Source organism: Chelonia mydas, chromosome 15 (genome assembly GCF_015237465.2).
Source record: "Chelonia mydas isolate rCheMyd1 chromosome 15, rCheMyd1.pri.v2, whole genome shotgun sequence".
Lineage (NCBI taxonomy): Eukaryota > Metazoa > Chordata > Testudines > Cheloniidae > Chelonia > Chelonia mydas.
In genome coordinates, this window is record NC_057856.1 from 11,360,709 (window position 1) to 12,417,691 (window position 1,056,983).

General features: G+C 43.3%; 16 protein-coding genes and 1 non-coding gene across 113 annotated transcripts; 13 read left to right on the forward strand and 4 right to left on the reverse strand.

Moving 5' to 3' along the window:
• Positions 1-1,215: 1,215 nt before the first annotated feature.
• On the forward strand, positions 1,216-8,429 carry DRG1 (developmentally regulated GTP binding protein 1). Its single transcript, XM_007061562.4, has 9 exons — positions 1,216-1,503; positions 1,877-2,000; positions 2,647-2,822; positions 3,931-4,000; positions 5,177-5,346; positions 5,804-5,934; positions 6,159-6,326; positions 6,736-6,858; positions 8,303-8,429. Exons 1-9 carry the CDS (start codon positions 1,462-1,464, stop codon positions 8,400-8,402), a joined length of 1,104 nt encoding a protein of 367 aa, XP_007061624.1. The 5' UTR covers positions 1,216-1,461; the 3' UTR covers positions 8,403-8,429.
• Positions 8,430-11,196: 2,767 nt separating this feature from the next.
• EIF4ENIF1 (eukaryotic translation initiation factor 4E nuclear import factor 1) lies at positions 11,197-47,724 on the reverse strand. Of its 12 annotated transcripts, none has more exons than XM_043529259.1 (19): positions 47,642-47,721; positions 46,179-46,299; positions 39,339-39,412; positions 38,393-38,520; positions 37,299-37,594; positions 34,680-34,881; positions 32,605-32,774; positions 28,726-28,861; positions 28,197-28,376; positions 25,597-25,826; positions 22,890-22,961; positions 22,218-22,401; positions 21,599-21,678; positions 20,715-20,854; positions 19,564-19,648; positions 16,739-16,871; positions 14,270-14,611; positions 13,815-13,979; positions 11,197-13,106 (listed from the first exon to the last, which is right to left on the reverse strand). In XM_043529259.1, exons 2-19 carry the CDS (start codon positions 46,269-46,271, stop codon positions 12,865-12,867), a joined length of 2,952 nt encoding a protein of 983 aa, XP_043385194.1. In that variant the 5' UTR covers positions 46,272-46,299; positions 47,642-47,721; the 3' UTR covers positions 11,197-12,864. The 12 variants fall into 12 exon arrangements, with proteins under 12 accessions (XP_043385194.1, XP_043385191.1, XP_043385192.1 ...); XM_043529256.1 differs by having other exon boundaries at positions 32,584-32,774; XM_043529257.1 differs by having other exon boundaries at positions 32,605-32,780.
• Positions 47,725-47,860: 136 nt separating this feature from the next.
• On the forward strand, positions 47,861-112,380 carry SFI1 (SFI1 centrin binding protein). Of its 9 annotated transcripts, XM_043529250.1 has the most exons (35): positions 50,150-50,255; positions 51,245-51,277; positions 53,570-53,673; positions 54,961-55,140; positions 55,998-56,069; positions 59,272-59,382; positions 61,334-61,428; positions 63,992-64,109; positions 64,374-64,476; positions 65,925-66,081; positions 68,011-68,172; positions 68,622-68,692; positions 70,748-70,840; positions 71,612-71,709; positions 72,445-72,511; positions 73,154-73,284; positions 75,689-75,770; positions 76,007-76,185; positions 76,432-76,507; positions 78,995-79,090; positions 79,527-79,603; positions 81,408-81,510; positions 82,040-82,136; positions 84,661-84,821; positions 85,297-85,371; positions 86,016-86,090; positions 86,464-86,640; positions 91,918-92,180; positions 92,838-92,933; positions 93,911-93,946; positions 95,221-95,503; positions 96,242-96,395; positions 98,943-99,066; positions 100,132-100,243; positions 100,720-103,265. In XM_043529250.1, the coding sequence occupies exons 3-35, from the start codon at positions 53,588-53,590 to the stop codon at positions 100,825-100,827; spliced, it is 3,918 nt and encodes a 1,305-aa protein (XP_043385185.1). In that variant the 5' UTR covers positions 50,150-50,255; positions 51,245-51,277; positions 53,570-53,587; the 3' UTR covers positions 100,828-103,265. The 9 variants fall into 9 exon arrangements, with proteins under 9 accessions (XP_037734946.1, XP_037734950.1, XP_043385186.1 ...); XM_043529251.1 differs by lacking the exon at positions 51,245-51,277 and having other exon boundaries at positions 50,133-50,255; XM_043529252.1 differs by lacking the exons at positions 50,150-50,255; positions 51,245-51,277 and adding an exon at positions 51,300-51,318.
• Positions 98,416-144,575, reverse strand: PISD (phosphatidylserine decarboxylase). Of its 12 annotated transcripts, XM_043529273.1 has the most exons (10): positions 144,452-144,494; positions 142,779-142,814; positions 139,768-139,865; positions 136,409-136,519; positions 128,556-128,731; positions 111,607-111,843; positions 110,877-111,015; positions 108,543-108,689; positions 104,466-104,626; positions 98,416-104,089 (listed from the first exon to the last, which is right to left on the reverse strand). In XM_043529273.1, the coding sequence occupies exons 1-10, from the start codon at positions 144,478-144,480 to the stop codon at positions 103,865-103,867; spliced, it is 1,359 nt and encodes a 452-aa protein (XP_043385208.1). In that variant the 5' UTR covers positions 144,481-144,494; the 3' UTR covers positions 98,416-103,864. The 12 variants fall into 12 exon arrangements, with proteins under 12 accessions (XP_043385208.1, XP_037734976.1, XP_043385215.1 ...); XM_037879048.2 differs by lacking the exon at positions 142,779-142,814 and having other exon boundaries at positions 144,452-144,549; XM_043529280.1 differs by lacking the exon at positions 136,409-136,519.
• Positions 144,576-144,672: 97 nt separating this feature from the next.
• On the forward strand, positions 144,673-169,909 carry LOC102933337 (serotransferrin-2). Of its 3 annotated transcripts, none has more exons than XM_027824023.3 (19): positions 144,673-144,898; positions 145,762-145,831; positions 149,868-150,008; positions 153,201-153,364; positions 154,689-154,788; positions 155,998-156,174; positions 157,014-157,176; positions 157,295-157,359; positions 158,044-158,201; positions 160,320-160,506; positions 160,656-160,804; positions 161,677-161,767; positions 162,951-163,010; positions 163,663-163,845; positions 164,652-164,808; positions 165,709-165,791; positions 167,142-167,326; positions 167,755-167,941; positions 169,035-169,909. In XM_027824023.3, the coding sequence occupies exons 3-19, from the start codon at positions 149,951-149,953 to the stop codon at positions 169,073-169,075; spliced, it is 2,208 nt and encodes a 735-aa protein (XP_027679824.2). In that variant the 5' UTR covers positions 144,673-144,898; positions 145,762-145,831; positions 149,868-149,950; the 3' UTR covers positions 169,076-169,909. The 3 variants fall into 3 exon arrangements, with proteins under 3 accessions (XP_027679824.2, XP_043385218.1, XP_043385219.1); XM_043529283.1 differs by having other exon boundaries at positions 149,871-150,008; XM_043529284.1 differs by lacking the exons at positions 153,201-153,364; positions 154,689-154,788 and having other exon boundaries at positions 149,871-150,008.
• Positions 169,910-174,299: 4,390 nt separating this feature from the next.
• On the reverse strand, positions 174,300-211,169 carry PRR14L (proline rich 14 like). Of its 8 annotated transcripts, none has more exons than XM_037878309.2 (10): positions 211,042-211,169; positions 209,555-210,424; positions 205,506-206,042; positions 200,540-200,621; positions 186,341-192,446; positions 182,156-182,224; positions 181,440-181,608; positions 180,472-180,578; positions 178,855-178,926; positions 174,300-177,979 (listed from the first exon to the last, which is right to left on the reverse strand). In XM_037878309.2, exons 3-10 carry the CDS (start codon positions 206,004-206,006, stop codon positions 177,703-177,705), a joined length of 7,383 nt encoding a protein of 2,460 aa, XP_037734237.1. In that variant the 5' UTR covers positions 206,007-206,042; positions 209,555-210,424; positions 211,042-211,169; the 3' UTR covers positions 174,300-177,702. The 8 variants fall into 8 exon arrangements, 7 of the variants coding, with proteins under 7 accessions (XP_037734237.1, XP_027679825.2, XP_037734239.1 ...); XM_027824024.3 differs by having other exon boundaries at positions 209,555-209,718; positions 211,042-211,159; XM_037878311.2 differs by lacking the exon at positions 209,555-210,424.
• On the forward strand, positions 211,056-275,454 carry DEPDC5 (DEP domain containing 5, GATOR1 subcomplex subunit). 34 transcript variants are annotated; one of them, XM_007061566.4, is made up of 43 exons: positions 211,056-211,386; positions 212,404-212,521; positions 213,085-213,172; positions 213,814-213,860; positions 214,244-214,329; positions 214,932-215,015; positions 215,748-215,797; positions 218,696-218,765; positions 221,316-221,394; positions 221,743-221,804; positions 222,818-222,887; positions 224,581-224,653; positions 225,527-225,630; positions 225,967-226,041; positions 226,752-226,886; positions 227,549-227,610; positions 227,711-227,784; positions 229,687-229,756; positions 230,240-230,276; positions 231,051-231,171; positions 232,410-232,630; positions 234,853-235,056; positions 235,726-235,861; positions 237,766-237,863; positions 241,464-241,529; positions 243,109-243,292; positions 244,631-244,791; positions 245,967-246,084; positions 246,250-246,417; positions 247,587-247,806; positions 248,704-248,837; positions 254,898-255,006; positions 257,786-257,848; positions 259,811-259,962; positions 260,837-260,914; positions 261,349-261,481; positions 262,538-262,646; positions 263,683-263,910; positions 268,425-268,594; positions 271,448-271,619; positions 272,987-273,047; positions 274,164-274,246; positions 274,644-275,454. In XM_007061566.4, exons 2-43 carry the CDS (start codon positions 212,464-212,466, stop codon positions 274,937-274,939), a joined length of 4,809 nt encoding a protein of 1,602 aa, XP_007061628.2. In that variant the 5' UTR covers positions 211,056-211,386; positions 212,404-212,463; the 3' UTR covers positions 274,940-275,454. The 34 variants fall into 34 exon arrangements, 33 of the variants coding, with proteins under 33 accessions (XP_007061628.2, XP_037734302.1, XP_037734307.1 ...); XM_037878374.2 differs by having other exon boundaries at positions 211,232-211,386; positions 232,407-232,690; XM_037878379.2 differs by having other exon boundaries at positions 211,232-211,386; positions 232,407-232,630.
• A 1,179-nt stretch (positions 275,455-276,633) lies between these two features.
• LOC119563815 (anomalous homeobox protein) lies at positions 276,634-297,744 on the forward strand. Of its 8 annotated transcripts, XM_037879188.2 has the most exons (9): positions 276,729-276,831; positions 280,563-280,836; positions 281,551-281,675; positions 281,907-282,030; positions 286,536-286,722; positions 287,617-287,749; positions 288,123-288,415; positions 292,818-292,905; positions 296,113-297,744. In XM_037879188.2, exons 1-9 carry the CDS (start codon positions 276,815-276,817, stop codon positions 296,129-296,131), a joined length of 1,260 nt encoding a protein of 419 aa, XP_037735116.2. In that variant the 5' UTR covers positions 276,729-276,814; the 3' UTR covers positions 296,132-297,744. The 8 variants fall into 8 exon arrangements, with proteins under 8 accessions (XP_043385755.1, XP_043385754.1, XP_037735116.2 ...); XM_043529820.1 differs by lacking the exons at positions 276,729-276,831; positions 292,818-292,905; positions 296,113-297,744 and adding exons at positions 276,634-276,690; positions 289,306-290,059 and having other exon boundaries at positions 280,566-280,836; XM_043529819.1 differs by lacking the exons at positions 292,818-292,905; positions 296,113-297,744 and adding an exon at positions 289,306-290,059 and having other exon boundaries at positions 276,728-276,831; positions 280,566-280,836.
• A 21,850-nt stretch (positions 297,745-319,594) lies between these two features.
• Positions 319,595-331,362, forward strand: YWHAH (tyrosine 3-monooxygenase/tryptophan 5-monooxygenase activation protein eta). Its single transcript, XM_007061571.4, has 2 exons — positions 319,595-320,176; positions 329,904-331,362. The coding sequence occupies exons 1-2, from the start codon at positions 320,090-320,092 to the stop codon at positions 330,558-330,560; spliced, it is 744 nt and encodes a 247-aa protein (XP_007061633.1). The 5' UTR covers positions 319,595-320,089; the 3' UTR covers positions 330,561-331,362.
• Positions 331,363-385,940: 54,578 nt separating this feature from the next.
• Positions 385,941-433,600, forward strand: SLC5A1 (solute carrier family 5 member 1). Its single transcript, XM_037878938.2, has 15 exons — positions 385,941-386,307; positions 389,123-389,194; positions 401,737-401,841; positions 405,926-405,985; positions 406,354-406,458; positions 412,851-412,956; positions 413,290-413,370; positions 414,247-414,467; positions 415,720-415,855; positions 418,414-418,521; positions 419,363-419,513; positions 420,150-420,318; positions 427,895-428,110; positions 429,085-429,187; positions 431,432-433,600. Exons 1-15 carry the CDS (start codon positions 386,221-386,223, stop codon positions 431,647-431,649), a joined length of 1,938 nt encoding a protein of 645 aa, XP_037734866.1. The 5' UTR covers positions 385,941-386,220; the 3' UTR covers positions 431,650-433,600.
• Positions 433,601-439,077: 5,477 nt separating this feature from the next.
• On the forward strand, positions 439,078-703,887 carry GNAZ (G protein subunit alpha z). Of its 3 annotated transcripts, none has more exons than XM_043529448.1 (3): positions 439,078-439,224; positions 609,312-610,599; positions 702,019-703,887. In XM_043529448.1, exons 2-3 carry the CDS (start codon positions 609,877-609,879, stop codon positions 702,361-702,363), a joined length of 1,068 nt encoding a protein of 355 aa, XP_043385383.1. In that variant the 5' UTR covers positions 439,078-439,224; positions 609,312-609,876; the 3' UTR covers positions 702,364-703,887. The 3 variants fall into 3 exon arrangements, with proteins under 3 accessions (XP_043385383.1, XP_037734839.1, XP_043385384.1); XM_037878911.2 differs by lacking the exon at positions 439,078-439,224 and adding an exon at positions 567,217-567,677; XM_043529449.1 differs by lacking the exon at positions 439,078-439,224 and adding an exon at positions 573,389-573,435.
• Positions 444,328-520,080, forward strand: LOC102934028 (sodium/glucose cotransporter 1-like). Of its 4 annotated transcripts, XM_043529444.1 has the most exons (16): positions 444,328-445,578; positions 449,021-449,165; positions 470,634-470,705; positions 481,400-481,504; positions 484,301-484,360; positions 484,716-484,820; positions 490,805-490,910; positions 491,128-491,208; positions 492,105-492,325; positions 493,275-493,410; positions 494,223-494,330; positions 498,154-498,304; positions 498,942-499,110; positions 510,461-510,676; positions 511,261-511,363; positions 517,977-520,079. In XM_043529444.1, exons 3-16 carry the CDS (start codon positions 470,637-470,639, stop codon positions 518,192-518,194), a joined length of 1,848 nt encoding a protein of 615 aa, XP_043385379.1. In that variant the 5' UTR covers positions 444,328-445,578; positions 449,021-449,165; positions 470,634-470,636; the 3' UTR covers positions 518,195-520,079. The 4 variants fall into 4 exon arrangements, with proteins under 4 accessions (XP_043385379.1, XP_043385380.1, XP_037734593.1 ...); XM_043529445.1 differs by lacking the exons at positions 444,328-445,578; positions 449,021-449,165 and adding an exon at positions 454,686-454,783; XM_037878665.2 differs by lacking the exons at positions 444,328-445,578; positions 449,021-449,165 and adding an exon at positions 467,952-468,084 and having other exon boundaries at positions 517,977-520,080.
• RSPH14 (radial spoke head 14 homolog) lies at positions 535,607-735,789 on the reverse strand. Its single transcript, XM_007061588.3, has 6 exons — positions 735,002-735,789; positions 732,478-732,580; positions 732,131-732,249; positions 543,939-544,164; positions 537,044-537,180; positions 535,607-535,890 (listed from the first exon to the last, which is right to left on the reverse strand). The coding sequence occupies exons 1-6, from the start codon at positions 735,198-735,200 to the stop codon at positions 535,652-535,654; spliced, it is 1,023 nt and encodes a 340-aa protein (XP_007061650.3). The 5' UTR covers positions 735,201-735,789; the 3' UTR covers positions 535,607-535,651.
• A 212-nt stretch (positions 735,790-736,001) lies between these two features.
• RAB36 (RAB36, member RAS oncogene family) lies at positions 736,002-766,107 on the forward strand. 5 transcript variants are annotated; one of them, XM_037879012.2, is made up of 13 exons: positions 736,002-736,088; positions 737,666-737,991; positions 740,932-741,010; positions 742,560-742,664; positions 744,266-744,357; positions 747,545-747,610; positions 749,128-749,229; positions 750,814-750,878; positions 751,020-751,071; positions 752,115-752,196; positions 754,159-754,249; positions 754,807-754,926; positions 755,178-766,107. In XM_037879012.2, the coding sequence occupies exons 4-13, from the start codon at positions 742,596-742,598 to the stop codon at positions 755,240-755,242; spliced, it is 804 nt and encodes a 267-aa protein (XP_037734940.1). In that variant the 5' UTR covers positions 736,002-736,088; positions 737,666-737,991; positions 740,932-741,010; positions 742,560-742,595; the 3' UTR covers positions 755,243-766,107. The 5 variants fall into 5 exon arrangements, with proteins under 5 accessions (XP_037734940.1, XP_043385309.1, XP_043385310.1 ...); XM_043529374.1 differs by lacking the exons at positions 736,002-736,088; positions 737,666-737,991 and adding an exon at positions 736,310-736,687; XM_043529373.1 differs by lacking the exons at positions 736,002-736,088; positions 737,666-737,991; positions 740,932-741,010 and adding an exon at positions 741,629-741,783 and having other exon boundaries at positions 755,178-755,282; positions 764,433-766,107.
• A 3,934-nt stretch (positions 766,108-770,041) lies between these two features.
• BCR (BCR activator of RhoGEF and GTPase) lies at positions 770,042-899,500 on the forward strand. 3 transcript variants are annotated; one of them, XM_007063757.4, is made up of 23 exons: positions 770,042-772,283; positions 828,230-828,414; positions 838,954-839,058; positions 839,598-839,783; positions 846,873-846,980; positions 848,755-848,815; positions 849,940-849,992; positions 850,402-850,542; positions 862,967-863,088; positions 863,930-864,098; positions 868,006-868,125; positions 869,105-869,180; positions 869,921-870,025; positions 872,440-872,514; positions 873,555-873,652; positions 874,418-874,549; positions 884,708-884,767; positions 884,913-885,022; positions 888,250-888,389; positions 889,950-890,084; positions 891,048-891,153; positions 892,568-892,730; positions 894,340-899,500. In XM_007063757.4, exons 1-23 carry the CDS (start codon positions 770,768-770,770, stop codon positions 894,427-894,429), a joined length of 4,056 nt encoding a protein of 1,351 aa, XP_007063819.2. In that variant the 5' UTR covers positions 770,042-770,767; the 3' UTR covers positions 894,430-899,500. The 3 variants fall into 3 exon arrangements, with proteins under 3 accessions (XP_007063819.2, XP_043385306.1, XP_027682024.1); XM_043529371.1 differs by lacking the exon at positions 770,042-772,283 and adding an exon at positions 801,805-801,826; XM_027826223.3 differs by lacking the exons at positions 770,042-772,283; positions 828,230-828,414 and adding an exon at positions 835,795-835,813.
• LOC114020373 lies at positions 776,702-776,828 on the forward strand. The gene has a single exon (XR_003565210.1). It is a non-coding gene; the product is annotated as a U6atac minor spliceosomal RNA (small nuclear RNA).
• Positions 899,501-912,399: 12,899 nt separating the features above from the next.
• Positions 912,400-1,025,261, forward strand: SPECC1L (sperm antigen with calponin homology and coiled-coil domains 1 like). Of its 7 annotated transcripts, XM_043530039.1 has the most exons (19): positions 912,402-912,656; positions 923,137-923,182; positions 925,423-925,523; positions 926,341-926,418; positions 931,713-931,902; positions 938,909-939,065; positions 940,112-941,745; positions 943,215-943,422; positions 956,817-956,890; positions 957,555-957,730; positions 962,240-962,403; positions 964,889-964,980; positions 974,061-974,151; positions 978,291-978,374; positions 980,546-980,702; positions 989,305-989,407; positions 1,011,138-1,011,254; positions 1,013,940-1,013,999; positions 1,017,498-1,025,261. In XM_043530039.1, the coding sequence occupies exons 5-19, from the start codon at positions 931,750-931,752 to the stop codon at positions 1,017,585-1,017,587; spliced, it is 3,360 nt and encodes a 1,119-aa protein (XP_043385974.1). In that variant the 5' UTR covers positions 912,402-912,656; positions 923,137-923,182; positions 925,423-925,523; positions 926,341-926,418; positions 931,713-931,749; the 3' UTR covers positions 1,017,588-1,025,261. The 7 variants fall into 7 exon arrangements, with proteins under 7 accessions (XP_037735058.1, XP_043385976.1, XP_043385974.1 ...); XM_037879129.2 differs by lacking the exons at positions 925,423-925,523; positions 926,341-926,418 and having other exon boundaries at positions 912,425-912,656; XM_043530040.1 differs by lacking the exons at positions 925,423-925,523; positions 926,341-926,418 and having other exon boundaries at positions 912,489-912,656; positions 938,909-939,070; positions 940,117-941,745.
• Positions 1,025,262-1,056,983: the final 31,722 nt, after the last annotated feature.

A 1,056,983-nucleotide genomic window follows, 5' to 3' on the forward strand; every position in this document is an offset into this window, starting at 1 on the left:
AGGACCAAGAAGCCACTATTTACCCAACCTGATCTGTTTTATATACATATTAGCTACAGCTGCCCTGCCCTCTTACCTTGAGCTCTGAAGGGGATTCCTCAGGGTCTAAGCTCCCTTTCTCCATGCAACATTTGCTTTGCTTTATTTGGGAAACTGGGGAGGGTTATGCAGCCAAGAAGGCCTTTTTTAAGGGCCAAGAGAGCCTGCACTGCTCATCACAGTCCACCTTTTTGTTTACTGATAAGATTTACAGATCCACCATGTCACTCATGTGGAGGGAGATGTCTTCCTTTTGTAGTTTTAAAACCGTTATTTTTTTATGAAGAAAGATTTTGCTGTGTGCTTCAGTGAGACATTTAAAAACTCTCTCATCCAACCCTGAAATCTTCTTCATACAAATTGTCATAGTTTTATTGCCTTGGAATTGCAGCTGGAGGAAGAACTAAGAGTGGGGTCCCTAGGTGCTATGGTAATACAAACAACAGCCATAATAGAAATAGGAGTATGTTTTCCCACAGACTCATAATTTTCTGGCACCTGCCTACTGGTTGAAGGTTGTGTAACCCACTGGGCCTGTAATCTGCAGAGAACATGAGTTGTTACGTTCTCCTCAGCTAGAGTTTTAGCTCAAGCTGTAGTGGCTTATGCGTTTAGTTACACTGGGAAATCCCTGGTTCAATCTCTGTAGCACATCCGCTGCCTTGCAATGGGCAACCATGATTCCCCAGCCTCTCTCCAGCCATGCCTAGTTGGTAGGAAAGAGGAAACCCTTGAAGATATTTTATTTTCTCTTAATGTCTCTGAAGCAACTAGAGCTGCTCTTTGACTGGCGTGTTTCCATTCCCCCCTCCCCATGCAGGTTGCCAAGCAAAGGCACCTAGTAGGAGGTTGGAGACTGAGCCAAGGATGGGAGCAGGCGGTGGGGCAGCTTCCCTCCAGTGTTGTGCCAGGGCATCTCTAGGGTGGCCCACTCTAACCACACTGCAGACAGCGCAGCGTGCCAGGCTACACACATCCCACGCCTTGAGGCTTAGGTGAGGCCTAGGGAGGCTGCGCGGCGCAGAGGGCGGTGCTGACGCCTAGGGGGCGCTCAGGCCGCAGACGCACTAGCTCTGTGCCTTTGAGGCTCGTCCTCCTCGGGTTGGAGAGGCGGTTTTATGAGGGGGAGGGGCTAGGGCGCAGTTTCGTGTGCGGGCGGGGCTCTCCTCTGGAGGCGGTGGCTTTGGGGAGAGGCGGAGTTATCTGCCGGAGTGGGGGGGTAGGACTTTGGGCGTGGCTTTGGCTCGTAAGTGGGCGGGGCTACGTTCAGGCGGTGGCCGGCTCCTTTGGCCTGCTGTGGGAACTCGGTGGAAACTCGCGAGTGCTGCCAGGCTCCCGCGAAGCTCTGCGCCTGCGCAGTGCTGGGGCTGAGGAGCGGGGCCGGGGTGGCTGGTCGCCGAGCGGGCGGGGATCGTCGCCAACATGAGCGGGACATTGGCCAAGATCGCGGAGATAGAGGCTGAGGTACCTCCCCTCCCCCCCCCCACCCCGGGAGAGCCGGGCACCCGCTGACGGGGAGGGCCGATCTGCCGGCTCCCCGGGGAGCGGCCGGAGGCTGCTGGCTAGGCCAGCTGCGGGTCTCCCGGTGCCGGGCGCTGCGCCGGCTGCTGCCCCTTCCCGGCCCCGGGAGGCCGTGGCGCTCCCTGCGGGGGGCCAGGCTCCGCGCCGGGGTGACGGCCCCGCAGGCTGCTGATGGGGATCAGGGCTCCTGGGTTCTCCGGCCTACTCGGGCGGCCGGAGGGTGCGGGGGGCTCCGCGGGCAGAAGGTGCCGGGCCCTGGCCTCCCCCCGGCGGCCTCCCCGGTGGGTCAGTAGCGTCGCGCTGTGACTTTCTGCAGATGGCCCGGACGCAGAAGAACAAGGCAACGGCTCACCACTTGGGGCTGCTGAAGGCTCGCCTGGCCAAGCTGCGGCGGGAGCTCATCACTCCGAAAGGAGGCGGCGGCGGCGGCCCCGGAGAAGGTGGGTCGCCCCTCGGGAGCGCCGCTCCAGAGGTGTCACTTCCCGTTTCCGGGGGCAGTGTGTGGCGGTAGCGGAACCAAAGGGGCGTCTGTTGACTTTTGGATGCCCTAACTTGCTCCTAGGGTATGTCTACACGGCCGCTGGGAGGGCGCTCCGCCGTGCTGGTGGGCAGACTCACTGGATCCGCTCCAGCGAGCTACTAAAATTGGACTGTGGCGCTGCCGCAAAGCGTGTCCCCGATAGTCTCAGAATAGTGGTGGCAGCTACAGCGAGCAACCAAGTGAGGTTTTTTTTCTTTGTTAGATACAGCGCGTCAGACAGAAATTGCTTTAATCTCTAGGTATTTGGTATGTAGATTTATTTAGGATGTAGTGAAACGGCTGCATTAGCAGAGACCTGAGATTGGCAATTAATGGAGCACCTTCCAGTAGCCCTCATTTTTAAATGTGAAAGTGTAGTCCATGTTAGGTACATCTCTCAGAATTGATACTCCATATTCACCTGAGTAGGTAGACTGTGCCTCCATAGTAAAGCTACATGGACTACACTTCCTTCCCTTGGAAAGTATATGTCATACTAATGGGCCTCCTCTCCAACATCAGAGCACCTTTGAACTTTCTTGTTAATTTTTTTTATTATGTTGTAGGTTTTGATGTTGCAAAGACTGGTGATGCTCGAATTGGGTTTGTGGGTTTCCCCTCAGTGGGGAAATCTACTCTGCTGAGTAACCTTGCTGGTGTGTATTCTGAAGTGGCAGCATATGAGTTCACCACACTAACTACTGTGCCTGGAGTCATTAGATACAAAGGAGCAAAGATACAGGTGAGAACATTTTGCTCACAAGAAGGAGGGGTGTATAGCTTGGCTCTGGCTGTAGCTGAACTATCTAGTCTGCTGTTAATAAGTTAGAGGTAAAGTAGTATGTGGGAATGTTTTGAGAAGACACGTCTAAAAACCTTTTTTTGAGTTTTAACTTTAAGCGGTTGTCAGTACTTCTCACTGTGCTTCAGTGGGAAAGTCCTACAGCAGGGGAGTTCTTCCTCATTTCGTATAACACAAATCACCATGTTTCATTCCACTAGTACAGAAAGGGAATTAAAGTTTTGGGTGTTGTGGTGGATAATCAGCTGAATATGAGCTCCCAGTGCGATGCTGTGGCCCAAAGGGCTAATGTGATCCTTGGATGGACAAATGGGAAATCTCAAGTAGGCGTATAGAGGTTCTTTTACTTCTGTGTTTGGCACTGGTGTGACTGCTGCTGCAACATTGCATCCATTTCTGGTGTCCACAATTCAGCAAAGATGTTGATAAATTGTAGAGAGTTCAGAGAAGAGCTACAAGAATGAATAAAGGATTAAAAAACATTCCACGTAGTGATAGACATAAGGAGCTCAATCTATTTAGTTTAGCAAAGAGAAGGTTAAGGCGTGACTTGATTACCATGCCCGAGTATCTACTTGGGGAACAGATTTTTGATAATGGGCTCTTCATTCTATCAGAGAAAGACATAACATGATCCAGTGGCTGGAAGTTGAAGCTAGACAAATTCAGACTGGAAATAAGGTGTAAATTTTTAACAGTGAAAGTAATTAACCATTGGAACAGTTTACCAAGGGTTGTGGTGGATTCTCCATCACTGACAATTTTTAAATCAAGACTGGATGTTTTTTCTAAAAACTATGCTCTAGGGATTATTATGGGGCCTATGTTACATAGGAGGTCAGACTAGGTGATCTCAATAGTTCCTTTTGGCCTTGGAATCTATGAAAGCTATGTGTAGTATTCAAAGGGGAAATAATTGTCTATTATCGTTTACTCAGATTGCCAATAGATTCAGTTAATATTAGAAATGGGATGAGGTCTTCTTCCTTTGTGGGAAGAGAGGCATTCTGTACATAATGGATTTCCTTCCTCTCTTCTAAACACACAGCTTCTTGATCTCCCAGGAATTATTGAGGGAGCTAAAGATGGGAAAGGAAGAGGCCGGCAGGTCATTGCAGGTGAGTGTTGCAGGGCTGGAGGAAGCAGTCAGTCGCCAATTTATCCATTATCTTTCATGCTGGGGAAAGGCCAGGTTTCAGAGTGGTTGTTGTATGGGTCTGAGATGGCTTTCTGGGCCCTGGAACTCCTGATATGTGCTGCCAGTATTTCTAATGCCGTGGAAGCATTGGTTTCTTTTTATGATGAAGTGAGTTATTTAATTTGTAGACAGTGGAGGCGTAGCTATTTTCCACTTGCATGGCTAGATTGCCTGAAGGTTGGGCTTTTCCTAGTGCTGAGATGTTTTGTGTCATCATGGCTTCTGCCCTGAAGTGCACTAATGCTTCAGAGTCCGACACAATTTCACATTAAACAAGGCTGTTTTTAATTTCTCTCTCACACTTGTTTCCTATGCCTATTATTGTGGTATCAAAACATAGACATCAGGATTATTTCAGCCACTTAGACTCTGACCTAAAGAATCAAACATCTGCATTAGGTGACATTATTTGACCAACACTTAAAAGACTGGTAACGGAAAACCAAATAGATTATAGGCCAAGAAAATATAGTGATGCTTTAAAAATGTGACATGACTTATTCTTTATTGGTTCTCATGGGTTTCACTGACTTCATCATGCCTCGTCTTAAATTCAGCCATGAAATAACTTATTGCTCACCTAATGTGCCAGTGTAGTGGCACTGAAGATTGAAGTCCTCTGTTAAACTGGAAGTACAGCTCGGATAGTGGGAGTAAGCGTTCCCCACATTGCTTCCCCAGCTGACTTCAATTATTACTTCTAGAGGTAAAAAGATAATTAATTCTCCAGGGCCATTCAATCATTGGCCTTTCAGTGTGCTATTCAGGGTATTAACTAGGTAGGTTTAAGTTCAGACTAGATGATTTAATGGTCCCTTTTGACCTTAAAATCTCTGAACTTAAGGTTGACATTTTTATGTGACGTAAACACCAGAAAATAGACTGAGACTAGAAATTCAGCTCTTGTAGACCTCTGAACAAAGTTCAGAGGGTAACTAAATTGTAGTTGCTACCAACCTAGGTAGGGTTCAGCCCACTGATGGAATCTCATCTTGTCACCAACTTTGATGGATTTTTATTTGTTTGTTTTTTTTACTGGTATTTGAAAGGGTGTGTTTATTTACCCTTTTGAGGAACTTTATTTTCTGATCCTCAGTTGCTCGAACCTGTAACCTAATTCTGATTGTTCTGGATGTACTGAAACCACTGGGACACAAAAAGATAATCGAGAATGAACTGGAGGGCTTTGGAATACGGCTGAACAGCAAGCCCCCCAACATTGGTTATAAGAAGAAAGATAAAGGTGGCATCAACCTCACAGCTACTGTAAGTATGGAAATTGCAACAGGCTGTTATGATGAGGGATTCAGAAAGCTGCTTGATTCTAGGAAGATGCTTTTGCCATGAATGGAGAATCTGGAGGCACTGGTTCTGTGATTAGGAAAGGGTCTTTCTTCTGCATCTCGGGTGCCTGTTCTTGCAGCAATGACCTTTTGGAGGCAGTACTTGTTGTAACTAAGTGAATGGAAGTGCTGCTTCTGAAAACATCTTACTACAGCCATTAGTGGGACAAGTGGGATCAGTAAGATACTACCGTGAATTGAGGTTCCTGTCCACTAGCCAGAACCCATCTATGCCAAAAGCATCCGCTCCAGTGATGTGCAATATATTAATTATTTCTGGTTAGTAGGCAGTTTGTGCTAGGTGCTGGCATCAGTAATTGTAATAGCTGACGGAATGTAAACTTCTCCATTCCCTGTCTAACTTGTGTCTATGTGTACAGTGCCCTCAGAGCGAGCTAGATGCTGAAACAGTGAAGAGCATCTTAGCAGAGTATAAAATTCATAATGCTGATGTCACGCTGCGCAGCGATGCCACCGCTGATGACTTAATCGACGTTGTTGAAGGAAACAGGTACTGTGTCAGGGCATGGAAATCCTGCTGGGTAGCATGCCTACATTTAAATTACAAAAAAGCTATTCTACAAAGTCTATTTCCAATACAAGCCAAGATATTGATTGCAGTTTCACTAGTCCTTGTTTCATACCCACTCTCAGATGGTTTTTCTTATGAGAGTAGAAGGAAGTAATTTTGGGTGTTGCTGACATCCTCATACCACTGTTTCCTTCTCTTTGCAGAGTTTATATCCCATGTATTTATGTGCTGAATAAAATTGACCAGATATCCATTGAAGAACTGGATATCATTTACAAAGTGCCACATTGTGTACCAATCTCTGCTCACCACCGCTGGAATTTTGATGATCTGTTGGAGAGAATTTGGGACTACCTGAGGCTGGTGCGAATGTGAGTTCTCATGGCTGCTGGATTAGCTGGGAGTCCTCATTCATCCATTCTAGATATAATGGCTTCTTGCAAGCAGGTACAGAACGTTGTCATCAAAAATCTGTTTTATTTGATAAGTAAATCAGAAGCCATGCAGTTTGTCTGCTGTACAATAGGGATAACAGACAAGAGCTGTTTCCTTGGCTTTGGGATCTGTTTTGCCTTACTTCCTAGTAGGAGGATGAAAGAGATGCTGTGAAAGGATAACTTACAAAAAATCAGGACTCCCACTACAGTCTCAAGAATAATTGTTCAAGATGTGATTTAGGGTGGTGTGGAAACAAGACCCTGCTGTGTTAAAAGGAAGATTGGGAGTGGGGGGAAGGGAGGTAGTGCTTGTTATTGGCTGATTGGTCACTCTGTATTGCAGCTACACCAAACCTAAAGGACAGTTACCAGACTACACTTCTCCTGTGGTGCTTCCTGACTCCAGAACCACAGTGGAGGATTTTTGTATGAAGATTCACAAAAATCTTATTAAAGAATTTAAGTAGTAAGTACTGTCTGCAAAAGACTGTTACCATATGCCAGAAATGCAGTAACCCCCCCCCCCCCCCCCCGCATTCTCTTTCCAATGGTATATACTGGGCCAAGTGTTTTTTTACTTATTTCCCCCCAGTATATTTATAACTTGAGGAAACTGCAGGACTTGACTTTCCAGCCTGACTGGAATAGAATTCTGTTTGTCTTCCATTACTATCGGCAGTGGTTAGACTACATGACCCTTGTGGTCACTTCTAACCGAAGTTCCCTGTAAGCTGTGCAGCAGCCTGTTTAGTGCCATGCAGGTGCTCAGGGAACCCACCCAGCTGGAACCTGCCAGGGGAGGCGCCAACTTCCCCTCTAGCTGGGGGGTGCTTGATTTTTTTTTTTTTTTTTTTCCCCTCTCCACTCCAGGCCCCGCCCTGCATCTTCCCTGCTTCCTCTCCCAAACATGCCCCATTGTTGCACCCCCCTCTTCTCCCCTCTCCCAACATGCCACAAAACAGCTGTTCATTGTGGGTGGGAGGGAGGGGGAGGAGTTGATCAGTGGGGACAGGATGGAAGGAGCTTGGCTGCCAGTGGGTGCTGTTGCTGAGCAGCACCTGCTAATTTTTTTTTTCTGTGGGTGCTCCAGCCCTGGAGCACCCACAGAGTTGATGCCTATGGGGGTGATCCTTCCCCAGCCCCAACTCAGCCCTGGACCAGCTGGGGCGCCAGCCCCGGCCTGGACCTGCTGTGTATGGTGAGGAGGCGCCTATCCTGCAGCCCCAACTCTGGAGCTGCTGTGGCAGGGAGAGGTGCCTCTCCCCCACAGCCAAGGTTTTGCTGGGCAGAGTTCTCTCTTCCCCCTGCTGTACTCCTGGAGCACTCCCATTCACCCCCAGCAGGAGTCCTCGCCTCCCCCCCACCCCAATACTCCTGCCCCAGTCCTGAGTACACCCCCAAACTCCTTTGATACCATCCGCACCACATGAATTTTATGTGCACCAATATGAACGTGATGTCACACATCACCTCCATATTGGTGCACATAATTCATTCTGCACATGTGTGGGAAAAACTAGAGGGAACACTGCTTCTAACACTATGATTCTATGGTTAGATTTAATGTTTCTTTGCTATTCTGTCTCTGGCTTACTTGCAAAATGCTCTCCTGGGACTATATATGTTTAAAAGCCTGAAAATAACTAATCCACAGCATGATTGGTACTCTACCTATCTGTACAAGGGACTGTTTTGCTTTGCTTGCTTAATAATAGCTGTGGCTGCTTCTACTATTCATTTGGAGTTGAGACAAAGACCTTTTGCCCATATACGAGTACCTGCTCAAATGATATCTTTTTATAAAGCTACCTTCTGTATATACAGAATAGCACCTGCCTGTCACAGTAAGCAGGGTGTTATGTGGCACTGCCATGCCTTGTAAGTTAATTTTTTTTCTCTCTTCCCTTCAGTGCACTGGTCTGGGGTTCGTCTGTTAAACACAATCCGCAGAAAGTTGGCAAAGATCACACACTTGAGGATGAGGATGTCATTCAGATTGTGAAGAAATAAAATTGTTCCTGCTAACTTGCCATGGGGGCTGACTTTGTCAGTGTGACTTTCTTCCCTTATGCTCAGCTTTGAGTGCTGTTGAGCAGTTAAGTGGAGGGGGAAGATTATGTTGACAGTTGCTTCCTTTATAGTGATAGACTGCCAAGGCTAGAAGGATGTTTGATTACTGTCAGGCAGTGTCACAAACCTGATAAAGATCTGAGACGTTTCTCTTTTGGGGACATGGTGTGAAACTAATGTGTTGGGTACTTGCATGCTTCACAAGGGTAAAAGGATTAAAATAAAGCCTTACCAGCTTTGAAAGTTGTATGCTTTTTAGCAGGAAGAAGGGAATTTATACAAGAGTGAAACTAATTATTCTTTACCAATGCAGAACTCATATAAACCCTACTTTCAGAATAGGAAATACCAGCCTTCACAAAAGGTGTTTAAATATTTAAGGGTTTATGCCTTGTAGCTCTGCAGCTGATTCCTCATATCTGGCTGTTGATCAATTATACAGAGTACTGAGGGATGTTACCATCATCTCATTAAATATTTAATTATGCTGCTTGGTAGGGCCATCGGTCTACATTTCACTTTGTTGTCTACTTAAGAATTTACCTTTCTTGGTGCTCTTTTGTGGTAACTTAAGTTCTGCTTGGGTAGTAACAGGATGCCCTTTGTTTAACATTGAATGGATAATTTTGGATTACAGGGTGCAGGATATTCCTGTAGTGTTTCTCCAAAGTTCTGCTACTTGATATTACAGGAGAGTCTTCTGAAAGTCAATTTCCCTTTTAAGATGTAAAGCCTTGCTAGTTTCTTGAGGGAGATCTACAAATTGCTATTAAGATTAAATGTTTAGGGTAAAAAAAAGTTTTAGGTTATGGAATACTTCTGTCTGTCCTCTAAGGCAATAAGGTCATAGGAGTTTTTTCCTTCTCAGAAGTATAACTCTGACTTTTGCAATGTAGAAGTAGAATATTCATGTGGTCTACAGTGCCTGTTACTGCTACCTTTCCAGAAGCAAAAGCATGCTGGAATTTACCTAATGCCAAACAAACTTAATCTGGTTAAAGAATGATCAGTGGTGAGTGCTCCTTGGCTATAAAACTAGCCAAGAGATACAAGAGTTGAGATGTTAAATTTGTATGTTGGCTTGATAATCAAGAGATAATGAATGCTGGTGGAAGCTTTAGCCTGTCTTAGTTTTATACCTAAAAGTAAGCTAATGGTTGTGGTGAAGGTAGTAGAATCCCTTCAGTAACAACCAGCTAGAAAGTCATTTGGGATAACCACTTTCACTAGTAATTTGCCAATGAATTATACAAGGTTCCCTCTGCATAAAGGCCTATAGCATGGAAGGACATTACAGTAGCTTCTCTTCCTGGCTGAGATAAGGACTCATTCACATGAGTGCAATTCATGAGACTACTAGTCTCTTCCATATTCAGTCTAGAGCTTCATTACATAGGTACAAGACTATTTACCAACATTCTATCTCCAGCTAAGTGTACTGTTGCATTTAGGTTGTTTACAGTAAGTGACCACCCCCCTCTGCCCCAACACTAAAGCCTCACTGAAAGTGCACAGAAAGGGAGTTTGTGATAGCTTTTATATTGTACAAATGAGCTGTATTTACTTGAATTTACTGTACTGCTCTGGAGAAGGGTTGTAGTATCTACAGTCATGAGCTGGATTGCATGAACCAGTTAAATTTTGAAGCTGGTTTAGAACTGGTTGTTAAAGGTTTAGGCAAACTCCAGCCTGCAGGATGGTCCTGTCTGGCCATGTCTTCAGCAGCACATCCCTCAGTGCTGCCAGAGACCCAGAGCAAGTGAAGGACCTGCTGCTGAAGTGCCGCTGAAGACCCAGAGCAAGTGAAGGAATTGGTTCTTCAGATTTTGGCAGCCTACAGTCCTTTCCTTATACTTTATCACTAGGCTAAGGCTTGCAACACAGTACAGTAGTGAAGGGTGTTTTTTTTTTTTAAATTCTCTCCTTTTCTCTTCCCCCCAAAAAAGTAGAGGTGGCCTGGTGAAACTACCCTGTACTACAGCACCAGTTCAACCATTTAATAAGTCAAAGATTAAGGTGCTTTGCAGGATTCAGTAGCCTTCTGTGTTCTATAGCAGGGGTTCTCAGCCTCTTCCTTTGAACCCCCACCCCCATGCTATAAGAACTCCACACGCCACCTGTGCCACAACTCTTTCTGCATATAAAAGCCAGGGCTAGCATTAGGCAGTAGCAATCAGGGCAACTGCCAGGGGCCCCATGGCCTAGAGCCAATAGCTTGAGTTAGCTTTTCTCATACTATAGAGAATTTGCAACAGTTGAGGTTTGGAAAAATATTAGCAGTAAGCATCTGCTAGCACAGCCTTTGGCAGCTGGAAAGACCAACTTAGGTGTTTTTTTTTTTTTTTGCTTGAGCTAGTTAACCAAGGAAAAGTTCCAGACACTTGACTTACTGAAGCTAGTGGTAGCTTGAAGTAGGCCCACTTTTATATGTCCCTGTACCAGTGGATTATTCAGACCAAAATGAATAATCTTGTTACAAGATATTTTCACAGAACTTATCTTTACCGTGTAACCACAAGGCAGTCAGAAATACATGACAAAGGAACTAGTTACTGCATTTGGAAATCTTAAGTTAGGGCTCTGATTTACAGCTATTACCTACAGAGTTATTTTCTAAAAAGTGAGTATTTTTGCTTAAAATACCCATGGAATAACATGGCAAGAAGCAAGTCACAGCAACAGGGCAGCTGTCATCTGAAGGGACAGTTCTGTTTAAGAGCAGTTGAGGCAGAAAGCTGGTAGAATTGACTTTTATTTACAGAATGCTATTGGGAAGTTAAAAATTTATGAAAAGTTTTACAAAGATGAGCGGTGATTGTGTTTTACATCATTGACCTTGTTGAGTATGAGTAATAACCAGTGAGACTTTTACTAAATATTTGTGATCCCAATGGATTCCACATTAAAGGTGCCCACCTGCTCTTTCTGCACAAAAGTCTCTACTTATCTGAAACCTCCTGCAGCTTGCTGGCAGTTTATAGAATAGTCAAGTGATTTTCTGCTGCTGGTTTTGCATTCAGAGAAGAGCAAATCCTGGTGAGAACTTGGGAATTTGCTTTCACCTTTTAAAAAAGGTACAGTGTCTGATAAGCAGGTAAGGCAACAGTACTAGACTCCAAGTGAGAAAGTGAATGCAGGAATCATGCAGTAGAAAGATGGGAATACACACACTAGCTGTTCAGAAAAATGAAGCACAGGCTTTAAAAAACCCATTTTTAAAAACAAATATACACAATAGGCTCTGAATACCCTCACCCCTCAAAACAGAAGAAAAAAAAACCATCCAGATTTCACAGTAACTGCATCAATGGATGCATGCTAGATGGGACATAGTGCTGGGACTCCCCTCTACAAATAGAACTGGAGATTAGCATAGAACAAGTTACTGTAGCTATAGTTATGTAAAGAATTAAGGGTTTAAGACACTGAAGAAAGTTAAAGGCTCAAATTGTTGACCTTTAACTTTGGAAGATCTAAATTAAAACAATAGTGCAGCTAACAAGAGGACCAGAGCCAACCCTGCTGTGAGCACTATGACAACCAATACAGTATGCATTTACCTTGACTGAATATGGAGCAGTGTGCAAAGTCTTGGGCTGCAGACTAAAGGACTGACCCTTTTGGCTCACTGCACCACATCTCCTCTTTGAAGCAGTTTCAAGAAACTGAACTATTCCTGCCTTTGATGGAAAAACCACAAGGAATCAGACATTTGTTGTACAAGGATCAAGTTGTGGGCTTTTACTTCAACTTTAGCTACACTGAATCTGCACATTACATAAGACAAGGAGAAATGTGCTGAGAGGGAGACATGAGAGAAACAGCAAGAAGAGAAATCAGCTTTATCTTGTTCACTCACACACTTGGCATTTGCAACTTTAATCTTAAACAAAAGTCCCACATGTACAATGGAGCGATCCAAACCATAGGCACAACTAAAGCTCAACTTATCAGCTACTCTTATGTACAGCTGTATAGGTTCAAAAAAGCTATCCTAGGTATATATACAAAAGATTGTTTATACACAAGTTTTTACACAAGGGTCTATACATTTAATTTTCTGCAGGAGGAACCCTTAGCTGCTCCCTCTCCACCAGAGGATATCAGCACTTCATTCACATATTTTACAAAAACAAAAAATAGACATTTCCAGGATTAAACTGGCTTTGTATTGCATCTAAATGTCTTCAGGCTTCATGGTTCAAGCCATATGGATCCTTCAGTCTTGACCCAGACATGGAGACCAGGACAGGTGCCATGTGCTTTAGTCTCTTGAAAAGAAGTTCTGCACAGAGTGCTAAAAATAAAAGCCCCAAAACAAACAGGTGAAGCACAATGTATACTATCAGGACTCTTTTTCCAGTCTAAAGAAACAGCTACCCAGCCTCCTAGAGGTCACTGCTCACTGCCGATATTCCAGTTCATCTACACTGATGACTTTGGATGGCATGGAAGGGAGGGGCTGCTGCAAAACATCTGAACCAAACCATTTTGCAAGGCCAATAGGAGAACCACTTCTCTGGCTGGTGTGATGGTCAAGCTGTGAGTGTACATGAGGCAGTCCAGTCCGAGATGGCACATTCTGAGGCGTGGTTTGCACACCAACAGCAGATCCCTGTGCTCCAGAGGCTGGAGAGTGGAGAACTATTAGAGGTAGGAGGAAAAAAAAAAAAAGGAGAGTTAAGGCCAGGAAACCCCTTTTTTGGTCCTAAGAGGAATTGTGAATGAACAGCTAATATGGAAACTGGATAGGGCAAATGTGAGCTACTATGGATTTCAGTATTTTCCTAGCCCAATAACTGCACATTGATCATACTGATGCCACTGTGCAGTAGCAGCAACTCAAATTAGTACATTGATGACTAGAGGGAACCACATCCAGATCTCAGCTGAAAGACCATCAGCACGAGTGTCAATCTCAAAGATTAAAGGAGTAATAAGAGTTGTGGGTTATCCAAGGCCCCCCAAATAAGGGAAAAAAGGTAGAGGAGAGGCAGCTGCTCAGCCTGAGTAGATGGCAGAAGCACTAGGAGGTGAAAAACCCACTCCAGCAGCTGAAGGAAAGGCCAAAAAAAGGTCACCCCCATGATCCAGGGAGAGAGTAGTCATGCTACAGTTAAGTGGAAAGGAAGGTTCAGACTTTCCAAGCTATCTAGGGAATTTACATTCTCCCCTGAAGCCTAGTTCTTGTGGATGACAGTTTCCTACTTTGAACGTTTTAACTGTAGCATACAGATACCAGGTGCCTTCAGTTAGCTAAGTTCATTAATTGAACATGGGACAGTACAAAGGAGTTCCTAGGGTGCAGATCTAGGCGGCCATAATTATCTTTGATTCTCTTGTTTAACCTACCTGATCGCTGTAGTTGCTGTTGCATCATTGCCAGCTGCAGAGGTGTCCCAGAGCGTGGGTTTATGAGGTGATGGCCAGCTGTTGGTAATGGATAAAAAGGCTGGCTGAGGATGGGAGTAGATATTCCCTGTATGTGAGACAAGTCCATCCCTGGAGGAATCATACCTATTGAGTAGACAAGGTTGGAGAGGCTCATTACTTTGCTTTATTAAAATGTCAGAAATATAAAACAAGGAGCTTTATTTACAAGGACCACTTGTTTGGTAATTGGTTTGAGAGAGTACTGTCGGTCTTATGAAAGGTGTTTGTTGTATAGGGAAAATAGCCTATTTGTAGCAATCACCACACGTCTTAGTCTTGCATTATGTAAGGGTGTCTGTGCTTCTTTGAGGCTAAGAACAAGTTTATTTTGAAGTTTCACCCTTGCAGTTAAGTGGTACAAGTAAAAGGATTACCTGCTTGCAGCAGAGGAAGATGTTGTGGATGCATCCCCTGTGCCAGCATCCTCTGGACCAATCCTGGATGCAGTTGATGAGTAGGTCGTACAATTGGTACATGGGGAACAAGGGGTACCTGGTGAACAGGACGAAGGAAGGGAGACCCTGGTACAGGGGAGGCTGTTGTAGGAGTCTTTCTGCCAGTTGATTTAGGCCTGTAGTCTTGTTCTTTGGTGCAACGGTTTGGCTGAGAAAGCGGTGTAGAACATGCAGAGCGTTGCAATGCAGCTAGTTTGGTACCTATAGCAGGTGAAGGATCTTGATCTGCATTCTCCACCAAGCTAGCTGATAGTAAGTTATCTGTAGTCAAATTAAAATAGGACTTAAATCTGATTTCTAGTTGTGCAATGTACATAAGGCAGAAATGTCTTAAAGCTAGGTATGGTATTTATGGTAGACTATCAATTTCAAGTCTGGAAGATATACAAGAGTCTGAACTTAGTCAGGTGTCTTCCTACCACTTGCCTCATCTGTCCTGGATTCCTTCAGAAGTCAAAGGAAAGTTGAGGAAGCAATGAGAAGAGTCAGTATTTGAGTTAAAAAAATCCACTGTTAGTGTCTCAGCTTTATTAAATTCACACTGAAACACTGACAAGCTAGGTCTGAAAACCTAGCTCAGTACAGTGATGTCCTTCAAACCCAGGTTCTTCAGATTAGCTACATGAGCCTACCAACAATGCCCTTGTAGCTCCAGGATTGGATGCAGTCTTTACTGATAGAGGAGCATGCCTGGAAATCCAGTTGGACAGGTTATAATTTAGAAATACAGCTAGGTTTGACTAAGTGACAATTGTTTTGCCAGTAAGTTTGCATTCTTGGGGAGACACATCCAGTCTTAACTACTGGAATTAATCACATGCAAATTGGAGGCAGTCCTTACTTTTAGCACTCAGTCCTTGGCCCCTTGGAGACTGAGGCACCCACAACCACACAATATTTCTAGAGTTAGAGGGGGGAAAAAAGAATGCACAGGATTATCAGTTTTCCCAAAGATGAAAAAATTTACAGGCAAGACAAGCTTCTCATCTAGTAAGCCAACTTCCATAAAAATTTAACTGTTAGGAAGTAGAAATGAAGAAGGATCAACAAGTGTTTTGAGGAATAGAAGTAGTTACACAGGAGGAAATATCCTGGTAACCAAGGGCAGAGTCAACTGAGGATGCCATGTCCACTAATGTTTAGTGAAGGTGGAGAGAATGAAGCTGCAGCTTTTCAGATCTTAAGAGGTCTCTCCTCTCCTACAGGGGCTCCTCCATTGCAGCAACCTCTAAGCCCAGTCCTCCATCAGTGTATACTCATGCCAGTTTTAAGGTTACTGGCTTAACAATTACTCCAGACCCCAGCTCAATTTTGTAGTCAAGTTACAAAGTTAATCAGTGGATGGAATCTAACCATGTGAGGCAGAAACATCTGAGTAAGAGGTGCTGTAAGGCTATTTACATCTAGCCACATTAAATTCTAAAATGCAATGTGAGGGGTAGATGTTTTACCCAGGTATTCATCTCAAAGAAATCTTGTCTGGCTCTTGATGCCATTATAACCCCTTTCACCCCTGCAATCTTCCATTGCATTTGAAGCTGGTTCTACAAAACAAAAATCCTACAAGGTGCAGCTGAGGTATCAAACAAACAAAACAAAACTGCTACTGGATCACTGTGGGAGTTAGAAAGCCATCTTTTACCAGGCTATATTTAGTCAGCTGAAATGACTGTCAAAGGGAGTAGAGAAAAGGGCCATTATTTCATTTGTGACTGGTCAGAAGCAGTTGCAGAATCTTCACCATATCAATTTCTCAGTTCCAGTTTACCCTTCTACCATGCTATTTTTATTGGGTCAACCAGTTGCTATTTTGAGCATTTCTTCTTAACTTCTGCTTGGGACATCCTTTAAGCAAGGTGACAAGTATCTGCTGAATAAAATCTCAGCTGGCAGAGCAAGTCATTTAAGGGCAGTCTCAAGAGTTCTAGATTGCACCTGATCCCCAAGAACTCTTCTCAAATAAGGAAGAGATGGAAGTGTGTCTAACGTGGGAAAATACACAATTCCTACCAACCTACCCTTTTCTAATAGGTTAGAAGCCAAAAAACCCTGTTTGCAAATCTAAGCCATCATCAGCATTTAGATTTTCAGGTCATCCTTTTAGACACCACTGTGCAACTGTATCCAAGAGGACCTGACCTTCAGGAAAAGTGAGTTTATCAAAGCCCACAGTGGTGGGATTTTGCTCAGGGAGAGGTCAGTTAGGTTCCTAGTAAGAGGTACAGGAAGTTTGAAGTACATCTTCATAAACACACTGTCCTGGAGGTTGGGAATGTCTTAACACTACTTTAGAGACCAGACTAATTTAAGGAGCAGGAATACACAAGGCTAGAATCAAAACAGTTGTGAATTGTGAATCTGCCTTCAAGAACAAAGCCATTACAGTACCTTCATGTGTCCTTTGACCTTCATCTTTACTATCACTGGCTTTTATTTTCCCAGAAACTGTCTCCTCCTTATTTTTTTCTTTGCTTTCATACATCTTACGAATCACTGAGGTAGGCGTGAAGGAAGGAGAAAGCTGTGAAAAGAGTAACTGATAGTGAGCAAATGATACCAGAACAGTTAGTATAAGGTACAGTAACTTCTCACTTAAAGTCATCCCAGTTAATGTTGTTTTGTTGCTGATCAGTTAGGGAACATGCTCATTTAAAGTTGCACAATGCTCCCTTATGTCATTTGGCAGCTTTGTCCACTGCTTGCAGGAAGAGCAGCCTGTTGGAGCAAGCTGGTGGGGGCTTGGAACCAGGGTAGACTGGCAGCCCCCTTATCAGCTCCCCTAAGTTCCCTGTGCTGCAGCTGCCCAATTGCCAGCAGTTGAGCTCTCCCTCCCTGCACTGCCATGTGCTGCTCCTGGGAGCCTCCTGCTTGCTGTACAGGGGAGGGTAGAAGAGGAGCTAATGTCAGAGTATCCCCTCCCCCTACTCCTGCCCCCCCAGTCGCTTACCCCTTCTCCATATAGATCAGGGTGGGGACAGGACAGATAGCAGCTGCAGCCAGCAAGCTCTATCTCAACTTCCTGATCTTTTTAAAGGCAATGTACTTAGAATGCTGTCAGCATACTTAAAGGGGCAATGTGCATATCTCTCTCCCCCACACACAGGGTGTGGGCCTGTCTGCCATGTTGTCTTCCCTCCCTTCATTTGTGCTGCCTTGTAGAGTGTGAGGCTACATTAAGAACAAGGTGTTAACCCTTGAGGGCTCAGCCAATGCTAGTTCATTTAGCAGTAAGGCATTCCCTGGGAAATATCCAACCCTCTTACGTCACCACCTCAACCAAGCTTCACAATCATTGCTGTGTACAGTATTAAGTTGTTTGAGTGAATATATAAATGAGAGAATTTCTCTGGTGAAAACAGTTTCCCTGGAACTTAATGTAAATGGGGGGTTAATTCTTATGGGGAAATTGGATTCGCTTAAAGTTGCATTTTTCAGGAACATAACTACAATGTTAAGTGAGGAGTTACTGTATTAGACATTATATCTGTTAGTGTGCAAATGCAGATTTTTTTGCAACCCTGCACAAGGTCACATGTATCCCAGTAATCAGTATTTTCCCTTCAAATAAACATTCCGCACTTAAAGGTAACATTCCTGTCATGCCTAACGTGGTTGAGCTCCCAACCCCAAGATTTTTTTGCTTGTCTTCACTATTCTGGGTTTATTTTCTGCTTTTACTTTTTATAAATCTCATTTTACCCAAAGTTTGCAGAAGTGCATGAGTTTACTTTGTACTAGAAGAGCCCAGAGATTTAGAACAAGGGTTCTCATTGTGTATACTTAAGGACTTGTCTGCACTTGACAGGCAATTCAGATTGAGAGGGTATGAATTTAAAGCACAGTAGCTATTCCTGAATAACTCCATATGGTGACAAGAGGGCCTTATTCTGGTTTAGCTCTAATCCACCTTCAGTGATTAACTCCCAGTGTAGACAGGCCCTTAGATTCTCACGAAAGCCACTTCCCCTCCCAAAATTACACATCTTTGTGGCAACTATAAGAATTGCTTACATGGAACCAGTTATTAGATAGGTGTATTTTTAGCTGTTTGATGCAGCAGCTTGAAAGAACCAGAATGTGGTGGCCAGACTTCTTGCTATGGGCCACCAGCAAGTGCTCTGCAGACCAGCTAGGGAACTATTGTCCTTATATCAAAAGGGGACTTTTCTGTACTGTAGTGCATATTTTACTTAAACTCAAAATGTCAAAACCTTTATTTTTGTTCAATTGTGGATTAACTGATGACAAAACTACTTTCATAGATGTAAGTCCTACATAAATTCAGTTGAATTAATTGCCATTTAATGTTTCTAGTAAAGGCCCAAATTCAAGAGTAGTTAAGATTCTAGATTCTTAACTCATGATCTGATAGAGCAGGAGTGGGCAAACTTTTTGGCCTGAGGGCCACATTGGGGTTCCAGAACTGTATGGAGGGCCAGGTTGGGGAGACTGTGCCTCCCCAGACAGCCTGGTCTCTGCCCCCTCCCCAACCCACCCCCTCCCAGGACCCTCCTGCCCTTAACTGCCCCCTCACCCTCTATCCAACTGCCGCCCAGAGGGCTGGCAGCTTGCAGCCATGCTGCCCAAAGGGCGGCAGCTTGGTGAGCTGAAGCTGTGGGGGAGGAGGTACAGTGGGGGGGCTGGGAGCTAGCCTCCTCGGCCAGGAGCTCAAGGGCCAGGCAGGATGGTCCCATGGACTGGATGTGGGCTGTAGTTTGCCCACCACCTATGTGATAGAGCGCAAGTGCTTAGTATTTTTTTTTGGGGGGGGGGGGGGGGGGGGAGAGGGAGAGAACAGGATGGGACAAAAAAGCCACACACACGCACGGTGTCCCACGTTGGGAACTCAAACATTAAGACACATAAAATCACTAGTCATGAAGACCTAAATTTTAAGGATTAACATGAAGGCCTGAATTTTCATATTAGATCAATATGAGAGGCTGAGGACATTGTTCCAAACGTAAGAGGTAATCCAAATGAGGTTAAGGAAGTAGAACGACTAACATTTGGATGACCATATTGTATATGGTCATCCGATGTGCCAATAGAGATGAACTCATCCGAGCCACAAGTAGTTATTCTCAAACTGCATTAATCCTACCATAAGTTATTTACAAGGTATTTCAAGAATGGCAATTAGTATGCTGCTTTAAAGTTAACCCTCTTCCTCTCCATATTAAGGAAACATTAACATGGATGCAAGTACTGACCATGCTAGTGATGGATGCAGTAGGAGCTGGAGAAGATGCATTCCCTCTGTGGCCTGGTGCTGGAGACTTAGTCACTCGCTGCTGCCTATGAACAGACATGAATGTTAAGAGGCGAAGGCAGCATTATAGTCTTGGTAATCCTGCTTTTCACCTTTTTGATGCTAAAAGAAATAGGTATAATTTAGGATATACCAAAATTAGTGACTGCCCAGGTATCAATGCGGTATCTCCAAATTCCACCCTTTATAGATCACATTGCCATTTAAGTGCCAATAATAATTTCCTGCTTCAAAACAATGAAGTAGTCATTGTGCTGTTCAAGAAAAGCCTGTACAGCTGATTTTTCCTAATCACTATTTTCACTTGTGGGTAAAGGAAGACTAGATTCAATTTTCTATCAGGTAGTTTTGGTGTTTAGTTAAGATTGTGTGAAAATCTTATTTTATAGTTCTGGTCTTTATAGCCATTAGCTTCTGAATAAGCTTAAAATGTCATGTATCTTCCAGTAGTTCTAGTTTTTTGGCTTCTCATTCTACAAGTTCTAATTAGATTAGAAGATGGGTGCTTTGCTGTAAAGGGTGTTTAATATACCTCTGTCCATGAAAGTCAGCCAAGATGTTAGACAACCAGCTTTCAAGGTGGACATAGCAGGTGAATTATTGAGTCCTAGCAAAGAGGTTACATGTAAAGTGGATGGCCTGTTTACCCACAAAGCTACATATTTCATGCTATGCTTGAGCTCTATTGCTTAGCAAGCAAATTCCAAGATCAGCTTTATTACTTTGGCCTATGGCAATGCATACACTTGCATGGCCACTGAGCCACGAGAACAAGGTGTTTTACTCGTCAGCTGCAATTACAAGTTCAGGTTTTTCCATATGATGTTTAGCAGGACTGTTTATCTTCCATGACATAATTTCTGAAATCCTATTTTCTAGTCAGGCACATTAATCTGCTTTACATCACACCATAAGCCAATATAACTTCCTGGCAATAAGGCTAGAATAGGTGCCTTGAAACCAAAGTACATCATTATTGAGGAAGGGTAATGAGCAATGGACTCCACTGAAAAGGAACAGGGCACAGAAAAGGTGAAAGGCATGCACTATCATAAGTAAGTGTTTTCCAGTCAAGCAAGTTTAGAATCTCACCTGTTCCTGAAGCCATCTCTGCTTTTGTCCATTTGTGGTTTGCCAAAACCTGGTTGGTAGAAATTTGCTGCCTGCATGGCTAAATCATGTGGTAGAACCAGTCCCTCTAAGGCAGCTTGCTGCATCTCCAGTGGACTCATCTGAAGTCAAGGAGGAGGAGGCGGCATTAGAATCTCAGTGAAACTTATTTATTGTTTATCCCAGATCTTGCACTATTCCATAAAGGGAAATATAAAGGTTTGAAATAGTTGAAAGTACTCACAACTACACAGTCAACAGGAGTGGCAGACATTTTAATAAGTTCATCTGAAAGTTAAACTTGCACCACTGAGTTACTGTCTCCAATTCATCTCAATATACTGTTGCAAAAAAGTACACATAGTTCTAAAGACATTTGAGAATGGGCCCACTGGGCCCAGCAACAGTGTTATCAGAATGGAAATGATGGCAAGTGCATTCTCACGATCCAAGGCTGAAGCACATCTCCCCCCCCAGGAGTGCAAGAGTGAGGTGCTGAATAACATGCTTCATCAAAACTAAAGATTGAATCATAGAATATCAGAGTTGGAAGGGACCTCAGGAAGTCATTTAGTCCAACCCCCTGCTCAAAGCAGGACCAGTCCCCAATGTTTACCCCAGATCCCTAAATGGCCCCCTCAAGGATTGAACTCACAACCCTGGGTTTAGCAGGCCAATGCTCAAACCACTGAGCTATCCCTCCCCTCCTGATTCAACTACAAGTAGCATCTTCATGTTAACTGCCAATATGAAAGAATTAGCATTCCATGATTCAAACCCCCTACATTCCCAATAGGTCCTGCAAGAAATGGTTAAAAAGGTGCTCATTAATAAATATTTAAGTTTCAGAAATCACTGAATCTAACCTGTGCAGCAACTGGGCTCATTGACTTCCGCATCCCCTGAAATGGATCACTGAGCAATTGCTGAGAACTTGGTCCAAAACCTATAGAATGACGACAACTTTATCTACAAGTTTTAGAATAGACATTTATCCTCCATTGACTCCAGCCCTCTCCCCAGTTACCTTCCTTGATTCAAAAGGTGGTTAGATGGGATTGCTTTTGAAGCTCCTCAATACCACTCTAGCTTACTTGCAGATCTGTGCAAAGCATCAAAGCATTTGTCTCAGCTGCCCTGGGAAGCAAGCTATGCTCTTTGCACTAGACTGTGCCAGCCAGTGCCTGAAAAAGTATTTTCTTGTTCATAGCACTGTGGTCTACAGTATAAAGTATAATTTATCTTTAATTTGCAGTACTATCAAGGTCCAACCAAGTCAGTTTGAGTTTTCAGACTTGCATCAGCAGCAGATGGGATTCTTTGAAGAGGCAGGAGACAGATGGCCCTTAAGGTGGTCACCCATTAAGTGTTAGATGTTGCTGACCAAAGTGATTCTCTGAATTCAGCTTTAAAACTGAAGCTTCAAAAGAAAATCTGTCTCCTCTTCCCTATAAGAAGTTCTGCATTCTAGAAGCAGTCTCTTACCAATCGGTGAGGGGATCCTATGACGGAGGTAGTCTGCAGAAGCAGCCCGAGTTGGAAACACCTGTGAAATCGGAGGGGAAAGTGCTCTTTGGCTCAGCAAAGATGCTGCAGGTTCCAAGCCACCTATCAAGCCACTAAGAACATTGGATGAAGCAGGTCTGGCAATGGGTGGACCAAGAAGCTCCTTGGAGGAAAAAAAGTAATCAATAGTGGTCAAATATTGACATATTTATATAGTCTTCATACAATCTGCAGACAGTAGTACTTGTGCCACATTGACAGCTATACACATACAACGTAAGTGTGTACATGAAGTCTGTCAAGTTTAATGGCCCATCCAGCTTCTCTTTAACAGAACAAACTAATCTCTGTAATTTTAGTGTTTTTCCTCATATGAAAGTTCTATTGTCTGGAAAGGGTGAAGTTCTGTTCCAATATTCTGGACAGTTGTCTGCGACAAGTTTTGACTAGCTAGTTCTCAATCTTGTCAATGATTTAGCATGTCATCTCTCCTATACGCTTTTTCTGCTTCTGTCTGGTGGGAATGAATCTGACTATTGATATCCCTATTGCAATCCACAATGTGTGTAAAAATCCCATTTTGGGATGATCTTTTGCTTCTCACGCAAGAGTAAAGGAGCATTTCAAGGTGACAATCTCAAAAAGAAATACCTGCAAAATGTTCTTTGGGAGAGGCTGGCCTGGGATCTCAGGAGGAGACATCAAGTGGCTTTCAAGGCTTTGCTAAGTTAAAAAAAAAAAGTTTCTCACATCTGCATGTAGTTTGTGAAGATTTAATAAAGAGGCTCAGAACCCACACCACTCCCATAACTTAGGAGACATCCACCACAAGATGTAGTGATAAAGATCCTTGTACATACTTCATTAAGAGTCAAACCACCTTCTTATCCCATTGATAATTACAATTTCATAATTTAAGTCTTTGATAAGCACTACTAGCTAAACAGCTCAGATGGGTCCCAGTTAAAACTGCTGATTGTAGGTCTGACTGAGGTCCAACAGAGGTTTCTAAATTGTCGAGTGCTCTCAGTGCAGGCTTCACTAGCTTTTATCTGCTAAATTGCATAGGTAGCTAAATTTGTGAAATGCTTTGTAAGTTATGCTATAGTTGCCATAAGGATGATAGGAAATTGTGGGTGACAGGGGAGTCAGTCCACCATATGAAAAGAGGTGAGATCTGATCTAGAATACTTTGAGTCCATTTCTGATGCACAAAATTGATCATCTTGATGCTTGCATGGTAATCTATGGGGGATGTAAAAATTAACCAAGTGATGAAATAAATTAAGATGCCCAACATACCTTGCTATAAAATCTTCCCACTCACCCAGTTTGCTTCTGATCAAATACAATGTTGAAGCTTGAATGAGTAGTCCAGCAAAACAAAAAATACAAAATGCAAAATAACCTTGCCCTCTCATCCCTCTTTCCAATATGTGTGAGTGACAATTATGTTGAAATTTTTTAATTTTGGTACAACATGAGTTTAACAGATAAGCAATTTCTATTTAATATATAGGTTACAAACTTTGTAATTATACAAGACTACATGCCTTGATATTGTCAACATTTGGAAAAAATCAAAGGGTTTAATAGACTGGGACATGGAAAAGCCCTCCTTTTTCCTACAGCTATCATGCACATACTCCAGTTCTTAATTTGTGCAATCCATTATCTCAGAGAAACTTCCAATTCCAGCAGAGAGACCAGTACTGAATGAGGGCATTTATAGTCTAGGAAAATCTCTATTGCACTTACATGGAAAGAGTTTCTTGTTCCAAGAGCCTTTAGAGACCCACAAGTCATAAACCCCAAACCTTCCAGACACGCATAAACTGGTGTGTTTGCAGATTGGAGAGAGACTGCACTGGACTAGATGAGAAAAGCTGAATTTTATTAAAATCACAGTGTGGTTCTTTTGAGCTGTGTCTAAAGACAGTAAGTGAGTTGTACGTGTGCCTTTGTGCCTTCCAGATTAACTATGCTCAGTTTCTGCCATGTGTTTTGTCATTTTAGCAAGATAAACCTGACTATAAAACTAGGCTCACAGCAATAATTCTACAGGCCAAATTCATACCTCAAGTTACACTTCTGAAACCCCACTTTCTATGCAGAAGCATATATGAAGGTAAAATTAAGAAAGTTGGAGGTTGGATAGGTATAGTGAAGAGCATGAGTTGTCCTGAGAAGTCTTACTAGTGATTAAGAAAAATAATGGAGTTGACTTTCAAATTCCAGGTTGTTTGCAAGTTTGGAAATTAAACAAAAAAGAAATCAACTGACTTGATCTGAAGTTAAACAGAAATACATAAAAAGACACCATATTCAAGTTTTGCCACTATCTTTACAAAAACTAAAGATCCATTGGTTTAAAGTGCATTTATAGTCTGAAGTCACAATAATGCGTCAAATACTTCCTACTGGATACAGAGATCACATTTGTTTTCTGAAAGATTAAAGTTTAGTATAATTCTCAGTCTACCTCATGTTAGAGATGGTCATGATTTACTCCATTAAGTAAAAGATGTGCTATTTTAAAATTTAACAGTCTTGGTATTGTACACGATCTGTATTAACACAATTGTACAAATACTCATTAAAGCCAAGAGGTTTCAGAGCACCTGACTATTACAAGTATTACTGCTATCATCTGAAGTAGTGCAGGAGGCCAAACTGATCTCAGTGTTTCTACTGGGGAAACTGCTCCAACAGTTCCACTAACACAAAGAGGAAACAAAGCAGTATTAGGTAGTGTTCTCTATGAGGTCATTAACACATGTGCTTTGTGCGATGTGCAACAGAAATAAATCTTCAACAGAAAGATACAAGTTAACCCTTCAAGGCATAACTTTTTGGGTAAGAGTAAGTGCAGAGATAAGCCTTCTCCCCTAACCAAAATGGCCAATTTTTTGTAACATGAGATGTGATCTTTTTGTCAAGCAAGATCTAGAACTTTGCCTGTTAGCTTGGGGGTCAGACTGAGCAGTCTTCCTAAATCTTCAGTCGAGGTCCACTTGTGAAGTCTAGCATCTGTCTGATTAGACAACACTATTAAAATTTTAACTACCAGAAACTTTGGAGGTGTTCAGCTACAGACTAAACTGGAAAACATGCACATACCTCTTCTGGTCAGTGATCCCCTACATGGAAGGGGTCCAGTTGCCAACATCTCCCCAGAAATAATCTCACTTAATATTACTAATTTCATTCTCAAGGCCAGTATATTTACCATCACCCCATCATATCCAACCAATGGTTAATATGAAATCAGGAGACACATGCTGAGGCGCTTCCGGTTCATTTCCTGTACCTTGTCATGGATCCATTTATATTTTAGTGTCAGGAATTTGTTACTTACATTGACCTTGGGCTGTGATGGTAGAGTCCCACTTGCCTTCATGCTGCTGACTAATTTATTAAATGCAGACATATCTCCATCTTTCTTGAGCTGTCTGGAGCCAGCCACATTCAGTGCTTCCTCCATCTGCTGTGCCATGAATGGAGCAGCATTTTTCCCCTCCTGGTCCATTTTCAGGCCTTTTAGCCCAGCTTCTACTTCTTCCACTGAAAGTACAACTCCTGAATGTGCTGAGAAGTGGAAGGGGAAGACAGTTAAACTAGGTGCTCACTTTACAAGCATATGCACACCAGTGCATAGAAGGGGTGTGTGGGGGGGAAATCTGGTGATGTGTCATGAATATGTGAAGCTAGTTCTGGCTGTACCTTTGGTTTCAAGCCACTGTTTGAGCTACATTACAATATTCTCATTCAAATTAAAAATAACCTGAGCCATGAACAATTAGGCACGTAAGTCTTTACAAGCATCTTTAATTTTAGCTGAAGTTTTTAAGTTCTCTTTTATCTTGAGACTTGGAAGTTTAGGAAGGGAAGACATTTCATTCTGCAGTTTTGACAGACAGTGAATTCTTAGCAGGAAGTACAGTCAGCAAATGTATTAGTGAGGGTTTTTTTTAAAATACAGATTATTGTAGATTTAAATAAAGTCATTTGCTATTGTGTTACAAGTATGCATAGATTATAATTTATCTTATACTTCAGGAAACCAGACTTTTACAGCCATATAAGTGATGGCTATTGTTTGAAGAGAAAATACATACCTGGAAATATACATACTTTAGACAATCACATGATTAGAATTTGAACTGCATACGTTTTCAACCAGGCTTAAGTTTCCCAAAGAAAACTAAAGCCATTGTGGATCATGGGAAAGATTTCTAGAAGCACCAACAAAATAAGGAACAAGCATCAGTAAGTACTGCTTATTTTCTCCATATACCAGTGCCTTACATCCTTTGGTTATGCACTGATGTGAACAGATGGCAACATATATGGGTACCTTGAAGAATAAGGGAGGAAGAGATAGGAATATCCAATGGGTTTCTGTAAGAGATGCTGGTCTGGAAAGTAGAAGACTTACTGGAAGTATGGCCATGAGGCAGGAGAGGGACTTCTGACATGCACTACAGGGCATGAGGGAAAAAGGCTGAATGCTGGAGGAGAGACTAACCAATAGAGAGAAAACACCAATAATTTCTCAAGTGCTTGATTAGTATTTTGTCATTGGGGATCCCCATGTCAGGTACTTTGACATAAGAGTGAACAGAAGTCTGCTCCATAATTTGTATGTCTTTATCCTTGTTCTGTGATGAATATGTAACAATTAGAAGGCTTTTGTGGTAAAGGCAGAAGTCTGAGCAGAATTCTACATTCAGATTTAGTTCAATATTTGTAAGCCAAATTGGGGAGAGCTTTCCTCCAATGTTCACCAGGCACTTCCTGCTCCCCAAACTGGATGCTGGTCAGAAGTGTTTGCAATACTTTTGTTGGATGAATTCCTGTTCCTCCATATTTCCATCACTCATATCAGGCAGCATTTCAAGTTTTGCTTAGCACAGCAATTTAAAGTTTACATGGCAATACATGCTGCTTGCCAATAAAACTGAAAGATTAGGCAATTAAACCTCAAGTTTCACAACAGTATGTGCACTTACGTTCTGTTTGCATATGCACATGCAACAGGCCCAATGAGCATGCAAACTGGCAATGTGTATGCATGCACTTAAACCTGTGCCTAGTTAAAACTGGCACTGAATCTACTATAATTAACATTGAAAAGGTTGTATCTGACTTCAGTAGAATAGAAGCACTATGGAAGGGAACAATTCCCTTCTTAATTATATATTGGTTTAACACTGATACAATAATAAAAGTCAGTTCCAATCCGTGTTGCATTCCTACACTACTGGAGTTGTTTTCTCTAGTAGAGCTGCTTCTGAAAAATGTGTTTATGAGCCACAATTCTTTGAAGACTTAAGTCAACTTTTAGACTATTGTGCCAGAAGTGTTGGGTACAGTTTCCTGAAATGGTTTATGGGAAATTTTACCAGATATACCTGAAAAAGCTGCTCTGGGCCCTCATACACCTTAAAGCATGCACCTTAAATTCACTGGTCCCATTTTAGATACTGAGACTTCCAGGATCACTTTGTGATCCAGCATACAGGTACTTGGCAAAAAACTCATGGTGCAAGTTTTAGGAAGAGCTGCATAATAGGAATTCAAGTGTCAAGTAAGTTTAGGAATGCTGACATTTTACCACTGTCTAATGTGAAGACCAGTCTAGATGCCAGGAACAGTAAAGCTGGAAACTCATTTATACATCAAGATTTGCACAATCTTGATGTATTAAAGTAGCACAGGCTAATGAGCATGTTCATGATGAAAATCCTGCTGATGTCATCCTATGATTAGGATGGAAAGAGTCAGTGATGGAATCAGCATAACTGAGATTTGTGGGCCAGTGGGTTTTCTGAAGTGTAAGTAAACTTGTAGTACTTCCTACTTCTGAACCTCAGTAATCAAGGTTTGCCAGATCAAGGCAAAAGGTTTTCCAGAATGCCACCACAGGAACTCCACAATATCTGAAGAGGCACTTACTGCTCTCTCTAAGCTTTTCCTTGTTGGCTGAAAGACTTGAGAGGAGAGGTTTTAAGTCCACTTTGGCTTTCTGTAGCATCTCAAGGATGTCCACTTTGTTTTCAGAATGGTCTTCCAATGGAATGGGAGCAAAGTAGTTTCCAGGGTTCTGGCCAGGGGAGAGAATTGCTTGCTCTAGACCTGAAACAGCAAAACCAGGAGCACTGCCACATCAATTTACCAACTAAATGTCTCAAGATGACTACATACTGGCTACTAAGCTTAATACTTGACTGAAAATCATGACTCTCACCCCCTGCCTGAGATCAGCTGGAAAACAGAGTGAGAAGTGATGAGATCTTTTGCAGATGAGACTAAAGCTGTACACTCCAGCTGCTTCCAAAAGGACATTTTTTGAATGATTAAACTGTGGAAAAGTTAATTACCGTATATTCTTATCTACCACGTTCTCACTGAAAGAATGCATAGGGAAAACGTGGAGACATGAGTACAGAGATTAAATGACACTACAAAAGTTAGACAATTTTACCTGCTAGCCTCTCCAGTTCTTCATGTGGTGTGGATCTCAGGCTGCTAGAGTGACTTCCAGAACGACTAGGATTAGAGAACCACCTACTGAACCTGCTAGAAGACATCGAACCTTCCCCCAGCACATCTTCTATCATCTATATCATGGGGAAAAGAGAAAGTTTTAGACAAAAGTCGTAACAGAAGAAAGACTGGGAGGGTTTGAAAGATGAGACACTTACTGTGTAACCTGTAAAATTCCTTTGCTGCTGCTGACCTGATGTTACACTCCCAGAATATAGGATTTGGAGTAGGTTTTAAGCTATCATTTGTTTCCCCCCCCTCCCAGAAGTTGTACCATATTTCTGTGTAACCAGTGTGCTGGTATAATTAATCGTGCATTTTCTATCTGTACAAAATGAAGTCTGTTCCATATTTTATATTCTGAAACTGTCTGATTAAGCCATTATTGCAAATTCCACTGAACCAAAACAGCTGACAGATTAATATTCAATTGCCAGAATCTTCAGTCATGGGTCCAAAAATTAACTACTCTCCCAAGGGCTAACACTTGACTCCATGGCTCAATGACCTATGATGAGCACTCAGGTTATATGAGTTCAAGTGAAGAGGGGCCCACATAAAAATTCGGTATCTTCTGCTGAAACAGGAGGTAAGCCTCAGTGAAGAAATATACTCTAACACTTAGAAGTTGTTCTTCAGGAAAAGGCATATTGACAAGACCCTGTATGGATGTTGGTTATCCAATCACCTTCAGTTCTGTCAAATATTGTTTGCAGAAGTAGCAAACAGGAACTACTTTAATGAACAGAGAGCAGTAGAGAGTTCATTCATTCTTGGAGATTACTGATGGTCAGTTTAACAACTGAAGCTTTTTAGAAGCTAAACAGCCAAGTACAATTCTAACACTATTGTCAGTGTAAGCCACTTTGTCAGTTCTACACTGGTCACTAGAAGTAGTTCAGAAGCGGTGATATGTGGCAAGGGACCATTTTAAATATAAGCTAAAGCACTTCCATTTTGCAAGTTAATGCGTATTTGACTGGTATAAAATTAATTTTTCAAAAAAACTCTGGCAGAGTCCTAAGAGCGTCAAGTTTATCCCAAGCAACCTTTACTGTCTCACAGTGTGGGACTTCATTCATGGTGTAGACAATGCTTTGTTGATTTAATTTCCTTGGTGTTTCATTCAGTCCAAGATGAGAAGAAACTCAATTCTTTGTCAGATGAGCCAAGCATGAAAGTATTTACTTGCGGTTGGCATCTTGATTCCATTTGATCATACATGTAAAGTTGAAAAAAGTTGAGCTGGAAGAACCTGAACAGTCTAACAGTTCTATAGAAAGGTATAATCTTTATCCATTTCATATACATCTATATGGTACAATTGGGAAAGTAATGGTCACAAGAAAGCTTCTGGACAGGACAGCTGCTAATAGGTGGAATAGCTTTTCGAGCACAACATTGTGCATGAGACTAAATTTTTAGGCAGTTGGAAAACTGGAATACTAGTTTTCCTAGTATGTGGTCACTGAATCAGCCACTGAAGTTTCTGCCTTTGAATAAAAACAAAAACAGGCATCATCCTGAAAGCTCACAAACCAGACAGACAATCTGGTTTGTCACCACCCCTATAGACTTAAAATTCCTGTCCTCTGTTAAGTTTGATGCACCATTAAGAACATTTGAAGGCCTTCCTGTACATTATACTAGAAAGTTACCTTTATAACAAAGTAGGTAACGGTTTCAGAGTAAAGTAGGTAAGTATATTCTGCAGGTATCTTGAAATCTAACAATAAAGTTGGTTCCCACCACACAAAACATTAAGCCAGGACTCTATTTTCAAGCCCCAGTGTTTGCATTTTGCAGCCTAATCACTCACTTCCTTATTTAGGATAATTTGTTTCAATAATTCCACTTCCAAGGAAACCAAATTTCTACTTTTTCCCCACTGTGAAAACCACCACCCCTCTCACTATCCCTTTCAAATCCTTCTGTAACATTACCTGATCTAATTCTGACCAGTGAATTGGGATTGAAAAATAATTGTTCCTCCTCCCTAGCAGTTTAGTTGGCTCAATGCTGGGAGGGTCAGAGGTAAATATGGATGTGTAATTTCTACTATTACTAGCCTCTTATGAAGTAGCATTTCAGCCTATTACTTATTCTGTTCTTAAGTCACAAGAACTAGTTCATTTACAGTGACATGAGGGAAAGGCAACTTGTAACGAAATGGGCCAGTTGCAGTTTATGACTTTCTAGAGACAGTTATGGAAGAGGATTTTGCCAGTCTATAGACAAGATATTGGACCATGATTTGCAGGCCAAGACTACTTGTCACTGCAGCCTCTGTCTGTCAAAAGCCAAAATAAAGTCTATCAGTACACAAGAACTAGGGGGCTACCAAATGAAATTAATAGGCAGCAGGTTTTAACAAACAAACAAAAAGTATTCAGACAATGCAGTCAACCTGTGGAACTCTTTGCCAGAGGCTGTTGTGAAGGCCAAGACTAACAGGATTAAAAAAAACACAAACACACAATAAACCCCCAACAACTAAATAAATCCATGGAGGATAGGTCCACCAATGGACCTATTAGCCAGGATGGGAAGGGATGGTGTCCCTAGCCTGTTTGCCAGAAGCTGGGAATGAATCACTTAATGATTACCTGTTCTGTTCTTGCATTGGCCACTGTCAGAAGACAGGATATTGGGCTAGATGGACCTTTGGTCTGACGCAGTATGGCCGTTCTTATGTTCTAAGTGATTCAGTATTGAAACTGTTAACAGTTGACTTCCATTTGCACCACAAGTTGTGTCTTTCAAAATTGATTTAGTGAGCAACTACAGTTTATGGACCTCAGCAACATAGCATCTATCAAACATCTCTACTTGTGTAGTCAGTCCATTATCAAAATGCAGTAACTACTCCAGATTTTCTTATAGAAAGGAATCTAGTTCTAGTTAAGTGAAGATTTTCTAGAACCACAGGGCAGGCTAATGCTATTGGCACAGCTTCATACTCCTTCAGCCTATAATCTGACATTTATTACTTTTGGTATCCATCCTTCTACCTCCCATAGGGGCTTGGTTAGTTGCATTTTATATGGAACAGTGCCTCTGGACATTCCTTATAAGATGAAGCCATGGTGGCCCATAAGCCCTGTCAACTAAGTATGAGACATATTCCCATGTCAGTTTATCCATAATACTACCCAACATCTGCTATATAATCCATTAACTGGATTCAATTTGAATCAATCTTCAAAGGCTGATTTTAACAGGCTCTTCTTTTACTGTACAAGTTTTCAGAGGTTGTCTGCCTCTTATTCTGAAGTGTTTGAGAATCCATGATTAAGATGGATATATTCTAATAGACTAGAAAAATGAGACAGTGAGTTATATTTTTAACCCAAGTACAGTGTCTGAAGGAAATCCAACCAAAAAAGTTGATGGGAAATCTTTAGCTCCACCATAACCATTCCCTGCAAATACGGTGTTCTGGAACTCCTAGAAAAGAGATCCATAATATTAACTCATGCAACCTTTACCAAAAGGGTGAGAAAAAAGGAATTAAGTTGTGCCACATATTAAGTGCTTCTTTTAAGCCCAGATAGAAATAGTAATCCAAGAAGGAAAAGCCATTTTAGAAGCAACATCTTAATGTTTTACTAAATGGGCTATAATATGTACTTCATTTGACAAATCAGGATGAGAAAGTTTCTCCAAATCTTGAATAGTCACCCTTTCTTGGTCCTTGTAAATACTGACGCTTTAAACTTTTCCATAACAAAAAGTAATTTTAATTCAGAAAAAGACAGTAGTAGCTAAAGATGGTGCTTCTGCCACACGTACATACCTGGCCTAAAACCTCACTCACCGAAGCCAAACCAGGAACACTCTTATCCAGATTAAAGAACTCATTGAAGTCAAACTCTCCTGGAGCTGGTTCTTGTAGAACAGCTTCCCTGGGAACTTCCTGATCTGCTGCAGTTTCATGGGCAAGGACAGACTGCACTTCATCCTCTTCTGCCACTCCACCATTGCATTCTATTCCTTTGAGAATAAAAGCATGTAGTTAATTGCTCCCAATTAAGAGACCAGAGAATCATCATCTACTGGTTAATCCACAGGATTGGGGTTCAGATGTGGCTTTTGTTCCAGACTTTGATCTTGCTAACTGCATGAATTTAACCCAATTTATGTTGCAAGCAGTACCCAAAGAGCACAAATAGGAACTGGGACTCATTGTGCTAAGTAAGCTTTGTAGAGATACAAGAATCCCTGACATTAAGATCTTGGAATCGGTTTCCCCTACTTCAATCACTATATAAATGAGGTACAAATCCTATTTTTAAACAGCTTTACTGAATTGCCACAAGCTGTCTTTCTCAGGTGTCCCCCATGAGCCTGCTGCATCGTTGTTGCTTGTGTATCTACTTCTTCACCCTGCCCACTCCACAGAAATAGACAAAAGCCAAAACACAGCCAGATGTTTGTTACTGAAAGTGTCCACAAGTTGTCTGGCGTCTTCAGCCCACTGCACTATGCTGGCAACTGCCACTCCTTGTCTGAGGTGGGGGAAGATAAGCTCCTGCTGCTTTTCTCCCTCCAGGGAGGGCCATTCCTGTAAGGGCACGCATCATCTGGACTGGCATCTGCCATGATTATAAATATTCTATTTAGGTACTTATGGTCCCATCATTGGGATAACAACCAAGAACCTCTCAAATATTTTCTGAGAGTCCAAACAAAAAAGTTATTGGTTTATAGACTATTGTACAACATCTGAGACTTATATGCCTTACAGGAGTGCTCTGAAGCAGTAGTGTGTGTAGTGCTGTCAAATGCATAAGCATCGTATAGATTATAGTAATTGCAAAAATCTCTTATGGATCTTTAAAGTTGACTGTGTCCCTTACAGAGCTGCAATAATCCTATTCTACTGTAGGTTAGAAGACATGATTTCCTCCCACCCTTCAGTCATGTCTACAGTTTAGTTCTGAGTTAATTATGGCTATGTGGTTTGCTAGAGAAGTTAGCACAGAGTCATAGGGAGTTTATTATTCACTTCAGGCATGTTTAGAAAGTCCTCAGGTCTCTACAAGGCCACCACTGTGGGCCTGGCATTTTGCTATAAAGTACACTTTATTAAAGCAGCATGCCCAGTGCTCCTGCTAGGAAAGGATAATGAATACTGCTGTTCCAACCTCACAACCATGGCAGCCTTCTCAGATTTGTGTGACGCTTCCAAGGTTGCTTCTTCAACCAAAGCAATAGCTAATGACTAGAGAGCAAAGCCCAATGTAGTCCAGGTGGTAGAATGCATACCATCCCAAAGGATCACCAGGCAAAGGTATTACTGTAAGAAGCTTACAATCTTCTCCCCCTTGAGAGGTTGTACATGATTTACCTCATGACCACCACCACATTATGACACTCCCAGATTTGCGAGAAGGTTATGCTATTTTTACAGCAAAAATGATAGTTAGAACTGGCCTTAAGTTCTGTCCTTCAGAATGATCAGAAGCCAAGTCATAGGATGCACATTTTCCAACCCATATAGTTTATCTTTACTCAATGGAGGACTGAGGTTTTTGGGAAAGCGTGAATACAATTGCAGCCCTCAGTGCTGCTAAGTTAAAAATCCAAGACTGCTACATTTGATTTATATACCCATTAGCAAGGCTACAATGATGTCATGGAGGTCACGGTTCCAGAGACCCCCTCCAGGGTCCCCCATCCCCAGCTGATGTATGGTGCTGGACCCTCCTCGTTTTGTCAGGGACAGGTCATGGCTTGTCTGAATTTTGGTTTATTGCCCATGACCTGTCCGTAACTTAATAGGTAAGGCTATAATTTGTCATGACTCTTTAGTATTACCAGACAAAGTTTGCCTTCCAGCTTTAAGACCAAGAGAACTCCTCTTGCCTTTCCAATTTGCTTGTTACATACCTTCCTTCAGAGAGGTTGTGCGTCGTCTTGTTCGTTTTCGTCCTTTATGATCTTCCTCTAATATTTTATCATCAAAGCCAGTGAGCTCAATGGTTTCAGACTGACTTGTAGGTCCAGCAGAGAACCACTCTGGCTCTTCCTCAGTGTAGGAATCGTTTCTTCTACGTTCCCCAAAGACACGTTTACTATCCCCAAATTCCCTCTGAAGTTGGTAGTTATAGCATGGAAAAAAAAAAAAAAAAAAGTAATTTGTATGTTTCTCAAGAGTTTTCTTCCTGTTGGTTTACAAGCAAGAGTTCTATTTTAAATGTTTGCAGCCTAGAGAAACTGCAGATAGAATGAACCTATGAGATCTTTTAATGCATCTCCCTGCCAATGGAATCAGTATGCTTTTTAGCATTCTATCCAATTTTAAGTAGATCAGTGAGCTTCTGCTACTTAAAAGCAAGATCTACTAGTTTGTAAACTGTATACAATTGAACTTTTAAGTCCTATCACCTACTCTTAATTCTCATACTCCTACTTAGGTTAACTATTTAGAACTCTTCCCTGACCTGTACCCCATGGTATGTATACAGATGTTCAAAAAAAGAGTATACAGTAACATTCCCCTAGTATGCTTTGACGAGTTATACATTTAGTTCTTATTCTCCATCCCCTAATCATTTGTTGCTCTTTTGTCATCATACTTCTGGTAATGAGGTACTTAGATGAGCTATAGTCACACTACTAGGGCCAGACAAACTATTCACTTTGGAGCAACATACTTCGACTCCCTAAAATTGTGTGGCTTTTATGCTAGATTTGAATCAGAGTGATTCAAGTCAACCTTTAAATCAGCAAGCAGAAAACCTGGATTTAAATCAATTTTAAAGAACAGAAAAACAGGATTAGTTTCTTTATGAAAGGTTGATAACCATTAACATGCTGATTTGCAACTATATATAGCTTCTGCACTAAATTTGGTATCTAAACACCACATTTATTTTTTTATAAAATGGTACATCATTTCTTATTAGATAAAGAATTTTACTCGTGATTTGTTTTAAGCTGTATTTGGATGGAAGTTAAAATGCTGGTTTTATGCTTAATTGAATTTATAAAGCAAAGCTCAAGTGTGCTGATAAACTTGTGTATCAAAACATGTTTTGCATTTAAAACTGATTTATTAAACAATGGAAATATGATCTTTAGTTAGCAAATTGAACATCTCCTTTAACATTTTCTAACTAGTAAATCGCATCCTCTGACACCCAGATTTTATCCATAGATTGGGAGAGAAAAAAAAACCACAAGCTTTCCTGCTTTTTCAACTCGCCATAACTTGGAGCCAACTAGTCATTCAACTGAACTACCTGAATAAACTCAGAGTATTCTCTGAATCTTCATAAGCTCCTACTGTCAAAAGCTGATTTAGCACTTCAAACAAACTCTGGTTCCAGATGCTTACCCAGCAAGTTCCACCAGGCGAGCATTTCTACTTTCTTTAAAGCTTGGCAGCAACCATGCTTATTTTTTATTTAACTTAAAATGATTGGTAAGTTTAAACCTTAAGTTAAGTTGCCTTTTTCAAATTAACTAGGTTTATTTAAAAAAGTTTTTTTAAATCCACCCTGTTTGTTACCACATTACAATGCAAACTTGTTCCCCAGATATGTTAGTTTGTGTTCCCCCCTTCAAGGAGAATGTTTTCTGTCCATTTTTCATGACTCTGGGCCTTTGTATTACTTCTGTCAGCTGTATTTGCAACATCACCCAATTTTAGTATTGCAGAATCATTAAACACATTCTCTCAAACCAATGAGAGCACTAGACCTAATCTAGATTCCTGTGATACTTTACAATTCCATATAGTTATCTTTTATCCTACTTAAGAGAATACATTCAATCAAATGCACAAGGACATTTAGTGAAGCTGAAAGGCAGCAAATTTAACAGCCAAAAGAAAATGCTTTTTCACACAATGAACAGTTAGCTCAGGGATGGCCAACCTGTGGCCCGGAGCTGCATGCGGCTCTTCAGAAGTTAATATGTGGCTCCTTGTATGACCGCGAGTTCCACAGGCTAAGATACCATGGAAGTAAAGAGCTTAACAGGACTGGACACCTATATTAATATCCACAGTTGCTCTAAGGATTAAAACCAAGTTTTGGAAGATATATACATACATGCTCATATTTCAGGGCACAAGTCACTTCCTAATGGTGGGTAAGAAACTTAGCTTCCAAGTTATGAAATGGATTTCTTAAACAGAACTATGGCAAGAGAGCATGTCACCTTCTACAGAAGAGAAAAAATTCTGTTCAAGACACATTAACTCAGCTTTCTGATAACACTATATACTAGGCAGGGTTCTACTCTGATGGAGCAAGAACTGTCAAACTTTTGGGGTACCAGAACTACCAAAAATTCCTGAGTCATCTGTTTCACTCACTCAGGTTATTGCCATAAGTTACCACCATCTGACAGCTGTAAAAAGGAAGCTTAAAAATCAAGCTCATCTAGTAGATAGATAATCCATCACCAGAAGCCACCACAGTTGATAATCTCATTTGAAAGACCAGGGATTGAGACCACCCCATCATTAAATTTATTATGAAAATAGTCATGAGAACAAACCCTGAAACGCTTGTCTTTGTAGTCCCTTTCACGATCTCTGTCCCTTGTGTCTCTAGAATCACGCATGTCCTTTTCACCACCCCGGTGGTCTTTATCAAAATTGCGGGCAGAGATGATTCTTCCACTTCCAATCCTACGTCCACCAACAACACGAACACCATCATTCTCCTTCTCCAAAGGGCTCCCTGCTCGACGTGAGCTGACAGCTGCAGTCACATGGCAGCCTCCTCCAAAGCTCCGCCTTTGGGGACTTAGGACTACATCCAAATCATCTTCTTTCACCCGCTCCCTAGGATCTGCAGATTGGAAGAGTAGTATTCTAGAGAAGCTATCTGTGTTATTTTGAGAACAGATTAACATGAAAGCTGGACAAGTAGCCAGTGAAATTACAGAGCCCATTTGTAAAACACTGAAATATACTCTAGTTTTAGCTACAAGTACTTGAAAATGGATGTTTCTTCCCCATACCTAGAGAAACACAAAGTGTTTAAGTTAAAATGGTTTATATCCAATTCATGTCTAGAAAGCCATAAATCATTTTCAAGTGGTTCCTTGCTTGAATCTAACCTCAAAGTACTGCCACAAAAAGCATGATGAGAAGTGAAGCATTATAATTTATCATATTGATGGAAAGATATCCAAAAAGATCAAACACAAAACTAGAATATGGAGGGGTTTTATTAATTTAGACAGACATTGAGGAATTATTGCCTTTAATGCCCTAGCCAAGTTTGAGGCCTTAACTTCAAATACAGTTACAGGGAAATCCAATAGTGTATTTCCACTAGTAAAAGCACTAGAATAGACCAGCAGCTGGTGCTTTATTTGTTGGGGAAGGGGGGGGACGGGGACAGAACAAGGTAATTACACAGTGATAGGAATACTAGTGGCCAGTCTACACTAGCACTCCCACTGTTGCCAAAGCAACTGAGATTTTACTGAAGTTGTAGTTTTAGACCTCTTTCCTTCAGATTATATCTAACACTTCCCTCATTCAGTTTTATACCACCACTGTAAACCATGAGGGAATAATTTTGCTACTATTCTAGGTTCTTATTGAGCACCCCATATTGTAAAAAAAATGGTGCACTCACCAACTATCCTGCGCATGAGAGAAGTCCGGTCTGAATCCAAGTCTTTTTTGAACCCTTCCACTGGTGAGGTTCGCCCTGAACTTGGGTACAGAGATGCATGCCATTTCTCAGGGTCCCACACTCCGTCACTAGGAAAATAAAATTACAAAACCCTTTTTAAAGAAAGTGCTCACTTTAACAAAGACAAGATGTACTTTAAGCCACTAATCCATTATAGTAATACTTAAGCGAGAAGGGTTGCACTCCGACTAGTGATCTGTGTTTGACTTTTCAATTCGAGGCTGCATCCAGTTTCCTACCTCAAACTGGTCCATTTACATGGTATTCTAGATATCTTTATGAAGGTAGCAAAATATGGAAGAGTTCATCAAATATCAGTATAAAGATAAAGATATGCAAAGTTGTATGAAACATCGAGTTCACACCTGACAGTTCCATCCCCAATTTATCTTCCAAGAATAAGATTTGTTCTCTTCCAATCTTGTTGTGTTAACAGGGCTTCCTTTCACACCAATTACAATTCTGTCATTTGCCTATGAGGCAGGTTAAGACACTAATCTGACCACTATACAGATTCCTCTTGTACCATGAATGATTTGCTCAAGCCAGAAATTCATGTGCCTTCAATCTTAAAGTGAATGAAATGAGAAATCAAAGTTGCCATAACAACTCATGCTATATGTTGCCAAGAAATCGGTAAAAAGTGTTGTTTATACACCATGTCAACATACACAGGAGTAGTATAGATACCAGCTATAGAGCTAAAGATACTTTGCTCAGACTACCCCACCCTACATTTTCTGAAAGGCATTAGCTTAAAACAAGCTTTGGTAGGGGACTTAAGGTAAGCATAGTTTCAAAAGTACTTTAAAGATTTTTCTTGTGGAATTTTTAAAAAGATTATCCAGTTAAAAATAGCCAAGTTTATTTTAAGACCAGAACATACCTGTCATATTTTTCGGAAAGACATGAAGGCCTCTGTTTAGAGTGGGGACGCTCTTTAATATTCAAGAGTTCTTCCTGGAAAGGAAAAGATGCAAGTTAGTTCTGACTCACTTGGATAGGATATGAACAGAAAGCAAAACACTTGTTCCAAAGCATACAGGTTTATTTAAATATCATAGATGAAGTTAACTAATCTGAATGTTTTCCCAAAATATTCATCTGTTTTTTGTTCAAAGTACAATTCAACTACCATTACTGCAATACTTGAAAGATTCTACCAAAAGGTCTATTTTGGGTACTTGTAGGATTTGCTATTAGTGTCAATTTGAGGCAAGACAAAGTAGAAACACCAATTGCTGTGCTGTTTCTTCACATAAACCTTTAAGTTATACGATATACACATCAAGAATCAAAGCAGATCTGTATTAGAAGTTTCACTGGAATTTAAGGGTTCTCTGCCTATTGACAAAAGTGATAGCTTAGTATTCCAGAAAAGCAACATTAGACAGATATCAGGCAGATGGCATTCCCAAACAAAGGATAACATTAGGTTTGGTGACAGATTCAGTTTGATCAAGAGCAACATCAAGCTGCTTTGTCTAGATGCTGGGGCAGGCTTGAGTGAAATGAGATTGTTGAAAGGGATTGTCAGAAATTTAAGCATTAAGTTGTACATGCTGCCACAAGCCAATCCAATGGGAACTCTTTCAAATTGCTTATCCTTTGAGGGACCATGCCTTTCTGACCATTATGATGCTGACTGAACAAATTGTTCAGAGAACTGAGTTTAACGTGAGGAGTTGAAGCAGAGGATTCAGAGCTATTTTAAAACCAATTATGCGCTATTGATGCTAGGAGCAAATAATTCACATCCCATGGTAATGCAAAAAATTAGAGTTTGGAACATACAGATTCAAAGTTAATGAAGACAGAAGCAGTGGTAGTGAAACTTCATTAACTGCAGGAAACTAAGACTTAAAATTAAGTGGACCAGAAATGTATTTAGGAGATACAAATCCTTGAATAATTTGAGGCCAGTTATATCCCTCTGCTGAAGCACATTAAAAGGATTTAAAAAAATGGCACAAATCCTGAACCGATACAGGATACACTCTGTGTAAGCTGCATCCAACACTATGGGGCTATTCTGACATAGGTGCTATAGGATCGACATGGCCTGAGAGGTCAAGAGGAGCTCTTTTTACTAGTTAAACTTTTGACAGCTAATTGGCAAGTAGATAGTTTACTCTGAAAAAAGGGAGAGAGAGTGTCACAATGAATTAAAATACTACATGTTCTGGAATCCCAAAGCTGTTCTAAACCACATTTGAGAATAGTGAATGAAGAATCCTTGCCTTCAGATTTTTAGCATTGAATGTCTGAAAGAAAACTAATGCTAAAAAGTCCTAAAGGACGGACTGAGTGCATCACCAGTCAATTTACAAATAATTTTTACTCATTCAGTTACTGGGCAATTCCCCAGCATATTCATTACTTCCACATAAAATTTCAAGTCATGCTGCTGTATACCAGCTAAAAATAAAGTTAAGTTTTTAGCCTATTACTTTTCAAATGTTTAATTACTGCAATGTTTAACTTTAGCTGTTTTCACACATTTCAACTATTCCAGTCACACAGAGGTAGATTACTATCTAAACTTAGAGGTATGGTTTTACTCAGCCAGAAACAAGGTTACAGTTGACATGAGATGCCTTTCCTTCACGTGGAGCTACAACTTGTTTCCAGGTTCTTGCATATTTTCTTAGTTGCAGCATGTTGTGAAACTTGTGTGACTACAGCAAGTACAGTACTACATTAGAAAGTAAGTGTTTTTATAAAAGCTTTGTAAAAGTTTACTCATTTACCTGCTGGGGAAAATATTAGTATCAGCAGTGATTGTAAAAAGGCAGGAAAGTAATTGTCATGCTAGGTTTGCAGTTATGTTCAAATTTTATGTTCAAAGTGCTGTGAAAATATTTACTAAACAATTAGTCACTCTTGTGAAGCAGACAAGCTTTATCCCAATGTTATGATTAAATGGAGGCAGAGCGGCGAGTAAAATTCAGAAGCCCTTAACCTAAACCTGGTCATTCCTCTAAACCAGAGGGGGGCAAACTATGGCCCTCGGGCCACATCTAGCCTGCAGGACCCTGAGCTCCTGCCAGGGAGTGGGGTCAGGACAGGCTTGCAGAGGAGCCAGCCCAACTCCCCGGCAGCATGGTGAGCAGGGCAGAGGCTAGCCCCGACCCCTCCCTCCCAGTCACAGTCCCCCCCAGCACCTGGGCAGTGTGGCTACAGCTCTGGCCAGCACAGCTATAGCGCTGCCAGACCTGGTGCTCCAGGGCGGCGCAGTCAGGAGGACGGGGGGGGGGGGGAAAGGAGAAGAAGGAAGAAGGTGAGGAGCAAGGGGGTGGTCAAGGGGCCTGGGCCCTGCTGCTGGGGACAGAAGCAGAGCAAACCAGCCCCCCCGCCCCCATGCTTGGCCCCAGTCCCCAGCAGAAAAGCCCAGACAGGGAGTGAGCTCTGCCTGACTGCCAGGGAGAGCGGCCAAATGAGCAGGGGAAACACACAGGGAAAGGACTGAGCCCCCCTTTCCCCCATACCACAGGTAACATGGGGTGGGGGGAGCAGGGAGGGTTGGATGGGGGCAGGGGCAATTGGTTAGGGGACAGGCATCCCGGGGGGATGGTCAGGGGGCAGAGAGCAGAGGTGTTTGGATAGCATGCAGGAGTCCTGGGGGGCAGTCAGCGGTGGGGAGCGTTGGGTGGGAGTTCTGGGAGGCTGGAATGGGGGCGGGGGCCAGGCCATGCCTTGCCATTTGGGGAGGCATAGCCTCCCCCAGCCTTCCCTACCCAGCCCTCCATACAATTTCTGTACCCAATGTGGCCCTAGGGCCAAAAAGTTTGCCTGACCCTGCTCCAAATAGCACGGAGTCCCCTCTAGATATATTGTTTATCCTATAAGTGGATACTGTACAATAGTTATTCATAATTCAGCATTGGGTAGAATAAATATGCACACATTTAAGTCTTCCCCCTTTACTATTAGGATTCAAATAAAAAACATCTACTACAGCACACTTTCTGAAGTTACCTTTAAGATAAACTAGAAGACCAGCCATCATCTTTCTGATTTGCTCCATTTAAAGCATAAAGGAGTAGCATCAGTTCTTTGGACAGCAATTTACATCACTGTGGCACTGACGGTGTTGGTTTCTGATAACACCTCAGGAGGGAGTAGGGGTATTCATTCAGGAATCAGGGAGACAAACTGATAATACTGAGCAAGAAGGAGCCAGAAGAATAAAGGGATCCTAGCAATAGCCAGGACATGCAGCACCAAGCTAGCCTGAAAAGAAAACTTCTCCCTAGCATTTAATGATTCAGTGCTTCTTCGCACAATCCAGTCAGTCAACCCAGGGAACTTAGTGCAGGAGATGTGGTGAAGATCAAAAGTGTAACTAGGTTCAAAAAAATAATTTGATAAGATCATGTAGCATAGCTCCATAAATAGCTATTAATCAAGATGGTCAGGGATGCAACTGCACACCCTGGTGTCCTTAAACCTTTGACTACCAGAAGCTGGGCTTGGACGACAGGGGATGGATCACTTGATAATTGCCCTATTCGGTTCATTCCCTATGAAACATGGGCCACTGGCGGAAGACTGGATACTAGACGGACCACTGGTCTGACCCAATATGGACATTATGTTCTTTTATAAGTTTGAGGCTTGTGATGAGTGGATTAAAAAAAGCGTTGAGTCATCTGACAGCCACTATTAAGTTTAAGCAAATTAGAAATATCAAAACACACCTGGGGCTGAAAAGCTGCACCTTATTTACCTAAAAAAAATGAAGATTTGAGTGCAGCAAGATCATACAAAATATAGGACTTGATATCTAGAGCAGATGTCAGCCAAAGACCGTCTAGCCTACTGGGTAACATCCATAGCAATGTACAACTATACAGCACCACAGCTATGCTGCATAATCCTATACTGTTGGTGCAGGCTGCATCTACACAAGGGGTTTTTCCCAGTAGTGTAGGAACACCACTTCCGAGTGATAGTAGCTAGGTCAATGGAAGAATTAGCTGCATCTACAGTAGAGGTTAGAGCAACATAGTTATGTTGCTCAGGAGTGCAAAAAATAAAAATAAAAATCTACAATTCAATTTTAAGTGTAGACTAGGCCTGAACAGTGTAAGTTGGCCAAGTTCTCTACAAATGGAAAGTTCCAAAGCAGCTACTTAGTTCACTGGTTTAGACAAAGCATGAGACACCATAAGCTATAATAATGAGCCTTGGGTTGTTAGTCAGGAGAATGTGTGTTCTAGACCAGGCTTTCAGTGACTGACTATGCAGCCTTTGAGATGCACTTTATTTATGAAGTGGGAATAATACTTCCACTTCTGTTAGTGATGGTGAGGATTAGTATCTGCACAGCACTTGGAACACAAATTGTAAGTGTTAAATATTGCTAAAAAGCTACATTTCTAAAACTTAGACTGGTCACCTTTTGAAAAAAATTAGATCAAAGGGTTTGCAAGCTTCCATGGTGTGGACCAACTGCCCTCCCACTTTGTAATTATGTAATAGCCCTGCAGTGACTGTTTACACAGTAGATATTAAAATCACATTAAACGATGCTCCTAGCAGCTGGAAACAAGGAGAATAAATAGCCATTCTCCACAAGCCACCACTAGGTGTTCTGGACCATCAGTGCTTCAGACTAGTTTGGAATCTGGTGACTTGAATCATATTATGTTTTTTACATGCATTTAAGGTGCTCTGGTAATTAGCTAAACCCTAGAACAAATCCTTTTACTTAGGAGAACAGATAACCCTTTTAAAAAAAACTCACAAAATGAGGAAATTACAAGAAATGTTAACCTAAGGACAGATGTCAATTGCCACTAAAACTGCAGTATCAGTTGAGTGATACTACAAGTATCCTGCCATTAGTTTAACAACTGCATCCTGATCAAAATTAGGGGCACAGACATATCATTACTATTGTTGGTTCAGGGAACACAGAAGCAGTGGTAGCACACTGCTGAGGCAGAGGAGTGAAACTCCAGGGCATTAGTAGTCTAGGTCCCACACATCAGGATTGAGGACCAAGCTTGGATCTTTCTTTCCCATGCCAGTAGGAACTGGGAGCAAGGCAGAGGCACCCATTTAGCTTTTGGGCAAGATGTACCTCGTTGACTATCAGCCACCTCAGGCCAAACAAATGATATGCATCTACCAGAATCTGAAGGAAGCTACATACAGTACTCAGTCTTAGGGAAAACTGCTATACTTTGCATTCCCCCCACCGGCCATCTCAAACTACTGAGAAACCTAATACCAAAGGGGACTGGGCACACTGGCAGAACTAAAGATTGAGGGGAAGACATGCACAAGATTAAGCAGCTTAATTGCACCTCCCTGCTCAAAAAAATTGTTTTGGCAGTTGACAAGTCATTACTGCTGTAAAGCCACCAATAACCCTGCCTCATCTCAACAATTCAGTCCCTCACTTGAAGTTAATTGTATCATGGGAAAGAATGACAACATATTATACATAACAGAGCACAGTGATCTGCAGACAAGTAAAACCAATACAGATAGAGGGTAAAAGGAGCCCAGGTCTTACAAAAAGCAAGGATGTCTTTGTACACATCTTGCTAGTTCCTATTTTTTTTTAAAATATATATCTATAAAAATAGGTTTTGAGTCAGTGTTAGAAGGCATGTTGAAAGAAGCTAGGCTTTCATTTAACAGAGATGAGCAAACTTGCAAAAACCTTAGAGATTAATAGAAGTCTATTTCTTAAAATAGAGACATACTTTCAAGAGAGTAATGGAATCAACTCACATCATATACTACCTAGCTTATGTAACTGCACTCTCCTCTAACTGCATCCTTTTATTTATTAAGCCCACTTTTTGGGCTTTGTCTTCTATTCAGATTGTAAACTCTCCAGGGCAGGAACAATCTTTTTAATCTGTTTGCACAGCACCAAACATGATTAAATCCTAATCACCACAGCAAACAAAAGAGTTTCCTCATGTCTTCCCACAGTGAAGCAAACAGTTTCAGCAATGCTGCCAATGCAGAATACCAACATTAGCAGAAGTGGGCTACCAGTTTCTCCAATATATAAGAATTGGATAGTTTGCAAGTGCATGAACCAATAAGAGTATGGTGAGAACTATAAAGCTTAAGCCATATCTAGACAGTGTCAATACTTGAAAGTTTCTTCCAAAATTAAATATCTGTTCATGTCTTATGTAGGGCCTCAGCTTTCCCCTGCTTCACAACTGAACTCACTTCATAAGTTCTGAAACTGCATTCACTGCACAAGGCATCTGAGTATAGTTTATGTATTTACAAGCCAAGTTTGATACAGCTATCCATATGAGAACTAAACATTCCAAGCAGACTATACTATCCTTCCTCCTAGAAGGACTCTCCTCCATGTTTGGTATGATGTCTATTTGGACCATGACCAGACTAGAATTTAAGACATGTTATCCATCACATTTGCCAACACATTTTAAAGCATAGTGGAGGGCAAGCACAGGCTTCAACTTGATCAGTTTAGCACATGTTGTGGGGCACAGATACTACAGTGAGGTGATGGTGTCCATTTAAGACAGCATTCCTTGTTTACAGTAGACCTTTAAAAGATGCTAGCTAATATATAGCTATAACACACCTTCAAATCCTACTCTGGACAAGGAGGAGGAGGAAAGTAGGACTTTTTCTCTCCTGAAATTGATCAGTTTAAATCCATTTAAGTGTTTCATAAACACTGAATTCATACAATTTTTAAAGAAAAAGGTTAGCTTACTTTTGTGTAACGATGAGATTTTACTGTTATTCTGTTCAAGTCAAGGTAAGTGTCCCCATTTTCAATTTCTGCTATAGCCCCTCTCTTATCCATGGCTACTTGAAAGCCTTTGGCTATGGACCTGATTAAAAAAGAATTATGTTAATAAAATAGACAACACAGCTGAAGGCTTTATGGTGTACACCTTCCTTACTGCCCATGGAACAGTCATCAATTTACATTTAACGTAAGAAATTACATTCCACAAAAGATATTTTTACTGTTTGATGTGCTGGCTGTTTTGTGCCTCCAAACTATAACTGGTTGTAAAGTATCTTAACTAACAGCTCTAGAACAAAATATTTTAATTAATCATAGGAGCCTAGACCCCTTGGTAATTCAGAGACCCAGCTCTTAAGCAGCTTTAACACAGAGATTATTACAGGGACATAACCAGAGTACAGAAGGGAAGTTCGTGAAATGAAAAAGACAGACTGGATAGGAAGCCCTCTCCCTCAGGCAGGGAAGTCCTAGATGCCTATGCAACCTGGCCATGACAGCCACTTGCACCCCATTTTGTGGCATGCAGGACAGTAGACACACATGCATACCATGGAGGGGCCTGGGCCTCCAAGACATGGCTTGCAGAGCCAACAGAGCCCTACACAGAGAGCCAGTGCCACTGTTTCTGTATGGTTGCCAACACTGTATTTCAAAAATACAGACCAGTTTTCTTAGCACCCCTACCCCACCTCTCTTCCCGATATTATCATAATCAATATTGTTGTGAACACCACTTATATTCACCAGAGATACTTCTTGCTGCTTTTTGCAGTGCTCTTATTGTACAGAGAGGAAAAAATAGGGGCTGCCCCTCGTAATAAGGGGCTGTGGGCAAGCCTAGACAGCTGACAAGGCAGAGAGAGGGCCCCAGGCTCATGGCTGGCAAGACGAGACAGAGCAGCCCCCCCGCCCTCTCCACCTGCCCCATGGGTGACCTGACTCACACCGCGATAGGAGGCCCTCGTCCGGGATGGGGACGGGGAAAAGAGGACCCAGGGCCGCCCCGGTCTTACTAGGCCCAGCCAGCAACAAACCGGTGGCGAGCGGCAGGTAACGCCTCACCTGGCGGCAGGCGGCCCCAGCCCCGGCCAAGAGGATACTCACTATGCAGAAGACGAGGTCCCCTCCAGAGCGCTCAGCTCCACACAAGGCCTTGCCGCCGCCCGCGGCGTTACTTAGCCGTAGTGACCGGCTTCTCTCCCCTCCCCCCCAGCAGCGCCCCGCGCCGCGCTCGCCACACACGGCTCCCTCCCCGCCCGGCCGCTTGCCCGCCCCCGGCTCGCGCCGCCGCTACTCCCCCACTGTTCTCCGTTCCCTTCTCCAGCTCGCTCGCTCACGCGCCCTCTCCCGATTTGCCCGACTCTCGCACTTTGTCTCTCCTCAGCCACCGTAACCGGGGCTTTCTAGCACCCACCGCTCACCCCTTTAATAGCCACCGCGCAGGCGCGGCCCGCTCTCCCGGCCCGGGGGCTCTCGGCTGTAATGCCTGACTGAAAAGCACAGCCTCCCGCCGTATGGCGCCTCCTCGCCTCTTTATAGCGAACTTCAAAAGTGAATCACGGCCTAGTACTGATTTTTTTGTAGACATATCCATAGGAGACGGATGGTTTGACGAATTGCGAGGACCCCTCAGGCACAATCACCAGCCAGCCCATGCTGCGGGGGAGGGAGTATGGTTTAAGGACCATGTGCACCGAAGCTGACAGACTTGTTTGTTTGTTTTTGACTCCTGTATTTATCATTTCCTGATGTTTTATTTCCAGATTCCCTATACGGGTGAGTTTGTACTAAGAACTCAAGCTCTCTATACTAATTTCCCCCTACGGTTACTCACACCTTCCTGTCAACTGTTTGAAACAGGCCATCCTCATTACCACTACAAAAGGGATTTTTCTTCCCTTGGTATTCTACTGTTAATTGAATTGTCTCGTTAGCACTGACCCCCCACTTGGTAAGGCAATGCCCATCTTTTCATATACTATGTATATATACCTGCTACTGTATTTTCCACTCCATGAATCTGATGAAGTGGGTTTTAGCCCATGAAAGCTTACGCTCAAATAAATTTGTTAGTCTCTAAGGTGCCACAAGGACTCCTTGTTGTTTTTGCTGATACAGACTAACACGGCTACCACTCTGAGTCCTTGTGTTGTGTATTTATAAAGATGCTGTTGAGCCTGTAAACAATTTCCCATGTTGTGTGAGTAGTGCTAGGTGATTTTCATAGGCAAGAGAAGGGATGGGCCCCTGCCCTGCGGCGCTTGCAGCCTAAGAACAGAGAGACAGAGGTAAGGGAAGAGGAACAGGGATTTTCTATGCAGGACAACTGTTCTCTTAGGAAGCAGAAACATAGCTTTTAAGAGGGACTGAAAATTGGAGGGGACAGTTCAGTCCCACCTCAAGTTTCTCAGCTCTGTGTTCCCCTTTGATTTGAAAAAATAAAAAAATTAAAAAATAGCTATGGAGTCAAGCGTGCAGCCTGACTCCCTGCTAGACCAACTACACCAGGTAGTGATTTTAAAACAAGCCCAACTGTGCTGTTGATGATGGGTTATTAGGCAGGGCCAGTGCTTAGTTCCAGCACAGGGTTATTTTTGTTGTTGTTTGTATGTGGGGTGTTTTTTGGGAGGTGAGTGGGGGGGGGGGGAGAGGGTCATGTGCACTGTACTCACCTGTCAGGGACCCACATACACACTGCAAAATCATTTTTCATCAAAGACCTGTTTTAAAAATTAACCTTTAAATCAATCCAAAATGAGGCATTTCCCTTCTCAAATGAGTGAAGCTTGGTATGTCTTCATAACAGGAGGAAAATAAAAACAGGGAATTGTATTACTTAATCTTTCTTATTCTCAGTCTTCTGGTACACCTATGCTATTAGCAAGAAATAGAGAATATATTTCCAACAACTGTTTATAGAACTTTATAGAACTTATATAGAAATATATTTCCAACACCTGTTTATAGAACTATAGAACAAGGGAGGGTGTTGGAGACCTGTTGCTCTCCAACACCCTCCCTTGTCCTCCCATCCACCTGGTGACAGGGAAGGTGGGGTTCCCTCAATTGCCACTGTGCACAGGGCCCCAAAATTCTTTATTTGGACACTGACAGATGGCTTCTTTCTTGGCAGAAACCCTGTGGAATTTTGCCTGTATTGAAGTACAGGGGATCTCTGGGTTCATGAATGGGCTTGACATTTTGGGGATCAAGCTTAGCAAATGGTCTGAGAGGGACATTGTCAAGCTTAGAAGGAAGGACACCCGTCACAAGAAGTAGATTATTAGCAAGGAAAGTCATTCAAAATGACCTGCCCTCTCAAAACCAATAATAAATAACTAAATAATAATATAACTTGCTTACATTAGTATAGCAGTTTTCACCCCCAAAGTCCCTAGAACATTTTAGTCACATGTGCTCTCTCCCAACTCTGCCATTGGCTGATTGTATGACCTTGTCTCTCTGTATCTGAGGTAAAGAGGGATAATGGTTAGGTCTGCAGATGTGTTGTAAGGATCAGTTCACCTAGTGCTGAAGGTGAAGAGATCTAAGTGCTATTTGCTGGCTACATGTAGCACCCCTAACCTGCTGCTGGATTGGGGCTGGAGTGGGGACATGCTCTGAGTGGTGTTCCCAGAGAATGTGCCATGGGATTGTTTGAGGTTACTCGGAGCAGGACGTGGGTGGGTGTTTAAGATCATGTCCTTTGCCCCGTGGCTGCTGGGCCTTATCATTCACATACCAAATAGCCATGTGGGAGCTGGCACGCACTGAGGAGGCAAAGGGGACATGATGGGGCTTGGCTGCGTTTCCTTCTCGCCCATTCCCCTCCCAGGCGCTAGAGGCCGCTGCGGGGCCGCATCGCTCAGAGATACGGGCTGGGGTCCTGCTGCTGCTCGTCTCCATGGTGATAGAGGCGGTGCGCCGGGCGGGCCTGGAGGCTGAGCTGGGGACTGCGCGGGAGGAGCCGCTGGGACACGGCTTGGTCCCGGTTCCGCCCGGTGTCTGCTTCGAGAGATACGAGTTGCCTCACTGGTGGGGTCCGGCCGTGAATTGTCCCCCTGGTTACACAGCCCCGGGGGAAGGGGGGGGTCTAGGGCAGTGGTTTGACCGCCCTCCAGGTCCTATATCTGGGGTGGCGGCGGCTCTAGGGCAGTGAGTTGCCCCCCTCCCGGTCCTACAGCTGTGGGGGGGGGGAGGGAGAGGGAAGGTTCTAGGGCAGTGAGTTGCCCCCCCTCGGTCCTACAGTTGTGTGTGTGGGGGGGGCTCTAGGGCAGTGAGTTGCCCCGCTCCCGGTCCTACAGTTGTGTGTGTGTGGGGGGGGCTCTAGGGCAGTGAGTTGCCCCCCTCCCGGTCCTACAGTTGTGTGTGTGTGGGGGGGCTCTAGGGCAGTGAGTTGCCCCCCTCCCGGTCCTACAGCTGTGTGTGTGTGTGTGGGGGGGGCTCTAGAGCAGTGAGTTGCTCCTCTCCCGGTCTTATAGCTGTGTGTGTGGGGGGTGGCTCTAGAGAAGGGAGTTGCCCCCCTCCCGGTCCTACAGCTGTGTGTGTGTGTGTGTGGGGGGCTCTAGAGCAGTGAGTTGCTCCTCTCCCGGTCTTATAGCTGTGTGTGTGGGGGGTGGCTCTAGAGAAGGGAGTTGCCCCCCTCCCGGTCCTACAGCTGTGTGTGTGTGTGGGGGGTGGCTCTAGAGCAGTGAGTTGCCCCCCTCCCGGTCCTACAGCTGTGTGTATGTGTGTGTGGGGGGCTCTAGAAAAGTGAGTTGCCCCCCTCCCAGTCCTACAGCTGTGTGTGTGTGTGGGGTGGCTCTAGGGCAGTGAGTTGCCCCCCTCCTTGTCCTACAGCTGTGTGTGTGTGTGTGGGGGGGCCTCTAGGGCAGTGAATTGCCCCCCTGGGCCTACAGCTGTGTGTGTAGGGGTGGCTCTAGGGCAGTGAGTGCCCCCCCCCCCATTGTCCCACAGTTGTGGGGGGTGGGTCTCGGACAGTGAGTCAACCTCCCTGTATAACTCAGTCTCCTGCTGGAAGACAGGTGGATCGAGCAGCAAGGTGGTTCCCTGTCAAGGTAATCCTGGTCCTGCTACTGGAGGAGTGGGTTATGGGACTGTAAGTTGTACTCCGCCTCCATGGTCCTGCCTTGTGACTGTGGAGTCTAGCCATCCTGTGAACTGCTGAGTCTGCACACGGTCTCCTGTAAAACGTAGGGGCCCCACAAGTGTTCCTGGTTACTCCTAAAAGCAGCTGAGGGGATACAGTAGGGCTGAGCTTGGGCTGTGAAGCCATGACCTTCCCTTCTCCCACTTTTCAGATCCTTTTCTGGGTATGAAAAGGGAAAGGCAAATGAGAGTGAGGGGGTTCTAATGCTAGATGCTGTGCCAGAGGAATCTGGACTCCCAGGGATTGTCTGCCATATTAACAGGATTGTTCTGAATCTATGACACTTCCCTGTAGTGCCAGCGGAAATAGAGTTTCCAGAGGATTTGTGAACTCTCACAAATGGAATGGGATTGGAATTCAAAGTGAGAAGTTGCCCTTCCCAAAAACTGTCTGGTCAATATAAAGCATTAGACTAGTTTTGTTATTAATGTGTTATAGCCCTTTAAATAGGGAAAGTACAAACACCACAGAGACCAGCACAATACAAATATTTTCATAGTAGATAGGTTACGATTATTATGTTACAGCCAGGATCCCAAACATAACATCTTAATTGTGTTTTTATTGCAAGGGTTTGGATCATTACCGTGTAGTTCTGTAGTATGTGTGTGTGTGTTTTTATATATATATATATATATATATATATATATATATATATATATGAAAGTTTGATTGAAAATGAGTATATTTAGATTCTTCAGCCCTGATCCCACAAGGAGTTTACTGTGGGCAGAGCCCCATTGACTTCAGTGACTCTCTCCATTGGTACAGGGGTACATCTTCACTCATATCACTTTGCAGAATTGAGGCCTTAATGTCCCTTTCATTCCAGTCTTTCATGCCTTGCTCAGAGAAACTTTTCTTTTAGATCCTAATGCTACAGTGTGCTCTGTGGAGACAGACCCCTGCGTCTTCAGATCCAAATTAATTTTAGTCAGACTCTGTGCTGGCTAGGGGTCCACTTGCACAGAGTTCGTTACAGGATCAGGGGTTGTATTTGGTATTCCATTTTCTTCATTTGTGTTTGAGGCAGTTTCACCTGTTATCTATTTCCTTGTATCTTGGCTCATAACTAGTATGTCTAGGTACTGGGACTTAGGTTCATATAAATACCAGGATTTGGTTATACAGCAGCAGTTCTATTTAGACAGCCCTTGTTGTCTCAAGAGTTAAGTAATCTTGACTGATGTTATCATTATCATTAGATGTTATCAGTGTTTCATCATAACTGTTGATTGCCATGGGGTTTATAAACTTAGCATACACTATTCCTTGTAAGTTAAAATTTGAAATAAAAGGTCACAATCTGGGAGGTATTTTTCTGTTAATCAAAACTGGGCAAAATTAGCTTTGAAATTTGTATTGCAAAAAAGCAACAGCAAACAAAGAGCCTATTCTAAGGACGCCCCCCCCCCCCCCAAAAAAAAAAAAAAAATTAAGCTACATTTTCCAAGCTAATAGTCTGCAGCAAAGATCATTTGCTCTGTTTTAAGAAAGTCGTCTTTTCAAAGAGCAATAAGTATTATGTGTCTGGCATGATTTGATGGTTCTTTAAAGTACAAATCCAAAGGCTCCTTGACTTTAATCACCTGAGAAACAGAGTAGTCCTCTATAAATTCATTGTATTAAGAAATGCAGCTTATTATTATAAAGAAAACAAATTAGACTTGTGTACTTACTGGGCATTATCAATATGGTCTGACATCCCTATCAGCCAATCAGACTGCTCTTTTTATATCCAGCTGTCAAGTTCTTTCATGCTTCTTATTTTTCAGTTCCTTTGTGTATGGGGCAATCAACAAAATATATCACATTGTTTGTGATATTGATACATATGGACCAGGTGTCACTAAAAATTCTAACAGTCCAATTGCATTATTTGACTAAACCAGTCTGTTGAGCACATGGAGATGGGCACATTAGAAATGCATATATAGGACCTTATCATGATATTTGGACTTTTATTCACTAAATAAATCCATTGAAATCAACTTTATAAAATCAGAGGGTTGTGAATGTTCAGCAGTCCATCGTTCTGATTGACTGAACATCTAGAAGTTTTGTATACTATTTTATTCAGGTGAGTTTGCGTGAGAAGTGGTTGGGGTGCACCTGAGAGATTATACAAAATGTACGTGTCATATGAGCACCACTGATTCACCAAAAATAACTCAAAATAATTCTTATATATTGTCCAAAGGTGTTTGACTGCTAACACATGAGATTCCAGTGCAGAAAGAGTAGTGGATTTGATTATAGAGGACCCAAGATTGGAGGAAAGATGGAGAAAAAGTCCAAGGGCAGGTGAGGAATGGTGGATAGGCACTCCCATGTTAAAGGATGCAGTTATATTATTTTGTTTTTATATCAATCCAACTCCATTGGATCTAAATAAAAGTTGTGTTACCTGTTTATTTTACTCAGAAGATGCTATTAACAATGTTTTATAGACATCTGTTCAAAAGTTATTCCACTTTATTTGTATAGATGAAGCCTCTGTTGCCTGTTGGGGAGCTCAGGAATGTGTTTATGGTTCTAATGTTCAAATCTGGAGGGTGGTGGCGGTGTTTGCTTCTGGGAAGGAAACTTGGATGCAACTGGTTCAACAAGTTGTAGCTGGTCTTAAATTGTGGTTGTTATCATAAAGTCAATCAGGAATGTTAAACATGGAATCCCATAACACCATTTTTAAAGTCACTTTTCAGAATGGAACTGCACTTTGACTGAGACAGACTGTTTAAAGATGACCCACAAAGGGGAAAAAATGTTTTGCCTAGTTTGGCTTCTTTATGATCAATAAAGGCCTGAAAGATTTTTTTTTTCAGAAAAGTTCATTTTTTCCCTGCTTGTTTTTCAATTCAGGGCTCATCTGCACCATCTTTCCTGTAAGACTATATGGAACACTGGAGAATTAATAGGACTGTGACATCACAAGTACCAAGAGACAGGAAGGCATTTTTAGTCAGATTTCTTAAAACTACTATTATTATTTATTTAATTATTTAAGAAAAGCATATTTAACTCACATATCTGCGCACAGCTAGGAGTAAGGATCTTTTTGTGAAAGATTAAATGCTTCTTGCCCTTTAACTGAAGGTTGAGAAAGCTCCCACTTTAGTACTCTAGTAGGAATCTTTCAGCAAAAATAGAAAGTAGTAGGTGGTAATATTGTTATTATTCTGAAGGTAAAAAATAAGCAGAACAACAAGTTTTAAATCCACCTGAACAAAAGTTTCAGGACTTTATAAATATTAACAAAGTGAAAGAGAACACAAACCAACGTTCTTTCTTTTCCATGTCACCTTTTAAAGAAAGAAGAAATATGAATGGGATGATTGCACTTGGACCACTGTGCTCCCATCACCATGTGTTACTGCAACTTTTGGGGAATGACTGAGAAATTTCAGGAGACCGTTTACAGAGCATGAAAATGAATCAAATGAAACTTTTAAAAATACTGTCTGCAGGTGTTAACTTTATATGTGATTTTAGTGTGATACTTTTATATGGATGAGGTCACATAGACACTAACGTCTGCTAACTGTGAATCTGACCTTACAAGTGATATTTCTTTGTCTCTTTCCTTTTAAGTTTAAGATCTTTCCAGAGAGATGCAGCCCAGAAATTGCATACTAGCAAAGTCCATACATTTGGACGATCTGTTACTCCCCGGCCTGGTGGGAATCAGTGTTGGAATGGGAGTCATCAGGTTCCGTATCTGGTCACATACACCTGGAACCGAGGTGGGAGGTTAAAAGAACTCCGTATCAGGTGATAGTGAAAGCTGTGCTCTGTATGCTTTGGTTTTTTAATCCTACTACGGAAGGGAGCATTTTCTAGTGGTTGGAGCAGGGGACTGGAAGTCATGAGACCTGGGTTTTACTCTCATATTTGCCATTGATTTGCTAAGTGACCTTGGGAAAGTCACTTATCCTTTTTGTGGCTCAGTTTCTCCATCTGTTAAATAGGACTAATAATACCCACTATTTTTGATTTCCAGAGGAAAGGTGCTCACTAAATACAAAGTAGTACTATGAGTGTCCTCCTCACTGTGGCTGATTCTGTATTTTGAATGGTTTGCTTTATGAGGCGTTTGATATCTTTTGCTATTCCTCTTGTAGGAAAATGTAAATAACTAGTAGTGAATAAGATGCATATGAATAGAATATAAATACAGGAATCTAGCCAGGCATTTTAGCTCTTAGTTCTGTGATCTAAGACCCACTCTACAAATTGTTTAGAAAAAGCCATTCTGTTATGGGATCAGATAGAGTCACCATGCGAATGAAACACAGAAGGGCCTAAGCTCCATTAAATCATCCGACGGCATCCCAATTAAGCAACCATCATTGTTATTTAGTATCATTAGGTGTAATAGATTCCAGAGGAGACATCTTGTCTACATGGATTTCCCAGCTAAGTGTGTCCCATACACATGCCTAAGTTAATGGGACAACTTACACGGTTAAAGTTAAATATGTGTGTAAGTCTGTGGAGGATTGGGACCTTAGCGTTGTGTATTGTAGTTATTATGTATCAAGCTTCTGAGTCTTCAAAACCATTGCCTGGAAATTAAGAGATTGAGTACAAACATGCAGAAAGGCAACTAACCTATGTTTGTCTTCCAGGCATCTGGCCAGGAAGTTCCTCTGTTTGTGGGTGAAAAAGACTTTTGGACAAATTCTTCCTTCCAAAGCCAGGTAATTGAAGCTCCAAGTAGTAAGATTCTGCCTTGACATGGCTGAGCATTTGTATGGCTAGGCAAAGGGATACCTGCTTTGCAGGAAAATATTTGCAGATGCCTTCTGAAATTATTTGAGATCCTGTCTCTGAATAGGAGTACTTGTGGCACCTTAGAGACTAACCAATTTATTCTACTCTGAAACCTGTCTCTGAATATTATTCTTAAATAATTGTGGCCAAATTTTACTTTAACTGTAAATCCAGAGAAATTGCACTGGTTTCAGTGCAGATTTGCGGGATTTACACCAGTAAAACAGAGAGTAGAATTTGGCCTTTGATTTTCATTGTATGTTTTTTAAAATTATAATATTATAAACAGTAAAGGTGGGAAAGACCCAATAGATCACTTAGTTCACTTCATCCTGCAGTATACAAGGTTATTCTTGATGTGTATTCACAAATGCTTTGCATATTTGATCTTTGAACTGCTACAGCAATAGAGCTTCTGAAATTTGGTTTTAAATCACTACTGAAAAAGTAACACTCTTGTTTGGAATTTCTTCCTATTTTGCTTTAATTTGTGTGTCCACTCTTGCTTGTCCTTGCTGTACGGCAGAGGTGGGCAAACTACAGCCCGTGGGCCACATCCGGCCCGTGGGACCCTCCTGCCCGGCCCCTGAGCTCCTGGCCCAGGAGGCTGGTCCCCGGCCCCTCCCCTGCTGTTCCCCCTCCCCCGCAGCTTCAGCACGCCATGCCATTGGCGCAGCGCTCTGGGCTGCCGGGCAGTGCAGTTGCAGAGCCGCAGCCTGACCCAGTGCTCTGGGCGGCGCGGCTGTAGTGCCACCAGCCACCGGTGCTCCAAGCAGCGTGATAAGGGGACAGGGAGCCGGGGGGGTTGGATAGAGGGCAGGGGAGTTGGGGGAGGGTGGTCAGGGGGTGGGGAGATTGGATGGGGCAGGAGTCCCAGGGGAGCCGTCGTGGTGAGAAACGGGGGGGTCGGATAGGAGGTGGGGGCCAGGCCACGCCTGGCTGTTTGGGGAGACATAGCCTCCCCTAACCAACCCTCCATACAATTTTGGAAACCCGATGTGGCCCTCAGGCCAAAAAGTTTGCCCGCCCCTGCTCTACAGGCATAATCCAGTTCCTATTGAAGACAGTGGAAGACTTGCATTGACTTCAGTATGAGTTAGATCAGGCCCCAAGTCATCCCATTTGATTCCAGTATGAGGAATATAAATTCTTACCAAGACTGTATTAGCTGGTGAACACGAATTGTTCTGTGAGCCAGAATAGTACTCTTCCCCTCTTCCTCCCACATATTGGGCGTGCATTACTTGCTTTGGCAATGTGCAGATCCAGTTTAAGAAGTCTGGTAAATGAATGAAAATGCCCTTTTTGAAATCTAGAGCTCAGCCAGCTAAATTAAACCAAAATAACTTTATTTTAAATTTAAAAAATATTGTTCCCATATCCAGGACCAGATCTAGGGTCACATTATTAGGGGAGGGTATTTTTGGGCCTTTGAATGTTGTAATTTAAAAAGTGTTCAACCTTTCAAGGAGGTAGTTAAAATCCAAGACTTTCCAGGGATCTAAGAGTTTTAAAAAGTGAAATTTGGCTACTGTGTCAGTATTTTGCTATGATTTATAATTTAAATAAAGGATGAAGGCTGTACGTACATATTGTACATATTTTGGCCTTTCTGACAATCATTTGGGGCTCCTTGAAGATCATTTGGGGGAACAAAATGTCTCTTTTGCCCCACTGATAGTGCCAGGTCTGCCCAAATCCCACGTTGCCCTGGTTCACCACCCTCCTGTTGTTTTAACAATTCAGCCAATCTGAAAGAATAACCTATGGCTCTTTCATTTTTTCCTGCTTGAGTGCTTGGAATGGCTTAGCAGCTTGGTTTGATGGGGTAGGTAGCTTTGAATTGTAATATATGGGATTTTTTGTTGTTTGTTTGAGGGGGGGCTGGTCATTTTGATCCTGATCCTGCAGTCCTTACACATTTGAACAGCCCCATTAACTCGGTGGGATTCTTCCCGTGAACAAGGACTGCAAGACTGGGCCCATTGTTTGCTTATCTGTCTCTGTTTTCTTGCCTATTCTTAGGTTGATCCTTCCATTTTCCTAATCTCTATGAAAAAAATATGTAGATGAGAAACATGAGGAAATTATTCACATTTGCACCTAGTGCAACTTTACATTTTTCAGAATATTAGCTATGTCATTTTGGCCAATGATCATTTCCCCAGAGTAATGTTCAAGTGAAGTGAGGTATCTCAGGTAGGGACAATAGATATACTGGTCATTGTTATTTCTAATTACAGAGAATCTTGTTATTTGAAATCCCTCATCTGAGTCCCAGTTCCTTAGTTCAAAACCGCATCCCATCTGAGTTTTTATTAGTTGAGCATTAACATGAATGTTCATGTAACACCGTCCGCTGGCCTGGTCATCTGTGGGACTTGAACCCAGGATCTCTGGATCTAAAAGCAAAGACCTTTATGGCTTGTGCTAAAGGACTAGGTTAATAAACTCAGAGGCAGTAGCTCATTCATAAACCTTTATACATGTCAACTAAAGGCTGACAAGCAGCCACACTGTTAGCACATGGTGCATGTAGAAAGAATATTATCTAAGGTTTTTAATCATCCCTTTTTGGAATTTTAAATTCAGAATAATTTGTTTCACGGAGCACAGTTGGTATATTTTAGAGAAATATAAACCTGTAATCCAAATTAGTTACAAATATACTTTTAAAAATTAAAACAAAAGTTAGCTTTTGGAAAAAACATTCACACAAACCAATACCGAGCAAGACTGACTAGAGATGTAAATGTAGCAGAGTGTTGTCTAATGGTTCGAGGCTCGAGCATAGCTCAAGAGATGAGTTCTATTCCCAGGTCTGCCACCAACTATGTGATCTTGGGCAAGTCGCTTAACCTCTCTTTATTTTGTTTCTCAATTTTAAAAGAGGGGTAATTATTTACAAGGGTTGTGTGAGGCTCAATTAATTGTATCTTAAAGCACTTTTTAGATTCTCAGATTAAACGTGGTATAGAAGGGTAAAGTTTTGTTATGCAGTTAGGTGTGGTTGGGTTAAGCAGCTAATACTGGAAAAAGGAGAGGTACATTTTAAAGGAGACTGTATTTTTTTATTGACTAAGATATTTTTACAAATCTTCCCATCCTCAAAATCTTTCAACTGTATAGATGTCATTATGATCGGAAGATTCTGCAAAAAACCTTTGGCGAGTGGAAGGAGGAATGGTGGATTGTTTGCAGAGAGTGGAAGCTCAGCGTCAGAGCTGACTGCCATTACAGGTCTGTGAAATGACGTTGTATTGTTGTGTCCACAGCGGTGTGAGAAATCCTCCCTGGATCTTGGAGGATGGTGTGTATGTCAGTAAACAAACTACCCCAGCAGCACTGTTAGGTGAGGAAAGGCCAATGTTAATGCTTTCCTCACTTATTATTTACAACTTTTTCTTCCTTCCTTATTGCCACCCTTCATCCAACAAACTACATTTTTCTTTCTTTGTCCTAAGATGAAATCAGATGTCACAGCTCAGGTGTCTTCAGAGTACTGTTCACCTTGTATGAATCAAATTTACTGATATCCAGGAATCAATCATTAATTTAGATCACTCTGAACATGTTCATGTTGATATTCCTCTCATCTTCTAAGTGGCCAAGTTTTCTTGAGGTATGCTGTTATTTGACTTGGAAAGAAGGAGCAAATGAGCAGCTGGACGCTTGTCTTTTGTGTTCTTTTTTTATTGTCTCAAAATGCAAAGTAGTTGCCATGCCTCTTGTCTGCTGCTCACATGTTGACTAAGATTTGGGAACTTGATCTCTGTCTTGCTCCCAGATTATCTTCCATGTTGGCACAAACTCTGAGCCCATTAGTAGTGAAACAGGCATTCTAGATCCTCTTCTGCTTATATTGCTGTATGATGGGACAAATTAAGTTTTCTTTTCAAGAGGCTTTTATATATCCTGAGTAACCATGTAATCCCTTTATACCTTCCCCTCAACCTCTTACTGTAACATCAAAGCCTCCTGTACTCTTCTCTCTTTCTTTTTTTGGCTATTGTTCATAGGAACAAAGGGGTTTCTTCTTTCCTCACCTTGTCTCAGAGAGTGAGGAGTTAATGGATACCCTAGTTCTGTCTCATTTTTACATGGTCTCTCTGTGCAGTCCTTTTCAGTTTGAGAAAGCTTTCAGAATCCTCTCATCTTAATGTCTCAGTATGGGGCAGTGTAATTATTTAAAGGTAGACTGGAACATTGATGGATGAGTGATTGAGAGTGTAGGCCACACACACTCACTAAAAATATCTCTGTGAAGATGTTGCCTGTGCAGAATGGGTTATCCAAAGGGCAATCAAAGTTGAGCCAAAACTTTTTCCCCTTGGATGTTAAGAAGCCTCACTTTCCTTGTGCCACCATGACTTTTCCATTGAATGGCAGAAGAAAAAGTCCAGATTCTGTGCTGAGAGACACTTCCCTTTCAGAATCTGACTATAAAGTCTCACTAGAAGCTGCTCTGTGTGATAGGAATCTCTCCTGCCCATTCCAGAACAATTGAGACCAGGTCTGCTGTACAGGAACTAGCTAGATTGGATCAAGGCTTATGATGGATTTTTTTGTTTTGTTTTTAACATGCGAACATGGGCATGGCCATAGTGGGTCAGACCAATGGTCCATCTAGCCCAGTATCCTGTCTTCTGACAGTGCCAGCGCCAGATGCTTCAGAGGGAATGAATGGAACAGGGCAATTTATTAAGTGATCCATTCCCTGTCATCTAGTCCCAGCTTCTGGCAGTTAGAGTTTAGGGACACCCAGAGCATAGGGTTGCAGCCTGGCCATCTTGGCTAATACCGTTGATGAACCTATCCTCCATTAATTTATCTAATTCTTTTTTTAATCTAGTTATTCTTTTGGCCTTCACGACATCTCCTGGCAATGAGTTCCCAAGGTTGACTGTATATTGTGTGAAGAAGTTTTTCCTTATGTTTGTTTTAAACCTGCTGCCTATTAATGTTATTGTGTGATCCCTGGTTCTTGTCTTCTCTGAAGGGGTAAACAACACTTTCTTATTCACTTTCTCCACACCATTAATGATTTTATAGACCTCTATCGTATCCTCCCTTAGTCTCTTTTCTAAAATGAACACTGGCAGTCTTTTTAATCTCTCCTTAATTTCCTTGAATCATTTTTGTTGCCCTTCTCTGTACCTCATCCAAGTCTAATATCTTTTCTGTTGTTCAGATATTTCCTGTACAACCTGATATTCCAAGCCTGGAAGACTTTTATATGCCAGCAGCGAGAAAAGAGGTGCAAGTATCGTGTCGCAGAGGCTCATGGTGAGAGGGGAAGGGGGAGCAGCTTTCTTAAACATAATGTCAGTTTTTCAAGGACGTATTTCCCTGCATGTGTTTGTGAATTTACCTCCCCGACTCCTGTGTGAAAGTGTAATTTACCAAGGCTTGTGGTGTGTTCTCCATCACTGGTAATTTTTAAATCAAGCGTGGGTGTTATACTTTGGGAATTATTTTGGGGAAGTTCTATGGCCTGTGTAACACAGGAGATCAGACTATATGATCACAAGGGCCTTGGAATCTCTGAATCTTATGTGCAGATGGTTGTCAACCTAAGGCTAGCAGGGGAGATTGCTCTTAATGCATTGTAGTGTGCAGCTATACAGATAGTTATGGATGCCAGTGAAAAAGCTTAAGGGACTCTCTATCTGCTCTTCAGTGTGGGTCTGATCATTGGTACGGTATGTATTTGAATGGGTGTTTTCACAAGAACAAATTATTGGTGGAGTTCCCCAGCCCCTCAGCTGATGTAGGAGTCAACTCTGGCTTCCTCTTTGTGCATATGTTGATTTTTACCCACCTTATCCTGAGTCCCCTCTCTTTTTAGAACATGTTACAGGTGAAATGAAGCTCATAACATTTTCACAGTGAAATAGAGTTCTGACTTGATCTATGTTGAGTCCTGGATTCTGTAGCTCCTAAGAGCACTAAAGCAGGGTGCACATGTTCTCTGGTCTACCGTGGCTATGAAACCCAGCTGGGGAATCGCACATGCGAAGGGGATATATATTCTAGATGCACTGGAGGAGAAAGTTTGCAAATGCCTGCCCCACTGACTCACTTGCCTGTAATGGTCTCAACTTCCAGTGACTACTGACAAAGATAGAGTGGTTCCTTTGAGATCAAGTGGTAAATGACTGTATTTTTAAAGCTGAAGTCAAGATTTTTGTCCCATACTGCATGTCCAGTGGCAGGTTAGCTGACAACTAACAACTGGTGTTTGTATATGTGTGCAACCCTGGAAAGTTACAGACCAGCACCTTATGTCAGGTATAGTAAACTCAAAAGAGACTCATTCACCTTCTTGTGGAGGGAGGTTCTTGTGGAAGTAAATGTGTCCCTTAGGCTAAGTGGCAGCTATAAAGTGAGGCCAGTGGTGAGGAAGGATTCTGTCCTCCCCGACTGCTGCAGATGCCCCTATCCCAAGCCAGTTTATTTGATCAGGTACAGGGACTAGGACCTGGCTGTAGTTTGTAAAGCACTTGGGGATCCTTCAGGACGGAGGGCAGTAATATACATGTAAAATATTTATTATTTTCCCATCACCAAGTAAGGAGGCCAGGCATTAACATGCAACCCTACTTCGATTTTCACAAATTGCATCTCGAGCTGTTGATTATGAAACCTTAGAATTTACAACATTGAAGAGGAGAAAATGGAGAAATTACTTCAGTAGCTCTGAGCAATGCTTTTAAATGTTAATACCACATATCCAATTAACACAAATTATTTGGTTTACAAAGAAAAATAATAAACCTCCCATTAATTAGTCAAAAAGTGAAAAAGAAGTAATCCCTTTTCAGATATGTTAGATCTTGGCTCACTAGATTTTGGAGGATGTTGCCATAGAAAGATATAAAATTAACCAGCTTGTGTTTGGGGAAAGATACACTTTGGGTCATTTCTCATTAATAATAGTCCAAATCAACATCATCAGTCTTGGGCTATGGGTTTGTTCTAAGAGATTGAGAGGGAGGCAGTTTGTCCTAATGGATAGACCACTGGACTGTGACTCAGGCAACCTATGTTATGTTCCTGGCTATGCTACTGAACTTGGGCAAGTTCTTATCCTCACCTCTCTGTGCCTCAATGTACCCATTAAAATGGGGATAATGCTCCCTTGTAAAGTGCTTTGAGGACTACTGATGAAGCGCTATATAAAGAACTAGATATATTTTTAATCTTGTCCAATAAGCCAGATATGCGAGTAATTTCATACTCTTAGGAGATCTGGAAGATTTTAAAAGATGCCAAGCGCTGGTTTGTTCTATGTTTGTACAGAGTCCAGCACAATGGGTTAGTGATGGGCAGCTATTGCTATACAAATAATATTTCCTCAACATTCTCAGTAACTGAATCTGAAGCTGCAGTATGTGCCCACAGGAATTGTGCAGCCTGAACAAAGTCATTAAACAGTGTTTTATTTATACCTTGCAGGTTATTTGAAGCTATTGATATTTCAGATCTTATCTTAAACCCATCTCCGTTACTCTGCCAGCAGCTAAGGGGCTTGTCTACATAAATTATTCTGCAATAAAGTATATGAATTTAAAGTGCAATAGCAATTTTGCAATAAGTCTTCATGTGGACACTCTTGTTCCAGAATAAGAGTGTCCATGCAGGGAGCTATTGAGGAGTAGCTATTCTGGACAATTTCCTTGTGCAGACAAGGCTTATCTGTGCCTGCCTCTCTCTAACCCCAGCTTGTGGAGTGGCTGCAGTTTTAGATTTTCCCGGTAGGTGGCAATGCAAGGCTGATAATGATTTTAAAAATACCAAATCCTTGTATGTCATTTAAAAAAAATCTTGTGACCATTGCTATGCACAGCGGAGAAGCAGAAGCTGCGCTGGACATGGCAGCATTGGCTGATCTACATTGATGTTCGCAGGACCAAGCATAGGATGCGATCCGAGGCATTGGCATTCAGGGAAACAAGCACTCTGCGGTGAGAATGGGTTTGAAACAGTCACACGTTAATCACAAACGCCTTCTCTATCCCGTGATCTGTTCCTACATTGTATCTTGCTGGTTCATAGTTATGGTTTTGTCTCAACTGCCTTCTCCCCTGCCCCTCAAAGGACCACATAACTCCATCTAGAAAGCAGTGCATCAATAACATGTGTATGTAGAGCCCTGCCTTTCCTGATGAGAGGAGGTTAGTTCCTCACCCCACACTGCAGAATTAATGGGTCTTAAATGCTTTTGGCAGCGTGTCATGGAGAGTGTGGACAAGACGACTGTGCCAGAAGTGTACTGACCATGAGATGAATACTCTGGCTCTGCAGCACTGGGCCCAGAGCCTGCAGTTTCGGGTAAGTCCTTCAAACCCAGACCCTTCATACCTGAGATCACACATGGTTGTGAGTAATAGCTAGCAAATGAATAAAGAATTCTCCATCCTCAATAATCCCTTTGTACACTGAGATACCTCTAATGAAAGGATGTTTATAGATTGGGTGATGTGAGGTATAAGTTTCACCGTACCCCTCCAGATGTGCATGCAGGTGTGAGTTCCCCAGGCAAGATCTTACCTGTGAACTGCTTCTCAGTTGTGCAAGTAAAATAGAACCATCCCCTGGTTCTCTCCACATGGGGTCCTCAAACATCTTTCTTCTCTACAATGCAGGTATAAAAGCAACATCCAGGCTTTTCTAGAGTTCAGTGTATTTCTAAGTTGCTGCGTGGCCAAAGGGAATTATTATGATTCTTTAAACAATGCCCAGGAAGATATCAGGTGCTTTATAGAGTCATTAAAAAGACTAAACATGGTCTCTGCCACAAAGAGCTCCCCACTTTAAAACAAATAGATAAATAAGAGGTGGAGGAAAATGATTTTTATTAGTATGTTTCAAACACATGGCCAAAAGGAGTCCATCATCTTATCTTCCTCGCTGGGTCATTTGCATTCACTTCCCAGCAGAAGTGAAGTGAGTGTAGGACAATCACTGTACAATAGGCAGTTAATCTTTTGTGAAATCCAAAGTGAAAATAATTTGTCAAGACGATATATTTTATTTCCTGTGCCCTGGAATTGTTCAGCCATTTCCCTGGAAGGGTGATGGCTGCTGTCATGAGTTTAGAACAAGGCACTTGCTCTCTTTCCACTTGGGTAGGGTGTGGTCTTTGGTTCCAGCCTGACTGAAAGATGGCAACCCTGCATGGGATCAGCATTTTGCCAGGGAGGCTGGTCCCATGATTTGGGAAACGCTGTTAGGACTTTAGATACCTGCCTCCTTCATCTCCTTTAAATTAAAAGATTGTACTTGGGAGCCCATTATTCATTCCCAGAAAGTAACATTCTGCCCTTTAAAAGGAAGAAATGATAGTGTAACTTAAAATTTCTCTGGCTGTTGTAAGACTGACCCTGGAGTTCCCTGTTCCCTCTCACCTTCCACTCTGCAGTATGCTTTGGGTATAGAAACAGCTCAGTGCTGTTGACAAGGTGAGAGGAGTTTAGTTGCACATGTAGGGAAAGCCAGGGTGGGAATGAGAGGGAAGGAGGAGGCGGTAAATGAAAGTCCTGGCCTAAATAGATTGGAAATGGCCAGTAGAATTGAACATAAATGATTGCTTCCTGAAAACCTCATGGCTCCTTTATTTTTGTCTCCTGGTCTCTATTTGATATGCCCTCCCTCTCCGTTGCCTTTGGGCTTCCTTATCCCCTTCCTTTGCTCTTGCCCATTCCCTCAATGTTCCCTTGCTTTCCTCTGCTTATTCTTGGCTGACCCTCCTCCTCATTTTTTCTAATTTGTATTGTCAGGCCTGGCTACAGTGGATGGAGCTGTATTTGCACATCCAGCATGACAAGCAGAAGGAGGCCTGGGCAGTGAATCATCATCAGCACTGGGAGCTGAGAAGATGCATAAAGGCCTGGCTTGGGCATCTGCAGCTTCAAAGAGAAAAGAAGCATCAGGACAGTGAGTGAGAATCATAGAAAGATAGGACTGGAAGGGACCTCGATAGGTTATCTAGTCCAATCTGCTGCACTGAAGCAGGACTAAGGATTATCTAGACCAGCCCTGACAGGTGTTTGTCTAACCTGTTCTTAAAAACCTCCAATGACTGAGATTCCACAACATCCCTAGGTAATTTGTTTCAGTGCTTAACCTTACAGGTAGGAAGTTTTTCCTAATGTCTAACCTAAATCTTCCTTGCTGCAATTTAAACCCATTACTTCTTTTCCGGTCCACAATGGCTAAGGAGAACAGTTTATCACCCTCCTTCTTGTAACAACTTTTTATGTACTTGAAGACTGTTATCATGTCCCCTGCCAAGTCTTCTCTTCTCCAGACTAAACAAGCCCAGTTTTTTCAATCTTTCCTTGTAGGAAATGTTTTCTAGTCCTTTAATCATTTGTTGCTGTCCTCTGGACTTTCTCCAGTTTGTTCACATCTTTCCTGAATTGTGGTGCCCAGAACTGGACACAGTACTCTAGCTGAGGCCTTATCAGTGCTGAATAGAGTGGAAGAATTACTTCTTGTATCTTGCTTACAACAGTCCTGCTGTACATCCCAGAATGATGTTCGCTTTTTTGAAACAGTATTACATTGTTGACCCCTATTTAGTATGTGAGCCACTATCACCCCCAGATCCTTTTCTGCAGTTCTCTTCCTAGATAGTCATTTCCCATTTTGTATTTGTACAATTATTCCTTAGTAAGTGGAGTGCTTTTGTCTTTATTGAATTTCATTCTATTTAAGTCAGACCATTTCTCAAGTTTGTCAAGATCATTCTGAATTTTAATCCTGTCCTCCAAAGTGCTTGCAACCCTCCCAGCTTGCTATCATCTGCAAACTTTACAAGTGTATTCTCTATGCCATAATCCAAATCATTTATGAAGATATTTGACTAGAACCAGACTCACAACAGATCCCTTCAGGACCCCACTCAGTATGCCCTTCCAGCTCAATTGTGAGCCATTGATAACTACTCTGAGTATGATTTATGAGCCAGTTGTCCACCCACCTTATAGTAGATTCATCTAGCCTGTATTTCCCTAGTTTGTTTATGAGAAGGTCTTGTGAGACAGTATCAAAAGCCTTACTAAAGTCGAAATATATGATATCTACTGCTTCCCCACTATTTACAAAGACTATCATGTCAAAGAAGGATAGTAGCTTGGTGTCACATGATTTGTCCTTGACAAATCCAGGTTGACTGTTACTTATTACCTTATTTTCTTCTAGGAGCTTACAATTTGATTGTTTGATTATTTGTTCCATTATCATTCTGGGTACTGAAGTTAAGATGACTGGTCTGTAATTCCCTGGCTTGTCCTTATTCCACTTTGTATAGATAGATACTATATTTGAATGGAGAGATGGGACAGAATAGGGCTTCACTATCTAAACAACTCGTTGCCACCAATAGGAGAAGTTGATATATTTTCCCTTTTAGGAGACACTTGGATGCTTCTGGTTGGTGGTTCAGCAGCTGAAGAGTTGTGGCCTGGGCTAGCAAGGATTGTGTGGTTTGTGTACTGATGCATCCAGAATGCTGTTGCCTTATTGTGGAAAGAGGATGGATATCATCTTAGAAAGGAAATTGCTCTACTGACCAAAGCTTACACATTGTAGTGTGTACTCTCGTTGGGGTACCTGACAGGAAGAAGTATGAAGCCAACTTCAGAGCTAGTATCAGTTCCTGCAAGGATTTCCTGAATAACCAGAACAATGTCAGCTAATAGGTGGTGGTAAAATTCTTGGTAAAATTCCCATCATCCCTTGCTGGTACTGGAGATTCTGTCACTTGAGAGCCTAGAGTTTGCATGTCATTGTCTTGTCCTGACACAAATGATGGAGGAGCAGAGAGAGCTGGTCATGTGTAATTCATGTCTGTTGTTCTAGAAGTGGCTCAGCAACATCACCAAGTCTGTGTGCTCCAGCAATGTTTCTCTGGCTGGCAGCGAGCCTGGGAGCACAGGAGAAGCATGCAAATCCACCAGGAGTGCATTGGTGAGCTAGCAGCAAGGGTTACCTTACGGAGAGTCTTCACGCACTGGAAGCATTGTATCCTTTGTGTATGTTACCATAGAGATGCCAGGTTCAAGATACTCCTGCAGGTGGATGGGGCAGATGAGCAGTAATGTAAGAAACAGCATTTGGGTCAGGCATGGTTGGACTGAAAAGCACCTGTTAATTAGAAAGGTGCAGGTTAGTCCATAGTAAATGGGCATTGGAAGGGAGCAAGACTAGCAACTGGAACACATTAGCTAAGAACCTGCAGGCACTAGGATATGGCAGCAGATAGGAATCGCTGACAGTAAACAAGAGATGCGTCTTTTTAAGTCAGTGAAGCCTCTAACAGCTTCACTGCAAACAAAATGTCTCTGTGTGCATACCAGTGCAGAAAATCCAACACTAAAGCAATTGTGGACTGGAATTCAGTGTCTGTCCCTGAAGGAGAGGGTGTGTTGTGTGTGTCTATAAAAGATACTTTCTTTTTAACTTGATGACAGATGTTGTACTGTGCATGGAAGGGACCTGGAAGCACAAGCTTGCAGAAAAGCATCACCGGCACCATCTGTTGGTAAGCGCTTTCTGATATCTCAGGTGAGAGGGAATCTAGGCTATTTGGAATGATTTCCCAGAGCCGCACCTAGCCACGTGTGTTATGCTTTAGGTGGTATGTGTAGTATTTCCTTCCGTGAAATGTTCGGCTCAGATACTAGGTGCACAGATTCAAACTGTCATGGAATCCTCCAGACTCTCTGTTCATCAGGGTGTTGTGTGCAGAGAAGATAGATTAAGAGACTTTAAGGCCAGAAAGGAACCATCATGATCATCTAGTCTGACCTCCTGCACATCACAGGCCACAGAACCTCACCCGCCCATTCCTGTAATAGACCCATAACCTCTGGCTGAGTTACTGAAGTCCTCAAATCATAATTTAAAGACTTCAAGTAACAGAGACTCCACCACTTACATTCGTTTACACCTTAAAGTGACCCATGCTGCAGAGGAAGGCAAAACCCCCCCAGGGTCTCTGTCAATCTGATTCAGGGGAAAATTCCTTCCCGACCCCAAATATGGTGATCAATTAGACCCTGAGCTTATGGGCAAGACCCACCAGCCAGACACCTGGGAAATAATTCTCTGTAGTAACTCAGAAGCCTTCCCATCTAGTGTCCCATCGGAGATATTTGCTGCTAGCAGTTGCAGATTGGCGACATACCATTGTAGGCAGTCTCATCATACCGTGCCTTCTATAAACATAGCAAGCTCAGTCTTGAAGGCAGTTAGGTTTTTTGCCACCATTGCTTCCCTTGCAAGTCTTTTCCAGAACATCACTCCTCTGATGGTTAGAAACCTTCTTCTAATTTCAAACCTAAATTTGATGGCCAGTGATATCCATTTGTTCTTGTGTCCAGATTGGCGCTTAACTTTAATAAGATAGAGGACTGACACTCATATCTTGATGGGAAATCTCATCTGAGATGTCTTTCCAGTCAAGAGCAAATCAAGTTATTGTTCCAATCAAGAAGCAAATTAACTCAGACCAGTTGGTCCCTCGTGTGCTCCCTGGTCCCTTCACTCTGAAATAGCATCTTCCCCTTTTTATTCTAGTGATTTTTCTCACCTTTGCTACTTATGCAGGAGGATTACTGCCCCAGTACCATGAGGATAAATGGCTTTGTTCCTTTTTACACTGCTGTGCTACAGGAGTCAATGTCTGTACTTCCTGTACTCCCCTCTTGAAGACTGAAAACCTTCCCTCTGTGATAATGCCATCATGTGCCAGCCACCTGTATGAGAGCCTATAAATGTCTCTTCCACCTGGGGAGGGATAGGAGTTAGTCTTTTTTTTCTTTATCCTTAAAAGCATGCCCACTTACCAACATAAATAAATTCCTTACCTCTGGCATTCACAGGGCCTCTGGCTTGTTGGAGCAGATATTATTCTATAGTGTGAGGCAGTGTTGATCATCAAAACAATGACCCTAAGGCCAATGAGATTATATTTTGGAAATAGCAGTAGTAGTGTAACAGGAAGTATTGGCCCTTTAAGTCAGGGTGCAGTCTCAGCACATAATTCTTCCCCGTTCAGCCCAGAATTGAGGCATTCTGGGATTTGTAGTTCAGAGAGACCATAAGAGTTAGAGGTCAGTAAAGAGCTGGGAGAGGGGAGAGCAGTATTTAAGATCCCCTTTCCCAGTACAGAGGGATCTTGGGAAAGGACAGGTTGTGAGCCTCCCCTGCTTCAGGAGCAAGTTGTGGGTCTCCAGTCAGAGAAGGATACAGGGAAAGGGCAGGGCCTATTGATCTCTCCATTGAGAGAGGGTGTGGGAAGGGGCCTGGGCAGTAATTGCTGACAGAGCAAGGGAGAGAGCTGGATGACTCAAAAGAAACCCTAGAAAGGGGGAGGTTTTTAATTTAGCTGGAGAGCTAAACTCTACAACCAGGGGGAGGGAAACTGAGGCTCGGCTCTGTATCCATGACAAGGCAGTAAGACTGACCATTACAAGTAGCAACAAAGCTGGATTCTGTTGGAACAGTTGGTCCCAAGGGAAATTGGCTACTCGCTGCTTGGTTATTCAGGCTACACAGTGAATGGTAAGTAAAATTCTGCTGATTGTTTTCTCAGTGCTTTGGGTTTAATGCCTTGCGGAAGAACATTATAAATGCTCGTCTCCAGCAAATGAGAAGAAATTTGGCTCATCGGCAGCATCAAGTAATGGTGGGTTTAATTTGTGTTATGCTGTGTTTATGTGAGACCTTTCCCTGACCCTTCCCACCTTCTCACACCTGTTCCTATGAAAAAAGAAAAGGAGTACTTGTGGCAACTTAGAGACTAACCAATTTATTTGAGCATAATCTTTCGTGAGCTACAGCTCACTTCATTGGATGCCGATGAAGTCTCTAAGGTGCCACAAGTACTCCTTTTCTTTTTGCGAATACAGACTAACACGGCTGCTACTCTAAAACCTGTTCCTATGAAGTGTTCTCTAGTCAGTTGCATTGTTCCCTTGCTACCAGCAGTTTCAGAAAATATCTCCTGTGTAAGTCTAGGGTCAGTCACAGACATATTGGCCTAGTTATGTGTTGTCATACAGCCCCATTGCGAACCTCTTTGTAGCCAAGAAGATTTATAGTCTCTCTCTCTGCATGTAGGGAACAATTGGCTGTAACCTAGTGACGAGGAGAGTGAAGTGGTTCAAATAAGCTCAGCAGAGCACACATTATAGCAGCACCTGGATGTAGCAACATTTCTATTTTCAATTGTTTGAGGACTCACAGGTCTATATTAAAGACATTCAGAGCTGGAGGAAAACAGAATTGTGTCAGGCTCATGTGGTTTTTAGACTGTTTTGTTTTGTATAGCAGTACAGTGTACTTTAAGGAGCTCTCCCTTCAGAATGCTGTATTAGCAGAACATCTGCGTCATCATTCTTTTGGATTCCCCCGCTCTTGTTACCTGAGTTTTTCTATCTCTGCTGTTTTGCTCCAGTTGCTGCAGAGCTTCTGGAATCGCTGGAAGTGTCGGTTAGAACAGGAGGAGGAAGAGCATCAGCGGTCCCTGACACTAGCAGCTCGCAACCACTACAGGTACTTCAGGGACATGTGTTTTCAGATGCAACTAAGGGGCTGGAACTTACTAGCTCTTGGTTCTGGTTTTAAATCTGGTAATGCTTCGATGCGTGAGATCATCCTTGCACATTATGAAGAGTGGTCTAGCTCTGGACCATACCTCATTTGAGAAACATGGGAGGGAAATTGATATTGGTACGCCATGAGCCTTGTCTAGGTTTGCTTATTTAAAAAAAAATCTCCCACCAGTGGTGGGAATACTGGTGTAGACATGGCACAGGCAGTTTTGCCACCAGGTTGCATAGACCTGCACTGAGCAGGGTTAGAAAACAGGGTGGTAAAACATCTTCCCTGTCTACATGAGTGCTACCACCATGGGAGCCTAGAGTGGGAGAGATCATTTTTTGGGCAGGTGTTGTTAACTACCATAGAGGCTAAATTCCTCTTTAATCCCAGTGAAGATACTTATTTCAGGATTGAGTGCATGATTATGAAGCAATAGAAGAAACTCTTGCAATTGTACCTGCCTAGATTGTGTTTTTAGATAAATATGTAACTTGTTTCCTTTCTTTTGGTGGGGTGGGAGGAATCTGTATGGCATACTTAAAGCACTTTAAGGTAACACAATTATTTCCTGATAGAGACTGACTGTTCAGGACACTAAGTTATAGGTAGCTGTCCAGGTCCCAAGCTGCTCTTTCAAATAGAGGGAGGCTGTTTGCTGAATAGTTGGATTTTATTTTTTTATTTCAGGGTAGCGCTTCTGCACAAGTCTGTCAGGTTGTGGTTAAGGAATGCCAAGTGGAGAAGAAACAGGCAGGTATGGAGTATTTGTCATGTTTAAGTAGCTCTTACATGAGATTCAACCCAAATGATTCTAAAAGCTGGAGGATGAAGGTTGGGTGAATGTGCCAGTCATTTCTGTGGTGCAGCAGATTCATAGGATAAAATCATGTTCTCTCTGATCAATAGCTTGTTGAAAGAATTGTACATCAGCCAGTCAGAGCACTTCTCTGGGAACCAAAGCGTGCTAATGTTGGCTGCTGGAGTTTCTAGGAAGGACAGGAAGCCCTGATTAGTTGATTTATGATCATTATTACTATTATTGTTTAGTTTCCAGTAGTGCCCACACTGTCAGCCTTGTTTTGAAATATTACTTTGTTCTGAGTGCAGCCTCTAGAATGAGCTGGAACTGTTGAGCTAGTTGGGTGAAATTGGTTTTCCACCTCCTTCCCCGTGAGAAGTGTGGAGTAAAGTTTTATGAATCATAGACTATCAGGGTTGGAAGGGACCTCAGGAGATCATCTAGTCCAACCCCCTGCATAAAGACTAGAAACAAACCCCAAAAGCTAACACTTGTATGTTAAGTAGGATAGTTTAGTTCAGATGGCCTTGTTGTGGTAGTCCCTTGGGAAGGGAGCACTGTTCTGAAATGAAACCAAGCCTGTCATTTGCTTTTTAGATTCAATATGCCAAAGCTGACAGTCACTATGGAAGAGTGATCTTGCCTGTCACCTTCCAGGCCTGGAAGAGGTTTAAGAACTATCAGCGCTGGTGGAGGGAGATGAAGGAAACGTCATCATGCTTTCATAGGTACAGTGGATTGTTCTTATGGACTGACTTTAAAAAGAGTATGTGCATTGGGCTGCAGCAACCAGTGCCTGTGTAACTAAGAGTAAAATGTGTTGTACAGTCCACTTAGGTCACCTCATGAAAAGAAAAGGTGACTTCCTGGAACCTGTCGTTCTTCAATAGTTGCCTCTGCGCCTTCCCACATGTTGTTCCCTTACATCTTGACACCAAGAGTAACAGAATACCACAGGTGGGAATGCACAGAGGCCCTTGAAGAAATAGTAATGTTCCTTTGGATAACAGAAAGAATCTGGCTGTTGAAAGGCAGTGTGATCTAGTGAATTGAGATGAGACAAAAAGAAAAGGAGTACTTGTGGCACCTTAGAGACTAACCAATTTATTTGAGCATAAGCTTTCGTGAGCTACAGCTCACTTCATCGGATGCATGCTGTGGAAAGTGTAGAAGATCTTATTATATACACACAAAAAGCATGAAAAAATACCTCCTCCCACCCCGCTCTCCTGCTGGTAATAGCTTATCTAAAGTGATCACTCTCCTTACAATGTGTATGATAATCAAGTTGGGCCATTTCCAGCACAAATCCAGGTTTTCTCACCCCCCCACCCTCCCACCCCCAAACTCACTCTCCTGCTGGTAATAGCTTATCCAAAGTGACCACTCTCCTTACATTGTGTATGATAATCAAGGTGGGCCATTTCCAGCACAAATCCAGGGTTTAACAAGAACGTCGGGGGGGGTGGGGGTGTAGGAAAGAACAAGGGGAAATAGGCTACCTTGCATAATGACTAAGCCACTCCGAGTCTCTATTCAAGCCTAAGTTAATTGTATCCAATTTGCAAATAAATTCCAATTCAGCAGTTTCTCGCTGGAGTCTGGATTTGCTCAAATAAATTGATTGCAAATTGGATACAATTAACTTAGGCTTGAATAGAGACTGGGAGTGGCTTAGTCATTATGCAAGGTAGCCTATTTCCCCTTGTTCCCCCCCCCCCCCCCCCCCCCCCCGACGTACTTGTTAAACCCTGGATTTGTGCTGGAAATGGCCCACCTTGGTTATCATACACAATGTAAGGAGAGTGATCACTTTAGATAAGCTATTACCAGCAGGAGAGTAGGGTGGGAGGAGGTATTTTTTCATGCTTTTTGTGTGTATATAATAAGATCTTCTACACTTTCCACAGCATGCATCCGATGAAGTGAGCTGTAGCTCACACAAGCTTATGCTCAAATAAATTGGTTAGTCTCTAAGGTGCCACAAGTCCTCCTTTTCTTTGTGCGAATACAGACTAACACGGCTGCTACTCTGAAACCTGAGATGAGACAGAGGCAGGAACCCATGATGTCTCATTTTGGCTCTGACACTGACTTGGAGCTTGTCTGCACATAAACTGGAACCAGTGCAACTGGAATCACATTGTTTGCAATTCACACCTTTGTTTACTTTGATGTAACTTTAGGCATGGGCACTCTGCATTGATTTAAAGCTAGTTTACATCATTTCAGTTTGCTCCTGTTATTTACTAGGGACAATATTTACCATGGGCAATCTAAACTGCTATAAGCCAAGTTTAAACTAGTGCAGTGTCCATGCAAATTTATACTCATTTTAACTAAATCACAACATCACAACTTTAGTTAAACCGGAACAATTTCTGTGTATAGACAAGCCCCAAATGTATAACTTAAGTGAGTAAAAATCAGTGTTGGTCACAGTGAAATAAGTATCCAGCTGCAGACTTGCACTAAAATAACTAAACTCCAACCAATGTAGGTATTCTGGTTCCAGTTTCTGTATAGATAAGTCCTTGCATTGTCGCCTTGGCATGTCAGTAATGGCTTTCCTTCTCCAGAGGAGCTCAGCTCCCCCCTCTCCCACTGAAATAAACAGAAGCCGTGGGTGCTTATCACCTCTGAAAATTAGGACACCAACTTGTCCCTCAGTTTCCCCACCTGTAAAGTAGGGATAATGAAATTATTAGCCTACTTCACTGGGGTGTAGTGGTGGTTGGTTAATGGTTTGTACAGTGGTTTGAGGATATAAAATGCTATATTTATTCAGTACATTGTTATCTTCTTTTCACTTCTGTAATGATAGGGGAAAAAACTGAGAACAAATATTACTCTTTAGAGATTTTAAAAGAACTTTTGTGGGCTCTTATTGTTTGCATGAATTCAGTCCTGACTCTGAGCTGGCAGGGGCGTGATGCAACTAAACTTAAGCATCGCTTCAGTTTTCTGATTAGAAAGCACATGACGAAGCACAGCTATAAAATCAAAGCAACTGCATAACAAATGGTTTCAATTTGGACAGACTGGCATGGTCATCAGAGCCCATAAGGCCAGTCCCTTAGATGTCAGACAGGATTAATTGGTTCCACTGACATTCTTCATTCTTGCTTGCAGAGAATTGTTGATGAGACAGGTATTTGACACGTGGTGGCTGAGTGCATGTCAGCAGCGAGAGAACCGGACGAGAGAGAGAATGGTAAATGCAGCACTTTCCCTTGGACTTCACCAAGGGGATAGATGGAACAGTTTCCTGATCACCTCCTGTGAACATGAGCAGCACAAGATGGGCGTGCACCAATTGCTATTCCACTTGAGTGGTTGGGGACCACATGAGACAATTTCCTGTGCCCATCACCACCTCTGAGGAAGCTTGCCCTGCTGCTCATTACAGCCCACATCATGAGTTCCCCAATTTTCTCCTGTCTGTTGCAGGCCATTCTTCACTTTAAGCAGCAGGTACTGGTTCGTTTCTGGTGCTCCTGGCGCAGGAGAACAGTGGTGTGTTTGGAGGAGCGAGAGAGCACGGCTCTTGCCTGTGATCATTACTACCACCTGCTGCTGTGGAAGACTTTCCATCTCTGGAAGAAGAACGTTCAGGAGATCAGATCAGAGTAAGAGGCAGCTTAAAACGGAGACTGATCCTGATTCAGTCTCAAAATTGGCCCCTTTCCCAAAGGAGTTTCTGATTCACGCCAACGCTGACCCCTCACGTGTTTTAGAAGCTGTTAGCGCATCCTAAATGTTTACATATTTAATAAATGTACTTTCCCAGCACAATAGCAAATGTGGATTCAGGCTTGGTGCTAGAGAAGCACAATAGGTCTGGGTCAGTAAGGTCTGGTCTGTTTTTCCTTTAGGAGGATCAAGGAGATGAAAGCTATTAGGTTTCACTATTCAAAGTGCCTGCAGTGGTCTTGGAGCAAGTGGAGAAAGGTGAGAATCCGAGCAGGTAAAGAGTTCTCAATCGTCCTCTATTTATAGGTTACCTGTGCTTATCATTTAGCTGGTTAACAGACACCATATTAAAGGCATTGTGTGGTCATAATACTAGTTAATCTTGGACTACTCTAACCAAAGACTGCTCTCTCCAAGGAGGGGTAAAACACTGCAATAAGGGAGGAGTAGGAGTAGTGTGGGAAGGTGCGAGGGAGTTCTTCGTTTGTCCTGCATTGCTCCACTGCTCACAGAGGCGGGGAGGGCAGGACTGTCGCTCAGTGGTGTTACCCAGACAGTGGTTTTGGGACTATTACATGAATGCGTGTGTGAAGGCTTCCCCAACCATTACACTCTCTGTGCTTCCCAGAGCATCATTTAAGTGCTCCAGTGCCTGAGGGGAACTCCTGGAAAATACCACACACTGTTCTCAGGAAGAAGAAAAGGAGTACTTGTGGCACCTTAGAGACTAACAAATTTATTTGAGCATAAGCTTTCGTGAGCTACAGCTCACTTCATCGGATGCATTCAGTGGAAACTACAGTGGGGAGGTTTTTATTAAATAACCCTTTTTAGAAAGAAGACAGTTAAATATTATACCAATCTCTAGCTTTGTGATAATTGGTATCTGCATGAAACATTATCCCCAGTTCACAGAAGCTTCTGGCAACCTTCTGATTGTAACAGTTCTTCTCATCTCTTGTGAATGGGATATTAGCAAAAACCATGTCCGCTGCTGTTTCAACCAGCCTGACTCCAATAAAGACTGTTACTCAAAGGGGACCCTGGTGCACCCTGTACAGGAGCCTAGTGTTCTCTCACTGCTACAATCATTCTAGGACAATACACACTGCTGGCTGGAAGTAGCAGCCCAACTAGCATGCTCCAGGTACATTGAGTGGGAAAGGGTCAGATCATCATCCTCATGGCAAATCCCAAAGGCTCACGGTCTACTTGCAAATTGAGTGCCACCTGGATCAATCTCTGATAAAGTGCTTAAGGTGGTCTGATTAAATTTATGTCCATCACTGGCAATCATGTAATGCCACCAAAGCTTTTGGTGCCACAGGATTGCCGGCCTTGTAGCGGCATTCCTTGGTACACGCACCACAACATTTTTTGCTTTTTCATTCCTATAATATGTGCAAAGGAAGAAAGCCACCAAAACCAAACCAGTGCTGATGAAGGTGGTTGCTGGGTTCAGCATTGAATATCCTAGTTTCTGATCTTGTCCTGCCACTTGATATGGAGCAGCTGACTGAGACAGTAAGAATTGATGCTGTTTGGCATATCAGCCTCAGGGATAATAGCCTTTTCCCAGAATATAAGGATTTGCTGACCAAGTGGTTGGAGAAGCAGGGCTGTCAGACCTGTGTTGCTGAGGGTCATAGGCGGGAGTGGGGTTTCTGTTGTCTTGTTAACTGCATTTCCTATTAGAGCTAGTCTCTGGCACCAAAGTAAGCCATAAGGAAGTCAGAGATCTGTGTGTTTTTCATGTGAGGGGAACAAAGTCAACACTGCACTTCCCTTCTTTTGAACAATCTGATTGCAGGGTCCCTTTTCCCTAAATTACCCTTATATTATGAAATAAATCTTGGCATCTGAGTACTCTGCAGCTCCATTGTTAATGCTAGTGAGGTGTATCTCATACGTCCTGGGGGGAGGGCTGGACCTTTAATTTATTAGGGCTCTGCCCTACATATGCCTTGTCATCAGATCACAGTATTAGATTTACACTTGGTTTGGTGGTTGGGTGATGAGACCAGGCATCATGTGACAGTAGTCTGTAGCTTCCTATGAGAGAGAGCTTTCTCTGTCAGAGAGAAGGTTGGGGCTAGGAAAGGCCATGGGGAAGTTTCTCCAGAGATGAGCAGAGTCTGGAGTAGGCCTGGCAGAGTTCTCCTGCTCAGGGGAATCCGAGAGTGAACCGGGACCTGAAGCCCCAATACAAGGGTAACTGGGAGACAGACCATCAGGGAAGCGCTCTCAGTGGATCTAGAGGGGACCAGGGTCAAAGAGGAGGAGGGGAAGGAATCTCCATACTAGGCATAGGGAAAGGCCTGACTGAAGTGACCTGCAGTGACAGGTGGGAGCAGATGCTGTAAGGGGAACGACAGTCTTGAGAAGAAGACACTTGAGGAAATACCATGCAGCAGAACCTGGGTTTTGGAATGAGCAGTTGAGCCCAGCAAAGGGCTGAAGAAACTGGAGTGGGGGACAGTGTGGGTCTGGTTTAAGGTGAGATTGGAACTGTTTTAATAGACGAGCCTCCAAGAAGGGGTGTTGTTTAACTTGCACAAGAGCCTAGGGGACAGTTTGAGAACCTGAAGGGGGAAACTGAGGCAGCAGGGTCTGGTGCCAGTTCAGGTAAGACCCTGTTATGCTGCTCTATGGGAGTGATGCTTCCTTGGAGGTTGGGGATTGTAGGCGGGTAACTCTTCTTCTCTTTCACTTCCCACACAGTCTGATTTTCTTTTTTGCTTGTAGTATGTGGGACATCGGTCTAAGAAGTGGAAGACATTGGTGCAAGCAGACATGTATTATCAGCACTCACTGCTGGCCAAGGTCTTGGCTGCCTGGAAGGTAGGAGGATTATGTTTGTTTTGTTTCTCAAGCTTGCTGTGTCTGCACCCTCCACCCTGAGGAGGGAATGCCATATCTGCATATGTATTTGACTTTAGGGCCCACACAAAGTATAAGGCCTAATGCTGCTACTGCTACTGGAGTGTCTCCGTTGAGCTCCATTGGTGGAACCCTGTGTTTCTGGAGTACACGGGTCCGAGGTCTGACTTGTGTGGCTGTATATATGTAGATAGCTGCCAGTTACTCAGGATGGCAAAACCCATGTTGCTAATGTATAATTGCTATTGACAGTAACAAGAGGAGTGCTAAACTCTGGCGGCTGCAGCTTCTGCATCTGCTCCTGGACAGCTGCTGCTGAGAGTTCCCCAGAAAACTCCTCACCATAGTGTTCCTAACAGCTGGGGGAAGTCTCACTTCAGCACTGCTTTCCTTGCAGAGTTATCAGCAAAACATACAGTGCATTCTACGCCAAGTCGATGAAAAGGAGGAGGAGCATAATAGGGCACTGTTGCGGTAAGCCTGTCCCTCTCCATTCAACTCTAGAAAGAAGGAGTTGCCCCAGACCTCCTTGACCGGCACATTCACTAATCCCCGAGCTTTTGACACTGAGAACTAACTCTCCCCTGCTTCACTGTTTTTTTTTTGCATCTCAGCCGAACTAAAAGGAATGGTAACATTCTCATTGGACTGGATGCTGGCCGTGACCTTCTTGTGGATACTCAGGGTTGTGAGCCACCTCACTACCACCTGCTTTTAGCATGCGGAAACCTTGCCTGTGCCTCTCAAGGGTCAGCTGCCCAGCTCCATGGGCAACATGAACACTCCCTTCTAGGCTCCACCAGCCCCTCTGTCTCTCTACAGGCTAGCAATGGGCGCACTCCAACCCTTGAGCCCTCCAACTGTCTCCCTGGTATGTCCAGCCCCTGGTGCACTGTACACTCACAGTATTCACAGATTTGCTGCTTCCAACGAAACAGTAAACCTCAGTTTATCAGTTCCACCTCAGATCACCGCTCCTCTGAACACACTAGCACTTAGATATGTTTATGGTAAAAACAAGTGTACGTTTATTTAACAAAGCATAGAGACTGAAATAATAGTAAGTAGAAGTATTGGAAACAAATGGTTATGTATGAGCTAAAATCATAACATTCTAGATGTTAGAGTTAATTAACTAGATGCTCTAATGTCTTGTAGAATAATGCTTATCCTTGCAGTGCTTCACAGCCAGGTTGGCTGTGACCTTCCTTTCATGACACACACTGTCAGCTTGCCTCCTAGGGAAGGACCTAGTGTATTCCGCTCACCCCCAAACACATACCAGTCCTATCCTTTGTCTTTATTCATGAACAGGACCACCTCTTCTCCCCACTGTTTGTTTCATCTTGTTCATTTCCTTTCTTGTAGATTTCACAATCTCTTCTTTTGCCTGTGGCTCAGTATGCAAAAATGGCATAGAGTGTGAGGCATACAGTGTACAAATGACCGGGCAGGGAGATAAGTGTCTGCTGCCTGCTGCCTGAAAGGAACATCTCCGAGTTATGTCACCTCCTGGTGACCTGCCTTAACTCAAGATCTTAAGAACATTATTTTCAGTAGAGATACATAACTCCTTAAATATTATCCTTACATAAGTTTTGCAGTGACGACCAGAGCGCTATTGGCTCTCAGTAGAGCTTTCATATGCCACCATTTGATGAGCTATTGTGCATATATCCCAGCAGATCCCTCTTTGTGCCAGTTGGCATCAAGAAATCCCTGGATGACTTTGCCCATTATGCACCATCTCTTAAAGCATCTTTTGTCCCGTTTCAAAGCCTTCTCCTTATGGCAGAACTGTTCTTGTGGTGCCTGCTGGAGCCACAACTCGGAACAAACGTAGGATCAGACCCCAATAAACATACTGGCTGGTAAACTACATCCTGCCCTTGCAGTGGATGGGCTCTGCTATGAACTTAAAGTGATGGTGCGCTTGGGGCAGATATAGTTTGTCTTGTTTCTTACAGGTGGCAGGACCAGGAAGGGCATTGGTCACCCTGCATTAGTTGCAGTCACTTTAGTTTTTTGTACCAACTGGGAAATGTGTTTTGCTGCTGTTTTGTCAGTGCCTGGCTGCACTTGCGGGCATGATGTCAGGTGCTTGGCTATGTTTAAGACACTAGAAACAAAGGTGGGTTTGTGGATGCAGCAATTTTTTGGGTTCCTCTCCATGAATGGAAAGGTGCCAAAGGTCGAGCCAGCTTCCAAGAGGTGGGGAAAAGTATGTGGTGAAAATCACTCTTGATGTCTAGGTTTTTGTTTCCCACTTTGTCCTTAGACAGGTGCTGAGTATCTGGAGAGAAAATACTGTTGCCCTTGTGGGTGAAGCTAAGAAAGCTGTACAGGCAGAACTGCACTACAGGAGATCAACTCTCTCAAAGGTGGGATCTGCGTAGGGGACTTGGAGGCTATTTTATCCAGGAAGTAGAACTAGTCCAGGCAGGAGTCACTTCAGGGAATAGTACAGTAGTACTTAGTCGGGGGAAGCTTACAGCTTCCCATAGGAGCCACTACAAAGAAGGATGCAGAAGCCGGGGAACTCGCTGCTCTGAGTCCCAGCCTATCTCAGCAGGAGTCTCTGCAGGCACTGGCTGTGAGGGAGTCCACAGCTTTTCGCTATCCCATTTCCCGGAAGGGAATAGCATGGCAGTTTTGGCTGTGTGGAGGAAAACCCCTTCAAGAAATGCAAAGGGGATACGGGTCAAATGGCTGCTCTTAGAAACCCTGCTCTGGGGGCACAGAATTTCCATTAGTGGAGGGTTTTCCCAGACCTGCTGCAGTTGGCTTGTGTGATGGGGTGACAGGGTGTGTCTGTGGTACTGGTAATGTGGGGCACATGACTTCAATTCTAACCTCCAGAGAGTACTGCGGTATTAGTTTGTATCCTGTCTCTCTGCTCTAACTCCCTAGGTGCTACTCCAGTGGAGGGACACTACCTGTTTGCGGGTGTACTGCCGGCAGCAGGAGGCAGCAGCTCTGAGGCAGGCCAGGAGGTGTTTGGATATGGGTGAGCCTCGGGGATGAGGAATGTAAAGCACTCTCCAAAGGACCTGGTCACTGTGTTAGAGCAGCATGTCGCTTTGTTGCAAGAATTCTGACACTAATTCATTGGTGTGTAAATCCGAGAAGCACACATCTCTGTAAGGCAACCATGTATTTGCTCTGCATAGATGAGATGAACTGGCTCTGCCATGAGGACTGTGTGGTAGTGACATTGTTCTACAGGGTTTCCTGCAGTATAATGGGTGTTTATGGGTTGACTAGCTGTGTACAAATTAAGAAATCCTTCCTAGGGTAGGAGGGATGGCCTACTGGATAGGGCACTGGCCCAGGATTCAAGCAGTTTGCCACAGGCTTCTTGTATGATCTTGGGCCAGTCACTAAATCAACCCTGAGCATCAGTTCTTCATCTGTAAAGTAATTGTAACACTTCCTCCTCGCAGGGGTGTTGTCAAGATAAAATCCATTAATGATTGTGAGAAGCTCAAATAATACAGTGATGAGGGCCATACAAATACCAAGAGGTTCAGGCAAATCTTGATTAAAAGTAGGGCTGTTGATTAATCGCAGTTAACTCACGTGATTAGCTCAAAAAATTAATCACGATTAAAATAATTATATTGATTTAAATTACAACAAAGTGTACAGTGCTCACTTTATATTATTTTATTACAAATATTTGCACTGTTAAAATGATAATCAAAAGAAATAATATTTTTCAGTTCACCTCATACAAGTACCATAATGCAATCTCTGTATCATGAAAGTGCAACTTACAAATGTAGAAAGTTTTTGTTACATAACTGCACTCAAGAACAAAACAATGTAAAACTTTAGAGCCTACAAGGCCTCTCAGTCCTAGTTCTTATTCAGCCAATCACTAAGACAAACAAGTTCGTTTACCTTTACGGGAGATAATGCTGCCCACTTCTTATTTACAATGTCACCTGAAAGTGAGAACAGGCGTTCGCATGGCACTTTTGTAGCTGGCATTGCAAGGTATTTATGTGCCAGATCTGCTAAACATTCATATGCCCCTTCATGCTTCGGCTACCATTCCAGAGGACGTGCTTCCACGCTGATGATGCTGTTTAAAAAATAAATGTGTTAATTACATTTTAACTGAACTCCTTGGGGGAGAATAGAATGTCTCCTGGTCTGTTTTACCTACATTCTGCCATGTATTTCATATTATAGCAGTCTTGGATGATGACTCAGCACGTGTTGTTCGTTTTAAGAACACTTGCACTGCAGATTTATCAAAACGCAAAGAAGGTACCAATGTGATATTTCTAAAGATAGCTACAGCACTCGACCCAAGGTTTAAGAATCTGAAGTGCTTTCCAATTCTGAGAGGGACGAGGTGTGGCGCATGCTTTCAGAAATCTTAAAAGAGCAACACTTGGATGCAGACACTACAGAACCCAAAACACCAAAAAAGAAAATCAACCTTCTGCTGGTAGCATCTGACTCAGATGATGAAAGTGAACATGCGTTGGTCTGCACTGCTTTGGATCGTTATCGAGCAGAACCCATCATCTGCATGGATGTATGTCCCCTGGAATGGTGGTTGAAGCATGAAGGGACATATGAATCTTTAGCACATCAGACACGTAAATATCTTGCAATGCTGGCTACAACAGTGCCATGAGAACATCTGTTCTCACTTTCAGGTGACATTATAAACAAGAAGCGAGCAGCAGCATCTCCTGTCAATGTAAACAAACTTGTTTGTCTGAGTGTCTGGCTGAACAAGAAGTAGGACTGAGTGAACTCGTAGGCTCTAACGTTTTACATTGTTTTATTTTTGAATGCAGTTTTTATTTTTTTTACATAATTCTACATTTGTAAGTTCAACTTCCATGATAAAGAGATTGCATTACAGTACTTGTACGAGGTGAATTGAAAAACACTATTTCTTTTGGTTTTTATAGCAGAAATATTTGTAATCAAAAATAATAATATAAAGGGAGCGCTGTACACTTTATATTCTGGGTTGTAATTGAAATCAATATATTTGAAAATGAAGAAAACATCCAAAAATATTTAAATAAATGGTATTCTGTTGTTTAACAGTGCGATTAATCGCCATTAATTTTTTTAATTGCTTGACAGCCCTAATTAAAAGTAACTAGAATTAATAATGCTTTCCATCCAAGACTCACAAAATACTTCATACGTTTGTGACTTAATGTCACAGTCCCCCTTCCCCTCCCCCTTACAGGAGGGAGGTGGTATTATCCCCATTTTCCAGGTGAGGAAACTGAGGCACAGAAAGGTCAAGTTACTTGTCTAAGGTCACAACTAAAGTTGTTGGCAGAGCTGGAAAGATATTGCAGGTCTCCTGACTCCCCATACTATGCCTTAACCACAAGACCATCCTTCCTTCCAGGTGAAATACTATAGTAGGCACTGAGAAATAATTGTCATACAAACCTGGAGACTAAAGAGCTGATTTCTTGGGTGTTCCTGACTGAGATAGAAATGGGCATTCTGCTGGTTCCTTGGTTCATGTGTTCTTCTCTTAACAGTGTATTTACGGGCCACGTTTCTTCACTGGAAGGAATTCACCACGAGGTCCTTGGTGCTGAGAGTCCAGCTAGACACTGCAGCTCAGCACCACCAGAGGCAACTGCTGCGAGAGTGTCTAATAAAGTGGAAGCAGTACCATCTGCAGTGCATAGGGAAGATGGTAAGAAAGAGCAGGGAACATGGGAGGTGAAAGCTCTAGTCTGAAGGAGAAAGCCCTCTCCACAGCAGATGCCCCTCTAGAGGAGCACTTTCATAGACAGAGTTCATTTCCGCAGTCTAAGTTGGAGAGCAGTGAGAGCCTTGTGTAACATGAAGGAGTTGGCATCTCTGTGAATCACCTGTCACAGCAAAAAATCCTCGAGAGAAGGGGGTGGAGAGCATTCTCATTTGGGAGGGGAGATTGGGAAGGGCTGGGATTGCCCTATGTGGGCTGTTGGTGAGGGAAATCCTTGCTGGGCTCAGGCATATTTGCTGAAGGATGGACTGCTGAGTGCTGTCATATTGATGATGTCTGGCTGTCATTAATGCTAATGAAAGGTGACTATGGGTGGGTCCCTGTTCTGCTTTCCTGCCAGCTGGCCCAGATAAGTGGTGTGTGTCTATCAGTGTGACTTATTATGCTGATTCCCTGACAGCTCCTGCAGAGACGGGGAGACCAGCTGATGGCTCAGAGACTCTGCTTTACCTTCTTTTCTTGCTGGAAGAGACAGGTGAGGAACTATCCCACAGAGACAGGCACTGAGCCTCCTGCTGGTCCTGTCCAACTTTCTCCTTCAGACTCCATCTGCTGCACTGAAATACAGAGGGGGGAGTAAGGAAGCTTGTATCCAAATATCATCTGGGCTGGTGGCTCCATTAGCATGAGGTACACCCATTCCTGTGGCCTTAGGGTAACCCTCTCAGCCTAAAGAAAAGGGATGGAGTTCAGTGAAATCCCCATCACCCACATGCACTGGGTGTCTGTGTCAGGTTGCAGTGTGCAAGGATGGGCAGTGTTAAAAGAAAAAGCCACCCCCAATGAATGATATTCAGCAGCTCTTTCTTGTGGCCAGTGGAAATGTCTTTGGGTGACGGGAGGCAGCCCTGCAGGCTAAAGAGTTAGTCCTTTTGCTTTCAAAACTGAAAGGTAATGCCTTTCAGCTGCTCCATAGGCGGGGCCTTTCCTTGAGCTTATGTGCAGTGTGTGTGGCCCTTACGAAGGAGTAGAAGGCACAGGGAGCTGATGCACTCTCCCACTGCAATCTCCATCACCTCCGTAAATCACATCACTACTTCATCTGCTGGGATCTCTGGGCTATAGCACATAAATGCCTATCCACTGAACCAGGCGCTGTGTGATTTGTTTTGCCAACAGCTGGCGCAGAAGCAATGGGAACGGCAGGAGACAGTGCGGGCACTGTGGCATTGGTCACTTTCGCTGCAGGGGAAGGTAAGATGGCATATGGTGCACTTTGGGGTCTGCACTGTGTATGCATATGGGGTCAGCTCTACTGGGCAGATGGGCCAGGGAGCACCTTCCCCTCTTTGTTTCATCCTCAGAGCTCCCTGTGCTGCTCTGAGGTGCTGGATATCTTGGGTCCCTGGCTCTGATAAAAACTATTGGCCTGAGATTCCTCTGTCTAACTCCAGCTCATTTCCTCGCCCCATCCCCCAACCCTTTAGAACAGAAACTAGCCATGATACATCTCTGGATGTTACTGTCCTGTGGAGGGACTTGTGGTCTGCAGGGGGAGTTTTTGGTGCCTAGGAGTAACTCTTGTAGCCGTGCTCTTGCAGCTTGCTGTACCTTCTCTTTACTGCAGGTGTTTGATGCCTGGCTGGGGTTTGCCCGGGAGCAGCAGCGGAAGAAAGTCCGCATTGAAAAAGCTGTAGCGGTTTACCGTGCTGGCCTGTTGAAGGAGGGTGTGACCCAGATCCTGACATACATGTCTGGCATGAAACAGTTCCGGGGGCAGCTTCAAGCCCAGCACCAGCTGAAGGTAAACAAGACTCACATCATTGCTCTGTTCTGGGCACTACACCTGCCCTGAAGGGAGGTGGGATTTCAGGTTTTAAGTTCATTGCTTCTCTGATCTAGAGGTACCACTCTGTCCTCGTCGCTCAGCAGACCTCATTGTCCCTCAGGGGGGTCTGTAACGCTTCAGACAGGTGCTGCTAGGTAGGAGATTGAAGTCCAGCACCTCCATGGTAGCATTCTCTGAAATGCTTCCAGTTCCATGCGCAGGGCCACTTAGGCAGAACTGCTGGGTCTCAGTGCGTGGATGAGACAATGGTGTAGGGAGAAGGGGTTTAGATTTATTAGGAACTGGGGAAATTTTTGGGAAAGGGGGAGCATATACAGGAAGGATGGGCTCTACCTTCACCAAAATGGAACCAGATTGCTGGCACTTAACATTAAAAAGGTCATAGAGCAGTTTTTAAACTAAGGGCTGGGGGAAAGCTGGCAGGTGCATAGGAGCATGTGGTTCAGACAGAGACATCTCTTGGGGGAGGATCTATTAATGGAGATTCTCTATGTCCTGTAAGGAGGAGAGGATGGTGAAGATGATAAAATACAGGTAGGATCTGATGAGAAACAGTCAAACGAAAAAGAGTTCCATTCAATTACAGCTAAAAAGTGATTAGTTATTAAAGTGCTTATATACAAATGCTAGAAGTCTAAATAATGAGATGGGTGAACTAGAGTGCCTTGTATTAAATGAGGATATTGATATAATAGGGTAATACCAGGGTACAAAATATATCGGAAGGACAGAACAGGTCGTGCTGGTGGGGGAGTGGCATTATATGTGAAAGAAAGCGTAGAATCCAATGAGTTAAAAATCGTAAATGAATCAGACTGTACCATAGAATCTCTATGGATAGAATTCCATGTTCTAATAATAAGACTATAGTGGTAGGGATATATTACCAACCACCTGACCAGGACGGTGATAGTGACTGTGAAATGCTCAGGGAGATTAGAGAGGCTATAAAAATAAAAAAAACCTCAATAATAATGGGGGATTTCAACTATCCCCGTATTGACTGTGTTACGAATTATACCTGGTAGGACACGCACACAAATGCTACAAATTACACCTGGTAGGACACGCACACAAATGCTGCAAATTATACCTGATAGGTCACGCACAGTTCAAATCTAGGCTGAGGCACATAAAGTCAACAACTGCAGAGTTCCCAAAAGACACTAAGTTTATTACGCTCCAGCGTGGTGCCCCCCTGCTAGCCAGGAGGGGACCCCGAATACAGATTATACAAAGGTTATATACTTTTTAGCAAAGCATGTTGCCCTCATGCATCAGAAACCTTAGCCAATAAACAAACCCTTTTCTTATCTACCACCTATCCCTGCTTGGTGCATTCCTCATGCTAAACTAGTATGTTAATTACACAGCATGGTCCTAAAGCCATGCATCAGTAACTTTTATTATCAGGATGGGAGGCCTCACATCAAAGGCCAGGAGATAGGGAGTTTAGGGACTGACAAAGAACAGATACTGGGAGTCAAGGCAGGCTGGAGACAAGGAGGAGGATTTTCACAGGAGTGCAGTAGCTAAGGAACACGCCTCCTGGTGCTTGATGTGCTTGTTTTTGGACAATGGTGGGCCCCAAACCAAAATGGAGTTACATGTGTTAACTTTTCCTTAACAACTGGGTACATGTCACCTCAGGACGGGATGCAGAGAGACACCTTAAATGACTGCTTCTTGGAGCAGCTAGTCTTGGAACCCACAAGGGGAGAGGCAATTCTTAATTTAGTCCTAAGTGGAGCACAGGATCTGGTCCAAGACGTGAATATAGCTGGACTGTTTGGTAATAGCAACCATAATATAATTAAACGTAACATACCTGTGTTGGGGAAAACACCACAGCAGCCCAACACTGTAGTAATTAATTTCAGAAAGGGAGACTATGCAAAAATGAGGAAGTTAGTTAAGCAGAAATTAAAAGGTGCAGCACCAAAAGTGAAATCCCTGCAAGCTGCATGGAAACTTTTTAAAGACATCATAATAGAGGCTCAACTTAAATGCATACCCGAATTAAAAAACATAGTAAGAGAACCAAAAAAGTGCCACTGTGGCTAACCAACAAAGTAAAAGAAGCAGTGAAAGACAAAAAGGCATCCTTTAAAAAGTGGAAGTTAAATCCTAGTGAGGAAAATGGAAAGGAGCATAAACACTGGCAAATGAAGTGTAAAAATACAGTTAGGAAGGCCAAAAAAGTATTTGAGGAACAGTTAGCCAAAGACTCAAAAAGTAATAGCAAAATTTTTTTTTAAGTACATCAGAATCAGGAAGCCTGCTAAACAACCAGTGGGGCCACTGGACGATCGAGATGCTAAAGGAGCACTCAAGGATGATAAGAGCATTGCGGAGAAACTAATTGAATTCTTTGCATCGGCCTTCACGGATGAGGATGTGAGGGAGATTCCCAAACCTGAGCCATTCTTTTTAGGTGACAAATCTGAGGAACTGTCCCAGATTGAGGTGTCGTTAGAGGAGGTTTTGGAACAAATTGATAAACTAAACAGTAATAAGTCACCAGGACCAGATGGCGTTCACCCAAGAGTTCTGAAGGAACGCAAATGTGAAATTGCAGAACTACTAACTGTAGCTTGTAACCTATCATTTATGTCAGCTTCTGTACCAAATGACTGGAGGATAGCTAATATGACGCCAATTTTTAAAAAGGGCTCCAGAGGTCATCCCGGCAATTACAGGCTGGTAAGCCTGACTTCAGTACCGGGCAAACTGGTTGAAACTATGGTAAAGAAGAAAATTGTCAGACACATAGATTAACATAATTTGTTGGGGAAGAGTCAACATGATTTTTATAAAGGAAAATCATGCCTCACCAATCTACTAGAATTCTTTGAGGGGCTCAACAAGTATGTGGACAAAGAGGATTCAGTGGATATAGTGTACTTAGATTTTCAGAGAGCCTTTGACAAGGTCCCTCACCAAAGGCTCTTAAGCAAAGTAAGCTGTCATGGGATAAGAGGGAAGGTCCTCTCATGGATTGGTAACTAGTTAAAAGATAGGAAACAAAGGGTAGGAATAAATGGTCAGTTTTCAGAATGGAGAGAGGTAAATAATGACGTCCCCGGAGGGTCTGTACTGGGTCCACTCTTAGTTAACATATTCATAAATGATCTGGAAAAAGGGATAAACAGTGAGGTGGCAAAATTTGCAGATGATACAAAACTACTCGAGATAAGATCCAGGCAGACTGCGAAGGGCTACAAAACTGGGTGACTGGGCAACAACATGGCAGATGAAATTCAGTGCTGATAAATGCAAAGTAGTACACACTGGAAAACATAATCCCAACTATACATATAAAATGATGGGGTCTAAATAAGCTGTTACCCCTCAAGAAAGAGATCTTGGAGTCATTGTAGGTAGTTCTCTGAAAACTTCCGCTCAGTGTGCAGCAGCAGTCAAAAATGCGAACAGAATGTTGGGCATCATTAAGAAAGGGATAGATAATAAGACCTAAAATATCATATCGCCTCTATTTAAATCCATGGTATGTCCACATCTTGAATACTGCATGCAGATGTGGTCGCCCCATCTCAAAAAAGATATATTGGAATTGGAAAAGATTCAGGAAAGGGCAACAAAAATTATTAGGGGTATGGAATGGCTTCTGTATGAGGAGAGATTAATAACACTGGGACTTTTCAGCTTGGAAAAGAGATGACTAAGGAGGGATATGATAGAGGTTCATAAAATCATGGCTGGTGTGGAGAAAGTAAATAAGGAAGTGTTATTTACTCCTCCTCATAACACAAGGACTAAGGGTCACCAAATGAAATTAATAGGCAGCAGGTTTAAAACAAACAAAAGAAAGTATTTTTTCACAAATGCACAGTCAACTTGTGGAACTCCTTGCCAGAGGATGTGAAGGCCAAAGAACTAGATAAGTTAATGGAGGATAGGTCCATCAATGGCTTTTAGTCAGGATGGGCAGGGTTGGTGTCCCTAGCCTCTGTTTGCCAAAAGCTGGGAATGGGCGACAGGGAATGGACCACTTGATGTTTACCTGTTCTGTTCATTCCCTCTGGGGCACCTTGCACTAGCCACTGTCGGAAGACAGGATACTAGGCTAGATGGACCTTTGATCTGACCCCGTATGGCCGTTCTTAGGTTCACCTGGGAACCTTTCTTAGAGGCCACTTTGAAAATGACCAACACCTGCCCAGTAGTTACTCACAGGGCACAGCGAGGTGAGAGCTCTGCCTGCCTGCCAGGATCATTGTGTTGTGGGAGGCTGCATTAGTATAAAGCATATTGGATACCTGGGAAGATGCTGCATCAAACCTAGTTCTATCTAGTCTGTTGCTCACTAGACTCCTTCCAATGTGATGGTTATGCTACAACTGCACAAAGGGAGTCTGGAAATGCCACTGAGTCCCGGGTCTGTGTTCATTGGGAGCAGAACAGCTCCAGGAAGCTGAAAGCCCCATTGTGTTAGAAAATGGCTCTTTTACAGTTAAAGTGTGGCTCATGGAGACCCCACCTCCCCCTTCATTCTCCACCTACCAGACTTTGGGGGGAAGCTCAGGATCTTTGCCTTGCAGCGGGGTGGTGGGGTAGAGGCTTCTGCCCAGTGGGAAGAGGAGTTTAGGGGCTTCAGCCCTGCAGGGCACACCTGCCTGGGCGTGGGGCTTCAGCAGGAGTGGGGCAGAAGCCCCAAGCCCTGGCAGGTGCCTCCCACTGAGCAGAAGCTCTGAGCCCCAGCAGTTGCGCGTCAGCTCTCGAACTTCTGAAGATTGTCGTATGCGGCACAGAGGGTCAGTAAGCTTGGCCATCCCTGATCTAGTCTGACCTCTTGCACATTGCAGGCCACAGGCCCTCACTCACCTGCTCTGGTAATATACCTATAACCTCTGGCTGAGTTACACAAGTCCTCAAATCGTAATTTAAAGACTTAAAGTTACAGAGAATCCACCATGGGCACTAGTTTAAACCTGCAAGTGACCTGTGTCCCATGCTGCAGAGGAAGATGAAAACCCCTCAGAGTCTCTGCCAATCTGGCCTGAGGGAAGATTCCTTCCTGACCTTAAATATGGTGACCAGTTAGACTCAGAGCTTGTGGGCAAGACCCAGCAGCCAGATGCCCCATCCTGTTATCCATAGCTACTTCCCAAGCCCATCCCTTTCTTGGAAAACCCTCCTTCCTGGGTGGCATGCTGCTGCTTCCCCCCACTGTCAGCCATCAAACGACCTGCTGTTCTTTCTGCTTGGCAGGCAGCCTACAGGCTTCACCAGACCGTGTATCGTTGTGCCATGTTGTGGAAACGAAAGGCTCTTGGCAGGAACCTAGACAAGCCTCACTCCTCTCTGCCTTCTCTGAAGAAGAGGGTGACGTTTAAGATGCCCATGCCTGATGCCAACCCTGGGGCAGGAGGAGACGCAGCAAAAGCAGTGACTCTGTGCTCTGTGCCGCAGCCCATGAAGAGCGATGATTTGCCATTCCTCCTGGCTGCTGGCGATTCAGTTCTCAGTGAGCTGTGAGTGTTTCAGCACATCGTGCGTTACTCTTGCATTGCATTTCTCAGTTCATTTCTTAAATCCCACAGTGGCTGCTGTGAATTTCCACACAACTTCCCCTTCCCTCCTGATGCTGCAGCGTATGTCTGTTAATGCTGAGTTATAATAGAACTGCTGCATAATGTATACAGCTGCCCATGAATAATGGAAGGACTTGTGACTCTTCCTTGGCAGCCCATTACTAGCCCAGCTTAATGCCTTCCCAATGAAACGTCCTCACTGTATGGCAATGGATTACTGGGGTCCTGGTGGTCTCTGAGCAGGAGCTCACACAGGAATGCCTGCAAAGTGGTGCAAAGACAGAAATATTACCACCATGAAACTCATCTGACCACAGTGAGATCCCAGAGCTGCCACTAAACCACACAGTGCTAGGTCTTAGCTGTGCTGGAATTGGTCAGTCCTCTCCCCCACTTCATGGGAAAGGGGAACTGTGTGCTTTCTGAAAGCTGCTTCCTGTAAATCTCTTGCCAACCTTGCTGGTGATCTCATGCTGAGAGTGCATTTTGAGTGGACAGAGGGATGACTGGGGAGGAGGGATTTTGAAAAGCTGCCTCAGTCACGGACACGAGTCCCCGGGATCTTAACAATTGACTTTTTTGTTGTTGTTTTCCCAGAAACACAGTCCGCCTGGCAAGATTACAGCCCCGTAGACCTGACTTCCTGCTGCAGTCTCTGGAGAGAGAGGGCTTGTTGGGGATACCTTTCAATGAGTAAGAACACTAGATCTTTAAAAGTAGGAGAGGAGAATCTAATCGGAGTGGTGATTGCAATGACCTCTTGCTGTGCTCCTGCCACGCTAACCGAATGTACCACCTTATGAGCTGTGAAATTTATTAAGCTGTGCTGAGATCTTGCTTTGCGTAGACATCTCTTCTGTGCAATATGAAGGGAAGCACAGTGACATGAAGAGCTTCAAATTGCGTATACAATGGAAAAGAATAACAGAGCAGTCAGAGCCGTTAACCTACCATGTGCTAAGAGCTTAGTTTCACCAGTACATAAATTTGAGGGAAAGACTGAACTTATGTAGTTCATCTAAAACACAGTGTGCCCCCAAAAGAGGCACAAGTTCTACTCTGCAAAGAGTCTGTGCAAAAAGGCTTTGGAGCTGTATGTGTTCGGAGCCTCAATGATTTCCAGAATTTGTGGGCTCAGTTTACAAGCAAAAGGTGTTTTTTCTAACTGCCTGCCCTGCACTTAACCTGGAATCTGTGTCACACTGGATACTTTCTGGCTCATGGATCCTAAACCCTGCCCTCGTTTGCCCCGAGACACCAGACAATCTGAATGGAACTGAATTTTGGCCTTGCCGTTGGAACTTAACAATTTCGTTAATGATGTGTGAGCTAGAATAGAATCCTGCTCCCCGTCTTGGCTGAATTTGCTCTTCAGGGCTAAGAGGAGTAAGAAGTATTTGTTAGTCAATAAACAATCCAGAGCTGACCCTGAGTCCCCACAGGGTGCAGAGCTGCTGAGCAAGGAGTTACCATTTTTGCAATCACTCTTCGGACTGTGATTTACAGTGCTGAGGATGCTCAAGAAGCCAACTGTGATGCTATCAGTGCTAGTTCTAACTATGCAAAAAAAAGAGGAGGACTTGTGTCACCTTAGAGACTAACAAATTTATTTGAGCAGACTAACACGGCTGCTACTCTGAAAGTTCTGACTATGGTATCACTTCACTCAGAAATGAATGGGTTGAAGCTGCACCTGATGTAGAAGCACAGGTTTTTCAACAGGAAAACCTTATTGAAAGTACTGAGTAGGCTCTTTTCCATGCTCTCTTTAGAAACCCCACTTTTATAACTAGTGGTACAGCTTAAGGGAGAGGGAAGATACTGCAGTTCAGAGAAGTCTCTCTCTCCATTCTCTGTGCTGTCTAAACCTGGATCAGATCCCCACTGCGTGGACCAAAATGATGTAAAAATATACTCCCTGAACACTACTTTTTTTTTTTTTTTTTAAAACCTGCTGTCAACAGGTTCAGGTTAAAATGCTCCAGGAGGGGAGATACCACGCACCTAAGATCCCTCTAAGCTGTGTGGCTATGCAGCTGCCAGTATTAAGCCCCACACAGGGGCTCAGGGCTGTGATGGGGAGAGATGCCTCTCCCCCAGCATGGACCTGTCGTGGTGGGGAGAGGCACCCCTCCCTGCAGGACCCAGCACGGACCACCCCTGGACTTGCCGTGGCCAGGGGAGAGGCGCTGCTCCCTCGGCCCGGCCCAGCCCCACTGCAGCTGCCACAGCCAGGGCAAGGCTCCTCTCCCCCAGCCCTGAGCTGCTGTGGCGAGAGCGGACTGGGGGGAGTCCTCTCTCCCCACTGCAGCCCTGGGACAGCCTGCACCCCAAACACCTCATCCCTGACCTCACCCCAGAGTCCGCATCTTTCTCTACCCCAACCCTCTGCCCCAGCCCTGAGCCCCCTCCTGTACCCCAAATCCCTCATCCCGGCCCCAGCCAGAGCCCTCACCCCCACACACACTCACACATCTCCACGCTCTGCCTGAGGCCTGACGGCCACCCCCTGCCAATGATTTTGTTAGGTCACATCACCTTCATATTGGTGCACATAACAAAATTCATTCCACCCATGGATGTAAAATATTAGAGGGAACGCTGCCAGGCACCATCTCTATCTGATGCTTTTTTGATCTTTCATGATTGTGTTGGTTCTTCCAGGCTTGCTGCCTGTTAAACAACTTAACATGGGGTCCTAACCAGGTTGCTATTGCCCCTTAGCAACAGTGCTTTTTATAGCAGGAGCAGCTCAGTTTCTTATGGTCCTGTGCCACAGATTGAAGGCAATGTTGCTAAACAACGTATACAGTGTTTTTCAGTGGCTTACCGGGCTGTCTGACTACAACGGATTAACCTTCACTAGGGTGAATGGTTATAACTACGTGTTCCCCTTCTGGCTGTTTTGGATTGAATATAAAGGAGAATATGGGGCTGGCTGGAAAGTAACAAACCCTTCTCTCTTTCCTTCCCTTTCTAGACTGGAGGGACGAGAGGTGCCTTTGCCGCAAACATCCATGAACAAATGTTCTGCTCAGGCTGGGGCCTTACTTGCCTCAACTCAAACAGAGCAAAGCAGCTGTAATCAGCTGTTCCAGATGGATAGCACTAGTTACTCCTCATGCCCCCTTACTGTGCCTACCCCTCCAACCTGTGTACCATCTTGGATGCATGGCACATGCCATCCTGCTCAGACAAGTCCAAAACCAGTGCTGTTGCCTCCCTCGTCCTTCATGTCACGTTTGAAATGTGAATCAGAAAAGGTGAGTTTCATGCAGAAGTAACTAAAATACCGGACAACTGGAGTTGGCTGATACAGCTTTACTGTCCGACTTTCTTCTAGGGCTCCCACCCCTTCTTGCCTGAGCTGGCCTATGCCTCCCCTAGCACCTGGTCCTGCCTTTTTAATAGATCAAGTTAGATAGGCTCCAAATGCACATCAGTCCTTTCTCCTCCACTTGCCACGGTCACTACAGTGACAATCTGAAGCAACAATTTGCTTTTTGGCTAATTCATGTGTGTGGTATTGCACTAGAATTTACGTCTTTCCTGGTCCTGTCCCCTTCTCAGCAAGATGTCATTACTAGCTGCTGACATCTGAGAGTGCTGCTCTATCAAAGAGTTCAGAGTAGCTACAGCCAGATGAAATCTAGTTGAGACTGACCAAATTCAGCAGCAGCTCTTATGTCTGCAGGTTTCTTTAGCAAACAAAGGGAGGGGGAGGGAGGAATGGGACTCTGCAAACATTTGAACAGCATTTAGATTCCTCTGCTCTATTGCAGAGGGGAAGAGTTGTTTACCCTTCCTGAAGGGATGGGAAAAGGCACCTGTGGACACCAAGTGAATGCAGGGGTCCCCCTCAGTGGAAGGAGGGCTTAGTATGTTAGGCCACAGACAGAGAGTCCAGTTTTAAAGCCCTTTGTGGCCCTGTTCACCCAAATCCTATTTGAGAGGTGAGATGGCTGTATTTGTATCACCTTATTGTGCTCCTGACTTTGTAGAGTGAAGGTCAGCCCTGGAAGGGTCACCCGGAAGCTTTTCTCCAAGACCCTCAACAGGCCACTGTGGGGAAGGAGAGGAAGCAGCCAAACTCGCAGGCACATCTGCTGCTGCATGAAGATGTCACAGGAAAAGAGAGCAGGCCAAAAACTGCAGGTATGTTCTCATGTCTAAATTACAGCAGCCATCCCCTGGCCATCCCTGACCTGGCAGCACTGAAAGCCTCCCTCAATATGTGCACGATTGGATTGGGGAAGAGGCAAAGCTACCTGCTCATTGAGCCAGTGTGTGGGAGCTGACTGGGTGTTGGAGGAAGAAGTCAGCCATTTGTTTTTTTGAAAGGGAAGATACAAGTGATACGATTTTCTATGCTCCAGGGTGTTCAGAGGATTAATTGGGAGACCGGTTCTCCAGAAGTGAAGGGTGGGAACCTCTAGGGCCCAGCCTGGCCAGAGAGACCAAGAGCAGAGCCTATTTTAATGCTGGGGAGTTCATACAGCATAACCCAAATACATACTCCTCCCTGTCTTATAGAATGGTAGAACTTGCTAGAGAAGATGTCCCATAACACAAGAAACAATTTCACTGATACAAAGCACAGTTTCTGGGGTACTGCTCACCATCAAAGGCATTAAGAACTCTCAGAGGGCTCCAAAAAGGGTAAGGCTAGGGAAAAGAGGTCAAGTGTGCAGGTAAAGCCACAGCTTTGGGTTTTAAGGAGAGAAGCCAATGGAGGGAGAGGGATAGTCAAGGGAGCAAGTGACACATTATAGCACTCATCCCAGCAGTGCTTTGACTGAATGCCAGATGTTACGTGAACCCCAGTGAGCAGGTAGGATCTGAACACCACAGCCTGCAGTTCAAAGTGGTTGTCTGCACTACGGCCAGGGTCTACCTTTAATCAGAAGCATGAAGTGCAGGTTCTAAATGTTCCATAGGATGGGGATGAGGTGCTTCCTCCTAATAGGAATAATGTAAATTGTACAGTGTGTATCTGCTGCTTGTTCTTCCTGGGCCAAAGCCTGGATAACAGGTCTAAAACCATAGATCCTTAGTGCTGCTAAGCCATACATTGAAGGACCCGCAACTCCTCATGCATACGCAAGCTGAATTTGCAGTGAGTCAAATCAACAGTAATGCGTACAGGCTCTGTAGGATACTGCATGTTGGAAGTCTTGGCCCATTCTCCTCTTGTGGGTCATGTTCCAGTTGCAGGTGAAGAACCACTCTGCTGTTAGCCTGGAAAGAGAGGCTAGAGGTGGTGGTGTGTCAATTTTGATAGACTAAATAGACCCAGAGGATCAAAGGTGTTTACTTGACCCTGTCACTGTGCAACATTAAACAGTCAAACTAGGCTCAGCATTTTGAATACAGAGACCTCAGGCTGCCTAGTACTAGGCCAAATACACCATTCAAAATCTCTTTAACCTTTTATTAAAGATACAGAAAAAGTCAAAACAGTTAAAGCATTTGAAATGTATGTAATACATTAAGCCTTTTGTTTTAACAATATCCTTTGTTCTCTTTCCCTTTGGCTGTATAAGGACTCTGCCCACCCCCAGAAAATTAGTTGAGAAGGGTTTGAGCTACAGTTAGTTTTAAAGTCTGATCCTGTTTCCTTGCAAACAAGACAGACAGACACAAAAAGGCAGAGAAAAGAACAGTAGAGAGAAAATGCAGCTTCTGTCTCTAGTGCTGATTTTACTTTCAGCCCTGCTGCTGGAGAAACACAGGCCCAGTACGTGGCACACCACTCCGAGGCCTGGCAAACTTGTACCAGCATCGCGCTTTGCTTTTAGCTGCCTCTCTGGTCATAGGCTCATTGTACTGTTGCAAAAGTGGCAGTCTTGGCAGGCTAAGCAAGACTCTTAGTAGACAGAGGCAAAAGGAAACAGAAGAAATAAGGTGCAGGAGGAAAATGATACATAAGAGAATAGGTGAAAGCAGGAACCAAAGTTTTACACCTCAGATGGTATTTGGGATTTAGCCAAAGCTAGTGCAAGTGGTGATGTCATCTGTGTTCATCTCAAAATCGGGACGGTGAAGGGCCAGTGGTGTCCCGAAGGACCCTGAGGTCCCAGGAGATGATGTGAGTGGAAGCCATGATATGAAGCTTGCTCCCTTTAGTTCACCCATCTCTATCCTCTCCCAAAGTCTTAAAAAAACAAAAACAAAAAAACCCCTCAAAAGTCGAGTAATGGACAAACTAGCCCATCTTCTCATTGTGCTGCTCACCAATTAGGCCTAACTTCTGACACAACAGTTTCTCTGTTTGAGTTCCAGACCCACACTTTTTTGTTTACCAGATACATCAGCACAGTCCCTGATTTATAGCAGGCCTTTTTGTTTGGAATAATTCAGTCTGTCTTAACTTTTGCTTACTCTTATAAGCAATTTTATGTAACATGCTGAGTTGGACTTTCATTATCTTTTCCCCATCAACACTTATTGTTAGAGGTGATTGGATCATTTTATAAACTTTTAGCCACTTTTCCACAGTTAAGCTCACAAGTGAGGTAGGTCTTTCAGGACCCAGTTATTACAACAGAGGCAGCATATCACATGATAGCAGTGACGACCCACAGGCCTGGCACAGTGGTAAGTTTTTGCCTACAAGCCTGTCTGCTTCCCAGAGAGGAAGAAGCAGGAAATAGACAGAACCTCAACAGCATCATAATGTGTGTGCTTTGTGTTTGGTTTCAGTTGAAAGTAAGAGCAGACAAGGCTATTCCATGGAGGGAACAGAGCTGCAGAAACAGCTGGAAGCAGAGCTCCAACACATCCGACAGCAAATGCAGCATTACCACGATAGCAAGCAGGAGCTCAAGTACGTAGTGAAGTCCCCTTTAGCCAGCCTTACTGAGTGTTCTTAATCCAATGTTGCATTTCTGTATGGAAGTGCAGTTCTGCTCTGAAAAGTGACACCTCCTTACTCAGCAGGTCTGTCTCCTGGGCCTGTTCAGTCACATCTGCTGACTTGAGTGTGCAAGAGTTGTGGGTTTTTTGTTTACTCTTATTAGACCTGCACTGCCAATACAGCTTGGAAGGAGTTACCTTTTTGTGCATCCTTGGCAATGGTTTACTGTTACCTATGGCAACCAATGAAGGAAGTGTGGCCATACCAGTGTCACTGAGGGCATAATCTGAAATCCGTGCGGTTGAATTGGTATAACCGACTCAGAATGTAGTCTTCAGACTCTACTATGAGTCTGAATTTATGAGGAGGAAAGACGCCGGCTTGGCTCTCAGATCTCAGCCTGGTTTTGTAGAATAGGCAGTTAGAAAAATGTTGATGTGAGTAGTAAATTAGACATAAACATATAATCCTAAGTGGGATTGTAGTCACATTTCAGAATGAAACAGGACTTTAAGGGGGAACCCACTGCTAGGGAAAGAAGCAGCAGTGGACCAAAAGTAGGAGAGGAACACCCAACCTTTCTTGTGTTCTCCAGGGACCCTTTCTCACTGTTTTCCTGCTAACATACAGAGCCCAAAGACTGGAAAATGGGTCCTTTATATGGCAGTGGTGAAGCTAGTTTTTCCTACAGTGGGTCTGATGGTGCATAATGTTTAGAATATTTTTGAAACTTATTTTAAACTGGCTCTTACCACCCAGCTTCCACCTAATATGCTGCAGCTTGGGTTTCATCCCTAAGTACCTATACCTCCTGCCAGGCATTGCATGTTTACTGCCAAAAGGCATTTACTGTAAATGCAGTCTTTTATAAAATGGTCTAGAAAGAGCAGTGACACTGAACTCCTTTCCAACAATGTTTGCAGCTAGTGCTGGTAGTGACTGTCCTTGGCATCTACAACTATTGATGCAAATGAGTTAAATGTACAATGCACCTTCCGTGTCTCACCCTAGCTTGCTACGATCCTGTTCCCTCAGGTCATGCCGGCGGCAGGCGCGCATTCTGAACAAGTGGCTAGAAATGAGTACCGTGGGCACCGGGGCAGCGGAGCAAGATGTTATGCAGCAAGTTCAAGAAGAGCTGGATCAGGTATGTGGACAAATAGTGGTGTGAAGGCCAGTCCCACAAAGTTACTGAGTAAAAATTATAACACATGGTACTGCAAAGAGAAATGGAACCTGCCCTGAACAGATTTAGTCTAATTTGTATGATTGTGAAACAAAGGCTGAAGGCACAATGGGGCAGTTGTGGGAGATTAGTAACAGCAGGGTGGGTAGAAGAGGGGAAACCTTGTTTCTTACTGGCCCCTTGGGGGATAATGGCTGCCAAAGGGGATAATGAACAAAGTAGATTAAACTATTCACATTTTCCTCACAACCACAACACAGCTGCCAAAGGAGAAACCCAGTCCTGTAACTTGATATTTTCTTATTCAAGGGGGTAGTGTGAAAGCTCTTCAACCAAACAGCAGTCAGAACTCTTACAGACCCAGCTTGCTGGAATGAATTGTTCCTGACTTCACTAACAATTTAGCCCTTTCCTCTTCCCTTCATTTTCTCTTGTAGTTGGAGGTGCAGATCAACTCTCTCACCCAAGTGCTGCTAGAAGGGAGACATTGTCTGCAGAGCTACATCACTCGTGTGAAGGACATTCGCATTGCTTTGGATATATAACAAATCCAAAGCCCCTAAACAGTTCATGCTCAGTGGTAGAACGGGCTGGCTGTTTGTTTGATCTTTGATGTCAGAGGACATAGGCCTAAGGTACATGATCTCTAACTTTATGAAGGAAGTAAGCCAAACCTCACTACCAGTTAAACATGCATTTCCTTTTGCTGCATGCATATGGGAGACATTCCTGCTTCTTATCACAACTATGGTAAATAAATGAGGCAGACAATGCTGTGCAGCTCAAAGCTGCACTCATTACAGTCCTTAGCTAAGTATTCATAGAGACCATCACTGTAGTATCTATTTAAACTCCCCTGCTTATTAAGAAGCAAAACAATGCTGATAAGACTTTTATTTTAAAATGTTTGAAATTAAAAGTTAATGTTCGTAAGTCATACAGTGTGACATACAAAAACAGGTTTCAGAGTAACAGCCGTGTTACTGTGCTAGTGTTCTAGTTGAAAAATTAAATGGATTCTCCCTGCTGGAGAAAGTTACAGCATCGTCAGTATTCTCCAGAAACCCTGCTTCTACTTCCTCTGATCAGTGGGTAAGACATTCCTGCTAGCCAGCCAAGTTTCCACAGTGCTAAGACCATCACAGAAAGAGCTGACCTGGTGCAGAATGATCTGTCTCTGACACATTCATACTAAAGTGAACAGTAGCAACTTCTCTCATCCCCTGTTAGGCGAACTGGGTGCTCAGATACTGTGAATGCTGAGTAGTGAGGAATTTAAAGCTTAAAGTTGTTCTGGCCACAACTAAGACAAAAGGCCTCAGTGGAGGAAGAGATTAATTCTTCCTTCCTCTAACCCATTGCAACAGGCTTGTTCTGTTCACAGAGCCTTTAGTACTTGAAGGGTAATTAGTCATAGCTTCAACCCTTAGGGCTGATGATGTCTGCATGTATTTTGCATCGAGTTTTTAAAAAATTAATGCCTAGCTGGAAGAAGAACATTGTGATGCATAATACATGAGTTCTGAACTTCCTAGCACTAAGGGGCTGAACAAAGCGGGGAGGGGGAGGGGCTGCTAAGAGCCATATTAAGCAGCCCCCATTTAATATGAGGAAATGCTGACTCTTGGAGCCAAAGGATTAGTTCTCTCCTACATTGACCTAGACAGGGCCAAATAGTCAAGATCATACAATGAGCCTTTGGCAGGCTATATTACCAGACATGTCTGTCTTCCCTACTGACAAGTGTACAGGGCTTGGCCAACTGTACACACTTGATTCTGTTTTCTCTAGCACATCCAGGGGAGGCAGACTCTCTTTTACAGGATCAAGATATACAGTGCTGAGTCTCATTTTTAATTCATTCTAAAAGTTTGTTCAGAAGATCCCCTTGGAACTGGAGGCAGATCTTTAAAGAAAACACCAGCTCCCCTGATGAATAACCACACACAAGGCTCAAGCTGGGAGAGGGCCAGGTTTGATAAGAAGCTAGTCCATTCCTTCCAGCTCAGGGTGTCCTATTCACTTACAGGCAATAGACTTCCTTGGCTCAAAATAGAATTTATTCAGTAAGAACAAGCAATACATTGCAGTAGAAGTGAGTTGCTCTCAACCCTTTTGGCACCAGTTGCTGTTAATCCCATTATTGGTAATGCGAAGCTTAAAAACTCCTATTCTGAGTGTCATGTTCCTATTTCCATTCTAACCCTCCTTGGCATGAATTTACAGAGACGAAAGTTGCTGCAGGATGAAGCTTCAGAGCAGAGCACTCAGCTCCAATTTCTCTCTCCTCGCTACGAGTGCAAAAGAAAAATGGAAGTTTGGCTGGGTTGTTTTTTTTGTAAGTCCACTGAAGGATAGAAAAGCAAGTTAGTGCACATGGGGAGCAACCTTGGATTGCCCTAAAGGTCCATAATGGTTTTTAATACACAGTCAGTGCCTATAGCATTTCACTCCGTGCACTAAACTATAGGCCCTGATGTATTTCAAATTGTTTTGTACATGGAGAAATTCCCACACCAAGAACTCCGTGACAGGCCCTGAAGGTTATGACACAAGCAGCAGCACATGTACAGCAGAAGGGGAAACATACTTTAGCTGCATCCCCACTGCAATGAGAAGGGAGCGGACCCCTTAACCACCTGGTATTGTTTTATGTCAGAAGATTAATCGCTCAGTAGTTTTTGGGTGACTGAGAAGAGTAATTACCACTCAGATAAACAAAAAATCCTTAAGGCCTAGAATGGCAAAAATAAAACTATGGAGTGGGAGAAGAGTATGCAACAGTCTGACTGCTGCAAGCTAAAAAAATACACTTTTTTCAAAAAGATGACAAGTTCAACCACATGGAATGTAGACACAGTGTTTTCAGGTTTAAAATACAGTGCAAAGTCCAGTTTTAAAGGGACAATAATAGGTTAAAAGGCATTTAAAAATTAGTTTCCATACCTGTTACCAGGATGTTATTAAACAGAATTTGAGTCTAGTTTACTGGTTTCAGCATTGATGCCATTAATTTACATTGTGCATTTCACCTAGGTTGGACAATGAAAGTAAGACTAGGCAATTTGACTTCCTGGCTTCCATACTTTGATGTCATATTTGCATTAGACATCTGGGACTGCAAGTTTGAAAACCATATTTTACAGAACTGAAACCTTGGGTCTAGGTCAACCTAACAGTGTCCCTTTAAATGTAGCTAATCTCTCTGCCTTCACCCCTCCCCAGTGTCACTCCAGAATGCAGGCAGGCCCAATAGGAACCTACAGGCTCTGTATGAATGTAACTAGTTTGCAACACATTGAAAGGGAGAGTGTGAAAGACTGTAGGCACAGGATGGGATAGAAACCACCCTGGTCAACATTCTTAAAGGCATCTGTACCTGATATGTAAATGGATCATCTGATTATTTTACTGCTCTCAGCATAGGTATGTGATATTGGGCAAATACTCCTATCCCAGTTTTACACCGCAGTGTTGTCTAATATTTTCCTCACCCAGGTCCTGCTGAGTGATATTTTCCATTAGTGAAGCATTTTTCTTGGAAGTTTGAGTTCCTTTGTATATAAAATCCTCTTGTAGTTTCTAAAGGGACCCCAGGGCCTCTCCAAAGCGGATTTTCTGTCCAGGTTTGAGGTGAAAGTTGAAGTCCTTGGGTGCCTCGAAGATTAGAACGATGGTCGAGCCCAGGTTAAACTCCCCTAAATGTTCTCCTTTCCTCATGGGGATGCCCTCTTTGTTATTGTTGGTTATAAAGCTGAAGTCATTGTAAGAGCCTTTGGAGTAACAGGGGCTGTTAGTATGCAAATCCTGCAGATAGACAAGAGAGAAAGGAATGTGATTTGTGGATTTTAGTATGCTCTATCCATTTACTAGGATTGACAACTCCCTATGCCTGGCCTACAGTTTCAAATAGTAACATGCAACAGTGCTAAATACAAGGTGGAAGAAGCAAAGATCTGGACAGCAGCCACCCCCTTCACATCCTGGTCCTGGACTACAATAAGCTAATGAACAGTCGTACCAATTGAGTAATACACGGTAGAAAACTTTTGGGTTTTAACTTTAGCTTGATATTAGTTATGAGGAAATCAAATAATTAACCAGCCTTGTTTCCTCACATGAGTTATACAGTACCACTGACGCACTAACAAAGTGAGACTTCAAAGGCAGGATTTGTACTCACCCGGTCGAAGTAGATGCGGATGGAGCCAACATTTGTGGCTCCTACCGCTGTTAGGGAAAAAAAGCCATGTTTCCAATCACCAGTAAGTACAACCCGCTCATTATGGCAGAAGAGTTCCTTGATCCAGCGGGCAACACCAGGATTCACAGACATCAGGGAGCCTGTAGTAAACAGGAAGAGCAAGATGAAATATTCTTTGTTCTTGCAGCAGTATTTTGATAGATTTAAGGCACAATAATTTAGAGACCAACAAAGAAAGGCCAGATTAAAGCTCATTTCTAAGAAGTGAGACAAATACTAAGTATCAAGAATATGAAGGATCAGAAGATGCACAGAGGTTCTGTTGCACTGTGCACAGCAAATAAAGCCTTCAGCTGCGCAGTAGCAAAAACAGAATGGTTACTAAGGGTATGTCTACACTGCAGCTGGGAGTATGCTTTCTAGCCCACACTTCCAGCTGCACTGTAGATACACTACGTGGGGAGCAGATAACACTTGAGTGTTCTTTAGCTCATAGGTTTCAGAGTAGCAGCCGTGTTAGTCTGTCTCTGCAAAAAGAACAGGTGTACTTGTGGCACCTTAGAGACTAACAAATTTATTAGAGCATAAGCTTTCGTGGGCTACAGCCCACTTCATCGGATGCATAGAATGGAACATATAGTAAGAAGATATATATATACATACAGAGAAGGTGGAAGTTGCCATACAAACTGTAAGAGGCTAATTCATTAAGATGAGCTATTATCAGCAGGAGAAATATGTGGATTCTCTCCTCAGGCCCTACCCAAGATCCATAAACCTGGAAATCCTGGATGCCCCATCGTCTCAGGCATTGGCACCCTAACAGTAGGATTGTCTGACTATGTGGACTCTCTCCTCAGGACCTACGCTACCAGCACTCCCAGCTATCTTCGAGACACCACTGACTTCCTGAAGAAACTACAATCCATCGGTGATCTTCCTGAAAAACACCATCCTGGCCACTGTGGATGCAGAAGCCCTCGACACCAACATTCCACACAAAGATGGACTACAAGCCATCAGGAACAGTATCCCCAATACCGTCACGGCAAACCTGGTGGCTGACCTTTGTGACTTTGTCCTCACCCCCAACTATTTCACATTTGGGGACAATATATACCTTCAAGTCAGCGGCACTGCTATGGGTACCCGCATGGCCCCACAGTTTGCCAACATTTTTATGGCTGACTTAGAACAACGCTTCCTTAGCTCTCGTCCCCTAACGCCCCTACTCTACTTGCTCTACATTGATGACATCATCATCTGGACCCATGGAAAAGAAGCCCTTGAGGAATTCCACCATGATTTCAACCATTTCCATCCCACCATCAACCTCAGCCTAGACCAATCCACACAAGCGGTCAATTTCCTGGACATTGCTATGCTAATAAGCGATGGTCACAGCCACCACCCTATACCGGAAACCTACTAACCACTACACTTACCTACATGCCTCCAGCTTCCATCAAGGATAAACCCATTGTCTACAGCCAAGCTCTAAGATACAATAGCATTTGCTCCAATCCCTCAGACAGAGACAAACACCTACAAGATCTCTATCAAGCATTCTTAAAACTACAATACCCACCTGCTGAAGTGAAAAAACAGATTGACAGAGCCAGAAGAGTACCCAGAAGTCACCTACTACAGGACAGGCCCAACACAGAAAATAACTCCACTAGCTGTCACCTTCAGCCCCCAACTAAAACCTCTCCAGCGCATCATCAAAGATCTACAACCTATCTTGAAAAATGATCCCTCACTCTCACAGATCTTGGGTGACAGACCAGTCCTCGCTTACAGACAGCCCCCCGCAACCTGAAGCAAATCCTCTCCAGCAACCACACACCAAAAACACTAACCCAGGAACCAATCCTTGCAACAAAGCCCGATGCCAACTCTGTCCACATATTTATTCAAGTGACACCATCATAAGACCTATCACATCAGCCATGCCATCAGGGGCTTGTTCACCTGCACATCTACCGATGTAATACGTGCCAGCAATGCCCCTCTGCCTTGTACATTGGCCAAACCGGACAGTCTCTATGCAAAAGAATAAATGGACGCAAATCTGACACCAGGAATCATAACGTTCAAAAACCGGTAGGAGAACACTTGAACCTCTCTGGCCGCTCAGTAAAAGATTTAAGGGTGGCAATTTTGCAACAGAAAAGCTTCAAAAACAGATTCCAACAAGAAACTGCTGAGCTTGAATTAATATGCAAACTAGATACCATTAATTTTGGTTTGAATAGAGACTGGGAGTGGCTGGGTCATTTACACATTGAATCTATTTCCCTACGTTAAGTATCCTCACCCCTTCTTGTCAACTATCTGCATGGGCCATCTTGATTATCCCTAAAAAAGTTTTTTTTCTCCTGCTGATAATAGCTCATCTTAATTAGCCTCTTACAGTTTGTATGGCAACTTCCACCTTCTGTGTGTGTGTGTCTATATATCTTCTTACTATATGTTCCATTCTATGCATCCGATGAAGTGGGCTGTAGCCCACGAAAGCTTATGCTCTAATAAATTTGTTAGTCTCTAAGGTGCCACAAGTACTCCAATTCTTTAGCTCCTCTCACTATCATCCAGCATGTCCGAGGTCCTGCTACATCCATCCCCTAGAAACAACAGGAGTTGAATGAAGGGAAAATATTTATGCCAGAAACTAAGGCATATTAACACCCCTCCACACATGATATATCAACCTCGTTAATTTTTGCCCTGGGCTCAGACCACAGTATTTCACCCTAATGCTATCTCTCAGAGTTCACAGCATCACTGTTACATACCCTGAAAACATTGCTATCACCAAACAGGCAAGGAGGAGGAACCCAGCTACCTAATGAACTCAAACCAGAACAAGCCTGTTTCTGAGCCTGGATTACCAAGTGCTCCACAGGAGCTGACTAAGATCTGACTACACAACAGCTCTACCTCTAAAGTCTAAGGACGCAGGCAAAAGTCTTTATATCTAAGGGATGAGCTCATTGGGCTGCCTCGCCAAAGCTTTAGGGGAAAAAACCCCCCACCCCAGCCAACCCCACCAGTCTCTCAAATGCCGTTTGCAATGTGTGAAGTGGTTCTGTAGCACTACAGATCTGAGTCACCATAGCTGGCCAGATGTGAACATGAAGGATTAATAAATAGATCTAGGATCCCGAAAGAAAATGAATCACAATAGGAACCTTAAAGGTTTCCACCCTGTCACACAATACAGGGGAGCACACAGTGCATTAGAATATTTCATTCTGTACTCCTATGCACATTGCTCTATTTCAATGGATCTCCTGGCAGCATTTCCCTAAGAAACCCCTGGCTTAAAGGGTTTACTCAGCCACAAACCTTAGCTTCACGCTGAAGCTTGGCAGATCAACTTTCTTGCCAGGTCTTGTCTCTCTCACACATAGCATCTGAAACCGAAACCAAGTCCAACTCCTCTCTTTGTTCCTAGGTAATTAAAAAAATGAATTTCCATCTGCTGGACTAAGGAGCATGACTGTCTGTGAAGGAGAGGGCAAAACTCCATAACCCCAATTCAAATCAAGTGATTGTGCTTAGTGTCATTCTCTGAATCTCTGATGTGCAGGGTTATCCACAACAATCAGATGCCCCTCTAGGACATCCTCTCTTTTACCAGCAACAGGGCAGTTTACTGTGGTGGGTGGGGAATGCCCTTGTTCCCTCTCAAGATGCTGACTGGCATTCTTCAAGCTCTTAACAGCCATTTCAGTAAAGTCTGCTGGAAACAGATCTGGGTCTCCGTACACCTCTGTGTTTAGTTGAGAGAATCAGGTCTGTTGAGAGACCAAGTTATCCATCTTCAACATTACCAATTTAACTCAAATATCAGACTATTAAGCCCTGAAATTCATTAGCACAGTATTCAGGATTTTGGGGAAGCATGATCCTCAATGTGTTTTTTATGACAAACAGCTGCCCTCTGATTCTCTAGCACATCACCATTCAAGTGCTCTGACTGAGGCATCTCTCAGTAATCCCCCTGCTTTTACACCTGCTCTGTTTCCCCTTCATGGAAGTAGAATCTACCTGGGAAGTGGCGTCTGTGCGACACTCTCCAGTCAGTGGGCGAGTGGAAGCAGTGATAGTCCCCAGGCGCCAGGTAGATGACACAGTGATAGAGCTCGTTCCCCTCCTTTGTGACTAGCTGGTTCTGGAATGAGTTGCAGGATGAGGCTGCAGTGGAACAGCAGAAGACAAAAGGGGTTAAAAAGAACAACCGAAATAATCTGTGAGAGAATGTATTGTGAGACAAGGCTCCAATGGGAAATGTGCTACTATGATACTCAGAAAACCAGTGTTAACAGCAGATCACTAAATACAGCCCACAAAGTGACTCTGGGGGCATTCACTGGCAAGAGAGCTTACACAGATGAATCAGCAACAGAATTCCAAACATGTAATAGCCCTCAGTGAACACACTTGTTGGGACCATGCAGAACCCTTTCAGGGTACATGGTAAGGAGAGGAGTCAGCCTTAAAATTAATTCCTTGAATGTCTTCAGTGTTGAGCATGCTCTCAGGCCACACCTTCTGCAACTATAAACTAAACATTTTCTTACTTGTGTTATTAACAACCCTTTGATTACTAGAACAGGAAGAATTACAGAAATCCAATTTACTTCTCACTACTGATGCTGTTCACTTTTCCACTTCCTTCAGCTTGGACAGTGAAATCAGACTTGTCAGTGTTTGGGTTGGGTAAATGCTGCAGGAGAAGGCTTCTGGCAAATTTTGTAAATTTGATTTTACAAAAATCTACATTTTACGCCACGCTGAATTGACAGGGTTCCTTAACTCCTAAGATTTCATGTAAACTGGAGGCTGATACTTGGATCATAGAGGGGGATACAGAGCATGCAGTGGGAGGGATTTGCCTTGTCAGTTTTTCCTTTGCTTGCTCCCTATTACTTTAGGGACAATTCAAGCTGACCGTATGTCCCTCTTCAAAGGCCCATTGTGGCTACAGGAAGCTTTGAAAGAAGAGTACCCAGAAGGTAGTTCTTCAAGGCCAAGAATCAGCATTTTAAAAAGCTTGTGTCCCTTTAACACACAGCTAGGTTTTAAACGTCTTTGAAGTCCAAGCCCAGAAGAATCCAAGGAACTTTAAAGAGCCCCAGCTTCCCCAGACAAAGCAGCAGGGGCTTGAGACGGAGTCTCATAGAACACAAATAATTTGTCTTAAAAGACACCTCAGAACTATTGGGGTGTAATGTCCCAGCTTACAAAATGCTTTTAGTTGCATTTGCATACACATCACAAAAACAATTCTGGAGCTTTCAAAAAGGGCTTCTTTCTGTCGCATATTGCCTATACACAGGTTTAACACAAGATCCTGACACGCAAACCAAGGGCTTTGAAGACAGCTCTATCTCCACAGAACAGGCACAGCAAAGACAGTGACAGCACAAACTTCCTCAGTGCCCCAGCCCTGACCTAACAGGCAGACCTCTAGGCATGAGAGCAGAGATCAGTCTCCATGCAGGGGGTGCTGCTGCATAAATTGGGTCTAATAGACTAGTTCATGGATCTCAAATTACCAGGAGGGCCGCATGAAGACTAATACATTTGTCCGAGGGCTGCATCACTGGCACTGCCCCATCCCCCTGCTGTCCCTGGCCCCATCACCACTCCACCCCTTCCATGAGGCCCTGCCCCACCTCTTCTCATCTTCCCCAGCCTCATTCCAACCCCTTCCCCAAAGTCCCCACCCCAACTCTGCCCCCTCCTTGCCCCTATTCCAACCCCTTCCCCAAATCCTCGCCCCTTGCCCCACCCCTTCTCCACCTCCTCCCCTGAGCATGCAGCTCTCCGCTCCTCCCCTCTCCCTCCTGGAAACCACCAAGTGCCACCAAACAGCTGTTTGGCAGCAGGAAGCGCCTGGAGGTAGGTAGAGGAACGGGGACGAGGCACACTGGAGGGGGGAGCTTGACAGACACAGGAAATAACTGGGGCGCGGGGGGGACCCCTGGACTAGTTCCTACAGCTTCCATCTTTGCTAGCCAAACATCTGGACATGTTTCAGCCTCCCAGCAGGAGCAAGCCTCGTTATGGTCACAGACCTTGAAGTTACCCAGAATCTACCCAATATAACCATGCACTTGAGGGAACTGAAAAGTTAAAATGTAGAGAAAAGGGCTGAATCTGAGGCTGCGGCTGCAAGTGAGGGACAGGCTACTAAGGAGATAGAGGAGTCCAACATGGAACATTACACCCCACATGTTATTCCTCAGTTTGAGCTATAATGAAGCAGAGTTGCCTATGCTGCTGGCAAAGATTTGAGAGCAGATAGCTATGATCCACCCCGTCCCTGCAATTACCAGAAACAGTGAAATGACAGAAACAGGCTAGGAGGCAACTTACTTTGGCTAAACTGCACGTCTTCTGTGCTGGTGCACGGCCCCAGGAAGGACTCCAGCGAGTAGGTGACACCCTTCACCTGTTCCACTTCGCAGTTTTTCACTTGTCCAAAGTTCAGAATCTTTCCATCTGAGGGACTGATCTACAGGGAACAAAAAAAGTAAACTGCAGTGAAAATCCATGCATCTCTCACACTTAGCCATCAGAAACACAAGTCCACTGATCATCTGAACCCCAACATTTCACATCTCTTCCCCTTTATATAACCTCTCGCCCCCACAGGGATAAGCCTAGCCTCTTTTTGTATCAGACCTTTGATATTTTCACAGAAAGAAAGGCAAATAGGAAGGCCCATAAGTGAGATCCAAAAAGACCATTATTTGTTCGAAGTGAATGCCAATGCTGTGACCACTACAGAGACTTTGAGAGAACCTGGTCCAGTCCGGTGTCTCGAATAAATCAGACTGGACTTTTACCTACCCCAACCAAGTAGTTCAGTTAGGGCCATGATCTGTTGCCATACAGACAGGCTGGATATGGGTGCAACCAAGAGCAACAACCCATACAGAAAAGGGGTGAGTGACAGACCCACAACTCCAATATTGGAGGCCCAATATTCAGAGTTTTGGCCTACAGACATAGCACACATTCCAAGGTGAGGGATGGGAACATTTACACGTCAATGTGTAGCTCCTCTAGAACAAAATAAAACATTGCAAACCCTCCTCCTCACCACACTGTGATAGCAGCAGACTGGCCGGGACTGGGGCTTCAGCTTCCTGCGGAAGAACTCGCTCAGGTTTCTATAGTGATGAAGATCTTCGACAGCTGCTTCTTTCATGTTCACTCCAAATGTCCAGATATACAGGCTGTAGACAGGCTTCCGGAGCCAGGTGGGCAGCTCGACCTGGTTCAAACGACCCCAGGCTCGTGAAAGCAGTCGTGTTGGTACTGATTTGTACAGAGAAACCTAGAGAGAAAGGTTTCAGAGTAGCAGCCGTGTTAGTCTGTATCCGCAAAAAGAAAAGGAGTACTTGTGGCACCTTAGAGACTAACAAATTTATTTGAGCATAAGTTTTCGTGAGCTACAGCTCACTTCATCGGATGCATTCAGTGGAAAATACAGTGGGGAGATTTATATACACAGAGAACATGAAACAATGGGTGTTACCGTACACACTGTAACGAGAGAAAGGAATCACACCATGCTATTTCTGTTCTTCCCACTGCTCTCAGCCCTTCTTCCCTTTGCTCCCAAAATGGAAGAATCCAATTCATTCCTACTGTGACTCCCTTCACTTCAGTGGAGTTACACCAACGATGAATTTACCTTGAAGTCTTCAATAAACCAAGACCAGAACCTTCCCCTCCCTGCCCCCATGCTGATGTGTAGGGATGGGGGACAGATGGAGCTCAGTGTAAACCCTTACAGTGAAAGTAAAGCCAATTAATTTGGATGTTTCATCTGTTTTGAGAAAGATATAAAAAATCCATTTTGTCAGTATAATTTCTGTTGTTTTTTGTTGCCTTAAGGCAAATAATAAAAGCACAAACCCATTCTTCCAATCGCAGCACAGAAGTCCTGCCAGCCAGCTACAGTGGAGGGCAGCTACAATGCATGCACCCTCTTCCCCTTGTATGCTGAAGCTTCATATGCAAGTTAGTGGAAACTGCTCCCAGGAGGCTCACAGAGAAGCTGTGCATTTGGGACATTCTATTACAGCACTAATTGGAGGCAGTGAAACATTACTAATATATTTATTTTTGTGAACAACCCAAAGAAAACTGACTTAGAAATACATTTCTGTTGGCGTTTCAATGCCTAGTGTGTTGCTTCTCCCAAGCCCATCTATTTCTGGAATTATAAAGTACCTTGTCTACACATAAAAGGTGCACTGCTTTTAAATATACTGGTATAATTAAAGCAATACAACTCCTCTGGTGTGGACACAGTTACACTGTTCTTATACCAGTGTAACTTATTACCATAAAGACAAATAAACTATATCCATATATTGCACCTTTCTACTGGCATAACTGTGCCACACTAGGGCTTATACCAGTGTAACTATAGTGGTCAAACAAACAAAAAAATCACACCCCAAATGATAGCTTTATCAGTAAAAGAACTGTGTGTACACCAAGCTTTATTGCCTGGGCAATCCCCAAAAACTCACTCACCTGTTGTTTGTGGTACGTGGTATCACCCACACAGCTCACGAGAGCATGTTGTAATCCCAAAAACATAGAGGAAGGCTGGAGCCTTCTGAAATAAGTTTTACACAGTAAGCTGTTTTCTGCAAACCTCTGGTAAAAGTTTGCAGAACAGGGTGGCTGGCTAATTTCAACTCCGAGTAAAAGGGTTCTCTCATTTCTTTCCTAAGAGGCACTATTTATTCTCTACTATATGGGTATCCCTCAACGTTAGGACCTGCAGAATGTAGCAATAAATACAGACCCCTCCAGAGAGCTGGTCTTTTAGCCTGTATGTTCTATTAAGCAAATTTATTTCACCTGCTAATGGATAATACTCCACTCAACTCACCTTCACTCAGACCAGTCCAGTATTCTGAGTTTTGACTGTGCTATGGATGATGCTTAAAAATAAAATCCAACCATTAGAGAGAGCGAAAGAGCACGTCAGCTTAATCTTACTTCAGACTGAAATGTTTTAAACCATCTATTGTTACAGGTAACACTTTAGACCATGACAATAGAAGGATGAGAGAGAAATATTGCTCTGTTTTTTCTCGTGTTTACACTTTGCACATTTGACAGGCCTTGGACAGAGTCAGTTTCATGGTATCCCTGTAGAAAGAGTTTCACCTATTTGTGTAGTTTTCCCACAGTCACAGAAGAGATTTAAAAAAAAAAAAAGGGGGGGGGGGCTGATTGCAAAACCACAAAAATTGGGAAGACAACTTGGGGACAGGCGCAGTGCCTGAAAATACATACTTCACTTTTGCAAGTGATGGGGTTTCAAGTTGATAGTCTCTGTTTAATGAAATAGCTGTCAAAATGGCATCCTCTCAAGAGCAGGCACATTTGTATAAGTATGCAGGTCCATGTACTGAAACAAGATTTCATCGTTTGAGTCAGGGATGCCTGCATTAGCACATCCTCTGGGCAGTCAGCATTCCAGGCACCCAAGAAGGAACTGAACAGCCAACCATTCTCACACACAAATTGCAGCAGCAGAGAGACTACATGAATGTGTCCATGAAAAGGGATGGAGAAGAGGCGTGGTCTGCCTTAGCCCTGGCTCTGATATTTGTGGGTGTTACTGTCTGAATAAATGCAGCTGTTTCCACTGATTCCCCAGCTTGGGAACTTGTTTGTTAGGGGATCATACACAAATTCTATGCCCTGAAAATTCATCATCTGTCTCTGAAAGGAGAATTACATAATCCCTAAAGCTTCACCACAAAGGAAAAAAACCACACACAGTTGGGGGAGAGGAAGGTATGAGCTGCAGTTCTGCTTTAATATCAGCCATCTGCACCATGCTGTCTCCAGCTCTACTGTAGTCTCCCCCTGCTGCCAGCCTCCCTCCATTATAATAGAACATTTGCCCACAGGGTTGTTACAAAGGAGAGACCTGCTCACACTTACCCTGCTCATAGGCCTCCATCCCACTCTGGTCAAGGGTTTAAGAGCACCGAAAGGCAGAAGATAATAGAGAATAGTCAGAGGCCAAGAACGGAGTTTCAGAGCAGGCCTAGACATACAGCTCAGCTGGCCCAACCTCCGCCTCAGGGCCAGCTGGGGGAATTGCAACCTGTAGGATCACATACACACACAAAAGGGTCAGCCAACTCAGCCTCAGAACCACCAGCTCCTGACAGAGTTTGTTCAATGCTTGTCAGTGATTCTGCAACTCCCTGACTTTGGTTCAGATCTGCTCCTTTCCCAAAATACAGGAGCAGTTCAGCTCAAACATGAGCATGAGCTGCCCAGGGCCCGGGGCACAGGACAACTTCCATTACTCATGCCTACCGGCAAATTAATTAAAGGCAAAACCTTTTGCATTAGACAAAGGCTGAGATACAGGTGAAAACAAGGCAGCAACTGGTCCAGCCAGGTAACGCTAGAACATACACAATATGATATGGAACACCAAAAAGGGGAAAACCCAGGAACTTCTTTCAAACACCAGAAGAATAAGTAGCTACTCGAGAAGAAACATTTGCCTGTACCATCTCCAGCTCCTGGAGAGTTAGAGTGATCAGCCCAGTAAAGCACTCTGAAAGCTAGCAATCTAGGATTCTAGGAATAAAATCCCTATTTAGGGCAAAAGTGTTAGGCAAGTGCTAAGGAAAGAACAGATGATATACCAGTGAGACAAACAGCCACAAACCCAGGGCAATGTCGTCTCTGGCTCCAGGATTTCAACAAGATCTGGCATAATGGGAATCCTGCATTTCAGAAGTTCCATCCACAGTGCTGTTCCTACATGCAATAGTGGGATGAAACTGACCTAATCCTAGGCTCTCATTCTGTTGGGAGAGAGACAGCTGCAGTACCATAAGCACAGTGTGCTCCTGCTAAGGGAAAGGGAAGTGCATACACTTGCTCCTCTCTCCTGCCTGTTTTTAGCAGCAGCAAGAGGGACTCATGCCTGTACCTCCCGGTCTCATCAGGTGAGCCCCAGAAACAGGCAGCAGCAGAAACTGTCAACATCAGACAGTACCCATCTGGACATAGACACAATAAAGTCAGGGTAAGTCCTAGAAAGGATCACAAAAGCCATTGGGGTCAAACGGAAGTGCTCCTGCAGCAGGCCTGCTAGCAGTTGGTTCCATCTGGCCAGCTATTTAACACTTCAGAGACAAACAGAAGTGGGATTTGTGAGTTAGTGCACACTGCCCAAAGAGCAGAGGTCAAAAGGCACCTTTCAGGTTTTACATTTCTTATTGGGCACCTCAGTCTTAGACAGATGATACAAGAACTAAAACACACAAACTGCCAGCGTAGCAGGGTAATCATCATCTATGGCCCATTCAAACTTTGGCTTCTTAAGCAACTGTGTTTAGGTGGGGTTTTTTGTGATGTAGATGCCTGAATTGAGAACAAAATCATTTCACACAAAGAGCCATCAGGTGGCTGACAGACTATGACTTGTGGTCATTACCAGTCTGGGCCAGAAATGAACCAGTGACTCAGCATGGAAAAGCTCCAAACCTCATTCCTGTTTCCATGAGACATCTCATTCCTCCAGTTTATGCTGTGCTTGAGTCTTCCCTGGGCAAACTCTCTTATTCCTTTCTTCTCTTGGGATCTCCCCGGGGTACCTCATGCTTAGCCTCATTCTCAAGATTTCCTGGGTCTCATCATTAGGTTAACGTCCACCCAACCCAGGACAAAACATCCAGGTCTGTTTGGCACTTTTCTAACAGCTGGGGAACAATTCTTCTCCCTGCATCTTTGGAGGTGACGTAGTGTGCTGAGCATGACTATATGTGCATGCTGATTGGAAGGGGAAGGCTCCTGCTACAAGTTATTTTGAAGAGCACTCCCGTCCCTTGCAGGATGAAAAAATTTGAAGCGTGAGCTGTAACACACTCTATAGTTCTCCAAGAGAGAAAGGAGCTGGGAGACTAGAAAGGGCCAACTTGCCCTTTTGAGGACTTGGGTCAAAAATTAAAACATCACCTGAAGAGATGCAACTGTCACCATGTGGGCTCAAGATGGTGCCTTTGGCTCACCGATTTACTCTGTAGGCTAACGTTACTAACTCCAAAGCCAGAGAATGGCCGTGTGCTGGAGTGCAAGACAGACCTGAGTAGCTGAAGTATTGTCTCAGCAGCGCTACAGCAGGCCTCAACAGCATGAGGCAAGACCAGCGCACAGCACAGGAATAAGAGACAACTCACCTGCAGCTCCTCCTCCCTCTCATCCGCCAGGGCCCAAGAGCCTGACAGAGAGATGGACTCTCCAAGAGTTTCGGAGGACAAGGTACTGCTCTTCCCTCCCATCTCCTTCTCCCTCCCTTCACTGCAGACGATCATGAACCAATCCCTGCAGAGCTGCATCCTGGCAGCTGGCTCTAAAACCCCCTTCCTTCCCATCGCCTTGGCCTGGTTTTAGAGGAATCCCTCTCTAGATTTTTTGCTCTCCCATTGATCAGAAGGGGACCGGAAGAGAAAGGAAACATTATTTCTCTTGTACAACAGCAACCCCTCCCTTGCCAATTCAGCGCATAAGGAGATTTATAGTAATTAGGCCAAACAAAGGTTTTGCAGATGGCGGTCACTCCTTCTGCCCATCTACCCTCCCTTCCTTATCTCGCCCTTCAATCGCCATACTGCAAAGCAGAAAACACCAAACAGTACCTGAAACGGGCTCTCCTATTTGGTGTGCCCCCGGCAGAGCCAGCTGGGCCTGGACTCTCCAGTTGCGGGTGCTGCTCCCCGGCACAGCTGCCGCTGTTCCCTGAACGTAGCCTTCGGACATGAATTTTAACTTTGCGGAGGTTGTAGCAAGAGAGAGGAGGGTTAGATAAAGCTTTACAGCATCTCACCATTTCCCTGCGTGCAGATCTGGTCCCTGCAGGGTGTTTGACTGACACATCATCAGGATGGCGGTCGGTCGTAAGTCTCAGTCTCTCTCTTTTTTTCTCTACCTCCCCTTCCCTTGCTTGCTTCGGCACAGGAGGGAAGACACGACGTCACAGCTCCTAATTCCCCCGCTGGTTTGTCTCCGGCTTCCCTCTCTGTCTCTTTCCCACTTGCAACTCAGCTACGAGGTTCCCAGCTATTGCAAACAAACAGGCATTGTATCACACTTCAGCAACCCTCTGCAAAAGCAGCTTTGTGTGAGACAAAAGCAACCTTTGCCGATAAGCAGCCCCTGCTCCTCTCTAGCCAAGGTTGCCATCGAAGCTCAACTCCCAAACGAACACTCTGCAGTGTCAGGCTGCTAGTAACTAATGCACTATGATCAGAACTGCAGCCAGCTGGCCACGCACAGTTATCCCAAGAGCCAGCCTGAATGCGAGGCTGGGAGGAGGAGGAGGAGGGATGGTGGAGAAGAGGAGGAGGGAGATAACTCATAGCTTCAATTCTGCACTGCAGTAACTGCAGCTAGATCAGTTCTGGACTACTGAGCAAGTAGATGTGTATGCAGACACTCACTCTGCCAGAAAACCCTTTCCTTCTCACACTTTCCAGCCTGGGAACAGAGGAGAGGAAAGGGAGGGAACATCTTTTCTACCTCATACAGTCCAGTTAGAGACCAACACCCATCTCAGGACACCCTTTCCATCCCACACTGTCCAGCGAGGGAGCAGGCAAAGACAGAAAAAGAGAAAGAACGTTCCTTTACAGATATACATCCCTACATTGAAACAAACAAGTTCCAGTGCCAGCTTGAGGAAACAGGCTCTGCAGAAAAAGTTCAATAGATGCTTTATACAGAGCACAGGACTTCAACAATTTTTACATCCAGCAAAACTCAGAAACCAAACCACCAGTACCATGGGGGCAAGAGAGATTGTTGCAGTCTTGAAGACTGCACACCCATTTTGCATGGCACAGATTTTGGAATATTCATTGGGTGAGAAGTTCTCTTCCATATTGCAAATTATATCTGAAAGCTGTTGACTAAAAACTGGCATTTCTGTGTCTCTTGGCTGCAGCACCTGGATTGCTAAAGAGGAAAACTAGCAGCAATAGGAACCCAGAGCCAGAGATCAGAACTGAGCTTACACCTGGCTTCTGTGTCAAGTCCAACACCAGAAATATTTTATGGTTCAATATTTAAGCAAAATGGTTAAACACTGGTTTTTGTCAAAACTAAGGTAGATACCAGTTTAGTATCTCCAAAACATGCCCACCCTGCTAGTGCCACAAGTGATGTGGAGTGAGTCAATAAGGACTTTGCTGCATAAACCCAAGGTTGGATAGGAGGTTATATATTGTGCTGAGGGGAAAAGAAAAAATGGGGGCAAATTTTCAACAGAAGCGTGATCTAAATCAACAGTGTCCCTTTAAAAACAGGTTTAAAAACACTTAATCAGACTAAGGTGGAAACCATTTTCACCACCAAGATCACAAGAAATGCTCAGCATGCATGCAAGTTCCAGAATCTGTGACAAGGGAAAAAATACAGCACTGGTACAGAAAGGCCAGGAGACAAACAGTGCTGTCTAACAAACATTTTCTCCTCCTCCTCACATCTCAGACATGCAGGGACTCCTACACACAAGGAACCTGCATAGGGTTTTCCTCTTTGTTGTGATTCTAACCTTGTTCTCCAAAGGACCCCACCCACACTTCACATTTGCTATGGATGACGGAAAGGCCAGAGCAAACAAGTTTCATCTGCACTCACAATTTATTCTACTCTTCCTTCAAAAGTAGGTGAGGTAAATACACATTTCAGTACAGTCTATTTCAATGGAAACAACCCAGTTATCTCTCTCCTTTCAAAGAACTTACCACATCCTAGATCAAGAAGGCAGGGGTTTATTTCCCCAAGATTTTACAAAAGAGTGGAGTGAATTGAACAGCCAACCTGCACCCCAGAAGTGAATGAACACTGAAAATATAATTCCGTTGTTTAATGTTGAGACTACTGTAAATTCAGATAAAGTTCATGGAAAGGGAACATATGGTGGGGGCTACCCACTTTGGGGCAAAAACCATGGCATGATAGACTCACCTTCCTAGGTGAAGTACCCAGGGAGAGAGAGGGATTTCAGTACTATATAAGCCATACTGCTCCATGGCTACACAAAACTCACCTCCTCTAAGTAAGAAGCCTTACATTTCTCTTATGTTCTGTCCTACTGACCCCATTACGCTCATCAAGATGCAAATACTATTACCCATGGATGAGAGTCTGCCCCTCTTCTTGGCTGAGACCCGCTTAAATACTGACATACAAACATACATGGCGAGTTGCCATGTCAGCAGCTACTGCACAGGAGGGATTAAGGATACAGCAGGGTTTGGCTGCTCAGAATTGAAAGATGCCTGCAATGGAAGAAAGGGGAAATGACTGGATCCTGGACCATGCCAACCCTACTCTCAGCCCAAGTGTTCTGAGGAAGGGTGAAGGAAGGGACTGGCCCAACTGAGCCTGGGCATCAGTTACTGAATCCCCCCCCTCTGCTGAGCGATGAATGTGACGGATTAACACCTGGATTTCTTCTCAGATCTCAGGACAGTACAGCAAAGCCTCTCTTACTAGCTTCACTGATGGGCCTCAGAGTTATCTAACTCTTCTGTATGGGGAGTCTGGGGCGTCAGCCCCAAACCACCCCTACCTGCTTGAACTCATCCAGAATTCATATTCAGTGAATAAAGGAAGTAATGACCATCTGCACTATAAACCCCCTGTGGAGAATTATCTAACAACAAACAGCTAATCTGTCAGCTATGCAACTCCACTCTGGTCCATCAGTTCATATAAGCATCAAATCCAGTGACCCCGTTTAATTACTTGTCTTCTTATTATTTCTCAAAGCCCTTCCCTCAGGACTCCAAAAACACTAAGCCTGCGGATTTACAGGAATCAGAGACTGGATTAAACACACAACTGTACATTAAACTGAAATGACATAAGCATGCAGGGCTGGGTTTAGAATCATCCAGCCTGGATGCTAGAAGCCTCTCCCTCCCCACTTTCTTCACTTGTTAACAATATTGCCATTTAAAATATATGGTATAACTTAACACATACTGTTGGGGAAAGCTGTATGGTTAAGCATAAGCCATACAAGTGGAACAAAAGAAAGTATCAAGCAGCAAAAGGTAGGGGTATTCCAAGACCCACATCACACTATTATACAGAGCAGATCCGCTGCCAGTGACAGGTATTAGTTTATCATCAATGGTTTCATTCTTTTCCCCTGGCCATAGTCAATATCTTCTGTTTAAACTTATAGGCACAAAAAATCATCATCTCTCTTCCTTCCTCACCACCTTATTATTCTGGAGAAATCCAGCAGGAGAAACAACAGCTTCCTCAACAGACAATCAATCAGGAGATCCTGCTATTCTAAGAGCATAACAAAAAGGTGCTTTTGGACATTAGGGAAACAATCGTGGATTGGCTGCTGTAGAAGTCACATGATTTTTAATGCTGTGTATTGCATTCCCTAGATTCCTGCTGGCAGGTATGTAATCCTTAACTCTTCTTTGTGAGCGTCAAGGCCAGGGATCAGCAACCTTTGGCACACGGCCTGCCAGGGTAAGCCCCATGGCGGGCCGGACCGGTTTGTTTACCTGCCGCGTCTGCAGGTTTGGCCGATCGAGGCTCCCACTGGTCACGGCCGCCGCTTCCCGCAGCCCCCATTGGCCTGGAGCGGCGAACCGCAGCCAGTGGGAGCCGCCATCGGCCGAACCTGCGGACGCGACAGGTAAACAAACCGGTCCGGCCCACCAGGGGGCTTACCCAGGCGGGCCGCGTGCCAAAGGTTGCTGATCCCTGGTCTAGGCACTGGCTGCGAAATGTACTAGATGCCCTGATACAGCAGGCCTTTTTCCATCTCTAGTTTCTAGGATTCTCTTGCCCATTTTTTATCTCAAGCGGGCTTCCTGTAATTCCCCTTCTAAGAGAGAGGTTTGTGTAATTAGCTTCCTTTAAATGTATAGTTGCACTTCTCAACAAACAGAGAAATAAATCAACTTTTTAGAATGGCCATAAAACATTAGTTTATTCAGCGCTAAAGACTGTGCAATGTTTTTGGTAAACAGTCCTTGATCTCTTCTCCGGGGCAAGGAAACAGGTCTTATCCACTTTCGTAAAGCAACATGTAAGTTTATGGCATTCTAAGTATTTTGTAATATGGTTCTCTGTGGTTCTATAAGCATATTTGATTTCATATGCTACCTGATAAAATGCCTTTCACCCAAGGTATTCATAAAGCCAATTCCCTTCTAGGATACAGAAATCTAAAATGGAAGCATAAGGAGGGAGGGGGGGGAATGGTTGTTTTAGACCTTCCTACTAAAAAGGAAAGCTCTGTTAAGCGCTCTAGAATCCTGAGTTGGAAACTGAACGAAGAAGCTGTAAGGCCTCACATACAATTCAGAAACCTACATAAAATACTAACTGCACAAATACTTCAGACTGGGGGCCGGGGTTCTTTTTAACAAAGGGACTATTAACTCTCTCAGTGTTGGTTCCTCAGATCAGCAGAACTGAGAGATTTCTAATACACCAATTCCTTTTTCATCTGACCTGAAAACCCAAGAAAACAGTGACTAAAGAATTGGTGCTCTTTGGAAGTTAGGCCTCTCCGATCAGTATTTGGAAGTCTAAAAGTGCTTACCTTGGCTGTACAACACTCCTGGCAGCTGCAGAGGCTGACTCTGAATGAAGCTTGTTTCAGTTCCTTCACAGACTTCTTGTTTTTAATCTACTGAAATGTGACATTGACCTGGCTTTTTTGTTTGGGTTTTTCTAAGACAAGTGAACAAAACAATGGAATGTAACCCACATAAGTGTTCCTGACAAATGCACAGAAGACTGGTGCACCAAGAGGGAGGAAAAAACTCTAATCCATGCCCTGCAGAAATCATATGCATTGATGTGTCCACATTCCCATCCTATTAATCCCAAACCACGGTCCTATTTCCAAGATCAGTTGATTGTGACCTTCTGGTTCTACACTACTTCTTCCGTTTCCTGGCTGTGAAGTTGGATGTATCCACTACATTTAAGTAGGAGTCTGCTGCATTGTGGAGAGTTACATGCTGTGGAGTTTAGTATTACTCTCTTCAACAAAACAAGCTCAGCAAAAACGTGAAACTTAAGATAGTTTTGTTTTCAGCTGGATGGAGCAGAATGATTATGTGAGATCACCACTAAACCCAGCAGGGCACCAGCCCCCAGTCATGATCACCCTACACCCAGCAGTCACTACGTCCTTAAATAATACTAAATCCCAGTCCTCTGGCCTGACACTGAATCCGACCAACCCAGCACCCTACTAGACAAAGGAAGCTATGTCTATGCATGCTGTAAGGCACAGAAATAAGAGAGAGGGTTAAACATAAAGCGATCTGTGTTCTTTGTTACCCACACACCCGCCCTGAATAGATAGAAAGTATTAACCCAGCTGCGTATGCATCTTTCTATACTCTTAATACTACCCACTGATATTGCAAAAAATGTTCGCTTAGTTCATCAGGATTTCTGAGCTGTAATCCTCTTCTCATGTCAAAACAAGCCAGAAAACAACTGTCTCTCACATTTATACAGTTTCTAACAGTTTACACCCTAAATCGGGTAAATGTGGTGAACGCCCCTCAGCAGAAAAAATACATTTTACTATAATATAGCAACAACTTATTTCCCTTCCTCACAGTAGGTATATGCATTTCACCTGCAGTTGTTGCTGTTGGCCAAAATAAACCTCTAAAACACTCCTGGAGAACAACTTCTGAGATCCCCAACAGCTGGCTGGCTCGCAGTCTGTCTACTAGATCTGATCTGACTGCTTTTTGCTTTAAGAAAGCAGCACGATGCAGCTGGTCCTCCTGTCCAGCTCATGTTTCAGCCATTCAGACTCCAGGGTGGGAACTGTTAAGGACGTCCCAATATCATCAAAAGCATCTGCATTCCCACAAAGCCCCAGCTCTCTTTTTCCCCTTTAAGAGGAGGAGACAAGGCGGAAAAAACTGAAAGGAAACTAAAAAGGAGGGGGATAAGACTGCATGACAACATAGTCTCTCAGTTCCCCAGATGGCTTCCCAGCAGTGCATTTACAAAACAGCAGACTCATACCAGGGGCTTGGGAGATAGTATCCAGGCCTCGGTTAACAAATCGCCAACTGAACACATATTAAGACGGTTTAGACTGAATACCAGGGAAAGTATCTGACGGTAATGTCTGTTGATCATGAAATAGTCTCCGAAACAACCATATTACTTGGGGAATTTAAAAATTGTACTGGACAAAGCAACAGAAAATGTTCACTACAGAGCAATTCTCCAGACCAGGGATTAAATTTCATACCAGTTGGATAGAAGAGAGCATGTATGTAAAATGATCCAGTTTGGATTTTCTGTTGCTGTTTTCTGACATGTTTCCAGAAACGCTGATGTACATGTTCCCAGCCAAAGAGTACATACAGTTTTATAAAACCCTTCACAACATTCAAATAGATTGCTCAATAGGTGTCTTATGCAATGAAAGAGACACTGTAGCAAAAACTATCTATCTAAAAAAACAGTTTGAACGTGACATTGAACTCCACAACATCTTAGGACTAGCTGAAAAATGTAGGGGAAATTGTGGGCAACACTTTTGCCACGCCACCCCACTGTTCCCCCTCTCCCCTGTTGAAATTTGAACTGTTTTGAAATTTTCTGATCAACGCTACAAGAAATCAGAGATTTCTTTTGTATAATTAGACATATGTCCATACAGCACTCAGGCACCAGAAAAAACAGAGGAGAAGGTACGACACATAACAGGACACCTGGTCTAGGGATAGGATTTCACTCTGCACAGGCAGAAGAGGCAGGGTATGGAGTCGCACAGGTGGAGGATTTTTCATGGATTCTTTCTTGGGATATCCTGGTCTGTGATTCAGGATCTCCCATCACAGAAAATACTATTACTACAACACCATGTGCTGCCTCACTAAAACGGTGCTATGTAACGCTGCCTCACTTGTCCACAAGCAGCACGACAGAACTATCCCTCTGCTACCAACCCATCTCAGTAGGAAACACTGATTTGCAAAAGTGGTGAGCACCCAACAGATGCCTAAACATGAATTTAGGGACCTAACTTTAGGCTTCTATTTTTTAAAGTCTTGGCCTGTGATATTAAGCTTCCCCCCCTTGAAGAGCTGGTTTTCACCCTGTTATTTGCCGCATACAATATGAGATGTCACTATAAACTAGTGCCACCTCCTAAGGTTCATTGGGTTCTCTCTAAAGCTGTATCTTTACTTGGTTTTTGCCACTCTTACTATGCCACCATTACACAAAAAATAGAATTGCAAAACAAATGAGATAAGAACTGTGGAAGCAAATAAAGGACAGCAGTAAGGAATTCCCCTCTATTTAAACACTACTCATCTTGTCACACTGTTTATCCAAACTCACTCTTTGGCCAAGGTTTCCTTGTGTAAATTATGCTATCTGTATATCAACAATGCCACAGTATCAACAGAGAAGGAAGTGAGTGGAATTACTCCTGGATACTATATATCCAGGATACTAGGCACACAGAGGCCTTGGCCAGGAAACGTTCTCTGATAGATTTGCGCTTACTGCCACAAATTCCTTCTTCCACCTGTATGATAAATATCTCCCTCTTTCGTTCAGAGCTCTCTGCTTTGCCTCATCTAATTAAATGAAAGCTAATCCCCTTTAGTAATCATAGAAGAGACATACTAATAAGTTAATCAGTTCAAGCTATAAGCCACATAATGTCTCCAGGAAAGTTATAAAGAAAGGTCCACGCCAGAAACTAAGTGTTCTCTGTTTTCCTGTCATAAATGGAGGCAATACATTAAAAATTTAAGGCACAATGGGCCTAAATTAAGTTAAATATTGTTTTAGTCCTTCCTCTCCCTCACAAAGATTTTGTAAACTAATATAAATAGGAATATTTTCATGATTTTAAAAATTCACTGAAAAATAGCATATTCACTTTACTGCAGTGATATCCTCAAACAAACCAGTGCCGTGCTAGTGCATGAGAACCAGTTACTGAAAATGACCGTCCTAGTTTCAATGATGTGCAGCATCAGTGGTGAAAAAACAAATGAGATACGTAAAATTTCAGCTTTAAAGAAACTACATGTGGCATACATCTCTTCCATTCAGGACTGATTTAATGCTTTGATGAAGGATAATCACGAGAAGACAACAAACCCTTGAAGACCATATTTAAGCCTTTGTTTAGTGACAAATATTAATGATACATTCTGTATGAAAGTTTTCAAAATATACTTGAGGCAGAGAGAAGAAATTGCTTCTACCCAGTTTCATTTTTTTTATATTCCAACTCTACTTTTTTGTTGATCAAGATGAATCAATATTGACACATTATATATGGTTACATACTAAAATAATTCAAGTAAGAATAATTATTGAGGCACAAGTTATTGCTTATTTTTTAATTTATTTCTGATTGTGCATGAATATATACACTTTGCTAAACAGAATTAAAACCAAAGCTCTTTCACAAGGGACCATATCTACCTGCAGGTTTTCATAGAACGTAGCACAAATAATAAGCGTTTTGCCAGTACTGCAGCATTTCAAATGCCTCTCTCATCCATGTTTTCTCTCTCTCTCTAAGCTGTCCCCAGGCTCATCCCCTGGCCTTATAAACAAGGAGATAACCCTCCTCTCTCCCTTGCCAAGTTTGCTTCCAGGGATGCCAAAAAATGCAGAAGGGAAATAATGCAAAAACACAAGTCAACAAAAATAGATGCTCCAGTTTCCAGGAAAAGGCACAGTATAGCTATTATTTTGTTTAAACCCTCCATTGTTTGTAACACCCTCTTTGAAGTCTGAAAATTGTTTCTCCCTTTTCCAGGTATTTCCCATTTGGCAGCCTTCCCTTCCCCGCTCCATGAAAACATACAATGGAGAGTAAGCCAACAAAGTAGGTATCGGAAAGGGAGTGGGAAAACCTGTCAGTGTGCTGTGTGTGTACCTGCTCACCTGGAATCCTGCTTACACATTTTAAATTCTTTATGCAATTCCTCCCTACACAAATAAATCCTTCAGTACCAGTCTTGTCTAAAGCTACATCTACGCCTGTATCTCAGAACTTAAAAGCAATGCCAAAAAAACACAAGCCAGAGTATTAACACAATGGAATAAAAACAGTTTGGTAAGGAAATATTCCAATTTCACACTTCCAAAGGGTTTCTCAACAATGAAAAAAAAATTTTTAACTATGAAAAATACTTTAGTGTCCTTTTAAATATGACTACTTCCCGGAAATTTACAAGTCCAATTTATGGTACATAAAGCCACACAATCTTTTACTAGCCCTATTCTAAATAAGTTCAAGCAGTTTGGGAAAGGGAAGCCTGGAGGATAGATTGCAGATAAATCCCTCACAAACTGTTACAGTACAAACTGTTCACATCTGGTCTCTTAGGATCAAATCCAATTTGGGTCCCAAGTAAAAGTCAGTTTAGGGATTCCAGTCTAGTCCCTAATATACATATGCCCAAAACACAAAACCACACCAACTGGCCAAGCACTCAGAAATCAAAGAGGAACAGAAGGATGCTACAGGTCAGCTTGAGGCAGAGGAGCATGTTCTGCACTGGCATCAGTCCCTCATTTTCAGAAATGACAAATTTACTCAAAAACAGAGTGGGGCAAATAAAGTAGTTTGTAACTAGCTGCCTGTATGTTTTGCAACAAAACAAACCTAACATATAAATAATAAACTGTTTGGTCAATGTGGAACTCTATAATGCACTTAACGTTCCGTACATGATATGACAGTTACATGGGGTTGTGTAATTTTTCTGTTTTTTGCTAAAAATGGGTCATTTAGGTTACTACAGAACACGTCCATGCACCTGATATTCATACTTCAGTTTCATGACAACTTATAAAGACAAAGTGACAACACTAAAGATCTACAATCACTAGAGTAGAGAAGGAACCACCTTTGAAGGGACAAGCTCTCTTTAATGGTGTGGATGAACTAGAATCATTAGAGATTAAGATGATATTGTTCTGCGAGAAAGTTCTCAGAAGGTGTTCACAAGGGATCTAGATAAGAATTGCCTTCATACTAATTCTGAATAGTAGTCACATTTGCATGGTACATTCCCTATCCAAGCATCTCAAAGCTTTTCACAAATATTAATTCAGCCTCAACTTTCTTGTGAGGTAAACAAGAATTACCCACACTTTCACAGGGGAAGAAATGAACGCATAGAGAGATTATGTGACTTGCAAAAGATCATGCTGCAACTCAGTGGCAGAAGTGAGAATACTACCAATAATTCCTGAATCCCACTCCTATGTTTAGGGGTTAGACAGAGCAATCTCCTTCACATGCGCTGGAGACACTTATCATCAACTAGGATAATAAACTCATCACAAAATGTTTTTCAATGCTCATATATGTAACTGCAGAATGCCAGTCTGTATCTTTATTCTGTATCATATATACTGTCTGTATTTCCTGTTTTAATAAAAAAATTAGCTGTGGATGGCTTTGGGTGGCTTTTATGCTAGATTTCCATTTCAATACACAACAGTTAGCAAATTTTGAAAGTGCATTAAATCTTCAGATATGCTACAACTCACTAGCATTATAAGAGTACTCCAAGGCTGGGACATGAGAACATTTCTTCTACTGAGCACAAGAACTGAAGTTCCTTTACAATTGCTGCAAACCCCACGCCTTATGCTCTATGCCAGCCAATCATCTTTTAATTCTATCACTAAGATACAAGTGAAAAAGAAACGGACTTAAACTACCCAAGCTGCATCTGTTACAGCAATTGGCAGAGGAAATGTGTTGGCTGTACTAAGAAATGAGAGACACCTACAGTTCTTAACATGTCATTACATTGGCTTTAGCAAGCAGGACTGGGAAGTGAGGAAAAACGCTTTATGTCTTCTGTCGGTTCTGGTAACAGAACACAATCCAATTTTTCCCTTGTTGAAAGGCAGCAGAAAAGTTTGTAGCAAAATGTGGCATGTGGTACAAACCCATCACAAATATCTTACCTCCCATTTGCTTGCAAGCTTGATCGGTATCTCAATGCCCATTTTCTCCAGCTGCTCCTCCTTGTACTTTTCATAGTGTCTGTATCCTGCATATCCCCCACCTGTGGCCACCAGAAAGTGGAAAGGGCGCAGTCGGAATGTTCGCACTACCGGTGCAGTGTGAAGCTTTCTCCTGTCTAACAAGAAGAGGCAGATCTTTAGGAAACAGGACAGCTAAAGAGTAAAGACGAAGTTATAAGGGAGGAAGGTCAGATCAGATGCTGAGAATGTTAGAGAGGACTGTGTGTCACTGTGTATGCATGCTGTCATGTTCCACTGACACACAAAATGTGTACAAGGTCCTGTTACTGAGGATGCACATACATAAAGATGGGTCACTGCTGACCTGTGCCACCAGCAGCCACTTCCTGAAAGCATAACTTGTGATTTAAAGCATCACTGATCCCCAGCCTCCATATCAGAAGACACTCTGGAAATCATGAAAATCTTGTTTTCTCAGATTGTTTGGCTGGGGCCTGATGAAAACAGCACCCATGATGCACGAGGAAAGGAGCTGACAATATTTCCAGTACAAACCCAGATTTTTACTTTAAACAGACAAATCACAAGAAATTAGCTGAAGGCTGACGCTGGCATGATACTGGCCAAAACCAGAAGATCATATCCAGAACTCCTCCCTGGATTTTAAATATTCACTGGAGTGGTGAATGTCACCTGACCCCATTTCAAGCAAACATCTTAGATGGGAAGTATACTTGAATTCTAGCAAAAATGTAAAGATGAAGGCTCTTTCCACAGCAGAAGCAGAACTGGTCTAACTATAAAAATATTTAAATATGGTTACTGCTTACACAATTTCCGTCCCAAGCAGGCAGGGATGGTATCAAACTGTATTACACCCCTCCCACTAGGAAGTGGGGATCTATAATACCATTTGGTTAGCACAGTTCTCAGCGATACAATCCTGTCAACACTACTCAGGGAAGCTGCATTGGAACCTTGTAGCTAGCATCAAACACATTTAAGTAAGGCTGTAATTTCATAGACTTTAGAACAAAAGGGATCCTTAGATAATCTAATCTGACCTCCAAGGGCAGCCTCCCCATTGGTGAATTGAACCCCAGTCTCCCTTGTGACAGACAGGGATACTCACCACTAATAAGAAACATAGTTGTTCAACATGCTGTTCCCAGTGTGTGCAGGATGGAAGCATTTAACAAACTGCAACGGCTATGGATGGGGTTTTTTTGTGTGTTTTTTTAAATGTGCTCTTATGTTACTCCACATTTAAATACTCTTTCCAATCTTTCTCCTCTATTTCTCCGTCCATTTGATATATGCATTACTGTAATTACTCCTGAGGGCACTCTGTGCCAAAAAATTAAAAATTCTGCACACAAGGTTTTAAAATTCTGCAAAATTCTGCAAATTTTATTTGTCAAATAAATGTGGAGACTCCATTGGGGAGCATGGCACTGGCTGCACAGAGGTGGGAGATCACTGTGCTGCTCCCGCCCCAGGACATGGACTCAGCGGTGAGGTTGAACCCAACCTTGATACAGCGCAAGGACCAGGCCTGCCCCAGAAACATCCCAGGGCCCTGCTCCTCCGTGCCAGGTTCAGCAAGGCAGGATCCAAGTGTGGAAGAACTTAGTGTGGGGGAATCCAGGTGTGGGTTGTGAGGGGCAGGCAATCTGGGTGCACGTGGCTCAGAGGGGGACCTGTGTGCAGGGGGGATTGGGTGCACAGGGGCTTGTTGGGGGATTCTGGGTGCAATAGTAATGGAACTGTGCCGGGGGGTCCAGATGAAGGTGGTTTAGGCTCAGCGGGGGGGAGGAGGGGGAGTGATAGAGCTCGGCAGGGGGGTCTGGGTGTGGGGGGGTTCCAGATGCTGGGGGAGTAGGGCTCAGTGGAATGGAAATCCGGGTGACTTGTCAAGGTGGTCCAGGTGCAAGCGGAGTGGGGCTCAGGGTGCGGGGGGGAGGGGTTGAGGCTCAGTGGGATGGTCTGAGTATGAAGGGGTCTGGATGCATGGGGGTCTGGATGGGGGAGCAGCTCCCTGTACAGTGATCCCCCCACCCCCACAGCTGAGGAGAGATGGGTGCAGGAAGCGTGCGGAGAGAGTTTGCAGAGCTACAACCGGGGGAGAAATATGAGGGTGGGTCCTCCCCAGCCCAGCCAGGACTAGCAGTTGAGCCTGGCGCAGGTTTGGAGCCACCAGCCGGGTCTTCCTCAGTCCCGCCCCTTCCCCACAGTGATTTACCTCTCTGCTGGCTGCCCTGGGCACCTGAAACATATTGCTGGGGCGGGTCGTATGACCACTCTTGTGGCTTCCCTTTGCTTCCCTGTCAGAAAGTCATTTTTCTGTGGGGAAGCAAAGAAATCTGCGGGGAACATTAATTCTGTGCATGCACAGTGGCACAGAATTCCCCCAGGAGTAATTACTCCTCCTGCTGTCCCCCTGCAACACAGTTTGCCTATGCTTCATTTGCTTTTCTGATTCCCTATCTCTATCTTTGGCTTTGTATTCATTTCCTCTACTCTACCTTTCCTGTAATCTGTCTGCTCTTCACATCATCTATTTTTCATAGCTTCCATTTATATAGCCCCCTGGGTTTCTTTTATGGTTTCCAACTATCCTTTTTTCTACATTTGCCTTCCCTTCTTCAAATAGTCTGTATCTTTTTTCTCCCTTGTCAGCTGGGCACATGGTCCTAGAGATCAATGACTATGAAGTAAGAACGCCTAACCTCATACATGGGGATCAGTCACTGATCTAGGCTGGATCATCAGGATTCATGTTAACATGGTACATTGCCCAATCTTGGGCAAGGAACAAACAGCTCCACATCACAGTATTTTAGATTTATTTTCTATCTTTATATATGGGATCCCTCAAAGAGGTGCTACTTCACCATAGTTAAATATTACAAGTTTTTACAGTGAATAATCAGCTGCTGGAGACCGAAACAAGGCATTATATACAATTACAGTGTAATATAGCTTTGTTGTTCTCACCATAGAGGTCCCAACCACCATTCCTTTCATTATGGCTATATGGTAAGGGGAATCCTGAAACCCTATGGTTAGATGCAGGCAGGGGAGGAGGGGTGTCCCTGAAACTTTTTTTCTCTTGTAGCATTGGGTCACAGTATGGAAAAGGTTGAGAACCACTAATGTCGCTAATTGTTAATTGGCAAGCTCCTCTTGCACAAGAAACAAGCCTTACACATTGAAATGTTTCCATTTTCTGACAAGGAGGATACTTCTATGCTGCATTGTTACGGAGCAACAATGAGAGAGCAATAATAATGAATGCTAATACCAGTGCATTACAATAGCTGCACAAAACAAATGAGGGAAAGTGACAGCAGAAAGTGTTCTCCTCCCAAAATCTTTATAACAAAAACATTTAAAAACCCAGGTCTAACAAGCTAATTGGGTATTTTAAAATGTGTTGATAATTCTGACATTCATACTGCAGCCAAGCTGAGATTTCTCAATAATGTACCACATCAAAGAGGCAGCACTAGTGAATAAGAATCACTTGGTTTCAGAAAGAACTACCAAAGGAAAAAATCTATCTGGGTGTGGACAAACTAGATTCAGTGGGGAGTAAGGAAGCACTGCCCAAGAAACAAGGTCTCAGAATCCATTTGCCAAAGAACTGGGTATCATGTCCATAGCATTCCTTTGAAGAGTGGATGAACTAGAATCAAAACACAAAGGGCCTGCTCCTGCTCCCACTGAAGTCAACAAATAGCACTGGGCCCTGAGGTTAGGGATCACCTACAAACTAGTACATTATTTAAGAAACAAATATATTGAATCGTTAGGTATCTAAAAAGTACCAAATCCCTTTCTAGCAATGTGGCAACACAATGGTCAGATGGTTTATCAAAATCTGTGAAGTTTTAACCACGAGCAAAAAACAGCTAGCCTAGTATGCATCATTTTTGTGCGGATGCTCAACTAACCTCCAGTGCTTATACTAAAAAAGGAAACTTATCAAGTTTTTGCCTCACTGAAGTCTTGTTTACTTTATTTCATTTTTATTCATGTAAACTTAAAAAAGTGTACACTGATCAACGTGCCTTAAAATCTGTCTTTACGTATAATTAAGGCTATGACTTTGTCACGAAGGTCACGGAATCTGTGACTTCCAAAGACCTCCGTGACTTCAGCCCGCTGAGGCTGGGAGCTGAAGGGCCCGGCCGCTGCCTGCAGTGGCCGGGAGCTATGGCCCCCAAGCTCCCCAGCCACTGCTGGCGGGGGGTAGTCCATTTTTCCCGGCCGCCGTGGGTGGCAGGGGGCTCCTAGCCTCCGGGGGTGGCGGGAACCCACAGCTCCCCATGGGTGGAGAGGGGCCCCAGAGCTCCCAGCCGGGCCCCCACAGCTTCCCATTTTGTCACAGATATTTTTAGTAAAAGTCAGGGACACATCACGGGCTTCTGTTAATTTTTCTTTATTGCCCATGACCTGTCTGTGACTTTTACTAAAAATATCCATGACAAAATCTTAGCCTTACGTATAATGTACTTAAGAGAAAATAGATTAAATCTTCACTTTGGGATACTCATGCTATGGGAAAAAATAAATAATGTGCAAAAAGGTTATGAAGCTCCAGGAAAAAAATTTACATCAAGAGGAAGATATTCAGTAAAGGATGGGGAAAATTTAAAATTGTTACATGTTTGGGGGGAAAAGTCTCATTTATTTATCTCTTTAAATTTATAAAAATATCTATAGCCACCCATTCTGTGCTCTGGTCACCTGCCTTAGTAAATAAATATGAACAACTTCCCATACATAAAAAGATATCCATCAAAGCCCTCTAACACTCAGCTGCCCACCTCCCCTAAAATCAAAGGGAAAAAAAAAAAAAAAAAGGACAGACTTTGCAGTGTGCTCAGAAGCGAACAAATCTAGGCTCTGGTGAAATAAAAGGGTAGCGAGTTCCAAAGTCAAAGCACCTCTCAGAGAAGAGCTCCCTCCTATTTATATCCAGGGACTCCAGCTCAAGAGTCTCTCCTGATTTCAGCTTGATAGTATGGCATGAGGAGGAAATCCTCCCAGGTAACCAGATCCCAAACCATTTAGAGCTTCATGGGTAAAAATATAGTACCTTGAATTCCACTTGCTCAAGAGTGACTGGAAGTTTTATCTTTTCCACACTCCCCAGCACGAGTGCCAATCTTTGGAATGGCAGTGCAACATGCTGTGCCTAAGTCAAGTTATTTTTTTCTGGATGAACCTCCATCTCCTCGTAAAGGACAAAATAGGTTTTCAAACTCCAAGGTGACAAGATTGCCAGAATAAGTAACTAATTTCTGCAATGGTGCCACATTCAGTACAGCTGATACTGCCCAGTGACTTCAGCTGAACACCCTGTTCCCTAAAGATATTAAGAGTGACGGGAGTTCAGCAGTGAGCTGAGCAAGGAGCTAAGGAAAGCTTGTGTCTAGGCAGATTTAAACAAGAGGAAACAGCATCTGAATAAGGTTAGGTCTTCATATTAATGTTAGAACCTGTAAGGACAAGATCAAACTCATAAGTTGTTTCAGATCCCCTTCTAACCTCTTAATTGGGGTCCGCAAACAAGGATAAGTGGAATTTTCCTTCTCTGGACACAGGGCAGGACATAAGACCCTGCTGTAACACTTACTCCTCCATCACCACACACACAACACACACACCAAAAGTGAACTGTACAGAGCAACAGTGGATTGGGGGTGCTCAGATCCCAAACACTGGGACTTTATTGAACAAGAAAATTGTAGCTGTGTAAATATTAATAGGTTACTATGGATTCATTTAAAAGAATCGCACCATTCAGAAATGTATACACATCCTTTAGCAAAGGCTATCCTATGGGTCTGGGATAGAACTAGAGATAAAATAAATTCTTTTCCATTGCCAGTGATGCTCACTGCAAATAATCCATATTTTAACTCAACCCATGAGCCAGAGAATTTTAAAAATTGGGAGAGACATCAAATACATGCATGGTTGACCAGCTGTTCAAAGAATTTTTTAAAACTTCTTTAGAAATCAAAATTAACTTTAACTGGCCCACTCTCCTATGGTACCAGTACCTTCAAATTAGGTATTGTTTCTCAACTTTCTAGCAAAGTTGTTTTATATAGAAAGCTAATTTTAATAGAAGCAATGGCTTCTGGATGATTGGGAAGCCCTCCTCAAAAATCTAATTTATATAAATCTTCGCAGACAGCCTTCCTAACAAAAAAAGTCCATATATGACATGCTGGGAAAAGGACCTAGATAGACAAACTACCCCAGAGGAAAGGGGTTTGATCTGGAAAAGAGGACCTGCAACCTCAGTCTTTAGCAAACTAAAACAAAATTTCTTTAAGATACTGTTTCAGAGGTACTTGAGGTACCAGTCAGGTTAAAAATATATGTATAGACTAAACGAGGAGAAATGTTGGAGAAATTGTGGTAGAAAGATTTTATGTATATATGGTGGATAAGTCCAATTATTAGAGGGCACTGGAATGTAATACTGGGTTACAAATAATAAGTTGTTGGATATTTATTACCAAATGATCTTTTTATAATCCTCCTGTGGCTTCCTTGTAGACCTGATCACACTCAAAGAAAAGAATTCATCTTCCATCTGCTAGTAACTGCTAGACTACTGATAACCTCTCACTGGAAAAAACAAAAAGCGTCCAAAGCTAAAGAAAAAAATATGACGGGTGGTAGTTATCAGGAAATTAAGGCAGCAATTACATACCTAACAAAGTAGACAGAAGACAAATAGATATTTAGATATCTGGTTGCTATTTATTCAATCCTTGGACAAAACAAAAAAACTACTTCTTCACACAACACACACTCTGCCTGTGGCATTCATTGCCAGGGGACACTGTGAAGGCCAAAACTATAACTAGGTTAAAAAAAAGAATGTGATAAGTTCACAGAAGATGGGTCCATCAACGGCTATTAGCCAAGCTGGTCGGAGATGCGACCTCATGCTCCGGTTGTCCCTAAGCCTCTGACTGCCAGTTGCTGGGACTGGACGATGGGATGGATCACCCAATAAATTGCCCTCTTCACTCCCTCTGAAGCATCTGGCATTGGCCTCTGTCAGAAGATAGGACAATGGGCTAGATCAGTACTCTTCACTATTTTTGAACCGTGGGCCACTTTGGAAAAAAACCTTCAATGTGAGAGCCACATGAGGTGGGGCCGAGGGGTTCGGAGCGTGAGAGGTGGTCCAGGGTAGGGCAGAGGGTGGGGTGCGGGCTCCGGCTGGGAGTGCGGGCTCTGGGGTGGGGCCGGGGATGAGGAGTTTGGGGTGCAGGCAGGCTGCCTTGGGGCTGAGGCCAGAGAACTCCCCCCAGCCCTCTCCCTGCCGGCAGCAGCTAGCTCTGGGGAAAGGGCTCTTTCTTCCCTCTGCCGGCAGGCAGCATGGGAGCTCTGGGGGAAAAGGCCCTCTCCCCCCCAGGCCAGCAGGCAGCACAGGAGCTCCAGGGCCGAGGGAGAGGCCCACAGTAGCCCTGCAAGGCCCAACTTGCTCCCCTCCACAGTTCCCGCCCACTCCTACCCCTCTCCTCTCCAGGTCCCTACTGCATGGCCCTTTAGAGCTGCTGCGCGGCTATTTGTAGCCTGCTGCGCGGCCACGCAGCTTAAAGGGAATTTAGGAAGCTGCACTTAGGGTCGATGGGAGCCGCCACTGGCTCGCGGGCCTTGCAATGAAGAACACTGGGCTAGATGGACTATTGGTCTGACTCAGTATGGCCATTCTTATGTTTTTCTCATGTACATTCGCCTGCAGAAAAACGAGCACACCTGTCCAATATTTTTAAATATTAATGTTTGATACTTGCCTGGTTTGATAAATAGGAGTAGAGTCAGTAGTCTCACTGAATTTAATAAAATCACCAGAAACAACACATCTTGGATGGTGCTAAGAGGCTCACTCTGTAATATGGTGACACCTTGTTAATGAGAGATTTGATTATATTACTCCATGATGTTTGTCTAAACACAATAAAAAAGCTCACAGTTATAATGATCATCATTTAGTTTCTGATATTTACATGGCAAGAATTTATCAAACTTCTTAAATAAACAGTTATATGAAAATGAACTGTGATATTTGCCCTCAAAGTGAGAGGGCCATGCCCAGCATAACTATGAGGGTAAACATTATTCTGTACATGCCACTGCGTCTTAAGCCTTGCTCCAGCTACATGGAAAATTATGCTGGATTTCAACATTGCTCTGGAAAGGCAATGGTCCCTCCCTTAGCCCTGCCCTGATTCCCAAGTTCAGAGTAGTTAAGACTACAAATAACGTGGAGTTCTAAGCAACTTTATGTTGTCTTTAATCCTTCCACTTGTTTCATAGCTATCACATGGCTGAAATTTGACTTCAAGGTCACAATTTATGTCCTGTCTTGAGGGAGGTATGTTTTAAAAAAAACAAAACAAAACAAAAAAACACCCAGGTTTTAGCCTGCTAACCTATCTGCTAAGCTCTGCTGCTTTTCTTCATATTATTCACGATATGTTAAGCCTGATGTCCCCATACTAAATCATTCATTTCACAGCGCAAAACTCAGAACTATCCTCTCAGAAAGTTTCATATTGATAAACCATGCCATTTTAACTGTCAGATTTATTATCTATGACTATGCTATTACACAGAGCTCAGTCTGCATCCATACATACTCCTTCATCTTCACAATTTCTGTCCAGCAAGAGCTGCAAGATAGACAGATCTGGCTTGGTTCTTGGGCCACAGACTTTTTGCCACAGGTACTCACAAGCAATTAGCTATCAAAGCAGGTCAGAACAAATCATGAAACCAGTCTATAGAAAGATGAGACTTGCTCATTAATAACCCAACACCATTCCAAGTCTCTTACAAAATGCTGACTCAATTACTTTGACTGGTTCTAAAACGGGTATCAAAAGAATAACAGTTCTGAGCTTCAGTATTTGCGGAAACGGGACATTGCCAATAGCAGCCCTTTAAAAATTTCCTAGAGTACACTTAATGGCCCAGTATTAGTAATTTAAAAGGAAGTCTATTCTAGAGCAAAGGCTTAGGAGCTAGGAAGGTACTGTGTAATAAGAATGATTCAGACACTAGCTTGTTGTTTGATTTGCGTATCTTAATTTCCTTGTGCTTCAAACAACCCATCTAGAAAAAGAGGTAAATCTGGAACACCTGGTTCCTATAGCTTTATGGTTAGTGCTCCATCCTGCTATGCAGCTATACGTTTGAGGCCCAGCTTCCCTCTCACCAAGATGAAAAGCACTGCAGTGAACCACATAGCTCCGGGGAAAGAGAGGGAGTTCCTTGCATTAAACAACAGTATAATCTCTGGTAGATTAAAAAGTACCATCAATGAGTTCCAAAGGAAGTGCAATTGATACTTGAGATGATTTTGAAATTGCCTGTGATAAGTTATGAATATTATGTGTTGACCTGATTATTGTGATGTCTACTGCATGGTTATAAGTTAATTCAATAACAGTATTGTTAGGGAGACTGTAGATCCTGAAACGCGCTTCCCAGCAAACATTTAAGAGACAATGCAAGAGCCATTCACTTTCATTCTCTGGCTTGACCCCTTCCACAGCTTACCAACCTGGTTTTGGGTAGCCGGTCAAAGCCTGTGAGCAGACAGAACAAAGAACTTTGTCTAGATTTAAAGAGGCAATCCCTCAAAGGACAGAGGAAGAGCTAAGGTGAACTCAGTTTCCAGAGGTTCAGAGTCTGGAATAAATAAGCCTGCCTAGGACTCTAGCTAACATGGACACGGGTGTAGACCTTTTGTTGTTTTAAAATCCTCTCTCTCGTGTGATGCTTTGTCCCTCCTGTTAATATTAAACAATACTTCAGTTTAAGAAGTCTGGTTGGTCACTATTCACCACTGGTCACAAGCTCCCAAACAAAGGAATTGCAGGTACTGAACCCAGTCAGAGCTGCTTGGGTAAGCATGGCTGATGCACAATATCGTACCCTAGGACCCGGTTTAAGATTGGGAGAATCACAAGATTCCACTCAGAGAGAGGTAAGGGTTAGACAACCAAGACCTAAGTTGGCTGCATTCACAGGCCAGAGAGGGGTAAGAAGTGCAGCTAGCTCTGTAACTGTGACTACCATCCTCAGATGGAAAGGAAGGCAGCTATGATGCAAAGCTTTGAGGATCATAGGGACTAAAGAGTGCAAAAAACAACTCAAAAGAAAACCCACATGCTGCAGTCAAGATTTCCAGGTAACTAAAATACCCTCAACTCCACCCCAACAAAAGTATTTCTAGTTTCTGGGGAAACATCCTCCTGCATGGTTGAAAATGAGATCAATTCTGCTTTTCCTACTTTAGCAGAGGTTGAGCAGTGTTCTGGAGAAACCTTTCTTGAATAGCTGTTTGCAGTGCTGTTGTAGCCGTGTTGGTCCCAGGATATTAGAATTGCTGTCATTTCAATCTATTCCTCCACAGGTAATGGCAGATCAGGGTCAACAAAAAGGAAGCTGTTTCCCATGATTGGGGAAGCTTACAATAGAGGTCCAGACTATTTGTCTGAAACACTCTTGCTGCTTAAGTTAAAAATTCTCCTTCCCTAGTATTAGCCAATATGAGGTCAATCAAAGTTTTATTTACCTTCCGCATAGACAGTTTCTACAGTGAGAAGTGGAGATTTGCCAGTTTTATGAGAGGAAATACGCTGGAAACACAGGCACTGATTCCAAGAGCAATATACACACAATATTCCAAGTATGTATATACCATTTACATCCCTATTTAAAGTAATGGAGAAAAAGAGATTCTATTGCTACCAATTCGCCTTCATTTAACATTTCTTCCTTTCACATACTAATGTGATACTTTGTGTTGCTATAGTACTTTCTAGCCAAAGATTTCAAAGAACTTGACAAAGAATTAAGCCTTATCAAAACTCCTATGAGATGGGTAAATATTCTCATTTTACAGATAGGAAAACAGAGGCACATAGAGTGAAGTGATTTTTGCAAGGTTACACGGTAAGTTCATGGTACAGACAGAAACTGAATGCAGTCTCTTGATTCAGTCTTTTGCTTTATTCACTAGGCCATCGTACCCCCAACAAGACTTACCTATTTGTAATAACCTATTACTTCAGCTTTGAACTGCTGTATTTGGAGACAGCACCTGCAACTGAAAAAATATAGGAGAAAAAGATCCCTCACATACCAGTGAAAAAGGTTCTGAAAGGTGGCTGTTTCCAGATGACCAGAGTCTTCCTCAGAGAGAGGTTCTTCCGCCAGGAGAAACTACAGTCAGTCAGCACGCTATATATAACACAAGAGAGACAAGTGTCTAAATATGGACATATTTTACCATGTAAGTGTATATAATTAAACAAATACATCTAGATAAGCTGTATATTCAGAAGCAGACCCACAAATAAATAAATAATCTCAAAGATCATCATGAAATTCCTACTGAACCCATTACCTCCTAGCCTACTCTAACAGTTTTTCACCAACTTCTCTCACAAGATTTGGGTTATTTAAATGTTTAATCCAGTTTATCTTGATTTTTTTTCCCCTTTCAAAATATCAATCCTCCTACAGAGATTCGCCCTTTGAGGGAGGTATAGTGTGTGGATCTCTGGTCCATCCTTCCCACTATAATTTATTAATGGCTTCATCACATATATACATTTTGTTCCATTTCTACCATGTTTGTGACTGTGAATACAATTTGCTTCATATCATGTTCTTATTTGCAAGATTTATTCCAGTTAAGATTTTACAATATTCTGTTACAGTTAGTTCACGTTTTAAATTCTGATGTCATCTTCTGTTTTATATACTGCCTGGGCCCAGATTTTCTACAGCAAAATTCTGTCTCTCTCTTTTTTTTTTTTTAAACAGAGAATTAGTGCTGGTGAGAGGAGCTGGATGAGTGCCCTGGAGCCCAATTCTTCCCCTACCAGATACCAATAGCTCCTTCTGAAGTTAATAAGAGTTTATTTGTATCATGCCAGAGAGAGAACATGGGCTCTGGAGACTTGCCAACATGTATCAACTTTGATCTGGAGGGAATGTTTACAATGGAGAAAGGAGTTCAGTCACCATGGTCAATTCAAATGGCCTCTTGCCAACTTTGGTGGTAGACTCTGTAGTGTGACCATTTGGCCCCAGAAACATTTCATCTCAAACAGGTCAGTAAACAGCTGTCACAAGGGAACTTCTTTCAGTGACAACTCATTTGATGCAGACTCAAATGTAGAGGTTAGAGGGTCCATGTCTATTATAGGTCTTTTGAAACATCTTGTCCCTTTATTTTTAGAATCACTCTGTGGACTATCTAGAGCTTAGATTCTGCATCTCTTTCCCTGTCACTTTGTGAATTCTGGAACCATGATGCCAAGTGACTCTGCCACTCTGAACACACACAGTGAAGCTCTTAACAAGCCAGCACAGTGAGGAGCTTCTCTCAAGAATTACACATTTAAAATTTACAGTTTAAGCTTTTCCACAACTATGCATCTGAAGAGGAGACATCTGAGAAGGGGAACAGGAGAAATATGCCTGTTCAAAGTCAGTGAATAAATATGTTCCTGAAGCTTGGTCCCACCATATGCTGCCACTGGATGGGACTACAGGCCCAAGTTATTAGAAAATGAAAGTGAAGTGTTCTAGTGTTAATGAGCCTTATCCTCCTGAGATGGACAGAGCTCTTGCAGAAGCTAGTACAACCTACTCATCCAGTGAGTGTGGGTGCCATGAGTGATATGTCTTAGCAGCTCTCTCTCTAAGATCTGTGTGTTCTTTTGGTTTGACACCACACTGAATTCAAAAGTGTCTTACTACACTACAAGGCACTGCACTATCTACAGTCATTTGATTGCGTAAGTTGTCATTTCCTTATGTGCATGTCACAGTCTGATCGACGGAGGTCTCATAACTGTCTGACTTTAGGACAGAGTCCTACACATTTATAGACTTTACACTTAGGACACACTCTCCTTTATTAAAATTCTCCAAAGGGCACCCAAGAATAGGCTCTCTCTTGTTCCACATTGATTGTGTGTAAACTGAAGCCATGTCTATACAACAGGTGCTACAACAGTACAGCCATAGTGCCATAGACCATGTCTACACTACAGTGCCACAGATATTGCGTTGGAGCTGTGCCGTGATAGTTGAGCAGTGTAGCCTCCTACATCAACGGAAGGCGGTTTTCCGCCAGTGCAGTCAATCAACTTCTCCAGAAGGTGGTACCTAGGTTGACAAAACCCTTCTTCTGTCGACCTAGCCACGTCTACCCTGGGGCTTAGGTCAACCTCAGTGTAGTGCTCATGGTGCCAAATTTTCACGCACCTGAGCAACATAGCTAGGTCAATCAACATTTACAATGTAGATTTGGCCATAGTGTAGCCACTTTGTTGGAAAATATTTTCCTTATAAGTTTAAGGTTTACTATGAGTTAGTGGTCACATAAGCATTCCTTTATTAGTCCCAAAGGCCACTTGGTGTTCGTTACATCCAAAGTACAGATATAAGGATATACAGCTATATTCTATAACCCCACAACAGTACAGTTATAAATACTGGCCAAAACACTTACAACAGATTCAGGCCCAGGAGACACCCTCTTACCATCGTGTGACCCAGAGGGGTAAGGAAAAACTCTGATGACAGCCCCTAAAAACCTTGCTTTTTATACACTAAGTGACCCTGTTAATATCTACAAACTCAAACATTTAAATGTATGACTATTTATCCTCATTCCACTATAACAAAATATACAGGAAAGGCGTGGGACATTTAAGAATCACACAGCAATCGTGTGACCCAGTCAAGAGAACTGTGGACTGGGACTCAGAAATCCTGGGCTCTATTCCTGGCCCTGCTATTGGTCTGCTGGATGACTTAGCCAAGTCACTTTAACCTCTCTCTGTCTCTGTTTCCCCCATTTGTAAAATGGGGATAACAACATTTCCTTCCTCAAAGTTCTTTGAAATATGCTGATAAAAATTATGAGTTAAGAGCTTGGTATTATCACCATTACCTGCCCATAGCAGCACCTCATGGCAAATCTACATGGTAACAGCTTTAATGACCGCTAACTCCTACTAACAACATTTTTCTGTTAACAAACAAACAAGAAACAAAAACAAAAAAAACCTAGGAAATTCACTGATAGAAAGCTTCATTAACTCAGAGTTACGGTTGCCCTTTGGTATCTCATACCTTTGCAGAACACAGAATTCAGCAAAACTCAACCTTCTGAAAACCAGGAAATGAAAAGTTAAGGTATATATTCACACAACTGCAACTCTACCATCTTTGAGTAATGCTCCGATACATCCATAGCATATACTTGCACTCAGCTCCTGTTCAGTATAGTGCAAAAGCAATATATAGCTGTCCCACACTCAAACTAGCCTACTCCACAAGAAGCATACCACATGCCTTATGCACATGCTATCTAACACTATGCTTTCACTTGTCTGCCATTAAATCCACAGTCCACACTCATCTCCCATCTAACTGCTGACACCCCATAACAAGAACACTCCCTTGCCCCGCCAATTACACAAACTACTCAAGGCAGGGCAGTGCTGAATCTCTCAAGGTACACAAGCACCTCTTTCCTTGGATCACACACACTAGGCTCAGGGAAAGGGGCTTACACACCCTAGAGGGTACAGCCCCCCAAGTGTCCTCATATAATAAAGCAGAGCTCTGCCAAGCTGCTCCACATAATCCCTCCGCCATTCATACAGGGAATGCAGCTGGAGTCCATGTAAGGGCGACTGCTAGATCCCAGAAAACAGAGTTGAGGTTGTGCTTAACTCTGAATTGCCTCATTTTTACAAGTTTGAGTTTTGCTGAACTCTATGTTCTGGTCTGGAAGGGCATAATGAGGCAAACTTAACTGTAGGTTAAGGAAGGTTTTTTGGTCAGTAAATCAGTCTTGTCACTTTGCCCTCAGTAACTAGAGCCTATGTATCTGTCTATTCTCAATAACCTGAAGCATAGCAATGAACACACGTGTTCAGACTCTCACTCCCAATGTACCTGAACTGAGAGGGGCTGTCTGTTTGGAAGGAGATGAACGAGGGAGGCTGAGTTCAGATCCCTTCTGCCCTCCCTGACCCTAGCTGAGGGAAGTGGGGGGGGGGTGCCCAGCCCCAACCCCTCTGCCCTCCCTGGCCCTAGCTGAGGGACGTGTGTGTGCATGGGGGAGTGTCCAGCCCCAACCCCTCTGCCCTCCCTGACCCTAGCTGAGGGACGTGGGTGTGTGTGTGGGGGGAGTGTCCAGCCCCAACCCCTCTGCCCTCCCTGACCCTAGCTGAGGGACGTGGGTGTGTGTGTGTGGGGGGGTGCCCAGGCCCAACCCCTCTGCCCTCCCTGACCCTAGCTGAGGGACGTGTGTGTGTGTGGGGGGGTGTCCAGCCCCAGCCCCGCTGCCCTCCCTGACCGTAGCTGAGGGACGTGTGTGGGGGGTGCCCAGCCCCGCTGCCCTCCCTGGCCCTAGCTGAGGGACATGGGTGTGGAGGGGGGGGTGTCCAGGCCCAGCCCCGCTGCCCTCCCTGACCCTAGCTGAGAGACGTGTGTGTGGGGGGGGGTGCCCAGCCCCTGTATCCTCAGCAGCTTTGGGGGCGGGCGGGTTCAGAGCCGGTCTCCACTCTCCCCACACCGATAAGTGCTGGGGTCTCCCAGGTGACAGCGGGGGCGGGGCCGGGGAGTGAGGGCAAGGACCCGCCTCCGGCTGCCGGAGGACAGGCTGGGACGGTTCCCCGTGCCCCCCGTGCCGTGCCGTGCCGTGCCCTGCCCTGCCCTGCCCTGCCGCGGGAGGCGGGCGCCCACCAGCCTGTCTCCTCCCAGAGCGTCCGCCCCAGCCAGCCCCTCCCCCCTACCTGCTCCTCCGCAGCGCAGCCCCGCACATTCGCTCCACGGACGCCGCCATCTTGCCGCGAACTACCGCCGGCCCGGCTCTCCGGGAGGGCAGGGGGCGGGGCCGTGTTCGCACCGCCCCCTGGCGGCGGCCTGTGGGAGCGCAGCCACCGCCGCGGGCGGGGCGGGGCGGGCCGGGCCGAAAGCGGGCGGGGCTCTCGGTACGATGCGCGGTGCAGGGAGCAGGGCTGGGGTGGCGCGGGTCGTGGATGCGCCGACGCTGTGTGGCGTAGGGCAGAGAGAAGGGCTGGGGTTGTAAGTCGGCCCCTATCTAGGAGGGGGCAGCAGTCTCTCTGCATGCAGGGCCCAGGAACAGTTTGCCTTTCCGTGACCTCTCTTAGCTCTCTCCTACAGTCGCAGGCCATTTTGCAAACTCTTCTTAGGGCTCAGAACCACCCTGCATCCTTCCGGTAAATATTAGCCTCGTTGTACAAAAAATGGGGCAGAAAGGGGCTGTAATTGACATGAGATCATGTAGCAAGTGAGAGGCAGAGCTGGGACGAGAACCCGCAAGTCCAGCTGCCCTATCACCTTAGCCTGTTTGCTCCTGTGAAACGTAATGTTATCCTAAATTTGTGATTAATATTTTTCCCTTGGCCAAGCTTAAACAGCAATTAGCATAATTTCATTTTCAGTCTTTATTTTTTTTCACATCACAAACAAAGAGCTGCAGAACTAAACATTTGTATAAGCAGCTTACAGGAAGCTGCATTTCCCCCCCAGCTCCCTGCATCTTCACTGTTACAGAACTAATATCTGCAGTGAAAATACCTCTGATCTCCGTCTTCTTTAAACCTGGGGAGCCAAATGCAGCCCTAGCCGCAGAGGTATGACTTTAGTAGGAACAGCAGTCACTAGCACCACAGCTGAATTAGGCCCAGGGTGTCATAAAGGTGCAAGTACATTTTAAATTTTCTGTAAAAGTACCATGCAATATGGGCCCAGTTGATCCAGTCCCTTAAAGTGAGCAGTTACGTCAGGAATCAACTCGGCGAAGGGTGACCAGATAGCAAGTGTGAAAAACTGGGGTTAGGGGAGAGAAAATAGGAGCCTATATAAGAAAAAGGCCCAAATATTGGGACTATCCCTATAAAATTGGGACATCTGGTCACCCTAATTTGGCCTAATCTGTATCTCCCATATGTTATTTCTCTAAAGTACAGACTATTATATTGAATCTTTCTTAAAAGGTCCCCTTTCTCCAGCTTCTATTACTAGCACTATTATTGTTAGGAGATACAGTACCTATACTATAACTTTCTCCACCTTACAGGGCTGGGGGGGAAATCCCATCCCTCCCTGGAGAGCTGGTCTGAGGAGGCCAGGGAAGCAGACTGAAGTATGTGAGTAATGCTAAGATTAAAGTTAGCCATCTCATGGGACTTTAAAACAAACAAACCAAAAAAACCTGCATGTGAAAACTTGCTTCATGCCTGTGTTGAGGCAGCTGAAATAATGATAATACAAGATGTAAGTCAGAGAGGTGGGTGTGAGGGATTTGGAGTTGCCTGTAATAATGAATGAATATTATGTGTTGACTTGATAATTGTGATGCCTAGTGCATGTATATATTGAATTAATGCAATAGCAGGATTGTCAGGAAGGACACCCAGGAAAGGTGTGGTGGTGGACACATATCTCTTAACCAACATGTGAGAGACAATCCAAAAGCCATTAATTTTGATGCCATAATTCATCCCTTTGGACCTGCCACACAGGTTGCGGCAGGAGTGACTCAGGCCCTGTGAAGGAGGATGGGAATCAAAAGATCCAGGAGGATTAGGAGACACACACTTGCTCAAGGAGTGTACAGGTTTTTGAGACGGACACCCAGCCTCCAACAGTTATGATTCTCAGTAAAATAGATGTGTGCGTAGACCTCTTGTTTTAAAATCCTCTCTCTCGTGATATTTTCTTTGTACTGTTAAGATTAAACAACACTTTGGGTTAGGAAGGGTGCCTGGTCCCTGTATTCACTGCTGGATACGAGCTTCTAAAGAGCAGTTTCCACACATTGTGAGCCTAGGCAGACCTGTTCTGGTAGGGACAGTCAATACATGGGACACTACAGACCAGGGCCCCACTCTCAGAGTGGTAAAAACCACATGATTCTACCTTAGGAGAGGTAAAGATGGGAGATCTGAGACTAGGAAGAGACCCGAGAGAGTTCAGAGGTGGAGCTAGCCTTGTAACCATGACCATGGGAAAAGTTACAAGGCAACAAATGCAGTATAGTAATGTGTCTTGGAAGCTTCTAAGAACAGAGAAAGGAGCAGTGTAGTCCCAATGTAGAAGTGCAAAAGAAATAAGTGGGGAATGTGGAATGGGAGGAACACTGGGAAAATGAATGAATATAAGAGGGAGTCTATTAGGTGGGAAGGAAGGAAGTGTGCTGGGAAAGTCCATGGGTGAGGGTTGGGTCACTGCAGGAAAAAAAATCAGCACCACCATGACGCTAGGGATTTAGCCTTCTTTCTCCAGAACACAGGAACTGGAGTATGTGTGCCCTACCCTGCCAGTGAATAGGAAAGGATATTGAAGAAATCCCTATTAGCAATAGTTTATGAACCAGCTCAGTTATGTGACAATGAGTGATTACACCTCTGTAGAAACTCTGTTTTTAATGTAGGCATGATGGCCTAGTGTGCAAATAATAGGGCTAATCATATCCCCTCTCGAATGACTAATAGGTAATCCTTCATTCTAAGTGCTCAGGGAAGGGAGAATACATAATACAGGGAAACCTAGATTTGGATGACATTCATAGTATAACATGAAACAGCAAGAGACAAGAAAGTAAGTAAAAGCAACTGCTCTGGCTTGAAGGCCCAGGTAGGCACAAGGAAATCACTTTTGCCCAGATTTCAAAAGTAAATTAGGAGCCTAAATTTCAAAGTAAATTAGGAGCCTAATCACACTTAACAATTAGATTGACTAGCTATATCACTCAAAGCTGTAAAAAATTTCATGCCCTGCCTGCCATAGTTATGTTGACCTAACCCCTGTGAAGACAGCTAGGTGGATCGAAGAATTTTTCCATCAACATAGCTATCGCCGCTCAGAGAGCTGGACTAACTACATTGATGGATAGGGTTTTTCCATCAATGCAGGAAGCATTTACACTATAGGGCTATGGTGGCACAGGAACACTGCCACTGCTGAGGTTATGTAGCGGCCGTCATGTAGACATAACCTAAATCTCTTTGAGAATCTGAGCCTTTTTGATTATTAGTTATTTGTAACTATATAGCAGGTATAAACATTTAAAAAAAAAACACCACTACATTATCTTTGGCAGTGGCCCTCAGAGATGTATGGTCCAGTGGTCTGAACAAGTCTCTTACCTCAATCTCACAGATGGGGAAATTGAGGTTAATTCTTACCTATCTCAGAAGCATAGATGTCCAGTGAAAAGGGAGAGACCTATTCATTTTAAAAGCTAAAAAGTTAGCGTTTTCTGTGTCTCACAAAAATGTATTTACTGCAATGCTTTTTACTAAGGATCTGTTTTTTGTCACTACAGTGGTTCTCTTACCAACGGCACAGATTTAATTTATTTCTCATGGTACAGAGTGTGTGCAGTTCTCACTAACAGTCTTCAACCACTGGTACACTTACGCAGGGAAGTTGTGAAGATTAATCACACGGGCTGATTTTCAAAGAGTGAAAGCCCCGGATATGCAGATATTTTTACACAATTATCTTTATTTACATGTTTAATTACTCTGCATACACAAATATCCAAAATAACTGCACAGGAAAAGACAGGCACAAGTCGGGTTCTTACTATTTGTAAAGTACTTTACGGATGAAAAGCACCATACTGAATTAATAATTCCTCATGCTGCGAAACTAGAATGGAAACCACAAAGTGAAACAATGCCAGGTAGGTGTAGGACAGAGATTTAAATTCAAAAACACCACAACTTCTTCGTGGAGCACTGTGACATTACCCAGGGTACAGTCTGGACCAATGGACATCTGTGTCCCCTCAATTCTCCAACCTGGGGGTGACTTTTACACTGCTTCTCTGTGAGACCAACCACTCCTGGTCTGCTCTCTCTCTCAACCTCCAGGATGAAAATCACTAGCCAGCCACTCCTGAATAATATTACAGATGGAAAGCAGCAAATTCCCAGTCCCAGACTTGTCCCCAGAAATGTGAGTCTTGTACTACCCTGTACCCTCCTGGACAATACAGGCTCATAGAAAGTCCATCATTTCATTAATAGAAAATGATGTGCACAAATCTTATTATTCCAAATGGAGTTTCCCAAACACTTCAATCCAAACACACTGGCTTAGATAAAACAAGTTTATTAACGACCGAAAGAAAGATTAAGTGATTACAAGTAATGAGGCATAAAAGTCAGAATTTGGCTATAAGAAAATAAAAGGTAAGATGTAACTAATATCTCACTTAACAAGCTAAGTGAATTGAAAGCAAAATGTCTCTCTCATCACATGGTTTTGCAGTCTTATTGGATGCCTTTCAGCCAGAACCCATTCCCCAATCCAGTGCTCCTTTCCTTGTCTTTCAGACGTTGTGAGCAGAGAGAAAGGGAGGAGAGAGAATCTGGGGAGTTTGCTCCCCTTTCTTATAGCAATTCTCTTATTTGAGACTCATCTCCAGCTGGGGTTCAGGCAACAGAAAGTCTGTTTTCAAGGGAACCTCCAGCTGTTCCATTACCAAGATGTATATTTCTTGCTCAGACCCTTCTTCCTGCCAAAGAATGGCCGCTTAACCAAGTGATAGTCCATTTGAATATGTTGACACCTAGCTTAGGTGTTGGATAGCCTTTTGTCTCTGAGGAACTGGTTTCCCCAGACTTGGAACATGTCTTATACAATAGAACTTTATAACTTCACATACAACGTTGCCACTCATATTTTACCAGGACGGTGGTGTTCAGCAGATGAGTTTTCAAATGATACCTCATCAGGCATACTTTGTACAAAATCCAGTTTGTAAAAAGGGTGAACATGAGGGTACAGACTGTCACAAGCACAGACAGGACAACTGACGAGTTCTGTTCAAGGTCTACGTGGTGTTTGTGAGCCTAAAGTTACTGCTGGAAGCCTTTGGACAGCAAAAAAAATTAGGCACCAGGATATTGCATGCTCCCACATTGTGTCTGCCTGAAGGCTGTCAGGATTGAACCTCCAACAGAGGCCTGCGCATGGTAGAGCAGAAAATACACTAATGCTTTCCATCTGTGCCTAGGAATGGGGCCTCTTGCACCTCCTTAATCCTCCTCTCACCTCATGGCTGGCTGCCATTCCTTCTGCCTACTCAGACACACCATCCCTTTTTCAGTCTTCTCTGTTGTTTTTATTGGTTTCTTGTGCTGATGCCTAAACCCATTTTTTTTCTGTCAGCAGCTCCAGTCATTGCATTGGAATCCCTGGTATGAGACAAGAAGAGAAGGCTTCGGGTACAGTGGGATTACTGCTGCATTGTTATGAAGGCAGCCACAGCCACCATACTTTTCCTAGCTACCTTCGCCCTGCTCTCTTCAGGTAAGACTGGTACAGAGGGGGAGGGAGAAGGGTGACAATCATCAAAACAAGTCTCAGGCACTTTATGATTGTTCTTTTTGCTTCTTATGGTACAAAATGGTTGCTGTTAGGTCTGTGTCTATTCTGATTACTTCAATTCTCATCTGGTATTAGTCTCCCTGTTTGATCTGTGGCAGATGTTGACTTAATTAGTGATTCTTGAAAACAGCTTAATGCAGCTGTTCCTTGGCACTTTATTGCAAGGTTGTTGGCTTTGAATAGTTGATGGGACCTGTTTGTTCTCTAGCCTTAACACAGTGAAACAATTTAGGCCTAGCCTGCCTCTAAACTTCAGGTCAACTTACCTACGCAGTTTAGGACTGTGGAAAAATTTCTTGCCCTAAGCACCGCAGTTATATCAACCTAACTTCCTGCGTAAATGCAGCTAGGTGGATGGAAGTATTTGTCCACCAATCTAGTTACCGCCTCTCGGAGAGATGGATTACCTATATTGACAGAAAAACTCCTTTTGTCAAGGTAGAAAGCATCTGTGCTACAGAGGAACAGCAGAGGAACAGCTGTAATCCCATAGCTGTACTGCTGCAATGTAGACATAACCTTTGTATATTTGGAATGGGGCATCTTAGAAACTAAGGGTCTCTCAAATCCAGCTGAACTATGATTAAAGCAGGGAGCTTGGCAGCTCCTGACAGAGTTGGCAGTTTACATAATTAAACGTATACATTTTAAAATAAAATGCTAATTTCTGCAAAAAACAAAACAAAAGCAAAACCCAAACCCAACCCTATATTAAGAAAACATTAAAGTTACACAGCTAAGCACTTAAAAATCAGGGAGCTACAATGGTAAAGTTGAATATATAACGCTTTGAATGCATTTGACCTGGTCTTTAATTACATGTTTTTGTTTACACTGGGTCCTCTCTTCAGTTACATGATCACTTATTAATTTGCATTTAACATTTTTTTTTTATAACTTTAAACCAACACACAGCATTTCTTCGTACCATGTATGACAATGTATTCTGGACAAAATGTCCATGAAAGTCATTTAAATTAAGAGTGCACAGTAAGCTGTACTTATACAAAAAGAAAAGGAGTACTTGTGGCACCTTAGAGACTAATTGGTTAGTCTCTAAGGTGCCACAAGTACTCCTTTTCTTTTTGCGAATACAGACTAACACGGCTGTTACTCTGAAACCTGTACTTATACAGTGCACCACAGATTAATTCTAGAGTTTAAGATAAGAGTGAAAATTTACTAGCATCTATAGGCCAGTTTAAGTCCCAATCCTGCAAACATTTGTGCATGTTCTTAACTTCATGCATAAAACTAATCTCATTGACTTCAAGGGGGTTACTCATGTGCACAAAGTTAAGCTTGTGCATACATGTTTGCAGGATTCAGGACCAAATCTGTAACTAAATTAGCTTCATAGCTAATTGCCTTCTCCACTGAATATCACCAAGGAAGGCTGTGCTGATGGCTGAAAAGAATGTATAGGACATGGGTGCTAACTATTAAACACATTCCTATGAGAACGTACTATATTAAAAAGCCTACATCAGTAAAGAGACCGACCATTATCACAGCAAAATTAGAATTGTCCAAGAATGAAAAATATTACCAAAAACTGTGCCTGTGCAACTGAGGTTATAGAAAATGTTTTATTATATACTGTATTATTTCAGAAACAATAATACTTGCACTTATTATGAAGACTGAACACATATGGAAATAATCAGAGATCAGACTTGATCAGTTTCTTTTGATATGTGCCATCAGGACCTGTGATTCTCTCAGAATGCTTTCAAGCATTAGTTAACCTGTATGTCACCCCTGCAAGGTAGGCAGGGATGTTCATTTTACAGATGAGGAAATTAGCACAATAAGAAATCTGTCTCTGCTTCAGATTCCACAGTCAGTGAGAGAGTTGGGAAAAGAACTCAGAATTTGTGATTCACAGTCTTATACTGTAACCTCTAAAACTGAGTTCCCTCCCACAAACCCCACTGCAGGAGCTATGGAAATGTTTAGTCGGTTCTATGTAGAACTCTAACCTGAATGGATGCGGTCAATTTAGTAGCTAGTTCTTTATCTTGTCTCTGCTTTTTAGTATCAGTTCAAGTCTGCTACTGATCTGGGATATACAAACAACAGTCCTCATCCTTTTTACTGACAGTGTCATTTCTGCCCCCACTAACTTTGGGGTAAGGTGAGTCTGGGGTTAATGACGATCAGCTAACAAACACAACTTGACATGTAAAAATTAGCTGCAAAATCCTACTTAAAATCATGTTAGTGAAAACATGGCAGCTAACCCAGTTTAAAACATAACCTATTTTCTGTGTAAAGAATGGCCTTCATGATGCTCCATTCAGCTCTATGGGCTGCTTTCATGGGAGAGAGCCAAGAACAGAATTCCAATTCCAGCTCTGGCACTGGTTTTCAGTCTCGTCTTGGGAAAGGCATGTAACCTCTCTGCACATCATCTATAAAACGAGGATAATATTTCCTGCCTACTTCATGGCAGAGTGGTGGGGTGGCAAGGATTAATGTTTGTCAAGTGCTCTGAGAATTTAAAATGTTCTAGAAACATTGAGTATTTACAAGCTACCCCAGTTCCTGTTCCTCCTTGGCAGATTTCAGCAAGTGAAGCAAACTTCTCTAACCAAAGGAAAGTCCAGGAAACAGTTTTTCATTGTCCCCTGGATAACTTAGGCAGCTATGTTGTTTAGGAACAGGCCCAAGCCGTAAAATTCCCATCGTGATCTCAAAAGCCCAAAGTTCGGTAGTGTTTGGATCTAGGGTTTTGGTTCAGCATATTATATATAGTATCTGATTTTTGCAAATGACTGCTGATTGGGGTATAGAGTTCAAACTCACCCTTAGATCACCCCTTTTTTGGGGCGGGGGGGGGATCTGGTGCTTTTAGTGTGGGCCTCTCATTATTGAAAACAGAATCCTAGCACTGAAGGGGTAGTCGCAGGGAAATAGTCAGGAAATGTTGTTCCCGTTAAAGATGAGACTTTCCTCCCTTTGGCACTTTGACCCTAGAAACCAGTCTACTTTTTCCCTGTTAAAGAACAAAAACTAAAATCAGCTATGGTCAGTTTCCTCCGTCCATGTCCCTTCTTCTGAATCTCCCTCTCCCCATTTAAAGAGCACGTGTCTTGCCTTCTGATCCTTCAGGGAAGAAGTTCAGATGGTGCACGCTGTCTGACCTGGAGCAGAGGAAGTGTGCTGAGTTATCTAAAGTACTCCTGGCTGTCCTACCTCTGGCTACAATCAACTCCTTTGCTAAGGTTTCCTGTATCAGAGCTCAAAATACTCATGACTGTATCGACAAGATCAGGGTGAGTCTGCAGAGAATCCCAGAGTTTATCTTAACCCAAAGTCTAGTTCTTCTGTAGCGGGATGGCGGGGGGGGTAACTACTACTACACAGAATCCCTAGGGAAGTGAAAATCTAGGCAATCATGGCGATGCTATTTCATCTATGACAAAATACACAGTATCTGCGCAGGCAAGAAGAATCCAGATGATAAAAATCACTAATCAGTGTTACAGCTAATGCTGAGCCAAAACAGAATCTCTGCTACACCTTTGTAATCCCAATGAAATAAATAAGAGCTGTGTGGGAGCAAATGAGCAAAATCTGTCTCCTCCTAGCAGCTGTTAAATCATGAAGACATACCAAAAGTCCCCTTGGCTTTTAGGTTTCAGTTCTAGTTCAACTATATTTAACAATTTTTCTGCCCCTCCCCATTTAACCTCTAGTTAATCTTTCCTGAACCAAAGAGCTATCCTTTTTCCAAATAAAAATATCTTTGAATTATAATTTATATGAGATGAGGCAGTGAAGTGACTGGAGGTTTAAGACAGCTTTCACTGATGGGATGATGCTTCTCATACTGCTGTGTGCATTTAAGGACAAATTCCTTTGGGGAGAAAGGAAAATACAGCCCTGGCCTTCCTAGTAGTAGTTCAGTTTCGCTAATGCGTCTGAAACCTGACTGGGAAAAGGGAATTCAGTCTCCATTATCATTCAGCCCTGGCTTCCTCCACTGGATCCCAGCTCTGACTTGGAAAAAACAGCTGCTCCTGAGGTCAGAGAAGAACCTTGTCTCCACCTCTTCATTCAGTCCTGAGCTCCTTGTTAATAGATTATAAAGCTATACTTAGTAGGAGCTGCAGATAGTATGATTAAGGAAGGAACCCAGAAGTGTCTGAAAGGTTTCTGGGGATGAATGGTGAGGAGAATACTCAGCCAGTATTGGTGGATATGGAAGGAAAGAAAAAAAAAAAAAAAAGATCTGGAGTAAAATCCAGACCTCACTGAAGTCAATGAGAGTTTTTCCCATTGACTTCAGCAGAACCAGGATTTCATCCTTGGGGTGGAAGGATAAAAGGAAAGGTGGAGAAGGGATGTCATCTTGCCAAATTAGGCTTGTGAAGAATACTCAGGCTTCATGCAGGATGAATACTGACACAGACAGACATGTTACATATTTGACAATCAATTCAGGTTGACATTCCACCATGCCAAGAAACAGGGATCCAACCAAAATTGAGGCAAGCATTGTGAAAAGTCTGTGGTGAGAGCTCTAGTCTTCAAATCACTCATTGTTCCCATGGACGGAGGGACTCTCTTAAATGGATTTTTTTATTTTGAAAAAAGGTGAATAAAGCAGATGCTGTCTCCTTGGATGCTGGAGATGTTTATTCTGCTGTGAAGCTATATGGCCTAACTGTGGTGGCAAAGGAGATCTATGAGGAAGGTAGGTTAGCAGGAACGCCTGTTTCTAAAATACCTTCACTGTAACCGAATGTTATCACTAAGATAGAAAGTAACAGAGAAAGCACTACAATGGATAACTCTAAGGAGACCTCAGCCCAGAGCGGTATAGGAGAATCAATCCTATCCTCAGCGAGAGAAATTATCTGTAGTGGTTAGAGCAGAGGATCAGATTTTATTCCTGCTTTGGACAGTGGCTCACTACGTAACAAAGTAATCTGCCCCATCTCTATGCCTCAGTAGCTCTGAGGAGCTCTCATCATTTCAGAGGGGTTTTGAGAGGCTTAATATAAGTTTGTAAAGCACTTCGAGATAAAGATGTCAATAATATCCTGCACTTAAATAAAATTTTTCATCCTCCAATCCTGTCCCCAGTACCTATAACCCACCCCTTCTTCTGTCTCTGGAGATCCATTTCCCACTGCATACTGGAGTTCCAAGCCTTGCAGCTAGACGGAAGATACATCCCTACCTTTCCCCCTTATCACAAAGCCCTTATGAAACACATTGAAAAATGGAAGGGAAAAGAACAGGACTGAGCAGTGGGTTGGAGGGGGTTGACTTACAAGGATGGAGTAAGAACTAAAGCCTGGCCCAACCAAAACTAAAATTTCATGATTGAAAAGATCTGAAGGGAGTAAACCCAAAGGAGGGAGTTGAATTAGAGTGATATCTGGGGGAATAACTGGGAAAAAAAGGGATGAAATTAAGGAAGGGAAAAATATTTGGCTGAGTATCAGAATCATCATGGAATTAAGACGTATTAGGCTGTGAAAGATTCAGAAGGTAAGTGCCAGAAGCCCCATTGGTTGCAGAATCTGAAACTAGATGGCACAAATGCTCAGTGCAGTGTTTCATGCAAACAAGGCTACATTGGCCTTGGACAGATGGACTGGATTTTCTAATAGACCTTTTCCATCTCTAAGTTCTATATTGCTTGCTTTGCATGTTGGTAGCTCTTGGCTAGCTGGTAGTGTCTTGGCAAACATGGCAGTAACATAACCAACAGAATGTTCCTTTCAGACCAACTCTCCTTTCCCTGCTTATGCTGGTAACTGCATTTCTTACATTTTGAGACTTTTTCCCTTAGCCCTGGAACAGAGATCCTCACATCGCTGTGCACCGCAGCAGTTGTCCTAAGTTTATTAAAGGGATAGTTATTCTTCCTGTATCTCCCCTTTCCCATCATTAGGAAACTGTGTGTTTGCTGTGGCCATTGCCAGACGAGGAACTTTGGATATCCAGAGGTTAAGGGGGGTGCGTAGCTGCCACAATGGAGCCAGGTGGACATCAGGCTGGAACATCCCACTGGGCTTCCTCCTGGCTAGGAATGAGCTCCTCTGGGATGAGGATCAGCCTCTGAGCCAAGGTGGGTGAGTGGACGGTGACCAACACCATGGGGCCAAGCTCCTGCCTATGTAAAGGAGAGTAAAGTGGTGGCAGGTATAACACCCACTGAACTATGCGGAACACACCAAGACCAAAGAGCCTCTGGGTTGGTGGACCAGATATCCACTTGGCTAGCAGCAAGTGGCTAAGCTTCCCCCTCTTCTGCCAGTGCCTTTTCAGTGATCCCTCACAACAGAAAATCTATGTTAGCAAGAGCAACAGGAAACATCTGTGTTCTGTATTTAATGGGAGGTTAGGGAAAGGGAAGCACTGTACAGTAGCTTCTACAGCATATCGTCTTACCTTTCTATCGTGCCTTTAATTCCAAAGGATCCCAAAGCCTTTGACAAATGATGGACCTGATTCTTCACTCACATCTCACCAAATGGAGGATTGGATCCTATGGCTGCCCAGCACCAGTGAAATGCAGCCACTTTTGGGATGGAGAGTAGCAATCAGCTGTGGTATAGCAAGTACACAACAGTGAGCAGAGGCTGGTCAAAGACTCCAGGTTCTTATAGAAAGTGCCACAGATTCTTTAATGAACACACAGAGCAGACAGGGCCCTGGTTTTTAAGGGTAGGGGGCCCACATGCAGGAAGTGCACAAAACTCAATTTAACTCCCTCAGAAGGAAAAAAGATGGACTTGACCCAACCAGGCTTTGACCCTGTAGTTTCAGGAAGTATTTCATACCTGAAGCTTGGACAACCAAGCCATCCCCACTGGAGACTAATAACTTTTTACAAGTAGCACTTAAGGAATGCTACTGTTATCTCTTCCAGCCTTTGCCACTTGACTGTTTTTCTTATGTCTACAGTGATCAGTCAATATTTCAATGCCAGCTGCATCCCTGGTGTTGGCGTCACCTCTCCTCAGCTCTGTGCTCTCTGTCAAGGACCGAAATCCTACGTTAGGAACAAGAACCACTTCTGTGAGACCAGCAGCAGTGAGCCCTTCTACGACTCTGAGGGAGCCTTCAGGTGACCTCACCCCCACTCTGCTTGCATTAGAGGTGGCTTGGGGGTTGGGAGGAAGAAGGGATGGCAGGAGGAGAAAAGCAGGTTTAAGTGCTAATGGATTGTGTTCATCTCTCTGCAGGTGCTTGAAGAATGGGGTAGCAGATGTTGCTTTCCTAGATCACTTAACTATAATGAATGGCACAGGTAAACCCAAGTACTCAGATTTCTGTTGGCCTGCAACTTGTATTCTTTTCTACATGGTTGCTTTGTGGGGAGATGCCCAATGCATTATCGATTCCAGTTTGAGTTTAATCTAGGCAAGCAACTCTTGAGGGTATGCCTCAGATCTCCAAGAGTCAGAGGGAAATGGAGAGTGGAAGGTTAGGAGGGGAATGGTGGCTCAAAGGAGATGTTCTTTGTCAGAACCATCAAAGCTTTCCATTTTAGATTATTGCCTTAGCTCTCAGTCACTATTTATACAGAATGGCTCATCGTATATCAATGAGGAACCCTTTAAAATTCCATGGGTACCTCTGCTAGAGGAGCAGTTTTCATTGGCCAGGCTTTTTACTTGACCAAAAATTTGCATCATATACCCAAGGTCATTCATTCGCAGGGGTCTAGCAGCTTTTTTCTTTAAAGAAGATTTAAAATTATTGCTTCTCAGAAAGCGTCTCAAATTCCCCAGCCCATGTCCTTGTGCTTTAACGTCTCTCTTTGGTAAGGGGAGCAGCACAGAGAGAAACCTTCCCTGCTGATAGTTAGTATTCACTGCCCTGCTTGGGCACTGAGACTTGGAGCAGGCTCCCTTGAAATACGTTGTGTCTCCCATTCCTCTGCCAGGCCGGGTTTCACTTCACAGCTTTGATAGCTGCCCTGTTGTTTTAGATTCAGAACAAGAGGAATATGAGCTCTTGTGTCCTGATGGATCCACAGCGAAGCTGAGTGCCTATGGCACCTGTAACCTGGGTCGTGGGCCTGGGCGTGCCATCATCAGCCGCCACAACTTCCAGAAGATCACCAAGAAATTCCTCACCCTGATCCAGGTAATTTGGAACTGCTAATCAGGTTCCAAGCCCTCTCTGTGTGTAGATGGCATGAGCTAGACTGCAGGTGTTGAGGCTGCTCTGGGACATCCAACATGGTCATCTGCTAGGACAGGTACCCTGGTGGGAGTTCCAAAGGCTATTGGAGAGAGAGGGTGAGCGCGCACAGTCTTTTAAGTTAGATCAGAGTATCAAAGTAATACGATCTTGGAGAGAGAGGGCAAGAGTGGAGGTCTCTCTCTGCTCTCCAGGATACTAATAGCTGCTTAGTGTAAATTTGGAGAGATCTTTGCTCTCGCTACATCCCTCCATTTGCTATTAATGTGCGGAGGGTGGAGATCTTTAGATAGTAACGTCCAGATCCTCAAACATATTTAGGTATCTAACTCCCACTGAAGTCAATGGAGTTAGGCACCTAAATATCTATGGGACCATTTTTGTACATCATGTATTAAAATCAGTGCTTGATCCTGATTGGGGCCTCTGGGCATATCAATATATATATTTAACAATAGCGTCCAGCAATTACCAAGAAAATCTGATCCCGGCATCTGCCTGTACCCCCTTTCTCTGGAAAGAGGAGTCTCATTCCCAGTTCCAAGCCTGGACTCAAATCCAAGGGAAAAATAATCTGAAGCATATTTAAGAGGGAAGTGCTTGGAAAGCAGTAATGCCATATATTAGGAGGAGGTAATTTAATAGTATGGGCTTGGATCACCCTTGTGGGCACAGGAGGTGGTTTGCCTCTTTGGTCACAGGGGCAGGTGCACTCAGAGGAGAGATTCACCCATAGGGGAGCTTTAAACTTCCGCCAACTTCTGGCAGTGTCTTCCTGGGATACACACAGAACTAATGCGTCTCCTAGGCCTTTTGCCCAGCCACAGCCATTTTGTGGGCTATGCCCACCAGTTCCCAAGTGTCTCTTCCTCATCTCTCTTCCCATTCCCCCCTAAATAGAAAAGGTTTGCAATGGGCTGATGGTGCTACAGTCCCAAGCTTTCTCCCCTCCAGGTCAGGTTTCTCCCACCCCAGACCATCACCTGTGCTCTGCTGAGGCACTGAAGCAGGCACTGGTGTACAGCTCGACTAGGAGATGAGTAAGTGGGGGACAGTGTAACGACATCTGAGTACTCAACACTGCAAATGCTCGGGTGGGAGGAGTTACGCAAGAGGGAGTAACAAGGAATCTTGGCTAACAATTACGCAAGGGAAAATATAGGATGAATATCAGGAAAAGCTTCCTGACAGCAACCTCTATGAGACTCTGGAATAGTCTCCTAAGCAAAGTGGGCAAAGCGCCATCCTTTAGAGATATTTAAAATTACAAGGGACAAAGCACTACCTGAAGAACCATCCTGCTGTGGCCTGGGGAGATAGCTAGGTCTCCTCTAGCTCTAATCTGATTCACTCCTACAAGCTCAGGTAGGAGCGAGCAGTGGAGGGGGAGAGGCCAGGCCACTGAAATTGAAAGGAGGAACAAACAAGGTCTCCTTCCCTTTGACCTCCAAGTGCCCACCACTGTGAATTATTATGCAGTTTGTCATATGGTTCAGGGATGTCTGGGTGCAAGCCCTTGATTACTTCTCCATCCATCCTCATATTTACATTCTCTAGTGGATAAATAGTGCTTGTTGCCTCCGCTTCCAAGCATCTCATATTCATTCAAAACTGAACACCAACTGCATAAGATTTAAGAAAGTTCTTACAAACCTCCATATCCTGCCCCTGAAATAGCCCAGGGTAAGTGAATAATTTAACCAAAACAGATACATCTTATGCTGTAGTCTGGAGCTCCTGCCTGGATGCTGCAGATAGCAGTCTCCCCTGCTGGAGCAGAAAATGAGCATTGCAGCCAATCACAATAATCTGGATGGAACAGGAGAAGCAGCAGTTCCTCAAATAATTGGGTCCCAGACCATGTACAGATGGAAACCCACACTTAAGACTGATGCACAGAGGGTTTGCCCTAATCCCAGGGAGTGTTAGAGTTCTGAGTACGACATTATGATCACCCCGTGCTTGCCATGACTCTAGACAGTGGAGGTGTAGCAACAAGGCTGCTAGTCACAGAGGAAATGAGCAGCATCTCTACAGCTAAAGCCATTGTACTTTTCCTAGCATCTCTTTGGGCAGAAGGGAAAAGAAAGGGCCAAGTTTGAGCTCTTCACTTCAGTGCCATTCAAGGGGAAGAACCTGCTGTTCCACGATGCCACTCAGCACCTGCAGCTGCTCAAGGACAAAGCACAGATCTCCCATATCCTTGGCCTGGACTACGTAGCCCTCTTGAAGGGACTAGGCCATGAAGGTGAGAGCTCACCCAAGGGAATGGGACAGAAAGGCCCCCACCCCTTTGCAAGGGGGAGACATGCACAGACCCAAAGAAGCCAACTGGTAAAGACAGCTCAGTACATGGGTGGTGCTAACCCCATTGCACTCTCTTTCCTGCTGCTGCAGGGAGCTCACTGGACAACAGTGTGGTACGCTGGTGCTGCATCAGCAATGCTGAGCTCCGCAAGTGTGAAGAGTGGGCCCTGAACATTAAATCTGACCCCCTTGTCTGCGTCCAAGCCGCTTCAATGACCAACTGCATTGAGCTGATCAAGGTAAGAACCTATATGGAGTAAACAGGAACGCAAGGCACAGGCATGTCTGCCCTTTTCCCAAACACCTGGGGGCAATGGAGATAAACCAACTGAGGCGCTGCAGAAATTGAGACCAAGGGGTCCTCAGGCCCCCCCCTGCAGCCACTGGGGTATGGGAGAGATAGACAGTTACACAGGTTATGCAGGTTCTAAATTGTCACTACCACAATTTCAGGGTTAACTGCACCTTTGACAACACCTGTCCTGGTCTTCAAGGGCACCCACTTAAGGTCTCAGGCTCTCAGCCATCACCTACTTGCAGTCCCTCTGCACCTCACTGAGATTCCTCCAGCAGGTCTGACTTGGGGTCCAGTATCTGTCGTTAACCTTTCTCTATAGGCTACACAACAGTGTATAGCAGTTATCAACCAGCCTTCACACAGCAAAATATATTCATTTTTAGGCAAAAGTACTAGAGAAAAATGTATAAAAACCAACACACATTCCTATATGCATGCTAACAGCTTATTAGAGGTCACCCATCGGTCCTAGTAGGCCAAAGTCTTTCCAACCCTTCTGCAAGGTTCTGCCCTTTGGTGAATTAAAAGAAGACTGAAAATTAGTTCACACTCAGCCTTCTGACACCAAAAAACATTTTTTGTTTGAATCTATGAAAAACCAGATTGAATTAGTCCACACAAGCCTCCCCAGGGGATGGTACCTCTCTAAGAGTTGTTTCATCTTAGTGACTCACCTTAATCATCCCCTACAGTTTCCTAAAGAAACTGTGGTAACCCTCCTTCATAAATGTAATATTGTGGTCCCCAAAGATACTGCATGGGGTTGCAATATCTGTCACGGTCCCATGTGTTACTCTCTGATATTGTTGGCAGAGTAATGAGGCCGATGCAGCCACGCTGGATGCCACGCATGCCTACATTGCAGGGATATGTGGGCTGGTCTCAGTAGCTGCAGAATGTTATGGTGAGTTTTCTGTTCCACAATAATCCCTCAGGGGCTGGCATGGGGGAGACCAAAAAAACCCAAAAAACACTACCATTAAAAACCTGGTAAAATTGCCACACAGCTGTGCCTAGCTGCAAAGGCAGGGGAAGGAGAACCAAGAGATCTGAATATTCTTCCCAGTTCTTCCACTGACTGGCTGTGAGCTCTCGGGCAAGTCACTTCATCTGTGCCTCAGTTTCCCCACCTATAAAAGGAAGCAGTTATGCTGACCTGCCACAAGAGAGATGCTGCAAGTCTCCAATAAAGTGTTTGAAGTGTTTCACAAGCCTTGGATAAAATGCTGTAAATGCAAAGGATTATAGAAATTAATGGATGGGGTGCAAGATTCTTAGCTTTGAGAAACCAAAATCTAGAGAAAGCTGCATCTCCTCAGGAACTTTTGAGGTAAGTCTGTACTGCAATGAAAGACCTGTGGCTGGCTCATGCCAGCTGACTCGAGCTGCAGGGCTATAAAATTCTGGCTGTGGCTGGAACCTGGTCTCTGGGACCTTCCTCCTGAAACCAAATATCTACACTGCAGTTTTATAGCCCCAAATCCCAAATCAGCTGAGCCAGCCACAGCTGTGCCACAGGTCTTTTATCACAGTGTAGACATACCTTCAATGATGGGTGGAGGGAGGTGGGGGGGAAAAAAACTTTTTTCTGCACCTGTGAAGTCCATGACACCACATCCATTTTTGGAACAGGGAACGTGGCAGACCTTAAACCCTTCTCTGATCCAGCATGGCTGGGAAAGGGAGAAGACTATGATCGGATACTTGGATATGAGGAAGGAAACATTCCCATAGTCCAATTCTTCATCTAGCTGAGCAGAGTCCCTCTGTCTCAGTAACAGTCCGTGTCATTAGATCCTCTGCACTGAGTAAGTGCTCACTGCCAGACCCACAAGCCACGTGCACTTCATGGGTTCATTTTTCTATGGCGGGAATGCTGGCAATGTGAGTCCTAGCATAGGCCACCCCCCATCCACTGATTAGACTCTCCCAGATGCATCTTTCCTATACACGTGTGGTGTTCTTTAGTGATTATGTTGGTATCTAGTACATGCTCAGCGCACACTCAGCAACCAGTCACCAGTTCTTGTGTATATGGTTTTCGGTTTTCAAACATCACTCTGCTCTTGCTCATCTCTCCTGCCCAGGAGAGGGGTGTGCCCCAGCTGCTGGGAGAACAAAGAAGCTGACCCACCTTGCAGATAAAGGTAATGAAGGATCTTTGAGGTATGGGTTTCTACTTTAATGAAGTGGTTCCACCAGGATGCTCAGGCAACTCTGCTGGGGTAAGAGAATTCCTAAGACCTGTGAAAGTGGGGTGACTCCCAACTACTCAGCAGAGCAGCTAACAGCAATTGCAGGGCTCTGCTGGTTCATACTTTACCCCCATTGAGCCATGAGGATGTCATGCAGCAGACCCTCAGCCAAAACACCCAAACGCTTTCAAACAAAGCTCCATTAGGGATAGAGGAAGGTTAGGAGACAGGAAGAGGAGTTCTCGCTGTATGTAGAGGTCGTGATGGTACCTTGCCCTAGGCTGCGGCTGTTGGGACTTACGCTAGCATAAGGGGTGTGCACGCACTGGTTCTGGAAGAAAGAGAATCCTTCTGTCTGGGGGCTAGAGGCTTCACTGTTCCAGGCAGCAGTGCCAGGACTGAATTTTTGTGGCTCAGAAGACAATGCAGCTCTCAGTTCCCTGCAACTGAAAGAGCTCAGTACAGACGACAAGGGAAAGGGAGGCAGGAGTGTCATTTTAGGGAGGATATAACCGGTTCTAAAACTTGCTTTTAACACGGAGACTGTTCCCGTCCAAGATGTCTTGCTGTCTCAGTCTAACTGGTTCTTGTCATTGTCACACAGCACTGCCACCTGTCTACGCTGTAGCCCTGGCAAAGAAGAATGCCAGGCATGTAAATATCCATAACCTGAGGAGACGGCGTTCCTGCCACAGTCACCTGTACAGTCCTGGGGGGTGGCTGCTCCTCTCCAGGTACACAGTGGGGGCTCTGCAGAACAACACTGTGAACTGTGATATCGGCTCTGGTAAGGACTGCACCAGAATATCTACCAAGTGGACAAATGATGGTGCCAAGGGGTATGGGAAAGGGGGAGGGAGAGTGGAAAACTTGCGTCATTCTTACACATCACTTAAGACATTCGCCATTGCTCCACTATGTCCCTCCAAAATACTCTCCTGGTCAAATGGAGTTCTGGGGGAGCGCTGCTAATTACCTCAACATCTGAAATTATTTATAATGTGCTTATCACCACATTATGTTTAAAAATTTTAAATACTGCCCATAACAGACAGATACCCCATCCTCCCCAACAACTGCCCTCCATACCCAACTTTAAAACCCATAATTTAATACCTAATCAAAGTGTCTTGCACCGTGCTCTGAAGGTTGGCGGATTCAGTCTGTAATGGATCAGAGGGGTCAAGTGTTAGGAACCGAGCTGCCCTCAGTGTGGCTAATTAAAACTTCCAGATATTGGCAGGTGAGCAGCATCCCTGTGGGTAGATAATGTGATGCAGTCAGTATTCCCCCACAGACAGCCTTACTCACCTGCAAGGTTTAGTTTTACTTCTTTGCTGTCTGCTATTCTCCGTCACCCAAGCAGAAGTTAAATTTGTGAACTCTTTTATGGTAGGTCTTAGAGCATACCCACTCAGTGGATCAAGTGTCTGGTCCTCTAATCTTAGTAGCTGGGTGAGACAAGGAAACAGGCTCTGGAAATGCAAACTACCTTACAATGGAGAAGTACAGTAGCAGTCCCTGTCCTATATTAGGAAAGAACATATTTTTAAATGCCCCACATTGACTAATCCCATATTTTCCTTCTCTTAGCTTACCAGAGTTACTTTTGGAAGGGTTGTATGCCAGGAGCAGACAGGAACCTATGCAAAGTCTGTATTGGAGGTGGTGAGATGGAAGGGGAGAAAGAGTCCAGCAGGTGTGCTGCAAATCATAATGAACGCTACTATGGGAACATGGGTGCACTCAGGTAAGTCCCTCTGTTTGAGGCAAGGACGAAGCTTAAAAGCATCACCCAGAAATGGCTCATTTATTTTGCCTGCTGGTTTTCTAGGCAGGACTCGTATTTAAACGCTGGTAACCATAAAGATGGCCCTTGGGTCAGTGTATTTTATTTCAACTGCGATTGCTTTGGGACAGCTGAGCTGGCTGGAGATTTAAAAGTTATATAGCCATTTCTAATGGAAAACTAGACAAGATAGTGATTCTTAACTCATAATCCACTAATGATACTTGGTGCCCAAACCCAAGCCCACTCTGAGACCAACTGAAGAGGTAACAATTGCTCCACAGGGTCAGCCAGCACAACTGGTGTGGAATTTGAGCAAGTAGTAGTGCAGGATATGAAAGGCAATTATGTTGACAGGGAATCATTCCCACCACCTAATGGAAAGAGAATATAAAATAACTGGAGACAGAGAAGGCATAAATAGAATGTTCCACTCTCTGTAGTTGAATGGTATTAGCTTGGCAGCCCTAGAGACAGAAATCCAGATACAATATGGTATTGCGCGCTTCTTTATATTGCCCTGCCAATATGCCTCAACTCCAGTTTGGGAGTCAGCTTTAGGAATGAGGAGGTTATTCAGTCTCCATGCCCACTGAGACTTTGGTCTGTTTGCTGAGATTGCCAGCAAGGAGCAAATAGTTATTTGTAACAGACACTCGTTCCCCAAGACTTCCACTGAGACCACTAACTCATTTCACACATAGATTATCAGTTGCTTCAGCATATGGTGGTACCTTTTGGCAGCCAGTGACCTAGACTAGACTCAGATTAGTATCCAAACCCTTCAGTCATCTACTGCTCCCAGAAGTTCTAGTTTCTTAATCTGATATTGTGATAAACTATTGCTTTCCCTTGCACTAGGTGTCTAGTCGGCAGTCCCAGTGGAAGGAGCTTTGGGGACGTGGCTTTCCTGGAACATCATAACCTGCTCAAGAATATTGAAAGTGAGATTGTTTGTCCCATCCTTTGAGAATTTCAGCTGGTACCAAAGTTTCTTCCCACACAATGATCATGATTCCAAAACATCCACATACAAAGGTCTAATCTGAGCATGCAGCTGTTTTGTCTGGGTTTCAAGTCACAAGGACCTTTCTGCATTTGAATGCGCCAATGAAGCGCAAGATTCAGTTACAATTTAGTTTGGGGGGGTGGGGAAGAAGAGGGAAATAATCAATGAGAGCAGGAAGACAGGGAGAAACAAGACTTGGAAAGTGCCCATTTGGGAAAAAGGCCCCTGAATAGCTCCAGAAAACCCATTGACTCCCCCTGGCATCACAGCCTTGTCCAGAGGCAGCTGCAGTAGTTGTATACGCTTATGCTTGACCAGAGAGTGAAGAAAATCGGGGCAGTGAGGTAAGAGATACCACAGTATATGCTGAAGTGTAAAACCCTTGCTTATGCTGGGAAATGCTCTGTGGCTCCTACAGACTCTACATGACAAGAGAATTGATCTGACTTTATCATGGTGTGTTATTTTGGACACAAGAACAGTGAACATAAGTGGCTGCAAAAATCTCACTACTGAAATTAGCTACTTGTTCTCAACTAAGTTACTTCAGAAATGGCAAAAAGCAGAGCAGTACAACAGACAGAAGGGCTGCCAACTGGCATGTTTTAAAATGAAAATCAGTTTTGGTTAGAGGCGCTTACAATAGAAAAGCATTGAAACCCCCCAAACATTCCTTTTGCTGATCTTAATAGCAGATAAAACAGATCACAGCCTTCAGGGAGGGAAGAAGAAAAAGAAACTCCATTTTCATTTGGCCTTACAAACCACTAAGTAGAGTCTTCCCAACAGCACATTAAAATTTCTGCCGTCTAAATTCCAGGGAAAGGCGTTTGTAAGAGATTGTGTAGTCTTTCAGAAAAGATACACGTATCTATAACGAATTGGACCTCCATTAGAACAGACACACTGATTAGCAATTTCTGCAGAGCAGTTAATGGCTGAATGGTCATGGAGACTGAATTAGCTTTTCTCTAAAAGGTCTTTCCAGCGGCAGGTTGAGATGGATTGATGGGCTGATATGGCACTGATATACATTGCAGTTGTCACAGCCTACAGTCACTGAAATACAAAGCCTCCCTACAGAAACTCCAGTGTGCCCACTATACATCCTCTATAGAGGACTGTGGCAAGTTGTACTTCGAACACAGTGCACGGATTCTTTTTTTCCCTTTCCAATGCTAATACTTTGCATGGGATTTCACCTTGTCTCAACTGAGATCTAACTGATGGCGTGGACATGGGATTTACTGAGCTGAACCCTGCTGCCTCTCCATCTCCTTTGCAGGTCTGCAAAGCTCAGGTTGGGGTACAGGTTATACCCTCAACGACTTTGAGCTGCTGTGTCTGGATGGAAGGCGTGTAGCAGTCACGGACTGGGCAGACTGTAACCTCGGCCCTGTTCCTCCTAACATAGTCATGACTCGACCAGTGACTACCACCAAGATCCATGGCTTCCTGATGAAATCCCAGGTAAGGCAGAAGATGGGAAAGATTGTTATCCTGTTCTGGTTACATACTACTGAAAACCCCATCAAGGTCCAGAGTCCAAAACCTTCCAAACAAAATAAGAAATAAAGTACCGCCACAGCCAGCACTAAAGGTTTAAGACTGCACAGGAGACTAACGAAAAGACCATTCGGATTCACTAAAGGAGAGTTTCAGCACCAGTAGCTCCTACATCATGATCATATTCTTGCTGAGAAACAGGCCTCTGCGGTCCTGTAACAGACAATGAGTTAACATGAGGGAGGAGTTTGCAAGAGCCCCAAATAAGGCTATCACTAGCTGAACCTTATACATCTCTCTCTTCGTGAGGTTGCTACATGGCTGAAAAGTCACCTGCTTCATCTATTTTCTTTTCTGCTTTCTGAGTTTTTTTTCTTTTCTTTTCTGTTAAGGAAACTCTGGAAACAAATCTGGATTCTAAGTTCCATCTGTTTCACTCACAGAAGTATGGAGAAAGTGATCTGCTCTTTAAAGATGCTACTCAGTATCTTGTTCACACAAGTCACCTGGGCTATCAGTCAATTCTTGGAGAGCCCTTCTTTCAGCTGGCAGAATCTGTGTTTAACTGCACACATGCAGGTAATGTGACGTAGTTCATGTTGAGCTAGAACACACAACCTTAGAAGCATGCCTGGACAGTAGCTGTCAGCTCCTACTGACAAACTCATTTTTGCTACTTCAACTACTGCTAGGGAGTTCCCCCACAGCCAAAATTCCTGACAGCAATTCCTGCCTGTGGGCACTGGTATGTGAATGTTCTAGGGCAGTGATTCTCAAACTTTTGTCCTGGTGACCCCTTTCACATAGCAAGCCTCTGAGTACGACCCTCGCCTTATAAATTAAAAACACTTTTAAAATATATTTAACATCTTTATAAACACTGGAGGCAAAGCGGGGTTTGTGGTGGAGGCTGACCGTTCACAACCCCTCCCATGTAATTACTTCGTGACCCCCTGAGGGGGCCCGACCCCCAGTTTGAGAATCCCTGTTCTAGGGAGCTTCCCCACAGACAACATTGTTAAAATAACCGTTGCTCCCAGCAGAGACAGCACTTCTGCAGTAACACCCATTGACTGCACGGTTTAAGAGATTCTCACACGGGGGGGAAGACAGTGAATAGCTAAGCAGGTTATAGTTTAATCTTGTGGCTAAATTCAATGGTAGTGTAAAGCAGGCACAGGTTTATTGAAGACAGGTCCATTTATACCAGCTGTGATTTTGCCCTTTGATCTCCACAGACCAGCTCTGTGGCTGCGGGTAGGTGGGAAAGAGTCACTGATTTCTTTCTTGGAGATGCCAAGACTGGGGGAGAGAGGTCGGGTTTTTTACAGTTAAAATTTTAATTTTGCCTTTAAAAGGTACACTGTCACACTGAATTATTAAAAACCAAAACTCTTTTCAATAGTATGTCTGGAGAATTTTAAAATTACTATAAAAGTCTTGTATAAAGCTACTGAGAGTAATATCAAGGTATGCAGCTGGCCATCAACAAAACCATGAAGCCAACTATATATAAAGTGCTGTTAAAGGCAGAGTAAAACTGAAAATAAAAAGATTCATACTAGCATTTCAGTTTTACTGACTTTAGGTGTGGTATGTATGAACTGTTCAGACAGAACTGTAATTTTATAGTTGAGAGTTTTAATTAAAAACACTGTATTTTGATTTATAGACATCTTAGAATTCTGCAAACAGGATATCTGCACATCTTAGATATGCAGACATATCTTCAGACACGACACACAGAAGTTCCGCAAGACATCCACCACTGCCACCCAAGTTGAAATCAAGAGATGCCAAGAGGATTTTCACCACTTGAGACTGGCTATTTTCTGTTTCATAAAAGCAAGACAGACCTCGTTTAAATACTGAAAAAACCCAAACCTTGCAGTTACCTTGCACCTACTAATATATACACTCCCCCATTCCCCATGACGACTACTGGGCTGGAGGTGCTGATAATGCTTCTCAAATGTCACTCCCATTTCCTATCCAGAAGCACTGCCTGTTACCTACGTTCACTCCACTTGGTGTGGAGTATGGCACCATGCAGAGCAGTACAGAGCAGACAGCAAACCTTGAGACTGGGCCACTGGCATCAGAAAAGCAGCACCAGCAATTAAGATCAAAACGCAGTATTTCCAGTTTAAACCCCACTCCCCACCCCCACAATTCAGCATCTTTATAGGAAGGACAGGGGCCATGCTGAGGGCCACATTGGGCCTAGGAATTATTCCTCCCTTTACAGACCAAGTACATAACACAGGTTAGTGCGTCGTTCCCCTAACATGTTTTATTTATACTACATTTTCATTTAAAACAACTTGTTATCTGAGGTAACTACAACATTACTTTTATATGCATAGATCTTGCTATAGTTAGCCGCTACACACTACCTATATATTTACATCTAGCACAGACAAGCAATAAGTGTATCCATTTCTGCTATGAATAGGGAAGGGTTTATTTCTCTTCTGTTTGTATGACCAACCAAGAATGTGTACCAAATGAATCAATAGATTTTGCAGTTATCCCTTGGCAAATTAACAATCTATAATGAGTAAGTTTCTACCGTCAGAACCAGGTTCCTATATTCTTAATAGGAGGTGGGGATGGTGGGAAGGGAACAACAATGGAATTCCCATTCTTGTCCAAAAGAGCAGCACTTAACAGGGTATTTCTCATGACTGAGAATAATCTAATTTGTGTTCATCCAAACCTTAGGGAACCTTCTCACAATGTATATGGTTAAACTGTTTGCTTTTTACAAGAGGAGGTGCTGGAACACAGTGCAAGGTCTCTGAAAGGGAGTGGTGTCTTGTTCACATTGTAGTTCGCATTAACTTTAAGAACTCAGTTGCAACCTTGTGGAACCATTGTACGTTACCAGGCAAGAGGCGGATTCCTAGAACCATTCTCTTAATTAGTTAGTTAGAATGGGCTGGGAGTGCTGCACAGGCAGCCTCATTAGCCCAGGGTGCAGAGAACACCACCATTCAGCAGGATATTAAGAGTGGCAAAACAAATCCAAGCCAGTCCTCTTCAGACAGATGATGGGAAATTTAAGTAGGGATTGTGAGAGCACGTTAGTTTCATAGAATCATAGAATATCAGGGTTGGAAGGGACCCCAGAAGGTCATCTAGTCCAACCCCCTGCTCGAAGCAGGACCAAGTCCCAGTTAAATCATCCCAGCCAGGGCTTTGTCAAGCCTGACCTTAAAAACCTCTAAGGAAGGAGATTCTACCACCTCCCTAGGTAACGCATTCCAGTGTTTCACCACCCTCTTAGTGAAAAAGTTTTTCCTAATATCCAATCTAAACCTCCCCCATTGCAACTTGAGACCATTACTCCTCGTTCTGTCATCTGCTACCATTGAGAACAGTCTAGAGCCATCCTCTTTGGAACCCCCTTTCAGGTAGTTGAAAGCAGCTATCAAATCCCCCCTCATTCTTCTCTTCTGCAGACTAAACAATCCCAGCTCCCTCAGCCTCTCCTCATAAGTCATGTGCTCTAGACCCCTAATCATTTTTGTTGCCCTTCGCTGGACTCTCTCCAATTTATCCACATCCTTCTTGTAGTGTAGGGCCCAAAACTGGACACAGTACTCCAGATGAGGCCTCACCAGTGTCGAATAGAGGGGAACGATCACGTCCCTCGATCTGCTCGCTATGCCCCTACTTATACATCCCAAAATGCCATTGGCCTTCTTGGCAACAAGGGCACACTGCTGACTCATATCCAGCTTCTCGTCCACTGTCACCCCTAGGTCCTTTTCCGCAGAACTGCTGCCTAGCCATTCGGTCCCTAGTCTGTAGCGGTGCATTGGATTCTTCCATCCTAAGTGCAGGACCCTGCACTTATCCTTATTGAACCTCATCAGATTTCTTTTGGCCCAAACCTCCAATTTGTCTAGGTCCTTCTGTATCCTATCCCTCCCCTCCAGCGTATCTACCACTCCTCCCAGTTTAGTATCATCCGCAAATTTGCTGAGAGTGCAATCCACACCATCCTCCAGATCATTTATGAAGATATTGAACAAAACCGGCCCCAGGACCGACCCCTGGGGCACTCCACTTGACACCGGCTGCCAACTAGACATGGAGCCATTGATCACTACCCGTTGAGCCCAACAATCTAGCCAGCTTTCTACCCACCTTATAGTGCATTCATCCAGCCCATACTTCCTTAACTTGCTGACAAGAATACTGTGGGAGACCGTGTCAAAAGCTTTGCTAAAGTCAAGAAACAATACATCCACTGCTTTCCCTTCATCCACAGAACCAGTAATCTCATCATAAAAGGCGATTAGATTAGTCTGGCATGACCTTCCCTTGGTGAATCCATGCTGACTGTTCCTGATCACTTTCCTCTCATGTAAGTGCTTCAGGATTGATTCTTTGAGGACCTGCTCCATGATTTTTCCAGGGACTGAGGTGAGGCTGACTGGCCTGTAGTTCCCAGGATCCTCCTCCTTCCCTTTTTTAAAGATTGGCACTACATTAGCCTTTTTCCAGTCATCCGGGACTTCCCCCGTTCGCCACGAGTTTTCAAAGATAATGGCCAAGGGCTCTGCAATCACAGCAGCCAATTCCTTCAGCACTCTCGGATGCAACTCGTCCGGCCCCATGGACTTGTGCACGTCCAGCTTTTCTAAATAGTCCCTAACCACCTCTATCTCCACAGAGGGCTGGCCATCTCTTCCCCATTTTGTGATGCCCAGCGCAGCAGTCTGGGAGCTGACCTTGTTAGTGAAAACAGAGGCAAAAAAAGCATTGAGTACATTAGCTTTTTCCACATCCTCTGTCACTAGGTTGCCTCCCTCATTCAGTAAGGGGCCCACACTTTCCTTGGCTTTCTTCTTGTTTCATTACTTGTAATTTTTGTTTCCCATGATAGAGGACATCCCCTGGTCTGGACATTACTCATGGACAGGGATCTGTGTTCTCTGCAACATCATTTCATCAAATTCTGCAGCAAGAACTCCTAGATTAGGTAACAAGATTAACATATTTTGTTGCTATGAAATAGCCCTCATTTTCATCCCCTCCCATTTCCACTGGGTTTAGATTACCCTAAACTACCCAAGGGAGGAAGAGTAAGAAGTGAAGGCTAGCCTACTGCATTATCTGGAGAACAGCACAGGATGTGAGGTCATGGGAGCCATGCCACTTAGCACAGCAAAAAAACACACACAAAACTTGAAAATAATCATTGCTGAAAATATTTCACCATTTTTGATCACCGAGTATTTGACTGTGAAGCATTAGTCAAAAATACTGATGGATATAAAATTTGTTGATGAGAATTTCAACATTTTTGCTGTATTCTCCAGATGGCTTAATTCCATTTCCAGGCCTCTTTTCCTGTGATGTTCTCCAGGTTGTCTCATACATTCTAGGGAAGAGAGAAGCTTGTAGCCATCTCTATCAGCCTGTGTTTCCCTGGCTGCTGTGATGTTTTCCAAACAGTCTCTCTACTTCCGGCTCCCCTGTTCCCTGGCTCCATTCTGCCTGGCTTGATGAAATAATCTGCCTGGCTTGATGAAATAATAATTGAGTAATCCAACTCACTTGCCCTCCTGGGGAAAGCTACCTATAGCCGAGTCCCAATATGACAAGGAAACCAAAGAAAGTGCATCATGCTGCAGCAAAAAGGAGAAGTCTGTGGCATCTTGGTGTCAAATACTGCAGCCACTGAATTGCAGAGTACACAGGGTCATGCTCCTGGGCTGAATCTGTTCATTCCGCCATATTTAATGCAAATTTAGGCTTCCTCATGCCCCCACTTCCTTCGAGTTCATACACCATCTACTGGACTGATGCAGCACTGCACTTTGAACCCAGGAGGGGACTTCCACAGCTGAGTGTACATAAACTACTAGAAAACATTAGTAAGACAACTATAGAATGTAGGATTAATAAAATTAAAAAGCATAACAGCTTCAACTGCAAGTTTCGTTTTATCAGCAACATTTTTATAGGTAGTTAGGGTCTGTCCAGAATGCCAGATGTCCTTTGTTATGAGAAATGCAAATCACAGAGAAAAAAAAAATCAGTTTTCTGCAGGAATGACTAGATACAAAACTTTAGAGCAATACATCTCTCATATCAAAGTGGTTAATTCTTAGTTTGAAGTCATCAGCCTGGTTTCTTCCAGATTGTAGTATATGAAGAGCAGGCCTAGTTAATTGTTTCTAATTTCTCAGGGGTTATGAATTCTGTCTGACTGTTCAGTGTCTCATAGGCAGGAATTTACAACACTTTACTACTTTGCAGAGGTTAACCTTGTCACGCAACACTAAGTGCTATGTATAGTGTAGTAGGCCTGTGTTTAATACCCCAGTTCTCTCCCCACCTTCTTTGGGGCAGCAAAGCTATATAGAAGCAGTGGAATTCAGGAGGAGCAGTGCAACACTCAGCAGCTACCCCAGCTAACCAGTGACTTCTTTGGCATGTTGGTGCTTGCAAGATGTAGCCTCTGGTTTGGACAGGAGAGAGCAGAGGGGAAAAAAGGAATGAATCAGACAGGGACAGAATACAGAATTCATGCAGTCCATCCTGCACTTGCCAGTGTTGTTGGGTAGTTTATAAACAGGAAAACATTAGGACCAAGGACCTTACCTGAGCACCTAGGTGGTGTTTGGAGATTTGTTTTTCTGTACTGTACACAAGCCTGCATGCAGTTTCTTCATCTCTTGTGTGCGCAAAATGTTACACAGTAGCCTAAACAGTTACTGGCTAAAGAGAAGCAATATTTGCACTTCTATTCAAGGATTTCAAAACACTTTACAGACAATGAATTCATTCTCACAGCTCCACTAAGAGACAGATATTATTCTCCTTTCACAGGTGGGAAACCTGAACTAACTTAAGGCACAAAATAAGAATGGTATTTGAGGGATTAAAAACCCAAAGTCTTTAGTAAACAACTGAAAGATTCTCAAAAAAAAATTTATTTCCATAAATTAAAAACACACACACAAAAGAAAAAAAAAATCAGTGGAATTTTAGATTCACAAACTATTAAACAGAAACTAATCTGCAGAGGCATAACAGAGGCTAATGTTACAAAGAGAGTACAAATTTCCATTGAGCTATTTATTAACGTGATAATATCAGACACACATCTCATTCAGGCAGTTAGCATCCACTCTCCAGCGGAGTGACTGACATCTACCACACCACAGAACCCAACTCTGAATAGGATACAGTAAATGAGAATGGCTTGCCAAAAACCATATCCGGAAAGCATCAGAACTCAAGTGTACACAGTCCTGGGGATACAGGATCATGAAAGCCCCCTCAATATGCATCAAGTACCTTTTGCTGCTTGGTTTGCAGCTGGATGAGAACATTAAGCTTTGATTTCAGTAAAGTAAAAATCCCATCCATCCCCAGCCAACTACGTTTGTCAGATGCTCAGCTTGCATTGCTGGGCTCTTTCCTGAGAGGGTACATGGGGACAACTCTGCAAATTCTCCTTTTAAATGCACTCTCAGTAATTCACAGAGCCATATGTACAAGGTCTTTTCCATACAACAAAAAAATCCTCATTTGGGTGGCTCCATCTTAGGAAGAGGCAAGTGTACACTTCCTTACGCTAGAGAAAAACGTCAATACCCAAAAGTTTGCATCCTCCACATTTCTCTCATAAAACGACTATATGGGACAAAAGCAGCTCAGATTGGAGTTTGAGACACCCAATCATTGCACTATTGTCCCTCACAGTATAAGTTGCTGCCACAAACAAAAGTCAGAGCAAGGTTGCTGCTCTAGGAGCACTGCAAACAGGAACAGAAGTTGTGGAGAAGCACAAAAGCATGATTAAGGTTCGACGACCTGAAGACAGGGGGGAGGGGGTATCTAGATTAGCTTATACCTTCATTACACAGCTATAAAAAAAACCCTTGATCATGATAATGCTGAAGTGTTAGAGTTTTCAAAAATCCTGGGGAATGTGGTATGTTGGGGAAATCACAGACCTGAACAGTTCCAGCGATTGTAAGTGAAATGGAGCTGAATATTTTCATTGTGCCTCTCTCTGCTGTAGCAACAAAAAGAGCTTTCTGTGAAATGTTATTTCAAAGTGACAATAAACAAGGCTGAGAGGAAAGAAGCAGACAAAGAACAAAAGGTAAAAACAAATTAAATGTTTCAAAGCACATGCTAAGCGGGCAGAACCCTGCTTGGACCTGAGTTTTCTCCCCACCCACCCACTTCACAAACCCCCACTGAGGTTACATCCCAACTCCACCATAGAGCCAGAAGCTCCCTCATTAGCATTAATTCCACATCAGTATTAATTCATTTTGTAATAGTGTGTCATGAAATTCCACATTGTGGCATAAAAATGGAAGCACAGTCAATCAATATCTGTGCTGATGTCATGAATGTATGGGGAGTTTAAAAAACATTTTAGAAGGCAATATCCACAGTACTGTGATTAGTTATTTTCAGGGATCCCTTTCATGATATGATGAGGATTGATTAAGGTATCACTTAGTAGCCTCAGTGGATCAAATGGACCTGTACAGCAGTAGCCAAAATGGTATGTCAATAGGCCCAAATTTTGCCTCCATCAGCGTAAAACAACCAAAGCGATAGTTTGCATTTCTATTTCAGTTTTCCTCACTGGGTAAAGATGATCAACCCCCAAAACAAGGGTGTAAACAGTGCAAGAATCACAGCAAATGAGCTGAGAACAAAACAAACCCAGAACATTATTCACTGAAGTCACACAGCGCAATCATCCAACATTTCCTGCCTGTTCAAAGTTCTTGAATTTAACAGATGGCTTGTCAGTTTAAGTTCTCTGTCAGGTCAACAACAAAGCTGGCAGACCAGCAAAAAAGATAGCGGGGTATCCTCAACCCATGTTTGGACTGGGTCATAAAGCTCATTCACGAGATGTCTGACGTACACGCTGATTTTGGAGGTAAATAGAAAGTTGCTGTAGGGGCACATAGGTAAAAAAAGTGCAAGTTGCAGGGAAAAGAAACAATGGAACTGTTAAACTTTGAGAATATCAGCAATGACAGCATCCTATTAAGCTTTGCCTGAATAACTCCTGTAGGCACTGAAGAACAGAAATTACCTGAATTGCAGCTTCAAGTAAGGATCCCAGAGGGGAGCACTGGTCCCTCAAAAGTATGGCTGAGAAACTACCCAGTGCTACTTCAAATTACGAATGGCCTTAAGTTTTTCATAACCAAACCAAACCACTTTTTATACATTAGGAGGCTTGAGTGAATCTCTTTGTACAACACTAGCCATTAAGTACAGCACTGCTGTATAGTGAACCTCTAATTATATAAGCTACGTGAAGCTCTATCCCAAACTAGAATTCTAAGTTAAAATGGTAGAAAGATGAAATGGAGAAAAATCTTCTTGGCTTGTTCAGATCAAATTAGTATTCTTGTCAGAATTAAAAATGCTAAAAAGAGTATAAACTTCACACTGAAGTTCCTGGTGCCATGTCTCTGAGCATAGTCCCACTAACTGAACATTAGTAATATCCTTCTGCTACTCCCTACCTTTCCCTCTCCGCCCAAAGGCAAAGCACCAGCAAACCAGGTTAACAAATCCACTCTACAATTTGTTAGAATTTAGCATTTAGCGCCATTTTTCTTAATGTGGGATTAAAAAAACCAAGGCAAGTAACAGTAAAAGGCGCCTTTCATGCAGCAAATAAAGGAAAAACACATACAAAGTGCAACTTGTTTAAGACCTGGTCATGTATGGCTGCTGCTGACTGAGTGTAGGAAGGGCAATTGAATCACAGAAGAAAACTTCTGGGCACAGACATGGAAGTAATTAAAAGCAAACAAACTATTTTTCTTTAATTTTTGACGTTTGTGGAATCTCAAGAACCCACCTACCTAAATTCATCTCTCTGAATTCATCTCACCTACCTCTATCGTCAAGTTGTCTGGACAAGCCACTACAGTAAACAGCAGACTCAAATGAATGTGCAAAAGTTCAGGAGTATTTAGAATCCTAGTGTCATTGAAGGTGTACTATTTCCTCCTTTACTCTTCTTGTCCCACCTGCAGGTGGTGTTTAAACATTAGCCACAATTTCTAAAGAGGCTGGGGAGGAATAGCATGCCTCCTGGCTGTGCTACACTCATGCAGGGGAATTAAAGGACTCTTTCCTGCATCACTAAAACACACACACACACACACACACACACACTAGCACCTCAAAGAGGGTGACAGCCAACAAATGATCATCAGGTATTAGAACTGAGTGGTTGGTAAGGTCTGGAGAAATAGGCAGATCCCTCCCCAAGCAGATCAAAGCATTGAAGGAACTGAGCCATTTCCCACTGGATGCTTCCCTCAGCTTCCAGATGCTTGCTCCCGTTCTTCCTCCTCTGCAAAGAAGGCTTCAAGGTCCATCAGTTTCTGAATCAGGAGGGCATCTAGCTCTCTGCCCTGTAGTGCAGCCTTTTTTGCCCGGGTGAAACTACCCGCCACTTTCACTCTGCTTCGTGCCTTCCTCTTCCGGGGAATAGTGAAGTCCTGGAACTCCAGAATCCGCTTCCTCTTCTGCTGACTGATTGAGATCAAGGATCCATTTTTCTCCTTGGGCTCCTCAAAGATGGTTTCCAGACACCTGGGAAGGGCAAAGGGTAGAAATTAGAATATCAGAGTGATATACTTCTTCGTTCACAGAAGTGAAAGGAACCATCCTGCAGCATCAGGGAAATAGACTAGATGACTCAGGCCTTTTACATTTCTAACTTCTAGGATTCTACACTTCAATGATCCTTCTGGGGCCTCTCGCATGCAAATTTATCTGGAGCTCATGCTTCTAACCAATGACCACTTCTCTTTAGAAACAGTTTCACATCACCCAGCTGTTAGTATATTTTCTGGATAGTTTCTTGTTGGTGCATAGATATCCAGGTGGAATCTCCCTCTGCCTGTTTTAGTCCAAAAGCGCAGACCAAGGAACAGAGGCATCTTTATCCTAAGGAACAGAGGCATTTAGACCTAGACAAAGGATTTTTTTTTAAAAAGGGGGAAAAAAATGTAAAATTGTCTGTAAAGCAGCATTCTTGGTATTTTGCACTGAGGTCCACATGGGGTTTGTCCAGTCCCTATATTCCATGTCAGTATAATTTTGGAATATCTTGTTTGCTTTTGAATTTTGGAAATAATGGGTACTATACATTGGCTGCACAATTAAATGAGTGCAAATAAAAGTTAAATACAAAAAAGTGACATTTAAACATTCAACATGTATAAGTTCTCAATTCCTGCTACTGTAAATGCCCCATCCCCAATCACTCTCAGATATTAAGGACAGATTTTCAACCTGCTTTCTGAATTACCTTTCTTCAGCAGTTCAAATCAGAGCCATCATTTCAACTCTGTTTTGAAGGGTGCTTATTTTTCTCTTTTTATTTCCATAAGACCTGTAGTTTCATATCTCCAACCAGTTCAATTACATATGCCTCACCCCACCTGTTGGTGAATGTAACCAACCTGGTCGCTGGAGGGGACTTGTAGTTCTTGTTTGTGTAAATTTCTTCTAAACTAAATTCTTTCTTCTTCAGCCTGGAAAAACAAGTAGTGAATGAAGCAATGAAGCCAGGAGAATTTCAGAACCATCTTCCCCTATACAGGCAACCTGACATAGAGAAAGTGTGGTTTTCCTCCCACTCCTCAAACTCCATTAATTAATTTGTAATGAGTTTTAGAAAGAAATCTGAGAAGCTAGTTTTGATGAACCTTTCAAATGGTGCTTGAGGAAGTTGTGGGTTGTGACCTGGCATTTCTGCAAGGATGAATGCTCCTCCCAGTATGAAGTGATATTTCTAAAAAATGATACTCAAAGACAAAATAGAAACATACCCTCACAGGACACTGCCTTCTGGGTTATGAATAGGGGTCTACCAAATTCGTGGCTGTGAAAATCTTGTCCATGAAATCTGGTCTCCAGCCACCCAGCTCTGAAGACAGAGCAGAGAGTAGCGGTTGCTGTCCAGGCACACAACTCTGAAGGCAACACCATAGCCGGCAGTATTGGAGAAGTAAGGGTGTCAATACTGCAGCCCCCTAATAGGCTTGCAATTCCCTTTTGGGTTGGGGCCTCCAGTTTGAGAAACCTTGCAGAGAAATCGCACATTTTTTGTGGGTTTGTCATGGCACAAAGACACATCCATGAAATTTGCTGTTTATGCCGTGACCAACCCACAAAAAAATGTTCAGTTTCTCCGCAATTTAAGTAGATCCCTAGTTATGAAAAATGGAGAGGAGGAAAAAAACATTTCAATGGCACAAAAGGTTAATTAAAATGGATTTCATCTCTTGGTTTAAAATTTGACTATAGACAAGGGTAATTCTTTTGATGCAATTTCAAATGTAATCTCTGAAGAAATGGATTATCCTCAACCATCCACCAACTTGCCACTTCTGCTCTTCAACAGTGGTCCTGGACTAGAACACGTCAGACTCAAGTAAATTGAAAACGCTGTGTATGTAGTTGACAGAGTCTGCCCAAATTAACATTCAACTTTGGTTTTCCTACATCCTGTTGGACAGTCAGGTAAGTAGAGACTGCAGACAAAAAAAATCTCAGAATTTGGGTTGGTAGGGGATTCTAGAAGGTCATCAGTTTTCTCTCCCTGAATTGTAGCAGGACTGATTTATTTCTAACATACCTGTGTCTACTTGAGTTATTCAAGGCTAGACTGTAAGGGGAATTCCATCTCCTTCCTTGGCAACTCATTCCATTGCTGCTTCTAAAGTTTTTCATATTTACTCTAAATATTACTTGGAGTAGTTCAAGTCCATTATTCCTTGTTCTTTCTTTTCTGATTGATGAAAATTGATCTTTGTCCTCTGTAACATTCTATTTGTTTGGCGACAGCTATGTACCTCCTCATTCTTCTATACAGACAACATACTGAGCTCTTAACCTTGGCTTATGGAGAAACTGAGTACCAAGACCACCTAACTCGGAAAAGACTAACTGGGCAAGTAGAGAGAATAGACAGAAGAGGAAAGCCATTTGTTGGAATGGTGATGCTACTGTGCTGGACACACTTCTTAGAAATAGCAGATCCCAGTATCACTGTCCATTTAAGAGAGATATCTCACCTTTTTGGTCTGGGGAGTCCCATGGGGGTGAGGTTAGGGTCTGGTTTGGGAACAGTTTTCCGGATCCGGATCTGAGAAACTCTCTTTGGCCTCTTCTCTGGCTCAGCCTTTTGGACAAAGAGAAAGAAATATAAAATAAAGGAGCAATTGCTTACCTATCAGCAGTGTTCTCTTCCACTTGGGGTCTCCATTTTAAGTGTGTGTAAGTAAAACATTGTATGAAGCTAAGGCAGGCCACATATCAGGGAAATTTTGTAGTATAACACTTTTTTGGCAACAAAATTTACATGCTCCATGCAATACAAATGTATATCCATTTTGACTATAATGTATGAAACATCAAGCCATTCAGCAAGGAGAGTGACTGAGTGATGCAGCTTCATCACTGAGTTTCTTCAAATCAAACCTGGATGTCTTTCTCAAAGAAATGCTCTATTTCCACCACAGATTATTGGGCTTGATGCAGGAATCATGGGGACAAATTCTATGACTTAGGACATCAGACTAGATGGTTACAGCGGTCCCATTTGGCTTAAAAAAAAAAAAAAAAAAATCAAATCAATGAATCTTGCTAATGTTTTTCAGTGCAATATACCACGGGCTTTCTGGGAAAGGTAAGGAGGAAAGCAGTCTTACAGAATTCTCTTCTGCTCCCATAGGCCCTCTATCCTTTTATGTTTTGCTTACCTCTTTCTGCTTCAGCACCAACTACTCCCAATTAACGCAGGAGTAGCATAGACCAGAGGAATGCAAGGAGCTCTCTCTATCAGTTGTAAAAGCTCTGCCTTTATAGTGATCCAGGTCCTGTGTGTCTGGGGAATGAAGGTCCAAGCTCAGACCTAAACCCTAATCCTTGTCTAGTTGCAATGCGACACTAGATTACTAGGTTAACAAAGCCACCATTTTACTGTGTGCACAAACACTGGCTGCCTGTCTACTTCCACTAATGAAGGCAAGAAGACACTCACTTTTTTCAATTCGGTGGCGCTCTGGGATGTGGGACATAGTGGGAGAGAAGCATCGAGTTCATCAAAGGGATGGACCTGTAATTCAGGTACTGAAAGCCTGAGTGGAGATACTGCTGATTCTGGAAATGTGCAAGACTTTGGTAGCAAATCAGAGAGTGAACGTTCCAGCCTATAAATTTGGGGGGGGGGGGGGAGAGAGAGGGGAAAGGGGAATGAAGAAGAGAGAATATTTAGATTAATGACGGATTTTTATTGTGACAGTATTCTAGAATATAGGCCATATTATAAATTAGAACCTTGACTGGATTGCTCAAACTGTTTGCTTTGTTCACTAGATATATTTAAAAGGAGATTGATCTCCCACATAAGCACCAAAGGTACATGTGAGTGAATACCAGTGTTTGAAGTCCAGCTCTTGAACGAGATAAAGTACCTCAGGTGAGAAAATGGACCACAATAATTTCATGTATCTTCATGACAAGCAGCACAGAAGGTCCGAAAGATTATCTACATTTGCTACATTCAGCATCTACTGTTGTGTGTATATATGTAAACATACCCATATGGGGGCCATTCAAAATCGGTGTTACACTGCATTTTTGGCAGACAAACCCTTGTAAAGGGATCTACCAAAACCTGAAAAGCCAGACTGCCAGAATGTGGAAAAACTCACGTTCCCACCATATGTAACAAATATTACAGAGTAAGACTCTTACCTTATCTCAGCACCCGTGGTCCTTGCAGCTTCTGATCCCTGGACAGTCATGTGTGGTAACACGGCATAACTAGTTCAAAAAGAACAAACAAACAAAGCTAAAATTAGGTCTACACCAGAAAAGGGGAGGAAAGACTTCATCAGTATAATCTAGACTCCAAGGAAGCAAAGAAATGTCAGGGATGTCAAAGTACCCTCTCTTTACCCCACCCAATCCCCACCAAAAACCTAACATGACAGCAACCTACACTTGTCATTAGTGTCTAAGATTCACTGACAAATTGTCCAGGAGGGAAATACTTCTATTTTCACTTCTTAACTGAAAAGTAAGATGAAGAAACTCAGAAAAATTCAGAAGGGGAAGAAGCTTGTTTTAGTATGAAAGCTGGAGGTGTTTTCAAAGACCCTGGGTTCTCCATTCCAAGCTGGTTTTGTGTGTTTGTTTGAAAGGTAAATTTAAAGTAACAAAAAAACAAGCCCTGATAGACTTGTCTGCCAAACAAAAGGAGCATGGTAGACAAACAAGTATGATCAAGGACTTCCACAAGATTAACTCCACATACTCTCTAACTCCTGTTGGAATGCTCTTAATTGATGGGAATATCAAAGTCTATTCTATAAAGACTACTGGCTACACAGATCTATAGGAAAAGGACCAACACAGCAGTTTGGGATCTTCTAAGGCTAAGCTTCTATTTTTTGTATGTGCACTATTAGCATCACACACAAGAAAAATTAAACAACTCAGTTATCTGGAACAGTTTTGATTTCATTTGTTAAGTTTAAGACCATGTCTACACTACAAAATTAAGTCAACCTAACCTACACTGACATACAGCCACCGCAGTAATTACATTGCTTGTGCAAGTCTACACTTTGCTCCTTGTGTCGGTGGTGTGTCTCCTCAACAGGAGTGCCTGTATCAATTGTACTGTCAGTGTGGGGCACTGTGGGACAGCTCCTGAAAGCCAGTAACAATCGAAGTAAACAATACAGTGTCTACACTGACACTGTGTCGACCTAAGTACATCAACTGTGACTCTACACTGCTCATGGAGGTGGAGTTATTAGGTGAGCAAGCAGAGCAGTTACGTTGGCAGAAGCAAAATTTAAGTGTAGACACTTCCATAGTTAGGTTGACATAAGCTGCATTCTGTCAAATTAACTTTGTAGTGTACACCAGACCCAAATCCCTTACCTGTTCTCTCCATGTGCCTATAACTAAATATATTCAACCCTAAAGTTAGAAAGCTTGAGACTTAGATTGGGATACATGGAAAACAATCTGTTAAGAAGCATATATATACTTTTGCTGTAGATTGCAGACAGCATAGCAGCAATAGGCATGAAAGACACTTACATAGATACCCGATGAATTTATTTACCACATTTATCATTAAGTGACACATGTACAGTGCTTCTTCTCCACCAGTATTCTAGTCACTACTAGTCTGGCAATGCTAGAATTTGAACTGGTAGTTTGTGCATGGAAGTCTCACCTGTTGGTAACAAAATATTCTGCTTCATGCAGTAAAAATGCAGGTAAGAATGATGAAAACATTCCACTCCTCTAAAAAGTTTAGTCTCAGAAAGGCAGTAATGTGGAATAAGGTTTTGCTTAAAGTAAAAATTCTGATCACTGTCTGGTAGCAGCAGCTTTACAGGAAGGAAAAAACCATTCCAGTGTTCACTGCCTGGTCAGTTATGAAAAAGCCAAAGCTAAATGAAAGAATCCAACTGGAAGGGAACTTTCTCATCACAAGAAAAGGTCCATGTGAAGCTTAGGCCTGCTATGATTGATAGTGTCAAACTCTGCTGACATTCGTACATGTCAAATCCTTTCCCGATATTCACCCATCCTCATCAGAATAGCCTAATAAATTTTTGATCCTATTAAGTGCGGACATGGAGATGGTTACTTGACCTTGGCATATATTGCAGCAAATATATTTCTCCACAAAGCAGCAGCAATTCCTTCATGAAAGATTGAGTACAAGATTCAGTCCCCCTCGCACTTCTGCCTAATTTAGAGATTACACCCCTTTTTAAAATAAAAATTGAACATCTTACTAGTTTATCCAAATATTTATAACATGTTTTGAGTTTTTAAATTTTTTAAAATGATATTTCACAGCTTCTGTTTTAAACATTTATGCTGGCTTTTCCTCCCACGTTGTCTTATGACCAAATCCTTCAAAATATCACTTTGATTGCCTATTTTAGAAGCAGAATTTGTTCAGTGCTCTACTTGAGAGTTCATTGAGCATCACCCTTTCCAGCTATTATAGCATGCTCCAATGACTTCTCTTTAAAAAAGCTGTGAGTAGGACAGAAGAGCCAACCACAATTTCTTCTCACTTTAAGAACGTAACATTTCTTGAACTGAATTTTAGGGACCGCATACTGCATTTCAGACTCTTGTTATCTGTCCTGAGAAGTACTTAGATTTTACTTGGCTTCTCTCCATTAGTAGTAAAGTACATTTCAGAGTGATTTTTTAAAATTGGCCTTTAGATGCAGGGATTAAATCTTCACTTATGTTAACAGACTGATAGTCTGCAATCACAGCACAGCCTGTTAGACAGTCTGACTTGTGTGGAAAAAAAGAGTGGGAAGAAAGGCTGATGCCCAAAAAACTAGCTTATCAAGTGCTGCACTCAGCATTAGCTTCCCATGCCAAGTGCTACATCTCTCAGCTCAAGATAATAAAAACTCACCTGATACACAGATGTAAATTATAAAAAAAAGGGTTTACATTTTTCTTAGGATAGTGGTGGTGATTAAGAGTTACCAACTCTGCTCAGTTCTCAAACTGTGGCTGGACCTGGTCACTCCAACACAGTTATGAATCTATATTATAAAAAGCTGTACTTGAAATATTGCTTCACAAAGTCTGGCAGAGAGATCACAGCTCCACAGGATGATAAAGTTGGTTCCATAGGATACTATTCAGCTCCATTCTTTTACACCCTAGGAGTTTTATTTAAAAAGTTCCAAAGCTTATGCTTTACACTTGAACTGGTATAGAAGGTTGTCAAGACCTTGGTAGACCAAGAGAATTTAAATCAGTGGACTGAATACTTGATTAAAGTGGCCCTTGCTGGCCAGAGCTAAACTGCAAAGGTCTCAGATCACAGATAGTGAAATGTATGTAGTTAGTTATCTGGCAAGATTTTTGCCTATACCAATAACCAAACAGGGACACAGAGAAGCCATGTTCAACATTTCTTTAGAGATCACAGTGGTAGGCAAGAGAATTCATCAGTTTATCTATTTTAATTTATAGGCTTTTCTATAGTGCTCATAATTGTAGTATTTGAGTACCTCTCAAACAGCCCACTCCTGTGAGGTTAGGCAGCAGAATTATCCTATATTATAAATGGGACAACTGAGGCACAGAAATGTCACACAGGAAGCTTGCAGCAGCTGCAGAGCCAGTGGTCCCATCTCTCTTCATTCCCCATGTAATGCCTTAACAAGTCCACCCTTCCTCTCATGCAATTAGCAGCAAAAGAAAAAAACAAAGAGTCTTTATTCCTCTCTTACTCCTTTTTAGTTTGATAAAAAGGCCAAAATTCAGCAGTGATCTCGGTGGAGCTGCACTTATTTATGCTAACAGTGCATCTTGCAGAACGGTCAACAGGAACAGTTATACAGAACAGGTTCAATTAAAATTAATGTAGAACAATTCATTAGAATGCGATTAAAAGTTCAACTGGGTGCAACACAATTATTCCTTTCTGTTCAGATTTAGAATTTGCCCAGCCACGTAAATCCATCTGGTCACAGCTCAAGCTAGACTGGTAACTCAGGTGTGTGAAAAACTTTCCTACCTCAAAAATCTAGTAGCTCTGCAGTCATTTAGAACAGAGTTAGTGAAGTAGCTCACCTTTCTGCAATATATATTCTGGTGCATGCTGTGTATGTATTGCAGAGAGGGAGAAGAAGAAGAGTTAGCGGTTCTGCCAGAAGAGATTATTAAAGAAATGAAAACGTACTCAAATTCAGATAACAGAGATGGTTCTGTATGGAAATGTCTTCTATTGAGCCATTTCCTGAGTGGAGTGGGCAGGAAAGTACCGGAAACTGACCCTCTACTCCAAACTCTAATACCCCTCTCCCTCCCCAAAAGCTGCAACTATATACACTATGTATTTATTCTCAGAAAGAAGTTGATGGATTTTACCTGTTCTCGATGCCCAGACTTGGCTGCCACTTGCAGTGATTGGAATGGAGAGGAGTGAATTCGGAGGGACAGGCAGAAGGACCATGCTGGCTCCATATGGAAAGTACCCTGCCCAGTGAGTAGGGCAATGAAGAGAAGAGGTCATCTGATACCGAAGATGGAGACCTTAACCCTTTCAAACCCTGTGTGAATTGTGACATAAACAGTCTCTGGACAGTAGGAATTCGACGGGTTACATTTCTTCTTTTTGTCCAGATCCTGTAACATCCAGGGGAAGAAAGTGCTAACACTGTGTGAAGGCCAAGCATGGAGCACCCTGTTCTTCTTTTAGCTATGGGATTTCTCCTAATGTCATGACTAGGGATTACAGCCTCTGTGGTTGTTAGAGTAGAAGAGTGCAGCTCCTTACTGAGATTAGCGTCTTCCCTGAAAGCTGCTGTACCTGAGTAGCTTTGGGACAGGAGGAAAGAGAAGGTCCATTTTGAAGGCTGTGACGGATGTACTGGTGCCTCTCCTAAAGCTGGTATATTAGGTACACACTGTTGGGATGTAATCCCTCTGAGGTTTATCAATGAATCAGAGTCCAATTTTATATGAAAAGAAATTGGGGAAATGGGGGTATTGAAGACTGATGATGGAATGTTGCTACTCAAGTCTAAAATGTGTATTTTGGTGTAGTCTACAGGATAAAGTGCCAATGGCTGAAGGTTGAACATCTTGGTGCACAAGCCATCAGCCTGGTGAGAGTTTAACTTCATGTTAATGCATGAAAAACCTTCCAGTAGCTTTTCAGATCTAAGTTGGCTGAACTTTTCGACCATTGGACGTTCAGAGGAACATTGCAGAGTCTTTAACCTGTGGGTGCTTTTGGGCGGGGCCAGTAGTTTACTGGCCATAGTAGACAGCCTGTTTAACAGTATTGGATCTTTGGTACATTTACTAAGTTTCAAGCTGTTCAACAAACTGCACCTATTGGCTCTCTGCTTTGACATATGGTCGAGTCTCATGGCTATTTCTGCTTCCATTACTAATGGTTTACATGCAAAATATACAGAGCTGAGGAGTTTGTGTTCTTGCGTAGGAACAGTTTCAGGGAAATTCCTTATAAAAGCTGAGCTTTTAACTTTGTTACTTTTTCTTACAGTTTTGAGCTCATCTGATGTGGGGACCTTTTTGCACTTCCTTCGTGGCTGCTTCTTTAATGAAAAAAGTCCTCTTAGTTTGTGTGTACTTCCAAAGGCACCGTGGATTTCATCATCCCCAGCAAAGCTTTTAGCTTGTGGTTGTGAGAGAGAAACAGGAATGAAAGGGGTATTATCTGCTGACAATTCATTGTGGGTCCCTAAATGAAAGCTCAGGCTTTCCACTTCTGAGTCCATAGTCTTCATATGCTCTGACTTATCATCATCATCATTGGAAATCTTTGGCCTTTTGACTCCTTGTAAAGTGCTATAAATTTGTTTATTGTCACTATCATTTATACTGCTCATGACAGCAAAGAGTTGCTCTCTAGGACCTTCGGTCTTCATGACTCTTGAAGATGCTACCAGTCCATCTGAAGAACTATCTAAAGGCTCACTATCAAACATCACACCCTCCTGCAATGGGATTTTTGCTTTCTCTTGATCTTTTGACTCCTTTATTTGCTGTGCCCGCCCCTTACGGAGTAGGATGTTTTGAGCTGGATATTCTTCAGTCTCCTCACACATCTTTCGCTTAAGAGTTTGACATTCACCTACTTTGCCCAATCTCTCTGCATCAGACACCTCATTTTCTGCACTGATTGAGTCATGCGGCATCTTCATTTGGTCTCCTATAACCTCTTTCCTGTTGTCTTTGCTCTGTGAATTTAATTCATAAGGCAGACACACTTCGCTGCAATCGAGACATTTTAAAGATGCTTCTGTGTCGTTTTTTGACAGCTTATTGCTAAATACTGTGTTATAATGGACTTCTGATGTTTCTTTTTTAACTAAGTCTTTAGATTGCAAATAATTGTCTATGATTTCTGAAAGCAACTTGGCATCTCCTAATTCTGAATGATCTTTAATGTAAGTTTTCCCTTTATCTGAAAGGTTATTCAAACTCCATTCTGGGATCTGTTCAGTAGAGTAGGTTTGTGAAGGCTTTTCATAAGTCTCAGCATTCAGAGGCACACAGCTTCTAATTTCGTCACCGGAACATTTCAAGTCTTCTAGCAAAACTCCTAAATAATTTTTATGGTCAAAAATATAATGCATTGGCTTCTTTATTTTTTCTGCAGTTACTGCATTTTGCCTCTGGTTGTCTACAGATGGTCTTTTAAACTTCTGTACACAATCAATACTGTCTGATGAAATTACATCCATCTCTTTTACAACTGGCCCTGCACTTACAGACTTCTCCTTGCTGTGAGCATGAGAAGCCGTACACACTTCTAGTTTAACTGCATCATTTAGGGAGCTAATTGCTTTTTCTCTCTCTTCAGATGGGCTGTCGTTGCCATCAGCTCTTCTCTCAAATGACTCTATCAGCTCAAGAGGTTCTATAGCAGAATAGTCATGACAGAGGGCACTTGCTGAAGATGAATCCTGGTCAACTATCTGTGCATTCTCAGATGATGCAGGCAGCTCATCTTTTTGAGGCAGGCAGATTTCTGAGTTCTGAGTTAAAGGTGTTTCTGAAATTACTCCTTTCAAACTGGAAAGCTCTTGATTCACACAGAACTCTTCAAACTGCACTTGATTCACGCGCTCTGGACCATCAGCAACTGTAAAAGTCACAAGTTCTGGCTGAGGACAAGCTTTCTTTCTTTCTATGATTCTATGATTTACTGAAGAATCCAACAGTAAGCATGTTTCATTTGTGATCTCTGGAACAAGAGTCATATCTTCTGGTACACATGAAAGACTCTTGCAGGCTGACTGAGACACAGAAAAGGATTCAACAATGGTCTTAATTTTATTTTCCGGGCCCATAACCAAGCTACCCGTGTTCAATAATGCAGAAAGTTTGGTATTTTCTGCCAATATTGTATGTTCTTCTTTTTGATCTTCCTTTGCACTACTGAGAGAGTCTGTGTATTCTGAATGGTTCGCATTTACCAAACTTTTGGAAGAACTACATCCCACCATACTTCCTTTGAAAGTTCCTTGATCTTCCCTTGTACTGCTACCTACATCATCAGATTCTTTTAATTCTACTTTCTCCCCTTCCGATAGATCGCTGATGGAATTTGTGTATTCTGAACAGTCTGTATCTACCATACTATTGGAAGAGTTATCAACCATTATTTCTTTGAAAGTTCCTTGAAAACTCTTTTCTCTTGAAGACTCATGAACCAGTGCAGTTGTGTCTTCATCTTTCTTTAGAGTTAATGATTCATTTTCCTTGGAGCGGACAGATCTTTTAGGTTCATCCACTGAACTTGTCAAAGTTTGTACACCAGTGTTGGAGATGGCTAAGTCATACTGTTGGAACTCTAGAACTTCATCAGCTACTCGGGTTTCATTTTGCTTATATGAAACTGGCCCGTTAAGCTCACTTTGACATGCAAGATATTGATTTTCCACCTGACAAATGGTCTCATTTGGTTGCTTTGAATGTTTAAAACCTGACAATTCTAAGTCAAAGGATTGGTCCAAATGTTTTTCATGACTTGGGATGCTGGAGTCTGTGTCACTCTTTGAAGTGCCGCCTTCGGAAAGATTGTATTCACAAGGTAACACAGTCTTCTTGTACATCTTTAATTCTCCCTCTCCCAGGACTACTGTTGTGTTGCCAAGATCAAGATGGATACCAAATATGGTTTTGTTCAAATCTCTGTTGACTGACTCTTCACTAGTCTCATTTTGGTGACTGCCTTCATGAGCTTTTACACTATCCACAGTTTCTATTCTATCAATTTCATCTTTCTGTAATGCACAAGAGTTAATTTGTTCTTGTCCCTTATCTGTATCAGAAGTTCTCTCTGTGGTGCCAGAATCTAGCCTTTCCTCTGTTATTTCACTCTGGCCATCATAGAGTTTAAAGCTTTCTACTTTGATATTTGTATTTGAAATCTCCAGTTCTGATAATCTAGTCGTGGACTCATCTGGAGTGCAAGCTGAATGCAATAGCTTCTCTGCTGTGGAAGTACGATTTGCCATATACTGAAACATATTGCTGCAATTCCAACTATCTTCACAAGGAACAGATTCACATGCTACATGAGTGTTCTCCTCAGGACGGTTGACTGCCTTTTTATCATTATGTACAATTAAGTCTCCTGTTTCCAAGCCATTGACTTCTTCAATCTTCAATTTAGTCTGCACTTTAAAAGAATCCTTGTTCAGTGTAGCATTATCCAAGCTGGTACTATCTGATAAGATGAAGCAGGTCTTGACAGCTGAACAGTGGTCTTTTATACACTGGTCATTATGAGTATACATGTTACTTGCTTCATTTTCCATATCAATGACCATCTTCTCTGTAGCCCCCAGTGCAGAGTGGATGCTCTTCTGGGGACCTTTACTTGCTACATTAGAAGTACTGAAATTCCTGTGATTTACTAAAGACAGTTCTTCATTTTTATGAAGCAGAAGGCCCGTACGCTGTGTCTCCAGTTTTGCAGAAGCAATGATGGATTCTTTTTTAGACAGTCTGTCCAGGTACACATCTCGGTTTGAAACTATATCAGTATTACAAGAAGAAAGTTCACTTATAACTCCAAGAGACACTCTTGATTTTTCTGCATCATGACAAAGAGCTTCACCTAGTGTGGAAGCAAAGTTAGTTTCTTTGCATGCAGGCAGGTTAACATTAACACAATTTGCTTCTGGAGCGTTACCAAAACTGTTGTTCAGATCTTCTACCACTGAACTGCTGTTGGTTTCCTTTTCAAACAGTTGTGCCTCAAGGGAAACTTCACCTACCTTGGTGCCATAGTCCAGAAAGTCATGAACAGTGGGAGGAGGGTTTCCATATTTATTGTAGATATTATTATAGCATGTATGCATGTCTCGAGTCTTAATACTGACAAGGTTTTTTGTGTCCACCAATAGAGTGCCACTTTCTTTTGTATGTTGTTTCACTATATCACCCCAGCACACATCATTAATAAATATTTTCCACTGGTCCCCATCCTTTTTCAAGCTATTAATTTCTGAAGGGATTCTTAAATCTCCTTTTGGAAACTCCTCAGTTGATGAAGCAACAGAACTAGGAACTGGCAAATTAGAGCTCTCTGAATGAACGCTTTCTTGAATATCATGCCCACTATCCATGCCACAACTGTTCTTCAGAGCAGTTTCTCTCTGGATTTCAGCAGCTTTCCCAGAACCATAGCTGTAGGAATGGTCAGTGCAACTATCCGTTTCCGATTGTTCAGGCTCATCGCTGGACATTTCTTCACTCTGCACTGGAGAGAGCTGTTCTTCCACCACAGGCTTGGAGATCCAGTTCTCTAGAAACTCAGTTCTTTGACTATCATCATCACAGCTTGGGCTGTCTATCTCTTCTGCAAGATACTCCTCCTGTATTTCACAGATCTCAATAGTGTTGTCTTCTAGTGGCATATTTCCAGATTCCAGACTACACAAACTTCTTAATGAACCACATAAAGCTTCAGAGCTTTCTTTTGAGAGAGGCATATCAACTTCAACACTACTTTTAGATACAGAAACAGCACTGTTGTTATGAGGGCTCTTTTCTTCATCTTGCTGGTAAGTCTGGTAACTTGCAGGTGCTGCATTAGTTTCATTAACATGGCTTGATCTAGACAACTCTACTTCTCCAGTCTCTGAATCAAAAATAGCACAACCCATGGTGGTCAATGACATGGTAGTACAGGCTGTTAATCCTCTACATTCTTTTTCTTCTTGTGGATGTTCTTTTGTTGATCCAGTCTCCACAACTGTTAAAGGCTCTAAGGGAACTAAGGTGTTGGTTTCTGAAACCTCACCACTGGTCATGATAGTGTCTATATCTGGGCATTCATTGTTCTCAGATGGAAGACCTTTACTCACTCTGCCATTCCTGTGTCCTGCTTTACTAAATATCCTAGTCCCATCAGCCTTCATACCTTGTACTTCTTCAGTGGGCTTTGGCAGAATTTCAGGTGTCACCTGTACGTTTGTTTGGTTTTCTTCTGCACAATAAAAAAAAAAAAATCAGTACTGCACAATAAATTAAAAAAAACTTCCATTTTACTTTCTTCTCTACTTAATATACAATTATTAGCAGCACATTACTGATTGATCCTTAATCACTTTGACAAACCCTACCACCAGTCTACTTTAAAACAAATCAAAATTATCTTTTAATCCTAACTGTAACCTATTTGCATGGATATTAAACATAACTGGTATGGATCCAATACTCTGAATTTTCAGATCACTGTAATTCAGGAGTTCAGAGCCAGAGGTCATATGAGTTCTATCAAACTAGTGGCAGTGCTTGTTTTCAGTAGCATTTTTCTATGATGAATAGCAAATTAAAATACTGTATGTACAGATTTAGAAGTGTGGGAAGTAGACAAGATGTGTATTTAAATTATCTGGTGGGACAGAGTAAACTTCAAAATTGAATGAAGCTTCAAAATTGAATGAATTTATACTGTCTTAATTGTATTACAGGAGAGAAGATTAAAAAGTCTCCTCTTTTGTACTATAACTTTTGTACTGCCAACCACCGTTCTTCTGCAGACAAGGAACTAAAGGAAGATATGTATGCACTGTTGAAATGAAATTTTACAATGGAGCAACTCTTTCAAGAGCATTTTGCATTTTTATTCCCTTTCTCTCTTCCAATCTATCCAAATATTACCAAAGTTAAAAGTAAGAAGCTTGAGGTGGAAGAGACCCCATTAGATTGTCCAAGTCCATTTCAATACCGAAACAGTCTGATTACATCTTCTTTTTCGTAAATCTCTTCACTAATGCCTCTTCTTTCTCTACAAAAAACAAATGCCTCAGCTTCACCTTCAAAGATTTGAATAAATCTGTTTCCACGTGTATCTTCTTTTCTAACCACTCCCTTTATTGCCTTCTCCCACTCTTGGGTAAAAAGGATTCTCCTTTAGCAGCCTCTACTTCTGTGCCAGCTAGCTTCCGTCAATTCATTGGAAAATTTTTCCTAGTTTGATATTTCTGGATTGGGAATTCATGCCCCTTTTATACAGGTGTTCAGAATGTTATCGTTAAGATCACCAAAGATGTCTATGTGTATGGCTCCATGAACACACACAGCATTCTATTTATTCTCTGTCGCTGCCTAATCACTGAAGTGCTACCGCATGCAGAACTCTTCTGCCCAAGGAAGCATCCGATGAAACTTGCAGGTCTATCTTATACAACTGGTAAACGTATTGGTAGAGATTCAAGTGTGTGCCTTACAAATTCCCTCATAAGTGCTACAGTCGTATCTGCCCAGAGAGCTGCCACAGCTCTTAAGGGTAAGGAGCAAGTCTTGAAGGGAGAGTAAGAATTCTAGCTTTAGAAGCCTCTGATACACTTAATTTGATCCACACTTAATTTGATCCACTCAGATACTGAAACCTAAAAGGCTACCTTGCTCACCAGGCAGCTGGTATAGAATAAAGACAGTGTAAAAACATCAGATTGCACTGAGATGAACAGTATATTTTGAGTGCCCTTCTAACATCTACAGAGTATTGAACACAAGTGCTGTATTCCATACACATGTAGACGGTTAATTAGCCAAGGTGTCCTGAGGAACCTTCTGGTGTCAGGATAGAGTGAAGTCTATTTTCTTTTGAATCCAGTGCACTATTAGTGCTGCAATGTAGGCTTTTAAAGTCCGACATTTTAGATGTATTGTCAAGCCCTGACTTAGGGATTTCAGAACATATCTTTGGCCTTGACTTGTACAGTACTGCATGATTGCACCTCCATTGGTGCTTGAACCCATGACCAGGTTCTATAATGCAGACTGTTGGGTAACAGTCCAGATGTAGGTAAAGTGGTGTAGAAGGCCAGCCTTCCCTTTTCAATTACTTCCTTTCAAGTGTCATGCAGCTAAACTTCACTTTTCTGGCTCATGTTCAGAACAGGACCCCCAACTGCATATTCTCTCCTGCAGGGAAAGAAGATGGGCAGACAGACCAATAGACTGATCAGGTCAGAAGACCAAGGCTCTTTGGACACTAAGGAACGATCAGAATCACCTTGGCTCTCTCCTTTATATCATTTCGCAGAGTATGAATACAGGAGGCAAGACATACAGAAAGGATTTCAGCCATCTCTTGGACCGGATGTCAATTGCTGTACCCTTGTGGTTCCTTCTCCTGGAAAGGAATCTGGGATGTCTTGTTGCTCAATCTTGACATGACTAAATCCAGTGACAGTCCACTCAAAAACCTGACTTGCAATTAAAAAATAATCTTGAGATGGAGGCTTGAATCTATTAACTGTCTGCTGAGCCAGTTTACCAGGACAGTAGATTTTCATTTTATGAGCTCCTGTCATGGATCCTTCCTCCTTTTGTACTGACTTCCCTTCTGTATGTGCACCCCAGCTGTTCAGGTGGCATCTACAGTTATCAAAATGCTGCTCTGGCTCAGTGATCCTGTGACCCGCTAGATACATATTGTTCTTTAGCCATTAGCACAGAGACTTAGCCATCTTTCCTGGAACCTAAGTGCCACAGGTTGATAAATTGGTAAGATATGCCAGGGCAATTAGAGAAGAAAACTGACAATTTCATGTATAGTCTTGCCCAACAGCATGACACTTAGTAGAAACAACAGTCCCTGGCTTTTTGTAGTTAGGGACCTCTTTAGCTGTGTGTTTAACATCCAAGCTCTTTCCTCTGCAAAGAGCTCATTGTGGCTCTTGCTATCAATTCACACTCTACAGTGAAAGATCAACTTTTTTGGCATCTACCTATTCTTTGTACTGACTTATGACAATACTGTTCTTGTCTAAATATTGAGCTGCATACTGGCTGGCCATTTCCCCTTATTCTCTGTGAGAGCACTCTTAGATATAAGCAAATCATCTAGCAAGGGGCAGACATAGATCTCATCTTGTTTGAGAAAAGTTTACTGACGTTATTAAGTTCTTTCATAAAACTTATGTATATTGCTAGGTGGGAGTGTATTAGAAATGACAGCTACTGTAAGGAAAGCATCCTCTTCTAAAGACAGTATTATAAAGATGTACAGTCATATCATGTCTCAGCTTGATTGACAATAGCATTTCACCTTAGAAGATAACCAAAAGAGTGAACCTAAGCATTTCCCTCTTGAATCCCAGCTCTCTCAGACATCACGAATTTTGGCCTAAATTTTCAAAAGTGACGAGTGATTTTGTGTAGCCAACTTCAGACACGTTAAGGGACCTGATTTTTCAGAAGGTAAATGCTCAATACTACACCTCTACCCCGATATAACGCGACCTGATATAACATGAATTCGGCTATAAAGCACTAAAGCAGCACTCCAGGGGGGCGGGGCTGCACGCTCCGGTGGATCAAAGCAAGTTCAATATAATGCGGTTTCATCTATAACATGGTAAGATTTTTTGGCTCCCGAGGACAGCGTTATATCAGGGTAGAGGTGTACTTAAAATCTGGTCTTCTTTAAGATAAATTGGTACACCCAAAAGTTGAGACAATATAAAAGTTACAAGCCTCTTTGGAAAAAAGTCAGACATTTAGGTCTGATACTACCTTTCATCCCGCTGGACCTTTGGGAACCAGGAAGAGAGTATGGACCCAGGCCCACCTCCACTCTCCAAATTTCCTCTGGTTCCCAAATCTAGACTGTTGGGTTGCTGCCTCCATATTTCCTTTTTTTTACAGAGAAGAGGTAATTCCATAAAGGAAAATCATTGACTCCCACATGCAGATTTGTAACTATCACTTAGCCCTGATGTGCTATGTTTAGAACCCATTTGTCCAATCCAGTTGGGATTCTCTCTTTGCTAACTTTGTGCAACCTGCCTACTAGGTAGGGCTCTAGTCTACTGTAAACCTAGCTGGAGACCAAGCAGTAAGCAGGACAATACCAAGAGCTTTCTTCGGAAGTCACCCTTACATCATCCCTGTCAGGTTTTATTCCACTTTGATTTAGCACTTTGGTTTACTCCCATATTTCCCAAACAGCAGGCATGAAAGGCTTGGCTTGTACTTCCTCTTATGCAGTGTAGCACTGGCCAAGGTCTTTCTGTATGACTCCTTGATAAACCATGTCCACCCACTCCGAAAACAATCTTCCTCTTCAATACCTGAAGGACACTAATGGTTGGTTTGCCTGTATGTCAGCCTTCAGTCACCTTACCCACATGATTGTGAGACATGATTTTAGATCCCAATGCTCTGTGAAAAAATATCAGGGTGTCCAATTAAGCAATTGCCAGGAAAGAAAAATTCCCCAGTGGTGCTCCATGGCTATCTGACTTCCTTACTTTTAAGGAAATTAGCTCAGACAGGGAAACTGTCCAAGCCATTAATACCCTAACAAAAGATGTGGAAGTTGCCATAATTTCTTCTCAGGGAAGAATCTATTCCTAGGTACATTAGATCCTTAGACTGCATCTACTTTGGCCTTAACCATATTCTCATTCAGTCCCAATGGCATCCTCTATAGCTGCAGGCAGCAGAATATACAGCTCCAATGGAAAATATTTGGCTTCCTCACTCATTTTCTTCCACAAGGAGGAGGCTTCTTAGGAGTGTTCCAGGCCTGCTACTCTACTTCAAGAGAGATTCAAAACATTAAGACAAAAAGGCTTGTTCTCCTGAGACTTGGTGTCACTCTGACAATTGTCTCTCTTCCCAAGCAGGGGACATGGAATTTTCCAACCTACACTTTTTTGGGGAGTAGGGTGGGGTGTGTGGGTGCTTTTCCTTTGATAAGCTAGGTTCCAGACATTCACGGAATGATGATGGGGAGGAAGACAGATGGATTTCTAGAAGATATGTTCTAATTCAAACAAAAATTAATTCAGGGAAGTCCTATAGCCTGTGTTATACAGGAGGTTAGACTACATGATCACAATGGTCTCTTTCTGGCCTTCCCAGTTTATGAATCTATGTTGCTTGGGCCTGCTCCGTCAAGATATTAGAGAATTGATGAGTTTCTCTAGGATCTGCTCATTCCCTTAATCTGAATGAAAAACAACCAACAGTCAGGAGAAGCTTCCAACCCTTTCCTCAATACGAAGGGAGGACAAGAGGATTTTTGCCTCCGTTTGGGTAGAACATGTTCAATTTTGCTTCTGTCCTTTTAAGATATTACATTTTTAGCCCTTGTGGCGGATAACCTTCTAAATGAACTGAACATAAGCCAAAGCAAGGCTGTCCTCCTTGCAGAACAACCTGAAACAGCTCAGCAAAGTACTGAAGGGACACCACTATCTTGAAATTTAGTCATTTTAAAAAAAAAAAATTTAGAATAGTTACACATACAATGGCTACTCCTGAGTTCACCTTGACATATATGGCTTTACCATCACATTTTCCTATTTTTAAATCCTTGTTTGTGTGTGTGGAAGACAGAGAAAACTTATTGCACAGAGGACAGAAATTTGTCAGTGGCCATTCAAATTCCCCATTAATTTTGAACAGGTGTTAAACCAAAAGAAAGTTTAACATTATTTCACTAATGATCACTTTAACAGAAACACTGATTTAATGTAATTGGCACCAGTGGTAGCTAGGTACTGGAATCATAAAAAAGTAGGGCTGGAGGAGACCTCGAGAATTCATCAAGTCCAGCCCCCTGGAATGAAGAGGAGTTCAAACCCCCAAAAGGTTGTCCCCTCCAACCCTTACCACAAAAGGAAGGATAAGAAAAGGAAGGAAACAATGATTTTAATGTACCATGTAATTTTGAAATTCTATCCAAATTGCTATGTTGAGACCATTAAGGTTGTACAGTTAAGTGCCTTACAAGTTAGGACATATGGTCGAAACAGGACTTAACCTTAACATTACTTTCTTTTGCAGATGCATTACAATACAGTCTTTAATTACATGATCACATTTCTCAAAAATACAATTTTTTTGTAACTTTAGAAACAGATGCAGCATCTCGTGCTAGGTTTTCATTTTAATAAACTTTTCATTCTTTTATGCTCACATTTTCATTGCTATAATGGTGCAGCAACACTGTAGCTCACGAAAGCTTATGCTCAAATAAATTTGTTAGTCTCTAAGGTGCCACAAGTACTCCTTTTCTTTTTGTGAATACAGACTAACACGGCTGCTACTCTGAAACCTCTCTTTACTGACTGAATTTTTACATGAAAAGTTTTCTTCTCTGTAACGTGTGTATTTTAGTAGTTTAGGCCCCAACATTGCCAACGTCGATACACATGGATAAAGTTAAGCATGAGAGTTTGTACAACTGAGGCTTTAATCATTATGTACTATATGTAGTCTCTTCAATAAGCTTCAAAGATTTCTTTTGTGAAATTAAATGGAGGAGGCAGTTATCTGTAAAACTATTTTAGCTAGAAACATATGTAGCTCATGCATTCCAAAAAAATTTAAACATTGCTTTAGGCTGTACTCTTAAATATGGTATGCTATGTATGTAGGGTTTATTCCATGCTTTTCATATAAGCGACTTTCATGAACTGTCTAGCATACACACTGTAGTACAAAATATTATAAGAGGCTACATGTGTTTAAGAAAAAAATTGTATACCTACCATTTCTGAATTATGATAATCAGATTGTATCACAATGTATATACACAAGACACAGAATTAAAGCTTGCGCATGCAACCTTAACTAAGTATTTCCTGATTTGAATGTTGAGCTACAAACATGAGGTTTTCTTAAGTTTTTTCAATGGAATCTACTTTTTTTTGAAAGAGTAGAAAAATCCAAGAGTTAGCAGACTTTTAAAAAATGGCAACAAGTAAATTCCATAATCTGGAAGCTATTTGGTTTAACACCACTAGAATTCCCTGTCCCAAGCACCTTCTGAGGCTTACATGATTGGGGCCCTTGCCTTGGTGCCATGCAAAACGCACATCAGCCCTCCCTAATCTTTTCATTGCACTCTTCCTTGTGCTAGTAGGTTAGCCATAAACATGTACAATGCAGCAGTTTTTCTAGCTGGCATTTTATGAATTGGTAAAATATACTGTGCACCATGGAATTCTCAAACTATTTTCAAATCAAAACTCTTTCCACCAGAACACTCAAAGACACTTAACAAGAGTTATTTCCACATCAAATTTCATTTTGTGTTTACTTCTGGTCATTTCAACAATAGTTTTGTTCAAAGGAGGTCATAAGTTTTGGAAAAGAATTTTCAATTTCTTTATTCAAAAACATCTGAACAGTATTTGCTCAAACATTTGAAGACTTGTTCCATGCTTTCAGAGACCAATACCGGAAAACTGGCCTCCAGGCAAGCATAAATTTGATGTGTTGCTTAAGGCTGGTCTTCTCTTGGTTTTGTTTTATGCTCAGTCTGAATGACAGTAATTCACAAAACAGCAGCTGTAAACAGATACATCTGGTGCCACCAAATTACATGCAGAGACAGACCCAAATTTTCTATTTGAAATACTAGCTCTTTTAGTATGAAGTCAACCGAATCTGTGGTGATTGAGAACTCAAGATAGAACAGGATATTAGCCACAGCCAAGCAGGCCTGATTTGCAATAAACACAGGACTAAAATCAATATATGGTTGTTCCAGAATCCTGGAGTTAAATAGAGTCACAACATGCCTGCTTGTTGTGCAGAAAAAGAGAGAGAATAGCCATCAGATGCAGGCAAAGTGATCAAAGCATGTGTGGACAGAAGTGTGCAGGAGCGGATCATTAACAGGAGGACTAAGAATTAGGGCAGAAACCCTCTCACTTTGGAAACGGCATATTCTAAAGTGTTAGATGGTGACTGATTCAGCCAGTTATTGTTTCTTTTGCACATTTCTACCGCTAACATTTTCATATAGTTTGGTTTTGAGAAATAAGACAACACAAAACAATAATTACTAACAAGAGTATCTGCACTGGAGTCAAAAAGTATTTCAGACTAAGTAGTCCAAATGCGGACCCTCTTCATCAGAGCATTTCAATCACATCAGCACATGGCCAGGAGAAAGCACAGGATTAAGTTTTGCTATTGTTCTACACAAACAGAGCAATAACTTCCACTACCAAAAAGAACAGAGGAGCTATCCCTGCAATCATTCACGCACATCTGTGAATGAAAGAGGATCCTGAAGGAAAAAAGCTGAATAACTGAAATACACACCTTTACTCTTCAGAGGGACTGCCATTTCAGTACAGCAGATTCTTGAAAATTCTCCCCCACTTCGGTTTATCTGAGGCTTCTCCTGAAATAAAGGAACAAGTCACCATGGTAGCAGCAACACCTGAGACTAACTGGTAATTATAGATTTCAGAGACTATTCCTAGACTCCAGGGACTGTACCTGCTCAACCAGTTCTAACTCTGGATGCACTAAGCATTAGCATACCACATAATATGCTAGGCTTTTTGGGGGAAATGATGGAGAAAGTCATGTGTACACCATAAGCACACTTACAAGGGTGGTAATACAGGAAAGTAATTAAACTGTAAGCACCTACCATGAGAAATTCTCCTTCCTTTCTCACCCACTGCCTCATCACATCTTTCCTCTTAATTTTTTTTTTTTTTTTTTTTTAATTTACTCACTGTTGAAGATACTGCATTAGTCTTTCCTATCCTCAGGAGGAGACACATCCAGAGAAGATTTAAACTCAGCACCAGTAAAGTCTTGCCAAAATAGCAATTAAAGCAGTAAGTGGATTTAAATACAACAGAAAGCGTCCCAATATGAAACAGAATGGTAATCGTTCATCAAACCCCAAACCATTATTATAATCCCTTGCAGTGGAATCCCTTGTGCAGATGAAAAACGCACAAGAAAATATTACCCTCCTCACTGTACTACCTGTGGATAGTTAACTCTCCTGCCAAACCTTAACTCCTGCATTTTCTGACTACTTTCATTGTGCAAACTTACTATTGCATTAACAGTTAAGTAGTTTGCACCCAGATTCACATGAAAGTGAATTCATTAGTAAAGGCACTAGAATGTGAAGGCCCTAGAAATTCATTAGTAAAGGCACTAGAAAGGCCAACTATGTGTCCCTCAAAAAAATTATTAATGAATTATTATGCATTTCTACAACACTTTCCATATGGAGACCTCAAAGTGCTTTCAAACATTGTCTCAATACTGCTTATACTATTCCTTATAATACTGGAAAGGAAAAAGACTAAGTGACTCATCTTAAGTATTACAGTAAATACTGTAAATTGCAAAGCTATAAATAGAATCTGGGCCTTGTAATATTGTACCCCAGTTTTGAACCGCTAAATCACAGTTTCCTTCTTAAGGCAACAGCAGTGTGACAATCATATTTATTAACTTCCCTGCAATAAACCCTCACCCTCAAAATTTTTAAATGCAGACATGCTCCAGAACTGGCAAATGGCTAAAAATGTATGTTTAATAAAAATATTTTAATATATTTATCTAAAAAATGACATTCATGTACTAAACATTCTCTAGTATATTTTGTAAAATAATGAAGTCTTAATGAATAGGATCCTTAACTACAGCATTTTGCTATTAATGCCTTGCTGAAAAATGGAGAGAGAACTGCCTTTGTGTGTATGAATTATAAATCCATCTACATTAGCAAAGTCTATTATATTTAATTGGCAGTGATGGGTCAAGCTGATGGATGCGGAGTGAAGACTCTTGATGGAAGAAGCAGTTTTTCTATTTTGTCCCTTGGGGTAAGCTCTGGCTTGTGTGCACTCCAGCTTTAGCAGCTACTTGACATGTTAAAGCCTATGTCACATGTCCAGAGAATAAATTTTCAAACAGAAGCAGCAGTCAATTCACAACTGTACTGTCCAATATTTTCAGAGCATAGATGAGCCAAACCAAGTAAGACACTTAGACTTTTTCTTTCCAGTGATAAAACTCCAAAATCCCCTCCATCTCACGATGGATGTTTCAGGTTTTATAAACATCTAGAGCAAATTTATAGTTATCTTGTCTTGCCCTCCACACTAATTTTCAATTAATCAAACCCAAAGCCATAGAAATAGTTGGAAGATGTACCACTGATGCAAACAAACGTAAAGTCAGTCTACAGTGGCTTTACTGGAAAGGAAAATAAGAACTTTGAAAGAGAGAAAGTGGGATTAGTCATATGATTAGGAAGATTTCACTATGAAATCAGCTATTTTTGGAACTGTAGAGAACCATCCTTGTTTAAAAATAAAAATTCAAAACTAACTTCAGTCTCCCATTGAAAACATGCTAAGTTTAAATAATTCTCTAGTACAACTCCTACTATTTGCTTTGTAGTTTGTGTACCCACTACTTCTACTACTAGAAAACATAGCTTTTTGTTCACTACCCCCAGCAAAGAAGCAAAGTAGTATAATAAGTATGAAGTGTGGTTTTATAAAATTAAGTTACTACCAAATAACAAGCTTTGACTTAAATCTCCTCTCTCACACAAACTTTTAAAATGATAGGGGATTTTGGGGAGAGATTCTGCTCAGGGAGAAAGAAAACAGCACATGCAATTGTAAAGTTTAATGAGCATCTGTAACATTTAAACCATCTTAATACGTATTATAAAGACATCAAAGAAACCTAAATGTCATCATATGACCACATTATGGAGAGACAATTATTTCTCAGAAATTTAAGTTTGAAGTTCACTTCCTGATATAAGCTCAATTTTCAGTTCCTTAATTTAATCAAACTCTCTCATTTACTGTATTTGCATACTTTCAAGTGTCTGGAATTCCTTGTGCCAAATAGTAAAACCTGTAACACGGAATTTTCAAGTTAATTTTTTTTTTTATTTATTTAAAACTTCAATGTTTGTGGGGTTTTTCCCCAGCGAAGTATTAATTTCAATTTTATCTCTAAACTCAAACTTTTTTTGCCTTGGAATAATAATTGGAATGTCAATGTCTGCTGGACAAAAAAATAACATATGAGCTGAGAAGTAAAAAAGGAAATAGATACACTGATCCACTGTCCAATTATTGAAGAGTTGAGTTGAAAGATACTGCAGAGACTGTACTTAAGACATAAGTGATGTCATATATGGCTTCAGCATCAGATCTAGCACTGTCAGTCATTTTAACCTGGTACCAATAGTATGACCACATAATGGCTAGTTTTGTTACCTGTATTATGACATTTTAGACTACAACGTATCCTCCTGAACAGTTGGGAAGACGGACATTTGGCATTTGTGAGGGTTTGGGTTTTTTTAGGACTGCCAATTAATCACAGTTAACTCACACAATTAACTCAAAAAAATCAATCACGGTTAATCGTACTTATAACAATAGAATACCAATTGAAATTTATTAAATATTTTTGGATGTTTTTCTACATTTTCAATATTGATTTCAATTACAACGCAAAATATGAAGTGCACAGTGCTCACTTTATATTATTTTTGATTACAAGTATATGCACTGTAAAAATAATAAAAAGAAATAGTATTTTTCAATTCACCTCATACAAATACTGAAGTGCAATCTCTTTATTGTGAAAGTGTAACTTACAAATGCAGATTTTTTTTGGTTACATAACTGCACTCAAAAACAAAACTGTGTAAAACTTTAGAGCCTACAAGTCCACTCAGTCCTACTTCTTATTCTGCCAATCACAAAAACAAACAAGTTTGTTTACATTGACAGGAGATACTGTTGCCTACTTCTTATTTACTATGTCACCTGAAAGTGAGAACAGGCATTTGCATGGCACTTTTGTAGCCGGCATTACAAGGTATTTACATGCCAGATATGCTAAACATTTGTATACCCCTTCCATGCTTTGGCCACCATTCTAGAGGACATGCTTCCATGCTGATGATGCTCATTAAAAAAATAATGCGTCAATTAAATTTGTGACTGTACTCCTTGGGGGGAGAATTGCATGTCTCCTGCTCTGTTTTACCTGCATTCTGCATATATTTCATGGTATAGCAGTCTCGGATGATGACCCAGCACACATTCATTTTAAGAACACTTTCACAGAAGATTTGACAAAATGCAAAGAAGGTACCGATGTGAGATTTCTAAACATAGCTATAGCACTTGATCCAAGATTTAAGAATCTGAAGTGCCTTCCAAAATCTGAGAGGGACGAGGTGTGGAGCATGCTTTCAGAAGTTTAAAAGAGCAACACTCTGATGTGGAAACTATAGAACCCAAACCAACAAAATAGAAAATCAACCTTCCGCTGGTGGCATCTGACTCAGATGATGAAAATGAACATGTGTCACTCTGCACTGCTTTGGATCATTATCAAGCAGAACCCATCATTAGCATGGAAGCGTGTCCTCTGGAATGGTGGGTAAGCACGAAGGGACATTCGAATCTTTAGTACATCTGGCATGTAAGTATCTTGCAATGCCACCTACAACAGTGCCATGAGAACACCTGTTCTCGCTTTCAGGTGACATTGTAAACAAGAAGCAGGCAGTGTTATCTCCTGCAAATTGTAACCAACCTTGTTTGTCAGGGATTGGCTGACCAAGAAGCAGGACAGAGCGGACTTGCAGGCTCTAAAATTTTAGATTGTTTTGTTTTTCAATGCTAGTTTTTTTTGTACATAATTCTACATTTGTAAATTCAACTTTCATGATAAAGAGATTGCACTACAGTACTTGTATGAGGTGAACTGAAAAATAAATTTTTTTTGGTTTTTTACAGTGCAAATATTTGTAATAAAAATAAATAAATATAAAGTGAGCACTGTACACTTTTTATTTATTCTGTGTTGTAATTGAAATTAATATATTTGAAAATGTAGCAAACATCCAAAAATATTTAAAATAAATGGTATTCTATTGTCATTTAATCGCATAAGTAATTTTTTTTAAATCGCTGGCGTCTCCTGTCCTTCTTTAAGGTTTTGCTCTTCACGTTGCTACACACCTGCCAAATAACATTCTAGGAATATTTCTTAAAGTGAAAATAAAGATAATATGTTTAACAGGCATGTAGACAATTCAGACATATATTCACTTAAACTGAAACAGTGAAGAGCCAAACAATTACTCATAGAGCGAGATGCTATGATAGCAAGACTTAAATAGAACAAAAAGCACACTGACATCAAGTTCCGAACAAATCCCTCTCTGCTATGTTCAAACATTCACTGTAATCAATTTATTTCTTACCTGTCTCAACCACCACTTGTCTTCAGAGGTTAAAGCACAACATCCAACAAGCTCTTCCTCAGCATCTTGTGTTTCTTTCGCAGATTCTCTCTCCTCTTTCTGGATCCCAACAGCACAAGTGTCCTGCTTCCCCAAGCTTCCACTTTTGGCCTCTTCATTCTCAGCAAGGTTTCCAGCCCCCATAGACTCTTCAGAAAGGGATCCCGCCAGCCCATCAGATGTAAGCTTGTCCCCATGATCCAGGTTATCAGTTTCCTGTGAGCAATTTTCCACCCCATTAATCCTGTGGGACTCAGACAGCAAACTGCTACTATGTCCTAGCACAAGTGTTGATGCTTCAGGTTTTGTATCTAGTCTAACATTAGGATCAGACCCAACAGTAAGCTCACTACAGATGCTGACTGGCAGTCCAGTGTACAATTCCTGTACCACAGCAGACATGGAGGAATCAAGGGGATGTGGGTGGCTTCTCTCTTGGGACTCCACTCCAGATGATAGCATAAGGGCAGCTGAAGACTATGCCTTTCTAAATTCACCCTAAAAGTAAAGACAACACTAAGTCACTACACAGACACACACACATACACATGAAGTGAGCTGTAGCTCACGAAAGCTCATGCTCAAATAAACTGGTTAGTCTCTAAGGTGCCACAAGTACTCCTTTTCTTTTTACATACACAAAAGTAATCATTGTTTTTGTTGTTGTCTGGGACAAAGGTACATACACCCGAGAAGCAACAACAAGGGGACAGATATTTAGAAAGTTTGGTCCCTTTTTAAGGTGCTCACAGTAGGAGGGTTCCTCAGTCAGCAAACCAAAATGTTCAGCCAGGTTCTTTGAATATTAACCTGAGCATGAATAAGTAATATAAAATGTAGTATGTTAACATTTTATCGTAACTTTGCCTTAATAAAAAGTTTAAACCAAAAAATAAAAGGGTAAGTGCTTCAAATGTGTGTCTTCAAGAAGAGTATGTTCCAAATGAATTCCTAGTAAGAAAGTGATACTCTAACACTCAGTAATTGTAGAAAGTGCCACACAAACCATGAATAAGGTTATTCCTCTCTTCTCACATAACACTTTCTCCCTACCCCAACATCACTTCTTAGCCTAAAACTAAGACCTTGTATGGGTGTCTGTAGAAAATGGGAAGAGAGGTAATGGGGAGGAAAAGTATTTACTAGCACTTGTGGACCTAAAACAGGGTGTCAAACATCCTGCCAGTTTGATGGTATAGTAGTAGCCAAATTTCCTTTACTTTTCTATATTTTTAAAAATTTCTCATTAGATAGAAAAGCCATACAAGAAAATGCATCCTAACACATGCACTATCACTTGCCATTCCTTGTGACTTTCCCATTATAAACAGAGGAAAAATATGGTACTATCACTAGGTTTGTTATCTAAAGTTAACCTTTGATTCATCTTATAGCCTAGAGCCCAACTCATCAGTATCCAATGGCCAATACTATGCTAGCAATGTCTATGTTCAAACAGTTATTGCTAGTACAGTTCTAACCATAGTGTCAGCATGACCACAACATGGTCAACCACAAGTGCTCTTAACTACATTAAGTAAAGGGTCACTTAAAAAAAATTTTTTTAATAGAGCTCTGATGCAAGAATACTATATACTTAACACTGACATGCTCATGAATCTCCACTGAGAGTTTCTACACAAAGCTACCATGGGCTAGGTCAGGTGGCACCAATCACTCAGCTAACAGCCAACAGAAGGTTAATAAAACCCATTCCTATTACTCAAATGTTGATCTTGCCACTCTTTACACAGCTCAAAAACATAGATGAACATCAATCCGTTCTCCTAGCTCAATATTTCTATGCTATACATAACTAAAATCCCCAAGATTCTTTAAAAACAAAAACAAACAAAAAAACACAGTAGGGGAGGAGGAATGTTGCTCAAAAAAATTTAAAACCTTTATCTTCAAAAACTTACACCATTTCTAGCAGTACTGACTAGGATATGGCTAATTTAAAAGAAAAACAACATAATATGGTCTCAAAACACTAATGAGCTACAGATAAATACAAACTCTGACCATCTACAAGTTAAATAAACACTACACATGGCTTCTTTCCTCAAGGACTGGTAATAAAAACATGGGTTAAATTCTATTCCCTGATTTTTCTCCCTCTTTAAAATGACAGTATCAGCTGTAAGCAAAAGACAGCTGAGAGGCTGCAGAATCTTAGCATATATTCACCAAAGGTAGGAAGAAGGACCCATTTGCAAAAACACTCCAGATTTATTTTCTTCTAGCCTGTCTTTCAGCACAGGAAAAACACATTCCAGTCATCTACACCTTTTCTTGTGATCCAGAAACGCTTCACACACACACAACCTCTACCAGGTATTAGGGAGGTAAAGTAACTTGCTCAAAGTCACATTAACAAAGTGAGTTGCAGACACAGGAATCACAGTAGCAGCCGTGTTAGTCTGTATCCGCAAAAAGAAAAGGAGTACTTGTGGCACCTTAGAGACTAACAAATTTATTTGAGCATAAGCTTTTGAGAGTTACAGCTCACTTCATCGGATGCTCACGAAAGCTTATGCTCAAATAAATTTGTTAGTCTCTAAGGTGCCACAAGTACTCCTTTTCTTTGCCGATGAAGTGAGCTGTAGCTCACGAAAGCTTATGCTCAAATACATTTGTTAGTCTCTAAGATGCCACAAGTACTCCTTTTCTTTTTCGGACACAGGAATAGAACCCAGGTCACCCAAACCCGTGACCTGCCCCAACATCTAGAAAGTGGCCCACCAAAAAGCAAACAAACAATGTAAAATTATAAAAAAAAATTTACAAACAAGCTTGAGTAGGTTCGCTTTAATGAGGCCCCAAAGTTCATTTTTTGGAAAAGCCCAAGGAAAGCCAGCCATCCCAAATCTGAAAATGAAAATAGTTTTTCATAACCGAAGGGACTCTGAAACAAGGCCAACAGTATCCACAGTCCTTATCCCAGCCATCTCAAGGCCCCTCGGGATAAAAGTACCAAGGCATCAAGCAGGTGCTGTTTTCATCATCCTGTGAAGGATGCCAGGAGACCCTGTACCCCTGTTGACGCACTCACTAGCGGCTGCCCCACACGTTCCCCCAGATGGAGGGATTGTCCCCCCATCCCTCCCAAAGGGTGCCCCCCCCACACAGTTGCCAGATCTCCGCACCCCCCCCCAAGGGAGGCCCGCCACACACAGTTGCCAGGTCTCTGCACAACTGCTCCCTAGAAAGGGGTGCTCCCCCACAGGTGCCAGGTCTCCACACAACCCCCCAAAGGGGACCCCCCGCAGTTGCCAGGTCTCTGCACCCCTCCCCCAAAGGGTACTCCCCCACAGGTGCCAGGTCTCTGCACAACTGCTCCCCAAAAAGGGGGGCTCCCCCGTGGGTGCCAGGTCCCTCCCTATCGGGAGCTGCCAGCTCCGAACTCGGCGAGAGACGGGACCGTACCCACCCCAGGGCGGAAGGTCCCCAGCACAGCCAGATCGTGACTGAAGTGCGGCCGGGGGGTGCAGGGGGGCGCACTACCCCTTTTACCTGAGCGGGGTACAGGCCCGCCGCCAGCCCCGCTTCTTCCTCACAGAGCCGCTCTCTCCTCCTTCCCTCCCCCCCGCCTCCTCTCTATGGTCACATCACTTCCTCATCCAGCCATTGGCTGCTGCTCACTCGCCAGGGGCCAACTGCTGCCCCGCTTGCGGCTTCTTACACTCCCAGTGGGCTCTTCCACGCACCTCCCTCAGCACGTAGGCCGAGCAGGCTCCTCCATGCACCTCCCTCGGCACGCCGTCCCAGCGGGCTCTTCCACGCACCCCCCTCCCCCGGCACGCCGTGCCAGCGGGCTCTTCCACGTACCACCCCTCCTTCACCTGCCACAACTCTTCCAAGCACTACCACCCTCCTTGCCTGTCCACGACAACTCTTCCCCGCACCTCTCCACACAAAGGCTCTTAGCGTTCCCAGCTGCTCCTCCCACGCTACAGTACTACACTGTACCTCTTCCGCTGGCCCCACTTCACCACAGCACGACTTACCAAGATTAAACAGTGAAACACATAAAGTCAGCAGCACTGTCTCACATACAAATGCCTTGTAGTCTACAAGCAGGTAAAACATGCCCAGGTTCCATGCTGATGGGCAGAACGCTCCTAACAACATGCTACTTGGTGGCATGATATAGTGGAACACATGCCAACTCCTGCAATAAAACAAAATTTGTCCTGTTATACTCAGCATGTGTGGATGAAGAGACATCAGAAAAGTTAAAATCCATGCAAAGTTTGACTGTGCATTTCTCAGAAATGGACAAAGAAGAAAGGCATGATTTTTTTGATTTTTTTTTTTTACATACCCACTTATGTTCCTGAGAAAAGATATGTCACATATCTCCAGATTCACGATCTGATCCTTTTCCCATTGAAAGCAATGGCAAAATTCCTATTGAGCCGACTGGGAGGAAGTTTGGCCCTTTATCTGAGACTTCACATTTATTATTATTTAAAACATTTATCTCATAATCAACCCCCTAAAAGCCAACCCAACTAGAGCCCCAGCGTGGTAGGCACTGTATAAATATATAATAAACTACAGACATTGTCTCAAAGGGTTTAAATGCCAGATCTTGTCTTTTAGCATGTCTTCTCATTCCTTTTTCTGATCCCTAAGATCAGCAGTGCTCATGTCCCCTCAATAGCTATCCTAAAAGCATGTGTTTTCCCGTTATTTCTTGAAGTTTCTTTCTTTTATCCCAATTCTGAAAATCTATCCATGTGAGAACACCATTATGCCCTCATGAAGACATTTAATTTCTATACAAATGCAGGGGTGTGCCCACGATGATCCGTTTGCAGGATTTGGCCTTTGCTGATTTACAGCCTATTCTTCGTGGTCCAGGAGAAAAGAACCTGCATGACATAGGAAGGAAAGAGGACCAAGGCAAAGTAAAAGGAAATAGGGAGAAATTATGGTAAAAAATGATGAGGGAAAAGAAAGACGCAAAATTTTTAAGTTTACTTATAGCAGTCTAGCAACCTCTTTTGTTTCTGTTTATAATTGTTCGTATTTAAAAACTGAACATTTAATTTCAACCTAACAACCAGATGGTGCTTACTTTTAACTAACAAGTAACAATATCCCAGTCTAATAAACTCATTGGGCCTTGAATCTCAGAATGTATTCAGCCCACTCTGGGGTTATTTTACCGTCTAAACTGTAAACCCTTTCTAGTTACCCCACTGAAGCTGTCAAACAGGCAGCACCCGCGGCTGTGAAGTTCTAGAATGCTTGAGACTATGACGCTAAACGCAACTGAGTACCAAGTTACAGTCAGGAAGATCTTTCCCTTAAGGGAACATCACCGCCTCATCCTCTGACCCCGGCCAAAGGGCTCACCCAATACCCTGTCCTCGCTCTGTTTTGTCCAAGTCATTCTTCCCCTCCGCCTCGGCCACGGGGGAGGAGTGGCGTTAACCCCTTGTTCACTAGTAGCGAGCCATTTCCCCCACCACGACCCCGTTTTCACCTGGTTAGGACTGTCTCATACTGTCAGCTGGGAGCTGCATGTTTCAGGCTTGGTCTCTGCCCACAGGTTTGGGGGACCGCGAGGGAGCTGGCTAGGAAGGACACCTTCCCGCCCCGCCCCCGGGCCAGGACCTACGGCGGCTACCCCCGCCCCCCCCGGCCACGGGCCCCGGCTCCCGCGCTGGCGCGGTCCCGGCTGAGGAAGCCTCTCTCTCCCCTCCCGTCTCTATGGTGCCGCGCTCTCTCCGCAAGTCCCGGATGAGGAAGTGAGGCCGCTCTGTGGGCTGTGCTGGTGACTCGCCTCGGGAGCCGCCCCCTGCCCTGGCTCCAGCCGCCGCCGGGACCAGTAAGAATCGGGGAGCCGGGGCCTGCTCTGGCCCTTCCCCCACCCCCGTAGTTTTTGGCTTGGGGGTTTCTTTGCCTCTCGCTCATCTCCTTCTCCGCGGGGAGCAGGGGAATTTGCCTCCCCTCTGGGGGCGTGGTTGTCATGGGGATGGGAGGAATTGCCCCTTCCCTAGGATGGGGGGGGTGTCTCTTTCTCTTTGGGGGGGGTCCACCCTCAGGCATGGTCACTGCATTGTTGGGGCGGACACACACCTGTCAGGGATGGAGACACTAGGTTTACCTGGTCCTGCCTCAGGGCAGGGGGTCTGGACCAGGTCCCCTCCAGCCCTTCATTTCTATGTTTCTGTTTGCTGGGGAGTGTCTGCTCCCACGGGGGCTCATTTCCACGGGTATGTGGAGCGTTGGACCGCAGGAGATCTGACACCCCTAATTGCAGATTCCTTGACCCCTGTAGTTGTCTGAGTAGTGGGCAGTGCTGGCTGGGGGCCTTTTGCTGGCCCGGGGGTTGTCATTATGCCGTGGGTTGTGTCACTGAGATGAGGTATTGACTCCAGGTTTTGTCATGGGGGGTGGGGATTGATCTGAAGGATTATGGACAGTTTGCAGCTCAGAAAAGCTGCAGCATTTTGGTTAGTTAGGCTTGAATTTTACATTCTGGACTGTGTGTGTGTGTGACTCTGTGAGAGAGAAAGTGCTCCTGAACTGTGTTGTACGGTCAACAGATAATAGAAATTCTTCTCTAGTTCAAGGTGTGGCATCCTATCTTTTTCATATGAAAGACCCAAATTCTATCATAATAGTGACTGTCAAGTCGTAAGTGACCAGCATGAAGCATATTGACAAATAGGAAATCTTAGGCAGCTATGGAATTGGTTGTTTGTGGAGCATGAGTGTTGCTGGTGTTGCTCTGTGAGACTGGAACCTCCAAGGTTTCCTCTTGAAATGTAGAGCTGTACAAGAGTTTTATAATAAGGAAAGGGCTGAGTTTCTTTGCTTTGTTTTTGTTTTTACTTACCAGGGAGACAAGATGTTATCTGTTCTCTTTACTTGGAGTAGCTGAGAAGAACCAGGTTTCAAAATGAGAACCAACAAGGTCTACAAACTCGTCATACATAAGAAGGGATTTGGGGGCAGTGGTCAGTATCCATTGAGTCAAAAGTGTTTTTAGGACTGCTGGTTTAATGAATAATCAGCAGTTTTCCATAATTTTTCTAATTTAACAGTGACAAAGCTGATTTCCATTTTTGTTAGGCTTTTTCAAACAAAATATTAAGGGATTAGCCTTTTTGTAATCTACAATGTCACTCGTCAGAAGGTGGAAAGCCGATTGATAGTAGAATACAAATTAAAATCCACAAGTGCCAGATTACAGTAAAAATGTTAGTTTCTGTGACATAAAATATCTTTGACACCTTTTCATTTGTCATTTTGGCCTCCTTTTTTGCTATCCCTGTTGCCTCTTGCTTAGCTACAGAATTGGGAGAGGCTCTAGTGCCAGGTCGTATTGCTGCACATGGATATGTGTGGACTCAGAGTTTGTGGGTCCCACTGGCAGGACCTAGGACTCTGTATGAAGGATGTACTGAGTCGTAAATTAACAGATGGCTATGCAGCATATTACAGTGCATAAGTTCCTGCGTTTTCATTTTTATCTGTTGATTGCAGGCTGCCTCACTGAATTGCTATCTTTGTCTTCCAGATGACGAATTAATGATGAACCCCAAAGTGTTTCTTCACATCAAGCTGGGAGATGTTGTTGAGATTGCACACCCTAATGATGAGTACAGGTGAATTGTCTTTCTGCTAATATCAGCCAAGTGTAGCTGGAGCACCTAAAATACTAATCTCTCCATTCCTTTAGTGTGTAACAACTTGAAGAGTGAGTAGATACTGAGGGACCACTGGGTATACAATATAGATATTTTGCTGTAGCATAGAGCTATATCTTTCTGTTTGAAAGGAGATAAAGGGGTGACTTTATCAAATGGCCTTCTTCTGTAGTCTGACATGTTCCGTGTTATGTGGCATTAGAGGCTTTACTGGCCATACTTGGGATGAGTAACAGCTGTTCTTGAAGTAGTTCCTCAGGCCTTTATTTTCTTTCTTGCTGTTACATAGTGATGGTTCCTTAATCCCATGGGTCCAGAGGAATAGGTTTGTATAATAATAATTAGCTTTTTTAGGGTAAAGAACGGTAATGGCTGATCAGATCAAGGGGAAGGGATGTTTTAACTTGTTCTCTTAGAAATTGTCAAGTTCTGAGCACCTTTTCTGCTAGGTGAGTATTGTTAATGCTCTAGCTTATCCCCTATGCTGTATAACTAGGTGCCTTTATTGTGATGGAGGAATTCAAGCCCTCCATGGTGACAGCAGGATAGAAGGCTGGTTTCTCCATGTCGTTGTTCACCTTCTGTCTTTTGTGTTCCAGCCCTCTGCTCCTGCAAGTGAAGTCACTTAAGGAAGATTTGCAAAAAGGTAAGATTCCAGACTCTTATAGTGTGACTATAAGGCTTAACAGAGGAAAACACAATGAAATTAACCACAATTTCTAGGTTTGTTTTTGGGGTTTTTTTAAATGACTCTCTTTATTGCAACTTGTCAAATCTCTGCTTTTCTCATGGATCTGTTGGGGGCTGCATGCCTGCTATCTGCAGCAAACTGCGTGGAAGACTCAGGACAATGGCAATTTCCATTCACATTGTTCAAGTGGAATGTGGATACCTAGATCTAAAATGTATTGTCAAAATAATGGCTTACTTTGTATGTCCACAAGCAGGGCCCTTCTCTCATTGGGGCTATAGCAAGGGATGGATTAAATGGGAATAAGTATTCTACTATTTTTCTCTTCCTTATGGCAGAAACTATAAGTGTGGATCAGACTGTAGCTCAGGTATTCCGACTGAGACCATACCAGGATGTCCATGTGAATGTTGTCGACCCAAAGGTGTGTAATGTTACAACCGTGAATAACAATATTTCCATCTGCCTCCGCACTTAGCACAGGGGAAGTCATTTTTTTTTGTCAAGGTGCATATTTCTTTGTCAAGGTCCAGACTCTAGAGAAAATAATAAAAATAATAACAATAATCATAATAAGTAAATAAAAAGATTTCAGGGTCTGTTCAAAAGCATCTGGTGGTCTGGATTTGGCTCACGGTCTGCCTATTGACTACTCCTAATTTAGCACAAATGGGAGTCCTTCAGAGATCTTATTTGCCTTAGAGTTAGAATAAAGCTCCCCCTCCCCCTTTGTTTGTTTTTTGTAAAAAGGTATTTTCTCTTGTGCTTCAGATCAATGCTGGGAGTGGGGAGTGTGCTTAGACCTTTACTTTGAACTTCACTAATCCCCAGAATGTGCCAGCCTGCCACTCATGATTGTCCCTGTATTCCAGCCATATGAGCTTCTTCAGTAGTTGTAGTTTTAGGCCTTCCCTTTTAAGAGCGTTTACTTGCTTTGAAAGGGCCTTTCATGTAACATGAGGTCATATAAGAGAGTGTTGTATTGGGAACACACACTGAAATCTATGTACTGATTCCTTTTTTAAGGATGTGACTCTTGACCTGGTGGAGCTGACCTTTAAGGATCAATACATTGGGCGTGGGGATATGTGGCGACTGAAAAAAAGCTTGGTAAGGCCTATGGTTGTAATGTGTGGGATGGAGGGGACACTGCCTTTTCTCACTGTTCAGGAACATGAGACATGAACATGGCTATCATGCAAAGCTATGGAGCACTGAGGAAAAGCTCAAGGGCAGAAATCTGCCTCCTTCCTTTCTGTGTACCAGTGAGTGGGACTTGAGTGGGAACTGTATGTAACAATATTACAGTATTTAATTAAGTTGCTTCACAACCTTTTTCTGGAAAATAGTGTTCATTCCTGTGGATCACTGGTAGCCAACAATGCTAACGGCTGTTCATCATACTCTTTGTTCAGTGAAAAGAATTTAGAATATTTGGGAGAGGTTGGGTCCAAGTGAACTTCAGCCAAAAATGTGCTAGAATTAACTGTTTCATGACACTGCCATTGTTAGACAACAGCTGAGAATTCCCACATTTCTGTATTCTGGAGTGCAGCTAGTGTCCAATCAGATGAGCAGTATACCAGATAAAGGATAGCTGTTTTTCTTGCTCGTGTGCTCTCTGCTACATTAAACTATATCCCTTTACCTACGCAAGCCGTAGCAGAATACTCTCTAGGTTGAGATGTTAATTGTAAATGTGCTAAGTGGCCTCCAGCCTTTAAGGTGGACTTCAGGGAGGGGGATCAGGGTCTCAGAGTTCTAACAACTGTTTCCTGTGATTCATTCTAGCTGCTTTGAGAGTTATTGCTTTTTCCATCATCTATAACTCTTCTGTCTTAGGTCAGCACATGTGCCTATGTCACCCAAAAGGTGGAATTTGCAGGTATCCGGTGAGTGCTGAATTGTCCTGATTTATTCTTATGAGTAGATGTAGAGAAGTGTTTATATGCAGAGATATCTGGCTGTGCAAGTAACTGAATGAAAGAAGAAATGCCTTGGGGATTTGTATACCATATTTTTAACTCTGCTAGCCATTAATTAATGAAAATGTCAAGGCAGAAAGCTGCTGCTTTTAGCCATCCTGCCCAGGTACAGTAAACGTATCTGTTGTTGCCTGTGCCATTAGATCAATGAGCTGAGCACACCCAATATGAGAACAAACAAAGGGCAGGCAAATTTTCTGCACTCAAGTATCTGAAATATCTTATTCTCTAGTACATTCCCTCTTCCCATTTCAAAGCTCTAAGTATCCCTTTTCTCCCCAATTTACCTATTTAATCGATTTGTGGATTATAAAGCCAGAAGAGAACATTGTGGTCATTTAGTCTGGCTTTCAGAATAACACAGATCATGGGACTTCCCCTGAATTAATTCCTTTTTGAACTAGATCATATCTTTTAGGAAAACATCCAATCTTGATTTAAAAATTACCAGTGATGGATAATCTACCACAACCCTGGGCAAGTTGTTCCAGTGGTTAATTATCCTCATTGTTAAAAAATTTGAGCCTTATTTCTAGTCTGACTTTGTCTAGCTTCAGCTTTCAGCTATAGATTCTTGTTATACCGTTATTTGGGAGGTTGAAGATCCCTCTATTATCAAATTTCTGTTCACCCCTGTTAGGTACTTTAAAACTGTGATCAAGTGACCCCTTACCCTTCCCTTTGTTAAGCTAAATGGATTGAGCTCCTGGGATCTTTCACTGGAAGGCATATTCTCCAATTCCAATCCTTTATTCATTCCCATGGTTGTTCTCTGAATCCTCTCCAATTTATCAACATCCTTCTTGAATTGTGGACAACAGAACTGGATACAGTATTCCAGCAGCAGTTGCACCAGTGCCAAATACAGACATAATATAACCTCTCTACTCCTACTCAAGGTTGCACAGTTTACAAGCATCACATTAGCCCTGTAGGCCACAATATCACACTGGGAGCTCATATTCAGCTGATATTATCCGTCATGACCCCCAAGTCATTTTCAGTGTCACTGCTTCCCAGGATAAAGTTCCCCATCTGGTAAGTATGGTTTACATTCTTTGTTCCTAGATGTATTACTTTACTTTTGGCCATATTAAAACACAGTGGTTGATTGTGCACATCTTATCAAATGATCCAGATTGCTCTGTATCTGTGACCTGTTCTCTTCATTGTTTACCATCCCCCCCATTCTTTGCACCATCTGCAAACTTTCAATGATGATTTTATGTTTTCTTTCAGGTCACTGATAAAAATGTTAAATCGTATAGAACCAATCCCTGCAGGACCCCACTGGAACCGTATCCTCTCTGTGTCCCCCATTTACAATTGCATTTTGAGATCTGCCACCCAATTTCTAATCCATTTAATATGTGCCAAGTTGCATTGGTATCATTTAGTTTCTTAATGAAAATATTGTGCAGTACCACATCAAATGTCTTACAGATGTTCAGATATATTAATCGACACTATTATCTTTATCAACCAAATTTATAATCTCATCAAAAATATATCAAATTAGTTTGCTGAGATCTAGTTCCCATAAACCCATGTGAATTGGCATTAATTATATTACCCTCCTTTAATTCTTAATTAATAGAGTCCTGTATCATTCATTCCATTATTTTGCCCAGGATCAATGTCAGACTGACAAGCCTATTACTACCCAAGTCATCCCATATACCCTTTTTAAATATTGGCACAGCATTCACTTTCTTCCAGTCTTCTGGGGCTGTTTGATCACTAACCTCCTTTACTTCATGTATTGTGCTTAACTGTTTCCAGCAATGAGGATGATGTTTCCTGTAGAGACTGTCACTGCTGCTCTTATGTCACCCAGAGGTGTAGGTATAGGCTTTCCCTGCTATGTGCTGTTTGATAGATATCGCTATTGATGCTGGTCAAGGGAGTGATCATGCTAGTGCAGAACACTAAGCACTAGGCTGGCCTTGAGAATTCTGTTGGTAGTGATCCCTCTTAAGTCAACGACTGATGGGGCAGAGGAAAGTATATGAGGACATGACCTGTTTGTCTGAGCAACACTGGGCCTCATTACAGGAATAACTGAATGTATGTCAGCTGTTTACTGTGGCTGAAATTATCTTGAACGCTTTCTGTTCCAAGAGAGCCATAAAGTATATTTCCCAAGGTTACACTGGTTTTTACTACCCTGGAATTTTCATTGTGTTCCTGTGTTCTGACACTGATTCAGTGGCATAATTCTTTGTTTGGTCACTTCATGGGTGTAGTGCAGGCTGCTTGTTTCTGATCTGGAATGAAAAGGAATGAATTGCACCTGATAAAAAATAAACCTGTGGCAGGAATTCTGAGCAGTATGCAAAAGACCTTAAAGCTCCACATTTAAGTGGTCTTCTTTATGTCATTTGGTGACTTGTGGGAGTTAGTGATGGGACAAATCTACTCTTTTGGTTTAGGTGAGTGCCACATAATTTGCCTTTGGTATTTGGTGATAACGGAATACTGTTGTGACAAGAGATTTGGTGAGAGGGAGCAAAAGAAGGGTTCCTTTGGATTGGTGTTGAGGTGATAAGAGGGAATGGTTGTGGTAGGGAGCTGCAATGGGAGGTCACTTGGCACTGGTGCCATGTAGGGGCAGCCATTTAAAGTATGTTTTGTTTCAATTGATTTTACCCAAAGACCATTAAGGGCTATATTAATGTCCCAATTGAATGCAATGTTTGTCGTATCTCTAGCTAGAACATAGCGTGTAGTTCTCTAATCTCCATACCAACTCTCTTTAACAAAGGTTATTTTTGCATTGAATTCCTTTCTTTGTTTTGCTTATAGGGCACAAGTGGGTGAGCTATGGGTTAAGAGCGAGAAGGTCACATGTGGGTACATCAGTGAAGATACCCGGGTAGGATTTTTTTAAAATTTTTCTCCCTTTCCTTCAGCTGATGTTTCAGGGCTACCAAACCAGTGAGTGTCTGGTCACTGTGCCATTGACTATAGCCATATTACTGGTTTGGTAGCAGTTTTGATGTTGAATATGTTACTGTATATCGGATTTCTCTCTATTTGATGATCTCCTTTGGTTGCTCTTTTCTTTGGACTGAGGTTGCTATGAGCAGAAAGTAGGGCTGTTGATTAATCGCAGTTAACTCACGCGATTAACTCAAAATTAATCGCGATTAAAAAAGTAATCACAATTAATCACACTGTTAGATAATAAAATACCAATTGAAATTTATTAAATATTTTTGGATGTTTTCTACATTTTAAAATATATTGATTTCAATTACAACACAGAATAAAAAGGTTACAGTGCTCACTTTATTTTTATTACAAATATTTGCACTATAAAAATGGTAAATAAAAGAAATAGTATTTTTCAATTCACCTCATAGAAGTACTGTAGTGCAGCAGTTCTCAAACTTCATTGCACCGTGATCCCCTTCAGACAACAAAAATTACTACATGACCCCAGGAAGGGGGACCGAAGACTGAGCCCACCCAAGCCCTGCCACCCGAGCACCATCGCCGCAGGTGAGCGGCTAAAGCTGAAGCCCAAGGGCTTTTGCCCTAGGCAGGGGGCATGTAACCTTAGCTCTGGGCAGTGGGGCTTGGGCTTCAGACTTGCTGGGGCCCAGGGCCATCACCAGGCTTGGTAACCCCATTAAAATGGGCTCACGACCCACTTTGGGGTCCCAACGCACAGTTTGAGAACCCCTGCTGTAGTGCAGTCTCTTTTATCATGAAAGTGCAACTTACAAATATAGGGTTTTTTTGGTTACATAACTGAACTCAAAAACAAAACAATGTAAAACTTTAGAGCCTACAAGTCCACTCAGTCCTACTTCTTGTTCAGCCAATCGCTAAGACAAACAAGTTTCTTTACATTTACAGGAGATAATGCTGCCCACTTCTTATTTACAATATAACCTGAAAGTGAGAAGGGGCATTCGCATGGCACTATTATACCTGGCATTGCAAGATATTTACGTGCCAGATGCGCTAAAGATTGATATGCCTCTTCATGCTTCAGCCATGGTTCCAGAGGACACGCTTCCATGCTGATGACACTTGTTTAAAAAAAAAAAAAGTGTTATTTAAATTTGTGACTGAACTCCTTGGGGGAGAATTGTATGTCTCCTGATCTGTTTTACCCGCAATGTGCCATATATTTCATGTTATAGCAGTCTCGGATGATGACCAAGCACAAGTTGTTCATTTTAAGAACACTTTCACTGCAAATGTGACAAAATGAAAAAAAGATACCAATGTGATAGCTACAGCACTCGATCCAAGATTTAAGAATCTGAAGTGCCTTCCAAAATCTGAGAGGGACGAGGTGTGGAGCATGCTTTCAGAAGTCTTAAAAGAGCAACGCTCTGATGCGGAAACTGCAGAACCCAAACCACCGCAAAAGAAAATCAACCTTTTGTTGTTAGTATCTAATTCAGATGATGAAAATGAACATGCGTCAGTCCACACTGCTTTGGATCGTTATCGAGCAGAACCCATCATCAGCATGGACGCATGTCCCCTGGAAAGGTGGTTGAAGCATGAAGGGACATATGAATCTTTAGTGCATCTGGCATGTAAATATCTTGCAACACCAGCTACAACAGGGCCATGCAAACGTCTGTTCTCACTTTCAGGTGACTGTAAACAAGAAGCAGGCAGCATTATCTTCTGCAAATGTAAACAAACTTGTTTGTCTGAGCGATTGACTGAAGAAGAAGTAGGACTGAGTGGACTTGTAGGCTCTAAAATTTTACATTGTTTTATTTGTTATCAAAAATAAATATAAAGTGAGCACTGTACACTTTGTATTCTGTGTTGTAATTGAAATCAATAGATTTCAAATGTAGCAAACATTCAAAAATATTTAAATAAATCATATTCTATTATTGTTTAACAGCTCAATTAATCGTGATTAATTTTTTTTGATTGCTTGACAGCCCTAACAGAAAGTTTTCATTAACTGTTTTTTGTTTTCTGAACTGGCAGAAAATATAGCAGAGACGCTGAAATGTAAACTCTGAACAAAATGGAATTTTACCAAAGGACAATGTGCTGCCCCATTCACCAACAAATACTTTAAGTGAAACCCTTGCAAGTTCCTTTTCATTATTGCTCACTCACAAATTAATGGTGACACATGCTGCTGGCTATGAAGGATGTGGAGAATAACAAATCCCAGAAATCACACGATTAACACTCTCCAGTGCAATGAGTTCAACTATATTAAGAATTACACAGGACTTTGAAAAGCAAACCCCTCAGAGGTTACTGCAGTGTAGCCTATGTAGGCAGAGTTTATGTGTAGCTTAATAATTAATGCCCATGTTAGAGAATGTTGGGATAACTGCTCAGGAGCTAAACAGCTTCCTTCTAGTTATTAGCCTTATGAAGCCTTCAGCAGGTATGTCACCACATGACACTATCTCTCACTCCTTGTTAGGTGGTGTTCCGCTCAACTTCAGCCATGGTTTACATCTTTATCCAGATGAGCTGTGAAATGTGGGATTTTGACATCTATGGTATGTAGATAACTTTTTCTCACGTACTTGATTTAAATGTCCTGCCTTGTACGTAGACAATGCATTGGAAATATGAAGTTAGGGTCAGTTGCTATTGACACCAAAGTTGTGCTTTTCTTCCCATCATCTAAAACCTTAGCCCTGTTTGTTGTTGTTTGTCGTGTTCCTTTCTCTGGTAACATCAGTAGTGACTCTTAATGCCTGTAAGGTGGGCTGCCCTGATCCTAATACAACTTTTTGTACTGGAACCCTCAAGATAAGTTTACCTTAAAACAGGGAAGTGTGTGGGTGCGTGTGTAATAAAAATAATGGCAGCTTTCTGATACCTTTGTGCTGCTTTTTTTGCAGGGGACCTGTACTTTGAGAAAGCTGTGAACGGTTTCCTTGCAGATCTTTTCACCAAATGGAAGGTACTGTTGCAGTTTCGTATAGAGCCTGCTTCTAAAAGAACAAGTCATCCCATGTATTTGTCCATTCTCCAGTATCACTTGTTTATCTAATGTGCTGATATCCTCTTTAAAAAGAGCCACAAGCCGACTATTCAAAGTTAAAAGATAAGACCCTGATTTTTTGACACATTTACTGAGTCATCAATTGTAATTTCCAGTGGCCGTGACTCCCTTAGTCATGGACCTTCACAAACAAGGGCCCTGGCACCAAAAAGTTTAGTTTAAATAAGAAAATCACAGCAATCTTGAATAAGACACTTAAGTTGGGGGTGAATGTGAAATCAACAAATTAGAGGGCAAGGGTAGATTTAAATAATCAAGAGCCCTAAATCTTGAACATGTCAAATGCATGCAAAGTGTGACTGACATTGCCAGGTGTCCAGGAGGTGAGAAGTGCGCACTTTAGGGTTGTCTTATCTCCGTGCTGCTTTTTGGCAATGTTATGAAACTGATAGGAGCCATGTAAGACTTTATGCAGCTGGAAACTGTGAGATGTGAGTATAGTTTGTTTTAATATTGGGGCTGGGGGAAGAGGAGGAGGAGAAGTTGCGCTCTTCTTATCCTCTTGGATATCTCAGTGTTTCTTTCTCTCAACTCCTCACCTGGGCCCATATTTCCCTTCTGAAGGGAGACTGGGAGATCTGGTTAAGGTGCTCTCTACAGCTCATTAGTGCCGTTTGTTGCATTGGCAAGAAGTCGTCGTCTTAGAGAATGGTGCGTAGTATGCCTCCTATGCCCTACTACTAGCTTGGCACTACAGGACCTACACAGCAGTGTTGTACAGCCATATAAGCGCCGTGCATTGTTGATTACACGTGTATCAGTGTTTGCTCTCCTTTTGTTTGTGATAATCTCTGCTCCCTATTCTTTTGTGTGTGTGCACTATTAGTCACTTACTGATGAGTGTGCGATTTCAGGGAGAAGAGCTATTTTTCTTCTCCCCCCCACAACTTCTTTCTATTCCTCTTGAACAGGAGAAGAACTGTAGCCATGAGGTGACAGTGGTTCTATTTTCTCGAACTTTTTATGATGCAAAATCCATAGGTAAGAAGCTATTGAATAATAATTTCTCCTCCTTCCCCTGCCCCACCTTTCCATATTCTTGTCTTCAGTCTGTCCTCCTTATCTCTTAGAGGCTGGTGTTAGCTAACAATAGTTTGCGCCAATGAGGAACTTAATTCCATTATTGGGTGCTGTGTTCTGGAGTTCATTAGGAATGTGTTACGCAGGGAGTATCAGTGACAGTGGATGCTTCAGGAGATACGTACATTCCTCTATATTGCATACGTACAACTTGCACAACTCTGAGTCTGTTTTTATGATTTCTGTTAAGTCCTTGTTCTCCTCGGAAATGGTGGGGATGAGAAGGGATCAGTGTATCTGTAAACTTGCAGAGAACCTTATTTTCTTGTACTGTAACTCAAGTATATTTCAAAAGGTGAGCACAGCTGCCCTTTTTGTGTTAGGTGGATGCACTCTCTGTCCAAAGGAGTCCGTGCCAAACACAGTGGGTGCTTGATCAGTCCCTATGTGAATCCTTTAAGGAAAAACCTAACATGAAAGGATGTGGGGCTGTCATAAAAATAAAGGGAAGGGTAACAACCTTTCTGTATACAGTGCTATAAAATCCCTCCTGGCCAGAGGCAAAACCCTTTCACCTGTAAAGGGTTAAGAAGCTAAGATAACCTCGCTGCCCCACTGACAGACCTAACCAAAAAGAAACAGCCAAATGCAGTTCAGTGGACTGAAGAGTGTCAGAAGGCCTTTAACCAGCTTAAAGCGACATTCATGTCTGACCCTGTGCTAAGGGCCCCAGATTTTGACAAACCGTTCCTAGTAACCACAGATGCATCCGAGCGTGGTGTGGGAGCAGTTTTAATGCATGAAGGACCGGATCAAGAGTTCCATCCTGTCATGTTTCTCAGCAAGAAGCTCTCTCAGAGGGAAAGCCACTGGTCAATCAGTGAAAAGGAATGTTACGCAATTATCTACGCTTTGGAAAAGCTACGCCCATACGTTTGGGGACGGCGTTTCCACCTGCAAACCGACCATGCTGCGCTACAGTGGCTTCATACCACCAAGGGAAATAACAAAAAACTTATTTGGTGGAATTTAGCTCTCCAAGATTTTGATTGTGACATACAACACATCTTAGGAGCTTCTAACAAAGTGGCTGATGCACTCTCCCGTGAAAGTTTCCCAGAATCAACTGGTTAAAATCGTCCTTGAGATGTGGAAAATATTGTTAGTCTTTATACAGTTGGTAGTATATTTAGAGGTGCATGTGTCTTATTAACTCTGCTTTCTCCTAGAGCTCCAGGAAGAAATCACAGCCAGTGTTTTCACCCTATCTGTGATTTGGGGGGCGTGTCATAAAAATAAAGGGAAGGTGAAACCCTTTGAAAGGCAAAACCCCTTTCACCTGTAAAGGGTTTTGCCTCTGGCCAGGAGGGATTTTATAGCACTGTATACAGAAAGATGGTTACCCTTCCCTTTATTTTTATGACAAGGACATATATGCAAATTGTCTCCAAAGTACTCACTCTTGTAGAAAGACTCCTGTGACTTCATTTTTAAACCAAACTTAATATTGTCAGAGAGATCTGAAGTTTTTCTTACAGATTTAGACATGCTCTAGAAATAACTTCCCTTGGCTAAAAAGGGGAGTAAGCGTTTTGGGACCCCCTTCAGATTTCTGAATGAACCATCTTCATCCTTGCTTTCCTCTCCATTTCAGATGAGTTTCCTGAGTTATACCGTGCCTCAATTCGGCAGGATCACGAAGGAAGATTTTATGAAGATTTCTACAAGTATATTTTCCCCTGTGACAGTTTTGTGTTTTAAGGGATATTTTTGAACAAACATATATGTAATTCTTATTAATGAGACCCATTTCTTGCTAGAATACATCACAAGGGCAAGATCTTAGCACAATGAGAGACACCCCTCTCTGAGTCCTGGCATATTGATCAGTTCTCCCTACACTCACATTTGCTGAATTGTCTTTCTGAGTGGATGGTACACAACACAGTCATCCTGCTGCTTAGTTATAGAAATCAGTGACAAACTTCAGAGGCTTTAGGGCTTTCTCTGTAGTGCTGATGGTAGCATTTTATGTAAGACTTGGCTGTCTTTAGAATTTTTACTTTTTTGAGTAGCCAAAGGACAGGTGAACCCTTTGTGGGGTGCCAGTGCTGAAACTTTGATTATGTTTCCAGTTAAGTTCTGTGTCTACTGATCAGGATGGGATATGGTTATTGAAGCTTTCGCCAGCTGGTAAAGTTGGTCCAGCTTGGAATGCCAGTTCCTCCTTTAAAAAGAAATGATGCTTTTCCATATTAAACGTAGAACATGTTACTATATTTCTGTCCTACGTGTAGGCTATAATGTAAGATCTTGTATAAGCCATAGATTGTAAGGTCTTCAGGGCAGGGACCTTGCCTGCCTTGATGTTTGTACAGCACCTGGCACAGTGTGGGTATGAATGGATACCAATACACATAATAAGATGTGTGGTAGCTATCTCACCTGGGAGACAGAGTTACAGAAGTATTCACTCTCCTCTCTATCATTCATTTCCTCAGGCTGTAGCTTGTGCATCCTTCTGTGCCTCTTAAAACTTCCTCTGAGAAGCCTCGTGCTCTCCTTCCTTCTATGGTCCTCAAAAGTTGTGTTCCTTTCAGGGTTGTAGTTCAGAATGAGAGACGAGAAGAGTGGACGTCATTGCTTGTGACCATTAAAAAACTTTTTATTCAGTATCCGGTGCTGGTGCGACTGGAGCAGGCAGGTAGGGAGATCTTCCTTAGGTGTTTTGGGGTTTTTTGCCAGGGGGAAAAGCGGGGGGGGGGGGGGGGGGTTGGTTTTTTTAAGTGAAACTTAGCTGCAAAGCTTCTGGCTCTCCGTCTAGCAACACTCTACACTGAGGTTGCCAGTTCCAATGCTTATGCCACAAATGACAGTCTTGCTGCCTCCAGTTTCTTGTGGCTCTGTCTGAGGTGGCCTAGGAAGCACAGGTTGTGAGTCTGCATAGGGGAGAGGTGTGGGAATAACTCTGAAGTGTAGGAAGTGTCCATTTGTCTGCCTATATTAAAAATGAAATTACTTCTTTCAATCTCTTGTCCAGATGGCTTCCCCCCAGGGTATAATTCTACCTCAGCACAAGGGAACTACCTGGAGGCCATAAATCTTTCATTCAATGGTGAGTAATGAAGCATAAATTTGTGCAAAGTACAGAGAGGTGGGACCACAGAAAGTTACAGCCAATAGCTTTCTGTGGAGTGCTGCTTGCCTAACACTAACCTGTGAAAGCAAGGAGGGGAAAACTATTTAAGTTGTCACTTCTTTCATTCAACAGTAACTAGTCTGTATCTATTTCAGTGAGAACTGATATTAAAGATGAAAGATCTGAAGCTGGGCAGTTTAGGTTCTTGGAACAAACTGCAAAGCTTTGTCTGCATTAAATATTTTATTTTCCTTTGTCTAAATGTGTATTGGTGTGGCTTCTATACATCAGAGTCCTCCAGTCACCATAATGCAGTGGCTTTATTTTTTTGTAAAGAGGCATATCATACTATTTGATCCTGTTGCTCACTGTCATTGACATCTTGTGTAAGTGGCAATAAAGCAAACTCTAGCTGACAGGACAGGCACCCATGTATATAGATGCCTACACCCATCATCTGTGCCCTTCTGCCTAACTCTACTGCCAATCCACCATGTCTTTCAAAATCAGGGTGCAAACATTTTTGGTCATGGCCTTGTAGGCACTAACTGGCTGCACTCCTGTGTTTGGGGAAGGTTGCTTCCTAGCACCATCAGTAGTGAGTTTATTTCTTGAGAGCTTATGAAAACTTTAACATAATTTTATTTTAAAATATGTCTGTTCCTTGATTCTGATTTATCTCATAGTGTTTGACAAGCATTACATAAACCGCAACTTTGACCGGACTGGACAGATGTCTGTGGTTATCACACCTGGAGTGGGTGTGTTTGAAGTGGACCGTCTCCTCATGATCCTGACCAAACAGCGCATGATAGATAATGGTAAAATAGTTTTCATAACTAACTGGCAATGTTTTACAACCTCCATGTATGCAAACAACCTTAGCTCTCCAAAAGTCACAATCGCTAAGTCCTGTATCCATCTCAATGATCATTTATAGCTGGAAGACTTATTTCCATATTAAGTGCAATAATGGGCTGATTTTTAGAGGTCCTGAGCACTTGCAGCTCCAGTTAGTTTCACTGGGATTTGTGAGTGCTCAGCACTTCTTAAAATCAGGCCATGAGGAACTTTCCGTTGAAAGACAATTTTATCTGATATGCATTTGTCATGGGGGAAACTTTTCCTATCTCCCTTCCTGCATGCTGTATAGGTAAACCACAGCAATAACAACATCTGGGCACACCTATGCTCTCCATCATTTTTTGGCATTGCAGATCACTGTCGTGGAAGCAAATCCATTGTATTAAATATTAGATGAGAAAGAGCAGCCTGCTTATAAAGAAGGCTGCTTCTGCTTCTCAGTAGTTTATGCAAAGAAAGCATGGGATCATTAGCAGTTTATTGTAATCAGATTTAAACATTTGGTTCAAATACAGCAGATTTATGTAACTTTAACTCAGACTCGTGACCTGTTGGATTAGGCCAGCAGCAACAGTTCTGGATAATATGTAGCTTGACCCCTTCATTTCTTTGTTTTCAGGGATTGGTGTAGATTTAGTGTGCATGGGGGAGCAACCACTGCATGCTGTTCCGCTCTTCAAGGTAACAGAATCTTGGCTCCCCTGAAAGTGCTGCTTATTATGAGACTAGTTGGACAAAACTCACAGTAATTATTGCACCTGTGAACTCTCTCTTCTTTTAGCTGCACAATCGCAGTGGTCCCGGAGATTCTCGCTTAGGAGATGACTACAATATTCCACACTGGATAAACCATAGGTAGGTGTGTTGTTAGGGTTATAGGTAAATATCAGCTAGCGCTGAGCCTTCATGCTGCATGTTCTTCTCCACTGACCTGCTGAAGTCTTCATTTCATTCCATGTTGTTAGTTTCTATGCGTTGTGACAGGGTCGGGCCAGACGGCTACAGGAGAGTAATAGAAGGCAGATATATTAGCCCCAGGCTAAGTAGGTCCCTTTTCCCTGGGTAAGGTAACAGGGAAGGTTCCAGAACAATCAGGAACCTTCTGGAGACCATTAAGACAGACAGGCTGATTAGAACACCTGCAGTCAATCAAGAAGCTGCTAGCATCAAGTAAGGCAGGCTAATCAGGGCACCTGGGTTTTAAAAAGGAGCTCACTTCAGTTTGTGGTGTGCATGTGAGGAGCTGGGAGCAAGAGGCACTAGGAGCTGAGAGTGAGAACGTGGACTGTTGGAGGACTGAGGGGTACAAGCATTATCAGACACCAGGAGGAAGGTCCTATGGTGAGGATAAAGAAGGTGTTGGGAGGAGGCCATGGGGAAGTAGCTCAGGGAGTTGTAGCTGTCGCACAGCTGTTCCAGGAGGCACTCTAGACAGCTGCATTCCACAGGGCCCTGAGCTGGAACCTGGAGTAGAGGGCGGGCCCAGGTTCCCCGCAAATCCTCCCAACTCGTGGTCAGACACAGGAGGCATTGACCTGGACTGTGCGTTCAGAAAAACGGCCAAGCTGAGGGCTGCCGTGAAGCTCCAAGGCGAGCAAATCTGCCAAGAAGCGCAAGACCCACCGAGGTAGAGGAGGAACTTTGTCACAGCATGCAAAGCACAAGTAAAGCAAAGTGCATACATACAAAATTTCGAAGGTTATAGAGCAACTTGTAAAGGAAGGAGTCTTGCTCTGAGGCTCCATGTCCAGCAGACTCATTTCTGTCTTTGAAGTTTGCTTAGGCAAATGCAGGAAGTTACGGAAATCAGAATGGACTAGTCAGATCACTTCAATCAACTCAGGAGTAAATCCTGAATAAGCTGTTACGGGTAAGGAAAATGGGTCTGATGTGGGTAAAGACTGGAGCAAGTATATGATCCTAGTGAAACACTGAGACCTATAGTGTGATGTTCTCAACCACCAGGCCATGGTATAGTTATATTTCATTATTTGAAGTATCTTTCTGTTAAGTACTCTGACCGTATTCTCTGTTTTCATAAGAGGCTGGGCCAGAGGTTGAATTATCCCCCCCCACACACGTGCACACATTCAACAATATCAATATAGCTGCTGCTAGTATAGGCAAGTTTCCTCTTCATGTCTTTGCATGCGTGCGTGTCTTGACCACTCACACAGATTGCTCATATTCTGTCCTTCCAAGTAGATTGATCTTCTCATCAGCTCTTTGCCTTATATGAAAGAGTGCTCTAGGACTTCTCATCTGAATCTTTTCTTACTGCAAGATGCACATTATCGCAAATAGTTGACTGGCTGCAAATTCAGATGGGAGCAGCTTATAAACAATTATGGTGAGATCATTAGGAGCTAAGTAAATTAGGGAGAGAGTCACCAATGGCACGTAGCATCACATCTTGCAAAAGTTAATGGACGTGAACAATTTTCTGGAGAAAGAGGAAGGAAATGAGAGAGTTCAATTGTTAGATTATTGAGGTGAACTGTGGGTTAAGTTGCATCTGAGAGTCTAAGGGTGGGGCCTTTATAGATTCCAACTTTTTCTTGAACTAAGGTGCTTTTGTAATCATCTATCCGAATCTTTCCTGGTGTCTACTTCATCTCTTTTCCAGAAAGAGCCTGGCTCAAAATTCTTCCCTTTTCCCAGTCTGTACAGGCAGAAAATAACCGAAACTCAACACTTTTATTTAAAATGCCTATTTCCTAAAAGTTAACTAAACAAGCTTATGTTTTTCCTTTCCAGTTTCTACACATCCAAAAGCCAGCTCCTATGTAACAGCTTCACCCCGCGGATTAAACTGGCAGGAAGGAAGGTAGGCTGGTTGCTGGGATCTCTTCCTGTCATCTGGACAAACTGTTGCCTCCTTAGCTGAGGCATGGTGTTCAGTGCTTGTCTTTTCCACAGTCCATACTAATTCAGTTGTGACCTAAAGGAACCCCTGCCTTCTTATCATTCAGAAATACTTGTAATTCTTTTTGGTGCCAGGCATCAAAGCCCACTACTAGCTCTGTCATAATTATTACATAATTATTACATTAGAAAGCCTCCGTCTATCTTGGGAGGGAGAAGGGACGCTGGGGAGGAGGAGGAAAAATGTCTCTGGGGGTTGTGACTGGGTGTCAAACTTCTGCATCACTGAGATGGTCTGGCTGCTTGATTTGAGTCAGCAGAATAAACCCTGCAGTCTGATACCAAGTCTTAAGTCTGACACTCCATCACTGTGGGGTCAAATTTCCTTAGAACATGCTAACCTGTTTTATTTTCTTTATCACGTTTCCTGTGTCTGCTCCTCCAGTTGCTGACAGAGAAAGTGAAAAATGGTCGAGACCCCTGTGAGTAATTCAGTACTGGAATGACCCAGTTGATTTAAAAAAACAATAAATGCTCTAACAAGCCAATGACACTGCAATGAAACCACTATTGATGGGATTGAAAAGGGGATAATTGTGGCAAAAGGCAGCAAAACAAGACTCATGTGTCCTGGGGTGCTGGTATAGGTGTCTAATCTGACTTCCTGGTATGTGATCAATGGGGTAGGTTCTTAGCCCTGACTGCTTGTCAATGGCTAGAGGAGATAGTGTCAAGTTGATGTATAGGCCTTGGCCCTCTAGCAGTATGGCTCGTGGGAAGGATGGGCCTTGACTGCCGTGCTTGAGTGCTGGCAATGCAGTATATACAGAATTACATAATCTCTGGGTTTTCATACTTCAATACCACCTTTTTTCAGGAATGTGCATGTGAACAGAAGGGGGAATTATTTTGTCCTTACACAAGAGGTCTTCTGCAAACTTGCACGACCTGATTTGGAGGTGATCACAACACCTCATAGAAATAGGAAGACTTGTCAGTGAATGACTGAATGTTAGGGAGGAGTTAATAGTGAGTCTAAATTGCTGATTCCCAGGTGATTGCTTTCCCAGTTGAGCTAATAGATCTGTTTCAGTTGTTCTATACACGAGACTCTTCTATGCGGTTCCTTACCATATATCTGGGGACAATTCCTTGTCTCTGAAGTGATAGCTGGCTGCTTATAATTTGTCCAGCAATCTCAGAGCTTAAACAGTAATTATAAATGAGACTCCAGAATTAAATGTTCTGTGTTCCAGCATTAGGGGCTCCTAAAGATGCTGAGAATGCCCTTCCCATTCAAGTTGATTATGATGGCTATGATGCCCAAGTGTTCAGACTGCCTGGCCCATCCCGAGCCCAGCGCTGTACCACTTTCAGGTAGGACACTTTTAAGCAAACTGATTCTGGTTCAGCTTCACCACTTCTGTGCGTTTGCTGATGTATAAAATGCTCTTGGGAAAGATGGGGAAGGCTGAACACCAAGAGCTTAAAACTTGTCTGAGAATAGTGTTTAGAACTAATATTTTTAGCTGGTATCAGTGACCTTCCTGCTGGTGGCCTTCCCATCATACTACTGTGAAGCCACACTAATGCTATGGGGGCAAGTAAAAGGAATAACTATCAATATATTTCCATCCAATTTAAATTTTGCTTGCTTGTTCAAACAGAAAAATTATTGTAGCCATTTCTCCTTTTCCTGTGCTCCTGTCAGATTTTGCAAGCTAAGCATGGTTAGGCTGGCTTCATACTTGGCTGACTTTAGAGGAACACATCGGAGTTGCTGGAAGTGGAAATGGTCATTCAGAGAGTGGTGCTCTGTCCTCTGAGATGATACCAAACAGGGTGGGTAGGGGGTGTAGAATCCCTGAACAACTGAAAGTGTTAATTTCTGGATGCAAATTGAAATAGAGCTATGACCATGGGGTCACTGAAAATTTGATAGGGTGTTCATCCTGATGTCCTGGCCAAATGCTTTTTTTGGCCAATTACATTCAATCCCCCTAAGTTCCTGGAGCAGTTTCACAAAAACGGGCCTAATGGGGCTGCTTCAGAGTGTCATCAGTTATATCTTTCCTTCAGGGCTTAGGAGGCATTATATAGGGGAGCTTTGTACACAAACATCTGCATACATGGATTCATTCCCTCATGTACTGAGCTGATCGAGCTCAGCTTGGAAAGATGCCAGTACCTTTTAAAGACCTTTAATTTAATTTTAAGGGCGCTCTAGAACTCCCTGGGCAGTCTGGTTTTCTAGCTATGTAGGGCTGGGCCTGGTTCTTTCCAAATTCTGTCAATGCCATGGCTGGATGAGTGGCTGCAGAACTGTGGGAGGTGCTGAGCAGGCTCCCTTTGGAGCACTGCTGCCTAGCTAGGAGATTTCTAGTGTTCGGTATCCTATGTTGTTGGATAACTATTTAATATGCTAGCTAGGGAAGGCAAATGTGCCATTGCACTCATATATTCAAAGATGGTGACACTAACCCTTTACCACTGGGCTTGGATTCAGCTATCAGTCTACAGGTTCCTGGATAAGTGGGAAGCTGTTGGATCCTCTTGATTTGCCCAGGAAGTGGGATTTCACTTCAGTGCTATTGAACCTATGTATCCTTCAGTAGGTCTGCGAGGGAGAGAGAGAGCCGCACCAGGAAGAGCTCTAGCTCTTATGATGTCTCGTCCAGCCCTTCTGTGCAGAGCCGCACCCTGCTCCCAGAGGAGGTGAGGAGCCAAGCTTCCGATGACAGCTCCCTGGGAAAGATCTCCAACATCTTGATGATCCCACGGCCTCATTTGCACCAATACGAAGTCAGCAGCTCCTTGGGCTACACCAGCACCCGAGGTCAGACTGAGGCACGAATGGAGATGGGGAAGTCCCTTCGCTGTGCCCATTGGTTGTGGGGTAGGAAGAGAGAGGTCCTGAGTTCATGTCAGTCACTTCCAGAGCAACACAGAGGGGGAGATTTTCGCATCAGCATTCATGTTACAGCTTTGGAAATGTGTTTATCAGCAATGCACACCTCTGCGCTCAGTACTGTCTCTCCCTTTATACTTGTCCAGTTCCCTTGTGTGTACTTATTGGCTCACCCTGTATAGGCACTGACACTGATCTGCCCAGTTTCCTTCCCTGTTAACATCTTCCTTTAAGAGATCTATATTCTTCTGTGACCCCTCCTACCTTTGGATCCTCTGTGATATGGATATGTGCAACTGATGTTCCATTTTCCAAGCCACTTATGAATCTGTATAATAGAATTGCTCTCAGCAGTGGGTCCTGCGGGACCCCCTTTATAACTCCTCTCCATGAGGATTTACTGTCATTAACTATAACTTTCTGGATCCTTCCTCCTGCCAGCTAACAGAGCCATTTTGCCATGTTAGCACTGGTGCCTGCCCTTTTTATTAATTTCATTCACTGACAGCATGTGGTACCTTCTCCTAAGCCCTGCTGAAATCTAGGTAAATTGCACTCTCTGTCCACCTTTCACCAGTACTTTGATGCTCTTTAGAAGAAATCAGTCTGATTTTTTTTTTTAACTCAATCTGCTCTTAATGAAGGCTGCTTATGCTTTCCTTTTCACTGAGGTCTTGCCATCTCATCTGACACCAGTATCTGCCCTGTGAAAGGAGTTGGACATGCTGGCCTGTAACAGCCGACTGTCCTATTAAAAATGTACTACTGCTTTTGCTGCTTAAGTTTTCCAGTACTTTCCCTATATCAAGCAATATATAAATCAAGATGATTGTATTTCAGATATTGCTTTACTTTTTAAGGAAGACCATCTGGGGGACTGGGCTGAGGAAGGGGGTCAAAGACTGTTTTCCCATTTCTACCACTGACCAACTATGTGACCTTAGGCAAGTCACTTCCCCTCTGAGTCTGTTTATCCACTGTAAACTATGGATAATTGATACTTACCTTTTGTAATGTACTTCATCATCTATAGATGGAAAGTGTTCTATAAGAGCTAGCTAGCTATCATTGGGCTCTTAAGAGTTCTGCAGTAGAGCCCACCTCCTCCTACTGAAGGATGTCAGTGTATGTCATCTTCTGTAATCTGGAAACTATCCCTCTTGCCTCACTAAACCTGATACAGGAGTGTCTGCCCCATATGGGTACGGTCTTAAGCCTCTTCTTTCCCCTTCACATTTTTTGCTATAACTATGCCCAGGATGTACTCTGTTAGCTCTTCCATTTCTGTTTCTGTCACACCTGTTTTCTTCTTTAATTGGATCTTTTGTTTTACTGCTTTTGGGAACTCTGTTTCGTTATTGAATATCCTCTTTCATTGTTGTTTGCAGTTTCCTCTGCACTCCACGCTTTTATTGCTTTGAGTTTCCTCTTGCATAGTCTGGACCTTTTTGTATTCTTAACTTCTTCACTGACTTTCTCTTAGGTGCCCTGTTTGCCTTTGTCTAAGACACTTCTTCTGTGTTCTCCAATCCTCAACGCTTCCTTGTCCTGCATACTTCATTTCTTTCCTTCATTTACACTTAATTCTAAATAAATGCTTTTGTGCTGTGCATCAGATAATAGTGACTTAATTGAGCTCACCAAGATCTTGTATCCTGTGGCGAAAGCATGCTCTAGTTTAATGATTCCTGCCACTTCTTTCAATGGTTGAAACTGCCCATTTTTTAAAAAATGGAGTACATAGATCTCCCCTTTGTCCCATCTCCTATAACTTCACTGCAGTTGCTCTCTTTAAATTTCTGCTTCATCATCAATATTTTGTTATAACTTGTAAGGAATGTTTAGAGTTCTGGGTGAGAACCCCCTGTTTATTATTGAAAAACAGGAAGAAATAACAGTTCTTCATGGCTTGTTTAAAAATTGCTTCCTCTCTGGCTTTCCTACTTTAATGCTTTTAAATGCAGAAAATCCTGGTTCTGTCTTGTCTGGACTCCCATTTATAGTGTAATTGCTGGATTAGTGCCATCTGCCTCCTTCAGCCTCCCTCTGCCCGTCCCCACTTGTCCTAGTGGCCCTTATTTTACTAAGTAGTGCACCCTCTTTTGTGTGGCTCGTTTGGTCTTCTGTTAACTGAAAATTGTGTTTTGCAGATGTCCTTGAGAATATGCTAGAGTCACAGCAACGAGACTCCAGTGCACCAGGGAGGTTTCATGTAGGCAGTGCAGAATCCATGCTGCACATTCGTCCTGGGGGGTATACACCACAGCGGGCATTAATAAATCCCTTTGCGCCATCCCGCATGCCCATGAAACTCACATCCAATAGGAGGCGTTGGATGCACACGTTTCCTGTGGGTGAGTCTTTGTTATAGTATGTTTTTTTGAAACTGTCAAAGCTTTTGAGCTTTAACATGGGGAGGGCACCGCTCTAGATAAGCTGGCAGAGTGAACTGTTCTGGTTTCCTGAGGTAGAATGCAGCACAATGGGGACTGAGCCAAGAACTGACACAACCTGATGCCCTATTGTCTCTTGGGAATGTTGTCATCTGCTGGTGTCTTCAGTGCTTGAATATCATGGAGCAAGTTTGTGGAAGATGGAGGATATGGAAGCCCAGAGTTCTCCTTTTTTGTTGTCTGCAGCAGATGGGAATTTCTGGTGGCCTTTACTAGACAGGAGATTCTGGAGGGGCCGTGACTGAGCTCAATAAGTGAATTATTATGGAAGTGCACACCTTTATGTTCCAGGTTTGAGATTCAAATTATGAACTATGCGCAGCTTTCCTTGAGTCTTGTAAAAAGGCCTTCCAAAAAGTATGTCTATGTATTTTAGAACAGGAATCTTCAGTTTTTTGATACCTCCTGCAGATTGAGAGGACTGTGTCTTACAAAATTTCTAAGGGACATTTTAGTGCTCCGTATCTATTAGTGGTGCTTCTGCTGTGGAGAAGGAGTTGGGGGTGAATTGGGGAAAACTAACGCAACAGGAGAAGATTGGGTGAGACTGATAAATATATAATTGGATAGGTCCATCAGGAGAAGCAATCCAGATCCACCACCAAACTCGTCAGAACATGGCAGAAATGCAGGGCAACGGGCAGCGGGATCTGACGCACTCCTCTGCTGAGCTGCTGGAGCTAGCCTACCATGAGGCAACTGGCAGGTAAGGCCGTCACCAAGTAAAGAAATTGATCTGAGTTTCAAAAAAAATGCGTCAAAGGCTAGCCACGTATGGGATAAAGAAAATAAAGGTTCAGGACATACATGTTTTGTAGCATGCAGCACCAGCGCTGTGTGCGTATGCCACAATTATTATGGTCAGGCATAAGGCCCCAGGAGCAAGCATGGGAAATAGGGTTTATTTTCGCTCAGTTCATTCATACTTAGGTTACTTCTTGCTGGCTCTCTGAGACCCACAATCATGCCAGTGTATCACCCCTGGGATCATCCAAGAAATGGCCATGGCAGGTGCCCCAGGCCTTCACTAACTGCCTTACTTCTTGGTGCAGGGAAGCAGTTGCTATCTCAAAAGCGGTAACTTGCCATTCCAGAGAAGTATATTTCGAGCATAGGGAAGAGCTTTGCCTTGTAGTACTGTTAAGCAATTTCAGCCCTCTTTTTCCCCACTACTGAGACCTGGTGAGAAATAAAATCGTGTTTGACAGGATAGGGAAATGTGAAAAATGCAAGGCAAGAGCTGGACTGCCTGTAAGAATGGCTACCTGTTCTTCAATTAAAGTTTTCTGTTTACCTACAGATCTCATTCAATGCACTAAACAGTATTGGGAGGTTACACAGACCTGTAGTATCAGCATAGTCACTGCATCTTGCTCCCTGCGAGAGCTAAATCATTCGTTAGTCACTATGTATATGATTTTTTTTTAAAGTTATTTCGGAAGTTAGCCTAGATCTAGTGATGGGTCTATCTGCTGAGCTGCACAGTTATCCTCCCACACTCCTCCCACGAAGGTATTCCCTTACTAGCTTTTTAGCTACATCTCTATTAACAAGGTCTTTATTATTTTCTGTATCCATGTTTTTCACTTTTTTCTCATTTAAAGTTTTTTTTTTTTAATGTTCAGTAACTTAATTACTTTAGAATTGTCATTAACTTAATCTCTTTCCTCCGTCATTAACTTTAATGGGTCTGTTTCCTTTCAAGCATTACTTTCTCTTATGTCTTTGTAAAAGTCCTTATTGTTTCCCTTTCATCTCTTGGCTGATATTAACTTTTACTTTTTGCTGCTCTGTCATTTCACTTCAAGCCCTAGCTGTGATTGACCCTCCTTTTTTTTGGTTTCCTCTCCCTTCTCTATTTCCAATACAGGGTTATTTCACTCTCCAATCTTTTAAGCAGTTTTTCAGGAAGTCACACTGGTTAATTCTTCTTCTTTGCAATTTTCTTTTCAAGACAAGTTTTAGTCTCACCTTTAAACAATGTTGTCTTTTACGATTCTCTAGCCTCCTCCCACTTACAATGGATTTTAATGTTCCCATTACACTACACTTACCAAGTTTTAGTTCCCAAATTTTGCTTTTTAAAAAAGAAATCTATTCATATGAAGCTTTTCCTTATATGTTAAATTATGATCACTAACATCAGGCTTTCCTACTCATACATTCTCAGTTGGTTCTTCCCTATTGAACATAAATAGATCCATGATAGATTTGGATCTGGTTGGAATTTCCATTTTTTAAAGTTGGACCTGTGCATAACATGGGAATCTTCTTCATCCTTGTTTAGCTGTATTTGTCTCCTAGTGGATGCGTGGGTAGCTAGTCATCCATGAAATCCATTATCCTGTGAGAAGACAGTATAGGTCACTGCCATAGATTGGGTACCAAATTATAGGGACCAATATTCTGCATTGGTACAGAATCTCCTAAGATCCTTCCAGGCCTGTCCTGATCCCTGTGTGTCGTATGGAGCATTGATTCACCAAAGGCTGAGCTTAGACCCCAGGTTGCTTTTGCATCTAAATTTTGATTAAAAGACTTGACCTAACTCTGAGAGGGGGTATTGTTTCTCTGTAATGAACCAATTTGTCAGCATCTTGTTCTCTCCAGGCACATCACTTCTCGTTGTCCAGGTGACAGCATCTCCTTCCTGAGCTTCGGTGGAATGAATGAGTTTTCAGGCAGTTTGGTCAGCACTAATGGTGCAGGTAATAAACAGTCAACAGAGCAGGCTTGGGGATTTTAAATAGAAGTATGAAAGGACTGGTGATATGGACCTACCAGAGGATGCTATGTAAGAGGATAACAGTCAGAAAGTAACAGAGCTAGGACCCATGGAACATGGGTGGGTCCAGGAGCTGTAGGGTACAGGTGATGAATAACACTAAGCACTTAATAGTTCCAAACTAATATATAACTGTACATTGAGAAATTAATGTCCATTATCCCCTCTTATTGTTTTGTATCTGTCTTTCCGCTCCTCTAGTTACATTTTATAAATTTCTTGGTATAGAAAAGATGTCCATTGTTTGTTCTTAACAAATACGCTTTTACAATGTGTTCAGTTGAAAGTAAGATAATCTGTTCCATTAACGCAAAATCTGGTGTCCAGACATGGGGGCAAAAAAAATGGAGCAAAATTTTCTCTAATGCTCCATGGTGTGCTTTACTGTGCTATACTATAATGCGTGTTCCCCTTCTTTGGGTTAAAGCAAAATGAATCTGAATATGTATTAAAATATCTGAGTTGCTTGTTTGAGATGATTCCATCTTTCTAATAATTCTCAGAGAATAAAGTCTGTGGTAATTAGTAGTGAGCTGTAGGCTTCAAGAGAAGTTGTAAATAGGGTTTTCCATTTTGAACTGTAGGTGCTGGGTTGCAGAGCTTTTTACAGCCTTTAAGGCCCAGATCCAACAAAACAGTTAAGCATGTGCCTATTTTAAGACAAGATTACATAATGTGATTAATTGCTTTTTTGGATTTGGACCTGTGTGAACAATTGGATGAGAATCTGTACTTGCGGAAATAAGATGCACTTTTAAACACTAAATTGCAGATTATTAGGAGTGTCTCTCTTATACTGAGACCCCAGTTACTGAAAATTTCTTCTGAATCTCTTAAAGCCAGTAAAACAAATTCGCCAAACTAAGCATTCTGTTGCAGTAACTGTCTGTCTGTGGCCTAACTTTTCAAAGTATCATCTACTGCAGGGGTAGGCAACCTATGGCACACATGCCAAAGGTGGCACACGTGCTGTTTTTCAGGGGCACTCGCACTGCCCGGGTCCTGGCCACCGGTCCGGGGGGCTCTGCATTTTAATTTAATTTTAAATGAAGCTTCTTAAACATTTTAAAAACCTTATTTACTTTACATACAACAATAGTTTAGTTCTATATTATAGACTTATAGAAAGAGACCTTCTAAAAACGTTAAAATGTATTACTGGTACGCGAAACCTTAAATTAGAGTGAATAAATGAAGACTTGGCACACCACTTCTGAAAGGTTGCTGACCCCGATCTACTACTGAGATGAAACGTGATAAATGGTAGAATTTTCCAACACTTCGAATGGAGTATTTTAGACTCCCCTTGTTCTCTTCTTCTTTCTAATTTCACAGGTTAATTTTGAGTTTTTGCCTTCCAATGTACAGTTTGATTTTTGCACTTATTACACACATCCCTCCACACAATACAGTGTCTGAAACAATTTGCTAGCAAACTTACTGCCAATAACATTTGTTTGCATCTATAATTGTGTGGAAATCCATATCAGTTAACTAGTCACTGTAAAGTTATTTCTATTTCATGTCCTTCCCTGGGTTTCATTTGAACATGGTTAATATTCGTACCTTACTTTTATATCTTCCAAGTTGATTTAATTTTTTTGTTTTGGTAGTTGTTGGATTGCACCTCAAATACTGTATATAATTTGTGCAACATGAATGCATGGAATATATAATTTTTCCTAGTAATAAAAATGTTTTCCTTCTTCAACTGTATTGTTTTGAGAAGCCTCAAAACCTCTGTAACAGCCACTACATATGTGATTTATAGGCAAAATTATGTCTATAGTTATCATGCTTCTTAAAAGTCCCTATTAGCATCTCTTCATAACTGAACTCTCTAATGAGCTGAAGCCACTACTGCACGGCTGTGTCTCCAGCCTATATCTTTCCATTTCCTATGGCATGAGCCATCTATGATTCAGAACAGATCTTTCCAACACATCAGGGCATCATTCTCCTGCCTACAGTATAGTTCATCCAGGTATTGCAACATGTGCCTCTTTAGTAAAAAAATTACCCCAACTATTTACGTTGGCATTCAACATGTTATCTGTATTGTCCAGCAGATGCCAGATGGCAGTTTAGAGAAAACAAGTCTTACTGCATTTTCCTAAGTGGATGGCGGATGTCATTAATGGGTTTGACGTAAGATTAATGGCAACTTGTCCTTGCCTCCTCTTCTGATTTCCTGCCATCATCATGGAATCAAAACCCCATCCGTTCTTACAGTAATTGCTATATAATGTAGAGAACATGATTTTCTTGGATATTCACTCATTGGATAAAATAGTGGGTTCCAACTTTATAAAATCAGCCCCTTTGAATATTTAGAAACTGTGCCAAGTATGTGTTCTCCAAGTTAGCTGAACTGTAAATCCATTTCATATCGTTAACACGATAGTTAAGATGTTAAACACAAAGGTTTAAATTCTGCAGTCAGTTGCATTAGCATAAATCCATAGTAACTCAGTTTAACTCAATGTTAGTTTTGATTAAGTCTAGCACAGAGGAAAACTTGGCTCAAAATCTGAAAATGCCCACAAGAGTTGTAATTTTTCCCTCTTGATCATGGGTAATTGTCTCTTTTCCCCTTTATGTTAGAATGGTGCAGACAAGTACAGTTTATATATTGAAAAATAATGAATGTCCATATTTTCAGCACCTTGATTACTTTTATTATCCACCAATATTCTCCACTTAAAAATATTTTAGCAGGGGTTTTTTTTGTTTCCCCCCCCCCCCCCCCCCCCAGATATAATCTATTGCAATAATCCTTAGCAGGTTATTGCTTTCCAAATTTCCAGCTCAGTAAGTGCCAAGGCAGCCAGGTAGAGCTATACTGGCTGAATCCAAAGGACCGTCTGTGTGGTTTTTTTCTCAGAAAGCCATGTACACTGGTAGTCTGTGTCTAAAACATCTGGGCTATCTTGAATCCCCATAATCTATTCTGATAAATTATTTGAACTCTATAGTAAATCTTATTTTTCCTCTTTTTGCTATATAAATATTTCTGTTGAAGTTTCCATTGTTTGTTTTTACTAACTTTAGCACCTTCCTCGATACATTCTATATGTATTAATTCTTCTCACTTTTTTCCCTCAAGTAAGAAAAAAATCTAATCAGAAGCATCCTGCTTGTTCAAAAAAAGTGCCCAATTTAGGAAAAAATTTAGGAAAAAAAAGCCTTTAAATGTAAAATCTAGAGGTTAGCAAGCTAAATAATTATGAGTAACTCTCAATTATTTTGTATTGCAAGCGTTTATAAAGGTGCCCATCACCATGGTATCCATTTTAGTACTGGACCACTTTAATTGAATTTAAAGATGGTGGCTTTGTATGTGTTGGCTGTATTTACATATTTTATGTTATGCGGTGCCCTGAATATCTTGGGGGTGGGGAGAGGCATTATATAATTACTTTGAGCTTTACGCACATTTGTCTGAATCCCTCTTGGAGGGAAGAGGAATGAATGTTATGCACAAATGATTATTTGTAATAAAATACATGTCTGCCTCTCATAGGGATGAACCTCAGAACGCAGAACAAAGATTCATTGGAAGATGTTGTTTCAACCTCTCTGGATCCAAGTAAGCAGGAGGGGAGGGTTGGGCAGGAGGCCTGTGTAAACATGGGCTGGGGTGTGTACACGTGCTAAGGCATTAGGGTTGGTGAGCAAGGAGTTGGGAAGGCCTGGTCTACACTTAAAAATTAGACTGATATAGCTATGTTGCTAAGGGCTGTGAAAAACATCATGCCCTGATCGCTGTAGTTAGGTTGACCTAACCCTCTCTGTAAAGAGGGCTAGGTCAACAGAAGAATTCTCCCATTGACCTAATTACCACCTCTCGGAGAGAGTTTTCCATCAGTGTAGTTAATATAACTTCACTGATGGAAAAACCGCTTCCGTTGATGCAGTATTAAACTACAGCACTGCAGCTGTAGTGTTATGCCCTGAGTATGTGGCAGCAGTCGGGTTTACAGTCTGCTTCCCTGTCATTGTCAGTGGCTCTCCGTAGAGCCCTTATATACTGTGGCTTTACTTGTTCCTGTCTAAGAATTCATTAAATCAATAGCTGTATCATTTCCTGAATTCGTCCTCTGCCCATAATTTTTACATAAAGAGCTTAAGAGGCTGTTGGACTCTCCTGTGTCTGCTTCTGAACCATAAAGGTTCTGTTTGGTTCAGCTGGACAATCTAATGACAGAACAGGAAAGCCAGCATTTTATGTACAAGATACCTTTTACTGAAGCTTACATGCTTCTATCTATTACAAGAGTGAGGGCATGGCTCTGCTTCAGAGAACATTTCTTGCAACAGTCTGTCTTGTATCAGTTCCTTGCAACAATATTTCCCCCCTCATTAATGTTAAAATAAAATTTTTGAGGTAAAGCGAAACAGTTTTGTCAATGAGATCTGTGCAACAATGATTTTTGTAACAGTAATCACCAAGAGCTCTTAGGGCAGGTTGATTCAGGCATCCCTGGACAGATGATTGATGTAGATTATTTGATGTTGAATTATCTGTGTTTTTAGATCTCCAGAATCTTACAATAGCAGCCTAAATTTAAAGGGTTGGGGGGGAAAGCAGGTTACAAGATACTATTTTTCCTTTCTTCCCACCTCTTCTGGCTGTCTTCTATTTTTATAACTGTAGAAATGTTCTCTTTTCTGCTGTTGTATGCTACCTGTTCCAGAAACAGGCTGTCATTCTTTCCCTCACCAACCTCTCCTACAATCATCCAGGAGGAGGAGCTGGTCTGATTTGCTTGTCCGGACTTGGAATGTTGATTTTTTTCTTTTATATGTTTAATAATATGAGATTGCACTTGATCTGCAGTAACCTCAGCAGCTATTTCAGCTCTAGCTTACAATCAACAGATAATTTAAGGTATTAACTTTGAATCCCATTTGCATGATGGGATTGAATTAGCATGTGCACTGCATTGTTTAACAAACTGTGTCTTTCTCTCCCTCCCCTTTTCTCTCTTACTTGCCTTCTTTCCCTCCCCATCCAACCCACTGGTGACTTTCATTCATATCTTACACTTATCTTTCTTTCCAACTTTCCTCTGTTCACACATCCTTCTTCTCCCTCCCCACCCCTAATTTTTCATGTGTGACCACACGTGCCCCCATTGTCTGCTCCCCATGATGCAACGAGGCAGTTCTGACACTGTCTGCTCCCCCCGTAGTGCCAGGCTTCTGTTGTACAGTTGGGGTGGACTGGAAATCTCTCACTACTCCGGCATGCCTTCCTCTCACCACGGACTACTTCCCAGACCGCCAGAGCTTGCAGAATGACTACACTGAGGGCTGCTATGATCTGCTCCCAGAAGCTGACATCGACAGGTTTGTGCCAACACTTCCTCTAGTACAGTCTCTTGCATTGAACTGAAAGGTTCCAGATAATCCCAGGCAGGGATAATCTGGTGGAAGATGAACATTTTGTGCCTTTCATACAATATATAGAGTTGCCAACATGGTTGGCAGTGGAATAGATAGCCTTTCTCTCTAGATGACAGCTTTGCACCTTGTCCACTGGTAACATCTGTCCATTTTGCCTCCCTCTGGATGTTTGTTAGAAATTAGTTTGGGTACAAAACTTGACATGGTTGGTTGTTTTAAAAAAATACAACCCCCACATTTCTTGTGATAAATGTCCTGGAATACCGAGTATCTCTTTTAAAAAAAAAAAAAAAATACTGCTTCTCCACCCCCTTTCCAGAGATGCTTTGTTGGGAGAATTTTGGAAGGAACGTGGTGTGATAAACCAAAAGACACTCTGAGATTCTCTTGCAACTCTGCAGTAGCCACCAGATACCAGAACACACTTCCCAAAACCATGCATCTTCCTTTCAACATCTCTGAAACTTCCCACCAACTGTGAAGTAACAAAACAGAGCTATGTTGACTACTGCCCTGTTAGGGAGGAATAAAACCTCTCACATGAGAGACTGAAATCTTACACTTTAGGCACTTAGAAGGTATAATAAATGGCAGCATTAAAGTCAATTAATCTGCTTGGAGAAATGTCTGCCCCTCTAAGAGCAGGATACCAGTGTTCAGGAGAAGAAGGGGATAATAGGGGCTGTTGGCTACAGCACAGCACCGGGAGTGAGGGCTTCTGGGTTTTATTCTCAGCTCTCCTGCTGATTGGCAATGATGAGCCAGTCTTTTAATCTCTTTGTGCTTTAAATTGCCCCTTTCTGAGGAAGGAAAGTATTCTCCCCTTTTTAAAGGTGTTTGAGTTTTAATTCACGTTACTGAGCTGCTGTGAGACTTTCTGATGGAAAGTCTTATAGAAGTGAATATCATTGTGAATATATTTGCTATATAGTACGAGTGCTGAAAAATACAACTGTCAGATGTTTAACGGCTGCTGTTGTAAATAAATCTTGATGGTCAGAATGCCTCTTATTCTCACTAGCTTCAAAATTGTTTGCAAAATGCCAGCTACTATTTCCAGACAGTTTGGTAATATCCATCCCCATGAACTGTTGATAGAAGCGATAGAAATGCAACTGTCTTACATCCTGATCTTGCAAGTCGATCTGTGCAGGCACAAGGCTCCACCTGTGCAGATTCCACTGCGGTAACAGGGCCTCAACTGGGAAAAGTGGAAACAAGAGCAGCTGTGTGGTCAGTTCATTATGCTGATTGTTCTTGTGATTAACCCCTTGTGCTCAGGAGAGATGAGGAAGGTGTGCAGATGACAGCTCAACAAGTGTTTGAGGAGTTCATTTGTCAGCGTCTTATGCAAGGATATCAAATCATTGTGCATCCCAAACCACAGAAACCAGCTACCACTGTACCACCCCCTCTAAGCAGCAGCCCCCTCTACAGCCGAGGTGAGCGTCACCTGCTTTGTAGCTCCTTTTCTCCACAATAAATTCTGTCCTGTCTTTCCTTCACTCCTCTTCCCCCAACAGCCTCCGCGGTCATCAGGAGTAAGAGCTGATGGTAACCCTCCCTCTCACTGTGACTCATTCTTTCTCTTCATATTTTACTTTGTCTTCTGTGATTGGTTACTTGGAGGGAGAGATTTCCAGTTGTTTGTTTTAATAAAAAAAAAACAACCCCCGTATTTCTTGTGATACATGTCCTGGAATACTCCACTGCAGACAATGGAGAGTCAGCTGTGACTGCAGGAGATGGATATGGGGTTGTGGTAGGGAGGGGATTGCAGAGTGTATCCAGGAGAACAGTTCTGACCTCTATTTGGAGACTTATAAAAAATGGGCCCTGTACCCACTGGGGTTTGAAACATGTAGGTGAGCCAGTTTAACATAGTTCAGGCTAACACAGGTTTAAATACAGTTTGCCTAGTCACTGTTGAACAGGTACAGCTATTTCTGAAACTTTTTTTTTTCTCCAGTTTTAGTCTAGAATAAGTCTTTTTTGAAACATGACTTAAAAATGGCTGTGTCCAGTCCAGAGTGGGCATGGTTAGCCAGAACTGTCTTAAAACCATATTTCCGCTAACGCAGTTTAATACCCAGTGTAGATGGGCTCTAGATTATGTGGGGGAATGCGGTCCCACTTCCCTGTGTTGGAATCACAGTCTAAGTGCAGGCTTTGATTTAAAATTTTGTTAATGATGATGTCTTTTGGACAAAGTTAAAGTAAGGGGAGGCTTGAGGGAGGTGAACGTGTGAGGGTAGGAACTAGAACTATTACCCTTCTTGGTTTTGGGTGGGAAGCAGAGGCTTAAATGGTGAGACTCGTTTGGAAAAACAACACATTAAGGGGTTAGCTCCAGGAATGAAGCACAGAGAAGGATGGAAAATGATGTTGAAATTACCAGCCCATCAGTTAGGTGCACAACACTTCCTGCAGCATGTCTACTGCTGATCTTGCTGAGCAAGCCTTCCTCAAAGAAACAGTATTAAAGATGATGCTTGGTTTAAATTGTGTTTGGAAGCTCATTCATGGAATATTACAGTATAGGTGCAGTTTGTGCAACAAAGCTGTGACTATTAACATAGGTTAACAGAAAGATGTTCTCTTTATGCATTACTTATAGGCCTTGTATCACGAAACCAACCTGAGGAGGAAGATCAGTATTGGCTGAGCATGGGCCGCACGTTCCACAAAGTCATCTTAAAGGACAAAATAATTACTGTCACTCGATACCTGCCAAAGTGAGTATCTCTCCACTCAAGTAAGTTAGCACCACCTGTCCAGCAGACTTGCTGTCTCCTCCTACCTGTACTTGCTTGGATGACTGTATTCTGTGCCTTTTGTTACAAGGAGGAGCTGCCGTTGATAGTGTCAGGATTGGTGAGGCTAGCTTTGTCTTTTGTCAGGTATCCATATGAATCTGCTCAGATAAACTACACCTACAGCTTGTGCCCTTCGCACTCTGACTCTGAATTTGTCTCCTGCTGGGTCGAGTTCTCCCATGAGCGGCTGGAAGAGTACAAGTGGAATTACTTGGATCAGTATATCTGCTCCGCTGGCTCTGAAGACTTCAGGTGAGAGATCTCATTTTCCATCCTAAATGCTCTTTGTCCTATGTTTTTGTTGTTTTTTTTTTCTTTTTTCCTTTTGATCTACAATTGATCCAACATTTTTCTCCGTAAAGACTTGAATAGCTCTGGTGACATGGTACTTGAGGGAACGTTTGACCTGCTTTCATTATATAATAATGTCTTCTGCAATTTCCACAGTATGCATCCGATGAAGTGAGCTGTAGCTCACGAAAGCTTATGCTCAAATAAATTGGTTAGTCTCTAAGGTGCCACAAGTACTCCTTTTCTTTCATTGATATGCTATTAGCAGCTCTGTTACCTTGTTTGAATTTTACATAGCACCATTTTTGCATTGCCTGATTTTGGTGCAAAGTCTCACGCATGCTGGTATTTGTGATCTATTTTTTACCCTCCTTCATCCCCCGGGCATGCAAAGAAGTATGATGATGTTTTGTCATCCTTGGAGAGTTTCCCTAACTTCTCATTCATTTCTAGATACAATTCAAATTTTCCTTCCTTAGTTTTTAAAGCCTTCTGTGGACTTGCTCAAGTCACAGACCTTGCTTGACTCTACTCCGTCCCTCTGTCTACTTTAAAACTGGCCTTCTCTTTGTCCCTTCACAGAGTATCCCCAAAGGTGATGAGCGCCTTTTCTTCTATATCGTCTATCAAGTGAACCCACCTCCTTGTATCTTTCCATCTCATTTCAAGTCTCAGCTGAAATCCTCTGTGCCTTAGCCTGTATATCTTAAATTTATTTTCCTTTGCTTTTTACAGTAAAACCTTGTTACGGCATTGCCTAATGGGTTACATTAAAAGTGAGGGTTCGTGTGACATTATCAACCTGGAAATTAGTTTTTCTGTACTGGTTTCAACATGCTTGCATCCTACTGAATGCCCCATCACATGTAGGACATTTGATGCTTAATGGCACAGCCATGAGATCCATTAAAACCATGGATGCAAGCTAGTATTAACTCCGTTAATTAAAGTGGGAGTGCAGTGGGGACCTGGTGATCTTTGCAGATGTAACTCAGAGATATTGTCATCTACTTGTTGGACTCTAAGCAAGCTGGCACACAGCTATGTTGTATAGAATCTCTCATTCACAGCTGTGATGTATGCTGTACCGTCTGCTTTTTTTTATTTGTCCACTGTGTTCCTTCCTCCAGCCTTATTGAGTCACTGAAATTCTGGAGGACGCGCTTTCTGCTGCTCCCAGCCTGCATCAGTGCCACAAAGCGGATTACAGAAGGTGAAGCACACTGTGATGTGTATGGAGACAAGCCCCGCTCTGATGAAGAGGAATGGCAGCTCTTGGATGGCTTCATCCGCTTTGTGGAGGGTTTGAATCGCATTCGTCGGCGCCATCGATCAGACCGGATGATCAGGGTGAGTCGCTGTTGTAACTAAACCTTAGTGGGGTGAGAGCCTGAATTTTTGAAGCATTTCTAGCCCTCTAGTGACCTTCCCAATTGACTGGCATTGCAGTAAGCAGTGCTGTACTGTACACTAAGCCTGTTGGCTGCATTGCTTTCTGCTCAGAGACAGTCTATTGCTGAAACAAGACTGATATTTGGGAACCACCATCCACTGAAGGACTCTTGCACTGCTTTGTACTGTGGCAATGGTGAATGTGGGGGCATTGTGCATCCTGCTTCTAAGGGAATGATGCTTGGGAGATCCCTGTTCTCGATGGAATGGAACAATTTACTTTTCCGAACTGAGCAGGCTGAGTGCTGAACTGAGCAGCTCGAGTGGAGGAAGTGATACAGGTTGGTGTATCCGTTGTCTATAATTGTACTTTGAGAATCACCAAATATCCAGTACTATTAGTTATTGTTTGCAAGTGTATGAAATTCACCCAAAGAGTCCTGTGCTGCTTCGGAGGTGTATAAGTGAAGGAGGGTATGTTTAGTAACTTTACTAGTTCAGGGCAGTCTAATTATTTTTCCTGTCTTAGGTTTTGTCTGAAAGGGGGAGAATGACCCACTTACCTATTTCAGAATAACTCGCTTGTGTGGAGATACTGTTCTGGAATAAATTCTGAAATAATTACTCCATTTTGTGAGCACAGTAATTATTCCAGAACAAAGTCACTTTTATTTTGGAAAAGTGTCCCTATGGGGAGCTATTCTAGTCAGTTTCCCCGTGTAGAGAAGCCCTTGCTCTTTTGTTAGGTGCTGTCTCCAAAATATTATCACTGTTATAAGGTCTGACTTTATTGTTGTTCAGCTGAACCTTGAAGACCTTGACTCATTGTTTCCTCTTCTGTTCCTTTTTGCTTAGAAAGGGGCTGCTATGAAAGGCTTGCAGTTGGCTGGCCCAATCTCCACTCACTCTCTGGAGCCTTCTGGGCCGCCTGTTGGGAAGAAGGGAACCTCGGCCCTCTCAGCCCTGTTGGAAATGGAAGCCAGTCAGAAGTGAGTCTCAACACTTAAGTTAATAAACACCCTTATCCCAGAGCACCCACCTGGCACGGGCTCAGCACATTGGGGAATTTATCATCAAACAAAGGGAACACCTCAGATTTTGCTCCCTGAGAGGAGTTACAATGGTGGGGAAATGCCATTCCTTTCAGTAGGACTGGGTATGTTACATCTGTACAAGTGCAAGGGTAGCAAAGAGATAAGATTATATTAGTAGCTTACAAGGAGATCATCACCATGGTATCTTGGTGCATCACACATGAAACATGTTTGTACCACTTGCTATGGGCAGCAATTCTGTCCCTACCCCTGAATTAATCACCTACCCACTATGAGCAAAATAAGGAAAGTGGAGAGAGTGGTAAGGAAGTGCCTTCGTTTAGATCCACCCAGCAAAGTCTTGGCTAAAAAGATGAGCCTTGCACCAGGCTCTGAAGGATGACCATCTCTGGCACTGACAGTTCAGAGGGAATGAGCTCCACATTTGAGATCCTCCCCTCCAGCTGCTAGGATACAGCACAGTCAGTATAGCATTACTTTGTACAGAATTGTTCATAAAACGTTTGGGGATATGGTTTGTAGAGTCCAGTAATATGTCATTAACATCCTTGAGTTATAACATCAGACATCAGCAGGTCTCTCAACTACACTCACATTCCAGTAATGGAGTTCATGTTCATGCTTGTTTATATCCATTAGCTATTGCATATCTCAAGGAGGTAACACATCACTGTTTCCTTTCTATTACTGTTCTGAGGGTATTAAACATCATATGTAATGTGTGTGATGTATTAAGACTAAGCCAGCAGGAAGGCTGTACCAATGTCAGTGCAAACAGAACTATTTCCAGACCGTTGCTGAAGACACCCTGCTTCCAATCCAGTTGTGCCCATTTAGGACTGACAGCAATAGCTCCTCAGATGATCTAGTCTATTGAAATGGTGTGTGGGAGAGAGGCAGTCTCTAAGCTAACCAGATCCCAAACTGTAGAGATCTTTATGGATTAAAACCAAGATCTTTAATGACACAACGAGTTTATTTTGAATCTCCTGATTAATGTTGTTAGAATATTCAAAATCTTCATTATGAACTAAAACACTTCAGAGGAGGTGGCCGGACAGTTACTTCAACTCAGGAAATATAACGTACAGGGAGGAAAGAGACTAAACAGGGAATCGCTGGTATGATTCCAAATTCCACTTTGTGATCACACAAGAGTCTGCTTTGCTCTCAGTGCTGTGGGTGGATTTGAGAGTAAGTCCCATTATCACAGACATTCTAACTCCTTGTTAACGCCCACTCGTGCTAATCAGTTTTACACACACACTCGAATGCACCTTCCCACACGAGGAGAGAATTGATTCAAGTCCTTGAGCAGGTGACACCAGTAGGGAGATGAGTCTTGCAGAAGGATTTTTGAAGCCACAGTTCATACACTGTAGGATACGCTGCTGGTTAATTATGTTTGTGCATTAGCTTTGTGAGCTGCCTTCCCTCTCTATTGGAATACCTTCAGTGTATTTGGTTTTCTGATGCAAGACTAAAGCCTCGTCCGCACCTGAGATTTCAGCCACCAGTGTAGCTGCACTAATGCAAACCCTCTAGAATAGACATGTCTTGCACTGGTCCAATGTGATTGATATTGGTGCATCTTAGAAACTGAGCTACCTTGTTTTAAATCATGTCTACACTAAAGATTAGGTATGGGTGTGGATGCACTGGTAGCTAACAACTCAGTATAAGCAAGCTTCAAACCTCCTAGGGTATGTCTACACTACGAAATTAAGTCGAATTTATAGAAGTCGGTTTTGGAGAAAGCGTTTTTATACAGTCGATTGTGTCGTCCCCCCGTCCCCCCCCCCACATAAATGCTCTAAGTGCATGTAGTTGGCAGAATGTGTCCACAGTACCGAGGCAACCGTCGACTTCTGGAGCGTTGCACTGTGGGTAGCTATCCCACAGTTCCCGCAGTCTCTGCCGCCCATTTGAATTCTGGGTAAAAAATCCCAGTGCCTGATGGGGCTAAAACATTGTCGCGGGTGGTTCTGGGTACATATCGTCAGGCCCCCGTTTCCTTCCTCCTTCCATGAAAGCAAGGGCAGACAATCGTTTTGCGCCTTTTTTCTTGAGTTACCTGTGCAGATGCCATACCACGGCAAGCATGGAGCTCACTCGGCTAACCGTCACCCTATGTGTCCTGGGTGCTGGCAGACGCGGCACTGCATTGCTACACAGAAGCAGTTTATTGCCTTTTGGCAGCAGACAGTGCAGTATGACTGGTAGCCGACGTAGTCCTGGGTGCTCTTTTAACCGACCTCGGTGAGGCTAGGGGCGCCTGGGCAAACATGGGAGTGACTCAGCCAGGTCATTTCCCTTTTAAGTTTCGCCGGGAAAGGTACATGACGCTCGCATCTTCAGGAACTCTGGTCTGTTTCAAAAGCTGCAGGAAGGGACTTTATTCCCAGACCAGAAAATAACCGTTGGGGATGTTGAAATGCCTATAATTATCCTTGGGGACCCAGCCTACCCCTTAATGCCATGGCTCATGAAGCCATATACAGGCAGCCTGGACAACTACAGGCTGAGCAAGTGCAGAATAGTGGTAGAATGTGCATTTGGATGTTTAAAAGCGCGCTGGTGCAGTTTACTGACTCGGTTAGACCTCAGCAAAACCAATATTCCCACTGTTATTACTGGTTGCTGCGCGCTCCACAATATCTGTGAGAATAAGGGGGAGACGTTTATGGCGGGGTGGGAGGTTGAGGCAAATCGCCTGGCTGCTGGTTACGCACAGCCAGACACCAGGGTGGTTAGAAGAGCACAGGAGGGTGCGGTGTGCATCAGAGAAGCTTTGAAAACCAGTTTCATGACTGGCCAGGCTATGGTGTGAAAGTTCTGTTTGTTTCTCCTTGATGACCCCCCCCCCCCCCCCCGCCGCCCCTTGGTTCACTCTACTTCCCTGTAAGCTAACTACCCTTCCCTCCTCCCTTCGATCACCCCTTGCAGAGGCAATAAAGTCATTGTTGCTTCACATTCATGCATTCTTTATTCATTCATCACACAAATAGGGGGATAACTACCAAGGTAGCCCAGGAGGGGTGGTGGAGGAGAGAAGCACCAGGAGGGGTGGTGGAGGAGGGAAGGACAAGGCCACACAGCACTTTAAAAGTTTAAAACTGTAAAACTTATTGAATGCCAGCCTTCTGTTGCTTGGGCAATCCTCTGGGGTGGAGTGGCTGGGTGGCCAGAGGCCCCCCACTGCATTCTTGGGCGTCTGGGTGAGGAGGCTATGGAACTTGGGGAGGAAGGCGGTTGGTTACACAGGGGCTGTAGTGGCGGTCTGTGTTCCTGCTGCCTTTCCTGCAGCTCAACCATACGCTGGAGCATATTACTTTGATGCTCCAGCAGCCTCAGCATTGAGTCCTTCCTACTCTCATCATGCTGCCACCACCTTTCAGCTTCAGCCCTCTCTTCAGCCCGCCACCTCTCCTCCCAGTCATTTTGTGCTTTCCTGCTCTCTGACATTGTCTGCCTCCACACATTCGTCTGTGCTCTGTCAGTGTGGGAGGACAGCATGAGGTCAGAGAACGTTTTTTTTAGCCTTCTAATCTTCACTAGCCTCTGGGAAGGAGAAGATCCTGTGATCCTTGAAACACATGCAGCTGGTGGAGAAAAAAAAAGGGACAGTGGTATTTAAAAAGACACATTTTCTAGAACAATGGGTACACTCTTTCACGGTAAACCTGCTGTTAACATTACATACATAGCACATTTGCTTTCGTTCCAAGGTCGCATTTTGCCTCCCCACCCCGCCCCCAGCGCGTGGCTAGCCCCTCCCCTCACCCCCCTCCCCATGGCTAACAGCGGGGAACATTTCTGTTCAGCCACAGGCAAACAGCCCAGCAGGAACGGGCACCTCTGAATGTCCCCTTAAGAAAAGCACCCTATTTCAACCAGGTGACCATGAATTATATCACTCTCCTGAGGATAACACAGAGAGATAAAGAACGGATGTTGTTTGAACGCCAGCAAACATACACTGCAATGCTTTGTTCTACAGTGATTCCCGAGTACATGCTACTGGTCTGGAGTGGTAAAGTGTCCTACCATGGTGGATGGAATAAGGCTGCCCTCCCCAGAAACCTTTTGCAAAGGCTTTGGGAGTGCATCCAGGAGAGCCACGAATGCCAGGGCAAATTAATCATTAAACATGCTTGCTTTTAAACCATGTATAGTATTTTAAAAGGTACACTCACCAGAGGTCCCTTCTCCGCCTGGCGGGTCCAGGAGGCAGCCTTGGGTTGGTTCAGGGGGTACTGGCTCCAGGTTCAGGGTGAGAAACTGTTCCTGGCTGTTGGGAAAACCGGTTTCTCCGCTTGCTTGCTGTGAGCTATCTACAACCTCATCTTCCTCGTCCCCAAAACCTGCTTCCGTGTTGCCTCCATCTCCATTGAAGGAGTCAAACAACACGGCTGGGGTAGTGGTGGCTGAACCCCCTAAAATGGCATGCAGCTCATCACAGAAGTGGCATGTTTTGGGTTCTGACCCGGAGCGGCCGTTCGCCTCTCTGGTTTTCTGGTAGGCTTGCCTCAGCTCCTTAAGTTTCACGCGGCACTGATTCGGATCCCTGTTATGGCCTCTGTCCTTCATGCCCTGGGAGATTTTTAACAAACGTTTTGGCATTTCGAAAACTGGAACGGAGTTCTGATAGCACGGATTCCTCTCCCCATACAGCAATCAGATCCCGTACCTCCCGTTCGGTCCATGCTGGAGCTCTTTTGCGATTCTGGGACTCCATCATGGTCACCTCTGCTGATGAGCTCTGCATGGTCACCTCTGCTGATGAGCTCTGCACTCACCTGCAGCTTGCCACGCTGGCCAAACAGGAAATTGAAATTCAAAAGTTCGCGGGCCTTTTCCTGTCTACCTGGCCAGTGCATCTGAGTTGAGAGTGCTGTCCAGAGCGGTCACAATGGAGTACTCTGGGGTAGCTCACGGAGGCCAATACCGTCTAATTGTGTCCACAGTACCCCAAATTCAACCCAGCAAGGCCAATTTCAGCGCTAATCCCCTTGTCGGGGGTGGAGTAAGGAAATCGATTTTAAGAGCCCTTTAAGTCAGGGGAAAAAAAGGGCTTTGTCTTGTGGACGGGTGCAGGGTTAAATCGATCTAATGCTGCTAAATTTGACCTCAACTCCTAGTGTAGACCAGGGCCTACTTACCTCTTCCTTCTGTTTTTGTGTTGGGCTTAGCAATACATTGTGGGATGGGGGAAGCACCTGTTCATTTTCTATGAAATGTCAATTAATCTTCTTTTCTGTATATGAAAAATGTTTGTGTCCGTTCATACTGGCTCTGTTTTGACTGAATGTCCATATCTGAGATTCATCAGCTCAGGCAGAAATAGTCTATAGGTTCATGGTTTTTTTTTTTAAAAAAAAAAGACATAATCTATTTTTGCAGTCCCAACTGCCATTTTCCTCTTAAAAACCAACCAAATGCTCAGCTACTTGTAAGAGATTTTCACTCTAACAACTCCCATCATAAGACAAAAGAGTTGGTCGCGTTTTATAAACTCTAATAGTATTCCTTTTGCAAATCCCTGTGGAAAGTGCTCTACGTTAGCTGCATTTGCACAAAAGTGTCTGACTAAGATGGCTGTAAAACTGAGGCTAAGTAGATGTGTTACCAGCAATAATTTAGGAATGATGGTGAGTAAATTCCAAGAGTGCTGGTACCAGATATACCACTGAAAACAAGGAGTGTGATGCTAGTGTACTAGGGGAGAGCTTTGAACATATTCAGAGGGCAGCAAGTATTGTGTGTTAGGAAAAGCAGTTAATAGATTCAGGGCTCCAAGGTATTGTGTATATGGGGTAAAATCATTCTTTTCTAAAAAACTGATAGACCCCTTTGAGCTTGAGTGTAGGGGAAAGCATCTGTCTCTAGAAAGCACACCAATGCTTCCTCCCAAAACTATAGTTTTCAGCCAGTGTATGGTCCAACCTGGGACACTATGTAACAATCTTTATGGCTTTTTATCCTTTGTTTTAGGACCCTGGGGGAGCAGCAGGCAGCAATGCTCGCTGGGAAGAGCTCTGCCCAACCTGCTGAGAGTGGGAGTATTGCCATCACTCCCACCTATGTGGACAGCCCACGCAAGGTAACAACACTCTGGCCCAGTCTCTAGTTGATAATTTCAGAAGAGACATTCTCAAGTAACAGAGAGTTCTTGGAGTGATTGTACACATAGATTCCACTCCTGCTTCGCATATGCGCCATGCGTGTGAGGTCAGATTTTTTTTAAGCTAGCAATGTCTGTTGGGGCTGCTGCTGCATCCTAAATGTCCTTGTGGCTCCCCCCACACCCCCAAGGCAGAAAGGGTGGGGCAGGTCCAGCTGTCCCTCAGTTCATTCTAAACACCTGTGACAGCCAGATAGAACCCCTGGCGCGTTGGCCTGCTTCTCTGCACACTGTGCTCAGTTAGTCGTAAGTTAGTCTTCTTGCCCATTGACAACACACAACTTGGTATGCTTTATTTTAGAGAGGTTCAGGTTTTAAGATAGAAACACCACATACACAGCCCCATATAGGGGCTCTAGCAAAATGGCAGAAGCTGAATCTCCGAGGTTTGAAACCTGCCCCTTGTGGGAAGCTTCAGTGCCACTTAATGATGAGCTCTCTTAAGTGCCTATTTTGTTTAGGAGAGGGATGTATTCCTGAGCAATGTACCATATATCACCTCTTTTCTAAGCAAACTCAAAGCCTGCTTAAAATTGTTCCTCTTGGAGCACTCTGCAAGCCTCATTGGACACTGAAAGGAAGGATGCAGCTCTAGACCTCAGTCCTCCAGTCTGTCATTCTCCATGAGAGCCCCAGGGAGCCGAGATTCCACCCTAAGCCTCCAGGGCTAGGTTGAGCAAGAAATTGCACTTATTTGCCTCCGTTCTGGCTTTCATAATGTCTGATGGGGTCGTCATGAGCACTGCTCCAGAGCTGAGGCACAGGTGCCTACTGAGTCATGACACATGATTCATGAGTCTGACTTGTCTCAGGATTAACTGTCGAGGAGCAGCCAACAGCCTGAGAAGGACCCCTTTGGTGCCTGGCACTGACCATTAAGAAAGTGCCCGATGGTACAGTATCTAGGGCATATACAGCATCCCCTTGAAGATCTGCATTTGAATGTAGTTTGTATTGCCAAGTGAACTGGCACTGAAGTTTTGACCTTTTCACTAAGAAAAACTTATTTGTGTTGGAGACATGGACCTCACTGAGCTCCATGAGAGGAGAGGGTCAATACACTTAAACTTGGAAAAGCTAGGTGCAGAACATTAAGACTGAAGTACATTTGCAAACCTTCAGACCCTAATTTGTGCTACAAAATCTCCTCTTAAACCTCTACTGCATAGTAGCCTGCACTTTTGCACTCCTCTTCCCTAGTTAAAAACCACACTACTTTTTGCATTGCTGGGATTTCACATAGCAGGACGTGGGGGAGGAGAGTGATATGGGGAACCAGCATGCTCTACAGATGGAGGAAAGAATAGCTTGGCTGTCAATGATTCCTGCTGGCTCCACTGGCAAAGTATTTTATCACATGCTACATAGGAGACCTTGCTCTAAGCACAAATACGGCTGGCCATAATCAAAAAGTAGCTGTATTAAAATCTGTCCTTCATGGAAGATTTAGTGTAGAGTTCAGACAAGTTCATAAGTCACTGGCAGTGTCCGGATACTCCAGTGATAAGCTCTTTATAAATACCTACAGATAGAGATTTTAAAGAGAGCAATGGGTATTTTCACATTCACAGGTTACAATTAAATGTTTCCATTAGTATATGAAAGATTCCGAACAATAGCAAACCTCATCAAGCAACTTCAGCCTCACCCAAAAACATCAATGAGAGCATGTCTCAGACTTTTGGAATACATCACCTCATGCATCTCACAAACATCCTGGAGCTCGGAGCCATCCACCTGGCATGCAAGGCATCCTTGCTGCAACCTCAGGGATCAACAATCCAAGTGCTGACAGACACTACCACAGCTGTGTGTTACATCAACAGACAAGAGGGAGCATTCTGAGTCAAAGTCACACCAAAATGCACCTTCCCAGGCTGCAGGACACTATGGGGGATCAACTTAACGGGTAGTTCTCAGCCAACCATGAGTGGTTAGCATGATGAGTTAGCTTGGTACAAAAACCATTCGGGGAACACCTGGCAGTTTGTAAAGTTACTTGCATTAGCATTTGTGTTTGGGGGCCACAGCTCACCTGCCATGTTCCTGCACCAAAGAAGGTGCCAGGTTTATAACCACGTGGTGAAGTCCCTAAGGACTTAAGTCAGGTGTACATGTACCCCCAGGTACAGGCCCATCTTAGTAACTTCGGACTGGAGAAAGGCTTGTGCCTAAAGAAGGCAACAAAGAATGAAAACACAAATGAAAACCTAAAGGGCTCAATTGCCTTATCTTTTTTCGGGAGAGGCTCTTGGCACAATACCTTGGTTAGCAGCAAGGGAAGAGTCCATGCCAGGTGTGTGTGTAGGAGGGGGCGTGCCCATTTAATTTGTGCATGCTTTGACATTGGTGAAAGAGCTTCTTTACAGTGAATTTTTCTCCCTCTCCCCTGCACCATAATAGACTTTGAGGCTGTGCTCAGAGCTGCATGTGCTTGGCCAGGCCCCTGATCAGTGTGATAGTCTCATGTGATTGTCTGGGGCATTTGTAACAGGGAGGTGGAATGTCTCAGAGCAGAGTCTGCCGATGCTCTGAACTCTGATCTGCCTGCCTATCTGGATGGAGGTGTCTTTTTGGTTTTTCACTCCCTCTCTGTGGTGACTGCACACTTGCACAATGCTGTCTTTGCTTTTCTTCACCTCCTTGTTCCTGTCACTGCTGCTGCTGCTACTGCTTCTACTTCCTCCGATGCCTTCAGGATGGGGCCTTCTTTATGGAGTTTGTTCGCAGCCCACGCACAGCTTCGACCTTCTACCCGCAGGTCAGTTTTGAATCAGATCTTCCCATCCCTGACATCTGGATTGAAACAATGAATTGCATCTCAGGTCCTGAACTTGTAACTGAGGAAGCTAGGCCTGGGCTAGTTACCACCTGTGCTCATTGGTTTCTGCAGCGGTGAGATGTGCATTGCACTAAAAGGGTAGTAATTAATACAAAGGGACTGCTGGTGAATGCACTTATTTCCATCCACAGCTCTGTATTTGTATTGTGTTTTGGATGCTCCTGTACCCTTCCTTGTTGTTCTTTACTTGTCAAATACTCAGACTTTTCCTTTCACATTGTTAGTAAGTTCCTGATTTCTACCTTCACTAAACAAGGATGGCAATAGCTCTTACTTGTCTAATTCTCTTAAATATCTCCTGTGGTATCTGCCTTGATAGCTGGTGCTGTAGAGAACCAGGTCAAGATGCCACCTTAGAATTCTTAGCTTACTCAGGGATGGAAACATTGTGGAATTCACTGTGGTCTCATGGGGTAGTAAAAAGAAAAGGAGTACTTGTGGCACCTTAGAGACTAACAAATTTATCTGAGCATAAGCTTTCATGAGCTACAGCTCACTTCATCGGATGCAGTGAGCTGTAGCTCACGAAAGCTTATGCTCAGATAAATTGGTTAGTCTCTAAGGTGCCACAAGTACTCCTTTTCTTTTTGCGAATACAGACTAACACGGCTGCTACTCTGAAACATGGGCTAGTAGTGTCAGATGCCATTTGCGCACTCCTTAGTAGTTGATTACAGGGTAATGCATCCTCAGAAGGTGCTGCTAGTCCAAGCCAGCTCTGGGGTTGGGAGGGATGAATGTGCTGTAGCTTCAATATGGAGCATCTGCCACTTTTGGCTGTATCGAAAGGGCACAATTTGCAAAGTGTGAGAGCTTGGGTGAGAGCTTGGGTGATGGCAGTGAGGAGAGGTGACACAGAGTAAAGCCTTCTCCAACCCCCCGAACTGGCTGTCATCCTCCATCAAACTCCCTGCCAAGGGGAGCTGTATGCCTTCAGTCAGGTCCTGTGCTTGACTCTGGGCACTGTGGAATCATAAAGGCAGATAAGCCCTCATTGTACACCTGTTTGAGTTAGACTTTCTCTGCCATTCACATCTCCCTCACCCACTCCTCTTATGTAGCTTTTACATAATGTGTCTTTCCCTAAGCCATATGTGTTAATGGCAGATGGCAGCTGATAATTACAGCCTGTCTTTTGCTGAATCTTTCTGTGTTCCTGTTCTTTCTGAAGGGCTTTTATGTTAATTTTTGCTAACTATTCAGTCTGCCATGGACTAGTACAAGTGTTCCTGCAGGAGGAAAGTGTCCTGTAGTATCACTCAGTGACATGGCTGTGGGCGAGTGCCAATCAGTTTTCTGATACTACCCTAAAAAAATCAAAGATAGATGGATTATGGCTTCTTTTTAGAGAGAGAAAGAGAGAGGTGTGCATGGGTGTTTTTTTATTTTTTGTTTTGCATAATGAAAACTGAAATCCCTCTGGTGAATTCACATGCTTCAATCTCAGAGGAAGAGCAGTGAGCTTTTAAATTGCTCACCGCTTCCATTCAGTGACTTGAGTTCCTGTTCTGTCAGTCACCATGGCTGTGTGGTGGTGCTTATTCTCTTAAATCTAAATCCTTCCTTGTTCATTTTTAAAATTTGAAAATATCAGGCTGCAGCCAGCTTTGCTACCTTGCTACCAATTCTGTTAGCATGGTTGCTGCTTACTTGGTGATCTTTATGTTAATCTGGGACACTGATGTAACGAATTGCAGAGTTGTCAGTAGCTCCGACCAAAACAAGACCGTGTTTGTCTTTGTTGTACATGTCTATGGTTGCATAAAGGACTGCTTGCCCTGTGAAGAGTCTGAGCTGGGGTGCTTACGAGAGGCAGGGAAAGTCGAAAAAGGAATGTACTGTGAATTGTATAAAGGTGTTGCTATGTCTCGCTCCTTACAGGTCTCTATAGATCAGACAGTTCCTCCAACCCTAGATGGCAACATGTTGATAAACACAGGCCAGTCAGCTGATAGGGGCAGCACTCAGCCCTTTGGAAGCTCCCAGAATATAGGAGACCAGGGATATGCCACAGCTGGCTCCATTGAGAACAGGTAAGACGAGCACAGCAGTTCAGTAATGATATTCTGTTCAATACATTCCTCTTGCTGGTTACGGGGCGGGAGGGGTACTTAGCACAGGAAACATGTGCTGTGCTCATTTCATGTGTGTCAGCACTGGAAGGCACATGTCACTTGAAGACCATGTTCTGTGACTTAGATGGAGAATGCTGTCCTTGAGTAGTGGCACTAAAAACCAGCCTTCTAGCCCAGTTGTCCAGCACTGAATAGACATGAGCCTGATTTCCCTCACCCCAACAGTCTGCTCCTTCCAGAACTTTTTTGTGGCTATTAGTGGAGCACTCTGAGAAAGCCAGGGTTTGAATGGATGTGGAAATCAATATCTTCTCTTTTCTGAGGAGACAGGGGACCCTCCAGTGCATAGTTAGATCAAGTGGGTTGTTGGAATCCAAGGGGTTCCAATCTGGTGGTGAAACATGATGGGGGAAGTGGTATTAAAAATAAACTACAGTAGCACCTGTTTCCCGTGTTAGTAACTTTCAAATGGCATGCTTTTGAATTGCTTCTGAACTACAGTGCATGCAAATAGGGTTTGTATAGCATGAGTAAATCCAGTGCAAAAATGTGCTTGCAGCTTTCACTTGTTCTTCTTTAGTCATCTCTGTTCCTTAAAGGTAACTAACTCCTCCCCTTTGCTCTGTGCTGCACTAAGGAGGTTTCCTGAGGCGAGAGCTGCATGCTTGGACTCTCCTCCCTTTTGCAAATTACTGGCACATGCACCAAGAACAGAAGATAAAACGTGGAACAATTATTGCTGTGAAGAGAAGAAACAGCAGCTCTCCTCAACATCTGCCAAACTAGACTGGCAGATACAGGACTGTTAAACACAATTTTGTTTACTTTCCAGCTCTCAGCAGTCTTCTGCGAGCTCCCTGACTTCTTCCTCCACTCTGATCGAGATTCTTGAAGCCATGAAGCACCCCACGTAAGTTTTGAGTCAAAACATGCCTAAAATCTCACTGTGAGGCTTTGAAGCAGGATTTGATAGGTGGGCCCCCAATGGAAGAGTTTCATGGTCTATGGTGGAATAGCTTTTCTTAAGTGATCTTTGTATTATTCAATTCTAGCCTCTCCCAGCAGGAGTCACTGTAGAAATTAGGGTACAAAATGTGGCTACACAGAGTTCAGGTGCTACAGTCCCCGGCCTGCCTAAGCAGGAGTCACTGTAGAGGGAGGAATTTCGGAGCTTTCTCCATTGCAAAATACAAACTTCTGCAGTCTCAGAGACTAACGATACACAAGCTACAGAGAACTTCAGATTTCTCATTCTGGGTTTTCCTCCTCTGCAGTAGTAATTTTTCTGTCTTTCTGTGTGATTTCAGTTCATGTTAGTTACATGCTTAACTTGTTGGGATTCAGTACAGGGATCCAGCTGCTCTCTGAACAGAAGGGCCTCTCTCCGTATTGTTTCATCAGTGCTGAGGTTGTCCACTGGCTGGTGAACAACCTGGAAGGGGTGCAGACCCAGGCTATGGCCATTGACATCATGCAGGTGAGAGAAATGTCCCATTCACTGGGGAAAGCATAGATCTTGGGAAACTGTGTGTGTGTGTGTGTGTGTGTGTGTGTCTCTCTCTCTCTCATATTTAAAATCCTCTTACTAATATAGTTTTCAAGAGTATTTCCACTAGTACATATGTGTAGGGAAATGTGACTTTCTATCACTAGGTTTTTATACCTCTCCTTCCCCCAGTAAGTATTAGCTTGAGATGGAGATGACAATAAATATGCAACAATGTTTGTTTTGTAAGTCAGATACTGGCTGGAAAAAATATTTTCTTCAGTGGTTTGATTTTAGATGTCCTATCACAGAGCAGCATGATGATGTGCGATAGGTGTTGCATTTTTTCCCCTGCTGGTGTGATGATGGCAGTTTTACATACAATCTCACACTGACTGGTGGTTACCAAAAGCCCTAGTTTTATCTAGGAGTGTAAGTCACTGCAGTGTGGTTGTATTTTCTTCTAATAACTGCTTTGGGTACTGGAGCTGTCATGAAAACAATGAGCATAAAACTGTTCTGTTCAAGGATACTTACATAAGTACACACACTATGTGTAATACACACACACGCCCTGTTGAACCACATCAGGGTTTGTGTTTTGAGGATCAGAAATGCTCTAGAATTCATTTCTACTGAGACTCCACACCAGCTAGCAAAGAGGATCCTTGAACCTTTCTGAGCCCTGAAGCCACATGATGGCTACTTACAGCTCCCTGAAAACCCATATGTTAGACAAAGGCACATAAGTAAGACGGCAAACACTGGAGGTAGTACACAGAGTGGAAAGAGTCTAGTTAGTAGGGAACTTCAAAGGGACAAAATACAGTTTATCTGGAAGATGAGGACTTCTGACCCTATTCACTACTAGACTGCTGGGTTTTCGGCACGTCTAGGGAAGCACTCCTGCCGTTCTCATCTTTACAGGTGAGGAGCTTGAACCTTTAATGTCTCCAAAGGAAAGACTCACTTTCCTAATGTCTCCCCGTTCCAACCCCAAAGCCCCGATTCACCACTGAAAGCTGCTTTTCGTTTGTTTTTCTTTAGAAAATGCTGGATGAGCAGCTGATAGTTCACGCATCTGGAGAGGCCTTGCGCACCTTCATCTATGGGTTCTACTTCTACAAGATTGTCGTCGATAAGGAGCCGGACCGAGGTCAGGCTTTTATGTAACTACTGAGTTTTCCCCTATTGCCCTTCAGTGTAGCCCTTGAATTTTGTTGAGTTGTTGTAGGTGTTGCAGCAGAAGTGCATCTTGAGAAGGGATTTGAAAGGGGAGCACCCTTAAATAAATGTTTGCAGGAGGGCGGATGGTGTATAGCAGGGGTCTCAAACTCAATTTACCTTAGGGCCAGTGCTAGTCCTCAAATCCTCCTAGTGGGCCAGTAATGTCACCGAAGATGGTATTCAGAAAAGAAAACGTTTATATTGTATTTTTTATTTTGAATTTCTCAGAAATAATGAATCTGTCATACAACTTTATACAATTCTTCGCCTGCCAGAGAGGTTTCTAGTGTTTGCCAGAAACCTGGCAATGCTTCAGTTCTGTCAGTTTGTTGATGTTTAGCCTCAGTGACTGAGCAGTTTGAAACCTTCAGGATTGCAGCAAGGTGGGCATCAGACAGCTGTGTTCTCTATTTTGACTTGTTTATATTCTTTGTGGAAAAAAGTGACGCTGCCTCCCTGGCTAACTCTGCCCGGCGACTGGTGATGGTATCTCTGACCCTCTCCCCCAGCCAATGGGAGCTGCAGGGGGCGGCGCCTGCAGCAGACGTTGCCAGCAGCGTGTCTACATGCGTCTCTCCTCCACAGGCCGCAGTGGGGAGGTTCTCGGGCCGCAGATGGCCCACGGGCCGGGATATTGAGACCTCTGGTGTATTGGGATCCAAAGAGATGTACTAGCCTTTGTGAATTTAACACCAAAAAATGAAGGGTAATTTAATGACAGATGGACAACTCAGCTCTCCCCATCCTTCTCACCTCTCCCCATCCTCCTCACCACATACCCTTTAGAAAAGATCACCAGATTTCCTTGAACTGTCGACTCACAGGATGGGAATCGGAGGACAAATGTGAGATCTCCAGCTCCCTCTGAACCTAGACTCTAGAAACTCAGGAAGTGTAATGGTAACCTTGTGTGTTAAGGGGTCCTTGTTCTTGACTGACCAGTCTTTCCCATTGCCTTTATCCAGTGGGTATGCAGCAGCCACCCACCATGTGGCACACAGCAGCAATGGACGATTTCTCCACTTTCCAGAGGAAATGGTTCGAGGTGGCATTTGTGGCAGAAGAGCTCTTGCACTCAGAAATCCCAGCATTCCTCCTGCCCTGGCTTCCCAGCCGCCCAGCCTCTTATGCAAGTAGGCACAGTTCCTTTAGCCGCAGTTTCGGAGGACGGAGCCAGGCAGCCGCACTATTAGGTAGATGCGGAACACAGATGACATCTGGTGAAGTACAAGGGAGTAGTTTTGAAGGGGAATAGCAGCCAACCAAGGGTATGATCTCACGTGGACCAGCAACAGGCTGCAGATCTCATGCTGGCCGTACATTTGTCATGCAGGTGGTCTCATTGTCATGTCTCTGGGATGCGTTTCACTGGCTGGGAGGAACAATCTGTACTCATTGTTACCTAAAAGCAAAAAATTAAAATATTCCCACCATCCTCAGAGTTTGAGGAAGAGATAATACTCATCTCCCGTCTCCATGGGGAGCTGGTGTGACTCTTCACAACCACATGATGGAGTTCGGTCCCTGCTGTGCACATGGAAATGATGACATGTGAGAACAACAGAGCACCAAAACTTCACTTAACTAAATCTAATGTTCCTCAACAAGTGTTTGCCAGTGGCAAGAGCCCTGGTGATACTCTTCCTGTTGAGAATGGAGTGAAGTGTAGGAGAGTCCTGTGTACAGTGACACTTGGAGACCGTGGTGGCACCAGTCTAGGGTGTAATGGGGAAGAACTCCAGGTCAGACACCTGGGGCCACAATTACAAAAGATACCAGCAGTGTGAATGAACTGGGGGTTTGAATCTGGAACATCAGGGCATGCAATGGGAGTGGGTATCATTATCCCATCTTAAAATCTCCTTCCATTGTAAAGCACTTTTCACTAGAGTCCCACAGAGACCACACAAACGGTGCCTTTTCTACCACTAACAGCCAGTGAAACTCACTAGTTATATGTCCTAATATGTGTGCTTTGTCATCTTCTTGTTGCATTTCCAGGCCAGTTTGAGTCACTTGCTCCTGCCATATGCTATATGTTCCCTGTAAAACATACTAGAAAAGTCCATTGCCATAACTTCAGATTTATAAGATGCATCTTATAAAATCTCATCTAAATTTAGAAAGAGAGAATCCCCAGTGCTCTTCTGTTATATGTTTGACTCCTCTGAAGAGAAGTGACATAACCCTTCTTCTTGTATAGTAACTGGATCTTCTAAATCTGAAGCTATGGTAATCTGTGTATATTTTTGAAAGCTTTGTTCAAAGAGGAACAGCGTAAGAAACCGAAAAATGAGGGGAGGGGCCTAGACCAATAAGCTAACAATTCTATTATCTAAAGCTAAAGTGAGCAGGAGGCTCCTTACCTACTACACACTAAAGCTATCATTTTGGCCAGTACAAAACCTTATTGGCATAATTAATGAGCTAGGTGAACCTGAGCCCAGCCTGGTATCCAGATAATGTGTGGTTCAGAGGACTGAGGCTCTGGAGACCTTTGTTCTGCTCATGACTCTGTGTCTGGCTCACCATGCAGCTTTGGTAAACCACTTCACTTCTCTGTTCCTCAGTTTCCCCATCATAAAATGGAGATAATGATCCATAATCAGTTTTGCTGTTCTGGGATGAAAAGCGCTTCCATACTGCTGCTGTTGTCCATTCCGGTTTGTTCTAAAGGATGATTGGATTTTCCTACAGTAAACAATGTGGTGTTACCTGTTCTCCGAAAGAAACAAGTTTGTGTGCCACTTCAATGCTGTTTCTCATCTAAACACTCCAAAAACATTACCAGTACATCTGAGGCAGGAAGCTTTACTAACCTCAATGGCAGCCGGTCCACGTGACTTCATTTGTTCCTCTCTTGACTTTGGCTGCATTTGATTTCTTCCCCTTCTCCACCTTCCCTAAATGTCAGCCTGTGATATGAAACAGCATGCAAGTGTTGGGAGCTCTGGAACAAGCTCTGTGTACCCATAAAATCCTTATCCTTGCCAACTTCCCTATCACTTATCTGATGATTGTCCCTTTTCCCTTCCCAATGAAAATCTGATCTGTGATATATGTAATCTTGTCCCTTTTGATTTATAGCAATGCATGCTGCACTAGTAATTATAACCATGTACATAGTTAATCTGTGGTTGAAGAATAACCTGTCTGCTCCTCTCCAATGTGCACTATAACTCATTAGTTAATACTGGTACAAGACACAGTTGGGAAGCAGGTGAGTTCTCTTAAAATCAGCCAAGCGTATGGAAAGCCAGAGGTCTTCTGTTATAACTTCAAATTAGGACCATTTTCTAAGAACCCATTTGAGTCTCCTAAATTTAGAGATATTTAAAATGCTAATCCAGTGATAGTTTTGAAGTTGTGGGATTGTTAGGAGTGCTCCTATGGGGATTTGCCTCCAGTTGTTTGGTCTGTGAATAGAGGCACTGGGTAAGGTAGAACGAGACAGCTGGCAGTCTTGATGGAGAGTCTTGTGTTACCAGTAACTTGGAGGAGAAACGATCTAGCAGTGGAGCAGGGAGTTCATTCTTCAGCATGTGCTAATTTATACAAATTGGCTGGTGTATTGTTGTGTCTGGCAGCTGCGCTGGCAGACAGCACCTGCCTTCCTTACTGATTTAGTTGCTTCTGCTTTACCTCCTATTGGGATGCTCCCCTCAAACATCCCAAACTGGGTTTCTGTGGTGGTTCATCATTTACGTTACATTGCATGGCTCCTGAAAAGCTGGTATTGTAACTTTAAGATGAGCCCCCAAGCCACCCACAACAGTGCATCTTCAGTGATATCTGAGTAAAAAGCAGCAAGAAAAATAAAAGAATAAGATGTTGGTATGTCTGACAATACCTGACCTAGATGGGAGTAGGACGAGATAAATCTTTGCCAGGAAGTGATGAGACTTATTTACAATAGAGCATCTACATGCTTTCCAAGATGACACCTCTGGCATTTATTATTATTATTTATTTCTATCTCTTTTTCTGTTGCCAAGCTAAAGTAATTGCAGCATAAACAATAGGATGTTGCACTGTTAACCCAGCCTCCTAGAAAATGGTCTCCTGACAAATTAGAGCAGAAGCAAAGGTGGGAACTCTGCCCTTGCCCCAATTCCCCAATTCCCTCCATCTTGGTGCTGAATTTCAAAACTTAATTGGGAACTTTTAAATGCTAAGACTACACAACATGAGCAATTCCTTTTCTCTGCTTAAAAAATACCAAACAGTTAATCAAAGACAGTTCAAATATTCAGGTTGGGAAATGTCTCAGCAATATTAACACAGCCTTAGTGCATTTCGTTGGTATTTTATGTCCAATATTGAACAGCACAGAAACATATTAAACTAAGGCATGTAATAAGAAAAACAAGAAATGGCAGTCTAGTTTAAGGGGTAGGGTCCTGGACTGGGAGTCAGGAGACCTTGGTTGTATTCCTGGCTTTGCTGCTGACTTGCTGTGTGATCTTGGGCAAGTCCCTCCCTCTTCCTGTGCCTCTGTTTCCCTTCCTACCCTTTGTGTCTTAGGGCTGGTCTACACTAAAGCTGTAAGTCGACCTAATGTAACTGAAGTTGATGTAACTTAGGTCGACTTACAGCGGTATCTACACCACACTGTCGATGGGAGACACTTTTCCTCCGACTTACTTTGCTCTTCGTTGACAGGAAAGCGCTCTCCCATCGACTTAGCGGGTCTTCACTAGACCCACTAAATGGACACCACTGCATCGATTGCAGCCGAGTTAGTGAATTAGTTGTAAGTGTAGACAAGCCCTCATTTATATAGAGTGTAAGCTCTACGGTGCAGGGACCTTCTTTTACTATGTGGCTGTACTATGTGGCCTCGCACAATGTGGCCCTGGTCTTGGAGGGGGCCTCTACGCATTACAGAAATACTAATTTAAAAAAAGAAAAGAATGCTACCTAAATGCAATAAGCCAAAGATGATAATGCTGTAGGAACCTTTTTGGTTTTTTGCCTTTTTAAAAATTGTAATGTGCAGCCTTAACATTGCATTAATATAGACCACTTTTACTCTGGAAACTAAATGCATTCCTCATCTCCTTTTTGCTGTCATTGTAAACTCTGGAATACTCCTTCCCTGGTGTAAAAATGTGCAGTGTTGTGATTTGTATGGAGAAATGTAAAGAACATTGTAATCAAATTGGAATGCCTCAGAGGCAAATGTTACATGGGTAGCCCTCCATAGCACCTTCAATTCCACACTGGAATACTACTAAATTATAGAACATATTATAGAATTATAGAATGATTTTCCACTGAATGCATCCGATGAAGTGAGCTGTAGCTCACGAAAGCTTATGCTCAAATAAATTTGTTAGTCTCCAAGGTGCCACAAGTACTCCTTTTCTTTTTGCAAATACAGACTAACACGGCTGCTACTCTGATTCCTAGAGGAGAGAGTCCCCGTCTACCCCAGATTAGATGTCACTGGACTGATTAGAGTAATAATTTCTGGAGGAAAGGAATTGGGGCATCAGAGTTCCCTGGTGTGGGTGGAATTCTCTTCTCCTTTTCATTCTTGTGATCTAGGCTAGCAAGATTCTTGGACTATTTTTGTTGGCCCTAAAAGTGCAAGGCAGGGGGATGAAGCAACCCATGCTTAAAACGAATCGGTCTCATTTTAATTTTCTTTCTCTTCCCTTCTGGATACATTTTTTAAAATACTCTTGACTCCGTAACTGCATAGCTGCCACAGTACCCGAGCAGCGAACAGTGACTCTGGATGTGGATGTGAATAACCGCACTGACCGCCTGGAGTGGTGCAGTTGTTACTACCATGGCAATTTCTCGCTGAATGCTGCCTTCGAGATCAAATTGCATTGGATGGCAGTAACAGCAGCTGTTCTCTTTGAGATGGTAAGGGTCCTTGTGTCCTGGATGCTCTCAAACTTGCCAGGCTGATTAAATGTGTCCTTACCTGAGTGCGCAGGGAAATTCAGCAAGGCAATTAGTGAGAAGCCAGTGAGAAGTGCTAGGACAGATGCTGTGGTGTGAAGTTTGTATGTTTTTGAATGACCATTTTGCTGCTTGTTGCTACTGCTATGCATGTGTGTTGCTGAGTTTGAGTGTCTCTTATCATTGCTGTAAATCAGTGTGTTTAGTCACCCTATCCTAGGTGTAGCATTCTCTTTCTTTTAATGGGTTAAATTCACCCTGTGCAGAAGGCCAGCACGAGGCCAAGGCATTACTTTAAGTCCCACTTGAGCCACTGTGTAGGATTTGACCCTGTGCAAAGAGCCAGTGCAGTTTAACCCACTGTGCCTTGAATTTTAAAATGAAAAGCAGTGAAAAAATGTTAATGGAGCCCGTGGGGTACGCAGCCTGGTGTCCCAGTTCAGCAAAGAGGCTTTTTAAAAACCCACTGAAAACACCAAGGATAAAAATACAAGAAATTCTCCACATTTGCTGTTTACTTTAACTTTGTTTCTTTTTGTAATTTGGCAACTTCTGTATCAAGAAACTGGCATTCAGAAATCCCAGACTGTTTACTCCCCATTCAGACCCTTGGCATTGGTCACGTACATCCTCTTTCTAAATGGAAATTTTGTTCCAGTTAAGCAGTCCTTGGCCATTCACTGTAATCAGGCTAAATCAGTTTCCTTAGAAATATCCCATTTTAAGTGCATTCATAAGAACAGCTATAATGGGTCAGACCAGTGGTCCATCTAGCCCAGTATCCTATCTTCCAACAGTGGCCAATGCCAGGTACTTCAGAGGGAATGAACAGAACAGGCAATCATGGAGTGAACCATCCCCTGTCATCCACTCCCAGCTTCTGGCAGCAACAGGCTAGGGACATCCACAGCATGGGGTTGTATCCGTGACCATCTTGGCTAATAGCCACTGATAGACCTATCTTCCATGAACTTATCTAATTCTTTTTTGAACCCATTTATACTTTTGGCCCTTACAACATCCCCTGGCGATGAGTTCCACAGGTTGCCTGTGCATTTTGTGAAGAAGTTCTTTCTTTTTTGTTTTAAACCTGCTGCCTACTCATTTCATTGGGTGACCTATGGTTCTTGTGTTGTGTAAAGGAGTAACTAATACTTCCTTATTCACTTTCTCCAAACCATTCCTGATTTTATATACCTCTGTCATATCCCACCCGCCAGTTGTCTTTTCCAAGCTCGAAAGTCCCAGTCTTTTTAATTTCTCCTCACATGGAAGTTGTTTCATATCCTTAATCATTTTTGTTGCCCTTCTCTGTATGTTTTCTAATTCTAATAAATCTTTTTTTGATATGGGGCAACCAAAATTGCACACAGTATTCAAGGTGTGGGCGTACTGTGGATTTATAAAATGGCATTATGATATTTTCCTTTTTTTTTTTTTTTTATAATCTGTCTCTTTCCTAATGGTTCCTAATATTCTGATGCTGCACATTGAGTGCATGTTTTCAGAGAACTATCTACAATGATTCCAAGATCTCTTTCTTGAGTGGTAACAGCTAATTTAGACCCCATCATTTTGTATGTATAGTTGGGATTATGTTTTCCAATGTGCATTACTTTGCATTTATCAACACCTGAATTTCATCTGCCATTTTGTTGCCCAGTTTCCCTGTCTTCTGAGATCCCTTTGTAACTCTTCACAGTCTACTTTGGACTTAACTATCTTGAGTAGTTTTGTATCGTCTGCAAATTTTTCCACCTGTTTACTGCTTTTTCCAAATCTTTTAGGAATATGTTGTACAGCACTGGTCGCAGTACAGATCCCTGGGGGACACCACTATTTACCTCTCTCCATTCTGAAAACTGACATTTATTCCTACCCTTTTTTGCTATCTTTTGACCAGTTACTGAGCCATGAGAAAACCTTTCCTCTTATCCCATGACTAATTAGTTCCCTTAAGAGCCTGTGGTGAGGAACCTTGTCAAAGGCTTTCTCAAAATCCAAGTACACTATATCCACTGGATCACCCTTGTCCACCTGTTTGTTGACCCCTTCAAAGAATTCTAATAGATTGGTGAGGCATGATTTCCCTTTACAAAAGCCTTGTTGACTTTTTCCCAGCAAATCATGTTCATCTATGTGCCTGATAATTCTGTTCTTTACTGTAGTTTCAATCAATTTGCCTGGTACTGAAGTTAGGCTTACCAGCCTGTAATTACCAAAGGCACCTCTGGAGCCTTTAAAAAAAAAAAAAAAATTGGAGCCACATTAGCAATTCTTCAGTCATCTGGTACAGAAGCCAATTTAAATGATAGGTTACATACCACACTTAGTAGTTCTGCAATTTCATATTTGCGTTCCTTCAGAACTCTTGGGTGAATGCCATCTGGTCCTGGTGACTTATTACGTTTAATTTATCAGTTTGTTCCAAAACCTGCTCTAATGACATCTCAATCTGGGACAGTTCCTCAGATTTGTCACCTAAAAAGAATGGCTCAGGTTTGGGGAATCTACCTCACATCCTCTGCAGTGAGGACTGATGCAAAGACTTCAGTTAGCTTCTCTGCAACGGCCTGATCTAATTGAGCATTCTGATTTATGTGGCATGCCTTAAAAAATAAAATTCTGAAATCTTGTATTTGTGCTGCTTTGCTTATGAAGATGATTGCATGCTCAGTATGCAAAGCAGGCAAAGCCCTTGGTAATTGAGCGTGTCTGATTTGTTGTTGGCGAGACAAGCTGCTCTTATGCACATAAGTACTCCTTTCCATGCAGCTATACATGATGTGATTCATTATTTGAATCCCTTCACAGGTTCAGGGTTGGCATCGGAAAGCTACGTCCTGTGGTTTCTTGCTGGTTCCAGTCCTGGAAGGTCCATTTGCATTGCCCAGTTACCTATATGGAGACCCACTTCGAGCACAGTTGTTCATCCCACTCAATGTTAGCTGCTTGCTGAAGGAGGGCAGTGAGCATCTGTTTGATGGTAAGAAATATTCCCCAGCCAGCCTTGGGTACCTTCTTGCAGGGAGAACTCTCACTGGGATGTGTAGCTAGCATAAAGAATCACACCTACAATATGTTCACTGGCTGCATAAGATGCCTGCCATTACATTCCCTCCCATCTACTGTTAAGGATACAGCTCATTCAGCATGATGAGGGGAAGATGAGGAGGAAAACTGTACTTCAGGGCAGTTGACACACACCACAGCATCATGCTGGTAATGAGAGGTGCCCATCAACAGGGAGAGTTCCATGTCCTTCATTCTCCTCTGTTGCCATGACACCGAATGCTTCTATAGAAACTACGTCAGGTAGTTAACCCTGCTGTCATTTTGTAAAAATTATAAAAGCCCATTCTGCCGACAGCTCCCATCCGTCCTGCTAGCCAGTCTGCATTTGTATCTTGCATTTGTTCGTTCCCTCCTCTCTGAGATTATATTGGCTAGGCTTCCTTGGTTGGCATCCTCTTTTTGTTGCCATGGTTACATTCTGGGTAGGAAGGTTTGCTCCTGAGATTAAGTGCTAGGAACTGCAATCCTTTTTTTCTTTAGTATGACCTCTCCCTTCCTAGTGACGCTATTGTGATAAGCCTCAACTGTGAGCCTTGCCCAGAGGTCAGCGCTTCATGAGTCCCAGCACAGAGAGACGCATCATACGGAGGGATGATCGGAAAAGGAACACAGTTTACAAATTTTAAAAATTAATTTTATTGATTAAATTGTTCTCACCCCTGGTAACACTCTTCCTGGAGTCTGGCTGTAAATGCAGAAAGAGCAATGACTGCTCTGCATCTTGTGGTGCAGGTGTAGCCCCACTGGCTTTAAACAGGCTATTTTAATGCCTTGGTGCTCAAAATGGTGGCCATGCTAATTTTTTTCCTGATCCTCACTAAATAAAAATATATTCATCATTTGGGGTTAGGGACCCTCACGGAGGGTGAGTTGGTTTTAACCCCAGACCTTCCCCCTTGCCAAAACTAAGTTCTTATTGATGCCCAAAGGTGGGCAAAGTAGAAACATGGGACAATATTTGATAGTATCGCAAGAGCAACAAACAGTGAAACCTCCCCTCTCAAATCCTATGTATTTACTGTTTTATGTATGTTCCTTCCAGGGTCATAAAAGCCAAATCCAGGGTTGGTTCATGAATCAACTGTTGGTGTTTTTAAAAAATCCTCTTAATGGGATGCTGGGAGTTCAGGGCGAGTGCTGACAGATAAAATAGGACCAAAGGAGGTGGCTTAAAGGAATAGGGGGAAGCACACAATGGAGCTGGCCTGAGGAAGCCTCTTATGGGTTGGTAAAGATTAAATGGTTTCAGCTGACCTTTGTCTGGTTCTCTTGTTTCAGGCTTTGAACCTGAAACTTATTGGGATCGCATGCATCTGCTTCAGGAGGCAATTGCACACAGGTATGTGTGTAGCAGGGTAGATGAGAGTCAAATCCGTCTTTGGCTATGATGGTGGAGTGTGGTATAAAGATCTAGTCAGATTTTGGAGCTTTAAAGTAGTACTGTTAAACTTGAGACCATGGGTTATGTGTCTCCTTGAAGTCCTCTGAAAGATACTAAGTTAATCAGAATGTCTTCAAATGTGCACAGTTGGCAGTGGGTGGAAATGGGATGGATGCTCTCAATATGTGGGAGGAACCTTGTCACTCATTAGCAAACCCTACGGATTGTCTTAAGTGTAACATTAGGTTCTAAAGGTGTCCCATTCTCTTAGGCTGACACCTGTAGTGAGAGGCTGGGAACAAGTTGAGGAGGAATTGATGGTGTTCTTTTGAACACTGCTTAGTGAGAGAAGGGCCAATAAGGGTGGAGGAGTTAATTGGAAGGCACAAATAAGCTTCCCAGTGCCAATCCTTCCTGCCTTTGGCTGGCTGTGTAACATCCCCTGTTATGGGTCTTCACAAAGCCTTCAGTGTGGTCCCTGACTGGAAGTTGGTTTCACAGTGCTTAACTCAGGCTCTCTTTCTATCACGGAGAAGCTGGCTCTTGGAATGGACCTTTTCTTGCTTCAAAATGGTGTTTTCTTCAGCCCAGAGGGGGATGTGTGTTCCCAAAGCAGCACTAGTCATCTGGCAGAACTGTCCAGCCTGACCAAACAATTCCTATAACTTGATGCACCATACCAGAAGCTTTTCTGTAGCTTTCTCCTAATTTTTTGTGTGTATGTGTACGTACGTACATACGTACGTATGTATGTGCGCGCGCACACGCACACACGCACACACACACAGCTGGATCCTTTTAACAGACTGCCAGATAACATGCCAGATTGGGTTATTGGTTCTGTTGCTTCATACATAAGCTAGGAGACCAACCCCACCCCCATGCTCAGGAAAAAACAGGATTGGAGAACCTGGGGATCCCTTCCTCCCCTCTTTGCCTCCTTCCCTTTGGACCATGAGAAGGATGTGCATATTTGTTGGGGAAAGAATTCCCCATCCCACCCCTTTGCCATCCCATGGGTTGTAGGAGTCCCAACAGGAATAGCCTCATTCTTTCTAGTGTTTGTTTCCCCAGATTTGGATTTGTGCAAGATAAATACTCTGCCTCTGCATTCAACTTCCCATCTGAGAACAAACCCCAGTACATCCATGTCACAGGTGAGCAATGCTTGGCAGGCAATGAGAGCCATTCTGGCGCTCCTAGTTCCAATGTTGTTCTTCAGTAGCACTGATCAGCTGGCCAGTAGCTGTAGCAGCTGGGACAAAGGGTCATAAACAGAAGGCAATGGAGAGACCAGTCATCTCCTACAATAAGTATAAAGCATTATTACTTTTGCCACGAGTAAAAAGCAGCAGGTTGAGTACCTGCTTTAAGGAATCGATGAGCCTTGTTACCCTTGCACGTAGCAGTGGGGTAATGCTGAGTGCATCTTTACCTGCTACACGAGACAATAAATGAAACTCAGTCTAGTTTTCCCTTAGAAACATTGGGGTCAGCTGACAGTGCTAGGATCTAGCCTTGACCACGGATTAAACTCCTGTCCGGTTCCCACAGGGACGGTTTCTCTGCAGCTGCCTTACTCCAAGCGGAAATTTTCCTGTGGACAGCAACGACGGCGGCGCAACTCCACCAGCTCAACCAATCAGAACATGTTTTGTGAAGAGCGCATTGGTTACAACTGGGCCCACAATACCATGCTGACCAAAACGTGGAGGTCCAGTGCCACAGGGGATGAGAAGTTCGCAGATCGGTTGCTGAAAGACTTCACAGAGTTCTGCTGGAACAAAGATGGCCGGCTCGTCCTGTTCTGGACTGGCTGTCTGGATAAGATGCATGCCAGTGCACCATGAGATCGTGCATCTGCAGGAGAGAAAATTAAAAGCTTGGGAGTGTGATGAGGAAGAAGATTCAGAGAACAGCCAGATAAGACCATTCTTAGGGTGAATTTACCTTGGAACCCAGCCTAATCTGAGCAGTATTCCTATTGATAATCAGTAGAAGCTGAGTAGGCTTTTGGGAGAAGAGACTGTATGCCAGGGACACTCCTTTCACACCAATACTCTTCACCTGAACAGAGCCATGCTTCAAATAGTTGCATCCCCTACTTGCCAGAACTCACCTAAACTGAGGTGAAGGCAAGACTTTGAGGCCAGGGGTTTGTTACAGGGAAGAGAGGTCACCGTACGTTTCTGTGACCTTTGGAAATGACCAGGTGTTGTAAGCCTGTGACATGTCAGGCAAAATCATGCCTCACATCTCTGGCGTGTATGTTTGTGTGCATATGTAAGATACACTGTATTATACAATCATGGTAAGTGTTTATATGTTTAATATATTATTAAATAAAAAATGCAGAAAATCAAAAGGGTAATGTTGTTCTGCCATGACTCAGGAAGTGAGTAAAAGAGAAGTTATTGGTGAATAGAGCCCTGTGCAGATACTAAGTGTGTATCCTCATCCAATCCACAGTCCATGGATTTGCAGGGCTCTATAGGTCAATAAAGGAGTATGCAGAATATGGAGCCTTGCCAGAGGGAAGTTGTTGCTTATGGCAAGTATGAAGCTTTAATGCTAATGAAAAGGTCACAATTATTTTAAATTTCAGTTGAATTGGGTCTCTGCCCTTTAAGCTTTCAGGACTTGCTGTTCTGGACTCTGGGCCCAGAGATGTGTGTAATGCTGCAGGAGCAAGGAATCAGTTGCTGTAGGGGAGGATCCACGTCCGGGGAAAAATCAGTGACTGCTGAACATAAGATGCCGCTGATTACAGGATTGAGGAAGATTGTGAACAGAAACGAGAGAGAGAGAGAGAGAGATCATAAACATTGTTTCAACAAAAATGTGTCTTTATCCCCCAAAAGTTTCTGTATCCAAGAACCAGTGTTTGAGTGACTGTATCTGATAGTATGCATGTAGAAAAGACTGTCTGGTTTGAGCTGCCACCCTCTTCATTTAATTCATCTCAGTGTATTGTAATGACCAGTGCATGTCTGGTTCCTATTAGATGAATTTTTTTTTAAAAGTTATTTCCTACCATGCACCTACCTTGCTGTCACCTAGTTTACTCAACTGGCTTACTATGAAAAGTTCCTATTTTACACATACAGTAGCCGCTCCGTCTAACTAAGCTTTTTGTTTTTAAAAAAAAAAAAAGGTTGACTGCTACAATTTCCTAGGGCCAGGGAAGTATTTGGGGGGGAGGGAAGCGAATCCCCTTGCAATGTTTACTGAAAGGTTTTATAAACGACCCCTTTTTTAAAATGAGACCATCCCTATCACAGGGAGTTGTGGGTTTCTAACGTTCAGCTGCCCTATTTATTTCGGGACTGTCCGGTCTACCCTGAAATGTGGTTAGACTTTAAACCCCTCGAAACTTCACGTTGAGTGGAAACACTGCCCCGCCTCCACTAGCCCGGGCGTTGCTGTTCTTGCAGCACCCGCGGGGGGCCCCGTTGTATCCCCCGTTGGGCACCCCGGGGGGGGGGGGAGAGCTCTGGCCCCTGGCCGTGTGGCGTTTGCAGGCCACGTGCCAGCCATAAACCGGCCTGACCCCAGGCGGCAACGGAGCAGGGGCCGGGCCCCAGCGCGGGTCCTGCAGCGGGTGCGTTCCCGGGGCGCGTCCCACGGGCGGCCCCGAGCTCCTCCCCGCGGCAGCTCCCGGCGCCGCTTCGCGGTGGCTGTTGGCAGCGCTGGGACTCGCAGCCCGGCCGGCGCCAAGGCGGCCGATGCCCGCCCGCGGGAGGTACAGCGGGGGCGGCCGCCGCCGGGCGCGCCCTGGGCTCGGGCCTCCCGGGCGGGGGGTTCTCCGGCTGCTGTCGCGGGGGACCCGCCGGGCGCCCTCTAGGCAGGGCCCCTAATGGCCGGCTCCCCCCCAGCCCTCCCCGGGGCCAAGGCCGCCCGCCCCGGCCGGGACACGCGGGGTGCTGACGCCGGCCCGTGCCCTCGCTGCGGGGAGAGGGGGCAGGACACTGCGGGGTGGGGGGCCTGTTACAAAGCGGGGGCAGGGCTGAAGGAGGGGGCAGGCTCCTAGGTGGGGCAGCAGCCTATTCTGCTGGCCCCTGAAGAGCGTCTGGAAAAGAGGTTTTAAGGGTGTTCCAGACCCATCCCAACACCCCTTGGTGGGCTTCTGCCTGCGTGTCATGGAAGAGCCCGAGCCCCCTTGCTTCTGCGGCTGGCATGAGCTTAGCCACTCTGCCCTGCGCCCCGGGGCTGGTTCACACAGTGCCTCGCTGGGGTGTGGGCCAGGCCTGGTAGCCCTGCCCGAAGATAACGCTTTTTTATCCTAAGTTCATGGAGTTTTCACAGCTGCCTTTGTATTTCGTGGATACCACAGGGGAAATTCATGAGCCTCCATCAGAACAGTGTTAGCAGGGGTTTCCCTGGGGCAGCGGGTTTGCAGAAAGGTTGGTGGTGCCCAGAGGCTGCCCCTGCAGACTCTGCTCCCCACCTGCCTAAGGCACTGAGAGGGAGTTTGGGTATGGGGGAGGAGGTCTGGGGTGCAAGCCTTGGGCTGGGGCAGGGGTTTGGGGGGTAGGAGGGGTGCAGGCTCTGGGAGGAAGTTTGGGTGCAGAAGGGGTGAGAAGTTGGGCTCTGGGAGGGAGTTTGAGGGGGGGTGTGGGGAGGGGGGGAGGGTGCAGGCTCTGGGCTGGGGCAGGGGGTGGGGGTGCAGGAGGGGGGGAGGGATGCAGGCTCCAGGCTGGGGCAGGGGTACAGGAGTAGGGGTTGAGGGGTGTAGGCTCTGGAAGCGAATTTGGGTGTAGGCTCTGGGCTGGGGGTGAGGGCTCTGGGAGGGAGTTTGGGGGCGGGAGGGAGTGTGGGGGAAAGGGGGGGGGGCGGCACTTACCTTGGGCTCCTAGGCAGGGCAGGCTGGGGGGCTACCCCCAGCACTGCCCCTGCAGCTTCCTATTGGCTGCAGGGGCACTTGGGGTGGGAGCAGCGCCCATAGACATAGACCCACCCCGCCCAGGGGCCACAGAGAGGGGCCGGCAGCCACATGGAGCGAGCAGGCAAGAAGCTGCTCAGCTCCACTGCGTTGCCGGTGGTGGGTGGGGGCCCCGGGTGGAAGGTGGGGCCGTGGGAGAGACTCAGCCAGGAATATTCCTGGTGCCCAGGCACCACGGGCCCATAGAACTCGCCAGCTCTGGGGGTTTCCCCATTGTGCCCTGGAGAACCAGGAGACTGTTCTTAACCCACAGCATGTGGAACTTCCAACCACTGGACATGCACCACACCGCTCTTCCACAACTTTGAACATATTCAAAAACATAATTTCAGATGTGCATTCTGTTTTAATCGCTGTGGACTCATGTAGGATGACTTCTTCCTCCCACCTCCCCACCTTTTTGTGTGTGTGTGTGTGTTTTTTTTTTTTTTAAGTGATGCCTTTATTTGCTTTTGGTTGTGTATTTAGTTTTCACCTGTTGTTTGCAGGCTAGGAAATTCTTTTTAAGGTGACTTGTCCAAGGACAACTGGGATCGACAGTGTGGTTGTCTGAAGATAAAGTGTTTGTCCTGATTATTTTTGGAGCCAAAATGAGTTATTAAAATGAATCTGTTGTATGGATATTGCATGTTCCTATCTCAAGGACAAGTTGCTGAGCCAGTCAGCGCTTAAAATTCCTGTGCGTGCTGATCCAGTGCCCCTTGAAGTCAGTGGAGAGATTCCTGTTGACTTCAGTGGGTGTTGGATTTGTTCCTGTCTGACTTGAGGTTGAAAATTAAAACTGGACTCCCAGTCCAGAACCGCTGTAAATGCAATTAGGGCTTTTTCTTCGCTGGGGGGGGGGAGTGCATTTTTAACCCATGTTAAGCTAACCTGTGTTAAAATCTTGGTGAAGACAAGGTTGTTGTAGTTTTAACTCACGTTAGCTAGTCAAGGTAAACTCTACAGTAGAATTTCCTAATCTTCTAGCAATAGATTAAAAATAAAATATAAAACTAATGCTAAGCAGTCAAAAGAAGGCATAATTTAAATAAAAAGGTGGGGGGGACAGGAGGGCGAGAAGACTTAAGCATGAGCCAACAATGATTAAATGCTAGGGTTTACATTGACCAGGTAATATGTGTTAAAACCTACAACTGCCTTGTCTTCACCAGAATTTTAACACAGATTAGTTAACAAATTTAAAAATACACCCTTTTCCTCATCAAGAAAAGGCATACGGCTTTGTCTTCACCACAGTAAAAAGTGTGCTTAAATCAATGTAGTTGTCTCAATGTAAAATCCGAGTCGAGACCAGGCACTGAAGTTTTCACCTCAGTGAAACCTGAGACCAACCCCAGCTAGCTACATTGAGGTAAAAACTACCTGTGCCTTATCTCCACTAGGATTATACAGTGAGATGGCCAACCTGATGCAAAAACACACCTTTTTTGCAGTGAAGACAAAGCCTGAGGGTCAGCAATGGATGACTTGCCCATGTGGTCTAGTCTACTTAGCTAAACTCTTTCTCTGTCTCTCAGCAAGTTGCATTCTGTCCCAGGGGTTCTCACACTTTATTACACTGTGACCCCCTTCTGACAACAAAATTTACTACGTGACCTCAGGAAGGGGGACCGAAGCCTGAGCCTACCCAAGCCCCTCTGCTGTAGGTGGCGGGGGCAAAGCCAAAGCCTGGGTGATGGGGTTCGGGCTTTTGCCCTGGGCCCCAGCAAATCTAACGCCAGCCCTGGCGACCCCATTAAAATGGGTTCACGACGCACTGGGGTTCCAACCCACAATTTGAGAACCACTATTCTGTCCTATCCTTCAAGAGGAGCATATGTGGCTAATTCTGTAGGTACTCCTTCCAAAGTTCAGTGTGCAGAGAAGTTACCACTTGATGGCATTTACAAGAATACAAGAGACCAGTGAATCACCTGCAGGTCACTTGTCCCTGTAATTTATTGCACTGTGGAGTTTTAGATGCTCCAAGTCAGTGTTTTTCCAATGGGCAGAAAGTAACTTGATCTCACCGACCCAGATTGAGGTTTTAGTTACCCCATTCTGCTGGATAATTAGATTTTGCACAACTGGTCGGTGGTTATAATTATGTAGCAGACTAAGTGTTTTGAGGGAGGAGCATTTTTATAAATAATTATTTTAAAGGTCCCACATGTTCAATGTATTTGCTCTCTTTACCTTTTACTGATGCTCATTTGCCCTGTATTTTAGCAAGAAAGGGCTTTTGTTCTCTAAGTTTGATGATTACAAAGTGTTCCACCGTCTTGTCATTTGGGGCAAGTCACTGTACCACTCTGTGTCTCAGTTTTCCCACTTGCAAACCTGGAATACTTCTTGTCTTAACAGGAGGATTGAGAGGCTTAACTACTCTTTGTAATTTGAGAAACTCAGGTAGAAAGTGCTATAGAAGTGCAGTGAAGTATTTTAACATATAGTATAAGGGAGAATTAGAAGCTAGCAAAGTGTCTTGATAGGGAGGGGAGTGTTCGTCTAGCAGCTCAAACATCAGATGCTGTTTCTTTGTTGCATAGAAGAGGTGTCCAGAGGAATGTAAGCATGAAGCGGTTCATGGCACTGCTTAAAAAGAATAAAAACAAGGACCCTCCCCAGGCCAAGCTGCTCGATCTAGCAGGACAGCTCTGCTGCAATCTTCAGAGCATGTCTCCCAGCCTGGAGAAGCTGGTTGAGGCAATGATGGGGTGCAAGCTTCAGGAATATTTCCTCACCAACATCAATGTAGTCCGAGCCTATGTGCTTGTCCATATCCACAGGGGACAGCATGACACAGCCTGCAGACTCCTGGAGGTAGGAATGTGTTCTTGGTCACTTCAGTGAAACTACAGGGAGGGCAGGAAGTGGTGTTAGACAAGCTATGATAACATACATGTCAGGAGTCAGAACATCAGTGCTTACAGCAACAAGTAGGAGACTAGCCTGTTGGGGTCCCTGAGGAGTCTGGGGGAGGGGTATACAGTGCTGATCTCTGAGGGAAATCATGGACAAAACATCTGTTAGTAAAAGAAAGCAATTTTTGGAATGTAAAAGACTCCAGGGACCACACAAGTGCAATTCCCATTAGAATTGAGATCCTTCTTGTGCTTAAAGCTCACCATGTCCTTAAGTGTCTCGCTGGATCAGGTCCTGGGTGGTCAGCCCCTTGTAGGATGGACCCATGGGTGGGATGGTGCGAGGAAGCTTGGGCTGCCAGTGATCGTGCTATGTGTGTTCTGTGGAGAGAAGAGACTTCAGCTTCCAGAGCTGTCAGCTTAGGACCATTCACCAGGTCTAAATTCACTAAGTGCATAATGAGCTCTTTTCTTGCACAAGGTGCCCTGTGCAGGTTTGAAAAGTAACAGTGGGCCATAAGAGACTCATACTTCTGGGGAAGGCTACCAACTCAGCTGACCCAGTGTGAATCCCTTTCAGTAAGTTTCAGGATGCTGAGGGTTTTTTCCCCCTCTGTGAAAGACATTGGTTGACTGTCTGGAGAGGATGTGCTCAGCCATGCCATTGTCTTAGTGTTGCAGGGTGAAAGAAAAGAAGGAGCTGGTGCAACTTTGGAATGAGATCCACTACCACAAAGTCATGGAGAAACACCACACAGATTCCCTGACACCGGTGCAGAAATTCCGGTGCAGGAAGAGGTACCTTGGCAGTGGGATGATCTGGTGCTCTTCTTTACTGTGATTTGGGGGTGTGGTGGATGGAAAGTCAAGGGCTGTATTCACATCCTAAGATGGACATTTATTGGGGAACAGGTTTCACCGTTAACCTGAAACTTTGGCCTATTCCTATTGCAATCAATGGCAAAACTTCCATTGAGTTTAATGGTGCAGTTTCGGGACCTTGGTGATTATACTTTCTTTTTTGCCTAGGAATCCTCCACCAGTTTCCCTCTGTCCTGAAGGAATAAAGGATCGAAACTATCCTGAAAAAGTGCGCCAAAAGCTGCACAGATTTGCTGCAAATGTGACAGTGAATCCAAACAAGGATCAGCGGGTATGGATGCTATATGCCACAGTAAGAAAAGGAGTACTTGTGGCACCTTAGAGACTAACAAATCTATTTGAGCATAAGCTTTCGTGAGCTACAGCTCACTTCATCAGATGCATGCAGTGGAAAATACATTGGGGAGATTTTATATACACAGAGAACATGAAACAATGGGTGTTACCATACACACTGTAACAAGAGTGATCAGGTAAGGTGAGCTATTACCAGCAGGAGAGAGAAAAAAACCTTTTGTAGTGATAATCAAAGTGGGCCATTTCCAGCAGTTGACAAGAATGTGTGAGGAACAGTAAGGGGTGGAAATAAACATGGGGAAATAGTTTTACTTTGTGTAATGACACATCCACTCCCAGTCTTTATTCAAGCCTAATGTAATAGTGTCCAGTTTGCAAATTAATTCCAATTCAGCAGTCTCTTGTTGGAGTTTGTTTTTGAAGTTTTTTTGGTCGAAGAATTGTGACTTTTAGGTCTGTAATCGAATGACCAGAGAGATTGAAGTGTTCTCCAACTGGTTTTTGAATGTTATAATTCTTGATGTCTGATTTGTGTCCATTTATTCTTTTACGTAGAGACTGTCCAGTTTGGCCAATGTACATGGCAGAGGGGCATTGCTGGCACATGATGGCATATATCACATTGGTAGATGTGCAGGTGAACAAGCCTCTGATAGCGTGGCTGATGTGATTAGGCCCTATGATGGTGTCCCCTGAATAGATATGTGGACACAGTTGGCAACGGGCTTTGTTGCAAGGATAGGTTCCTGGGTTAGTGGTTCTGTTGTGTGGTGTGTGGTTGCTGGTGAGTTTTTGCTTCAGGTTGGGGGGCTGTCTGTAAGCAAGGACTGGCCTGTTTCCCAAGATCTATGAGAGTAATGGGTCGTCCTTCAGGATAGGCTGTAGATCCTTGATGATGCATTGGAGAGGTTTTAGTTGGGGGCTGAAAGTGACAGCTAGTGGCGTTCTGTTATTTTCTTTGTTAGGCCTGTCCTGTAGTAGGTGACTTCTGGGTACTCTTCTGGCTCTGTCAATCTGTTTCTTCACTTCAGCAGGTGGGTATTGTAGTTGTAAGAATGCTTGATAGAGATCTCGTAGGCATTTGTCTCTGTCTGAGGGGTTGGAGCAAATGCGGTTGTATCGTAGAGCTTGGCTGTAGACGATGGATCGTGTGGTGTGGTCTGGGTGAAAGCTGAAGGCATGTAGGTAGGAATAGCGGTCAGTAGGTTTCCGGTATAGGGTGGTGTTTATGTGACCATCACTTATTAGCACCGTAGTGTCCAGGAGGTGGGTCTCTTGTGTGGAGTGGTCCAGGCTGAGGTTGATGGTGGGATGGAAATTGTTGAAATCATGGTGGAATTCCTCAAGGGCTTCTTTTCCATGGGTCCAGATGATGAAGATGTCATCAATATAGCGCAAGTAGAGTAGGGGCATTAGGGGACGAGAGCTGAGGAAGCATTGTTCTAAGTCAGCCATAAAAATGTTGGCATACTGTGGGGCCATGCAGGTACCCATAGCAGTGCTGCTGACTTGAAGGTATACATTGTCCCCAAATGTGAAATAGTTACGGGTAAGGACAAAGTCACAAAGTTCAGCCACCAGGTTAGCCGTGACATTATCGGGGATACTGTTCCTGATGGTTTGTAGTCCGTCTTTGTGTGGAATGTTGGTGTAGAGGGCTTCTACATCCATAGTGGCCAGGATGGTGTTTTCAGGAAGATCACCGATGGATTGTAGTTTCCTCAGGAAGTCAGTGGTGATTCGAAGATAGCTGGGAGTGCTGGGAGTGTAGGGCCTGAGGAGGGAGTCTACATAGCCAGACAATCCTGCTGTCAGGGTGCCAATGCCTGAGATGATGGGGTGTCCAGCATTTCCAGGTTTATGGATCTTGGGTAGCAGATAGAATAACCCTGGTTGGGTTCTAGGGGTGTGTCTGTGTGGATTTGTTCTTGTGCATTTTCAGGGAGTTTCTTGAGCAGATGGTGTAGTTTCTTTCGGTAACCCTCAGTGGGATCAGAGGGTAATGGCTTGTAGAATGTGGTGTTGGCGAACACTTCAGTCTCCCTGGTCACTCGATTACAGACCTAAAAGTTGCGATTCTTCAACAAAAAAACTTCAAAAACAGACTCCAACGAGAGACTGCTGAATTGGAATTAATTTGCAAACTGGACACCATTACATTAGGCTTGAACAAAGACGGGGAGTGGAGGTGTCATTACACAAAGTAAAACTGTTTCCCCCTGTTTATTCCCCCCCCCCCCGCCCCCACTGTTCCTCACACATTCTTGTCAACTGCTGGAAATGGCACTACAAAAGGTTTTCTTCTCTCTCCTGCCAGTAATAGCTCACCTTACCTGATCACTCTCGTTAGTGTGTGTATTGTAACACCCATTGTTTCACGTTCTCTGTGTATATAAAATCTCCCCACTGTATTTTCCACTGCATGCATCCGATGAAGTGAGCTGTAGCTCACAAAAGCTTATGCTCAAATAAATTTGTTAGTCTCTAAGGTGCCACAAGTACTCCTTTTCTTTTTGCGGATACAGACTAACACAGCTGCTACTCTGAAACCTGTCAATATGCCACAATGTTACTCAGGCTGTTGCTGAAGGTTGCCTTGCACAGGAACAGCAGCAACTACTGTGATCAAAGCGACATAAATGTTTCCAATCTAATCCCTTGTTTCAGTCAGTTTTTGGACTGAAGTTTCTCATGTTTGATCATTGCCCAAAGGGGTGTGCATTTTAATATTTTTTTAAGCTAAAGCAAAAGAAATCCAGTTGTTATGTGGAGCAAAGAAGTGGAAGAAAATGTATGCCCTGTTATAATAGTGTTTTAACAGCTCTAGTGTTGAAATGGCTGGGTGAAATTTGGCAGGGAAATAGCTCTTACTGAGAAGCACTGTAGGCGTTCTGGTGCTAACTGGTTGTGATTTGACTGAATTATAACCCATTTAAAAGTGCACTGAGTTTTCTTGCTAGACTTGTAAAGTTTGCAACCAAGATAGTCAGCCCTTGTGCGTATGTGCATGTAGCTTAGCTGGACAGAGACAAATGTAGTGAAAGCGGCCTTTGAATGAGCCAGGACTTGGCAGGAATCCTTGTCTGATTCACTGTTTTATAAGGTAAAAACTGCAGTGCTCCTAAAATTTTCACTCAAGGGGCTCCCTCCTTCAAGCCCCCAAGGTTATGGGGAACAGGTTATTCTGGGCATGTTTAGCTTAGTTCTGCATTGTGAAATTTGTTTTTTTTTTAAATATTTTTCATTAAAAGAGCAGCAACTTACAAAAATCTGTGTTAAGAGAATGCTAAGGTTGCTCAGTTAAGCACTTAAAAGTCAGGAAGTGACAGTGGAAAGTAGCACACTAGATCATTACTTTGTCCTGTTGTGTGGGGGCATTATGATACATGATCATGTAATTTATCAAGTAGTTTAATATAATAGATAATTTTTCTACAACCTTAGATATGTGCATGTGTACTACTTCGAGTCTCTTAAAGTTATTTTATGCAATGCACACAACAAGCCATTCTTATGCAGTATTCTACTGATTAAATATAACAACATAAAATAATAGTGAAATTTGCTGGCATGCATAAGGTACCCAAGTCTGTGACCAAATTAGCTTTGTAGTTAACTTCCTTGTTCCCTGAATTACACCCCAGGAAGGTTGCACTTCTGATTGAAAAGAAAATATATAATACATGTATGTTGACTAAATTATTAAACTACTTACTTGAGAGAGAGGAAAATCTATTATATAAATAGCTAAAATCAATAAAGACATAGTTTCATTATCACAATGATAATATAGTACGTTTAAAAGTATGAAAATATATTACAAGATGCTACACATGTATCTAATATAGAAAAAATTGTTATACTGTATTTAAGAAATCTGTGATCATTTAATGAAAGATTATATTAATGATTATATACAAGGGAGAAGAGTAAAGATTACATGTGTAACCTTAACTGTGGCATTTCTTGACTTTTGATTGCTTAAATCAAATGTTCTCTTAATGTAGTTTTTTAATGTAATACACAGGAGATTTTAAAGACCTGTCATAGATTATTTCTTAAGGCCAGAATGGACCACTATGAGAGTTTAGTCTGCATAAGGCAAGCCAGAAAATTTCACCCAGTGATTCCTGTGTTGAGCCCAATAATTTGTCTTCCAATGGTAAATTACGTTCAGTTTTAAAAATGTGCTTATTTCCATTAGTTGGTTATTTATATCAGTTAAATTACAAATAAGGCAAAAACCCATTGGGATTCTTGGGGTTCCCTTTCTCAAATAGGATGTCAAGGGAGAGTTAACTTTTTCTGTTTTCTTCCTCTTTATGAGCTGATCAATCAGTGGGAGCTATGCATGTTCTCCAGGTACCTGCATGAGGGTCTGGAAGCTCATACTGTCTGATTGCTTTTGGAACCTGGAGGGACGAGCATGGTTATTTGGATGTGCTTTGTTCTTTTTCCCCTGATTACCTGGATCTGCAGGAGGGTTTGGCTCAGGATATGAACCTGCAGCCAAATCAGGTCTATAACTGGTTTGCCAATTACCGTCGTCGTCAAAAAACCCGGCTCAGTCGGCTGGAAAAGCTCATCAATTCAACCGATGAGGAGCCATCAACTCACCAAGCAAAACATCAGCCTGATAGTGGATCCTGCATTCCACAAGCTGCAGGTTGGTCTCCTCCCAGTGGGCTTGGGATATGGAAGCCTGTTTTAGGATCACCTCATGATAAACAGAGGGGTCACTATTAGCTACCCCTGCTTCCTTGGGATCAGTAACTCAGCATTACTGAATCAAGCACACATGGCAGGATTATGCTCTGGTATACAGGCCTCCTCTTTGTGCTGTCAGCCATTAGTGTGGAAATAGGGAGTTTGTATCAAAGTCATCTCCTCCTTGCAGCACTCTATTTCTGAAGGGAATCATTGTTGACACAATGGGTGTCAAAAGGGTTATAGCAGAGTTGACCCCTACTGCTGCATCCAACTGTTACCATGGTAGACACCACTCTGGAGAGGGTATAGCAGGTGTCATGGCAGTTGACAGTGCTCACGCATTGGTGAAGTTGGCATCTGGTTCCTTCCAACCCCACACCTCCATGGACGTAGCATGTCACTTTCCTAATGTCTTGCCCTTCACCAGCCTGGCAAGTGAAAATCTGAAGGTTGCACCTACGTCTCTCACGCTACCCAAATGCCTTGTCAAGGTTGGACAGGGTGCAAAGCGCCAATCTAGATCATGAATACTAAGAGTTGCTAGCAACACAATAATAGTTTATAAGTAGAAGAATCCTGCTCCCCAAGCTAATAAGTGGGGTAGCCTGGTACAGACATGTGACCCTGGAGCCGCAATGCACTCCAGTAAAACTCAGTACAAAACCTGAGCATTTCCATTGCACCCTTCCAGGGTCATAACCAGAATTCAGTCATTAATAATGACAGGGAGAGCCCTGTTGTATTTGCCCGCTAACACCAACCTTTGTTAGTTTCCTTTCGGCATCACAACTGTACTGACCCTAGGGCTCCCAGGAGTATTGGGTCACCTGCCCTGTTCTATGTCTTGCAGGTGCATTTCATGCAGGCGTTGGCTCGGAGCAGAAAGAGATTACCCTTGTGCCCTGTGGTCCAGAGTGGGAGCAATCAGCTGCGGGTCTGGACTGGTCTGCTGATGGGACCTTTTCAAAGTTGCTAGAATCCAGGTGATGTATGAGGGAATCTCATCATTGTAGGAGAAGTGCAGTGACTGCGTGACTTTAATCTCCCTCACAGGACTGACATTCCCATCAAGCTGGCAGTGCCCAGTGAGACCAGTTTGGAGTCTTGACTCCTTTCATAGATGGGAGTGATCAGTGCCCCAAAATCAGCTTCAGCCATTCTGAGCAGCTGGCACAGACTTGCCATCCCCCTGGACTTGTGCTCCGGGGTTCAGTTGGCAGTGACTCCTTTCTAGGAGACAGGGGGCTTAGGGGTGGAGCTGCTATAGGTACTGAGCAGCGGTCTCTCCCATTAAGAGATGATCATGCTCTTTGTAGAGCAATAAAGTCAAGCCTCTCATTCACTGCATCACTATAGCTTTCTGCAGAGCAGTGAGTTACAGGAAATGAGGTCAACTAAAACTTCAGTGACCCCTCTCAACACTGAAGAGCCTACTGCTTTCTGCACTAAGGCTGAGCACGGAATAGGCCTTAGCTCTTCCACCATGGAGACCAGACAGACGTCAAGTTATACTGCCACTAGCCCCTGGCTGGAGAACTTTGTCCTGTGCTCCTGTCGCTCGCTTCCCTTCCAAACAGAATATCTGGACGCAACGCAGCCAACTCCCAGTGCAGAAGGAGTCTCCGGCGAGAGCAGCCCTGGTACAGCAGGTAAGTGGAACTGCCCTCTGTTCAGAGCCATTGTTGGTTTGAAAACAACTTGATTTGTTGTCTTAGACCTTCTGCTTCCACAGGCAGCCTCCTCTGTCTAGTGACAAGCAGGGGAGCTGGACTTAACCTAAGCTCTTGGGTCCTGCTCCCAACAGGTCAGGGAGCAAGTCTGAAAATTGAGATCACTGGGCTTGACCAGGGTTTATTTTTACCCCTGTACCTCTTTGCTCAGGCTGCAGGCCCTCCAGCCACTTCTGTGAGGCCACACTTACTCCTTAGCTGCTCCCTGGCCAGCTCCCTTCAGCTGTTTGCTGTTCACCTTAATCGGCTACTAGCTTTTAAATATTTAAACCCTCTTGGTTCTCAACAGCCGAGTGCTGCTTGCCCTGGCACTGGCTAGGCAGTCCCTCTCAGCAGGCACTCACCTCCTGTCTGTGTGTCACTCCAGGGCACCCAAGCCCTCCTGCTAGCAGAGCGTATCAGTCCTTCAGAAACACACCCTTTTTCAGTTTCTTGTCCTTACTTGCTCCTCCTTGTCTTTTGCACCTCTCCCTTCCTTTCCCCTGCCTTCTCACTCGCTCCATCCTGTCCCACCCCATGTAGTTCACTGATCCTGCAGCTTTCCCTGTCTTCTCCCCCTTCTCTGGAATGGTCTAATTTGGACACATTAATTCATGTCTCCAGAGCTGAGAAGGGAAGTTGGATGGAAGTGGGTGGGGAGAGGAGCAGCCAGTCTTGCAGCAGCTAGGTGCCAGCTAATTACTGTGGCTGGCCATAATTGTGGGTGTGGGATTGTGGTGCGTCTGTCATGCAGTCTCTGATGAGGAAGGCTGGGTTTGTGGGCTGAGTCTTGTTATCCGCAGCTCGCTTAACATTGGCATTTACTCCAGCAGGTGTCAGAGCTTCTGTGAGCAGGGTCCCTCGAGGTGGCTGTACTGAGGCCAGTTCAGAAAGCATCAGTCACCAGGCAGATTTAGAGATTGAAAGTTTCATGCTTAGAGAAGGACATCTAGGGCCCCTGGAAGCCATTCTTCCCCACAGGTAACAGGAGTGGAGGACACAAGTGAGAATGGAGTTCTGTGCTCCGTTCTTTCCCTGGTCTCCAGGCTCCCTGCCTTTGAGCAGGGCTCAGGGAACAGTGTGATGATACTTCCCACACCGGGGGCCTGATTCTCCCACTGCCCTGGCCTTGTGTTGACGTCTTCATCTGTGCACAGGGGTGTGAAATGCTACATAATTGCACTCACTGTGCGCAGCGTAAATGGCTCCACATGGTACAGGGCAAAGGAGAATCGGGCCCCCAGTCTTGTATGAAAAGGGACAAATCCATCCCACCCCCATCTGAACTGGGTTCAGTGTCTGAACTGCTTGCCCAGCTTGTTTCTAACAGTGGATGCTACCTGTCCTGAGTGTGATGGGCCCATCCTCAATCCTGACAGCTGGGTTTATGGAGCCTGTGAATCATCCTGAAATAGCTTTTGGAGATGCACAGCATCAAGACAAGTTTGTTCCATCCAGCAGGCTATCAAAGGTGGCAGGCAGTCCCTGAACTCCAGCTGCACTGTCTGTCTCTTTCTGCACCAAGGTTTCTATCTGTATGAGATGTTTCATGGTTGCAGGTTTTCCCCTACAGGTTTTGCAGCTCATGGGATGCAAAAATGCCCTGGTACCATCGTAATGTTACATAGCAGTAGATGTCACAGAGCAAATATCATGAAGTTGCTTTTGTTTACTAACCTGCAGGAGAAAATAGAATCAGCAACCTCCTATCTCAGACCTTCTCCTCCATTCTTTCTACCATTTGTGTAATAATGACATTATCAAACACTATGTAATTAATTCTCACAGAAGTCCTAGTAGGTAGGTAAGCATTATTATCCCCATTTTATAGATGAGGATACTGAGGCATGGAGAGGTTATGTGACTTGCCAAGGGCACAAAGGGAGTCAGTGTGAGGGCTGAGAATAGAACTCAAAATTTCTCATTCCCAGTCCCTTGCTGAAACATCTTGACACTTTTCCTGTCTTCCTCTGCAGTTTTTGCCAGGACTAGCATTTCAAATATCCCATGCTGGGTGGTTTGGGATTGCCCAGGCCTGGGGATTGTAATAGACACAATGGGGCAGGGCTGCAGGCTGAGTTCTGGGATTCATACAGCCTTAAATAGCAACTAAAGGTCAAGAAGGATCATAGAGGAGCCGCTGTTGACGTTATGGCTGGATTTAAAACCGTATGTTCTGTTTCTAGAATGAATCATATTTATTTTTAAAATATATTCTGCAATTGGGGGAAATATATGGTAAATGTCTCCTTTTGCAGTATGTGACTTGGGTACATAACCAATGTCAAGAAGCTGCATGCCATCCCTCCTTATCATACTCCGGCAGCGGTAACCCTTGCTGATTGCAAGGACACCTAGACATGAGGATAGAGTTAGTTTCCTCTTCTCCTATCCCTGCTGCTACTGCTGCACATTGACTTATTACCTGCCTCAGTTTCTCCCAGGAGGGTTCTGAAATTGGCACAAGATGTAGAATTTTCAGAAGTGACTTAGGCATTTAGGGACCTGAGTCTCTATAAAGGCAGTGGGACTTAGGGGCTCCTTAGTCACTTAGGTGCTTTTGAAAATGTTACCCATGGAGACTGGAAGCCACAGAGGATTGTCCTTCATTGTTATGGGCTAGACCTCTAATCAGTGGACATCTGGCCCAATGGTGAAAGGGGAATATCTTTGTGCTTGGTGGGCCACTGTAACCCCAGCTAATCTTTGCCTCAGAGGAAAAGTTCCGGTTCCTTCCACTCAATAATAACAACAGTAATTAATAATAATATCACACTTAGCTCCTTCCATCTGAGGATCTCAGATATTAATTAAAGGAGCCTCTCAAACCCCTGTAAGGCATGTCAGTGGCATTGTCCCCACTTTACAGATGAGAAAAATGAGGCCTAGAGAGGGACATGACTTACCCAAGGTCACATGCTGTCAGTGCCTGGAATGGACTTCCAGCCACATGCTCTCACTACCAGATCACCCTCTATCCCTTATTGGTTGGTGACAATTGCAGGAGCAGATCTACAGGTCAACTGAGAGCACCTCAGTCTGCTTCTGTGTCATTGTAAAGGTGCTCACTCTGACTGGACTCGGCCTGAAAGCTCATTAGAACAACTCCAGGAGATTTCCTGCATCTCTTCATAGTCTGTCTTAAGCCCCTGGACTGTATCCAAATCCGGCTTTGTGATTTGCAGGGTCCACGGCTACAAGGAAGGAGTGGGGGGGAGGAATTGGACTATCTGGTCATGCTGCTGGGTGGGAATAGTTGTGTCCAGCAAGTAAACTGTGGCTCCGTGTGGGGCCCCAAGCCACTGCTTGTTCAGACCAACCTTGCTGTGTCCTCCTTGCTCCCCTGGTTGGAGTGGGTGAAATTTGGCGCAGCTCATGATTCATGCAGAGCAAAAGTCCCTAGTGATGGGCATTTGAAACAGAAAAGCCCACTCACCCTCATGGAGCAAGAAAACCTGGATTTTCCAGACCGCATGTTCGTTTAGGATGCACAAATGCTTTGGTGCTCATTGCAAATTGTGGGTGCTGCCTGCATTGTTGGGAACCTAACTCAGGCTGGTGGGAATGGTTCTAGCAATGGGTCCTCTGCTCTGCATCTGCTGTAAGCCAAGTGACAGTGAGGAGTGTTGCTGGGAGCAGCATGGACAGCACTGCTAACACAGCAGGCAGGATCTGGAGGTACCTTTGAGACTTTGAGGTGGTTATTGAGAGAAAGGGAGAGACGCATTCATCCCATCTGTCAAGTCATCTCCCCCCAATCCCCCGTCCCTGGCCTAGCACCTGTGGCTCTGAGCATAGCCAGCATTTCTGTGGCCCCAAGATGGGACCTTTGGGGGAAAGCCCAGATGTGATGTCTGGATGAGGGGCAAGCTGCAGGCTGAGATCTGAGACTCTCAGCTAGAGGCCTTGAAAGATTGTAGAGGCAGCACTAAGGATGTTTTGGTTAGTTCCAAAAGCTGTGTGTTTTGACTCTAAAATCATTGTTTTTATCCTGTTCTCCAGGATAGACACAATCCTTGGTAGATGTCTCCTTGCTGTAGAGTGTGTTCTGGGTACACAGATTCCTGATTTTGCTTATGTGCCAGCCCTCTTTAGCACTGCTGGCAGTGACAGTGCTCTCACTGCAGGATCTGTTTAATCAAACCATTCTAATAAGGAGAGGGAGGTGGCGTGGGTTTACATAGTGCTCACCAGTCTGTGCACAGAAGCTTCTCCTGCAAATGTCCTTCCAGACCTGCTGCTGGGAGGCTAAAGTAAATGATGGGTCGTGCATGATTGCAAAGGGAACACCCAGGAGGTCTCAGATTCTCATGTGAGCTAACTTGTTCCGATGGTTTTCCAGTTCCCCCCACGCTATGCTTGGCAAGTCCCAGTGTCCACCTGTTTCCACATCCCATCTGGAGGAAATCCAGGCCTTGGGACACAGCCAGGTAAGAGAATGCACTCAATCTATAAAGGAAGAGACATCGGGAGCGTAATCCTCTCCAGATGGAGATGGGAGATGTGAAGTAGAAAGTAGGGCGTTTCTTTAAGGATCATCATGATGGGACAGGTAACAATAGCATATCCCATTGCTGACGTTCTTAGGATGTGGTGAAAACATGCACACAAGTGTTCTATTTCCAGGCTCTTCCACCAGAGGTAGGTCCCCTCCCCTGACCAACATTTTCAAATGTGGCTGTCTAAAATTAGTCACCAGACTTGGTATAAACACATAACTCAGTGCTTTGATTTTGATAGGTGCTGAGCACTCATAATTCCCATTCATTTTCAGAAGAGCTCAGCACATTCAGTGCATGTTGGGTCCTGGGCCCTTTTGAAAGGGGGTGCTGAACTCTGTAGAGAAAATCCAGCCTTGCTTGCAAGGGAGCCACCTAGCTATTCCAGCCACAGCCTTTTACAAGGTGACATTTTCTTTAGCAGATTGAGCATTGGATGTCTAAGGTTTAATTTCTACTGGCTTTCTCCCTCAGTACAGGTGGGATTTATCTCTTGTAAAAGAAATGTTTTTATCTCCTCCCTCAGCCATGACATCATGTCCCGTCCTATAAAAGAAAGTGAAGATATTGGTAAATTTCTGAGTGTTTCTTTTTGAGAGCTGTGAGGCAGGTCTGACTAGTGTTCTCCTTTCTCCTTTCCTATTATCTTTATTCCTGTGTCCCTTAAAGGTCTTGGATCCTATGTAAGGCAAGCTAGCCTGGCTCTGACATTCATGCACATTGACTTGGATATTTGGGCCATTGCAATCTCAGGATATTTACAGTGTGATAAGATTTCTTCCTAGGAAGAATATAAACTCCTTCAGTGCTGTCCATTGCTTACTGGCTTTTGCATGCTCAGAGGCAAATCCTTGAAATGGGAATAGCTGGTAAGCAATTTGGGTCTCTGACTGAGAAGCCTGGTATGGGGAATCCCAGCTGTCTATTGCTCACTCCCATTATTTAGTCACAGAGTCCAGTAGGCATTCAGGAAGGATTAGCTCCTGGTGGCATATTAAAGATGTTGATTCATGTCCTAGCAATTCTTCTCCTTTTAATGCTCAGAGACACCCCTCGACCCCAAGGTCTCCGAACTCAATCTAGGCAAGTTGTCAGAGGCCAGTTCCCTGGGCAGTGTCCACCAAGTACTAGAGAGGGATTTTCTTTCACTTAAATTGCTTTTCCAACCCTGATTAAATTAAACATATGTCACTGTAGCTGCTGATCCTGCAGAACATATCGTTTAACGCACTGTTTATGCACACTGTAGGAGGTCTGCACAGAACTGTGTATAGCTAACCACCCTAGATTGTGCGTGCTTAAATGGTATGCACCTTCTAACAGCAGCTGTGTGGTTTGAATTAGGGATGTAAAATATTAAATGGTTAAACGGTTAACCAATAAGTATTAGTCTCACCGTTAATATATTGCAGTTAACGTTTGGTTGGGGCTGGCGGGGGTGGGGGTGTCACATGATGGGATGGGGCTGCAGAAGCGGAACTTTCCCAGCCTCTGAGTTCTAATGTTACTATGACAATTCAGTTGTCACCGGCCAGGAAGGGAAGGGAGGGGACGCATGAGGCTCCGCCCAAGCTGTTGGTGTGACCAGATGTGTGAGCGTGTGACTCTGCCACCCCCTCCCCCGAGGGGAGAATCCCTGTGATGGGGGACAGGGAGGAACCTCCTTCCTGAGGCAACGACCGGCCGGGCAGAAGGGGCACCTCCTACAGGGGGAGTGTGAAGTGCAGGTCTGCCTCATGGTGCCACAACCTGTCCCTGCCCCCCTATCTGCTCAGTTCAGACAGCTACAGCCCGTGCCCCCTCAGGAACCCCTATGTGTTCAGCATGGGTTTGTCTGGGCACCCAGACCCACCGTTCCCATGGCCTCCCATGGCTGCCGTACAAGCTGGGGCTCTGGGGATCACTGCCTCTATTTGCAGACCCCTTCCCACTGGCTTGTTTGCCGTGTGTCTGCAGCGGCTTTCAAGAGACCCGTCAGGTGAAAAATAATATATTTAAAGCACAAATCTTCACTTGGGTGCCAGTACTAGGCTAGTACGGCCTCTGAAAAGTGACAAAGATAATAGATAGGTGGGGTAGATTGTGAACTTGTTAATGATTAACGGGTTAACCGATATAACCGATATTTTAATAGTTTAAATAGGTACTTTTAAAAATGATATTTACATCCCTAGTTTGAATCTATTCTCCCAGTGTCATTAGCATTTTAGATATGACATTCTTTACAAAATGTTTCTTACTGTCCCTGAAAAGGGATTTTTTCCCCCCGTAACAACCATCTTATAGAAGCAGAAAGTAACGCTGCAACAGGAAATAGTAAACAAAACAAATTAGTTAGTTTCCTTAGTAGGTGACCTGCTTTTTAACACTGCTCTTTAAGGCAGCAGCATCCCTGAGGATGGAAGCAAGAAATCCAGTGTACTGAGAGTTGTGGTGACACATTTCTGAATTGGATGATAAACAGTACAACCTAAGAAATTTCCATCTGACATCCATCTTGAACTACCTATCACGTTTATTTCTTGGCCTCAGATTTACTGGTGTAGAGACCACTTAGCATCAGTTTCTGTTTTTCTTATACTGATATAATCTGGTGGAACAAATGTTTTGAAAAGATAGTTTAAAATGTCTGTTAACCCTATTGTGGGAGGCAGCTGCAGCTCTGAAGACAGTAACAGAGACACCCTTTGAGCCTCTAAGAGCAGCAGGATGAAGATCTTTATCTTGGAAAATGACCTTTTTACAGCCATAACATGAACCAGATGAGTAGGAAAGCTTTGGACATTGATGATGAATGAGCCTTTTCTAAGATTTCCAGAGCTCGCAGTCTCTCTGTTGCTAGAGCTTTCACATTTCTCCCATCTGGAAGGGAGACATTGTGGGTAAACAGTTTTTCCCTTTCTCTCTCTCACTCTGTGTGATGACTTGCCCTGTTGGTATTCAGTAAAAGGAACAAGAATTCCTCTTGCTTTCAGCCCCCTCTGTACATATACCCCATCGTTACCCCGGTACTCCCACACACATCTGTGCTCTTGTATCTCTGCTCAGGAAGGAAAACAGGAGCTCCTCTGCGGATGGTAATTGCATCCTTAAAGGAAGTGTACAATGAAGCTTGTCATTCTTTATTTTGTCTTTCAGGAGCTGGAGAATCCACTAAGCGATCCCATGACCAGCGACACATTCTGGGCAGCATGGCTCCTCTTTGAATTCTCAGTTGGTGGTCGAATGTAATTCGCATAGCGAGACTTTGTATGGTGGTCTGCAGTTCTCTGATGATTGCCCCTTTCTCGCCAAAAGAGGCTGTGAGATAACATAGTGTAGTTAACTGGGAAAGGAGACCTTTTCTAATTGTTACTAAGTTCATTTTGGCTACAGTTTTATCAAGAGTTTTAAAAGTAACAAACAAAAGCAGTGCTCTCTGAGGTTCTTGCCGATCACAGACTTTAACTGGGACAATTTGAAGCTGCGTAGCCCGTTGCAAGTATTTAGTCACTGGTTCTATGGAAGTTAAATTGTTCAGATCACCCCGTATTCATAACTGGGGTGTATCTGGACGAGATGGTTCTGGGTCCACCTATTGTTGTTGTTGATGAAGTTGTGTAAAAAGACCTTCAATTCAAAGGGAGTAAAACCTCAGAAATGTCGTCTACAGTGTGGATGCCCTGTGGGTTTGTTAGGGCTGGAGAATTTGGGACCTAGCTGAGCCCTTGATACAAAGCTGCCTCCTCCCACCTCTGCAGTTCACTTGTGCTGTGAATTCTGGGGCACTGCAAATCCCATAGTGCCACAGATCACACGTTTTGGAGCACTATAGAATTCATAGCACCCAACAAAACTGTATTCTAGAGGATGAGATGGGGAAAGCCAGAGTGTCAGGGCCCAGGAGCAGGTGGACCTTGAATTCCCCATGAAGGTCGGAGGAATGGAGAGGGTGGGGACATCTGAACCCTTTCAGTCCACACTTAGAATTCCCAACTCCAGCTGGACAGGAGCTCTGCAACTGGTCCTAATGGTTGCCTTTCCCACAGTTTACTGAAACTGAAGGCCTGATTCTCTACTGCCTTGCACTTACACCTGTACAAAGTGAATGTAGAACACTGCCATTTTCATTTGGTAGCATATTAAATTGACTTTGCATTTATTTTGCAGGTGCAAATGACTGCTTGAGGTGCAGGGCAGTGGAGAAGCAGGCCCTGTATGTCCCCAAGTACCTTGCAAAGCAGCTTTTGGGTTGTGCAGCGCCAGATTCCCTTAGACTGCAGGAGTATGTGGCCTCTAATAGAAATTGGTAACTGTATTCAGCTGAAGTCTAATATCTGAATTTTGGGCAAATAGCTGAGGCTCCTCAAATAGCTGAGGATCGGAGGAGTGCACTGCTAACCGTTCCTCTGTCCAGATACTTTTTCCCAAACCAGCCTCCAAGCCATCTGCTTCTGCTCCCTCTCCATTGTGTTTTTTTTGTTATATCACAGATCAGGAGCCCTACACTTTTCCTTTTATCTCAACCTGGGGCTAAAAAATGGAAATTGTGAGAGAAATAGGGGAGGGGGGGGTTCATTTGCACCCAGGCTTAAAAAAACTGAGGGGTAAATCATTGTTTAGCTTTTTAAGTATTTACCTCAATTGTGTATCTTTTAAAAAAAGATTCTGGATCACAAAAGAGGATCCTTCTTGCCTAGAGTCCAGGCCTGGGGTTCACTGGTGGAAGGCTGATGCCCAAATTGACTCTCTTGTAATGAAGTAAGTTTGCAAATAAAGGTTATGAATGGACATCTCTCTCCATGGATTCATTTTCCACAGAGTAGAATATTGTGTGGTTATAAAAAGTCTTTTAAAAAGCATAATTCCACCAGGCCTCAGGCACATTTGTGCTGTGAACCTACTACTGCGGGGTGTACAGGGAGCTCCCTCAGGAATTCATCTCTATAGTTCTTACCTAAGTCTCAGTACCTGCACTGGCATTTGCTTGCTTTTTCTAACTTGGTTTCCAAACCTTTTGCATCTGAAACACTTGTGTTTGGAGGGGGCTATATGAGATTGTTGCTGTTTTTTAGTGAGGGGGATTTAGATGAATTGGAGTGTCTATGTGGTCAGGAGGGGAGCAGTCATTTGATGTAGTGGAGGCAGAAGGACTCTTTCAAGTCATTTTGAAATGTGTACTTCCTATCGTAACAGACTGGCTTTGTGCTGTCATTTTCAATACTGACTGGCTAGTTAACCCATCCCTCTCATGTGTAGAATAGCCTTGCAGCATGGAAGGGCTGCCACAGGCCATTTGTCGTTCTTAAAAACTACATAAATAATAAAATGCAGAGAAGAAAATGCTGGTCCCTATAGAGAGCTGATGTTTCAAAGCAAGTCCCAGCCCTGCTTCCTTCTGCCTCCTGATTGGGTATGGATCCTGGTCTGCCTTTAGCAACAGAGACAAATATATCCATCTCCTTCGCAATTGGCTGTAGCATGCTGTCGAGCCATAGCAACAGCGGAAGATGGCTCTGTCTGACAGATACATTGGGCTGCAGTATCTTACAAGAACAATAAAGCAACGGGCACTTCCCTTGTGCATCTAATGTGCAAGTGGCAAATGAATAAATAAGCATATTCTGGAGGAAATGCTGGAATCTTCACAAGACGTGGAAAAATAAGCAGGCAGGTCCAGAAACTGCTTATAACAGGCATTTCCAGTGTGAACAAAGGGCTGCATTATGATCTCAGCGACACCGGTGTAAAATCCAGAGTTGAAGTGGCCTTCTGTTACCATTCATGAGGGATCCTGGTAAATGTAGACATAGGACACCAGAAAAGGTATTTGATCACTAACCCCCAACAAAATAATCTTCCACTGTCATTATCTATGATACAGTCATTCTGTGCTATGTGATGTATATACATGGAACCATGGAGGGTTCCATGTCACGGTTACTGAAGAGTGATACCTTGAATCACAAGGGAAATTATGCCTGTGCTGTAGTGAGGCATATTTCTGGCACCTTCCTGTGAAACATCTGGTCCTGGCCACTGTCAAAGACAGAACACTGGATTATTAGACCATTTGTCTGACCCAGTGTAGCAATTCCTATGTTCTTATTGATTACAATTAAAGACACCATTTTCTAAGAGAAATAACATGCCAAGGCATGCAGTTGTTTGAGATATCATACTTCTTGAGTGCTGGAGGCAATTATCCTTTGGTCTCTTACCTTACAACAGCAGTCCACCTTGGATTGTTTTGTTATTTTTTTAAAACTATCCAAGAATTTAGATGTTTTTTTGTGATGCAAGAATGAAGCTCAAATCAGCAGAATCCCTGAGGTTGACTTATCTGGAGACACTGGTAGCTACTCCATGGTGAAATTTACATGAAGATTAGCACTTAAAGCAGGAATAAAACCGCTCTGTTTCATGGTTTAATGAAGTGAGCTGTAGCTCACGAAAGCTTATGCTCAAATAAATTGGTTAGTCTCTGAGGTGCCACAAGTCCTCCTGTTCTTTTTGCGAATACAGACTAACACGGCTGTTACTCTGAAACCCATGGTTTAATTAATTAATTACGTTTCCAAATTTGGGACAAGTGCTCTTCAGAGGACAGTTGAATTTTCTAGGTCGTTTCCCAGATGAAATATTTTATTCCTTCTCTTTTAAGGTTTGGTCTGTTGTACCCAAAAAATCAAAAAAGTGGGTTCTTCATATTCATCTGCAAGACACATGAAGTCAGGTGGCTGAAGCAGAACCCCAGTCTGACCCCCAGCCAGTCTTTGCATCATGTAGCCTCAATAATATTGAATTTTTATGAGAGACTTTGAGGCAGTAAGTGCAGTTGAACAGGTATTTGGAAAAGACATTCTTGCAGAAAGTCTCAAAGGATCTGGCTTTTCATGTTGACCTACTGGGAGCAGAGTGGAGTCCAGAAATATGCTATCATTTCCCCATCTGTGAGCTGGCACAGACTGGATCCATGGCGAGGGTATAGAAGAAAAGCCAGTGAGTCAGCACTGTACATCAGTGACCCCCTATAGTGTGATCCTCCCTGCCCTACAAAAAGTGGGGCTGAAAGGAGTTAGTCTTTAAGGAAGAAGGCAGGGAAATTATTTAAATGATGTTATCTAGCACTATCTGGGTCAGTATTAAAATCACCCACTTTGCATCGTGCCTTGTTCTAGTTTCCTGTGGTTTACAGCCCAGATTTTTTGCTGTGGCTTCCTGAAGGTTTTGCCTGTTGATACAATACAGTAAGAGAAACCACAGGAGTGCAGAACTAAACAGGCTCAGGGTAGCCCAGCCAGGGCAAAATTCTGTATTCCCTACTGTGGGTGTTCTAGCAGGAAAATGGGTGCAAAGAAAATCTTCACCTGTGCAACAGCAGGGTAGGATTACAGTCCTGTGCTCCCTTCAGTGCTAGACCAGGACCCAGCTAACACAGTTTTCAGAGTAACAGCCGTGTTAGTTTTTATTCACAAAAAGAAAAGGAGTACTTGTGGCACCTTAGAGACTAACCAATTTATTTGAGCATAAGCTTTCGTGAGCTACAGCTCACTTCATCGGATGCATACTGTGGAAAGTGTAGAAGATCTTTTATACACACAAAGCATGCTTATAAAAGATCTTCTACACTTTCCACAGTATGCATCCGATGAAGTGAGCTGTAGCTCACGAAAGCTTATGCTCAAATAAATTGGTTAGTCTCTAAGGTGCCATAAGTACTCCTTTTCTTTTAGCTAACACAGTGTTGACCCAAGAAGTGTAGCCAGGTCCTTCCCTCCTCCATGCATATGCTGCCGAATGTAGCAGGCTGTGGATATGGATGTATGTGGTCTTCCTGTTTGGAGCAGCAGTAAGAAGTACCGCTGAGCATGTTGCTGCTCTGCGCTGGCACTGCTATCATTCCTCCACCCTTATAAGATGGCACAGCCTAGCAAAGGAAAGATTTTACCCCAAATCGGAAAGCCAAAGTTACAGCATTTCTGTGTTAAAATGCAAGTTTGACCCCAGAGAACAAAACCCAGTCTCTGTCTACCCACTGTGTTAAATGATCATGGAAAAAGAGATGGAAATTTGCCATAAGCAACTTCTGCAAATCCTGTTTTGTAGTCACTCTCTGCAAAGAGATGAGTGTTTTCCATCCATTTCCACATAGGCAAGTATCCACATTTCTAAACAAACCAAAAAAAAAAAAACCAGCCACCACAATCAGCACCTCTGGGAGTCCCAGCAGAGAGGCCAAGGACTGAGTGGGACATGGAGACTGAGCTGTCACCTTACTCAGCAAAGATGGTCCTTCTGGGTTAGGAATGAAGAACATTAGCCAGTTTGGGGAAGCTTGCACTGCAGTTGCCCATCAAAAGTTTCTCTGAACTCAATCTGCTGCAACACCAAAGAGGATTAATTATATGGGAAATAGATTTGCCTGCTTTGGGTCCCCTGCGCAGTCTCTGCCAGCAATCGTGTATTGAAATGGTTGATCAGAGACCTATCCTAAACAAATGGTAGGAGAGGCAGCTTCCAAAGCCAGTATTTTCAAGTGGCCGCTCAGCACTCAATTTTCGGTGCTCAGCTTGAGTCACCTTGGGCCTCATTTTCAGAGGAGCACTTTTGAAAATCAGGCACCCTGAGACTCAAGCTGGGCCTCTAAAATAAGGAACCATTTTGGAAAATGTAGGCTGCAGTACCTTCATTTTGTTTCTCCACCCCATTAATCATATCCCTACGGTCTTTCATGACTCAAAATAGAGTGTAAGGTTTGAACAGCAGTAAAAATTATTTCTTGAGAAAGATTTGGGCCAATTTTTTTAAAGTGGCCACTGATTTCTAGTGCGTCAGTTTTGGGTGCCCACCCTGAGTCACCTTGGACCTGATTTCAGAAATACTGAACACCGAACCTGCATATGAAACCAAAGGAAGCTGTACGTCCTCAGCCCCTCTGCAAAAACACATGCAAAATATCCTATTTTTATTCCTTTTGATGTTTACTGATTATAGAAGGAAGATTTTTCTCTCCTATTTTCCCCTAGTTTGTTCTAGTGAATTTTTGTGATGACAACTTATCTTGTTTTCCTGTTTATTCCTGTATCTCTAGTTAGTTTACTTTTGATTAATTCCATTATTGTGACTTTTTTTTTTAATTTCCTGTCTCGACAGGCCCGTGGAGGGCATTATGGTCTGAACCAGCCGTCTAAGAGTTAAAGATAAAGCTGCTTTGCATTAGCTGCTATGTGCTCGCCATTGCACAAACGTTCCACTACTGAGCATGCTTCACAGCTCCCTGTGCATATCTTTGAATCATTCTGGCAAGGGAAATCACAGCTATAATCTTTTATTCAAACATAGTGCTCATTCTTCATTGGACTCTGAAGTGAAAAATGCTTGAGAATATTGTATTTCACATTGTGAGGGGTGTTTATCATTCTCATGCCTGGAGAGAGCTTTGAACCCGCAAAGGGCTACTGTTTGTAAATGCTGAGTATTATTAAATATTGTGCAATGGCCCCAGGCAGGTTTCACTATACAGACCTCCCTCCCCACTACCCTAGTGAGCAATAGCCTCATTGATCTTGCAGAATCCACTTCCCTTCTCTCTTGAGTACTTCCCCACATTTGCTGAATATGTTCTCACAGCATGACCCCTAATGCTTCTGTGTAGAAACCTGTGTAATCTTTCTCAGGCGTCTCTCTATGCCATCCTTTTCCGTTGTGAGGAAGTTTCAATGCAAATGTGTTTGAAATGGTTGATCAGAGACCTGTCCTAAACAAATGGTAGGAGAGGCAGCTTCCAAAGCCAGTATTTTCAAATGGCCGCTCAGCGCTCAATTTTCGGTGCTCAGCTTGAGTCACCTTGGGCCTCGTTTTCAGAGGAGCACTTTTAAAAATCAAGCACCATGTGACTCAAGCTGGGCCTCTAAAATAAGGATTTTACAGATTATGATCAAGGTGAAATATGATGAATTATAGACCATACCATGACTGCCTGGGGGACTCTACCAGTTGTTAAAATGGGATGTATGGCTTGACTAGAAATATGTGATTGAATTACAGTCTTTCCTAGTTTGCGAGACATTCAGTTTTTCTACGTGATACTTAAACTGTGCCCTCTCCTGTCTTCTGCTTTGATCCCACCATTGCTTGCAGCATTCTGCCCTCACTGATGTGAAATTATCTCACTTTAATGCAATAACAGTGGTGGCCCTTAGCCTGCTAGACTGTACAATCCATCGTCATAGTATCACCCAATGCTTCTAGTCCCAGGTGAACTCCCCAATACATCCCAATCCAGACCCTCAGCATCTCCCTCTTCACCCTTCTGCCCTCTTTACTTCCTGGCAAATTCAAATTCTTCTCCGGGGGAAGCTAGTTAGCCTCATCTGCCCATCACTTGATAACTGCGCCTCTTCTCACTCTCCTTTCCTCAGTGCTTTGCTCCTTTTACTCTCTCAGCTTCTCAGAGTCCCTAGGGGAAAAGGTCTCCTTGCTGCAGGGGAGGGACAGACGGAGGGCTGCTTGCTCCAGGGATGAAGAGGCTGTCAGCAGCAGGGACCTTTTAGGCTGCCATTGCAGTGTTCCCATGACCCAGAGGGCATACAGAAGTGTGTGCCTCCACTGTGCAGTCTGCTTCTGCAGCTACCCTCAAGGGTAATGGGAAGGAAGAGGATGCTTCAAAGCCTCTCACCACCTGCAGCCAAGGAGGTTGGCCTTGAAGCAAAATGAGGGAGAGAGAAGATGGTTCTGGGAGAGGGTGTTGGCAGCTTTCCCTGCCATCTGCTTCCTCCTTGCCAATGGCCCCTGCAGCTCTGCCCCCTGTCTGCTGCACTCTGTCCCTGCTCCATGTCAGTAACAGGAGAAAAACTGATCTAAGACAGCTTTGCTCTTCCTATTGATCCAATGTGTAGTAGAGCAGCGAGGACAAATGACATTTTAACAAGGGACTCTAGCCAGCCATATGTGGCATGTCAGTTCTTTACAGCTGTCTGACATGCAACAAAGTACTGGTTCTGCCCTGCATGGTGATGAGATTCTCAGCACCATAAATGTCCAATCTCTCCAGGGATAAATCCCTGCTCTGTGTGGTAACCATGCCAACAACTTTTGAATCCCACTTTATAAGAACAATATTTCTGAGCTCTGCTGGGAATCCTGGAGCTCTACAGCATTATGCAAAATGCCTGGAGTCTAAGTTCTGTGGGAAGCCCTGGCACTCTGCAGCATGGTACACTACATGTAATGCTCTGTTTAAGGGTCTGTCAGCATCTCTGTTTATAGTCTCATTTTTTCAAGGCATTCATAATTCAGCCCCTAAATATTGTGACAAAATGAATCTCAGTGCACAAGTTCTTAGTGACATACTAATGGTTATTTCTTATTTGTATTGTGATAGCTCCTAGAGGCCCCAATTAGGGACTGAAGCCCCATTGTGCTTGTCTATGTACACACGTTTAACAAAAAGAAAGTTCCTGCCCAAGTAGCTTGTGTGTTTTTAAATCAATTATCTGTCCCATCTTTGGCTATAATCAAGCTATCCAAATGCTAGATAAAATCTTGACTGACTTTGGATTTTGCCACTGTCAGACTCGGAAACATCTTTTGATTTTAAAGGAATGATGTTTGACATCATGTGACATGCCATTTTGCAAATTCATGGGAAAGGATGTGTAGTGGTGCAGGTGGCCCACTCCAGCAGGGGTTGGGGCAGAAGCAGCCAGGGAGGCTCTGGAAACCTGCAGCTAATTAAGGCGAGGATTGTTAGGAGCCAGACAGGAGGCCGCTGCTGGGGCAGCCCAGATATAAGGGGCTGCCCATCAGAGCAGAGGGGAGTCTCTCCCTGACAAGCAAGGGAGGAGGACTGGCTCCCAGGGATAGCACCTGAGAGAGACCAGTGTTGGGCAGGTTCAGGGGAGCGGATGGTGAGCTCTGGCTGGTTACCTGCTAGGCTGCAGACCCCTGCCAGAAAGGGTCAAGAAGGTGCAAGGGCTAAGGGGAAGAGGTTCAGGGATGATAGGCAGACAAGGCGAGAGAAGGAGGGCAGAGAGGCTGCCGCTAGAGGGTCCCTGGGTTGGGACCCAGAGTAGCGGGTGGGCCTGGGTCCCCCTCTTGCACTGCACCTGGACGGGGAGGAGCATGGCCAATACAGACTGCAACTTGCCCCTGAAGTGAGGGGCAAGACTTTGAGTTGTGGTTGGCCCCTTTGGCGGGTGCAAGCCAAAGGACTGCCGTGACTCCAGAAAGGGGGGAGAAAGAAGTAGTGGGCACTGCCAGAGGACATCATTGAAGCCGGGGAGCAATGCAGGTCCGAAACAGCGGAGTAGAGCAGATAATGGGCAAGATGCCACCTGCAGAGGGCGCACCGGAGCTGGACTGAGCTAATTCCCAGAGCAACCAGCGGGAAGCGCCGCTGTGGTGAGTCCCATACTTGGGATATTTTAGACTGAAGAATGGCCATTACACAGGGGAAGCAACCTTTTTAAAGCCATTTCATGAGAATGTTAGTTTTTTGTGGGTAAATCTACATTCATATGACAGACTAATACAGATTATCTGGTTTAGCAGTTTAAATAAATATACCAGTTTTAAAAGTACATGTTCATGTGTGTTCCTCAAGAGTCTGAAACAGCTTCACATGACTCGAAAGTACACTGCAAGTTTCCAAAAGTGTAGGCACAATTTATGGGGCCAGCTAATTATTACTAGAGATAACCCAAGCTGCAAAGTTTGTCCCTGGATCCAGCTCTTTCCAAAGTTTGAGCATTTGATCTGTGGTTTTGGTTTGGGCCCATCTTTTATTATTACAGATTAATGTAAGAATAAATAAGAATATCTCCAAAAAGTCTAATTACCCCTTTTTCAGAGCCTGATCCCACTCACAGAAAGCTCCTTTTGACATCAGTGGGACTCTTGCATGAGTAAGGATTGGACTGATCATATTCATTCTGCTATGGTTTTAGAACTGATAACGCTGCCTTCTCTTAAAAATATATGCTAAACAAGAAAAGAAAATTAAGTCACAGAAGAACTACAGTAAAGGACACAGGATTTGCCAAGCCTTATTCGACCATTGGCCTCTCAAGACCAACATCTTGGCACCAGCCATGATATGTGCATGGTTGATTCTTCAGAGGAAGACAGATCCTTCACCCCATAATGCACCTGTCACTTGTCCAATGCTGCACATTGGGACAAGTCAAAATCCTTTTGACAATCAGTTATATTTTTAAACATCAGATTTTATCACCCATATTTTATGCCTAATTACAGTTTGTTGTTATTGACCATAAAATGTATTTAGTCCCTTTTAAAAACTAATTACAATTAACGTTAAGGGTTTAACCTAAACTCCCAGGGAATTTGAAGATAAGGCTAAAATTTAAGATTGACATAATAGGCCAAATTGTACTCTTGGTTACAACAGTGAAAACAATGGGATTGTACTTGGCATGAATGCAAGCAGAATTCACCCCCTGCCTATAACTCATATGAATGAGCTTTTCCCATTCTTGTTGGTAAAGTCTGTATGTCATCCTGCATTTTTAGGGAGGCAGTGTGGTCTAGTAACTCTGTCACTCACCTTCTGAGACACCTTGGACACTTTTCACCTGTGTGTGCCTCAGGGTATGACTACACTTAGGGCTGGTCTACACTTGGAACTTACTCTGGCATAGCTCCATCTCTTCGAGCTGTGAAAAATCACACCCCTGAGATATGTAGCTATGCCAATCTAATCGCTGGTGTAGACAGCACTAGGTCAATGGAAGAATTCTTCCATTGACCTAGCTACTGTCTCTTGGGGACGTGGATTAACTACACCGACTGGCAAACTCCTCCTGTCACTGTAGTGAGTGTCTATACTGAAGTGCTACGCAGCACAGCTATTTAAGTGAATAGAAGAAGAAGAATGTATTGTGATGGGGCAAGGCCAGATGGCTATAGAAAAGTAGTGGGAGATAGATATATTAGCTCCAGGCTAAATAAATCCCTGGTACCAGGATAAGTGAAACGGCAGCTGCTCCAGGTCAATTAAGACACCTGGGGCCAATTAAGAACTTTCCAGAAGGCAGGGAGAAGGCTAGGTTGATTGGGACACCTGAAGCCAATCAGGGGCTGGCTGAAACTAGTTAAAAGCCTCCCAGTTAGTCAGGTGGGTGTGCATGTCAGGAGCTGTGGGAGGAAGTTGCGCTGTTGGAGAGGCTGAGTAGTACACACCATATCAGGCACAAGGAAGGAGGCCCTGAGGTAAGGGTGAAGTGGAGCTTGAGGAATTGAGGGCTGCTGTGGGGGAAGTAGGCCAGGGAATTGTACATGTCATGTTTCAAAGGGTATGTCTACACTACGGAATAAGGTCGAATTTATAGAAGTCGGTTTTTTAGAAATCGGTTTTATATATTCGAGTGTGTGTGTCCCCACAGAAGTGCATTAAGTGCATTAACTCGGCGGAGTGCTTCCACAGTACCGAGGCTAGAGTCGACTTCCGGAGCGTTGCACTGTGGGTAGCTATCCCACAGTTCCCGCAGTCTCCGCTGCCCATTGGAATTCTGGGTTGAGATCCCAATGCCTGATGGGGCTGAAACATTGTCGCGGGTGGTTCTGGGTACATATCGTCAGTCCCCCCTTCCCTCCCTCCCTCCGTGAAAGCAAGGGCAGACAATCGTTTCGCGCCTTTTTTCCTGAGTTACCTGTGCGGACGCCATACCACCGCAAGCATGGAGCCCGCTCAGGTAACCGTCACCGTATGTCTCCTGGGTGCTGGCAGACGCGGTATGGCATTGCTACACAGTAGCAGCAACCCCTTGCCTTCTGGCAGCAGACGGTACAGTACGACTGGTAGCCGTTCTCGTCATGTCCGAGGTGCTTCTGGCCACGTCGGCTGGGAGCGCCTGGGCAGACATGGGCTCAGGAACTAAATTTTTGGTGACTTGACCAGGTCATTCTCTTAAGTCCGGCAGTCAGTCCTATTGAACCATCTTATGGTGAGCAGGTAGGCAATATGTCCTTCTGCACTGTCTGCTGCCAGCCAAAGATGTAAAAGATAGATGGAGTGGATCAAAACAAGAAATAAACCGGATTTGTTTTGTACTCATTTGCCTCTTCCCCTGTCTATGGGACTCATTCCTCTAGGTCACATTGCAGTCACTCACAGAGAAGGTGCAGCGAGCTAAATCTAGCCATGTATCAATCAGAGGCCAGGCTAACCTCCTTGTTCCAATAAGAACAATAACTTAGGTGCACCATTTCTTATTGGAACCCTCCGTGAAGTCAACCCTGTAACCCCTCCCTGCATCAGAGCAACGGCAAACAATCGTGCATCTGAGTTGAGAGTGCTGTCCAGAGCAGTCACAATGGAGCACTCTGATTGGGCTAAAACATTGTCGCGGGTGGTTCTGGGTACATATTGTCCGGCCCCCGTTCCCTCCCTCCCTCCGTGAAGGCAAGGGCAGACAATCGTTTCGCGCCTTTTTTCCTGAGTTACCTGTGCGGACGCCATACCACCGCAAGCATGGAGCCCGCTCAGGTAACCGTCACCGTATGTCTCCTGGGTGCTGGAAGACGCGGTACGGCATTGCTACACAGTAGCAGCAACCCATTGCCTTCTGGCAGCAGACGGTGCAGTGTGACTGTTACCCGTCCTCGTCGTGTCCGAGGTGCTCCTGGCCACGTCGGCTGGGAGCGCCTGGGCAGACATGGGCGCAGGGACTAAATTTTTGGTGACTTGACCAGGTCATTCTCTTTAGTCCTGCAGTCAGTCCTATTGAACCGTCTTATGGTGATCAGGCAGGCCATACGGATTGCTAGCAATCGTACTGTACCATCTTCTGCCGGGCAGGCAAGAGATGACGATGGCTAGCAATCGTACTGTACCATCTTCTGCCGGGCAGGCAAGAGATGAGGATGGCTAGCAGTCGTACTGTACCATCTTCTGCCGAGCAGCCATGAGATGTGGATGGCATGCAGTCCTTCTGCACCGTCTGCTGCCAGCCAAAGATGTAAAAGATAGATGGAGTGGATCGAAACAAGAAATAGACCAGATTTGTTTTGTACTCATTTGCCTCTTCCCCTGTCTAGGGGACTCATTCCTCTAGGTCACACTGCAGTCACTCACAGAGAAGGTGCAGCGAGCTAAATCTAGCCATGTATCAATCAGAGGCCACGCTAACCTCCTTGTTCCAATAAGAACAGTAACTTAGGTGCACCATTTCTTATTGGAACCCTCCATGAACTCCTGCCTGAACTACTCCTTGATTTAAAGCCACCCCCTTTGTGGATTTTAGCTCCCTGAAGCCAACCCTGTAAGCCGTGTCGTCAGTCGCCCCTCCCTCCGTCAGAGCAACGGCAGACAATCATTCCGCGCCTTTTTTCTGTGCGGACGCCATACCAAGGCAAGCATGGAGTCCGCTCAGCTCACTTTGGCAATTAGGAGCACATTAAACACCACACGCATTATCCAGCAGTATATGCAGCACCAGAACCTGGCAAAGCGCTACCGGGCGAGGAGGCGACGTCAGCGCGGTCACGTGAGTGATCAGGACATGGACACAGATTTCTCTGAAAGCATGGGCCCTGACAATGCATGCATCATGGTGCTAATGGGGCAGGTTCATGCTGTGGAACGCCGATTCTGGGCTCGGGAAACAAGCACAGACTGGTGGGACCGCATAGTGTTGCAGGTCTGGGACGATTCCCAGTGGCTGCGAAACTTTCGCATGCGTAAGGGCACTTTCATGGAACTCTGTGACTTGCTTTCCCCTGCCCTGAAGCGCATGAATACCAAGATGAGAGCAGCCCTCACAGTTGAGAAGCGAGTGGCGATAGCCCTGTGGAAGCTTGCAACGCCAGACAGCTACCGGTCAGTTGGGAATCAATTTGGAGTGGGCAAATCTACTGTTGGGGCTGCTGTGATGCAAGTAGCCCACGCAATCAAAGATCTGCTGATATCAAGGGTAGTGACCCTGGGAAATGTGCAGGTCATAGTGGATGGCTTTGCTGCAATGGGATTCCCTAACTGTGGTGGGGCCATAGACGGAACCCATATCCCTATCTTGGCACCGGAGCACCAAGCCGGCGAGTACATAAACCGCAAGGGGTACTTTTCAATAGTGCTGCAAGCTCTGGTGGATCACAAGGGACGTTTCACCAACATCAACGTGGGATGGCCGGGAAAGGTACATGACGCTCGCATCTTCAGGAACTCTGGTCTGTTTCAAAAGCTGGAAGAAGGGACTTTATTCCCAGACCAGAAAATAACTGTTGGGGATGTTGAAATGCCTATATGTATCCTTGGGGACCCAGCCTACCCCTTAATGCCATGGCTCATGAAGCCATACACAGGCAGCCTGGACAGTAGTCAGGAGCTGTTCAACTACAGGCTGAGCAAGTGCAGAATGGTGGTAGAATGTGCATTTGGACGTTTAAAGGCGCGCTGGCGCAGTTTACTGACTCGCTTAGACCTCAGCGAAACCAATATTCCCACTGTTATTACTGCTTGCTGTGTGCTCCACAATATCTGTGAGAGTAAGGGGGAGACGTTTATGGCGGGGTGGGAGGTTGAGGCAAATCGCCTGGCTGCTGGTTACGCGCAGCCAGACACCAGGGCGGTTAGAAGAGCACAGGAGGGCGCGGTACGCATCAGAGAGGCTTTGAAAACCAGTTTCATGACTGGCCAGGCTACGGTGTGAAAGTTCTGTTTGTTTCTCCTTGATGAAACCCCCTGCCCCTTGGTTCACTCTACTTCCCTGTAAGCTAACCACCCTCCCCTCCTCCCTTCGATCACCGCTTGCAGAGGCAATAAAGTCATTGTTGCTTCACATTCATGCATTCTTCATTCATTCATCACACAAACAGGGGGATGACTACCAAGGTAGCCCAGGAGGGGTGGTGGAGGAGGGAAGGAAAATGCCACACAGCACTTTAAAAGTTTACAACTTTAAAATTTATTGAATGACAGCCTTCTTTTTTTTGGGCAATCCTCTGTGGTGGAGTGGCTGGTTGGCCGGAGGCCCCCCCACCGCGTTCTTGGGCGTCTGGGTGTGGAGGCTATGGAACTTGGGGAGGAGGGCGGTTGGTTACACAGGGGCTGTAGTGGCAGTCTGTTCTCCAGCTGCCTTTGCTGCAGCTCAACCATACACTGGAGCATACTGGTTTGGTCCTCCAGCAGCCTCAGCATTGAATCCTGCCTCCTCTCATCACGCTGCCGCCACATTCGAGCTTCAGCCCTCTCTTCAGCCCGCCACTTACTCTCTTCAGCCCGCCACCTCTCCTCCCGGTCATTTTGTGCTTTCCTGCAGTCTGACATTATTTGCCTCCACGCATTCGTCTGTGCTCTGTCAGTGTGGGAGGACAGCATCAGCTCGGAGAACATTTCATCTCGAGTGCGTTTTTTTTTCTTTCTAATCTTCACTAGCCTCTGGGAAGGAGAAGATCCTGTGATCGTTGAAACACATGCAGCTGGTGGAGAAAAAAAAAGGGACAGCGGTATTTAAAAAGACACATTTTATAAAACACTGGCTACACTCTTTCAGGGTAAACCTTGCTGTTAACATTACATACATAGCACATGTGCTTTCGTTACAAGGTCGCATTTTGCCTCCCCCCACCGCGTGGCTACCCCCTCCACCCTCCCCCCACCCTGTGGCTAACAGCGGGGAACATTTCTGTTCAGCCGCAGGCAAACAGCCCAGCAGGAATGGGCTCCTCTGAGTGTCCCCTGAAGAAAAGCACCCTATTTCAACCAGGTGACCATGGATTATATCTCACTCTCCTGAGGATAACACAGAGAGATAAAGAACGGATGTTGCTTGAACGCCAGCAAACATACACTGCAATGCTTTGTTGTACAATGATTCCCGAGTACATGTTACTGGCCTGGAGTGGTAAAGTGTCCTACCATGAAGGACGCAATAAGTCTGCCCTCCCCAGAAACCTTTTGCAAAGGCTTTGGGAGTATATCCAGGAGAGCCGCGAATGCCAGGGCAAAGTAATCCTTTCACATGCTTGCTTTTACACTATGTATAGTATTTTAAAAGGTACACTCACCAGAGGTCCCTTCTCCGCCTGCTGGGTCCAGGAGGCAGCCTTGGGTGGGTTCGGGGGGTACTGGCTCCAGGTCCAGGGTGAGAAACAGTCCCTGGCTGTCGGGAAAACCGGTTTCTCCGCTTGCTTGCTGTGAGCTATCTACAACCTCCTCCTCATCATCATCTTCTTCGTCCCCAAAACCTGCTTCCGTATTGCCTCCATCTCCATTGAAGGAGTCAAACAACACGGCTGGGGTAGTGGTGGCTGAACCCCCTAAAATGGCATGCAGCTCATCATAGAAGCGGCATGTTTGGGGCTCTGACCCGGAGCGGCCGTTCGCCTCTCTGGTTTTCTGGTAGGCTTGCCTCAGCTCCTTCAGTTTCACGCGGCACTGCTTCGGGTCCCTGTTATGGCCTCTGTCCTTCATGCCCTGGGAGATTTTGACAAAGGTTTTGGCATTTCGAAAACTGGAACGGAGTTCTGATAGCACGGATTCCTCTCCCCATACAGCGATCAGATCCCGTACCTCCCGTTCAGTCCATGCTGGAGCTCTTTTGCGATTCTGAGACTCCATCATGGTCACCTCTGCTGATGAGCTCTGCATGGTCACCTGCAGCTTGCCACGCTGGCCAAACAGGAAATGAGATTCAAAAGTTCGCGGTTCTTTTCCTGTCTACCTGGCCAGTGCATCTGAGTTGAGAGTGCTGTCCAGAGCGGTCAAAATGGAGCACTCTGGGATAGCTCCCGGAGGCCAATACCGTCGAATTGTGTCCACAGTACCCCAAATTCGACCCCGCAAGGCCGATTTAAGCGCTAATCCACTTGTCAGGGGTGGAGTAAGGAAATCGATTTTAAGAGCCCTTTAAGTCGAAATAAATGGCTTCATCGTGTGGACAGGTACGGGCTTACATCGATTTAACGCTGCTAAATTCGACCTAAAGTCCTAGTGTAGACCAGGGCTAAAAGGTCAGCTACCAGAGCTGATACTATTAGGGTCCCTGGGCTGGAGCCCAGAGTAGAGGGTGGGCCCGGGCTCCCCCCCACACCTTTGCCCCTTGATTAATCACTGAGACTGGGAGACAACAGAGACTGTGCAAGGAAGGATAACTTCTCCTCACCTCCCTCGCTGGCTTATGATGAAAATGGCTCAGTAGACTGTGACCCTTGTCTCTAGAGAGAGAAGGGTTACGTGCAGCGTCATGGTGAGCCTCTGAGGCTAGCAAAATCCACCAGGAAACACGGGACCCATGGAGGCAAGGCAGAGCTTTGTCACAACTGGTGTCAGGAGTGGGACTTCATACACAGCGTGGCGGAAGAAAGAGGTTTTTTAAAAAAGTGCACTGGGGTTTTGGATTTTTTTTTGTTTTGGTTTGTTTGTTTGCTTTGTGCATTGTGGGTAGTGCCACAATGGAGGAGGTGGTAAGAGCTCTGGTACAAGCCACGGCAGCCCAGCAGGAGGCCACCCGGGTTCAGGCAATGGCACAACAGGAGTCTATGCGGCTACAGCATATTACTGATGAGCCAGGCGACCCAATTATTGATGAGCCAGGCGACCCAAGATCGTGCCCTCTTGAGAGAGGTAGTGGACCAGCTGAAGATCCTCACCACCCAGGCCCGGGGGTCTGATGGGACGCGAACCCTGAGGGCCACTGGTTGTCTGCCAAAGATGACGTCAGGAGATGACGTAGAAGCATATCTCCTCTCATTCGAAAGGACTGCTCAGCGTGAGGTGTGACCGCAGGAGCAGTGGGCCAGCATTCTCGCCCCTTTTTTGTGTGGAGAGGTCCAGAAGGCATATTTTGACTTGCCTGCCACAGATGCCACTGACTATACCCATCTGAAGGCAGAGATCCTAGCACGATCGGGGTAACGGCAGCGGTAAGGGCCCAGAGGTTCCATGAGTGGAAATACCAAGAGAACAAACCCCCGAGGTCCCAGCTATTCGACCTCATATACCTCGCATGGAAATGGTTACAGCCGGAGGTGTGCAGGCCAGAGGAGATTTTGGAGACCCTGGTCATAGACCATTACATGCGGGGACTGCCGCTAGATCTCCGCTAATGGGTAGGCCAGAACGATCTGTCCATGTACGATGAGATGATCACACTGGTAGAAAGACAGATGACAGCTAGGGAACTGACCCGACTACCCAAGGAAGGCCCCTTTCGAAGCAAGCACCTGACCCCAACCCTGGAAGGTTGGGCAGCCAAATCCCCGGGGAGTCCTAGGTGGAAGAAGGGGGGGGTCAAAAACCAGCGGGGACTCCAGAAGGAAGGGATTGGCTTGAGTGGGGGGAACCCCGGGACTAAACCCCCTAATCCCCGGGATAGGGGAGTGATTAAAAGTAATTACAGATGTTATGCATGTGGGGAGTGGAGACACATAGCAGCACAATAATCCCAGCACCGAGGAGCCTATGCAATGTAACTTGGGGGATTGGGAGGTCCCATGCTCCCTTATCCACCTCGCGGGGGTCGCATTAGCCCCGCATAATTACACCGGGCCAGTGAGGATAAATGGAGCAGAGACTACAGTGCTTGTGGATTCTGGGAGTGCTATCACCCTTATATCGGGTAAGCTGGTAAAAAATAGTCAGCTACTACAAGCCAAACGCGTAGCAGTGACATGCGTGCATGGGGCCATGAGCCATTACCCCACCATCCCAGTGGAGATGGAGGTTCAGGGAAACCCCATTGAGGTGACCGTGGGTGTAGTTCCTAAACTCCCATATCCTGTAGTCATTGGCAGGGACTATCCAGGGTTTGATAATTTACTCCCCCCGGAGAGGCTGGAGGGAGGTGGGGACCCTGAGGACAACGAATTGTCACCGGGGGAATGTCAACCCCCGATGTTTGCTGAGATTTCTCAGGATCTGTTCTCAGCCCCCCGAAAGACCCAGAAGACAAAAAAAGAGAGGAAGGCCGTGAAGGCCTTGGGAACCCGGATCCTGACCCAGGGCCAGAAGACCTCCCTAGTAGGCAGATGGACGCGAGCAGCCAACAGAGAAACTTCCACCACAGAAGGTGAGCCAGAAGCTGCCCCCAGCCATGACGGCGGCGAGCTGTTGGAAGAAGCAGAAGCCGGCACCTGGGAGCTTGGGCAGGTTAGTCGCAGGAGAGAGACTTTTGGGCAGGACCATGTGGAGGACCCCAGATATGATAACGCCAGGAAAGAGGTGGCCGAGATTGATGGGATACCCGTGGATGGAAAGGTCCGGGGTCCCGGACCTTACTTTATAGTGAAGAAAGATCTCCTGTACTGCGTGGTGCAAATGCAGGAGCAAGAGATACAACAACTTCTCGTGTCAAGAAAACATCAAAAAGCCATATTGAGTCTCGCCCACAGTCACCTGTTTGGAGGACACCTAGGGGTAGAGAAAACCCAGGCACGGATCCTGCGGAGGTTCTTCTGGCCAGGAGTACATGAAGATGTCTGGCGAAACTGCACCTCTTGTCCGGAGTGTCAGTTACACAGCCCTCACCTGCACTTGCGGGCTCCTTTGATACCTCTTCCAATAATAGAGGTTCCTTTCGAACGGATAGCCATGGATCTGGTAGGGCCCCTAGAGCAGACAGCTCGGGACCTCCAACATGTGCTTGTTGTACTGGACTATGCAACCCGGTACCCGGAAGCTGTTCCCCTGCGCAACACAGCTTCCAAGACAATAGCTAAGGAGCTAGTACAGATCTCTGCCCGGGTTGGGCTACCCAAGGAGATACTGACTGATCAAGGGACACCTTTCATGTCCAAGTTGATGAAAGATCTCTGTTCATTGCTCCATGTACAAGCCCTACGGACCTCTGTATACCACCCGCAAACAGATGGCCTCGTGCAAAGGTTTAATAGGACCCTCAAGGCCATGATCAGGAAAGTGGTGAGCCGGGATGGGAAAGATTGGGACACCCTATTGCCTTACCTTATGTTCGCCATCCGGGAGGTTCCGCAAGCCTCCACGGGTTTCTCTCCATTCGAACTACTATATGGGCGCCACCCTCGGGGCACATTGGATATAGCCAGAGAAGCCTGGGAAGAGGAGCCAAATCCCAGAAGGAACATAGTTGAGCATGAACTGCAGATGAGAGATTGGATAGCCTGAGTTATGCCCATTGTATGGGAACACTTGGAGAGAGCACAGGAGACTCAACGAACCCATTATAACCACCAAGTGAAGCTTCGATGGTTCCAACCAGGGGATCGGGTGATGGTACTGGTGCCCACAGCAGAAAGTAAACTGTTGGCCCACTGGCAGGGACCCTACGAAATAATCGAAGCCGTGGGAGAGGTGAACTGTAAGGTGTGGCAGCCAGGCCGCCGGAAATCGGAACAAATTTACCACATCAATCTTCTAAAACCTTGGCACGATCGAGAGGCATGCTTAGTCATGCAGGAGACCCTTCCCCAGGAGGATAACTTACACGAGCAAGTGAGGATATCATCCGACTTGACGCTGATCCAAAAGATCGAGGCAGCCGATATGATTAATCGCAACCGAGATGTGTTCTCTTCAAAACCAGGGCGGACGACTGAGACCTATCACCATATCCGCACAATCCCCGGAGCCAAGGTAACATTGAGACCCTACCGAATCTCAGCAGCCAAAAGAGAAGAAATCAAGGCCAAAGTAAAGAAAATGTTAGAATTAGGGGTTACTTAAGAATCTTAGTCAGTGGTCCAGTCCCATTGTTCTAGTGCCTAAACCTGACGGTACCATGAGATTCTGTAATGACTTTCGCCGACTGAATGAAATATCCCAGTTTGATGCATACCCCATACCACGCATCGACGAACTGGTTGACCGACTGGGTAGTGCCCGATTCTTGACTACACTGGATCTGACAAAAGTGTACTGGCAGATTCCTCTGACCAAAGAAGCTAAAGAAAAGACAGCATTCTCCACCCTGGATGGGCTATTCCGTACACCGTCCTCCCTTTTGGGCTACATGGGGCCCCAGCCACATTCCAGCGCCTCATGGATAAGCTGCTGCGCCCCCATACTAGTTATGCAGCTGCATACCTAGATGATGTCATCATCCATATGCCAGACTGGGGAACCCACTTGGAGAAAGTTGAGGCAGTACTGCGCACCTTAAGGTGGGCTGGCCTCACTGCTAATCCCGCTAAATGCGCCATAGGGCTAGCAGAGGCTAGGTACCTGGGATATATTGTGGGAAGGGGCACAGTGAAGCCCCAAACGAATAAGCTAGAGGCAATTCAAAATGGCCCTGGCCGACCCGAAAGAAGCAGGTCCGTGCGTTCCTAGGCCTGATAGGGTACTACCAATGGTTTATTCCTCACTTTGCCACTAGGGCAAGTCCCCTAACGGACCTGGTGAAGAACCGAGGTCCAGACATGGTAAAGTGGACCGACACAGCAGAGGGGGCATTTACAGACCTTCAGATGGCCCTCTGTAATAACCCCGTACTCGTAGCCCCAGACTTTAACAGGGAATTTATTTTACAAACAGACGCTTCCGAGGTGGGGTTGGGAGCAGTTCTGTCGCAAATGGAGGGAGAAGAGGAACACCCGATCCTCTACCTAAGCAGAAAGCTTCTCCCAAGAGAACAGAAATACACAGTAGTTGAGAGAGAATGCCTTGCTGTCAAATGGGCTATGGAGACACTGCGTTATTACCTCTCAGGACGGCGATTTACTCTTGTGACGGACCATGCCCCCCTCCAGTGGATGCAGCAGAATAAGAAAAAGAATGCAAGGGTCACCAGGTGGTTCTTATCCCTCCAACCATTCCAGTTCCACAGACGGCACAGGGCTGGATGCCACCCTGGCAACGCTGATGGTCTGTCACGAGCATACTGCCTGGTGTCCCAAGTTGCCCAACTCTATGGTGTTGAGCAGAGGGGGGCGGATATGTGACAGGGCAAGGCCAGATGGCTATAGAAAAGTAGTGGGAGATAGATATATTAGCTCCAGGCTAAACAAATCCCTGGTACCAGGATAAGTGAAATGGCAGCTGCTCCAGGTCAATTAAGAACTTTCCAGAGGGCAGGGAGAAGGCTAGGTTGATTGGGACACCTGAAGCCAATTGGGCCTGGCTGAAACTAGTTAAAAGCCTCCCAGTTAGTCAGGTGGGAGTGCATGTCAGGAGCTGTGGGAGGAAGTTGCGCTGTTGGAGAGGCTGAGTAGTACACACCATATCAGGCACAAGGAAGGAGGCCCTGAGGTAAGGGTGAAGTGGAGCTTGAGGAATTGAGGGCTGCTGTGGGGGAAGTAGGCCAGGGAATTGTACATGTCATGTTTCTAAAAGGTCAGCTACCAGAGCTGATACTATTAGGGTCCCTGGGCTGGAGCCCAGAGTAGAGGGTGGACCTGGGCTCCCCCACACACACTTTTGCCCCCTGATTAATCACTGAGACTGAGAGACAACAGAGACTGTGCAAGGAAGGATAACTTCTCCTCACCTCCTTGCTGGCTTATGATGAAAATGGCTCAGTAGACTGTGACCCTTGTCTCTAGAGAGAGAAGGGTTACGTGCAGGGTCACGGTGGGCCTCTGAGGCTAGCGAAATCCGCCAGGAAACGCGGGACCCACAGAGGCAAGGACAGAGCTTTGTCACAGTATCCACTTACTAAAGGAAATGCAACCCCAACAGAATACTAAAAACTGTACAGAATCTATATTTGAAAGTAATAAATGGGCATGTTTTGGGAGTGGATAGGGAATAAGCACACACCTTTTTTAACAACACTGCAATGCATGAGACTGAGCTTTTTGGAAGCATGAAGTAGGATAACAATCCACTGCTGGTCTGCCCTGACTACAGTGAGCTTCAGGGATGGACAAGACAGATACATTTGGGTTAGCTTTGGGTTGATCTTAATTTTATTTTAACTTTTATTTCTGCAAATGAACAATGTGGTAGCTAACATTTCTGTAGGCACGGCCAGCATCTGCAGGATTTCTGTAATATTGCCCATTAGAGGTAGTTTTTATGTACACCATTTACTTTGTCAATTCTGTAAATAAATATCTAATTACTATGAAATAAAATATATACTAAAATATAAATTAGTGCCATCACTTTTAGGCAGCATCATGTGACCGGCCTATTCCCACTGATCCCATTATTGGAGGGTCGTAATAGCTGGTATGCAGGGTTTACAGTGACCAACAGTTTCAGTGAAATGGAAGAAAAAAAATAGTATGTGAAAAATACAAAGCTTATATTGAAGGGAGAACTTTTGTGTTTTATTTCTCATACAAAATGACAGTCATGCACAGCCAAAATCATGCACTGGAGAAAATACCCCACAAGCAATGGCTGTACACAGGAGAAACACTGTGCAAAATTGTACATAGGAGAAAAATCTCTCACATTTGTAAGGCAAGGTGTGATGCTTTGCATGAATGCTGTTGGCATACAGCTGACACGGCTGTTTGACCTTCTGAGGCATTAGCCACCAGTTGAGGGTTGCCTGGATATTGGCTAGTGGGGATTCTCTGCAGTGGTCAGTGGATTTCATGTCAGCCAGGCCCTTCCTTTCTCAAGAGGTTAGCGACAGCTACCTTCAGTGTTATAGCTACAGTGTGTATGCATGGGCAGCAGGCCAGACCCAGCACCGTCTCCTTCCCTCAGCTGCTCTGCAATACCCCCTCCCTATCTCCCACCTCCACCTTTGCAGCAGTAAAATGCAGCATTCGTAGTGCGCATGCGTTTACCCCAGTCGAGTCCTGGTTATTTATAGTAAGTGACGTCACCTAGAAATAGAACGCGGGGGAGCAGCGCCTCCTCCCCTCCCCTGCAGTCTCCTCAACTCCGCCCCCTCCTTGCCCTCACAGGGCGCAGGCGCGGGGGGCGGTAACAGTGCGCGAGGCACAGAACGGGGAGAGAGAGGGGCGACTAGCGAGCTGTACACGCTGGTGAGGGAACAGAGCGAGAGCGCGATCTTCGCTCCGCTGCGGTCATTGAGGTACCCACCAACCCCTGCCCGGCGAGCGCGACGCGCCAACGGCCGCCGAAAAGCCCGACGGTCACTGAGCGCAAGGCGCCAACGGCCGCGGAGTGAGCGCGTTCGCGCGCCAGGTAACCCGTGAAGCGCCACCTCTCCCCTCAGTCCCCGCGTGAGAGGGGTGCCGCCGAGTGCCCAGCCCGGCAGTCACCACGGAAGCGGCCATGGGGGACCGAGAGCAGCTGCTGCAGCGAGCCCGCCTGGCCGAGCAGGCGGAAAGATACGACGACATGGCCTCAGCCATGAAGGCGGTGAGTGGGGAGAAAGGTGTTGGCGGCGGCGGCTCCCACGCGGAGGAGAGCGGGAAGCTGGGCGAAGGCGGAGTTGGGGCCCCGGCGGGTGAGGCGGCTGTGGCGGGCCGCTGGGTCCCACCGGAGGGAGGCAGGGCGGGGTGGGGTCCGGTACCACGGCACGCTCGTTGCTGTGTCCCCTCAAGAGTCCTGGGTGGTGCCTTATAGCTCGGCACGGGGAGCCTGGGCTTTATCTCGGCAAAGCTGGGAGTGGAGGGGGCCGGTCCATTTTCAGCCGACGGAGCCAAAATCCCCATTGCTGCAGCGGGGTGTGCAGCCCTTCCGCTCTCCAGCCCCCCCCCCCCCCCCCCCCCGCCCCGGTACGCTACGGACAGTTCCTCACAGAGGGGATGTACTTGGGTGCCCCTCTCCCTTCTCTCTCAGCGGTGAGTGTCCGTGGCAAGCGGATGGACTAATACTGTCTCGACCTGTCCTTGCTGGGGGAAACTTCCTCTTCCCCATCGATCCTGCCCCGCCCCTGTCTGACGCCGGCCCAGGGCCCCCCATCCTCTGGGGTGGGCGGGAGATGCTGGGTTTGACCTTGGAGCGTTGGTTTAGCGCGTCCAGCTAACCTGGGACCAGTCTTAAAGCTGTAGGCGTGGGCTGATGGTGCTGTGTGTGGGGCCCGGTCAGTCTCTGTGCTTAGAGGTGGGTCTGGAGAAGCCTAACATGGGAAGAGGACCTTTTCCTTTCTAGATGTTTCTGTTGCATCAAGAAGGCATGACTGAAGGAGGCCTTACTCGCCAACCTGGGGAGCTTTCATTCAAAGATCATGTAATAGCTGCATCCGGGAACATAATCACTCACAGCACAAGATCCTTCAAGACATGCCTTTCTTTTTTCTCAATGCTATATAGCCTACAATCTGCACATAATTTTGAATACTGAAATGTATTCAAATAATATTTAAAGGTGGATTAAACCTGCTCCTTTTAAAACAAAGCATTTAACAGTAACTTGTACTGAACAGGTAATAAATTAGCAAACCAAACGTCTCATGTCTAAACTTCTCTTACTATATGTGAGATCCAGTGAAGAGTATTTTAGCTTTTTAAAATTAAATGTTGAATTAACATTCAGCATCCTTCCAGCTCATCTGCTCTACCTAATTCTTATTTATGATCATATTAATTTGTACAGTGTTAGCCCCCAAATGCCCCGCCAGTTCATAGCCATGTTGTGGGGTGGTGCTGTCTAAATAAATAGACAGTCCCTGCACAAAGAACTGGGTTTCAAATGGAGTTCATATCATAACAAAATCAATCTGTCCAAGATCAAAAATGTTATGATGCATCAAATTCTCCGTTTGTATCACACACCTTAAAATAAAAATTAAAAAACCTCTCAAATTCTGTTCGGTACTGATTTTTATGGTCTGCTTTGTATGTAATCTAGTACAGCACAACCTGTTATTTGGCTAATACAGTTCTTACACAGAAGGGCTCTTGGATATGTCTGTAACAGAGCTATTATGTTTGAAGTGAGAAATTATATTAATGGCACTACTAGATTTGCTAATTGAAGTGGGAATGACTCTACCCTTAGAAATACCTTTCATTGCTCATTCTAAAAAATACTGAATTGGACAAGCCCATATACAGGTTTTAGTGAAGTCTGTTGGTGATCCAGGAAATACTTTGTAAAACTGGGATATGTTTAGAAATACAAAAACGACAGCTGAAATATTTTTACTATTTAAAATTTCCTATTCAAATATTGGAATGCATGAAATTAGAACACAAAAGCAGAGTGGAGCTACCATCTTTCAGGAAATGCTGCAGATAATTAATGTTTGTCTAATAGACCATTTTAAATTTAAAAATATTTTGCTATTTTTTTATCATTCCATCTTGTTCCAAAATCATTCGCCTTTGCTTTATCATATTTCCTTTGCCCTCCAATAATGCATATGACAGTGCAGTTCCTTTAGGGCTCTAACTTCAATATTTGGCTCAATGCATTGAATTTTGACAAAGGTGCTAATTGCTTCTTTAATATATACCTCACATAAGCAATTAAAAACCAAACTAAAATGGAAGTTAAAATGTTTCCACTTTATTACACATGGTGAAATAACTTTAGTTATTCCTTGAATACAAAAGTAGTTAACTCCAGTTTCTCCAAATATATTTTAATAAAATGTTGGTTATCTGGATACTTTTTTGCAGGTGTTCATTCTAGAACATGCTGTAACTTAGAACATCCATTTTGGGCAGGTTTTGGGGAAAGAGTGGGAGCTTATATTGCCTTTCATATAAAAATGTATAATGTGGGCTCTTACAATTACACACAACTAACACATTTCCTCTAATTTCAATACGTATAACCTAAGCAAAAAGCTTCTGGCTTTTAAAGTAGCCCTTCCCATGTTTTAAAAAAAAAAAAAGCAAATATTTCCCTCTGTACATTAGTTTCTCTGACAATTACATGCAAAAATGTAAACTGACGTGAATATCCTTAAACTAAGACATTTCTTAATATAAGGGTGCAAAAACACTTGTGTATAGTGGGAGAAATACATTCCACATTTTCTGCCAAAGAGACTAAAGACTTTAACAGTATGTTTCAAGTTAATGGTAGTTTTGTAAAAAGCTAGTTGATGTAGCAATTCTAATAATTTAAACCTTATAGGAAATACTGTGTATTTGTTAAAGTAATAGTACAATTATTAACTGCTGTTGAGTTTTTCTTCTTGGCTGAATGCCATTTTTTTCCCACCTACCATGATGAGTAGCAAGAGAGGAAGATAAGACTGCAGTGTGACATAGACAGTGAGTTTGGTTTTCTTTCAGAACCCTAAAGTTCCCTCCATGAGAAATACAGTCAAATGTACCTCTGTAAAATGGCATTTTGCCAAGGGGTGTGGCACATTCATTTAATTAAACCCTTCTCTAGGGCTCCAGCAAACTAACATTCCTTCTTCTGCTGGACTTCCGCATTGGTGTTTTTAATTATTATACAGAGAACAGGAACAGGCCATAGCTGTGAAAAAACAGAGTAAATAAAAATATGCTTTTAGTATAAGAATGGCACTTCACATGTCTGATGTTTGAAAAATTATATGAAGAAGCAATATTGCATTAAATGCTTTGTTCAGATTAATTTCAGAAATGGTATGAAATATTGACTAATAAAAAAAAGGGGTTAAGCTTATTCTGCTATATACACCATGAGTTGTAGAACTCAAAATATATGAATTCCTGTGCATTTTGCTCAAGATTTTGATTAGTCTGTATTGCTATTTAGTGACACATCTTATACACTAATTTGAAATGAGTAAGTTAAGTAGAACTGAATTATTAATTTTGAGAGGAAGTAATCTTGAGTAATTCTTGTGAGATATGTGGACTACTGAAGTCCTTGCCAAGGCTCACTGCAGATGGAAAATATATATATAACATAAATGAATATGGTACGCACATCATTTTCAGTTTTTATCAGTATTTTTATCTATCTATCTAAAATAGGGCTCTAACTTAATTTTTAGGGAGCTGTTGAAATTTCCTTTTTCACATTTGGTGTTAAAGAATTTTGACAGATTTGCACTTTCAGTATTACATCCTCTGGCTCTTTTTTCTCTTTCCAGTGATTGTCCCTTTTTGGTAATATTGTGTGTGCGGAGAAGCAGGTAGCAGGGATGCTTTTGATGTAAATAAAAACAACGAGGAGTATCCCTGCCTGCTGCAAGACTGTCTAGCGCTTTGTGCTGGTTTGATACTAAGGGTATGGTTTCAAACAGAGTTAACTTGTGAGATTGGCATCCAAGTTAGCCTGGCCCAGGTGTGAGCAGCCACACTGCAAAGCCATACCCAGATTACGGCGTTCTCACTGATGCTACTTGTCACCTGTGTTTCTCTAAGACTTTTGGGGTCCTATCCCATGTTCTTTGTGCTATGGTAAACTGAGTCTCTCTGAATCTTTCTGAGTCAGTTGTGGGAGAACTTGGGTGCCCAGTTAGTCAGACCTGGGGAGAAGGGTGTCAAATTGTAGAAAGGCATTGGAGAACTGTCAGCACTCAAATAATTTAGTGGATGTCCCCACTGCACAGTGGGTGGGTTACTACCCTGAGTTAAATCGGCAGCTGGACTTTAATCTACGCTCTCAGAAAGGCCAGCTAGCCTGAGCTGAAAGCGCAGGTAGACTCAGGTGAGTGGATTTTCTGTGTGGATGCAGGCTTGGCAAGCTGGTCAGTTGACTAGTCAAAAAGGTTACTTGACCGCTACCTATTTGACGGTCAAATATTCAGCAAGAATATCCTGATATAGGTGCCAGCCTATTTTTTCGATTGCATCATGGTGCCATTCTTTTTTTTTTTTTTGGGCGGGGGGGGGGAGTTACGAAAAACAAGTTACTTAACAGGGGTATTTTAACTCAGAAAAATGCAAAACAATAAAATTCTATCTGAGGCTAATCTTATTGGGGACCATAAAGTCTTACTCCTTTTGTTACTGTTGTTTCTGTTCTAATAAACTAGTGCTTGAAAATATTTGACCATTTCTGACATTATCTGATCAAGCCTGACTGGGCAATTGACCAGTTATTTTTGAATTGGTCAAATTTCCAGTCTTACATGGATGGGGGAGGGTTAGGGGCAACACCTGAATAAGATCCTGAGTTAACTGCATGAAGATGCACCCTCAGTGGCTCCTTATCATACTCCTAGCACTGCTGTGGCTTTTACCATAGTAATGTGAGAGCATGCTTTTTGCCTACCATCAGGTAACAGGTAATGTTTACTCACTGCAAAGCCCAAGAGTCCTCTGTCTCCAACAAGAGATGGCTATGGGTATAGGGGAAGAGAAGCTGCCTTCTGTCCTTCAAGACAGTGTTTTTCAACCATGTGTGGGAGATGGTGGGGTTGAGAAGCTGTCTGCATGCCACAGACCTCTACATTACATCAAAATGTGTATCATCCACCATTAAAGGAAATTTATTCCTGCAGTGGGTAAAGCAGGAGGTGACTTCTTGACAGCCACCTGCCTTCCATTTCTGCTCCCACAGTATACCCAAATGCTGTTGGTTACTGAAGAAGCTTAAATCTGCAGGCCTGTAACACCCTGCTTCTCTCACTCTTCATGCACTGAAGTAAACTACAGGAGTAATGTGATTTGGAACCTTGGGACTCCTGTTTGTTGTCCATCCATTTAGAAGGCTATCTGAGTGAGTGAACAATAAAATAGTGCAAAAAAACCCCTTCGAAAAACACAAACTAGAAGGAAGCTGATCAGGAAAAAGAAAATGGACAGGAAAAAATGATATGCTGGGACATAGGGCAAGGGTGACATTAGAAAGGAGGGGTACCCATCAGTTGATCACAGAAAGGCAGGGAGTGTTGCTTCAGAAATGTAGAGCAGTGTTTCTCAAGGACTGCTTCGTAGACCAGTGCCGGTCCCTGAGATTTCCCTTACACAGTTTAGGAAGGCAGCAAGCTGGTCCCTGGAATCAAAAAGACTGAGAAACACTAATGTAGAGAACTCCTGCCATGAGCAGAACAAGAGCGGTGCTGAAATTAATTCAGTACGCTGAATAGCCTTCTCCTACCATGAGCTGCTGCTGAGTTGCAGATTTTGAGGCCCTTTTCCTCAGTTGTAGACAACTGACAGGCCAAACAGCTGAGGTTACAGTGGAGTTTTACTCCACTCAGGCAGCCCTTGATGAAAAACAGGTCTTTCCAAAACTGTGTTGATATAACAGTGTATGGTCACTACAGTTCTACACTGAGTTTAATGCAGTGTATGTACCACATACAGTATTATAGTCACAGTTGTTTACAGAGGTGAATGTGCCCATGCCTATTTTGAAGGTAATCATGTCAGTGTCAGTTTCTACATGAAACTAATCTGATTATAACCCTGTGGTGAGGGAGGTGGGGCAGGGGACAGATAGTTTTGGGAATGGTGTGGGTGTGTTGTTTTCACTTGTATGTATTGCTCATCTAAAAAAAATATTTTCAGAATATGATTCCAGGTTGAAGATTCATGGTGATGCATAGATAGCTTCAGCATACAACTTACAAGATTCCATACCTGTCATGTCTGACAAAGGCAAATGTGAAGTGGTGTTGGGCCCACTACAGGGTGAGATAGTTAAAGGTACCCTGTAAAAAAATTGAAACTTTTTTTTTGTACTTTTTTTGTTTCCTTGATTTATAAAGACAGCCTGAAAGCGCACTTTCTTTCACACACTCTGCAGGTTTCAGATGTTTTCTGGAAGTTAATCCCTTAATTAAAGGAATGGGTGCTGAATCCTTGATAAAGATCTCTTCTCTCAAATATTGTAGTTAAGCAGGTGTTAATAACAGTTTTGAACTAAGAATAAAAATAACTGAGTCAGTCAGGTTTCACTTCCTTGGTACTTGCAATCTTAAAATCTTACTTCTTGTTCCACCATCTGTAGCTTTTAAGGGCAGAAAAATTATTTATTTTATTTTTTAAACAAGGTAGGGGGGCAGAATGAATCTTTTAACAAAAATTCGTTCCCTTTCAGGCTACCTTAATAAATCATAAAGCAGCAAAAAAAGTACTCACAATGCTTTTTAGGCTTTTTATCACCTTTTTAATAACTTCTTGTAAAAAAAAAAAGATACTTGCTTCTTTCAAATTGAATGCTAATTGTCCTTCATGACCCTGGCTTTGCACTCACTGTGGGAATTGCATGTTTTGCCAAATGACTTCCCCAGTATGGATTTGCAAAGGGACTGTATCTATAGAACAGCTGTGTGGAAAGCAAGCCCTATTTGTCAAACTATTTTTGGGATGTTGAAGTTACTAAGCTGTTCTTAGACTTCCTTTAATAGGAAAAAAATTCTTGAAATTTATGTATGGCAGACCAAAATCTTCTGATTTCCTCTGGAACCCCCCACTTAATCTGGCATTGGAGTATGATACAAAGACACTGCTGGTCTCCTTGCTTAGTGGTATTACAGCAATGGATATGAATTAGATGTCCATATTGCTTCTTCTGTATCTTTCAGCAGCCTCTGTTCCAGTTGACCTGCTTGCAGAAATGACTTGAGAGGTCTCCAGACTGTGGTGTTGAGGAAACTGCTTATTTGCCTTGAGGTTGCTGCTTATGTGGCATGCCACTGGATTCTGTTCTGTCAGTTCCTCCTGGTCAGTACATAATAGGCCACTAGGAGAAATAGTTAGACAGTTTGAGCTATGTAGCCATATGTGCTGGTGATACCCAGTTCTGTCCCCCTTTTTTTTTTTTTTTTAAATCAAATCCATTAGGTGCCTATCTATAAGAGGATCCTGGATAATGTTTTTTCTCACAGATGCCTCTGGCAAGGAGGGTGCAACCTTCCTCTTGTGTAATACAGGCTGCATTTAGCCTCGTGTTTGTGACTTGTTTGTGCCCCTAAACACCTTTTTGGAGCTTCAGGTGATGCAGAATCTAGTGGCTCACTAACTGGTGCTTCTTGTGTGGAGCATGTTAGACCTGTGTTCTCGAAGTTGCACAGCCTACTATTTTTCTTGTAGGTGTAATAAATTGTGTTCATTTTGATCTATAAAACCACGTGTGGTTTGGATCCTGGCTGTTGTGTAGACTATGTGGAAATTAAGATCCGCTGAGACACTTAATTCAGTTTTTAAAGTTGTTAGTTGTCAGGGGCTTGGGGGAAGGTGTTGTCAGTTGAGGTCTTTTGAGGCTATGAGCTTTCCTGTGTTGGTCTGATAGTCTGTTTCACTTTTGCAACAGTCCCCTAAGTATTCTAGTTACTCACTCTTTTGCTTAAGGAAGGGTATATACATAACTTGAGTTTCTGTTGTGATTGGCGAGGGAGAGTTCTTCAGTTATTTTTGTCAAGTGGCTTGTAATTAATATATACTAATTTGCTGTCCAGTATCCACGTGTTATAATGCACTTTATTTTCAACTTGCACACTTTTAAAATTTTCATTATGCACACAGTTGTGGGGAATTGGGGATGCTTAAGTTTGAAGTGGAAAGAAAGGGCTTGGAAAGGAGAGAGAAACTGAGGGGGAAAGATATAAAGGCAGGAGCATGAGAAGCATGAGCATGGAAAGAAATTGGACAGCTGATGGGTTATATTAGCTTTAAGAAATATGCTATAGGTACAATGGACTGAGGCTAAACATGGTGTATAGTTTCTCTAAATTGCAAGCACAACCAATAGTTTTGCTTGGGTTATTATTCAAATTGTCTTTTTAAATGAAGATGTCATTAAAGAGGACTGTAGCTGGTTCTTGGGAACCTAGCTTTCCATAGGTTGCCTTGGAAAGTGATAGGGAGCAGCATACTCTGTCTTTGAGTCACTGAGCTGTAGAAGCAGTGCATTATGGAGGAATGGGTAGCAAGTAAATACTAAAGAAGTTAGTGTGTCTTCAGAGGTTCTAAATGTGGTGCAACCATTAGTGCCATGAGAATTCTAATATTTCGTTAAGATGAACTGTTTTGTATCTGAAAAATTAGATGCCATTCTTGAATAGTTTATCGGTTACTGCGGTACTCTAGAAATGTAAGTTATCCTCTTGAATTTGGTGAGGAGAACTTTAAATGTCTGATTTAGTTATTTGTACCATGCCTGTGTATTGCAGTGTAAATACAAAAATTTCTTTTAATACTTATGAAATCATTTTGGCTTCATCTCAGTGGCGATGGGAAGCAACCATTTCCTTTGCCACATTAGTTTTTTTCCACAGTTGTCATAAAATTATAATATAGTGTTGCTAATGAAGTATGCTTAGTATTGTAAACTTAGATAAGTCAAAGCACTTGCATTCATCAAGAACCACTCCCCAGTTTAGAACCTCCAATTGTTTGCTAAAATAGAAGTAATCCTAATTTATAGAGTTCAGAAACTTTCTTCACAAACTGTAGTAAAGTGCAGTAAATTAAATGTATTATAAACATGCAATATTTAAAAATGTTACTATAGTCTCATGAGTCAGTATAAAAGTTGTAACAATTCATTTTGTAATTATTGCAATATGTGTTTAACTTTTTTATTTTTTACTCCCAAGGGACGTTCATCTATCTTTTGAACCTTCCAACCTACTCCATTTTATATAATTTCTTCCCTTGCCTAGCTTCAAAATCCTGGGTTACAACCACCGTTTTAGCTGAAAACAGGACAGATTTTAATCAGATTGTATGAATTAAATCCCTAAGACACAATAAAGGACGTGTTGTGGAGCAGTACAACCCAGTTCTCCTCCAGTGGCTGAGCATACTGTCTCCTTAGTACACACCTTGAATTGTCTGGCACTGCCCTATACTGTGGCTAGACGATTTGGCAGTATAACGCATTTGAATTTAATAGGAAAAGTGTAGTGTATTTGCCTTTTTGGAAAGACTCTCCAAATCAGTTGTCTTCCTCTTGAATACTTCTGCATCTTGCCAGTTAGATGCACACTGTTCAGTGGCTGTTCTTAATAAAGTCTCCTTGATAAGACTTAAAAGCGTAGTATATAAATGTTTACAAATACCTTAGGGAGGTGATATGGTAAAGTTTAAAGTGAAATATGAATTTTCTTAAAGGAATTGACTTGCACTCAGGTCTTCAGTTTTGGTTAAACTGAACAAGAACACCATCATGTCTAGAAGGAATTTTTTTCCCCTTGCAGTTTCTAAGTTGGTATGATGGAAATATTGAATGAGGATTGCATTCTTTTCTTCCTCAATGTCAAGCTATTTTAAGTTGATCTTTCTGTGTATATTTGCAGGTGACTGAGCTGAATGAGCCCCTCTCCAATGAAGATAGAAACTTGCTGTCTGTAGCCTACAAGAATGTGGTTGGGGCTAGACGATCTTCCTGGCGAGTCATCAGCAGCATAGAGCAGAAAACTATGGCGGATGGGAATGAGAAGAAGCTGGAAAAAGTTAAAGCTTACAGAGAGAAGATTGAAAAGGAGCTGGAGACAGTCTGCAATGATGTTTTGGCCCTCTTAGATAAGTTCTTGATCAAGAATTGCAATGACTTCCAGTATGAGAGCAAGGTCTTTTATCTGAAAATGAAAGGAGATTACTACCGCTATTTGGCAGAAGTTGCTGCTGGTGAGAAGAAGAACAGTGTTGTGGAAGCTTCAGAGGCTGCCTATAAAGAGGCTTTTGAAATCAGCAAAGAGCACATGCAGCCCACTCACCCAATAAGGCTTGGGTTGGCACTCAACTTCTCAGTGTTCTACTATGAAATCCAGAATGCACCTGAGCAGGCCTGCCTTTTAGCCAAACAAGCCTTTGATGATGCCATAGCTGAGCTGGACACACTAAATGAGGATTCCTACAAGGACTCCACACTTATCATGCAGTTACTTCGAGACAACCTCACTCTCTGGACAAGTGACCAGCAGGATGAGGAAGCAGGAGAGGGCAATAACTAAAGAGCTTTCATCCTAGCCCTCCATCATCCACTTCACCATCCCCATTATCACCATCCCACAATATTTCCTTGCCAGTCTCACTAAATATCTAGTGCTAAGCATATCTGTATTGTCAGCACAGCTGTTCAGATCTGCAGTCCACTTTATCAGGAGGCAGTTTTGGATAAGTCTTCATGAGCATTGCTGGATTGATTGATTGAGCTGCCCTGTTTATCATAGTTGCACTTGAGTGGTGCAGAAAGATGCATATTAAAGAGGCATTTTAGTTTGCCTGTTGATCATAAAATATGGGCAAGAATAATAGAAAGTGAATTAATCAGAAATCTAATCTTTAAATTTTCCATTTGAAACAAGCTGATAGTGTTTTGTTAAGCAGTACATCTTGTGCATGCAAAGCAAATTAGCCACCCTAAAAACTTTTTCAACCGATGAAAACAGTTAAGCTGATGTGAAGTGACAACTTAGTTCTATTTATCAGTTTACAAACTGTTCAGAATGTGAGGTTTTGGTAGCAACTTGTTTTTTGCCTCTTTAACTTATGATGTGCACAGACTTTCATTTAATGCAATGCATCTACTTAAAAGTTTTGATACTTGTAACCTCTTTTGCAGTTGTTTTGAAAAATCATGAATTTATTTTTTGTAAACTCTTTCGCTGTTTAGTTGTCTGTGTATTCTGACAGCGCCATGTCAATGTTAGCCCATGTTAAGATGGATGACTCTCTGAGATGCCAGACTTCTAAATTTAATGTTTTGGAATTAAAAGAATAAAATAAAATGCTGCTTCGGAAATATTATCTCTACGTGAGCTGTCCTGTCATCTTTTCATAAGAATGGAGATTTATAGAGGTGTCCAGCTTGCAAAGATTTAAATTGTCCTAAATACATTGAAGAGAATGTAGCAATCCAAACTAAATACGTAACATTGCTCACCTATATCCCATTGGGGCTGCCAGTTGCATATTCAGTGCAGCTGTAATGCAAGCCTGCTGGTTAATGTTTACAAGATTCTAAAGAGCATTGCTTGTTGACTTACTAATTAGGTACAAAAAGACTTGTATTTATTGCTTCTGTCCATAATGACTTGTAGACTTTTTTCTTAAAAATCTCAACCGAGTTGCTTATACCCATTAACGAATTCTGAATTAAGTTTCTTTAAATGAAATCATAGCCTTATGTTGCACTTGTCTATCCAAACAAAATGCAATCATGTTGCTTAATTAGTGTTGGATCTTAAGGAGTTCCTTTCAAACTAACCTAAATCTGATTCCCAAATTCACTTAATTGCTATATCTCCTCTTACAAATTAGTTAATATGTATTGATTCCTTGTCTGCTCTTGCATTAAACTATTTAGTCATTTTCTCTTCCTACCTCATCCACATTTTTATCCATAACAGGCCATCACCTCTCACCCTGTGGTTTAAATTCAGCCTGAAATCACTGGGCCATCCAGGCAGCCCCTGAAGTTCCTGAGAGTCCTAGGCAGCAGAGTCCCACTCTGGAGTGGAGTTGAGCTGGCTGAGTCTTGGCTGAATAAAGACACTTTTTTTTCTGACCCAACAACTGGCCAGTCAGCCACAGAGGTGTCGGAGAGGAATTGCTTCACACTCTGCTTCTCTCACTGGTTGCTCACAGCTAACAATGTCATATGTAGAGGGAGGAATATTCAGCTAATGAGTAGCATACTTTACTCATCCAGTTTCTGCTGTGCAAGGCTGTGGTTGTTTCACAAACAGCTGCTGTTCTGAGCAGCTTCGTCCTATGTCCTTTCTGTGTTAAAACCTACTAAGTCCAATTACGCTTTTTCAGCTGTGCTTACCTGATGCAGTATTAAAAACACCTCCATTTCTGCCTACACTACAGTTAAAAACATTAGTAATACTGTTAGCACGCAGTTATATTAAAAATGATTACGAGTGTTTTTAGGAGGAGACAGCAGTTGTATGGTCATATCTATGAGCAATTTGAGGAGGGAGAAGGAGTGATCTAAGAAGTTATGTGGGGAGGTAGCAGCCTTGCAGGGATTGAAGAGGTTACTTCCTGCAAGAATTACCTTGGACAGTTAAAGACTATAATTGAAGGTGTGTGAATACTCTGTGTGGCATGAATTTGGCTGGGAGGGAAAATAGGGCTGTGAACAGGAGAGGGGTATGCATGAGGTGGTGATGCTTCTTCCCTGAAACATTTGCAGGAATATGGGGAAAATCACTTTTTCAAATACTAAAGGAATGCCCTGAGGTAACTATTTTCTTGAGCTCTTATGAGAGACTTTATCAAAATCTCTTTCAAAGCCTATATAAATTACATTCAGTAGTTCTTAGTTTTCAGGGAATTTGTATAAATTAGTGACTGAACCATTGATTTAAAAACTCTTTTACTCTTAATTTAGACATGCTTGGTTTTTTCCATGATGTACTAATCTTGGTGCTTTATTTCATCTAATGAATTTTTTTTTCCTGATTCTCTTGTGACCACAGTGTAATATTAACAAGGTTGCTGGATCCTTCTGTTGGAGCCCTTAGAAACTTGCTCACCTGTTCCCTTTACTACCTACCAATGAAGACTGGCTTTTTGGCAGCTGTTGCATCAATTTGAAGGGTAGGGGAGATTTGATTTGGGCCCTTATTGCATGTCCCCCTTGTACAATGTATCATAAGGACAGGTTTATTCTGAGGCCTCATCCCAAGTACCTGCCCAAAATTCTTTTGAGTTCTATATGAGCCAATTCATTCATCTAGTCTTTTTCAAGCCTCACCCAACTGTGGGGGAAGTTACTACGTCAAATATGTGAAGTTTAATAGTACACCTCTACCCGGATATAATGCGGTCCTTGGGAGCCAAAAAAATCTTACTGCGTTATAGGTGAAACCGCGTTCTACTGAACTTGCTTTGGCCTTGAGCATTTCCATTATTAGTCAGCAAATCATTTTTGTTAGAACTAACACGGTGTATGCGGTAAATAGATCTGTTCTACAGTGGTTAAATTATCTCCTTTAGTTACAACAATTATTTTTATAAGCTTACTTAAAAGATACAATGTATTAACACAGGTAAACTAAACACTGCTAAATGCAACCATGTGGGCTAGGTTTCATCATACATCAATTGTTCTGCGTGTAATGCTTAGGAAAATGCAAAATTTACATAAAATATCAGAAAACGCTTTTAATTACACATCCTTACAAATAGTTGTAAAAAAAGATTTTGGTATTTTAGCAAATAGGAGCATGGGCCACTTTGTCACTTAGCCAACTATGTTATATGTAGATTTTTGAAGTACTGTAATATGAACTGTTAACTATTAAATAGACTGCAGTTTGAAAACATTTTGGAGATGAGTTTTTACTTATAGAAAAGGTTAAAATGAAGCTAAAAAAGGTAAAGTAATCAAGTTTTAGAGACATTGATAAAATGGTAAATACCCTTTTTTGGGGGTACAAGATGCTTTCTTATTTAAGATGCACCCCTTAACATTTTTTTTAATTTAAAAAAAAACTTGTTATACTTTGTTGCTTCATGCTACTGCGAGCTGCCTTCTTTGCCAGGTCAATTATGGATTTTAACTGCAGTATTTGCAGTCTATCCACATCCTGGCTTTCTAGCCACTTAAGACCAATCTCTAACCCTACAACTGCATCAGCAGCTTTGGGCGGTGGCTCTTTGTCACTATCCTCACAGATTTTCTGAGGCACCAGGTGGTTGAGGGGCAACATTATGAATTATATCTTCATCTGTAAGTCGGTTCATAGGTTGGACACATGGCATCCACCTCCATCCACTCTCGAACATCAGCTATTCCAGTTTGAGCCATAAGTTTCCTGTAGACTTGTTCTGCCTCCATGGCGTCTTCTTCCATAAAACCTTCAAAGTTGTTCTCATCTTCGTCTTCTTCCTCATCTTGGTTGTCCTCGCTTTCAGTGACAAAAGCACTTTTGAGACCACGATGCCAACATGTCTCTATTGTTGATGGAGTGATTTCTAGCCAGGCTGTCTTGCTTAAGTTAAATACATCCAGCAAATTCAATTTCTTGATTACCTCCCGTTATGTTACTGTTGTCCTCAACAATTTTCTTTACAAAGGCTTTACGATAGTTCATTTTAAATGTGGCTATAATGCCTTTATCTAGGGGCTGTATTTTGGATATCGTGTTCTGAAGAAGGTAGCTCACCTTTATCTTCCCGTCTTTGCTGGTTAAGGTCTCAACTAGGGGGCGGGCAGAACAGTTGTCAAGTAGGAGCAATGCCTTTGGCTCCAGGTTTTGTCTGCGTAGGTGGCTCCGGATAGCTGGTCCAAAATATTTCTTAAACCATTCCTCGAAAATATCCGATGTCATACAGGCATTTTTTGAATGGTGATGAATGAATGAAAGCAAATCCATGTTCTTATGGTGGAAAGCCTAGGTGACCTGGATTTGCCTATGCACAGAGGTTTAAGTTTATGTGAACCGGTTTTATTCACACAGAAAAGTATTGTTACTCTCTTTTATCACCTTAAAACCTTCGGCCTTTGCTTCTTCGGTCCTAGAAGCAAGTGTTCTATCTGGTAGCATATGGTAACATAAGCCGGTTTCATCGGCGTTATAGATTTGCTCCGGAGCATAGTCACCCTTGATGATGATCTCTTGTAACTTTAGCGGGTATTCGTCACAAGCTTTTATATCTGCGGAGCGCGTCTCTCCTGAAATTGCAACTTGCCGAATGCCATGATGTTTTTTAAAATGATTAAGCCATCCACTGCTAGCTTTAAATTCATTACCTTGGTGTGCAGAAGCGTTCGCGGCTGAGCGTCTAAAATTGAGATCCTTCTTCAGTTTCTCCTCTTGTTTCCTTATAATGTCACTGGAAATTGGCATGCTGTTGGAGCATTCTTGGGTAAACCACGTAAATACTACTCTTATCTAATTGGTTATCCTGGGCAGTTTTTAGGCGCTTCCTTTCCAGGCCTGCACTTTCATCCAATTCAACTAGCATTGATCGTAATTTTTCCTCATCTTTGATCAACCCTCTTAATGTTATTTCCCCCACTCCTAGTTCTTTTGAGACCTTCATTTGGCTCATTCCTGATTTCAGTCTGTCCAGAGCTTCCAATTTTTCTTTGACTGTGCATGCCTTTCGTTTCCGTGGCTGTGAACTACTTGCCATCACATCAATGGTATTTTAATGCTAACAATTTTTTAAAATTGTTTAGAAAATGTCAGCATAGAGTTACAATGTTTCCAAAATACAACTAGTGAGACAATTTAAGCTTAGTCTATACTGAACACAATTTAGAAACGAAGTTAAAATAGGTGGGAGAGATGAGAACGCCTAATGCAGGGGTGGGCAAATTTTTTGGCCCAAGGGCCACATCAGGCTTCAAAATTGTATGGAGGGCCAGGTAGGGAAGGCTGTGCCTCCCCAAACAGCCTGGCCCTGCCCCCTATCCGATCCCTACCTACTTCCTGCCCCCTGACTGACCCCTCAGAACCCCCAACCCATCCAATCCCCCCCCGCCACTCCTTGTCCTCTGACTACCCCTTCCAGAGACCCCCCCTGCTCCTAACCACTCCTCCCAAGACCTCACCCCCTATTTAAGCCCCCGTGCTCCTCGTCCCCTGACCGTCCCCAGTCTCATCTCCAAAAAGAAAAGGATACTTGTGGCACCTTAGAGACTAACCAATTTATTTGAGCATAAGCTTTCGTGAGCTACAGCTCACTTCATCGGATGCCCCAAGTCTCATCTCCATCCATCATACTGCGCAAGATCACTGAGCCTTTTGGGGCCAAGAATTCAGCCCTTCAGAGTACTTTAAAATAAATAAATAAATAAGTTTTGTTTTGTTTTGTGTTTGCTTTCATCAGATTGTTCCAAAAGTGACCTTCATTGCCTTTTCATTCACCTCTGCAGATCTAGCTTCTAGAATTTATATCCTACATTACCTTGGTAATGGCACGCAACCAGGGTATTATTCCACACCACCTGGTCATTCAACTTCACAGTGTGATTGTGACAGTCTGTAAGTCCTCTAAGGGTCATACAACTCTGTGTATAGGGTAAAATATTTGAACAAAGGGAATGTCTACACTTGAAATGCTACAGCTGCACAGCTGTATCTCCTGGAGAAATTGTAGCTAGGTCAGTGAAGAATTCTTCTGTTGACCTAGCGCTATCTACACTGGTGGTTATGTTGGTATTAGCTATATCAAGGTTGTGGATTTTTCACACATTAGTACAGCTGTGTCTCTCAGGGCTAAGTTCCTAGTGTAGACCAGCTCTGAGTGGGACCTGCCTGATGTTAGCTCTGATCCTTTTTATAGGAGATGAAAGGTAAAGGGATATTGCTCCTTGGCTATAGAGAGAATGTTTGTTCTAGTCTGATCTAAGGATTTTGTCCCATGTCTAATAGAGAGTCTTCAGTGGTGTACTTGGAGTAAATGACACAATCATTAGGATCTGGAGTTTTGATTTATTCTGCTTACCCCTTTCACATTTCCTTTAATTACTGGAATTGTTGCTACATCCCTGAAAAGCCTTATTTTGGCTGCATTTGATATATTTTGAGCTGACAAATAGCTATAAAAGCCATCCAAAGGATAAAACAATGAGGAGTCCTGGTGGCACCTTAGAAACTAACAAATATATTTGGGCGTGGGCTAAAACCCACTTTCTCAGATGCATGGAGTTAAAAATTCAGTAAGCAGAATATATATTATAGCACATGAAACTATGGGAATTACCTTTCCAAGTGGGGGATCAGTGCTAACGAGCCAATTCAGTTGAGGTGGAAGTGGCCTATTCTCAACAGTTCACAAGAAGGGGTGAATACCAACGGAGCGACAATTACTTTTGTAGTGCTAGCGAGATGCAATGCAATCAGGGTGGCCCATTTCCAACAGTTGACAAGATGGTGTGAGTATCAGCAGAGGGAAAATTACTTTTTGTAGTGCCCATCCACTCCCAGTCTTTATTCAGGCCTAATTACCCACCTGGTGAAGTGAAGAAACAGATTGACAGCGCCAGAAGGGTACCCAGAAGTCACCTACTACAGGACAGGCCCAACAAAGAAAGTAACAGAACGCCACTAGCTGTCACCTACATCCCTCAACTAAAACCTCTCCAGCACATCATCAAGGATCTACAACTTATCTGGAAGGACTATCCTTCGCTCTCACAGACGTTGGGACACAGGCCAGTCCTCGCTTACAGACAGCCCCCCAACCTGAAGCAAATACTCACCAGACAACAAAAACACTAACCCAGGAACCAATCCCTGAAACAAACCCTGTTGCCAACTCTGTCCACATATCTATTCAAGGGACACCATCATAGGACCTAACGACATCAGCCACACCATCAGGGGCTCGTTCACCTGCACATCTACCAATGTGATATATGCCATCATGTGCCAGCAATGCCCCTCTGCCATGTACATTGGCCAAACCGGACAGTCTCTACGGAAAAGAATAAATGGACACAAATTAGACCGAGAATTGTATCATTCAAAAACCAGAAGAACACTTCAGTGTCCCTGGACACTCAACAACAGACTTAAAAGTGCCAATTCTTCAATAACAAAAAACTTCAAAAATAGACTCCAACGAGAAACTGCAGAACTGGAATTAATTTGCAAACTGGACACCATCAAATTAGGCCTGAATAAAGACTGGGAGTGGATGGGCACTACAAAAAGTAATTTTCCCTCTGCTGATACTCACACCTTCTTGTCAACTGTTGGAAATGGACCACCCTGATTGCATTGCATCTCGTTAGCACTACAAAAGTAATTTTCGCTCCGTTGGTATTCACCCCTTCTTGTGAACTGTTGAGAATAGGCCACTTCCACCTCAATTGAATTGGCTCGTTAACACTGATCCCCCGCTTGGTAAGGTAATTCCCATCTTTTCATGTGCTATATATTCTGCTTACTGAATTTTTCACTCCATGCATCTGATGAAGTGAGCTGTAGCTCATGAAAGCTTATGCTCAAATAAATGTTAGTCTCTAAGGTGCCCAAGGACTCATTGTTTTTGCTGATACAGACTAACACGGCTATCACTCTGAAACCTGTCGTCCAAAGGATAGTTACAGCTAATTTAAACAACCACCTTTTGCCAAAGTTTAAAGTCTCAAAACATAAAGTATATTGCAACATTGGTTCTTACTGTAATAACCACTGGAATCAATGGTTACTGAATCCCACTGTGTGACGGGATATACTCTTTTTGTAATCCTGATCTGAGTTTCGGCGACTGGGAACAGGAAATAAAGTTCAGCCTCCTGTATGTGACACCTTTATTAAAGTTGCTGCTTTAATGTGAAATATCATTTCGCTTTGGTCACACCAAGTTTGTCATTTTGATATTTTGATTTTGTTGGTACTATCCTGAAAGTATTTCAGTGAGGGTGTGATCCCTTTCCAACATGCTTTCTTCATATTTAAATACTGAAGGTAGGTTCATTGTGGTATGACTGATGGGGGAAATGGTTGGTTTCCACGGTTTAAGAATTAATCTGATTTTGTCTTTATGTAAAGTTAATCTAATTGCTTGAGATACCTGAGGCTTTAAGTACAGAACAGTGCAAGGAATATCTTTTGGCATTACCAGTCTCCATTCATATTATACTAGAGTATCAAAGCACAATTTCTCTTTTGTTTGTTTTAATAGTTCTCCACACCCTGGGTGACTCATGAATCGGAGGCACAGAAATTAGTCAGTCACTGGCAACAAGTCCAACAAGTGCTTTTTGGGACAATAGTCCTTGAAAGTTTCACTCTTGTTGGTAAGAATATTGTGGTGGTGGTGGTGGACAAACTTGATAGATTATATGAGGGTTAATTATTCTGTAAATGTTATGAATTACGAGTGTAGGCTTCTGTTTGCTGCTCCCAAAAGAAATGAATTCCTTAGTTTTATTTGATAGCTCATTTTGTCGTGTGTGATGTTACACTGAAGACGTGATCCAGATGTTATCATATGACTCTGATTATCTATTTTAAGGAGTGAATATGCACATTTGATTGCTGTTTAAAATATCTTTTTGGTACTCTAATAGTAGGGAACTTGAGGGGCCAACATGGTGTTCTCTGGCTCAACATGACAATTCAGTTTCATTTTGCATTCAAAATAAGAAATGCAATTGTGAATCTTTGGATGTCTGAAAACTTGTAGTTCTCATGAACAGCCATTAAATTATCCTAATTTTAGTTTATTTTTGCTTAACTAAATTATTTTTCCCTATCACTGATTTGATTTTTGTTCTTCAGATTATTTAGTTAATGTTTGTAAAGAGCTTTGAAAATGAAAAGCTCTATTGCTGAGTGACCCAAAGGGTCAAAAGTGAAAGTTAGCGAACTTGATATTTTTCAGATCTGATATTACTTCATAGTTACTAAAACTGCCATTTTGTAATGTATCTTTTTAATATCTTGTCACTTGGCTGATGCTTAAATTGGTGGACATATTAGATCAGATATGATCTCACTGTGTAAATCTGGAGTAACTCTGTTGACTTTAGTGGGGTTAGTTTGGTTTTACTTTGGTGTAACTGTAATCTGAATCTAGTTCATTTCGTAGAAGAGCCATCTAATATAAACTCTGCTACCTCTGTTGCCACTGGCCAGTAAAATAGAGTAAACTTCAGGACTTTAAATTATCAAACTCAGTACTTTTAGATAAATTTGTTCCACCGTATGTGGTTATCTCTCTAGAATAGAAAAGGTCACTGAAAAGCCAATTTAAATATTGGCTTTCTGTGTTTAGTTGAAGGGATTTGCAAATTACCAGACACACCCAATGGCTACATGCTTAGGAGGACGAAGTGTGTAGTTTATTTTTGCTGATCTTTGAGATAAGGCTCTATCGGTTTGCAAATGTTTTGTCACCATAAGTCATTCAGAATCTGAATTCTGAGGGAGCTGTTCTGCCAGACTGTCTCCACCTGGTTCAATAAATAGAAGCTATTTCTTGTCATTGATAGCTTTACTGGGAAAGTTATGGAGGGAACAGATGTTTAGCAACTTCCCAGGACCAAAGGCAGGTTCTGTAAATTTGAGGGAAGCCTTAAACAAGATCAAGGCTATGCAGACAATCTGCAACACTTTTATTTCTAAAATAGGTTTATAAAAAACATAACTACTTCTTGCCACCTTGTCCTTATGCCTCTGCCTCCAGACATGACACCCCCACCACATAAGGGATGGGTGTGACAGTGGGATGTGTCTATATCCAATTATAAACTTCATTTTGTATTAGTTACTGCACTTATCACATGTATAAACTTGTCCATGGCAACTTACTGTAATGTATTCCAGACAATGCACTATCCAGGAAAAGGTCGAGACAACTTTTTGGTGGCTTCTTGGTGATAGTTCTTCAAGATGGCAATCTAGGGCTATTGATTCTGTCTCTGAACTACTGGCCTATCCCCATGGAACAATGGATTTTCTATACAGGAGTCCACAAGGGGAAAGGAAAAGGATCACACGGCAAAAGAGACAGAGACTCATTTTAAAAGTGGGTGCTTCTCTGTGCAGGGGGCCAACCACTGCCACAAGTAGGCAGGAAGTGCAGGAGAGAAGGTAGGAGGGACTCTGCCCAGCCCGAAATGCTGACAAACCTTGGAATTGGAAAGTGTAGTTCAGATCTTATTTTTCAAAGATCTGCAACTCTTCAGTGCCCTTTAAGAGTAAAATGACTATGGTTAAGAAATTGCTTTGCTAAGCCGGTGTTCTTGGCTTTCCTGCCATATTTTACCCATACGGATTAATGTAGAAGCCCAGAGAGCCAACAGACTAGGTGGAGTTCTGGGGGAGTTTGGATAAGTGACTAGGAGGGTTTGGAGGTCTCAGACATTGGTTGGCTGGGGGGGGGGGGCAGTTAAAGTGGCTGAGCAGCTGTGGCCCAAGGAAGGTCATCATCAAACAGGAGGTCTGAGCCTGGGTGTGTACCCTATTGACCAGTGGTCACTGACCAGTTGATCGTGATCTCCAGCTGTGGTGGCTCAGTGGGGCTGCTGCTGCTAAAGCAGGCTTCATGTCTGCCGCATACCGCTCCTGGAAGTGGCCAGCATGCCCCCGCGGGTGAGGCAGGGGTCTCCATGCGCTGCTCCTGCCTGCAAGCACTGCTCCTGCAGCTCCCATTGGCCAGGAACGGGGAGCTGTGGCCTATGGGGGCGGTGCCTGCAGAGAGGGGCAGCACGCAGAGCCCCCCCCCCCGCCCCCCCCCGGGCTGCAGGAGCATGTTGGCCCCTTCCGGGTGCACTACTGGCTGGCAAGGTGTGGGGTGTGGCCCAGCTCATGATGGGGTGGAGGTGCCAGTGTGCCTGAGTGGGGCTGGGGCCTTAGCCCCACTGCGCTGCAGACTGGGAGCCCCCTCCCAGAACCAGCACCCCAACTCCCCTCCTGCACCCCAACTCCCTGCCCGAAACCTCCTCCTGCACCCATACTCCTTCCCAGAGCCCGCACCCCCTCCTGCACCTCTACCCTTTGCCCCAGGGTCAGCCCGGAGCCCCCTCCCACATTCCGAACCCTTCAGTGCAGAGCCTGCACCTCATGAACCCCTGCCCCAGCCTAGTGAAAGTGAGTAAAGGTGGGGGAGAGCGAGCAATGGGGAGCGGGGATGGAGTGAGCAGGCTGGGACCTCAGGGAAGGGGCAGGGTAGATCCTGGGTTGCACTTACATTCAAAAAAGTGATCTTGTGCCTAAAAAGTTTGGAGACCCTTGCTGGAGACCCAGATCTGGAAAGGGTGAGTAGACCTATCCAGACCCAGTTGCTTTAGCAGCACATAGGACCCAGTAATTAGGTCCACTTGCAACTGATTGGTGACTGTACAGTGGGTTACTAGGCCAGGCTGTAACAGTGGGTGATGCAGCACAATATCATCTACTGCTGCTTCATGAATGTTGCAGAGGCTCTTTTATGTGTGGCTTATTTCAGATAGTTACTTAATTGTCATGGTAATATAATTGATGGTGGGGCTGCTAATTTAAACTCCAGCTATGTTGCTATGATTCAGCTATTGCTTTGTTCACATCAGTTTTGAAACCAAAATGTTTTCAAAACTTTATTAACCTAAAACTAAATAGCTTCTAGCTTTGGAATTTGAGGCATCCATGGGAGGATTTGCTCAGGAAATCTACTTTTGTTTTAGCTCTTAACCAATAAGATCCCTCAGAGCTCAGCTGAATGGGCAGATTTATTAGAGAAAAAGATAAGTTTCATTTGATAAGTGAAAGAAAAACGTACATGGATCAACAACAATAATTTAGAAACATTTTCAGGCTTAAGACTATTTTAGGTTCGTCATTGAGCTCAGCTCAGCCACCCAAAAGCTTGAAATATGTATATATTTGACAACCAAATTTTTAATTTAAAATGGTATTTCTCAAGTTTTCTAGGCAACAAACTCAAAACACCTCAGGATTCTCTCTCTAATTATGTCCATGGCTCTTTTGGTAGTGGACAGTGAATTACTCCTGCACGAATTATGCACCACTGTACATGCACAGAATTCATGTCCCCAGCAGATTTCTTTGCTTCCCCGCAGAAAAATTACTTTCTGACAGGGAAGCAAAGGGAAGCCACAAGAGCAGTCATGCAGCCCTCCCCAGCAATATGTTTCAGGTGCTCAGGGCAGCCGGCAGAGAGGTAAATCACTGTGGGGCAGGAGGTAGGACTGGGGAAGACCCAGCTGGTGGCTCCTACCCTACGCCAGGCTCAGCTGCTAGTTGTGGCTGGGCTGGGGAAGATGGGACTTTCTTTTCCCCTGCATAGCATCCGGGGCTGGGTTAGACCCACTCCCAGATTTCTCCCCAGGCTGCAGGAAACTCTCCAAACTCCCCACCCATTGCTCCTCAGCTGCAGGGGGACGGATCACTGTACGGGGAGCTCCTCCCCCATCCACCTCCCAACTCCTGTGTATCCAGACTCCCTCATACCCAGACCCTCCCACCAAACCACACCCCCACACACACCCAGAACCCCCTCTGCTGAGTTCCACTCCCCCAGCACCCAGACGAGCCACCCTCACCTGGTCCCCACCCCACTGAGCTCCACTCCCCCAGTATCTGGACCCTCCACTGAACTCTCCACACCCAGATTCCCCTGTCGATCCCCTGCACACCCAGACCCTGCCCTGCTGAGCCCCAACCACCTTCACCTGGACTCCTCTGCAGAGTCCCATTATTGTTGCACCCAGAATCCTCCAACAAGTTCCTGTGCATCTAGATCTCTGCCCCTGGATCCCCCACTGAGTCTCCTGCACCCACATTGCCCCACACAGAAACTTCTCAACCCACACCTGAATTCCACCCCCCCCCCCCCCCACGAAGCCCCTCCACACTTGGATACTGCTGGGCTGAGCCTGCCTGCCCACACCTGGTGCACCTGGTACGGAGGCCCTGGGGTGTTTCTGGGGCAGGCTTGGTTCTTGCGCTGTGTCAGGGTTGGGTGCAGCCTCACTGCTGAGCCATGTCCCGGGGGGAGGGGGGAAGAGCTACAGAATGATCTACCTCTGTGCAGCCGGTGGCTTGTGCTCCCCAATGCCAAGCTGGAGCCTCCACGTTTATTTGACAAATAACATTTACAGAATTTTAAAATATTGTGCACCGAATTTTTATTTTTTTGGCGCAGAATGTCCTCAGGAGTAAGTGAGTTCCGAGAAGTAGTAGTAGATCCCATCCTGGTTTCCTGTTGTAGCTTAGCAGCACGGCAATCTTCAAATCTTAAGTTCATCTCTTGGACAAATGGTCAGAGAGACACTTGGCCATTAGATTTTGTTAGTTCCAGTCTTCCAAAAAAAACCCCCCAAAAACAAAAACACCAACCCGGCTTAATAGAAAAAAGGCAAATTAAAATTTTTTTTACATCTATTTGTTTCTGATTCTTGCCTTATTCTATTGTGCTTTTAATTAACCCCAGCTTTTCTGTTTTGTTTTGTCTTTCACTTTTGTTTGATATAGAAGGGTTACAATCAGTGTAGTAATTCCGGGGTTGTGGCATGCTTGTTAGACTTAACATACTGTATGTAGAGGGACTGTATGCTATAGCGTTTCATGTTTTTAATGTGTTTGAGACTGTTTTTCATTAACTAGTATTTCCTTCATTTTGCTAGTTGTATCCTGCTCCCTCTCCGTTTGTTTTTTCTGTTTAGATTGTAAACTCTTCAGGGCAGAGACTATCTCTTCCTAGGTATTTGTAGAGTGCCTAGCACAATGAGACCCCAATCCTGACTGGGGCTTTTATGTGCTACTGCAATATAAATAGCAATAATTGTTTAGATGGGAGGCCTATCTAGCTATGCATAAATGTCATAAGACAATGTGTATTCCCTGTTCAATTACTACCGCGCATCAGCTGTTTTCCTTGCTCTATCTTCCTTCTGTTGTGTTTACTTAAATCTAAGCTCGGAAACATTGCGTGTACATCAGAAATATTTGTATTAGCAATATTAAAGAGAGCAATTATGTTAAGCGGATAATTATAAATGGAAATAAAAAAGTTTAGAGGCTGAAATATGCCCATCTCCAGATTTCATAAGAGGTCAAGATTTCTCAGAATGTGGTCCAATCTAGACCCATGCCCAGGGGTTAAAAGCCATGCTACAAAAGCCTACCAGCTCCGCATCCAGTGGTGGTGGTTTTCAAGACTCTTGCTCTTTCATTGATGCAATTTGATGCACCAATCTTAATGACATATTTTGTCCCTGTTTGAAATTGGCCATGCATACACATCTTATACATGAACCATGCAAAATCTTTGAAAGATTTTTTAACACCTGATTGTAATATGTAATCAAGTCTAGAAATTGGCCAAATGACTGAACCTGTTGCACACTTGCAAAATAAAGAGAAAACAAAACAAATTTAGTTAGCATGAAAACTACTTAGGAGATTATGCAGCAGGATGGGGTATTTATTTCAAGCATAGTAGGAATACACTGCATTGGTATTCAAGCTAGACACAGTAAAAGCTAACTCCCGCTGGAAATTGTGCATAATTCCAATCTGCTTTCAGTTTTTCATAAGGCTTGCTCTTCAGAAGATAGTTCAATTAGATGTTCAAGTGTTTCCTAGAAAAGCAAATGTTATATATGCCTCATGTGGGATCACTAACTTGAAAAACAGTCACTGCTAGAGGTTTTCGTGTTAGAGAAAATGATATAGTATGGTATGCCTCTGCGACGTATTAAGTACTCAGTTGGGAAATCATAATTGATATAAATAAATTATTATTTAATATTTATATTACAGCAAGCGCCAGAGGCTTAATTTGGGATCAAGGCCCATTTGTGCTCGGCCCAGTACAAACAGAGAGGTAGACAGTGTCCGCTCCAGACAGCTAACAATCTAAGAAGACAAGCAGCATAAAAAGGTGGGAAAGTGAAGGAAAACAAATCAAACGTGCCATTTTATGTATATTTGCTTTTTTGTTTTTAGTTCCATAAACATGGACTTTTCCCAAGTGCTCTTCAGCCTCACTTCATATGTTGTCTGGTTTCTTGTCGGGGTCACAGCAGAAGTAAGCCCTCAGGAGGGATTTGAAGGTAAGGGCTGTAGCTCTATGGATCAGTTCAGGAAGAGTGTCCATGCATAAGGTATGGTGTAGAAGAAAGAGTGTAAAGACTTGTGGAAGGAGCAAATTGTGAGCAGATGTCCTACTGTGACTTCAACATTTCAGGTGCTGCAGAGATCTGGGGTGGTGGTTGAGAATAACTTAGTTGGAAAGGGACACGCATCAATCTAGGACACATGGCTATCAGTATTAATGATTTGGGATCAAGGCCCAGGATTCTCATCCTCATTGCCAGCAGGAGTCTTTGATGGATTTTATAGTTAGAATCAGCAAGCTATTAGATTTCCCTCAGTTGTAAACTAGAGGCAATAGGAACTAGGACATAACTATGAGCCTCAGCTGTGGAACTCACTGTCTGTTGCAATTAGAGATGCTCATTCTTTCTTGTCATAAATGGGAAGGCTAAAGGTACACTCATTATAGCTGATAATGTCTTAAATATTCTATAGTTAGTTGCACATCGGTGTTGGGCATGAGTGTGAAGGATGGTATTTACATATGTGTTGTTGTTTTCTGGTCCTTTAACGTTTACTCTCTAACATTTGGATATAACTGCATTTAGACAACTCCTAATTCCATAAGGGGCTAGGTTATCTGCCACTAGATTTTGCCACATTCTGTGTGTGTTTGGGTTTTTCTCCCTTGTCTTTCATTCTCATTATTATATAAATAGCACACAACAATCCAGTCAGGATTGGGGCTGCATTGTGCTGGACACTGTACAAAGACAAAAGGGAATCCCTGTCTTGAAGGGTTTACAATCTAAAGACACAGTTAAATGAAAGACTGGGTATATGAATTAATATACAAGAAACCCTTCCATCCATCTGTTAATAATCCTGAGTTCCAGCTAGTTAAGTGGATGGTGAAGCAGTTTTGCTTTAACAGTACGGTTAACATCCAAATTCTGTGGTGGTCAGATGCCCCAGGTAAGTCAGGCAATGTTGTATCCATGCTGCCATCTTCTTTTTTGTCATCGCCATAAGTACCACTCCCAGAGATATTTCTTGTAATCAGACCTCAGCATCAGCAAGCTCTGATTGGTTAATGGTATTACATCGTTCCTGCAAGCATCAGGTTCACTGGCAGCACTTATGCAACTGATTATTAAACTCCATAGTTTTGGAATAACCATCAATAGTTGAAGTATGTTTTGGATAGCTGTGAATAGCTGGTTCTACCAGACTTCACTCTTGCAAATAAATTCTTCTGACCCAATTTAGAAGTTGTGGCCATATGAGTGCTTATTTTTTGCTTTGTATTTGGCTGTACAGCCCAGAGTATATTAATGGTGAAAGGTGTGGCAGGGTAATATCTACAATCTAATGACCAGCACATATATGCTTTTGTTCTTAAAGACCATTTTCCCAGGGATTACATGCCTACAATTTTGTATCTAAAGGAATGTGAACTATATTTGCTGTTAGAGTAACAGCCATGTTAGTCTGTATTCGCAAAAAGGAGTACTTGTGGCACCTTAGAGACTAACCAATTTATTTGAGCATAAGCTTTCGTGAGCTACAGCTCACTTCATCGGATGGTGTGTTGTGACATCCACTGAAAATGGTCAAACCCACTTTGGGGGCAGTCTGCTAGTAGTTGGTCTGTTCTGGTAAGCTGTCTGAAGAACTTTTCAGTTTGGTAATGGGTCTAAGGGAAGAAATAAAGAAATCCACAGGTTCCACATGTGTTCCAGTAGGATCATACTGGAAACCTCAAAAACCACAGTGATACTTTCAGTAGTTGTATCCATTACTCTAGGTGAATTTCATTTTTTGATGAGACATCTGTGTAGCTCAAATAACACCGCAATCACCAGGCTGGATCCTAGACCCTGCTCCAATGCCTTTCCACACCTTCAGTGTTGCAAAGGGAACATAAAGCTTGTCCGAAGAGGGCAGCTGTGAGGAATCTGCTAGTGTTGGGGTATCCCCAGCTTGTGCACAGCAGGTGAAGTAGGCTCCACACAGCACTCTCCTAGCTTACACTAATGTAGGGGGCATTTCATGGATGGGAGGTGTGTGTGGCTGGAGCATGTTGTGGTTTAGGCAGCTGTAGTTGGCATAATGGCTCCTTAGAGATGGTGTTATAAGCCAACATAATTTAGAACAACCTGAGACAGCCTTAGTGATTGGGGGAGTGCAAGCATGGCTGTATAGCTACTTTTGCACCCCACTTGGTTGCATTGATTGGAGCTCTGAATGGGCACAAATGAATATCTGAGCCAATGCCTCCATTCCAACTGAGCATGTATTAGTAGGACTTAAAATCTGTGGCATTTCAAGAATCTGAAACATAATTTAAACTTCTGAGGAATGACCCTACCCAAACCTCTCTAAAGAAGAGCCTGCTGCTGAGCAAGGAGATCTGGATTGAGTCATGATTCTTTGTGCTAATGGGTAAGTCCTTCTAGCATATGTCTCATGCATTTTGGAGGATTATATGGAGTTGGAGAGAAATTTTACCCCCTGGCTGAGCTCTGTTGTTGCAGCTGTGATGGGTTGGATCACAGAAACCCCCTGGGAGCTGCCACCTGATGTGCCAAGACTACTTCTGCCCCTGCTTTCCTGCCCAGACAGCTTAGGACTTCAGTGCCCTGCCTAGTTTGAGCCAGATCCGCTAGCCTGCTGCAAACCCAGACCCAAGTCTGAACCACATCCCCTAACAACTGTAGGCTTAACTGAAAGCCGCTTACAGAAGTGTGCCTGTCTTTAATGCTCAGATGCCCAACTCCCAAAGGGGTCCAAACCCTAAATAAATCTGTTTTACCCTGTATAAAGCTTATACAGGGTAAACTCATACATTGTTCACCCTCTATAACACTGATAGAGAGAGATGCACAGCTGTTTGCCCCTCAAGTATTAATTAATAAGTAAAAAATGAGTTTATTAAATACAGAAAGGAGGATTTAAGTGGTTCCAAGTAGTAACAGACAGAACAAAGTGAATTACCAAGCAAAATAATATAAAACACACCAGTCTAAGTCTAGTACAGTAATAAAAACGGAATATAGACGAAATCTCACCCTTAGAGATTTTTCAATACGTTTCTTTCACAGACTGGAGCTGGACACCTTCCTAGTCTGGGCACAATCCTTTCCCCCTGGTACAGCCCTTGTTCCAGCTCAGGTGATAGCTAGGGGATTCCTCATAATGGCTAAAAGAAAAGGAGTACTTGTGGCACCTTAGAGACTAACCAATTTATTTGAGCATAAGCTTTTGTGATCTGATAAAGTGAGCTGTAGCTCACAAAAGCTTATGCTCAAATAAATTGGTTAGTCTCTAAGGTGCCACAAGTACTCCTTTTCTTTTTGCGAATACAGACTAACATGGCAGTTACTCTGAAACCTCTCACAATGGCTGCCTCCCTTGTTCTGTTCCACCCACTTATATATCTTTTGCATAAAGTGGGAATCCTTTGTCCCTCTGGGTTCCCATCCCTCCTTCTCAGTGGAAAAGCACCAGGTTAAAGATGGATTCAAGTTCAGGTGACATGATCACATGTCCTGTGAGACCCCAAGCCTTCATTCCTCCCAGCCTGACTCACAGAAAGGCCTGCCTGCAAACAGAGCCATCCACAGTCAATTGTCCTGGCTGATGGGAGCCATCAAGATTCCAAACCACCATTAACGGCCCACACTTTGCATAACTACAATAGGCCCTCAGAGTTATATTTCATATTTCTAGTTTGATACAAGAGTGATACATTTATACAAATAGGATGACCACACTCAGTAGATTATAAGCTTTGTAGTGATACCTTACAAGAGACCTTTTGCATGAAGCATATTTTAGTTACATGATATTTACACTCTCTCTCTATAGAGAGAGAGAGAGAGAAGCAGCCGTGTTAGTCTGTATCCGCAAAAAGAAAAGGAGTACTTGTGGCACCTTAGAGACTAACAAATTTATTTGAGCATAAACTTTTGTGAGCTAAGTGAGCTGTAGCTCACGAAAGCTTATGCTCAAATAAATTTGTTAGTCTCTAAGGTGCCACAAGTCCTCCTGTTCTTTTTATATAGAGGGTGCGTCACAGCAGCATCAGTGTTTGCAGTAGTGTCAATGGTTCCTGAAGCCCAGCTCTGCAAGGGCTAGTGGCTGGTGGATGGGCATAGAAACAGATTCACTGGCTCTGCTGTATTAAATACAGAGAAAGTGCTCTGTCTGGGATGAGAAAATAACATATAGTCTCCATGTTTACTGTGTCTTAAAAAAATACTAGAGACCCAAATTCTGGCATCCTTAATTTGTACTCCAGCACATTCCCAATTACTTCAATGAGTTTTGCCTGAAAGAGGGCTGAATATAAATTGAATAAGGACCTCAGTACTTTAGTCAGAATATGTGAATTCTTGATGTGTGCTGCCAGGGGCTGTGTGTTGTGAGGACTATAAGAGACAATCAGGGACCATCTGCAGCAGCTTCCTGTCGCCATAGCAACCAGAGCAGTGCTGAAGTAAAGATCTCACATTACTGTTTCTGCAGCCTGAATTCAGAGATGGAAGCAGGTGGCATGAGTATGTTTGGCTGGAAATAGTGTAGCTGTCTCCCAAGTATTTTGCTGGTTGGCCAGCATGGTGATGTAGTGTAGCCATGTTGGAATTCCAACATGTCCTTAGGGAAGGAACATCTCTTGTTGCTCAGTAGTGCCCCCTCTAGCTTTCTAAGTATTGTATTTGCTGACTCTAACAGATGTCCCATGAAGGCTTCCTTGCCTATAAAGATTCCCCAGCAAGGGGTCTCAAGGCATGGCTGACTTGGATTTAAAGCATATGCTGGCACTCATCTGTTATACTGGTTGATGATACCAATAAATAAAAAGAATCTGCCAACATTAGTGCACAAAAGTGGTTTGATATCTTGAGTTAACCCTTGTCCTGGCTTCCATATCTGAGGTTTTGCAGTTCTCTTGGTCTTCAGTTATTTGCCCTAGCAATTCTTTCCTTGAATTAACATTTCTTCCATTTTTGTAGTTAACATTGTATCAAACATAAAAGAAATTGTAAAAAGTATGTCCTTATAATAAAAATCAACAGTATTTCAAGTTTACAAAAACATAATAGAGTGCTATTCTTCCTCATTTTATGAATCAGTGCCACTCATTGGAATACAAAGCAATCTGTAAAGACTACATATCTAAAATTTCCATTGATTTATGAAAAATTCCATAATGTGTACGTTCAGATGGGAAAAGAAACAGGTAAGCCATTTCATTTTCCTGATTGAGTGTAAAAACATTTGGTTGTGCAGTTTTAGGCTTATTTATTTGTTCTGGTTAGAAACTGAAGGATAAGGTGTATGAACTCAACAGGCCCCTTATCCAATTTCCATGCCTGAGCTTTTCTTTGATTCCTGGTGACAGCTGGCCAACACTCTACTAGCCTGAAACCTAGAGGGGAAAGTTTGACTTTTTGGGTCTAATAAGACTCTGATCATGTAAGTGACATCGTGTGTGGACTGCTTCAGCTGCATGGAACCCCATTGTATCCAGAGGAGCTCCATGCAGGTGTAAAGGTCTGCCTGCCCAAGTAGCTGGGTATCTTAGCGATATTGTCAGGCTATATTTTGATTGCAAATGTAGGTTTTGTTCTTTTAAAAAAAAAAAAAAAGCATAACTAAAAACAAACATCATTATTTCCTGCCTTTTTTTTTTTATTCCAAGGAAGAGTCCCGTCCCCCCAAAAAAACCACAAATGTTTCCTTGTTTTTCAAAGCCAATATCAGATTATAATGGTAGTGCATGAGAAGTTGAAAGTGAAATTGACTAAAAGCAAACTATAAAAATTAGTGAAATTTTTAAGTTCTTCTTGCCCAAACTGAGATGCAAAATGTGAACAAATGGCATAAAAATGACAGGTAAATTAGTTAAAAATTTTAAGCAATTTCATATGATCTAGATAATTAAGCTTGAGATGTTACATATCTTTTCAGAATAATATCCTCACAGCTGCTGCTTTTTCTTTTGAGTGAGTTCTTAACAGAAATAAAAATTCTGTAATGAGATATGTTAGGGCCTGAATCTGATCTCAGACTAATTGTATTACTCATGTGTAACTTCATTGTTTTCAGTGCAGTCAGTCCTTAAAGACTTGTTTACAGTTAGAAATTTACCAAAATAGGTATTCTGGAATAGCTCCCTGTGTGGGAACTCTTATTCCAGAATAAAAGTGCCTTTTTCTGATTTAGCTTACTCCACTTTGGAAGTGGAATTAATAATTATTCCAAAATAGCTATTTCAGTAAATTTCCAAGTGTAGGAAATCCCTTACACAGTGTAAATGAAATCAGAATCAGACCTTCAGCACCCTGTCCTACCTGTCTTTTGTCCTGCTATCTTTTGTTGCAGGCATGTTATCCTCAATCAGTCTGACATGTAGAGAGCCTGGAATTTACAATATTTAACTGGTCAGTTTAGCCTTTCTGAGGATGAAAGAATCTGCAACTAACAGGTTTTACAGTTTCAGGGTAACCACACTTATATTCCCCCTTTATGGACCCTCAAGGACATTCACTTAAGGTTTCTGGCTCCCAACTGTCACCTCTCTTGGGTGGAGACCTACATCTCTCCTTTCTGATAGGGGGTTTTAAGGCTGCACAGCTCCCTGCCTTACACTGTGATATACCCATCAAACCAGACTGCCTAAAAAGGTCAGTGCCTGTCCTTTGCTCTCTCTCCAAGGAGTATGAATAGTATAAAAGGGCTATGAACTGTGTATTGCCCAGTTACAAGTTACCACCCATCTTTCTAAGCAAGTATATTTTTATTAATGCATATACCTTAAGAATAAAGATAATGAAAACTATAAACAGATTGACACACACTAAACGTACCTGGAGTCATCCATCAGTCTTGTGGGACCCTGTCCGCTTGCTGGTTCAGAAAGAAGGACCTGAGTCAGTTTAAACCTAGCCTTTTTAAATCAAAAGCCCTTTTTGCCTGTTTCTGGGAAAAAAAAAAAATTGAAACAGTATATGCATCCCTCCTTAGGAGGCGGTACCTCTCTGGAGGTGTTTATAACCTAGGGTGATGCACCTTAATCATCCCACTGTTTTATTTTTTGGCAGACCTCTGGCAACTCTCCCCCTTGGAGCTACATCTAATCCCTGGCCCACAGCGATACATAGCTATTCATAACCTTCATGCAATATGTTTCCACAATATGTCACACAGGCATGACACAAAATTTGTGCCATGAAGTGTCACTGTGATTAGTATCAGTTGCAAAAGGTTCACAATGGGAGTGTCAGAGATGGTTTTGAGTTTATCTTCGTATTTCAGTCTTAAGCATTTCACACATGATTATTTATTCTGTTTGTATGCCATGTATATTGCTTAATTCTCCAAAACGTTTCTAATGATTGCTTGTGGCTTTAATAGGAAGTGCTGATGGCATTGTATATCTGGTGGGAAACTTTACAAATTATTCATTTATCTATCCCAATGCCAGTCACAATTATGTCTGGGTGTTAATCTCCAACTGAAATGGCTTTTTCTCTGGAGTCTGCTTTCTCTTACTGCAATACACATTTACTGGAAAAAAAAAACAAAACTCTTAGCATTATAGCCCCATTTCCTATGTACTTAAAACTCCACAGGCACTGTAGCAACTGATAAAGGAGGCTTTGAGTCTCCACATTAATTAGGTTTTATTAATACATCACACTAAATTGCTGCTGTTCATACCCTTAAAGTGGATTTTCCCTGTGATATCTAGTGGACCAAATTCTGCTTAGTTGCACTCTTGTAAATAAGAGCAGAATTTGGCTCATACTTAATGGCTGCATTATACCTGTGTGTGCAAATATAAAATGTAGTATTTTCCATGGTAATTTTAACGTATTAGGCATTTGTATATATTCATTCATTATAATGACTTAAGAAAACGTAGTTAAAAAAAATCTTGTAGTGAATTTTCTTTTCTTTGGTTAGCCCATTTCTCCTCTCCACCTAGGAGCAGAACCCTGGCAGTTTCTGAAATGTACACATGTGTTTTCTTCTGTCTTTATAGGAACTCAAAATCTAAGGGCATCAGCAGTAAAACTGAAACTAGCTTATATTTTGCCACCATTTCTGTGTCCTTAAAAATACCTATTTTTGGAGATATGACAGCCTAGAATGAAACATAGGTCTCCATTCATGTAGCTGCCGCAGCCTTACAGCTCAAACCTGTAAAACATGTTTTTTCCTTTCTCCCACTTGCTGTTCTCTCTCATATTCTTTTCCCTTCATGTTGGTGCTGGGCTCTCTAAGATTATCTCCCTTTTACTTCTGCAGAGGCAGCATTTGGAACTTGTGAAAACCTTGGGTGATGGGCTGGGCTACCTGATTCTAGGAGAACTGTTGTGGAACAGGCATGAATTGTACATGGGCATGTGTAATTTGCTATTCTCTGAGTGCATTTTTCAGAGAGGGAGGGGGACAAAAATAACCTTGCTGAATTGAAGCTGGCTCTGCTTTCCTGCCCCTGTCTCTCAGATAGGGTGTTTATTTTTGGTCAACAGTATGTGAGATTTTCTTTCTGCCTTTCCTCTCCCCATCTCCTTTTCTTGTTTTTCTCCCTCATTCCCCATATCTATCCTTGTGCTGCTGCTATCTCTCCGAGATTTTCTTTCTCTCCACTCTCACCCTGCCTGTGATTAAACGCCTGGAATATTTCCAGCCTGATGACTGCAGAGTTTCGCAATGAGACTCTTGTGGGAATTACTGCAGTAGGGCTGTATCTCAAAATGCCCTGCTCATAGGAGCCAGGCTATACTATACTTGCCTCTGTGTGTGTGTGTGTGTGTGTGTGTGTTTGAAAGTGACTAGTATGTTAAAAGCACTGCTGCAAATCAAATAATAATGGTCTGGTGCAGGAGTACCTGATGTGAGATTGTTTAGTTACTGATTATTGCTACAAAACATCTGATATACTTAGCCCCAACCCCCCATCTTCTTTTCAGTTGAAATGTATAGACATTTTCACAAGTTCCAGTAACACTGACCTTTGCATTCTGCTTATCTGAGAATTAGGCCTGAACCAAAACCTGTTTCTAACCCCATCTCCCCCTCACCCCCCCCCCCACCTCTCTCTCATTGGGCACGTTTGAAATCCAAACCCAAAGCCTGATCCCAAAAGTCCTGAACTTTGGTGGTAGTTGAAATCTGAATTCTGTGACTTGAGTTTCTCTAATGACCAGAAACGAACTCTGTCCCTTTTGGTCAAAGTCATTCACGTTATCACATTGCAAATTTGTTTGGTAGTTTTCTTGTCCTTTGTTAAGCCCTCTTGTGGGAAGGAAAGATGGAGGAGGCGTCTTCAGGGCACGTAGCTGAACAGAAACCTTATGGTGGGGGGTGTGTGTGTGTGTGTGTGTGTGAAATTGAGTTGGGATTTTCCTCAAGTCATGAGATAACAATAGCACTGAAGGCAAGGTTATGCCCTCCATGACTAGAAAAATGTGCACGCACTCATTCTTAAACCATGGCTTTTATCACAGTGTCTGCTCACTAGGTTGAAAAACAGGTAGGATCTGCTGTTTTCTCAGAAGCTTGAGGGGATAAATGGATCTTTTCTTTAATTCCTTAGCTTCCATGATGAGGTTACTTTTCAGAACGTGAATATCCAAAATGTTGTAATTTGTTGCAGTGCCATATTATTGCATCATGTTGTGATGTTATAACACAGTGCAACAGCAACACAACACCAAGTCAGCCCAGAACTAAGAAACAAATGTTTTATTGTTGTTTTTCTGTCTCCAAGCTAAAGACAGGACTTCTTGGGTTCTGCAAGTTTATGGTGGACCTAACTCTTGATGGCAGTTAAACTTTATTCAGGGACACTGTCCTAATTGCTGTAGACTGAAAGCACGGACCTGTTATTTGTACTTCGCTTTCTGCATGAGGCTGTGTACACTGATGGCAGTCTGTGGTATCACTAGTATCAGAGTTCTAGGTGCTAGAGTAAGCTATTTTCCCCATGAGGTTTACATCTGCAGCTTGAAGAGGCTGATGTCAGTATTACCCACTACCTGAGACTGTCCAGAATTAATAAGCAAACTAATTCAGAACGAAGGTTAAACTTTCAACAAACCCAAACATTTGAAAGTATGTAAGCAGGGGGGGGAAGATCTAGAAAGGTAGGGAAGAGGAAAGAGGCACAACTGACCTCTTGATTCCCCTCTCTGTGGAGGTCTGAAAGGGCTTCTGGTCAATGGAAACAGGACATTTTTAGCAATAATTGGCCAGATTGTGGCTGGTCCTGTATGGATCCACAAAGGGCAGAGAGAGGACAACAACTGAGCCTTCACTCTGTTGCCCTGGACAGGAGTATGAGTGCTGCCAGGTTAATGTCACTGCTACACTAGCTCCCCAGCGGGGATGGTCCAGGGTAGGACTGTGACACAGCCCTTCCTCTGCTGGGCTTGCTGCACTTTGGGTGACTACACTCTCGTTCCAGTCAGCGCTTTCCTGGAGGAATTCTGGCAATTCCGGTAGAGACTCCTGCTTGCTGCGTGGCCCCTCCTCACTCTGCTCCAATATCTCAAGCCACAGTCTGACCTAAATAATTTATCGGTTAAGGTAGATCAGAGTGTCTTTATTGTTTTTTTACATAAAGTGTTCTAAGATTCCTCCTCCCCCATACCTTCCACTCCATTTCCCATCCCCCTCTCCTCTTTCTCCTCCATTCTTTCTCCTCACCAGTTTCATGCTTTATCTTTCATTCCCTAGGTATCTTTTATCCAGCTTCCCCCAACAGAATCCTCTTTCTGTTTTCTTCCCCACAATCCACCCACTTAAAATATTTTCTCCCTGGCCTCATGGAGCATCACTATGGTGATGTCATGATGTCATTGTACTAGGAACTGTTACCTAGGAGATGGCGTGATGTCATTGTACTGGAGACCGTTGCTAGGGTGATTGTGGTGGGGAACGGGGGCTGTCATGTGACCCACATCAGGAAATGTTCCCATTAAGGAGGAGGGAGAATGGTGTGTGTGGTGGGGGAATGAAAAAGAAGCCGCCAAAGATTCAAAAATCTCAGTTTTCAGTTTATCTTGATATAGAATGCTCAACTAGGTCTCAGCTTATCTGTGTTCTTATCTATCTGATCTCTCTCATATATTTCCTAATGTGCCTGTCACCATAGGCAGCATTTGGCCATAATAAAAGCAGAATAAGCCATAGTCCAGTTGTGTTCCCTGGTGGCATGGGTTTTTTTCTTTATTGCTCTGTCCATCCTCTTTTGCTGTCAGATTCCTCTCATTTCCATGATGAATAATCCAGCCCAGGCATTGACCACACAGATGTCTATGGTATGTTACATGCGTGAGCTTCATGTGGCTGAAGGGGATATAGTTCTGTACCTCAACCAGCAATCTGAGTTCCCCCCCTTCTGCCTCCCCCATTCCTGTTTCCAATCTATCATGATGATGGGAACATACCTTAGTAATTCCAGTAGCTCCGCGAAATGTCTAACCTGAAAGGTGAAACATGTTAACAAAAAAGATGCAGCCATTATAGGTCGATAATGGCCAGCCCTAGGTGAAATCCCTTCCGGAAGATACCACAAAGGTGAAGCAAGCAGAATCTGGTTGCAGGAGTTCAGAACTTTAAAATGCAATATGGTCAAGTAACTGGGGAAAAAGTTTGAAGGAGAGAGGAGGGTTCTGATATCCTGGATGAAGCACTGAATCATCCTGGATGAAGCACTGAATCACTGCGTTATCTCAGGCAACCTACCTGGCCTCTGCCTTAATCAGCCCAGCAGGACAGTGTGTAAAAACCTAGGAATCTCAGTGACCAACCCACGTAGCATCTGAGATGAAGCCTGAGAAGCTGACCCATTGTCTCACAAAACAAAACTGCTAATGTTGGAGACATGAATGGATGGGGAGGGAGATGGATGATGTGTCCAGGTAAAATGGGTGGCTTGAGCCTGTTGCTCCAAAATTGCATGTGACTCAGAATGCTGTTTGAATGTTCTGTTAGAATGGATCTTCTTCCAATATTGACCATATATGGCTTGTTGGGAAAACCTTGGACCATGTCCTTCGGGTAAGGACTTCAATTCTAACATTATTAATGGACATAAAAAGATCTGGTGCCTTTGGCTTGAGTATGCATGAATGTGTATATGTGTAGGAGTGTTTGTAAGGGTGTGCGCTTATGTGCACGTACATTTGAATAAATGCAGAGGTGTATGAGATTTCTTGTAGGACAGTGTCTGAATGCACTTGAATGTGCGTAGGGATGTGTGGGAATGTAGCTGTGTGGTAGGAATGGCATCACGTGGCAGGTGTGTGTGTGTGTGTGTGTGTGTGTGTGTGTGTGTATGAACATACATGTGAATAGCTCTGGTATAGCAGTGCGTATGTTTTGCCTGCAGTAACCCTGTGGATGAATACACTGTTATGAAAGCTGCTTCTCTAGACTCTTTGTATTTCAAAAGAATTTCTTGTTCCCTATGCAGTCATGGGAGTAACTAACTCTACACAACAGCAGAACAAATTGTCTCTGTTCTTAATGTCTGCAAATTTTCCAGAGCTCTGTTAGAAACTAGCTTGCAAGCTACTGCATTTCAGTGGCATTAAGCAGCTGCAGAAATCTGCCAGAAGCATTAGCTAATAAGCATAATTTCTGTCTTCTCTGCATCTGCTTTGGAGCCAGGATACGCATATGCAACTCAGATCTCCTGTTCCATATAGCCGCAGCCTCAAAAGGAACAGAGGAGAGGGTCTTGATAAAGGCACAGGGGTTATCTCAATTAAATAACTACCAAAATAATCAGTTACCAAACTCCCTCGGATATGGAGAACAAGAAGAAACGAAGCACAAGTGAAGTGCATGCATTTTTGTGTGTCCTGATAAAGAGAACCTTGAAGCCTTGTGTCTATTGCCCAGTATCTCTCCAGGCCATTGATTCTCAATTTTTTTTTTCATACCACAGTGTGTTTCATCGGGAAAACATTTTGGGATCCTTCCCCGCATAGTTTTGGGATACCTCCTCTCATCTAGCTGTACAGAGAGGCTGAGTCATGACCCTTAGGCTGAGAACTCATGTGCTAGGCTAAAAACCTGAAATCACACAACTTTTATTGCATTTTGAGCTGGGAACAGGAAATTAATTAGAGAAATCATTGGGCACTGGTGGCAAGCCTGGGCTGAGAGGCAAAAAAGAGAATTTTGCAACCCCTGAGATTTGTGTAGGATTCCAGGGTTCCTGATATGAAAGGTGTAGTACAGAAACTTGTGATTGGGGTAGGATTTGAGGGTTCATTGGCTTGATCATTGTCTTCAGGCAATCAGAGTACAACTATTTGCATGTTGGGATGTTGAGAAATAACCTTACAATCAATATGCAAATCAGTCCCCTTCAGCCAATCAGACTTCAGGGACTTGCATAATTGGGAGATGTGGGTCTATAATTGCACAGCTTTCCTCACTGGCTGAGGTAATTCCATTTCAATATCACTAATAATAAAGAATTCTGTAGAGTTTCTAGATAGGCCTGATTTATTGCTCAGCTTTGCATCCCTCGTCTCCCTCCTCCCAATGTCCTCTTTTTGTTAATGGGTACAGGACAGCCAGCCCCTCAGTAACAATCTGATACTAATAACCAGAGATGTCAGACTAATAAGGGATTACGCTGCTTTCTAGCAATTAAGAAGCACAAGGGACCAGGGGTCAGTAAAACCCTGAGGGGAGGGAGTTGGGAGCCGGGAGAAGTGGCATGCAGCAATGCTGAGCAGATAGCTAGCTCTGTGTGTAGTTTTCAGAGTAGCAGCCGTGTTAGTCTGTATTCGCAAAAAGAAAAGGAGTACTTGTGGCACCTTAGAAAGCTTATGCTCAAATAAATTGGTTAGTCTCTAAGGTGCCACAAGTCCTCCTTTTCTTTCTGTGCATAGGGCAACTCAGCTTTTACTGGGCAATACTACCACCTAGTGGAGTACTTTGTTTTTACATGGAGTCTGTACTGTGCTCTTTAGATGAGATCTGAAGTCTTATGCTAGTAATAAAATCAAGGATAGTTCTTCGGGCATCTTAAGTGACTGGCACAGAAACTGCTCTGTAGGTGCCACACTGTTTTAAATTTGAAAGATGTTTGTATAACTGTTTGCCAAGTCTGAATCTGGATATTTAAAACATTTGGTTCGGAAATATATCCTTTGCTCAGATATGGTATTAATATAATTTACATTTCCAGAGTGTAATTCACCTATAAGGATTCCAAATGCTTTAGAACTATATGCATACATGCTTAAATGCAGCAATCTCTGGGGTGGAAGGGCTGTAACTGACTTACCATATGCTAACAGTGTGGGGCTGGAAGGAAATGTCTGACAGTCAGCAGGGATAATCCCCAATATAAGTGAATTTAGTGATCATGAAAGGTGCTAGCCTATCTGAAATCCTGGAAGGATGTGGAGAGGGGCCACGGAGCCAGGAATAAATTGAACGGACAACAGATCATGAAATGGGAATGGGAGTGGGGTCAAAGGTGTGAAATAGGGGAAGCAGATTGGGATTCACTGCTCAGTATCCCCGAAAATATCCACTGCTCCATGAAGGAGTCCAAGGAGACAGTGAATATTACCCAGAGGAGTCTCTGCCCAGATGCATGAAATGGCCAGGGAATGGAAAAAGGCCCAATAGTCAAAGACAAGTTAGAGAGCCTCTAAATCCTCCTTCATTAGTAGATGGCCATTTTGGCCAGTGCAGGGAGGAGGTTGATGAGAAAGTCTCATGACTTAGTGGGGCCATGAATAGGGTGTGCATAGAAGAGCAGGTGTGGGGAAAAGTTTCAGCCAAGAGCTTCAGCAAGAGAGAGATTTAAACTAGCTTGGTATGTTATACTTCATGACTGCAGTTTAGACATATCCATAAAGAGAGGCTCTGGGGGGTGTTCAGAGATGGAACAGTAGGTGAACGTGCAGCCTGCTCAGGCAGTGTTCTGGAGATGGGCAGGGGAGCTCGCAGGACAGAGGCCAGTTAAAAAGCTGCTGTGGGCCAAGGAGATTGTCTTCATTTATCTCATGTAGAGACAGAAGGAGAGGAATCCAGACAAGATGACAGTGAAGAAGTTACAGTAACCCATGGCTGGCCTCCTCATGAAGTGCAAATGCAAGACCTGCTCATCTCCTGGTAAAATGGTGATAGTGGATAATAGGCACAGTAAGTACGATCAGAAAAAGAGAGAGTGAGATGAATATGCTTCGTGGGAGTTGTTGTACCCATAAAGGGGAATGGATGCAAGAAGGCAAGGTGTTTGCCTTGTAATGGACAGGAAAGGCTCTGATATATTTATATTTATATGGATGATTTTTAAAAGCCATAAGGGTCATCAATATATAGATTAATTTAGTATCTAATAATATAGAGTGCAAAGTGCCTTACAAAGGAAGGTTAGCATCATTATCCCTCTTCTACAGATGAGGAAACAAAGGTGCAGAAGTCAAGCCATTTGCCCATGGTCATATCGTGAATTAGTGATACAGTCAGGTATAGGCTTCAGGCTTTCTGACTCCCAATACCCTGGACCAGACCAGTTCTCTGTCTACTGAATGGAATTGATTTGGAATATTTTAATCATGGTATCTGATATTATAATGGTAAGTGAAAGTAATTGTTAAAGAAGTTTACAAAGTCAGCTTTCGGGGGGCAAGGACTATGCCTCTTGATATGTTTGTAGAGTACTAAGCACAGTGTTGTGCTCCATAAACAATAGGAGCAAACTGCCTACTTCAGAAAAAGAAAGGTAGGAGACAAATGATCTGATGCACCCAGTGTGTGGAGTCTGTCAGGAAATCAAACTACTCATGGATGCTGGAAAGATGGGGACTGAACATTGCAGCTGATTATTTATGAATCCATCTGGTGAAACTCCTCTGCAATATCAGTGCTGTTTTCACTGGAAACTTTCTGAGCTCTGGCCCCTCTGCAGAACTGTGAGAGGCTGATTTAATGCACATAGAGTTCCCTGTTGAACCTTTGTGACTGATGCTGCAGTCTGCAAGCTTCAGAGGGGCTGCACTCACAGTTGAAACTTGCTGATTGAGTTTTACATTGATCATGCTGTAGTCTAAAGCACCAGACTGAGTTCTGGTGTACTTCCACTGAAGCCAAAGGATTAGTGACATGGATGAATTTGATCTGACGTTTGATTTTCAGCGAGGCTTGTTATGACACAATAACAGCAATCTTGATTGCATCCATCAGGCTCCTTGTGTTTGTGTGGTGAAAGAGATTAAACAGGTTCTTCATTTAAACAAACTCGCCATTTGGAACAGCTCTGCTTTCTTCCCTTCTTCTTTTTCCTCACCTAAGCTCCCTCTATTGTTTCAGTACAGGTTGCATTTACTCACATCTATTCTATTCAGTTAACCTTGATTACAGGAGGTTCCCCATGCTAATTGTTTTGTTATATTTATTAAGTTCTATCCCCTTTCTTTCCACCTGTCTCTCAGATCTGGTTTCCATTCATTTTATAATCTTTACACTGTTTCTCTTGTTCAAATGCAACAGTTAAACACCTTTTTTCTCTGACTAAAGTTTCTGATTGTTTCAGGTAAACAAGCCAAACAGATAAGCATAGATTAGAGTGACAATGGCAGAAGGAGAGTTTCCCTCTCTGGAGAAAAGTCAGTGAAGTTTGAGAGGGAGCAAGCTGAAGAACAAAGAGAAGAAAGGGTCCATGCACTGCTATTCGAGAAAAAAGAAAAGGTGATCAGTCAGATGTCTATAGCATAGCACAGACAAACCTAGTTAAGTTTTACAGTTCTGTTGCACCAGAAGCAATTCTTGAGGAAAAAGTCCCAAAGTATAAACTATTTGTTTTTAATTTGAGACTGTCCAGGCTTTAATAGTGGCTGTCTCCAAAACTGCCATTTTTCTTTGTTTCATTTTCCTATTCTTTTGATCTTGGAGCTGTTGTCACCTTCCAGTGTTGAGAATCTAGTCTTCTGCTTACAGGGGAGGCTCTGAGGAACCATCTGTTGACAGAATCTGAATCTAAGCGATTTAAACATTGCTGCCAGCAAAAATAAAGTAAGAGAGGGCAGAAGTCACTTTGAGCATGAGCTTAATTCTTGTTCACATGTTCCTGAGCACTCTTACCAAAAGGCATTCTCACAGCAGATGTACCAAAGAAGTATGGATGCTTGACATCTTTAACAGACAACAGGGCATCTTTGCTTCCCACTCCATGTATTTTGGCTGGGGTACTGTCAGAATAAGTTTTGTTATATGAGCCTAACCTGGGAGGTCAGAAGTGGGGTGTCTGACATTCAGCCTCATCACAGTGGCCCTCCAAGATGTTAATGTCCAGTTCTATTCCCATACTGTTCTGAGCAGGGACAAGTGTGTGTCTAGAAGACAGTGGAGATGGCTGTACCTGGCCTCTTCAAGAATCAATCTGTTGCCAAAAGACAATGAGGGCCTAGAAGTGATTGTCAAATCTAGCCTAGTTATGTCAACTATAACATTGATTATAACATTGGCTCAGGATTAAACAAAGATTGTGAATGGCTAGCCAACTACAAAAGCAGTTTCTCCTCCCTTGGTGTTCACACCTCAACTGCTGGAAGAGGGCCTCATCCTCCCTGATTGAACTAACCTCGTTATCCCTAGCCTGATTCTTGCTTGCATATTTATACCTGCCTCTGGAAATTTCCACTACGTGCATCCAACGAAGTGGATATTCACGAAAGCTTATGCTCCAATATGTCTGTTAGTCTATATAAGGTGCCACAGGACTCTTTGCTGCTTTTATTGATTATATATTCTACCTCTGCCAAAATTGGGTGAGGTGGCTGCAAATGACTTGTATGGAGTTCTGTAAACAAGATAAGGCTTAGCATTGTAGCTATCTGAAAAGACCCACAGAATGCTTTTGCCATATGAACCCTTCACATCTTCCGTTTCCCTCTAACAGAAAAACAGGCTGCACACACTATGGATTCAGCAAGTAATAAATGACTGAATCATGTGGATCTAGTTAATTCTGTTCAAATACATCTAGTAGTATATATTACAGGAAGAAGGATACTAATTGCCTGTAATAGATAGAGTCCAATAGATGTGGAATTGTCAGAGGTATGAGAGCCTCTGCCCGTACCCACGATAGGTTGGTGAGTGTAGTATCCCTGCCCCAATCCTGGCTGTACCGAAGGCCATACTTCATATTTTAGGATTAAAGAGCCTGATAACCTCCCCATCCGCAAAAGAGATGCATCCTTTTTTTGCAAGAGGTAATTCTCCATTTTTGCCTGGACCCTACTGAAAAGCACTATTCAGAATATTAATTCTGGGGTATTTGGGGGTGAGGTGGGCTAGAGGGAGGAGATATAACCTGCGCTCAGCACAAAATAGTCTAGACAATTTATTCACATACACAACCTCAATAGGGTCATCAAGAACCTGCCCCTCCACAGCTCTGTGTCACAATCAAACCTAATCAAGAGCCCACAGCTAACTAACTGAGGGGGACTTTTCTTCACTAGAAAATTAGGTCAATTTAGCACACAAACATGAGTAGCTGCTTTAACTACTATGATGTAGAACATAACTTTGCAGTCAGTGTAGATGGGGACAAGTCATGTGTAGCTAACTGCAGTCAGGTGGTCATAGGTAATGCTGGTTTCAGTAAGGTTTACCCATAATCTACTGGCATGAGTTGGAACCCAACAGCCCTAGTCTATGCTGACCGTTAAGTCGTGTTTAACTTCAGGCTTGTTAATGAGAGTCCTCAAATGTGGCTGAATTTTCTAGTGAAAACAAGCCTAGAAAGTATAGGCTAAGCTTTAGTGCCAATGAGCTCCTGCTCCCTGATTAGCAGTGCTGTGAGTCAGCTCCTCAGAGCTCCCCCTGAGCCCAGAATTGGGGCAGAGCTCCTGGCAGCTTTGGTTAACTTTGGGTACTGTGTAGAATGCTGTCTGTAACTGCTATTCAGGTTTCTACAGGGCATGTGTCAGCACTCATTTAATATTTCATATACCTTGTTATATCAAATGACACCATTTGAACTACAGTATGAGAGTATAAATGATCTAATTATTTGGCACCTTACATGAAAGACTCCCTGTTCCAACACTTGTCTTCTGTTGCCAGACGTCACCAGTGTGATGCTCTGCTCTGTTCAACGTTGATAACAGTTGGCTGCGTGCATGTGTTCCCTCTGTGTGCTGCCCTGGCTCTGCGCAGATAGTTGACACAGCAGACCCTGAGAGAACCCCCAATGACCACAGACTCCAATAAGGTATTAAGGCACCCGGCCAGGTTCATTGTCAAACAAAACACAGTAATAGTTTCCCGCAGACTCTACAGGACATACTACGGATATGTGCCCCCTGACAGTGGACTCAGTCAGTCAGTGGTGGTACTTATCACTACGCCCTAGGCCAGACAAAGACAACTCTTCAGGGGTATGCTTTTATACACAGATACAAACAAAAAGAAAAGGAGTACTAGTGGCACCTTAGAGACTGACCAATTTACACATCACTCCCAACGTATAGAGGTGCAACCCCTCTACGTGTTAGGATGCCGCCTCTCACCTTGTGCATGTTGGTTTGAACAAAACAACTCTGTCCATCATGTTACCCTTTTAATGCTGTCTTTAGAAGGAGTGAGCATGTTCCTTGTTATCTGTGTGGAATGTGTTCATACCGGAATGTTCTGGTACCATCCTGGCACTAGTGCTTTGTACCTTTTAGGTATGTGTATGTCAGGGTTCCCTCCCCACTCTGAACTCTAGGGTACAGATGTGGGGACCTGCATGAAAGACCCCCTAAGCTTATCTCTACCCGCTTAGGTTAAAAACTTCCCAAAAGCACAAATTCTTCCTTGTCCTTGGAACGGTATCTCTGCCACCACCAAGTGAGTTAGACAAAGATTTAGGAAAAGGACCGCTTGGAGTTCCTGTTTCCCCAAAATATCCCCCAAAGCCCTTCACCTCCTTTCCTGGGGAGGCTTGAGAGTAAACAAGGTGAGCACAGACCAGACCCTTGGGTTTTTAGGACACTAAAAACCCCAGTTAGGTTCTTAAAAGGAGAACTTTATTATAAAGAAAAAGTAAAAGAAGCACCTCTGTAAAATCAGGATGGAAAGTAATTTTACAGGGTAATCAGATTCAAAACACAGAGGATTCCCCTCTAGGCAAAACTTTAAACTTACAAAAAGACCCAGGAATAAACCTCCCTCTTAGCCTAAGGAAAATTCACCAGCTAAAACAAAAGATAATCTAACTCATTTCCTTTCTTTTACTTACAATTTGTAATCTTAGGTGCTTAGTTCAGGTATGGGTTTAGGAGATGTATTTTCCCTGCCTTGGTTCCTCGCTAACCCAGAGAGAACACAAAGAAACACACAACAAAAACTTCCCCCCACAGATTTGAAAGTACCTTCTCTCCTTATTGGTCCTTTTGGTCAGGTGCCAACCAGGTTATCTGAGCTTCTTAACCCTTTACAGGTAAAGGGGGGATTTTATGCTACCCTTAGCTGTATGTTTATGACAGTGTATAATTGCAGCATCAACCTTCTTGCCAACTTCTGTGAGTACAGCCTGCCTCTGGCTCACAGTTTAACTTTGCTTTATGTCAGCAAAGTCTTGACCATTACTTTAGTTCAGGCTTTAGGTCTCATACCGGGCCTCTGATACAAGGGTTTATGTTTCAGGGCCTCATCTTACCACATCTTCTTTTGTGCTGTGGTATGGAGGTTAAAGTCCACTAAGCTATCTTTTCAGCATTAGATTACTTATTCCCAGGAACATGACACAAATCTGTGACTTTTTCAGTGCTACCTGCCCGCCTCCAGCTCCATTTCATACAAAACTTGTTTGCTACTTTCTCCATCTGCAAGTTTAGTCTTTTTTTTGACATTATTCTCAGATTTATTTCCAAGTATCTATATAGTTCCGATATCTTCAGACAGAAGATGCTCATGGGGTCATTCTCATGCATTAACTACATGATTTTTCTTGCAGTGAACAAAATATTAGGGATATTGTGTTCATGTATGAGAGCAACATAGCCAGCTCAGATAGAAAGGAACACCCTTACCCCCACACCTGTTGTTCCAGTGAAGTGTTGTAGTGGGCTTATGAAGGGGAAGAATGCTATATTAGGATGGGTGTACTGCACATGGAAACAAAGTGTTCTTTGGAACATGTAACGGAAACAAAGGGACCTGGATGGCTCAAAGTGTCTTCTACCTCTGCAGTAGCCTTTCAACTCTCTAAGTCAAATCCAGTCCATGCTGGTAGTGATTTGATGGCTGATTAATTGTTAATAAATTGTATGTGAGGTAATTGGGTAGCCTCAGTTCAGTTTCTGGTAGACAGGTGTAGCTGTCCATATTCCTAAAACAATCACCAGCCTTCATCTACCATCATTTAAACCACCATCATGACAACTGGTTGCCCCGTAAACAGTCCGCAGGGATGCCATGGAACATAAGCACACGGAAACTAAACTCTTCTCTCACTTTTAAGTTTGGTCCCTTCCAAAGAAGGGTTGAGGAAAATTCACAGGGCAGACTGGGAGCAGAGGTATGTTGCTGACACCCGCACAGACTCCTGATTCTGTGTCTCCTCTCAGCTTTTCAGTATCTGTATCTTTGTTGCTAAACTGAAAGGTGAGGCACTGAAGAGGCACACTGCAGATGATTGTGCCAAGGCTTATGCTTCATTAGCCTGACAATGACCTCTATGGTGTTTTGCCTTTGACTTAAATTAATGCAGGCTAAGGCCACATGAGCTTTTCAGAATTTGAAGAAACATCTTGTTCAAGGAAGGCCTTTGCTTGTTCACTAGTAACAAGGAGGTCTAAGGAGTGAAATTAAGCAAGGTTAGAAGGCTTGATTTTTCTCTGTAGGTCAGAGTAGGCTAAAGTGCAAATTTGACTCATGGGACTTGGTTCTGCTTTCACCCAGTACAGGGTATATCAGGATGTCTTTGGAATTACAAAAACAATGCTAGTGAGATAAGGATCAGATCCATGGAGTTCTACACTACAGTGTTTAGCTCTGATGAAGAGAGAGCATTGCATGCTGGGACTGATGGTCCCCACAGACTCCTTCACTATGTTAAAGATAAAGGGATCTGCACCATTTATAAAAATTAGATGAGGCTCTTGTTCCCCTTGCCAAGTTGCCAGTGTGGCCCTCAGCTGGCCAAAGTATGAACCACTTCTCCGGGTGCCGAATGTACCCTAACTTTGTCAACTGGGATCTCTGGCTGGCTACTTTACCCAACACACATGCAAAATTTATTGAAACAGCAAATGAAGTGTTGCCAAGGAAACATGAGCTATTAAACTCCAAAAGCATAATTTATAAGAAATAAATATGGTTGTAAACATTCTCTTTCTCTTAGTGCTGTGAAAACCCTAATGAAATAGTCTTGTACCCTTCCAGCTAATGGAAACAATGTGCCTGGGGAATGAAAGGATGAAAAGGGAAATTACAAGTCATTTAGCTCTAAGTTTTTGGGATAGAGCAAATGGGAGCGGGGCCTTTGTGTGCTTTCTTCCTCTCACATCAGTAATGTATTGAATGCTTGATTCTCCACGTATGTTATAAATCAGGAGTAACTCAGCTGAAGTCAGTGCAGTCATGTTCGTGTAAAGTCAGTGTAAGTCGGAGGATGATCAGGGCCAGGGTTTCTAGAAGAACCTTTAGAATATGACCATACCAAAAAAAAAAAAAAAAAAACGGGGAAGGAAAGAATTAGACAATTGGAAACATTTTTATATTAGTTTGTTTTAATACCTTAGACATTTAAAATTAGATTTCCTCCTCTCCTTTCCCCATTGTCGCTGGTGGTATCAGCCACCATACTGACCATAGCAAGTCCCCAGCCTTTAAGAACTGCCTGTCATGTGAGGCAATGAAATCTGCAGGTCCTTCTTGAAGCAGACACAACACTAGAGGTAGGTGCACCAGAGGGCTTTCCTCATGGAGTAGGTGGTGAGAGCAGACTCTGACCCCAGATTCCAGATGCCTGGATCTGTGGGGGACCAGAGGCAGTTGAAATCTGTCCCAGCATCAACTTAAAAACCAGACAAAGGGTCACTCAGGCCTGCGGCTTCCTTGTCTGGGAAGCGTGGACAGATCAGTCTCAGAGTACAAGTCTTAAAAGGAGAAGAGGTAAAAATCACCCTCCCTGGATCTGGCTTCTAGACCACATAAAGCTACCAGGCTGTCAGACACTGAGTGCCTCAAAACTTAGGAAAACTTCCCTGAGCACTTTGGAGCCAACATCAGCTGAGCAGATCTGTCCGCAATAGAGGCCCTGTCCAGCCATGCCATGGCTGTTTTAGCCTCCTCAGTATCAAGGCAATCAGAAAGATCACTGGCAAGTGTGGTACTGGGTATAAGTCTGACCCTGGTGCTAGCCATTCTATTGCCTCCAGCACCGGCTCCAGTGTGTCCCTTCAGCACAATGACCTGTGTGTGACTTCTGGACCCATGTTCACCCCAATGCAGTGCAGGTTCCTGGTCCCAGTGACTTTGATGGTTCCACCATCCAGTCAGAGCCTCCCTACGCCTAGACTCTGTGCCAAGGGTGATGGCAACGGTGGTCACACCATACAGCTCCCCCCCGCTAGCCTCAGTAGGCACACTGAAAGAGTTACAAGCGACTACTGAGGACCTGCCATTCAAGGGCTGCTCATTCTTCCACAAGAAGACTGACAAAGCAATGAGATCCCTCTAGCATTCGAGGGCCACCTGCACATCATTGGCGTTCTATGCCCTGGCTTCCAAAAGGAGGCATTTCAGTCCCCAACCCTATCAGTGGCAGCCTTTCTTCCAGTATAGGCTGTCTGAGCCCCCGGGCCACAGGCAGAAGCCCATGAGAATAAAATCCACAGGGGAGGTCTACCTCTCAGTTGCACCACCCTGCTTCAGCATTGACTAGGCAGCAAATCTGATTCAGTGCCTGAAGACGGTACACTATTAATTCTGCTATCCTTGCCCTCCCTTCCATTCAGCAACTGTCTGGCTTACATCCAACAGGCCTGGTCCAGCATCATCTCAGACCATTAGGAATTTGGTCCAGAAAGCCTATGCCATTCAGTTCCTCTCCCTTCCCCCCAATGTCACCATCCGTCATTAGGGACCCTTCCAACAAGAGCTTGCTTCAACAAGAAGTGCACCCCCTCTTTTCTTTGGATGGTCTAGAGGAGGTTCTATTCAAGGTATTTCCTTTTTCCCAAGAAGACTGGGCAGCTTTGACCAATATTGGACCTTAGAGCCTTGAACACCTGTATCAAGAAACTCAGGTTCAAGATGGTCTCTCTCGTGTCCATCATCACCCCCTAGACCAGAAGGACTGGTATACAGCCCTCAACCTCAAGGATGCAGATTTTCACATCATGATACACCCGGCACACAAGTACTTCCTGATGTTTGTGCTGGCTGACAATCACTACCAGTACTGTATTTTACCTGTTGTTTTCTCTAGGGCCCTTATTTTTATGAATGGTGGCAGCCTGCCTGAGAAAGTCAGGTGTCCAAGTGTTCCCATACTTAGACAACTGACTGACTGGTCAGGCGCCACTCAGTATCTCGAGTCCAGGCCTACATCACATTTATTCTCTAGCTGTTCACATGTGTCTGGGCCTCTTGTTGAATGAGAGAAAGTCCATGTTAACACCTACATGGCAGATAAAGTTGATTGGGGCTGCACTCAGCATGCAGACAACTGCTTACCTACAATCTTTCTGTTTCTGCCTGCAGTTCCAGCCAGTGATGTGAGTAAGATCCTGGCTCAGACTATTGGGTCTTACGGTGGCATGTACATTTCTTATTCCATAGGCAAGGCTCTGCTTCTGGCGACTTCAGGGATGTTGTCTTGGGTAGTACATAAAAGACAGACATTACCTAGGCAGAGTGATGCATCTTTCCCGGTAGTCCTTCAGTCACTAGACACTGTTTGCAAGGGGGACCCATACAGCCCCAATTTGCCCACAGAAACCATGATCACGGAAACCTCCATGTTCAAATGGGCGGCGGGGGGGCAGTTCATATGGGCAATCTCATGGCTCAGGACTTGTGGTCAATTATGGAGACAGCCTTACTCATAAATATTCTAGAATACAGGTCCATATAAAGTTTATATTTGGCCTTCCTTGGTAATGCTGGACAATATCGCAGCAGTCTTCTATCTAAACAGGCAGAGAGGGAGCAAGTCTCAGCTCTTGTGCCAGGAGGCCATCCAGCTTTTGGACATTGCCATAGGGCACATTACCCTGACAGCAGTCCCTGTCCTGGGGATGGACAATGTGAAGGGACATGGCCTGAGCAGATACTTTTGGAACACTCACGAGTGGTGAATGCATGAGCGGGGAGGGATAGCTCAGTGGTTTGAGCATTGGCCTGCTAAACCCAGGGTTGTGAGTTCAGTCCTTGAGGGGGTCATTTAGGGATCTGGGGAGTTGGGGGATTGGCCCTGCTTTGAGCAGGGGGTTGGACTAGATGACCTCCTGAGGTCCCTTCCAACCCTGATACTCTGATTCTATGAGGGAGCCCTTCAGGACATCGTCCAGCGACAGGGAGTTTCCCCACATGGACTTTTTTTGGAACAATGGAGAAAAACAAGTGTTGCCGCTTCTGTTCATGCAGGAGGGGACACGGTCCCAGCTCTCTCTCTCTGATGCTTTTCTCTTTATATGGATGAATGGACTGTTCTATGCATTCCCTGTCATTCCCCTGCTCCCCAAAGTGCTGTGGCAGATCAGGCAAGAGAAAGCCAGATTAATCCTGATATCCCTGGGTTGGCTGAGGCAAATGTGATTGAGGGATCTCCATGACCTCTCTGGAGTACTGCCAATCTGTCTACCCTTGATCCCTGACCTAGTTTGGAACAAGGGCTCAGTCTTGCACCCGAACTTAAGCTCCCTCCGCTCGACAGTATGGCTGCTCACTGGTTGACACTAGTGGAGAGCAGCCGTTCATCAGATCCTTATTAGTAGCAGGAAGGATTTCTCTCGGTTCACCTAGCTCTCTAAATAGATGAAGTTCACCCACTGGGTGCAACAGCACCAGATATACCCTTTACATTCTGGGATACCGGAGATCTTACTGCACCTGAAGAGCTCTGGGCTCTCTGAGTTCATTGTGGGTTCACCTGGTGGCCGTTTCCATGATCCACCCACCGAGTGACCAGTCCTCAGTCTTCTCCCACCTGATGGCAAAGGGGTTCCTGAAAGGCATCTCAATACTGTACCCACCAGTCGGGGACATGGCCCCAGGGTGGGACTTTAAACTTATCCTCTCAAAGCTGATGGATGCCCCCTCTGCACCTCTAGCTGTGGGCTCACTGCCCCATCTAGCCATGAAAGTGGCCTTTTTCTTGCATCTGTCAGGAGGGCCAGGAACTGCAGGCTCTGATGGCTGAGCCACGTTATACAGTCATTCATAGTGTCCAAAGAGTCTCCGAAGTTTCTATGAGATCACATCCCAGATTTCTTCCCCAGGTGGTGTCCAAATTCCACACCAACAAGGTCATCCACCTGCTTGTGTTCTTCTCCAAGCCTCACACTGGAAGAGTGGAGCAGAGGCTGCACCCAGTGGGCATCCACTGGGCCATATTCTACCTGGACTGGACAAGGCCTTCAAAAAAAAATCTCCCAGGTGGTTTCTTGCTTACACAGAGAGACTCAAAGGATGGCCCATGTCTACGTAAAGAATATCCAACTGCATTACTCAATGCATCAGGTCATGTAACTGGATAGCAGGTAGGCAGCTGCCCGACAGAATGACAGCTGCCTCCACCAGGGCACACTCCACCTTCGTGGCCTCTGCAACAAACTTGCCAGTTGAGGATATTTGGAAAAAAAAGTGACCTGGTCATACGTTCATGAAGCACTACAAGCTGAATGTAGCCAGGGACTATGCAAGGTTTGGAAGAGCTGTGTTACAGTCTATATTTACAGAGACTCCCTGTACCTGCCCCCAGTGATGACTGCTGCATGGGAGTCACCAACTGTGGAATATGTACACAGATGAGCATTCAGAGAAGAAGAGGTCACTTAGCCATACAGGAACTGATGTTATTCTTTGTGATGAGCAGTCCGTATACATATTCCACAGCCCACCTGCCATCCCGGCTACTTCAGAGTCCTGATGTCAGCCTCTTGTGGAGGTGAAGGAACTGATTGTGATGAGGCAGCTCTGCCTGTTGTACCTTTTGTGAAGTGAACGAGGAAAGGAAGGGGTACATGTGCTGTCCCGTTAGATATCGCTGACTAGAAAATTCTCCGACATGAGTGCACTGGATGTGCGTTCACCAACTGTGGAATATGTACATGGATTACACGTCTCGAAGAACATCAGTTACTGTACAGGTAAGTAATCTCTTTTTCACCATTGTCCCCCAGGGCTAAAGGAGGTTACATAGTGCAATAACTGGGATAGGTAACCTTGGTCTCCAAGTGATGCTCAAAGTGTTTGGAATGCATAAAGCAATAAACTAGGGCTGTTCACGGGTTAAATCCTGACATCCATAGTACCTTAGCTCTGTCCTTGCTCAGACAAAATGCCCATCACTCCAGAAAGTGCTGGCCTGAGTAAAGACTAAGCAAACGGTGAGTAAGGATTTCAGGATTAAGCCCAGAAAGAGCAAACCATGACACTGCAGTATGGGTTGATTCTTTCAGTCCCAACTTAGTTTCTGCTCAGATAAAACATCAATACAATATGTTTGCCAGACCTTAAACTCTTTTTTCCATCCTTATTTAAACAAGGTTCCCATTGGTTTAATGGGATTTTTCCCTGAGAAAGACCTGCAAGATTTGGCCCATAAACTAGCATTTGTGAACAAAGGCATGATGCGTTAACTTGTTGAAAATTTTACACACCCTTTTGAAATGCAGCACACTATCTAGGAATACCCATTTCCCTTGTTATAGAAGTTTAAACTGGTAAATTAGCAAAGGCTATTGTCTCAGCATTTGTGGCTAAACATCTTCCTATCTTATGGGCTTGTATATTAGGAAGCTGTCAACAAAATACTTAACTTCCTTGTTCTATTAATACTCAGCTCATTTGGCAGTCTTTTTGTTTGTACTCTGGACTTTCAGGGGATATGTTTAATAGCCCTTACTTCTTCCGGATGGCTTTGCTTTTGCAAATTTCAGGAAGCCTATTACGTTAGGTGTAACAAATTTGTGGGTGTAAGTTTTCCAGCACAAGTGATTGTGTTCTAAGATGCAGCTAAATACATAATAATTACTACATCAAATGGAAGTAATAAAACAAGTATTGCTACAGAGAAGATTGGCCAGGTCTAGTTATGACCTGTCACATCAATTTCGGGCCAAAAATTTCCCGGGTACTGAGCTTTCAGGCTGTTAATGAGCTGCCTGACCCAGTTAAATGGATACGAATTCCTGTGTTGGTGGTTTTACCTTGAAGACAAGTGAGCCTATTATGTCCCTGTTACCTGTACAAGCTTTAATGAAAATTTGTTTTCTATTTCCCAGTAAGGCCCAATAGCTTCTTTCTCTTGGTTTAGAGAGGAAAATTGGATTACTTGAACCCATATGGTGGTAATATGGCAGCCTTATCCCTTTGCTTTAGTAAACAAAAATGATGTAATCTCAGGAGGTTCCTCTCCCTCCAGCCCCTCACCCCACCAAATTGGCTTAGTTTTCCTGTACACAATTTTGTTACTGTTTCTACATAATGTTGTTGTTTACTGTGAACTGACTAATTTAATGTGTCCTGACGTAAAAATAGGTCTCTTCTGGAAGTCATCTGGAAAGTGGGCAATACATCTGACAAATGAAAACCATAACTCTTTGGAGAGAGTACTTTTCGAGAGAAACAGGTACATCATGGCAATGGATAGTGTTGCCGGCACCCAGTGCCAAGAGGCAAAACAACAGCAGGGGTTCGTTACCCGGTGTGCTTCACTCAATAATCACAACTGGGTGGAGAAGCAGAAAAGTTTATTTGCAGCTGCAAACAAGGTACAGGGAGAATAGAATCTCAAATCCTGCACACCAGAGCAGGTCATTACACACACTTTTATATTTCTTAATGCTACTGCACTACACATTAGCCAATCAAAACTTTACACAAATACTCTGCCTTCCTTATATGGGTTACAACAATGTTTATTTCCTGCAACCTTTAACAAGCATTCCTAGCAACTTAAACAACCAGCACGTTCTGTCTGGCCTTGTAACTATCTCCTATTATCTTTAACTTGGTGTCAGCAAACCTTACACTATAAGGCATTATCTGCAGCTGCAACATTGTTTTAAGAGCAAAAGAGCTTACTCAAACCAGCCAGGCCTGAATTCTATTAAGGGGGGTTGAGAAGAAGCCCTTAGGCCTTCAGCAGGGAGACTTCCTCGACCCTTATGGCCTTCCATCCCCTCAACTTCACTAGTGGCCATACCCTGGGGTCTCCAACAATAGGAAGTTGAGATCCAAGAGGGCGTCCTTTCTTAGAAGGGATATTATTTGCAGGACTGGAAACGACACCCGTTCTTTAGATAGACTTAGGGGCTGTAGCCAATTAACACAATGATAAATGGATGATAAAATGAACTATGTGATGTTATGGTCAATTTATGTGCTATTTCATATACAATCAATGTATGCTAAATAGATTTAAATTGTAGGAATATAGAAGTATAGTGTTAGTAAAGCATGGCTGAAACACAAGGGCTACAGGCTGAGACCTGTCAGATTTTAGCTTAGCCAGACTATGTCATAGACTTAAGAATCCTTAATATGAGTTGGGTGGCCTAGGAATAACCCTATGCCAGCAAGGTCACAAGGATACCGCATAAAATGTGCGAACAGATGAGATTACTGAAAAATGGATTGCAATAGATTGCAATGTATTGTCCAAGACGACGAAAAACCTGATTGTAACATCTTTGAATGTCTGTCTTGACTGCAGAGTACATGTTATGTGTAGATGCTAATGAGAATAAGAGGAACTACAAACAACCTATGAAAAATGGGGCACCCCAATATTCCTTGGGTGTGGAAGTACAGATAAGGAAAAGAGGGTTGACACCTTAATGCATATGCATAAGGTGTTAGATGTATAATTACAGAATTAGTCAGAGTTACAATATAAAAGAGGGTTCCCTGGTTGTATAAGAGTGGGAAGACCCAAGGGAATATCCATGGGGAAACCCCAGCAGGGACCATCCCTCTACTGATGATCAATTAGTGAGAGGTCCATCCGACCCAAGAATATCTTTGAGGATATGAGTATGATTATGACTACAGTTATAATTATTGCATAGGTTTTTGTAGGATTTCTATATGTACGGATAATTGTAACTTTACTTATTGCTTTAATGTAGCTTGTCATACAGAGAGTACTTTGTACTCGTGATTGTGTCTGTGGTCATTATCCTTGGACTTTGTGTGTTCCTAGAGCCTCCAAATTTGAGAGAAGCACCAGAGGCAATTTCACTCTGTTGAGCTTGAAACTGTAGCATCCGGAGCTGAACCCATGGTGGTGTAATACAACATCACTATGTTCACTTTAAATAAAATAAAAGGCTACAGGCCAGATCCTCAGCAGCACTGGAGCAATGCCTGACATAGGTGAGGAGCAAGGGAGCGGATGATGCAATAATGATTTCCACTCTTATTTCCTTCCAATCCTATGGCTATCCAGAGGGTTGTTTGGACCCCGGTACAGCATAAAACAGATTCAGGGGGTTTTGGCCACAAGACACATTTCTAGCTGTAGGGAATAACCAAAGTGCAGCATTGCTCCAGCCACATCCCCTTTCTTCTGGAAAAGCCTCCTACAGTGTCTCTACATGAATGAATGAATGTGTTAGTCTCTGAGGTTCCACAAGTACTCCTCGTTCTTTCTACATGAGGGAGGGATTCTTACTTAGCTCGTTAAGCTGGATTGCTGTCTGTTTTGAGCTGTTAGTTCTTAGAGCAGTGGTCCCCAAACGTTTCACGTCACGCTCACCCCCACCCCCCCCATCTGGGCCTCACCCTGGGAGTTGCATTTGGGAGCCAGGGCTGGGAGTGGGGCCATGGCTTCTGGGGGGGCATGGGCAGGAGTAAAGGGGCCAGGGCTGGGGCCAGAGCTGCGGCTCGGCCAGGAGCCGAGGCCGGGGCCAAAAGCTGGGGCAGAGCCGGAGCAGAGCTGGAGGCAGAGTGGGGCTGGCTGGCACTCCCTCGCCACTGCCCATGGGGGCTGGCCTAGGTCCTGCTGTGTCCCCTTGAACTTTCCTCCATGCCCTCCTAGAGGGGTGTGCCCCACAGTTTGGGGACCACTGACTTAGAGGAAGATGTGGCCCTTAAAAACCAGCGTACTCTTGAATACATTTCATCTTTTCCCTGCTGATTTGTGCATCCCATTGGTTATAGCTGCTGTGTGTGTTCCTTTCCCTTTCTACAAACTGATCCCATCTGTGGGTGGAAATAAGGGAGGGCCTGGCTACTAACCAGAAGGTTTGTTCCTTATTGTGCATGAGCACTAAAGTTGTGTGTTAGAACATGTCAGATCCTCATTGCGCCTTTATAAAAAAAAAATCATAGACTCTGTCTATACTAGGGACACTTTCCACATTTCCTGCCATTGTTGATATTGGTTGAGCTCCACCAGCTCCCAGCAACACTGGGAGCACTAACATAGAAGGCCCAGTGGCTGCTGCTGCCACTGTTGCAATTAGAAGAGCTCTAAGCAGAAGTTTAAATATAGCATTTAAAACACCAGCAGTCTGTCTACACTAGGGCTTTCAGCATTGCCAATGCTAGGTGAGCTGATACAGTGTTAGCAACAGTTAAACATTTTAAAAAATGTCCCTACTGTAGAAAGGACCATAGAGAGAGACTAATCATAAGCTTTGCCTTTCATTTGGGAAGATGGAGTACTTCCTGTATACTGGTATTGTCAAATGCACACCCATAGAACATAAACAACTTCCTCATGCCACAGTCACAGTCCCTGAAAGACACTCACCCATCCATATGCCAACACTTATAGATCTACTTCCACTCTAAAACACACATGCAGACGCTCGCATTCATACACATACTATGTAATCGGGCACTCTCATATCAGAGAGATCAGATTAACTATTGCTTTACTCAGACCAGGTCTCCCAAGATTTGTGAGAGTGTGCATTATTAAGGATCTACAACCTATCCTGAAGGATGACCCAACACTCTCACAAATCTTGGGAGACAGGCCAGTCCTTGCCTACAGACAGCCCCCCAACCTGAAGCAAATACTCACCAGCAACCACATACTACACAACAGAACCACTAACCAAGGAACCTATCCTTGAAACAAAGCCTGTTGCCAACTGTGCCCACATATCTAGTCAGGGGACACCATCACAGGGCCTAATAACATCAGCCACACTATCAGAGGCTCGTTCACCTGCACATCCACCAATGTGATATATGCCATCATGTGCCAGCAATGCCCCTCTGCCATGTACATTGGCCAAACTGGACAGTCTCTACGTAAAAGAATAAATGGACACAAATCAGATGTCAAGAATTATAACATTCATAAACCAGTCGGAGAACACTTCAATCTCTCTGGTCACGCAATTACAGACATGAAAGTTGCGATATTACAACAAAAAAACCTTCAAATCCAGCGAGAGACTGCTGAATTGGAATTCATTTGCAAATTGGATACAATTAACTTAGGCTTGAATAGAGACTGGGAGTGGCTAAGTCATTATGCAAGGTAACCTATTTCCCCTTGTTTTTTCCTACTCCCCCACCCCCCCTCAGACGTTCTTGTTAAACCCTGGATTTGTGTTGGAAATGGCCCACCTTGATTATCATACACATTGTAAGGAGAGTGGTCACTTTAGATAAGCTATTACCAACAGGAGAGTGGGTTTGTGTGTGGGGGGAGGGAGAGAAAACCTGGATTTGTGCTGGAAATGGCCCAACTTGATTATCATACACATTGTAAGGAGAGTGATCACTTTAGATAAGCTATTACCAGCAGGAGAGTAGGGTGGGGGGAGGTATTTTCTCATGTTTTGTGTGTATAAAAAGGTCTTCTACACTTTCCACAGTATGCATCCGATGAAGTGAGCTGTAGCTCACGAAAGCTTAGGCTCAAATAAATTGGTTAGTCTCTAAGGTGCCACAAGTACTCCTTTTCTTTTTGCGAATACAGACTAACACGGCTGTTACTCTGAAACTTGAGGATTCTTATGATCATTAGTATTTTTGGAAACTTCATGTTATGTCCACATCCTCTGTGGTCACCAGAACAGGTAGCTATTCTGGCTTCTGTCACATCACCACCTGGTAAGAAGGGTATCCATGCCCAGAGAGTTGGGATAGTCTGTGGTCTGCAAAACAATCAGAGTTTTAGATAGCAGACTAGATTAGTATTTTTCTCTGAGATAAGAGCAGGTGGTTACCTTTACAAATCTAGCATTAAGTCTGTAAATGGTATTGAATATATAGAAATAGATATAATTTCTTTCTTTCAGTGAGACTTCATGACTGATACTTTATATATCACCCTATTACATGCTAAACTACACTTAGTGTGAAAAAACATTTATTGTTCTGTTCTGGATGTGTAAGGAAATTGGGGACGAGCTGAAAGAAATATCTGGACAGTGTATGGGGTAAGTTTGCTTATGTTTATTTCCAGATTCAGCTAATAACATTTTCATTCAGTACACAAAGGTTCCTTCCTATTCATTATTCCAAATTCTCAGTCGCTCAAATGTGATCCTTATATCTAATCCAAAAGAACAAAAATAAGATTTCTTCCCTTTTGTGGTGCTGCTATCTGGGTCTTTCTGTTCCTTCCTTCCTTTTGGTTTGGATAGGTCTGCTGTTCTTGTTTTCAATTTCAGTCCATCCATCTGTCTCTTCTAAGAAGTCCTACTGACAAGCTAATAAAACTTGTGGCTTGATCATTTTATATATTGTCTATTTGTGGACTCTTCTACCTCTGGAGTGATAGGTGCTTTGGGGCCATTCTGCCAGCTCTATGCTGTGATGGATCTCCCTTATGTTGGGGATGATCCTTGGGGGCTGTTTCTGGGGCCTTTAACCTGCTGGAACCATTAAGTAATGTGTATTAAATGTGCCCACTACCTGTTCTAATTCATACTCATCTAATAGTCTTTCCTCTGTTTCCCTCACTATCCCACCTTTCCTCCCCGCCCCAAGGGTTTGCTGTAGCTCAGAGCTTTCCCATAGGTTTCAAAATGCTGCACATCAAGGAGATGGCTGTGTTGTTCAGATTTTTATATTTTAATTTTCAAAACAAAGCACAAATAAGAGGCTAGCTGAAATGTTTCAAGGATTCTGTACTGTATTCTGAAGTAATAGATATCAGACTCATACATTAGCAGATTATATTTTCCATTTTCCTCTGAAATTTCTTTAATCAAATGTAATAAATAATATGATAGTGCTTATGGCTCTAGAGCAATCAAAGCATCTCCACAGGAGCTGAGCCATCCATTGTTTTAGAATGATTGATTGTTTATTTCAAACAAAATCCAACTACCAGTAAATGGTGTTCTCATTATTATAACCTGAACAATCAGGGAATCATTTAGGTTGAAGGGACCTCAAGAAAATCATCTACTGGAGTATGTTGCCCTGTATTGTATCAGTGGAGACTTAATTATTCCTAAAACATCCCTCATAGACTTAGTTGTGAGTGATGTAATGGTGATTCTGCATCCATTCTTGGTAGTCTGTTCCATTATTTAGTTGTTCTTGTAATTGTTACAGAAGTGGCAAATTCCCATTTATTACTATAATACTTCATCAGGAAACATATTTTAGGTTGGGAAGGGAACCCAGGGAAAGTATTATCAACCACTGCAGATACACCTAGTTCCGTGTCCCGCTGGGTTAATTGTTGAGTGTTCTGAAACGTGATGTACTGGTAACAGAAGACGCTCATGTTCTTGTTTTTAAGAGGGAGCGTCACTGAGTTTAAATAGGTTTTGTGTTGCAATGTGAAACAGACAAGGAGGGTGACACCTCTGCACAGCCCTTAGAAAAACCCAGCTGCTTTGTCCCTTTGGTTATTGAAGGTGTTGCTATTCCAGGCATGTACTCTTGGGCAGGGATTTTTAATCTCTGAGGGAGGGGTTAGAACACAGTCTTGTAAAATTTAGCGCTCTGAAATGGAAATGCCAGTTCCATCTCTTTGTTGTTAGCTTTCTCACAGTAACCTCTGAAGATGGCATATGATGAAAACTAAAATAATAATGAATTAATAAACTAAACAAAGACCAGCTTTATCTCACTTATTTTCTCAGGACATCACCTGGGCAGAATACAATTTTTGTACTGTTTGCTTTTATAATCCTGGTAATGCTCAGATACCATGGAGATGGGCACGTTATAAATGCATAGATAGGCAGAGACCACAAATTGGCTGAAGGTTTGAAAATAGCTGCTTGTTTTGAATTCAGTTGTGCTACATTTGTGGATTATAAGCTGGACTCTGTTTTTGTCTTCTAATAGCTCTATTCAGCAATAGACACTTGGTTGAAAATTAGATTAGGAATACAGTATTTTGTGTTCACATCCATTCATTTCTCTCCCTGCAAGGAAATAACCTCACCTATTGTCCAGGTCTTAACTGTGACATAATTATAAAGCTTTTCCTGTGCATAATTAAGCTTGTTGCTTCTTGATTTGCTCCTCTGAGCTGATAAGGATAAGGAGCCCTACCTTCTTTTTGACATCCTTTTAGACAGGGGTTACTGTCTTCCATTCTCTCTAAACTGTACATTTCTATTTTTTAAAATCCCGCACACAGGTTTAATTTTCAAACTGTCATCACTGTTGCTCCCCTTCTATGAAATTGCTCAAATTAGTCAAATTAAAATATTGCTCAAAATAAACAAGAGTGCACAAAGGTGTAAAGACCTAGCACTAGAGAAGAGACAATAAGTGCTCCACATCTGCTGTCCTCCAGCTGCCGTATTATTAGAGCCATCTCAGCAAAACCCATTGGAAGCCTGTGAACGCCTATCTTGTCCACTTCCAGACACTTCCTGATTTAGTACCGGTGATATGTCACATTCAGTACCATCCCAGGGTAAAGTTTCCTTAAATAAATGTCCATATTATTAAAAATGGATAACAACCCAACCAGGGGATGGAGAGAAGGGAATATACCAGCCTGCTGCATGGCTTCTTGCATATGGGAGTTAAATATCTGCATGTTTTCAGCTTGGTTTGCCCCTTATCTGCTGTACATAGACCACTGTGTATAAAGAGGGATGATGTCACTGATGAGTCCTCCACCATGATAGAATATAGTACTGCAGAGTGATGGTCAGAAGAGGCTTAGTGGAGATGCCCCTGTTTCCACGCCATTTCTACTGTCACTCCTCAGAATAAGCCCTGTCACTTCCCATCCTGAATAGCCTTTAAAAATGGAATTTCCTCCCATGGGATGATGGTTCAAAGTATTAGCTCTTTACCTCTCTGATATGGAGGTAATCTGTGGGCTTCAGGTAATCTAATTCATCACTAGTAAACTTCTCTTTTGGCTTGTGTTTTTTCATTTATTGTTTTGCTTATTATTTTCAACATCATTTGCTGCATTCAGGAGGAAGGCTAACAACAAGGGATGATCTGACATTTTGATCTGGGAGTGGTCAGCTCTTGTAAGACTGTGTCAGAACTCCTCTCCGGAAAATTAAGTCCTCTCCTAAGAGTGTGTATCTGGGAGGGCACCAGCCTCAGCCACCTGCGGTCCAAAGTGGCTGGATTTTTCCCAGGGCTGGGCAGGTGTGTCACTGTCCCTGTGACTGTTTTGGATTGCAACAAGAAACCCATTTTCACTCATAGAACCTTTCTCATCAGCAAAAGGATTTGAATGTCTGCTGTTACCAGTACAGCATGTTTAAGAGAATTTATTCTCATCTGGTAACCAACTCGTTCTCAACTAGATGCATCTGCAGGGCTGTTAATCCTTTTTGTTGGCTCCAATCCCCACCGAAAAACTACATCAATGTACACTGTTAATTTACAATATTATCAACAAGCATGTATTTAACACTTGTGGCTGTCTACATCACATGCGTACCACACTATTCATTGCAATAATTCTCTGCTGAGGAGAGAGGCCTAAAGATTGGACTAGCAGAGGCATTTTGAGTCAGGAGAAGCAAGGGGCATCAACAGAACTGTCTGGGGCCCAGGAATGAAATAGCACTGCTGTTGCATACAACGTTCGCAATGGACAAGCAAAGCTGTGTGGGGATCCTATTAAAAGGTACAACAGGTTGAGGGGGTTTGTCCCGGGCCCCACCCCCCCCAGGGGTGGCCCTGGCTGCAGGGCAGGGGCGCATGGCCCCGGCAGTGGTCCCCACTGTGGGGCTATGTGGGGCGCATAGCCCCGGCTCCAGCCCCAGCCACGGCTGCTGATAGCTGAAACCGAAGAAGTCACGGAGGTCTGGTAGAGTCATGGAATCTGTGACTGCCGTGACCGCCGTGACTAAATCGTAGCCTTTCCAATAATTCACCTAGCTAATTGTGAATGCCCTGCTCAGTGGTGTGCGGTGGAAGAGATTCTTTCTTGCCCTCTGCTGAGAAGCTCTCACCTTGCAGCAGGAAGTTTAGTTACTTGTATCTGTGCATGCATAAGGACAAATATTGTTGGCCAAATTTTTTTAAAAACCAGCTAGAGCAGTGTTTCTCAAGCTTTTTGATACCGGGGACTGGCTTGCTGCCTTCCTAAACTGTGTCAGGGAAATCTGAGAGACCAGCGCCGGTCTACGGACCAGTTGTTGAGAAACACTGAGCTAGAGTACCTGAGTCTTTGACCGCCTGCACTGCAGTGAATTCCACAGGCTGACTTTGTCTGTGCTGTGTGTGTGCAAGGAGGCTGTACAGTGCTGATGTTCTGCTGAGTACAACGCCTCTCTGGGATTCTGTATGAACTGCAGGTATGAGGATATGGAGGCACAAGTATTGTGATTACCCCACAGCCGGTCTGTAATCAGTGTCCCAGTTATGTCTGTACCAGACATGGAGAAAGCACAACCAAACCAATACAGCCACCACAGGTAAAGATGTGAATGGTGTGATTATTAATTCTTGGGGTCTGAGTCTCTCCTGTCCTATGCATGTTGTGGAATCATCTAGACCTGGCCAAAGTGTGTGCAGTGGGTGTAAAGCTGAATTCTCCACTCACTCACACCAGTAGTAGCATCTTACAGTCTCTTTATTGTCGCTTTGCGCAGGGATGGATGACAACTCACGGGGCAAGGCAGTGGAGAATCAGGCCCATGTGCTCCACAACCTACTATTTTCTTATGTTAGTTGGTTGTGGCTACAGGAGCTGAAACTGGAATTCAATTCATGAACTAAGAATGAGTGAAAACAAAACAATTCATTTGTTACAAGGACACATGGGAATCCATTTGCATCAGCCTTTGTATGAAAGGCCAGCTACATGCTATCTTAGACAAACTGTTGCCTGGTAATTAGGATTAGTAAATAAGACCTTTTTCTCTGGTGCAGACAACAGGAAAGGTTGAAGTTAATGGGAATTGTGGGTGCTAAGCAGCTCTTAGGGTTATTTTTTTCACCTATTAGCTTTACAAACAGCATTGTCACTGACTGTCTGTAGAACAAATAAAAGTCTGTGCTGAAGAGATGCCTAAATGATCAGAGGGCAGCATTTTGTAGGAAATTGGTAGGTATCTTTCTCATTTCAATGTATAGATGAGAAAGACGGAGTTCTTGTTTTACTCTATAACTTCAGATTAATGGTCCTTTGTTATGATATTTTACATATAGATACACTTCTGTTTAGCTACTACTACTACTCATAATAATTTTTTAAAAAGCAAAATGTCCTAGGATAATTACACCTTGAAAAGGATTCCCTAACAACAGAGGGTCAGATCTCAGTTGCACTACTGAAAATCAGAAGTAATTCCACTGAAATCAATTATGTATAACCAGCATAAGATCAGAATTAAGCCCACTATGCTTTGTATGTTCTGTACTATTCATTCTCTTTAGGGTAAATACAATGTGGCAATCGATCCCTGGCTGTCAGCCTACTGAACTGTAAATGAGTTATGATTGCGTGGGGTAAAGCAAAGGTGGAGACAGACTTTCAAATATCCCCAGAGCCTTGAAATTCTTACACCTGTCTATTGCCTATGTCTCCTGCACCCCTCTGATCTTGGCTGTGATATCCACCTCCTGCTCAATGAGAGAGGATCACAGGGAGCTGAGGAAACTTCCCTTTTCAGGGGCTGTTTCTGAGTGACTTAGAAGCTCCATGGAAAATCACAGCCTGCCCCACATTTTGAGTTCTCTTTTGCATCAGGTCATTTTGTTTGGTCAAATTTTCAACTCCAAGAATAAATAACTGCATATGGAACCATACCTAAGCACCACTGAACTTTGGGGGTTATTTGAATCTGGAATTAGAACATCATAGCTTGCCGCTTGTGGGCAGAACAAAAACCCTGGTTCTGAACACTGGGATGGAGAGCGTTCATTTCTGGATCTCAAATTTATGGCTGAGACACATCGCTATAAAGATCTAGATGTAAGTGATAATAGCGGCTTCCTATTGTCTTGTTCCAGAAATGCTGGGCTGTACCTCCATTGTGTATTCCTGCTGGGACGAGGGATGGCACAGCAGGAATATTAGCTCATGGAACTGTGGGGTTTCCTTAAGTGTCAGTCACTCTTTCTTTGGGCTTGGTAAGTATCAGTTTCTCAAGGAAACAATCAATTCTATGACCAGGTTTACAGGAACAACCTCTCCAGGAAGAGTATCTGCAAACAGGGAGGTTCATACACTGGGTATATTGTGTCCAAGCCACTCCTTCCACAGCTCACTCCTTCCCAGACTCTGCTCTCTGTCTGCAACAACTCTGAGCACCTTCTCCGGGGGATGTGACTTCGGGTCGGTCTTTGGCTCTGAAATCAGCAACAGCTGTAATAGGGGAGCAGTTTTTTGGAGAAAATCACAGCTCAAGAAAGAGCATCAGCTTCGCTTTGTATCCATACAAGTGAATCTAAAGTTACATATTATACGAGAGAGAGGGGAACGACAAGGGTTTATTATTAACCTGAAGTCTGTGAGAGACATTATAAGGAGAGAAGAAGGAAAGGTGCCGGAGAAGCAGGCAGGATGGACTCCTCTGAAAAAATCAATAACCCTGCTGACATCTCAGTCATAGTCATCTATTTTGTGGTAGTCCTAGCAGTGGGAATATGGGTATGTCTGGATCTTTCTTTCTTAATGAAAGTGTGGTTTATTGGGTTTTAGGAAAATGGCTTCGTAAATTAAAACTACAATTGTGTAAATTGCCTGCTGCTTAACTGGGGGATGGGCTGAAAGTTGGCAGGATGGGGATTAAGTTGGGCTTCAGTGGGGCAGTAGGACCTGGTATGAGATCTGAATTGGAGGTGAAGATGATGAGATGGTAGTGGAGGAGAGGATAGATGGGGCTGGAATGAAGAAGGGCTATGGATGGGGAAGGGACTATAGGAGAGGGCCAATGGATGGAGATCAGGATAATGGTGAAGTGGACATTTTTAGCTGACTTGAGTGGGGACCTGTAAGGAACAGAGTGGGGGTAAAAATGGGAATGGGATGGTAGCAGTGGTGAGTGGGGATGGACTTTGGGGTGCTGGAGCAGAGGAGCCTGCAAATGGGAATTTGTGATGGAGTAGTAGTTGGGGTGAAGTGTGAGAGGTGGGGTAAATGGGGATTGCAGTGGGGTTGATTGTGGTAGGAATGGGGGGCGAGTACTGGACTGAGTTGTAAATGGGTATGGATTGGAATAGAGCTAAAGGTGGAGGGAGATGGTAATGGAGTGGGAGATGGGGATTGCTGCAGGATGGATATGAAATGGACGAGAGCACAGACACGGTCTGGACACAGGAGAATGCCAGCTTTCATCAGTAGGACTTCACTGCAGAGAGCAGGTGCATGTAGACTCTGAGGAGGAACAAATCTCAGTGAGGACAAATGCTGCTGGTGTTAGGGTCTTTTCTGTTTAAAGCCCAGATAGGATTGTGCCTCCTCCTGAAGCATGCTGATGATGCAGAGGGAAGTACGGAGACTGCAGCCTTAGAAAGAGAAGAATTATTTTGCACTTAATGGGTGAAAGGCAGATATTGTCCTGTTAGAATAAGTCTTGATTCTGCAGGGTTCAAAGGAAAAGGGCAGATAGTGTTTGTACTGATGTTACCTTAGTGGAAAACACTAGTGTGTCACTTGGTTGAAGAGCTGAGATCCCTTTCAGGAACAGAGTCTGTGTATTCTATCTGAGGAGACATCAGTGTCCATGGGGAAAATGCTGCTAGTCCCTTGAGGAAAGAGCCAGCAGTTAACCAGAATGAGTCAGGGAAACCTGCCCCTCAGTGACCGACCTGTGCACTCCCCTGAAATAACCCAGGAGTCCATGCCATAGAGCAGAGCAGCAGCTGCAGACAAAATCTTCCACACTAGCAGCCTGTCAGAGTTTTGAAAAGTGATTAACTTTTGAGGCCAATGAACTAGTTAAAGTTTGTTCAGCACTTAGAAGATTTGAAGTACCTGCACCTGTACCTCTGGCCGAGTGTATTGGAGGCCAAGGGTTGGATTGTACCAGAGAGGCTGTCCATTTATTTTCCGTCCCACAGAAGCAAAACACAATTGAGGGCCCATACCTTTCATGAGAGCACTGCTTCTTCCTAGTGCACCCTGAGGTGCAAGCAACCTCAGCTGAGCAGGGAAGAATGGGGAGGAGGCCCCCTCATCAGCCCATTCTAGCCAGCCAAGCTGTCCATTGACTCAGAAGGGTGCAGCATGCTCTCCTCTAAGGAGTGTTGTGGCAGAAACACTTTCATTGCATCTTGGGGAGCTCTGGGAGGGAACCAGGCTTGTGCCTTAACGGTACAATCTGACCTGAAGTGTGATTATTGTAATTTATTATTGACTGTAATTCTTTGTAACATAAACTCCTGGGGCAGAAGAGGGCTGGCAGGTGGCATGTCAGGCACTGGAGCATTGAAGTTTCTAGTTCTGAATAGTTTCTAAGAAGCTTAATGTTAAATGTGTCTCTTGATTCAACTATTGTATGTAGTGAAACATGCCCCTGTTTGTTTGTTTTCTTGCTTCTATATTAGGATCAATGATCTGGCTCACTTTTTCTCACACCCTCTCTGGGCCCGATCCAAAGGATCATTGTTTGCAAAGGATTTTGGATCAGGCCCTGTGAAAAATGTGATGGAAACTTCCCATAAAGTCACTCCTGACATATAAAATGAGAGTGAGGAAAGTAATTCTTAACTGGCTACTCTGTGGAAGTGAAGAAAGGCTAAAAAGTGAAGTGCAGGTACCTTGATGATCTTATCAGAACAGGAAAGGTTAAATTGCCATGGAAGTAGATTCCTGCAGGGAAACTCTGGACCACACTAGTATTGAGTAAGAAAGCTAGGTATAAACAACGAGGAGTCCTTGTGGCACCTTAGAGACTAACACATTTATTTGGGCATAAGCTTTCGTGGGCTAAAACCCCAAATAAATTTGTTAGTCTCTAAGGTGCCACAAGGACTCCTCGTTTTTGCTGATACAGACTAACACGGCTACCACTCTGAAAGCTAGGTATGACATTTCTAGTGCATGAACATAAAACTCTCTACATCAGCAGTTTTGAGGCCTGCTCACCTGCAGGAGTGCTCCCATGAGTGACAGTTTGCAGGCAAGGCCCTTGGTTAGTGATGCCTTTCTTGTGTTTTATTTTTATGGTATAGTTCATTGTATTTTAATATGTGCAGTGTTTAGATTTGGGTTTTGCAGGCTTCGTGTAATGAAAGTTGAAGCAATAAAGCTTGAATGGTTAATTTATAGATTGATATAAGAATCATTGCTCAGTCATTGTCAGGTCATATTATTCCCTTCAAAATCTTTCTCCCCTGGCCATTTTTGATCATTACGTTAATTTTTCTTTCTCATCACTGCCCTGGCTGTTGATGCCATCAGGCTAAATTTAGCTTATTAGAGCTGAAAATTTTAACCTTTTTTTTTTTTTTTTTTTTATCAGGCCATGCTCTCAACAAACCGCGGGACTGTCGGTGGATTCTTCCTAGCTGGACGGAGCATGGTGTGGTGGCCGGTAAGTGCAATACACACACAAAGGAATTGTACTTTCACTCCACACCACACATAATGTTTGGCTGCTCATCACTTTATCACGTCAGGATTTTATTGAATGTCGTGTACTTACTATTTGCTCTTGTCCCACCGAAGTTTTTCACTGAGGGCCTGACTCATGTGAGGTGATTGCTGTTAGGTACAAGGTACAGAGAGGAATTGAGTTGTAGGTGTGGTTTCTGTGGTGCTGCTATATTGCCTTCATGTGGCTGTATAATCTAGTCCTTTGTTGTAACATTGCAAGGAGAGAACCCTGGAATGTTCATAATAAATTACTGAGAACAAGTCAGAGTTTACGTTTATAATAATAGTACTTAACACTTATATAGCACATTTTAAGCTATATATCTAAAAATGCTTTACAGAGGAGATAAGTATCATTATCCCCGTTTTAAGATGGGGAAACTGAGTCACAGACAGGAGAAGTGACTTGCCTAAGGTCAGTGGCAGGGCTGAGGGTAGAACCCAAGTCACCTGAGTTAGTCCAGTGCTCTCTCCATTAGGTCACCCTTTCTCTAGTGAATGAATCTTTCTGGCAAAGCAGAAAACCTTCTAGACAAATGTGATGCATTGTCTAGGTGTCACTAATATGGTACTTTCATGGTTATCTTTGCAGTTCAGCTTGGAAGGAAAACTTCAGTGATTTGTTATAATAACTACCTGATCCTGCAATTGGACCCATGGGGCAGGACCTTTGCACTTGAGAGGAATTTGATGCCGGGCTCTGTCCATGTGAATCCAATGACATGATTGGGGCCTTAGAGAACTAAATAAATATTTACTGACTGTAGGAATTTTCAGAACAGCTTTCAGAAATCCCTGCCACTTTTTCAGTGTCTCCATTCAGTATTGCCTGAATTGGGGAGGAGTTGGGGCTGCCATTTTAATGATAAGAGCATTGTATTTCCCAGCAGGAGGAGGATCTCATGAGTAGATTAGGCCTGAGAAAATTCAGGTCCTAATAGAAACCATTGTGAAATAGAGAATCTCAAAGTTATTTTAAGGTAAACTTTGTTTTGTTTAATCAATGGAGTGACACTGCCATGAAAATGGATAACACAGTGGTAAGTCAGGACCCGTGACTGAGTGACTGTAAATGCACTAGGCCTGATCCTCTGCTGTCTTGCACCTTGTGTAATTCTTTATACCTGTGAATAGTGAGTATAAAACAACCTTCGTACAGGTGCAAATGACAACACAAGGTGCAATGCAGCAGGGAAATCCAGCCCAGTGTCTACAAGCGCAAAAATACCATGGGTCAGACCCTCAGGCCTAGGTGAGCCCCTATGCACTGCTTTAAAGAACAAAGGGGACTTGAAGCTTCCCTAAAGGGGCAGCTGGGAATTCCCCTGACACAGGGGAGTCCCCCAGGGTCATAAAGCAAGATAGCCAGCTTTACATCGCCTAAGCCCCTTGTCCATGTCGGAGGCCAGAGGGGATGATCCTGTACTGCCAGAATTGTCTCTAGGATTAACATTTGCTTAGCCATCTTTGCCTCCCTGCTACACTGTGAGCTCAGTGCAGCTGAGGATCTACATTCCTGATTACGTTCTCATTAATCCTTCACTTTGGAACACCTACATACCTCTCTGTGACTTAACAGGAAATCTCTTCCTCTCAACCCTGGCAGCACCAAAACAAAAGACGTGGCAAGCTCTCAAATCCCTAGTTAAACACTTACATTAACAATACTATTCTGGAGGGCTACTCTGCTCAAGGGAATGTGCACTTTCCCTGGTTTCAGAGTCTGGGTGGGGGTTGAGCCTCCCGGGGGGGAAAATAACATTAAAAGTTCAAACGAAGCAGGAATTACCTGCTTCGTGCTGCGACAGCTAATGCAATATGTAATATTTTAGAAAAAGTGCCACTTCCTGGCTTCACCCTGGGACAGTGCCATGTGTGATTATAATCATGTGAGGATGTTCCAGGGAAACCTGGGTGACTTATTTCCCAAGTCTGTAGATGTGGATGTTGCTTTATAAATGGACCCTTCCCACCATAGTATATTAGTTCCTTTGGACTTGCTTACATGATTCATTGCTTTCTGCAATAGATAATAAAAGAAAATATATTTCTAATAACCTAGTATAGAAATTAAATTTCCATTGGATTAGTTTCATTCTTCAGTTGTCATGCTGTTCCCTGCTATACCAAGCAGCTACGGGCATAGGTTGAAGATTAAGAAAAGAAACGAGGATGGTGTTTTTTCCCTGTTCTTTGTTGATTCCACATTCATGGAAGTTTCTAGTTGTGGCTTCTCCAGGACTACTTCCTGATAGGAACAATAATATGAATCTGTTAATTTTAATGGCACAGCTGTGGTCTAGGAGACTAGATGAGGGGCTATATGCAAAGTAGTTGTAGCCGGGGTCAGTCACAGTGTTATACCAATAAAATAAAAACCAGTAGGATCTTATTAAAAGGGAAAAAGCAAAATACCACATTTATTGTGAATACAGAAAGAATCATAGTAAGCAGTTAGTTATAGCTATAACATTCCATTCAATCTCATATTTATTCACACATTAATTCATACACACACACACACACAGGTTCTGCAAGGTTGTTACCATAGTTACCAGCCTTAGAGTTGCTCATGCCAAGCCACTGGCCAGGTGGCCTGGACATCAGGAGGGAGCAGGGCCTCATCAGATGCACATCTGATGCTCCTGGAAGTTGGTTTGCAGAATCAGACCCCAAAGTTCTCACTTTCCAGAGTCCAGTTTTATAGGAATTTCTTCCTATGTCAGTCTATGGGAATTGCTTCATCATGCTGTTGCTGAATCAATCAGCAGATGTCACATTCCTGACGGCTCTGTGCTGCCAGATGTTATCTTGTTCTTTGGTTCTCCCATTCTTGAGGCTGTTGGGTGGATTCCAGTCTGCCCTCCGGGGGGGGGTGGGGGGTGTCCCTCTGGTTATTTCCACTTGACGCCTTCTTCAGCCGATGGACACTGGATTCTTAGGCTGGCACCTCCCTGATCATTCAGTTATTATCCACACCAAATATCCATCCACACACATCCTCTATCTCTATTTTAATCACAATTGTTAACAAAGTGAGATGAATACAACAAAAGGGCGGGGAGTCTCTGGGTGCTGTTTCTGTTGTTACAAAGTATTGCTTTGAGTCTCTCTCTGTGTGGGTAGTTGTTGTTACAAAGAATTGCTTTGAAAACAGACTCTGTCTTAGAATGTACTAACACAATTAGCAGCTTGCAAGTTTCACACATAGAGGGAGAGAAACAGTATCAAAAACCAAGAGACTTCTTAATTAGTAATACCCTGGAATTTAAACTATGGGGAATCAAACTCATTTGTGATTTTAATACAGAACTTCTTTAATATGATCCAACAACAGGATATTAGAGAGGCAAGATGGGTGAAGTATCAGGGGGTAGCCATGTTAGTTTGTATCCACAAAAACAACAAGGAGTCCGGTGGCACCTTAAAGACTAACAGATTTATTTGTGCATAAGCTTTCGTGGGTAAAAACCCCCACTTCTTTAAGGTGCCACTGGACTCCTTGTTGTTAAGATGGGTGAAGTAATAATTTTTATTGATAATATCTTTTATGTTATTACCTCACCCACTTTGTGTCTCTAGATGAGGGGCTGGCAGTTAGGTGAACTGGAGTGTAATCTGGCGTCTGACACTGACTTGCTTGTGTGAGTGGACAAGTCACTTTCTCCTCTGTGTCTAGTTTCTCTAACTGTAAAGGGGGATAATGCAGTTGAATTAGGCAAAACCTGCCCACTCTTGGCTCAAATGTTTGGCTCAAAAATTGACTTTCATGGGAATTGAGGATGGTTGGCATTTACCAGGATGAGGCACAGAGTGTGCACTGGTTAGCTGTTCCATCCAGTCTGTGGGCCCAATTCATCCTTTAGTATTGCTCCCCTTAAGTCAGCAGTGCCAGAGGTTAATTGGATTCAATAGCTCCAATAGTTAATGAGAGGATTCAGTGTAACTCTCATTCTCATTGATTGCCAGAGGTCCACAGTTCATTCCCATAGGACATGGAAGCTGTGGCCTCTCCTTGGGCCTGCTCTAAAAAGGGAACAACCCCAAATGAATTGTTTTTACTCTTGGGGATTCAGGCACAGATGTTCAGGAAAGACATGTATGTCCTATGACTGCAGAGGTGTTAACAGGCCACTCTACCTAGAATGGTCCCTTACAATATGTGCTAACTACTTATGCTAAAAAATCTGTTCCACCTTGCATTTTGCTGTGAGATTGGGAGCACCTTTCCCAGACTGGAAGAAGAGCTCTATGTAAGCTCGAAACCTTCTCTCTCATCGACAGAAGTTGGTCCAATAAAAGATTTAAACATTTTGTTAAAGCTAATGTTTAAAAAATTATATAACACATAGGTTGGGAAAAGAATGTCTGTACATCTGGGTATAGTGCTTAGATTATCCACAACTATAAAGTTAGTTTTTAAAAGTAATATGATACATAGTGTACATAGTCTGCAATAACCCAAATTTAGGTGAATAGATTTAACAGTACAGTTTAGATATTAGAATCCAAATACTCGGGTACATCACTCATGAAAGGTTGTACAGAGATTTGGTTGTGGAAAGCAAAATATATCAATGACTGGAGATTGTCCCTCAGTAATTGAGAATTAGGTTGGTTGTCCATTTAGAAAATACAATCTATGAGGAAAGTATTTGTTACTTTCCTGACGGCACTTCTCATTGGCACTCAGCTCATCCCTCCTGGTATTGCCGACGTCCTGTGATGTGTTCTATGTAGATGTCCCTCAACCACCTGATGGCGTCCAACACTTGCTGCATCAGCTGAGCAAAGCGTTGACTGATTCTGCATTCTCTCAGCACTCGCTCATTACTGGGCGATCAGTGAGTGTGTCTGGACCTGGTAATCCTTAGCTCTCAAGGTTGCTTCAGTTACTTCAGTTGTAGCTACTTGTGGCTCCTTTCAAAAGCCAACTTTCAACATCATCATAACTCTTGACCATGGAAACAGAGTTTTCCTTCCTCCACCCCTTAGTTAGAAGGGTGAGGAGTTCAGCCAGATAATTGGCTGCAGACAGTGCCTTGTCTTACCAGTGTAGGGAAGTATGCAAACAGAAATCTTGATAATCCTGGGTATGTGGCCAATCTCTCAGTATTGACAGGGCCCTGGAAATAAACATACACAATAATAAAAATGTCAAGTCAGGGCCTCAAATACCAAGGAGCTCTGATTCACAAAGAGATGTCAAAGCCTAATCTATTCTTAAGGAATAAGTATTAAAGGAGCAGAGAAGACAAAGAACATAAATTCTCTAGGGATCAGACATTATTGTTGAACATGAAGACTTTAGTTAATGGTAACTGGGAAATATATGGAGACTTGTTTGTGTGTTACCCTTAAAACAAATTAAATTAGCTCTCCCATTCAGGATCAGTGACATATTAACCTAAGGGCTGAACAGGCCAAGGCTTAGGGCAACAGTAAATGAGTAACATTCAGCAGTCAGAAAAGGGAGAGAATTGGGACATTCAGATAATTGTCACTTCAGTTTAATATGGCCATGTTTCACTGTTGCCCACTGGATAGGTTTCTCTGATCATTGTGTCCAGAGAATTATTGTATACTCAAAGTTTTGCCTGTTTGTTGAATTTAGCAGGGCTGTAAGAAGCCTAGGGGTGGCTATTGGGGATAAATATTTTGTTTCCTGTCCCTAGTTGGAGTGGACACTTTTAGTCTTGGCCCAGGGCAAGAGACAGGGTGAACAATGATGGTTGTTCAAGATAAAAAGACCAACCATAAATTCGATCAAAGTGAAGCTTTGTCAGGAAAGTAAAAAATACAGTAAATCAAACACCTATAGATTTCTCCAAGCCCTTCAGTGGGATGCCTCTTCCCAAGATGGGAGGCATTGGGTCTGGGGGTGCCTGCATATCTAAGAGTGGAGGCGCTAAAGTATCAAGCTGGCTTACTAGCAAGTAGCAGCAGCTGTGCTGATCTCACACCCATCATGCTCCTATGAAGTCCCAGTGAGATGCCTAAACAACTGAAGGTTTGAAGAGGTAAATAATTGCACTTCAACAAGGGGGACACAGGTGATTACGCTGTGCAGCAAAGCCTAGGATTCTTGAGAGATGCATGTCCATCTCTTTTTAGTTAAAGAATTGTGTGGCATTTAAAAATTACCTGATTAGGTGGTAATACAAAATGTAGAACATATGGAGTCCTTAGGAGGGCAGCAGAATAGCAAACCGGCTTTCCTTTCTCAAGGAGCTGAGTCTTGACAGATCTACAATGAGATTTTACAGAGGTACTAAGCACTATGCAGGTTTTCTGAGTGGTTAAGGGTCGGGAGAGCTGTAGATTTGCACTCAGACACTTTTGTTTCCCAAAAGAATGAAGTAGAAGAACCAGTTTCATTCCACAATGGTAAAGTCACCACCAAAAGAGGCCCAGCATTAGGTTAGGAGAGGAGTGGTACGTATAGCACACTGTAGGGACTAGGGAATTTTTCATTTAGGCTGCTAGGCAAAGTGTAGGATTTCCAGGGTCTTTGAGGCCTGTGGGGCAGCAAGCACCAGGACTTCTGGGCATCAGAAAGTTAATGAAAATAATAAGGTGAATAGATAAATGAATAACATGTAAAATATAGTTACTTTCATATAGCTGCAGCCTGATGGTAATTTTCTGAATAGTGAGCCCTTGTCAAAAGATTTTAAACTCGTTAATGTTCCACATTTCCTCTCCTCCTCTCTTCCCAGTTCACTTTTTTACCATGTGTTTCCCTGTCACCAATCCTTCTCCCCTTCCCCTAATCTTTCATCTCCTCTCTTTCCACTATCCCTCACTAGCTGAACAATTGACCCCTTCCTTTGCAAGCCCTCCTGCCCTCTCCTAGTTCCAGTCCATCCTAACTGGTGGAGGGAACCTTACTCCTTGCAATTCCCTCAGCAGGGAAACAGGTGGAGCAAGTGTATCTTTAGGGCCTTGCAGCCTGTGCAAGCTCTGTATCTCTTAGATCAGTTCAGAGGGGAAAAGAAAAAATCACACCCTATCTAACTCATCAGACCTCTGGAATAAGGGGAGGTGATTAATGGCCAGATTCCTGAAAATGGTAATGCGCTGACCCTGTTGTGAAGGAACAACTGTATGGTAACATAGAGAAGCTTCGAAAATAGGTCAGAATCCTTTAGCTAATGAGGGGTTATATTACAGTACCCACCTACTCTGACTGATCAGATTTTAGTACACGTGTGCTGTCTCTCATTGGAACCCTGAAGAGGCAGTTGCCTGTCCTGGAACCCTGCAGGGGGACCCTGAGGAAGCTGTCATCCCTCGCTGGAACCCTGCACGGATCCCACTGGCTGCCAGCTCCGGTCCCAGGGCCCCAGGAGCTGAAGCAGAAAAATGTCAGGGAGGTCTCTGGAAGTCATGGATTCCGTGTCTTCCGTGACCTCTGTGACATAAATGTACCCTTAATCATAGTAACTGCCATAAATGCTGCCAACCATCAGCTAACTTTGTCCACATAGCTTTTTCTTGCTACAGATTACAAAAGTATTGGAGCAAACAATGGAAATCTATTTTCCCAGTTCTGAATTCAAAGATGTGTCTATATATATATATATAAAAAATATACACATTTGTAACTAATATATGCTGATCTTATGATCCTCCAGCAGATGGTCTTTCCTATATCAAAGAGAGAAACAGAAATACAAAGCAATAGATTTGAAATATTTGCATTGCTTTGTTCTGAAACCAGGAATAATGACTGTTGTGTTAACTGAAATCTTTTGCTAGTTGCATTGTTTTTTGTTTGACTTTGTATTTTTCTTTAAAAATTAACAAAGAAAATACAGAGCTGCTTGGGTAAAGCTGGAAATGTTCCTGTGAGGGTGAGTGCGCCAATGTGCCCCACATTTAGGGGCACTACAGGCACGGCAGCTGCAGCTGCCATTTTTTTGGGCTTTTCTTTGGCTGCTTTTGTTACCTGAAGCTGTTGAAAGTGCAGTGTGGCTGTTAAAAAGGCTATTTTGAGCTTTTAAAGCAGCAGCTAGGATGGAAGGAACAGATTTAATGAGAATCAGAGGATAATGTGGTTAATCATTTCTGAGGACTGCATTCCTAATAACTCAAAATGAGGTTTAATAATTTATTTATAGGGGATTGAGTGAACAACAGCTGACGATGAGCTAAAAGTCAAGATGTAGAATTTTCCCCCAAATAAATCAATAAAGTTTTGATAAAAAGCATTCATATTTGCCCTGAAGCCAGACTTCTCAGCAATGAGTTCCAGTTGCCGGTGGTGCAGCTAAAATCTCTTTGAGGGAAAAAGCCTGCCTACTTCTCTTTTAAAAGACATTAACACTGTTCTCTCTTTTAGAGACTGCTCCTTTCCCATTAAAGGCAGTGGCAACTGACTTCAGTGGAAACATGATCAGGCCTATTGGCCAAATCCTGAGAGGTAGTGGGCATCCACAATTCCCATTGACCTCAGTGAGAGTTGTAGATGATCTGAGCTTCTCAGAGCTTGGCATGTAATGTCATTGCTGAGCTGTTATTCTTAGATGTTTTCACAGGTCTGAAGGAAGATAAAAGCTTAATTCCCACTCTGGGGCCCTGGTGGGAAAACACAGGGGAAGTCCAGAATTAAATGTATGTGGGGACAATGAATCCCTTCTCTTTAAGAACATAACATAAGAATGGCCTTACTGGGACAGACCAAAGGTCCATCTAGCCCAGTATCCTGTCTTCCGACAGTGGCCAGTGCCAGGTGCCCCAGAGGGAATTAACAGAACAGGTAATCAAGTGATCCATCCCCTGTTGCCCATTCCCAGCTTCTGGCAAACAGGGGCTAGGGACACCATCCCTGCCCCTCTTGGCTAATAGCCACTGATGGACCTATCCTCCATTAATTTATCTAGTTCTTTTTTGAACCCTGTTATAGTGTTGGCCACATGAAGGAGCTTTCATCTTTATAATTAGCCTGCTCTTCCTCTTTGACTCATTCACTAATGCCACTAGTGTTTCGTTATATCACAAAGCATTACTATGGAAATGCTTATGATGTCACAAAGAGATTAAGTTTCTTGATGGCAGGACTGATTGGAAAAGTGTGAGGAAATCCAGGATTGAACACAAACAGACATTCCCTGTAGTTCTGAGAGAGCTGTTCCTTCACACAAAGACTGGAAGAAAGCACGAGATCACTATGAAGAAATGAGGGGAAAATAGGAATGGGGAAAGAAGTTATGGAATTCTCTGTTCAGTTTTGTTACATGCATGGCATATTTTGCATATAAAATGTCTGGAAGAACTATCTAGTGATTAAAGCACAATACTGGCAGTCAGGAGCTGGAGACTGTATTCCTGGCTTTGACATATCCTAACTAATACAAGCCGCATTTTCAGTAGCTAATTTCTATACTAAAATCCCCCCTTCCTATCCATATGAGTTCAAAAAAGAAGACTGAAATTAAGTTAAGATTGAAGATCGAAGATTGAGTTAATTTTTGTTGTGACATTGGAGAGCTCACTGCAGTGATTAGGGTTTTGGGGGATTTTGCCTCCCCTACCATTCAGACGCCCCCCAGGACCCTACAACCTTTCTTTCAGTGGCAGACACTGAGTATCTCTCCCTGTTACATTTAGAACAGGAGTACTTGTGGCACCTTAGAGACTAACAAATTTATTAGAGCATAAGCTTTCGTGGGCTACAGCCCACTTCATCGGTTGCAGAGAATGGAACATATAGTAAGACGATATATACCCATATATAGAGAAGGTGGAAGTTGCCATACAAACTGTAAGAGGCTAATTAATTAAGATGAGCTATTATCAGCAGGAGGAAAAAAACTTTTTGTAGTGATAATCAAGATGGCCGATTTAGACAGTTGACAAGAAGGTGTGAGGATACTTAACTTAGGGAAATAGATTCAATATGTGTAATGACCCAGCCACTCCCAGTCTCTATTCAAACCCAAGTTAATGGTATCTAGTTTGCATATTAATTCAAGCTCAGCAGTTTCTTGTTGGAGTCTGTTTTTGAAGCTTTTCTGTTGCAAAATTGCCACCCTTAAATCTTTTACTGAGTGGCCAGAGAGGTTCAAGTGTTCTCCTACTGGTTTTTTAATAAATTTCTAATAAATTTGTTAGTCTCTAAGGTGCCACAAATATTCGTGTTCTTTTTGCGGATACAGACTAACATGGCTGCTATTCTGAGACCTGTTACAATTAGAGTGACCAGATAGCAAGTGTGAAAAATTGGGACAGAGGGTGGGGGGTATATAAGAGCCTATATAAGAAAAAGCCCCAAATATCGGGACTGTCCCTATAAAATCAGGACATCTGGTCATCCTAGTTACAATAGATATGTAAACTTATTCCAACTGACTATATAGTGGATGAGGAAAGTATGTTAATCACAGGAGTTCTATATCTGTGTTGTAAAGCCCTTTGGGATCCTTTAACATGAATGGTCTATATTAGATATGAGAGGTTTCAGAGTAACAGCCGTGTTAGCCTGTATTCGCAAAAAGAAAAGGAGTACTTGTGGCACCAGAGACTAACCAATTTATTTGAGCCTAAGCTTTCGTGAGCTACAGCTCACTTCGTCGGATGCATACTGTGGAAAGTGTAGAAGATCTTTTTATACACACAAAGCATGAGAAAATACCTCCCCCCACCCCACTCTCCTGCTGGTAATAGCTTATCTAAAGTGATCACTCTCCTTACAATGCGTATGATAATCAAGTTGGGCCATTTCCAGCACAAATCCGGGGCGGGGGGAGATAACCTGGATTTGTGCTGGAAATGGCCCAACTTGATTATCATACGCATTGTAAGGAGAGTGATCACTTTAGATAAGCTATTACCAGCAGGAGAGTGGGGTGGGGGGAGGTATTTTCTCATGCTTTGTGTGTATAAAAAGATCTTCTACACTTTCCACAGTATGCATCCGATGAAGTGAGCTGTAGCTCACGAAAGCTTAGGCTGAAATAAATTGGTTAGTCTCTAAGGTGCCACAAGTACTCCTTTTCTTATTAGATATGAGAGGTGATTATAATATTTAATTATCAAAGGGCAGTGGCAACTGGTCAGTACTCAGACCCCCTCCTTTATACACTTCTTTCTTTCTTTCTTTCTTTCTTTCTTTCTTTCTTTCTTTCTTTCTTTCTTTCTTTCTTTCTTTCTTTCTTTCTTTCTTTCTTTCTTTCTTTCTTTCTCTCTGTGTCTCTCCTAGATGTTGAAGAATAAATAGGCGTGGGGAAAAACACTTCACTGACCGACTTTTTTCATTTCTAATCACTGCAGCTCATGAGTACCCGCTGCTTGTAATATCCAAGCCAGTCTTTTTTCCCCCCTTATTCAAGTGTCTGACCCCTAATACCTCAGTTCCTGACCTTGTAAATCATGGTTTGCTGTAAAAGTGGCAGAGTCCTGTGGCACCTTATCGACTAACAGACGTATTGGAGCATAAGCTTTCATGGGTGAGTCTATAAGGTGCCACAGGACTCTTTGCCGCTTTTACAGATCCAGACTAACACGGCTACCCCTCTGATGGTTTGCTGTGTTATACTGCCTCCAAAACTCTCAGTACAGGGAAATGATGTTCACAGCTTCTCTCTCCATCTTCTCCTATTGTCTCTTTGAGTTGTTTGATGAAGAATGAGACTTTTTAGGTATGATCTCCCTCCTGTGAATTGCTGTTGTCTATTTTTAATACAGCGCTAACTTCTTTCTCTTTCTTTGGCATCTCTCCAGTCAGCAGTTGCTATATTCTACCCATTACGCTCTCTGTGGGATTGATACAGAATGTTTACAGGTCTTAGATATCAACATGCCTCATTTGCAAATCCTTGATCAGCCGTCATTCACGAGTACTTTAGATGCCCTTGGGTGCAGTGCTGTACCTATGATAGCAGTGTCAGAATCTAATTCAGTTAACCTATTGCCCCCTTGATGAAAGCAAACCAAGTATGAAAAGGGTGTTTCCCACTGGAGGTAGAAGCCGGCCTTAATGACTTTTGGATCTTAAGTCCAAAGAGTTATATCTGACTTTCCTGGAGGAATCAGCCACTTGTCCTTGGAGCAGGTTAGACATATCACATCAGCCTTTTGCCCTAGCTGCCAGGGCCTCTGGCCTAGACCATTGGCTGCTCATTCTGGAATACATCACCCATGTGTTAATTGGACAAGTTCTCCAAAGAGTCGTAATACTGTATGGGTTGAGGTCACATGCGCACCTGCAGCGGAAGAGGGAGTATTACCATTTACCAGTTTCACCTCTGGCTGAGTTAATATGCAACATCCTGTTACGTCTTCCTTGCTTGTAGGGATGATGGCTGCAATGTTGGGTTTTAAGAGGAGAAAATATTGGGGGATCTTCAAGGTTGTTGGGCACTCAGATCCCTAAGTGATGACACACAGGAAATCTGAAAACACTAAATAAGCATGGGTTTTTAAGAGATTTGTCCTGAGCCCAGGATCTATGATCCATGTCTGTTCTTCTGTTTCCAGATTGGTGCCTCTCTGTTTGCCAGTAACATTGGTAGTGGGCACTTTGTGGGCTTGGCAGGCACAGGAGCAGCTGCAGGAATCGCCATTGGAGGATTCGAATGGAACGTAAGTGGTACACGTTTAAATAAAATTTTAACCTCAGGGGTATCCAAAGAGATCAGGTGAGTCCACATTGTCTAAAAATCCAGCTCAATCTAATGCTGTCAGAACCCTCAGGGCTGGCGACTGGCAGAATCACCCACCACAAGAACACTTTATGTCAATTCCCATTCCCCCAGCCTCTCTCACCACTCCCACCTGCAGTCCAGCCAGTGGGGAAAGAAAATCCCATTGCTATATTAAGAAACCATGATCTCCTCTGCATCATTTTTCTGGGAGCTTGGTGTGTAGGAGTTGGGGGGGAGTCGTCATCGTTTTTGCTTTCATCCCTGCAGTGAGGAATTCAATGTTGTCTTCACTCCTTTCTTCATCCGAAGAGCCCTTTTCTCCTTCTCTGTCTTCTCATTCCCCTCCCACTAAGATACAGCTAAAAGAAAAGGAGTACTTGTGGCACCTTAGAGACTAACCAATTTATTTGAGCATGAGCTTTCGTGAGCTACAGCTCACTTCATCGGATGCATACTGTGGAAACTGCAGAAGACATTATGTACACAGAGACCATGAAACAATACCTCCTCCCACCCCACTCTCCTGCTGGTAATAGCTTATCTAAAGTGATCATCAAGTTGGGCCATTTCCAGCACAAATCCAGGTTTTCTCACCCTCCGCCCCCCCCCCCCCCAAACTCACTCTCCCGCTGGTAATAGCCCATCCAAAGTGACCACTCTCTTTACAATGTGTATGATAACCAAGGTGGGCCATTTCCAGCACAAATCCAGGTTTTCTCACCCCGCCACCCCCCTCCAAAAACCACACACACAAACTCACTCTCCTGCTGGTAATAGCTTATCCAAAGTGACCACTCTCCCTACAATGTGCATGATAATCAAGGTGGGCCATTTCCAGCACAAATCCAGGTTTTCTCACCCCCCCACCCCCATACACACACAAACTCACTCTCCTGCTGGTAATAGCTCATCCAAAGTGACCACTCTCCCTGCGAAGGAGTTCAGAGGCTACCTTGTAATCCACCATCAGTGCTGTTCTGTTCTCAGCCTGCTGGGGGCAGACCCTGTCTATAACCAAACACCTCACTTGATTAAAATGACTACAACTACTGCCTGGAATTGGCAGAAGGGCCGTAAGGGTTTGGAAAAGGGTAAGATAATGTGCCCCCTTTCCTCAGGCAGTCTACCTATAACCCTCCATGGATTCAATATGTGCACCAGGAGGAGATGCAGGAGTTGCGGAATACCCCCTTTATGCTGTATTTCCCCTCTCAGATCAGCAGGTCATAGGTTGCAATTTGCATCACATGTTATTGCTGCCCTGAACAGCACTAGCTTCTCCTCCATCAGTACTCCTTGGAGAGGAATTGGGGGCACAGCTCCTTGCAGAGCATTTTGCTGTTTACCTGGAGCTCTGGATGACCTGTCGTGAGGAGGGAACATGGATGAGCACAGTCCTTGGGATCTAGCCCTGTGTTTTCCCTTGGATCCTTAGACACTGGAAGAATTATTGGCCATGCCTCCGACTGTTGCACTCCACTGCAAGCCCCTCCTTAGGTTTTCTTAAAAATAGAATTGTGTTGGGTATAAAATAGGGCCCCATATTGTTTTGAACTTCTTTATGCATGGGGAAGGGAGTAGAAGTTCACTTGAGAGAGATGCACACATTGGAATCAGTTTAGCTGTCACCTTTTAATATTTTATGTTGCCACTGCTTTAACAAATCCAGGCTCCATACCAAGGCTACTGGATCTTCATGACATCTGAAGGGATAGAATCCAGATCCTCTTTCATAAGCACAGGACTTGAGCTCAAGAGGAGACTCTCCCCTAACTGATAGCAGTATGCAGCCTAAGACACATGGTTGAATCGTCTTGATTCTGTCCAGTAGAAGACAGTGATGCATGTGTATATGAGTATATGCATGCACACACAAGCCAACCAGTTAGCTCATTGCAATACTTACAACACAATGGAACTGATAAACATGCTAATATACACAGGAAAAATGCTGCTCTTGGATCCACACTGATTCTCTTACCAAAAGAGATACTAGACTTGATTCTGCTCTCATTTATACTGGCTTTGTGTCAGTGTAATTCCATTGACCGCAGTGCAGTTACTCTTGATTTACACCAGTGTAAAAGAGAGCAGAATCGGGCCCAATATCTCTAGCATATCCTGTGCTATGAGCAGAACTTCAGAGATGCAATAAAGAACTAGTGTGTGGATGAGAGATCTAGCACGCAGCTCTGAGAGCAGCATTTTGACCTGTATTTATCTGTTTGAATGTGCACAGCTCTGCATAAAACAAGTTGCTAATACTGTCAGAAAAATTATGATGTATGATCAACAACAAAATATCTGATACACAGAATATACAGTATATAGTACAGCCGCGCTAGCATACTTGACAGTATATAGTTCCATACATGAGAATACAGTACATCTTTTATAATGCGCAAGGCCACTTCATAAGCAGGCCTCAGCTAGAGTGCTGTGTCCAGTTCTGGGCTCCACATTCTAAGGAAGAGGTGGACAAACTGGAGAGAGTCCAGACGAAAGCAACTGATAAGTCTCCAAATATGTTAAGGGCCATAATAAAGAGGACCGTGATCAATTTTTCTCCATGTCCGCTGAAGATAAGACTAGAAGTAATGGGCTTAATTTGCAGCAAGGGAGATTTAGGTTAAATATTAGAAAAATCTTTCTAACTATAAGGATAGGCTTCGAAAGGAGGCTATGGAATCCCGGTCACTTTAAGAAAAGGTTTGACAAACACCTGTCAGGGATGGTCTAGGTATATTTAGTCCTGCCTTAGTGGAGGGGGCTGGCTGGGCTGGGCTTGAGGTTCCTTCCAGCCCGACATTTCTATGATCCTATAACTGAACCCCACTGTAGAAGGCCGTCAGTTACACCTGCATTTTATCTAAAGAAGTGAGTTAGTCTGGTTGGTGACAAGAATATGGAAGTAAGCTCCACTTTCCAACACCTGGGGCTAGCAAAGCTAATCACAGATGAGACGTGATCATAACGCGCTTGGATTTGGGGATGGAATGTTTCCTGTACTGGTGGCTGCCTGGAGACTGGATCGAGGGACTAAGTAAAGGGGGCCGGGGCAGCGCTAGACTTTCTTAAAGTTTCCTGGTGGTAGCAATAGTCATCTGTCACCATACAAAGGCTTCTGTGGGCTGCTGCTATTCTGATCACCACGTTGTCCAGACCTGCTTGGGACAAGGCTAGGTGAAGCCCAGCTGCGCAGCGAGGTGGAGGGAACAGGGGGAGCGATCCAAAAAAAAGGCTCCACCCGCTGCGGTGCTTTTACTCAGCTGACGGCGCCCCAGCGGCCGGGTCTCCCTCGCTCCGGGCGTCTCCAGCGGCCCTGACAGTCCTGCCGCCGCCGCCGAAGACCCGGGGCGCCGCCGGGTGAGTAAAAGCACCGCAGCGGGTGGCTCCTTCTTTTTGGATCGCTCCCCTTGTTCCCTCAACGGGAAAATTTAAAAGGCGCCAAGACATTGACAAGGTGCCACTTGTGCTCAGTGGGGGTGCGGCCGCTGCCCCACTCCCCCACCCCAGCTACACTACTGGTGAAGCTGTGATTAAAATGCCTGCATCTAGCGTACACTCATGCACTGGTCGCGGCTGCTGCTGCTAGTGGAGCTGCCATGGGATACTGCAACAGAGGGAAGTTTTAAGAGCAGCATTAGACACACTACAAATGTAATTCCCCATGGACGGACGTGGGGCCAATGCCAAAGCAATCTTCTTTTTGATATTCCAGTAACTCTGCTGCAGTGGGGGACTCTTCCTCGGGTGTGTCTGTCGGACACCTGGGGTGAAATTCTAGTTCCATTCAACTGAACGGCAAAATGCCCATTGACTTCAATAAGGCCAAGATTTCACCCCTGGAGTTTCAACTGTAAAATGCTAGACAGGTAGAAAGAATGAGGCTGAGGTGCCTTCACTAGCCACCATTTTACTCACTGCAAAGTTTATAGATGGCATTCAGCCTGATATGTGGCCTTGGAAAGTGCTGGTGACAGGACCAGAGGCTAATTCAGCTGTTCTTTCCTTGGTTACAGGCCCTGATAATTGTGGTGGTTCTTGGCTGGTTGTTTGTTCCCATCTACATCAAGGCTGGGGTATGTATAGGCACTGGCTTATATCTTTTATGGTTCCCTGTTTTAATCTTTGTTTCATTTTGCTGTGTGTGGGTCTAACACCATAACAAAAGCATTCTCAATGGGAAGAAAGAGACCTGGATGTGTCAGGCATTCTACATAAGTTATGTCTGTATATATTTAAACAACAAGGTCTCTTTGTCTTTGAGATCCCAGCATGAGCAGCATTTGACTCTGCCTTTCTGTGCTTCCTGGAGGCCCTTGCTCCTTGGCCTTCTTCATTTCTAGTGCACTTTATCAGTGTGGTAGCTGGGCGGCAGAGCCTGCTGATGAACTATGTTAGTTGTCTGTTGCTCGTAGTATGAATTCTTCTCCCTCTCCTTCTGCAGGTGGTGACGATGCCAGAATATCTCAAGAAGCGGTTTGGTGGCCAACGGATTCAGATATATCTGTCCATCCTTTCTCTGCTCCTCTATATTTTCACCAAGATCTCGGTGAGTTAAGCTTTTCCATTTCCTCTATTCTTAGTGAAGTTCCTATCTGTATGATTATTTTTCACTTGTATGAAAACTCTCTACCTGTCTGGTTCACTTGTCTGTCATTTGGTGCCTGGGCTTAATTTAGGTAGATAAAAAACTGTTTCCATGTTGTCACTCTTCCTTCTAGCAGTGCTATCCATCCAAACCAGCTCTACAGCTCTGAGTGTCTGCGCATGTTGGATTATACCAGGGGACTCTTTCTCTAGATGGTGGTTATGATTTAGCTTTCTTTTTCCAGGATTTTGTTTCCACATGTGCTCCCCTCTGGAACAGGTCAGTCTGGCTGGAGCCTTGTACTACATACAGTATGCTCCACCTCAGGCATCACTGATAGAAATTGAAGAGAAGGTTCCAAGCTATTAGCGTTAGTTCCCAGTTCTCTGCCTTTGTCCTCCAAGGGTAGCTACTGCTGCTTCTTACCCAGGAACATTCACTCACCCATTTAGGCATTTAATTTTAGAGCTTCCTCTGTATCATCTGGGCCCAAGGTCTCCTATTCTGACTCCTGAGCTAGATTCTCCTGCCGCAGGGTATGAGTAACTCCGTTTGGCTCCCATAGGAGAAAAGAGGTCTTGGGTTTTTGGCCCCGCTTTCACACTCATCCTTCCATCAGCTGAACATGCAGCTTGTTAGTATTAATGAAGCAAAAGTGAGAAACGAGAGGAAGGCAGATGGGGAGAAGAGACAGGGAGATGGGGTTAGAAAATACAGGAGTGAGAAAAGCAAGGGCAGGAAGGGAAGGCAGGGAAGAGTCTTTCTGTGGATCAGCTTGAGCTATGAAGTGTGGCTAATGAGGGCACTGCAGTAGTGAAGAGAGCTGTGATTTTCCTCCCCTTTTGAAACCATTAATTCTCCATCCAAGTCCACAGGTCAGGCAGACCTGGCTCTGTTGTTTTCCTGCAGTTGCCATGGAAGTTTACTCTTTGCCCTCTGCATAAGAGCTGAGTGATAATAGTATAATTTAACCTAAAAGACCTGGCCTTTTGCTCCCATTCTCATGCTCTTATGATAACTGATTCTTATCAGGGTTACAAATTAAACAGGCTGGGACTATCAAGAACCCGCAAATTGGATTTTGCTTTCCGTTTATTTCAGTGAGGTGCTGTCAGCATAACTGTTTTTATATGCAGCTGTAATTGGAAATGCTGCATCCATTTCACAGGGGAGGGTATCATTCCTTCAACTCTAGCGGACGTGGAGTGAATCCATACAGATAAGTGGCTCATCATTCTAATCCAAAACCTATATCTATATTTCTGTGTTATGTATGATCACTTGCTACCTATACGCCAGATTCACAAAAGTAATTCCCTTTTTATGGGTAAATTTCCTCCCTTTGTCCAACTTACGTATCGGTACTCTGCATTGGGGATTTCCATCAACTCCAGCAGAGGGACCCTCCTCCCAAGCAAATGGAGTGGCTCCACTCACTCGCAGTTATCATTACAGTCCTGAAAATGAAGTAGCCCCTAATGTTCTTGCACCCTCAGTTTTCAGGGTGGAGCAGGGCAATAGCTGGTGGCTCTGTACAGCAACAGATCAATTAGTCCGAGTCTGGCTCTACCATACAATCATCCCACCTTGCCCACAAACAGAGCTGCACAAGTACTCACAGGGAGCCACTATGGAACTGGTTTCTGGCACTTGGGTGTATTAGCTCCTGCATAAGTTCCACAAATCACGCCCCTCCTCCTGATACAGCAGAAGCACTCTTCCTCTGTCTGTCTGACTCCTGGGTAATTGTATGGCCTCTATTACTGTAGGATCTGAGTGCCTCACAATCTTTCACTGTATTGAATGCACCTAATGCTTGTGCTGCATTGTAGTCCTCTGCAGCTGTAGAAAAGGGGGCAGGATTTGTCTTAAAGAACGAACTGAAGGTTTGATTTACATGTTGTGTTTCATTGAATATATGCACAGTATTCTGTTTATTAGGACTCAGTTCCCATTCTTATTTGTTATGAAGCACTGTTAGTGTACAGTAGTGTGCAATAAGAAAAGGAGGACTTGTGGCACCTTAGAGACTAACCAATTTATTTGAGCATGAGCTTTCGTGAGCTACAGCTCACTTCATCGGATGCATACTGTGGAAACTGCAGAAGACATTATATACACAGAGACCATGAAACAATACCTCCTCCCACCCCACTCTCCTGCTGGTAATAGCTTATCTAAAGTGATCATCAAGTTGGGCCATTTCCAGCACAAATCCAGGTTTTCTCACCCTCCGCCCCCCCCCCACCCCAAACTCACTCTCCTGCTGGTAATAGCCCATCCAAAGTGACCACTCTCTTCACAATGTGTATGATAATCAAGGTGGGCCATTTCCTGCACAAATCGAGGTTCTCTCACCCCCTCACCCCCTTCCAAAAACCACACACACAAACTCACTCTCCTGCTGGTAATAGCCTATCCAAAGTGACCACTCTCCTTATAACCTGCATGAAAATCAAGGTGGGCCATTTCCAGCACAAATACAGGTTTTCTCACCCTCCCCCCCCTTTTTTCCCAAAAAACACACACACACAAACTCACTCTCCTGCTGGTAATAGCCCATCCAAAGTGACCACTCTCCCTATAATGTGCATGATAATCAAGGTGGGCCATTTCCAGCACAAATCCAGGTTTTCTCACCCCCCCCCCCCCAACACACACACAAACTCACTCTCCTGCTGGCAATAGCTCATCCAAACTTATCATATTATCATACACATTGTGAAGAGAGTGGTCACTTTGGATGGGCTATTACCAGCAGGAGAGTGAGTTTGTGTGTGTGTGGGGGGGGGGCGGAGGGTGAGAAAACCTGGATTTGTGGTGGAAATGGCCCAACTTGATGATCACTTTAGATAAGCTATTACCAGCAGGAGAGTGGGGTGGGAGGAGGTATTGTTTCATGGTCTCTGTGTATATAATGTCTTCTGCAGTTTCCACAGTATGCATCCGATGAAGTGAGCTGTAGCTCACGAAAGCTCATGCTCAAATAAATTGGTTAGTCTCTAAGATGCCACAAGTACTCCTTTTCTTTTTGCGAATACAGACTAACACGGCTGTTACTCTGAAACCTGAGTAGTGTGCAAGACACCACCGCCCGCTTGCTGATGAACTAAAGATGTGGCAGATACAATAGAGCACAAAAGAAAACAAACAGAAAGCTGTGATGCTTCATGGAATAGGTGGCTCTTTAGCATCTGCTTGGTGGAAGGGGAGGGCGAACGATTCAAATTAATAATGTGTGAAGCATATGGTGTAACATGCAGTCTAGATTGGGTGAAGGAGACAGGTGAGAGAGAGGTAGAATGAAGGAGTTGGAGGAAATGAGAGGAGGAAGAGAGCTTTGAAGGTGCAGGCTAGCATCTTGATCACTAAAGAGCCAAATCCTGTAGTACTGTAAATGGCATCTTATTCAGTTATGCCTACGCCCCTGAGCTGTGTAACTGGGCAAAGCATGAACATTGAGATGCACCAGTGCAGTCATGTAAAAGTTGAAAGGAAGGTGTAAGTGGGGAGCAGGGGAAAGAAAAGCTTCGGGCCCTTCAGAGAAAAGGGGCATGTCTAGGCCAAAAGGATAAGATCATGTGCAGTGGTGTAAGAGGGGAAAGGCATTAAATTAACTTGCTGTAAGTTAGGGGATTCTTGATGGCTAGTATAGCTCAGGTGGAACAAAGTCATGGACCCAGCTAACCCAAAAGAATGGCCCACATGCCCCAGAATAAGAGCAGCGCAGTCCAAATGCCACTCCAATTATAGCTTGTCCAGTGGTGACCACTGTGGAAATTCAGATGTATTTGATGCACAGCAAGGGGCCGGAAGGTATGCCTGCTGCCGTGGCAAGGAGCTATCTGGCCACTGGCAGCGCACCATGCTGCATGGCCAAGTGCCCATCAGTCCAGCATGTCACCAGGAAAAGGATAGATACAGAAGGCCAGTGGACACCAGCTCTTGTACATAAGAGATTTTGTTTATGTAGATTCATCTGTTGTGCTATCTAGGCATCATTGCAGATGGCGTATGCGGGATGGGAAGCAAGCTGCACATGGCTCTGTGGGAATCTTTCACTCCAGGTGCCAGAGGCAGACACAGTGCTGCCGAGCAGCGTGAATCAGAACATTCCAAGAGATTTGAGAGATCTGCATGCTGCTTCCCTGGCTGCTGCCTTAGCAGACACTCCCTGCCTTGCAGTTCCTAGGGCTTTTGTCATCCTGCTTTGAAAGGACAGCTTTTCTTATGCTTGCTAGCAAGTCACACCTAACAATTTGACTCACAGTGTTGATGCAATTTATATTTGCATCTCAGAAGGATCTTGCATTCATGGTGCCTGTCTTACATGCTGCTTCCTCGTTTACGCCACTTTGGGCAAAATCTCAAACACCATATGTAACATGCCATATTGTATGTATGTTCCATGGTCGCTCTACTGTGTGAGCTGTTGCCATGGTAGCTTTCAGGGTTGGAGTTGCTAACCACTAGCACTTCTACCATTGCTGTCACCAGTGGTAGAAAAGGTGGGCAATTTTAAGAAGATCATGTAGTGTAGCAAGGCATTGGTGACCAGTAACTGACTAAGTTAAGACTAAGTATCTGGTGAAACAAGTAACTGGATGCTCCCCCATAGTCTGAAGGAATTAAAAACCTGAGTCTATGAATGCATTGCAAATGTTCCTTGGAATTCTTTAGCTGTAATGGTAGTTGTAAAAGGACAATCATGTCATTTGTAGCTTTGCCTAGTGGTTCCTGAATTACGTGTCCCTGGCGTGATTTTTTTGTTTGTTTTGTTTTTTGCATGGAGAAGATAGGATAAGATTTTAATGGTATCCATAAAAGAGAGTTAATGGAGTGACAAGGAAATATCAGTCGTAAATTAATTTAACTGGGAGGTAGAAGAGGTGAACTCGGAAGGTGATTAAGCAAATCCAAGAAGTTTGTTTATTGCTCAGGATGTTATATGATTAACTAGGTTTTCCTGTGGGATCATTTTATGACCATTAATATTTGTAGCCATGCAAACTAAGCTAATGCTAAAAATAAATGAACCTCAAGCTTTGGGCCATAAGCTGATCCTGTGAGGGTCAGGAAAGAATCTCTCCCCTAGAGGGGCATGGTCTCACAGTTAGCCTGTGGAATTACGCTCTACAAAATCCTGCATCTTAACCCCAGCCTCCATGGCTGCAGATGGCAAAGGCAGGGGCAGAATTTGTTGGTGGGACCGTGCATGTGAGCATGCAGTGGCTGGTGGTGGGAGCAGGGCTGGAGGATCTGCAGCTGCACAGGTCTCCTCTTTGCCCTGAAGGCAGGAGGGGTGAAGGGGTGGGGTGTTGAGGTGGTGACAGTCTCAAGGTGGAGTTTCCTCAGTGACCTGGGGGAGAGGTTTTCTTCCTCCATCATCTGCCCAGCTACTCAGGCTGAGTGCTGTGGAATGGATTTGCCCCTTTATATTTTTGCTTTAGTTTTCTTGTCTGTAAAATGCGGAGGATGATACTCAGTTTCCTGGCTGACTGGGGAGTCATGAGGATATGTTACTTACTGATTGTAAAGGACTTGAAAGGTAAAATGTGCTAAGTAGTGTTATGTACAGCATGGCACAATTAGCCAGATGCATGACTTTTATATTACCCCTCTCCTTGTGGCAGAATACCTGACTAGATGCGCTCCCTGTGTTCCTTGAATAAATGTTTGCCCTAAAACCTAGTAGAGCTGTGGACTAAACATCCCTCTTAAGCCTTGTCTGCCCTGGGATTTTAGGGTGAGGTTTTCAAAAGTACCTAAGTGATTTAGGAGCACAAATTCAGTGAGATGACTTTTAATGGCATATGCTCCTAAGGCATGTAGGCACTTTGGAAAATCCCCCCTTAGCACTGGTGCAGCATGTTGCACTGTTGCACATGCCAACCCCTAATAGAGAGATGATTTACACTGGTGAGGCATGATTTGGATTGGAATTGGTTACTCTGATTTCAAATTATGTCTACTTTAGGAGTTTGCATTGATGCAGCTGTGTTGGTAACTAAAATTCCAGGACTTATTCATGAACTTTGCTGAACTGTTTCTCCATACATAAGTTCACAGGCCTGGAGAGGTGGGTCGCCAGATTTGGCTAGGAGGGAATCACTGAGACATTTCTGGAAACTATTGTAAGAAGTGCAGAGACTTGAGAAGTGAACTTCAAAAAGCAGCTGGCAGTTAAAATAAAGCAGGTCTGGGTGACCAAGGAGACAGGATCTGTCTTTATTTTGCATGTGCTTTTATTTTTGTGTGCAGAGCTTTGGGGTGTGGAGGATATCAATAGATACTAATAGAAATGTTATTTTTATCTTAAGCATTCCCTAAACTGTCATCTTTCCTTTTATTAGGCAGATATATTCTCTGGAGCTATATTTATCCAAATAGCCATGGGGTTGAATATTTATTTGGCCATAATCATACTGCTGGGTATTACTGGTCTTTACACGATCACAGGTGAGTTTGTGGAACAGATTGATAAATTAAAAACAAGTTAAAAGGGGATCCAGAAAGATGAAAATGGAAGTGGGGAGTAAATGGGAAGAAATGAGAGCATGAAAGGGGAGAGGTGTGTGTGTGTGAGAGAGAGAGAGAGATGGAGGGCCAAGAAGAGGCCAGTTCCCATGAAGGCATTAGCAGAGAGGCTCATGTAATGGCAAAAAGAAAAGGAGTACTTGTGGCACCTTAGAGACTAACCAATTTATTTGAGCATAAGCTTTCGTGAGCTACAGCTCACTTCATCGGATGCATACTTGTAATACTCATGTAATGGCGTTTCTTTGCTTTTAGGTGGCCTTGCTGCTGTGATTTACACAGATACCTTACAGACCATCATCATGCTGGTGGGATCCTTTATTCTCACAGGATTTGGTATGTAAATCTGATGAACGAGAGCTGGAATGATCAGCTACAGCCCCCAGTGTCCTGTGGAAATGGATCCAGCATTGTGGAGTCCTGACAGGTTAATAGCTAAGGAACTCCCATTGCTTCATGTATTTGCCAAGGAAGGGGAAGAGCCACATTGCTAAGCCCTCCTGTCATCCTGACCAAGCTCTATAGTTGCCATAGGGATGTGATTCCAAGGCAAGAAGGGACCATTGTGATCATCTCTTCTGACCTCCTGTATAACAGCCTATAGAACTCCTCAAAATAGGGGCTGTGTTACTGTGAATGGGAGGCCAGGTGTCCATGAGATCATGTAGGTACTAAAATGCAGTCCATCCTGTGAAATGGAACCCTAGTATTTAGGGTTCAGGCTACATAATTAATCAAGAGGAAGTAGTAAAGCCCTGTGAGGCTGTAATTTCCTCCCCCTTGCCTTGTGGCTTCTCATTGGACTTCCTCTGTGTAAGCTTTTCACTGCATGAAGCTGACCCCCTGCTTCACAATAAACAATATTTCAGATTGACTTAATCAGGTGGACTCTGCCTCTGGTCCTCACCTGGGTCAAGGAGCCTGGAGAGGATATACCTGGCAAAGTGGAAGCTTGGATCTGGGGCATGGGAAGGACAGTGGAGTCTAAAGGAATCTTTTAGAGCTCCATAGCGACCTGAGAAGGAAAGCCAGTGTGGCTTCTTGCTGATGAGTTTTCACAGCACATACTTTGATGTTTCTGACAATGTTGATCTCTATTGGGGCAGGTTTATCACATTGATAGCATGGAGTTTTTTCCTTGGATTCTTCAGCTCCATCAGGAATTTCAAGCGTCCAGTACCATGATCAGTGTCGTTACATTCTGTTTTTCAGCATTTTCCAAAGTAGGAGGATATGAGGCCTTTATGGAGAAATATGTGAACGCAATTCCAAGCAACACCTCATATGGAAACATTACCATTGACCCAGAATGCTACACCCCTCGGGCAGATTCTTTCCACCTCTTCCGAGACCCGATCACTGGAGATCTGCCATGGCCGGGCCTTACCCTTGGCGCGACCATCCTTGCTTTGTGGTACTGGTGCACAGATCAGGTAGTGTAAAGGCAACAACTGGGAAATTGAGAGCATTCTAAAATTTGCAGTGTAGTTGGATTGATCTCTCATAGAATCATAGAATATCAGGGTTGGAAGGGACCTCAGGAGGTCATCTAGTCCAACCCCCTGTCTTTTGGCCCAATCCTCCAATTTGTCTCACCCCAACCCTGTGCCATAAAAATGGCTATTATCTCCTAAGAGGAAATTGTTTTTTTTTTTCTCTATAGCTTTTAGATTCTCAGCCTCTCCTATGTTAAGTGACTAGGATGTGTATGTTCCTTTCCTATTTTTTTTTCATGCCATTCTGGACATATGTTGTGTGTGTGATGTTTTTTTCCCTTTCTTGCGACACGCTGGATGAACATTTAGGGTCCAATTTTAAAAAAATGGGCATCTTAATAGGACAGCTACATGCATATGACCTTTATCAATCTGGGTATAGACTTGGCTTCCCATCCAGCCATATTAGGCATATGTACTCTGTCTATGTGGGCTGCTCGGGGACAAGTGCAGTACTTGAGAAGTGCCAGAAAGCTAGTACTAAAGTGCCTCAAGACACCATTCCAGCTCCCCCCAAAAGTGTCACACCATTCGGGAGTGATCTGGCAGGACTGGAGAACTGGTGCTGCTTTAATCTCTTGCATAAAGAATGCTGGACAGTTGCTCTGTGTATGTGTCTGTCCCCTCATCGGGTGCTATGGTGCAGGACTGTCCATGTGTTTTCCTTTCCTTTCCTTCTGTCTAGGTCAGTGGTCCATCTAGTCTCCAAAAATGATCAAATTGGGATGTGTCAGAGGAAGGAGACTGCACTACTGTAATTGTGCAGTATTATAAACCATGTGAGAGTTGGGGGGAATTCTTTAAGCCCCCAGCTGGTGATCAACCTATTCTCTGGAGCACAAGGATTGAGAGCCTTTATCATCTGTAACCTAGCTAGTTTAATAGTGTCTGCTGTTCTTATTCATATAAATGTCTAGTGCTTTTTGACTCTTAATAAGCTATTTGGTTCAACAATATCCTGTGACGGGGATTCACAGGTTAAACATACATTAGACAGTAGAGTATTTACTTTTAGACATTTAAATGTGTTCTCAGGCCTTCAAATGCCCTTGTATTTTTCTAATTATGAGCAAGAGCAAAGAGTTCTCACTGGAATACAGTTGAAACAGAGTCATTTTGCCTTGGTATGCCTGGCATCATGTGTGGGTGACAAAGCTGGAGTCATTCACATCTACTGTCTCATTGACAGGTTATTGTTCAACGATGCCTCTCAGCCAAGAACATGTCCCATGTGAAGGCCGGCTGTGTCATGTGTGGGTACCTGAAGCTGCTGCCCATGTTTTTGATGGTGATGCCTGGGATGATCAGTCGGATTTTGTACACAGGTAGGACCTAGAACTGTAGCCCCCTCATTCTCTTCTCACTCCTCTTCCAGCCCCACTCAGTTTTCTCTTTGCTGTCCCCCCCCGCCCCAGCTCCTTCAGTCCCTCTCCTGACTCAGACCATGAAAACATACAGACCAGCATTTCACACAAAGTAAGAAGACACTGCTCTTTCTCCTTCCCCTGCTCAGGGCTCCCAGTGATGCTATCACTGTCCCTTGTGGGGACAGGAATCGAGGGGCAGGTCTTCACTACCCACTGGATGGGTGGGTAGTGATCGATCTATCAGGGATCGATTTATCGTGTCTCGTCTAGACGCGATAAATTGATCCCCGAACGCACTCCCCGTCGACTCTGGAACTCCAGCTCGCGAGAGGCAGAAGCGGAGTTGACGGGGGAGCGGCAGCGGCCAATTCGCTGCCGTCCTCACGGCCAGGTAAGTCGACCTAAGATACGCCGACTTCAGCTACGCTATTCACGTAGCTGAAGTTGCGTATCTTAGGTCAACCCCCGACCCAGTGCAGACCAGGGCCTAGAGTGTGTCCCCTCTATGTTGGAATTTGTTACTGACTGAGCCGGGGGGAAACACTCCTGTCTGTGACTGACGTTTTGTGGGGCAGAGGGAGTTGTGCCTGGATCCCACAGAGGAGTGTTTTCAGCTCATGGAAATGCCTGTGATTTGCAGGCTGCCTAAGCTCAGTGTGAGTGCAGTGCCAGTTGTTCTTTCCCTTCACACTGACCTCTGTGTACAACCAGGGGTGGCAGGTTTGTAGAAATTTTGGTGGTGCCTCGAACCTGCCCCCCCCAACTCCGCCCTTCTCCCCCCCCACCTAAGGCTCTGGGAGAGAGTTTGGGTGCTGGGTGCAGGCTCCGGGCAGGGGGTAGGGGTTCAGGAGGGTGTGAGGGGTGCAGGCTCTGGGATGGAGTTTGGGTGTAGGCTCTGGACTGGGACAAGGGGTGGGGGTACAGGAGGGGGTGAGGGGTGCAGGCTCTGGGACAGAGTTTGGGTGCAGGCTCTGGGAGGCTGTGCAGAGGGCTGGGGTGCAGGCTCTGGGAGTTTGGGGGCAGGAGAGGATGTGTGGGAAGGGGGTGGGGGTGCAGGCTCTGGGATGGAGTTTGGGTGTAGGCTCTGGGACGGAGTTTGGGGGCAGGAGAGGGTGTGTGGGAAGGGGGTGGGATGCAGGCTCTGGGCTGGGGGTAAAGGAGGGGATAATGGGTGCAGGCTCTGGGAGGGAGTTTGGGGGTGGAAAGGGGTGCAGAGGGAGGGGGTGCAGGCTCTGGGAGGGAGTTTAGGGATGAGGGGGTGCAGAGGGAGGGGGTGCAGGGGTGAGGGCTGTGGGGTGGGGCTGGGGATGAGGGGTTTGGGAGGATGCTCGGGGCTAGGGCAGAGGGTTGGGGTGTGTGATGGGGCTGAGGATAAGGAGTTCATGATGCAGGAGGGGGCTCAGGGCTGGGGCAGAGAGTTAGGGTGTGGGAGGATGAGGGCTGGGACTGAGGGGTTTGGGGTGTGGGAGAGGCTCAGAGCTGGGGCAGAGGGTTGGCATGTGTGGGGGTGAGGGCTTTGGCTGGGGGTGCGGGCTCTGGGATGGGGCAGGGCTGGGGATGAGTTTGGGGTGCAGGCAGGCTGCCCCGGGATGGGGCCAGAGAGGAGGACTCCCCCCAGCCATCTCCCCGCTGGCAGCAGTGAGCTCTGGGGGAGGACCCCCCCCCGGCAGCACACTCACCCCGCACCACTGTCACTGCACGTGCTCCTAGGGCCCCTCTCAAGTCCAGGAAGCCCCCTCGCCTCCCCTGCGGTGGGGCCGGAGAGGGGGGAGGGGGGACTGCCATCACATATGCACCGCCTCCTCTGCTGCTGCCCCTCACCGTAGCCTCACTTGGGGGTGAGGGATGGGGCTGCCCCTTGCCCAGCATGGGGCAGGAGCGGTGACTGCAGGCAGGGCGGGGGCCCTGTGCTGGTGGAGGGTCCTGCCAGAAAAAGGAAGAGTCTGAGGAGGAAGGGCAGCCTGCCCTGCCACTAGTGGATGGGGGGAACTAGGACCCTGCGGTGGCAGTTGATGCAGGGAGGCAGCACGGAGCTGCAGGGGAGAGACAGGGATGCTGCGCTCCGCTCCGGGACTGGGGGAGGTGCGCAGGGGCAGCAGGTGGGACTGGGGGAGAAACCCGGCCCCAAACATTGGTGGAGCTGGGCCCCCGGGCCCTGAATATTGCTGGAGCCCGGGCACCATGAGCCTATATAACTCGCCACCTACGTGTACAACAGCAGGCAGGAGAGCAGGTGACTCTGAGCAGGAGAGGGCCTTTCAGAGCACACGCTAACTTTGCCCTGGCCTCCTGTGCAGCTCTGTGGATACAGTTTTAGTGGCTTGACCTCAGCACCATCATCACTGGAAAGAGGTGATGCAGGAATGGAATTCCTTCCCACAGCTGCGGAGTCAAGGGTGAGATCAGGCAAATAAATCCAGTGGTTTAGCATGGAGATGGGTTTGGGAAGTTCTCTTGATTTTTAGGCAACTTGCTGCTATGACCCCAGGTAACCCTGTTTGTTATCTTTTTCTTAGATACAGTGGCTTGTGTTGTGCCTTCAGAATGTGAGAACTACTGTGGCACCAAAGTTGGCTGTTCAAACATTGCTTATCCAAAAATGGTGGTGGAACTTATGCCGAATGGTAAGATAGTGTTTTTGTGGGAAAGACATGGATGACGGATTAATAGAAGCTGGTTGTTGAGGGGGAGAGATGTCCCAGGGCTGGAATTCGGCTACCAGAACTAGGGACCTGCATTGTCATTTAGTCGATTTGACATCACTCGTTTCTTGAGTTATCAGGGCTCACCTATCATAGGCCCTAGATCATTCCAATACACAGTTTATTCCTGTACATGCTGTGCGTTATCCCAGATGGTTACAAACTAACCGTGACAATGTTACTTATTTGCAAACATGAGGCAGTAAGATGCTGCTGGCATTAGCCTAGTGTGAGAAATAAATCTGGCCTACAGTTGCAGTTATTAAGAGGCAGCTTCTGCATGATCTCTGTGTTGAGGGATGTACTTGCAGTTCCTCCGCTAAACTCATTGGTCTGGGAACAGAAAGTGCAGCCCTCCTGAGGTTATTCCTGGGCGGTGTTCTTTCTCTCCCAGTGACCCAGAGTCCAATCAGGCAGTATAAACGACAAGAGTGTGTTTTTGTGGGGGGGTGTCTCTGACCCCTGACGTTGTACACAAAGGACTCCTCTCTGAGTAAATACACACAGGCATTATCTATCTCCTACTAGCCCAGCCTGGGTATTATGTGGTATTGTAAATGTTGTGCTTCCTGACCTAGAAGGCATCATTCTACTTCTGTCCCAGTAGGGTACCATGAAGTTGTTATAACCTGGGCATACTTCAGTTATTAACAGATAGCTGGGTTGGGGAGGTCAGACCATGCACTCAAAGAGATGTCACTGATGGAGCTTTCCCAGTGACTGACCCTCCTCAGCTCAGGTGGTGTCTCTCTCTGTGTTTCAGGTTTGCGAGGTCTGATGTTGTCAGTCATGCTGGCCTCTCTTATGAGCTCCCTGACTTCCATTTTTAATAGTGCTAGCACTCTGTTCACCATGGACATCTACACCAAAATACGATCCCGGGCGTCTGAGAGAGAGCTCATGCTGGCTGGAAGGTAAGTGTTACTGTGCCCTTTCCCAGCATTAGGAACCTAATTAAATATTGGAGCCACCACAAACTGCCCTTTAAGTGCCTTGATGAACAACCTTTCACTGAATGCATGTGATGCAGCAGTGACCTCTTGTGGCCTGACAGCTTAATCCCATGTGTGTCTTTCTCGATATTCTGTGGGGTAGTTTCCAGCCATGTTTCTTAATTAAAGATTAATTGGAGGTGGCTATTCCCTACAAATATCCCAGGGAATCTATTTAAATTTCATTCCAAGATGCCAGTTATACAAAGCTACAGCATATTCACTAGCTATGCTGCGGATTTCTCTTTTATTCATCTCTCTCTGCTGTTTTATTGATTGCTGTATTTATAGGTGACTTCTTATTATAGGTGATTTATTATTTTGATAGCAGAGTTCTCATTTTGGATTGGCTGAGGGATCTGGTGAGATCTCATAGCTGGTTGCTTTTTTCCCCCAGTGCTGATGGTTAATTACTGTTATTTTTTGCTCATGTTTTAATGCTGGTTGACTAACACAATGAATTGTTAAATTGTTGATTGGTTCATTGTGATTTCTGTATTTCTGATTGATGTTTATAAATAAGTGGCTAACACATTTTTTAATTGATTGTATTTATAGGTTATTTATCTTAGCTTTAATTGGTATCAGCATTGCTTGGGTTCCTGTGGTGCAGTCAGCTCAAAGCGGGCAGCTCTTTGATTATATACAGTCTATCACCAGCTACCTGGGGCCACCCATTGCTGCTGTCTTCCTGCTTGCTATCTTCTGTAAGAGGGTCAATGAGGAGGTGAGTACAGGCTAGGAGAAGAGCTCTGTGTGCAAAAGTTCATAAAAGACATTCATCTGTACACTGGAACAAGTGCCCTTCCTTGTTTCTCAATTTCTTTGATTCTCAATTTCTTTGAGGCTATTCCTGCTACAGCCCAGTGCCTGAGGGGCATTGTAAATATTGTGTAATGCTTGAGGGGCTCTTAGCTCAGTTGAGGAATCCTCATACTTCCCTTCCACCACATATATATAAATGTGCATGGGTTTTGTTGGACTTTATTGGCTCCTAGACGGTTGTGAAGCTGGAACCACCTACTGTTTCACTGTGACTTATGCTGAAGGGATGATTTCTGGGAAACACTGCTTTAATGCAACCTTCTAGGTTTTCCATGGGTTCTGTCGGCTCCAACAAAGAAGGAGAAAGTCCTGTGGTTAAGCTGCTGTCTTGGAACTCATGAGATCTTGGTTCTATTCCCAGCTGTGCCACAGACTCCCTGTGAGAACACAGGCAGGTCACTGAGGCTTGAATTTCAGGGGTGCTGAGCACTCAGAACAACTCCCTCAGAAGTCAGTGGGAACTGTGTGCTCAGCACCTCTGAAAATCACTCCGATCATAGCTCTGTAGCTCCATTTCCCCACATGTAATACTGAGGATAATACTTCCCTATGGTCCCCATGAGGATAAATTCATTAATGTTTGTTAGGTGCACAGATGCGATGGTGAGGAAAGCCAATAGAAAAACAAAATAACACTGTTTCCAGGTGAGACTGGAGCTTTCTAGTTACTCTGACTCCTTTCTCTGGAGATTGGTGGATATACTAATAGTAGTAGTGGTGGATATTTCCCAAGCAGGGATGTTCCATTTCCAGTCACTGCTTGGTTGAATCTCATGTAATGGATCAAATCCTGAGGTCGTGAGTAAAAATGGATTAAGAACTAGTAAAATCCTCAGCATTTGGTCCAAAGCACACTCCTAATTAGAATAAATACTGAGATCAAGTAAAAGCAGAAGAAATTTGAAGCACTGCCTGGATCAAAGTCCCATTTTTATTAGTATCTTCCAGATTAGACTTTTTGGAAAGATTCTTATTTCTACAGTAAACTGAGTGTCTCATCTTGTCTTAGTCCAATATATTTCTGTGATTTTCTGACAATTTAACAATAATAGTCACACAATAAAATTTGTTCAAAGTAGAAAATTTCCAGCAGGATTTTTAATTCTGTACCATTACTTGTCTCCTTTTTAGCCTATGGGCCAAATTCTGCTTTAAATGGCTGCAACTTGACTAAAGTCAGAGGGCTACATCTGCTTACTCCAGGAGTGACCTTGGCTCTGTATGTCTGTTGGTTTTGTTGTATTTAGGAGGTGCAGAATTGAGAGAGTCAGATAAGGTAAACACATGGATAGGGAAGGACAAATCTCTGAAGGTGGTTCTTTGAGTAGTGTCCCTGTGGGTGCTCCACTGCCGGTGTGGTAGCGTCCCTGCACCTGGGATTGGAGATCTTCCCTAGCAGTGCCCGTTGGGCCATACAGGCACTCCTCCCAGACCTGCACCATGAGCAGCATCTGTACAGTGCTGTGCGGTCTAACAGCCCTCAGTTCCATCTCAATTGCCTTGGTCTGTGACTGAATCCTTAGCAGAGTCTTGCATATGTCTTTACTGTCCTTCATAATACTAGTGTTTTTGCTACTATTTCTTAGTTATTAGCGGTTTTCTTAAAATTTTTAAAATTTCCTTTACCCTCTCTTACAAAAAATATAATTTTTCCTTTGGCTCTTTCCCTCCCGTTGTTTTTAGATTAGCATAGGTTTCCTTTTCTATGCCCTTCCCTAGCTGTCCCTACTGGAGCTATGCCCAGATCCTCCAGGTTTAATAGGTTCTTCTCCTGTCATGAAGCCATCCCAGTGAACGATGGCTACTCATAGTTCACACCGTTTGGGTGAGAGGCACATATCACAGAAGTGCACACAATGTCTCAAATTGAAGGCTCGGTCCAGAAAGGACCGTGAATTGAGGCAAAAATTTTAATAATGGAGAGCTCACTGCGACTAGCCTCTGACTGTGGCCCCGATACCTCTCCTTCGTGGCAGTCACAATCAGCATGGTCATCAGCCGACCGCCACGCACCACAAAAAGAAAATCTTCTCTCTCACATCAAGAGGAGAAGAGACGGGCCCCCAGCTCACTCATCAAGGAGCCACCTTGGAAAAAGGCAGCTCCCGTGAGGTCGGTAGCCTCAACATCTTTGGGGGAAAGTCCTGGCTCCTGTGACCGTCCAGACACCTCCAGTCCCAGCACTGTTAAGATCCAAGGGCCCTAATAGGTCAGGACCACAAACAGACACACAATCACTTGGCACTGAGACAGACAGACATCAAAATTCTCCCTCAATGACTTTGAGTCCAATCGGTGCCCACTAAGCTCCTGGCACCATCTACTGGTTGTCCAACAGAAGACACTTAACATCTGCAGCATCGCTATCCATTATGTCTGCACAAATACATATATAGCCATCGGTACCGATGATGCTCCTGCTGGTATCACAAGACTTCCGCTACCTGAGAGACCCGATCATCGCTGACACTCCAGAATCACCGCTCTTCTGTACCAAGCTCCCAACAGTCCATGCCTCTCCCCGGGAGATACATCTGTCACGCACCAGACTCCTTCACCATTGAATACCGCTCCACCCTTCTCCAGCGAGGAAGAAGAGGAGGAGTACTCCATCATGCCTCACATCCCATGATCATCTCAAAGGGCTCCCCACGCAGAATCATACTACTGCCCTTGATACACAGAGACCAGAAATGACCCAGGTGCTTGTTACGGACACCCCTGGAGGCAGCCCCAGGTGCCTGTTCCCCTACAGTGGCCTTGGGCTGCATATAGGTCACTCTTTCCCAAACCGCCTGCAGAGCAGAGTCAGACTGTAGGCCTCCTACTCTGAACCAGAATTGCTAGAGGAGCATGATGAAGAAACAGAGGAAGAGGTTACATCACCAGCCCACATCTCCTCGTCCTCCCACAATGAGGCCATCACCTCCAACATCGGCAGATGATTTTAAACAGTTCCACGAAATGTTCCGCAGGATTCTGGATTCTCTCCAGATCACCCTGGAGGAAGTTAGAGAGCAACAGAACAAGTTGCTTGATGTCTTGCAGGCCTCCACATTGGCAAAGATCGCACTTCCAATCAACAAGGCCTTGTTGGATCCAGACAAGGTGATCTGGCAAACCCCAGCATTAATACCACCTATCTGCAAGTGAGTGGACAAGAAGTACTATGTCCCTGCTAAGGGCATGGAATTCCTATTTTCTCATCCTACTTCAAACTCCCTCGTAGTCAATGTGGTGCAGGAGAAAGGATGACAAAACCATTCCAGGACTGCTCCTTACAACAGGAACTGGAAGAGGAAGAGGATTTGCTAATTGAGGCTCTCCTAGCTAAATATAACCATATGAACTATTCCAAGTTTCATGAGGTCAGTCAACATCTCCAGAGGACAAAAAGGAGCAGGTGGCGGAAGGACAACTTCTGGCCTGTTTGGCACTGCAGGCCTCTCTGGATGCTGCGGACACAGTGGCCCGCTCCATTGCGGCATCTGTAGTGATGAGACGAGCCTCATGGCTCCATCTCTCGGGGTTCCCCAGGTAAGTGCAGACCACGATAGAAGATCTACGGTTTGAAGGATCTAAACTCTTTTGCTGAGCGCACTGATGAGTCCCTACATTCTTTAATGAATTCTAGAGTGACACTGAGTTCTCCTGGCATATATACACCAGCGCTGAAGAGAAGACTGGTAGATATCAATCTCCTCCAAGATTTCGACCTCCTCCTTCAATGGCTTTGAGATACACAATGCAGATGAGAGACCTCCTCCAAAGCACAGACAGACATTGGTGCAAGCAACTTTACCCCACCCATCCACCTCTACACAACAATTTTGAAAATGTGGTCGAGGTCCTGAGATCCCTCCCCCGGTCCAGTTGCTGAAACCATCTCCAGTAATCCATCAGTTTGGCAACCGCTTGACTCCATTCTAGCCATCATGGCGACCAATCACCTCTGACAAGCGGGTCATGGAAATCATCAGCAAGGGACAGGTTTCAGAGTAGCAGCTGTGTTAGTCTGTATCCGCAAAAAAAAAAGGAATACTTGTAGCACCTTAGAGACTAACAAATTTATTTGAGCATAAGCTTTCGTGAGCATCCAATGAAGTGAGCTGTAGCTCATGAAAGCTTATGCTCAAATAAATTTGTTAGTCTCTAAGGTGCCACAAGTACTCCTTTCCTTCTATCAGCAAGGGGTATTCTATTCTGTTCCTCTCTCTCCCCTAACCCCCACCCCTCTTCCCTGTCTCGTATCAGGGACCCTTCTCACAAACATCTTCTACAAGAAGAAATAAACCACCTTCTGTGACTGGGTGCTATAGAACTGGTCCCATTCCAACACAGAGGGAAAGGTTTTTATTCCCACTATTTTCTGATCCAAAAGAAATCCGGCAGGTGAAGACTTATCCTAGACGTGAGGAACCTCAATAAGTTTATCAAATTACAATGCTTCAAGATGGTCACACTATCAACAATAATCCCAGCACTAGAACAGGGGGACTGGGCCCTCAACCTCCAAAACACGTACTTCCACATCACCCTTCCCACAGTGATTCCTCAGATTTCATCTGGGGTCCGACCATTATTAATAAAAGGTACTACCCTTTGACCTCTCTATAGCACCCGGGGTATTTTCCAACGTCCTCGCAGCAGTGGCGGCGCACCTTTCCAAACAAGGGATTGTAATATTCCCATACCTAGATGACTGCCTCCTCAAGGCTCCATCCAGATGAACCTTTTCTCAGACCTCAGCCACCAAATAAACATACAAAAATCGGTACTGATGTCAGTACAGCATCTGGAATTTATTGGGGCCCAACTGGATGCTATAAAGGCCAGAGCCTTTCTCAGAGTGCACAGATTTTCCACAATAATCAGCCCCATCTCCACTGTGAGAACCAGCCCAAGGAACTCCGCCAGGACTTGTCTACAGCTGCTTGGTCATATGGTAGTGGCCAAGTTCATGGTGAAACATGCAAAATTGCACATGCGCTGCCTTCAGGAATGGCTACGAACGCTGTACATGCTCCACAGACATAGCCTAAACATACTGCTCTCAATACCAATCAAGATCAAGGACTCATTAGACTGGACACAACCCTGAAATGTCTGCATGTGGGTTCCCTTCCTCCAACCAACACTGTCCTTGATATTGACAACCGACGCCTCACTATTTGGATGGGCAGCACATCTACAGACTCACACAGTACAGGGCAAGTGATCCTCGGCAGAATCCATGTTGCACATCAACCTCCTAGAATTATGTGCAGTCTGCAATGCATGCTGACACTTTCTGCCAATAATCAGCAAAGGACCATAAGAGTAATGACGGACAACATTGTGTGCATGTTCTATATCAACAGATGGGGGGAGAGAGAGGTCCCAATCCCTATGTACAGAAGCTCTGAAATTGTGGAACTTGTGTATCCAACATTGCATCGACATCTCTGCCACATACCTACTTGAACATCTAAACGCCATGGCAGACTCACTGAGCAGAAGGTTCTCACAGAACACGAGTGGGAGATGGACACAAGAACCCTACAACACACATTCAGTCGCTGGGGATTTCCGAACATAGATCTGTTCGCCACTCCCCAAAACACCAAATGCCCACAATTTTGCTCAAGAGCAGGTCTAGGTCACCAATCTCTCGGGGACGCCTTCCCACCCTTTTCTGTACCATTCAAAGTGCTCAACAAGATACAAGTTGAATGAGTGAGGATCATCCTCAGAGCCCCAACATGGCCACGACAGATATGGTATCCTAACCTCTTGTGCATGGCAGCCTGTCCACTGATTATGCCCTGTCGGCATACCCCCCCCCCCCACAATCTTCTATGAAGATAAGGTCACGTTCTGACCTCACCAATAGTTCTTACTCAAGATACCATCCTCATTCCATCCAAACCAACCTATCCACCTTCCCTCCCTCTTCCCTGAGCCACATGGTAACCAGCCCAAGGTCAGATGGGCACTAGCCTTCTACCTTGACAGAATCAAATTGTTCAGACAATGGCCACATTTATTCCTCTCTATTGCCGAAAGATCAAAAGGTTCAGCTGTATCCAAACATCTTTTTACATGGATCTTGGGGTGCATCCACCTTTGCTACCAACATCACAAACTTCGGCCCCTATCTGGCACTCAATTGCTCTCCATATCAATAGCTTTCCTGAATAATGTGATGATTACGGACATTTGTAAGGCAGCCACGTGGGTGTCCATAGATGCCTTCAGTCATCATTACGTGATCACCCACAAAACGGCATCAGGTGTCCTACTAGGACACCCAGGCCTGTCCTCCTCAGTAGAGATCATTCCCAGCCTTCCAACTAGGGGCACTGCTCTCCAGTCACTTACAGTGGAGCACCCATAGGGACACTATTTGAAGAAGAAGAAGAGAGAGTTACTCACCTATGCAGCAACTGAGTTTATTTGAGATGTGTCTTCCTATGGGTGCTCCACTACTCGCCCTCCTCCCCACTGCTTCAGAGTTCAAACATTGACTCTGCGGCAGAGAAGGAACTGACAGCAGTTGGACCACATAGCGCTATATTGACGCCACTCTCAGCACGAGACTGGGAGGAGGAGCCCATGTGCGGCCTAACAGGCCCTGCTAGTGAAGATCTCCAATCCCAGGCGTAGGGATGCTACTGCACCTACAGGGGAGCACCTGTAGGGAAACAGATCTTGAAAAATCTCAGTTACTGCACAGCATGAGTTCAGATAAGGATCTAAAATGCTAGAAGCTCATCCGACAGTCTGCAAACTTCAAAAACAGCCTGAATGTGAGCTGTGCTGTGGGGGCAGAGGATTGTAATGATTTAATAGATTTTAAGGCCAGAAAGGAACTTTGTGATCATCTAGTCTAACCTTCATATCACAGGCCAAAGAATCTAGCAATTTTATTGAGACATGTCGATGTTGCAGAGCCTTTTCTTCTAATGTCTGAGCGCAAACTTCATGTCATTCTTGAGAGATAATTTCTTTTCAAAACAAACACTGCAGTGCTGCTGTTTTTTTAAAAAAAACCCTTGCCAGTAACCCAGCACTCATGAGCAAACCTTGAATAACATAGTAGCGTGTACAGGCTAATCCTCCCAAGCCACCCTACAGTCACCCTACATTTGTAGGGGAGGAAGGCGGGGTTCTAAGGTGTGGTTATATAAAGAGAAGAATTATTTTTAAAGCCAGGAAAAGCACTATGACCTTTTCAAAGGCTTTTGGAGATTCTCTTGGATTTCCTAGCCAGTACATGATGTGCATTTACACTAGGAGTTCAATTTAATAACTGGTTTGCGTCTGGTTAATAAGAAGGCTTATGTTCTCTCTGTTCTTAATCCCTTGGTGCTGTAGGTTGTTCACGTGTCCACTGGCAGTAGTGCACATTGCATTGACATTAGTAGGTTAAAGAAGGCAATGTATTTACATATCCACAACAGCTTTCTGATAAATCTGCCTGTTACTTTCTTTCGAAGGGTGCCTTCTGGGGCTTGGTCGTTGGGCTGGTCATTGGGCTGATTCGAATGATTGCAGAGTTTGCCTATGGAACTGGAAGCTGTGTAAACCCCAGCAACTGTCCAAAGATCATTTGTGGAATTCACTACCTGTACTTCGCTATAATCCTTTTTGGGATCTCCACCATCATCATTCTGGGTATCTCATTGATAACTAAACCCATTCCTGATGTACATGTGAGTATCATTGTCTCTCTTGCTCTCTCACTTGCTCTCCTGCTCCCCGAGATATGGGAGATCTATGAAACCAGTCACTTTAATTTACACTGAAAGTAGCATTAAGTATATTCTACCCTTGAATTTTACATTATACAAATTATATAGGAGCCTCCCAGTTAACTGGGTTCAGAGAGAAGTTTTGCATCTTCCTCAGATTATTCCTTGGTCCAGATATCTCTGGAAATGGAGCACACTCTGCTAGGAAAACCAATGTTCTGGAGAGTACTCTGTAACTAGCAACACCTTGGAGACATTATATACAGTGGAACCGCAGTGTTACGAACACCAGAGTTATGCATTGACGAGTCAACCACACACTTCATTTGGAACTGGAAGTATGCAATATGGCAGCAACAAAGGCGCGCGCGCACGCACACACACAGAGCAAATACAGTACAGTACTGTATTCCGTGTAAACTACTTTAAAAAAAAAAGTGAAAAAAAGATTTGACAAAGTAAGGAAACTTTCTTTGCTTGTTTCATTTAAATTAAGATGGTTTAAAAGCAGCATTTTTCTTCTGTGTAGTAAAGTTTCAAAGCTGTATTTAGTCAATGTTCATTTGTAAACTTTTTAAAGAACAACCCTAATGTTTTGTTCAGAATTACAAACATTTCAGAGGTGTTCATAACGCTGAAGCTCTACTGTAGTGCAAAAATATGCAATAAGAAGGGAATTTGATTTCTGAGACACACACACAATAGATGGTGCTTTTTGTGCATTGTAGCAAAGACTTAAGGGATGAAGATGTTAAGAAAGGGAAAGAGGAATAATCTCCTTCACTATCTGTCCCCGGTCTTACGAGAACCTTGCTAATCCCTGAATATTATTTAGCAAACATTCATGAGACCCCCAAGTCCTATACTGATCTCAATGTGCTGGTCTCGGCATTCTAAGGCTTGCAGCTTTGTAAACTCATTTTGTTTAATGGCAGCTTTACCGCTTGTGCTGGTCTCTGCGGAACAGCAAGGAGGAACGTATTGACCTGGATGCAAATGAGAAGATTGAGGAACCTGAGAGCAATGATGATGTATCAGGTGATTTCTGAATAACATTCTCTTAAGATCTGTGGAAGCCATCAGTGTATTTGAGGTTCCCAACTTCATTCCTGAAGAAACAGTGAAAGTGCCCTGTACTCTCATGAAAACTCAGATGCTAAAGGGCTAGTAGGCAGAGTTAATGCACAGATTTTTCACCACTGTCCATTAATTGGGTCTGGTGTAGATTGTCAGTGAAATTAATTACAAGATGACAATCTGGTTCCAGTTGATTTTTGTGCACAGCACAAAAGCCTTCATGTAATTAGCTGAGAAGCCCAGGGCTAGAACAAAATGGGGTGGTACAGCTCAGGAGTGATGTGGGTTGCAAGAGTTGTGTGTGGGCCTTACACTTTAAAGGACAGAATGAAGATGCATTTGGAAGTGGTGTGTAGGGGGGTAGGTTTTGGAACAGCAAAGGTGGTGTGCACAGCAGGGTGAAGGTGTTTTGCCAGAACTGCATTGGGAAATTTACACAAAACTCTGCCTGTCTCCAGGCTCTGACACAAAGCTCACTTCCACAAGGTTGAAAGCATCAGTGAATTCAGCCATTTAATAAAAAAGAGAAATAATACAAAAAACATTTGAATAAGCAGATGTAAACCCTGCACAAATCAGTGACCTACTTCTCAATCTCAGGCTGAAGAGACATGGCTGGTGTGTCTATCCTCTAACGCCTGTGCACACCATGTAAGCAGGGCAAAGTTGCCTTAAATCAGCCAGAGATAGCTGGTGGAGAATCCCCCCGGCAGGAGATCTTTCTGCAAGCAGAAAGTTGGAGCTGCCTCCTACACAGCTGCCGTCCCTAACCTTACCCCATGTAAGGGAGAGAGGGAGCAAGCTGGAGAAAAGGGAAGGAGAGTGGATGCGGCAGAGTGGACCTTTGCTGTGCCAGATTGTTCACTGTTGTAAATTAGGGCTGTCCTTGTGCAGCCTTGACCCAGGGTGCCCCAAATGGCTCCCTGTGGCCCCTTCCTCTCTCCCTACTCCAAAGCAGCACAAAGAATAAGGAGATGTAGTTAGAGAGGGCCAGGAGGTGAAGATCTGGCCCATTACTCTGTACCCAACACTTTTCAATCCTGTATGTTTAAGTATTTATAATGTGCTTGAATCAACTTAGTGATTTCTAGCATTTGTGAGCTACCACTATTTTCAGCTATGTCACTGCAAACTGAGAATAAACAATTAGTGAACTGGAAAGCACAGGGGTTTGTAGGGTTCAAAATTATTAGCAATAGCTACAGAGCAATTTGGTGATCATAAATCACTCACTTTGCATGTCTGCTGTGGAATCATAGTGTTCATCTGATCCTACAGCCCCCATCTCTCCTTAAGCATTTTTCATCATTAAGACCACAAATTGGAGCTGTTATTTCACTTACGAGAGGCTCTAAAGCAGGGCTTCTCACAAGAAATTTTTTGGTGGCCTCAGAGTGCAGCCACCAATTCTTGCCAGTGGCCGTGCTGACAATTTTTCCTAAAATACTTAATTAACTTTTGGAAAAACAAATAAATATGCACATATACATGTCCAAATCATTGTATTTTATTTATGTAGGGTTTTATTCCAGACTCAGTAATAAAAATAATTTACAGTTGTCTGTATTCTTTACTGGACCTAAACAGAATAGAAACACAAATAAGGCACTTTGCGTGTTCTTGTCTTTCTGTTGTTGTTGGTTGTTTCTTTTTCTTTTTTGGTTGCGCTTTTCCCCTCCTAAGACTTGCTAGCTGGTAAGTCTTCTGCTGTGAAAAGTGGTATTTGTATGTTTGTTAATATCACTTTTCACAGCAGACTTACTCAGTTCCCGCAAGCCCTGGGACAAATTAAGTCCTGGATGGGGAGGTGGGCAGGGAGGCAGCGGCGCCCAGTGATGATGGTGGGGGTGGTGAGCCTGGTTCCGGAGACTGGAACCGGAGCCTGCCACTGTGTGGATGGAGCACGAAGCCTGCCTCCCTTGCCCCCGGGAAAGTGGGGAATTCACCAGCTGCCTGCACCCCCAGCGTCTGTGTCTCCGGGGGTTGTGGGGGCAGCAGCCCTGGGAGAGGGTCACTGCTTTGTGGGACACCCCCCCCAATCACAGCACAGGAGGCTGTGGCCGCAAGAAAAGGCCCTGGTGGCCGCATGCGAAAAACAGTGCTATAAAGAATACTCTGTATCACTGAGACCTTGTTTTAATGCCAGTCTTATGGAGCCACGTACACCACCGTTACTTGACCACTGTGCTCTTTTTTCTATCACAGAACAAGGTGATGAAGAGCAAGGATGCTGTAAGAAGGCCTACAACTGGTTCTGTGGCTTAAATCAGAAAAAAGGTCCCAAACTGAGCAAAGAGCAGCAGGAAGCACTGCAGAAGAAACTGACTGACACTTCCGAGAGGCCAATCTGGAGAAATGTTGTGAACATCAATGGCATCATTCTACTGACTGTGGCTGTATTCTGTCATGCCTTCTTTGCATAAATCTCATCTCACAATCCAGAGTTTACATGAAGGTCTAATTCTACTCCCTTTTCCTTTTGAAATTGCACTGTATTCTTCAAAAGAAATTATGCTTTCTAAATTATACAGTCAGATATACTTATGAGACTTGTACAATGAGATTGTATGAATAAGTTGATTTATTCATTGGTTATATGGTGGTATTGGTTATATTAAACATCTATTGGCTAAGGAGCAGGAGTACTGAAGTCCCAAAGGGTAGAATTTCAATCCTGTACATCAGGGAGAATTTAGTAAATCTCTCTTCTTATGAAATACATTTCACAGCTCAATTTCAGAACATGAGAACCAGGGCTGGATGAGCTGCATGGAGTTCATGATTTTGTAAACTATTTTGGGAGACTGGCGAAAATTTCTGTGCCATTTTCCCAAGGTGATTTTTTTTAAAGTTCAGCTATATGAAAGACTGCTATGGATTTAGGATAAATTAATCCCCTCAAAATAAAGGCTGCCTTAAGTGAGTTCCCCATAGATGACATTTTATTGATGTATTCCTTTGATACAATAGCTATTTTTAATAGCCCTTTTCTCTCTCCATTCTCTGTTCCATATATTACATGGTTTTTAGTGGATTTTTTTCTTCTCTCCTCTTTTGTCACTCTTTCTCCTGTGTGGAATATGAACCCCAATACCATCTGAATTTAACTTGTGTACTTGTGCTATTTGAGTGGGTTTGAAATTAGGCAAACTAAGTCTGACCAGCTCTAATAAGAGTTGTGGTTATGCCTGACTCTTCAAGATTAGCTTCAAAGGTTCCAACGCAATCTGAGCATTTAGTTTAGTATGAATCTCTGTTTAAATGTGAAAGCTTTATTTATAAAAATATATTCATGGTAGTTGTGATTCCCTAGCATGATGTGTCAAAATTAGACTCCATTTACATTAACTGCGGACCTCCATTTTATAAGAAAGGCACCAGTGTTCTCTTAGTTCCCCTTCTTAGTTAGTGGATTTACTACCTGGTAATTCTGGCTTTGTGTCTTGCTTCCAAGTACACGAAGACATTACAGTATTTTTCCTGCCAAATTACGAATCTTCCTTCTCTGATAGTTTCATTAAGTAATTTCATTCATGCCGCGAAGTAAGACTGTTACGCTATAGTTTCGCCAAGGAAAACAGTCACTGCTGACATCATCTAAACCATTCCAATTGTCTTCATCTTGTTTGGGAAACCAGGCTGAGACCTTGATGAGGCAATGATAGGGTTGCCTACCTTCCAGGTTTGGCCTGGAGTTTTCCAGAATTGGCATCAATCTGCTGGTGACTACTAAAAGCAATCCAGGAGATTTTAATAGGATATTTTAAGAAAATGACATTGTCATGTTGGGAAAAAAATATCTCCCGGAATAGCTTCAGTCAGAGTTGGCAACTCTAGGCAATGACCATGGCTTGGGTCTCAGAGACTAGTAAGAAGCTATGGAGAGATGTGTGATACTTCAGTTCCAGGCTGCAGAGTGAAACCAGAACCTTTTATCACCAAATTCATCTTCCCAAGAAGGCACATGGGAAATTCCCAGTTGCTGCAGCTAATCCGTATTACAGTCCTTTTTGTCTTGTGTACCACAGCTTCCTGCAATGTCTCAATTCAGTGTAACATGCATCTTCCTGCAGTATTCTACAGCACACTGCACTGTGCTGCAACGTGTAACAAGCAAACCAATGCAGTCTTTCTGAAGCATGCTGCACTGTTGCAAATCCCTATTACTTTCATGACACACTGTCTTCTGACAGAATATTGCTACTTCAGATGAGTCCATAGCAAAATGTGCTGTCCTCTTACTGCATGTAGCTGCACTAGGATCTTCAGTATAATGTTCTATTTCCCTGCAGTATCCTGACATGTACTGCATAGTGCCAAATCATCAATACAATCTGAATCCTAATGCCAATGGTCTTACAATAAATAGAGCAGCAGGGAGCATCTTAACAGTCATCACTGTATTACGTTATAGAATTCATTATATTTCATCAACTTTGAAGATTGTATGTATGTATGTATTAAAATGTTTCTAATGTGTTTGGGGACCAGAAAGACAAGAGTTCTTTATATAACACAACATAAAATGTAAAATATTAAAAAAGTTTCTTGATCAAATGCTGAAATCAAATGCCTTCAATATGGGTAAAATTCTGGACTGTCCTACACGAGGGCATTCGGGGGTGAAAGAGTCCAGTTGCATCATCCCAAATAGATGGCAGTTACAAACAGTTATTCACCTAGACTCTCACCCCACAAAATGACACTTATGGAATGCGTAAAAACGCAGCAGCACAGAATCTTCCAGCAATCTCAAGGGACAAAAGGTTTTCAACATGTATTGTGGGTTTAGGGATTTTTTTAATCTGGGCATATACTCTGAATAACATTTTATAACACTGAAATCTACTAACAATAAATGGCTTTTGTGGTTATTAAATGCTGAAATTAATCTGGGGTATTTAATCACCTATAAGAGCAATATACAGCTTCCTTAAAATTATTGTGGGAGGAGGAGTGCCTATGGTATAATCAATTCAAAAGGGCAATGCCATACTGAAGACTTCCTGTTTGCAGGAGGAGGTGGAGCTGAGGGAAAGATTTGCTTGTGTTCAGCAAAGGGATGCTGAATCCTTTCTTGCCTGTATTAGATGAGTTTGTATGGGAACATTTGTGGAGATATGAATAGTGCCCATAAACTGTAGCATTGTCACAACAAAACTAATATGGTTACCAGAGAGCTGCCACACTCTTGATTTGCCTCAACTGTTTCACTTCTAATATTCAGTCTCCTACCCTTGTGTCTCTTTCCCCAAAATATTCAAAAGCAAACACTGTGTATAACACAATCTGGAGAAACATTGTGTAGAATACAATCTGGAGAAAATACCTTGAAAGATGATCCTTTAGAACATTGTAGATAATACTATAATTTCTTTGAAAGTTGGTCAGTGTTAAAGGTGCTGTTTCCCAAATGTACTATTGTGAAAGTACAGTACCAAGAGCTATGACAGCTTCTATAGTAACTACAGTATTTGTTCTTCATGGAACAGCAGATTAACCTGCACACTTACTTATGGTTTCTTTATCCGTGTACTGTCCTTTCACATATCTGGAAACTGACTTTGACTCTGTTCTGTGGTTGCATTCCCTTGGCATAGTAGTTGAGATGGCCTCGTGTGCAATGGGAAGGAAAAGGAATATTGAAAACTAAAAGCAAAACATTATTTCTAGTAAGATTTCAAAACTGATCATTGTCTTTTAGTACACATGTACCTTGCAAGCTTTAAAAGTTCTAGCAATAATCTCCCAGGATTTTTTGTTAAAGTGATCATAATTTTTATTAAGACTTGGTAGGTCTACACTGAAAACTTTTGCTGGTAAAATAATGTTGGTTGGGATGTGATTATTTTTATGACATTTCCATGCTGATAAGAGCCCTAATGTAAATGCAATGATACAGGCAAAAAGGTGTTTTTGGTGGCATAACATATTCTGTTTGGGGAATTGGTATAAGCTGTATGGGCAAAAGCATTCTTTTTTTTCCCGAACAGAAGCTGTGTCTACGCTAGGAGAGTTTTAGTATAGCTGTACTGGCAAACCTTTCTAATGTAAACAATGCTGAAGAAGACACAGCCTACAGCTTGGGGAAAAATGTCCCTTTTACTGAGAGATTCAATGCTTGCCTTTTATTTATGTGTTAGGTGTGAGAGCAGGTTTCTGTGCCGTATCTACATTTGAAAACTCCATCAATGGTGCAGCTCAACTGGTGAGACCAATAGTGGAAGTGGTAATGTAGACATGACTCATGTGCTTTTACCACCTTGTAGTGTAGCCGTACTTGCTGGTTAAAAATTCCCATGTCCTGTCTACACTACAGCTTCCACCATTGCTACCTCCAGTGGAGATGTACCAGTGGTGAAATATGGCTAGGAAAAGGTCTTAGTGATCTGGGCAGGAGGACCACATAGTCTCTGAGGCTACTAATATGCAGTATGCATCTTTATGAAAAGTCTCTGATCAGCTCCAGAAGATTAAAAGAAAAGGTAATCAATAAACAAAGGAAAATAATGAGTAGGATAATGTAGGCATTAACATGGCAATGAAATGCCTTATTTCACAGGTAAATAGAAGATTGTAAGATGTTGATATTGGATAGGGTGACCAGATAGCAACTGTGCAAAAACAGGATGGGGGTGGGAGGTAATAGGCGCGTATATAAGAAAAAGTCCCAAAAAACAGGACTGTCCCTTTAAAAAATAGGGCATCTGGTCACCTTACTATTGGACAATGACTATTTGTGAAAGAAGTGCAATGGTCTGTCAATTCTATAGATGTAAAAGGGACAAACACTGAGAAAATGTCAAAGGGGAAGGAAAGTCAAAGAAGAAAATATGTGAAGTAGAGAGAGAGAAGGAAAAAATGCAAGCAACAGAAAAATAAATGTATTCTCAAATAAGAACATAAGAACAGCCATACTGGGTCAGACCAAAGGCCCATCTAGCCCAGTAACCTGTCTTCTGACAGTGCCCAATGTCAGGTGCCCCAACAGAAATAAACAGAACAGGTAATCATCGAGTGATCCATCCCCTGTCGCCAGTGATGAGCTGCCAAAATCTTAACAACCGGTTCCCTATAAAAAGTTCTGGTTTAAGGGATGTGCCACAGTATGTATTTTTTGTACCAGTAGGGTTACCGTACGTCCATATTTTCCCGGGAGGAATTTTTAAAATTTAAAAATATAAATTTAAGAACCAAAAAGTATGACATGTCCGGGAAAATACGGACGTATGTTAACCCTACCTAAAGTTCTTTTTTAAAAAGATGGGCCTGAACTAGAAATGAGCTCTGTTTCACATGTGTGTGGGTCCCTGCCACTCCCTGGGGGTGTGCTAGGGTGACCAGATGTCCCAATTTTGGGGTCTTTTTCTTATATAGGCTCCTATTACCCCCCACCCCCTGTCCTGATTTTTCACACTTGCTGTCTGGTCACCCTAGAGTGTGCACATGTGTGGGTCCCAGCTGCTCCCTGCCCCCCTCATTGAAGCAGGTGTGCAGGGGTGGCTGGAGATGGGCTGGCTGCAGGCAGGGGGTGCAGGGGTGGCTGGAGGCAGGGGCTGGCTGCAGCCAGGGGGTGCAGGGGTGGCTGGAGGCAGGGGCTGGCTGCAGGCAGGGGTGCGGGGCTGGCTGGAGGCAGGGGCTGGATGCAGGCAGGGGGTGCCAGGGTGGCTGGAGATGGGCTGGCTGCAGGCTGGGGGTGCAGGGGTGGCTGGAGATGGGCTGGCTGCAGGCAGGGGGTGCAGGGGTGGCTGGAGGCGGGGGCTGGCTGCGGGCAGGGGGTGCGGGGTGGCTGGAGGCGGGGGCTGGCTGCGGGCAGGGGGTGCGGGGCTGGCTGCGGTCAGGGGGTGGCTGGAGATGGGGGGCTGGCTGCGGGCAGGGTGGTGGGTACTCATGGGGAGGGCGGCTCGGAGCAGCCAGAGCAGCAGGACGCGGCCCAGCAGAGCAGCCGGGGACCCACCAGGCAGCAGCGGGAGCCTCAGGGCCAGGAGTCGGGGGAGCAGGAGCAGCAACAGGGCTCATGCCCAGGGCCAGGCGGCAGCCCACGTGGCTCCCGCAACGCAGCGCCCCCGGCGACCGGAGGAGGAATTACATCATTTCCCGGCCGGAGCTATCAAAGCCTCAGTGCCCCCTGCAGGGAAGCGGGTTAACAACCTGTTCTAAAACTGCTTCAAAATTTAACAACCTGTTCGTGCGAACCGGCTCCAGCTCACCACTGCCTGTCACTCATTCCCAGCTTCTGGCAAACAGAGGCTAGGGACACCATTCCTGCCCATCCTGGCTAATAGCCATTGATGGACCTAACCTCCATGAATTTATCTAGTTCTTTTTTGAACTCTGTTATAGTCTTGGCCTGCACAACATCCTCTGGCAAAGAGTTCCACAGGTTGACTGTGCGTTGTGTGAAGAAATACTTCCCTTTGTGTGTTTTAAACCTGCTGGCACCTATTAATTTCATTTGGTGACCCCTAGTTTTTGTGTTATGAGAAGGAGTAAATAACACTTCCTTACTTACTTTCTTCACACCAGTCATTATTTTATAGACCTCAATCATATCCCCCCTTACCTAAACTGAATTTTGTTCTCTCTCAAGGGAACTGTTCTAAAATGTATATTAGCGGAGTCTAGCACTACAGCATCCCCACCTTAGAAAGAAATATGGACAGTAAAATTAATAATAAAAATAATCAACACTAATCTAGCCTGGTGCTGATTTCCTGCATGTCTGTCCAATTGCAGAAAAAAAATGGAAGAGTAAAATGAATATGTATGTGTGTGTGTGTGTGTATGTATACAGGTAGAGTATGCAGTACAGTGTGTGTATGTGCATGTGTGTTATATAATGTGTGTGCAATACACCAGCGACATAGCTCCCTATACAAAGAGAGCTGTCTAGCAGACAGAGCAAAGAGGAGAAAGTGAAGTTCTCCAATGCGCATGCTTCCAGCACTGTCTTTCCTCTTCCTAAGCAGCAGCACGTTCCCAGCTATTCCCCTGGAGAGCACGTGTGACAATCCAAGCTCTGTCTTCTCAGATGGCCAATCCCGAAGTACAATGCCTCTGAAAGTTAGCAAGCGCCTCAGACCTAGAGAGCTGTGCTCTACAGTGTGGTCCTCCTTTCAATGTACTCTAGGGCTACCGCTTTTGAAATGCAACAAAAAACAGCCCCCTCCACCCCACTCTCCTGCACAAGGCAAGCCTGCCCTAACCCCATCTCCCAAACAGAAGGCAAGTCCGTGACCCCCACATTCAACAGCCACATATAGTATCTAGAGAGGAAACACATATAGGTAAGATTGATAACATTGCAGGTCTACTCACTCTGATTTAATCTCTCTCTCACACATGCCCAGTGTGCTTGTGTTTTAGTGGGCAGCCAGCTGCTGTATTTTCAACACTTTTGATCTGTTATTGCTTAAACTGCATAAGTGAGAACACTGCAGCATCTTTAGCTGGGCACACAAACTTTTAACGTTAGATAGCCCAGTGTATTGGGATGATAAAGCAAATCTTTAGACCCATGTAAAAAACCCTGGCAGATTACTTTTTTTTTTCTGGCAACTGGCAAATCCATATTAAAAATTCAGCCAGGCTGGTCAAATACCAGCCAGGCGGTAACTCTAGTGTACCCCCACCTTCTGTTGACTTAAAAAAAGGCTCTGTACCTGTGACTCCTCCCACTACAGCTAGCAAAAGACTCCCGCAGTCCTGTCCTTTCTGTGTGATCACTAAACACCTCCCTGTCTCACGCCAGGGGACCACAGGACTCAGACAAGTGCTTCTGTTTTATTTTTTTTTTAAAGAAGAAAATGGAAACAAACAAATTTTCTCCATCACATGGGCTTTTGGTTTAATGCCTCTGCAGCTGCTGTCTAGCTTCTCCAGCTAGATACTGATGTGAAAAAGGGCCACAGGAGAGACAGGGAAGCTCTAGTGGATGTGAACATTGACACTGATGAATTGAAGAGGTGGAGGCTCCCTGCTTGCCTGGCCGTGTGGAGGTAAGTGAAATGCTCGGCATTTCTCCCTGGCTCTCTTAAATCAGATTAAGGATTAGCATAACTCTCTCCTCTGTTTTCCGAATAGGAAGGAATTTGAAGAAGGGAGGAGGGAAAGCTGTGATTTTGAAACAATAGAGGAAGGTTTTGCTGTCTGAAGGCACAGCTGAATGTCACTGTGAGCTAGAAATGTTTTACTGTGTGGGGGAGAAAATTAGTAAGGGGTTAGGGTTAGGGAAAGCTGCTGATATAGTGAAAATGACCTGCCCAAGGGATACTGGCCTTGTGTCCACTGCCCTTAATGGAGTTACTCAGGATTTATTTCAGGATATCTGAGAGCAGAATTTGGCCGATATTTTATAGCCCATATTCAAAATTCACCCTCTTAAATAATCTTTCCAGAGTCAAAGAACAGTGGCTATAGTCCAAATTTCAGTTTATCATTAATATAAGACAAGCACAGTTGGGAAACTCTGGACTCAAGAGCAAAGAGACCGAAATTTCTTCTCATCCCATGTGGTCCCTAGGGAAGAAATACACTGCATATGATAGGAGAGGACCCAATTCCATTCTCATTTACTCTCATGTACATCTGGAATAACCCCAGTTAGTTATTTGAGTTACTCCAAATTTACACAATTGTAACTGAGAACAGAATTTACTCCCTAAAAAAGTACAGTGAAAGAACTCCACTTTTTCAACTGTCATTTTTAGTTTAGAATGAAGAGCACTGAAAAGTGCTGTCCGTTAATTTGGGCCATCATTTTCCACTTTCCTTAGATTTCAGACATATCCTACCATAAAATCTTTTTTTAAATCACAGCCAACAAAACTGATGCCATAATTTCAGAAAGAAACAGCTTTCCATGACATCACCTCCAGAGGTGCAGCTCACATGATTATTTTTGATGGCTCAGCAGAACCTCAAATCTTGCTAGAGTCCCATATCAGAGTGGACATGTATTTTGAGAGTTTAATCATATGAATAATTTATTTAATAATATACAATCCAACCCTACAAACACGACTGCCCCAAACCTCCCCTATTTCCACGGCCTCAAACCCATTTCACTGAGGGGGTTATTTCCCCTCTGAGCTCCTACTTCACATGCAGCATAGCAAAGACTGAGAAAGAAGAGAGAGAAACCATTTCTAGAGATGGTCTTGCCAAGACTAGAGCCAGCCAAATTGCTACGGATCACATTGTCCGACAGACACACCAAAAGGCAAATTTTCAGAACTGACCTCATATTCTAAGCATCTATTTTTGCACATGTAAATGTCTGTGCTGACAAAAGTACAGGCATGTTAGTTCCCCACTGTCTAAATCATGCAGAGAAAACAAACTACCATATTTACATGTTTCAAAAATTGGCATACAAATCTGGAGGCCAGTTGTAGGGTTGAAAATTTGCTTCTACATATCAGGGGGACAAACTCAATCTGTCACTGCAGGCATTAACCATGATGGAGGTTGCTGAGAAGCTGAACATGATTAAGTTATGACCGTCAAACAACAATGATTGTAATCAGAAAAGTAATAACTATTTCTTAAACCATTAAACAGATCTGACTATGTCCACATGACAGGTACCCTGAACTAGGTCATGTGATATTTTTGTGGCAGGTCCAAAAATTAGCAAAGCATCTGGCTTGGCACTAGCTGAATTAAATCCCATTTACACTTTAACATTGAATCAACTTAGTGATATAGATGGTTCTTTACTACCCATGTCAGCTAATCATGTCCTTGTTAGTGGCCTAGGCTGGCAAATTATTTTCTTCCTGTAACCAAAACAATGTTATTTTATTATGTAGGTGGGACTCCCTGACTAGGTTTGAGTACCCAAGTTAGCCAGTCCTTTTCCCTAGTTCTCTGAGCAACATTCTAGAGTTCACTCCTCCTGTGTTGCTCATCCTGCTCTGTGTGCATGTTCTGTAGTATTTCAATTCTCTACTGAGTGTCACAACCTGGTTACAAAAACATAGTAGCATTTATGACAGGTTTCAGCATTTATGGCACGGCCAGCCAGCCTTATTCTTCAGAATGGGTGTTTATCTGATTGCTCTCTTTTTTTAAAGAAAAAAGAAAAGTGCGTGTGATTCTCAGGAATACTCAAGGTTTAGTTGAAGGAACCTCTAGTTCACAGGATTACAATATGTGTTCTTATGTTGCTTGAAATGAACAAACAAAACCCCCACATTTTCTCCCCCTGGACATTTGGAAGATGAAGGCAGAAAATCAAAATTGTCAGACTATATTAATAAAATAGCAATTTTTTAACACCCACATTATATATACACACATGGAATAAAGTGATATTTTTGTCTTGATGTTTTAAGAGCAAAGAGAATAAAGTAAGTTCAGTGGCCTAACTTTCACTGTGATTGTGCTATGATAGAAATAGGCTCATGAAACTAAACGTACATATATAAAAAATAAGAACTCCAGTGATGCAGACAACACTAATAGCAGCCCTCATAAACTCAGCTGGGCTTAGAGTGGTTAATAGAGATGAGCAAATAATTCATTAGTGTTGTAGCTGTCACTATTGCATTAGATCAAAGCAGTCCCCATCCCATTAGTGACTTCCTAGTTTTACACTAAATCTCCACTCCTCGGGATTGCTCTCTTACAGGATTTTTTCCCCCAGCATTCCTTTCTGTGGCTGATCTTTTAAATTTGGCAGAGCCAAACAGCTGCAGTACTATAGTAGCCATTTTGCAACTGGTAGCTGTAGCTTTCTCTTACACCTGGTAAGTGCTACTTATGTTTTTTCCCCCTTTCTTATTGCCCAGGAAATAGAAGGTTCTCACACTGATTAATTTTGGGGTATGTTTCAAATATCCACAAAGAGATCAGTTGTGTTTAAAGCAGTGAATACTCTCTTACGCCCAATTGTCTCTTGCTTTTTTGATCCTGAAGTGAAGTCCTAATGCTGAATTTGTTACATCACAATAACTTTTATGCCAGTAGCCTGTAATGTCTAAACACAGGCTCTTAACTTCACTATAGGATGAAGCAGGAGAAGCTGAGATGAGAAAAAAAAAATTCCTCACGAACACAATAGGCCAGATTCTGCAGTTAAACTAATGATGATTTACATTACATATCAGATGTAAGTGGGTTAGAAAACAGGATGTAAGTTGATTAATTTGCTTCAATAGGGGATTCAGTGGATGTGCACGTCATAAATATAAAGGGAAGAGTAAACACCTTTAAAATCCCTCCTGGCCAGAGGAAAAATCCTTTCACCTGTAAAGGGTTAAGAAGCTAGGATAACCTCGCTGGCACCTGACCAAAATGACCAATGAGGAGACAAGATACTTTCAAAAGCTGGGAGGAGGGAGAAAAACAAAGGGTCTGTGTCTGTCCATGTGATGCTTTTGCCGGGGACAGAACAGGAATGGAGTCTTAGAATTTAGTAAGTAATCTAGCTAGAGATGCATTAGATTATGATTTCTTTAAATGGCTGAGAAATTAAGCTGTGCTGAATAGAATGGATATTCCTGTCTGTGTGTCTTTTTGTAACTTAAGGTTTTGCCTAGAGGGGTTCTCTATGTTTTGAATTTAATTACCCTGTAGGGATTTACCATCCTGATTTTACAGAGGTGATTCTTTTTTACTTTTACTTCTATTAAAATCCTTCTTTTCAGAAATGGAATGCTTTTTCATTGTTCTTACGATCCAAGGGTTTGCGTCTGTGGTCACCTATGCAAATTGGTGAGGATTTTTACCAAACCTTCCCCAGGAAGTGGGGTGCAAGGGTTGGGAGGATTTTGGGGGGAAAGACGTTTCCAAACAATGCTTTCCTAATAAATAAACCCAGATAAACATTTGGTGGTGGCAGTGGAAGTCCAAGGGCAGAGGGTAAAATAGTTTGTACCTTGGGGAAGTTTTAACCTAAGCTGGTAAAAGTAAGCTTAGGAGGTTTTCATGCAGGTCCCCACATATGTACTCTAGAGTTCAGAGTGGGGAAGGAACCTTGACAGTGCAAAAGGGGTATAACTTGCACAAGTAATACAGAAGTTTTGGTACTGGCACCTCAGAAGGGTGCAGTAAGAAAAGCAGTAAACTAGATGGTGTGAAATAAAGATGGTCTGCCATTTTATCTTCACCTACTTTTAACCACTAACTTCCATTAAAGTTTTACCATTTACAAACCAAAGGCTGTCTCGGTCAAGGTCCCTGCAATCCTAAACTGGTCGTGTAGATTTTTTTTTTTTTTTTACCAAAATTATACAGAAATATTTTTACTACCCAAATTATACAGCTTCTGCCGCTGAGGTACCTCTCCCCATGAAGAGACTCAGGGAACAGGTGCAGACAATATAAAAAACAATTCAAAAAATCCTATCCTCATTTCTTATTTTATAAAACCCAACTGTAAGTTAAAACAAGCAGGAACTCCTGGTCTAGCAACAAGAAGTATTTATGCTTTAGCTAGAAATCTAGAAGTTATTGCTTTAGCTAGACAGCTAAGAGACTAATTTAGTCCTAAACTAGTTTGGGAGCTTTCCCAGTTGAAACCTGTAAACTGGGAGCTCCTTTTAACAAGGACCAGGAATATTGTTGCCAAGTACCCAGAGGCCAGTTTTTAAGGGTGACCTTCCTTGCACGCACCAAAAAGCATGTCCTTTCAGTGGCAGGTTCTTCCTCTTTCTTCCCGACACAGCTATTCCCTCCTTAACTGGGGGCGGTGGATAATGGCCTATTCAAGCATCTTCCTCATTGGTTACACTAGCTCCATTTTTCTGGGCTTAACCAGTCAATCATCCTCAATGTAATCCTTCTCTCTTTCTGCTGCCTCCTTTGAGAAGGTGTGCTGGTGGCCATCCAGTCACATGCAGCAATAACTCCCTGAGACGGCAGAGGCCTCTACCGCTCAAACTAGAGGGAGAGAGGGGAGACAAGGCTGAGCCGGGCCTTGGTTGTCAACTTCCTGGGAGCAGCATTTCTCTCCCCGGCACTCCCCACCTGAGCTACTGGCATGGAGACACCGCGGATTATAGATTTGCCAACCTTGTATTTCAAATATAAGGGACTGTTTTCTTAGCACCCCTGCTCCACCCCTCCTCCTATTATCATCATGATAATATCCCTGTCTAGGGATGAGGAAAGGGTAAGTGAAATGTCCATCTGGGCAGCCAGGAAGAGGCTTATGTTTTTGTGTGTGTTAAAGGTTGACTTTTCAACCTGAAAAATCTGTCTTTCACAGTGGCAGAAGAATAGAGGGGAGGCCAAAAGACAAACTGAAAACATATTTGATTTTTTAAACCAATTTATTTGGGCCAGTCTTGTGATTTTTTGATCTTTTGAGGTTGGCAATACTTTATCCATTTGTTTGGCTATGTCTCATAAGAGCATCCCAGATGAATGTCCAGCACCAGTAAAAAGCGACCAGTTGGTTCCCTCAACAAAATTGGCTCAATTTTGGGGAACATTAGGAGTGACAGCACAATCTTATTAGTGTTTTAAAACTGCCCATTTTGTAAGTATGAATGTAATCTCTTTGTCTATGTTCTGATATGGGTAGGTTCAAAAGGCTCATCACTCTAGGCCAAAGCCTCTCTTAGCATTGTCTTTTTTTTATTTCCCACCATTAAAAATATCCTCCCACATGCAATAATTTGTATCTTTCCAACCTTAATCTCATTTTGTGTGTAGCCCCCTGAGCAAACAGGGGTGCCCCAAGAGAAGAGACCCACCTGTTGGTACTAGTGGGTCCACTCCAGAGTCCTGCACTGCTGTTTTCTCCAGAGCAGGTGGGCAGGTGAGGGGGATATGGCTCCCCTCAGTCACCCTTGTGACCCTCCTCCCTCAACCAATGGGAGGAAGGAAGACAGCAGACCCCAGCAGCTTAGAGGGCAGAAGAAAGCCAGAAAGACTGCAAGCAGTGTCTGGCTCCATTCAGTGCCCCAGATGCCTGGGAAAGCAGGAGGAAGGCTATCAATAGCTATGCTTTTCCTCCACCAGGCAGAGACCAACTGGGGAGCAGACAGGAAAGAAGGTCTCCTTGCAGCCTACCAGCACAGCACATCCAGGACCAGCAACTGGCCTGTCTGTAACCTCAGCCTACAGAAAAGCCCGAGGAGGGGACAATCCGCTCCTCCTTCCACCAGCCTCTCTCTCCTACCACTGACTGCAGCCTGCTTCCCCTGTAGCAGCCCACCCCGGATCTGGGATTTTAGATCAAGAGACGTGACCTGCTTGCAGCTGAACTTTGTTCCAATTTTTGAAGACTGTCAGCACAGCTCCAGAAGAGACTGGGGGATTAGTCCCTCTCCAGCAATCCCCGGGGAGGACCTGCTTGCTTACATCAGTCCCCTGACTGCTCACACAAAATAGGAGCCTGAGTGAGTACCCTGTATTATAGTGAGGTAGTTAGGGTTTAATCTTGCACCATTAAGGTACATTGCATCTGCAAATTCCCAGTATAATCAAGTATGTTTCTAACAGGATCTCCTTGCAGGCCCGCAATGTGTCTCCATGTGCACCACCTGGGTATGTGGGGGAAACAGACAGAACTGAGAGGGGATACGCTTTTGTTTAGGAAAGTTGGGGGGAATATGTGGTCACATGCCCTAGTGTGCTTGCTGGCATAGCCTTTAGTAATTAAAATGCATTAATATATCTAATCATTTTAGTCATTTAATATTTATACTAATCCTGTATTTCTTTTTAATCAAATCCTTCTGTAAAGTTTATAGTTATTGTTTTTAATTTGTTTGCTTGTGTGAGTTCTAGTGTGATACCACTGCCTTAGTGAGAGTAAACCCCTTGTCTCACTGGAGGCACTGCCAAGTAGCTTTATTCTTTAGCAGACCAGCAGAAGGAGTCTGGCATCTATCAGCAGCCTTGCAAACGAGCCCAGGCGACAGAAATGGTGGAATTGTCCAAAGACTGTGAGGTATCCCTCTCCTGTTTGCACATCATACATGTACTAAGCCAGCACTAAAAGGGCAGTAACTAGGAACAATCTGTAAACACCAGTGAGACCAGAGAAACAATACAAAAGGATAACAATGAATTAAAACTTAATATAGATCAGAGTCTGTGACAGCGTTCCTATCCAACCCGCTATTAAGTAATTTTGAGAGTAGAGTTTCATGAGACACGAGCAATACTTTAGTAAAATTCAAATATGTTGCACTGGCTGTTAGACCCATTTTTTAAACTCAGTTCTCTGACTCCTGTCACTAATTCTAGCACCTGTTTGATATGAATGTTGTCCTGTCCTCCCAGTATTAGTAAAGCTATTGGCTGAACCTGGTCACTTAAAATATAGCATCCAGTCACTTGCCATTGTCGGTATGCTTTAACTTCAGCACTTATCAACTGACCAGATATTAATTGATTTTATTCTTACAGGAACTACCCCCAAAGCTTTGATTTTGAGCTTGTTTTTAAATAGTTATCCAATCTGCCTGCGGGTAGTAAAAACAAATTCGGAAGTGGTTAATAGCAATTTGATCAATTTTCTAGACAAGCAACATGTCATACTCTTCCCTTCTGATCTGTGAACATTTTCCCCTCCCATGTTCTGTAGGTACTCAGGAGAAAGTATGTGATTAGATTGACTTTGTTGTGTGACATGATGATACAACGTCAATACAGACGGTTTGATACCATCACTGTACTTCAGGGAATCTCGGTCCAGAATATTATGCTAATGCCCCCTTCAGTTTAACAGTTGGGCTTTGTCTTCCTATACTGTTACCATAGCAATATGTCTGGTAATGGGGATACGGTTGCCACTTGTCCTGGCTTTCTCAGGATTGTCCCTTATTTGAAGTAGCAGTCCTGGGAAATCTGGAAGGGTGCTCAGTCCACTCCTTTTTTGAGGTAACTGTCCCTTGGCACCAAGCAAGATTGGGGCCGCACTGTACAAATACAGAGTAGTAGACGTCCATGCCCTGAAGAGTTGACAATCTAACTAGACAGACGCAGGGTGGGAGACGAGGTATAACACATAAGCAGAGTGAACAATAGCATGGCAGCAAATGTCCTGTTAGTTCCACAATTTTTTTGGGGGGGAGGCTACCTAGGCGGGGAATAAGCTAAACGGAAAGAAAAAGGAAGGGGAAGGAGATGAGAGGGAGTAGAAGGGGCAAGTTCGGGTGAAGAGACTGGGAGGGAAAGTGTTGGAGCAAGCAGCCAATCTGTACAGGGCAGAGAAATTGCAGTCAAACCTGTAGAATGTTTTCTGAATGTCCTGAGGTACCTTCTTTGGCTGCATCTGCCCCTACTAGTTGGAGTCTCTGGCTGGTTGCTCTCAGCATTTCTCCCCCCACCCCTTCCAAGGCCACATCCTGGGCAGAAGGGAGGCATCACTTGGCTTCTAGTGAGTGTGTGTGATACCTACATAAAGTTCTAGATCCTGAGGGATGCTGTGGGGAGAGGTGGTTCCAGTTGGGTCCCATTTTACCCCCTTCTTCCATACAGCTGTCCCTGCTTTGGCTGTTTCTGCTGGTACGAATTACAGGGTCTCTGGCTGATTGACATATAATAATATGTCCAGGATTGAGAAGGAACAGACAGTGAATCCAATAAATTGCTATTAACACTGTTGATAAATAATCCAAGGTAATATTGGGTCAGTAAATCTTTTTTCCTGGTTCTTTAAAATGGTTCTATGCATTTGAGTTCAATGGGAGAGGGGGAGCAACCAAGCTTAATAAAAATCATCATTACAACAAAAATATCCCCCCAAACTCCTCAACATTAAGTGAAATTTAACACCCTCAGGAATGCAATCTCCAGTAGCTCCCTCTGCCCTCCAGAGATTACAGGCTTTCCCAGAGTACTCCTCTTCACAAATCCCAACTCACAGTTCTCTCCTCTGACATCCCTTTTAAAAAGGATTTTGTGTCTGTTGTCTATGCTTTATTTCCATGATCTCTCATTGCTGGCAGAGGCTCCCTCCTTCTCTCTAAGGTTGATTTCCCAAATCCAGCAAAATTAAGTCCCCACTGCCCCCCATTATCCTTGTGCTGTAGTTTTCTAATATTCTGGGCTGCTATTAATGTGCAAATCAGATAACTTCGTAATCTCAGAGCTACTTCCTCTCTGCTCCCATTTGGGATATCTCCTATTGATGCTGTAGTCCCGTTCATGATAGGTTCCTCATTTTCCATAAACCGAGTCCCTATTATCCCCAGTTACCACTAATAAATTCCAGCTGGCTGGGGCCCTTCTTTCCTCCCAGCCAATCAAATTATACTCCCAGGGCTTGATTCTCAAGGAGTCCAATATGATAATTAACAGGTTAATCTATTGAAAGATGGTTTAGGTTGTCATTGCGTGGTCTGTTCTACTCAGGTGTGCCTGGAATTCTTACACCAATAAAACAAATGGGTCTGGCTCTCTTATTGTGCACTTTCATAGCACAATAGCAACAAGCAATCTTGATTGCATGCATCAGGCCTCTGTTATGTTTTGATTGAAATAAGCAAGCAGTGAGAAAGATTAAATAGGATTCTTTATTTAAACAAATTCACCAATTGTAACAGCTCTACTTTCTTGCTTTCTTCCCCATCCTCCTTTTCCTCACCTAAACTCCCACCACTGTTCCCAGTACACATTACATTTATTCATGCCTATTGTAGTCAATTAACCTTGAATTTGAGAGGTCCCCATGATAATAGGTCTGTTGTATCTATTAATAATTCTGTCCCCTTTCTTCCACCTGTCTTTCAGATCTTGTTTCCATTCCTTTACATTACACTGTGTTTCTCCTGTTCAAATGCAACAGTTAAATACCATTTTTTCTGTGACTAACGTTTCTGATTGTTTCAGGTAAACAAACTAAGCAGACGAGCTTAGACTACAGAATGACAATGGACGAAGAAGAGCTTCCCTCCCTGGAGAATAAGTTAATGAAGAAAGAAAGAGAAGAAAGGATCCACGTGGAGCTATTTGAAGAAAAAGAAAGGATAATCAGGTAGATGTGTGCAGTATAACATGGACAAGCCCAGTACAATTTTACGGTTCTGTAGCACTAGAAGCAATTCCTGATCCAGGTGAGTTACAGTCCCAAAGTCCAGACCATTTTTTTTAACTTCTTAAGTCTTTCAAGGCTTTTGTAAGTGGCTCTCTCCAGAACTGTCTTCTTTTTTGTTTCATTTCCCTGTTCTTTTGATCTTGGAACTGTTGTCACTTTCCAGTGATGAATATCTAGACTTTTGCTTACAGGGAGGCTCTGAGGAACGATCTGTTGACAGAGTTTGAAGCTGAGAGATTAAGGATTGCTGTCAGCAGAATTAAACTAAATAAGGGCAGAAGTCACTTTGAACATGAACTTGATTCTCGTGTACATGTGGTCCTGGACTCTCTAACCAAATGGCATTCCCACAGCAGATGTACTGAAGAGGTGCAGATGCTTGACATCGTCAGCAGGCAATGGTGTCTTTGCTTCCTACTTCACGTGTTTTGGCTGGGGCACTGACAAAATAAATGTTGTTACATTAGCCTAACCTGGGAGGTCAGAAATGGAGTGTCTGGTATTCAGCCTCAGCCCAATGGCCAACAGGGATGTTAGATTTGAGATCCTATTCCCTGTACTGTCCTCAGTGGGGGTAAGAGTGTCTCTAGAAGACAGTGTAGATCTTAAAGTTTAAAGGTCTTAAAGACAGAGGTCTTTTAAAGGATCTATCTTTTGCCAAATGACTACCAATGAGAACTGATTATCAAATCTAGCCCAGTTACATCAACTATAACATTGATTATATACAAACATAAGAATGGCCATTTTGGGTGGGATCAATGGTCCATCTAGCCAGTGCCAGATGTTTCAGAGTGAGTGAGTAGAAGAGGGCAATTTTGAGTGATCCATCCCATGTCATTCATTCCCAGCATCTAGCAGTCAAAGGTTTAGGGACACCCAGAGCATGGGGTTGCATCCCTGACCATCTTGGCTAATAACCATATCCTCCATGAATTTATCTAATTCTTGTTTGAACCCAGTTATATTTTGGCCTTCACAGCATCCCCTGGCAATAAATTCCACAGGTTGACTGTATGTATTGTGTGAAGAAGTACTTCCTTGTGTTTGTTTTAAACCTGCTGCCTGTTAATTTCATTGGGTGACCCCTGGTTCTTGTTATGTGAAGGAGTAAGTAAAACTTCCGTATTCACTTTCTCCACACCATTCATGATTTTATAGACCGCTAAGATATCCCTTCCTTAGTCATCTCTTTTCCAGGCTGAACAGTCTAAGTCTCTTTAATCTCGCCTCAGAGGGAAGCTGTTCCATACCCCTAATCATTTTTGTTGCCCTTCTCTGTACTTTTTCCAAATCTAATATATCTTTTTTGAGATGGGGTTACCAGAACTGCACGCAGTATTCAAGGTATGGACGTACCCATGCATTTATGTAGTGGCATTATGATATTTATGTAGTGGCATTATGTTCCATTATCTATCCCTTTCCAAATGGTTCCTAGCATTCTGTCAACTTTTATGAGGACTGCTGCACACCGAGCAGATGATTTCAGAGAATTACCTATGATGACTCCAAGGTCGTTTTCTTGAGTGGTAATGGCTAATGTAGACCCCATCATTTTGTATGTATAGTTGGGACAGTGTTTTCTAGTGTGCATTACTTTGCATTTATCAACACTGAATTTCATCTGCCATTTTGTTGTCCAGTCCCCCAGTTTTGTGAGATCCCTTTATAACCCTTCGCAATCAGCTTTGGACTTAACTACCTTAAGTAATTTTTGTATCATCTGCAAACTTTGCCACCTCACTGTTTACCTCCTTTTCCAGTTCATTTATGAATATGCTGAACAGCACTGGTTCTGATACAGATCCTTGGGGCACCTTGCTATTGACCTCTTTCCAATGTGAAAACTTACTGTTTGTTCCTACTCTTTGTTTACTATATTTTAACCAGTGACTGATGCATGAGAGGACCTTCCCTCTTATGCCATGACCCCTTGCTTTGCTTAAAAGCCTTTGGTAAGGGACCTTGTCAAAGGTTTTCTGATAGTTCAAGTACAATATATGCACTGGATCACCCTTTTCCACGTTTATTGACACCCCCCCCCCAAAGAATTCTAATAAATTGGTGGGGCATGATTTCTCTTTAAAAAGCCTTATTGACTCTTTCCCAACATATGTTCATCTATGTGTCTGATAATTCTGGTTTTTCTTTACTATAGTTCCAACCAATTTCTCTGGTATTTAATTTAGGCTTATCGGTGAGTAATTGCCAGGATCACCTCTGGATCTTTGTTTAAAAATTGGTGTTCCATTAGCTATCCACCAGTCATCTGGTACAGAAGCTGATGTAAGAAATAGGTTGCATACCACAGTTAATAGTTTTGTTATTTCATATTTGAGTTCCTTCAGAACTCTTGGGTGAATACCATCTGGTCCTGGTTGTGACGGGTTGGATCACAGAAACCCCCTTGGGGCTGCCAACTGATGTGCCAAAACTACTTCTGCCCCTGCTTTCTCTGCCAGCTTGGGACTCCAGCACCCTTTCTTGTTGAGCCAGACATGCCAGTCTGCTCCAACACAGACCCAGGGTCTGAACCACGTGTCCCAAAGCTGCAGACTTAACTGAAAGCAGCTTAAGAAATGTTCCTGTCTTTAACACTTAGATACCCAACTCCCAATGGGGTCCAAACCCCAAATAAATCCGTTTTACCCTGTATACAGGGTAAACTCATAAATTGTTTGCCCTCTATAACACTGATAGAGAGATATGCACAGCTGTTTGCTCCCCCCAGGTATTAATACATACTCTGGGTTAATTAATAAGTAAAAAGTGATTTTATTAAATACAGAAAGTAGGATTTAAGTGGTTCCAAGTAGTAACAGACAGAACAAAGTCAATTACCAAGCAAAATAAAATAGAACACACAAATCTATGTCTAAGAAAACTGAATACAGATAAAAACCTCACCCTTCGAGGAATTCCAGTAAGCTTCCTTTTACAGATTAGTCTCCTTCTAGTCTGGGTCCAGCAATCACTCATACCCCCTGTAGTTACTGTCCTTTGTTCCAGTTTCTTTCAGGTAACTTTGGGAGTGGAGAGGCTATCTCTTTAGCCAACTGAAGACAAAGTGGAGGGGTCTCCCGGGGTTTAAATAGACTTTCTCTTGTGGGTGGATACCCCTTCCTCCCCCTGTGTAGAAGTCCAGGAATAAGATGGAGTTTTGGAGTCACATGGGCAAGTCACATGTCCCTGCATGACTCAGAACTTACAGGTAGTGGCCATGGTTTAGATACTTCTTTGAACATCCTCAAGTAGACTTATGTGGATTGACGCATTCCAAGATCCATTGTTCGTTAAGTGCTTCTTGATTGGGCACTTAATTTGCACATTCCTTTCTCAAGAAGCTGACCAAATGCTTTACAAAGGTTACTTAAAAATCAAGCTAGTACACAGCCAATATTCATAACTTCGAATACAAAAATGATACAGGCATACAAATAGGATTAATAGATTCAGTAGATCATAACCTTTACAGAGATGTGTTACATGGCATATATAGCATAAAACATATTCTAGTTATGTCATATATACATTCATAAGCATATTTCCATAAAGCCTTGTGGGGGGCACCGTCACACTAGTGACTTATTACTATTTAATTTATCAATTTGTTCCAAAACCTCTATTGATGTCTCAATCTGAGACTGTTCCTCAGCTCTGTCACCTTAAAAGAATGACTGTTTGGCAGGCTTCCCGCTTCTGATTAACAAAAAATTGCTGTTAGTTTTTGTGTCTTTTGCTAGGGTGCTCTTCAAATTCTTTTTTGGCCTGCCTAATTATAGTTTTACATTTGACTTGCCAGAGTTTATACTCCTTTCTATTTTCCTCAGTAGTATTTGACTGTCAGTGTTTAAAGGATGTCTTTTTGTTTCTAACTGCCTTGTCTTACTCTGTTTAGCCATGGTGGCCTTTTTTTTTTTTTTGTTCCTCTTAGTTTTTTTTTTTTTTTTTTAAATTCAGGGTGTATATATAGCGTGAGCCTCTATTATGGTGTTTTTTAAAAATTTCCATGCAGCTTGCAGGCATTTCACTCTTGTGACTGTTCCTTTTCATTTCCATTTAACTAGCCTCCTCATTTTGTGCCGTTCCCCTTTTTGAAGTTCAAAAGTTCAATGGTACTGTAGTGGATTTCTTCGGTATTTTCCTCCCTACAATAATGTTAAATTTATTACATTATGGTCGCTATTACTGAGCGGTTCAACTATATTCACCTCTTGGACCAGATCCTGTGCTTCACTTAGGACTAAATCAAGAATTGCCTCTCCCCTTATGGGTTCCAGGACTAGCTGCTCCAAAAAGCAGTAATTAATGGTGTCTAGAACTTTTATCTCTGCTTCCTGTCCTGAGGTGACATTTCCCAATCAATATGGGGATAGTTGAAATCTCTCATCATTATTGGTTGTTTTTTTGTTTTTGTAGTCTCTAATCTCCCTGAGCATTTCACAATCACTGTCACCATCCTGATCAGGTGATCAATAGTATATTCCTGCTGCTATGCTCTTATTGTTTAAGCATGGAATTTCTATCGATAGAGATTCTATAGTGCTGTTTGATTCATTTAAGATTTTTCCTGTATTTGACTCTATGCTTTCTTTCACATATAGTGCCACTCCCCTATCAGAATGACCTACTTTGTCATTCCGATATATTTTGTACCCTGGAATTACAATGTCCCATTGATTGTCGTCATTCCACCAAGTTCCTGCGATGCTTATTATATCAATATCCTTGTTTAATACCAGGCACTCAAGTTCATCCGAGTATTTAGACTTTTTGCAGTTGTATACAAGCACTTATAAAATTAGTCAATATTTAGTTGTCTGCCTTCATGTGATGTAATTGAATGGGACTCTTTTTCATTTGACTGTTCCTGCATGACTCAGAACTTACAGGTAGCGGCCATGGTTTACATACTTCCTGGAACATCCTCAAGTAGACTTATGTGGATAAAGTACAGGTAAGAACTGAAGAGAAATAGAGTATCCCCTTTAATAAATCCTCTGCTAAGGGACGTGTCTATTTGAATGGTGTGATCCTCTGGACCTGTTGGCTTTCCCTCAGCCCTTAGTTTACAAGCACCTCTACAACCTTTTTAATTTTACATGCTGGCAATCTGGTTCCGTTTTGATATAGGTGGAACCCATCCTTAGGTGGAGCCTATATGTTATACCTCCGTTAAAACTGGAGTGGCTGAAAATAAGTTGTATGGAGTTGTGTAAACAAGATATGGGTAGTATTGTACCTATCTGAGAGAGCCCACATAATGCTTTTGCCATATGAACCATTCACATCTTTGGTTTCCCTCCTCTCAGAAAGACAGGCTGCGCACACTATTGTAGCAGGGTGTCTTGCCTCTTAAGGGCTGGAAGGCTTGGGGCTAGTCAAGCCTGATTACTAAAGAGGCACACCTGGGTTGGATTAGCTGCTTCATTGAAGCTTTCTGCTGCTCTGAGAAAGGGGGAAGCTCAAGAAACTGCACAGAGGAAGAAAGGCTCATGCAGGAAAGACCCTGACACCATGGGAGTGTGGAAGGCAGAAGGCTGAGCTGCAGCCAGGTAAAAACGTGGGCTGGGCCCAGTTTAAAACTGGTTTGTGTTGGGCTACCAGGGGAGTGACTCCATTGAGTTCTGTTCATGACAGACTTGTTGTTAGCCTGAGAGGAGCTGGTGAAGGGGAATTAAAAGGACCCAGTAGAAGATCAGTCCAAGATCTAGAAGGAGGGCTGTGGGGCTTTCTTAATCAAGAGGGAAGTACTGAAGGCCATACCTTATTTTAGAATTAAGGAGCTTAACAACCTTCCCACTCCCAAATGCAGATGCATCCTCTTTTGGTAGGAGGTATTTTTAAAAGTACTATTTAGAGCAGTGGTTTTCAACCTGTGGTCCACGGACCCTTGGGGTCCACAGACTATGTCTAAGATTTCCAAAGTGGTCCACACCTCCATTTGAAAATTTTTAGGGGTCCTCAAAGGGAAAAAAGTCTGAAAACCACTGACGATATATTAGTTCTGGGATATATGCGGGGAGTGAGGTGGGGCTAAAGGGAGAAGATATAACCTGGGTTTGTGTTCAGCACATGTATTCATTTATACAGAAAATGTATTCATTTATACAGCATCAGCGGGAGTCAGCAAGAGCCTGCCATCTCCACAAGTCTTGAATAATCAAGCCTAATCAAGAGCCCATAGTGAATTAACTCAGGGGAGCTTGTCTTCACTAGAAAATCAGGTCGTCTTAGAACATGAACTTGAGGAGTTGTTTTAACTGCTGTGATGTAGAACATAACTTTGCAGTCAGTGTAGATGGGGACAAGTCATACGTAGCTTTGTCAGCTGGTCAAAGGTAACTGGTTTCAGTAAGGTTTTACCCACAGCCTGCTGACGTGAACTGAAACCCAATGGCTCTTGTCTACGCTGACTGTTAAGTCATATTTAACTTCAAGTATGTTAATAAGTCCTCAAGTGTGACTTAATTTTCTAGTGAAAACCAAGCCCAGAAAGCAGAAACTAAGCTTTATTTCCAATGAGCTCCTATTCCCTGATTAGAAGTGCTGCAGGTTAGCTCCTCAAAGCTCCCACTGAGCACAGAATTGGGACACAACTCCCAGCAGCTTCAGTTAACTTTGGGTACTGTGTAAAATACTGCCTGTAATTGCTATTCAGGTTTCTACAGGGCATGTGTCAGCACTCTTACCTTGTTATATCAGATGACACCATTTGAACTACAGTATGAGAGTGTAAATGATCTAATTATCTGGCACCTTGCATGAAAGACTCTGTGTTCCAACACTTCTTGTCCTTTTTGTATGCTGTGGTATGGAGGTTAGAGTCCACTAAACTATCTCTTCAGCATTTATCTGCCCTTAATTAGAGTACTTATTCCCAAGGACATGACAAAACTCCATGGCTTTTTCAGTCTTACCTCCTCACCTCCAGCCCCATTTAGTACAAGCTTATTTGCTGCTTTCCCCATCTTGGTAGGTGTCAGTTTAGTCCTTTTTTGCAGTATTGTCTGGTATATTTCTTTCAAAGTGTCCATATAGTTCCAATATCTTCTGGCCAGAATGCTGAGATGCTGATGGGTTCATGTTGATGGATTAGCCATTTGATTTTTCTTGAAATGAACAAAAAAGTAGGGAGGCTCCCTCTTCCCTATTATTCTATTGAAGTGTTGTAGTGGTCTTATGACAGGGCAGGATGATGCATTGGAATCTACATGAAACAAAAGATTCTCTGGAATATGTAACAGAAACAGGGAACTGGGTGACCCAAAAGTACAGGATACAGAATCTTCTTCCTTTTAACTTTATATGGTCAAATCCAGTCTATGTTGGTAGTGACTTGACGTCATTGCTATCTGATGGATGATTAATGGTTTATAAACTATAGGTGAGATAATTTGGTAATCTCAGTTCAAAGTTCTGATAGACAGGTGTAGGTGTCTATAGCCCTAAAACAACCACCAGTCTTTATCTATCATTATTAAACTACCATCATGCCAGTTGGTACCCTCATTAACAGTCTCACCAGAGATGCTATGGAATGTAAGGAGGTGGAAACTAAACTCCCCTCTTGCCATTAAGGTTGGTCCCCTCCAAGGAAGGGTTGAGGCAAATTCATGAAGCAGACTGGGAACAGAGGTCTGTTGGTGCTGCCAATACTTTAGTGGGATAGAGGACTTTACTCTTCAGAATTGTCAATTCAGCTCCTTTCATCAGCATTAATTTCAGAAACCTACAAAAAGCAATACTTTTAATAATTTATACAATGTTAATGCTCCACACTGTATATCTATATTTTTAGGAATGTGTACATTAAAAATAAATACAGGTGCAGACTTAAAATAATGTTAAAAGCAAGTTCCAAAGCTTACCAGTGGCTGGAGTTCTTTGAATGTTGCTCTGCAGATTCCTGATCCAGTGTCTCCTGTCAGTTTTCAGAACCTATACCTTTGTTATTAAACAGAAATATGAGGCACCGAAGACGGGCACTGAGGCACTGCAGGTGATGGTGCCATGGCTTATGATCACTAGCCTGATATGGCACCAGTTACATACATGGAGTTTTGTCTTTGACTTAAATGAAACCAGGCCCTATGACCTCTTCAGAATTTAAAGAAACATCTTCTGATTCAAGGAAGGCCCCAGCAAGTTCTCTAGCAACAAGGAGTTCTTAGGAGGGAAGTGAAGCAAGGTATCAGGCTTGATTTTTCTGTATAGATCAGGGTCAGCTAAAGTGTGGTCTGTGGGTCAAATATGACTCATGAGATTTTCATTTAGTGTGTTGTGCCCTATGGCAAAACCCCAAAGCCAGATGGCTGCCTGGCACAAGGGCTGAGACCTGGCCTCTCCCTGCCTGTGGTACTGAAGATACAGAAATGGGTATAATTTCTTTTTCTCAGTTAGACTGATACTTTATATATCACCCTATTACATGATAAACAACACTTAGTGTCAGGTTTCAGAGTAAAAGCTGTGTTAGTCTGTATTCACAAAAAGAAAAGGAGTACTTGTGGCACCTTAGAGACTAACCAATTTATTTGAGCATAAGCTTTCGTGAGCTACAGCTCACTTCATCGGATGCATATTGTGGAAAATACAGAAGATGTTCTTATACATACAAACCATGAAAAAATGGGTGTTTACCACTACAAAAGGTTTTCTCTCCCCCCACCCCACTCTCCTGCTGGTAATAGGTGGGGAAGGGAGCGCATGGAAAGTATTATCAGCCACCGCAGATACACCTAGTTCAGTGTCCCATTGCATTAATTGTTGAGTGTTCTGAAATGTGACGTTCTGGTAACAGTCGACACTCATGCTCTTGTAAGTACAAGAAGGGTGGTCATGTCAGTGCTGTGGACATAACCCTCAGGTTGAGAATCCATGGTCTGGTTCATTTTTAGGCTCTATCAGTGACCTGCTGTGTGACCTTGGGCAAGTCACTTTATTGCTCTGTGCCTGTTTCTTCTCTCACCCTTCATATTTCTTGCCTGTTTAGACTGTAAGCTTGTTGGGGCAGGGACTGTCTCATACTATGTTTGCACAGCACCTAGCACAATGGCGCTTCAATCTCAGAAGGGGCTGCTAGGGGCCCTGGACCCACCCTCACCTCTATTTGGGAGGTTTAACACTTCCTGGGGATGCCCAGGGTTGTGATGTACCTCACTACCACCTGCCCTTAGCATGAGGAAGCCTTGTCTGTGCTCTCTGTGGGTCAGCTCCCTGACTCCACTGGCTACTGACAACACAAGCACTCCCCTCCAGGCCTCCACAGGCCCTACGCCCTCTTTACAGGATCATGATAAGCACAGTCTTACCCCGAGTCCTCTGAGCATCCCTCCACAGCATCTAGCCCTTGATCACTCACAGAATTACCAGACACACTGGGGACAGTACACCACCGCTTACCAGTTAAATGTAGAACACAGCTCGGCTGTAGAACACAGCACTTAGATTTGTTTACAGAGAAAGCCAAGTATAAGCTTATTTAACAAAATAGCCATTCAAACGCTAGCAAGCATAAATATTGGAAACAAAGGGTTACATGTAAAATGAAATCATATCACACATATTAGAGTCTAAACTAACGACATTCTCGTGTCTCATAAATAAGGCCCTACCAAATTCACGGTCCATTTTGGTCAATTTCATGGTCATAGGATTTTTAAAATAGTAAATTTCATGATTTCAGCTATTTAAATCTGAAATTTCACAGTGTTGTAATTGTAGGGGTCCTGATCCGAAAAGGAGTCACGGGGTCGCAAGTTTATTGTAGTGGGGATTGCGGTACTGCTACCCAGGGCTGGCCCACAACATTTTGGCACCTGAGGCAGGGAGCTCAGATGACGCATGAAACGTTCTTCAACTGACTGTATTCCACAATCTAGCACCTGGTTAAAGAATTCAACTTTGAATTGTTGTTTGGGGCCTCTTATGGGATTATCCCGTGCCTTGTAATCAAAATGTCTTCTTCGGTGACTCTTGTATTCTTGAATGGGTGGGAAAATAGCTTCAATGTGAAGTTCCTCTGCCAACTTCTGTGCACTCTTCCGAACATTTTGAAATCCCTCATGTGACCGGTAAGACTGTAGGTATGACTTTGGTTTGTCCAGTTGTTCCATTACTCCAGATATATCAAGGTCAACACCTTGGAGTCTCTTGCTTACAACATTTATTGCAAACAGTATGTCATGCCACAACACTAAGCCACACAGAAATTTGAAGTTATATATGTTTCTGGTGATTCCATTTCCCTCTGCCACTGTTCTCCCACAAACAGTTCCTGTCATAGCATTATCCTCCATAATGGCAACTATGGCATCATCTATCTTCCCAATTTGGTGTTTGACAGGCTTTATTGCCTCCACTCGACTTTCCCATCGTGTGGCATTTGGTGGTTTCAGTGTCAGAGAGGATGTTCCCAGATGTTGCTTCAAAATTTGCCATCAATGAGTTGATGCAGAGAAAAATACATCGATGCTTTGAATTACATTAAAAAAAATTCAGCAGCCTCACTAGAAGCTGATGCTGCATCACTGACCACCAAGTTCAATGAATGAGAACTGCATGGGACAAAAAAAGCTCGAGGGTTTAACTCTCGAATCCGTGTCTGCACTCCTCTGTTCTTTCCTCTCATGTTGGCACCATTATCGTAGCCCTGAGCTCTCCCATCAGCTATCGCAACTCCCATATCTTCCAGCTTTTTAAGAAGCACATTTGTCATACCAGTTCCTGTAGTATCATCAATGTCAGTAAATTCTAGAAAATGCTCTCTGACAGTTACCACTGCAGGGACATTTTCACTAGCTTCTGTTGTTACAAAACGCACCATTAAAGTAATTTGTTCCATATGGCTGATGTCAGGTGTGCAGTCCAGAAAAACGGAGTAATATCTTGCTGACTTCAGATCTGTCACAATCTTCTGTTTGACTTTTGTTGCCAGTAACTGTATGATCTCATTTTGAATTGTTTTTCCAAGGTAGTGGTGTGTGTATATTTCTTGGGTGGTGACCCTTCTTAGATGCTCCTGGAGTACAGCATCAAACTCAGCCATCAGCTCCACAATTTTAAGGAAGTTTCCATTGTTTGGCACCTACAGCTGATCTGAAGTGCCACGCAGTGCTTGGTTTTTGGGTAGCAAGCATTCTCACCATGGCAATGAGCCTTTTCAGAACATTTTGCCAGTAAAGAGACCATGATGCAATCTTCTCTTGATGCTGATCATCTATGGTGGCCTTTAACCTTAGTCTCATCTCAAGCTCTTTCTACCTATGGCATGCTCTCTGGTGATTTGCTGCCTTCTCATGGCATGCCAGATTTCTAGCCAGATTTTTCCAGTCCTTTGTACCTGTAGAACCCAATGTGGGTGGAACATTAGATTGGAAGAGTCTGCAACAAAAACAGTATGCAGCATTCTGGGTTTTTGAGTACATAAGCCATGGCCTCTCCACTTCGTCACCATTGGGGATTTCACGCCAGTAATGTGTTGGATGGAAACTTCTATTTTCATTGTCTTTGGGGAACATGAAGTTTTTCACTTGCTGTGGCCCATGCAGTACAAGGAAGTCCCTCAGGCTACTGCTCAAGTGGGTCCATAGTCCTGGATCATCTAGACTGAAGGAATTAAACTCAGCAGCAGCTGTTTCATGCGCCTCTACCACACTCTTCTCTGATCTACACTTTTCTTCAGGAATGTGCATGGGTACATCCATTTGAGATGGAGATATGGATGCTGCAGCAGCTGCCAGGTCACCTGCACTCTGAGTAATTGGAAGATTGGGCATCTCCTCACCACTCACATCCTCACTGGGGCCGGAAGGCTCACCGTGAATGTTTGTGTCTATGTATCTCAGGAGAGCTCCTTCCTGCTTTGATAGAAAAGCTTCCTTTCTTTTTCTGAATGCTGCCCCAGAGGGGCGTTTTCTTATTTCACTCATGACTGTTGTTCTGTGCCAGCTATAATGTCTCTCACCACTCAATTGAAGGGGACAAATAAGCAGGCTGGTAGTAGGGCCTGAGTGAGGGAAGATATCAGCGTCTTAAGGGCCTAACTGGCTCCTACTACTTCAGTTGACTGCCTGTTCCCCTCAAGTGGGTTCAGGGAAGCAGCAGGAAACAGGAAGTTCCCTGAGAAGCTGGTGTTAATCAGTCCAGGCTCCTCCGGGTTTTAGAGAGGTACATAAGAGGCTCCTCCTCCTCTCTCTCCCTGCAGCTCCTGCTCCTTTCCGTTATTCCCTCTCAACTTTTCGCCTGCCTGCCTGTTATGTCTCTTGTGCCCTCCTTCCTCCAGCACAGCACTCCACCATCTCTGTGCATCTAGAGCAGAGAGAATACATATGCACCAGCAGCAGACACAATTTTCTACACTCTGGGTCCTAGTGGCGCCCCACCCCACAGTCCGGCACCTGAGGCGGCCACCTCAGTTCGCCTCATGGTAAGGCCAGCCCCGCTGCCCTTACTGCTGCAGGTGTTGGCGCTGCCTTCAGAGGTGGGCGGTTGGAGAGCAGCGGCTGCTGGCCAGGATCCCAGCACTTAAGGCAGAGCCACCGCCAGCAGCAGCGCAGAAATAAGGATGGCCTGGTACTGTATTGCCACACTTCTGTGCTGCTGCTGGCAGAGCTGGGCGCCCAGCCAACAGCCACCACTCTCTGGCTGCCCAGCTCTGAAGGCAGCACAGAAGTAAGGATGGCAATACCACAGTCCCCCCTAAAATAATCTTGCAACCCCCCTGCAAGTCCCTTTTGCATCAGGACCCCCAGTTTGAGAAACTCTGGTCTCTCCTGTGAAATCGGTATAGTAGAGGAGAAAGCGCACAAAAGACCAGATTTCACAGGGGGAATCCAGATTTCACAGTCAATGATGCGTTTTTCATGGCTGTGAATTTGGTAGGGCCCTACTCATAAAGGTTGTCTCACCCAAAAATCTCTCTTCCAGCATTTAACAACCAGGTTGGCTGTGCTCCATCCCTCCCCTTCAGAAGACAAGCATGCTGGCTGCTTGTCTCTGAGATGGAGGATGCAGAATTTCTCTGTCTCTACACTTATAGGTGAAAAATCCATTATCTTTAACTGTAAACAGAGGCACAGGGCAGAGGGTGGCTTTTTGTACCCTCTTCCCTACCTGTGCAAGGCTCGAGTTAATCTAACCCTGAGTGTGTCATCTCCATGATGGATTAGCATCCACCAAACTGAATCCAGAGAGAAGCAGTCAGCATAGGCTGGACTCAGGACTCTCACCCAGTTCTGCGTTATGCTGTATACAGTCTATCGCAGGGGTGGGCAAACTTTTTGTCCCGAGGGCCACATCTGGGTATGGAAATTGTGTGGCGGGCCATGAAGCTCATGAAATTGGGGATTGGGGTGCAGGAGGGCATGAGGGTTCCGGCTGGGGGTGCAGGCTCTGGGGTGGGGATGAGGAGTTGGGGGTGCAGGAGGATGCTCCAGACTGGGACCGAAGGGTTTGGAGGGTGGGATCAAGGCTGGGGCACGGGAGGGGGGCAGGCTCTGGGCGGCGCTTACCTCAAGCAGCTCCCCAAAACAGCGGCATATCCTTCCTCTGGCTCCTATGCAGAGACGTGGCCAGACGGTTCTGCGTGCTGCCCTGTGTGCAGGCGCTGCCCCTGCAGCTCCCATTGGCTGCAGTTGCCAGCCAGTGGGAGCTGCGGGGGCTGCACTTGGGATGGGGGCAGCGTGTGGAGCCCCCTGGCTGCCCCTATGTGTAGGAACTGGATTGGGGACATGCTGCTGCTTCCAGGAGCCATGCGGAGCAGGGAAAGCCCCAGACCCTGCTTCCCGGTAGGACCTCGAGGGCCGGATTAAAACATCTGGAGGGCTGAATGTGGGCCCCCGGGCTGTAGTTTGCCCATCTCTGGTCTATAGAGAATGCTCCCACTCCCATTAATATACATGGAAAGTCTCTGACTTAAAGGGAATTGAAATGGACCCATAAGAAGGAATGTAGGATTTTCCATAGTGAATCAGATTACTGGTCACTCAAGTCTGGTGTCCCGCTTCCAGTAGTGCCCAGTTTTGGAGCTGGTATTTCAGGAAGATGAAAATGTCCAGTAATGGACCTAGCTAATTGTGAATGTCCTGCCGAGGAGTGTGGGATGGAAGTCTATTTCCTGCCCCCTGCTGAGAAGCTCCCACTTTTGCAGCAGGAACTTTATTTGCTCCTATCTTTGCATGAATAAATACAAATGTTGTTGTTGGCCAGGTTTTTTTTTACGATCAGCTAGAGTACCTGAGTGTCAGTGAATTCCACAGGCTGACTTTGTCTGTGCTGTGTGTGTGAGAGGCTGTGTGCAGTGCTGAGTACAACGCCTCTGTGGGATTCCATATGAACTGCAGGCTCTGGAGGATATGGGGGCACAAGCATTGTGATGATCACAGCCAGTCTTTTCCTGACACTGTAATGAGTGTCTCAGTTACATCTGTACCTGACAAGGAGAAAGCAGAATCAAACCAATACAGCCACCACAGGTAAAGATGTGAATTGTGTGATTATTAATTCTTGGGGTCTGAGTCTCTCCTGTCTTCGCATGTTATGGAGTCATCTAGACCTGGCCAAAGTGTGTGCCGTGGGTGTAAAGCAGAAGTCTGCAGTCATTTACACCAATAGCAGCATCTTACAGTCTATTGATGGTTTGCCCAGGGGTGGATGACAACTCAGGGCGCCAGGCCGTGGAGAAACAGGCCCAACAACCTACTATTTGGTTTTGGCAGAATTGGTTGTGGCTACAGGAGCTGAAACTGGAATTCAATTCATGAACTAAGAATGAGTGAAAAGGAAACAATTTGTGTTACAAGGACACATGGGAATCTATTTGCATCAGCCTTTGTATGATACTGTCTTAGACAAACCGTTGCCTGATAAGTAGGGTTGGTAAATAAGACCTTTTTCTCTGGAGCAGACAACAAGAGAGGTGGTTACAAAAGGTTGTAGAATTGTGGGTGCTCACCAGCTTTTAGGATAATTTTTTCCCTATTGGATTTAAAACTAGCATTTTCACAACCTGTTTATAGAACAAACTGAGGTCTCAGACTGCTGAAGAAGAGGTGCCTAAAATATTGGAGGACAGCATCTTGTAAATGTGTAGGTGCTTAAATTGCATTGCAGTGTATAGATGAGAAAGATGGAATTCTTCTTTTACTCTCTGATTTCAGATGAATGGTTCTTTCCGATGATCTTTTAGATATAGACACTCTCTCCTGTTTAGCTACTAATTACAGGAAAAAAGGCTAGCTGTCATAGAACAATTATAGCTTGGAAAGGATTCCAAGCACTACTGAAAATCTGGAGTAATTCCACTAAAGTCAATGATGTAGGACCTGTATAAGATCACAATCAAGCCCATTGTGCTTTGTGTGTACTGTTTAGGATGAATGCCATGAGGCAATCAGTTTTTGGCAGGCAGCCTACTGAACTGTAAATGAATTGTGATTGCGTGGGGCAAAGTAGAGGTAGAGACAACACTTTTTCAAAATATCCCCAGAGCCCTGAAATTCTTGTACCTGTGCCCATGGGTGGTGTGTGAACTTCCGGCTGGTTGAGGCTAGCCCGCAGCCCCGCCCCTTCCCCCGCTGGAGCTCAGAGTCTCTCGCCCCCGCCCACCGCAGTCACCGGGCCCCATCCCAGGCTAGCCCTCCTTGTGCCAAGAGGGTGGGTGGCACACGCCCGCAGCCCTCCCCCAGACCGGGAGCGCCAGGATGGCAGGTGGCATAGCCAGAGCCAGCACTGGGGGACTGGAGCTGTACGCAGAGCGTGAAGCAGGAGGAGGGGCTGGGAGTGGAGCGTGGGCAGGGCCACGCCTGGCTGTTTGGGGAGACACAGCCTCCGCCAGCCTATGGCACCCGCCACCCATGCCTGGGCCTATTGCCTACATTTCCTGCACTCCTCTGATCATGACTGTGATACCCACCTCCTGCTCAAGCAGAGGTGATCACAGGAATCTCCAGAGGAAACTTCCCTTTTCAGGGTCTGTTTCTGACTGACTTAGAAACTCTGCTGAGTCACAACCTGCCCCACATCTGAGTTCTCTTTTGCTTCAGGTCATTTTGTTTCATTTAATTTTGAAGCCCAAGAAAGAATAAATAATGGGAGATGGGACCAGACCTAAGCACTGCTGAACTTTGGGGCCATTGGCATCTGGAATTAGAACTTTATAATTGGTGACAGTGGGCAGAGGAAAAACCCTGGTTCTGAACAGCTGAACTGTGTTCACTTCCACGATGTTGATGTCTGAATCTCAACTTTATTTGTAGATTCCAAGGCCACAAGGGACCACTGTGATCATTTGGTCTGACCTGGATAACACAGGCCATAGAACTCCCCACCAAACCCTTTTAAGATCTTTAGGAAAAACATCCAATCTTGATTTAAAAATTGCCAGTTATGGAGAATCCACCATGACCCTTGGTAAATTGTACCAATGGTTACTTTCCCTCACTGTTAAAGTTTTATGCCTTATTTCCCATCTGAATTTGTCTTGTTTCGACTTCTAGCCATTGGATCACATTATATCTTTCTCTGAGAGACTGAAGAGTCTATTATTAAATATTTGTTCTCCATGTAGGTGCTTATAAATGGTTATCAAGTCACCCCTTAATCTGCTCTTTGTTAAGCTAAATAGATTTAATCACCTTGAGTCTACCACTATAAGGTCTACTTAGTCCTTTAATTGTTGTCATGGCTCTTCTCTGAACCCTCTTCAATTTATCAACATCCTTCTTGAATTGTGGACCCCAGAACTGGATGCAATATTCCAGGACTGGTCACATCAGTGCCAAATACAGAGGTAAAGTCACTTTTTTCTACTCCTGCTTGAGGTTTCCTTGTTTATGCGCACAAGGTTTGCATTAGCCCTTTTGGCCATAGCGGCGCACTGGAAGCTCACACTCAGCTCGTTATCCACCACTACTCCCAAATCTTTTTCAGAGTGACTGCTTCCCAGGAGAGAGTTGTCCATCCTTTAAGTACCACCTACATTCTTTGTTCCTACAAAGTGTAGCTTTACCTGTAGCCATATTTAAATGCATATTGTTTGCTTGCGACCAGCTTACTAAGTGATCCAGATCGCTATCCAGGACCTGTCCTCTTCATTATTTATCATTCCTCCAATTTGAGTCTTTTGCAAACTTTATCAATGATGGTTTTATGTTTCCTTCTAGGTCATTGATTAAAATGTTAAATAGCATAGAGCCAAAAACTGATCCCTGTGGGATCTTGCTGGAAACACAGCTGCTTGATAGTGATTCCTCATTACAGTAACATTTTGTGATCTATCAGTTAGCCAGTTTCTAATACATTTAATGTGTGCCATGTTAATTGTATATTGTTCTAGATTTTAATCAAAATGTGGTTGATACCAAGTCAAATGCCTACAGAAGTCTAAGTATATTACATCAGTGGTTTTCAGCCACGGGTACACAGAGGTCTTCCAGGGGGCATATCAACTCACCTAGATATTTTGCCTAGTTTTACAACAAGGTACATAAAAAACACTAGCGAAATCAGTACAAACTAAAATTTCATACAGACAATGACTTTTTTATACTGCTCTATATACTATACAGTGAAATATAAGTACATTATTTATATTCCAGTTGATTTATTTTATAATTTATATGGTAAAAACGAGAAAGTAAACACTTTTTCAGTATTACTGTGCTGTGATATTTTTGTATTTTTATGTCCGATTTTGTATACAAGTAGATTTTAAGTGAGATGAAACTTGTGGGTATATAAGACAAATCAGACTCCTGAAAGGGGTATAGTAGTCTGGAAAGTTTGAGAGCTATTGTATTACATTAACACTGTTACCTTTATCAACCAAACTTGTAATTGCATGTAAAAAAATCAAGTTAATGTGATAGAATCTGTTTTCCATAAACCCATGTTGATTAGCATTAATTATATTATCCACCTCTAATTCTTTATTAATTGAGTACCATATCAGTCACTCATTATCTTGCTAAGGATCGATGTCAGACTGACCGGCCTACAATTACTTGGGCCATCCAGTTTGCCCCTTTTAAATATTGGCACAGTTTTAGCTTTCTACTGGTCTTCTGGAACTTCCGCAGGGTTCCAAGACTTTTCAAAATCAACATTAACGGTCCAGCAAGTTCCTTATCCAGTTCTTTATGGCTCAGACACATCTGTAAATATCTAGATGTAAGAGATCAAAGTGACTTCCTGCTGTCTAGTTCCCAGAAATCCTGGGCTGTACCTCCATTATGTACTCCTGTTGGAATGAGGGATAGCATAGCAGGAGTGTCAGCTCAGAGAACCGTGGTGTTTCCCTAACTGTCAGGTCACTCTTCCTTTGGTCTTGGTAAGCATCCTGTTCTTAAGGAAACAATTCATTCCATGACCAGATTTACAGGAGCCACCACTGCAGAAAAAGTATCCACAAACAGTGAGGTACGTACACTGAGTATGTTATGTCCACGCCACTCCTTCTACAGCTCACTGCTTCCCAGACACCTGCTCTTGGGCTACAACTGCACTGAGCACCTTCTGCAGTGGATGTGAACTGGGGACTTCCTTTGCCTATGAAAACTGCAACAGTTGTAATACAGGAGCAGTTTTTTGGTGGGAATCACAGCTCAAGAAAAAGCACCAGCTTCAACTTGCACCTCCATAGGAAATAAGTGAATCTGAAGTTAAATATTAAACCTGTTATTCCCCGACGTTTTGTTTATCATTATCTCAAGTCTGCAAACGGTGATCTAAGGATAGGAGAAGGAAGGGAACCGAAGAAGCAAGCAGGATGGACTCCTCCACAAAAATCAATAATGCTGCAGACATCTTGGTCATAGTCCTCTATTTCTTGGTAACTCTGGCAGTGGGAATGTGGGTACGTCTGGATTTTTCTTTCTTAATGAAAATATAGTTTATTGGATTCTAGGAAAATGGCTTCATAAATTAAAATGCATAAATTGCCTGCTGCTTTATTGGGGGGGTGGATTAAAGGTGGCAGGATGGAGATTATGTTGGGAAGTACTGGGGAAGTAGGACCTGGTATGAGGCCTGGATTGGGGGTGAAGAGGATGAGATTGTGGTGGAGGGGAGCATAATGGGGCTCGGAGTGAAGGTGAAGGAGGGATATCTGTACTGATGGGACTACAGGAGATGGCTGATGGATGGAGATCTGGATAATGGTGAAGTGCAGTTTTTAGCAGATTAGAGGTGGGGACCTGGTGAAGTACAGAGTGGGGGTGGAGGTGGGAATGGGATGGTAATGGTGGTGGATGGTTGGAGATGGGGTCCTGGAGCAGAGGCAACTGCAGTGGGAATTCATGATGGCGTAGGAATTGGAGTGAAGTGTGAGAGGTGGGATAAATGGGGATTGCAGTGAGGTTGATTGTGCTAGGAAGGTGGGGATGAGTACTGGACTACGTTGTAAATGGTGGGAATTGGAATAGAGCTAAAGGTGGAAGAGAGGTGGTAATGCAGTGGCAGATGGGCATTGCTGCAGGATGGATATGAAATGGATGGGAGCACAGACAAGGTCTGGACACAGGAGAATGACAACTTTCCATCAACAGGTTTTCACTGAAGTTAGTCCATGGCAGGCTAATGCAGGATAGAGTCACGCCCCAGGTGGCTGCAAACAAATTGTTAGTGTAGACAAGCCCTTAGAGAAAAACCAGTTCTTTCACACCTAATGGGTAAAGTAAGTCTAGATACTGAAACATTCAAAGGAAAAAGGGAGATAGTTTTTGTTGTGATGCTGCGCTAGTGGAAAACACTAGTGTGTCACTTGATTGAAGAGCTGAGATCCCTTTCAGAAACAGAGTCTGTGTATTCTATCTGAGGAGAGATCAGAGACTGTCCTTGGGGAAAATGCTGCTAGTCCCTTGAGGAAAGAGCCAGCAGTTAACCAGAATGAGTCAGGGAAACCTGCCCCTAGGTGACCGACCTGTGCACTCCCCTGAAATAACCCAGGAGTCCATGCCATAGAGCAGAGCAGCAGCTGCAGACAAAATCTTCCACACTAGCAGCCTGTCAGAGTTTTGAAAAGTGATTAACTTTTGAGGCCAATGAACTAGTTAAAGTTGTGAAGTACCTGCACCTGTACCTCTGGCCGAGTGTATTGGAGGCCAAGGGTTGGATTGTACCAGAGAGGCTGTCCATTTATTTTCCGTCCCACAGAAGCAAAACACAATTGAGGGCCCATACCTTTCATGAGAGCACTGCTTCTTCCTAGTGCACCCTGAGGTGCAAGCAACCTCGGCTGAGCAGGGAAGAATGGGGAGGAGGCCCCCTCATCAGCCCATTCTAGCCAGCCAAGCTGTCCATTGACTCAGAAGGGTGCAGCATGCTCTCCTCTAAGGAGTGTTGTGGCAGAAACACTTCCATTGCATCTTGGGGAGCTCTGGGAGGGAACCAGGCTTGTGCCTTAAAGGTACAATCTGACCTGAAGTGTGATTATTGTAATTTATTATTGACTGTAATTCTTTGTAACATAAACTCCTGGGGCAGAAGAGGGCTGGCAGGTGGCATGTCAGGCACTGGAGCATTGAAGTTTCTACTTGTTTTGAATAGTTGCTAAGAAGCTTAATGTTAAATGTGTGTCTCCACCAATGTTGTCCTTTTCCATTAGACAAATATTGATTCAACTATTGTATGTAGTGAAACATGTCCCTGTTTGTTTATTTTCTTGCTTCTATATTAGGATCTGCGATCTGGCTCGCTTTTGCTTACACCCTCTCTGGGCCTGATCCCATTGTCTGCAAAGGATTTTGGATCAGGCCCTGTGAAATATGTGAAGGAAACTTCCTGTAAAGTCACTCCTGATAGATATGTGAGAGTAAGGGAAATAATTCCTAACTGGCTACTCGGTGGAAGTGAAGAAAGGCTAACAAGTATGGGTACCTTGGCAATCCTATCAGAACAGGAAAGGTTAAATTGCCATGCAGTAGATTCCTGCAGGGAAACTCTGGAGCACGCTAGTATTGAGTAAGAAAGCTCGGTATGTCATCTCTAGTGCATGAACATAAAACTCGCTATATCAGCAGTTTTGAGGCCTGCTCACCTGCAGGAGTGCTCCCATGAGTGACAGTTTGCAGGCAAGGCCCTTGGTCAGTGATGCCTTTCTTGTGTTTTATTTTTATTGTATAGTTCGTTGTATTTAACATGTGCAGTATTTAGATTTGGGTTTTGCAGGCTTCGTGTAATGAAAGTTGAAGCAATAAAGCTTGAAATCGTTAATTTATAGATTGATATAAGAATCATTGCTCAGTCATTGGTAGGTCATATTATTCCCTTCAAAATCTTTCTCCCCTGGCCCTTTCTGGGCATTATATTGGTTCCTCTTTCTCATTGATGCCCTGGTTATGTATGCCATCAGGCTATAGTTTGCCTGTTAAAGCTGAAAATTTTAACCAGTCATTCTTTTTCCAGGCCATGTTCTTGTCTAACCGAGGGACAGTGGGAGGATTCTTCCTGGCTGGACATAAAATGGTGTGGTGGCCGGTGAGTTTGTATTATTCGTTCTGTGTGTGTGCATGTGTGTGCATAAGTGTGCTTTTAGTCCACACGTAATGTTTGGCTGCACATCACTTTCACCATTTATTCAGTGTTTTGAACTTACTACCAGGGGTGGCAGGTTTGTAGACATTTTTGTGGTGCCCAGAACCCCCCCACAAATTCTGCCCCCCACCTGCCTAAGTCTCTGGGAAGGAGTTTGGGTGGGGGGAGGAGGTCTGGGGTGCAGGCCTTGGGCTGGGGCAGGGGATTGGGGTGCAGGACGGGTGAGAGGTTGGGCTGTGGGATAGAGTTTGGGTGCAGGCTCTGGGGGGTGCAGGGGGGGTGAGGGGTTCAGGCTCTGGGACAGAGTTTGGGTGCTAGCTCGGGGGTGGTGGTGCAGGCCCTGGAAGGGAGTTTGGGTGCAGGCTCTGGGAGGGAGTTTGGGGGCAAGGAGGGGATGTGTGGGAAGGGGGTGGGGGTGCAGGCTCTGGGACAGAGTTTGGGTGCTGTGTGCAGGCTAGGGCAGGGGCTGGGGGTGCAGGAGGTGATGAGGGGTGCAGGTGCTGGGACTGAGTTTGGGTGCAGGGTGGGGGTGCAGGCTCTGGAAGGAAGCTTGGGGATGGGAGGGGGTGCAGAGGGAGGGGGTGCAGGTTCTGGGAAGGAGTTTGGGGCCAGAGGGGGACGGAGGGAGGGGGTGCAGGCTCTGGGAAAGGGTGGAGAGGTGCAGCGCTTACCTGGGGCTCCTAGGCAGGGAAGGCCAGGAGTCTCCATGTGCTGCTACCCCCAGGCACTGCCCCCACAGCTTCCCATTGGCTGCAGGGATACTTGGGGCAGGGTACAGACCCACCCTGCCCAGGGGCTGCAGGGAGGGGCCGGCAGCCACATGGAGCGAGCAGGGAGGAAGTCGCTCAGCTCTGCTGTGCTGCCAGTGTGAGTGGGGGCCCCGGGCTATTTTAAATAGCCCGGGGGATGCATGGGGGGGGACCCGGGGGCGGAAGGCAGGGCCGAGGGAGAGACCTGGCCCCAAACACTGCTGGAGCCAGGCCCCGGGCCAAGAATATTCCTGGTGCCCAGGCATCATGGGCCCATAGGACTCGCTGCCCATGCTTACTACCTTCTCTGGACCCTAATGTTTTTGGATGAGGGCCTGGCTCATGTGAGGTAATTGCTGTTAGGTACAAGGTAGAGAGAGGAATTGATTTGTTGGTGTGGTTTCTGTGGTGCTGCTGTATTGCCTTCACTGTGGCTGCGTAATCTAGTCTTTTGCTGTAACATTGCAAGGTGAGAACCCTGGAATGTTCATAATAAATTACTGATAACAAATCAGAGTTTACATTTATAATAATAGTATCAAGCACTTATACAACACATTTCAGCTGTAGATCCAAAACCACTTTACCGAGGAGGTAAGTGTCATTATCCCTGTTTTAAGATGGGGAAAGTGATTCACAGATGGGTGCAGTGACTTGCCTAAGGTCACCCAGCAGGCCGGTAGCAAGGGTTGAGACGAGAACCCAAGTCTCCTGAGTTAGTCGAATGCTCTCTCCATTAGGTCATAATCTCTCTATTGAATGAGACTTCCTGGCAAAGGAGAAATCTTTCTAGATAAATGTGGTTCTGTGACCGAATGCGTCCCTGTATTCACACCCTACACACCACTGTAATAATCTTTGTACAAAATGTGCCTTGTGAACCAACATTTGAAAACTAATAATTTGCTGGCCAATAATATCAAGATGAAATGTATGTAACAATGTTATATGTAAAGTTATGAACATAGGCTGAAATTATGGCTGAAGTGTGTTTACCAGACAATTTTGGGGAGGGGGTAAACCTATTTCTCAAAGACAAGCCGATGCCTTTAGCCAGGTGTGATCAAAATTGATTTGCAATCAGCAGTCAAGTGGCCATCCTTTAGCAGAATTTTAACAAACAGGGAACCTCTTTCACCATGAGACTCCATGCCTCCATCTCCACAGCTTGAAGGAACTTTATTTCAGCAAAATGCATTTGAGGGTGACTGGACTATAAAAATGAGGTGCAAAACTCCCCAGGTACTCTCACTTTCTTTTCTCCCTATCCGTCTGTGTCTCTTTCGCCCAAGAATACAGAGGAACCAGCCTTTGGACTTTGTGAGAGATCCTGACTTGAAAATTTGGTCAGCTATGTTGCTGGGAATGTGTGGTAAGGATTTTACCTGGAACCAAGTCTAGTTTAAGTGGAGGCATTAGAAAGCATTGTATGACTTTTTAATATCTTGTACTTGTGGTCACTTAAAACCTATCTCTTTGTAGTTAAATAAACTATATTTATTCTTTAATCAATACCAATCCAGTGTTGTGTTTAAACTGAATTGTTTGATAACTCCAATTAAAGTAGTAAACTGTTGTTCATTGACCGTTTATGGGGCAATGGACCTCTAATATGTGACTGTCCAGGAGAGGGCTAGGCACTGCAGAATGCATGTGTTTTTGGGAAAATTTGGGACTGGGAGTGTGTTGGGATTACCCTGCAAGTAGTAACCAAGGCTGCGGGAATCTAGAGTGTGGCTCATGTGAAGCTGGAAGGCTGCAGCTACACAAAGACACTTGGGGTGTGACGCGCATGTTGTTTGGCTGTTTGTGAGTGGGCAGGTTGGGAGCTACAGCAGCAAAGCATTGTGAGGCACCTAAGGTTGCAGACCAGGTGGTGACACAACCTCTCGCTAGTCTGGATTGCATCCCAGATAGTGATAGGTGCATTCTCTGAGTGTCACTAATATGGTGCTTTAGTGATCATCTTTGCAGTTCGCCTTGGAAGGAAAACTTCAGTGATTGGTTATAAATACCTACCCCGATCCTGCAGTTGGACCCATGCGGCAGGACCTTTGCACTCGTGTGGGATTTGATGCAGAGCTTTGTTCACCCGGATACAATTGCAAGATTGGGGTCTTGGAGAACTAAATAAATATTTACTGACTGTAGGAATTTTCAGAACAGCTTTCAGAAATCCCTGCCACTTTTTCAGTGTCTCCATTCAGTGTTGCCTGAATTGGGGCAGGATTGGAATTGCCATTTTAATGTTAGAGCATTGTCTTTCCAAGCAGGAGGAGGATCTCGTGAGTAGATGAGGATTGAGAACATTCAGGTACTAATAGAAACCATTGGGAAATGGAGAATCTCAAAGTTATTTTAAGGCAAATTTGTTTTGTTTAATCAACGGAGTGACGCTGCCATGAAACTGGATAACAAACACAGAGGTCAATCAGGACCTCTGCCTGCCTGACTAAATGCACTAAGCCTGATTCTCTGCTGCTTTACACTTCGTATCGTTCTTTATACCTATGAATAGTGAGTGTAAAACACTATCACCTTGTACAGGTGCAAATGATGGCACATGGTGCAAGGCAGTGGGGAATCCGGCCCAGTGTCTACAACACAAAAACACCATGGGTCAGACCCTCAGCCCTGGGTAAGCCGCTTTGCACCGCTCTAAAGCCACAAAGGGGACTTAAAGCTTCCCTAAAAGGGCAGGCGGGAATTCCCCTGACACAGGGGAGTCCCCCAGAGACATAAAGCAATTTAGCCAGCTTTATATCGCCTAAGCCTCTTGTCCATGTAGGAGGCATATCAGAGGCCAGAGGGGATGATCTTGTATTGCCAGAATTGTCTCTAGGATCAATATTTGCTTGAAACCATCTTTGCCTCCTCCCTATGAGCTCCTTCACTTTGGAACACACACATACTTCCTTGTGACCTAACAGGAAATCTCTTCCTCTCCACCCTTGGCAGCACCTGGTAAGATGAAAGCAAAAGACATGGCGAGCACTCAAATCCCTAGTTAAAGTAAACACTTATATTAACAATACTATTCTGGAGGGCTACTCTGAATGAGAGAATGTGAGATTCTGGAAAACCCTTTCCCTGGTTTTAATCTGGGCCAGTCTCAGGCCTCCCAGTGCAAATAGATATGGCAGGAGAGGGGATAAAATATAAAAAGGCCAAAAAGAGTAGAAATACCAGCTTGGTGCTGTGCCAACTAATGCAATATGTAAAGTGTTAGAGAAATGCCTCTTCTGATTTCACCCTGGGGCAGTGCCATGTGTGATTATAACCTGGGAATGTTCCAGGGAAACCAGGGTGAGTTTCCCAAGTCTATAGGTGGGGATGGTGCTTTATAAATGGACTCTTCCCATCATAGTATATTTGTTCCTTTTGACTTTGGTTTATTGAGACTTGACTGCACAATTCATTGCTTTCTGCAATAGAGAATAAAAGAAAATATAACTCCAATAACCTGTTTTAGAAATTAAATTTCCATTGGATTAGTTTCATTCCTCAATTGTCGTGCTGTTCCCTGCTATACCAAGCAGCGGTGGGCATAAGCTGGGGATTGAGAAAAGAAAAGAGGTGGTGTGTTTTCTCTGTTCTTTGTTGAATTAAACTGAATGTTCCCTTTTTTTGCTAGTTGGAGGGGTGAGTAGTTCAGCCAGATAATTGACGGCAGTGTATTGTTTTAGGGAAGTGTTTATCTGTTCCTGGACAAACAGAAATCTTGATATCTTCATTATGTGGCCAATCTCTCAGTATTGACCGGGCCCTGAAAATAAACACACACAATAAAAAAATGTCAGAGTCGGAACCTATTTCTGTTCTCTGTTTGTATTCAAGGGAGCTCTGATTCACACAGAAACATCCCAGCCTAATCTGTGCTTTTTAAGAAATAAATTTTAAAGGAACAGAAAAGCTGAAGAACATAAACTATCTGGGCATAAAAAGTTTAACAATAACTTGAAGAGTTTAGTGACTACTTAGTGGGAAATATTTGGAGACGTGTATGTGTGTTTCCCTTAAAACAGAAATTAAATCCAGCTCTCCCATTTCAGGTCAGTGATATATTAATTTATGGGCTGGACAGGCCAAGGCTTAGGGCAACAGTAAATGAGTAACACCCAGCAGTCAAAGAAGGGAAGAGAATTGGGATATGCAGATAATTTCACTTCAGTTTAATGCAGTCATGTTTCACTGTTGCCCACTGAGTAGGTTTCTCTGATCATTGTGTGTGAAGGATTATTTTATATACTAAAAGTTTTTCCTGTTTGTTAATTTAGCAGTTCTGTAGGCAGGTTATAGGAGGTGGGTAGTGGGGATAAATATTTTGCTTTCTGTCCCTAGAAGGAGTGGACTGAGGTGTAGAAACATTTTTAGTGGTAGGCCAGGGTGAAACCACCATTCTTTAAGGTAAAAAGACCAACCAAACATTCAACCAGAGTGAATCTTTGATAGAAAAGGAAAAGTGCAGTAAATCCAAGTCCTAATGACTCTGCCAACCCCTCTAATGGGACTAGTAGTGGGATGCCTTCCCAAGACTGTAGGCACGGGGTCTGGTGCCTGCATATTTGATGATGGGGAAGCTAAAGTATCGGGCTGGCTTGCTAAGCAACTAGCAGAGGCTGGGCTGCTTTCCAAGCCAACGCTTGCATATGAAGTCCCAGCAAGATGCCTAAAACATTGTTGGATATGCAAGGTTTGAGGAGGTAAGTAATTGCATAGCACCGAGCAGGGAAGGGGGTGGGGGGATGGGGAAGAAGGGACACAGGTGATTCCACATTACAACATAGCCTGTGCTACTTGAGAAATGTATGTCCATCTCTGTTGGTTAAAGAATTGTGTGCCATTTTAAAACTACCTGATTAGATGATAATGCAAAATGTAGATCTTGCAGAGAACGTAGGGCAGCAGAATAGCAAACCTGCTTTCCTTTCTCAAGGTAGCTGAGTCTTGAGAGGTGCATGCAAAGGTTTTACAGAGGCGCTAAGCAATATGCAAGTTTGAGTGGTTAAGGGGGGGGAGAGCTGTGGATTTGCACAAATACACTTTTGGGTCCCAAAATAATTAAGTTAAAAAAAAAATCCAGTGTCATTCCACAAGGGTAAAGTCCCTACCTAAAGAGGTGGATCAATGGCATGAATAGTGCACTGTAGGGGTTTAAGTTACTTTGCTAGCCAAAGTGTAGGATTTCCAGGTTCCTTAGGAGGCCTGTGGGGCAGCAAGCACCAGGACTTCTGGGGAGCAAAAAGCCAATGAAAATAGTAAGGCGAATAGATTAATGAATAATGTGTCAAATATACAGTAACTTTCTTATAGCTTCAGCCTGACTGTGCTTTCCTGAATAGTGAGCCCCTGTCAACAATTGACCTGTCAGAGGATTTTAAAGTAACCTTCTCCTTCTCTGTCTTTCAACAGTGTCAAGGTTCCTTCCCTACTCTGAGCTCTAGGGCACAGATGTGGGGACCTGCATGAAAACCCCCCTAAGCTTATCTTCACCAGCTTAGGTTAAAACTTCCCCAAGGTACAAACTATTTTACCTTTTGCCCTTGGACTTTATTGCTGCCACCACCAAGCGTCTAATAAATATATAACGGGGAAAGAGCCTGCTTGGAAACATCTCTTCCCCCGCCCCCCAAATCCTCCCAAACCCTACACCCCCTTTCCTGGGGAAAGCTTGATAAATATCCTCACCAGTTTGCATAGGTGAACACAGACCCAAACCCTTGGATCTTAAGAACAATGAAAAAACAATCAGGTTCTTAAAAGAAGAATTTTAATTGAAGAAAATGTAAAAGAATCACCTCTGTAAAATCAGGATGGTAAATACCTTACAGGGTAATCAGATTCAAAACATAGAGAATCCCTCTAGGCAAAACCTTAAGTTACAAAAAGACACAAAAACAGGAATATGCATTCCATCCAGCACAACTTATTTTGTCAGCCATTTAAACAAAACAGAATCTAATGCATATCTAACTAGATTGCTTATTCGCCCTTTACAGGAGTTCTAACCTGCATTCCTGCTCTGGTCTGAGCAAAAACATCACACAGACAGAGAGAACCCTTTGTTTCTACTTGCCCCTCCAGCTTTGAAAGTATCTTGTCTCCTCATTGGTCATTTTGGTCAGGTGCCAACGAGGTTATCTTTAGCTTCTTAACCCTTTACAGGTGAAAGGGTTTTTTCCTCTGGCCAGGAGGGATTTAAAAGTGGTTAGCCTTCCCTTTATATTTATGACAAACAGTCTTTCTTCCCTTTTCGTCATCTTTCATCTCCTCTCTTCCACTATATCTTTCATTCATTCACTGAACAGTTGACCCCTTCCTTTTCAAACCCTCATGCCCCCTTCTAGTTCCACTGTATCCTTTCCGAAACGCAGTCAGTGCTAACTGGTGGAGGGAGCTACTTTTCCCTTGAAATTCCCTCATCAGAGAAGCAGGCTCAGCAAGTGTACCCTCATGGCTCCACATCCTATGCACGCTCTGTGTCTGTCAGGTCTGTCCAGAGGAGAAGAAAACCCACCCCCTCCAACTTGTCATAATTCTAACAGCATGATCATAAGGGGAGATCATTAATGGCCAGCTCCCTGAAAATCATAATGCTGACCCTGTCATGAAGGGACAACCTTCCGGTGTCATGGAGTTGCTTGGAAAATAGGCCAGAATCCTTCAGTTTCTGCAGCGATATATTACAGCTCCCACATACTCTCATTGATGAGATTCAGTGTCCAACTCTGTGTGGGACAATCCAAAGTTTAAGGCCCAGTTTCTCTATCTTACGTCTATGATGTATCTAGAAGAAGGGTAAGGAATGGTGTCCCTAGCCTCTGTTTGTCAGTGGGTGGAGATGGATGGCAGGAGAGACATCACTTGATCATTACCTGTTAGATGCCCCAGAAGGAGTGAACCTGGCATTGGCCACTGTCGGTAGACAGGATCCTGGGCTGGATGGACTTTTGGTCTGACCCAGTATGGCTGCTCTTATGTTCTAAGGCTGGGATTTGTCAAAGCAGCCTAAGGGCATTAAGATCCCATCCTGAAAAGTTAAGCAGAATGCCCTGGACATCCGCATTATGTAGATACTCTGGTTTAATTAAAACATAGTAACTGCCATACATGTTGCCAGCCATCAGCTAACCTCTTCCACATAACTTTTTCTTGCTGCAAATTAATAAAGTATTGGCACAAAACATGCAAATTTCTTTTCACAGTTCTGAATTAAAAAATCTGTCCCTATGTATATACGTGCAATTACGGAAAAAGATTTTGTTTTTAGATTGTATTTGTAACTAGTGTATGCTGATCTTATGATCCTCTTGTACAGAGTCTTTCGCCTGTCAGAAAGACAAACAGAAGCAGAAAGTAATAGACCCATATGTTGGCATTGTTTTGTCCTGAAATTGGGAATAATGACTGTTGTGTTAATTGAAATGTTTTGCTAACTGCATTGTTTTTTGTTTGGTTTTTGTATTTTTCTTTTAAAAATGTACACAGACAATACAATGTGGCCATGGGTAAAGCTGGGAATGTTACTCTGTGGTGTTGTATTAATTTAGATCAGGGATCTCAAACTCGAAACACCACAAGGGCAACATGAGGACTACTACATTGGCCAGAGGGCCACATCACTGACACCCCCCCGGCCCCGCCCCACCCCACCTCTTCCCACCCCTTCCCCAAAGTCCCCACCCCAATTCCGCCCCCTCCCTGCCCTTATTCCAACCCCTTCCCCAAATCCCCACCCCTGACCCACCTCTTCCCCTGAGCACAAGGCTCCCCGCTCCTTCCCCCTCCGTCCTGGAAAGTGCTGCCAAACAGCTGTTTGGCAGCGGGAAGCACCTGGAGGTAGGCAGAGGAGCGGGGACGTGGCGCGCTGGGAGGGGGGGCTTGACGGGGTGCAGGAAATAACCCCGCAGTCCTCATGTGGGCCGTGTGTTTGAGACCCCTGATATAGATGGAATATATGGGCCCAAAGAGTCAATGTGACCCTGAAACTGTCCATCTTTATATAGTTTACACAAGGTTTGGTATACAGAGACCTCAGGCTGCCTAGTACCCTAGCAAAAATACCTTTAAACCTATTTTTAACCTATTATTAAAGGTATAGAAAAAGAAGGAAAAACCTTTAAAGCATTTGAAATATTAAGTAAGGCTCTCATTTTAAAAATATCCCTTGTTCACTTTCCCTTCAGGTGGAGAGAGCTTTTAGAAAGAAACACCCTTTGTCTGACAGTCTCTTAGATGGCATTAAAGATGGTAATAACTGTCTTTTGGGGTGGGGAAAGAGGGGAAGTTAGCTGAGATGGGCTGGAGCTGTTATTTAAAGTCCAGTCCCATTTCCTAGAAGACAAAACCAGACAAGCACCACCCAAAAATGGGAGAGGAAAGATTAGCAAAGATAGAAAATACAGTTTCACTTGCAACCTTGCTGCTGGAAAAAAAGCCCAGCATGTCAGCCTTTTCGAGACCTGGCAAACTTGTCTTAGCATCAGGCTGTTTAGGGCATTGGTTTTAGCTGCCTCTTCTTGGTCAAAGGCTCATGGTGGTGTGCAGCAACAGTGACAGTGGTGAGCAGAAGCATCTCTCCCCCATCCCACGAGCCTGGGGGCAGGAGGTGAACCCACCTGAATACAGCCCTGGACGCTGGGATTTCGCTGCCCTCAGGTGACAAATGTGAGTGGGGTGCAGCGGAGGGAAAAGGGGAGTGGTTTGTTTGTTGGACTTTCACACCACAAGGTGGGAAACTGAGGCAAAAGTCTACTGCTCAAGATAATGTGGGGCCAGTGCTTACTTTTTGTTAGCATACTTTTGAGTAATTGTTGCTGTGTTTTCCCAGATTGATGATGTATTTCATTTCCTCTTAATAAAGTTTTCTTTTGTTATACTCAGACTCAGTGTTTGCAAGTGGGGAAGTGTTACCTCCTAGAGGCTCCCAGGGGTCGGTAGTAAATTATTTTCCAAGATTTCTGGATGGGGGCCCAAGCCAGTTTTGTAATGTTAAGAGGGACCTCTAGATATTTAACCTGTCCCTTGTTGCTGCTGCCACCACCCGGCAGAAGGGTTACATAGGTATGATCTCCCTTTTGTGAATCTCTGTCTTACTTTTAATCCAGCACTAACTTCTTTCTTTCCTTCCATCCGTATATATCAGCAGTTCCTGTTTCTCCCCATTACTCAGTCCGTGGGATCAATACAGGATGTTACAGGTTTTAGAGATACCAACATTCCTTGCATGCACATTTGTGTCACTCACATGTACTGCACCCTTGGGCCAGTAGCTGTACCTACCATAGCACCTCCCAGAGTCCCATTCAGTTAACCTATTTTCCCCTTGATGGTCAAGTGCAAAAAGGGTGTGTCTCCCACTGGAGATACAAGCCAGCTGTAAGGCTTGTGGATCTTTCGCCCAATGAGATATCTTATTTTCCTGACAGGGGCATGAATCAGCCTCTTGTCCCTGGAGCAGATTAGATGTGTGACATCAGCCTTTTGTGCTAGCTGCCTGGACCTCTAGCCAAGATCACTGGCTGCTCATTCTGCAATACATCACCCACATGTTAGTTGGAAATGCTCTCCAAAGAGCTGAAATTCTCTATGGGCATAGGCCACGCACTCAGCTCAAGTGGAGGAGGGAGTATTAGCATTCACCAGTGTCGCCTCTGGCTGAGTTAATATGTGATGTCCTGCTCAGTCCTCCTTGCCTGTAGGGATGATGGCTGCAATGTTGGGTTTTAAGAAGAGAAATCAGGCATTCAGGTCCCATAGTGATGGCAGACAGGAAATCTCAAAACACCAAATATGCACTTTTTAAAAAATCACAAATACAGCTCTTGTTTTAGCCAGGGCCTGAGCCCAGGATCTATGACCCACATCTGTTGTTCTCTCTCTTTCCAGATTGGTGCTTCTCTGTTTGCCAGTAACATTGGTAGTGGGCACTTTGTGGGCTTGGCAGGCACAGGAGCGGCTGCAGGAATCGCCATTGCAGGATTTGAGTGGAACGTAAGTGGTACACATTTAAATAAAAATTGTAACCTCGGGGGTATCCAAAGAGATCAGGCGAGCCCACATTGTCTAAAAATCCAACTCACTTCAGTGTCGTCAGAGCCCTCGCCCAGCAGCACCTGCCTCCCCAAGGGCTGGCGACTGGCAGAACCACCCACCACAAGAACACTTTGTGTCGATTCCCATTCCTCAGCCTCTCTCACCACTCCCACCTGCAGCGCAGTCAATGGGAGAAGAAAAGGCCAGTGCTATATTAGGAAACCAGTTTTCCACAGAGGTGTTTCTCTCTCTCTCTCTCTCTCTCTCTCTCTAAATATATTGGTGATTTCCTCCATTCTATCCTTGTCCTTTGATTACTTTTCAAATACTTATAAACAACATCTCCAGATATCGGGGGAAAGGACAGCTTTTCTGATCTCATCTGTATCATTTTTGCTGAGAATTTGCTTTGTAGAAGTGGGATTAGGGGGAGAGGTGTATTTTGCTTTCCTCCAGGAAGTGAGGAATTTAGGGTTGCCTTCACCCCCTACTTGTCCTCTCATTCCCCTCTCACTAAGGGACAGCAGTGAAGGAGTGCAGAGGCTACCTCTCAATGCACCACCAGTGTGGGTCTGTGCTCAGTCTGCTGGGGCCAGACTCCTGTCCTATAACCAAACACCTCAATGGATTAAAAGTACCACGACTACTGCTTGGAGTGGCAGAAGAACCGAAAAGGTTTGGGAAAGGATCTGGGGGAGAGAGCTGGGACGAAAGGTAACGTGCTCCCTCTCCTCAGTCAGTTCTACCTGTAGTCCTCCATGGATTCAGCAACAAAGCTCATGTATGTGTGGCCTGGAGGAGATGCAGGAGTTGGGGAACAGCCCCTTTATGATGTATTTCCCCTTTCAGGTTAGCTGGTCTGAAGGTGCAGTTTGCATCACATATTACCACTGCCCTGAACAGCACTAGCTTCTCTACCATCAGTACTCATTGGAGGGAAATTGGGGACAGTCACTAGGAGGTCAATTCCTGGCAGCAAGGCGTCTGGAACAGGCAGCTGTTTACCTGGTGCCCCAGGAAGATCTGGACATGAGAGAACACGAATGAGCCAAGAGCCTTGAGATCTAGCTCTTTCCCTTGGATCCTCAGCCTCTGGAATTATAGTGGCCATGCCCCTGGCTGTTGCACTTCACGAAGGAGTTTATGCAACACAACAAAAGACCTTGGAGATTTGGGGTTTCCCTGTAATTGGTTTGAATCATCAAAGGAAGCATATGGGCCTTAGGTTTTTTTAAAATAGAAGTGTGCTGGGTATAAAATGAGCCGCATATAGATTGCAACTTCTTCGTGTAAGGGGAAGGGAGTAGACGCTCGCTTAGAGAGATGCACACATTGGAATCAGTTAGTTTAAACTGTCGCTTTTTATTATGTTCTGATGACGTGGAGGACAGTGATGTGCATGTGTGTACATGTACACAGAAGCTAGCTAGCTACATTACAATACGAACAACACAATGGAACTGATAAACATGCTAATATACATGGGAAAATGCTGCTTTGGGATCCATACTGATTGTGTTAGCAAGAGAGAGAACTGGACCTGATTCCGCTCTCACTTATACTGCCTCTGTGTCAGTGTAATTCCATTGATTTCAGTGGCGTTACTCTTGATGTACATGGGTGGAAGTGAGAGCAGCATGGTGCCCAATATGGCTGGCATGTCCTATGCTTGATCTATGAGCAGAACTTCAGAGAGGCAATAAAGAACTAGCGTGTGGATGAGAGATCTAGAGTGCAGTTCTGAGAGCAGAATTTAGCTCTGTATTGGTTTTAATGTGCACAAGTCTGCACAAAACAAATTGCTAACATTTAAGTAAGAAATATTGATGTATGATCTACAATAAAATATCTGATGCTCAGAATATACAGTATGTAGTATCGCAGAGCTACCATACTTTACAGTATATAGTCCCAAATATGAGAGTATTATATGTCTTATAATGTATAAGGACACCGTTTAACTATTCCCACTGCAGAAGGCAGGTCAGTGGGCTAGTCTGGTGGGTGACATGGGCATGGAAGTAAGCTCTGCTGTCCAACACCTTGGAGTAGCAGAGCTAGTCACAAGTGAGACTTGTTCATAACACACTTGGATTTGTTAGTGGTTTGTTTCCTGTGTCGGTGGCTGCCTGGAGACTAGTAAAGGGTGCTGGGGTGGCATCCCTAGACTTTCTTCACATTTCCCAGTGGTAACAATGGTGAATCTGCCAACACAGAAAGGTTTCTGGGTGCTTCTGGTGTTTAAAACACCATGTTGCCTTGGCCTGCTCCGGGCAAGAGTAATGAAACAGTGGTTTAAGCACCTGTGCCCAGGGTACACTAATGCTCTGGTGGTTGCTACGACTAGTGGAGCTGTAGTGGGATAGTGCAACAGAAGGACATTTTAAGACCAGTGTTAGACACACTACAAATGAATTTCCCCATGGACAGACATGGGGAAATGCTGAAGCAACGTTCTCTTTGATACTTCAATAAGTCTGCTGCAGTGGGGGACTCTTCCTTGGGTGCTTCTATTGTTCACCTGGGGTGAAATCCTAGTTCCATTCAAGTCAAAGACAAAACTCCCATTGACTTCAATAAGGCTGGGACTTCACCCCTGGAGTTCCAACTGTAAAATGCCCAGACAAGTGGAAAGAATGAGGCCGGGGCGCCTGCACTGGTCACCGTTTTACTCTCTGCAGCTGGATACGTGGCCTTGGAAAGTGCTGGTGAAAGGACAAGAGGCTAATTCAGCTGTTCTTTCCTTGGTTACAGGCCCTGATAATTGTATTTGTTCTTGGCTGGTTGTTTGTACCCATCTACATCAGGGCTGGGGTAAGTACAAACACTAGGTTATGCCTTTTATTGTTTCCAGCTTTCATCTTTCTGTTTCAGCCTGCTGTGTTTGTGGGTCTAGCACTATCACAAAACCATTCTCAGTGGGAGGAGAGACCTGATTGTGACAGGGACTCGACATAAGTTGTTTCTGTATGTATTTAAACAAGGAGGTCTCTGTGTCTTTGAGATCCTGACATGAGGAGCATCTGACAGACTGTCTTTCTGTGCTTCTTGGAGGCCATCTGCATTTCTAGTGCACTTACCAGTGTGGTATCTGGACGGAAGAGCCTCTGCCCCCTATGGTAATTGTCTTTTGTTCACAGTGTGAATTCTTCTCCCTCTCCCTCTGCAGGTGGTGACGATGCCAGAGTATCTCAAGAAGCGGTTTGGGGGCCGACGGATTCAGATATATCTGTCAGTCCTTTCTCTGCTCCTCTATATTTTCACCAAGATCTCGGTGAGTTAAGCTTTTCCAGTTCCTCTATTCTAAGTGAAGTTCCTATCTGTATTATTATTTTATGCTCACATAAAATCTCTCTATATGTATGGTTCACTTCTCTCATTTGTTGCCTGGACTCTATTTAGGTAGGTAAAAATCTGTTTCCATGTTGTCACTCTTCCGTCTAGCAGTGCTGACCATCCAAATCAGCTCTACAGCTCTAGGTGTGCCTGTGCCTGTTGGATTATACCAGGGGACTCTTTCTCTAGATGGTGGTTATGATTTAGCTTTCTTTTTCCAGGATTTTGTTTCCACATGTGCTCCCCTCTGGAACAGGTCAGGCTGGCTGGAGCCTTGTACTATATACTGTATGCGCCATCTCAGGCGTCAGTGAGAGAAACTGAAGAGAAGATCTCAAACTATCAGAATTTTAGTACCTGGTTCTCTGCCCTTGTCCCTCAAGGGCAACTATTGCTGCTTCTTACCCAGGAACATTCACCCCACCCCATTTTCAGCATTTTGTTTTAGAGCCTTCCTTCTAAGGTCTCCCATTCTTACTCCTGGGCCAAATTCTCCTGCTGCAGAGTATGAGTAACTCACTTTGGCTCTAGTGGGAGAAAAGGGGCCTTGGGCTTTCAAGGAATGGGTTTTTTGTCCCCACTTTTCCACACATCCTTCCATCTGTATCCTCAGCTGAACATGCAACCTGTTAGTACTAATGAAGCAAAAGCAAGAAAAGAGAGGAAGGCAGGTGGGGAGAAGAGAGATGGGGTTAGAAAATAAAGGAGTGGGGAAGTGCAAGGAGAGGAAGGGAGGGAAGAGGAAAGAGCCTGTCTGTGGATCAGTTTGAGCTATGAAGTGTGGCTAACGAGGGGATTGCAGGAGCAAAGGGAGCTGTGATTTTCCTCCCCTTTTGAACCCATTAAATCTCCATCCAAGTCCACAGGTCAGGCAGACCTGGCTCTGTTGTTTTCCTGCAGTTGCCATAGAAGGTTATTCTTTGCCCTCTGCATAGGAGCTGAGTGTGATAATAGTCCAATGTAACCTAAAAGAGCTGGCCTTTTGCTCCCATTCTCACACTCTTACAATGACTGATTCTTACCAAGGTTAAATTAAATAGGCTAGGTCTATGGCGAATCCCCAAGTTGGCTTTTTGGTTTCCGTTTTCATTTCTGTAGCATTTATTTCCGTGAGGAGCTGTCAACACAACTGTTGTTTCTTATATGCAGCTGTAATTGGAAATGTTGCATCCATTTAAATGGGCATGGTATTGTTAGCACATAGGTCTAGGGCTCCAAGCATCCCTTATGTATGAAACTGTTAGCTTTATTTTGCAAAGCTTTATGGGACTTACATTAAAAGAAGACAATAAAGAATTGCAAGTAGGTAGATTTTTATATTGCTTATAGATAAGGCTAAGGTTTTGTCACGGATATTTTTAGTAAAAGTCAGGGACAGGTCACCGGCAATAAACAAAAATTCACAGCAGCCCGTGACCCGTCCCTGACTTTCACTAAAAACATCCCTGACAAAAAGGGGTCAGCGGGTTCAACACCCACCGCTGCTGGGGCTCCCGGGTCCCCCACCGCTGCAGTGGGCAGGAGCTCCAGGGTCCCCCTGCCCGTGGGGCTGGGCTGCTGCAGGGTCCCCTCGCCCCTGGTCTGCCAGCTGCCCAGATGGCAGACAGCGGGGACTCCCTGCAGCTGTCCAGCCGTGGCGGGGGGACCCTGCAGCTGCCCAGTTACGGCGGGCGGCAGGGACTCTCTGCAGCTGACCAGCAGGGCTTGTGGGCATCTGCAGGGTCCACCAGCCCTCTGCCATGGCTGGACAGCTGCAGGGTCCCTCCACCAGGGTAGGGGTTGGGAGCTGGGGGGGTGGGGGGGCGGAGGGGCTGGCTGGGAACTCCAGCCCTGGGGCAGAAAGTGCACGGAAGTCAATGGAAATCAATGGAAGTTCTCTGACCTCTGTGACATAATCGTAGCCTTACTTATAGAGTGAAAATATGGTTGAGTGTGACCTAGTTTCATAATCTATTTTAAGGTTGTTTTTATGCCTGTGATTCTCTAATGAAGTTGTTACTGAAATGAAAAGAAAGGGCTTATACAATGGAAATGTATGAGGAGACGATTCACCTTGCGGGAGCATAATCACAATGTGATATTAACATATGATTGGACAATGTATAAGACATTCCAAAACACAAAGGACAAAATGAAATGATTGGTTAAAAACATGTTGTTAAGCAGGTTAAAACTGAAATGTAGGGTATAATGGAATATGACATTTGTCTTTGATTGGGTAGGCTGGGGTTACTGTGGCAGGCAGAGGACCTTAAAAGTGCCTACAGCATGGTTGAAGAACAGCTCACCACAGCAAATCAAGGCACTCTGGTTGGTCCTAATAAGTGTAGACTGGAACAAGAGGGTCCACAAGAATAGCTTCGGGTATTTAAGAGGGCAAATGGCAGCAGCTGGTTTTGGGGGTTACCTCTCTGCATCTCCTTATCTGAGCCTGCCTGAAGAGGATGACTGGGAAGGTTATTACCTGGAATGTGATGGCTCATGGTTACACAACTTCTGGGAAAGTCCTAAGTGAGCATTGTTTGTGGCAGCTGGTAGAGGTAAGAAAAAGTAGGGACAGAAAACAGGTTCTCTGGGAGGAAGGTTAATATCAGAGCTGCTACCTGATACCACCAGAAGACCTGGAGGAGCAGGGTCTTGTCAGGGAAAAAGCTGAGATGAGGAGGAAAGTTCAGATGCGGAGGGAAATACACCTAATGTCCCTTGACCAATATAGAAGCATTAATCTTTGTAGATGAGCATATTGGAATATGAACAAAGGTGATTTCATCATTCTGCTTGCTAAGAGGGTTAAAATAGCGGGCAGGGTTGTATCATCTTAATCAGGGAGATTTTAATTAATGTGTTACAAATGACTGTTGATAAAGATGCTTAGAATGCTCTCCCCAAAGACTATAGATTAGGGAGAATGTTGTTTAACAACACTGTGAATATTCTCCATCCAGGACTAACTGGAATAACACCCGTAGCTGATATTAATCAGTCTCTGGGAGAGCATCCCATGAACTACCATGAGTGGTTATCCTCTGTATGGGAATGAAATAGGGTGGTTCATAATTGGCAGACCGAAACCCCCTATGCAAAGCTTTTAATTAGTAATTCTGTTTTGGGAATTAAGAATATGGGGGAGTTGGTAGCTTCCAAGGGGGGCTGGCTTTTGATGAAGTTCTCAGTTTCATGATCAAAGCACATCAGGGCATTGTGGCTGCCAAGGCTGAAGCTGAAATAAATTGTAAGGTCACAGTGACGCCCAGTGCAGTTCATATTTGTATCTCCACAGTATCTTGTATCGTGGGTGCCTGTTTTACATGCTGGTTCTTCCTTTACACCACTTGTACATGTGATTGTTGGGGTTTTGCTCAATGTGCAACATTCTATGTTCCATGGTTTCTCTACTGCAGAGGTTCCCTTCCTTTTGGGGGCAGAGTTCCTCCCCTGTGTGGTGCACCAGTGATGGGCTCCCCTTTTTCCATGTTCCCTTGCAGAATTGCTACTGTCTCTCCTTTTTCTTGCCCATTTTCTGCCTCTTTTCTCTTTTGTTTCTGTTCTGTGTATTTTTTGTCCTCCCCCACCGCCATCTTGTTTTGTGGCTCTGTTCCACTGCTCCCTAGGAAACTCCGTGCTGTCAGGGTTGACTCCATGGGGCTCCCATAACCAAGATGAGTTCTGCAGAAGCAGAGTAGAGAAGCTTAAGTCAGTCGGCTGCTGCATGAGCCTACAGCTCTGTGCGAGCTGTTGCCATGGTAGCTTTCAGGGAGCTGAAAACCATTAGTGCTGCTTCCATTGCTGTCACCAGTGGAGCTGTACCCACGGTAGAGATGGTGGGCAATTTTAAGAAAATCATCTAGTGTAGGCAAGGCACTGGTGACCAGTAACTGATTACATTAAGACTAGGTGTCTGGGGAAACAAGTACCTGGATGCTCCCCCGTAATCTGAAGGAATTTAAAACCCGAGTCTGTGAATGTATTGCAAGTGTTTCTTGGAATTCTTTAGATGTAATGGAAGTTGTAAAAGGACACTCATGTCATTAATAGTTTTGCCTAGTGGTTCTTGAATGATGTGTGCCTAGCTCTAGAGTGATTTTTTTGCATGGAGAAGGTTTAGTACATTCAGAGAGATAACGTTTTAATGGTATCCATAACAAGGAAACATTAGCAGTAAATAATGTAACTGGGAGGTAGAGGAGGTGAACTCGGAAGGTGATTCAGTAAATCCAAGGAATTTACATATTGCTCAGGATGTTAAATAATTAACTATGTTTTAAACCTCAAACTTTGGGGCATAAGATGATCAGCTGTGAGGGTCAGGAATGAATCATCTCCCATAGAGAGCAGCACGGGCTCACAGTTAGCCTGTGGGATTACGGTTTCTGAATTCCTGCATCTTAACCCAGCCCCAGCCTCCATGGCCACAGATGGTGAAAGCAGGGATGGAATTCATTGGTGGGACCAGGCATACGTTTCACACCCTGTGTGGTGCACAGTTCAGCTTCACAATGCCTCTGCATGTGGCTGGTGGTGGGAGCAGGGCTGGAGGATCTGCAGCTGCACAGGTCTCCTTCTTGCCCTGAAAGCAGAAGGGGTGAAGGGGCGGGGTGTTGAGGTGGTGACAGTCTCAAGGTGGAGTTTCCTCAGTGGCCTGGGGGAGAGGTTTTCTTCCTCCAGCATCTGCCCAGCTACTCAGGCTGAGTGCTGTGGAATGGATTTGCCCCGGAATATTTTTGTTTTAGTTTCCCTGTTTGGAAAACGCGGAGGATGATACTCAGTTTCCTGGCTGACTGGGGAGTCATGAGGATATGTTACTTACTGATTGTAAAGGGCTTGAAAGGTAAAATGTGCTAAGTAGTGTTATGTACAGCATGGCACAATTAGCCAGATGCATGACTTTTATATTACCCCTCTCCTTGTGGCAGAATACCTGACTAGATGCGCTCCCTATGTTCCTTGAATAAATGTTTGCCCTAAAGCCTAGTAGAGCTGAGGACTAAACATCCCTCTTAAGCCTTGTCTGCCCTGGGATTTTAGGGTGAGGTTTTCAAAAGCTCCTAAGTGATTTAGGAGCACAAATTCAGTGAGATGACTTTTAATGGCATATATGCTCCTAAGGCATGTAGGCACTGTGGAAAATCCCCACCCCCAGACACTCCCCCCTTTGCATTGGTGCAGCATGCTGCACTGTTGCAAACCCCTAATAGAGATAGAAATTACACTGAGGCATGAATTGGTTACCCTGATTTCAAATTATCTCTACTTTAGGGGGTTTCCTTGGTGCAAATGTGTTGGTAACTAAAATCCCAGGCCGTATTCACGAAGTTGCAAAATCCATGTCATTACAAGAGCTAATTGTTTCTCCAGCTGGCCTGTTGAATGCTAATTACTTTGACAGATATTCATGGAATTTGTGTAAAACAAGGTGTCATCTTTGATTCCTGTTTGTCCTCAACTAGGCAGACCAGTCATACCAAGCATCTGTGTTGCACTGGAAAGGTGAGCCTGGAAGAATGGCATTGAGCAAAGACCTAAATAAAAACAAAAGAGTTTTTAAACAAAACTCTTCCTGGTTATAATGCAAAGGTTATCAAAAGACTTTGATGGTCTGGGATTTAAGAACTTTGTTGAACTGTTTCCCTATACATAAATTCACAGGCCTGGAGAGGTGGGTAGCCAGATTTGGCTAGGATGGATCACTGACAGATTTCTGGAAACCATTGTAAAAACTGCAGAAACAAAGACATGAACTTCAAAAATCCACTGGCAGTTAAAATAAAGCAGATCTGGGTGACCAAGGAGACAGGACCAGTCTTTATTTTGCATGTGCTTTTATTCTTTTGTGCAGTGCTTGGGAGAGTGGGGGGAAAGAGATGCTATCAGTAGAGATGATATCTTAAGCATTCCCTAAACTGTCATCTTTCCTTTTATTAGGCAGATATGTTCTCTGGAGCTATATTTATCCAAATGGCCATGGGGCTAAACCTTTATTTGGCCATAATCATACTGCTGGGTGTTACTGGTCTTTACACTATCACAGGTGAGTTTGTGGAATAGACTGATAAATTAAAAACAAGTTAAAAGGGGATCCAGAAAGATGAAAATGGAAGTGGGGAGTAAGAGGGTAAAAATGAGAGCATGAAAGGGGAGAGGGGTGTGTGTGTGAGTGAGAGAGAGAAGGAAACAAAGAGAGGTGATTCCCACTAAGGCATTAGCACAGGGGCTGTCATATTTTTCTGGCCTTTCTTTGCCTTTAGGTGGCCTTGCTGCCGTGATTTACACAGACACCTTACAGACCATCATCATGCTGGTGGGATCCTTTATTCTCACAGGATTTGGTAAGTAAATCTGATGAACGAGAGCTGGAATGATCAGCTACAGCCCCCAGTGTCCTGTGGAAATGGATCTAGCACTGTGGAGTCCTGACAGGTTAACAACTGAGGCGCTCCAATTGCTTCATGTATTTGCTGGGGGAAAGGGGAGGGCCGCATTGCTAAGCCCTCCTGTCATCCCGACCATTGCACCTTCAACACATCCAGGAATGCATAATATTAAAGTAGGACCAAGATTCTGAGTCTGTGGTCCATGGACCTCTGGTGCTAATTGTGGAGCTGGTTGGTCATATGGTATGGCTGCGCCTTGTTTCCAGCTGCTAAATTGCATGAAGAAAGCTCAAATACATTAAATATTTATGCAGGTTCTGTAGTTACCATAGGGATGACATAGAGTGGCAGAGGAGGTGGGCCGCATGATTGTGAATAGGAGGCTGGGTGTCCACAAGATCACAAAGATACTAAAATGCAGTCCACCTGTGACACAGAACCCTAGTATTTAGGGATCAACCTACAAAATTAATCAAGAGGAGATAGTAAAGGCAGGGAGCCCTGTGAGGCTGTAATTTCCTCTCCCTTACCTTGTAGCTTCTTACTGCTTGGTCTTCCTCTTTGGAAGCTTTTCACTGAAATGAAGTTGAGATATTATACCTACATTATACTTTTTGGCAAAGTGTAAGCAGGCATCTGAGGCATGGGAAGGACAGTGGAGTATAAAGGAATCTTTAGAAGGAAAGCCACTGTGGTTCCTTGCTTTTGAGACTGTTCATAGCACATACTTTGATGTCTTCTGACAATGTTGATCTCTGTTGGGCAGATTTGTCACACGGATAGCATGGAGTTTTCTCCTGGGGCTCTTCTACTCCATCAGGAATTTCAAGCATCTTTACGTTATTTTTCAGCATTTGCCAAAGTAGGAGGATATGAGGCCTTTAAGGAGAAATATATGAAAGCAATTCCAGGAAACACCTCATATGGAAACATTATCATTGATCCAAAATGCTACACCCCTCGGGAAGATTCTTTCCACATCTTCCGAGACGCAATCACTGGAGACTTGCCATGGCCGGGGCTTACCTTTGGCTTGAGCATCCTCGCTTTGTGGTACTGGTGCACAGATCAGGTAGTGTAAAGGCAACAATTGGAATTTCAGAGCATTCTAAAATCTGCAGTGTAGTTGGACTGATCTCTCTCCCACCCCACCCCCCATGCCTTTATCTCCTTAAGGGAAGGTGATTTTTCTCTATAGCTTTTAAATGCTCAGCCTTTTCTATGTTAAGTCAATGGGGTGTGTGTGTGTTCCTTTACTACCCTTTTGATGTCATGCTGAGCATATGTTCTGTGTGATGCTTTTCTCCCTTTCTTGTGATCTAGTTTTCAAATGTGGGCATCTTAGTAGGACATCAACATAAATATAATGACCTTTATCAATCCTGGTATAGACCTGGCTTTCCATCCAGCTGTACTAGGTGTATCTTGTATGTGTGCTGCTGGAATCTCCTTGCATAAACAATGCTGGGCAGATGGTCTGTGTATGTCAGTCCCTCCGTGCTAGGCTGAGGGACTGTCCATCTGTTTCCTTTCCTTTTCTTCTCCTTAGGTCAATGGTCCTTCCAGTCTCCAAAAATGATCAAACTGGTATGTTTCAGAAGGGGAACGTACTACTGTATTGGTGCAGTATTGCATACCATGTATGAGTTGGGGGGAATTCTTCCAGCCCTCAGCTGGTGATCAGATTGAAAGTCCTTATAATTTGTATCCTAGCTAGCGTAACTGTGTCTGCTGTTCTTATTCATTTAAATGTCTAATCCTTTTGAAACTTCCTAAGCTACTTGGTTCAATAATATCCTGTGGCAGGGAGTCTCACAGGTTAAACATACCCTGGACAAAAGTGTTTTCTTTTATCCATTTAGGTTTGTTCTAAGGCCTTCAAGTGCTCTTTTGTTTTTCTAATTATGGGGAAGGGCAAATTGGAACACAGTTTAAAGAGTCTCATTTTGTGCCTTGGTGTGCCCGGCATCGTGTGTGGGTGACAAAGCTGGAGTCATTCACATCTACTATCTCATTGACAGGTTATTGTTCAACGATGCCTCTCAGCCAAGAACATGTCCCATGTGAAGGCCGGCTGTGTCATGTGTGGGTACCTGAAGCTGCTGCCCATGTTTGTGATGGTGATGCCTGGGATGATCAGTCGAATTCTGTACACAGGTAAGACCTAGTACTGTAGCCCCCTCATTCTCTTCTCACTCCTCTTCCAGCCCCACTCAGTTTTCTCTTCACTGTTTCCCCCTCCTCCACTCCTTCAGCCCCTCTCCTCACTGACACCCCCAAAACACATGCATACACCAGCTGCTCCCACAAAATAAGAAGCTATTGCTCTTTCTCCATCCCCTGCTCAGGGCTCCACTGTCCCTGGTGCAGAACAGGTGTCTCAGAGTCTCTCTCTCTACTGCCCTCTTTGTTGGTAGCATTCCTGCTCTACCTGAGTGGGTGGGAAACACTCCTGTCTGTGAGTGACGTTTCGCTGGCGCAGAGGGAGTTGTGCCTGGATCCCACAGAGGAGTGTTCCCAGATCACGGAAATGCCTGTGATTTGCAGGCTGCCAGAGCTCAGTGTCAGCGCAGGACCAGTTGTTTTTTCCCCTCTCCGATGAGCTGTGTGTACAACAACAAAGGAGAGCAGGTGACTCTGAGCAGGAGAGGGCCTTTCAGAGCACACGCTAACTTTGCCCTGGCCCCTGAGCCCCGATTTTGCAGTCCTCGCATGATTCAGTCCCGACCTCCTGTGCAGTTCTGCAAATGCAGTTTTGGTGGCTTGACCTCAGCACCATCATCACTGTTCCCCGGCTAGGAAAGAGGTGATGCAGGAATGGAATTCCTTCCCACAGCTGCGGAGTCAAGGGTGAGATCAGGCAAATAAATCCAGTGGTTTAGCATGGAGATGGGTTTGGGAAGTTCTCTTGATTTATGGGTAACTTGCTGCTATGACCCCAGCTAACCGTCTTGTTATCTTTTTCTCAGATATGGTGGCTTGTGTCGTGCCTTCAATATGTGAGAACTACTGTGGCACCAAAGTTGGCTGTTCAAACATTGCTTATCCAAAAATGGTGGTGGACCTTATGCCGAATGGTAAGATAGTGTTTTTGTGGGAAAGACATGGATGGCATATTAATAGAAGTTGGGTGTTGTGGGGGAGAGATGTCCCAGAGCTGGAATTCGGCTACCAGAACTAGGGACGTGCATTCTCATTTAGTCTGATTTGACATCATTAATGTACTGCACCACTTTCTTGAGTTATCAGGGCTCAGCTATCGTAGGCCCTAGATCATTCCAATATACACAGTATATTCCTATACATGCTGCCATAAATATAAAGGGAAGGGTAACCACCTTTCTCTTTACAGTGCTATAAAATCCCTCCTGGCCAGAGGCAAAACCCTTTCACCTGCAAAGGGTTAAGAAGCTAAGGTAACTTAGCTGGCACCTGACCCAAAATGATCAATGAGGAGACAAGATACTTTCAAATCTGGAGGGGGGGGGGGACAAAGAGTTAGTCTGTCTGTGTGATGCTTTTGCTGGGAACAGATCGGGAATGCAGACTTACAACTCCTGTTAAGTTAGTAAGTAATCTAGCTAGAAATGCATTAGATTTCCTTTTGTTTAATGGCTGGTAAAATAAGCTGTGCTGGATGGAATATATATTCCTGTTTTTGTGTCTCTTTGTAACTTAAGGTTTTGCCTAGAGGGATTCTCTGTGTTTTGAATCTGATTACCCTGTAAGGTATTTACCATCCTGATTTTACAGAGGTGATTCTTTTACCTTTTCTTTAATTAAAATTCTTCTTTTAAGAACCTGATTGATTTTTCATTGTTCTTAAGATCCAAGGGTTTGGGTCTGTGTTCACCTGTACAAATTGGTGAGGATTCTTATCAAGCCTTCCCCAGGAAAGGGGATGTAGAGCTTGGGGGGATATTTTGGGGGAAGACGTCTCCAAGTGGGCTCTTTCCCTGTTCTTTGTTTAACACATTTGATGGTGGCAGCATAGGGTTCAAGGACAAGGCAAAGTTTGTACTTTGGGGAAGTTTTTAACCTAAGCTGGTAAAAATAAGCTTAGGGGGTCTTTCATGCAGGTCCCCACATCTGTACCCTAGAGTTCAGAGTGGGGAAAGAACCTTAACACATGCCGTGTGTTATGTCATAGATGGTTACAGACTAGCGGTGACAATCTTGCTTATTTGCAAACATGAGCCAATAAGATGCTGCCAGCGTTAGCCTTGTGAGAGGGGTAAATCTGGCCTACAGTTGCCAGCTACTACTAAGAAGTTGCCTCTGCCAGAATCTCTGTGTTGAGGGATGTACTTGCAGTTCCTCTGCTAACCTCACTGGGCTGAGTAGAGAAAGTACAGCCTTTCTGGTGCACAGCCATTGGTACATTATAAGGCCTATTCAATTTTGCAGAACAATGCACCTCTGGAGGGAGATAGGTAAACATTCAGCGAAAAATGAGAAACTTTTGCAACCAAGTATAAGCCTTCATGTTATGCCCATGGTTTCCAAATGGACCACTAAGAAGGGATGGGTTTGTGCAGACTTAGGCCACAGTCAGGAGGGCTGCTTCTCAGCTGTCTGCATTAGGATAAGCTACTTGAGGGAGGCTGCTTGTGCAGAACTCCAGCCTGAGGTCTGTTTCCCTCACTTCTCACTGGCAAGAGTCTCTCACTTGGAAAAGTAGCATCGTTCCTGGAAGAGGAGCTGGGAGAGCCAAGCCCCATACACATGGGGCCTCTGCTTTACCCTGGCCTATGAGTTTGGCAGATTTTAGAAGGGTACAGCAGGGAAGGTTTGAGAACTCAGTGCGTGCTGAGAAGACTGCCCCTCTCTGGGAAGAGACTGCTAGACAGTGATGCTGGCAGGTTTGGCCTCAGACCACTAAGGAGAAGAGTTACACGAGAGATGAGCTGAAGAAGTAGCCAGCTAGACCCAGGGATGTGAGCACAGAAGACAAAGGGAAAGATGGCCAAGGAAACATGAGAGTAGGAAGGTCTGTACGGAGAAGGGACAGATAGTTGCCCTGACAAAAGATTTGTTCAATATCTTCATAAATGATCTGGAGGATGGTGTGGATTGCACTCTCAGCAAATTTGCGGATGATACTAAACTGGGAGGAGTGGTAGATACGCTGGAGGGGAGGGATAGGATACAGAAGGACCTAGACAAATTGGAGGATTGGGCCAAAAGAAATCTGATGAGGTTCAATAAGGATAAGTGCAGAGTCCTACACTTAGGATGGAAGAATCCAATGCACCGCTACAGACTAGGGACCGAATGGCTAGGCAGCAGTTCTGCGGAAAAGGACCTAGGGGTGACAGTGGACGAGAAGCTGGATATGAGTCAGCAGTGTGCCCTTGTTGCCAAGAAGGCCAATGGCATTTTGGGATGTATAAGTAGGGGCATAGCGAGCAGATTGAGGGACGTGATCGTTCCCCTCTATTCGACACTGGTGAGGCCTCATCTGGAGTACTGTGTCCAGTTTTGGGCCCCACGCTACAAGAAGGATGTGGATAAATTGGAGAGAGTCCAGCGAAGGGCACAAAAATGATTAGGGGTCTAGAGCACATGACTTATGAGGAGAGGCTGAGGGAGCTGGGATTGTTTAGTCTGCAGAAGAGAAGAATGAGGGGGGATTTGATAGCTGCTTTCAACTACCTGAAAGGGGGTTCCAAAGAGGACGGCTCTAGACTGTTCTCAATGGTAGCAGATGACAGAACGAGGAGTAATGGTCTCAAGTTGCAATGGGGGAGGTTTAGATTGGATATTAGGAAAAACTTTTTCACTAAGAGGGTGGTGAAACACTGGAATGCGTTACCTAGGGAGGTGGTAGAATCTCCTTCCTTAGAGGTTTTTAAGGTCAGGCTTGACAAAGCCCTGGCTGGGATGATTTAACTGGGAATTGGTCCTGCTTCGAGCAGGGGGTTGGACTAGATGACCTTCTGGGGTCCCTTCCAACCCTGACATTCTATGATTCTATGATAGCACCTGGAGTTAAATGCAATGAAAGGCAGCAGGGCTTTGTGGAGGGTGGAGGATGTGTAATGCCAAGGTGAAAAGCTTGGCTTCCAATGAGATCCAAAGCAGCCTAGACCTATAAACTGAAGCAGCAGCTGCCACCCATCAGCAACTCAGTGGGAACCTGCCATTTCTCTCAGATAAGAGAAATGCTCATCCATTGCATCCGAGCCTTATTTGTGAGCTAGGGGCGAAAAGGTAGAGTGGTCACAAGGGACCACTGACTTTAAGATCTAAATTTAGAATAAATGTTTAAAGTTTACTCTGGCGTAACTGCAAGCTGAGTTTGGATCAGGGACTGAGAATTGAGATAGCTGACATTTCCGTATTAGGTAGACCTCTGATTATCAATGTCTGGGTTTCTTATCACTTCCCTTGTGTATGGATTGGTTTTGCTATGCCCCTTGTGGAGTCATCTCTTGCAAGTTGTATGTAATGCTGGTATCTTCCCTTGAGTATCATAATGCTGTTTGATCATGTACCGCTCTAGGGGTAATTCCTGGGCGGTGTTCTTTCTCTCCCACTGATCCAGAGTCCAATCAGGCAGTATAAATGACGAGCATGTATGTTTCTGGGAGTGTCTCTGACCCCTGATGTTGTACACAAAGGACCCCATCTGAGTAAATACACACAGGCATTATCCATCTCCTAACAGCCCAGCCTGGGTATTATGTGGTATTGTAAATGTTGTGCTTCCTGACCTAGAAGGCATCATTCTGCTTATGTCCAGTAGGGTACCATGCAGTTGTTATAACCTGGGCATGCTTCATTTATTAAGAGATAGCTGGGTTGGGGAGGTTAGATCATGCACTCAGAGATGTCACTGATGGAGCTTTCCCAGTGACTGACCCTCCCCAGCTCAGGTGGTGTCTTTCTGTGTTTCAGGTTTGCGAGGTCTGATGTTGTCAGTCATGCTGGCCTCTCTCATGAGCTCCTTGACTTCCATTTTTAATAGTGCTAGCACTCTGTTCACCATGGACATCTACACCAAAATACGATCCCGGGCATCTGAGAGAGAGCTCATGCTGGCTGGAAGGTAAGTGTTACTGTGCCCTTTCCCAGCATTAGGAACCTAACAAAACTGTACCCTTCAAAGTTCACTTTTAAGTGCCTTGATGAACAGCCTTTCACTGAATGCATGTGGTGCAGCAGTGACCTCTTGTGGCCTGACAGCTTAATCCCATGTGTGTCTTTCTGGATATTCTGTGAGGTAGTTTCCAGGCCATGTTTCTCATTTAGAGATTAATCTGAGGTGTCTATTCCCTACAGATATTCCAGGGGATCTGTTTAAATTTCATTCCAAGATGCCAGTTAGACAAAGCTACAACATCAGTAATATTCACTAGCTATGCTGCTGATTTCTCTTTTATTCATCTCTCTCTGCTGTTTTATTGATTGCTGTGTTTATTTGTGACTTATTGATTTATTGTTTTGAGAGCAGAGTTCTCATTTTGAGCTGACTGAGAGCTGATGGATCGGGTGAGATTTCATTGCTGCTTGCTCTTTTTCCCCAGTGCTGATGGCTGATTACTGTTATTTTTACTCATGTTTTAATGCTAGTCGAATAGCACAATGAATTGTTAAATTGTTGATTGGTTCATTGTGATTTCTGTATTTCTGATTGATGTTTATAAATAAGTGGCTAACAGTTTTTTTATTGGTTGTATTTGCAGGTTATTTATCTTAGCTTTAATTGGTATCAGCATTGCTTGGATTCCTGTGGTGCAGTCAGCTCAAAGTGGGCAGCTTTTTGATTACATACAGTCTATCACCAGCTACCTGGGGCCACCCATTGCTGCTGTCTTCCTGCTTGCTATATTCTGTAAGAGGGTCAATGAGGAGGTGAGTACAGGCTAGGAGAAGAGCTCTGTGTGCAAAAGTTCACAAAAGATATTCATCTGTGCATTGGTACAACTGCCCTTTCTTAGTTTCAATGCATTTGATTCTCAATTTCTTTGAGGCTATTCCTGCTACAGCCCAGTGCCTGAGGTTCCAAAGCCGAATGCTTGAGGGGCTCTTAGCTCAGTTGAGGAATCCTCATACTCTCCTTCCACCACATATATGTAAATATGCATGGACTTGTTGGACTTTATTGGCTCCTAGACAGCTGTGAAGCTGGAACCACCTACTGTTTCACTGTGACTTGTGCTGAAGGGATGATTTCTGGGAAACACTGCTTTAGTGCAACCTTGTAGGTTCTCTGTGGGTTCTGTAGGCTTCAACAAGGAAGGGGGAAAGTCCTATGATTAAGCTGCTGGACTGGAACTTATGAGATCTGGGTTCTGGTCCCAGCTGTGCCACAGACTCCCTGTGAGAACATAGGCAGGTCACTGATGGCTTGAATTTCAGAGGTGTTGATCACTCAAAACAACTCCCTCAGAAGTCAGTGGGAACTGTGTGCTCAGCACCTCTGAAAATCACTCCAATAATAGCCCAGTAGCTCCATTTCCCCACTTGTAATACTGAAGATAATACTTCCCTGTGGTCCCTACGGGGATAAATTCATTAATGTTTGTGAGGTTCACAGATGCAATTGTGAGGAAAGCCAACAGATAAATAATTTAACACTGTTTCCAGGTGGGGTTGGAGCTTTCTAGTTACTTTGACTCCTTTCTAACACTACTCTGTCTCTGGACATTGGTGTATATACTACTAGTGCTTAGATACTTCGTAAGCAGGGATGTTCCATTTCCAGTCACTGCTTGGTTGAACCTCATGGTTAATGGATCAGATCCTTAGGTCCTTATTCAGGGAAGTCTTCCATTGACTTCTGTTGAAATTTTGCCTGAGTAAGAGTGGATTAAGAACTATTAAGACTCTCTCAGCATTTGGTCAAAAGCGCAGTCTTAATTAGAATAAATACTGGGAACAAATAAAAGTCAAAGAGATTTGAAGCACTGCCTGGATCATAGACCAATTTTTATTTAGTATCCAAGATTAGACTTTTCTGAAAAGTTCTTATTTTTATGATAAACTGAGGTTCTCATCTTGTCTTATTCCAATACCTTTTTGTGATTTTTTTTCTGACCATTTAATAATAAATTTGTTCTAACTAGAAAATTTCCAGCAGGATTTATAATTCCGTACCACTGTCATTAGTTGTGTGCTTTTTAGCATATGGGCCAAATTTACTGCTGATGTAAGTGGGTGCAACTGCACTAAAGTCAATAGGGCTGCACCTGTTTACTTCAGAAGTGAATTTGGCTCTGTATACTTTGTTTATATTTATGATATTCAAAATAGAGAGCGACAGACAGAGTAAACAGATGGATAAGGAAGGACAGTGCTCTGACGGGTCAAAGGTTTTGGTTCAGATAATGCTAGCTGCTCATCTGACACTCTCCAGACTTCAAAAACAGCTTGAATGTGAGCTGTGTTGTAGGGGCAGGGGATTTTACTTTCTTCATAGTTATTAAAGTCAGAAAGGACCTTCTATGATCATATAGTCTGCATAACACAGGCCAAAAAACATCACCCAAGACCTGCGGCAGGGCATACTCATGAATCTTATTGGCATGTCAAGATAGGAGAAGATGGTTATTTATTTGTATTGTAATGGTTGTTCTTCAAGATGTGGGTGTACATATATTACACTGAGGTGTGCACGTGCCCAGTGCACCAAAGCTGGAGAACTTTCCTAGCAGTACCCACAGGGGCAGCTCTGCCCCAGTCCCCCCTCAATTTCTTCACACTGGATATCAAGAATAGAAACTTTGATGTAGAGAGGACAGAAGGTAGGTCATGCAATATGCATTTCCCTCCTCCCATCTTGAAGAACAAGTTACAATACAGGTCAGTAACTATATTTTCTTCTTCAAATGGTTGTAGACATGTATTCCACTCATGTGACTCACAAACTGTACTCATAGAAGGTTGAACTTGGAATATACTTAAAGAATGATTGCAGGACTGCCCTCATGAAGTTTCATCTGACCTAGATGCAGTGGTAATTGCATAACGCTTGGTAAAAGTATGTAGAGAAGACCAGGTAGCAGCCTTGCAAATGTCCAATATTGAAACATCACTGATCAATGCTATTGACATCACTTGGGCCCTCATCGAATGAACCCATAGTCATTATGGAGGCGTGGTCTCAGCTATTTCATATGCAGAAGGAGTGCAAGAAGTTATCCATGGAAACTGTTTGCCCAGAAATCGCCTGTCCCTTCATTAAAAGTGCATAGAAGATAAACAGATGAAGCAATGACCAAAGAGGCTTAGTACAGTCCAGGTAGAATGCCAACCATTGCCTCGTATCCAACATCTGAAGGCACTGTTCATCTGTGTTGGAGTGTGGTTTAGGAAAACATCAGTAAATAAAGTAAATAAAATTTGGTTAAGATTAAACTATGAAACCACGTTCTAGAAAATGTTTGGATGCGGCCATAAAGCTACTTTCTCACTGAAAAACTGTGTGTATTGGGGCTCTGCCATTAAGGTCTTCAGCTGCATACTCTTGTAGATCTCATAGCTTCAGGGAAGGCTGTCTTTTCATGTAGGAGGGACAGAGATTTCAACCGACATCCATAAGGGCAGCCAGGACACTATGAAGGTCCCACAAGGGAACTGGCTTTTTACACAGGCAGGTGGAGATGAATGATTCCCATTTGAAATCTCACCACCATGGGGTTTTGAGAAAACTGACTTTACCTGGATGGGTGGATGAAATGCCAAAATTTCTGCCTAGTGAACCCTTAATGAGCTGAGGAAGAGACCAGGAGACTGAAGGTGTAATAGGTACTCCAAAGTGCCCTGAATACCAACCAGCATTGGCTGATTTCCCCGATCAAGTGCCCAAATTGAAAAATGTTTACTAAGGCGACTTCTTTGGTTAAGTGGAGAGGGCTTCCTGCTGTTAAGCAACACCTGATGAACAGCTTCTGAACATCAGTCGTCCTTCTCATCTAGCAATATAGCATCCATGCTGTGAGATGTAAAATGCGAAGTGCTGTATGCAAAACTCGACCCTAGCGCTGAGTCTGTAGGTCGGGATGAAAAGATATGGAAGGCCAAACTGATAGACTGAGACGGTTGGAGAACCAACATTGCCTTGGCCAGGTTGGAGCGATGAGTCAGTTTGGCATGGTTCAATTTCAGCTTGAGAATGAACTGTGGGATTTTTGGGATCAGAGAGAAGGCATACATTAGAGCTGATCCATGATCAATATGGAAGGCGTCAGTTAAGGAACCTGGACCAAGATCTGCTCAAGAGCAAAATTAATGTCACTTCTGGTTGTGTCTTGTTGCAAACTGGTCAACAGTTGGGAATGCCCCATTCCACAAAGATGGACCTCAATACAAGACTTCAGAGACCACTCATGATTTTGGGAGAAATTCCTGCTGAGGTGATCTGCCAAGTGATTCTGAGCCCCAGGTAAGTGAGTGGCTGTGGGAATGATGCTCTCCCAGATGCAGAACTGCCAATGACTTTACTGTCTCCTGACACAGCAAATTGGAGTGAGCTCTACCCTGCTTGTTCTCATAATATATTGCAGTGTTATTGTTAAGCACATGAACCACTGTACTACTGATGTGATCCCAGAAGGCTTGGCGGGCATTGTAAATGGCCTGAAGCTCAAAGACATTGTTTTGGAGGGAAACATCTTGTTCTGAGCACAAGCCCTGAATTTTCAACGCTCTTAGATGTGCTCTCCAACCTGTTGGTGATGGCGTTGGTGACTATAGTCCTGGTCAGTGGAGGACATGCGAAGGGAATATCCTGGCATACATGCTCAGAACTGCTGTAGGGAATCCAGTATCTCCAGAGGCACTCAGACAAGACTGTCCAACAGTTGACAACTTCATATTTGAAGAAGACAAAAGCACAGTCTTGCATGCTGGTCTACAAAAGTGCATGCAGTTGTATGATGCATATGATGCAGCCCCTCCAAGCCCTGCAGTAGTCCTGCTCAGTCTTATGAGACCTCTTCCTCGGAGGACCTGAAGAAGGAGAACAGTTTCTTTTTCTGTTAGGAAAAGCACTGGCTCTTGAGCTAGGAGCCACATTACATGTCTGCTCTGAAAGAGAGCACAGAGCTATGTGGTTTGAAGAAGTCCCTAGTGCTGAGGGCCTCATGGCCTACTTTGAGAGGTGTTGTTTCAGGCGCAAGTCCCTTGTTACCTGAATCCTCCTCTTAAAGGACTTGCATATAGAATACCTTTCATTATTGTGCCCTTCTCCTAGGCACAACAAACACCATGGGTGAGGTTCACTGTTGGGGATAGCGACCCCATACAATGGACAACGTTTAAACCACAGTAAGAGCATCATCCAGTGCAACAAACTAGCTATCTTAACTATTTTAACTAAACCTAAGGGCATTACTAGACTACACGAGGTAAGTAACCGTTTTTTCTATCTTGTGACTCTTGTTCTTCGATATGTGTTGCTCATGTCCATTCCAATAGGGGTGTGTGCGCACTGTGTGCACGATCATCGGAAGGTTTTATCCTGGTGGTACCTGTCAGGTCAGCTGTGGAGCCCCTTGGAGTGGCACCTTCCTGGTGGTATATATAGCCCCTGCCGACCCCCTGCCTGCTCTGTTCCTTCTTCCTGAATACTCCAACAGAGGGGAGGTGGGTGGGATTTGGAATGGACACGAGCAACGCATCTCGAAGAACAACAGTTATGAGATGGTAAGTAACAGTTTTCTCTTCTTCAAGTGCTTGCTCATGTCCATTCCAATAGGTGACTCCCAAGCAGTTTCCACGGAGGAGGGGTCAGAGTTCACCGAGTTGCTGATTGCAGTACTGCTTTGACGAAGGCTGCATCATCCCTCGCCTGTTGAGTGATGGCGTAGTGCGATGTGAAGGTGTGGATGGAAGACCATGTTGCTGCCTTGCATATGTCCTGAATAGGGATTTGCATGAGGAATGTGACTGAAGAAGCCTGTGCTCTTGTGGAGTGCACTGTCAATGCCGGGGCTGGAATCTTAGCCAGGTCGAGGCACATTCTGATGCAGGACGTGATCCACGACTAAATGCGTTGAGATGAGATGGGAAGCCCTTTCATCCTTTCGGCGATTGCAATAAAGAGCTGTGGTGACTTACGAAATGGCTTTGTGCATTCAATGTAGAAGGCAGGGCACATCTGATGTCCAAAGAATGGAGTGCTCACTTTCTGTTGCTGGCATGAGGTTTAGGAAAGAATACTGGTGGAAATATGTCATAGTTTACATGAAAGTGTGAGACTACTTTTGGTAGGAACACTGGGTGACGGTGTAGCTACACCTTGTCTTTATAAAAAACCGTGTAGGGGGGGCTCAGAAGTCAGCGCTCTGAGCTTGGAGACCCTTCTGGCTGAGGTTATGGCCACCAGAAAAGCCACCTTCCAGGACAGGTAGGATAGAGGGCAGGTCACCATTGGCTCAAGGGGGGCCCTATAAGTCTTGAGAGAACCAGGTTGAGATCCCACTGGTGAATGGGCTGCTGCACCTGCAGATAAAGCCTGTCCAAGCCCTGGAGAAATCGACCAACCATTGGATTTCCAAAGACCAACCTACCCGCCATGCCTGGATGGAAGGCTGAGATGGCAGCCAGGTACACCTTAATAGATGATATCACCCACCCCTATTGTTTCAGGTACAGAAGGTAGACTAGCACAAGGGGAATAGGGGCTTGCTGCAGGGAGGCACCTTTCTGTAGGGACCAAATGGAGAAAGACTTCCATTTCACCAGGTACGTTGTGTGAGTGGAGGGTTTCCTGCTCCCCAACAGAACTTCCCTAAAAAGTCTGAACACTGCAGTTCAAGCGGGTTCAGCCATGGAGTTTCCATGCCATGAGGTGGAGGGACTCCAGGCTGGGGTGCTGTAGTTGACTGTGGTTGTGTGTTATGAAGTCCAAGAGCATAGGAAGGGCTACTGGCCTGTCCACTGATAGCTTCAGCAACGTGGTGAACCAGTGCTGATGGGGCCATGCTGGTGCTGTGAGGATCACCTAAGCTCTGTCCTGCTGGACCTTGTGTATGAGAGGAAAGGGCATGAAAGCATATAGCAGATGACCCGTCCATGGGAGATGAAAAGAGTCTGCTATGGAGCCATGGCTGTGGTTCTGAAAGGAGCAGAACAGCTGGCACTTTGTTGCTCTGCATCAGAAACAGGTCCACATGGGGATAGCTCCACCTCTGGAAGATGGAAAGGGCAATGTCCGCTCTTGAGTGACCACTTGTGAGTGTTGAACGAGTGACTGAGGTGGTCCGCTAGTTCGTTCTGTGCTCCCGGCAGATACGAGGCCTGTAGCTGGGTGGAGTGTGCGATGCAGAAGTTCCACAGTCGGAGAGCTTCCTGGCACAGGGGAGAGGAGCGAGCACCACCCTGTTTGTTTATATAGAACATTGCTGTGGTGTTCTCCGTCATCACTTGAGACACACTTGCCCTGAAGATGGGCCTGGAACGTCTGGCAAGCCAGGCAAGCCGCTCTCAGCTCCCTGACGTTGGTATGCAGCGATAGTTCTGGTTGTGACCACAGGCCTTGAGTTCTGATACTGCCCAGGTGCGCTCCCCAGCCCATCTCCAATGTGTCCGTGACCAGCAACAGTGAGGGCTGAGGCTTGGTGAAGGGCACTCCCACACAGACAATCTGAGGTTGTAGCCACCAGCTGAGGGACTCGGGAACTGGGGGCAGGAGGGTCACCAGTCTGTCCAGAGGGTCCCGGCTCGGTCTGTATACCTTCACCAACCAAGCCTAGAAGGGGCGAAGGCACAATCTGGCGTGTTGTACTACATACGTGCAGGCCACCATATGCTCCAGAAGCTTCATGCAGTTTCTGGCCGTAGTTGCTGGAAACCGGCGGAGGCTCTTGATGCCCCTGATGCTTTGGAACTGGGACTCGGGCAGGGAAGCCCTGGCTTGAGTTGAGTCCAGGGGAGCTCCAATAAATTCTATTTTTTGGGTTGAGGCTAGAGTAGACTTGGGCATGTTCAGAATGAGCCCCAGCGTGCTGAAAGTGGCCTGTGCCAACGCCATGTGCTCTTGCACTCAAGAATCGCCCTTGATGAGCCTGTCATCCAGGTATGGGAAGACCTGTACCTGGCGTTTGCAGAGAAAGACTGCCACAACTGTCATGCACTTTGTGAACATGCGAGGGGCTGTTGAAAGCCTGAATGGGAGTACAATGGACTGGTAATGTCGGCCGCTGACTACAAATCTCAAGAATCGTCTGTGCACCAGAATAATCGATATATGGAAGTATGCGTCCTCCAGGTCGAGGATCCAGGGAAGGAATGATGTTGGCCAGAGAGACCATACGAAACTTCATTTCTTATAAATGTGTTGAGGTTTCGCAGATCTAGGATAGGGCTGAGCCCACCTTTTGGCCTTGGGGATGAGGAAATATCAGGAGTATATCCTCTGCCCCTGAACTCCTGAGAAACCTCCTCTATCACCCCTAGAGCAAGGAGTGTTTGCACCTCCTGTAGAAGGAGTTGCTCATGAGAAGGGTCCCTAAGAGGGACGGGGAAAGTGGGTAGGAGGGTGGAAGGGCACAGAATTGGATAGAATATCCCATCCCTGCCATGCTCAGGACCCAGCAATCTGAAGTAATCTGGGCCAAGGCACGGTAGAAGCGGGACGGACGATTCACAAAGGGAGGAAAAGGATCCGAGATTTGGGCTGGTGCTCCGTCCTCAGGCGCACTTTCAAAAGTTCGGCTTCAAGGTGGATGGCTGCTTGGAGGAGCCCTGGCCCTGGCTGGAGGAGGACTGTGGAGGATACCTCCTGTTGTTTCTGCCCCTCCCTCAATTATAATCCTGCTTAGGAGGTCCTGGATAGCAGTGTGAGGGGGGCTGGGGCTTGAAGGGCTTTCTATGAGGTGCTGGCATGTGAATTCCCAGAGACTTGAGGGTTGCTCATGAGTCCTTGAGACTGTGCAGTCTCGAGTCCGTCTCGTCCCTGTCAAGTGGAAGGTCCTGTATTGTATTCTGGACCTCCGCGGGGAGTCCCGAGACCTGTATCCATGAGCTATGCCTCATTGTAATGGCCGCAGCCGTAGTCCGTGCTGCTGAGTCAGTGGAGTCCAAAGCAGCTTGGAGGGAGGTTCTAGCCACCACTCTGCCCTCCTCTAGGACTGGAGCAAATTCCTGTCGTGACACTGATGGGAGCAGTTGCTGAAACTTGGAGAGGGCATTCCAAGAATTGTATGCATAGTGGCTAAGTACAACCTACTGGTCGGAAATTCGAAGTTGGAGCCCCCCAGTCGAGTATACCTTTTGACCGAAGAGGTCCAGCTTCTTGGCCTCCTTATTTTCAGGGGTGGGCCCCGGTTACCCCTTCTGCTCCCTGTGGTTTGCTGCATCCACCACCAAGGTCCCTGGTTGTGGGTGGGTGAAGAAGTGCTCATATCCCTTTTGTGGGACGAAGTAACGCCTCTCTACACCCCTGGCCATAGGTGGTATAGAGACCGGGGTCTGCCAGAGCACCTTCATGGTGTTTTGTATAGTTTTTATAGGTGGCAGTGCCACCTTGAAGGGCCCCTCCAGGGCGAGTATGTCGACCATTGGGTCCAAGTCTTCCACAGCCTCCTCAGTTTGCACATTGAGGTTCTGGGCCACCCTCCTAAGGAGGTCCTGGTGGGCTCCAGGAGGGATGTAGTAGTGCCTGCTACTGCCTTGTCTGGTGAGGAAGAAAATGAGGCTCAAGGTGGGACAGGGTCTTCCTGCCCCTCCAGTTCCCTGGTGATGTGCTCAGGGACGTCCACCGCTGCTGAGACTGGTGGTGCATGTGCCGCAGGCATTGGTGGTACCAGCTGTGTCGGGACACGAACAACTCTGCCCCTGACTCAGAGCCCAACCAGAGAGGGGCGGACCCAGACGGTGCCAGGGGGCGGTACTGAGGCGATGGGGAACAGAGCCACATCATGGGGGGCTTGCCCTAGTACTGGATAGCTGGTGCTGACGTCGGTGCTGCAGACGGTGCCGCAGATAGAGCTGCAGGCGGTGCCGCCGTCAGTGCCCGAAGTGGTGTAGCAGATGTACCGGGCATCGGCGCTGCAGGATGAGCCGGGGCTTGTGCCATCTGTACCTGAACCAGTGCCTGGGAATGCGAGGCGGGGTACTGTGCCCTTTTGGCAATCAAATCCCACGTGGCCTCGAACGTGTCTGGTGTGGAGGGAAGGTCCAGGTCCTCCTCCAACACCTCCCAGACCGGGGAGTCCACTGACACTGGACTCAACAGACCTCCCCTCAAGGCTGGAGTCAACGGCGTCAGGACCGATGGACCAGCTTTCTGGTGTCCCGGCGTGGGACATGCCACACTAGTGTCCTCTCCGCTCTTGTTGGTAGGGGAATGGCCCCTCTCCACCTTTGTCTTCTTATGTGGCACCAGGGATTGCGATCGGTGCTGCACCGATGAGCTGGCCTTCTGCGCAGGGGAGTGGTGCCGATGCTCCTTATGAGAGTCCTTCCTCGGTGCCTGCGTATCGAGGCTGGTGTGCTGTGCACCGAGGCTGCTGGTGCCCTCTCTTGTGCCGGTTGAGGCCGGAGAGCAGACTCCATTAAAAGGAGTTTCAGCTGATAGTCTCTCTCCCTTTTGGTTCTGGACTTGAAGCCTCTGCAAATACTACATTTGTCCTGCAAATGTCCCTCTCCCAGGCACTTCAGACAAGTGGTGTGTGGATCCCTTCTGGGCATAGGCTTACCACACCTATCACACGGCTTGAACCCCTGGGGCTGTGGCATGCCCCGGCGAGGGGGGAACCCCCAACTTTAACTAGCTAACTAAGAAACTAACTACTATAATAACGATTAACAACTACGTACAGGAAAAAACACTAGGAAAGCACTTGCTAAAGCAAGAGACAAGCTGCTCCAACAACCGTCACTGGCGGTAAGAAGGAACTGGCGGGTCGGCAGGGGCCTATATACACTGCCATGAAGGCGCTACTCCAGGGGGCTCCACAGCTGACCCGATGGGTACCACTAGGGTAAAACCTTCCAGTGATCATGCACACACACATTGGAATGGACATGTGCAAGCACTCGAAGAAGAAGAGCTATATACAATGAGTTCCCAAAGAAACTGAGATAAACAGTGTGAGGTAAATCACCACATAGAATGCTCCGACTCTAGGTGTGGGCAGTGAGAAGGAACTGAGAAGGGTAGGGGCAGTGCTGCCCTTAAATAGACAGGGAAGGGACTAGAGCTCCAGGGCATGAGCACCACCCCTGTGGGTACTGCTAGGCAAAGTTTTCCAGCTTCGTTGTGATGGGTGCTCACACATCTCAGAGGAATACACATCTGCAGCCCGGGTATGTCTATACTACTCGGATTGGTGGGCAGCAGTTGATCCAGTGGGGGTCGATTTATCACGTCTAGTCTAGACACGATAGATCGACCCCCAAGTGCTCTCCCGTCGACTCCTATACTCCACCACCGCGAGAGGCGCAGGCAGAGTCGACGGGGGAGCATCAGCAGTCGACTCACCGCAGTGAAGACATTGCGGTGAGTAGATCTAACTACGTCGACTTCAGCTACGTTATTCACATTGCTGAAGTTGCGTATCTTAGATCGATCCCCTTCCCCCCCTCCTCCAGTGTAGGCCAGGCCTTGAAGAAGAACCTTACTTCTAATGTCTGTGTGCAAATTGCATGTAATTCTTGAGAGAGAATTTATTTTAAAAACAAGTTCTGCAGTGCTGCTGTTCTTTTTTAGAACCCTTGCCAATAAGCCAGCACTCAAGAGCAAACCTTCAACAACAAAGTAGCAAGTACAGGCTAGCACTCCCAAGTCACCCTACAGTTAACAGAGTAGCAGCCGTGTTAGTCTGTATCCGCAAAAAGAAAAGGAGGACTTGTGGCAATTTGTTAGTCTCTAAGGTGCCACAAGTCCTTCTTTTCTTCCTACAGTTAACCTGTGTGTAATTTCAATGAGGGAAGCGGGGCTCAAGGTTCTAAAATGCAGTTTTATACAGAAAAAACAAGAATTACTTTTAAAATCAGGAAAAGCATTTGGCCTTTTCAAAGACTTTTGGAGATTCTCCTGTTGTCCTAACCCAGTACATTTTAATAACTGGTTTGGTTCTGGCCAATAAGAAGGCTCGTGTTCTCTCTATTCTTAACCACTTGTTGCTGTAGGTTGCTCACGTGTCCAATGGCAGCATTACATATTGTATTGATATTGAGAGATTAAAAGAGGTAATGTATTTCTATATCCACAACAGCTCTTTCTGATAATTCTGCGGGTCACTTTCTTTTGCAGGGTGCTTTCTGGGGCTTGTTCATTGGGCTGGTCGTTGGGCTGAGTCGAATGATTGCAGAGTTTGCCTATGGTTCTGGAAGCTGTGTAAACCCCAGCAACTGTCCAAAGATCATTTGTGGAGTTCATTACCTTTACTTTGCTATAATCCTTTTTGGGATCTCCACCATCGTCATTCTGGGTATCTCAATGATAACTAAACCCATTCCTGATGTACATGTGAGTATTGTTGCCTCTCCTGCTCTTTTATTCCCAGTCCTGCTCCCTGAGCTCCTGGAGAGCAATGAAAAAACCCATCACTTTAATTTACACTTTACAAGTATTAATAAGTGTATTCAACCCTAGAATTTAGAGTATGCAAATGATATAGGATCCTCCCAGCTAATTGGGTTCACAGTGAAATTTTACATCTTCCCCAAATTATTCCTTGGTCCTGATGTCTCTGGAAATGCAGCACTCTCTGCTAGATAAACAGTGCTCTGGAGATTATTCTGTAATCAGAAACACCTTGAAGACATTATATAGTATAAAATGTGGAATAATACTGGAATTTGACCCCAAAGAGCCACAAACAGTAGGTGGTGCATTTTCTGTGGTGTAGCAAAGATTTCAAGAATGAAGCTATTGAGGAAGGGAAACAGGAATAGTCTCCTACAGTATCTCCCTACTCTTATGAGATCCCTAATTATCCCTGAATATTATTTATCAAACATTCATGACCCCCAAATACTGTACCGATCTCAATTTGCTGATTTCAGTACTCTAAGGCTGCAGCTTTATAAGCTCATTTTGTTTAATGGCAGCTCTATGGCTTGTGCTGGACTCTGCGGAACAGCAAGGAGAAGCGTATTGACCTGGATGCAGATGAGAGGATTGAGGTACTTGAGAGTAAAGAGGATGAATCAGGTGATTTCTGAATAAAATTCTGTTAAGATTTGTAGAAGCCATCAACATATTTGAGGTCCCTAACTTCATTCCTGACGAAACAATGAAGTGCCTTGTACTCCCTTGAAAACAGATCTGAAGGGCTAGTAGGCACAGAGAGTTAGTGCACTCATTTTTCACCACTCTTGGTCTGTTGGGTCTGATGTAGATTGGGAGTGAAATGAACTACATGATGGCAGTCTAGTTCCCTGTTGATTTTTGTGCATAGCACAAAAGGCTTCATGTAATTAGATGAGAGACTCAGGGCTAGAACAAAGGGGGTGGTGCTGGTCAGGGGTGATGGCAGAGTTGTGCGAAAGGACCGAACGAAGATTCATTTGGAAGTGGTGTGTTGGGGGTTAGCTTTTGGAACAGTAAAGGTGGTGCACAGCAGGGTGAAGATGTTTTCCCAGAATTGCATTGGGGAAACTTGCACAAAACTCTGCCTGGCTCCAGGCTCTGATACCAAGCATCACTGAATTCAGCCATTTAATAAAAAGAAAAAAAATACAAAAACAGTGGAATAAGTAGAGAGAAACGTGCACTGTGACCTGCTTCTCAATCTCAGGCTGAAGAGTCAGGGCTGGAGTCTCTAGACTTCTAAGGCCTCTGTGCACCATGTAAGCAGAGCAAAGTTGCCTTAAATCCGCCAGAAGTAGTTGGTAGAGAATTGCTCCTTGCAAGGCATCTCTTTTCCAGCAGAACGTTGGAGCTGCCGTCTGTGCAGCTACCCTCCCTAACCTTACCTTGTGTAAGAGACAGAGGGAGCATGTTGGAGGGAAGGCGGGATGAGGAAGGAAAGTGGGTGTGGCTGCCCCTGCTGCAAATGGCCGTGTAGTGGGAGAGGGCCGGGGGTGAAGATCTGGCCCATTACTATGTACCCAACACTTTTCAGTCCTGTCGCAAATCATGTATGTTTAAGTATTTATAATGTGCTTCAATCAGCTTAGTGATGTGAGCTACCAGTGAGCATCTGTGAGCTACCAGTGTGTTCAGATATATCACGGCTAACTGGGAACAAACTGTTTTTCTTCGAGTAGATGCAGGCCCATATTCCACTTAGGATGTATGCTCGCCCAGCACACTGGAGCTATGCGTCTGTCCGAAGAAACAGAGGAGCTGTTCCCTGTCAACTGTGCTGAGGAAAAGGTTGCATAAGACCAGTTGAGATCATTCCAAGTCTTGGGGTGACTCTTCCACCTCCCCCAGGAAAAACATGGACCAGCACGGAGTTGATGCTGGCACACAGGATGGTACAGGTATCTCCATCCCTTCTTTGGTACTGAGTAGGGAGGTCAGAAACCCTGTACTGTTGAGTCTGGTTCCAGCCTCCACGTGTCTGTTTAGTCTGGTACCAATGAGGGAAATGCTGGTACTGACTGTTTCCACATTGACAGCATACCAGGCAGCTACAGACTTCTGCTTTTCTGTTCCAACTTCTCCTTTGGTCCAGGACTTTGCCAGGGTTGTATCATCTCTTGCCCCCTTGATTGAACAAGCCACTGACCCCTCAGGTCTGTTTGCACTGCACCCCAGTGTTCCCCTTCCACATGTTGTGGAAGCAGGGCTGGTACTGGGATTGATACAGGGGACCTCAGTACCGGGAAACTCCTCGGACCGCTGCAGCTGGCTCTGCAAATGCTTCTGTGGTGGCTTTCACTGCCCTTGACATCACTATCATAAGACACCCCAGCATCACTGTTCAATTCAGGACCAAAAGTCACTTCTGGCACCAGCATGCTCTGTACCAACAGTATCATTTCTATTAGCAGTGCTGTCTCCTGCTTTGTTCCTACTCACTCCCTTTGGTCTCGCTCTGTCCTTATCTCCAGGATCCCGAGGCTCCTCTGTGTCTGAGTTGGTGTCGTCATTCTCCTGTTCTCCATCACCTACCAGCATTGGGGGCTGTTGATGGACTGTTACGGGTACCAGGATTGGCACACGTCTTGTGGTCAGGATGGAGGGCCCTGGCCCGGCACCTACTGGCCACCAATGCCTTACCCATGTCCGTGGCCTCCATGGAATCCATGGAATGCCCCTCAGTTTTGGAGGTCCTGCTCTTCGTCTTGCTCAAAGGCAAGATCATCAGCCAGGATGTGGTGTGACTGTCCATCCGCCGCAGGCCCAGGCACTGGCGATGCTTCACCCTGCAGAGTCTTCAGAGTCCTCCCATGAAGGCCCATCAGCCCTGGAACAGGATCTGGTTTGGCTCAGCTAAGGGCCTCATCTTTGTCTTCAGACGATTCCGTGCTGCCCAGCTCATCCTCCCCTTTGGTACTGGAGGATTTTAAGATATACCAAGTCCTTTTGCAACAGGTAGCTGCTTCCCTCGGTATCCAAGTGGAGTTCTTGCAAGAGAACACCCACAAATTATTGGATATCTGCAGCTATCTGCCCTGGTTGAATTGCCCTTCCTATCAATGATGCGCTCCTTGAACCAGTTAAGGCCCTCTGGAGCATGCTGGCTTCGGTACTGCCTGCAGATAAGCACATGGAAAAGCATTGTTTCATTCCCATGCAGGGATTTGAGGGGTTTTACTCCCATCCAGCCCCAGATTCCTTAGTTGTAACTGTGGTGAATAACAGCCAGGCAGGGCTGGTTTAAATCCAACCCCAAGTATAGGAATTCTATATGATTGGACCTCATGGGCAGGAAGATTTACACCTCACAGATGTGAATTGCTAACCAGCAAGCCTTACTGTCCAAGTACGATTTTTTAACTGGACAACAGTGTCAAAGTCTGCAGAGCAGCTCCCTGAGGCCTCACGAGAGGAATTTTGGGCATTGTCACTGAGGGCTGCTTGCTGGCTAAGATGTCGTTGCAGTCCACACCAGAGGTCACAGACACCTCAGCCAGAGTGATGGCCTCCACGGTCACCATGAGGAGGGCTTTCTGGCTGCAGAATTTGGGCAGTGCCCCTAATGTCCAGCAAGCCATTGAGGATTTGCCCTTCAATGGCTAAACACTGGTTTTGGACAAAATTGCTGCACTCCTTTGATTCCCGGGCCACCCTGTGGTCCTTGGGGTGTAGACCCCAGCCAGTAGGGCGTGCAACAGCAGTATCATCTGCAGTGCATGCTTGGCCAGCCTTTCGCTCCTTTGAGGCAATGGGACTACCCCAGAAAGAGGGAGAGACTCCACAGGAGAAAGCAGTTGGACTCGGGGTTTGGCCCCTCCCTGGCGCCCTCCACATGCCCATTTTGATTCCTTGGTCCAGAGCATTATTCCCATCCTTGCTCCTCCCTCCCCATCTCCCCCTTTTGGGGACAGGCTGGCCTGTTTTCATAATGCTTGGGGCTTGATCAGCACTGACAGCTGGATCCTAAGCACTGTCAGATTGGGTTATGCCACGCAGTTTCTCTCCACACCATCTCCCCATCCTCCCTCCTAGTCCCTCTTCAGGGACCCCTCTCTCGTGAGATACTGCTCCTCAAGCAGGTACCCAGATCCAAGGAGGAGTAAGACCTATGCTTGTCTTTCACGGCCTCAACAAATATATCAGGTACATGAGGTTCCAAATCCTTGTCTATCTAATATTCTCCTTGCATTGTCTCAGAACAACGGGTTTGCTGCTCTGGACCTTCAGGACGACTACTTCCATGTGGCAATTTTGCTGAGCCACAGAAAATTCCTTCAGTTTGTCATGGCAGAGCACCACTTTCAGTACACAGTGCTTCCATTCAGCCTCTCTTCTCTCTCCCCATCCCCTCCAGGTTTTTACCAAATGCATGGCTGTTGTTACAGCATATTTCAGGAAGAAAGGAATTCACGTCTTCCTGTATCTGAATGACTGGTTACTGAGGGACAGAACTCCAGAGAGGAAGTTCTTGTTCACATCAGCACCACGCTGTGCTTGCATGGCTGTCTGGGTCTCATCCTAAACACTGGGAAGGCAACCCTGTTTCCGCTGAGAAAATTGAGTTCATTGGGGTCCTCTCAAATTCCATGATGTCAAAAGTGTTTCTGCTGACTGACTGACTTTTCAGATAATTCACCACCATTGCCTCAGTCTGCAGTCTTAGCCTTCCACGACAGTTCGGACGTGTCTGAGACTCTTGGGCTGCATTCCCGCTTGAATGCAGGTGGTCCAGTTTGCAAGTCTGCGCCTTCAAATGTGGCTCAGGAAAGTTTACCATCCTACTCTTCACCCTCTAGACAGACTGGTCCATCTTCTTCCACTGGCCCTCGACTTCTTGCAGTGGTGGATGCATCCAGAGAATGTTTGCCAAGGCGTTCCCTTTATCTAGCTCTTGCCAACCATGTTGGTTGTTACTGATGCCTCTCTGAGGGATTGGAGGGCGCACCTTGGGTCACTGAAAATACAAGGGCTGTGGTTGGAACAGGAGTAATCACTCCATATCAACATGCTGGAGCTGTGGGCCATCTGCAATGCACATCATGCTTTTCGGGACTGTATCAGAGATTCAGTGGTTCCGACAATACCATCGTGGTGTATTGTGTGAATAAAAAAGGGGGAGCAGACTCCAGGTGGCTCCGCCTTCTGGAGATCAGGTTGTGGTAGTTTTGCATCGAGGAGAGCATTATTTAAACAGCTATTCATTTGCCTGGGGTTCAGAATCATCTTGCAGACCATCTCAGCAAGTATTTTTCCCTGAGTGATGAGTGGTCCCTGAAGACAAAGTCTTCTGGGTCATCTTCACAGCTTGGTGCATCCTTTCCCCCAGTCCTGATCATTCCTTGGATCATCCTCAAACTGAAACTGGATTGGGACAAGCTCATTCTTGTTGTCCCAGTGTGGCCGAGACAGTGCTGGTTCTCCGACCTTCAGCCTCTTGTACCACTTCTTCCCCATCCCGACTTCCTCGCTCAGAACCAAGGCTGCACCTTGCATCCTGCACTCAGCTCCCTGCATCTCATGGCGTGGCTGCTCCATGGATGAATGAGGAGGAAGAGCAGTGTACAGCAGCTATCCAACAAATCCTCCTTAACAGTAGAAAACCCTCCACCAGGATGGCCTATTCAGCAAAATGGAAGTGATTTTCAGTGTGGTCACTAGCCTGTGGAATCCAGTGAACCCTGGCCTCTATTCTGGACATTTTGGAGTACCCGCTTCGCATTCAGTTGTTGGGGCTTGTGTTTAGTACATTGAAAGTGCATCTGGCAGTGGTATCGGCATTTCATCCCTGCCATTCAAAGCAGATCAGTCTTTTCCAGTGCCATGTTATCAAGAGTCTAAAAAGGGCTCCTTTGTCTATATCCTCTGGTCTGAGAGCCAGTACCTCTGTGGAACTTTAACTCAGTCCTAGCAGCCTTAATGGGACCTCTGTTCGAGCCTCAGGCATCTTGTCCGTTTCCACTTCTATGTCAGAAAACTGCATTCCTGGTATTGATAACATCAGCAAGGCAAGTGTGAGTTGCAGGCTTTAATGGCAGAGCCTCCTTATACACAATTCTCGGAAGACAAAGTGACTTTGCGATTGCATCCAAAATTTTTGTCCCAAGTGGTCTCTCAATTTCATTTGACCCAGGTGGTATATTTACCTGTGTTCTTTCCTAAGCCGCATTCCTCTCCAGAGGAACAGTGTCTCCACACCTTATATGTTAGGCGATGTCTAGCCTTCTGTCTGGGCAGGACATAATGGTTTCATGTTTTGCCTCGTTTGTTTGTGTCATGTGCAGATGGCATGAAGAGTCAAGCAGTTTCTTCGCCGACTGTTTACAAATGGACAACATCCTGCATCAAGGCTGCATATGAAATAGCTTTGGCTACCCCCCTTCAGTAGGTGCAAGCTCTTTCTACAAGGGTGCAAGCAATGTCCATAGCATTCCTCCATGATTTCCATATTGGACATTTGCAGGGCAGCTATGTGGTCATAGATACATATGTTCATGAACCATTATGCCATAGTTGCATCTTCCAGGGTGGATGCAGGCTGTGGTAGAGTGGTCCTGATGTCCTTGTTTAGGTAAACTCTGAGCCCTGCCTCCTGGAAGGGGTACTGCTTGTTCGTCACCTAAGTGGAAGACATGTCTGCATCTACTTGAAGAAGAAATGGTTTCTTATTTCTTCAAGATGTGATGCAGATGTGTATTCCATGACTTACCCTCTGTCCCTTCTGCATCAGAATCTCGTTTCCAGGCATTCAATGTGAGGAAACTCAAGGAGAGCCAGGGTGGCACTATCTCATGTAGCTGGGGAGGGGCTATGGCCACAGGGCATGAACACTGCCCCTCTATGGGTACTTTAAGGCAAATTTCTCCAGCTCTGGTGCACTGGGCCATGCATATACCTAGGTGGAATACATGTCTCCCTCAGATCTCGAAGAACCACAGGTACAGTAAATACCGATTTCTTAGTGAACTGGAAAGCATAGGGGTTTGTAGGGTACAAAAGAATTGACTTCAATGCTATTTGGTGGTCATGAATCACTCACTTCACAGGTCTGCTGTGGAATTACAATATTCATCCTAGAGAGCTTTTGAATCATTAAGACCACGAATTCGGGGCTGTTATTTCAATTACAAGAGTCTCTTCAGAATGCTTTGTATTACTGAGACCTTGTTTTAGTGCCAATCTTATAGGTCCACACACATCATGTTTCTTGACCATTGTGTTATTCTCTCTATCACAGAAGAAGGCGATGAAGGACAAGGGTTCCTGAAGAAGGCCTACAACTGGTTCTGTGGCTTCGATCAGAAAAAAGAGGCCAAACTGAGCAAAGAGGAGCAGGAAGCGATGGAGAAGAAACTGACTGACACTTCCGAGGTGCCATTCTGGAGAAATATTGTGAACATCAATGGGGTCATTCTATTGGCTGTGGCTATATTCTGTCATGCCTTCTTCGCATAAATCCAACCTTACGCTCCAGAGTTTTTATGAAGGTCTAACTCAAGTTAATTTTCCTTTTGAATTTGCACTGTATTCTTCAAAAGATAAACAACACTACACTAGATACACGTATTAGACTAGTAAGCTGAGATTGAATTCATTAAATTGATTTATTCATTGTTATTTTTAGAAGTTGGTGAAACTAGTTTGATTTCTATGCCCCTTTTTCCTTGCTTTAGATCCCTAAAGTGATCCCGTTTTTTTTTTAGTTCAGCTGTATGGAGGGCTGTGCTATAGATTCAGGATAAATGAATCCTTTCAAAATATAGGCTGCCTTATGTAAGTTCCCTATGCATGACATTTTATTGATGTATTCCTTTGCTACTATAGCTATTTTTTTCAGTAGAATTTTTCCGCCTCTAGTCTCTGTTCCATATGTTATGCTATTTTCCAGTGGACTTTTTCCTCTCGACTCTTTGTTCACTTTTTCTCCTAAGTGAAATATGAACCCCAGTAGCTTCTGAGTTTAACTTTTGTATTTGTGCTGTTTGAGTTGGTTTGAAATTAGTCAAAACAAGTCTGGCCAGCCCTAATAAGAGTTGTGTTTATGCCTGACTCTTCAAGATTAGCTCTAAAAGTTCGTACATAGACTGTACATTTAGTTTTAATATGAATTTATCCTTGAATGTAAAAGCTTTATTTTTAAAAATATATTCTTGTTGATTTTGATTCGCCGGCATGATATGTCAAAGTTAGCATCCATTTGCATTTACTTTAGACCTCCATTTTATAAGGAAGGCCCTAATGTACTCTTAATTCCCCTTCTTAGTTAGTGGATTTACCACCTGGCAAATCTTTATCATGGGTGAATGTTCTAAGCATCAGAACACTGGCCTTGTGTCTTGCTTCCAAGTACACAAAGACATTACAGTATTTTTCCTGCCAAATTATTAATCTTCCTTCTCTGACAATTTCGCTACGAAATTTCATTCATGCCATGAGTAAGACTGTTACACTATAGTTTCCCCAAGGAAAACAGTCTCTGCTCTGACACTATCTAAACCATTCCACTTGTCTTCACCTTATTTGGGACTGTGAGACAGTGATGAGGCAATGACCCTGGTTTGGGTCTCAGAGACCAATATGATGAGACAATGTGTGATACTGCAAGTCCAGGTTGAAAAGTGAAAATAGATAGAACTTCTTACCATCTAATTCATCTTCCCCAGGAGGCATGGATACAGAGAAGGCACTTGGGAAATTCCCAGTTGGCACAGTTAATCTGTATTACAATCCTTTGTTGCCTTATCTACTACAGCTTCCTACGCAGTGAAGTGTAACATGCATCTCATCTACCAGCAGTATTGTACAGCATTGTGAACTGTGCTGCAACATGTAACAGGGAAGCCAATGTGGTCTTCTGTAAATCCCTTTAACTTTCATCACACTGTGCTGTTGTCTCACAGTCTGTTGCTACTTCAGAGGAGTGCATAACAGAATGTACTGTCCTCTTGCAGCTGCAATATGATCTTCAGTATAATTCTGTCTCCCTACAGAATCCTGACATGTACTGCACAGTGCCAAATCAAATCAGTATAATCTAAATCCTAATGCAAACTGTCTTCTTGTCATGAATACAGCAGCAGGGAGCATCTTAAGTCATCACTTCTATTGTGCTATGGAATTCATTATATTTCACTAACTGTGAAGGCTTGTATGTATTAAAATTTTTCTAAAGTGTCTGGGATCCGCAAAGTCAAGAGTTCGTTGTATAAGACAATGGAAAATGTAAAAAATAAAAAAAAATTCTCTTTGATCAAATGCTGAAATCAGATCTCTTCAGTCCTGATCACTTGCACACCTGGGAGTCCGATGCCAATGTCTAGGGGTCTACAGCTGTTCATATGATGGCTCTGGGTTGCTGTAGCAGATGAGAAACTGGTAAATGAGCCCTTCTTGTGGATGACGCAGCTCCTTCTTAACTATTGTTTGTAACTACCCTGAAAACACTGAGATGAGACCATTTGGATAAAGGCAGAAATAACACAGCTGGATCTCCCAGCCAAGCTGAGCAGCCTATACCATGACACCCTTCTTGGGCTTCTTGATAGTCAAGGTCTGTCCTGCTTGTATGTTTCATTTCTCCACCCAGGCTGAGTAATGAAGCTTTTTGAAAATATAGACTGAGAATTGCAGGGACAAACATTTGAAACACATGTGAAGTGACCTGACAACTAGAGCTGGCAGAATCCAGGGTTCACAACCATAGACAAAGCTGACTGCATCTTAGGATAATTTGTCTTGCCCTGTAGGAGTTCTACTAAAAGCTGCCTGTGAAACTGCGGTACTGTATGCCTCAGTGGATTGGTGATGGGACAGGGAGCCTTTCAACTCTAGGTCACCAGTTCAACTCCATCGTTGGTTGGTAAGTGTTACTATCTGATGTCACTTTCATGGGTTTTATTAATCGAGTTGGTGGTTTCAGTCCAATTTGTAGCAGACTACTGTCTGCATCAATAGGTGCTGTTAAACTGGTGTATATCAGTAGACAAAGTCAAGGACTAAAGTGCACAGGAATTGAAAATCCCCCTTCCTGTAGAGATGGGGGAGGCAGATTCTGGTCTCACATCATTGTAAATCTGGAATTTCTGAGGTCAGTGGAGTTACTTCAGAAAAACATCGGGGCACCCTCATGACATGATATAATCAAATAGCAAGAGATTTTTTGGGACAGGTTAGCATAGCCTGTCATGTTTTCGTATCTAGATGTATACATTTCTCATAAAATAGTTCTGCAAACCTACATTAATTTCTAGTGATACAAAGGAAGAACCATGTAGTGAAAAATCTGTAAGTATCTAGGCTAATAGCACTCTGAGCCATAAGCAGTATTGATTTATAAAGAACAAATGCTGTCAGGCAAGTGTGATCTTTCGTTAATAGAATTACTAAATTAGGGTCAAATCCTGTGAGGTGCTGATTACCCTCATTTCAACCCTACTCTCATTTTATTTTCTGTATCCTTGTAACTGAAGTATCTGAGCGTTTCCCAGACATTAATGAATATGCTTGAGAATGTGCTGTGAACTAGGGAAGCAAAATCACTTGTGAAGTCTGTGGCTTAGTTAGAAATAGAATCCTGATCTCCCAAGTCCCAGTCCAGTGCCTTAGCCTCCAAGGCCATGGGGAGTATAGAGCACTCAGCACCGCACAGGCCTGAGATCTTAAGGCACAAAGTGAATGTAGTAGCTGTAATACATTCAGATTTAATAAAGTATCTAACTGTTCGCAGACTGACTCAAAATTCATTCCAAATTGGTTTGGCTAGGAACACTTCCATATATTAAAAACTGACTGGAGGTCCACGCACAAGGGTAATGACAAATTGCAATGTATTGTATTGAGGTGACGATTGAAAGATGGGGTAAATGATGTATTGGAACACTGGTAGTTTTCTTTGACGAGACCTTGAATTTGTTTGATTCAGATACTGGAGGGAGGTACGAATCTGCTGCACTGGAGATGGAGGCTGAAGAGGGACAGTGAGGGTATGAGTAGGTAGTGGGATAATGGAGTAAACTAGAGAGGCTGCTGGCAAGTGAAGGAGGTTTTTTTTTCTAATGCAGTGTAGGCTGCCCAGCTGTTTGTCTTTGTGTTCTGCATGAGACACAAACAACTGTAATAGAAGCTAACTAGAGCAGCAGGGGAAGGGAGCTGCATTTATATAGCTCTCATTCTGCTTAACTTCAAATAACGTACCACTAACAGATGTAACAACAGATCACTAGGAATTATGATGAAAACTGTGCATTCAACAGGGCTTCATGCCATTGTTCAGTGAAATGTGTATAGAGGATCAATTCCAGTGCAGTTCTGGGATGGAAACACCTTGGGTGCACATATATTCTCTCCAGTGACTTCAGTGCAAGGGACCCCTGCTGGGAGAGACTGGGATAGAGCATCTGAGTTTTTCCTGAAGTCACCAGTCCCGCCCCATTCCCTCTAGTGTGAGAGGCTCAGGCTAGAGTAGCTGTGAGTGCCCCCCAGCCAGCAGCACTTACACTGTTCTATGGATTGACTCTTACTGGAAGAATCACAAACTGGAGTAAATGTAAACTCACACAGGTAGAACGTGTACCTGTTCTCTACAGAGAATGATGCTCGGACAGACTGAACTCCCTCACAGCCTGTCCTTATATTAGAAGAGGCTGAAACTCAAGTAACTGAGAGTTGATATTCAAAATTGCCTTTGTAACAGATCACTGTAATAGTTATGGAAATCTTTTATCAATGGCAACAACTTGATGTCTAGGCAAGGCAATAGAGGGAGAAGTCTGCAAAAGCAGTTGCCCTTGCTAGCATGGGTCTGAGGTTCAGAGTTTTAGTGTACTGGTTTTGCATTTGGGTATGACAAACCATTCTCCTTTTTACAGATATTATAGTAATTAACAGTGAACCAAAATTGAAGGTCCTCACTTAGTTTTTACTCTCTCCTTAGACAAAATGCCAGCTGATGTCTTTTCCTTTTGACATAAGTCTGATCCTACAACCCTTCACACAAAAAGATGGGAGAAAAATTTTCCTTTGGAGCATCAAAAAATAGAATTAAAAGCTGCCATTTCCCAAAGCTTCTAAAACTTACACTGGTGTTTAATGGCTTTAAATTCCTGCCCCAGATGAGAGTATTTTAACAGCATATAAGAACACATGGTAAGCGTATCCGTGAGCAGATACAGTCGGGGGGTCCTTATCCTTCCAGAAAATAAGGGTGAGAAAAACAATATAAACCTTTGTGCCTCCAGGATGAGATTCCCCCACATGGAAAGGGTCAACACAAGACCTATACATAGGGGTGAATTCCACTCCCAGTGAGCATAGTTACCCGCCCGCACCACTTCAGCTGTCATTCTCGTAATCAGAAAACCTTCTTCATTAACTGACAGTGATGGCTGGCTAAGCTGAAAATGTGATCTCTGCATGTGTAAGTGAACTCATCTCCATTGATCCATGACCATATTAATTATAGCTGGGTCTTAATCACTGTTGGCATCAAGCTAAAAAGACAAATAAATTATTATCGATGTACGAGTTTGTCTACATGCTGATGGCGTCACAATGTAGAACAACACTTTGGGGAGCATAAAAACATAATGCTAAAAACAAGGACTTGCTGTATCCAACACATTTCCTCAGAAACACCAGGCTAAATTACAGGGTATGAGGATGCCAGCTCCTGACATGTTAATTTAAGTATTTATAATATGCATGAGGCAATTCAAAGGGATTTTTAGCATTTGTGAGTGAGTAAGTCTTTTGCAATTATATCACTTGGTATAGTCAGTTGAAAAACGGTGGCATCAACTGAAAAGAACAAGGAGTCTAAGGCTTACAGTAACTAAACGTGGGGACTATTCAGTGGTCTTTAATTAGTCAGTGAATGTACCTACCGTCAATTAGCCACATTTTGCTGATGCAGCTGTTGTGCCGCTAACCCCCAGACTTCTTTTACATAAGTGTCAAGCCCACAAATTAGGGGCTGTTAATTCAAATGTAGATGTGTTGTAAAGACACTTCAGAGTACTCTGTAACTGTAAGATATTGTTTTGGGACTCAATCTACCACCCGTTGAACTCAATGGGAGTCTTTCCATTGGCTTCAGTGAAAACTGGGTCAGGTCCTTAATTGATAGTGTTTTGATTCTACACATGCACCACATTTTAGGACTTTGCATGTTCCTCTATTGTGCGCTCTCATTAATTTAACACAGATGTACCTGACAAAGAGCAGGGATGTTTCAAGACACAACCGGTTCTGTGCTTAAACCAGAATATAAGTCCAAAATTGAACAAGGAAGAGAAGGAAGCTATGCAGAGAAACTTGATCAGCACTTTTGGCTGCCCATTTGGAGACAGGTAAGTAAGTGTCACTGTCATCATCTCACTGGAGATGACCACAAAGAACTCAACCAAATTGAATATTAACAAATCCAAATGACCTCTAAGTTATTCCTGCCTCAAGGCTTCGCAGTGCATCCATCCTGTTGTCTCTGTTTCTGTTGGAATGTTAGTTTTTCAGGACTGGGACGGTCTTATTTTATGTCTCTGTCTGTGCTGAGTACATTGTTGGCATATACTAAGAAGTAACAAATACGAGTAACTTAGCACGCTTGTATTTGGCTATGGATATTTTCCACCTATAAATCAGTGTTGCTATGATGACCTAAATAACTCTAGTGCTGTTGTTTTGAGATTGCACCGTGTTCTTCAAAAGAGAAATCTTAAATTTGTTAATTGTACAGAGAGAAACTTATGTGAAATATAGATTTGTATTAATTAAAATGATTAATTGTTAAATTCTGAATTTAAACGTGCCTAACAGATGAAGAGTAGAAGCACTAAGAGCCCTACAGGTAAAATTCTAATCTAGTGTTTCAGAAACAATTAAGCTTCAGGAAAATGCTCTGCTAAATTTCATTCACCTATAGTTTTTGTACAATTGACTTTCTCTTCAAAGTTTACTTTAGGCCTTCTGACAATATGTAAACATTTCATTTATTTCATAGAATCATAAAACTGGAAGGGATCTCGAGAGGTCAGCTAGTCTAGTGCCCTGCACTTGTGGCAGGACTAAGTATTATCTAGACCATCCTTGACAGGTGTTTGTCTAACCTGCTCTTAAAAATCCCCAATGATGGAGATTCCACAACCTCCCTAGGCAATTTATTCCAGTACTTAACCATCCTGACAGGAAGTTTTTCCTAATGTCCAACCTAACCCTCCCTCGCTGCAATTTAAGCCCATTGCTTCTTGTCCTATCCTCAGAGGTTAAGAAAAACAATTTTTCTTCCTCCTCCTTGTAACAACCTTTTACATACTTGAAAACTGTTATGTCCCCTCTCACTCTTCTCTTTTCCAGACTAAACAAATCCAGTTTTTTCAATCTTCCCTCATAGATCATGTTTTCTAGACCTTTAATCATTTTTGTCGCTCTTCTCTGGACTCTCTGTAATTTGTCCACATTCTTCCTGAAATGTGGCATCCAGAACTGGACACAATATTCGAGCTGAGACCTAATCAGTGTAGAAGAATTACTTCTGATGTCTTGCTTGCAGCACTCCTGCTAATACATCCCAAAACGATGTTCACTTTTTTTGCAACAGCCTTACACTGTTGACTCATATTTAGCTTGTGGTCTACTATGACCCGCAGATCCCTTTACTTCTCTGTGTGTGAAATCTTCCTTTGGCTTGATTCCCCAGTGCAATCTTGCTAAATTATAATCTGTCCTTTCATTTCATGATCACCACTTTACAGGAAGGGCTAGGAATACCCTGACCTACAGGACATACTAGGTGGTAATCCGTAACATGGATGAATGTTCTTGGCACCGGAATGTTGGTCCACAACACATTGGAAGTTCTGCTGTATAATTCATGCATAGCTATGGCTCTTCCTTCTCTGTTAGTTCCTCTAATAAGAAATGAGATTATTTTGTGCCATCTGTTGTAAAAAGGTTGCATTATAATATTTTTTTGAGGAATGTGGCAAATCCTGGTTAAGACCATCTAACCCATTTAGTTTGTTCTTGCCCTATCTGAGGGTCCCAGAGCCCTTCATGAGATTGAACAGGAGGATCAGATCCTGGAGGGGAACTCTCAGATATCGAGCTGAGGTTGAGGGTCTGATTTTTAGCAGGGAGATGCAGGGATCACCATGAAGTTGTGGGGGAGGCAGTATGAGCCACTACAAATTTAAACTGAAAAATTAAAAAGTCCTTCCTAATTCAGGCTCTTGAGGGGCAGAGATACAGTGATGGCATTAAAGCAATTTTCTGATACTGCAGGTAAACCTGTATTTTGTTCCTTTGTCTCCTGTGGTATTCCAGTTTTCTGCACTGTGTCAATGCAGTGCATCACAACACACTGCTCCTCTGCAGTATTTTACAGCATGAGATACCATGCACTTAGATACCAAGGTGACAAGGGCTCAAGAATTACTATGGCTTAGATAGATTAGAATGGGTAGATGCATTGTGTTGCAATAATTGGGATTATTTCTGCACTAGCATACATTCTCCTGTAGCATTCTTTGTATCATATGTATTGCTTAATACTTTCACCATTATGCAGCATGCTCCACTTTGCTACTGCAAATGTTTATCTGTGCAATTCACACTCCTTGCAGTATACTGCAGCAAGCAGCGCTGTACCAAAGCAAATGAGTTTAATCTATTGTTATGCACAGTCTGGCAGCAGTCTGGCAAACATAGCCTCATAATGCAAATAAGATCGTACAAAGGATCACTGCTGTACTGTATGTGGAATTTAACATTTGAAAACTAGTTTTCAATTAATATATGTACACAACAATATGAGGCCAGCATAGAAAAAAATTGTTGTGACTGAAATGACACATGCATTTTAAACGGGCAGCTGTAATAGTACCAGTGCGATACTTGGGAGGGAAGCATGATGCATCCACATACCCAAGGGGTGCAACTGAGCCTAAGACTCAGGTCTATATAATATGGACTTCTTGTTTCCTGAGTAGGGATCTGACATTTTTATCACCATTCTCATCTAGTAATGTAACACTTCCATCGTCTTGAAACCAAGTCACCAACCATTGTAAGTCATCTGTTCTGCAGTGAGTAAGGTGATTCTTAACTCTCTCTCTCTCTCCTGTTCTTTAACAACTATCCCTCAGCTTTTAAAACAGAAACCAATGGAGTCCAGAGTTCACAAATTTTGTTTCCATAAGTCAATATTTGTGTTGCTTGGCAGCAGTTTTACTCAAAGCTGCTCATGTAAATATTATGTTGTTTTCAATTCTGTGAATAGGACGATTTTTTTAAAAGTGGTGAATTAGTACAAGGAAAATTCAGGGAAGAATTTCTTCTGAAGTAGGGAATTATCCTCTTCAATTCACCACACTGTTTATTTCATCCATTCATTTATAAAAGTAATTTCATTGTTTATTTTTTTCTCAAAAAAAGATGCCACAACAAAACCCCTCAAAGATTGAAAAAAAATTAAACTAATTGATTTGATTATTTGTTAGTTTTTTTACACTCAAGTGAGAGATCATTTCCAGAGACCTACAAACATCTAGTCCTTCCACTCTTGCTTGGGAAAATATTGTTCCATAGGGTACTGAAAGAGTAACAAAAACAACGCATAACGAACCTGTGGAACTCACTCCCAGAATATATAAAATATATAGTAAAGAGTTTAGTAGCATTACAAAAATCAATAGTCATTTATTAGGAAAATAATATATATCCACAGGTAAATTAACTAGGTTAAAATATATAAAGGATATAAAACTTTTGTGCTTCAGGGCATATGCCAACCATTAACTGTCTGGGGTTAGGCAGAAAATTTGCCTGTGGGAAGTTACTGCATAATTGTCCACAATGAAGGTTTACACCTTCTGCTGATGCATCTGGTATGTACCACTGACTTAGATGAACCATTGTTTTAAAGTGGTATGGCAATTCCTGTGTTTTTGTGGGATAGATTGATTTAGCTCTATCCTTATCCTGCATTCCTGGCATGTTCTCATCTTAAGTTCTGTCTAAAGTGGGAAAATGCTATATTGTTGACTACTGTTGTTAGCATCTGGACAAGATGGCTATCAGCATCTTTACAGAATGCATGTCTCATCAAGTATCTGTCAACTGTCAGTAATGGGGCAATTTCTAAGTATAGACAGGGCTGTTCAGGAAGTTGAAAGGAAATGCTTATAATGGAAATTGGTTACTGCTGGTTCAGCTAAGATCAGGAAGGGAAAGGAACTCATACTGAAAGAGGGAGAGAATGGATCCTGTAGGGATCAATTTCTCCTATTGCAGGAAAATAGGAAGGCTACTCACCTTATAGTAATTGCAGTTTTAAGATGTGTGGTCCCTATGGCTATTCATTGTAGGTGCACACATGCTCTGGGTGCTGAGGGCTGGAAATTCTTTAATAGTGTCTCTTGATCCATGCCTGTGTCCTGTGCCTCCTTGTACTTCCATGTGAGGGCATAAAGGGCAGCATGGACTGACTGCACCCCAGTTCCGACTACAGCGAGAGGAAGGAGGGTGGGTTGTGAATACCAATTGGGACCACACATCTCAAAGACCTGCAGCTACTCTAAGACGAGTAATCTTCCTTTCTTCTTGAAGTGATGGTCTTTAGAGTTATTTATCGTGGGTGACTCCCAAGCATTGCTCCTGGAGGAGGAGGTGCGAGGAAGTATGCTGTACCACAGAATGGGGGATCACTGAGCAAAGGAGGCATCTGCGGCCAAAGCTTGGACCAGAGCATCATGCCTGGTGAATGTGTAGGGAACTCCAAGTGACTGCTCTTCATGTCTTTGAGAGGGGAATTCCTTGTAAGGAATCTACAGATACAACTTGAGCTTTCATAGAATGGGCCCTGACAGTTTGAGGAGGAGGGGCTTTCATGATGTCACAGCAGAGGTATTCAGATTGGTTAAGGTAAAACTCAGATGGCACCTTAGATATGAACTTAGGATGTAGGTGTAAAGAAACTTTGTCCTCGTGAAAAATAGTATAAGGGGGATCTGCCTTAAGGGGTCCAAGTTCCCCTGTCCTTCTGGCAGAGGTAATAGCCATCAGAAAGGTAACTTTGAAGGACAGGTGCAGGAGGGAACAAGAAGCTAAAGGTTCAAAAGGTGGTCCCATGAGGGCAGAAAGACAAGGTTAAGGTTCCCGGCAGGGACTGGTTTCAAAACTGGAGAAAATGTCCTTATGATGCCTTTTAGGAACTTTGCACTAATGGGGTGAGTAAAAACAAAACAGCTTTTCACTGGGGAGTGGAAAGTGCCATTAGCTGCCAAACCAGACGTCTTTAGCGAGAGAAGAAATGGCAGTACAAGAGTGATATCTGATGCCTCTTCACATAAGCAATGCTACAGGCACCAACAGGAGAATTGTTTCCATTTCGCAAAGTAGCTCTCCTGCTGTTCTGGAGAATGGCTTGAACTCCCTCAGAGCAGGCTTGCTCTAGGCTCACTATCCATTGAAAAGTCACACTGTCAAAAGTAGGGATGCTGGAATATGGGTTGGCTTGCCCTGCTCTCAGTCTGGGACAATAGCCCCTGAAATGGCTGCAGGAGGATGCATGGGCAAAAGACTAGTAGTTGTATGGTTGTGAACCAAAACTGCCTTGGCACCAGGGTGCTATGTGTATCACTGTCACTCTGTCAAGTTTGATCTTCCTGTGTACCTGAGGAAACAGAAGGGATGGGAGACATGGCACATATCTACAGTTTTGACAATTGTACCTGGAATGTGCCCCCTCTGGGGTTGAGGCCTTTGGCAGTCCGGGAACAATAAACTGGACGCTTTTTGTTGTGCTGGCTTGAAACAATCCCAAGATGGGATGCCCTATTGCTGGGTGAGGTTTCCACTTGTGATCCATGTAGAAATGCCTGCTGAGGCTGTCTGTCCATAAATTCATTAGCCCTGGGATGTGTACAGCTGAGAGGGTGATCTGCTGCACTGGTTCCAAAGGTGGATTATGTCTTCAGACAAAGCGGGAAATCTCACTCCTCCCTGCTTATTTATATAGTAGATGGTGGTCATGTTGACTGACCTGACATGGAAAAGTATGAACAGAATGATGGTGTGATGGGTTACGCCTCCCCCCGCCCCTTCTGGGGTGCCACCTGACGTACCACTGAGCCCGCCTGTTCCACCAGCCTGGGCTCCCTTACACTGTCCTGCTGATCCAGGTCCTCAAGCCTTCTCCAGTACACACACAGGTAGGGGGACACCCAGCTGCTGAAAGAAATCAGCTGAAACACTGAAATCAGCTCTGCATGGGAAAACTCAGCTAGGGAATTGCCCAGCTCTCAAGTGGACCCCCCTCTAGAGTGTAAACCCAAAATTGTATCATCTTGCGCTGCACATAGAACTGTACAGTGTAAGATCATAAAATTCGCTCCCTCCCTCAATGTGGAGGAAGATATGCACAGCCTTTTGCCCCCCAGTTATGAATTCCACAAACTGGTTTCAGAGAAAACAAAAACTAGTTTATTAACTACAAAAAATAGATTTCAAGTGATTATAAGGGTTAGCAAACAGATCAAAGCAAATGAAACAAACACACAAGCTAAGCTTAATACTAAAGAAACAGTTACAAGTAGTAATTTCTCACCCTAAATGTTGTTTTTAGACAGATTGCAGAGGTTCTTGCAGGCAAGTTGCTCTTGCTTGCAGCTTAAAACTCCAGGTATTTCTTTCACAGGCCAGACACCTTTCCACCCTGGGCTCAGCTCTTCCCCCACCCCGCCTTGTCTTTGTTTCTTAGATGTTCACAGCAGTCATCCTGGACGGGGATTCAGTGAAGAACAAACACTGATTATGTCACTCCCCTGCCTTAAATAGGTTTTACATATGGCGGGAATCCTTTGTTTTCCAGTGTGGTCTCCCCCATCCCTCCCAGTGGAAAAATACTGGTATTCTATCATGAAGTCCAGTACCAGGTGACATGATCACATGACCCTGTAGTGTCAAAGCAGCCATGACTCAAAGGCTGTTTGTAGCATCCCAGGAAGGTGGGAGATTAGCATCTTCAAAGATCTGTTGTTCTCCCTAATGGTCCATTGACTGGTCCCCAGCTAGTCAGCCAGACTGATTGCATTCTGTCTGGTGGGCATTCCCCAGGTGCAAACACTTTTGTAGTACAGATGTATAGTCAATATTCCTAACGTTAGATAAAAAAATGATACATGCGTACAAATAGGATAATCATATTTAGTAAATCATAACCTTTCCAATGATATCCACAAGACTCATCTTGCATAAAATACATCTTAGATATGCTATAATCATATTATAACAATATTTCTATGAAGAATATGGGGCATAGTGTCACAGATGAGCAGGAATGTCTTGCATGCTTTGAGAACTGCTCAAAGCCTAAGTAGGTTGATATGTAGTCTGGATTCCTGTGAGGACCAGGAGCCTCGAGCTGTCTGACCATTGAGATGCCGCTCTACTAGCATGGGGGTATCTATAATAAGAGTCTTTGTAGGTGGTACGGGAACAAAAGGGACCCCCACACCTACTGTCTTTCTTTTCCCACCATGTGAGCAATGTCAGTATGTCTTGAGGAAGAGAGAGCTTCTTGGCTAGAGAGTTCCTTCTTGGGGCATAGACTGCCCATAACCAGATACGAAGACATCACAGATGCAGAAGTGACACAGGAGAACGCCATCATGTGGCCTAACAGAACTAAGCAGACCAGGCTGTAGGAGGAGGGCCGAGATGAAGCTGGCTGATGAGATCCTTCATGGCTAGGAATCAGTCCAGAGGTGAGTAGGCCCTTGCTGTGACTAAAGTTCAGGTCTTCTCTAATGAACTGTATGTTTTTTAAGGGTGTTAATATGGACTTGTCTAAATTGACTTGAAATCCTAGGGAATGAAAGAATTGAAGTGTGGCTGTGGTAATTGCCTGTATCTTTTGGTAAGACCAACCTGTGAGCAGCCAGTTGTTCAGGTAAGGAAATGTCAAACTCCCTTATCTGTGGCCACCACCACAAAAACTTTTGTACATACCATTGGGCTCACTGAGACCAAAAGGGAGCACCCTGTATTGAAAGTGCTTCTGGCCCACTGCAAAGCACAGAGACCTTTTGTAAGTGTGCTGAAGGTCCAAATGAAAATGTGTCCCCTTCAAATCAAGGGTTGTAAACCAGTCAACTGAGGTGAGGGAGGGTATGATAGAGGTCAAGGTGGTCATTCTGAAGTTTATGTCATATAAAGACATTCAGCTGCTAAGGTCCAGAATGGGTCTCTGACATTTGTTCTTTTCTGAAGTGGAGAAGTATCTTGAGCAAAAGCCTTTTGCCTACGTGAGATTGTTGGGTGGACTCTGGCCTCCAACTGAAGAAGGGAGACCGCCCCTTGTTTGAGAATCCTCTTGTGAGAGGAGTCCCTGAAAAGGGATGGGGAGGTGAGGGTTTTTTGGGGGGGAAGCAATTCTAGAGTATAGCCTTTTGATATAATATTCAGGATCCATTTGTTGTGATGGTACACCACATCGGAGAAAAAAATGGGCCAGGTGGCCCCCAAAGAGGATGGTAGCAGGTGTTAGAGACTGACTGTGGAGTCTTGGTCACCACGTCAAAACACCTTCCTAGGAGGTGGATGACACTGAGAAGTGGAGGGCAGCAATGTTCCCTCTAATTTTTTCCATTAATGTGCAGAATGAATTTTGTTGTGTACCAATATCGAGATAATGTGCGGCTGTGCGCCACCAGTAAAAACAAAAAACCTAGATATAATATATATTTTTTAAAAGTTACCATAGGGATAATTACTCCAGCCAGGACAGGTTAGGCATTTTAGAACTCACTACTCAAAGAATTAAATTTAAGCATAAGAGAGAAATACAAATTATTAAATGCATAGACCAGTCAAAAACTCAAATAACAGCACTTTGAAAGAATAAAATTACAGAGAATATATGTGCATTGCAGGAAGTATCAAGAAGCAACAACAACAACAATACAAGTATGTGTTAGGAGGTGAGTGTGAAAGACAATGTGTGTGTGAGAAAGAGAGACAGACACACACTGTGTATGTATGTGTGAGAGAGACATGCGTTGCCCCTTTAAATATGTTGCCCTTTTAAGTAGATCGGCACTCAAAGCAGATACAGCAGCAGCCACCAGCAAGCTCCCTCATCCCACTCCTGAGCCCTGTCGCGTCCCCCTCATCTGCAGAGATGGGGTACAGGGGCAGGGGGAGAGAGGACGCCCTGACATCAGCACCCCCCCCATAGCTCCGCACAGTAAGCAGGAGGCTCCCAGGAGCAGCTCCAAGGCAGAGGGCAGGAGCAGCGGAGCAGTGGGGAGAGGGGCACCTGAAGTGTGTGGCACTTGATAGCCTGCTGCGCGGCCACGCTGCCACACAGCTTAGAGAGAATTTAGGAGGGCAGTGGTGCTGGGTGTCTACTCCATTGCATCTGTCCTCTGATGGAAAAAGGATGGAGGCAATGAATGATGATGAGGTGGAGGAATCCTAGAATACTTTCTCCTGGGTGCCAGAGTAAAAATACCTTAAGAGCAGAGGGTAGCACAAGTGTCTTTGAGGGTATGCAGTGACTCGTCAGTCTTGTCACTAAATAAGTTGGTAGTCTCAAATAGAAGGTTCTCAATTGTGGTTTGGATCTCTTTGGGGAAACTAGAGGCCTGTAGTCATGAATCTCTTCTCATGACTATCGAAGTAGTCCTAGAGTGTGCCGCTGTCAGCCACATCGAGGGGCACTTGGAGGGAAGTTTGTGCAACTAGCTTTCCTTCATCCAGGATGTCCTGGAACTGAGGTCCACATTCTTGAGGGAGCTTGTTCACAAATTTTGATAGCTTATTGTAATGTAAAAAGTCATATTTGGACATTAAAGCATGTTAGTTTGCTATCCAGAATGCTAAGCTAGCCAAGAAAAACAGCTTCCTTCCAAAGGTGTCTAGTTGCATGGTATCTCTATCCGGGAGAGTGGACTTGGGCTGGTATAGCCGACTTGGTTCTGTAACTGTGTGCATCACCAGGGAATTGGGGTTAAGGAGGGAAAAATTCCACTCCCATGGGGTGGGGGGGAGAGAAGTAATGCTTCTCAGCCTGTTTTGGGGCTGGGGGCTCGGACGCAGACATATGCCAGACTACACTGGGAGATTCCATGATAGCCTCATTAATCATGAGTGCCATTTTAAAAAGAGCTGTAGCCTGAAATATGTCTAGGAGCTTAAGGGTTTCGTTCTGGACCTTCTCCAGAGGAGTCTGGAGAGTGCTGCAATTCTCCTGAGAAGGCCTGCTACTGGTTACAGTTATCTGGACGTGAGGGAGAGACCGGTGATACTGCCTTGTCTGGAGAGCAGGTGGTGCTGGTTGATCCTCCTCCATCAGCTGCTCCCATGGAGATTACTACTTTGCTGGGTAAGGAACTCAGGATCCTCATACTCAGATGCCCAGAAGCATGGATCCCAGGAGCTCGATTAAATCCACTGTGATGGATCATAGTGGAAGAGAGGTGATCCCCATGCTTGGTACCATTGGTCCCTGGTCTAGAATTACTCTTGACAAGGCAGGGAAATGGCGTTGATCTGGAAGCCATGTCATGACTGATAGACCTCTGTCGGCTAGCTGAAGGGAGTGACAGTACTGACTCATATTTGTCCGATAGGTCTCCTTGTGTTCCATCACTGGGGCTGGGGGTACCATAGGACCTGTTTCTGTCAGAGGTGGATAGGAAAGAGATGGAGGCTGAGCCTCCAGTTCCCAGCAAGGCCCTGGTACTGGCAAATGTTGCATCAGTGGAGTGGGGACCTCCCACAACAGTGTTGGTACCACAAAAACTATGGACTCTGGAGCTGCATAGATAGCCACGTCTTCCAGGAGAGTGTATTGAGGACCCACATGGGGTGAACTGCCCAGTGTCCTGGGCTTTGTCAGGACTGTCGATGCCCTCTTACAGATGGAAAGCCTAGCCACGTCTTCCAGGAGAGTGTATTGAGGACCCACATGGGGTGAACTGCCCAGTGTCCTGGGCTTTGTCAGGACTGTCGATGCCCTCTTACAGATGGAAAGTCTGCTTATGGACGATACCATTGGACTATGGACTATCTGTGATATTTGCACTGAAAAGTCGGGCTTTATTAGCTGAATAATGTCCAGTTAGGTGTATCTATGTAACCTGCCTTCCTCCCCCCTTCAGAAAATGGACTGAACTATTAAGAAGGGGTTAGGCTTCATCAAAGAACATCATGGAGATCCTGAAAGACATGGAGCCTTCAGAAGATATAGAGTACCATAGTGGATGGTAGTCTCCACTCAAGAGATGTCACAGAAAAATCACCTGCAGAAGCATAAACAATCAAAGAGCTTCAGGGTTGGGCAGCCCCTGCAGAAGATGCTAGGGGGTTCTGAAGGTGTGACATCTCTTTCAGGGACTGTTAGGATGCTCCAAGATAGGTTGATTCCCTTTGGCTTATGCCAAGGAGCTCAATGAGAGGGCATGAGTGGTTTGTCTCCTTTACAAAATGTTACTGAGCTCTAGGAAAAATGAACCCCTGAGTGGGTTTTAAAGTTCTAGAATTTGAGGGACGGCAACATTTGCTTGCCATTCAGTTTGGTGCCTTAAAGAAGGACAGAGAAGGTACAGTGTGGGATGTAACTCCCAGCTATAGTACCTTCACTTATCATAGGTAAAAGATAGTTACACAGAATGGCCATACTGAAGTAATAAAGTAAATATTTCAGGGACTCCCTGTTCCCTATTCTAACCCCAAGACCACACTGTTCCCTATAGATTTCTATGGGCAGAAATACTGAGGAGCAGTTGTAGGTGAAGTAAAACTCTTGATGTGCTAAAACAGATAGGGATTTAATACAGAACATTTGAGGAAAAAGTCTGTCACACAATGTGCAGGGGTTTTGCTGCTATTTTATTGCTTCTTGATGCCCTGGGTTTAAGGTTTCCATTCGATGACTTTGATGGCAATTTTTGCTGCTCTGCTTACAGCCTCGCTGGAGTCATTCAACTGCCCTCGAAAGAGGTCCACATGGTTCAGTAGTGTCTTGCGACCCTCAGGGGCCTCAGACAGCATGGTTAGGGCTTTGATTGCATTCAAGCGTACTTTGCTGGTTTCATCATCGACCAGCTTCAGTAAAGGTGGAATGGCATCTGCACTAAGGGCTGCAAATTTCCCTGAGCAAGAAATAATTAGACTTAAAATTTGTTATTGACTATAATCAAATAACCACTTAACAAGCCTGAACCTGTTAATAAACAACCGTGACCACACACTACAAAGAGATCTAGCTCTATCTCCAGCTCTGGTTCTAGATTTTGAACACTTCAGTGTTTGGTAGTGCTGAGAGTTGTGGGTTTTGGTTCAGCCCATCTCTATTAGAGACCACAATAAACCTCCATTTTTTTATTCTTAAGAGAGCAATCCCACTACTTTAGCTAACTCCCCCTACTTTCCACATTTTATTTATTTTACTTTGAAAAGAATCACTTCGATCTCAAGAGACATCAAATGATAAGAAAAAATGTCTCAGGGCAAATGTCTTCAGGAACACCCTACATTCTTTTCTTTTCTAAGACCATCTAAGTAAATACTTAGATCCACTCCTGTGTCATCTTCCAGAGCAAGGGGGGCATTTGCAATGGTAGGCAGAGGAGGATTGAAACACAATTACTGTTATTAAGGATTCTTGTATGTCCAATTACACATTCAGCACACTGAAAAGTTACCCATTCGTGTTTTCAAAGTCATGTATCTGACTTTGATGAGAACTTATGCACTTCTCCAATTCCCACTCCCCCCCGGTTGTTGGGGGAAACGGTACCTTTTAAGCACACACAAAACTACAGGAAAGTAATGGAAAACGTAGGCAGTCCTGCTCTCAGCTAAGGATTGCAGGTTCAAAGCATTCCCAGGGCAGTTGCTGGTTGTGGGACTCTGACCTGAACTTAAGGCTTCCTCCTAATAGCATCTTTGAGGAAGGGTGGCGTTATAACCTTTACTTGCCCTCTGCCAGAGTGAATCTTCCCCAGGCACAGGTAGGTCTGACATACATTTCCCTGAGCCAGTGGAGGTAGATCAAACCAACTATATTGCAATACCTAGACACTATGGGTGAACAAAGTAGCTGAGGGACAGACCTAATGAAATGTCCTGTTTTTACTAGTTTCTGCAACAAGTTTAGCATGATCTGAACCTAGATTTTTTTTAAATTTATCTTGGAAAGTTATGAAATAAAACTGTCAGCTGATCAAATGGCACTAGTCTGATAGCTGAACGAAGAATTCTCTGCTTTACAGGAAGTATCCCAGCAGGAGCTGCTTCTCTCACCTTGGGTCGTAATGGTGGCATTCATCAGTGCTCCTGCTGCATTGGCTTGGACCTCAGGATCTGAATCCTCCAACAGGCTGACCAGCACTGGGATAACCTCTTCATCCCACACGACATTTTTTCCTTCCAGAGGGACACTGAGGAAGAGAGAAGGTTAAAGTGCTTTCTTGAAACTATGTCAACAATCATAGAATCATAGAATATCAGAGTTGGAAGGGACCTCAGGAGGTCATCTAGTCCAACCCCCTGCTCAAAGCAGGACCAATCCCCAACTAAATCATCCCAGCCAGGGCTTTGTCAAGCCTGACCTTAAAAACTTCTAAGGAAGGAGATTCCACCACCTCCCTAGGTAACGCATTCCAGTGTTTCACCACCCTCCTAGTGAAAAAGTTTTTCCTAATATCCAACCTAAACCTCCCCCACTGCAACTTGAGACCATTACTCCTCGTTCTGTCATCTGCTCCCACTGAGAACAGTCTAGATCCATCTTCTTTGGAACCCCCTTTCAGGTAGTTGAAAGCAGCTATCGAATCCCCCCTCATTCTTCTCTTCCACAGACTAAACAATCCCAGTTCCCTCAGCCTCTTCTCATAAGTCATGTGTTCCAGTCCCCTAATCATCTTTGTTGCCCTCTGCTGGACGTTTTCCAATTTTTCCACATCCTTCTTGTAGTGTGGGCCCCAAAACTGGACACAGTACTCCAGATGAGGCTTCACCAATGTCGAATAGAGGGGAATGATCATGTCCCTCAATCTGCTGGCAATGCCCCTACTTATACCGCCCAAAATACCATTGGCCTTCTTGGCAACAACGGCACACTGGTGACTCATATCCAGCTTCTCGTCCACTGTAACTCCTAGGTCCTTTTCTGCAGAACTGCTGCCTAGCCATTCGGTCCCTCGTCTGTAGCGGTGCATGGGATTCTTCCGTCCTAAGTGCAGGACTCTGCACTTGTCCTTATTGAACCTCATCAGATTTCTTTTGGCCCAATCCTCTAATTTGTCTAGGGCCCTCTGTATCCTATCCCTACCCTCCAGTGTATCTACCTCTCCTCCCAGTTTAGTGTCATCTGAAAACTTGCTAAGGGTGCAATCCACACCATCCTCCAGATCGTGAATGAAGATATTGAACAAAACCGGCCCGAGGACCGACCCTTGGGGCACTCCACTTGATACCGGCTGCCAACTAGACATGGAGCCATTGATCACCACCCGTTGAGCCCGACAATCTAGCCACCTTTCTATCCACCTTATAGTCCATTCATCCAGCCCATACTTCTTTAACTTGCTGGCAAGAATACTGTGGGAGACCGTGTCAAAAGCTTTGCTAAAGTCAAGGAACAACACATCCACTGCTTTCTCCTCATCCACAGAGCCAGTTATCTCCTCATAGAAGGCAATTAGATTAGTCAGGCATGACTTGCCCTTGGTGAATCCATGCTGACTGTTCCTGATCACTTTCTTCTCCTCTAAGTGCTTCAGAATTGATTCCTTTAGGACCTGCTCCATGATTTTTCCAGGGACTGAGGTGAAGCTGACTGGCCTGTAGTTTTCAGGATCCTTCTTCTTTTTTTTTGAAGATGGGCACTACATTAGCCTTTTTCCAGTCGTCCGGGACCTCCCCCGATTGCCATGAGTTTTCCAAGATAATGGCCAATGGCTCTGCAATCACATCCGCCAACTCCTTTAGCACTCTCGGACGCAGCACATCCGGCCCCATGGACTTGTGCTTGTCCAGCTTTTCTAAATTGTCCCAAACCACTTCTTTCTTCACAGAGGGCTGGTCACCTCCTCCCCATGCTGTGCTGCCCAGTGCAGCAGTCTGGGAGCTGACCTTGTTCGTGAAGACAGAGGCAAAAAAAGCATTGAGTACATTCGCTTTTTCCACATCCTTTGTCACTAGGTTGCCTCCCTCATTCAGTAAGGGGCCCACACTTTCCTTGACTTTCTTCTTGTTGCTAACATACCTGAAGAAACCCTTCCTGTTACTCTTAACATCTCTTGCTAGGTGTAACTCCAGGTGTGATTTGGCCTTCCTGATTTCACTCCTGCGTGCCCGAGCAATATTTTTATACTCTTCCCTAGTCATATGTCCAATCTTCCACTTCTTGTAAGCTTCTTTTTTGTGTTTAAGATCAGCAAGGATTTCACTGTTAAGCCAAGCTGGTTGCCTGCCATATTTACTGTTCTTTCTACACATCGGGATGGTTTGTCCCTGTAACCTCAATAAGGATTCTTTAAAATACAGCCAGCTCTCCTGGACTCCTTTCCCCCTCATGTTATTCTCCCAGGGGGTCCTGCCCATCAGTTCCCCGAGGTTGTCAAAGTCTGCTTTTCTGAAGTCCAGGGTCCATATTCTGCTGCTCTCCTTTCTTCCCTGTGTCAGGATCCTGAACTCAACCATCTCATGGTCACTGCCTCCTAGGTTCCCATCCACTTTTGCTTCCCCTACTAATTCTTCCCGGTTTGTGAGCAGCAGGTCAAGAAGAGCTCTGCCCCTAGCTGGTTCCTCCAGCACTTGCACCAGGAAATTGTCCCCTACCCTTTCCAAAAACTTCCTGGATTGACTGTGCATCGCTGTATTGCTCTCCCAGCAGATTATCAGGGTGATTGAAGTCTCCCATAAGAACCAGGGCCTGCGATCTAGTAACTTCCGTTAGTTGCCAGAAGAAAGCCTCGTCCACCTCATCCCCCTGGTCCGGTGGTCTATAGCAGACTCCCACCACGATATCACCCTTGTTCCTCACGCTTCTAAACTTAATCCAGAGACACTCAGGTTTTTCTGCAGTTTCATACCGGAGCTCTGAGCAGCCATACTGCTCTCTTACATACAATGCAACTCCCCCACTTTTTCTGCCCTGCCTGTCCTTCCTGAACAGTTTATATCCATCCATGACAGTACTCCAGTCACGTGAGTTGTATATGTACAACTGACTACAGTCACCTACCATTCCCGCCCTTCATTTCATAACAAGAATGCTGATGCAGAATTCTCCTCTGTTCTGTTTGGAGCCAGATTATTCTGAATGTTAGAGGGCATTTTAAACACCCATGCTAGAGCTACAAACCGGACAGGGGAGAGGTCAGTTCGTGGCAGAGTGATTAGTGATGAAACTACATGCTCAATGCATAGGAGAGATAGGAAGTATGGCAAAAGACCACCCTGGCTTAACCAGGAAATCTTCAATGATCTGAAACTCAAAAAAGAGTCCGACATAAAGTGAAAATTAGGTCAAATTACAAAGGATGAATATAAACAAATTACACAAGTATGTAGGGACAAAATTAGGAAGGCCAAGGCACAAAATAAGATTAAACTAGCTAGAGAGGTAAAGGGTAACAAGAAAACATTCTACAAATATATTAGAAGCAAAAGGAAGACCAAGGACAGAATAGTCCCGTTACGCAATTGGGGGGAGGGAACAATAACAGAAAATGTAGAAATGGCAGAAGTGTTAAATGACTTTTTTTGTCTCAGTTATCACCAAAAAGGTTGGTAGTGACTGGACATCTAACATAGTAAACGCCAGTGAAAATGAGTAGGATCAGAGGCTAAAATAAGTCACCAGGGCCTGATGAAATGCATCCTAGAATACTCAAGGAGTTGACTGAGGAGATATCTGAGCCATTAGCAATTATCTTTGAACAGTCATGGAAGATGGGAAAGATTCCAGAAGACTGGAAAAGGGCAAATATAGTGCCAATCTATAAAAAGGGAAATAAGGACAACCTGGGGAATTACAGACTAACAGTTAACAGGTTAACTTCTGTGCCCGGAAAGATCATGGAGCAAATAATTAAGCAATTTGCAAATATCTAGAAGATAATAAGGTGATAAGTAACAGTCAGCATGGATTTGTCAAGAACAAATTGTGTCAAACCAACATGATAGCTTTCTTTGACAGGGTAACAAGCCTTGTGGATAGGGGGGAAGCAGTAGCCGTGGTATATCTTGATGTTAGTGAAGCTTTTAATACTGTCTCGCATGACCTTCTCATAAACAAACTAGGGAAATGCAACCTAGATGGAGCTACTTTTAGATGGATGCATATCTGGTTGGAAAACTGCTCCCAGAGAGTAGTTATCAGTGATTCACAGTCAAGCTACAAGGGCATATCAAGTGGGTTCCCTCAAGGATCCGTTCTGGGTCCAGTTCTGTTCAGTATCTTCATCAGTGATCTAGAAAATGGCATAGAGCAGGGGTCTCAAACTCAATTTACCTTAGGGCCAGTACCAGTCCTCAAATCCTCCGAGCGGGCCAATAATGTCACTGAAGATGGTGTTCACACCACCTCCCAGCCCGTTTCCCACCCTTTTTCCTCACTCCCTTGGCCTCATATGCTGCCCCGGCTGACTCTGCCCGGCGACTAGTGACGCTGCCTGCATGGCTGACTCTGCCCAACAACTAGTGATGGTATCTCTGTCCCTCTCCCCCAGCCAATTGGGAGCTGTGGGGGGCGGCGCTTGTAGCAGGCAGTGTGGCTGCATGGGTCTGTCCTCTGTGGCTCTGCCAGCGACAGCAGGGATAGGGAACCGCTTGCAGAGAGCGGAGCTGACCGAGGTGAACGACACATTGCCGAATGCAACCCCTGTGAGGGTCCCAGGAGCAGCAGGATGGAGCAACGTTGGGGAAGGGGCATGTAAATCTCTCCAGTCCGCTCCCCTTCTGTCCCCTGACCCCGCCAGCAGCCATGAGGGCTGGATGAAAGAACTTTTTAAAAAGTTTCTGCAGGCTGCAGTGGGGAGGTTCTCGGGCCACATGTGGCCCATGGGCTGGGACTTTGAGACCCCTGGCATAGAGATACATTTATAAAGTTTGCGGACGGGGTTGCAAGTGCTTTGTCGGATAGGATTAAAATTCAAAATGATCTCGAGAAATGGTCTGAAGTAAATAGGATGAAATTCAATAAAGATAAATGCAAAGTACTCCACTTAGGAAGGAATAATCAGTTGCACACATACAAAATGGGAAATGACTGCCTAGGATGGAGTACTGTGGACAGGGATCTGGGGGTCATAGTGGATCACAAGCTAAATATGAGTGAACAGTGTTATGCTACTGGGAAAAAAAAAGCAGACATCATTCTGGGATGTATTAGCAGGAATGTTGTAAGCAAGACACGAGAAGTAATGCTTCAGCTCTACTCTAGGCTGATTAGGCCTCAGCTGGAGTATTGTGTCCAATTCTGGGTGCCACATTTCAGGAAAGATGTGGACAAATTGGAGAAAGTCCAGAGAAGAGCAACAAAAATTATTACAGGTCTAGAAAACATGACCTATGAGGGGAGATTGAAAACATTGGGTCTGGAGAAGAGAAGACTGAGGTGGGCGGGGGGCCATAACAGTTTAAGTACATAAAAGGAGGAGGGGAAAAAAATTCTCCTTAACCTCTGAGGATAGGACAAGAAGAAATGAGCTTAAATTGCAAAAAGGGCTGTTAAGGCTGACATTAGGAAAAGCTTCCTAACTGTCAGGGTGGTTAAGCACTGAAATAAATTGCCTTGGGAGGTTGAAGAATCTCCGTCATTGGAGATTTTTAAGAGCAGATTAGACAAACACCTGTCAGGGATAGTCTAGATAATACTTAGTCCTGCCATGAATGCAGGGCACTGGAGTAGACGACCTCTTGAGGTCCCTTCCAGTCCTATGATTCTATATAATACCCCAGTACTCATTGAGGTATTTTGGTGATACTAGCAGCGAGCACTGGGGTTGAGTGCCTAGTATTTCCACAGCCATTTGCCTTTAAAAGCCAGAAACAAAGTGTTCAGATTATCTAATATTCTAAATCTTAAATGTGGTGCCTCACAAATAACTAGGGTGACCAGACGTCCCGATTTTCTAGGGACAGGCCCGATTTTTGGGTCTTTTTCTTATATAGGCTCCTATAACCCCCCACCCCCGTCCCGATTTTTCACACTTGCTGTCTGGTCACCGTACAAATAACATAAAATACAAGGTCCTTGCCTTGATGCAGGCTTGTAGTTGAACTCTTGGGTTTGATTCACTAAAAACTCTTATTGGTGTACTCTGTGGATGATGAATTTAAGTCTTAAATGAAGAGCCACAGTATGATCCTGAGTGCACAGATCTCATTTGTTTAAGAAGATCTGCCATATTGTAGCTCCCTATTCAGCATCTGTTTGGGCTGAACTTAGCATGGTAGTTTTCATAAACGATGCCATTTCCATGGAAGATTATTATATTGAACTGTATTACATCATAGTGACCAACTGTGTTATCCTTCACCATACTGCAGTGTTCTATTAACAACAACTTGCATTTATATTGTATATTTTACTCCAAGGATTGTGAAATGCTTTACCAACTTAACGAACTGATATACAAAGTATACACAGGGATGTTTTATCTATTGAAATGCAGCTACTCTAGGATGAAATACAGCAACTATTTAACAGTACATAGTAAGAAATGCGACAAAGTTTATAACAGGAAATGAAGAATGCTGTATCCAAATGAAAATTTAGGTAGGCAAAAAATAATTCAGTTTATTTTAACATTCCTCCTCTTGCAAAAAGTTTTATGGGATCGATCTTGTGATCATAAATTATCAGGATTTTGGTTCTACACTGTCTCATATACAAAATGGTACTTCCAGCAATGCTGCACTGCTTAGCACCATGCAGGGGCATTAGCTCACTACTAACATAGGCGGCAGGTGTGGGGGGTGGAGGGGAAAGAGTGCCACCTACTGAATCGCCAACACCAGAGCAGCTAAGTCCATGTATACATCTAGCCTGATGTTACGTTGCAATGTGAGATGTGACAAGTTTAAAGTGTAAGGTGGTACAACTGCAAACTAGTGCATGGGACTCAATCAGTTGATAGATATTGTCTTGGAACAACCCATGTGCATAGTTCTTTCTTTTCGTTACCTAATTCCCAAAAGGGCACGGGCAGCTTTGCTCCTGATGGCCACTGATGGATGAGTGAGCTTTTCCTTCAGAATGGGAACAGCGCCTGTTGCTAGAGCTTCAAAAGCCTCTACACATAGGCAGCCAGAGAGCGTGTCCAGTATCAACTCTTGGATTTCATCCATTTCAGTTTTCAGTTTAAGAACAAGTGAAGAAATCAAATTGCTTTCCACTATGCCAACAGCACCTGCAGGCGGAGACAGAAAGGAAACTTGGACTGAAAGTGCTAAGGCATTTAATGCTTCAATCAACATTTTGAAATTTGCTACCATGATGAAAATGTACCCAGCTATTTCTGTCCCTACAATAGTGTGGTGTTGAGAGAGATGGAGACTGTTGTAACTGTGGGCACCGTACCAGCACTCCTCCAACATTTCCCCAGGATTTATTTGGCAAATTTCACCTCTATTTGCAAACTGTAAGCAGTTTATAGTTTTTTCAAATGTATTCTCTTGCAGAGTCATTCACTTCAACCTTATTCTCTCCAGCGTCATTTGCTAAGAGGCAACAAATTATCTACTGCCACAGCTCATGCCTGTTCCTACAATGATTTCAACCCAGGTGAGGCTCAAGTTACAGTTGCTCTGATGTTCCCAATATCCACAAGTGCAATATTTTTCCCTATAATAACTCCTGCTGAGAGATTACAAGAGTGGAATAGCTGTGTGCTCCCTTACACCATTCCTTGCAATAATTTATACTGGTAGAAACAGGGGGCTTTGAGCTTCCCAGCCGTCAGCACTTCGCTACGTCCTAGGGAGAATAATCTTGAGAGAGAATAATCCTAGAGAGAATAATCTTGCTGTGATCTGCCCAGCAAGCCAGTTCTCTGTGAGGGCTGAGTGGCTGACTCTTAAGTGTTCTATTTCTTAGACAATACTAAGCCAACATTACTAACAGCATTGCCATGGAAAACTAGCAAGCAGAAGAGAACCCATTGTCCACCAGTAACTATGTGGAAACAAAATCCTCAGCGTCTGGTTGCTAAGACAGTTCTTTGGTTGCTAAGAGAAAAGTGGCTCCATTTGAAGTGATTCATATGTAGTTGGATAAGGAAGTATGAGAAGCAAAAAGGCTGTCTCCTTATTCAGGGATAAAGGGATCTTTCCCGCAAGTACAGCTAGAAAAGGATTTCAATGACCTTTTGTTAACCCATGGGAAAAATTCCTTGAGTTCACAGTCAAGCGTAAGAATATGGCCCTTTATCAATGTATAGAACAGAATAACTTCTACTCTACTTCTGAGGTTTTGCTGACATTGAGTAATTTCATATGTCATTAGCTTACTGGACTTTACTCTCCTAATGCAGAAGAAGCCATGACAGTGATGTTGTTAAAGCTTTTGCTACCTTTGCTACATTTGGAAGCCAGTTGCTGTAGGAGTACAAAAGTGATTAAGTTGGAAAAAATGAAAATTGGAATCATAAAAATTATGTTGAAGGTTACAAATAAGTGATGTTTTAAGCTTGGAACTGTGTATTGTGACAGAACAGTTATGTGGGGAGAGCATATACATGTCTTCTGTAATGCCATAGATCAGTGTGACTACACTGGGGCGTCATGTTGCCAAGGCATGATATTGTAATTAAGCATGATTTCCATTTTCCTTTCTTTAAGCAATTTTCTCTTTCTTTTTCCGGCACGAGGAGAAAGAAACTCATGACCAGATTCTGGCCCCATGATGGAACAAAAGGGATGATTGGCTTCTCTAACGGGCCAGTTAGAGATTCTCTTCATGAAGGAATAAAGTCTGTATCGCTGACTCTCACTGACTTTTGACTCCTTTGCCATAGAGCTGTGTTGGGGGTGGGCTGGAGAACAGTGGGGATATAGCACGGAGTGCTTTGTGTGCCAAGAACTCCTGGCTGGCAGCTTGGTCCCTAGAGAACTGATCCTGCAGGAATAACTGAGAGCAGCCTAAAATATAACCTGTGGGGGCTGACCTACATATTTCTCACACCGGTCTGATCCCAAAAATCTGCCTGCACATGTTTTGAAGGTCTTTTGAAGTAAGTTGTATAGTAACAGACAAACTTTCAAAAAACAGCCTTTAAAACTGCCCCCTTAGTTGTTCATGAGAAAAATCTCCCCATAAGCCCACTGGCACATGAGACTAGGATAGCCAAAAACTTCCTAATATTTGCAAATGTAGGTCTGCCATGCAAATAACTATGTGCAAAATTGGGGGTTTCAATGTCAGAGGAGGTTTTGACCTGCAAGCAGATAGAATCATAAAATATCAAGGTTGGAAGGGACCTCAGGAGGTCATCTAGTCCAACCCCCTGCTCAAAGCAAGACCAATCCCCAACTAAATCATCCCAGCCAGGGCTTTGTCAAGCCTGACCTTAAAAACTTCTAAGGAAGGAGATTCTACCACCTCCCTAGGTAACGCATTCCAGTGCTTCACCACCCTCTTAGTCAAAAAGTTTTTCCTAATATGCAACCTAAACCTCCCCCACTGCAACTTGAGACCATTACTCCTCATTCTGTCATCTGCTCCCGCTGAGAACAGTCTAGATCCATCTTCTTTGGAACCCCCTTTTCAGGTAGTTGAAAGCAGCTATCAAATTCCCCCTCATTCTTCTCTTCCGCAGACTTAGTCTTCCCTGATCAGATGGCATGCTGAATGCAAAATGTAAAAATAAATATAGTGAGGAACGGAAGTTAAAACCTCTACATTCCTCCTGCTTCCAGGCCCTGTGTGTAGTTTTCATCCACAGCCATACTGCTGTGCCTCAGGCAAGGGTCACAATCTAGGCATTAACATTTCATAAGACAAACATGCTTCTCATATAGCACACTCAGCTCTGATATAAGCCATGACAAGCAATCAGTCACTTTCATTTTCCTTCTGTCTGTTATTACTTTTCTCTTAACACTTTTTCTCTCATGCCTGTTTTCTGTTTGTGTTTGTCCATTCATCAACTCTTCTTAATTCCTTTCTGCCAAATATTTGCCATGCTTCTCTTTCTGCCTCGTGCTATCCCATCATCTTTTCTCTCCTGTTGCCGTCTCTCTCACGCCTTCCTTCTTGAGTACTAGCCTAGCACTTTTGCTATCTCCAATACCATTACTCTACCTGCAACCTTACATATGTCTTTTGCTGCATATCAGAATTAATGTCCCATGTCTCTGTGTTTGCATCCTTCACTTCTAGTCTCTTCATATGGCATTGATCTATTTGACTGTTTGCCCCATTTTCATTGACTTTTGAGTTTGTCTCTGCCAGTTAATGTTTATTGATCTTCTTTGACTCAGTCATCTTTAATCAACTGCATTTTTTCCTCTTCATGGCTCGCCATTGGTGGAGGCCCTTGCTATTGAGGCTCTGAGTGCAAAATATGTGTCACACCCACCATCTTGTCTCCTTCTGTTGCACAGAGCATCTTATATAGTCCAAATAGTGGGCTTGGAGCTTGACAAACAAAGTAGGAATACAGGGTCTCTCCCTAAAAGAACCTACAATCTGTAGAAAGAGGCTGCTGGCTGGACTGTAACAAGAAGTAGTGACTTCTTGAGTTGAGGAATCACAGCTAGTTCCACAATTTCTGTTTAGATGGGCTTTTTAAAAATATTTCATTTTACTTATTTACTTTTGTGCAAGTACTTTGGCTCTTTTCACTGCTAACGTTCATCTGCTATGTCAAGTGTTCTGTGATGGAGGTTCAGTCTCTGCTCCAAGACAGAGCAGCTTGACAGGACTGCTACCATGATGAGAAGGTACTAAAGAAACCTGCACAGTTAAGAATATGATCTAGGAAGATGGGCTGCTTCTCCATCCCAAAGGTTTCACTGAAGTCAAGCGATGCTAGTGTCAGCAGAAAAGAGACTGGTTTACAGAAGACTGAAAAATCCAGACTGAAATTTGTTTTTTTTTCCCCTTAGGAGACCAAGTTATACCAGAAAAGATCAGGGGACTAGAGAAGTGAAAAGAAAAGGAAAGAGAAATAATTAGTGAACATTTGTAGGGATGATGCTTGCAAATTAGAGCAATCTTAAAGTGAAAGAAGTGAATTCCTTACACCTGACTGTACAAACAATGGATGGGGAGGGTGAGCTGGCAGCTCCTGCAGCTTCTATGCTGCTGACAAATGCAGTGGCATCCCTTGAACTCTTAACTTTCCACTGAAATACTGGCACTTCAAAGGTGACTTACTTGGTGCAGCAGTAGTGCTGTGATTTGTCCAGTCTACCAGATACATTTGGAGCAGTGAATAGTAACACTTAAGGTTTGTAACAGAATGTACTCCTGTGTCCACACCCTACACACTATTGCAATAATCTTCTCTCTCTCTGTAGTTGATAAACTCGTTCTATTGTTATATCTAATCCAGTGTGTTTAAACTGAAATGTTTGGGAAACTGCATTTGGGGTAACAAAGTGTATGTGTATTATTTCTGTTAAAGAAATGCAGACTTTATATGAATTTTTATTGTTCAGCAGAGGTCTGGGCAATACCAGGCATACATTTCTGGGGGGAAATCTAAGACCGTGAGTGTGTTGGAGTCACCCTGCAGCATAACCAATGCTAGTAAGAGCCAAGGTGTGGCTGGCTGGCTGCAGCACACGCAGAGCTAGCTGGGCATGACTTGCCTGCCAGAGACTGTTTGTGTGCAATCCAGACTGGAGGTTACAGCAGCAAAGGACTGTAAAGGGCACCCCAGGTTAAAAGGCAGGGTTGACACAAGCCACTCATTAGTTCACTCACAAGCCTGGGCACGTCACAGGGACATCTAAGGCTATGTGAAAGAAGTGTTACAAAATGTAACTTGCTGTCATTGGAATTGCATAGTTAACTTCAGTATTGATCCATTTTCCCCTGAGAACTTGCATTTTCCCTTGGGCCACTTTTTCTTCTTATTTCCGCACTCATCTTCTCCTTCTCACAGCCCTCTGGCTAGTCCCATTGTCTCCTTTCTTGTCATTTTTAAAAAAAATAGACTCAAAGTGGTGTTGCCATTTTATTGTGTTCTCTCAATCAGGCTGTAGGACAAAGTTTTAAGTGTTTTATGAAATTTTGCAGGGGACATAATAAACATTTAGAAATAACAGTATTTTTAATTCCCTAAGCAATTACACTACATTATTGATTACAAATGTCATTTTTAAAATCAAAGCCACTTTAAAAATGTCCTTTTTAATGAGAAGCAAACATTTGAAAAGCTCTAGTAAATATTGTACAGTGTGGAACACTGTAGTTAAGTTAAAGAAACTGGCTTTATCTCAGCACAGATTTCTATATTACATGTCATGTTAATATGAAGCATTGAGTTGCGATTTCTAGATATTTACTTGCAGTCCTCAACAGAGCATCTCATTGTAGTGAAGGACAGAAAACTAAAAGAGGGAACAGAATCGGATCTGATACATCTTGTAAACTGTCCAGCACATAGTAGCTGAGAAAGTCCAACACGGAAGGTCACTAGCTGCTGGAAGCATAAAAATGCATCAGTAATAGGTCTCAGACTTAGCAGCACCTCTTTTGTGTGTCATGTAGAGTCAGTAAGCCTTACCCGTAACTGCAACATCATGCTTCTGACATCACCAGCATTCTAGATTAGGAGCAACCTATTTTTAGGGCAATTGTGTGACTAGCAGCATAGATTAAATGCATGCAGTAGCTCAGTGCTTCTCCAGTATTTCCTTTCTGCAGGCCAATTTGTAAAGGAGTGATCCTCTCTGTGCTCCTCCCATCACAACACCCTGATCCACCACTGTATGGTTCTCAAAATGTTTCATTCATTGGACCACTGGAAAGAATTGACCACTGGTGGTCTATAAAACACAGTTTGAAAGTCCCATAGTAGCTAATGTAATTTTAAGATTGAGAATGCAGGGCCCTCCACTCTCCCCCAAAAGATATGTCAATGAGTAGATAAAGGATAGCAGTATGCTTGAACTAGACTAATATTTCCTTCCAGGGTGTTTGGAGCAGCGGATAGGCCCACCAAAAGTGAAAAAGAGCCCACCTGTGTGCACTACTTCCAACATCTAGCTAACTATGTTCAGTCTTCTTACTGAAGAGAGACATTCTATAGACATCCCTTGAAATGTCAAACTAATTCTCTTTTAAATGCAGATCCAAATCTGTGCTCTGTTTACAGTAAAGTTGTCTTAGAAAGAAAATCAGTGTCTACAAGAATACTCAGAGAACAAAAATAATCTTTTGTCTGAATGTTCTCAGACAGGCAGAAAGGAAACACTTCAGGGTTTCCAAATTAAAAAATAGATCCTGGATTACATTTTTACATAGGAATTACACACTAGATCACACAAATGGTCCATCAAATTCAGCATCCTATCACTGACAGTGGTCAGTACCAGAAGCTTCAGGGAAGGGCACCAAAAAACTCTGTTATGAAAAATTATGGAACATCTGTTTCTTCCCAGCCCTGTCAGGTAGTGGTTGGCTCATGCCCTGAAGCATGAGCATTTTATCTTTTATGATACAAATTTTCATCCTGTCTCATTTAATTCTGAATGTTCACCATCCATATAAAGTCTAATCTCTTTTTCTGAGATGTTGGCTTCAACTGTATATATTGGATGATCATAAATTAGGAAGCATCTTGTAGTGTATGCAAAATAATTTAATTTATTTTGTTCAGAAGAAAATGTTGTTTGGCCACAGGTTCTTGTTTGGGATAATTCACTTACTAACTGCAATGTGATCCTCACGTGTTTATGAACTCCCTCCACTGTGAAGATCTTTCTAAAAAACAACATGAAGGCAGGAAACAGATCTGACATTTGTATTGCTTGCTCTGAAGAGCTGAGTTCAAATGATATACAGTGAATTAAAGCATTCAGATGATAACTAATCCTCAGGATCTGTGCTCCAGCCATGTGCTACAATCAAGTTTCAGATGTAACAGATTACAAATCCCTCCTTGCTCCTCTGAGCAGTAAGGGAGACGTACAAATATAGAGTAAGAGCAAAGTGACTCATAAAACACCCTGCCATAAAAGGCTCTGATGACATCATTGCTTCCACAAACACCTGGCATGATTTAAGTTGTTTACAGAAAGGAAAGATAATTCAATGCATATAACAAAGCGAACATGTTCATAAGAGAATTTGGATTGATTCAGGTCTCTTCAGTTAATAGTGGATTTTATACCTGCCTAAATACTTGTGCGTGTAGATCGAGGGCCCAGACAATCATTAACTGTTACTACAATAAGCCTCTACCAGATCTAATAATTTATCAAATGCTGCTCTGCATTTTCCATTGACTGTCTAAGTCCACGATCTAGCTCTCTGAGTTTGGCTGCATTGTTTTTTCATTATTTGTTCTATTCCCTGTGTTCTTGTTCTAAACAGGCTTTGATATTGCATGTAGGATATTCTCATTTAAACCATTTACCTTATTATATTTATGAAAAGTCCTAAAACTGACTCCTGCATATAGAAGTTGACTTTTCACTTCTCTGACAGTAAGGCCAAGAAGTTAGAGACTACCTTGGCACCCTAAACAATTATTTTAAGCTCCGATTTAAGGATGGACAGCCCAATATTTAAAAAGAGAAAAAATCATTCAATTGTAGCCAAGGGATACACTAAAACAAATAAAATAATCATCCATATTTGTGATACACAGGCTCTGTAACTATATACATGTATTTTATTTTCTATCACAGTCATGCCTAGAGGATTCAAATGAGATCATATTCCATTGTACTAGGCATTGTACAAATGCATAAGAGCCAGTCTCGGCTTCAACAAGATTACAGACTAAATGGAGAAGACGGACAAAGGAGGGGAGGGGAAATATAAATATAAGTATAGAGAGATAGAGGTCAGTGAAAGGGTATGGAAATGATCCCAGGTCTCTTGATGCTCAGCCCACTGCACCATCCACTAGACTACACTGCCTCATAAGATTCTCTCTCTCTCTCTCTCTTTTATATGGCATAAGAATGCAAAGCTAGTACAACTATTCATTTTCATCTACAATCTACACTTACAGGTAGAGATGGCATTTTGGCTCTATATCTCCATTTTCAGACAACTTTCTTGAAACACTACCTTTCAGTCTGAAATGTCTTACGTTTGGTCTTAATGCAGAAATTTGGTGGGTTTTTTTTTTTTTTAAATTAAGTTTCATAAAAATGTGTTGAGCAGCTTGAGTTATCTAAGCATCGGGAAAGAGTGGTTTATAAATGTTAATTGTTTTTAAACAATGTTTTTACAATCAGGCTTTTCATTTGTAAATTTCATTTAAACAAGAGATAGTGAAACATTTTGGATAAAATATGAACTGACTCTCACCATTCTTCGTCCAAACAAAACATGAATTTCTGAAGTTTGAAAAGATTTTTCTATCTTAAAAACAAACAAAAAAAAAAGAAAGAAAAATCTCCACATCTCTGTACCTGTTGGATATAGTTGAAATCCCATGAAAAGGGCTATTCTGGCTTTTCTCCCAGTGTTTCCAATCCAAACTGAGCTGGAAATGGTGAGGTTTCCAGTCTCCTTTAAAGGGCAGGCACACAAGAGGGGAGTGTTGTTTTCTCCGTGCTGTGAACAGTTGTTGGCATTAGTATACAGCTAAGATTACTTAGGTAGCTTGAAAAGGGGCCAACAAGCAGCTCCACTCTTAGAAATAGCAAAATAAATCAACAAAGCAAAAATGGACCACATTTCTGGGATATACATGAACAACTCACATTGACTTCAACAGAAATTGCATGCATATATCTGAGGTCAGAATTTGGCAGAGAGAAAAAGAGAAGCACACACACATTTCTCTCCCAACAAAGAATAAACACACTCAATGTTCAAAAACCTTCTTGGACACTGGGAAAGCTCACTGCTGAGAGCAGTGGTAGTGCTTCACACTAATAAAAGTGGTTTTCAACTTTTAAGTCCAGCTACTTTAAGGGCCAGAGGAATTAAGGGCACTTCACTTGGGCTCCTTCCTAGAAATGTGTACTTACAAGTTTTCATTTTCCAGATTTTTTTGCTGTGAACACTGTTTTTTCCTTTCTTTTTTGTGCAAAAAATTAATTAGATTACTTATTGAAATTTAGGTAAGTGTAATACTTTAGTTAATTCTTTGATTTTTGTAAAGTGTGTGTGAATTAGAATCAGCATGATTTCTAAAATTCTGCCCTAATTCTATTTTTGTCAGAAAAAAGAGCTTCTCATGCTGTTGATAACAGAGATGGGGGATTTACAGAAGGCCATGTGCTGCTGGACTCATACAAGCGGAGTACTACTTTACTCCATGAGTACTCCCAGTTACTTCAGTGGGGCTACTTGACAGATAAGGAACTACTCAGCATGAATAAAGGAATTAAAATACATGTGAAGAGAGAGGTAGTTTTACATGTGAAAAATTGTCTTTGAGACAGGAGAAAATGCAAACTATTTAAGGCAAGTATGCCCCTTTTTCTTTATGCTTCATTGCTAATTCCAAAGATTTAGGATTACCCTTACAGGGTAGCATTTAGCTTTTTGACTGGCTTGTGAAATCTTCTGGTGGACCTGAGGATCTCTTTGCGGAAGCCTGAAATATCTGCTGACATTTCTACAACAAAGCATCAGAGAGGAAGGAGTTAAGGCAGCACTTTTGGCAGTGGAAGCCACGCCCCTTTGTCCCTGCTGGGCATGCTCCAACTGCTGCTACTGTATAAAAAGAAGCAGCCCAGCTCAGTTAGGGCTGACTGCAGAGGAGGGAGGATGCACCTTGCCAACTCCATGGGTGCAGGCGACACCGAGACCCAGACAGATGCCCAGACACCTGCAGACGCCCCAGGGAGATTGTGGTCGCTAGGAGCAGCGCCGCCCAAAGAGCCCAGGGACTCTGAAGACGCCCAGACTTCAACTACAGGAATCACAGTAGGACGTAACCCAGGGAGGGACTCAGGGCTGGTCTTAGGGAAAATGATACCCTGGGTGAACTTGCATTTTGGTGCCCCTGGCCCCCATGGGCTCCCCATGCTCCCTTCACCTGAAAGGCTTGTGCCCCTAGTCCCTGCACCCCCTTCACTCCTAACCCCTGCATCTCCCTCCTGCACCAATGTGGGGAAACTGACCTGGATGCATGAAGCAGCTGGCATTGCTACTTGCTCCCCAGGGACTGCTGCTCCTCTGCCCTGCACACCCCAGGGGGCTGTGAGGGGAGGAGCAACATCAGGGCTCCGTGCGTCAAGGTCACTTTCCCAGCCTCGACTGCATAAGGAGAGGGCACGAGAGCAGCAGCTGCTGGTGCCTCAGCCCAGCCCAGCCCAGGTGGGGAAAGTGACCTGGATGCAGGAGCCCTGGCGTGTGCGTTGCGGGGACTGTGTGAGGGGAAACTGTGTGAGAGAGTGTGTGTGGGTAAAAACCACGAACAAAAGCCACAGCAGGCCAAAACACCAGCCACGTGCTACTCCCACTAAAAGGGAACCATCACACTATCTCACCTTTCACATTTCTGATATGAACTACCAGGCCTTGAATTAAAATTTTGTATGAAATTGGGGTGAATTAAAACACTGTAAATAGTTTTTTAAAAATAAAAAAATCTGAAAAACTTGAATACATTTTATTTACAGTGTCATTATTCATACTACTCTTACTAGTCCTTCCCCTCCACCCCAAGGCAGAGAGGCACAGAGACTAGGATCAGGACCAGCTGTGCTCCCAAAAGACCAGGCCAAACTTCCTGAACTGAACCAGACCCACATCCCTCCCAGACCAGAGGCACTGGTGGGGGGATGGGGCAGGGGAAACTTTTGGGGGGGTCTAGTCTCCCCCAGGGCCTCTGGTGGGGGGATGGGGAAGGGGGCACTGGGTCTCTCCTGGGGTGCTGGTGGGGGGATGGGGCGAAGGGACTCTGTGGGGCCTGCACTGAGGGGACTTACCTGGAGCAAGGAGCACCCACTGGCCAGGGTGTCCGTCCACTGTGTGCCGGTGCCACCTCCTGCCCAGCATGGTTCAGGACCTGCACACTTCCCGGCCTCCGCATTCCAATAATGGCGGGGCTAAGGTGAGCACACAGGGCAGGGAGGGAGCTGCATGCGCAGCACCCTCCCACCAGCACTGCCCCAGGCCCAGCAGGGGCCCGAGAGCACAGGGAAGAGGCAGGGGCCATGCCATGGGGGAGTCCAGCTGTCTGCGGCAGCCAGAAACCCCTGGACCTGCCGCCAAGCCTCCCCCTGCTCACACCACCAAGTGGTAAGAGCCTCTGGGGGAGGCGGTGGGGCCAGAGCGGAGCTGCAGTGGCTGAGGGCTCCTCTCCACCCCAGTAACGGCCAGAGCGCTCAGCTGGCGGAGAGGAGCGGGGGGGGGGGGGGGGGAAGAAGGCAGCCCTGGGCCCGCTGGCCGAGAGGAGCAGGGCTGTGGGGGGAGGGACTGGGGAGGGGAGAGGAACCAGTGCCGCGGATGCTTGGCCGCAATGTGCAAGTGGAGCACTGGGCTGGGCCAGCTCACAGCACCCTTTTTGGCGGGCCACCCTGTCGCCCCACTCCCCCACCCCAAAGGCCATCTGTAGAGGGACTAGCCAGTGTCCCTGAAACATCAGCGTGTTTCGGGCAGATTCCCCGCCAACTGGGTGGCAAACCCATTCACCACCACCAGGCCCCTGCGCTGGGACCTGGTGGAGCAGGAGGGGCCTGGGTCCCCCTACCCAGGCCATCCCCACTTTGTGGGGTGGCCCAACAAACCTCCACTATTGACTCTGGCCATTGGGGCACGCTTCCCTGCAGTCAAGGGGAGTCCAATTGATTCTGTCCATTAGGCCACATCTCTTTGAGGCAAAGGGCAGCCATATCGATTCAACTGTGGAGCTACCATGCCCTTACCCCACTCCCCATGAGCGATGGGGTGTACGTGCTCCATGACATGCCTCAATACATTGTTTTTCCTGAATCTCTCTCCCTCTCAAGGTATTTTCAGTTCTCGGTGCTTCTAAGGACAGATGTTTCCTATCCCAGTGGAATTGTTTCCAGTGGTTTCTGCCAATGGTTGTGTGAATTTTTCATAATGAAACAAGTCAGGTTAAATTCTGGGGATTTCCTATAGCCTCAGTGCATACTGGGTGTATCTCAGACTTAGGGTCAATGAGAATCAAAGACAGGAGGAGCATTCTCTAGCTCTGTAACTAAATGAGAAGGTGCCAGATTGCTCAAACGCCTGAGGTCATTTCCCAAAGAGGTAGAGGAAGGAAAGGGAGACAACGCAGATGCCCTGTGAAGCTCTGGAATGACAGAGGATGCCAGCCAGTCCTCCCCTTCACATATTAGGCAAGGATGAAGTAAAAAGCCAAATACCCACTCTACATAAGTAGATAACAAAAGACAACTTGGGGAGCAGGCTGAGCTTGGTGGGAGACAGCAGCCCCTGAAAAAAAGGGTGGTGAAATTCCCTGATTTTGTATGAAACCAAGGAGTTTCACTCAGTTTCAGTCCAGATTTGCTTAGAATCTAGGGAAAACTGGAAACTCCATGTGAAATTTGGGGGAGACAAATGTCTGAGCGAAACGTTGGTTTTGGATCACTATTGCTCTCTAAAACAAGACAGGTGGGTACTGCATATTCTAGAGAGGTCTTTCTGCCTTTCAACTGAGGCTGTCTGTTGTGATACGGGGCCTAGTTCTCTGCTGCCCTGTTCTTTGTGTGATGGGCAGTAGAGAGGCAGAAAGGATGCAAAGTGGGAATAAAACACTGGCTTTCTGATGTGGTAGCATTTGCTATCCGTTTTGATTATACAAGGTGAAGGCAATGAAGAATCAGGCCCACAGACTCTGTCGTATTTGTGCAAGCTGTACCAAAAAAATTCAACCTGTGCCTGGCCCCTAGATGATGTGCATGAAATAGATAAAGAGCTCTGAAACACAGATAATCCTCCTCCCCATCTTTTACCTTAAAGCAGCTTATGCAGTAGTGCCTGGAGATCAGCATGCAGAACAGAGCTCTAGTGTGAGCAGCTCTCCCTTAGGGATTCATTTCCAGTCACTCTGCTCCAGTTTTGGGAAGAGGATATTGTACTTTAGTAGACTTGCATAAAGTGGTTTGATTGGACACAGTTAACTTACAAATAATGTGGAGCAATCCCAGGGGAATGGAAAATCCCAAGGTGCGGGAGGAAAACCCTGTTGTTCTCTTTGTAGAGTTTCCTCCAAAGTCTTCTGTTTGGTCAGGTTTATCCCTCTCATGGAAGAAGCAGAGAGTGTGGCCCTTAAGCCTCATTAATCTCAGGAAACTGCCAGAGGTACAGTGCCATCCTTCACACTGGCTTCAAGCCACTCTGCCTCCCAGCTGACTCGTACACTGATCCAGTTTAGCGGCCTGCCAGGGAATCCCCACAGGCAGCTGTTTCTGGAACCAAGGGTTCCCTTCCCTATTGGGCAGGGGCTTTGCACAAAAGGTAAGGCCAAGAATTTGTGGGGTTAGGGGAAGGATCATGTGTATTCAGAGCCCAAGGACCCCAGTTCCTGTTTGCATTTGTTTTTGTTTTATATTAATATAACTCCAGAGACTGGGGCAGGAAATAAAACCCACAAATTAAATCCATTGTAAAGACAGCTCCTTAACTCTGCAGATGCTGCTCAGTGCACATACAGGAATGCAAAGACTTCCCCAGTGGATGACACCCTTTGAGAAAGGGCAGGGTACTACACCCCATTTTATAATTGGGAAAACTGAGGCACAGCACAGGGGCCAGACTTGCTCAAGATGAGAATGTAAGTCAGTGGCAGAGTTGGGAATAGACCCCCAGGAGTTGTGAATGCCAGCCCCCCGGCTCTAACCATTAGACCTCACTTGGAAACGGAACCCAAGAGTCCTCCCTATTCATGCATATAGAGCATTTGTGGTACAGGCTGACTTCTGACCCCCTTCCATGAAGAAGTGGGGATCCACACACGAAAGGCTCACTATGCTGAGATCTGGGCAAACAATCAAACTCTGTTTATCACTGTAGGCAATGTGACCCACATCTTCAAAGGTATTTGGGAACCTTTGGGAGTTAGCAACACCTGAATCCCTTTAACGATTTGGGCCTCCAGCCTGTTGGTTAGACCACTATATTGAAAGTCAAGAGATGTGGGTTCTATTCACAGTTCTGCCGCTGATTAGCTGGGTGACCATGAGCAAGTCATATCACCACCCTGTGCCTTAGTTTCCCCATTTGTAAAATGGGGATAATGATACTGACCTCCTTTGTAAAGTAATTTGAGATCTACTAATGAAAAGTGCTATGCAAGAGCTACTTATTATTATTATTGATTAGTATATTATAAAATCTCATTTGGATAAATGAGAATATTCTTTTCTAAAAGAATTTTCTAAGCCTATTCTAAACTCCCTGTTGTCATTGCATTATCGCCATTTAGGGAAAGAAGTTGTTTCTGTCAGTGAGAGCTGCAGCCTTAATAATCCTCTGTTGCAAGGGCGCAGGTTGATGATGCAGGAGGGACCTGATTACTCCCATTAAATTCAGTAGGAGCAGGTTTGTGTCCAAAGATTGAAAAAACTGATTTTCCATTTGAAAAAATTATAAATCAGAAAATTTCAAAACTTCTGTAAGGTATAGTCCTTGCCCCTTAAACTTCCACCTCTTGTGGGGGGTGTCTTTGCTACTGGAATTCAGTGTTTTTCAATGGCATTCACAACTCCAGGACAGCTGAACAATGAAAACAGGTGGTTGTTTTCAGTAATTTTAGTAAAAAGAGTACAATGCTACAGCATTCCCATTAGTCTTCTAACCTTTCAAGATTAAAAATAAAAAGGACCTCCTATTTAATCTGCCTTTGTACGGGGAGACTTTGGGTTGAAAGAACCCTGGGTAACACCTTAAAGTATTAGACTCAGAGCCTGCAAAAATACACATTATTAACTTAAAGCACAAGAAATCCCATTGACTTCACTGGGACTACTCATATGTTTAAAGTTAAGCACCTGCAAAGGTCTTTGCAGAATTGGGGCCTTAACTGGGAAGGGAAAACAAACAATACCTGAATTATAAGAGATTCCAGGAACTGTCCTCGTAAAAGGACACAATCAACTCTAAAACCACACTTCTTTCTGGAGCTTTTAAAATGTACTGTTGTTATAAGCAACTCCTAAAACTACAATAGCAGAAAGATTGGAAGAAGAAAAATTTTTTTTATAAATCAGTTTGTTTGCTGTGTATACTTGGCAGCAGATTGTGTTGTCTGTTTCACTGGTTTCCATGTATAGTCAGTTCCCCCTGTGATTTGCATGGGTCTTTTAAAAGTGTTTTCTCTCCTTTCTTGCTATGTATCATCACAAAAATTGGACTGGTAACTCCTGAAACTTACTCCTTTTCTACAACTGACAAGTTTGAGCTGACAGTGCTTGTTGCTCTACTATCTTGCACTTTATGTAGTAATAATAATATTAACCTAATAACAATACCTAACACTTACATAGTGACAGGATTCAGAGTAGCAGCATGTTAGTCTGTATCCGCAAAAAGAAAAGGAGTACTTGTGGCACCTTAGAGACTAACAAATTTATTTGAGCATAAGCTTTTGTGAGCTACAGCTTATGCTCAAATAAATGTGTTAGTCTCTAAGGTGCCACAAGTACTCCTTTCCTTCTTACATAGTAGTTTTCATCCATAAATCTCAAAACACTTTTTATGAAGTAGATAAGTATCTTGATTTTGTGTAAAGTTGGTATAAAGTTCTACCAAATCAGGTATCTCCATGTGCACGTGTGGTAATGTTGTACAGCCACTTGGCACTTAGTTTGCACATTTGTAAATGACTATAAAATGTGCAGGGTAGTGGAGATTCAGGCCCTGAGACTCTATAGTGAAGTATATAACTGAACTTTCTTGATCAAGTCTGTATTGCATGGGTATCTGCATTGCACTGGCTAAGCTACCAAGGTGTGTGCCAACATGCATTGGATTTAGAGTAAAGCATGGGTTGAATTTTCTGGACACGTTCTCCCTTCATAGAATATCAGGGTTGGAAGGGACCTCAGGAGGTCATCTAGTCCAACCCCCTGCTCAAAGCAGGACCAATCCCCAACTAAATCATCCCAGCCAGGGCTTTGTCAAGCCTGACCTTAAAAACTTCTAAGGAAGGAGATTCCACCACCTCCCTAGGTAACCCATTCCAGTGCTTCACCACCCACCTAGTGAAAAAGTTTTTCCTAATATCCAACCTAAACCTCCCCCATTGCAACTTGAGGCCATTACTCCTTGTTCTGTCATCTGCTCCCCCTGAGAACAGTCTAGATCCATCCTCTTTGGAACCCCTTTTCAGGTAGTTGAAAGCAGCTATCAAATCCCCCCTCATTCTTCTCTTCTGCAGACTAAATAATCCCAGTTCCCTCAGCTTCTCCTCATAAGTCATGTGCTCCAGCCCCCTAATCATTTTTGTTGTGCTCTGCTGGACTCTTTCCAATTTTTCCACATCCTTCTTGTAGCGTGGGCTCCAAAACTGGACACAGTACTCCAGATGAGGCCTCACCAATGCCAAATAGAGGGGCATTTTATGTTCATGTTCCAAAGGTCTTGTCAGAAGTCTATAAGAGAGAGCTCTATTTTGCAGCCCACCTGTAAGGTTATTAGAACCAAACAAAGATATCCTTGTTAGGGTCAAAAACCCTCTTCCCAATCTGAACCCTGAAATACAAAGCCGAAGATACTGATGGCATGCTGTTTACTGCACAACTGAGAATGAACTAAAGACAAAAATCTTACATGTTCTAGAGTCTGAAGTCAGCCTGCTCATACAGCACAAGAGCTAAGCCATGACTTCTGCCCACAGCACAATGAAGAGAAATCCAATGGCTGAATATTTGTTTTCTTGCTTCGTTACTGAACTCCTATTCTAATGGCTCAGATACTGGTTGGGAATATCCTAGTGCTGGCTACTCATATGATGGCTGTATTCTATAATCGCTTCCTGCCTATGGCACTAACACCTGAAAATAATACAAACAGAACTGAACTTTGTGAAATCTGATGTATTACTTTTTCTGTGATTGCTTATTTGAAAAAAAAAAAAAAAAAGCATTCTTTTGAGAGTTAAGTTTACTACTGTATCTCCTTTGTCTCTCAGGAACCAATGGGAGATATACTTTATTTTCTTATTGGTCATAAATGACAGTTTGTCAAATACTCACTTTTCTGATTGTGTATTTATTTCTCAGTAACATGAGCTAAGTCTAGTTTGGGTGGTGTTCTGTTTGTGCATGTACTTGCAACAGCTGAAGATTCAGGGTCACTTTGTGTACTTTTTAAATATAAAACCTCTGATTTGTTTGAAAACCAAAAATACATTTTACAGTTTTTCATGACGATCAATTATTGCTATCTTGTGACAGACTGTTTTTTCACCTCATTCTTTACTAATAAGGACAAATGCATGAAGACAAAACTAAGAGAAAACTACAGCCATTCAGTACAACCCAACAAACAAGATGTATTTATTTTTTTACATTGTTTTCCAAAATATTTCCATAAAGCAGCAGCTCCCTAATGGTGCTGTAATTTTGAAGGCTGGATGCTTTACAAAGAATTATACTTTTGTCTTATTTTATACAATCCCTGTTCGGTTATTTTTTCTGAGACTCTGTAAGAGTTAAGGGTTATGATAAGTGAAAACTGCTACGTAATGTTAACTGCACAGCTAAAACTAGCATATCTTCCAGGTCTCTAGGCCAGCCCTTAGGCAGCTGTCCGCCGGCTGCTGGATTCAGTGCTTGTTACTGTAGACATGGCTTCTGTGGTAAATGCTGATTCTGCATTTGACCCAATAACTGGGAGTGACAGATATAATAGGAATATAACAAAAATATGAAGGAAAAACTCCTACATAGTAAGAACTGATCTGCAGATGCACTCAGTTCAGAGGAATAACTTTCTTGAAAAACATTTTGTTTATGGGACACCTGATTCTTAGATTTTTCTAGTCTTTCAAGATACAAAAATAGAAAGGACATCCCATTTAGCCTACTGGTAATATTAGCAGTACCAAATGAGACATCGAGGTTTAAATCCTCAAAAGTGTCTTTCACTATCAAACCTGACAGGGAGCCTAGGGTTATGTCCAAGCTAGGAGCTAGGGGTGTGGCTCCCTTGCTCCTGTACACATACTCTCTTTAGCTCTCCTTGAGCTAGTGTGAGTATAAATAGCAGTGAAGCCACAGTAGCATGGGTATTGGCAGTGTAAGTATGTGTACGTGAGCGGGGGACTCACCCCCCAGCTCATAGTGCAGACATACCCCAAGGGCTTGATCTTCTGCAAAGCTCCCATTTACTTTAATGATGCAGGATTAGGGCCTAAATGTGAAAGCCTGACTGGGGCCAGAATTTCACCCTAACAGTGCTGAGATCCACTGGGCTCTCACTTTTTTGAACCCAAGCTGATACCACCTTCAGGAACTATTTCACATTTGGGGACAATGTATACCTCCAAATCAGCGACACTGCTATGGATACCCGCATGGCCCCACAGTATGCCAACATTTTTATGGCTGACTTAGGGGACAAGAGCTAAGGAAGCGTTGTTCTAACGCCTCTACTCTACTTGCGCTACATTAAAGACATCTTCATCATCTGGACCCATGGAAAAGAAGCCCTTGAGGAATTCCACCATGATTTCAACAATTTCCATCCCACCATCAACCTCAGCCTGGACCAGTCCACACAAGAGATCCACTTCCTGGACATTACGGTGCTAATAAGCGATGGTCACATAAACACCACCCTATACCAGAAACCTACTGACCTCTGTACTTACCTACATGCCTCCAGCTTTTATCCAGACTACACCACAGGATCTATTGTCTACAGCCAAGCTCTACGATACAACCACATTTGCTCCAACCCCTCAGACAGAGACAAACACCTACAAGATCTCTGTCAAGCGTTCTTACAACTACAATACCCACCTGCTGAAGTGAAGAAACAGATTGACAGAGCCAGAAGAGTACCCAGAAGTTACCTACTACAGGACAGGCCCAACAAAGAAAATAACGGAACACCACTAGCCATCACCTTCAGCCCCCAACTAAAACCTCTCCAAAGCATCATCAAGGATCTACAACCTATCCTGAAGGACGACCCATCACTCTCATAGATCTTGAGAAACAGGCCAGTCCTTACTTACAGACAGCCCCCCAACCTGAAGCAAATACTCACCATGAACCACACACCACACAACAAAAACACTAACCCAGGAACCTATCCTTGCAACAAAGCCCGTTGCCAACTGTGTCCACATATCTATTCAGGGGACACCATCATAGTGTGGCTGATGTGATTAGGCCCTATCAGAGGCTCATTCACCTGCACATCTACCAATGTGATATATGCCATGATGTGCCAGCAATGCCCCCCTGCCATGTACATTGGCCAAACTGGACAGTCTCTACGTAAAAGAATAAATGGACACAAATCAGACTTCAAGAATTATAACATTCAAAAACCAGTCGGAGAACACTTCAATCTCTTTGGTCACTCGATTACAGATCTAAAAGTGGCAATTCTTCAACAAAAAAACTTCAAAAACAGACTCCAACGAGAGACCGCTGAATTGGAATTAATTTGCAAACTAGATACAATTAACTTAGGCTTGAATAAAGACTGGGAGTGGATGTGTCATTACACAAAGTAAAACTATTTCCCCTTGTTTATTTCCCCTCCTACTGTTCTTGTAAAGTGCTGGAAATGGCCCACCTTGATTATCACTATAAAAGGTTCCCCCCCACACACACACGCTCTCCTGCTGGTAATAGCTTACCTTTCCTGATCACTCTTGTTACAGTCCGTATGGTAACACCCATTGTTTCATGTTCTCTGTGTATATAAATCTCCCCACTGTATTTTCCACTGAATGCATTTGATGAAGTGAGCTGTAGCTCACGAAAGCTTATGCTCAAATAAATGTGTTAGTCTCTAAGGTGCCACAAGTTCACCTTCAAGAAAGTGCATTCATTATTTCTTTCCTCTTCTTGAAGCCATTGGTATCAAAGAAGCTGTATCGCTGAAAGTTATAAATATCAGAATCCAGTCATCTGTATCTGATGCTATTTCAAATAACTCCACATGAGAAAAATTAAAAATAAGAATACAGCTACTTGTAATCTTCTCTAAATATTCTGTTCAATTCTTCATGTGCTAAAAAGTGAATCACAGGTCTTTCTATGTATAATTAACCCAGATCTAAAATTACTCCTTAAAAAGAGGGTGCTAGATAGAAAGTTGAATGAAATGAAACCATAACTAAATTTTGCAGTACAAAGAAGGGAAATTGAGGGATACCTCGGGTCTTTGAATTGCTTTTTTCTACAAAAACTATGTGTGTATGTTGTGATAGTTATTCACATATAATAAACCTCAGTGAAATAAATTAGAAAGAAACCCTACTGGATTTTGCAGCTTTTTCTAACATATTCCTATTTTTATGAGAATTTACATTGAAACTAAACATGTATGAATTCTGTATAACTTTAAGAGTTTTGATTGGTCTGAGAAACAAACCTACCCCTCCCCAAAATGCCAGCAAACAAGCAAGGATTCAGCTTTAGTGAGTGATTAGCAATGTAAAGATGAACAAATACTTGGGCAACCATGGATCCAGCTATACTGTATATTGGGTATTTTACAAGAAAAGGATTTCATGACATCTTGCTAGGTAAACATTATCTCCTTCAGACTGACATAAAAATTCTTATTGAAAATATGGGTAAAATCCTGGTCTGCCCTACAGAGAGGCATTAGGGGAAGAAAGGGTCCAGACACATCACCCTAACCAGACTACTCTCTCAAAAAATTATTCATCAAGACTCACCTCACAAAGTGACATTTATGGAATTCCTAAGAAGGCGACAGCACAATAGAATTGTCCATCAATCTCAAGACATGAAAGCTATACATATTCTTTTTCAACATGTGCTGTGGATTTTGTGGGGATGGGGTTATATGGGCATATAATCAGAACAACTGTTACAGCATTGAAATCTATTAACAATAAATGGCTTTTCTTGTTATGAAACACCCCAGATTTACTTTGGCATTTAATCTCCTATAAGAGTCATTTACCAGCCTCACAGGCTTGTCTGCCATATATTTTCCTTACAATTATTGTGGGAGTTGCAGTGCCAATGTTACAATCAATTCAAAAAAGAAATGCCATACTGAAGACTTGCTGTTTGCAGTAAGATGTGGAGACTTCTTGTCTGCAGGAGGATGTGGAGATGAAATGGAGGGAAAGATATGCTTGTGTTCAGTATAGGGATACTGAAACCCTTTTTGCCTGTATTAGATGAGTTTGTATGGAAACATGGGTTTTGTCTGTGCCGTTGATCAAGATTTGAATTGTCTCCATAGTGTTGAACTGCCACAACAAAACTAAAAATTGTGTCACCAAAGAGAGTTGCCACACCACTGATTTGCCGCATTCTCAGAACAGCTTCACTTCTAAAATTCATTATCCATGTATTGGTGCTGTTTTTCAAATGTAAAGTACTATTCTGAAGGTACAGTAGAATGTAATGTCAGCTTCTTTGGTAACTACAGTACTTGTTCTTTATGGAACAGCAGATTAACCTGCAAAACTTATGATTCTTTTATCCACATACTGTCCTCTCACATATATGGAAACTATTCTGTGACTGCATTCCTTTAGCAGTGTAGTTGAGATGGCCTCATGTGCAATGGGAAGCAAAAGGCACATTGAAAATTAAAAGCAAAACATTATTTCTAGTAGGATTTCAAAACTGGTCATTGTCTCTTAATGCATATGCACCTTGGAATGTATTTGCATATTTAGAATTTCTAGCAACAGTCTCCCAGAACATTTAGTGGGTCTACACTTAAAACTTTTGCTGGTATAATAATGTTGGTTGGGGCTTGAATATATTTTACATTTTTGTGCCAGTAAAAGCTCTAATGTAAATGCAATTATACAGGGGAAAAGGTGATTTTGACAATAGAACTTATTCTGTGTGGTGAATTGGTATAAGCTCTATTGGCAAAAGCATGTTTTTGCTAGTATAAGTTGCAGCTACACGAAAAGAGTTTGCTGGTATAGCTGTACTGGCAAACCTTTTCTAATGTAGACAGTGCCTAAGAAGAAAATGCCTAAAGCTTGGGGAGAAATCTCCCGTTTACTCTGAGATTCAATGCTGGGCTTTTATTTATGTGTTGGATGTGAGAGCACGCTTTTAGGCTGTATCTGTACTTGAAAACTCAACCAGTGCTGCAGCTCAACCAGCAATAACAACAGTGGAAGTGGTAATGTAGACAGGACTCAGGTGTGCTTTTACCACCTTGTAGTCTAGCCCTACTTGTTGGTAAAAAAACCAAAAACACTCAAGGCCAATCTCCACTGCAGCTTCCACCATTGCTACCTCCAGTGGAGATGCCCAAGTGATGAAATATGGCTAAGAAATGGCCTTAGTCAATCAGGACAGGAGGATCACACATTTTTAGAGGCTACTCATATACAGTTTGAGAAGTTTCTGATTAGCTTGAAAGAATTAAAAGGAAAAACTCATCAACAAACAAGGAAAATAATAAGTAAACTAATGAAGGCATTAACACAGTAATGGAATGCTTTATTTCACAGGTAAATTGAAGCTTGTAAGATGTTGATATTGGACACTGTGCAAAAGAGTGCAATGGTCAGCCAAATCTATAGCTGTGAAAGGGACAAAGAATGAGAAAATGTCAAAGGCAAAAGGAAAAACAAAGAGAAGAAAATATTTGCTAAGTAGAGAGTGAGCGAGAAGGAAAAACTGCAACAGAAACACAAAAATAAATCTATACCCTAATACACTGAATTATGTTCTCCCTCAAGAGAACTGTTGTTCTAAAATGTATGTAGATGGTGGCTAGTGCAACAGCATCACTGCCTTAGAAAGAAATAAACAGTACAATTATTTTTAAAAAATAATCAACACTCATCTAGACTGGGACAGACATGAGGGAAATCTGTACAACTGCAGGAAAAATGGAAGAGTAAAATGAATGTGTGTGTATAGGTAGAGTATGCAGTACAGTGTGTATATGTGCATGTGTGTTATATAATGTGTGTGTAATATAGCAGCGAAGACAAGAAAACCATTCAGCAACATAGCTCCTTATACAACGAGACCTACCTAGCTGACAGGGAAAGAGCAAGAGAAAGCGAAGCACTGCAGTGAGCATGGTTCCAGCACTGCCTTTCCCCTCCCTAAGCAGCAGCACATTCCCTGCTATTTCATTGGAGAACGCGTGTGACAATCCAGGCTCTGTTTCCAAACTAGCCAATCCCGAAGTACAATGCCTCTGCAAGTTAGCCAGCGCCTCAGACTCAGACAGCTGTGCTCTACAGTGTGGTCCTCCTTTCAGTGTAACGATAGCTGTACCCCCACCTTCTGTTGACTTGGAAACAAGCTCTCTACCTGACTCCTCCCACTACAGCCAACCAAAAACTCCCCCTGCGCTGTCTTCTCTGTGTGATCATTAAACACCTCCCTGTCTCACACCAGGGGACCACGGGACACAGACAAGTGCTTCGTTTTTATTTTTTTAAAAGGAAGAAAATGGAAAAAAGCAAATTTTCTGCCTCACATGGGCTTTTGGTCTAATGCCTCTGCAGCTTCTGTCCAGCTTCTCCCTGTGAATCCTAGACACTGATGTGAAAAAGGGCCACAGAAGAGACAGGGAAGCTCTTCTCGTGGATGGGAACGTTGATACTGATGAATTGAAGCGGTGGAGGCTCTCTGCTTGCCTGGCCGTGAGGAGGTAAGTGAAATGCTCGGCATTTCTCTCTGGCTCTCTTAAATCAGATTAAGGATTAGCATAACTCTCTCCTCTGTTTTCTGAATAGGAAGGAATTTGAAAAAGGGAGGAGGGAAAGCTGTGATTTTGAAACAATAGAAGAAGGTTTTGCTGTCTGAAGGCACAGCTGAATGTCACTGTGAGGTAGAAATGTTTTACTGTGTAGAGAGAAAATTAGTAAAGGGAGGAAGGCTGCTGATACAGTGAAAATGACCTTCCCAAGGGATACTGGCCTTGTGTCAGCTGCTGGTTCAGCCTGCTCTCTTTTTCACAGAATAAAGTCATCATCTCCTTTACTATTCTGGATTCTAAACCACAAATATCCAATACCTGATCCATACTAAGGTCCATTGTGCTCAGCTAATATTTCAGAAAGGTAATTAGCCAGATTGTCCCTGCTGGAAGCCATCCTTCCTCCCTCCATCCCCTCACATTCCCCTGCACAAGACCATTTCATCCTAGAGGGATGTAGATAGCATAATATTAATTAGAAAAGGCACCTAGCTGTTGGATTCTTAGGATAGCTTCTCCCTATAAATGGCACATCTTGCTAAATCCTAAGCATGCCTGGCTGTGAGGAGCAGCTCTGTGGAGCTGGGGCGCATTATCTCATTGTGTGTTCATGCATGTGAAGGCGTGGAGAGGTTTTATTATATTAATCTGTACTTGTGCACGGTTCCCATCTGCAGTTCTGAACCACGAGTTTTTAGATACGTGTGTATCTACATTTTAATAAGTTATTCAAACATGGAAAGATAGCCCAGGAAACTACAGCTCTGCATACCTGCAGGGAAATACATGCCAGTTTTGTTTCTGGTAATAAAATTCTTCTGTTTGTGGCCATTGCTTTGTACAAACTGTTTAATATGTGCTTTCGCAGTATTAATTCTAAGGGCTACTGACCTATCTTGATTACATTTTGCCTCTGCAAGATTTGTGAAAAATTCAGTGCTTTTCACTCAGTATTCATTAATATGCTGTCACTGACACTCCTGTCACCACAATCTGTTCTTAACATTGACTCCATAATTCGCGCCATTGTGGGTCACACCCTTAGGGTGACAGACAAAAATCAATTTCACTGTAAAGGTTATAGCAGTAGGTCAGTTAGAAACCCCTGCCAATGTGACTACTTATATGTGTTAACAAGAAGTAAAAACTAGTTTGTATTTTGTTGTTTAAGGAAGTTTTTTTAACCTTATGAATTTAAGTATTTTATATCCAAGTGATAGATAAAATCCTCTGTTTGTGTAGGTGTATTGACTTTTTTTTAGTAGTGCATATATCTGGTAATAGAAGGGATACTTTCAGCTTTCTGCAGGAGACAATGCTTCATGCCATTAACATGGCTCACTACTGACTGATTTGGTTGGGAAACTGTCACCCAAAAGGGATTGATCTCTGCCCTTGGATGGAGGACATTATCACAGGATGGGCCCAAATACAAGGAAGGATGGGGTTACTTTCTACAAGAGAGCAGGGGATGTGTACAATCAAGTAGAGGAGCTCTTGGGTGTGCAGCACATTTAAAATTAAAGCCTTTGACATCCCCCAGTACCAATGCACTGGATCTTGTTTTTTCGCAGAAGAGTCCCTATTCTTTGTGTATGTGCATGTATGGAGGGGAAACCAAACAACTTCTGTGGAAGCTGGGAAGACCTCTCTCATATCTGAGAGGTGGACCTTAAAAAGATGAATCAACTCTTACATATTACCTAAAGAATGCTTCAGAGCACCCCAGTTTGTGGAATACATTCTTGCTTCAGTGATCAGTGATGAACTGAACTGAGACTCTTCTGAAGTAATTAATACAGAGTCAGAGAAAATAAGCTTCCAGTACAGTAGGCATTTCATCTATAGGACTTGGGTTTGAATTTAGACATGACAGAAGTGTTTAAAAATGACTTTCAGGTGGCTCTGAAAGTCTGAAATGGAAGTGTGTACCTTGTTTCAGGTCAGTTTACATGTGAATGGTTTTCTGCTATTAACAGTAAGAAGATAAAGTTGATTAACAATTTATAGACAGAAACAGAAGATGGAACCTGGCCCTCCATCTTACGTTGAGGTGAAGGTTAGAGTGATAATCATGTTAGGTGTGTGGGAAAACTCAAGAGACAAATACAAGGGATCAGATCCTCAACTGGTGTAATTCAGCACAGCTCCCTCAACTTCAGTGGAGCTACGTGAATTTACACCAGCTGAGGATATGGCCCAGAGAATGAATTCCCCTCTACCTTCAGCAGATAATGATCTCACCACGTACAGACTGAAGTGCAACAATGAAGCAGTATGGAGGAATCTTATCACTTCGTTTTAATCTGATTAGAATCCTTGGTCCAAATTATACTCTGTTACTTTGGTGTACATAGCAGTAACACCACTGACTTCTAAAGGGCTTCTCCAGATTGACAGCAGGGTCCGTGAGAGCATAATTTGGCCCATTGTCTCTGTTTAAAGACCTGACCCTGTTCTCAGAAGAGTTAAAGTTTTGTCACGGATTTTAATGGGAGCAGGAGCAGACTCAGTATGAATGTGCACATATCCACTATGTTTGCTAATCAATTTCTCCTAAACCCTCTAGGAACAATAATGCTGAACAATGTAGTGGCAGATTTCAACAAGGTCACTGGCACAATGGCAAATTCCATCACTCTATACAACATCATCGACTCTACTATGTAACCTATCAGAGATCAGAAATTGCATTGTAGTTGCTGTGAAATATGCTGTGTTATTGCTAAATAATTGGCCTTCCATAAACACTGTAAAGGTTGACACTACCCACTTGCACCAGTAACAGCATGATAAAATGGCAATTAACACATTTTTGTAAGAATAAAGTCAGAGATAAGTTTATTTTAAACTGTATATTTCCTGATAGTATGGCATATTCAGTAACTCTCTTTAGACCAGATAACTTCAGATTCAAATCAGTACTAACACCACATTCAGTAACAAGGAAGATCCTAACTCGTGGGATGAGTTGTCCTATATTGAATAATATAGGACCAAATGTTGCTGTCCATAACACCAGTGAAAATCCAGAGTAAATCCATTGCCCTTAACAGAGTTACTCTGCATTTACTTCAGGATACCCAAGAGCAAAATTTGGCCTATACTTTATAATCCATACTCAAAATTCACGTTATCAAATAATCTTTCCAGAGTCAAAGAACAGTGACTAAGAAGTCTAAATTTCAGCTATCATAAAGTTGAGATGACTCCAGTGGGGAAACCTGGACTCAATGAGCAAAGAGTCTGAAATTCCTTCTCATTCCAACTGGTCTCTGGAAACTCAGTCTAGGGTAGAGTTACATAGCCTGTGATATGAGAGGACCAGATTCTGCTCTCGTTTACTCTGGTGTATATCTGGAATATCCCCAATTAGTTATTTGAGTTACTCCAAATTTACACTAATGTAATTGAAAGCAGAATTTAGCCCCTAAAATAAAAAAAATACAGTGAAAGAACTCAGCTTTCTCAATTGTCATTTTTAGTTAAGGCTGAAGAGCGTTGGTGAAGTAGGGTGGGAAAGTGCTGTCTATTAATCTGGGCCATCATTTTCCACTTTCTTTAGACTTTAAACATTTCCCACCATAGAATAATTTTTTAAATCACAGCCTACAGAATTAATGGCATAATTTCAGAAAGGAATAGTCTTTCAAGACATCACTTCAAGTCGTAAAGATCAATCACAAAATTATTTTCAGTGGCTCATCAGAAACTCAAATCTCTCTACAGTCCCATATCCCAAGTGGACATAGATTATTCATATTATTAAACTCTCAAAATATATTTAACAGTATACAGTCCAGTCCTACAAACATTACTGCTCAATCCTGCCCCTATTTCTCCAGGACCTCAAACCCATTCCATCCCATGGATTATTTTCCCCTGGACTCCTGGCTCACATGCAAAATAGCAAAGACTGAGGAAGAAGAGAGAGAAGGCATTTCTAGAGATGGTCTTGCTGTGACTAGAGCCAGCCAAATTGTTAAGGATCATATTAGCCAACAGAGAAACACTGAAGGACAAATGTTCAGATCTGGTCTCAGATTCTAAACATGTATTTTTGAACATGCAACTGACTGTGCCCACAAAAATAGAGGCATGTTTGTTTTCTCTGCATGGCTGAAATGGTGGATGAACTAACATTTACATGTTTTTACATGTTTCAAAAATAGGCATACAACATTGGGGACAGTTTCAGGTTGGCTGAAAATTTGCCCCCACATATCGGGACCATCTCAGTTTGTCACTGCAGGCATTAACCATGATGGAAGTTTGCTGACCATGATTATGTTATGATGATCAAATAAGAATACTTGTAATCAGAAAATTCATAGCTATTTTTTACATCACTAAACAGACCTGGCCATATCCATGAGACAGGTACCCTGAACTAGCTAGTATGGTGGGGGGGTTGCAGCAGGTCCATAGAACAGTGCAAGGCATGTGGCTCAGCACTACCTGAATTCAGTCTCATCTACACTATAATGTTTAATCAACATTGTAACTAGTTAGTGATATAATTGCTTCTCAACATGATTTATAGTGACACACACAGTTAATGCACAGTAACTACCCATATCAGCTAATCATGGTCTTGTTAGTTGCTTAGGCTGGCACATAACTTTTTTCCTGTAACCCAATCCTAACAATGTTATTTTATTATGTAGGTGGGACTCAACAGCCCTGAATAGACCAGTTAGCCAGTCCTTTCCCCTAGTTCTCTGAGCGACCTTCGAGAGTTCATTCCTCACGTGTTACTGGTGCTGGTCTGTGTGCATGTCCTCTAGGATTTCAGTTCTCTGTTGAGGCAATGTGAAATAACTGCTTGCATTTTCCAAAAATGCACTGACAGAAACAGGCAGCATTATAGGTGTTGATACACAAATACACTTGACATAGTTGTGTTGTGAAAAACCAACTCAGCTATGTTTGTTGTAACCAGGTCAGATGAGAGTGTGACAATCTGGTTACAAAAACAAAGCTGTCCTTTATAGCACAGATAGAGCCTTATTCTTCAGAATGGGTGTTTATCTGTGAATACTCAGGGTTTAGCTGAGAGGACCTGTAGCACACAGAAGTATTATTTGTGTTATGTTGTTAAAATAAACAACAAATAAAAAACCCAAACCACCACCTTTCCTTCCCTTTGACACTTGATTAAGGCATAAAATCAAAATGGTCAGACTATACTAATAAAATGATTTTTAACACCCACAATACATTTATACATGGAATAAAGTGATATTTCTGTCTTGGTGTTTTAAAAACAAAAAGAAAGTAAAATAAGTTCAGTGGCTAAACGTCCACTGTCGTTGTGCTATGATAGAAGAAGGCTTATGAAACCAGAACTCTATAAAAATAGAATTAAGAACTCCTCTGTATAAATAAAGACACCAGACTTTATAAGTCTGTAAATCAAATAATGCAGCTAACACTACTAGCAGCCCTCTAACTCAACTACGCGCTGAGTGTTTAATAGAGCTGAATGAATAATTTATAAGTGTTATGCAACAGCTACAAAACTAAAGCAGTCCACATCACTTTGGTGACTTCCTAGTCCTACATGAAATCTTCATTGGCCATGGCTGCTCTCTTATTGGAATTTTTTCCCAGCATTCTTTCTGTGGCTGGCCCTTTAAATTTGGCAGAGCCAAGCAGCTGCAGTGCTATAGTAACCATTTTGTAACTGTAGCTTTCTCTCTTCCTGCTGGTAAGTGCCTATTATGTTTTGTTCCCTTTCTTAATACCCAGGCAATAGTACATTCTCACAGTCATTAATAGTTTCTTGGGTACATTTTGTTGCTTTTTCAAGTGTCCACAACAGATCAGTTTATTTTAATTCGTTATTCAATGACTTTTAATATGATGTTTAAAATTCTAAGACTAGTCTTCTTTAGATTTGAGCTATTGGTTGATTATGGTATTATTTCTCTTCCTGGACTGGTTTCTTGCTGCAAGTGTTCACCAAAAGCAAACTTAAAATTTGCTTTACTAAGTGTTTGTGTGCTTAAAAACTTGCTTCCTACAAGCACAAGTGTTAATACAATATTATAACAATGGTTCCTGAGAGGAAAAAACAAAAGCATTGTGAAGATGGTTTATGTGAACTTTTTTAAAAAAATTGAACAAATATTCTTGGGACACTGTCAGTATTCTCGTAATGCTAGTGATTAGCAACAATTTAAAAGGTTGAGGCTTCAGGTTGAAGTGCACTGCTCTTGTTATGTCAGCACAATGTCCCTTAACTACCTTATGTCTACCCAATCTAGAGATGTATGAAACAATTTTTAAAATACTCAATAATTCAAATTCCAACATCAAAAAGAAGTGTGAATCTGTGTCCTTGTAATTGCAAATCACAATCCTCCATCACCAAAGAGGACTGGTAATGTGCAGCAACCCTGAATAGTCTAACCTGATGGCAACCTAACTTAGAACATTCATACTGATAAATTGCACAGCTACTAGTAGCTGCTTTGTACATTTCGTTCTTCTGGTAACTCAGCAATTGCCTGATCCTGCAAGACACTCAGGAACCTGAGCACTAATTCATTAAATTGAGGGAGCTTACCATTTCATAGAAGGTGGTCAGTATCATGCAAACATCTAGTTACAAGTGACTAGTATATTCATTATCCCCCCAAATACAATGGATCTAATTTTTGGTTCTGCTACAGCCTTCTTGCATTTCTCTGCCAGTGCAAAGGGGCATAAAGCAAGCTTCACTGAGTACCTGAGAATTCCCCTGGTACGTGGGGGCATCCCCAGCTGTTGTAAAGCTGGCCTAGCAACTCTCGACCTTCTCCCACTTTTGCAGCCAGGGGAAACTGGGGATGGCCAGAGTTACCAGAATAGCCTCTTGGGGCCATAGACTAAGATTACTCTGAGTTAAACTGGGGGCCGAACCAACCCTCAGATGGCTTCAGAATCCAAGATCCACAAAGGTGATGTAAGCCCACCATTGCCCCTCTTGGATCTTGCACTTGGCACAGCTTAGCTATCCCAAGAATTGGGTCCAACATGCATTTTTGACTTTTTGACTTGCCCTAGGTATCTGCATAGAAATTCTTTTAAAAATACACATTTAGCCAATCCATGCCAAGCAAAGACATTTTAAAATCAATCTATCCAAATAACATGCTCCATCATCTGTTTCCTCAGACAGAAGTCTGAGTAAAGAGTGGACTTTCCATGTTGATCTGAAGTTCAACAGACTTGAGCTTTGCCATACCATGAGAGGAAAGTGAATTCCAAAGGCAAAGGTCATCCACTGAAAATAAACTGCCTCCTGTTATCAGACATTCAAATGTAGGCACAATTATCAACAGCTCATCAGTTCAGCTGTGCATAGGAAGCACAGGAGAAAATAGCTTTGTTTCAAGTATTTAGGAATCAAACCATATAGGGCTTTAAAGATCTATGCTGAACTGTAAAACAGGGAACCAAGGCAATCTTTAGCTCATTGGGCTAACACTGAAGAAAGAAAGCAGCCACGCCCCTCCACAAGTTGAACCTTCTGAAGACTCTTCAAAGATACCAAAGGCCCATGTAGAATGCATTACAGTAAGCTTGCCTGGGGAACATAAAAGGGGACAGGATCATTTTTACAAGAATTGTATCAGAAAGAAAAAATAACATCTGTTGCAACAAAAACACATTTAAAAAAGCAAGTTGGCCACCACAGTCAGCTGGAACTCCAGACTCTTTAAATTGTGCACCTTCCTCATTGACAAAGGGTGGGAGAACCCCTCAGCCAATGGGTAATCATGGTCTTCCCTAACAAACTCTATGAATAATTCCCCCACCAGGAATTATTTCCTCTATCTTCTTTGGAAAGAGCCTCAGCCGACTGACTCTCAACCTGATACTGAGAAAATAAAGACATGGAACTCACCTGGTTTCAATTCAAAAGGGAAGCATACTAGTACTACAGCCTAAATCACCTCAGCATCCCCCCAGCAGTCCGCCACACTTGCTGGACAGGAAGGATTGACTGACTAGAACTGTACAAAATTACCCAAGAAAGCACATGCAAGATGGATGAGCAATTACCCTGTGTCACCCTCTAAGATCTCTCTGAAAGCAAGAACAAGAACTGCTCAAGTATAAACCCCTCCATAGTTAAGTCAAACCTTTTGATCATTAGTATCAAAGGCTGCTAACATATACAGGAATCACCATGGAAACCTTATTTTTGACCTTGATCTTCAACCAACAAACCCAGTGAAGTCTCCATACCATACTCAGGCTAAAAGTATGATTGAAAGTTCAAAGAGATCTAAGGAGCTCAAATGTTTCCAGAATTGCCTCACCACCACATTCTCAAAAAGCTTGCACCATACAATTTTGGAAACATGATGTGGCCCTCAGGCCAAAAAGTTTGCCCACCCCTGATCTATGTCCAGTCAAAGCTAATCAATACAGCTCTAATTCTGAATATCAAATATCTTTGAATAAACTATTCATAATCAAGCTACCCAACCAAGAATTATTCACAAAAGTCATCTGGAAAATAAAGAGATTTGTAATAAAAAAATAGATTCAAGAAAACTGTAAACTGTTTTCAGACATTTTTGTTTGAAAAAAAAGAGAGAGAGAGAGAGAGAGAGGCCAGCTGGAATGTTGTCAATATGTGGTAGTACTGTTCTTATTTACCAATGAAAAATTATATGCTAGTGCAGTGTGGATTTTATCTTAGTTCTTTTTTAATGACACTCTTTATCTGAGAAGTTTAGATGACTTATACTTGACAGTTATATTAAGAGCATTTGAATCATATTGTTTCCTTTGTATATGCTTCTGTTCTTTCAATCATCATTGATACCTACTGATATAGTATTTTTAAAAATATATTTCTTTTAAAAAAGGCTATGTGTAGTTCAGTGCTGCTTAGTTATGAGGTTCATATCAGATACAATTATCTGCTGTGGATTATTTGCTCAACTCTAGTATTGGAACTACCAAGCTTGCAACGCTCCAGGAAAGTAGAGGTCATCAGAAAACAATTGGAAGAGTACAAAGCAGTTTCATGACAAGATGGATTAAAAGGAGAACTCAGAAATGAGATGGAGATAAGATTCATTCCTAAGGCTTTGTGCCTCTTTATTTAAAAAAAAAAAATCTTGAGAGACCTTAAACCAGATAATGAGATACCTCCTGCTGCCAATGTAAAATATTTTGGAGTGATCAGAGCCAAATTGCATTTTTACTTAAGGCACCAGTTTACAGTATATAAGGCCAGCCCTGAAAGAGACCAAGATTTTACTTCCTGGCTTAAGGCCTGATCCTAAGAGGTTCTGAGCACATGTAACTCCACTTATTTCAGAGGCAGTTACAGGTGCTCAGTATCTTTCAGAATGGAGGCCTTATCCTAATAAATTCTCCTTATGGAAATCCTGTATGCGCCATAGATGGAGTTTCTTTCTAGTAAATGTCAAAGTCAAAAAAGTGAGTGTGTGCATATCTGGAGTTCTACTGTCTATGATAATGATATCCCACCTTCTCAGCTTGAGTCTGATCACGTTTCAGAAAGGTCAAGGGCCACAATGAATACTTCTAGGCAGATTTGCTCTGCTGTTCCACTATCTCTGTGCAACTCATGTGGCATAAAGGGAGAAGAAACCACTCAAGGCTTCCACCAGTGTGATGGAGTCCTCAACAGGCATAGAGCTGGCACAGATAGCTCCTACTCTTCCCTCCAGTGGGGCTCATTCAAATTTACATTACATTACATCCTTCCTGCCCCAATATTGCCACACAGGGTGGAAACCACTCTCTTCCATTCCTCGCTGTCATTTTCTCCAAGTTCCATATGCTCTATGGTATTGAGATTGATGATTCTGCCCTCCCTGCCAAGGGTTGTTCTTAAGGTTTATCTTGGACACCTTTGGTTCCTCACATTAGTTCATTTCCACTTGACACCTTCATGTGGGAGTCTGTGTGCTGGGATCTGGAGTACATGCCGAAAATATATCCAGCACTTCTGATTCTGGTGGAAATGAGCTGCTGGTTGGTCATTTCCCAGATCTCTCCATTGGTGACTAAGTCTTTCCAACGAATGCCCAGAATCGTTCATAGGCACTTATTTTCATTGTCTAGTTTTCTGGCTAATGGTTTAGTAGCTCTGCAGCTCTCACAGCCACTTGTTAGCACTGGATTACTGTTGAATTTAAAATTCTCCGTTTTGTTTTGGTGCTGTATATTTTTGATTTCTATATGTTGAGTTTAGTACATATTGTGGTAGCCTCTCCCATCCCTCATGTCATTTCCTTCCTGAGGTCTCCACTGATTCAAATATTCCAGTTTAAAAGTTCTAGGGTGCAACACAGGAACACATTATGAATTGACATATATAAATATATATTTTTCTTAACACAGTTGCTCTTGAGAGCCACAAGCTTTGGACACTACTGATCTAAGGAGCCCTCAATATAGATCATTGGTATGTCTCTAAGACAAACATTCTTTGCTCTTATTTGATTCTCTAAGTAAACCCAGCTGTGTTCTGATCCTTTAAGAAGTTGTTTTTAAAGATAAATGATGATCCATTTAGCATCATGGTGCATGACCTCAAGACATTTTACCTTCCCACCAAGTTTATGTAGTTGAACCCTCCGCATGTTCAGCAGTTCACTTGTATTCTTGACCCAGAATGATACATCTTGCCCCAAAATGATGTGTTCCTTTCCCTACAGTTTCAGAGTAGCAGCCGTGTTAGTCTGTATCCATTAAAAGAAAAGGAGTACTTGTGGCACCTTAGAGCCTAACACATTTATTAGAGCATAAGCTTTTGTGAGCTACAGCTCACTTCATTGAATACATACAGTGGAAAATATAGTGGGGAGATTTTATATACACAGAGAACATGAAACAATGGGCGTTACCATACGGACTGTAACAAGAGTGATCAGGAAAGGTAGGCTATTACCAGCAGGAGAGTGTGTGTGTGGGGGGGAACCTTTTGTAGTGATTATCAAGGTGGGCCATTTCCAGCACTTTACAAGAACAGTAGGAGGGGAAATAAACAAGGGGAAATAGTTTCTTTGTGTAATGACACATCCACTCCCAGTCTTTATTCAAGCCTAAGTTAATTGTATCCACCATCATAGGGCCTAATCACATCAGCCACACTATCAGAGGCTCGTTCACCTGTGCATCTACCAATGTGATATATGCCATCATGTGCCAGCAATGCCCCTCTACCATGTACATTGGTCAAACTGGACAGTCTCTATGTAAAAGAATAAATGGACACAAATCAGACATCAAGAATTATAACATTCAAAAACCAGTCGGAGAACACTTCAATCTCTTTGGTCACTCGATTACAGATCTAAAAGAGGCAATTCTTCAACAAAAAAACTTCAAAAACAGACTCCAAAGAGAGACTGCTGAATTGGAATTAATTTGCAAACTGGATACAATTAACTTAGGCTTGAATAGAGACTGGGAGTGGATGTGTCATTACACAAAGTAAAATTATTTCCCCTTGTTTATTTCCCCTCCTACTGTTCTTGTAAAGTGCTGGAAATGGCCCACCTTGATTATCACTACAAAAGGTTCCCCCCCCCCCACACACTCTCCTGCTGGTAACAGCTCACCTTTCCTGATCACTCTTGTTACAGTCTGTATCGTAACACCCATTGTTTCATGTTCTCTGTGTATATAAAATCTCCCCACTATATTTTCCACTGTATGTATCCGATGAAGTGAGCTGTAGCTCACGAAAACTTATGCTCCAATAAATTTGTTAGTCTCTAAGGTGCCACAAATCCTCCTGTTCTTTTTCCCTACAGTGACAGCAGCTGCACCTTCTTTTGGCAAGTAGAAGGGATGTGAAATATTAAGTTATCAGCTCCTGCCTTCAGAGCCTATGTGAGGTGTAAAAGCACCAATTAATATGGGAACCTATGGTTTACTGTTAAAGGTGACATTTTCAGCTCTGTGTGTCATTTTAATAGTGCATTTACAATGACTCCAAAAAGAATCTTACCTGTCTGTAGTGTCATAAACTAATACTGTACTTCTCAAACACAGATGGAGATGTACACTGGTCCAAAAAGCCTACTATCTAAATAAAGAGACAAGGTGGGTGAAGTAATATCTTTCATTGGACCAACTTCTGTTGGTGAGAGACAGCCCACACCTGAAGAAGAACTCTGTGTAGCTCAAAACTTCTCTCTCTCACCAACAGAAGTTGATCTAATAAAAGATATTACCTTGCCCACCTTGCCTCTCTATCATCCTGGGACCATTCCAACAAGAATAGAATAACACTGCATACTAGCTAAATAAGATCAGTGAATGAGTAGAGACAAAATGGTGAGAACAGATTGGATAAATCCGAGAAGAGGTTACACTAGTTGAGATGCGAGATGAAAGGGCCTGGGTAGATTTTGTCAATATTAACTCTGAAAAGATGCAGGGAGATCTTGCACAGAGAGAGGGGCAGGAAGGGTTTAAGAACTGAGTTGTGGAGGTGACAAAAAGGGAACTGGGGTGCAGGTGATGGATTCAGTGAGGGTGCTGCTTGCAGGGACATGGCAGAACTGAAGGAGGAAAGTAGGAAATTGTAGTGGAGAAAAATCAGCATAATCATGGGACTTCACAGCTATGTGCTGTAGAAATGGATGTTGGGGGTGAGCCAGAGCTGGGGGCTGGCTGATAGGATTTAAGTGATGGGAGAAAGGGGTAAAAAGGAATCAAGAATGGTGGAGACTGGGGTGGACAAAGATTAGATTCAACTGGTGTAAAATTGAGAAGTAATGACAGTGGGATGGGGCTGAGCATTAGAATAATCATGGTTGTTAATAAGCTGAAAGTCCTGGAAGGACTGGGCACTAGGACGAGATGGAAGTGTGCTGTGAAATAGTCTTCCTCTCCCAGTAGGATGACCTTTCCTACACAGATGGCTGAAAGGTTGTCTGGTGTACCTCTGGAACAGTTCTCATCTTGTATCCCACTGGAAACCCTTGTCACACCAGTTACTGACATACTGTCGTACTGAATTAATCCAAGGAAAGTCCTGCTAGCAGTTTGTGTGATTTTTCTGCCATTCTGAGGGCCATAATCTTCAGTCTGTTACATAAGTTTTAAGACCCTGTATCTCTATTTATTTCAGTGCATTACACCAGCACTGTGACAAAATGTGACAAAACAAGGAGAGTTACAACCACATAGCTATACAGTTACCACTACATACAACTCAAAAGTAACTGGAGATGTGATCAAGCACAAAAATTCACATCTGGATTTTCAGCACCTCCAGTCTGAGTATTTTCCAGATATATGGATTTTGATTCTGGCCCACCTCTACTAGTAACAGAACCAGTCTACTGCATACATGACTGAATACTGAAAGAACCTGTATTGTAAATATTATACAGAGTAGGCCACTGCTCATGCTTGTAAGGTAACGTCCACAGAGCCTATTAACACAACTCTCAGTGCTCATACATGATATAAATATCTAGATGAAGATATGGACAGATAGGACTTCACATACATCGAGATTGATAACAGACCTGACCCAACCAACAGAGACAAATCTTCGCGCAGCTCAATATTAACAAATCTGTACAGATATATTCTACCTAGGATACGTATGTTTTAACAGTGACAAAACCCCTACAGTAAAATCTACAGAGAGCATGAACCTGAAGTAATCCATTTAGTAACTTCCATGAACCACTCTGAAATAATCTGATAGCTCACTGGTTTGAGCATTGGCCTGCTAAACTCAGGGTTGTGAGTTCAATCCTTGAGGGGGCCATTTAGGAATCTGGGGCAAAAATTGGGGATTGGTCCTGCTTTGAGCAGGGGGTTGGACTAGATGACCTCCTGAGGTCCCTTCCAACCGTGATATTCTATGAACACACAAAGCCATACTAACCAATTTCCTCTATTGCCACAATACAATAAAAACAGAACCTGCATAGTAAAATTTGTCTTCTATACATGCAATACCGTTTAAGCCTATTAAGAGACATCTATACATAATGCAACACCAACAACATCCATGTAGTAGCATTTAGCTGGAAACTAATAATCTATAAAATAACATCAACAGTGATGATCTAACAATGCTGTAACACAGGGAAGGGCAAACTTTTTGGCCTGAGGGCCACATCAGGTTTCCAAAATTGTATGGAGGGCTGGTTAGGGGAGGCTGTGCCTCTCCGAACAGCCAGGCGTGGCCCGGCCCCTGCCCCCTCTCTGACCCCCCCCCCGGCTTCTCACCCCCTGACGGCCCCCCGGGATCCCTGCCCCATCCACGCCCCCTGTTCCCTGACTGCCTCTGGACCCCTCGCCCCTGACTGCCCCATCCAACCCCTCCTCTCCTTCCTGACTTCCCCCCCAGGACCCCTGCCCAATCCACCACCCTTTCTCCCCTGACTGCCTCCGGAACCCCTGCCCCTGACTGCCCCCCGCTGCCCCATCCAACACCCCCTCCTTCCTGACTGCTCCCATTCAACCCCCATGTTCCCCACCCTCTGACCGCCCCAACCCCTATCCACACACCCGCCCCCGAACTCCTCTGCCCTCTATCCAACTCCCCCACTCCCTGCCTCCTTACCGCGCTGCCTGGAGCTCCGATGGCTGGCGGCGCTACCGCCATGCCACCTGGCTGGAGCCAGCCATGCACAGCACAGCTCAGAGCACTGGGTTCTGCAGCTGCACTGCCCCAGGAGCTCGCCGCCCAGAGCATTGCACTGGTGGCACGGCGAGGTGAGGCTGCGGGGGAGGGGGGACAACAGGAGAGGGGCCGGGGGCTAGCCTCCCCGGCCAGGAGCTCAGGGGCCGGGCAGGAGGGTCCCGTGGGCTGGATGTGGCCCTCAGCCATAGTTTGCCCACCTCTGCTGTAACATGTACAAATAGTATAATAAGATGACAACTATACAGTAATGTGGAACTAATAAAGTAGATGTGAAACTGAACAGCCACAGAGATCACCAGATATAAGTGCTGTTTTGCTGTGAATCACTTACTAAATGCTTTGGTTATTGAACCCTCTCTCATTGCAGTGCAAATCTGGCTGGAGGAAAGAGATCCATACTTTCCCTTCACATGATCAGATCTCCACCAACAGAAAGGAATTATCTGCTAGTTTTAATAAGTATTCCACATGCAGTATTGTGGATGCAAAACATCCACTTTATCTTTATCTCATTCAAAAAAAACATAGGGGTCAATCCAACTCACATTAAAGTAAATGGAAAAATTCCCACTGACTTCCATTAATGGCAGATGGATCTGGCCTAGAACATCTCTGACAATGATGCCAGTGTTTGCATAGTTCATGGGAAACTATGAATGCTGTGGCCCCAGAATACTACTTCATTATATGTATCATAGGCTTCCACTTCTGCAGTTTCACTCCCCCCTTGCCCCACTACTAATGCTTGGTTCAGAATAAGTTCTCAAAAGTGCAGATGCTTATCTGAAATATCAAATTATCTGAATATTTTAAGTATGCAAAGTTTGGCTGGGAATCACATAAAGGTTACCTGTCATATTTTCAGTACTTTATTTCCATTTGACCATTCCCCCACTCCCCAAAGTTGTTATCCTCTGTAGGTTGTTTGGCCTTATATAAAATAAGTTTTGTGGTCTCATTTTGTCCCCAGTGTCCATGTTAAAGGAAAAAGGGACCATCACAGTTAGTACCAACTGGAACCTTTGTTTTTTGATGTCTCTGTAGAGACCAAGACTGAATGAGAATAAAAACTAACCTTGTGTGTAGACATGGTTCTCTTTAGGACTGGTGTTGAATATGCACTGGTGGTAGTATCAGGAAAGCTTGTACTGTGCTTGTTCTGTGGATAAATTAGGCCTTTGGTCCCTAGGACTATCAAGCCAGCACTTTCCAGCCATGCTAAATTTGCTTAAAACAAAAACTTAGTTGGATGTCAGAGACATAAATTGCTTTAGTGTTCCCTAATATATGCAGTATGTGTAGTACAACAGGATAGCAGGGCTCCTCTGTGGACCCACCTAGTTAGCAGTTGTTGGAAGCCTACATAAAGCCTCTGAAATTCTTCTGATTCACTGTGGCAGGTGTGGCTAATTAATTCCAACAGAGGTTTAAGGAAGTTGGGCGTGTCCCTCTGAAGGGAAGGAACTAGATCCACAAAGGGACTTCAGCATAGCAATGCTGAGCATTGCAATACCTTTTAGGTGCCCTGCTGCCCAGTGGAATCTGCAGCCTTGAGTTAGGTATTCAGGCTCCCCATATAATGACTGGGGAGAGTCAGGTGCCCAAGAAAGGGATTAAAAGAAGCCAACAAGCTGATTGGGTAGCTCCCTAAAGTTGCTAGAAGAAATGCTGAGAAGAGGACTGTGGCCTAAGCCTTGCCTCTCAAAGGTAGCTAGGTGCCTAATTCCATTTGAGATTCTCAAGCGTGAACATTCCCTTGGAGTTAGATACCTAACAGGTCAACCCCTTCACAAAGAAAGATATAGACCCTCTCCCAATGGCAGAATACCTAATAGCAGTGTAGTTGGGATGTTTGAGGATCTCTGTGGCACCTAAATGTTGGACTTAGGTGCTTAAAGTGGCAGTTAAGCACCAAAATCCTTTTGTGGAACTAGCCCTAGAAGACTGGGCTAGAGGAGGGCCTGATGGGAAATCCTAGTGGCAGCCAAGCTGAGGGAGGAAAATTAAACTGTATGATGGTGTTTTTGAGTTACCATTATTGCCAAAATCGTGGAAGTGAATGAGTCTGGACACTAACTCAGGGTCTGTGTGCTATGTTGTGGATGGGGTAGGGACTCAGCATGTTTACATGGGTTCTGTCAGGGTTCCTTCCCCATTCTGAACTCTAGGGTACAGATGTGGGGACCCGCATGAAAGACCCCCTAAGCTTATTCTTACCAGCTTCAGTTAAAAACTTCCCCAAGGTACAAACTTTGCCTTGTCCTTGAACAGTATGCTGCCACCACCAAGCATTTTAAACAAAGAACAAGGAAAGAGACCACTTGGAGATGTCTTCCCCCAAAATATCCCCCCAAGCCCTACACACCCCCTTTCCTGGGGAGGCTTGAGAATAATATCCTAACCAATTTGTTACAAAATCATCAGAGACCCAAGCCCCTGGATCTTGGAACAATGGAAAAATCAGTCAGGTTCTTAAAAGAAGGATTTTATTTAAAAAAAAAAAAAAGAAAGGTAAAAATCATCTCTGTAAAATCAGGATGGAAAATACTTTACAGGGTATTCAGATTCAAAACACAGAGGATCCCCCTCTGGGCAAAACCTTAAAGTTACAGAAAACAGGAATAAACCTCCCTCTTAACACAGGGAAAATTCACATAAAACAAAAGATAAACTAATCCGCCTTGCCTGGCTTACCTATACTGGTTGCAATATTGGAGACTTGGATTAGGATGGGTTGGAGAAGATGGTTTTCTCTCTGGCCTCTCTCAGTCCCAAGAGAGAACAACCATGTAAACAAAGAGCACAAACAAAAACCTTCCCCTTCCCTCCCCCCAAGATTTGAAAGTATCTTGTCCCCTTATTGGTCCTTTGGGTCAGGTGCCAGCCAGGTTAGCTGAGCTTCTTAACGCTTTACAGGTAACAGGATATTGCCTCTGGCCAGGAGGGATTTTATAGCTCTGTATACAGAAAGGTGGTTACCCTTCCCTTTATATTTATGACAGGTTCACAGTGCAGCAAGATTTCTTTAAGCCCAGATATGGAACTGCAAAGGTAGAGGGATATCTTTAAAGGTGGAGATTCATAGCAACAGCATCTCAACTCCCACGTATGTTTATACAAAAGGAGAAGTACTGGAACCCACATTTGAAGAAATCTGACCACATTCAAGCAACAATTAAAAGTTGCTCACATTTTATTTCTAAGGAAGCATCCTGAATAAACAACTTTTAGTGCAGGGTGGATGATGTAGAGAGGACATAGCAACGGATTATAAATCTGGCAACAGTAAGTGCAAACACATATTTGGCTTCATCTAGTCTATTGAAAGATAATAAAGCTTTGTAGTACAAGGCTGGAATATTAAAAACAATGCATAGTATATAATATTAGATCTTTGAGGGTTGCCACAGAAAAAGGGGATCTTATATTAGTTTCTTAATTATCATTAGCTGGTAAAGGTTTCACTTCTTGAGAAGGATAATGGCCAATTGAGCCTATAAGGTCCCTTTAAAAATCAATAAAAGTAATGGTGTTAAAGCTCTTCAAAGTATCTGATCTTAAGGAGAAAGAGAAAATCCCGTAAACTGCAAAACAAAGAGAGGAGATTATTTCTAAAGCCCCCAAAAGTCTCTTGTTCTTGAGTTGAGCCATATCTTCCAAGTGAAGCACCCAGCTCTTTTTCCAGTTAAGATTCTTTCTTAAAATGAAACGGAGACAGTGATTGTTTTTTCAATGAAACAGACTCACTGGAACAATCGTTAGACAGGATCAAGAAAGAAGAAAGGTAACCATCTAGGACTGAAATATATACCTGCTGATGCTACAGCATGCTGTAAGGTTTTAAGGTTGTCAGTATTTCAGGATCCCGGTAGAGAAGCAGAAAATTAGACAAGGTATAGGCTGTAGCTGTAAGCTGCTGCCGCTGTAAACTGCTTCGCTTCATACCATGGATGGCCTCTCCCTTGAGTCACCTTTTAGAGTATATTCCGAATTCTGGTTAGCCCCTTGCGTTTTAGCTCTGGGCTGCAGCCTACTGCTTCTTCCACTTTCTCCATTTCCCCCAGTGAGTATAAAATCATTCCCTAATTTGAATCGTTAAGGCTGAACTTAAGTGATCCACAGCTCCTTTCTAAGACAGCATTCAGATGATTGTTTCTATATGCAGACTAGGGGCCAAATTTAGCCCTTGTTAAATAGCAACTTCAGTTTGGTCCATAGTAATCTTGTCCAGCTGCCACTTCCTCATGGCTCTTACCACACCCCTCTTCTGCATCATACCAGCCACCCTCCTCCTCCTTGCTCCTCCCTTCCTCCCACTGTCTCCATCTCCCCTTCCTGGTTACTCACCCCTCTGTAGTTCCCACCAGCTTTACCTGCTCTCCACCCTGATTGCCTCCTCTTCTGCCAGTGGAAATCTAGGTTTCCACTTCCACATCCTCCTTCTCACCTCTGGTGATATTTACCCCAACCCTGGCCTTCCCTCCAGCCCCACCACCACCCCTCTTGTGCCACTGTTCCTAACCTCATCCCCATTCCTCCCCCCTTTTCTTGGTGTCTCTGGAATGCCTGCTCCATTTGTAAAAATATCACAACCGTCCACAGCCTCTTCATATCTTTTCTTTCCAGTTCCTGACTCTAACAGAGACCTGAGTCCTTTCATCTGACACTGCCTCTGCAGTTGCCCTCTCTTATGGAGGCCTCTCCTTCTCTCACACATCCTACCCTGGATCAAACCATGGTGGGAATGTTGGGCTTCATCTCTTCCATTCTTGCAGCTTCCAATGCCTGTCTCTTCCCACTTCTTTTCTTCTTTCAAACAGCACTGCATCTAACTCTTCTCTCCTCTCCCTCTCAATGTTGCTTTCATGAGCCTTTCTTTCTCATTTTGGATCTCTCTTCCTCATCGCACAGTCTCTCACACTCATCCTTGGTGATTTCAACTTCTGCATTGAAGATCCATTCGACCCCTTTGTTGAACATTTCCTTGCTATCATCTGTTAATTTGACTTGCAGGCCTGGTTCAACTCTCCGACTCATCAAAAGGCCATTCATTTAAGTTCGTCTTCACCAGGCACTGCCCTCTCGCTGATCCCTCTCTCTGAGCACCATCTAGTCTCTTTCTAAAAAATCTCTCAATATACATACCAATGCCATGTCACTTGGCCTTTCTGTGACTTTCACTCCATCAGCAGCAGTGAATTGTTGTCTGCTCTCAGCTCTCTCTTCCACTGATTGGGTGGTTGATTCTCTCCGTGCTTCACTCTCGTCCACCCTTAACTCTTTTGTTCCTCTCTCCCACTGCAAGGTCCACCCTGCCAGCTCCTAGCCCTGGCTCACCTCCAACATCCACTTCCTCCACTCCTACTTTCACGCTGTAGAGCATCTCTAGCAGATTCATGACCAGGCTGGTTCCTCCACTACAAATTTGTTCTCTCTTCCTCTCGTTCTGCCATCTTCCTAACTAAATAACTATACTTCTTCAACTCAACTAAATCCTATGCCGGCAATCCTGGTTGCCTCTTCATCACCTTTGATTCATTCCACAAACTCTCCCCACTCCTGCTTCCATTATTTTCTCTGCACAGGATCTTACAGATTTAATCCAAGAGAAAACTGACAAAATATGATGTTACCTTTGCCCATCCCTTGGCTTGCCTTCCCTTCACCTCCTACAATTCTCTACTTCATTATCACAGATGGAGAAGTTTCTCAATTGCTGTCCTCCTCTAACTCCTCCACTTTCTCCAGAGACCCCACCCCATTCCCTGATATCCCTCACGTCCACTCTCATCCTCTCCCTTGCTGTTCTTCATCTCTCTTTCTCCTCACAATCCTTAGTCTCTCTTATCTTAAAAAAATCCATTCTTGACCCCACTTGTATCTCAAACTACAGCTTCATCAACCCTTCATCTCTAAGCTTATTGAACAGGCTGTCTACAATCATTGTCTGGAGTTTCCCCTTCCAATTCCAGGCTAGATGTTTTTCAGTCTGGCTTTCTTCAACCCCTTGAATTCCACTGAAACCATTCTCAAAGTCTCTTATGACCTCTTCCTAACTAGAGCTCAGAACAAGTACTCCACCCTCATTCTCCTTGACCATTCAGCCACCTTTGACACAGCTGATCTTGCTCTTCTTCTTGAAATCTTGTCCTCTTTTGGTTTCTGTGACTCTCCTCTCCTGGTTCTCCTCTTCCTTCTCTAATTGCTCCTTCAGCGTGTCTCTCAGAGGTTCTCCTCCCCCCCCCCCCCCGCAACTTTCTGTGGGGGTTCAACCCCCCCTGTTCCCCGCCCTCTGACCGCCCCAACCCCATCCACACCTCTGCTCCCTGATTCCCCACCCCAAACTCCCCTGCCCTCTAGCCAACCCTCCCTGCCCCCTTACCGCGCTGCCTAGAGCACCGGTGGCTGGCGGCGCTACAGCTGCGCCGCCCACAGCACCAGGACAGGCAGCCGATGGAGCCAACCATGCCACCTGCGCAGCACAGAGCACCGGGTCAGGCCGTGGCTCTGCAGCTGCGCTGCTGGCCAGAACATTGTGCCGGTGGCACAGTGAGCTGAGGCTGCGGGGGACGGGCTGGGGGCTAGCCTCCCGGGCCAGGAGCTCAGGGTTCCGTGGGCTGGACGTGGCCCACGGGCCGTAGTTTGCCCACCTCTGGTCTAGAGTTACTAAACAGGGCCAGAATTACACCATTCCCATACAGGAGCTCCTGCTGAGACATAGTGGGAGTGAAGTGTAAATGCCTCATAGCCAGTAGTCATCACCATTTTCCAGAGCAGCTCCTGCTAGAAGAGTCTGGGATTGGTGTAGCTAAAAGCTCAGCTCAGCTAGCAGTTCTACCTCAGGCTCTAAAATGGTCCAGATTTTGATCTCCGTTCCGCTGGCATAAATCCTGAGAAACTCCATTAACTAAAGATTGTAATCTGGTCTCACGAAGATAGGCCTGGAATTAATATGGAATGCTTCCTATGCATGTTCATAGAATTGAATGAAAAATTATTGAAACCTGGTCTGCTGTGGTGCACATCTTAGTCTGTGGACACCACTGACAACTAATATTTATATTTTGATACTGCCTAAACTATGTTAGGTGTTTCCCAAACACAGACACTATGAATATAAAACAGATTAGTAAAATCTCACTTCAGGAAACCTGTCAGTCATGTCTAGATCATATCATGACCTAAATAAACATGCAACAGCAATTCACTGAACCATTCCACCATTAAAATTCCTATATTTTTAAATTACTGATCAAAAGTTTTTAAAAGGGGAGGTAGAGTTCTGAGTGCCCACATGTCCATCTCTCTTTTCATGCACTATTACTACTGATGTGTGCACAAACATGTCTAAATACCCAATTTGCAGAGGCATTTATCGATGTGTTGGAACAGTTACAGTAAATGTATGAACCAATGTCTGTGCATGTGCACACACTGTACACATGGGCCTGTGCCTTCTAAAACTTTGTTCAACATACTCTTCATACTCACTCCAATATTGCCCTTCCAGTCTCCCTCCTTTCTCCTGCCTGCATGTGCCCATCTGGCAACTTTATAGACTGAGCCCAGGTTTTAGGCCACAGATCTATGAAGTCCTGTAATAATAATCACAATTAGAAAAAAGGAAATTAATGGGCCTCCTCCCAGCCATTCCTGTAAAAATAAAACTAAAAAGCAGCTGCTAGTGAGCTGGCCAAGCAGTCGAGTCACCACCATTGGTAACAAGGAGCTCATCTTACTGGTTTGATGATCACTAATGTATCTGGGCCCCCCAAAATACATCATATTTATATTTTAATTCAGTAATATCTTGTCCTACTGTCTGTCTTGGGAACAATTTGATTTCCAAGTGGAAAAACTACAAGAGTAAAGGGCAAGTAGTTTATCACATTGAGAGTGTCTGTTGTCAGTGGGATAATATTTGTATTATAATTACACACAAACTAGGGTAAAAGAACATTATTAACATTGCAAAGTCATACACCCAAAAGCTACGAAAATACAGAATTAAGGTTGCCTGTGCAACCTTAATTTGACCCCTTTGTATGTATTGTGAGAGTCTTTAATTACATGATCATATTATTTTTTCTATAGAATTCCTGCCTCGTTCAGTGCACAGGATGGACTGCACTCAATTGATAAACAGCTATTTAATATTTTGTTTTATCCTCCTTGTTCAGTGTGCAGTCCTTGGCCTTACCTACTGCACATTATTCAAACCCTACTAATTACTAATTTCTTCATGGGCTTTTCCATGGCTTTCATCGCTATGGTATCAGAGTGCTACCCAACTGTTAATTTATCTTGAAAATCCTGTGATGTGGAGGGTGGATATTATTCCAATTTTACCAATATCTAGTTCAGTCACACAGAGATTAAGATCTAAGTATCCGCTAATTTTGAGTGCCCAATTTGAGATGCCTGAGACTTGATTTTTCAGCATACTTAGTTTTATATAGCACTCCATATATTCATGAACAGCTCCCATTAACTTCAGTTGCAGTGGTGAGTTCTCAACACTTCTTCACATCAGGCTGCTAGGTCTCAAATAGGGCACCCAGAAAACAAGGAACACATAATTAGTGACCACCTGTGAAAAGTTTTGTTTAAGCAAGTTGCTTAGCATCACAAAAGATCTCTGTGGCAGAGGAAGGGATATAATCCAGTTCTCCAAGGCAGCATTCAATTGTCTTTTAAATATGGGACCACCACCCTTTCTCTTCCAGCAGTCTCCTGCCTCATTCACTACACACTTTCCAACTTCTGCAGTAAAGGAGGCTGGAATCGCATAGACAACAGCCTCTCTTACTAATTCATCCCCACAGCAGCTCCATGATGTGCACTGAATGAGGCAAAGATCCTATGCAAAAAGTAGTCTGTGGTCATATATTAAAGATTGTATCGTAATGCCTATGCACAACTTTTGAGTGCTTGACATTCCAGCAGTAATAATGTTCTTTTAATTTAAATGTATGTGTAGTTTGCTAGCTTTTTAAAAAACCAAACTGAAAAAACAAATTCCATCATGTGTCTTCACAGTGACACCCACATGGTTAACCAGCAGAGTTGGAACCACACAGACCTGTCACTTGAGTTAAATGAGTAAGTGACAGCAGGTTGCCATCCTTCATGTAGACCAGCACCAGTGGGAGATGAGACACATAGTCACTGGGTTTCACAGACATTTGCTGACAGCACAGGAATAGTGACATTCAGGAATCATGGGTTCCATTCTAGGCTCTGGAGGGGGAGTGGGGTCTAGTGGGCACACTCTTCTGCCTCTTCCCCCTAGCTTTGATCACTTCTACCCTGTCCCTTCCAACCAGTGTCTATTCCAGTCCTGTCTTTTTTGCCACCCCATCCTCATTGCCCCAGTCCCAGTCTTCACGCCTCAGGATTCTCATCCCAGTCTCATTCATCCAGTGCTAGTCTCTCCCTCTGGGATCGCCATCTGACCACCTGTCTCCTTGCCTCAGCAGTCCCTGTTCCCCCCTCCTTGCTTCTCATCTCTCTACCCTCCACCTCATCGGCTTCCAGTCCCAGTCTCCCTCCCTGGGCTTCTCATCCAATCTTAGTCAGTCACCCAAACCCCTCCATTACTTCATATTTCAGCCTCTTTGTCCAGCCAGTCCCAGTCTCCGCATTGCTTCAGCTCCTCAATTGATCTCAGAGTATTCACCACTCCCGGGCCAACTGGCTCCCTGTCATCCTGTTTCCCACACCAGCTATCCCAGTTCCAGTCTTCCCAGCCTCCTTACCCAACCAGTCCAAGTTTCTCTTCTCCCCTGCAACTCCGTCTCACTGATCTCCTTGTCCCAATCTACCCTTTCTCACCTCCCTGTATAGCTTTTGTATCTTCTGCATTTAAATCAGATGTCTTCCTCCTCCATGCTGCCCAGGTGCCAGCAAGTGTGTTAGTGAGAGCACAGGAGAGAGTGGGTCCTTGCTCTCACTTTTAGTGCCTGGCTCTTCCTCAATCCAGAGTAACAATTACTGGGAAGGTTTTTCTGGGCCCTTGCAGCCTTGGGTAGGAGCATGTTCAGTGGCTTAGTGGGAATGGCACATGAGCAGGTGAGTCACACACAGGTTCTGTGATACTCAGTTGCTCTTTTGAGTTGGCACATATGCAGTCTGGTCAGCACTAGGCACTGAGAGAAGCTTGAGCGTGCTCAAAGAAGACAGAGTCTTTGGAGATTTTAGCAGCTAAAAGAAGTAGTCTCTAGTGAGCATGTACAAACCATAATTTTTAAAGGCTTATATCTTAAACTTTCATATTTCGGGGAATGGCAAAAGGCACACCCCCAGCACAAAGGTCACTACCTGCCAAATGTCAAGTCCCTGCTTCAGAACACGTATGTGCTAGAGGATTTCAAAGAAAAACTCCCAAGAATTTTTTTTTAACATGGGCAAAACAAGTACTTTTCTCTAGCCTCATTCTCAGAAGCAGCTCAACTGTTTTGACTGAAATATTCCAAAAAATTCAGCCTGAGGCAGATGTCTATCATGGAAAATTTCAGTCCAAATGGGTGAAGTTTCAAATGGTTATAACTAACTGAAGAAAGGTCTTATAATCGTAACTGTTGGGCAACCTTAATAAGCCAGGTTATCAGCCCTGCCTCCCAGTCTCTCCCCCTGCCGACCCTTAGCCCCAGTCTCCTCCTTGCTTTGGCATTCCTTGTCCCCCCCATCCTTGTTCCTCATCTGATCTCTCTATACCCCACCTCACCCCCCACTGGCTCCCAGTTCCAGTCTCCCTCCCTTGGCTTCTCATCCAATCTCAGAATGTACAGAATGGAATCTAGGAATCTCAGTCAATCCCCAAGCCTGTTCCTAACTCCATGTTCCAGTCTCCAATTAATTTTCATTAACTGAACAATAAACACCCTTGTTTGGTATTTTTTTCCCCTCTAGTTTTTCTTCAGCTTTTTTTCTTCATTTTCTGTTAGAATTTGAGAAGTTGAAAGAATGTTGGCAGAAGGAGTTGAGGACTTTGTAAAACAATGTTGCACAAATTATTTTATTATTTTTATTGTGATTGGAATCTTTTTAGCTCAGAATAAATGAAATACTGTGCAGAATCTAGACTGGATGAGTGGCTATTCACTTTCTCTCACTAGCCACCTCATCTGATCCACAGTTCTGGATTTATTTCACTCACCATCAGGGTAATTTCCTGAACAGGGTGTTTACTCCAAGCTATACTCTCACTCTCTGAAGTCTTATCTCTGACATTGCCTAATCTCCATCAATAGAATTCACTCCTCCACATCCTTCATCCTCGTCCCCCACTTGTGCTCCTTCACTTTCCTCCTAGATGGTGCTTCCTACTCCCTGACAGCTGGCTGGGGTTCAGGCTGCAGACAACAAGGGCTTGTCGGAATCGTAGGACTGGAAGGGAACTTGAGAGGTCATCTAGTTCAGTCCTCTGCACTCGTGGCAGGACTAAGTATTATCTAGACCGTTCCTGACAGGTGTTTGTCTAACCGTGTGAAAACAAACAGTGTGACAGGAGAAGCAGGCAAGGAATCAGGGCCTGTGATCTGTTACTAGGAGAAGAGCAGCTCAGAGGAGGTTTCTTCTGCTGGCACACAGTCCCAGAACATTGGCCAAGACAGCAGTTTCCAGAGATGGGTTTTGAAAACCTGGGACTATTCTAGACAGATCAGGGCTGTTGGCCACTATGGCTAATATTGCTGTACAAAAGTTGGTCCTTACACTAGCTTTTATGCTGGTGTAACTTGATTGACTTTTATGGTCCTACAAAAATTCAATACATTGACTATGGCATACTTAATTCCTGGTCCTGTGGAGTACTGAACACCCTCAACTCCCATTGAAGTCAATGAAGTAACTTTGATTGTTACCTCCATTTGTTTAAGCTTAATGCAACATTAATGTTAGTCTCTTTTATAAGTGTGAAGTCTATAACCCAGCGTACTGTGCTGGCTACACTGCCTGCTACTAGCACCTCACAGCATATTCTCTAACTTGACTCTGAGAGCAGCTATCACTGGTATTATCGCTCCTGCTTCCTACATCCTTCACTTGCTGCTTCTCCAGGTAAGGTCTTTTGGACAGGTACTATTCTCAACTAGGGCATTAACATGGCAAAGTGATGGCACTTACTGCAACAAGAGACACTACTTGTTCGAGTCCCGTTGAAGAAAAGGATTGTTTTTAAATAGCCAGTTCAGAGGAGGGTGTGTGGAGTAGCCCTCCATCGCTAGGAAGCCTCAGACAAGTCTGGGGATGGAACAGTTTCCTGCTCCCACAGCCAAGAGGAGGAGGGAGGTCGTAGCTGCAGAACTTCACAGTAGACAAGCAGAGACAGGATGCCAGTGCTAGACATGATAGCAGTAGTAATGACTGCTCTGATAACTTGCTCAAGAAGCATGAATAGAGTATCATGCTAGCATTAGATATTTCCACTCTCTTAAATGGGGTTTGGTAGACTATAACATGAAAGTCAATGCAAAATGCGGCCGAACATCTGTATAATAAAATAATAATTTTATTTACGTATAATGTGCACTCCCCACCCCAACTAATGAACTTTTATGGTGTTAATTCTATTAAGTGGATCCTTGTCTCAGAACCCAGGGACATGGTAATCTTATTTTATGATAAAAGAGCTAGTTCTTTTAATCATGCTAAAATGACTAATGTAACATCAGATTTCTGTACAGTCTGAATAGCCTCAACTGTCAGTGGAAGGCAGAGACATGAGTTTAGACATCAGTTATGTAATATCATTTTGGCCAACATATATAAAGAATCCTGGCATGGTGTAGGGAGGTGGCAGTCCTTTATATGGGCCCTATCCCACTTCCATGAAAGTAAATGAAAAGACTTCCATTGATAGCATTGGAAGTTGGATCAGGCCCTTAATGAGTATTAAAAAAAACCCCCAAATCTGATTTAAAAACCCACGGTTTATTAATTTTGCATTAAAGGCCAGATTAAGTTTATTCCAAGAGAAAAGTAAAACTGGTGAAAGAGGGCTCACCTCTGCCCCAGCAGGATGGTAGAGTGAGCTTGGTCAACAGATGCACTTCTCAGTCCAGCTAGTTCGATGCCATTGAACTTAAATGCATGAGGGCAACAGCTGTTGGATTCTTAATAAAATGAGAATGCAGAACAGACAAAGGAAGGATCAGATCCAGAACTTGCAAGGCTCCCAATTTAATCCTCACATTTATATAAATATCACAAGAAATGCAGGCATCAGCATTATTCATGTAAACAACCACTATGGAGAGACTGAGCCTATGTGCAGGTTTATTTAGCAGCCAAGTTATTCTCACCACAGTGACTGGATATGCACACTATTGTTAAGGTTGCAGTATGTTTGATATGCTACTGGGTGAGGGTGGTATGTACTAGTGTATTTATTTGACCAGACATCCATTTTTCCCTAAACAAGTTTGACTTTGTGCTTGCATCTATAACTCTACAGGGGAGGCATCTTTTACAATATGGAAAATTTTCAGTTATCAATTGTTTATTACTGGAGAAATGCACATATGTAAATTTGGTTCACTTTAGTTGATTTACAGGTTGCGCATCTGAGGGTGCTGAACCAGTACTATTTACAACATAAATAGTATTGTTGTCTTTGTTTTCTTTGGCCATGATTGGATTTCCTTACTGTAATAAACTATCTACTCAGCATTTATATTAGTGCCTTGTAAAACAGGAAAGCAGTGTATCACTTCATTTTGTTTCTATTATTTAATACACAGGAGGTTAGCCACTATGGTAATGGACTAATTAAAAATTAATTACATACAAATAAAATTTAAAAACTAACAATTTACATAAAAATCCATCACTGTCAAGTTTGCTTTCATAAACACAAGGTGTTGTATGTATTGAAGATCTTTCCTACAATTATGAGGAAGCACCTCCTCTTCTGTGCTAAACATCCTAATAGATGAGCATGTACTGTATTTGCTCACATATGCAAGCCCATGGTATGAATGAATAATTGATGGTCATGTGGTGAAAGAGTGCAAGTAGAAATGCTCTACAGAATCTGTAAACTGTTGTAAAACAATTATTTTCCTGAACGTGACTCTTTTTCATGCCTCTGTTCACCAAGCAGAGAGTTGCTGAAAAAGTTCCCAGATGTTGTCATCTGCCTAGTGCCAGCAGCACTGTCACTTGTGTGCATTGACTGACTGAGGACTAGTGGCATAGTGTGACTGAACAAGTTGCTGCGGTAGTCTGATCTCAAGAATGTTGTCCTTTCTTGTTTAGGTTTCTCTTACCATACATTCACTACTCCTGGGCTAATTTGAAAGGAAACTATTCTTTATTTTGAAATAGTAGATTTACCCCAACCATGCAACTTTATATATCATTTGGTATTTTATAGACCCATCCTTCTTGCATTTAAATTTATTATTGGGAAAGTTACATATTTACACATTTTTACAATATTTTTAACAAACCTGAAGTACATTTTTGCCATAAGATGTAGATACTTGTATTTAAAATGGGAGACCTACTTCGTTGCAAAGGCATGGCTGGTAATGTTTGCAGTACTTTCTCAAGATGAGCATTAACTGTTTCAAAGAAATGAGCTAGAGTACAGAAGCCTCCTATAGAAAGTGCTCTTTGTCCTCTGACCAGGACCGGCTCTAGGCACCAGCAAAGCAAGCACGTGCTTGGGGTAGCAGATTGGGGTGGCAAAAAACCTAGAGCCGGCCCTGCCTCTGACTCAGATGATCTGCCACACCTAGAGCAGTAAATTGTTACTGGTGTTACTTGTGCAAGCAGTGGCACAAGTGCACTATCCAGGGAGTTCCTCTAAACAAGGAGAATTCTCTGCTGGTGATTTACATGCTAATTAGAGCCTCTTTACATTACCTGAATGTTGCAAAGGGGCCATAAATGTCTGAGAATCAGGCTCTGCCAGCATTTGTGGAGTAGAATGGGATGGCACATGCTATTTAGTATATACCTAGAATATTTCCCAGACAGGTTTACAATACACATTTCCACTTAAATGAATATTTGAGTTCCAAACTAAAATTCCAAATGCTATCTCATTTTTAATTTAGCCTGAACATCCCTATCACAATTGCTGTATCATGCAGTCTAATGAAAAAAGCTATTAGTGGGATGATGTAAAACTCACAAGTTGTATAGTTCCCATTTTTAGGAACATAAATTGGTAGATTCAGTCCATGGGGATTGACAGCCCTTTTAGTTTCACTTGGAGTTTCAGATTTGTATGTGAACTTCAGAGACCCTAGCTTAGAATCATAGACTTTAAGGTCGGAAGAGACCATTATGATCGTCTAGTCTGACCTCCTGCTTTTGTAACAACAGTTTAACACAGCTTTAGTTACCATGCTAGATGACAACAATCTGAATTAGAAGTAGAACTTGAATGAATAATTCACAATTTTTTCCAATGGCTTTATCCTCTTCTTTTCTGCTTAATCATCAGTGGTCAGAAAATTCACATGATTCTGTTCCCTGGTTGGATGGGTACAAAAGTACTTCTGGTACAAACACTAGCTTGTAGGAAGTTGATTCATTTCTGCAACAACCAGGCCAGGCACATGACTTTGAAATTTACTGTCCCTGAACATTCATGCCAGCAAAACTTGACCTCTCAAATGCTGACAGAAAGCAAACAGAGGAATTGAACAGGGTTAAAGGAAATTCATAGTAAACATTCACAGAAAACCTGAATTACTAGGTTAGTTGTGAATGTTCTAGATATGTCAGACTCCCTCTAAAACTTGTACAACATAAAAAAATTACTCAAATAAGAGTGTTAGGGCAGAGGAGGAGGACTTTAACTGTAGTTTGCTATAAGGAGGAAAATAAATATAAATGAAGCAGCTCCTACTATACTTCTCATGTTGGCTGCACAGAGAAATAGATGTGAGTATCTAAGGGTACGTCTACACTACGAAATTAGGTCGAATTTATAGAAGTCGTTCTTTTAGAAATCGCTTTTATATAGTTGATTGTGTGTGTCCCCACACAAAATGCGCTAAGTGCATTAACTCGGCGGAGTGCTTCCACAGTACCGAGGCTAGCGTCGACTTCTGGAGCGTTGCACTGTGGGTAGCTATCCCACAGTTCCCGCAGTCTCTGCTGCCCGTTGGAATTCTGGGTTGAGATCCCAATGCCTAATGGGGCAAAAACATTGTCATGGGTGGTTCTGGGTACATGTCGTCAGGCCCTCCCTGAAAGCAACGGCAGACAATTGTTTCTCGCCTTTTTTCCTGGATTACCTGTGCAGATGCCATACCACGGCAAGCATGGAGCCTGCTCAGCTCACTGTCACCGTATGTCTCCTGGGTGCTGGCAGACGTGGTACTGCATTGCTACACAGCAGCAGCTCATTGCCTTGTGGCAGCAGACGGTGCAACAGGCCTGATAACCATCGTCATCATGTCCTAGGTGCTCTTGGCCGCCTTGGTAAGGTTGGTCAGGAGCGCCTGGGCAGACATATGCGCAGGGACTGAAATAGGAGTGGCTCGACCAGGTCATTCTCTTTAGTCCTGCCTGCAGTCCTATTGCACCGTCTTCTGCCGAGCAGCCAGGAGATGAGGATGGCTAGCAGTCCTATTGCACCGTCTTCTGCCAAGCAGCCAGGAGATGAGGATGGCTAGCAGTCCTACTGCACCGTCTGCTGCCAGCCAAAGATGTAAAAGATAGATGGAGTGGATCAAAACAAGATATAGATCAGATTTGTTTTGTATTCATTTGCTTCCCCCTCCCTCCCTCCGTGAAATCAACAGCCGACAATTGTTTTGGTGAGGTCTGTCAGGGGCACCTTGAAAAGTTTAATGGAGATTCAGTCCTGCCTGGAATACCAGGAGGAGAGATAGCTCAGTGGGTTGAGCATTGGCCTGCTTAAACCCAGGGTTTTGAGTTCAATCCTTGAGGGCCCATTCTGTGTGACAGTTGTTTTTGTTTCTCCTTGATGTAAAGCCACCCCCTTTGTTGATTTTAATTCCCTGTAAGCCAATCCTATAAGCCATGTCATCAGTCGCCCCTCCCTCCATCAGAGCAACAGCAGACAATCGTTCCGCGCCTTTTTTCTGTGCAGACGCCATATCTCGGCAAGCATGGAGCCCCGCTCAGATCACTTTGGGAATTAGGAGCTCATTAAACACCACATGCATTATCCAGCAGTATATGCAGCACAGAACCTGCCAAAGAGAAACCGGGTGAGTAGGCGACGTCAGCGCGGTGACAAGAGTGAGGACATGGACACAGACTTCTCTCAAAGCATGGGCCCTGGCAATGTGGGCATCATGGTGCTAATGGGGCAGGTTCATGCCATGGAACACCGATTCTGGGCCCGGGAAACAAGCACAGACTGGTGGGACCGCATAGTGTTGCGGGTCTGGGACGATTCCCAGTGGCTGCAAAACTTTCGCATGCGTAAGGGCACTTTCATGGAACTTTGTGACTTGCTTTCCCCTACCCTGAAGCGCCGGAATACCAAGATGAGAGCAGCCCTCACAGTTGAGAAGCGAGTGGCAATAGCCCTGTGGAAGCTTGCAACGCCAGACAGCTATCGGTCAGTCGGGAATCAATTTGGAGTGGGCAAATCTACAGTGGGGGCTGCTGTGATGCAAATAGCCAACGCAATCAAAGATCTGCTGATATCAAGGGCAGTGACCCTGGGAAATGTGCAGGTCATAGTGGATGGCTTTGTTGCAATGGGATTCGCTAACTGTGGTGGGGCCATAGACGGAACCCATATCCCTATCTTGGCACCGGAGCACCAAGCTGGCGAGTACATAAACTGCAAGGGGTACTTTTCAATAGTGCTGCAAGCACTGGTGGATCACAAGGGACGTTTCACCAACATCAACGTGGGATGGCCGGGAAAGGTACATGACGCTCGCATCTTCAGGAACTCTGGTCTGTTTCAAAAGCTGCAGAAAGGGACTTTATTCTGACCAGAAAATAACCATTGGAGATGTTGAAATGCCTACAGTTATCCTTGGAGACCCAGCCTATCCCTTAATGCCATGGCTCATGAAGCCATACTCAGGCAGCCTGGACAGTAGTCAGGAGCTGTTCAACTACAGGCTGAGCTAGTGCAGAATGGCGGTAGAATGTGCATTTGGACATTTAAAAGCACACTGGCGCAGTTTACTGACTCGGTTAGATCTCAGCGAAACCAATATTCCCACTGTTATTACTGGTTGCTGTGCGCTCCACAATATCTGTGAGAGTAAGGGGGAGACGTTTATGGTGGGGTGGGAGGTTGAGGCAAATCGCCTGGCTACTGGTTATGCGCAGCTAGACACGAGGGCGGTTAGAAGAGCACAGGAGGGCGCGGTGCGCATCAGAGAAGCTTTGAAAATCAGTTTCATGACTGGCCAGGCTATGGTGTGAAAGTTCTGTTTGTTTCTCCTTGATGAAACCCTCCCACCCTTGGCTCACTCTACTTCCCTGTAAGCTAACCACCCTCCCCTCCCCCCTTCGATCACCGCTTGCAGGGGCAATAAAGTAATTGTTGCTTCACATTCATGCATTCTTTCTTAATTCATCACACAAATAGGGGGATAACTGCCAAGGTAGCCCAGGAGGGGTGGTGAAGGAGGGAAGGACATGGCCACACAGCACTTTAAAACTTATTGAATGCCAGCCTTCTGTTGCTTGGGCAATCCTCTGGGGTGGAGTGGCTAGGTGGCCAGAGGCCCCCCTCACCGTGTTCTTGGGTGTCTGAGTGAGGAGGCTATGGAACTTGGGGAGGAAGGCGGTTGGTTACACAGGGGCTGTAGCAGCAGTCTGTGCTCCAGCTGCCTTTCCTGCAGCTCAACCATACGCTGGAGCATATTAGTTTGATCCTCCAGCAGCCTCAGCACTGAATCCTGCCTCCTCTCATCACACTGCCACCACCTATCAGCTTCAGCCCGCCACTTACTCTTGTTCATTTTGTGCTTCCCTACACTCTGACACTGTCTGCCTCCATGCATTCATCTGTGCTCTGTCAGTGTGGGAGGACAGCATGAGGCCAGAGAACATTTCATTGCGAGGGCGTTTTTTTCGCCTTCTAATCTTCACTAGCCTCTGGGAAGGAGAAGATCCTGTGATCCTTGAACACATGCAGCTGGTGGAGGAAAAAAAGGGACAGTGGTATTTAAAAAGACACATTTTATAGAACAATGGGTACACTCTTTCACAGTAAACCTTGCTGTTAACATTACATACATAGCACATGTGCTTTCGTTCCAAGGTCGCATTTTGCCTCCCCACAGCGTGTGGCTAACCCCTCCCCGCACCGCGTGGCTAACAGCGGGGAACATTTCTGTTCAGCCACAGGCAAACAGCCCAGCAGGAACGGGCACTTCTGAATGTCCCCTTAAGAAAAGCACCCTATTTCAACCAGGTGACTATGAATGATCACTCTCCTGAGGATAACACAGAGAGATAAAGAACGGATGTTGTTTGAACGCCAGCAAACAAACGCTGCAATGCTTTGTTCTGCAATGATTCCTGACTACGTGTTACTGGCCTGGCGTGGTAAAGTGTCCTACATGGTGGATGGAATAAGGCTGCCCTCCCCAAAAACCTTTTGCAAAGGCTTTGGGAGTACTTCCAGGAGAGCTTTATGGAGATGTCCCTGGAGGATATCCGCTCCATCCCCAGACGTGTTAACAGACTTTTCCAGTAGCTGTACTGGCCGCGAATGCCAGGGCAAATTAATGATTAAACATGCTTGCTTTTAAACCATGTATACTATTTTAAAAGGTACACTCATCAAGAGGTCCCTTCTCTGCCTGGTGGGTCCAGGAGGCAGCCTTGGGTGGGTTTGGGGGGTACTGGCTCCAGGTCCAGGGTGAGAAACAGTTCCTGGCTGTCAGGAAAACCGGTTTTTTCACTTGTTTACTGTGAGCTATCTTCCTTGTCCCCAAAACCTGCTTCCGTGTTGCCTCCATCTCCATTGACGGAGTCAAAGCACACGGTTGGGGTAGTGGTGGCTGAACCCCCTAAAATGGGATGAAGCTCATCATAGAAGCGGCATGTTTGGGGCTCTGACCCGGAGCGGCCGTTTGCCTCTCTGGTGTTCTGGTAGGCTTGCCTCAGCTCCTTAAGTTTCACGTGGCACTGCTTCGGGTCCCTGTTATGGCCTCTGTCCTTCATGCCCTGGGAGATTTTTAACAAACGTTTTGGCATTTCGAAAACTGGAACGGAGTTCTGATAGCACGGATTCCTCTCCCCATACAGCGATCAGATCCCGTACCTCCCGTTTGGTCCATGCTGGAGCTCTTTTGTGATTCTGGGACTCCATGATGGTCACTTCTGCTGATGAGCTCTGCGTGGTCACCTCTGCTAATGAGCTCTGCGTGGTCACCTGCAGCTTGCCACGCTGGCCAAACAGGAAATGAGATTCAAAAGTTCGCAGGCCTTTTCCTGTCTACCTGGCCAGTGCATCTGAGTTGAGAGTGCTGTCCAGAGCGGTCACAATGCAACACTCTGGGATACCTCCGGGAGACCAATACCGTCTAATTGCGTCCACACTACCCCAAATTCGACCCGGCAAGGCCGATTTCAGCACTAATCCCCTTGTTGGGGGTGGAGTAAAGAAATCGATTTTAAGAGCCCTTTAAGTTGAAAAAAAGGGCTTTGTTGTGTGGACAGGTGCAGGGTTAAATCGATTTAACGCTGCTAAATTCGACCTCAACTCCTAAAGTAGACCAGGGCTAAGACAGAACAAGGAAACAGTCAATGAAGTTAAAAGGTGGGAAATTCAAAACTGATAAAATGAAGTGTTTTTTACACAACATATAAACAAACTGTGGAACTCTCTGCCACAGGAAGTTGATGCCAATAACTTAAGGTTCCAAAAGGGATTGTATATTTATATAGATACCTATTATATCCAGATTTCATAACTACTGGTACAAATTTTGGAAAGGATATTAAGCCTTCTGGGTTTAAGCCAGCCTGCAAGTATTTGAGATCAGAATAAGAGACCTAATCTGTGCAACAGCTTATCTTACATCTGTCTACTGCAGGATTGTTCACCTTCCTCTGAAAACATCTGGTACTGGCCACTGCCAGAGACAGGATGCTGGATGACAGCAACCCACTGGTCTGATCCAGTATGGCAATTTATATGTTGCTACAACAGGCATAGATTGAGGGGGGAAAAGTCTGTGCAAACAGCATCTGAAATGGCAACACCATTAGCAGGGAGCAAAGAAGAAAAAACTCTTTAAGTTAAGGCAATGTGGTTAATAAATAATGGAATCCTCCATTAAAGGGACTCTACAGAAAAAGTGGAACAAATCCTGCCTCCAGGTACGCCAGAGTATTTATGCTCAGAGTCAGTTTATTGGAGCTAACTCCAGATTTAAACCAATATAACAGAGCAGAATTTGGCCATATTTTTAATGATGTCACGTCACTCTTCCACTCTGGCCTGAAGGTCACTGATTCACATGGCCAAACAGAAATCTAGATTTCATACCTCAATTTTGTCTCAAATGCAGCACTAGGACAAAGCTATTTCTGTGAAGAAAGTACAGCGCCACATTTTAGTGGAGGGTTTTCTTAAAGCAGTGTGTTTGGCTATGCCATGGTGAGCAAGGTGGTAATTACCACTCTCATATACTGTGTGTTTTCATTTTATGCTGATACATTACTTGTACTTCATGACTTCATTACATGCCAACTGAATACCCAAGAGACAAGGGAAGTAGTAAAGAAAAACAAGGTAAATACCAACAGCTGATATTGGCACTCTTTTTCAGCAGGCTTGATAGAGTGCTGTTAGTGATGCAGAGGGCAATTTGGTCTTCTGCCAGTGTCTTTGTGTACAATATGTATTTTAACTTTGACACACACAACTAACAGGCTCTGAAATGAATTCTCTGGGATTATTTCACCTTCACTAGATTCAAAAGTCTTTATTATTTTAAAATGTGTGGTATACACTTGAAATATTTCAACTACTGAAGTCTCTTTACTTTATGAAGCCTGTATAATATACAGATTTTAAGTCCTGAATGCATTTGAGGCTTACATGATATGCCTATATGTTCTGTTCATGCTCCCATTTTTTTTTAAACCATGGAGAAGTGCCACTTGGGGGAAAAGGAGAGGGTGCATGACAAGGGCAGCTTCATTCTGAAACTGGTTCATGAAGAGACCAGCAATAGTAAAATTATCTAGCACATGTATGGGTGGGTGCTAGAGCACATAAATTAAATGAAAGGAGGAGAGAGGTCAGGGATTTAAATAGCAACAAGGAAGAAAAGGTGATGTGGTGATATGAAAAGGTGTAGCCAATGTTATGGAAACCCTTGTTAGAACAGGTGTACAAGCAGCTCTTTCAAAAATATACATGTTAACAATAGCGGCTGGGAATCTGAAACAGTGACAGTCAGGAATGAATGGGACTTTGAAGCATAGTCTGTTTGGCCCAGATCTACAACTTCTTCTGTGAATTTTCTGTAGTGAGAACGCCAACTTTGGCTACAGAAGTGGAGATTGTTTTTACTTGCAGAGCAGATTGTTGTAGGTAATAGTCTGAAACTCTCCTCAGTACAGCTCTCCCGTTAATGCCAACTCTGATCCATAGGGACGCCTCTGACACTTTCTAGGGACCATGATTTTTTCAATGTCTACAGTGGTTCAGTCTGAAGTCGTCCTTAAATCAGAAGTTGTGAAGTACCATTTAAAGTGGGGGAGATAGATTTGCTTTCCCCCGCCTCCTCCCTGGCCCTCTTCTTTCTTTTTCTGGCACCCTCATCAGCAACCTGACCCACCAGGCCCATGAGCACCTACCCCCTTGAGGGAGTCCCCTGTCCCATCCACTCCCAGGATCCCTTCCTTCCCCATCCTGCTCCTTACCCCTCCCTACTGGCAAACCTTGCCCACAGGTGACAGGTTTGTCCTGCTTCTCACCTGCTCCTCGGTGCAGAGTGGAGCTGCTGTAGTTTTGGCAGCTGGCAGGTGAGGGCCTAGCATGTGGCACACTGTGCACATGGAATGGGACCCAGATGCTGGGTGCGGTGCACCCCACCAGCCATAACATGTGTGGCCACTGGTTACAAGATTGCTGCATGTGTGGTCACACATGCAGCAAAAAAAAAAAAATAAAAAAATGGTAAATTACATCTCTCAACTGGCAACCATCAAGAAAGTAGAAAAACTAGCAAGGCAAGTCAAAAACCAGCCAAGAGACAACCCTAATTTCCATGTACCCTGGGAGGCCCCCACAGCTCTGAAGTCTGTGCTTTAAATCCATACCTGACTCAAAAAAAAACGAGGAGTACTTGTGGCATCTTAGAGACTAACACATTTATTTGGGCATAAGCTTTCGTGGGCTAAAACCCACTTCATCGGATGCATGCAGTGGAAAATACAGTAGGAAGATGTATATACACAGAGAACGTGAAAAAATGGGTGTAATACTGTATTTTCCACTGCATGCATCCGATGAAGTGGGTTTTAGCCCACGAAAGCTTATGCCCAAATAAATGTGTTAGTCTCTAAGGTGCCACAAGTACTCCTCGGTTTTTTTGCTGATACAGACTAACACGCTACCACTCTGATACCTGACTCAGACTCTGAGTAAGGATAAAGACACAGTCCACAAATAATAAACTTGGGAAATAAGTAGCAGAGGCCTCAACTGTAGCAAAGCCTACACACCAAGTTAAGAGCATGGAAAGGCTCAGCAAAGAGAAGGCACAGTTGCTGTTTGTGGACTTTGGCCACCCTTAAATAAACCCTTTAACTGCATGTTGGATGAGTTAACAATGATTTTTGCTGAAACTGGGTTTGCATTTCTGTATGCATACACTTCAGCCCTTTTGGAATGATTTCATATAGATGTCATAGAACCTGTGCTGTGAATCAAGCTTTTGCAGTACACGAACCTGCATAACGTCAAGGCACTCCTGCGTAATTGCAGGCCCCAGTGATTTAGAATAATGGAGGCTAAGTCCCCCAATGCGTACACAGTCTATACCTATATACCTAAGGGCTCAGAGCAGAGCAAGAGATATTTGCAACATGCTTCAAATTTGTCAAGTGATGACAACCGCACGACAGAAACTAAAATTGATGCACACATGTTGCTCAGAGTCCGTTGTTATAAAGGTTTAAAGTAAATATAGCACTAAAATAGCAGTGTGTGCTGCTAAGCGGAGGAGGTGAGATCACCAAACTTGTTTCATCACCTCACTGAGGGATGAAATCCTAGAAATAGCAGTTCATCCTCCCACCATTTAGGGATGAGTGCTCCAAGGAAAGGAAAAGGGTTGTTTCCCATTTACACATAAAGTACTATGAAATAAAAACTGGACTCAATTGCCTCCATTTAATACTGATGCAACCTCTGTCAACTGGAAGTTGACTTCATTGGCAGGTTGCACGGGTATAAATGAGGGCAGTTTGCTCCCTGATACTGTATCTCAATTTAGATTGTTTTGGTAATAGTTAAAATTATCCTCTGCTATAGTTACCCTCTGCTGCAATGACACCTGATTGGGGAGGATAGATCTCATTAAGTCCCTTGCTGATGAATTCTGCCAACAAAACTGAAATGTACAAATAGCAAATTTCACAGGGCCATTCAAAGAAATACTGTAGCACCTCATAAAAGAACTGCTGCACTGATCAACATTTTTTTTTTTAAGAAAGATGGAAGATTGGCTTTAAAAAGTCATAAATGTAGACCAGATTGTGCCCCTGACTAAAGTACTCATATGGCAGTGAGATATCAATCTACTGCACAGCTGTGCAGTTGGTCCTCACATCATGGCTCCAGTGTGGCAGAGGGAGAATAGGAGCTGTGAACCTGGCACTTCCCTCCCAAGCCAGTGGATGAAGAGTAGGCAGAGCCTTGGCTCCACGCTCCCCATCCAAAGTGCTAGCCAGCAGAACTGGCAAGAGCAGAGAGAATGTAAACTTCATGCTGTAAATTACTTTCCTCAAGCCCATGGGGCCGCAGGGAAGGAACAGTGACTGAGTCACAGTCTGTTTTCAGGGCTCATTAAAGGTTGAATCTAGCTCATAGGAACTAGCAATGGAAAAGCCCTGTTAGGAAAAAGTTCACCCCCCCCGGTAGGCTGAATTGTTCCCTTTAATGCATTTTCTAGTGCCTGTTCCTGTCTAGATTGAAATGCCAGGAGATTCATTCAGGATAATATTTTCAAAAGCACCTAAGTTCCATTTTCAAGAGTGCCTCAGTCTCTTAGGAGTCTGTCTCATTGAAAAGCAATGACACTTGATCTCCTAAGTCACTTTTAAAAATGGGACTTTGGCATTTTTTAAAATTTTACCCTTGGTCTACTTTCCAGAGTATCACAACTACCAGTATATGAAGGTCAGTAAGAACTGCATGAACTGTCATACTTTTCTCTTTCTCATAAAAGGCTCTTTAGAAGATATTTTCTACATGTTCAGAGTACAAAACATCCACCTTGTATATTAATGGCACCCTAGTTTTACTGTGATAAAACTGGAAACAGAGGAGTTAAAGTGAAATGATCTGTTTGACTAATATATCACTGTATCAATTAAGCTGGGGACAGGCATCATACCCTACATAATATTGTTTCCTAAGGGGAAGAAAGAATTTGTTAATGTTTCTGTACCGGGGACACACCTCTTGAGACCCTCCCACTGCTGCATATGGTACTGCAGACCTCTTCCTGCTGCTAGCACCCTGTAGGTTATCAGCCTCACTTGGAGGGTCTTCAGTGGCTCACCCATTAGACTGGGTGTTACAGTCAACAATGAACCCCTTCCAGGGTAGCAAAGTGGTCAGTAAATGGTCTGCCCTCACTAGGGTCATCAGCCCTGGTTCTGGATCCTTTAAATTCAGTCCTGCACTCAGGCTTCTAAACAAGCCTTCTCCAAGCTTAGGCCACTTCATCAGTGGCTGGTGGGGAAACCCAGGCAAGCCCACTACTCCAGTTTCCAACCCAGGGGCCCTATAAAGAACAGCCATATACAGTTCCTTTCATTTAGTTACAGCTATTTCCCTGGGCCTTTTCCCACCTGGCCTTTTATCGTCACCCCTTACCTTAGGGTTAAAGTTCTCATGTCCTTTCTCTCCCAGCTTGAGCAAATGCAATCAGTCAAGCTCCTATGCCAAAGAGGAGCACCTTCCCTTACCTCTCCAACCCTAGCCAGGAACTGACTTGCTAAGCCCCTTTAGCTCCTTTTATCTGAGTCTGCCAGGCTCTGATTGGCTGCTTCTGTTCTGCCTCTCTAGACAGACCTGGAGGGCCTACCTTTGCAGCTCTTTCCCTGAGGCGGAGTGTAGTAGGACTGCAAGGCTGGTACATCTTGTCACAGTTTCCTGCGAAGATCAATAATTGTGCCTCTTCAGATAAACCCTTTCACAAAATCCTCATGCAAACCTAATCCCCACCTTTCATTTCATCATTTATTTACAAAAATGTCCAATGCAAACAAAATGGATAGAAAAGATGAAAGAAGAGTCAGGAGGACATGTGTACACACATTTTAGTGCCAGACAACAATATAAATATAAATGAGGGGGGGGAAAGTAGCTGTGAATCTCTCATGCACTCTACTTTGGGAAACCGGTCAGAACAGGGCTGTGCAGGAAAAGGGCTGCCATCAGCTCTTGCTGAGAGAGAATTGGGACAGAGCTCAGCACTGTTTGTTTTCACGTGGATTTGGGTAATAAAAACACAGAAGTCGGGAGAGAAAAGGGATTTGATTTACTGTTGCTCAGGGTACAGATTTTCTAAGGTCTCCAGACTCAAGCTGTCCCTAAATTTCTGCAGTATTTAAAAGATTTTTATTGCTTTTCTTTACACATTTTCCATCGGGATTTTATTTGGCGTAATACAATGTTCAGAAGTGTCAGAAGCAGAGAAAATGCGAATGTTCTGCAGAAGGAAGCAAAGTCCCCCAGTTGTATTAATTTCTTTTCTCTCACTGTTTGACAGGTGGAGAGCCCAGATTCACAGATCTGAACTGGATCAGCCTAAAGAAGTGGGGGAGAGGGGAGAAACAAAACAAATACAACAAAACCATACCAGACCTTCAGCTGTAACTAGCAGCATCACCACAGCAACCAGAAAATACAATTAAAAGACAACTGGGGCTAAAGCGGAGCATATGAAGGTGCAGCTCCTTACCTTTGGACAGAAGAGAGCAAAATAATTATGCAGAAGAGAAAAGAATATTTGACTGATCCAGCCACACTATGGAATAGGGAAGTGTCCTTTCATTAACAGGAATGTGCCACTGTTTATTCACAGGAAAGGGGAGTGCCATGAGATCTACTGAGGAGACTATCTGTCTGTGGTTGCATTTCTACATTTGTTTGCACCCCTGCTGGGACTGAACTAGTTGGTACAGGCCTATTGGCCCATCAGGTATTGGATACTGATTTTTTTCCCACAGGGTGCACCTGGCACGAGAATTGAAAGATATTGCAGCTCTTGCTCAGAGAGAGAGAGAGAGAGAGAGAATCTCCAGTTCTCCTCTTCTGTTACTGTCTGCTATACCATGGGATGTAGGCAAAGCTCTGAGGAGAAAGAGGCAGCGCGGCGGTCCCGGAGGATTGACCGCCACCTGCGCTCTGAGAGTCAACGACAACGACGTGAGATCAAGCTCCTACTCCTGGGTACAAGCAACTCTGGCAAGAGTACTATTGTCAAGCAAATGAAAATCATTCACAGTGGTGGCTTTAACTTGGAGGCTTGCAAGGAATACAAACCTCTGATTATCTATAATGCCATTGACTCCCTCACACGCATCATTCGTGCTCTAGCCACCCTTAAGATAGAGTTCCACAATCCTGACAGGGCCTATGATGCCGTGCAGCTTTTTGCCCTGACAGGCCCAGCTGAAAGCAAAGGAGAGATTACTCCTGAGCTTCTGGGAGTCATGAAACGGCTCTGGGCAGACCCCGGTGTGCAGGAGTGCTTCTGCCGATCTAATGAGTACCACCTAGAGGATAATGCTGCATACTATTTGAATGACCTAGAAAGGATTGCGGCACTGGACTACATCCCTACAGTGGAAGATATTCTGCGTTCTCGGGACATGACCACAGGGATTGTGGAAAATAAATTTACCTTCAAAGAGCTGACTTTCAAAATGGTGGATGTGGGTGGACAGAGGTCTGAGCGCAAAAAATGGATCCACTGCTTTGAAGGGGTTACAGCAATAATTTTCTGCGTGGAGCTGAGTGGATATGACTTGAAGCTGTATGAGGATAACCAGACGGTGAGTACTTCTGGGTTTCTTCTATGTTTTGGCTTATTATTATTTGCAGTTCAGTCATGTCTAGAGGCCCAAGCCCCACTGTCCTACACAGGTAACAAAAAGACACCTGTCCAAAAGAGCATACATGGAATCTAGTAGTATTTTTTCTGCACTCACAAGGTGGCAATTAAGTTTCCTAGCAGCACGTAGCCTTTCTCCATTGGCTTTGTTTCTTCAGTGCTATCAATAGGACTTCCTCATGTGGCACAATGGTGCAAAATGAGTTTGTGTCTAAGGCAGAAGCTTCGGACCTATTGGGCTAAGCATTACTCCAAAAGTCAGTAAAAATCTGGGAGAGGTCTTTGGGCAGTTATGGCTTCCTTTTATAAAGGGACACAGTCAACTAGAAAATCACATTTCAGTTGGGAAATACTGTACCTACTACAGTGACAAATAACATTTAAAATTACTATAATTGAAAAGTTAGCCAAAATAATTTTCTCCATTTCAATATATTTTATGCATTTGACAGCATTTTGTGCATAGTCAGTTTTGATTTCCCCTGTAGCCTCAGTTTTGTTCTTGCTTATAAAGATCAGCGTGAGCAGAAAAAGCCTTTAAAACATTTAAAAGAAATGTTTTATAAAAAAAAGATATAATTTTAAAGGGTGCGATCAGAAACTGGGATTTTTAAAATTAGTCAGTTTCCAAACAATCAAGTTGACAGTGAGTGTCCCTTTAAGTGGCATGGAAACTGTCATTAGAAGTCTGCTTTATGGCTACTTTTGTTATGCAGCCAGTCTACTTATTGTCCAATAAATAACTATTGGTCCTGAATTCTCCTTGTAATACTAATACTAGTCTTCAGTTTGCTTAGCACACAGATACTGTAACTATGGAAATAGTTGTATATGTGAGTGTGTGTATGTATGTGTTTGCTATCGCTTTCAGATTGCTTAACTTGACCTTTTCAGGTACTATTTGGACATTTTACATATTTTTTGCTATTGTAACCCCATAAATGGACATGATTCTTAAGAAACAATCAGATGTGTTGGTAGAAATATCTAAAGATTCCTACAGCTCCCTACTTGCCCATATTCCAGTTTAAAAACAACTGACCATCAGGAGGAACTAAAATCCACCCCCAGAAAATCACTGTCTGGAGACAACTAATTTACTGTTTACCCAAAGGTGCACCCACTTCCTATCATCCCCCTCAGACATCTTCAGTTGTTTCACCTTGGTGGAACTTTCCTGAGGCAAGGCAGCCTCTGGAGCACCCCAGAATGCTGCGTGCATTGTTCTTTCACAGAAGAAACAGTACTTCAGTGAAGGGGGATCCCAAGAATATGTTTTGTATATAGTATTTAGAATCTAATTGCGATGGTTATGTACATTCTCAGTGCTTGTATTACAGTAAGTCAGTTAAGAAATCCTTTCTATCACTCTAATGATCTGTTTTTGTCAGACTGTTACGGGATCTGCTCGTTATGGAAATACTCCACTAACCGCATTAATTGTCATAGCTAGTTCAGTCATTTTATTGTTTTCTTCTGTATGTAGTGTGTTTGTTATGTCTGAGCTTTGCTAGAGAATATCCTGGTAAGAATTCATGATAACGTGCATTCTGTGTATCTGCTCATACATACATAAACGGGATCAAATCCAGGCCCTATGTGAATTCATGATGTGAAGCTACTAACAGCTGTGTGATGTTGCTGGGCTTCCTGGATGCCTAAATGAACTCTGGGTGCCTGGGACTCCACGATGAAGTGGCAAGTAGCACCTACTAAACCCATCCCCTTCCCATGGCTGGAGTCTAGGATTCCGTCCCATGGCTGTGACATAGAGCAGCCAAGTGCTGGGAAATAAAGTTGAAAGGGGAAGTGTCTCCTTAACACCCCAGCAAGGTCAGGGAGCTAAATTTCTCCTTAAATACATAACATCCTGAGCGAATGAATGAATCCTGTAGTCTAATCTGACAACTAACTCAGAAATAGATCCTTAAACCTGGGGAGACAATGTATTCTTCTGGTTGAAGATGCCTTTCCTTCTAAATTTATGGGGGGAAGAGGATAGCTTTCATGGGCTCTGTGAGGTGAAGTGGAAGTGTTAGGCGCCAGATAGGATTTCTTGCAGGGTGTGGAACTACTTTTCATGTGCTATCCCCTAAAGAGCTCCATACCACTTGCCTGTAGAGTGGAACCTCTCAGACTTTAACTATCTCACCGCTTTGCACTGGGCCCAATTGTCCTTAGCATTGATCAGTTAGGTATTCTGCTAAGATTTGTGGCAGTCAAGGGCTATCATGCTTAATGATGCATAACACATAGTCAAGACCTCTATGGTTGGGAATTCCTGGAATAACTGCAGCAAGGTTTTTAAAAATCTGTAACAGCTTCTTGAAAATTGTTTATGCTGCATGTAGCACATCGTATTCATTAGGTCACTGAATGAAGACAAGTTGATGACAGTACTTCAGACTGTTTAAGACTTGTCTCTCTAATCTATTTCAGTTATTTATCTGGTGCCATTCCAGCCAGACCTTTTATTTAACAAAAAACAAACAAGACTCTTGCAGCAGCACTTTCCAAGAACCTTATTTCAATTTTTTGGTGGAAAGCCACTCTATTAAGCAGACAAGATTCTAATGGAAGGTCTGGCAGTAGGATAACATTGTTCTTCTTCTAGGTGTGGTCTAAGTGTTAGATTATAGGGCTGTAGATCCACTCTCTCCACTCCTCATGTAACAGGTAAGGAGGTGGGTTAAATATCATGATGTGAAACCTACTATAATTATTGGTACATTAAAGAAACTGCTAAAATCTCTTCTTACTGTAAATACTTTAACACTTTTCTGTGAGGCATGTGGGTTTTGTTTGTTTGTTTGTTTGTTTTGCTTAATCCAGTTTCTTGCAGATGTTCCTCCCATTAAATGTAGTTAAAGCAAAAGTTTCAGAAGTACAGCAAAGCTGCCTATGTGCAGTGACACTTAGGTCTGAGCAAAGACTGCAAAATATTTTCCACAAACTTTCATTTACTGTTTTTAAAAGATTGCTTTGACTATTTAAACCTCTTGTGTGCTCACTTTTCAAGAAAATAAATTTACTGGCAGGAATGTGCACTTAAACTGAAATTTGACCTAGTATTCCAGAATATTCCCATAAACTGAACATTAAATACTAAAAATGAGCTACCAGCTGACATTCTACAGACTAAGACATTATTTAGAGAATTATTTTTGAGCAATAAATTTGAGAAAATTGCTGTTAGTTTATGGATAATTTATAGACAGAAAGTGGCAAAATTAATTGAATAAAAGGAAATTATGTAATTCCAAGACTTGAGACCAGGTTGTGCAGAAGTATTTTTTCCCACAACAATAATCTGTAACACAAAAACAGGATCTGACTGCAAAACTCTCACAAATATTGCACCCAAATAAAGGCATTTATTTCCTGCATTTTATTCAGATTCTCAAATAAATGGAGGAATAGCCAAATACAAATAGCAAGCCCTTTAGGAGATTTAATTGGTTTACGTAAATTTCCACATCCCCAACTTTTCTGACTGGTTCTGAAGAAAAACTTCCTTTGGTTTCAACATGTGAAACAAAATCTTTGCTAGAAAAAGACTGCCTAGGAAGAAAAAACCTGCTGGTGAAAAGCCTCCAGGTAATGTCGTCTCACTGAACTCCCCAGATTATGCTGTTAGAAATGCAATCATAATCCAAAGTGGCTCCCCAGTAAATTATGTCTTCCTATGACTCCATCTCAAATAAGCCCAACAAAAACTCTTGTGAAAATGGAACCAGCTGATCTCAGTTCCTTTAACCCCAAGGTGTCTACATTGCCAGAGTTCCAAATGATTTGCCAGGTTTATTCATGCTATTAAGAATCAGGAGGGATCTTGTGATCATTTTTGCTGTAATGTGAAATTCCCATATTTACATTTAAGATTGTATTGCAGATTTTCTCCAGATTGCCATGACACTTCTGGTGTGTGGAAAAACTCAAATGTAGGCAGCTATTGAATATACAGTAATCCCACTGATAAGTGGTACTAACTGTGTAACCAAATCCTTTTATACCATGTCTCTTTAGTGGCAGAATGGCAAGTCATCTTTCTCTGTTCACCATCATTCTATTTTGCTACTGTCATGTGGTTTCTGGGCTAGTAATATTTTACAAGTATTTTTGTGGCTGTCCACCTTCCCGACCTTCATTATATGATTCCCATTGGGAGTTTGGTTTTCTTGGCAACGAGTAAGTGTAGTAGGAAGTAGAGCCCACACTGGTGTCCATAGAAACAGCCTGACTGGAGAGATGCTGTTGGCCTATAGAGGCAGTTGTATTTATAAAATAACACACTTATTATGTAAAGATGGAGAAGATGTATGATACATTTTAGATAACAATTAAACAATATTTTGTTATAAGCTGTATACCAGCATATATATACATTGCTGTTTAATTTTAATGATAACTCAAACAGCTAGGCAGACAGATTTAGGTATCATAGTTGATCCATCATTTATACACTAGCTGGAACAATCATGTCGGGCAGAGTGTCATTGTGTGTGATGCTATACTAGCCCGGAGAAACAGTAATTCTGACTGGGGAAACGAGCTGATATCAGCATCAGTTCTGACAACTATTTGCAAGGAGGCAAAACCTTCATTGGATAGCATGTCCAAATTGATTACAGGAGGGTTCACAATCAGTGAAAGCTGGACATCTGTTTCTAGAGTTAGCTTCCATTCTTTTTTTCCATGAACACTGTTGGTTTATTCCTGTCTGTGGACAGGTTTTTCTTTTTCATTCACTTCTTAAACATTTAGGACTCAATGTTCAAACTAAGGAACCTTTATATATATATAGTGGCCTCTTTTATGCACATACGTGCAATTTTGAGTGCTCACATAAAATATTTGGATACCCAGGTTAGGTGCCAAAAATATAAAATAAGTTCCCTATCTCCAGTACGTTTATTAGTACATCTACAATGCTTACTTTAAGACGGTTCCTGCAATTTTCAAGCAATGAAACACAGCAAGTCCATAGAGCATTCTAATGTTACCTTTTCTGAGGGGGAAATTTCATGTACTGCTCTCCCTGGCATGGAATTATCTTAAAATAACTCAACTCTGAAGATCTGTTTAAAAATGTCTGTGAAAATTAACATGAAAGATTGATATTTTAAACATCATTAGGTTATGGAGTATCAGTTGTCTGCTGGTTATGATCTACTTCTCCCAATACTTTTTTTCCAGAAAAACAGCCGTGTTAGTCTGTATTCGCAAAAAGAAAAGGAGTACTTGTGGCACCTTAGAGACTAACCAATTTATTTGAGCATAAGCTTTCGTGAGCTACAGCTCACTTCATCGGATGCATACTGTGGAAACTGCAGAAGACATTATATACACAGAGACGATGAAACAATACCTCCCCCCACCCCACTCTCCTGCTGGTAATAGCTTATCTAAAGTGATCACTCTCCTTACAATGTGTATGATAATCAAGGTGGGCCATTTCCAGCACAAATCCAGGTTTTCTCACCCTCTGCCCCCCCCTCCCCCCCACAAACTCACTCTTCTGCTGGTAATAGCCCATCCAAAGTGACCACTCTCTTTACAATGTGTATGATAATCAAGGTGGGCCATTTCCAGCACAAATCCAGGTTTTCTCACCCCCCCTTCCCTTCCAAAAGCCACACACACAAACTCACGCTCCTGCTGGTAATAGCTTATCCAAAGTGACCACTCTCCTTACAATGTGTATGAAAATCAAGGTGGGCCATTTCCAGCACAAATCCAGGTTTTCTCACGCCCCCCCCCCCCCCCCCAAAAAAAAACACACACACACAAACTCACTCTCCTGCTGGTAATAGCTCATCCAAAGTGACCACTCTCCCTACAATGTGCATGATAATCAAGGTGGGCCATTTCCAGCAAAAATCCAGGTTTTCTCACCCCCCCCACCCCCATACACACACACAAACTCACTCTCCTGCTGGTAATAGCTCATCCAAACTGACCACTCTCCTTACAATGTGTATGATAATCAAGGTGGGCCATCTCCAGCATAAATCCAAGTTTAACCAGAACGTCTGGGGGGGGGGTAGGAAAAAACAAGGGGAAATAGGCTACCTTGCATAATGACTTAGCCACTCCCAGTCTCTATTTAAGCCTAAATTAATAGTATCCAATTTGCAAATGAATTCCAATTCAGCAGTTTCTCGCTGGAGTCTGGATTTGAAGTTTTTTTGTTGTAAGATAGCGACCTTCATGTCTGTAATTGCGTGACCAGAGAGATTGAAGTGTTCTCCGACTGGTTTATGAATGTTATAATTCTTGACATCTGATTTGTGTCCATTTATTCTTTTACGTAGAGACTGTCCAGTTTGACCAATGTACATGGCAGAGGGGCATTGCTGGAACATGATGGCATATATCACATTGGAGGATGTGCAGGTGAACGAGCCTCTGATAGTGTGGCTGATGTTATTAGGCCCTGTGATGGTGTCCCCTGAATAGACATGTAGGCACAGTTGGCAATGGGCTTTGTTGCAAGGATAGGTTCCTGGGTTAGTGGTTCTGTTGTGTGGTATGTGGTTGTTGGTGAGTATTTGCTTCAGGTTAGGGGGCTGTCTGTAGGCAAGGACTGGCCTGTCTCCCAAGATTTGTGAGAGTGTTGGGTCATCCTTCAGGATAGGTTGTAGATCCTTAATAATGCGTTGGAGGGGTTTTAGTTGGGGGCTGAAGGTGACGGCTAGTGGCGTTCTGTTATTTTCTTTGTTAGGCCTGTCCTGTAGTAGGTGACTTCTTGGAACTCTTCTGGCTCTATCAATCTGTTTCTTCACTTCAGCAGGTGGGTATTGTAGTTGTAAGAATGCTTGATAGAGATCTTGTAGGTGTTTGCCTCTGTCTGAGGGGTTGGAGCAAATGCGGTTGTATCGCAGAGCTTGGCTGTAGACGATGGATTGTGTGGTGTGGTCAGGGTGAAAGCTGGAGGCATGTAGGTAGGAATAGCGGTCAGTAAGTTTCCGGTATAGGGTGGTGTTTATGTGACCATTGTTTATTAGCACTGTAGTGTCCAGGAAGTGGATCTCTTGTGTGGACTGGACCAGGCTGAGGTTGATGGTGGGATGGAAATTGTTGAAATCATGGTGGAATTCCTCAAGGGCTTCTTTTCCATGGGTCCAGATGATGAAGATGTCATCAATATAGCGCAAGTAGAGTAGGGGTGTTAGGGGACAAGAGCTGAGGAAGCATTGTTCTAAATCAGCCATAAAAATGTTGGCATACTGTGGGGCCATGCGGGTACCCATAGCAGTGCCGCTGATCTGAAGGTATACATTGTCCCCAAATGTAAAATAGTTATGGGTAAGGACAAAGTCACAAAGTTCAGCCACCAGGTTAGCTGTGACATTATCGGGGACAGTGTTCTTGACGGCTTGTAGTCCATCTTTGTGTGGAATGTTGGTGTAGAGGGCTTCTACATCCATAGTGGCCAGGATGGTGTTATCAGGAAGATCACCGATGGATTGTAGTTTCCTCAGGAAGTCAGTGGTGTCTCGAAGGTAGCTGGGAGTGCTGGTAGCTTAGGGCCTGAGGAGGGAGTCTACATAGCCAGACAATCCTGCTGTCAGGGTGCCAATGCCTGAGATGATGGGGCATCCAGGATTTCCAGGTTTATGGATCTTGGGTAGTAGATAGAATATCCCAGGTCGGGGTTCCAGGGGTGTGTCTGTGCGGATTTGATCCTGTGCTTTTTCAGGAAGTTTCTTGAGCAAATGCTGTAGTTGCTTTTGGTAACTCTCAGTGGGATCATAGGGTAATGGCTTGTAGAAAGTGGTGTTGGAGAGCTGCCGAGCAGCCTCTTGTTCATATTCCAACCTATTCATGATGACAACAGCACCTCCTTTCTCAGCCTTTTTGATTATGATGTCAGAGTTGTTTCTGAGGCTGTGGATGGCATTGTGTTCTGCACGGCCTAGGTTATGGGGCAAGTGATGCTGCTTTTCCACAATTTCAGCCCGTGCACGTCGGCGGAAGCACTCTATGTAGAAGTCCAGTCTGCTGTTTCGACCTTCAGGAGGAGTCCACCTAGAATCCTTCTTTTTGTAATGTTGGTAGGGAGTTTGTGTGTGTGTGGGGGGGGGGGGGGGGGGGGGGGGGGGGGGGGGGGGGGGGGGGGGGGGCGGAGGGTGAGAAAACCTGGATTTGTCCTGGAAATGGCCCAACTTGATTATCATACACATTTTAAGGAGAGTGATCACTTTAGATAAGCTATTACCAGCAGGAGAGTGGGGTGGGAGGAGGTATTGTTTCATGGTCTCTGCGTATATAATGTCTTCTGCAGTTTCCACAGTATGCATCCGATGAAGTGAGCTGTAGCTCACGAAAGCTTATGCTCAAATAAATTGGTTAGTCTCTAAGGTGCCACAAGTACTCCTTTTCTTTTTTCTCCCAATACTGTAATTCTCTTGTGTCCTTTAGGACAGTAATCTTAGAGGAACTTTGATGCTGCAAGAAAGTTACCAAATATACCAGACTAAAAATATAAAACCACTTATCCATCAGACATCTTCATACTTCTTCCTACGTTATTTGCTAATACCAAAGTTTGTTGTGTTGACATACGGGAATCTTTTCTCCCTGCCAATCTTCTCTTCCTTCTTGATCCTGAAGCCCTCATGCTGAACTTGTTACATCACAATATAACTTTTATGCCAGCAACGGTTTTTATTCATTCCAAGCTTCTGTTTAGATCATCTGGTTTTTAAAAAAAGCCTAAATACACAGACCACCCTTTATGGATTACTAATTCCGATTTCCTGAATGGATGAGAATGATTGACTATTTTCCTACTCCAATCCATAATAAAAACCCACAATGAAATATTAACAGTGAGAAATAGATGTCATATTACAAATAACAAGGAACTACTTTAGATAGCTACTGATGGTGTATCCTTTCCCCTCACATGAAGTACTGTATTTTCAAAGTTTGAGAAGATAAGAATGAATTGATTTTTATTGTTTTCCATTATGAAATAACAGCATTATGTACCCTCCTCTGCATGGTGAAAGCATGAACAATCAGAGGGGATTTTTTCATGTGAGTGTTCTTTCTCCTTCAGCTTTATGGGGTTATATATTTGTTTGCTTTACCCCCATTTCATCTCATTGAAATCCCCATTAATTCCATGTAACAAAATCCACCATTGAAAGGCAGAGTTGAGACACTTTTGACCACTTATTTCTGCATATTTAGCGTGGGGGATGGTGTCTTAGTAAGGTCAATGTGCTTGCCATTTTGAAGGCTTAGACTTTATGAACTAACAGATAATCTTGTATGTCATAGATCCCTATGTATATATTCTGCTATGGACATGTAGAGACACATCAGTGGGACAGAGGGCAGTATATCAGCCATTAAAAAAAAATCTCTGAACAAGTTTTTATACTGGGAAAGGCTATCTAATATATTGGACCTACACATACACCCAACAACCATTTTACTGTCCATGGGAATTTAATAGGTTTTTTTAATGTTTGCTATTAATAATGCTGTCTGTGTTTTAAATAAGAGCTTTGTTCATTCACTGCTTCCTAAAACTGTAGAATGACAATCTCATTTATACTAAAGACACTCTGGCATTGTAAGGGGTGCCTTAAAATCATAGAATCATAGAAGATTAGGGTTGGAAAACACCTCAGGAGGTCATCAAGTCCAACCTCCTGCTCAAAGCAGGACCAATCCCCAACTAAATCATTCCAGTCAGGGCTTTGTCAAGCCGGGCCTTAAAAACTAAGAATGGAGATTCCACCACCTCCCTAGATAACTCATTCCAGTGCTTCACCACCCTCCTAGTGAAATACTGTTTCCTAATATCCAACCTAGACCTCCCCCACTGCAACTTGAGACCATTGCTCCTTGTTCTGTCATCTGCCACCACTGAGAACAGCCTAGCTCCATCCTCTTTGGAACTGCCCTTCAGGTAGTTGAAGGCTGCTATCAAATCCCCCCTCACGCTTCTCTTCTGCAGACTAAACAAGCCCAGTTCCCTTAGCCTCTTGATCATTTTTGTTGCCCTCCGCTGGACTCTCTCCAATTTGTCCACATCCTTTCTGTAGTGGGGGGCCCAAAACTGGACGCAGTACTCCAGATGTGGCCTCACCAGTGCTGAATAGAGGGGAATAATCACTTCCCTCGATCTACTGGAGATGCTCCTATTAATGCAGCCCAATATGCCATTAGCCTTCTTGGCAACAAGGGCACACTGCTGACTCATATCCAGCTTCTCATCCACTGTAATCCCCAGGTCCTTTTCTGCAGAACTTCTGCTTAGCCAGCCGGTCCCCAGCCTGTAGCGATGCATGGGATTCTTCCGTCCTAAATGCAGGACTCTACACTTGTCCTAGTTGAACCTCATCAGATTTCTTTTGGCCCAATACTCCAATTTGTGTAGGTCACTCTGGACCTCATCCCTACCCTCCAGCGTATCTACTCTCCCCGCAGCTTAGTGTCATCTGCGAACTTGCTGAAGGTGCAATCCATCCCATCATCCAGATCATTAATAAAGATGTTGAACAAAACCGACCCAGGGGTACTCTGCTTGATACCAGCTGCCAACTAGACATCGAGTCGTTGATCACTACTTGTTGAGCCCAACAATCTAACAAGCTTTCTGTCCACCTTATAGTCCATTCATCCAATCCATACTTTTTTAACTTGCTGGCAAGAATACTGTGGGAGACTGTATCAAAAGCTTTGCTAAAGTCAAGATATATCACGTCCACTGCTTTCTCCATATCCACAGAACCACTTATCTCATCATAGAAAGCAATCAAGTTGGTCAGGCATGATTTGCCCTGGGTGAATCCATGTTGACTCTTCCTGATCATCTTCCTCTCCTCCAAGTGCTTCAAAATGGTTTCCTTGAGGACCTGCTCCATAATTTTTCCAGGGACTGAGGTGAGGCTGACAAGGCTGTAGTTCCCGGGTTCTCCTTCTTCCCTTTTTAAAAGATGGGTACTATATTTGCCTTTTTCCAATCGTCCGAGACCTCCCCCGATCGCCACAAGTTTTCAAAGATAATAGCTAATGGCTCTGCAATCACATCAGCCAATTCCCTCAGCACCCTCAGATGCATTAGATCTGGACGCATGGACTTGTGCATGTCCAGCTTTTCTAAATAGTCCTTAACCTGTTCTTTCACTACTGAGGGCTGCTCACTTCCTCCCCATACTGTGTCGCCCAGGACAGCAGTGTGGGAGCTGACCTTGTCTGTGAAGACCGAGGCAAAAAAAGCATTGACTACTTCCACATCATCTGTCACTAGGTTGCCTCCCATTCATTATGGGTCCCACACTTTCCCTGACCTTTTTCTTGTTGCTAACATACCTATAGAAACCCTTCTTGTTACCCTTCACATCCCTTGCTAGCTGCAACTCCAGTTGTGTTTTGGCCTTCCTGATTACACCTCTACATGCTTGAGCAATATTTTTATACTCCTCCCTAGTCATCTGTCCCAGTTTCCACTTCCTGTGTGCTTCCTTTTTGTGTTTAAGCTCACCAGAGATTTCACTGTTAAGCCAAGCTGGTCGCCTGCCATATTTGCTATTCTTTCTGCACATCGGGATGGTTTGTTCCTGCTCCCTCAATAAGGCTTCTTTAAAATACAGCCAGCTTTCCTGGATTCCTTTCCCCCTCATATTAGCCTCCCAGGGGATCCTGTCCATCAGTTCCCTAAAGGAGTCAAAGTCTGCTTTTCCGAAATCCAGGGTCCATATTTTGCTACTCTCCTTTCTTCCTTTTGTGGGGATCCTGAACTCAACCATATCATGGTCACTGCTGCCCAGGTTGCCACCCACTTCTACTTCCCCTACCAATTCTTCCCTTCGCTATAGGGCTCTTTTACACCTCTAGGATGGTGTAAGGTGGCATTAAGTGTAAATGAGAATCAGGGCATAATGCTGAATTTACAACAAAATAACTTCTAGCAGCAAATTGCAATGTGAAAAACGTAAGACTGATTTCACTGAAGGATCACGCTGAAGAAGAGATTAGGCTTCAAGGAAGATTGCCCCTGTTAAATAACTACTATTAATTGTCACAAAGGAATCCAACTTTGGGTTCTAAGCCTTCCAGGCTGGCAGGAGTTAGAAACATGATAAGTTAGTTCAGCTGCTGAGGGAGGAAAGCAGATCATGTCACTTTCAAAATACTACTTCTGACTGCTGCTTGCAGCAACACTAATGGGCTTCGAAGGCTATTATGCAGGTCAAGGAGGAATGGGCTTGAGAATCAATAGGATGGAGAAGGTAGTTCTAAAAGGAAAATGAGATTGAATCCAAAGATTCTCTTCCTCCCCCCAAAGCTTCATAAATATATTCTTAAATATCAAGAGAACACATAAAATACTGGACAAGTATTTTTCTTGTTAGAGAAAATATATCTTTTTGAAGTTTACTCCAGTATGACAAGAACTTAATTTATTTCTTTTTGTTTTCATATATCTAACTATGGATTAGATCCTGCAAGTCAGCATCTGTATTTACAGAACAAAAGTAGTTAGGGAAAAATCAAGAGAAGGCAGTCTGATCTTGCAGACATTGAATGTCCAGAGTGCGGGGAGCATGAGAACAGCAGGAATCAGGTTTTTATACTCTCTTACAGCGATTGCAACATTAGTCAGAAAACAATATAGAATATTACCAGAATGCTTTGTACATGTAGCAAACATATAGGCAAGCTGGAAAACTCACTGAAGTAACTACCAAATTCTCAAAAATGTGTATTAGGAAATTTATGGTGAAACAGCTATTTTATGCACTAGTAAAACTATCACATTCCATCCAATAGTATCAAGTATGTTAGCAGGATGAGACCCTGTTCCTATATTATACTTAATTTTGCAAACCAAAGAATTGACTAATCAACTCACTCTTCTGAGGGGCTTCCAAAAACATGCCCAGAAAACTTAAGAGCACTCCCATTTCCAGTGCTGTACATGCAGGAACACACACTTATGCCCACAGACATCTATGCTTGTAAAATTAATAACTGCAGCTAATGTACTAATTCACACGCATATATGCAAGAGTTTGCACCCACATACAGATGTATTGTCAAATTTTACAGGATATTTGTTGCTGTTTCCTTTGGCCATAAAATGTATACAGTTTGGATAAAACACTAAATCAACAGCACATTTGCAAAAAACATTCATCACTTGTTCAGTAGAACAGGCAGCATGTATTGGATGGGGAATCACGCCGTTAAGGAGCCAACCAAGACCCCTGTGGGCGAGAGCAGCACGTGGAGCCTCCTTGCCCCCCCGCCTAGGACCCAGACCTGCTGGCCGCTTCCCGGGCGCAGCGCGGTGTGAGCCAGGACAGGTAGGGACTAGCCTGCCTTAGCGCCACAGCACCACCAACTGGATTTTTAACGGCCCAGTTGGCAGTGCTGATCAGAGCTGCCAGGGCCCCTTTTGAATCGGGTGTTCTGGTCAAAAACCGGACACCTGGTCACCCTAAGGTAGAACAGCAGGAAAACAACTTTCAGTGGCACAGTCCATCATACAATATGCAGAGTTGAAAGTAAACTTTTAAAAACCACATGGCTCTATTGGACCATTATTGACCAGTGTGGTTAGTTTACGGAATCCATGAGCTCTTCCAGCAGTCAACATCAGTACACATTAATTTAAAAAATATCTGTAGTCCAAACACAAAAATATTTCCCATACTTAGAGAAAACAGAAATTATGAGTTTGGCTCAGAGACCATTTTAGTGCTATAAGGTTAGATTTTCAAATATAGTTTGCCTCAACTTAATTTGGTTAAATAGATCTTTAAATATACACAGTAAATTTTCATCCAGGGAGTAGCCTGTATTTTGTTAAAAATGCCAGTAATCTGTCAAGTAAAAATGTACACATTTCTGAGGTGTTATTGCACTGCGGGGAGGGGGGGGAGGAGGAAAGTGCATTTGAAATATTTTTGTCAGGGAACAATTCACTGAGGTTACCCTATCTGAGTTAGTGAAAATCAAATTTCCAAACTTGGAAAAACGTGAGACATTTTTATTAAATTTGTTAGTGGACAAGAAAAAAATTTTCTGACAAAGCTGACAAAAAATCACTTGTGAAATCCAAAAGCATTAGGTGTCCATTTATTCATTAGTATATTTACAAGGTGAGTGGTAAAGATTTCAACGGCACATCTCAAGTCCAATAAAAGGTATGACCTTACTTACCTTGTCTCTCTAATATCCTGGGACTGACGCGACTACAGCTGCACTGCATCTCAAGTCCCGTTAACCCTGGAGCTTATAACCACATTTTAAATAGTTTTCAAACAGCTGCTGCTAATGCCATGGGGATCCCTGAGCAGAGGATTCATTTTTTCCCTGTCTGAGGTTGGGATCCCGGGGTGAACTCCTATTTTCTTCTATCTAGTGGATATGGTGTCACCCTGGAGAAGTGTGTATTTTAACTCATCCCCATTTTCACACCTATTCATGGTATTTCTGAACCTTGTTCAACATGGATGCACTAGCACCATTCTTCATAACAGGATTCAGTAGTGTGAATACTTGACACTGCTAAGCAGATATGTGCTTAACCATTTTCAAAAATTATTATAACAAGTTTGGTTTGAAGCTATAGTTCAGACAGGGCCAAAGACAGAAGAGAGACAATTTAGGGGAAAAGGGAGAAGAAATAATTAACACCTAAATATTAGTTTTGAGCAGATAGATGTGTTTTTAGAGGAATGTAATAAAATGTGAAAAAATAGAAATGGGTCACTTAATAAGAACATGAATTTTTACTTTTTTAAAAAAGTAAAATTTGGACAAAAGTTGGCTAAAGAGCTGCTCACAGCCATCTGATTATCAGATCTAGATCTTTGGAAAACTTATTCCTATGCTGGATCTAAAAAAAGAAAGCTATATAAATATTTTTGAAGAACAAACCTATTTTAAAGCTTCTCCATTTCTTTCCTAACTGCAGCACTTTCCTAGTACTATATGTATGCACTGCCTCACAAACCCTTAAATTTAGCAATTAATATAATTTTAATAATTATTTATGCACTTGTGACATTCTCTAACGACCACCTCATCACTAACCTAAACTTTCCTAGCACAGTATTTAAGCAAGTAGCCTTCTCTCATCTCTACCATCACCTTACACATAACAGTTTAACATTTTATCCAGAAACTTTCATCTCTGTTTTGCTCTTCCAATAGGACAGATGTCTCTCTTATGTAAAGTCAGCAATCTTACCTCATTTCTGTGGATAACATCTTCTTATCTCTCCTCATTCTCCTTGATCTCAATACAGACTTTGACAATGTAGACCACTCCATCTATTCATTCTGTGACAGGTTGGGTCACAGAAACCCCCTTGGGAACTGCCACCTGATGTGCTGGGACTACCTCTGAGCCTGTTTGCCCTGGCAGCTTGGGACTTCAGTACCTTTCCTGGTTGTGCCAGACACACTAGCCTGCTACAAACACGGGTCTGAACCACGTCCCAGAAAAGCTGCAGGCTGAAAACAGCTTAAGAAGTGCTCCTGTCTCCAACACCCAGATACCCAGTTCCCAATGGGATCCAAACCACAAATAAATCTGTTTTACTCTGTATAAAGCTTATACAGGGTAAACTCATAAATTGTTCACCCTCTGTAACACTGATAGAGAGAGATGCACAGCTCTGGGTAAATTAATAAGTAAAAAGTGATTTTATTAAATATAAAAAGTAGGATTTAAGTGGTTCCAAGTAATGACAGACAGAACAAAGCAAATTACTGAGCAAAATAAAACAAAAACACGCAAGTCTAAGCCTACTACAATAAGAAATAAATGCAGGTAAATCTCACACTCAGAGATGTTCCAATAAGCTTCTTTTACAGACTAGACTTCCTCCTAGTCTGGGTCCAGCAATCACTCACTCCCCTGTAGTTACTGTCCTTTGTTCCAGTTTCTTTCAGGCATCTTTTTTGGATGGAGAGGCTATTTCTTGAGCCAGCTGAAGACAAAATGGAGGGGTTTCCAGGGGCTTATATAGTCTCTCTCATGGGTGGAAACCCCTCTCTCCCCCTGTGTAGAATCACAGCTACAAGATGGAGTTTTGGAGTTACATGTACAAGTCACATGTCTATGCATGACTCAGTTCTCTACAGTCCGATGCCATTGCACACAGGTTAGCCCGAACGTTCCCAGGAAAGCTCAGATGTGGATTGGCATCTATCAAGTTCCACTGTTAGCCAAGTACTCCCAATTACTTGAATAACCCCTTCACACTATGTTGACCAAATCTGCCTTAGGTGCTTTCTACAGCAAATGCTTTAAATACAAGCATAGAGCCAACACTCATAACTTCAGATATAAAAATGATACATGCATACAAATAGGATGAATATATGCAGTAGAACATAACCTTTGCAAAGATATGTTACATGGCATATCTATCTTAAAACCTATTCCAGTTATGTCATATTTACACTCATAAGCATATTTCTATAAAGCATTATGGGGTGCAATGTCACATATTCATCTTAGCTATACATGTGTCTATGTTTCCTTCCTGTCATGGACCCACTTCAACTTATCTAACCATTCTTTCCCTTTTTCTGGGACTGGCACTTCCTCTGCGTTAACACCCCTCTTCTACAAAGTACTACTGGGTTCAATTCTTGACCCTCTACTCCTTTCTAAATATCTCTAGGAATAAATTGCCTAGGGAGGTTGTGGAATCTCAATCATTGGAGATTTTTAAGGGCAGGTAAGACAAAAACACCTGTCAAGGATGGTATAGATAATACTTAGTCCTGCCATGAGTGCAGGAGTCTGGACTAGATGACCTCGTGAGGTCCCTTCCAGTCCTATGATTCTATGATTCTTCCTCTTGGTTTTATTGTTAACCCTGTCTATGACCTTTTACACTGATGATATTCAATTACCTACCTATTTCATACAAAAAAATACAAGAAGTTTAAGGTTGCAAAGTCAAGGATCAATAGTTAGGAAATGTCAGAAGTAAGACTGACCATGCAAGGCAAAAATTGATCTTGATAAGTTAAGAGTAGATCCATGAGGACAGCATACAAGATGACACTTGGAGTTAATCTCCTTAGCTTATGTAGGTGACATTGTACAAGTGGTTGATATGTTTGAGTTAATGAAAAATGGTATAGTCAACGTGGATTTACAATAAATGCCAAGAAGACGAAGTGGTTTCATCTTGGAAAAGGAACAACAGATAGTGTTGAAATGTCACAGTGATGAAGTCACAGAACAAGTAAAATCTTAGGTGTACCTGGGAAGCTTGGTCAGTGCCAATGGTTCCATCAAGGATGAGGTTAAAAGATTATGTCCTTTAGCTACAAGTACTGTACAGAAGTTGATGAAATTATGGATTAGTAAAAACCATTTGGTACTGAACCAAAAATTTATCAAACCAGTGTACTAACAATATTACTTATGGTCTGGAAGCAGCTGCATTAAATGAAACAGACATCATGAGGCTGGAGGCAGAAGAAATGAGAATTATTCAGAAGATGGCAATTGTAAAGTGGAATGATTTTAAGACAAATTAAGTTAGAAGGGGAGTAGAATGTGAAGTCAGGATACAGGATTGGCTGCAACTGAAAATATTATGATGGAGGGATATCATAGAAGATAAACAGATGATAGGATACCAAAGAAAATAATTAGGGCTGTCGATTAATCGCAATTAATTCATGAGATTAACTCAAAAAAATTAATCGTGATTAAAAAAAAAATCATGATTAATTGCAGTTTTAATTGCACTGTTAAACAATAGACTACCAATTGAAATTTATTAAATATTTTGGATACTTTTCTACATTTTCATATATATTGTATTCTGTGTTGTAATTGAAATCAAAGTGTATATTATTTTTATTACAAATATTTGCACTGTAAAAAGGATAAACAAAAGAAATAGTATTTTTCAGTTCACCTCACAGAAGTACTATAGTGCAATCTGTTTGTTGTGAAAGTGCAATTTACAAATGTAGATTTTTTTTGTTACATAACTGCTGTAAAAAAACAAACAGACAATGTAAAACTTCAGAGCCTACAGGTCCACTCAGTCCTCCTATTTGTTCATCAAATGTTTGTTTACATTTACAGGAGATAATGCTGCCCTCTTATTATTTACAATGTCACCAGAAAGTGAGAACAGGCATTTGCATGGCAGTTTTGTAGCTGGCACTGCAAGGTATTTACATGCCAGATATGCTAAACATTTGTATGCCCCTTACTGCTTTGGCCACCATTCCAGAGGACATGCTTCCATGCTGATGATGCGAGTTTAAAAAAAATGTGTTACTTAAATTTGTGACTGAACTCCTTGGAGGAGAATTGTATGTCCCCTGCTCTGTTTTACCCGCATTCTGCCATATATTTCATGTTATAGCAGTCTCTGATGATGAACCAGCACATGTTCATTTTAAGAACACTATCACTGCAGATTTCACAAAATGCAAAGAAAATACCAATGTGAGATTTCTAAAGATAGCGACAGCATTCGACACAAGGTTTAAGAATCTGAAGTGCCTTCCAAAAGGGACTAGGTGTGGAGCATGCTTTCAGAAGTCTTAAAAGAGCCACAGTCCGATGCGGAAATTATAAAACCTGAACCATCAAAAAAGAAAATCAACCTTCTGCTGGTGGCATCTGACTCAGATAATGACAATGAAGATGCGTCAGTCTGCACTGCTTTGGATTGTTATAGAGCAGAACCCGTCATCAGCATGGGTGCATGTCCCCTGTAATGGTGGTTGAAGCATGAAGGGACATATGAATCTTTAGCTCATCTGATACATAAATACCTTGCGACGGCAGCTACAACAGTGCCATGAGAATGCTTGTTCTCACTTTCAGGTGACATTGTAAACAAGAAGCAGGCAGCATTATCTCCTGCAAATGTAAACAAACTTGTTTGTCTGAGAGATTGGCTGAACAAGAAGTAGGATTCAGTGGACTTGCAGGCTTTAAAATTTTACATTGTTTTATTTTTTGAATGCATTTTTTGTACATAATTCTACATTTGTAAGTTCAACTTTCAAGATAAAGAGATTACACTACAGTATTTGTATTAGGTTAACTGAAAAATATTATTTCTTATGTTTTTTTACAGTGCAAATACTTGTAATCAAAAATAAATATAAAATGAGCTCTGTACACTTTGTACTCTGTGCTGTAATTGAAATCAATATATTTGAAAATGTAGAAAACATCCAAAAATATTTAAATAAAAGGTATTCTATTGTTTAACAGTGTGATTAATAGCGATTAATTTTTTTTAATCACTTGATAGCCCTAAAAACAATGCAAATGCAACCAAGGTCAATCAGTCCTAGAGCCCAGCAGTTAACTAGATAGTGGGATGTTGTACACAGGGACATGACCAGAACAGGTTTAATGGAAGAACAAACAAAGCAAGGAAGGATAGGAATGAATTGCAATACTGTACTGTTCCCTGTGTCTGAAAAGATGCATTGGGAAGAAGAAGAATGCAAGGCTACTATAGTTAATACCTTCGCTGCTAAAGGAATGGGTGTGTCTCTGCAGCTGCTTTCAACAGAATATCCACAGTATTGCCAACTCTCATGATTTTATTGCAACTCTAGTGATTCGGGGTTTTTACCTGACTCATGAAAACATTATGAAAGGCTGTCAGCACAAAAAATTTTCCTGTATTCAAAGCGGCCACCTTCTATTACTGTCAATGGGGCTGAAGTCAGCAAGATGGCTGCCATTTCCGTACAGTCTATGTGCATATGGAAGAAAGGCTGCCCTTAATAAAGTTGGTTGCCACGTCTCACTGTTTACAGTTAGATTGAAGCTAAATGTTAAATGGCTGCCACTCTATGGGTCGTGGGCGAGCAGGACACAGGAAGTGTGAGGAGCAGCAGAGACACTGTGAACAATAGATAGGGAAAAGCAGGGGGAGCAGGAGGCAGATTTAGAGGTTGCAGGGGAATGGAGTACAGGAGGGATGTGGGGGCAGGAAGGAGGCTGATGGAGGTGGGAGACGGGATAAAATGGTGGCTCCCCCAGCTTGGGTGTAGTGGTGGGTAAAAGGAGTTCCCTTTGAGCAGCCAGGGGAAGGAAGTATTCCAGTATTGCCACTCTTGTCAACTGATCATGAATAACAGAATTTTGGAGCCTGCAGCTGTTGTGATGAGCAGCTGTTGTGATGATTCAAGAAGTTACTCTGATGCCATGATTTTCAGGGTTGGGCACATAGGCAGAGCTGTGTGCGAGAGCCTCCTGACACAGTCCTGCCCTACCACTAAGCCCTGCCTTCATGTATGGCTCAACAGCAGAAAGAAGGTCCCAGGGCAGCTGGCGGCAGGGTGGGAGGGGAGTTGGGGAAATAGTGCTGCTGGGTTCCAGGTAGAGGAGTCCTTGGGCAGCAGGAAGGAGAGAAGTGTTGCTGCTTGTTCATGACTACAATAGAAAATGGAAGGCAGTTCCTCTGTCTCAGAGGTGAAGAGAGGGTAAGTGAAATATCCATCTGAACAGCCAGGGAGAGGTGTCCATTTTTGTGTGCATTTAAGGCTGACTTCTCACCGTGAAATTCTCTCTCTCACAGTAGTAGATTAATATAGGGCAGGTCAAAAGACAAACTAAAAAACATAATTTGACTTAAAGAAAATCTCATGAATTTTTGTGTCAATCTCATGATTTTTGAGGGTCAGGGTCATGATTTTTGATCTCCTGAGGTTGGCAATACTTTATCCATTTGTTTGGTTATATCATTAGAGCATCCCATATGAATTGGCCAGCATGAGTGAAAAGCGGCCAATTGATTCCCTCAACAAAACTGGCTCTATCTTGGGAAACATTGGGACTAACAGCACAAGCATATTAGTATTTTAAAACTGCCTGATTGTAAGTATGAGTATAGACAAAAAGACTATGTTCCTGCATAGATAGGTTCAAAGGTTAGACCAGACCCCCTCTGAACATTACTTCTTTCTCTATTTCTCCTTCAAATTGAAAATGTTCCCTCCAGATGCAATAATTTGCAGTTTCATAACCTGATTTCATTTTATTATTTTCAGTCCAAGGCTCAAGGTGAGATCCTGGTTTCAATTACACCAATGTAAATCCAGAGTAACTTCACTGACTTAAATGGAATTATTCTAGATTTACAATGGTGCAAATGAGACTAGAATCTGGCACAAAGTTTTAATTAATTTTAATCCTTTGGTATTTTTTCTGTATTCTCACTGGTGTTTAAAATGTGTTCCTATGTAGTATCTGTGAATTTCATTTAGATGCTATGTACTCTCTTTTCTATAATTAATTAAGATATTAAATAAGCCTGGACATACAACAGATCCCTGTGGTATCTGGCTAGATGCTTCCTCTAAAGTTGATGATTTGTATTTAGCACTCCCCTTTTATTTGGTCTTTCAGCCACTTTGTCTATTTTCAGAGTTCCTATCGAAACCAATATTAAGTAATTTTGAGAGTACAGTTTATGAGACACTTTATCAAATATTTTACTAAAATTCAAATATGTTGCACTAGCCACTTTCTCTTCCTCTGCTATTTTTGCAGTTCTGTCAAACCAATGAATCAAGTCTGTCCAACAAAATCTATTCTTTAAAAAAAAAAAAAATCGGATTCCATTATTCTCCAGAAGTTTTGTGATTGTTTTCTCTTATTTCTTCCATTCTTTTATTTAACTTCTGCAGAACTGTCAGTGTGTACATTCTAAACCTTATTCTTTGGGCTGTTAAAATTTACTTTCAGCACAAATTTCACATTGAGAATTTGGTTCATATCAGGTTGTTTTTTCAGTTAAAGAGGCAAGGAGAAACAAAGCATTTTGACTTCATATTTTATATTTGTAACTCTTTCTAGTGATGATCTTTATTTTAAATTCATTACATGAAAATATACAGAATGCTATACTGTAATTAGATTAGGCCCCTGTGATCTTCAAAACCCCCAGAAACAATGCATTTATATAAGAAAGCCAGCTATTCTTCATGCATATCAAAACACTTTTCCCCACATGGAGTCTTTTGTGATCCCTACAGAGACCTCAGGGCTCACTATTTTCCCTCTTTAACATTGTCCACCTTCAAGGCTCCACATCAGAGCTACTATCCTCCTAACTGTGGAAGACAAGTCAGGACTCCTTTGACAGCACAATGGCATCATTCCTAAATTGGCTGCAAGAGTCACTACTGAGTGACATGTTTCAGAGTAGCAGCCGTGTTAGTCTGTATCCGCAAAAAGAAAAGGAGGACTTGTGGCACCTTAGAGACTAACAAATTTATTTGAGCATAAGCATAAGCTTTCGTGAGCTACAGCTCACTTCATCCGAAAGAACAGAAGGGGGGTGGCATAGGAATCACCTGAACATCAGGAAGAGGCAGGTCTACCTAACTGAGACCCCGTGCTAAAAAGAACACATAGGCTTGTAACCAGAGCAGATCCAGAGAACAGAAATGTGTGTTGTCTGCCAGGAGTAAAGATGCAGGAGGTGGACCTGAGGCTGAAGAAAATCCTAACAGGCATGAGAAAGAATCCACTAATTGTCTGCATGTCAGAACAAATGTTACTGCTAGATTATCACTGGGATGCAACAAGGAAGACTACTCCAGCTGGGGAAGATGCTTAAAGAAATGAAAGCTCAGTTGATCTTCAGTGGAATTCTACCTGTCCCTAGAGGAGGAGAGTGAAGGTGAGACAAGATTATGGGGATCAACAGATGATGGCTCAAGCAATGGTGCTACGAGGAGGGCTCTGAGATGTTCAACCACTGAGAGGCATTCATAGACAGGATTGTTCTGATGGGATGGACTTCACCTGAGTAGGGAGGAAAATAGACTTCTGGGATGAAGATTGGAACAACTGATTAAAAGAGTTTCAAACTAGGAATTTGGGGGACACAGTTGGGAGTTGCTCATGTAATCTCCATGCCGGATTCTGATATTGAGTGGGAGGCAAATCAAATAAAAGAGAAAAGGAACCACAGAGGGTAGGAGAATGGACAACAAGAGGAAAGATCGCACCGGTACTAATGACAGTAACAGTCAGATAGGCAATACTGTCAGCAAAATGACTGTATTTAATTTTGCAAGGAATCTGGGAGAAGCCAAGTAGACACAACTAAGATGTCTGAACACCAACGCAAGGAGCCTGGGTAACAAAATGCAGGTACTAGAACTACTGGTGCAGGAAGTTAAATCAGCTATTATAGAGATAATGGAAATATGGTGGAATAGTAGTCATGACTGGAATACAGGTATTGAAGGGTATGTGCTGTTCAGGAAAAACAGAAATAAAGGTAAACATGGTGGAGTATCATTGTATACTAATGATGAGGTAGACTGTAAAGAAATCAGAAGTGATAGAACAGATAAAACTGAATCTGTTTGGGTCAAAATCACTTTGGGGAAGAATGGTAAGAGTGCTTGGGGTCTGCTACAGACCACCAAGTCTCTGATTTGGATATGGATAGAGACCTTTTAAATATTTTTAATGAAATAAATGCTACTGGGAATTGTGTGATTATGGGAGTTTTTTATTTATCAGATATAGATTGGTGGACAAGTGCTACTAAAAATGGCAGGGCCCAGATATTTCTGGATGTGATAGCTGACAGATTTCTTCACCTAACAGTCAATGAACTAATAAGAGGTGATGCCATTTTAGATTTAGTATTGGGAAGTAGCAGGACCTCACAGAAGACCTGTTTGTAGAGGACAACCTTGGTTTGAGTTATCATGAGTTAATTCAGTTTAAACTAACTGTAAAGATAAACAAAAATAGATCTGCAACTAGGGTCCTTGTTTTCAAAAGGGCAAACTTAAAAAAATTAAGAGAATTAATTGGGGAAGTTGACTGGGCTGCAGAACTCAAGGATCTGAATGTGGAGAAGGCTTGGAATTAGTTTCTATACCTTTGACTTAAGGTATCTGGAACCTGCATCCCAAGCAAGGAGGAAAAATTAATAGAGAATGGTTGCAGACCCAACTAGATGAACAGGCATCTCAAACAAGTTATTAAGAGAAAGCCAAAAGCCTACAGGGAATGGAAGAAGGGGTGGATTGGCAAGAATAGCTACCTCTTAGAGGTCAGAAAGTTTAGAGCTAAAGTGAGAACTGCCAAAAGCCAAGCAGACCTGGACCTTGCAAAGGAAATTAAAACCAATAGTAAAAGGTTCATTAGCCATATAAATAAAAAGAAAATAAGGAATGAAAAAGTCACCTGGGATTCCAGTTATGGGAACCTTCATGAAGCAGTGCCCTGATAATATCAGCCCTGGATGTCTGTGGACCTAGCAGTGCTGACTCCTTTTTACACTACTGCCTTTTCAATACCAATTGGAATCCCTGTAGTGTGGATTCTCATAGCAGTAGAGCAGAGAGAGATGTTGGAAATTTTACCATTGACTTTGATGTGAGTAGAACCAGGCCCCATATATTAATTCCCTGTACTTTGCTGCCCTGAAATGTAGTGCTTTTTATTTCTGTGTTCATTGCAGACATTCTGTATGTGGGGAAGTAGTTAATTGTGTTTGGTTTTATCTTCTTTATTAATCTTGCATATTCCTTCATTAATAAGTAAATTATTGGCAACTTTTAGTTTGGAGCTTTTACTGGAGCTGATAATATGTGTTTGAATTTATTAGTCAAAAGATATCGAAGTAATTGGTCCTTATGGTTCCAATTTGGTCATTTGTCATTCTTGCTCTCCTTCAGTTTTGGTAATCTGTATAAGATTACCATTACTGTTTCTTCGTTTTCATTCTTTGTAACCTTATGAAAATAATTTTACCATCACACTCTTTGCTGATGGATTATAGCTCTCTGGCATTATAAATACATTTGAAATAATTATCACTCATCTCCAACCTCCTACTTCCTTAATATCTATCTTTCAAAGATTATACCCATTTATAATTGATATTCCACTTTTCCAGTTGTGAAAATCATCACATCAAGTGTCACTAATGTGTTCTATATCATCTACTACATCATCACATAATTGCTTTGGATGCTCCTAGCATTTATGTACAGAATTTAAGAAAAATCTCTCATTCATTCAAATAAGAGCTCTTTTGGTGGTTTACAAATTCATATGAACTGGACAACATGAGAAAGTTCAGGCTAAACTCAAACTGAAATCACAAGTGTTTGTCCTGCTGTAATAGCCATTTCTCCCTGGTATTGCTGCTCTTGTCTAATAACAAGTTCTGGATGACAAAGATGGTCTATCATATTAACTGGTCTCTGAAGAAATATAGAACAGGGATAATACATCTTATACAACATAAGCCAAATCAATTTGCTTGTTCACTCTTTAAGGAGAGTGGATGTTGCCTTCAATTAGCAGAGCTTTGTGAATTGTTAGCCATCCTGTTCCTCTTCCCCCACACCCTCTTCCCACCTATCCATCTATCCATAAGGAACAACATAAAATGAGGTTGTAAAATGGTGCCTTCAGGGACTTTTCTACTGTGAGCTCTCTGTACCGCCCCATCCCTCTGCACTGCTTGATTTGTAGCTAAATAGAGCTTATAGCTAAAAATGGAACTAATTTGCTTCTTTAAAACAGATTAGCAGTAAAAAGCCACTCAATAACTTACTGTAGCAGCCCGGTTAGGGACTTCTGCGTGACATTTAAAAAAACAAACCGGTATAACCTTAAGAAAATCTTTTAAGGATTATTTCACTTAATTAGAGCTATAAAATTCAGTTTAATTTACCATCTTTTCTAATTCTCTTTTATCACTAATCATTATGCATTTATTCAGCATGAAAGTTCAAGACATATTTTACATCATGCATATTGTTAAATACCGCATTTCACTTTCATTTGAGACATATCACCATATTATGGTACCAAAAATGGAGTCTGTTATCAGATGCACTCTAATGTCAGAGGGGATGGATGGATGAATCTAAGATAAAGACTCATCAAGAAAAACAAGCAGAACGCTCCTAAGAAATCATGTCAGACACAGACTAGTTATGCTCATCAAAAGTCATGAAAGCCAGTCTCACTCAGGAAGATTGTTTTAATAATTGTGGTGCTGAATTATTATCTTATCTATACCATCAGGACTATGAGATTTGGCAGAGATGGATTCTAATCACTACCAAAGGTGGACGAGCCAAACTGTAGTAATGAGACGATGCCCTATGCAGAGGTACTCTACTAAGCATTCCATGACTTGCCAAACAGGAGTGAAGATACAGATCTGGAGTGAAATCCTAGCCCACTGAAATCAGCAGAAATTTGACATTGACTTCAGTGGGGTCAGGAGTTCATCCCTGAGGTGGATTTCTAACACTGGTTTACTGGACCATGATAATGAGATAATCAAAGTTTTAAAAACTGTGCTAATCACTGTGATATCTGAGCACCATACACATTTAAAAACATTTTAAGTATGTTATTTTCCCCATCCTTCTCTGCATAATTTTTTAAAAAGTAATTTATTTATAGTGGCAAAGCTAAGTCAAATAAATTAGTTTTGGATTTTTGCTGAAGGTAATAAGAACCATGGACATTCAGATGTGTTCAAGAGTAAGTTTCACTGCTGTAAGACAGCTGCCAAGAGATTTCTGTCCCCTATACTCTTGAGTCTCTCCCTTGTTGCTGACAATCCATAGTTTCAGTGGAATGTAGTTGTCATTGTTGGTCAATGGTGGTTTTGGTGATGATAATCTTTTGAATAACGGTTTTGATGGGAAACTCCTTTCATTCAGGGTTTTACTGAAAAATACTGATTCAAGCTAAAACAGAAACCTTTACAGTAATTATATTCCTCCCTTCCAGCCTTCACCAAGAATCTTTTCTGCTTACAGGAAACTGAAAGTTCCAGTGCATACTCATAATCATTGATTCTGAAAGCAGTCTCACAAATGCTTTTTTATTACATCTTCCTCACTATTACACAAACTGCCTCCTAAAGGATTTACTAAATCCTAGAGTCATTCATTTTTCAAAGACTTTCTGTCTCTCTATTATGTTCTTGTTTGGAAATGGACCTAGATCTCTTCATATAACGTTACAATGCTTTTCAAAAGCCACAGAAACTGGGAGCACCCAAAACACCCTCAAAAGACCATAGCATGTCAGGGAACCAAGCCTACAAAGATCAGACTGGTAGAAATAATGTTGATAATTCACTGTCCACTTAAAATATTAAACAGATTTTATTATCTTGCACAAAACCAAAATATCTTTAGAACAATGATACTTTTAATCTTTGTAGTTTTTTGTGACATTTTGCTGTTATGTAATTCTTTCCATGAAACACCTAGCACCTGTTTCAGGTGCTGAGTAGAAATTATGCTATTTCTCAACAATTTAACTGTACATTAACAAGTGGTTTATTCTGAAAATATTTTGGCTGCCAGTTGCTAACATTTTTAAGGGAAATTTGGTGATAGATATTGATCAAAAACCACTCTTAAATTAGAAGAATTTAAAAATTATTCAACTTGTGTTATGACTAAATAATTTTTGGAGGAAGTGAGAGAGAGAAAGGTATGCTGGGAACTGTGATAATACCGTTTTCAGTTACAGGGAGAGCAGTACTTTTGATCCCACTGCAGTCCCCCTCGAGTACATCCCTCTCACAATCTTTGCTTCCTTCTGTCCTCTCAAGAGTAGAACCCTCAGTTCAACCACTCTTACGGCTCTCTTGATGGCAGTCCCCCTGTTTACTAGCCGTGATAATTCAACAGACTCAACTTTACTTGGCACCTACAAGAAATTTCCCTCAGGAAGCCTGTGACCAGCAGCAGATTGAAGTGATGCAGAACAGCTTCTTCAAAACACTCGTTGTTCTTTCATCCAAAGGCACATAACAATCGAAGAAAAGTGTTTTAAAAAAACAAAAGGCCTACACACCTGGGTTTTTCCTACATCTTATAATTTCCCTCAAAGCTAAAGCAAGCCTTGCTACCTCAACCCATCCCATGGGGCTGTGTCTATCTGCTCTCTGTGAACATCCCCCTCCCTCCATTGGGAGATATTTTTAACTGTTTAATGTCCTTTTGATCTTAGGCTCTCAGTCTTGGCAAACCAACTGTGGTAATTTTTGGCTGGTACCTAGAAATAGTGTCTTCCCAAGAAATGGCCGAGCCATTGTTCTCTTAACTCCCTTGAAGTTGTTTACCCAGAGGTCTCTAACCTCTGACCACTTTTTTAACTCCTTCATGTTCTTCCTAACAGTGCCTTTTGATTTAAATTCATAGCATCGTACAAATGTAGGGCTGGAAGGGACCTCGAGATGTCATCTAATCCAACCCACTGTGCTGAGACAGGGCCAAGTATATTTAGACCATCCTTGACAGATATTTATCTAATCTGTTATTAAAAATCTCCAATGATGGGGATTTCACAACTTTCCTTGGAAGCTTATTTCAGTTCTTGATCATCTGTATAGTTAGAAATTTTTTCTAGTATTTAACTTAAATCTCCCTTACTGCAAATTAAGCCCATTATGCTTATAATATTTATGGATGACATAAAGCTGGGCAGGGTTGCAAGCACTTTGGGGGACAGAATTAGAATTCAAAAGGACCTTGACAAATTGGAGAATTGGTCTGAAATTAACAAGATGAAATTCAATAAAGACAAGTGCAAAGTACCTCACTTCGGAAGGAAAAATCAAATGTACAGGTACAAAATGTGGAACAACTGGCTATGCTACTGAAAAATATACTGGTCATTTCATTCACGAGAGCAGCTTCAGTCTGACAGCAAGGGTACTATAAATCAGTGTTTCTCAACAACCATTCTGTGCACTGGTGACCGGTCCCTGAGATTTCCCTGACACGGTTTAGGAAGGCAGCAAGACAGTCTCTGGTATCCAAAAGGTTGAGAAACACTGCTATAAATCAAGAGGGCTATTATAAATTACCCCAAAAAAACCCCACATGCATCCTGAAACAAATTATTTGGGTTGAAATATAACTATTACTTTTTAGGTTTGGGGAAATACATGGCATTTTTAATGGATTTAAATTTTAAGGGCAGGATAATGTAATGTACTTGACAGTTCTGACTTTTGCATTGTATGTCTGAAAGTGACTAAATTACTCATGTCATGTGTGCTATGCTTTCATACTCTTAAACATTTTAAGACTTTTTAAAAATTACCTCAGTCTCTTGGAAAATTTAAGACAAATGAAAATTCTACATTGTAAATATTTTATCAGAGAAGTTTAATACGTTGCCTGCTTTTACTCTTTAATCTTTCTAATTTTTACTGTCAGATACTTTACAAAATCTGAATATTACACGTACTATGTTCCCTTCTCCCATAAAGGCCCTGATACTACCTATGCAGTGTTCAGTACAGGGATGGGACCTAATTTTGTAATTAACAAACCTAAGTTAAGTTCTAAGTTACATGTTCATTTATTGTATTAGAGAGTGACGCTCAGCATTCAGTTCTCTCAAAACTGGATAAATTAAATTAAATAGTTACATTGTATAGAACAACAAAAAAGTAGATCACAAACTCAATACATTACCTGTTTCAAATTGTATCAGGTTAAAGATGTGTTTAAGGTTTTAAGGCTGATATTATAACATTTATTTTACTAAAAGAGTTTAAAAGAATTAAACTACTTTTGTTTGCTTTAGGGATCCCAAACTTGTAATTTAATTTGGATCTAGTATCAGACTTTTGCAATAAGCGAAACAAACATTAAATTTCTAGATAGGACTCTGGTGGGATTTTTTAATTTTAATTAAACACTTTGGATTCCTGGAGTTTTTTTTCTTGTGGGAGGTAGATGGGGTAGTCGTTTGCCTTTTTCCTTTTCAAGGGAAGGATTAATTTTATCAAAATATTTTTAAAATAACAATTTAAAGTTATGATTAAACTGTTATTAAACAATGTTATTAAAAGATTTTGGCCAAAGATTTCTGCTTTGCTTACAAGAATATCAACATGAGTTTAAGACGCTATTACAAAGTTAAAACTATTAACTCTCACATTAACTGACAACATATTAAGTATTGTGCAAATGTTTGTTGTTTTCCTGGAAATAGAAAATGAAAATATTGACATTAAAAATTGTCCTATCCTTTTAAAAAATAAGGCTTTGATAATTTATTGTAAATTGTTGTTAAACACTGATTTAGTGCGGAAAGGCTTACACTCCAACATGGAAATTAAATGCTCTAAATTACATTTAAATAATACAGATAAAGATGGAGAAAGAAATATAACAAAGAAAATTATTTTTAGGCTTTGCCTGTCTGTGTATCGCAGCTTAATACTGGAAAGTGCCCCAGTCTTATCAATAGGTGGTATTACATACTGATAAAGGTCAAATCCTGCTTTGACTGGATTGCAAAAGAGAGCTGGGACACTAAGAGAAGATCCAGGAATCTTGGCTGGCCACATCAAGATGCCATAGTGTGGACCTGAAAGACTGTGCCAGGTGCACTTTACTACTGTTCTGAAAAGTGTGTACCTCTCAGCATGTGCTGACAATCCCAGTATCTATGATTGCGGGCAGGAAAATTGACATGTCCCTTGTTTGACACACCCTCTTGGAGCAGTAGAGGGCTGACATGGAGGATGTTTGCTCACCTAGTGTTGTTTTGACTGCTATGAAGAAATCCTTTTTTGTGCATGGATGAGAGAGAAGGGGAGAGATCCCTATTGTGCTCTTTGCTATCTGTGTGCTTCTGTACTGAACTCATTCCCCTACTGTACAAGCATACCACTGAGCAGATTCTAATTAGTCACGTAAATACGATTTTAAATGTTAACCATTTAAACAATTAAAAATATTTTGTTTAAACAGCTAACTGATTAAAGGGCTGGCCAGCTGGTGCAGCTGGGGTTGATGGGCTGGCTGGCGCAGGACTGTTGGGGCCAGCCGGTCCAACGGTTAAGGAGGGTTAACTGCGAAGACTGATGCTTACCAGTTAACTGGTTAACACTTTACATCCCTAAGTCCAATTCTATATATGAATCTTATTATATAATATATAGTAATGTGACTACTTTGTGCACTACTCATATTACACTACAGTTTGTAAACAGCCACCAACTGATGCGACATGAAGTGCATAACCACAATATTACCCTAAATTATGTCAAAGGCAGGAGAGTCATTCTTTATCCCAGCTCTACAGCCTAGGTGTTAATCCAGCATTGTTTCAAGGGCAGGTGATAAGAAAGGATTTGGCTGTGGGTTGTGGCTGGAGAACTTCTGCATTCTTTGTGGTGGGGCGTATCATATATTTGTCAGTGGAATGCTATATATTATGAGGGTGGATTTCACTTTCAAAGGGTTAAGGTGAAGTAGAAAATCAAAAAGGCAGCTCCCCTGACTCAAAAAAAAAAAAAAATCTGAGAAACATGTCAAACAGACCTACTGCAGGCTATTTCAATGGCAAATTTTAATATTGATTCTGAATGAAACAACGAAATACAAGAATTATGTTTATTCCTAGGCTTATTTGGAAATAGGATAATTGGGAAGTGTATCTCTGTACAATGTTAAAAGAGAACATGTTTCAAAGTAATGGGGAAAAGGACATAAATTGTAGTATACAGGGTGAAATAATTATCCAGACTGTTTGTCAGATTTAAAAATTCAGTTGTGCTTAAATTATATTTTTACCTTCAGCTTGTTACCTTGTTTAAACAGCTCTTGCTGTTTTAAAATGCAGCTAGGATTGGAGCTATTACTACCCTGAGGGTAATTACACCTTGTGTATGCTAGCAGAGGAAGGAGAGAAACTGTAGGCGACTGAATACTCACACTTCCAAACTGTGCGGTCACAACACAAGCTGTATTCTTCAGCAGCTACTCTGTATCAGCCTACACCTGTCATAGTTCATTCAGGGAGGCAGGCCAGTTATTTTTAAAAAGACAAAACAAAGCCCCCAAAATTAGCAGAGTAGAACACAGACCTCTCCACAATATCCTCCTGAAATTATCTGCTATGTTGGTTAATCATCAGTGTTCAATGACAAGAGTGGGTCAGCTATCCATCCAGAGTTTCAGCCTGATTCTTGATTTCAATTGCAGCTTGATTCACAATCATTGTACAAGCAGTTCTTTAATAGAGAGATTAAAATGACAAGTAGATGAAATTATTACGTGAGTGATGGGAGGGAAAGGGGAGTGATAGAGGTGATGGAGCTCACAAATAGGTTACTCACCAATAACTGATCCTTTGAAAACATTGCCTCTGCTGCTGTGCTCTGGGAAACGTTTACAAAAGCAGTGCCCATAAGGACGAAATGAATGTTCTCTTGCAGCACCAAGCAATTGGGGTTGAGGTTGTAAGGGGTCATACTTGACCTAGCTAACTCAACTCTTTCTTCAAAACCCCACAGTGTTTAAGATAGTACAACTCCAAGAAAGAAGCAAAGGTGGGCAGGTAGTATGAAAAAGCAGAGGAAGCTTTCAAGGAATCAGTTCCTGATAAGCAACCTGTCTTTCCTCTTTGACATACTCCCACTCTTGGGAGCCTAACAAGGAATGCAGCCCCTAGGAAAAGAGGCTTAGTTCTGATTAAATGAAAACTGCAGAACAGCCTTTGCAAAGTGAGCTTCAGATGTAGATGCCAAGCCAAGAGAGTAGAATTTGTATGTAGTTATGTGACTCAAACTGTGTGGCAACCCTATAGATTTCTACACTGGAAACATTATGGAGACTGGTCATCAATGCAATCTTATCACTAATTTAGTGTGCCTGTCCTTTTGGGCCTGAAGTGTAAAAGCCTGGCATGGTGAACAACAATCTAGTAAATAACCTTCCTCAAGGCACATCAGGGAGTGAGTATTTTCATCCAACTCCAAGAAGACCAAGGGGCAAGAAACACACAGCTTAAACCTGGTCTTTCTCCTAATCTTTTGGATTAGACATCTCAGAACAAAGATGGAATTAGTCTGAGAATCGAGATTGTGCAATGCTGCAAAAACTACTTAAAATTGCCTAACTAAATTGCTTAAAATGTCTTTAAAGTAGAAAAACAGATTGACAGGGTATTTTTGCTTAAAAACCAAGAAAAAGCTCCTTGGACTTGGAGTGAAGGTCCCTACAGCAACTGCTAGTTATGGAAGGAAGGAAATCACTCCATGGCTTCTTGTAAACCTCATCTCTGAACCAAAGTGCCATGAGGGGACATTCATAAATGTCAAATTGCTTTTCTAGAAGGTTCCTAAAGTTCATCAACGTAATCATGATCTGATTGAATTCAAGATCCTATGGAAAGGAGGACATGAGAACAGCAAAACAAGTACTAGACTTCAGAAAGGCAGATTTCAACCGACTCAGAGACATAGTAGGCAAGGTCCCAATTAGGAAGAAAAGGAGTCAAAGGGGGCTGGCAGTTCCAACAAGATGTAATACTAGAGGCTCAACACCAAGCTATTCTGATGCAGAGGAAAGATGAGAAGAATCAGAGAGGCCAATGTGGCTGCACAAGGAGCTTTTTAGCTATCTAAAAACGAAAAGGGATACATACAGGAAATGGAAGGAGGAGAATGTCACCAAGGAAGTATACGTGGGACAAAATCAGAGTGTAGGGACAAAATCAGGAAAGCCAAGGCAAAGAATGAGTTTCAGCTTGCAAGAAATGTTAGAGACAACAAGAAGTGGTTCTCAAATATGTCAGACAAAAAAGAAAGATCAAGGACAGTGTGGGTCCACTGCTCAATGGAGAAGCTGAGCTGGTAACAGAAGATGATAGGAAGGCAGAGCTGCTCAATTCCTACTTTGCTTCAATCTTCTTACAAAAAATAACATGTGACCGGAAGACTAGTGAAGATACCATAGACGATAAAGAGGAAGGAAATGCAGATTGGGATAAGTAAAGAATATATCCGAGATCTTCTGACTAATTTGAATGAATTCAAATCAGCGGGGCCAGAAGCTATTCACCCAAGGATACTGAAGGAATTAGCAGAAGAAAACTTGGAGCCACTGGCAATAATATTTACAAACTCATGGATGACAGGAGAGGTCCTGGAAGACTGGAGAAGGGCTAATGTAGTGTCCATCTTTAAAAGGGGGGAAAAGGAGGAGCCGGGAAACTATAGAACAGTCAGCTTGACTTCAATACCTGGGAAGATACTAGAGTAATATATAAAACATTCAATTTGCAAATACCTGGAGGATGAAGGGGTAATCACGAGCAGCCAGCATGGATTTACCAAGAACAAAGCATGCCAAACCAGCTTGATTTCCATTTTTAACAGGGTAACTGATTTGGTGGATAGGGGAAATGCGGTGGACATAATATACCTGGACTTCAGCAAGGCTTTTGACACAGTCCCACATGACATTCTGATAAGTAAGCTGGAGAAATACGGGCCCGACAGAACTACCATTAAGTGGATACATAATTGGTTAAACAGCTACAAACAAAGAGCAACTATTAATGGAATGATATCGGATTGGAGGGAGGTCTCAAGTGGGGTTCCACAGGGATCTCTTCTTGGTTCAGTCTTGTTTAATATCTTTATTAATGACCTGGATATAAGTATAGAGAGCTTACTGATCAAGTTTGAAGATGACACAAACCTGGGAGGTTGCAATATTTTGGAGGTAGAGCTAAAATTCAGAGGGATTTTGATAAATTGGAGAACTGGGCTATAGACAGCAAAATGAAATTTAACAAAGACAAATGTAAAGCACTACACTTAGAGAAGAAAAACCAAATGAACAAATACAGAATGGGGGAAAACTGGCTTGGCAGCAGCACTGCTGGGAAGGATCTGGGAGTTGTAGTGGATCACAACCTCAACATGAGTCAGCAATGTGATGCTGTTGCAAAAAAAGCAAATGCAATTTTAGGTTTCATTAACAGAGGCGTAGCATGCAAGTCACTGGAGGTGATAGTACCAGTCTACTTGGCACTGGTTAGGCCTCAGCTGGAGTACTGGGTTCAGTTTTGGTCACCAATATATAGAAAGGATGTAGAGAAACTGGAAAGGATCCAGAGGTGAGCGACAAAGGTGATCAAAGGGATGGAATGCAAGTCATATGAGCAAAGGCTGAAGGAACTGGGTATGTTTAGTTTGGAAAAGAGGAGATTAAGGGGGATATGATAGTGGTCTACAGATACTTGAAAGGCTGCCATAAAAAGATGGAGAAAAGTTGTTCTCTTTTGCCACAGAAGGTATGACAAGAGGCAATACAAACTACAGCATAGCAGATTTAGACTAAATCTCAGAAAAAAAATTCCTAACTGTAAGAACAGTAGGATAATGGAACAGATTGCCTCAGGAAGTTGTGGAAGCTTCTTCACTGGAGATTTTCAAAGGGAGGCTGGATAGCCATCTGTCTTGGATGGTTTAGACACAATAAATCCTACACCTTGGTCGGGGGTTAGACTAGACAATCCTTGCGGTCCCTCCTAACCCTATGATTCTCTGATCTCACAAATCTGAATGAAGCAGAGGCCACCTGGAAAAGAGCTAAAATATCAGCTGTGCCCAAGACTGCCACCTTCTGAGTACAAAGAACACACGAGGCTTTGTTCTGCAATAACAAGTTACCATGAAAACCTACTGAAGTTCTTGCTTGCCAAAATCTGTGATTAGATAAATCCTGATTATTGTAAAACTGTGATAACATCTGTTCATTTAAATATTCTTTATATATTCACTTCTGCAGAAATTTATACATTCTGCCTATCCAACTGTGAGATTTAAATTTTTTATTCCACCATGCATTAAAAATGGCTGAAGTAAACACTACTGAGCGAGGAAGCTACAGATAGGGGGCATCTAGGTTCCAAATGTTTTGTCAACCCTTGGCGTTGAGTACTGGATCAGCTTTTTATAATACAAAAAAGGCTCTACAATGCTCTGTTATGTCAAATACCAATAATTTCGATTTTATTTAGGTTCCTATGGAACTTGAATTAATGGCTCCAATTAATACACACAATCCACAAAATATACCTTTATCTGGTGAGGTATATTCCAGGTTCTTGAACATTGCTAGTTTAAGTTGGAGTTGTAAAGCTATCTATTTGACTGCTTAACCAAACTACAAAAACAAAATACAGTGAAGCTTGAGGAAAATATGAGCTTTCTTTTACTTTAACACAGTAAGCAGGTCAAATACTTCTGACAAGAGGCTATGACTGATATATTCTAGTCTGGCAAAATTGTTGCTTGTTATACTTCCCATACAGGCATATTATAGGGGTATCACAGCTGTTCACCTAGAGGAATTATTACTAAAAAAGCTTTAAATGCTGCTTTAAACTCAGATAGGTTTACACCAATAGTCTCCAGTGAGTGAGTGTAAACAAACAAGAGATTGTAGGAGGGGCTGGCAGCAACTATAGTTAAGATTGCTTAATACTTTCCATTATATAAATATATATTAACTATGAATGTCAAAAAACATGCTATGGTTTTCCTGATATGAAACAATGAACACCAGGATAGACAGGGTTTGTGACAAGCCCAGAGATCAAATCTCATTCCTTTGCTAATAGTTTCTCACTGCTGGCCAGGATTGTCACTATAATCTCAACACTGCAGTGCCTAGAAGCCTTAGTACACATTATTTCCCCACTGTGTGTCATTTATGTTGAACAGTATTACATTAACACCATACATTAGGACAGTGATACTCAGACTGAGGCTTACGAGCCGCAAGTGGCTCTTTAATGTGTTTCCTGTGACTCTTTGCAGAACATGATATTAAAACACTGTGTGATTAATTATTAACCAGTCAGGGTGATTTTACTATTGTGTGTGTATGTGTGTGTATAATTTTAACAGTGGTCATTATCCAGTCTAACCCCTTGTTGGTATGTTTGCCTGTAGTCCCAAACTTGATCCTGCATGCATATATATATATAAATAAATTACCACTGTTAATCATTTTCTCCTTGCATGTAACACCAAGAAGGCATGTAAATTAAAATTAGGTTAGCAAAAACTATTTACGGGGTCATCAAAAACTTGGTCAGTGGTGTATTTGGGTCAAGTGATTGTCATATTGAATCACAGCAGGATGTCTCTATCAAAGGCAGACTTTTTAAAAAAATGTGCTTCCTGCTATCATGATGAACATTTTAAAATATCTTTTGTTTGAGTGAAAAAAAATTGGATTTTTTGTAAGAGCTATGTTCTGCCCATTTCACTGTCCAGTGGACTCTCTTTAATAGGTTCACAATTTTTGGTCATCCAAATAGTCTGAATGGATAGTGAGTTATCTGATGCATTCTATGCTAATATTTCACTTAGCTTCTGAGAGTTACTGTTTAGACGCTTGCTGGTTGCTATTTTCTGATTAGGATTTTTGTGTGTGTGTGTGTGATTTTTGAGAGTGGACTCGGCTTTGTGTGTATGAATGAGTGATGTTGTCTCCATTAAGAGGACAAAGGACTGGCTACAAATAATACCAGCAAAAGGTGTTCACTGTTATCTTAGATGATTGTTGGGGATGAAGAACCAGAATTCTAGTCACAACCCCACAGTGTGCACGAGTGATTTATTCAGTAATTGTGTGTTGTTGCAGAACATGTTTGTTACAATGAGATCTTAAAAGAGCTCAAATGCCTAGAGGTCAGTGAACAATAGCTGAGCAAGATGAATTGTGGCTGAATGCCAAATGGTCTAAGCTCATTTGCCAGAAGATGTAGACCTATAAATTCCTTGCTCATTACTATGTTGGAAAATGGTGAGTGGAATACTGTGTTAAGCATTGAAAATAAGGGAGGGATGAAGCAGAAACAAATGGCATGTATTTACTCCTGGGGGAATTCTGTGCCACTGCACAAATGCAGAATTTATGTCCCCCGCAGATTTCTTTGCTTCCCTGCAGAAAAATGACTTTATGACAGGGAAGCAACGGGAAGTCACAAGGGCGGTCATACGACCCTCCTCGCAGTATGTTTTGGGTGCCCAGGGCAGCGGGCAGAGAGGTAAATCACTGTGGGGCAGGACTGGGGAAAACTCGGCTGGTGGCTCCTACCCTGCACTGGGCTCAGCTGCTAGTCCTGGCTGGATTGGGAAGGATGGGACTTCCTCTTCCCCTGAAAGGCATCCGGTGCTGTGTCAGACCCACCCCCAGATTTCTCCCCCGGCTGTAGGAAGTTCTGCAAACTGCCCCCTCACCCCCGGGCGCTTCCTGCACCCATTGCTCCTCAGCTACAGGGGGAGGGATCACTGTACAGGGAGCTGCTCCCACATCTACCCAACACCCGTGCATCCAGACCTCCTCATACCCAGACACTCCCACTGAGCCTCTTCCACCCAGAACTCCCCCGATGAGCCACACTCCCCCTGCACCTGGACCATTCTTATGAGCCACCTACACCCGGATCCCCACCCTACCAAGCCCCAACCAGCTGCACCTGGATCCCCACCACACTGAGCCCCACTCCCCCAGTATCTGGACCCCCACACTGAGCTCCCCACACCCAGACCCCCCTGCTGAGCTCTATCCCCCCACACCCAGATACCCCCCGCTGAACCCCAACCACCTTCACCTGGACCCCCCTGCAGAGTCCCATTACTGTTGCACCCAGAACCCCCCCAACAAGCTCCTGTGCATCCAGATCCTGCCCTCACCCGGATCCCCCACTGAGCCTCCTGCACCCAGATTGCCCCACTCAGAACCCTCTCAACCCACACCTCTGTGCAGCCAGTGGCCTGTGCTCCTCACTGCCATGCTGGAACCTCCACGTTGATTTGACAAATAAAATTTGCAGAATTTTTAATTTTTTGGTGCTGAATTTTAATTTTTTTGGTGCAGAATGCCCTCAGGAGTAATAATGTATTGCAGAAGGAGGATGTAGCAGAGTGCGGCAGGCCCCTCTTGGCTTCTCTGTCTGCTACGTTCACAAAGTCACTTGGAGACCTAGGTTTAATAACCACTGGTGCACTTTATTCTCCGGCTTGTTCCCACTACCGTTTCACCATGTACAACCCTTCACCATCTGCAGGCGGGAGGGAGGGAGGGAGTGAGTGGAGTGCTACCTCCCTGCTTCCATTCCCTGCTTTTTCCCTTTTCTCCTGCTCTCCCCTGGCTTCCTTCCCCTGAGGCTTTTATGCAGGCCCAGGCTAATTAGGTAGCAGCTGTCTCCACCTCCCCAATTAGGGCCAGGCTACCTCCAGTCTGCTCTAATTTGTTCCCCTAACAAGGAGCGGGCATGACAGAGGGCTGAATCTGCAACCCTTCGCCCAGCATCCTGTCACAGAGGGTCAAAAAGCAGAGAGCTGGTCCAGGAACCAATCAGCATTGAGATCATTTTTGCTCTGAGCCCAGGACACTCAGATGTTGGTATTAGTCATTTGCTGTTTAATATGGAAAGAATTCAGAGGTTCTAGTGCACATTGACAGCAATAATGTAGGAAGAGTGAAACCAGAGGTTCCACACCATCTATTTCAGGACCTGTGTAATAAAGTAATCAGCAAGGTCTCCCAGAAATTCCACCCATGGCACAAGTTAGGAATATGATGAAACTGGGCAGAAGTAGATCAGTGGCTGCAATATATGACTAAGACAGTACTGCAAGAGAAGAGTTTTATGTTCTTAGGAAACCATAGCATCCTCTGGGTCAGGAGAAATGTTTTCACTAAGGATGGGTTTTAGTAGAATAAAATGGACTTGCAGACATGTTTAGGAAGTGTATTTCAATTAGGTGTACACAACGGAATACATTAATCAGGCAGATGAATGACAGAGTTCATAAGTGACCTGAAAGCTAACAGGTTAGAGAAACCAATGATAGAAACTCAGCTGGCAATTGTTATCCAGAAACAGTGACCATGTCAGTCAGGTTGAGGTATTTAAAAAGGTGTTTTGAAACATTTTACAGCATTCAGATACTCATTATCTGTTCAATTGTGAGTCTCATACCTGTATGTCTGCTTCTGTTGTTTCCATTACCACAGTTGGGGGATTATGTACTCCATAGTATAACAGTCCCATATGCAAGCACCCCTATATTCCACAGAAATGTTAATTTATTCTGTCTTCATGACATACCTTTGTTCCCATCCCTCCCACCCCTACGAAAATGCATTTAAGGCTCATAATTGAAACTATTCATTGAGATAGTCACTGATTATTTTCAGTAACAACTAAATATCTGCCTCCCACAGTATTTATGGATTTATCCTCACAATACTCTGAAGTACCAAGTATTATCATGCTCATTTAAGAGGTGGGAGAGTGCAACACAAAGAGGTTAAGTAATTGGCCCAAGATCATACCAGAAGTCTGTAGCAGAGCCAGGAACTGAACCAGGATCTTCTGAGTTCTAGCCCAAACCTTAGCAACAAAATGATTTCGCCTTCCTCATTTGACCAGGCTACTTTTGAACAAATATTTGCTATGTAGTTTTTATTGCAGAAATCCCTTATTCCACAGGCTATAACTATAACAGCAAATCTGTCCAATTATTAACTTAGTATGAAAAATTATGGATGCAAGGTGATGTACACTATACATGCGCCATACTAAAAGTTACATTCTCAGTACCACCATAAACTATGGGCCTGGTTTTCATATGTACTGAGCACCCACAACTCTTAGTCAAGTCAATGGGCACTATGAGTGTGTGGCATCTCTGAAAATCTGGCTGTAAATACATTGATAAAATAAGCTGAATATGTAAAGTTTGAACACAGAATACATGATATAGTTATAGCAGAAGCGAACCCTGGTTATCTGAAGCTCTTGAGAACACAGAGGGGTCAGATAATCCAAGAAGCCATGGCTGGATTCAAATAATCATGAAGTATTATGACCTTGAGTACAGACTTCACAGCCTGGAGGACTGGCACTTATATCTGACTAGTGATGCAGCACAATGAGTTATATCGTAGAAACATAAAGGGTAGAAGAGGAGGATGTGTATTATACATAGAGAATACCATTTAATTATCCGTTAGCAATGAAGTGAAGTTAGGCAATAGCAGAACTACTATTAGTGGGAAGAAAGGGGTCAATTGTCTGAGGGTAATTCTGTTAAAAGATTTCGCTGAGAGTGGAAATCCTCTAGCTGAAACAATGGGCTGAAATTAGAAGTGCTGCTAAGGTGCCAGAAGAACACAGGAATGCATTTTTGTGTGTGTGTGTGTGTGTGTAGGCCAAATACAAAGTGAAAAGATTTTTTTCTCTAGAGGGTAAGTAACATTTGGAATCTCTCCCCTGGGGAGATGGGGCAAGACACACCTGTGCCATAATTAATTAGATGCTTCTCAACCTGAAAGGGTGGGCCTGAGGAGGGCCAGGTGATAGCTTAATGGACACGTGGTCCTTATAAAAGAGTGCTGAGAGAGATTAGTCTGGCAGTTGGAACTACAGGGAGTGAGTAGGCTCCTGTGGAAAGCCCTGAGCCAGGGTCTACAGGGGAAAGGTTACTCCAGGGCAACCAGCCTGGGCCAGTATTCTAGCCCAGAGCAGAGAAAGAGCCTCTCAAAGATAGCCAAAAAAGGAGGATAGAATACAGTGAAAGGGTGGGATGAAGAGAAGCGCCAAAGGGCAGAAGAACTGTTTTTTTTTTTTTTGGGGGGGGGGGGGGGGACTTTTTAGTTTGGACTTCTTGGTTTGTGACTTGGCTGGAGGTTAAGAGACATCTCCAGAACTGTGGAGAGCCATGGAAACCCAGCTTAGGGAGGGAAATTGAGGCAGGGAGTGGCTGCAGTGCAACACTTGACCATCAAGAGGCCCTATTGGCAACCATGCCCTGTGTCAGCCAGATAGGAGCCATCTTAGTAGGATTCAAGAAAAACTGGACAACTGTGGTATATCAAAGGGTATTAGGTGCTTAAATATGGTGATTTCTGTTTATATGCATAATATTAAATTGGTTACCAGATTTAAAATTGAGAAAATATTTCCTTGGGACATATTGGAAGTTACTTGGGGGATATTTGCTTTCCTGTGGAGTATCAAGAGGGGGTCTTCTATTGGGATCAGGTGGGTATATCATACTGGATAAACTTCCTGCTGCTGAAGACATAGGTTTTGGTAGTCCCATTCTTCCTGGTTTCCTCTTCTACAATAGTGCTTTACCCATAGGGCAGCCATAGCAGAATTCTACCTGGAAACCCAACACCAAGTTCTCCCATTCCAGGACTAAGGCAAGGTCTGGTTAAGTCCTTTGCTCTAGTTCAAGTAGAAAAGAGATGAAGCTGAAATTTTCCATGGTTGCCAGGCAAATCCACAGTGAAGAGTGAAACATGCAATATGTCTTCCCACATGTAGGCACACGGTGCTCCCTTACACTATTTTTTTAGAATACTATTGTGTCTTAGACAGGCAGAGAAACAGAGGTGAGAAGTAGGTTTAGTGCCCAACTGAGGACCTGACAGATAAGTAGTCTATGACGATGCATTTGTATTAGGAAAAAAACAAAACAAGGAGCCTTATGTGTGTTTTTTTTCAAAAGTTCTCAATAACTAGATAAAGAAGTAGATCTGCTGATTGCTATAAGCTGTGGGAGGACACATTTCATGCTATTATATAACATGAAGCCAGATTTTTTGCCCTCTAATTTCATTTGCACTTTCTTGGTAAAATCTGGGAGGTCCGGAATCTTCCTGAAGGAAGACTGATGGGATTTGAATTTTGAGTTTGCTGAAACATGGAGACATTTCTGCAGTTCTTGCCCAGCTCTACTCAATCTCTACCCAGTGGCAGATGATATTTGTAATTATTCCGAGTCAAATTAAATTCAAGAAATGAGGTGAATTTATTCACAGGTATAAGATCTTCTGATAAAAATTGTATTTCACCATTCACTTCCTTTTGACAAAAGCAGGTGGCCTTAATCACATTTCAAACCCTTGAGAATGCATCTTTCTGACCTCGTGTACATTACCTACTCTTCTCTTACAGTGCTCTCATCACAAAACCCCTTTCCACCCTTTTATTAGCAATGCTAGTTCAAGTTTATTTTAAGGCTCTGCAGCAATCGGTGTCATATGAAGTAACAGAAGCAAAGTTTTGAGCATTTAGGAGGAAAATCAGGATGTTAAACATGGGATTAAAAAGATAATGGTTTCTGACATTGGATTGGTATTTACAGCAATTACTCAGATACTCATTAAACTTCTAAATTATAGCATAAAGAGATTCAAAACCGTTCAGTAACTATCAGAGGAGAATAAGTGTAAACTGGAGATGGACATGTCTGCTAACCCATCACTTTTAGGCCAGATGGAAGCCAAAGATCTATTTTTCATACTAGGATACCTAATTTTGGCATCAAAATCCCAAAGTTAGGCAACAAAATATCTATTTTATATACTGACTCTTTACTGAATATTGGGTTGGGAGCAGTAGAATGGCAATCAGTGATCAGAAAAAATATCTGACTTGCAGTAAAGCTTTTTTATGGCTACAGTTTCAGAACAGTTGTTTATACAAAATTTATTGAGACTATTGATACTGCAACTTCGTGCTGGAAAGACCACTGACTGTGAGGATGCTGCGAGAAATTCTGAAACCCAACTGGTTCCAGTTGAGTGAGGGATTTACAAAGTAGGAAATATTAAGAGGTGGGTAAATGTCCCTTCAGGATTACAAACTGCCCCCCAATCTTGAATTGATTTCATGCCCTAGTCTTGTACAATTTTTCCATTATACTCTAAGGCAGTCTTAGCTATTGTTGTGTTTAAGACCTGATTGCATTTTATGTAACACACACACATACCTGCACCAAGGTACATAATAAATGAAAGACTCAACACCAATGTAAAATATCCCAAAAAAACAAGAAATATGAAGAAGGATCACTATTGTGAAAAAATGTAAGTGAAAGGCCACATAGTTTTCTCTGAATTAGTGAAAAAGTTATCTTTAGTTGGTCATGTGACTGTTTATACACAACCCTTACTTTAGGTTTTGGAGTATATGAATCCTAAATTAGTCCTAGTTTCATGACAAAGAATAGTTCTCTTTGTGTTTCGTTAGTGATGTGTAATCTCCTTTCACACTGGGTACAGTCATCTGATCTAGTAGATGGATGTTAGAAATAATGAGGAGACCAATGTGAACAGGTGTCCTATATTAGCTTTGGGCATTTTTCCGTTGGGATAACAGTTCAAATTCTGAACTTGCTAAAGAGTCTATATAGGAAATGACTTGAGTAAAATGTGTTTATTTCTCTTGAAGGAATAAGAATGATTGTTATTTGTACCTAGTGCAGAGTAGAAAACCTTGAATATTGATAATGTGGTTTTTAATGAAACTAGTGTCCACAATTACACACAAGATACAAGCCTTAGTAAGTCTTTAGTCTTAGTAAGATGACCCTGTATAGATTTCAGTATGCAAAGAGAAACAAGTGAGTGCAGTCAAGGATACTATAAAGGGAGAGGTTTTTCCTATAAATAGGGCAGCTTTTATTTTGTTTTATACCTGTGATATATTGGCTGCTAAGAGAACCTATGAATTTCTGACTCTAGAAACATAATAGTACGATAGTTATGTAAGATTTTGTAGTAAATGTTGTGACCATTAGTGTAGTATTTATTCATCTTTGCTGCATGTCTAAAATCATCCCCACTCCCTTGAGAGACATTAGTAATTTTAATGGGAGAAACTTGGTGGTGATTTCTTTATTGTTCTAGGATATCTCCTATTTCAGGCACTACAGATCTCATTTTCAAAGTAACCAGGCATTTTCCCTCTGTGAAACTCCTTCTCCTTTTCTCAACAGGGTATGTGCACATGGGCATGTGAACATTTACATATAGCAAGCAGTTTTATTCCTGACTCTATGTGTCTGCCTCAGCAGTACAGCATCTGCCATATAAATCATCTCTTTATCTCTTTCTCCCTCTCTGTGAATATTTTAACACCAAGCATATACGCACACTTCTCTGCTATTTCCATGGAAACCTGCAGAGGAAGTCAGTCAGAATGACAGCATTCGAATGCACAGGATAGAGGAGAAAGCATCTTGCTCTCTCTCCCTACAAGGATAAATTCAGGAGTCACTGGGACAAATTAATCCCTGGTGTAACTCTATGAACTTCAATTTAGTTACACCAGGAATGAATTTGGCACACTGGAGGAAATGAGTGCTTTGAACATTTGTCAACATCTGTAAACCCAAAGATGGAAAAAGAAAAGCAGAAAAACAAACAGCCCTGTTCTAATGATTCAGTAGATCTCTAATTTATTTTTATAAGACAGTGAGATGGACAAGTGACAAATAGCCAGGTAAATTACTAAATTCACTTCACGATTGCAGTAGCTAGTGATCTGGTTAGTAGTAGCCTTTTTTCCTCTGGTCCGACTCTTTCTCTGAATGGCTCTTTCTTGATTCAGTCAATGAGCCATTAATTAAGAACTCCTTCACCAGAAGGCTCTCATTTTGCAGAGACAGCACTAAGAAATATGTTGTTGAAAAAGACCTCAGATGGGCTACAAAGACTATTGCATCATTACTTGTAGTGGGTGTGGGGTGACCAGAGGGCAAGTGTGAAAAATCGGGATGGGGTGGGGGGTAATAGGAGCCTATATAAGAAAAAGCCCCCAAAATCAGGACTGTCCCTATAAAATCGGGACATCTGGTCACCCTAAGTGGGTGAACCTCTGAAGGTTTGGAACTGGTTCAGTTTAGATATTCATCCCGAAGATTATCTGCTTTTTTTGGAGGGTTCTCTTTCATATCTCCCCCAATATCACCCTACTCCTCTCCCCACTTCAACAGTCTCTCCTTCTCTATGACCAATATTTATCTCATGATTTTACCTTTGATTTTGTTATAGTACAACTTTCCACCATCACAAGCAATAGGGTGATTTTCCAAGGGAATCCCGTGGTCATCTTTTTACTACCTCAAGGCATCTAGAGTGGCCCATTGCCTTCTCGCCACCCCAAGGTGCAGCAGCAGTATGGGTCAGTTAGCCTGGCAGAGTCCAGCAGCCTTGTTGGACTCTGTTGCTGCCGACTTACAGCTGTATCAAAATTTTGTGTGATCTGGGACTACTAGTGAGGCATATTCTAAGACAAACTATAATAATGCAGTGATGTGGTTCAGATATAGTATATCCAGAAATCCACAGAATCCCATATATTCCAGTAGTTTTAGGGGGGAAAATTTCAGAATATCATACTCAAGCGTTGTCTATATAATGAATATCCTTTCCAGATCAAACAAAGAAAAGAACAAAAATTGAGGCCAAAGGGTGTAGAGACACACCTTATTTACAGTTTGAGACAGGAAAAAGTCATGTTGTTGTTAGACATATGGAAATATTTTTCCCAGTGAGGGGCAGAAGGAATTATTTGAGGAAGGATTTTGAAATAGTTCCTCAATGTTCCAGAGAAGAGCAGAATAAAATTTAGGGATTAGAGGTAGTATAAAAATTACTACTTTCCAATGTGTGAGAGAGGGAACTCCTGAAGTTTAGAAGAATAGTGTAGAGAGTGTCCCTTCCCAATGTGAGAAAGAAAGTACTCTGAAGTTTAAAGGTATGAAGCGAAAATACCATGGCACAGAAAAAAACCACAGGGATTAGAAGTATGAAAACAGCCTCTTGCCAGTTTGGAATAAAAGGGAATTTAGGAGCAAAGATACTGATTCCTCTCCTTGTGGCATTGATGTGATCTATGTATTCAATACTGTTTCTATTTTTGTAAGGGTGTTAACGCTCCCAGGAACTGGGGGAGCTAGAGTTTATCCCTTTGGAAGAGGTGCTTCGTGCAATGAGGCCTGTCTGTAAATTTAGCCATGTATGAAAGCTGCCCTACCAGAAGCATCATTTCCAACATCTGTTCGAGGCAGTGATGCTGCAAAAACACACTAAGGGAACTTCCTGAAGAATAGTAATTCTAGGGCCTGGTCTATACTAGGAAGCTTTATCTGCAAAGTTATGTCAGTTAGTAGTGTAAAAAAACCCACATCCATAACCAACATACATATGCTGGCAAAAGACCTAATGTAGATTCAGTTATACTAGCAAAAAAAATCGCATTATCTTAATCTGGTCAGAGGACTGGTTTAAGCTATACTGGCAAAATAACTTTGTCAGCATAAACCGCATCTCCACTAGGAGGGGTTTGCCAGTATAGCTTTACTAGTATATCTATACCCACAAACCCTTTTAAGTGTAGATGTGACCTAAAAGTATTAATAACATGTTATCTTGGTAGACTTAACAGGTGCTCCCAGGAAGACACACTAGGAGTAGTGAGAGAGAATGAAAAGAAAAATGAAATACAATGAAATGTGGCATACAGCAGTAACAACAGAGTTAGGATTAACAAAGCAGCTCACTGCAGAATGAAACAAATCAGTCTTTTGAGTCTTTTGTACAGCAGTTCACGAATATCTAATACTCAGGCTGGCTTCAAATACATTGGAGGTGGGATGTATTATAATCTCTTGACAAAACTCATAAAACCGAGGAGAAGATAGGATTCCTTAATACATTTCAAACCTTATGCCTACAGAAAGGCCCTGATCCTGCAAACACACGTCTGTAACTGCACACGTGGAAATAGTTTTATTGAGCTCAACTGGACTTCTTATGTGCATAATATTATGCATGTGCATCAGTGTTTGCAGTATTAGGGCTTTATCCTGTATTTACACAGCCTAGAGCTAATTAGCTAAATTACTCTTCCACAGATCAATAAATCTTGAAAGGTTATAGAGGAAAAGCATTTAGCCAGCTTTTTGTCATTAATTAAAAAAATATGAATGTATAACAAGCTTTAGTAATGTGGCAGATCCTAAATTCTATAGCAGCTTTCAGAAAATCAGCCACTTCAATCTGTGGTGTTTGATACTGCCATAGTTTGGGGAAAAGCTAATCTCTTAAAGAAGAAAAACAAAATAGTGCCTAAAAAAGTCAGTCAGCTTTTTTGAATGGTCCCACAAATTGCAACAGTTTTTTTGAAGAGTTCTACTCAGAAAACTAATTACTATGTAAATACCATATACACAAATTAAAAATCCTATAAATTCCATTCAACATCAGCCATCTTCCTTCTACAACTGCTGTTACTGAACTTGTGTAAAAGATGCACATTACATTGTACCTAAAGGTGACAAGACACCACCTGACTCAATGCCAAAAAACAAAGCTGCAGTATACCAGTATTTCATCCTTACTAAAAATATGCTGGCTTGACTCATCAGGGCCAGTAATTTTAGACATCTCAGTTAGGGACCTACGTTGAAGTTGATTGTTGAGAAACCCTGAGGAAAAAAAAAATCATCCATGACTCAAAAATCTTTTTTCACTCTCTCCTTTTCACGAGCCGGGGCAGTAAGAGCTCTAGTGAGACAGCCCCAAAAAAGTTGAGTACTGGAGCCGTGGGAATAGTCATAGAAAAATCAAGCAGGAGTAACACAGATGTTGTACATCTAGGAGATTGCATGAATGTCACAAAAGGCAAACAAATAAAAATATATACACTCAGAAGAAACACCCAGAAGCTTTAAGTTATTCTTCCTCTTTAATAAAACTTGCAGATCTGTTGAATTTCTTAAAAATTTATGAGGATTTACCATATTTGGTAAAATAAATACATAAATAACTGCACCTGCAATGCAGGCAGTAACTGCTGTTGGTGTTTAATTCTTCCTGACATTGTATGCTGGCTGGGATGTGGCCCTTGAGATTTGGTCTGTGACTGGTATGAGCAATCAATGGTCACGGGCAAATAAGCCAGAAGCCAAGCAAGCCAGCAGTAAGGCTTCTTCCTTTTTTCAGTTTCTGAAGATGGGGCCCTGGCTGGTTCCTTACCAGTGGAACTCCCCTCAGGATCTTTTTGGCAAATCTGAATGGGGCACTCAATTTCTGGGGTCCCTGGCATCACCAGACAGGCTCCGATTAGTAACTTTTATGCAAACAAAGAACCTCCCCATTCCAGTAACTTCAGGCTAAGAAAATGCACAGATCTATAGATATACCTAGTCAGTCATTCAGCAGATCCGCAGGTATTTTGAGACATTTGAGGTTATGGTCAGGCCAGAGGCATTATCTCCACTACCCTAAAAAGTCATGACTGAAAAATAATTTCAAAAATGCAAAGCTAGCAAAGAGTTGAAACTGAAATAATAGGAAACACCAATGATTCATTCTTTCTGCCATGCTCAGAGAGGGACAAGGTCTGGTATGGGACAGGTTGGAGGGGAAGGGGAGAAGGGATCGTCTTGTGATAAATGAGCAGAAGAGTCTGTGCCCACTAGAACACATTCTCCTCCAGAGCCTGGAATGGAACCCTTGACTTCTGAGTGTCACCATTCCTCTCCTCTCGGCCATCTGTGAAATCCTATGGCAAAGTGTCTCATCCCTTCTAGTGCTGGTCCACATAGAGGATGACAACTAACTTAGTCTCTAAGGTGCCACAAGGACTCCTAGTTATTTTTCCTGATACAGACTAACACAGCTACCACTCTGAAAACTAACTAATGCTATCAGTTACTCTGTTAGCTCAAGTAGCAGACGTCTGGGCAGTGGATCTAAAGGTTCCAAACCAGCTGATAAAACATGATGGAATTTGTTGTTTTCAATAGGCATTTTAAAAAAACCTAATACATTACACACCAAAACTATATAAAAGGAAATTAAGTTGCAAAATCAAGCCCTCAAAAGTTAGGAAATGCCAAAATTAAGGTTTAATGTGTAGTCAGCTGAGTTATAATTCAGTATAACTATAATAACTGAATGCCTTTTAGTAGTGTATTAACATGACTAACATCTGTCAGGTGTGGGTCATTCTTTCTTAACCTCTTCCCTGGGGGGAAATTGTGTGTGCAGTGTAGTGTCTTAGTTTGGGTTTGTGTTGGAGTTTATTTTAAATGTGCATGATGTTATGTGTTTATATTAGAAAAGGCAAGTTTGAAGAAGTATTTCAATTTGGAGTGGAAGTTTTGTGATGGTTCTAAGTTCCTGTAGGGGTTTGTTCCAAAGTCTTGGTCCAGCACCCAAGAAAACTGTGTCTCCTGCACAGCTCAGCTTTACTGTTATGGTAGAAAGTTCCATTTTGCCTGAGAAGCAGAGCTGTCAATCACTGTCTTCAACCCAGAGCTTTAGACCTTTTAAATATGCTGATCACCGACCATTGAACATCTTGAAAATAAGGACCAGGACTTCGAATTTGACTTGATATTTTATAGCAGGGGTAGTCAACAGGCAGAGTGAGGGCCAAATATGGCCCGCCAGACACTTCTGAATAGACCCCAAAATCTTTTTATTTACCTATTGTTATCATTATTGTTGGGGATTTTTTTATTATTTTCTCTGGGATCTGGACCTTGACTATACCTTGACAAAGAAATCTGGATCTTGACAAAAAATAACTATCCTGTTCTGTAGGAAGCCAGTGTAAAGAGCAAAGCACAGATCTGATTTGCTCACAGTAGCCCATGTTTCTGCGATGTGCTGCAGAGTACTGTACTAGTTGGACTTTCCTAAGGGCTGATGGTTTTATGCCCAGATATATTACATTGCTGTAGTCCTGACAGGAGGTGACAAAGGCATGTATAATTGAGGCCAAGTCCACCAGCCAACTGGAGATGGCTGAAAGGGTTATTCATAGATGCTTCTACATAAGAATTTAGTGTCAGTAAGGAATCTAGGAGCACTCCTAAACTACGGATCAACGGAGACTGCACCATGGCTGCAAACCCTTCGAAGTGCTTTCCTCTGTCTGCCAGCATAACCTCTGTCTTGCTTGGGTTCATCTTCAACCAGCTGTTATTCATCCATGAGCTGGTTTTGTCCAAGCACTGGGCTATCATTGTGGTAGTGGTCTGGTGGTAGTGAAAGATAGGTAGATTAGCATATTGTTGACATTTGATTCCATGTCATCTTACCAGTTCATCTAGTGGTTGCATGTAGATGTTGAACAGGACTGGAGAAAGAACTGATCTTTGTGGGACTTCACAAAGTGAGGGGTCTAGCAGCAGAGATGGAGTTTCCCATCACTACTCTTGCGATGCATCCCTCCAGGAAGGACTTAAACCATTTTATTGCATTCCCCTGGACCATTACTACCTTTCTCAGATAGGACAGCAGTATCTCATGATCAACAGTATCAAATACTGCAGTGAGCAGGGCCAGCCCACAACATTTTGGCACCTGAGGCGGGGAGCTCAAATGACGCCCCCATGCCCCCTTGCTTGGGTCAAAACTTTGAAAGGTCTCAATTGTGCCTTCTTCCTGTTCTACTCCTCTCATGGTACTGCTCTGTTACCTACCCCAATAAAGGAGAATTAACAACGTAAAATGCCTTGTTCAAAAATTTCAAGTAACACTTAACTTTCAAATGCCTGAACAGCAAATGTAACTTTTCTTGTCTGCATAGTAAACACTGGCATTTTTATCCGTTTGGATAATGAAAGTGGTGCTTTCCGTGCCTTCTTGGTTGCAAAGATTTGAACTGCTTCCTGAAGGTCCACAGTCTGGGCCAGCTCATGCTCTATTGAGATGGTTGCAAGGCCGACCTGCCTCTCCTGTGTCATTGTGGAGCGTAGATGTGTTTTTATTAACTTCAGCTTGGAGAAGCTGCATTCTCCACTGGCAGCTGTTACAGGAAGTGTTAGAAGTATGCGCAGAGCAACAGAAGCATTTGGAAAGAGGGTGGTCATCTTATTTGTGCACATATATTCCAGAACAGCCTTTGGAGTTGATCCTGCTGAAATGTTTCTTGAAAGGGCTTTCAGTTCATCACCTAAATCACTCGCATCAATATTGCACATGTCATGATGTGTCAACACTGTCTCTAGTGCCCTGCATTGCTGGTGTAGGTCTTCTTCAGGTATCGTGAGGAGTTTTGGAATATCATACAACATCCCAAATATACTGCTGTGTTCCTTGAGCCGCATGAAACGTTCTTCAACTGACTGTATTCCACAATCTAGCACCTGGTTAAAGAATTCAACTCTGAATTGTTGTTTGGGGTCTCTTATGGGATTATCCCGTGCCTTGTAATCAAAATGTCATCTTCTTTGGTGACTCTTATATTCTTGAATGGGTGAGAAAATAGCTTCAGTGTGAAGTTCCTCTGCCAACTTCTGTGCACTCTTCCAAACATTTTGAAATCCCTCATCTGACTGGTAAGACTGTAGGTATGACTTTGGTTTGTCCAGTTGTTCCATTGCTCCAGATATATCAAGGTCAACACCTTGGAGTCTCTTGCTTACAACATTTATTTCAAACAGTAAGCCACACAGAAATTTGAAGTTATGTATGTTTCTGGTGATTCCATTTCCCTCTGCCACTGTTCTCCCACAAACAGTTCCTGTCATAGCATTATCCTCCATAATGGCAACTATGGCATCATCTATCTTCCCAATTTGGTGTTTGAAAGCTTTATCGCCTCCACTCGCCTTTCCCATCGTGTGGCACTCAGTGGTTTCAGTGTCAGAGAGGATGTTCCCAGATGTTGCTTCAAAATTTGCCGTTGATGCAGAGAAAAATATATCGATGCTTTGAATTACATTAAAAAATTCAGCAGCCTCACTAGAAGCTGATGCTGCATCACTGACCACCAAGTTCAATGAAAGAGAACTGCATGGGATAAAAAAAGCTCGAGGGTTTAACTCTCAGATCCGTGTCTGCACTCCTCTGTTCTTTCCTCTGATGTTGGCACCATTATCATAGCCCTGACCTCTCATGTCAGCTATCGCAATTCCTGTATCTTCCAGTTTTTAAGAAGCACATTTGTCATACCAGCTCCTGTAGTATCATCAATGTCAATAAATTCTAGAAAATGCTCTCTGACAGTCACCACTGCAGGGATATTTTCACTAGGTTCTGTTGTTGTTACAAAACGCACCATTAAAGTAATTTGTTCCGTATGGCTGATGTCAGGTGTGCAGTACAGAATAATGGAGTAATATCTTGCTGACTTCAGATCTGCCACAATCTTCTGTTTGACTTTTGTTGCCAGTAACTGTATGATCTCATTTTGAATTGTTTTTCCAAGGTAGTGGTGTGTGTACATTTCTTGGGTGGTGACCCTTCTTAGATGCTCCTGGAGTACAGCATCAAACTCAGCCATCAGCTCCACAATTTTAAGGAAGTTTCCATTGTTTGGCACCTACAGCTGATCTGAAGTACCACGCAGTGCTCGGTTTTGGGTAGCAAGCATTCTCACCATGGCAATGAGCCTTTTCAGAACATTTTGCCAGTAAGGAGACTCTGATGCAATCTTCTCTTGATGCTGATCATCTATGGTGGCCTTTAACCTTAGTCTCATCTCAAGTTCTTTCCGCCTATGGCATGCTCTCTGGTGATTTGCTGCCTTCTCATGGCATGCCAGATTTCTAGCCAGATTTTTCCAGTCCTTTGTACCTGTAGAACCCAATGTGGGTGGAACATTAGGCTGGAAGAGTTTGCAACAAAAACAGTATGCAGCATACTGGGTTTTTGAGTACATAAGCCATGGGCTCTCTACTTTGTCACCATTGGGGATTTCATGCCAGTAATGTGTTGGATGGAAACTTCTATTTTCATTGTCTTTGGGGAACATTTGGGAAACTTTGGGGAAGTTTTTCACTTGCTGTGGCCCATGCAGTACAAGGAAGTCCCTCAGGCTACTGCTCAAGTGGGTCCACAGTCCTGGATCATCTAGACTGAAGGAACTAAACTCAGCAGCAGCTGTTTCTTGTGCCTCTACCACACTCTTCTCTGAGCTACACTTTTCTTCAGGAATGTGCTTGGTTACATCCATTTGAGATGGAGATATGGATGCTGCAGTAGCTTCCAGGTCACCTGCACTCTAACTGGAAGATCGGGCATCTCCTCACCACTCACATCCTCACTGGGGCCGGAAGGCTCACCGTGAACATTTGAGTCTATGTATCTCAGGAGTGCTCCTTCCTGCTTTGATAGAAAAGCTTCCTTTGCTTGCTTTCTTTTTCTGAATGCTGCCCCAGAGGGGTGTTTTCTTCTTTCATTCATGACTGTTGTTCTGTGCCAGCTATAGTGGCTCTCACCACTCAGTTGAAGGGGACAAATAAGCAGGCTGGTAGCAGGACCTGAGTGAGGGAAGATATCAGCGTCTTAAGGGCCTGTCTCCTACTACTTCAGTTGACTGCCTGTTCTCCTCAAGTGGGTTCAGGGAAGCAGCAGGAAACAGGAAGCTCCCTGAGAAGTTGGTGTTAGAGAGGTACATAAGAGGCTCCTCCTCCTCTCTCTCCCTGCAGCTCCTGCTGCTTTCTGTTATTCCCTCTCAACTTTTCTCCTACCTGCCTGTTATGTCTCTTGTGCCCTCCTTCCTCCAGCACAGCAGTCCACCATCTCTGTGCATCTAGAGCAGAGAGAATACATATGCACCAGCAGCAGACACAATTTTCTACACTCTGGGTCCTAGTGGCCACCCCCTACCCCAGTCTGGCACCTGAGGTGGCCTCCTCAGTTCGCCTCATGGTAAGGCCAGCCCTGGCAGTGAGGTCCAGAAAGATGAGAATGGATGTCAGTCTACCATACACTATTAGGAGGAGATCATCCATCAGTACTACTAGAACTGTCTCGATACCAAGAGCTGGCCTAAATTCAGATTGTGCCAGGTCTAGGATATTAACTTAGATGAGCTTGTGTGGCAACTTTCTTTATAAGCTAGCTGAGGAATGGAAGTTTTGATACTGTTAGTATATCTGTGATGACTGGCTGTGATCTTGGGGCTTTGTAATAAAAGATATGTTCTTGCAAGTTGCTGAGAGCACCCAATTCCCACTGAATTTTTTACTTAGTTGAAAAGGGTTAGATTGTTGGCCTTGATTTGGCACAAAAGGTTTGAAAAACTGGGGTCCATTCTTAAGGGACCATTCTTGCCAGCCGTTTGGCTGTTCTAAGGTATGCCTGGGCCAAGCTAGGCTCTGGCCAGCTCCAGCATTTGGGAGTGGTAGGGTTGGTAGGGTTGGCAGATAGATGCCTTAGAATACAGTGGCTTCAAAAATATTATTTTTCCTACAAAAAACTTCAATGAAAATGAAGGAAAAAATGTTGATTTTTTTGTCTAAATTTTCAGTGGAATTTTTTGACTTTTTATAAAAAATCTTCGGTTTGGGGGGCTTGTTGGTTTTCTTACAAAAATCAAAAATTATGGAGACATTTCCACAAAATATTTTCATTTAATCAAAAACTAATTTTCCATTGAAAAAAGTTTCTAAAAAATATTTTTATTTTCTTTTTTTGTAATGTGCTTACAGCATGTATTATAATAAGTACAAATGAAAACTGAGACCTGGAGAAACCAGGATGAGTCCTAAGGTTCAGAATGTTGTTCACTAGCGTGATTCTGAGCCAAATTCTGTGTACAATTACATCTATGTAAATCTTGAATAACACAAGTGACATCGGTGGAGTGACTCCTCATTTACATTGGTGTTACTGAAGCAAAATTGTAATCTTTGGCCTTTTACTGCCCTCCCAGCTATCCCACAGATTCTAAAGTGGGACAGACAGCAAGAGCATAGCTGATGATTGCACTTCTGCAACAAGCCAGGGAGAAGAGAGGCAGTTTTCCAGGATCCACCATTTTCCCCCTTTTTACTCTTCTCCCCACACCCTCAAAGAACAGATACCATGGCAACCCTCCCTTAAGCTGAAAAGGACTGGATGTGATTCCATTTAAAAACCAACAATGCTACTTGAAAGTCAACCAGAAAAGACGACTGGTGCCTCCCCATAGTGGGGAGGCACAAGCTAAAGGGGAGGACACATAACCACCCCAGGTATCTCCCCTGCCCAGTGACCCCTCCCGTCCTGGGCCCAGCCTGGGGCCGCAGTGCTCATTTGCCCCATAACCTCATCTGTGCAGAACACAATGCCATCCACAGCCTCAGAAACAACTCTGACATCATAATCAAAAAGGCTGAGAAAGGAGGTGCTGTCGTCATCATGAATAGGTCGGAATATGAACAAGAGGCTGCTAGGCAGCTCTCCAACACCACTTTCTACAAGCCATTACCCTCTGACCCCACTGAGGGTTACCAAAAAAAAAAACTACACCATCTACTCAAGAAACTCCCTGAAAAAGCACAAGAACAAATCCGCACAGACACACCCCTAGAACCCTGACCAGGGTATACTATCTGCTACCCAAGATCCATAAACCTAGAAATCCTGGATGCCCCATCATCTCAGGCATTGGCATCCTGACAGCAGGATTGTCTGACTATGTAGACTCCCTCCTCCCTACACTATCAACACTCCCAGCTATCTTCGAGACACCACTGACTTCCTGAGGAAACTACAATCCATTGGTGATCTTCCTGAAAACACCATCCTGGCCACTATGGATGTGGAAGCCCTCTACACCAACATTCCACACAAAGATGGACTACTATCAGGAACAGTATCCCCAATATTGTCACGGCAAACCTGGTGGCTGAACTTTGTGACTTTGTCCTCACCCATAACTATTTCACATTTGGGGACAATGTATACCTTCAAATCAGCGGCACTGCTATGGGTACCCGCATGGCCCCACAGTATGCCAACATTTTTATGGCTGACTTAGAACAACGCTTCCTCAGCTCTCGTCCCCTAATGCCCCTACTCTACTTGCACTACATTGATGACATCTTCATCACCTGGACCCATGGAAAAGAAGCCCTTGAGGAATTTCACCATGACTTCAACAATTTCCATCCCACCATCAACCTCAGCTTGGACCAGTCCACACAAGAGATCCACTTCCTGGACGCTACGGTGCTAATAAGCGATGGTCACATAACCACCACCCTATACCGGAAACCTACTGACCGCTATACTTACCTACATGCCTCCAGCTTTCATCCAGACCACACCACACGATCCATTGTCTACAGCCAAGCTCTACGATACAACCGCATTTGCTCCAACCCCTCAGACAGAGACAAACACCTACAAGACCTCTATCAAGCGTTCTTACAACTACAATACCCACCTGCTGAAGTGAAGAAACAGATTGACAGAGCCAGAAGAGTACCCAGTACTACAAGACAGGCCCAACAAAGAAAATAACAGAACGCCACTAGCCATCACCTTCAGCCCCCAACTAAAACCTCTCCAATACATCATCAAGGATCTACAACCTATCCTGAAGGATGACCCATCACTCTCATAGATCTTGGGAGACAGGCCAGTCCTTGCTTACAGACAGCCCCCAACCTGAAGCAAATACTCACCAGCAACCACACACCACACAACAGAACCACTAACCCAGGAACCTATCCTTGCAACAAAGCCCGTTGCCAACTGTGTCCACATATCTATTCAGGGGACACCATCATAGGGCCTAATCACATCAGCCACACTATCAGAGGCTCGTTCACCTGCACATCTACCAATGTGATATATGCCATCATGTGCCAGCAATGCCCCTCTGCCATGTACATTGGTCAAACTGGACAATCTCTACGTAAAAGAATAAATGGACACAAATCAGACGTCAAGAATTATCACATTCAAATACCAGTTGGAGAACACTTCAGTCTCTTTGGTCACTCGATTACAGACTTAAAAGTGGCAATTCTTCAACAAAAAAACTTCAAAAACAGACTCCAATGAGAAACTGCTGAATTGGAATTAATTTGCAAACTGGATACAATTAACTTAGGCTTGAATAAAGACTGGGAGTGGATGTGTCATTACACAAAGTAAAACTATTTCCCCATGGTTATTTCCTCCCCTCCCCCCCCGTTCCTCACATGTTCTTGTCAACGGCTGGAAATGGCCCACCTTGATTATCACGACAAAAGGTGTCTTCCCCCCGCTCTCCTGCTGGTAATAGCTCACCTTACCTGATCACTCTTGTTATAGTATAATGATAATAAATTTGTTAGTCTCTAAGGTGCCACAAGTACTCCTTTTCTTCTTGTTATAGTGTGTATGGTAACACCCATTGTTTCATGTTCTCTCTCTATATAAATCTCCCCACTGTATTTTCCACTGAATGCACCCGATGAAGTGAGCTGTAGCTCATGAAAGCTTATGCTCAAATAAATTTGTTAGTCTGTAAGGTGCCACAAGTACTCCTTTTCTTTTTACTTTTACCATGCATCATAGATGGGATAAAGGGAGAAGACAGCCATTGTTCCTGTAGGAACTTGAACTGAACCAAGCTCTGCAAGCATTCTGCTTAAAATATCTTCAAAGATGTGATAAAAGGAAAAGGCAGCCAGTCCTCCCACAAGAACTGCAGTTGCATAAAGCTCTGAGAACACTCTTATCATGATGTCACACAACAGCAAAAATAGCCTCAGGGTTTTTTTCCCACAGTGAACATATGCAGTGAAAGAGCAAAGTGACAGCTTAATCATTTACCTTTCTTTTGTTCTAGAATAGGCTTTTTCACTGTAGTTTACTGTGATACTACTGAAGAGAAGGAACAGTGGTAACCTTTGTTCCATTTACAACTGGTTCAGCCTCAATGATCCAATTAAAACTTTCCTTCAGGGTCTCCAAATCCCAGCAAGAGGCAACTCTTCTCTCAACATCCCTCTTTGACTGGTGTTCAGAGATTTGGATGGGTGCCAATAACTGGAAGGTCAGCACAGGAATTCCAAGGTCTGATACTCAGCTTCTTGGGGAGCACAGTTTACTATTTCAAATGATTGTGAAGATTTAAAAACAAACGAACTATGGACTTTTTTATAAATGAAAACATGTCCACAGTCAGCTTCAGAATATAGCAACATATAACTCAGAAGCTTCAGCTAGTGCAGAATGCTGTGGCTCACTTCTTGAATAAGATGAGCCATTTTGAATAGAATAACACACCAAAGAGCCTTCATCTGCAGTGGCTATGTATTCATTTTTCTGGGGGAACGGATGTTAAGTTATGAGTCCTAATCATCTGAATTTGATCTGACTATGGTAAACTGAAAACCTAGTTATCTGGGAGATCATCTCTTTCCTTGTGTTGTATACTATCAGGCTTGACTCCTCTCAGTGTTGGTTCACACTTTAAATGTTCCATAGCCAGAGACAGGGCATTCTCAGTAGAGGCACCACATCTTTGCAACCTGCTCCTTCCAACAGTTCTCCGGAGGGTAAGTTTTGGTAAGCTTCATGACACAGTAAAAGGCTGTTGATTGATTCTTTTAATAATAGGGAATGGACATTCTTGTTAAGAGAAAAGGAGTACTTGTGGCACCTTAGAGACTAACCAATTTATTTGAGCATAAGCTTTCGTGAGCTACAGCTCACTTCATCGGATGCATACTGTGGAAATTACAGAAGATCTTTTTATACACACAAACCATGAAAAAATGGGTGTTTACCACTACAAAAGGTTTTCTCTCCCCCCACCCCACTCTCCTGCTGGTAATAGCTTATCTAAAGTGATCACTCTCCTTACAATGTGTATGATAATCAAGGTGGGCCATTTCCAGCACAAATCCAGGGTTTAACAAGAACGTCTTGGGGGGGGGGGGGGTGGCGGGGTAGGAAAAAACAAGGGGAAATAGGTTACCTTGCATAATGACTTAGCCACTCCCAGTCTCTATTCAAGCCTAAGTTTACAGACATGAAAGTTGCGATATTACAAGAGAAAAACTTCAAAACCAGACTCCAGCGAGAGACTGTTGAATTGGAATTCATTTGGAAATTGGATACAATTAACTTAGGCTTGAATAGAGACTGGGAGTGGCTAAGTCATTATGCAAGGTAACCTATTTCCCCTTGTTTTTTCCTACCCCGCCCCCCCCCCCCCCAGACGTTCTTGTTAAACCCTGGATTTGTGCTGGAAATGGCCCACCTTGATTATCATACACATTGTAAGGAGAGTGATCACTTTAGATAAGCTATTACCAACAGGAGAGTGGGTTTGTAGGGGGTGGATGGGTGGGGAGAAAACCTGGATTTGTGCTGGAAATGGCCCAATTTGATTATCATACACATTGTAAGGAGAGTGATCACTTTAAATAAGCTATTACCAGCAGGAGAGTGGGGTGGGGGGAGAGAAATCTTTTGTAGTGGTAAACACCCATTTTTTCATGGTTTGTGTGTATAAAAAGATCTTCTGTACTTTCCACAGTATGCATCCGATGAAGTGAGCTGTAGCTCATGAAAGCTTATGCTCAAATAAATTGGTTAGTCTATAAGGTGCCACAAGTACTCCTTTTCTTTTTGCGAATACAGACTAACATGGCTGTTACTCTGAAACCTGATTCTTGTTAAGAAACAGGATGTTCCGTTATAGATGGAATATATATATATAGATGGAAAATATATATATATTTTATTGGTTGCTTTTATTCAAGGAAGGCACCCAGCTACCTTAGTGATAGACACCAATATGCATCCTGTAAAGAAAAAACATACATTCAAAATATGCATATTTTAACAAAACTGCAATAATAAAATTGTTTCTTATGATGTAATCTACTGCCCAAATAGTATGTCAAAAAGGCACAGAATATATTTTAGGAGGTGTTATGCAAGGGTGACTAAAAGCCTTTCTTTGCACTTTCATATCCTGGTGAAGCTCTTTGCACGGCCTATCCCTCTGTGTCATGTTTAGGGCCCTACCAACTTCACAGTCCATTTTGGTCAATTTCACAACCAGAGGGTTTTAAAATTGGTCAAATTCAAGATTTCAGAAGTTTACATCTGAAATTTCACAGTGTTGTAGCTATGAGGGTCCCAACCCAAAAGGAGATCTTGGGGGGTTGCAAAGCTGTTGTAGGGGGATCACAGGATTGCCACCCTCACTTCTGTGCTGCCTTCAGAGCTGGGCTCTGAAGCAGCAGCCATGGAGCTTCCTGCAGCGGGAGGAGGTTCCCACGGGTGGAGGTGGGTTCAATCTCCCCCATGTTGCTGGGAGAGCCCCAGCCGGTGGCTCCCAACTGCTAGTTCCAGCCAGTGGTGGATTAACATAGGCCCACAGGACCAGTGTCCAGGGGCCGCGTCCAATTTGGGGGCCCCCTCGAAAAACGGGCACCCTGAGCCCAGGCAACACAAGCCCCAACAGAAGCTACGGGCAGCGGAAGCTCCGAACCCAGTTCTGGGGCTGCTGCAGCGCAGAAGTGAGGGTGTACCATCTTCATTTCTGCACTGCCTCTGGCAGTGGGCTTGATCTCCCCATCGAGAGTGGCCTTTCCTTTGACCACATCGTCTTTTCACTGCTTTACCAATGAAGAGCACCTAAAATGGCTTTATGTCATCAGAGGGATTACCCTTACACTAGGCTGATTCTTCCTGGATTGGCTAGAGAAAATATAAGGAATCCTTTTGAAACTGTATGCATACTACTGAAGACTCAGTTGCAGATTCAGCCATCAGCTTACTATGTAGCCACTGGGGTCAATGGAAATCAAGTTTCAGTTTCTCAGGAGAGGCCAGCTACATCTATTAGCCACTTTGCCTGTGAAACCATGTAAAATGTCATGTGTGTTGAGCATGTTGTGTTGACACTTTGCACAGAAGTGAATTTCCCTCCCAGGGAGAAGAAACATTACAATAAAAAGAAAGCTCGCAAAACCTTTTGCTGCACAGGTTACAAATACCTAAAGCAGGATTCCCCCAACAAGGGAAGCAATGTGGTAAGACAGCCAAGCCAATGACACCAGTACAAGGCCAGCACACTGCTGAAACGCAGGCATGGCCAGGAGCCAGGTGGAAGGGGACAGCTACCCTGACGCCGTTAGCTGTGTCATTGATACATTACAGAAACACTGAAGAAACAAAAAAAAGTAGCATCACATTAACTTGCTCTAAGAAAGTAAAGAGAACACACCAGAAACTGCTAATAGCAAAAACGTTTGTGAGCTGATCACATCTCCAAAACAGAGGTAGTCCTGGTAACAGAGTTGGAGAAGATATGCCATGAGGGTCCACAGTGCGTCTTCAGCAGGTTTTTCTCTGTATACATGAACATATATGGTGCTGCAATCTTTTTATGTGCTGTTTAATCTTTGATAGTTTTTCTATCTCCACTCCTCACTTCACATTATTTTTATTATTATTTGTATTCTGGTATGGCCTTGGGGCCCACCAAAAATGGACTTCCATTTTGCTAGGCAGTGTATAAACATAGCATAATAGTCCTTCCTTGAAGAGTTTAGAGTCAAAATAGATGAGACGGACACAAGGCAGGGGAAAGGGATATATAATATACAAGGAGAACGATGGTTTGCTAACATCATGTTCCACAATTTTCTCTTCACGCATCTGTGGGTGGCATCTTGTTTGGGGAATGGCTCAAAGGAAAGACAAAGAAAGGGAGAGGGGACATATTTAGAAGGGAGAGAGATAAGGGCAGGATAGGAAGGAAGGAGGGAGGGAAAGGTGGAGGACAGCTGGAATGAGGCTAAAATGAAGAGACTTAGGGAGGGGGCAGCAGCGGAGGTTGAGCAAACAGTCAGAGAGAACATCCAGAGTGAAAACTATAGAAAGGAGTGTGATGACAGCAGTGTTTGACATGTGCTGCAATACCTGCTAAGGCTGCTCCTTACATTTTCTCCTTCTGGATAGTTTCTTAGGCCTCAGAGCTGCTCCTCCCTGGAATTTCTTACTTTTCCAAGCCTATATAGCGAGGCTGGAGAGGACACCATATGGGTCCTAGTGCCATCAGAGAAAAAGATACTTGTCATATATGGCACTTTCATCTATAACTGCTGTTATAGCAGAACAATTATTCATTTTTTGTTTCAGCATAATTCTGGTGTATCAGGGTTGACAAGACCAGGGAAAGAGGAAATAATGTACTGGAGCCCCCAAAATGTCTGTAACATCTGTGTAAATAAAGTACCAGTATCTCCAGAAATAAATAAATTCAACTGATGAATACAAGCAAATAGATGATGAATACAAGATTGAAGTACAAGCTAACTATAAGCAGAGAGAGAACTAACAGTCTGTGATAATAAAGAATGCAGTAAAAAAGCTAAAGGATAAAAGATGTTTCCATACAATTTATTTAAAGATTTTTAACTTATAATGGTGCTTTTCTTGCCTTTTTCCACAGCAAATGAATAAATAATGTAATTGAAACTGACCAATCTTGCCAGATCACTTTCAATTGCTGCCCTGCTTGGAGCCCAGAGCCTGGGGGGGCAGCCGGGCTCCTGGTGGGGAGAGCTGCACCTGGTGTCCAGTATAGCTGCCCTGTTCCTGGCAGGGAGCCAAGAAGCCTGGTGCAGCTGCCCCGTTCTTGGTGGGGAGTGGAGAAGCCCGGTGAGGCTGCCCTGTTTGGAGCGAGCAGTGGAGAAGCCCTTTGAGGCTGCTCCTTTTCTGGCTGGGAGTGGGGAACTGAGAAGCCCGGTGCGGTTGCCCAGTTCCCGGCTGGGAGCAGGGACCTGAGAAGCCTGGTGCAGCAGCCCTGTTCCTGGCTCTCAGCCCCCCACACTACCCCTCTTAAGTCTGTGGAAGCACTTCTGGTGAGAATGCATACCAGTGACAGAAGAAAGGGTGTGCTGTGGACATGAACCATCACGGTAATTACTGTGGTGGCTGTAAGTTGACCTAACATAGGTTGACTTAAGTTTATAGTGTAGACAGGCCCAGAGAAAGTACAGAGTAAAGCTCCCTTTGCATAATGAAAGAATTATTTTTCTCAGGTTTAAGGACTATTGAATAAATTCGTCTTGTTCTTCACATAGCTTCTATATAGGAAAACATTCAGCAGTTTGATTTTTCTCTGTGATGACAAAGTAATAGTTAGATACCAGTGTTGTTTTTTGTCCTTTACACAACAGTAATAATATAAAGAAGCCACATGAGAGCTGTGGGGTTCCCAACAACTGCGTTTATTATATATACACAGCATCCAAGGTCTAGTTACATATATATATACTATTGCTCTCACTGGTTTCTAAAACACAGAAACTAGAGGACTCTCAAACTATTTAAAGAAATACATCTCAATTCTATATACTACAAACATATTAGAAAAACCCTTTACGTATACATATATTCAATGCCTGCTTGCTACTTGCTCAAGTAATTAATCATCAGCAATGGTGGACGCGCACTTTAGGTAAAACAAAATTATGCCATTACTATTGTTTCACAAAACCTGGCGACTACTTGAGTTGGAGATGATGAATATCCTGGGGAGGAGGTAGGTTCAGGAATGTACCTGAGTTTGGCTCTGTTGAACTGTTTCAAATGTATTCAGGTAAAATAGTTGGCTGAGTCTAAGACTCCAAAATTGCTTGAGTATTATGAAAAGCATGAAGTGAGTTTGTTTACCATAGAAAAGAGACAAATAAGAGGGGACATGATAAAAGTATATAAAATAAAGAAGGTAGATCAGGAACTTCTATTTTCCCTGTTTCATAACATAAGAACATGGGAACATTCAATGAAATTAAAAGGTGACAAATTCAAAACTGATAAAAAGAAATACTCTTCACAACATACATAATTAGACTGTGGAATTTGTCACAGGATGTTGTTGAAGCCAAGAACTCAGCATGACTCAAAAGATTAACATGATTATCTAGTTGTAACAGTTAATGATAACAGAGTATTGGAAGGGGGATAAAAGCTCATGCTTCAGGATTTAAGCCAGTCTCTAACTATTAGGGTTTAATGTGAGACCTTTATGGGGGACAGTTTATCCCACATCTGCCTATTGTGGAGTTTCTTGCACTTTTCTCTGAAAAATCTGGTGCTGGACACTATTGGAGATGGGATTCTAGACAAGATGGATTATGGGTCTGATCCAGTATGGCAACTCCTAAACTCCTATACAATTTCACCTGTTCCTCTGATGTGATTTGTTCCATAGAGGAGAATCGAGTAAACAAAAGAGATTAGACTTGGATAGTGCTATTTCTCTTTTAGAATGTCCCATGTGGGTGGCTAGACTAGCAGAATTGAGAAGGGAAAAGATTAGATGTCACAGAATGACAAGGCAGGGTCTCTCTCTCAGTTGTAAAGCATCATTGACTATATGTGCAGTGGACTTTGGGGAATCATCTGGCCATATCCTTCATAAGGGAAGGTATGTATTAATGCGAACGTTATCAGTGGCTAAGTGCCATTTTGTATTTCTCCCTATCTGTCTAGAAAAAAATGGAAGAAAACTTTGTCTCATTAGAGGAATTAAGCACAATGTAATGTTTACCTTTTCATTACCCAGTCTATGCCTAACTCAGACTAAAATTCCAAACAGATTCTGTTGCACACTAGTGAGATCTCTTCCAACCCTAATCTTCTGTGATTCTATGATTACCGGCAACAAGCTTCATGTATTTTGAAGCCCTGTGGAGGTGCAAGTAGTCCCCGACTGAATTATCACACATTATTTTGTCTTGCCAGAAAATAGCCTCCACTTTGACAACCATCTGCTTCCAAGCTGCAAAGTATTAAGGCCTATCATTCCCTCTGTACAACTCTGATTCCTTGGTATAGATGAGCACAACGCTGTACTAGGAGTTCTCAGATTTTTCATGGTGTGGGCCCCACATATGCGTCTCATGAACCACTGCTCATTCACAATTTCATTGACACTTCTCCAACTTAGCCTTTCCCCAATAGCCCCACCAAGATAAAATATTTTAAAACAAAAACACAAAAACCTAATATAGAATTGAGAAAGGGTAGTGAGACAGATCTTCCTGTGTTCACTTTAATAAATTTGTAAACTATTTTTATAAAACCATGGTGATGGGCACAGTATCCACAGAACCTATATAGATAAGATAGGGGCCATGATGTACGCATATATAGTGAGTGTGTGTCTTCATGAATATGGGCAGGTGTTTGTGTGTAGGTGGATAAATAAATAGGGTATATGTATGTGCATGCCCATATATAGTAGCACCTTCTTCCAGCAGCCCTCACTCATTTACATTCTTGAGCTTCACAATTGGGCAGAAGTTCATGCAGCAATGGCAATAGTGGTGAGATCCAAGCAGCAAGCACATCACTCCAGTCACTGTAGAATGTGTTTGGAGTGTGACTTTTAATGGTATTTGCACTCCTAAGTCACTTAGTCATTTTTGAAAATTTCCCGTTATGCACCTTCTCCCTCTCTCACACAGTGGGAACCTCACTATCCCAGAGAGGGAAGGGAGACCTGACAAGACCAAGCACATTTGCATAGAGAGAGACAAAGTAGGTGGTCTACTCCATGTGGGAGGCGCCAAGGCTAAAGGCAGAACACATGCAAGGGGTGGAAAAATAAATCGCATTTTGCACACCACCTCTGCATTTGAAGTGTCTACACAGAGGGCTGCAGGGGTCTATTTTTCCCTTCTCTTCAATTAATAGTTAGTTTCTTGTTCATTGTTAAAGGAAAGCAATTTTTTTTGTGACTCATTATCTCTGACACTTGCCAGTCATAGCCTGAGCAGAAAGAGAATATTTCTCAGTGGAAGAAATGTGCCAACCTGATATCAAGAAGTCAGTCTGCATATATACTCAACATTACAGAGCTGATGTCTGTGCAACCATAGATGAGGCCTTTGGATGTAGAGTCCTTGAGCCTGTGCCACGACTTTTATTGAACCAGCTTTTGTTGGTGAGAGAGAGAGAAGCTCGGCTTGTCTCTCTCACCAACAGAAACTGGTCCAATAAAAGATATTAGCTCACCCACTCACCTAGATGACATTTCTCTGGCTGTAAAGTGAGAAATTTTGAGCATTGCATCTGATTAACTGCAAAATTTCAGGAAATGCTCTAGGCATCAATGAGCATTTCTCCCCTGATTTGGGAGAAACTGAAAATGCAGAAGGGGAGAAAATGGGGAACACCCAGAGTCTTTGCCATCTGTTTAACACAGTCACACTTCAAGCACCTCTGCAATTGTCTATAGATCAAAGAACTTGTTGATAACACCAATTAACACCTTCCAGCATAACAATACACCTGCTCATTCTTCCAATAGAGTTTAACATGCTGACACCCTGAATGACTAATCTCCCAGACAGAAAGAGAAATAATAGAAGTGGGGAAAGGGTAGGCACACAGAACCTCTGGTTGGGAGGGGTGGGGATTGGGATACCCTGAAAAAGGGACTTTCGGGGGGTGGGGGGGGGGAGACACATAAAACTCCTGGTGGGAGAAGACTGGGGGACCCTGGTACAGGAGGAAGGAGGGAATGGGGGGCATACATACAGCCCCTGACACAGGGGAGAGAACATGGAACCCTGGATGTGGGAAAGGGAGGCACACAGAGCCTTTGGCATGGGAGGACTTGGGGATCACACAGAGCCCCGGACATGGGGAAGAAAACAGGAAATCATGATGTGGGGTAGAAGGAGAGTATAAGGGAAAATGAGGAAAGGGGAAAAGTGGAGAATGTGAGCACACACAGCCCCTGGCATGGGGGGAAGTATTGGGGGACCCTGGCATGAGGGTGATGGGGGAAATCAGGGGGTATATAGACCCCCTGGCCTGGTGGGGGGGTTGCAGAGAGTTCCTTAAGTACAAGAGAATGGGAGAGTGCCATAAAGGGAGTTTGTGGGGAAGGTATGCAAAGAGCCCCTGTTATGTGCAATGACTATAAAAGCAACAAAATATGTGACCTCCCTAGTTATTTTTAATTAAAAATATCCTTTATCTCAATAGAAGGCTTGTGGTACAGAAAGAAATACGACTGGAAGTGAGAGAGAATGAGGCAGAACACAAGATTTGACTACTTGTCTACACTAGAGACCTTACAGCGGCACAGCTGTACCGATGCACTCTATGCTGACAGGAGAGAGCTCTCCCGGGGTCGACATAATTAAACCACTCCCATAGTGGCGGTAGCTATGTTGGCGGGAGAAACTCTCTCCGTGACATGTTTTTTCACACCCCTGAGCGACATAAGTTTTGCTGACATAAATGGTAGTGTAGACATGGTCTAAAATCTCACTTAATTTGTGGGAAAGGATTTCCTGGTCCACAGCAACCTGCCTGTTCCTACAGCAGCTGAAACCTACAAAAGCATTGAGAAATGTGAAGACTAGCATACAATGTATAGAACAGTATATTTGTCATAGCTACTGTAAACACAGAAACTGATTAATAATATATATTAAAGAAAAAGTGAACTACATTCATTTTATTTCTGGGTAACTGTGAATGAAAAGTAGAACAGGGGCTGCAACACAATTGTCTGAGGTAGGAAATGCTATAGTGTTGCCCCAGATCTGTTGGAAATAGAAGGGTGATAGAAGCAGCTGTAGCAGGGAGACCTGAAGTAGGGAGTACTGGAAAGAAAGCCTGGAGTTGGGAATTCTGTCTTCCCATCCATAAAGAAGGGGAAGTTTTCTGCTTATATTAATGCAGAGTTTTGTACGTTGTACTCTCAGTCCACTTTTCACAGCTCAAAAGAAAGATAAAGGTAATGTTGGTGGGGAGTACTAAACAGGTATGTAGGGTAGTTCTGAAGAAATGCATTGTCCTCTTAACCTTCCTGCTGGGGAGACAGGCTGGTCATATGGAATGTCAGCTTTTGTCCATTGACAGAAGGACTAGGTGATGTAGCCCTGGCAGTGGTACACTAGGGGCTTGTCTTCACTACCAGGGAGATCAACGCTGCTGCAATCCATGCAGCGGGTGTTGATTTCGTGGGTCTAGTGAAGACCCGCTAAATTGACAGCAGAGCGCTCTCTGGTTGAATCCAGTACTCCAGCTCCCTGAGAAGAGTTGACAGAAGAGCATCTCACGTCAATGCAGCGCAACGAAGACACCGCGATAAGACGACCTAAGCTACTTCAACTCCAGTGACGTAATTCACATAGCTGGAGTAGTGTAACTTAGGTTGACTTACCCTGGTAGTGTAGACAAGGCGTAAGTGACTAAACTCTGTAACCTAACGGTGCTGTCACAGTTAACTTTGATGTTCCTGTGGTTTGTCCTTGAGAGACTTAAGAAAGGTTGTTCAGTTCCTCCCCCCCAACCATACCTTTGGAAATGGTTTTAATAAATAGGCCTTTTCCTATGGAAAAAGGGATTTACCAACACTTCCAACGTGGCCAGAGAGAGAACCAAAATTTTGACTATGTGCTAACTATTACAAAAACATCTTGCAAAAAGAAAAGGAGTACTTGTGGCACCTTAGAGACTAACCAATTTATTTGAGCATAAGCTTTCGTGAGCTACAGCTCACTTCATCGGATGCATACTGTGGAAACTGCAGAAGACATTATATACACAGAGACCATGAAACAATACCTCCTCCCACCCCACTCTCCTGCTGGTAATAGCTTATCTAAAGTGATCACTCTCCTTACAATGTGTATGATAATCAAGTTGGGCCATTTCCAGCACAAATCCAGGTTTTCTCACCCTCCGCCCCCCCCCCCCCCCCAAACTCACTCTCCTGCTGGTAATAGCCCATCCAAAGTGACCACTCTCTTTACAATGTGTATGATAATCAAGTTGGAATTTTCCAGCACAAATCCAGGTTTTCTCAAACCCCCCCCCCCCCCCCCCCCCCCCGCTTTTTCAAAAAACCACACACACAAACTCACTCTCCTGCTGGTAATAGCTTATCCAAAGTGACCACTCTCCTTACAATGTGTATGAAAATCATAACTTTTCACAACTTCCACTCCATGCTGTGTTTTCATTAGAGGGGGTTCTCCTCTTTTTAACCTGATTCTTAGTAATGTGTTTTAGTTAATCTTGATACATTCTTCACTTAATTGATATATGGGCTTGTATCTGGCAGATTTCCTCTGTACAAGAGGATTCTCTTGGCAGGGAGTAAAGATGAATTCACCTTCATGTACCCAGTTCCCTCCTTCATATACGTACATGCTTACACATACCCTTCCTTCTCTAAATTAATGACATTTTTATTACTTCACATATGACACCAACAGGTTTACAGAGATTATACTTAGCAACGTGTCTGTATTCATTACAGTTTATGGCATGGTTTTACCTCTAATTCTTTCTTCCACTATAGTCTCTAATAGAGGAATTGATTTTTAGAGACAATGTTATAATTCATAATAAAACACCCAATAAACCAAAACCTCTTAAAATGCAATGTTCTGTTGGCAGAAGTGCTTTGGGAGATGGCAAAAACTTTACATTAGTATTATGCACTTTTTTCACAGGCAGTTAAGAGAAAAAGCATTTCAACTGAACTAACAATTGCTTGCCTGACTTAATTATGCATTTTTGAATTCAGGGAAGGAAGGAAAGCGGGATGCTTAGTTGGAAACAGACCTATGAGATTTTAGTGTTCAGTTATTTGTTGTGGCAAGGTTTTCAGCATGAAATGTACTGGATAAAATGAAAAGGAGTACTTGTGGCATCTTAGAGACTAACAAATTTATTTGAGCATAAGCTTTCGTGAGCTACAGCTCACTTCATCGGATGCATTCAGTGGAAAATACAGTGGGGAGATTTATATACATAGAGAACATGAAACAATGGGTGTTACCATACACACTGTAAGGAGAGGTTTCAGAGTAGCAGCCGTGTTAGTCTGTATTCACAAAAAGAAAAGGAGTACTTGTGGCATCTTAGAGACTAACAAACTTATTTGAGCATAAGCTTTCGTGAGCTACAGCTCACTTCATCGGATGCTTTCAGTAAGGAGAGTGATCACTTAAGATGAGCTATTACCAGCAGGAGAGCGGGCGGGGGGGGGGGGGGAACCTTTTGTAATGATAATCAAGGTGGGCCATTTCCAGCAGATGACAAGAACGTCTGAGGAACAGTGGGGGGGGGGGGGGTGGGAAAAAACATGGGGAAATAGTTTTACTTTGTGTAATGACCCATCCACTCCCAGTCTTTATTCAAGCCTAATGTAATGGTGTCCAGTTTGCAAATTAATTCCAATTCAGCGGTCTCTCATTGGAGTCTGTTTCTGAAGTTTTTTTGTTGAAGAATTGCCACTTTTAGGTCGGTAATTGAGTGACCAAAGAGATTGAAGTGTTCTCCGACTGGTTTTTGAATGCTATAATTCTTGACGTCTGATTTGTGTCCATTTATTCTTTCATGTAGGGACTGTCCAGTTTGACCAATGTACATGGCAGAGGGGCATTGCTGGCACGTGATGGCATATATCACATTGGTAGATGTGCAGGTGAACGAGCCTCTGATAGTGTGGCTGATGTGATTAGGCCCTATGATGGTGACCCCTGAATAGATATGTGGACGCAGTTGGAAACGGGCTTTGTTGCAAGGATAGGTTCCTGGGTTAGTGGTTCTGTTGTGTGGTGTGTGGTTGCTTGTGAGTATTTGCTTCAGGTTGGGGGGCTGTCTGTAAGCAAGGACTGGCCTGTCTCCTAAGATCTATGAGAGTGATGGATCGTCCTTCAGGATAGGTTGTAGATCCTTGATGATGCGTTGGAGAGGTTTTAGTTGGGGGCTGAAGGTGATGGCTAGTGGCGTTCTGTTATTTTCTTTGTTGGGCCTGTCCTGTAGTAGGTGACTTCTGGGTACTCTTCTGGCTCTGTCAATCTGTTTTTTCACTTCAGCAGGTGGGTATTGTAGTTGTAAGAGTGCTTGATAGAGATCTTGTAGGTGTTTGACTCTGTCTGAGGGGTTGGAGCAAATGCGGTTGCATTGTAGAGCTTGGCTGTAGACAATGGATCATGTGGTGTGGTCTGGATGAAAGCTGGAGGCATGTAGGTAGGAATAGCGGTCAGTAGGTTTCCAGTATAGGGTGGTGTTTATGTGACCGTCGCTTGGACTGGACCAGGCTGAGGTTGATGGTGGGATGGAAATTGTTGAAGTCATGGTGGAATTCCTCAAGGGCTTCTTTTCCATGGGTCCAGATGATGATGATGTTGTCAATATAGCGCAAGTAGAGTAGGGGCATTAGGGGACGAGAGCTGAGGAAGCGTTGTTCTAAGTCAGCCATAAAAATGTTGGCATACTGTGGGGCCATGCGGGTACCCATAGCAGTGCCGCTGATTTGAAGGTATACATTGTCCCCAAATGTGAAATAGTTATGGGTGAGGACAAGTCACAAAGTTCAGCCACCATGTTTGCCGTGACAATATTGGGGATACTGTTCCTGATAGTAGTCCATCTTTGTGTGGAATGTTGGGTTGAGGGCTTCCACATCCATAGTGGCCAGGATGGTGTTTTCAGGAAGGTCACCGATGAGGAGGGAGTCTACATAGCCAGACAATCCTGCTGTCAGGGTGCCAATGCCTGAGATGATGGGGCATCCAGGATTTCCAGGTTTATGGATCTTGGGTAGTAGACAGAATATCCCAGGTCGGGGTAATAACTCACCTTAAGTGATCACTCTCGTTACAGTGTGTATGGTAACACCCATTGTTTCATGTTCTCTATGTATATAAATCTCCCCACTGTATTTTCCACTGAATGCATCCGATGAAATGAGCTGTAGCTCACGAAAGCTTATGCTCAAATAAATTTGTTAGTATCTAAGGTGCCACAAATACTCCTTTTCTTTTTGTGAATACAGACTAACACGGCTGCTACTCTGAAATCTGAATAAAATGAGTTCAATGTAAACAAATGAATTGAGCTTCTTTAATCACATCTGCTCAGCAGAAACCACACCCAACAAGTTGGTGCCTAACAGGGTAACTGTGATAGTTGAAGTTGATATCCCTTGTTTTGGGTTTCACATTGTTCAGGACAATGTGGAAATGCCCTGTTGTGCAGATGGACAAAAGCAGTGCCCCAGAAATGTCTCAGGCAATTCTTCATGGGACACTGTAAGGGGCCAAGGGCATAGGCAGTCTTGTCTAATGGTCGCAGTTGGGCTGAGGTCTGCCCACCAGGGATGGAAGTTGCCGAGCCAGAGTTAAAGGAATTGCAAGTTCAGATTCTGTAAACAAGAGTCAGAGTCATGGTCAGGCTGGGGTCAGAGACCAGAAATCACAGGTAGTATCAGTTTAGAATCAAGAGGGAGGAATCAGGGTGCAAGTCAGGATGGAGTCAGAGACCAGAGATGAGGAGACAAGGCAAAGTCCAACATAGTAACAGGTCATGATCTGTGCAGTTGCCAAGACAACTACCTGGGGTTAAGTAGGGGCACTTGGCCAATCAGAGGACCGCAGGGTACTGTCATTCTGGGTCTCATGGGTGGTACTTCCTGGGGTGCCTGTTCTCCACAGTGCTTTCTGGGTGTGTGTCTGCAAGGCCTTCCAGTGACACTGTGGGAATACCAGCCACCCCAGGCTCTGCAGACCTGGGTTCTAGTCCCCAGTAGGGTGCCAGGTGTTCAGTTTTTGACCGGAACACCTGGTTGAAAAGGGACCCTGCCGGCTCCAGTCAGCATCACTGACTAGGCTGTTAAAAGTCTGGTCAGCAGCACAGCGGGGCTAAGACAGGCTCCCTCCCTCCTGGAAGCAGCGGCATGTCCCCCCCTCCGGCTCCTAGATGTAGGGGGAGCCAAGGGGCTCCGTGCGCTCCCCTGCCCCAAGCGCCAGCTCTGCAGCTCCCATTGGGCGGGAACTACTATATGAAGAAAGGCCACAAAGATTTAAGATTAAGTTTAGAAAGAGATGACAAATAAGAGAACAAGATCAAGGTGTACACACTAACGAATGGCATAGGAAAGGCAAATCTATCTATCTAAGGTACTGGTATGGCCCCCATTACTGAAGTATTTCAGCACCCCACATTCTTTAATGCGTTTATCCTCACAACAGAACTTTGAGGTAGGGAAGTTCTCTTATTTCCATTTTACAGATAGGGAAATGAGCCAGAGAAAGACTAAATGACTTACCCAAGGTCATACAGAGTGTATGGGGAGAGAAGGGAACTGAACCCACATTTCATGAGTCATAAGCTAGCATTCTAACCATTGGACCATCCTTCCTCCATCAGCCCCTCCTATTTACCCTTTCTCACAATTCAAGAACAAGATGACATTCAGTGAAATTGATACAAGGGAATTTAACACAATTAAGCTATTGAACTCATTGCCATCAGATACCATTGAGGCATTAGTTTAGTAGGATTAAAAAGGATTAGATATTTATATGACTAATGAGAACATTCACACTTACATTAGATGGGAAAAAAGTAGAAGAAATATTAATCCTCATTCTTCAGCGCATAAGTCAACACCCAAGAGCTGATGGAGTTAGGAAGAAATTTACCTAATGGGGAAGTTATTACATTATTGTCCACTACAATGTTGTTTGCTTTTTTTTTTCGGAAGCATCTGATACTGGCCACTGACAGATACAGAACACTGGAGTTGGTTTGATCCAATATGGCAATTCTTATATTTCCAGATACAAATGACCTGAGTACCACTGATGGACAGGGCGATGAGACTTCCAACTCCTTTGTGTTTCTTACATGGAAACCATTTCATAGACTTATAGACTTTAAGGCCAGAAGGGACTATCATAATCATCTAGTCTGACCTCCTGTACATTGCAGGCCATAGAACTTCATGTACCTATGCCTCTAGTAGGCCCATAACCTCTGGCTAAATTACTGAAGTCCTCAAATCTTGAATTAAAGACTTCAAATTACACAGACAGTACCATTTACTGTAGTTCAGACCACAAAGTGACTCATGCCCCAGGCTGCAGAGGAAGCCGAAAAACCCTCAAGGTCTCTGCCAATCTGACCCGGGGGGAAATTCCTTCCCAACCCCCAATATGGTGATCGGTTAGACCCTGAGCATGTGGACATAACCTACCAGTCAAACACCTGGAAAAGAATTCACTGTAGTAACTCAAAGCCCTTCCCCTCTAGTGTCCCATTTCCAGCCATTAAAGATATTTGCTAAATAGCAATCATGGATGGCCCATATGCCATTGTATGCAATCTCATAGCATCCCCTCCATAAATTTATCAAGCTCAGTCTTTGCCCCTTGGAAGGCTGTTCAATCTGGAAACTTGTTTGGTTTTTTTACTTTTTGATTTGCCAAAATTTTCAGTTTTGGTTTGATGCGAAACATTTTTTTCTTCGCAGAATTACCAGCTAACTGAAAAGTCCATTATTCACCACAGATCTATTTGCAAATATTCTTACAGATAAAATCTGTTGATACCCTTCATTGGTATTCTTAATCTTTTCTGCACTTATTCGGGAACATTCAGGTGAGTGACTTGGTATACTCAGTGTTCATAGGAAGGAAAAGCATTGCACAGGATAGTGAGAATTAATATCTGCAAGAGTATTTGCAATGGAAATGTTCCTGTTCCTGTTTCTGTTCTGAAATGGTGAACTTTTTGTGGGTTGGAAATAGAAAAGAGAAGGAAAGAGTGGAACTACTTCAAAGAAACAGATGGAAAAATTAAAAATAAATAAAATGAGGAGTAGGTACAGAAGTGATGTGCAACCAGGCAACCCACCAAGAATGGCAGCAGAGCGGTCACTAGCATACTGACATATCAGGTTCAGGGCAATAATTTATGATGATCAACTGTTATGACTACACAGGACTTCAAACACAGAGAACATTCAAAGGGCATGTGGCTGCTGGCATTGTGAGAGCACATGTAGGAGCAGTATCACTGTCTGCTGCATATGCTTCAACTATTTTTGCTACAAGGAATGTTGTGCCTGCTCATGCACTTGATGTATGTCTGACTCCAGATCAGAAGGTTTTGTGTTCGAATCACATTGAGGGCATGTTGTTGGCCTTTGTCCCTCTGTATCTTGTTGGGGCAGCTTCACCTCCGAAGGGTGCATGGCTCTTTTCTTTCCACTTGATGTTATACTGGATTCTGCTAGTCCTGTAAAGAGTACTGTGCAGGGACACTGAATCCAGTTCCCTATATGACTGTGGTGAATGGTTTGTCCTATTATGTGATGATATAGAGACCAGTGGATTCAATACATATACTTGACAGATGTATAAAAAAGTATGTTCTAGATGCGACGATATATTTAGCTGCTTTCCAAACTGCCCCAGCCAGAGACCTGGCATTCTGGCAGCTAATCAAGACAGACAGAAAGAGAGGTGACTGCATTCTTTTCAAATAGCACTGTGCACATGTCCAAAATATGCCACTTTGTATCACAAAAGAAAACTGAATGTAAAATCAATTAAACAGCAAATATTTTTTTCTCTCTCCCTCAGATAGGAAAGAACATAAGTACTTTTACATCTGGGATCTGTGCAGGCAATTAAATAAAATGTTTTCTTGTGTGATAAAAACCAGGGAAAGACTTTTAAATGTTCTAATATTCCAAGACTCTGCTTATCTCCTGTTGTCTTTCTTGCCCTAAAATGTTCTGATCTCTTCATGCAGATAATCAAAGTCACAATGATTTCTACAGGCACAGCTTTTGTTTATAAAAGGTTAGATGATCCAATCATAGAACAGAAACAAAATCACATGCCTTAGATGATCAATTGCACAATGCAAATAGCAATTAAAGAATACTTGCACCAAACAATTTGTGTGCAATCCATAAACTGAAAATGATTTGCACAAAACCATGTCGTGGTTATAAATAGCAATAAAATAAAATTTGTAAAAATAAGAGACTGTTCAGAGATAATCCAGAAATGTGGAAAAGTACCGTCACAGAGCCACAGGACTGGTGCTATGCCCTCATCTTTGGAACAGTCTCTAGGAGTGTCAGATCCGATACGGGTCTCACTCTTCCTCCAGCGTAAGCCACATGGCTTCACTGCCTCCTTAGACTGGACCTCTGGGTTTTCAGGACTCCTGCTTCATACCATGATCTCCACGTTCCATACCACGTTCAGAGAGCCCAACTGAGACAGACTGCTGAAGGAGACTTGTATGCTCTTCAGGGATTAATGCAGCTCACCAAGCATTTGTAGTAACCCCAAGCATCATTGTCAAAAGAGTTGGGTTCATTAGTCAGCTGGAATACAGCACAGGAAGCCCTTAGGGTAGCATACAGAACTAAAGATTAAAGCATAGTCCAATCTGGTTAGCCCAGAGCCCAGCCAAGCTCTAGTGAACCCCTTTATTCAAGCTCAGTCTCTCTCTCCATCTGACCTCCTTGGTCTGACTCCAGGTAAGAGCCCCAACTCCCTCCAGCAGCCAACTCATATCTCACACCTCTCCAGTCCTCTGTTCTCCAGCTGAGGATTGTTGCTCTAGGCTTGTCTAAACTTAAAACAGTGCAGCTGCAATGTTCTAGTGCTTCAGTGAAAACACTACCTATGCAACAGCAGGGCTTCTCTCTTCAGTGTAGGTAATCCACCTCCCCAGGAGGCAGTAGCTAGGTTGACAGGAGAATTCTCCCGTCAGTTTAGTGCTGTCTACACCAGGGGTTAGGTCAGTTTAACTCATTGTTTAGGGATGTGGCTCTTTCACACCTCTGAACAACATAGTTATATCGACCTAATTTTCTAATGTAGGCCTGCTGAGAGGTGGTGAAATCTTCCCTGTGGGTGGGTGGGTGGGTGGTTAGTAGGTGTCAATGTCCTGGTGACTGGATTTGCCATTGTCTTCTCAGATGCTCCACTGCTACGGAGTGACAGCTAGGTTACACTCATATCTGTGTCTCTTAGCCTGCCCTGAGAGCACACAGTCCTTTTCCACCCCATTGTAACAATGCAGCATATGGGGGAAACTGAGGCACACACAGGCATCATAAAAATACCACAGAAAATTCCCACTTCGTCACAAGGGCCTGAATAAATTATTGATTTAGAAGTTTTCATGGAGGTCTCATCAGCATAATGAATTCAGTTGCCCATTTGTTGAGAACAGATTCTCAGAAAGACAGGATTCTGTTACACTCACTCGAGGAGCCAAATGAAGTTCCTAATGCAATAGAGCATACTTGCTAACAAATTGCACACAAGATGGAGTGCAGTGTGAGTACAAGAGATTGAATTACATCGATGCTTGGGGATTCGACCTGGTTCTTCCAAGGTGATTGCACTATTCTTTGGGACATTACATCTTCCTGCACAGGAAACACAAGAGAAGCCTCTGCCCTGAGCAACACAGCATGTTGTAAAGGAAGAGGTAAAGCTTCTTTAGGCTCTGGGGAGTGCAATTAAAACACCTCCCAGGAAGAAAATAACCTTCCGAAGCGTCCATTAGTTAATTCGCTTTTCATTCATTTATTCTTATCTTCTGCTAAAAGATCAGAAAATCAATGAGGGCAACAAACATGGTCATCAGCAGGGAAATCAGTAGGTTCGGAAGAAACCATAATGCTTCTGACTGTGGAAGAACTTTTAGTTCTTGGGGGTGAGTCTAGGCTCTCTGAAAGAAACTGTTCTATGAATTGTTTGAGAAAATCCAGTTGTAAACACAGATTGATTTACTGTGCCCTTTGGGACAATCGGGAAATACTAGTGGCAAAAGCCTAGCTCCAGACTCTACACCAGATCCTTCCAATAACTGTTTTTTTCCAGTCTGAAGAAAATAAATCCAAGTTAAGACAATATACTAAACCAACTGCCTGTACTCTTAATTAGTAAGCCAATCACAATGTGCAAAACTGCTTACCATCTCGCAGACATACTCTTCCTCTCTTCAGAAATCAACAACTTCATGGTGAAAGAATGTTAGCACAAATTATTAAATTACCCAGGGTCTGAGTGTGATACAAAATGAGGGCAAGGGCAACAAAGAAGGGGAATTTGGAACCGCACCCTAACACTGCCACATTAATCATGCCTAGTTACTCACTCTGCACCCTTCTGCTGTCTCATGCCCTATTCAGATCATTCTGCCTAATTTTAATTAAATTTGGTATGTGAACTAATTAAAGACATTATATCAAAGCATGTGCAATCTCTTGAGCAGAGAATATTGATTTGAAAAAAAATGTATTCGTAATGGGACATGATTGCCCTTCTTAATTTAACATGCCAATATTGCAAACTCATTTTATGTGAAGGAAAAGTGAAAATGACACAAACTATATTGAATTGTACAAACAGATTACAAAAATTAGTGAAATGAAGAAGTCAATTAGAAATATTCAGGGTCAGACAGATACATCTGATGGCAAGACACTGGCGAATGAATCCTAAAGTACAGCCCTTTGAATATCTGCATCTCTATAGAGAAGCTTAACATTGCAGCTCTTGTACAGGTTATAAGTTTAACCAATTTTAAACTTCATACTTGTTTCATTTACTTTTACTCTTTTTTAAGGTTAAATTCAACCACTGTAATAGGGATTTACAAAAGGCCTTCCATTACACTTAAGCCTCTGGTGTGTTGGCATGCCAGGGATACAGGAACACAGAGATCCTCTGCACCCCATGAGTACTGCATAGGGAGTCTCTGTGCCAGTTCTGACCGGGCAAATGTGGAAGGGGATGTTGAAGGTTAAAAACGTGGAAGAAACTCCTGTATCCTCATATTCATGATTACAGTGGTGTAAAACACACAATGGGTATGGTCAGTATTTTAACAATAGGTTAGAAGATTAGTTGCAGCTCTGCAACTTTTCATGGGTTGAAAGGTGAATGCTATTCTCCCAACCCTTGCAGAACTTGGTATTGCACTAGGAGGAATGAATTTCATATTATGTGATTATCTAACATAATATTAGTGTACACATTTGAAATTTATTCAGAGACCTATTCACTAGATCAATTCCACAGGAGACGTGCCTCAAAGTTTCCTTTTAAGATGTACCACAGATGTTCAAACAATCACTATGTGATTGTTTCAGGAAATCTGGTGGTTGTTTTGTGGGTAAGTGTGATGAAAAATACAACTCATGATTTGGCACAGGGCAGAGAAGTGCAACACAAAGACAAAAGTAAATAGCAGCAAATCACACATGTTGAGAAGTGGGTAGTTGCCAATACCTTCTGAAGTAGAACTGGCACATAAAGAAATTACCTTTTCAATGAAAAACAATGACATCATGGGAGCAATGCAAGTTATCAATCTTCATTTTATGGTTTTCCTGGAGATGATATTTCCACATCCTATAAAATCTCTGCAACAATTATTTAAAGTTTAACTTACTATACTAAGCAGAGATTTATCCATGAATGGACTCAGTTTATTAGTTCCAAAGAAAAATGAAGACCAGAAATCTAAAAATCATCATTAAAGAATTTTAAATATAGATTTGCTACTGTGTTGGTCTAGTTTTACACCAGTAGAGCTCCATGAAATTAGCTGAGGTGCACCTACATAATCAGTGCAGTGATGAATCGGATCCATAATATTCAACTTCACAGAGAACATTCAAAGCCAAATTCAAAGTTAAACTCCAAAGTAATAAGATTTTATTTCTCACAATCTGATCAAGATGTCATGACAATGCTGAACTTATGCTTCAATTCTATTCCTGGCTCTACCACAGAATTGTTTGACTGTGGGCAAGTCATTTCAATCCTGAACTTCATTTCACACATCTGTAATGAATAATCTGTAATACTTAACAATTTCACTGAGTTGTTTTGAGGCTTACCAAATCAATGTTTATAAAACATTTTCATAATCATAGATAGAAAGTGCTATTTAAGTAAGTGTAAAAAATTATTAGAAAATCTAGATTTTTCATTCAGGGTGTATGTGTTTTTTGTACCCAGATGTGGAAGTGTGATTCTGCAGCAAGGCTTCACAGAGCCACTAAGATTCTTGACACACGTTAGAAATCTGCTTATGCAAATAATTTTCTTGCAGGAGACTCATTTGTTTCAGATTGAAGCAAAACTATAAAGGAGATCAGTTTACCAAGTTGTTCTGGCCAAATTTACCTCCAAGAAATATGCTATGGTGATTTATTTAGTAAGGCTTTACCGTTTGTTTTTGTGGAACAGTTCATGGATCCAGAGGGATAATATTTGCTGGCCCAAGAGATGATTTTTAGGCAGAAAAATTTCTCTGATTAATGTCTAGACCTTTGTAAGAGATTCTACTAAGGACTGTTTTGCATATGTGTAGTATTTCCACTATTTTGTGTCCCTGGTTGGTATAGGAAAACTACAATTGTATGTTGAATCCGAACTACTCTCATTAGTGAGTCCTCTTTCCAAATGTGCTAACACAGAACATGTTGTGTAAAGACCTTGATTTTATTGATCCTTGGTTATGTTAGAACCCAAGAGAGCTTTTACATTTAGTTCTGCATTTCACTGGTGTGTTTATAGATTTGTTTTTAATCTAATTCCTCTAGTCACTGAGTGGATGCGTGAGATAAAGCAGATGGGATTAAAAGATTATGTATTTTAATGCTTTTCTATGAATTTTGCATTGTTTCCTTCATGAGAACCCAGGTGGTGTTTAACCTTCCACTTTCCAATGTTTTTTTTACTTAGTTTTGTTTATTTCACCAAGTACATTCTACAACTGAGAGATTAACTAATTCTCAGAAATGTCCGTTAGCTTGCTAAAATATGTTGAAAGTGAACCTACAGTCTGATAACTACTTTTGCAGCTGCTCAGAAACTTATGAGAGACTCTATTTATTGGCATATGAGCTCTATAGGCTAAAGGATGTCCACTGATGTAATACAGCACAGCCACCAATTAGACCAGGAATATTTTTTTTCTAAAACAGTAGTCCCATAACTTCAAGCTATTACTGAAAATATTAGATTAAAAATACCAAAATTTAGGATACAGCTCTTATGATCCTAAATTGCTCCAGGGGCTCCAACTGGTTCCCAAATCAGGGGAGCATACACATGGCAAAAATCCACTTGATTTGAGGATTAAGATCATCATGTTTAGCTATTGTATCTTTTGTATTCAATGTGGATTAGCATCATACCACTTGGCTTCACTCATATTCTGCAACCATTTTCCATAGTAAATTGTCACTTTTCTGTTTCCTACTAAGACATATGTCACAGGAACATATATATGGCTGGAGGATCTCAACTCCAAATATGATTAACTTAATTTGTGTCAATGTTCCAGTGGATTTAAGAATGAGTTTTAAGCAGGCTCACATTCTATCCCTCCTCTACAGTGCAAAGTAATGAAACTGTCACATAAACAGCTCTGAGCTTGCAGAATGTGGAAAAGACTTTATTGGCTTGGAATATTAGCTGATGTTGAACAGGCATGGCCATCACAGTATACATTTCTCAAAATTCATACGGTTAGGCCTCGCTAAACATTTTTGTAAAAAGTGTCTGCTTTCCTTAGGAAAATTTTGATTTTATCTTAAAATCAAAATTGAAATATTTTAACCAAAAACCAAAATATTTTAACTTAGATATGCTGCTGCAGTGTCTCATGAGAGTTGCAGTTTGGTTGCCTCATATCCCTATTCTTCTCCATGGGCAGGCTCCTCAGTTGGATTCCCTCTCTCATGCTGAATTGTGACCAAGGAACTCCCAGGATGTATTGCCTTTCCTCACTGGGAGAGACGATTGTGGTGCGTCATGTGAGGTATCATATCCATGAGCCCAATCTATAGAAGAGAACGGGAGTATGAGGTATCTGAACTACAGTTCCCATGGAGGCACCACAATGGCATTTCCAAATTGGAATATTGTGGCTTTTGATTTTTCACTGAAAAGTCAACATTTTTCTGCAGGGGAAGGGGCATTTTATGACTAGCTCCACATATCATATATTTGTATTATGAATATTTGGAGTTTCATTAAGAGTTCAGAGCCTGTTTTAATCCTATCTATCCATACTGTAAATGTTCAAGAAACAAATTAGCCACCCTGTAGCCAAGATTACATCAAACTAGCATCTTGTGTTTACACATCCACTCTAGACCTGGACATCAGACACTTGCATATAAGTATGCATTTAGGTGTTCTTTGATCCTGTTCAATAAGACAAGTATGGCTATTTGTGTGTATATACCCAAACTACTCCAGCTCCCCATGCTGGAGAGAGATTACATAAAAATTGATGATATTTTAGTGTGGCTGGTGGCTTTTTTCTTTATCTCAGAAAACACAAGGAGATAAAAAATAAATTCTGCTTTCAAATGGAATGTGGAATATTTTCTTGTTCAAATACGTGGAAATACAGTATGCTTCCAAACCTGATGGGTTTCTATTTGACTTTATTATAAAATGTTTAACTCCTGTAGTTGTAAGGGATTTTTACCCACTTTCTCTCATTTTCCTCTAACTGCTTTTTCCCATTTGCTGCTTCCTTTTCTGGTTTTTTTTTTTTTTTTTTTTTTACATTTGTCACTCCTTTTTCCCCGTCTTCTCAGGTTCTTCATCCTTCATCTGTTCTTTTTATTTCAGTTCTTTTTCTGGCTGCCTTTTTGTGTCTGTTTTGCTGCCACTCATTTTTCATTTCTTTTACTTGCCATAGCCATTTTTCTCAGATAAAGAGGAAAAAAGGGGAGTCCTAAACTAAACTCCTAGATTATTTTTCAGTCTCTCCTCCTGTGCAATTTTTTTTATCTCTTTATCATTTTATTTCCAGGGTAGCATCCTAAATAAAACACTCCTCATCAGCTGTACCCAACAACCCAGATCTCAATCAGAGCACTACAACTGAGGCAAGCCTGAAACTGAAAAAACTCTAAGCATATTCTGTGAGCTCAAAAACAGTTCTTAGGAGATAGTGGAAACACAGAACCTTTGTCATTTTCAAGACACTGCAATTGTAGTAAGGCACTAATTAGGATCCAGATGCCTCATGCACTGGATGAAGAGCATGTACTTTATGATGAGGAATCTGCACTTGCCTCTCTAGCAACCAAAGATGTGTGCATTATCCCTGATTGGTGGACAAAGTATTTTTTTCTGGGCTGCTTATCAGCCCATGCCTCACCAGGAAGATGAAAGATGTCCAAATGTCAGTGCTTCTGATAGAAACATTTGAAGGGAACAACGGGGACACACTTTTAACACCCAGTGAACTGAACTGCAGTAAATAAATTTTAGATGGTGCAGAATTTAAATAATGACAGTTTGCTAAGAAACAGAGACCATTTTTAGAGGCACTTGGCAATGCTGCAATAATTTTTGCTTCAGTGGGGTTGTACCAGGGCAAATAAAGCAGAAGCCCTAATTTAAGACAAGATACATTTGGTAAGCATTATCCCTGTCTTGGAATAATTTTCCTATCATGCTAGCCAATGAAGCATAGTAGAACACTTTGATTCACATCTTTGAGGAATAAGTTCTCAGATCTGTTCAGCTGCCTCCTGTTGTGAATACCTGTAATCACCAGCAGAGGAGCTCAGCAGAAGACATTTCTCCCCTCTCCTGTGGAAGAAACTCTCAGACTTTCTCTGCTCCATCACTACCAGAGACCTCCTATTACCACTCCCTGCCCCTCAACTTGTGTGTGACATCACTAGAGAATAAAATTCTGGTAGCCAAGGGAGACAATGAGAAGACACTTGAGGCATCCTCCCCCCTCACACATACTTACACAGTGATTGCCACTAAACATACACACAACATGTCCTGTCTTCTCCAATCCATTCTAGCATATTTTTACACCAGATCCACCCTTACAAGGACTACCAACTAAATGCTCTGGACAAAAGTATGATATGACACTCAGCCTTGGAATTTGACTATCTGGAGGCCGAATTCTTTAAGGGACTTTGGACAAAAATATCCCCTACCTGCCAAACCCAAACTATTCCTGGGGTTGGAAAATGTCACCAAGATGTTTCCTTCTTTGTAGCCAAACAATTTATTAACCACATCTTGACACAAAGATCTGGTCGTAAATTGGGCATAAGATTTGGATAGGAACATATCACTGCTTAAATAAATAGAGCTGCTACTGAGAGTTATTGACTTCAGTTCACTTTACACAGGTCATGGGTACATATACAGTGAACTGCTCCGAAAGGTAATACTTAACACCTTTCCAGTTGTTCAGAATGAAATCACATATTGCTGTGGCGCTGTCCACACTTTCTTGAACATTTCACAGCAGTTATAAGTCTAATAAGATACAAAATACTGAGGATTCTTGGGATGTTTTCAAGTCTTAACACAAAGCACTTTCTTATCTAAATTACAATAATTTGAGATCTTGTAAAATGGGGTTTTGAATTGTAATTCTTCATCTTCCCTTTTAATGATATGAGGATTTTCTATTTTAAACTTGAGGGAGGAAGAAGGATTTTTGGGATATCTAAGGATTGGGGTTTTTTCGGGAGGATTATACATGACTAATCTAGTATTGACTGAAATGAAGTTACTGGGTTAGTTGAGAAATATTGTCATATGTGGGGATTCTAGTGCGGATTCCTGTATCCAATTCTTATCTATCTCTTCTATTATTATCATGATATTATATGGCTGGAAAAACACCTCTGCCTTTGTGTATCCATTTTCTTTCTTTGCTCTGTCATTATTTCTATTAAGAAATATCAGTAAAGAGTATTCAAAAATAAGAAAAAGATTGGAATGACTCCTTGGTGATATGTTAAGATTAATTGATGGTGCTTCTTTACCAGCTCTAAGTGGGAAGGATGGCCTGTACAATACCACAATGACTTTGTTAAAAGAGGCTCTTGTCTTCTAAAGAGAGAACACTGAAAATATCAGAGGTAGGCAAATGCTTGAAGATTTGTGATGCCCACTTCAACTCTAAAATGATTTAAAATTCCTCAACACATATAAAGAGAACTTGACTGTAAACTTGAAATCTTTTATAAATTCTTGTCTGATCTTACGATTTTGAAATCTCAGCAAACAGTTTTAGACAATATTTTTTCATTGAGAGTCTCACTATGTGAAATTTAATGGTGTGTCACTATCAAGTGTGGTGGTGGTACACACATAGTGGTTAGAATCTGAAGGCTTTTGATGCTGAATAAAAAACATTGAACTTTTAAGACCAAAAGAGCCGACTAAAGTTTTGAGATTGGAATCCCAATAAAACTTTTTACAGGAATTAGTACCTAATCTGCAACGTGTTGGAAAGAAATTTCCTTTAGTGTAAATATCTGTAAGCATGAGACTTCTTTCTGTCTTCTTTTTGGACAATATTTAGTTGAAATATTGACAGCTGCTGGAACAATTTTCTTCTCTGCACAAAAAAACGTACGTTACAAAGGAGAAGGTCCTTTCTGGCACTCAACTTTCCAATAGCAATTGGCACCATGGACAGCTACATCTGCCATTTATCTACAGGGGGACATCCCCATGTGGATTAGTTAAACCCCTGTATTCCGAAGTTAATTAAACTAAATCAAATTAAGGCAACTTTAATTCGAAATGAGGGTTTTCACACCACAGTTTAATGCAGTTTAACTAATCCACTTAAAATACAGATCTTTAGTTAATTCATATTAATTTTCTATGATATAGACAGCCTTTATTTTTCAAAGCAACAATATGTGGGAGAACAGTGTGCAGAAGAAGGGTAAAATATGGCCCACAATTTCTAACAGATGTTTCAATCCAACGTTAGTTTTCTTAGGTCCTCTTCGGGGACTGTTACCTTCTTGTGCTGAAGGGGCTTGCCTGTTCCAATGATCGGAGAACTATGCTGTCGGGAGCTTCATGCTCCTGGTAGGGTCTCCCAAGGCAAAGAGGTCTGAGGGGAGGTCCAGACAAAGCATGGTCCAATCCCCCAAGTCCTCAACAGTGGATCAGGTGGAAAAGGATCTTCAGATCTTAACAGCTGTGAAAGCGGATGAAGGCTGCAGCAACTTGGAGATATCCAATTGTTGCAGACTTTCCCTGCCACTGGGCCCGAGACCTCCAACTTGTCATGACTGTGTGGTTGCTGTAAGCGTACCAGCTTCCCCATGTTAAAAGAAATCATGTGCAGGCTTCACCAATGGGAAATAACATCTTTCCAGCCTTCCAAGTTGTGTGGCAACAGACTAGTGGTGATAGGGACAGGATTAGTGAATCTGGCACTCCGTAGCCACGAATCTGCATGTAGGTGGTGGTAGTTATATGGTTGTCTGGCACCTGGACTGAGATGGGGTGCAATTTGGCAGCTACTATCACAACTGAGCAGTCCTTTTTAGGATTCCCTCTGCTCACCCCACATGGGGAGAGGGCTAGAAAAGGTGCCCAAAACCTAGGCTGTCTCACCCACTCCTGGCTGGATTACCGCGTCCAGTGGGATCACTCTGCCTGCTGTCAAAGCTATAAAAAGACAGTGACTTTTGCTAGATGCAATGTTCGCACCCTGATGTACAACAAATATAATGTATGGCTGGAAAAAAGAACTGCTATCGTTGCCAGGGAGCTTGCAAGATATAACATCGACGTCGCTCCCCTTAGTGAGACAAGGTGCCCAGATGAAGATCAACTGAGAGAAGAAGGTGGAGGCTACACCTTTTTCTGGAAAGGGAAATCTGCAAAGGGGCAGGCGCATTTATGGTGTCAGTTTTGCAATTAGGAATAAGTTTGTCAGTCAGTTTACAGAATTTCCTGTAGGAATCAATGAATGTCATATGATTCTTCGTCTTAAGTTCAGCAATAACCAGTCTACTGCTGTCATCAGTGCATATTCCCCAACACTCGATGCTGTCAAGGATATCAAGGAACAATTCTATACAGATCTTGACAGAGTCTTGACCAACATTCCCAAGGAGGACAAGATCATGCTCCTCGAAGATTTTAACGCTAGAGTCAGGCATGAATCAGATCTCTGGAATGGCTCTATTGGAAAAGAAGGAGTAGGAAAGGCGAACTCCAATGGCATCCCCCTCCTGAGCAAATATGTAGAACATGGCCTGGTCATCACGAACATCCTCTTCAGACAAAGTGAGATGTATAAGACAACCTGGAGACACCCTCGCTCCAGGCATTGGCACCTTCTGGAGATCGGAAGGATGTCCTCATCATGAGGGCCATGCATGGAACCGATGACTGTTGGACAGACCATTGCCTTGTTAGATCTACCATGAATTTCCAGATCGCCTCATGGCATTGCAAGCAGGCAAAAACAGTACAAAACAAATTCAACATCAAGTCCCTTGAAGATATAGTGACTTGGGAGAAAATTCAACAGTGTCTCCAAGAGAGGTTCAGTACTATGCCTACAGTTGATGACGATAATGAAAATTTCTGGAAAGGATTAAAGACTGCCATTCTCTTGGCATATGCTGAGTTCATTGGCTGTGTCACCCACCATCACCAAGATTGATTTGATGAGAATGATGCTGAGATTCAGGGTCTGCTCGACCAGAAAAGAAAAGCTCATTGCTATGGCAAAATGACATATTACACCAGCAGAAGAAAGAGTCATACAAGCAACTCAAGGCTGAAGCCCAAAGGAAAATTTATGACATCAAAAATAAATGGTAGTGAGAAAAAGCCAAGGAGATTGAGCTTTTTGCTGATAAACATGACATAAGGAGCCTTTTTCCGGCAGTAAGGACCATTTATGGTCCCCGCTCCCGTAGTCCCACACCACTCTGAGCCCAAGATGGGTCGACATATTTTAAGGACATCCAAAGGCAGATGGAAGGAGCATTTTGAGTTACTCTTGAACCATGAGTCAACTGTCTCTGATGCCACTATTGAATCTATACCTCAGTGACATGAAAGATAATTTCTTGCTGACCTCCTTGTCCTGGAAGAAGCAACACAAGCCATTATGCAAACCAAGAACAATAAGGCAGCAGCTGGCATGCCAGCTGAAGTCTATAAGTTTGGAGGTAAAGAACTGGTAAGTAAGCTCCACAAACTTTTTCTTCATATCTGGTATAATGAGAAGATTCCAGAAGACTTGAGAAATGCCAACATTGTTACAATCTTTAAGAAAGGAGATAAGTCGGAGTGTGGAAATTATTGAGGCATTGCCTGGCTATCTGCAGCAGGGAAAATGTTTGCCTGTGTCCTCTTAAACCAATTACTTCCCTTGCTGAGAAAATATTGTCAGAATCTCAGTGCAGTTTTAGACCAACCCACGGGACAACTGTCATGATCTTCATTGCCAGCCAAATCCAGGAAAAGTCTCGGGAGCAAAATCAGGGCCTGTACATGGCCTTCATTGATTTGACAAAGGCCTTCGACTCAGTCAATCGCGAAGCCCTATGGAAGGTGCTGGCCAGATTTGGCTGCCCTCCAAAATTTATTAAGGTCCTAAGGCTTCTCCATGATCAGATGAATGCCACTGTTCTCTGTCATGGCCTTGAGACTGACCCTTTCATCATCAAAACTGGGGTTAAGCAAGGATGCATTATTGCCCCAACCCTGTTCTCCATCTATTTAGCAGTCATTTTAGTGCTAGTTAAAGACTGCCTGCCCAATGGAGTTGACATTCAATACAGAATGGATGGAAGGCTTTTTAATCTTTGACATCTCCGCTCAAAGCCTAAAGTCCTCAAGGTGTCCATTACTGATCTTCAGTATGCTGATGACTCTTCTATCCTCGCACACACTGAGAATGATCTTCAGTCCACACTGGATTTTTTTGCACAAGCTTACCAAAGCCTAGGACTCTCACTCAATACTGAGAACACTAAAGTGCTCTGTCAGCCTCCTTCATGCCTTGCACATGACCCACCACAAATCACTATCGAGGGACAGACTTTGGAGACAGTCAAGCACTTTTGCTACCTCGGTAGCCAACTTTCTCAAAATGCAAAAATTGACAGTGAGATCCAGCACAGGATCTAGTGCGCAAGTGCTTCCTTTGCAAAATTGCTCTGATGCGTTTTCACAGACCATGACCTACGGCAGGACACCAAGATCCAGGTCTATAAGACAATTATTATTCAAACATTCCTTTATGGATGCAAAACCTGGGTGACCTATCGACAGCACTTCAAGAGTCTGGAGAGGTACCACCAACGATGCTTCCCATAGGTGCAGGAACTATGGGTATGGGGGATGCTGCAGCACCCCCATATTTTACACAGGGCTCTGCTCCCAGGCCCACATGTGGGGTCCCAGCCCCATGCCTGGGGCTCTGCTTCTGGCTCCCAACATGGGGTCCTGGCTGCTGCCCTCATGCCGGGGGCTCCGCCCCGGCTCTGCACACAGGTTGCCAGCTTCCGCCCCGCACCTCGGGCTCTGCTCCCGGCCCCACACGTGGGGTCCCAGCTGCTGGCCCTGCACCCACCCCCAATCTTGGCCCCCTTACCTCTGTCTGGGTTCCCCCCTCCTGTAGACATGGCCCTGCTCCTGGCCCCAGCTTGCGGGGATGGATGGACAGGGGTAAGGGGGCTGGCTTTTAGCACCCCCACTAGTAAAAGTGTTCCAGCACCACTGATGCCTCCAGAAGATCCTTCGCATCAAATGGAAAGATCGCTGCACTAACGCCAGCCTCCTCACTGAAGTCAATGTCACCAGCATTGAAGCAATGATCCTCATTCAGCAACTTCACTGGGCTGAACATTGTGTGTGGATGCTAGACTTTCGCCTCCCAAAACAAGTCCTCTAGTCTCAGCTCACCCATGCTCAGAGATCCCGTGGTAGTCAGAGGAAACGCTACAAAGGCACACTGAAAGCGTATTTCAAGAAAACTGATGTGGATGGACATCACAAGGTGGGAGGAACAAGCCATCAACCGACCCCAATGTGCCACATCCTCCATCAGGCAGTAGCTCGCTTTGAGGAAAAGCACCTTGCCCTCAAAGCTGAAAAGGAAGGAAAAAGAAAGAACTTTTTCCCAGCAGGCATCTGACCTGCCAGGAAATGTCTATACTTACTGCGGGTGGATCTGTGGTTCCAGGATCGGACTCCTGAGACATCTCAGGACCCACAGGAAATCTGTGGTAGAGATCATCCTTGAATCGAGGGATCGCTGATGATGATGACTCAATTGGTATTTCCAAAATAAACGGTTCCTGTCAGTCACTCCAATGTGTTGTCAATGGTACTTACTAGTTTAGAGTGGCAAGTGGAAGATCAGAGGTGTCTACTAAACCCTTTTAGCCAAATTCTATCTTCATTTTGAATTGCCCCTTCTGTCTGAGAATGGATTTGGCCATCTGGAGGAAAATACACTTTTTCATATATACCTTTCCAAAGTTACTATTATTAAAGGGGAAAGGAAATACAGGAGAAAAAGGGATCAATTCAAAAATGAAGTAAAATTGCATAATTTATATATACAACTTGTCAAAGCTTCAAGACCAGACAATACTACATAGATATAACATGTTAGGTTGGGGATACCTGTAACAAAACAGGTGAAGACATACATAAATAGGAAGAGGAAGGGAGGAATGGACCAGGTGGAAAGGGGGAAAGAGAAGAGGTTTGGTGGAATGGAGGTCTGGCATTCTTTGAGCCATTTCAACATTTTTTATTCAAATATATCTAGAAACAGTGTCCAAATTTCTTTGGATTCATATAATTTATCTTTACAACAATAAACTATTCTTTCTTTGGCTGCTAACTCAGACAAGTGTGAATTCCACTGCTTTATTCTGGCCATAAACCTACTCTTCTATTTTTGTAAAATTATGTGCTTGTTGGTCATTGCAGCCCAAAAAATGTGTTTGTAATGCTAGCCTGATTGTGGAAAACAGTGAAGAACTACAGCAACTGTTCTTAAAAACTTCAGTCTGACTTTGCCTCACAGTTACCGATTATTAAAAAAAATTAAATCAAACTAAATGAAGCTGTAATCTATAGTGAACTGTAATATGTCAACTTAAGTGAATTAAGGTTCCTGAAAATTCATCCTGAGGTAAGATGTACAGTCAGACAGGAAGCAGGAATGAGAAACAGATAAGTACATTCTAAACAAAAGGGAGTTGTTCACTAACAGCTGTGATTATGTATTTCTATGTATTTTATATAGTTGTGTTCACAAACTGTTGCTGACATTGTTGGTTCCTTCCTTGCAGAGTCGGATGGCAGAGAGTCTGCGTCTCTTTGACTCCATTTGCAACAACAACTGGTTTATCAACACTTCCCTCATCCTCTTTCTGAATAAGAAAGATCTTCTGGCAGAAAAAATCCGACGCATCCCGCTAACAGTCTGCTTTCCTGAGTACAAGGGCCAAAACACTTACGAGGAGGCAGCAGTCTACATCCAACGCCAATTTGAGGACTTGAATCGCAACAAGGAGACCAAGGAGATTTATTCGCACTTCACCTGTGCCACTGATACCAGTAATATCCAATTTGTCTTTGATGCGGTGACAGATGTCATCATTCAGAACAATCTCAAATATATTGGCCTCTGCTAAAAATCTATGGGCCTCAGTCTGTTTTCCTGAGGTGACACAAAAGGGTCTTACCACCTCCATTTGTGGTGGAAACAATGGGGCAGTACTTGGAAGCCCAAGGAGAGGAAGGGGGAAAGCTGAATTATGTTCACAGCCCCCCCACATCCCTCTTATCCCCGCCACAAACATTTTTTTTCAAAAATACATGTTTTGCAGGGTGCAAAGGCTCCAAAAAAAAGTTGAGGTGTAACTATGTGGAAATGTTATCACCACAATCACCGCTGGCTCATTCTGTTTGTTTCATTTCATTTTCCTCAGATGGCAGAGCTACCATATTCTGTGTAAGAAATAATACTTCATCCAACTGTCCTAAAATCCATTTTACTGCGAGGAAGATGCAGAACTGTTGAATGGGAGATGGGCCTGCCTTGCAGTTTTTTTTTCTAGGAGAAAAGCTAGTTCCAATCTAAAGGCAACAGAACAGGAGAATTTCAGTAAAGCCTTCCTTACAGCTGTACAGAAGGAAAACGTATCCACCATACTGGCACACACACACACATACAGTATATACACACACATCATGTAAAGAGATGCACACAACTCGCAGCATATACTATTTACACACTTCTGCTCTGCTTCATTATGTCATGGACACCTTTCCTGTTAAAGGAATTGTTGGTACAGAACTGTTCTATGATTTCTAGCCTGACCTTTAGCCCTTTATTCAAAGCTTCAAAATATGCAGCAAAAGTAGATGAATGAAATAACTAATTAAAACTAGGCCAAATCAAGGTCAGTGTTTCTTCTACCAGTGAGGAATTTTATACATCAAGAGTCTTCTTTACATCTTTTTTTGCCAAGTCTTGTGGTGTTTCACAAAAAAAAACAAAACAAAAAAACCCCCTGAAAGTCAAAAAAAGCTGTGTTCTTTTTTTTAAACACAGACACATACAAAAAAATTTAAAAAATCACAAGGTAATTTTTTAAACTATCGTTTTAGTGTCTGGATTGCTGAGTGTGAAAGTTGCCAATGGACATTCTGCTCCATTGCTCCAAAGAAGTTCTGGGAAATACAGTGATATCGTAAAAGCCTTCCCAGGGAGCTGGAGCCAATGAAACTGTGTATTATATAGCCTTTAAAGTCTTTTTTGTTGTTTTTTATTTAAAAAATGTGATGTATTATTAGAAGGTTAACAGATGAGCGACATGAACAATAACTAAATGTCTTGATATTTGAATTTAATAATTTAAATTATTTGCAGTTTAGTGAAATTAAAGAAACAGAAGAGATGCATTCCTTACTTCCAGGTTTCATCTCGTACAGAAATACTACTGGATATAGTACTGTTTCAGCGAAATTATGGCATATTTGAATGTCAGACGAGCTCTGTGGGACTATACTGGAAAATCTCACATGGATCAAATGGGCCTAAATCTCTGGTCATTTGATTCTTTCCCCCCCACCCCCTTCCATAGAAAAGACTTCTTACAGACTTCAGTGTAAAGTCAATGTGTAAATATACATTCAAGAATTGTAAAGCACATTCACACACACTATGGAAAATCTCCTCTCTTCCTTTGTTCCCCACATGTACCAAGATTAGTGTGAGAATTCTCAGCCAAGGGCTCTAAGAAATTTAAAAGAAAAAAAGTTAAATATACCATCAAAGTTAAAGGTTGTCCACATTAAGAAAATAAATAATCTGAATGATACTGAACTGGTCCATAGTGTGTTCATTTATTGGTATTACAATTTAATAGTTTGCACAATTGAATGATGTTTCTAAATCTTTTTGCCAGACTGCAGAATTTTGTTCATTTGCTACAAACCTCTTTTCACAGTTCATCCACCAAGATTAAGGATAATTTTAGTGTACAGCAAAAATTGTATCTAAAGCCTCAAATTACTTCAGAGAGGATGTTTTTCCCTCTGACAAAACCACCACAAAATTCAATATGATTCCTCAGAAAAGGGCCAATAGTAACTCTAGGAGGGGTACTGCAGTTCAAGATTGAGATGGAGCTCTGTGGAGGAAACTTCCATGACACTCACCTGCATTGCCTGGCTCTAGGTGGTGCTTTCACAAGCCTCATGTTCAGCAATATATGGCACTATATAGGTATGTATATAGCCAAGCTTTTTAAAAATTCATGCCTAAAATTAGGCTTCTAAATTCATACTTAGGGGCCTGAAGAAGTGGCCTGATTTTTCAAAAGTGCCGAGCTCTCAGCAATTCTCGCTAATATCAACAGGTGCTGCTGGTTGCCTAATACGTTTGAAAATCAGGCCATTTATTTAGGGATCTCAATATGGATTTAAGAGCATCCATTTTTCAAAATGCTGGCCATATATGGAGGGTTTTTCAATGAAGCCCAGGTGATTTAGTCACAAAAGTCCCATTAAAAATTTCAAAAATTTGCCCTTAGGCTCTTTGGAAATCTCATCCATCTACAATAACACAAACAAAGATAACAAGGCACACGCCACTCACCGAAAACCATAAAAATATGGAAAGAAGTTGTTAAGGGAAGTCTTCAGGATTCATTGTCGCATTCAAATAATCTACAATGGTGTCAATAACATACTCTTACATTTTACAAAACATTCACTTCTACTTCCAACAGTTACCAAAAAGCAATACATACCACACCTTCACCTAGGCTGCACTCTAATGCAAAACATTATCTCCAACTTCATGCCCTCTTGTATCAAGAAAGTGGCACACCTGGCTGCCACACATTCCCCATGAGTAACATTATTCTACCTTAGTACTGCAGAGGTTGTCATTAAGGTTTTGCTGTCACTCTTTTGGTATGAATTGATGAGCATATAAATGAACAGACAAAGGTTCTGATGCTAACTCCCACCTGCTAAACTGTTTTCAGGCAAAACAGCCACAAGAGTGAAATAGTAGTAATTGATTTCCATAACTCACAAAGGTAAACAGTCCAGTGTTAGAGAGGAAAAACTTCCTAGATACATTGGCCCAATCTACCATGTGCTCATTCAAAGAGAAAAGAGATTTTAGCTGTGAAGGATTCAATGCTTGGAGCCCAGGGCAAAAAGAGCAACATAATCAGCTACTATACTGCTGTCCAGACAAGCAATACAAACCAGTAATGTGACCTGAAGGCACGACAGCTGCTGCAGCTCTAGTATGGAGCTTTTCCTTCTTCCTTTCTCTAATCATTAAAGTTATTGGAAAGATTAGTTGCTGGAAAGATCTTAGATAAAGAACATCCTTAGAGGTAAAGTCTGGTTTGACTTGCAATGTTTCAGCCTTGTTTATCACATTTAAGATCAGCTGTGGAAATAATAATTTCACTGTGCACTCCTTTCTTATTCTAAGTGCTTGGGGGAATTTGAAGCCCTTTGATTTGCCTCTATATATGTCACCATGTGTGCATCCAAAGTCACACCTTTTCCATCTCTTATTTAAGAACCTACTCTCTTTTAAGGGAGTCAGAAACATCTAAATTCAGGCTTCATCTTAGCGTATGAGCAACGTGCCTCAGATTGCACGGAACCAGGATTCATCACAGAATTTGGTCTGCTGGTTGGCTAGGATTTCTTTAAGCAACATGGCGGCACAGTCTAATAGGAATTTGAGATTGCTATATGGACTACAGTACATTCAAAGGCAATGATCTGAGTTCAGAGCAAATATTTTTCAACAGCACTGGGAGGGTACAAAAGTAGTCAAACGGCATATGGCAGGGGTGGCCAAACTGTGGCTCACGAGCCACATGTGGCTCTTTTACAATTAAAGTGCAGCTCGTGGAGCTCACCGTGCCCCCCATTCTCTGCCTACCGGACTGGCAGACGGGAGCTCACGGCTTCTGCTCTGCAGTGGGGTGGTGGGGCTTGGGGCTTCAGTCTCGTGGGGCAGTCCTGAGCCCCGGCAGGCATGCCCAGCCCTGGAGGTTATGAAGATTATTGTTTGTGGCTCAGAGGCTCAGCAAGTTTGGCCACCCCTGGTATATGGGCATCACGTCTCAAGTTATAAACTAACAGTGGGATTTTCAAAAGCATTCAGCACTGCCCTAAATCAGTTATGAGAAAATCCCTCTCAAGTATTCAAGGTGCTGACTTGTTATGGTTCCTATCAACTATAAATGCCAATGTCTGATAATATTACAATGCATAAGTGCAAGATCCTCTAAACCAGTAATACCCAGACCTCAGTGGTTCAGGAACAAAATTAGCGATCAATGTTACCTAAAAGAGCCACAGTAGTATGAATTCATTGTTTCATTTACTATAATACTATATATTCATATTTAAACAGTATGACAGGGAAAATATTTAGTTTATAGTTATATTTATTGTATATATTCTTACAGCAAAATGACTAATCAGGTATTATTTTATCAACTTCAGTTAGTTAATAACATAGAAAAAGCATCTTGACTAGTTAATAACTTAGATTGGTTAATAATTAAATCACACAGTATTTTAATATTATGTGCTGCAAAGAGCCGCAGGAGACACATTAAAACGAGTGTCAGTATCACTGTTCTAGACTTAGTCCACTGGTGAAAGTACTTGCCCAGGGGTGGGCAAACTTTTTGGCCTGAGGGCCACATCGGGGTTCCAAAACTGTATGGAGGGCCAGGTAGGGAAGGCTGTGCCTCCCCAAACAGCCTGGCCCCCGCTCCCTATCCGCCTCCTCCCACTTCCCGCCCCTGACTGCCCCCGACCCCCGACCCATCCAACCCCCTCTGCTCCTTGTCCCCTGACTGCCCCCTCCCAGGACCCCGCCCCCTCCTAGGACCCCACCCCCTATCCAACCCCCCCTGCTCCCTGTCTGTCCCGACCCTATCCACAGCCCCGCCCCGACAGGCCCCCTGGGACTCCCACACCTATCCAACCCCCCCTGTTCCCCGTCCCCTGACCGCCCCCCCCCAGAACCTCCGCCCCATCCAACTGCCCCCTGCTCCCTGTCCTCTGACTGCCCCCCGGGACCTCCTGCCCCTTATCCAACCCCCCCGTCCCCTTACCATGCGGCTCAGAGCAGCATGTCTGGCAGCTGCGCCTCCTGGCCAGAGCCAGCTGTGCTGCCCGGCAGGAGCTCGCAGCCCCACCACCCAGAGCACCAGCGGCATGGTGAGTTGAGGCTGTGGAGGAGACGGTACAGCCTGCCTGGCCAGGAGCTCAAGGGCCCGGCAGGACAGTGTTGCGGGCTGGATGTGGCCCGCGGGCCATAGTTTGCCCACCTCTGTACTAGCCCCTATGAAGGTATTTATTTGTCCCATACTGGGACTGCATTGCAGTCTAGATTTCCCTCCATATCATAATCTGCTACCATCAGTAATTTGAACTGGGAAAATAAAGTTGTAAAATGGGTTTATGCTTCCTTTTGAGTTATATGTTGTACTGACTGACAGTGTGACCATTTCATTTCAGCACTAGCCTCCATATTACTTCTTATGGCCATTCCAGGTTGACAAGAAGGCCAAAGGAATCAGAAGTAAGCAATGCTCTTAACTGCAGCAGAACAGATATCTGGAAATGGTAATGGCTGCCAGGCAATGTAAGCAAGGACAAGAGAAACTTGCGAGAAAAGTTTCCTTAATTTAAAAAAAAAATCTTTTAATTGGGTAGGTCCTTGAACAGCAGCATCACAGGCAGTGGAGATGCTCAGCCGTAGGGCACTGGTTACATCTATCTCACTCACTGTGTAAGCGGGGGAATAGTCCTGCTATGGTGGGGAACTTTCCTGGCTTCTGCACTACCCCGGTGAAGTGGGCTAGCGAAAGGATCTGAGTCCTCGCTCCCACTTCCTTTACCCAGGGGCCTCCCTGCCCTTGAGGACTCCCATTCCACTCTCCTGTCTGGCAGAGTCCTCGTAACCCCAACAAGGCTGGGCCCAGGATTCCTGGGGGCGCTCGACCCCCAACCCTGCTGTGGTCACCTAGGACAGGGGCTAGGGTGTCCACACTCCGGGGTACTCTCTCTGCACTGGGCACTTCTCTGACCCACTGACCATTACATACAATTCAAAGCAAATGCAAGTTATTTAATCAACAATTTTGAAAAGAATAAGGAAAAATGGGAAAGGTTAAAGGAAACACATCAACCTGCGCTGTGGCAGGGAACTTCACAAACAGTGTCTCTGGAATGTCAGGGCAGTTCACAGTCTGTTCCTTGTAAGTCCCAGGCCGCCTCCTCAGGCCCTGACTGTGCTGTAGGGATGCTGTGGGTTGGACACTTGCTATGTTGGTGGCCACACGCTCTCAGGCTCTAAGTGGTAGGACCCTTCTTCCCAGTGTCGCCCCCGCCCTGTCAGGGTTACGATCCAAGCCTGGTCTGCAGAGCCTCTTGGCCGAGGCGTCTCTCTGTGCTGGGCCCGCTGCCCAGGGTCCACCTCGCTTTCCCCAGCTGCTCACCGCACCCAGCTCCGGACTGCTCCAGCCCCAGCTCCACCACTCTGTCTCAGCACTGCTGCTGCTCTGCTTCCAGCTCCCTGGGCTGCTTCTTTGACCCCTCTGCCTCTGGTTGCTACAGCTCTGCTCCCAGGACAGGTCTGTTCTGCAGGCTGCTTCTGTGACTCTGCTCCCAGCACTGACCTGCTTCGTGGGCTGCTTTTCTGGCCCCTCTGGCTCTGGTTTCTGCAGCTCTGCTCCCAGGGCAAGTTTGCTCTCTCTGGGCTGTGCCTCTAGCTTTCGGGCTGCAGCTCTACTCCCAGGACAGGGTCTGCTCTCTCTGGGCTGCTTTTCTGGTCCCTCTGGATCTGGCACAGCTCTGCTCCCCAGCTTAGCTTGGGCCCCTGCTTTCTCCTTAGTTCGGCCCCACTCTGTCTGACCCAGGCAATTCCAGCTCACACGGAGGAGGATGGGACTTCCCTGGCCTCCTGACTCCCTGATTAGCCTGCCCGCCCTGTCATTCAGACTGCCCTGGATCATTAGCCTCTCCCCATTGTTCCTGTGGGCTGTCAGTCTCAGGGTCCTGATTCCCCATCGGCCCTTCCCCCTTTTTAGTACCGGGAGCTAGCAACTAAAACACCCCCACTGAATGTTAGTAAGGGGACAATAGTCCCCTTACAACTGCAACAGCGCAACTAGTCTCAGGGGAGAAGAGAAAAGGTGAAGCACTGCAGTTCACTTAAATAGCTTACTCAGCCCCAGAAGAGGGTAAAGAGAAGGAAAGGAGGAATGCAGTTTTACACTTAAGTTTAAATCATCTTTCTTTCCATATATTCAGTACTTGTTTCTTAAATAGCTGCTTTTTGCTGTTAAATCCTGTGATTCAGAGACGATCTCTGTTCATGAAAGCACAATAATATTTGTTCTTTGTGTTATGAATAACTTCTGTGGTGTCTTCTATTTGAAGAATTCAAGGCTCTTTACAAACTTTAATTAATTCAGCTTAGCACGCAGGTGGAGTAGAGCAATTTTATTATCCCCAACGTATAAATAACAAACCTGAGGCACAAAGATGTGGCTGAGTGACTTGTCAAAGACAACACAGGAAGCCTATCCCAGGGACTGGAGTTGAACCAAAGTCCCCAAGTCCTAGTCCTTTGCTTTACCCTCCAGACTGTATTCCATTCACATCTTCAGCCAACTCAAACATTTGACATAAAGATTGCGAAAATAGCTCCTTGACCCCAAATTCCACCTAATTTATTTAATGGATTCATCCCTTTGTGTGAATTAGCTTTGCTGAAAATAACTCTTCATTCTTACTTTTAGATTAAACTCCTGATTTTTGAATACAGCCAATGTGAGCAATTCATCTGCAATGCACTTTTATCATATCTAAGGAAAAAATAATGTTCTGGGTTAGGTTATATTTTTCCCATAATCCACCTGTCTTCCTCTTTCCTGTTTCACAATTTTTTACCTTTCTTGGTTTTTCAGACATGGTGGAGTCAGTCTTTTCCCGGATGTTGATAAATCATTCAATTAAATATGCATCTGTTTCCTCAGTCTTCTTGTTCATCAGTGATGCAGTACACTACTATGTGGAAGGACAAGTCCAGTAATACACCTGGGATTCCACTTCACCCTGGCAAAGATGACATTCACAGAATAGATGTTTCATCTGTTGAAATGAGGGTGCCATCTGTCCTCCTTCAGTGTTGGCACTCCATGCAGCAACACTGGCTTCAAAAAGAATTTTTTTTCCCTTCAACACCGATTATCCATGGATTATGTAGATTATTATTTCTTTAGCTGTTGAAGGATGGGATGGAAGAGACACTTTTGAGAGTTGGGAAAGTATTATAACTGGAATTGTTTCTAAAAAGAGATGGTGGCAGACTGATAAGCCAGTCCAGCTCAAGTGGTGCCTAAAAGAATTTAATGTTTTTATAAGAAAGGGCCGCCACCACAAGGCACTTAGTGAAGATGTACAAGAAGTGGACAAGCCAAAAGGAAGGATTTTGAAGTGGTAGTGTCTTGTCACAACACAGAACATCCAGACTCTGTTTGTTTGCCATGTGAAAGTTGAGAGCTGCATACCAATTTCCCCAAGATAAGGAATGGATAATGTCCCTTAGATTAAGTGTCCTGAACTTGAATGCTCTTATGTACCTGTTGATGTTTGAGGTTTTGGATGTATCTCAAACTATTGCTCTTCTAACAGACCAGGAAATACCAAAAATAAATTCCTTCACTGTGTTCCTACAGATCCTCTTCTATTTTTCCTTTCCTGAGGAGGGAATCCACTTTTCCCAGCAGGACTTTCTCTTGAAATGGGTCCTTAAGGAGGAAGAGAGAGATGGCGAGGTGGCCTGATGCAGAACTGGATGGAATATCTGTCGCTGATGATGTCTAGTAACCACTGTTGGAAGTAATCTTGCATCAGATTCTATGAGAGGAGAGATAAAGTCCAAAGGGAGCAGATGAGGGAGGATGGACACGAGATGTGGTGCTGTAAAAGGATCGGTTCATTACTGGCATCTCCTTGGGGCAGGGTGTGTTGTGGCAGATCTCTCGCCACTGGGGTCTGTTGTTGCAGGCTGCTCTCCGGCCAAGTCACTTCAAAGTCCCTCTCCTTTCGGTATAATCCGTAAACAAAAAGCAAAGGGAATTAACACAAATAAACTGAGTTAGTAACAGAGAGAGGGGAATGGCTCTCTCTCAGGGTGTATCAGGGTCAGGCCTTCCCTTCCCTCAGGGAGGGACTTTCAGGCAGTGGTTGTCAGGGAAGTTCCTGTCTTCAGTCAGCCCTTTCTCAGGAGCTGAGGGTTGAAGTTTGCTCTCTTCCCTGGTCTGCTCACAAGTGAGCTGTTCAGCTTCTCTTTTAAACTCCTTCTCCAGACTGTGCATGTCTTGCAGGTGTGGCCAGATGGAGCTCCTTAACCCCTTGTGGTCCCCTGTGGGGTTTGTGTACCCCATCAGAGATGCAAATCAGTGTATAGCACTCAGTTATATCAAAATTGATGTTTGGGGGCTGCTGCTAAGGGCTATGAGAACATGCAATGAGGAATCATGCTCCTATAATGCTGAGGTTGTTTGCCAGTAGTAGGTTTAGGAAGAGGATTCTACCACCTCTGGGACTACATCCCTTGGTGTTAAGGAAGTCTGTTTCTGCAAATGGAGTGACAGGTAGGAGAACCTCCTCTCAGCTGAGTAAGAGGGCTGTGTTAGTTCCAGGAAGTGGGCAGCGGCCTTAGTGACCTTTGATCTTCTTCAGGGTCACCTCCTTTTTTATGCTTAAAAGGCCATTGCCCCCAGATGAAATGTTTTAAATTTTCCATGATAGTCAAATGTGAGACCAGAAGATCTAAGCCAGGAGTACCTCCTAAGAGCCACTCCTGTAGCCATTGGCCTTGCACTGGTGTCTGAAGCATTATATGCTTCTCTTAGAGAGTGTCAGCAAGCATACAACTGTCACACCCTGACACCCCAATATTCACCACTGTCATGTAATTAGGATATGTCTTATACAAAGTATGCCTTGTGAGGTGTCATTCTAAAAGTCTTGATCTGCTAGACAGTAATATCTCATTGGATTGTATGTGCTATTGATGTATGTAAAGTTCTGAAGTGTGGCTATGTATGTGGTGCTGAAACATGAAGTTGAGAACACCCACAACCAGCCTTTCAGGTAGGACAGTAAAAGGACCAAACAATGTTAATGGCTTATTGAGGAAATGCACACCAGCACAAGGATTATTCCAGGAACCGTGTACAACAGAAACCTCTCAGAGATAGCACTACACAATGGGAACTGTTTGACCCAGGTCACAGCAAAAGAGCTTTCCCGCAAGTGGGGAGAGGATATAAAAGGGGGAAAATGACATCATGGGGGCACCTCACTCTCCCCACAACAACACACCTGGAAACACCTGAGGAACAAAGACTGAACTGTGAGAAGTGATTGATGATTCCAGGCTGGAAGGATTTTTAGCCTGTGTATGAAAACCTGGGAAAGCCAAGGCAACTTGTGCTTAAGAATCTGCTAGCCTGTTTATCACTCAGGGTGAGAATTTGCTAATTCATATCCTACCTATCTGGTGTGTTAAACTCAGTTTGCGTTTTTTGTTTAATTACTAAGGTAATCTGCTTTGATCTGTTTGCTATCACTTATAATCACTGAACATCTATCTTTTGTAGTTAATAAACTTGTCTTGGTTTGTCTCTAAAACCAGTGTAGAACTCCTACTTGGAGCAGAAAGCTGTTGCATATCTCTCTCCACACTGAGGGAGAGGGAGAATTTTATGATCTTATGCTATATAGTTCTCTGTGCAGTGCAAGACGATACAATTTTGGGTTTACACTCCAGAGGAGGTGTGCACTTGTGTGCTGGGCAATTCCTTAGCTGAGCTCTCCCATGCAGAGCTGATCTCAGCATCTGTGTGAATATAACTGCAACTGGGTGTGTCTCTACTTGTGTGTGTGCTGGAAGGGGGCTTGAGAGCCTGTCACAGCAGCACAGAGTAAGGGGAACCCAGACTGGTGGAACAGGCAGGCTCAATGGTATCCCAGTTCTAAGTGGGACCTCGGGGGGAACCCACCACAATGACCTTTGGTGACCAGAGTCTTGCCCGCTTTCTTCTGTTCCTCTGGCAAGAAATCTGAGAGTCATACATTCTAATGCCAGAAGGGACCACTGTGATCATCTTGTTTGTATAGTACAGGCCATAGAACTTCGCAAAATAATTCCTAGAGTGAATCTTTTTAAAAAACTTCCAATCTGGATTTTAAAATTGCCAGTGATAAAGAATCCATCACAACCCTTGGAAACTTGGTGATTACACTCACTGTTAAAAATGTATGCCTCATTACCAGTTTGAATTTGTCTACCTTCTACTTCCAGCCATTGGATCGTGTTATACAATTCACGGTTCGAAGAGACCATTATTAAATATTTGTTCCCCATGCAGATTCTTATAGACTGTAATTAAGTCATCCCTTATCCTTCTCTTTGTTAAGTTAAATAGACTAAGTCCGTGAGTCTGTCACTATAAGGTATATTTTCTAATCCTTTAATCATTCTCATGGCTCTTCCCTGAACCCTCTCCAATTTATCAACATCCTTCTTGAATTATGGACACCAGAACTGGGCACGGTATTCCAGCAGCAGTCGCACCAGTGTCAAATACAGAGGTAAAATAATCTCTCTTCTCTGACTCAAGAATCCTCTGTTTATGCAGCCAAGGATTGCCTTAGTCCTTTTGGCCAGAGCATCACACTTTGAGCCCATGTTCAGCTCATATCTACCCTGACCCCCAAATCTTTTTCAGAGTCACTGCTTTCCAGAATGGAGCCCCCTGCATCCTGTAAGTATGGCCTACATTCTTTGTTCCTAGACGTATACATTTACATTTAGCTGTATTAAAACACATATTGTTTGCTTGCACCCAGCATACCAAGTGATCCAGATCGCTCTGTATCAGTGACCTGTCCTCTTCATTATTTACCATTTCCCCAATTTTTGTGTTATCTACAAACTTTATCAATGATGACTTTGTTTTTTTCCAGGTCATTGATAAATATGTTAATAGTGTAGGGCCAAGAACTGATCTGTGCAGGACTCCACTACAAACACCCTCCACTCGGTGATGATTCTCCATTTACATTTTGACACTTGTCAGTTAATCATCTTTTAATCCATTTAATCTGTGCCACACTATTTTCACTTGTTCAAGTTCTTTAATCAAAATGTGATGTAGTACCATGTCAAATGGCTTACAGAAGTCTAAGTACATTACCTAACACTATTATCGTTAATAAACTTGCAAACAAACTTGTATGCCCATCAAAAAGATATCAAGTTTGACTATATCTATTTTTCATAACCCCATGTTGATTGGCTTTAATTATATTACCCTCTTTTATTCTTTATTAACAGAGGCCTGCATCATCATGCCCAGGATTGATGTCAGACTGACAGACTTAAAATTACCTGGGTCATCCAGTTTGCCCTTTGTAAAAACTGGCACATTAGCTTTCTTCCAGTCTTCTAGAATTTCCCTAGTGTTCCAAGGTTTATTGAAAGCCAGTATTAACAGTCCAGCAACCAACTCAGCCTGCTCTTTTAAAACTCTTGGATGCAAGTTATCTGGACCTGCTGATTTTAAAATGTCTGTCTTTAGTAGCTGCTGATTAACATACGCCTGAGATACTAATGGAATGGAAAGAGAGTTATCATCATCATATGATATGACTACATCCTCTGTTTTTTACAGAAGAGAATACAAATACAGGGATCCTGGCATCCCAGAAAACAAACTGTAGTGAGGCAATCGCCTGATAGTTGACCATCTGAAGGCTTATTGACTAAGAGCTGCCAAATGCACTTAGTTTATGTTCCTCTCTGTCAGAAGAAGTCGAATGAAACATTTTGTTGCCCCGACTCTCTCTTGTGCTGCAGGCATCACCATGATGTTAGCTGGAGAATTTTGTATGTCCTTCAACTGACACAGGAGACCACAGTTGGGTAAGAGAAGAGAAGAAAGGGGAAATAGACAGATATCCTTACCTGGATTGGGACAGCCAGAGCTAAGAGGCAGAGCCAAATTCTCCATGGTCTGCATTTGAGATATGTCAAATAGGGAATCAGATTTTTCCAATGCTTTGACCCTTGTTTGCAGTTGGAGAGTATTTGCAGTTGTTCCATTTGCTCCTGAAAATATCTTTGATCATCAGGATGATAAACAGATGAAGCACTGCTCTGTTTTTCTGCTGTGGAGCTCTGTACTTTCCTCCAAAGGTAACTTGTATGGTTTCTCTGAAGCCTCATTTCCATTCCTCAAATATAGGCAGATCCCCCTGCATATGTAAGGGATCTGGTGCCAGTAAGGAAGGTTGTACCGGCGCCAGATGAAGAATAGGCTCTGGTTGAGGGCATTGGTACCAAAAGGAGTATTGGCACTGCCACCAAAGTGGCCTTCCAAAATGGCCTTCACGGAGTCCTCTATGTAGAGCCACAAGCGTAACACAAGAGGGCCTTGCATGATATCATTCCATGATGCCTGGATTTGAGGCAACGAAAGAAGTCCAATATCCCAAGGTCAGTGGTGCCAGGTGAAGGTAAACACTTAGGTGGGTGCTTCCTGCATCAGCATCAAGGCTATTGAGGCCTTTACAGGCAGTGGTGGTTTGGTCTTCAGTGCTGCTTATGATTTAACTGGTGCTGGATGAGAGCTTCACTCCCAGCATAAGACATAGGATATTCCAGTCTTGAACCCATAACAGAAGGTGGCCAGAGAAGCAAAGTGAGCCTGGGGTCATGTGTCAGAGGACCTCAACACAGAGTCTGGTTTTAATTCCCTGAATGGGCCCACTAGAGTATCAGGATGCAGGCATCAAGAAGCTAGATGAGCCTGGAGCCCCACGTGTTTCTCCCTTCCAGCATGAGAAGTGAGGGCACAGCAAAACAGTGCTTTATTGAGAGGGTCTTGCCCAGACATACAAGACACTAGAGTTGCGCGTTGGTCTCCAGTACAATGGATGGGCACAGGATGCACCTTCTGAAAACACTTATGGGGCTCTGGGTCTGACATGGTCCCGGTAAGGAGCCAAAGTCTCCCAGGACAAGGAAAGGGATATCCTCACTAAACTATCCTAAATGATTTTTTATAAGAAAATCTTAAACTAGGCTAAGGGAAGGTCTCATCTGTGGACATGAAGATGAATTCCATTTGCTCTCTGTGATGGCAGGGGATGTACTCCCTTATACAGAATTGGGTGAAGAAGTCACCTTGTCATGAGATCTCTGTCATTCCCAATAGTCATGGCTTTTCACAGTAGTTCTGCAGTTCGACTCCAGGAGTATCATATCCCAGAAATAGTAATGCATGGAGGCCCTTGAAGAAGAATGTATTTAATCCTAAATTATTGATATGTACTCTCAACATTAAAATAATCTTAACTAAGTTTTTGTCCGGGGTATATGTTAAAGGGAAGATGTTCAAAGGCAGAAAGAGCAATTAGATGCCCCACTCCCAATGAAAGTCAATGAGAGTAGGTTGCCTAATATGTTTGAAAATCTACCCCTAAATATATACTGGTAAGTATAAAAAACGTCATACATCTCCACATATATTTCAGTATACTTGTATCCAAATTCCAAACAATATGGGCATCTATATCCCTTTAATATACCGTGAAAGCAAAAATTTGCAAAATTCTGTATACTTTTTCTACTTATACTACTACATTTTTAAGAATCCAGTCTCACTATCCTGAGGAAAGTAAAAGGCTTCTTCTGGAGTATCAGATGTAAGTACATTAATAATATGCACAGAGAAAAAAGAATTCTACAGGAACTATTTAACATTCACCAGCACCTGCAAGATTAATCACATACTGCCACTTACTGGTAAGAAATTGAGAAGACTTCATAATAGTGCACCAGAAAGTGCTAAAAGCAGAGTGTCTCTGTAACTTGGAGAGAAGAACAAAGTTTCAGATTGATAGGTCAAGCAAACGTCAAATGTGATGAGTCAAGATGAAGGAACAGAGATGAGGATAACACTGGAAAGGCAGATGAGTAAGCAGGGGAATGGGGGGCTATCAGGTCAGAGAAACAGCGTGGAATGAGTTCATATGGAGTTTTGAAAACCAGCAAGTCATTTTTTAATTGGATTCAGATATGGATAGGAAGCCAGTGAAGGTGAGAAATGATGGGGTTGATATAGTCTCATTTCCTGAAGCAAGAAAGCAGTCATGGCATGGCATTCTGGACTCCTTGAAGTTTATAAGGTAGTGATTCAGGAAAACTATAAAAGACAGAAATGCAATAGTCAAGATGTGAAGTGATAGAAGCATGAATAAGGATTTCAGCAGAGAACAGGGTCAAGATAAGGACAAATTCTTGCAATGTTCCAGAAGAGGTAATGGACAGGCTTATTTATAGATAAGGGAGTTATGGGAGACAAAAGTAAGTTCAGGGTCAAAGCTGACATCAGGCAAGATTAAGATGTAGAACTAACACCTGAGTTAACCCTACTGAGACAGGTTTCAGAGTAGCAGCTGTGTTAGTCTGTATTTGCAAAAAGAAAAGGAGTACTTGTGGCACCTTAGAGACTAACAGATTTATTTGAGCATAAGCTTTCGTGAGCTACAGCTCACTTCATCGGATGCATTCCGTGGAAAATACAGTGGGGAGATTTTTATATACACAGAGAACATTAAACAATGGGTGTAATGACCGATCCACTCCCAGTCTCTATTCAAGCCTAAGTTAATTGTATCCAGTTTCCAAATTAATTCCAATTCAGCAGTCTCTCGTTGGAGTCTGTTTTTGAAGTTTTTTTGTTGAAGAATTGCCACTTTTAGGTCTGTAATCGAGTGACCAGAGAGATTGAAGTGTTCTCCGACTGGTTTTTGAACTACTGAGACAGTGGGTCTATATACGTATCTGTCTAAAGATTTATTTGGCTCACCAAATGGAAAATTCCAGTGTTTTAAGGGTTAGGGAGAATGATAGCAGAGTTGGAGACATGGGACATCAAAGGGCTAGATTCATCCAAGTTGTTTGCAGGAAGGTATTCCTCATACCTCCATGGGCTGTGGGAGATTTAAATCCCAACGGCCCAGGGAGGTGATGTTACAGTTCCCTCAAGGTTTCTGCTAGGCAAAGACAGCTTCAAATTGCTATCAGGGCTCTGCCACCTGAGGCTTCTCAAGTAACGTGCCAACTTACTGCATCCCCCAGCCACCCTGACCAGTCACCATTCCTGGAGACTGCCACCCATTTTTGGATTGCAGTAGCCCCCCAAGTCCTCCTGATAGACAAAGGTTGCAGCCACTTTCTGTCACCACAACCTCCTCACAACAAACTTTCTGCCTTAGGAGTCATATACCAATATTTAGACCAGCAGAAGATAGCAAAGACCCTGTCTTAATCTCAGCCAAGAGCTCTTTACCCAGATTAACATTAGTCTTTGAAACATTTAATAGCAAGAAGTTAAGAGTTAGCTAGGAGATGAAAGTAAAAATTTTGAGGCACTCCACAGCAAAAGAAATGGAGTTTCTAACAGAAAGATTAGAGTTCAGTTAGAGGGGTATGGTTCAAACAAACCATAAGAAGACAGTGCTGGAGACAGCAACTTTTTGCTTGAAAAATGTATGTCAAATCCAGCTTTTCTCACACATGCAAATAGTCCCATTGCAGTCAGTTTGACTTTACTCGCACATGTAAAATGAGCAGAATTTGGCCCAAAGTGATACATAGCATGATTGGACCAAGTGTAACAGAAATGAGTGGAAGTCTTCAAAATACTAACAACATACAACCGTAACACAAGCTTTTTTTTTTTTTTTTTAAAAGACCTCTGCGATTTGGTCCCTGATAAGGCAATTCTGCCTCCTCCTTTCAACTGAATTTGCAATGAGGGCACATGACAGTTTTGTGCAAGGATGTTTACTGCCTAACTAAGTAATTTTCACAACTATGTAAATCTGTTGTTTCCTCAATATTAACTGTTGTGAGTCTTTCAGTAGAAAAAAAGGTAACAAATGTTCAGAGAATCTATTTATCTAATGAGCAAAGATTTCACAGTTTAGATAGTGTGACGGGGTGGACTAGGCCCTCAGGGCCCCTGGTGGATGTCTTGCCACACCCCACCCCAGAAAAGGGTAGTGGAGAGGGTCCTCTAAGCTCCCTAGAGTGACTGCATGGGATGCAGCCAATCAGAAAAGAGGCTGCAGGGAGCAGCCAGTCAGGGCCCAGCAGTCCTGTGTAAAAGGAGCTGCTGGGCCAGAGTGAGTTCAGTCTGCTGGCACAGAATGGGGGAGTGAAAGGTGCTCCTGGCTGGCTGCAGTGGCTGAAAGGGCTGGACAGATCAGTTGTTGGTAGGGACTGGGGGAGTATGAGAATAGCTTCTGGGGGGGCTGCTGGAACTAAGCAGTTAGTTATTGGCAGGGACAAGAGGAAGGAGATGCTGGCTGCTGGGACTCAACTAAGATGGGCTATGGGGAAGTGGCCCAGGGAAATGTAGAGCAGCAATTAGTAAAGGGATGCAGCATGTGGCTGCTACCTAGAGGGTCCCTGAGTTGGGGCCTGGAGCAATGGGTGGGACCAGGTCCTCCCCCCATCAGCCACTGGGGGGAAGTGGATACATCCTAAGGAAGGGAATTAGAACTGTGGCAGCCCAGAGAAGGCGGCTGCACTGGGACTGACTCAGCGGGGAGCTGCGGTCAGCGAACTGAGCCCAAGAGGGGTGGCCCAGCAGGAAAGCTGGGGTCACTGAGGACTCAAGTAGAGGCAAGGTGTCCCCAGGGAAGAAGCCCTCCAGGTGCTGCTCAGTACCTGCATAGGAACCTTGCAAACTAGCTGGACCAATCGAGGGTACCGTAATGGGCCCTGTTGGACTGCTTAAAGACTGAGTCTAGGAAGGGCTACAGGAAGATGCACCACCTGAGGGGGTACTGCAATAGGCCCCTGTTGGACTAATTAAGGGCCTCAGCCCAGGGAGGTCCCTTAGGTTGATGCCAACAGAGAGAATCCTGCTACAGGCCCTGTTGGACTGTTAGAAGACTGAGCCCAAGGAGGGCTGCAGGACATTTTGGACTGTACAATGGAAGGGGTTGGTTTGTTTCGCACATGGACTGTGTGTGACTTGGCTGGAGGGCTGAGTCACTGAAGACCTGTCTGACAAGCGCAGCAGCTGACAGGGGGCACTGTGAGCGGAGAAAAAACTGCAGGCACGCGCACACTTGACCAAAGGGTGCTTGCATGAGGTGAGTGTATCCCATTACAGATAGCTATTTTTCCCCCCATATAAAATATCTGTAGCTTCTCTATCTTATTTTCACACCTGCTCTTTTGAGAACTCCAGTATTTTTCAATGTAACTAGTGTGACAAAGCTCTGTCCTTGCCTCCGTGGGTCCTGCGTTTCCTGGCAGATTTCACTAGCCTCAGAGGCTCACTGTGACCCTCCACGTAACCCTTCTTTCTCTAGAGACAAGGGTCATAGTCTACTGAGCCATTTTCATCATAAGCCAGCAAGGGAGGTGAGGAGAAGTTATCCTTCCTTGCACAGTCTCTGTCGTCTCCCAGTCTCAGTGATTAAATAGGGGGCAAAGGTGGGGGGGGGAGCCCGGGCCCACCCTCTACTCCGGGCTCCAGCCCAGGCACCCTAATAGTATCAGCTATGGTAGCTGACCTTTTAGAAACATGACATGTACAATTCCCTGAGCTACTTTCCCCACAGCAGCCCTCACTTCCTCAAGCTCCACTTCACCCTTACCTCAGGGCCTCCTTCCTTGTGCCTGATATGGTGTGTACTACTCAGCCTCTCCAACAGCGCAGCTTCCTTCCACAGCTCCTGACATGCACACCCACCTGACTGACTGAGAGGCTTTTAACTAGTTTCAGCCAGCCCCTGATTGGCTTCAGGTGTCCCAATCAACCTAGCCTTCTCCCTGCCTTCTGGAAAGTTCTTAATTGGCCCCAGGTGTCTTAACTGACCTGGAGCAGCTGCCATTTGATTTAACCTGGTACCAGGGATTTGTTTAGCCTGGAGCTAATATATCTATCTCACACTACTTTTCTAGAGCCATATGGCCTTGCCCCATCACATATTCCCCCCCCCCGCTCAACACCACAGAGTTGGGCAACTTGGGACGCCAGGCAGTATGCTCGTGACAGACCATCAGCGTTGCCATGGTGGCATCCAGCCCTGTGCCGTATGCGGAACTGGAAGGATTGGAGGGATAAGAACCACCTGGTGACCCTTGCATTCTTTTCCTTATTCCGCTGCATCCACTGGAGGGGTGCATGGTCCGTCACAAGAGTAAATCGCCGGCCTAAGAGGTAATAATGCACTGTCTCCATAGCCCATTTGACAGCAAAGCATTCTCTCTCGACTACTGCGTATTTCTATTCTCTTGGGAGAAGCTTTCTGCTTAGGTAGAGGATCGGGTGTTCCTCTTCTCCCACCATTTGCGACAGAACTGCTCCAACCCCACCTCGGAAGCATCTGTTTGTAAAATAAATTCCCTGTTAAAGTCCGGGGCTATGAGTATGGGGTCATTACAGAGGGCCGTCCGAAGGTCTGTAAATGCCCCCTCTGCTGCGTTGGTCCACTTTACCATGTCTGGACCTCGGGCCTTCACCAGGTCCGTTAGGGGACTTGCCCTAGTGGCGAAGTGGGGAATAAACCGTCAGTAGTAGCCTACCAAGCCTAGGAACGCACGGACCTGCTTCTTTCGGGTCGGCTGGGGCCAGTTTTGAATTGCCTCTAGCTTATTCGTTTGGGGCTTCACTATGCCCCTTCCCACAATATATCCCAGGTACCTAGCCTCTGCTAGCCCTATGGCGCATTTAGCGGGATTAGCAGTGAGGCCAGCCCGCCTTAAGGTGCGCAGTACTGCCTCAACTTTCTCCAAGTGGGTTCCCCAGTCTGGCGTATAAATGATGAGATCATCTAGGTATGCCGCTGCAGCAGCTTATCCATGAGGCACTGGAATGTGGCTGGGGACCCATGTAGCCCAAAAGGGAGCACGGTGTACTGGAATAGCCCATCCGGGGTGGAGAATGCTGTCTTTTCTTTAGCTTCTTTGGTCAGAGGAATCTGCCAGTACACTTTTGTCAGATCCAGTGTAGTCAAGAATCGGGCACTACCCAGTCGGTCAACCAGTTCGTCGATGCGTGGTATGGGGTATGCATCAAACTGGGATATTTCATTCAGTCGGCGAAAGTCATTACAGAATCTCATGGTACCGTCAGGTTTACGCACTAGAACAATTGGACTGGACCACTGACTGTAAGATTCTTCAATAACCCCTAATTCTAACATTTTCTTTACTTCGGCCTTGATTTCTTCTCTTTTGGCTGCTGAGATTCGGTAGGGTCTCAATGTTACCTTGGCTCTGGGGATCGTGCGGATATGGTGATAGGTCTCAGTCGTCCGCCCTGGTTTTGTAGAGAACACATCTCGGTTGAGATTAATCATGTCGTCTGCCTTGATCTTTTGGCTTGGCGTCAAGTCGGATGATATCCTCACTTGCTCATGTAAGTTATCCTCCTGGGGAAGGGTCTCCTGCATGACTAAGCATGCCTCTCGATCGTGCCAAGGTTTTAGAAGATTGATGTGGTAAATTTGCTCCGATTTCCAGCGGCCTGGCTGCCGCACCTTATAGTTCACCTCTCCCATGGCTTCGATTATTTTGTAGGGTCCCTGCCACTGGGCCAACAGTTTACTTTCTGCTGTGGGCACCAGTACCATCACCCAATCCCCCTAGTTGGAACCGTCGAAGCTTCACTTGGTGGTTATAATGGGTTCGTTGGGTCTCCTGTGCTCTCTCTAAGTGCTCCTGAACAATGGGCGTAACTCGGGCTATCCGATCTCTCATCTGCAGTACATGCTCAACTATGTTCCTTCTGGGATTTGGCTCCTCTTCCCAGGCTTCTCTGGCTATACCCAATTTGCCCCAAGGGTGGCGCCCATATAGTAGTTCGAATGGAGAGAAACCCGTGGAGGCTTGCGGAACCTCCCGGATGGCAAACATGAGGTAAGGCAATAGGGTATCCCAATCTTTCCCATCCCGGCTCACCACTTTCCTGATCATGGCCTTGAGGGTCCTATTGAACCTTTCCACGAGGCCATCTGTTTGCGGGTGGTATACAGAGGTCCGTAGGGCTTGTACATGGAGCAATGAACAGAGATCTTTCATCAACTTGGACATGAAAGGTGTCCCTTGATCAGTCAATATCTCCTTGGGTAGCCCAACCCGGGCAAAGATCTGTATTAGCTCCTTAGCTATTGTCTTGGAAGCTGTGTTGCGCAGGGGAACAGCTTCCGGGTACCGGGTTGCATAGTCCAGTACCACAAGCACATGTTGGTGGCCCTGAGCTGTCTTCTCTTGGGGCCCTACCAGATCCATGGCTATCCGTTCGAAAGGAACCTCTATTATTGGAAGAGGTATCAAAGGAGCCCGCAAGTGCGGGCGAGGGGTATGTAACTGACACTCCGGACAAGAGGTGCAGTATCGCCGGACATCTTCATGTACTCCTGGCCAGAAGAACCTCTGCAGGATCTGTGCCTGGGTTTTCTCTACCCCTAGGTGTCCTCCAAACTGGTGACTGTGGGCGAGACTCAATATGGCTTTTTGATGTTTTCGTGGCACCAGAAGTTGTTGTATCTCTTGCTCCTGCATTTGCACCACGCGGTATAGGAGATCTTTCTTCACTATAAAGTAAGGTCTGGGACCACGGAAGTTTCTCTGTTGGCTGCTCGCGTCCATCTGCCTACTAGGGAGGTCTTCTGGCCCTGGGTCAGGATCCGGGTTCCCAAGGCCTTTGCAGCCTTCCTCTCTTTTTCTGTCTTCCGGGTCTTTCGGAGGGCTGAGAACAGATCCTGAGAAATCTCAGCGAATGTCGGGGGTTGACATTCCCCCGGTGACGAGTCGCTGTCCTCAGGGTTCCCACCTCCCTCCAGCCTCTCCGGGGGGAGTAAATTATCAAACCCTGGATAGTCCCTGCCAATGACTACAGGATATGGAAGTTTAGGAACTACGCCCACGGTCACCTCAGTGGGGTTTCCCTGAACCTCTATCTCCACTGGGATGCTGGGGTAATGGCTCATGGCCCCATGCACGCACGTCACTGCTACGCGTTTGGCTTGTAGTAGCTGACTGTTTTTTACCAGCTTACCCGATATGAGGGTGATAGCACTCCCAGAGTCCACAAGCACTGTAGTCTCTGTTCCATTTATCCTCACTGGCCTGGTGTAATTATGCAGGGCTAATGCGACCCCCGCAAGGTGGATAAGGGAGCATGGGACCTCCCAATCCCCCAAGTTACATTGCATAGGCTCCTCGGTGCTGGGACACTGTGCTGCTATGTGTCCCCACTCCCCACATGCATAACATCTATAATTGCTTTTAATCACTCCCCTATCCTGGGTTTAATCCCAGGGTTCCTCCCACTCAGGCCAATCCCTTCCTTCTGGGGTCCCCGCTGGTTTTCGCCCCCCCCCCCCTTCCACCTAGGACTCCCCAGGGGTTTGGCTGCCCAACCTCCCAGGGTTGGGATCGGGTGCTTGCTTCGAAAGCGGCCTTCCTTGGGTAGTCGGGTCAGTTCCCTGGCTGTCATCCATCTTTCTACCAGTGTGATTATCTCGTTGTATGTGGACGGATCGTTCTGGCCTACCCATTTGCGGAGATCTGGCGGCAGTCCCCGCATGTAATGGTCGATGACCAGGGTCTCAAAAATCTCCTCCGGCCTGCACACCTCGGGCTGTAACCACTTCCGTGCGAGGTGTATGAGGTTGAATAGCTGGGACCTCGGGGGTTTGTTCTCCTGGTATTTCCACTCATGGAACCTCTGGGCCCTTACCGCTGCCATTACCCCTGATCGTGCTAGGATCTCTGCCTTCAGACGGGTATAGTCAGTGGCATCCGTGGCAGGCAAGTCAAAGTAGGCCTTCTGGGCCTCTCCACACAAAAAAGGGGCAAGAATGCTGGCCCAGCGCTCCTGGGGCGATGCCTCACGCTGAGCAGTCCTTTTGAATGAGAGGAGATATGCCTGTACGTCATCTCCTGACGTCATCTTTGGCAGACAACCAGTGGCCCTCAGGGTTCGCATCCTGTCAGACCCCCGGCCCTGGGTGGTGAGGATCTTCAGCTGGTCCACCACCTCCCTCAAGAGGGCACGATCTTGGGTCGCCTGGCTCATCAATAATTGATTGGTTTCCTGCTGTAGCCGCATAGACTCCTGTTGTGCCATGGCCTGAACCCGGGTGGCCTCCTGCTGGGCTGCTGTGGCTTGTACCAGAGCTCTTACCACCTCCTCCATTGTGGTACAAAGCAAACAAACAACAACCAAAATAAATAAATAAAATCCAAAACCCCAGTGCGCTTTTTTTTTTAAACCTCTTTCTTCTGCCACACTGTGAACGAAATCCCACTGCTAACACCAGTCGTGACAAAGCTCTGTCCTTGCCTCCGTGGGTCCCGCGTTTCCTGGCGGATTTCGCTAGCCTCAGAGGCTCACTGTGACCCTCCACGTAACCCTTCTTTCTCTAGAGACAAGGGTCACAGTCTACTGAGCCATTTTCATCATAAGCCAGCAAGGGAGGTGAGGAGAAGTTATCCTTCCTTGCACAGTCTCTGATGTCTCCCGGTCTCAGTGATTAATCTGGAGGCAAAGGTGCTGGGGGGGGAGCCAGGGCCCACCCTCTACTCCGGGCTCCAGCCCAGGCACCCTAATAGTATCAGCTATGGTAGCTGACCTTTTAGAAACATGACATGTACAATTCCCTGGGCTACTTCCCCCACAGCAGCCCTCACTTCCTCAAGCTCCACTTCACCCTTACCTCAGGGCCTCCTTCCTTGTGCCTGATATGGTGTGTACTACTCAGCCTCTCCAACAGTGCAGCTTCCTTCCACAGCTCCTGACATGCTCACCCACCTGACTGACTGGGAGGCTTTTAACTAGTTTCAGCCAGCCCCTGATTGGCTTCAGGTGTCCCAATCAACCTAGCCTTCTCCCTGCCTTCTGGAAAGTTCTTAATTGGCCCCAGGTGTCTAAATTGACCTGGAGCAGCTTCCATTTCACTTAACCTGGTACCAGGGATTTGTTTAGCCTGGAGCTAATATATTTATCTCCCACTACTTTTCTATAGCCATCTGGCCTTGCCCCGTCACACTAGTCAAAAATGTATTGAATATTTGATTTTTGTTATCTGCTTATTAGCCACTAGCAATAATGGTCTAGATATCACTATGACACACACTAACAGCACATTTTGTTTTATGTGGAATTTTTGAGTAGTAATGTTTTAGGCTTTGGCACCACCAAGAGCCAATTTTGCTTACTACTGCATTTCATTGCTAGATAGATTCAGATGTTCTAATGAAATCCAAAGCTGTCTGCTTTTTTTGTAACCCTCAAAAAAGTCTGTCTCTAGAGATTCATGCGAAAGAAAAAATGGTTTTGTTTTGCATTGGTAGTGCCCCTGGAAAAATAATTATTTTGGAAGTAGATGCTACTGCTGTATCATTTGTCTTTGTAAAACTTGAAGAATAAAATGAAAACTACAGCTTGAGATATTTCATCAACTGTTTTTGTCATACACATCTGATTAAACACTGAACAAAAAAAGCTGTGTGACTGATACAGCTAAATCATACAGGTAATTCATTAATAACTTTGAATTATAAACTAAATATAAAACCTGAAGAAGCACCAGTCAACAGATCCATGCAATCACACAGCTTCAGAAATGTGAGAGTAATGGTTTGATCTTTAAAGATAGGAAGCATCGTCATTGCTCACTGAAGTTAATCAAAGTTAAGGGTACTCCGCACATCCTGAGACTGGGCCTTAAAATATTAGGAAATAGAGCATTTTCTCACTAGAATACTCATAAGTAAACAGTGATCTTCCCTGTTAAAAGCCTACAGTGGCTACAAGAGAAGTACTTTACATGCTAGGTCTGGTCCTTTGGGGTACTGAGTGCCCTCAAACTCCATAGACTTTGAATGGGAGTTGTGATCTGGCCCACTTATATCAATGGAGTGTTAATTCAAAAGCTTAATGATTACAATTTAAATGTCAACTATTAGCTGTATCACTGATTTCAGCACAAATATATACCTAAAGTGTTTATCCTACAATCCCAAACTGCCTCCCACACCTTGCTGCTGCCAAAAGAATTATTCCTTCATTAGCTGCCAAAATTCCTGCTTCCCCCAACAACTTCTACAATGCAGTTATACATTTTCAATTCAAAGTTCTGCATTACACTGAAAATTTAGACAGCATAAACTGAATTTATTATCAAGGGATACTATACTGATTGTATTATTTATTATCAAGGGATACTATACTGATTGTATTATTTATTTCCAGCCTTCGTTCACCTTCATATTTAATTCACTAAAATCTTCCATTAAAAAAAAATCATCTGAAGATGCCACAGAATCTCTAGTCTGTCATACTGAAGTGCTATAGAATTCAGGAGCTTTTCCTGGAGAATTTAAGTCAGGGTGGTCTCCAAGTATACAAGGCTTAGATCATGTATGCCACAATGAGTGTTTACTAGGATTACCAACAGTGCACTATTACAAGGGACATCCCTTTTTTTTTTTTTTTTTTTTTCATCTCTGTACTACAAGATTGGGAGTTGCTAAGTGCTGCAAAAAGCAGCAAGAAATAGCCCTGGCGAATGTAGGTGACTACTGCTTATTATTGATGAGGATAATATTTGGAGGGGTGGGGAGGAGAGGTGAGGCAGGGGTGCTAATTTTTGAAATACAGATTTCAAAATTTGTCCCTTATTTTTGAAATACAATGTTGGTAACCCTTGGGTTTACTAATGAAATAACTTTACATGGCATGCGCTATATGTGTCACAGTTTGATAGCTAAATGATAACCAGAGGTTGTGAAAATGTTTGACGGTAAAATATACACAGAGAACATGCAGTAGATAGATTTTCAAAAGTGACTAGTGATTTTTGGGTGCGTCCGTTTTTCGGGGTGCTGCTTGAGACACTTTGAAAGGCCCTGATTTTCAGAAAATGCTGAGCACCAAGTACATGATTTTACAGAAATATAGGCTTATGCCCAGAATAGAGCAGTGATAGTTATACCGATCTGAGTTAACAACCAAAGAAAGAATAGCCTATCGCTGTAGAGATCAGTTATATGGATTCAAAGAAATTTTGACTGCATTTCTAGATATATTTAGATTAAAAATATTTAGACTGCTCAAAGAAGAACACATTTCCATTCCTTCAAACCCCTCCTCCTTTTCTATCCCTCTTTGGTCCCCTATTTTTCCTATTTGTATACATTTTTGCCTATTTGATTACTATAACCCCCCACTGTAACTATGTATTTGTAGTATTGTCTAGTTTTGTACTGTCTGGTCTTGCAGCTTTGAGTTGTAAAATTGCATAAGTCTTTTGGGGATCCCATGAAGCGTATGGTTCTTGGAAACATATACAAACTGCAAATCATCCACCTTTTTGTATTTTTCACGTTGTCTTTTATAAAAAAAATTAAGTCACAAAAGAGGTGCTCAGCACTCACTCTAGAGAAAATCAGGATCCTTTAAGATTTCTCCAGTTTGGCTCCCAAAATTTGAGGTATGCAAAATCACAACTTTGGACTTGTATTTCTATTCAGGATCAGTATCTAAGGCTGGTAAAATAAGACTGTTCTTCAACAGTGTCACCCATTTCCATTAACTACTGATCAGAACAAACTAAGGCCTCAATCCTGCAGTGAGCTCTATGTAGGTGAACCTTTGAATCCAAAAAGATCTCATTCCAGGATCAGGATCTAAAAAGTGACCAAGTGTTTTACCTGAAGTCAGACAGCAGCATTCACCTGTCCTGCAAAATTAATTACTTTATAGAACATTTTCTCTACAAACCAAAATCCAGATAGAAACACTTCCTGATACTAAACAAATACGCAGAGTAAGAAGTCCCATGTCTTGACTTTATTTTGCAAAAAGGTACTTGAACTATATATTACCCCTTTTGACCCACGCTGTTAGCCAATATTTGTGGTCTTGAGAGTTGTTTCCATTAGCAAGAGAAATTAGTTGAACAGGATTGTATCAAAGAAATACCTCTATTTACAAAGAACGTACACAAGGTCCTGTTTCCCTGAACACAGCAGAAAGCAAACAAGAGACAGTTTCCATGCTCAATATTCCAAGACTCTTTCAACCCATCACTCTGCCAAAAGGCTCTCTCTTTCTTTACTTTATCTCAGGACCATGTTTGCTGTGCCTATCTTGTTGCTTTCTGCCTCCCTACAGCTTCTTCTGATCCACAGCCCCATGCATTTGCAATCAGATCCCAATAAAACTATTCCACCCACACAGCTCAGTTTCTGACTGGTGTTGTATGTGGTTTGTGTTTTCCGTGGAAGCTATTGTTTCAGCTATCTTACTCCAAAAAGAAGCTTATGTGCTGCTTATGTTTATCCTGAATGAAAGTTGGCACTCACGCCCACCAGCTCCAATAAGGTTTTTGACAGCAGTTAGGGGTCAGACATGTCTTCTGGTAGCCACTGAAATCTTTGCCAAAAATATGCATGAATAGTTCCCTAAAATTAAGGCTGCAGTACTTTTTACATTCAAACATCTCTAATGGATGATCCTGCAATAAATTCAGTATTAGTAGCTCCGGGCGTGCCAGAGAATACATTGGATTTATAATATATGGCATACTGCCATTATGTTCTGCAAGAAATTCCTGGCAGCATGGTTAAAAAAATGACACATGAAAGGTGTGATTTTTTTTCTTATACACTAAAGCCCCTTTATATCACTCTGGCAATGTTAAGGGGGTTATGTGAGTGTAATGTAATTTATTTCATGTTAAGGTCTGTTTACGTTGCTATCTGTGACTATTTGTATGTTAAACTATTCTGCTCTGAAAAGGATATACCAAGAATCCTGCTTGCCTTTAACATTTCAACACACTGTCAACTCTGAAGAACAGTCAGTCAAGGAAAAGCAAAGGGACAGTGTGATACTCAGACAGATGCTTGAAAATACATACACAGTGATATGTCTAATTTTAGGCCTGCTAGCCTTGACAGCAACTCTTTAAACATATAATTTTGCTGTGAACCAACTGGCATATTTTCTTCCTGCGACATTTTCTTCTCTCACAAGTGCCACAAAATGCTATTTATCATCTTGACTACAGAGCTAAATGAATAAGTACCCTGACAGATCAGGACATACTAAAGAGTCACATTGCAAGCCACCTTCTCATTAGATTTGAAAGTCTACAGGATGACTAATAGAACAAAATAATGCAGAAAAAAATTTAAATTCTACTTGAAAATCCTTTTATCTGATAGATAGGTGATCTACTACACCTTAATGGTGATCACATAAAAGTTGTTGGTTGTTTTGTTTTCCACTGGATTGCTCTGCTATTAACTGATTTATTCACCTCAAACTTCACAACGGGCTGCATTCACATAAAAGTTCTCTTCTATAATTCAAGCATGCTCACTCAGCAATTTTTTTTAAACATTCTCTCAATGCCTTTTAAGCACCACTACTATGATGGAAGTCTTCCACTTGAAATTTGGTATGTTTTCCCTTGTCTTAATATAATGGATTTTAAATGGATATTTCCTGTAGATACTATTGTACTTCTGAACTCTGACACAAATCAGTATTTTTAAAAAGTGTGGACAAAAGGATCAAAAATCAGGGCCAAACCCTTAAGGCAAAACGAAGACAGAAAACTAAAAATGTATGTAGTTAGACTAAAGAAAACATTTAAAAAGTATAATGAATTATCCCACTATTATTTCAAGTCAGAGACAAATTCTTATGATTGAACTCCTAGGGCTAAATGGTGTACTCCACTTCCTGAGAGATGCAGCCCAACAAGATTGGTGGGGGGCAAAGATGCAGTTTTGTTATGTTTGCACTCTATGAATTCTAGGCTGCTAGAGGGCTGAAATAGCAGCCCATAGCCTAGGCACAGTAGCCCAGAACCCCTGGAGCACTTGATGTTATTGGCGTGCTCCTTCTGCCACTGATATGCCCCCTACACCAGGGCTTGCGAGTAGGGTGAGGTGAGGAATATTTACACAGGATCTGCATTACCCTTGCACTGGAGAAATTTGCCCCAAGCCTCTTGCAGCTCCTGTATAGCCCCTATGAGCTGCCAGAGTAGTGTATGGGGGCTGGTATAGTAGCCAAAGTCAGCCCCCTAATATTAAGAGAGAGAATAAGCAGCCTCTTTAATGCAATATCATTCATGGGAATTCCTGAAATCCAAATTTGAGGGCTGAAATCCTGCAAATTCTTATTCAAGAGAGTAGCCTTACACATGCAAGCAATCTCACTCAAGTCAATGGAATATGCCTTGTGAGGAGTTTGCAAGATCAAACCCAAAAGAAAAAAACATACATTGCTTTTCTGACACATTACAATAGAACCTTGTTTCAACATGACCTGTGAACTGAGTGAGCCTTTTATGTTTTAAAAGTAAGAATTGACACTGCTATTACAAAACCTGCAAACAATTTAAAAAGTGAGAACATCATCATGCAGTATAATTGTCCCTCACTCAAAAGCAGCAAGACATTCTTTTAAAGTCTTCAGATGTAACTCAATGATAAATTACAAAAATAAGACACTACTTATTTTTGCTGATCTTATTTTCTTTACTTAAAGTTATTTCTCATTAATGGAATTTTAAGGAAACTGAAAAAATTTAAGCTGTAAATTATTTTGGAATAAGGTACATTCAACTATCTGCTTTCGCCTCCTTAAGTATTTAATCATTTGAAATGCATACTTAAATTGACCTGGAAAGATTAAGATGCCAGAGCACCTTATGTATCCTTCTGAAAAAAATACTTTGAATTAAAAAAAAAAAAAATCCTACCCGCCGGTAACTCTGCCATTATTTCAAACGCCCGGTGCATGTTTCTCCGACAGATATCCACTGGATCATTCAAGAGCTGGGACAGGGCAGGAATGACTCCGTTTTCTATAAAGCCATCCCTAAAACCAGAAAGCTGGGTTTATGGGAGATTTAATTAGGCAAAACAAAACTCATAAATCCTACCAATGTGTAATAATCTCACTGACATTCTGTTCTAAATCTAAATCTAAATCATTCCAGCAATCTTGATGAAACTTGGAAACTGCTGCTGAATATTCTTCACTTAAACTTTAGCTACCATCTCCACTCTCCAGTACCATCCAGTAAACTCTGGGGAATATACTTACCTGCCAACATTATGAGTAGCCATTATATAAAGGACTTCGGTTGTTTTTTCTCGAACAGTGCTATCTTCGTCTAGAAGCAAATATTTCAGATTATCCAGGAATCCTAAAAGACAGAATAGATTTTTCTTTTTAACATTTCTTTACTTCAGGGTTAGTTTATTAAAATAGCAATGATTGGGTCAAACTCTGGCACTAACACATCAAGAAAGAAAGTGACTTCCAGAGTTGAAGATTTACCACCAAAAATGCCATGCCACGAATCTCCCAGTGTTGAAATTTCACAACTGTAGTGTACGAGTTATAGCTGTACTATGCTTAACACAGCTAGCATCACTAAGGGCATGATTCAAAATCCAGTGAAGACAATGGAAAGATTTTTGTTAACTTCAGTGGGCACTGGGTGGGGCCATAAGCAATTAGGCTGCTGTGTTCTGCACTAGCTAAGGCTCTAATCCTGCAAATACTTATGCATTTGCTTAACTCTAAGCTTTTAAGCTAAGAGTAAACCCACTAAGGCAGGCATTCTCAAACTTTTTTGCTGGACCCCCTTTGAAAATATTTCAGGCTGTGATGACTGAGCCCTCCCCGCACCCCACCCCAATACCATTCCACCAATGGGCGGCAGGTATCATATAGGCTGGGGAGGCCGTGCGTCTCCAAACAGCCAGGCCCATGCTCCGCGGCTCCCCCTGTGCAATGGTCCCAGGACTGGGGCCGCATTGCCCATCCTCCCGACACTCTGGGGCTGGGGCCACATTGCCCAGCACTCCAGAGCCGGCAGCCATGGGGGGGGTGGGAGGGTGTAGAAGGGGCAGGGCCAGTGGTTCACGCACTGCCCACGATGCCACCATTACTTCTGCACTGTTGCTAGCGGTGGCGCAGCCTTCCGAGCTGGGTGCCCAACCCGCACTGCACTAAAGTCAATGGAGCTACTCATGTGACTAAGAACATACATGTTTGTAGGACTGGAGCCTAAAATTTTTGGACTTTTTTCAAGGGTAGCCGCAAGCAGAAGTTATGTGAAGAAGAAATGAACTTGATTTCCTTACTTGGCCATACATTTACTAGGCCATTATTGGCTGGGGGTGGAGGACAAGCGGTACACCTGGTAGCAAGGGCAGAATATGAGTCTCACATTATTACCTTTTTCAGAGTAGCAGCCGTGTTAGTCTGTATTTGCAAAAAGAAAAGGAGTACTTGTGGCACCTTAGAGACTAACCAATTTATTTGAGCATAAGCTTGAATCCGATGAAGTGAGCTGTAGCTCACGAAAGCTTATGCTCAAATAAATTGGTTAGTCTCTAAGATGCCACAAGTACTCCTTTTATTATTACCTTTGCTACTGTAGTTCGGATTAAAAAATAACTTGACAGGTTCCTAATGGGATGACCAGTATTCCTGGCTAGAGGAAATATCAGCAGAGGAAGGACTTCAAGGATTGCAATGGGGCATGGAGATTAGAATGGTGGCAGAGCTGAGGCAAATTCCTTCTTTAGTTTAAATTAAACTAGCTATAGGTATGCAGCACCCGAAGTGCCAAAAAAATGCATAGGAGACTGAATTCAATGGAGCTGTGCCAGAGCTGAGTTGGGGTTTGTTTGTGGGGTTTTTTTTAAATGACCATTTGCAGCAGGAGCTCGTTTAACCTGCCCACACCAAAGGAAAATATTGATCCAAATCTGGGGAAAACAGAGGTGCTAAGATACAATGCAGATGACTCTGTTATAATATTCATAGTTTTGTAAGCCTGACAAATATTTTATTCCATATTATTTAAAGGTTCATCAGAGTAGACCCTGATCCTGCAATGTGAACTGATGGTTTGGACTGTTACAACTGTGCAGAATGCCAATGAGGTCAACAGCACTCCACATGGATGTAAATGTCAGCACTATCTGATCTACGTGGGTGGTTTTCCATGAGTGGACTCTATCCCTGTGCAAAGCCCCAATGAAGTCAGTAGATCTGCACGTGGGCGTAAGTGTCCAACTGCGCAGAACAGCCTGAATGCTCGGGGACTCCGAGAACAACATTTCCACCCTCAGACACAATGTAGGACGAAAGTTAAGATAACCTACAAATAAAAAATAGTGGGTTTGTGCCCTGTTTTCTTGCTGTATGCTAGTCTGAAAGGTTTTTCTTCCCCCAGCCATTGGGGGGGTGGGTGGCTTACATTTTTTACATATTAAAAGTCAGGTCTCCCTTACTTTTTGTCTCCTGGAAGGCTCATTTACTACAGGAGAACTGGTAGCATTAAGATAGCAGAAATCCCATGCACATAAAATCTAATTAATGGATAGGGAAAGTCTTTTTCTCTTGGACTATTTACAACTTTTTAAAAACATTTGCTAAACCAGGGCATGTGAGGCATGATGTTCCTTGTATTTCTGAGATAAAAAACAAGCAGGAATAAAATGAAAACCTTTACAGGGCTTTTGTACATCCCAAAGAAAGAAACAAAACCACTTGTCCCCTTTCCCAGGGCCAGGTATTCTGGAAATCTGTGGCATCAGAGATCACTTACCTAGTTTTATTGCTTGGTAGACATTCTCTGGGTCATGCACCAGGTCACATAGGGCCATCAGTGCCCTCTGCCGGGTCAGCAGCTCAGGGGACTGTAACTCCTCATTCAGTTTAGGTAGGGCCCTCTCCCCAAAAGCAATAGGGGCTTTAGTGGGGTCAATGTCGGGGGGCAGTTTGGCTGAGATACGAGCATGTGCCATCCTTAGGTACGAAGGGATGGATTCCCTCTGTTCGCTAAAGACACCCCAACAATCGCTCTCCCAGAGGGGGTGGCTAAAGTACCCGAGGAAGCAGGAGCTCCTGCTTTCAAGCCGCACCAAGCTCCCAGCCCCAAGCAGAGCTATTCTGGGAAGGAGTCAAACGGTGACGAGTCTAGGACAGAGGATGATGGGGGGCCGGGTGGAGGACGCGCCCCCCCCCCCCGTTTATTTCTGTCTCTGTCGAATTCTGCTGCGCTGTCTCGGCTGGATAGTTTGGGTCTGACTGGTGTAAAGCCAAAAAACGAAAGCAACCCCCCCCCCCGGGGCAGGTTTACAGTGGGGTAGCTGGGGAAGGGGGCTTTTTCCCGCCCTCCAGAAACGTTAAAAATCGCCCCTCTGACCGAATTACGGGGGCGGGGTCGTTTTCAGGGCACCCCCCGAAGCCGTTGGTTTGGTCTGAAGTTTAAAAACAGACTCGTAAGGGTCTGTCCTGTTTAAAAAAATCCCAACCCGAACGGAGCCAAGTGGGCACCCCCCCGCCGGGCCCCGCTCCTCGGCCCCCTGCGCCGCGCCTGGCCCCGCTCACTGGGGCCCGGGCCGGCGCCGGTTGCTAAGCAGCGGAGACGCTCTCCGTGTGCGCCCGGTTCTGTGAATAGGTAACTGCGGGGCCTGCCACTGCAGGCTACCGGCCTGCGCAAACAGCGCAGCTAAGGCATTCTCCGCTTGCTGCTAAGCTGGGCCAGCGCCAATGGCGTAGTTGGTGAATAGGAAACTGGGGCCGTTATTAGCGTTGGGGAGGGCACTGAGGAGAGAAGTGACCGAACCATCGAGCTGGGGAGGCGATGTCCCTCCTGGGGCGGACGGGGAGAGAGACTCTTCTTAGGAGGGGTGAGCCCCCCTCTTTTTAGGGCCGGATAAAGGGGGGCCCGCTGATAATCTCGCTTTCCTATGTGGGGGGAGTGTGTGGTCCCCGGTGAGGAGAGTGTTTATAAATCCCTGGGGAAAGTAGAGACGACCCCAACCTGCCCCATGGCGGGAGCGGGGGGGGAGGGCGCACCTGTATGTGTTTGCGTGGCTCATTTGAACCCTCCCTTATCAGTGTTTGAAATCTGCCTTCTTCAAATGAGAGCCATGGAGAGGCCCTCGACTAGGATTGTTGGTCTGCTGGTCACTCCTTTTATACACCCTGCCCAGGGTCCCTGGGCCAAATCCTGCCCACAGCTAGACTCCCTGCAACCCGCTGACATCACCGAGGCTGCATGGGGTGTCACTGAGGCCAGAATATCTGTGATTATACATATATAATCAGGGGCAGATATACACAGTATCCCAATGCATATGAGGATATAATTAAATCATTTGTGGAGAAAGGCCAGCACCAGGGTTCACTCTGAAGAAAATGGGAGTGTAGCCTGTATAAAGATTCAAGAATCAGGCCCAAGGATGAGAGAAGAGACAGAGGAGAAAAAAGAAGGAGGTTTGGGGAGGTCAATACAAAATAATTTTATTTAGCCTGGTAATAAAGAGAAGGAGGTGCATTATTTACCTGTACCTATTATTTGTAGGTAATAATATTGAACTTGAATGATTTCAGACAGTCAGAATGCAGGGATATTGCACAGTGACTGACCTATAACTGTATGCTTATGTCTCTTTTATGCCTCTTTCTGCACTCTAGCTGAGGAGTTTGGGTTTCCATAATTACTGTAAAATTATTTCTCAATAGCTGTATGGTATGTAGATCCCTGTTTTCTGACCATATATGCAGCACAACTATTATCCAAGTGTCTCCTGCAGGCTTAAAGAACTATATAAACTGTTGGTTATATTTCTGGGTGCCACTCACTCTCTTGCTGCATGACTTTGGGCAAATCAATTAACTTCTTGATTCAATTTCCTGGTCTGCAAAATTAGGATAATAATATTCAACTTTATAAAGTGCTATGAGGTCCTCAAATGAAAGGTGATATATAAATGCAGAATATTTTTGTTATTTTGGGGAAAATATGCCGGAATGTTAAAGACCAAAATATATAAAAAATCTTGATTTATAATAAGGCAACACTTTTTAATGGACCTATTTGCAGACTATTATTTCTGTAGAAAACAAAATATTTAAAATTATACTAATATTGACCAAGAGAGAGGCATTGTTTAGTAATTTAATAATGGGACTGGGTGACAGGCACTCCTGAATCCTAATCTTAGCTCTGCCTCTAATTCTTTCTGTAGCCTTGGAAAGTCATTTAGCTGCTGTCTCAGTTTCTCCATTTTTAAAGTGGATTAATATTTGCCTACCCCACAGAACTGTTATAAATATTACAGTAGATGGGTATTTTTTTTTATTTTCATGCTTTGAACATGAAAACAACAATCTAATAGCTTAGTGTTCTTGGTTCAAGAAAGTCAAGATAAGAGTATCTAGCCTGGTTCATGTTATTTGATTTAGAGTTCTACTCTTACAGGGTGAAAGGACTGATCTGCATTAAAATTGGTATCACAAGGGCACAAACAAGCTCAAGATTCTGTGATTTCCTAATAAAAAGAACAATAAAAAAGAAGGCTCAGTAGATGGTTGAAGACATTTTAATCCCTCTGTATGTGAAGATGTAAAAGTGGATATTGCCTCAGATCAAATATGCATAACAGAAGAACTTGTGTAAGAATATTTGATTTAACAATGCTTACATCATACTAAATCCCCATGCTTCATAGAGACCGGCACAGTCCTATGTTTGCCTTCCTCATACTAGTAGTTCCACTGAAATCAACGGGACACCTCTTGTGAATAGTAAGTAAGATTTATGATCTGCTCCTTCTTCTCCCATTTAAATTAATTATAGCTTTGTTATTGACTTCAATTGGAGCAGAATAGGGTCTCTTGCCTTTTAATTGAAAAGTATATATTTAATTTATTTATGTTAAAGCTTTTGCACCTAAAACAATTAGTGAAATGGTTTATCACCATGCAGCCTTTTAAGAGAGAAGGAAATTTCAGGCATATTAAAAAAAAAAGGGGGGGGGAGTCATATTTCACATAAAACTTATGCTTCTAGGGGACTTTGAATCCCTGAACGTGTGAAATAGCTGTATTAGTGGCCTCGGGACCTTATGAAAACCACGCCATGTGATGCTGGGCAAACACCTAAGATATGTAGTAACCATTATTTTGATGCACTGGTTTGTCAACATCCCTCCTGATACTTTTGTCACAGAAATAAAACACGTAGCTCAGAAAAAAACTTTGGTGGAGCCAAATGCTTGAAAAAGATCCAACTACTGTTTTAAAATAGCTGAGAGTTGGAGCCTATAAGTTAGAGACTGAAAAGGGCACAATTATGTGGGAATGCTAGTTAATCGCTCTAGAATAAGATTGATTTAAAAACAAAAACATTTTAAAACAATTGAAAGTAAATATAAAATTATGCTTTCCATTAGACATACACTGCTTTGGCTGCTGTTCTCCACCTATGCAGGGTTTTGGCCATATGGCTTTACCTTATGCATAGATCTACTAGTCATACCCTCATTTCTGGGCCATGCCCACATTTCTTCCTCCACATTACTTTCCAGAGACCCAGCACAGATGTGACATCTAGATTATATGAGGATTATTTCTTCTGTACATTGTTTCCACTTGGTAGACCCTTACGCATCCACGTAAGTGGTCTTGAGACTTGCCTCTGTTTTTAAGTGCCAGCCCATTAATGTTTATGACATAGCTTTATGTGTAAGTTTAAAATTTGATAGCTTGGTAGGCAGGAAGCATATGTCCCACTGCAATGCTGATTACCTCACTCTCAGGGAGCTCTGGGTTCTCACTCAGGCGACTGTGACATGTTCTGGCATCAGGGAAAATCAACTGTTTGTGCAGCTTGTGCTACAAAAAAGGTTACTTCCCCACTCTTCACAAAGCAGTTAAATATTCATGCTCATGAGCTAATTTTCATTATGGTTGTGCAACAGCTATAATAATCAGAGTTCTTAGACAGGATTTTACAAAGACAACGGTATGGGTCAGTCAGATCAGTAGAATTAACATCAGACAAAGGAATAGATGCTGGCTTGTCATTGAAATCCACAGTGGCAAACTTTGTTACTGTTAAAATGGTTTTCAAGAAAACATACTTCTTTTCTTAATCTCAGAATTTGGGAGCAAATTATCCAGTAAACCAGCTAGTCCCATATTGTGGATTAGAAACTCATTGAGTGTGCACTTGCGGAGTTTCCTCCTACTTCCATTGGGATGTGGACTCTTCCCTTTGCAGAATGGGAAGAGGGTGTCCTGAATAATCTGCAGACCTCCCAATATCCACAGGAAACCAGGCCATCCCTACAAAGGACCCGTGCCTCCACTCTGCCTTCTCTCTTACCTCCTTGGTCCTTTGGCAGGAGCCATGCTGTCCTGGGCTTCTCCAGAGGCCATTAGCTTTGTACACTCCTTCAGGAGTAAGAGGGGGCAGCATTAATTTATTCTAGTTTTCTGAAGGATGTTGGAGAGAAAGATGGAGAATAGCTGGCCTGCCAGACCCAAATTCCCTCTCCATCCATAGAGTCTGTTTTATATAGAATACTGATAAAGGTGTTTCTAGCACTGATGGAAATGCGGGATGATGCCATGAAGGCAGTGTGTCCCTTTTTTTTCTTTATGACCAGGTCCCCTGCAACCCCGTAGGCAGAGGAAATGATCTGGGCCTTAATACAGACCTCTGGTCATAGCCAGCTTTAAAGTTTTCTTATTTTCCTCAGTGTTCTTTGACAGAGTTGTATTTCTTAAATCATTATCCATGCTCCCTCATTGTACAGTACAGTTTATTGATTTACTTGCTGGGGGAGTGGGACTGAAGCATGAGCAAAGTAAATATACTGGGTACTAACAAAGACAACCTGTTTATTTAAATTGGTTACCTTGGTCTCTCTTGCACTTTGGATTCATTGAGAGTGGTATTGATTTTTATACTTCCTTTTGTGAAAGGGCTCTAGGAGACAAGCAGTGACTCAGCTTGTGTACACAGGGCAATTATTTACATGCTTAGGATGTTCTAGAACAGAATAGGGGGAGGTTAAGGAAGCAGCTTACATGGTGAGGCTGGCACCCAGGCAATAAAGTTTTTGTTCTGATTTTAAATTATTAATTTAAAATGTGAAAACTAGCTAAAATCTATCCCCATTAGCCACAAAGGGGTCTTATACGTAAAGGGCTAAATCCTTTATAGATTCCAAGGCTAGAAGGGACCATTGTGACCATGTAGTCTGACCCTCTTGTATAACACAGGCCATAGAACTTCACCCAAATAATTCCTAGAATAGATCTTTTGGAAAAACAACCATTCTTGTTTTAAAAATTGCCAGTGATGGAGAATCCCCCATGACCCTTGGTAAATTGATATCACCTTGTACACACACAGGTAAGCTAATTTACTTTCCTAGGACTATTCACATAAGTAAAACAAGCTGGATTTAGTCCAGGGGTTGTAGAATTGATAACATTCCAGCTTCTCTGGATGATCTATTGACAGCAAACCCTGGGCTCTTGTTTGTTTTTGCAATATGCTTATGTTCACATGAATGACTAAAAATATTTAAAAGTAACTGCACACAATAGAGAACAAAGCACTGGTTCTAGGTAGCAGATTAGGAATTCAGCTGTGTAATATTCATTGTGTATAGTCTGAAAAAATCATTGTAGTTTCTCAATTTTTCATTGTACATTCATGTGTCATTTTGTAAGGTACTGATCCAAGTGGGATTGCCCCTCAAGTCTTTGCTCCAGGACTTCCAGGCTGGACTCCAGGACTGAGAAATAGAATGTGAGAGATTTCTTTTATTCACGATTTTTAAATCTCATTGAAAGAGATGGCAAAATCCTTCATTATACAAGATTAAAATTAATCCATCAGCCTGGAATAGAGGGAAGGACGGTATGCATTGTGTACTAATAAATAGGTTGGAGAGTGCTCCTACCATGCAGATCTGCATTTGATTCCTCAGGGCCTGTCTCTTGCTCCCAGGATGTTAGGAGGTGAGATCAATTAACGGCTTGATAGAACAAACAATTCTTTGTATAAAGGACTCTTTAAAACAGTTTGCTGGTGAACTGTGCAGCCTGATTCTGAAGTTGAGCTGAAATCCATTTAGCTGAAATTCTGAAAATTCCTCATGGGTTTCATCACATTCTCTCAGGGGTTCCATCGTTAGTATCCTTAATATTACTTTATTGCTAGTTTCCCAGCCCTCCAGGCCCTTATCTAAGGGGCTGATCCTGCAAGTCTTTACTCAGGCCCACAACCCACTGAATTCAGTGGCTCTATTTCCTTAATGCAGAATCAGAGGCCCACTGTGCTTACTAACCAATAGCATCTGACTACCCACATCCATAAGTAACCAGTTCAGCCCTTTAAAACTGCTCCTTGTTAGAGAGATCTGCAGTATCCCTATGTAGTTAGTGACTCTTTATTCCAGCTCCACCTTCAGATGGGGGGGGGGTGGCGGGGTGGAATGTTTCAAACCAGTTGCTATGGTCACGCAGTAGCAGGCGGAGCTGCTCATGTAGCTGAGAACCTGCTGCATCAGCTGCTGCATGGTGAGTCCTACTTTGCTACATGATCAGTTTTCATATTGGAAATGTCTTTATTGTAAGTTCTGGTAGCAGATAATTACTCTAATAAAGGACTTTTCCCTGCATCCCCCAAAGCTACATTGTGTAGCTAAACGGATGTGTTTGGAATACGTCTCTAGGTGGCTGGGGTGACTGGGATTTCTTAATATATGCATGATTCATATGAACATTACCCTTCTTCCAAGTCACGTTGTGTATTGACTTAATTCTGTCTGAGCTGCTTTTGGATGACAGTTTTGTTCAGTATCAGGAAAAGTGGCAACTTCATGATCCTTCCGCCTCCAACCAATTGGATGAAATGATGTCATGTAGGTTTTATAATGTAACATGCATTGGGACGGGGCATGTGGGAGATTTCAAATAATTATGAGAAAGATTTTTAAATGTTGTGTTGAAACACCTTACAAAATTATTTATCCGGTGGAGAAACTATAAACACTTGTCTGTAAAATTAATCCCTGAGTGAGGGAGTCTCTTCCATCTTACTGAAATGAGACTTGGCTGCATTGTAACCTCCGAAAGCCACTCATTGCTGTTACAGCAACATAGTGAAAGAGTTCCTTTTAGCTAAGAAATGGGGCATTTATTACAACGTGAAATCAAAGATCTACAAGCAGTGGGCTGCCAACTGCCTGGTTTTGTACCAGGAAAACAAAGATGCAGTATCCATAAGGAATGGTCATTTCCTTTTTTCATTCATGTTTGGGGTCTGCTGAGATGATTGTCTGTCTCCTTTACAGATTTCATGTCTAACAGAGACAGACTGGATTTGGAGGATGAAGTCCAGCCTAATGCATTTGATTCCTCCAGTGAGTAGGGACAGAATAATCTCCCACTTCCCCAAGGTAAGCAGCTCCTCCTTCCTGTGCCCATACAGCTTGGCACCTGGCAGGCTAAGTAGTGCCTTCCCCACCCACCTAGGAGTTTTTTCCCCCCACTTACATACAATTATTTTTTGCTTTTTTTAAATGCAGAAATTTTAATAATTTCTTAGCATTTCAGAGGGACCAACATCATTTCTCCGTTCCCTTCCAAGGCTGGTATCTCAATTACCAACCTTGATCCCTTCCTTCAACCAAAAATGGACATACATCTTGACACAAAAGCCTTGTCTGTAATTCCCACGTGTTCTTTCAACTGACACAGGTAATTGCCAGAGTTAGGGAGTTGTTACAGTATTTTGGGAAAGATGAAAAATGTGGCTGGGATTTAATAGGCAAAAAAGGAAAATAGATCGAGGAGGGGTTATAGGATTTGATGGAGTTTCCTTTCTCATGTTCTTTTTTTCAGTTGCACAAAAGTTCTTTAAACACAGTCCTTTTGGGCTGTGCCTGAAATAGTTCATGCTTGATCTCAGCCCAAAGATTTTGTTTTTAATTTGGTCAGAGTCAGCTCAATTGTTTAATAAATTATGCAAGCATGGAGGGAAATACACTTTTTAAAATATTCCATTTGAAATGTTTGCACTTGCATAATTCCCTCTAGCGAAAGAGGTGTTATTAGCCTTAGCCTGCACACCTGTAAAATCTTGCAGGATACAAGGTAACAACCACTGCCTAAATCATGCAACAGTCAGAGCAGGGTACAATAACCATAAGAATAAAAGACCAGCCATACTGGGTCAGACCAGTGGTCCATCTAGCCCTGTATCCTGTGTTCCAACAGTGGCCAATGCCAGATACTTCAGGGGGAATGAACAGAACAGGTAATAAGTGATCCGTCCTCTGTTGCCCATTCCCAGTTACTGGGAAACAGAGGCTAGGGACATTTAAATTCGTGATACTATGACTGAATTTAAGAAATAGCAGGGACTTATTGGGAGGGTTGTGGGAGTGGGAAGGGAAGGGAAATCAAGTCTGCTTTATTAGAAATCAGTCATAACAGAAAGAGCTCCCTGCACAAGATGAGGTATAAAAGACAGTGTAGTAAGAATGACCTGATGGATAGCATGACCACAACTGTGAATTTTTTTCATTTTATGGAGGAAATTAAAGTTCCTGAATCTTTAACGCCAGACAAAAAACACAGAGATATCTTGTGTACTGTAGAGTTTATCTAGGGATTTACATGATGAAGGAGGCTTACACTCAAAAAAGTGATAAAATAAGTAATGGAGACGATACTTTTGTTGTCTAAAGGGGAAGCTGCTGGTCTACTTGGGAAGTTATTCCTGATTAACTCCATGTGTGGATGCTTTTAATCTGGAATAGTAAATCCACTTTAAATTCACACCCTGTTTTATTCCAGATTAATTTTCATGTGTAGACAGACCCACATACTGTGTAGCCTCATTGCCTGTTAATCCAGGGAATCTTTCTCCCCTGCCTGTCCTTGATGAGGGCTTCAAATTCATCATCTTGTAAGGAGTCCAGCCAAATGGGAACAAATTAACATGTTAGACATCATCCCACAATACATCCAAGTGACTGCTCTGTATTATCTGCAGTGGTACACACCAGAGGCCTGTCTCCAGTTCAAAGACCACTTCCATGCACTGGTCAGGAGTGCCTGTCAGCAACACAACACTGGGACAGTTGGGTGAGTCTCTGTAATAAACTGGCCTTTAAATTTTAAAAATTATTTTAAGTTCTTATGTATACTTTCCTTAGTGTCTTAGCCTCACTTCTCTCCTGCCCCCATATATTTTAAGCTGTGTCTGTACTAGAATTCTCAGCCATGTTTGACAATAGTTGTCCAATGGAGTTCCTTCTGCTTCCCACAAACTGGTGCTGAAGTTGTTTTTCTGCTTCCCACAAACTGGTGCTGATGTAGACAGGGTCAGCCAAGTTCAACAACTTGGGTCAACGACGGTCAGGGTCATCCAAGTCCAAAGGATCAACCATGATTTTTAAATAGGTGTGGAAGTCTGTCCTGTCTACACCAGCAGTGTCCTGTCTACACTAGCAGGACAACCAAGTTCAAAACTAGCAGTAGGGAATAGGGTAGATGTAGCCTTGCTGTCCTCCTCTCAGTTGACACCAATACTGATTGAGTATAGAAAACCAGTAATTAATACAAATCTTTGGGCCAAATTCTGTTTTCATTTACGCTGGTGTAAATGTGGAGTGGCTCCATTTTCAGTCAATGGAGTTACCTAGGAATCTGGCCTTAACCCTTCAAAACTATTTCTTTCAGGAAAACAGACATTTTATACTTTCTCCTTAAAGCTGGAGCATTATTCTGGAGAAGAATAATATATTGTGCTGAGAAATGCAAATCAATTTTCTTCTTTTGCCTTTCATAATGCTTCTTGAATTGTTTCTTTGAAATGTCATCTCTCCCAGAGCAGGCTTTCCTTTTACTCGTTCCTTCAGTGAAATTGTAATGTTAAATTTCACAAACTCAGCCTTATGATTTCATTGCTGAGTCAAGGCAGAGAGTTGAGCTGAGAGGGAGATCATCCCTATTCAACTACAATAAATAGTTTAAAATTAAAATTGAGAAGGTTACTGGCAAAGTATGTCAATGACATAAATATTCCCTTTTGGGGGGGGTTGCTCCAGTGTGAAAATCTCTCTCTCTAAGGGAAGCTAACTGTATTTTGAGTACTCAGAATGTAGTTTACTACTCTTAAAGACAAAACTTGTTAATTTTATTGAGCTATATCCATCTTTAAGCAGAACTCCTCATTCATCTTATTGGGGAGTCTTGCTTAAAAACTGAGGATATAAGGGCATACTATGGCCCTGTATTGCTAGTTTTTCTTTGCTGTACATCTGTTGCAGGTACCCCAGGGCCATTTTCTGAATCTTCAGCATGCTGGCAAAATACTATTTACTGAACAGAAATATTCTTCTCATCTGTAACCCAGACATTATTGCTTTTACAAGAATTATAGTAACTCCCCTTTCATTTAATCTGGCCCCAGTGAATGGCTAAAAGGATTTTTATTTTGGCTCCTTAATAAAATTAAAGCCCTCTCTTTTCAATGGTCACTAGATCGGACCATTCTTATGCTGCTTCTTGGCAGACAGCTGATGGTTTGACCCAGTATATACAAAACAAGAGCATTACTTGTCATGAACAGCTGTTATTTTCCTTTCTTATTATTTTTAGTTATGTGGAATATTTCTCCTCGCATGCAACAAAATAGTGTGAGCAATTCAGTGACTGGTGGACCATATATTAAGTCTCTGTTCATGTTCCATCAGTGTGTGAGCCCCAGAGTATTTTGTTCTACTAGGAGTTAATGGAAGTCACATATTCAAACAGTTATATTCTTCTTTTGATTCCTTTTGCCTTTAATGGAGCTGATTTCATCAAGTATCATATCATCAGCAGTTAATAATCAGGGATCAGAATTTCATTGAGCCGTGATATAACCTGATAGATTGTTAAATAAAAGATTTGTTTCTCTTTTAAAAATTCAGTATAAAACTATTAAATCTACTAAGCTATTACTGTAGCATACACTCAGGAGACACTAAATTATCATTCAGGGGTTAGTTCATTGAAATCAGTCACAGTTACCCACCCACCTGCAGCTCCTTAAAGACATACAAAATTACAGTATTAAGAGTACAACCTGAGTAACTTAAAGCCCATCTGCTGCTTCCTGTGGGAGGATCCAGACCAAAGAGGATTATTTGAAGCCAGCCTCAGATTAATACTATTCCGAATAGTCAGGAAATCTTTTGGCACTAAATGCTGTGTTTTCTCCAGAGATAAATCTCACAGTAGATTAGTCATTATAAGATATTTTCTTGTTCAGGTCCATAGGACCCGATACTGTGCCATTCAAGTCAATGAGTCTTGCTGTTGATTTTAGTGGCAGCAGGATTGAGGCCGCACATTTCCAAATGCTCACAAATACACAGATTCTTGTATGCCGTTATGTGCAAATTAGGGTGACCAGATGAAGCGGACAAAATATCGGGAGACATGGGAGAAACAAACAAACAAAAAAAAGCGGCCGGAGCTGAGTTGCCAAAGCAAAACAAAAAACCCGCCGGAGCGGCCAAAGCCGTAATATCGGGACAAATGGGATCCCGACCGTGCATCGGTCGGGACGCGGGACAAATAACTAAAAATCGGGACAGTCCTGCTTTTATCGGAATGTCTGGTCACCGTAGTGTAGAGGCTCACACCTGGACACACACACATAAACATACAGTACAAGCATTCTTAGTAGGAGAGAGTCTCTGCCCCAAAGAATTTACAATCTAAGAAAAACTGTACAGTGTAAGAAACACAGTATTTATCTCCGCTCACAGTATCCAGTTCTTTTTGCAATTGCAAATTCAGGGTCCTCCTTTCTCCTCCTTTAGTAATTGCAAATTCAGGCTCTGATACTGCAGTTGATTAAGCTAGGGCGGACTCTTGCAGCTGCACACATTCTGCGAAAGCATACTACTCTGCCTGTGCATTACAGCTTACTGGATAGGAGCCTAAGTCACCATCACATGGTAAGAATATTGAAACTAAGGGCAAGTCTACACTACAGAGCTACATCAGCACAACTGCAGCGTGTCTGGTGAAGACGTGCTATGCCGATGAGGGAGTGCTTTCCTGTTTGCATAATTACTCCACCTCGGCAAGAAGCAGAAGCTATGTTGGCAGGAGAGCATCTCCCACTGACATAGTGCCGGTGTGAACAGCACCAAACTTGCGTCGCTCAGGGGAGGGGTGCTTTTTCACACCCCTGAGTGACATAAGTTATATTGACTTAGGCTGTAGTGTAGACCTGCCCTAGTATTACTGAACAATAACAAAATATTTGTTACAGGCTGAAAATATCCAAAGTGGTTGTGGTTGGAGACCTCTATGTTGGGAAAACCAGCCTCATCAACAGGTACAGTATATCTCAGCAGATTGGGTTTGCTGTTTAAATGTATACCAATTTCTCTGCATGCTGGACTCTCTTCCTTTACCATCTATGTTTTCAAGATGATTGCCTCATTGTAGTAAGGACTTTCAGTTTTCTATTAAATCAGTAATAAAAATAAGTATTTCTGTTCACCCCTCTGCTGATCACAGTGCCCCACATTGTCTGTCTAAAGATGGTTTTTGGGCATTAAACTGAAGGAAAACCAGAAAACCTACAATTATAGGCACTAAAATTCACTACAGCATCATAGAAAACCCCTGTTAGCACCTTGATCAGTCCTTTTTGGCAGTGCAGGATTATTCCCTCTATGGTATATTCTCAGATATTTTGACCAGTCTCGTTTTAAATGATCCCAAGAAATGGGGCTTTCAACATTTCCTTTGGAAGGCTGGAGTGGCCCTCAGATTCTCAGTCTTGTTTGGAGAATTGTTCCTTAAAACATTTAAAAAAGATCTTGCCTATTCACTGACCCCAATAAAAGCAGCTCAGGCCACTTCTACTTCTGCAGGAGATTGTTGGGAGCCCAGAGATTCCTCTCACACCTTTGTGTATAAACTGAGTCAGTTAAGCATGAGGACCCTGAAGCATTAATTTTACTGATACTTCCCAGAATCCTAAGGCCAGTTCTGTACTTCATGGTGTGATGACAGTATCAGGATATGGAATTTAAATAGCTTGTTATCATGATAGCTTTCTTACTATCCTCACAATTTCAGTCAGTTCCTAAATATTGGTAAGAAGTAGATTCTGGATGGTTTCTCATCCTTTTGGATAATTCATTTTTCTCTACTTAATGTGATCCATATTCATCTATATTTGCCACCTATCAGATATCCCTTATAAATGAAGTATTCTGTGGTTTTAATTTCTTTGATAGTCAAGAAATAGTTTATTCTGATTTTCTCCAGTCCCGGGGGTCTGTTAGGGTATGTCTGCATTACAATTGGGAGCACGCATCCCAGCACAGATAGACAGACCCCCTTAGAGTGGGGCTTGAGCTAGCATGCTAAAAATAGCAGTGTGGACATTGCGGCTTGGGAGGCAACACAGGTTCTCAAGTCCACCTAACCCTCTGGATCTGAGCTTGGGTAGCTAGCCCAAGTCTCTGCTGGGGCCACGACATCCACACTGCTATTCTTAGCATGCTAGCTCAAGGCCTGTTAGTACAAGTGTGTCTACCCGGGCTGGGAGGCTCGCTCTCAGCTTCATGTAGACATACCCTTAGAGAAGCCCACTATAGTTTTCCCTTTATGTTTCATTTACTTCATCCTTACTCAGAGTAACTACGCTCTTCATTATCAATTTGTTTCTCATTGATTTGGTAAATATTTTTGAAATACAATGTGACTGAATACCAATCTTCTGCTCCACAGTTATTTAACTCCTCCCTATATAACACACCTTGCACAATACTGAGGCATGATATAAAATTTAAAAAACACCATGCTATTAGCTTTCTCCTAATACCTTTTTCATTGCAGGTTTTGTAAAGATATTTTTGATCGAGACTACAAGGCAACCATTGGAGTAGATTTTGAAATTGAGCGGTTTGAAATAGCTGGAGTGCCATATAATCTCCAGATGTAAGTTGGAACCTTATAGTACCAGCTGTTTTCTTTCTTACATGCCTACAGTTTGAACAGAACTTGAATTGCTACAGGCTTTAGTGGTATCAAAACCTCTGGTTTATATTCCATACAACATAGTGCAGTGTGAGAAACACCTGCTGTCCTTGGGTACTGAAGAATTTCAGGATTTTAGTATAAACCTCAAACTGTTGGGTTCCTTGTCTTTGAAAGCTTTATAATTGTACCACCCACACTCTCCTTAGATACCATGTCTGATTTTTTAGTTGGGTTCTTTCTTTTTACTCAGTCTTCCTGTAAGATTGAATTAAGCCCTGAGCAGCAAATTATATCCTTGGCTACATCTATTCCACTCTGTTGCCTTCAGTGGGAGTACATGGATGTAAATGAATACAGAATTTGGTTTTATGAGATTCGGGCTTTGCTCCTGCACCCATTGAAGTCAGTGGCAAAGCTCTCAGTGGCGTAGGATCAAGCACTAAGGCCCAGATCCACAAACCGCAGACTTAGGTGCTTAAATTTCATCTTCAGATGCCAGTTTTGGCTCCACTGTGATCCACAAAACTCTTTCCAAATCCTGTAGATGCCTAAACTCGCTTGGCTCTAAAGTTTTCTGGGTGAAAGCTCCCTCAGCACCTAAGTTTCTGCCTCTGGGCATGCACACTTCTACCTCATTCTAAGTGTCTGGATGCTTATCTCCTGTCTAAACCCCAGATTAATCTACAACCCGGGGGAAGATAGGTGTTTGTCTGCCTAAATCATGTGCAGGGCCCAATCCGCTAGGCTTGGTCAGAGACCATCTACTGTATTGGGTCCCATTCAGAATTTTGCTGGAGGAGGAAGTAGTGCTTTCCACCTTATAATTGTTAGCCCAATGGTTAGTACACGTGCCTGGGACTCTGCTGGAGTGCGAGAAAGGATTTGAATGGCGCGGGGGGGGTGTCTCCCACCTCTCAGGAGAGTGCTCTAGCCACTGAGCTTTGAGGCTACTTCAATCTCTCCTGCTGAAGCTGTTCTAGTTGGGATAAATAATTAAAGAGTAATTGGAGGAGGGGGATAGAAGCCTGAGTCTCCCACCTCCTTCAGTTGTTGCCTTAATCACTGGGCTACAGAACCAATCTCTCTGTCTCTTCCGCCAGTGACTTTTTCACTGTGGATAGATAGACTTAAATAGTCACTGAGTCAGAGAGAGTACAGGGAGTCTAGGCATCTAACTCAGGCTTTGTGGCTCATAATGGTGTTACTGTGATTTTCTGCACACCTAAAAGTTAGATGCTGTGATGCGCAGCATTGCAACACCTAAGACCCTTTGTGGATCTGGGCCTAAGTGACTTCCCCAAGGCTAAATCATGTCTGTTCTGAGAATAGCAAATACAGGGTTAAAATGCCTTCATTAAAATAATGGTGCTTTACACTTTACAGGATGTCTAACAGTGCTTAATGGGTAACATATTCCAGATGGTAAGCTTCTCTGGTATCACATTCTTCTCCAACTTGTACCAGTCTGTTGCTTCATTAGTGTGTTTGCTCAGGTTGCACTGGGTTTGATTGACCTGAAATTTCTCTTTTCCTTCTGCACAGATGGGACACAGCAGGTCAGGAAAAGTTCAAGTGCATTGCATCTGCTTACTACAGAGGAGCAGAGGGTGAGTAAGTCAGAAAGCACTTCACAGTCAGGATCAAATGAACTGTGCTCTCACTGTATGCTTTAGGAACTGAATTGAACCCGTAAGATTTCTAATCCACTGTCTCATTTAATCATTTTTTCTGTGCTGTTTTTATTGCAGTTATTATAACAGTGTTTGATCTGGCTGATATCCAGACTTTGGATCACACGAAGTAAGTTCCTGGCCAAGTCTTTGAGATTTTAGTAAAAGGTCTCCAGCATAAAACTGAACTGGGAATTAAAATTCACTGGGCCTGATTTTATGTGTAGGTATCTTACTAAGCCAGAAAAATGAAGGGTGGATTTAGCCAATGTGTCTGAATAATTCAGTGTCTCAAATGTTACAAATTTCCTAGGCTTTCTACTTACCAAATAGCATTTTCTTACTCCAGTACTGTCTGTAGTGATGATTCTGATAGAAAAGATTCTGGTACTTAGATTTAAAGCAGAATGTGGGCTGTAAAGGAGGGAATGGGATACTGGAGAGACTACCTTGCACAGATCAGTCATAAGTACTGCAGTGTCTGCAGCGTGTACAAATATCATTTTATTAAATAGTGTCTCTGCTTGGTAGAAGAAGGTTGAAGTCTGTGGGCTTAATTTTTCTTTCTCTTACATTGGTAACTCAAAGATCACTCCACCTAAGTCAATGGCATTTCACAGGTGTAAAACTGGTGCGAGATAAGAATCAGGCACAGCTTCAGAGGGATCTTTTCCATTAGATTCTTGCCCCAGTGGGAGTTTCTCTCGCTTTCCTTCACTCTCTTTCTTCTTCTCTACTTCATCATTCATCTTTTCATTCTATCTCTGCTTCTCACTCTCTCTTCCTGTTCTTGCATCTTATTCCTTATCTCTGTGCAGTGTCACCATTACTTTGGCCACATCCCTTGCTGTGGGTGAATAGTGTGGCACTTTTGCATTCCTTCTCTAGGGGCTCTGATCACTGTTGGATTTACATTCTAAAGTGGGCAAGGTTGGCTGAAACATGAACTACTTTCACAGGATGGTAAGCATGTATCCAGAGGAGCTTTCAAGCCATTTATTCTCTAGTGGGAAAGGCACATGACACATCGGCGTCTTCCTCTTCTCTCATTCTCTTTGTTGTTGGTTTCTTTGTCTCTTTCCCTTTCCCCCATATACCTCTATTTCTTTCACTCCTCTTTGCCCTCTTTCTTCCTCTCTCATTACATCTTACTCCTCCCGTTCTGTGTTTCAGGCAGTGGCTAGAGGATGCATTGAGGGAGAATGAGCCAGGGTCCAGCTTCATCTTTCTGGTTGGAACAAAGAAAGATTTAGTGGTAAGTAGTACAAAAGCGGTTCATAAAATATGTCTCTCCTAACCCACTCCAGCGAATTTCCATTTGAAGTTAAGTCCAGGTATTGAGTCCCCACAATATGTGGTAGCTGCTGCAAAGATCTTGAGAAACAAACTGTATTAACTCCAAAGCAAAGAGGGGTCATGTAGACCTGGAGCAGTAAGCCTCACAGAATGGAAGAGAGTAAACATTTTCTAGAGTGCTGGAGGTCCCCAAATCACTCCCTGTTCTGTTGGAGGCACAGCTTTACCAAACACACCTGAAGTCACACACAGCAAAGTTTTAAGACCTGAGAAGATTCAGTGCCATGGTAACACCCCTAAAGACTGCTATGTAGACAACGGATTTAAAAGCTCAGTTATGTCCCCACCCGCTGCTTCTTTGAGGGGGTCATTTGCAAAAGGAGGAGGGAGCAGTTGGCCTCTTCAGACTTGAGTTTATCTCCTTCATTAGCCACCACCCTGTCAAAATTCAAAAATTCAAAAGTAAACACTCTTTTCCTGCTGTTTAGCTATATTTCCTTTCAGTTGCTGCCTGCAATGCTATTCATATCCCTAAAGCTCCTTACCCCAGTTATTTTCCATCAGTTCCTTGGCTGTCTGAAGGAGCGCTAATGCACCGCAGAAGGCTTTGCTCCTGTCAGTTACAACATGAGAAGCTCTTAGAATTTTCTGGCATGTATCAGGGCAGATAGGGTAGGTAGCAGAAAAAATTAAACAGGTTTGAGAGGTCAGGGGACACGAGCTGGGCTCAGGTGGAACTGGAAGTAAGAAGGAATTCTGTTTGGAGGCATGTAGGACTTTGTCTTGTGTGGCAGGAGAATATTGGATTAAAACTGGAAAGTTGTCAGCAAGTACAATAGGCTGATTATTAGACTCCCCACCTATAAATACTCTTGAGGTGCTTGCTGATCATCTGTCACTCTCCCAGATGCACTTTGGGTAATTGTCAGCCAGTGAATAGTGGCTGAAGCAGTGAGAAGCTCTTAATACATGTAGCCAGTGGCAATGGGAAACTGACTTGGGTCCTGATCCCGCTGCTGCTTATGCAAATACTTAACTTTAGACGTTTGAGTAGTTTCATTGACTTCATTGGGATTACTCACATGTTTAAATTAAGCACTTTGCAGGACCGGGCTTTGGGATTACACAATACTAGTCAATTTCTATCTGTAGCCCGTTGACCATAGAGAGCAAATTAAGAGAGGAAAAAGTCTTTTAAAATGAAAATAAAGGTACAAGAAATTAAAAATAAAATAAAAATAGAAGGGAAAGAAAAAGAAGGCAATAACAGAAAAGCCGATTAAGAGGGAAAAAAGACGAGCAAGAGAGCAAAAAAAGTCAGGGCAGGGGAGAAAAAGGAGTGAAATCAGGAGAGGAACATGAGACAGATGGAGGAGGAAGAGAAAGGACCTTCACAATTACTAATGCCCTATTGTTGGTGGCTCCTGTAATTTTCTGCTTAGAATTATTTAGAGACCATCTCTTCTGTTCTGTGTTTGTATAGCGTCTAACACAATGGGGTCCTGGTCCGTGAGTAGGGCTCCTCATTGCTATGGTAATAATAATAACCACCTGAAGGTAGCATCTGATAGCTCTCTAGACTACCATATTGTTAATGGGTTCACTTCTGCTGTCTGATGCTTCACTGCTGTGGAATACAGAGGGAGAATTATATTTAAAAAGAAGTCCTATGTGATTTCCCCTGTCAAATATCTATCTAGCTGTTTTCTTTCACTTTCTTTCTGTCTTGATATATGGGACATCCTGGTGTACAAGCTCTAAGGCAAGGCCAGGAAAAGAAAGGACTGACCCTGTGAAAGCTGAAAGCCTCACAATGTAGGGACTGATAGCATCTTTGTGTTACTGTTACCCCAGATATATCCTGGCAGTATTGTGCCTGCTTCATGTTACAGACAAAGTGATTCCCTGCTGTTTTTCTTAGTCAGGTGCCGCTTGTGAGCGGACAGAACTGGATGCCATTCGCTTTGCCAATGAGATGCAGGCTGAATACTGGTCTGTCTCAGCAAAAACAGGTTAGTCACTGCACTGGAGACTGGTTGAGTGTGGCCAGTGCCATTTGCTGGGAAAGAGGATATCAAGTTCCCCTGATTATGTGCACACCAGTTGGTCATGTGCACACGAGGCTATATATGTGTTTGAGGATGTGTGTTTCGAAATGGTTCTATATGGCTGTATGTATGTGCATTTGTACAGTCATGTTTGCAGAAATGTGCATTGTATTTGTATGCGTTGTCTAGGTTTATTCATAAATGATGGTGCACAAGTGCTTGAGTGTGTGTGTATCAGTGCTCAAATTGGGGCCATAGGAAGCTATATTGCACCACAACTTTCCTCAACTGCTGCTCATCAAAAATATATTTGTGTGTGTGGTTGAAGGAGGGAAATGAGAAAGCGTCACCATGGGGTGGTGGGGATCCAGAGTATACTGTCACTTTGTGGGGAGCACTTTTAGGGTGGCACACTATCACTTTTCTCTCCAGTTTGACCTGTGGTTTGTGTTCATATTTGTATATTTGATCTTGCGTAGCTGTGGGTTTGTAAAACATGGTGTTTCTCTCCTGTTTCCCAGGGGAAAATGTAAAGGAGTTTTTTTCTCGAGTTGCTGCTTTGGCCTTTGAACAGTCTATGCTGAAGGAGCTGGAGAAGAGCAATGGTCGCATGGCCCAGATCGGGGCAGGAAACCTCATCAGTACGTTCAGCTTCACTCTCCCTGTACACTTCAGTCACTTAAAAGTTTGGGGAAATGCGGATGTTTCTTGAGGGCCAAATTCTGCCTCATTTATACCAGCGCAACCTCTGACCTAATTTTTTGTCTTTCTTGGTTCTTATGTGTGGTTGCACAAGTGTTACTGAAGGCTGAATCTGGTCTCTGTCATCTTTATTACAGGAAGGTGATCCTACATGGATTAATCATGGTTTCCTTTGGTTTCCTCATTACAGAAATAGAAGGAAATTCACTCGAGACTCCAGAAAGCAACAGCCAAGCCAGCCTGAACTGCTGCTAGCTGCCAGTCATTTCTGCAAGCATCACACCTCCATCTGCATGTGCGTACACCTGCATGGCGCACCTGCAGCAGGGAAAGCTCTCAAGCAGCTTCCAGTTGAGAGATTGAAAGTCAGTTTATCTCAGGAAAGAATGGAGGAGCTGAAAATGATTCAAGCAACTTGCCTTCAGACAGATGATCTCTCTTCTACCCCTTGCTTTGTGCTCACCTTGTGCAGGCAGCACAATGGTACATAAACCTTCCCTGTGCAAGGGGGAGATTGCTTGTGTGATGGCAAGCTGTCTTTACTTACTTTACTCAACCCAACTTTTCCTCCTGCTACCAGGAGGACCTGTAAACAATGTTCTGTACTTGTTTTGTGTTCTTGGTAGCTACCAGAACTCTAGAATCTTGGACAGTGAAGTCCTGGCCCCATTCTTGTGGAAGCAGAAAACACATGGCAGTGCTGATTATTGTGGTGCATTTGATCTGTTTTATCTTTTAAACACAAAATCCTTGTACAAAATTATGCTGACTTGCACTTAAGCACACCTAGTTTACCATGATAGTACTGAGAGAAATATTCCTCTTGTATCTGGGGTCAGGATATCTGGTTTCAGGATATCGGTCGATCCTTTGTAATTTTTAAGTCTATACATATTCTTCGAATGGATGCAGACCAGAATTCCACTCAGGTGTGTGTGTGATCAGTGTGCTGGAGTAGTACTCATCAGAGCGACAGACATGCTCTGAGCCTCCTCATGGCTCCTCCCAAGGCTATATGAGGCTGATGCCACCCTGACCCCCTTTAGTCCCTTCTTATCACTCATGGCCTGAGTTGCAACTTCCCATGCGGTTCGCCTCATGCTTTTTTTCTGCTACATAGTTAGCTCTTAGCTATTTACAGATTTAATGAAGTTATCAGTTAGCACCCTTTAGATAGGTTTCTCTGTACATTTTTTATTTCTAGAGTAGTTTGTTGCTGGTGCTGAGCACCAGGGGCATGGAGCACTCTCTGGGCTTCAAGCACTGCCCTTCACGTGGGGCATCTCTTTCTAATAATGACCCCCCCCCCACACACACACATAAGCCTTGTCTACATTAGGGGGGTTAAGTTGACGTAAGTTACGCATCTTAAGTTATGTAACTTACATATATTAAGTCGATGTAGTTTTCAACAGAGCTTCTGCCTCTCCTTGAGGTGGAGCACTGAAGTCGACAGGAGAGCACTCTCCCGTCCACTTATTGTGTCTTCACCAGACTCACTAAATCGATGCCACTGCATCAATCGCAGCAGCGCCAGTTTAGCCCCTAGTGAAGACAAGCCCTATGTGTGTTGTGTCTTGGTGAAGGACATATCAAGGAGAGGCGTAGCATTTGCCACTCCTTCAAGAAACACACTCAGATTTCCAGGATCTGCACCTTATGCAGCATCTCCTAGAATAGGCCGTGAGGTCTACCTCTGCATTTGTGCCCTGCCAGATTGCGCTGTATGCAGTCAGCCACTACTATGGTAAAGACTTCAGACAGGCTCTTGGGCTTGGACTCCTTTCCACGGAGAAGGAGAGGTCAGTCTTTCTCTCTTGGGGTTCCTTGCACCCAGACCCATAAGACTAATAAGAGCCACTCGAGCTCCAAGAGAGGCTTCTCTTCCACCGCAAATAGGGGATTGGTGTAACACAGAGTTTCACAGGGCACCTAGAGTAGGGCAGGGCTGTAAGCCCATGTTTCCCCAGTAGTTAGGCGAGCAACTCCTGGTACCATACCATCGACTCTGGATCTGTCCTCTCAGCAGCCATCAAGTCTGGTACTGGTGGATGCTGTCTCAGCGCCACATGTTTCAATCCGTACAACTTCACAGACACATGAGGTGGTGAATGACCTGCTCTGCCTATCTATCCCTGGTTTGCCATTGATCCAGGAGTCTGTGGGGCTGGTATTACCTCTGGCTGTTCTGGACCCTCAACCTCTTTGGCACTGGAGCAGAGAATGCTGTCAGCACCAGCACTGGTACTGGTTAAGGGGACAGTCTAAGACAGTCTCATCTGCACCATCTGGTGCCTGGGTGTCCTCTACATCAGCTCTTGAATGTTCTTTAGTGTTGGCACTGACTGCAACCTCAGCTTTGGGTTTGGGTGTAGACATCAGGCTATGCACCACCTCCTCTGGAGCCTGTTTTAATACTGGACTTAGAAACAAGACCTTTTATGTCCCGAGATAAATTTATGGTACTGACTGCAGTACCACCACTGGTACCAAGCTTACCTCCCCCCTGCTGGGAGTTGGACAGATTGGGCCATCCAGTAGCCCCACTTGGTTAGGCACTGGTATGCTGACTGATTATTCAGAAGGCCTATCTAGGTCAGACTTGTCTAGCTGCTCTCCATCCCCACCAAGGCATGCAAAGTCCAGTAAACCATCTAGGTGACCTTAAGAGGGGGACCCTTGGAACTGGAATCAGTACCATTCCAATAACAAGGAGAGGCCAGTGTGGCCTGAGACATTTTGACCTCCAATGACCTGTTGGCTTATATGTGTCAGGGGTCGCACATCTCAAACCCTGGTCTACAGGACTCTTAGGAACCAGGAAGTTCTGACCTGCCACCCAGTGACCTGCTAACAGTTGCCAGAACCAGAAGCTGAATTCCAACAGAGAACTGCAGTCCTGGGATCTGATAGGTGGAACAATGGGAATCCTGATTTTTTCTCTGCTTGTGTTTAAACAAAACACAGGAAGAGGAAGTTGTCCATGCAATTGGGTTTCCCTTGCTTAGGACTGCTTCCCTTGTGCTACCTGCTACCTGCTCCTACTGCCTGACTCTGATCTCCTGGTAACCTGACCCTGCCTGCCTCCTTAACTCGCTCTCCAACCACTAGGTCAGACTGCACACATCCCGCTTGTGACAATATAGAACGCTTGGATGGTTCCTAGATCCTCCAGATCTTGATCTTCAGCCTGTTTTAGGAGAAAGTCCCTGGAACCATCCACATCAGGGCCTTGTGCACTGGAAGAGCAACTAGAAGCTCTCCCCTCTGAACAACCAGCTCAATAAGATGAGCCATGTTGGAGGAACGAGCTCTGTCTCAGGAGGCTACTTCAGCTCTGGTCAATTTATCCTCTCCCTCCCCAGAGGAGTCAGTGGTCCCAGGCTCACTCTTGCCAGTCCCAGAGCATTTTTAATTCTGTCAGGATGTGCTTAGAAGAATGGCCTCTGCGCTTGGTATATAATCCAAGTTATTTACAGGAGAATACCTACAAGCTATTGGACATTCTTCAAGCTGCAATCTCAAGAAGGGTAGCCCTCCCAGTAAATGAGGCACTTTTAGAGCCAGCGAAAGTTGTATGGAATACACCTGCTTTGTTGGCTCCCACAGCCAAATGCACTGACAGATGCGACGGTGTGCTTGCCCAGGGGTTCAAGTGTCTTTTACTCTCATCTGTCTCCAAATTCCCTGGTAGTTTTGGCTGCCAATGAGAAGTCAAGGCAAGAAAGGTTCAAGTCAGCACCCAAAGAAAGAGAACTGAAAAGAATGATGGCCTGGGGCAGAAAGATTTATTCTAAGTTCTCTCTCCAAATGCAAATAGCTAATCAGCAGGTGCTGTTACCTAAGTATGATTTTCGTACCTGGGAGCCTTGTCAAAATTTACAGATAAACTCCCCAAGGACTCCAAGGAAGAGTTCAAAGCCTTTTTGGCAGAGGGCCATCTGGTCACAAAGACATCTCTTCAGTCTGCCTTGGATGTTGCAGATGGTTCCTCTAAGACTGTGGCCTCGGCAATGATAATGTGAAGAGTTTCGTGACTATATAACTCTGGGATAGCCTGCAACATACAACAGTATAGAAGACCTTCCCTTTGGGCATTTTCTATTTTCAGATAAAATTGGTGAAATATTGCACTCATTTAAAAGACTTCTAAGCAACCCTCTGCTTCTTAAGAGTTTATGTCCCAGTGTCCAAGAAAAGACGTACACAACTCCCAGCATACCCAGTACTCCTAGCAGTACTATAGAAATCCTGTCTACCCATCCAGGCAAGATGACATGCTGAAAAGTACGCATAGACCTCAGAGAAGAAGGTCCACTAGCTCAGACTCCAACCAGCAAGCCAATTCTCAGACATCTGCAAGCAAAATCTGCCTTTTCACTTTTCCAATGAGGACAGCAACCTAATTATTCACAATCCACACGCTATTGTCTCTCCATTTGGGAGCAAACTATCTTGCTTTCTGGATAATGACAGACAAGTGGGTCCTAAGTACCTTGAGACTGGGATAGTCAATCCAATTCCTTTCCATTCCCCCTTCCCCATCTGTTTTCAGGGACCCAACTCACAAGCCTCTGCTCCTTCAAAAGATCCAGATACTGCTTGCTGTAAGGGCTGTGGAAGAAATTCCTGTACAGTTTCAAGGAAAGGAGTTTTATTTGGCCATTTTCTAATTCCCAAGTCCAAGTGTTGTTTAAGGCCCATTTTGAACTTTTACAGTCTCAACAAGTTCACTAAATACATGAGATTCTACATGGTTTCCCTGACATCTATCCTCCCCCTCAGGATTGGAACAATTTGTTTGCTGCCCTCAATCTTTGCAGTGCTTGCTTCCACATCACAGTGATACCAAGTCATAGGAAGTTTCTCAGATTTATGGTAGTGAGGAGACACTATCAATACACGGTTCTTCTCTTCGGCCTATTGTCAGCTCCTCATGTGTTTATGAAATGCATAGCAGAGGTGTCAGCATTCTTGAGAAGGATTGGGATACATATCTTCCCTTACTAGATGATTGGCTCATCCAGGGCATATCACTTTGTGAGGTCCTCAATCAGCTCCAGTTCATTCTCCATCTCTTTGACTGGCTAGGGCTCATGCTGAACAAAGAGAAGTCCACATTAGTGCCCATGAAGAGGCTGACATTCACTGGGGCTTTGCTTGACTCTATGGTAGCGAGGCCCTTTTTTCCTTGAGAGGTTTCTGACCATTTACAATCTTTGTGTGTCCCTCAGGTCTCACCTGTTCAGTATGGCCAGAGCATGTCACACATTGGTACGTCACATGGCTCCATGTATGTACGTGACCATTCATTCCAGACTGCATTTTCATCCTTTACATACAAACACGGCTAAAGTTGATTTACCAACCAAGCAGGCATCTGGAAAAGTTAGTCCAAGTTTCTCCTGTAGTCTTACGCTCTGTGGAGTAGTGAATGGACCAGGACATTGTATGTGCGGGGAATCCCTTTTCTTGTTCCCTTCCAACTAGGACAATTATAATTGACACTTCTACATTAGACTGAGATGCTCACCTGGGTGGTTCATGGGGGCCCAAGGGATATGGACATACCCCCAAGAAGAGAGGCTTCATCACGTTCCAAGAGAGTTTACGTAACAGAAGGAAACAATCACCTAGATCCACCTATTTAGCTAAGTGGAAGTGTTCTTCACTTTTGACTTCTGCTCAAGGGATTCAGTCAATAAGGGTGAGTGTCCAGGACAAATGTTCTGGCCCTTTCTTAAATTCAGTGAAGGTTCACCTGGCAGCTATTTCTGCCACCCAGGGGAGAACAGTGTTTTCCAATCCTATGGCTACAAAGTTTCTCAAGTAAATGACTTGTCTGTTTCCACCTGTAAAAGCGTCAGTTCACCTGAACACAATGTTAGCCACTCTCATGGGAAGCTCCATTTGAACCTTTTGGCTATTTGCTCCTGGGCACATTTGTCCTGGAAGATGGCCTTCCTTATCGCCATCACATCTGTGAGGAGAGCTGGCAAGCTGCAAGTATTAGTGGTAGGCCCTCCGTACACTCACTTTTTAAGGACAAAATGGCTCACCCAAAGTTTTTAACTAAAGTAGTGTCAACATTCCACCTTAATAAGATGCTATATCTAAGTCCTGTGTTCTTTCCAAACTTGCATGTCAGTTGGGAAGAAAGGTGTTTTACATACCTTGGATGTAAGATGGCCGTTGGCCTTTTTCATAGACAGAGGTAATTGTTTATATGTTCTCCTTGACATTTTGTTTCTTACGAGGATAGGATGAAGGGTCAAGTGGTCTTGACCCAGACAGTCTGTAGATGGATCACTGCTGTTACCACTGTTTATGATATGGCCAGTATTCCACCTCCTTAATGTCTCTTTGTCCAACTCAAAGCTTAAGTGATGTCTGTAGCTTCTCTCAATGATGTACCTTTTCTGGACACTTAGAAGGCTGCTGCCTGGTCCTACATATATATGTACATACATACATACATACATTCACTTGTCACTATGCGATCGCAACAGCTTCAAGGGAAGATGCAAACTTTGGTGAGGTCACTGTTCAAATAGAGTTCAAGCCCTGCCATCTATGATACTGCTTGTGAGTCACCTGAAGGGAATACACATCTGCATCCACTCGAATAAGAAAGAACAGTTACTTACCTGTATTATAACTGTTTGTTCTTAGAGATGTGGGTACAGATGTGTATTCCATGACCAACCTGTCATCTCCTCTGCATCAGAATTTTAGGCCACTGGCTGGTACAAAGGAGCTGAGGTAGATGGGGACAGCATCACCCTTATATAGCCTCAGGTGGGGTCATAAGGAGGCGCAGGGAATGTGCATCACTTCAACAGGTATTGCTGCGGAAAACATATCTGGCTCCAGCATGCTGAGCACGCACATGCACCCCCCCCTCACCCCCGAATTGACTACATTTCTGCATCCACATCTCTAAGAACAACAGTTACAAGTAAGTAATTGTTCTTTTCCTGTTTAATGAGTTAGGGTCTGAGACAGTTTTTACGTTTTGCTTTTATAATTTTTTTAAAAGCATATCAAGTCTGCTGAAAGAAGACCTTAATCCTACTCCCCTTTACTTCTCTGTAGAATGGGTGGCAGATCTTTCCTCCTGCCATCAGAATTTGGTCCTATGGATACAACTTCAGGGTAAAAATCAAAAAGGGAGATTCTATTGAATGGAGAAAGCTGTGAAATTATGTAATAGGTATAGTAAAGGAGAACACATAAACACTGATAGGAAAGGAAGTTTATGAGGTTGTAGCAAAATTCTGATAATGATTTTTTTATTGATCTAGTGTCACTGTGTTTCTGCCTTTGACATTTTCAGGTGGGCAAAATCAGAACCCAGGATCCAAATATTCCAAAACTTTGTGGAAGTCCAGATCTGAAATTTCTAGTTTAATTCCATCTCTTCTTAACATTCCAAAAGCTTGATTCTTCTCAGCCTTATGCTTTATGTAAGCATGTGCATCTGTGTAAAATAGTACCAGCTCTTTATATATAACCAGAATATTATAATTTTTCACTCTTTGTGCATGTGTGAATGGCAACAGAAAGTGCAAGGCACAGGAGAATCAGATTCCATGTATTCTGTAATTCCAAGAGGAAGTGGGTATACCCTTTCCCCTCCACTTGTTTTTTCATAGATCCCGTCTACGCTACAAGTCTAACCAGTCACAGCTATTATAAGTGACATGTTCTAATGTCTCTTTTTGTTCATAATATAGATAGGACATGGTTTTTTGAAGCATGTTACAGCCGAAGTAATGAACTTGGTCACCCCTCTCCATGCTAGACAACTGTTAGCTGGTAAGGTTAGATGCTGTAGTGTGGCTGGGCATATAATTGGTTTGACTACCCTTGCTGGAAGAAGTGTTCCAGTCCCTTGATGCTAGGAGCAGCTTGCTCCATAGCTGAATTGAAGCAAGTGTTAGAGAAGGATTTTTGTCCTTATTTTCATATTACTTTTACCAAAATGGTGTGTGTTTATGTGTACTTGCACTCTTTCTATATAGAAAGAGAGAGTGAGAATTTTCCAATACAGAAACCCTAATGTGCTTGCCGTGTGCAGGTCTCTTAACTGAGTGGCTGTTGCAGAACGAGCACTCTCTACATGATTGCCACATCCTGGTGAGCTTGTCAGGTCATGCACTTTCCCTGGTTTCCTCTATTATTCCAAGAGTTAAATACCCTTCTGCCCTACCCCTATAAGTTTGATTCTTTAAGAGCTAGGATGATCATGTGTTAAAACAAGACCGATGTAACATGGAACAGATTGTATGAAAATCAGAGGCATTGGGAAATAGAGTAAAGCAACTCTGTGCTGGAGAGTCTTCTGCTGTGTGAGCAGCCCTGACTTGGTGCCGTAGGGACTCCTGTTTAAACCTTGTTAGTTGTCCCTGTTGATTTAAATGGCACAGTATTGTCAGAAATAACTGTAATACATACCTGCTGGATCAGTATTTGTGAGACTGCTTTTACTATGCATGATTATTGTTTATAAATCTCTGATCAGATTGGTTTTGCTTATTGAACTTCAGTGTATATAGCAAAAGTACAAGGCAAACATCAAGAAATAACACCCAAGAGTATGTTCAAAGGAACTAGCTGATGTCTATGGTCATACATCGACATAAAGAAATGGACTTAAACTTCATATAGAACACACTACATTATTCTTACACTCTTCTTTACTGGAACAAATTTTAGAGAGGAAGAAGGAATTTAAACAAGGCAGTCTCTCACTGATTTGTAACATTCAGCCTAAGATACCTAATAGGCAGTATTCCTCCAAACATAAAAGATGTATTGTAAAACTTTCACCTACACGAAACCAGGAAAACTCAGAGCCATAAAAAACTACTATAAACATTCTGAGTCAATTAACGAATCCCCCTCAAGAATCAAACCAAGGCATCAGTCCACCATTCCAGAAATCTTGTTCATCAATAATTTGATGTCCACAAAGCCCTAGGGCCAATGGAATCACTATGAATTTACACCAGCATAAGTGAGAGCAGAATGTTTCCCATAATTTACAGTATACTCATAGTACAATGGTTTGGACGGAAAGAAAGCAGAAGACCCTAGGACAGTTATTAATTATTAACCCTATCATGTAGTCACTACACACGCATCAGTAAACAGGGTGCTGAATGTAACAATCTAATTGGAGCCCAATGCCTCAAAACATACCAAGGAAAATAACAGAAAGACCTTAATAATATAAAAAATAATCAGACACAATGGGCCTGATTCTCAGTTATTTCATTCCTGCATTTAGATAGGGATGGGCGGAAAGTGAGGAGAAATGTGGCTTAAAACTGCCTTTGTATTTCCCATCTTCTGTTTTGCTCACAGCGTAAATTAGAACAGTCTCATGGAATTGTATGTATGTAACTTCTCTTAGCAACTTCTCTCTTCCTTTCCTCTTCAGACAAGGCTGTCATTAGCAACCATGCGAGTCCTGTTGGCACAGAAAATGAGTGTACCATTTGGTGGAGGAGGTGAATATGTGTGCCTGTGTAGAGTTATCGATCCAAATATGTAATGTTTTGACCTTATGATATTCTGTGTAGTTGTTTATCTCTCAAAACTGTTTAATGAGGATGACTAATAGATGCTCCCTTAAATCATGCCCATTCCATTCAGTGGACAGCATATCTAACTTCTTTGTGATTACTGGGTTTGAATCACTACTGGATGGGTGAGTAGAAGGGGTGGCTTACTGTACTGGAGGATACCATAGTATATAATATAATGTCTTTCAGCAGAAGCAACCAACATGCTTTGCAAGCATAAACGAATTGTCACATAAGCCCCCTTTTGAGGTACTATATTGTAGGTGAGTAGTATTAGCGTCATTTTACAGAGGTGTAAACTGAAGCTCACAAGGATAACAGGCCTGAGTTTCAAACTAGGCCCCTATTTTTGTGGGCATAGTGCCTGAAATAATTTGGGCCCCAAAATTTTATATCCCAGGTTCAGTCATGATTTGTCCTGGCAATTCACTGTTGGTGCTGAGGTATGGGCATAACTTGTTATAGACAGAAAACTGCGCCTCTAAAATTGGTTCTAAAATCAGGCCTTAAGTGACTTGCCCACAGTCACACAGTGAGTCAGTGACAAAGCTGGGAAGAAGAATATTTTTTAAATTGCCCTGCAAGTGTTGCTTTTGTTATTGTTAGACTTTTGTGCAAAAACTCGTGGATACAGTCTCTTCAGCAATGCTATGATATTGCTCTGAAAATCAAATGGGCAGCTTTCCCACCTTATATCTGTGAAGAGTATGGGTCCTTTAAAACCACACAGTACCTTGGCCTCAAGGGAAAGTGAGATTTGGTTCCAGAGGGCTCCTCCCTTCCCTTTTCTATGTATTGGAAATACTGAACTTGGAAGAAAACTGCCTTTTGTTTTCTAGTAACAGAAATGACACAGTAACTTGTTGTCACTACCATTTTATCTCTCTTCTACCTCCAAGAATCACACTTATAACAGCAGGACAATAAATAGCCTTCGGAAAGAGCCTAATCCATCCCAGTCAGTGATGGATGCTGCAAGGCCTGCCTTGAAAACCCCATTGAGATTTCCAGAGCACAGAGCCCGCTATTAATAATTAATTCTGTAAAAATGAAACTCTGATCATGTTACTATTGATGAATTGCTTAGACAGGGGAACACAAGAAAAGGGTTCCAACTCTCTGAAAAGTAAACACCACTGTTCATTTGTAATTTCTTGGGCAGATGTTCATGTCTCTGGCCTAGATTTTAGTTGTGTGTGTTTAATTCTAACAAAAAGCCTAGTTGCTTTGAAGAAGCCTTTTATATAGTGAGTAATATGTCAGGAAAGAGGACAACTGTATCAGTTCTGAATGCTAGCTGTTTGTAGCATTCCTAGATATATTAACTCTGGAACTAGCTGGTGAATCCCCCACAGTACATTTGGCAACAATGCCTGTCTCCTTTGGGGATTTTTGTTGCAGAGAGTGTGGAGAAGGGTGGTGATTGGGGGCCATCTGAAGACAAAGCTAAGGTGCTGTTGTAGTAATTTTTCTCAGAACAAATACAAATGTGATGCTTCTTTTTGTCTCAATAAATTGAAGTTAACGCGCTGATTGCCTGTTGTTTTAAACAATGAGTATGTATGTCTTTTAGTCAAAGCAGTAGATGATTGATCACAGGCCATTCAGCAAACAGCCCTGTGGCAAGTGATATTGTTTTGGGCTTTCAGGTTAAGGCCAGGAGCTGTTAGAAGAGCAATTGATTTTATTTTTTAGTATCAGTTTTGCCATGTGAGTGAATATATGAAGCTCAGTTTTCTTATTGCCAGTAGGTCATGTGATTCACATCTCTCCTGTTATTTCTCAGCACCTAAAAGATTCAAGCCTGCTGTCCCTACAGGTGCATTGTTCCCAGTATAATCATCAGTTGTCTCGTGCATGAGAACTGCAGGGTCAGAATCTCACTGGCTTTTCTGCAGGCAGTGCTTCCTATTTTTTCTAGCTCTTTCTTTACCTTCTTCATCACCTGTTTCTCCCCTCATCTTCTTCATCCCATGTCTTCTCAGTTTTCTCCTTCATTTCTTTTTAGCCCTGCAAACAGGAGGGTTCTTCATGTCCCTCTCAGAACCCTGGATCCCTTCAGTTCTTACTCCCCTGCATCCCAGGGTCCTTGCTACACTAACCGCTCCTCCTGGTAGTTCATCAGGAGCAGTTGTTGGAGGCATTCCCTCAACCAGGGGCTGAGTGTGCTGCCCTCATGACACTCCCAGTCTCTGCAGGTCTGGGAGCTAGGGAACAAATATGGGACTTACTTCAAGTTTCCCAGAGGGGCTACAACCACATTATAGTCCTTTGCCTTCATGTCTTTCTCTTTTCTGGGGTAGGAAGTTAGGAAAGAGACTTTAATCTTTGAGTGAGTGTGACATGGATCACTTGGTCAGTTACATGAGAGAGGTGCTACTGCTGTGTGTCAGATTTCTGCTAATTTGTGCTCTTAGATTATAAATTGTTTGAGGGACTGACTTGAGTGCAGTTTTCCTCTTGTAATGTGCTGTATATCCAGTCAGTGCTTTATTACTAATAACTGACATGCATCTGTTAGAATACATTGTTCTGTTCACCATTCTGTCTGCGCAACTACTCCCATGCCAGATATGGGAAAGATAAGGGAAAGCTGAGTGTAATAACATCCTGGGCAGAACAGAAACCATGAGGATAGATGAGAGAAGAGGGGAAAATAATATCTCAGTCACCCTGCTCATTCCTTTAGTGGGTTGGGATCAGAGTCCATTTCAGATGTGCACCACAACCCAGTGCAGGCTATTCTCCTCTCTGTGCTACACGTTCATTCGAGATAGGTGAATAAATCTATTCCCATTCTGTCTCCTCTCAGGCTTTGACTCATTCCAGGAAATACAGAAATATTCATTGGCAAGATCCTGAGTGGGAGTCCTCTCTCTTTCCAGCTCTTGTGCAGAAGTCGCACACTGTTAGAAAACATTTTTCATAGATCACAGGCAAATGATAGACTGCGTTTTAAAAAAAACTCCTTGAAAAGGACTCTGCTGTTAGGGTCCCAGTCTCACTTATATTAAACTCCCATTGATTTTTATGTTTCAGGATCAGGCCCTTGGTGAGGAGAGAGTGCCGCGGCTGTGGGAGGGCTACAGTTTGTTAGGAAAAGTGACTGGCTTTTGCCCACAAGAGGGTGCCTCAGGGTCAGTTATGGTGGTTGTTGCCTGAAGTAGAGAAGCCATGTTGTAGTTTATTTTCTGTGCCACTAGAGGGGGCATGCTGGCTGCTCTAACTGCTAATCATAGGCACAAAATCATAACAGTTTTGTACTTGAAAAGTAATATGCATTCAGACCACTGCTATATGCCTGCCATCATAACTTTGCCTTTACAAAGTTTTGCGTGCCTTTAGAATGGTACTATTCTGAGTAAATAAAGTGTTTGGGGGTTGCTCAGAAGTCCAGCAGCTACTTCTCATGCTCATCCAAATTCCTGATGCAGACACAGAGACCGCAATAGGTATGGAGACCCAGTTGTTTAATTCCAATACTAATTAAAATTGAATGAGTCATACAGAAATTCAGCCTCTGGCTTCAATACTCATCAGAATTCTTGTGTTTTCTCACTCTGTTGGATACACAGGAGAGGGGAGAAAGGGCATGGAAACCTTACCTGCCTGATTCCCATGCACTTTAGGCTATTACACAACATCTTTGTGAGAAGTAAAGAGCAAGGGAAACTGAGACTTGAGTAATCTTAAATCAGCGTGTGAATTCAAATGACAAGTTAGATCCAAACTGTATATTTAAACAAATATAAATTATTGTTTAGTAATTTATAATGTTATGCATATGGCCTTATAAAAACTGCTGTTTACGTAAATGTCATTATATGGATTTTTTTTTTCAAATGTAATGTCAATGAATCCTTAACCCTTGATCAATCTCTGTCCCATATGTGTTAGAAGCCTGGGTACTAGTCGAGGTAGGCATTTTTATGAAGGAAGGGGGAAAGTAAAAGCTCTGTAATAAACAGCAAAAGAAAGAACAGTGCAAAGCTGAAGGCACTATTAGCCAGTTGCAGAATGCTTTTTCGATACGTGAAAAGGTTTTATGGGCTATTGAACAACATCAGAAGTATAAAAGGCTAATCTTAGCCAGCTTTGTGGACAGCAGTGTTTTTTTTTCTCCTAGGACCTCAAAGCACTTTACAAATATTAATGAATTGAATTAATTTAGTGAACAAATTTAATATAATGAATTGTCTGATACTTTATGGAACCTTATTAAAAGCTGATGTAAAGAGCTACCAGCAGAAGTCATAAGAAGTTTCGTTGGTCCTACAAACTGGAGGAACTGTTCTACATAGTCGTGATCCCTTCTACTGCCACTTTATCTTTTAAGTATTTACACACACACACACATATATAAAGCTATATAGCAGTCCTGCAACAAGCCTTGTATCAAACATTAAACAAAATCTAACATTATATATTTTTTTTTAAAAATAACCCTCTTCTTATTCACAAAAAAGGGGAGAGAAGAGTGAATTCTAGGACTGTCCAGTTGGATTTATGTATATTTTGTAAGATGCTTAGATAGTGATGAATTCCATAAGTACCTGGTTAAAATAGAATACTCAGCGGTGTGATGCAAGTAAATATTGTCATCATATTACAGGTGGTTAAACTGAGACAGCAAGAAGATAAGGGACTTGTCCAAGGATGTATGAATCAGTTGCAGAGCTAGGAATAGAATCCAGCTCCCAAACCCCTACTCTAGCTACTGGCCATCCTTGTTTCAGAGTTGAGGATTGAGCATCCCACCCGGGAGCTTTGGTTTTTGTAATTTTGCAGAACTAAAACATGAGTCTAGCAACAGGATTCCACTAATCAATGAAGACCATGCTAGTTTCTGGCCACTAGTTTGCAGATCCATCACAAGTGTCCAGCTTATCATTTAGTGGAGTATTGGGAACTCCTTGCCCTTATTCCTATACAGATCATGTTTTGAATTTGTGAAGGATATTGGCCTGTCAGCATGTTCCTATGAAGGTATATTACAGGTCTGAGTGTGTTATTTGTGGGTATTTGGAGTGCTGGTCTGAGCACAAGAGTCTATATGTGTGCACAAGAGCAGATGTGGAGCTGTGTGGGCATGTATACTTCCTAGGTTTGAGCACGCAGGTGGATGTGTAGGTCATGATACACAGCTATGAATGTATACATATTTGTGTGTGCTCAAATGTAGATGTGAGTAGTACCAGCTTCTCTCTGTGTGTCCATGTCTGAGCAAGTTTGCGGCGTGTGTGCATCTGTGGGGATGAGGTTGTGTGTGTGTGTGTCTGTTTGCATGTGCCACATGGGGCAGCCCCAGCTGAGCTCCCCAGGCGGAATGCTGCTGGTGTGTTACTACGATGAAAGGTTCTCCTGGCCTAGGAGCCTTCCCCTGTCCCGCAGGGACTGACCCTGTAGGGATGAGCCTCCCCCCGCAGTCAAACAGCGCTTCCCCTTTAAGAGGCCCTCCTGGGTTGTCAATCGCAGCGTCCCCTCCCCTTCCTGCAACGGCTGCGAGTGCGGTTCACAGAGCAGCCGCCAGAGCCTGGGCTGGCGAGATGGGCAGCCGGGAGCGGCGGCGGCGGCGCCGGGAGGCTACTCGCAGGGGCGCCGGGCTCTCCGGAGCCATGGGCTAGCGACGGAGCTGGCGAGGGACAAGCCGCAGCCCTGCCGCCCGTGCCCGGCGGGGCCTGGGAGTGTGCGCGGCCAGAGGGCAGCACAATAGCCCGGGAGGAGGGAGCGCGCAACGCGGAGCCAGGACCGAGCGGCGGGGCTCTCCATTGCCCCGCACATCCCTGCCGCCGAGCGCAGCTGCGCCAGGTCCTCGGCCCCCCGCCCGGGGCAGCGGGGGTGGGTGAGACCCACCTTCCCTCCCTCCCACCTCCGCTCCTTTGTCCACGCTGCCTCGGAAGGGCTCCGGCTTGCTGGGTCGGGGGCATTGTTATCTTTGGGCATGCGGGGGGCGAAGTAGGGGGTGTTTGCGGGGTTGGAAGCAGGAGGAGAGGAGGGGGGACGTTCTCGGACACAGGACCACCGGGCTTTACCTCCCTGGTTTACCTTCATGCGTGGACTGGGGAAAAGATCCATTCCGCGAGTGTGAACCTGTCTCTGGCTGTTCTGTGAAAACGCTCCATGTGAAATTCAGCCGGCGGATTCTCTCCACCTCCTGTTCCCCCACCGTGATCTTTTCCCTGGATGCAAAATGGTGGACCCAGTGGGGTTTGTGGAGGCTTGGAAAGCCCAGTTTGCAGACTCCGAGCCTCCTAAGATGGAGCTGAAATCTGTGGGAGATATTGAGCAGGAGCTGGAGATGTGCAAAGCCTCTATCCGGAGGCTGGAGATGGAGGTCAACAAGGAGAGGTTCCGTATGATTTACCTGCAGACTCTCTTGGCAAAGGAGAAGAAGAGCTATGACCGACAGAGGTGGGGTTTCAAGAGGATTTCCCAGCTGCCTGAAGGGGATGCAGAGCTGCACAACCAGGACCCACATCATCACCAAAGCACCGAGCAAGGGGATCCAGAAAAAAACAGACCCCACCACGGAGAGGAGAAGTTCAAGCCAAGGATACCTTCTCTGAGGAAGCTGTCTGCCCAGAGCGATGGGTCAGACCTGTTGCCCTTGGAGAGCCCCCAGCATGGGGAAGGGGAGCAAGACAGGTGTAAATACTACAGTGAAGAGAAACTGAAGAGAGTGGCAGAAGATATGGAGAATCGCTGTGATATGGATGGATCCCCTTCAAAGCACAGGCCCTCTTCCACCCGCAGGCTGGTGGGCTCCACTGAGAAAGAGGGGTCCTTTGAGCCTCTTGCTAAGGACAAAGGGAACGCCACCAGTGTGGCAGCACTAAGGTCCAACTTTGAGAGGATTAAAAAGGTTAATTCACATTGTTCTGGTGATAGCAAGGATGCTGCTGAGAAGCCCTTCTATGTGAACGTGGAGTACCACCATGAGAAGGGTTTAGTGAAGGTCAATGATAAAGAAGTTTCTGATAAAATAAGCTCCCTTGGTAGCCAAGCCATGCAGATGGAACGCAAAAAATCCTTGCACTCCCTCCCATCTAATGTGGTACCCAGCTTTAATGAGTTCCAGAGGCCGGCCTACCGGGGAAGGTCTTCTGAGAGCAGCTTTGGCTATGATGGAGAATACGAGGATGCTGAACTGAACCCCAGGTTTCTGAAAGACAACCTAATAAATGTCAATGGAGGCAATCGACCCCCTTGGCAACCAATGGACTTTCAGCCCTACCAAAGCATCTATGTGGGTGGGATGATGGGGGAAGGAGAAAGCAAAGGACCCGTACTGCGGAATCAGAGTGCCTCTGATCAGGAAAAGCATCTTACATGGCCCAGGAGGTCTTATTCCCCAAGGAGTTTTGAGGACATTGGGGGAGGGTATACTCCAGATTGTAGCTCAAATGAGAACCTCACATCCAGTGAGGAAGATTTCTCTTCAGGGCAGTCTAGCCATGTTTCCCCCAGCCCCACCACTTACCGCATGTATCGGGAGAAAAGCCGTTCTCCGTCCCAAAATTCTCAACAATCCTTCGACAGCAGCAGCCCACCAACCCCCCAGTCTCAAAAGCGGCCCAGGCAACAGCCAGTCATTGTGTCTGAAGCCACTATTGTGGGAGTACGGAAAACAGGACAGATCTGGCCAAATGATGGAGATATGCCATCTGGGAGAGGTCCTCAGGACAGCTGTTTCCATGGAGATGCAGGTGTGTACATCTTGTTTAAACAGGGGTTTGGTTAATTCACTTGTTCGTGTCCACATGTGGGGAAGGAAGGGTTCTTTGGGTTGACCATACAAAGGGAGGCAACGGTCTAAAAAGAGAACCCGGGCTATAACTCAAAGCTGCCCTGATCTGGGGTTGAGCTCATAGGCTAAAACTCAAGCTTGGGGTACTTAGACTTCTTGGAATGAAAGATTTGGTTCCCAGGAAGGCTGACAGCTCTGCATCATTCTGGAGGTAATAAATTGGGGTCCATGCAATTTATTTCATGTGTTTAAGACTTTATATAAACCAGTGCCTTGAGTGAAGCTCCTCTGACCCCTTTTTATAAAGATAGAAGTTTGTCCTAGTGTCCTTTGCCAATATTTCCCTTCCTTCTACTGTTGTGCTGTATAGTGGTTGAACTGCACCCCATAGCTGCATGGGGTGCATGTCAGTGATGCTGTAACCTGGCATTGTTACCCCAGGGCTTTACCAATAGAAGTGCTGCTCCCTCATTTCTGTTTTCCTGCCCATTGGTATTTGGGGACCTCAGACATCATTCTGTCTGCTGTATCATCCTTTAATTATTACACAAGCTAAAGGAATGATAATCCAGCCCTTCCCCTGTGTTTTATAGTGTTTTTAAATGAGTGAGGTTCATGGGATGTTAGGAAGCCCTAGATGATGCCTTATGGGAGATTGGTTAGTTTAGCTTTGGCAGACCCAAAACAGAAATGGATTGTTTTGAGAAGGGAGGGGCATGTTTGAACCCATTCCTACATTTATGTATTCAGGGCTGCATCTGACTGAATTTGATGAAATAAGGAAACACTGTGACTATGTTCAGAGTTGGGTCTGGATGAGGAGAAATTAACAGTTAATTACGTTGTTTGATTTAAAGGAGTATGCTGGATTTTATGTAGACATTTGAACTCCTTGTCATTTATGCATTGCAATAGCAGCTAACCTCTTCCTTTGACTCATTTAGCCTTCCAACATTTAAAGGGAAAGAAATGAAGTGTTTTTCAGGAGTGAAGAAATCCCTTAGATAGGTTTAACAGAGTCCAATCATTCTCTGAGTTTGTATGTAATCTTAATCTCGTCTCTCTCTTTTTAAGTCAATATTTTAATAAGGGATTAACTCAGATGTCTGCAAACAGGATTGAATTCCTGTAGTAGTGGTGGATTCAAAGCTTTGAAGAGGTTCAAAGAGGGAGGTCCATCAAGGATGTTTTCATTGTCTCAAGTTGCTCTAGTTCTCAGAGTGAGTGATTTAAATGGAAGGAGATCTCCCTGCTGCTTGTTGGAGGCATGTATTTGGGTGAGCATTTGGCTGGAAGGTTTCACAGATACAGTTTCAACCCCCATGAAATTGGAGTTCCATTGTTGTGTTAGTGAAAGGCTGTTCAGTATAAATGTCTGTTTACTATAAATGAAAGCTGCTTGAGCATTCCAAACCTTGGCACCTTGTCCTTGCAGCAACCCCTTCCTTATCAGATTATATATACATATGCGCTGTCTGTTCCATGACTTCTGTGCTCTCCCTTGGTCTTGTGTGTTCTTATGGGATGTAGATGAGAAGCAGAGGGAGGTTGGATCCAATGCTGGTTTAAACTGAGCTGCAGCCATCTGTCTCTGCTCTTTTTGTTTACTGATGTGCTTTAGATGACTGGGGAGCCTTCTAGCTGTTGCAATTTTCCAGAAAGGAACAATGGGGAGAAAACAACAACGGTGGGTAAAGCTTGTTCTCCAAGGCAGATTTTGCCTGCTAGATTGGGCTTCCTGAAAGGCAGTGATCTGATTTTATTTTAAATACTGCTGGATAAGTGAAATACATTATGTGCGAACGTATGTTAACAAAAGAGCCTGCTGGCATCTGAGATCCCCAAACCAACTCCTGGTTTGCAGCCCAATGATTTGTTCCTGGTTATGACCAGAGAACTGCAGGCACATGACCAGGTATATTTTACCTTCCTGCTTTCTCCAGCCTAGGGGATAACATAAGCTGGTTTTGTAGGGGTGGCTGTTTACAATTGTCTTAACCTGGTAAGTAGTGGCTACTTTCTACTCCACTGCAAAAAAAAAAAGGATTCTATGTCCACAAGACAACTACATTTCTTGTTCACTGCTGTTCATTTCCATTATAAGTCATTCTGCAGGCATGCTGAATGGGATTTTTTCTTATGCTTAGGAAGGTGTATATTTGAGCCTAAGCAAACTGACAGAGTCCTGACTTCATAAAACAAACACAAACCAAAGGTGTAAGAGGCATCATGTGATGTTCCATATATGGCCTGATAGGGACTATCCTCCACTCTACATGTTATAAGAAAAGGAGTACTTGTGGCACCTTAGAGACTACATGTTATGAAAGTATCTCTTTGCTTCAGCCAGCCTGCGCTGTATCTGTGCTTGAGCCATGCCACTACTAGTCCTGCCAATCTTCCCTGAAGCTGTTTGAACAGGATGTGCAGGTCTAGGTCACCACAGGTTCTATTCAGCCTTAATGGTAATTAGTGTCAAGTTGGACTTGTCCTACGGTATTTGGCTCCTTCATGAATCCAGATTTCATACATTTCCTGGCTTTACATTCTGTGGGTGAATCTTTTTTCAGGACTTTGGTTCATGCTAACACTGAACTGAACCAGGCATATAGACGTGTGCTATGCACGCTTCCTCTGTGGGTCTGCCAGTGTATCTTCATGCTAGCCAGCAAACACCTGCTTCTTCAGTCCTAGGCCTCTCGCGCAGAGGCTGCCAGTCATGCCAAACCATGTGTTAGTTCTACGATGTGGATGGGGACTAGGGTGAGATCACTAAACGCTCTCACTTGGGAGTTAAGCCAAGTTTTAAACCTAGATTTCCAGAAATGAGAGGTGTCTAGAATTCTAATAGCAGACCCAGGTAGCTGGGACTCAGCTCCTTTCTGAATGGCTGTAGGGGGGATGCTGCTCCGTGAGTGTGGGCATTTTAATAACTATTTGTAAAATTTCATAAACAACTTTCATCCAACATCTTGCATCCTCGGGTGAATTATGCAACACTTACAATTATTTCATGTAATGCGAATGGAGGGGGAAAAGTCTTAACATAGTTTAAAAGCTCTCAAATTTATCACAATTATTTGTATGGAGAATAACACATTTTCTAATGGATTTTATTTCTTTTTTTCTATCTGCTGTTGCAAATAACCCCATGGTGCTCCCTGCACGTAATTAAGGGGGAAAAGTAATGTAGGGACCTCTATGAAATGGAGAGGTCTCGCTGTGACCTTGGTCAGTTCAGTTTTTAAAATAGTCTCCCTCTCTTTTAGCTACTGATCACACCAAAATTGTAGCTTGTGTTTATATTTCCAGCTCAGCAGGATGTGGAAGTCTGACGAATGCTTGCTCTGTGAATGAGATGATCTTGCTCTTCAGCATGAGGGCACAGAAACCCCACATCTAGAGTCTGGTTAGTAGGTAGCCTGCCTGGGTCCTAAGTGCAGTTTACATTCTCTACAAAGCTCTTTCCTGTGAATACCCTTGTGGTGGTGGAGACTTCTGTCCACCTGGGACAGCTGAACAGAGCTCTCCTCAGAGTTCTGCCAATGGCACCCAAGAAGGTTAGCAGGAACCAGTGTTGCTCAATTTGGGAATAGGATTTGTATGTCATTTTACTCCATTGGTAATAAGTTTGTAGACCCCGGGTCAGCTCATGGGCAGGGTTTAATAATGCTTATTTTTGTATCTCTGCTAGCACAGAAAGTCAGAGTGCCTCTTCCTGGAGCAGTGCATATAATCAGGCTATGGATGGAGAAAAGTACTCTGAAATGGATCCATGCAAACAGAATGCTTGGCTCAAAACTCAATTTAGGTCCCTTTGGAACAGAATAGCTTTGTAAAGCGTATGCCCAGTCAGGGACCTAGATTCTTCAGTTACAAATGCCTAGCTAGATAGTCAAGCATCTAAGTCCCTGGCTATTAGCAGTATTGGTTTAAAGGTCATTACTGACACTGTTTCAGTGTGCAGCCCAGACAAAGTACAATATAGAGGACAGTGGAGGGAGAGTGTTGTCTGGTGGTTACAACAGGGGATCAGGAGCTATGTTTCCTAAATTCTTTTCCTGACCATATGTCACTTGTCTGTTGTGTGATCTTAGGCCAGTCTCTTGCCCTTGTTATCCCTCAGTTTCCCTGCTAAATTGGGTGCAATGATGCTTAGCCACCTCCCATGGATTTTAGGATGCTTTGTTTCTAAAGTGCTTTGCTATTCCACAGCAATGTAAACAGTGACTGTCAGTGAGGCAGATGCTATGCCTTTGTCACTGTTTAGAAACAGCACTCTACTATGAGCAGCTAAAATGGGATTTTATCTGCTGCACTTTCCTTCTACTCTTGGGAACCTCAAACCTAGGAAATTCCATAAAGTGCATTTCGCCCTTCTTCTCTCAAGGAGAGAAGGTTAGCACTCCCCTTGATAAAAATGGAAGAGATCCTAGTGGCCTTTACAACATGCATATGGTTAAGGCATTGCCACTTACTTTGTGGCATCTAACTCTAGGGCTGTTGGCTGTAGCTCCTGGCTGTTGGTCTGTCACTGGCTTGCTCAGTCAAGAATGAGGCTTGGATCTAGGCTCTGACATTTGTCTCTAGTTCATTTTGCTATTTTTCTTTTTTTTTTTAAGCCTTTCTCTGTTATAACCCCGCCCCCACTTTAATCCTTTTCAGTACCAGGCAGCGGATTTTCTAGGCACACTAATGACAATACACTGTCCTAAATGGCCCCCTCAGTGCTTCCCAGAGATTGTTTGTTCTTGACATTATCTCGCTGCTTATTATATTGCCCCCCTTCCCAGAGTGCGTGAGTGGAACGCCCTCTTCTTCCCCCACCAGCTCTGACGAAAGAGCTGAAGCTCTTTGCTGATGGCCCTGCTAATGTGATTGAGCATGACCTCTCCTCCTTCCTGTGCACCCTCTTTCTCCTGCAAGTGGATGCAGACTCTCAGTTGTGGCCCTGCACAGTATTCAGAACAGGGAGATGCAGATAAACCGTTTTTTCTCCAGCTCGCTGTGTACTCTGGTTTGTTTTGTTTCCAGCTGGGCCTGGCTATACCCAAAGGACAAGCAGGCTGCAAACCAACCAGTATCGCAGTTGTGTCTGTTGTGAGGATGCTGGTGTCACCATCCTGCTCCATGACAGCAGAGGACCTTCCTATAGTGTATGATGTAGAAGCAACAGAAATAGGACTAGCTTCCCCATTGGTGGAGAAGAGAGGAGAGAGATGACTAATAATAAACCTGGGGGAGGTGGGGGTCACTTGCCTACCCTGCCTCTGCACTGAATAGCAGTGGCCATTCACTGTGCACTTGTCCATGGCTCAAGCTAGTGCTGCCAGCATTTCCCTCCTGCCATTTGACTGAAGTAGAACATTTATTTCATGTGCAATTATGTGAATATGTAAAGTGATTGCTTTTCAGACTTTTACCAGCTCCCTACAGAGAGCACCTTACCATTCACAGAAATGCAGCCACTTGAGTATAGGTCATGGCAGCTATAGAACAATGCCAGCTAAACTACACCCACGGACGTAAGGCAGGAAGCAAAGATAATAAGAATTTGCCAACGTTGAGGGATGGGGTGAGGTAATGTCTTTACTTTTGGAATGTGCTATGCTTGTGGATGACATGCATGGGGGAGATGGATAGATTTGGGGGCAAAAGATGTCTTACTCAAGTGAAGTGACAAGAATTTTTAAGGAGGCCCAAGTTGAAAGATGGCCAGCATGCTGACCAATGCTCCCAGTTCTTGCAAGAAGTAATGTAGGGTCTTTAATTATCATTAATAGTCCAAGCTACAGTTTTGAACCTCGGCTGAAAGACAGGCCAGCAAAGAAGCCTTTGTGAGTTTGAGACCTGCTAACATGCTTCTGACTTCAGAGTCGAGCACTGTGGTGCACTGTAAGCCTAACAGAGTCCTGTCCCTTTTCCCAGCCCACTGGGGATAATCAGTCACAATGCCCGAGGCAAAAGGGGCCAGTGCTTTGCCTTCAAGGAATTTTGGAGGTCAGTCCATAAAGGTTAATGAGGTAAGACTTGGCAAGCTGGCTGTCGGAGGAGTAATGCTTTGTTTCAGTTACCACAGGAAAACCTTTTCGATTGTGGAGCAGAGGCGCAGCTTTCGTGAAGCCACCTTTCCCCCAGAGAAACCAAGACCAGGGCAGCAGGTTGTTTGACTTTCTCCTTTTAGTTTGCTTCACCCACCCAGATAAGCATGAAAGAACTATAAGGGCCTGATTCTGCTCTTACTGTGCTGAAAATTCATTGACTTCAGTGGAGTTACGTCTGTTTCTTGCTGGTACACGTGAGAAAAGAAACAGGTTTTTAGTGCTATATCGTGATTCAGCCAGTGGACCACAAACATTGTCAGAGAGAGAGGGAGTTTGACTGCACATGATATCTAAACTCCTGAGTGTCTTGGCTGGGTGTGTGCAGTGTATGAAGGAAGTCCTCTCAAAGCAACAATCAAATTGTTGAGGTACAAAGCAGTTTTTAGCCAGCGCACCAATTGTAAGGTGTATTATTTTTCTGCCCTGATTTTTAAATTACACATGATGAGGGCTGGGATTGCTGTACATTGTAAATAAATCCTTGAACATCAAAGCTTCTGTTAATGCTGAGGCGGGGTTTTGTAATCCGTAACATCCTAAAATTTGTTTTGAATTACAATGTGCGTATTTTAAGCACTAAAACTGTCATCTGTACAGAGCTGATGCGGGGTGCTCCAGTCACAGTATTTGGATGTGGTTTGCATATCTGTTCTAGTTACTAAAATAATAGTTTCTCTCCCCTTACCCCTCTCCCCCTTTCAAACTTATACAACTCAAACCCTCTATTTAACTAGGCAACGGAACAAGATCAGAATCTCCTTTATCTGAGAGGAAACCCAATCTAAATGTGGCAGCTGGGGCTGGATTGCCTCATGGTCGTATGGTTACCTGTCAAATGGGACTCCATGGTGGCCATACTGTCTGAATGAGCTTTATCAGTGCTGCACATTCACTTTTATATCCGCTAATATTTTTGAACGGTACATGTTGGTATAACAGTCTCTGATGGGGATCTCTGTATTCGCTACCAGCAAATCTAGCATAGCTTACAAAATAAACTGCTATTCTAGTGGCCACTTTTTTTTGCATCCTAATCCCTACTGCATCTTTCAAAGAAAGAAACCTCTTATGGTGTTATACCAAAATCAACAGTGTTTTTCTGCATGTCACTCCAGATTGTAGTGTGGCAAGGACCCAAGGTGCTTATAGATTGGACTGTGCTTGTAGGAAAGTAGTAGCTGTAGCATATAGCACTGTGTGGATCAAATATTTTTTATCCTGTAATTCCAAACCTATGGGATAGTGGATTGCAGAAGTATCTTAATAATGGACAGCCCGTGTGTTTGGACTCTATAAACTTAGTGCATTTCTATCTCTGTGTGTGGTGTCTGGGAACACAAGAACTGCACAGGCTTGGGTCCTTATGCCTGCTGTTGACCCCCAAAAGATTTAATACCGTAGAACAGGATTCTGATCCGCCTCACCTAGCTCTGAAATGCAGCTACATCTGAGATGGGTTGTGACAGCCATTGTAATGGCGCCAGTAATTTGCTGCACAGCATTTTTAGGACAAGGAAGATACTCTGAGTTTCACTGCCTGAGAGTCAGCTGGGTGAGAATGCCCTGTGGGAGCCTGCAGCGAAAGAGGGCCCTTGTTGTTAGAACACGGCCTTAACAGTTCAAAATCCAGTCCCCAAATCATTTTCAAGTATGGACAGCGACAGCCGCGCGCTCTGTGAAAATGGGCCAGGAGCATCACCGTGTAATCTGTTCTGAAGAAAATACACTTAAGTTCCCTGAGCATCGGGCTTCAAACATGCGCCCAAGACAGTGAAAACTGAGTATTACTGGTCTGTTTGCACAATATACATTTCCAATAACGTGGAGCGAACTGTATCTGCTACAGTTTGGACTAAAGTCGGCAGGAACTATATATTATTCAGTGCGTTCACCCAGGAAGGTAATAATGACTCATCAGCATGGCTGGTGTCAGCTTCCTATGCTCTAACTGAGACTAGATTATGATGCTCTGAATAAGTCAAGAGGAGGAAGAGTTTGTGAGTATGTTACCTTCCAACTGCCTCTTAGTTTAGAGCCACATGACATCCATATCCCACCAATCTGATATTTCTGTTTTGGTCCTGCAAATTATTCATAGTAGACAATGCTGAAATATGAACATATAAAGTTACAAAAAATAAGATGCTAAGGAAATTTATTGCACATTGTCTGAGGCTTCCTATGCTATTTTTTGGTGCCCTTCATTTTGTGTCACACACACACACACACACACACTCATTGTGTATCTCATTTAGATCCTGATAGGTTGTGAACTTTGGCTTGGGAGTTCCCTGCCCACATTCTCATGTCTTTTGTGACCACTTGCTTCATGTTCCCCTAAGATCATCCCTGGACCGAAGTTTAACAGGGAGGAAGTCAACATTTTCACATGCCTTGGAGTCTTGCAGTGTCATGTTATTGTCCTTGTTTCAGGGAATCTTGGTATTTGGATGAATTTTCTGCTGGTTGCACTAGTTACTTGTATGGATTTGTGGGTTAGTCAGTAAGAGAACATCTTGTTAATCATCATAGCAGCTCTCCAGTCTGAGCCTAACTGGCTGCTAGCAAGCTTGATGCTTAAACTTAGTAGTGATTAAAAGGTGTTTTATGAAGGGGTTGTGCAGTCTGCGTGACTTCATGATTGCTGTCATGGGAAGGGTGGAGACAATGGGCATGGGGCGATACAATTGAAGTGTGTTGCTTTTAAGGCTATTAAGAGCTGATAAGTAAAATCTCTGAGTTATTCTTTCAGTAAAAAGAAGAGTGAACTCTTATGCGATCAGAGCAGAGGCAGTGGGTGACTTGTACTTCCAGTTGGGTGGGAGTACTCTCTTGGTCTTGTAGTAACGAGCCAGCCTGTGAATTCTGCTCTCAATCAGAATCAGACGAAATTTGGCATCTTTATCCTTTCTGATTCTCTCAAGATGTTTACGAACAGCAACAGCTTTCTTATGTTTACGACTGAAGCTGTAGTAGGATGGAAATATATTCTTCAGCCCTGGGACATACGTGTTGCTCAGGAACAGAGAGATCTCACTAGAGAGATCAAAGCAAAGTTATCCGAAAAGGATTTCTAACAGTGGGGTGAATTACTTTGCTTTTTTGTGTGCAAGGGAATGGTGTGGCACGGAGCAGAAAGGAGATGATTTCTGCTAGTCGGGGGGGTTTGCAGAAAAGAATTCTATTAACATTGTGGCTCAAAAAAATACGGATCACGTAATCTAGTAATCAAACTCGGTATTGAAGCATAGTGGGAGGGGGAGGAGAGAAGGGTATACTTAGTGGAGTCTAGGGTACTGCCTCAGTGGGAAGCCCAGAGCTCACTCCTGATTGGATACAGGAGGAGGGGTGCATGCAACTTTGCCATCCTGGGTGCTGGGCTGGAGACACTCTCTCTGTCATCTCCCATTTCGCTCCCTTCTACCCCCTCCACCACAGCCATGCATGAGAGATCTCAATGGAATATCCCTTAACCATGTTAGAAGGAAAGTGTTTATACTTCATTGCCTATAGTGCATACTCTGCTGTGCACAGGGCAAAACACTGATAATGCTGCACTGCTCTGCTCTTCCTCATACAAGTGTATCTAGGACCTCAGAGGTCTGCTTCCTGCTTTGCCTTTGAATTTCAGGGAGATCGCTGAGCTGCAAGGCTGGCCGCACTCCCTGATTTGACTTGCCAGGGTGAGTGGGAAAGTGGAATTTTAAGCTCATCTTTTCCTAACATGGGGCTCTTCTTAATTTAACACTCGGATGGCAGCTGGGTTCTGTTCCTTGCACATCTAGGAGCTCTGCTTCATGACTTTGGATTATAGCATGTTCCAGAGCAGTGTCTTGCACTCTTCCCTCCTTCCCAAAGGGAGGTTTCTCCAAGTGTGGAATCCCTTGCTGCTAGCTAATCATTATGTGGTGTCTGGAGAGGGGAAAGGATAAGAATTCCCTAATGCTGGGAAGCTGCTTTTAGCGCAGTTCTAGGTTTTTGGTCTGTCTGTTGCGTGGAGGAAGCTAAACTGCGGCCCACGAGAACAAGGTGACATAGGCGCATCATCTCCCTGAATATGCTGGGAAACTGCAATGATTTTTTGTAGGAAGATCCCATGCACGAACCTGCCACTCTGACCCCCTCAAATCTGAGTTTATTCTCAGCCTCCACATTTAGTCGAATATGTTTTACCTTAGTGACTTGATGGCCCATACATGCAATAAGACTCAGAACACTTAGCCACATGCTCAGTATTGCTTACCATTGAACCTTTTCAGAAACCTGAAGCTGTCTGGGTGAAAACCCACCCAGATGTGTTTTTGTATTAAGCAGATTTAACAAAGCTGCTGGATTGCAGTAAGGTGATCCAAGTGTGAATGGCTACTGTTACCTGTAGGTAGTGTCAAGTCCAGGCATTGATGATTCAGGCTTCTAAAATAATCCTCCAGCAGGTATATATTTTCCAACAATATTACATAAGGCTTTATCTACTCTATAACTGTAAAAGTGTCCGGAGGACAGGTTACAACCTAGTTGTCTCCTGACCTGGTCACAATGTGGTTAAAAGAAAAGGAGGACTTGTGGCACCTTTAGAGACTAACAGCCACAAGTCCTCCTTTTCTTTTTGCGGATACAGACTAACATGGCTGCTACTCTGAAATGTGGTTAAAAGTTGTAGTGTAGATGGGCACTAACCTTGTCTCCACACCCAGGCTAATGCACTGGACAGTCCAAGTCTTAATGCAGTTACTGAACCTGTCTATGTTACAACTTCCAACCATAGTGTTAACTGGGTTATGGGCTAGCTGTTTTGTAAATAGGTCTTCTGACTTGGTTAGAGTGTAAATGCAGACAGCACCTTAGATCCACAGGGTTAGTATCCTCGTATCTATGCTCAGATACTCCCTTTGAATGTGTTCCAATCCTCATGAATTCTGAGCTGCAGTGGGGAATTTCACAGGGATGTCTGAGGTTGCACTAGAAAGACAGTTTGGAAAGCTGATTCCTGTGCTAAAGTCCAAGAGAGCCTCCCAGTGCCCCCCAAAATAAGGCACATTTAGAAGAAACAGCTGCGTGGATCCGTCCTTATGAGGCCAGGCAGGATTGATTCTATGGGTCAAGTATAAGGAAGCCTCTTAAAATGCATCTGGACCAGGTGTGGGCTATTGAAGGGTGGCCTTGGAAAGGAGGTTTATATTTGATGTGTGTTCTCAACCTGCGGGTCATGAACAGGAGTCGGGGATTCGCAACCCCCACAGCCTTCCCATCTTGCTAAATGGGATGAGATTCTTGACTAAATCATGACTAGATGGGGTGGAGTTTCCAGAAGGGTCCCAGTATGGATGAGGGTGTCCCAGTGCAGCCTCTGCTGTACGGGAACAATTGGAGAAAACAGTAGGGATTGTTCTTATGTTTGCAGGTATTATTATTTTTGTTAGTTAACACATTTACACATGCTGATGGTCACCCCAACTGAGTCCCTTTTGAAGGGCAGGGGCATGTACTAAACATCTGCTCACCACGGTCTGGGAAGGATCCCGCAGTGACTTCAGTCAGCCTTGGCTCAGCCTCAGAGCGATAACTAGGAGTTTCTGTATACCTGCCTGAGGTTGCAAAGTGAGATGCTGGGCTTGATGTTTAACTCCTAAGCCTGTGTGTTTTCTAACAAACAGCACCCCACCCCCTAGAAACCAACAACGGTGTTCATTCTACTTGTTTGTAAATGGTTTAAAAGTGGAGAGCCTGGTTTGCATCCATATCACCCAATTCCAACATAGTGGCTGTAACATGGCTTTTGAAAGTTGTAGCATAGACAGGTATCTGAGCCCTGCTAGGCAGGCAGTTTCAAACACGTTCTTGATGTAATGTTTCTCTGCCTGTCTGGGAACTGTGCTGAGTGCTCATGTGCATTTGCTGTGGGGTGCTATGGAAACGCCAACCCAGTTTGGAAAGCGTTTTTTGCTAACACTTACTAACACTCGTCAGCATACATCTCTACCGACAAATATCTTGAGGCTGACAAAAAAAAGTCAATGTGCTTACAAACATACAGAGTTGTTCATACAACTCTTTCAACGTGCTTCTCTAATTGGCTTAATCTTGAGATGTCATTTGAACTTTTAATAGATTAAAAAATTTTTAAAGTACACTTTCCTTATATAAGGAGAGCTGTGTTTCTGTATTTTGAATTAAACTTTATTGTCTAAGAATAAAACGAGACACCATCTAACCTGTAAGCTGGATGGTGTTTAGGCAACATGCTCTAGACACGTTCTAACATTGTTTGGTCTTAATTTGTTTTGATGTGACTGACTGTGTTATAAGCATGTTAAGCTAATGCCCTCACTCTGCCCTTGACCAGCCAACCCCTACATGTTTGAGCCCTGACCTTTAAATAACATGGGATCATCTCATCTCACCCACTCAGGCAAAACTAATCCATGTCATAACATGGCTAGTGTGCTGCTGTTGTTAAGTGTGATGTTTAAACACAGTAAAATTTATACTGCAGATAGGACCGAAGTAACTCAAGTTTTAGTCCCCATCTCCAGCTTTATTACCTGTTATGGTCTGGGTTTTCCCACTTCATGTCACTTTGCTTTATTATCTGCTGTGTAAACAAGCTCCATATATGCTTTGAGAGTGAGCAAAAAACAACTACTACAAAACAAAGCAGTCAAGACCAGGGTGGGAACTTCAGAAGTTTGTTCAATTTCCATGTGTTGGTGTTTCATACTGTTCACTGTGCAGATGTACAGTGTTACACATTTTAAAGTTGCTCATTTTTAAACCATTTCAAAGTATTTTAGTTTGCTATTATTATAATAACCCAGAGCTAGGTTGGCATTAAAATCTGTTTCCTTACTGAATTTGTTTTCTCCTCTTATATAGGGTTAATCATAGATTACTTTTTTTAAAAGAGCATATGAGCTATCTCCTTTGTTCTTTGTTTTTTTACATTGGATGAGGTAGGGAAATAGACATAGTTGCACAGACTATGGAAACATGCAAGGAAAAAATTACGTCAAATTTTGTTACCTCCAACCTTGAAGGAATCTCTTCTAAAATAATTTCTAGCTTGTGTATAGTGCTTTTCATCCCAAAATGCTTTAGAGATCAGTAGGTCAGTATTGTTATCTCCATTTTACAGATCGGTAAGCTGAGGCCCAGAAACCTGCTCAGGGTCAACCCACAGCCGAGTAGGAGAACTGGGAATAAAACCTTGGTCTCCTGAACTGTAGTATAGTGCACTTTCTGTGGGTCACACTGCCTTCCAGTGGAAAAGCTTGTCTATAGCGATGTGATTACAAATAAATTACAAAGCCCTCTCATCGTTTTGACATAAAAAAATTGTCAAAAATGATGATCCCTGGCTTTTGGTGATTCTAATAGTTGTTGCAGACAGGGGATGGGTAGCTCTAGTCTGTGATAGAAAGCCATATTGGCACTCATCTCTGGTAGTTAGTTTCTGTAGAATGGAAGCTTTAGTTTTTTGTGTTTTAAACAAAGTAAACTTAAGGCCTGTTCCACTGGGGTTCCTGCCAGGGTTACAATTGTGTAGGCTGGGCCTTTGTTTCTAGCTCTTCTATAGCAAAGAAAACTGTCACAAATAATTGCAGAACTGCTTCTGCGGAGAAATAATAGCTCTGAAAGGTATGAACTGCGCCTCATCTCTGTTAGCACCAGCTCCCTCACAGTCTCTCTGCTGCAGCCTCATTCCTTCTGCTTTCCATTTTCTTCTTGTCTTTCTTTCCCTCTATCTATTCCTAAATCCACGTGCTTATTAATTGATCCCCTGTACCTTCTTCCCCTCAATGTGTCCCCCCCCCCCCACTAAATAATTAAAAACAAAAATGCAAAACTCACATGGCATTTGCTACCCATCCCTCTAGTTGTTCTGCTCGGATGTTGCATCTCTTTCCCTCCCACTCTTTGTCTCTCTTATTTCGTTTAGACTGTACAGTCTTTGAGGCAGGGACTTTCTTTGATTACATGTTTGTATAGGTCCCAGCATCAGTGAGCCCAATATGGGACCATTAGGTGTTACTGGGTGTGCTAATAACGGGGTTGTTGATGTTCCATAATGATGACTCTCTCTCATATTCACATATATATATTATATATATATAAAACTTTGTTAACAATTTCATGGCTGATCATCCAATTTCTGTGGAGGAGATTTGGGGTGAAATTTGGAGCAGAGTATCCTTTCTGCAGTCAGACCCCTGCTTATAATGGCTTGATTGGCAGGTGTAAGGGGTGGAAATGTATGTCACTAGTTGTTCAGGTTTTATAGATGATTAAATAGAATCCACCTATGTATCATTTTGTCTAGTATCAGTTACAACCTTCAAGGGAAAAACAAGTTTCTGGGTCAGCTCAGGGCATCATTAAAAGACAGACCAGGTGGTATTCCCAAACCCATGTGACAGACTCTTCTTTCTCAGCAGCCCATTGAAGTATTTTTATAATTTTTTTTATTACATCAGCAATATTGTGTTGGGCGTCTATGTCCAACAGAGGCTGGGACAGAGGATGCAATTATCCCTCTCTTCCAAGAATAGAAAGACCTCTGGCTCCTGCTTGAAAACTGCTTAGGTCAATAAACCATCTGGAAGGAGAGCTTGGGGTGGATGCTGGATCAGCACCACCTTACAAGGAGACTGGATCACCTTGGAAAATCTGATTAGGTAGGTCTTCTTGGCTAACTTATACTCTGTGTCTGTGTGTCTAGAAGAGGGGAGGGTGTGAGGAGTAGGACTTGCTTTATTTTTATCGTCTGATGTAATTGCTGTAATAAGCACTCGGCTGCAGCATTCTGTCCCCCATAGCTGCACAGTACATGGACAGTTTCCTTAGTTGAGCATTTTCATGCCGAGACCATTACCAGACCCTCCTTCGTTGGTTTTTTGGGAAAGACAGAATTTTACCCTCCTGACCCAAAAATGCAAATAATCCTTAACCGCAGCATCGCTCGTCTGATATACTGGTTTTAAAGTGAGGAGGGGAACCACAGATGTTCAGCAAAAGTAATTATGAAGAAACTTTAAAAGCCTTCTGTTGCTCTACCTGTCCCTTTAAACATCCCTGCTTTCAGTCTACCTCTGTCTGCCTCACTCAGGTCGTTTCCATGACTCTGTCAAGATAAACAGTTCCATTTTGTGGACCCTGAGGACACAGATGTTTGATCTGTTCTGCTTTGTCCTGCTATATGCCTAATGTAATAGTAGCCAGGTGCTGGGTTCTTGGCTTTTAATATGTCCTCTGCAGGGGTGGCAAGTTACATGGGCTCATGGTGCCTGGGCTCCACCAATATTCAGGGCCCGGGGGCCCGGCTCCACCAATGTTTGGGGCCGGGTCTCTCCCCTGGCCCCGCCTGCTGCCCCCACTTGCTGCCCCGACTTGCTGCCCCGGAGCCTGCAGCTCAGGCTGACTCTGCTCTGCGGGCTTCCAGCATCAACTGCTGCCGCAGGGTCCTAGTGCCCCCCTGCACTGGGGCCAGGGCAGGCTACCCTTCCGCCCGAGCCCTGAGCCTCTCCAATGCCCCAAACCCCTCATCCCCAGCCCCAGACAGAGCCATCATCCCCCCCCCGCACCATAACCCTCTGCCCCAGCCCTGAGCCCCTCCCATACCTCAAACCCCTCATTCTCAGCTCCACAGCCCTCACCCCTGTACCCCCCCTCCTATCCCCAAACTCCATCCCAGAGCCTGCACCCCTCACCCCCTCCTGCCGACCTCTCCCAGCCCGGAGCCTGTCCCCAAACTCCCTCCCAGAGCCTGCACCCCAGCCCTCTGCATTCCCTCCCAGAGCCTGCACCCCCACTCCTTGCCCCAGCCCGGAGCCTGCACCCAAACTCCCTCCCAGAGCCTGCACCCCTCCCCCACACAAACGCCCTCCCAGAGCCTGCACCCTGAACCCCTCCTGCACCCTAATCCCCAGCCCCAGTCCAGGACCTGCACCCGAGACGACCTCCCTCCCACCCAAACTCCCTCCCAAAGCCTTAGGCAGGTGGGGGGGTGGGTTCTGGGCACCACCAACATTTCTACAAACCTGCCACCCCTGGTCCTCTGCTCTTTCTGTTCCCTGCCTGGTCTACCAACATGGAAAACAATGCCCCACCCTGTTGACTCATTGTGCCCAGAACCCTCCTCCATTCCTGAAATAGGATTAATATTGGAGGCAGTTCTAACATAAAGATGGGGCACTTTTTTTCCCTTCCCTTTTTACATAGTTTGTTTCTACTTATGCTGGGCTTGAGAATCCTGTTTCCCATATGCTGTTGCCTGGGGCTGTCTGCTACAGGCTCATTCCCTTATCTAGTATTCTTTTAAAGGGCTTTTGCAACAAATACAGCTGTTGTAGAAAAAAACCATGTATGCAGAATGATCCTTTTAACAGGTTTATTTTTATTCTGTATCAGGTGCTTAAGTGGATTTTGCTTCATTTAGAATTTCCTAGAAGATGAATCCAAGTGGAATCTGCTGCTGTCAGGTCCTCTCAGGTCATGTCTCAGCACACACCTAACGTGTGAACCCAGGAACTGCTGTGCTGTGCTCAGGGCAGGGGCAGAAGGGGAGGGCTCATCATTATTTAGAGACAGATGCAGGGAGTAGTGAGCTGTTTACCATGAATACCATGCTGTTGGCTGCATGTGTGGCTTTCAAGTCAGACTTTGAGGTCCTGGTTGCTCTGCTAGGACTTTAAAAATGCTATGTGTTTTTTCATAACAATGTGGGTTCGTCCTTGTGCTGTATGTTGTGAAGGCACAACATGAGGGAGCGGCAAGCTCTGGTTGCTCACTCCGGAGGTGGCTTCATGTCAGTGGTTCTTTACTTATGTATATACCCTATTTTGTTTTGGAATCAAAGGGCTGAATCAAGAGAAATGTCAGATATTAACAAATTAATTGGTTTTAAAAATGCACAAAGTGGCACCCTCCTTTCCTGCTGACAGAGGTAAACAGGACCCTGGCCCTTACTATCAACGTGTGATGCAGACCTGTTGTAATGTCATACTTTTTGAGCTCTTGCAAACAAGTGTAGCCTGCAAAATGCTAGAGCTGGCAGGGAACTAGTCAGCAAGTTGACTGGGAAGGAACAGTACAACCTTGAGCAAAGCACTTTGGAATGTAGCAGGTTCCTGATAAGAGGAACTGGGTGGGCGAGTCTTTTGCAAGTAGTAGTTCCACGGAAGGGCTGTGTTTCTAGGGAAGCATAGCACTCTCCTGTTTAAAACTTTGGTTGAAGAACTGTGAACACACTGAGCTGTGTGGGATTTGTGGGAAGGTTTTGCTGACCCCTTACGAGCTAGATGAAGGATTTTTATCTACAGTTGATGTTACTGAACTTTACATTTTTTTTTATTGGCTTTAAAAGGGCAAATAAAATCATCCTATGTTGATGTAATGCATGTGTGAGGGAGGAAAAAACAAGTCAGTCTGAGAAGGAGCTTTTCCACACACGAAAGGAAGAAGAGAGTATATAAAATTGATTTTGGGGGGCGGGTCTTTCCTGTCACAGAATAAGAACAGGTAGCACTTGTATAACAACACTTGCCAGGACCTATACATGCCTTAGAAAGGCTAATTAATTAAGCTTCACAGCCTTCCTATGAGGCAGGCATTATTTACATTTTAGAGAGTGAGGAACAGAAGGAAGGAGACCGGAATTAAACACATTCCAGTTTTCCTGTGCTACAGGATTGACTTCCAGATTAACCGGCTCTTCTCATTTACATTTCTCCAAACACAGACTTGCCTGTTGTTCTTGGTGCTTAAGAAGGTGCATTTACAGCAAAGGTCAGTTGCATTTCAGCCTGAGTTAACTTGTCAGGATTCTCCCTGCCAAAACTCCCCTGAAATTTAGAAAGTCCCCAATTAGGCCTTGATAATGTTCATTCTTACGTGATCAGTGAGGTCATGGCATGGCATGGTCAGTCAGCCAGGGAGTGCAACTGTACTGTGCGAACAAAAGGGGTGGTTCTCAAACCGACCCATCTCTTCCACCTTGGCTGAGTATCATAATTTATTGCAGCAGCACCTAAAAGTCCCAGTCCTGGACCAGGGCCCCATTGTGCTAAGTGCTGTACAAACACAGAACAGAACAAGGAGACTGTTCCCCCTCTGCAGAATTTAAAATCTGATAAGGGTACATACAGTTCTCTTCTCGCTTTGACCTGAGTGACCCTACAGTCTGTCACTTGCTCTCTCCCACATGGGCATCCTGACCACTAGGAAACCTTGAGAACCACAGACTGACACTAATCATTGTAAAAAGAAAAGGAGGACTTGTGGCACCTTAGAGACTAACCAATTTATTTGAGCATGAGCTTTCGTCTAAGACAGTGGTCACTTTGGATGGGCTATTACCAGCAAGAGAGTGAGTTTGTTTGTGGGAGGGCGGAGGGTGAGAAAACCTGGATTTGTGCTGGAAATGGCCCAACTTGATGATCACTTTAGATAAGCTATTACCAGCAGGAGAGTGGGGTGGGAGGAGGTATTGTTTCATGGTGTCCGTGTATATAATGTCTTCTGCGATTTCCACAGTATGCCTCCGATGAAGTGAGCTGTAGCTCACGAAAGCTCATGCTCAAATAAATTGGTTAGTCTCTAAGGTGCCACAAGTACTCCTTTTCTTTTTGCGAATACAGACTAACACGGCTGTTACTCTGAAACTAATCATTGTGGTGCCTCTCCTGGGCTGAAAACACCAACTGTGTAGGACTCCCCTTTGTGTGCTAGGTGATACAGCCATTCTTGGCAAAGGCACTGGTGACACCCAGTCACTTTCTAATGCTACCTACACAAGGAACAGGCTGATATTGGCCATGGAGAAATTGCTTCCACCTTCAGCATCAGCACCTCTCCTCCCCCACCTCTGCCGAGCACTCTGACACTTCATTGTGCACCTTACCTCTAACCCAGGGGTTCTCAAACTGGGGGTTGGGAGGTTATTACGTGGGGGATCGCGAGCTGTCCGCCTCCACCCCAAATCACACTTTGCCTCCAGCATTTATAATGGTGTTTAAATATATTAAAAAGTGTTTTTAATTTATAAGGGGGGGGTCACACTCAGAGGCTTGCTATGTGAAAGGGGTCACCAGTACAAAAGTTTGAGAACCTCTGCTCTAACCTCTGCCATGGCAAACAGTACCTGTCTCTTAGCCATACCTCCATCTCCTCTCCTCTGGACTGCTGCAATTCACTTGTTTTGAGGTTCCCTAAGGCTAAACCTACTGCTGCACTATCCCTGGAAGTGGAAACGCATCCACTTCTACGCTGGCCCGAGTCATTAGACTCCATACCAAATCCCCCTCTTGCTATTCAAGATCTTGATACGCTTACTTGCTCTCCTTGCCATTCAATCTCCTCACTTCCAATTCTCCTGCTTCCGCCCTACACCCTCTCCAAATCCCGAACATCTTTCTTCCTGGCCCTGTCTCTTCTCCTATGCTGACCCCCACTCTGTGCCTAACTTACCCCCTCATTCCTTTCAGATCCCTTTTTCAAGGCCCATCTGTGTGACTCTTATCCCTCTGGCTAATAAAAACAATTAAATTCTGCTCATTTTCTGGGTCTCTCTGTCCCTGAGCTTACTCACTGTCCCTAAAACTGATTTTTTTTTAGCTGACCTTCACCCCCTGTTCCACAGCGTGCTGGAGATGCTGCTGGTATGGTGTTAGAATCTGCATAGTTCATGCTTTGAGATGGTACAAGATAGTGATACTCTCATAGGAACTTTGCTGTACAAAAGATTGAATTCTGCGAGGCAGAGCCACTGCACCATGATGGCTGTAATAAGGTTGCCCTTCACTTGTTCCTAGACAGCCATCCTGCTGCCCTTGCCCCAGTTCCCCCAAGTGTATGCCGTCCCTGTGGGCCGCCACACCCGAGTCCACATTGTGGAAGAGTCGCTCAAACGAGGGAATACAACACTTGGCAAGAAGCAAAACCACCCGCTTGCCTGTGCAGGTTTGTGAGATTGCTGTGGAGAAAGACATAGACTAGTTTATTAAAGAGGTGGCCTGTGGCTGGGGCTCCTTGAGTCTGCTGCCAGCTTAGTGCCTGGAAATACATTATAAACATAGCGCCTGATTCTCCTCCTGCTCACACCAGCAACTCCATTAATTTCAGTGGCGTTACTCCTGACTCTTAACAGCGTGTGAGAGAGGGGGCAGAACTGGGCCCACACTCTTCAGAACACCTTCTAGTCAGCAGCTTTGTGAAGAGGGTGTCTTGCCCTTGCCCCCTCCATCTGACCTAAAGGGCCCAGTGGCATCCCAGCTGGAAGAGGTGCTCAGGGGCCTATCCGAACAGTTGTTCATTTTGTCCCAGGATGAACTAGCTGTGGAGCGTAAGCGGCTGTCAGCAGCCAAGATGAATGGACTGCTTGTTTGCTCCATTCAGAAATCCCTGGTCTTCAGGGGAGGTCAGAGCCAGGATATGTGCTGGAGGAGAAGCTTTGCTTACAGAGAGCCTGCTTCGGGAGTGTGTGTGTAATAGAGTGCAGGAAGCTTGAGGCAGAGATGAGAAAACATTTAATCCCTCATTTGCTGAGCCATAAAGGTTTGCGTGGTATCAGGCTGTCCCTGTGCTTCCCTCCTGCTTTAATGACTGTGATGATGACTGACAAATGGAGGAGGCAGAGCAGTGAAAACAGGAAACATAATCCCTCAAAAATAATCTATTGGGAAAGGGAAGGGAGAGATCATAAAAGCAGGCTGGTCCTTTAATTATGGGCCTGCTTGTATGGAGGTGGTGGCTTAGCATAAGGCACCACCTGTGTTCTCCGTGGGGCTAGTGCAGCATCCTTTGTTCTCTGTGGGCTCTCTCCATGGTGGAAGTGTCTTATGGTGGAAATCACGTTCCTTGGTGTGGGGCCACTGCTAACCACGGACTGCAAGAATGATTTGAACTTTAGAGGTGTGGGATAGGACATAAATGATCTGTTAAAGGGGGTAAACAGTGACGTGACAACATTTGCAAGTGATAGCTATCTTGAGTAATTTTGTAAGTCCAAAGCTGACTGCAAAAAGTTACAAAGAAATCTCCGTGAATAGTGTGACTGGGCAACACAAAGGCAGATGAAATTCAATGTTGATAAATGCGAAGTAATGCACAGTGGAAAACATAATCCAAACTATACTTACAAAATGACAGGGTCTAAATTAGCCATTACCATTCAAGAAAGAGAACTTGGAGTCATTGTTGATAGTTCTCTGAAAACATCCGCCCAATGTGCAGCAGCAGTCAAAAAAGCTAATAATGTTAGGAACGATTAGGAAAGGGATAGGTAATAAGACAGACAACATCGTAATGACATTCTATAAATCCATGGTACGCTCAGATGCATGCAATTCTGGTTGCCCAATACCAAAAAAGATATGAGACTTGAAAAAGGTACAGAGAAAGGCAACAAAAATGATTAAGATACCCATATGAGGAGAGATTAAAAAGACTAGGACTATTCATCTTGGAAAAGAGATGACTAAGGGGGGGATCTGACAGAGGCCTATAAAAGCATGAATGGTGTGGAGAAAGTGAATAGGGAAGTGTTTTTTACCCCTTCACATAACACAAGAACCAGGGGCCACCCAAGGAAATTAATGGAAATTAATGCAGGTTTAAAACAGACAAAAGGAAGTACTTCTTCACAAAACGCACAGGCAACCTGTGGAATGAATTGCCCAGGGATGATGTGAAGGCCAAAACTATAACTGGATTTAAAAACAATAGATAAGTTCATGGAGGATAGGTCCATCAGTGGATATTAGCCAAAATGGTAAGGGATGCAATCCCATGCTCTAGTTGTCCCTAAGCCTCTGACTGCCAGATGTCATGGATCAAAACAGGTTCTGGTCAGGCCTGCCCTGTGTTTTCCCCCTGCCTTTTATTGGGGCTGGTTATATTTCCTCTAACTTCTCTTGCCTCCCTTCCAGAACTGGTTGGTTCTGCCTCATCCTCCATAAGGGGAAGATTGCAGTGTGAGAAGGGAGACGAATTAGGTTGAAAAATGGAAATAACTAACTAAAATAATGTGATTTCACTGAAGCCCTACTGTGTTGCTGATGGAACTCTGCAATATCTCCAGCACATTATCAACGATCTACAACCTATCCTGGAAAACAATCCCTCACTCTCACAGACCTTGGGACACAGGCCAGTCCTCGCTTACAGACAGCCTCCCAACCTGAAGTAAATACTCACCAACAACTACACACCACACCACAGAAACACTAACCCAGGAACCAATCCCTGTAGCAAACCTCGTTGCCTACTCTGTCCCCATATCTACTCTAGTGACACCATCAGAGGACCCAGCCACATCAGCCACACCATCAGAGGCTCATTCACCTGCATGTCTACTAATGTTATATATGCCATCATGTGCCAGCAATGCCTCTCTGCCATGTGTGTTGGCCAAACCGGACAGTCCCTGTGTAAAAATAAATGGACACAAATCAGACATCAGGAATGGTAACGCACAAAAGCCAGTGGGAGAACACTTCAGTCTTCATGGACATTCTATAACAGATTTGAAAGTAGCTATACTTGAACAAAAAAACTTCAGAAACAGACTTCAAAGAGAAACAGCAGAACTAAAATTCATTTGCAAATTTAGCACCATTAATTTGGGCTTGAATAGGGACTGGGAGTGGCTGGCTCATTACAGAAGCTGCTTTGCCTCTCTTGGAATTGACCCCTCCTCATCTATTGTTGGGAGTGGACTACATCCACCCTGATCGAATTGGCCCTATCAACACTGTTTCTCCACTTGTGAGGTAACTCCCTTCTCTTCATGTGTCAGTATATTTATGTCTGCATCTGTAACTTTCACTGCATGCATCTGAAGAAGTGAGGTTTCTACCCACGAAAGTTTATGCTCAAATAAATCTGTTAGTCTTTAAGGTGCCACCGGACTCCTTGTTGTTTTTGTGGATACAGACTAACACGGCTCCCCCCTGATACTCTGCAATGTTTGTGCTTCTCCATCCTCCCTCCCAACTTCCTTACAATGCCAGCCTGGAGGATGCTCCTCCTGTATCACACAGACACAGAGTGACCTGAAGAATTGGGTGTTAGAGCAGCGAAGACTCCTGCTGGGAACACATGTTTTAAAAGCACCTTATTCACTGCTCCACAATGCTGTCTCCTTCCTATAGCATTCCTTCTCATCACATTACTAGGCGCAGGTGGAAGGATGGGTTTCCAGTTGAACTGAGACCTGATGTACTCAAGTACATGAGGAGGGAAACTTTAGAACCTGCCTTGACTTCTCAAGAAGGGGATGGTGCGGCACAAGAAGGGAAACTAGGCAGTGTGGTATGATGGATAGAGCACTGAACTAGGACTCCAGAGATGTGGGTTCTATTTCCAGCTCTGACACTGGCCAGCTTGGTGATGTTGGCAAGTCACTTAATCTTGCTGTGCCTCCATTTCACCATCTGTAAAATGGGATAATGGTACTGACCTCCTTGGTAAAGCTCTCTGAGATCTACTGATAAAAAGCTCTATATAAGAGCTAGGTATTATTATTATGGGAAAGATAAAACCTATTCAAATATTATCATCCTCTGCGGACAATGTTGAGTGTATTTGACCATGCATCTCCACCTTTGTCTGGAATGGCCAGTGAGTACCCCTGAACTCCAGCCACATTCACTGGCTGTATGTTCCGGTGTTCTGATGATTAATCTAGGATTGGTGTGGCTGTCATAAATTGCATTGTATCTAGCTGTGTATGTGGCTCTTGTAACTGTATGGGGAAGCAAGCTATAATGGCTGAGAGATGTTTTTCTTGAACAGTTAGGGAAAGTTTTAGGAATGAGTGATCTATGTTCTAGATCATTCTGAGGTTGGTATTGATTTTTATGTAGCAATTGCAGGATTGAAATGTGGATATGTTGGTGTATTATATTAGTAGTCTGAGTTCAGACTATTCAATGGATACATGGGCTGCGGGTGATGGAAGGGAAGCAGTTGAGATTTGGGATGGGAAACTGATGAGAAGAGTGTAGATGGGGTGTTGAATGACTTTATTTACTTATTTCCTTCCTTCTTATGCCAGGGGTTGGTCAGCTATGAGTCTATAGCAATCATAAATCAAATTTAGTGTAGTTACTCATGAAGGAATTTCCTTTTTTTTAATAAGTGCTGATAGCTATCAGAGTTATGTATTATATGCCTCAGCATATAGGGTGCCGCATAGCCGATTTCTCCCATGGTCCCGCCTCCCCATAACCCTGCTTCCACTCCTTTGCTCTTCAGAGCTGCACTTCTCATCTGTGTTTGTACCATCCCACTCCACCCCACTTCTAGAGCCCATCCCCATAAGCTCTGCTGCCCAGACTGCCTCCTTGGCTTGCCAGGGGTATGTGCAGAGAACAGCTGGTAAGTCTGTCTGACAGTGCTATAAAACAGAAGTAGCAGACTGATCTGAGCAGTTCTGGCTGCTAATCTTAACCCTGCTGATTTATGCTATCCAGAACGAGGAACTCTGTGCTTAATTTTTAACATTTCAAAAGAAGCTTAGATTTCAAAAAGGGGGTTGGTGGGGGTCTGTGCATTTGTGAGAGAGAGAAACTGGGAATTTGGGGGATAGTGGTGGTTTTGTTAGAGGAATCCAAAGAAGTTTGGGGGAAATTGGGGCAACATTTCCAGAAGGAGCATGTTTCCTCTGCAGAAGTTAGTAAATGTTATCTAGACACATTATCTGGGTTATTCCATTGTCCTCCAAAGAATTATTATGCCAGGTTTGAAGGCTAAGTATAATCCTTAAAATGTGGAACAAAGGGAGTTTGGTCCTGTGCTATGTGCACGTCGCACTGTCACCCTAACTAGGGAGTTGCTACTGCTGCCCTATAATATATTCTATTAATTACAGCTGCGAGCGATTGAGATGGTTGTGTGCATGTTCCTTTTCCCATCAGCCATTGCTCCCTTTTCCTGCCTTTTAATTTGCCACATGTCCTGTCCCACCTCTTCTGTGGTATGTAAACACGTTGCTCATACCATTACGATATTGGCTGGCTGCCTTGCAAGACTGAGCTCTTGGCATCCAGCGTAAATGTGCCTGCATGGGCAGCCCATGGAGCTCCCAGCTTGTTCCAGCCTTACAGTTGTCTGCCTCTTGCCAATCACTGGCTAATGGACACTGCGAATTACTGCAGTTGACTAGGATGCTTTCATTTCCCTTGTCCCTTAAGGGTTATGGACAGACAAGGCTTTGAATGTGCTTTATTTCCAACCTTAGCTGGACTTGGAATTTCCCCAGGTTTAAAAAATAGCCCTTGGAATAAATAACTGCAAGCTAAAAGGAAAGATAGGATGTCAGTACATGGGAAACTGTGTGCTTATTCCATAGCCTCTCCCTTTTTATTCCATGATTGCTGATGCTCTTCTCTGTTGGGTGTGTCGGGGAGATCACCAAGGGGTCCTTCTGCCGAAACATCTCCTTTTCCCTCCCCCTTCCGCTCCCGTCTCCTGCAGCTGCCTAAGGACTGAGCAACACAAAAGATATCTTGTTTGCTTGTTCCTCGACCACAGCTGACAGCTCTGTTAATGGTGTTTAGAATCTTTAGCTGCTGTTGCTGCTGCAGGAGCTGTGCTGGAAACCATTCAAGGAATCAACCCCCCTCTCCACGTTGATGCTATATTTCTGGGCAGGGAGCCCAAGGACTCTCCCCCCAGTGACGTATAGTCCTCAAGCTGCTGTGATCCAGCAATATTTCTTTGGCCCCAGAAGACTCCCCTGGCAGGCCACCCTGTCGTTTGTTGATCTGCCAGGGGAGGTCACTACAGGATGGCGTGCAGGTGGGAATACCTTTGTCAACACGTTGTAGCAAGACTTAATTTATTATTTAAGGGTGGGTTTTTATCAAAAACTCTCTGCATAGGCCTAACTCTGCTCTCGTTGAAATCAGTGGTAAAACGTCCATTGACTTTGGTGGGAGCAGTTAGGCAAACACTGAGCCCTCTTGAAAACCCTACTCTTAAAGGTAAAATAAAATACTCATGGAGATCTGCACTGCCGTATGGCAGAGCTATGTGCTAAGCCTCTTGCTTCCTGGGCTGGAAGTGCTGTGGAGGCAGTGAGCTGAACCCTGTGGGCAAGTGAGCCCCTTTCATCCCTTCAAAGAGTCTACTCTGGAGGATGGCAGGTTTTATCCTTCCATCGTTGGCTAATAAGGTGGTAGTAGCCACGTGTGAGACAAGGTTGGAGGTGGTGGTGGGTTTGTGTAAAGCAGAGGAGGTTTGCAGAGGATTCTGATAGGGATGGGAAGGAGCTCTGGGGGAACAGGGCCAAGGTAAAGATCAGCTTATCTTGTGTAATAAAAGAGAAGAGGTTTGTAAAACCTTTTTGGTGCTGCAGATCTGCTCAGCATGCACTCGGCGGTACCTGTTGATAGAAGGGTGAATTAAGGATGGAATGGGACTTTGACATAGAATTCTCTGTCTCAGCCGGCACCTTATCGTTATTTGAACGTGGTCTGTATTTATGAAGCATGAGCGAGAATTACTACTTTGATGAGTGTTCATTGAAAGTTCTGAAGATGAGAGACGGAAACAAATCTTCTCTTGCTGCTTTTGTGTTGATAAGCTCCATGCATCATCTGCCAAGAAATTACCAGTCAGCAGCAGTGAGCAAAGACTGGCTTTCCGCTGGCATTGGTGATCGTCTCTGGCTCTTGCACATATACTATTGATGGTTTATTCTGGATCCGCTCGAAATCAGGTGATGGGCTCCTTCTCTGATTTGGATCCAGTTTTTCTCTGTGCTTGCAGATGTTTGGAAATGGCTGCCTGTAAAATGTCAGATTCCGCGTGTCTTGGTTTGTCACCCCTCTTCACTGTGTGGCAGACACACCTAGGATTGAGGCCTCTTTGCATTTTAACATCCTGAATGTGTAAACTGCTGAAGTACTGTACATAAGGTGTCTCTAGGACTCTTCTCACTCCCCCTCCTCCTCCCCCCCCACCTTGTAGTACCTGGAAACTTTTGCAATAGGCAAAGGAATCTAAATCTAAATCTGTTTGTTTTGTAAACTTAGTAAATCCTGAAAATGGCAAATCTTTATAGCTGTTTGGCTGGCATTTTTGGGACGCTGCCTGCGTGAAGCCAGTGAGAGTAATGCCTTGTAAAGTGCCAGTTCTGTTGTTGGCTAGGTGGGTGTGTGACTCAGGCACAGGGGCGTGTTTCATTTATGTGTATGTGTTCGAGACTGCTTCTGGGATGGGGGCAGCTGGCATTTCTCTGTGTATGGGATATGCCAGGTGGTCTCTGGAGGAAGTGTGATCAGTAGAACTCTTTAGCCTGCACCTCATTTATAAAAGGTCTGCAACACCATGATCTTTTTATATAATCCTCCATCAAGATGAACTCTGGGGTCTGTCCAAAACACAGCCTGGCACAGCTGAGCCCTTGTGCCAAAAGTGCACACCTGTGTAAACTGCAAGAGCCATTTGTTCCTTCCTGCTGACAGAAAGGTCCAAGGATGACGTACTACGCAGAAGACCTAGCAGAAGCCCTAAGGAAAATGCACCCTGTCACACACTGCATCTGCAAAGCTTCAAACGCCTTTTCACTTAGCTTCGGTTCAATTGATGGGAGACACCAAGGGAGAAGTTTGTGGTGTTTTGTTGTGTTGTTTCCCCCCCCCACAGACAGGAAGCAGAGTGGAGGAGAAATCCAGAGGTGTGGAGCTTGGAACTGTCATTTTTGGAGGAGTGGGAGCTAATAGACCTGGCTTCATACGTGTCTATGACAGGTGGTGTGTGGAGGTGGGAGGGGGTGCTGTGGGGAAAATTTCACCTGAGGCTCAAGTCTAAACAAATAGTCACCCTCATGGAGCAGGGTTCTGTTTTAGGCATTCAGGCTTAATCCAAATTGACACCAACTATGCAGAAGTCTCTAGCTGTATTTCTTCCTTCCACGCAGCAAACACAAATACAGAATGCGCAGTAAAAGCTGAACAAGCTGAAATAAACCACTCTCAAACTAAAGTCAGCGTTTCATCTGCTTTTACTGAACTGGATTTTAAATTGATTTAAATTAAGTTGGTGCAACATTCTTATGCAGACAAATCCTGAGACAGGATAGTGGTTGGTCTTGGACAGGACATGCTCTGGAGGGAGGTTTCCATAGATGTAGCGATCAGTTTTTAGCTGTTATGAAGCTGGATTTATAATCTGAAATTAGCAGAATAGCTTGGTATATTCTGTGCCTTTTATTTTACTTTAAAGTAACATTTCCCTGCTGAGCTGATCTCATTGGCTTATGGCTTTGTCAGCCACTAGTCAAGGGCCATCTTCAGGTTGGAGGTGGGAACTGGGTTGAGGGGGGATTTGATAAATGACTCTGGGGACGTTTCAGCAGCATAATTTGACTATGGACAAGTGGGTTGACTTCTCGTGCTGGTGCAACGAGGCACCATTTGCCCAGTGCAGTCCAGTAGGAATGACCAGCTGTTCTGCCTTTCCCTTTGGCCTGTATTCTTCGCTCTGGGAGTATAGTTGGGCCTCTGTGAGAGCTAAAATTGTAGAAACCTTTTTATTAGTTTAATATTTAATCCCTGGTGGCTAAGAAGATGGGATCCAAATTGTAAAATTTGGAGTTGCTCTCTCTTTTTAATGGCATTTAGTCTGTGAATCTGTATGGGACTGTGTAGGCATGTGGGACTCACCCCTCCGGCGCCTCCTGCTGGTGTCGTGGGAATTAGCTCTACTTCCAGCCTTGGAGCGCCCTCTGCAGGCCAGTGTCCTGCTTACGCCAGGTTCTCATGTCCCTCCCAGACCTGGTGCCCCTTGTGCACCGGGGTGCTGCCCCCTGGCAGTAACCCCTCACTTGCAGGGTCTCCCCACCCAGGGGAACCCCCACCCCCTATCCCCACTTCGCCTCAGTCTTTGACTACTGCCTAGTCGTTATCTAGCCTCCGTTCACTGGAGCTGACTGCAGTATATAAGCCACTCATCACAGGCAAGGGGGGTTTGGACCTGCTGCCTCTGCCTACCCATGGCCTGCCCCCTGCAACCCCAGTACCTGACTGGCCTTCAACTAGGTCACAGCTTGGGGGGTTTCTAGGCCAGAGCTCCACAGGCCTTCCCCCAGCCCTACTCCACTCTAGGCACTTGGTTAGACTCCCCAGCAGCCAGGCGCTTCTCTCTCTACAGGCAGAGAGAGTCTGTTTGGATGCCTGGCTCGCAGCCTCTCATAGGGGCCAGCTGGGCCTGGTTGGGGCCTGGCCCCAGCTGTTGCTGCCTTCCTCAATCAGCCCAGGCTTTTTTTCCTCAGCCACAGCCCTCTATGGGGCTGTTCTAAGCCCCTCAGGGTAGTGCCTACCCCGCTAAAGACTGTCATCAGCCAGGGTGCTCCTCCTTTGAGGTGGCATCTTTCTTTTTTGGTTTAAGTTGGCTCTAGGTGAGTGATCTTCAGAACCTGATCCATGGCTCCCTCAACTCTCCCTTTCATAAATCAGTTTACTTAAGCACTTGTGGCTGTCCCATTGCCTTATATCCTGATGCTCTCCTCATAAGAGGGCAGAGGGCAAAAGAGGTTTTATCACAGCCATAATCCCCAGCCAGATGGTCTTTCTGGTGTTGAAAAGACATTTTATACTCCCCAGGAGGCTAATGTCTTCAGAATTTGGTGAATAACTGTTCTGGCTACAGCTGCAATAGGCTGTAATTGCAAACAAATATGAGTTGGTATGAGACACCGCTTTTGTGTGTGTGATGTAATATGTGACCATGTTTTATAGGTAGAGGTGGCCGTCTGGCCTTATGCTCTGTGTTGCAATGATGCTGAAACGCAGCTTTCCAAGGAAACCTGACTGTCTCACGGATTTAATGCAAGATAGATAGGGCACTCTTCCCTACTCTCCCCCTCGTACAGGTGTAGTTCTGCCCTTGCTGTGAAGAGGGAAGATGAAGTAAGGTGAGGTGCTCTGGGGCTTTGCAATTTGATGTGCTGCACTGCATGTGTGTTTATTTTTGAGAGATTCACGAGAGGGACTTTTGCCATCCAATCAGGGCACATCCTTCCGGTACAGTTCATCAGGAACAAAGTTTTCTTCCTAACCCATCTCACTCTTCCTCTCATATATCACATCAAAAAACATTGTCAGAAGAATGTGAAAGTTGCATGGTTAGCTACACTAATATCAAAATGATTAAGGTTGAACAAGTACTCTTACTGCTGATTCCCTGTCTGTTTGCATTTCCTAGGGGGAGGGGGGTTGGTTTAAAAAAAAAAAGTGTAATATACTTGAAGTGATTCAGTAAGGCACTGGAATGCTCTACCCAATGCACCATCTGAGCTCTGCAGGAGAGAGCTCCGATCCTGTGGCCTTAGGAGCCATGCACCTTTCACCTTCCAAAGTATGCAGGGGTGTGTGTAGAAAACTTTGTGCACCCTGAACATGAAGTCCTCATCTCCGCCAGGCTTCCACCACTACTCATGCAGTGAAATGAGGCAAGGGCTCCTACAGAACTTCCTTCTTTGCTTGCATTCACTGAGGGCTTGTCTACACTGCGACATTGTCGACAAAACTTTTGTCTTTCACAGGTACTTAAAAAAGCCTCCCCGCGAAAGACAAAAGTTTTGCCAACACAAGTGACAGTATGAATGTGGCTTTGTCCGCAGGAGCGCTCTCCTGCCGACAAAGCTAATGCTGCTCGCAGGGCTGGAAGTATTTTGTCTTCAAAAATGCTAGTAAAATACCGACGGAGAGCATTCACACACCCTGACGCAGCCTTATTGCTAAAAGCTGCGAAGTGTAGACAAGCCCTAAATGTTTGCTTGCACAGCTAGGTTATTCATTGATGTGTGTGCAATATGACCTTTCTTATCTGTGTACTTATGAACTAAATGAGAAAGTGTACAAATTGTTCTGATCATATGCAGCATATTCAGGGGCTCATAATGCTGTCAAATCTGAATAATTTTTCAGCTAGTTGCCCAAGGGCACTTCTCTTCATTGAAGGCTATTTCCCTGCTCAGTTTTAATTTCTAACCCCAGCACTTTCTGTGCCACAGCTGTTCACAAAATTGTTGCAAGATTTTTTTATAACTGGCCAAGTGTATTTTAAATTTGTTTTTCTACTTTCCCTGTACTCAAAAATGGCAGAACTGTTTTGGCTCACATTTTTCAGAAAAAGTAAATCACTTTTGAGGAGACCAAGACTGGAAATTTTAAGCCTGAGAGGCGAATATTTCAGAAAGTTACGTGCGCCTCAAACCAGGGACTTAGCCTAGAAATCTCTTTGCAACCTTGACCATTTTGTGTTATGCTGCCATGTGCCTGATCTTAGAGATCTTTTTCCATCTGAAGCTGGGAAATCTTGCTTTGAACGTCATTGTTATTGCAGTTGCCATGTTGGCATCTGTCCTCTGGAGTGTGGCGATAAACTTAAGCATCCTTCATACGTACCGCTCTTAGAAGGTGAGACGGGTGGTTGCATCTGATGCAGTGAGCTGTAGCTCACGAAAGCTTATGCTCAAATAAATTTGTTAGTTTCTAAGGTGCCACAAGTACTCCTGTTCTTTTTGACCATAGCTGTTGCTAGTGCTCCAGCTATAATAGTTAATAGCTGATAAGATGGAATTACTTGGATCGCTACTGGAGAGGATCATCACAACAGTTCCTTTAGCAGTGAATAACAGTTTGGAATAGAAAACAAAGGAGAATGCTTGATCCAGCTGAAATGTTAGATGGTGTTTCTGGGGACGGAACATACTCTTCCAGCACTGAAGCATTATCTCAGCTGTTTGACTATGACTTTCCAAAAGCTTGACAGTCTTTTGTGCTATGCTGCCATGTGCCTGATCTTAGAGATCTTTTTCCATCTGAAGCTTGGGAAATCTTGCTTTGAACACCATTGTTATTGCAGTTGCCATGTTGGCATCTGTCCTCTGGAGTGTGGCGATAAACTTAAGCGTCCTTCACGTGTACCGCTCTTAGAAGGTGAGACGGGTGGTTGCTGAGATCTAGGTGGGTGGCCAGCTAGCCTTCTCTGTGTATCTCTCAAAATGGGCATTTTTATTATTCCAGGAAAAAACCTCTGTGGCAGGCTCCAGTCAGAGCCCTGGCTGCTAGGTACAGTATGAAAGCATGCTAAAAAATTGTACCTCTTGCAGTATAAATAGAGGGGAGCCAACAAGTCCAGAGTTTGGACTAAAATTCCATTTGGATTGTGCTTGTGCTATCTCTGTGCAGCATCACATGGTGTAAGTGCACCAAATTACTTGCTTTTCGCACACCCTTCCCATACACAGGGCCATGATTTAAGAACAAAATAAGAGCCAGGACTTGGAATTTCCTGGCTTTTGTTGCCATACTATAGTGACCGTTTATTTTTAAATCTAATTTTTGGCCCTTAATTTCCTTCAGTTTGTCTCTGTTTAAATTAGTCTTTAAACACTGCTGCCACTACCTTCTAGCAGTGGGTCAGACAAAACTCTTTTCCCCATCCATTCCGCTACCCGTACAAGTACCTTTGCTTCAGAAGTTTATTTGATCTTGGAGCCTGGCTTATGACCTCAAGGCTTGGCAACCTGCAGAGAAAGGAGTCTGAGCTAGGCTTACTGCAGAGCAGCACAGCGAATGTGGCTGCTCCTAGGCTGGCCTAAGAAGCTGTGTCAGTGCATGTTACTTTCCAAAAAATGGTTATATACTTTAGCTATTTAAACTCATTTTTACGAAAGAGTAGAGAGGTTTCTTCTGTCCTCCAGGAACCGAAGTCTGGCTCATTTCTAATCCCAGAATCTCTTTCACATTGATTAACCCTTACTAGCGAGCTGAGACTTATCTAGGAAGCTTTTATTTCCCCCCGATTCCCAGCTTGTGAAGTTCAAGATTCTCCTTACTTGTATTCTGCTGTGGTTGGTAGGCAACAGGTGCAAAATAATAAAGCTCCTGCCCTTATCTCTAGCTGACACGACTGAAAGGGAGGGCTTATCTCTCCGCTCCATGTGTCCTAGAGGAAGCAGGGCTGAGGCAGTGAATCCCAGCCTGTGACAACAGGAAAACCCAGGATTCGGCTCTAAAGAGAGAGTAAGAGAATAATAACCCCCAAACAATTGGAATCTGTATAAAGTGGCCACAGTGCTATTTGCCATGTGCCGTGGCCTGTTCCCATTGCAAGCACAGGGTCCCAGGGTTTGAGCCCTCTCATGCTGAATCGGCACTTTGGCAGCAGAACCTTGAGGTCAAAAGATCATCTTTCTACAGATCTTTCTATTTAAATGTCACCTGAGAAGCACACATGGCAGGCTGTAGTTTGGAGTAACACTGTGGAGATGGCTGGGCTCTGGAAGACTGCCTGGGTGCATGGCCATGGAGCACCCAGGTATGAGCTGGCTATGTTTTCTTGTACAGAGGTCGTTGGCTCACGTTGCTGTGCCCTTGACAGCTGAATATGATGTTGTATGACAGAGCATGATTCTAATGGTCATGGAAAGCCCTACTTTCAAACACCAAACGGGGAGTGTGAGGGGGACAAGTAGTTAGTGTCTCATCCCTTCTTACCTGAAGGTGCCATGTCATCCCTGCATGAATTTCAGCCCTTTCCCAGGAATTGCTGCTCAAGTGCTTGCAGTCACATTGCAAGAGTGGCTTGAACAGAGAGCTCAGGAAAACTCATATTTCTCGTTCATAAGCTTTAGGGCTTTTCTCTGACACATTCTCCCCTCCATATCCCGCTAAACAAGCTGCGGTTTACTTGGCATTGCTGCAGGGGCAGGCTGTGGTTTTGGGGCCATTCTAGGAAGGGGCAGATTGTGATTTCACAGGTGCTTACTAAGTAGCAGATTGTAGCATGGAATTTCGCTTGGTGGTGATGAGGGGCTGGGGATGGAAGGGCAAAGTTTACAGTCTGGACAGGTCATGCTCTTAGCCTGAGGATACTAGCTGTGGTTTTACTTGTTTGCAGCTTCTTGAGTCTTCAGGTGATGCAACAAAGAGCTCATGCTTAATAATGCTTGAGGGCTCTTTAATTACCCCCCAAAAAGTCAACTTTCCCTTCACTTCCTTTTTCTTTAAATCATGGGTATCCTCCTCCTCCTCCTCCTCCTCCTCCTTCTCCTGTGCTGTAGCCCTACTTTCAGACACCAGTCCAGGGCCCTAGCATCCTCTCAGCTGAACACCATCTGGAATTCTCTTCAGAGCCTGCGAGTGCAACACCTCATTGGCTGCAGGGGGTCTTTGTCCAACCGTGTGAGGTGTACATGAATTCAGATCCCAAGTCTCCCACAGTGCAGAGATATCGCCTCTAGGACAACCCATCTGGGTGAATGTGTGTGATAAATCTACTTGCTGAACTATCTGTGTCTTCCCAAACCATGACTATAGAGCCCAATCCCCTGGGTTTCCTCAGAGGTGGATCATATATAACAGCTTGAGCTGGGAGAGGTGGAGGCAAAATTCTGATGCAGTGTTAGGGTTAGCAGCTGAGGAAAGTGTTCCTTTATGAGCAGCAGAAGAAGGAGAGGGCTGAAGGTATCCTGAATTTAGATTAAGTGATAGAAAGATCATTGTCTTCAACATCCTCTGTTTTCATTGTGAAGAGCTGGCAGGACCTGAACAGTAGAGGACATATGGGATTTTCAAAGGAGTCTAAGAAAATTGGGAACCTAAATCCTTTTGAATTTCAGTGGGAGCTGGCCCTATGGGAGTTGGGAACCTCTTTGAAAATGCCAGCTATAGATCTTAATGAAAATGACTCTTAGTGATTAGAACATTGTGCTGCTTCCTGAGAAATGGAGGTATGGGGGTAGGTATTAAGTGCTCTTTCACTCACAGTAGGAAAGCCATGGTTTTATCTGCACTGTGATGTCAACCAGGGATTGGGGGCTCAGTTAAAACTCGGTTGTCCCCCAGTACAGTTGGAGCGTGGCTTGGCTTTCCCATCTGCTATGTCTCGGACTAGTGCCACAAGGTTGGATGTTGTAGGGCTGTAGCATGGCTCACAAACGTGGTTAAAATGTTGTTCAGTCCCATCTACACTGCAGGACTAGAACAATATGTTATTCACATTGGGGGGTAGCTACCACGAGATGTAAGTATTCTGAGCAGTATCGCAGAGGCGGGCTCTCTTACTGTTGCAGAATGTGATTGGAGGGACGTAGCTGTTGTGGGGGTGGGTACACTCTGTGTGGCACTATGAGATTGGAGATGCTTCGCTCATTGGCTCTGGGGTAACGCAGCATGGGTGGGTGCTTTCAGTGTGGCGAAGTGTGGCTGGACAAAAGTCAGTTGCACAGGACAGGCAGGCACTCCCCTTCATCTCTCCTTATGCTTTGTAGGTCTAGTCTCTGTTGTTCTTCTGCACGCTGATGTGGAACAAATGACATGTTGCTCTTTACGATGTCTCAAAGTGCAAAGAGATTGTATGTCTGCCGTTCAGCCCTGCCCTTCTCTGCCTGCCCTGTTGGGTGGCAGATCGGCCAGATGGTCACTAACAGCCCATTGTGGCTCCTTCCTGGTACCAGGTTTTCTAGGATGGCTGGTAAGGGATTTGTTACCACTGGGTGTGGCTGTATGGGCAGCCTTATGGTATGAGGCTTTGGCTTATGTGATCCTCATGTTCTGCTGCTCTGTATATTTTTAACTGATTTCTGAATTAGGAATTAACATTCATTAATTAACAGAGTGAATTAACATCTATTCCTGAATGGTCCTTCACATTTCTGTCTGTGCTATCAAATCAGTCAGCCCCCTCACACTAGTGACACAGGGTGGCGTATATCCCTTACCAAAGCCTCGTAAGTTTTCAGCTGATGGTTAACTGAAGGTTTGTTCGGGTAATAGTTCTATTTATTTTGCTGTCCTGTACCCTCCTGTAAGGACCTACAGGCTCTTTCATCCAGGGATATCAGAGAACTTTGCAAATGTTAACTACCTGAGCCTCTGAACACTTCTAGGAAGTAGGCATTATCTGTATTTTAAAGATGAGGAAACTGAAGCATGGAAAGAAACTCTGACTGCCCAGAATCATACATGGAGTTAGTGGCAAAGGCAGGATAGAACCCGGGGATCCTGACTCCTGATCCGCTGCTGTAAAATCTATATAATGGTCTCTCTAGTCATGGCCTGCATGATTCTTCTGTTACATGCATCTTGATAATAGAAAGGAAAATTAAACATAATACAAATCAGATTTATTGAGAGATCAAAGGAAATGAGAAGTTGGTGTTGTTAGGTACTTTGTGCCTGTTCACATGAGGATACCTGGGCTGCTTCCCCAGCAGACCAAGAGAAAGTTCTGTGACATAGAAGCCTAAACAATGCGGGTCAAGAAGAGAGAGAAGGTTTTTACGTCCTGAACTCTCCTAATAGTCTGTCTTGGCAAGCTCTGACAATGTGGACCCCCTTTATTTGTAAGGACACTTGCACAAAGCATTACTTTTTGTTGAGTTTCCTGTTGAGAGGGATTGAGAGACATTTTAATACAACTTTGCAAGGCTTGGGCTACATTTCCTGGTGCCTGTGTGCTGAGCTAATCCCATACTCCTTCCATCAACCGATCCCTTTGTGAGCCTGTCTCACTAGCCCACCCATTATTTCATGGATTTCTGTCACTTTGCTTTTTTCTGGTGTACCTTTCAGTGCACCCCAGATTGTTCCAGCACGTGTGCTTGGTTTGGGAGGGGTATGTATGACGTGCTGAGATATCTCAGCCATACCAGAATTCCAACCTTGGCACTGTCTGTACAACCTACATGGAGTGATTCCAGGCTTTCACAATGATTAAATTGGGACGATGATGGACGTGGTAGAGAAGGAGTCAAGTGGCCTTAAAATGGAATCTGAGGTTACTCTCAGTAGGAAGGTTGCTGCTCACTGGGTACCACTGACTGACCAGTAGAGTCTGCTGTGCATGTCTGCAGGGTGCTGAGAAGTTCTTCGTTCTGATGGGATTAGAGTATGGAATAGAGAACTAGTGATGAACTTCACTCTCACAAACGATATTGACTATGAGGGGTGGTGGGAGGTTCTGTTTATCTCCCGGCTAGAGTGGTTGCACGTATAGTGCTTTAATGTTACTTGTCCCTGATTCCAGCTCCTGGGCCACTCTTAGTCTCCAGCAGTCTAGGGAGTCTGGAAGCCGCTTCCTGTCTTGGTTTCCCATGTGCCAGGAAGTTCTCCCTTCTCCAGCTGTCATTTTTAGGGAAGCCATATCCTCTCTTGTTCTCTCTCTCGAGTGAATTTTCTGTGCCAATAACCTAGCTGCTCTGATTTTATCATTGTTTTGAATTCCCTCCCCACCCTCCTTAGGAAAGACGGGCATCCCAGAGGCATGTGCCAGTCATGCTCAATTTTGACCACAGGCTGCTGTGCCGATGCCATGTGCTGGAAAACTGATGTTGTTTCCGCACTACACACATGTAAGTGAATTGTTGCCTGTCTTGGCAGTAGCTAGTAAACGAGCCTGGTAACATGTTAGCAATCTGGCCTTAAAGGTGTGCCCCCATGCAGTCACTCACATCTCTTGTGTCTCGTCTTTTCTCAAGTGCAACGGGTGCTTACAAAGGTGCTTCGATAGCGCAGACTTCCTGCAGATTCCAGGCTAGCACGCGGTTCACTGGGAAATTGTCTAGGTATGAAATACTCGCATTTTGGGATGGAAGTGTTGAAAGAATGTTCAGTGTCTGCGTAGGTGGTTCGCCTGTGGGAGGAAGGGTGTTCCATGGGTGGAATCGTTTCGCATTGTAACAACTGAATTCTTATAACAGCCTTGCCGTTAGCACTGCGCCTGCCCGTCAGGAGCCAGGTTCACCTCTTCTTCCCTTTTCATCTCCTCTGTGTGTTGTCCAGACTTCTAATGTGATGGTAGCCAAGAAATCTCAACTTCCTCCCTCCAAGTGGTTATATAGAACTTATAGCAGCAGATGGTTGATTCAACCAAGGTCTTATTCAGTGTCTTGACAGGACAATTCTCATGGGTTTTTGTAATGGGGGGAGGGGGAGATATTATTATATAATGTTTTTCTCTTGGGGAGGAGCACTTGTCTTTGCTCTAGCATGAGAACAGGGGGAGATCAGTGCTGGAAACCAGGAAAAGGCCTTGAAAACCAGCCCTGCTAGTGAATTGTAAGTAACTAACTATATGAAGTAAGTGATTGTGGTGATGGGAAATGCTAATATTCCGTTCCACTTGGTGAAGCAAAATTGGAAGCTGTTGCCATTTAAAGCAGAAGCTCAGTAGTGAGTTACCCGAGGCCGTTCCCTCCTCTTCTCCTCTTGAACTCGGTTAACCACAGGCAGTGGAGAAAAAGATTTAAAATATCCAGCAGCCAGATGGTCTGAGACCTGACATAAAAGCCTCTATTCGTGGCTGCATGTTTTTGGTTTTTTATTTTAAATATATATCTTACCTACAGTGTTTGGGCTCATCACTTTGGCCATTTGATATGATGGAAAAGGGAATATGGTGTTTTGAGACCAGGCGCATAACCACATAACTGGCTGAGTGCACGGTGCCTGCAGCAATCTGACGAGCAATGCAGCCGTGGCCTTCCATTGTTCACAGGCCGTCAGATGTGGAGGGCTGTGTGCTGTACCCACGCTGGAGCATTCTCGGAGTCCCTGTATCATGTGACCAGCGCTCAGTAGGAGGAGAGAATTTTTAGTGGGCTTCCAGGGAGGCCAAGAGCCTTTTGTAATGCTCTCTGTGCAGAATGTACTTCTGATAAAAGTGCAGCATGCAGCGTCCTGCCAGGCTGCTTGCACTGTGCCCTTTGGCCTCAGCCTGGTTTTGGGTACAGTGATGGAGTATAGTACACATCTGGGTCTTGTGGACTCTGGACACTGGGGTGAGAATATTCAGACTCAGAAACCCTTCCCTGTCCTGTGCTTGTTGGAAGGATTCAGGGGCCAAGTAGGAAAGGGCTAAGTATGTGGGAGGTCAAGGCAGCTGGAGGTCATGGGCGGCCAGGCTTAGCTGCTTTACATACCAGGCCCGAAGAAACAGTAGGGAGAGGTGAGGCTGCCCTAATCTCGGGAGAATCCCGGAGTGGGACCGTTTCTATTTGTGCCTTGGAGAGAAGGCCATTAATTCAGGACTGTTTATGTTCTTGAAAGGGGAGTCAGGGCCTAGATCATGTCCGGATGAGAGACTTTATACAGTGCTGGAAACTGCATATTTTGAAGTTCACAGTTACAAATTTTGGAGGGGGCTGTGGAGTTGTGGTCCCTGTCCCAAGGCTCGCTCTCGAAATACGTGCAGTGCACCACAGTTGGTGAATGTGGACAAGGTGTGTGGTGCCTGCATTCCCACTCTCCTGGCTGAGATTTCCACCCACCAGCTGAAAAATGGCACCTGTAAGTAATGATCTCATTAAACTGGGTGGAAGAACACACAGATCCTGGCAGTGGCCATCTACAGTGAGTGCCCTGAGAGCATAAAGTTCCCCTGTCCCCCATGCTTACCCAAAGGGCAGGAGGAAGGGATAATCTCCCTCAGACATAGGCACTCTTGGGTTAAGAGCTGTTCAGCGGACAGCTGGCATTTGCAGTGTTATTACTCTCATTTAGCAAGACCCCCTGCTGTACTGACTGCTTTTCCCGGCTCCTCAAAGGGGGATAGTTCTTGACTAGAGTGTGCTGGGTGGTTATGCCTCTGTTTCCCAGCTTTTCCTGGGAGAGGTGCCAGCCTGGCATAAAGAGCCCCCTCTGAGAGCGGCTGATAGTCAGTAATCCCTTTAGAGAAGTCTGTGCACCATGAGGCAGCTGTGCTGCAGCTCCTGCTGTTTCTAAATATTGCTTTTCACCCCTTGGCCTTTTGCCGAGTCCCACAGCGAACTCGGCTTCCCAGAAGCTTCTGGGAGAGGGAATGACGGCTGCTGTTCTCTAGAGACCCATCAGTGCTCATCTTCCCCTGCGGGAGGGAACTGCCGTAGTTGCAGGCTCACAGGTTATGCTCAAACCCAGGTAACCAAGAAACGGCAGCAGCACTTTGTGGTTACCTACCGAATGTCCCTTCTGGGAGCACTTCAGCTCCTGAGAAGCCCTGTTCCATTCCCACCGCCTCTGCTCCTGGGACTTGCCTCTCCGGAGGCAGAGCAGCAGTGTGTGACCTCTGTGTAATTGCACTCTGCAGGATGAACCCCCTCGGGGAAGCTTTGGAGGAAGGGCCTTGTTTTAAGGTCCACTGGCTTGCCTGTATCTAATCTGGGGAGCAATAGATAAAGCAAGCCAATTGGGAATGGGACCTTGAGACATTAGCTAGTGTGTGACGTTGTAGACTTAGAGACCACGTCTAGCTAACTTGCAACTGATGCTTCCTTTAGAAATAGATCACTAGGGTGAGATATGTTTGCGCCTCCTCCCCAGCCCAAGCTTCACAATGGATCAGGTGCTGGGCACATGTGGATGGGACACTCTAACTAACCTCAGTGGAGTATAGTTTTTCCCATTCATGCTGGAGGGTGCTTCCCAACAAAGGTGCACCAGAAAGGTTCATGGGTCTGTCTGCCTTGAGTGAGTTGGTAGGTAGAAAGGCACCGTAGCTCCACTCAGGCAGATATCATCTTGCACAATGAATTCTGCTTTCACCCTGTGAACAAAATAAGCTATTAAGATCCATTAATGTGCATGGATCGTCTGTTCAGGCTCGTGTGGGTCTCTTGAGTGTTTGTTTCCTGGCTGCTATGTTTGAAGATATAAAGAAGGAGCAACACTTTGTTTTTTCTCCCTTGTGTCTCATAAAAAACCCCAGGATATTCCTGCAAATCCAACTGCGGGCAAAATTATCATTCAGCACAGCCTGATTTATTGGCCAATGCTGTATACCTTCCACTAACAGAAAATGTATCTTCCATAAACTAGTGTGATTGCAGAGACCCTCAGCCAACACTAGCTTTGGGATGGAGGCGCTCTTCTATTACCTGTTGCCTCACCAGTGTCCAACCATGGATGGGGATGGAGGGGATTAGAAACTCACTACCGTGGAAATGACAACGCAAACGGTTGTAACTGAGTGTACCAAAAAAAAGTCTGAGAACCTTCTCTCCCCCTGTTTACCATCTGTTTCCCCTCCAACCCTAACCAAGTGATGTTTTTACTCATTGCATTTTTAAGACATTCTGTACCCACTGTCTGCAGTTAGATTGCAAGTTTCTTAAAACAGGATCCTTCAGTGCTTTTGCAAATTTTACCCAAGTGACTTTGGAAAATGAGACTTAAGCTCCTGAGTCAGGTAGACATTTTTGGAAACATTCCCCCCTTGCTAATTTCTATTTCAAGAGCCTAAATTTGTTCACCTTCCCAGGGCATGGTGCAATGTCTGTTTGCTTTTCCATGGTTTGTTTTTTGTTTTATTTTTGGTTGAATAGTTGGGGGTGAGGTGAGAGAGGCTTTTCTTCTGGGGGAAAATCTGGGAGGGGATATCTGCGTGGCTTAATTTAACTTTTCTTTTTGTCCATGAGTTCCAATTGCTGTGTATGGTTTTTATAACGAATGTGTGCCCGGAGTGCTGGATGGGTACATTTATATGAATTGTAATAAATAGGCATAGTGCTTTACATAGATTATCTCTGAGGCTATGGAAATAATTAATGGCTCTGACTTTCTACTTTCCAGTGGGTATTTAAAGTTGAAGCTCTTGGCTTTCTTTGGTTCAGACTAAACCTAACATTTGGGGTGGGGCCCATCTTCTGTTATGTGTACATACAGTACCTAGCACAGTGAGGCCTTGACTGGGGCCACTAGGTTCTATCCTAGTTCTCAAACAACACACGAGCCCTGCCATCTTCGCCAGTCTTCCAGCTCTCAAATGACATGTCAGAATCATAGAAATATAGGGCTGGAAGGGACCTCCAGAGGTCCTCTGCTCCATCCTCCATCACTGAGGTATGACTGAGTATGCCTAGACCATCCCTGACAGGTGTTGGTTAAGAACAGGTTGGACAATCTCCAGTGGCAGGGATTCTACAGCCTCCCTTGGAAGCCTATTTCAGTGCTTAACTTTCCTTATAGTTAGGAGGTTTTTCCTAATATGTAACCTACATCTTCCTTGCTGAAGATGAAGTCTTTACTTCTTGTCCTACCTTCAGTGGACATAGAGAACAGTGGATCACCGTCCTCTTTATAATGGCCCTTAACGTACTTGATGACTGTTTACCAGGTCCCCCACTCAGTCTGCTTTTCTCAAGGCTAAACATGCCCCTTTTTTTAACCTTTCCTCACAGGTCAAATTTTCTAAACTTTTATCGCTTTTTCATAGCTCTCATCTGGACTCTCCAATTTGTCCACATCTTTCCTAAAGGGTGGTGCCCCTAGACACAGTACTTCCGCAGAGGCCTCACCAGTGCCGAGTAGCACAGAACAATTGCCTCTTCCATACGACGCTCCTGTTAATACACCTCAGCGTGACATTAGCCTTTTTTGCAAGACATCATAGCCATTGCTGTTACACTTTCACTTGCAGCAGCGTTTTTATTATTAATCCCAGGAAATGTAGCTGTACGCAGAGGCTGTGCAGGGAACAGACCCTGTGCTGCTGAACAGTATTGGCTCCATGCAGCTGAGTGTCAGAACTGCTGTTTCAGGGCTGCATCAAATAGCTTGAAGCTTTAAGGCTTGACCAAGCATCAAGCCAGCACGTCTTCCAAGTTTCTGTAATAGTCCCAGTAAAGCAGGGCCTAAATATAGCATCTTTGCAGAAGTGTCCCTTTATTTTTTCCCCTGGCTGTGTTTATTTGCTTCTGATTTTACATTTGCTCTGTTTAAAAGAGGGCAGAGGTTTTCTATATCCTAGTGAAATACTTCAAAGTGCATCCAACTGCTGTATGAAAGAGGGGTGATTAATATAAGTAAATAAATATTCTATAATGGGAACAAAGATACAAGGCTCTTGGCCTTTAGAGTTGCCAGCAAGCCACAGCTGTGCTAAGTGCAGGAGTGTGATGATGGTTCTTGGTACATAGCATGCTATTCAGCAAGAGGATTAGGTGTATGCATACAGATGGCACTGCATGGGATATAAAAGTGACTGTGTGTCTGGCTGATCATTTCAGGAACACCTTTCTTCCACCACACCCCCTTTAAAATGGTCCGCCAGGTCAGAAACCAAGTGTCGTAGAAAGTGATGTCAGATTGTTCCTGCATCTTGCAGACTTTGCTGACCCACAGGACTGCGGTTATTTCAGCCCTTTCCAGGGCTGTGTAGTCAGGGTGCTTGGGGCACATGCTTATTTGCAATACGGTTATGTATGAGGTGAACTCAGTTTGGTAATGTTTTGCCTTGTGTTAGAAATCCAGGCCCTTGTGTGTCACCCATGGTCTCTGGCAGTGCTGTGGGAGCCATCACATTCCTGGGCTGCCATTTTTGGGTTTTGCCATTAGCAGCTGCAGGTGCCCTATTAAGGGTTCTCTTCTTAGCCACCCATGGATTTGGGGTTGCTTCTGCCTGCCAAAACTTGGGATTGAATGTTGTCCAGTGCTGAGCCACTAAGAGATAGCAATGACAAGGATGACGATTAAGCACCTGTCACCATCATTTGATCTGTTCATTGCTCTGGCAGTCTGCAGGCTCTTTCGAGCGAGTGCCCTCATGGGGTGCCAGCGTTAGTGCAAAGAAGGAGGAGCTGCTGATTGGTGACTGGAACAATGGGAGATGGTGTCCAGTTCCTGCCAGCTGCCTCGGACTGTTTATTAGCCGCTCCTCTAACAGCTCAGGTTGGTGGCTGATACAATGGCAGCCTTGCAAGAGCTGCTCTAACTGTACCTGTTTATTTTCCTTATTAAATCCACTTGTTCTGGAGCAAAATGTTGCTCATGGCGGATCCCAGCCCTGGTCTCTTAAGTAGGTCATTGCTGTGGTGAATAATTGATTTGTTTAGGCTTGAAATGAGAAACAGGCCTTAAGTGCTGGTGTCAGATCCTGGAGATTATGGCAGCTCAGTCCTTCTGGATTCTCAGTGGCTACGCCCAGGGAAGGACTCACCGTCTCCAATGGGAAGAGGGAGTGGGAGGCCAGTGGAAGGTCAGGAAGAAGCTGTTTTTAAAACAAATCAGAGAAGTTTCTCTTGACAGTGTTGTGTTTAAAGTATCTGCTCTGGAGGTGAGTGGTGTTTAGTGGTTAGATCGTGGGGAATAAGAGCCAGGACTCCTGGGTCCCATTTCCAGCTGTGCCACCTGCTTGCTATGTGACTTTGGATAAGTCACTTAATTGCTCTCTGCCTCAGTTTACCCACCCATAAAATGAACCTAATAATAAAAGTACCTATCAAACAAGGGTTTGAGACTTAATTAACATTTGTAAAGTGCTTTGAGCTCTGCTGGAAAGTATTATTGTGACCTGGGTTATGGGGAGCAGCTTAAAGCATGGGGACTTGAACTGAGGTATTAACAGCAAGGAGCTTCATCATTCATTGTTAGGGCCCTACCAAATTCATGGTCCAGTTTGGTCACTTTAGTGGTCATAGGATTTTTAAAATCGTGCATTTCATGATCTCAGATATTTAAATGTGAAATTTCACAGTGCTGTAATTGTAGGGGTCCTGACCCAAAAAGGAGTTGTGGGGGGGTCGCGGTACTGCTACCCTTATTTCCACACTGTTGCTGGCAGCGGTGCTGCATTCAGAGCTGGGCAGCTGGAGAGCAGCGACTGCTGGCCAGGGACCCAGCTCTGAAGGCGGAGCCGGTGCCAGCAGGAGCACAGAAGTCAGGATGGCCTGGTGTGGTCTTGCCACCCTTACTTCTGCGCTGTTGCTTTCAGAGCTGGGCCCTTGGTCAGCAGCCGCTACTCTCTGGCCGCCCAGCTCCGAAGGCAGCAGTGCAGAAGTAAGGGTGGCGTGGCATGGTATTGCCACCATTACTTCAGCGCTGCTGCCGGCAGGGCCCTGCCTTCAGAGCTGGGGGCCCGGCCAACAGCCACCGCTCTCCGGGCATCCAGCTCTGAAAGCAATGCCAGAAGCAAGGGTGGCAACACTGCGATCTGCCCTGAAATCACTTTGTAACCCTCCTGCAACTCCCTTTTGGGCCAGGACCCCCAATTTGAGCAACACTGGTCTCCCTCGTGAAATCTGTATAGCATAGGGTAAAAGCACAGAAAAGACCAGATTTCATTGTCCGTAATGTGTTTTTCATGGCCACGAATTTGGTAGGGCCCTATTCATTGTGCCATGAGTATCCACATGTCCCTCCCTGAACTCTCAAAATTTTGTCCAAACAATGCTCAGTGTGAAACCTGGGGAGGATTTTCTGGGTGCCAATCTCTTTCATTGGAACAGCCAGTTCCTGCTCCAGAGTGTGGAGGGGCTATTCCCAGGACATTACAGGTGCTGGAAAAGAGTAAGTGCCAGGTCACAGAGAAGCTCTTGCTGTGTTCTTCTACTGCCTGGATTGCTGGCTCAGGCCTGGGTCAGGAGATGAGAAGAGAAATGGAAGGTTGGGGTGACAATAATTACAAACTCCACAACCACCACCCGGGACCCTCCCTCTGAGCAAAAGCGAATGTGAAATTACCCCAGATAATTCATCTCTCTCACATTCACACAGCATGCATAGTCGATCTTGACATTTTTCATGCACCTGGTACCAGGGAATCCTCTAGTAAATCACCATCAGCTTAGGGGAAAGGAAAGGGGGATCTTCCAGACAAGTCAAAAATCACTTGAAAAGTTGTTTCCCTTGTGACTAGCATGTAGTTTGTTCCTTTGTTACCAACAGTCCTCAGTGGACTGTAACACAAAGACTTGTGTGGGGCCTGCAGCACGGAGAGCAGCTTGGTTGTGTTTTCACAGGTAATTCCTTCTCACGCTTTTCTCCCTTCCCCTACCCACCCATTGTGCAGTCTAGCTTCTGAACTGCTGCTCTTGTAGAGCCAGCCACGTGGAAATCACAGTTGTGTGCTGCGTGCTCAGACAGCCAGTCTCTAATCCGAGTACCAACTCTCCTGCCAGCTGGTCCTAGATCAGCATGCAGTCTATTTGCTTGTGGTGCTGAGCACTCTCAGCGCTCGTTGAAGTTAGTGTGGGATGTAGGAGCTCAGTATATTTGAAAATGAGACCATGGGCTTTTTTCTACCCGGCCTTTGTGCAGGGCTATTACTTCGAACTAGTGTGTGACTGGCTGACAGGGGGCATCTTCAGCAACTGCGCTTTTAATGCTAGCATCCACGCAGGCTGCTTCACTTTGTGGGTACCCTGTTGGAAATAGGACAAAGCTTTGTTGTTGTATTATTTATGTGGGCTGTTACAACTTGACTCTGCCTGTTGGAGCCTTGTACTTGCAGTCCCTGGAAAAGGGGACTCCTCATAAGCTATGTTGCAGAACGGTGTAGCGTGTTCCCTCCTCCAGATGAAGGCTGTGGGCTGAAGACTCGTCCCCCGCCCCTGAAACAGCTTCTATACCTAGCTTGGGCTGCTCTGTCAAATGCAGTCTGTCCTCACCAGTGTCATAGTCTTAGGTTATTACGTGGCTGCTTCTTGCAAGTGTATCCAGGCTAAAGTGGAACCACTGCCTTCCTTCCCAGAGGCCCCTGGGAAACCTTGCTACCCAGCCTGTCTCCTCCAGAGTTCTGTTGTCACAAGACATGGGTTCCTCTTGGATTGTCCTTAGCTCACAGCTATTTGATCTTAATGGTCTTTTGAAGCCTTCAAAGTAAAACAGCAGCCCTTGGGCAAGCTACAGCTCTGTCTACAGTACAGAAATAACCCACTGGACCAGGCTCAAATTGGGGTGTGGAAAAGGTATTCTTCCAAGCTCTGCCCACAGAGTAAGACCCACACATTCAAAATGCCAGAATGAAATGCTATTCTCTGTAGCTTGTGCAGATATTCAAAATAAGATCATGCAGCTCTCTGGCCTCCTTGGGCTTGGCTGTCTCTTAGTGAGGTTCAGATAAATCCATGGGCTGTGAGCTCCTCAAGATTGTTTTCCACCATGGTGTGGCTCCAATGCCCTGCTGGAGTCCTGGGGCTTTGCTCCTTCCTAGACTGAGTAGATCTTCATAGTATGATCCTCCCTCTCTTTTTTTTTTTTTTTTTTTTTTTTACATGCTTTGAGCAGCAGAGGAATAGTTAACCATGTTGACATTTAAAGTACCCTCATTGGCACATGAGTGAACACCCATTGGAATGAATGGGGCAGTCCACACTTCAGAGCTGTTTTTTCATGATCTTTGGACTTGTCTACACATAGAGCACTGCAGGGGCGAAGCTGCACTGAGGCTTGGTCTTTATTACAGAGTTAGGTCAACATAAGCTGCCTTGGGTCACCCTAACTGAGGAAGTGTCTATGAGAGTCAGTGTTGATGTAGTTAGGTTGACGTAGGGTCATTGTGGACACTGTGTTGCGTACATCGACTGTTACTGGCTTTCAGAAGCTGTTCCACAATGCTCCACACTGACACTACAATCAGTACAAGTGCTGCTGATGAGGTGCACACCGCAGACACAAGGAGCAAAGTGTAGACATGCACAAGCAATGTAATTACTGCAGTGGCTATAGGCTAATGTAATTTAGATCGACTTAATTTCGTAGTGTAGGCATGCCCTGATGCAGCTGTGCCATTGTAGCGCTTAGTGAAGACACTACCTTCACCAATGGGAGAGCTTCTCCCATCGGTGTAGGTACTCCACCTCCTCAAGAGGCGGTAGCTGTGTCAATGGGAGAAGCCCTCTTGTTGACATCACACTGTCTACACCGGGTGTTAGGTCAGTATAACGGTGTCACTTGAAGGTGCGGATTTTTCACACCCGAGGGACATAGTTATACCAACATAAGTATGTAGTGTAGACCAAACCTCAGGCAGACATGGCTGTATTGGTTATACTCAGGTCATGTTTTCAAGGTTTTCTTTATAGCTGTAAGAACTTGAGACTTATCCCTGGTCTACACTACAGAATTACTTTGGTATAACTACATCACGTGAGTGTGAATAATCCACACCTCTGAGTGACCTAGTTGTACTGTCCTAAACACCAGTGTAGACAGCTACTGCTTCTTGCAGAGGAGGATTAACTAAGCCAATGAGAGAAGTGTTTTACGTGTAGACCTGACCTTACTTTGTTAATGAAAACAGATTCTGGAGAACAAGAAGAAAGCCACTACATACTGGCGAAGACCAAACCGTGGAGTGGCCCCAACCATGTTATAACAGTTTCCTCTTACCTTGGTGCAAAGCAAAAAATAAACAAACATTGTTAAGCCTGGTAGGAAGCCATGTCCTACCGTAAACATCTTCCAGCTTTAAAAAATGTTTCATAGAATCATAGGGCTGGAAGGGACTTGAAAAGTCATCTAGTCCAGTCTGCCTGTTTCTGCCTTTGTTATAACACATTCAGTTTCCCCTTCCCTCTCCACCATGTTTGGCTCACAGCTGTGCTCAAAAAGATTTGTTATTGTGGTGTAGACGGACAGGGCCTATTTGTCCAGTGACACATGAGTTAGTTGTTCTAGGCAGAGGTGATAACTCAGTGATTTTGTTTATTTATTTGTTAGTCTACATACAAATAAGATCTCAGTGTCTAGATGTAGAGCCTAAACAGGAATAGTGTCCAACTTTATTGGCCTCTTGGCCTTTTAATTTTGCCACATTGACTAGAAAAATACCAGCAGAGCAAAGGTGATCCTGATGGGGAATGGAGATTGAAGGTCTGGAAACAAGCTAGTTTTCTTGTCAGTCCTGTTGATGTTACTGAATAAAATGTAAATCCCCCCCGCTGTTGCGGGAGGGACCTTCCTTCCCAACTCTCAGACCCATGCATTCCTTTAGCACAAACCCATGTTCGTACAGACACTTTCCCCTTGCATGGCAGGAATTTCTCGCCGTTTCCAGTTAACTGCAGGAAATAGGCCTGCTCCTGCATGGTGGTGGCTTTTATTTATTTAATTTTTTTAAATAACCTCTGCTGTGGCATTTGTTCTATTTTCTGTTCGTTTTTTAATCCCTTCGGTCTCTCCAGCAGCTGACACTGCAGTATTTTGTTTGAAGTTAGGAGGAGACGTGAAGCTCTCTGTGGAAACGGCTGCTGGGAACACGGTAGGGAGCAGCATGCTGGTTATTGTTTCGTCTGTTCATCTGCTCGTCCTGCCAAAGAATATATCCTCACCAGCTATGAGACTCTCAGCAGCTCCAAAGGGGGGGGTCAGTACATGCTGTTTCCTCTAGGCTTTGAGTTACTGGATTTTCTGAAACCAGGTACTTTCTTGCAGAAAGGAAACTAAAACTATCTCCGTTCCTAATGCAGCTGCTGCTGTTCTGAAATGGGTTGCCTTGTTTTTGTCTCTCTTGTAATAATAACCGCATGTGTTAGTTTTTGTCCTGTCTCTAGTGAAACCGATGCTGCTCACCCACTGTGGTTTTGCTCCTACTCCCACTGAAGTCAGTGATAAAACTCCCATTGGCTTCCAGGGTGCACAGCTGTGTGTGTTTGTGCATGTGTGTCTGTCTGCCTGTGCATGTATCATCACAGTCAAATTGGCTTTCCATTCTTGATGACTGGTTTGCAGACGTCCAGTGCCTTAAAACTTACATTAAGCTTCTAGACTTACAACAAATGAAAGCAACTTGCCCTGATGCACAATCCTGAGCAAGAGATGGGAAAGGAAACGAGTCCAGCTCCTGACACTTACTCTGCTGAGAACATCTAAAATGCATACTGCCAGTACAAGCTGAACATGGAAATGTCTCCAGTCTAACCTTGAAGGCTGCCAGGAATGTAGAAGAGCAGGGGAGGATTCCAAAGGCATGGGACTCGATGGAAAAGGCCCTGCCTCCTGCACTCTCCAGATTATGGTCAATTGGGAAAGGCTCACATTGACTTTAAAGGGCTTTGGAGCAGGCCCTGTATAACTGGATGGTCAGCGGTTTCAGTGCAAGAAAGAGATTTCTTTAAATGATCAGGATTCTCATTGTGAAATGATGTGGGGGGAAACTGAGGAAGATGGCAGGAACTGCATGAAGCAGGGACATAACCTGCACTTGAGTCAGGAGTGGACACAGGCTTAGCCCCTAACACACTGTGCAGCTCTGTGCTGGGTGCACAGTGCCCACCTCTGACAGGTAGCTGACGGAGTCTCACTCTCCCCATTGGCAGCGTTTGTATAACTTGCCGTGCTAACGCTGAAATTAATAGAGCAGCACGTACTCCCTCAGGTAGACTTAATCTGGGCTTTAGATGCTGATATGAAAATGTTGGAGCTCACTAGCAAGTAAACAGGCAGCCCATGGAATGTGGGCATCACCAGCCGTCTCCAGGAAAGACTGTGGCTGCCTCCTGCAACATCTAGGGGTGGCTTTTCAAGGTTAGCTCCAAACAAGGAGCATTGCATCAGTACAGCTGAGAGGCTACAGTTGTGCGGATCACGGTGGTGACTTTGCATATCCAGAAGAAAAGACCACAGCTTCCACATATTCAGGAGATGGTACAGAGCCAGTTATGTGTAAGTGGAGCTTGCTAAACAGCTTCTTTACCTGCTAATACACTTGCCCTATCTATGGAAGAGATAAAGCGCCCTAGGAGCAGAATCTCCTCTGATTCTGTTTAGCATCTCCGCTTCCTCTTCATCCAGCTGAGCAGAATAAAGCCACTGGGATTTGACATGGCAAATAGGCATCCCCTTTCCTTGTGATATTTGATCTTGGCTATAGGGAGAGATTAGCCTGCAGTGTGTTTATGGTGTGTGAATCTGAGCTGGGATAGGGGGCACGAAGGCTGAATCTACATTTAAAATGCGACAGTGGCACAGCTGCAGGGACGCTATCCCCAAACCAAGTGTTTATAACCCAGGAAATTCAGAGTTATGGTTAAACTTGAAATAAATCCAACTATATTAAGGTATGGAAGTGCACAGTCAAGTTCCCAAGGAACCTTAACTGTCTTGTAGTGACACTATGCATTAACTGTACAAGTATGACGGACATATTTTAATCATTTGTGGTTCCAGATGAGATTAAGCTGATTTTTAAAGACCTATTATATATTTTCATATTTTCCCCTTGAGTAAGACAAGTGAGGAGGACAAGGGAAACAATAAGAGCATGCAATTACCTGGCTTTATTATAATAATCCCTTAAAGATCACATTCAGTACCTAAATGTAGGTGTGCTGGGGTGGGGGGCGGTGGTGTGTGTGTAACTGAGAAGAGGTGAGTGAAGGAAGTTAGAGGGCATGAAGAGAGCAAGAGAGATTTGAAGAGGAGAAGGATCAGGAGATAGGTAGGCTAATGCCTGGCACAGAGAAGGGAGAGGGCACAGGGTAGAGACACAGGTCAGAGGGATGAAGGTAGATGCTGGGGGGAGGCAACGCAGGCTCATCAGATCAGTTGGAAAGCAGGCAAAGTGAGATGAGTGTCAATGAACTCACCTCGTAGTGATAGAGGCTAGAGTCCTGCAGTTTGTGGAGTGAATTGAGTAGCAGCAAGGGCTTTTGTAGTCCACCCAGTAGCCCTCCAGGCATCTCACCGGTACGTGGAAGGGAGGGAGGTAGGCAGGCCGGCCGCCTTCTCACCCCTAGAGTCCTGGAGGTAATTGGTGGGGATGTGAATGAGGTGGCATTGGCCACTACTGGATGCTGTGAAGGCTCGTCTCCAGGCCTGCTGCTGCTCTTCTGAGTGGGCAGGAGTCTGCGATAGGCTGCCCTTTGTATCAGGGAGGAGAGACCCCCAATGGTGATTTGTTTGGGATGACTGGGGACCTCCTGGGACCTGTTGTTTCTTGACAGACTGGCGAGTATCTGTGGGAAGGGGAGGCGGGCAGACCCCACTGCTCACTTCCCCTCTCCCTGGCTGCTGTACTTTTGAGGTACGGAGAGCTGAGTGAGACAAACACTTCCAGCCTGTGACTGGAAAATAAACAAACTGGGTTGAGTCTGAGTGGGATTTAGCAGCGGAACATGCGCTGCCATGTCAGATCCCACTGCCTGCCTGTGTGAAGGGGTGCCCTCAGCTACCGGAGACACTGGGCAAGAAACCTGCCTCCTTTCGTCACTTACAGTAACAGCATCCAGAGCAGCTGAAAGTATCTGTGCTGCTGGCTTCAGCCTCTTCGCTCAACACTCTTTCCGCTCTTCTGGAGAGGACTTCAAAGCTTCACAGTCTGGGCCACGCTGTGCCAGCCTGGGTTCTGAGGGATCTGAATAACCTCGTTTCCCTAGCACAACCGTCTTTTTAATCACAGGGTGGGAAAAGACAAATCTACTTCGGTTATCAGCATCAGGCCTTCTCTAGTGGTCCCTGAGTACAGGAACATGCTGCTTCCGTTGGTGGGGGTAATCTCCCATGGGGAGTAAAAGCAGAAAGCTCCTCCTGCCCTGGGACAGTGGAAAACTCCGCAAATGCACCCTGTGCCCAGAACAAACAGTAGAGAGAAGAGGTGGGATGGTAATAATAACTATATTTTGTGCTTGTACAGTGCATTCCAGTTTCAGATCTCAGATACTCTGTGAATGCTAATGGATTCAAACTCTTACGAGGAAGGGAGAGAGGGCAATATTAGACCCATTTTAAAGCGGGGAAGCTGAAATACGAGAAGTTAAGTGAATTGTTTAAGGTGACCCAGGAAGCCTGGGGTAGAGCTGAAACTAGAACTTGGCTCTCCTGAGTCCTAGTTCTGTGTCTTGCCTTTTTGTAAAGAGAGAGAGCAGTGTGGGACAGAGTGAGTTCTGGAGGTCAAAGGTGTGGAGACTGTTCCCTAGAGTGCAGGGTAGAGAAGGTACAGTGATTCAATCTAAACTAAATTAGCAGAGAGGCTTGTACCAAAAGATTTCAGAGTCAGCTCCTCCATAAGCAGTAAGTAAGTAGACAGTAAATTATCCAGTGTGGCCATCGGGAATGGAAGAAATATTCCTGCCTCCAGCTCTGCATAGCAGCACAATCTCACCTCTGCATGTGTGTGAGAGAGAGAAAGCAGTCTGATTATGAGTGGGTTGAAGAAACTTTTGAGGGAGAAAGTGCTTTTGCCTAATCAAGGCAGGAAAATGGGATTAGAGCCCTGTATGGAGGCTGATATTCTATTTGGATAATGCCAGTCTGAAATGCTAAATAAAAATATTTTGCAAACTTGTCAGGCTAGAAAACTGTACAAGGGCCACATGAAAAAACAGATAGCTTAATTAGAGGCCTTTAGATACCATGGTGATAGATGCTACAGTAAAAGCTTTTTTAACTGGCATGCTGGGGGAACGGGGGGGGTGCCAGTAAATTAAAAATGCCAGTTAACTCAGAGGGAAGGGTTTGGAGTGGGGGGTGTGTGCGCGGGGCAGAGGGGTGTGGGAGGGGCTGCGCGGCACGAGCTCTGGGAGGGAGTTTGGGTCCGGGAGGGGGCTTAGGGCACGGGGTTGGGGCGTGGGAGGGGGCTTAGGATGCCGGATGGGGGGACGCTCACCTCCAGCAGTTCCCTGTCCCCACCGCTCCTGGCGGAAGCAAGCAGGCACACTGCCTCTGTCTGCAGATGCGGCCCCTGCAGCTCCCATTGGCCATGGTTCCTGGCCAGTGGGCTGGGAGATGCAGAGTCAGTGCTCGGGGATGGGGGACGGAGGCAGCGTGCCTGCAGAGCCACCTGGCTGCACCTCCGCCAGCAACAGCAGGGATGGGGAGCTGCTTGGAGGAAACTGCTGGAAGTGAGCGCCCCCTGAACCCTTCCTGCACCCCAAGCCCCCTCCCAGAGCGCTCCCAGCAGCCCTTCCGGTTTATAGAGTTTGCCGATTGGTGAAGTGCCGGATAAAAGAGACTTTAACTCCCACTGACTTTCCGGATTGGGGTGACCAGATGTCCCAGTTTTATAGAGACAGTCCCAATATTCGGGGCTTTGTCTTATATAGGCTCCTATTACCCCCTACACCCATCCCGATTTTTCACACTTGCTATTTGGTCACCCTATTCCTAATCCAACATACAATTCCCTCCCCAGCAGCCATTTGTCCAGACCAACTCCACTGAGTCACCAGGGGACTCTGGAAGGCCTCTATGCAAAGGCCTCCCTAAAGAACACGTGTTTGCTTTTAATTTTCAGTCCTGTGGTTCTTGCACTGTCTAGCAAACTCCAGGGACTTGGGGAACTTAGGGTAGCACCACAAGGGTGTTGGTGGTTCAAGGCCCCTGAGGCCTATTAAAATAACTTTGTCATGGGCCTGTGAGGACCTACGAGGCCCAGGTCTCAGGCACTGCAGTTATTTAACTGGCTGGTGTTTGGTACAGTACAGAGGTTCACTTCTGCAGTTGGTTTGTTGGGTTTTAAGTGTATCATTTGTATAAATTCCCCAGATACACCCCACCCTTCCCACCGCGAACAAGCCCCTCATCTGTAAAGGTTTATTTTGTGTCTCACACAGAGAGTGCATCCTTTGCTGGAGTGAGTCACAGTTTCTTGGAGATGTAGGGTTGCCACCTGTCCAGGTTTTCCCAGGGGATTGCTGGGTATATTTGGTAGCTGCTTGTCCTCATTACATTGGCAGAACCTAAATAGTGTTGTGGAAAAGAGTCCAACTTCGTCCTATTTGTATTTCAGCCTGTATTTAATGCACGGTCTTAATGCTGGGCTCCTCATACCTCCAAAACAGAAGGGTCTGTCTTCTGTGTGGTATCTCAAGCTGGAGTTATTCACTTCACATGGCATTGTTTGTATTGGGCTCCCCTTGTTACAGTACATGCTGATTTATAGAAATCTTTTTTATTCTTTTGCAGTGTATCATTTTCCCCCCTCAAAAGCTTGTAAAAGAAGGGCAGTAATACTTGGGAGTGGGGAGAGAAATAAGCTGTAGCCCTGCAGCTTCAGGTCCCATGTTCAGTAGCCCTACGGGGACATTTCTGAGCAATTTCAGGTAAATGAAATTGACCCCTGTGCAGAGGATAAATAGGAGAGCTGTGTACCACTTAAGCTCTATGGCTTGGGTCTCTCTTCAGTCAAATAGGCCTTGTGCTGGCTCCCTGCACAGGGGAGTATTTCACTCATTGGGCACATCTGTACGTGCAGAGTGATCAGAGAGGATTATTAGGCTACAGCAGAGATGTTGGGCAAGGTGTTCAGTGTGTGGCCTTCACACTCCACTTACAGCAGCCTCCTGTCCTCCTCCAGCACAGGATGCAAACAGCAGTTCTCCCATCTGCCTTTTCTTGAGAAGTTCACTCAGTTTTCACCAAAGGATGGTTAATTTGACACTTTCTCCCCAGACTTGAGGAATTAATCAGGAATCTAAGGAGGAGGGGTATCCACCAAGGGGTCTTTTGGGGTTGTTTTTTGTTTTTGGCAGAAGGCTGTTCACTTTGCTCTTAAGATCTTTCTTTCCTAGTCTTCCTGTTGCTGAGAGGTCTGGAGAAACCCTGGATTTCCATCCTAGTGTATGTCAGTTTATGAAGTCTGTATCATTGCTAACGTTCATGGAGGCCTCATCTGTATTGATTGTGCTAAATGGACAAGGTTCATTGCCCTGACCCATCATACTCATCTTAGGAAAATGAGGCACTGTGAGACATAATCAAGGATTGGCAACCCATGGAGGGCACCCCACAAGAATTTTGCTAGGAATTCTTTAACACTTTAAAGAACGTGATGCATCAAGCACAAATGCATCAATATTTAACATTATGCAATAAGGGCAAAACCCAGGGATATGAACTGTGATTAAGTAAAGAAGAATTTGTTATGTATCAGAAAAGGTTTTATTTCCCAGAGTTGATAATGAGTGGAATAGGGTGTCCGCTTAACAAGCGGGAGTTTGTTACACTTAAGCCTGGGATGAAGCTGAATCTCGCTATCAATAATTGTGGATTTGCTGAATACTGACAAGGTATGTGTCCTCGTTGGGAGCAGGGAGTGGACTCGGCCTATGCTTATCTCCTTCCCAGTTCTGTTTTTAAGCTAAGCTTTTTCTCTACAGATGCTTCATTCAGTGGAATGCCACCTAGTTATGCCTATGATGCAGACCGTGCCGAAGAACAGCGGCGACACCATGACATGATGCCCTACATTGATGACTCTCCATCCTCCTCACCCCATCTCAGTTCCAAGAGTCGGGGCAGCCGAGATACTCTCTCCTCAGGATCTTTGGAGTCCACAAAATCAGTGAGTCCTTTTTACTCTCTTGAAGCATGGAATCAGCATGGTGTGTGTGTGCGAGTGAGACTAACATTGGGCCATGAGCATGGGAAGGAGGACTGAGTGACATGTGATAGGGATACCTGCTAGGAATGGAGCATTTAAGGTTAAAGTGGCTTTCAAGTGTTAATCCCATGTTTCATGGGTGTGTAACGTGTGTACAAATTTAAGGCCAATGGTTCAGCCTCGCTCCTGTGAGTATGTAACCCTGTTGAATCAGTGAGATTACTCAGTGAATAAGGGCTGCAGAATCAAGCTCTAAATACCAGCTGGTGCTTTTAGAGAAGGTCTGGGACCAAACACAGTAAAAAGACATGCTGAGGGGGTACATGGTAATTATGATTTGTGACCCAAAAAAAATGGGGGAGGGAGAAACAGGAGGGGGTTGGAAGGGAGTGAACTATGCTCAGGTAACTCTCAGACTTTGACAAGTAAAGTCAAGTTTTGAAGCTTGGAGGACAACAGGAATTAAAATTGCCAAGCGGTGGTGACGGTGCGTATGAAATAGATGCTTCTCATTTAAAAATGTACTGTGTGCGCTCAGTAGCAGCTCATGTGACCCCCTGCAATAGACCTTAGAGCTGACTGGATCCATTGTGCCTGTGCGTACATACTTCCAGGAGGGAGTTTTTTTAACCTTAAAAAAATTAATAATCCCCCTCCCCCTCCCAATAACTATATGGGTAATTAATTCTTGTTCAGTTAAATTTAACTGTTAGCTCAGCGTGACCCACTAAAAACTAAATGCAGCTGCAGACAGCAAGGGTTTTCTTCCAAAGTAATGTTTATAACCAGAAACCAAAATGGGTTACTGACTTAGGCAAAGAGGTGTAATGGAAAATTCCCCGGCCTGGAGTTCCACCCTGTCCCGTGTCTCTGGGTGCAGGGCCTGACTTTCCAAAAGGCGTTCCCACCCCCTACCTCAAAGCTGCCAATTTGCAGTCCTTCCCTGAGCACCTGTTCCGGAGGGTAGGTGAAGCTGAGCTGAGTGTAACCCCTCAGGCCCCTGTCCCACTCGCTGTCACTACAGCACTACCCATCGGGAATGGGGCTTCTGTTCATACTTGAGTTCTTGGTTTTCTTTATTACAGAAATTTAAATATGGGGGGGAAAAGAGAGCAAAAATGTAACTAGAAAGATGAGAGGGCTGTGACAGAAAATCCCAGCACGGGCATTCCTGGGGCAGCCCTGCCATATCCTGCTGGAGCACCTGGGTTATTTCATTCTGATGGGAAGAGTGCTAACATGCATCAGGGGTGGAGCTCCTTTACTTCCTGGAGTGACCACTTGCTGCAGGTGCTGATGTCAAAGTGGCTTGTTATAAACAGAGTATGGGGAAATCTGCTTGTACCTATTGCTTCATAGATGAGTGGATAGCTGTGTTAATTATGGTTAGTTCTTGTCCAGCACAGTACAATTGCCGAGAGAGGGAGGGGCCCCAGCACTACCTCAACCTCCTGACCTTGAGCTGCAATTAAAACTCCTGATTACACTGTAAGTAATCTGCAGATATTGGTGCCAGCACATGTGAGGAAGTGTCAGCCACAGGGATTACAAGGTTAATTTCAACCCTGTTACAATATTTTACAGCCACATTAATTCCCTCGTTACTGCAAGTTGCAAAACCACTTGTCATCATGGTTGCGCTTGCAGCTGCTTTGGAGAAGGTGTCACTGTAACAAAGTATAAAGTGCCCAATGTGGTGCACTGGGGCAAGCGCACAAAACATATTCGACCAGAAGCCTGTAAAGCTGTAACATGAACCTCCTGTATTTCCTTTCCCACAGTCGCTGAAACCCAGAAGATGGTGTGTAAATAGAAATTTTCTCCTCTATAAGTAGTTTTGTTCTTCTGCCTGATTCAGTCACTGGTGTCTAGGGTGACTTTTCCAAATTCTCCAGTCCCCCCAGTTTCTCTCACTGGTTCTCAGTCCCATTCTCCTTGTCCAGCCACTAACAGCCTCCCCTACCTATCCCCCACTCCCAGTCTCCTTACCCAGCCCATCACAATCTCCCCTCCTTCTCCCCCAGCTTTCAGTCCTAGTCTTCTTGCCTATCAAGTTCCAGGCTCCAACACCCCCCTTCCCCACAATTCTCAGTTTATTTACCCATCCAGTTCAGTCTCCACTTTCCCCCAGTTTCCAGTCACAGGTGGGGGGTTTTCTCCTGCCACCCTCCAGTGGCAGTGTCTCCAGGCTCCTTGGCCCAAACTACTCCTTTCCATACCCCAGCCCCATGATCTGTCTCATTATATTGGAGTCAGGTGGCTTCCTCCTCCACGCCCCTGAGAACATGCGGCGAGAGAGAGCACAGAAGAGACAGACGCCCTGTTTTCAGTACCAGTGCCCAGCCCCACCCTAGCCCAGAGCAACTGTGAGGAGATGGACTGTGCCTGCATAGTTCTGTCACACGTAGGAGTTGTGGGGACTGGAAATGGAGCGTGCTTAGTTTCTGTGAGGAGATGGTGCACACACTGTTTGGCCTGCAGTAGAGGCGTGAGGAATTAGAGCGTGTTCTTTGTGTATAGAATCTTTGGAGATTTTTGCTGCTAAACTCTAAGAAATCTCTACTGGCAGGTGCGAACTGAGATTTTTTTCAAAGGCCAAATTCGGGAGGATTTTGACAGGAACAGCACAAGGCATATCCCTGACGCAAAGACCATCTCCTTGCCCAAATTTCAAGTCCCTGCTCCTGAACATCGAGTACCCGAGCTTCTCAAAAGAAAAGCTTACCAGACTCTTTTTTAACATTGCCAGCAATGTGGTTTTTTTCCTAGCCTCATTCTTGGAAACTGCTGAATCATTTTGTCTGAAACTTTTTGGAAATGTTCAGCCTGAGACATACAGGTGTTAGGAAAATTTCAGCCCAAATAGTTGAAGTTTGGCAAAGTTGAAAACAGGATGTAATAATATGAAGTGTGGGGCAACCTTAATAATAGGCAGTTCTACCAGCCTTGCCTATAATATAGAGGTTACATTTGTATTTGGGAGTGGGAACTGGAGTTAGTAGCTGGGAGTAGGTCAGCATAAAAGGAGCTTACCTCTGGGTATATAAGAGTGTTGGGGCAGCCAGTGGCATATGTCACTAAAGGAGAGTACTGACAGCCTGGGATTCAAACTGGGGGCTTGTTGCTGGAAAGAAGGGTACAGGAAGGGATAGAGCTCAGAGCAGGTCAGAATAGGGTGGGGGAGTTCCCCAATCTTGGTGGTGGCTATTGGGGGGCTTGTTATGATGAAGCGAGTGTTGCATCCTCTTGAGGTGAGGGAAGGAAGCAAGGGGAAGAGAAGAGGGACAAGAGGAGAAATCTATCCGTAAGAACTTCCTGTCCCCAAGCAGCGCCCCAGCCAGACGCATGCAGTATGTGGAGCTGGGTTGGGTCACGTCCCTGGTGTTCCCCATCTGAACTGCTCCAGCAATGCAGGGATGTAATGACAATGTGGGGTTGAGGGCAGGCATGCTGCCCCCAGAAAAATTACAAATATCCATTTCTTGCATGTTTAGATCAGTTTTATTCCAAATCCAATCTTTTGGATTATTTCTCTCTCCCTCTCCCCTTACAAGGGGTGGGAGTGTCAGAACTGGCCTCCTTTCCCTGTAGAAGGAGGAAGCTGGGTTGTGAATGGGGACTTCGGCTGGGATGCCCCCTCTTCCCTGGTCTGGTTCAGCTGTGCTAACATCCACTTGCAGGGAAAGACCCAGAGGCTCCCTAGCCTGCAGAGCCGGCACTAGGCATAAATAGACTAAGCAATTGCTTAGGACCCCGAACAGTTCAAGGGGGACCCCCTGTACACTTTTTATTATGTGTTGGGGAGGGGGAAATATTTCTGCTTAGGGCCCCCAATGGGCTAGCAATGCCTCTGCTACACAGGCTCGAGCTCCCCCTGCTGCTCCCGCTGACAACCAGAGAGGAGCAGCAGCTCTGGGGGAGCAGATTTCCTCCAGAGCAGGGGGAGTTCTCCCTTTGCTTTAGCCAAGTAGGGGGAGCTAGACTGTAATCCCTGGATAGAGTGCTGTCAGCTTCAGCCCACCTATGGTAATTTCCCCTGGCACCAGCTTTTAGATCCCTTTTTCTCCACTGGTGCCTACATCTCTGCGGTTCCTCTGCTGGGCACCTGTGTCAGCCTGCTCTTGTAACCGTCTGTGCTCTTTGGGGAGTCCAGAATGTCCTGCAGACAGTGCTGCCCCGTCAGTCCTCTTTGCTTGCTCTGGATCCATCACACTACCTCTCATTCAGTCTGCTACCCTGTCTTTCATTTGTGCACTGAGCCTTTAGGTTGTCAGGTCCTCCCACCTGTCTCAAAGTGCCTAGCACTGTTGTTGCTCTGCAAATAGTAAATGGTAAGCAGAGGGCCTGGATTCAGGCCTTAGCAGGGTAAAAAATCCCCATCCCAAAGTGTTTAAAGTCTTGCCCCTCTGTGAATGCTTAGGGACCTTAAATAGTCTTTAAACTATAGAGATTACTTTTTTTTTTAATTAGTCTTTGTTCTCCTCCTGCTTTGTGATTCATCAATCCTGAGCTCAAGCAGGAAGCAGAGGGTTTTAAATTCCCCAGAGCCTGGTGAAGGTGAGTGCTAGGAAGAACACTGAAGTTACTGTGTAAGGCTACACTTCTGTGTTTAAATCACCCAGAACTTTGACTGTTCCTGCCAATATAACCAGGGCTGGAGTTCTGGAAACTAGTAGCGTCAAGAGTTGGAACTCCCTTTTATAAAGCTGGCCTCTTACTGGTGTGACAAGCTCTGCCTCCCATGCTTACAAAAGTCCTTTATTGCAAATTACCAAAGCAGACGCTCTCTGGGTGACAGTCACTGGAAGGATGACCTGCACCAGCCTAGCTGGCGCTTCCTGGGAGTCAGAGAATATCCTCCAGCAATGTGAGGGAGTGGGGGGCAAGCTACCCCACCTGATCTGCTCCCAACTGTTGACTCCCCTTCCCACTGTGGCACCCCTGGGGCAAAACACACCAGTTTTTTTTTCCCTACAGACCTTGTTCCATGTTGGAGGGGAGGGGAGGGAAGGGGACAGGCAGGGCACCTCCTATTCAGGTTTGCACATGGAGCTGACAGGATCTGTCAGGGAAGAAAAAGCAAGGTGACTTCTGAAACTGCATCAGCACCTCGGAGGATCTTGTCCCCAGCGCAGCCCTATGGCTTTGCTCTGCCTCTGTCTGCACATCTTTGCCCAGCACCTCCAAATCTGCTTTCTCCCTGTTTCATTCTGTCATTTCCCCTCAGACGTTCTCGTTCCGTCACCTTCCCAGTTTTGTTTGTGATCTCTCTCCTGTCTTCACTTTCTGTTATCCCATCCATCCCCCACACTCTCTTTCTCTCCTATTCTTTCTTTCTCTTTGCTGTTTAATGGCTTTGCCTGGATGTACAAGCCCTTCCTGAGGATAGCTGGCACACACAGCATTGATGTTATAAATAATGTTGGCTCCTCTCCCTGCTCCCACCCAGCCCTCCTTGCATGAAACAGGGCTGGCCTGGTTACAGAATGCTTCCCTGTTTAACATCTCCCAGACAATGAGACACCCCCAGCCTATTAAACAGAAGCCTCCAAAGATATTTACATTTTAAAAACCATACTTAATAATTTTTCCCTTTGAAGGCTGCCAGCCTCTCTCTGAGACTCAGAGCCATCCTTACTGGAAACTTCTCCTTTGAACATGCTAATTGCGTGGTTTCTGAAAACACTCTACCAAAGGGTGGGGAGAGATTTAAAGATCCCTTTAATACACCCACTCAGAGGCAACATTCCCCTTCACAGGGAGATGCCAGCTGGGACTACTTTGTAAAATCTTATTCATCGTGTTTCCAGATTCTTAATTCGTACACTCCCAACCTTCACAATAAAACGATTATTGCTGTTAATTTAAACAACAGCCAGAAAGCCCCGAGTCCTTTAAATAGATTTGGGAAGAGCTGTATCTGTCTAATCCTTGGGGCTGGTGAATCCCAGGCTTGCAGTAATTGAATATAACACACAGTGCCAACCTGGTTAGTAAACTAAAGTACTTAGACTGACAAGTTGTAAACACATTCAAAACCGCCCTGGCCCTGGGCCAGCCTATGCAGGGTGTATAACATCCAGCACTTTTAACCACTCAGACTGGCCTGGGTTCAGGTTGCAGGATTGCGCCAATGGCTGCGACTCAACGTATCAGCTTTGAAATCCCCAGGAGAGCTTGATGCACAGTCCAGCTGTGGAGGAAACACCAGCCTGTGAATAGCGCGGCTGGCGGACGATGCTCCTGAAGCTCTTGTTCTAATCAGTGCTCCCTCTCCCTCCTCCATGTTCTGCCTGCAGCTCATGGAGGGCAGGAGCAGAGAGCACTGATTACAGGCTTGTTCAGAGCTTCACAGAGAGCGCTCCCACGACTGACAGATGGGCTCTGGCTGCTGCCAGGAGATGCTCTTACAAGATACACTTATTTTTAAATTTGTGGAGGAGGGTAGCTGAGGGGTGGGGGGAGGAGGGTTAGAAGGGAGGAAAGGGCTCGGGGAGGGTGCTGAGAAAAAGGGGGAGGGATAGAATCAGGATGCTTGTTGGACACCTACAGGTGAAAAATGGGCCAAGCCAGCATTAGAGGAAGCCCAGCATCCACCTCTCCCCAGGCCAGGCAGGGAGTACATTGCTTTCCGCCATGTGCTGCTCCTGCACCCGACTGAGGACTCCCCATCTTTGGCAGCACTTTCGTCTTGTAGGAGCGCTGCTGCTTGGCCGGTGTGAATTTGGTAAATGCAGGGCCTACTCCCCACCCTCCTCTGCAACAGCTGGGTGTGCTCAGACTCAGAGTTCCTGCTCCCTGTGAGTGGAGGTGAGGGAAGGAGTTCCTAGTCCTAGCAGATTCTCCTCTCCCCCATGTGTGGCAAGGGGGCTGTTCTTCCATGCCTCTGTGCTGGGCATTCCACTTCTTTCTCTACCTGGACTGCAGAAGCAAGGCAAGGAGTGAAGCTCTGGTCCCAGGGGCACTGCCCTCATTTGTTAGATGCACCAGGCGGAGCAGAGAGAGCTCTTGGAATTGGTGTGCACCTCCCTGCTCTGCCTCTTTGCTTCAGTGGGGGAGAGGGGCGTGGCCTCCTTGCCCACGCCTGCTCACCACTTTGACTCACCACTGATGAGAGGGTGAGACCATTTCCAGTTCTGCAGATGGGGAAGGAGACAGCAGTTGGATGATCAAAACTAACTCCCTGTTCCTGCACCAGCTGGAGTCTGGTGCCAAATTCCCTGTGACTTTCCTGGGCCCAGAGTACATTTCCCTGAGCGGGATATAAAGAGTGGAGGATGCAGTCCCCCTTGGAGGGTGAAGAGGCACTGGTGCTGGATCCTGATTCGCTTCTGGTGGCGAGAGCTGCCCACTCAGTAAGGTACTAGATAAAAGTGTCAAAACAGGGCGTCCTCAGCAGGAAATGTGCACTGGATAATCAGTTCTCGGGAGGGGAGCGCTGAGCAGCAGCACAACCCAGCCAGAAGAAACATGGTGTCTTATTGATCCCTGACAGCAGCAGGCGCAGCAGCAGCAGATCATCTGATTGAGCTCTAGGAATCTGTGTGTAAATGTCAGATACTGCCTTGGAAACCTTTAATGTGCTCTGTGGCTGTAGGTTCAACTCCCCTGGGGTTTCCTGATGCAGCTGCTGCACTGCAGCCGAGGTAGCCAGGCCACTTGGGCTGGATAGAACTGAAAGGGGACAAGAATCTTCCAGCATCACACTTGAAGCTGGTTACATAAAAGGGATTAAAAACCATTCCAAAGACTTTCAGAGGTGACCTCTCCATCTGATGTCTTTGGGGAGGCCAGCCACGGCAGAGCCCTGGGAGAGATGTGTGAACCTCTGAGGAGTAAATCTTTTTTAAAATATATATTTATAATATATATAAGAAATTATATATATTTGCTAATTTTAATATGTATATAAGAAATTTTAACAATCAAACCGGAAACTTCCATCTTTACCATCTGAGAATACCCAGTAGGGATTGTTAGAAATCAGAGCCTATTCCTATGAATGGGAAAACAGGGGCTTCTAGAGCTGGAAGGGAAACTCTGCGTGACAGTAAATCTATAGGAATATTTTTGGGGTTAACTTAAAAGAGATTTAAAGAACTCATCAGAATCCGACTGTCTCTGTCTATACAAAATTCATTATATCGCTCCTGTTCCACGACTTTGCAATTCCGTGCTTACAGATCACGCCTGGTTTCTCACAGTCCTACACTCTGTCATCAGGCTGGGCCTGCTAATGAGAATTACACTGCCATATCAATAAGGTGCCAATCACACCATTTGCAGCAGGAGGGAGGTTGAAGCGGTGATGGGATTTGAATGTTTTTTGTGAAGTTACTTGTAAACATTGCAACAAATCCTTGGCCATCCAGGAGCTTCATGCTTGGCCTTATATTGCAGATCTGGGCCACTGGGCATTTCGCAGATACAGCCAGGAGAGGCCTCTGATCATTCAAATGACCTGGCCCTTTCCCCTTGAGTTGAAGAAAATCTGCTAAAAGTTTTAGACCTATGTTTTTGTTGTGTGTTTGTACTGTGCCTAGCCTAGTGGAGCTGTGGTCCAGGGTAGGGCTCCTAGGCATTCCTGTGACATGAGAGATAAATAATAATCATAAATAGTTGAGCAGTTCTGATTCTGTGTCCAGCCCAGTATAGTATTTAAGGTGCTGTGCCTAATCACTGGTGTGTTTTCCTTGAAGCTTAAACTGTCTGCTGGATTACAAATTCCTGAGCTCCTCAGAAACTCCCTTTCAAGAAGACAAAATACATTGTTTCTCTAAGAATTTCACTGAAAGGAGGATGCAAACTCAAGTGCTTTCCTCTTCCATATCTTAGCTGGCTTGTGTGTAGTTTTTACCAGTTTCTTTAGAGCAGCTTCCATCTGCCGTTTCCTTTCACGAGGTGCTGCGGTATTTGACACATTGCAGAACTACCAGAGAGGAGCCATTTTAAGGTCTTTCACTCTCAAAAAGTGCTTACACAATTTAATAAATGTGCTAAAAAATACTGTAATTGTCGCTGAGCGTCTCTCTTTCTCGGAGTTGCATATGGGCTCAAAACAACCTCATAATAGGACTGTTGCTGCAAACTTTATGATGGAGAGGCTACCCCCTCTCCATAATAAATCACACGTATCTCCAGAGCCCAAAACGAGGGTCTCCCAGCTAAAGGAGAGCTCTGTTAGATTTCAGATATGGAAAGACTGACATTAGGCCAATAGCATGCAGCCTACTGTCATATTCACATCGATCGCAGTCCTGTTCCCACTGACATGAACAGCCCAAACCCTTCTGATACTAACTGGGGTGGGACTGATCCCCAAACTATCCATGCACAACCACCATAATGACTCTTCTAAACTACTCTCCTGTTTTCAAGGAGATTTGACTGTATGAGTGCTTGAGAGGGTTGTAAGAAGCTGTGTTTTGCGTTCGAGGGAGACCAAGAAATGTATAATAGAATTTCAAATAGATGGACATTTCTAATGACCTGTATTGTAACCATTGGACACTTTTTCTTCAAACTTTGCAGAATGGCTCCCCTTTACCTTTGAGATAAAATCTGGCTGTTTTCAGGCCAAACAAAGTTTCCAAGCCACAGGTTTATTGAGTTGCTAAAATAGGGTTTTATAGTAGACACATCAACGGTGAAGAGGTTACCTCTAGAACAGAGTAAACCATTGATTTTTTTTGATTCGGTGTCAACAATTGAAAAAAACCAATAGAATTTTCTGGGGTTTTCTCACACTGATGAAAAACTTAAAAAATATGAATGAAATGACATTTTGAAGTGAAGTGTTTTGGTTTTTTTCCCCTCATTTTTTATTTGGCTGAAAATATTTGCCGAATTTGCAGTTAGTTTTGGTTGCCCCCAAACTGCATGTTTTGATTAATTTATTATACATCACAAAAATGTTGCCCAGCTCTAGTTGCCAGCTCTCCATAATATCTATCTCTAGCCTTTATTTTTACTCACATGACTCTGAATTCTTTTTTCTGTCTTTCTCTTGTCTTTGCATTTTCTCTTTTGGGTTGTCTCTGTGAAAGTACTAATATTGCAAGTAATCCAGAGAAGAAAAACCCATTTAGAGAATCAGCACTGAGATCCCAAGTAGTGCAGATTATCCTACCCTCAAAATAGACCTGTTAAAAGAATAACAACTGGGGCAATTTGGTACCTGAGAACTATCTTAACAAATGGCAGAAAAGAAACAAGAAGTCATCTTGTGGAAACCCCAGGCTACTGGGGTGGGGAGGGGTGTCCAAGTGACACACACAATTAAGTCAAGCTCATGGAGAATTATCATTACATTTCTAAGATACTGGGTAAATAAACTGTGTATATTATTTTTATCTCTGTTCGTGTGTCCAGAAGCTGAGTGATGGTCACATTCTTTATTACTCTGTACCTAAATATAATAAATTTAGTTTGTCCTGAGGTCATATTTTCTATGCTGAATAATGCTCCCCAATCCTATCGTTTCATCTTCTTTCTCTGTAGAGTGAGCCAGACTTGGAGAAGGGCTTGGAGATGAGAAAATGGGTCCTGTCTGGAATCCTAGCCAGTGAGGAAACCTACCTGAGCCACCTAGAGGCTCTGCTGCTGGTAAGCACCTGTCACAGACACCAGATTTAATGATAATATTCACATTTCCAGAGCAACTTTCATCCAAAGATTTCCAAGAGCTTCACAAACACTGACTGTCTCTCAGTGACCTGGTGAAGTGTAGATAATTGTTATCGCCAGCTTGCAGGTGGAGAAATGGAGGCATAGAAAAGCAAAGTGACTTGTCCTAGGTTACACGAGGAGTCATTGGCAGAGCTCGGAATAGAATCCAGGAGCCCTGACTTCTAGTCCTCCTCTTTTAACTACTACACCTGCTGCCCCGCAGCTAGTGGAAGAGATTAAGGGGACAAAACAAGGGGCACAGGGACTGTAATTTCAGCATTCGTGTCCTGGGAAAATCTGTGAACTGGGAGTTGCTTAACTGCCCCAGCGAGAGAATTGGTACAGTCTAGTGTTCAGAGAGTCACTGAAGTGTCAGTGGGAACATCACTTAACAGGCTAGGAAGGAGGCATTAGAACATGACAAAGACAGGTTTACTTGGTGCGTGTAGTAACAATCTCCTTGATTCTACTTTTAGCCCATGAAGCCTTTGAAAGCTGCTGCCACCACTTCTCAGCCTGTACTGACCAGTCAGCAGATTGAGACTATTTTCTTCAAAGTGCCTGAGCTGTATGAGATCCACAAAGAGTTCTATGATGGGCTCTTTCCCCGAGTCCAGCAGTGGAGTCACCAGCAGCGTGTCGGAGACCTCTTCCAGAAACTGGTGAGTAAGCTGCCACCACCAACGCTCCTTTAACCTCAGTGCAGGTTAAATAGGCGTGTCTTCAAGGTGTGTCTGAGACTCACATTCGTTCCTTTGCATGGCTCTGGTGTGTGGAGGTCCATGGCTGGATGAGGTGGTAGAATTCTAAATTCATCTTTCCGCTGTGGTGTGGTCATAACTAGGCTGGCAGTTTTGTGTTCTGCACTTAGAGGCTACATCATGACCCCACCAATATTACAAAAACAGTCAGTCTTCCAGAAGACTTTAGAGCTCTCCACAAAGCCTGCAGTGTGTCACTTGCTGATCATTCAGTTACCAGGGCAGCTGGCATGGCAGCCTGACATCTGAGAGAGAGAGACAGTGTCGGAGCCCTTCGGGGGGGACACAGCATAGAGTTCAGTTTCATATTTCACTTCTTGTATAAAATATCCCGTGACACTCTATAGGAGTGAATTAGATGCTAGTGGTGCATTGTCTGTGCAATTACTCAGTATAATTCGTACGCTGCCTTGGAGGTTGGAACCATTGTGGTGGAGGACTTCCAAGCAGCTCTCAGAACCCTAAAGTTCTTCCCTATATTTCTGTCCTCAAACGTCCTGTGTCAGACCTGACCATCCAGCCTCTGTTTGAACACAATTTCCTTTGGAGCCTGCCAGTCCTGTTCCAGAGCAAGCTACAGGGATTACTACAGAGGGATAGGAAGTGTGTTCTCTCATCCTAGAGACTTAATACTATTATTTATTACTTGTGTTGTGATAGCACCTAGGAGCCCCAGTCACAGACCCTGACCACATTGCTCTGTACAAATGGAGAACCAAATCATGATCTGCTGCATCCACATCCCCTGCTGACCCCATAAGCACATATGGCAGTGCATTTCACGAGCATTTGCAAAATTCTAATGAAAACTTACTAGCCCAGGCACAAAATCCATGTGCCCAGCCTGACCGTGCCAGTGATGATATTGATAAAACGAATGAGATTTTACTCCACCACCAGTAGACCCTTGCTTCCCCTGTATTAATAGACACATAACACTCTGCCAGCTCTGCACTAGACTGCCAGACCAGCTGCTAGGACCTTGGTGGTGTTTCTTCTTCCTTGAACCGTTCCTGCTGTCTGTGCTCACCTGTCACAATTCTGGGCGTAGTAGAGAGAGGCAGCCTCATGGGGAATAACCATGTTCTTTCACTATAACCATGGCCAAGGTCAAAGCTACAGGTAGCTGCTTAGGTTATGCACACAGAAGGCCCCTTATTAGGAATTAGCATCTCAAATCCTTTCTTTGGCCTGGTCTACACTACTGGGTTAGGTTGAATTTAGCCGCTTTAGGTCGATTTAAAAATGACTGCATCCACACAACCAACCCCGTTCCGTTGACCTAAAGGGCTCTTAAAATCGACTTCTGTACTCCTCCCCGACAAGGGGAATAGTGCTAAAATCGACTTGCTGGGTCAAATTTGGGGTAGTGCGGATGCAAATCGATGGTATTGGCCTCCAGGAGCTATTCCAGAGTGCTCCATTGTGACCGCTCTGGACAGCACTTTGAACTCCGATGCACTAGCCAGGTACACAGGAAAAGCCCCGGGAACTTTTGAATTTCATTTCCTGTTTGGTCAGCGTGGCGAACTCAGCAGTACAGGTGACCATGCAGTCCCCCCAGAATCGTAGAGCATAGAAAGTTTCTACGCTCCCCCTATCATCTCCGTCCCTGAGGTTATCGCAGATTAGAAGGCAAAAAAAACGCACTTGCGATGACATGTTTTCTGAGATCATGCAGTCCTACCTCATTGATAGGGCACAGCTTAATGCACGGAGGCATTCAGTGGCAGAGGCCAGGAAAGAATTAAGTGAGTGCAAAGAGCGGAGGCAGGACGCGATGCTGAGGCTAATGGGGGAACAAATGGACATGATGAAGTGTCTGTTGGAGCTGCAGGAAAGCGAACAAGAGCACAGACCCCTGCTGCATCCACTGTATAACCGCCCACCCTCCTCCCCATGTTCCATAGCCTCCTCACCCAGACGCCCAAGAACGCGCCGGGGGGTGGGGGGGGCGGGAGGCTCTGAGCACCCAGCCACTCCACTCCAGAGGATGGCCCAAGCAACAGAATGCTGTAATTCAAACAGTTTGATTTTTAGTGTGGCTACAATAAGCAATGTGGCCTTGTCCTTCGCTCCTCCCCCACCCCACCCGGGCTACCTTGTCCATTCTCTCTCTCTCTTTTTTTTTTTTTTAATAAAGAAAGAATTCATGGTTTCAAAACAATAGTTACTTTATTTCAAAGAGGGGAGGGTGTTTGGTTACAGGGAATTAAAATCAACAAAGGGGGTGGGTTTGCATCCAGGAGAAACACACACAACTGTCACACCGAAGCCTGGCTAGTCATGAAACTGGTTTTCAAAGCCTCTCTGACGTGCAGCGTGCCTTGCTGTGCTCTTCTAATCACCCTGGTGTCTGGCTGCTCAAAATTGGACGCCAGGCAATTTGCCTCAACCGCCCACCCCGCCATAAACGTCTCCCCCTTACTCTGACAGATATTTTGGAGTACACAGCAAGCAGCAATAACAATGGGAAAGTTGGTTGCGCTGAGGTCTGACCTCAAACAGCGCCAGCGAGCTTTTAAACGTCCAAAGACACATTCTACCACCATTCTGCACTTGCTCAGCCTATAGTTGAACTGCTCCTTACTACTGTCCAGACTTCATGAGCCATGGGAGCAAGTGGTAGGCTGGGGTAGGTGCAACGGTGTGGTGCTGCCAGCTGGGAGAGCACCCTGAGGCAGAAGCCTCCAGCTTGCATGATATTCCAGGCAGGACTGAATCTCCATGAGGCGAAACTTAAAGAAGAGAATGACCTGGAGTCTCTGGCTCCCATTTTGTGCTCAAAGAGGAGAATAGCCATGTCTGTCCAGGCGTCCCAATAAACATCACCGAGGTCTGCCAGGAGCACCCAGGAGACGTACAACGGCTGTCTGTCCTACTGCACTGTCTGCCGCGAAGGCAAGGAGCTGCTGCTGTGTAGCAATGCAGTACCACGTCTGCCAGCAGCACCCAGGAGACGTACGGTGACGGAGAGCTGAGCGGGCTCCATGCTTGCCGTGGTATGGCGTCTGCACGGGTAACCCAGGAAAAAAGGCTTGAAGCGATTGTCTGCCGTTGCTTTCATGGAGGGAGAGGGGCCTGACGACATGTACCCAAAACCACCCGCGACAATGTTTTTGCCCCATCAGGCACTGGGAGCTTAACCCAGAATTCCAATGGGCAGTGGAGACTGCGGGAGCTGTGGGATAGCTACCCACAGTTCACCGCTCTGTAAGTCGATGCTAGCCATGGTATTGAGGACGCACTCCCCCAGTTTAATGCGCTTAGTATGGACATACGCAATCGACTGTATAAAATAGGTTTCTAAAAATTGACTTCTATAAAATCAACCTAATTTTGTAGTGTAGACATACCCTTTGTCTCTGCTGTGGCAGCAGGTCCTTTCTAGTCCTCTCTGGAGCTAGTTTAACCCAAGCCATTATCAGATGATTGTTTCTTTTAGGCACTGACTGCCTCGGGACACTGCCGCTCTCACTTGGCCAGAGAAATGAATTAGTTTCAGATGTTTGAAAAAGGAAACCGGTGTGTGTGTTTATGTGCATTTCCACTTATTGCTGCTCTGTTCCACCCCCCGCCTTCCCATTTTGCTTTGCTCCATCTGCACTGTTCTTGTTACCTCGTACTTTGATATTCTACCCTCCTCCCCCTGTGCTATTCCCTTTGCTGTGATTGTGGATGTGTTTTTTCAGTCTGCTGCGGAGAGTTCCCCTAGCAAAGTTCAACAAAAGACCTCAGTGTGCAGAACAGAACAGACAAGAATAAAGCAATGTACAGAGCCTGAAGATGACCTAGGGGTTCCCAAGCCAGATATACCTGATTGTCTGCATTCAAAAGGCATCCCTCTAGCCCCTCCCTTATAGTGTGCAGAAAGCAAAGGATTATGGGAGCTTCGTTTTCTTTTCTAAAAAGAAAAGAATCTCCGCATTCCTTAGGTGCCTCTGATTCCCTGAGTTGGTGAGACATTCCATTGAGTAGCTTATTGGATGGAGAGTGCAGTTCACCAGGTCACTTAATTGTTAACATCTGTGTGGCAATGCACCAGCTCCCTTCCCTGTTGACTTGAGACAGGGGGACAATATTTTATGTGCCCTCCAGCAGCTCAAGATGAAACCCCAAGAAGCTGCTTTTCACTGCTGGTGTATTTTAGTCAGGAGGAGATTAGTTGGTGCCTTAGCAGATAGCTCATGGACATGGTATGCGGTGCTCAGAGATTAGCTCACAAGGTCTCAGCTGCCTGCTGCTGCTCCCCAGCTTGCTAAAGCTGAGATGCAGGAAGAGCGCTGCAATCAAATGATGCTTGATAAACTGCCTTGAGAGGGTGGCGAAATAATGCTACTAGCTGAGGGAGAGCTCTTCAGATGAATTACCATAGCTGGCTTCTCCCAGCAAACTTTGACTTGCTGTATTGCTACTCTGGCCTGAGCTTAAGGCCGTGCCATACAGATGAGGCTGGCAGGTCCATGTACCGGGCATCCATGATACTCTCTTTTTCTGTTCCCCTGAACCTTTTGTGTTTTTATAGAACTGGCAAGCGATGTTGGATCTGTGTTGGGAGCAGCTTGCCCTAGTGTAGCAATAACTCAGCTACGCAGAGTGAATATCCCGGGGAGCTCTGGGCTTGCTTAGCTATTTCAGCTCTGGTAATTCAGTGCAGTGTTCTGACAGATACTGCAGCAGTCACTTTATTCCGCTATTTTTTCTGACAAACTGAGTGTTTTGCTGTACTGGACAGAGCCAAACCATTCTTGGCAGCCAATTAAAACCATCTCGACAAGAGAGAGATTGCTGAAATACTAGACATTAATGCATGGTCAGTCAGGACGCACATCAGGTCCTTTTCACATGTGGCCATGCCATGAGGTATGATTATGGTGATAATTTGGAGTCTTGATAATTATCTTCAGGGCACTGGTGGCATTCATTTTATTTAACCTGTAAAATAAAGAACCATAGATCGAAACTGAAGGCAGCATACAAAGGAGATTCTGGAATCTTACATACGGTGGCACTCTCTGCAGTGAGTTTCTGCTATCAGAAGCTGACAAGGTGGCTGTGTTATCCCATCTTTTCAGCTGGGGGATAAAAAGCACCAGCTGTCAAGAAGTAGAACTGGGTGAAGTATTTTGAAATTGTGTTGGAGGGGTTTGAAATTTTTGGATTTTTAATGAAAAACGGAAATTGTGTCTCAAAAAAAAAAAATTTTGTTTTTTTAAAAAGTTTAACTTTTTCATTTTTCAAAAACTGAAAAATGATTTTTAACAAAACTGAATTGTTTTACCAAAAAAAAATTTGGTTTCCAGTTTTTCGTAGAAAAATGGGAAAATTTTAACCAAAATAAGAATTTTCCGTGAAAATATTTATTTGGCTCAAAAAGGCATTTTTCATCCAAAAATGTCTTAATGATTTTTACCAACTCTGTTCAGGCATGGTAGGGAAAGCAAGAGCCCTTGCACTAATGGAGAAATCAAAGCACTTACATCCTAGCTGCCATCTCTAGGACATGATTCCAAAATTGAAATGTTATAAGTCTCTCCCAGCAGAGGCTACGGTCAGGATTACTGCTCATTTGGGGATGGTACAAAGTGCCAGCTATGGATCATGTGCTCTCTGCAGGCCTGGGGCCAGACCCTCCCTGGCATCCATGCACAATTGCCACTGATTTCAGAAGGAGCTGTGCCATTGTACAGCGGGGCTGCAATCAGTTCCCTCATCTCTTTGTGAAGATCACTGTAGGAGGTAGCTCACCGTTTCTCAAGCCACCATTACTTCAATAAACTGTGTAGGGAAAGGTGCACAGAGGTACTGGGAAGCTACTCAAGTGCCAGGCTCTCCTGCAGGAGGCAATGTAGGGAATGATGCAGAAGTACTGTTTATGGGGGAAGCTCACAGCTATGTTAGTGGGAGAGTCTCCGAGCTGGAGTCTCTCTAGAATGATGGAGGATCACTGGCTGTGGGGAAGTTCTCAGCTCCTCCGTTCCCAGTCTCCCAGAGCAGTCACAGTAGGGAATACTGTCCATGCTGGCAGTGGACCCACGGTAGTCATAGGGTAAGTGAAGGATTGAAAATACTCTCCTTTTCAGTAGAGTCCTTCAATGCTCCTTCTGTTGGTGTTTTTCTGATTGTACGCTGGGAAGCCCATTTGAACTGCTGAGGTGTTTATAGCACAGCTGCATGGGTCTGCAACACAAAGGTTACTCTACAGTTCAGACATGCTTGGAATTTGCCCATGGATGTCCCAGCTGGATCTTATGCTGTCTGGCATGAACATGACTGCTATTTAGAAATCAGCAAACAGGATCAGTGCTAAGACCTAGTGATTAATAATGGCTCATTACAGGATCCAAGGCTTGCCGTATCTTTATCTGGGTCCACCACACATTCTACGGTTGCAAAATCCTGCATTGCCGTCCATGCCTTCCAGCAGTGGTTCTATACTGTGTGTATTGTTTTAGACTCTTCAGCACTTCTGTCCTTAATGCTTCAACCATGTGGCTTTAGATAATGTCTGCATATGTAGATCTTGGTTAATATCTGGGTTTGCTTTAACAGCTTCAGCAGATGCACAGAAGCAAACGAGTAGCTCATTGGGGTCACATTCGTGCTATAGGGCTGAATCACTCCTGTCTGATTCATATTTCATGGCAAACAGCCAACAGCTCCTGCAAAGTTTCATCCATGAGCTAAAATATTAATAGACGCTAATCTGGCAGTTTAGAAGGGAAAAACTAGGCGATGGTAATAAAGATTTGTCATCCTCCCAGGCTTGCGAATTAACTTCTGCTGGGTAAAGGGAGCCACCACACAAGGAGCACCTGTTCCAGTGGGGGAGAACCCACAGGAGGGAGGGCACTTCCTGTTCAGAGTATCCTGAGTTTCTTTGGATTGGTGTAAATCAGCCTCTTCCCTGGTTATTCTGACTCCCACCAGCAGCTGTCCCAAGCCATCCCCCTCCCTGGTGTTTACTTTGTTTTGTTTTGATCCCTGCAGGCCAGCCAGCTGGGAGTGTACAGGGCCTTCGTGGATAACTATGAGGTTGCCATGGAGACGGCAGAGAAATGCTGCCAGGCCAATGCTCAGTTTGCTGAAATCTCCGAGGTAATGTCAGGATGTTCAGACACACGCGCTGCCCCGGAGCTGATTAATACGCTGCAGTGTCACTCCTGTGCAGCCTCCGAGTGCCTTTGCAGCCATCGCTCTTTGGAGAGGCTGGGACTGGAGGAGCTGTGAGCTTCCCCATAGCCACTGCTCCAGCCCCAGCCCCTCCAGTGGCCTTTAGTTAAGGCTGGCCCGGGAGGAACTATGAATTCTCCCATAGGCAGTTTTTGCTCACTATTCCCCATAGTGACTCTTATAGTGACTGGCATGGCTTTGAACTTTCCTAGCTCTGCTCCAGCATCATGCAGTCCTAAAGAGGAAGGTTGTGTTTGAGCTCCTGATGTCTCTTTCGCAAATAATGACACTGACTGTGGTGTAAAAGACCGTCTCTAACAGCTTGCATGATGTCTGTCGGTAGAATCACAGGCTTAATTAGCCTCAAGTGCTGAAAGAGGTAGCGTTAGAATGCGCTGTTTAAAATGACAAGCGTGTCAAGTGGAATCTTCTTATTATTTATTAGGCTGCTTTGATTTCCTCCCTTTGAGTGGGATTCTGTGTGTTGAAGTACTTTGCAGGCTTCTCATGCCATGGGCCCTGGGTGGAGCTCCATGTCCAGCGGACAGTGTCACTGTGGTGATTACAGCCCCAAGAAACGCCACAGCTGGAAAAAAGCAGCTGCCAAGAAAAATTGGATTTAAATGGAACCACCTTTTCTGTATTGGATATGCGCTGTGCCAGAGGCATTTATTTCTTTTCAAAACACTAGTTCGTTGAGGAGCCCAAATCTTTTTTTATCTTTAAAATTAAAAAGTAAAACGTTTCAAGACATTAAGATTGAGGGAACACAAACTGGCAACGCCCTTTGGAAACGTGCTGTGGTTCTCATCACAGTGTGAGGGGGTTCCCCGCCTCCCATCTGCAGCCATGGCTCTTTGCGGGGTTTTGAGCCTCAGACACAGCCTGTAGCATCAGCAGTGTCACCTTGCTATCGGGGCAGCTTCCCCCACCCTTCATTTTTTAAATAGATAAATACAGTCTGTAAAGTCTCCTCTGACTAATCGTTAGATTTATGAGTTGTGTTTGTGGTAGTGCCACAAAAGGGATCCGGGCCGCCTCATGCTAGGCACTGTTCAAATGCAAATTCTGGGCACCACGTATTGTGTGATTTCCTGGTGGGTAAGTGCTAAAGCCCTGGCAATGACCATAGTGTAATAAATAGTAACGATGATATGGTGGTACTTTTGCACTTCTGTGCCCATGTCCTGCTGAGGATTTCACAACACTTTACCCACATTAATACATTCAGCCTCAACATTCAGGGCAGCAGCAGAATCAGGAATAGCACCCAGGTCTGCTGACTGCCCACCTTGTGCTTTAGCTACCAGACTATACATACACTGGGCCAATGGCACATGCATCCCTGTGGACATCCCCCCCGTCTGACTGGTGGTAACTCAGCCATCCCCAGGTTTTCTCCCATGTGCTGTACGTGGCTCCCTGGTTTCTCGGGTCTCTAAAGACTCACTCTTAGGAATTCTGCTTGGAGCTGCAGGCTCCTGGCGGACTGTGACGTGGTGGTAGAGTTACCATCAGGACAATGCATTTTCTTTCACTGACATGGAATATGGCAGGGCTTTTCTGGATGCTGCTTTAGGCTGACTGTATGAACACAGGCACCTCTTCCTCCCTTGGAGGTGTTGAGGAGGTTCTGGGTTCCAGGGTGGCGTTTCTGGGTGATGAACGGTCTCCTACATGGATTTTCTTTTTCTTTTAGAATCTCAAGGCCAGAAATACAAAGGACTCAAAAGACCAGACAACCAAAAACTCCTTGGAAAGTGAGTGTTCTGTATGGAGGAGACTCTGGTTTGTCGGCACTTGGAGGGGTGGGAGTGGAGCTGGCTATTGTTGCCCTGGGTGGAGGGTAGATATATTGTGGAATAACCATTCCCCAGTCCCACCTTCCATGGTCCTTTTACTTTCTGAATGCTGGTGGGTTATGGTGACTCCTTGCTGTCTCCGGGAAGCTGCTCCCTTTTGCTCATTAGCAGAGCACTTGCCTAGAAAGCTGCATGTCTGCACAGGAAGCCTCCATTCATCTTACTGGCTAGTCATTCCCCTTGGGCAACAATGGACGATGCACAGAATAACCATGATCTTTGAAGAGCATCTATTGCCTAATAGTAGCACAAACATCATCATACAAGGAATTATTATTTGTATTACGGTGGTGCTAGAGGCCCCAGCTGAGGTCAGGGCTCATTGTGCTAGGCCCTGTACGTACACATAGCAAGAGATCGTCCCTGCTCCAAGGAGGTTCCACACTTGTTTAAGGCAAAGCCTCATGGATGGCAGGATTTGGGAGCACCCTAGAGATGCCATACTGAGCTTGGGAGGGGAGGTGGTGCCTTGATCACCTTTCAGAGACCTTCCTGGCAAGATTAGGAGAGGCGTTGAAGGGGAATGGCTCTAGAGGGTGTGGCTAGGCTCAGTACTCAGCTGCAGGGTCAGCCATGAAGATCTAGAGCTGGAGGATCTAAGAGGTTAATCAGAAGAGTGCCCTGCTGGGAGTTTTGTGTGCCATTCAGCGAGCTCACCATTCACTCTCCCTCAGCTGCGTGTTGCTTGGGGTGTGCAGTAGGTTGTGTTTGTGTGTGTCTCTCTCTGTGTTTGTGCAGTGTGTTTTGAATGTTTGAATTAGCAGTAATGAACTCTGTGTGTGAAAGGGGAAATGTTTGTAGAGGGGGGTTGTGCCCAGTGTGGCTGCTGACTGCTTCTTTCCACACACTTGTGTGTTTTATTTACTCTGTAGCTCATTAACGGTGGAGAAGAGAATTGCAGGATGTTTCTTCTGTACTAGTTTTGTGCCTGTATGTTTGGTTGCATGGCTCAGTGTGCTCTGTAGGGCACTCTGTTTTTAGATGGCTGCCTTTCTTATGCCTCTGCTGCTTTCTGTCCACAGCTCTGCTATACAAGCCGGTGGATCGAGTGACACGCAGCACACTTGTTCTTCATGTAAGTAGCTTGTGTGTTTAAATGGCAAGTATAAGAGCACAGGCACTGTCCCCGCTTTCTCTTCCCTCCAGCCTTTCCTGCGCAGACAGGACTGAGGAAACTAAGAGGCTGCCGCTCTGCCTGGGTGTGTCTTGTCTTTATATGCAGAGGAGCAACTTGAAGTTTCTGGTGGAGAATAATTCCATGTGCGGAACCAGTGACGTGTCCCCAGCGGGGTTAGCAGGCTACGTTAGACTCCACAGCTGCAGTGGGATGGGACAGTCATCTGCAGCCTTGCCCTAAACTATGAGAGGAGGCCAGAGCCTCCTGTACCAAGGGTTCCAATAACAGGGCTCCCGAAGCCTGTGGCTCACTGTTCTGGTGGGCGCCGTTCCTTATTCTTGTCCCTTCTTTGTGTTCTTGGTGGTAGGATTTACTGAAACACACTCCAGCAAGCCACCCCGACCACCCACTCCTGCAGGATGCTCTGCGCATCTCTCAGAACTTCTTGTCCAGTATCAACGAAGAGATCACACCCCGCAGACAATCTATGACAGTCAAGAAGGGAGAGGTGAGTCCCCATCCTCTAGTGACAAGATCTATTTCTAAACAGTAGTTCTGCCTTTCTCTGGGAGGGCTGGAAATTAGGAGACTACCCTAGCCTTCTGAAGGTTATAGTGAATGCAGGGATACCGGAGGACTTAGGCCTCCTTTTGGTGTAGAACTCTGGCATGCTAGCTAAGCTTAATACTCTGTGGGGAGTCATGCTGGCACACACAGATAAAGTTACATGCAGACCCAGAATTAGTACTCAAGAATTCCTGGCTCCCAGACCAGTGTTCACTCCTCTAGGCCATCCCTTCATTCTGTGAGAGGTTGATACCTGCTTGTAGATTTACTTAAACCCCATGCTACTAGTTCCTGTGTTGCTGAGATACAGTTTGTGCACAGTCCTTGTGTTCCCCAGGACATGGTGTGGCTCACTGCACGTTCTGTTCAGAAGGCTATTTGGAGCTACCAAAGGGGAAGTGTGACTAGAATCCCAGACCTTATTGCTGCAACGTGTGTAGCGTGTGCTAACCCAATTCAGGGAGAGTTCTTGGTAGTATTCTGTGTGCAAACTGAAACCAAATAAGGGCCTATGGATCAGAAGGAAGGAAGGCAGCTGCTGGAGTAATGGAAGATTAGAAGGGCATTTTCCAGCCACTTGTGACCCTTACATCCCCTCTCAGGAACCAACTTGGCAGGATGTTCACCTAAATCTGCACATTCAGAATGAAATGCATTTTCTGCATCTTCTAGAAGCCTACAATCTTGGGCAAGAGGGAAATCTCACCTGGGGGCGTGCTATAGCAAACTGCTGTGGCGAGCGAGAGGGGGGCAAGCTGGTCACTGAATGATGCTAGGAGTTGGCACTGTGATTTCTGTCTCTTAAGTATCCCCAGAATGATGTCAGGACCCAAGGTACAGCAGAGAAATACATGTTACAGCTCCAGTGTCCAGTACACAGAGACTCACTGTGTGAGGGCAAAGAGGTGGAAAATCAGAGCCATTTCTCAGATAGAATGTAAAGAGAAGTAGGAAGGAATCGAAATGGGATGAGAGAGACCCCTTGAGATAGGAAGCTTAGGGTTGTTCATCTATCTAGGGGCCAATCCAGTGTCCATTAAAGTCCGAGAAAAGCCCCCCATTAACCTCTGTGGGAATTGGATTAGGGCCCAGAAGTGCTGGGCTCTGACCCCCTCACCGACAGACTAGACTGTTTATAATGGAGACAGACTTCTGCAGTGGTATGGCTCTGTGTGGCTCCCTGAGTTCCTCGGGCAGATCCATCTCTAAGGTAACTCCAGTGTGGTTTTGGTAGGGATGAATTTGGTCCCTCCTGCTCAGTAACAGCCAGGACTGATGAGGGGCGTTGGAGGAGATAGTTGGGGGGCGGGGAAGCTTGGATGAAATGAGGTGGAGGAGCTTGGATGAAAGAGCGGAATCAAGAGCAGCAGATTTGTGGTAGAGGAACTGCACCTGGAGTTTGTCATGTCAGCACTGTGCCCTGTAATCTCCTGCCAAGCCCAAGATGACTACAACTGGACCCAGGGATCCCCTTGAAGACATTCCAGTGAAAAGTCCCCCAGCCCTATAAACATACACATTCCTGGGTTATTACTGTATGTTTCACTGACCCTTTCAGCTCTGAGGGTTCTCTGGCAGATGCAGAATGGGGCTGGGGTACTCAGACAGGGCCCCAGAGTGCATTGGTCCTCAGCTTTGAGCAGGAGATCCCCCATTTACCTCCTGCTCTGGGACTTGTTTTGGAACCCCCAGGCTGCAGCTGAGATGTGCTGAGACTAGAGCTGTGGGGACCAGGCAGTAGCAGGGTGGGATGAAAGTACACATGAGTGGCCAGGGCCTTGGAGACAGCAGAAGGCCTCATTAAAGTGGATGCTGATTGAGTCATGGCAGGTATCACAGGCTGGAATGCCCCTGTCCCAGGAGAGGGCGTGCTCGGTAGTCTCAGATTGTCTGTTAGCATCTCAATGAGGGATGCAGGCTTTGCAGCGTGTCCTGTGGAATCCTAATGAAGTGACAGGAGCCAGGGCAGCGGGAATGAGGTTGTGCTCTCTGGTGAGCTGTGGATCATAGAATCGTAGAATCGTAGAATATCAGGGTTGGAAGGGACCCCAGAAGGTCATCTAGTCCAACCCCCTGCTCGAAGCAGGACCAATTCCCAGTTAAATCATCCCAGCCAGGGCTTTGTCAAGCCTGACCTTAAAAACCTCTAAGGAAGGAGATTCTACCACCTCCCTAGGTAACGCATTCCAGTGCTTCACCACCCTCTTAGTGAAAAAGTTTTTCCTAATATCCAATCTAAACCTCCCCCATTGCAACTTGAGACCATTACTCCTCGTTCTGTCATCTGCTACCATTGAGAACAGTCTAGAGCCATCCTCTTTGGAACCCCCTTTCAGGTAGTTGAAAGCAGCTATCAAATCCCCCCTCATTCTTCTCTTCTGCAGACTAAACAATCCCAGCTCCCTCAGCCTCTCCTCATAAGTCATGTGCTCTAGACCCCTAATCATTTTTGTTGCCCTTCGCTGGACTCTCTCCAATTTATCCACATCCTTCTTGTAGTGTGGGGCCCAAAACTGGACACAGTACTCCAGATGAGGCCTCACCAGTGTCGAATAGAGGGGAACGATCACGTCCCTCAATCTGCTCGCTATGCCCCTACTTATACATCCCAAAATGCCATTGGCCTTCTTGGCAACAAGGGCACACTGCTGACTCATATCCAGCTTCTCGTCCACTGTCACCCCTAGGTCCTTTTCCGCAGAACTGCTGCCTAGCCATTCGGTCCCTAGTCTGTAGCGGTGCATTGGATTCTTCCATCCTAAGTGTAGGACCCTGCACTTATCCTTATTGAACCTCATCAGATTTCTTTTGGCCCAAACCTCCAATTTGTCTAGGTCCTTCTGTATCCTATCCCTCCCCTCCAGCGTATCTACCACTCCTCCCAGTTTAGTATCATCCGCAAATTTGTCATCCACTTACAAAGTGAGAATGGGGTGTGTAAAGAGTGGGCTCAGCAGGGCTGCTCCTTTTCCCACTCATGCGGTGGTGAAAATACTGACTTCAGGTGGTTGCTCCGTGTTTACTCTTGTGACAGGGACAGCAGAATCAGAGCTGAAAACAGGTTTTCCTATGCGATGGAGGGAATCCATAACTCTCTCTCACTCGCATGCACCTACTCTGCTCACAATCCGTTCCAAGCCAAGGTGAAGAATATGCTTATTCCAGATCTTTCTGTGTTGCCCTTTAACTTGCTTTCCCTCTGGGAGTCGAATGCTAGCTGCTTCCTTTGGCTTTTCTGAACCAAAGGCCCTGCCTCTAAGAGGGGCAGGGCACTTCCTTCTTCCCCGAAGCTTGTCCAGACTGGGGAGTGTTCACCATTTCCATGGTTCGAAATTGTGATCCAACTGCCTGCAACAGGAGTAGACTCCCAGCCATTCATTAATGAAGGATTTGTGCACTATCTTCCTAAAGAGTTAACAAGCCCCGCTCCCCACCACCAACTGCCCTTCCAGGTTGGGATCAGAGCTGGGTTTTGTCTGTGTGTGTGTAAATCTCTGGCTTAGCCTTTCCTTCTGCTCCTCTTGTCTGTGCCCTCCCCGGGGTGATGGGGTAGCATGCAGTCTGCATGTCCTAATTGACAGCTCTCAATGCATAATGCATTTTTTATTTTAATGAATAGCCAGCTTGCTTTGATGGCTTTTATTCATTATTTACCTCCCTCCCATTGGAGATTCCTTTGGCGGGGGAGCAGGCTAGCTGTGGTAGCTCCAGCCTCCTCCTCTCATACAGTGCTCAGGTACCGACCTCCATTGTTAGCGTGCATATAAAGGGGTCCTGTTTCTCTTCCTTTTTTTTTCCAGCCAGCAAACAGCTCCCAATCCCCATCTTTAATGTGGAGTGTTTTTTCCCTTTGGTGAGCACAGCGCAGGGAGGATGTAAATCCCCTTTGCCTGCCTCTTGCTGCTGCTTTCTTTTGCTGGATTGCTTTGAATTGGTGAAAGCAGCCAGTGGTTAATCTCCCTAGTGACAGGCTGCTAAAAGTAAGTGTGTGTGTGTGAATACACAACCTTCCACACACACACTCACTCCCTCCCCCAAGGTGTGACCCAAGGTTATTGATCCGGTGCTTTCATTTGCTACAAGGCACTTGGCCGCATCCTGCACACAGTGAGGAAAACAAGAGTTGCTCACCACAGAGGAGCTCGTTCCCTCCATCCTATCCACTGGAATATTCCATAAAGTAACTCCAGCATCTTGCACAAGACACTTCTCAGTCCATGCCCAAACCAGGACGTGCTGTGACCTGTATGACATGGCAAGGACAGCCCAGCACATTGCTCTCAAGGCCATCGATATTACCTGTCCCCCTTCTCCGCAGTGTCTCCGCTTACTGTGCAATACAGCAATGCTGACAGGGCAAGGGAGAGCTTCAGCCCCAGCCCCGTTTCCTTTGTGATCTGTGCATTTGATCCTTCAATGGGAATTGAAGTGGGAAGCATGGTCCTGAGGCAGCCTGTGGCTCCCCGAGTGTGTGGGCCTGGCAGGTCCCAGACGTAAGGAGGGGGGCAGAGTTTCTGCATGCTTCAGGGATGTGGGTAGGATGCTAATTACAACAAAAGCCAGAAGAAATGAGGCTCTGTCAAGGCCAGGGTGTGGCTCTGGGGTTCTTCTCTAGCCTGTTGTGGGGAATTGAGTCGCTTGTCTCTCCAGCATACAACCCATGGACTTGTGGGGAAAGATGTAGTGTCTAGGATTTGGTTCGTGGGTGGCAGAAGGAGATAACCACTGCACCCATCATGGGGGGACATCCCCCTGTGAAGGAACAGAAACCTGGATGGAATGTTATGCCTCTGGGGACATATCTTAGCTCCAGAATCTCCCCTGCCAAGGAGCATGGAAATGCCTCCCTCCCTCTCATCCTCTTTTCTCCTTCCTGCTTGTTAGTGTTTCTGATTGATCCTTCCCTAAGTGCCCACTTCAGTAACTTGCCAAGTAGCAATAAAGAGCTCGCTGGGGTGTCCCTGAGTGACATGAAGCCTCCTGATTTAGGGCATGTGAGAAGTTCAGATTCCTTCTTGTCTTGTGCACGTGGCCCCGCCGCAGCTCCAAGCCAGGACCTCGTTTTGTGGATGGGGCCTTGTTTGCTCACAGCCGACTCTTCACCTGCCACCATTCATTTTCTTTATTTCAGTTATAGGGGGTCTTTTGAGGGGAAAAATCCCCAAGCGCTCCAGAAGGATCAGTCCCTAAGGTTGTACCCAGCGATCCTGCACAACCTCCAGTGGGGAAGCTGGTTTGGCACCAGTCCGGTGCAGCTTTCCCAGAGGTTCCTAGCTGCAGCCGGTGTGAGAATGGCTGGCTGGAGGAGTCAATGTCTCCTCTCTGAGCAAGAGCTTAATGCTGAAACTTCCCCCTCCACTGTTCCCTATCCAGTTCTGCCTTTTCTTGTAACGCAGGAGTTAATGGAACTGCTAAAAGCACTGAGCCCCTTAGGGGAGAGAGGCAGATTCCCACTGCGGGAGGGCCCCAGTCCGTCTGTCTGAGCCTGTCTCATGTTTTTCACCATCGTATCTGAGATGCTCAAGCCTGGCTGTGGACTGCCATATTTCTGAAGTTAACTGGTAAACGCATCTGATGGTGAATTGCCTCTGAGGGATCAGCCAGGTGACCTCTGAGTGGCAGAGCATCATTGGGTTTAGACTGCAGTCCCATTAGGGAGAGTTTGAGGTAGGGAAAGAGAGAACAATAGGGGACTGTTTACAAAAGGAAACAGGCAAGGGTGTGAACTGGAGTGTCACTGGGTTTGTGGGCTGGTCTCGGACCCCTTGGGGCCTGGGGATCGCTGCTTCTAGTGGCCCTGGGCAGATGCTGTCTGCAGCAGTGTACTCAGAAATACAGGTTTGGATCCCACACTCTGTCTCCTGGCTGAAGCCCTATAGCTCTCACTGACAGTCACTTTGGAAAACAAAAGGCTGTTAGACTATTAAGAGAAGCCCATTAATTCCTCAGCAGATGATCCCGATGTCCTGTCACGCTGCACTTGCATCACACACAGGAATCATTCTCCTCCTACGCTCTGCAGAAATCCAAACCTTAATGACATGTGCCAGTATCCATAATGACGTGCCAGTATCCATCCTTTTGCGCTTTACCATCCTCCTCCTCCTCCTGCATCACACGTTCCATTCTTTCCTGTAACTCTCACCCACACGCGCTGCAGTCTTCTGCCGTCACCACCCAGGATACATCTCCTCAGCTCTGACAGGCAGACAGCCCTTTGCAGATCTTAAATCCAGATGAACAGCTATTACAAGTTTTACTTTGCATTGTGCATCTCAGACAAACAGGTAACCTGCCTCGCTATCTGGAGTTAAATAATACACAGCAGCAGACAGCACACGACATTAGAGACAGCAATCAGTGAAAAAATGATGCAATGAATAAATGAAGGTGCAGGCGGTTGTGAGGCTGGTTGAGGAACTCAAAGGCAAGGGAGAGAAGAGATGAAGAGGCAGGAAACACAGGGAGGCTGTCCAGGTGGCAGGAGCAGCAGGGGGGAAGGCTCTTGTGCCCAAAGCAGTGAGGCACTGACAGAAAAGGGAGGAGGCGGGTGCTAGATATGTAAAGGGAAGAGGAAGTAGGGCAGAGAGAGAAGGTCTGGGAGGTGAGGCTGGAGCAGATGCTGGGACCCAGCCCAGGCTCTTGCCTGGCAGTACTGCACTGTCCTGGCAGGAATGCTGCTCATCTTAGGGTGTTACTGATGGAAGTATGTGTGCTGGATGCCCAGTCACCACTCTGGTATTAAGCCCACCTGAATGTGTCTGTAGCCCATATGCTCCCCCAGGGTCTTTGGATGGTGGGGGAGGCTCTTCTCTTATGTTTTTTATACACTGGTGATTGCGTTGCTATTCCTCAGTCAGGCCAGGAGGAATAAGCTGGATAAGTGGGGTGGGTACGGTAATTCTGACAGGAAAGCCTTGCAGCAAACAGCCATCTGCCCAAAACACCCTATGGCCCAGAAGTCTGTTATAAACATAGGGCCCCCGAAAGGATGCCAGTGAGGAGATAGCTAGATAGGGAGGTTGATTGGGCGGAGGGGGAGAGAGATGGGGAGGGAAAGGAATGGGGGACCCATGTCGCTGATTTGGAGACATCCTGACCTAGGTTACCAATATCCTCCAGCCAGGGTTTGAGCTGCTGGGGTCCCCTTTGTATGGTGTGAGTTGCCAAGGTCTATGGGTGCTGGCTCAGTGGCCGGGTTGGTGAGGACTCTGAAGAGGGAGTGAACAGTCTCTGAGGGGCTGATGGGGTCACATCTGCGAGGCTGGCTCTGTCTTCCTCAGGGAGACTGTCTGACTGCAGTCCTGTAGGGCATGCTCCCTGGGCCTCTCGCTCCCCTGCACTGAGGCAGCCTGTAGCCGGTCACTGGTACAGCAGATTCTGTCTAGCAGGCTCCTTGTTGGACTCTGTTTCCTCTGCCCAGGGAGCGTGGCTGAGGCAGTGTGTGAACCCTGGGCGTGTGCAGACGGGTGCTGGGGGCATGCAGACGGGTGCTGGGGGCATGCTGGGGGTCTGAGGGGCATGCTGACTTCTCCTGGGGCTGGGTGGGGGGATTGGGCACGTGCTGACCAACTCATGGGGAGAGGCACCCTTTGCTCCCTCACAAAGAAGCCTGTAGTCAGCTGGTTGGGAAATCCTTTTATTGTCTCCCTCTGACCTGCTGAACCCTCCCTGCCAGATGAGTCATCACAGCAAAGAAGGTAACCCCAGCAGCTCCCTACTGGAAACACTCCCTCACCCCCACCTCCCCAGTCAGTGATCAGCAGCCTGATGTGCACCTATTATACCAAGTCTTGTCAAGTTCCAGGAGAAGCAGGCAGCTAAATCCGTCTCCCAGCTCAGACTCAGCAAGCACCCTGCTGTGGAGAGAGAGATCCCAGCCTGCTCTACAAAGCCACTCTTCAGGCTTCCTTTCCCCCTGCCCCTCGCCCACAGTAGCTGGGAGCTCCCTGGGTCATCTCCTATGAAGATATCTCCCTGGGTCCCCCTTGCAGGGACATGTCTCTGGTAGGCTCATGAGTCAGGACTGTTAATAGAGCAGAAGAGGGAAGAAAATCCCGCCCTCTGTGCGGCTTGGTAAATTTTTCCCTCCTAGCCGCTGACTGGAATACATCCCCTCCGGCCCCTTCCCTGACTTCCTACGCCTGACTAGAATACATCCTCCACCAGGCTCCCCAGCCAGCCTCCTTTCCTGAGAAATCCCACCTCCGTAGGAGTCATTCCGGTGCCTCATGCTAGCGTCTTGTCTCGAGGATCTGGACAGTTTATCCCCCAAGTGCTAGATCAGATAAACTCAGCATAGATCAGCATCGCCTCAGGAACAGCATCGCAGGCTGACAGGATGGTGGCTCCCCGCATCACAGCAGGGCTCTCTGCCTGTGGCAGTACTGAGCTTCCTGTTTGGGTTGATGGGGAATTTTGGACATGGAACTTTTCTGAGCAAGAGGGAACCTGCTACTTGGAAGAGCCTGCCTGGATGTTTACAGGCAGGGGCTATGCAGATGGCCCCTGTGACTGAGGTTCTAGGTAACGGAAGGGAGTGGATTCCCTGAGTGGGGTCGGTGGCAGTGGGTGGATCTGGAATCCCAATGCCATGTGAGAATATTCACACTCTCAGTCCCCTGCGGTCACTGCCTTTGCTGGCACCTACCCCCTCCCTCACACTCCTGTGATGTTATGAGGGGCAGGTGGGAACCCTCAGCAGTCCACTGGCTGCAGTCCCTGGTTGTATTTGGAGCCATGGCTGAGGTAGTCCAGGCCTGTGGAGACTCTTCCGTTCTGACCCTCAGCCTAGGTATCAGAGCATTGACACATCCAGAGGGGAGATGAAACTGAATCAGAGCCAAGCAGAACAGATTCATTCTTGAACAGCTCACATGAGTCTGTGCAAGGACCAAGCATTAGGTTATTTGCTGGCTTCGCTGAATTTCTCAGAAGGGGGCGCACTGTCTGTGACCTGGCATCAGCTACCAGGAATGGCTTCATCTGAGGCCCCTGTAAGAAGGAAACTTTCTCCCTAGGCCAGCAACGTCTCAGCAGGATGGGAGTCCTGCCTTGAATGGGCAGCTCTTTGGGCAAGAGCTGCCTTTGACCCAGCAGCCGCTGTGGCCTGTCCCCTCTATTTTCAGATCGGAATTTAGAGACGTGGTTTCCTTCAGCAGGGGATAGAGGCTGCAGACAGCGGCCCTGTTCCTGCTCCCCATCGGCTTCAAAGAGTGTTATGAAAGGAACCTCCTGCCTGGCTACTGAGCAAATAGTCGGGACCTTGTTAACCACACCTGCCTAACCCTCTCATCCCCGGCCTGCCACAGGGGCACAGCAGCAGCCTCCCCTAAGGCAGGATTGTGCCACAAGACCCTCGTGGGGTAGGGGGAGGAATGGAGGATCAGCACTGAACACCAGAATTGCAAGTGGGTAACAAATGAGATTGATGTGTGAGAACATATTTACACCTAAGGATGGTGAGCAGAGATTTGGCTGGCAACAAGCAGCTGTTCACACGCCTCAGAGGAGCAGAGTTGATTTGCATCGTAATAAATATTCATCAGCTCTAAAAACATTAAATTAGAGTTCTGGATTGCTGAAAAATACCATTTTTTCTGCCTCATTTCTCTTCTCTCTCAAATCGAATCCTCCCCAGCTGTGGAAGGTGGGGGTTTGCTCTTGACAAGGCCTATCCTTTGTTTCTGCCCAGATACTCCTGGTTCCATATCTGGGCTGCAGGTCGCTGTCTAGTCCTTGGGGGGTGGAAATGAGCACACATCAGTAGCAGAGACATTAATGCAGGCAGGCATGCTCTCCAAACCCAGGGAGGATTGAGGAGGCTCACACCCACCTAAAAATAAACATCAGCACATCCACAGACCTTTCTGAGCCTGACTCACCATTGGATTTCCTGCTCCCCAGGATCCTGCCCAGAAACGGTACCATGACCTGTCAGGGAACAGGTTTACACCACTGACTGAGTGGAACATTTGCTGCTAGTGGTCACAGAATTGTGGTGACATTTGGGATTGGCAGGCATCCCTGGGACTGATTCCTGCTCTTTAGTACCCCGAAAAGGCTTTAGTGCAGCCTTGTGCAATGTGTTGGTTTATACTGAAAAATGCATGATGCTCTGACTGTGAATGTGGAAACAAGAACTGGTTCTTGTGCTTCATCGCTCTGCCTTGTATTCCCTACCATGTCTTTTGGGACTCACATCACGGTATCGATAAAGGTAGTTTAGAGAGCAGGTGGGTGGGTATGAACACGCCTACAGATGTGTCCTCTACATTGAGAGTGTTCTGGGGGTGTTGAGGACAGGAGAACAGTGAGTTAATGCACAGGGCATTACGTTCGCAGGCGTAGGTTTAAACTCTGATTTGGTTACAAGTAACTGTTTGGATGTTTCAACCTCATCCATTTCCCAATCAAAACGTAGCACAGCTTGGGAATTGGCAATTTTTGCACGCGGGAGCCGGGTACTGCAATAGTAGAGATACTGTAGGTCAGGAGCGGGGTGCACTGGCAAAGCTATCTGTGTGGCGGCTGATGGAGGGGGCAGATAGTAAAACAGCCCAGGGGAGGGAGGGCTCGATCAGAATTGAATAACATTGGCAGAGCTGTCACCAGAATACGTAGGCATAAAAGTTATTGCTCAAGCACCGATCACCATAGTATCTAGGTGTGTGGATCCAACACCAGAGTAACAGGGGTGACGTGGGTCAGGATTAGGGTGCATTGGCAGAACTGGGCAGAGAAGCCTGCTCGGTACTTGGATCAAGGCAGTGCTAGAAGATTTCCACTTTTGTGAGATTCAGACTTGCCCCCAAATTGAGAATCCCGAAAGCCCAATTTGGAACCTCCTGCAAGATTTTACCTCCCCTAGCTCACGTTCAGGCCGCCATTGATTCGGGGGGGGGGTCGGAGTACACAACCCCTCAGCTTGCTGATGACTATGTACTACTGCCTAGTTTTGTTTGAATGATACTCCAGAGCCCCACCCCGAAGGAGAGGCCCAAGGGGAGGAAAAGGGGGACAGTCGTCATGTCTGAAACAAACCACTTGGCCCAAGGAACTCATTCAGGCCCTTGAAACTGGGAGCCTGTCTTCTGAGGGGGATAAAGGCAGCAGAGCTATGCTCCATGCTAATTCTGAGGTCTGATCAGTGTCTCATGTTTTGGGGAAATTTTATAGGGAATAGAAAAAGGCTTTAAATAAATACATAGGAAAAACACATCCAGATGGGACTGTTCAACTACTGGCTGATTAGGGACTGCTGGTGGATTTACTAGGTTTTCTAAGCAAATATAGGTCCCTTAGCAGCACTTGTTGGAATAGGGAAGCAGCAGGAATATTTAGCAGCTGCTGTGTACAAACAGGTTCAGAGTGGGGAGGAGGGTGTTTCATGGTCTGGATTTGGTAGTTCTGCAGAGTGGCTGCAGCTGGATGTGAAAGCTTACCTGGTGAAGTGGTGTATGCTGCCCTCTGCTAGTGAACGGCGGAATGCCTTGCTGTTGAAGGCTGCTGGCAAGCCCTGTGTGTATGGTAATGGTCTGTCAATGACTTGCCATAAATTAAAGCAGCTGAAAGGATTTTGCTTGATGTTTCCAGCCAGGTTCCTTTGAGTAAGAGCAGGCAGGTGACGTTTCAGCCCCCAGAGAAAATACTTGGAAAGTCAAGAGTGACTGGAAAGAGGGGCTGAGAACTGGAGAGTCTGGGTGAGCCGTCCAGCATTTGCACCAGGCAGTGGGTAACCACGCTCTGTGCAGCTCTCAGAAGTATTTGCCCCAAGCCAGCTGGCAGTTCACCATCTGGAGGTGGAGATTTGACTCCAGTTAAAAACTGAAACCCAGCGTTCAGCCACTTTCTCTGATTATGCGCTTCCTGCAAGTGACAGAGAGAGCAACAGGAAGGGACCAGACTGCAAAGAGTTAATTCAGTGGCCAGGATTAGCAACAAGAGGATGGCCCCAGCCAAGTCACTGGGATGGCCCTCTGTGCAAAGTGTGCATCCTTATTGGGTCTGAGAAAGCCAGACGATAAAGTCTCAAGGAAGGGCATGAACAAGGAGAGAGCATGAGTGGGGAAAAAAGTAAACATGCAGGCCAATTAATGAGACCCGTCCATTGATCATCCATTTCTCAGGCCCCCCTTCAGTCAGGCACACAGAGAGGGTCTCCCTTGGAACAGAAAGTCATGGAGAGAGCAGTGGGTGGGCAGGTTTGCCATGTTCCACCAGCGATCGATCGAATGAGGATCTAGCTTTGGGCTGGTGCTAGGGAGGTTTATATTACCGGAGGTATTGATGAGGAGCCATAGTGCCTTGGCTCAGAGACTGACCCCTCCTGTCCTAACTAGAACTGTGTCTCCTGTTTCTGACAGCACCGGCAGCTCTTGAAGGACAGTTTCATGGTGGAGCTGGTAGAGGGGGCTCGGAAACTGCGCCACGTCTTTCTTTTCACTGACCTGTTCCTGTGCGCCAAGCTCAAGAAGCAGCTTGGAGGGTGAGGATTTCCCTGCTTCACACCCCATTTTCCTGTGCTTCACACCCTATATGCAGAGCAGTGGACTTGGCAGAACGCTAGTTCAGTGCATACCGGCTGCACCTGGGCACCCAACCCAGCAAAGCTGCGGCCCGTACAGGGAACATTGCACAGTGTAGCGTTGTCCGTCAGACGAGACGCTTCGGGGAGTTAAATACTGCATGGCTATCGTCCAGAGAGCGGGGGTGCTAACTGTGGCATCCTGGACAAATTCCAGCAGGGGTCATTTAACTCTGCCTCCCTTTATTCCCCCTGCAGTTTCAGGTGGTGGTCTTCGCTTCCTGTTGCAGCCTGCACGTAGTGTTACTCACTATCTCCCTCTAGAGGCTGGATCTCACTGGGGTTTATGAGGCAGCTACAGCTTGTGAAAAACTTCTACAGCAGACAGCAAAGGCTCCTGCTTTTAGATCCAGAGGTCCCAGGTTCAGTCCTTAAGCTCTTGTGCAGCAAGCTGCTGCGTTCTGCCCCGGAGATGGTTGTATTGAAAGATATCACTGTATTTGGGAAGTGCTTTGGGATGCTTCAGAGTGAGCACTTTAAAAAAAATAAGATCTACGTGCAGCACCAGCGGGCAGCACACTGTACATAACATGGTAGGGGGTTCTGGCTCCTTCAAGCTTCATTGCTGGAAACAGACCTACCCCAACTGTGCCTCCATCTCAGGGATTACAGTGAGGTTGAGCCTATTTCACTATCTTGTAACTTGCAGTGCTGAAACCGCCACGGGGGAAAAGCCTGGAAAGAGCAGGGTGAGCTTATGGAGTGCAAGGGTGTTTAAAGCCCTGTCCCCTCTTCCTTTCAGGAAAAGCCAGCAGTATGATTGTAAATGGTACATTCCGCTCACAGACCTCAGCTTCCAAACTGTGGACGAGTCCGAGGCAGTGCCCAACATCCCACTCGTGCCTGACGAGGAGCTGGATGCTATGAAGATCAAGATCTCCCAGATAAAGAATGACATCCAGCGAGAAAAGGTAATGGCAGGTGGAGCTGTCTTCCCCAAGCCCAGAGTGCACGTTGCGTCCGAAACTGGAGATGGGGGGTAACTCACCTCCAGAGTTTGTTTGTTTGGACAGGTAATGCCGCTAAGCATGCACTTGCTTGTGACATGCGGTAGAACTAAACTTTGGTTATGCATGTAGTTGATGGGCAGGCAGCTATACCTAGGCATGATGCATTATCCCTTGTGTGATAGTGTCCTCTGGGCATCCAGGAATAACACAGCATTCAGCAGCTAGGTGTTGAATGTTCTCATGGTGTTGGCAGGCCCTGCTCATGGTGCTATGTCTTTGGATACACGTACTGTTGAAGGAGGAATGGGGTGGCTTTTGTGCCGAGGGCACACAAGAGCAGATAGAGGTGTAGTGAGCCTGTTTTTCAGAGATTTCAGCTTTTGGATATCTAAGCACGAGCCTGGGTGTGGCTTTGGTCACATACAAAGATACCTCTGAATTTTCACCATATCAGCAGTGCCTTCTAAGTGTGTTTGAAGCCTAGCGGATTTGGATGGATAAGCAAGTCTATAGATAAACATGTCAACGTCTTTCACTGTCACCAGTCAAACAGTGGGCTCTGTGCCTCTAATGTTGGCCTCTCTTCATTTGCTAGACATGCGCTTTCTCAGGTGTCGTAGAATCCAAGCCATTCTATCCCCAGGGAGGAAAGCCAAGAGTGCAGAGGTTGAGAACCCTGCTATGTAACCAGCAGGGTACAAACATCTTCAGCATTTTTTCCCCCCTTAGTTACAAAGGACACATTTCCAGTCCACAGCTTTGGATAGCTCTTCAGAGAGGTTTCTTGGGAAGAGAAGGGTAGTATGAATAGCATCCATGGGAAAATCTCTTAACTGACTCAGCTGGTGATTCACACGTGAGTTTAGACACTTCAGGGCCAAAGCATGTGCCTGACTGGGCTCTGGGATTTAGGCATCCAAGGAGAATCTTGCTCTTAGTTTTCCTCTGTTGAAAACTGGTTTAGATGCATACAGCTGGGAGAAGGATTGGGGGCTGCTATTGCTGCATAACCCAAGTGGCTCCAGGACACCATTTGCACAGGAGATGCTTAATTAAGGGTGCTTTTGAAAGTGCCCCTCGGTGCTGTTCTGTGGGGGAGTACTGGTCGTACGGCTTTGGAGGCTCCTAGTCAAATGTGCACTGCACAGTCTGGGGCAGTAAATAGCTTCCCCATGTAGAGCCTTCAGCGGGAAGGGCTGTTCAAATGAACAGCTGTGAGTAGTGCCCAGAGCTGGGCCTGATGGGAAATGTATTGACTGTTGTACCTAGAGTTCCCTCTTTCCTAAGTGGGGTGGAGCTCCACCCACCCCGACAGCAGAACCACTGCTGCATGGAAGTGTTGTGTGGCCACCTGTAAAGGGAAGAGGGGGACAGATCAGAAAATCGAGCCAAATCTCCTCCTCCACATTGATTCTGGCATGAGACCACCATAATGTGGTCTAATGGGGGACTTCAGTCACCCTGACATCTGCTGGGAGAGCAATACAGTAGTGCACAGAGAATCCAGGAAGTTTTTGGAGAGTGTTGAGGACAACTTCCTGGTGCAACTACTGGAGGAACCAACCAGGGACCGTTCTCCTCTTGACCTGCTGCTTACAAACAGGGAAGAATTGGTAGGGGAAGTAGAAGTGGGTGGCAACCTGGGCAGCAGTGACCATGAGATGGTTGAGTTCAGGATCCTCACAAAAGAAAGAAAGGAGGGCAGCAGAAAACAGACCCTGGACTTCAGAAAAGCAGACTTTGACTCCCTTAGGGAACTGATTGGCCGGATCCCCTGGGAGGTTAATATGAGGAGGAAAGGAGTCCAGGAGAGCTGGCTGTATTTTAAAGAAGCCTTATTGAGGGCATAGGAACAAACCATCCCGATGTGCAGAAAGAATAGCAAACATGGCAAGCGACCAGCTTGGCTTAACAGTGAAATCTTTGGTGAATTTAAACAAAAAAAGGAAGCTTATAAGAAGTGGAAACTTGGACAGATGACTAGGGAGGAGAATAAAAATATTGCTGAGCATGTAGGGGTGTAATCAGGAAGGCCAAAACACAACTAGAGTTGCAGCTAGCAAGGGATGTGAAGGGTAACAAGAAGGGTTTCTATAGGTATGTTAGCAACAAAAAAAGGTCAGGGAAAGTGCGTGCCCTTTAATGAATGAGGGAGGCAACCTAGTGACAGAAGATGTGGAAAAAGCTGAAGTACTCAATGCTTTTTTTGCCTCAGTCTTCACAGACAAGGTCAGCTCCCACACTGCTGTCCTGGGCGACATAGTATGGGGAGGAGGTGAGCAGCCCTCAGTGGTGAAAGAACAGGTTGAGGACTGTGTAGAAAAGCTGGACATGCACAAGTCAATGGGTCCAGATCTAATGCATCCGAGGTTGTTGAGGGAATTGGCTGATGTGATTGCAGAGCCATTGGCCAATATCTTTGAAAACTCGTGGCAATCAGGGGAGATCTCAGACAACTGGAAAAAGGCAAATATAGTGCCCATCTTTAAAAAAGAGAAGGAGAACCTGGGGAACTACAGACCTGTCAGCCTCACCTCAGTTCCTGGAAAAATCATGGAGTAGGTCCTCCAGCTAAATATCGTGAAGCACTTGGAGGAGAGGAAGGTGATCAGGAACAGTCAACATGGATTCACCCAGGGCAAGTCATTCCTGACCAACCTGATTGCCTTCTATGATGAGATAAGTGGCTCTGTGGCTATGGGGAAAGCAGTGGACGTGATATAACTTGACTTTAGCAAAGCTTTTGCTACGGTCTTCCACAGTATTCTTGCCACCAAGTTAAAAAAGGGGATGAATCTATAAGGCGGACAGAAAGCTGGATAGATTGTTGGGCTCAATGGGTAGTGATCAACGGCTCAATATCTAGTTGACAGCCGGTATCAAGCGAAGTACCCCAGGGGTCAGTTATGGGGCCGGTTTTGTTCAACATGTTTATTAATTATGTGAATGATGGGATGGATTGCACCCTCAGCATGTTCGCAGATGACACTAAACTGGGGGGAGCGATAGATATGCTGGAGGGTAGGGATAGGGTCCAGAGTGACCTAGACAAATTGGAGGATTGGACCAAAAGAAATCTGATGAGGTTCAACAAGGACAAGTGCAGAGTTCTGCACTAAGGACGGAAGAATCCCATGCACCGCTACAGAGTGGTGACTGACTGGCTAAGCAGCAATTCTGCAGAAAAAGACCTGGGGATCACAGTGGATGAGAAGCTGGATATGAGTCAGCAGCGTGCCCTTGTTGCCAAGAAGGTTAACGGCATATTGGGCTGCATTAGTAGGAACATTGCCAGCAGATTGAGGGAAGTGATTATTCCTCTCTATTCAGCACTGGTGAGGCCACATCTGGAGTACTGCGTCCAGTTTTGGGCCCCCCACTACAGAAAGGATGTGGACAAATTGGAGGGAGTCCAGCAGAGGGCAACGAAAATGATCAAGGGGCTGGGGCATGTGATTTATGAAGAGAGGCTGAGGGAACTGGTCTTGTTTAGTCTGCAGAAGAGAAGAGTGAGAGGGGATTTGATTGCAGCCTTCGGGTTCCAAAGAGGATGGAGCTCGGCTGTTCTCAGTGGTGGCAGATGACAGAACAAGGAGCAATGGTCTCAAGTTGCAGTGGGGGAGGTCTAGGTTGGATATTAGGAAACACTATTTCACTAGAAGGGTGGTGAAGCTCTGGAATGGGTTACATAGGGAGGTGGTGGAATCTCCATCCTTAGGTTTTGAAGGCCCGGCTTGACAAAGCCCTTGCTGGGATGATTTAGTTGGTGTTGGTCCTGCTTTGAGCAGGGGTTTGGACTAGATGACCTCCTGAGGTCTCTTCCAACCCTAATATTCTATGATTCTGTGAATGTGTCTCTGTTCTCTAGAGGGCTAACAAGGGCAGCAAGGTCATTGAGAGGTTGAAAAAGAAGCTGTCTGAGCAGGAATCCCTGCTGTTGCTGATGTCTCCCAACATGGCTTTCCGGGTTCACAACCGGAACGGCAAGGTAAGCTGCTCCACAGGTGTCTCTGGGGCCTTGCATACAGGACCGAGAATGAGGCACCAGGGGGACGTTTGTGTGCATGTGCGTGTCACAGTGCCCCACCCAAGGGAATCGGAGCTGCTCAAGCATTTGTCAGTTTGTAATTGTCTCGTTGTCCAGTGGCTGATCTGAAAATAGTCTCCAAGCTGCAGGTGTCCAGCCCATGCCACACTGAAGGCCGCTTCAGCAACTTACTAGGAGCCCAAGGGTTAATTTGCATGTACATTTGCATTTTTTAAAATAAAATCAGAAATTTACCCCTCACCCTAGTATCTGCCTGTGCTTGGATCTAACCAGATAGGGGTGGGAACCGCATCACTTCCGCGGGACAGAGCCCTGCAACTGCTGCGCCGTAGCCTCATCCGTTAGTAAAGTTGCATGGGGAGGGTACTCATAGGTCTAATTTCATTGGCCCCCGACTGCTAACAGACTATGGAGCTTCTCTCTCAGCTAGTAGGAGAGGCTCGTGGTGTTAGGTTTATCTCCAGCGCTGTATGTGTGGGGTTATCGGTGACTGTGGTATCTGCATGTATTCGGCAATGGATGGTTTCAAGATCTAGTCACCAGCATTTTCTTCAGCTCATTTCGAAGGCATTTTGGCATCTGCTTCCTTAGCCACACATCTGCCTAGTCTCCCATGGCACGCACTATTGGATGGCCTGGCCAGAGTAGACCGCAGTCATGGAACCTCATGCTGCCACAATCCCAGCTGCCATTAACAGGGTGGTCGTTTGAAGAAGCCTAGGCTGCAGGTGTCCTTGCTGGTGCTGAAGGCACGCTGCTGGGAGGGCGTTCACAGTGCCAGGGTCCCATCTGGCACTGCCAAAGCAGTGCTGGGAGGAAGCAGGCAGGTGTACTAGTGGGGTCTGGATCCAGTAACTCTCACTGGGAGGTGGCGGGTCAGAATGTCACGTTCCTTGTTCCCGTGTCTCTTCCTGCATAGAGTTACACATTCCTCATCTCATCGGACTACGAACGGGCAGAGTGGAGAGAGAACATCCGGGAGCAGCAGAAGAAATGTGAGTGTCACTTGACCAATCAGAGCCCTTGTCTTAGGGCATTCTAGGGACCATCCAACTGGGTGACCACAGCACATATGCCCCTTCCCCCCCCCCCAGGAGGAGGAGTCAGGAAAGGGATTGTCCAACCCTTCCCCTATCCCGGGGAATTAGATAGAAGTGGGGAATGGCCCCCTGCCACAAGGAGGAGGAGATGCATGAATATCCAGGAGACAACGTGGATGCCTTTTCTTCTCATGCCCTGTCGCTGCAGTTGAAGCCAGTGGAGATGCTTTTGCTCCCAGCCCCTAGAAGTGAATGTCCAGGAGCAAGGGCACAGGGAGAGCTCTCCCCAATGGAGTCATTTCTCCCATTGGCCTGCCAAAACCAGAGTCATCTGCCTTTCTGGGGCAGTGAAAGGCCCACCCCGTTCCCCTGGCCTTTGTCTGAAGGGGTTGCTTTATTTTTGGAAAGGGGTTGGCTATGGCTCTGCCAGGGGAGAAGAGTCTCTTTCATTCTGTGTGCAAGATCCAGAGACTATCCATAGAACAAGTGAGCCCCTGCATGTGACTGGGCTGAAGTATGGCCGGGGGTCTGTGCTTGAACAATGGTTCCTTCCAAACACAGAAACGCTCCCTTATGCCATCTGCTAACATTGCCCTGGAAGCTTCTGAAAGTACCCCCTGCCTGGGCTGGGGGGAGTGTCCATGGAGCTCTGTGCCCTGTGCAGATACCTTTCCCTCTCTGAATTTCCTTGACAGGCTTTAAAAGCTTTTCGCTCACATCCGTGGAGCTCCAGATGCTGACAAACTCTTGCGTCAAGCTTCAGACCGTCCACAACATCCCCCTCACCATCAATAAAGAAGGTGAGAGCGGTCGTCAGTGCCCTTGTGTGGACCAGCTGCAGTCATAACCCACTCCCTGCCTTTCCTTTACACCCCCTTGTCCTGCTCTTACCATTCCTTCTGGCCAGAGGCCTCAAGGCAGCTGTGAGTGGATGGTCTTGTAAAACAATCCCAATTCTGACTACACTTAAACCCTGAACAACCCAGCTCTGCTGCAGCTAGTTACTGTAGGAAGATTTGATTGCACAATCGCTGCCCCGAGAAGTTTGCTCTGGGTAGACAAGATGCAGCAAGCAGAGGGAGCAGGCAGGGGAGGGTCTGCTCAAAGGTTCCAGAGTTATTCAGTCCCACAGTATAATAAACAACCTGTGGAATGTTTGCAGTTCACTTTCTCTCCTCCTAGTTTCTCCCCCACTGCTCCTTTGACAATGAATTCCTGCCCATCCTCTGTGGCTTTACTCCGTCTCTCCCATTGTTATTGGGTGGATTCTCATATTATTTCAGTCATTACCATTCCTTTTACTTTCCCCCATCGTTCAATGGACTGAAGTCCCTTCCCCTGTCCTCTTACCACTAACCCCTTAGCCATTGTACCCACAACAGCCCTGGCCACTAACCCCACTCCTTCCTCCTGGAGTACAGCCCCTCCGCTTCCCTGGCACACGTATATCTGTGGGATTGTCTCTTTGGTATATTCTTTAGAATATGATTTTAAAACGAACGGGCTGGACATGAGAAAAAGGTGTAAAGTAGCCACAGCCCTGCCTATGACTGAGACAGGCACAGGATTTTCAGATTGCATGTTTGTGGTGGGGGAGCCGCTCTGTTCCGTTGTGCTGTCTCCATCCTCATCAGCTGAAGGCATAGTGTGAAATCATTTTAGCTGACTTGGTGAAATTCTTGGACTGCGTGTTTGACGGGGAGGGCATTTGTAATGAAATGATGGGTGCTGCTGCTGAAGCAGCAAAAACATGAAATGAAGCAAACGTAGGAAGGCAAAATGTCTGAGATGCTGTGAGCATGTTTCTGCTGGTTCTCAGTGAGTAGATTTGCAGAGGAGTGGTGCATGTCAGTTAGTGTGATGGTGAGTTTGCAGATATGAGTCCAGCATTCAGAAATGCAGCCTGTACATAATCACTGTGTATCATATGGTCTTCTCTGTAAGAGATCGGGGCATAGGCAGTCCGGCCTACTGGTTGTTAGTGGGCTGGTGTCATGGAGCCAAGGGCTGGCCACAAGATGGTAGTTGGCAAGCAGGGATCAGAGTCAGTGCAAGAACTGAAATAAGTAGGCAAGAGTCCTGGTCAGAGTCAGGCCAGGGTCAGAGACTCAGGGTCAGGAGTAGTTACCAGGCTGGAGTCAGGAGGCAAGAGTCAGTGGCAGGCCAGAGTCGGAGACCAAAGATCAGGCAGCGGGGCAAGGTCTGGAGCTGCGGCAGCCAGAATTCTGCGTGCTTGCCCAGGCAACTTCTTGGATCACCTCCAGGGTTAAGTAGTAACCGTGGGCCAATCAGAAGGCTGCAGGGTACTGTTGCTCTGAACGCTTTGGGTGGCGCTTCCTGCAGCACCTAATCTCCACAGTGCTCCTAGGTTGCAGCTCTGCATGGTGTCCTGGTGGTGATGGGGGAATGTCAGCTGCCCCAGGCTCCAGTCCCGCAGATCCTTACAATCTCTGACTCTTAATGCCAGGCCAATGCTTAAAGGGATGCCAGCAATTTAAGACGCATGCTTCTATCTGAAAAGTTTTACCTACTGTGGTTACAAGTAACGGCTAAGATCAGTGTCGCTGACAAATTAGAGAGAAAATCCTCGACCGAGAGAGAAGAAAAGCTGAGTCGGACCTACGTTTTTCCTAACTCTGCCACTGACTGGCTGGGTTACTTTGGGCACATTCCTTCGCTGCTCTGTGCCTGTTTCCTCTGCAATGCTTACCAGTCTCGCCTATTTAGATGAGAAGTTCTTTGAGGCAGGGACTCTCGCTTACTCTGTAGAGTGCCCAGCTCACTGGGGCCCTGATCTCACTTAGGACCAGCAGGTGCTGCTCTAATATAAATAATAATACTTTTCAGTTTTCCTTTGTGCAGTTGACAGCCCTCTGTGGATAGTCATTTTCACTGCTTTACCCGTATAGTCAGTTGGTTTCTTCTGTTGTTTGGGTCTTTCGCAGCAACACTGGGGGAGATGAAAAATTTAAAAATAATGAAGTGTGATTGTAAAAGCTCCAGAATTGTCAAGAGGACTCTGGGACAGGAGCGATACCTGGAGCAACTTACAACTCCTTTCTAAAAAAAGCTGACTAGATGTCATGTTCCTGCTACCAGGGTTAGACACTTCATCTTCCACCCTGCAATCTCTGTGATGTAAATTTCCTCCCAGTGTTTTCCCCTTTGCCACCTCTGTGAAGCTGAACTAAAATCTCTTGGGTCTTTTGTACAGATGATGAATCGCCCGGGCTTTATGGATTCCTGAACGTCATTGTTCATTCTGCCGCGGGGTTCAAGCAGAGCACAAGTGAGTGGCAGATCTGTGATGTGCAGGTGGGGGCCTGTTAGGGCCAAGGACAGGAATGGGATACTCTGGGCGCGGAGATGTCAGTTTGGGGATACAGGGTTTGGTGAGGAGAATCAGTTTGGGTGATTGGGAGTGGGAGATTAGTGTACATTTGGGGGATGCTGACTAGCTTTTTGTAGCAATAAAAACTCTCAAATAGATCAGGCTCCAACACTAATCATTTCACTCTTACCCTGTTTTCTGTCATTTTTCTTACCATATGTGCTGCTTACCCAACAGTTTATGGGTAACTCGGCTCTTGCTCCCTCATTGCCCATTTTTCAACCCTGTTTGATCCTGCAGTGAAATGTCAAGGCTCAGTCTCTGACCCCACAGTAACAATGTCCATGGTAATAAACACTGGATTAGGAATTCACTGGAGGATCAAGCAGGAGGCAAAGCTGAGCAGTGTGGGGTGTGGAGAGAGTCCTTGTTAAAATACACACACGCTTTCTGCAGCAGCTAAGGTAACTCAGGAAGATCCCAATCCAATTTCCATTGAAGTCAGTGGGGTCTTCCTGTGGGCTTTGCTGAGCGTTGGAATGGACCCTAACTTCCAGGGTGCACACACTTCTCTCTGTGTAACTGCACACAAAAACAAGTCTAAGAAAAGAGGAGACAAAGTGCCCTTTCTACTAAGTGACAGAAATGCACCTTCTGGGCTGAATTGAGGACTCTGTAATCAATGTGTGCCAGGGCCTCTCTATGCTAAGGACACTTACGCTGCTGTGGTTACATCAGCATAATTACACCCATGCTACGTAGGTGAAAACCCATAGTGTAGACCCATTGCACAGTGTAATACAGGCCATGCACCAGCCCAGGGTAAGCTGCACTATGCCACCCATCTACACGGAGGGTTTGCACTGGTGTAGCTACACTGGTTCCAGTGTCCTCAGTATAGAGAGGCCTTTAGGTGAGAGACAATCTAGGAAGCAGTGGTTATAGAAAAAGGTTATGTTAATCTTAACAAAGCCTTTGATTCTCTGTCTCCCCTACAGACCTGTACTGCACGTTGGAGGTGGATTCCTTTGGATATTTTGTGAACAAAGCTAAGACCAGAGTTTACAGGGACACTACAGAGCCCAACTGGAATGAGGTGGGTATGGATAGCTCTTCCTGGGATTTATCAGCCATGCTGGGCCTTGTTTATCCCCTTGAGGCAGAACATTTGCAAATGAAGAGGCTGTTTGGTTTGCAATCTGTACTGCATGAACTGGACCCTTCTCACATGCGCAGCACACCTGAAAGCACAGTCTGCAGGGTTCCTGTCATTTCCTCTGGGCTCTTACCATTTGTAGGAGATTTTAATCTTGGAGACTCACTGATGAAATGAATGTCTCAGCAGCAGATGCACTTTGCATGATCAGCCAGATGATTGCACAGCCTTTATTTGTGTGTGTGTGTCTGTGTCTGTGTATTTTTTTTTAAAGTAGCTGTGGAAATACATTGAATAAGGAAGTATTTTTCGAAGGAGAGGGTACAGTTATAAATTTAGCTTTCAGCCTCCACCTTCTTTATAGCAGGCTTATTTTAAACCTAGTGAAGTGTAATTAAACACAAGAAATATGGGACCATCTATTTCTTTCAGTGGTGCACCACTACAACATATTGAAACTTGACCAAGGGACCAAGCATCTTTCATGCTCGCCTCCAAAGTGCCCCCCAAATGGACTCAATACTGTTCTGCTCGACCTCTCTTTGAGACCCACCCCATTAGATGAAAGATCTTTGTCAGTCACTTGCGTGGTCCCTTCAGATTGATTTCAGTGAGGCTATACAGAGTCAAATATCCAGAAGACACTATCTCCTTGTTAACTAATTGCTGCTCTTCTCCTTCTCCTCTCCCTTCCCCTTGCTGCAGGAGTTTGAGATTGAGCTGGAGGGCTCACAGACCCTACGGATTTTGTGCTATGAAAAATGCTATAACAAAACCAAGCTCACCAAAGAAGATGGAGAGATCACAGATCGAATCATGGGAAAAGGCCAGATCCAGGTGGGGCTGCCCTTATCCATTCCTAAGCCCTGCACTAGGATAAACAGTGGAGCTTTTGATTCCTGGAGCTCCCTTGTCTCTTGGAGAACGCACCGAATGCTGGAAGTCTGGCAGCCAGGTTGAGGATTCTTTGAGACACCGCTGGGAGGTTAAATGTTTTACTGGCCTTTTTTATACTCCTCTGGCCCCAACGGTGGTGGCGTTCTGCAGGGGGTTTATTGTTGGAGATAATTGGGGGATTTATCTTCTGTCCTGTCTCAAATCCTCCCTGGAGAGAATTCATGGTCACAACTCGAAGTCACTGGGGCCTATGTGCTCCATTTGCACAGGGAAAGAGAAAGTGAGGGGAGTGGCTTTGTGTGTGAGACACGGGATGGCCTCTATCAGTCCCCTAATAAATCAGTCCAGAGAAAATGCTATCTGCCCTAAAGTACATGCCGTGAGCGTATTGACGTGATGGTAAAACCAAGCAGGACTCTGACAACAGCCATGTTCAGAACTTTGTGTCCATGACAACAGGGTACATCTAAGATTTAAATGGGCTGTTTGACCTCTTCTTCATTCAGCGTGTAACATTTCTGTGTTTTGCAAGCACCAGAGGGTTGGAGAGATGATGGGTTGGCAACAAAAGGGGCTGATGCTCCCAGAGAATTGAGTGGCGGTGGCCTAAAGTTCTGGGCATTAAGTTTCTGGCAAAGATCCCAGCTGTTGCAGGATGGGGGCTGGTTGAACATGTTGTATTATTCCCTCTCCTCCTCCAAATCTCTTCCCTTCTGTTCTGAAGCCCCAGTGACATGCCTGGACAGTTGTCCTGAGTATGATATTTGTTTGAGTTAGACCATAAGCTGTTCAAGGCATGTACCCTGTCCGTGCATGTGTTCTGTAAAGCGTCCTGTATGCTTACGGCACTCTATGAAATAACTACCAGTACTCTTCACCCATTTCTGTCCGTTTCCTCACCACTTCCTCGGCACCGCTTTCTTGGACAGCTGAGTGGTAACTGCACAGGCCTTGTCCTCCTGTTTCCAAGGGAAATAGTCCTACAGATCCACATCTGTTATATCAGTATAACTGCGTCGATCTGGGGTGTAAAAAATCCCACCCCTAACACAGCCCCCATCCTCACCCAGATGTAGACAGCATTATGTTGGCGGGAGAGCTTCTCCTGTTGACATAGCTGCCACCTCTTGCGGAGCTGGATTAACTATGCTGATGGGAGACGCTCTCCCATTGGGGTAGGAGCGTCTTCAGTGAAGCGCTGCAGCAGCGTTTTAAGTATAGACCTGCCCTTAGTCCCTTTCCCAGACCTGAAGACGAGCTCTGAGTAGCTCAAAAGGATGTTTGTCTCACCAACAGAAGTTGATCCAATAAAAGATATTACCTCCCACACCTTGTCTCCCGCATAGCACAGTCAGGCTAACAGGGACTGGTTACTTCCCTTGGGGCTGTGCTGACTGATGCTCAAAGTTTCAGCCCTGAAGCTCTTAGTTCTGCTTTCATCAGTGCACCCCCAAGTCACCAAACCCTGGATTTTCCAAAGGTTTCAGGTAGAGCTGGTTTAAAAAAAAAATTCTTTAAAACTTTTTTGGACAAAAAATGGCTTTTCGGTGAAACAGACATTTTCACAAAAACCTCATTTTTTTGTTAAATTTTTCCATTTTTTCATAATTGAAAAAACAAAGTTGTTTTGGGTTAAACTTCTCAGTTTTCAATCAGGAAAACAAAACAAACAAAAATAAAAATAATTAAAATTGGTTTTGGGGATTTTCGTTTTTGGACAAAAACCTGAACGTTTTTAAGGAAATATTTCAATAAAATAATTTTTGACCGGCTCTAAAGTCAGGTTTCCACTGTAGCCCTAAATATAAACAATCTCCCACCTTTGCATGTTTTACTGGATTTTTTTTTTCCCCTAATTTTACAAAGAAACCCTTCTGTCACATTTCTGAACAGACTGAAATTAGGCCAGGTCAGGCTGTCCTTAATTCTCAGGAACGTCCGTCTCATCACAGTATTTATTTTCAGGACTATTGTGTAGTTCAAAAAAAAGAAAAGAGGAAAAAAAGCAGTCCTAAAAATAACCACACTGCTGGGATCTGTGTTGATAAGAATTGTTACAGGCCGATTTATTTTTTTAAGAGGCCACGGAACGCTCCTTTTTAAAATCAGGAAATACTTCTAATATAACAAAAATCCTGGGGATAAACTGGTGGGAATTCTAACTAGTGATGTCCGCATTTGCTCCTTTTGCTATTTTGAATATTTGTTTTCTTTCAAGACTTTTCCAGAGGCTTTTGGTTTGTGCCGTTTTTTCACTTAATAGCCTCTGGGGCTTTGTGGTGTTGTCATTATCCAGGCCAAAGTCTGCCCTGGGTTAAGATGAACACCATTCTATGGGTTTCAGAGTAGCAGCCGTGTTAGTCTGTATTCGCAAAAAGAAAAGGAGTACTTGTGGCACCTTAGAGACTAACCAATTTATTTGAGCATAAGCTTTTGTGAGCTACAGCTCACTTCATCGGATGCATTCAGTGGAAAATACCCATTCTATGGAAGCCAATGGGAGTGGGGTGAGCTTTTCCACGGGCTCATTGAGCCTAACCTAGCCTCCCAGAACAGTCAGAGTCACATCCACATCCTCCCTCTGCAAAAACTAGGAAAACATTTATTTTGGCTAAAACCACCGTTTATTAGAAACCATTTATTATTATTGTAAATCGGTGACTTCCCACTGCTGGGATTTGTGAATCACCAAACTCCGTGTTGCAGAGACAAAGACAATGAATCTAGGAGACCAGGACTGTGTTTGCTGTGAAAAGTTTATTAGCTCTTTCTGTTGCATAATGGAAGAGGAGGAAGGAAGGCTCTAAATTGGTCCATGTGTGCAGAAAATTGTGGAGGCTTCCAGGAACAGGCAGCAGTTTAATGGCTCCCATTGCTCATATGTTCCTTTCCTATGGAATGTTTTACCTACCTCTTTTACATCCACATTTATTATTGTTTGTAGACTCCAAATTTCCCCATGTTTTTATGAGCCTCAGAACTTTGTGAGCGTGCTGCTTGTGAACCTAGCAGTAAAATCCCCCTCGTAGGGCCCCGTCTCCCTGTCGTAGGAAGGGCAGCAAGCTGAAGGGCTCTTTAACACCCTGTGTATGCACAGACATGCCTACCTACCATGTCCGATGCACTGATAAATGAAGTGAAGACAGAAGATGGGCTTCTGCAGCATTTCTCAAAAGCAGCCACTGTGGCCGCTTGCAGCCACAACGGGCTTTTCATGCAGCCACAGCCTCCTAGGCAGTAATGGGAGACGGGGGGGCAAAGCAGTGGTCCCTCCCACAGGGCCACCAGCAGGGGTTGGACCCTGCCCCCCTCTGGAGAGACAAATGCTGGAGGAGCAGGCAGCTAGTGAGTTCCCCACCTTCCTGGGGAGAGGAGGGCCAGGCTCCAGCAGCAGGCTCTGGGGTGGCAGGCAGCAGGCTCTGGCCACGGGGCTCCAACCCCCAGCTGTGGAGCTCTCCCGTCGCCCCTGGCCCCCGCTGTCTCCGCCAGCCCATTGTTTTTTCCCCTGCTTGCCCCCTACCGACCTCCCCATCCAAGGCTTAATTTGTCCCTTGGCTTGCCAGGACTAAGTAAGTCTTCTGCTGTGAAAAGTGATATTTGTATGCCTGTTAATATCACTTTTCACAGCAGCAGACTTACTTGCTAGCAAGCCTTTTTAAAAAAGCAAAAGAAACAACAACAAAAAATACAAGAACCTGCAGAGCATCTTATTTGTGTTTCTTTTCTGTTTAGGGCCAGTAAAGAATAGACAACTGCATTATTTTTATTATTGAGTCTTCAAAACGTTTCAGTAAATTACAATGATTTGGCTGTGTATATGTGCATATGTATTTATTTTTCCTAAAGTTAATTAAGTATTTTTGGAAAAATTTGTCAGCGCAGCCACCAGCACTTAGAGGCCACCAAAAAATTTGTTGTGAGAACCCCTGTTCTAGGGCACAGTGCAGGGATGCGGGGGGTGGGGGTGAGGTTGTTTTGTTTTGTATTACCATAGCACCATACCAGGGAACTCCTGGTTTAGTTACATGGAGACTATCAGCTCCACTCATCTCTAGCTAAGATTTTTTTCCTCTCCATTGGGCCCTTTTGCCCTCTGGATTTTGCCCTTCTCTGTCTGGCAGACTCATTTCCCTGTGTCTCTAGCTCTGCAGGAATTAACATGGAAGCCTTTTGTTTACTCTTCTGACTGCATCCGGGTGAGTGAGGATGTCAGCGTAAATATGCCCAGCCCTGGGATAGGCTGCAAGAGTGAACTGACGCTGTGTACTATGATCCTGCTCCTAAAGCCAGTACAGTTCTGAACAACAGTCCTTTTCTCTGCATGAGCAGTTCAGACAAGCCCAACCCTCTTTCCCCCAAAAACAGTGCTGGAAAATCAGGGGGTGGTGATGGGAAGGAGGATGTGACCTTAGAGCACAAATATTCTGATGCCCTAATAGCAGTTTGCCAATATTCCTCTGTTGCCATGCAAGACCATCACCCCTATCTGTTCCGTTGTCTGGGCTGGCTTGTAGAATTGCACAGGCTATCTCCCTTCCTCTTTCTGTTATTTAGACCTACAGATACATGTTTTTCATGCAGAACTGACAGTCACAGGCTGCAGCCCCCAAGATCCACCTCCAAAACCATTTCCACACTCGAGTTAATTTAAGAAGCTTGGCCATGCGGAACAGCATCCTAGCAATGAAAAGAGGGTGGAAATGAAGAAAGTTCTGGGTCATGCCCAAAGGGCACTGGGGGAAGGATTCACATGTCAGTGGAGAGCTCTAGGAAGAATGGGTCCAGGCAGGACTGGGTGCTTCCAGAAGTAACAAGCCACAGACAATAGTTTCCCACTGGTTACAGTTAGAAACCTCTGGAGTGTGAAACTGCCATGTAAATTCAATAAAGGGAGGAAGTAATATGAATAAATAACATAAAATGCACTACCTGAAAGGAGGCGTTTCTTGTTTCCTCCGCTTCCGTCGATTCCTCTTTCTCTCAGTCCTTCCTTTTTCCCTTTATGTATCTTTCCTTTGCTCTTTCTCTGAAAAGCCAGTGCACTCTGTGATGGGTTACTGAGCCAGACCAGAGCCTTTTCTCCTTAGTCCCTGGCTTACCTTCCCCACCACCCCGTTTCCTGCTGTCCCTCTGCCACGTGCCTTTTCCCCCTACATTCCTAATTTGGGTCTCTTCTCCTTGTGCCTGACCCATGAGGTGCTAAGTGCCCTCAGCTCCCGTTTCCACCACCTTCTCCTCCTCCTTGTCATCATCATTTTTACTTAAATGGGTGCCAAGGCTCCTCAACTGCTTCTGGGCCAAGGTCCTTCCTGCAGAAATCCCTGTTGTGCTGAGCTGGTTTATGCTGTTGTGATCTGTGCAGGCTTTAGAGAGGAATTTGCTTGGCTCATTTGCGTTTCACTTGATAGCTCACCACAAGGGAACACCAAGGAACAGGCAGCTGTGAAACTCAGCAGGGCCAACAGAGCAGTTCTGTTCACACTGCAGCTGAATGTTTGCTAGTAACAGCAGAGTTTAAAGGTGGTCCTGGCCTGGTTTCCCTGAGCAATGAGGAGAACTATGCTAGCCAGACTCTGTTATAGACTGTCTTCCCTACCTCATAGGAGGGAGTCTGTGGCAGGTCTGTCCTTGTCCTCTTTGGTTGTGGAAACACGCCAGACACAAGCTTTAACTGATTCAAGAGATGCATGGAGAGATCCCTGGGTATTAAACCAAGTTGAATGAAACTGGTACACAGTCTGAAATCATGGCAGAGGCAGCCTTCTCTCAGAGCCCTCCCCAGCCTTCTGTAACACGCTCAGACTGACAGCATCGTTGTGGCCTAGTTCGCTTAGAGCAGTTGTCCTCTGGGGGGGCACATCATCTGCAGATTTTGTTCTCTTCCTGGATGTTCCATTTTCCAGGTCATTGATCAATAAATCAGACCTAAAGCCAGTCAATGTGACCCCCCTGCTTGTCAGCATCCCCCTCTGTGCTGAAGTGTCTCACTCACTAGCACCTTTTGTCTTCATCCTCCAGCCAGCGCCCTCTCTGCTCCAGCTGCCCTTTCCCCACGCTGGAGGTCAGCTGTCTGCACAGGCCAGTATTGCAGGCTTGCTCAAAGCTCTGCTTGCCCTTGGCTCTGTTATTTCCTCCTGTGTTGTTAGGCCTGATCTTCCTGTCTTGCTCAGCAGCACCGAGTGGTTTTTTCAGGTCTCATTCTTTTATTTGTTTATCCCAATAGCACTTTAAATAACAATGTGAAAAGCACTTTAACCTTGATTATATAATATACAGAGATGGCACTTACCACCTGACCTTGAATTTCTCATGCACCTTCCTCCCAGCTTCCTCTCCATTGAGTACACACTGTTCTGTTTGGAGAGTTTCCAGCCTGGGGGGAGTAGGAGTTCTTCCAATCCAGAGTTCGGGATTGGGAGAGCATATGTTCAAGTGGGGGGTGGAGGAAGGGACAGGCAGCAGAAGCTATTATGTCAGCCTTCAGCAGGCACCAAGGCTCACTCACAGTCATCCATCTGGCTGTTGCTTCCAAAGAGTACTCGCCTGAGGACGCTGACGGTCCTAACCAGCCATATGGCATGTCCTCTGGAGACAACAAACAAGAATGCAGTTGGCTTGTGCTTTGAAACATCTGTTGACTTGCATTCATCTTGCCAGACTGGTGTGAGTTAGTAATTGTGAGCCTGAACTCCATTGATAATGGAGGAAACTCTAACTGGGGCCTGCTGGTACCACCCATCTTGTAGCTTCTCTTGTAAAAGTTCGGAACACCCAGGCCCACTCTGAGTGCTAGCACCCAACTCTCTCTTGCCCCCTCCCCCCCCACAAACTTAGCTACTGCTTCTAGGTTATGAATACCAACCATTGTAAGATGCAGGGCAAAAAACATCCTGGTCAGAGAGCCTCGGCCTTATTCATCATGGGAGAGTTCACCAGAAGGGCCATTTCAGCAGAGTCCTTAGTGAAAGGCCATTGCAGTTGGCTGGGCTCAGCTGTGCTGCATAGGAAACCAAACGTTTCAGAACTGGTTTCCTCCTGAGCCTGGGAAGAGAATGTGCTTGTTGAAAAAAATCTCTCAGACTGCAAAATTCTTCCAGCTTGGAAACTCTTGTGGTGTGGGTGGGAACAATGTAGATTGTGGCTGCCTGGCAGTGACTTGGCCAGCCTGACAGGAGGAGGCGGGCCTTCAGGAAGAAGTCTCCTCAAAAACCTCCTGGCTAAGTGTAGAGTCTGGGGTTGCTGAAGTAACAGTGACTTGGCACAACTGGCCTTGTTAACTTCAGACACAGTGCAGCCACGATGTGGGAACTGCTGGTTACCAACTACACTATGCAAGGGATCTTCAGATATTTCTACCAGAGCTGCACCTATCGGAGCCGGGCAGATTCGACCGGGAAACACACACATGCCGGCAACACCACATTGTGGACTCATGTCCGAAACAAAGTACGCAGAGAAAAGGTGGGCTTGACTCTCTCTCCTCCTCCTCTTATCTGGGGTCTCTAAAACATAGGAGAAGGAGAAGCTTTTCTTTCTGGGGTTTCATGTGTGTAACTGACAGCAACATTTTGCCCTGTGTGTTGAGAGCTGGAAGTGGGGATTAGGCTTCGGAAAGGGAGAGACTGAACATACTCGGTAGAGTCAAGGATACTGTGGGTTGCATTACCCCTGCTCGTCTAGCATTCGTCCTCCGCTGTGCAGTGAGATGCCAGTGCTGTTATACGGGGGGGAGGACAGGGTTGATGAGGTATGAGATTAGTGTTAGTTACTGAATTCCTTTTCATTTGTGCATGAAGGTGTATTTGAACCTGTGCGTCTAAAGGTGAAAGATTAGTGCGCTCACCCACCCCTTGCCTTGCATTTTTCAGGGAATAGACTTTGGTATTGCAAAGCCATGTCGGGAATCACAGATTCATTTGGTCAGGTTCTAATTGCTGGTATAGCTCCATGTTCAAACTGTTGTTCCTTTTCTGTATGTTCAGTCTGAGCCAGCTGTGGCTCTTTGGAGGTGAGTGTTTCACAGATATCACCGACCTTGCTGGGGGATGTTCCTATAGAACTTGACAAGCTATTTCCCAGCCTTGTAACTTTCCTGTTGAAAGAAATCAAGCTAGGTTAGCAATGGAGACCCAGGATTTCATTTCAGAGCATGGTTTTGATCAGTGGATTCTTGCAACAGCAGGGGTCTCTCTTTCTTTCAGTTTCAGGTGCATTTTCTCCCTTTGTGTTGGAGCTGAAGTGAAAAAGAATAGGGCAGGCCACAGTAAGACACTATATCTACCTTCTCCTGTGATCTCTGGGCTGTTTTCCCATTCAACTCTTCTCTTGCTTCATTCCCAAATCAGAGCAGGATTTAAAAAAAGTAGTAATTTCTTTCTGAGCGTTTTGTGTGCTTAATTTCTTTCTTTGGATGGCATGTATAAGTCCTCCTGGATCACCCCATATTCCTCCTCCATTCTCTGACTGTCAGACCGAGCATCGGGTCATCATGTCTTTGGAGCCTAGGAGAACTGGATGTAGCTCCTTTTTGGAAACCGACCCAAAGCTCCAGTGCTAGGGAAGCTTGACAGAGATGCTGGTGAAGCACTCCCTCAAGCCCCGCTCCTCACTTCATCCTGGGGCTGAGTATTCCAGCCCTGCCTGTCTCTGGGAAATTGTGATCCAAATTCCCCTCTCGGCCAGATTGTAGCGTTTGGCCTCTGGCTTGTATTTGAGGCAGTGTGGGAGCCATAGCACCTGGGGGTAGCTCTTAGAGGGAAGGTGTTTCAGGCAGTACAATCTCTGCCACATGTCCTCTGCATGTAGACTGCATCGTCTGTTTGGACAGGGGAGCAGACTTCTCTCTCCACTCCCAGAAAGCTCCGTGGGCTGGTACAGAGGGGGAGACAGCAGAGTGCAGAGCTGAAGACATTCTGACTGACTGTAAGGTGGATGAGCTTAGTAACCCCCAAAACCAGAGACTTCTAAATAAATAAATTAATTAAATAAGAACACCCTACAGCATGGGGGAAGGAGAGCACCCGATACAGAGTACTTGTGTTCACTTTAATACACGTATAAGGTACTCAGCAACTGTGGTGATGGGTGTGTTGTGAGAACCTTGATGGATCAGATAGAAAGAGTCTAAGTGACAGAGGCAAGATGATTATTATTGAAGATGTAATAAGTTACTAATCAGCAATTTCTGATTGTTGGAGCAGATGTTTATAAATGTCTATTCAGTGTCCTTGGTAGCTGTTTCACTAGCAGGAGTTGAACAAAAGAGCTAGAAAAATTCTGATGCTCAGTTGGATGGAGAGGATGTAAAAGGCTGTAAATAACTCAGTATTTAAACGTTATGTATCCTGGACCTGTGAAACTGCACCCACAGAAAAGGCTTCCAAAGCTAAAATAAAATGAGACAGACACACACACTCACTCTCTCTATTAGGAACAGGAAGGAATTGGGAATCGTATATATATAATATTCCCTAATTCCTGTTCTTAATCTTGTTATTCATGACCTTTGGAAATAAATGTTAAAATACTCTTTGAAGTGTATTATCATGTACCAAACTGGTGCCAGCATTTGGGCTTAGGACCTGTGTTTGGGTTTGGGACCTGCAGCTTGCTTACCTGTGTTTTCAGAGAGAAACAAGCCCTAGCTGTGTTTCAGATCTTAGCCCTTTCCTTTTAGAAAATTTACTCTCTCCCTTCCTGACTCCCGATTCGCTGGGGTGGGATGATCCTCTGCTGTCTATTAAATATGGCTCCTATGTTATGGCAGTGAAGGAAGCCTCCTTTTCTATCAAAGGTGAGATTATTGGCTTTAGAAGAGCGTTTTAGCTCTCTTGAGGTTTCTCTTGTTAAGTGGATATTGCACATTTGACGCTGGGGTTTCCATATACACACGTGTGATCCATACCCAGCCTTGGTTAGAGTGCAGAACTCTGTATGAGTTACCCGACATCTGAAACTCAGGGCTTTTCTGATTCCCCTGTGGAAATGGGAGTAAGTGGTGAAGGCATTGCCATGCAGACTTGCATAGATTTTTTCAAACTGGGTGATTTAGTCTCTGAAACCAATTCTCAACTCACAGGCAACTTCCATGTTTTTCAGCTGGATCCGCAGGTGTTACAGGATAAAGATTGGCAACGCACAGTCATCTCAATGAATGGAGTAAGTAGAGTACAAACTGCTGGCACTGCTTCTTTGCCTGACCTTGTGTGTCAGATTTATTCTCTCTCTTCTTTGTCATAACATTTTGGAAAACTGAATAAAACATTTATTGCTTGAAAAGTAACAACTAAAGTCATCCTTGCAGGTTGAAGTGAAGCTGTCAGTGAAATTTACCAGCCGGGAGTTCAGTCTGAAAAGAATGCCATCTCGTAAACAGACTGGGGTCTTTGGAGTCAAGATTGCAGTTGTCACCAAGTGAGTTGTCAGGTCACGCTTTTCTCTGTTGTTTTATTTTAAACACAGTAGGCCAATGGGGCTGCACCTACTTAAGCCCTCAGTGAATGGAGGTATGCAGATACTTTCTTGCCCTTGTGTGGCTAACACATGGCAATTTCTGCAGGCAGGAGCTGTTTCACATTCTCCCAGCTTCATCCCGTGTATGGAAAAAAACCTCCAGAAGACCTCAACACACACACACACCCTTGCTTGGAAATCCAGTATGTTTACTTTCAACATCTCTCACTCTGCCGTGTTCCGGAAACACCCTGGCCCTTTTCCTCTGTAGTTGGCTGACTTGGTCACAAATTTCCAAAGCTACTGAACTGCAGTATTTCCTTTCCATACTTGGAAATGTTCATGCTCTTTGGAGCCATTTATATTATTTTAACCCCTGATCTTTTGTCATGAATCGTTTGCCAGAAGAAACCTGTTTGTTTGTGTTAGGTAATTTAGGAGACCTGGTACTTCCTCCCCACGGAATTACTATTAATTTGAGAGCAGTATGACTGCTATTTGTCCAAGGGCTGCATAGGAATCCTCTAATCACCTGCTAGCATTGCAAGCTTACCAAACTTACTTCTCTATAAGACGAAACTTCTCCCATGGAGGAGATGCATCATGGGACTGAATGTGCAGAGATGAGACAGTTCATAACCTCTCTACAAAAACAGACATTAAATCAGCTACTCAGGAAAAACAAACAAACGAGCTTTCTATGGACAGTTTTCATATGACTATGAGAATCCAGCTATTGTGTGATGTATACGAGTCTTGCTATTGCTGAAAACAGATAAGCTCTCCGGGGGAATTAGCTGCTAAATTTTCCTAAACTAGGAATACACCCCCTGTGAAAAGGACCAGCTCAGGGGCTACACAATATGGCTAAATTTAGACTTGTAAAGTGCATGGGCCTTTTGCTGGCCCAGAGCACAGATGTGAGTGTCACCATTTGAGTGTAGTCGCACTATAGAGGACACCAGCTCTGACTGTTCTCAACTCTAAACCCTTGAGACTGGAATAATTTGCTCATAATAACCAGTATCTTCTGCCATTTTTATAACAGCCCAGACTTCTCAAAATGGAGGGTTTTTCACAGAACTTCCTAAATGAATATTCTTCCTCTCTAACAGTGTTGGGCTATAGAAAAATGCTGGTACAATGTCAGTATTTTTGTGAAGCTATTTGCTGATTTGGTCAAGTAAACCCTCTAACATGGAGCAAGGTTCTTCTTCAAATGCTTGCTCGTGTTCATTGCATATTAGGTGTGTGTGCTCGCCACATGCCACCAGTGCTGGAAGTTTTTCCCTCAGAAATATCCGTAGGGGACACCAGAGACCGCCGATTGCTGGGCCATCATCACCCACTTCCAAGCAGTAGGTTCCCTACTCAGGACGATCTTCCTGGCAATCGGCCCATAGTAGCTCCCAGTCCTGTTCGATGTCTCGGTACTGGTCAAGTAGTGGAGGCGTAGATCACTGGGTATCCGACGCAGATCCACCGAACACAGTTGGTCTCAGAGAGCCCGACCAAGACAATCTCGCTTGGACAGGTTGGCTTCGGGACGCAGCAACTAGCATGGCTCGGACAAGAGCCACCACTCAGCCCGATCCTGGTCGCCTGGTACCGATTGCGCCGCTGGTAGCTCTGGCTTGGAGCAAGATTCCCTGACTGCGGGACAAGCCCTGGTACCGGCAGTGCCGACTACATTATCAGCACCAAAACCAGCCCCAACCGCAGTGGCCAGAACCCCTGGGGGTTCACCCAGCCTTCCCAGGCTACCCGATTGGTGTCGGGAGCCTCGGAGAGGCCAGCGGCCTCGGTATCCCGTCCCCCTACGGTGCTCAAGACTTCACGGGGGTAAGACCCTGCAGGTCCAGGACTACCCAGGGGAGCAAGCTGATGTACCACCAATGGATGTGGACGTTCCCGCGGCACGGGCATTATCCTTGTCGTCGCTGGACGAGGCTATCATGGGGCCCCTTCATCCAGTTACTCAGGATGACACCAAAGTGCACCAGGAACTTTTGAAGAGGTTCACTTCTAACCTGGGTCTTCAGGCAGAGGAATTGGAAGAGCCCTCAGACTCTCTGTTTGATGTTCTCGGCTCCCGCCAGGGTGGCCCTACCCCTTCATGGGGGCGGGCTCCAAAATCACTAATGCCCTGTGGCAGACCTCCTCTTCCCTGGCCCCTATCTCTAAAAGGGTCGAACTTAAGTACTTTGTGCCCACCAAAGGGCATGAGTACCTATACTCCCACCCAGCCCCCAATTCCCTTGTGGTTGAAGTAGTTTACCACAGGGAGAGGCAGGGACAACCCAGGGCCACCTCCAAAAATAAAGACTCGAGGAGGCTGGATCTTTTCGGACATAAAGTTTATTAGTCTTCCAGCCTTCAGCTGAGAGTAGCCAACCACCAAGCCCTCCTTGGCCGATATGACTTCAATATGTGGCAAGCTGTGGCCAAGTTCGAAGGGTTGCTCCCCGAGATTTCCAAGAAGGAGTTCCGAGCGATCCTTGATGAGGGTACTACTGTGGCCAGGGCAGCCCTCCAGGCAACATCAGATGCTGCTTCCTGCACCAGGGCTTCCTCTGTCTCCATGCGGCAAGTCTCTCGAAGAAGGAAAAGAGAGTTACCTTTTTCGTAACTGGTGTTCTTCGAGATGTGTTGCTCATGTCCATTCCATGATCTGCCCTCCTTCCCCACGGTCGGAGTTTCCAGCAAAAAGGAACTGAGGTTGGGGGGAGCCACCGGTGCCCCTTATACTATGCCATGCAGGCGCCACTCTAGGGGTCGCCAGAGCCGGTCCCCTACGGATATTGCTGAGGCAAAAACTTCCAGCACCGGTGCATGTGGCAAGCACATAAACCTAATACGGAATGGACATGAGCAATGCATCTCGAAGAACACCAGTTACGGAAAACGTAACTGTCTTTTTCATCCTTATTGCTGTGTTAGTCTGCACCTCCTAAACACTTAAGTGATTAGTGATTTTGGGTGTCTCCATTTTTGAGTGTCCAATTTGAGACATTTTTAAAGGGGCAGATTTTCATAGGATGAGTGCTCACTCAGTCCTTTTTGAAAATCTTGGCCTAGAGCTCCTTTCACTCAAGCAGTCTCATCTTATCCAGTGCCTAATGTAACTCTGGTAACCATGTTTTCTCTGCCTATGTCATACTGAACTCTTCTTCCTGTTTTTTCTCAAGGAGAGAGAGATCAAAGGTGCCTTACATTGTGCGCCAGTGCGTGGAGGAGATAGAGCGACGTGGGATGGAGGAGGTGGGCATCTACCGTGTCTCTGGGGTTGCAACTGATATCCAAGCTTTAAAAGCTGCCTTTGATGTCAGTAAGTATTTGCTCCTGAGGTTTTCCTTTGCGTTATGATCTCCTGAGTGATGATCTCCTTTCAGATTACTGTGCTATTTTAATCTCATGTAGCCCAGGAAGCATGAAGAGGCGGAGACCCTGGTGCAAAGGAGTATCCTCTTACCCCGGCTGTGTGTTTTATTATTGTCCTCCAGTTGTAGATTTCAGAGTAGCAGCCGTGTTAGTCTGTATTCGCAAAAAGAAAAGGAGTACTTGTGGCACCTTAGAGACTAACCAATTTATTTGAGCATAAGCTTTCATGAGCTACAGCTCACTTCATCGGATGTTGTAGATGTTAACCTGAGGTATTCAGTGGAATGAACCCGTTTATTGAGAAATGCTTATTATTCTTCCCAGCAGCCCTGACATGGCAATTTTGCGTGCCTTGCCATGGTAAATGGCAGACACTTTCCTCAGGGGAAATGGGAGCAACCGGCAGTCTTATTTTCCACAATGTCAATGAGAATTCTGGATTAACAGGAAGTCCCTGCGCTTGTTTGAGACTCTTGTTTAAAGGAGCACTGGCAACATCAAAATAATTTGAGAAATTTTTTTTGAAGGATTTGATAGAGAAGCAGAAAATTCTGGTTATTGGAATGTGACTGAGAGTCTGGTCTCCTGGGTTCTCTTCCCAATGCTTCCCATTAGTGCTTTGTGTGACCTCAGGCAAGCAAAGCTTTGTCTGTTCTTCAGCGTGCCCATCTGTAAAATGGGATGATAATAGTACTTGCCAAGCTCTGTAAAGCACTTTGAGTCCCTTGGATGCAAAAGGGGTCCCATGTTGTTGCTACACTTTAAAGAATGTCCTCACCTACATTCTGGGTTTCCAGCACCATGGGGGCGGGGGGATGATTTACATTTTTAAAAATGCGATTTTTTGTGTAAGTGCTAACACATTTCATATGAGGCTGTCTTTGGTGAGAGGAGGTGTTTTTAACAAAATTCACATTTCTGACCTAAATTGCTTGATTTTTGTCTCTTGAACTCTGCTTAATTGGGAGATACTGAGGGTGCTTCTGATTGTACCAGTGTTCCCGATGGGGATGTGGCTGTTATTAGTTACTATACAATATATTATTAGGAAGCTGAAAAGCATTTAATTGACACTGACTCAGCCTCATATGGGACTTGATCTGGATCTCATTGAAGACATTGACTTCACTGGGTGTTGGATCCAGCCCACGACACTGGTACAGCAGAAGTAATTCTAGGTAAAGCTAAGTTTCTTTTCTTGCGCCCTCCTCCCGTCCCCAGCAGATGTAAAGCTAGATGTCATCCTGGCTGTCCTGGGGGTCTAGCTGCAAAGTGGTCACATTATAGCTACTCTGATCTATTAAGCAGCACTGGGATAATATAAATGGAGAACTCAGAAACCAACCTGAGCAAAGTGACTACAGGTGATGAGCGTCAGCTATTTGGGTAGGGGGAGAAGATAGATAAAGGATAAACAGAGGGAACCGAAAAAGAGAACAAGAATAAGGAATGACTTTGAAGGACTACCAGCTTCAGTACCTGTATGTCTCCCTGTTTTCTCTTACAGACAACAAAGATGTGTCCGTGATGATGAGTGAGATGGATGTTAATGCTATTGCAGGGACATTAAAATTATACTTCAGAGAACTGCCTGAACCCCTCTTCACAGATGAACTGTACCCCAACTTTGCTGAGGGCATTGGTGTGTAACAGAAGAAATCATTGATATCTACCATGTGCTAAGTGTTATGATGCTTTTCTCTAGGAGGCTGAGGCCTGAGAAAAGGCTTTACTCAATATGAAGAATAATATTTAGAATATTAGAAGGAAGTCCTGTGACAGACTGTGGAGAAGGGAGGCAGAGGCTATTTCTTTGGCTCATGAGTTGCTCAGAAGAGAATTCAAATCCTGCCTTACTGTGCAGGTTTTAGTGTGGGCAGTGGTTTCACTTACCTGCAAGAATGGAAAAATTCAAGTTCTAGGATGGACATTGCCTACCTATTAAGAGAAGAGAAATCCTATTTGTCTAGGCCCTGAAATGGTATCTCTCCTATTCATTCTCCAGAAGGAGATAAATCTGGTTTGAGATGGGCTGTAATCTCCTGTGTTGACCCAGAAGGGAGGTATCTTAGGCCATGTCTACACTTACCAGCGATCAATGCTGCTGTGATCAATGCAGCTGGGGTCAATTTAGCGGGTCTAGTGAAGACCCGCTAAATCGACCGCAGAGTGCTCTCTGGTCGACTCCTGTACTCCACTGGAACGAGAAGAGTAAGGTAAGTTGATGGGAGAGCATCTCCCATCAACACAGCGTGGTGTAGACAACACAGTAACTTGAGCTAAGCTACGTCGACTCCAGCTACGTTATTCACATAGCTGGAGTAGCGTAACTTAGGTCAACTTACCCTGGTAGTGTAGACAAGGCCAAAGTGTTCTGAGTCTGCACTTGTGGTCTCCTGCACAGAGGAGAGGATTCTCCATCACCTGTCTAACAGGGGAGAACTGAATTCAGACGGGGAGTGAGGCTATGCCTGGATTGAATTCTGAGCCTCTTGTCTCTATAATGAAATTGGAGCACATTGAGCATCACCTATATTTTCACATTTCTTACACCGTCAGTAAAGCTCTCATTCCCTTCCTGTATTTTTCTTCTCTCCTCCCATAGCACTCTCAGACCCTGTTGCAAAGGAAAGCTGCATGCTGAACTTACTGCTCTCGCTTCCAGAACCCAACCTCGTGACATTCCTTTTCCTTCTGGACCATTTAAAAAGGTAACATACAGACCCTTCAGACAGGTGCATTTCATGTGTAAATCCATTCCAAGTGCCGTGGAGAGAGGTGCCCCTTTCTTGGAGATGTGCTGTGTCACTCAAAGAGCACCTTCGCTGATTTCATTTTCCTTTTCTCTGTATTGAGTAATGCAGGTAAAATAGGCCTGGTAAAGTGCTAAGTCCTGTGTTCCATGCTCACTGTTACTGAAGCCATTATGAATTGTTCCCAAGGAAGGGATGAGCAAGATCTTTACAGTGAAAATGTGATCTGCAACACACACACACACCCTGAAGGACACATATCATATCTCCATAAAATCACACTTGTGTGTGAACGAAGTAACCAAACACAGTAAATGGGATAAATCTTAAAAGTCTTGACTATGTTCAAGGGCTCTTTCTGGAGCCTTGTCTTACCAGGTATTTGCACTTTAACACCACCCGTCTTTTAGGAATTGCAACAATACATCTTGTGTTGGCAAGAGATTGTTCCTTGCTGCGTGGGGCCTGCTATATGGAATTCCCTCTCCCTTCCTAGCTGTATCAGTCCTCCCAACTGTTTAACATCTATAAACCTTCCATTTTCAAAGGTGCTTATTACTGTCACCCCGTAGTTAGATGTTTCTTCCCCTTTATCCTCCTCCTTGCTTAAAGGCCTTTTTTGGTCTTATTTGTTTGCCATTTTTTCAGCGGGACTTTAGTATATGGAGCTTTTGTGTGTTTGTAATTACTACAAGATTATGGTTCAGTGCTCAGAGCACCTTAGTATTCATGAAATGAGCTTGTTTATTACATGCACAGTGTTTTCATGTAAGAAATTTAGTTTTTTAATATTCATGTATTTGCTTTGTGTTCATGCCAGGGAACGTAGAGATGAAGGATGGCCTTGTGGTCAAGGCTCTGGTCTAGGACCCAGGAGATCTGGGTTAGAACCCTGCTGGGGTGTAAATCTGCCCCGCACTAATGTGCCGTGCACTAAGTATCTGTGTGGACCCTGCTGCTGCACACTTTGAAATGGGGTTAGATTAAAGCACACTATAGAACTTCTAGAGCATGGCAGCTGGATCCAGGCAGATCGTTAGTGCACTCCGACGAGCCCCCGTGATTGTACAGCATCTAATCCAATAAGGCCCCAATCTCAGTTGGGAATTCAAAGTGCTATTATAATACAAATAATAAAAATCTGAGGAAGTCTAATGGCCTGTGGTACGCAGGAGGTTAGACTAGATGATCACAATTGTCCCTTCTGTTCTTAGAATCTATGAATGAGACACATAAGTAGTATAGTTGCTTATTGAATGTCTGTATGTAAAACCTCTTAAAAGTAGGTAAAAATAAAGCTGCTTAATAGGAATGTTTCTTTGAGCCACAGAATGTAGAAACATCCTCTTTCTCCGTTGTTTTTTCCTGTTAGGGTTGCCGAGAGAGAAAGCATCAACAAGATGTCCCTGCACAACCTGGCAACTGTCTTTGGACCAACGCTGCTCAGACCCTCAGAGAAGGACAGTAAGATTCCTGCTAACCCAACCCAGCCTATAACAATGACTGATAGCTGGTCACTAGAAGTCATGTCCCAGGTAAAAAGCTAAATATTTTAATTAATCTGATAGAGACAATATCTTAGCCTCTTTGTCCATAACCGGGCTACCTGCAGTCATTCCAAGAGGCTTTGGCAGAACCGTCCTTAACAGTTGTTCTCTAAGGTGGGTGAGGTAATATCTTCTATTGGACCAACTTCTGTTAGTGAGAGACAAGCTTTTGAGCTATACAAAGTTCTTCTTCCGGTTTTCCAGCACAGTTTAACTAGAACAGCATGTTCAGTGTGAACGAGGGTTATTTTTAAAAAAGCATGCTAGCAAAATCAGTGCTACAAACGACCCTGCTAACAAGCCATAGGGTTAATCTACAGAGCAACTTTCAACCATGTGAGGCTCAACACCATCTTTAAACCAAGTCTGGCAGTGTTTGCTCAGACAGTTCAGCCTATATCTGTACCACCTCGGTTGCTAGCACTAACATTTTGGTGCACCCACATCAACTGTACATCACAGCTCTGTATGTACTTCGGTGACAAGAATTCCTGTAACACACATCTCTCAGTGCCTTAGTACCTGGTTCTGGGGCTAACAGATTAGTGGTACAACTGGATGACATTTTTCAGGTAAATAGTTTATCTGATGAAAAATGCTGTTTGAACTGACCTGAAACTGTTTGCAAATTTCAGACAGATATTTTCACCCATTCATAAAATGGCCAGAGAAAGAAAACAAGAAGGGGGAGGAGGTGCTGTGGCAACTCTTCATAACCTTTAGCCTGGTGGTTAGGACACTCCCCTGGGATGTGGGAGACCCAGGTTTGAATATCCCTGCTCTGGAACAGGTCGAAAATGGACTTTTTTGATTCACCAGAAATTCCAAAATATTTGATTTGGTTCGACCCAACTCAGATTTTATTTTCAATTTTTCAAAACTGCCACCAAACCAAAAAATCAGTTATTCACCCAGCTGTAATTGTTGTTTTTCACAATGCTTCTTTCTCTTCCACACACTTCATGTGTACCAACATTCAAAGAGACTTTTTGCTGGTTCCAGAAGTCATTGTCCACTGATGCTACAATGCCTTTTGGCAGGTATTTCCAATATGCATGCTAGTTAAGCAGGTTAGACTGTTGGATTCTCTGGCTTTGGTAAAGATGAGTTAGTAATCAGAAAGATTTCAAAACTGGGCTGATCTGGAATACTGACAACTTCACTGTACCTCAGTTTAACATGTAGGATGAACAGAGAGCCATTGAAACATTTAAGTTGACTAAATTGGATCTAGACTGTTCTCAGTGGTAGCTGATGACAGAACAAGGAGTAATGGTCTCAAGTTGCAGTGGGGGAGGTTTAGGTTGGATATTAGGAAAAACTTTTTCACTAGGAGGGTGGTGAAACACTGGAATGCGTTACCTAGGGAAGTGGTGGAATCTCCTTCCTTAGATATTTTTAAGGTCAGGCTTGACAAAGCCCTGGCTGGGATGATTTAATTGGGGATTGGTCCTGCTTTGAGCAGGGGGTTGGACTGGATGACCTCCTGAGGTCCCTTCCAACCCTGATATTCTATCATTCTATGAAATATTCATGATCACACTGTGCACTGCAATATAGGGCTGATTTACGATTTCATCTCCCTTCCTCCTTCCAGGTTCAAGTTCTTCTTTACTTCCTGCAGTTGGAGACTATCCCCACCCCAGACAGCAAAAGGCAAAGCATCCTCTTTTCCACAGAGGTGTAGGAGTCTGGTCACAACAAGGGGGCTTGTAGAACTGTTCTTGGTGTGAATCTGCCACTCTGAGAACAGGAGGACTGTTTCTTCTTCGGACATTACTGGCCTGCTCCTGTCATAAGGAAGCATAGCCTTCAGTGCTTCTGCTGTTTGTCAAACAGAGCTAAGCTGAAGAGAAAGGAGAAACTCCCTCTAGTTTTGATCCGTAGAATAGGGAAGAATTGGACTGGACATGGAGCTGTGCTGAAAGGCTCCAGTAGAAGGAGCAACAGACACTTTAACAAATGCAACACAGAGTGCGGTTGTTGCTCTTGGGAAGGTGAGTTGGTATTCCTCATTTTTATGGATGAAATTTATCATCAAGAAGCTTCAAGCTTTCTACACGAACACCTGTCAGGATGCCCTTCTGGGGTTAGAAGGGAATTAAAGGCATTATCACAAGTGTGTCTTTAATAACTGCTGTTTTAAAATACTGTCCTGGGCCACACAGAATAGTATCATTCAGCAAGGGGATCTTTGATTCCTCCACTGAGAAATTCAAGTCTTGATTTGAACAGGGTTTTTAAAAAATAAACTAGAAGTTTTGTGTACAACTGGACCTGTTGTTTTTTTGTCTCTCTCCTACCCCTTCCCTTGTAAATGTTTGTACAAACTCTAGGAAAGGGGGTATCCTTTTCTTGCCTCTTTGATGCACTTCTGACATTTTCTTTTGGTGTTAAAGGAGCCAGACCCACTTGCATTATATAACAAACAAGTACAGTACATGAAATAAAAGCAGGGAGAACTAGGCTGAGCACTTTAATTCCATTATCTGGAACAAACAAGCTCACTTAGTTGTTTTTAAAGCAGAGGCAGTGTTGTCCAAAAATGGTTGCTAAATTCTTTGAGACCTTTGGAATTGAATGGAAACTGAATGGTCGAAACTCCTAGCTCTCCACACAAACAGATGTTATTACCTGTGCTAAAATAAAGCACTACAAACATGTACTGAAATATCTTCAAGTGTCTGGGGACAAAAAATCAACAGCTGTCTTTCTCACTGGCTGCTTAATCCAAACTTTTATCAAAATGACATTTTTGATACTTGAATTTTTTGAGGCTTTGTATGTTGCTTCTACAAGAGTCTTTTTCTGATAGCTACAAATACTTTGCTAAGATATGTCAGAATGTACTGTGTGGACAGTCTGCTAACAGGTGGCATTTTGTATTCTTCAGAAATTCTGTCTGAATTAAGAGCAGTGCAGAAAATTCTATAAAGCTACACATAGCAGTACGAAAGGTGGGACCTAATACCCACTCCACTGACACCTGTGCAACCACACTGACGTCAGCAGAGCTACACGGGTGTAAGTGGGAGCAGTATTTGCCTGGGGAATTGTAAGCATAAGCTAACTGCATGGTCTCCAGGCCAGAGGAGGCTATTCAGGTCATGAAACAGATGTGCCAAGCATCTGGGGAGAGATTTCAGCTGCATCAGAGTCTCCCTTAGCCTGTACTACCCACCCCACTATGCAGTATCCACTTTAGTTGCAACCACCCATCAACACCCTGGCTCGAAGGAAAGGGCAGCCTGAAGACAAGAGAAAGAATTAGAATAAGGGGGAAGGGGAGAAAAGCAAATTTAAAAATAATCTGCGTAGTTGAATCGTAAGCACCATTTGGGGCAGAGGGAAATACTAAAGAGAAAAAACAAATCTTGTTATGCCAAATTTTCTGAAGGTCTCCGAACTCTCCACTCAGAAAAATAAGAGGAATCTTCCAAACAAGAGGGAGAAAAAAATAAAATAAAAATAAAAAAAACAGGGGAAACTATTTAGCAGTCAACATAATTGACTGCTGCAAAATAGATGTCGTTGTACTGTGAAGTTGGAAATTCAAAAGAAAAATATAAATGATTTTGATTTTGTGAGTATATCAGCATTTTGCATGCTATTGTAAGGATTCTTAGAGGAAGTTACTATTGTTTAGCACCCCTCTTTTCTTAGGTCTGGGAGCAAATCTCTGCGTGTTGTAACATACAACCAGAAAATCTCTCGACTGTATTTCCACTACATTCCAGCTTCCAACCCCCCTCGCTATTAGAACCCCTGAGACAGAAAGGTGTGTGTAGAAAGAGGTGCTTGCAGGGGAGGGTGAAGAGAAACAAAACCTGGGTTTAAAAATGGAGCGGGGGTTGGGTTTTTTTGGCCTTTTGTAAAACTAAAGGTAAAAACTGGGCAATCCTGAAAGATACTGTCTCTAGAAAGGGTTACAGACCAGTAACACACTCCAGAGTTTTCTGCTTTTATATACTTGTTTTTGTTTTTAAATAGCAGCTCTGTAACAATCCTCTTAGTCAGCTGCACAACCACCCACTCCTTGACAAAATTCAAATCTTTCTTTGCTATTTTTGAGGCGGCAGCACTGCAGGGTTTTCTAATTCAGAAGTTCCACTCCAATCAGTGGTGACCGTTTCCCCCTTTTGGTGTTTGTAATCTGTGGGTGCCGGTTGCAGTGTTTAAACTGGAAAGCAATACCATAATGACTGTGCCAATTTACTTTTGCCTGACTTTTTTATTTTTATTTATATAGGAAGTATAATTTTAATATTAAGTTACCAATTTATATTGTGTAACAATAAGAAAATTGCTTCTGCTTTGGTTACTGTTACAGGTTGTTGCTTTTAGTTTTTCAGTACAATACAATGCTTGATTCTGCTGTAACCCTATCTAACATGCAGGCATGTGGATGAGAAGAATTTTTGTAGTTAATTTAACATAACACATGAATTATTTCGGTTGAGTATGAGTGTACGTTGTCCCCAAAGCTGGTAATTTTGGGCTGGAGAAATAGCACATCCTATGATGACGGTGAGACCGTTGATTTATTTGAAATGTGAGAATGGAGTAGTTGAGCTTCCCCTAGAGTTGTAAGCTTTACAAATGGACCGTGTTTCCAGAAATTCAGAATTCACAAAAGGATTTTTGTTCCTCTGCCTAGTGATCCATTAAGTGTTTTCTTAAGCCCCACCATACTAAACAAAAAGCAATGGGCAAAATCTAACTTGGGCCAAAGTCCCTTCTGATTACCACAGTTTCATATTTCCTGCTGAACTTTTAGAGAAAACCAGGCTCTCCCATTTTACATTTAAGAAATGCAACACCGATGGTGTGACAGAGAAAACTGGTAAGAATTTCCCCCTAAAGTTGATTGTGATGTGTTGGGGACTAATACTTTTTTGGGTATCAACATATTTACCAGACCCTTCCAAGCCTGTAGCTTTCAGCTACTTTAATTTGAAACATTAGAACATTCATGTAGGATTTTCCAGATGATTTGAGCGTTGTCTGTATATCACCATTTGTTTAAAAAAAGCAAGGGTCTCCTTTCATTCAGAAATAGCTTTGTTTTTGTTCCTTTTTATTTTATTTTAAATGTTGAGTAGGTTTTTAAACCAGCAAAGTAAAGTAATATTGAGTAAAATGGGCAAATAAACCACGAAAAGTAGCTTTTGAGGACTGATAAAAATTAATTACTTAGATCTGTTTCATCTTTGTGTTTGTGTGTCATTTTGTATTGGGGGGAGTGTCTTAGTTGAAACCAAATTGAAACATATTCATTGAAATGCTGCTGGTGAATTTTACTCTTGCACAATTTAAAGAGGTGAGGTAGTGGTTAGGCTAAATCAAGCTGTACTTTTATATGCTGCTAACTTTCATCTATCAGCTAAGGGCAAAATACAGCAATGCCTGATTACCTTCACTGATGCTCGCTGCCTGCCTTCATTCCGACCTTCAGTTGCTAAGTGAAGTACAGGGCAATCAATATGTAGCATGTGATGTAAAATTGCAACATTTCTGTAGGCCACTAGGTGGTGCAACCATGCAATCTGTTAATGGGAGATGCAGTATTTTACACTACTTACTCATTTTAAAGGTTCCCTAATCTGATCCACTGATATATTGTTATGTTCACTTTCTGTATAGGTTCATTTAAACAAATGTGATGTTCTGTAAAGTGCATAAAGGATCTCCTAGCTTTCTCATTACCCATTGCAACACTTACAGGCATTATGGTATGTGCTCACTTCTCTCAACTGTGCCATTCCTCGAAAATGCATAAGAAGTGTAAATTGATCACCATGGCCTTTGAAGGTGCTTAAAACCTGCATCTTAATAATGGAAAAATAATACCTTCCTGTCCATCATTTATTTCAGTGCCTACTTATGTACTAAGGTGACATTATTTTGGGTGCAGCCGTCCTATTTTGGAAACTTTTTTTAAAAGAATTTGAAATGTTCAAATGAACTCTGCCCTTTCCTTTTTCCACTTGGAATTTCAAAGGAGGAGGAATTTTATTACAGGAAGACAGAAGCGTTCACAGTGTGCTTATGTGCCTTGAAGAAATAGCATATGTCTTCTAAATCAGTTACTTAGCATTAAGACACTGAGGTCTCCGGTTTAGTGTTAATAACTTCCCCATACTAAGCTACAATGAAAAGTGAGCATTAAGGCTCAGTATATAAAAGTTCTCATTGAGTGTACCTAGGTTGACCTCAAAATCAAAGGGAATCTCCTTTAAAGGAAACTCTTACAGCGGAATAATAATTAATATCCACCATCACACCCAAAGATATTTAAGTAAGAAAAATAAAAGACCATGAGGAGAGAAGCATGATTAGGAATCACACAAATCACATAGTCTGGCAAAAGAGAAAACAACCCCCTTTCCTTAAAAGTCACAGAAAAAGCCCAGGCCCCCAGACGTACGCTGAGCTAAGATTGTATTTTCAGTAAACTAAAACACTGTATTCAGTACTTACAGTGAGCCACTTATGATGTGCTGTAATCCTTTTCTCTTGCTACTGGAAGTGGTTACATTCCAAGGATCGATATTCTGTCTGGTCACTTGTTGTCCTCAAATATGGTTTTCTTTTGTTGAGGGGGGAAAAAAGCTCTATACATTAGTGGTTGTAACAACAAAAAAGGAAGGAGGAAAAAAGCTCATAAAACCCAGTCCAGAACTAGATAATCACTTGGAAGTTGACTTAAAAAAAAAAAAAAAAGCCAGCCTCTACAGGGTGAGCATAAAATGTCACAACATACAATAATTGTGAAGTGGTCACAGCAGTAGGACCAAAACAACCTTGACATGGAGGCGAACTGAAACATCCTGAGTCGTCCTCTCTCCTGGGCACATCTCTAGGAAGTCCAGTCTGCCTTTCTAGGGCACACAAAACGTAGCAATGGAACTGCCAACAAGCAGAAAATATAGAAGTGACTCATGCTATTCCCCCCCCCCATCCCTGCTGCTGAGTCTCTGTGCACTGTTGTGCTGTACTGAAACCTTAGGTGAGGCCATTGTAAAATAATGCATATGCAGGTGATCTATGCATATACTTTCCATGTCCTTGGCTGTCCTTCAACCCTGGAAGGAGAAAGAAGCACCTCTTTTCTAGCAGAAATCTGAGCCACTTAATGTCCATGTACAGTGTATAAACTGTCCTTTGGCAGAGCCAGTTATAGTGTGGCTGTTCTCTGATATATCTGAGACAGTTTAGACTTTGAATACACAGTGGACCAACTATGCTACCGCTTTGGACTTGCAGGGCTGCACCATTGTTTAGAGACATGATTAAAACAGTTTGGTTGCATTTACACTCTAAGGATCCATGTTTTAAACATGTCTGAAAACTACAGTACTTCAACAAAGTGCCCCAGCATAGCAGTAGTGTCTTAGACCCTGTCTGCTCTACAGCTTGATATGTACTAACTACAGTTATGTTCCAATACTGTTATCAGAAACATTCCACATGAATTTGCCAGTGTGACGGCTGTTAGAACAGCTATAGCAGTTTCTCAGTCCAGTGGAGACAAGCTATTTTTTAAGTTATATTAGCTCAAGATGTGCACCAGATTAACCATCTAGCTACTCCATAGTCTGGACTCTGAAAGCAGTTGTATCACAGGGCCTAGTCTTATCTCCTAATTTATGTGTGGAGGGGACCTTGTGTATGTGGAACATACCTTTTTGCATGGAATGAGAGCTGAGTTGCCTAAGTGGCAGCACCCCTCTGCTTACCCCAGATGCCATGGAAGATGCTCTGTGAGTCTGGGGTTCCTGCATGGATAATGGACAGGGCCTCCATGCATATGACCTTGATCTCCTACTGATTCCCCAGATTCCCACTGCTCCCAAGGGATGCATGGAGTTTAAGTGTGGGCCTGCCTGCCTGTTCAGCAGAGGGGCAAATCCACCTCTTCCTCCACCCCTGGTGGAATCATCAAGCATCAATCTTTGCAAAGAGAGCCTCACATTTCCTCCCTTTTAGGCCGACTGGGGAAGCAACTGGGCCTGCAGAAATGAATTTGGGTGCAGACATTAACTGTGGAAGTAATGGTAAGCTAAAATCATATTTGAAAACTGTTTCAAATACTTAATGCAGAAAGAACCATAACAAATCCTTCACAGCAGTACTTCCTAACCTATCCCCTCCCTGATCCCTTCTTAAGATACTCACAGCCTGATGTCTTGGATTGGGCTTCTCATCAACTTTTAAATGCTTGAAAATCTTGCACAACAACTGCAACATAGGAGCATTGGTAAAACTGTTACCCACACCAGAGTAAATGTTTCCAATGATGAGTATCCAAGGCAAGATCTTACAAGTGACTACGAGATACTAAAACTGGAAGAGAAGGATGTTGGATAACTGAGGAAGTCAGAATGAAACAGTGAATTTAAAAAGAAAGGGACATTGTGAAATTTATGACCTTTCTGTGTCTGTTTAGCAAAAAAATAAAATAAAAACCAAGCCTTCTCTTGCCTATGTAACTTATGTAGTTTGTTCTTATCTCTACTGTTGCAAGTGTTTATAATCCATGCAGAGTTCAAAGGAAAGCAGATGATAGAACTATTTATTTAAATATAAATACAATTAAATTATATAATTAGTGCTAAAGTATGCGGTGTAGAAGAAACTTGTTCATTGTTGGTGGGTAATTTTGAGTTTCACCGTAGAGTTAATATTGTCTGCATTGTTTAATACCACCATGTTTCATGTTAAGGACTCTGCTTTCACATTTTATACCACTATTATTAGTGCTTCAATACCCAATTAGAGCTCTGTTTTCAAAAATTGAAATAAATGCTCTAATCCTAAAAGGTGCCGAGCACATGTAACTCCCATTGAAATTAATGAGACTTGCAGGGCTCAATATCTCTCAGGATTAGGCCCCAAGAATGCAGCAGAGAAAAAATAAAAAATGGTCATGCTGGATTTTTTTAAATTTTCTGAAGATAAATGGCATAAAAAAGGATTCAAAAACTGTATTTGAAAATAAAAATCTAAGGCTTTTTTAGCCGTTGTTTGTACACAAGGTTAAATAAAATCTCCTGTATCTGTGTTTGCCAGGTTCTGTTGGTCTTATTTAAATAAACATTCGGTCCATGAAGGCTGGACTGAATGCGTGAATGGCATCTGATAATGTGTGAATGGCATTTGATAAGAGTTTATGATGTACAATTTAAACTTTAGATTTTTATCAAGTGCTATCTTGTGGATACTTCCTATCTGCAAGATAATAGGATTCTGGGTTAAATGAACTCCATGACCCAGGTTACAACTATTGCTGAGTTAAATGGAAGCTACGGTGAGATGTACATGCAGACAGTGGCAGATGCAGAATAGTGTATTTTAGGACTATGCCAATCTTGTTATAAGCTTCTTGCCCCAAAACGAAACCAGCCATAAACTTCGTAATTTAACACTACGACGTAGAGCAGTTAGGTGCACATGGTACATTGCAGAGAGAATAAAGACATGGCCCCTGGCCTGAGGATCTTTCAAGTTACACTGAGACACCCATGGTTTGTGGGCATAACGGATGGCAATATTTAATCAAAGTGGAGGGAGCTGCAACTTGGCTGTACAGTGACTGAAGTACATTGAATCAGGAAGGGGAGCTCCCAACACACCAGTCAAGAAGTTGGGGAACTCTGGGTGAGTACTGCTTAGTTACCTAAGTCAGGAAGAGGAGGGGAAGCTCCCCTCTGCTTTTAATAAAGGAAGGGGATGTGCTCCCCCTTCCAGGTCTAGCCCTGTGTACAGGAATTGAAAGTACAGTTTTGACTGGAAATTCCTGTGCAGTGACTGGCCCTGAGCCAATCAGAGAGCATCCCTTTGCAGTTCAGTAACCATAGAACGCCTCCCAAACTGTGAGGGATGGCTCCCTTGGGGAGCTATGAGTGATTGGGGGGACGGGGGGGGGAATTGATTTAATCAATATGCCATTTTTTCCCCATTTCTAGGCTTAAAAATCACCTGTATCTTACCCGCAAGTCTGCATCTTATGCTGGTACTGGGGATGGGAGCATCTCAGTGAACTCTGCTCCTGTAGGGGGCCTTCAACAAAGGGACTTCCTCTTGGAGGAAGCATTCAGCAGGAAGTCTCTCACCTGCAAGTCCTTGCCAGAGCAGAGAACAAAGAGAGCCTCCCAATACTGGCAGCAGCACCAGCACTAGCAGATAAGGGGGGGCGGGGGGGCTGAGGGAGAGACAGGTGCATCTTATCTTTATAATGGAAGAATTCTGACCAGGTGCTAAGCCTACACATAGCATAGATTCAGCGGAAGATGATACTGACTGGATTTTATACCCATTCTTGGTAACTGCTGACTCCACTCCAAACATAAGTATCTCAACACAAGAAAATCGCTTAGAATTGTCGAGTGATCACAAAGACCAAATTTTCAAACCAGCAATTCTGGCTTCCTGTTAAAGAGAAGTATAAAGAACTCAGAGAGGAAGCTATGAAAATACTGCTTTCGCGTGCTTCCAGTTATTTCTGTGAGTCTGGGTTTTCAGCAATAATTTCTGTGAAAACTAAACACAGAAATAGTTCAACTTGGAAAACTATTTATATCTGGTGCTATTAGAAATTCAACCAAATACTGTACAACTATGGAGTCTGAAACAGGTCCATTCTTCTCACTAAAATCTTAGGCTGTGAACACGCAAAAACATCCATATTTTCAAATTATAGTTTTAAAAACCCAGCTTAAATCATATTATATAATTAAACAAACTGTATGCAGTTGAAAAGAAGTTGCAAAACCATTCAAATTCTCGTGTCCTGAATCAGTAAAAAAACACAGAATTTGGTTGTGCGGAACCCCACAAGTTTTAAAATATTCATAAAGGAGCAACAGTACTCAAAAGTTTGGGAATCACAGTCAAAGAGCATCCTTGTATTCTATGCCAGACCGTTACATTTCAGTAGAATTTAAAATACACTAGGCAGCATTCTGGGACTGGTAAACCTTCAAATATTCTTAGATTCTGTACAAACAATGTGGCATATGATGGGGTGTTTGGCATAATTGTGAGGAAAAACTATGAAGGAAAGATCTGAAATATTTAATCTTAGATTTATAGTATGATATTTATATAAAACAAAACTCTCAAGTACTTCCTTACTTGTTTATCTCACAACTGTGCCTCTAAATTCATTTATGAAGTGCTCTTTTGAAAGACCGGAGTTAACTTTGAACATCCTTTGCTGGTTTCTAACAGATTTCTAATGACTCTGGATATATTTTGCCTGCAAGACAACTGCAGGATTGAGCCCTTTTGTAACAATTGGACCTACAAATTTACCCGAATTGTGAGTTCAACTGTAAAAAGTATGTAAAAGTTCATAAGATGTTACAGTAACCTATAATAACAAATGTTAATGGGGAAGGTACAAAAGGGAGACAATAACTGACGAAGTCTAAACAGAAAAAGGCCACATTAATATAATTAAGACTGTTAAAATTATGCTTGTTAAAAAAAAAAGTAAAGCCAAAAGATATGTCAAATATTAAGCCTAATTAGTAAATAAATAATGAGGGGATGGACTATTCCACCTATCATTCCATTTACGGATTCTTAAAAGAAAAAGATTTTCTCAGGAAAGTATGAAAAAAACAAAACCAAGAGACAAAGGCTATTAGAGCAAGCTTCACGATCATGGCTGTTACGCCCCCTGGTTTTCTGGGACTCCAGGCCTTCATCGCCCTAATCTTGAGAAATGTCCTGAACAGACCAGGCCCCAGACTGGGTGACAGACGGCATCGCCACTTCTACTGGCTGCAGCTGAATCCCAAACACCACTCGGGATGACAGGTATTACCATCTTTGATACCATCTAAGAAACTGTCAAACAAGGGCACGTTTCCATCTAAGATTGGACTTTAACAGCAGCAGCAGCATCTCCTCCACCCCATCTCCGCTAACTTCTTCTCCGTTCCCCAAAAGGACAGTTATTGCCATAGTTGATACCATTTTAAACTTTCCAGATAAAGGGAAAGGGTACAAGAAATGTTGTTAAAATGAAAGCCTGCCTCAAGAGTTCACATTTAAAATGCTTTAACTGTTTTTTCCTTTTCAGTATCGTTAATAAAAAGTTTAAAAGATTTTGAAATAGTATGTTTGCCAAAATACTACCCAGGCTGAAGTCTCCGTATACCAAACCCCAGACCTCGTTTAATTAACACTGTTTAATGTAGGACACTGACTGGGCTACATTAACACTTTTAGTTCATATATTCCACCTAAATAATTACAACAACCCTTTGTTAAGATTACCTCCAAGACCGTTTCCACTCAGCTAATCCCTTAAGGCCATATCCTTTTCCAGTTGAAGTAAATAATAAAATTACTATTGTTGTCAACAGAACAAGTATTTGGCTTTTAATCAATGCTAGCCTAGTTTTCTTAACTATTGATGCCTTTGATATTATCTACCTGTACCTTTTCCAAGCTTCCTCTATTACTGCACCAGAAATGGGCACACCTTTCCAAGTATGTTTAATCAATGCTCTGTACAAAGTAATTACAGGACATGATTCTCCACTGTATTGCCCCTGGTATAGTAATTTATTCTTGTGCAAAGTGGGCGTAAATATTGCTATTCTGGTTTGGTAGCATTCTACACCCACTTTGCAGAGATGTAGAGTTCCACACATGGGGCAAGGCCACCACGTCACAATTTAATTAACTTAATTGCCAGTTTGTTTTATAAGCATAAAAAAATTAAATGGCAAAAGGATATCAAACTCTAAGGAAATCCTATGAGCCAAGTTGAACAAACATTGGTTGAAAATCTAAATGACAGAAAATAAAATTCAAGTGTAACCATTCATTGTTACAAATGGATCAAAACTCAATGCCTAGATTATCGTATTGGTAAACAGAATTTAATAAGACAAATTATATCTAAGTATTTCAGATATAGTGCTCTGAGATGTATAGGTTAGTGACATATTTCCTTGCTTTGGGCATGATCTCTCTCTCTCTCATTGAAGGCAATGGAAAGAATCCCTTGATTTCAGCGAGAGTTTTGGAACAGGCCCTGGAGGAAGTGTTGGATCTTATTTTTTTATTTTAACCAATACCCTTGTTCTTACAGCATACTCCAGTGTGGATCCCACTCTAGGTGCACATACTGAAATGTTTTCAAAAGCAGTGGCTGCTGAGGCCAGGCATGCACCCTGTGCTTCCTTGTGCCACCCAAAAGACAGTATAAAGGCTAGGGTGGCTGCAACCGTCCCTTTGTTTCCTCTTTGTGACCATGGCCACGAAATAGAACCTGGTGTATATCTGACCCACTAGTCTTAGCTCTAGCAAAACTTTTATAAATCTCTAAGAAAATCTTCAGAACTACTTCCGATCTTCTATATAGACCACTGTGAACAGTTTCCAACCTTATGAACTCTACAAGTCAGACACTTCTGTACAGAACACACTATAGACACCCATCCCTGTCCATCTATACAGGGCCCCTTAACCGGGGGGAGACAAAATCTGTGGGCTTTAATCCTGTCCATCCTACAATGGCCTAACCCCCCACTCCCCCAAAAGAAGGACACAGCAGGACTCATAGATGGAGCATCATCTCGGTATACTTGTCACTCTCCATAAGAATGCACAAGTTATGAGATGTAAAGCTAAAGCTCCATTTTCTGGCACAGTCCATGAAGTTTTCAGACCCTGGGGAGACAAATTCCGGAATTCTTCTATCTTCATCCAGCATCCGATCTTGCAGACAAACAACACTAAAGACCAGCACAAAATCCAGCAGCGGCATCAAAGCCATCTTCAACATCATTGGCATCAAAACTGGCACCAACACTTCTGGTATCAAAGAAGTCTCTTCAAATACGGAGATTCCAGAGGGATCTCAGTTTCATCCCATAAGGACAGATGCCATAAAGCCTCCGGAGATAAATCCCACAATGCCTCACATGGTGTCAAGGGTTGAGGAAAAGCAGCATACAATGTAGCAGACAACTCCAGCACCAACCCCAGCTACAATGACCCACTCATCGGAGTCAATGCTCACTTTGGAGGATGAGCCCAGAGAACCAAGACCGTCATCTGAGCTAAGACATTTATCGACTCTAATAGCAAGAATCCCATATACTTTGGCACAACCCATGACAGTGGTCTACTCCTCACCATCACTAGGGCATACATTCTCCCCATCTCCCAGTTAAGAACTTTCTCCTCTGGGGTCAGTGATTGACACTATGGATGTGCCTCCCAGCTTACTCTACAGGGCTCAGCTGCCACCAATCTGTAAGGAATGGCTGTGGACTGACTAATACCCAGCAAGACAGCTGTATTCTTATGGCATGCCACAGTGTAACTATTGGAGGTACAGGGATCCACTATCTCAGGCATTAAGATGCCAATCTCAACCACACTCAAGAGGAAGACGTTACTCCCCATTAGCATTCCTACACCAGACTACCAGGAAGAGCCAGATCCAGGGACAGATCCAGCCAGATCCAAAGCACCTTTTGTCTTCGTCACCTGATGAAGCAGTATCCTCAGCATTCAATATCAGACCAGACACAGTAATGTTCCAGAAGTTTCCTGTGAGGATTGACTGGAGATAGAGATGTTAGTCATAACTGAGAAATCACACAAGCTATTTGATGTCTTGTCAGCTTCTGATCCAGCCAGGATCATCTTCCCCACAAATGAGGGATTACTTGACCTCATTAAGGCCCTATGGCATACACTGACCATGCTAACTTCCACTGCAAAGCGAGTCAAGAAGAGGTACCAAGTACCTCCCTGGGAGTTTGAATACTTTACATCCACCACAACCCAAGCTCCTTCTTCATATCCGCAGTATACTAAAAGTTGAATATGAGTAAGGCAAGGATCTGAGAAGGCTTGACCTTTTTGGATCGTACTTCTCAGCTTCCCTACAACTGCGTGCAGTTAACTGCCTTCCTAACATAAGACAGAGAAACACTTACCTTGTGAAGTACTACAGCCAAGAGGAGCCTCAAGACTAAAGAAGGTCAAGTGATGGCCATGGATGCCTCCAAAACTAAGGCTACTTTTATGGCCACTGTGATGACAATGTGCCAGCCCTCACAGCTCCAGGCAGTGGGCATTCAGAGAAACATATAGGCCATGACTGAGGGTTTACTGCTTCAGGACTGAGAGCTGCTCAGAAAGAGGACAGATGATACTCTGTACTCACCAAAGGACTCAAATACCACACTCTCTGGGTATTTCCTCATTTGAAAGAAGAAAGGAGGTCTACACCTACACCCGAGGAAACTCAACAAATACGTATACCCTCTCAGATTCAGGATGGTAATTCTTGCCTCCATCAGTCCATTTCTTCAAGCTCAAGGGTAGTTTGTAGCTCTCGACTTGAAGAATGCATAATTCCATATAGCTATCCATCCGGCCCACAGGAAATACCTAAGATTCACAATGGGACCCAACCATTACCAATACAGAGTTCTGCCTGTCATGCCACTGAGAATATTAAGCAAATACCTGGCAGTGCATGTAAGGAAGCAGGGAATCTGTGTACCCACCTCACCTGGGATGACTAGCTGATCAGAGGCAGGTCTCAATAAGAGACTGCAACAGTCTTACAATAAGTCCTTTCCCTGTTCTCTCAACTATTATTCATTGTGATCTATGAAAAATCATCACTCATGCCATCACAGACAATAGAGTTCATAGGACTATGATTAACTCCCAATCAACAAGGGAGTTCCTACCACCTAGGAGACTGGTTCCAGTCTCTCCAGCTTTGGCAAACAACCTAAGATCAAATTCCATATTCAGTCTTCATGAAGAAGAAAGAATGGTCACTTATCCTTCAGTAACTTTGATTCTTTGAGGTGTTGTAGAGTGTGTGTATCCTGTGACTTGCCCACCCTTCATCCCTGCTTTTCGGAGTCCTCAGCAACACTGGCTTTGAATGGCAAGGGCACTGAGAAGGGGTCACAGATGATCGACCCTTTCTCCTTGTATGGTGCATAAGGAGGCACATGATGCATGCACAGACCAGCTAACACCGCTTTCAAAAACACTCCAATCTTGCATGCATGAGGTGCACGAGCACCTCAGTAGGATCCAGGCTGCCTATGACATCTCGAAGAACAATAGTTACTGTAGGTTAAATACCCATTCTTTTCTGTCCAAGGATTATCACTTTACATTCATTCTTTCATATTATAATTCCAAGCTTTAGAATCAGCACCCATGATGGTGATTCATTTTTGTCATAAATGTAATTGAGTGCCATTTGAAGTGACCAGACTGAAGGATGCAAGAAAATGACAATAAATGTGAATGACATATACTTTAGTAAAAGTGTGACGGCAATGATGTTTGTCACATAGAAACAGATATTATACCTTTAGTAACAGAATGCTAAATTTCTGACTTTTGTATTGAAATATTACACAGATTTTGCTTTAGTGACCTTTTTAGTTTTTGAACTAGGACACTAGGCATTTGCATTGTCAGCTAGCAGCCCGCTCATTATTAATTTACTGAGCTGTACAATGTTTCCATTGCTACAAAACAGAAGGCAGAACATTTCTTGACTAAAGTGAGAAATGTGTTCTCTACTAGCAATGCAAACCATGTTCGATAACTTTAAAACAGTAAGACAAATGCTGCTATTATTTCATGTTGACGGAGCAGCAAATGGCTTGTTTTACTGAGATAATCATTGCCAGTTTAAAATCCATGTCCAAAATTAAAGCTAATTCATTTTCATTTTAATATAAAATTACCTTTTTGCACAACATGGTAGTGACTTAAAGTAGAGCTGGCAGAATACTACTAATAGTACTTTTACTAAGCCAAAGGTGAGGAATCTTAATGGGAAGTATTGGATCTTACCAATAACAAACGGAGAAGGTTTTTATGCCTGTGTACAGACCTCTTGAGATTGCAACTAGGGTGCCGTTTATGATGGTGGTTTTTTGTGATGTGGATAGTCCCTCGTTAAGACTGGATTAAGATCAAAACTCATTTCACATAGGCCACTCAGTACACACCATCTGCTAGCACCATTTTTGTCATCACCCATCTCAGATGGATTTGAATCCATGACTGGCTTCAGATCACCCACCGCTAATTTCTTCACCAATCCACTGCTACCTCATCATTTTTATTATAGCTCTCAGGCCAAAGTAGTGCTACTATTACATCCTACTGGCAGTGTTTTTTCTTTAAAGGAAACAAGTGAAGATGTTGCGTAATCTGATTTATCTTTTAACAAACGGTTGAATAAATACACTCACACACACCCCAAATATTGAAAACTAGACACCTTCCCCTAGCAGCAGGTAAATGGATCAAGGATGTTTGAGGGATTTCCCATTTTAAGTACAGGGAATACTGCAGTATAAACCCTTTTAATAGTTACTTTGCAAAATATACATACTTTGATATATACTTGCAAAAATTGTTTCACGTCAACAAAACTCACTCTCTTTTTTCAGTTTATCCCTCTACTAAAAGACTGAATATTGTCCTGACCTGAACCACATCTCTGCTAATAGAAGTATTCCTCTGCTCTCTCAAGGATGTGTGGGAGGGGAACAAATTAATCTCTGTACGTGCCTGAAAATGCCAATTGACATGCAGTGTTAATGCTGAGTCAAGACTGAAGCCACACAGGAGAAATGAGTTGGGAAAGACATCTAAATGGAAGGCCAGTTTTTTTTTGTAAAATACACAAGCAGGAGATGGTTTCCATCATGAAAACTCAGTTCTGTTTCAACACTTGAAAAGAAATCATCCTCTTCACGTTGTCATTTTAAAGTGAACTCTGAAAATCTGAAATCTGACAAACAGGTCAAGTTGACTTTGAAAATACTAAAAATTAAAGTTTATCCAACATGATGCAGGGAGGTAAATGACACATCTCAAGAGAGAGCAGGGAATGATGCAAAAAGAAAAGGAGTACTTGTGGCACCTTAGAGACTAACCAATTTATTTGAGCATGAGCTTTCGTGAGCTACAGCTCACTTCATCGGATGCATCCGATGAAGTGAGCTGTAGCTCACGAAAGCTCATGCTCAAATAAATTGGTTAGTCTCTAAGGTGCCACAAGTACTCCTTTTCTTTTTGCGAATACAGACTAACACGGCTGTTACTCTGAAATCAGGGAATGATGGTGTCATAGTCCGTCCTTTGAATTTCTGCTGAGGGAGGGCAGCTTTAAATTGTGGTCAGGGCTTGCACAGAGATGTGCTAAATTGGCACATTTCCCTAAGTACCGTGGCCATGCCCCTTTCCACGCCATGCCTGCACACACATGATGTAAACCCCACAATGCAGGACCAACCTCTGGTGAACTTGATCTTATTCCCTGCAGCCACCTGACTGCTTTCCTGAAAAATCCAGAGATATTAAATGCAAATGCCAGAGTTTATGCAACAGTAAAGTGGAGTGACAAAGTATTCTTAATTTGTTGAATTCCACAAGTTAAGGTTTCTCCTGACATGTTAAATTGGTTATGGTGAACAAAAAGGAAATTCTTTTTCCTACAATTCTTTTTCCACGTTCTCCTTCCAGTGTAAGCTCTTCACCAAAATATCTAGCTTAACAGGACCCTGATTTGCTTTTCTGGATGAAACTGCAATATAAATGTTAAATAACTAATTTAAACTATCGTCCTACTGTTTCTTTTTAACCTATCCCATAAAATTTGCAGATATGTGCAAAGCTGCCACATTTGTGTTATGGGAGAAACATTAAGTTTTGGGAATTTGGTTGCTCTTAGTAGCTCATTCTGAATGTCATATTAATGCTAAAAGTGGGGTAAAAGTGGTGGATGGTGGGGTAATATCTTTTATTGGACCAGCTTCTAGTGGGGAGGACCTGAAGAACTCTGTGTAAGCTCAAAAGCTTGTCTTTCTCACCAACAGAAGTTGGTCCGATAAAAGATGTTACCTTACCCACCTTGTGTCTCTAGGTGCCTGGGCCTGACTTGGCTACAACCACATTGCATCCATACTAGCACTAATTTTTTTTCAATACAAATTAAACATCCATATGGATTACACCCTGTAAACCGGCTCCTGCTGAGCCCTTCGCCAGTAGGGAACGGACTGTAGTCCAGCAAGGCTGTCAAGAACACGTCAGCTTTTCTGTTCTCCTTCCCTGTACGTGATGCTGATGACTGTCTGGCTGCTACTGGAGGTGGCACTACACACGTTTCAAGGCATCTCTGCGTGGACTGGAGTCACCAGATAGGTACCAATTACCGCCCACCGCTGGGCCTGATTTTTCACACTTGGTATCTGGTCACCCTGGAGTGGGCTAGAGCGTTGGCAGAGCAGGATGGGTCTTAGGCCCATCCCTGTCTACCACTGGCTGACAAGCCCCCTTCAGTGCCTGCTGAGGAGACGGGGGTGGAGGGTCCTTTCCCGGTGCGAACGGATCCAGGACCCCGCCTGACCAGAGCAGCCGCCAAAACCGTTCTACCGTCTGGGGCAGTGGGTCCCGAGCACGGTGGGGACCAGGCCAAACAGGGGCGAGGTCCTCGCTCGCTGGGCATCAGTAGGTGGGAGGAGCCTTCAGGTGGGCCTGGCTCTGCCCTCTCCAGGCGCTGGGCCTGGCTCCGCCCCTCACCGCGGCCCAGAGAAACGGGCGGCGCGCACAAACGTTCCAAGCGTCCCTCACTTGACTGAGGGAGACGCCGCGCATGCGCTGTCCCAACGCGTGTGCTGCGTAGTCTTGGCCTGGGCCCAGGCCCCGCCCTCTCACCCTAGCTTGGCGCTTGCGCAGTGTGGTAGCTCTTGTGAGGGGAGGGGAGGGGGAGTGACGATCGCCGTGACCACCCCTCCCTCCCCGTTCGCTGCTGTCGGGTCCCGGAGCGGCTTCCCCGGAGCCGGGCGTGTGACCGAGCGAGCGTAGAGGCGGCGCTGCCCGGTAAGGACCGAGCCCGGGAGCCACCCCCGGAGGGGGCTCCGAGTCGTGCCGGCCACACAGGCCCTGGGCAACTGACCCCTTCTCCGTCCTGCTCTCAGCGTCCCCCCCCCCCGGGCCCGCCCGCCGGCCGGCCGGCCGACCGGCCGCTGCGCGGGGCTCCGCAACTCGCCCCTGCCTCAAGCCCCCTCCGTGGCCTCCCTCTTCCCTGCTCGCCGCCCTCCCGCCTCGCAGCCTGCTCTCCGCTCCGGGGGCCCCCCCCCCGCAGTTCCCCCCCATCTTTGTTCCCTCGCTCCAGCCTGTCCCCTCCCCCTCGGTCTGTGCCCAGCCCTCCCCCATGGCGCTGACAGGCGCCAGCCTGGGCTAACCCTGCCGCGGCCGCTGCTAGAACTCCCTTCCGGGCCGGCACCAGCGCCCCCCGTCTCCCGTCCTCGCCCCCACTGCCCAGCCAGCGTGCCGCCCCTGCGCGGCTGTCATCCTCGCCTGCCCCGGCGAGCTCCCGCTGGGGCCGAGGGTGTCCTAGCTGCTCGGGGCAAGCATTTCTGCCTCGGGTACGGCGCTGGGGCAGCGTCGGGGCGTAAATAAACCGTTCACCGAATATTTCACCCAGATAAGACACAATAAAGCCGTGTTATCTCACTCATCGGGCTTGTGTACGGTGTCATGCCAAGAAAGGTAGCGACCCCTCCCCTTCCACTCTGCTCCCTCCTTCCACCTTAACTCTCTCTGGCCGCCCTGCTGTTTCCTTACTCCTTCCCCCACTCTCTTGTTTACTTTCTTTCCTCGAGATCTATTCCCTTACCTGTTTTCTCCCTCCTTGCCTTACTGCTCCTCCCTGTACCCCCCGTGCCCATGTAGGACCCCTTTCCTTTCCGTCTTCCCCCAGGCCTCTTCTGTATAGCTATTCGCAGGGGACCTGCAGACTAACCCCCTGTGGGCTCTAAAACACTTTACTCACATATCACACTGTTCAAAAAAAAAAAAAAAAGACATTACAAGAAAAAAGTTTCCTTCGTTATTAACTAAACAAAATCAACATATCCCACTGGCTACTTGTGACTTGATTGAAATAGTTGTTATGGTTCTATTTAAATATTTTAATTAAGCAGCATTGTTTCCCTCATGTGTTGTGTTTTTTTCCCCCAAAGAGGCAAAGTTAGCTGAATATGTTTCCAAGAAGAGCAGCATGTCCTAATTCTATCCTATTTGTAGTGGGATTACTGTGTAATGAAGAGAAATCATCACTACCAGGACTCTAATTTTGTGTGTGTGTGTGTGTGGCTACCTTTGCATATTTTTGCAGCTAGGAATTCCTAAACTTTTCATGCTGGCTGGGCAATGAATATAGAGAGTGGCCTTACACAGATAAATGGCAAAGAACGTGCCCTCGAAAGCTCAGGCTCACTGTATTCCCTAGTCCCCCCACGTTATCAGAGAAGAAATCAAGGTGGTGGGGGTTCAGCACCTGCTGAGCACACTGCACTGAACTCCCTTCTCCTTACCAAAAAGCCTGGAACACATTGTGGATGAAGTATTCTATCTATGCTGGTGGTTGAAATGGTTGGCACCTTCCTAGAGGACCTTTCTGCTAGAGTGAAACCAGTTATATTGTGAAGTGGTTTTACAGTGTGAATATTGTTCTACAGATACGAAGGTCCTATCTACATTAGGGCTTTTGAACATTTTCCCCCCACTGTTGGTAACACCAGTTCTTCTTCACCAAAGTAAACAACTTTGAGAGTCATAGAAAAGACTGGCTATTGCTGGCATGAGCACCATGTTGATTATAAAATAGTCTTGAAAGTGGCTTCCCCCCACTTGCTTGGTTTTTTTTTTTTTTTTTTTTACCTTAGCAACATAAAAGTATCAAGTCTGGTCATCCTTGATTTTGTTGGAAGACCTTTGAGGTGTCTTGGGGATATTTGTGAATACCATAGGTGTTGTATCTCTAACAAAGTATTCCTTTTTTTCCAAAAAATTAGTTATTGTGGGTAAGTAGATGTTAATTGAAAACCCAAACCAGTTTTAAGTAGTTTGACTAAAAATCCCTTTTCCTCTCATCTGCTCAGTTTGTACTCTGTTGGCTCTTGTAATGTCACCATTTTGTTATTTCTCCAGTCGCTACAGTCAGCAGCCTGGGATTTGAATTTCTGTGTAAAACAGAGTTGCATTGGAGTGCATTATTTTAAGTGAATGGCTTTGGAATTATGAGACATGGTTGCATGCAGCGTCTTGGGGGAGGAGGTACAAAAGATGTGAGATCTGGGGGTTTAGAGGATTATATTTAACAATTTGCCAGACAAGAATGGACTTTTAGAACAAAAAGTGTGGTGGTTGTAACAATGGGGAAAACCCATTTGTGTGTTTTGAAGGACTGAAACCTACCAGAGCCGAAGTTTGCTGTTTGGGTGACCTCTGGTGTGCATGTCTAAGGTTCTTTTATTGTTTTTAATGGTCTGCTGTAATGCATTAAGAATAAATGTGCTTGCTTATAAAGAGCTGTGTGAGAACTTATATGTGAGGGTCATGATGCTGTTAGCCTTTGGAGAGAAAGTAAAGTGCAGATGCTGGCCTGTTTAGGCATTCTGGCTTGCTGGGAACATCACAGTGTAGGCAGGGAACTGTGCAGACTGGAAATACCCAGGTCAGGAGGGAGAGAGACATGGGTCTCTAGCCAAGAGAGGTGATAGCTGGAGAGCCAGGAATCCAGAATGTGTGCCCTTGAGAGTCCATGGAGGAGGAATACAGGTTCTGTTACCATGGTCTGTGATGCCAGGATCTTTAATTTTTCATGGATTGCTTTTTATGTTGTATGGTGCTATTCACCTGCTCTGGAATTTATCCCTACCACTCCGGAGTGAAATAGCCCAAATTTTGTAATCTTCCAGACACTTTGTAAAAGACATCTTTTTGCTAGGGTTTGAGAAGAGGGCTGAAGGGCTTGCTTCCCATAATGATGAAGGGTTGGAAATTAGTTTATGTATGTGCCTGGCAGGCCAAGTTCCTGTTGAAATTATTATTGCAGTGCTGCTGGAATTTCACTGTACTGGATAATAGAGCATTCAGTAGGTCTCTGTTACCGTTTTAAGTGTAAATAAATAATAGTACTTGTAGGTGACCTGCCTTTTTGGCTGCATTGTTTTCAAAAGGAGTTTTCTGGTTGCTTTTTACTTTTTAAAGCAAGGAATCCTTTACTTCTGTTTAGAAATTCTGTTCTTCAGCCTCTTGTTTGTGCCTTTGGAGTCTAACTAGCAAATATTGGCTCTAATCCTACAAATGCTTAAGCAAGTGTGTAACATTACTAATGTGAGTAAACCCATATGCTTCAATGGGAAAAATCATGTGAATAATGTTAAGCATGTGCTTCAGTGTTTGTTTTGATTACCTAAAGATTTAATCTTTTTTAGTAATACACTTATAATGAAGAAGAAAAAGATAATTGGCTGTAGAGATTGAATGAGTTTGAGGATATGATTGGGTATAGTCACAAGAAAAGTGTACTTATTCTGCTTTGATGGACTAATTTAAATTAAAATTACTTGAGAATTCACCATTGGGAGTACTTATTATTTAATACAACTTGCTGGTGATGGTTGGCTGCCATGTGTGAGCAGACACGACAAATAATGTGCCGTCTAAACTTTTTACACACACACAATTACATTCCTCTTCATAAGTAAGAGGACAATTGCGTTAATCATATTTATTTTCCTATGTAGTAACAATAGTTACTTTGATTTTTATCTTTGTACCTAATGTCTGAATGCCTCAGGATCTCTTAATGTTAGTTATTTACAAGAAATATGTTCCAAATAAACCACAGAACAAGCTACTCAGAAATTAAACTGGGAAAGAAATGTAGTATGGGTGTAAATTACAGGATCAGATCCTAGGATTGCTCACTGCATAGGAAACGGAAGGTTCTAGGATGAGGCACTTCTAACATCTTGTTAGGTGCTGTAAAGTAATCAGATCTTCTGGGAAGAATATTTAGGTGAAGCACACCAGTGTTCCTTACATACTTCATCTTTTAAACTTGGCTTCATTGCTCAGACTTAGACAAAATTTACATCTGTTTTCATACTGAATGTTTGGCAATTTTGCAACTCCTCTTGCATCTTTTTGCAAAATTGCAGTCAAACTGGTGGACATCCTGGCACAAATTGGTGAGTATGATGAGTGCATATAAATCAGCATGCACTCTTTTACTGACCATTCCCTAGAGTTGAAACACTAGATTGTCATATTTTGCTACATTCACATTTTTGATCATGTTAAAAAAACCTAGACATCTGAATAGCTATTAGTGGGGTAGCCGTGTTAGTCTGTATCCACAAAAACAACGAGGAGTCCGGTGTTAGTCTTTAAGGTGCCACCAGACTCCCTTGTTGTTTTTCTGAATAACTGTGTATCTTGAAGACAATTGAAGTGATTGTTGGTAATTTTGTAATTAGACATCAGTTATGGTAGTTTAATTTTCTTTGTGTTCCCTTTTTTAATTTAAAAGTTTACTTGACTTTGATCATCGCTTGAACCAGTGTTCATTACAAATGAATTAAGACATTATGTAATCAATATAACACAGGGACTGATGGTCTCTTCATTAAACATTGAAAGGGAATTTATTTTTTCTTTCCTTTCTGCACTCTTGTACAGAGGAACTACTTTTTTGTTAATGGAAAATAAACCTGTGGCTGCTTGAAAACAGTCTTGAAAAGACTTTTGGCCAAGAGTTTGAAATTCTTAGAACTCTTTGTTTAAACGTGTAGCAAGTTTCATTCTTAATTAAAAGCAGACATTGGTGTTGACACATGGGGCACTCTTTAAAAAACTGTGATATGGAATTTCCTCAGTATTTTTGGGGGGGAAGGGGAGAGAGTCTTCATCATATTTTCCTGTACAAATGACAATGCTAAAACTTTGGCAATCTTAAAATTAACAAGCCTTCTCTGAAATAGAAAAGTCTGTAAAAATGATCAGTGAAGTTTGACCTTTTTAGGGTTAGAAGTTAGCTGGTTTTACTTGCATTACTAAGTTCCACTGATCTTTATTCAGCAAGCAGTCCCTGAAATTTGACAGCAGTTACTTTAACTGCATATCCATTGGGCAGGAGAATTCTCTTATCTTTTGTTCTTACCCTGTCAGCAGCACTCCCTTGCTCATTACATATGGCTTTGCTTTTCCTAAACAAATATCCCTTTGTTTCTGTAATTCCCTACCTGATGGACATCACAAAGTCATATAGTAAGTATTGTCATCATATGGAGGGATTTGTTAGTGGAGTCCCTCAAGTTTTCTTTGGGAAAGCTGATGTGGTTTGTCCTACTTTATGGGCATCATGGTCATGCTGTATTGCCACAAATTGATCAGAACAAGTTTGCTTGCTTGCTCTTCACTGTGATTTGAAGATGAAAAAATTAATGAGAGTTCACCTCTATTTTTCCTCCTACCCCAGAGATGGCCAACCTGTGGCTCCAGAGTCGCATGCGGCTCTTCAGAAGTTAGTATGTGGCTCCTTGCATCAGTGCTGACTCCGGGGCTGGAGTGACAGGTGCTCCACCTCAGGCCCCCGGCCCTTCCCGCCCTCTCCCCCACTGCACCCTTGCTTCTTCCCCCCTCCATCCCAGAGCTTCCTGTACACTGCGAAACAGCTGATTGCGGCGGGCAGGAGGCACAGGGAGGGAGGGGGAGGTTCTGGTTGGCAGGGCTGCCAGCAGGCAGGAGGTGCTGGGAGAGGGGGCTGATGGGGGCTGCTGATGTATTACTGTGGCTCTTTGGCAATGTACATTGGTAAATTCTGGCTCCTTCTCAGGCTCAGGTTGGCCACCCCTGCCCTACCCCAAAGAAAAAGCAAATAGAATTTTACAAAGCAGCTTTATATCTTGGCTTGATATGAGTGCGTAAAGACTTAAATACGGGTCGTGAAGATGGTGCATACACTTTATTATGGATTCAGCTGTTGGAAGCTATACCATCAAATTCCCTTTGGACTATCTCATCTTGATGATGATGTGGCATTTAGACAAGATAAATATTAGATGGGGTGCACCTCTAGATTCTGTTATTCCTTTGCTCTTTTTGCCAAAAATTAAGATATTACAATTGGCTTAATTCTCTTATGTATACCTTCCACCACTGCCCTATTCTCTCCTACTTATCTAGTACACAATTAGCAAGGATGGTTTTCTCAACTGTAAAGTCATCCTTCATTCTTTCCTGTGAGGATGTAGCCTCCTCTACACTAGGGCGGGGGATCAATCTAAGTTACGCAACTTCAGCTACGTTATTCACGTAGCTGAAGTCAACGTACTTAGACCTACTTGCCGCGGTGTTTTCACTGCGGTGAGTCGACTGCTGCCACTCCCCCGTCGACTCCACCTGCGCCTCTCGCGGCGGTGGAGTACAGGAGTTGACGGGAGAGCGCTCGGGGGTCGATTTATCGCATCAAGACTCAACATGATAAATCGACCCCCGCTAGATCGATTGCTGGCGGCCGATCCAGCGGGTAGTGTAGACATACCCTTGGTTTGAATAGAGTTTTAAAGGTGACTTTGCACTACTGCTGAAGAATGGATTCATATATCGTTATTCCACTTTACAAATGAAAACCAAAGCACAAAGATACAGTGATTTGCCCAGGTTCTTAGAGAAACTCATAGAAGAGCTGGGAACAGAACCTTGTATTCTGCTGTAATAGTTTATATGTAATGATGGAATGCCTCATAATAGTGTCTATGAGTAAAATTACTTCAAATATATGCTTAATTGCATTAAATTTGGTCACTCAGGCCTACCCTCCTTTGTCCAGTGCTTTGAATCTTACAGATGCGATAGTTTAAAATATTAGGCCCATATTATAGAAAAGAGAATAGTCACTGAAAGGCTGAATGACTTGTCCTGTGGGATAGTGCATTAGGCCTCAGCCTCTAAGCCAAAAGACATGGGTTTTACTCCTCAGTCTGATGCTTACTTGCTGTGTACTCTTGAGAACCTCTTATCCCATTTATAAAATGGGGATATTTTTATGAGTTGGATGAACCTTGTTTGTTCTTAAAACCTTACTGAAATTGGTAAGTGTGAACTCACCCTTCAGTTAGCTGTAAACATAAGCCCTGCCTAGGACAAAAGGTGTGTGTGGACCTGCCCAGGAGCTTTTAGGCTAAGTATCGTTTTGGGTAGGTGTGTTTGGGAGTGTGAGAGAACACACAGATACTGAGGTCACAGACCAGAACAGAGAGAGAGAGATGCATAGGAAAAGAGACAAGGAAAAGCCAAGCAGAAGTATGGAAGATGCTAGGGAGAATGATTTTTGCGTCTGATGTTGGCTAAAGGGGTCTTGGGGGGGCTGGTAATCTAAGAAACTGTTCTTGGTTCCTTCTGCATTCAGAGACAGAGGAATTTGTACAGTTCTTGTGTATAAGACTATTTCAAAGAAATACCTGGCTACCACCAATTTCTATACCTAACTGGAACATCCACAGAGGCCCTGACTTTGACTAGCTGCTCAGGTCAAAAAGGGGATAAAAATATTAATGCTTTACCAGGCTCTGAATATTAAATAGAAATATTTTATAGTTCTTAATAAATTCAGCAGTTACCTGCTGTCTAAAGCTCGGAGGAGTACAGAGCACTGCATGATATAGTACAAACATTCGTCAGTATGTCCTATATCTGTTCCCTTCCACACAGTCTGGAGGAGGTGGGAGATTTTTATCATCTATAAATGAGAATAGATTAGATTGCAGGAAGAGAGTGACATTTTTTAAAAGAAAATGAGAAGCTATCCATAGAAAAGGAGTGTTCAGGCCTTGTTGGAGGAGTTTGTATAGTGTTCTGAACATAAAGCTTGCAAATATTTACTCTCAACGAACCAGTCAATAAAGATGTGATTTATGGGGATGCAAACTAAGTCCAAGCAGGGTTTACTTGCATTCTCAAGTTAGACACAGCAAGTTCCAGGCTGTTTACTATGTAGATTTTTTTTCAGATGAGGCTTTAAAATATGAAAGTCTGTTTGCTGTTTGTGAAGTATTCTGCAAGAATGGGGGTTTGCTTTTGTCATTTCATGAAACTTTTTTCCTCTCCAACTGTTATGCAGTGTTGTCTGTGTCAGTTGCTGCTACTCCTAGAGTTTCATTGTACTGTACGTATATAACTTGTAAAGTGTTTTGGGAAGAAAGGTTCTATATATGTTTAAAATACACTTGCAGTATACTCCATAGGAACACAATACGTTAGGAAGCTGTTACAGCTTCTTCCCTCTCTCTCCAAGGAAACTCTTAGGCTAAGGATAGTGATTAGTAATTACTAATTCTTAATTGGGGCAATGCTGGCATGAATGTAGCTAAAACAAAGTAAGTTACTGGTGAGTAACCAGACAAGGCCTCTGTCTTGGGCAACTAGATTCCAGTGCCTCAGTTAAGGATCATGTTCTTATGGAATTAGTAAAATAGTTCTAGAATATGGAATTTGCACACACTGTCAGTTCTTTGCCAGCCAGAAATGGAATTTCCTTTTACTTCCTTCTGCAGGGCAAATTGGAGAGATGCTGGGGGAGGAGCTCAGTGGGTTTCTGTAATCTCTGTAGGGATCAGCAGGAGGGAGCAGGGTGCTCAGAGGTGGGTCCAGTAACCAATCTTGAGCCTCCTACAGGGTTCACCTTCCCTTCTTTGCCATCTTTTGGGGGGGGAAGGTGGGGGGCATGTGTGTGCTTCTCCCCTATTTCCCAGTCTATACAAAAAATATACCTGCATGCAGGGTGGATAAAAATCAATGATTTAAAAAAAAAAATCCAAAAAATCAACATTTTTTTATTTAAATTGGATCTTTTTTATTTAAATCAGATTTTTTTTGCTAAAATGCTTTTTGAGGAAAAAGGCTATCTAAAGTTAGTTTTAATTACGATACATTATAGCTCAAAGATATCTCATCATGGAATAGAGATTATAAATTTTAATTCTATACTATGAGACAATATATTCATGTAATGTTAAAGACAAGTTTTTTAAATGAGTTCCAATAGTTCATGGATTAGGGACCCAATCTTATGGGATTCCACAGGCTTCTGTATAGATTATTTAGGTTAATCTTTCTATCTACCCAATGGGGCTCAGTCTAGAAGATGCCATTAGAGATGCTTAGTTTTGCAGTTCTCAAACTGTGGATTTGTTTTCTAGAGGCAGCGTGCTTAACAGGAAAAAATGTTTTTAAATAAATAAATAAATATATAGAGGTGAGAAATAACAGACCTTAACTCTATTGTTTCTCTGCAAATTTGTGTACAGAGGCAATCCCTTACCTCTCTCTAAAAGGACAAAATTTCAAAAAGTTCAGTGAATAGAAGATTGTTGGGGGTGGAATAGATCTGGACAAGGAGAAGAAGTCTGGAGATAAATGTGAGAACGAGGGACATGTGCTTCTTTTGTTAAAATATTGTATGTTTGCTGTTGGAAAAAAAAAATCCAGAATACTTAATGTTGTTGTTTTAGTTACATAAAACCATTTTAATGTCTGTCTGGTGGTGGTCTCCTCCTAATACAGCATGGCAAAAAAATCCTCCAAATATTAAGGATTAACTTGTTGAATTGGAGATAGTTCACCTCCCAATGATTTCATAAATATCTGCTTCAATTACTTTTGGTAAATAAAATAACCAAACATTAATTTTCTGATGTAGCTGTAAAACTAATCTGAAACGTTTTCAAAATAAATCCCTGTTTAAAAATGTATGGTGTGTTCCTTCTAAAAATGAAGCCTACATCTATATCTGAGTTGTGAAGAATATGTATTAAGGTTATAACAACCAACAAGAATGCACTATGTAGAAAACCATGATTAAATTGAGTTTTCCTGACTAGTGATTTAAATCAAATCCACCCTGCCTGCATATCTGCGTGGTGGTGGTGGGGATTTACAAATGCACCTTGCTAGACCTATTTCTTTCCCTTCCCCAGTTCTGGGATGGGAGGAGATCTTCCCATTCCCTCCAGAGATCTCCAGGTTTTAGGATAGGGAATGTCACAGGTGATCTACCTGATAACTCTGTCACCTCTCCCTTGTCACCCCTCTACAACCTGCATCAGATTAGTTTTTTGGCACAGGTGCTCCTTTTATGTTGGTCTTAGGGCTGCTAAAGACTGTTTAGGCAACCATTGCTGCTCATGCTGGCTTTGCCGCTTCTGGTGATATAGGAGTATACCTGGGTGGGGCTTCAGACTGGAGAAAGGATAGGATCAGGTATGGGGCCCTTAAATACAGAAATAAAATTTCTTAAAAGGTAAACACTGGCCACTTACTCTGACCATTATTTTTGTGAGGAGTTATGTCAGTGGGTGAAAATCACACTGTAAAGGACACAGCTTGAAATCTAGTCATTTTAAAAAATGAATTAAAGTTTTAGTTTTAACTCAAGGGCAGGTGCTGGACTTATCCTGCCAGTTTTTGTGGTCTTACAACTGCTTTTTTTTTAATGCTTCTCTTTCAGTTTTGCTGTGTAAAACACTCATACCTGCAGGGAGAACTGACATCTGGTAAGTGGAGACACTGACTATACACATAGTGCAGTAAGCAATCAAATGAGCAAAAGATGTGGGAAGGGGACTACTTTTCTCTCGCCTGTTCACCTGATGCTCATCATCACTCATCTTAGGTGTTACTTGTAACAATAGAAAGAAAAAACATTTTCAGAGTGTAATTTTTAGGTTGATCATGTCCTTTTATTAAACTAACAGCTTTTGTAGCTAAAGCAAGCCAGTCAGTCATTGGTCAGATGTGGGTTAACGTGCTAGAACTGGAACTCTTTTCTGTCCACCAATGCTATTAACCCAGAAACCCAGTCTTCAGAGTAATAGTTGATTAATTTTCCATGAAAATGCAGACTAAGGCTCTTGCTGAGGACTACATTTTTTGTTGTCTGTGTAATACTTTTATGACCTGAAATGGAGCTGTAACTGATATACTGAAACTCTGTGTATTATTCCAACTGCTGGCCCATTTTTGCTAGTTTGAGTATAACTTTTAAAATCTACCAATGGGATATGGAAAACAATAACATTAAACAGAGCCTTGTTTTGCTGTTGGCATGACAGAAACCTTAAAGGAGAACCATGCCACACTTCACATTTTTCTTCTTCCATTTTCTTCAGTGTTTCTTCTTCATGTGCGTTTTTGACAGTTAAACTTTGTTTCAGTTTGCATTATAGTGGGCTTATATATACATTCAAATACACATACAAATCTGGATACTAATATTGCTAACATAGCAAATCCTATATAATTGTACTGTGGACTGTATTCTAAGTCACTAGTATAGCACTTTTGAGGAATAATTATTCCTTAGTTCCATTAACTCACTTGGAATTTTTTCCTCATCTCTAGTTTTAATTCCTGCAAGAAATGAATTTGTTAGTGTTCTCTGTCAAATTTTCTTGGAAAATCCAGTTAAGAAACAAAAGGAATCCTTCTGTAATAGAAAGTTTATACTGGTGCACTATCTACAAAGGTTGTTATAGGGATACAATTATCTTAAATTTGTTTTAAAATAATATACATTTGGAATCCTTGTGTGAGCATTCTGTATTTTGCAATTCAGTTTCCAGAAAACTTAGCTGAACTTTTTAACGGCAGAGTTTGAGTTAACTAGAAGCAGCCACTGTTTTTTCTCCACAGTGTCTTGATATACCTGCTGGTTAAATTATAATACCAGCTTAAAAACAAGAATGAATTTTTTTGTTTTATTAAAAGGTATAACACAGTTCATCATAAATTAGGCAGTTCTTCTGTGAATGTTTCTATCACTTGTCTGGAATGCTAAGTATTAGCAGCCGTTAAACGTTGCTCAAAGAGACATGGGGCTTAAATTTTCTCCAAACAAGGAGTAAGGAAATCAGGATGCTTAGCATCTAGTTTTTGCCCAGTGATTATTCCACAATTTATAAAGAAATGTACTTTTTAGGTTGTGCTCCCAAAATAAGTAGGAATTCAGACACTTCATCCTTAATTTGTATTTTCTGAAGTCCTGGTTCCCTGTACAAACCCATTAAAAAGAAACTACATGAACTTCTAGGGAGCTCAGAAATGATAAGAGAGTTTCTTCCTTCCCTGTCCCTCTACCCAGAGGCAAGGCTCAAAGTACTTGTGGAGCTCATGGGCTGAAAGTATAAGCTACATCTGCTACAGCACTAAGAGCTGGAATTCGTTGCATCTGTGTGTAGTACAGGCAGTCCTCAACTTTACTTCATTCGACTTACGACGAACAGCACTTATGATGTTTCTGAATTGACCCCCTGATTCGACTTACAACAATTGGTTTAGACTTTACGATGCTCAGTCCTGCAGTGGAGTGTATTGTGATTCCGAGTTACAATGTTTCAACTTACAACTCAATTTTCAGGAACCAATTGTGTCATAAGTCCAAGGACTGCCTGTATATCAATTCACTGGCCAGCCCGTAGTTTGCCCAAAAATTCCTGTCCATGCTCCTGCATGGGGAATTTCAGCAGAATGTGGTTCTCTATTGTGAAGGGGGCTGTAAAACCTCCTGTGCATAGACTTTCCTTCCCCCACCTCAGTGGCCTTCTGTGACTGCTCAGTTGGCCATAGTTTGTCCTTAATTATTTATTTTGAAATTTTACACTGTTAGAGGTGAATGGCTTTTGGGCAGGGAATGTGTGGATGTGGATATGAAATGACAATTACTCCTGGGGGAGTTCTATGCCAGTGTTCATGTGCAGAATTCCTGTCTGCTGCAGATTTCTTTCCTTCCCCGCAGAAAAATTACTTTCTGACGAGGAAACAAAGGGAAGCCGCACGAATGGTCACATGCCCCTCCCCAGCAGCATGGGCAAGTTGTTTCGGGCAGCTGGCGGAGAGGTAAATCGCTGTGCGGCAGGTGGGGTTTGGGATAGCCCAGCCAGGGCTGAGTCAGAGCCACTGGGCACCAGGGCCAGGTCAGATTAATCCCCTGTCCCTCCCCACCAACCTCCACCCCTGCACAGAGATCAATCCCCGCCGACCTCCAGCCCCCTGCATCCGGACCCCCACCACTGATTCCCAGCATATGAACCCCCACTGCTGCACCCAGGCCACTCCAGCTTAGCCTCCCGCACTCAAACTCCCACCCTGACAAGCCCTACCCCCCTCTGCAGCTGGACCACCCCACTGAGCACCCTGCCTCCCCAACCAGCTGCACCTGGACCCCCATCCTTCCAAGCCCCACTCCCACAGCAGTCGGACCCATCCCCGCTGAGTGAGTTCACCCCCCCCCCCCCACACTCAACCCTAACCACCTTCAGCTGGACCCCCTGCAGATTCCCATTGCCCCTTTGCATCCAAATCATCCTGGACTCCCCACTGAGCCACCTGTACCCAGATTGCCCCACATAGAACCCTCTCACCCCACACCTGGATCCTCCCCACACTTAGCCGTGCCACACTTGGATCCTGCTGGGCTGAGCCTGCCTGCCCATATCTGGTGTGCCTGGTGGAGAGGGGCAGGGCCCTGGGATGTTTCTGGGGCAGGCCTGGCCCTTGCACTGTCAGGTGCAGCCTCGCTGCTGAGTCTGTGTTGGGAGAGGGCAGGGTGATGTCCCACCTCCGTGCAGCCAGTGGCCTGTGCTCCCGCTGCCATGCTGGAGCCTCCACATTTATTTATTGACAAAATTTGCAGAATTTTAATTTTTTGACACAGAATTCCCTCAAGAGTCGACAGTCTAGTGGGGCCAGCACCCTTAATGGCTTGGGAAGCTCTGTCACCCTTTGTTTTTTGGTAGGTGTTTTATAATCTGTTTCTTCTTGGACTTTTCATAAGATACTGTTAATATACTCACTGGAATTTGGGCGGTCTCTATTTTTTTTTTCTGCTGTGATTCATGGAATTCTCATGAAAAGGCCATTCTACCCTTCTGTTAATAGTTCTTATGTGGCTAGAACTATTGTTCAATAACTTCTTTAGGTTATATATTTTTCATTTCATACATAGAAGATGTGATATCTTGTTCACTAGTCAAAGGAATATCTCGGACACTTTTTTCCAAGGTTCTCCTATAATGGCATGATTGGCATGAGTAATCTTGTTTAATAGAATGGATGAGATGTAAATTACGACAACAAAACCAAGAACTGTTAAAATAAACCACTAGTTAATCTATAAGTAACGTACATTTAATATTCATAGGGAAAGATGCCCCTCCCCTGCTCCTCATTTACAGAGTTATGGAGTGGAACATTTTAATTGATGTCCAAAGAGTAACTCTGAAAGAATCTTATGCTGTTGGGCAGCCATACCATATCAGTTTGTAGTACAGTGTTGTGCCTTCTTATTGGGCAAAGCATTTTAAAAATGTTTCTGGAGTTTTATTTGCAGCTGAATAAAAGTGTAGGACTGTCTGCATCTGTCTCCACTAGAACGGTGAGAACAGACTATTGCGTAGTATTGGTTTTAGTTTTCTGCTGTATGTGTTCTGTTGAAAGAGAAGTCAGGCAAAGGGTACAGGTTAGAATGAATGTTCACATTCTGCTTATTGTGACTTGTTCTTTCCCTCTCTTGCTAACACTGACTTATTTGATGTGATTATTTTTGGCTTGTTTTAGTCCTCCTTTTTGTTATTTATGCCCTAGTTCATAATTCATGTATGGTGTTGACATTCTCTCTCAGTGCAACATTAACACAAAAAAATCTCCTCCTATAATATCACTTTGGATTTAGCTATATAGGTCTTGCCTCTCTCTCTCTCTCTCTCTCAGTATTTTTTCATTTATTGCTAAATCCACACTGGATTCTGACTTACATCTAAAAGAATAAAAAATGGGTAAGTAGACATTTTTGTTTTCAGTTCCCTTCATGAGAAGGGGTTGTTGCAAGTTTTGATCCTTAAAAGATAATAGCAAAGTGTTTGCAGATGCTTTTCATAGTATGCTCTGAAACTTATTAGTATTGAATTCCTACTTGAGTGCAGTCTTTGGGTATTTATAGCCTCATAACTGTCTTACTATTATAAAATGTTTTGGAAGGATTTTTAACTGCCATTTTTAAACAGTAGTGTTGCACTGAAACTTAGTATTTGAGTTTTTGGCTTAAAAATGAATTTATGTGTATATTGTCTATATCTGTTAATTCAAATCTAAAGTGACCAAAAATAATTTCAGGTGCTTGTTTTAGGTATTTTTCTTTTTTTCATGTTGAAAAAAGATTCTGTACATATCCAAATACATTTTTATCTACATACAATTTTTGTCTACATTAAATGTTTTGAAACAGTTTTCATTAATACTCAGTGTTACAGTAATAACCAGTGGCCCCAGCTAGGACTGGGGCACCATTGTGCCATACACTGTGATTATAGAGGCAGGCATGATCCCTGATCTGAAGGGTGTAATTTTTTGAGTCCTATCTGAAGGTATTTGTTTTTTTGGGTGTAAAGTTCTCTTTTTCCAAATACCAGAGAAATATTAGTTACATTACCTTGGTCATGTGGTTGCTATTCTTGGAGTATATACTAGTAATTTTTGAATGAAAATTACAGCAATATGTTCTCTCTGAGCTTCACTATGAATAAGAAACTTTATTTTGTTATATTTGCTCTCATAGGGCTAGATCCTACGCTTATTAAAGTCAGTGACAAAGCTCACATTTACTTTAGTGCAAGATTAAGGCCATAATTCAAGTGCAGAAAGTCTAAACTGCATCTTTCTGTGAAAATGTTTTGACTGCCTATATTCGTGTCTTTTTTTAGACTAATCTGGTGACTTTATTTGCTGCAGTAAACCAGTTCCTCTAGTCTATGTAATTACATACAAATAGTAAAATATAGAAAGGTGTAAATCTGAAAGGGGCATTGGCTACAGAAAGACACACAGTTTGGGATGGGAATACTAACACATTTTGGACAGGTATGCAAACTTTAAATTTATTTTAATTTCAAAAGAGATTCCAGATTAACCAGGGTTTTTTAAATAGATAACTAGATTAGCCAAGCAGTCCCTTACGGCTCATCCTCTGTTTCCTTGTTTTTAAATTGTTCATTTCTTCCTAACCATTCTTAGGAAAGGCTAATAACATGAAATATCCAAACACTTTTCCTTATGCTGCACCAACCACATATTACATTTATATCTTTCACATGCTCTTTTCTTACCACCACAGAGGGTATTCTAGATTTCATTAGAGCAATGAGATATTGGCTGTACAAGGTGCTTGTCTTAAGTCAAGATATAACTTGAATTTTGCCTGCAACCTGTTTTACAGGTACACAGGCAAAGCTTGTATGCTTCAGAACAGTAAACAAAATTATAAGAAGAGATCCTATACTTCATCATAGTGCAAAAGCTTGCTCAAGAAATAATAATCTTCACACCTTGATTTTTGCCTGTGCCATATATTTTTCACAATTTAATAAAGCACAATTTTTTGTCATAGATGAAAGGATAAGAATATTTCTCATCTTGGGTGTGAATATATAGTTAATATTTGTCATATTTTAAATAGTTGCAAATTATCACTTGATAAATGATACGAGTGTAGGTGTGACAACTTGGTCTTAGCTCTGAGCATTTAAAGGGTAGGGTTTAATCCAGTGTGAGGAATTGGCAAGGTCCATATGTCTTGGTTGACCTTGACTGTTGAGTCAGATTAGTTTCAGTCTCCAACTACAAATCAAACAGGGCGCTTGTAGCAATTATAAGTCTCCTGTAAATAATGTAAAGTTGAGAAGGCCGTAGTAACTGTAGGTTTTTCCCTGAAATCATAATTTAAAAAAAATATTTGTCCCTTGAATTCTTCTGTCTTGTGCATAGGCATTCTGAAAGGTCTTTCATTGATTATATAATGCTGTCTGTAAAACAGAGCAGAATTTGTTACACAAATGTGGTGGTAGTTAAAAGCTTTTTTGGCTTTCTGATCGTTCAAAAATGGCCAAACTAAAATGTTCGAATTCAGGGATGGGAGAAGAATCTTGCTGTAATCAGCCATATCAAATGGTTGACAATGAGGAAGCTTTAGTTTATAAACAACCATTTAGTTGCAAATTCCTCTTACTTTCTATTTGCTAATTACATGTATTTGCCAGGGGAATAGAAGAACACTTCAGTCAGAGTGATCAGTTGTAATAAATTTCAGGAGTTTAAAAATGAAAAGTGCTGCTGCTAACAGTATCTGCAGATTTGAATGCATCCAAATAATACGTAAAGGTTTTTAAGTTGAAAGAAATTAAATTTAAAAAGTAGTTTGTGTGCATATTGGGCGAGGGGAGTCGTGTAAGGTTCTTTGAGGCATTTATTTTGTTAAACGTTATTGGTAGTCCTGATCACTGCATTTATATGCAGCATTTCTCCACACTCTGAATCATCTCTAACCATTCATGTAGTTCAAATGCCCTTTTTTGTAGAAGGGGAGAAAGATGTTCTTGTTCCATGTTTCCTGTAAGCACTAGATAATGAGACTCTGATAAATCTGAACACCTACTTCCCTTGACTTTATGGCTGCCTCGTAGGAGTGGAAGCTTTCTTTTCCTTCTCTTCTTCCATTCCAGAGTCTCTTGACTGGGAGAGAGGAGTGGTAATAGCTATTTTCTTCACTAATTGGCTCCTGAAAGAGTGAGAATGTTCCCTCCTTTTCTAATCCTCATCCAGCTCCCTGGCTGCTATGGGTGATGGATCTCCATTATTCTGCCTTTCCCTCTAGTCCAGGGATCTCAAACTCAAATTACCAGGAGGGCCGCATGAAGACTAATACATTGGCCCGAGTGCTGCGTCACTGACACTGCCTCCGCGCCCCTCCCCCCGCTGCAGCTGGCCCCGACCCCACTCCACCCCTGCCCCACCCCCATTCCAACCCCTTCCCCAAAGTCCCCACCCCAGCTCCGCCCCCTCCCTGCCCCTATTCCAACCCCTTTCCCAAATCCCTGCTCCTGCCCCACCTCTTCTCCACCTCCTCCCCTGAGCACGGGGCTCCCTGCTCCTCCCCCCTGGAAACCGCTACGTGCTGCCAAACAGCTGTTTGGTGGCGGGGAAGTGCCTGGAGGTAGGCAGAGGAGCGGGGACGAGGTGCCCTGGGGGGGGGGCAGTGGGGGAGGGGAGGTTGGCGGCTGCAGGAAATAACTGGGAGGGGACGGGGGGGGGGACATGGGGAGCTTGGCGGGCCGCAGCAAATAGCTCCGCGGGCCACGTGTTTGAGACCCCTGCTCTAGTCTCTATTTTGAGTTGTCTGCCCTTGTGAACAGCAGTAGTGCTCACCACTGCTGCTACTCATAGGTTTTTCGTGCCCCAGAGGGTGAAATTAGAATTCTGATATGCTCTCAACATATTGGGAATTGTAGTAGTGAAACTGATAGCTTTCACAAGCAACAAAAGACTATGAGCAATGACAAGCATTGAAGTGGCCTGTCTGCAGACTCAGGAAGACAGTAGTGTACTGTTTTATGTTTGGCTCCCATTCAGAAGGAAATCTTCCCAATCATAAGAGCTAAGAACGTAATTTCTTCTAAACTACATGGCTGGACCCCCATGAATGCCAGAGACAACGTTCTCTTCACAACTGTTTAGAGGGAGAGTGGATTTTCAAACATTGAATTTTATATATTAATATGTCTTTCCCCTCTAACTGCCAGAACTTTTGCAGCACTTTCCTTTCAGCTTGGCAGATTCTCTTTCCCTAAGGCCAGTGTTGGTAATCAATTATCAGTCAGTTGATAGAGAGTACTCCCATTGTATTTTTCTTTGCTTCAGTCAGAGATCAAAAACATCACTGTCCTGATGAGCCTTGTTTTTGCTGGTAGGGAGGCAGGATTATAAAATGCCATCAGTTCAGTGCTATTTGTGGTAAGAGACTTTGAAGACTTTTTTTTATATATAACCTGGGAGTTCTGTTGCTTTGAACACTTAATTTTTGGCAAAAATCTCTCTACTGTGAAAACTCTTCTTCCTCAATCATGTGCATTTGCCTCTGGCTTATGCTTGTTGTTGTTATCATTGGGGTACTGATTTTAAACAAATCAGTCAAAGAGCTATATTACATCTCACTTGTCTTGTATTTAACACTTCTCTAACATTTTTTGGGGTTCACAGATTTGTTTGTAAATGAATCACAAAGAGGCAGCCCAGAATGAAGAAAGCAAGCAGGTCTGTTGGCTCAGTGCCCAAAGTGCCCGGGATAAATAAAACTCAAACAATAGAAAAAATCAAACCAGAAAACGGCTCCTCAGTATCTGCAGTAACAAAACTCTCAAAAACTGGAACATCAACATCCCTGCTGAAGGTAAGCTCTAATAGACTGCCTTGATTTTTTGGACAGTAAGGGATTTGGAAGGATAGAATTTTAGAATAAGTATACTGATGCAGTGGAAAACTGGGATTCATAATCTCTCAATGACTGAAGAGAATTTCAGTAGTTACACAATGCAGGACATAATGAGAGATTACGAATGCTATGGTCATTAAGTGTTGCTGCTTTTGATGTGTTTATATGTACTAAGGTAGAAGGCAATGCACCTTATGGAACGTAACTTTCCTGACTTCTCTGTAAAAAGGGAAACTGAGCTGCCTTCCACTGGGTGTCATGAATTGCTGTCTCAAACGGAGTGCCAAGTGTTGCTCTTGAATAAGTTTCTTTGACTGACTCGTGGAGTGGTAGTAGGATGTGATAAGCTCTGTGTAAAGATTAAAAATTCCAATTGAAATTTCTCAAGATGGATACTTCAGTGGGGAATTGAGAGGACTATATTTTAAGAGACTGTGTGTTTGGTATACTTAACATTGGTGACTGGCGTCAGATCCATGCAGCCGCACTGTTCCTGGAGTTTTCCATGCTCTCTCCATTTTGTATCAGGAGTGGAGCTTCAGCCTAACTGGTGTGTGCTGCTCCTACTTTCCATCTTCTTATTTGTCTTGTAGGTTTTTCATTACTCTCAGCTTAACTAGGCACCAGGCTTTGGAGTATATGTGCACATCACATTGCACCTTTTACGTCCCCTGGGCCCTTTAAAATTGAGAGGCGTAGTCTCAGGGAACATCACTGGGAGCAAGCATGTGACTTACAGGAAGCCAAGTATAATCTTTCTTGCCTCTTAGATGAGTGGCAGACAGGAGAGACCCACGATTTGGGAGATCCATGTCCGGGGTCTCCAAAATAACCAGACAGGATTACCAAAATCAAAGGGTGTTCCTCTCCCCTACCAGCTGATAGAAATTAGGAAAGTCTTAGATAGTTACTACCCAGAATTTTGTGATGTTTGTTTTGGGTTGTTGTTTTGACAATAAAATGAGCCTTGAATACAGGGACATGTGAAATGCCTTGTACTTGGGACTTTTTCTCTCCCCAGCTGGTGAATCTGCACATTCTTATGTTTAGAAATAGATTCCTGACAAAACATTGTTTGTACCTTGCATCCTGTTTAATACAAAACCATCTTGTGATACGTAGCCATTCTGAGTAGTGTCCAGTGTCATCGACAACTGTCCTCTTAAGAGCTGACTGGCATGTACTTCTGACTGTGGTATGTAGCTTACTCATCAAGAGCTTCCAGCTGTCATACCTCTAATCAAAACAAAGAAGAGAATGATCTATCTAGCTGTCTCTGAAAGGATTTGGCCTACTGTGTGTTTACAATTTTCTCTCTTTATCAGTAGCATTTCAGGCAACTCAGGTGTACAGTTTTAAAGAGTATTATGTCAATTACACATATCTTAGGCAGAGCAAGAAATTCCCTTCTTAACTAGTGACTGAGCGTTGTTGTACCTTAAGGGTTTTAGCTAGGTTTTAGTGACATAGCTGAGTGACTCATTCTCATGCGGTTGTCATCATGCCAGCTGTGTGAAATAAAACTATGTACATCTTTCAACTGTTCCCATATGTAGGAGAAGTTGGAAGGTTGTAGTTTGTAGACTTAAGCGCGCTGGCAATTTATATGTCTGAGGGAGTTAAAGTATCAATAAGCTACTGCCATTTTAAAAGGAACTTATCTATGTAATTTTATCATTTATGGTGTTGTCTATGAAGCTTCTGGCATGCTGTCGTCTTCATGCAGAAAATGTCATCTAACCTTAAAATTTATTGGAGTCTGTTTTATTTTTTTGTGAATTTTAATACATATTCCTAGACAAAAGTTGTTTAGCTGGAGTTACGATTGAGAACATATCCGTAATTTAGGTTAAAATTAGGGCTGTCAAGCAATTAAAAAAAGTAATCGTGTGATTAAAAAAATTAATTGCGCTGTTAAACAATGGTAGAATACCATTTATTTAAATATTTTTGGATGTTGTCTATGTTTTCAAATATATTGATTTCAATTACAACACAGAATACAAAGTGTACAGTGCTCACTATTTATTTTTTTTACAAATAATTGCACTGTAAAAAAACAAAAGAAATAGAATTTTTCAATTCACCCAATACAAGTACTGTAGTGCAATCTCTTTATCATGAAAGTTGAACTTACAAATGTAGAATTAAGTAAAAATAAAAACTGAATTCAAAAATAAAACCTGCATTCAAAAACTGCATTCAAAAATTGCTCGGACAAACAAGTTTGTTTACATTAGCAGGAGATAATGCTGCCCACTTCTTGTTTACAATGTCACCAGAAAGCGAGAACTGGCGTTCTCAAGGCACTGTTGTAGCCAGCGTTGCAAGATATTTACATACCAGATGCGCTAAAGATTCACATGTCCCTTCATGCTTCAACAACCATTCCAGGGGACATGCGTCCATGCTGATGATGGGTTCTGCTTGATGATAATCCAAAGCAGTGCAGACCAACGCATGTTCATTTTCATTATCTGAGTCAGGTGCCACCAGCAGAAGGTTGATTTTCTTTTTTGGTGGTTCAGGTTCTGTAGTTTTCGCATCGGAGTGTTTCTCTTTTAAGACTTCTGAAAGCATGCTCCACACCTTTCCCCTCTCAGATTTTTGGAAGGCACTTCAGATTCTTCTGTCTTGGGTCGCGTGCTGTAGCTATCTTTAGTATGTAGCTAACTCATATTGGTACCTTCTTTACATTTTGTCAAATCTGCAGTGAAAGCGTTCTTAAAATGAACATGTGCTGAGTCATCAATTGAGATTGCTATAACATGAAATATACGGCAGAATGCAATTCTCCCCCAAGGAGTTCAGTCATAAATTTAATTAACGCATTATTTTTTTAATGAGTGTCATCAGCATGGAAGCATGTCCTCTGGAATGGTGGCTGAAGCATGAAAGGGATACGAATGTTTAGCATATCTGGCACGTAAATTCCTTGCAATGCCGGCTACAAAAGTGCCATGTTCTCACTTTCTGGTGACATTGTAAATAAGAAGGGGGCAGCATTATCTCCTGTAAATGTAAACAAATTTGTTTGTCTTAGCGATTGGCTGAACAAGAAGTAGGACTGAGTGGACTTGTAGGCTCTGAAGTTTTACATTATTTTGTTTTTGAGTGCAGTTATGTAACAACAACAAAAAATCCACATTTGTGTTTCACTTTCACAACAAAGATTACACTACAGTACTTGTATGAGGTGAATTGAAAAATACTATTTTTGTTTATAATTTTGACAATGCAAATATTTATAATAAGTAATATACACTTTGCTTTCAATTACAACACAGAATACAATATATATGAAAATGTAGAAAAACATCAAAAAATTTAATAAATTTCAATTGATATTCGGTTGTTTAATTATGTGATTAAAAACTGTGATGAGTTAACTGTGATTAATCGACAGCCCTAATTAAAATACCTTAATAGTGGTGATGTAATTTCATATAGATCATTATATAAACACAGAACACTCAATTAAAGTTAAACTTAAAGAAATCCAAACAAGGTTTGGAAATGCACAGTTAAGGCACTCAAACACCAACCTGTAGTGACACCATGTAATTAATCATAAAATTATTATGGGTCATAATAATTTTTTTGGTTCCAGATCATGAACTCATTAAACTGATACTTAACGACACACTTTTTCTTTTTTTTTTCTCCTCATGGTGTCGCTGCAGGGCAGTGTTAAGTTTGTCAGGGAGACTTAACTGCATTTTGTCCTCAGGAGCCCTGCCTCATTCATTCCCAGAGTTCCATCCATTCTTTGCACTGAATCTCAGTTGTGTAGTTAATACAGTGGTTGTTGGCAGGACCCCGACCTGTTTTGTTGAAGAAGCAGGAAGATGTGCGATGGAGAGAGGACTGCAGGAAGAGAAAGTATGATCGCATGGTTTAGTCAGTTGAATGTCATCCCAGAAAACTGGATTATATCTCTGCCTCTGCCACAGTGTTTCTATATGATGCTGGGGAAGTCACTTAATTGAATTTTTTCACAGGTGGCTGCTAACTGTTTTTCTCATTTTCTGAGTTCCCAAATTAAGACACCTGAAGTCCTATTTACAGAAATGCTGAGCACTCGCAACTGAAGTCAATAGGAGCTCTGCTCTGAACATATAAAGTGCTATAAACTGATAAATTTTCTGGAAAATCAAGACATAGGGTTTGTTTACATGGAGGCATCCAAGAAAGTTAATCTGAATTAACTAATGGTGTGAATTTGAAGTGGTCAGATAAACCACATTAAATCCCCATGTGAGTACTTTTATTCAGAATTAAAGAAGTCTTTAATTCAGTTTAGCTTAATTCATGGTGAATCTTAAGAGCTAGGTTTTGGCAATTGCCGGTTGAAACTTCAACATATTGTAGTCATCCAGTCTTAAGAATTTCTGCCATGTAATCAAAGGTGGTAAGTGTTGCAAACAGAAGAAAGCCAAATCTCAGAGTAGCAAATTTATTTACACATTTTCTTTTCATTTTAAGTGTTATGATTATATAAAATCAATAACCTCTTGCCTCTTTATTTACAAAAAAAAATTGTTTTAAGGGTTTTAAATTCAGTCAATCTAATTAATGACTTGGCATTTCTAGAGTTTGATTTATATTGAACAGTGAAAACCAACTCTTTGGGCTTGGGAAGGCACACATCCCAACAAACAGACCATCTTTTCAACCAGTAATGAAAAAGAGATAATTTTTAAAGCTTCATTACTTACACTTTCACTAATATTTCATTCTGTGAATAAAAAATGATACAGCAATTCAGTTCTCTGATCTGGGAGGGGGAGAGGATTCAAACTCTCTGTAACCTGGTCTATGCTAAACTTCAGTATAACTGCGTCGCTCAGGGGTGTGAAAAATCCATCCCCTTGAGTGACGTTGTTATACCAACCTTAACCCGCAGTGTAGACAGTGGTATGTCAGCGGGAGAGCTGCCTACTGCCTCTCACAGGTTTGGAGTTATTAAGCTGATGGGAGAGCTTTCTCCTGTCAGCTTAGAGTGTCTTCACCAGAAGCACTACAGTGGTGCAGCTGCACTGATGCAAATTTGTATTGTAGACTTGCCCTGTATTTCAGTAGCGCAGAAAAATTTAAAGGATGGGGTTAGTTTTACAGCTGCTCAGAACTATACATGCACCTGCAGTGAAACTGATGATTTGCATTTATACTTTGGAATAGGATGCTTATATAGATGCACTGGTATCCAGGGTTCTTGCATTGAAATATTCTTAAAAACTTTTTAAAAATTTGTTTCAAAGTGCTAGAATAGTATATTATGCAGTGGTATTGAAGCTGTGTCAATCCTACAATACTAGAGAGACAAGGTGGGTTAGTTAATATGTTTTAGTGGACCAACTGCTGTTGGTGAGAGACACAAGAAATGGTAAGACAAACACCATATCACCTGTGGGTGAACACTTTTCAGTAAAAAGAAAAGGAAGAGTTGTGGCACCTTAGAGACTAACAAATTTATTTGAGCATAAGCTTTCGTGAGCTACAGCTCACTTCATCGGATGCATCACGAAAGCTTATGCTCAAATAAATTTGTTAGTCTCTAAGGTGCCACAAGTCCTCCTTTTCTTTTTGCAGATATAGGCTAACACGGCGGCTACTCTGAAATTTTTCAGTAAGTGATCGCTCTATATCTAATCTGTTAGTCCTTATCCTCAAAGGAAACCTGCACAACAAAAGACGAGCGTGGGAGCTTAAATTCATAACTTTGTAGCTACTAAAAATCATGGTCTTAATAAAGACGCTGAATTTATGGCTTATTACAGCAATCTGTAACTCACTAATTCCTGCCCCCCCTTTTGCCCCTATGACAACAGTGTGTTAACAGGCACTTCATGATCCCTTAGAATATGTGCTAACTACTTAAGATAAACTATCTGTTTAATCTTGTATTTAGTTGTGGCGCTCTCAGGCTTGGTCTGCACTAGTTAGGTGCAAGTAAGGCAGCTTACCTCAACGTAATTATGTCAGTGTCTTCTCTGGAATGCTGCTTCCACCGAAGTAAGTGGCCGCTACACTGACGACATAACTCCACCTCCACAAGAGGTGTAGTGCTTATACTGGAGTAGAAAAGGAGACAGTGTCCATGTAGACACTGCATTACTTCAGCTGTTGGTTGTCATTCTTGTCAGTTTCATGGCTGCTATTGTGTCTCCTTCACATCCTTGTCAATTTCACAGGGCTGTGAATTTTGCTGCTGGTAGGATCCTTGCTGTGAAATTGAGCCCCCCAAAGCTGGTGGCTGGGCACTGGGCTCACAGCTGGAGCCCTCACTCCGGCATGACCACCTGAGCTGTGAGCCTGGCATGGGGCTCAATTTCACAGCCAGGAACCTACCAGCACAATTTCAGGGCTCCAGCTGTGAGCCACCCACCCCCTCCCCCATGTTAGTTTCACCGCTGGTAGGCTCCATAAGCCTCCGCCAGGCTCACAGCTTGGGCTGGCACACCAGGGCGGGTGGGGGCTACAGCTGTGAGCTCTGCATGGCTGTTAGTGCCCTGCACTTGGCTGTCAACTGGTATAGGCACTCCTGGTGGGGACATGTGACATTGGCAGAAGGAGGGTAGTGTGGACACCAACAGCTGATTGAATTACTGTGGTAGCTGTAGGTTGACCTAAATTAAATCCACCTAATTTTGTTGTGTAGACAAGCCCTTAGTACCTTTCCCAGACATGAATAAGAGCTCTGTATAACTCAAAAGCTTGTCTCTCTCTCACCAACAGAAGCTGGTCCAATAAAAGATATTACCTGACCCACCTTGTGTCTCAGAGTAGTGGATTGACTAATAGTGGGTGTTATCTAAGCAATAATGTACTGAATGTGTTTTTTAGATCTTAAAATATATTATGTTTAAAAATATTCACTTGTAATAACAGCAGCTTTGATTAGTCAACATTTCCAGTCCTGCACTTCATATCCAGTCATGTTAATATCCTTTTCCCTTTTCAGACAAAAAGTAGTGATGACCTTTTAGCGGGGATGGCTGGTGGTGGGGTGACTATGACCAATGGTGTGAAGGCAAAGAAGAGCACCTGCACATCCACAGCATCTTCAGCTTCAGGGACCACCATGAACAACCTGGAGAATAAACCCAAGACTATTACAGGTACAAGGAGATATTAGTCTCAAAGGGTTGTTTCCTTGGCTTTTTGTTGTTCCGTTATGAAACCATTGCAACTCTTCCATAGGCAGTGTACAAAGCATCTAACAAAGAGCTCAGCAAAGGCCAGGCCAAATAGAACACTCTGCCAATGACCCTACTCACCCAGTTTGTATTGATAAAATATTCACCTGCAAATCCTTACATATACTATTTTTTTATATTGGTCATTTAGCTTTTTCTATAGTGGTATTCACTGGGACCAACAACTAGTGTAGACACATGCTGCTAGAAAAATCCCTACTTTGGTCATTAAAGGTTTTAGGTAAGGGATGAATATCTTCAATACAGGGTGTTGTGTTAAGCTAATAATCTCTACTCATGTACTTAAATAAGGAGAAATAATTTTGTAAAGCCTTCAGGCAGGTGTGACATTCCATAGTGTTTATCACAACACAATTAGTAGAAATATGTTTGTTGTCCGATTGCTGGTTTTGGGGCTCAGTAAAGTTAATAAAATTGTAAGTCACCTTGCAGTTAAGAAGTGATGCTGCTGCTCTCTGCTTCAGCATTTTTGAGTGAGAATGGTGAGAATATTTAAATACACTGATTTCATTCTTGGATCAGAATATACATGTTTATAAAAAGTACTCAAATGGGAACTGTGTTCCCACACCTAAAAGTGAAGATGTATCTATGATCTGCGAACTTAAAGAGAGAATATCAAGTATCTTACATATAGTTACTCTTCATTTTTTTTATACAATTTATTAGAAACTTTGGGGGAGAATCCCTTTTCCTCTTGCAAACAATAGATTTTTTAATCCTTGTTTTGAGGGGGGCTTAACATGTCTTCAGACACTGTAAAGAATATTTAAACCTTATTTGAGACTCTCATAAATAGACTGTACATATTTCATTTCAAAAGTGTGGTTTAGAATGTCAGCCCTTTTATAATCATAGCAACATATATAGTCATATGTAATTTCATACCTGTACTCACGTTGCTGATTTTTTAAATGAATTAAAATTACATTTTTTAAAACATACAGGTTCGACCTCCACAGCCAAGCGTAGCACTTCATCTGGAAATAAAGAATCTAGCTCTTCTAGGGAAAGAATACGCGATCGTTCCCGTCTGAACCAAAGCAAAAAACTGCCTTTGACAGGACAGGGGACTAATGATACCATTCTGGCAAAACGCTCCCGTAGTCGTACTAATCCAGAGTCTGATGTTCGGATGAGCAAGTCCAAATCGGACAATCAAATTAGTGACAAAGCTGCTTTGGAAGCTAAAGTGAAAGATCTTCTGACTTTAGCAAAAACTAAAGATGTGGAGATTTTACACTTGAGGAATGAACTCAGAGACATGCGTGCTCAGCTTGGCCTTAATGAAGATCAGCCTGAGGGTGATGAGAAGTCTGAGGAAAAAGAGGCCATTGTTGTTCACCAGCCAACTGATGTAGAGTCTACGTTATTGCAGTTACAAGAGCAAAACACTGCCATCCGAGAAGAACTCAACCAATTGAAGAATGAGAATCGAATGTTGAAGGACAGATTAAATGCATTGGGCTTTTCTTTGGAACAAAGGCTAGACAACTCTGAGAAACTCTTTGGCTACCAGTCTTTGAGCCCAGAGATCACAACTGGTAATCACAGTGATGGTGGTGGCACTCTTACATCTTCAGTGGAAGGTTCTGCTCCTGGTTCAATGGAAGATTTGTTGAGTCAGGACGAAAACACCTTAATGGACAATCAACATAGTAACTCCATGGATAATTTAGACAGTGAGTGCAGTGAAGTTTATCAGCCACTTACATCAAGTGATGATGCCTTAGATGCTCCATCGTCTTCAGAGTCTGAAGGAGTACCAAGCATAGAAAGGTCTAGGAAAGGAAGCAGTGGCAATGCAAGTGAAGTTTCTGTAGCTTGTCTGACAGAACGGATACACCAGATGGAAGAGAACCAGCATAGTACATCTGAGGAGCTTCAAGCAACACTTCAGGAACTTGCAGATTTACAACAAATAACTCAAGAGCTGAACAGTGAGAATGAAAGACTTGGAGAAGAAAAAGTAATTCTTATGGAATCCTTGTGTCAGCAGAGTGACAAGTTAGAACACTTCAGCCGACAGATTGAATATTTCCGCTCCCTTTTAGATGAACATCACATCTCATATGTTATTGATGAAGATATGAAAAGTGGGAGGTATATGGAGTTAGAGCAACGGTATATGGACCTTGCTGAGAATGCTCGTTTTGAACGAGAGCAACTGCTGGGTGTCCAGCAGCATCTGAGCAACACTTTGAAGATGGCAGAGCAAGATAACAAGGAGGCCCAAGAAATGATAGGGGCACTGAAAGAACGGAACCACCACATGGAACGAATTATTGAGTCAGAGCAGAAAAGTAAGGCAGCATTAGCAGCCACCTTAGAGGAGTACAAAGCCACAGTAGCCAGTGATCAGATTGAGATGAACAGGCTAAAAGCTCAGCTGGAGCATGAAAAGCAAAAAGTGGCTGAACTGTACTCTATACACAACTCTGGAGATAAATCAGATATACAAGATTTGCTGGAGAGCGTCAGGCTGGACAAGGAAAAAGCAGAGACTTTGGCCAGCAGTCTGCAGGAAGAGCTGGCTCTCACTCGCAATGATGCCAATCGATTGCAGGATGCCATTGCTAAGGTAGTGTTCAAACAATTACATTCTATATCTTATACGTATAAGCCTCCAACTCTCCTTCTACTGTTCATTACAGTTTTTCATTACATTTGTTCCTTGGAGTTATGTGACCAGTTATGAGCTTTACCAGAATGTGCCTATATTCAAGATTTTTCTACTGGATCTTATGTACAAAAAAAGTGTATCCTTTTATGAAGCTTTTTACACCTAAGCTCAGTTGTACTGGATTACGCGTATAAATGACTAGTTTTTAAGAGAAAATATAGATGTGTAAAACCTTAGTTGGAATTAAGCAAATCATTGTTTTTAAATATTGCCATTGTGGACACCCTTGAGCAGGTGTAAATAATTTATAGTCGATTTACCTTGGGGGTACCTCATGTGTTGTACTCTAATATTCTTTCTCAATAATTAGCATAAAATGATGAAAATATTAGCTCAGGGCTTAAACCTTGTTCTTGCAGTCAGGTTTGTGTGTGTGTGGGAGGGGGGACTATTACTCATTTTTCTGGCTGCTTCTCATTTCAGCTTGTGATTCAGTACTATTCTGAAAGAAAAGGAGTACTTGTGGTGCCTTAGAGACTAACCAGTTTATTTGAGCATAAGCTTTCGTGAGCTACAGCTCACTTCAATGGATGCATACTGTGGAAAATACAGAAGATGTTTTTATACACACAAAGCATGAAAAAATGGGTGTTTATCACTACAAAAGGTTTTCTCTCCCCCCACCCTACTCTCCTGCTGGTAATAGCTTATCTAAAGTGATCACTCTCCTTACAATGTGTAATCAAGGTGGGCCATTGGAGAGAACCTGGATTTGTGCTGGAAATGGCCCATCTTGATTATCATACACATTGTAAGGAGAGTGATCACTTTAGATAAGCTATTACCAGCAGGAGAGTAGGGTGGGGGGAGAGAAAACCTTTTGTAGTGATAAACACCCATTTTTTCATGGTTTGTGTGTATAAAAACATCTTCTGTATTTTCCACAGTATGCATCTGATGAAGTGAGCTGTAGCTCACGAAAGCTTATGCTCAAATAAATTGGTTAGTCTCTAAGGTGCCACAAGTACTCCTTTTCTTTTTGCGAATACAGACGAACACAGCTGTTACTCTGAGTACTATTCTGTTACTGCTTCACTTGTCATGTGGTGGGATGCTTTGTAGATTCTGAAATAAATTCAGCTCAGAAATAAAAGCTTAACTGTGAAAGTGGTCCAAATTGATAGTTGCAGTGCAGCCAAAAGTTACGTATCACACATCACAGCTTGGTCCAGATATAGCAATTCCTAATGAATTTACATAAAGCTTCTCAATTCACATAACACTTCTTGATATTAAATTTAGTTTTTATGAGATTTTAAAAAATATTTTAAGGATGATGGCTATGGCAGTGAAATGCAACCAATTTTTATCTTAAGAGTTCATCTTTGTCCTGAATTCATTATGGTCGCTTAATGGTTGTTCTTCAGGTTGAAGATGAATACAGAGTCTTCCAAGAAGAAGCCAAGAAGCAAATTGATGATCTCAATATGACTCTAGAAAAGCTTCGGGCAGAGCTGGAGGAAAAAGAGACTGAAAGAAGTGACATGAAAGAAACTATCTTCGAGTTGGAAGATGAAGTAGAGCAACATCGAGCTGTGAAACTTCACGACAACCTCATCATATCTGACTTAGAGAGTAAGTGATATGAGTTCCTCTTGTTGTATCGTATTTTAACTTGAAAACAGCTGAAACAGGATAGTAAAAGTATTTTAATTGTGGTTTGCACATGTTGTTTGAAATCAGAATAAACCTTGCAGAAAGAAAGAACTCAGCTTGACTTTGGGCTTGCAGGACTAGTAGTTCGGGATGGGGCCGGACACATGTACATTGAGAAAATATGAACTGGCAATCGTGAGAATAAATATGAAGCCTCAGTGCCATTTTGAGTCACTTTTCAAGCAGAACTGCATGTAGTTATAGATTCAGATTGTGGCTTATTACCTGTGATTGATTTAATTCTGTCTGGGAGAACCCAAGTTCTCTTATCTCTCCAGTACAGCAAAGATATATAAACTTCCAAAAGTTAAATAGATCTGCCTCTACATCTGAATAATTTGATTGTTTCTAGACCAAGAAAAGTCTCCCTGTTGAAGAAAATGTGTTTTCAATGGAGAAATTGGACAGGGACCCTAAAGAATTTTGCATATACTGTTGTCTTCATGGTCACATCCATGTGTACTTGCTCAAACTGTGAAACTGAAAATGAATTTGGCAGCTCTGGTTGGGAAAACTCAAGCAGGTTGGGAAAACTTTCTATCTTGTTGTCTCTTAGCGTCCATTTCCTGAATAGCGTGCCTCAAGACTCACTCAAAGCATCCAGCAAAAATCATGCCTGCCAGTCTTGCCTAGTAGTTCAGTGGGGAGTGTCTCTGTCTGAAAATCTGAATATAGACTGTCATGGTTACAGAGCTAACAGCACCTTTGTCCTCCTTCCGATCTTTCAGAGTGCATTGTCGCAAGTGTCAGGCTTCATGCCTTTTACATATCTTGGTATGGAAGTCTGCATTTGTCCCACTCTGAGCCCAAGCCCTGAGCTACAGTACCTTGTGGATTATCCATGCTTACCCAGCACATCTGACTGAGTTCAGAGACCTGCAATTCTTCCCTTTGGGAGTCTGTGATCAGTAGTATACAGTGACAAAACATCCTTCTTAACATCAAACTAAAGTTTGCTTCAACAATAGGGACAAAGCCTTTAAAGAATAAGGATCTTAAAACAACATTCTACATACATGTCTGTTTTATTTAAAGACTTAGTTTCCTGAGTTTCAGAGTAGCAGCCGTGTTAGTCTGTATCCGCAAAAAGAAAAGGAGTACTTGTGGCACCTTAGAGACTAGCCTGAGTGTAACTTCAGTAGGCATAACATCTTTAGATGCCCTGGCAGGTGTCTTCATATCAGTTTACTTTCCCTGAACTGCCATAGTTTTTTATTCTTCTGTGTTTTTGGGCTTTGGTCTTTCTGAATTAAATCAGTCCAGTAGGCTTAGCAGAAGATCACACAGGAGTTCTCACAGCCAATGGCTCTGCTATTGTCACATAACATCCCTCAAATATTTGCTTAGTGGTAGCTTATCTTGAGCCATTCTTTCTTTTCCTTCTTGATTTTTGTCTTTACAGTCCCCGATTAAGCAAAATCATATGGTAAACACTCCAATAATCCGGTTAATATACAGTATCCACATAGGTTTCAGAGTAGCAGCCGTGTTAGTCTGTATTCGCAAAAAGAAAAGGAGTACTTGTGGCACCTTAGAGACTAACCAATTTATTTGAGCATAAGCTTTCGTGAGCTACAGCTCACTTCATCGGATACATAAAGTGGAAAGTACAGTGAGGAGATTTTATATATACACACACACACACACCCACACACCATGAAAAAATATACATGGTAAGGAGACTGATCACTTAAGATGAGCTATTACCAGCAGGAGAGTGGGGTTGGGGGAAGAGAAAACCTTTTGAAGTGATAATCAAGGTGGGCCATTTCCAGCACATTTCCAGGAGTTAAAAAGAACGTCTTATAATATTACTAAGCAGTTCCAATTTCGTCACACAGACCTGTCTCAAAAGGGCTGTGTGCAGTCATGAGGCTGCATACCTCAGTTCAGTCAGTTAGCAGACCTATATCTTGCTAGGCTCAAAGCTTCATGAGAAATTCCATATCTTCTTTGATCTGTTATCTAGATACTAATCTGTTGTAGTTGAATTTTATGGATAGTAATCTGATGTAATAGCTTCAGGAAGCAACCTGTATTGTAAGTATAGGCAGGAAGGAGAATGACACCTTGAGGTAGCTGTAAAGTGTGGTAACCTTTTGTTAATATTCTTCTAATAAATCAGTACCTTTAAAAACTCAACTCTTCATGGCTTCAAAACTAAAATTCTTGCAGTAGTTCTTTGGTGTCACTGCTTCCCATAGGGGAAAAAAAAAAGAGCAACATCTTGAAGAGGAGGAAAAAATCTCTTTAGGGCTTGTGCTCAGAGCCCAGATCTAGAACCTAGAGATAAATGATGAGCAAAAATTTAACAGATGGTGGTATTAAAGTGAGAGAAAAATGCATCACAACAGCAAATTCTCTAATATTGACAGGTTTCAGAGTAACAGCCATGTTAGTCTGTATTCGTAAAAAGAAAAGGAGTACTTGTGGCACCTTAGAGACTAACCAGTTTATTTGAGCATGAGCTTTCGTGAGCTACAGCTCACTTCATCGGATGCATCCGATGAAGTGAGCTGTAGCTCACGAAAGCTCATGCTCAAATAAACTGGTTAGTCTCTAAGGTGCCACAAGTACTCCTTTTCTTTTTTCTCTAATATTGATTGATTGATTTAACCAATTCCTTTGGCCTTGAATTAGTCTGAGATGCATGGCCAGATACATGGTGTCCATGTTAATGGCTTTTTAAATGTAGAGAATTCTTCATTACATGTTTCTGTATATAGCACCATTCAGAAAAATCATGGTTCTCCATATTAAAACAACTAAACCATAGTAAAGAGTAATAGGAAAGAAAAGTCTTTGGTTTAGATTTAAAAAATAGGATAGAGTGACTGCTGTAGCTCTTTGAGGAGAGAATGTGCTGAGTGTCAAACTAACTAAATGAAGGGAATGATGTGAGAAGCAATAAATAGTGGCAGAATATTAATGAACAATTGGAGAATTCATAGAAACAAGTCCATAAAAGTAGGAGGGTGTACTTCATAACTGAAATTAATAATAAGACCTTGAAATGAATTCAGTTTAATGAGCAGCCAGAATAAATAATGGAGTGATATATGAGAAGCTCAAGTGCAGGAAGTTGGGTGTCATTGCTTTGAATAGCTTCTAGAGACTAGAAAGACGAAACTGGGAATATAGCAAGAAGTGTATTCAACAGTCTGGGCATGAAATTCAAGCTTAATTGCATGAGGAATTTAATTGTAGATAACGTTCAACAGCTTGCAAAACTAAATGAGCTAATCAATATGAGCAGTAAAAGTCAAATCACTATTGAAAAGGATTCTTACTATAGGTTGTTGTGCACTAGTACGTGTTTGAGAGGACCAAAGTTAACACTAGGAGAAAGTGAAGACCAGGAAAATGCTCCATGCAATCATGTCTTTAAAAAACAAACTGTGTTTAATGATTGTGACATGACTTTTCCCTTCAACTTAAAAAAATAAATCCTATTGTATAAGCATGTAAAAATTACTTTAAAAGAATGTTAAGGTTCCTGGATCATGCACTAAAAAGTTAACAAATTCCAGAATAAAGATTGCATGTGTATTTTTTACACCAGTGTAGCACATTTTATACTAGGTACAGAAATTCCCAGTATAACTAAGGCTGTATTTTATAGAAACATTACACTAGATGGCGTTTTTGCTCTGGTTTTGGATACCGGCTTTGAAAAACCAAATGAACTGAACTGAAAGTCTTTTGGTAAAATAAGCATGCTAAATTGTCTAGTAGCCATTTGTTTTTAATGTTTAAAAAATGGGGAAAAAAACCAACAACCCCTATCTCTCTAAAACCCAGCCAATAAATGTTGAATGAACACTTGAAACACACGCTCTTGGTGAATTTTGTCTTTATAACAGAGATTAGCTATTTAAATCAGCACATCAGTTGTCAGATTTTCTTCTTAAGATCAAGATGTTTGTATATACATTTAATGCAAGATATTTTGAAACACAGATGATCTCTAAAATCTCAGTGGAATTCAGTCATCTTAACCCTTGCCGATGGGTTATTTATACCACTTTTATTGTATGACACAAAAAATGATTCAATTCATTCAACGCAAGTGAGTTTTACTAATAGTAAAACTTGAGATTTTAACACAGGTGACTTTCTACTAAAATTTGTCACTGAAAGTGTTAATCTCTTCCAGTAAGACTGATCATATGGACTTAACACCTTTGTGTGACAATAACAGAAACTCAAACACAAAAAAGATAAGCAAAAAGCCCATGCTTTGGTGTATTTTTGACCCAAACCGTTTTCCTACTCTAGAAAGCTGTATCATTTAAACCATTATTTTATTGTTATTATTTGTATTAATTTAGCATGTAGGAGTCCTGGTCTTGGCTCTAGAAACCCATTTACTCTTTTTGGACAGGCACCATCTTAGAATAAGACAAGAGAGCAGCTGGATACAGGCAGAGTACAAGGAAACAATGAGACAATTTTCGTGAGCATAATAGACAAGTGGTCTTTGAACAGCATTGTTACAACTATTGTCAGGTTCACCAATATACCAACATAATTATACTGGTGTAACTCTGCTAGTGTGGATGCAGTTATTACTGGTATAAAGATACTCTACTTTAAGGGAAATAGCTATTCCAGTAAAAGGCTCCTTTATACCAATATAATGGATGCACACTAGGCTTGTAGCTGTGTAAATATATTGGTAAAAAAAATTATATCAGTAACAGGCAGTTTTACCAGTACAACTTTCAAATATAGACCAGGCCTACATAGAACATCCACAATTCAAGAAAGCTGAAAAACTTCAGCCATGCTGTACTCCTCTGTCAGGATTTGTGTGGATTGTATATCTTCTCTTGAAACACTTAGGCCCCGCCTACACTACAGGCGGGAGGGAGATCGATCTAAGTTGCGCAACTTCAGCTACATGAATAATGTAGCTGAAGTCGATGTACTTAGATCTACTTACCGCGGGCTCCACACTACGCTATGTCGACTGGAGACACTCTCCTGTCGACTCACCTTGTGCTCCTTATTCAGGTGGAGTACAGGAGTCGACGGGAGAGTGATCGGCTGTCGATTTAGCTAGTCTTCAGTAGACCCGCTAAATCGATTGCTGATGCATTGATCGCCGTGCTTCGAACCCCCAGTAAGGGTAGACAAGCCCTAAATCTAGAAGACTACGGTCAGGTCTACAGTACAGACTTCTGCTGGTATAGCTATATCACGCAGGAGCTTGAGGAGGTATGGTCCCTGGCTGACATAGCTGTGCCAGCAGAAGGCCCTAGTAGAGATGCAGTTATACTGGCAAAACTACACTTTTATAATTTGTTTCCTTTGTGGAGGGTGTATTTGCTATATTGGTACTTGGCTGGTATAATCTGTGTCCACACTAGGAGCACTGTTCTAGTGTAATATTCTGGTGCTTCTATTGTAGGCATAGCATGCGTATCTTCAGAAACTGAGTGCCTGTGTGCGACTATAGATGACTGATTTAAGTTTAACAACAAGCCTACACTAGAATCTCACAGTTACGAACACTTCAGGAATTGAGGTTGTTTGTAACTCGGAAACGTTCATAAATTTGAACAAAACATTATGGTTGTTTTTTCAAAAGTTTACAACTGAACATTAACTTAATACAGCTTTGAAACTTTACCATGCAGAAGTAAAATGCTGCTTTCCCTTTATTTTTTAGTAGTTTACGTTTAACACAATACAGTATTTGCTTTTTGTTTTTGTTTTGGTCTATGTTGCTGCATGATTGTGTGTTTCTGTTTCCAAGTGAGGTGTGTGGTTGACTGGTCAGTTCATAACTCTGGTGTTCATAACTCTGAAGTTCTACTGTATTGTGTTACAGTAGCTACTGAGGGAAGTAATGTTTACTTGTGGGACAAGCATTTATCTTCAGTTGTTCACATTCATCTATTGTTCTACAGTTTCTAGTGTTTCTCAAAGAGTGAGAGGAAGTAAATGCCACATGATTTATTTTGTGACAAACAACCCAGGCAATATGGCTAAGATTAGGAAAGTTTTGCAAGAAAATACATGACACATGACTGCACATATTTTAAAATTGTCAAAAGACTTGAAAAGAGTGAATATCGTGACCTAAGAAGAAAAATGGAATGCTTTTGTAGATTGCCTATAAGATTTTGTTTTAGATTGGCCCAAGGGAATAAGAATCATTGACTCATACACAAGATATAGGGGTGACGGGATTCCGCCCCCGCGCCCCTTCAGGGTGCCACCTGATGTACTGGGGTAACACTGAGCCCGCCTGTTCCACCAGCCTGGGCTCCCTTATGCTGTCCTGCCGAGCCAGGCCCTCAAGTCTCCTCCAGCACACACACAGGTAGGGACACACCCAGCCGCAGAAAGACACAAACACTGAAATCAGCACTGCATGCGTAGGCTTCAGCTAGAGGAGTATAAACCCAAAATTGTATCATCTTGGCCTGCACAGAGAACTGTACAGCGTACACTCATGAAATTTGCCCCCTCCCTCAATGTGGAGGAAGATATGTACAGCTCCTCCCCCCACCCCCTCCCGTTATGAACAAAAACAAGTTTATTAACTACAAAAGAGAGATTTTAAGCGATTATAAGGGTTAGCAAACAGATCAAAGCAGATTACCTATCAAATGAAACAAACATGCAAACTAAGCTTAAGATACTAAAGAAACTGGTTACAAGTAGTAATTTCTCACTGTAAATGTTATTTTAGACAGATTGCAGTGGTTCTTGAGGCAAGTCACTCTTGCTTGCAGATTAAAACTCCAGGTATTTTTCACAGGCCAGACACCTTTCCAGCCTGGGCTCAGCTCAGCTCTTCTCCTCACCCGCCCACTCCCGCCCCTCCCCACTTTGTCTTTGTTTCTTAGATGTTTCCAGCAGTCATCCTGGGCAGGGATTCAGTGAAGAACGAACACTGTTTGTCACTCCCCTGCCTTAAATAGGTTTGACATATGACGGGAATCCTTTGTTTTCGAGTATCAGAGGGGTAGCTGTGTTAGTCTGTATCCACAAAAACAAAGATTTATTTGGGCATAAGCTTTCATGCATCTGAAGAAGTGAGGTTTTTTAACTCACGAAAGCTTATGCCCAAATAAATCTGTTATTCTTTAAGGTGCTGCCAGACTCCTCTTTGCTTTTGTTTTCCAGTGTGGTTCTCCCCCCTCCCACCAGTGGAAAAATACTGGTATTTCGTTATGGAGTCCAGTACCAGGTGACTTGATCACATGATCATGCAGTGTCAAAGCATTCCTGGAAAGCTTGTCAGGAAGGTGGGAGATTAGCATCTTCAAAGACCTATTGTTCTCCCTAATGGTCCATTCATTGACTTGTTCCCAGCTAGCTAGCCAGACAGACTGATTGCATTCTCTCTGGTGGGCATTCCCCAGGTGTAAACACTTCTGTAGTACAGATGTATAGTCAATATTGCTAATTTTAGGTACAAAATTATTAGGGCTGTCGATTAATCAAAGTTAACTCACACGATTAACTCAAAAAATTAATTGTGATTAGAAAATTAATCACAACTAATCGCACTGTTAAACGAGAATACCAATTGAAATGTATTTTTTGGATGTTTTTCTACATTTTCAAATATATCTATTTCATTTACAACACAGAATACAAAGTATACAGTGCTCACTTTATATTTTTATTACAAATATTTGCACTGTAAAAAACAAAAATAGTATTTTTCATTTCACCTCATACAAGTACTGTAGTGCAATCTCTTTATCATGAAAGTGCAACTTACAAATATAGGGGTTTTTTGTTACATAACTGCACTCCAAAACAAAACAATGTAAAACTTTAGAGCCTACAAGTCCACTCAGTCCTACTTCTTGTTCAGCCAGTCACTAAGAGAAACAAGTTTGTTTACATTTACGGGAGATAATGCTGCCCACTTCTTAATTACAGTGTCACCTGAAAGTGAGAACAGATGTTCACATGGCACTGTTATACCTGGCTTTGCCAGATGCACGCCAGATGCACTAAAGATTCAAATGCCTCTTCATGCTTCAGCCGTCATTCCAGAGGACATGCTTCCATGCTGATACCGCTTGTCAAAAAAAATGTGTTAATTAAATTTGTGAATTACTGAATTCCTTGGGGAAGAATTGTATGTCTCCTGCTCTGTTTTACCTGCATTCTGCCATATATTTCATGTTATAGCAGTCTCGGATGATGACCCAGCACGTGTTGTTTGTTTTAAGAACACTTTCGACAAAATGCAAAGAAGATACCAGTGTGAAATTTCTAAAGATAACTCCTGCACTCGACCCAAGATAGAAGAATCTGAAGTGCCTTCCAAAATCTGAGAGGGATGAGGTGTGGAGCATGCTTTCAGAAGTCTTAAAAGAGCAACACTCTGATGCGAAAACTACAGAACCCGAACAACAAAAAAGAAAATCAACCTTCTGCTGGTGGCATCTGACTCAGAAGATGAAAATGAACATGCATCGGTCTGCACTACCTTGGATTGTTATCGAGCAGAACCCATCATCAGCATGGACATGTCCTCTGGGGTGGTGGTTGAAGCATCAAGGGACATATGAATCTTTAGTGCATCTGGCATTTAAATATTGTGCAACACCGGCTACAATAATGCCATGCAAACACCTGTTCTCACTTTCAGGTGACATTGTGAACAAGAAGCGGGCAGCATTATCTCCTGCAAATGTAAACAAACTTGTTTGTCTGAGCAATTGGCTGAACAAGAAATAGGACTGAGTGGACTTGTAGGCTGTAAACTTTTACATTGTTTTATTTTTGAATGCATTTTTGTACATAATTCGACGTTTGTAAGCTCAACTTCCATGATAGAGATTGCGCTACAGAACTTGTATTACATGAATTGAAAATTGCTGTTTTGTTTTTTACAGTGCAAATATTTGTAATCAAATAAATATACAGTGAGCACTGTACACTTTGTATTCTGTTATAACAGTGCGATTAATTGCGATTAATTTTTTTATTTGCTTGACAGCCGTAATTATGACACAATCATATCCGAATATTACGATAAAATATATGGGAAGCAGTGTCACAATACACTCCATTGTTTGTTAAAAGATGAAAAATATTGGTTTGAAGAAGCTTGTTGAGTAATTGGTCCATATGTCAAAGCCAGTAAAATAGCCTTTGAATTCATGTTGAAGCTGGTGAAGACTAAAAAAATCAAATAAAAAAACCAGCCCTGATTTGAAATTGCAGTTAAAAGATGGCAAAATTGGTGTTGAGAAAGCATTAGCTGGCCATTATACCATGTCATTTTCCAGCATGTGGTCAGTCATCACATACTAGTTTCCCCCTCGCAACAGAGGAATCAGTACTTATTCTTCAATTTGCAGAAGTTTATGTTGAATGTGGGGTTCTGTGATCAGTAATTCAGCTGCAAGCCTTGTTTCCATTATTTCAAAGTCTTGTTCTCCAATGAAACACTGAAAAATCTCAAGTAAATGTCCTGGGAGAAAACAAGGCTATGATCGTGACAGTAGCTGGTGTAGAATTACTGTTTTCATCATGTGGCCTGGTGCATTCAAAACCTAGAAAACTGCAAGGAAACAGATAAGACTTCAGAATTAGTTTCTTCAGCATCGTAATTCAGAAAGCCTTGAAAGTATCCTTGGTGGATCTGAATAGTTGGATTCAGTGGTAACTGAATTATGATTGTTGTTCACAGATTGTAATTTGTTTAAAATGATGTATTATGAAAGAATATGGATGTCTTAACACTGTAACGTTTTTAACAAATTTGAAATGTATTAATGTATTGAAATTAATCAGATTGGGTGTTAACATTAAAAAACTTTGTTTTATAGTGACAGTTTTGGTGCCAATTTGGATTTATAAAAGGTTATAGATAAAAATACAATTAAGTATTTTTCAATATTCTTCATCTTCCACAGTTTTATAAAATTCAAGTGAAATACTCTAACACTGAAATAAGTCAATTTAAAACCCAGCATCTATAACCTAGTTCATTACAAATTGTAATCTAAAATTGCAATAGCACTTAATTTCCAGTTACATCATATCCTTGTACAACTGACTTAAATATTTATTTATTAAAGCAAGTAATTAAAAATAAAAATAACCATCTCACGTAGCAAAAAACACAGGCAACTCAGGAAGTTTGAGTGATAGAACTCTGGTTTCCCTGTTCTACCTCTGGAAGCTATAGCCGCTGCCTGCATTATCCTGAGGTCGCTATACTGTAGTAGTCTCTTTTATGAGCTTGGCGGCAGCAGCAGCCTCACTCTCACAAACCCTGGAGCTTGTTGGGGGTCATGGAGGGCTCTGGATAGTGGATGGGGACAGAAAGGGGTTAACCCAGAGTAGGTACACAGGGAAGTTGGTGCCTGTATATTTTATGTATTTAAGTGATGTACACGCATTTGGGATGGCTAAGGGGAGTACAGAAAACCATGATTTTCTTTTTTTTAAATTGCATGACTTTTTAGGGTGTTCATTCATGATTTTTGAATTCTTGGGTGTTGGCAATTCTATGTTCTTCTCCCATAGAATCATAGAATATCAGGGTTGGAAGGGACCTCAGGAGGTCATCTCGTCCAACCCCCTGCTCAAAGCAGGACCAATCCCCAACTAAATCATCCCAGCCAGGGCTTTGTCAAGCCTGACCTTAAAAACTTCTAAGGAAGGAGATTCCACCACCTCCCTAGGTAATGTATTCCAGTGTTTCACCACCCTCCTAGTGAAAAAGTTTTTCCTAATATCCAACCTAAACCTCCCCCACTGCAACTTGAAACCATTACTCCTTGTTCTGTCATCTGCTCCCCCTGAGAACAGTCTAGATCCATCCTCTTTGGAACCCCCTTTCAGGTAGTTTTTGTAAACCCTTGATAGAGTTTAAAAAAAACTGAACACTTAATGTTCTGCACTGTTTATAGTAGCTGGAGAATATTCAGGCCATTGTTTTGAACTTCAAAGCACAAATGTACTAAAATTTAATGGTGTGTCGCATATCTCACAAACAGCTCAAAACAATGGCATTACCCAATCTTTAACTCTAGGGCACATTTATGTTTTCTGGTTTGTGGTGATTATTTTTCTATTTTTTGTTTATTTTTAGACAAATTATGACTCATTATTAGGAGTAAAAAAATCAATTGTTTTTAAAAAATAAACCCATTTCCCTTGAATTGTCTAAAAAAAAAAAAAAAAAAAAAAAAAAAATTGGCCCCCCACTGGAGTTCCACACTCCTGGAATCTGCTCCAAACAACTGTGGGGAGCTTGGTAGGGCTTGCTGGCTCCCTCAGTAGGCAACTTTCAGTATTGAAGAAATTGTACATTTTAAGTAATCTTGAAAATCCTGTTCTCAAATTCTTCAGTTGTACTTTGTCACTAAAACAGGCAACCTTACATGTTAGCTTCAGCCTTATAAAAAAGTATCCATGCTAATTCCTCCTTTTGTACTAAGACTAGCAAAAGTTTCCGTTTTTTGTAGCTTAAGGAACATGGCACCATGTGTTTGAGTCACCCTCACTGCTAATTAGCTTACCACATCCAATGCTAAAAGGTCAGCTAAATGTGCATCTTAGAATATGTAGTCCTGTAAGATAGCTATATATGTAGGAAAATGTCTGGTTTGAAGTATTTGAACTTTTCCAAGCCTGAAATACTGTTTTTCAAGCCACTTAAGGGCTTATGTCATTCTTACAAAGAAATTAGCTGTGGCATTAAAAGGGTCTGTAGTTAGGACTATTGGCATAACAAAGCTGATGAATCCAAAATTGTCAGCCTTCAGAAGAACTATAGATCAATCTGTCTTTGCTCAAATAGTGTCTCCAAATTAGTATCCAGTTTAAATGATGTGAAATGGAATATCTTTTTGTGAATAAGTGTGTGGTTTTGCTTAGCATTTAGATTTAGTCTACCATACGCTGTTTTTAAAATGTCTTGTAATGCTAGAAAACAGCTCTCCACCTACAGACCAAGGGGATTGTTTTGGATGCCAAAATATAGGGCTCAATTTTAAAAGTGCCGGGAAACAGGCAAGAGCATTGTTAAATTTCAGGTTCTAAAAATAATCCAATGTTGCATAATTATCCCTGAAACTAATTGTAACTGATAAACACTTTGGGAAGTTCAGTTTCGCAACAGAACAAGAACCACACAATTTTACCTTCTGTCAATTTAGTTGTTTAAATTAATGAACAGTAAATGTTTGAATAATCAGAAAGCATGTGCCTACTGCTCTGTAGTGTATGCCAAGGTCTTGGATTTTAAGCAGCTTAATACGTTGGATACCTGCAGCCTTCATGTGAGAAAAGCGCTGCCAGTAGACACAGAAGATATTTGCTTCACAGCTGCTCCTGGTATAACGAACCTGAACTGAACAATATAATTTAGCACAGTTGGCCCTACAAATCGAGAGGCTCTGCATCTTTACATTTTACTTATGCGTACAGAACCATAGAAGTAGAATGCCCCTGAGACTCAAGGGTTAGTGAAGTGGTACTGAATGAGAAATGTATTCCACGTGCATCTTCATCAGTTACTCAATTATAGGAATGGAATAATCAATCATGCTGTTCTCTTGTGCATTGAATAAAACAACAAATGAATAACAATCACAGTAGCCAGTCTGTCAGACGCCAGATTAGGAGTTGGTAGTGGTCAAACTGCATACCCTTTGTGTAGCTGCTGACCTATTTAAGTGAACATCTTACTTCCATATTATGATCTCATTGAATACACTGTAATGTTTGCCCCTCATGCTTTAAATACAGCTTATCTCAAACAGTGCTGTGATACACAAGAATTGGAGCTTTTTGAGGGCTAGAATAGGAATCTTGTTCCTGTTGAAAGAACAAGGAAGGGAATCACTCCTGATGGCAGCTGTCTTGGAGCAGGGAAGTGAAGTGTGAATCCGTAGGTGTGGTAACCCAGCTTTTATTTTTATTTTTAAATGGGAAAATCCCAGCCCATTTTAAACATTGCTGGCATCAAAACCTTTATTCAGCATCCTCCCATGTCACTGTGCTTACCTTGCAGGTAACATTTTAGTGACTATTTTTTTTTGGTTTTTAATGTTCATGGTAAGGCAGAGACTGGAATCCTAATACTCATCAAGTTAGTTTACACTAATTTCCCACTTTCAGGAGTGTGCGCTTTGTTAAATAACTTCATGCTTAGACATTCATTAATAATTATATAATAAACTATTTTTTAAATTATACTTATAAAAAATGTTTTCATGAGGAAATCTTAAAAATGCACAAGTGGCTTCAGTTGCTCTTTCATAGACAAATCACTGAGTAAGGTGTTATCTTAAAGTGGATTTGACTTATCTTTCCAGATACAGTTAAAAAACTTCAGGACCAAAAGCATGACATGGAAAGAGAAATAAAGACTCTTCACAGGAGGCTGCGGGTAGGTTAACACCTACAACCCAGTGTGCAACAGAACACTAAAAGAAGTGGGGGGACACCGTAAGAGTGGTACATAAGACATCATCCAGCAATAAACATATATAGTACAGTCTGCCTGTCCTTCCCTGCATACTGCTCTAAAAATATACCAGAAATGTTTCAAAGCTGTGTAATAGTGTACATAGGATTTCAATATGTACGGGTAGAAACTGGTCTTACTGGGTATTAATGGTGTTGATAGATACCAAAGACAAAGCACATAACAGACGTACTAATGGGGGGGAAGTGAATATTACTGTGTTTAAAAGCAGTTTGAATAATTTTGGGGTGAGGGGCATCAGCTCAAGGATGAAGTTAAATACTTCATCTTGGGATAAATTTACTAAACGGTTAAAGAATTAACTATTTTCCTTTTTGTAGATAAAAGGAAATTTTAGGACCTCCCCAATTCTCCTGCTCCAAAACCCCAAAGCTGATTACTGATTAAATTATCTTCATATTTAAGATTTGTAACTTTAGTGTTTTACTTTTGGACTGTCAAATATGAGTACTTTTACCACCCTCTTAAATCTTCCACTCTGAGAGTTCAGTGGAACTTTGCATCAGCATAATTCTTTGATTTCAAACTCCTAGTTGCTGCTGTTTACAGTTTTGGTTATTTATAGGAGGAGTCCGCAGAATGGCGTCAGTTCCAAGCTGATCTACAGACAGCAGTGGTCATAGCAAATGATATCAAATCTGAGGCCCAAGAGGAGATAGGAGACCTAAAGCGTAGACTGCATGAGTCTCAGGAGAAAAATGAGAAGCTCACTAAAGAGCTGGAAGAAATAAAGTCACGCAAGTATGTTGATGAAAACTGAGTTATGTATTTTTTTTGCTTTTACACAATTAGAGATGTTAATTTCTTAACTGTCACTGTTGAGACTCATGGAAAGTCACAGAGCTAGACTGACATTTTGAGGCAAGATCATTTCAGCCTAAGATCTCTCTGCATGCTTCTAGGAACAATTTTGAAAGAATGGGCAAACCTGTAAGAGAGAGGGTTTTTTTTTCATAGGTAGCCTCTTAATTTTCTGCAATGGAGGAAATGTACCTGTTTTGGCATTTTCACGCACACACAAAAAGGAAAGTCATTAGTCTGTTTTTAGTTACAAATAAGAGTCGATGACTTGGGTTTAACTTCCCTGAGTAGGGCATGGAAAGCAAGCAATGAATGTCTCTTCCGTGCTGTTGCAAGTACAGGTGAGTCACATCATACATGCATTTATCTTACGCGAATTCAACTACATGCGTTCGGGGGGGAAAAAAAGGGAAAATAAGATACCTGTAAATAGTACAGGCAGTTCCGCCCACCATTCCACTCAATGAGCATATGCCCCAGAGAGAGTGTGAGATGGGAGACGTGAATCTGCTGTTCCCTCACTCAGTCTCAGTTCCCGCGTGCCTCTCATACTGTGAGCATCTCGTCGCGCTGAGTGTGATTCTAGTGTTTAAAGATACTGTACGTATTTTTCATAAAACATGGTCCCTAAACACAAGCCAACTACTTCATCTGGTGCTCAACCGAAGAAACAGCGATCTGTTCCAATGCTGGAGGAAAAACTGGCTGTGTTGGACTTACTGAGACACAGTATGTCGGTCTCCAATGCGGCACATAAATATGGCCGCAACGAATCTAGCATCCATGCCATCAAGATTCAAGAGAGAAATTCGTCAAGCCGTGGCATCAACTGCTCCAATAACTGCTAAGGTGACGAGCCAGGTGTGTGTTTGTGAACACTGAAAAGGCATTAAACTTATGGCTGGAAGACATGAACTGTAAACGTGTGCCTATCGATGGCAACACTTTGCGAGAAAAGGCTCTCAGCCTCTATGCCCTGTTCAAACCGCCTGCCGAAGAGGGACAGCCTTCTGATTAGAAGGAATTCAAAGCCAGCCAAGGTTGGCTTAACAGTTTTAGGAACTGCTTCAACCTCAAAAACGTGCAAACTACCGGTGAAGCTGCATCTGCCAGTGAAGAGGCAGGAAAAGCCTACCCCCGAACAATTAAAGAAAATCACAGAAGAGAAGGGCTATCTTCTGGAACAAGTTTTTAATGCTGACGAGACTTGGCTTTTCTGGAAAAAAATGCCCAACCGCACTAACGCTTCGAAATCAAAAAGACAAGCCCCTGGCTTCAAAGCAGCTAAAGACCGTGTGACTGTGTTTTGTGGCAATGCGGCTGGGCATTTAATAAAGCCGGGCTTGCTCTACAGGGCTGCAAATCCCCGTGCCCTAAAAGGCAAAAACAAAATTTCCTGCCTGTGTTCTGGCAAATTAAATAAAAAGTCTTGGGTGATGGCAGCATTATTTCTGATTGGTTCCACAAGTGTTTCATTCCAGAGGTCAAAGCGGTACCTCAAGAGAAGGACTTGACTTTAAAGTGTTGCTGATCATAGACAATGCTCCTGGCCACCCTGCAGCACTCCGGTTTGTGCATAAGTACGTTGAAGTTGACTTTCTCCCCGCCCCAATACCACCTCCAACCTCTTGACCAAGGCGTGATACGCTGTTTCAAGGCCACGTACACGAGGCTTACGGATACGTAGCGCTATGGATGCTGATCCCAATCTTAATGTGATGGAGTGTATACTGTACTTTATGGGAGATTTAAGGGATTTTCAAGGGTAATTTTAACTATAGGCGATTTTTGCCTTACGCACTGACTTTAGAATCTAATCCCCACGTAAGATGCGACTCCACTGTATATTTTGTTTAGCTGCCAGGCCCTCTAGAGGGAAGCAAAACACAAGATTATCTTACTATGGAGAAGGGAAGGTTTGATTCTTGACAGTTAAGCTACTCAGATAAAAGATGTTAGATTCTCACTTGTGATCTATTGTAGCTTGAATTGAGACAGAAATCCCTAGGAGTTCTACAAGAGATGGTTACTTCTAGATAATCTACATAGACTGGTAATGTGAACCAATTTCTGTTGGAATATTAGAAGGCATACAACCTACTTAAACCTGGGCATTCTCGTATCTGGTATTTGATTTCTAGTTATGGCCTTGATTTCTTTGAGGCTAGAGTTTTACAAATGACTATGATCAGTCAGTTTCAAAGGAAAGGAGTTTGTCCAGTCAGATACGTAATGCTTAGTTTCTTTGAAGCAGGGGATAGTCTTTTTGCTGACTTTATACAGTGACTAGCACAGTGGTGTCTGTAGTTGCTACTGCAACACTTAATTACTGCAGTAATTTAATTTTTTCCCCAAAAATACCATCAGAAAATAATCTGTTAATATTACTGTGTAGCTCATTCCATGAACTTCTAGCAGTGTGCTATTTAAAAAATAGAATGAGAAACCAATCACTAAAAGCCTCACCTTTAAAAGGGACTTTCCTATATATTGAACAGAAGCCGATACAGTATGCTTCTTTCCTAAAATTAAATTATGCTTATAGCACTTTGGAAAACCGGCAACTTGGATTTTCTGCAGTTGATGTCAACTTTCTTCAATAATAAGCCTTTGCCTCATAATCAACTGGTTGTGGAGGGTTTTTTGTAGTGATTTTTCAGTGATCCTAATTACATCAGTAGGGCATCTTTCAAAAAAGCACAAAATTCAGTCTTCAATGAATCCATAGCGCATACAGCTCAGACACAATTCATGTTTTCCCCTGTCCTGCCAATCTACCTGAGCCCTGACCACTAGTCCTCTCTAGGAATTGAAGAATAGTTTGGTCTCCATGGCTGTTTGGTCCTTTTGATTCAGACTGGAGACTCGGCAGTTACAGTTATGATGTTTGTGACATGTATACATGTTCCCATTATTAAAACCTTCTATAAAGTGCCATGTAAATTAACACTGATAAACACTTCGTAAATACAGATATAAATCTTTGAACACCAGAGTGGGGTGAGATTATTTTTGCAGTGGAATTTTGCACAGGCTGCATATGTGAAATGCAGAGAGCAGACTGGAGGAGGATATAATTGAAAATAAGAGTTGACCTGGATGGTGAGGGTAAAGCAGACTAATCTGAAGTGAAGCTACCAATTTGAATAGGCTGTCAGGTAGTAAAACTCCTGATTACTATTGGCCTAGAAGATACTCATACCAGGAGTTTAGAGAGATTAATGCCTTAAGTCATAATGTTGTAGCACCCACTTTTGATAGGAATTTCTAACCTAATCTTTGCATTTTCAAAATAGGAAGTTTGCAATTTATGCTTTGCATTATAGGGATCTGGCATCTCTAGAAAATCTGTTACGTTGAAATTAATCAGACTAATTGTGAGTTGTTTGAATCCCCTTGTTGAAGCTAAGGCTTGACTTGCAGTATCAATTCACTACCCTGGTGGGTAAAATATATTGGAACAATAAATGTACTGCCTGCAATTCAGCTAGAATTCATTTTTCCTTGGAATCTGTGTTAACAATGTAACAGAATCATCTACGAAATGTCAACTTGAAAATAAGCCTTTTATGCGGTAGTCGCACTTTGGGATGTCGGAAGCCTGTTGCTTGGTTTGTTCTGATACTGATTCCAGAAGTGCTTTCTAAATCCATATTACTTGCAGATGGAGGTAAAATAATATACTGGTCATTGGTTTCCTAAGAACAAAGAATTCAAAAGTAGCTGAAAATGATTCTTTAAAAACTTGTTGTAAGATTCCAGAAGAAGAGAAATGGTATAGCTGTTGAAAAATTTAGTTAGCGTGGTATTTGATCTGAAACTGAGGCAGTGAATAACATCTCAGATCCCGGGGCGCAAGGGGACTTTCTCCAGACAGAATGACGGTTCTTCCATCAGAGTGCCAAGTGAATGTCATAACCAACATAAACTTAGGTTGAAAGGGCCCTTCCATTCTAAATTTTAGTGTCCTTTGGGTTGCAACTAGAGTTTAGTCTCAATTCAAAGCTGAACTTTAAAAATACATTTTTCCCTCTCCCACCCTACCGATGCCACCACATTTCCCCCCCCCCAAAAAAGGGTTGAGCCTTCTTTACTTATGCAGGCATAAAAAAAGTTTGTCCCTTCAAAAAATAATTGTAAAGGTTTATTTTGATGATCTCAGCAGATTAGTTTTTAATCTATGGCAAATTTGAAGTTTAACTCACTAGAAAACATAAGACCCAAAATTTGAGAGCCTTTCAGTTCACTTAGGGTCTCTTGTTGACAGATATTAAAGAAATTGACTGGTATCTAAGGCTGTTAATCTAAACCTAAATTACAATAAATAGCAAAGTAGGTTAATATAATGAGTAGAGTTATGAGCTCAATTCCTATGTTTACATTTAAGCCTTTTGACATAAAGAAAATATTTTTCTGATGTGTCTGAGATGGCCTAGCTTTTGTTTACAGGCAGGAAGAGGAACGTGGCCGGGTATACAATTACATGAATGCTGTAGAGAGGGATTTGGCAGCTCTGAGACAAGGAATGGGGCTGAGTCGCAGGTCCTCCACTTCCTCGGAGCCAACTCCCACCGTAAAAACACTAATCAAATCCTTCGACAGTGCCTCACAAGGTAATTACTTCTAACCAGTGTAGTAGCTGTACAAAGTTAGAGGTTTATGTATGTTGACATGTATGCTTCTGATCTGGCTGATTCAAAATGCAGCTGCATGAAACTACAATAGCAACCTACAGATGCTGTCTGAAACAAACCCACGTACAATAAATTGCATTACTGGGGTACATTACTGTTAAAGAATTATCCTTTCTCTTTCTCTTCCTCTTCTCTCCCCAACCCCAGGGGTTGAATGTTCTCTATTCCTCACTGTCACTTACCTAGTGATTTGGACACTAGAGGCTTTGTGATTCAGCACTCACTCAACAGGAATATAATACCAATTGTACACTTAGCTGTGTCCGCAGCTTATTCAGTATTCCCATTAAGACACTGACATTAATACATGCCCCCAAATGAGCATCCTAGAAACTATATTATGACTAGCACCAAGTTTTTCAAAAAACGCCTGAGCTCCTAAAATCCATATTTTAGTGCCTGTCAGAGAAGTGCCGACCCTCCTTCTCCCATTTACCTCAGTGGGAACTATTGGGCACTCGGCATTTTAGGAAATGGGACCTGTAGATTTAGAGCCTGACTTTAAGGTCCTGTTTCTGAAGAATTGTTATACAAATTTAGGGCTTATCTACATGGTGAAATAATGCATTTTCTGGGCTTGTGATGTCCAAAGCACACTAATGCATTGTACATTATTTAGTCTGTGTAGATCCTGCTGGTGTGTACTAAAAGTTTCCTAGTGCACTATACCAGTGCTTGAAACAGCATTACATTAAATCGTACTAGGGAACCTTCAGTAAGCACCAGTAGGATCTACACAGACCAATTAACGTACAACACATTAGTGTGCTTTAGAAATTGTATCCCCCATAGAGCACATTACCCCAATTTGTAGATAAGCCCTTAGTCTCATTTACATTAAGACAGCTTTAAATTGCTCTCGTAGTACAAAGGGGCCTTAATGTGGGTGTAAATTACATTTAAATTACATTTACATACACTTTAAGGTCCCTTAGGGCTACCAGATTGATATAAGCAGCCGTAATATAACTGGCATCCCACTTTTATGCTCACCACCTGAAGACCTGTCATATGATTCAGTATAATCTATAAATCATATGGAGATGCTGTAGATTGTCATATTTTTACATCTGTGTTCTCCCTGTTAGTGTTTGTCGCTTTCAACCTCCTCCGTTCTAATTTGAGGGCTGTTAGTGTTTTTGCTGATGATAATTATGCAAAAAATTCTAGTAAAAGGAGGAAGTAACATGAGTGAATCAGCAGAAAACTTGCTCATCTGTGGCTTTGCATAAGGATCCGGTTGCTCAGACAAATTATATCAAAATAAAAACTATCCTCCTGGTAAGAAATTTACATCATTTGCTAGTCATGCAATTAGGGAATCAGCTGACTGGCTGAGCAAAATGAGGTTTACACACACGTTGATGGCACTTCTATCTGAAATTTGGAAAACTTGGAGCGGGGAGATGAAGGGGACTCTCAGTTCCTTGCATCTGATTAGCAGACCCAGCAACTACAACTACCTCTGTGATTGTCTATAGATCAAATAACTTGTTGGTGGCAGCCGTTAACATCTTCCAGCATAACAGTACCCCTTATCTTAGCTCTACCATTCTTCCCAATATAGTGTGAAAATGCTGACACCCTGAATGCTTCTCCAGAACAGAAAGAAAGGAAATTAGAATGGTGGCATGGTGGGTGGAATGGGGGTGTTCACAGAGCTCCTACCATGTGGGAAGAGGAAATAGGGTTCCCTGTGGTGGAAAAGGGGAGGCCCTGATATGGGGGTTAGGAGGGAATGAGGGGGCACACAGCCCCTGGCTTGAGTGGGGAAATGGGGGTGATGGTATGTGGGGAGGATGTCATGGGGGATACTCCAACCCCCTGAAATGTGGCAGAGGGATTAATGAGTGGGAAATGGAGGACCCTAGCATGGGTGAATGTGAGTTAGAGCCTTTGTCATGAAGGTGGGGATGGCTGGTTGCAGGGAGTCCCTGACATAAAGATGGATGGGTGGGTGTCACACAGGCAGTTTGTGTGGGAAAGGGAGGAAAGTAAGGAGCCCCTGGTATGTGCAATGTACACTGCCTAGAGATGCAACAAAGAATGTAACTCTCTAAATCAGAAAATCAAAGCCACTTTTGGTATATAAAACTTCCAGTTAAGTAGGGGGGAGAATATTTTTTTTGTGAACAGCTGGATACTGTAAATAGTTTTATATGGTTTCTGTTTTTTGATGTAGAGCAGGCTCATGTTAGGAGGTGACCAACGTAGTACTCTGAGCATTTTTGAAACTTTCAAAGTTGCTTTCCAAAAAATGAGCACTGCACAATATGAGCAAACAAAACACTTGTCAGGTTCTGCCCTTAAACAGTTGTCTTGACATGTGGCTATATGGCCACTTCTCCATTTGACTGAAAACCATGCTGCATTTGGGATAGCTTCCTTTTTATTTTTCCAATAGTTCCAAGTCCTGCTACAGCCACAATTCCTCGCACTCCTCTCAGTCCAAGCCCCATGAAAACACCCCCAGCCGCTGCAGTGTCTCCTATGCAGGTAAGTGCATGTGATGGTATTTCATCCTTTGTTTGTCAAAGAAATCATGCAAAAGGAGGTGATGGTATTATACAGACGCCGATTGACTTTGTGGGCAACAGTAGTAAAATATTGCCTGAGGTAAAATAGTTTCTGAAATGTAGAGTTGGACAAAGGAACTGATACAGCCTAAGGGCACTTGAAGAAAATTATTGTCCTTAAAGCCCAGTTATGTTAGGGTGAAACAACCTCTCCCCCATATTTTACTGTTGATACAGAGGCAGTCTGTCCCTCTTCCCTCCCCATTTCCAAGGACGTTGTCAGGGCCAACTTCGCTTCCCATGGAGACACACTTCTGACTACCCTTTAAGCAATATTTTCTGTTGGGGTATATTCTAATGAAGGAACATCTTATTGCATGTACTTTTCGGTTATGTGACATCTTTAACCAACTGGAGTACTAGAAAAATTACCAAAGGTTTGTTTAATGCATGTGTAACTTGTAGAGTGTAGTGGTGGTGGTTTTCGGGCGGGGGGGGGTTCAGTAAGAAACACTGAAAAATACAATTCTGTAGTCAGATACTAACTATTCCTGTGCTGCTGAGAATTGATATTTTTGTAATATGGAAGACTAACTTCAATCTTCCTGAACTCGTCTGTCAGTTTTGAGTCCTCTGTCTCCTTTGGCCGATAGAGGTCATGCATCTGTGTGGGATTGGTCATCAGCCTTTGATACAAATTTATCAGTGTTGTGGGCCTCACTATAGGACCTGTATTAGAGGGATGAAGTCATAAATTGGCATTTTAATTCATTATATAGGGATCCAGAGAGTTACGTTCAACGTGTTGATGTACCCTAAGTTCTCTGTCCCCTCTCCAGCCTCCCACCCCTTTGGTCAACTGCTAGGGGAGAACATTAAGTATCACAGGATTGCATAGTTATCAGTATACTGAGCATATTGCTCAGTCTTGCTTTCTATGAACCTGGACACCGCTGTTTTGTTTTCTCAGTATCAGGATGATGTGTGGACGTGGACGAAAGCCAGCAGGGTTGGGCTCAGAACAGATAAGAGTAAAGGTAGCGGTTGTTGGCAGGATGAAGTATTTTAAGGAACTGGCAGTGCTCATTTCCTTCAGTGACAGTGTATGCTCACTTATCAGTAGTTCTTCTATTAGATTCAGAGTATTGGAGGCCAGAAATGCTGCCAATTTATTGTAATATGTGGTGGCACAATTTTACAATAGTTGTAGTGAGAGGAAGCACCTTTTTGAACCCTGGCTTGTGGCAGTGAAGGAATAATGTTTGAAACCTGTTGTCCAAGTATGGCAGCATTTTATAGTGCAGATATTGATAAGTCATATCCCTTCACACTGAGACTCAGATTCATAAGATGAACAGTTATAGCTTCAAAACAAAAGTGGACAAATTAGATGTTTTAATCAGAAAATTTGTTGCTTTCTGTGGTTCAGTCAGCAGTGACAGTGTTTTTCCGAAGACAGCTGGATCTGACTAGCTTTGTATCAGCTGGGTGTTCAGTCGGCATTGATCTGCCTTTATATTTTTTTCTTTGCTCATGAAAAGAGCATGCTTAATCTCACACTCTGAAAGGCTAGACTAGAGGTTTGGCAACACCAAAGGCTTTTCTCTGTAGCCTGAGGCTTATTTGCTTTATTTATTCATAAATTAACCATGAACTTCAGTTCTTTGTAACCAAAATAGCATCTTAAACTAGTGGGGAGCTATCACATGATGCCTGCTACTTTTCATTTGAGGTTCTCTGTCTGCCATAATTTGAATCTTGAATTGCACTTCTGGTGCACAAGCAGAATGTCAGAAGTGGGATGTTCTCTGGAATGGAAGTAACTCCCTGAAAAAGGAATATAATAGTGTAACAGAGCAACTTTGCCTCTAATTTCTTTTGAAAATAAGTTGTTTTACTGAATGTGTGTGACTATGCAGACAGACTTTTCTGTGTTGACCTTATTTATGTTGTATTATATCTAAACAGCCATTTATAGTGAAGGAATGATATAATGAGGCCCAGAGAATTTCCATCATGTTACCACATTGATTTCTACTGTCTTCCCCTTGAAGGCACTAAATAATTCAGTTCAGCCTACTTCTTAGAATTTGTCTTCTATCAAGTCTCCCCTACCAGTGATGTCAGCGTTCATATTCTGTTCATTATTCCTTCTCTAGTTACATTGGAAATCAAGATTTAAGAGTGTGACAGCCTGGGACAGTTCCAAGTTTGTCATTGTGGCCATGAGATCCGAGTTAAGCTGGAAGAGTTGTCCACTGCACGAATACTGAAATCCTTTAGAACAAGTCTAATCTTGAGCTAGCATACTAAAGACATTGATGTGGCTGCAGTGGCACAAGCAGTAGCTTGGGCTAGCTGCCTGAGCACAATCGTGCCAGACCCCCTGGTTCATACTTGGGTGCCTAGCCTGAGTCACTGCCCATGCTGCTGTTTTTATTGCACTAGCCTGAGCAGAGCTAGCCCACACCTATGTGCTATGGGAAGCATGCTGTATGTAGCAGGGTAGACATACATACCCTTGCTGACTCAGTTTCTTTGTGGTAGCACTTGTCTGATCAAGCAGAGACTCTGGGTCAGTATGACAATCTGTATGCCAACACAAATCCCATTTATTCCCATCCTTGTATTCTTGTAAGATAGACAGACTGTCAAAACCAGGTTTTGGAGTGAGACCCATCTGCATTTAAGATCAGATGCAAACATAGGCATAACACCTCCTTTAACCTCCCTTGATGATCCAAGTCAGTATCATTGTGTGATAGATAGAACATCACAGCCCAATTATAGCATGTTGCTGTTTAATATTTTCAATGCAAATCTTACTACTCTCTTCCCGTTCAGAAAAGGAAAGCATTAAGGTGTCTCTTTTGTTCTTTCGTGTATTCTCTCTTCACTCCAGTCCTGGCTGTTGAGACAGGTATTTCTCCTCTTTTCCTTCTGCTGATCTCAGTTCCCTAGACTACTGGTAGGATGGTTTCTGTGATTTGATCCATTTTATCAGCACTCAAACTATCTTACATGTGTCAGGCATCTCTAGCAAATCTAAAGTGTGAATATTAAACATTTTGTTTAATATTTTTAATATTACTTTATGCACCTATAAGGATTACAAAGTATAGTCGTAACTGCAGCATATCTAGGATTTGTTATGCCCTCCACTAAAATGCAGTCAACATGGTGGTGGAGTAGAGCAGCTGTTTAACAGTGCATACCTATGTTGCAAAACACTTTAGGAAAAGAGGTGTCTGTCTGTACTTCAGTGTCACTTCAGTAGGAGGATGTCACCAACATTGCGCTTAAATGCCAATGTCATATTTAACTTTGCTGAGCAAACTGGGTTATGTTTAATCTAGTATTTTAAGTTACTTTTGACTCGACTGCAACATTCAAGTCTTACATGCATTTTCCTGCTCTGTGCTGATGAGTGACATCGGCAAGTGTAGCTCAGCATGGTGTTTCACCCCTCCATTTTCACCTCAGCCGAAAGCACATAGGCAGAGCGATAAGATTTAGTCAAAGTGGAGTATTTCTGTGTTTGTCACTGTTACTCCTTAAACTGTGATAGCAAAAATTCCTCAGTTTCTAACTTTTTTTCCCCCTCTCTGCTGGTGTTTGCGACAATGGAGCCCTAGAGTTGACTTGCTACCTATATTGTAATCATGGCCATCTAGCTCAAAGCAGGTCTAACTGACAGCTGGCAGCCCCGTTACACTAAGGCTCCTACCACGGATTTATCTGAACTGGTGCTGGCAATAATGGGGAATTTTTGCAAAATTTCTCATGTGTAGATCAGGTTTCATCTCAATGTCTGAGTGAGGCACTCAATGTAAAAGTACAAAAGAAGATATCTCCTTCGATGGGAAATTAAGAGTAGTATATTTCCCTCTCAGTAGCTAGAAAACTGATAAAACAGGGTTTAGAGAAAAATTGAATGCATAGTTTTCTCCCCCCCCCCCCCCCCCCCACCCCGAAAGCACTGTTTTTTAAAATGTTGTATATGTAATTCTCATGAACCTGGACTTAAGGTCTTAGAGTGTAAGCTCTTCATTGCAGGGACCATGTCTGCCTCTGCTTGTACAGCACCTAGCAAAAGGGGACCCAGTCCTGATTAGGCCCTCTGTAATTAGGCTCTACTGTAATATAAATATATAATAACTTACAGATAAGCAGACAGAGATTGGTAATGTGTGCTGGCTTCCCCACACACTTTTTACAACTAAGCTGAGGTACTCAGGATTATGGTTTAGCGATGTTTACCAATGTCCACCAGGGATTTAAACTACAGTCTTTGGAGGTTAATGGGCTAACTCAGTCCATCACCATTCTGCCTCTCAAATTGAAAAACCTATGTACATGCAGATTACTTTCCTTTTTTAAAGGATTATGTATGTTTCTATTTCTCTTTATGAATCGATTAGTAACTCCCATTGTTCTAGCCTGGGTGATTTCCAGGAAACCTAACTTAATCAAATTATTTTCTGCATGATGGATTTCTGTATTAACCTAAGAAAGTACCAACACCATAACATTTAAAATTAGATTTTTGATGTCTGAAACTGTTAACTTAATTATTTATGCTAACAGATAATAAGCAGGAGATCATTACTATCTAGCAGAACTTTTCCCTTCAGCCTGAAAATGTCAGTGAGGAAAAAAGTAACTGACATTAAATTTTCTTATTATTAGTGAGATTGTGTACTTGCTGTTCCTCTCTTAGCATAGTAAATCTTATTTCTAATTCTGAGACCACTTTTTTGTTAAACATATTAGGCCAGATTCATCCTTACTCCAGGGGTAAATAATCTATATTTCTATTTGAAAGTAAATATCAATAATACTTTTCCCCTCCACTGTTAATGTTTTCTAGGCATTTTTAGTTTTGGTTTTAGCTCTCCAATGTGGTTTAGAATAAGCCTGCGCGTTTGCTGGCAAACAGGAATGTACATTTTGCTGACTCCCATATAGTATCTGGTATATTTATATCAAACTTATTTTTTATATAAAAGGAAGTATAATTTTACTTTTTATAAAATACCTTTATGTTTTGGGAACAGCCCTGAATGGAAGGTCCAGTTTATTTAAGACTGTGGACATCTTTCATTATACAGTTCATTCAAATGAGCCTGATTTTAACATCCTCACCCCTTTCCTCCTGCGAGTTCTTAATGTAGTTTGAAAAGTGACCAATAGGAGCTACAGAATACAGATTGCACATAGTCTTTTATATCAATATTTAATATTATGGCTCACATCTGTGCGCCCTTCATTGTTTGTATTGAAGACATGTATCCCTTTTGTCCTTTTGATAACATTTGTTTTTAGTATTGTGGGCTTTGACTGTTGACATGTCCAGTTCCTCAGAACTGGCTTGTAGGAGTCAGTTAATGTTACACTTAAAGCGCAGTTCTAGTGACAAATCTAGTCCAACAGTGACTTTGTGGGGTTTCTTAGGGTTTGGTTTTTTTGGGGGGGAGGGGGGCGTCAGGTTCCATACTAGTGTCTGATTATATATCAAATGAGTTTAGTTTACAAGTAAAGTGTGTCACGCCATCCCTTATGTTCATCGTAGGCTTAGTCAAGTAAAATTGTTTCTCGCGCCTCATCATGTGTAATTAAGGTTCTGCAGGGCAGATTATTCCCTTAGTGACATCTATGCTGCATGTCACTGTCTTAGTAGGCTAGTGCAGATGTTGCTGGTTGGAACCTGGTAAATAATTCAGTTGATCCATTTCCCCCTAAAATTTCGCAGAATATCTGTGGCCTGGCTACACTAGTGCAAACACAGGTGGTATGAATGATTGAAAATTCTAGGGGAAATTAGCTAGAGTAGACATGGCTGGATATAATGGCATTGGCTCTGAAGTGCCAAAAGAAGTAAAAAGCAGAAAACCAAACCAACTTGTTTTATGACAAATAGAAATGACTAACATACCGAAAATTACCAGCTGAGTAAGACTGTCACTTATTTGACCCTATCTCAAAGAATGTTTGTTTTTAAAGTACTGTACATAGTAGAACTTGGGGGTTGGGGAAGTAGTACTGAAACATGGGTAGGTGGAGGTCTGGAGCTATGTTCCCTTGCTTCCAGGCTAGGAATACTGTGGAGGCTCCATGTTTACATAGGCTTTAGTAGGAGCTTTCTCCTGGAGGTGGGGGAGGTTTCCACTAATGTGAAGTCTTTGAGAATGGTAGAATTGGAAAGGAGGTCTTCCTTCATCCTCTATGCCAATGGTTTTCAAACTTTTTCAGCTGTGTACCCCTTTCCAAATAATACAGTCTAATACATACCCTCATCTAAAATAGGGACATAATATGCCTATGATTAGATTGCCAAGTCTTACTAAATAAAATGCGTTGTCCACCATTACAGGATTTTTCTCACATACCCCCTGACGAGAGCTCGCATAACCCAGTTTGAAAACCACTGCTGTATGCTAAGAGTGCTGGAGTGCTTACAGGGCTAGCCCAAAGATAGGCAATGCAGCAGGTGATTGCCTGATGATCCTTGGTAGAGGAAAGTGTTTAAAAACAAACCCTTTGAGGGGTGGGTTTGTTTTTGTTTTTTAAAGAAAGTGAGGGGTGGAGGATCTTAGAAAAATATGGGACAGGTTTAGGTTTAAATCTTACAATCCTTACTGCTGTACTGTCAAGAGTTTTGGCTTCTCAATTTTGGCAGGCCAGGTACAATTATGTTTAATATTTGGGAGAGGCATAGCCCCCAGGACATCAGTGGGAAGCCTTGATTGAGTTGAGACTGTGTGTGATCTGAGTAAACAGTGCCTAGCCAAAATAAAATGTATTTATTCCTCTTTTTTAATTTTATCCTTTCTTTCAGTTATAGCTGTTGTTTCCTTTTCCTTTGTAAAATAGGGAAATTCACTCTGACATGGTGGTTAAAGTTCTGAATAAGTGGAGAACATTAGCTTTTAAAATTAGCTATCAGAAGCAATTTCATGCATGGATTAGAACTAGCTCTCCCAGGGTTTACTTGATTTGCAGTTGACAGCATGTTTAAACAAAGAAATATCCATCTTTATAGCATTCATTTAGGATCCCATACATAATCTGATAATGAAGTGATGAAATACAGTTCCTCTTGCTATATTATGGGGGTTAGACTCCTGGACGTTGGCAGTTTTCTCATTTTCTTGCCAGTGCAAAACGGTTGTCATATATGAGAGCCACACTAGAGTAAGTAGCCTGGTAATCCTATGTATGCAAGGACATGTTGCAAACTCTATACTTTAAGGTTGTTTTTTTGTGTTTTTTTAATCATATCTTTGAGTTTAGCTTCTCTACATGACTTGGCATGAGAAGCACCTGAGCCTTTAAATCTCCTGAAGATAAGGGGGCCCACTCATTTAGCCATCTTATCTTAGCATGGGCCAGATGGGAAGCTGACAGGGTGTTCATTTTGAACTCTTTAGTGGGCTGATCAGATAGTTAAGAGGGACACGGGAAGTAAATAATGAAGGTATACTATAACTTGCGTTAGATATTTTGAAACCAAATTAAATTTTCCAGGAAATAATGCAAATAGTCTTTCCTGATTCCCTCTGTAAATTAACTGCTGTCTCGGTGACTGTAGAGAATGATTATCAAACTGTACAGTTCATTCAACTACTGAAAGAATAGTGTGTGCATCCAGTAGGTGTGTTTGACTTCACTGGAAAATACTGCAAATTGACACTTTTGGAAACAAGGCAGATTCAGACATGTAGTGGTAGAATGGCAACATACTGTATGCAAAATCCAGATTTCAGAACAAATATGTAATTCCACAATTATAGCCTATTGATTCCAAAACAGTAGTCCACACGTGATTTGCATGTGATCTGTGGAACACTATCGGATCGCACAATGCTGGCTCTCCTTCTTTTCAGAGAGTAAAGCTTCATTACAGCTAAAAATATGTAAATGCTTACAAAGAAAAATATTAGGAAAGTAGTTGCTGTAGTTCCTCAACGATGGTATCCAGGAGGCTGTGCTTGAATGGAACTTGAGGTCTCCTGACGACAGTATACTATGAAAAAGATTGTTATGTACTTAACAGTGGAGTCAGCATGTCACAAAAATCAACATTAAAGTGCAGCTCTACTCTGAAAGTGAGTGTAGACATGGCATTTTGGAGTTCCACTGTTTTGTCAGTGAGTTTCCACAAGTGTAACTGGTTGGAATTTAGTAAATTCAGTTGAACAAGAAAAAATAAAAAATCCAGCTCAATTTTTGTCAAGTAGGCTCTGAAAAGAGCAGTGAGAACTTACTTGTATCACTAAAAAGATGTGACACTGGATTCACACAGGCCAAAAAATATGTTAAAATTGTGCTAATTTTACATAGTTACCTTTCAGAGTAGAACTGCAATTCAGAGGACCTTCATACAAAAAGTAATTAGATTGATATCATAAAGGTATGATAAATGTTTAACAAAGATATTTACTTTCAGCTGTTTGTAGAGTGCTTCAGATTAAATAGGTGTTAACCAAACCAAACTGTCATTCTGAATAAAAATCACTCTTTGATTTGATCTTTCAGTTCCTTGGTACCTGTTATGTCAAACCTACTATCGTTTGGTAAATGGGACCTTAGTGTGAATAATGTAAATGCACAGGCAGTAAGACTTAAGGCTTGTCTACACGTAGAAGTTGCACCGGTTTAACTAAAGGTGCAATATTAAACCAGTGCAGTTGTGTGTGTGGACTCTTTCCACATTTTATACACACAGCTGCATTGGTTTAATATTTCAGTTTTAGTTAAACTGGTGCAATGTCTGTGTGTAGACCAGGTCTCAGATGAAAAAGTAACATTTGCCTTCTTTATTTATCTCACAGAAGCAAAAATGAGCATGAATTCTCATTTCATGTTGCCTTATACCAACCTGAATATATTTATGCCAAATTCTGACACTACGATAAGTGTACTGGTTCTTTTTGTTAAGCTGACTTTATACAGTTATTAACTCCTCAAACTAGAGGTTACTTGCTTTACAGTCCATTTTGATGGTTCCTCTTTATCTTCAAATTAAATATGTTACTATATGATATCTTGCTGTTTCAGAGGCATTCTATAAGTGGACCAATATCAACCTCCAAACCCCTTACACCTTTGTCAGACAAAAGACCAAGCTATGCAGAAATCCCTGTTCAAGGTATGTGTTCTACTTCATTAGCTTTACTTCTTGTAAAACTTGTGCTACCATTGGCTTGTAATTGGTATCTTTAATATAAAGAATAAAGTGGGTAGTGGTGCTTTCACCTTTTTTTTTTTCTTATTGAGAAAAAATATAAACACTGAGTGAGTGTGACTTGGACCCACAAAAACTAGGAATTTCAGAGAGAGGCTGAAACACAAAACCTTGGGGCATTTCAATATATATGTCTGTTATCAAAAAGATGCATGGAGAGAGACTAATTCTCAAGAAATGTACATTTTTTTCACTGCAGTTCAAGAATTGCTATCCCAAAGCAAATAATTCCTGGTACTTTTCTGAATGTTGTAGCTGTTTGCACAATTAATCTGTCTTTAAAAACTGTTGCCACAGTTTATTAAACATATTCCATAGATAATCCCAGTTCAAAAGGTTGAGGGGATCCTTAGCATCCGAATATTTTTCTTTACTTTCCCTTATAAAGACCCTTGAAAGGATTCAGTTTTTGTTTGAATGGATTGCAATAGCTACCTATTTTGTTTCAGAGTGGTTTTAATTAAATATTGTTTACTTGAAATTACATTAATTATTCAGAACAGATTCATAAATGAAATCCTAATAGTCATATTTCATTATGACTTTTTATTGTTAATTTGACATTAAAAGAATATATAGCTTTTTCTACAAGTGCAACGTGTAACTAACGGCAAATTGATTTGTGTGGAATGAACATTTACTGACACTGGCCAGTTTTACATGTAACTCTTCAAGATCTAACTTGTGACAGTAGATGGCCTTTTTTATGAGCCACCTAGTTTCTGTCTCCTGAATGTGCAGCAACCGGCTTTTAGAAACTCTTCACTTACGCAGCTTGCACCTGCTATTAAGTTGTGATCATTCCTTTCATTTTCAATCTGATAACTTTAGCTTGTAATATATCAGAATTCTAAAGTTTCACTATCAACAGCCTTGTCAATTACCGTAAGTACAATTCATTTTTATAGACTAGTACCACACACAGGCTAGTACATTGGAATTGGTTACCTCAGCCATTCCCAGCAGGGCATTCCTCACCGTAAACACTGGTTTCCTCCCGCCAAGTATTTGACACACTATATAATTTATATTTAAATGAAATTTCCAGGTGTGTATCTTCCCTCATTCATTGTTTCATGGGTTATAGTTAAAGCTAAGATTTTCGTCATGGTTTTTATTAGTAAAAGTCACGGACATGTCATGGGCAATAAACAAAAATTCACGGAAGCTGTGACCTGTCCGTGACTTTTGCTGCTGTCGCTCCTTGGTTTTCGGTGGCTGGGAGCTGTGGGGTTCCCCCTCTGCCCGCGGCATCTGGAAGCTGCATGGGGGCCTTCCTCCGCCCATGGCAGCTGGGAGCTGCAAGGTGGCCATATTTCCCAGAGAGAAAACCGGACACTCCCAACCACTCACCCGAGACATCTCTTCCCACTCCCTCCTCGCAAGGCTGTCGCCCATTACTGGAAGCCTGAGGAGGGCCCCCTCAGGAGTCTGTCCCCAGAACCTTGCAGGAGGCCCATTGTCGCTTGTCACTGGAACCCTGCCAGTGCCCCTCTATCTGCCACCTCCAGAGTCCCACAGCTCCTCGGACTGCAGCAGAGAATGTCAGGGAGGTCTCTGGAAGTCACAGATTCCATTACTTCCATGATCTCCATGATATAAACGTAGCCTTAGTTATAGTCTCCCAAACTTTTGGTCTCTGTTAGTGGAACACAGAGCTCCAATGTTCCCTTGTGTGTCTTTGGTAAATTATTAAAAAAATTTAAAAGGTTGTCTCGCCCATGTATGAATTCTGTAGAGTTCATGCTCGTGTGAATTTTTGACAGAGCCATCCCATGTCCTCCTATCAGGATATGCATGCCTTTTAAAAGTGCCAAAATGTATTAAAGTCCAGTGTAAAGCCAGACCAACATGGCACTCATGACATGAAGTCATGCTACTTTGTCCCAGAGGACTGTCCAAAGTCGTAAAAAGAGGACATTTGTCTGTAATTATTGTATTACTGTCCATGGTTTCAAGATTAAAAATACAGGGTACGCTATCACATGCAAATGAATTACATTTTCTTTGCTATGTTATCAATATTCAAGAAATGGTGCTTTGACAGCAAGACAGAAAACTGAATTAAGTTAACAAGTTAATATCTCTATTTCCTAATAGTTCCCTGTTCTGGTAACTTTGTTTTGTCTCTCAAACTCTATTCATAATGTGCCCTTCCTGTAAGAATGAATTGTTTTCGTATGCTGGGTGTAGCTGTCTGATTTATGCCTGTTTGGGAGCTTTTTTGTAGATGTTTTCTCAAGATAATCCCCATATGACTCCAAGCGGTATATTTCCTCTTTAATTATGTCTATATATGCCAGACTTCTTTCTGTACTTTTGTTGACTGCATATTGGGGTTATTTGCTCAGTAAAGTGGGGGTTTTACTTTTAGAATACTTTGATTTTTTTTTTTTTAAGTAAAATTGAAATGCCTTACCAAGTAAATGATTTTGCATCTTAAATTGTTGTAACAAAATACATGGGTAGACATAAACATTAGAAATATATACATTCTCAAAGTAATCTGAAAGGCTTGTTGCCTGCCAGGACCTGTGTTCAGAGTTCTTTGTTTCTCCTGCAAGAGTTAATAATCTTAATATATTAAGTGCTCAAAAAGGCAGCTGCATTCTTTACATTGTTTTATGCATTTAATATAATCAACTTGTACCAGAGAGAGACAAAAATCTGAACGCTAGGCATGGTAGGTAAGAAATCTGTTTACTTTTTAAATGTATATATTTGTATTTTTTACACCTATCTATGTTGCTCATATATACCAATATATTCTGTTAATGAATTAGGTTCATTTATATATTTAAAGCATTTCTGTTCATTTTTTCTTCAAAAAGTTACTGACTCTTTGGATTTTATGTACTTATTAACAACGTATTGCTGTATAACTCTTTAACCAGGTGTCTTTTGTGTGCTCATTATTTTAAAGAATTTGATTTAAAATTTATTTTTTAATCTAAAAGTTAGATCAAAATGGGTCTTATGTTTATACAAAATCCATTTTATTGCTATTTATCTTTTTAAGAAATTAATTTTTCATTGACTGCCAGTGTGCAGAACTAATCTTTCATCATTTTAGCGTTTAAAGCAGTTTCTTACTATTATGCATGGGATGATAAAAGATTTTGTTATGATGACGATGGATTTGAACCCCATAGATAGGGGCCTACCAAATTCATAGTTCATTGTAGTCAATTTCATGGTCACAAGATGTTAAAAATTGCAAATTTCATGATTTCAGATATTTAAATCTGAAATTTCACAGCATTGTAATTGTAGGGGTCCTGACCCAAAAAGGAATGGGGGTGAGGGGGTGTTTTTTTTTCACAAGGTTATTGTAGGTGGTTTGTGATACTGCTACCCTTACTTCTGCACTGCTGCTGGTGGGTGCTGCTTTCAGAGCTGGGTGCCTGGCCAACAGCGACCGCCCTCTGACCGCCCAGCTCTGAAAGCAGCCCAGAAGTAAGAGTGGCCATACTGTGACCTTCCTAAAATAACCTTGCAAACCCTCCCTTCCCCCTGCACAACCCCTTTTCAGGTCAGGACCCCCAGTTTGAGAAATGCTGGTCTCCCCCGTGAAATCTGTGTAGTATAGGGTAAAAGCACACAAAAGACCAGATTTCATGGTTCATGACGCTTTTTTCATGGCCACGAATTTGGTAGGGCCCTATTAATAGAGGATGGCCGCAATCTACTTTAGTAGCACCTCCTACTGCCTGACTTAGCACATGCCAAAACTACTCCATAAGACAGAGTTTCTTGCCCAGTCTTGTGTTTACAAGCTTCATTATAGCAAATCATGGCAGCAGTCTATTAAGTGGTGTTGTGGGGGGATGGTTAGGATGGCTCCATGGTGAACTTTATGGTAATGGACAAACCTTCGGCCTCCTTGTAGGCAGACATATAATCAGTTATCTAACACAGTAAGCTAGATGAACTGATTCTATAATTCATAAATGACCATCATGGTCTCCGCACTGATTGCATCCCTACAACTGAAATCTGCATTAGTGACGCATCTGGTTATTTTTTTTTTTTCCTCTGAGAAGAACATTTGTTGAGAACTTCCTCTACCAGCAGACCAGCCTCATTGCCAAGAGTACCTGCCATGGAAAGTGCCAAATCTATTTCAGGTAATAACTTGTATCTAGTTGCCTGATAAAAGCAGGAACCCCCTTTTTTCAGTGCTGTAGTTACATGCCCAATCTACTGGTTTTAGAGAGAATTTCTGTCTTGTGACTGATAGATTCTATAACCACTTAGCAGTTGATGTATGCAAGCACCACTTGCTTATTTGGAATTGTTTATTTTTAAATGTCAAAGTCTAATCTTACATTTATACATGAAAAAAACATAAAAGCCCTTGATAAAACATTCAGACCTATTAGATCAAACAGAACTGAGCAGCTTAACTCTGTGGAACAATTTCCTCCTATGGCATATTTTAATAGTTGTGTGTATACAGTAGAACCAAGATTCATGCATGACTCATCTTCAGCCATCCAGGAAATAAGTATTGCTCTATAACCTTTCTTCTCAATGTTGCACAGAATTTTGACTTGCAAGGTACGCAGAAATGTTTGTTACGAGTTTTTAGTTTTTACCTTTTGGATACAAGTTTTTTAAGTGACAAAATAATGGCAGTACACTCAGACTTCTGCCTTATCTAGCTAATTTAATAGACAGCAGTTTAATATGCCTTTCATTATTCTTTTTCAGGTGTGTATATATAGGTCTTCTCCCATTGCAAAGAATTCCAGCCAGCTTATTTGTTTTAAATATGAGACTGCTAGGTTTTGTGGTAGCATATTATCATACATTAATACATGAAATGGTTACTAGAAAGCATTTAAACATACTCCTTTATATGTCACTATGCAAACTTTGTGCTAACCATATAGGGGAAGTGAATGTGTTTGTAATTAATCATTTTTAAAATTATGCTTCCAAAACTGAAAATATTTACATGGGCCACCAGTATCAGTGTCATTTAGTTTATATAGAAAGTAGAGTCCATGCTAATTTGAAGTAAAAAAACAAAAACAACAACAAAAACCAAACCCTAGATTAATAAAAACAAACCTAAGTACAATATAAAACCATGTACCTATTTTTAAATTCCAGTGGATATTTTTAAACAAACCTTCCCATGCAATATGTGCAGCACATACGTTGCATCACTGAGAACCTGGAAGTGGTTCAGGATACAAACAAAAAGTGGGTCTGAATATGTTTTTTACCATCCAAGTTGAGAGAGAGATGTAGAAAAGCAAGTAAATAGTATAAATGGTGAAAAGTAAATTGTATTTTTAAAGCTTTCAATCTTGTGACATAGGTAAGAAAATGTATTTAAAACAGGATTTTCAGATGTCTTTTAACCATCCAAAAGAGTGATATTTTGTAATTTTTATTTCAATGTCTTCCTAATTTACTGTGTAAGGTATTTATAAATTAACATAGTCCCTGATACCAATAGAAATTAAATCTCTCTGGAAGTATTTGGAGCACTTCATATTTTTCTGTCTTGCACAGATGCAATCAGTAGCTTGTTTGCAGGTTTAGGAAGCAAAACTCAGCTTCCCTACTTTATTTAACTAGAAAGTACTCTATATAGAACAAGAACATGCTACTACACAGCCATTCTGAGTTTTGACATACGTTCAGGATGTGGAGTTGGTACCAGCAGGTGAAACGCAAACTGTTTGCCCTGTTGTAAATCACTGTAGCTTCTTTCTCTGTAAAGTAACAGATCGTCTTGGTCACTTGGTAATTAAAATTTTCATCAGGCAAACTTAATAGCAGTCCATACTGTTCCAGGGTGTTACATGGGTCCTTTTCATTGTTAATAAGAATCTCCCTCTGACTACTGATAAGGCCAGCTGTCACAGCTAATAGGATTTCTTCTTCACATCATCTGACAACTTTCACTCAGGTGCCTGTTTTATTTTACTGAACTTTTAATATTTGAACAAATTATAAAAAAAACCAAAATCCTAACCTCATAACTACTTTTGCATGGACCGTAAGAAAATATAATAGTTTGGTTTTATGTAATGTCTCCCCTACTCAAGACATTCCAAGACTGTTAGAGAGATGGCATAAAGTCATCCACTCAGCAAATTGCCCTTGCTTCAGGTAAAATTTAATCATACAAAACTTTGGTAATTTTAGCAATTTACTCCTTTCCTAAAATTCTTCACTAAGGGTGAAATATCAAGAATTAAATGATATAGGCTTGTGTTTTTCTTGCTTAATGTGGGGTTATATATTTGTTTCTAGAGCTTTTGAATTTTCCCCCATTCAGTGTCTAGACGAAGTAGTGAAGAAATCAAACGGGACATTAGTGCACCTGACGGAGCATCTCCAGCCTCTCTCATGGCAATGGGAACCACCTCACCACAACTCTCTCTCTCCTCCTCTCCTACAGCATCTGTCACCCCTACAACACGAAATCGAATAAGGTACAACCCATTATTACACAGTATGTTTTTAAACCAGTATTAATTTCAGAGCTGTGAAACACCATACTATGCAAGCATAGAATTTAGTCCGAGCATTAAACACCAACGTTTGACTGTTGTCTTTGCAATAGTGCTCTTTGGTAATCTCTGGAACTTCGCGTAGACTCTTTGTAGCACCATAAGGCATGGTGTCTTGGGAAGACAGGTCCCAGAACACTTAACGGCTTAATGGGTCAATATGAACACCTTAAAAACTCCACCAGGAAACCAACAGACAGCCAGGACAGATCTCTGAGCTTTGAAGTTGTGTTTGTAGTGAGAAACTGCATTTAGCAAGTGACCTGTAACATTCTGAACCAGCCTCAGTTTTGCGTTAATTTAAGATTTGGCTCCATGTAGAGCGTGTGGCAAAGGTATAATTCATCCTACTGATGCTGATATTTTTATATTCTTCGTTTTTATCGTGTCTTCTGTACAAGGACTCAAAACGTTTTTTAAATATCAAGTCTTACAACACACGTGAGCTAAGTACATTTCACAGGTTGGGAAACTGGTCCACAGGTTAAATGACTTTTCCCAAGATCACCTGACAGTAAAACGTCTCATCAACAAATAAATAAATAAATACATTATAACACTGAGAAATTGTTTGCTGCTCTGGACATTATCCAGAGCAATGATTTCACTGAGATTAGTTGAGGCGTACTTCACCTAATCAATGACTAAAACTGGCATTATGCTGAAGTTCTATGCCTATGTACAGTTTGTCCATTTAATTTACAGGTAATTTACAAATAACACTAAAGATAACAGACCGCTTATTGGCAGTCCCACATTTCGATTTTGAGTAAGGGTAAAAATTTCACTAACGTTTCTACATGAATCTTAAACTCTGAAGATTTACACGTGCACTGTTTGCAGACCAAAGGTTGCAATGAAAGCATGCAATTATGAATAAGGTGTAGATGGAGAATGGCCATCACAATAGCACAACTGCTCTGCGTAAGTATGAAGTAGAGTGCTCGGCCCTGTAGGAAGAAAACCTGCTGCTATTAGAGCAGTGGAGGGCAAGTATAATGAAAAATAATTGCCCCATGGGAATCCTCTTCAGAAGAGAACTACTGTTGGGTTTTTAATATGTTGTGTGTAGCTTGCAAAATTTTATTATAGGATATAAAATAAGGATTTTAAGAAAATAAACCTTTGCAGATTTACACAATAAACGTGGACACACCCCTGGGTTCCAACCTGAAACCATAAATCAGTTCTTTGATTTGGAATACAGTTGGCCTAAGATATTCATTTTAAGATTTATATCAATCACAATCCATTTCTCATTGTCTCCCTACAATTCATTTTCATTTGTTTCCTTCCACACTGTTTTCATAACAGTAAGAACTTGATATAAACCATGTGCCTTACTGGAATTTGGGAACAGGTTGTACAGTTCCCTCATGGCTACCCAGCATGCTTAACAGGAAAAGAGAATTTTGACTCAGGTTTCTAATATGTTGTCACAAATCTTATAGGGCGTTATCTCCATTCTTTTCTTAAATTATAGTGGCATTGCATAATCTTCATTCTAGTGTGAAAACACAAACTCCAAATTAATTAACTTAAGCAAGAATGTGGGTTGCTAAAGCATGTGCTGATCTGGAGATATCAGAGAAAGTTAATTCCTTAAGACACCAGTCTAGCAGCATAGAGTCATAGAAATGTAGGGCTTGAAGAGACTTTTTGAGAAGTAAAGCCTAGCTCCCTGCTTGCACTGAGGCAGGACCAATTAAACCTAGACCGTCCCTGACAGGTGTTTGTTTAACCTATTCTTAAAAACCTCCAATGATGGGTATTCCATAGTCTCCCTTGGAAACCTATTCTAGAGTTTAACTACCCTGCTAGTTAGGTTTTTCCTAATATCTAACCTGAATCTCCTTTGCTGCAGATTTAAGCCCCATTACTACTCATCTCACCTCCAGTGGATATGGAGAACGATTGGTCACAGTCCTCTTTATAACAGCCCTCAACATATTTGAAGACTGTTAGCAGGTCTCCCCTCAGGCTGCTTTTCTCAAGACTAAACATGCTTATTGGTTTAACCATACCTTATAGGTCAGGTTTTCTAAATCTTTTACATTTTTGTTGCTTTCCTCTGGACTCCATCAATACGTCCACATCTTTCCTAAAGTCTGGTGCCCAGAATTGGACACAGTACTTTGGCTGAGGCCTCATCAGTGCAGAATAGAATGAGACAGTTACCTCCTGTCTCTTATATACAACACTTCTGTTAATATACCCCAGAATGATATTGGCCTTTTTGACAACAGCATCACATTGTTGCCTCATATTCAATTTGTGATCCACTATATCCCCCGGTACTACCAGCTAACCAGTTATTCCCCATTTTGTAATTGGGCATTTGATTTTTCCTTCCTTAGTGAAGTACTTTGCACTTGTCTTTATTGAATTTCATCTTGTTGATTTCAGACCAGTTCTCCAATTGGTCAAGGTTGTTTTGATTCTAATCCTGTCCTCTAAAGTGCTTGCAACCCCTCCCAGCTTGGTGTCACATGCAAGTTTTATAAGCATACTCTCCACTTTTATTCAAGTTACTAATGAAAATATTGAATAGTACCAGACCCAGGACTGACCTCTGCAAGCAGAATACGGACCCTGGACTTCAGAAAAGCAGACTTTGACTCTCTCCGGGAACTGATGGGCAGGATCCCCTGGGGGAATAACATGAGGGGGAAAGGAGTCCAGGAGAGCTGGTTGTATTTTAAAGAATCCTTATTGTGGTTACAGGGACAAACCATCCCGATGTGTAGAAAGAACAGTAAATATGGCAGGCGACCAGCTTGGCTTAACAGTGAAATCCTTGCTGATCTTAAACACAAAAAAGAGGCTTACAAGAAGTGGAAGATTGGACAAATGACAGGGATGAGTATAAAAATATTGCTCGGGCATGTAGGAGTGAAATCAGGAAGGCTAAATCACACCTGGAGTTGCAGCTAGCGAGAAATGTTAAGAGTAACAAGAAGAGTTTCTTCAGGAATAGTGGCAACAAGAAGAAAGCCAAGGAAAGTGTGGGCCCCTTACTGGATGAGGGAGGCAACCTAGTGACAGAGGATGTGGAAAAAGCTAATGTACTCAATGCTTTTTTTGCCTCTGTCTTCATGAACAAGGTCAGCTCCCAGACTACTGCACTGGGCAGCACAGCATGGGGAGGAGGTAGCCAGCCCTCTGTGAAGAAAGAAGTGGTTCGGGACTATTTAGAAAATCTAGACGTGCACAAGTCCATGGGGCCGGATGCGTTGCATCCGAAAGTGCTAAAGGAATTGGCGGATGTGATTGCAGAGCCGTTGGCCATTATCTTTGAAAACTCATGGTGATCGGGGGAAGTCCCGGAAGACTGGAAAAAGGCTAATGTAGTGCCCATCTTTAAAAAAGGGAAGAAAGAGGATCCTGGAAACTACAGGCCAGTCAGCCTCACCTCAGTCCCTAGAAAAATCATGGAGCAGGTCCTCAAGGAATCAATTCTGAAGCACTTAGACGAGAGGCAAGTGATCAGGAACAGTCAGCATGGATTCACCAAGGGAAAGTCATGCCTGACTAATCTAATTGCCTTCTATGATGAGATAACTGGTTCTGTGGATGAAGGGAAAGCGGTGGACGTATTATTCCTTGACTTTTGCAAAGCTTTTGACACGGTCTCCCACAGTATTCTTGTCAGCAAATTAAAGAAGTATGGGCTGGATGGATGCACTACAAGGTGGGTAGAAAGTTGGCTAGATTGTCGGGCTCAATGGGTAGTGATCAATGGCTCCATGTCTAGTTGGCAGCCGGTATCAAGTGGAGTGCCCCAAGGGTCGGTCCTGGGGCCGGTTTTGTTCAATATCTTCATTAATGATCTGGAGGATGGTGTGGATTGCACCCTCAGCAAGTTTGCGCATGACACTAAACTGGGAGGAGTGGTAGATATGCTGGAGGGTAGGGATAGGATACAGAGGGATCTAGCCAGATTGGAGGATTGGGCCAAAAGAAATCTGATGAGGTTCAACAAGGATAAGTGCAGAGTCCTGCACTTAGGACGGAAGAATCCAATGCACTGCTACAGACTAGGGACCGAATGGCTAGGCAGCAGTTCTGCAGAGAAGGACCTAGGGGTGACAGTGGACGAGAAGCTGGATATGAGTCAACAGTGTGCCCTTGTTGCCAAGAAGGCCAATGGCATTTTGGGCTGTATAAGTAGGGGCATTGCCAGCAGATCGAGGGACGTGATTGTTCCCCCCTATTCGACATTAGTGAGGCCTCATCTGGAGTACTGTGTCCAGTTTTGAGTCCCACACTACAAGAAGGATGTGGAAAAATTGGAGAGAGTCCAGCAAAGGGCAACAAAAATGATTAGAGGTCTGGAACACATGACTTATGAGGAGAGGCTGAGGGAACTGGGATTGTTTAGTCTACGGAAGAGAAGAATGAGGGGGGATTTGATAGCTGCTTTTAACTACCTGAAAGGTGGATCCAAAGAGGATGGATCTAGACTATTCTCAGTGATAGTAGATGACAGGACAAGGAGTAATGGTCTCAAGTTGCAGTGGGGGAGATTTAGGTTGGATATTAGGAAAAACTTTTTCGCTAGGAGGGTAGTGAAACACTGGAATGCGTTACCTAGGGAGGTGGTGGAACGCCCTTCCTTAGAAGTTTTTAAGGTCAGGCTTGATAAAGCCCTGGCTGGGATGATTTATTTGGGGATTGGTCCTGCTCTGGGCAGGGGGTTGGACTAGATGACCTCCAGAGGTCCCTTCCAACTCTGATATTCTATGATTCTATGACTCCACTAGATACGTCCTCCCAGTTTGACACTGAACCACTGATAACTGCACTTTGAGTATGGTCTTTCAGCCAGTTGTACAACTGTTTTACAGTAATTCAGCTAGACTACTTTTCCTTAGCTTGCCTATAAAGTTAAATACGACCCAGTATTGGAGTCTATGATTCTGTTTGTCTCTTAGTTCTAAAATAAATACAGTGTATATAAGAAAGTTGTTTTCTTTAATATAACTCTTCATGAGATTGGCATTTATGTCTAAATATACTTATTTCTTTTCTTGTTTAGCATAAGTAGCTAACACATTTCAAGGCACTATTCACTTTTCAAGGGGCCACTTCACCTTGAATGGTCCCTTGAAGTGTGTTAACTACTTGTGCTAAACAATCTGTTCCACTTTGTATTTAGCTGTGACACTGAGTACCTTTCCCAAACCTGAAGAAGAGCTCTGTGTAAGCTTGAAAGATTGTCTCTCTCACCAACAGAAGCTGGTCCAATTAAAGATATATCTCACCCATCTTGTCTCTCTAATACCAACGTCTGGCATTTGAGTTGCCTGATTCTGAACAACTTTACAATTTTGCATTAGGACTCGATATTACAATGACTATTCTAAGAAACTCTGATTTTCTTAAATAATTATTTTGACATTGGAGCATAATCTTGTTTCTTCTGAAGCTAGAGTTCATTGAACTATTACATGGCATGTGGAATTAAATTAGATAGTCAAGTCATGTAGAATAGTCATTTGTACTGAGGTATTAGTGCACGAAATTCTGTGAAATTCAGATTTCAGGATTTTTTTTTTTCCAGCAAGGCTTGTGAAATTGATACATTTCAGCTGCTTGTCTACTCTTGTCTACTGTAGCACTTCAGTGTAGATACCAACTACACCAATGGGAGGAATTCTCCCATCACAGTTGTTAATCCACCTTCCTGAGAGACAGAAGCTAGGTCGATGAAAGAATTTCTCCGTCTACCTCATGCTGTCTACACCAGGGATTAAGTCAGTGTAGCTACTTCTTTCAGGGGTGTGGATTCTTCACACCGCTGAGAGATGTAGCTGTACTGATGTAAAATTCTAGTGTAAACCAGGTCTATGTCTGCAGGAGTTCCACTGGAACATTATTTTCTGCTGGGGTTGAAATGGCTGGTCCTAAAGAACACAGAGCCAAGGATTAAATAATTAGTATACACTAGCTGTGTTTGGAAGGCAGGTGTCTGGAAGGGGTAATTTTTTGTAGAACTGACATGGGGATCTGAGAATCTTATTTAAATATGCATAGAATTATTTAAAAATAATCCTCCTTTACCATGCACAGAGTACTAGCTAGCCATAGCGTTATTTTTCTTCTAAATAGAGAACGTTAGGATTAACTGCAAAATCTTTTTTTGAAATATCCCTGCTTCTGCTCATTAAGCTACTTAGAATGCATAACACCTCGTAGAATCATAGAAGGTTAGGGTTGGAAGAGAACTCAGGAGGTCATCTAGTCCAACACCCTGCTCAAAGCAGGACCAACCCCAACTAAAGCATCCCAGCCAGGGCTTTGTCAAGCCAGGTCTTAAAAACGTCCAGGGATGGAGATTCCACCACCTCCCTAGGTAACCCATTACAGCGCTTCACCACCCTCCTAGTGAAATATTAGGAAAAACTTATCTAACCTAGACCTCCCCCACTACAACTTGAGACCATTACTCCTTGTTCTGTCGTCTGCCACCACTGAGAACAGCCTAGCTCTTTGGAACCCCGCTGCAGGTAGTTGAAGGCTGCTATCAAATCCCCCCTCACTCTTCTCTTCTGCAGACTAAACAAGTCCAGTTCCCTCCGCCTCTCCTCATAAATCATGTGCTCCTGCTCCCAGTGGTTTTTGTTGCCCTCCGCTGGACTCTCCAATTTGTCCACATCCTTTCTGTAGTGGGGGCCCCAAAACTGGACACAATACTGCAGGTGTGGCCTCACCATGCCGAATAGAGGGGAATAATCACTTCCCTTGATCTGCTGGCAATGCTCCTACTAATGCAGCCTGATATGCCGTTAGCCTTCTTGGTAACAAGGGCACACTGTTGACTTATATCCAGCTTCTCGTACACTGTAATCCCCAGGTCCTTTTCTGCAGAACTGCCACTTAGCCAGTCGGTCCCCAGCCTGTATCAGTGCATGGGATTCTTCCGTCCTAAGTGCAGGACTCCGCACTTGTCCTTGTTGAACCTCATAAGATTTCTTTTGGTCCAATCCTCCAATTTGTCTAGGTCACTCTGGACCCTATCCCTACCCTCCAGCATATCTACCTCTTCCCCCATGCTGAACAAAACTGGCCCCAGGACAGACCCCTGGGGCACTCCGCTTGATATCGGCTGCCAACAAGACATCGAGCCGTTGACCACTACCCATTGAGCCTGACGATCTAGCCAGCTTTCTATCTACTTTATAGTCCGTTCATCCAATCCATACTTTTTTAACTTGCTGGCAAGAATACTGTGGGAGACCATATCAAAAGCTTTGCTAAAGTCAAGATATATCACGTCCACCGCTTTCCCTATATCCACAGAGTCAGTTATCTCATCATAGAAGGCAATCAGGTTGGTCAGGCATGACTTGCCCTGGGTGAATCCATGCTGACTGTTCCTGATCACCTTCCTCTCCTCAAAGTGCTTCAAAATGGATTCCTTGAGGACCTGCTCCATGATTTTTCTACCTAGCCCTTTTAGTTGCATAAGAAACCCTTTATTACAGAAAGACTTACTGCAACTACAGAAATGTGAATTTCAGTAATAACACTATTAATGTAGCAGTTTTTATTTTGAGCAGTGTGATTTTTAGTCTAATAAAACTATAATATTAATAAAAGTATAATATTTATAATTCAAAATTGTCATGAAAACATACCAGCCCAGGAACAGTTTTTCCTCCTGACCTTTATCATAGGGAAAAAATGAATATTTCTTCCCCCTGCCCCCCAGCCAAAAAACCCTCCCTCTCCCTGGGTGAGTGGGCAAACTCAATTTTTCAAGGCTTTCAGTATCCATGTTTGTCTTATTCCTAAATATACCAAAAATTATGCATTACTTATGGATACTTAAGGGCCTATATCTATAATAGCACTTATTGGGAATTGGACACCATTCCATTACAAGTAAAGTAAATAATAAACATTGCCTGCATATAAAGTAGACCAGTGAGACTATCTCTTTGAGCATGTCCCTCCTACTAAAAGCTCCAGATCTTGAGACAGTTTGTTAGCAGTAATTGAGTGCTATTAATAATCAAATTTCTTGCTCTTTCAAGGTTATATGCCTAATCAGCCATGAGATGCAAAAGAGATACCATCAGTTCGTTGTTGTAAAACACAAATTAAAGTTGTTTAAATTAGCTTATAGTTCAGGTGCGTGGTGGTGTAGTCTAGCACATTAGCTTAATATTATGAACTCTTAGAAAAAATCTTGTTTGTATATAAAGGAGGCTTTAATTTAAAATAAATTAATCCTAAAGTGAGTGGTAACTGACTAACACCAGTGGTGAAAACGCCAAAAGGTCTTAATACAGTCACAATCAGTGTTTTTGTCTGATCAGTATGCACAGTGATTGCCAATGGAACAATTGATTTGATCCCACTTAACAGGGAAATTTTTGCAGGCTTAACTGGGTATATTCCTCCTTCAGACAGCATTTTGAGCCTTATTCTTCTCACTGGGATGGGTACTCACTTTGCTAACAGTTATTGCAAAAAGTGGTGTGATATCAAAACTTTACTGTTTTTCCTCTACTCTCAGGGAGGAAAGGAAAGACCCTTTATCTGCTCTTGCAAGAGAATATGGAGGTTCCAAAAGAAATGCCTTGCTGAAGTGGTGTCAGAAGAAAACCGAAGGATATCAGGTAACTCCAAAGCTGTTTAATACTGCACACTCTTACTACAACACATGAAAATCTGCCAAAGGCACAAACCAGATTGCTCCACAGTTCACTGCATAGATCGCAATGAAACTGGCATGTGCTGTACTTTCTTACAGGAACACGTGCTACAAGTCCTAACCTAACTAGCATGAATAGTTAGTCGCTTTTCAGCACAGTGCAAGTGTGGGGGTTTGGGCTGGTTGTGGGGGTTTTTTTTGTTTTTTTTTTTTTAGAGAGCCATCTGACCTTCCATTGAGGCACTTTTAAAACAACTATCATACATATTACACATTTGAAACTCAGATAAAGGAGTAATAATTTAAGGCTGATAAAGACTTTAATATCCAGATATTCAGAGTTCATTCTAGATTTCCATCTGACAAATACAGCTAATGTAACACTTTTGAGTTTAAAAGTAAATTATTAGTAAGTAAACAGTGAGGTTCTAAGGACTTGTCTACACTTAAAATGCACTCTGCTGTAGCGCTTCATTGCTGATGGGAGAGGTTCTCCATTGCTGAAGGTGATCCACCTCCCTGAGAGGCAGTAGTTATGTCAACAGAAGAATTCTTCTGTCGACCTAGCGCTGTTTACATGGGGACTTGGATCAGCTTAATAATGCCGCTCAGGGTTGTGGACTTTTCACACCCCTGACTGTCGTAGCTAAACCAACCTAATTTTCTAGTGTAGGATGAGCCTAGGTGAATCTTTCAGGATCTTTCATTTAATATCACTGTTCACAGTGACAGATGTTCCTTCTTTTTTGGAGATTGCATTGTTTCACATACACACTGTATTTGGCTTTCTGCTGCATTTTCAGCTTTCTTTTCAATTAGTCCTAATGTTGTCAGAACCTGAAAGAACTAACAAGATAGTTCCCCACATTTCTCCTGTGATTACATAATTTTTCAAAACAATAGAGGCTTCAGCAAACTGAACCAGGATGTTAGAGTCTAGCCATGATGTATTTGTTTGGTTAATTGTATTGAAAGTGTTTTGAATTCCTAGCACAGACCTCAGTTTAAAAACTTCACTCTTTCAGTGACTTGAAATTCACAACACAGGAGGAAGCTGAAAGCCACGTAACAGGATGGTTGACCATCCATAGGAAAAGTCGTCTTTCAGTACAATAGAGAGTCTTGTGCTATAAACCCAAGCTGCCCCTCTCCCACTTCCTGTGGCATGTCTGTGATACCAAATTGTGCTATTTCTGAGTGTAAGTGTCTTTATGGAAATGGTCCTTCCTCCTCACTTTTTTTTAAAAGGCAGGATGTTAGATCTTTTTCTTTAAAGCCTGTAAGTCTAAATGGAAAAATATCTGAAGCTTGTTATCTCTAAATGAAAGATGCATCTGACAGCTTCCTTAATTTATCAGGACAAAGTTTTATAAAGTACTCAAGACCTTTCCTTCCCTGGCTGTGCACACAGACAAGGCCATCCTCTTGTGCACGTTGACTAGCTGCTTAGCCAATCTACATGGACCCTTGTAAGTGGTAACAGGAGGAGGGAGGGATGACACCTCGTGTACTTGCTCTGACAGCTATTACGTGACTCTCTGCGTGTGCTGCTGCTGCAGGGCTATATCATCTCATGTCTCTGAGCTACGTAAACCTCTTTCTGAAGGAGCCAGACTAGTACTGTTGGAACATATTAAGTTAGCTATCACAGAAGAATGTATTTTGTTTAGACATCCACATTTATCATTTCTCTTTAAATTGTTGTACTGTATTAAATTTGTTTTTCAAGATCCCCCTGAAATTCAATTCTGGTGTACATGTGGGGTGTTGCTGCTATGCTTTTTGTAATGCTATAAATGTATCCTGAAATGTGCTCACTATGAGTAGAGATTATCCAGACATCTCAGCCCCATTATCAATACCTTATAAGTATTAGGATGTCTCTGGGAAACAAAACCTTAAAGTTACACCATCACCCCTTATGGAGTGAAGTCCATTACATAGTAACTTAAAGATAAATAATGGATGGAGAGAATAAAAATCGTCTTTAAAAAACCTCCCAACAAATAACACTTAATATTCAAAGAATGTAATATTAGCCCCACTTCTAAGCAAAAATTCCTTTCCCCCTGTTGGACCTGTTTGGTTTTTGTCCTTAAAGAAAACCCCAGCCTGATTTCACATCTTGTAAATACTGAAAATACCCCCTTTTTAGAAGACTTTTTTGTAAAGTTGTCAGTTAGTGGGAGACTTGTAATAACAAGCCTGACCAAAAAAATAAGTTGGGGGGGATTTGAAAGTTGGGGGGTAATAAAGCACAGAAATCAGTACAGCCATATGTCTGCCAAAAAAGAGTGAAAAATTGTATTTAGGAAGGAGAAGCTCTGGATGTCCTGAAGAAATTTAAAACGAATAGCACATATAAAGAGGGGATAGAATCATAGAATATGAGGGTTGGAAGGGACCTCAGGAGGTCATCTGGTCCCACCCCCTGCTCAAAGCAGGACCAATCCCCAACTAAATCATCCCAGCCAAGGCTTTGTCAAGTAAAGCCAAGACAGCAAATGAGGCATTGACTTAGGGTGCGTGCTTCCACAGGATCATGAGTTGGAAGCACATATTTGTAATTGCTGCTTATTGGGCAGATGATTTCATACCTCTGTTGTCCCATCTTCTGTCTACTTAATTTGAGAACATTTTCTTTATTTGGATAGTCTTGTTGTGACTGCCATTGGTCCTTAAAACTCTGCACATCACAAACCAGATTTTTTCAAGCTGCAATGTAATCTAATTGATCTGATTCAAAATCCCACAAATTTTAGAGATGTTAACCCACCCAATGTCATTCTTTCTATTTATTTTCCTGATTCTCCCCACTATAATATAAAAAAATGTATATTCCACATCAGGAATTTCCAGATTTGTCTAGAGACTGTGGTAATTTTGTCAAGGATACAGATCCCAAAGATTTATAACCCCCAGGTTGAAGAGGGGGAACTCTTAATTAGGTGTTCAGAAATCTTTACAAAACAAAACCAAAAACACCTGGTTACTCAATAACAGACTTAAAAGTGGCAGTTCAACAAAAAAACTTCAAAAACAGACTCCAGCATGAAACTGCAGAACTGGAATTAATTTGGGACACCATCAAATGAGGCCTGAATAAAGACTGGGAGTGGACGGGTCATTACAAAACCTAATTTCCCCATACTAATTTCCCCCTACTGTTACTCACACCTTTTTGTAATGGGCCACCCTCGTTACCTCCACAAAAGTGATTTTTCCTCCCTTGTTATTCTACTGTTAATTGAATTGTCTCATTAGACTGATCCCCCAGTTGGTAAGGCAAGTCCCATCTTTTATGTACTATGTATATTTACCTGCTACTGTATTTTCCACTCCATGCATCTGATGAAGTGGGTTCTAGCCCACGAAACCTTATGCCCAGATAAACTTGTTAGTCTCTAAGGTGCCACAAGGACTCGTTGTTTTTGCTGATACAGACTAACATGGCTACACTCTTAAAAATCACTGTTTAGCATAATTAAAGATGAAACAATTTTCAGTAACACATATACTCTAGGTTAAAAGAATAAAACTTTAAAACTTTCAAATATGATCCAATATAGCTTCTAAATTGTGCTGAAGGTTTTAAATCATGATTTATAATTAAACAAAAACCCTTCTAGATCTCTTATCATGCTGTATAATTATTATTGTTTTCATCCTAACTGCGTTATCTCAATTTATAAGATTTCTTATTGCAGTGTCAAAGATCACGGTAGCACAGTATAATTAGACCAGATCATACTTTATCTGAAAACTGCTGCTGTGTTTCTGATTATGATGGAAAAATTAGAATGTTAGGCATAGTCTCTTCTGATTTAATTTCCATTTGTGTGTGTTGAATTAGTTATTGTGATAATGTAAAAGAGGAACTTTTAGTTCTTTTGTGTTCAATTAAAAGCATTAGCATAAGAGTAAAAATGATTATTCAGACCCTATAAATCTGCATTTTCTTATTGTCTTTTGCCACTGCTAACTTTAGGAGAGGTTTGTTTAGTCCAGCATCATAACGGTCAACAAAAATCTGCTTCTCCAATCTCATTCTCAAACCTTTTATACTTTTTCCCCTTTGAAATAGCTATAGTTTCTTCAAATAAATATGGGCTAGAGCCTTCCAGGGTGTGAAGTTGATTGCCTGTAACTAGAGCAGGCATTGAAAAGGGGGTGTGTGAAAATTAAAATAACTTCAGCTGCTTGTGTTTGGTAGAGAGCATAGATCCAGGCATAATTGGCGGGGGGGGGGGCACGCGCTGTTTTGGAAGTATTTTATCTGTGGAGCCCCGGGGGTGAATTGTCCCAGTCGAAGTGGAGAATGGTTGAGTTTCTGTGTATCTATAAACTGATGAACTAGACAAACTTAACCAGACAAAAATAGCCAGATCCAGTCTGTATTTTATTTTTTTTATTTAAAGTGCCCATACAAAGGGCTCTAAGTAGCTTGCCAATTACAAAAACAAAATCCAATGCAATCAGCTGGTCCTTTGTACCAAGCAGCAGCACATGATCAAATACTAAAACCCTCAGAGATCAATCGTCACATCCACTCACCTCCCTCTCTTCAAAGGCCAGATGAAAGAAATAAGCCCTGCAGTGTGCCCTGAAAGTGTTAATAGAGAACAGGCTGGGCTGTTTCACACCGGGGCAGGAGGGTGTTTCAGAGCCCTGTGACTCTTACGGCGAATGTCTTACATTGCTAATATAGTGCCATTCTCTGTGTACAAAGAGTGGAGGAAAATACTTTTTTGCCATTATGAAATTATCTTTGAAACTTTTAAAAAACATTTTTACTATCCTAGTAGAAGGTGGTAGAAACTTGCAGTTTGTTGGGATATAGTCCCTCATTTGCCGAGGTGCCTTTCTGATTGCATCCAAATCATAATGAATTTTCACCATGGAACAGAATGGTTTTAAAAACTTATACATGCAGACACACTGTGTTGTGCTAGGAAGAGCATCATGCTCCTGTCTAGCAAGTAATTCCACATAATGGATTTTTAGTTTGTCTTCAATAAAGAACACTGTAGAAAGTGATGCATAGAAAGTGTTAAAAGAACCTTTAGGGTTCGAAAGGAAACACTCAAGTCAGGAAATGCCAATGTAAGATTGCCCTTCCTGTCTTAACTCTGCCTCTTTATCAGTACATTGTTAGTTTTTGGTAGGATCACATACTATTTTATCCACAATTCCCCTATTTCATTCATTGTGCAGCTTGAGCAGTGTACAGTAATAATGGAAGGAGTAACACACTGAACAGAATAAAAACAATAACTGAACAGCTCTTATTCACTCAATATATTTTTTGGGGGGGAGAGGGCAATAGAATTTGAGTCCATTTCTTACTATCCGTTTATGTTTTTGAAGATGAAAGAATTTCTCTCCAGAAACGTAATACAAAAAGTGGCAACCACTAGATCCCTGCAAGTGTGCTGCTGGAGGGAGTCCTCTTTAAGATGAGCTGTAAGAACAGATGAGTTGGCCATTTGCTGTCATTCTGGAGTCTATATCACTTTAGCAAGTACCATTTACGTGAAAATTCCAGCTCTGATAAATGCATTTTGTTTATCCATAGTTCCCCCATTGGTTTCAATTAGAAGAGATTTTTTTCCATTTGCAATGTTTTTAGTCGTTCCCAGTTTACCCCAGTGATCAATAGAAGTGATTCCAGTGTATGGTTCAGGATGTTTCTTCTCATATGATCAGTAAAATATTTAATGGTTACACTTAAATCTTCATAAGTAGGTCTCAGAGTTAAGTCCTGTAGAGGAATGGGGGCATTTTACAGCTCTCAGACCTGTTGTCCCAGGCTGCCTAAAGATTTTGGAAGACCACGTTCCTTCTTACAATTTATTCACATTTAAAGTTTTCTTCAATTTTAAGGGCTAGAAATTTAATCTTTTTAATGAAAGCCTAGATTCTGGAGCACAGTTCTGGAGTGGATCTCTGACCTCAGAATACATGGAGCCTTGATAGCACACTGGTTAGCCAGTTACATGTCTAAATACTGTAAATGTGATCTTACTGTCTAATTCGGGCAAATAAGATAACAAAGGATAGCAGCTGAGGTATGCGAGTCCAGAGGTATCTGTAAGGAGGTCAACAATTACAGTATGTGCAGTGAGCATAAGTTAATGTTACAATGAAGGCTTTAACTTCTACCTTCCTTGACTGTTGTGTTTTTAAAAGCATAAATATTTAACAACATAATTTCATGTGGAAACTAAATACAAACTCTGTAATCCAGAAAGAGATTATAAACAACTTTAAACACAAAAAACTACGTGGTCAGCACTCCACAGTATCTTGGGCCTTGTGTACATACATCCCTGTCACTACTAGCTTCTAAGGTATAGAAAATAATTAAGAATGTGTGGATTCTTCAGTATTACTCTGTCACCAAAGCAGCTCAGATGCAGACAGAAGATGGCAGTCATTCACGTTCCTTTATTTCCATTTTAGAAAAATAGCAATAGAAAAAGGCATACAAGTTTTTCCTCTAACTTCTGTGACCTACATGTAAGAAGAAAGAAGAAAACATTGTGCTTTCTCATCAAGATACTGTCTGTCTAGGTCAGATGTTAGGACTCACAAATAGAATTAACAACAAAGCTACTTGGATGTTACAATGGAGTGAGCAAACTGTTTCCTGTTTGAAAGGAATTCCTTTTCATGCTTAACATAGCAACTTGTTAAAAAGCTTTCCCAGAATCTTCTTTCACAAGAATGCTCAAATCAATTTGTTAGTCTCTAAGGTGCCACAAGTACTCCTTTTCTTTTTGTGAATACAGACTAACACGGCTGTTATTCTGAATTCTTTCACAAGCTGTCCTGTGAATTTAGTGATCTCAAAAATTTTGACAGCAAATTTCATATCTATTCTCAGGAAGCTCATGTCTTTAAAACTCGCTTTTCAGCTGATCATTTGACATTTTAAAGAACATGCTGATTAGCATTTATTGCTGGTTCTTTTCTGCTATAGTTGAGGGCAGAGCTGTGCTCTTGTATCTGATTTCATGCATACCAAACCAACTATTCCATCTCATAACTCCTGTTAACTTTGACACAGTATAGTGCTTTCAGTAATGTGACCTGCAGCTCAGCAATAAAATAAATAAATGGATATTCTTTCTGATTGTATATCTAGTTCTTACTACTACACATAGCAAGTACCCCATCTGGACAAGCAAACAAATTTTAATTTTTAGGCTCATGAGTATCAGTATTTATTAATATTGCCATATATTACTGTAAGTGTGCACACAAGTGATTTAAATGCATATTCTCTTCCAAAAACTGTAGTTAAATAACAAACATAAACCCAGGAAAGTACAGTTAGTTCTATATTCAAACAGAGCACCCAGTACAGTACACCTACTGTCTTCCCTTCTTTGCCTGTGGAGTTTCAAAAGATGGTATTCCGTAATTATAAAATTTATTATCTTTCTGTGTGTGTGTTTGGCCCAAAGTGTGCTGCTTTGCCACACTAATCTTTGATCTTTTTTGTGTTAATGCTCTAAATCCATGACACATGAAATTTGTTTATAGTAATGACAACGAGGAGTCCTTGTGGCACATTAGAGACTAACACATTTATTTGGGCATAAGCTTTCGTGGACTAAAACCCACTTCATCAGATGCATGGAGTGAAAAATACCGTAGGCAGGTATTTATATTACAGCACATGAAAAGATGGGAGTTGCCTTACTAAGTGGGGGGTCAGTGCTAACGGGGTCAGTTCAATCAAGGTGGAAGTGGCCTATTCCCAACAGTTGACAAGAAGGAGTGAATATCAACAGAGGAAAAATTACTTTTTGTAGTGACCCAGCCATTATAGTAACGCTAATTCTGTGTACTGACAATTGGATAATTGCCTGAAAAATGATGTTGGGTGCCATGAGTACCTTTCAGGTTTGGGCCTTTAATAGGGTTTTGGGAATGATTGCTTCAGAGTGCTATTTTTCTAATCAGGACACTGTAAAATTCTTCTCTGTGTATTGTGTGGACTGTAAGAAAAGGCTGCAGAGCAACTCTATCACTGTGCTGTTCAGATTAAGGCATTCTAGGTTTTGTAGTCAGTGGTAAAATGAAGATGTGGCTAGAGAAGATAGTATAAGATTCTGACTAAGGGCACTACTTCAGGGGCAGAGTTGAAATAGTTTTGGTGACTGATATGAGAAATGCAATATTAACTCCATAGTTCTTGGATTTCTAAGAGTTTTCACTTGGTAATATTCACTGAAGTTGCTAATATGTGCCTGCAGCTGTAGCTACACCTTAATGTAGCTTAATGACGATTTTGGAGGGATCATTTTTTTAGTTTTTTAAATGGTCCTAAGATCAGGCCATGTTCCTGCAAATTTGGAGATATCTGCCCCAGTACATTTTGTGGTATAGAGTAAGGGATGTAACAGTAAATCTACTGTTAACTGTAGTTCCAGCCTACTATCTTACTGAGGAAAGAATGATAGATAATGCTTTAAATAACTTTAATAAAAGCAGAATCTTTAAATTGTGTCAAATATTCTGTCATTCAAAATACAATCACTTTCTCTTCTGTCACACATTCTTCCTTGTAGCAGGGGTGAATCTTTTATTTCCTTATTGGTTTCATCCCCCACTTCATGCCAAAAAAAAAATGGTTTGGATGCCATCCAGAGGATATGGGATTTGATAGGTCAATTTTGTTTAAATATTGCTTAGTACTTCCATAGATTAGTTTAACCTGAGATTGCCTGGGCCTACTGTAGATAGGTAGGGTAGTCTAAGCACTGAGATAGATAACTTTTGAAGATGCTGCTTGGCTTTAATTATGTTAATGGTCACTAGACACCCTGTAAAGGTTCTTGTGGCAGCTCACTTGCTTTGTGGAACCAAATAAGAAGAGGTTTTGAAAATCTTTGAGGAAAGTGAAATTAGAGTTCTTGAGCCAGAGGTAATGTTATACCACAGACTCTTGTTGCAGTTTCTTGACTTCAAAAATGGATCCCAAAAAAAGGTACAGTTTTCTTATTAACCAAACATACAATTTTAAATTGAAGCATCCCTAGTCTTAATTCCATAACCAAAGGTCAGCCTCTTTTGTATGGTTTGCATCATGATTGAGTGTTAAGAGATGAATGAATGTAACGCCAAACTAAAAAAAATGTTTTCATATGTGCTTAATTGGCTTGTGCAGAATGAACCTAGAACACTGTGCTTTAGAAACATAATGAAGTGGGAAGTGTAAACTAGTTGGGTTTATTTTTAAAACCTGTTCTTATACAAGGAAAGTCTTTGGCACACTAAACTAGATTGGAGATGAGTTGAATAGGTTAGAATATAAAGTAGGGAAGAATGATATGGGCAAAATTCTCTGTCAACATAAGGCTTTATTCAAATAAAAATATTCTAGGTTACACATAACTTTCCTTGGTCTTGGATGGTTGAGTCATCAAAGTATTCAGACTGCCAAAACTCCACTCTCTGCATTTCCACTTGTGAAGTTGTAGCCAAAAACTGCTGAAAAAAGAGATTACTCCTTATGGGTCGTGTCTCACCGAAATGGAGTGTAATGAGTCTTCAGCATGGAAAGAAACACCAGTGGGGTCGTTAATATTGTAATGGGGAAAGGTAAGATAAACAGTGGCTCTGACTTGGAATTGCCTTCTTTTCCGACTGTCTGTCTGGTGCTCACTTCCATGGCAGTTGGGAATGAGGGGATAATTGGGACTGCTGTGGATCCCAACAGTAATTTCCAGAAAATTAAATTACTCTGCTCCCCCTAATGTCTGCTTACTGTAGGGATTGGGAGCCAGCCACTCCCAACCGAGTAGAGATTGAATAACAGTTTGCATTAACTGCAGACTGTCACCCTTGCAGTATCCCAGTGCAAGACTGGACATGCAAAACACACACATTCAGGGATGGTTGCAAGGACTGACAGGCAAAAGAATCACATCAAGGTTTAGCAGTAGGCACTCCTGGCTGGAGTCTGAAATAAGAGTCTGGTGATGGTAGCTGAATCTGATCCCAGCAGTGGAGGGAGGCAGTCCCAAGCATGAATAGCACCAGGTGGGAGAAGGGAGGAAGTTCTTGGTGTTGCAGCACCCAGGAGCCTAATGGATAATGTGCTGTTGGACCTGCAATGGGAACAGGTGGAAGCAAAACTCAGAGAGGAATACAGGATTGATCAAGCTATTGGTCAATGAAGTATGGTGTCTTGCCTTCAGCATTTGTCATTCTGGATGTGTCAGAGGAAGTTGGAAACTAATCCAAAAACCATAATGTACCTACCGGGTTGTTTGGTATTAAACATTGCTGAAAGGAACAAAATTACTTCCTAACCTCTCTGGAAATTAGCTTATGCTGTGAAACATGAGATTGGATTTTCCCTTATTTTAACACATCTTGCAAAACTGTACATGTTGGTCATAAAATTATTGAGCTCAGGTGGCACTGCTGGCTAATATAGTAACAAGGGGTTTCTTAGCCTGTGCAGAGTTAGGTGTTTGCCACTGGCAAAGCGGTAATTTTTAAAATTAATCTTTGATTTCCAGTGTCCTATCACCAGCTGCCACAATGTGGGCAAAGGGGAATGGAGCTTTTGTCTTTTATTCATTTCCTTCCATCTCCTAAGTTAGGAGCCAAGTTCAGTTGAGTGTGGGAGTCTGGGCAGTGTCTTGTCTCCCCTCTCCTATTGACACAGAGCTAGGTTCAGAGGACTAGCTGATGTGTAAGCATATCTTCCTCTCCCCGCCCCCACAATCAAAGTGTAGTATCTGTAGTCAAGTGAGACCACGTTTCCTACTTGGTTTGTAATTTGCAGCTGTGAACTGTGTTGGATCCACATGATTTTTAGTTGTGGAGCTAGCCAAAAAGAGGCTATCACTGGATAACCTACTTAACATCAGTCTTTCATAAATAATGGTATTCTGCTCCTTCTTAGAAGTTACACAAGATACTATATTACTTTTAAGCATACGTAGAACCAGAGGAGAAATGTGAGTGAGACCGGTAGCTGATCGCCTTTGCTGCAAATTTTAGAATTAGCACTATGTTAATGTGATATTTTGTACATGTGAGATAATGAAGTTTAAAAATAGTTCAGTTGCTCATTTAACCAGTAAAATGCATTTATCCTCAGGTGACCACACCTTTTCATTCTTGCTTTTCATTCTTGTTGGAACAGCTTCCGGTCTCCTTCTGTGTAAGTGTGCTGCAGGGCATTGTTTCGCTTCAGTCAGACCGGTGCTGCTGCTTTGCCTTGTACAGTTAAACAGGAATTTTGGCTCACAGTGGAAATGCTGGAAATTTTATTACTTATGAGAACCACAAGCCCACTGGTTAGATGCTTTTTAAGTGCGATGTGCTATAAAATCTGTGACCTGTTTGAAATGAGGACTTATATTTTCTCTCACATCCCTGCCCACAGTAAAGATTTTACAAAACCAGAACTGAAGTATGTTCTTTCATCCCCATTTTATATCTGCCTTCCAAAGAAAGCCTGTTATGACATCAGGGTTTTTTTTAAGACTAATCCCTTTTTGTAGAGTTGATTTTTTTCATGAACTATCTATCTCAAATACTAGAGATGATTTCACATAACTAATAAATATTACTTAAACTACAATACATTACATTCCGAAAATGCCGCCAATATTCCGACGGATGCTCTCCCATCTTTTTTATGTAAATGTACTCCAACCTCCCTGACCCACTTTCCCTCTATTTCTCGATTGACAGCTTTCTTGAAACCCATCCCTTTGTGGTTATTGCTTTAACTCTGTATGGTCCGAAACAGCATCCAGAAAAGTTCTGGGTTGGATTTCAGTAGGAAAGAGTCCTCTTAGTTTAGCCAGTGTTACAAATCTATGACAAAGAAGAAGTTTTGTTGGAGGTCTTAAATTGACATATTTCTGTTATTGATTCCCTGAGGAATAGAGTTTAGTGTAAATTAAATAGAAGAAAGTGGAGCTTTAAAGTAGATTGAGTTCATCATAATGAAGGTTCTTCAACAATGCTACTATTAGGTGAAGGTGTTTGAAAAAAGTTCTGCTGTCTTTAAATATGCCAGTTTTGTATTCGTGCTTCCTGAAAATATAATTGGATATGTTTTGGGGCATAGATTTTCATTCAAATGATAAGTTGTCCCTTTCCTGGCTGTTCAGTCAGCCCATCAGGCCATGCTGTACCTCCTGTTAATTAGATGTAATAAAAATCATCCATAACATACAAAGCAGCTGGTAAACAGAAGCAGGTCCCCTTAATTGTTTCCTTCCATTGTGGCTTTTTTCCCCTTCCATTTGGCTTTTCTGGCTCTGTTAACGTTCTTGGAAGATGGATTTGTTTTCTATGTGCTATTTAAGAGAAGCTGGAACTGACAGGAATGGTTTAGAGAGGTGGGGATTGCTCTATTTTTTCTGAACATTGGTCTTAACTCCTACGTAAAGCTTTTGGAAACAGTCACTTTCAGATTGACTTTACACTTTGAACTTTCACTGTAAAATAATGAAACATTCCTAAAAGATTCAAAGTTTTGTGTATTAAAGGGAAGCCCTCATCTTAAAGTTCACACATCTGTGTGAAAACTTTTACCTACTGTTGATACAATTGACATTTAAGTTTATTGTAATTACAATATTAAAAGGAAAAGTAGCTTTCTCCATTTTTTTCAGGGTTTTTTTGTGCTTCTGCTAGTGTTTTGCATGTACTCAGTTTCCCCCTGTCTTCTGCATAGCAAGAAGGGACAGAAAAAGGCACTTGAAAGGGGAGGAAAAATATAATTATAAAACCATAAAAATTTCCAGCAGGACTCAGACAGGTGTAGGATTTGAAACTAGTTCTACCTTACATTTTGAAATTCACTGGATTTCAAATTGAGTGTTCATCCCATGGAGAGCCAGAGCTAGTATAATATATTTCTCCTTCCCTTGATGAAAAAGCATTTCATAATTAATCCCTGGTTTGGATTCTGGCACATTCAGTGATCTGGTTTGTGTTAGCATAAGCAAAGTTGGCTCTTTGTTTATCGGAATGAATAAGAGAAAGCATTTTGACACCACGTTCATAATTTTTCGTTAACAATAGGGTCCCTCCTTTTGCCTCCAGCGTAGCCCTATAATTCTGTGATGTTTAACACTAGAGGCCATACAGTTATTGAACTAAAATAGTGTGTGTGCAATACACTGGCATTTGAGCAGCTTGTTACTAGTACACTAGCAGCCAGTAGTTACAATTAAAATGGAAAAAAATTGTCCTGAAATTAAACTACTTTTAGTATTGCATTTATAGAAAAGAATAAGCAAAGGGTAAGTAATGTGCATTGTTTAAGACTAATATGAAGGTAAATATTTTGTCTTATTCCATTAGGAATTCATTTTGTTATCAAAATAATTTGGTATACTATAAACATTCTAGAAGGGATTCATCTTTCAGAAAAAAATGAGAGCAGCATAGCTTAAACAGAGCTGAGAGACTCTTGGTATGTTCCCAACTCTTAACAGTTGCGGTCTGTGTTTTAGATGAATTATTTAACTTCTGCCTCAGTTTATCTGTAGAATGGGGATGCTGCTTGCCCTCACAAAGGTGCAGAAGATTAATTAATATTGGCACTCTAGAAGATGAAAATACTGCATGTGCTAAATATTTATCTTTATTAATATTTATATTTAAATCACATTTACATTTATTTTTTGGGAAACTATGGTGTCAGAAAGCTTCTTTTGTTTTAAACTTTATTGTAGTGATAGTTTAATCAGCCTGAATTTGAGACTGCATGCATTGCTTGGGTATATTTATAGTTACCAGAGAGCGCATAGAGGCAATAAAAATTAAGGCAAAAAAATCTGTCCATAAATCTTAATTGTGGTGTCATAAATGATATTGGCTTCTTGCCCAATGTGCATAAAAATAATGCATTGTCTCTCTTCAAATTAACCTGGTGCTTTTGTAAATATATAAAGACCAGGTGTTGTGTGCATTTAGTTGCCCTTGAAACCGGTGAAAAATATTGATTTTTCTATTTAAGGTTTCATTTTATTCAGTTGATTCATATTCAAAGGAAAATATACCATACAACTTGTAGAAAACACTGATAACAGCAGTTTCAACTCAAGTAATAGAAATAGGATCTGGATCCTGTTTTTTTTGGTAGTTATATGACACTTCTCAAGAATATTTATTTTCTGATTTATTAGAATGTGCTTATCTGATAACCTTAAAGCATGTTAACAAAAACGAAGACAAATTTCATCCTCATCAACATAACTCCCTGCAATCCCTCTGCATTGCAGTCTCTCAAAACCCCAAGTAAATAGGGGAACTTTGCTGGGTAATCTGAAGGTAATCAGACTTGGTTTCTAATGGGCCATTTGGGTTAGTATATTCTGAGGGGCTTGCCTTTTCTTCTTCTTTGTTCTTTTAGAACTTAGCTGTTTCTAGTTACTTTTTGTGTCAGGATTGCTTCATTGGGATTCAGAATGGCAAGCGATCTATTTATAGTTTAAGACCCCTCAGAGAGTTGCATTTTGGAGCGTTCTGGAAAGAGAGAGAAGCTGCATTGCACCCGTAATTGATTTACAGAACTGAGTTTTATCACTGTTCACGATAGTGAGACAACCAGGAGGGAAACAGGCATCTGCATTCTGCACTGGTTGAAGTTTCTCAGTGTTTTTTCCAAAGCAGCCTCATGTAAAGTTGCACTGATTTGAGGCCACAAAGGCACTAAACACAGATTGGAAGAAGGTGCTCGTGGCTACTTATGCAATCTTGCACTCCAGAAATTATCAGTGATTTAGAAGCAGTCCCATATTGTGGAACAAACACGCCTAGTCATAGGGTCAGACATCACCCCTGTTGCCCTCTCCAAATTGTCCCCCTATCAGTATCATTTCAGTTTTGTAATACTGATCATCAACCAACTTGAACTCATTTGAGCCCCAGTCTCTGACAAGCACTGGGAGAGTCAAGAGACCTTTCATGTGGATGTAAGAAAAGGCTGTGGCATTTGCATACTTGACATGGCAGCCAGAACTGTAGCATCAGTCTCATCTAGTGGCCTCCCGTATTGAACAGGAAGGATGAGAGCACAGATCCCTGCAAAACAGGAGAACCTTTGAGATAGATGAGTCCAATACCACCATTTGGGATCTCTGAGAGGAAAAAATGAACCACTCCAGCAATACCATCTGCCACAATCGGAGTTCAATGGAATGATTAAGAGGTCTTTTTAAAAAAAAAAAAAAAAAAAAAAAAAGTGTGAACACCTGACCATCCATTTCTAGAAGACAATTTTCAGGAGATCAGATAAACATGGTTCTTTCCATATTCATGCCTAAACTCAGATTGAGAAGGAGGTTGAAGTCAGGAGAATTTCGGAAAAGAGTTGCCTCTTCACAAACAATACATATCTTTCTCCCAAAAAGCGATCCGAGACAGGGATATGTGTTCTTGGGAAGACTGGGGTGCTGATTTGATGGGGAGGCTAGTTACATAGTCAGTATTCAGAACTTCAGATACAAAAATGATACATGCATACAACATGCAAAACAAATAAGATAATCGTATTCAGCAAATCAATTCAGCAAAAAAAACTTTTCCAGTGACACCACACGTGACTTATCTTGGATAAAATACATCATAATTATGTCATAATCATATCACTATGAGGAATATGAGGTGCAGTGTCACAATGGTATTAAGATTTTTTTTTCAAAATCTGATATAGTGAGTACGTTCATCATGTAAAATGAATCTTTTCATTGGTCTGTTTTCATGAGTCACTGTATCTGGTTATTGGGGAGCCAGTTCAATTTTTTCTACTTGAAAAGAAGCAGTTTTAACAAAGAAAACAGTTGTTTTTTCTTTTTGGCTGACACCTTGCTCTGAGTAGCGTTAGGAAACTTTTCTCAGCTGTGCAACCAAAGGTCTGGTCTGCACTAAGGGGGGGGATCAGTCTAAGTTATGCAACTTCAGCTATGTGAATAACGTAGCTGAAGTCGACGTACTTAGATCTACTTACTGCAGTGTCTTCACTGTGGTAAGTCGACGGCTGACGCTCCCCTGTCAACTCCGCCTGCACCTCTTGCCCTGGTGGAGTTACTGGAGTCGACGGGAGAGTGCTCAGCAGTCGATTTATCGTGTCTAGACTAGATGCAATAAATCAACCCCCGCTGGATTGATTGCTGCAGGTCATGTAGACAAGCCCAAAAGTATAGATCTGTGTTTTGTTATACGCCTTTTGGTGCCAGTGGGAACATGGGTATTGCAATACTAAATCAGACCTGAGGTTCATCTGGTCCAATATCCTATCTCTGGTGGTAGCCAGCATATCAGAGGAAGGTATAGGAACCGCACAGCAGGCAGATGTGAGATAATCTAACCTTCCAGCCCACCTCCTCCAGCGCCTACATATTAAGTCACATCCTAATCTTTAATAGTTAGAATGGTTTACGATCTGAAGCCATGAGGTTTAATATTCCTTCCAAAACTTTTGTTTCCATTAATTATAATTCTGGATGATATTGTTATCCAGGTAGTCCCTGTCAATTTGATGAATGCACTGCTGGCCAGGTCCTGGATTAGAAGTTAAGGATACCCCCAAAGAAGAGGATCTATAGTTACATTTCCTTTGAGCATATTACAGATCAGTTGTTTCTCCAGAAATCATTTTGAGGGTGCAGTTTCCCAAGGTCACTATTCCTACTTTCCATTTGTTTAAGTGTACTTGGTGTGCAGTAGAAATATAGAGGAGATAAGAAAAGCTTTATTTTTTTAGAGAGACTTTGTCAATAAGTATGTCTCACTGTGTTCAAAGGTAATATGTCTCACTGGTATTTTTTAAACTTTCCCTGTTAAGAAAGAGTAACTTTCTCTTCAGTTGGAGAAATAAGGTTCAATTTCTGTTGGTAACCAATGAGACTTCATTTAGAATACAGCCTCTGTATTAGTGAGTTAGCCAGCAGAACTCTTCCTTCTGTAATAATTTAGCTTTATTTAGGGGAAAGAACAAACATAAAACCCCACCATTGAAGTCATAACATTCAGGGGAGAGTCTTCATGTCCTAGGGAAAAAACAAGAGCAAAGTTAATATATTGACTACTTATCCGAGTAATATTTTTGAAATAAGCCTGTTGCAAAGGGATATGACTATATAACCATATGTAACCATTATAAGTAAAGCGTGAGTTCTCGTATATTTGACTTTTTAAATCTCTTTACAGAGAATGAAAATGGTCTGTTGGATTTAACTATATATCTGAACACTTTCCTGAAAGCAGTCCAAAAAGGAATCACTATTCTTGTATATAAATGTTGACACTTTTTTTGCTGCTTTTAATGCTTTACCATCCTTTTGATTCTGAACCAATAGGATAACTTATTAGCTATAATGAGTGACTAGAATTTTCATGGTCTGATGTACACCCATATTATATTAATATTTAATTAAGTCATAGAAGATAGAGTTCATTGTCTTTTTGGATTGTCCATTCCCCTTCCAGCACATGGAATACTACCTCAGATAGACTCATCTGTTAAACTGATATTACTCTTGGTCTTTTTATTTTAAAAAAAAAAGAGAGAGAGAGAGAGCCACTCACCTTTTCATTTGTCTGTCAGAAACACTGCTCAAGAGACGGTTTTGGGGGCCTTTGGGGTCCCTGTTCACTCAAGTGAAGTGGTGAGCATGTGAGTCATCAGTTTCTGCAAAATGTAAGTTTTCATTTAAAAATTGTGACCTTTACGGCTGCAAAGAAAATTTTTTTCAAATAAAAACCAAATCCAAAGTGATGCCTAAATGGTTAGATATATCAACCAAACACATTTGGCTGGATTTACTGTAATAACCACTTGAAGTGAACTTTAAAAGCAACTGGGAAAAGACTGCTTATCACCAGGAAACCTAATAGCAAAATGCTAGATACCTCACGTTCTCTATATTTGAGCACTTTACAAAATAAGATAAGACCAGAGTGCTTATTCAAAGTTGGTTTAGTGAATCACAGTAAATGTTGAAGACTGTTAGAATAGCAGGCTAACTTGTCTTATTTTTTAGTCTGCCATAAGCTACACAATTATTTGGAAAAGTCCGAGCTCCAAGTTCAATACTAGGCTCTTGCAGCCAACTATCACTTATATCAACTGACTATGGTCTTGTGCTGAGTAGGGATATTGGCTGAACGTTGCCAAACAATATTAAGTGGCTACTTTCTCTGTAATTGGTTGCTAAGAGACTCACTGGTTAACTAGAAATTCAAGAATACTCCATTCAGTGGTCTGGTTAAGTGAGATATCCACAATGGCATTAATGGGGGAAAATGACACCCTGCAGGAAAAGGTGGGGGAGGGGCGAGGAATAGAGGCATCGGTTCTTACACAAAGCATCTGCATTTTTTAATTCTTTGATTGTAAGTAACTTTTGTCTCCTCTTGTATTGTACTTGTTTTTCTCGACAGTTGCCTCCTAGACTTCACAAAAGGTGTGATATGACCATTCTTTGGCTAAGTCCAGGGTTAAAGAATTTTTAAAGCCATGTAACAGTTTGTCCGGCATGTGTGCCAACGGCCCTTTTTTTGTTATAACTTGGTTTGGTGACCACCCTGACCCCGAAAAAACCATGGCCCTTCGGGAGAGGTTTGAAGGATATTTATGTATGTCTGGTCAGTCTTTTCTATTGTATTGTCTCTGTAGTTATGGTATGGGCACCTTTAGGGACTTTTATCAATTTTAAATGAATTATAGTAGCCAAACGTGGTTGTTTTGGGAGGGTGGACAGGACTTAACTTTGCTCTCTGCTGACTGTTTTGGGGAAAAAATTAACATAAAGTAAACAGAACCACCAAGGGATATACAAGGGACTTTCACACAGAAGTTAGAAGACCTTGACTTTGCAGATGACATCAGCTAGCTATCCTATACTCACAGATACATGTAAGCCAAAATAAATGATCTCCAGGTCTGTGCACAATTAGTACAGTTGAAAATCAACAGTGAGAAAACTGAAATCGTGAGAATCAACACACAAGAAGCACCAATAACACTTTCTGGAACTGAAGTAGAAGAGGTCTGATATTTCACGTAACTTGGCAGCATTGTAAATGCAACAGATGGAACAGATGAAAACATTAAAGCCAGACTAGTGAAAGCCAGACACCCATTTGTAACAATAAAGCTAATCTGGAGAAACAGAAATCTTGCCCTCCAAATTAAACTTTGAATATTTAATGCCATTGTAAACTTGGTCTTACTGGATGATGCTGAAACTTGGGAGACTTATTAAGACTTTGCTGTCTAAACTCCAATTTTTCATAAACCGCTGACTTAGACAAATCTTCAATATCGGATGGCCAGAAAAAAATCACAAATGAAGAATTCTGGAGGAGGACAAAACAGAAACTGATAGGACAGGAATGAAAATGGAGGTGACTAGAACATACATGGAGGAAAGACCCAAAGAACATAACAAGACAGGCATTAGACTGGAACCCCCAGAGCAAGAGACAACAAGGTTAACATGGAAATGAACAATAGAAGCAGAATAGAAAGCTATCAAAAGGACATTGGAAGAAGCCAAGACTGCAGCAGGATACTGGCAAAGATGGAAGGCAGCAGTGAGAGTCCTTATGTTCTGGCCTAAGAGAGAGAATTCATTTTAAAGCTAGGCTATTTACAAGCATTTTGATGAGGAGAGCCCCTCCCTGTAGCTTCATCTGTGTTCTATGCATAAATGTGATGGGGAAGGTGAGTCCCAGGGAGTGCATGTAACACGGGGAGTTGGGGGTTTGCAGGGCAGCAGGGGGATGGTCTCATAGAGCAGCTTAGAATAAATAGATGGCAAGGAATTTGTATTAGCTTTGACTGTGAGCTGTTTTGAAGTTTGGTGCTGTCTGTTGTATAAAATTTGCTCAATTCTTTTTTGCTGAAATTGAAAGGACCCCTTCTTCCCTAATTCAAGTAGAGTTTAACGAGTTTTGACATCTCCTGAAAATAACCTGAATCAAATTAATTCAGTTGGTTTCCAGCTTCCTGGTGGTTTGAGGGGCAAGGAGGGAGAGCTTTTTTTCCATTCTGTGTCTTGAGGAAGCTGAGACTATGTAAAGAACATATTCCCACAGCACTGAGGGGTTCAAACAAAGCTATTTCCGTTTGGAAGCAGGCTGCTGGATTGCAAAGCAAGGCACAGGCTACTGCCTGCAGGCATTGTGAGTCCAAGCACGTACACTTACATCACCATAGTTTGAACTTGCATTTTGTGAAGTTTGTATAAAAAGAGCTGACACTGGGTAGGAAATGAAGATTCAGGGGGTCAGTGGGGCACAGAGTAGCAGCATTTGTTACTTTCCATTTGTAATCCAAAATCTTCATTGTCTTGATAAGATACAGAGTCGCATGATTTAAGTTGCATTGTCTTTAGTTTTTATCCTGTTTGGTATTGTGCATTCTTTTCTGATTGAGATTAAACAAGAGGGAGTGATTAGAATTAGCCTTTTGTGAAGAGGTGTGATTGGTATTACTGTTGTGAGGGGAAGGTTGATTTATCTGCTGTATCTTGGATTCTGTGACTGCAGATTGTTTCTGTTTTAGTGTAACATCAAATATAAAGCAATAGCAGAGCTGTCTAGTCCAGTTAAGGGAGGGGTTCACTTGGCATATAGAAGTTTACATTTCTCCATACAGATCTCAAATGATAGGTCAGTAGATGCAGTTTTTAACTGGTTCTTAAATAAAAGAATCTAAACTCACTGCCATCCATTTGGGTGGCAGTAACCTCTTTACCATTATTTTCCTGACAGCAGCCAAGTGCACAGTGATTTAGAAAGCTCACTCAGGCATCTTGTTCCTAACTTCCTTTGGCAGAGGCCATAGACTCTTTTCAACAACTTTGTGTACAAACTCTTGTGGAATAAAGGGAATTGTTTAACTGTTCCACTTAGCTCCTGATTGGGACAGAAAGATATGGGGTGTGGGATGGCAGAGTGAAGAAATAAAGATTTTACTTCTATGTCTTACTCAAAGAACTGGTTCCCTGCCATATTTCATGTCTGGGTATTCCAGTGGCTCATCTTTCAACAGGAATTAGTTGAAATAGAAGAGGTCTGATATTTCACGTAACTTGGCAGCATTGTATATTATACAAGGGTTTGTATAATGTTTTGCATCAGCTACCTAATGAAAATTATCACCTTATTTGGAAAGGAAATATCTGTGTTCATTGATTAATCCTTTTGCGTAATTAGTAATACAGTAGAATATGAGAAAATCTGATCTTCCCATGCTTTGAAAACACATCATAGCAGCTTGGCATATTTTTGGAGTTTCAAAACCAGTCCAGAGGTATGTATCTATAATTTGTTTCTGCTTGTGTCTTAACATGTTCTTCACTGAAACATTACTGTCTAAAAGGAACACAAAAGCATTTGCTAATGTGTGTCATGTATCTTTTGTGGATAGTAAGGCAAATTAAGTTCCAGAACTAATCTGTCTTTCCTGTGCTGGTCTATTTCTCACCCTCAGTAGTGTTGGATTCTGGTCTCTGACCATTTCAGCACTGAAGTTGAAAGAGTTTTTTCGTTGCATCTCCGTTTCTAAAGTGCTTTGGCATTCTTTTGGTAAAAGGTACAACATAAATAATAATTTTCTGATCACTTAGGTCAAATTCTAAAGCAGTATTAAATGTAATTTACTATCATTTATAGACTCTTTTTTTCCCTTAAAGAATATTGACATCACAAACTTCAGCAGCAGTTGGAATGATGGGTTGGCCTTCTGTGCAGTCCTCCATACTTACCTCCCAGCTCACATTCCGTATCAAGAACTGAACAGCCAGGACAAGGTACAGTATTATAATATCCAGTTTAGCCTATGTTAACTGAAAATATAGTTAAGCTTAAAAAAAAAAAAAAAAACTTAAGACAGATTAAAAAAAATACATATAATGGATGGGCATGCAACGGTAGAGAAACAAAATTGGGATTATTTGTTGCATTAAAATTGTAAACGGGAGCATGACTATATTACTTAAATTAGCTAAGTATGGTTATAAAATTAAGGCTTATCAATTATTTGAGGCCATTGGACAAATGAGAACTTTGGGACAAAGTTAAGAAGACTTCAATGAGCGAACATAAATTTTAAGAAGAACAGGAGTACTTGTGGCACCTTATAGACTAACAAATTTATTAGAGCATAAGCTTTTGTGGGTTACAGCCCACTTCATCGGATGCATAGAATGGAACATATAGTAAGATAGATAAATATGTATATAATCTTACTGTATGTTCCATTCTGTGCATATGTTCTATGTATACACACATACAGATAAGTTGGAAGTTACCATACAAACTTATCAGCAGGATTTAAGGGTGGCAATTTTGCAACAGAAAAGCTTCAAAAACAGACTCCAGCGAGAAACTGCTGAGCTTGAATTAATATGCAAACTAGATACCATTAACTTGGGTTTGAATAGAGACTGGGAGTGGCTGAGTCATTACACATATTGAATCTATTTCCTTAAGTTAAGTTCCTCACACCTTCTTGTCAACTGTCTAAATGGGCCATCTTGATTATCACTACAAAAGTTTTTTTTCTCCTGATGATAATAGCTCATCTTAACTCATTAGCCTCTCACAGTTTGTATGGCAACTTCCAACTTAATTGTATGTATATATAATATCTTACTATATGTTCCATTCTATGCGTCCGATGAAGTGGGCTGTAGCCCACAAAAGCTTATGCTCTAATAAATTTGTTAGTCTGTAAGGTGCCACAAGTACGCCTGTTCTTTTTGCGGATACAGACTAACATGGCTGCTACTCTGAAACCCATAAATTTTAATGTGAGGAGATAACAAACAGTGGGTGGAAAGGGCTTTCAGTTGAGGTGATAGCATTCAGTAGTCTTTAACCAAAATGTTCCCAGTTGTTTAATGTTAAAGGTCTGAAATTCAGCAACTTGTGTGCTTTGGAGTAGTTTATTCCCTTTTTTGGGTGATAGGATGTTTTTTTGTTGAACATGCTTCCATCCCATATTGTTCAGGGTGTCTATTGCTTTCCTCCAGAGCAAAATTTAAAATCAGTGTTTTAGAGGAAAAAAAGTTAAAGATAAATTGGGAAAAAGAATAATCTCAATTTTTTTCCAGTGTGTTGTAATTCGTACCCACAGAGACATCTTCCAGAGATGCATTGTTAATAAACTCCGTGACAAATGCAAAAAAAAATTCTTAACAGATGCAAAGGGATAATTTATTACTTTTGCCATTTTTATGGACAATTAACTAATTTTTCACCTTAATGAATCACCTGATTCTTATTGTTCAGTCCATTGGTGTATATTAAATAATTGTTTCTTAATATCTTATGTTTTCCTTTTTTCTCTTTAAATATCCTCTTTACAGCCCTCTGTTTCTTCTAAGACTTAGTGCTGCAGCTTTTTACTTGTGTAGAGCTATATTTTATTTGAAATTCAATTTAATCTTTATCATGTATCCATATTGATGTTAAAGTTATATCTTTGGTTTTACATAAACACTAAGACTGGTAAGAGCTAAGAGAAGAATCCTCCATGAGCTGCATTGGACATTGGTATAAAGATTTATTTCATATGGTATCTGTTACTACTCTAAGGATTGCTATAGGATTACCTAGAATAGATTAATAAAGGTATATATTTCTCCTGAGTGCATCTCCACAACCTCTATAAAAGTGGCTACAAGTACCTCTTATTGATTACCATTGCCAGGCTATTGTACTTTTATCAAATGAAGTTTTAAAAGTTATATTTACCTCTTATTTGAACAATTCCTCTAATGGTTGAAGTTTAGAATCTTATTAAACTTATTATTTCCCAAACTTTGCTCAGTATTCACTTATTCTCCTTATTTGATAACATTTAATTTAAAATGCAATCCCTTATAGCTGCATCTTTCTTATACATACAGATGTAAAAACATATCCCTCTCCAGAATTAACAAAATTCTTTCCCTACTTATTTGATACTTTGGCTTTTGTGGGGGTTTTGGTTTTTTTTACATTTTATCTGTGGCAAATTAAAGTCCCCAGTTATCACTGTCTGTCCTAGCATTGTTGAAAAATCTTTACCCCAATCCAGCAGGTAGTAAATACTTCCTACAGACATTCATGTATCCCTAGTACAGAATGATGCCTGTGACACATCTTTATAAAAAGAAAAGGAGTACTTGTGGCACCTTAGAGACTAACCAATTTATTTGAGCATAAGCTTTCGTGAGCTACAGCTCACTTCATCGAAGCTGTAGCTCACGAAAGTTTATGCTCAAATAAATTGGTTAGTCTCTAAGGTGCCACAAGCACTCCTTTTCTTTTTGTGAATACAGACTAACACGGCTGCTACTCTGAAACCTATCTTTATAAATGTGATTTCGTTATAAACTCTAGCTGAAGTCAATACAGGGTTTTATTAGAAATGTTTTCAAGCAGCAAGTCCGTTAAATTTTAAGTAGTTTCCCTTCTGTTTTCATATAAATGTTGCATTACATTTACAGAGAAGAAACTTCACTCTGGCCTTTCAGGCAGCTGAAAGTGTTGGCATCAAATCCACTCTGGTAAGTGTTAAGTTAAATGGATAATGTCCTGTTTATAAAATGTCTTTTATACCTTGCACAATGAAACTCTGTGACAGAAAGATTACTGTGTTTTGGGCCTGAAGCAATATAATGAGGACAGTTAATTTGCCCCAGAGTGATTTGTAAAATGGTTGTATATTTTGTATGAAGCCTGCTTTTCCATGTAGACATTACTGTTCTCCTGAATTTTTCTGTTGTTTTTCTTGGCTTCTTCCTTGACAGGGCAGGTATTTTGTCTTGTGACAAACTGTAGCATATAAAGAAACCATTAATATTCAAAACAATACAGCCAAGCTAAAATAGAGTACAGGTGAACTGCTCACAGATACTCTGGCCTGGGAAGTCTGCAGGGCAGACATACCAGGCTTCTTACACAGCCTGGTATGTGTCTGTGCTGGTGGCTTGAGGAACTGTGGGTACAACGTACATTCTAGATTTGGGTTTACATTTCAAATTGTTTGAATTTAGTAGAATTCTGAAGGTGCAAATCAAACCCATGAAAGTTGGTTTCTTCAATAAAGTGGGAAGGTCATGATTTCTGTGGTCCATCTGTTAGACCAGCAAATGGTCCAAACTATTGTTGGATAGAGGGGCTTTCTTTGTCTTCATAATCAAGCACTGGCAACATTAATAGAAAATTTGATACTAGGTCTGTAATGAATTAAGTTTTTAACTGTGAAACTAACTAACAATAGTTAAGAGGCTTCGTAATTCCTGAGCAGAGTTGAAAAGAATTACTAATTGTCATTATGAAAATAATTATCAGAAGAGGAAGACTTTTCTGAAGCCATTGAATTGGAAGAAACCCAAGCCCTGGTAGACGTCTCCAGCAATTCAGCTAGAATTGCCAGGACCAGAAACAGAATTTAAATAACTCATTAGGACTTGTGTAACTGGAATTCTAGCAAAGCTGCCATTGAGTTAGCGATTCACAATGCTATATAGTCAGACATTTAAAAATAGCACTTTCCTTGATCCTTATCAAAACCTCTGACCAGCTATTGTATTTGTTCACAATGGAGATGCAACTACTGAGTATTTTTAAATACCTCAGAAGTTAGTGATTTTGAAATGTGAAGTTTTTTACCAAATGCAGATATAAAAATAGACTATTGAGAGCAGCTGTAGAAATGCCAACATGCAGTTAGCTACAGTAAAATGGCACTGTGACGTTCCCCTCTGGTGTTGTCTGGACCAGTGATCTGCTAGGCCACTCCAGTCCTTGACTCTGGGCGCCAGCCTTACCCTGCTCTGCTGTGAGATCCCCTGTTCGAGAACCCCCTGCACAGCCTCTGGCATGTAAGCTGCTCCCTGCAAGCTAATGACACTAGCCAATATGTCCGGTCCCAGAAACAACCCTAGGAACCTCCGTCCTGCAGTGTCCAGTTATGCCCATTGGATGCTGCAAGCTTATATAAGTTCATCAGTTTAACAAAGAAATTGATATGTACCAGGCTTGTTATCCCAAGGGGAGCCTCTGACACACTTCAAACCAAACGCACTGCTTCAGATAGAATAAACAAACAAATTTATTAACTATAAAGATAGATCTTAAGTGATTATAAGTCAAAGCATAACAAGTCAGATTTGGTCAAATGAAATAAAAGCAAAATGCATTCTAAGCTGATCTTAATACTTTCAATGTCCTTAACAACTTATATGCTTCTCACTGCTGGCTGGTTGCCTTTCAGCCAGGCTCTCCTCTTTGTTAAGCGTTTCAGTCGCTTGGTGGTGTCTGTAGATGTAGGTGTAAGAGAAAGAGCATGGCAAAATGTCTCTCCCTTTTATCACGTCCTTTCTTCCCTCTGGGCTTTGCCCCCCCCACCCCCCGTTTCACGGTCGGGTGAGCATTACCTCATCGCAGTCCCAAATTGCCCAAAGGAAGGGGGTGACTCCCTCCAGGGTCTAACAGATTCTTTTGTTGCTGCCTAAGCCAGTGTCCATTGTTCCTGTGAGGCTGGGCTGGGTTTGTCCCATCCATGCCCTGCAGAGGTGTGAACTACCTCTCTGTTCTTGGAGAGTTTTTGCACGGGCTTGCTTTAAGCCATGAGGATACATTTTCAGCCTCATAACTATATACATCAAATTATAATGTATAACTTTACTATAACATTACTGTAACAATTATTATAACATCACTATAACAACCATGCTCAGTGCATCATGAGCCTTCCGAAGACATCCAGCTTTGCATTGGATACCACACAATCATTTTATAAAGATGAACATGGGAGTGTAGGGTGTCCCCCCGAGGTACAGAGTGTCACAGGCAGTTTCCTCTCCCTTGACATTACAGTACATAACGGTACTAGAAAGTGTACTTTACAAGATACCTGGAACTGGCTGACCAAAAACTATCTTAAAATGTAATCCCTACACATGCAGACACTTTCATAGGCTCAGGTACATCCAAACTGAATTAAATCTTATAAGAGGAAATTGTATCTTTCAAAGGGAAAGTTTGTTAGCAGTATATGCAGCATACACTGTGTGTTTTGTGTGGCAAATGGTCATTGTGTCTACAAATGTTAATGAGGGTAACATTAGGGAAAATTATTTCAGTTGTTCCTTGAACAGGGTGTTTTGACTACTCACAGCTCCTTTCATAAAGTGAACTCTAACACAGTAATTGCTATTTCTGTTTGAACTCTATTAAAAATCCCTTCCTTTGTGTACAGGTTCCATGCGTAGATTGTGGAGCAAGATATATCCATCTTACTTGTTTGTAAATCCGTTTACGCACGTATGGTGCAATATAAATAATTAGAATAGTTTGAGATCAGTTCATAGCTTTGTGAGGTAGGAATTAACTCCTCACATTTTGCCTCTCCTTCAGATTACATATTTTACTAGATTTGGTAATAAATGCTCATTTTTCCTAGTTAAACATCTACCTTGGAAATCACTATACTAGTGGTGGGCAACCTGACAAGCTGCATGCAGGCCGCAGATTGCCCACCACTGCACTATACTGTTGTAAAGTGACGCTTGACAGTGCCAAGTAAAAAGGTTGACCGTTAGAGAGCAAGTTTGTGCCAGGACATTTGTTACAAAGCTAGACCTTGATCCTGCTATTGAAAGTGCATGTGCGGTTGCAGACATCTGCATGCGTGCCATTAACTGCAGCATTGCGGTTCTAGTGTTTCAAAACTGAACTGTTTTTATTGTTAGCAGTATTAAATGAGAAGAAACCTGAGGTATACTCTGATACTGGACTCATGAACTGCAGGTCACAAAGTTAATGTTGCTTTTCAGTGAGATGGTAGCCCTTTGCAGATGGCGCAGAAGTAACTGTTTTAAACTTTTAAGTCGTGAAGTACCTTTCACCATCTGAACTTTGCAAATGACATGCTGAGCAAAATGGAGATCTTTCCCTAAGCCTTTCTCAGAGTGGGAGCTTTACAGCTTTGATGAGCACTGCTTTGACATGAACTTGCAAGGTGGTAATTAATAATTTTGATCTTCTTTTTGTGACAGGACATCAATGAAATGGTGCGAACTGAGCGTCCAGACTGGCAGAATGTCATGCTGTATGTTACAGCAATTTACAAATACTTTGAAACCTGAAACCTTGTTAATCCAAAAGATTTGCAGGGTGGAATCATCACTAGCTGCCAGACAGAAACATGACTGAAATGCTAATCCCAGATTCATTAAAATCTGGCAACATTCATGTCCCTCAACCTTCAGTGACGCTATCATGGATTGTCTCAAATTGCTTCAGCCAACAAAGCTTGTAACACAGGTTAGAAGCAAGAACTTGTTACCAGTGTACTAGGCATATCCCATGGTATTGAGTTATCCAAATTAATTACGTAGCCTAATAAAACTGGCCTTCTAGGAACTGCCTTTACATCCAGACTTCTTGAAGTTTTCGTATTTCCGTAAGAGAGACTGAGGTGTATAATGCTGTAGCATATACAGGATTGAATGTACAGCTAGAACTATGAGAAGGAAAAGGATGAAACAGCATCATAATCAATTTTCTCTACTATCAGAAACCACAGTGTCTGGGTGAATATTCTACCCTTATATACACTGCACCCCAATACAGTAAAAATCTTAATAGTGACTGAAGTTATTGTCTTCATTATTTTTCCTCCTCTAATATGCACAATATTCAAGGGAAAGGAGCTTTTATTCTGTCAGGCTTACTTGACTGAAAAGTGCTCTCAACACCTGGACAAATCTGGCGCAGAAGAACTCTTCAGTGTAAAGCTCTGTTTAAGCCTACCTCTGTCACACAGTAACGTGGCTTCCAACTTTATCTAATGGATTATAAGGACTAGCACATACAATTCCTGGCTTGAAGAGTATACTGTACTTACAAGGAGTTATATTTCATATAATTTTCTGTGCTTCCATTATAACTTAATGATTAATCAAGAATTTATCCTTGTAGAACTTGTCTCTATCCCCTTCTTCCTTTGCCTGCATAGCACACACAGAAATGCCGATCTTTCCTTTCCAGCAATACAAGCATACAGTATCTCTGATTTCAGTGGTGGAATTATGCCAGTGGGATTTCTCCCTCTACAGAGAAGATAATTGTCAGTAATGGGATGTCCAGCTTTGCAGTGTTCCATGTACACTTTTCTTTGGATCTTGCAGATACTGGTCTAACTAAAAGAAAGCAAAACATGCTATGAAGAGAACTGTAGTGGAATTAATTTTTATGTAATCCTGTTCCAATCTGGAATATTGTATCACAAAGACTAATGCTCCTGAGGAAAGAATGAAAAGCTTTGGTCTGCTAAGATTGTATTCTCCTAAAATGCACCTCCGTTCATGTGGCAAAACTCTCTAGGCAAAAGAGTTCAAGCAAGTGCCTTAAATATCCTTGAGTTGGTAGACCCTGGAGCTCCAGGGCACTGTGCAAAACATTAGGAACTCAGAAGGATTTCTAGTGGCAAACTGACGTGTATTGTTAAAATGATTTTTGTAATCCTTTACTTGTCATACCAAGAGGAGGCCTTCACCCTACCATTGTGTTCCTGCCTCTTACTTCCCTACATAGATAGCAACAGTTAAGCCACAGGAAAGAGCCTCTCTCATGTTGAGCTGAAGCTTTCATTTGATGACCACCTTTATAAATATACTTAACCTACCAACAGCCCTGTTAGAAACAATGATTCTGTTATTCCTATTGTGTGCCTATAACTCTTATGGACAGTTTGAATGAATAGATGTTAACAGCTCAGTGAATGCAACTGTGCTTGGCAACTATTAGTGCTATCAGGAATGGAAAAAACACTGATTCAAATTAAAACGATATAGCCAGTCAGAATAGCTAGAGCCCTGAAGAATGTAACCAATCTGAAGAGGGGGCATTTCAGCATGCCTCTGGCATTTAAACAGACCTCGCACCTCTTAACTCCTATATTATAAAGCTCAACTAACTCTTAAATTCTGATCAGTGTCTGTAGTGGAAGGAATAAAACAAATGTCTTTAGTGATGGGGGAGGGGTTTATTAAATGTCTGGTAAATAACCATTTAGTCCAAAGAGAGGACACTTGGAGAAGTTTCCAGAGAAGCTGTTTCTGGTGACTACTTCCTCTCAGATTGGGAGGCTAATGTTAGGCAAGTAGCTAAAAATTCTCAGTTCTGTGAGTAAACAGGCTTGAAGATCCTCGGCAACCAAGAGAAAACGTTTGCAGAAGAGACTTCAAATAAAAATATCTTCATAAGAGTTGAATAGAAAGAAGTGGGAAATGTACATTATCATTTTCACAAACTGCTGAAATCCCATTTCTGCACATTTATGCTACGGGAGGCTGTTTTCTTTTCCTTATGAATTTAAGTTGTCTTAAATTTACAGTTGCATCATTTTATTTATTACATTAAGATTGAAAAAAAATTCTAATTAAAAAGATAGCACTCCTCACTCTAAATTCACTAGTAACCTATTTCTTTAACATAGTTTGAGCCAAGGGCTAATTTTAGCTATTTTTCTGCAAAGTGGTGTCTGAACTTTACTTGCCTGGAAATCTCTGTTGTTAATTGTAATAATATTGATCATGTAAACATCCATAAAAAGGGAACTCCAGTTTTTCAACTGTATCCAGTTAGGCAACATGACAGAAGCATTAAGAATCTGCAGAGATGGAAGTTTTAAAATAATAAACATAGACATTCATTAGAAATGAAGAAATCTACAGATTGCTTCTTGGCGCGATCTGTCTGTTTTGGTGGGTTTTGTTTTTGTTTGTTTGGGGGTTTGGGGGGGGGGGGTTGTTTTTTTGGTCTGAAGTTATACTTGGTGTTGATGGTACACAGGTATTGGAGTTACATCTGGAAAGAGGCATGTGGCTCCATAAAGAAATTTCCGAGAGACACATCTGAGCCTTTACAAATAGAATACTGTGCTTCTGACACAATGAAAGGATATTCAAGAAAGGGATGCAAGAAATAAAACAAACTGAACCCTGGTACACAGTAACAGAATGTTCAGAAAGGCGGAAACAACAAATCTCTCCTTTTGCTAATTGGAAGAATGACTTATGTAACCTTTCTGGATAGAAATAATACTCTTCAGTATGGTTCCAACTCATACTTCACCCTGAAAGGGCCAGTTCGGTTACACATTGTAGAGTGCAAGCTTCGTGCTGTTTGACTTGATTTTTTTGTTCTGTTTAATGTACTCAAAATGCCAAACAATATATGGTAGATTTATTTTTATTGCATTTTAGTATGTGCCTTGCAAATGCCTGTGTTTTAGTAGTCCATGTTATTCATGTCCATCTCTGTAAGAGGTGCACATAACCAAAACAGCTTGGACGTGTTTATGCCATTTTGGCTCTGTTGCTGTCTGGATAATGTTAAGTGAAACACATTCCCTTGAATGTAAAGATGTCAGTATCCAGTCAGGTGTGTGTCAGATTTGTTTAATATTCATGGTACATCAGCGGCAAACTGAATGAACAGTTGAAGCTTTTTCTTTACCTTCAGTTAGCATCAAAGGAGGAATAACTTATTTTTTAATATTCAGACAGATGGTCTCCAGAGTTCTTTGATGTCCAGAGTAACAATAAAAAGGTGATGTGATGTGAACCTTTGGAATCGATGAGACGCAACTGATTGGGTTTTCAAGTATTTTGTATGTTTAACTGAAAACACTTATCCATTAGTTTTAGCCATGTAACTCAATGGACCTCATAATGACCTTTCACTACAGCAATACCTGCTAGAAATTCTAAGCAAAAGCCTCTAATTGAAACTGCAGCCATGGAGAGGCAACCCAGAATGTTGTATTAATAATTACATGATATCCTGGTTAAAGAATAAAATGTCACTCTTTGCCTTATTTATATTAAACATTGTTTCTGCCAATTATAAATTGCATTTATCAGAGAGTGATAGATGTCTCCAGTTTAATAATATGTTGTCCCTACCTTTCTGTGCTCTTGAAAAGTCAGCCAGTCTGCTTTGAGAGGTCTCTAACTTTGCCAGGGCGATGAAACCAAATTCAGCTGTTACACTGGTGTAAATCCATATGAACTCCACTGACTTCAGTAGTTACTCCTGTTTTACACGTATGAACAGAGCAGAATTTTGCCCACTAAGTCTAATACGATGATGTGCGCAAAACTGTGGTTTAAATCGTTATAAAGATGTGCCTCAGGAGTTGTCAAAGTGACAGCAAAATCTCTATGGTGTTTCATATTTGTTCCCTGTCAATGACCTCAACATCAAATCTCATCTGCCCCCGCCCCACCACCCATTCTACCTCTGATGTTATCAACCATTCCAGGTAATAAAGAACCTGGTAGTGACAGCAGTTTTGTTGTTCATATGAAAGGTAGAACAGAATATTTTATTCTTGCATCTCTAGTTTCTGTGCAATTCTGACAAAGGTATAAAATTTTTGGCCCATAACTCTGCTTTAAATTAACAAATAGGAGCATATGCTTTTTCAAGATTTTGTTTTAGCAGCTGTGTTCTACTCATGGTTGTCTTAAGAGCCCTGCTTGCCTGTCCATTGACAAGCTGACATCCCTTTCACAGCTTGCTCCAAGAATGTCAAAACCGTAGTCCTTTTCTGCCCTGATTCAAGACACAGCCCCAAGTAGGCTACCTGTGGAAAAGGGCATTATCGTCGTCATATCTGCACAAATTGCTTCTCCCCAAGTTTTTATGATCTTCCGGACTTGACGTGATCAATGATTTTTACCTTTGACTCTTATTTTTATTTCATGTCCCTCCAAACCACATTGTTGGCTACTGCTACAGTGCCTTGCCTGAGCGGAATGGCCAAGGCATGAATCCCTGTGAAAGTGGACACGACCCTGCATTTTAAAGTCATTGTCATCTCTGTGCCCCAGAGTTGACACCGTTCATTGTGCTTCCACTTGCCCGTATACGTTGATTGGCCAAATATAAGTCAGATCATTTCAGCTCTTCAGTTGACACCTATTTCCCCCTCACATCAAGAAATGTCGTACATAGAGCTTACATCTAACTGTAATGCTTGTCTGGTGCTTTTGCATTAAAATCCTTAACTCTCCAATAAATGAAAATAGTGTTAGACGTTTCTAATTTAATGGCCCCAACTAAAAAAGTGGATTTAATACTGACTGTGCCCCAGAGTAGTTTTTCTGCTCGTTTCTCAGGGAGAGTTCCTATGCTCAAAGAATGAGTTGCTTGCTGCAGTAGAAGGAGTTGTGAACTGCTGTGTTTAATTTAAAATAAAATCTGTTGTTGGAGTTCAGTTGGGTTTACTGGACAGTTCTAAGAATTTGTTCAGCTCTGTCTGCTCTTAATTTCTGTAATAACTAGGTCAGCGTTGAGTACATTTGTAACTGTCAGAAGGTCAGCGTGCTAGGGTCTGGGAACATTTGACTAGTTCATTCTGGTGTCTAAGTTGTTTAAAAGATCTTTTTTATATGTAATTTTGTATAAAGGGCTTGGCCATTAAGCAGAATATTGAAGTGGGTCTCTTATTTCTTGTGTATTCCATGCTTGCCAGCTTTTACAGTTGCAAGATCTTCAACTGTCTCAGCTTGAGAGGATTACTCTCCTGGTCTCTGAATTAATTATATGTAATTCTTTTCCTTCCATAAGAAATTGTTTGCCTACACCTAAACTTGAATAATACTTAGCTACGGAAGCCGGATGCTTCTGCATTTTTCTCCAGTTTAAAGTGGTTTATTTTTCACTTCACTTTTTCACCTAATTGATACAGGGCTGTATCTGCTATTGAGTTCCATGCAGATTTCCTAGCGACTTCAGTGAGAGTTCTGCATGCAGAACGATAGACGAGTCGCTTACAGACTATTTTGTGGCACCACAATCATCCCCATTTTCAGAGGTTTGCAGTGTTGCCAAAATCACTCAATCTAGGCTGAAACTTGGTATATAAGCTCTCACCGGGGGAGTATCCTTCTGTTTAATAGTATTTTTGAAGAAATAGTTTGTATTTGGTATAGGAACTAAAGGAAATGTCATGGGTTAAGAATCGCTGTGCTTTTCTAATGCTTTTGAATTTTAAACTGAGAATTTTGCATATAGTGCTAGAATATGAACTGGATTTTTTGGAGGGAAAAGATTTAAAAATGACTCGCTGTGACTCCACTGTGAATAAGCAACATGTTATGTTATGTGCATTTCCTCTTTCCAGTGAATAATATGTATAATTTTACTCGTATGCACTTCGTGTGTGTGTTTGGTAGCTAGAATGGCACAACAAACAGTTATTGGTGCAAGAGAGCCCTAACAGTCTGTGTTATACACAGGTCATGAACCAAGATTTTAAAGGATAGACTGTATTGGCAACAAAGGAACAGTTAACGTTTGCTCAAAACTCCACTTCACAAAATATGTCGCTCTCGCTCTCTCACACTCTCTCTCTCTCTCTCTCTCTCTGCTTCACTTCTTTCAACTAAATATGTATTTACAATTATGGTGAATTTCAGGAAATGGGGGACATATGCATGACGACATACCCAAGTAACTTATACATGTAAAAATTACATAGTGTTTCATGAGTGTTTCCAAAATATTTTTAAATATATGTATCATTAAATATTCAGTTTGTTACAATCTATTCTTACTAGTTTAATGTAGATTTGCTTTTAAAACCTGCACCTCTTCCATGTTTCATCTGCTAAAGTTTGCTTGAACGAAAAAAGCCTTTGTTTTCCTATTGGTTAATACAAATGAAAAGTATGAGACTGCTAACTGGGATATGGAGCATTTCCCCTCTAAATTGCCAGTTCAAATCCAGCTTGGGCCAGTAATGACTGTCTGAAGGTTGTTTGGTCAATATGAAATGAATCTGTGATCCAGTTAATAGCGGGCAGGTGTCAACATCAGCAAGTCAGAGTGACACTAATTGGCACCACCCAAAGGGATGGATACTGAACTATCTTCTGGCCCTTAGAAGTGGTACCTTCAATTCCAGTTTGAGATAACTGGCAGAGCAGTGTGGGAAGCTTGTACCATCCCCACCCACTCCAGCCCATGTTGAGAAAGAATAAGAGAATTTTATTGCCATCTCCTTCAGTCTGGCATCACAAGCATTGTATTTGCTTACAAAGTGGCCCGCAACTTTGATAATGACACCACTGCTTGGAATATTATCAGTTGGCATAACTGCTCTAGAGAGAATTGGAATGTTCCATAGCTTTTAAGAATCATGAAAACAGAAAACTGATTTTAAAAAGACCTTTCCATACATTCTTCCTAAGTTTTATTTATTTCTGTGTGCATTTGAAACATGACAGATCACCCTAGCAGTGATTGGGTTGAGTGAGGGTAGCAGTTCTAGTTCTATGCAAAAAGCACTTTCCCTTCTTTCTTAAACCACACATTCTATTGTTACAACTGAAAAGGCTTCAAGAAATGTCTGAGCTTTAAGTGCATAGTTGTGTCACAGATTTGACCTTACAGTCTGAGTGGGGAAAAAATAGTATCTTTTCTCAGCTTCCCTTCCAGTTGGATCTGAGACTTGGAAGCAGAGGAGGAATCCAAAATGTGTTTCAATTAGACTGCAGCCTGGTTCCAGTTTGAAAGGCAAAAATCAGTAATCATTGGGACTTTCAAGGCTGGCAATCCTATTTTAAGTTAAAGCCCTTGGAGCAACAGTGTGTTTTTAGTTTTGCAAGTTCCACTAAGGATCTGGGCATTTGCTTTATACAAAACAATGTATTCTGCGTTTGTATTTAGTATATATGCCTTCGATTTGCCAATGTTACCATGTTTTCTTCTTAAGTTTGTGAAATAAAGTTTTACAGATATTAAAATGTGTACTGTATTGACTGAGATGGGCCGTACTACAAACTCAGATCCAGTTAGCTTTTAGTACCATTCCCTCACCATTACTGACTTTCAGGAGCAATATTTAGAAGGGGTAGTTTACAGTCGTGTGTGTGGCATATATGTAATACATGGGAGGTGTAACTAATTCCTGATTTTTGTATGTGAATTTCTCAGAATTTTAGCACTAGCAGCACAACTTAAAGCATCTGTCCTAACGGGTTTATATACTATAGTGATGGATATCCTTAGATATTGTGATAAAAGTGGGTACTTGATGTATTGTCTTCACATTGGATTGTTCTGGTCTTGAATATTCAATTGATAGAGAATGGAATTGCTGTTTTTTCTTGTTATAGGCTATTGCTATTATCCATTCTTACTTTTGCTGTGATCCTCTCCTCCCTAAAGGGGATTAGTGTGAAGATGGGATTATCTCAGGATAGCTACACAGGAGAAGAAGCAGTGCTCAAACAAGATGAGTGAGGTAATATCTTCTATTGGACCCATTTCTGTTGGCGAGAGAGACAAGCTTTCGAACTTACACAGAGCTCTTCTTCAGCCTGTCTCACCAACAGAAATGGGTTCAATAGAAGATATTGCCTGCTCCACCTTGTCTCTCTAATATCCTGGGACCAACCAGGCTACAAAAACACTATTGTTTTACAGATTTTGCTATAGAGGAGTGTCATTGCACAGCTGTATGCAAAAAGATTACAATAACTAAAGATTGAAATTTATAAAATTGGTTGGGCAAAAAAAATTTTTTAAGGGATACTGTTGAGTCTGGGGCTAATTAAGTGTGGTCAGTGCTTGGATAACCTGGTGATAAGGTATATTAGAAATGGATGTTAGCTACTCTGCCACGAAAACCGAACACGTAGCTTAATGTGATATGGAGAAGTGCAGCCTGGAGTGTATAATATGTTTAAGATGGATTAAAACAGAAATCGGTTCACTTCTCCAAGTCCCCAAATTTGCTTTTTTTAGAGAGAGGTAAAATTGGTTCCCTGCGCGGGTTGAGTGACCACGGTCCTGCATTTTTTTGTTGCACTATAAGCATTCTTTTCTCTAGGCTTAAATTTTCAAAGCGGATCTGAGCTCCACTTTTTTAGGATTGGCTTGTTCTGTTACTAAAAGCTTATACTGTAGAGCGCCAAAAGGACACAACCAGTTCTGCTGGGTCCTGTACAAACATAGGTGACAATTCCTGTCCTTAAGATCTTCCAGGGTACAGGACATAATAGGTGAATGAGATAAATAAACAGACTAGGATGGGGGCCGTTCAGTAGCAGTGACCGCAAGATCAGTTGTTTAAATGACGCTCGTGTTCACTACCAAATAAATGCAGGGACCAATTTTTTAATTTACTACTGTAAATGGATGGTCATTGTGAAGGAGGCAAACAAGGAGAACTATATTTGGCCTCTTTCATACTAGCTCATAACTGAGTTGTGAATGCTGTTTTATCTGAAACATATAAACAGCTGAAATCTGGCTCAATTGTTCCGAGGTTTGTGGGTGCTGGGATTTAGGACTTTAGTTGGGCCCATCTTTACTGCAAATGTGGTTCCCAAATTGTGTATAGACCCGTATAGGTGGATATTTGGAGTCCCATCTGGTTCCCATTGAAGTTAGAGGAAAGGCTGGCTCAGGGCTTGTCTACACTACCGCTTAAGTCGATGTAACGTGCGTCACGCAGGGTTGTGAAAAAACACACCCCTGAGTGACATAAGTTGCATCGACTTAGTGCAATGTAGACACCGCTTTATGTCAGCAGGAGATGCTCTCCTGCCAACAAAGCTCCCTCCTCTCATTGAGGTGGGGTAATTACGTTGATAGGAGGCTCTCTCCTGGCGACGTAACATGTCTTCACCAGCTGCGTTGCAGTGGTGCTGATGGAGCACAATAGTGAAGACAAGCCCTCAGTGAGTCGGAGCGGGCCCCTAGTGGGTGCTTTCTAACTGTCCCACAATTCATAAATATGCTTTTGTTATGTCTCAGTAATATTACTCACAGCAAGCGCATCTTGCCTCAGTTTTACTGTAATAGTGGCTGTCCCTGAACTCGTAAGTAGAGCGAGTTGGAAAAAAAACTCCAATGTGGATGATGTCAATATCATTTTTCAGTTTTCAAAATAGAATGGCTCTTCACAATTTTTCACACCTTTTTTGTTTTCAGAATAAGACTGCGTAGACTGTCTGTCCTTCATCAGTTGAGACTGAGCCAATCACAACACGTCTTCCAATCTTCTCTCGCTCTGGTCATCCTTCGCCATGCTTGTCCATATCCCACAGAATAAGAAATTTAGAAAAAACTTAAATGGGCTTTTTTAAAAAAAAAAAAATTCAAAACCATCACACAACAAAACTGATCAGTCAAAAGTTCATAATGAAAAGTCCCAAAGGGATGTGGCTTGGCTGCCACCTGGATCGATCTGTGGCCTAGGTCCTTATGCGGTGGGGATGGGGTCTACTTGTATATTCAATTAATGTCCATTCGTGGCCATCTTCAGTCACAAGTTACATAAATAACAAAAAACGGGAATAAAGATGGACAGGGCTAAAAAATGTAAACTTTGTTTTGACAGGGCAGTTTAGTTTCATGTTGGGATTAAATCGTAAATTTTATTTTAAAAAAAAATCTATTGAAAAATCAAAGCAATAAGTAAAATGTTGGAAAGATTTTTTGACAGCTTGTTGCACACTTTAGGTCAAATCTTTTTCAAAATAAACTTTTCATTCAAAAAATTTTAACCAGGCCTACTTGTCTTTTCACTAGTACATTGTCATAAAAATTAATAATGCTAACAATAATAAATACCCCTGTGCACAAGATTATCTTGGGCTGACTAAATTGTGAGGGCACACTTCCTGTCATTGTCTTGGGTATCGGTTTGTGTTTCTCGAACAATAGAAAATCATAACTAAGTACCAATCTGTATGTAACTTCTCAAACAGCCACATCTGCAGGCTTACATATTTTGGGGGGGGGGAAGCTGAGGAAAGGAACACAAACATGCCTCCATGAACTTTAAAAATGTCATAGGAGCCAAATCTGAATGAAGGGCTATGTAATTGATGAAATGGACGTCCTTAAAGCTCTTCAATTTTTTTTAAACCAGGGATCGTAGCACAATATATTAATATCAACTTGGACATGAATTCCTGTCTTACGTCAGAAGTAAGATGTTTGACGGTCTCAGCCTGTTCCCTTGTAGACGTTTATCAACATAACAAAACCAGCATACACTGTGGCATAGTTGGAGGGCCAGGACAGAAATAGCAGGTTGACTGCACATCAGGATTGAGGTATGTTAATACAGTGGTGTAGGGAAAACTTGCACATTACATGCCGATCCTTTGCCTAGCTCCAGCCAGTGTTTCAATTCTTTTCTTTGAGCGTATTAGATAAAATAAGTGTTTTAAATATAGTTTTGTTCCTCAACAAAGATCTTGAGGGTTCCTGTCCAAGATGAAGACAGGGCAAGCTTTCATTATTTAAAAAAAAGTCTCTAAACATTTCAGTATTTTTATTTATTTTAAAACCATTTTAATTTCAATTCACTTAAGCAATTGTGATGCTAGGGTGAAGTACTATTGAAAAATCTTATCACGAATGCCAGGTGAAAGGTCTGCAGTAAGAAAAGAAGAAAAAAAAAATCTAAGAAATTTCAACAATACTTTTCTCTGTTATATTTTTGGGTGGGAAATTATTTTAGTGGTGGTGGGAATTAAGTTTTGTGATTAGATTAGAATTTTTATGTAGAAACCAATTTAACAGAGCTTTCTACTAAATCCTTATTAAAGGAGGAGCTCTCAACTAAATCTTGATCAAAGGCACAGATGGTTTAATGTATTACATTGTATATGTCCTGGGCGCTGATCCGGCCAGTCACTCTACGAATAGGGAATCCTTGCAGGATCGTTTGTTATGAAAACTGACTTTCTTCCCTGGGTAGAAAGGTTTATTCCCAACACTTCCTTGCAATTGCATTGTAACTTAGTCGAGCCTTTTGTAGCTCTCTCCCCGGTGCTCTGCTTAATTTCTGTTTCCAACAGTATCTTCATGTAGGCCCAGCATATGATTTCTGCCTGGTTTCACCATTCTGTTCCCCACATCTTAAACTGATTTTTATTCTGGCTTTTTTCTCAAGTCCAAAGTGGAATATGATACAAAATTTTCCCTTGAATTAGACTGTGAAAGGAAGTGGCCATGTCTGGAGGGCTCTTAAACTGTCCATGTAAACTAGTGTTTGCTGTGTGAACCATATACTAAAAAGGGGACCTCCACTGATTTATAATATCAGTGGCCGTGCTTCTTAAAGATCAGAAGAGTGTTTAGTACCAGTTTGAATGGCTTTGTTTTCCTCATTTCTTTTCTCACAAATGAATACATTCTAAAACTTACACAAAGATGTCCTTGTTTATAAAAGTCCCTGGTTTCCATCCAGACTTCCAAAAACAAAGATAAAGAGCAACTTGATGCCACGAGTCTAGTCCAAGTTAATAAAGTTCTTATTTGCTCTTATACCTTCAGTTGCCATCCTTATCTCTATGGTTTAATTCAGTTCTGTTTATAGAATTTAATTTCTGCGTATGAAATAGATTTTTTTTAAATGGTCTCCATCTTATTTTTCTGAAATCTTATTTCCTTCCATCTGCAGGGTGTCTGATCGTCAGAGGCCTCCTTAAGCTCCTTACAAAACTAAAATTAATCAAACAAACCAGTGGAGTGTATATCTAGAATGCTAGATTTTTGTACTGAATAGATATTGCGGGGAAATATCTGTGTGTCTGTACAGTGCTGTGGATAGCTCATTCCCCCGTTGTTTAAGCCTCCTTTTTGCAAGTAATTTTAGGGTCTCTTGACACCAGAATACTGAAAGTTAAGCCTTCTAAAATGAAAAACACTTGAGTCCTGGGAGTCTGGAGACAGCTTCACAAGGCTGTTGACAAGATCATATTTTTCAAAAATAAATAACCTGCAGTGCACTAAAACTTTTTCAAGTACAGTATTAAGTTGCTCTGTATGCGCTTATGGCACCTAATCCAGTCCCACTGAAGTCTTCCCATTGACTTCAGTGGGCACTGGATCAGGCCTTTCAGAGGTGAAGAATACAGCATATTCCCTTAGATGAAATTTGTTTTTACCATGTGACAGGGCACTCACTTCTTGAATGGCTCCTAGCAGCTGGGTGTGCTGTTGCAATCTTTTTCCTACTCCTGGCTCCCCCTATAGGTTTTCAACCTTGCTAGGTGGTTTTTCAGTGGCTCAGCCCTCCAGCCAGGTGTCTCAGTAAAAAAAAAAAAAAAAATGAATGAACCTCTTCTGGGGTTACAGAGTTCAACAAATTGTCTGCCCTCACCAGGGTATTCATCCCTCTCTGAGCCCTGTAAATTCAGCCTTTAGCTTGCGCTTCCCAAAGAGCCTTGTCCCCTTTTCAGGGCTTAGACTCCTTTGCCAGTGGAGGAACCCAGGCCCACCCAATGGTTCTGGTTCCAGCCCAGGGATCCTATCCACAGCAGCCACACACTCCCTCCTTGAATTAATTGCTGCTGTTTTCCCTGGGTGTCTTACTGCCTGCTCCCTTTCCTCTTACCTTAGGGTTACACTTCTCAGGTGCTCTCTCCCCCAGTAAATGTAGCTAGTCAAGCTCCTTTGGCCAGAGAGGAGAACCCTTTTCCACCTCTCTGGTCCCAGCCAGGAGCTGACCTGCTCAGGCCCTGCAGCTCATTTTAGCTGAGCCAGCTGGGGTCTCATTTCCTAGAGAGGTTTCATGGAAATAGCCAGACTTGAAGGACCAACCTTCGTTGCTCCTTTCTGGGATGGGTGTAGTAGGACTTCAGGGCCTCCAACAGGGGGCCACAAAGAGCCAGGCACATCCCACTACATTCTACTGTAGGATCTGATTCTGAGAAGTACTGAGTACCCACAGCTCCAGTTAACTTAAGCCAAAGTTGTTGAGTCCAGAGAGTTTCTGAAAATCAAGCTTTGTTCTTTTATTGGAAATGGTGAAAGCGGAGTCACAGACTCAGGCCAGAAAACAAAACACATTGGGGGTGGTCTGAGACAGTGTTGTTGCTGGCAAGGGGTGATGATATGTTGGAACAAGCTGCCCAGACGCTAAAACTTTATGAGCTAATAAAATTCCATCATCTCACATCAATGTTCCCAGTATTTGGAAACCACAATTATCCCTAGTGGGATAAGGGGGTCAATAGTTAAGATGGGTGGTTTTGTTTTGTCTTCTGTATCTACAAATTTGTGTTGCCAAGCTCCGGTCAGAATGTTGAACTTATCCTGGTTAATAAGTGATGCCCTCTCATTGCTCTTGAAAACAAAATGGAAATAGAGTGTATGAAAAAAATCATCTGATCCTTGCTAACATCATCCTGCTGGGGCATTGCAACTTCAACAGCTGTATTATTGTGCAAAGGTGAATTCTGTGTACTGTGAGAGCATGAGTAATTATTGCTCCATGACTTGCATATGGTAATTCATGCTTCAAACTAGTTTTCTATTAATAGTACACAAACAGCACCTAAGCTTACTGTGGAACAACATCTGTCCATTTAACTACATGCCGGAGAGCAGTAGGAAATATTAAGTAAAAAAAAAAAAAAAAAAAAAGTGAGAAGAAACCTTAACACCAGGCATGGGAGTTTCAGAAATGCCTAAGTGATTTAGGAGCTTTAGAAAAGCATCTCCCCAATGCCTAGCCATGATATATAGGGTCGAATAGATACAGTGAGATGGCTCAGTGTTTGGGAATTCTTGTTTGAGAACATCTGCAACAATTGTCTGATGTCTTCCTTGATCCTGGTTTACACTCTGTGATAGATTATGTAAATACTATGTAATCTTTTATTCTAGACTTAAATGGGTTCTATGAATGCCTAAGTCTTTAGACTTAGGCAATTTCCTTTGGGTGGTTTGTCGCTAAAGTCATGTTGTGCAACACAAGAGTCTATGTTAAGCACTCCTCCAAGCATTTTGTATATGTAACTTTACTTAAGGACCTGCTTCTTATTTGATGGTCTAACTTAAGTTTTAAACAGTTGACCCAACATTACTTACAAGTATTTAATGTTCAAATCCTGAATATCAGAAGGAGAAAAGAGCAAAATCATGCATTTTCTAACTTTTATTCCAGTATATTTTAAAATGAGGCTTTCTCCTGGTTGATGGGAAGCGAAAGGAACGGTCCTTGCCACAGAGGATTTAAGGGACTCCCCAGGCATACTTACAGGGGTGAGTGATGGGGGACACATTGGGAAGTACAATGAAGAAGCAGTAACAGACTGGGGTATATCTTGAAGGATAGCGTAACACAAGCCTAAAAAAAGAAATGCAGGAGGGGGCGGGACAAAAAGCAGAATATGTTTGTGCAGGGGAGCTTGTAGAAGTTGGGGAGAAATGCAGGGGAGGTCCAGGGGCATCTCTGTAAGTGAGGGCAGTGGGAGCTTACTGGTGGGGGTCATTGCAGGTGGAGTGGCAATGGACAGAAGAGTGCAGGAAGTTTCAAAAGATTGATTAAAAACTTTTAAGAGATTTTACCTTCCCTTTGGAAGAATGAGTAAATTTCTTGTTATAAGACCACCTTCCCCCAGGCTTCCCCAAAACCAAACCAATCCACCTGAAATTTCACATCTCATCCTAGGGTAGAATTTTTGTGGAGAATTTTTGCCAAATATCCTCCTAAACTCATTATGCGATGAGGTTTTTTAATTATCTGTGTCATTCATGTTCCAAATATTTTCCTGTCACTTTCTTAGCTCATCATATCTCTGAAACAAAATTCACTGCTCCTGTCATGCTTAACAAAAGTGCCTTTCACTGCTTTTTGAGGCAGTTCAGGAAGCAATTATTTATACAAAACCCCATTTTGATAGCTACATATCAAACACCGATAAGTGCATTTAAAATATGCGTATTATACACACTTCCAGTGTGTGCATTATACATGCATCCACTTGATGCATTTCCATAGATGGGCATGGCTTGGATGTGGTCCATCATGATGCAGGAAAATCCAGTTTGGGTAGAGAATGAAAAGAAGAGCCACATGTTGGAGAAGATGTCTGATGAAAGGAGCAAGAAAACTGGAAAGAAATTTAGTGCATTCCTGCATGGCTTGTAAGGTTTACAGCATCTTCTGTCACAAAGGAACTCTAAAACACCCTGGTCCTATCTCTGATACAGCATGATTACCGTGAGAAGCTTGTTTTGGTCGCTGAGGTATATTAGATTCCAGACTGTAATGGAATTCTAAACTCTATTATATTGTTCAGCCATGAAGAAGGGGACACAGCAGACTGAACCATCCTGAACTTCAAAGACAGCATGATAGTAGAAATGAAGAACTTGAAGGGGGAGATGGAATGGAATGCTAAACTGTATTCTACTGTTGGACACTAGGTGGTGCTGTGTCACATACCTTATTCAACCTAACTTAGCCATACCTGGTGGAGCATTAAAGGATCTTATACTGAACACCTCTAGTGTGCATCTCTTTGAGATGGTAGCTCTATGGCCAGTCCATATTTGATACAGAAGCCTGATCTTCTAGTAGAACCCTTGCAACCTACCATGTACTAGTTGTATGTGACACAGACCACGACCATTCAGTCCTTTGCCATTGCTGAGCCTTGCAATTGTCATATGAATACCTCTCCACTAGAAGCTGGATGTCAGAGCAAACTTTACCCAGAGCTGAGTTAGCTTAGTGGTTTAATTAGCAGGTTCACTTCCTGTGTTGACTAATATCTCTAACCGCTAGATAACTTTGATACCTCCTGCCTGACTAAAGGTTAAGTTAAGGCACAAACACAAGTCTTTATCAATGCCACAAATATCTCTGGATCCATAGATGCAAGTCTGTTTATCAAAAGCATTATTCTGTTCAAGATGAGCTGAGTGATCACACTTTTAGTAGGAGTCTATGCTCACTCCAATCTCAAAGCAGCTTCAACATTTTGCCAACAGAGCTCGGAAGTATGTTTTGTTTTTTTCACCACCTTGCAGCCGAAGTATCTGGAGTGGTGAAACTTTGGCCGGAAGTAGCTGTTTTCTTTCTGATTATATTATTTTGCACTACTTTTTCCAATAACTTACCCAAGCAAAACATTGATGCATCATCAACTAAGCAGAGAGTAGATCATAGAGTATAGTTTGCATGGCACATTTCAAAGGTGAATGTTTCTTTATACAGAGTTCACTTCTGTCTTGGAAGGAAACTTGTTCAAGATTCATGTTACACTAGTTTCCTCCAGACTTCAGTATTTTGGGTCAGTTTTTATGGCTGAAAGGTCTCTATTGTGATTTAAGAGTAGTGCGTACGTTAACAGTAACATTTATTCTAGAGTTATTACTCTTAGTTTTAGAGGGTAGAGTATCTTGAACTAAAAAATGAAGGTGTAACTGCTTGTGATCTTAATCCATTTGCTGTGTTCAATCAGAATATAGTGCCTACCCCAGGAACATACACAGGCGCATACACACCAATTTCCCAAAGCTTAAAACAATGATGGGCAAAATTGAGGGAAAATAAATATTTAAACAAAAAAAAGTGAATGATAACTCAGTTATTTAAGAATGCTTTATTAGATGCTCAGGAAAACATAATTCTGTAGTCACAGAAGAAGGCTTCTTTGCTGTAAAAGCTATCATGATATAAGAAGGCAAGTGAAGACAACAATATAAAAGTTACAAATAGAAAATGAGGAAGCTGATAGCAGTGAATACAGATCTGCAGTTAGGAAATGCAGACTCCTGATAAAAGAAGCTTATGGTCGATAGGGTTTAAGGGCTTCTTTAAATATATTGAGAAAAAGCAAAGTCCTAACAATGGGATAGGTCTAGACAATCATAGAAAAAGCAGATGTATTCAACAAATATTTCTGGAAGAAGCAAGATAATCATATCTTAGTGATAATGAAATACTTTCTATTCCAGCAATAACTAAGAGGATGTTAAGCAGCAACTATTAAACACCTTTGAATCTGTGGAACTAGATAATTTGTGCCCAAGAGTATTAAAAGAATTGGCTGATGAGCTATCTGGTACATTAATGTTGATTTTTAACAAACATTGCAACACTGGGGAAGTTCTAGAGGTCTGGATAAAAGCCAATGCCCCACTATTTAAAAAGGGATAAAGGGGATGACGTGACAAGCTATAGCCCAGTTAGTCTGAGATCGATCCCAGGTAAAATCATGAGAAGGCCAATATGGGATGCAAATAATAAATAATTAAAAGATGTAGCATAATTTATGCCAATCAACATGGTTTTATGGAAAATAGGTCTTGTCAAACAAATGTATTGTTGGTTCTTGAGGAGATCACAGGCTTGGCTGCTAAAGGTAACTACATAATACACTTAGACTTTTGTAAGGCATTTGACTTAGTTCTGCATGAGATTCTGATAAAAAAACAAATTCAAAATCAGTGTAGCCACTAGTATATGGATATTGCTAGATCACAAAAAGCAATTGTAAATGGGGAATAGTCATCCAATTGAAGTGTTTTTAGCGTGGTTCCCTCAGGGACCTGTTCTCAGCTCAGTGCTGTTCAAGATCTTTATCAAAACTTGAAAATCTCACACAAGTTGGTGGAGTGGTAATGATTGAGACAGGTCAGTTATATAGATCAACCTGGATTGCTTGGTAAAATGGGCTTATTTGAACATCATGGGTTTTAATACAGGCAGGTCCTATATTTAGGAACAAAGAATGTAAGTCACACAAGATGAGGAACTGCATCGTGAAAAGCAACAACTGAAAAGGACTTGGAGTCATTGTGAACAAAGAGTTGAATATGAGCTCCCAGTGGGATGCTAAAAGAAAAGGAGTACTTATGGCACCTTAGAGACTAACAGATTTATTTGAGCATAAGCTTTCGTGAGCTACAGCTCACTTCATCGGATGTAGCTCAGAGGGTGAACACAATTCCTGAATGTATAAACTGGGAAGAATATCAAATAGGATAAGGGAGATGTATGTGGGATTAGTGAGACCATTACTGGAGTACTGTGTCCAGTTCCAGTGTCCACACTCCAAAAGGATGTTAACAAATTGCAAAGGGATCAACAAAGAACTACAATGATGATCTGAGGTCTGGAAAACATGCTCTATAGTGAGAGATTTATGCTCAATCTATATAGTTTATCCAAAAAAAGACTGAGGTGACTCAATCATGGTCTACAAGTCCGTACATGGAGAAGAGATTTTGAATAGTAGACAGCTCTTTAATCTAGTTGAAAAAGGCATCCAGTGGTTGGAAGCTGGAGTTAGAGAAATTCAGACTAGAAATAAGACACATCGTTGTCACTGAGGGTCATCAACCATTGGAACAACTTGCATAGAAATGCGGTGGATTCTCCAACACTCAGTCTTAGAATTAACTTTTTAAAAGATATGGCATAGCTCAAACAGAAACTCTGGGCTTAATGCAGAAATTGAGCGGTTTCTTGGTGTGTGTTATGCAGAAGGACAGGCTCTAGATGATCATAATGGTCCCTTCCAGGCTTAAACTCTATAGAGGTAAGAGTCTTGACTTTCTTGCTTCTGTGAATGTTCCCATGTGATTTGATTTATTTGTGTTACCGTAAAATCCAGAAGCCTCAATCAGGATCAGGGTCTCCTTGTGCTGGGTGCTGTACAAACATAAAATGAAACGCTACCAAAGGGAGGCTGGATAAGCCAGCATCGGCCAGTGCTCTCTTGAGCACTGGATATCTGGAAGTGGAAAGAAGGCAGAGGACACCAGCAGAGCCAGCACCAATGACTTTGATACCAACCTCTCAATGTGGGTGAAGTTCCCCGTGCCGAAAACCTATCCTTCCCCCAGCCATACTGCCACTCTAGGCAGCAAAGCCGGCACCTGTGGCACATAAAGGTGAGATTGAATCACTGAGCCAGACAGAGCTCCAGCATAGCTCCAAACGTGAAGGAAAGTCCCAAAAAGAAAACAAAAAACATCTCTTCTCCAAGTCCTTGATCAGAACTGGAGAGCCACAGGGAGTGAGAAACCTGACACTTTCTAAAGGTCAGGACATCTCTTCACAGAGAATGTCGAAATGGGTAACACAATGTGTCTTGCTATGTTATCAGCTAGCTGGCCCAGCTCTCTCATCCAACATTAGAGCCTTGAGCCTTAGAGCTGAAGTGGCATCCTCTGCCTGCTTCAGGAATGTGCCCAGATCAGAAGTCTGCAAAGCCGTGACCCTCTGACCTTTGACAAGCATTACGCTTGGGACTGACCACGTTTGGGAGAGCAGTACTACAATTGTTCAGCTGATGCAGATGGAACTCCTCGTCCCATCCTCCCACAACCCATCCTCTGTCCCCTCTTTCAGAATCCTCAGCAACATTGACTTGAAATTCTGAGGGAATCGAGGCCTGGTCTACACCTAAAACAAAGGAACCTACTACACTTGACAGTTGCTGTAGGTAAGCAACCATCTTTTCCTGACAATTCTACTGTAAAGGACAAGCAGGAACAGAGAGAGAGAACCTTTCAGGCCTTCTTTATCATAAAGCAGCAAAAACACTTGATCCTAATTTAAAAACAAACCTTTGCAAGTTGCCTTTAAGCCTACTAAGAGACAGTGAGGCTCTTTTCTATCATCCATTTGGTTACTATTGACACTCTATTAATGATATGTGGACAAAATCGATTTTCCCTGCTTTTAGTACCTATATAATCAAATTGCCTCATTAGCAAAATGTAGGCATGTGCTGGCTAGATCGCTGACTAGAAGAGAGGAGGATATTAAAGCAGGCCAGTGACAACTGCATCCTATTTCCGATCTCCCCTAATCAGGGTTTAAAGTGTCATGTCTGCCTCTACCTTACTTAATAGAACCATGTTAAGGTTCAGATAGCTTGTTAAATGTACACGTTGTTGCTTCACTTAGAGCTGAGAAAGGGAAGGGCCGTAGGAAGAGTTCAAAACAAAACAAAACAAAAAAAAAAACAAACCCCCCACCACTGAAACTTGACAGGGGCGTGACCTGGGTAACAAGGGGCTTGCTTTCCCAGGGTGCATGTGAGAAGAAGTTTTACAGCACCACTTTACAAGGCCAGCTGTGAACCGTTTCTGTTGGACTGCATAGAGAAAGTGGGAGGCAGGGTGTTTACTTTTATGGAGAGAGTCCTCTAGAACTGGAGAGAGTGTTAACCTTTCCAGAGGCTGCTTGGCACACCCGTTCGATTTTAACAGAAAATGATAGCCCAGCTCCAGAATTGGCTAGGATGGCTCAACCCCCCCGAAAAGTGAGCTCTAGGTTTTTAGATGGAAGTCAATCTCAGACTCCAACCCCCACTCCGATCTAGACAGCTTTCCCGAGGTAGACTCAACTCCCTTGGAGACTGGAGTATCTGCAAACTGCGTTGAAACAGGATTCCTCTGTCTGGGTCCGTGTTTTTCCATCCTTCTCCTTTCCCCCCCTCTTCTTTCAGTGACATTAGTCCCACCGGCGAGGGTGTGACTGAGCCGACAAAGCGGGCCCTCCCCAGGAAGTCTGGCTCAGAGCGCGCGGTGTTCCTGAGCCAGCCGGGCTCGTCCGTCCTTTACCTTGGGCGAGCCAGCGCCTGGGACGTGGCTGCCGCGGGGAGAACTCCCGCCGGCGTGGCTGGCTCGCGTGCCTGCGGCCGTGATACCCTGCAGGGGGCGCCCTAGAGACCCCAGCCCGCGTCTCCCGGCCCCGCGGCGCCAGGGCTCAGTCCGTGGGTTTGAATTTCCTCAAGTCACCAGCCTGCAGCGGGCGAGCGAGCGAGGGGCCGGCCAGAGCGGGAGAGGCCGGTTCGGGCGCAGCTGCCGGCGCGGGAGCAGCCGTGGCCTTGGAGAAACTTTCTTGGCCGGTCCGTGGCGAGCACCAAAGCGGGCTGGGCAGGAGCTCGGAGCCGGGCAGGCGAGCCCGGCGGCAGCGCGTGGGGCGGGCGGAGGAAACACCCTGCCCAGGACAGGTGGGTGCCGCGCGCGGGGCGGGGACCCCCGGGCAGGGGAGAAGTTCCCCCTTTCGCAGCTCCCCTCCCCCAGCCAGTCACCCACTCCCCGGGACTTTTCCGGGTGTTCAACCCCCCCCGGCCCCGCAGGGCATCGCGCTCCGAGCCGCCCGGGCGCTGGGAATTGCAGAGAGAGAGAGAGCAGCGGAGAGGAGCCTGCAGATGCCCTGCGCGTGGGGCCGGGGGAGTGTGTGTGTGGGACAGAGAGAGAGAGCCTCCCCTGCGGCCCCACCACAACCTGGATCCAGCCCCCCCATGCCTCTGGACTCTGGCACATCCCAGCACAAGTGCCCCCCCAAACCAAATCTGGCCCCTGGATCCTGCCAGATCCAGCCAAGTTTTAGCCCTCTCCTTCCCAAGCCCAGAGCCGCAGAGTCCAGACTCTGATGCTTCCCAGTGTGGAAGTGCCTCAGAAACTCTGATCTGGCCCTTGGATCCAGCTGGGCTGGTACTGTTCTGGCCCCAGACTCAGCCCCTGCTGTATGTCAGAGGCTGGGATTTTCTGGTCAAGTAGCATCAGTCCCTTCTTTCTTTTAACAATACAACTTGGGAGCCTGGGGCCAAAAATGCAAACTCCAGCAGAGTCCAGGTGCTGACTCTGTCTGTGATGCTGCTGAGCAGGGACTACTGGGGTTTGGGATTTTGTGGTGGAAATGGAGTAGCCGCACTTCTTGTCTGTTTAGCTGGTTTAAATTTTGGGTTTGGAGTAAAAAGCTCCCTGTCTCCAGAAAGACCCTGCTTCCAAACACAATGGCTTTTCAGTGGGGCTGTCTCAGTTTGTGGCAAAGCCTGGTGAACTAGGAGCTGCTGGGTTTTTTTCTTCTGTATTAAGATCAGTAGAATTTGGGGGATTGGGGTTGAAAATTGGTCAGACCCAAAAGGATCTCGGAGCTAGTTATGTATTTTCCGAGTTCTGTTGGGCTGAGATACAGCCAGATCCTGATTTTCCCTGAGAAATAGGAGGGCTAGATTTGTCTTCTGCCTAGACCGTACAAGTTGGGCTTGTGGGCCAAAGCCTGCCAAGATCCTACTGCTAGATCCAGGATTTTGTGCAATTTAAGGCACTAAAATGGGTTCAAGTTGGGAACTGTCTGGCAGGGTAGGAGCAGCTCCCCTTGTTCATGCCATGGAACTGGGGGGAGAGGGTGGAAGTTGGATAGACTCAGGAGGCTCCATGTGTTGGGGCTGAGGTTTTACAGCACTCGTGCCAAGGTGCACCAGAATCCAGACTCTTGTGGTGAAGTAGGAGTACCTCGACTTCTCTATTTGGGTGTTGGAATTGGGGCCAAAATTTGGCTTGTTCCAGCAGGATCCTGGTAGATCCAGCTTTGCCAGCATCCCTCAGAGGGATGAAAGTAAGAGTTCGCGTGCGGGCTTCAGAGATGGCATGGGTGTTGGATCTGAATCTCTTCCCTTTCGGGTGTTGTTAGTACAGTCAGGCGTGCCCTTCCATCAACAGCCTTTGAACATTGGGGGAAAGGCAAATAACCGTCCACTCCCCCTTTTCTCTCACCTAAACCTCCAACTGCAAGACTGGGACAATTCATTGTCATCAGAATTCCTAGATGTCCACAACTTTTGATCCCCCCTCCCCCGATTTCTCTTGAGTTTGGAGTCTAAGCTCTTCATCCTCCTTGCTCCCCCAGCCCTCTGACTTCTCACGGCCACCCAGTGCTCAAACTCTCGCCTTTTGTCCCCCCATCATCCTCAGACTTCTAGGACTTAACTTTGTTCCCCTCAAACCCAGCACTGCTGCTGACTCCTTGAATGTATGTGCTCTTAGTCAACTGGAAACTGTGGTTTCCCCAGTATCAGATACCAGTATATGCACAATAGCATTTAACGGTGGTGAGTTTGTCATTTAACTTTGAAATCAAGTGATGTGACTAAATAAACAACCAGAAATAAATGAGGTGGTTCATTTTTCCTCTGTGATATTTACAGTAGGCTCAATGCTGTCCAGCATTTCAACAACATCTTTATCTGCTGAAAGTGGAGACCTCTGAGCTTTAGTACGTGGAAATGTTGTTAGTGAAGCTGTCACTAGAGGTGGCCGGTATCTCAGCAAGTGGGAGAAGATCATGACAAGGGTGAGATCCAAGTTATGGTGGTTCTGAATGGACCCTACATAGTGCTTTCTGAATTGTCTGAAGTTATCAGCAAAAGGACCACAGCTTCCTCTGTTCCTCCCTCCAGATCTGGTGTAAGGAAAAGAGGGTGTTTCTAATGGGAATCCAAGGTGCTGGATGGCAGTGGGTGTGATTCCAAGGCACTGAGAAGCCAGGAGATGGGTGGGATTCCTTCAGCCCATCCTTTCTGTAAGAAGAAAGACCCATCAGCGGCAGTGACGCACACAGGGTGTGGAACATGCAGAGGCAAAGTGCCGTTCAGATGTCACACTATAAAGCACCATAGTGTCTGTAATGCTGTTTTTGAGCACTGTGCCGTACAAACACTGGTATAAGCCACGAGTGCAATGTGCCTCTGCCTTATGAAAAACCTAAAAGCACCATCGTTTTGAAGAAGGTGCTTGACAGAGTCTTTCTGGTGTGTCTGTGTGTGACACAAGGAGAAAACAGAAGGGGTTAACTTAAAAAGATTAATGTGAGTCATTTGGGTAAATAGTAATTAAGGCAACTTTTATTAACTATTTAAACCAAAATTATTGTACCAAGCAGATGGGCATCTATTAGGTAACTCTGTCTTTGAACGTATTTGTTTTCAGGCTTTTAAGTCCCCCTCTTGCAGTAATTGAAGAACTGTGGTAATTGACAAATTCAACTTCCTGCATGCAATAGAGACATGCAGTTATACAGGGGGCACAGTCCTTTCTGTTTTGTCTTTAAAATGGAAAACTACAAGATCAGATCGTTACAGCCGCCTACAAAAGGATTAGGTAGAATAACAAGCAGGGATATGGGAAATCCCCAAATTGGATTAGATTTGTGGAAGAATTCACTTATATTGAACCTCAGTTTAAAAGGAAAGAAAGAAAGAAAGAAAGAAAGAAAGAAAGAAACCCAGTACAAATGTGATTAAATATTCAAAGTATATGAATAATATGAAAATAAAAGAGAACCTTTTCTGATGTGGCAAGTAGCTCAAACTGTAAATTAACAATCACAATTTGTAACCCCCCAAATTTTATATATAAAACAATGGCTACTTGTGTGTACACGGGTGTATTGAAAATAAAAACTACATATGCCAGGCAGCATGAGTTCATGGAAAGCGGGCGGGCAGTCTCTTTCATCCATTTCAGTGGGATGGACTTTTAATATACATATAAACATCAAGCCCCCCATTCCAAGGAAAGATGAAGGGAACATGCTTTTGATGAAAGGCATTAGAACACTGCAGCATAGGTGCTGGGGGTGCTGCAGCACCCCAGGGCTTGAAGTCGTAATAACCTAAATACATGGCTTCCATCTTTAGCACCCCACTATATAAATTGTTCCAGCACCTCTGCCCTGCAGGAGATATCTGGACTGTACCAAACTGTCAGAATGGGTGGGAAGGGAAGTATCGATCCAAAATGAGTATTTTTGCCAAAACTTCTGTATTTGCATCTTTTATTGCTGATATTTTAATAGTTTTCCATAACAGCCACTGCTTGCTCCCACATTTTAATATAATCAGCTTTTAACAACTATTCTTCTTATTGTTTAGTCTAATCCCTTATAATGAGGTTTAGGTTGGGCCCTGTGAGTAAATCCTGATAAAAACAAGCAGAGAAAAAATGCAGCCAAATATAAGAGCTTTGGGAAGAGTTTTGTTTTGGATTTTCACCCTCTCCAACACCCACTGACAGCCTCCAGAAGAACTCACTAGTTTAGTGCAGTCCAAGAATCTTTGCTGTTGGGCCTAGTGTCTTTTTCATCCATTTTTATGGGGCGGGGAACTCTCATTCCTCTTCCTTTTTTGCTGAGGCATTGGGCTACAAGTGAGATCATCACGCCCAGATGCCATCCATATGTTCTCAATCCTTAAAGGACTAGAAGAGAAAATTGTGGAACTGCTCTATCACTTATAACAAGTTCAGCTTATGGACTTGGAAAATATGAGTGAACAATAAGGGTTGTTGTTGGTCACTCCATAGAAGATAACCTGATGAGCAATAGACAGCGTGAATTCTATAAAAACCAAATGATAAAGACACTCCGGTAGCGTACTCTGATATGATTACAAAATTTAGTGGACAAGGGAATTTGGTGGGTGTGATATTTAATAAAGGCCTTTTATAGGCATGTGGGAATTGAAAAGTTGTTTAGATGAACATGCTATGATGGGATTATAAAATGAGCTGCTGAGCCACAAACAGAGCGATCTCGAGAATTTGGAGAAACGGGCAAACAGAACGAGACTGAATTAAGTTGTTATAAAGACCAACTTGGGAACTGCTCTCACGAGGCAACAGGCTATAAGGCTCTGTTTTAGGAAAGGACTTCAACTTTAAGCATGTGCTTAAGTGCTGTGCTGAATATAGATGCTTTCCTTAATTTAAATGAATAATTTAAGTTCATCAGCAGGATATCTGCAGCCTCCAGGATCAGAGCCAATGCAGTTTCCTAGAACATCTTCCCCGTGCAACTCACAGCAGCGTCCAGGACAATAGTGTACAGCAAGACAACCTAGGATCACAGTTTAGCCATATGAGTCTTGCCCGCCAGTCATCTGCTGATCCTCACCCCACCAAGTTCCAGTCCACTGCAGTCCTTCAACCCACACAACAGTCTGGCTGTATCATAGCAACAGCCCCACCTCTGCCACCTCCACAAGGCCAACCAGTCCCTACTCCCAACTACTCTGCATCCAGCCATCCTGTCAACCAGCAAGTGCTGCAGCAACAGGGGTATATGCAGCAACCTCTACCACAGATGCCATCAATTGATCTTATTCGTCTTAGTCAAACGTAGGGTGGGACATAGTAACAGCTGTAAAACACTGGAAAGGTAGTAAGATAAAGGCCAGGATGAAGTACTTAATTTGTGCCAAGTTGTGGCCGTTCCTAGCCCTGGCCCTCTGTGCTTGGCACATCCTTTATGAAATAAAAGAAATTGCTTGAGCCTCGGCATCTCTTTCATTACAAACAGGCCCACTGACCGGGGGGGGGCAAAAGGGGCAATTGCCCGCGGGCCCGGGCTGCAGGGCACTAGGCGTGCGAGACCCCTTCGGGCCCTGCACTTTGGGGGGCCCTTGTGCTGGCGTGGGTGGGTTCTGGAAGTGACACATTCGTCACTTCCACCCCAGGCCCTGCCCCCCAAGGGATGGCCCTGACCCCGGGGCCTGGAATTTCGTCAGGCCTGATTACACATGAAGCACTGCCAAAGAGGAATGATTCCAGGTGTTACAGCGTGATGTAACAAACCCTGAAACGTGAAGAGAACATTTTGTTTAGAGTTGTTTAGGGAACATTTTACTAACAATGACATTGAGACAATGGAACAATTTGCTGTGAGCGAGACCCAATCATTAGTGAGGTTCAAGCATGGACTGGAGAGTGCAGGTGGAGACCCAAGTTTCTACTAGTGCAAAGGCTTGAACTAGCCTGTCAGGACAGTTAGAGAAAAGGTGGGTCTCAGAGAAATTTGGTGATGTGGGAAATGACCTGCTGGGCTGTTTCCTGCCAGGTGCTGAGTGCACTCTACCACCCTGGAGTCAGTGGAGGGAAAGGTGCTCAGTATCTGCTAGGAAGCACTCTCTGTACCTTGCAGGATCAGGTTTGTTGTATCTGCCAACTTGTTGCTAGACTCTGAAGCTGACTTAGCAGAGTCCTGCATTCAGTGCCTGCGTTTGCTGTGGCCGGACCCTGCGTGTTATCCCAGCCAAGCCTAACTGGGAGGGACCCTCAGGATCCTTAGGCAGCAAGCTGTTCCAATTGGGAGCGCAATGAGGCAGCAGGAATTGTTCTGAGCTGGCCTCGGCCGGGGGTCACCCTTTGTGTATCTTAATGGGCCAGTTCCTCACCCATTCAAGTGAATGAGGCAGAAAAGCTGAGCAGGGTGCAGTGTGATTCAGGCTTGTTCTGTTTTCTGAATGTTTCCCTTTGGGAGTGGCAAGGTTTGCCGTGTTCTCACACTTGGGACAGTAACACAGCGCTTGGTCTGTTGCCTCAGCCAGTGTTGGAGCCTCCCAACCTGTCCCCCTTCCCCTGGGCGGTGACATTACCATGCCCTCCTTCCTTTTCTCTCGCCCCTTTTTTTCAGTCACTGCTGGCATAACAAAGGGGACAAGTGTTTCCAAAGTGAAGTGTGTAGTATCTGGGTAGAACAGGTATTGCAGTGGTAGCATGGGAGCGTAGGTGGGATTAAATCTGTGCCCATTCCGTTTTGTAATTCATCTCTCACTTGCATGTATCCCCAGATGTTGGGTTGAGAGGAGGTGAGAATTTGTAGTGGTTTATTCTTTTCTTGTCATTCCCAGAACCACTGATCTTCTGGGAGGGGAATGCTCAGGCCTCTGGGACTTATTTGGGAACCTCTCTTTAACTGGCTGTTAACACTCAGTTTTCTAGAAATGTCAAGTAAGTCCGGGTACAAATCAGTACCTGATGCTGATGTGTCATGGGAAGTGGATTAACAAAACTTATATTGCATGGTAATAAAAGCTTCATTTTCACTCTGAGATCAGTGCACTTGGGCACTTATGGGAGGAATTCTGAAACTTTCAGCAGGAAACGTTCCCCTTAATAAAAGGTCGCCAAGAGGTGTGTGATTTTTTTTAATGCGATCCACAGGAGTGCTGCAGGAGTCTTAAATTGCTATGAGAGTTGTAATGTTCATATGTATGTAGTCCATACAGCAATCTCCATATTCTACAGTGCTCTAGAACATCTCAAACTCAAATCACCACGAGGGCCACATGAGGACTAGTACATTGGCCCGAGGGCCACATCACTGACACCTTTTCATACAAAGATACAAAAACTCCCCCGTCCCTGCCCCCACTCCATCCCTTCTATGAGGCCCCACCCCTGCCCCACCTTTTCCACCCCTTCCCTGCCCCCATTCCAACCCCTTCCCCAAAGTCCCTGCCCCAACTCCACCCCCTCCCTGCCCCTATTCCAACCCCTTCCCCAAATCCCCGCCTCTCCTCCGCCTCCTCCCCGAGCACGCTGTGTCCCTGCTCCTTCCCCTCCCTCCTGGAAAGTCCTAAGCACTGCCAAACAACTGTTTGGTGGCAGAAAGGGCTGGGAGGTAGGCGGGGGTGAGGGGAGCTATGGCAGACCGCAGGAAATAACTCCGTGGGCCACCTGCGGGCTGCGTGTTTGAGACCCCCTGCTTGAGAAAATAATATTGCCAGATAGCATCTAGAGGGCATTTTATCAGTCTGACTTTGGCAGTGGCCAATATGGTTATAGTTGTGTGCAGTGTGGGGGGCTTTAGAAAGTAGACACATTCATTTCTAATGTGTTAAAAACCTATAGTCTATATTTTTTAAAATGACCAGTGATACTGGGTTTCTAGTTTGACACACCTTAAAGGGACGTGATTTATAGAACTGCTGAGCATCCCCCTACTGAAAATCAGGCCACTTTAAGCTGTCAAGTTGGGCTTCCAAAGACAAAGGTGCCCCAAATCACTAGTCACTTAAAAAAGCCCAGATTAGTCCTGTCTTTACAGAACCAGATGGGGCTCATATGGACACTTAACAGAAGTGTCAGCTGCCTGTCTAGCTGGGGTCCAAGTTAACTAATGCAGGTGGACAGGGAAGATTGAGGAGGAACTTGGGAAAGGTTATGTAACTGTACAAAGATGGAACCACTCTGGGGGTGGCTGGGTAGTATGAACTTTTAGTGGATGGCTACAGTTGTTAGAAGATGAGGTAAAATTGTATCCTTTGGGTCTATGGGCTGAGGTGGTCTTAATGCAATTGGCCCTTTGCTATGGTTCATTTTGCTGTCTGTTTCTCCCTACCTACCCGGAGAAGGGGCAGATACTCAATCCTCCTGAGGGGACCAGTGACTTCTCCCGTGCATTCATACTACAGCCTTACTGCATAGTTTGTGTTTGGCTTCCCCTTCCATTTACAGGGGTTGGTACAACCAAGGTGGGCTCAACACTTCTGAATTCAATCTTCTCCCTGGGGGGGTTGGTTTGGACCCATCTCCGTTACAAACCTCATTGTACTTGAGAGCAAATCCCACAGCCCACTTAGAAATCTGTCTTGGGAATATCTTCTCACTTCCTATTTGCTGACCATAAGGATTGGGTTTGGGTCACGTATGTGAGAAATGGATGGGAATGTCTTTAAATCAAGGGTTGGAGCTTTTTTAAAAAATTAGTCTTTATTGTAAGCAAGAAAAATATTAAGAGGAGCAAAGGACCATTCTCTGGAAGTCACTACTGGAAGGAATCTGTGGTTGCTTTCTGACCTCTTTGCCTTTCCACTTCTTTTAGACAAACCTTTTAGCTCATAAACAATTAACAAGAAACACATGCTAATAAAATGTTTTATAAGGTGGTTTGTGAAAAGGCAAGCTAGATCTCCAAACATGGTGCTTCCAAACTTTTTAAGTCATATGTAATTAGCAATACAGGCTCTCCACAAAATGCAGCATTAGAGTCTAGTGGCTGAGCAGATCCAAAGGAGGGATTTAGCAAACATAGCAGAATGTAATACATAAGCAGGCATGATTTTACCAAAGAACATGGAGACCCAGAGAAAGAAGGGAAGTTTTTGTTAGATCCCTGAATGCACAGGGTGAGCACTGTCACTTTTGAATTAGTAAAGAAGAACACTTAAGATTTGCTAGTAGTTAGGATTTTGAACAAAACTTTTAGAAAAAAAATCGATCTCAGCGCCCTCTAGAAAAGGTGTTGGAACTGGCTCCGCAGACTGTGCTAGTCAAAATGTGTCATCCAGCAAGAAGCTAATAAAATTGTAGTGCAAGTAGCAGAAGAATAAATTCCCAGGGAGAGAACAGAAGCATCATTTAAAAAAAACCAAAACAAACCCCTCTTAATTGCACTGAGTTCATGGGGCAGAAATGTTACGGGTGCAACAAGGGATAACACAGGACAGATGATGTATATTAATGTAAGGGGAAAAGACACTGGAAACCAAAAACCTAGGGTGATAGTACAAACAGTGGTGAATGATGCCTACTTCCTGGGAGCCATGTCCAAAGTTAACATTCATGGGCAGGCTTGGGCTTCTAGTCTTCAATGGTGTTACATTTACACATTGATCCTGGGGCAGAGTGACACCAGTTTATAAAGAGACTTTTATGGAAATGCCCCCTAAGCTGGAGCAGCCCAGAGTAGTGCTCGGTAGCCAAGTTGGGTCAACTGAAAGCCCATCCTCACTATGAGGCCCAAGGAGAGTGGGTTTGACACGTATTAATTGCACCAGCACAAGTCACCTTCTAGACCAAACTACAGTCATTGAGATGGACCTGGTGGAACACACAGAGGAAGCAGGTACGGTGTTCAGCCAGAATGTCCACCTTAAAGATGACAGGGTGGATGCTGATGTGAGGGGCCAAGCTTCATGTACTAAGTCTAGCCTGAAGGGTGCCAGTCCCTGTTTCCCAAATTGAAGGAAGAGCAGGACAAGTCAAGGAGAACAGTGCAATAGGGCATGTTACTGACCCAGCAAAGTAGTGTGCCCATCATGGGTAGCAGGAGGGCACATCCAGGTCTGCATAGACCTAAAAAGGCTCAGTGAAGAAGTAAGGGGGGAAAGGTGTATTCTCCCCACAATGGAAGAAACACGCTCAGTTTAGCTGGTGCAACAGTATCCTCGGCACTGGATTCCGACATGTTCCTTTCCACCCTGACTGTGCCAAGCAGAGAACTTTCTTAGCCATCTGACGGGTATTGCTCTATTGCCGTGCCAGAAGCATTCCAGAGGAAAACGAGTGAGAATCTGCGAGGCTGGAGGGCATTCTTCATGGATGACACTTCGGGTACAAAAGGGGACATAATGGTGAGATGAGCTCGGAGAGCAACTGGACTAAAATTAAACTGAGAAAAAAAATATATGGGTGGGTAGATGAACGGTATGGCAGACCCCACTCTGAATTATAGATACCATGAGCATTCTAAAAAGAGGTGAGGGAACATCCACAGAGAGGTCAATTCCATCACCTGAAAATACACTGGAACAGATGCGTTTCAACAATATGGCGAAAAAAATTGAGAAAATTCCTACTGTGCTCCAGGAAGGCCTAGTTCTTCATGAATTACTTAAAACCCTGTCTTTTCCTTTGCTCTTTAAGTGCTCCTGAGTGGAGCCCTAACTGTCTGCAAATGGTGTACTGGATGTAATAGGAGAAGAGGAGTCTGAAAAACAGAACTAGCATTGAGTCCAATCAACAGCCATGCACCTTCCCACAAGAGACCACGTGTTCTTCTGACTAACATTGGCGGTAACTTGTTAGTGAAAAGGGCACTTTCACAGTATTCTCTTTCTGTGTTTTCATTAGGATTCTCTTCAACATCTTTCTTACTCTTGTGTGAAACTATCTAGCCACTCACTTTTTTTAACTGACACTGTAAGAATATTAATATTTTGTCTACTCTTGATCCAAGGGCTCAGGCCAGGGTCCTTCATGTTACTGAGCAGGAGAGTGCAGAGTTCCTGTTGTCTACTGCATTTACGGAGACTCAGCTAAAGTGGGTGCCAAGGAGCCTGTTTCTTTGGGTTTGTTTTTTAATCTAGCTCGTGTGCTATCAGTTGCCTGCTGTGTCCCTCCTGGACTTTTACTGGCACTGGTTGGTTTGGTGCACATTACAGTTGGAGGAGTTGTTGTGGGGGAAGTTTCTTCTTGTTTGTTTTTGTTTAACATTTACAATATCCCCTCAGAAAATAATGGTCAGGTGTTTCCCGTTCCAACCCCTCTTCCAGTGCAGCAGTAAAGATTGATCCACTTCTAGCTCTTGGAGTGTGGAGCACCAAGCCCAAGACAAAGTTTCTGATTAACCATTCTTGTTGGCTGGTCCATCCAGAGCCAGTGTTAGGCGTAAGCAGACTAAGAAATTGCTTAAGGCCCTAAGCAGCTCAAGGGGGCCCCCTATTATTACTGTGTGTTGGGGGCGGCAAAAATATTTCTGCTGAGGGCCCCCTGCTAGCAGCAACACTGGGTACATCCTGCATCATGGGCTTTGCTTTCAGGCTGGTACCTGGGATGGTATATCCCTCCTGCCTTTCTTAAATTATGATTTTCACTTTAGAGGTAAGTAGAGCAGAGAGACCCTGGAGGGTTTTCCTCTTCCTCTCTAGCATAGGGCACAGGTCACTTGCAGGTTTGAACTAATGTCAGTGGTGGATTCTCTGTAACTTGAAGTCTTTAAATCATTATTTGAGAACTTCAGCCACTCAGCCAGAGGTTCTGGGTCGATTACAGGAGTGGGTGGGTGAGGTACTGTGGCCTGCAATGTGCAGGAGGTCAGACTAGATGATCATGATGGTCCCTTCTGGCTTTAGAGTCTATAAATCTATAAATAGAGGAGGGAGGAACAGTATATGGGCTGGTCAGGTAGGGCTTAATTATTATTTTATTAGTTATGGATAGTTATGCTAAAGCATAGGCCATATCCAATGTGCTAAAGTTATTGATAGTAAATGAAGTCAGGATGGGCTGGGGTTGGGTGTAGCGCAACCTTCTGAAGAGGGAGGGTCTCTTTGCCCCCCTCAACCAGGTAGAACAGAGGAGTCGGGTTGGAGTGCAGGGACAGGCTGCCACTGCCCTGGGGCAGTGTTCCCTCTAATTTTTGACAGGCCATGTGCTCAAAAAATTTCTTCTGTGCAAATTGTTGTGCTTCTGTGCACATTTTTGTGCACGCGGAGTTTTACCATGTGCGCGGGGTTTAGGATCTGTGTGCGCACGCACACACGCACAGCTTAGAGGGACCAGTGCCCTGGGGGACAGCAGAATGGACTGGTTCAGTCTTAGAAATGACTGAAACCATCTTTGTTCCAAATAAAAAGTGAAACAATGGAGGGTGTGGAGGAGCCCTTAAAGGAACTTGGTTGCTCAGCTGTGGGTTTGTACATTTGCTTCACTGAAGGAGGACTTCATTCATAGATGAGGGAGTAGCCTGGGCATAAGTGTTCCATACTGCCAAGCCTCAGGAAACCGAAGTGGGAGTCTAAATCCCAGTCTCCTGTTCCCCAGGTTGGAAGAGGTTAGGAATGTGGCAGAGACAGGCCCTGGCAGTGGGAGTTCCACACACCACTCCTCATCTGGCTGAGTAAGGGACAGCACTGATGGGTTCACATGGGTGTCTTATCTACACTTTTCTCAGCCAGTAGGATGACGAGTTAAAAGATCTTTGGGATAAAAAGAATGAGGAAAAGTTCTCTCCAGGTCTGTGACAGGGATGTTGACTATCCCCTGTGAGGGTCAGGGTGTACATAAGCGCACATACTGTGTGTAGGTAGATAGCTCAATCTTTATTATACTTGTCTAGGACTACATTTTCCAGGGGGCCAATCACCCATGGCTCCAGCTGAAGGTTATGGGAGCTGTGGGTGCTCAGAGCACCTGAAAATCGGGCTCATAACGTGCTGTGGTGTTCTTGCCTGCTTGGTTTTATTTTCATCCATCATTAATGACGAACAGTCACAAGGGAAACAGTCTATTGTTAATATTTAATTTCCTCTTATTACTGGAAGCAGATGACTAAAAGATCAATTAAAAATGTAACCAATAAAAAGCCAATAAGGAAACCAGAAGAGCCACATCCTCTGAGATAGAGCAACTCTTCCTCCTGCCTGCGCACCCCAGCCACCCTCTTCATCCGTTAGCCAGGATGTAGAGAAGCCCATTCAGGACGTAGAGAAGCAGGATGTAGAGAAGCCAGCCAGTGTAGCATGACATGAGGTAGATGGGGAACTTGGGAAACAATTGTAAACAAGGCATCTAAAACCTTGGTATCTAAGTGCAGGAAACAAACTAGCGAGCAGCATTTAAAAGCAATTCACAAGGAACAAAACACAGATTTTTTCAGTACATTTGTTGCTTAAAATGTTTCTCAGCTACAGGTAAAGTATGGATGCTGGTTAATTTGTGTGATAGATGATCCTCTAAATATATGGCATGAGGCAATGTGTCTTTGACATTTCAATAGGTTTAAAAGATATGGAATCTTCCCCTAAGTTAAAGCATCTTCAAAGGGAGGAGAATGTTCCCAAGTGGCTAAAAGTTTCCTTTCTGAGTTCCGAAAGCAGGAAACATATGGCTTATTAACAGCACCAACCTCCTGGCTCAATTTCAGGGTTAGGGTATTTGGGAATAATGCCCTGTACAAGTCCTAGGTTTTGCACTTAGGAAACTAGGCACCTGGGACTGTGTAATTTCCCAGGGATACACTAGGAGGCACTGTGCTGGGGAGGAGGGAGCATGGGGCCAGCTCAAGACTGTTGTCCATGGAGTGAGTCCCAATTATGGTCTCTCTCTTGGTAGGGACACCACCTCTTCCCTCCCTGTGTTATCTTGACATGGCCCACTTTCCCTGGTGCTGGTTTTCACTGACCTGGAACCGGCCGGAAGAACCCATTCCGGTCCAGAGACCTGCTTGGAATGGGGAAGGACCAGTCAGAGTCCAGAGTGGCTCCAGGCAAGGAGGTGGGATTGGTAGTGCTGTGAGGAGGCTGGGGTGTGGTAGGCCCTCAGCCTATCAGTGTGGGCTTGGGGACTAAAGGCGCAATAAGGGGCTGAGAGAGGTGCTTGGTTTTGGTTTTTCTTTCACCTCAGTCCACACAGTGCTAGATCACAATAGCTCCGGCTTCTGCATGTTAGAAATTCACATGGTTCCCTCATGCATCACACTGCCAGGGAAGTTCCCCTGTGCTGAGATTCATTGCAACATGTACATTTACCTGGCCATTTCATGCACTGTCTCGAGCTGCTTGGTCCTGCACTCTGGCTACAAAGGGAATGGACTCTAAGATTTTTGGCTCCCAGAGAGGGGTCACATTCTGATGGCTGAAGGATCAGAGACTGAGAAATCCTGCACCCTGTGGGATTTTGCTAATGCCCCTGAGATTGGCTACAACGTTGAAAATTGTGGATATTGTCAAACCCGTTACTCCACAGTTGGCAATAAAATGCTCATCGAATGAGGAGGCTGGATGGTGAGAAGAACAAGTCCACTTATCACCAGCATGATGATGCATAATGCAGGCATGTGTATCCAACAGCACGAGGTCAAAACTGAGCCTCAAGGGGACAATAGCAGGAGAGGAGTTGATATGAGGAATGTTTGAATCAACACTGTCTGAGCCTTCATTCTGGATAAAAACCCCAAGCAGCTCAGTCCAAAGTCAATTGGAAGAGCTCAGAACAAAAGCTTGTTCTGCCTCCAGATGTGAACAGCTTCATTGGAACATGCTGTTCAGATTCTTTATTCAATTTTCAAGGGACAGATTCTCATTGGGGCTGAAACCTGAGCTAGAACAGAGTGTTCCAAGTCATTAAAAATGAACAGGGGAGCAGTTGAGGGGGGTTGTAAGTGGCAAGAAAGGTTTATTTAATAATGGGAGAAAGGCAGGAACATAGCCCAGGGTAACAAGGAGGGATTAATTCAATTAACAGAACAAGACATGAGTTTGAGAAGCAATATTAATTGTAGCTGTCCAGCAGGCTGCATGGTACAGGTTATTTTTCCCAATTCACAAGAAGTTAACAATACTGATCCCTTGAGGACCTAACTGAAATGTTAAATATACCACCCCTAGTACCTTTGTAAGTAAAGCAGGCTTGTGATTAAATTAATTTCATCAGTGCTGGCTGCTGAACTGTTGTCATACATGGAATAGATGCTCCTCAGAGAAATCAGTACCCACAAAATATACGTCTTTCCCTTAATGTCCATATTTATTTTCATTCCAGCTCACTCAGTTCTAGCAATATGAACTGAACAAACTGGGGCCTGGTTTGCAAACTAATTTTGGAACTAAAGCAAGCTTTAAATACTTCTGCAGTCAAAGAGTCAGGCTGCAGGTGGGATGAAGGTAAATCCTGCCCCACAACATGGAAAATGAAGGTGATGGGGAATGAATGGGTGTATGGCACTTGCACCTCAGAGGCCATTGTACCCAGTGTGCTTGCAGCAGTCATGATGTTGGAGTGTCGTAAATTCAAACACTGTACATAATGCCAGTTGCTACCACAGAAACATTGGTGCCGAAGGAGATGCAATGCTGGCATGTCATGGCTGGAATGTTTGCTCACCTCCAGTCATTTGTCTTCTGAGATATATCAACTCTACCCAGCTCGAATGCTTTCTTTCTATCCCATGACGAAGCAGCGTATAAGAACCAGTTGTCCTCCTTCTGAACATAACACTGAGGTGAACAGTGAAGACTATGATGGAAAAATAAGACTGCAGCGTGCAAACGGAACCAGAGAACTAGGCATGAGCCAAATTCAGAGCCTCCAGAGACTAAATTATAAAAAGGAAATCAGTCAGTGATGCAACTGGGTGAAGTAGAATGTACAAGAACTCTCGTGACATAAGACAACTAAAGACAGTTGTTAAATTTAAAATTACAGCATCTTTTTCCAGGAGGATGTGCTCAATTGTAGAAAATTCCGTCTTTCCCTGCGTGGATTTGAACTAGGTGGGACTTATCTGGAATGATGAGCATCAGGGAAATCCAATAAAAACTTGCTATCTCATTCCTAATCAGATTAAAGATAGCCATGTTGGACAAAGATTAGCTGCTGAAGTGGTCAAGTGAAATAAAGCACAAATAGGATTAAGATGAGTTCATCAGCCTGCACAAAGAAGTGCTGATTTGGGAAAAGAGATCCTATTAATCCTGCTTCCCCTTCTGGAAAATGGGAATGTTAGTGACCTCCTTTGTAAAGTGCTTTGAGCTCTACTGATGTAAGAGGTAGATGTCAGTTTTATTGTTCTCTGCATCCTGTTTAACTTGATTACTTCAATGGCTAGTTCTTTTCGAGCATGGCTGTTTTTATAGCTGTCGTAGCTTGATGTGACAGATCTGTTCTTTTTAAAGTTGGTTTTTTTATGGGTCAAAGGTTTTGCCTGAGATACTCCATATGCAGTTGTTAAATTTCACTAAGTCTTTATCTAACAGTGAGTTAGTACTTAAGCTTGAGTTTCATTAAATTTATATGTGTGGAGATATGAATGTGAGTTAGGAAGCCCCACATTGTTTGAAAAAAAAGCCTGTTAAACTCAACATATTAGTCATTCTCAGTGTGTGTGTTTTGCACTCTTGGAGAGATGTGAACTAATCTGATGTCCCCTTCCCCACTTCAAAGGCCTCATTTGTGGGCTCTAGCTGTGACCCTTCAATTCAAATGGCTAACCTTTTCCTAGCACGGCACTTCCAATAGACACTCCTCATAACATTTTGAGCAATGTTTTTCCTATCCCTAAAGTTGCCACTTGTTTCCCCGTTTTTCTTCTTTTCTTTTTCACTCTGTCATCTCTGCTTCTTTTTCTCTGTCTCCTGTCATCTCACTTTTCTGCCCTCTTTCCTGCTTTTCTGTCTCTTTCTTTCTGTTCATCTGCTGTTAACTCTATTACCCAGGGCTGGATTTCAGGCTAGAATGCATTTTGGCAAGTGGGCCATTCACTGTGTTTCAGGCAGGATTTGAAATGGATAATTAATGACATTTTGAGAGGTAAAACAGGACTATACTTTTAACTTTATTGACATACGGTGGAGAGAAGAGCTTTTGGAGGGACTGGACAGAGAAAGATAATAGAGACTGTCCCTCCTCAAGGGACTATTGGTAAAACGGAAGATCCTTATCTGCCTCTTACCCGCTACATTGCAAGTTCATTTCCCCTATTGACTTCCCCAAAATATACATAAAAACAAAAGGGGATTTCAGGAGTTGATGAAAAGGTATGTTTTTAGCACTTCTAAACCAGAAAGAACCTCTCCCTCTCCTTTCAAACACAGTACTAGCAATAGAGATCGAAACCAGTGAAAGTGCACAATTAGGTCATCTCCCTGAGATTAGATGTGAAGCACAAGTTCATTGTATTTTCACTATCTTTACTCCTTTATTTTATTTTGAGAAATTCTGTTTCCGACTTCAGATCACTCTATCTTTTGTGAAGATGTGAAAACCAGCTGGTGGTGCTATTCAGGGTTGTCTGTTGTTACAGCACCAAAACATTCATTTTGGGAGGCTTATCTGTATTTCAGAAACTGAACCCAGTGGTGATTTAGCAACTGACACCAAGGCCCCTTTCTTTCCCATCCCTACTCGTGTTCTTTTGCCATAAATGTACTTTTCCCTTAAACAAAGGACAAAACCACAGCGATCTTTTGCAGCAAATGAGGCTTAAAACTCACCACAGAGGAGCCAAAGCACGGCATCCTGTAGTCACCTGTGACGGACTGAGAAGGACCATAGCCTTAAATTAAGCTCACCAAGCCTCATTCTTGAGTGTGACTCTTTGATTGGAGTCTCTATCTGCGTGCAAATGTGTGTGTGTCTCTGCACAAGAGAGGGTGTGATGGGAGTGGCGGTAAGTGCTGTGCATGTATCTGACTCGTGTGGACAGTGTGGGTGTGTCCAGAAATACAAATTACTGTGTTAGTGTGTATGGCATTAAGAGCTTCTCTGTGCATGGGAATGTGTCCCCTTGGGGCCCAGCTTGCTGCTTTTTGCAGGGGTGGGTGGGTGTGATACTAGGTGAGCGTCTGTGTGTGTACCTTTGTGCAGGGGGAGTGTATGTATACCCATGATCGTGTGTCTGCATA

What these genes read in the sequence shown, in the direction of transcription:
- DRG1 (XM_007061562.4), top strand. Translation starts at nt 1,462, where the DNA reads ATGAGCGGGACATTGGCCAAGATCGCGGAGATAGAGGCTGAG. An exon ending in CGGCGGCGGCCCCGGAGAAG is followed by an intron (nt 2,001 to 2,646) that starts GTGGGTCGCCCC and finishes ATTATGTTGTAG; the next exon opens with GTTTTGATGTTGCAAAGACT. An exon ending in CTTATTAAAGAATTTAAGTA is followed by an intron (nt 6,859 to 8,302) that starts GTAAGTACTGTC and finishes TCTTCCCTTCAG; the next exon opens with TGCACTGGTCTGGGGTTCGT.
- EIF4ENIF1 (XM_043529255.1), bottom strand. Translation starts at nt 46,271, where the DNA reads ATGGATAAGAGAGGGGCTATAGCAGAAATTGAAAATGGGGACACTTAC. An exon ending in TCTCATGCGCAGGATAGTTG is followed by an intron (nt 37,595 to 38,392) that starts GTGAGTGCACCA and finishes TCCAATCTGCAG; the next exon opens with ATCCTAGGGAGCGGGTGAAA. An exon ending in GGAAAAGCTTAGAGAGAGCA is followed by an intron (nt 25,827 to 28,196) that starts GTAAGTGCCTCT and finishes TCCACTTCTCAG; the next exon opens with CACATTCAGGAGTTGTACTT.
- SFI1 (XM_043529251.1), top strand. Translation starts at nt 53,588, where the DNA reads ATGAGATTCCAGTGCAGAAAGAGTAGTGGATTTGATTATAGAGGACCC. An exon ending in TTAAAAGAACTCCGTATCAG is followed by an intron (nt 55,141 to 55,997) that starts GTGATAGTGAAA and finishes TTTGTCTTCCAG; the next exon opens with GCATCTGGCCAGGAAGTTCC. An exon ending in ATCGGCAGCATCAAGTAATG is followed by an intron (nt 70,841 to 71,611) that starts GTGGGTTTAATT and finishes GTTTTGCTCCAG; the next exon opens with TTGCTGCAGAGCTTCTGGAA.
- PISD (XM_043529273.1), bottom strand. Translation starts at nt 144,480, where the DNA reads ATGTGCGGGGCTGCGCTGCGGAGGAGCAG. An exon ending in TTTCAGAACCTTTTTCACTG is followed by an intron (nt 136,520 to 139,767) that starts GTATGTGAGGGA and finishes CTCATTAACAAG; the next exon opens with GTGTCACCATATTACAGAGT. An exon ending in TCTGCTGCTATCACAGTGTG is followed by an intron (nt 111,016 to 111,606) that starts GTGAGGAGGAGG and finishes TGTTCCCTGTAG; the next exon opens with ATCAGTCCCTCAGATGGAAA.
- LOC102933337 (XM_027824023.3), top strand. Translation starts at nt 149,951, where the DNA reads ATGAAGGCAGCCACAGCCACCATACTTTTCCTAGCTACCTTCGCCCTG. An exon ending in CTTCGCCCTGCTCTCTTCAG is followed by an intron (nt 150,009 to 153,200) that starts GTAAGACTGGTA and finishes CTGATCCTTCAG; the next exon opens with GGAAGAAGTTCAGATGGTGC. An exon ending in GGATCAGCCTCTGAGCCAAG is followed by an intron (nt 156,175 to 157,013) that starts GTGGGTGAGTGG and finishes TTATGTCTACAG; the next exon opens with TGATCAGTCAATATTTCAAT.
- PRR14L (XM_037878311.2), bottom strand. Translation starts at nt 206,006, where the DNA reads ATGCTATCATCTGGAGTGGAGTCCCAAGAGAGAAGCCACCCACATCCC. An exon ending in AGTCCCTCTGAAGAGTAAAG is followed by an intron (nt 192,447 to 200,539) that starts GTGTGTATTTCA and finishes TTTATTGTGCAG; the next exon opens with AAGAAAACCAAACAAACGTA. An exon ending in ACCACGGGTGCTGAGATAAG is followed by an intron (nt 181,609 to 182,155) that starts GTAAGAGTCTTA and finishes CCAAATTTATAG; the next exon opens with GCTGGAACGTTCACTCTCTG.
- DEPDC5 (XM_037878374.2), top strand. Translation starts at nt 212,464, where the DNA reads ATGAGAACCAACAAGGTCTACAAACTCGTCATACATAAGAAGGGATTT. An exon ending in CAGCGCTGTACCACTTTCAG is followed by an intron (nt 231,172 to 232,406) that starts GTAGGACACTTT and finishes TGTATCCTTCAG; the next exon opens with TAGGTCTGCGAGGGAGAGAG. An exon ending in CAGCCCCCTCTACAGCCGAG is followed by an intron (nt 244,792 to 245,966) that starts GTGAGCGTCACC and finishes CATTACTTATAG; the next exon opens with GCCTTGTATCACGAAACCAA.
- LOC119563815 (XM_043529817.1), top strand. An exon ending in TCAAAGTTGCTAGAATCCAG is followed by an intron (nt 287,750 to 288,122) that starts GTGATGTATGAG and finishes GCATCACTATAG; the next exon opens with CTTTCTGCAGAGCAGTGAGT. An exon ending in GAGCAGCCCTGGTACAGCAG is followed by an intron (nt 288,416 to 289,305) that starts GTAAGTGGAACT and finishes CATTTACTCCAG; the next exon opens with CAGGTGTCAGAGCTTCTGTG.
- YWHAH (XM_007061571.4), top strand. Translation starts at nt 320,090, where the DNA reads ATGGGGGACCGAGAGCAGCTGCTGCAGCGAGCCCGCCTGGCCGAGCAG. An exon ending in TGGCCTCAGCCATGAAGGCG is followed by an intron (nt 320,177 to 329,903) that starts GTGAGTGGGGAG and finishes GTATATTTGCAG; the next exon opens with GTGACTGAGCTGAATGAGCC.
- SLC5A1 (XM_037878938.2), top strand. Translation starts at nt 386,221, where the DNA reads ATGGACTCCTCTGAAAAAATCAATAACCCTGCTGACATCTCAGTCATA. An exon ending in TGGTCTTTACACGATCACAG is followed by an intron (nt 412,957 to 413,289) that starts GTGAGTTTGTGG and finishes CTTTGCTTTTAG; the next exon opens with GTGGCCTTGCTGCTGTGATT. An exon ending in AACCCATTCCTGATGTACAT is followed by an intron (nt 428,111 to 429,084) that starts GTGAGTATCATT and finishes GTTTAATGGCAG; the next exon opens with CTTTACCGCTTGTGCTGGTC.
- LOC102934028 (XM_037878665.2), top strand. Translation starts at nt 467,998, where the DNA reads ATGGACTCCTCCACAAAAATCAATAATGCTGCAGACATCTTGGTCATA. An exon ending in AACCCATTCCTGATGTACAT is followed by an intron (nt 510,677 to 511,260) that starts GTGAGTATTGTT and finishes GTTTAATGGCAG; the next exon opens with CTCTATGGCTTGTGCTGGAC. An exon ending in GAGTAAAGAGGATGAATCAG is followed by an intron (nt 511,364 to 517,976) that starts GTGATTTCTGAA and finishes TCTCTATCACAG; the next exon opens with AAGAAGGCGATGAAGGACAA.
- GNAZ (XM_043529448.1), top strand. Translation starts at nt 609,877, where the DNA reads ATGGGATGTAGGCAAAGCTCTGAGGAGAAAGAGGCAGCGCGGCGGTCC. An exon ending in TGTATGAGGATAACCAGACG is followed by an intron (nt 610,600 to 702,018) that starts GTGAGTACTTCT and finishes CCTTCCTTGCAG; the next exon opens with AGTCGGATGGCAGAGAGTCT.
- RSPH14 (XM_007061588.3), bottom strand. Translation starts at nt 735,200, where the DNA reads ATGGCACATGCTCGTATCTCAGCCAAACTGCCCCCCGACATTGACCCC. An exon ending in CGTGCCCTTTTGGGAATTAG is followed by an intron (nt 537,181 to 543,938) that starts GTAACGAAAAGA and finishes TCTCTTCCTCAG; the next exon opens with TGTCCCTCTGGAAGGAAAAA. An exon ending in TGCCACCATTACGACCCAAG is followed by an intron (nt 535,891 to 537,043) that starts GTGAGAGAAGCA and finishes TTTCTTGCTCAG; the next exon opens with GGAAATTTGCAGCCCTTAGT.
- RAB36 (XM_043529372.1), top strand. An exon ending in TAATCTCCCACTTCCCCAAG is followed by an intron (nt 742,665 to 744,265) that starts GTAAGCAGCTCC and finishes TATTATCTGCAG; the next exon opens with TGGTACACACCAGAGGCCTG. An exon ending in GTCTGTCTCAGCAAAAACAG is followed by an intron (nt 754,250 to 754,806) that starts GTTAGTCACTGC and finishes CCTGTTTCCCAG; the next exon opens with GGGAAAATGTAAAGGAGTTT.
- BCR (XM_007063757.4), top strand. Translation starts at nt 770,768, where the DNA reads ATGGTGGACCCAGTGGGGTTTGTGGAGGCTTGGAAAGCCCAGTTTGCA. An exon ending in AGTTTGCTGAAATCTCCGAG is followed by an intron (nt 846,981 to 848,754) that starts GTAATGTCAGGA and finishes TTTTTCTTTTAG; the next exon opens with AATCTCAAGGCCAGAAATAC. An exon ending in CAGAGCCCAACTGGAATGAG is followed by an intron (nt 873,653 to 874,417) that starts GTGGGTATGGAT and finishes CCCTTGCTGCAG; the next exon opens with GAGTTTGAGATTGAGCTGGA.
- SPECC1L (XM_037879130.2), top strand. Translation starts at nt 931,750, where the DNA reads ATGAAGAAAGCAAGCAGGTCTGTTGGCTCAGTGCCCAAAGTGCCCGGG. An exon ending in TGCAGGATGCCATTGCTAAG is followed by an intron (nt 941,746 to 943,214) that starts GTAGTGTTCAAA and finishes GTTGTTCTTCAG; the next exon opens with GTTGAAGATGAATACAGAGT. An exon ending in AACTGAACAGCCAGGACAAG is followed by an intron (nt 1,011,255 to 1,013,939) that starts GTACAGTATTAT and finishes TTACATTTACAG; the next exon opens with AGAAGAAACTTCACTCTGGC.